Genomic DNA, 1153433 nt, shown 5'->3' on the forward strand with positions numbered 1-1153433 from the left:
TTAATACCTGGGGGAGCAAACAGCTGTGCATATCTCTCTATCAGTGTTATTGAGGGCAGACAATTTATGAGTTTACCCTGTATAATGAGTTTACTTCATACAGAGTAAAACAGATTTATTTGGGGTTTGCATCCCATTGGGAGTTGGGTGTCTGGAATTCACAGGAGCTCATATTGACTCAGTAGTAGCGAGAGCCTCCCTCCCAATGCACAGATTTATGTCCCTATCCAACTTGGTCAGTATGATTTCGATCAGCCCTCAAACCCCAGGTAGGGACTGTCTTCAGCTACTAGGGCACATGGTGGCAGGCACTTTTGTTCTAGATCACACACGACTGTAAAAGTGATGCCTTTAAGAGTGGCTCAGGATGGTTTATTCACCAAGCAGACACAGTTTAAACACACAGTGCTTTCCACATCCACTTCTGTAAAGGAATCTCTCAATTGGTGGAAAGATCCTCACAACGTGTGTGCCAGAGTCCCCTTCCCTCTCCCTCCCCCAACAGTTGTCATAACGACAGATGCTTCCTGGTTAGGAAGGGGAGCGCATCTAGACAGCCACACAGCTCAGGACAGGTGGATGCCCCAAGAAACCACGCTGCACATCAGCTTCCTGGAACTCAGAGCAGTCGCATGTGTCTGTCTCCAGTTTCTGCCACTAATCAGAGGCAAGCAAGTAAAGGTTACGATGGACAATACATCATGAATGTTTTATATAAACCAGCAAGGGGGAGCAAGATCCCTCTCCCTCTGAGCCGAGGCTATAAAGCTTTGGAATTGGAGTATGCACAGATGGTTATCACGACAGCTTACCTTCCAGGAGTTCAGAACATGACCACAAACATACTCAGCAGGCATGTCTCTCGAGACCCAGCGTGGGAGGTAGATTCCACCATACTTCACCACATATTCCTTTTTAGATAGGCCTCTTTTCCATGGCGATAAACAGGAAATGCACCCAGTTTTGCTCAAGAACCAGGACGGGGCACCGATCCTTGAGGGATACCTTTCACCACCAGGTCTTGTGTATATGTTCCTCCAACTCCTCTGATACCTAAAGTTCTACTCAAAATAAGAAAGGACAGGGCCAGAGTTATTCTGATTGTTCTGACGTGGCCCAGATAAACATGGTTTCCTTACCAGATACAACTGGCTGTGTTCTCTCTGATCACTCTCCATACTGCTTTTCCTCTCATCTCCCAGGAGAGCAGGAAGATCCTTCACTCCAATCTCAGAATCCTTTGCCTCAAAGCATGGCTGGTCGATGGCTCATGGGCATAGAAATGGCCTGTTCACAGCAAGTAAAAAGAGTGCTTCTACACAGCAGAAAACAGTCCACATGCAGAACACACTCACAAAAATGGACAAGATGTGCCAACTGGTGTGATCTCGAACTTGTTACACCAACAACCTCATCAGTGCAAGACACACTGGACTGCATTCTAGAACTAAGGAGCTTGGGTTTATTAGCTGAGCTCCATTCAAGTTCATCTGACAGCCATCAGGGCCTTCCATTCTCCACTAGAGGGTTACTGTATTTGCCTGCCCAATGACAATGAGGGTCTCTATGCTTACCAGAGCTCTCGCTACCTGAGGAACCAGCAACCTTCTGGTTACCATATTGGAGACTAATGGGATCCAGGGGAGCTAACAACTTCGACTTCTTCAAGGTAGATTCCCTACCTGAAGAACTCAGGGCAAGGACTTTGGAAGACTTATGAGAGGAATCTTGGGGCTTCCTCTGAGATGCCCTTGACGAGTGTGGCTCAGAGAGAGAAGAGGCAGCTGACTTACTCAGAGACCAACGTACCAGGGGCACTCCTGGCTTGGGACAGAGGCTGGATACAGCAAGCTCTCCACCATAAGGCGTCAAAGTTTTATCTCCCGGTTCTTTCTGGCTCTAGATTTGAGACTCCAGACAGAAGTTGCACTTTTGGAAAATACGAGATTCCCCAAGGCAAAAGATGCAGCAGGACCATCCATCACTAAAGTTTACCTCCAAGCACAACAGACAATGCTCGAACCCAGGAGAACCAGGCATACCCTTTGGGATGTGGGGAAGTACCATCTAAAAGTTATATTATATATAAAAACGAATACAGCTAACTATAACTACTAGAATATACTAACTACAAAAGCTAAGAGAACACAGTTGAGGCAAAATTCAATTTGGAAAACTAGCTAAGGTCCATCTCAGGCCAGTGCAATTGAGAAGGAACTGAGGATGGTTGGCTCACACAGTTCAGTGTAGCAACGGCATGGGGCTGAGCAACACACATGCATGGGCTGAACAGACACTGCTCTGAGAAATCTCCTATCAAAGGTGCCGTGGAGCACCCGTAGGGACACTACTCGAAGCAGAACTGGTGACATTTCTGTGGTCTTTGTTGCAAACAGGTCCACTTGGGGAGTCCCCCACAGCTGGAAGACGGACCTGGTCACGTCCAGATGCGGCAACCACTTGTGGTGAGTGGAGAAAGACATGCTTAGGTGATCTGTCAGCATGTTCTGCACTCCTGGGAGGTAAGTTGCTTTGAGGTGGAGTTGGCTCTGCAAAACTCCCAGAGGAGAATTGCCTTCTGGCACAGTGGGGACAAACACACCCCTCCCTCTCTGTTTACATAAAACATTGTAGCTGTGTTGTCTGTTAACACTAGGGCTTGGCTACACTTGCAAGTTAGAGTGCATTAACGCAACCCCAGGCGCCCCAACTCCTGAGCTGTCCACATTGGCAAGGCACGTAGAGCGCCTGGACCCTGCAGGAGGAGTGCTCCTGGTAATCCCCCTCCACGAGACGCACAACGCTTGCTGCGCCCCGGCTGGCATGCCCGGGTGTCATGTGGATGATGTGTTGCATTACTGCGCTGCGATTGGGCTCCGGAAACATCCCATAATCCCCTGAAGTCAAGTGGCCACGAATGTTACTGATTGTTTTGAACTTGGCTGCAGGCATGCAGATATTCCCTTTCAAAGCTCCGTTTCTGACAGTCGGCTGCTTCTCTGCTCCAGGACAAAGCAACCACCACTGTGGAATGCTGCTGCCGAGACAGGCATTTGTGTGTGTGAGAGAGAGGCGGAGGTGGGGGCTGATGTCGGGGTTTCCCCCTTCCCTCTGCCGCTGTCTGAGCTTACAAGACAGCATGCTGACACGCTCTCTGCCCCACAAAACACCCTCTCACCCCCCCCCCACATACACACAACACACTCCCTGTCACACTCCACCCTCACATTTGAAAAGCACGCTGCAGCCACTTGCACACTGGGATAGCTACCACAATGCACTGCTCTTTGTGGCATTGCAAGAGCTGCTAACGTGGGCATGCCCCTGCACTTGCAGCTGACAGTGTGAACACACGACAGCACTTTCCCTGCTGCTGCCTCTGAGAGCTGGTTAACTCCTGGCACACTACATCTGCAAGTGTAGCCATAGCCTAGCAGGCTCCCCCCCAGAATACTTGGACGGAAGGCTGAATAGGCTAGATGGATATCATGTAGTTCCCCGAGTCCTCATATCCTGCAAGGACCGCAACCCGTGAGTCTGCAGCGTTCTGAAGTATGCCTCCCCATCCCAGGGACAAGGCATCCGTGACCAACACGAGCATTGGCTGCGGCAAAATGAAGGGAACTCCTGCACAAACGTTCTGAAGGTCTGTCCACCAGTCCAGGGAGGACAAAATTACCTCAGTCTACACCATGTTGACAAGAGAGATACACCAAGGTAGCCACCCCTAAAGCCTCCTGAAATGTAGTTTGGCATGTTGTACCACGTAGGTACATGCTGCCATGTGCACCAGAAGTCTGAGGGAAGTGAGCAGTGTAGTAATGGAATATGCTTTTAGATCCAGTACAAGGTCTCAGAGCATTTGGAATCTTGACGGGGGCAGAAATGCTCTGGTTTGTGTAGCATCCAGGAGTGCTCTGAAACTATTCTTCGCTCAGGATTCAGAATTGATTTTCCACATTGAATAAAAGCCCCAGTGCATTGATAGTGGATTGAATGGCAGCCATACAGGACAGCACTTGAGACGGGGATGGACCTTTCACTAACTAGTCATCCAGGTAGGGGAACACATTTGTCAAGGTTCCTCCCCCACTCTGAACTCTAGGGTACAGATGTGGGGACCTGCATGAAAACCTCCTAAGCTTACTTTCACCAGCTTAGGTTAAAACTTCTCCAAGGTACAAATTAATTTTATCCTTTGTCCCTGGATCTCCACTGCCACCACCAAACTCTAACTGGGTTTACTGGGAAACGTAGTTTGGACACGTCTTTCCCCCCCAAATCCTCCCAACCCTTGCACCCCACTTCCTGGGAAAGGTTTGGTAAAAATCCTCACCAATTTGCATAGGTGACCACAGGCCCAAACCCTTGGATCTGAGAACAATGAAAAAGCATTCAGTTTTCTTACAAGAAGACTTTTAATAGAAGTAAAGAAATCCCCTCTGTAAAATCAGGATGGTAGATACCTTACAGGGTAATTAGATTCAAAACATAGAGAATCCCTCTAGGCTAAACCTTAAGTTACAAAAAAAGACACACAGACAGGAATAGTCATTCTATTCAGCACAGTTCCTTTCTCAGCCATTTAAAGAAATCATAATCTAACACATACCTAGCTAGATTACTTACTAAAAGTTCTAAGACTCCATTCCTGTTCTATCCCCGGCAAAAGCAGCATACAGACAGACACAGACCCTTTGTTTCTCTCCTTCCTCCCAGCTTTTGAAAGTATCTTGTCTCCTCATTGGTCATTTTGGTCAGGTGCCAGTGAAGTTACCTTTAGCTTCGTAACCCTTTACAGGTGAGAGGATTTTTCCTCTGGCCAGGAGGGATTTTAAAGGGGTTTACCCTTCCCTTTATATTTATGACAACATTGATTTCCAGTTCCCTCAGATATAGAGTCATCAAGGCCATGTACTTTGCTGATAAAGCAAATGGAAATACCGTGAATTGGTAAGGAGTTCCATTCACTATGAACCTGAGAAACCTGCGGTGGAGTCTGGATGGATCACTACATGGACGTAACTATCCTTTAAGTCAAGAGCAGCAAACCAGACACCCTGTTCCAGAGAAGGAATGATGAAAGTTAGGATAACCATGTGGAATTGTGTTTACTTCAGGTATTTAATTCTTAGATCCAAAAATAGGTCTGAAACTGCCTTTTGCTTTCATAGAATATCAGGGTTGGAAGGGACCTCAGGAGGTCATCTAGTCCAACCCCCTTCTCAAAGCAGGACCGATCCCCGACTAAATCATCCCAGCCAGGGCTTTGTCAAGCCTGACCTTAAAAACTTCTAGGGAAGGAGATTCCACCACCTCCCTAGGTAACACATTCTAGTGTTTCACCACCCTCGTCGTGAAAAAGTTTTTCCTAATATCCAACCTAAACCTCCCCCACTGCAACTTGAGACCATTACTCCTTGTTCTGTCATCTGCTACCACTGAGAACAGTCTAGAGCCATCCTCTTTGGAACCCCCTTTCAGGTAGTTGAATCAGCTATCAAATCCCCCCTCATTCTTCTCTTCTGAAGACTAAACATCCCCAGTTCCCTCAGCCTCTCCTCATAAGTCATGTGTTCCAGTCCCCTAATAATTTTTGTTGCCCTCCACTGGACTCTTTCCAATTTTTCCACATCCTTCTTGTAGTGTGGGGCCCAAAACTGGACACAGTACTACAGATGAGGCCTCACCAATGTCGAACAGAGGGGAATGATCACGTCCCTCGATCTGCTGGCAATGCCCCTACTTATACATCCCCAAATTTGGGAATAAGGAAATAGCAGGAATAAAAGCCTTTCCCCCCCCGAGGTAGAGGAATTTCCTCTATGGCTCCTGCCAGGAGAGACTGGATCTCCTGCTGAAGAATGGCCTTGTGAGAGTGGGGAAGAGGGTGAGAAGGGGGGATAGAAACAAATGAAAGGGAATGTCCCATATCCACCATGCTTTGGACCCAGGGATCTGATGTGATGCAAATCCAAGCACAGGGGAGGTGGGACAATCAGTTGGCAAAAATACGGGTAGGAACAAGGTGTTCTGCAAGTATGGGCATACTGCCCTTGACAAACCTGTCAAAATGCAAGTTTTTAGACCGGGACGCTGGGTGAAAGGAACCTGCTGTCGCAGATGAGTGGTCCCCTCATGTAATTCCTGCCCCTTCCTCTTTGCAGGTCTTGGGACAGAAAAATAAAGCTCCGATATTTGTGAGCCTGCTAAGGCCAAAATTGCTTCCTCTGTCACCAATGTGTAAATTCCAAGCAAATTCAGTACTGCCCTGGTACCTTTCAGGCTATGCAGCCTGACATCTGTCTTTTCTGAAAAGGACAGTCCCTGAAATGGCAAGTCCTGGATGTCTGCTGTACTTCAGGAAGGAGATTGGAAGATTGCAGCCACGAACACCTCATCATAGATATGGTGGATGCCATGGATCGAGCTGCTGAGTCAGCCACAGCCAAACTATCCTGAAGAACTGTCCTTGCCACCAGCTTGCCCTCCTCTACCATGAAAGCTTATTCCTTCCTGAAGTCCTCCGGTAGCCTTTCAACTTCACGATGTTTTCTCAGAGTACTAAGTTTTAGCAACTTAGGAGAGCTTGTTAGCAATTCTTAGCTGTAGGCCTCCTGTCAAATAGTTTATGGCCAAACAAGTCCAGTCTCTGATTCGTTACTCTTTGGTGTCAATGCTTGGTGTCCATGCCTCTCCCACTCATTTGCTATCACCAACAAAGAGCCTGGAGGTGGGGGAGTAGAAGTGTTCGAAGCCTTTAGAAGGGACATAGTATGCCCTCTGCCCATTTAGCCATGGGTGAGAAGGAAGAAGGGGCTTACCAGCGTTTTAACCGATTCCAGAAATTCTTTGTTATATGGAAGTGCCTCTCGGGAGGGCCCTACAAATGCTAAAATGTCCACTAGGTCGTGGCATTTCCTACAGACCTCTTCCACTTTAACATCTAAAACTGAGGCCACCCTCTTAAGCAATTCTTGGTGAGTCTTGTAATCCTCTGGTGGTGGTGAATCACTCATCAATTCTACAGCCTTGTCCGGTGAGGAGGAAGAAGATGCACCAGGATGCTGAGGCAATGGCTGGTCTGCCTCTTGCCATGGAGGAGCTGTCTGAGCAACTTCCAGTGACTAGGTCCTGGTACTGGATGTTAGAGAACATGGTGCGTGGTGCTGATCTCAGACAGGTAAGATGTCCTCGCAGGGGACGGGACACCCCACAGGACCCAGAAAGGCCACTGGTGTGGTGGTGGGGGGCCCCCGGTTGCACAGGCCATTGCCTTTTGTGATGTGCCAACTGCTGTGACATCCATGGACCCCCCCCGGCTCAGATGGAGGAGAAGCTTCCCATCTGCTACAAGACACAAATCCTCTGACACATCCAATGAAGCGGATCAGTCTCCTGGTGGAGCAGAACTAGTGTGGACAGGAGATAGGGTAGCTGAACCCGGAGATGTTAATGGTGGCTTGCGCCTGGAACGTACCGGCCTCCTAGGTCCAGGAACCGGCATCGGTGCTGCATGCTCTTGCAGAGCTGGCGTGGGGACCACAGTTGCCAGTACCAAGAGCAACCCTTCCTACGCTGCCAGGGAAACGTGCCCGTGTCTGTCGGGGTATCGACTTGCCTATGGAGGGAGCTACCCCTGTCTCCAAGCAGTTGTCTGTGACCAGCCTTGTGTGCTGGGACCAGCGGAATGAGATCCCAAGCTGTGTGTCTGGGAAAGGAGAAAGTGTGCCTGGCTCTTCTTTGTCTGCGGAGCAGACAGAAGGGGCCTTTCAGCCTGTGATGGCTGCAGGTCGTGCAGTTGTCTCAGAGTTGGTTCTGGATTCAGCTAAAGCCCAGGAAGGGAAGGGTCCTAAGTCTGTGTCTGCTCGGGAGAATGGCCCTGTAACTAGGTCGCATCCAGTTAGTGTCTATGTAAAATCCCAGAGCCCAGACAATTCTGGTGCTTGTATTTTGCCTGTTGCTAGTGTGTGGCTGGGAAAGGGTGGAGCAACTCTGTCTAATCAGGGTGAGATCCTAGCCAGGGCACAAGGAGAGCATGAAGGTGATTTGATTGTGTTGCCTACTGAGGGTGTGGAAGCCTGTAGCAAGAAGGAAAAGATTCCTGAACTTGTGTGTGGCCAAAGGAAGGAGAATGCTTCTGACCTTTTATCTAGGAAGTCTGTCAGTTTGCCTGAAAGGGGATTGTGTAGGAATCCGCCGGATGGGCCAGAGGTAATTCTGGATGTAAATGAGACCCAGAAAGTCTGTTGTTGCTCAGGAAAGTGTTTCTTTAGAGCAAGCCCTAGGTAAAAAGGGTAAGAGCAGAATTTCTGTGAAGGGTGATTTGTTGCATAGAAAAGCCCCTAGGGAAAGGAATCCTCATGGAGTCTTTGCAAGCAGTTTACTGCAGCTGAAGGGTGTGAAAGTGATTTAAGCAAGAAAGCTTCAGTTCCTAACAGCCAGAAATTTTCAGTTGTGAATGGATCCACTGACTCTCCTGTTGAAAGATCCAGTGTGGGTAGCTTTGAGAAGGTCTCAGATGGAGTGAAAGCTGTTAAGAAAGTTGAACAGTCCTATAACCAAGTGGCTGTGTTTGGCCAGCTTGTTGGGGAGACAAGGTTGTTGAGAAAGGGATGTCTCCATGCTAGTTCTGTAAGTGGCCCAGGTCAAGAGGGGACTCTTAACCAAGAAAGCCCGAATTGCAGCCCTCCAGACTGAAGCGCTGGGAGAAGACCCGATCCCAGTTTGACCCCCGGGAGTTTTGGGGTGGCAAAAGGGCACAGGCTGCATAAACCTTCCAACATACGGCATGCGAGTGCTATCGACCACCCCGACCTAAGGGAGGGCGTGAAACTGGAAGAGCCTGGTGTAACTCCCACCAAGGAATGGGAGAATGCTGGGGCATCCATGGGAATGTTGGTGACTTCGAACTTCCCCAGGCCACCGACTAAAGTGACCCCACTCAGTTCGGTCTCAACAGGGTGAGAGATGTGACGAAACTGTTCTTAATGTTTCCTCTGAATAGTGTGGGGGTGCCTCAGTTTCCCTATGCAGTTCTTAAGTATCTAGGTGGTGGGATAAGGGTGTATGATCATTGCAGAGCCCTAGAGGGCAGGTGTGTGCAGGGGTCTGGACACAGAGAATTATTTCCTGGCAACTGACAGCCTGGGCCCTTCCCCCTGCAAGGTGAGAGCTAAAGGGTTGGAGAACAAAGGAATCCGGTGCCCTCCTGGCCCAGGAAAGGGACAAAGCCCAGAGGAGGAGGGGCTGGAGGGAGTTTCAGTTTGGGGGTGGCTGGGACATGGAGTGAAGGGCAGACGTGGTTGTCTGGCTCACTGCCCCCCAAAATGGACCCAGCTGAGGGGTCCTGTTCTCTGCACTGACAAGCTCTGTGTTAGACAACAGGAACATGGTCTAATATACCTTCTGTTTTACTGGCTGGCTGAGAGTCACGTCTGACTGCGGAGTTGGGGGGCAGGACCCTTTGGCTTCCCCAGGAGCCCGCCTGGGAGGACTCGCTGTGGGAAGCGCATGGAGGGGCAGGAGGCGGCTGAATGCTCCGAGGTCAGACCCAGGAAGGTGGAAGCCGGGTGAGCTGTGTGTCCTGAAGACAGGCTGCTCCCAGAGAGGAGACTTCCCCAGAGTCCTAACTGGCTTCGTAGGGAGCAGTTCCAGAGCATCGCCCGGGGACGCCAGGACACAGTGCCAGAGACGTCTCAGGAGGCATACTCTGTACTCATGATGTACTCCATCTTTTTTAGAGCAAGGCTTAAACCAGAGGTGGACAAACTATCACCCTGATATCTGCTGGGAGAGCAATACAGCGGTGCACAGACAATCCAGGAAGTTTTTGGAAAGGGTAGGGGACAATTTCCTGGTGCAAGTGCTGGAGGAACCAACTAGGGGCAGAGCTCTTCTTGACCTGCTGCTCACAAACAGGGAAGAATTAGTAGGGGAAGCAAAAGTGGATGGGCACCTGGGAGGCAGTGACCAGGAGATGGTCGAGTTCAGGATCCTGACATAGGGAAGGAAGGAGAGCAGCAGAATACGGACCCTGGACTTCAGAAAAGCAGACTTTGACTCACTCAGGGAACTGATGGGCAGGATCCCCTGGGAGACCAACATGAGGGGGAAAGGAGTCCAGGAGAGCTGGCTGTATTTTAAAGAATCCTTATTGAGGTTACAGGGACAAACCATCCCGATGTGTAGAAAGAATAGTAAATATGGCAGGCGACCAGCTTGGCTTAACAGTGAAATCCTTGCTGATCTTAAACACAAAAAAGAAGTTTACAAGAAGTGGAAGATTGGACAAATGACCAGGGAAGAGTATAAAAATATTGCAAAGGCATGCAGGAGTGAAATCAGGAATGCTAAATCACACCTGGAGTTGCAGCTAGCAAGAGATGTTAAGAGTAACAAGAAGGGTTTCTTCAGGTATGTTAGCAAGAAGAAGAAAGTCAAGGAAAGTTGTGGGCCCCTTACTGAACGAGGGAGGCAACCTAGTGACAGAGGATGTGGAAAAAGCTAATGTACTCAATGCTTTTTTTGCCTGTATCTTCATGAACAAGCTCAGCTCCCAGACTGCTGCACTGGGCAGCACAGCATGGGGAGGAGGTGACCAGCCCTCTGTGAAGAGAGAAGTGGTTCGGGACTATTTAGAAAAGCTGGACGAGCACAAGTCCATGGGGCCGGATGCGTAGCATCCGAGTGCTAAAGGAGTTGGCAGATGTGATTGCAGAGCCATTGGCCATTATCTTTGAAAACTCATGGCGATCAGGGGAAGTCCCGGACGACTGGAAAAAGGCTAATGTAGTGCCCATCTTTAAAAAAGGGAAGGAGGATCCTCAGAACGACAGGCCAGTCAGCCTCACCTCAGTCCCTGGAAAAATCATGGAGCAGGTCCTCAAGGAATCAATTCTGAAGCACTTAGAGGGGAGGAAAGTGATCAGGAACAGTCAGCATGGATTCACCAAGGGCAAGTCATGCCTGACTAATCTAATTGCCTTCTATGACGAGATAACTGGCTCTGTGGATGTGGGGAAAGCAGTAGACGTGTTATCCCTTGACTTTAGCAAAGCTTTTGACACAGTCTTCCACAGTATTCTTGCCAGCAAGTTAAAGAAGTATGGGCTGGATGAATGGACTATAAGGTGGACAGAAAGCTGGCTAGATTGTCGGGCTCAATGGGTAGTGACCAATGGCTCCATGACTAGTTGGCAGCCGGTATCAAGTGGAGTGCCCCAAGGGTTGGTCCTGAGGCCGGTTTTGTTCAATATCTTCATTCATGATCTGGAGGACGGTGTGGATTGCACCCTCAGCAAGTTTGCAGATGACACTAAACTGGGAGGAGAGGTAGATATGCTGGATGGTAGGGATAGGATACAGAGGGACCTAGACAAATTAGAGGATTGGGCCAAAAGTGTAGAGTCCTGCACTTAGGATGGAAGAATCCCATGCACCGCTACACACTAGGGACCGAATGGCTCGGCAGCAGTTCTGCGGAAAAGGACCTAGGGGTTACAGTGGACAAGAAGCTGGATATGAGTCAGCAGTGTGCCCTTGTTGCCAAGAAGGCCAATGGCATTTTGGGACGTATAAGTAGGGGCACTGCCAGCAGATCGAGGAAGGTGATCGTTCCCCTCTATTCGACACTGGTGAGGCCTCATCTGGAGTACTGTGTCTAGTTTTGGGCCCCACACTACAAGAAGGATGTGGAAAAATTGGAAAGAGTCCAGCGAAGGGCAACAAAAATGATTAGGGGACTGGAACACATGACTTATGAGGAGAGGCTGAGGGAACTGGGATTGTTTAGTCTGCGGAAGAGAAGAATGAGGGGGGATTTGATAGCTGCTTTCAACTACCTGAAAGGGGGTTCCAAAGAGGATGGACCTAGACTGTTCTCAGTGGTAGCAGATGACAGAATGAGGAGTAATGGTCTCAAGTTGCAGTGGGGGAGGTTTAGGTTGATATTAGGAAAAACTTTTTCACTAGGAGGGTGGTGAAACACTGGAATGCATTACCTAGGGAGGTGGTGGAATCTCCTTCGAGGTTTCCAAGGTCAGGCCTGACAAAGCCCTGGCTGGGATGATTTAGTTGGGGATTGGTCCTGCTTTGAGCAGGGGGTTGGACTAGATGACCTCCTGAGGTCCCTTCCAACCCTGATAGTCTATGATTCTATGACAAGGAGCAGGGGGGTTTGGATGGGTGGGGAGTTCTGAAGGGGGCAGGAAGTGGGAGGGGTCGGATAGGGGGCGGGTGCCAGGCTGTTTGGGGAGGCAGAGCCTTCCCTACCCATACCTCCGTACAGTTTTGCAACCCCAGTGTGGCCCTCGGGTCAAAAAGTTTGCCCACCCCTGGCTTAAACCATCTACAAACATGATACTTGTCCTGGATGTGGGCTCTTCCAAACATTTTAGGCAGCTGGGGTGTAGGTCACTGACCAATATCGGTCTGGCACACAACTGACAGGATTTGATCCCAGGAGATCAAGGCATGACTCCAGTCCTGAGAATTAAATTTGGTCCAAACAGGATGTAAAAACTAAAACTAAAACCTAGAGATGCACTCTATCTAACAATGAAAAAAGAACCTGATTGTACACTGAACGAGGACCACTAGCTTGCGATAACTTGACTGGAAGTACTTCAACAACTGTCACTGTTGTTAAGAAGGAACTAAGAGGGGGTTGGGGCACCTCCACCCTCATACTAGCACGTCGGGGTATGTGGTGACAGAGCACTCGAGCCACCCCAATAGGTACCACGCGGGGGGAGTTCTCTAACAACTGTGCATGAGGTGTGCACACCGCCAGTGGAAGAGACATGGACAATCACTCAAAGAACTGGGTTGTTTGTTCCAGCATTCAGAGGGCCTTTCCTGCTGGCTGCCCAGCACGGTGCTTAGGCACACAGCAGTCTCCTTCCTCAGGAGCAGAACAGCTTGGGCTGAGTGACTGGTTCCCTTTTGCTGAGGGGTGGAGATGGCAGGTAAGAAAAAAGAGGCTTTGGAGACCACAATAACTTACTCATATGTTAAATAAAACTAAGCATTTTACCAGCATATTGGATTCTGAACTGGTTACAACTGCGGCAGAATGAATCTCATCTCATTGTATTATTCTTCCAGGAAAAACAAAACCCAGACAGTGGTGAACTGTTAAGGGTACACAGCTTTCATCCCTACCTTTAGCTTCTTTGATCATAGTGCAGTTTGAATGAACCCCAGAATGGCAACCACCACCCATTCTTACTGAAGGTACCCAAGTTGTCATGTGACCACTGGACAGACATGCAAGGAGAGGGTGTAATGGAGGATTAGGAGGAGGTTAATAGGTAGTAAGACTAGACAAATTAAAAGCCTTGTGAGGATTTCCAAGTAAAATTGTTAAAGATTTAAAATCAGTCCAGAGATTGTCTGTTTTGAAGTTAATTATGTTTATTACTAGATCAAATTAAAAATACAGAGGCTGCTGGAGTCTTATTTCTCCCCATGTTTGCATTAAAAAAAACAAAGCACAGCTGTAGACAGGTCAGACAACAGGAGCCCAAGTGGCGCATGGGAACTGTAGATACATATGGAAGCCTCAGGCTGGGTGGCCAGAGAAGGGTGAGACCCCTCTCATCCCAGGCATCCCTGATCACGCCAATACAGAACTCATTTAACCCCAGATCGGAGCTCTGTCTCATTCAGAAATTGGGAAGGATGATCTTAGAAAATGGGTGTAACCATTGAAACTACTTTCCCTGCCTGTCAGAAGGCCCTGCTTGTGGATCAGGAGTTCTCCTAGAAGTCTGGAGACAAAGAGGGATCTACAATAAGTAGTTCGCAAAACAGGACACTTGCTTCCCAGTTCTAAAAAGGAAAGGGAAAACTGATTTCCCAGTCTTGCCCAGGATTACATCCAGACAGCTCCATTCTACAGTTTGTGAAGACTCCAACCTGAACCAAAAATCAGACTTAGCATGAGGGGAGGCAGCCCATGATCTGCAATGCCACACCAAATGGAGCGAATGAATAGCTCTCACCCAGAGCTTCCCTGCGGGGTGGGTTAGCATCAACATTTGTGTTCTGAACACTTTTCTAGAAGTAACATCCTATTTTAAATATATTCCAAAAGCACCTGCCCAACTGACATCCTAATGGCACTTGTCCTGAGATTGGAAGGACTCCAGAGGAAGGGAATTTTCTGCCCCTTATATTTTAAGCACATTAATGGATGTGCCTACAGAATCCGTCTAAAAATTTAAAGATTTCACTTGGAGTCAAAAAATTATATGGACTCCCTGAAATGAGATTTACATCTATATATGTTTATTTAACTACATTTAACAATGTAGTTTATGAGAAATGGGACAATCTTCCTTTAACCAATGATGCAGGAAACTCAGCAAGGATGGCAGTGGTTTCCAAGACAGTGCAGACAGCCGACAAGACCCTCAGTCTGAAGTCTGTTTACAGAGAACACTTTGGGTCACATCAAGTCAGAGCTCCCTGACCAGAACTAACACCGAGCATGGAAACTCTCCTGAAAGTCACTCGGTCCTGGGAGCAGCAGGTGACAAAGCATGGCGTAACTGAACCGGAACACTGCAGGGCACAAGCCCAGCTGCCTTGCACTATGTTGTCATTTTAGGGTGGGAGCCTTCTTTGTAGATAGGTATTTATACCAGACATGTAGTATCACCCCCTAGAATGGAAACTCAGTCCATGCAGGTAATATAGCAGATTGGGTAGGAAGCCTGTACATCATCCAGACAGCTAAACTGGTACCTTTTTGGGGGTGGGGAAGCAGAACATAGAATAGATTTTCCAGTGATGAACAGGACAGCATTCAGTCTAGAGGGAATTAAAGTGAACCCCAGGTACATTAGAAGACTAGAGGGCAGATTCAGAGAGATGCTGGCAGTTTCCCCTCCTTTCGTTAGCCACAAAAAATGGCATCAAAAGGAGTTGCCTACTTGCAGCTCTAACAGATTCTCGTTTCATAACCCTGCTCGCTTGCAGATACTATGACAATTTCACAATGTCCCAGTTCTACATGTTAGCAATTCCAATGCTCACCAGAATGATTCATCACTTGAAACCGACCATAATGAATTAAGTTACTGGGTAGTGAAGGCCCTGTCCCTTTCAGGAATCTGTCCAAATGCTGATTAACAAGGGCTTCTCCCACACATTGTAAGAGAAGGACACAAGAGCAAGCCTGAGCACTAGAAATTTGTATTGTCACTAGTCACATCAGCATCCTGATCCCAGACGAGTTTTGGTATAAACAGAGGATCATTTTTCAAAAAAGCTTGTTGTTTGACTCTTAATCAGCAAAGTAATAAAAAGTCACTGTACTACACTACATTTTATTGCTAATCACAAATTGGTGCACCAGATTTCAAAATAATTTGGTTTATAGTGTTCTTTTTTAAACAAAGAGGAAACTGCTATAAATCAGGGTCTTGTGTATACAAGGTCCCTTTACTACAGCAATGGGTCTATGTCAGTGAAGAGGATTAAAAGAAAATAACTGAGTACATTTGTACGATGTTTTTCTCAACAAAGGGAAACTACCCAAGTCACTCCATTCAGCTGGAAGGCAGCCAGTCTGCCCACAGTCTAAAATCCCTTTCCCAGGGGGTGGGAAAGCCCCACATCCTTATACAACTGCTGCTTTAACTTGTTAATGCTTTACTAGGAGCATGTCAGAACATCTTCAGGATACATGCAATGCATGGCTCCTGAACTGACAGCTCTCCATTGTTGGGATAGTCAAGTCTCTCCGATACAACTAAGAATGTGGCCAATTAATGCTCTACACAGGATTTAAAAACAGATGCTCTACCAGCTGTGGCCAGACAGAACAACGTGGCAGCACTTCAGCTTCTGAGTGGCACTACACAACCATTCATTAACAAGTACAGTTCAGTCCATCTTGTAACTGGGTCCTATGCTCAGATCTAATTATCCTAGGTAAGAGCCTGTGGCAGCATGGCCACAGACAAGCTGCTGGACTGCTACAAATACTGCCGCCCTGTCATCTCCAATACTGTGGTGTTTGGCTCTCCAGGAGGACCCTTTGGACTTTATTGCCTTAGTGAAGTGTACGCTCAAGTACTCTCTGGGGGCTGAATGAACATTCTTGTTAGAGGGCTGCACTGCAGGAGGCTCCAGACAGATTCCTATTTATACGTAGGCACAGACCATTACAGTTAAACACGAGAGTCTCAAAATATCAAAATCAGAACAAAAAACTAAATAGAGAGTTAAATAGCTCATCCAATAGGATTTGATTTTCACATTTCATCTCTTCACACAAACGCCTCCAATCCACTTGGCTCTGCACAGCCTGAGGCTCCACCCTCAGAGGGGAGATGCTGAGAAAGAAGAAACTGAAGCTGCTCCAGACAAGACACACAGATATAAATATAAAAAGAGGTTCAATGTCAAGCACCAGTAATACTGCCTGCTCGGTGCAGGTGTGGCCATCGGGGAGAGACTCCCAGAATCAGGAACATTATTCAACAAAAACGACACACTTTGTATCCTCCTGCAGCTGCCAAGATTCCTGGGTGAAGTTCCCAGAAGAGTTTGCCACCTGTCAATTTTGGCTCAGACAAGAAGAAACAAAAAGACTGTTTGAGGAGATAAGCTGCGGAAGGCAGAACTCCCAAGCTGGCTTGCTGGATCTTTGTTCGGTGCAGACAACTTCAGGTGAGGCGCCTGCAGGCAGGCATCCACTGTTGCAACACTGAACGGTTCCACCATCCAACTATCTCCTTTCAGCTACTGCAGGGTACAGTATTATAGCTTCCTTTTTTTAAAAAAAACCCATGGATTTGAAATGTCCAAGTTTGGCCTCTGTTGTACTGGAGTGTTAGAATCCACTGGGAGGCTGGCATCTCTCCTTCTCTACCATAGGCAGCGCTTACTCCATGATGGCCCGGTACAGTGCAGGTTCAATGTAATCCTCCCGATAGCGTGAGTTGATCACTCTTTGTCTCTTCCGCTCTTGTTTGACCTCCTTCTCTGTGAAGATTTCTGTGAAGCGCATATCTGAAGCTACTGACTGCAAGAGTAAAGCAGGGTTAGACACCCACAGCGCCATTCAGATTAACTCATTACCCCTCACCTACAAGCGGTCCCACATGGCAGAGAAATCACTTGGGGCATGGGGCGCTGGGACTGTTATGTACAAGCCCAAGTGACACTGCAGCATGGAGAGAGAAACAGCTTAACAAACCTGCAGTCACTAGACCCACTGAAATTATTAATGGGCAAACACTGAGGGCCAAAGGATTCTAGCTCAGTGCCAAGCGTGAAGGAGACTTAAAGGGGTCAGTTCAATGATCAAACTAAACACCCGGTACGTCTGCAGCATGCTCTGCTCTGTTGAGACAGGCAGATTTACATACCCACTCAGCATGAATGCCCCACCCCTATCCTTCCTGGACTCAGACACACTGCATGCTTATTAACGAGTGTTGCAACTGAGCTAGGTCAGATGGGTGCACAGGACCTGCCTCTCAGGTCAGCAATGCACCTGGGTTGTGAATGGTCGTGGAGCTAATGCCTTACTATGCGAGGCCTACTGGAGCGATACAGGCCAAGGACACCAAGGCACTTCCCGGTGTACCTCACTATTTCAGAGAGGCAGGATTTCACTATTTAAGTCCCATAAATTGTCAGTTAGCAAGCAATGAAGGGCTACAGACCTCAGCTAGAGGTGAGCTGAAGTAATGTATCTACAGAAAGAGAGAGATCAGCCAAGGAATAGACAGCAAACAAACTCCCAGAGCAAATAGTGTTATGTAGTGGACATTTAGTACGTATGCACATCCCCACTACTTACCAGCCTTGATTTGACTCTCTTTGGAAGCTCCTCATCAAGGGTGTACACATCATCTCTCTTCGCCATCAGCTGGGATCCATCTTCAAATTCCACCTAACACACAAATCATACTGTACTGCCTGAAGTCACAAGAGCCAGACCCCCACACTACTACAGAGTCTCCCTGTTCAGTTCCCGGCTCTTAAGTGAGCTTCCATAATGAAAGCTTTCAATATACATGTACTTTCTGGCATAGCATGGGGTCATGTGTAAATGAGGGGGGGGAATCGCAGCAGCTAGTTTATATCTAGTACTGGGAACAGACTTTATACAAGCAATAATCCTGAGAGGAGCAGGAAGTTGCACGGCCCAATCTGCCTAGGGTCAAGGGAATGACCATTTTTAGGAATATTCTCAGAACACTTTGCAATAAGCCAGCCCCTCACTGGGGATTTTTACTCATCAGGCAAACTGGGTGCTTCAATGCCACTCCGGATATTACCCGAGCAGCAGGGTTGGGAGACGAGGACAAGGTGTACACAAGTACTCTAAAATTCAACGGTTTTTTTGTAAATAAAACTTTGCTTCAGCCAGATTCAGTTACAGGAGCTTAAATATTGGGGCCCATTTTCAAATACGGGCGCCTACCACGGTTCTAAGCTGTGCACGCACACCCGCGGATCTTAAACCCCGCGAAACATCACGTGCGCTCCGGCTTTTTTTTGGGGGGGGGCGCTTTGGCAGTGGCACGGAAGAAATAGTTTGTGCACACGGCCTGTTAAAAATTAGAGGGAACATTGGTGCCTACAGCTAGGCAGCCAGATAGAAGCAGCCTGAGTTTCAGAGGCGATGAGCCACCCCTAATGCTGCTGATTTCAGTGGGCGCTACCGGTGCTCCCCACCTCCGAAAACGAGGCTGTTTTCACACCCGAGTCTAAACCTGCCCATATTGTGCAGGCTCAGCATGACCCCCAGGACGTCTGGAAGCTCAACAGTCGCAGGATTCACTGCTGAGGGGGGTGGCAGAAGGGCTTAGCTCACGGTGCAGACACTGACTAGATGCCACTGTTTCCTACAACCTGCTGCATGGAATCACTTCTCTGCATATCCCATGGATCTGTATTTCTAGTGCAGAAGGGAAGGGATGAATAGCCCACACATCTGTACCTGGCTTTAAAACGGTGGGTCACCAAGGACATCTAGGCTAGAGCAGGGTCCTCAGCACCCAGTTATTCAGCATTTATGCTCCATCCAGACTAAAGGCTTAGATTTTTACTGCCATAAAAATATAATCTCTTCTCTATGCAGCTTTCCTTCCAATATACCAGGAACAAACCCCATAACCGCCCCCAACCCTTCCGGAGTGGATTTAATTGCAGGAGTTAAAGAGGGTCCTAGGACTTAGTTTGCCAGTAGTACCACAGTTCTACAAAAGGTCTTCTAAAATAGACAGTGGGGAGTTGTCTAGAGACTACCGTGATGAGCATTTTATCTAAATAGTGAGAGGTGGAGGGCAGCGGTAAGGAATAGGAGCTCGGTACCTGGTACATCTGGATGGCATGTGATGCCACAAATTTGGCTCCATAGACTTGCCCATCTGTCCATCTGACTTGCACGACCTCTCCTTCAGCAGGAGGACCCAGCTGAAGACAGTCTCGACTCTGATGGGACAAGAAAGAAAGTCGGGAGATGTGGAGAAGTGAGCAGTAACAACTTCTTTATATTTGCATAAAGATTCAGCAGGCCCAGAGAGATCCATCCAATTTTTAGAGGGCTTTCCATCAGAGTACCAAAGCACCTTACGAACAGCCCTTGAGATAGGTGGATATTACCACCTAGAGACAGGAAAATTGAGCCACAGGGTTCCACAACTAAACCATTAGTTCACAAACACAGGGTGTTTCCTGCTCCCAGCTACTTCAAATGGTCTGCAATTTCAAAGTCAAGCTTCTTGGATCCTTTCATTCTCCTGGCTCAGCTCGTTACAGAGACCCTGAACACAATCTGCACCCTCAGTGACAACTGTGCAAATGCATTGCCTTGTCATTTGCCCTTCACTACCCCACCACCCAGCCCTGCGTATTAGCCACATGGCTTGAATTAATATGCAACTAGATACCATTAACTTAGGTTTGAATGCATCCAGTGAAGTAAGCTGTAGCTCACGAAAGCTTATGCTCTAATAAATTTGTTAGTCTCTAAGGTGCCACAAGTCCTCCTGTTCTTTTTTGGGGTTTGAATAGAGACTGGAGTGTCTGGGTCATGACACATATTGAATCTATTTCCCCATGTTTAGTACCCTCACACCTTCTTGTCAACTGTCTAAATGGGCCATCTTGATTATCACTACAAAAGTTTTTTTCTCCTGCTGATAATAACTCATCTTAACTAATCAGCCTCTCACAGTTTGTATGGCAACTTCCAACTTATCTGTATGTATATATATTTCTTCTTACTATATGTTCCATTCTATGCATCCGATGAAGTTGGCTGTAGCCCACAAAAGCTAATGCTCTAATAAATTTATTAGTCTCTCAGGTGCCACAAGTACTCCTGTTCTTTTTAATGAATACAACTGTTCATAAGTCAGAAAGAAGATCAATACAGGCACTTTGCATCCAAAGCATTAAATTAGATAACAGGTTTTTAAGTGGGAAGAAATCTAAAAAGCTGTAAGAAATTCTCCGCTCAGATGAGAGTACCTCCCTCCTTATGAGCTGTCATTAACCCTCTAGAGATGTTAGCAGACAGACACAGACACATTTGCTCCCACAGTGGTGATGCAATTTCCTTGTACCACATGCCCTCTAGTGGAGTAGCTCCCTTATTTCACAACATACCACAATGTCCTCTGGATAGAGGTTGTCGCTGAAGGAGCCATCATCAAAGTTGACTTCATAGAAGGTTTCCTTTGTAAGACTGACCACTTCGCACTGATAGAAACGACCATTCTTGTGCTTGCTGATTACCATTTGCCCAGCTGAGAGATCTTGAAGAGCAGCTTTAGCTCGCTGAGACGAGAAGAGCTCTTGTTAGACAGCTAAAATGAAGGTCAGTATACTGGTACTGAACATGGGCCTTGGCAGATAAGAAGAGACAGAACTACACTGCTGCCAAGAGTTCTTAATTGAACGTAGGATCCACCAGTGATCTGAAGTCAATCTTTAAAAGAGTTTTCCCCCAGAGTGCTTTAAATGCTTAAAAACCAAACTAGTCAGCGGCAGCGACCAAGACAATGCAGTGCATAGCTCAGGCCACCTAGGGATTTACAAGCGCTCCGTCTTTAGAGTAGGTTCCTCAAGACAATTTGAGGACTTTGCAGCAAGCCCTCTACAGGCCCATCTCGAGCAGAATGCTGCAGTTCATTTGGCAGAAGGGCTACATGGGAACATCACCCACTGGTTGGTCAACAGAACAGGACATTCCACTGCGATCCCAGTACTAACTCTGCACATTAGTATCACTTACTTCACACACACATTAGCTATTCCTTCTCACAACAGCTCCAGGGGGGAGGTGGTTCTCAGTCACTTTATAGACAAAACTGAAACTAGGGAAAAGTGACTGGCTGAAGGTCATATGAAGTCAGCAGCAGGACTAAGATCAGGGCTCAGTTCTTGGCATGGGATGGGAGCCAAGGTCATTAGACTATGCTGGCCAAAATGCACAGGGAATTCTTTTATTGGTATGAATCTGTCCAAGACATTAACTCATCCACCTTATCTCTCTAGCACAGCCAAAAGCTTTTCCAGTTTCCCTTGATACTCAGGCCTATTCCAGAACAAATCCTAGCTGTGTTCCAAATACTCACCTCTGCCTGGGATGGAATCTTATGCCTAAAGCAGGTAATGAAGACAACGAATGGCCAGTCATCAGGCTGCATCATGACTCCAGCTGCTTGAGCACAGCTGACATGAAAGGACGTAGGACAGCGACCATGAGAGCACTGCACACAGCAACCTGCAATTCTCTTCCTCCGCTTCTTACAGAAGATGCATTTCTGCAGATAGGAAACTGCAGATTACTGCTCAGCACTGGCTTTCCCCAAGTACAGAAGACTGACAGGCTCCCCAGGTGTTACTAGAAATAGTTTTTTTTATTACTACATTATTCCAGTTACTCTTTATCCCAGAAAGGCACCATGCTTTATCACAGTCTAGAGAGAGAAGAGCACTTGTTTTATTTCATAACCGGGCAGGAATCTCAGGAGTTACAAACAGGGACACAGGAAAAAAGTAAGTGTTCATAATATACCAATCCAACAAGCTTAACAGCAAAACATGTGCACTGAAATGTCTGCAAGGAAAGGTGACCTGGACACGCATCATTCTACCACATTTCAGCAATGACAAAAGTCAATGGCCCACTGCAACTCCTGGCTGTAGTTATACAGGCCAGAGGGCTAGAGTAACATTATGCCCCAAAGGGTTTCATAGAACCAGAGACAGAACTTCAGAAGGGAGGAGAACTGAGTAGAATTTGTACAGATGCAGATTCCATAACCTTACCCTAAAGGCAGAAAGCTATATTTGGCCCAGCAGATTTGGCGTAACTGACGGATGTCTCAAACACTGGTTTATATCCTTAGAGCAGGATTGAGCAAACGGAGGAAAAGGCTCTAAAATGTAAGTATTTCTAAAAATTAGTCGTGCCAGCCAGGAAGTCCCATATCTTACAGCTAAAGTCAACATACAGCTTTTTATTTAAAAAGAAAAGGAGTACTTGTGGCACCTTAGAGACTAACCAGTTTATTTGAGCATGAGCTTTCGTGAGCTACAGCTCACTTCATCGGATGCATAGCATATCGTGGAAACTGCAGAAGGCATTATATACACACAGAGACCATGAAACAAAACTTCCTCCCACCCCACTCCCCAGCTGGCAACAGCTTATCTAAAGTGATCATCAAGTAGGGCCATTTCCAGCACAAATCCAGGTTTTCTCACCCTTTCCTTCCCCCCCCCCCCCCACCACACACACATACAAACTCACTCTCCTGCTGGTAATAGCCCATCCTTCTTTGAAACCTCTCTTTATAATGCACATGATAATCAAGGTGGGTCATTTCCAGCACTAATCCAGGTTTTCTCACCCCCCCCACCAAAAACCACACACACAAACTCACTCTCCTGCTGGAGAGTGGTTTTTGGAGGGGGGGGTGGTGAGAAAACCTGGATTAGTGCTGGAAATGACCCACCTTGATTATCATGCGCATTATAAAGAGAGGTTTCAAAGAGGGATGGGCTATTACCAGCAGGAGAGTGAGTTTGTATGTGTGTGTGGTGGGGGGGGGGGAAGGGAAGGGTGAGAAAACCTGGATTTGTGCTGGAAATGGCCCTACTTGATGATCACTTTAGATAAGCTGTTACCAGCAGGAGAGTGGGGTGGGAGGAAGTTTTGTTTCATGGTCTCTGTGTGTATATAATGTCTTCTGCAGTTTCCACGATATGCTATGCATCCGATGAAGTGAGCTGTAGCTCACGAAAGCTCATGCTCAAATAAACTGGTTAGTCTCTAAGGTGCCACAAGTACTCCTTTTCTTTTTACGAATACAGACTAACACGGCTGTTACTCTGAAACCAGCTTTTTATTTAATAGTTCTCACCTTGTTCGCCCCGAAATACTGAAGGTTTTTTTTTTTTTTAAAACAACAAAGTGGTTCAGTCCATCGTCATATTTTTAGGTACAGGGGTTTTGAGAATAAATTAAATGATTGTGAAGCACTTTGAGATCAGCTGATGAAAATATATAAGGAATAGGCATTAAGTATTTGCACCTTCTCCTACTTCCATCAGTCTGAGACTCATGGAGTGGCTAGACTGTAGAAATCCTTAAAAAGAGAGAACACTAAAAATGATAAAGCCGCCCAGGACTCAGGCCAGTTAGCAAGGACTCATGCAGAATAGGCTTCCTCAGATAGGACAGATCTACCTTTCATACCCGTGCAGAGGAGCTTTAGGGGCTACGTTCATGATCCAATCTCATCGCTGTCACCTCAGACTCTTCAATGACTGAGAATGCTCTTGGCAGTGGTCTCCCCTCTATTATGCTGCTTTTCCAGAGGCTCCAAGTCCACTGGTCAAATCCCACCCCACTTCTTCTGCTAGTGCTGCACTGGATTGCAGGCTTGGGTAGTTAATAGCAAGGTATGATGCGATATAACCATACAAAGCTCAGTTCTCTCCTTCTGGATTGCGGGAAACTCACTCCTTTAGATAGAAGAGGAGGAAGGGGGAGTCTAACATTCTTTAAACTGAGTTTGTAGACAAGCTAAACAGACCCAGCTTTTATTTTATTTGAAGTGCCTAGAGATTCCTGCATAAGATACCAACGTATTACTGTATTATGCAATTCAAATCACTAGCTAAACTATAACAAGACTCCATACTGACCCCTTTGTTAATTCTAACTTCAAGTAATTATCGTGCTCTGTGTTAATACCCAAGAACAAAGCTAGGCTTCGGAGAGTGGGGAGTACTCTAACTGGATTTATTTAACAAACCACCTCCCAACCATCAGAGTTCAGATTTTCTCAGACCTCTATTTAATAGAGGGAAGTTGTCTCCTTTAGGAGGAGACTAGAAGACCCCACAGATAGGGCTTCAATGAAACCAATAAGCCTAACAGTGAATCCCAGATGTCTCTTACCAGTCTGAAGCGCTGCAGAGGGATTTTGCCAACATCCACTGGACTGCGCTCTGCAATATTCACAAATTTTGCCTCCAGTACAGCTACAGCACACATCACATGAACCCACCTGCCAGAATTGGAGAGGAGAAAAAAAAAAATCAGTATACACTGGAGAAAAAGACAGTTGAGAATTTAAGTCAGTTTAGTGCTAACGAAGCGTAGCAGATTGGCAATCCCTCCAGCCCTAAGAATGAAGTCCTTTGTTGAACCATACAGCAGACTGGAGCTCAAGTAGTGCAAGCCTCCCTCACACTAGCCCTGATAATGGAGACATCTAGGAGCAAAACTAGACTTCATCCCATTTAGTTCTTGGCCTTTCCACTGAAGTGAACAAGGGAGCGATTGAGTGAGACTTGTGCTGCTGGTATTTATGCTGCAGGCACATGTGCCCTACAAGCTTGTTTCACTCAGGCCACAGACCTGTCAGATAATAACTATTTACAGTCACTACTGACCTGGTTTTGAAACAGTGACCTAGAGGTTAAAGGCCACTCCCAGAGTCTTCAGGCCAAGTTCCCATAGTTTACGCCTTGGCATTGCAAGTTAAGGTTTGGATACTAAATACCAATGTATTTTGCATCCAAGAACTTTAGACATACCAGCCAAGTTAATCTGTGTCCTTTTCCATTAACAGTCGCACATGCTGCAGCTGCCCAAGTCAGCCTTGAGCCACAACATGCTGCACTGCAGGAGGGCCCCATCTCCCCACGTCAGTGAAGTGTCGTTTGGGAAAAGTAAAGGAAGCTTTGTGGCTGTCCTGGGATGCAGACGTCTCCAGCTAAGCCCCAAGCTGAAGACACCAGCAGTGTAGATTTAGACAGTCTACTGGCAGAGATGAGATATGTGGAGCCTTTGGTTGCTGTATGGGGCGTGATCTCTCTGTACCCTGGTATTCAGAGTTCCTGGCCCCCCACGTGGCTCTGGGAACCAAAGACAATTTTACTTAATAAGAAACTTCGCAGTTAATAGCTATCACCACCTTGGGATGGGGAACTCCCTGGGAAGTCAGTGACTGGCTGTGGGTTTCTGTGATACTGCACCACTCACCCAAGTCCTGGTGCATGAGGCACCATGTGGTCACATCCTGAACTATGTTATATATGTTTACAACCCTCTGCATCCATCCTGTCAATCCATCTGGCAGATGCCCTTGGTCACGACATCATCCCTGCAGCACACTCACACTAAGCAATGCACTTTTAACAACCTTGTAAGTGCTCATGTGCTAAGCTGCTCCACAGAGAATGAAAAAGCTGGAATACTCACTTGTCATCATTGGCTCTCTGCAGTGCGCCTCCTCGTAATGAACACAAGCAGCAGTCCTGCCACAAAGAAGAAAATGAGGAACCATGTTATCTGTCAATGAAGCAGTAAGCGTGCGCCAGAGAGCCTCACTGTGACAACACATTCAGAGGAATAGCTCTTTGTTGCCAATTAGCCCCACGGATACAATCACTTTGCAGAGGACAGCCTAATTAAGAGCTATCAACCGGCTTCTGCTTTTGAGAAATGGACCCACCTCATAGTTCTCTAGATACTCACAGAGGTGGAGTAAACTAAGGAGAGCTACTCTGAAGACGGGTGGGAAAAATACTGAGAGCCAATGTTGTGAGCTCAGACCAGAGAAACAAAATCCTTTCCCAACTCGGCATAGCTGAAGCTGTGAACCAACCAGCTGGTGGATGTAATTCAAGGGGCTGGCCCCTGGAAGAGATGTAGTGGTCCATTCTATTGGTGGAGAGCCCATGACACTTTCTGAAAGAACCCCTCTACTCTGGGCCACCTTCCTCCTCAATGAGTTAGATTTCAGTATCCTCTCCCACTGCAGACACAGCTAAGCAACAAGTTAGCTGCATTTTGTAGAGCAGAAGGCGTCATATACAAGGAGAGACCACCACATTCCTGCAGAACTTCCCTTCTCCATTTCTGACCGCCACAACAGCCCGAATCACTGCACTGAGCAGCTGGTTCTTTAAGCCAGAAGACATTAAATCAAAAGCCCAAATGGAAGAGAATTACACTCTGGAGGTGTTCTCTAAATTACAGCCTTATCACAAAAGGGGAGCAGACATGGCACAACGCAAGGTTTCAGGAAGAGCTCTGTAACTAGCCTTCATCTCACCTTTCCCCCCGCGCTCCCATGGGCTCCCCACAGCTTGGATACCTGACTAATAGGATCCTCCTGAGTCCTTACAGAGAAAGTGAAGTGAGGCTTGTACAAGCCATTTTCTTACCTCTTCTAAAGCATTGGCTGTACACCTGGAGCACATCCAGTCTTCAGTGGCCTTGTCAGGGGACACACCATAACAACCTATAACGGAAACAGCACTGGCCTAATCTTACAGATCTCTCACCTTGGAGGTCAAAGAGGGAATATGAAAATTACAGCCCTTGGCTCCACTTCACAATCCCCATGTGAGGGTTCCATACACCTCAGGTTTGCTCGTACACCACCCTCGCCCCACCATTCACAAGGCCGTCTCCATGATCCAATTGAGGAACGGACTCAGTTCTTTATTACAGCTAACAGGGGTTGGTAGGTGGAATTGTTACCATGTACAAGATCAGACTGCAGGGCAAGTTAGTGCCTAGGAGTGGGGTCTGGCTGTACTCACTAGCATGAACACAGACACTGCAGTTTTTGCAGGTGATCAGGACACTAGTTCCATCTTCCTCCAGGTAAGGGGTTGAGAGATTGAGGTCAGTGCTGCAGCCAGTTGCAGTGAAGCACATCTCAGGAATCAGAGGTTTGGTTCGTACCTTCCTGGTGGCAGTACTTGCAGCAACTCCAGAGCTCTGACCATGGCCTCCACATTCTACCTATGAAAGTGAGGTGGGGAGCACAAGTATATTTTACTGGGAATATTGAAAACCTCAGATTTCCCTCTCATTATTATTCTTACCACCAGCTTCATCAGGCAAGGATAACTACTACACAACAGCAAGCTAATGACCAGATAAACTTTACTTCTGCGTCATTCAGAACATGATCCCATCTTTAAAGAGAAGTACAAGCCATAAGAACGGTCATACTGGGTCAGACCAATGGTCCATCTAGCCCAGTATCCTGTCTTCCAACAGCAGCCAATGCCAGCTGCTTCAGAGGGAATGAACAGAACAGGAAATCATCAAGTGATCCATCCCCTGTCGTCCAGGCCCAGTTTCTGGCGAACAGAGGCTAGGGACACTCAGAACATAGTGTTGGATCCCTGACCATCCTGGCTAATAGCCACTGATGGACCTATCCTCCATGAACTTATCTAGTTCTGTTTTGAACTCTGTTAGTGTCTTGGCCTTCACAACATCCCTGGCAAAGAGTTCCACAGGTCGACTGTGCCTTGTGTGAAGTAATACTTCCTTTTGTTTGTTTTAAACCTGCTGCCTGTTAATCTCATTAGTGGCCCCATGTTCTTGTGTTATGAGAAGGAGTAAATGACATTTCCTTATTCACTTTCTCCCCACCAGACTAGATTTTATAGACCGCTACCATACCCGCCAATTAGTTGTCTCTTTTTCAAGCTGAAAAGTCCCAGTCTTTTTAATCTCTCCTCATATGGGAGCTGTTCCGTACACCTAAGTATTTTAGTTGCCCTTCCCAATTCTTTTCCCATATATCTTTTCTGAGATGGGGTGACCAGATTTGCACACAGTATTCAAGATGTGAGCAGATCATGGAGTTATATAGTGGCATTATGATTTTTTCTGTCTTATCTATCCTTTCCCTGATAGTTCCTAACATTCTGTTAACTTTGACTGCTGCTACACATTGAGCAGATGTGTTCAGAGAACTATCCACGACGCCAAGATCTTTCTTGATTTTAAGACACCATCAGTTTGTATGCATAGTTGGGATGTTGTTTTCCAATGTGCATTACTTTGCATTTTTCAATACTGAATTTCATTTGCCATTTTGTTGCCCAGTCACCCAGTTTTGTGAGATCCTTTTGTAACTCTTCGCAGTCTGCTTTGGAATTACCTATCTTGAGTAGTTTTGTATTATCTGCAAATTTTGCCACCTCACTCTTGACTCCTTTTTCCAGCTCATATATGAATATATCTCTCTCCATTCTGACAACTAACCATTTATTCCTACTCTTTGTTTCCTATCTTTTAGCCAGTTACCGACCCATGAGAGGACCTTCCCTCTTATCCCATGACCACTTACTTCGCTTAAGAGCCTTTGGTGAGGGACCTTGTCAAAGGCTTTCTGAAAGTCTAAGCACACTATATCCAGTGGATCACTCTTGCCCATGTTTGATGACCCCCTTAAAGAATTCTAATAGATTGGTGAGGCATGATTTCCCTTTACAAAAACCACGTTGACTCTTCCCCACCAAATCATGTTCATCCATGCATCTGATAATTCTGTTCTTTACTATAGTTTCAACCTATTTGCCTGGTACTGAAGTTAGGCTTACCGGCCTGTAATTAATGAGATCACCCTGGAGCCTTTTTTTAAAAATTGGTGTCAGCTGGGACTTCATGCTTCTGAAAAACCAAGTCACATTTGTGTGAAGAAAAAATTCACTAAACTCTCTAGTAGTGTTCCATACTCTCCCAGGGCCCACAGAATTCTCAGCGAGAGCAGCTTCAAATCCAGAGGTATTCCCATTCTATCTAGAGTAAGACTGAAGGTGTTTGAAATGCATTGTTCTGTGACAAGCAGCAAGAGACCTCATCTGGAATACTGTGTGCAGTTCTGGTCTCCCATGTTTAAGAGGGATGAATTCAAACTTGAACAGGTACAGAGAAGGGCTACTAGGATGATTCGAGGAATGGAAAACCTGTCTTATGACAGGAGACTCAAGGAGCTTGGTTTGTTTAGCCTAACCAAAAGAAGGTTGAGGGGAGATATGATTGCTCTATAAATATATCAGAGGGATAAATACCGGAGAAGGAGAGGAATTATTTAAGCTCAGGAGCAATGTGGACACAAGAACAAATGGATATAAACTGGCCATCGGGAAGTTTAGACTTGAAATTAGACGAAGGTTTCTAACCATCTGAGGAGTGAAGTTCTGGAATAGCCTTCCAAGGGAAGCAGTGGGGGCAAAAGACATATCTGGCTTCAAGATTAAACTTGATTAAGTTTATGGAGGAGATGGTATGATGGGATAACATGATTTTGGCAATTATTGATCTTTAACTATTCATGGTAAATAGGCCCAATGCCTGTGATGGGATGTTAGATGGGGTGGGATCTGAGTTACTACAGAGAATTCTTTCCTGGGTATCTGGCTGGTGAATCTTGCCCACGTGCTCAGGGTTCATATCTGGGGTCGGGAAGGAATTTTCCTCCAGGGCAGATTGGGGCACAGGTCACTTGCTAGAGGATTCTCTGCACCTCAAAGTCTTTAAACCATGATTTGAGGACATCAATAGCTCAGACATAGGTGAGGGGTTTATTGCAGGAGTGGGTGGGTGAGATTCTGTGGCCTGCATTGTGCAGGAGGTCAGACTAGATGATCATAATGGTCCCTTCTGACCTTAATATCTATGAGTGTGAGATATATTTGTATGTGCCCCCTGGAATCACAAGGCCTGTCCCTTCCCCAAGAAGGGTATCTGTGGCACACCTTTACGATGCCTAGACTTTTACAGATGCAGAGTCACAGACGACTGCAGTGCTACTATATGAGTACTGTTCATTTAGTTATATCCTCCGATCTCTTATGCTATGTCTACACTGGCAATTGAATAACAAAAATTGTGTCATTCAGAGGTGTTAACTTCCTGCCATCCCCCCGAAAGACAAAAGTTTTGCCACAAGTACCAGCGTGAACAGCTCGTTGCCAGCAGAAGCGCTCTCCTGCTGACAACGCAAATGCCATTCGTTGCGGGTAGAAGTCTTTTGTCAGCAGGAGAGCTGGCAAACAGCCGCTACACTGCGTTACTTTTACCAGCATGGCTGTGGTGACATGGCCATGTCGCTAAAAGCTGTGTAGTGTAGACATAGCCTATGATTCTAAAGACTTATACAAACATGTTTAAACATCCCCATAGCTGTTTCATACTCTAGGGCCTTGTCTACACTTGCAACAGAGTGTAGGGTACATGCAGTGATATGCTGCAGTGAAAACTAGGCTGTGTCCACACAGCAGCATGTACCTACACAGCAGTGACAGGCTCTGGCGGTGGAGGAAGCAGGGGAAGGCTGCTGGAACCCTTCCCTTCTACCTCCCCCCTGCCGGAGCTTTTCATGGTGGCTGGGAAAGGCTGTGGCAGCAGGGTGGCAGCGAGACACTACACTGCTAAAAAGAGCACTGTAGGCATGGGAGGCACTGCTTGGGCATATACAGAGCTGCGCAGGGTACATATCTTAAGGTTCTGGTGTGTCCGTATTCTATTCGCCTAAGCAGTGTCTCACCATTTACACGGCTATTTATACCCATGCTAGCTAGATGTGCAGCGTCTGTATTCGACAAGCCATTTAGCCTAGTTGTGAACAAGGCTACTGTCTCAAACAGATATTTGTTGTTAGGCAGGTAGACCTGGAAATGCATCTCTCCACTGAAAAATCAAGAGACTTTATAAACTCAATGTCAAATTAGACTCCAATTAAAATTTAAAGGGACAAGATGGGTGAGGTAATCTCTTTTATTGGACCAAGTTCTGTTGGTGAAAGGCAAGATTCCAAGCTACATAGAGCTCGTCTTCAGGCTGCAACATTACAAATTAAAATTTAATGCAGTTCTAATGGACTATGACTCCAATTTCTGGAGGACTAGGTAACTGAAGTCAAGCACTGATAACTCAGGCATTTGCAACTCCCATTGTCAGGTTCAGTCCTCTGGAAAAACTTCGCTGCCTAGTGTAAACAGACCTCTAGCTGCTCCTTTGCTCAACTATTTTTGCCCAAGTATCTGTTTATGCCATTTACAAATCAAGATGAGATGACAACAACTGGCGTTATGCAACACATACAGTCACCCATTTGCACAGATGAGTTAAAATCCCTGTGCATTTTGTTGTCCACAGTTTTCAAAACGAGTACAAGAGCCAAACATGAACAGTCTCCTCGCACCCGACCTGGGGCAACCAACTTCTTCAAGGCCGAATTTAGAGATGCCTGTTTGAGATTGTTTATTTTTTCCTTTACATTTTAACCCTCTGAATGCACTGCTCTATATGCTTCTCAAAAAGACTCAGAGCGATCATCCTAGGATGCATAACCTCAATAAGGACCTGCCCAAAACATCTAATTTTCCTTTCCAATACAGAAGTGAACATATTAGTTTCTAGATCTAACACAATCATGGTGGTCCCAAAAACCATTATAGGTTTAGTCCATCAGTCCTCCTTCACCCTAGAAGCCTGAGAGAAGAAAGCTTCTGCTTTTGCACATACTTAGACAGCCATCGGGTTATATCCAGTCCTCTCCTTTTATTTTAAAACTATGGGAATGTTTTTTCCCGATCCCTGCCATCAGGAAGCAGATTAAGGTGGGTCTCTAAAATTTAGTTTTCAGGAAAGAATTAATCTGAAAGCGAGGTGCTATGCACATAACTGATAGGAATTTAACAAGTTTGAGCTCAGCCAGAGCTAAGGGGGGGAAGTTTCAAAATATATGCAGCTGTGAAACAAACAAGGAAGTTTGATGCAACCTGAGATGGTAAAGGGAAGAGCAATACTATTTACTGGATCACACAGGTCTGCAGGCTTATTTAGCAACAGACAAACATTATTCTAAAATAAATTTACAACCTACTAGTTTACAAAATCCTGAGGAATGTGGCAGCTACCTTCTCCCTCAGCTTCTGCCATACAAAGAACAGCTCTGGGAGAAGTCCAGGATGCTTACCTGGTATGTCTGGAAGAGCATGCATACAGCACAGTGAGGGGGCTGCTGAGCCATGGTCTGATTATATTCTTTTTCTGCCTCAAAATTCTGAGGGCGATTTTGCCACAGCTGGCTAAGTGGTTTGGCCCAAGCCTCTGTCTCCTCAGCCTCTTCTTCAGGAGTTAGTTGCTCTGACATCTCTGCAACAAGAAATGGTTTCATTAGTGTTAGCGATATGTCCTGCTGCTGCCACTGTGTTGCAAGGAGAGCTTATGATAACCACCAAGATGAAGAATGGTCAGGAGAGGGGCTTCAATCTCTGACAGTGGGAAGTATGCACATTCCAGGAATGGTGAGAAATTGTTTATTTCCTTCTGAAGAAACACAAGGGAATTTAGCAGAAACATGAGCTGAGTACACCACAAAGAAATTCATGCAAATGAAAAGTATAGACATGCATGATCCTGTTCCTGCTTACAATGGGGTGACCAGCCCACACAAGCTCTGAACAGGGGCTGGAAGGGGCCAATTACCCCCCAGATGCAGCATATAAGGTTAACCAAGGACTGGCTGGAATGGCAAATGAAATTCGTATGGGGAAGGAGCTGGGACAGGATTATAAGCCAGGAAGTGAGAGCAGGAAGGGACGGCAGGGAAGAGGTCTGCAGTCACTCCCTGGAGGGAAAGGGAGTTAGCTAGGGGCAAAAAGGGGATCCAGGGGGATAGTAAACCTGGGTTCCTGCCCTAGGGTGGGGAGTCCAACAAGAGGCAGAGAATGGAGAAGTAGCAATAGGGAGCAGAGGAATCTCTAGTGGCAAGCCAGAGATCAGCAAGGAGATAGAGGTGGGATAGGAAGAAGCCCAGGGAAACAGCAGCAAGGAGTGGGACTGCAGAGACCTGGGCTGCTGGTTACAGGGTCCCTGTGGTGGAACCCAGTGTAGAGGGAGGGCCTGGGTTCCCCTACCAGCCATCTGAAAGTGGTACAGGACCTGCAGACTTGGAAAGGAAGACTGTCTGTGATAGTGTCTGGACAGCTTGTCTAGTGGGACTCTTATCCCAGAAGGCGGGACGGACTATACAGTGACTTAGCTGGAGGGCCAAGTCACAAAGAGGGACCACATTGAGTCAGAGAGAGAGAGGGGAGCTCACAGTGCAAGCAACCGATGAAGTAAAAGCTAATTCTCAGACCCAAATTACAAAAAGGAGCACCTGTAGTGAGGTGAACCCCTTCATACTGCTTCAAGGAGCCTACAATTTAATCAGATCCAAAGCATATACAGGCTAAATGGTCAGTCAAGAATGTGCATATTTTAAAAAATATGGATATTTAGTGGATTATTGGAAAGCGCCAAGGAAACATCAACTGTGGAATATAGAAATGAAGTTCAGCTACATTTAGAATTTGACTGGTATGCACAGTTGTGACTTTCTGTGACTGGAAAAAATATTCAGATTCCAAAGAAAGTAGTGGGAAAGGGTAAACACCTGGGGGTGAAACAATTCCACTGCCGAGGCCGTGCACTGGAGAATGAAGCAAGAATTCCAAGCAGAACTAAGAACCTCTCCTAGGCTGGAGAGAAGTCACATGCCTAGATGCCTCCCATATATCTTCAGTTACCTCATGGAACGTACCATATTGCCCTCATACATCTGGAGCACTCTCCACCTTCCCATCCAAGGCCTCCCCAGATAGCTGAATCCCACCCGACTAAAGTATGTAGAACTTACCATCATCACTGATGCAGTCTTTAACCACAAGAGGATGATGACGAGGAAGTTTGCTCAAGGGCTGGCGACGACCCTTTGACTTTTTACTCTCTTTCATTGATCTCAGGTACTCCGCCGCCACCTGGACAAGGCAAAGCAGCAACTCAGCAATCATCATGTTACAGCCAGTCAGATCCATTTTGGCCCAAAACAAGTTTAAAAAGAGGGCATTTTTACAAGACACTAAAACAAAGAAATATTTCCGTAAGGTATATTAAACTTTGGATTTATGCTTCTGAAAGTATTGGAAACCCAAGTATTTTAGCATTGTCCTGCTATAGGATAGCCAGACAGCAAAAGTGACCGTTTTCAGTGTTCAAGCTGAGTGAAATGCACAAAGTTAAACAGTCACCAGTTAATGGTGAAAAGTAAGTTAGATCTGTTGTGTAATCTACACTGGACAAGTCCTAACTCAGCCCATTATATAAGTTTGTTTACATAAGGCAAGCTAAAGCTGAAGACACACTCGCAAACTGGATTGTTTAAGTTAAAAACAGTGATAAGGGGTCTTCAGGGTTCCAGGTAAAGTCCTGGGTTGATATGAAGACATGCTGAAAGATTCTAGAAATGGGAGAAAACATTTACAGTTGAAGTCACTTAAGTGTGTTTTGATGAGGTAAAGGCTGAGGATGCCACGATCTTCTGGATATTGCTTATCTGGGGGGATAAGTGCATGACACTGAAAAAGTCAGCAGGATGCATGGACTGGAAGGAATGAGCGTTGCTATTAGAACTGGTGCTGCCCCGCACTGCTGCCATATTGATCCTCAAAGATGTCCTGATTAGATCAAACCAGAGAGAAGTAACCAGATGACCTCACTACATCACTTCTAGCTTTGGCTAAAATCCTGAACTTCTGAAGTATAACCCCAATGTTCCTACCGTCATCCACCTTCTTCCGTCTTTCTTCTTGCCCACCTTATTGCTCCTTCTCCCCTCCTGACAAGAATTTGGCTTAGCTTGCTCAGATAACTCCAACTTTTGCAACATTACTATGACCCTGGTATCAGAAAGGGAGCTAAAAGCAATGCCTTAAACAACCTGACACTGGTGAAAGTTTGCCAAATCTCTATGTGGCTGATAAACCCACATGCGAGGTCTGTAATTTCTCTGCAGCTAGGATGCAAACAGAAGATTTCTCTCCCCTTTCCAAAGTTTCATGGATTATAAAGCCAGAAGATCCACTGTAATCCTCCAGTTTGACTTCCTGTATAACAGACAGTAGTACTTTCCTGAATTAATTCCTGTTTGAACTAGAGAACCTGTTTTAGAAAAAACATCAAATCTTGATTTAAAGATTTCCAGTAATGGAGGATCCACCACAACCCTTGGAAAATGGTTCCAATTGTTAATTACCTCAACTGTTAAAAATATGAGCCTTATTTCTGTCTGAATTTGGCTAGCTTCAACTTCCAGTCATTGGATCTTCTTGTAACTTTCTCTGTGAGACTGAAGAGCCCTCTATCATCAAATTTCTGTTCCCCACATAGGTACTTATATACTGATCAAATCACACCTTAACCTTCTCTTGGTTAAACTGAAGAGACTGAGCTCCTTGCCTTTCTCATTATAAAGCATATTTCCAATCCTTTAATCATTCTCATGGCTCTTCTGTGAGCCCTCTCTGATTTATCATCATCCTTGAATTGTGGCCACCAGAACAGGACACAGTATTCCAGTAGTAGTCACACCAGGTCCAAACACAGATATAACTATTCCTATTCAAGATTCCACTTTATACATCCAAGGGTTGAACTAGCCCTTCAGGCCACAGCATCATACAGGGTTGAACATATGTTCAACCAACTATCAACCATAACCCACGTTCTTTTCAGACTCACTGCTTCCCAGAATAGAGTCCGCCATCCTCTAAGTATGACCTTACATTGGCTGTACTGAATCACATATTATTTGCCTGCACCCAGTTTAAGAGAAATCCAGACAGCTCTGTATCAGTGCCCTGTCCTATTAATTATTTATCACTCTCCCAATCTTTGGGTCATTACAAATAAAGTTTTGCATATGAATGCATATTTTCTTCCAGACCACTGATAAATGTATGAAATAGTATAGGGCCAAGAACTGATCTCTGCAGAACCCCACTAGAAATACAACTGCTTAATGATTCCCCATTTACAATTACAGTTTGAGACCTGTCAATTAACCAGTTCTCAATCTACGTAATTTGTGTCATGTTGATTTTGTACTGTTCTAGTTTTATTCAAACTGTCATGTGGTACTAAATCAAATGCCTTACCAAAGCCTATGTATATTACATCCACACTATTATCTTTACCAAATGTACTCTCCTTAAAAAAAAAAAGTTTGACAATCTATTTTCCATAAACCCTTGTTAACTGGCATTAATTAATCTCCTTTAATTCTTCATTAATCAAGTCCTGTATCAGAAGTTACATTTTTGTGACCAGGGTCAATATCAGACCGATAATTATCACGGTCATCCCATTTACCTAGTTTTCCTCCAGTCCTCCGGCACTTCCCAAGTATTCCAAGGGTTACTGACCAATCAACATTAATGGTCCAGAACGCTCCTTGGCCAGCTCTTTTAATAAACTCAGAAGCAAGTTATCTGGAACTGCTGATTTAAAGAGGTCTACCTTTAGTAGCTGCTGTTTAACATCCTCCTGAGTTATTACTGGAATGAGAAGTATTTCATTGTGATGTACGCACACATCTGACTCCCCTGCTCCACCCCAAATACAGAACAGAAATATTTAAATGAACACTTCAGCACTACTGACAATTCCACCATTTCCATCTAGTAATGGACCAATTTCATTTATACAGTTCCTGACTGGATTCATAACTATTTAGTTTTGTAAATCTGGCCCTTTAAAGACAGCAAAGTATATGTATTACCCGTTTGGATTTTATATTTTTTGGGTTCACACAGACTGATCAAGTCATGCTCTCTTGATCAATCTGTGATATTTTGTTTTAAAGGGAGATTGAGCCTGTTTCAGCACCACCACCTCAAAGCTACCTGATCTAAAAATCTCCCCCCTAAAATACAACCAGTAAAACCATTTAGGAAGACTAAAGAAAGGGTTTCTTACTATAAAAGACTATCCAACAAAAGGGAAGTGGAACAAGAGAAGCTGAACGGCTTTCATTTTAATTTCAATTTTTTATAGAACGTAAGAACAGCCATACTGGGTCAGACCAAAGGTCCATCTAGCCCAGTCTTCTGTCTTCTGACACTGGCCAATGCCAGGTGCCCCGGAGGGAATGAACAGAACAGGTAATCAAGTGATCCATCTCCTGTCACCCATTCCCAGCTTCTGACAAACAGAGCCTAGGGACACCAATCCTGCCCATCCTAGCTCATAGCCATTGATGGACCTATCCTCCATGAATTTATCTAGTTCTTTTTTGAACCCTGTTATAGTCTTGGCCTTCACAACATCCTCTGGCAAAGAGTTTCACAGACTGACTGTATTATGTGAAGAAATACTTCCTTTTGTTTTAAATCTGCTGCCTATTAATTTCATTTGGTGACCCCCTACTTCTTGTGTTAGAAGAAGGAGTAAACGCTTCCTTATTTACTTTCTCCACACCAGTCATGATTTTATAGACCTCCATCGTATCCCCCCTTAGTTTATTTTCCAAGCTAAAAAGTTGCAGTCTTATTAATCTCTCTTCATACAAAAGCTGTTCCATACCCCTAATCATTTATATTGCCCTTTTCTGAACCTTTTCCGATTCCAATATATCATTTTTGAGATGGGGTGACCACATCTGGACGAAGTATTCAAGATGTGGGTGTACCATGGATTGATATGGAGGCAATGTGATATTTTCTATGCTATTATCTATCCCTTTCTTAATGATTCCCAACATTGTTAGCTTTTTTGACTGCCGCTGCACACTGAATGGATGTTTTCAGAGATCTATCCACAAACACTCAAAGATCTTTCTTGAGTGGTAAAGCTAATTTAGACCTTATCGTTATATTTATTTATATATATTCTGTGAGTTTAGTAAAAATGTAACAAGTTTTAATGTAAGCCAGCAATAACTTGACATGAATAAAACAAGGTTTTAACTAATATCTTGTATGTTGTTGGTCCCAAGACACCTTTTATCAACCTGACAAATTTTTGAAATGTTTACTTTTAGAGATTTGAGGTGATAAAGAAATTTGTTTTTCCAAAATGTGTGACTTTTTGACTTGTGTCCCTGATAGTATTATACATCCAAACGAAAAAGGTTTCTCTCGATCCAGTTTGTGAGGTGACAGTACCGAAACATTGATGGTCTGAATGATAATTTAAATTAAAATTACAGTCAGGTCCCATTGTAAAGATTAAATGACAGAGAAATTACCAAGTAAGGAGATCTGTTGTACTGTCACCAGTAGAATCGAAAGCATGAGTGCAATAGAGGACGGACACTTACAATTAACAAACCCACCAAATTCACCACAGCATAATGCAGTTCTGAACTTTCCCCATCAACAGCTGCCATTCATACCTCTGCAAGTTCCTGTTCATTCACACTGGCTGTAATGCTGGCTTTCTTCCCTGAGGCATGTTCACTGTCAGCCCCATTGGCATCTCCTTTAGCATAGCTATGGACAGTAAGAACCCCAGCTTGGCCAAGAGTTCTTCTGGGCAAGAGTTCAGCTGACTCAGAGTCTGAAGTAGAAGAATATGCTGGAGAGCTGGACTGAAGGCTGAAAGCTGAACTCGGCTTAGAAGCAGTGAGGGCTGAGGTGGAACTGACTGAATGAGGAATGGAAAGATCCAGTGCAGCTGCCTCTTGCTCTTCCTCGTCCTCCTCCTCCTCTTCCAGTTTCACATTTTTCAGTTCTTCAAATTTGACTTCTGAAGAATCCACATAATCTGAAACAAAGACAGATTGTTGATGAAGTCAGGGCAGCTTGGAGACTGCCTTGAATTAGGCACCATGAAATGATGGAGAAGACAACCACTAGATAGGAGGCTCCTGGCTGTGCAGAAGAAACGGAATGCACAATCAGGAAACAGTAGCTGATTTGTTCACACATCCTGTCAGGTAGTTCACACACTGCTTAGCAGGAAGGATCCTACGGTAAGAAATGCACGTGCTTTACTGAGCGACTGACCCTTGCCCTTTTCCTCTCTGTCTAGTCACTTGTCTAATGTCATAGAAGCTCTCTGGCCAGGACTGTTGAAGCATCCAGTATGTTTCTAGACAGAGGGAAATGATGAAGTGGAAAGACTAGAAAATTCTAGAAGCTGGAAGGGCCAGCCTTTTTACAGAAATCTCAAACACTTCCTCTTTCCTTTGAGACTCCTTGGAAATAGGAAGCTCCAAGGACATTTTCAATCATCCAAGCAGCCACAAGACAGTTGTCTGCACCCTTGTTCGTCCCCTCCCTCCACCCTGCTCATATTGGTCTCCTCCTCCTCCTGTTCTTAACTAGAAGTGCCACCTACATGTCGGGTGCTAACAAAGTCATTTAGGCAAGCAGTGGTCTCCATATGAACCAGCAGTGGAGTCAAAAATGCCACACACCCAGGAGCAGAGGGCAATAAATTGAAAGCCTCCTAAAGAGGGACTCTGGAGAAGGAAACCCCAAGGCACATGAATATTCCAAACACTCTGCTTGTCAAGGTTCAAACAGGCCTTTGTGACACGCTGTCAAACTCAAGTGGCCTCTTATTTAAGAGGGGATGACCTGGATTCAGCACTAGTGCCTCTGGTCTGACCTTTAAAACACAAAACTTATCATACTATACAGTAAGATAGAACTTGAGAAGCAATTACCTGAAACTGGGAGTCCATCTTCAGCCTGCTGCACAAGCTCACTAGTGGGTCTGACAGGAGGCTCTGCCAATTCCACCTCATACTGCACAGAGCTCAGCTCCTCCTTAGGAAAGGCTTCGCTCTGACTCACCTCTTGGGGCACCTCGAGGCAGACCCTGTGCCTCTTGGTTCCTATGCGATGCTTGGGCAGACTGCAGAAAACAAACCCACAAGTGGTTGATCACACAGAATTACTTAGGTGAAATGTCAGGTCAGTACCCTCAAGAAATGCCTGGTTTGGGTCATATGCCAGATGCCAGGAATTTTAGAAACCAGCACTGGGCAAGCCATGCACTCTTGGCTATTTCAAAATAGCCTCGTGTAGTACCACTCATCTTTAGGTTCCCTCAGCCCCACAATGTATGATTAAAAGATGCCAGAGTACATTGCCTCCCCTTATGTAAAATTCGAGACCACCAGCTTAGACATCACTGTTAAACTATTCCTTAAGCAACAATGAATAGGAATTGTGTACTATCATGGCAACTCCAGCATTGATGCTGCTGGAATTTGGCCATGGAGAATGTTTCCACAATCCCAACAAAATGCTTCTTTGTTCTGGTCTCCAACACACAGCACTCCTCCCCAACTTCAGGCTTTGGACAGCAATGACCTAAGTAGGCAAACCATGGTGGACCAAGCTAGTGCTGTTGTATGGCTCCCTGCCATTTCTCCCCTGACAGATACACATCAGCTTGGACCTAACCACTTTAGTGAAGAGCAAATCCTCTTCCTGAGACAGGAACCAGCCCAATCCCAGCTGCTTATGTTCCATTGGAATGTAAAGCATTCCAATGCAGCACGTTACACTGACTTGTCATTGAACAGGGAAGCATTCACCATTATGTGACATACCTCTTCTTCTCGTCCATGTCTACATCCTCTTTACATGCCTCCCCAGTTTCTATTTCCTCACTGCACTGCTTCCCATTCTTGACTTTCTGGAAGAGCTCCCCCTTGAAGAACTCTGCTGCCTCTGGTGTGGGAAGGGTGTGGTCAATGGCAGTCACATCTTTCCCAGCTTTCCAGAGCTTGTAGCGATCTGGCTGGTATTTCCTCACAAAAACATCCATGGAGATCTTCACCATATCCTTCCGACATGAGCACTGCAGTTATACAGAAGACACTAGGCCAATTACATAAGCATTTTATTTTCCAACCCAATACCACTTTGTTCTTTTGTATCTCAACTGATCCAAAATACCCTCCAAGTGGTGAGACTCACATCTAAAATCTCCCTTGTCAGGATTATCCATCTATTATACCTGGGGAATCAGTGAGGACAAAGATCAAATGGCTTGTACAAGATCACATAAGGAAGTCAGCATAAATGACAGAACAGAAACAAGGAGAGCGAGCAGGTTGCTAGCCAAAAAGAAAAGCCACACCCGAGTGCATCGACCTATTGGCGGAGTTATCCACATAGTTAAGAGCACCAACCCATTTGCAGGTTGTTTGAACTCCTCCCCATTTACAGAAATTTCTGTTCTGGGCCCTCTGATCTTTACATTGCAGAAATGAAGCTTAAATAATATCTGCAGCTTAGATGACAATGCAGTTGGGTCCAGGGACAGGTCTTTAGCTTCTAAAGTTCTCTGCTTACTGGCAGCAAGTTGACTCCTCTTGCCCAGAGTTACACTTCCAGGGCTAGCAAATCTTAATGGGTGTGTCCAGGGTGAGAAAGTAAGGATGGCCTTGCACGGTGGTGAGAGGGAGCGATCATTTGGACTGAACAGGCTCTAGCACTTCATAAATAGACTTTTAGTTGAGTTCTCTGGCAAACAGCAGTCTGTTGCTTGTGGGCTTGTCTACACACAAAAGTTGTATCGCTTTAACTATCCTAGCAGAGGTAGGGCTGTACCACCAGTTATATCCGTATAAAGGTGTTATACCAATGTAGCCTATTCCCTTAAGGAAAGCAGAATAAGTTATACTAGTATAAGGCACCTTTGTAATGAGATAACTATGTCCCACTAGGGGTTGTGCCAATTTAATTACCTCAGTACAAAAACATCTCTAAGCGAAACAGCTACAGTTGGTACAAAACCTGTTTAGACTTGGCCTAAGACCCTGCCATAATGTGCAACCTTCCAGTACCTGCTCAGTCTTACCCAGCAGTTACAGTCTAATCTCTTATGCTCTAAACCCTTAATATGATCCCATCTGAGATATCCAGAGGAAGAGATCGGTGTTCCATCATTTGCTGCCCAGAGTCTAAATGGGCACCAAACCCCTAGATAAGAGGCTCATTTGACTCTGCTGCCTGTAGTTATAGGAGATAGGAACAATGGTTTGTTCTAGATGATCAGGCAAAGAACCAGACGTCAAAAATACACCAAAGCAGATTTTTTTTCATATGCAATAAAAAAAGGACAGTAGACCACTTACTAACACAGACTGCTTTCCATATTCAATCCACCGAAGCGTAGCAAAGTTGGTAGATTCAGCACAATTAAACCCATGATTAAAGCCAGCATGATAACCATAAGGGAATGTTATCATGAATTCTCCAGCTTCCTGTGTCACCTAAAAGAAAGGAAGTCCACAAAGACTGTTAACTGGTTCATAAAACAGTTCTCATTCTCCTGGGTTTGACATATAAGCTGCCTTTCCTCTTCTCTTTAAAAAAGGGAAGGAGGAGGATCCTGGGAACTACAGGCCAGTCAGCCTCACCTCAGTCCCCAGAAAAATCATGGACCAGGTCCTCAAGGAATCAATCCTGAAGCACTTACATGAGAGGAAAGTGATCAGGAACAGTCAGCATGGATTCACCAAGGGTAGGTCATGCCTGACTAATCTAATAACCTTCTATGATGAGATTACTGATTTTGTGGATGAAGGGAAAGCAGTGGATGTATTGTTTCTTGACTTTAGCAAAGCTTTTGACACGGTCTCCCACAGTATTCTTGTCAGCAAGTTAAAGAAGTATGGGCTGGATGAATGCACTATAAGGTGGGTAGAAAGTTGGCTAGATTGTCGGGCTCAACGGGTAGCGATCAATGGCTCCATGTCTAGTTGGCAGCCGGTGTCAAGTGGAGTGCCCCAGGGGTCGGTCCTGGGGCCGGTTTTGTTCAATATCTTCATAAATGATCTGGAGGATGGTGTGGATTGCACTCTCAGCAAATTTGCGGATGATACTAAACTGGGAGGAGTGGCAGATACGCTGGAGGGCAGGGATAGGATACAAAGGGACCTAGACAAATTGGAGGACTGGGCCAAAAAAAACCTGATGCGGTTCAATAAGGATAAGTGCAGGGTCCTGCACTTAGGACGGAAGAACCCAATGCACAGCTACAGACTAGGGACCGAATGGCTAGGCAGCAGTTCTGCGGAAAAGGACCTAGGGGTGACAGTGGACGAGAAGCTGGATATGAGTCAGCAGTGTGCCCTTGTTGCCAAGAAGGCCAATGGCATTTTGGGATGTATAAGTAGGGGCATAGCGAGCAGATCGAGGGATGTGATCGTTCCCCTCTATTCGACATTGGTGAGGCCTCATCTGGAGTACTGTGTCCAGTTTTGGGCCCCACACTACAAGAAGGACGTGGATAAATTGGAGAGAGTCCAGCGAAGGGCAACAAAAATGATTAGGGGTCTGGAACACATGACTTATGAGGAAAGGCTGAGGGAACTGGGATTGTTTAGTCTACGGAAGAGAAGAATGAGGGGGGATTTGATAGCTGCTTTCAACTACCTGAGAGGTGGTTCCAGAGAGGATGGTTCTAGACTATTCTCAGTGGTAGAAGAGGACAGGACAAGGAGTAATGGTCTCAAGTTGCAGTGGGGGAGGTTTAGGTTGGATATTAGGAAAAACTTTTTCACTAAGAGGGTGGTGAAACACTGGAATGCGTTACCTAGGGAGGTGGTAGAATCTCCTTCCTTGGAAGTTTTTAAGGTCAGGCTTGACAAAGCCTTGGCTGGGATGATTTGATTGGGGATTGGTCCTGCTTTGAGCAGGGGGTTGGACTAGATGACCTCCTGAGGTCCCTTCCAACCCTGATATTCTATGATTCTTATGCAAGAATTTTCACTGTTTCCTTACCATGCTGGAGACACTCACTCAGCAGTAGCTGGTAAAATTGCAGTGAAGACAAAATGACTTAGAATGTTTATTTCAAGCTATGCTGGCCAAGCAAGCAAATAGATTCATGCCCTACTCAGGTCCCCTATTGCAGTGCAATGAACTACAGTCAAAAACTCAAGATAGTACAGTATTAAATATACAGCAGAAAACTTTTGGCAAAACTCAGGTCCTCAGCAATTCACCTGCATAAACAGACGTGGTCAGACACTCCAAGACCACAGAAGATACAGGTTAGATTGCATGCTTCTAGAAGTCCTAGTCACATGGGCATCATAAGAATTTACATTTTAAACATTTTCTTTTGCTGATTAGCTTAAAAAAAAATCCCTTCCCATCTGCCCTCCTCAGAAATCCCCACCGTCTCTCCAAGCGGACATTCTGGGAACCCTTTGACTGGACTTGCTATACTTAAAAGTATCCCAGGCCTTTTCCCTTCACCTTATCAAATGGGATGCCATATTTCTTCAATATCAATGGAGAGATGAGGGTCATCTTGTGACGGAGAAAAGCTTCACAACTCTGGGCACTTCCTGGAAAGAAGCCTGTTTAAAGAAGGGTATGGAGAGATGTTGAATGCTCTGCTGCTGAAGCCAGGAAAGAATAAGTTAATTAATCAGTACTCTACTAGGAAAGTTACTGCCCACACAAAGTAACTCCCCTCTGGCCTAGAATAGGTGTATTCCATTCTGGACTGTACAAACCTGTACTATGTAAGGAAAACATGGTCAGAAATCAGATTGGTGACCTAAGCCGATATAGCTGCAGGCCTTAAAGAGGCCTTCTCTACAATATAGGGGATGGGGTTCAGTTACCTTCCCCAAGTCAACAGAAACCTTTATCAAAAGAGCAAAGACGATCTGCATATTCTTTTCTTGCCTTTTTAAGCAAATTCAAGTGACAGCAACTTATTTTGGAAAATTAAGTAAGTTTTTAATACATGGCAACCAAGTAGTTTATGTTCAAAATGCAGCCTTTTAAAGAAGTTCAACAAAACCACTACGAACAGAACAGGTGTTGTAATTTTAGTAAGAGTCAAAGAAGACAGCTCATGGGGCTTTAGTGATAATCTTGTATTATTAAAACCCATAAGCAATAGCACAGTTGTGCATCAGGCAGAATACAAGATTAACAAGTCTAATTCCATAGTCCAAGCTAAACTAAGGGCAAAAACTTGAACATGAATAGTGGAGTGAGTAGTTTTTATAGCCTTAGTTTTAATTTATAAAACATTTTTGTCTTGAGTGTTCCCCTTATAGCAAGAAACACAAAAATAACCTCACATTATCAAGTGACAAGTTATGAAAACAATTGTATCACCACATACAGAACTACGGTCCACACCCACGTGAACACGTAAGCATGTTACAGTCTGACAGAGACCTGAAGCCTATCGTAATTATCCCCCTACCCCATGTAAAAGGCAGAATATAGGATCAGGACAGAGAAGAGTTGAATGATTACCTTTGGCAAGTCGCTCCAGTCGCTTCCCATGCTCTGGAGGGATGGAATACCTGCAGTCACAAGAGCAAACCAGTAAAAAAAGGGGACAAGAAAGTTTGGTTCTTTTAAAAAAAAAAAATCCATTTACAACTTCAAATATAGAACAGTCAGCAAGATGTAGATTGCCTATTTATCCCACTAACCTATATTAGCTCACTCAATTTTCTCTTTTCTCTAAGGACGGACGAGAGAACTACTGGTGAAATGATTGGTTAGGCCAGCGATACAGTATTGATTTGACCCTGTTACATACAGGAAAATTCCATCTATTTCTCTCTCTTCAACAGCCTGGAAGCTCAAACAACTGCTTTCCAGTATGAACAAGTTGGGAAATGTACCTGTTAGTTCAAACTGGCATTTGAGCCTCCTGTTAGTTGCAGACAGATTGCTGGGAGAACATTGTTTGAAACACTGGTCATACAAGGGAGCCCAAGAGTCTCCCAGAGGACCTCCCCGTATAGACTATTCTCCCCACTGGAAAAGCCAGTTTCCCACCTAGATTCACACTAAGCAGAGAAAAAGAGCAATGTTTAATTTCACCTCTGCTATAGGTGCCCTTCCTGGCAGATATCTGTCACTGAAAAGTATCCAACTTCAATGCTGTCTCTGCACTGCAGAAAATGCCATGCTTGACAAGGGTACCAAACTGCAACCCTAAGGACTCCATTATTTCTAAGGCATTCGGAACCATTCACTCTAAGCACTCTTATCAAGAAGTACTACCCATCTCTCCCGTAGCCTTGTACTGGAAACGCACAGTTCCTCCAGTGTGAGAGGGCTCCCCACTGCGAGGCACTGGAAACTTCCAAATGCAGAAAAAAAGCATTTAGGTCAGGATGACCCGCCACCCTTCTAAATTACAATAATTTAAAATCCCCCTCACTGTGGAGGATTATAATACGCTGACCAGTTTAACTGTCTGTCCATCACGCTTCGCTTTATTTAAATCTTCTCACTACACGTTTGCTTAGTTTGATAAAATACTCTTACTACAATTTTTATCAAGCAAGTGTTGCTATTGCATCTACCTAAAATAATCCAATAATTGGTCATCACTTCCACTAAAATATTAAATCTCTTGTTTGCTTCGGCAAGAGTCTGGGGAGAAGTCTCTGAAGTACTTGAAATCACGGCATGTTTGTGCAGCCAAAGGCATAACAAAAAGGGAGAAGTCTGAACTACATTAGTGAACATAGTACTAGTGTGGAAGGGGTTAAGAAGATAAAGCACTCCTACAAGCTTTGCACTTTAAGGACTGGGGGTGTCTCTGCACATTCCTTTCATGTACTCTACACTTTCTATTTCCCCCCCAAAACCGTTTCCAACCCTTCTAACCACAGTAATTAATTGCCCCAGACTGAAACAAATAGCACTAAGCAGCTAGAATTTCTACCATTCATTGGTTCACCTAACAGCCAATTGCAATCAAGTTCTAAGGTGCAACACAATTAACTCTTTCCATTGATGACCTTAAAAACACCTAGGTGAGAGGCTTTTATCATAGGACTCGTAGCTCAACAGTTCTCATCATTTTGTTCCCACACTACTGGTGCTACGTGTCTCTCCACACGAGGTGCACCGAGATACAAAGCAAGAGGGACAGAGTCTCACACGCATGCCCAGCCCTGGCCCCCGATCCAGGTGTGGGGTGGGCAGGCTCCTCCTGGCAGGATCCAAGTGCAGAGGGGCTTACGGGGGGGGGATCCGGTGTGGGGTAAGAGGATTCTGTTGGGGCAATCTGGATGCACAGGGGCTCATGGGGGGGGGGGGGGGGGCGCAGGGGGGAGGTGCAGGGGAATGGGACTCTGCAGGGGGGTCCAGGTGAAGGTGGTTGGGTCTTGGCTGGGTGAGTCTGGGTGGTGGGGGAGTGGGGCTTGGTGGGATAGGAGTCTGGGTGCAGCTGGGTTGGGGTTCAGTAGGGTGGGGAGTTCAAGCACAGGGGGCTTAGCAGGGGTCTGGATGCAAGGGAGGGGTGGGGCTCCACGGGGAGTCTGGGTGCAGGAGGGCTCCAGATGCAAGGGGTGAGGCTCAGTGAGGGGGGTCTGGGGATGGGTCGTCTGGATGCATGGGGGTTGGGCAGCCAGGGGAGTTCCCTGTATAGTGACCCCTCCCTCCGTGACTGAGGAGGGATAGCAGCAGGAAGCGGGATGGTACAAAGCTTCTTGCAGCTGGGGGAAGTTTCTGAGGGTGGGTGTGGCCCAGCCCTGGCTACTCCTTGCAGCTCATCCTCCCCTGTCCCCACCCAAGCCGGAATTAGAGCTGAGCCTGGCGTAGGGTACGAGCCACTGAATCACAGAATCATAGAATATCAGGGTTGGAAGGGACCTCAGGAGGTCATCTAGTCCAAACCCCCCTGCTCAAAGCAGGACCAATCCCCAATTTTTGCCCTGATCCCTAAATGGCCCCCTCAAGGATTGAACTCACAACCCTGGGTTTAGCAGGCCAATGCTCAAACTACTGAGCTGGCCAGGGTGTCCGAAGCCCTGTACCCCCTGGGGGTGATTTACCGCTCCACCTGTGCTACCGGGGAGGGATACATGATCACTCTTGCAGCTTCCTTTGGCTTCCCTGCCAGAAGTAATTTTTCTGCGGGGAAGCAAAAATATATCAATCTGTGGGGGATATGAATTATGCGCACATGCAGTGGCACAGAATTCCCAGGGAGTAAAGGAGCAGTAGCCTGAGGAGATGGAGTTAAAAAAAAAACAAAAACACTATTTTCCTAGGAATAGCTATCCCTTGTTTGCCCATCTGTCCCTCCCCATTTATCGAGAGACTCCAATAGTTTATGGTCTTCTCTCTCTAGTGAATCTTGGAGGATACTCCAGAAAACCTTACCATGACTTGGGTTCTCCAAAGTGCAAGTAATTAATACTATAGAGGTCCATGTCCTCAGTATGCCAGGCAAAGGAGGTTTTCCACATGCCGAAGTAGAGGTAAGGAGTATTCACTCCCTCGATGGTTATGCCACTTTCATTCTCCACTACGTCCAGGATTGTGTTCAACTTGCCAATATTCCACTCATGTACATGCTGCAAAACATGGAGCTCAGATTAAGCAAGAATCAGCAAGGAAAGCAACATGTTAGCAAGACATCAGTTCTATAACACTCACCCCTACATCACTCTGTACTTTGGGTCACAGAGATTTGTTTTTCAATTTTGCTGAGCAATCTGAAGTCTTCACCTCCCCGTGACTCCCCTCCCCCCACCTTTTAAATACAAGTCTCATTTTCTATTAGCCTGTATTTAACTGCTACTAATCACACCCCTCATTAACATCTCAGCATAAAGGCCGAAATCAAAGAGGAACGTGCGTGACATGAGTCTGAAATCCCCTAGCCTCTAGAGCAGGGGTGGGCAAACTTTTTGGCCCAAGGGCCACATCTGGGTGGGGAAATTGCATGCAGGGCCATGAATGTAGGGCTGAGGCAGGCGGTTGGGGTGCAGGCTCCAGCAGCTCCGGGGTGGCAGCGGAGCGCAGTGGGGCTCAGGCAGGCTGCCTGCCTGCCCTGGCCCTGTGCCACTCCCAGAAGCTGCTGGCACCACATCCCTGTGGCCCCAGGAAGTGGGGGGGAGGAGAAGAAGCAGCAGAGGGGAGAGGCAGGGGGCTGCGCGTGCTGCCCTCAGCTGCAGCTACCTCCCCCGAAGCTTCCATTGGCAGCGGTTCCCCGTTCCCGGCCAATGGGAGCTTCAGGGGAGGTAGCCACAGAGGAGAGCGGCGCACTGAGCCCTCTGCCCCTGCCACCCTCTCCCCAAGGGCCATAGGGACGTGGTGCTGGCCGCTTCCGGGAGCAGCGCGGGGCCCACGGTGCCGGCAATCCCGCTGGCCGGATCCAAAGCCCTGATGGGCCAGATCCGGCCCACGGTCCATAGTTTGCCCACCCCTGCTCTAGAGACAAACACTTCAGTGTGAGCCACACAGCCGGGCAGCACAGGTGTAGAAAGCATGCACCACCACCCACTACACTGGTCCTGTCCAATGGGAAGGGGACTTCAGCATCCAGAACTGTCATGTTTTTCTTCCTACCACTGTGTTTCCTTCCAACCCCCTGTTAAAAGATTGGAATAGACCCCTACAAATTTTTGAATGGAGGTGCGCACCTCTTTGGAAATCTCAGACAGAGGTCCACAGACCACAGTTTGAAAACTACTGTTCTAGTCTAACAAACTCTTACCGGCAAAACGTTGCCGCATGATTATGCGCTCAGTTCTGATGGTTATCAGCATGTCACAGCAATCAGGGTGAGTCACACCACAATTAAGTTATCAAACTACAAAGAGTCCCCCACGGAATTGTGTACAGCAGCAGGATACACAGGCGATACATGTTCCCTGCTAGTCTTCATTTCAGGCTCCTTTGTATTCGTAAGTACATTAGCACCATTAAGTCAGCTTTGTGCCTTACCTATATTTATATTTTTAATTAATTTTGGCTCCCAGGAGTTTCCAACTGTATTACAATAAAGCACTAATGAATGGATACACATAAATACTCTCAGTGTCTTCTAGTCAGCCTCAATAATTTTGATTTAATTACAAATATGTTAGAGGTACAACTGATTGCATCTCCCACGTAATATATTTCAGAAGAGAGAAGTCTGCTATGAACTCCATTAAACACTTCTGAAACTTTGCAAAGCTGAATTCCAGGGCAGAGAGTTTACATGATAAACCCTATCAAGATTCACAAGGATGATTATGCCACTGGAAGACAAAGTATTTTCCTTCACCTTCTCATAGAGCGTGCCATTAACATCAGCACCATAGATGGGGGCATTGAAAGTGAGGTTCTTCCAGTATTTCCGCTCAAGGTCCTCAAAGTCGGTATATCGGGGTGTACAGTACCTTAAAAAAAAAAAAGAGCCGTTTCATCAACTCATTTAAGCAATAAAAATTTTGCAATTCAATACATTAGAGTTTAGAGCAACAGCCCAGAATTAAGAAAGCAGCCAGAAGGTTATATTCAAAAAGTTAATGAAAGAATAAAGAGGCACATTTAGCGTATCTCTGAGTAGCTAGGGCACTGGACTGGGAGCCAGGGGACCCAGGCTCTATTTTCCGCTCTGCCATAACCTGTTGTGTGACAGTGGGCAGGTCACTTCACTTCTCACCCGCTTTTTGTACAGTGTCTGGCAAAATGGGACCCCTACCTTAGTTGGGATCCGTAGGTACTACTGAAATACTAATCCCCAGCATAACTCCCCCAGCAAGTTACAAGTTTGCAAAGCATATAGTTTATCCTTTACTGTTTAAACGAACAACCCACACTGAACAAAATGGAATAATGTGCATTTAATTTCTTCTTTAATCCTCAAGCCACATCTTGTCGAGGAAATAATATCTTTTTAAAAAGTTAATTTACTAACAATTACATTTATTTAATAAAGTATCATGTAAGTCTAGTTTACATTTCAATTTCTCTCAGCTAGAAAAATGGAAACTAATGAAAATTTCACTTTCTGGATCTCAGAAACTAGCCTAGTAATGCAACTTTTGGGGTTTCAAACACAGCAATAAAATAGCTAAAACTCAGTTTTATGAGTGACTATAAAAATAACATTGTTAGGTTCCAAATTTGTGGTCTTTCAATACCTCAAGGTCAAGGGTGCTCAGTTAATCATGAAAAACCATTTGTTTCTAATTTCCAGCCCTGTAAACTACTTGTAATTTCAGTTGTTAGGTTCGGAGAGCAAGTGCTGGGTGATGTTGGTATCATATTAGATGATCTGGTGCTCTCTTCTGGTCTTAAACTCTATGTAGCGCCTGCGGGTCAATTTCCATCCTTTCCTTCTTGTACATCAGTTTAAAAAAAAAAAAAAACCAAACAAAAAAAACCCCCAGAAGACCAAAAAATGCCACCACAGCTAAACAGAGTAAAACAGGCAGTTATAGGCAAAAAAGCATCCTTTAAAAACTGGAAATCAAATCCTACTGAAGAAAAGTAGAAAGGAGCATAAGCTATGGAATAGAATTGGGCAGGTCAAAAAAGAATTTGACAAGCAACTAGCAAAAAAGGGTTAAAAAAACTGTGTACATTCATGGAGGATAGTTCCATCAATGGCTATTAGCTAGGATGGGCAAGGTTGGTGTCCCTAGCCTCTGTCTGCCAGAAGCTGAGAATGGGCAACAGGGAATGGATCACCCGATGATGACCTGTTCTGTTCATTCCCTCTGAAGCACCTGGCACTGGCCACTGTCAGAAGACAGGATACTGGGCTAGATGGGCTGATCCAGTATGGCCGTTCTTATGTTAAAAGACAACAACAACTAACAGCAAAACACAAAAAATATTAAGTGCATCAGAAGCAGGAAGCCTGCCAAACCATCACTGAGGCCACTGGACAATCAAGGTGCTACAGCAGCACTCAAGAAAGACAAGGCAGTTGAAGAGAAACTACATGAATTCTCTGCATTGGTTTTCACGGCACAGGATGTGAAGGAGATGCCCACACCCGAGCCATTCTTTTTAGGTGTCAACTCTGAGGAACTGTCCTAGATTGAGATGTCAGCAGAGAAGGTTTTGGAACAAACTGATAAATTAAACAGTAATAGGTCACCAGGACCAGATGACATTCACCAAAGAGTTCTGAAGGAACTCATATGAAATTGTAGAACTATTTACTGTGGTATGTAACCTATTACTTAAATCAGCTTCTGTACCAGATGACTGGCGGAGACCTAATGTAATGTCAATTTTTTTAAAAGGGTCCAGAGGAGATCCTGGCAGTTACAGGCTACTAAATCTAACTTCAGTACCAGGCAAATTGGTAGAAATTATAACAAAGAACAGAATTATCAGACACATAGATGAACGCAATATGTCAGGGAAGAGTCAACACAAATTTTGTAGAGGCAAATCATGCCTCACCAGTCCATTAGAATTATCTGGGGGGAGGGAAAGAAGGGGAAGGGGAAGGGAAGCAACAAACATGTGGACAAGGGTGATCTAGTAGGTATAATACAGTTGGACTTTCAGAAAGCCTTTGACAAGGTCTCACTTCAAAGGTTCATAAGCAAACTCAACAATCATGGGATAAGAAGGAAGGCCCTTTCATGGATCAGTAATTGGATAAAAGACAGGAAACAAAGGGCAGGAATAAATGGTCAGTTTTCAGAATGGAGAGGTAAATAGCAGGGTCCCCCAAGGATCTGTACTGGGACCAGTGCTGTTCAACATATTCATAAATGACCTGGAAAAGGGAGCAAACAAACAATCAGGTGGCAAAGTTTGCAGCCAACACAGAAATCAGTCAAGATACTTAAGTTGAAAGCAAACTGCAGAGTGTTACCAAGGGATTTCACAAATCTGGGCAACAAGATGGCAGATGAAATTCAAAGTTGATAAAGCCAAAGTAATGCACATGGGAAAACATAATCCTAACTATACATACAGGACTAACAGAAGTAAAATGTAGCAGGACAGATCTGTTAATTAATATGCCATTTTTGCATTGTCATTTTAAAGAAAATTTTGTTATCGCTAAAATGTTCTTTAACGGTTAACCAGCTAAATACCTCTACCCAAGAGAATCCATTTAACTTTACACTAAATAGAGAGAAAGCTTGTGTGATGGTAACTGATGCATAAGCCCCACAGATGTTAAACTGCAGGCACAAACACTCTTACTTGTCACTATTTGCAATTCTTCTAAATTCCCGGACAGTCATAGCCTTCTTCTGGATGTTGTACTGTGTGAATAGGCCAGACTGTCCAGTCACCACCTGCTGAATTGGAGCCGGGATGACCAGTTCATCAATATCATCATAGCATGTTCGCGGTTTCCATTCCTTTGGGGGAATTACCTGATGGTTCACAGAATAAAAGGCAAAGATCAGAAAACATAGCAATTCAACCTATGAGCTAAGTTACCTTTAAGCTGCATGGCCCCACAGCTGCCTATTAAGCCCTGTGCAAGGGCTCAGGGTTGCAGCAGGGAGAGGCACCCCTCCCCACCGTGGACCTGCCCCAGATCTGCCGTGGCCAGGCAGGGAGGAGCCCCTCCCTCACCCCTGCCCGGCCCAGCCCAGCCCTGCTGGAGCTGCCACAGCCAGGGAAAGGCACCTCTCCCCCAGCCCTGAGCTGCTGTGGCTAGAGAGGGCTGGGGGGAGTCCTCTCTCCCCACTGCACCCCAGGGGCAGCCTGCACCCCAAACCCCTCATCCCCGGCCCCACCCCAGAGCCCACACTCCCCAACCCTCTGCCCTAGCCCTGAGCCCCCTCCTGTACCCCTCATCCCCAGCCCCACCCAGAAGCCTTGACCTTTAGCCGGGGACCTCACCCCCTGCACCCAACCCTCTGCCCCAGCCCTAAATCCCCTCCCACACCCCAAACCTCTCATCCCTGGCCCCACCCCAGAGACCGCACCCCCATCCAAAGCCCTCATCCCCCCACACCCCAAGCCTCTGCCCCAGCCCCGAGTCCCCTCTCAAACTCCAAACCCCTCGGCCCCACCCCCACCACATTAATTTGGTTATCTGCACCAGTGTGAAGGTGATGTGTCACACATCACTTCCATATCGGTGCACATACCAAAATTCGCTCTGCACAAGGATGTAACGAATTAGAGGGAACACCGCCTCGGAGAGAAGCTTTATCTGGAGGACAAGGACTATTCAGTCAGCCACGTTCAGTAAGGCACGAATGCAGCAGGAGCAGGACGATGTCAAACTTCTTAGGATTGCTTTTAATTGTGGTTTGTGAGCAAGAACGAGAAGGTTCAGTTCATCAGACGCCACGACCTTCCGGCAATCAGCGCGGATGTCGGCGTGCCCACCCCCGGACACTAGAGAGACAAGGCGGGGAGCCCGCATCTCTTGCGGGACCCGCTTCTGCGGGCGAGCGGCGAGCTGGGAACGCCCCCGGCGCGAGGGGCAGCAGCGGGGGGCTCGGCGCCAGCTCGGGGCTCGGCGCCAGCTCGGGGGCTCGTCTCTCGCCCACAGAAGCGGGTCCAACAGAAGCTGCGGCCCCGCCGCTGGCCGCTCTCGCAGCGCCGCTCGGCAGACGGGCCGCAGCGCAGCCCGCAGCCCCCCGCAACGCGTCCGGCGGGAGCCGCGCGGGCCTGGCCGGTCTCGCGGCTCCTTGACCCGCCCGCAGCCGGAGGGGGCGCGACCCCCGCACGCCCCCAGGGTTAACGGGGCCGCCCTACACCCCCCGCGAGGGGGCAGCGTCCCCGCATCCCGCCCCGCACCCCGCCCCGGGCCCCGCACCCACCTTGGCGAGCCCGGCCCGGTGGGCGCCGCGGGCCTCGATGTAGGCGACGTAGCGGCCGAAGTCGCGGAACTGCGCGGCGGTGGGGCGGAAGGTCAGGATGCGGGCGCCGGGGTTCAGGCTCTCCAGCTCGGCGGCCATGGTCCCGGCCCGCGCGGGCCCCGCGCCCCCTGGGCGGAGAGCGGAAGCCAGTGAGCCCGCGACGGCAGCCGAGCCCCGCGAGCCCGCCCGGCGAGCCCGCCCCGCGCCCCGCCCCGCCCGCGGCCCCCGCGCGCCGCTTCGCTTCCGGGGCCCGGCGCCTGAGGGGCGAGACGGGCCGGGCGGAGCCGGAGGAGACCGGGACCGGCGGCCCCCGCGCGCGCCCCGCGGCCTCACCTCAGTCGGCGCTCGCGGCTGCCTCCGCCCGGGCCCCGCCACGATACGCCTCGGAAGAAGGAAAGAGAAAACAGCCCGCCCCCCCCCGTACCAACCTCCGCTCCCATTGGTGAGGCAGCACCGCGGCGGGCCAATCGCCACAGGGTCCGCATCAGCCACGCCTTCTCATTGGCTGAGCCCACCTGCCAATCATTTTCCTCTTCTTCCCCCAGTGTCGCCCCCACCGCGAACGAATCTCTCCTGCATCCCGAAATCAGTTCCGGCGCGGATGGATATACGGCTGCGCGCGACGATGTTACGTCAGGTGAAATGACAGCAACGTGAGCTGTATCCCTCCACTCGGCGTGCCGACTAAAGAATCCACCAGAGGGCTTCCACTGGACAAGCTCCTCCCGCCCTCTCAATCGGGCTAAGCCAATCACAGCGCAGCCTGGGATTCCAACCAATGAAAATTAGCGTCTCTCCCAGCCAGGGCGGTGGGAGTTGGCCAATCAGAAAGGAGAATATGTTGTTGCCAGGCAGATGGCAGAGTCCCCTGCTGGGGGCGGCGCAGTTGCTAGGGCACTGCCGGGCCGAAGAGACTCCGCCCTGCGGAAGGTCCCGTGCGAGAAGGGGCGTGCTGGGGGGGGGCCCGGCCGGGGCTGGGGGGGCCTGGGGACGGGGAGCCCCGCCCCCTAGTGCTGGGGGGGGGCCCTGCGGAGCTCCGCCCCCCTCGTGCTGGGGGGGGGCCCTGGAGAGGGGGAGCCCTGCCCCCTAGTGCTGGGGGGACCCTGGGGAGGGGTTGAGGAGCCCTGCCCCCCTGGTGCTGGGGGGAGGCCCAGGGGAGGAGGAGCCCTGCCCCCTAGTGCTGGGGGGACCCTGGGGAGGGAGATGGGGAGCCCTGCCCCCCTGGTGCTGGGGGGAGGCCCAGGGGAGGGGGGTGGGGAGCCCTGCCCCCTAGTGCTGGGGGGACCCTGGGGGGGGGAAGGGGGAGCCCTGCCCCCTAGTGCTGGGGGGACCCTGGGGGGGGGAAGGGGGAGCCCTGCCGCCTGGTGCTGGGGGGACCCTGGGGAGGGGGATGGGGAGCCCTGCCCCCTGGTGCTGGGGGGAGGCCCAGGGGAGGAGGAGCCCTGCCCCCTAGTGCTGGGGGGACCCTGGGGAGGGAGATGGGGAGCCCTGCCCCCCTGGTGCTGGGGGGAGGCCCAGGGGAGGAGGAGCCCTGCCCCCCTGGTGCTGGGGGGAGGCCCAGGGGAGGGGGATGGGGAGCCCTGCCCCCCTGGTGCTGGGGGGACCCTGGGGGGGGAGGCCCAGGGGAGGAGCCCTGCCCCCCTGATGCTGGGGGGAGGCCCAGGGGAGGGGGGTGGGGAGCCCTGCCCCCTAGTGCTGGGGGGACCCTGGGGGGGGAGGGGGAGCCCTGCCGCCTGGTGCTGGGGGGGCCCAAGGGAGGAGGAGCCCTGCCCCCCTTGTGCTGGGGGACCCTGGGGAGGGGGATGGGGAGCCCTGCCCCCCTGATGTTGGGGGGACCCTGGGGAGGGGTTGAGGAGCCCTGCCCCCCAGGTGCTGGGGGGGAGGCCCAGGGGAGGAGGAGCCCTGCCCCCCTAGTGCTGGAGGGACCCTGGGGAGGGGGATGGGGAGCCCTGCCCCCCTGGTGCTGGGGGGACCCTGGGGAGGGGGATGGGGAGCCCTGCCCCCCTGGTGCTGGGGGGATCCAGGGAGCACATGAGATGGATAAAAATGAGGCCAACAGGGGACCCAAAATCTTCCACAGATACGGTTTGAAAAACTTTTCTTATATTGTGGGAGGGTGCAAGATAGCAGAAAAGTAGAACTGTGTGTTCCAGCTTGTGTGTCATTTGGGCAGGGACACTCTGTTTCATTTCTAGAATCCTGGACCAACTTGTCAATATTAGGAGGATGCAAGCCATTTTTCCATGGTAAATGGTATGGAGTCACCATGAGCCTAAACGTGAAGGTAGAGAAATCTGAGGACACATTTATTGTTCCCATGGCTGATACTTGGGTGGAGATTGCTTATTAAAACTAGCAACAGGGCAGCTTTAGTTGAAGGGACCAGAATGTTTCCTGCTCCCAAAGGTGAGCTGGATCAGAACAGGCAAAAGAAAGTCCCTATCAGGGGAACCTTTACAAATGAAAATGTTTATGCAAGCAGCTGAGCACAAGAAAAACCCTGGGACTGGGCGGGAAGGAGCTGCCAAACATCCACCTGGAGCAAACAGAGAGATTACTTGCTAAATGTTGCAACCATTTCTTTTCTTATTAAACAAATTTACCAGTGAAAACAACCTTTAAATCAAGTGAATCCCAAAGGACCAGCGTTTGGGCAGCATGTTGCTTACTGTTGCTGGGAGACATATAAAGTGAGGACAGGGCCCTCACAAGCCATTGTCCTCCAGAGGGCAAAATGTGACAAAAAATTGGTACAGGACCTGTGCTCACTCCTCACAAGTCATACAATCATAGAATATGAGGGTTGGAAGGGACCTCAGGCGGTCCTCTAGTCCAACCCCCTGCTCAAAGCAAGACCAATCCCCAACTAAATCATCCCAGATGGGGCTTTGTCAAGCCTGACCTTAAAAATATCTAAGGAAGGAGATTCCACCACCTCCCTAGGTAACGCATTCCAGTGTTTCACCACCCTCCTAGTGAAAAAGTTTTTCCTAATATCCAACCTAAACCTCCCCCACTGCAACTTGAGACCATTACTCCTTGTTCTGTCATCAGCTACCACTGAGAACAGTCTAGATCCATCCTCTTTGGAACCGTTGAAAGCAGCTATCAAATCCCCCCTCATTCTTCTCTTCCGCAGACTAAACAATCCCAGTTCCCTCAGCCTCTCCTCATAAGTCATGTGTTCCAGTCCCCTAATCATTTTTGTTGCCCTCTGCTGGACATTTTCCAATTTTTCCACATCCTTCTTGTAGTGTGGGGCCCAAAACTGGACACAGTACTCCAGATGAGGCCTCACCAATGTCAAATAGAGGGGAATGATCACGTCCCTCGATCTGCTGGCAATGCCCCTACGTATACATCCCAAAATGCCATTGGCCTTCTTGGCAACAAGGGCACACTGTTGACTCGTATCCAGCTTCTCGTCCACTGTAACCCCTAGGTCCTTTTCTGCAGAACTGCTGACGAGCCATTCGATCCCTAGTCTGTAGCGGTGCGTGGGGTTCTTCCGTCCTAAGTGCAGGACTCTGCACTTGTCCTTGTTGAACCTCATCAGATTTCTTTTGGCCCAGTCCTCTAATTTGTCTAGGTCCCTCTGTATCCTATCCCTACCCTCCGGCGTATCTACCTCTCCTCCCAGTTTAGTGTCATCTGCAAATTTACTGAGGGTGCAATCCACACCATCCTCCAGATCATTTAGGAAGATATTGAACAAAACCGGCCCGAGGACTGACCCTTGGGGCACTCCACTTGATACCGGCTCCAACTAGACATCTCCACCTTTGTTGGCACCTCATCTGCTCGCCTCCCTCCTGTTTGGTGGCTACTGAACCCGTCTCAAACCTCTTCTGATAAGTGAGATCCCTTTCTCCTTTTCCTGGTGGCTCACCTAGAATCTTGGATTAGGAGTATTGAGATGAAATTAAGATTTTTTGTTTTTTAAACAGGCGAAACTTTGGAGTGAGTTGCTCTGGAGTGCGGACTAGACTACAAAGGGCAGTACCCCAGTGCTTCACTGTGTGGAAGTGAAATATTTAAAAATAGACTGGAAGATCCCATAAGAGCACAGCGTTATGGGTTGGTGGCTCTTAACACTCTGCTCAGCTGTGGTGCTGAATAAACCATTGTCTGATTATCCAGCCCCCTCAGATGAACACATTCGCTAAGCATTGCTCTTAACAATCATAAATGAATAACCTTTGCCTTGTCATGATCAGACTTTGGCATTAACACCCCATTGCAAGGGATGGGGTAGCGCACGTCTCTGCTGAGAACTATCATTTCAGAGTCTCTCTTCCCGCCCATGGGGCAGGGAATGCATATAGAATGCAAACCATGACATCCTGTTCCGTAGGACCAGTTGCACATGGGCTCTGTGATGGGCATTACATGCTGAGGATCTAAAAAAGAAGGTCAAGCAAGCAGGGAGTAATTTGGGGAATGACATTATAGTGGGGCAGGGTCACCACCACATGCACATTCAGATTGTCTTGTAATCTGCTGCAGTTTGTGAGGGATGGGGTTAGAGATCCAAATTTGGGGTTGTTTGAACAAGTGGGTCCCACAATACAGCCCCCCCAATGAGCTTTTTATACAATTTACCAGGACTTTTTGTCTCTCCTGGCAGTTCACATGGCTCAGTTCTCCATCTGGGTCAGTGTCAGTGTCCAGTCTCATTTCAGGGTTACCCAGATCCAAAGAAACAGAAAGGCTCTTCTTCCGCCTGCCCTCCAAGCAGCGTTCCCAGTCCCTTCTGGGCTACCGTCATCTCTGGCTCTGGGATAGAGCGCTGACTCCCAGACTGCTTCCCTCTCACACTCAGTCCCTCTGGGCTACCGTTAAGTCTCTCTGTGCTGGAATAGAGCTCTGGCCCCCAGGCTCCCCCCCTGGAGTTAGGCCCTTCTGCAGAAGCCCAGGTTGCTCCCTGTCATCTCTCTTCCAAACGGAGTTTTATGAGGCCCAGGTGTTTCAGGGTGCCCCCTTAGGCTAGGAGGCAGCGAATTATGGCACAGGCAGGCCTGATTGAACAGGGAGGGCTAGCTGCAGTCACCTGGTCCGTAAGGCTATGCATACACAGCCCATGGCAGGGAACCTCCCAGCCCAGGTCAATGGCTCTGCGTTCATGTTAGTGCTCTAAAAATACCTGCATAGACAGCACTTTTGAGTTGTGGCTTGGTTCCTGAGGCCCAGGAACAGGGGTGGGCCTCAGACCCCAAGCCAAAGTCCAATTTCAAAGTGCTGGTTACGCAGCTGTTTTTAGAGTGATAATGTGAGTGCAGCTAGTGAGAGTCCCTCAAGCTGGGGAAGCCAGGCATACCCTATTACAGTAGGACTGTGAGCAGGGTATGAAGCCCGGTCCGGTGGTGTTGGGCTAGGCTAAAATGCGAGGGATTGGCTACCACACTGACAATGACATCAGAGAGGCTGGTGCAAGATTCCCAGTCAGTTCTGGGCCAGGAGTGTATGAGGACATAAAGAAAAGGAGGACTTGTGGCACCCTAGAGACTAACCAATTTATTTGAGCATAAGCTTTCGTGAGCTACAGCTCACTTCATCGGATGCATTCCTACACTGGGATATGAGTGCTTAGACCCCTTTCCAGCCAGGAATACGCTATACCAGCATAAACTCTTTTACAGCAGTACATTTCCATCCACACTAGGTGGCTGTGCCATGTTAACGAGGCTGGTAAAGCAGTACATCTTCTGTGTGCGGACAAGCAGGGATAGGGGGACGAGAACGTCTGTTGGGCTGAAGGGAGCAAGCCACAGTTCTCAAGCTATTGTTTCAGGCTATGTCTACACTAGCAGTTTTGCCCGTCTCCTGTATGCTGCTCAGCATAGGTGCTGGAACTAGAGGTGCTCAGGGACGATTCCCGCCACTCGTTGGGGGTAGTTTAATTATGTCTCTCCCGCCAGCACAGAGCAGCTACAAGAGCGATGTTACCGCGGCACAGCTGCATGGGTACAGCTGTGAGCTCGCTAGTGTAAATGTGGCCTCAGGTTTCACTCATCCCCATTCATCTGTGAAAGTCCCATTACGATGAACGGGCCACTTCACATCTCTGCCAGCCTCCCGTGCTGCTGATGGTGTGCAGCGCCCTGTCCCCTCCATTACACTCAGACGTGGGGGAGGGACTCAAGCGTTATCCACGCTCCTCCCGCCAGCTGATGGATATGCAGTCCTCACTGCTCCACGCCGCCCCCCCGCCCCATTTTTAAGCAGTGCCCCCGCCTGCTTCTGACAGACATCGTAGCGCGTTCCCCTTCCAGGTAAGACAGAGTGCTGCAGCGTGTGGGGACAGCAGGACGCACGGTCAGATAGTGGCCTCACAAGTTGCAATTAAGACACTTGAGGATGTTCTACACGTGGCCGTAGCCCATAACAGCCAAGGCGCACTAGCTTCCCTGGTGGACACTCTTATTCCACCGCGAGTGCCTTTATGCTGTTTAGCTTAATCCAATTTGCTCAATTAATTAATGTTTCTACCCAAATTTCCATGTGTGTCTGCCTAAGCTAGAATTAGGTACAGTCCCCATCTCTGTAGTTCCTATACCTTCTCAAGTAACTTAGGTATGCATGGGGATTTGCTGGACTTCATGGGCCAGTCACCTCTTACACCAGTTTTACTTGAGCATGATGACTTCAGTTAAATGATCCCAGATTTATATCAGTGCACGTGGGCTCAGAATTGTGCCCCTTCCTGTGGCGAGACGGTGGTCTGCTTGGCATATCCTATACCTGGGTGGTTTTATTTTTCCCTGCTCCCCCATTGATTTGGCTATGGTGAGCTAGCTTTGTCAAAAAGAGGGTCTTGCAGCAGTTCCCTGCGAAGATAAAATGCAGCCCAAAGACAGAGGCACCCTCTGGTGCTCAGTGCAGGAACGTTGGCTCGCTGCAGCCTTTGCACCGCTCAGTTCAGAAGAGGTGACTGGGCGGGGAGCTCGGCGATGTGAGGGAGCGCAGCACGGAGGATACGCTCTTGCCTTACACTGCCATGTCCTGCACAGCAGCCCCTTCTAGAGCAGTTGAGGGAATATGATTGGGGGAGGGAGCGGGGGGGGAGGGGGGAGGTTAAGACTCTAATAAGTGCTACTTATAGTGGGGTTTTTTTTGCAGTTGGGATATCCGTCCATCAGCTGGTCTGAGACTCCTCAGTCCCAATTAATTTCACAAAGGCCACCAAACAGCCCTCAAAAGCTGACAGCATTTGGTCCCTACCATCCTGGACTTGGTTTGAATTGGTGACCTAGAAGCAAAAGGCTCCATAACTCATTCCCAAAACCCTGCGCTAACCAGTCCTGAGAATGGTACATCAGCTCTGGTGCTGCAAGTGATCTTGGGGCAGGGACTGGGCCTTTATTTCCTCCACAAAGCACTCTGCTCATTGATGGCATCCCACACACGTGTTAAATGGTAATGAGCTAGCCCTGGGAAGCAGATGAGTGCGGAAGACCATTATCCCCAGCAGGAGGAGTGGTGGGTTGGCTGAGCATCCTTAGCCCCTGAAATCAGCTGCAGATACCAGGATAAAATGCCAGCTCCTAGACTGGGAGCCTCCCCTGCCCCCAGGGGCTCGGGCTGTTCTTTGCTGCTGAGGCAGGCATGTGCCCTGCACACACCATCAGCACTGAAAAGCAGCGGGGAGCTTTGTATTGCCAGGCTTTGAAAGCCAATGGGTTTTTTCCTCTCCCGGAAAGGGATGCAGGAGCATCGCAAACTACAAGTCCCTTCCAACAGCCTTCACTGATGTTCACTGCCCAAAATCGTGGCTGACGCAGCATTAAGGCTGACCAGCTGTGTCTTGCACCCTTCCAGACTGTAAAATGTGCCTTACCTAAACCTCTGAAATGCAGCAAATACAGAATTACAGTACCCAGCAGCCCTGCCCCCTTAACTCTGCCCCAGGAAGCCGGAGAATGAACTGAGAGTCTATCCAGAGCTGCCCTAGTATGAGTGATAGGAGGAGTTAACCGGTAAATGGGCCGTTTTATGGGGTGTGGTGTGTCCCGCACAAATACATTCTCTCATTCATCGTCCTGCACCTGACGGCCTGGCCCTGTGTCTGCAGCCAGCCGGACCGGGGTGGGTAGTGCATGCAGCGGGTCACCCCTGTTCACACGGATACGAGGAGTGCGGGACATGGCCCTTTGCTTCTGTTCGGAGCTGTGCCGGCAGATAGGGGCAACAGGTTGCTCTTGGCATGAGGAAGTGCAGCAGTCCGGCCTCCTATGTGGCAGAGCACTGCAGAGCAGAGACGAGCGCAGGGGATGTTCACAAGGAATCCTTAGGGCTGGGGTCCAGGGGCAGGGACAGCTCCCATTTCCGAACAGGTGAGATGGTAAGCTTAGGCCAGATGTGGCAGGCTGGTGTTAGCTATACACCTGTCTATACAGGGAAACTATTGAAAAAGCATCTAAGATGCGAATTGAAAGCCCAGTAGCTATTCCTCACAAGCTCCCTGGGTGGAGGCTGAAAACTTACTTTGGTAGGGCTCCGGCTCTTGGGCAAGCCCCACTGCCTGAGACACAGAGCTATGCTGACCGAACCCCGAGCTCGCCAGCGCCGCTCAGGGAGGTGATTTAACTACAGTGCTGGGAGAACCCCTCCCAAGGCTGCAGGGAGTAGCTGTGCTGGAACGCTACAGTGGCATAGCCGCAGTCTTCTCTGAGCATGCCTTCCTATGTGGTTAGCTTAACCCACTTCCAGGAAACGCATGGAGACATAAGAAGTTAAGAGAATCAGGGGGGAAAATATCACATCTGGGCAATGTGAAAGGGAAAATCACCCTGGACATGTTACAGGAAAATTCTTCTGAAAGAAACAGACTGAAAACAAGGTGGAGCGGGAGAGGTGTAAAAGTGAAACGAAGACAGTAGCTACACCCAGAGGCCCCCAGCTGACAGCAGGGCCCCTGTTACGCTGGGTGCTGCACAGACCCATGGTGAGATAGGCCTAAGCTCTCCAGGGCAGGGACTGAGCTACACTTAAAAGTTAGGTTGTCATAGCTACGTAAGTCACGGGTGTGAAGAATACACACCATCGCTGTGGCCTCTCCCCCCACCCCCCCCAGCATGGATGTCGGTGGGAGGACGCTTTCATTGATGGAGCTGCCATTGTCCAGGGCGGTGACGTTCCTACCACGATGGAACAACCCCTTTCTTGGTGGAGGCTGCATCTCCACGCTGGGCTTACTCTGGCACGGCTCTGCCCGTGGGGTCTCTGTAGCGTAGCCCTCTCTTCGGCCATGGCTACACTACGAACTTCAGGCGACGCAAACATATGGAACCGTACAGCCGCTGAAGTTCGTAGAGCACTGGGGCACGTGCATATTGTCTGATTTATTGGCGCTGGGTGTAATCCCCCGGAGGGGGTGCGCTGAAGTAAGGAGCGGTGCACTACAGGTAGGTACCCCAGCGTAGCACGCTCCGCCGTCTGCCGCAGTGCCTCTTTGGACACCTTTGCAGCGCTTTGTGGGCTGGTAACAATTCACCCTGGATTTCTGGGAGCTAGGGGTCAAGTACCCCGCATACAACTTTCTCCATCCTTGAATACATTCCAGAGCCCATAATTCTCACACTGTTCGAAAATCCCCCAAACCCACACAGCGCTTTTCAGTCTCGGCCATCACCCCCAGAGCTCAGCACTATTCTCACGAACTTCGCAAATGCAGGACATACCCTCCTCCTGTACTTGCCGACCTCCAGGGCGCACTGCAGCAACAGGGATCACAACGAGGACGATGAGGATCTCTCCAAGGGGACTTAGCTGATGGACATAGCAAAGAAAACGTGCAGCTTCCTGGTGGCTTTCATGGAGCAGCTGCAGAAGGTGGAGCACTGCGTCTGGGCCCAAGAAATGAGCACTGACTGGTGGATCCCATTGTAATGCGGATGTGGGCTGGTGAGCAGGGGCTGCAGACCTTTCCGATCCGAAAGGCCACATTCCTGGATCTGTGCGCCAAGCTTGCCCCAACCCCCCAGCACAGGGACACCAGAATGAGAAACGTCTGGACGGGGAGAAGTGAGTGGTGATCACGCTGGAAACTTGTGACATTAGATTGCTACTGGTCAGTGGGAAATTATTTTGGAGTTGGGAAATTCCAAAGTGGGGCTGTTGTCATGCAAGTTTGTAGTGCCATGAATTGTCTCCTACTATGCAGAACGATGATTCTCGGCAACATGCAAGAAATAGTGGCTGGATTTGTGGCAATGGGGTTCCTGACCGGTGGTGGGGCAACGGATGGAACAAATATCCCTATTTTGGCATTAGCCCACCTGGTACCGCAAGAGAAAGGGCAAGCATGGGCGGATCACTGGGGACGCTTTGCTGCTCTCGGTGTGGGCTGGTCAGGGAATGTGCATGACATTCCCATCTTTAAGATTATACCAGAGCCCCTAGCAGCTCAACCATGCCCTAGTGGTGCCAGTGCAGCTCCGTCTCCGGTCTCACAGCTCCGTGCGGCGCAGCGTCCCGCGATCCCTGGGGGGAGGCAGCAGGGGCAGAAAGAGGCGGCGAGAGATGCATTATATCAGAAAGGGGTTCCTGGCCTGCAATGCCCCCCACCCACATCCCACTGGCCTGGAGCATCTGTACTGAGGGGAGGGGGGCGGTGGGGAGCAGGAACCTGCCAGGGGATGCACAGTGGGGAGCCCAGCTGGGACCCACCACTGGTGCCAGGGGCTGTGTTCTGCAGGGAGGTAGTTCTCCCCTCCCTGCCAGGTACCAGCTGCTGCTGGCAGTGCCCATCCCCTGTACTTCGCTCCACAGAGGAAGGGGAGCTGAGCCCCACCAAGCCCAGGAGAGGGAGCTCCCTCTCCATGGTTAGCAGAGCTGCCCCCTGTCCCCATCACCCCTGGAAGGAGCGTCTGTTACCGTCAGTCAGCCCCGCAGAGCCCAGCGAGCTGGGTTGAGCTGCTCCTTTCTCCAGGAGAGGAAGCTGAGCAGTGTCAGCCCCAGAGAGCTCTGGCACTGGGACAAGAGCGGCGCTGCGGCTCTTCACACCTTTCTGCTGACTGCAGCGGGCAAGGTCTGTCCCCTGCAACAGGGTCAGAGCATGAGCAATGCAGGTGCTCAGCTGCCAAGCCTCTGGCAGGTTCTGTGCCCCCTTCTCCCTGCGCTGCACGTGGCCATGGCAGAAGATGGGGAGGGGTCATTCTGAAGAGGCCACAGCCCCATTTCCCCTGCTCATCTGTTCTCAGCCAGGCTGGGCTCCACGACTTCCGCTGTAGGCCCAGCCAGCTGCCGGGAATGCTGCAAGGGAGAGGCCCCGAGGGCTCCGTCCCTGCAAGCAGCACCCCAGCCCTGGTCCCTTGCAGCCCGGGGAGCTTGCCTGCTCCGTAAGGGTGGGAGCTGACGAGGGCCCGCTGCAGAAAGGCCCCTGGCTTCTGTTTATTGCTGAACAAAGAAGGCAGCAAGACCAGCTTGTATGAAACCTGATTATTCAAATTTATTAACATCAAGAATTATGCAATGATGCTGTAGATTTGTTTTTTTTATTAACAAATAGAAAACAGACTGTATACACCAGTGACCCCTACGGCACTATGCACCCACACGGTAAAAATGAACGTGTCCTCCAATATCCCCACCCTGGGTTGCTGATTTCACCATCGCTCAGATTCTTAGCATTCAGAATACATTTGATAATACAATTAGCTACCCTTCCACCACCTTTATTGAGAACTCTGTGCACTCGAGAGAGGGCGGCTCTCCCCATCTTTAGTGCAAGCGTGACAGAATAAGGAGTAGTAAGATATAGTACCATTAAATTAAGTCCAGTAGACTTGCCACATTGGTTCATTAGAACGTCCTGAAGTAGCAGAAAGTACAATATTCTAATGACTTTAAACATTTGCAGGATAGCAGAAATTATAGATACACCCAACCTCTGAAAACGTCCCCCCTCCCCCGCTACCCCTTCCCTGAAGTACCCCATTTTCCAAAAATAGCCCACGCACCCCCTTGTGGGAGCGGCTAGAATTGTGCTCCTTCCCTTGGGAAGTGCGGCGATGCATTCATTGGTGAGAGTTCCCTGCACACGCACAACCGCAGCACGAGACGCGTTGCGCGGTCGGCTTCTGCTGCGGCCCCGCCCCCTCCCCAGTGAGACACCCCCCAGCCAGGAGTCCGGGATGTCGGGTCTCTCACAACCGCAGCAGTGCCGACAAGTCACGTCAGGTCGGGATCTGCCAACGCACATGGGCACCGAACGGGTTAACGCGCACTTTAATAGGACTGACCAGTTTCGAGCTTGCGCTGGAGTCGTCTCTCCTGCGACCCAAAGTCCCTTCCCCCCCACAGGAAATAAGGGGAAAACAGATACAAAAAGACTCAGTAGCTTAGCTCCAGTTCGGTGAAGTTTTCTAGTCTACAGAGGATGAAAAGCAGCCTATGGGGAATGGAGAGGGTCTGGAAATGTGAGCCAGTTACTGCTGGGGGTCTCCAAGGGGGCTGCACTAAAATGGGCAGCACCAAAGGCAGGGGCGGATCCGAACGCGGGAGAAGGGAAGAAAGAAAAGCCAAAGGAAAGGAACCCCCAGAAGGCCTGACGGACCCAGCTCTGCCCCAGCCAGATGGTCAGACTAGCAAACAAAGAGAAAGGGTTATAAAAACACGAGTAACTATTTTACAGATAAAAAAAGATCCCGTTCCATCCACCTAAAGCCTGGCTGTGAAATGCAGTCGCGCAAGGGGGGGCGAGAGGGAGACGAGTGAGCAGAAATTGGACGGGACACTGGAAATGCTGTTGGAGTCGGACGCCCGTGCTCAGCGGGGGGCGATGCTCCCGAATGCAGGGGTCAGATTTGGTTGGTCGTGAGAGGTCTGCTGCCTCGGCAGCAGCAGGATCTGCACAGGACTGAAGAATGGCAGCTGTGGCTCAGAAGGACCCTCTCCGCTCCCAGACATTCCCACTGCGACGGGGGGAAGCGCTGGTTACGTTGCATAGTGGTCAAAGCTGCCGAGATACTCCAGCGCCGCTCTGTAACACAGCTGGTACTGGTCCTGCAAGGAGAGAGGGCCGGCGTGTGAAGGGAGGTGCCCTGTGCAGAAGGCAGGGGCGCTGCGCGGCACAGGGGGCTCACCATGGGGACAGCTCGAGCAAATAGAAGGTGCCGTCCCCAGCCCAGGTCTCTGCACACGGCCAAGCTCTAGGAGGCAGGGCAGCCCAGTGGTTAGAGCACTACCCTGGGACTCGGGAGACCTGCTCTGCCCCAGACGCCCTGTGCCATCTTGGCCCCTGCGTCTCTCTGGCCCCGTCGCCCTCTGCGCAGTGAGAACAGCCTGCAAGGCGGGGGCCAGGTGGGGCCCTTGGATGGGGTCTGGGGTGCTGCCCGAAGCGGTTCTGCCCAGCCCAGCTCAGGCTGGTACGTTAGCATGGAGGCTGCACTTCACCCAAGCCCCAGGGAGAACGGCATGCGCTGGGCTGTCCTGCAGGATCTGGCCGGGAGCCATCCCTCCCTGGGGGGGGTTGAAGGGTCAGAGGTTAAGGTGCCCCCCGGGGCCCTGGCCGTCCCGCTTGACACAGTTGGGGCCTGCTGCTGGTTCCCCGCTCTGGTTGTCCCTAGAGCAGCGCCAGGCCCGGCTCTGGAGAGGGGCTCTCCATGCAGCTGGCAGCCCTCCTGCCGCAGACAGGCCGTTCCCAGTTCAGAGCGAGATCTCCAAGCACAGCCAGGGTCACGACAGGCCGGTGGCTCAGAACTAACCCCAGTGAGGCTGCAGCTGCTGCCTCCCTGCCCAGGCCCAAGCAGCAAGACGCCAGACATTAACCAGTGGCCTGGCCGTGGCCTGCAGAGCTGGACAGACACACCTGTGCCTGCAAACCCGCCTGGCTGCTCCGGGTGGGGGCAGGTTGGGGGTAGAGTGTGGGGCACAGCATAGAGCAGAGAGCTGGATTCCAGTTCCCACTCCCCGCCCCAGCCCAGCCCAAGAACCCTCCTTCCACCGGGGCTGTGAACTATGCGCAGACAGGGCTTCCTGATCCAGCCTGGAGCCCAGGGCTGGCCAGAGACTGGGACCTGCTGCCAGATTCAGCTCTGTTGAAACGAGACCCTTCCAAACAGGCGTAGGGCAGCGCCGGGCCCTGGCTGTCTCCCTTTTCCGGGCACACCCCAGCAAGGGCTGGAGGGGAGCCAGCTCCCATCCTGGGGGAGCTCCTGCCCTCAGTCAGCGGGCACCTACCTCTGTCTGCACCATGGCTGGTCGCTGCGTTCGCAAGGTCTTCACCGTCTGGAACATGTCAACCACCCCTTCATAGCGCATGCGCTCCAGGACTATGCTGAGCGTGATGAACACTCCCGTGCGCCCGACCCCGGCACTGTGCAGCACAAGGATCAGAGGGACTGTCAGCGGAGATCCCTGGCCCCAGGGACGCAGGTCCCCAGGATGGCGGCTTTGGGGCCCCGCCCCCCCACAGCCCTGCCCCGTCACTGAGCCACCTGGGCCCATTCTGCCCAGTGCAGGACATGTTGGATGGGAAGGGGCTTGCAGAGATTCTCGGGAGCCTCTGCTTCCTGTTGCCCGGCCCTGTGGGCACCACCCGGCCTCCCTGCAGCTCCCCGTGCGCCTTCCCCAGCACGCTGGCTCTGCTGGAGGTGCTGAGCCTGCAGAGCCATGGGGCCTGCTGAGGGTCCAGGCGCCACGCCGCGTCCTGTGTGGCAGCCTGCAGTTCCCCCTGCCGTTCCCAGCTCTGCCCCACGGAGGGCGCCAGGGAGCGCTGCTGAGCAGGACCCCTCATGGCTCTGTGGAGGACAGCGTCTCCGGGGGGTGCTCTGCTCTCCAGGAATCCTCCTGCACCAGCCCGGCCAGCGCTCACCTGCAGTGCACCGTGATGGGCCCGTCCTGGCCAAACTGCTCCTTGGTTTTGTGCACCTGCCCTATGAAGTCAATGAAGCCCTCACCGGTCTTCGGCACTCCCTGCTCGGGCCAGTCTGTGAACTGGAACTGGCGGATGGTCCGTGATTGCCCATCCTGCAGGGAAGGAGGCATCGGTCTAGGCCCTGCTCACGTGCCAGCCCACAGAGCCCCAGGGGTGGGCTCCTGGGCCGGGGACTGGCTGTGCCTCGGGGGGGCCGGGCTCCGCAGAGCCCCAGGGGTGGGCTCCTGGGCCGGGGACTGGCTGTGCCTCGGGGGGGCCGGGCTCCGCAGAGCCCCAGGGGTGGGCTCCTGGGCCGGGGACTGGCTGTGCCTCGGAGGGGCCGGGCTCCGCAGAGCCCCAGGGGTGGGCTCCTGGGCCGGGGACTGGCTGTGCCTCGGAGGGGCCGGGCTCCGCAGAGCCCCAGGGGTGGGCTCCTGGGCCGGGGACTGGCTGTGCCTCGCGGGGGCCGGGCTCCGCAGAGCCCCAGGGGTGGGTTCCTGGGCCGGGGACTGGCTGTGCCTCGGGGGGGGCCGGGCTCCTGGGCCGGGGACTGGCTGTGCCTCGGGGGGGCCGGGCTCCGCAGAGCCCCAGGGGTGGGCTCCTGGGCTGGGGACTGGCTGTGCCTCGGGGAGGGCCAGGCTCCGCAGAGCCCCAGGGGTGGGCTCCTGGGCCGGGGACTGGCTGTGCCTCGCGGGGGCCGGGCTCCGCAGAGCCCCAGGGGTGGGCTCCTGGGCCGGGGACTGGCTGTGCCTCGGGGGGGGCCGGGCTCCGCAGAGCCCCAGGGGTGGGCTCCTGGGCCGGGGACTGGCTGTGCCTCGCGGGGGCCGGGCTCCTGGGCCGGGGACTGGCTGTGCCTCGGGGGGGGCCGGGCTCCGCATAGCCCCAGGGGTGGGCTCCTGGGCCGGGGACTGGCTGTGCCTCGGGGGGGGCCGGGCTCCGCAGAGCCCCAGGGGTGGGCTCCTGGGCCGGGGACTGGCTGTGCCTCGCGGGGGCCGGGCTCCTGGGCCGGGGACTGGCTGTGCCTCGCGGGGGCCGGGCTCCGCAGAGCCCCAGGGGTGGGCTCCTGGGCCGGGGACTGGCTGTGCCTCGCGGGGGCCGGGCTCCTGGGCCGGGGACTGGCTGTGCCTCGGGGGGGGGCCGGGCTCCGCAGAGCCCCAGGGGTGGGCTCCTGGGCCGGGGACTGGCTGTGCCTCGGGGGGGCCGGGCTCCGCAGAGCCCCAGGGGTGGGCTCCTGGGCCGGGGACTGGCTGTGCCTCGGGGGGGCCGGGCTCCTGGGCCGGGGACTGGCTGTGCCTCGGGGGGGGCCGGGCTCCGCAGAGCCCCAGGGGTGGGCTCCTGGGCCGGGGACTGGCTGTGCCTCGGGGAGGGCCAGGCTCCGCAGAGCCCCAGGGGTGGGCTCCTGGGCCGGGGACTGGCTGTGCCTCGCGGGGGCCGGGCTCCTGGGCCGGGGACTGGCTGTGCCTCGGGGGGGGCCGGGCTCCTGGGCCGGGGACTGGCTGTGCCTCGGGGGGGGCCGGGCTCCGCAGAGCCCCAGGGGTGGGCTCCTGGGCCGGGGACTGGCTGTGCCTCGCGGGGGCCGGGCTCTGCAGAGCCCCAGGGGTGGGCTCCTGGGCCGGGGACTGGCTGTGCCTCGGAGGGGGCCGGGCTCCGCAGAGCCCCAGGGGTGGGCTCCTGGGCCGGGGACTGGCTGTGCCTCGGGGGGGGCCGGGCTCCGCAGAGCCCCAGGGGTGGGCTCCTGGGCCGGGGACTGGCTGTGCCTCGGGGGGGGGCCGGGCTCCGCAGAGCCCCAGGGGTGGGCTCCTGGGCCGGGGACTGGCTGTGCCTCGCGGGGGCCGGGCTCCTGGGCCGGGGACTGGCTGTGCCTAGCGGGGGCCGGGCTCCGCAGAGCCCCAGCGGTGGGCTCCTGGGCCGGGGACTGGCTGTGCCTCGGGGGGGGGGCCGGGCTCCGCAGAGCCCCAGGGGTGGGCTCCTGGGCCGGGGACTGGCTGTGCCTCGGAGGGGCCGGGCTCTGACTGTGCCTTCAGGGGCCGGGCTCTGCAGAGCTGGAGAGGCGACCTGGGCAGGTTTCGTTCCCCTCTGCTGTTCTGGGCCTGACTCTCCTCTCGCACTGGGTGCGCCTGACTGACCCCAATGTAACCGAGCGCTGCCCAGTGGGCACACCAGGGCGAAGGGGGCACGGCAGGTCTCCACTGGCTCTGCCCAGCCACGCCTGACTCAGATGAAGGTGCAGCCCCAGCCCAGGAGCCTGGCAGCCTCTGTCACTGCTGGGGTGCTGGGATGGGGCTAGGGCCAGCACAGACACGCAGCCAGGCCGCCGGCTCCTGCCCCCAGAGACGAGAACCGCTCCAGGAGTGACAGCCTGCTGGGCCCTCGAGGGGATCCCGGCCCCGAAGAGTGGCTCCCACGGGAGGGACATGCCGAGAGCACCGCCGGCCCCACTCACCCTGGCATCAGTGACCTTGAACTCGCGGAGGATGTACTGGGGCATGTTGTACTCTGCCATGGGGTCCACCACAAAATACTGGTAGCGGGCGGAGCGCTCCGCTGGCCAGTACTGGTGGCACTTTTCCTGCAAGCAAGAGGAGACGCGTGAGCAGCAAAGCCCGGTCCTCGCCCAGGGGGTCTGCGTATCCCCAGCCCTGCCCCCTCCCCAATCCCCCGCACAAGACGCTCTCCAGGGCAGGGTCCCCTCCTGGTCACCGCCGGTTATGGGGAGGTAATTCTGAGCACTGCGGGATCCGGGCCTGGAATTGGGCCAAGTTCCCAAGACCAACGAGGGCAGCTGGCCTGGCTAGGGGCTGGGCCATCACCCTGTGCAGTGGGGAGTGTACCCGGGATGCCATTGCTAACCTGCTGTCTGCCAGCCCCTGTGCAGCCTCGGCCAGCCGGCTCCACCTGGGACAGCCCTGGCCCTGAAGCAGTCGCGGCCAGCCAGGGCTGGGAGCCTTCACTGACGTAGGGCTGCAGCAGCAGTCGGGGACAGAGAACCATGTCCCCATAGGGCATCTCCACCCCTCGGGCAGCGACCCAACGGATTGCTCCCAAGCTGCTGGGCCCAGGCTAGCCTTGCCCTCTGGGACCCTAGCGCGGGGCCAGCCAGGCTGGGACGCTCTGCTGCTGAGCGCACAGGCCCCGCAGTAACAGCTCAGGGGACAGGGGAAGGAAAGAGCCAGCAGCGGCAGGAAACGGCCCAGGTCATTGGCAGCATGGCTCTTCCGTGGGCCTGCACCCGGCCCCCCTTCCCCAGCCCGCCGCCCAGCCCTGGTCTGCCCCCAAGCCTCACCCCCCCCGCCCTTACATACCCGGCCCATTTCGCGCAGCTTGGTCAGCATCACCACGATGGTGGAGTTATGCTCCCACAGCATGCGCCAGAAATCCTCAGTGGTCTCCGCCAGGGGCCCCTGCGTGGCAATGTAGGCTTTCTGCTGCCTGCAACACGAACAAGCCACCCTCAGAACAGCCGGCGAGGGGTCCCCAGGCAGCCCACACCCCCCGGGGGGCTCAGGCATCCGTCCCGCATGGGGCAGAGCGCTGGGCCCTGCGCATTCACCGGGCTGGGCACGGGGCTCTGCGCCAGCTGGGAGGAGGGACTGGCAGCCGGATCAGTGACCAGTGTGGGGGGCAAGAGGGCCGGTGGGAGGGTGTCCCCGGGGGCAGTGCCCACCGGGGTGGAGGGGGGGCATGCCGGATGCAGCTCTGTGCGCTGGACTCTCTGGGGGTTGGGGAGGGAGAGGAGTCCCTGAGCCACCAAGAACCTGTTGTCCCCTTGACAACCACCCTTTGCACACTGCTCCCCAGCTGCACAAAGCCCTACCCCAGCATCCCCGGGGCGTCGCACGGCCACGCCTGGGCTCGGCTGCTGATTCTGCCACCAGCAGCATTGGCATCCAGCCTTCCTAGCCCTGCAGCTGGGCACCGGCCCCCGAGATGCCTCTTGATCACCCCAGACGTCGCCACAAGGGAAGCAGCGGGGCAGGCCCAGGCGCTGCTCTCCGGTGGCACTACACGGGCGAGCTGTTGTGCCAGGATAACCCCAGTGGTCGCGGTGCCCCGCGCTCAGTGAGTGCAGGGGAAATCCACAGCAATCAGCAAGACCGAGTAGACTCCTGAGCCCTGGGCGTCGGTAACAAGGAGCGGTTCATGTTTCCACCACTAAGGGGCACTGGAGATCTCAGAATAGGGGCCACTTCCCATCATCAAATCTCTCTATCATTTAATCTCTCCACTGGGGCTACAAACCAGTGACCGTTCGGCTGCTGCTTCCGGCGGGTTTATACGACACCAGAAACATGAAGAGTAAGGGGGCAGGAAGAAACAGAGGAGCTAATAAAGACGCAGCTCTCGCGATGCCTGCAGGAGCTGGGGCCCATTGATCTTGTTAGATCACCTCGGAAAGATCGCTCCGTTCCGAGGAATGGGCAGGAGAGAACAGAGCCCTTCACGGAGGCGACAGGTTGGCCCTGAAACGGTGCCACCTGCTGCCCTGGCACTCGTACCTCCATGCAACAAACAGCCTCGCTCGCCGGGGGGTGGGGGCAGGGCACCGGGGCACCGCACACCGAGGCCTGGCGCTGGAAGGCAGCCCGGGGCAGAGCCCTCCCCAGGCGCCCACCCCACAAGTGGCCCAGTTTGCAGCTGGCGTTTGCACTGGTGCCAGGGCACGAGAGAGGGAGGCGGCCAGCTCTGCCCGCTGCCACCTGGCTCCATGCAGCTCTAAGCGGCCTGTCCTCTCCCTCAGAGCACTCCAGGACTGACTGTATTCACTGCCCTGGGCCCAGGCTGTTCTCGGGCCAGCAGCCAGCCAAGAGGCTGCAGTGCTGGGAGCACGCTGACCCCGCCTGCCCATTCCCTGAGAGCAGTGCCTGGGCCGGGCTGGGGGGACCCCCTGGTCCCTGGCATCCTACGTGGCAGGGTTTCACTCATTCCCACTCCTGCAGTCTCTGGCTCAGGTGTCGAGCAGCCGGGACCCAAGGCAGGAACCTGCTGGCCCAGTTCCTGGTGGGTAAGTGGCACGTTAGTTTGTGCTGAATGCCAAGGGAAAGGGTTGGGGGAGGTTTTGTGCCTGGGCCGGTGGCTGGGTGAGGCTGCTGCTCGGTGCAGCTGGCACAGCCGCTGCCCTGCCTTGCCCTCACCGGTGCCCAGGAGCCGGGAAGACGCTGTATGGAACCACGGGGACGTGTCACGCAGGACACCGACTGCCTGCTCATGCTACGTACAGAGCGTCCCCAAGAGCTGGCTGCTGCGAGGCTCTCACTGGTGCCTGGCTCCAGCCCTGCCTGTCCCGAGCTTTCGCCTGCATCCTCCCAGAGCTCCGCTGGCAGACCGGCCGCTGCTGACTGCCAAGCGGCCCCTTCTCGCAGAGGCCGCTCTGGCTACTGCCGAGCTTAAACTGGGCTTCCCGGGAGGCCAGATACGGAGCGGGGACTCTCAGCAGAGAGGCGCGTGCTGAGCTTTTATAGAGGGTGGGAACCCCAGGAAGTGCCTGTCAGCACGGGGCAAAGAGTGCATACGTTGGGAGCTAGAAAGGGGGGCGCTCTGGCTAACGCTTGTTTGTCATGCAGTACCTGACCCCAGCCCGGGTCCCGATGCAATGAAGAGAAACAGGATTGGACTCAAATCCAACCCCACTCCATTCCCATCCAGCACCAGGAGGCAACGTCTGGCAGACGGGAGAGCCCATCGCCCACAATGGGCAGTCCCAGCTGCTCCTAGGCACGAGGGGATGGGCCCATGCGTCCTTGTGACTCTTACCTGTAGCCATCTATGAAGCTGGCGTTGACGTAATCGGAGCCCTCGACCCCACGGATGGGCTGCAGGCAGACTCTGGTCAGCTCGTACGGCATGATGTTCACCAGGCGGTTCTTAAATTTGTTGCATGGAAGGTTGGCACTGATGAACCGCGAGGTATGTGCTTTGGAATTGGCCAAGAGCTGGAAGGAGAGGAGGAGGGTCAGGAGTATGCGGGAGCCTGGGGGTTTAGTCATGCCTGCATGAGCAGCTCCATGTGCAGAGCAGCCAGGGGGTGGGGACGGAGAGAATCCTAGAACATCAGGGTTGGAAGGGACCTCAGGAGGTCATCTAGTCCAACCCCCTGCTCAAAGCAGGACCAATCCCCGACTAAATCATCCCAGCCAGGGCTTTGTCAAGCCGGGCCTTAAAAACCTCTAAGGATGGAGATTCCACCACCTCCCTAGGTAACCCATTCCAGTGCTTCTGCACCCTCCTAGTGAAATAGTGTTTCCTAATATCCAACCTAAACCTCCCCCACTGCAACGTGAAACCATTACTCCTCATTCTGTCATCTGCCACCACTGAGAACAGCCGAGCTCCATCCTTTTGGAACCCCCTTTCAGGTAGTTGAAGGCTGCTATCAAGTCCCCTCTCACTCTTCTCTTCTGCGGACTAAATAGCCCCAGTTCCCTCAGCCTCCCCTCATAAGTCATGTGCCCTACCCCCTGATCATTTTCGTTGCCCTCCGCTGGACTCTCTCCAATTTGTTCACATCCCTTCTGTAGTGGGGGGCCCAAAACCGGACACAGTACTCCAGATGCGGCCTCACCAGTGCAGAACAGAGGGAAGTAATCACTTCCCTCGATCTGCTGGCAATGCTCCTACTAATGCAGCCCAAAATGCCATTGGCCTTCTTGGCAACAAGGGCACACTGCTGACTCATATCCAACTTCTTACCCACTGTAATCCCCAGGTCCTTTTCTGCAGAACTGCTGCCGAGCCAGTTGGTCCCTAGTCTGTAGCGGTGCATGGGATTCTTCTGTCCTAAGTGCAGGACTCTGCACTTGTCCTTGTTCAACCTCATCAGATTTCTTTTGGCCCAATCCTCCAATTTGTCTAGGTCCCTCTGTATCCTATCCCTACCCTCCAGCGTATCTACCTCTCCCCCCAGTTTAGTGTCATCCGCGAACTTGCTGAGGGTGCAATCCACACCATCCTCCAGACCATTAATGCAAACGTTGAACACAGCCCCACACATGCAGAGCAGCTGGGCCGGGGGGTGGCACATAGCTGCCATCTAAAGGCTTTCGCTGCCTGCGCCCTGGCACCGGGAACTGGGACATTGGTTCAAAAAATCAACCTCTCCCAATTCCCAGCCCGTGGCCGGTCCTGCCCTCAGATGCTGTCCCCCGAGAGGGGGATCCCTGGGGCTGGCTGCCCTCCCTGGAGACAGGGAACGTTTCCGTTCAAGAACCGAGTACTGCCCTGCAGCATGGGCCAAGCTGGCCCTACTCGTTCCCCGTGTCTAATGCCCAGCTCCATCCCATTGGAGCACCGGTGGCTATCGCTGAGCCATGTGAAACGCTGGCTGCAGAGAATGCTCCTCCGGACCGCGCTAGCTGCTCTGTGCAGACTGCCAAGCACCCCGCCTCCACAGCGCCTGCTTCCCTCGAGCTCGGGGGCTTTGCCTTGTACTCAGCCCAAGGCGGCTGCAAACTAGAGTCCAGCGGAGCTGTTACTCTGCAGCCACAATACCTGGCGCGTGTGCACTGTTTCCCTGCATCGGGGGAGGAGGGATCTTCCTTGGTCGTTAATGGCCTTGCCTGCCCTCCGCCCACTCACCTCCTCCCTGTTCTCATGTTCACACCCTGGGAGCATGACGATGGAATGTAAAATCGGTGACATTTTCAGGTCACGTCTTGGGGCTGCCTTCACACCCAGCAGTGGCTGTGGTCAGTGCGGTACCTGGGTTTACAGGCAAGGACCACAAACCACTCTCTCTCCGGCCCCAGTAACAAATGGCTCAGGGGCCAGCAAGGGGGACCTGGGAGTAACACAGTCCCCCCACCCATGCTGATGAACCCTCTCTTGCACCCACATGGACACAGGAAGGGTGTCGACGAGACCACCCTTAACAGGCAGCTCTCTCCTGGTGCTGCCCTAAGGCTTCCTTCCAAAGGGAGTCCGATTTTGGGCCACCTTTCTTAGAAGAGCTCCTCTGTTCAGAAACCAGTTTGTGTGGGTCCCTGAGTGGTCTCTTTGGCAGGGCTCACTGTGCACAAATACGGGGCATCTGGCCGCAGCACTGGTTGTCTACACTGTGAGTGGAGGTGTGACCCCCAGCTGGAAGAGCTGCACCAGCGAGCGCACGAAACCAACAAAGCCTCGGGCAGACTAGCCCGCCTGAGAGCCTAGGCACATCCTCCGGGCAGCTAGCCCCTCCCGCAGCTCTCCCCACCACGGCTACAGTGTCGTTTTAGTGCCCTAGCTCCGTGGCAGTGCAAGTACATCCCCTGGGGCAGGGAGTCGCCCCCGTGCCAGTGTAGACGCACCCGTGAACAGGGATGGAGGGTTAAAATCTCTCTCAGATACAAAATCCTCCCAGAAGGGAGAGGTTTTCTAAAGAGCCTCACTTCACAATCCGGAGCGAGGGAATCTCCTTCTAAACATGTGAGACCTGGCAGATGTGCAAATACCCCCTCTCTTCCTCCCCACCTGCCCCAGCCCTGAACGGATGGACTTAGTTGGACAGAAACTCCTGCTTGTGGGCTCAGTGGAGACTGAGACAATGCCCAAGGCGTTGTCAGTTGCTTTGGTGACCGCAGGATGAAGCTGCTTTGCCTTTCCCTGTGTTCACAGAAGTCAATGTCTGGCCTCTCCAGCCCTGTCTGCACTTGGAGGAGATTCCCAGGGCGAAGCAGAACTCCAGCAGCTCGTTTCACAGCCTGCATGGTCTGCTGCTTCCCCGCATGAGCTGTATTCCCCTGCATGCGTCTGCTGGACTAATGCCCATCATAGGAGTACATGGGCACTTATCAGAGCTGGTTTCCATCACCACGGCTGTAGTAAATATCTGTGCTAGGCAGTCACACACACACACTCTCAGCAGCAGGTGGGCTGTTTTTAAAAACCCTACTCCTGTGTTCCTTCGGATGCTGCTGTCACCACGGCCTGACGCCCTAACTGGAGGTTAAATGATAACCGAGCTCAGCAGCACGAAGACGGGACTATAAACGTCTCTGATAGTTACACTGGAGCTGTTTCCAGACAAGTTGTTCACAGTCACATCAATTATCCTGAACACACAATCTCCATCTGGTTTCAGATGCAGCTCCAGCCGCACTGTGAACCAAGAGCAGAATGTGCTGCTGAGACTCTCGCATCTGCCTTCTAGATCCTCCCTGCCAAGCCGGGGAGGAAGTGTGGGCAGCCCCAAACGCCACAATTCAAATGGATTTTAACAGCTGCTACCTGGTTTGGAAATGAACAAAAGAACCATTATACCCAGCACAATCAGATTCCATCCCTCCATGCCCAGAGCTAGCTGCTGGCTGCTCTCGGGGGTGCGGGACAGACGGACAGCCTGGCACCAACAGGGCCCAAGCCAGGGGATTTCGGGGGGGGGCATGGATGCTTGCTCGCTTACCTTGAATTCCAGCTCCATTGCAGTGACGCTCTCGCCCAGGGGCACCTGGCTCAGCTTCTGGAGGTGAGCAAAGAGGTTGCGTGCGGGTACCTCGGTGTTGCCGCAGGTGGCTGCCTCCAGCAAGGCCTCGTGGATGAAGATGTATTGGTCCTCGGTCTGCACCATGTAGTTACGCTGAGATCTCATGCACGTCACGTGGCCATAGATGTCGACCGTCTTCTCATGCTTCATCCTCTCCAGCATGGCATCGATGACAATGAAGCAGCCCGTCCTGCCCACGCCAGCGCTGCAGGAGCACCGCACAGTGCAGGAGTTAGCACTGCCCTGCCAGAGAGCTCTCCCACCTCAGCCCTGCTCCCTGGGCACCCTTTCCCTGCAGGGAGCAGCCAGCAGAGACACCACGAGGGTTTAAACGCCAGGCAGGGGAGTCAGGAGACCTGGATTCTAGTCCCGGCCATGACCCCAAGTCACTGCATGGCCCCGGGCAAGCCCTTTCCCTCATTTGTGTCTACACTTCTCCCTCCGCACAATGAGAGCCCGACCAGGGCAGAGAAGGCGGTTGTGCACTTTTGTATTTAATACTCTGCACCTGGGCTCAGAACACACCTGGCTGGCGCTTTGGGAAATGGAAACCCAGACCGAAAACCTCTATGTCTGGCCGCTGCATGCGGGAGGGCGTTAGCCAGGGGTGATCTCTGCTGGGCTCACCCTGACAGGCAGCAGCCATGGGCCCTGACACAGGAACTCAAGGCAGAGATACGGAGCCAGGGCACTTCCTCGCTATTGTCCAGTCAGATCCGTAACTGGGTTTTATGTGGCGTGTATGGGTTTTAACTATACCCTACTCTGAAACTGGGCACGAAGGAAGAGCTTTAAATCCTGTCTCCAAGGCATCTGCAAGTGCAGTGGTGATGGAGTGGTTTGGGAGTAACACAGCCTCCCCCTCGCTGATCGTCCCCACTCTGCTGGGGGAGATAAACCTCAGGCCAGATAAGATGCGGATTCTTAGTGGACTAATAGTTCCAGCAAATACAGCCCTTCTCACCCCTCGTGGAGACCTACAATAAGTGCTCTGTGCGGGGGCATGCGCATCGGTGTGTGGAATCCCCCTGGCTGGGCAGCTCTGGGCATGCTGCAATTGTAAACTGGGTTTGCTGTTTCTCATGGAGAATTGTGGCTTCTGCACCTCTGATCAGAACTGCAAAGCTGTTTCATTTGACCGTGGAGCCACAATGCAAACTCCACCAGTAGCGAAGACACTGGCCCTGGGGTCCCCAGGGGATGCATCCCATCACCACAGCCCAGTCTGCAGCGAAAGCACGTTACCATTAAGCAGGAAAAAGCCAAACCGGTTTTATTACAGCAGCTCAAGGATCTCGCAGCTAAAACACGCACCCCCCTGCAGCCTTTAGAACACAGCAGCTCCTCCCGCAATGACTCTTACCTGCAATGGACAACCATGGGCCCAGCGTCAGGGGGGTTACAGGCTTTCACCCGGCGCAGGAAGGCGAGGATGGGGGTGGGGTACTCCGGCACGCCATGATCCGGCCACGCCATGAACTGGAACTGGCGTAACTCTCGCTTCTCGCTGGAGCCATTCTGCCAAGAAACCCAAAGAGACATGCCGGGGCTGGGAACGAGCTGGTCTCTGCGGGGACTCAGCCATGGAACAATGCGCTGTGTGTCACTGTGGCGTTCAACACCCGCACAAACGCCAAAGGGCCAAATGCCCCCTCAGCACAGTGACCCCAGCCATGCCCCTGAGCCCAGGGGATGGAGGCCCCCGAGCACAGACAGCTGATCTGGGGAAAGGGCCGTGTGCGCTGTATGGATCTGGATCAGACTGAAGAGAAGGTGAACAGCTCTCGGCACCGCACAAGGATGGGCCAGTGTCCATATCCCAGGTGGGTAAACTGAGACACAAAGGAACAAGAAGGCAGGACTTTCCCTGCTCTAATCGCTCCACTGATGTGTGGTTGGTTAAGCATGGGGACAGTGGGAGCTGGAGCCTCGCAGGTGGGGTAATCTGGCCTGCGATGGACCAGGCACACACGCAGTTCCCTGGGGAGCCAGCTGGGCAGCCAAAGGTGGCCATCTCCTGGAGAGCAACCCCCCACAGCCTCCTGCCTGGGGGAGTGAGTGAGCCCCCTGTGTAGCAGTGCCGTCAGCCTCTGCATGGGGACCCTCCACCTGCTGGGTGCAGGGCCCTGCAGAGCCAGACTCGGCCGGCTGCAAAGCCTGCCTCTTCGGGGGGTTTCCACTGGCATGGCTAAGGAATGCAGCAGGCTGGAGAGGAGCAGCTGGCGGGGTGGGCAGCTCCAGCTTCACGCTCTGCCAGGTGGAGAGACGCTCAGGGCTAGCACACCCCACGGTCCTGCCCCAGGGAGTGAACATGCACAGCCCAGGGGCAGGTGTTCTGGCCAAAATCCTGCATAGGCTGGGTGTGAGCCCTGTGGCTGCAAGCCGGTCTCTGCCCAAACAGCCCAGCTGTGTGATCAGCCAGGGACCACGCATGGGCCTCTGTGGGGCTGGCTAACCCCAGGGCCAGGCGTGCCGGGCACAGCCACGTCCAGGCCAGAGGCAGAGCAGCCACAGCCCCCCATTACCTTGTAGAGTGCAAACGTCCGGACGGTGTAGGTAGCCAGCTCGACTGTGTCCAGCAGCGTCACCTGAATCAGCCCGTAGGTCTCTGTGCCCCGGCCTGGCCAGTACTGGTCACACTTCACCTGCAGCATGACAGAAACGGATGGGTCACGGCTTGGCCAGGACTCAGGACTGGGAGCAGGCTCTTGCAGGAGGCTTCTCCAGGACGCGGGACCTCCCGTTAGTGCCTTGCCCTGGGTCAGGGCTGAACAGCCTCCCTGAATGTAACATGCAGTTTGCGGTGTAGGGAACTCAAAGCGCCCTGAGGCGCACTGTCCTGGGTCCCTCCACTGCAGCTGAGTCCTCGCGATGCCAGCATGCGCTCCCCTGGGCCCACACTCAAAGGGGGGTTTACTTTGGGAAGAGCTCGCTGGTGCAGGAATGATCAGGGTGGCCAGGTGCCTGGTGCACAGAATGCAGGGACAGCAGCAAGGATGCTAATGAGTGCAGAGGAGAGGCACTGATGCAAAAGCAATTTCTCTCCCCTATAATTTCCTGTTCTCTACCTGCTCTTTGGGAAGACTGGGGTCTGCAGAGGAGCGCACTTGTGGCCTCCCCATCTGCAGGTACCTACCCAGAGCCTATAATCGTCTGCTCCAGACCCCGCTGTGGCATGGCATGATCGGGGGCCACCAGCCCTGCCCCACAGGGACGCTGCAGGCGTGGAGCTGGGCCCCGCAGGCATCACTCATCTGGGCTTGGAAGCCATTTTCTTTGCTAACCAGCGAAGTGTCAGGAGGCAAGGAGAGAGGCTGGAGAGTATGCCCTTGAAAGGGCAGCGGGAGTGAGAGACAGATACAGCCAGTGACCCAGCAATCTGCAGCCAGCCCAGGGGCCTTCTCCCCCACGCTGGGAGGGAAGAAGCAGGAGTCTCCTGCAGCTCTGAGGCTGGAGTTGGGGTGAGCGCACAGCCCCCCAGCAGCTCCGCAGCCTGCTCCCTCCAGTGCCCCCAAGCCAGCGTCACTGTACCCACCTTTGGTAGGTGGCGAGGCCCTGTGGGAGTGACAGGTCCCAGCACGCACCGCTCCACGCCCGGCTGCTCTGCGTGCTAGGCCCGGTACTCTCTGCACTGCAAGGAAGGCTGCCACGGGCACCTGCTCCCCTCCCTCGTCTCACCAGCCCAGGGCACCAGCTTCACTCCCCCTACTCAGCTATTCAGACTGTTTGGTTTTTACAAGCTGCCTCTTGTTCTTGATTGTCTCCAAACCTTGGCTCCTATTAATTCTGCACATGAGTCCAACACCCAGCTGAGCTAGCAGCTGCCTGGCTGACAACAGGAACTTCATTCCCACTCCTGTGAGCCGCACGGGACCCGGGTGCCTGCCCTAGGAGAGGGGAATGAATGGAAGCTCACTGGGGCTTGTCAAACGTAATTATTAGCTTTGTGTTTACAAGGGCCATGTGGGAAGGGGAACAGGATGTATTAGAATCAATGGAATGGCACTGTAAGCCCCGTGAGCTTTGGGACAGGCGAAAGGACAGTGGGATGGCACTGGGGATTCTGGCATCCTGCCTCTTTCAGTTCCACTGAGCCGCTTCTGTCTCTGGCGAGGTCCTGGCACGCAGGGTTTGTTCCTGCCCCATCTCCCTCCAAGCCTGCACTGCCCCTAAAAGAAGATGTGGAGGGGGCTGCATGCCTAGAGGGTGGGTGCTGAGATTCCAGCCTCTCTCAGGATGCCCCAGTGGAGAGTGTGTGGACAGACCCAGGCTGCGCGTACAGCTGAGCGCGCGGATCTCTCTCCCTCGCCGGGCATGGAGTAGAACGTTGTTTTATGGTGACTGGCTGCAGAATGAACGCTGAGGTCACGACTAAACTAATCCTATCCTCATGGGTCAGTGGCAGCTGCAGCCAGCACAGAGCCACTCAGCTTGGCTCCAGGAGGAAGTGAACCCTGGCTAATCTGAGCCAGGTTCTCAGCGTCTCTAGAGTGTAAACTTCAGGGCCAGAGATCTGCTGCCCGCCCTCCCCACCAGCCAGCGGTCTCTCTCACAGCGACAGACTGGAAAGCCTCGTGAGACAGCTTCTCTTCCCGACACGTGGAAACCACGCAGCTGGGATTGCACAAACACAAACCCAACTTTTGAAGCACCCTGTGTCAGGCTCATAGCAGCGCTGGGGCTGGTAATTGAAAATTATTTATTCATGACCAGATAAGAGTCAGTCACATTTTCTGCCAAATTTACCCATAATGTTTATGCCCCATTTTCAAGCTCTGTAAATTTTATGCAGAAGCCGATACACTGTGGCACTAAAGCCGATAAGAGACGGTTTCTTCTGGCAGCGCTCGCTTCTCATTAAGACAAGGAACATGCAAATATCCTGAACAGACATTTACTGCCAGCTTTGCTGAGTGGCCCCTCCTGCCTCAGTGAGCCCAACAGCCACGGAAGGCAACCCGGCCCCGTCTGCCCACAGAGCAGGTGACGAGCCCGTGCCCGCGCAGCAAGGGTCGCTGGTGAGGAGTGCATCAGGCCTCATCTTCCCTCCCTGCTCCGGTGCTACTGTCGGCAAAGTGGGAGGGGGAGCCCCACAGCAGCCGCCGGGGTGCGCTCTCAGGGTATTTGACGGGCATGCAGGAGCCAGTGGTAACATCTCTCCGCAGCTGGTGGGAAGTGCCAGGGCTCAGCACCCTGGGAAAGCTAAACGACGGCATGTGTTTCTGAACCACCACCACCAAACGATTCAGAAACTGACTGTAAAGCTTTGAAGGCAGTTAAATTGCCCGAGCCAGACGCTTCGGTCCTTTATGTGGCTCTTGCTTTGTGCGAACATGAAAAGGGAGGATGATTTGGACCATCAAGCCGGCTCAGATTGCTGACATAAAAGCTGATGTTCTTTAAAGATTTTTTTCTGCAGCTCATGCCCCCCTTCCCAGAGCCCATGAGCCCTTTAAAGCACTCTCACCCCGCAGGGCTGCGGAGCGGCGGCTGGCCTCAGGTCAGCTTATCCCCACATGGCATTACTGGCGGGATGTGCGCTCTCGGCTCAGAAATCAGGCAAAGCCCGCTCCGCATCATGCGCCCGGATCCACAGCCCCAGCGCCTGGCCCACAGGCTACACAGCTGGAGCCGCGGTCTTGTGCTGAGCCTCCAGCCTCTAGCAGTGCCCAGCAAAGGGAACCAGCCGGCTGAGGCTGTCCAGACTCCAGCGGAGTCCAAGAAGAGCTCCAGGCAAGCTGTTTCCAAAGGCAATGGGGCAGGACGGGGAAAGCGAGAAGGAGAAGACGACAAGGGAAGAGGCTGAATGGGAGTGACTGAATCCCAAATCGAGGGGGTCGGGAGATCTCTCACCAGGGAACACTGGGAAAGGAAATACAATCCAGAGAATCTTCATGGGAAAGCGATTCCTCGACCCCCATTCCTCTGCCAGTCTCCCACTCCCTCCCGCATGCCCTGTTTCCTTCTCTCTCAGCCCCCCGGGTCAGCAGGGAAGTACCAGGCCTCCTGTCCAGCACAGGGCTGCTGTAGGCTAGTCACAGTACTGCTGTGGGTAACTGGTTTCAGGTATACCCCAATACCTTCCCCACTTCCTGCCCCTGGATTCTGTCTCGCTGGGGATGATGGGAAGGGCGGTCTCTGGCTGGCAGGACGGTCTCTCTCGTGGTGTGAGGGGCAGTGCTGCACGGACTTGGCAGAGTGGCAGCCAGCGCCCAGGGCTCCCCACGGCATTTCGTCCTGGCTCTGGTGGTGGAGGTTTCACAGGCCCAGTGCAGGGCCTGCCCCGTGCCCTGCATCCAGGACGGGAGGCAAGGCCAGTGTGTGTGTTAGGGGGCGATAAGGCACGTCTCAGTAGCAGGGAAGCAGGGGGCAGACAGGTGCTGGCAGGGTCCAAAGACACCTGTTATAGAGAAGCATGCACCCTGCAGTGCCTTTTGATAAGCAGCCAGCCTAAAAGTGAAATGACAGTGATTTAGTCAGCCACCAAACAGGGCTTTTCTCACACCTCAAATGTACCTTAAAAAAAAAAATTTAAAGGGCCACTCAGGTGTTTTTAGCCACTGGCCCTGCTCAGAGGTGCCCTTAGCAGCTGCGGCTCCTTCTCCTCTCAGGATGCGCCTCTGCCCACACAGCAACCGCTGGATGGAGCTGCAGCAGAAATCCCAGGGCTCCAGTCTGTTTGCTTCCCTCGGTGTGCACAGTCCTGGGGGGCTCAGCCCAGTGTCCGGCAGAGCGTTGGGGCAGGTGCCGTAGGGCCCGCAGGGGGCACAAGCTGCACCTGTGTGCACGTCTGTCTCTAGCGAGGGACTGGCAATTGCCCAGCGAGGAGCTGGCCTGGTCTCAGCAGCCGGGGGAAGCCTGAAGCCAGGCCCGCTTGGGCCCCGGGGGAAAGCAGTTCGTTTGCCAGCCTCTGGGCCCCTCCCAGCCCAGCCGTGCGCAGGGGCTCTGGACGGGGAGAGCGCCGCAGAGCTTGGCTTTTAGCTGAACCCAACCCCCCGCTCTCCCCTCCTGCAGCCCCAGCTCACAGCCTGAGCACCGGCCGCTGCCTGCGGTTGGCATGGCAACGCAAAGGCTCAGGTTTCGCCGCTGGGAGAAAACGGGGTCAGGAGAGAGACGGGCAGGGAGGTGCCATTCGCAGGGCAGGGCGGCCACAGGCCCATCTCCAAAGGAGGCCCTGTTCCTTCCTTCCTGGCTCCGCAGGGGGCATTGCAGCCCCAGGAGCCGAGCCCAGTGAGATGGGACCATCCCTGCAGCTCTCTTGCGTTGGCCAGGGACCGATCAGCCTGGTCGTTGCAAGGAGATTCCACCAGCAGCTCCGCAGCATGGGGATGCCGCGGCCCTAGCAGTCTGCCCAACGCTTACAATGCTCCTTACCAGCCTCACCACCCTGCTTCTGCGGGGACACGGCGCCCAGGGGTAGGGGGCCTAGGGACCAGCCCCAACACTCCTATTGCAAAGCTTCGCATTCTTCTCCTGGCAGGCGGGGGTGGGGGTGGCACCTGAGTGTGGAGAGGGAGGGCGGAGGCTAGTGAGTGCATGTGGGTGGGATGGGGAGACAGGGGAGGCCAGCGGGGGCGAGGGGTGGGGTGGGGGGCTATTACTCAGAGCAGTTTGGATCCAGGCCTGCTGCTCCCTCCCATGCAGTCTCTCACTGAAAACCTGAGGTCACCCCCAGCCCCGAGAGAAGCTTGTTCCCGCCCTGCGCCTGCAACAGTGACCCGTGTTTCACTGGGGTCAGAAACGTCCCACCCCAAGCTCCCTGTACCCTGGATTTCTCCTCCAGCCGGGTCATCATGACTATGGTCGCTGTCCTCTGCTCCCACACCATCCTCCAGAAGTCGCTGAGCGTCTCTGGCAGGGGCCCCTGAGTAGCAATGTAAGCGTTCTGCTTCCGGTACCCATCGATGTAGTTAGCGTTGATGTAGTCGCTTCCGGGCACCCCTGTGGAGACAAGGGGAGCCGGGTTACTGCTGCGGGGCCAGCACAACTGCAACGCTCCTGACAAACCTGGGAGACGCTGAGCCAGGCCCTCCCCGGAGGTCCGGGGACGGCTGCGCGCGAAGGGAGAGCGTGTTCCTGGAACAATCGAACTAACACGTTACCGGAGCAATCAGGCAACACAGAAGCAGAGGCAGCTGCCACCTCACACGCGAAGGGAAGTCACAGGCAGCACGTACAGCCCCAGGCAACAGACTGAAATCACTGTCTCACATTGGCCGGCTGCTCGCTAGGCCTTTCAGCACCTCGGGACTGGCTTTGCTGCTCTGTTAGTTTCACGCTCTCTCGTTTCTGTTTGCAAAGGAGAACATGCAAAAAGCTTCCCGCCCCCTGGCCTCCGCACGCTGCCCCCCGCATGCAGCCCCCCCACGACGCTCCCCTGCAGCCCACCCTCCTCTGGCCTCCGCACGCTGCCCCCTGCATGCAGCCCCCCCAGGACGCTCCCCTGCAGCTCACCCTCCCCTGGTCTCCGCACGCTGCTCCCCCCCCCCCCCCCCCCCCCCCCCCGCATGCAGCCTCCCCACCATGCACGTAAAGCTCTCCCTCCTCTGGCCTCCGTAGGCTGCCACGGGTATATAGCGCCCCCTGCAAGCGGTGTCCCCCATGTGTAAAGCTCGCCCTCCTCTGGTCGCAGTGTGCTGGCCCCTGCATGCAGCACACCCCCCACAAGCTTGCCCTCCTCTATGTTCTGCCAGCTGCCCCCAGCACAGTGCCCCCCCATGCAGCACCCACCATATGCCCCCCCCGCACATGCCCCTCCAGTGGAAAGCTCTTGCCTGGAAAGGCCTTTAAAACACAAACCCGCAGTTACTAAGTCAAATGTAATACAGTTCTGCCCCGGAGTTCCATGTGAGCACCGGTTTGGTGGGGGCTGCGGCAGCCCCTCAGCACCAGGTCTAGGACCCAGCAGGGATCCCCAAGTTCCCACGGACGGCGTGCTCACATTTTCCTTTAAAGGAGGCTTAGGATTAGTTCCACCTGCCACAGGGCTCTGCAGAATCTCCTGCAGATTCCCAGCAGCCTTAAGCAGAATCAGTGGAAGAGCAGCGGGGGTGGGGGGAGGAGAAGCACCCTGGCAATCTGGAGCCTGGAGACCAGATCAGCCGGAGTTCTGTGCTGGCTCCCCCTTGGCCCAGCCGCACTAACACATGGGGGCCTCTTCTTCCTGGCTGCTGCGTCCTGCAGTGAAGGAGAGGGAGCTGGCAGGGCACTTTGGGAATGGCTTGGTCACAGGACCAGCTTACAGGACCGGGGTCACTCCAAGAAAGCGGGTTCCCAGTGCAGAGCTCAGCCCCTCGGTATAGGGGAGCCCCACGCTGCTACGGGGAAGAGAATGAATCTCCCGCAAAGGAAGAGCAGCCCAGTGGCATTAGAGAGATGTTCCTTCTTGGGATGAAGAGAGACCAGGCTGCATGGCCACCTGCATCCCAAGTGAGCTCCAGCCTCACCACCACATGGGCCCGCATATAATTAGCTGGGATCCCCTCACGCGTTCAGCCAGCAGGCTGTGCCACGTGCTCGGGTGCTGGAGTGTTTCTGTATGTGCGACAGACAAGAGTGAGTGGGTGTTGTAATGCAACGCGCGCTGTGTGTCCAGGGACTGCAAAGCAAACATTAGCGCAGGTCAGAGAGCTCAGCAGCCTCCTATGCACAGAGCGGGAGGCGGATGGGTCAGCGTTTGGTCTCGCTACGCGATACACACATCAGCACTCAGGTGCTTGCCTCTCACACCAGAGCTCTTGGGCTTTGCTGGGCCTTGCAGCAGGGGCTGGAAATGCAGCACTCCCATGCCTGGTTAGCTGAAGCCACCGCTTGGGCACCCAAACCTAGATGGGACAAAACCTTGAGGAAGGTCCAGCAGGGAGGAGTCCTGCCCTGGCACCTGGACCGGGATGGACTAGATGGGGCCTAGGAGCACTTTCTAACCTCTGTGATTTGCCACCCTGAGCTGACCTGTTTTTCCTGGTCCCTAGACACTGGGCACAGAGCCAGCATACCTGGCCAGCTGGGTGCGTGGCTGAAAGAGGCACATGGGTGCGCTGCCCGTTCTGGGAGGGGCCAGCCAGGGGAGCAGTCCAGCAGGCAGCACAAAGGGACGGCTCGCTCTGAGGCTCCTGGGGGCGCGGGGAGAGGGCGGGGCAGGCCACGGGCTGCCTGCTCCACTCCCCCATAGGGGCAGGCGCAGCCCCTTGGCGGCAGGTGTGGGCTCACTATGGGCGGAGCTGTGACAACAAGCTCCTGTGGCCAGCATCCTTCTGTCTCCAGGGCTGACAAGCCAGCTCCTCTCACCCCCAACACAACGAGCAGAGTCACCGGCCGGCCATGTGGCTTTGAGCTCATGCAGTTGGGGCTCCAGAGGTCCCAGGTATGATCCCGCCCGAGGATGACTGGGGTCTGCTGCCGTTACACCAAGGCTGAGAGAGCTGGGCCTGGGCGTGGCAGGAGGGCAGCTCTAGCACCGCTGGGGAAGGGGCCAGCAGAATTCTGCTGCTGTTTCTTATCCTTCGGCCTGAAAGATACATTTGCAGGGTCTGGAGCCAAAGTGCACCTCTGGGCTGTCTGCAGCCCCTGCCTGGCTACGAGACCCTCCCCAGGCAGCCTGGGGCACAGCATGGACACGCACCCCCCTCCCCTGGCTGTTTGCCCTGCTACACTCAGGGAGTAACCTACTCCACTGCCTGTTACAATGATCCCCAACAGGTGGCTTTCCATGCCACTCCCTCAGACGCCGCTTGGAACTGGCCCCGAACCCCACGCTTACCATCGACAGAGGTCAGGATGACACGTGAGTGGTCATAGGCGATCACGTTTGCATAGCGGTTTTTTGGTTTATTCACTTCCAGGTTGGAGTTCTCCCAGGTGAACTGCTGCCCTGGATCGATGGACTGCAGGAGAGAGGACAGGTGGTTACAGCACGCTGGGCCGTCTGGAGGAGACGCACCTTTCCTGGGAGTTGCGGGATTGCCACGCCACAGCCTGCCACCCAGCCACACCCGGCTGCGACTCCGCTAGGTCGAGGCAGCAAGGCATTCTCTGGGCTGGTGCTCAGCCGATGCCAATCCCGATGCCCTGCCAGGAAATCAAACCTGCCCTGGAGCAATCTGACAGTCACTGAAACAGCCTCTCTGCTGCAGCGCATGCAGGCTGGCTGGTGTGATGGGGCGGGGGGGGCTCCTCTTCCCAGCCAATGCTCCCTAGTCCAAGCTTCCCCCCCCCAAGCAGAAACTCCTCTACCTCAATTACTGCAGCAGGGACTGGCTCCTGCTGGGCCGTGCACACACTTACTGACCCCAGAGGTTTTATCAGTCAGCAAACTGCAGGCCCTGGAAACCGAACAGCCTCTGGAGCCTTGTGCAGCCCAGGGGATTTGGATATTAAAGAACAAGAGCGAACAAGGCTCCTGCTGGGAGACGTCATGAAACCGGATGGGTCACTAGCTGCTGCATCAGCAGCTTCCGCAGTGGGAGCATCTCTTCTTTCAGTTCATGGCGTGACAAGGAACCGCAGACCTGGGGACAGGGCCATAAACATGTGTAGGGCCCAGATGCTAAGGACTGGCTGGGAATCAAATGTGCGACTCGTCTGCGTCCCTGACAAAGGATTCCCCCCACGTACTCAACACTCTGCTGTGGGGCCAGCTGGGCCCGTGACACACCTGACATGGCTGACGGGACCCGCCCCACATACTGAACGCAGCCTGTCTGCTGTGGGGCTGAAACCTCCTGCCCGGCATAACCGCCACAGCCCCTCCGGGATCATTCCCCTGAGTCCCTGCCTTGGCTCATCCAGGACCCCCGCATGTACCCACCACAGCCCCTCTGGAACCCTTCCCCCTGCATACCTGCCGTGACCCATCCGAAATCCTGGGCCACCCTGCACTCAACACAGCCCATCCAGAACACACACACGCTGTGTACCTGACATGGCCCATCCATCACAGGGCTGCCTGGCCACTGTATTCCCAAAATCATCATCCTCGTAGTCACATTTCTCACGTGCAGAAGAGAAGAAAATGTGAAGGCCTGTCCCAAACATGTCTCTCTGAGCTGGGAGGGACCCTCCTCATCAAAGCCTCCCTCATTCCCACACCTGGTCTGGGTGCGCACGCAAAAAGGCAGCTATAATCATGCCATGAAACGCTGGGAGCTGCATTACCAGCCTTGTCAGCGCCTTCTCAAAACCACACGCTAGCTCAACCACAAGATATGGGCTGGCTGCAGGACCCACTACGGCCTGTGTGATGCATGAGGCAGGCAGATGAACGTAATGGTCCTTCACCACTGTGAAAGCCCCGAAGGGCGTCAGGCTAGAGACCAGCAGTTTCTGTTGATCACCCAGGGAAACACAAAGTGCCAACACCAGCCCATGTGATCACTCCCTGTACCGCCCCCTCTGGTGTTTGCTGCAGCTGCCCTTGGATCAATAGCACGGTTAAGGGCACCACGTGCCTGCTCTGATATCGGCACCTAAGTAAAGGATAGCCCGTGTCTCATGTGGGGTATTGGCATCCTGAAGAGGGGCTGCCCTGAGGCCGTCACCCAGCACAGGCCCTTCCGCAGCTCTCCGAACGAACACGATCCTGCGCCATGCCCGCCATTGGCACAGCACACATCACTCCCACCCAGGGGCCCTGGCGGCAGCGCGCTCCCCCCGCAGGGCCTGGCAGGGAGACGTGGCAGCACAGTGGAGCTAATAGGGGGTTTGGGCAATGCAGAATGTAAACAGATGTTTCTGACAGAAACCCTGTAATCTTCTATCATCAGAGTAATAAGCAGCCCCAGCGGTGGCAAGCAGGGGCGCTGTGGCTGGGGGAGCAGAGGATGCCAGCACCCGGCTCCTGGCTGAACGTTTAGCCGGGTATTCCACTGGGCGTCCACACATTTCTGTGCTAACGCTGGCCACTGGCTTGTTCCACAGCTCCCGACTGGGGCTGCTCGTGTCTCACATCATCGGATTTCACGTTGCACAATGGAGAATTTCATCACGTTTCCTTTTGAAATGTTCTTCGCCCTCTGCTGTGGGCATGCGGGTCGAGGCTGCTCGCTGCGGGTCGAGGCTGCTCGCTGCAGCTCAGGTCTGGCAATCTGAGAGCCAAGCCAGGCTCCGAAGCCCCGAGAGCCAAACTGAAGGCCATGTTACTGAAAGGGCCCCATAGGGCAGAGGATGAGGAGATGCAGGGCAGGAGAGGGCCTGGGGCGGGGTAAGGCAGGGGGTGGGACAGGGCACGTACTGTTGTGATAATTGGGACTACAGACTTACCCTAATTACAAGTTTAACGCTAAGAAGTGAGCAAAAATTCATAGAAGGGTCATGATAACCAGCAAAAGCAAACGTTGATGGGAAAAGATGGGAAAGGGAGACAACGGCTGAATTAGACTAAACAAAACAGCCTCCTGACAGAACTCAAGCACTGTGTTAAGATCATGCTGGGTAGCAAGACCAGCATGAAAGGAGAATCAGTGAACCAAAATTGGTGCGTCAGAAACTAAGCCTAATTGGTGGAAAAAATACAGACAGGATGAGCCGGTGCACCCACCCCTGCCTTCTGTGGTCCTTCGCGAAAGGGACTTTGGGGGAGAAAAACTGGCTACTAGAATGAGGTTCACCATCACAGCTGTCACCCCACCATCTGCTGGGACCCTGGGCCTCCTTCACCCTAATCCTGAGTGATGTCCTGGCCAGCCCAGGCCAGAGAGAAGGAGCCAGATGATACAGTCACCTCCACTGGCTCCAGCCACATCCCGAATACTACCTGGGACTGTGTCACCACCCCTCTCCCACATGTGCCTTTTCCGGGTTCCTTCTGTCGAACACGAGTCTGGCTTAGCCGGCCAAGGCTGCGTATTGTGCACCACGGCTACGAGCCCGCAGCCAGCCAGAGGCAGCTAGAAACAGTGCCCTGAACAGCCCAGAGCTGGTATGAGTTTGCCAGGTCTCAGAGTGGCTGGGCCTGTGTTTCTCCAGCTTGGGGTGGGGGCGGGGGGGGCGCAAGTGAGGGACAGATGCTGCAGCCTCTCTCTCTGCTGCTCTTTTCTCTCCCCTCTTGGGTGTGTTCGCCTGGTTCTGTCGGCGAGGAAACGGGATCCAACTTCAGCCGCAGCAGCAGCTTCTGCCCGTGTCTTTGCTCCAAAGGCCCGTGACTCCCGCAGAGACTGTTCAGCCGTCTCTAAAACCTCTCTCCAGCTAAACTGCCAGGGACCAAGGGACGCTGTTACAAGGCCAGCCTCACTTAGCACTGTCCCAGGGTGAGGATGCCCATCAGGGTGGGGCAGGGCGGGGTGAGGATGCGGGGCGGAGGGGAGGGTGGGGCGAGGATGCCGGGCGGAGGGGAGGGCCCAGGACGAGGGGGGCAGGGCGGGGCGAGGATGCCGGGCGGAGGGGAGGGCCCAGCAGGAGGGGGGCAGGGCGGGGCGAGGATGCCGGGTGGAGGGGAGGGCGGGGCAAGGATGCCGGGCGGAGGGGAGGGCCCAGCAGGAGGGGGGCAGGGCGGGGCGAGGATGCCGGGTGGAGGGGAGGGCGGGGCAAGGATGCCGGGCGGAGGGGAGGGCCCAGCAGGAGGGGGGCAGGGCGGGGCGAGGATGCCGGGCGGAGGGGAGGGCAGGGCAAGGATGCCGGGCGGAGGGGAGGGCCCAGCAGGAGGGGGGCAGGGCGGGGCGAGGATGCCGGGCGGAGGGGAGGGCGGGGCAAGGATGCCGGGCGGAGGGGAGGGCCCAGCAGGAGGGGGCAGGGCGGGGCGAGGATGCTGGGCAGAGGGGAGGGCAGGGCAAGGAAGCCGGGCAGAGGGGAGGGCGGGGCGAGGAAGCCGGGCGGAGGGGCCAGCAGGGTGGGGCAGCACACCCCTCACAGGACTGTGGCCCATCCTCCAGGTGAAGAAGCCCCCCATCCATCGGGGCTGACACAGGCACTGGCCAGGCGTAGTCCAGCTGCAGCAGCCTCCGCTCGCTAAACGTTCCAGCTACGGCCTGCTCTGCAGGGCCCGGAGAGGGGCGGAGCGGGGCGCGCTTCCCCTCCCTGCCCGACCCCAGGCGCCAGCTGCGTCCTGGAGGGCACTTCCAGATCAGCTGGCCCGTTCTGGCTCTGCAGGGTCCCAGCCGAGCTTGCTGCTGAGGGCTGATCGCTAGCCCAAGCCACGAGCCCCGCTGTAGGAAGGGAGGGGGCACGTGCCAGGATGCAGAGAGAGCAGACCAGCGTTCCAGTCCGCGGGGAAAGGGGTACAGGTGCCACGGGGCCTGCACAGGCCAGCTGGGAGTTTACAGCCCTAGGTCACCAGCCTCCTGGCTAGAGGCTAGAGCAGTGCTACTCCAAGTGGTGGTCCGTGGACTGGTGCCGGTCCGCGAGCCATCGGCTGCCAGTCTGCGCGCACATTGGAAAATAAAATGGCCGGTCCCCCACATCAGATAGCTTGAGAAGCGCTGGGCTAAAGGATTCACGGGCAGCTCAGCTGCCATGAGGACGGTGTGGGAGAAGGAAGGAGGGAGGCCAGGCAGATGGTAAATAGATCTCACTATCAGTAAGGGGGCCTGATCTCAGCACTGACCCTGCCCCCCGGCCCCTGGGTCAGCCAACCAATGTTACATACACATCATTAGCAGAAAGTCAGCCAGCGTTTCTAGCCATGAGGGCGATCAGCCACTGGAACAAACTCCCTCCCGACAGCTTCAGATCCAGACTGGCCGCCTTTGGCCAACGGCAAGTTACCTGGATCAGGGGTCACTGGGTAACGTTTAATGACCCGTGTCTACAGGTCAGACTGGGTGATCTGGTCCCTTTGGGCCTGGCACTCTACGGGCTATGAATGCCCGGGCACTGCCCTTACCACACAGCCAAGAGGGCTGGCGCCGGCCCCTGCCACGTGGGCAGCAGGGTGGGAGAACTGCAGGACAGACAGGCCCAGGCCTGGTATGATGGCACCACAGGAGGGCCCTGTTCAGCCTTGGTGTCTCCTCACGCGTGTCCCCAGATCGATCCCTTGCTCAGCACAAGCAGCACTTCAGCGTCCAGACTGCAGGGGTCCCACTGGCAGCTGCTAGCCACCAAGCCGTACAGCTAGCTGTGGAAGGGCTAACAGCATTGCTCGGGGCACTAGCCAGCGAATCCTGGTGTGCAACGGTGTTACAGCTTCACCGCAGCTAACTGAATGTCTTCATCTTGGGGCAGTCCAGCAGACACACAGATCTCCCGGCTTCCTGTGCTCACACCAACACAGCTCTGTCCTTCCCCTCCGGCAGCTGGGCCCGGCCTTCCCGTGCTCATGGCAGAGGAGACAGCATTCCCTGTCCTGAACTTTAGCCTCCCTCCTGGCTCTGCACAGCCACTTTCGCCTTGCAGAGCTGGTAACTGTCTGGGCAGGCGAGGCCGGCCACGCAGGTGCCCCGACGGCAGAGCACAGAGCTGGCAACGCAGCGCTTTCCACCAGGGAGAAGCATCCCAAACCTTCACCCCTCCCAGCTGCAGGCAGCGCTTGCCTCATGGCAGGGGTTGGGGGTCACAAACCCCTCCCAGTGCAGGAGAGTGCTTGCCCCACAGCAGGGGCAGGGCCCCACAAACCTGCATCCCTCCCAGCCCCGGACGAGCATGCACCCCACAGCAGGGGTTGCGGGTCACAGGCTCCTGCTGGAGTTGCACTCTCAGGAAGGAAGATGACCCAGGGCTGCCTGGCTCCACGGTGGGATGGGAGCAGTTCGCAGGCCGAGTCTGAATGCAGCGAGGGGAAGGATCATTTCTCCAGGTGGACTTGGCTGCAAAGCGCCCCAGTTGTGAAGAGCGGCTCTGAGGCACTCCCATTAGGGTAATTGTTTTGCTGTGCAGCGAGAATGTGCAAAAACAGTCTAATCACCAGCAGCCCCTCGGAGGGCGAACAGGTGAGAAGGCAGGAGTAATGGAGCACCTGGGTGCGAAGAGGCTCTAATTAAATACTCCTGCAAATGAGTGACTCATTTAGAAGTAAAATGATTTAATTTGAGCTCTGGTGATGAATTAATGTGCACCTGGCCCCCCTGGAAGGCAAGCAAAGGAGTAAACAAATGGGCAGCTGCTGGGAACGCAGCTGAAGCCCATTCCGCAGAGCTCTGGGCTGGCCAGCCCCCCCGGGAGGGGCCACACAGGTCCAGTATGCGGTAGCAATATGGCTTCATTCCTGCCTGGCGGCCTGCTCCTAGTCCTGGGGAGGGGACCCCCCTCTTCACGCAGCAGCTCAATGAAGCCAGTGGGTCCCCACCACCGTACAAACTCCACAACGCTTCTCTTCCCTCTGCTCCTTCACCAAGTAAAGCCGAGTGGTATCAAGCGATGGGAGGGTCCAAAACTTAACGACTCCAGGAAAAGCTTGAAACTGTCCCAGGTTTTTAAACTACCAGCGAACGAGCCTCTAGTCGCTCCCAGCCCGAAGTAAGCAGCAGCACGTCAGACAAGCTCCTCGTTATGAGCATATGGGTTATTACAGCCTCAGGACTCGGCACATGGGAAGGAGCGCGGGAGCCTGCAGAGATAATGTGCAGACACAGAGGCTGTTCCAGGCAGCAGAAGCTCCAGTGGGAAACGTGTCTTCCTCAGCAGATCCAAAAGCACTTCACAAACATGGCTAATGCGCCCAAGTTTTCTTTACAATGTGGGGAACTGGAAAGCCGGGAGCAGAACATCCTGCCGCAGGTCCCTGAAGGACTCAATGGCAGGTGCCTGGACCACAGTCTACACGTCTTAGCCGGGGAGATCAGTCACTGCCTGTCCCCTCTGCTCATACACGAGTTGAGGAGCTGAGCCCATTCCCCTGAGGGCTGCAGGAGCAATGATCACAAAGCTCCTTAGCAGATGATTACAGTCCTCCCTGCTCATCAGCAGCCACGTACAAAATCAGGGGAAAGCAGACCTGCCCTGACGAGAACCTGGGTGCTGCAGGCACCTGGGCGCACATACAAGAACCAGCAGAGTCACCTACCAGCTCTTTAAGCCTTGCAGGTTCATACCAGAGAAGCCACTTGGGAGCTTGCTTTGTTAGAAACAGGCCTGGCCCCAGGGATCTCATGGACCTGCCCAGCCCTGCCACCAGCCGTCAGCGCTTCCAAGCCTCCTGTGACAGCAGCCAGATTAGCGCAGCCATTGACCGCCGTCAATCTACACGATGTCTTAAATGGGGAGATAACGTGCTCCTGAATCAATCGCTGGCAAAGCTTTCACTTTATTAGTCACGTTCCTGGAATGCACGCGCCGAATGCCTGCCAGCAACTGCACATTAGTACAAGCAAATTAAACCCAGGACAAGGTTTACCCTGCACCGCTCTGGGACCCAAGGGTCACAGCTCATTACTTACCCTGCTGGGGCAGTCCCTAGCCATACTGCCAGAGGAGTGATGCGGAGCGAGGCCTGGGGCCCGGGTGCAGACAAGCGGCCAGGGCTGCCTGTACCAGGATGCGGGATCAGGGTGCAGAGCCTGTCGTGCTGAAGGTCTCCCTCAACCCTACTTCTCCCTCCAGCTCTTGGTGCCTGCCCTCCCCTTTCCCCCTCGGGGGGGGGGGGGTGGAGGGGTCAGGACCCCTCAGTTCACAGGACAGCGTGTTAACACTCCTGTTGAGGGGGGAATTAGAAGGAGCCAGGGGGTCTGGGGCCCAATGACACAGCTCCCAGGCACAGCTGTTGGATAACATTTCACAGGGCAGGGCCGGCCTGAGAGCCAGGATTCCTGGGCCTGGTCCCAGCTCTGCTACTGGCCCGCTGGGTGACCTGGGATGGGCCTGGCACCTCCTCAAGGCGGATGAACGCTGGAGAAGCCGGCTGCTCGGCTGGAAATGGCATCTGAAGGAGCTTTACTTCGGGGTGCACAAGATGCTGACCCCTCCACTCACCACTAGAGCTCAGCTGGGGAGAACATGCCCAGTCTCCAGCCCAGTCTAGCAGGCCTCGTGCACTGCCGTCAGCCCGACTCCGGAGGTGGCCATGGCTGCTATGACTCCAGTGCGTCCCCGCGGCAGCGCTCGCTGTCCCTCCCGCGAGCACAGGGCTGGCACCTCCGGGGAACCCGCGCGTCTCTTGCCTGGGCAGTCGCGCCTTCCAGGAGAAGAGGTGGTTGAGTAGAGGCCCTACAGACGGAGCTGCCTGGACATACTAACGGAGCCAACCTACCAGCGTAGAGCCGACTGGCCAGGGAGACTCGAGAGCATCCCCAGTGGGACACTCCAGAGCCCTGGGCACCTAACACTACCCGTGCCCGCAAGAAGCCTCCCGCCAGCACGGGCTACAGAAACACCCTCAACAGCCCCAAGGGCTGCAAGTGTCAGGGGACAGCCACAGCAGAAACCACCGCTCCCTTGCGCTAGGCCACGAAGGGAGCGTCATGTACGGACCCACTCACTTTCCAAGGCTGTTTCCTCTCAGTAAGTGGCCCTTCCGCCATATTCCTGCAGCTCTCCTGCCCCTCAGCCCCAGCTCTCCAGCACAGGCAGAGTCACATGGACAGCGGGGACCGGGCCAGGGGCGGGACCAGGCCAGCGCCGGGCTCCCTAGCCAGAGGGGCGGGGCGGGGCCAGGCTCCCTAGCCAGACGGGCGGGGCGGGGCCGGGCCAGCGCCGGGCTCCCTAGCCAGAGGGGCGGGGTGGGGCCGGGCCAGCGGCGGGCTCCCTAGCCAGAGGGGCGGGGCGGGGCCGGGCCAGCGGCGGGCTCCCTAGCCAGAGGGGCGGGGCGGGGCCGGGCCAGCGCCAGGCTCCCTAGCCAGAGGGGCGGGGCGGGACCGGGCCAGCGCCAGGCTCCCTAGCCAGAGGGGTCGGGCGGGGCGGGACCTGACTAAGACTGTTCTCTAGAACGGGGAAGGTGGCCTCTGCCTGCTCTCCTGTCACCTTGGTACATGGTGCAGCCGCGGTGCCAGGCCCCTGCCCGTCTTAAGATCTCCGTGTCACACAGCCCAGAACTGGGGAGAACAAAAGGCCCGAGTGGCTCCGTCTGGGCAGGCCTCGTGCGCGTCAGTGAGGGGGGCAGCAATGCCCAACTCCCCGGTGTCTGAGCAGTGTGTGCCACACAGCACCAGGGGCGGGAACCACGCGACACAACGATCCCCATCGGGGCTGGAGCCGGCCCTGAGTAACACACGGACGGGCACCTCGTGGCTGCAGTGCAGACAGGTGTCCAACAGGGGGAGCTCTAACACAGCCTCAGCACAAACCCATCCAGCCTGAGATAAATAATTAACCGGCTGAGCCTCCCTTGCCCTTGTTTAATTCCATTAACCCCCGGCCGTAAATCACTCGGACTCTCACTGGACGCTGCCAATGACACGCTGGGGAGAGCGGCTGCCAGGCCCTGAGTGCTCTGCTTGCCCCTGCTCCGGCTGTACATTAACCCTGCCCGCTCCGGTTCCAGGGTGAACCCTTCTGGCTCCGACCTGGCTGCAGCCTCCGGGAGGGAGCTCCTCCCCCGCGCCCAGGCCAGGCGCTGGGGTTCCCGGATTTGTCCTGGAGCCCCGTGCCCAGGCCCCGAGCGCGCCCAGGTTACTGCCCCCTCCAACACAGCTCACTCCGGGCAGTTCTGCTCAGGGGCTGACGGGCTGTGAAAGATCTGCTCTGCGTCTGGGCTGCTTGTTGTGCCTGGAATACGCTCCCTTTACGAGAGCCCCGCAAGCCACACAGAGACGTGAGGCTGTTGGCTTTCTATGGGAAAACACAAACTATGGCTCTTCCTAAAACAGACAGTAGAAGGGCCTCCGGTTCACCCCGCTGCGCTGCTCCCCAGGCCGGCCAGTGGCACTGGCCTGCATCCAGCCCCGGGCGCAGAGATTAAGCGCTTGAGTCTGCTCTCTCACTGAGCTGAGTCCCCAGGAAAAGGGGCGGCTGGCGGAGCTGGACGAAGTCGGGGCAGTGGGCACTGGAGGCCAGTGCTTACGACTCTGCAGAGAGCAGCAGTTGCTGCCTTGTGCACAGGCTCATCCAGGCTGCAGCACGCTGCCCCAGCGCTCCCTGTACTATTTCCACACGCACTGGGCAGTTCCCTTCCGAGCGCCCCAGGATGACCAGCCCGGAGCGCCAGGCTCCCTGGCTAATTCCACTCCTAGATCCCGACCCGGGAGTGTGTGACCATCAGCCAAACCCCATTTAGAGACTAACAAATTTATTTGAGCGTAAGCTTTCGTGAGCTACAGCTCACTTCATTGGATGCTCACGAAAGCTTATGCTCAAATAAATTTGTTAGTCTCTGAGGTGCCACAAGTCCTCCTGTTCTTTTTGCGAATACAGACTAACACGGCTGCTACTCTGAAACCTGTCAGCGTGGAAAGTACACTGATTGGTGCTCTCAACCAGCCATGATATTCTACAAAGGGAGAACGAGAAGAGAGCAGCACAGGGAAATGGTTAAGGGAATGTACTTAATGCTAATTTTCTGAACCAGTTCAAGAGCTTGCTATTGTGTGGCAGGCTCTGAATGGCAAAGACAACTCTCACAGGCAGCTACCCAGAGCACTCACAGGCCTCTCCTGGGATACAGAAAAGATAGAATCAGGTTACAGCAGATCCGAGAGTTTTGCTTTAAATTTCAATTGGATTCATACAAAAGAATGAGGGAGGCAGGCAGGTTGGAGCGTGCACAGGGTCGCCGTGCTCACGGCACACAGACGCACAAAATGGGGGGTATGGCATTTCAGCGCACACTCACTGCACTGCAAGCTAGCGGCATTAACAAGGCCTCTCCCTGGATCAGGAGAGCTGTGCGTGGAGTGGCAGCTACTTGGCCGATATGCCCAGTCTCCTCAGAGTCCTCCATCACACAACCCTCTCCGGCGGGCTGCCACTTGTCCCTCACCTTGCTCGCTTCCTTTCCAGCATGTATCATCGTATCTTGTGGGGAAGCGTCCTGATCCCATCGCATAAGTCCATGGAGATAGACTCCAGCAGGGGGAGGCCCCAGGCAGAGGCAGATAACAATTCCAACAGCAGCGATCACACATGCACAGGACTCGTTCCCAATCTAGCCCCACTTAAAACTGGGAGGGGGGATAATTTATGAGTTATGCCTCACACAGCGGAAGTGGCTCCTCTAGGGATGCATGCAAGCCGAGGAAAACATTTCGACTGCCACTGCGGCTCTAATGGCTGCGTGGGAACTCCTCCCCAAATGAGAACTTTTCAGACCGATCGGCCAGTCTGGCCAATGGCTCCAGCGGGAGCAGGGCTGGAGCATGCCAGGGACAGACGCAGCAATTCGAGTGCTCACTAACCCCCCGACACCCGGCTTGGCAGGCTCCTCAGGAAACAGGGGAGAGGTGGCAGGGGAGCCCAACCACGAGTGATAACGGTTTGGGTTCTGGAGCAGCAGCAGCGGTCTGGGATGTGGTGCGGGAAGGACTGCAGGAATTAAACAGTGGGGAGAAGGTTGCAGGTCGGGACCAAGGGGTATCCGCAGAGTGGGGGTTGGGGGCGGGGGGGCCCAGGGCGAGACCTAAGAGTATCTGCAGAGCAGTGGATGGGGGCCCAGGGCAGGACCGAGGGGTATCCACAGAGGAGGGAGGGTGGGGGGCCCAGGGAGGGTATCAGCAGAGCGGGGGGTGGGGCAGGGCAGGACCGAAGCGAATCAGAAGAGTGGGGGGGACCGAGGGGGGTAACAGCACAGTGGGGGGCCAGAGCGGTATCCACAGAGTAGGGGGATGGGGGCAGTGGTGAGCTGGAGCCGGTTCGCACCGGTTCGCTAGAATCGCTTGTTAAATTTAGAAGCCCTTTTGTGGGACAACCGGTTCTAACAGGGCTTCTAAATTTAACAACCGGCCGCCTTAGGCGCCGACTCTGTGGGGGCTCCGGGACTGGAGCACCCATGAGGAAAATCTGATGGGTGCAGAGCACCCACCGGCAGCTCCCTGCCCTGCCCCCAGCTCATCTCCGCTCCGCCTCCACCCCTGAATGCACCGCCCTGCTCTGCTTCTCCGCCCCCTGCCCCGGCTTCCCGCAAATCAGCTGTTCGCGGGGAAGCCGGGGAGGGCTGAGCAGCAGGGGGCGGCTTCGCGCTCAGGCCGAGGGAGGTGGAGGTGGAGGCGGAGCGGAGGGGAGCTGGGGGGTGCGAGGAGGGCGCCCGCGCCGCAGCAGGTAACCCGGGCGGGGACCGGGGGACGCCTGCTTCTCAGCCCTCCCCGGCTTCCCGCGTGAACAGCTGATTCCTGGGAAGCCGGGGGAGGGGGCGGAGAAGCAGAGCGATGGGTGGGTGTGGGGGGGGAGAAGTAGAGCGGGGCAGCACGTTCAGGGGAAGAGGCGGAGCGGAGGTGAGCTGGGGCCGGGTGCGGGGTGGGGAGCTGCCGTTGGGGGCTCTGCACCCACCAAATTTTCCCCGTGGGGGCTCCAGCCCTGGAGCACCCCCGGAGTTGGAGCCTGAGGCGCCACTTTTGATGTGATCAGTGGGGGGAGCAGCTGCTCCCCCTGCTCCCCCCCCAGCTACGCTCCCCCGCTCCTAGGAGCCGGACAGACCTGCCGGATGCTTCCTGGGAGCTGCCCCAGGTAAGCACCACCGGGACCCCGCACCTCGCCCCCCAGCAGGTCCCTCTGGCTCTTAGGGGCGGGGTGGGCACCCACTATGGTGGCCCACAAGACCCTCCTGCCGGTTCTGGGGGCAGTCAGGGGACAGGGGAGGGGGGTGGACGGGACGGGGGGGCGGGCGTCAAGGAATGCAGGGGGTTGGATGGGGCAGGAGTCCCTGGGGGGGCGGGGGGGGGCCACGACCCCCTCATGGGGTGAGGAGGGAACCGGTTGTTAAGATTTTGGCAGCTCATCACCGGGTGGGGGGGGGCATGGAGACTTAGGGAGGGACCAAGGGGTATCAGCAGAGCAGGGTGTTTAGTGTCGTGACAGATGTGGGACACCGGGGTGCTGCAGATCAGGCCTGGGCGCTTCGGGACAGCTACGCCGTGTGACAAGGGAAGCAGCCGGGGAGCTGGAGCTGAGGTGCGTGGCGGGGGAGGGGGGGGGAAGGGGGGAGGAGGGGACCTAGTCTGGAAAGGGGGTGCACAGGGAAGCTGTGAGCGTGGAGGGAGCCGGAGGTTTGGCCTGACGTGCCTCGGCAGAGCTGCAGGGCGCAGCTTGCAGAGCGAGTGCCCAGGATAGGCCTGGATCAAACAGAACAAACAAGCTCAGCGCAAGCCCAGCGCCGGGCGAGGTGCTGAGAGCCAGGAACCGCTCTGCTCTCGCACTCCCTGTGTACGTAACTGGGCTGAGCCGGATTACGCTCTGGCACCACCAGGGCCAGCAAGCGCTCTGCTGCCCAAGGCCACCTCCCCAGGGTAGGGCCCCATCATTACAGCCCAGTCACCCATGGGAGACGCATGGAGAGCTGCCAAGCTCAATGCTGCCTCCTCTGGGGGATGCTGCCCACGGACCGGCCGCTCCCTGCTGCGCACGGCTCTCGGGTCGGTCTCCCAGGAACACATGCACGCCTGTCTCCCTCTCTGCAGCTCACCTCGTACTCCTGGGAGAACCTCAGCCCGTCGTTGGCCTTCAGCCTGTCGATGTTGTCAGCGAGATCCGTCACCGGGATTGGCGGGTGGTCTCGCATACCTGGCAGGCCGAAGAGAGGGGGAGGGCAGAGTTACTGCTCCGCGCCAGGCAGGAGCGCGCGACGGCAGCACACCGGAGGCGGGCAGTGACTATGGGACGCGCTGGGCGGGATGGATGGCCCGCGGCATGCTGCGCGGGGGACAGAACAGACGGGATGTGCAGGATGGTCATGGCCAGGTGAGCATGCTCAGAGGTGGGCACAGGGCCTGGCCGTGCAGAGGGGAAGCCCCGCTCCGCTCACAGGCCGAGGAGGGTGGTAATGCTCTGCCGGGGCTCCCGCACAGGCTGAGGTTGAACACACTGATTCTCAAGAGCGCTAGCTTCCCCTGGGGGAGGGGTGGTCTCAGGACTTACCCCTAACGATTACAGGGTCCCCAGAGGGGCTACTGAGCCCCTGCCTTGGCTAGTCTTCGTGGCAGCCGAAGGGGCATGCACACCAGTTGCTATTTACCCACCGACGCTCCCAGGGGCCCCAGCACAATTCCCGGCCCCAGGCCTGCGCCCTCGCATCTCAAACCAGCAGCTGAGTGAGAGCTCTGGGTGTATCGCAGGCACCTCCTCTGCATAGCTGGGTGCCAGGCCTGGGCCCCTACGGACCTCAGGGCTCCCACTCACTGGCCTGACTGCCTCCACCGTGTTGCGGCTGTGCCAGGCAGGCTGGCGGAGCTGGAGGCCCTGTAGGGAGCTGGCCTGCGTCTCTCAAGTCCCCATGGCCAGTGTGTTTGAGAGTTGATGGCACATGGCCCTGCTGGGAGGTCCGGCTGGCTGGCGCCTGTCCCTGGTGAGGAGCGCAGAGCCCCAGGAGGGATGGGCTGTATCACACGGGGTCAGGACAGAGATCAGAGGAGAGAGCCTTATTACAGCAGTTGGGGTTTACAGCCCAGGCCCCGAAGGACCCTTTGCCCTGATCCTGAACTGACAAACTGGCAGGAACGTGGCTGGAAAACAGCTCATCCAAGTTCTCAGGGCTTGTGGCACGGCGGGCTGCTCTGTGGGTTTCCCAGAAACCCCACGTGGTTACCGATGACTAATGGGCGATGCTGTTGGTACACAAGCAGGGAGGCAGGCTGGAGCCCAGCCAGGAGCCTTCCAACAGGGCTCGGCAGCCTCGGGGCACCCTGGCTGGCAGTGACGGGCCACTACAGCAACCCAGCAGGAGCATCCGTCCAGCAGTGACGAGCCGCCAGGGACAACGCGCAGGCGTCACTGCACGCTGCAACGCAGCCACTGGGGAAACCGCCAACTCTCCCAGCCACGAGGGCCTGTCACCGCCGTAGAAAGGGAATTGCACAGTGCTCGGAGTCCACCCCACACGTGCGCCCTCCCTCCACCGAGTGCCGCGAGCACCACCCCCGCCATGGCACAGAGCACTGCCCGACAACCGACCTGGGGCAAGGTAGGTCCCTCTGCCGTGGCATTAGGGTCATCTCACCAGTGACTTGCTGTTGGTCTCCACACTGAGGCCACTGCCCCACCCGGCAGAGGGCACAGATCAGTGCTCCGTAGCCCCGAGCCGTCCACGCGCTGCGCCAGGGCACCAGGGAGCAGCTGTGCGAGTAATGGGCATGTAGGAGAGCTGGCAGGGAGGGGGACACAGGCTGGAAGATGTGTGCTGTGTGTCAATCCAGTGCAGTACCTGCCGCAGCATGGCAGAGCCATGGGACCACAGCTCACACCACAGCTGCAGCTGCTCCCTGCCGTGTGGGATTCCCCGTTAGCTGGTCAGGGCCATGCTGCAGCAGGCTGGGAGCACTTGAGCTCCAGGAGCAGCCCTGGGGGAGGGGCGCAACACCTTCCCCAGCACAGTGGCTCCCGAACAGCACCCACATATGCCAGGGGGAGGGGTCTGGAGAGCTCTGCTCTGCACAGCTCCTTGACTTCAACATGCGTTTCCAGGAAGGCCTCTGTAGAGGCAGAGTGGAGACCAGAGAAGTGCTGAGAACGCTCCGGCAGGCCCTTGATGGGGGAGGCCAGAGATCCCCACTAATCCCGACAGGACTGCAGGCTGCAAAGCCCTTAGTACTGGCCAGGGGGTGCCATTCCCAGCTCTTGCTCACGTACTTGGCTCCCCAGCACCGGTGAGACAGACCTTTACAGTTATTTGGGGGTGAACTCAGTCTGAGGCTCACAAGAGACAGAGACTCCTAGCTACTCACACAGCTCTGCTCCTACACTGCTCTGCGCTTGCTTCTTGGCCAGGCCCTGTGGTCTGGGCCAGCTGTGTGGTGATTTGAAGGCTGAGGGCTGTGTACGCACCCAAGTTATTCTGGATTAATGCAGGGTGTGGATTTAAAGTGGAGCAACTATTCTGGAATAACTCCATGTGTAGACAAGCCCTGACAAGAGTCCCTCAGCATGCAGAGAACCTGTCCCCTCTGCTGTATTTCACCGGTGGCCAGAGGCACACTGGAAGCTGGTCCATCCAAGGCGAAAGGAGAGTGTGTTCAACCCCTGGGCCACGGAAGGCCCTTCAATTTGTCCTTTTAGGGGGTTTAATTGGCCGCCTCTAAGGAAATGTCTGTTGTCCTGCCCACACCTGAGACTGAACTTCACAGCTGCAGAGCGCCCCGTGCCCAGCTGTGCCCAGCGATCTGCCAAGGGACACAGCAGATTGGGCTGCATGAGCTGGACTGGAATGCAGCTCTGAAGAGAAACAGTTGTTTGCTAATCAGCTGGGATTATTTTAGTGAGATCCTCAAGGCCAAAAGCCTTGTAGCCCCCAGACTGCTTTTGTGCTGTGCTGAACTGCTGGAGTGTGACGCAAATAGCACCAGAACCTGGCCTGTGTGGGAGGTCTTGGCCCATTAATCATGTTAGAAAGTGAAATTACTGCCACTCTAATCTGCTGTGAGTGAGGGTGACCTTCAATGACATCATAACAAAAATTACAGAGATGAGAGAAAGGGGAAGAGAAAGAAAAGCAAAGTGTCAAGATAAATACAGGAGGGTGAAAACTAACTTGAGATATTCGGGCAACTGGGGACACTGGAACCTGCAAAGAAAAAAAACGGGGCAAGAACAGAAATCCCATTAGCCGTCAGACAATCATCGCAGAGGTTCAGAGAGGGAAAGGCAGAGAGATGAGGATGCAAAGGAAAGAGCAGAGTTTGCTGCAGAAAAGCAAGGACAAGCTGGAGGCTCCCTCCTGCACTAAGCCAAGCCACACGGGCGCGCTGCCTGGCTGGGGAGCTGTGATAACCTAGCAGTGGAAGAGTCAGTTTTTAACCCCAACCAGCACACTTTACTGCCGCTGGGGTACAAATGAATGTGCTGCTCTGAGTATGTGAAATGAACACACATCCCACCCTGACCCTCCATCATCCAGCTGCAAACCCTACGACTGCCCATGCCTCCGGGGGAGGCAGGCGTGAGGTTAAGGAGCGGACATGCGCTGGGGAGGGGGATAGAATCACATTCTTCCTGGTGGACAGAGAACACGGCACCGCCCAACCTAGCTGCCGCTGCAGGGTCAGGCCTTTGGAATTCCAGCTGGCCGCTGTCCTCTCCGGCAGCTGGGCTCAGCCAGAGGCCTCACTGCAACACATTCTATCGCTTAGCAGAGACACAGCCTGGCCAAATGGCACATTAGTACAAAGAGGCTGACAATTCGTGAAATAACCTGGGTCTAGAGCAAGAACCATTAAAGCGATAAGGCTTAATATTTAATAATGGCAGGTGGATTAATTATGCATTAAACAAGGTTTTCCCAGCCTCTGTGGTCTCCAGCAGGGACTATCAGCCACCAGCCCGTGCAGGTCTGATTCCAACATGTCTCGTTCATATATAGCCCATATAGCATGGGGATGCATCTTGGATGGCGGACAGCAAAGGTGCCGTTTATGCCCCCTGGGCTCAGAGCCCGTCAACGCTCCTTCATTCATCAGCACAGTCCCCTCATTTCTAGCCATGAGACTCCCCTTCCCACCTGCCGAGACTCAGCAGAAGCATTAGAGGGACAGGAAGTGAGAGAGAAACTTTGCTTGGGAGGGAAGCGCCAGATCGCCAGAGACGTGGGCTCAGCAGCCAAGGGAACAGAGCCATCTCTGGGGAACTGGGCTTTCCTTCCCTTACGCCTACCATCTGTGCTCCATTTGTCCTGATGCATGGGGGATGGGAGGCAGGGGGTGGCCTGCACCCCTCTGCCCACCAAATGTGTTTCTTGTGCAGATCTGTGTAGGGTCTTGCCCCTTTGTGCAGCATGTGACAGAAGCACATCTGACATCCTCTGCCCAAGGGTAGGGCCTATGAATGCATCCAGGGCCCCTGCGGGGACAGGATCCTACACAAAATCCCAACCAGCCCCAGTGCTCCAAATAATTGCAAGCAACCATGGCTGCTTCTCGCTGGGGAGTGCGGCTGGTGCATGGAAACCAGATTTGGAAAGCACGTGCCCGGCACACAAGCAGTCTGAGCAAACCCCCAGGTACTGTCACCCTAAGGCCCTGCTGCTGCACCTCACCCGTCCCCAGCTCCAGCCTCAGCCCTGCACTCTGTGCGCTGGCAAAGCCCTGGTTGTGAGCTCTCAGCTCCTCCTTTAGCTGACTGCTCCTCCCTCTCCCAAGACAGTAACAAACAATCTTCTCCAAAGTTGCTGCATAATATTTGCTTTATTTCATACCCTGATGAGACCCACAGCCCGCTATTTATGGCAGAGTTGTCACCGCATCCTTCCCCTCCATGTGGAACACGAGCCTGGCATGAGTACTGCCTAGCAGCTACACAAGCCTGAACCTCCTGCAGCCCCCCAGCCCTGGTCCTGTCCAACCTCCCCTCTCGGCAGAGGAAGGGGAGAGCTGGGAAGTGGGGCTGACTCAAAGAGCTGCGAGCCAGCGGTAAGAAGAAAGCTCTCGCTCACCCTCCCTGCCCAGACCTAGCAGGGTTCCCTCAGGACACACTCCCTTCAAAAGCCTCCCACTAGACAAAAGCTTGTAGCCAGAGGAGCAGCAGGAAGAAAAGGAAAGTAGGTTCCGTCCGAGGAAAAGTCACAGGCTGGAAGGCAGCAGGGACTGGGGCGTGCCCTCATTTACTGCTAACTGCCCCCACCACTCAGACAACCCAGTGGCCCTTCTGCTGCATCGAGGACTTGGGCTATTCTGAAAGGGGCTCAATTAGCGTGGGCGTGCCGGTCTCTGATCACGCTAATGACAGACCTGGTGCTTTCAGAGCCTTCAGAGACACATGGGCTACAAAGCAGCAGCATGAGACGTCTCTGCACTGGAAAATACAGTCGCCTCCAGTGGCTGATACACTGTCCACGGATGCCAGGCACCTCAGGACAGCGCAGGCATGACTGGTGATGCTCCACAGCAAACACCTGCACGCAAAACTCCCTGGGTGTGACCGAACCCTCGTCCTCTGGGCTGCCAGCACTGCGCCCAGCAGCATCCCTCTCTGTGCGGGGGAGGAGCTGTGCTCACAGCTCCCTCGCTTCCCCACCCAGGAGCAGAGCAGGAGTAACCTCCTCTGGAGCCATTTATCAGATCTCAGTGTGGGAAGGGGCCTGCCCTGCCCAGACACAGCTGCTGTCTGACAGCACAGCGTCTTCGGCAGGCCAGCATCCTCCCTCGTTTTGCTTGTTAGCAAGGCTGAGACTCCTCGGACATGGTCAGCGCCAGCACAAACCAACATCCCTTGGGCAGGTCAGAATGGAAAATCCTCAGAGCTTCCCTGAGCCCTGAAGTCTCCCTGCCAGAGCCTCAGCACGGACACTGCAGCAATTCCCCTGATCAGCCGCCGTGCAGCCACGTCCTGCAGCGTACAAGCCTCGCTAACCAGCAGGGAGTGGGAGGGCCTGACACGCACCAGGCTTCTGCTTCCCGGGCCCCTCCAGGCCCTGTGCGGCCGGGGGAGCAGCATGTCAACTCATGGAGCAGAGATGTGGGAACTCTGCACAAAGACCACTGGCCTTATCCCTATGGCTGGGAAGGGGCAGAACATTTAGGAGAGTGCCGGGAGCGAAATCCCCTCAGCCCAGTGTCTGGAGGCGGGAGGGAGCTCCGGAACACCCCAGCGAGGGCAGGCACTGCCAGCAGCATCCTACCTGGGGTCTGGTAATTGAGGCGTCTCATCTCGACAGGGTCAGAGGAGTGAGCCAGCAGGGAGTCCTTGAGGCCGATGGAGTGCTCGTCCTTTGACGAGGGGGAGTTGGCTCTTTTCCTAGGGAAGGAAAACACACAATTGAGGGGCACAGTGAGGAAGTGCAAGTCCCACAGAGCAGCATGGCGACCATGCACACAGCTGGTGCTCAGGCAGCTGCCTGCCAGCAGGGCAGACACGGGGTGCTGAATGTACTGATGGGTGCCTCTGCCCATGAGCTTGGCTGCTGCACTCCCGGGGCAGGGAGCGCCACTCCCTGAGCAGCTAAATCAGCTGCCCAGTCACTGTCACAAGGGAAAGCAAAACCACTTAAGAGCCCTCCCTGCCTGCCCCAGGGCTGCAGCCGGGGGCCATGCTGGATGTGTGTGGCGGGGGGACGGGGCGAGGGCTGCGCACAAGAGTGGCCGTCAGGACTCCTGGGCTCTCTCCAGTGCTCAGAGCAGGGGGCCAGGAGGAGTCAGGACTCCGGCATCTGAGACCCAGCTGTGCCACCACCTCTCTGTGGGACCATGTCGCTGGCCTAAGGTTCTCCACCTACAGAGCGCGGATGAGCACTCTGACGTCACACTGCAGGACGACAGGGGCTTACCCAGCAAGTGTGTGGGAAGCCCTTAGGAGATGCCATATTCCGTACAATGTATTTATCAGAAGCAAAGAAGAGGAAGCAAAACCCCATTACCTCTTACTGTCCCTAGGAACTATTTCCTGAAGCGGAAGGATATAGTCAATTTTTTTCCCAAGTATTAAAAGAAATGAAATGTCAAGAACCATAGTGTAATGGCACAAAGACTCTTCAGGGTATGTTTTATTGGGCCATTAATACATGTCTGGAATGGCTGAAGGCACCCAAGGCGTGTATTAACGGGACAATAAAACACACTGTTGTCTCTTAATGCTGTATTTATGTCACCACCTTGGGCGCTGATCTTGGTGTAATTCACTAGCTATGGAAGGACAGACCAGATTGGTAATTGGATGGGAGACCTTTAAGGCAGACTTGGCACTGCAAGAAGTGCTATGGATGTTTCAGATGGCACTGCTCTTCCCCTTGGGTTACAGCTAAAGGGAATGCCCCCGTGGGGTGCTGGGGGGCACTGTGCTGTGTGGAGTGGGGACATTTCTCTGGGTCAGTGCTGACCCAAATGCCTCAGCGTAGAACTAGAGGGTGCTGCTGGGATATTGGAGGCTTTGTCTTTTGGACAAAACATAAACCCAGGAGGCTGCCCCACTGGTGAATATCAAAGACCCCACAGCTTTCTGTAGGAGACGAGCATATTGTCACCAATATCCCAGGCCAATTTTAGCTTGTGTCCCCATCTAAATTCACCAGCTTTCCTCCCCTTTCTAATCTGTTCTGAGGAGTTGCTGCGCATTTTTAACAGCTGCCATGTTCCATCCAGCAGTAGCTGCATTTCGGACGGGTGGGTGGCCGGAGTCTCTCGTACCTGACAGAAAAGGTGCTGTTCCAGCGCAGGGCATTGCTACGTACACACTGAGCCAGGGCTGTGCACACGGGTCTCTGCATCAGTGCCGGCTGGGGGAGCGGCCGGACCTCACTCACTGTTTGCTGATTCTAGGCAGCAGAATTTCCCTTCACTTGGGGGCACCCAGCCATGACTGAAGTTCAGTCTGCAGCCACAGCGTGTGGTTACTGGGACTACGAGACACTGGGGGCGATCGGCAGGGGAGGAGCAGCGTGTGATCCTCACACCATGTGGAGCCATCCAAGCATCCACCAAGTCCTCTGACTCTTTGAGAGCCAGACAGGAGAGTTCCCGGACTTAACAGCATCAATGGAAGGAGAGGGACAAGTGCACACGAAAGCACTGTCTCTCCTGCTCTCAGACACCATGCTGAGACACGGCATATGCTATCGTACTTTGGTCCCCAAGTCCTTGGACAATGTGACTTGGGTCTCTGTGGGGAAGGAGGCAAAAGAGGTGTTTGATATTAGTCAGTTTCAAAAGCCCACACAGGGCTTCTGTGAAACCAACAAATCCAGGCTATCCAGACTTTCATGCAATGTACCAATAGTTGGATTCAATCCATTTGCATTTGAGATTTAGAACTCCAGGGAGAAAACCCCTCAGAAAAGAAGCTAGAGAGCGAAACCTTAGGAGAAACCAGCCGGACTCAGCACCCGGAGGAGAGGTGGGAGGCACTGTGTGCCGGGTGCTGCTGTCTCACAATGCCAAGTGAAGAGCACAATGGAACCGAGTAATTTAATTTCTGAAGAGTCCATCTCACAATAGGGTCTGGGGAGCACAAATAAAACAAAACAAAACTAAGCCAAGCTGGGCCCAGTACCCAAAGGGACCTACAGACAGACAGAGGGAAACCCAGATGAGGAAATATCTGCCCTGGGCTTCCACAAAACGTTCCTTGAGTGGCTCAGAAACCACTTGTGTGTGTCAACTTCCTTAAAAGAACCCTTCCTGGCAACAGGTGAATTGCCACACAGGGCCATCTGGGCGTGGGCTAATGCATCGAGGCAGGGGTTGAATTATGGAGCCCAGCTCAGATGACACTTTCCCAAGCAGCACAAGTCCCTTGTCAAAGCAATAGCCACAAGCTGGCATCGCACCCGTGGCAAGGTCAGGGTAAACTTTACCAGCTGCAGGAGACACCATGTTACAGACACCTAAGTTCTCAGTTGAAAGACCAGCTATTCTGGGAGTGCAAAGAAACCCCTATGATCACTTACAATCTAGTCTGAAACATTTCTAGATTTGTAACCCATTTGCAAGACTCTGGCACAAATCTTGTGACCTGTGATTGTCGGCCACGTGAATCGCTAAAGGCTGAGGGGTAGGATGTGGCCACTGCCTTCAACCCTTGGCTTTCACCAAGCCTGCACACAGGGAAGCAGGGGTGTACCAGACAGTAGGTTCTTAAAGGGGGAAGTAGATTTTAAACTTTGAACGAAGACGGAAGAGAAAACGGATTCCTACCTTTCTTGTTTACTAGATCCAGAGAAGAGCAGAAACAGAAGAAAGGAGGTGATCACTGACTGCACATGCACAGAGCTCCGTTTAACTAGAGAACAAAGCCAGCTCCCTTCCCCCAGCACAAAATACACATGGAAAGAGAATCCAGACCGTGAGCTGATAGACTCTGACCGGTTACAGCTGAGCGGGCTATAGAAACTCATGTAAATGGACCAACAGCTCATCACAGAGACTTACAATACAGGGTCACACTACAGAGCTTACGGCCCAGGTATGGGGACTAACCCAGGGAGCTCGGAGGGCTGGTCCTTCAGCAGGGAGCCCGCAGCGCCAGTGGGGCGCTCAGCCAGAGCTGTGAGGGGCATCAGGAGGAGCAGCAGCATTTCTGTCTGGGTTTAGCCCCGAGTGTCCTTGGCCTGCAGAGGAGCGGAGTGAAGCAGGCAGGCTCCTCAGGAGGGGCACCTGAGAGGGGCCAATCAGGCGCCCACATCTTCAACTTCACCAGGACACTCAGGCTCTGGAAACCAACCTGGGGCAGCTAACCCGAGAGTAGGGGGACTCCTCCTGGCATGCCACTAAGGACAGATAGCTTCCCCTTCCCCCGGGGCCCTGGACCTCCAGCCTCCCTCTTCTTTCTGTACCTGGGGATTCACATTCATGCCCCCAGCCAGCCGTCTACTGCCTTTACAAACCAGCCCTATATGCTGCTTCGCACGCCCTCCACCATGCCCGTAGGCCCTGAACTGGGAGGGGCAGCATCAGATGGGGATGGGGAACGTGGGTCTGACGGAGGGAGGGAGGGAGGTCCCTGGGTGCTGACATGCTGTGTGGGGAGCAGGCCTGGCTCTCACCTTTTGAAGAGCAGGATAGCAATGACGATGATGATGATTAATATAACGGCCAGCACCGGTCCCATCACCCACAGCATCTCGGGCTCGTCCTGCTGCTTTGCTGAAGACACTTCCATCACGATCTCATCCGAGTAGGGGCTGGCTGCGTACCGCTTCTGCAGAGCACGGTGCGGGGGGAGGAATGCAAACATCTGTTAGGCTGAAGGAAACGACCACCTTCCATCCTATTGTATGGCCCCCTGCCTCTGCCCAGTGTGGGGGGGCCTGGCTCCCACACCCAGGGCTCCCCGTGCGCCCGGGCATCGTGCCAGCAAGCCAGGACACAGCACACACATGGATATCCTTGTCCCCCTCCTGCTCCTGGGAAATGGCACAATCCAACTTAGAGCAATTGTCCAGCCAGCCAGCCAGCCGAGCTCCCTAGGTGCCGAAATGGAACAGCCCAGCTAAGAGCAACTCCCCACACTAGCAGCCCTGTTAGTCTGTATCTGCAAAAAGAACAGGAGGACTTGTGGCACCTTAGAGACTCACTTCATCAGATGCATGCAGTGGAAAATACAGTGGGGAGATTTATATACACAGAGAACATGAAGCAATGGGTGTGACCATACACACTGTAACCAGAGTGATCAGGTAAGGTGAGCTATTACCAGCAGGAGAGAAAAAAACCTTTTAGCAAATTACAGGCTTTGAAATCCCAGGCACCGGCCGGCTGATGAGCGCTAAGTGGTTTATAACACCTATTATGCTGATATAAACACATCTCCCCAGGATGGGGCTCTAGTAGGAGAGCCCCTGCCAGGCCAGACACTTCTCTTGAGGGAACAAAAGGACAAGAGACGTCTCTGTGTCTCAGCTCTGTGAGGAGAAATCTTGGCGCAGGGGTCTCTCGCTAGCTGGGTCCTTCCAAAGAACTAGTGTGGTGGCACAGTGACCTACGGCCTCGAAGAGGCTGCTTCTTAGAGCGAGTACAGCAGGGCAGGATTAACAGACCCAACGCCCAGCTGCAGGCTTGTTATGCTGCCGTTGCTAAGGCTTATGTCGCCGTGGCATCGCTTCACAGCTCAGCCTTACTGGGTCAGAGGGGTTAAATACTGCAAAAAGCAATCCCTTCCGCCTGGAGAGAAAGCTGGAGCTGCTCAGAGTAGCACCTGCTGCCCTACGCTCAGGAACTAGAAACTGTCCAGCCTTGCCACAGACAGAAAGTTCTGGTGACAGAAAAGGTGCCCGTGGATCTATACATTGCCTGCTTTATGGTCAAGTTCAGACACACACTTCACCTGGGTGCAGGTGCGAAGGGGCGGGTGGGAAAAGCAAGCGAGCCTCACATAAATGCACACCTTGATCTCCTCTCCTGGGCATCCCGGATACAAACAGGAGTAGCATACGGACAGGCCTGCTATCTACGACCCCATTCCGGCAATGCACAGGTCCAACCCTAGGGTGCATCTAGTCAGATTTATCAGCAGCCTGCAGCGGCCCTGGCAGCAGGTTCTGCTGGGGCAATGCGCCCTTGCACGCCCCACATAGGCTTCTTCTCCTTTCCTGGCCAATGTCTGCGTGTGGCCATTAGGGGCACTAGGGAGATAGCTCGGGCCCCCCAGGTATCTGGCGCTCTCCCGGACGCTGACACAGGAGTGAGGAGGGGGACGAGCTAACTCCATCTCCGTCTGGACGAGGCTGGGGAGGGGAGTGGGCAGCGGGAGGGAGGGGCTCATTGCTGAGGAAGGTGCACAGGTCCCACAGAAGACAGGGCTAAACGCCACTATCACCTGGAGCCTCCTTCCCAGCTCCAGCCAGCAGCGCTTCAGAGCGTTTGCCCTGCTGGGCTTGCAAAGGGGCCTGAGACTCCAGGGTCCCCTGGACTCCCCCCAAAGCAAGGAAGGAGCCCCAGCGAGGATGAGGTTTCCAAGGGCACCCACTAGTGCCTGGCCCTTTCCAGATGGAGCAGGTGCCCCCGATGAGCCGTGCTCCCAGCGCCTGGCTGGTGACGAGCCACGCTCGCCCCGACTCTTGGGACACAGCATGCAATGCAGGAGTGGTGTGGGGACAAGCAGCCCTGTGACTGGACAGACTGCCTTGTGCTTTGCGGGTGAGTGGGCCCCATGTACCAGGGTGATGCAGGACAGAGTCCTGGGGCAGTAAAGCTACTAGCCGGCTGCCTTGCAGGAGGGCTGCACCAGGTCTGCATTATGCTTGGAATCCATCCCCATCCCCGCCGAGGTGGAAGCTGGCAGCGACCTCCCAGGGCTGCGCCTCCCAGCACACCGGCCTCAGTTAGCTACCCGAGTGGGGCGTTTCTCGTAGGCCACGGTGCCTGGCCAGTGTGATCTGAGACCTCTGCATTGGGAGCCGGGACTCTTCCCCTCCTCCCTGGGTCTGCACCTTGCCACACGCCCCGTGAGTAACGGAGAGTTTGACCAGTGCTAATGAGCCATTACAAGTAAATGAGGCTGAAGAAGTGAGCCCCAGCGTGGGAGCTGAGCGGAGGGTCCGGAGCATCTTTATTATCTCCCGTTATTTACACACTGCCGCTGCCACCTCTCTCCTACCCTCCCCACAAGCAATTTACAGGAGGGTCTCACTGCACAGGTCTTGCTCTGCTATTTCATGCTCACTGAGGCAGCCATCCTCTTCCTCCCGTAGACCCCTGCGTGCTGGGCCAGCTGATCCAGGTATGCGCCCTTTCCCCTTCGCAAGGAGAGGCACCAGGGCTGGGAACACTCACGCTTTCACGGCTGCGCCCAGCAGAGGCCCTGTTACTGTGGGAACTGGTGAATGTAGTCCCTTACACGCCCCTTTCAAGGGAGATTCTGATCAGGGAAGTGAATCTCCAAGCTCCCCTCCAAGTCTCTTCTGAGTCAGCCCTGTTCAGCCAGGCAGAGTCCAGGGCAGCTGGAGTGTGCAGGACTCCGCCCCGCCTCCTGCATCAGGGCTGACTCCAGAATTGACAGGGTCACAAAGCGGAGTGCAAAATTGCTCTGCAGATCCCAGTGGCATCTCAGCACTCCTGGAGCTCCGACTTGTCCCGGGGCAGATAGGGTTGGAGCGTTACTGCCAGGAGACTGGAGAAAAAGGTGGGGGTACTCAGACAATGCTGATGTCTAACCTATTGTTACAGGGCACCGGAGCTACCCCGCACCCGGGTGCACGGAGCAGCCCTCCTCCACCCACCCAGTGCTGGCGGGCTCCTCTCCGCATGCCAGTTTAGAGGTTTCTCCGCAGCCACCAGCTGAGAGTCTGGTGAGCACAGCAGCAGTTTAGGAAGGGTGGGTGAGGCTGCTGGATGCCTACGGGCTGTCTCCGAGCCCTGGTCCCTGTGAGTGCAAAGGCCTGGATTCACGAGGCTGCTCCACAGTCACTTTTGTGAGCAAAAATGTGTCCCAGAGCCAGCCCCCATCACAGCGGAGTCTGGAGTTCTGCAGTGGCCCGGCTCAACTCCCATTGCTGCCCTCAGCTCTCATCTGGCATGTCAAAGATACCTGCTCTTTCCCTCGGAAAACACCATTCATCAAGTCAATTCCAATGGACGCCTCCTCTCTCTGACACCAGCTACCTGCCTGGCTCGCCTCACTTTGCAGGGAACTCCACTAAACAGGCTGCCAGCTCCCTGCACTGAGCCCCTCGGGTGCCCCTTGGCTGGGGGCGAGGGAGATGCCCCTTCTAGCAAGAAGCCCTTACCGTCTCGCCATCCTCCAGCGACGCCAGCACGAAGCAGCGATAGCTCAGATCCTCAGAGAGCGGCTTGTTGTAGAAGCCCTTGTAGGTCTTCTCGTCTCCCAAGGTGAAGGTCTCCGGCAACACGTCCACTTGAGCAGCAATATAGGGCTTCAGCCTGTCTGCTTGACGGCGCTGGCGCCTGCCCTGGCTGATGGCCTCCAGTAACTGAGGACAAAGAACTTGGGTCATTACCTCCCTCTCCCCAGCGTTGGAGAGGTGCACGCTGCCCTGACTGACAGCAGGGGACCTGCACGTGGATTGGGCCACGCCTAGCCAGGAACAGGAGTTTCAGAACTATCCTCCCCACTTATTTCACTAAAAGAAAAGGAGGACTTGTGGCACCTTAGAGACTAACCAATTTATTTGAGCATAAGCTTTCGTAAGCTACAGCTCACTTCATCGGATGCATTAGTCTCTAAGGGCCCACAAGTCCTCCTTTTCTTTTTGCAAATACAGACTAACACGGCTGCTACTCTGAAACTTATTTCACTAACTCCCATTTCATTGACCCCCGGCAGACCCTCCCACTCCTCAAGTCAGAGGGCTGGATTGGCAACCTCATGCTCATTTCCATAACAACAGGCTGAGGTCAAGGGATGAGGCTGGGCTGGGGAAGGGGAGGAGAGGCTCCTGGCTGAGTACAGTTAACATGCAGCAAAGCAACTGGGGGGCTAGGGGGTGTGACTGAAGCTGCAGCCGTTGAAGGCATTGCTGGGGCCCCCATCGCCGTGGGATCTGCTGCGAGCGCCTTCGCACCTAGGCTGGCGTCAGCAAGAGGTCTGGGCCTGGGGACTCGGTCGCTGTGACTCTCATGCTGCTACTTCACGGGAGGGGCATTGCTTGGACCCCAGGAGCCCTGGGTTAATGGATTCCAGCTGGCTGCAAGGGAAGCAGGCCACGGTCTGTGCTCTCTGTTGGCATAGAGAGCCGCTTGGCTCTGCACAGACAGTGGGTGTGAACTGCAGTCGCAGCTGCTGTAGAGAAAAAGAAGTGACATTTGTGCGTCTCTCCCCTGTCTGAGCTCCGCTATTTCCCTGTGCTGGGCTGCCGGCAGGGCTGCGTGTGGCCACAGCAGATTTCATGGGATGCTCAGAGCAAAAATGGCAAATTTCATAGTTAGCCACAAATTCCTGAAAAAGGCATAAACACCCCAACATTCAATTACGCCGCTGAGGACGACTCTCCGGTGTCTGAAGAAGTTTTTCTAGTGAATAAAAATGAATGCCAGGCTCCGAACAGACATTTTAATTTCAAATGGAGGAGGAGGCATGAAATACATTTCACAGCCCAACGTGTCACTGCTGCATTGTCAGAGCAGACAGGGCCCGAGAGTGACCTGGGGCTGGAAACACGGGTATTTACGCAGAGGTGCTGGCAGGCCGTCAAAGCGCCCCAGCCTCTCCCCCTTGGCAGCTGGGCCCCTGTTGCAGTGAGCCAGGGAGGCTCACTAATACCCTGGGAACCATGGGGAGCAGGAGAACACCAGTGGACTGTGATGTTTGCACAAGGCAGGGACGAATGAGAGCTGCAGGGGTGGGGAATTACAGCCAGCACGTCTGCACCGCAGCCATTTGCTGCCCATTGTCACCCGTCAGTCCCTTTCAGCCGAGGGTGACACCAGGCCGCGCCTGCTCTGTGCTTGTTTGGCACCACCGCAGGACCTCGCTGCCCGTTCACCATGCAGCAGTGCAGACTTGGGCTCGTGCACAAGGGGCTGGCATCAGTGAAAGCCCCTTCTAGTGTCTACTGAAAAAACCAAAGCTCTGCGTGCTTCAGAACCACCCTGTTACGGCCACCACGAGCCCCCGTGCTGCACTGCCTCCTCTTCGGCTGTATTAGCCCACACTGCTGGAAGTCCGAGTATGGAGGATACAGACCGGCCTGTGTCTAACTCTGGGCTGCAGCGAGAGCGTGCGGCTCTGTGAGCGAAGTCAAGCACTCTAATGCAGGAAAGGCCAGAATGCACGTTGCCCATGCAGCTTTCAGTCGGCCCCCTGGTGCCTATGCATTATGAGAGAGTTTTGAATTACACGATCACACACTATGCTGTCCACAGGACCCTGCCTCATTCAGCGCACCGGAAGCAATGATCAGCTGTTCAATATTTTGTTTTCTCCTCGTTCAATGTGTGGCCCCTGGGCCATATTTACTGCGCATCATTCAAATCCTACTCCGAAGACAGACAGGGAGCTGTGACAGTTAAACCATGAAAAGCATTTTGACAGTGCAACGTGGAAGGGGCTAGGGCACTGGATGGGGGGTTGAGAGTTTTGGGTGCTGAGTTTTAGCTCTGTACCTGACATTCGGAGACACCCTGGGTAAATGATCTGGCTTCTCAGCTTCCCCACTTGTAAAATGGGGACGGTACTACTCTCCTGCCTAATGCTGGGGTCTGACTCAGTGTTTGCAAAGGGCTGAGGGAGTCTCCCAGGGAAGAATCTAGAAGGCGAAGGATCATCGTTAGGAATCAAACCCTTGGGCAGGCTGTGGGAGCGCCAAGCATGAGGATTGTTATCGGACCCTGCACAGGCAGGAAGGAAAAGGTGAGCTCTGGGGGCTTCTCTGCAATCCTGTCCCCTGGCAGGCCTGGCTGTGCCCCCTACCTCACACAAGCCGGAGCACTAAGCCACCTTTCCCAGGGCCCAGGCAGCGTGGGCGAAGCACAAAAGGAAGCCTTAGAAGATCATACTTAAACCAGGTCTCATTGACTCCTACCTGGTCCAGCTCCATCTCATCAGGCGTCCGCCACCGGGCCGTGCGGCTGCTGGTGGTTTGATCTACTGGCACAACCACAATATAGTACCACCTGGGGAGGAAAGAGGGGTCAGGGGAGGTGGCTGGTGCTAGCAGGAGATATCAGGACATTTCTTTAGCAGGCGATTGACTAGAAACAGGTTCAAGATGCCTCCCATCAAAACCCCTTCCCCAAATCTCCTCTTTCTCCCCTTCTGTAATGGGCAAAAAGCTTCACTGAGTCAGAGGCCAGTTTTCCTGCTGTGCTGAGCATCGGAACACTCCCTGCTAGCGATCATTAGGTTAATGAAGATACACAGACCACGCGCTAGAGGATGGTAGCAGGAGCTGGGGTAAGGACATTTATATAAACTGGCTGTAGCAGGAGCCCTGGGGGAATTGGGTTTCAGCACGAGGCTATCACAGTTACAAATGAGACTTCTATGAACTGGCGTGTTTTAATCTCCTGGAGGCTTTAAAGATACAATTTATTCAAAAGCTGTTGCACAGTGGCAGAGGAAGCACCTCCGGCCCCTCAGCTGGCTTTACCGGGAGGGTCTCAGTCCCGCCCCTAGAAGGGATGGGGAGCTGTGTTGCCCTATCTCACAAAAACATCAGCTCAGAACATGCCAGCAATACGCTGTCATGTGGTGAGGGAAAACCTGGCTCCAGCATTTGCGGGCTGCTCTGGCATTCATCCCACAATGTTACCGAATCAATGGGTGAGACTCAGTGGGTACATAAAGAGAACAATCCAGCCTCCTACCTCCCCTTGCCCTCTGGTCCATTAGCAGGGAGCACCTACCTAACCGGCGCTGAGGTGTGGACTTTGGGAAGGGTGAGGGTGAACTTTCCTTCCTGCATGTATTTGTTTGTGGAGATGGGTTTGTTCTGCAAGACATCAGGAGCCGTGTGGATAGATACCCGGTGCTGGAGCCCACCAGCGCTGCTGCCGCGGTTCATTAGCACAAAGGAATACTCTGTATCCGGCTGAAGGTCACTTATGAGCTTCTTCATCGAATGGCCGTCCACCTCCACACTCTGGCTGTTGTACAGGATCTGAAACAGGAAAGGACACATCATGCAGCAGGGCAGCTGCTGACAAAACATGCTCAGAACAGAAGGCAGCATTAGAGCTGATAATCTGGCTCTGGGCCCTACCTCAGGTGGTTCCCATCCTGTGCATTCCATAAAGAGCCAGACAGCTTGAGGTCCGGCAGAGTAACCCACAGCGGCCGGCAGAGCAGCACTCACTGCTCCTTACAGCCACAGTGCGGCATCTCGAACACCAGCTGGGTGGTTAGAACCCTAAACTGCAAAGACTCCACCAGACGCGTCCCTGGCGATGCCCCCCCCTTCAGCGCATAGGCAGGACGACCATACAGATGGGTTTATATTAATGGGTCTTTGTTTCCTTGTGGGGACATGACATACAATGGACTTTTGGCATAAAATCCCATTTGCTCTAAAGTGGTTTCATCCCTAATCTAACAGTAAACGCAGGCTCAAAGGTTAACGCAGAACTGCCCCTTCCCAGAAAGGGAACTACAGGGATCATTTGTTTCCTAGAATAATGCCTCTGACCAATCAGTAACGCATCTCACACATCCACAAGCACGACCTCTCTGGTGTGACACCAGGGCACCAGCACAATGGCTGCTGGCGCGCTGCAATCCAAGCACAGCGCTTGGGGCTCAAACCTTACCTCTGCCTGGGGTGGGCTTCCAAAGAACTGCACCCAGCATCACTGCTGGAGAGAATGGGGACATGACATTAGCATAGAGCACTCTCCTGTTGGCATGGAGCAGGGCACTGCCACGTGGTATCACGAGGAAACAAGAAACCAGGCCCCTGTGGCTGCCTTCTCAACCCACCCTAGTTGGCTGACCGAGAGCTGCTCTCCTGGACGCGTGGTGCGGTGGGCTCTCCTTGCTGGTTGCTGCTGCCCCACATGCTCAGTATGAATTTGCTCCAGCTGCTGTTCTGCATGAGCAGAGCGGCACCTGCTGGGCTCCGTTGGTTTCAGGCTGAAAATCTGGATCTGAGCCCTGGTTCAAACTCTCAGTGGAAGAGCCAGAGGCACGGGGACACCTCCCCACCCCAGCTGTAACAACAACGCGTGGCAGGGTCAGAAACACAAGCAACCCCCCCCCCCACAGGCGGTGCTGGTGAGAGGACTGGAGGGCCTGAAGCTACCTTCGGCTGCAGCAGAAGGCCGGCTCCTTTCTGCTAGGCAATCCCCAGCACTCTGTGGGGTGTTCCTGAATCTAGTGGAGGCTGCTTGAGCAATTAACGCGCATAAAGCGCTCTGAAGATACCATATACTGAGAGCTGCTGTCAAGAACCAGGGAGGGGGTGAGCCTAGAGCACCCACGTGGAGACAGCTGGCTCACGCCAACAAACATGCTCTGCTTTTGGGCTCTCCAGAGAAGGGACCCAGCAATCTTTCTCCCCTCTGGGTGCAGCTGAGCCTGGCGAAGCAGCACAAGAGGGAGGTGGGACACTTCTGCCAGCCCACACTGCAAGCAGCCAGCAGAGCCCTGAAGAAGCTACTGTCTCATTGGGGCAGGTGCCACTCATTAACTCCTCAGGGGAGCTAGCCTCTCCAGAGAGAAGTGGAGCAGCAGGCCCTGCAGAACCCCAAGGGGCAGCCAGGCACAGGGAGTAGAGTGAGGCGTACAGTGCTGCTCTGGGTTATCCAAGTAGCCACGGGCCAGAAGGCTTTGGCCACTGCACTCTGCTGAGGTTGGTCCATTCACATACAGACTCTTCTCCAGCATCCCAGAGGAGATGGTCAGCTGGGAACCGAGCAAAAGGGGAGGATTCAGTAGGAGAGGGACAGATACGATCAACGTTCTCATTGACTTGTAATAGGCAAAAAGCTTTAGGGATGGGCCCCCGCTGCTAAATTAACAAGGATGCCTGCAGCGATGAGAGCCCTGCTGGCTCCCCAGTCCAGAGGCGATGCAGAGGGAGTGTTCTCTGCTGTGACTCCTGTGAGACTATTTCTTCTGAGGCTTTAATCCCCGTCTCTGCAGAGAGACACATCAGACAGGCGCTAGAGTGAGTGCAAAGAATCCAGACCCAGAAATGCCTCTTAAAGCCTCTGGAATCTCAGATGTGTAATTGGCAGGTTTCCTCCTGCTCAGTCACACCAGACTCAGCCAAGCGAGAAGAAACAGCTGGTTATTTTACAGCTCTGCAGTCTATCCTTGCATCAACTCCTTCAGACACTAACAGAACATTGCAGCAGTGGGCAACATATTCCAGACAAGAACAGGGCTGGGCTGCAGGCAGATTCCTACCTGACTCCCTGCCTCAGCTCAGGAAACCTGCTCAGACTCAAACAAGAACAAAGTTGAAACACGAAGGTCACACAAACCCAGCTCTAACTCTGCTCCCCATCCCAGACTCTGCAGGTGGGATCTCCCATCACACAGTCTCCCACAACTAAGTGATTCCAAAGGGCTTCCACATGTGCTTTAGGAAGGCATATTGTCTATAAAATGCACATGTGTGAAGGTTATAGGCCTTGCTGGAGCCCTAGGCATGGTTAAAAGTATGAGCCAAGGTCAGCTGTGAACCAAAGTGGGCATTGTTAGAGTAGTAACACTAGGAATCAGCTGACCAAGCAAACACAGAAGACGCAGACCTCTCAAGTAACCACCTAATGCTCTCCTCAGAGGGCGGGGTGGGACCCCGTGTAAGATCCGGAGGCGAGGTCAGGATAATGGATGAGGAGGTTTTATCTGAACTATTAGGTGTGAGGCACAAGGACGGTAACTAGTAACATCTGGAGAGTAGCACGTAACTTGTTTGTATCGCTGTATAAGAGGAGAGGCAGCTTTGTATTGGCCTATGGGACACCTCATCACAGGCGTACACGTGTTAGCGTGCCGGTACCCAGCGAGCTGGGCACTGACACCGAGCTTTGCTGACAATGAACCTGGCCGCGCTTTCGCCACCAAGTCAAGCCTGCGTCCGTCCTTTCTGAGCGACATCGCGGTCTGCTGAGTCAGCAACCAGCCATCTCTGCTGGTGCAGAAACGTGGCAGCTCCAGGAACAGGAACAAGCGTGCGGTGTTTCCCTGGGGGCGGGGGCAGGAAGGCCCACGAGTGCTGCAGACTGGATGGACAGTCTGGGGCTTTCAGCCAGAGTCTCCTTGCTTGCTCTGGGTTTGGTTGAAAAGCTACAAAAACTTGCATTGCATGGTCTCCTGCTGACATCCGAAGATGACGTTCATTGCCTTGCCCAGACACGTGTGCCCAAGGACAACGGAACAGCGCTCCCAGCCCCTCTCCCCATAACGGTTCTGTGTTCCTTTACCTGCCAATCTGCATTACCTTCTCCAACGCTCTGCACCATTAGTCAGTGCCTCTCCAGGAGCCATACGATGATGTAAGGGCACAGGGATAAAGTCACTGCTGCGTGGGAGCCCAGGGGCCTGAAGCTAGCTTACCAGCCAGAAGTTGCAGAACGGCTCAGTGACACCTACTTTAGTCAGCAGTGAAATGTGGCCATAGGGCTTTAAACGGCTGAACACTGGGCTGACCCACGCCTGGCCTGCTATAAAATCCCTGTTAGAGCTGCCCTAGCTCACAGAGACAGGCTTGCAAAGCTAGGTGGGCCCGAATGCCCTTGCTGAAGGCTGGAGTCTTGGTTAACGCAGTGGAGGCTAGCTGCCACTCGGGTGGCTGTTTCTAAGCTCACCTGAAAATGTGCTGAACTGACTCATGCAACGACTGAAACAGAGCAGCTTGAGAGGGAATCTCAGGAAAACCTTCCTGACTGTCCAAGCAGTAGGACAATGGAACAGACGCCTCGGCGTCCTGGAAGCTCCTTCAAATAGAGGCTGGATAGCATCCGTCTTGGATGGCGCAGACACAGCAAATTCTGCACTTTGGCAGGGAGTTAGAATCTTATTCTCCCCTGTAAAATACCTAACAATACTGCCCACAACCCACACAGCCTCTGTCCTAGGCAAGGCCAGGCAGGTGTGTCAAGGAAATGAAAAAACCACCACCAAGGCTGGCCTTACACTTGACGTGAAAGCACCGGAAGTGCCCAAACCAGCTCCTAGCTCAAAATGGTGAGAATCCAGCAATTGTCAAATTTCACCTTTACTTGGAAAATATGCAAGGAGGAAAATCCCTGGGACCTAAGAACAGTGTCCAAGGCGTATGGCCAGGAGGGCTGGAATGGAACATCTCCTGTAAAATACCCCACCAAAGCCAGGCAGCTCTTTTCAGGGAGTTTATCCCGGGCCCAGATGAAGCTGTGAAGTTCCCTGAAGAGAACTGACACCTGCTTTACTTATTTGAGAGGAGTGAAAATTCCAGAGGTCTCCAATTCACCCCTCCACCCAAAAAAAAAACCCCACAAGGTTGTGCCAGTACTCACAATCAGAACAAAATCCCTATTAATTAAATCGGTTAACATGGAATGTGACACCCTTTGGGATGTAGATTTAGTGTGAGACTGTTTATCAAGTGCAGATAATACTAATTGTTCCCAGGGAGATTTATCTGCTGTGGTTATTAGGCTCTGTCCTCTGCCTCTCATGTGCCTGCATTAAGCAGAGAGTAAAGAGGTGAACCTTGTTTGTAAAACAAACTCCTGAAGGTTGAGACTTCTATCAGTGCAGTCAAAGCCCAGGGGCTGTTCCTCTAAGCCCACATGCACCTGCATTTCTGGGAGTATTAACAGAAGAAAGATACTACTGGAGAAATATCTTTAACCACCCTCCCGTGTGCATGGTTGCTCTCAGCTGACAGGTAACTAACACCACCTGCTCCTGGGTCACAGCAGGGGCAGACACGGAATGAATCACTGCTCGTGTTTGGCTACAAGGCAGAGACAAGGCATCAGCACTATTCCTTCTGGCACCTGACCTGCTCTACCCACCCCCACAAGTTGCAGCACCCCACCCAGAGCACTAGGAGGGAAACCACTGTGACTAGAATAAGGAAACCAAACTGGCCATTCAACGCACTGCACAAACTGGGAGCTGGGCTATTCCCTCCGTCCCAATGAGACTCCTGTCTGTCCAAACATGGCTGGCCCCTGGGAAGCTGTGAGTGCCATGCCCTCTCTGATTCCCTGTCTCTTTCCAGCTAAACTCTGCAAATTCAAAGTGATTCCGACTCAGCGTTCTAACTGAGAGGCAGGATTGAAATGGGGCGTGATTAGCAGCAAGCAGGGGAGAGATACACAAACACAGGCAGCCATTCCAGACGCTTCTCCCACTTGCTGTGGAGAGACTGCCCTGTGGTGTGTCATATCCCTCGGCGTTCAACTCATCCATTCCATACGCTTCCTACACATGCAGCATGGATGGGCAATGCACCTTGCACCGCACCCCCTGCCCACACACAGGTGAGCACAGAACTCCCCTTGGAGACACGTTCACTCTCACCACAGGAAACTGGTGACCTTGATTTCACTGCTAGGCAGGGAGATGTTCAGGTTGTGGAGAAGGAAGCTCTGGACTCAGACTCAAGAGACTGGGGTTTCGTCTCTGGCTCTACTCAGGCTCCCTGTGTGTCTCTGGGCCTAGTGCCCATCTGTGAAATGGGGGTAATGTTTTCCTGCCTCTTGGGGGTGGGTGGATGTAAATTCATCAGTGCTTGTGAGCTGCTCCAGCACTACAGCGATGGGGGGGCACAGAGAACTCCCGTTTCAGAATTCAAGGTGGCGCAATGCCCAGAAGTGTTAGTGATCACCTCTGTACGGGTTCAGCGAGTCAGCCTGCATGCCCATCAGCGCCCTTCGGCACAGCAAACTCTGAGCAGAGATACAGTGCTTCTGTCTGCAAGATTCTCCCCCCACAGTCTGGGCCACCTCTGCAGAAATCCCCCACCCTGCGTGCCTCGGCTGCGCCCTACACCCGGCTGGGGCTGTTGAAGGGACACAGGCAGCTTGGGCCCATGTGAATAAGCCATTGTGGGCCCGGAGGCTGATATAACACCCAGCGCTGGGCCAGACAAGTGAGAGCAGCAGCCATTTGTGCAGGGTCTGCCCAGGTAGCTGTCAGAGAGGGGACTATGTACTGCTAAAATGGAACCACCGCTCGGGATTGTGCCCCTGCTCTGATAGCTCTGTGGTGAGCAGGCGATCTGGTTAGCCAGGGCCGGGGCAAAGGGAGCCACTCTAAGGTCGAGTTGCTGCCTGGTTTTCAGGCTGTTCTGCCTTGTTCAGGTCCTGTGATGAGATCACATTTCCAGCTGTCTCATGGACGCTCTGCAGCCTTGGGATTTCCCCTTATGTCCAGAGAGCATCTCCCTCTCCCCCTCTCTGAGGGCACAAAGCTGTCAGACATCACCAGCTCTGCTGTGCCGCAGGGCCAGCCTGGATTACAAACAAATGCAGAGCCTGCTAGGACACTGAGAACAGGAGCGCCTCACGCAGGCATTGCCAGGGGGCTGTCCTGGCCAGCTGGAAGTGGGATCTTTGTCCAGCCAGATTCCAGACACCTAGTGGGGCTGGCACTGGCAGACTGTATAAGCCCCTACCAAAGCTGAGCAGGGGAGAGGTATTAATAACAGCCTTGGGAGGACTGCACAAGTCTCCCTCTTCCCCAGGTGGTAAGAGCAGAGCAGGGGGATGCTTTGGAGAATATACCGTGGAAAGGAACCAGTGGGCCCACACCAGGGAAGGGTGGAGGCTTAGCACCTGGAGTAAATGTTCCTCTGCTCAGGTCTATAGCTGGATGGTGAGCTCGCTCAGTGTCTGCAACCTGGGCCTGTCACTATTAGCAACCCTCTAGGGCCACCTAATGACCTATCTAGAAGGAACCTCCCAGCACTTACGCACATTCTAAAGAACATGACCTAACATGGCACACGCCCCCTTGACTTAGCACATGACACAGGCCTGTCCCATTTGGCTTTTCCTGCTGGCCTCAGAGCAATCATTTTCATTGTTTGACTCAACACTGCTGACCCCCTTCACTGGCATGGCTCTGGCCTGCAACCCTGCCAGAGACCAGGAAGGCAGGAGTAAACCAAGCAGCTGCAGGATGCCAGGAAGGAGGGTGAGAAACCAGCAGCACCTCTGGCTTAGTATCTTTGCTTTCCAAAGCATCAGCAGTTCCTTATTTCTGTGCTCGGAGGCCTCCGCAGAACCACCCCCGAGATGATGAGCAATGGGACCTTGCTCAGCCAACCGTTTGCCTGGCAGCCTGGCGCTGCCATGTGACAGGCCGTCAGTAGAGGTGCTGCTACCCTCCCATGGGGGCAGCCCGTGCAGTTGGTCCTTACCTTGAAAGGCACCACCGACTTGTAGGAATCAGGCACTTCCCAGCTCAGCAACACTGACGTTTTCATCACGGCGTTGACACGGAAGTTTTTAGCAAACACTGAAATTAAAAACAACACCTGTGAGTTGCCTGCACGGCCCAGCAGGAACTCAGCAGCACGGGGTACTGAACTCAGCGGCAGCAGGAAAGGAGACAAGCAGAGGAGCGCAGCAGCCTTTCCCCCAGCCGAGTTTCTGATGGTGACTACATTCTCCAACATCAGAGAACGGCAGCTCTAGACTGAACTGTAGCTTTCCTCTCCCCCCGACAACTCTCTTGGCCCTTTGCCAGGATCAAAAACCAGCAGCTCTCAGGAGCTGGACCCTGCAGTCTATACCAGAGCCAGCAGAGACCCTTTCATGTACAGATGCAATGGGAGTGTGCGTGTGAAGTGACAGAGGCAATTATGTTCCCACCAAAAATCCTCCTCCTAGTAACAGGCAATGTGAGGGAAGCCTTCAGCGAGGCTCCCTGTGCCGAGCCAGTTTTACTAGAGGAAACCAGACGACGTACAGCCTCATTAGCCAGAGCCAAGGGGAATCCAGCCTGCCACACCAAAGGGAGGGTCACCGGCTGGAGATGAGGCTGGACTGTAAGGCTTGTTACCTTGCTCAACAGGCATGGTCCGGGACTGGATGCTAGGGCTGAGCGGCCCCACCCCCTTGCTGGTGCTGGCCCTCACTTTGATGTCATAGGTGGTGTCAGGTCTGAGGTTGGTCAGCATGATGCTCGTATCCTTGGTGACGTTGGTCAGCTCCTGCTGGCTGTTGATGTCTCTGTACATAACCGTGTAGTTGGTAATTCGCCCATTTCGCTCTGCCAGCACTGGGGGGTCCCAGGCCACCTCTGTGGTGGAGGTGGTGAGCCCAACCACACGCAGGTTCTGCGGGAAGCCACTGGGCAAGTCCTCTGTTGTGGTGATCTCCTTCTCGAACTCCTCCCCTGGACCGGCTCTGTTCTTGGCAGACAGCTTGAAGATGTAGGTGGCACCTTTGTGCAGCCTGGTCACAGTGTAGTGATGGTCGTTTTTCCCGAAGTCCATGATGTTCATCTTCTCCTCGTCGGTGCGTTTGTACTGCAGCCGGTACCCCAGCAGCTCCCCGACCATCTCCTTGGGGGGGTGCCACTGGATGAGAGCGGTGTTCATGGCTGTTGTGCTAATCATCATGGTGGGCTTGCCTGGGACTGGAACAGAAAGACACTGTGACCACCCACAAACCCATCCTGCTGCCGGAAAGAGAGGAGAGAAAACTCAGACCTACTGGGTCCAGGATTGGTGTAACTTTGTGCTCAGATAACATAGTGGTGAGTGCAGCATACAACCTAGATGGATAGACACAGATGGACTCAAATCCAAGTGCTGATAAAAGCTGGATCCAGCAAATTCTGGGTTCAGATTCCCCAAATTTTACTGTCTAAATGGGCAATGAATGCAGCAGCTGACATTACAACATAAAAATCCAGACCCAGACGTACAATGGCTTAATTGCACCTCAAAACCCATATCTGTCTCACAGATCATTCTGGATTATGTGGACCTCTCCAAACGATACCCTCTCTGCAGACGAGTGCCACAGCACCAGAAAAACCTGGACCCTGAGGCACTGTGTTGCCACAGATGCCCAAAACCCCATACCCAGCATCCTGATCTATCTGGATGCGGAAAAATGTCACCCCCAAACCTTGTAATTTTACCATCTGCAGAGGCTGTAAGTGGTGCGGAGTGGGCTGTTAGCAATCAGAATATATTTTGCTTTAGCTGATGAACCAAATCATGATGTGAATGTCGATGTGACTGGGGAGCAGCAACAGTCAAGCCACTGAAATTCTGCTCATGCTGCACAAGCGAAGGGCTGCTGCCTTCACAGGCTAAGAACCGTTAGTTTGGAATTGAGGATTTAATACCTGGATTCCTCACTCCTTACACAAAGGGCGTCACCATTCCGAAGCAGATCAGATTTGCATACAATCCAACTGATATGGAAAACACTCCTAATCAGTGGGATAATGTCCTGGTAGTAATAAACCAGACACTGTATTTGATGGTGTTCTGGCCCAGTTCTGCCCTCAGAAGCCCATAACACTGTTCCCTTCTGAGGTCCCTAGGAGCTGGACAAATCTGTAGGAGGGGACTCTGTTACTATTTAAGTACATCTAATTCAATATGCATTGCTAATGTTGCTCTCTCCATTACTCGAACTCACAACACAATTGCTAACAGCAGCCAGGAATTAGGGACAGATGATTTTTCAAAGTTGATTCAACATATCGTTATCTTTAAATGTGCATCACGAGGTGGGACAATCTGCTGCAGTTTACTGTGTAGCACTGGGATGTTTAGGAAGCTTCTCCTGTTTGCAGGACAGCTGTGTTAACTCAACAGAATGTACGTCCTGGTGAGGCCTGCGGGATAGAGATGCTGACAATGGAAATGACCTCTGGAGTTATCCTGGTGCCATCTGGAGCAGCATGGAGAGTGAGCTGTTCCTGGAACTCAGATTTCCAGTTCATGCAAAATGCATTCCCATTATAATGAGCAATAAACACTATGCCTGGGGTTAGTCTGCCAATCAGCAGGACTACCACATGTAGGTCAGGGCTAGTGATTCAAAAATGAATGACTAGGCAATGCCGGCTAGCTGGTCCTCTCTCCCAACAACCACCCAAATCTGCTCCCATCATGTTTCCAGAGAAAAGCCAAATGCCTGATGTGTTCTTGTGATGTCCCTGAACTAGGGCCTGGGCTCCTCTGGGCACTAGCACTGGATACACTTGTCTGTTTAGACAGTAGAACTTTGGAAACAAACTATGGCTGGATTCAGCAGGATCCGGAGACTGCATATGACATTTTGCTGCACTTCTGCAGCAGCAGGTGTTGGTTTAAGCTGGGCTTGTCTAGTGACATGTAGAGGCTGGATCCACTTCTAACTGCCTCTCAAAAACCCTTCAGCGCAATGAAGGCTGTTGCAGGAGGTTCTACAGCCACCGTGGCTAATCCCTCCAACCGCCCCAAACCAGGTGTCAGGGCATCAGAAAGCTGTGTGAGGAGGACTTCATTTCAGAGTCGGGTGAGGTCTGGTGTCTAGGACCTGGCTTTCCCTTCCCTACTCCCAGCACTGAGTGGGTACGTTAAGGTGAAAGGTTTTCATAGATCTCTTCTAAAGGGCACCTGCTTTTTCTTCCCTTTTGCCCACTCAGTGTCTGTCTATTTCCTAGCTGCACCCCTGCTGTGTGTGAACCCTGCACAAATGATCCACATGAAAAGCCTGTGGGTAAGGGATGCAGATTGCACTCTCATCCTTTGCCCCCACTGCAGAAGTACAAATCCCCATGACATTCCCCATCCTGCCCACTCCTTTCAAAGGTGCGCCCTCAGCAGTATCAGGTGTGCCAAGTCCCAAGGAATTTCATAAACCCACCCAGCAGCACCACACACTCACCCGCCCCTGTCGTAGTGACGACTTTGGGTTTGCTGCGTGCCCCATCTCCCTTGGTGGTATAGGCTGCGACAGTGACGGAATAGGTGGTTTCAGGTAGAAGGCCTCCTATGATGGTTTCCTGCGGGACCGTTCATAAGGTGAGCAGAAAATAAGCAACAAGAAACAAATCTGGTTACTGCTTGGGATACAGGAAGGAGGCCCGGCATCTGAAGGGTTTCAGTCAGAGACGCACTGATGATGGCTGGTTTCGTTGCGTGCATCACACCCCCTGCAGGTCTCTAACCTCACGCCCGTGCGGCGTTTACGGCACAATGATGACATTTATTCCAGTGGCTCCATTTCTAACATCTCACTCGCCCTCTCTCACAAAGATGTCACCTCTCTGACACTCAGGGTTTTGTGCCTGTATCCAAAGCTGTCACCAGACCTGTGCAAACTTGCCTAGAAACAGAGGCTGAGAGGGCATGAGGGCCATCCCTAACCGGCTCTGAGTAACTCCTCTGAGCCTCGTCCCCACTCTTGCCTCCACAGCTGCTGTTTCCGGGAAGTTTTGGTTGGAAAATGCATTCTAGGAAAAGCCCTCAGGGACAGCCAGGACCCAGCAAGTGGATCATAACAAATCAAAGCCACCAACAAAAGCAGAAGGCCAGCTCAGGGTACATCAGTGCAACCCTCACTGGGGCTGATTTTGGAATTTGAAGGTGCCTGGAATCCTGCTGGGAACTCCTGGGAGACAACCTAGGGTGGGGGAGCCGCTGCGCTCCAAGAGACGGGCTTGTCAGGACATTGCTGCTCAGGCCCCCCTAGGCTGAAACTCCGCTGCAGCATCGCTGCCAGGGAGGGTCCATGTATACACAACGTGGGGCAAGTTCTCAGAGGTGGGCTTGGCCAGGGGGCAGTAACTTGGGATCACTCCAGCTCAGCCCAACAGCTGCCCCAAGGCACAGCCGCGGAAGCACTATGCTGCTGGCGGTGGAGGAAAGGCCCTGCTAGCAGTGAAGTAACTGAGGCTTGGAGAGGACGACGTGCTCAGAACGTGTCAGCTCCTGCTGAGAGTGCCTCGCGGCCGTGCAGCACCACCCCCAGCTTCACCCTTCCCGGGGCACCAGGAGGGCATGAGCCCCCTAGGCACATTGAAATCAAAGAACCGAGCATGACCACCTGCCATTTTCTATCGGAGGTGACTCCGTGTGAGCTGAGGGGCTCCACCCGCGAAGGGCCCTGGGACTGGCAGCCAAGCAGTTCACAGACTCTGCGGACAGGCTGAGGAAAACGACCCCTAGGACTTCTCTGTCACTGATGTTACGAATGGGATCTGCCTTGGTAAGCATAGCCCCCAGAAGACAGGGAAAGCTGCCTAGGCCAGGGCAAGGCTGTAACACCCTGCTGAGCTCCCCTCAAGCTGTCCTGGCTAACCGGCGAGCAGTGACGTTGGGCAGGGGACAGGACTGGACACCCCAGTGCACACTAATTATCTCTGTAGGACAGAGCCTGGCCTCTGGTGCGTACCCTCTGCATCCCTGCTCCACAGGGGCCACTGATTTACCTCCACCAAAGCCTATCAGACCTTCCACTGTGGAGCTCCCCACAGCCTCTCCCACTTTTCATCCATATTGCCTAATGGACAACATAGGGACGTTCCTGGAAAGGCAAAACCCCACTTGACTCCCCAGCTGAGCAGGGCCATGCAGGACAGACCCCACTCTCTGCCATGCCACAGGCTCAGCTGTTCAGACCCAACCACGGTAAAGCTACTGGCCAGGGTACGAGAGATGCACTACTACCAGATGAAAACAAACACAAGGAATAACATGGGACAGGGTGACAAGAGAGGGTGAATCATGTGTGAAGGGGCCAGGGGAGGACTGGTGCTGCAGGGGTGGGGAGATGGGATGCCTCCTGGGACTTGTGTCTACTTTCCAGGGATTCCTTAAAGGCCTTTCAAAGGATCTTTTGTTTGTTCGTTCTGGAATCATTGCTGCTCTCCCATTAATTGGTCTCCCAAACACCAGCAGCATCAGGCCCCCGATTCCATCCAGACCCACCTGCGAGGTGCCTGCCCAGCCTTACTTCGCCCAAGCCACTGGATTGTCATTGTGGAACCAGCAAAGCCAGAGATACAAATCAACAAGCACCAATAAGAACGACATCAAAATCAGAGCATGAGCGAAATTCCACCTCTCCACTCCACACCCGGCATCTGTGAGAGCGAGCAAGTGTGCAGGACAACTGGTGCCCACAGAGCCACCCCACAAAGAATCTGCAGACTCGGAACCTCCCAAAAGGATTAACTTCTCCCAAATCCATGCAAAGAGAAATTCTCATGCAAGAGCATACCATGGGGAGCAGAGGAGGGGGAAGTAAGATGAGGATGGATCAAGGAAGAGATGATTGCACAATGGAAACATAGGGCTGTCATCACAAAACCACTCCTAGCAAAACTCCTCAGTTTAAACAGCGGGAGAAATGGACTGGGCCTGGAAAGCCCACAGTGGGGTGTGTAATTGAATTGCTGATTCTAAAAAGGTCATTTTCTAGTTTGTTCCTCCACATTTATATTTCAAAATTATTTGGGAAAAACTGGATTTAACTATTTAAATGTGATTGTTTTCCTATTACAGTCTCTGTTTCAGCCAAAGGTCACGGTTGAGCGTGCAGGTTATTTTTCATGACTCAGATCAATGAGGTTTAAAGATTATATATCTGATTTTACCATACAACTAGCTGAGCCAACTACTGCAGAGAGGAGGATGCACCTCCTGAGTCGATCACTTGAGTCTGCCTAAAATTGCATTGCAACAAGCTGGAAACACAGATTATAGAAAATGTCAATTGCTTTTCTGCATTTAGCAGCAATCTAAATGCCAATTTTCTCTGGATTTGCTGCTTGTGGAAGTCTTCACAGTGCAACTCTCCAACCTCATTAAGGGAGCGAAAGGGATGTTTTGACAGCACTATGTCTACAAAATTCATACATCGATTTGCCAGACCCCTCTGATCCAAACTAGAACACACACGAGTGGTACTTACATGGTCGATGGAGTCCTCAGCCCTCCACTGATGGGGGAGAAAGGAAGGAGGAGAGAAAAATGAAGACAGAATTTTAAGGGAGGACTTCTAGGAAGGGGTGAGAATGACAACAGCCTGGGTTAGCAGGACAGGGTGTGGGTTATAACACGTACACACAAGAGGATCTCTCAGCGCAGGCTGTACCCAAGGCCAGACATGGGATACAGTGCAATCCCCGACATGCAGCCAGCCTGTGCAGCGGGGCTGAGAAAACACAGACAAAGCAGGGCCAAGCAGCTTCCCTCTCACAAAGATGGAGAGGTGACCACTTGCTAACTCTGCAGACAGGGTCTCTGGGTCCCTCCCTCTCTTCAGCCTTGCCTACAGCTTGCCTTTTCTGCTAGCTCCACTGGTGCTAGCAATCAGGGGAGCACTGGCATAGACAAGGTCTGAACGTTACACTCCCTGGGTCACCTAGATCTGCTCCGGACAATGATGGCTGCCTAGAGAGCTATCTTCACTAAGGCTTCCCCTATTGCCACCACCCAGGGGACTAAGAGAGATTTTTGGCCCAGAAGCCAATCACAGATTTGCTCTCTGCTCCAGAGTGTTGTATATGGTGACTTTCCAGCCATTGTCTCTCATTGGAAACCAGTGCTATTAACACAGTAAATAATGGAGGGGTTCACTGTAGAGGAAGTGCTGATGCAACGTTCAAAAGGCTTTTGATACTACATCATCTGCAAGAAGGCAGATCTGGAGAAGGGGGTGAACAATGAGGTGGCAAAACTTGCAGACGATACAAAATTACTCAAGATAGTTAAGTCCAAAGCAGATTGCGAAGAGTTACAAAGAGTTCTCACTAAACTACTGGACAACAAAATGGCTGATGAAATTCAATGTTGATAAATGCAAAGTAATGCACACTGGAAAACATCATCCCAACTATGCATACAACCTGATGGGATCTAAATTAGCTGTTACCACTCAAGAAAGATCTTGGAGTCATTGTGAATAGTTCTTTGTAAACATCTGCTCAATGTGCAGCGGCCGTCAAAAAAGCGAACAGAATGTTGGGAATCATTAAGAAAGGGAGAGATAATAAGACAAAAAAAATATTGCTTCTATATAAATCCATGGTTCGCCCACACCTTGAATACTGCGTGCAGATGTGGTCGCCACATCTCAAAAAAGATCTGTTGGAATTGGAAAACGTTCAGAAAAGGGCAACAAAAATGAGGAGGGGTCTGGAACAGCTTCTGTATGAGGAGAGATTAATAAGATTGGGACTGTTCAGCTTGGAAAAGGAACGACTAAGGGGGGATACGATGGAGATCTATAAAATCTTGACTGGTGGGGAGAAAATGAATAAGGAAATGTTATTTACTCCTCCATATAGCACAAGGACTAGGGGTCACCCAATGAAATTAATGGGCATCAGGTTTAAAACAAGAAGTAGTATTTCTTCACATAACACACAGTCAGTCTGTGGAACTCTTTGCCAGAGGATGTTGTGAAGGCCACAACTATAACGGGGTTCAAAAAGCAACTAGAGAAATTCATGGAGGGTAGGTCCATCGATGGCTGTTAGCCAGGATGGGCAGGGATGGTGTCCCTAGCCTCTGTTTGCCAGGAGCTGGGAATGGGCGACAGGGGATGGATCCCTGGGTGATGCCCTGTTCTGTTCGTTCCCTCTGGGGCACCTGGCACTGGCTGCTGCCGGTAGACAGGGGACTGGGCTAGCTGGACCATTGGTCTGACCCAGTCTGGCCGTTATGATGTTGTTGAGGCACTCTGGGGCGGGCCCATACAAAGCTGAGCTGTGGCCCCACCTCACGTACACACAGTACAAAGGAGGCCCCCAGCTCATACAAAATCGCAGGCTGAGCAAGCCTGGAAACGAGAGCATCAAACCTGCTGAACATTTAGATGAGAAATCCCGATGTTATCAACGCCCCCTACTGTGTAACAAACGAATGGCAAGTGGTAAAAGCACATGTGGCAGGAAGAAGAGCTCCCCGCAGGCAAGGCTACGAAACGTTTCCTGGAGAGAGTGCTTCTCTGCCATCCTAGGGAGGCAGCACACAGATTTCTGATAACCGCTACAAACAGACTCGAGCTTGCAAGGCATCCAATGGCATCTCGGTCACTAAACCTCACACAGGGCTAGGCTACCACTGTACATGCTGGCAGCTAGGTTCTTGTAGGCTGCACACAGAGGGAATGGCCACTGAGATCAGGGCAAGGTTCCTCTGGCTAAGGCAGTGCATTAAGTTACGTGAGCTATGGCGTCTGCCCAGAGGAAGCATTGTCTAGTGGTTAACGCACAGGAACTAGAGTCAGGAATCAGAGTTCTTCTCTTAGCTCTGCTGCTGATTTGTGGTGAGGCCCTGGGAAAGTCACTTCCCCGCTCTGTGCCGCACCCCCAGCCCTCAGTGATAGGTAGGGTTCACACCCCAAAGCCCCATGCATGTTTGCAAAGGGCCTGGAGAGCCGCAGAGACTCTAGAAGAGCTAATGTTAGCAGAGCCACGAGGTGCTCTCACAGACCGGGCCATGTCTGAATGATGGGGGCTCTTGTAAACTCGCAGAGTATTAAAATGCATGGCACGTCTTCAACGTTTTACTGTTTTAATCTCTAAATTCAGTGGGAACCAGCTATTGGCTAAACTGCTCTTCTGAATTTCTATTACACTGCACCTACAGAATGGCATTATATGGCAACTAAAATTGTGCCCGTAAACCATCTTAAAAGTCTCTTTCAAGGAAGAGGTCAGGTCATCCCCAGAGATGTCATATAAAACCAAGGTCCTGACCAAATGCCATCATTAAAGATCCTCTTTCACAAGGTCTGGGTGTTATCGCCAGCGTTCTGTCTTCAGTCCAACTCGAGTAGTTACATTCTGCCTGGCTCAAGTTCTACCTGTACTAACCATCCTAAGCTGGGTGAAGTGTGCGTGTGCAGGTGAACAGCCTTTGTCGGTCACTCCATTGGCCTACAGCTTGACTAAAGTCTTGCTAGAGAAAGGATCAAAGGACCGGCAGCTTTTCCTTTCAGGAATCCATTCCTGCTCCAAGCACTGCGCCTCTGGCAGGAGGGGAGAACACGCATGTTATGACGCTTGATTAAAGCACTATCCCAAATACCACCTGGGAGTTTGTCCAGACTCCGAATGAGAACACCTGCAGCAGCACCACTGAGCCGCCAACCCCATGCCTATGTGGTGAACAATGGAGGAGATGCAGGTTCTGAAGGCCGGTGCCCCCACTAACCTCCTCACACCACGGAGGGGGGTGTAATAAGCCAACAATGTACGTGCAATAGCTGTATACAGGAGATTTGAGGATGAATTTTTAAAATGATGGAGCCATTTAAATTTACATCTTCTGCATATTGTAATTTTCTTTCAGATGAGAGTGGGGCTAGATCCTGTAGGAACATGTTTGAGATGCCATGCCTGGCCACAGACTCAGTTATAAATTCAGTTTCATTACAAAAATATCACCTGCAGATAAAAACATTTCCCTCCTAAACCAGCTCAATTACCTCAAGTGTTTAAGGGTGCTGAGTAAGACAAATTGATCTTGAGAACGCAGAAGCCTTGATAAACGGGATTCAGACGGTGCTGCATACAGGAGGCAAGATGGCACAGAGAAGTGCTAAAGCTAACAGCCTGTATTTATGGCCGCTGCAATGCATTTACGACATTTCATTTTGCACTTCAGCACAGTGCGCCACAGTTATGTCCCTCTCCAAGGAAACGGATGCCTCCCCTGACCATGGCTCTGGCAAAAGCACGGATTTAGGGCCCTTCTCAACTAGCTTGCCTGTGCAAGGCAGATTTTTGACCCTCTTTGTCCACTGAACGCAGTGGCGACAGTGAGATCTCTGTTACATGCAGCGCTTGCTCAGAATTTGGGCTGAAGAGAGGCCGCAGTGGTCTACCTTGTCGCATTATCTCCTGCTCCAGAGTTCTCTGCAAATCGCCCTCCGGGCAGAGCAGGAGGGGCTCGGTACAAGCCTTCTTGTTGATGCTTGTGCAGGGTGGCCGGAGAGGAGGGCACAGGGAAATGGGACTCGCTAATTTCCCAGGCACGCTACTCAGAGAGAACTTGTTTTCACTCCGCTGCTATTTTTGAGACGCTTGGCAGGACATGAGACGGTCTGTGAATGCCGGACAGATGGACAGAGCATGGCTGTTTGTGCCACCCCCGCTCAGCCTCACCATGAACTTCTCCCTTGGGACTGTACGTGCTCCACGGCTGAAGCACAGAACGGAGCAGTCGAAGCAGCAGCCAGGACGCTCTGCCATACAGCCAGTTCTCTTCACTCCCAGCGTGGTCAGCTGGTTCCCAGAGCCAGAAGCTCTCTGGGGAAGCCCTCCCCGATTAGCAGAGGGTCAACACAAGGGGAGGTTAATGCATTGCTTCCAAAGCTGCCAGAGGAGCATGTCTGGCGAGGGCTCACGGAGAGCGGAGGGCCAGAGACATTGGAAGCGTCCCAATGACAGAGATGGCCCATCTCCACGGCTGGGCGAGCACCAAAGGAAACACAGCAGCCGACCATACAGGCCCACAAGGACACATGACTTTTCCAGAGCTGAGCGCGAGTCCCACGGAAAGCTGTCTGGGGGAAGGGTCACTTTCCAAGACACCCAGCTCCCCATCTTCCACAGGTTTTCTGCTGCATGTCTGTAAGGAGCAGGGATCAGAGCTCAGTCTGATCTGAATGTCCACCCAGTCCCCTGGACTGGCAGCTTACGTCCTCCATACCAGATGTTCCAAAATCACCGGTCACTTACCTGGCATTGGAATCTAGGGCATGTACGTTCACAGCTGCTCCCTCTCTCTGTCCTGAATCTGAGCCCATAGATGGGGGCAGAGGACAAAACAACAAGCTGATGTCCAGTCACCTTCTGGGAGTGATCTGCTTGGTCCCACCTTGGCTCACTATGTGGATTTGCAGCATAACGGGTCAGTTACTGGCAACTGGGGAGGTGAGGAAGGGTCACGGATCCTGCTCCTCTCTCCTGGAGACATCCACAAGTCCAGGATTGCCCAGGAGGAAGGGAAGAACGGGGTTCCTGCTCACGGAGCACATAACATGCTGTCTGGGGGCAGGGTACCCCATGAATGTGGGTGGGGCTCCCCATTTGCTCTGGAAGCTAGAGTCGCCGATCTCCGGCAGCCACAGGACTCCGAACTCCATGGGGGAAGGATCACACTCTCTCACACTGTGCGTGGAACCCACGAAGACTCAGGAGCCACAGACCCAGCACAAGTGAAAGGAACGGTTCTGCTTCAAGTAACTTGCTCTCCTTCCATGCTCTCGTGGGTTCTCCCAAAGCCAGCCCAGAGACAGGGAGCCTCCATTCACAAGAACAGAACGGGGGATGAGAGCAGCCCCACACAAACTAGAACCCTGCCAGCATCCAGCCTTGGCTTTATCTCCTGCACCACCAGCAGAGCCCATGTGGGAGATGCAGCCCGCCATGTGGCTGTGCTCAGGCCAAAGTCTGCAATACCGCAGCACCTGCTGCTGTCTTCGAGGTCTTCCCCACGGCCAGACGCGGACGCTGCCTGCTGTCTGTCCGCCGGATGTGAGGGCACAGACTAAACATTTACTTAAATATAAAGAACTTCGATGGGAAAATCAGTCCTAGCATAGCCATGGCAGAAGAGTGGCCTTGACTTCACCACAGGACCTTTCGAACAACCGATTACAGTCCCTACGAAGGCGGCTGGCAAAGGAAAACAATCACTCTGTGGCACCAAGATTGCTGCCTCACTGCTGGCTTCCTGCCCAGCTCCAATGGTTCTGGATCACTGGGGCTCTCTATTGTCTGAACAACTAACATCTCCATCCCCCTGTATTCTGCCTTTTGTCTCCAGTTATTCTCTCTGTGTTTCTCTGCTTCAAACAGGGACCAATTTGGAGTCAGCTTTAGCAGCAATGACTTATACCACTGCAGGACCTCGACTGGGTAGGCTATTCCCACTCACAATCAGCAGATCACCCAGGAAGGGCCCTGCCCAGATGCCCGGAAGAAAATTTCCTCTCTGACCCCAGATATGCAATCAGTTTAATTCTCTTCTTGTGCTCGGGAATAAATCTTTTATGGGTGCTGAACAGCACCAATGTGATGGATTCCAACTGCCTTTGTGTCTTGGCCTTCATAATAGGGGTCCCAGTGAATCGTTTTGATTGCACTTATAAAAACGTTACTTTCCCCAAACTCCACATGCTCAAGTTTGAGTGGGCGGCCTCTGCTTAGCAAAGGCTTCATCCCTGTCCTGTCCACCTGGAAGAGCCTAACATTTCTACAGTAACTCAGTAACTCCTCCTTGCTGGCACCTCACGCTGTGCTGGGAAAGTTCTCTCCTAATCACTCACGGAAGACCTCTCCTTGCAAGGTTATCAGCTCATTTCTGCAGCCACTTGGTTCCTGGAGAGCAATACTCCTCCTGACAATTACCAGCTTGCCATTAGCTTCCCTTCTAATTTCACTCCATGGGACTTCCCTGAAATGGGGGGGACTGGCATGATCTGTAGCTCGGAGAAGTACCTGGGAGAATCCACAGCTAGCAATGAACTTTCCACATAATGCCGAAGACTGACAAGCGCTCCACAGGGCCAAAAAACCCCAAGCAACTTGCTGGCTTGACCACAACTTCTGTGTGAAAAACAAACAAACCAAAAACCTGGGACAAACCAACACCATCCCAGTGTGTCCAAGGCCTAGGATGGGAAAGTCTTTCAGCAAGACAAGATGACAGTTAATTAACGAGGACTGCCTACCCCCTTTGTATATCTTTGGCTACGGAACAGCTGCTCAGGTGCTGTGAAATACCAACATGGTCTCAGACACACACACAGCAGGGCTTACCCCTCCTATAGGGACACGGACACATCCCTGCAAAAGGGAGCTTAGGGAACCTTTGACAGGAGTTGGATACTCATTGGAAAGTTTCTATAGCCTTGGAATCTACCCTCATTGCAGTGAGCTAGCAGGGGGCTCCAGAGACCAGAACCGCTCTCTCTAAAACTCCCCATTGTCTAGGAAATGAGGAAGAAATGAAAACGAGATTGACTGGCTGAAGAGGAAAGGTTCTGAAGGCGACTACAAGCGCAATAGTGCTCGCTTTGACCTAAAACTGGGATTAACCCATTAGCCCCAAACTAAACAGGAAGGCGATAAACTGTTCAAGCTACAGCAGAAAGATGACGCTTTCGAGGGAAAAGAAAAGGCCATTAGGCAGCTTTTCTACGTATTCAAATAAAGAAGCATGTGAAACCCCAGCGATGTGCTCCATCCAGCCCTTTAGTGAGCTCTCAGACCATTTCCTCTCCTTTACATTGTCCTTTTCCACACTGCTACTGGGGTTTAATCCTTCAGAATCTGAATGGGAAAAACCCTGCTCTGAGCACTGTGCTCCCTGCTGAGAAATGTGTAAATGATTCATAGCTGCATTTAGGAGATGGATCAATTAATGGCTGCAGCTCTCAGTGTTTATATTGGGTATGATTCAAGCAGGCCAGGTCTGAATCGGCCACTTGTCACTTGCAGCAGCGGATTTGTACAAATCTCTTTGTAGAGAATGGCCCAAGTCCATCCTGTGTCGGGCTCGGAGCTCTCCAGAGGAATTTTATTCTATCTGCGGCTATGACACAAGCGAGGCTCTGAAGACTTCCCTGGCCCCAGGAAAGTTACTCCCAGAGAGCAGCCATTGCTTTTTCTTGTGCTGGAAGTCTAGACTGACCAGGGTGAGGGCCCGCACATGGAATACACTGCAGGAGTCGAGGCAGACCACAGAGCCTGCTGGCAGCCCAAAGCATGGAGTGAGTGTGAACACAGGGAGGGAAATCCATTCCCAAGCTCCGTCTCACCTCTTCATTCCTGCCCAGCCCTCTCAGACCTGCCTGCTCTGTTTACCTTTGTGTTTCAAAAGGTAAATCGAGGTTGAGTCTCACCTTACAAAAGCAGAGCTGTAAATGGGCATGGCTGGCTGGAGTCCTCTGGGCAGAGCCTGGCAATGGGGAATTTCATGGCTCTCAGTGCAATGTGCCAATAGGCGGGGCTGAGTTTGATGATGGGCAAATATGAAGAAAGTCCTGCCTAGGGAGCTGTACCTTAAAGTGGCTCTGCCCCTTGCTGAACACTGGCAATGCAAAAGGAAGCAGAAAGGAAAGACTTATTTAAACCTCTCTGAAGGATTACTCCCTGCTTGGCAAGATGCAGCCACTACGTGCCAGCTCCCCACGTCCCTCTCACAGGCAGGGATGGAGCTATAAGGAAATAAATCCCTGCCAGTTGAGCTCTCCCCTCTCACCCAGAATCCACAGGACAGTGCAATCATCATCTCATTAACTGTGTCACCAACTCATGAGCTCTGTAAACACCGGTTCCAAGGGGGCAAGCCACACGTCTCCTCTGGGAATCAGCTTTGTCTGTCCCTGGGTCTAGCCAGTGACTTAGTGGCCTCTGGCTGCATCCCGTGTCCTGCACATCGCAGTGTACATCTGTCCCTGGAACCTCAGTGTCGCTGCAAACGGGAGGCGTTTGTGCAGAGCTTTACTCAAGACACCGTCTGTGTGACACAGCAATAGTGACTGTCCCATGCCCACCAGCCCCATGCTGTACCTGGGCCTCTGCTAACATGACATCTTTGATAACAGGCTGCCCTCGCGGTTCATTGTTCTCCAGCTTCACGTAAGTGACCTGGTATCCCCGGATCTGTCCATGCTGCTTGTTGGAGAGCGGCAGTTTCCAGCTGACCCGGATGGCTGTTGAATTCACAGACTCCACCTCCACCTTTCGCGGTGGGGCGCTGGGCACTAGAACGCACATGGGACAGGCAGCGTTAATGGCACAGGTCACACTATTCCCACCGCCACGGAGCGTTCCTTCCCCCGCCTCCTCCCACACACCTCCCTGCACAGCTACAGTCCCATCACCCGGATCCCCCCTGGTGGCCAGACAGAGCCCTCTGGCCCCAGTGGGAATGGCTCGGGCTGTGAGCTACAGGAGCACACCTTGCCTAGGGCTCCAGGATGCCACCTGCAGTCTGCTGTTTACTCTCCCCAGGGCAGACGCCCCGCTCAAATACAGACACACAGCTCTAGGCAGATGTAACATGGGCCCTGAAACTGACACACGTCCCCACATGCCCCATCACCGCCCAGATCCTGCACGGCACTGCCAGAATGACAACAAAAGGTTAACGGGAAGAGGAAAAACAGCAGAGAGCGCGGCCGGCACTTCATGCCTGGCTCGCTGAATGCTTTTGGAGAATAAAGTGAAAATGTATGGTGCCCTGAAAATATCAATTTCCTTGCCAGGTGAGGCACGTTTAAAGATATATTTACACCCTGTCCGCCCTTTGGAAACATGACGTCCTTCTGCCTTTTTGGTCCCGTGCTGAGTGAACACTGTCAGTGCTGAAAAAGCCACCTCTCCCTTGCTCTTGGAAAGCTCCCTTGGACTGAACCAGCTGGGAGCAGAGTCACATTCCCTTCGGAGGGTGTCGCTGCCATGCGAGCACTGAGGAGCTAGCTGCAGGACACAGCTCAAGTCCTTTGTCCCACTGCTGAGGGGCCCCCACCCACTCTTCCTTCCCCGGAAGGATCCAGGGCCTGTAAAAGGCCCATATGCCCCAACTCCCAGCACAGCAAGAAATCATCCCAATTAGGTAATTAGGGATGGACAGCTGACATGCAGAAATAATGAATGTTGCTATTCCAACCAACTAGACGGGAAGAAACAGCTACCGAGCAGGAAAGCATGACTCTGAAGCCTCAGGGCAATTCATTCTTTTCCCCAGATGTCTCTCTTAATTGTAGATAATTAAATAAATCGGAGAAGGGAAGGAGTGAGTATTTCAGCACTGCTAGGCCAGCAAAGGTGACAGAGTGGAGGGGGCTGTGGTCAAGTGGTTACCACAAGCCTGGTGCACCCTGTGTTGTCATCCAGCCCACTCAGTGACCTTGGGTGAGTCTTACGGCTTCCTTCCTTGGGCGAATGAGCCGAACCCCGCCCGCCCACTCCTCTCAGCTGGGAACTGGGGCGAAAAGCAAGATGCTCCTGAGCTGAGCTCGTTGGGTAACAGATCATCAGCCCTGGCAGCGGCAGGAACAGCTCCTGGGGTGGGAGGACAGTGTTTGCTAGGAATCCGGTCCTGGGGGACCAGGTGGGTTCCCCCATTCGGGGTGTCTGCTGCGCTGCCTGTACCAGTGATGTGAGCAAGGGATGGGTCTGAGATCGGAGAGGGAAAGTTGAATTTGTTCTCCTCTCACTCAGAGTTCTGTATTTCACATTCCTTCCTTGGGGACATCTCCTGAGCATCAGCATGTTGGAGAAATCTGAAATCATTTCTGACAGCTGAACTGGGATGTCCAACCACGGTGCCCTAAAACTAACTAGGAGAGCTTGTTGTGACATTTCTAGGGTAGCAGCTTCCCTTGGGCGGTGACTCGGCTGGATGAGAACTGAAGCAAACAATACAGGCAGCAGTACACACAGACGTATTCGTCGAGCCGGGCAAACAGTCCGTGAACATTCCATACACCACATCCCACAGTTGAAGAGGCATAAGGGACAGTGGCAGCACATTTAGTGAAACTGCAAAATGTCTGGTCTCAATTTGTGAAGCTGGCTGGGCAATGCAGAGATACTCCTCCGCTCGCCTCTCTGCCGCTCCCCTCCCGCTGCCACGCACAGCCTCTGAGGTCAGCATAAACCACGGAAGTTCCTCCCGTCACTCCGAGCATCGGCACTTTCAAAGGGAATGGCTTAAGCCCTGGTGACATAACTGACAGACTTGCTAATGCAATGCAATTTCTGTTTAAGGCCGTCCCAGCCAGGAATGCATTCTGGACATGGGATATTCTGGTGCTGGAGAGGAAGAACAGATTTATGTAAGCTGTGGCCTGCCTGGGAGCAGCTTTCCAACAATAGCCACGAGCTTCAAATGGACTTTGTTTCCTCTCTCTGATTTTCTGCATTTCTAGCCAACAAGCTAACTTTAAATCCTGATCCGACAATGCAGGAGGGAACAGCCGCTGCCGGGGGGAACCCACCCCACAGCCTTTGCCTAGGGGGGTGGCACCCTACAGCCTTTCCCTGGGGGGCCCGCCCTACAGTGCTTCCATTACAGGGGAGCTTTGCTCTCACACAAGCCTGGAAGGCCAGGGCAGGGGAGCTGCGCTCTGAGTGCAGGCAAGTGGCTGCCTCATTCTCCCAGCAGGCCCAGGGTTGTGTGGTGGGGATCAAATGGGGGAAGTGCAATGGACCAGCTCACCACTGGCATCCAGGACTCTGCCTCTCCAGTCACTTGGTGCCGGCCCTGAGCTCCCCACGCAAGGCACACAAAGGCCAGCGAAGAGACCAGCAGCAGGAGAGGGGCACGTGGCAGAGGCTGCAAGGCTGGAGCGTGGTGTGAGAGAAGGAACCACTCCCCAAGAGAATGCAGCCATCTGTCCCCGCTATGGCCGGCCGGCAGCGAGCACGTTCCGGGCACTGGCAACAGACTGAGGAGCGCCTGGCTGAACAGCAAGGAGCGGTCCTGGATACCTGCAGGGAAGTGGCTAAAGGAGCAGCTCAGTAACACCTACCGTCCTCATCAGTGCGCACATGCACCGGGGAGCTCTCCGGTCCAGGCCCCACATCTGTGTGGGCCCGCACCCACACCTTGTATTCTGTCCATTTCTCCAGGTCCTTGATCTCCCAGCTGGAGCGTTCCCGTCCAATTCCATCCACTACGTGCTTGGCGCTGTCCTCTGCGTCCACCGCCTGGTATGCAATGGAGTACTGCGTGATGACCCCATTGCGGCTCTGAGCAGGCGGTGGCACCCAACTTACCCGGATGGTAGTGGAGCTGGTGCTTACACACTCGACTTCTTGGGGTGGGGCGGAAGGGGCTAGGGATAGTGGGGAGATGAAGGGAAATGAGCGGAAGGAAAAACAAAATGTAGAGGGAACTCTTACCCAGCCAACGGAGCACTGCGTAGCAGCAAAGAAATGCAGCCGAGAGCTTTGCAGACTCTCCCACTCCGCCTTTACAGGTAATCTGAGAAGTCGTTGGGGGCAATCTGTATCTGAATATCTGACAGGCAGCGCTGCAACACCAGACTGCCTCCCCAGCTGTCTGGGGTTTAATGCAGTGACAGCGTGGAGAGGGGGAGAGAGACATGGGGCCAGGGAGAAGAGAGACGTTTTCAGCTGAGATGTGAAACAAACAGAGCTGAAGAGGCGGCAAAATCCCAGAAGGCTGGAGCGACAGAGGAGACGGCTCCTGCACCAGACGCGGGGAGATGGCGTGAAGGGCAGAGAGGAGCCTGGGGCTAGCTGAGGGCAGGTGCAGCAGGAGAACAGAGAGAAGACTCTTGGAAGACTGGCTAGAGCAAAATCCAAACAGGGAAGTGGGCACTGTGTCCTGAAATGGGGCGGGAGCCTGCGGATCTTTCGAGGCTGGCAGGGAAGGTGGCTGTGCTTGTGCATGTGAGAAGGGACGTCTGGAAATGGGTCCAGCTTGTTCATTACCTGTCAACGGGCTTCAGACCCCACCCCAGCCCCAGCCTAGGGGGGGATGGGGCAGGCAAAGTTTCACTTCAAAGCAGACATGAAAATCATCTGCCTCTAACACCAAGTTCTGAGCCACGCCAGCAGGAACCGTAGCTCTGGGCTGGGGACAGAAGATGGTGGGTGGGCTGTTATGAAGGTGACCAATACACAGATGCTACCCAGCCCACCACTCCTGGCCCTGCTGGGAACGAGGAAGGAAGAGAATATGGGGCAGGAGGGGAATTAGCAAAGGACAACGACCTGCAGGAGGTGCTGACCGGTTACCCGCAGCCTGCAGTGAGGACAGGCCCCCTCTGTAGTGCTCAGGAACGGAGGAAACGGGCAGGGAGAGAGCAAAGGCACAGATACAGCACACACACCTGAGCATCAGCAGCCCAGGCGACAGTCAGAGGGAGGACAGAGAAGGTGGACTGGAGAGAATGGAGTCTTGGGGGACACCTCAGAGGAGGCGCCTGTGAAGTGAGGAGCCATGAGACTCCGGGAAGCCCTTCCCTTCCACTACCAGCTGCAAAGGCCAAGCAGGCAGGCCAGCGTTCGCTCGGCCATTTGCTCTGCACCGTGTCTCCCGGGACCTAACGCGAGGAGCTGCTGTCATAAGGGCCCTCTCTGCAGGGCAGCACAGGTAGGCGTCTCACTGGCCCTTTCCATCCTGCCTGTTGGCTGGGTAAGAGTCACACAGACAATGCACAAAACACACAAGCAGTCGCTTAACACTTAAGGGAAATAAAATAAAAGGCAGTAACATAAGCAGGGTCAACTTAAACCACCCCCGGCATGGAAATGTCCATCCCCCGCCCCGGGCAGGCAGCAGGGCCAGCGTGCGCACGCACGCGCACACACACACACACGCACGCACGCACACACACCCCGCCCCCGGCAGACATGCTGCTGTCTCCACGTCACAGCAGGCCGAGGGCCAGGAGAGTGTGTACTGCTGCCCGGCTTTGGGCATGAGCGGGCCTGCACCCCTACCCAGCTCAGAGGCTCCTTACCGGGGGAAAATCTGCCTCGAGCACCCTGGTAAATCTCGAGGGAAAGCAGCATTTGAATTGGGAGGGACCTGCGGGATAGGAGATCTGAGGGTCCTTACTCCCTCCACCTCCCACACCTGCTTGGGGGACCATCAGCCCCTTTTCACTTCCAGATCCCTTTGCAGAACCCCAGCAGGTGAATTTAAACTAGTTTCCTAACTAGCTTCTCACCAAGCATAGGGTGGGCCGCGCCCCTGCTTCTGCAGACACTGTGTGTCCCCCTGCCTGGGCAGCCTCAGGTTGGCAGGCGACTCGTTACTATTCAGCGGCACACAGACTACTTCCAAAACAGGTCCCCCTTCAGCATCCAACATCCCCCTCACCCCTGCCCTCCGCCCCTGGTGCCCCTGCCAGGCACAGCTCAGGGGTTCCTCTGCTAAATTACGCACCTTGTATGGTGCTGCTGTGGACTCCTGCATTGATTGCTGCGCCTCTGGGACCCTCAGGAGAATGAAGTGTCCAAGGAAAACTCAACTCAGCCAAGCCCTTAGGAACGGGAACCTCTTTGCCCAGACCCCTCAGGAGCCGAGGGCCCTCTCTGTGCTGCCGGAGGCTAAGTCAAGAGGCAGCGCACCCTCCTCTGCTTCCTGCGCAAACAGTGCAGCTGCGGAAGGCGACCCCGGCCCCAGCCCCTGGTCTATCAATGAATGCCAGACCAACTTGGTTCCGGCAGGGCAAAGCCCAGCTAACAACCCAGAACGGTCTCATTAAGGGCATGCCTCTTGCTTGTCAGTGCCAGGAATATCACCTGAAACAGGCTCTTCGGATCGTGCAAGCCTGACTGCTGCTGCTTGCCATTCTCTGTGATCTAAACGCCTTTTCCAGGGCACCCAGATGGGATGGCACAGGGGACAATCACTTGAAGTGTGGACGAATGATACCCATCTTAAGGTCAGAGGGAACCTATCTGACCTGCACAGCAGGCCCGAGCATTTCACCCAGTGATTCCAGCACCAAGCCCATAACTTCAGGCTGAGCTAAAGCAGGCCTCTTCGACGGAAGTCCAAGGCTGCCTTAAAGACTCCAGGTGACAGAGAGCCCACTACACCCTTACGTTTCTAGGCATCAGCAGCCCTTGGGGCTTTTTTCTGAGCCTTTTCCAATTTGTCAGCACCCTTTGTGTGGTGTGGACACCCGAACTGGGTAACTTTGTTATGTTACTGCTGTGGTCTTTGCTGAGAAAGCCAAATCTCTAACAGGGTGACTTTGGAAGTGCTGGTGAGGGGACAGTGTGTGCAGAGTGGGTTAGGAGCCCAGTGAGCAGGTAGGGATATCTCCAAAGAGTGGCTTCTCCTAGTCTGACTATGGCAGGGCTCCTCAGGGCTTGTCTACACTTGGACTGCTCTTGATGAATGGACTGTGTGGGGACAGAATGCCTTGCTCCTGGTTAGCTAAATCCCATTGACTTGGTGCCTGCATCCGTTGCCTGTCTGGCTTTGTTATTTGAGTGGTGGAAGAGGTGCCCAACCCTTTGTCTACCAATGACAAAGTGGCATCAAAACCAGCAAAAAAATAAAATGACAAATCCCCATATTCAGAGCATGTCCTCCAGCGCTCAAATATTTATAACGGCTTGAGCGGAGACTCTCTCCATATTTTATGTCCAATCTATTGCACAGGCACTGAGATTCCATTAGCCAAAGCACTAGTTTAACTGGGCTGCTGGGACCCTGGTGATTGATATGCTAATGGGGGGAAGGAAAAAACAGGGCTGCAGCCTTTTCCTTGAAGGGAAGGTCATTGTACTCATGAGTGGCGCTGCTGCTCTCCTTCTCTGAGGGCCACCTCAGCCTAGCCAACGCAGCAGGAACAGCAGACGCTCTCCCTGCAGAGAAAGCCGGCTGCCTTCACCAACTGCTCACCCCACATGGTCACCAAATCCCAGACAGACGCTCCTTCCGCCCCTTTTAATGCTCTTTGCATGATAGCAAGCCCAGAACTGGTTAGTCAAAACGAGCTTATCGAGAGAGCCCTTTGATAGCCCTAATCTGCTTACGAGCAGCACTTTGAGCTGCCAATCACAGCCAAGGGAACTCTGCTCTGCGATCACATGGGGCAGAGAGTGGATGAAAGTGATATCGCCAGGGTCACCTCAGAATCTGGCCTCTTTATTAACTTCCCTGCTGCTTGTGGTTGTTTCCCTCATGCCTGCAGTTCCTGAAGCAGCAGCCTCATTCACTCACACACAGCACCACGTTCCTCCGCCTGGTCTTCCAGCCGCCAGTCAGCACAGGAGAGCCCCGCCTTGCAAATGTGTCCAATGCAGTCCTGCGACTGGCACCCTCAGCAGACAGGCAGCTGGGGAGGGGGTTGGGAAGGGGAGGGGGAGGAATGAGAGTGTCCCATGGCCTGGGAGACAGGCGCTTTCAAGCTGCCGGAGTCTAGCAATCTGAGCCTGGCCTCCCCATCTGAATGGCATGACGGCGTGTAAGTAAACTCACAGAGACGCATTTCCCTGCCCAGCAGCCTCTCCCAGGCACTTTGCCAGCCCACCTTCCTCCCTCCTCAGTGTCTCTGTGAATCTACCTGCGGGGAAGGACGGCATGGCTGAACAATACAGACAGGACTTACCATATCACCTTCTGCCAATCAGGCCGAGACGGGAGTGCAGGCTGGCTTTCCCTAACCCCACACCAGGCTGCTATTTGTCAGTGGCTGGTCTGACAATACAAGGGCAGGAGCACTGAGGCCTGATGCTCCCCGAGCCTAGGGGGAAGCCAGGCTGCCTTTGCTCTGTCCTCACCAACAGCCCTGTGGACACTTACTGGATTGGGCAGTTCTGGCTTCTATGACTGGGGTGTACACCCCCAGCCCCAGCTCCGAACGGGCTCCCAGCTGGAACTTGTACAGCGTGTCAGGCTTGAGACCTTCCACTGCATACGACGAGCTTGGGTCAAAGTCCACCTTGTGCTGGAGAACAGATGGGAGACGCCAGTTATTTTACACAGTTAGAGAAGAGCAGATAAACATTTCTCCCCGGGGATCAGCTCCCAAGGCCAGGGGAGCCAGTGACCACGCTCCCAGAACTGCCCTGAGCTCCTGAGCCACGGAGCCCAGACACAGCGTCCCCCCTGCTGCCCAACACACTCGCGATAGACACTCCTCCGGTGTCTCAGGTTAGTGAGCGTCTTTAATTCAACGGCCGCGACTCCACAGTGCTCTACAGTGCTGCCCACGCAGCATGGCTGTACAGACACCGCTAATTCCCTGCGCCAGGTTTGGGGGCAAGCATGACCTAGTCATTAAATATGCACCTGAGCCACAGAGCAGCTGGGGTCTGTTCCTTGCCCTGTCTCAGACTTGCACTGAGCCCTGGGGAGTCCCTGCCCAGCTGCGACGTGGGGAGAAAGCCCCACCTCGTGGACTCATTCGTGTTTGTAGCAGGCCTGCAGATGCCCATGCGGAAGGCAGGGCCCCTGGAGCGCTCTGTCAACACCTGTCCTGCAGGAAGGGTGAGTGGCTTGCTTATAGGAACTCACTGTTGTTCAGTGGAGTTCAACCTGCAAAGTGACTGGTATTGTTTCTGGCACCAACATACAGGGAATTGGACCATGCACCCCCACAGCAATGGGACACTAGGGCTTTGGGTCTGTATTATCGCTACAATGCTGCACTGCGCCAGGAATAAATCTGAGATGGCTGCTTTGGGTTGGTCTTGATTGTTCCAGGGACCCAACATGGATTCTGGAGGGACTCTCCCCACATCCTTCTCCTGGGCTGCATGGCCATTCCTGAAGATCCAGCTCCCAAGGCCGCCCGGCCTCCAAAGCAGTTCTGGTCTTGGAGCTGTACAGCCACATTTTGTAGTCAAGCTTTATTTTCATTACCCTGCACACGTCCCCTGCCAGCCCAGCACTAGGAATGCTTTGCTGAAACCCAGAGATCATTGCACTGTGCTTTCTCGAGGAACTAGAGCTTCCGATCACAGGCCCCAGACTAACTCGATGGGAATCAACTCACGGGTTGGAGCAGCAGTGTAGTTGAGAGACAGGTGGATATTAGGTTTCACACCACCATAGGCTAACGACCCAAGAGCCCACTGATTTAGGGAGAAAACACCTCTGTTACCGTCCTGCGATGCTGCAACCCCAGATACTGCAGCTAAGGTTGTGGTGGCCTTTTCCCAGCTGCGGGATCATGATACTCTGACCTTATTAGTCACTGGCTGAAGCCAAGGTAGACTCCTCACCTGACTCCCATCCTCTCCTTCCCAGTACAGCAGCTCGTATTTTGTAATGCGTTCCTGTGAGGCCGGGAGCCACGTCAGCAGGATCCGGGTATCAGACTCTGCCTCTGCCTGGAAATCAGCTGGCTGGGCTGGAACTGGGGACCAATAAAACACAGTTAGTGATGGCCTGGGTGCTACGAAGGTGGCAGAAACTCTGCTACCACAGGCTGAACCTGGTCCTGGAAAGGATCTTCTGTATTTAACCTTGGCCCTCTCTTCCTACTCCCCAGCTTCAGGCCAGACGACAAGTCCTTGCGGCCAGGCCGGTGACAGAGGGTGTGTGGGCGGTGGAGCTGTAAAATCCAACTTGAGCAGACAGACCTACCTGCTTGAGCTCTCACCGAGCTAGCACACTAAAAATAGTCGTGTAGCCACTGCGGCGGGAGGGGCTAGCAACCCCAGTACGATCCCGTCCACCCAGGTATAGGCTCAGGTGGCCAGCCCCTCCCGGGGCTCCTGCCACTGCAGCTGCATGGCTATTTTTAGCGCACTAGCTCGATCAGAGCTCGTGTGGGTCTCTCTGTCTGAGCTGGGAATCACTTCGTCTAGCTCCAGCACAGACCCACCAGAGCCTACTCAGGCATTGCTCGTTTCTAGTCACGGATTCAATCAGCAGCCTAGGCCTCTTCCATTGCACACAGAGTCATACCCCTCCCAGAGAAAGCCCGGCACTGCTGCAGGGGTGAGTTACTCAGCCTCCACGGGCTCCAGCCAGAGTCCAACACAAGTCGTTATGGTTATTTTTGCTGAAATTGACACAGATTCCCCACAACACGCACTAACGGTGTGAAGCTGCTGTCTCTGGCACCAAGCTGTCACTCTGGCATGTGACCGGTAAAGCACCCAGCCTGGCTCGGAAGCCCGGTAAACAGAAGGTGCCCTGCACAGCAGCATGCAGGGCGCAGAGGGAAAGGGACACGCAGCACCGGGAGCAGGATGACAGCACTAAGAAAAAAGGTTTCACACATACCCCCCTGCTGAGTTTTGACCTGGATGATGTCTGAGGGAGGCCCATCTCCCACGGAGGTGAAGGCCAAGACACGGATGCTGTAGGTGGTCCCTGTGATCAGGCTGCCCACAGTGGTGAGGTGACTGTCGTCTGTGTTGTGTTTCTGCCACATGCTCAGAGGCAGATGCGGGTCCGTAGTGTAGTAAACCCGGTATCCTCGGATCTGTCCGTTGGGCTCCTCCGGCTGCTCCCACTGAACAAGCATGGTGCTGGCACTCAGCATCCGTGCCTGGACCTTCAGCGGTGGGCTGGACGGAGCCTGCTCTCCGGTCCGGGCCTCCACCCGTTCGCTCGGAGGCCCCCTTCCAATATTATTGACGGCAATGATGCGGAACTCATACTCCGAGAAGGGGCTGAGGCCACCAATGCTATAGCGGGTTGTCGCTACGCCGTCCACCTCCTGAAACTGGCCCTCCCAGGACTTGGGCTTGTACTGGATGACATAGTAAGAGATGGGGTCTGAGTTGCCAGAGTCCCAGGTGAGGGTCACGCTGGTGGCTGTCGTCTCAGTCACCAGTGGCTCCGTCGGTGGCTTCGGCAGCGCTGGGATTGGAAGGAGAGAGAAGCATGTTAAATAATTCAGGCAGCTCAACTCCTGCAATGTGCAGAGGGATAAAAATGGAGCTGCCACCTCCCATTAACACTCTTCTTTAAAAGGCAGAAATCGTCTCATGCTCTGGAACATGCATTTTTATCTCATCATATAGGGCACGAAGTGGTTCTTAATGGAAGGATAAACAGAGCAATCGTATTATTAGACGTGCTTGAAGCACTTGCCAGCAGCAGGCTAAATAAAGGTGATTTAACAGGGATGCTTGCTGTCGGGGTGCTGAGCTGGTAGTTGAAAGGTGCTCACCTGGGCTAGGCTACACCTCCGGGAGCAAGCTTCACAAAGGGACACAGGAAAACAGCCTCAGCACCACACACTATCTGGGGCCACGCCACCAGCTCCACAGAGACAACACCCTAGGCTGCGGGGAGCTCATGGCAAGTGCAGTTAGATGCGCTGAGGCTAAGCATGCCTTGTAAGTATCACAGGACATGCAGACAGGATGCAGCCAGAGAAATTACCAACTTTTACAGCCGCTATTTCACAGGGTGGCGTGTCAAACCGTAACCAGACAATATATCGGTCCACAGGAATTCTGACACTGAGATCGCTGAAGTGTTTACATAAAAATGGCCAAACTGGGTCAGACAAAGGTCCATCTAGCCCAGCATCCTGTCTTCTGACAGTGGCCAATACCAGGTGCCCCAGAGGGAATGAACAGAACAGGGAATCCTCAAATGATCCATCCCATCACCCATTCCCAGCTTCTGGCAAACAGAGCCTAGGGACACCAACCCTGCCCATCCTTGCTCACTGCCATCGATGGACCTATCCTCCATGAATTTATCTAGTTCTTTTTTGAACCCTGTTATAGTCTTGGCCTTCACAACATCCTCTGGCAAAGGTTAATGAGGTCTGCAGTTGCTGCAGCAAAAAATGTCCAGATTTGCCATTTTACCAGAAGAACAAAGTGAGGGAAATCCGCAGAGCATCAAGCTAATAAGTGAATTAAAGTGTCCAGTAATGAAGTCTCCTATGTACTGGCCCAGGTAACTGGTTATTAATTATTCGTGCTGCAGTAATGCCCAAGTCTGAGCTAAAAGGAACTGATACTCTGTCCCAAAATGAGTGCCCAACTATCTTGATTTGAAGAAAAGCAATCCAGTTCTAAGTCAGACATCTGGATGTTTGATCAGGCTTTGCTCTCACACACTACAGAAAGCCCTCCTGGAATGTACAGCCGAATAATGTCTGCTCTTCAGGACAGAACCATGTCTGTGTGGGTTTGTACACCACTGAGCACCCTGGGAACTGGAGTCTGACTGTGGCCTTAGGGTGCTACTGCAACGTAACGTTAAATCACTGTTGATGCTGACTCGATCCTGGGCATGCTGGTAGCAGGGACAGGCTCTCCCGCAACGAGTCACAGAACATGGGAGTATTTTGAGAGGGTAAAGCATTCCTCCAGGGGGACAGGTGAGTACTGATTTCCAGAGGCAGAGACGGGACACGTGATATATACTTTAGATGGCCCCAAGAGCAAATCTAGTTAATGCATTAGCATGCAGGCCAGTGTTTGGGAGCACTGAAGTTTAGGACACACTGTATGGAACCACACAGTCTGCTAATTTATAATGGCTTTTCACCAGCACTGACCATGTGTGTCTTCTCCTCTGCCCAGTGACAGACCTGCTCTTCTGCAGGCACCAGATGCAATGACCCTGTGGCGCCTAGAACACACAGCCCAAGAGGGGGGTGGAGAAACAGAGTGGAAGGGGCTTAAAGATCTTTGCTCCTAATGAGAACTGAGCAGAAAGCCTTAGGCCCCTTCAGAGTGCATGTGAGGGCTTGAGTTTCTGTTCCAGATGCAGCCCTGTGTTAAACAGCAGGTGTCACCTTCTATCACCCAGATGTGGGGAGAGCGGACAGGGACTAAGGAGTTAATACAAAGAGCAGTCAGTGCTGCGGGGCTGTGTCTCCCACCCCCTCTGTGCTCTCGTTTTCCATCTGACTCTCAGCGGTGGACACTGTATAGGCAGGGAGAAACGGTCAAACCCAGGGATGGGACAGGAACCAAGTGACGGGTAATGCAAGTAAAAGCTGAGGGTTAAAAGGCTTTTGCAAACAGTATCTGGAGAAGAAGAATTTGTGTTGAACTCCCAGGCCAAAGGGGACCAAGTCTCAATTCTGGGGCACTGTCTGAGCAAGGCCTTGGTGCTAAAAGGGGACCGTGAGACAGTAGGGGCTTGTGAGGACAGACCGATTTAAAAGAACGATGCGCCTGTGGAAATGAGAGTTACAGCCTGCCTGCTGGGGGAGGAGGGCTGGGCTGTTCTGGGCCTGCCTGGGCTCTAGCTGGAGATGCAGAGCCAGAATCTCAGGCCCGAACGCAGGCGTAGGGCTCTGCATCCACAGGAATCGATAGTGATGTGAAGCCCATGCTGGGGCCAAGTAAACAAAATGCCTGTCAGTGTCACAGCAGGAACCACACCTTAGAGACAGTGCAGGATGGGAGGAGGGAGGCAGAGAGAGGGGTGGAGGCTGAGGGTATAGCAGGCAGTTGAAAGAGTCCATTTAAGACCCTCCATGTCGTGGGTGGGGACAGGGAGCTCACCATTAAGTCCCTATGCACACAGCCCAAGAGCATAGGACCGGGTTTATCCTTGTTTAAAATGGGTCTCTTGACAAGGAGGGGGGTTGGGTCGGGTCACGGGGCCTCAGGGTACCTGTGCTAAGGCGCAGCAGCAACCTGCCAGGGGCTGAGCCAGGACTCGCTGGCTGGAGACTTGGGTCAGAATTCCTCAGGAGAAACAGACCCCGTAGTCCCAGTGATGCCTCTTGGCACATCAGGGCCTGCCCACAGGCAAGCAGCCTCCCACGCTCTCCCTTGCCAAGGGCGGCGTGGGCTCCACGCACAGGGGGAGGAGACAGGCCCCTGGCGTGAAGAGTCAAATCTAAGCTGGAAAACAAATGGGAAAATCAGGTGGCGGGCTGTGAACTTCCTTCCCGAGACAGCAGGGCCATGAGGCTGCTGTGGCCTGCAGTGCACAGAGTGCACCCAACAGGAGCCCATGGAAGGGCCTTCAGGTCCAGAGCCCACTGAGAAGCAGCAGAGCTTGCTCACGAAGGGGTGGGGGGGCTGTGCTGTGTTTTACCTTTGACAGTGATCTGGGCCGTGGCTTCGATCATGCCGAGAGAGGAGATGGCCACGCAGGTGTAGTTGGCAGACTGCACAATGTTGTTCAACTCCAGGACATTCCTGCCGACAGGCATCTCATCTTCTTTGGTCAGTTCCTCCACACCAGCCATCCACTTCACGTAGGGCATTGGTGCACCAACGGCCACACATGTGAGGTTCACGCTCCCCCCAGGCATCACCTCGTGGTTGCTCGGAGGGATCGAGAATCGAGGTGCGACACGCCGCACTGTAACAAGGAGGAGACCGTTAGTAGTGTCACTGGATCGGCATGTGGCACTCAGCTACATCAAGGGGGTTTGACATCTTCACGGACAGGGCGTATATCTATCCATAGAGATAGATATAACGAAGCACAAAAGCTGTTTGCTGCTTTGTCAAATTGCACACACACTGCTCTCTTTCCTTAGCCACTGGCATCTGATTAGAACCACTCATTAGGGGCTGGCACATCCACTCCCCCCAAACGGAGGCTATTACTAACATGAACCATTCGCCCATTTAAATTACATCCCTCTAATTGGAAAGCATACACAAATGCCACTCACACTCTTTCTTCGTACAGGGCCCACTGAAGCTCTGCAAAATGGAATTACCTGATCAATTTATTAGCTTAGAGCAAAGCCACTCGCTCCCTACACCTCACAGGGTATGGGCAGGGGGTGCGGGAGGTTTTTTTTCCTGAATTAGCACTGGGTTACTGCTAGATAAAATACAATTGCCTTGAAAATGGACCTCGGGATCAGGTTCGGAAAAAGAAACCGTCGCCAGAGCTGCATGACAACGTCACAGCCTGATCTGATCACCTTGCTGGGCAGGAGACACTAATCCTGACAGCCGTGAGATCCCACCCACTTCGACAGGAGAGTGCTGGGCTGCCAGAACCCGACCCTCCTTTGTGGCAGCACTTTGGGAGACCTATTTCTCCTTATTTCATCACAAAGCATCTCTCCGCAGCCATCTCTCGCAGGGCATTTCATTCAAGACTTATTTGTAAGCAACTCTCAGCTACAATAAAGCTCTAAAGCTGCCAGCCGTATGCATTCCAGTCAGAGAAATGACACTGAGAAACGAGGCCCCTTCTGCGGGGTTAGTGTTATGGGCCTATTTAAGAAGGGGTAGAGAAACACAACTGTGTTCCGTAAATCTTTGTCTGCTCTGGGCTAATGCAGTTTGGTCTGTAGTTAAAAAGGGAAACTGCCTGAACGTGTCTTGCCTGGAACTCTCGCTCTCCCCTGCCTTCTCCACTGGAAAGGAAATGTCAAAGCCCAGGGAAGGTTCACGACTGACTCACTCACATGGAGCCGTCCATTCCCAATGACTCTCGCTCAGCGCAATCACGGCTGGCAGAGCAGCGAACAGTCACAGAGCGGGATCTGAAAGGGAATCCCAGGGGCTCCAGGTCCCAGAACTTTGCCCGTGGAGTTGGAAGGACTCTCTGATGCAGGGCCTGTGGGCAGCACGGTGGCACTGGGCATCCTCCCACATCAGCCCTGGTACTGCCTCAGCAGTGTCAGCTCAGTCTGACGGGCTGATTCTGCCTAACCACATTTCACTAGCACGGCTCTTTGATGATTCACTCCCAAATCCACAGACTTGCAGACACAGACTGAACACAGAAGCCCCCACGCTAGATGTACAACAGAGCTATGACTTGGTGATAAATTAGACAATGCTGTCAACAATGTGTGTGTACTACACATCTTCTTGGAGACAAAACAGGGCTCATTAGCTCCTTCCCAGCCAGGGGGAAGGATAACGTGTGCTTTTTAAGATGTCTAAATCCAAAGTCTTGCTGGATGTTTCTTTTAATCAATTATTAAATCCCAAATCAATAGCTATATGTGTGATCGCCAGGAGGCGTTACCTGCCTGACAGGGGAGTGCTCCCCAAACCAGACAGAAATGAAACTCGCCTCGAGCGCTACACAGTCATGAGAATACCGCGCGGACTCGATGGACATGGCGATGGGTTTAACATGATGGTGTGTATTTTCAGTCAAAGCACCCCAGCACCGTCCCTTAGGAGGCAGCTTTCATTTTCCAATGAACATGGCGCTGAATTCTTTCAGACAGCCGCTGTTTGGACTGGGTCGCAGTCCAGGGACAGCAACCTCCCCGCACCTCCCACATTTTCAAAAGGAAGAAAAATTAGAGAGAAAAACTGTAGGTCTGCACAGAGCATTTGTTCATGCACTCGACATGCACCAGGCAGGCAAGAGAGGCCAGGATGGTGTCACAAAGCAAAGGGAATAAGTTAAGGGAGATGCACACTGACTCAGGTATGCAGACACTGGACAATGGAAAACATCGAGTGTGACTTCTCCCCAAGAGGCCATGCAGGAGGATTGGAGTCTCAGAAAAACCAGCATGCAGAAACAGCCCTCAAAGCCCAACCCTGTGAGAACAGGGCTAGAATGGCCTCTGTTGCCCCCCATAGACAGGGCCCCTGTTGCAGACACAGCTGCTCCCCAACCTATCCCATGCCATTCACTTCAGGCTCAGAGACCCTTGGGCCCAACTGACACGTATCCCTCGGTCTTGAGTCCCTGGGTCTCCTTTGTGAGAGCGCGGAATGCTGTAACCCCCTTGCTCGGAAGGAACACAGCTTGTGAATCTGCCGATAAATGCCTCCGTTCATTCTGCAGCGTGCTACTGAGAGAACCTCTGGTCCCTTTTCAAAGCTGCTGTTTACTATGCTGTTGGCAGGGGAAGAGAAAAGGCTGCTAGACAATATACTGAGCTGGGGGTCTGCGTGCCTAGGGATGGGATGAATGGCAAAGAAAATACTCTCTCCTCCCCTCTCCAAAGCGGATCAATACAAGGAAAAGGTTTCTAGGCAAACCCTTGTCCTTGAGTGACAGTCGCATAGGCTGGTGGGGCAGGGAGATCATCCCAGGAGGCCTCTTGGTTAAATCTTGGTTAAACACAATTTCTCCTTTTCTTAAAGGACTGTTCCCCCTATGTGTGCATTGCTTGAATGTTCCTCTATCCTAGGTGGGAACAGCTCCGCACCCTTCCTGAGGGCTCCGCAGCTGACTGCAGATGCCCTGTTACTCTGGGTCAGCCCAATCACCAAGCTGAGTGTTGCCAGGCCATTCCTACCAACGCTAGACATGGTTCTAGCTGCTGACAGAGCACCAGCCACTACTCGACAGCCGGGAAGATGGGTGGAAAAACAGCATTGCCTTTGTTCTTCTCCCACACTCAGCTTCCCTTGAGGCAGGGGCCCTAAGGACCCTCTCCGCCTGTGGCCTCACTCCACAGAGGGATTGTGCTGGTCTCACCACGACAAAGAGGCCAAAATGGCATGGGCCCCCTACCTGTGCAGAATTTGCACCAGGTTAAAACTACTGCAAAAGAGAAGCAACAGGAATTGACAGAACATCCTGGGGCACTAGGAAAACTGGCCACCGAACCAGGGAAAGGCTGGGCCCACGAAGGCCCTGCAGTGTGCCCTGGAGGTGAACAAGCCAGGGCTCTGCAGACCAGTGAGCAAACGAGGGCCTCTGTTCCCCCCAACCCCCTGCTGCACCCTCCGCCAGGCCTCAGTGTCTGGGCACGTCTAGCTGGAGCTTCCAGGGAAAGCTGAGCTGTTCACACCTCACGGTGGTACCGAGAGCAGCCAGAGGCCGCTGCTGGCAAGGAGGCTCCATTGTGCCTCACACAGCCTCGGCTCTGACACCTAGAACGTGAGGAAATTAACCTGCCTTCCTAAGGTTACTTGCGAGAGACTGCTTCAGACTTGCTGGTGATGCGCTGCGCAACTGCCACAAAGCTGGCCCCCTCCCTCACCAGAGCGGGACTGGGAAATCAACGGTGGGCTCAGACAGGCTCCCTGCTAAGTGGAGCGAGGGGCCGCGTCCTTTCAGTTACACCTTCTCCGCTAGTAACAATGGATACCACAGCCAGGGCTGAGCTTTTACTTACGGGCGGTGGGAGAAGGGAGAGGGGCAGGCTCAGAGATGCCTTTAGTTACAAATCTGGCCATGATTATAATCTCGCCAGACCGTCGGTAAGGGAAATAAAGGAGGTGAACTCTCACACAAACCAGCACATCATCTGGGGATAACTGGCAGCTGTTTTTAGTGCCTGGTCCGGTGGGACAAGCAGAGCTGCTATCAGGTAGCATTAGAGAGAGTAGGTAGAGCTCTCACAGAAGCTTACATAGCACCCACACATACTGTTCTGGCTCAAGCCAGCTCTGTAAATCTCTTGCTTCCCCTAGCATAAGAACCCACTAATAATTTAAACCAGCATAACTCCCTCAAAGAGCAGTTCTCCAGAAACGTTCTCCAATTTACAAGTCAAATTACAACAGCTAGTGCAGCCCGTGATGTCACCTAAACGCACTGGAAATTTTTGTTACTCTCCATGTCTTGCAGTAATTTCCTCCCTTTTTTATTACAATTTTCTTGACAAGAATTTGCAATTTTTTTTTTAAATCTTCTTTTCGGATCAAGTTCAAAGAAGGTGGTTTGGAGGTTTTGCAAGAACAGCATGGGGGAAACTGCTGTGCATATTAAAATGATTTCAACGGACAATAGTATAATTCAGAGGTTCATTTAAACCAGCAGACGGTCGAAAATGAGATTCATTGCCATTCATCCCAGGCCTGGCCACCATGAAAGGCTGCGTAATGCAGCACAATTCAGCAAGCTTCCCCCTTGGAGCACCCTGCCTGGGAGGGAAAGTGAAACCCCAAAGTGGTAAGCCACCCAATGCAACCTGAGCCATTGCTCTGGATCACACAGGGAAGGGCGAAAGGAAAGTGCAGCACAGTCTCTGAGGAGCTGTGGGAGAAACAAGCAACGTCACAGAGCAGATGGAAGAGACTGAGAAGTGTTAATAATTTAGCATGCATTAGCGTGCACATTCCCTGCATTTGGCGCAAAGAGCATGGGTCAATTGCCCTGCTCCTTTCACACTGGAGCGGCTGTTCCATCAGAGAGTGACCTCACCCCACGAAGAGCCCGCAGGTCTACCCTCCTCTCTGCTCTCCATTCAGCCTGGGAGACTCTGGGCACGAACCAAGGGCTTCACACACTCATGGGTTAATCAAGACCTTTAGAGCCATCACATCTCTCATGTGCTGGAGCAGAGCAGGAAATGCTACAGTGTGTGTGTGTGTGTGTTGGGGGGGGGAAGACTTCCAAAGTGAAACGAGCAGCAGCACTGGGGAAGGGGAAGCGAAGCTGTCTTTTCCCATGCGCTATCTTGGCGACAGCAGCCCCCAAAATACAGAGTCCCTCTCTCTAGCTCCCACAGCCCCTCCACCCCAAAACTTCTCCCCCCACTAACCTGTACTCCATGCACCCGTTCCCTGGTCTCCCTCCCTACTGATTCCTGCTCTCACTGCCCCGGCCATGCTGGCACCTGTCCGACCCCCAGCTCCCACCCCCCTGGCCAATCACACGCAGTGGCAGGTGAGGGATGGGCAGGCAGATTCCCCCCAAGCCAATCAGTGCTGCCTCCCCATGTATGTTCACAGGAGCCTCTGCTGGTCTCTGGGCATGAAGGGACCGCCCAGTCTCCCAGCTGCTCCTCCTGCACCCAAACCCTCTGCTCCTGGCTTCCCCTCCACCTGGGAAAAGAGCAGCTGCTCCGCACCCACCCTCCCCAGAGAAGGAGCAGTGCTAGGAATATCCTGGGTTTGGGGAGGTGACCAGATGTCTCTGGGGCGACAGACTCCCCCTTTCATTACGTTTGAGCGGGAGAGCAAGAGAATCCCAGGGAAGCGGAATGTCTTGGCACCCCAACTCCAAGCCTACTGCCTGGAAGTCCCTCTCCTTCTCCAAGCCCCTGGCTTGAGGTGGGGAAGGCGTGAACTTAGGAAACAACCATCTAGAAACAGGATCACTGGGCTGCACGGTTTACGCAGCTGCAGACACCTTTCATCTCTCTCTTTTAAGCCAGGTCTCCAAATGGAAAGGTAGTTACCGGAGCCCCACAATCTATTGTCAGAATCAACAGCAGGAGAGGAAAAATTGGAACCAGAAAAATGCATTTACAGTCTAATCTTGTGCTCAAACAATGCTGTACTATTTATGTTCCCAATGCATCCTTGAATGCTGACATTTTATAGACAATTTCCAAAACAGGGCCTTGCCATTTTTGGATTATATTTCAGCTATAACTTTTAGGTGTAATTATTTGCGCTGACAACCACATATAAAAGAGGATATATCATTACAGTGCTGCAGCACTGGAGACATCAGCATTCAGCATAGTGACATACTAATAGCAAAGTACGGGAGACGGAGATTGTGGAGCTATGCAATTTGCATTCACTCTCTGAAATTTCTCTGATGAAAATAACACAACATTAAGGAGGGGAATAAGAGAAAAGATCCACTGTATCAAGATAAAATAACTCTTTAATAAATAACCTTGTAGCAGTCGCAGAGCAGTAATTAAATGCATGGGTGAGCAGTACATAGGTTTAAGTAAAGCTAGAAAAACGTAAGATGTAATTATCAGTGCCAAACAAATTATAAGCACTGCAAATCCCATTGGAATATTTAGAAACTATTTTCTGCCATCACATTAAATATTTGTGTACGTGTGGATTTTTGGTAGGGTGAGAGGGAGAGGCCAATGGAGAGCGGAGAAAAGGAGAAATTATCTGCTCCTCTTGGCTGATAGCCATTTTCTCACTTGTTCAGCTCCCGGCCATTAAAGTGTGTGACTGAAATGCAGAAGCACCGAGACAGAGCCCGAGATTCACTGTTCCTGTGATCTCTGAGCCTTCTCCGCAGCCTTCCAATTCAGTGACATCCTGCAGGCTCTGGGGCTCGGCTTTGGGTCTTTCTTTCTTTTCATTGTTCTCATTTTCCATTGTTGTCTTAGGTTCAGGTCATTCTGAACTCCAAGAATTCTTTTTTTAGAGGGAAAACAAGAGCCTCTGCCTCAGTACAACTGAAACGAGAGCATGCTGCAGGGAGGGAAATGGGAAGTAAGTAAATACTGCACTGGAACAACTGCTAGGAGGACTCGTTCAACACGTTCTCCTTCTTGTTAAAATCAAATTAACTCAGATGGCTGCTTGGTGGCTTGTGTGAAACAAGCTGGGGTCCCACCAGCTCCTGGGGGCAGGGCTGCACGTCACAATACCAGCAACCTAACTGGATCTAGGGCTGAATGGGTCACAGAGAACGACCCCGCATTAGAGGTGGTGACTCCAGTTCAGAGGGTGCAGGGAGAACCTGCAAAGTGCCTGCCCATGAGGGATCTGTTCTGGGAATTAAAGCAGTCACCAGGGCTGTCAAAGCCAGCACTTTCATCAGTGCTAAATGTGTCACAGATCTCAAAGGCCTCGCATCAGCCTAGACCTGGCATTCCGTGTACAGATTTGACCTGCCTATGCCCTTTCCCTGTGTGATTGTTCTTTGGTCCCACTCTGCTCTCAGGGCAATGGAGCTGCATCAGGACAGAGAGGAGGGTAAAGCAACGTTCCCTCGTGACCCAGAGCTCCTGGTAGGACAGCAGCTGGGCTTGTCAAGGGGTCACCAGAGCAAGGCTGAGGTCACTGGGGCTCTTCCAATTCTGCTGCTAGCAAGGCAAAGACCCAGCACAAGTGAGGAAGGCGAAGGCAAACCCTGCCACCCGGACATGCAAGGGGGTTCAGAGGCCTGGAGATCCCAGCACGCCAAGGGAGTGAGAACCACAGAAGAGCAGGAAGCTGCATGTAACACAAAGGCACCAGAGCACTGGGCCAGTGTCCTCAGCTCCTCTTTCTATACAGGTGCAGGGGAGAGGAGCACTCGAGCCTTTGCCTACAGCCGTGATCAAAAGGGAGTTTAGCCATCTAAAATAACCGAAACAATGAAGCAAAAGGAGAAAGTGCAGCTCCTGCTCTCCACCAGCAGCTCACACAGCGAGAGGGGGAGATCAGTCACATCAAAGCTTCCAACTAGTGCTCTCGATCTCCTACCAGGAAAGAGAAGCAGTTCAGATGTATTAGCGCAGAGCCTGGTACAGGTAATGGGTGAAGGCAAAACCCCGCATGCACTTCTTTCCCCTTAAACACAGAACCCTTAGCTTGTGTTTTGCATGCAAATATATTCTGTGCATTTTAACTCTCAAGCAACAAAGGCATGCAAGCAGTGTATCAATGCCATCACCAAAGTCATAGCAAACAGTAAGCAGATTTCATCAGGCGCGCTGTGGCCGTGCCTGGCAGGGAGCCAAGGTCTGTAGGGGCCCGCCCCTTTCAGGGCCGGCTCTCCTTTCCCTACTGGAAAAGTCCCATCTGACGTGGCGTGGCGTACTGTAGATGGATAAGAAGTGAAAAGGACCAACCTTCTCGCTGATCTGAGAGATGAAAGTTTGTTTTGTTTGATGGCAGAGTGCGATGAAGATGAGGAGGGAATAAAAAAAAGACAAGGAAAAACACAGAGAGTAAAAACAGGCCAAGCTTCATCTGTCCGCACACCACTGAAACAACAAGACAAGACTGCAGAAGTCAGTCAGGATTCCCCACAATGCACGCACACAGCTTCACACTCGCAAAAGACACAGAGCCTTCCACATGCACTGCTCTGACCAGGGACAAGCACCCACTGACCGACTCGAGACACATGGAGACATGGCAGACAGGAGTGCACATCACACCCAACAGCTGCAGTGCATTTCAGTGGGCAGCCCCTCTCCTGGCCAGTATTGGAAGCACAGACATGTAAATACATGCAACACACACACACGCACGCCTTTAGTCACCGCATGGATTTGCTTCAAACACGCGCGTGCTCCCATTCCAAGCATAGAGATGATGGTAAAGGCACTTTGAACCCACTGACCACACACTGGGAAGAGCATAGACATGTAGATCATAACGTTAAAATATGGAGGAAATGTTCCTGGTGGTAAATGGAAAGTCTTCTACCATGAAGAGCTGCTCCCCCTCTCCAACCAAAGAGCTAATTGTGGCAGAAAGGTATTAGACAATTGACAGGCATGTGCAGTCTCAGCTGAGCTCAGTGTCGGGAGGGCCTTACTGGTGCATTGTGCTGGCGTGAAAGACAGACAAGAAATCAAAGCAACAAGAACACCCAGAATCAATGTGGAGGTCCCAGTTTTTGTTCCTGCAGGAGAGACAGTAAAAGGTTAGTTACATTTTCCTTACGGATAAAGGACACCTTATTTCTTTAGCCAGAACGACATCACTCCAGCTAGAGATCTGTGGCACAGCGGCTGTAACTGAACCCTCGCTGAGAGAACACAAAGACGAGGGTTGATGGCTAAAGACTGCTTACGAATCACATTCCTTTGTGGCGAGGGAGGCTGTGGGGGGAGAAACCTGCTTTTCAGAAGAAACATTGCAAATTAAAACCCAGCATGTGGTACAGCGTGTACAGCAGTCAGTCAGTCATTTCCAGTGATCAAAGAGGAGAGGATTTTAACGCACACTGACACGATGTAGAACAGGCAATGAACTGCTAATATGGGCTACAGCAGAGGCCTAAAAAGTGCAGTGGAGCTTGGAGGAGAACAGCACAAGCCTTGCTTTTATTTCTTTGAGTACCTGACACTAGGGGACTAGAGCCAGAAGGCTGGGAACTCAGGAGCAAGTGCTAAGACCAGAGATCACACCTCTTGAATGTCCGTTATCAACACAGCCCTGATTCCAGGGCCAGATTTCCTTCAGTCCCTTTCAAAGCTGGTATTCTCCCTCTGCCAATTATTCATATCAGAACTGCTTCACCCTGTACAGACACAGAGCACAAACCCACATACGGTAGCAGGAGGGAAACAAGCTGGAGGGACGCTCTCATCCCCTGAAGAAACACATCCCACCTTTTGCTGGGGGCTCAGCAGGTCGAGAGGGTTTGAGATTCAGCTTAGCTCATCTCAAGGAAGAGGTCACACTTCCTAGCAGCCCTTGCATTGAGAGGCAAGGCGGCGCCCCAGGCCAGTCCGCTGTGGGAGGCAATACAGGGAAACAATCCTGCAGGCCACATGTTAGCACGCTGTGTACTAACGCTGGCGGCAGCATCGTGAGACGGGGTACCAGGGAGCTGTGATAAAGGTGAGGAAACAAGTAGGTTTAAATTGAACCCTGTGACTGAACAGGGCAGGACAGCCCAGGGCCGTAAGAAGAGGGTACAAAGGCCACAATCCTAGTTTAATGGCTAGGGCCAGTAACACAGCAGCTGTGGCAGCCGTAGTCCGTCAGTGGGTCACGGCATGCCTTAGTGGTGGGTGCATTAGATATCTACAGTCCCCAAGGAATCACAGTTGTATATGACCTGGCCTTTAGGATGGGCAGGCAGACTGAAGCCTGCTGGTTCTACCGGAGGATCAACAGGTTTCCCCTTTGAAATCTCAGGTCGGCACAATGTTTGCTGCACTCGTGTTGCTGGAGGGGATCGGGAGCTTGTCAGCATGTCTGGAGGGCTGGCTGCTCTGGCAATGGCTTACCAAAAGTATTTACACTTCAGATTACAGTTACAGAGGTGAAGGGACACATGTGATACAAGCTAGTTCAAACAGATTATTTTCTAGGGTGCCAGACAAGATCAAGTTTCGAGGCTGTTGCTCATCACTAATTGCTGGATTATCTCTTAATCTCTTACTATATTAATGGACTATAGGAAATAAACAGCAGGCTGCTTCCCAAAGACTAGCAAAAGAGAAAGCCCCAGACAGAAAGCTCTCTCTTCTTTCTTTGGCTAATATTTAAATTTCTGCTGTTGTTACTTTGTCTGTAAAAAGACTGAGACAAACCGAATTGAAAGTTTATTCTCCTTCCAGCTCCCATTCCGATTCTCCCTTATCTGCAGGTCTCTATCCCTCTCACTCCTAGGCTGTGGCAGTATGTTTTACCAATAGGCCTCTCACCTTTCTCCAGTGCGCTGGACACCGAACAGCGACAGTGAAAACCGCAGGGGAATTTGTGCCATGAGGGCACAGAGGATTTAGAGATGTGGTGCATGTCACATGTCCACAGTGTCTCATGATCAGGGCCGGCTCTAGGCACCAGCAAAACAAGCAGGTGCTTGGGCAGCACATTTCGAGGGGCGGCATTCCAGCGCCGGCCATGCTGCCCCTAGAAATGTGCCCCCGCCGCCCCGCCTCCGCCTGCTCCCCTGAGCGCGCCGTCGCCGCGCCACTTCTCCCCCCTCCCTCCCAGGCTTGCCGCGCGCGAAACAGCTGTTTGGCGTGGCAAGCCTGGGAGGGAGAAGCCCGTTGGCGGAGCGCTCGGGGGAGGCGGCAGTGGTGGAGCGCAGGTCAGCTGGGGCGGGGAGCGGTTCCACAACCCCCCCCCTCCCGGTTACTTCCTGCGCTCCCCCCCCCCTCGCTCCCCTCCGCTCCGCCCGCTCCCCTGAACACGCTGCCTCTCCCTCGCCTGAGAGGGAGGGGGGAGAAGTGGAGCGGCGGCATGTTCAGGGGAGCAGGCGGAGCGGAGTGAGCGAGGGCAGGTGGTTGCGGGGGGGAGCTGCAGAAAGCAATGGGGGGGGGATATGCGGCACGCCCGGGAGAGGAGGCGGGGCCAGGGATTTGGGGAAGGGGTGGAGCTGGGGGTGGGCACGAGAAAAAGCGGGGGCGGCCAAAATTTTTTTTTGCTTGGGGCGGCAAAAATCCTAGAGCTGGCCCTGCTCATGAACCCTGAGTATCCTGACAAGATTCAAACTCATCTGCCTTTCTGGGAACTCTGATGTAAATAAAATCACAATGGGAATGACTAGGGGGCAGCCAATCACACACAGACGGAAAAAAATCCCAATCCAGGGAAAGACAGCGAGGAAGCCTAAAGATCAAGGCCACGTCAGAGACATGCCTGCCAGCACAGACCATCAGGTGGCTCCAGCATGCCAAACCCTGAAATTCCCATGCTGACTGAATCTGGTGCAGACTCTTCCAAGACAGGATCATTTTACGCAGCAGCCGCAATATTCTTACTGCAGCAGCTTGCTGCAGACAGAGGGACTGTAGGGCTGTAAGAGTCTTTGCTTTTGGATATTTTAACCGAGAGCGTAGGCTCTTGCAGTAGGGATGGGGCCTGTGCCTAGGATATGTCCATACAGGGCTGAGAACAATGATCACAAGCTTAACAAAATACCGGTAGGTTTCCAAGGCTCCGCAGAGTGGGCAGCAAACAGTTTCTAACCCCCACGAGAGCTCAAGTCCAACTGGCACTGCCATTCCTCAGGGAATTCTCTGCATCTGCTGAGCACCCATAGTGCATTCAGTGCTGTACACGATAAAATACAGAACAATAATACCTAGCCCTTACCGAGCACTTCCCATCAGCAGATCTCAAAGCGCTTTAGGTCAACAGGCCCTGCCTAAAGACCTTACAGTCTAAAGACAGAAACCACCAAGACTAGGAAAGCCCAGAGGGAATTAACCTGTTCCTGCTCATTCACATAACTGTATTTTGAGCCCCAGGGACGCCACGATTTGTACTCTGACTTTCATTTTTCACACTTCTCAGCAGTGGAGAACTACACAAGGAGAAATTGGCTGTTTTATCCCAGATGAACTGAGAATAAGACCCTCCTCCCCCCACAAATACAGGATGTCCAGGAGCCACAATGCTGGGTGCATTAGAGACAGCCGAGAGATACAAATAGGATTCTCAAGACACCAAACTGTAGCTTCCCACTTGTAGTGAACACACACTCACGCACACAATCAGTGGCACAAGCTCAGGGATCCATTGCGTGTGGCATGGGAAACGAGAGGATCCCTCTGTGCATGGGAAATGAGAGGATCTGGGATGTTTAGCGAGTAAAGTGATATGATACTTTATACCAAATATTGTATGAGGGAGGGAAAATAACTAACAAGTCCTACCCAAGCAGTTGTATCACATCCTTGGACATCAACCAATTCGATTCCCTGTTTCATAAAGCACATTTTATAAATAATCAGACATGGTCCCTATATTGCACTGTTCACCTGCAAAGGGCTTCGCAAGGAATCATCAGTTGCGAGGTTTATTTATTTAACACCTGTACAGTGCTTTGAGAAAAGGGCGGAGAACTACTGTTTATTGAACAACAATTATTATTAGGGACACAGAAAAACTCTCATATGAGGAGAGACTGAAAAGATGGTTTGCCTTAAAGACGAGATGAATAAGAGGGGGCATGATAAAAATATTCAAAATAAGGAATAGGACAGAGAAAGTACATCAGAAACGGCTGTTCTTCCTGTCTCACCACAAGAGCCAGGGGACATTTGAGGACAATGATATTGAAAGGTGGCAAATTTCAAACTGATCAAAGGGAAAGCTGTAAATACTTTTCCCCATGAAGCCCAGCTGGCCTATGGAACTTATTGCCACACTATTGTTGGGACCATAAGCTTAGCAGGCTGGAAGGAGAGACTGGCTGTTTATATGGTTAACAAGAATATCCGGAGTTGTTGTAGTGCATTCAAAAACCAAAAAGCCACCAGGAGTTTTGAAAGGCAGTGGTTTTCAGACTGTGGGTCGTGACCCAGTAAAGGAACTGGGTCGCGGTGGCTCTGGTCAGCACCATGGACCGGGTCGTTAAAAGTCCCATCAGTGGTGCTGCCCGGCTAAGGCAGGCTAGTCCCTACCTATTCCGACACCGTGCTGCGCCCTGGAAGCAACCAGCAGCAGGTCTGGCTCCTAGTCCCGGGGGGCCACAGGGCTCCGCATGCTGCTCCTGCCCTGAGAACCGGCTCCGCACTCCCGTTGGCCAGGAACCGGCCAATAGGAGCTGGGGGGGGGGCGGTGCTAGCTCACCTCCGCCTAGGAGCATGACCTGCTCCGGGGTGCAGCGCGGTCCGCGGTGCCAGGACAGGTGGGAAGCCTGCCTCTGCACCCCCGCTGCACCGCTGACCAGGAGCTGCCTGAGGTAAGCCCACACCCCAACCCCCGGCTCCAGCCCTGAGCCCCCCAAAACCAGGGCCCCTTCCTGCATCCCAACCCCCTCATCCCCAGCCCCATCCCATATCCTGCACACTCAGCCCAGAGCCCTGACCCCTCTCATACCCCAACCCTCTGCTACAGCCCTGAGCCCCCCCCCACCCCTCATCCCCAGCCCCACCCCAGAGCCTGCACGCTCAGCCCAGAGCCCCCTCCAACACCCTGAACCGCTCATTCCCGGCCCCACCCCACAGCCCTCACCCCCAGCCCTGAGCCCCTCCAACGCCCCAAACCCCTCATCCCCAGCCCCACCCCACAGCCTGCACCCTCAGCCCAGAGCCCTGACCCCGCCCGCACCCCAACCCCCTGCCCCAGCCCAGAGCCCCTTCCCACACCCCGGGACCCCTCATCCCCAGCTCCGTTGGGTCGCGGGCACCAACAATTTTCTTCAACTGGGTCCCCAGAAGCAAAGTTTGAAAACCGCCATTCAAAGGGATGTAACCACCTCTTCTGCCTCATGGTTCAGGCAACACTCCAACTACCTGGGGGGAGCAAGGAATTTTCCCTGCAGACAGGGAAGCTGCTACTGCAGGGCTTCCTGCTCCTTCCTCCGAACATCTGGGGCTGGCCCAACATGGCAATTCACAGATTTCTATCAGTAATACATTCTCTCCTGGCCAAGCTAACCAGGCCTCACCTTTGCAACATCTCTTTGTATGTGACCACTGCCAGGGCCCTTCTCTGGATCTGTACAGCTCCGCCGGATCAGATAGGCACTGACACGGCGCACGTGCTGTAGGTGTGGGGGTAGTATTTTATCACCCTTTCTCAAGAACCCTCTTCTTTGATCACTGATCATTTGATCAGTGCCCTCAGCTTTGACTGTCCCATCAGCAATGCCCTCAGCTTTGATTGTTGTTGCTACTTCAGCTGGTTTTAATTTTAGATAAGCAAAACATTTCCATTTGAAATACTTCAAATCCTGCTGCCGTTGCTGCAGGCCAGCCTTTGTCATCCAGCATCATTATTGTGATGTGCACAGCGCCCGTGATGTGCTCAGCACTTCACAGACACGCAAATCATGGGCTCAGGCTGGCAGCCAGTTGGGTTGGTTAGGTGACTTGGCCCCAGGGAGGGCTCCAAAGACCCCCGTCACGTGCCTGGAGACACTAGCTGCGCTCTCATCGGAGTACTGTTGCCAGGACTAGAGCGATTTGCAATCCTAATTTTATTTTGGTTTAATTTGGTTCCAGGGTGAAACTCGGCAGATCAAATCTCAGCCCCCACGCAAATTCTACCCCCTCCAAATTAAATACCAGCCCAGCCTTTTAAAAGACAAAGCAGGAAAATATACAGGTATCATAATAATACCATTTATACTGACTGTGATCTTGTTTAATTTACTGATGTATAATTCTGCAGCAGGGCCCTTATTTATAGCTGTCTTTTTGAAAGCCAGTTTTGCGGGTTCCTGCTCTGTAATGTACAGTATGTGTCAGACTCTCTTTGTAGTAGAGAATTTTCTGTGTCTGCCTCACCTACCCAGTCACCAACAACGTGCTCTAGCCATACCTTGAAGGTCCAAAAAGTGGCATCTATAACAAAGGCCATTTGCTGGACAATGGGTATTTTTGTTTTACCCGGAACACGATGTCTGAATATGGAATCTCCTAATCAAACATGAGGGTACCCTACAGTTACACTATCGCGAGCAGCAGCACGGGGTCAAGTCTAGAGAATACTGTCGCGCTCTAAGAGGACATTATCCCATGCAGCCTCCCCAACCAGTGGCTTTGTATAAATTAGGCTAAAGCCAATTTCATCTGCAGGACAGACCGAGGCTGAGGCCAGAGGGAAGGGCCTATTCATGCAGACTCAGACGTTTAGACTGTATCCCAAAGCTAGGAGAGCCATGGGGAGCCTGCCCAATGCTGCCGGCATGGCAGTGCAAAGCCCTTCGCTGACTCACAAGCCTCTGTGTGCAGCTGAAGGCAACCGGAGGCCAAGTGCAGGATGGAAGAAATTTATTTCTTCTGGGAACTGGAGCCATTATGCTGGACACACAACTCACTGATGTACTAACATGGTCATACTACTGGTATGCCCATCTTTGCTCCTGCTGTTACATTGACGTACTGTGTCTTGTCTAAAATTAGACTGTAAGAAACATGACTTCGTATGTGTTTGCACAGCTCTCAGCACCATGGGGTGCCCTGACCCTGGAGAGGACTCCGAGGCGTTACTGTAATAACAGCACACAAACCACAGCCATTGGACTCCCGAGCTGTTCTGACAGACTAGGCAAGGGATCAAAGCAGAGAGTCGGAAAGTGCACCTGGACCGAAGGACGTGCAGTTCTAAAATGGCCAGGTGAGGCTGTGCTGCACTGAGAGCACTATAAATTCTCCCTCTCTGACCTGCAATCCCCCTCTCTCTGGCATAGTCTTCAATGCTTTTGCTTCTCCCGAGAGTGCAAAACATCTCCTACCAACCATTCTGGGCCAAAGCCAGCCATTCAGAGTGAAGTGCTCTGTCAGGCTTACAGCACAGGGCTGCGCTGTGTGGCGTTGTCAGAGCGCACTCTTTACAGACAGATAGACCTGTCAGTTTAGAAGCAAAACACTTTTGAGGGCTGCTTTTCAGCACACTTATTACAATGAAAATAATAGCTTGAAGGAAAATGCATCCACTTTCCTTTACAAATCCCTTGTGTGGAAATGTTTTAACTTTTAATGAAGTCCATCTGTGCTGAAGTGCTGGCTCTGAAGGATTCAGAGGCAAGACACTGCGGAGTAGCCAGCTCCATCCTCCTCCTGTTCTTTTAGTGATATGGGAAGCCCTGAGCAGTGCCTGGATACTCACTCTCAGCACCCAGGAACTTCCTCTATTAGTATGAGGGTCAGGATGTAACAAAGATGCTAATGAGCTTGTGCTTTGTAACCCAGGGTTCCCACAAAGGATTTCCTGGGGGGCTGTGAAAGGGGAGGAAATGATCAAAAACTAGAAACCCCAGGAGTCAAGTGACAAACAAACATTTGAACTATTAAAAAAACAATAGGCTGTAAATGAAAGCAGGCACAAGCACTCCTGAGAATTACCACTGGATGGAAATTAATACCTCTGCTCACAAAGCGACAATGGAAGCAACACTCAGCCACTTTCCAGTAAGCAGCTAATTCCTTGGGTATTCGTTGTAATAAGGTCAATCATTATGAAACCATCATGTGGCAGTGGTGTAGCTAGAACACTTAATTCCACCGTAATTTAGCATTAATTAATGTCTTCTCTAGCAAATATGTAGGCACTTTCCAAGGACCCCATTGAAAGTTACCAATTCTTCTAACTAACCACAACATAGCACAATAACCACATGGGCAGAAACAAGGGATTCTTTTTATTCTGCAATGCAGACATGAGAGACAAGGGGGAAAAAAATTTCAGTTTGATAAAGGTATAAACTATGGTTCTTGGTTTGGCTGACTTGTTGAAGCCACTAACTGACGTATTCATGATGAACATTTTGTTTTTTAAAACAGTAGATATCAGATACCTCATGCATAAATATTATCTAGGAACCAGGATATATGGGGAATTTCATCTGTGGACGATTTATGGAGTAACCGGTCTTCTCTATACTGCAGGGCTTTATCAGGATCATGCAGGCTGGAGATTCACATTGTAAAGATGATGTGCAATAAAAGGAGGGTTGGTCCAAAATGCACACAAAAGGAAAGCACTGGTAAACAGACAATGAACTGAGCACAGATCTGGAGCACTCTCTTCATGGAGCATCTGGATCCTCCCATCCACGTGTAAACCCATTCTCATCCCCAAGCACATGCAGGCCAGGCAACCCCTTCTGTGTGACAAGCCAAGTGCTGTAGCTTCCTGTATTTCTTACAGTCTTAAGGGATTCTCTTGGTAAATAAAGAATGAACATCCATGAATGGGAAACCAGGAAGATTTAAGCCGAGGTTTCTCCGTCCCTAGAAGCTGCCGCATTCAGCTGAAATACTAGCCTCCTAGCAGTATTTTCCGTAGCATTTCTATGATCGATGGGGTACGTTTCATGGATTGATCCTATGTACAGGAAGGAAAACACTCAGCTATTGTGACACGAAGGCTAAATACCCCCAAAGTCAGTGCAACAACATCCAGTGTGATACACTCAAATGAACACTCTCTCCTTCAGGGTGTGAAGGGACAACCTGGGGATGAATTTTACTAAAGCTGGCCTGAAAAATGAATGTACAAGAATACAGGGAGTTTAAAATCACCCATAATTATACTGCACGAGTCAAACGAGTGGGTCCACTGCACAGAGAAAGCTCTAATCTTCTGAGCATGTTTAATCTGATACTTTAGTTTGCCAAAGATTTTTACAATCCAAATGATGCTGCAAAATGAGCCCCCTGGCAAATAAGCAAAGAATCCAATGCAAGACGCGGCACCTAGAAGCAAACAAAAAAAGCACAAGGCACGAAGCGGAACCTAGAAGCAAACGCATAGCATATGACGTTTTATCATCATCCTCTCCTCTCTCCACACTGACCAAAGCATTTGTAGCTTCCAAGGGTGGCTTTGGGGGTTGTGCTCAAAGGAGAGAGAGAGGAAGAAATGAAGATGAGATTTCATTTACCAACAGTTGTCAGTGTCTTGAGTTACTATGTGGAAATAAAGTTGGGTTCGAAACACCTTCCGAAAAAGCATTAGGTAGCATCACACCCCTTGGGCAAATCCCAAACCAGTTTTCAAGGGTTTCTGACCTGGTTGCTCTGGCGATACCAGATCCCAACCAGGGAAGAATTTTTTTTCCCTTGATGAACAGAACAGAGTTAATCAACGATTTAAAGACGCCCCTCTCTCCTTCCAAACTTGTAATTCAGATTTATTTAATGTAGAAAAATAAATTAGGCCAGAGGTCCATCAGCCATAAAGTCTGGTCATTTTTGTATTCTGAAAACAACAATTTAGAAAAGGCAAGACAATAACCATTAGAAAGTGGCTTCTTCGCATGAATAGCAACTGATTTTCAGCAGGGTTCTTAGTGTGTATCTTTAATACCCATAGGATCTACCTTCAATGCAGATACAAGATGGACCGAGAAAACTTCTAAAAGCTGTTCTGGTCTCTAGTTTTTAAGGCTCAACACCCCAAAGCAGGTGGCTAAAGACCTGCTCATCCACAATTGACAAGATTTGGCTTAGCGGGTAAATGGGACTTTATTTTAGACTTCTCCACTGAAGCTTTGTCTTTAAACAAGAGAGATTGAAACACCTCTCCTCCCCTTAAGTAATTGTGCCACAAAGTGAAGAAATTCAAAGGAATTAAAATTCTGGCCTTAGCTCAGTTCTTTTGACAACAGAAGCATCCCACAAGCTTGGTGAAGATGGATTTCCACATCTTGCTAATTTGAGTCAAGCCTGGTGTTATTCAAACATGCGTTTGGATTTAATTTGTCAAATCTGGAGCAAATGGCCACTCAAGTCACACAATCCACAAAGCGTTATCGATGCACAAAGACAGGACCACATACTTGTTCATTGCAAAGCCACACAGTTCATTAAACAGGGAGAGAGTGACCCTGGGACAGAAGCTGCTCTTACCTCGAACGTAAAGGTTAGCTGGAGCAGAGTAGCGGGTTCCTGCACTGTTGGTTGCAACACATTCATATTTGCCTTGGTCAGACTCCTCACTGTTCTCTATTTGTAGAGCTCCTGTGCACAAACAAGAAGACACAGACAACCCAGGTTATGGCAAGTCCAGACATGGCAACTGAACAGTTTCACCACATGAGGAACACAGGCTCTACTTGAAAAGTAACTTTCCTGGGTAAGTGTACCACAAACTGCGGCCCTCAGACTCTCAGTGGTACCTATCTGCAGCCCCAGGGTGTCCATGCTGTTGTGGGTGAGTTGTTTTTAATTGCATGCGAAAACCAGTTATTGATGCCTTTCCAATGGACACAGGTACATAAATGCGCTGCTTAAATAAAGAAAACACACAGCTCCATGTTAATTACAGTGTTAGATGGAAAGGATTCCTGTCTAATAAAACAACCTTTACGAGACTTTAAAATTAGATTTTTCTAATCAAAGCAGCTGAACAAAAAGTAACCTAACCATGGCTGTTTGGTTCCTACTCCTCCACAGTCATGGCCTCTGCTGAACAGAACCAGGGCTCTGCCGCCTGCTCAGCCTCCCTCCTCTCCACCAAATCCCTCCTCAAAAGCCACATCTTTAGACTTGCCGATAATCAGCTCTCTCCAGGCCAGTCCTTTCCTCACTCTCTCACCTGATTACAGACAGTATCAAATAGCAAAAACAAACAATCTGTGGAACAAAGAACATCACAGAGTTCCCCTTGCCTTTGTTCCCACTCCCCGCCCGGGGAATATCTCACTCAGGCTGTACGCGTCTCAGGGTCCAGAAGTTATCTCGTCACATGTCTAGAGTGCCAGGCGCACCAAGGGTACAAACGATAACAGCCCCCAGAACATAGCGAGAGTCGCGCTAAGCACATGAGACCAAGGCTATGGCTACTCTGCACCTGAACACTTCGTATGTAATTTCCAACCATCTCAGGTGAACTGTGGTCAACCCACATCCGCGCTGGCTGTCCCACCCATGTTCAGCACCCGGTTGGCTGGATGCCATTTAACATTTCAAAGCCTGCTCACCACCTTGTATGGATGGGACCTAAATCTGGCTGAACCTGAACTCTGCTAACTGAGCTGCAGGTGGAACCTAGAAGGAAAGAGGTGAGAAAATGATAGAGACCCAGAAGAAACCTGGTGACAAGAATAAAAAGTAACCCACCACTGTTACGGGCAAATGCCCAGACCTGGCTCTCTCGGCTGCTCTGCCTGCTTTCCCACGGCAACAAGGAAATCATTTTTAAAGCACCTCCAAGAGCTCAGATTTTTCTGGCTCCAGCAGCTTGTCGGAGGGGAACTCTGCTCACGAACCACACACTTGAACTAGAAGAAAACATTAACCCCTTTGCTTGTAAGAATTTGAACCCATTTCCATCTGCCACGGTTCAGAATAACTGTGAAGAGCAGCACTGTGAATAGCTGCAGAAATTGCCATCTCCCTTCTTCTCAGTTCAAGTGGAGGAGGTCAAACTCGGGTTTTCATATCATTAGAAGAGAAGAGAAAGTGATGTGAATCAACCACCACCCACCTGCATTATTTAGAAGGATAAACTGAGACTGTAGCAGAAGTCTGTGTATCATGGAGAAAAAAATGAACTTCCTGGAGTTCTGCCACATAATACAAATGATGCACAAAGCCCTTGCTGTTGTTGCATTAGAGCTGAAAATGAGGCTTCAGCAAGACAGAGAAACCACGCTACTGCATTCACTCAATATGCTCGTTTCCCCAAACCACAGAGATCTCTGGACCCCTTCGAAATGCCGGGCCAGCCCAACATCTCTCGTGCATTATTGCTGAATTCAGGGGAAATGTTGGATTTCCACATGCTCTCAGTGAAAAACATCTTCAAACAGACAGCAGCATGACAGGCAGCAGGGAAGGAAGCTTCCCGGCCCTGACAAGCTGGAGAGAAGAATAAAATCTAGAGATGGAGAACACCTATTAGGTTATCTAGTGCATGCCCAGGGGCCCGTGCAGGATGGCTCCCGATTGTAATGTAGTAGTGTTCTGTCCAATTCAGTTGTAAATGTGCCAAATTATAGGGCTTCCACCACTTCCCCAGGGACTGTGTGCCACAACCTAGCAGCCTCACTGGCGGGACAATCTCTCTGATATTTAGCCTATTTTACCCCCCCCCCCCCCTTAATTTCCTCCTATTACTCGCTAGGGTGTCTTCACTGCGGAGTTAACTCAGGTGCTGAGCACCCAGGTTAGCTTACCCCAGGCGAGAGCCCCACACTGCAAAGCTGTAGCTAGAATGCTGTGTCGTGGCTGGAACAGCACTCTCCTGCGTGCGTCACTAGGACTTCAAGGAGCGTATCCCATGGTTCTCTGCGCTGCAGGAAGCGGAGCTGCTCTAGGATTCCTTCCCAGTGAATTACAGGAGAATGGTTCTGCCCTTCTGGGCGCATGGAGTGGGGGGGAGGGGAGGAGGGATCGTGGGAAGGCCCTGGGGGACTATCAGCAGCCATTTATCCTGCATCCTCACCGCAAAGTGGGCAGGTTAAAAGAACATGAGAACGGCCAGACTGGATCAGACCAAAGGTCCACCCAGCCCAGTCTCCTGTCTGCCGACAGGGGCCACCACCAGAGGCCCCAGGGGGACCAAACGGAACAGGGCAGTGTATCAAGTGATTTATTTTTTCAAGGGGTCATTGTGTGTGTGGGAGGTCCTCTATTTTTTTTTAAATTGGGGTTGCATTTAATTTCAGCCTCTTTATGGGGTTTTTAAAAAGTTTTCCTGCAGCTTGAAGGCATTTCATTCGTTCTTGTGACTGTTCCTTTTAATTTCCATTTAACTAGCTTCCTTATTTTTGTGTATTCCCCCTTCTGAAGTTAAACAATACAGTGGCGGGTTTCTTTAGTATTTTTCCCCCTATAAGGATGTTAAATTTAATTATATTGTGGTCGCTATTACTGAGCAATTCCATTATAGTCACCTCGAGGACCAGATCCTTTGTTCAACTTATAACTAAATCAAGAATTGCCTCTCCCCTTGAGGTTCCAGGACTAAGGTTACCAAGTCCAGCTGAAAGTCTCTCACTCTCTTTTTAGGGTTCAGAGGAGCAGCCGTGTTAGTCTGTATCCGCAAAAAGAAAAGGAGGACTTGTGGCACCTTAGAGGCTAACCAATTTATTTGAGCATAAGCTTTCATGAGCTCCAGCTCAGTTCATCGGATGCATGCAGTGGAAAATACACCTCTCTTTTCAGACTACACCCAGAGAAGCCAGCTGGCTTGGGTTGAAAGCACCAGTAAACACGGGTGAGAGGGTTTTGTGTGCGGACAGGAGGGGGGTTAGGGGCAACACAAGAAGACATCCTCTTTGTTATTTAGCCTGGTAAGTAAACTTCACTGGGCTTACATGCAAATGCAGACTTATGACCTTCCCACTTTCCTTAACCATTACTTAGCCAATCTATAGGTGCTTAATCTCAAGACACTCAAATATCATAGCTCTGGTGGGGGGAGGAGAGAAAAGCAAAGGAGGGATGAAGGAAGTGACTTGCAAAGAGGACTGTTGCAGATGAAACTCTATCGCAGTGTGGCCAGGGGCGTGGTTCTGAGAACACCACTTTCAGCGTGTGCTTCAGCACAAATCTACAGACTCCTCCGGCCACTGTACAACCTACTCGAGATGTGTCCAGTATAGCTACGGGCATGCGGAGACAACAGTGACCAGGGCCACAGAGCACTGCATGGAGAATGCTTGAGAGGTCCCAGGAGACAAAGGAGGTAAAAGGAAACCTCCAGTCTGTGCCAGAGAAGAGTTTCTGACCGCTACAAAAACAAAATCGCCACTAAACAAATGTAAAAAGTCTGCAATATAATTAACAATAACAGGAAGCTGCCCCATCGTGATACTGTGATGGCAACCAGCAGGGCTGCCAGCGTTGTTTTTCTAGTGGGAAAACAAATGGTGAAGTGATAGACACAGGGAGATGTACATGTTCCCAAGTATCTGCAGGGTGTGCATGCCACAGAGGAGTTAGTTATCTGAAGAGGGGGCCAGGCCATAGCTGGGGAAAGGGGAACAATGTAGGCTGAGGAGGAGGAAAATCCCCAGGCAGTGGGAGCCTCATCTCTTGAGAAATTCACATTTAGTTTGCATAAGGCACTAGAAAACCTACCACAGGGAACAATCCGGGCGGGGCTGAAGGACTGAATGGGTCCTGACCAGCCCTCATCTGCAGAGCTGATGGAAGTTGCTGAGATGAGGGAGTTTCCAAGCACTGATAAATTCTACCCATTCTTTGCAACTACTCTGATTGACAATTGTCAAATCAATGATTAACCATTTACTCACCTGCTGGGGCTTTCTGTCTGTCGTTTCCTCTATGCTCTGCTACCCTATAGCAAGGGCACAGGGCTGGGAATCTGGAGACCTTTGCCACTGACTCTCTGAGTGACCTTGGACAAGTCTCTTCCCCTTTCTCCACCTCAACAGCTCTCTCTGTACACCTGGAAAAATGACACCGACCTTGACCTGCCTTCAGAGCGTGTTTTGAAATCTAGGGGGCTAACAGCTGCCCAATAAGCGTTAATCATTACCATCATTGTCACCCATCGGGGCTCCGGCTAGGCAGGAGTTAGAGGGCAGACGCCCGGCCCCACCTCCCAGTGAGATGACAGCCACACTGCTGATTAGACAAAGAAAATGTGACCGGATTTAAAAAAAATGCTTTTTAAAAAAATGATGCTGAAACACGTCTCAGGGCCCAATCCTGCAAACACTCCCTCCTGGGCAGCACTTGCTACATGGAGGACTCTGGCTGAGGTCACTGACGTACGTGGGGCTACCTGCCCTAGCAAGCACTACACCTGGAGGTAAGCCCTAAAACACGAACAACAAACACGGCATCACTGAAGGAACGAGGGAGCACATTGCTACGCCTTCCAGCTTTTCCACTGGCAAGAGAGACTCCCAGCCAGAGGGTCTGAGCTGAGTAGGGAGGAGCGGCAAGCAGCTTACACTAGAAATGGGTGTCAGGCTATGCTGCTCTACACTGACATGGAAGCAAAGTCTCTTCCCGCAGGCACTGCCCCTCTCAGCCTGCCTCCCAAGCAGGGCTCTGTCTCCAGCCCCTCTCCACCATGGGCAGGAGGAGCACAGGTTGCTAGGAGAGGCACTGGTTGTGATAAGCTGATCTTGATCACAGCTCAGGCCCATTACAGCACAGCAGAGAGCTGTAAGCTCTGAGAAGAGCCCCTGGCTGCTCTCCGGGGCCAGGGATGAGGCTAGACTTTCTGGAGCTGAGGGAAGAAATGGCTGCTGCTGATTGACAAGCAGCTTTTTCTTCTGCACTTAGGCCCCTGTGCCAATCACGTCTTCATTTTGGAGTTTTCTTTTTTTCTCCTTCAACATGGGCGCAGTCGACAGCCCCACAGCCGCTCTCCGAGATTCCTATCTATTCAAATACAGTCGTGCTGCTTAGGGAACATCATTAGCTGGAACGATAGTGCTTAAAAGTGGCATTTAAAAACGCATTGTGAGAACATGGGGAAGAAAGATCCTGATAAGGCCATCAGGCTGGCAGATACGAGGGGGCAGGCTGGGCTCCACTCCCTCCACTGTCGGTACCGCTCTGTAAAAAGCTCTCTAGCTCCAAGACAAGTTTAACTCTCTGAAACCCTAACGCTGAAACAGACAGGAGGAGAGGCTGTGCTGCTCCACCGGGACCCATGCGCAGCTTCTCTAGGGGCTACTTTTCTGCAGACGTTGAACACGGAGCTCTCCCAGGCACACGTGCACCCCAGTTTTAGTAGCAGGGGAACTCCTGGACTCAGCCACGAGGGCTCAAAGACAAGAAGAATTTTATCTTTTCCCTGGACTACGAGGATGAACACAAGTGAAATGCCCAGGAGTCAGAGAACTCACCGCTGAATGTATGTAAGGAAGAGGGTCACAATGCTGGTGCTAATCGATCCCAGCTACTGACACAGACACTGTCCTTTCTCAGCCAGCGGCTCTAGAGGAGATGGAATTTCACCCACCTGGCATCCCTGGGCACCTAGTTACCCCACTCCTCCCCATCCACGTCCTCCATAAGAGAGAAATCCAATGTGTGGCTTCCTCCGCAGTTGCTTTCCATGTCAGCCATTTGGTGAGCAGAACAATCCACAGTGCTGAGGCCTGGTGCCCTACATTTCCCCTCACTACAAGGCACCACATAGAGAGAGGAATTCCTGGGAAACAAGCAGGGAGAACTGGAAGTCCTGGCACAGTCAAGGAATTAAGATGTGATTGGAATAACAGAGACTTGGTGGGATAACTCACATGACTGGAGCACTGTCATGGATGGATATAAACTCTTCAGGAAGGACAGGCAGGGCAGAAAAGGTGGGGGAGTTGTATTGTATGTAAGGGAGCAGTATGACTGCTCAGAGCTCTGGTATGAAACTGCAGAAAAACCTGAGAGTCTCTGGATTAAGTTTAGAAGTGTGAGCAACAAGGGTGATGTTGTGGTGGGAGTCTGCTATAGACCACCGGACCAGGGGGATGAGGCTTTCTTCCGGAAACTAACGGAAGTTACTAGATCGCAGGCCCTGGTTCTCCTGGGAGACTTCAATCACCCTGGTATCTGCTGGGAGAGCAATACAGTGGTGCACAGACAATCCAGGAAGTTTTTGGAAAGTGTAGGGGACAACTTCCTGGTGCAAGTGCTGGAGGAACCAACTAGGGGCAGAGCTCTTCTTGACCTGCTGCTCACAAACAGGGAAAAATTAGTAGGGGAAGCAAAAGTGGATGGGAACCTGGGAGGCAGTGACCATGAGATGGTCGAGTTCAGGATCCTGACACAGGGAAGAAAGGAGAGCAGCAGAATACGGACCCTGGACTTCAGAAAAGCAGACTTTGACTCCCTCAGGGAACTGATGGGCAGGATCCCCTGGGAGAATAACACGAGGGGGAAAGAAGTCCAGGAGAGCTGGCTGTATTTTAAAGAATCCTTATTGAGGTTACAGGGACAAACCATCCCGATGTGTAGAAAGAATAGTAAATATGGCAGGCGACCAGCTTGGCTTAACAGTGAAATCCTTGCTGATCTTAAACACAAAAAAGAAGTTTACAAGAAGTGGAAGATTGGACAAATGACCAGGGAAGAGTATAAAAATATTGCACAGGCATGCAGGAGTGAAATCAGGAAGGCCAAATCACACCTGGAGTTGCAGCTAGCAAGAGATGTTAAGAGTAACAAGAAGGGTTTCTTCAGGTATGTTAGCAACAAGAAGAAAGTCAAGGAAAGCGTGGGCCCCTTATTGAATGAGGGAGGCAACCTAGTGACAGAGGATGTGGAAAAAGCTAATGTACTCAATGCTTTTTTTGCCTCTGTCTTCACGAACAAGCTCAGCTCCCAGACTGCTGCGCTGGGCATCACAGCATGGGGAGGAGGTGACCAGCCCTCTGTGGAGAAAGAAGTGGTTCAGGACTATTTAGAAAAGCTGAATGAGCACAAGTCCATGGGGCCGGACGCGTTGCATCTGAGAGTGCTAAAGGAGTTGGCGGCTGTGATTGCAGAGTCATTGGCCATTATCTTTGAAAACTCATGGCGGTCGGGGGAAGTCCCGGATGACTGGAAAAAGGCTAATGTAGTGCCCATCTTTAAAAAAGGGAAGAAGGAGGATCCTGGGAACTACAGACCAGTCAGCCTCACCTCAGTCCCTGGAAAAATCATGGAGCAGGTCCTCAAGGAACCAATTCTGAAGCACTTAGAGGGGAGGAAAGTGATCAGGAACAGTCAGCATGGATTCACTAAGGGCAAGTCATGCCTGACTAATCTAATTGCCTTCTATGACGAGATAACTGGCTCTGTGGATGAGGGGAAAGCAGTGGACGTGTTGTTCCTTGACTTTGGCAAAGCTTTTGACACGGTCTCCCACCAGTATTCTTGCCAGTAAATTAAAGAAGTATGGGCTGGATGAATGGACGAAAAGGTGGACAGAAAGCTGGCTAGACTGTCAGGCTCAATGGGTAGTGCTCAATGGCTCCATGTCTAGTTGGCAGCCGGTATCAAGTGGAGTGCCCCAAGGGTTGGTCCTGGGGCCGGTTTTGTTCAATATCTTTATGATCTGGAGGACGGTGTGGATTGCACCCTCAGCAAGTTTGCAGATGACACTAAACTGGGAGGAGAGGTAGATACGCTGGAGGGTAGGGATAGGATACAGAGGGACCTAGACAAATTAGAGGATTGAGCCAAAAGAAATTTGATGAAGTTCAACAAGGACAAGTGCAGAGTCCTGCACTTAGGACGGAAGAATCCCATGCACCGCTACAGACTAGGGACCGAATGGCTCTGCAGCAGTTCTGCAGAAAAGGACCTAGGGGTTACAGTGGACGAGAAGCTGGAGAGGAATCAACAGTGTGCCCTTGTTGCCAAGAAGGCCAATGGCATTTTGGGATGTATAGGTAGGGGCATTGCCAGCAGATCAAGGGACGTGATCATTCCCCTCTAGTCGACATTGGTGAGGCCTCATCTGGAGTAGTGTGTCCAGTTTTGGGCCCCACACTACAAGAAGGATGTGGAAAAATTGGAAAGTGTCCAGCAGAAGGCAACAAAAATGATTAGGGGACTGGAACACATGACTTATGAGGAGAGGCTGAGGGAACTGGGATTGTTTAGTCTGCGGAAGAGAAGAATGAGGGGGGATTTGATAGCTGCTTTCAACTACCTGAAAGGGGGTTCCAAAGAGGATGGATCTAGACTGTTCTCAGTGGTAGCAGATGACAGAACGAGGAGTAATGGTCTCAAGTTGTAGTGGGGGAGGTTTAGGTTGGATATTAGGAAAAACTTTTTCACTAGGAGGGTGGTGAAACACTGGACTTTGGTAAATCCAGGACTTTGTCTAAAGTAATTTAAAGACCCTGTTTCTGTGGATCACTTCTTGCTGACATCCGGCGCTTTGGCTGGAGCATCTCCAATGGAAATCAGTGAAACGGAGCCACGCTGGCTTCTGCTCCATTCAAACAGAAACCCTCTCGCTGGCAGCAAATGAAAAGTAGCTGCCCCCTGTGCTTTATACACAGCAATACAAAGAGAGGAGAGAACAAATTCTAACTCTGGGCTAAGGGTCAACTGCAGAAACAGCTCCAGGATGTGAAAGAGAGATGTGACATAAACCCACCCACTCCATTATGGCTCTAAAACTTGCCTTAGACACTGACACTTACTATGTTTTGGCCTTGACAGACCTGGTAGTCTGATCATGTCAATAATGCTAATGAAAACGGAATGAAGTAACAGAGCAAAAAGCCATGTATAAAACAAGTATGGGAAAAAATCTGATCAGTGTCTGGACTGTGGTCTCCAGTTCGCTTCAGTCACTTTTTGGATGTGGGAAAACAGTTCTCATCAAGTGAAAGCTGCACGGGGAGTTTTACAGCGCAGCTATCAGGGGATCCTACTGGGCTTGTGATAATCCTTACCGATCCATCAGAGTGCACCTTTCCAAAGGACAGAAGGCATTGCAGATATGCCAGCCCCATGCGGAGCGCTGTCTCTGGGGCTGGGGAGAGCACTCCACCCACGACCCTCCAGAAGCACTAGAGACGGATTTTTAAGGGCTGGCCTGGAGGAGTGGGGACGGAGCAGGATGTGGACTGAGAATCTGACCTGAGGAGATGGCAAGAGTTTGATGCTGTGGTAAATTCCCCTAAAGAATCTGTGCTCACGAAGGAACACTGGGATGGACTCAGACTCCAAACACTTTTTAAAAAGTCTCTGACAAGCGAATAATTAAAAGCAACATTTCTAGTATTCTTTGGCTCATGCAGTACTACGGACTTTGTACTTTATAATGCAGTCAAATTCCAGCTATTGTAGACAAATACACCCAGCCCATCAGTGGCGCCAATTATGCAAACATGATAAGTACAAACATAATTTCCTTGTCCGTGCTCGTTATGTTCATTCCATCCCAGACCCTGATGACTGGCTTGTTAGGGACCTATTTTGGATGCCTGTGCGCTCTGATATACACCGAAGAGACAGCTGGCGATGTCACTGGACCTGAATGTGGGCAAACAGGAGAAAAGGGAGGTATGGAGTACACGCAGTGGCTCTTTTGGGCTCCTGGTACATTAGCGGGTCTTGGATGGCTCTGAGCTCTCCGGGCCAGCTATTGGAAAGGATCCCACAAATCTTCATGGTTCAGTATCAGCTGTGAACTACAATACTAACCAGGAGGAATACTGATTTGTGTAGTTCTGAAGGGACAGAGTCCACCTGAAGTCCGTCAGTCTACTCGCGCGCAATGAGTGACAAACTATTCCAATAGTTACCCACCTGTGTCTCCCTGCCAACGTCTGGGGTTTTACAATCACATTCTACATTTTAAAAAATATTTGTTTCCCTCCTTTTTGAGAGTGAAAACCCCAGAGAAACAACAAGGAAAACAGCAAAGAAGACCATACACAAAGCACCGTCAAAAGCACAAACACACACCAAAAGAACGAAGGAAAATACTTCCCTTCCCTGTACTCTCCCTCACGTATAGGAATCTTAGGTGTTACCTGTGACAGTAGTGTGGTAACAAAGACAGGTTAATGAAGGGGAATGCTAAAGCTGATCATGTCTCTTTATCATTTCTGGTGCTACCCATGGCCCTGGTACATCACCTATGAAGTGCTAATGTCCCCATGAAACTCTGCATGTCCTGCTCCACACATCTACCATGGCAGGAGAGAACAGCCAAAAGACTCTCTGAGAGATTGATTAAGCTCGACTCCTGAGCAAAACAGAAAACTAACATCATGTTTTACACTTTGAAAACAGAGGGCAAGGCATCATTTCCTCAGACTTAGAGTGGTTGTCATTTCTTGTCCACCTGTTGTCTAACATGCCAAACACTCGCTGGTTCCATGTCTCTCTGAACAGTGTAACAGAACTCTGGGACTGGCCCATCAGCCAGGGCTTCTCCTGAAGGGCGGAGAGATAACATCTGGAGCTAAGAATACTGGATAACTAATAGAATCGTCTCTCTGTGGCTGAGTAATTACGGCAGGCATGGACAGAAAGGACAAGTTTTGTAGTAGCAGGACCAAAAGAAAAGGTTAGTCACAGAAATAAATCTCATCCATGCTCAATGAGGACTGATTAGGAGTTTCTTATCTTAATCTCCTGTTGATCATGCACTGATTCCTACAATTGGGTCTTCCAGTGGTCTAGGCCTGTCCTCATAAAGTATTGGGCTAATGCTTGAAATTCCCAAGCTACTTCACACACCAAAAACCTCTCAACAGAGAATCACACAGATAGTTAGATCAGCGGTCACCCAAACTGATTGTTCTAACAGAGTCAATTTTCCTTTCGGACCAGGCTCATGGATTCTAGAGAAGCTCAAGCAGCGAACTTACCGTAACGAGGAACAAGAGCGCCGCTGGGTACAGAACATGGCAGAACAGTCACATCTAAGTTGACATAACCTCTCCTTTAGAAAAGTGGTTTCATCTAATCAGTTGTTATCTTTAGAAATTCAACGACCTCTGCTTTAAACAAAAGGCGTTAGGCTAGCAGAAATCCTCCAGAGAAAGGCAGAAAGGGGCACATGGCTTCGGTTTGCACTCACAAAAATGTTGTCTTTGACATTCAAACAGGACACATACATTTTAAATAATGTCAAGCACATTCTTAAAATACCTTGTCAGGATTCGAATGGGAGGGATTTATGTTTTATGAGATGGATGATTCTTATTACAGAGATATGTTCAGTTCCCAAGCAGGAGGTATGGAACATCCACACGGTTCTGATGCTGAATCACTAATGTCATCAGACAGCTGTGCAAGGAAAGGCCCAAGAAATGCAATGTGTTGTGTATGCAACACTGGAAGCTCGGTGCACTCAGCTAGTTAGTATTCAATCTGTCCCTTCGTTTTAGGATTTGTAATAGGAATAAAGATGAAGAAATAGTTTAAGTAGCTTGTAACATCACAGCTGTCTATCTTGAAGCATTCCAAAGGTAGGAATGACACATACATAAACCCATTCATTTTTTATAAATAAATAAAATAGTTTCAATCTTTTCCCCTGACCCAGATTTGCTACACAGGCAACTTGATGCAAATACACATGAAACAGCAATCCTCATTGGCTCTAAAATCACTTTACAGGAGCTGAAAACATTAATCCACAGCAACAGAACCAGTTCCAAAGAGTCAAATTATTAACTTCCAGCAGTGATTCAGTGGCGGGTGGGGAGGAGAGAAGGAGCAGCATTGGACAAATGAGATTGTATCGATTTGGAGGGGTAATAATTCTATCCAGAAATGTAGGGGTCAGTCAACAGTGGTAACAGAAATCACAAGAGAACTCAAAGGGTCTTACCATGTAACACAGATTAACATATTAAAGTTAATATAAAAGGACAACTGTGAGTATTAGGCTAGAAAAACAACACTCCAATTGGTAAGTCATTACTGGTGCATACAGGCTGTGAAAAACTAGCCAAAGTCTGTGCATGCTGGGCTGTCAAACTGTAGGTGGGTTTAAGTAATGAAGGCTTAAAGCAGCCAGATCTGTTTCAGATTCATTTGCTCAGAACAAATCTCTATGCTACAATTCAGTGCCAACTGGCTCCAGTGGGATGGGGCAGGCTTTTGGGTCTCCTAAGGAGTGGCTGATTCCTCACCCTCAGGACAGTACTTGAAAGGCAAACACATAGCTCTCAAACCAAGGGGCTGCTTATCTCACAGCCAGATTTGCCTGAACTCTCTAGAATTTACCTTCATCTGCTTAGATTTTCATGCCTGACAGCAGCAGAGTGACAAAAGGTTTGATTGTTCTCTTGTGAAAATGTTACAGTCTTAAACCTACACCACAGCGACTGATCAAAACTCCCTGTGCATCGACACCCAGCAGGTGACTGCTGTCCCATGCTGTACGGAAGTTCAGAGAGTTCGTGAAGCTGCCGGAGGAGCCGGCCCCTCTGGGGCACACGGGAGAAGCGTTTCCAGTTTTCAAACTTTCCGTTGAATAACCCCCTTTCAACAGTGCAACACTGCAATGGATGACTCTGCAAGGAGTCACACTAAAAATAAACCAAAATCAACACGCTAGTGGGAGAGTGCAGATGAGCAAGAGCACTGGCAGAGTCGGGGCTGAGAGAAAAAGCTGGAGATGAGAAACACTGGTGGAGAAGGAGCAGGGCAGACAGGAAATGAAGTGATGTGACACATTTCAGCATTCTTACCTCTGATTGGTGTACCACCTGGTGAGGTAATTTGAATGCAAATAAGATTAGAGAGAAGCGTTAGTACAAAGAGGAAAGGAAGAAAATTATAACTAAAAAGCAGAAAGTTTTTAAAGCTAGAATTTGTATTAGCGCGACAGGAATAAATAAAAAGAAACTGAAAGTCAGAGTGACACTCTTAGGTTAGTAAAGCTCATTGCTCCCAGGAGTGCAGCATCCACCTGGTGTTTGCCATTCCGCTCCTAGCTGCCCACTACGCTGCAGAGGAGGTGCTGGTGACTGGCCTACTCACTTGCATTCATTATTATTCAAGCAGTTGAGATGGAAGAGACATTGGAAAGATGGTGCGGTGCCCTTTGTTCGGTAGCAAGGGGTGAGGTAGTGGAGACTGAGTGGTGTGTGAGCCTGAGTGTGCTGGGAGGGTCGCGGTGTTAAGCACATGGTCGCTGGCGTGGGGCACATTCTGGCTTTCAGGTTAGAATGACCAGTGGGACAAAATCTGCTGATTTAAAGAAATGAAATTAAGGGGAGAGGAGAGCAAAGCCAGCCTCCATGAGAGCCCATTTGTACAAACCCAGTATTAGTTTCCTCTGGCATGGAGATTAGTGTCATGTAGAACTAAATTTATATAGAAAATACTTTCAAACAAAACTACAAAGAATTTCTACTAATCCCAGTGATGAAACAATGGCACACCAGCCACACCTCCCTCATTTCTGCCTAATTTGGACAGTAGCTAGAGGAAAGAATCCTTACCCTCTTTATAAGGGAGCTGAAGATCATTTTTACATGCTGTAATGCAGTGCATCTTATAAGGAGGGCTTTTTGGTAATGAGGTCCAGTAGACTTGATGCAACAGTCAGCAAAAATTTGTATTATCATTGGGTTTAAGATTAGCATGTGGAGCATCAACTATGAGTTTACTATGTGGTTAATAAACAATACATAGTTTCAAGTGTGTGGAAATCCAGGTAGGCAAATTGACAGTGAACCCCTCTAATCCCCAGTTTTGTCCCCTTGGTCTTATTTTGCACATATGAAGGCTGTTAGTACAAGGGAGAGATTCATGCATATCTAATCTGTAGGCAGTTCATGGTAGGTGTTGGTTTTATGCAGATTTGTAAGATCTGAATACCAAGCACTTACCAAAGAAAACTGAGGAATTTAAACAGACAGAAAAACAGGGTTAAACAGGACACAGAGTGTCAAATCATGTTCAGTGTATTGATTAATAAATACCAGTATGCATACACGAGTGCTGTGTATCTCAGATTTACAGCTCCCCATTCCATTATCCACAACAATGCTCACCCAATGGGAAACAAAGAAAGACACTCAAAGAGTTTCTGTAAATACAAAGAAGGCAGATTTTAAGCATGTTTAACTTGCCTCTTAAAAAGTAATTAAAATATTTACACTTATTATCTCTCTCTCCTAACTACTGTTCATTTAGGCAGAAGCCTTGTTCAAATCAGAAATAGCAATTCTGACAGCTCCTTTTAGCATTCTCCTCAGCCAAGATGACATTACTCCATTTTATTTAACTTTATGGCTGGTTATATTCTTTGATGTTTTTGTCCACAGATGAGTGAAGCATCAGGGAAGATCTTGCTGTCGCTGAAGTTGTGGGTAATCTCTCCTTTGCCATAGTGAATCTGCTGCCTATTTATCTATCTTGGTAACTACAGCTACCCTTGACAGAACAGTGACAGCCAGAGATACGTGCACAGCACTGATGCTGCACAGACAGGGAGCAGAGGGTTATTTTTCGTTGCCCAGGTGGAAAGTTTGGTAAGTGCTCAGCTTTCTCTGAAGCGGCTGGTTTTCTCTGCCTATTCCACCCCATGTAAAAAGCCTCAGCACAGAAGGTCACTCCCCCACACAGGCATGGAAATGACACAGAGAACACATCCCTGGAGCAGAATCCAGGAATTCCTTCCATGCTCTTGGCTGGCTGAAGTGGGGTTTATAGTTTTACGCTAACACCATGGAGATTTGAAGCCAGTCGTTAAATCTACCCACCACAGTAGTTAGGCCCTTTTCTCTAATACGCAATTGTCTACACAGAGCTCCAGGAGCAAGTGCACACTTGAAACAGATTCCCTCAAGCTAAGTGTGATGGGCTCATCTTCTCCCCGCACTACAGCTCAATCCCTCTGGCCTAGTAGCCTAAGCCAGCTCTTGCAGGAGGCTCACGGTGCAGAAGAACAATATTCATTCAGGAGCCTAGTCACCCTGCCAGGCTTGGGACATTTTCATTCTCCACTCAGAGGAACACTGATGTGGGGATGTTTGTGGAAAACATGGCATTCGAGGAGCTCCTATAACACTTTCCTGTGAGATGCTCAGCGTGACAGAAAGAACACAGGCAACGAATCCTCAAAAATCACAGGACAAGACCGATTCCCCCTCATACCCCAAAATGCTTAATTACAGAACAGACCATGAAGCTGGCAGCATGACAAACACTTGGACAGATTAATAACTGAGCCCAGCTTGTGTCCTGTGATGGCTAGGCAAGCTTATGACAAAGGGCATCCCAAGCTTTCAGCCTAGTCCTTTGTTTGCACTGAAGGGCTGAAGTGCTCATCGTAAGTGAGAGAACTTAACAGTTCACGACCTCAGTAACTGGCATTAAATTAGCCTGGGCCCTCTCCCTCACTGGAGGTGCAGGTTGATGCACATTGGCAGGAGAGTATGTAGGGGAAGCTGGCACTGCCACTGTCTGTGATGGACCCATTCTCTAGATAAGTGTAGACTTCAGTCTCTGTGGCCTTGCCTGACCCATAATTCCCCACTAGTGCAGCTGCAGCCACCATAGTGATGATGGAAGCATTAGTACAGACAGGACTTGAGTATTTTTACTGGTGGGACTGATAGCTCCACCCAGAGCAGGTCTAGAAACACCAGCGGCTGCATGGCCCTAGCCCTTTCCACTGGTGGAGAGTGAGGGGCTGATTTCTGTTGGACACAGACTCGCCTTAAGGCTGTCAATCCAGTACCTCTTCACAGACACATAGTTCACCCCCCTGATCCCAGTTTCCGAGTATCTCACACTGAACGTAGCAGGAAGCTGGGTTTAGTAATACCCCCATCCCAGAAAGCTCAGTTCAGCTGGTATCAGCTAGTTTCGAATGAAGCCCTATTTAAGGCAAGCCATTGTTAGGGAATGTGACAACAAGAGAGAGGGTTACTTACCTTGCACAGTAACTGTGGTCCTTCAGAGCTTTACCGGTGTGGACCCACTTATTGGTGTGTGCATACATCTCATGCACTGACAGCCACATGGACAAACATTCAAAGAATGACAAATTCTTACTGTGTAGTTCATCTCTCTAAACGTTTTGTCTGGGCCATCTGTCTGCTCAGCCCACTCCTGAGAGAGCTCACACCCTTCACATGGGGAACTGTATCCTTTTGGACCATGCTATTATGCAGTTCTTCTTTTCAGCCAGATGCCCATATGCTTTCTGGATTTACAACCTGATCTTGACAGGAGGCAAGAGCCTCCTGCCAGACTCTGAGCACCTTCCACACTCGATGAAATAAACAATTTTAATGTTCTTGGATTCGGTAAGCTGTTTGGGACAGGGACTATCTCCTCCTGTGCGTCCATGCAGTGCCCAACACAAAAGAGCCCCAAGCCTGACTGGGGCTTTTGGGCACGACTGTAATGGAAGCGGGAGAAGCAGAAGGTGCTCAGCTTCTTGCAGGATCACTTTCTCAGATGGCTGAGCACCCCAGTGATCTGACAACAGCGATAGCCTCTAGGCTGTCACCCACAAGTAACAGATCTGAAGAGCAGGCATCTAAGTGAAGCAGCATAACTGGAGAGAACACGTTTGCTAACAACTCGGAGTGCGCAACTACCCAGGGATAATCTAGGTAAGCACCGCGCACACGGCCACCATGGAATGAGGCATCACACTTGCACTGAGAACGATTGGGGGTCTTCTGCAGAGCCATGTTTTGTGACTTGAATATCAAATGAGCTGCCTGTTAGCAATCGCCAGGTCCAGGACACAGTTCTAGTCGCTATGAATTAAAATACATCATGAACAGGATGACTCTTGTTAAACAAAGCTGTTTAACAGATGCAGAATTTTTGGCCTCACAAAACAGTGTTAGTGAAACATTTCCTCTTCTAACCTCAGTGGGGGTGGGGGCAGAAAGACTTTGTTTGTCTAACCTGTTTTAAAGAGCAGGTTAGACAAACACCTGTCAGGGATGTTCTAGATAATACTTAGTTCTGCCTCAGTGCCGGGGAATGGACTAGAGGACGTACTCAGTTCCCTTCCAGTCCGACACATATGAGTCTTTGTTAGCATTCAGGATAAATGGAACATCTGGTTCCAACATTACTTTCTTACAATTTTTTTAAAAATTTTATCAAACAATTTTCTCATGAGCAAGGCAGAAACGCTTCCTTGAATATGAATCCTGAACCCATGTGTTGGAAGTGACCAACAGGTTGAAAGGTCTGAATACCATAAACTTTGCAAGAGGGTCCTTCAGAGAGCTGTACTGAATTAAAGGTTCTCTGCTCAAGACCCTAAAATTCAAAGTGAGCTCCTGAGCATCAATAGAAACGCTTAGACCTGGTCTACATTGGGAAAATTGTCTCCAGATCACTAACTAGTTTGAAAACAAATTCCCCTAAATCTATTTTAAAACCAGTTGGAGCCATAATGTAAACTAGACTCCTGGTTGCCAGAACCCGTTTTAAAATCACTTAGTATACTACATCTCCAGCTGTTTTAAAATCGGTTTAGCAGAGCCAGTTTTAAAATGGTTAGCAGTCAGGGTAAATTTCTCCAGTGCAGACTAGGCCTTACATCCTGTGACCTTTGTTGATGGTTATGAGGCACTGACAGGAAGTTGTACTTCCAGGACAGAATCACTTTGGTCTTTCCGAGTAATTGGTTTGTGGCAAAGCCTACTTACCACAAGAGGAAGGAGATACTGGTAAGTTTAGTACCGGAAATGTTTAATACAGCCAGGTAGGATCAGATCCTGGATTGTCTATCTGACAAGCTAGAGAAGATCTTGTGCCTACTGCTGTGTTGAACTCGGTAGAAGAACTGTGTGTATGTGGAATAGCCCCACCCCAATTTGCAATAATACACAAGACTTGACATTAAGGAACAGAAAGATTTTGTTCCTGGGTGGGGATACATTCCTTTTATAAAAAGAAACTAAGGAGCCAGCTAACTATAAGAAAGTTTACTAAAAAATGCATATACGCATGTATATAAATAACAGACAAGTGGCAGGAATGACACCCAGGACATACATGAATAGGAGTTTTCTTTCTGACAAAGACTCCAGCTGGTAGTGTTATGGAACTAAACCTGCCTAAGGCTAAGTCGCGGGACCTCCTGGTCAACCTCCTCCTGGCCCTGGCTAAAGTGGCCATCTATAAAACCAGGGTGAGGAGGTTGGCCGATGGAGTCTCCTGCGACTGTGGGGTCTATTTCCGATCCTCTGTCCGTTCACACCTCCGGGCAGAGTTCCTCTGGGCGGCGTCCACTGACTCCCTTGACGCCTTTGAGGAGCAGTGGGTGCTGTCCGAGGTTCTCTGCTTGGTGTCCCCGTCAGGTTCCCTTCGTTTGACCCTTTGACTGCACTCCTGTCCCTGTTGTTCATTAGTTGTCCCCCGTAATTATTTGGTTTCCCAGGTCCTGTGGAAACCCCCCTTAGGCTGGGGGGGGGATCCTTTAGCAGTGGGCGGGCTTTGCCCACCCACTTCCTGGATCCCAATAAGGCTACGACTGGTCTTCCTCGCAATGCACATGGTCTCCAGGACCCCTGTCAGAGGAAGACTAGACCTCTAGAAAGTTCTGGGCAGAGCCCATCTTGAGTATACATGGTCTGACTGCACATTATTTCAAAGCTTCTGTCTGAAGCCCCCTAGAGCGCTGCCAGCCCACGTAAATCGGGGTGTCAAAGGAGAGCACCTTTTCTAACTATCTGACTTATTATCTATCTAGCTGTTCATACTGCACCAGGAGCCTGAAGAAATAAAGGGGAAAAAACTCTCTCTCACAAGGGAGAATGTAGATTTCCAAAGCGGCTTTGGCATTTTCAGACTGACATTCAATATGTCTGAGGTAGAACTCTGGCCCTTTTGGAAAATAATATATAGCAAACGACTGTGTGCTGGGTGAAGACTTTGTTAGGAAATCACGTATATGAAATGGCTAGACGTTACTCTTTATATGCAACTATTTTAACTACATTCCATCGGTCTGGGTCTTATTAGTTTTAATTAAATTAAATGAAATGAGTTTGTGCTCAGACCGCGACAGTCTGAGCTGACACCAGGCTGGCTGGGAGATACTGTTGTATCAGATGATTTTGCTCTAAACGGAGCAGAGACCCCTTTTTTGTGGGAAGATGAATACTTCATAATGAAATGCTTGTTTACATTTATTTTCTTCTGAAAAACAACTTTCCTTCATTATCAAATTCTGCTGGAGTCTCTGATAGCAGCTGGTGGATTGGATCAGGGACTGCCTGATCTATTACACTGGTACAAACAGGACAACTGCAGAGGGGAAGGAAGGATCCATATTCCACACCCAGTTCTAGCTCAAATTGTACTTACAGGAATGACCATAAGCTGGCAGCTGCTAAATTCTAACCCAGGAGAAGCCAGAGTCTCATGGTGTAAATTACTTGATTCCCACTTTTGTTAGGAGGTGGGAGAATCTTCATCCTAACATTGGCTTTGCATCCTCCTTCCCCACCCCTAAAAACAAAACCCTCACCCACACTTGGAAGTCTGCTGTGCTGAAACTATACTAAAGTCTAATCAATTTCCGTCACAGGACTGAGGATGTGTGTTGCTCATTGATTTCTAAAAGGTTCCCTTGATACCTCCCTTGGTAATTATAGTCCCTTCAACAAGCAGTCAAATTCTAGAGTTTGAATCCCCAGTGAAATTCAATTGACACGTGTCTTGAGAACAGGAAAAAGGAAACAAAACTTGGACACTATGGCAGGGCTTATTGTTTTTACACTCTAGCTGTCTCTCCAAGCTCGCCCAGCAGACAGGAGATGGACAAGTGCCCATAAAGAGGATGCAGAGAGCAAGTGCATCAGAGCTGGCTCTCTTATTTACAGTTTTACCTGCGGATGCTGATTTAGTCAGTTATAAAAAACAAAATATCCACAGCTCTTTCCTACTGCTGCTTACCTAATGCCTCCAGGAATAATTAATGAGTGTGATATTTTCTTTCAGGACAAACATATCAAGATTAAACCAGGTTTGTTGGGGAGAAAAGCTAAAGGTCACTGTGAAATTTCCTAAGCTGGAAATGTATTAGTGTAATTAGTGCTCACTAGCATATCTAGGTGAAACCAGAATGCCAGGCTAAGTTCTAATATAGGTGACAGAGGTTGCTAATTACCCACTCTCCCCGTTAAAGGCTATTCCATGCTAGGACAAGAGACAGAGCACCACAGTCAGGTTGCACAAGAAGAGCACACATTAAATGTCCATGTTATAAGGAGAGAATATAGGAATGCCCTGGCAGCTCTGGACAAGGCAAATTATGCCTTTTGGGTGCCAGTAGATACCACAGCCAGGCAACACAGGCTGCATTATCTTATTTCTAGTCAGGAGGCACCATATCAACTCCCTTCTGCACTTTCAACTGACTACCACAGGATTCCTTACTTCCAGCCCTGTGGGGTAGTGCTGCTATGCATTGTTAAACAGCTGCTGTGTTTCACCCCAGATGTGGCTGTATCTGAGCAATAGATTAAGCAATCCTTCTATGTAGTTTAATTTTGTAAAGGGCTTTGAGATCCTGCAGGATGGAAAGACATGACAGAAATGCAAGAGAGCATTAATAAGAGGCCCAAGTGCATTTCCACCCATTGGAGCAGACTAGTTTGTGCCAGAGTGTTAGAGAGAAGTCTGCAGCATGTATTGCACATTCTTGTATTTAACTCGTTAAATAAGAAATAAGAAAGTGCAGCCTGGTAACCATGTTTCTGTTCTTGAAATCTACAGACCAGTCATTTATTTGCTACTCGACTTCTTGGTTTTTCTTTATCCTTGTTCTGCCAAATGTGGAGACTGGTGAAGACTTCAAGAGAAAAAGGGGTGTTGTCTTGACGGCTCTGGGCCATAACGTAGCAGCCTCTGGTCCTTGACATCCTGTGTGCTGTATTCTCTATTCTGTTCTAGAGAGGTTCTTACACTGCGCTCATCACCGTAGGATCTGAGCGCCTGCTGAGCTGTGGGGAAGTGTCTGACCTTGCCCTGAATCTGAGGCAGTCTCATTATGAGCTAGCCTCCTCAGCCAACACCCCGACTGACAGAGGAATCTGTGTGAAGTTCCCAAAGGCATGTCCGTGCTAATCTCTCTCTCTAGCAGGCCATGATATCCTGCCAGAGGAAACTGGCCCCCAAAGGTTGGTTTTCATATCACAATGGGGACAAAGTTAACGTCTGGGTTTAGGTGCATAGCTGCACTTCAGAGTAATATGCAAAAAGCTATAATGGCAACAGGCTGGGAGGGAAGAGCGAAGGAGAAGGGAAGCCTTACTTGCTTTGCGGCCTTACCTGAACGGAGCTGCTTGATGCGCCCATTGCTAGTTCCTGTATCCACAGGAAGGAAGTCCTTGAACCAAGAGATTTCAGGATCGGGGTTGCCACTGGCAGCGCAGAGCATTGTGGCTGTGCGGGCCTTTTCTACCACCTTCAGCTGCGGGCCCATGTCAATGGTTGGAAAGCCAGATGGGAGGTGATCTTCTGCAATAGGAAACAACACACACCAGACTGATGAGTTACAGGTTGCACAGTAATGGGATCCAGTGCCATGCTGCAGCATCTGTGCCTCTGCTGGAGAGCATCAGCCCAACTCCCCCACTGTGGTTATGTCCACACTATGGCCGACGGCAGCTCAGGGGTGTGAGTATTCCACCCCCTGAGCACCAGGTGTTACACCGACATAAGCGCTCGTGTGCACAGTGCTATGTTGGCGGGGGAGCTTCTCCCGCTCGTGGAAGTGGGTTTTTTATGCCGACGGGAGAGCTCTTTCCTGTCGGCACAGAGCACCTTCCCCAGACGTGCGGCAGCAGCTGTACGTATAGACATGGCCTGAGAAGCTTGCAAACCCCCAAAGCGCTCTCGCCTCTATAATGAGCACTCACTGCAGCAACAGGGGCCGCTGCTAAATTGAACTCTGTTTGAATCAGCTGCCGTGGGACATGCCCACGATTTTCACCGATGCGTAAGCTCTATCTATTGTTGTTAATAAACTCTCAGAGCAGGTGTTTGTCTTCATGCAAGAAGAGAGAGGTGTTCTGGATGCTACACAGACATGCAGCCAACCACCAGGTCAAATAAGCCAAGGCACCTTACAAACAAACAAACAAACTAAACAATACAAATTGTCAAGAGAGCATGAGTCTTCCCAACGGAAAGATCATTACAAATCTCTCCCTGCCCCAAAAACTGGTGTTAAAGAGGTTATTAGAAACAAACGAATGTAAACTTTACATCTAACCACGAAGAGCAATGCCAGGCTGTGCACTAGGAAGCTCCCGATGGACTTCCTAGGCAGCTGAAAGCATCGGAGGTGTGCAAGAGACGACTAATGCACACGCTGGTGTGGCTTACTGCTATATTATAAATGAAAGCATCCCCATGCTGAACTGTGAAAAGCACAGATAGAACGGCTTGGAAAGGAAAGGCCAATTCCGCGTGCTGCTGCCGTACGTGCACAGGTAGGCTTAGCTGAATGTGTTAAGCAGCCTGTGCTGAAAAACGGAGGAAGCTTCAGAACAGCCATTCAGCAAAGAAGTGCAGGACAGAGCTCATTTACTCACTTCTGTGGCAAGATGTACTGTACTCTACTAAGCCTGAATGGCAATGAAAAAGGACACACTTCCACACAAAGAGAGAGCCAGGAGAACATTAAGGATCCTGAAAAGCACTAAAAATTCAATTATTTTCAGCAGGCTCCTGTTTTCTCTAGTTTGAGAGCAGAACTTAAGCAAACCCTCTCCTTGCCTGCTAATCTGCCCCTTCCACTCACTGGAACATTTCAAACCTACCAGGCCCGACGTTTCCCCCAAAGTCCAACAAGATTGTGACCCCACCATACCTCGATTTTTACATTCCTTTCCCTGGGATCCTACCGTCCCCAAATTTTACCCACCCTCAGAGAAGCACGAACAAGAAGATACTTTGGTTGTATCTTTTATTTTAAAGTTCCACATTTGCAGCACAAACTAGGAACATTTGGTGACTAATCTTAAACATCCTTTCCTAAGATCTCGGGAGAATCCCCAAGACACTTCCCACTTGTTTGTGCATCAGGATTCTACAGCACAAGGCAACATCTGCTGTAAACAAAACAATGCACTAGAATGTTGCTTCTGTGTTTGGATGCGAGGGGCAGCCAGGGTTTTCTAAAGGGAAAAAGCTACTGAGGCTTATTAAGAGCATAAGCCATGTTTTGTCTCCCAGTCTGGCCTCCCTAGAAACCTCCCCCATACCAGCAAACACAGGAGGTTTTTTTGAAAGGTACCACTGAAAACTAGTTCCTTTTTTTATTTGCACTCCATTGATTTTCAAAGACAAAAGGCACACAGAGCTTAAACAGAAAGACACCAGAGCCAGCATTCAGTAACCAGCAACAACAGCATTGACACAACCACAACACATATTGCGCCTTAGTTCACAGGAGAGACACCACAGTATAGAGTGGCATAGACTAAACTGTGAAGGGAGATACACAAACAGTGGTAAACAATTAAATTCCTTCGGCGCACAGCCAGGTGTCCTTGAAGCCCAGCACCTTGCTATCTGCGATGTGAAAGCAGATGTTCAGTCTGGGGAGGCTGAAACCCCAAAGTGCTTTTTAATTTAATACCACGCTGAATATTTACACAGTCTTTTCTGGCTTGCTTAAGAGTTTACACAGAACACGTGAAGCAAAGTATCAAGTAATTAACTTGATCCAAATCATGCATGGAGATTTAGCATTAAACTATCACTAAGGCTGCAAGTTTGTCACGGAAGTCACAGATTCCATGACTTTCCGTGACCGCTGTGACTTCTGCAGTGGCCAGTGCACCTGGCCTGGGGACAGCTCAGGCAGCCCCTGGGCCAGTCGCACCAGCAGCTGCTGGGGCAGTCTCAGGCCACGCCTCCGCCTAGGAGCTGAGCGAGGGGGATATCGCCACTTCCGGGGAGCCCCCCAGGTAAGCGCCGCCCAGAGCCCACCTCTCCCCATTCCGTGCCCCAACCCACAGCCAAACTCTGCTGCTGCTGGGGTGGAAGAGATGCAGAGCCAGGTAGGGAGCCTGCCGGCTCCACCAACCCTCCCTCCCCCCGCAGCATCAACTGCTGCGCACTGCTGCCCACCCGCCCCATCTCCAGCACCAACGGGGGGTCCTGGGCCGTTGCCGTCCCCGTCCAGCACCAGCGGGGGTCCTGGGCCATGCCCCCCACCAGCACCTGGGCTGTCCCCCCATGCACCCATGGCACCCCAGGGCAACTGCTCCCCGCCCCCAAAGATTTAGTCAGGGGTATATAGTAGAAGTTATGGACAGGTCATGGGCCGTGAATTTTTGTTTACTGCCCCTGACCTGCCTGTGACTTTTACTTTTACACCCATGACTAAAACGTAGCCTTAACTATCACCAAATCAAAACCAAGCATTTGTGCAAGAGATTCCCTTGTTATCTACAATGATCCTAGCCCATAGGCACTTCAGACAAAGGAATCTTCCACACAAGTTCAATATTGATTCCAGTTGCCGGAGTCAGACCTCCATGTGGGGCACTGACCTGTGTATCTTTCATGCATGACTAAATCAAAGACGAGGAAAGGATTTTGTGATGAAGCACAGACAGATGTTAGGCTCCACCCTTAACTTCATGGGGTACAAGAGAGCAATCTAGGACCATGCTATAGGAGTGGGAGACGGTGATCTGGGGGAGAGCCCCACAGCATCGCGCTCTTAGCATCCACCACACAACAATACAGGATCCAAGGATCGCGCTTTCTGCCCGCTGGAGGGAACGCTGGACACTCCAATGCCCACAAGAAGGCACAAAAGGCACACCCCTCACCACCACAAGCTTTTCCAGGGCTGGGACGGGAGGGTACTGGAAAAGTCCCCAGGGCTGGGAGTTCCACACAGGGTGCGCTTGCGCTCTCAATGCCATGTACACCACTGGAGAGAGACAAGGCTTCCAGGACACTCACAGTAACGGTCAGTATCAACAAGGTGAGGAGTCCAAACCCACATGGGATTAGCCTGGTCCTTGTCAATCAGACGCAGAGATGGTGTAAGTGTATATATGCGCAGGAGCATGTCTTCAGGGAGCCAAAATCCCATATCCGAGCTGAGTGGTAAAATGCCCAGGGACATCTAAGGATAGGCCCCTTGGGCCCCTCCAGGAGAACGCAGTACCTCCTGCACACCTCCATGAATCGGTGGGATTGTGGTAGCCCCCAAAGGGCCACACTGTATGGGGCTTGAATACAAGGGGCAAGTGACAGCTTCTGCAGCGGTGGCGGATGGTCTTAGGGCTTCAGCAGCACATATCAACCTCCCAGAGGGTGAGGGAGGTATTCTCGCCTCTCTCATAGCCTCAGAGCCTGTCAGATGCTCTGCTGGGTCCGTTTTCTAGCCGCATGCTACCCCCTCCCTTTCCTGTCGAGAGGAGCTGCTGCTGGGTGAATCTGGGTGGCACAGCAGGGCAGAGCACTAGCACTGACTCAAGCTTACCCACTAAACAACGTGCAGCGAAAGCTGGGCTCATTCCTCCCTGCTGACTGTACCACAATAGCGAGGGGGATTTTTAAATACCCCCTGCTCAAAGCTCTATAAACAGAGATAGTAGCTCACAGCTGCTCCCGCCTTGGCGGACCATCTAATCTGGGGTTTAATTACTAAACCCAGCCATAGCTGGGCTCCTTTCAACTCTCACTATCTGCACTGACCACTCTGAGGGCTTGTCTACATATGCAGTTACTCCGGAATAGCTGTTGCTCTTTAAATTCACACCTTACTTTAATCTGAATTAATCTTCAAGTGTGGACAAGCCCTAAATCGCTCTCCTTTCCTTGGGATTCAGATATTTTAAAACAGAGAAGGTGGGAGCTATAGGGCAAGTTGCCACCAGGCTGGGAGCCCGTGTCAGGGCCACAGCAAGCCTAGCCCTGGCACCACTGCCCTTTTTAACACACACTTGGCAGCTAAAGCACGACCTAACTTTCACCTCCCATTCCACAAGGAACAGCAGGAAGAAGGGAGGGAGAATCAAAGCCAGGTGGTTTCCCAGTTAAGAGGCAAAACTTCAACCAGCATTGGAGCAGGCCAAGCTCTTGCTGACAGCAGGAATTCCAGCCCCTAGGAGAGAACTGGGAGTGCCATGCTTGCATGCAGAGGGCCAGAGAGTATGCCCTGGGGATGGCTGCAGGCTCACTTTTGGCAGCTCCCCTTTCTGAGGTTCAGCCAGTGAAACGTCGCCCCCCTTCTGGAACCCTCTTTCCCTACATATTGTACTTCCTCTTTCGGGGGGAAAGGCTTCCCCTTTTCCCCAAGCAGGAGGAACGAAGCAGGCTCTTGCCCCTTGCTCCTACCCTTTGTCCAAAGCAGCTGTTCTGCCCTTTCTTCTCAGCACCTGCCATCACTGTTCTCGTTCACCAGCTTGGGTGACAATGACTTTTCTAGAGGACACTGGCACCGGACACATGCCCCCTTCTCCCATCTGCTGCACTGCTCCAAGCACCAGCTGGAGTGAAGGCATGGGACATGTAGTCAATCCCAAACTTCAGTCTTACACGACCACAGGGATCAGCTCCAAAGTGCAGCTGTAAACACATGGATAACAGCCACTTACATGGAAGGACAGCAGGAGTCCCTGGTGAATACAGCAGTTGGCAGGAGAATCCTGAGGAGTCGGCCTGGTGAGCTCTCCAGGGTCAAAGCTATCTATCACAGAGAACAGACACTTTGGGGCCTGCTCTCTTGTTGGATGAGATTTATATGCCTAAGACCTAACGATATTACTGGCCGTCCTTAGCTGCACGCGTATCTGTTAGGGAGAAGAAATACCCTATGGTGTGGTGAGAGCCGTTTATTTGCTACGAGCCTGGTCACGGTACATGCAGGTTGTAAAGCCACGAGTCTGCTTTGCAGGTCATCACAAACAGGCACCAATAAAACCTTTACTCCACAACAGTTGGGAGTTTGTTTGTGTCAACGTATTTCTCAGAAAGACTAGTTTAGACGAAACGATAGCGAAAACTGTAAACATTTTTATTGAGCACTATTCTTCATATACCTCAGCCTGTAAAGTCAGGCCCCCTTAGTACCATAAGTCCAATTGCTCAGACTGCAGAGGGAGAGCAAAAATGATGCCCAATATATTTTGAAAATAACAAAAAATTGTCTAAAGTACCTTTTGTATATGTTCCATTATAACTGTAATGTTAAATCTCGCACAATCCATCAAAAGCTTTATACCACTGGAAAGGCACGTTCTCAGCTCATTCCCAGTGAGATACTGGGCCATAAACCTGTCACTGAGCTAGAAATATCCTATCTAGCCACTGGTTTGCTAGAGTGCCCCTCATCTCGGTCTCTCTCAGTCCAGTGTAACTCTTAGGGGCTCAGTAAGAACGAGTAACATCCAAAGCTGCTTTGTGCTTTCACATCTGGCAGCTGTTTGAAGTTGTTCAGAGGTCTGGAGAGCTAGACACAGGCTTGGTGGAAATGGAATTACGGGCAGAATGCAGGTGGAGTGAGGGCTGTGGTGCATTTTTGACCCCCTGCGTATCAGCACGGCACAGAGAGGGCGGTACATACGCAGAATGTGACCATTCAGTAAATGGGCCAGAGCTCTCTCCAAGCTGAAATCATTTATTCTTAAAGGGATCCTGAGGTGAGGCCTGTGCTATCCTGGGTACGTCACTCTGTTCTCTCGTGGCGTCTCAGAGACATACAGAAGGGTATGTTAGGAGTGAGCACGCTCTACTGATGAACCTTTACGATAGTTCTATACTTGATAGATGATCAGGATTACTTTATACATTTCACAAGCCTCCTAACCGCCCTCAGAGGCATTGAAATGCAGTCGCAAATGAAAAATATCAGTGACAGTGAGCTGGTCATTTACAAAGCCGTGAGTGGCAGGCAATATTAACGAATGGAAGCAGCAGAGTAACAAGGGCCCAATGCACAATCCACTCCGGTGCCGCTGCTTGCTGAACAAACAGCCCCCACTCTTCTGGCACAGGCTACCCAGAGCTGCTGCTCAATTAACGCAAGACAATCAAAAGCAACCAAGCAATTTCGGGGCCCAGCAGAGGGGCATCATTTTCTGTGACAAGAAGCTGCACTGAGGTGGGTGTGTTCAGGCTGAACAAATCTACACCAAAAGCTTGTTATTAATAGCTCTGAGAAGAGAGTCTTCCTTTATGGGCTTGTATTTTCACAGACGTCCATGTCAGCGCATAGCAGAGAAGTGCAATTTAAAGCCAAACTCTCTGAAAGCTCCCATTGCCCGCGTTAAAGCCTGTGTGGGGAGTGGCTGGGAGGAAGGAAAGTGACCAGTGCCAAGTCTCGTGCAGCTTTAGGAACGTCCCAAAACACTGGCACAATCTCGCTACCTGCCCGAGGAAAAGGTGGTGCAGTGAAAGTAACGTACTTTAAAGACAACACAGTATTAATGACTGGGATGGCAAAGTATAAACAGCTTCACGCAGGTTATGCAATTACAAAAAAATCTAGTCATCGATGGGTTTCAATGACAAACCCACCAACGTCCTGTGGTGTCACTCCGAAAATGACATGCTGAGACGGCTCTTTAAAAACTTCATTTTAACCGAAAAAACCCAAACCCAAACCAAGCCCTTGAGAGATCTTCTCCGAGCGAAGCCCATGAGCTACCACGCAACAGCTGAAAGTAAACAAAGCAGTTGGTACCTCTTCAAAAGACCACGCAGCAGCAGCGAAATGTTCATAAAAGAAAGAGTCTGAGTCATGCGAAGCAAAGGAGGAGGAAATTTAAGGGAAATCTAAGGGAATACTAGACTGGCCACATGGTAGAAGAAAATAATCTCTTAGGAAGAGCCCAGCCTTAGATGTGCTGTGGGTGGGATCTCACATGGTTCTCTCACTCGGCTAGAGATTATGATTCAATGAAACAGCAAATAAAAGAGCAGTCCTTAAAGTGCCAGGAAAGGAAGCTGCTATTAACCTTGCCCTTTAATTACTGCGTGTCAATTATCTCAATTTACAAGCCACCAATACTTTCTCACCAACACAGCTCGACATTCCTGCCAGGGTCTGTTTATCACAGGGGTGAGCAAACTTTTTGGCCCAAGGGCCACATCTGGGTATAAAAATTGTATGGCGGGCCATGAACGCCCATGAAATTGGGGTTGGCGAGCGGGAGGAGGTGAGGGCTCTGGGATGGGGCCAGAAATGCGGGGTGCGGGCTGGAGCAGTGGGGTGTGGGCTCCGGCTGGCAGTGCGGGCTCTGGAGTGGGGCTGGGGATGAGGGGTTTGGGGTGTAGGAGGGCACTCTGGGCTGGGACCGAGGGGTTGGGAGGGTGGAAGGGCGATCAGGGCTGGGGCAGGGGTTTGGGGCACGGGGGGGAGGGTGCAGGCTCTGGGGTGGGGCTGGGGATGAGGGATTTGGGGTGTGGGAGGGTGCTCCGGGCTGGGACCAAGGGGTTCGGAGAGCAGGAGGAGGATCAGGGCTGGGGCAGGGTGGCTGGGGTGCAGGGGGGTGGCTCAGGGGTGCAGGCTCCAGGCAGCACTTACCTCAAGCAGCTCCCGGAAGCAACAGCACGTTCCCTACTCCAGCTCCTACGCGGAGGTGCGGCCAGGTGGCTCTGCTGTTCGCTGTCCCTAAGCATAGGAGTTGAAGGGGAGACATGTCGCTGCTTCTGGGAACCGTGCGGAGCAGCCCCCCGACCCTGCTCCCTGGCTGGAGCGCTGGAGTGGGGCAAGCCTCAGACCTGCTCCCCAGCAGGAGCTTGAGGGTCAGATTAAAACAGCTGGTGGGCTGGATCCGGCCCACAGGCCGTAGTTTGCCCACCCCTGGTTTATCATAAAAGGAAGCAACACCTGCCCTACAGCGAAGCAGGAGCTCTACTGGATGAACATAGTAGGTAGGAACACCTCCATTCTAACCCCAGCTCTGTCACAGTTTCAATGTGTGACCTTCAGCAAGTGAAATCATCATTTTGTGCCTCAGTTTCCCCAACTGCATAATGGCTGCCTAGAAAACAGGGGTGCTGTAAGGGTTAATGTTGGCATAGCACTCTCCAAAGGTAACACACTACATAAATGCTATGAAATATTACTAAGCCAAAGAGGAAGTTCCCCTATCCAAACAAACTGGGATAGACCAGAGTACGCTAGCCTTGACAACTGACAACCTGGCCCCCATCCAGTTCCTTTTCCCCATCGCCCATGGAAATCTCCTTGCGTTTCTAACACCCTGCACCAGATGAAGAGAGAGGGCCAGAAACTCACGCACTGATGGCAGAAAACAAAGGCTGAAACAGACAGGTTGAAGTATAAAGAATTGCTCCAAGACTATGCTAAGGCTGTATTACAAGCCAGGAGAACTTTCCTATCAGCCTCAGCTGAAGTTGCCAAATCTCACCCCAAGGAGCCATCCAAGATAGTAAACTACTTAATCAATGCTGGAAAGATCACATGCATTCAGGAAGCCTCTCAAACAGCCGAGATCTGCTCTGCCTATACACACCAGCATTCCCATAGTTCACCGCATTCACTTGTCAAAAGGAGTCTTTATGCAAGACTTGTGAATCCAACCCAGGCCCTTCCTGACTTGTGAAAGAATCATGCAATTGGTGCCATTCCTGACTGAAATAGCCAGAGCAAGAATCTTCCCTTCCTCCTTCAAACATACTATCGTACAACTGACACTAAAGAAACCCACCATCGATACATCTGTTCTAGCCCTCTATTGCCCAGCGTCAAACCCCCATTCCTGAGCAAGTCCCCAGAGAACTAGACTCAGCACAAACTGGATTCAGCCCAGGACACGAGGTAGAATCAGTTTTAGTGCTACTGATGGAAGATCTCCTTGTGTCAAGGACAGAGAACCATTCTCAACCTCCTGGACTACCTCCAAGATGGACCAGTACTTGGATGAGATCTGCTCGTGGATGAAGAACAGCTGACACTGACCGTGAGCAAAACAGAGATGGTGCTTGTGGGCAGAGGAAAGTGTTTTGAAGAATTTGCAACCATGGTGCAGTTTCCTTTCGTTGAAAGTTCACATCCACAGTTGTTCAATTCAGACCACAGTATAGGTGCACTCTTGAATTCCTCACTGACACTGAGCTCTCACATAGCAGTATCTGTGAGTAATGCTTCTGTCATCTCCAGTTGGCCAGGAGACTCCATTCCATCCTGACAGATAATGACCTGGACTCATTTATTCATGCCTTCATCACCTCTCAGTTGGACTACAGCAACACAATACACTTTGGAATGAAGTCTTCAGCACTGAGAACACTCCAACTATTACAGAATACTGCTGCACATTTCCTCAGCAACATGGGCTCCTACAATGACACCTAACCAATTTTCCACTCTCTGCACTGGCTTCTCATAGACTATCAAATCAAGTTCAAGGTCTCAGGCCTTATCTTCAAGGTACTCAGCAGCCTGGGCCCAGAGTATTAAAAGAGAGAAGTTCCAGGATGAAGAGAGTGGTCGGCAGCTCTGCTCCCCGGGCACAATAGGACTTTCTATCACAGGGGTAAAGCTCATCTGTGCAGGAAACAGAGCTTTCTTGGGGGGCCAATTTGAGAGTGTGGAGCAAATTCTTCCAGGAACTAAGGATGACCTCAAACCTCCCCACCATCTGCCCAAGTGCCAGGTGCACCTCTCGGACCTCCCTTCTCTAAAACAAGCAAAGAGCAGTGTTTACATTTGAAAAAAAACAACAACTCAAAAGCAAGGCCCTACAAAAACAAACCACTGCACTGCACACACACCTCCTCCCCTGGGAAATGGAGAAGAGAAAGAATACACCACACGTTTTAGATGCTAGGTGTGTCGTTTAATGCAGTTCTGGAAAGTACTCTGATATGGTGATGAGGGAGAATAAGAATTAGTGTCAACACTGGATAAGCTATAAAACAGTGAAAAATTGTAAGAGTGGATGAGGAGAGGCTCAAACAAAAGTAAAACAGAAATGCTTTAAAATTCCCTGCAATGGCTACCGAACAGGATTGAGAAAGACTCCTCCCTCCTCATTCAGGGAGAAGCAGCCAGGGAGTGGAGATCTTTTTTCTGCTAAAAGAAAAGGAATACTTGTGGCACCTTAGAGACTAACCAATTTATTTGAGCATAAGCTTTCATGAGCTACAGCTCACTTCATCAGATGCATACTGTGGAAAGTATAGTTTATTTTTATACACACAAAGCATGAAAAAATGGGTGTTTACCACTACAAAAGGTTTTCTCTCCTCCCACCCCACTCTCCTGCTGGTAATAGCTTATCTAAAGTGATGACTCTCCTTACAATGTGTATGATAATCAAGGTGGGCACCTGCACATCCACCAATGTGATATATGCCATCATGTGCCAGCAATGCCCCTCTGCCATGTACATTGGTCAAACTGGACAGTCTCTACGTAAAAGAATAAATGGACACAAATCAGATGTCAAGAATTATAACATTCATAAACCAGTCGGAGAACACTTCAATCTCTCTGGTCACGCAATTACAGACATGAAAGTTGCGATATTACAACAGAAAAACTTCAAATCCAGACTCCAGCGAGAGACTGTTGAATTGGAATTCATTTGCAAATTGGATACAATTAACTTAGGCTTGAATAGAGACTAGGAGTGGCTAAGTCATTATGCAACGTAACCTATTTCCCCTTGTTTTTTCCTACCGCCCCCTGCCCTCCCCCCCATGTTCTTGTTAAACCCTGGATTTGTGCTGGAAATGGCCCAGCTTGATTATCACACACATTGTAAGGAGAGTGATCACTTTAGATAAGCTATTACCAGCAGGAGAGTGGGGTGGGGGGATAGAAAACCTTTTGTAGTGATAAACACCCATTTTTTCATGCTTTGTGTGTATACAAAGATCTTCTATACTTTCCACAGTGTGCATCCGATGAAGTGAGCTGTAGCTCACGAAAGCTTATGCTCAAATAAATTGGTTAGTCTCTAAGGCACCACAAGTCCTCCTTTTCTTTTTGCGAATACAGACTAAAACGGCTGTTACTCAAACCTTTTTTCTGCTGAAATCCTTACAACTCATAACCAGGTAGAGATACAGTTTTGCTGGCCACAACCAGCAGCTGATTAAAAATATTACTTAGAAAAGGCTTGTGACCACCGGGAGTTATTTGCATTTTTAAACATAATTCACCCCTCCCTTGGTAGGGGGGTTTCAACGGGTAAGGGAACAATGAAGGAACCCAAAGTTACTCTTTCAGGCAGGTCCACTGGGCTCCAGTAAATTTGTTGGTACCAACAGAATTCTCCCTGGAATTATTCTCAATCCATGTTTTTTTTTAAATGTTTTGTATCGAGAACCTCAATACAAGTATTGTCATGTCCTTCATTTCCCTGTATTATTGCAATAATGCGACAAAGCACATACACCACACGCCCATGTAGGGGAAAAAACCTCCATGCTTTTCAAAGAAAATACTATACCTGGCCCTTACTCCTGTTTTCAGCAATCCATTAACCCGTTACATTTTCCATACTTCTTCGCGTGCACTGATGGGATATGCTATTAGCGCAGAGATTTTTATTTTTAGCTACATAATCAATAAAGCATTTCCATATATCATTAAGTGCAACCTAATGTTAAAATTAATGGGGCATTTGACTTGTGATCCATTTGAGTATGGTTGCAGCTCAATGCAGAAGAAAATGCACAGGAACTGAGTTAATGGGACAGAGTAACTCTCCCATGCTTACTAACGTTCAGACTCAGATTAATGTGAAGGATTCTGGCTGTCACTCAGCTGAAATACAAAGTTCATTCGCTTCCATTTCACACCCCAGGATGCAAGATTTTGGATTACCTGAAAGGTCAGACTTTACTAAAATCTGGTTTCCGTTTGGCTTCTGCAGCCCATCTGCATCATCGTTAACCCACTGGCATCTCTTCCTCTGGTGAAAAGTCATGCCCATCAGAAAGAACAGTCAAGTAACCAAGAATAGAATTTTCAGACAAAAACTTTGTTAAGATGGAACATGTTTGTAAATATCAACAGTAGTCACCTTTAAAAAGTCATATCAGCAGATGTGACATTATGGCATCTTAGATAGCACCACCTTATGTCTAAACTAGCTAATAATGGGGGCGTCTCCAGATACCATAGTGTACTAATTACCGGGAAATGTTGATTTTTAAATGGCACTCACTGCAGCAATTACTTAAGGGAAAAAACCTTGAGAATATTATAGTTTTCCTCCCAAAACACCAAGACTTGCAAGACCTTTGAGGCAGTTAGGCTGGTTCTGCATTTTACTGGTGGGAAAGGGACTTGCACAAAGAGGTGGGAACACAGTGAGTTTGTGGCAGAGCCAGGGATAGAAATATACCTCCCTACTATCCATCCTATGCCTTTACTATTAGACTATTCCGATGAAGTGAGCTGTAGCTCACGAAAGCTTATGCTCAAATAAATTGGTTAGTCTCTCAGGTGCCACAAGTACTCCTTTTCTTTTTGCGAATACAGACTAACACGGCTGCTACTCTGAAACCTACTATTAGACTGTGGTTTTGAGAAGAAACATTAATTGCCCTGACAGCAATTGGGTGCAGGATTCTGGCTGCATGAACCGTCTTTCAGAGATCATACGCAGCAGAAGCAGAGAGGCTCTGAGTGCCAGGCCAGCAGCAAGTCAATGATCTGGATATAAACAAATAAAATATTGGCTTTTGACAAGTGATGTTTTTTAATGTAATTGATCGGAGTTTAATGGGAGGACATCAAATTTTTTACATAGGCAGCAAGTGTTACAGAAGCTCAACCCTCTATTTACTGCTCTTAAAGAATACCCATCTTTTCAGGAACATGTACAGCAAAAGCGGCGGCTCCCAGTTTCAACCAGGGCTTTAAACAAATCCCCTGTGTAGGCCCTCATGAATTAAAGAGCACATTACAAACAAATGGCAAGTTGGCTGTGGAACAAGATCAGGGCCATATGGATAAAAACGGTACCTTTCACACTTTCATTTTAATACAAACCAATTCAGCAGATCAATTAAAATTCCTCTTGATTACGTGGTAAAATGTATTTCTGAACACTATACTCATTTGCACATGCTCCAGTGTCTCAATTTGTCAAATGACTGATAAGAAAAGTGGCTGGGGTTCGCTCTCATTTTCACAGGCACACAAGGAGCGCGATTGTTTTCTCCCTGGGAAAGTGTTCAGCTCAGCAGCAAGCTTGTGGCAGAGGGGCATTTCCCACCTTTGCATGCAGGAAGGGTACACTGCCCTTGAATCCTGTCCTCTCCACTCTCCAAGTACGTTATATATGATGGCTGAAGAGTGAGAATAAGAAACAGCCCCCTGACTTCATTCACTAAGTGTTTTAATGCAGCATGCAGGCTTCAGAGTTCCTAGACTTAGAGTTTAATTCAAGCTAGACATTTAAGATGATCCTTTTCCCTTGAAAGGAGACAATACTTTACCCCAAACTTTTAAAGACAGCTTGCTGCTTTGCCACCCCACTATAGTTGCTGTGTTCATGAAGAAGGGCTCCGTCTCTGTATGGACCGCACCTAGATATGTCTACATGAGAGGAGAAACCCCAGAGCTTCCTTCATTTCTTGAAGGATTTCTTTTCCATTTTTTTAAATCAGAGAAAAGGGAAAACATGGCAGGCTGTGTACAGTTCCCCTATCTCAGTTATGCAACACATCTTAACATCAAAGTGAGAGATACATGAGTAACTGTCCTTAGATCTGTTTAACTTCTTCATTCAACTACAGCAGATAAGTTCATTTCTATCTCTTACTGAACTGCAATCAGCATGTACCAGACCAGGATTAAAACACAGCAATTATGGTATCTCTCTGAGGAAACTATTGCAAGGATATAGATTGCATGAAATGGTTTGTTACTTGTTCCTGGATGGCAGCAGGGGACAGAGAGGCACTGACAGAGAGAGGCACACACAGACAGACAGATTTTCTTACACCACCATTCTGGCACCTCTACACACAGCACATCTTACAACAATGGTTGTATCAATACACACTGGGACTTCTGAATCAACATATCCCAGATCTTCCTCATTCCGCATCAAGACATGCTGCACTGGGGGGGTGGAGTCAGGAGGACTGGGTGAGCCAGGTCATCTGCAGTGAATGTGACTTCCAATGTACACTGAGGAGAAACCAGCGGAGTGGGTACCAGGTCAGATGGAGCTCAGCTAAACCCAGGCCCGCTTGATGGGATCTACAGGTACAGCCAGTGCTCGAAAGCCGTGGGGACAGGTGTGTGGATATGAGACATTGCACTGGTGCTGCAAGCTCAAAGTGGCCCAACCAGTGTATTGTGAGGTTTTTTACTTTGTGTATTTGGATAGAACAGGAGAAGAAGCTCATAGTAGGTAGGTGATATGGAAGGGGGGGGGTTCAGCTGTTGTGACCTGCACTGGATGTGCCATGTTTGTCTTTCTTCCACAGGACAGAAGCGACTTTGTCTGTACAAAGTGCAAGCTGGTCTCCATATTGGAAGAGAAGATTGAAGGTCTGGAGCAACAGATAACGACCCTGCGTTGTATACGAGAAACTGAGGATTTTCTGGACAAAACTCAGGATAGGCTTCTAGGGGCACAAAGCTCTAAAGATATAGAGCAGGTTGCACAGAGGAGCCAAGAGGCCAGTGAAGAAGCTTGGCAACATGTGACCTCCAGAGGAAGAAAGCGGAATGTCCGGGTTCCAGTAACACAGACACAGGTAACTAACCGCTTTCATGTTCTCTCCACAGGTACCATTGCGGAGAGTGGACCAGATGATATGTCTGGGGGTAGAAAGCAGAAGGAGACTCCGCTGGTTGGAAGGCATGAGATGCGATGTCCTGAGGCTGGGGGTTCCACGACCACCACTCCCAAGAGGAGAAGGCGGGTGGTGGTGGTCGGGGACTCTCTCCTCTGGGGGACTGAGTCATCTATCTGCCGCCCTGACCGGGAAAACCGAGAAGTCTGCTGCTTGCCAGGGGCTAAGATTCGCGATGTGACGGAGAGACTGCCGAGACTCATCAAGCCCTCGGATCGCTACCCCTTCCTGCTTCTCCACGTGGGCACCAATGATACTGCCAAGAATGACCTTGAGCGGATCACTGCGGACTACGTGGCTCTGGGAAGAAGGATAAAGGAGTTGGAGGCGCAAGTGGTGTTCTCGTCCATCCTCCCCATGGAAGGAAAAGGCGTGGGTAGGGACCGTCGAATCGTGGAACTCAACGAATGGCTACCCAGGTGGTGTCGGAGAGAAGGCTTTGGATTCTTTGACCATGGGATGGTGTTCCATGAAGGAGGAGTGCTGGGCAGAGACGGGCTCCATCTTACGAAGAGAGGGAAGAGCATCTTTGCCAGCAGGCTGGCTAACCTACTGAGGAGGGCTTTAAACTAGGTTCACCGGGGGAAGGAGACCAAAGCCCTGAGGTAAGTGGGAAAGCGGGATACCGGGAGGAAGCACAGGCAGGAATGTCTGTGAGGGGAGGGCTCCTGCCTCATACTGGGAATGAGGGGCGATCAACAGGTTATCTCAAGTGCTTATATACAAATGCACAAAGCCTTGGAAACAAGCAGGGAGAACTGGAGGTCCTGGTGATGTCAAGGAACTATGACGTGATTGGAATAACAGAGACTTGGTGGGATAACTCACATGACTGGAGTACAGTCATGGATGGTTATAAACTGTTCAGGAAGGACAGGCAGGGCAGAAAAGGTGGGGGAGTAGCACTGTATGTAAGGGAGCAGTATGACTGCTCAGAGCTCCGGTACGAAACTGTGGAAAAACCTGAGTGTCTCTGGATTAAGTTTAGAAGTGTGTGCAACAAGAGTGATGTAGTGGTGGGAGTCTGCTATAGACCACCGGACCAGGGGGATGAGGTGGATGAAGCTTTCTTCCGGCAACTCACGGAAGCTACTAGATCGCATGCCCTGATTCTCATGGGTGACTTTAATTTTCCTGATATCTGCTGGGAGAGCAATACAGCGGTGCATAGACAATCCAGGAAGTTTTTGGAAAGCGTAGGGGACAATTTCCTGGCGCAAGTGCTAGGGGAGCCAACTAGGGGGGGCGCTTTTCTTGACCTGCTGCTCACAAACCGGGTAGAATTAGTGGGGGAAGCAAAAGTGGATGGGAATCTGGGAGGCAGTGACCATGAGCTGGTTGAGTTCAGGATCCTGACGCAGGGAAGAAAGGTAAGCAGCAGGATACGGACCCTGGACTTCAGGAAAGCAGACTTCGACTCCCTCAGGGAACAGATGGCCAGGATCCCCTGGGGGACTAACATGAAGGGGAAGGGAGTCCAGGAGAGCTGGCTGTATTTCAAGGAATCCCTGTTGAGGTTACAGGGACAAACCATCCCGATGAGTCGAAAGAATAGTAAATATGGCAGGCGACCAGCTTGGCTTAATGGTGAAATCCTAGCGGATCTTAAACATAAAAAAGAAGCTTACAAGAAGTGGAAGGTTGGACATATGACCAGGGAAGAGTATAAAAATATTGCTCGGGCATGTAGGAAAGATATCAGGAGGGCCAAATCGCACCTGGAGCTGCAGCTAGCAAGAGATGTTAAGAGTAACAAGAAGGGTTTCTTCAGGTATGTTGGCAACAAGAAGAAAGCCAAGGAAAGTGTGGGCCCCTTACTGAATGAGGGAGGCAACCTAGTGACAGAGGATGTGGAAAAAGCTAATGTACTCAATGCTTTTTTTGCCTCTGTTTTCACTAACAAGGTCAGCTCCCAGACTGCTGCGCTGGGCATCACAAAATGGGGAAGAGATGGCCAGCCCTCTGTGGAGTTAGAGGTGGTTAGGGACTATTTAGAAAAGCTGGACGTGCACAAGTCCATGGGGCCGGACGAGTTGCATCCGAGAGTGCTGAAGGAATTGGCGGCTGTGATTGCAGAGCCCTTGGCCATTATCTTTGAAAACTCGTGGCGAACGGGGGAAGTCCCGGATGACTGGAAAAAAGCTAATGTAGTGCCAATCTTTAAAAAAGGGAAGAAGGAGGATCCTGGGAACTACAGGCCAGTCAGCCTCACCTCAGTCCCTGGAAAAATCATGGAGCAGGTCCTCAAAGAATCAATCCTGAAGCACTTACATGAGAGGAAAGTGATCAGGAACAGTCAGCATGGATTCACCAAGGGAAGGTCATGCCTGACTAATCTAATCGCCTTTTATGATGAGATTACTGGTTCTGTGGATGAAGGGAAAGCAGTGGATGTATTGTTTCTTGACTTTAGCAAAGCTTTTGACACGGTCTCCCACAGCATTCTTGTCAGCAAGTTAAGGAAGTATGGGCTGGATGAATGCACTATAAGGTGGGTAGAAAGCTGGCTAGATTGTCGGGCTCAACGGGTAGTGATCAATGGCTCCATGTCTAGTTGGCAGCCGGTGTCAAGTGGAGTGCCCCAGGGGTCGGTCCTGGGGCTGGTTTTGTTCAATATCTTCATAAATGATCTGGAGGATGGTGTGGATTGCACTCTCAGCAAATTTGTGGATGATACTAAACTGGGAGGAGTGGCAGATATGCTGGAGGGGAGGGATAGGATACAGAAGGACCTAGACAAATTGGAGGATTGGGCCAAAAGAAATCTGATGAGGTTCAATAAGGATAAGTGCAGGGTCCTGCACTTAGGATGGAAGAATCCAATGCACCGCTACAGACTAGGGACCGAATGGCTAGGCAGCAGTTCTGCGGAAAAGGACCTAGGGGTGACAGTGGACGAGAAGCTGGATATGAGTCAGCAGTGTGCCCTTGTTGCCAAGAAGGCCAATGGCATTTTGGGATGTATAAGTAGGGGCATAGCGAGCAGATCGAGGGACGTGATCGTTCCCCTCTATTCGACACTGGTGAGGCCTCATCTGGAGTACTGTGTCCAGTTTTGGGCCCCACACTACAAGAAGGATGTGGATAAATTGGAGAGAGTCCAGCGAAGGGCAACAAAAATGATTAGGGGTCTAGAGCACATGACTTATGAGGAGAGGCTGAGGGAGCTGGGATTGTTTAGTCTGCAGAAGAGAAGAATGAGGGGGGATTTGATAGCTGCTTTCAACTACCTGAAAGGGGGTTCCAAAGAGGATGGCTCTAGACTGTTCTCAATGGTAGCAGATGACAGAACGAGGAGTAATGGTCTCAAGTTGCAATGGGGGAGGTTTAGATTGGATATTAGGAAAAACTTTTTCACTAAGAGGGTGGTGAAACACTGGAATGCGTTACCTAGGGAGGTGGTAGAATCTCCTTCCTTAGAGGTTTTTAAGGTCAGGCTGGACAAAGCCCTGGCTGGCATGATTTAACTGGGAATTGGTCCTGCTTCGAGCAGGGGGTTGGACTAGATGACCCTCTGGGGTCCCTTCCAACCCTGATATTCTATGATTCTAAGAAAAAAGGTGAGTTTCCCAAAATGGGAGATGCCCACATGGCCCTCTCTTCTCCTAGAAGACTTAAGTGTTTATGCTGCCAGCTTCAAACAAGGGACGATGTTACTCCTATCTCTGTTTTCCATTTCCTGGTGCTTATTAACTAGCCAGCAGAGCTGCTAGACTGGAAACCACTGCCCATCACTCTGTCTATATGTGCAAGAAATGTTGAAAGGGCATTGTAATGCATTCCACATTCTTTCCCACATTGCAATCACTGGGTTGCTCTACTTTGTAAGCCATAAGGACGTCGCTACCATTGTCAGAATACAAAAGGCACAATGCCTTCTTTATTCTACCAGGTCCAGCTTAGATGAGGCTTTCTGGGAAAGAGCTGCCGTAACTGCAAGGTTACATTTCAAACGGCTGAAGAAAACCTGCATAGAAAGGGACTCTTCCTCTTCTGGAGTAGATGAACTGCATGTAAAGGCAACAGCAGCCACTACCACCTGACCTGGCCAGCCATTCTGTTTTCGTGGACTGTCTCACAAGGTCAGGTGTGTGGAGCTGCTCATTACAGGACGCCAGTGACAATGAACTGTAACCAAGTGATGACGGAACGTGATTTACCATCAGCTAAGCTGCCATCTGATAGTGACCATACAAGAGGTCAGACAGCACTATCCTTTATTAACACACCAACAATCAGCGGCACAAACCGTGCTCCCAGATTAGACTCCTGAAGCTGGATGTGAGCACATTCTTTCTAATTAGAAAATGGCCCTGAATTTCTAATAAGCAAAGTTAGAATTTTTGGGATTTATGCCAAATTAAAGACAATTAATTTTCCTATCTTGAGTATTACATACCTTAATAGCTCTGTCCTTGAGTCAGTCTCACCCTTCATGAGCACAGCTATTTAGCTCAGTCTCTAAAATTTGATGTGCGTGAAGAACAGCTAATAAGAAAGTTCTGAAACAAACCTGAGTTACCACATCAAAATTTCTCATGTTTTACAACACTGCAAAAGCAACTGGATTCCAAGACTATCTCAGATCCTAGATTAGAGGCATTTGCCGCAAAGCCTCTGCTCTCTGGTCTTTAGAGGCATTAAACAATTCCATGTTTCCCTTTAAGATGCTCTTTTAATATACAGCGTGACAATACATACAGATAATCAGAGTAGTTTTCATCAAGTGATCTGAGTGAAGCTCATTGGCTTTATTTGATATTACAAAAGACTATTTAACCTGCTCCCAAGTTACTTCACCGATGTAATTAGGAGCCAGGGACTAGGGAAGGCTCTCCAGAGCTGTAACTATCAGCATGGGAGAGAACTTTCTACTGTGCAGCGCTGTTGTAGCTGTGTTGGACCCTGGATATTAGAGAGAAAAGAAGCTGGGCCAATAAAAGGTATTACATCACTCACCTTGTCCCTCTAACTTTCTACTAAGCAGACACTGATTAAAGTCTGTCTGTTTCTGTAGGCAGTGCTGTGGAGGGGGCAACCTGTAACTGTTTAGCTCTGGAAGATTAGACCATGGTGGTTAAATGTTTATATTCTCATCCCAGTAAATGTGTGTTGCTGTTCGGGGTCCAACACAACCGAACGAGAGAGACACACTCTAGCAGCTAACCCAAGCTTCCCAGGTGTCTTCCAGTGAACAGAGTGTGGCAGCAGTCTCCCTCCTGAGCTCTCTCAGCAAACACTGCAGGGTCACCCCTCGCTATTACCAGCAGGAGAGTGGGGTGGAGGAAGGTATTTTTTCATGCTTTGTGTGTATAAAAAGATCTTCTACACTTTCCACAGTATGCGTCCGATGAAGTGAGCTGTAGCTCACGAAAGCTTATGCTCAAATAAATTGGTTAGTCTCTAAGGTGCCACAAGTCCTCCTTTTCTTTTTGCAAATACAGACTAACACGGCTGTTACTCTGAAACCCTCGCTAACCAGCACTCTCCTCTGCGGCAGCACTGAACACTCCGGTTGTGAGTTTCAAAGCTGGGGAGGGGGGAGGATTCAGTACACAGGAGATGTGTAGCTAACTCTCCTAGCCAGCTTGAGAATCTCGGCCATTCGCTTTACTGAACCAGGGATTGATACAAATGCCAGAGAGAAAAAAACCTGCCTAATGAGTCTTCATGATTTAGACTGACCACAGCAGCCTTGAACAGAATTGCCCCCACACACAAAGGTGCACCCACACAAACTAAGGAGAAGGCCTAAGAGCAGATGAATCAACGATCTGCTTGAGTGGACCAAGTGCAGGTCCAGACGAGTTCTGTAATCAATGGATCTCTTATATCCTCAACACAGACACAGCCCTGATGGTCTCCAGGCAATGGCCAGACCCCACTGCGACCTCTTGTCTCTCATCTAAGAAGTGAGAGGGAGCTCTTGTGAATTTCTTTAGACAAGGAGATGACTCTGGAAAGATCTTTGTTACTAATAAACCCATCTGATCCGTCAGTCCTATTTCTAAGGATTACCAGCAATGCGCAAAGGCCCTTGAGCCAACAAAAGATTAAGCGCTCTGACTGTCACCCCACCACACACGGGCTGGCACAGCCATACATCCCACATCACCTCATCTCCTTCAGATCCAGGACACTCACGGATCTTTTCAGTACATGTGCAATGAAAACCATTCCCCCTGGATTGTAGGGAAGGGTGGAGGACTACCTACATAATGCCTGGAAAGTTTCCCCACAAGAGGGGGAAGGCTGAGAGTTGGAAATTGCTTAATTTGGTACTATCTTACATGAAATCATGAATCTCTGACACAGGGCTGGGGAATCGGGCTCTTTGGGGCTCTGCATTTTTCCTTTGCCTTCTTCCCTTCTCCTCCTCTTTCTCCCACACTCTTGCCATTTTCAGCTGTGCTGCCTTCTCCTCCTACTGTCCTATCTTCCAAACCCAGGAGCAACTGCCTGGAGCTTGGTGAACCGCCCGGATGGAGAGCACTGGGAAAAGATAAATGCAGGGGAATGCATCTGGGAAAGGGAAAGCTTCTGGGAGAGACTTGAGAAGGAGGCAGGGTGGTCTTGTGGGGAGGACACTGGCCTGAGACTCGGGAGGCCAGGGTTCTTAACCCAACTCTGCCACTGATATGCTGTGTAACTCTGAGTGTGTCACTTCACCTTCTAGGCCTGTTTCGCCTCCCACCCTGTAAGGAGGAAGGACAGTCTAGTGGCTAAGTCACAGGAGTGGGGCTCTGGATTCCTGGGTTGAATTCCTGGCTCTGCCACTCAGTTTCTGGGTGACCTTGGTCTAGTTGTTTAATCCATCCCGTGCCTCAGCTCCCCACCTATACAATGGGGATAGCTCTTCTCCACCTGGCAGGGGTGTTGCAAGGCACTCATGCCATGGTAATGGATGGCTGTGAGGCTGGACCCCAGCTTTGGGGTCAGACCCTGTCACACTTACTCTGGGAACAAAGCAAAAGACTGATTCACTAGATAATGGAGAAAAGCAACATCTTAAATTTACATTGAGAAGAGAAATTAAATTAGCAAGTGCATTTTGATCATGATGTGACCTTTAGAAATGATTGAGAGAGGAAAACATTAGCCACCATTATATTCTCCTGCACAGATCACTCCCAAATGCAGCTCACTGTTCAAAATATTATTGCTAAATTTATTCCCTGTTTTCAGGGTGAATTTAAGAATTTCAGATGACTTTGTTATTTCCTCATTTCTTCAGAGACAGCCTTTGCTTCTCTCTTTATGTGCTGGCAAATTGGGACAAATACTGTGGCTGGACTTAAAAGGACGGGACATTTTTATGACATTTAATAACATTTGTACCTATAAAAGCTGAGAACAATAGGGGTAATGAAATCTCATGCTGCATGGCACAAGGAATTCTTTTTCTCCTGTCCCAAATACAGAATTTATGCAACTGGCCAATGATATTATGGGAATAAGGAGGTTTATCCTCCTCTTAGGCATCACCATGTGTTGGCCACTTCTGGAGGCCAGGAACCTAACTAGAAAGACCAATGATTGGATAGATCTCAAAAAATGAAAGCTCCCATATCCCTCCCTATGCTGCTCCATTTCCGACCTCCGTCGGCTCATTAGCAAAGACAGAGTTTGGTGCACAAATCTTCCCACTAAAACAGGCCTTTGCTTTCTCCCCAGCTTGGCCAGTCTCATGGAAAAGATGCCAACTGTTTTGACTAATATTATGGTTTCAAGGTGCATTGTCTTCTCCTGTGCTTGTACAAGATGCGCTAGGAATTATAGACCAGTCAGCCTAACTTCAATACCTGCAAAGATACTGGAACAAATTATTAAACAATCAATTTGTCAGCACCTAGAAGATAATAGGATTATAAGGCATAGCCAGCATAGATTTGTCAAGAACAAATCCTGCCAGACCAACCTAATTTATCCTTCTCTGACAGTATTACTAGCTTATTAGATGGGAGGAAGCTGTAGATGTGACATACCTTGGTTTTATTAAGACTTTTAACACACTCCCACATGACATTCTCATAAGCAAACTAGGGAAATGTGGTCTACATTAAATTATTATGAAGTGGGTGCAAAACTGATTGAAAGACCATACTCAGAGTAGTTATTAGTGGTTTGCAGTCCAGCTGGGGGGACATCTCTAATGGTGTCCTGCAGAGATCTGTCTTAGGTCTGGTACTATTCAATATTTTCATTAATGACTTGGAAGGATAATGGAGTGGAGTGTGTGTTTATAGAATCTGTGGATGACCCCAAGCTGAGAGGATCTGTGATTACTTTGGAGGACAGGATTAGAATTCAAAACGACCCTGACATATTGGAGAACTGGTCTGAAATCAACAAGATGAAATTCAGTAAAGACAAGTGCAAAGTACTACAGTTAGGAAAGAAAAATCAAATGCACAACAACAAAATGGGGACTAACTTGCTAGGCCAGGGGTGGGCAAACTTTCTGGGCTGAGGGCCACATCTGGGCGGGGAAATTGTATGCAGGGCTGGGGTGGGGGGTTGGGGTGCAGGAGGGAGTGCAGCGGCCGGCACCAGGGCCAGGGCAGGCTCCCTACATGCCTGCCCTGGCCCCACGCCGCACCGGGAAGCGGCCGGCACCACGTCCCTGCGCGGCCCCTTGGGGAAAGGGGGGTACAGGGCTCCGCGCACTGCCCTTGCCACACCTCCAGGTACCTCCCCTGAAGCTCCCATTGGCCACAGTTCCCCATTCCTGGCCAATGGGAGCTGCGGGGGGCAGTGCCTGGAGACAAGGGCAACGCACAGAGCCCTCTGCCCTGCTCCGCCCGGGCCGCGGTGCCGGCTGCTTCTGAGAGTGGTGCGGGGCCTGCGGCACGAGAGGAGGCAATCCCGCGGGCCGTAGTTTGCCCACCCCTCTGCTAGGCTGCACAGCAGGAAAGGATCTAGGGGTTATAGTGAATCACAAACTGAATATCAGTTAACAATGGGATGCAATTGCAAAACAGGCTGATCTCATTCTGGGATGTATTAACAACTGTATGTAAGACATGGAAGGTCATTGTCCCACTCTACTTGGCACTGGTGAGGCCTCAGCTGGAGTCCTGTGTCCAATTCTGGGCACTGCACTTTAGGAAAAAGTTGAACAAATTGAAGAGAGTCCAGAGCAGAGTGACAGAAATGATAAAAGGTTTAGAAACCCTGACCTATGAGGGCAGGTTAAAAAAACCTGGGCATGTTACTCTTCAGAGAAGACGACTGAGGGGAGACCTGATAACAGTCTTCAAATATGTTAACAGCTGTTATAAAGAGAACAGCAATCAATTGTTCTCCATGTTCACTGATGGCAGGACAAGTAGTAATGGGCTTTATCTGACGCAAGGGTGATTTAGATATTAGGAAAAACTTTCTAACTCTAAGAGTAAAGTTCTGGGACAGGCTTCCAAGGGAGGTTGGGGAATCCCCATCATTGGAGGTTTTTAAGAACATGTTGGATGACCACCTGTTTGGGATGGTCTTAGCCAGAGGTGGGCAAACTACTGCCCACGGGCAACATCTGGCCAGCGGGACCCTCCTGCCTGGCCCCTGAGCTCCTGGCCTGGGAGGCTCGCCCCCAGCCCCTCCCTTGCAGCCTCAGCTCACTACGCTGCCAGCGCCATGCTCTGGGCCGGGGGCTGGGAGCTCCTGGGGCCTGACCCGGTGCTCTGGGCTGCATGGTGCGTGGCTAGCTCCAGCAGGGCGGGGCGGCTGCCTGTCCTAGGGCTCTGGGCAGCACAGCTGTAGCGCTGCCAGCCACCGGTGCTCCAGGCAGCACGGTAAGGGGGCAGGGAGCAGGGGTGTGTGGATAGAGGGCAGGGGAGTTCAGGATGGTGGTGTGAATAGGGGTGAGGGCGGTCAGAGGGCAGGGAACAGGGGGGTTGAATGGGGGCAGGGATCCCGGGGGGGGTAGTCAGGAAAGAGAGGGGGGGTTGAATGGGGCAGCAGGGGACAGTCAGGGGCAGGGGTTCCGGGGGCAGTCAGGGGACAGGGAGGGATGGATGGGGCAAGGGTTCCGGGGGGGCTGTCAGGGGGCGAGAAGCAGGGGGGGTCAGATAGGGGGCAGGTGCCGGGCTACGCCTGACTGTTTGGGAAGGCACAGCCTCCCCTAACTGGCCCTCCATGCAATTTCGGAAACACGATGTGGCCCTCAGGCCAAAAAGTTTGCCCGCCCCGGTCTTAGGCATACTTGGTCTTGCCTCAGCATAGGGGGCTGGACTGGATGACTTCTTGAGATTCCTTCCAGCCCTACATTTCTATGTGTTTATCATGCTCCTTCCATCTGCTGTCCAAAACTGAGAAGATGCAGAATGAGCGTTTGAGCCAAGACAGGCTTTTCTAAGGGTCAGCTCCGTTTATAACCCTTTTCGACCTTTCACTGCAACAGAAACGATACCACATACCATTCCATCCTGCAAATAAGTTCCCCTGTTAATTCCTGACTTCTGCACTATGTATGACAAAGGTTTGCTTTGTCTAATGCCCTCCCTGTCTCAGACCAGATTTGCTTTACATCCAAATCAGAGGGGACCATATCTTCCAAAATCTGCTTGCCCAATAAACTTCTATAATTGCCATAATTTTTTAAAGGTTGAAGCCCTGGAGGTGGACTGCTCCCTGGAGCTCGGCAGTGAATGTTCCAGGGCTACAGGGGTCATGCCGTACGCTTCAGCTGGGAACATGGACAGGAAGCATCACAGCAGCAGTGAGGAAGAAAAGAAGGTCCTATCGCACAACAGAGCGTAAGTTCTTCACAGTTTCCCCACACTTCACATGTAGCAAATTCCAGCTCCTCATCGGTACTTACTGCTCTGCAAAACTTAACCCCACCCGCACTTCTTTCCACCACTCTTCTACCCACTCACTGCAGCTTTCCCTCCTCCATCCACTCCCTATTTTGAACTCTCTCCCAAGCCACTCCCCATGCTTGGAACAGCTTTCCCATTACCACTCACCAACAGCTGCCCTCTCCCCAGACCCACTTGTTTTGTGAAGCTTTTCCGCTATAAAGCACACCCAGCACCTTGCCCTGCATTGCCCCTTCCAGGCCTTTTACTCCAAGCACATTCTACCCACTTGTACCGTGCTCTATGCATCTTTGTTCCTTGACTACATAAATAGCAGCAGCAGCATAGGATGTAAAATGATATCCTGCATCAACAATCTGTTTCTGTAAATCAATAACCCTACAATTAGCTGCCTATTTGAATCCCATTAAAATACAGACCCTAGCCAACAGGTTGGAATTGCATTTATACTGAAACCTGTTATTTATACTTTGTCACTCACTCCCCCTGGCAAGAAAGGTAAAGCTAACATAGGCTGTGCACAGAGGAAGAGGCGGTAGGCAGGGCTACTTCAAGGAGATCTGGGGCTTCCTACAGAGCCATTCAGTTGGGCTTGCTGGCTGCAAGGGCGAGGGGTATGTCTGAATTGGAATTAAAAGCCTGTGTCTGGCCCATGCCAGCTGATTCAGGCTCATGACGCTGAAGCTAAGGGGCTGTTTAACTGTGCTGCAAACATTTGGGCTCAGGCTGTAGCCTGGGCTCTAGGTCCCTGCAAGGTGGGAGGGTCCCAGAGCTCAGGCTGCAACTTGAGCCCAAACCTCTACACCGCAATCAAACAGCTTCACAGCCCAAGCCCACACGGGTTTTTAATTGCAGTGTAGATGTACCCTAAGAGTCCCTGTGCAATCTTGTTTCCCAGCCTGCCTCAATCTCAGGCCAGGCCAACTTTGGGTAGGGATGGAGATGGAAGCCAGTTTTATGAAGGGCAGGGGGAGAATCAGCAGAACTGGTGTGAGAGTGTAGGTGGAGAGCGCTAGGGATGCAGCAGATAGAGATTTTCTGTCAAGCAAGAGAAGGACTTTCTCATGCCTCATGACTAATCTTAAGCTTGTTGTAAGTGGAATGACACTACAGAGATATAATATTGACAGGGGTCCACTGCTTATTAGTTTTGAACTCGCCAGGGGGCAAGTAGGTAAACATAAGTGGGTTATAAGGCTTGCTAAGATTAAGGCCTGTTGTATTAGGGTGAGGCCTTGTGGGAGTAGTTATGCTAAAGGCTGGTTTTAGCTGAAATGTTACAGGCCTAAGGAAATACCCTCACGTCATAAATTCTGTGCACGCAAGTCTGAGAGATCAATGAATAACCATTAAGGGTACAGTACAGCCGAGTTTAGCAAGAAAGGAAGGGGGGGAGGGGTTTAGCAATCTGGTTACTAGGTAGTAATTAGGCAGATGGACCGCATTTACACATAGGAATTATTCAGAAATGTGATGTACTTTATTAATATTAATAATTAAAGGGGTAGTTGTAGAGACCTGGAAGGCCACATATGGATAGTAGGTAGGTATTAATCTTGTTATGGTCACAGACTTTAGTCATGAAGTTACATAAAATTGGGGTACAAAGGACCCAACCTACTTCCTCATTTTCTGGGTTCTCTTGAACTAGCCTTAACTAGATCCATGGTCTTCTGAGGGACTTCACTAACTTTGTATTCCTCTATTTCTTCCTCGTGTGCGTAAGTATGCTCTGATACCTTTTGGCTTGGAGGTATTTATTTGATATATCACCTGGTAGAGTTCAATTATATGGATAAATATCCTTGTTTGGTATTTAAATAAAGCAAGCATTCAAGGCGCATCTCATTATCGCAAACTGCCTCAATCCCTTAAAGAAAGGAAAATTTGTAAGATAAACTTCTGTGTAGCCTACTTTGGGAAAGAGCCTTTGCTGAACAAAACAACAATACGAGTGTCTGAGTGTTTGATTATTAATAAACATCGTAAGTGTGGAAAATTTATAGTCTTGTTTGACTAGGCTTCAAGACCAAAGGGTCCCATCTTGATTTCCCATGGGACTCCAAGTATTGTCCCCATGGAGCTCTCAGTCAGACTGAAGCTACTCGTGCTCTGCAGCACATGGTGCAGGCATGGCAAACACCATGGTATTGTGAGCCGGTCATGATAAGGTGGGGCCCCTGAGGCCATAGGTTTGGCAGCACTCTCAGAACTGGCTTGGGTAGCTGGCTACCCCCATACTGAACTCCCAAAGGGTTTCATTCCAAAATCAAATCAATTCACAGAGGAAGCCACTAATGCCTGGGCAAAAGGGCAGTCTTCCCACATGCACGTGGCAGTGCCAGTGCCAGTGCCAGTGCCGGAGAGGCAGAAAATATCCGAGTGAAGCCAAGAAGCCTCAGCACACAGAGCCCTGGGAGAGCTCTGAGACTTTGTCTTACTCAGGTTGGCATTAAAAATGGACTAGCCAAGATGGCAGATTAGGAGAACTATCTGTCAAGCTGCCCTGCTGCCCTCTTGGCATCATGTGAACATGTCAGAACCTTTCTTTGCAAGGAACTAGCCGTCAGCCTCGCCTGCTGTCAGTTTGCGAAGAGCCTCTAATAAACTTGCCCACTTGCGAGCCCCATGCAGCACAAGGCATCACTGCAAACTCATAATTAAATTCATTACTCCATACAATTTTAAGCCATTCTTCAAATAATTACAGTAATTTGATAAGCAGAAATCACATAAACCTGCTGCAGCTTTATCACTCCCATTTGCTGTCTGAAGGAAAATGTGTGAGTAATTAGTCAGATGATAACAGTCCAGGTTATGCAAGCAAAACAAAATTAAAATGATCCTTACTCCAAAAAATAAAATAAAATGGAATAAATGACACCTCAGGCAGCAGTGGAGAGGGAGCAAGGGAAGCAGTGGCAGCTGGATGGAAAGAAAGGAAGGTGAAGCCCCTCGCTGAGTGGCATTTGCCGGCGCAATCAGGAGGAGGCAGGTGCGCTAGCCCAACCAACCTGCAGCTACGTCTCTCAGGAAAGTCATGTCAGGTAACCTTGGTAACTCGGAGGCCCAGGAAGGCAGGAGAAGAATGCTTCTTGAAATATTCACAGGACCATGACAGAACATTCATTAGGGCTCTAATGCCAAAAAGAATCAGCTGCCTGAACTGCTACTCTGCATTTCCCCACTCCTCAGCTCCCCTTGCTTATGAGGTTCCTGACCTTTCCTGCTATGAGGCGGTGAAAGTCAGCAAAACTGCAGCTCACGGTGCAATGAGGAATGGTGAAGAAATGGCAATGAAAAATTCACACCTGCTGGCTTCTCCAGTGGGCTTGAACAGATGGGGTCAGAGCTCAGGGACTACAGAGCACACACAGCCCTTCTTACAAGCTCTAGCTCAGTGGTGACGGGTGACCAGACAGCAAATGTGAAAAATCAGGACGGGGGTTGGGGGGCAATAGGAGTCTATATAAGAAAAAGATCCAAAAATCGGGACTGTGCCTATAAAATCGGGAGATCTGGTCAGCCTAGGGTGACCCCTTTCACACAGCAAGCTTCTGAGTGTGACCCCCGTCTAAATTAAAAACACTTTTTTTTATGTTTAACGCTATGATAAATGCTGGCAAAGCGAGATTTGGGGGTGGAAGCTGACAGCTCGCGACCCCCACGTAATAACCGCGCGACCTCCTGTCTGAAGCTGTTCTGGTTCCTCACCTCCTCCTTGGATTGTCTGGTTCCAGGCTTTTCAGCAAACACAAACCAATAATAAATAGTACACTGGAAGCACTCAGAGCACTTTTCCGGCAGTCAGTCTCAAAGCACTTGCCACTGTATTGTTAGCCCCCTTTCGCAGATGTGGAAAAGGAGGGAAGACGAGGTGAAAGCCAAGGTCCAGGTCACTCAGTGAGTCGCTGTCAGTGTGGAGTAGAACCCAAGTCTCCTGACTCCCAGCAGCATGCTCACTCCACTAGACCACAGCTGGCCTTTCAATTACACACTGTAAAGCAGAGTTGGTGAGAGTGGCCACCTCCAATCCTTTGAGTGTGTTTTATATCTGCCTGGGAAAGTCTCCAATTCCACCTAGAAAACACTGCACCAGTAAAGAAGCTAATAGAACAAAGGGTCCTTGGCTGCCTTTTGTCAGAAAACACTGAGTGTGATGGGCTGCAATAAAAACCTGGCCCAGAAACAAGATGAGTAAAGAGGAGAAGGCCAGAATGGTGGTTTATGTGGCGCCCAGATTAAGAGCCTCATCAGGTTTCTGCAATCAGATCTGATAGTGCCACAGAAGGAACAAAGAAAAGGCTCCAGACCCTCGTTTCACAGAAACGTGAGCAGTCCTCAGTTTCCTCAAAGTGACTTCATACCTCATTAAACTCATCTAAATTCTATACAAGATGACTTGCAAGAAACAGAAAGAATGAAACCGCAGACAGCCCTTCTCCTACTTGAAGACGCATCTTCAACGAGCCTGACCCCCAAACACTAGTTTTAGGGAGAGAAATTCCCTTTGCTACAAAGACACACGTAAAAAAAACCTGAACATTTCATTTCAACTCAACTGCACCTTTCCTCCCCTAGAGCAGTGGTCTCCAAAGATTTTGGATCGCGTACCCCCATGGTGCCACCGAAGAAAGAAGGAGGGAAGACCTGCCGCAGGCGTGCAGAGCTGCCGCCAAAGAAAAAAAACGGTAGAGTGCAGTCCGGTGGCGCTCCTCCTGGGGTGCGCGCACCCCACTTTGGAGACCACTGCCCTAGAGTATGGCGCTCTGGCCATTAGAAGCAATCCATGTCCTAAGCACCACACAAATTCAGTCAACTTTAACTTTAAATGCGACACTTTCCAGAGGAATCAACCTCTGTGCTGCAGCTCTTTAGCTACTCTGTTTTTTAAGATCCTAAAGTGAAGAAAATTTCACATCCTTAATCCAGAAATAAAACAGAAGCTGCAGAGTAAGCAAGCGCAACACAACATAGAAACAGGAGGGTCAGCAGTACTAGATACGCTAGAAAAGATGGTTTTTCAAGCTTATATTTTACCAGCCATTAAAATCTGAGTTAATTACATGCCCAGGAAAGTGAGAGATTGATCACATTGGCTATACCCCATTACATTATACACTGCTAGACACAAACTCCTGTGTCCAATCAATGGTCTCAGAATCATAGAAATGTCGGGCTGGAAGGGACCCCCAGAGATCATCAAGTCCTGCACTCTATGCTGAGGCAGGACCAAATAAACCTAGACCTTCCCTGACAGGTGTTTGTGCAACCTGTTCTTAACCTTTAATGACAGGGATTTCACAACCTCCCTTGGAAGCCTATTCCAGACCTTGATTACCCTTAGAGTTCGAATGTTTTTCCTAATCTCTAACCTGAATCTCCCTTGCTGCAGATTACGCCCATTAATTCTTTAGTGGCCATGGAGAACAGTTGATCATTGTCCTCTTTCTGACAGCCCGCAGCATATTTGAAGACTGATGTCAGGCTCCCCCTCAGTCTTCTTTTCTCAAACCTACACATGCCCCATTATTTTTTTTAACCTTTCCTCATAGGTCAGGTTTTCTAAACCTTTTAGCATTCTGGTTGCTCTGCTCTGGACTCTCTCCAGTTTGTGTGTGTGGTGCCCAGATCTGGACGATGTGCTCCAGCTGAGGTCTCACCAGGGCCAAGTAGAGCGGGACAACTGCCTCCCGTATTTTACCTACACCACTCCTTTAATAACGCACAGAATGAGATTGGCCTTTTTTGCAACAGCATCGTACTGTTGACTCATATGCAATTTGTGATCAACTATAAACCCGAGATTCTTTTCAGCAGTACTATGGCCTATCAGGCTAGTCCCCATTTTGTAGTTGTACATTTGGTGTTTTTCTTCTTAAAGTGTAGTACTATGCACTTGTCTTTACTGAATTTCACCTAACTGATTTCAGACCAGTTCTCCAATTTGTCAAGGTTGTTTTGAATTCTAATCCTGTCCTCCAGAGTGCTAGCAACCCCTCCCAGCTTGGTCCATCCATATGTTCTATTGGCATATTCTCCACTCCATTATCCAAGCCACCAATGAAAATATCGTATAAAATCAGACCCATGACAGACTCCTGTGGGACTCCATTAGAGATGTCCCCCTGGTTTGACAGCAAATGATTAATAACTACTTTGAGTTCAGTCTTTCAAACACTTTTGCATCCACCATGTAGTCATTTAATTTAGACCAATTTCCCTAGCTTCCTTATGAGAACCTCATGTAGGACAGTGTCAAAAGCCTTACTAAAATTAAGATGCATCACATCTACAGCTTCCCCCTTACATACTAGGCCAGTAACCCTGTCAGAGAAGAAAATTAGGTTAATTTGGCATGATTTGTTCTTGACAAATCCATGTTGGCTATTATTTATAACCCTATAATCCTCTAGGATGGTGTTCACAAAGTGACTGTTTAATGATTTGTTCCAGTATCTTTCCAGGTGTCTAAGTTAAGCTGTAACTGGTCTATAATTCCTTGGCTCCTCTTTCTTCTTCTACCATTACCTAGAGCTCATCCCCCTTCTTCCTACAATTGTTTTCTCACACGGCTCTGACAATGGCCCTCAATTTCAACCTGCAGCTCCCCTGCTATTCTAGCCTAATCTTCCCTCACAGAGCTCTGCCGATGCTGCTGAAAACCTCACCTGCAGCAAACACTATGATTTCCACTGTGGCTTTTCCCTGTACAGAAATTGCCATTGCTGCAGCTGTTTAATAATGTGAACACATCAGGGAGTAGGATGTGACCACCAAACTCATGTCAGCTGCTTCAGCTAGATCTGAGCCCAGATTCCAGCTGGAAAGAGTTAAAGCCTGAACTTGCATGGATCACCCCACCTTTTTGAATGCAGCATCTCTCAGCCTAACACACAGAAAATAATCCCTTCCGAAATGGACACATGCACAAAGTGCTGATATGGCAGCTGTGGTAGCTGCCAGGCTGGCGTGGCAGCTGGCACAGCACTGGCCCATGACACTGAGTATTTGTTACAATTATTGGGGATTTATGAAGATAGGGAGCCTGTCAGTTATCACTGATTTCACTCTGGGAGGCACTCTCTGAATCAAACCCTCTTGGAGGGAGAGGAGCAGCATTCTTCTCAGGGAGGGGGGAGTGTTTTTAACTCGAACAACCCTTTGACAGATAGTCTGTTTAACCAAGCTCAGCTGCACAACTCCCCTGGGGTCTGCCAACGGCCTTTGATTAAAAGTTAGTGTCTTCTACAACAGACCCAGCAGGAAATGATGCTGCCGCCCTGCTGGCCGGAGATAAAGAAAACAGAGCCAAGTTTAGCCCAAGCTAAACCCATTAGGGTCTCTTCTATGCTCTGGATATACACTGGTGTAAAGGAACTGAGAGAAGCTGGAAGGATGCAGCACATCCACACAAGCTGACCTCAGGCCATGGCTGGTGGCTGCAGCTAGCAGAAACATACAAATCTCACTGCCAGAAAAAGTGACTCCCCAGAAACATACAAGATAGGGCAATGGTGAAGTGAAGGGGAAGGGAAACCAAGAATAACGGCCACATTTGATTGAAATACAGGTAGCAGCCCTCCCAGATGTACACATTCAAAAGTATGCTGCCCTGATTAAGTTTGAAGGTTTCTAATACCAGCTTCATACTATAGAAACCCAACAGGCACTTTGCTCCCTTTTCTAATTATGAAGACTTTAGCTCTATGGAATCTGATCTTTGCTAACATAACTGCACATCTTTTCTGTCTCTAAAACCCTGCATGAGGGGTGAACAGAAGACGGGGAATACATAATGCAGAGGAAGGTATGCTATGCTTCTTTCTATAAAGCTATAATCGTAAGACTTCATAGCTCCATTTATTCCACTATTCAGGAACTTCATGTACTAGCAAATACACTGTGCAATGTGCTTTGCAATTATCAAAAGTCTCTAAAAAGTTTTTAACAGTTGCACTAGATTTTCTGTTGTACACATTACACATGGTAATTCTTTCTGCAGATTTATGTACTGAAAAACAAAATAGTGCGACTGTGGCAGCTCTTTGGGCCATCAATCTTTTATACCTCAGAACAGCAATTTCCTGCTAATGTGTGTTTAATTTCACTCACATAGATATAAGGTCGTTGTCAGTCCTAAATGTCAAAAGCACAAACTTCACTACAACTAATTATAGGATAATCCTTTTGGGGGATTGTTTATCTCGATGCTTCCAGTGGTACAAAGGACAACAGGAAATATTTCAAAGTCCAGTTAGGCGTATATCCAGACTAAGGCATCTTGGCAGTGCCTGTACAGTTACGATTGTAATTAGGTTCCCAGTTTTCAAGAGCAGGAAGTCTCATGTACAGACTGCTGGCAAGGGAGGAATTTTGAGGGAAGTCTTCAGTTAATTGAACAAGGTGTTTGAGAGACAGTCTGGGAGGGCTTGAAAAACAAATCCCGTCCTCCCTCTTTGTGAAAACTCTTCAAATGTTTTTGGAATGTCATATCTCAAAGAGCCTAAAGCAGACACTCCTCAATTTGGTTTATTAACCTGCCTTGGACTACCTCTGGAAGGTGGCTGGTTATGTCTGGGGATACTCACGGCACGGTTTTGAAGCTGCAAGAACGCGGGTGTGGCTAGCGGGGTCCTGCAGGGCTCAGTAGTACGCCTGATGCTATTTAGTATTTTTATCCATGATCTGGAAGTAAATATAAACTGACTGCTGATCAGCTCTGTGGATGGCACAAAGACTGGAGTGCGAAATAACAATGAGGATGGGCTGGGCAGTCAGACAGCTATCCGGATCACTTGATAAGCTTGGCCCATTCAAACAGAATGCAGTTTAATACAGCCAAGTGCAATGTCATACAGCTCAAAAGGAGGAGTGTAGGCCACACCTACAGAACAAGGGACTGAGCAGTGACTCTGAAAGAGAGTTAGCGTCCTGGGTACATCTACACAGCAAAACCAAAACAAAACCCCCGCTGCGGTGAGCCTGTGTCTACAGACTTGGGCTTCTGATGCTTGCAGTCCACTAAAAATAAGGTGTAGACATTTGGGCTTGGGCTCTGACACCCACCTCCTGTCCAAGCTCCAGTCTGAGCCCAAATGTCTGTACAGCTATTTTTAGCACCATCGTGTGAGCCCAAGTCTGTTGACCCAGGATCGGAGGATTTTTTCTGGTATGTAGGCATATCCCTAGTGGACAAGCAACTCCATGTGAGCTCCCAGTGGGATGCGAGTTGGAGAAGAAATGTGATTCTACCTCTGTGTAAGCCATTAGTAAGAGCCATACTGGAATAATGTGTCCAGTTCTGGTGTCCCTATTTTTAAAGAGTACAGCAGAACCTCAGAATTACAAACTCCAGAGTTATGAACTGACCAGTCAACGACACACCTCGTTTGGAGCCGGAAGTACGCAATCAGGCAGCAGCAGAGACCAAAAAAAAAAAAAAAAGCTAGCAAATACAGTACAGTCCTGTGTTAAATGTACACTACTAAAAAAATAAAGGGAAAGTTTAAAAAAACAATTTGACAAGGGAAGGAAACTGTTCCTGTGCTTGTTTCATTTAAATTAAGACGGTTAAAAGCAGCATTTTTCTTCAGCATAGTAAAGTTTCAAAGCTGTATTAAGTCAACATTCAGTTGTAAACTATTGAAAGAACAACCCTAATGTTCTGTTCAGACTTATGAACAACCTCCATTCCCGAGGTGTGTGTAACTGGGGGTTCTACTGTACGTTGAAACGCTGGAGAGGCTGACACACATTATTGGGGAGCTGGAGAAAAATGCCATAGAGTGAGAGGCCTAGGTCATGTCTTCACTAGCAGCGTTTGCGGTAGCACTTTAAAGTGGCTGTGTAGTCGCGGAACCTGTGTAGTCACAGCACCGTTTTTATCCAAAAGAAGATGGAGAGGTGATTTGCTTAGGGTGTATACGTATCTTTTACATCGGTTCTGGGGCTTATGGGAATGGGATGACTTCACCATCTGGGCACATCTTAAAAACAGATCTCTGGAGTGGAAGAGTCCAACTAGGAACCAGAAAGAAGTGATACACAAGCTATATCAACTCAATGATTATATGCACATGAGGTACTGGCAAGCAGTGATGTAAGGAATTTGGGAAGAGATTTCAATACAAAAGCTTGATAAAAACAATCATGGCTATTAAGTGGGAAGACAGGAAAGGGAAACAAGGAGACAAAGGCATTAAGTAACAGGAATCTCCACCAGCTGACAGGGTCATTTCATCAGTATGGAAAGGCAGCAGCTCACAACAAAGCAAAATAGCTAGAGGGAATTTGGTCTGCTTCATCAAACAGGCTCTCTGGGAATGGCTGGCAGGAGATGGAAGTGAAGAATAGGCTGGAAGATGAAGTTAGACAAATTCAGACTGGAAACAAGGTGTACATTTACAACGGTGAGAGTAATTAACCACTGGAACAATTTACCAGGGGCCTCGGTGGATTCTCCATCACTGGCAATTTTTCCACTCAAGATTCGATGTTTCTCTAACAGATCTGCCCTAGGAATTATTTTGGGGCAGTTCTCTGCCCTGTGCTGTACAGGGGGTCAGCCTAGATGATCACAATGGTCCCTTCTGGCCTTGGAATTTAGGAATCTATGGATGTGCTCCATGCTGCACCAGAAGAGACACCGACGCTGATGACAGGAGGATGAATATTTGTGCTTCCCATCTTTGAGTGCTCCATTTATTCTGAACTAATCATCCCCTGCTTCACTGTGGCCATTATGGCTCCTGCCTAGAGCAGAGCTTGCCCCCAAACAGTAGTTTGTTCTGAGTCTTGGTGCCAGTGAGTGTGAAGTGCTGCTCACATGAACTTTTGGCCATATCTTCTTTCTGCAGGAATAGTTTTCCAGCTGCAACTAGCACAGACACTTAGATACCTTATTGTGCCAAGGCATCTCAAAATACTCTATAAAGCCTAGCACACCAGCATCAGGTGACCTGGGAATGGCCTTGGTGATGTAGACATAGCTAGCCCAGAACAAGACTCCTAAAGGCTTTACAGTGCAAATGAAAAGGAAGCCCTTTCATTAAGGGAATTTGACTTGCAGTGGCAACCAATATAACTAAGTTACATGCTCACACCATCTGTTACATGTTGCCCGTTCTATGAAGTTTGTTCTTGGCTAATGGGTAACTGGCCAGTCTGGAGGACAGCTGCTCACCTTTAATTTATGCCAGATGTGCTAGCAGTTCTGTACTAGATTTTCTTCTCGTCCTGACAATTGTAGAAATGTGACAGCAGTTTCTGTCAGCTGGCGTGTTCAGCCACATCCTTTCCTGCTTTTGGGCTTGCCAATTTCTCTCTGACAACCTTAGAAACATTTCTATTTTGGAAGTCTGACGACATGAGAGCCAACGACTACATACAATGCCCATCCTTATTCTGTTTTTTTGTGAGACTTCCATTTTCTGTTCCACACCGTGTGTAAAGGGGCTGAGCATTGGTGGTTATCATTAATGCTCTGCCACCAACAGATGACATAGTCCCAGAGTCAACGTCCAAAACTCACCCCTTCCCTTGTTGTCTGACTTGTTAAGTCAGACACAAGAACACAACATAAACCTCAGCGTGAGCATCTTCTGAGTTGGGCTGTTCCTACAGCTTCCTCACAGGACTTCACTGCACTAGCTCTGTAGTTCCCTTTGGCCAAAGAGAGACTACCACCACTTCTATGTCCTGGTGCTAACGGCTCACCAACCACCTTGATTCAGCAGTAATTACCCTGAACCTCAAAGCATCTAGAGCCTTCAAGTGACCCATCAGAACAGTGCTGCTTTTCCCTGTGCAGGGGCTCAGTCTGCCATCCTGTTCACAGAAGCAAAACAGGAATTTACGATCCAGTTAATTAATTTTTGGAAACTATCTACAAAGGTTGAGATGATTTGCTATTAATGCATGTAAATGACTCTGGTTTGCGCCACAGTCACCGATCAGGCATTACTTGCCTACAGGATGCAGACTGAGGTTCAACGGTGTGCAGTAGTTCCACTTGTCCATATTTCAGAATAAACAAGCTGCAAACTAAGTATCCGCAAGGCAACACTAAGGGGACTAATTAATTAAGCTATGAACAGTAGATTGCCATCTTGTGAGAGTAGCTTTGGTGGCACGTGACAGAAGGGTCCAAGGCAGCCGTTATCTCTCAAACAATCCACATCCACATGGAGAATGGCAGACCCATCTTCTCTTTAACAGCCACCCCAGTTCTCTAGCACCAGAGGAGTTTTTGGGAGTGTCGTCTCCTATGGTCCATATATAGTGCTCAGACACTTACCTCACATATACACAAAGCTAGTTTGAAGAACAGGGTGGAGAGCAGCATGTGTAGGAAAAATTAATTATAAATCTGAGAGTCTGTTTTAGTCTTTTAAAGAAAATGTTTAATGAGGCCATTTTTATTAAATGTAACAATGTAATTTTTACTACAGCCATTTTCAGATGTATATTCTCGCTATTGGCAAGGTTTCTGAAGGAGGTAACCATAGCCTGGGGTGCCAGCTTTTTGTCCTTGAGGTAAGAAATAGCTTGTTCTCACTTTGCATTTTAAGAGCATCGTGTAAAATCTGCACAGGTAGCCTGAGAGGAGATCAGTGTTGATCATTAGTGCCCATTAGATCGCTATTGCTCCTGCACACAGACGGAATCAATCTTGGGGCAGAGCTTTGGTGAATCGGGTGAGAGAACTGCCTGCCTGTCTCCATGTCGGTAATGCTGTGCGGGCTGGGAAGGAACAAAGTGCACGAGAGCAGAATCCTGAATGGAGGAGAGAGATAAGCAGTAAAATTCTTCAAAGGTCACCCTCACTGAGAGGGGGAGGAGATGGACCAAGAGAAATGAAAGGCAGTCCTGACAGTAACAGGAGGCATGGAGAGTCACACTGCTATTGAGAACTTTTCCAGTTGAGAGGGGAGTTTCATGCACACACAGTTTGTTTGAAATGTCTCTTCATTCTCACCAGTTTACATGACCAGAAACCAACTGCAGTGTCTGAAGAGGATATTAGATTATTATTAACATTGTCCTCAATGCTGTACAAAAACACAGAGACAGGCTCCCAGCCCTGAGGAGTATCCCAAGTAAAACATGCTGATGACACAGCATGCTGGCAGACCCAGAGAATGGTGCCAACTTAGAGGGGCTTTAACTGACACATGTTGGCACTTGTGGACCTCAGAAAGAACTTTTAATGAAGAATTGCGGGATGCCTGGAGCACTGCAATAAGGAGGGAGCTCCATGCACAGGGACAGCATGCAAGCAGACAAAGGGAGAAGAAAATACAGGGAATAGTGAGGCTGGCATTACTGGCCAAGCTAAAGGATGACCAAAAAAAACAAGAGCGGAGATCTTGGTGAGGAAAAGTTGTGTAAGGGCGTTGAAGGTAAGGACGAGAACCCTGATGTGGAAGGTGAGAGGGAGCCAGCAGAGGGATCTGATGTGGTCCAAACAGCAGGTGAGGAAGATTCTATTCCATGGATACCTTGATTATAACGATAATCTTGCTGTGACTCAAGGAGACCCTCTCACTCACGATTAGTATTTCAGGGAAACAGTGATTGCAGAAAGACTGAATTTTTTAAAAAAAATATGTTCTATTGCAACAAACCCACGGACATCAAAGAACTCCCCAGCAATCACCGTGCCAAGTACAGTGCTTGAGACACCGCGTGTGCTTGTGACATTGGGAAAGAAGGAAGGAAGAATGTGAGAACTAATCCAGTAATCAGGATTATCATGATAATTCCAGCTAGTAATTAGTAAATGAAAAGTTAATTATCACGCCTTCCTCTCCCCTCCCCCACAATGTCTCACCCAGCTGTTCACAAGCGGATAACCACAGAAACATGTGTGAGCGGAGCTTGGGTGGTTTGTATTCATGCAGTATCAAAAGAACGCATTTGCATTCTTTGCCACAAGACTCAATTTACCTTGACTGATGATTGAATTTCAATAAGTTCTTTAATATTTTGGTCATTAACCATGATGCCGTAACTGTATCACTGGAGTGCTATTGTATTTCATACGCTGGCGCTTAGTAGCTGCATTCTGTAATATGTTTGAACTTCGAATTGAACCTGTTTAAAGACTGACGACCAACATATTTTAAACATGATTCATTGAAATGAGGAGACATGCCTCAAGGTTTACACACACAGCACCATGCTGTTCACTAGGATTGGGAAGTCCCAAAAATCCAGTCATGTGGCATAGTAAGTTCCTGAAAATCTCCTTTTCTAGATCTGTCCTTGGTTCCCTCTTTCCTCCCCAACAATGTTTAGACATTGTTTACAACTCCAACCACTGATCAGGACTTCAAAATATCTGGGGGTAACTTCACTTTTATTGCTAGCAACAATCTCAATTAGTTCACTAGCAACACTTCTCCTCATACAGTTACGTTCCTAGAAATAAATGAAGATAGAGCCAAGACAAACTTCCCCACCACAGATATAATGTTAAGGTTCAAGTGCCATGGAGACTTATAGTGCTATAAAAAGAAATAATATATTTTAAAACAACGTTACTATGTTGCAGCTTAAGAAAATGGAAAGTCAGGAAACAATAGGGATACCTCCGTGCTCATCTTCCACTTAATGGTGGAAGAACTCTATGATTTATTTGCCATATGAGAACTTTAAAGTTGCCCCTTGTTGCATATATGAATTACAATGACGTGGTCCCTGCTACGGGGAGTGCCAATGAGAAGTGCGTTTGGGAAAGTAACTGAAATACTTCCCTGATGGATTTTATTTTCTAAATGGACAACCTACCCTAAATGCTCAATTACTGAGGGACAATCTACAGGTTAATATATTTGCTTTCTACCACCAACACTTTGTATAACTTCTCATTAGTGATGTACCCGAGTATTCGGATTCTAATATCTAAACCAGGGGTGGGCAAACTTCTTGGCCTGAGGGCCACATCTGGGTATGGAAATTGTATGGCGGGCCATGAATGCTCACGGAATTGGGGTTGGGGTGCAGGAGGGGGTGAGGGCTCTGGCTGGGGCTCTGGGCTCCGGGGTGGGGCCAGAAATGAGGAGTTCAGGGTGGTGGGAGAGGGCTCCGGGCTGGTGCAGGAAGAGTGAGGTGCAGGGAGGGGTGAGGGGCTCTGGGGTGGGGCCGGGATGAGAGGTTTGGGGTGCAGGAGGGTGCTCCGGGCTGGGACTGAGGGCTTCAGAGGGCAGGAGGGGTAGGGCTCTGCTGCATGCCGCCCCGTCTGCAGGTGCCGCCCCTAAAGGACCCATTGGCCACGATTCCCGGCCAATGGGAGCTGTGGGGAGGCACTTGCGGTGGGGGCACATGCCACTCCTTTTGGGAGTCATGCGGCGTTGCCCCCAACCCTGCTCCCTGTCTGGAGCGCCAGTGTGAGGCAAGCCCCAGACCCAGCTCCCCAGTGGGAGCTTGAGAGCTGGATTAAAACGGCTGGTGGGCCAGACGCGACTCCCGGCCATAGTTTGCCCACCCCAATCTAAACTGTATTCTTAAATTTATTCACCTTAATTTGGGTTATTGCTGATTATGCATTATATGTATCTTCTGACTTTTAAAACAAACTTTGTATTTGTGGCTAATCTAAGCACTATACCCAGATGTACAGACTCTATTTTCTTAACCTGTGTATTATATAATTTTTTTAACATTAGCTTTAATAACATTTTTAAATTTATTATTTATATTGCAGAAGCACTCAGATTCCAATCGAAATCAGGGCCCATTTTACACAACAGAATAAGAGAAAGTCCCTGGTCTAAAGAGCTCACAGTTAGTTGTGCGACGATAGAACCTGAACCAGCCCTCCTCTGCAGCGGCACCAGGCCATGGTAAGAATATGAAACAGCCCGTAAGAGGCTGATAACATTTTAATACTGTGTTTAGAGGTGAGGCAATTAATGAAACTGTGATAGCAGTGAATCTATTAAACCAAGGGGACAGTGGGAATCTGCACTCTGCTCCTGTCGCACTGCCTGCCGCCGAGTGGCTGGCAAGAATTAAAATTGTGCTGTCAACAGTGTATGTTTCGCATGATTACACACCTTTAAAGTTGATCAGGAAGAAAATAAATTCAGACGCGTATGTCAGGAGCTGAATAGGAAAGATTCTGTAACAAATCTCAGACACCTCAGAAGAGCTGCTCAGACACGAACAACTAGAAAATGTCTTGGGGAAGCCACTTGTAGGGTTCACTTTTCCATCACTGTTGGATTGTAAATGGCACGCTGGAACCACAGGGCTGTTCTGTCTAGGAGAGGTCATACTGTAGAAGGGTTGTTTTCCTCAACCCCCAGCAGTATGATAGGAAAGACTTCACGGTCTTTGGCTTGAATACCTCTAGTGCGTATGGATCTGCAACCTCCCTTTGCAACAGGTTTCATCACCCAGACTGTTCGCACAGGGCTTTTGCTAATGTAATACTTAATCTGAATTTTCCCCAGCGCTGTTTATGCCCATTCTTGCCCTTCTGTCTGCACAGCCTGCAGAGAATAGTTGTTCCCTGTCCCCATTTCTGAAGTAGCAGGCGCTTTGCCTGCCTCCCCCAACTCATCTTTTCTCCCTACCGAAAGGCCTAGCTCTCCTTTTATCCAAAGGTCCCAGCAAGTGTCCCACCCCCACCAATTTGTTATTTGTCTTTGATACCCAGAGGAGAAAGAGCAAATGCAAAGGAATTCTTTTGTCTGCATCTCTTTGTTCTCACATCTCTGCATAGTAACAGAATATTCAATGAAGTCATTTAACATTTCTCAGTGATCTACAAATAATCCTTTGTGTTTTTAAAGAGCGACTATGGACAGAAAAAGGACTGTAAAAAAATGGCGTATTTTTACTTAGCAGATCTGATCCTTGTGTGTACTCAGCCACATCTGCCCACTTTATTAACAAAAATACACCTGAACAAGTCTTTCTTCTGTTAGTTTGCAAATCAATGTAGTTCTGGGAGAGAGAGCTGCAACATTCAGAATTTTGCATATAATTATGTTAATTACTATTCTGCTGACTTAACACCCCATAGGTCTCTGCTCGCTCCTCCACAGAGTATAGGATTCAAATCTATGGGAGAAATGATGCAGACACACCCTTATAAACAAAAACTCTCCTTTTGGTGTTGAATGACATTCTTCTTTACTGTCTGGAGGCAATCAGGCCAGGACCAACAAGGAACATACAACAACTTCAAAGTAAGGTGAGCATTATAAAAAACAAGGCATAAAAAAGCACGCATTTCCAACTGATGAAATACCTCTTGTGAACACGTTAAAGGGTTTACCTAACATCCATCAAGAGCCTGTTAGTGGATTTGGGAGATTAAATTCTGGATCCAGTGCACTCTTCTCTGAGCATGGTTGACACGACAGTTTCTCTAACGCAACCGCCTACCAAACGGGCACATTTTGAGGGTGCTGTAAGGGGTGAACACAGAGCCCAGACATAATTTACTGTAGAAGGCACTCGGGGCTCATCCAAAGTACTTTCTTCTAGGTGTTGCTTGTTTAGTTGTATTAGGAATCTATCACTGAAGTTAAATGTATAGAGACTCAGCTCTGAAAGAGAGCCAACTGACCATACTGGGTTAGACCAGTGGTCCATCTAGCCCAGAATCCTGTCTTCCTACAGTGGCTAGTGCCAGATCCTGCAGAGGGATGGAACAGAACAGGGCAATTACTGAGTGATCCATTCCCTGTCATCCAGTCCAAGCTTCTGGCAGTTAGAGATTTAGGGACACTCAAAGCATAGGATTGCATTGATAGCCATTGATGGACCTATCCTCCATGAACTTATCTATTTCTTTTTTGAACCCAGTTATACTTTTGGCAACGACAACAGTCTCTGGAAAGAAGTTCCAGGGGTTGAGTGCACGTTGTGTGAAGAAATATCTCCTTACGTTCGTTTTAAACCTGCTGCCGAATAACTCCATAGGGTGACCCCTGGTTTGTGTTATGTGAAGGGATAAATAATACTTCCTTATTAATTTCTCAACACCATGATTTTATAAACCTCTATCACATCCACCCCCACCACCTCTTTTCCAAGTTTAACAGTCCCAGTCATTTTAATCTCTCCTCATACGGAAGCTGTTCCATACCTCCATTCATTTTTGTTGACCTTCTCTGTACTTTTCCCAATTCTAATATATATTTTGTGAAATGGGGAGACCAGAACTGCTTGCAGTATTCTAGGTGTGGGCATACCATGGATTTATATAGTGGCACTGTGATATTTTCTGTCTTATTAACTATCCCTTTCCTAACGGTTCCTTACATCATTAGCTTTTTTGACTGCTGCTAAATATTGAGTAAATGTTTTCAGAGAACTATCTCTGATGACTCCATGATCTCTTTCTTGAGTGCTAACAGCTAATTTAGACCCCATCATTTTGTATGTACAGCTGGTATTATGCTTTCCATTGTGCATTACTTTGCATTTATCTACATTGAATTTCATCTGCCATTTTGAGCCCAGTCACCCAGTTTTGTGAGATCCCTATGTAGCTCTTCGCAGTCTGCTCTGGACTTAAATATCCAGAGTAATTTAGTATCATCTGCAAACTTTACCATGTCTCAGTTCACCCCTTTTCCAGATCATTTATGAATACATTTTCCAGATCATTTATGAATACATTGAACTTCACCGGTCCTAGTACAAATCTTTGGTGGACCCTTCTATTTATCTCTCTCTGCTGTGAAAACTAACCATTTACTCCTAGACTTTGTTTCCTATCTTTTAACCACCCTAACACAACTAAGATTTTTTGTATATGTTTCATTTTTTAACCACCAAAGAAAGAAGTGCTCCTATGCATCCACTATTAAGGTATCTGCAGTTTCCTATAACCGTTTCGCCCTTGGTCATCCAGATCAGTTGGTGTCTCTCGGCTAGTTCTGTACCTGTCCATTTAGATTGTACAATGTATTTGGTGTGATATAGGGCCTAGGCTTCCACTGTCTGAACACTAGCCCTGTCAGATTTGCCTCCTAACACTTCAATTTATTACCCCACAACCTCTCTCGAGCTCTAAGATACATTCAACCCTCTAGGCACTTTCCTTTCTGTGTTGTTTAATGCTCTCCTAAGCAGCCCTGGGAGCCTGCCTACCACCGGTGTATTAGTATTTCAGTGTTGGCAGGATGCAGCATTGACCAGGGTCACACATACAAACAGTGCTAGAGATTGGTCTCACCCCATATTACAGTAGTCCCCAAACATTTTACCTCGCACTCCACCTTACCCTTCTCCACCCCCCCACTGAGCCAGGGCCTGGAGCGTGGGGACATGGACAGGAATAAGGGGGCCCAGGCTGGGGCCACAGCTGGGGGCGGGAGTGGAGCGGAGGCCAGCAGCTGGGGTCCTGGGGCCAGGAGTGGAGCTGAGCGGCGCTGGCTGGGGCCCCAGCTGTGCCTCCCTGAATGTTCCTCCGCATCCTCCTAGGGAGCTGAGCCCCAGTTTGAGGACCTCTGCCATAGTAGCTTAAGCTAACTCTACAGACAGAACAGATCAGATGCACAGAGTGGCTCAGGATTGCTCCTAGCGCCCTACAAGATTTTCTGTTTCTAATGACTGAGGTGTGACAGCGTGTCCTACTTGAGGAGATACACAGAGACATGCCTGGAAGAAGCACCAAGTTGTCAGGAGGCATCGCAATGACTCAAGGGAACCATCCCAACACAGAACCACAGTTTACCTGCCAGGTCTGAAGCAATATTCTGCTTTTGGCCAAGGGAGCTCAGACCTCTGTACAGGTTTTACTTGAGGATACTGGGAGAAAACCTTTCCCTGGAAAACAAGCTGGTTGAGACAGACTGTGGAGGAATGAATTTCTATGCCCGTATGTGGCAAAGAGAGAGGGAGGGAGGGAGTTAGTCTCACACTGAAGCTTTTATCTTTGATTTCTTCAGCTGGAAACTGCCACAACCACTTATTCTCTACTTTGATTACATCAAACTCGGCATTTTAAAAGCTTGTTTTGTTTTTTTAATTCAGGTGCTGTTTTGAATTTGTTTTAAGATGAATGTTGCTTTTGCTTCCATCACTGGTTTCCAGTCTGCACTGTAGAGCTTCTGCTGCATTTTCACCATGTATAGCACTTCTTAGACCATTATCACTGAGTCAGGGAGAGTGGTAGCATTTTTGCAGTTCAAGTACACTGCTCTGTATTTGCAGTAGCTGATTTTTAAACTCGTTAAAATGTAAATAGCATCACCTATTTGCACAGATCAGAATGTCATCAGCTAATTCTTCTGCTTTCAAACCGATTTGTTTGTCAGCTGTTCTGTCACCTTACGTATCAATAACAGGATATATTTTTGATCATCATTATGAATGTAATGTCAGAAGTCCTTTTGTTCTCATTCCCAGGTGTTCGTGTCTTGGCTGTTTCAAATCTCATCAGGGTGCCATGTCTTGCACAAGCTGAATCCGAATGTACGTGTGTTGCATCACAGGGCGAGCTAACTTTGCTGCAATCTCTCGTTTTTAAAATGACCAGTGCAGGATTATTAGAGTTCTCAGGGGAAAGTGACTTCCAGGCGAGTGCACATCCCTCCTGTATTTCAACACAAAACATATCGGAACCTCCACAATATATATGCATGTTTGATCATGGCAATGTGTGTGGAACAGGGATTTAATAAATGGAATGCCCAAATTTTCCTTGTAATTCTTTGAAATGAAATTCACCCCTTAAAAATCACCTTACTATTTTTCAATACAACCTTAACTCCATTACACTAGCATTATTGTGGAAGAAACTATTTCCACAGATTTCAGAGTAACAGCCGTGTTAGCCTGTATTGGCAAAAAGAAAAGGAGTACTTGTGGCACCTGAGAGACTAACCAATTTATCTGAGCATACGCGAAGTGAGCTGTAGCTCACGAAAGCTTATGCTCAAATAAATTGGTTAGTCTCTAAGGTGCCACAAGTACTCCTTTTCTTATTTCCACAGAAGCGTCTGAAAAGGCCCTTAGACATCCAAATATGCTGCTGTAACGTGAAGTGATGACGGGAAATTATTCCCAAAGAAATCTATTATTATCCATTATGACACCCAAATAAAAGAGCAAATGCCATTGACATTACGGAGAAGAAAAGGGAAATTAAAGTTCGTTCCATTACTGTGCAGATTCTGACACAGATACCTCAAGAATGGGATTCAGGCTCAGGCTGCCTCCATCTCAGAATCCTGCTTGCTTTGTTGCCATTTATCATTATTAAGTTTGTGATATGTTCCTGCTCTATGTGGCAGGAAGCCTGCCGCCGCTCCTCTAGCCAGCCGGTCTTGTGAGAATGGGGACAGTTATTTCTTTCCCCCATACTTCTGCTGACCACTAATCTTCTTCTTTCTTTGCTCTGTTTACCCCAGCCCCTTCCCCTTTAGCTCTCAGGATTCCTCTGAGAGAGAGAATATCCCCTCTTCCCCCCGACTGTAATGCATTTTCTAAAGCTCCAAGCCTTTTATAAGGAGTTCAAAGCTCAATGTCAAGGGCAGGGCTGTGACCCAGGACATAATTTAACAGAACACAGATTGAACGTGGGGTGAGCAGGAAAAGGCTGTCAGATTTCCCAGGCGGCCTGTTTAGGAATTAGGACCCCTAGGAATATGGCACTATGAAACAAGTCTGAGGAATCTCAAGACACAATGATTAGCTCTCACACCACTCTCCTGTGCCGAGGTACAACACGGGGAGTCTGTGGCTGCTGGGAGCGAGGAGTGCGTTAGGACACTGCTACTCAAAGTGGTGGTCCGCGGACGGCACCAGCCCGCGAGCCATTGGCTGCCGGTCTGCGCGCACATTGGAAAATAAAATGGCCGGTTCCCCATATCAGAGAGCTTGAGAAGCACTGGGTTAGGACACTTTGGCAGAGTGAGTCCTCATGCACGCCGCACCTTCTGTCCCATCCTCTCCACACATGAAAGTAACAGGAGGAAGGCAGGTCAGTAGCAGCTCCCTTAAAATGGATGGGGAGAATGAGGCTTGCTGCCAGCCAAGAATGGGTGCCCACTCCTGGCACTTCTTGCCAGACCCTCTGCCACATGAGATATAGGAAAGCCCTTGTTCCAGGGAATGAAGGAGGACGGGTCTGCTGGCAAAGTGGAGAAGAGAAGAGAAGAGAGTAGTTGAGTTTTCCTGTCTTTGCCCTTTGCCTAAGAGTTCTAAGAATGAATAGATTGCCCTAAAGATTAGGATGCAAACAAATCAGTTATGCTGGAAAGGAAGAATACGAGGGGAGGCCAGCACAGCTTTTTAAGAAGCTGGGGGTTAAAATAAAAAATCCAGCCTAGAAATGTAGACAGGGAATGATACAAAGCAAAAAAAAGAAAGATCCAGAGCCAATCAAGGAGCACAGGAGAGAGAAAGACAGCGGAAAAGCAGAATGAATTAATGTGCCAAAGGGGTTAACAGGGAAGAAGAGGAGATTTTAGAGCTAAAGCAGGGGAAATAAGGCAGAGGGGGGATGAGATTGAGGATTCTGAAGAGTCTGAGGCAATGAACGATTTTTAAAAGAAAAATAAGGGGAAAAGTGATGCTGAATAGTTTAATCCCAGGCTGTTAAAGAATTAGCTAACGAATTTACTAAGCCAACAGCAATTATTTTTGAAAGGCCCTAGAGGGGCCTGAGGCATCAGAAGATTGGAAAAGGCAGGCAAACCTTTATGCAAAAAAGACAAAAGGAGCGATCCTGGCAATTATTGCATGCTAAGCCTAACACCATCACAAAACAAATGTGAACACAAAAATCCATGCATACTTCAATGTTAGCAGAAACTCTAAAATAAGCAGCTTCATTGGGGATTGCAAAGAACAAAAGATGTCAAACAAACCTGAGTGTTTTTGATAGAATTAGAAAGCGAATGGGCAAATGGCAGAGTCAATGTGATATATTTGGTCTGGAGGAAAGCATGTACTATAGCCTTTCACAGAAATGGAATGGGCTGATGTTAGAACACTGTTGGGGGACTGAATACTTACTGAATATCCGTAGCTAAAGGGAAGGATAAATGACAGCGAGTCACCACTGGGGATTGGCGTCAGGACAGTTTTTATTTAACAGTTTAATTAATCTAGAAGAAGGGGGTAAAGGTGCACATTAATGCAATCTGCAGGTGATACGAAACTGGGCTACTAATATCAGCAAGGACAGACATAACATGAAGGGACTGAGACACACTAGAAGTACTGTCCCCAAGGAGACTCAAGCTTAGTAAAAATCAGTGAGGGAGCAGTTACACTACGGAAGACCTGACAGTCCCAGCTGGAGGCACATTGGGTATTGGTGAAATGGGACAAAGACACCAAAGTATGTGATGTGGAGATGTGGAGACTTCACACCAAAGATCCTGAAGGTAAACTGTAGCCCCTTTCTACAGTTACCAGTGAGATTCACCGAGGACCAAGCATTCTGCTCTCAGCACCGGAAAGGTATCAGTAACTTATCAAAGGAGTTCAGAGAAAAGAAAAGGAGTACTTGTGGCACCTTAGAGACTAACAAATTTATTTGAGCATAAGCTTTCGTGAGCTACAGCTCACTTCATCGGATGCATGCAGTGGAAAATACAGTGGGGAGATTTTATATACACAGAGAACATGAAACAATGGGTGTGACCATACACACTGTAATGAGAGTGATCAGGAAAGGTGAGCTATTACCAGCAGGAGAGAAAAAAACCTTTTGTAGTAATAATTAAGGTGGGCCATTCCCAGCAGTTGAGAATTCAGAGTCCAGGAGTTCAGAGAGGAGACAAAACGAGTGATTAAGGGGAAGAATTTTTCAAAGACACAAATGGCACCTAGGTACATAATTCCTGTTGACTTTCAGTGGGAATTAGTCACATAACTTGAAAATTTCCCCTATGGATTATAGGGACTGACAAATAAGAAAAGGTTAACAGAATCAAAAACAATTATGTTTGGCACAGCAATGCCATAATGAGGTACAATATCTTACATGTACTAAGTGCCTTTCATCTAAATAGAGCTCAAATTCTTCAGAAGCTCCACCCAGAAATCACAGCCACATCTGGGTTGAAACGAAGCAGCTGTTGAGGACATGAGCAAAATATACTGTACTTAATTCCTCCCTGATTTTTTTTATTATATATATATATATATATTACACACACACACCTATCTATAGATATATACGCATTTAATTTCAAAATATTCCAGCTACAAAAGTCGTAATATCCTAGACTGTCCCATTGGTCTCTCAGATGAGACTGACTGTAGCATACAGTATAGCATTATGGCATCAGTGTGTAACTATGCAGAAGGAAATGAGAGGTGAGATGACTGCACTTCTGGTCTGAAGAACCCATTGTTTTAGTTCATGCAATGTGAGAAGATGAATGTGTCTGTCTGTGTGCTGGACTCAGTAAAATAATCTCATCTAGAAAAAATCCAAAGCAAGTCTTGACTGATGCTATTGAGGACGTGAATACAGTTTCAAAAGCTTACACAGCAATACTGAAGGGCGGAAAGACCGACGAGATCTATTAGAAAAGGGGATCTGTGTTTCGGACAATGTTCCTCTTCTCCCTCTGCCATCTCACTCATCACCATCTTGTTCACAGTCCCAACTGAGCCCATTCTTGCTACTGAGGCAAATGCTTCTTCATTGTCCTAAAGCCTTCAAGAGCTTTTTGTCACCCATTCTTTGGTCCAGAAGATGTTCCCTATCAGAACATTTTTATTAAAGTGAATCTAGTCCTGAACCAACAACCTTGCAGACTGAACACATGAAAGAGGTTGAGAATCTCCAGCAAACTAACTCCACACTGTACTGCCCTGCCTTGCCTTGGAAGGACTCTCACTAGACAGGAGAGAGGAGGTCAGTGTTTATGCCACAGTTAGTCCTTGTGCCTCTCTGCTGAGGCTGCAACAAATAGGACAATTGTGACAGTGGCTCTTTTGTCGCAAACAGCTGTCTGATAGAAATAATACGGAGGTAACATTCACGTCAAGTAGTTCACTGAATAACTAGTAGATGGTAACTTTCAATCACTAGCAAGTTAAGACAAATTGGAACCCATGAGCTAGACGACAGGCTCTGCAAATCCGATTGCCAATCTTCTGAGCCACGCCACTCCCTCAGTACACAGGCTTGACAAACGTGTCGTTTTACTAGGTGTCTCTGCGTAATCTGTTTTCTTCCTTCACATTAACCACTGCTGCAGGGGTTTCTTTCCTAGAGAAGCTCTTTAAGTTAGGTCCAAAATTTTGTCTTGTTTTCAAGCACAAGCTGACAGTGAAAGCCTGAAGTCTAAGAGTTCTAGCCTTCCGAGGCTTTTTCTGTGGAAAGTATTGTGAATTATTCCTTAGCTTTCGCCCCCATTGCCTGTTACGATGCCTCCTCCCTAAAGCACAATTCTGAATTCTCTCAATACTTTTCTTCCGTTCACAGTGAAACGGGCAGACAAATGATGAGTTAGTTTAAGTTACACACTGATCCTTCTTCTGAGTTAACATTTATGGCCTGACCAGACAGGCTAAACCCCAAGTAATCTATTCACTTTCCACCATGCCATGGAAGAAGCAAAGGAATAACTCCCAGCACTTTTACTGAAAAGGGCCCAAGATGTAAAGTCTGAATCTGCCCTCTAACAGGAACATCTGTTCTTCTAGCCCTACCAAACGGGATTTGTGTAATCAATGAGCACTGTCAGAGGTGTTTGTGCAGATGCTAGCCTGCGCCCACATATGCTTTCCAATACCACTATTAATATAGTTGCATCATCTTGTTGTGTCTAGACTTGCAATGTTTTTCTTTGATTGTGAATTTCCTTGATTTTGGCAGCGTGTCTCTTAACTCTGAAGGCCTTTCCTAAATGTAGTTTTCAAATGTTTATATTTCCTTTGCCCCCCCTTCACCCCCCACAGTAATTTTCGGTGCTTTGAACATTTCAGGAATTTAACTACATAAATAGCTACCCTAATCTTGTAACAGCATACTAAATTACATAATTGCCATTAGGATGGGTAATTACACAGTGAACATATGAAACAGACAGCTTTCTGCATTCCATATCACAGCCATGTCAAAATATTTTATTTACAGAACACAAGTAGTAGTAATTCCACAGACCATATACAATTTTATTTTAAAACATAAAATTGTTTTTGAGATACAGCTGTATAAAAATAGCATTGGAAAAACCCCTTCCTATGTTTGTATGTCCTTATTTATTTTGCAAAGACATAATACAATTCCAGGCTCTGGCCTTTGGGAGACGGTTTCAGCACATAGCTAATGTTTACAGCCCTGAAAATGGCTGTGCTGTCTTACAGCAGATATATTATTGGGCTTCACTAAAATGTTTTCCTGAAGTAGAGCTCACAGACTAAGTCAAAAACTTAGTCATGATTGAGATTTTTGCTCTGTTAATGACCTGTTAATTGCAGAACTACAAGTGTTCTCACTGAGTGAATCTTAACTATCTCATAAAGCCATAGCTTATTCATCACAGTTATGAAAATAGCTCTGAATATAATGAAAGTTTTATTTTTGTTTTCAGCCAGAACCTCAGATTTATAACCTTTAATGTCAGAAAACAGTTCAGTGCGCTGAAAAACACAGGGAGCCAGCAGTCAATTATTGAAAAAAGGATAGATACTTCTCTAGAATTTGGGGGGAAATGGATAAAGTTTTTATTAGCTGTTGGTTACACAGCCAGCTTGAAATGGAAAGAGACAGTAAGCTGAAATAAAAGTTTAAGCTCCACTGTACAGATTTGCATAAATATCACCTGAGGTTACTCCAATGCTGAGACGTGGACTTAAACTCGGGTTCAGTGCTTGCTGACCCAAATCCTGTAATGACCCAGAACTGGAGACTGATTGGCACAAGCCTAATTACATGTTTACAGCACATGCAAAATTGCGCAGATGAATTTCTTCAGCGTGGCTAAAATGAGACTCTGTTAAACAAGGGTGGAGCTGAATCAATCCAGATACAACAGTAACTGAAACACTCTCAAACACTAATGTATCAAATAAGTGTTGAAAATCATTAAAAATGTAATTTAGTGGCTCTAGTACAACTGAACTGCTGTTTCTATTAAAAAAACCAGTTTTGCAGAGGTTTTACACAGTTTAATTTGCAGCAGGATTAAACCTGACATAAGCGCTGGCATTTGATTCAATACTATTCACTGCTCTATACTAATGCAACTGCAAAGTGTAATATACTTGCAGGATTATACACACCATGTCTCAACAGATGAGCTCATGAACAGCTGATAATGTGCGTACACACACACACACACACACACACACACACAGAGTCTCTCGATACCATCATCTCAAAGACAGGATGCTACACTTGAAACCACCACATTTTAGATGAAGCAAAAACAATGCCCAATCACACTTACAAGAGAGTACTATAGATTTCAACCATTTTCATCTAGGAAATTCTGGCCCTTCTCAGAAGCAAAATGGCTTTTCAGATTTGAATGGAATCACTACAGAATCATTCCTCTTCTTTGATACAATCCTACACTAGCCTGGCCCTGCATTACTGGCAGGGAGAGGGCTGTCTGTTTAGAAGATTCCTGTGGGAGCAGCACTGGAACAACCCAGGAGACAGGCTGTGATTCCAGGTTTTCCCTAAGCCCACCTCCACAAGCAACTTACCTTTTCTTATCATCATCATCTGTATTGTGGTCCCACAACAGGATTCAGGCCACACTGTGCTGAGCACTGGGCAACAAAAGATAACAACGGGATCCCTACCCCAAAGGGCTTACAAGCGAAAAACAGAGGGTAGCTATTAGCGAGCTGCCAGCAGAGTAAAATGGAGCCTGCCCCAGCCACAGTATTGAAACAAGAGCGGAGGACACGAATTGGAGGAAGCCAGTACGGTGGCAAATTTAAACAGAGGCTGCTCTAAGTTGGCAGTCACCAGGAGAGGCTGCAGTTGAGGGGAAGGAGAAGGTTGTAAGCACAGTGGACAAAACTCACTCTTCCCCTCATTCTAGCTAATTTTATATTTTTTCCAACTGGAACAAAGCACTCCTTAAACTGTGGCAGCAATGACTGGAGCAGTTAGAAAGGAGTCAAAGTGCCACCAATCTTGGAAAACAGCAGCACCCTCCTCCAAGTTCTTCTTCAGCACTCGTCTCCCTCCAGGCAGCCTACACCCCTACGCTTCCCCTTTAAGAAATGGTACCAGACACACACACACAAATTTTCAGAACCACCATGACATGTCCGGCACCAGCAAGAGAAGCTGCAGTCATCTCTTGTCCTCCTCCTTGTAAGCATCACTACCCAGGTCACCTCTTCACCTAGACTGTGGATGGAAGTGCCCTATTAGGTCTGATCCTGCAGTACGGGAGAGTTTAATGGAAGGTTTTCACTGCGAGATCATCAATACCAAAGAGATCAGCAGGTGGGAGAATTGCAGGTTTTTTCAAGTAACTTGCTAAGATTACGCAAAAAGAAAAGGAGGACTTGTGGCACCTTAGAGACTAACAAATTTATTTGAGCATAAGCTTTCGTGAGCTACAGCTCACTTATCGGATGCAAGATTGTGGGTCTTTTGCTCTTTAGTTTACATTTTTAACTGGGTCTTTGTTCGTTCTCCACCCCACCAGATCCCAAGAGGGCAGCTCAGAATCTCCACCAGATAGCGGGAGGAAGTGTCACAGCCCTGTAGAGTCCTAATCAGGAGTTACTGGTTACAAAAGAGACAAGAGGGCACAGAGCACAAGTACAATGAAATAGATAATGCAACCAATGTGGATATTTGACTTCTGCATTTCAGAGCATAGACAGATTGCTCTGGGAGAAACTGCCTTTCTTATTGTCTTGTTTTCACCTGTATGGGAAGCCATACTCCTGTTCAGTCCTGCTCCCAGACCTATCTAGCATCTTTCCATCCAACCCTAGTCAGAACAAACCTCAATATCTCATTTCGTGACCTTTTAGACAATGGGGACTTCTCCAGTAGGCTCAGGGCAGGAAATCATTTTAAACGGTTATTCCATGATTGATGAGAACTTGAGTTAACATTTGAGAAAAATATTTTTAAAAGCTGAATTCTCACATAACACTTCAAAGTGTGGTTGACGGGCCAGAAATGCCTCCACTCCATTTATTTTCTGAGCCAACACTAAGCCTCCCGACAAAGCTAATTAAATCGTAAGGAAAGGCACCTGACAAGGTCCAGCAGACTCAAACGCAGTCTTAATCGTGGCCTCTGGCAGAAAGTTCACATTCTACTGGGGAGCAACTTTATGTTAAATCTCCTTGAAATCTCGTGCCCTTGACTGACTCCTTTCCAACAGCTCCAGTTACCCTTGCCTAGACTGAAAGAGTGCTTTCTTCCAGCTGGCAGAAAGTTTAAAGTTAGCTGAAATGGAAGAAGGAGTAAATCTCCATGCTCCAACCAAACAAGATGACGTCCATTCCATCCTCCACTTTAAATAGAGGCCAGAAAAAGGGCATCTTCTCAGCAGCATCAGAATCAACCATTCTACTGGAAAACCACTATTAGCTGGGATTATACCACCTTGCACTCGTCAAGGGTTGACCCATTGCAATGTATTATTGTGTGAGTAGAGACTGCTGAAGTCCACAGCTCAATAGTCTCATGTACTATAGTGCAACCCTGACAGCAAAATGAGCTAGCTTTATTGCCAGAGATGAAAGTGGAAATTCCACCAAAGGCCATGAAGGGTAAAATCCATACAAAAATATCAAGATAAAAACGTAAATGGTCTTGAGAGCTGGATTCACAGGCACAAGGCTGGCTTGCAGGTCTCTAAAGGAAGAAGACTGGAAGAAGTCCAACATATATACAAAGGCAACGCCATGTAAAGATCCAAAGCACAACACTGATATAAAGTACAGGATAAGATAACAGGGGATAAGGCATAGACTATAAAGGTGTAGAATAAATATTTTGTGATAGCTAGCACTGGGTTTGATCCATAACGTCCCAAGGCTGCTTGTCATTATTATTACCAGATTATTATGTGCCTTGATCTAAAGGAAACTGATGAAAGATTACGGTTAAAACTATTTCCAATAACTAATTACACAGCCTGTATTTACAGTGCTAGTTCAGTCTCAATTTTGATCAGCTTTTGTTGATTTATAGCACTGTCACCCACTTTAAAAGCCTGCAGTCAACTGTACCATACAGTAGGTAATGAATGGACTCACTATTTCAAATCAAAGGATGAAGCTCCATTAGACAACAATTGCATGAAGTGGCGCTTAAAAAAATATAGTTATTAACCCTCTGTCTCCCTGAGAGCTGTTGACTGGGATTCCTACTTAGCTACTGGCAGAGTAAAGTTTGCTGTAAGCCAGTCTGAATAAACACGTAAAACCCAACACATTATCTCACACAAGTTTCAAGGAGGAAAGGGTTCTGCTCCACTCAGAGAGCCACATTCTGTTCCACAGCTGGACTGAAAGAGAAAAGAAGACTCTAGTCGGGCAGCCTAAGAGAGTTATTACTACATGAATAAACCAGTGGCTGCGCTAAATGCCAGTGAACCAGTGGGGGCTACAGAACAGGGGTGTGCACAACAGGGGGTTAAGTAGGGGCTCGGGTCCCGCCAATAATCATCAGGTGCACAGAACTCCTCCAGCCCCAGGGCTGTGGCTGGGGGGAGGGTGAGCTTCTCCTGGCTCCAGGGTTATGACCGGGGATGGGGGGAAACTCCTCTGGCACTGGGCCTCAGTGAGGGCACAGAACCGTGCCTCTCCAAAAGAGGTCAAATTTAAATTTCTGCACACATCCCTGCTGCAGAACCATAGCAAGGTCGCTATCCCACTGTGGTCTACCTACAGTACAGGATGTAAACCAAACAAAGTAATTGGGCAGACAAACAAGAACGTGTGTCTTTAGTGCTCACTCTTCTTCCGTAACATCCATGGGAAGAGAGTCAACAGTAATATAAATAAAAGATGTCCATGTTATTCCCTCCTCTGGAGTTTCCCTGGGCATCTCTAATCCAGTAAATTATAAATTTTCCCAGAAGAAATGCTCCCCTTTTGTGCCATATACAAGGCCAAGCATATTGTTGGTGCTTAATGAACAGTAATAATTGATGATTACATATGGACATAGCACCAGCTGAGAATAAAAGTCAAGTTAAAATGATATTTGAATTTTAGAAAGAACTTTATTTCATGACAGCTGAGGAATAAAAATGGTGGGGAAGAGCAGTTACAGCAAAAGATTCTGGAAGGAATGGAATGTGCACCCTTGGGGCGGCGGGGGGGGCGGGGGGAGGGTAAACAGGGAAAGAAGGGTTAATCACAAATGGGTATGAGCAAGCCCAGCATGTTCTGATAATCATGATGGCTGGTTGGTGTGTGCCAGTTAAGAGGGTTCTACTGTAATGTGTAGCCTCAAACTGTTTTTCAGAGCAAAACCATTACCACTGAAATGCTGTTCAGGTTTTAAACGAAGCACTGACCAGCAGCTGTGGGATTTACTTTGCTCTTTGTACTTCTCCTTTTTGTATAAAAACAATGCCTGGTGCTGCATGCAGATCAGGTACAATGTGTGCAGCGAAGTCTTCTCAGAATAGACAAGGAAATGAGAACACATGGCAATTTAGCTCAAGCTCTTGCAATCAGCCCCCCTCATTGTCAGGGACAAGAGACACTAACGTTGTTTTAAAGAAAGAAATTATCTCTTTTGATCAAGGGTTTTTGTGGCTCTCAACGAGGCAATATTTGACTTTCCATGCCAGCAAGCCTTCATCTTTTAATTCCAGCTGGTGCTGAATCATGTGTTCTAAAGGTGGTGCTTCTGCCCCACTGGGAATCCTGGAGGCAGACGTAGGCTGAACACCTTTGTTCATATTAACTTTAGATTAATGTATGGGTTTCTTTCAACGTGTGTTATGGTAGAGCCCGGGGCTCCAATCAGGATCGGAGCTCCACTATGCCGAGCACTGTACAAACCTAGTAAAGGACAGTCCCAGCCCTAAAGAGCTTACATTACTGTATCTGTATGTATTTCCCACTCCACCCCCCTTATTTCTCACAGCACTCACATAAGCAGTGCTGTGTAAGTCATGGCAGCTTTATAATAAAGTGTTACAGGTTTCACGATGTCATTTATGGACTGAACTTGTTATATCCAACTTCAGTTAGATGTGAAATGAATCAACAGACAGATTATTGCTCTTCGCCTAGCTCACCTTTCCCTTTTGGATTCAGGATTTACCTATCAGTCTGTCACTTGACTGGAGTGGTAGCCAAGGTTACTGGCATAGCATTCTTTTCATCACTAGCCCTTTTGTTTCCCATAACTGTGGTGTAAACAGATTACTATAGCTTAAGACCCTTACTGACTGAGAACCACCTACTGGTGTATAATTTTGCATCATATTTAATATGTTGTAATACCACCTGCAGGCCTACAGTCAGGATCTGGGCTCACTGGGTTAGGTGCTCTACGTACACAGAAGAAGAGCTGAAGCGCTTACAATCTGAACTCATGAGAAATGTACCTAGCACGTACAGTAGGTGAGTCCCTACTTCTATTCACCACTCCCTGTTCACACATCCATGGATAATATTAGACCTTTGGGCCACATCATCACACCGGGAGCTCAGGTCAAGATGTTTATCCACCATGACCACAAAATCCTTTTCAGAGTCACTGCTTTCCACGATATAGTCCCCCATCATGTAGATGCGACCTCCCACTCCTTGTTTCAAACTGTGGGTTGGGACTCCAAAGTGAGTTGTGACCCCATTGAAATGGCTGGTGCTAGACTTGCTGAGGCTTGGGACCAAAGCCCAATGGCTTCAGCTCTGGGTGGTGGGGCTCAGGTTACAGGCCCCCCCTCCTAGGGCTGAAGCCCTTGGGCTTTGGCTTTGCCTCCTTCCATTCTGGGGCGATGGGGCTGAGGCTTTGGCCGCACCCCCTCCCTCAGCCCAGGGCGGTGGGACTCAGGTGTGCTCAGGCTTTGGTCCCCCCCTCCTGGGATCGTGTAGTAATTTTTGCTGTCAAAAGAGGGTTGTAATGCAATGAAGCTTGAGAACCCCTGCTCTAGCTGTATCACTTTGCATTTGGCTGTATTAAAATGCATTTTGTTTGGAAATGCACAGCTTACCACGTGATCTAGACTGCCCTGTATGACTGTCCCGTCCTCACTGCTATTTACCACTCCTTTGATATTTGCATCATCTGTAAATCTGATCAGCAGTGATTTTCTATTTACTTCCAGGTCACTGACAAAGTTACTGTTGAATAGGATCAGGCCCATAACTGATCCCTATGGAAACACCTCCATTTTGGGATGAATCCCCACTGACAGCTACTTTTTGAGATCTGCCAATTTCTTAACGTATCTAACATGTCTTATTGATATTTTATAGTGCGGCTTTTTAAAATCAAACTTTTGTAAGGCATTTGAATTATACCACGACCTTCCATAAGAATAGCCATGTTAGGTCAGACCAGTAGTTCACTTAGCCCAGTATCCTGCCTTCTGACAGTGGCTGGCGCCAGATGCCTCAGAGGGAATATACTGAACAGGGCAATTTTGCGTACTTGATCCCCTATTGTCCAGTCCCAGCTTCTGGCAGTCAGAGGTGTAGAGACACCCAGAGCATGGGGTTGCTTCTGTGACCATCCTGGCTAATAGTTACAGTAACTCCTCACTTAAAGTCGTCCCAGTTAACATTGTTTCGTTATTAGGATGCTGATCTATTAGAGAACATACTCGTTTAAAGTCAAGTAATATTTCATTATAAGGTTGTTTGGCTCGTCCTGCTCCGCCCGCCTGGCGCTCCTGACAGGGAGCGGGGTCGGGACGCGAGGGCTTGTCCCATTCTGCCCGGCACTCCTGCCAGGGAGTGGGGTTGGAGCGTGGGGGTTTGCCCCAATTCCACCCACCCGGCATTTCAGCTGGGGAGCGGGCAAGGCCCCGACCCCGCTCCCTGGCAGGAGCACCAGGAGGGAAGAACATGGCAACCCCCCACGCCTGACCCCACTCCCCGGCTGGAACGTCGGGTATGCAGAGTGGGGCAAGTCCCCAACCCCGGTACGCCTCTGTCTCAACCAAGCTTCACAATCATCATTGGTGAGTACAGTATTAAATTGTTTGTTTTAAACTATTTAAAAACTTATACTGTGTATGTGTATAATGTCTTTTGTCTGGTGAAAAATAATTCCCACTTACATTAATTCTTATGGGGAAATCGGATTCGCTTAACATCGTTTTGCTTAAAGTAGCATTTTTCAGGAACATAACGACAACATTAAGTGAGGAGTTACTGTATTGATGGACCTATCTTCCATAAACTTATCTAATTCTTTTTTGAACTAAGTTATAGTTTTGGCCTTCACCACATTCCACGGCAAGCAGTTCCACCATGGGTTAACTGTGCACTGTGTGAAGAGGTATTTCCTTTTGTTTGTTTTAAACCTGCTGCCTGTTAATTTCTAAGCACATTATATCTACACAGTTACCTTAATCAACCAAATTTGTATTCTTACATCAAAAAAAGGTTTCAGGTTTGTTTGACATACCTATTTTCCATAAACCTAACTGGTCTATAATACCCAGGTACACAACTTCTCCTTTTAAAATATTGGCACAATATTACCACTCTTCCAGTCTCATGCAATTTTCCCAGGATTCCAAGATTCATTAAAAGTTAACAGCAGACCAGAGATCTCAGCCAGCTCTTTTAGGACATCTGGACACGTTATCCAGCCTGCTGATATAAAAATGTTTCTCCCTTGTGGATACTGTTTAACATCCTCTTTAGTCATTAATGGACTGGAAAGCTTTATCATCCTCATGTGAAATGAGTACATCATCCTACTTCTTTCCAAATGCAGAACAGAAATAGCTACTGATCATTTCTGCCTTTTCTGCATCATTAACAATTTTACCATCTTCATATATACCATTCCTGGGGTTTCAATGATACCATAAGGCAGATTATTCCTGGCAGTGTAGTGAGTGATATGGAAAAGGTATAGTCATGGGTAGAAGAGGACAACAAAGGCAGCTTTAGGGAAAGAGAACTTGCTGGGGAAGGGATCTGAAGGTAGTGAACAGATCCAAGTGGACGGTGAGGTGACAACTGGTCAGTGAGATGGGAGAGGATGTGTTTATTAATATATTGTGCAGGATTTAACAAACATTCTGTCTCAATCTATTTGTCCTGTGCTGCTGCTCCTTGTGCTTTGCACTCCCCTCTCCTTCCTTTATTTCTGCTCTTCCCAGAAGTAAACCATGATGCCAAGCCAATGAACTGCACACAGGCCACTCCTGGATCTGTGGTTTGCATGTTAAACCCGTTTGGAACAGAGGCTGCTCCAGCCTTCCACAGCACTTTCTCCAAAGCCCAGCCACCTGCAAGCTTCATTTTTATGCCTATTTGTGCAACAAGTGCCTCACTTTATTGGCTATTTTTTGTGATGCCATCAGAAAGCTACTGTGCCAAGCCACCTCACTCGCCTCAGAGTTTCTCCCTCGGGCGGGTGGGGTGGGGGTAGGGAAGGGGGGAGCCCAGAGTAAATCAACCCTACTCTGTCAGGTTTTATTTTTCACGCTGGTTGATTGTTCAATATATTTACAAGGTGGCCTCAGGGTAGGCTGAGTCGTTCTCCTAAGCAAAACAACAAACCCCCCAAACTCAGCACAAAAAGGAATACCTTTCCCTGCCTCCTTCAGGGGTTTTGTCTTATTATGCTGGCTTCTGGCGGCCAGTCCTTTACCAACTAACAGTTAACTTCCTATAAGGAGAACAGACAGCCTTCCACCCAGGAGTAGCCGTCTCTCCCTGCTGCAGCTTGCCTCTCCTCCCTTCTCTTCCTCTCACCAGAAGAGGGGTTTTAAAGATCACTAGCAGCCCTTAATTAGCCTCAGGTGTCTAATTAATTTGAGGTGACCTCTTTTCAGTTTATAGGGAAAAGGTCTTCCCCATTCTGGGGCTGATGTATCTGCCTTCTCCCACTCTCTTAGATCTGTCACACACCTCTGGAGGCCACAGGTAATGGCTTCTAATTTTCCCCAAGGGTACTCAACCCCTACTCAGCTCCAAGCCCAGCCCCTACTCCACCCCTTCCCCCAAGGCCCCACCACTTCCCATCCCTCTCCGGAGCACGCCCTACCCCCACTCCTCCTGCACACCATGGAACAGCTGTTCCAAGGCGTGCAGGAGGCACTGGGAGGGAGAGGGAGGAGCTGATCGGCAGGGGGGAGCTGGCTGCAAGTGGGTGCCAAGCAACCGCTAATTTGGAGCACCCACGGAGGTGACGCCTATGCTAGAAACTGATCTGAATCACCACATTCCAGGCGGTTTTCTCTCCAGTAATAAACATTTGGACCAGCATCCATATTAACCTGACTGGCAACAGCTGCAAATCTAACACAGACCCACAAAACGTGACCCCAGCAATCCAGATGTCTTCTGTTCACGGGGCAGTCCACCTACAAAAGAAACCAAATGGGGACTAGGAGGCCAAGTGCAGCCGGGCTCCAAAGGAGTCAGACGTGTTTCTCTCCCTCCCTGGTTATGGAAGAAGTTTCTCTTTAGCTCCCTATCCTCATGTTCACATCAGACTGCGTTGGATCACTCTTAATTGCCAGTCCGGAGATCAGACTTTAAAAGCAGAAAGACGCCTCAGTGCAGCAATGGCAGGGTGCAGGCACCACACCTCTCCCTACCCTACACAGACTCTGACTCTCTCAGTCACCACACACCTGAATGGACTCTTAAAACTCTTCCTCCCACCCCGCCCCCCGAAATTACAAGCAAATCTGCTGCTATTCCACTTTAAACAGGCAATTCCTATATTTCCCTCCTGGCTTTGGGAATATGCTGAGTCACAAGAGACAGTAATGGAAAAGCTGCTCTCAGGGGCAAAGCCACTAGGTTGCGATCGCTTTGCTTTTGCAGGATGATTTTATTCTCGCTGCTGCCCTCAGTGTACGGGGGAGGGGAATGTCTGAGTTCTGTGTTTGAAAGGAAGGGATCAGTGAACTGGGCCCATACCCTTGATGTATCAGAAAGTCTATTAGGTTTCTGTCACTTCTGAAGCTACTTCTGTGTGATGAGGTGTTCACCCAACACTAGCCTAGAAGGGATTAATGAGGCTGGGAGGGGCCAATTAACCAAATAGGCCACATCTGAGGGGAATCAGGTGGCCCACAACTCGTGAGTGATGATGGAGCCCAGCAGAGAAGGAGCAGGTGGGACTGGATGAAGCCAGGAAGCTGGCAGAAGAAAGGGGCTGCAATGAGGGAGCCTGTAGCCATTTTCTAAACATTAGAGAAGGAAGGAAACATGGGGGAGAGGGTGTAGGAAAAAGCTAGGAGAAATGGCAGCAAGGTTTAGGATGGTGCAAACTTTGGCTGCTAATTACAGGATCCCTGAGCTGGAACCTGGAGTAGAGGGCAGGTCTGGGTTCCCCTACCAGCCACTGAGGAAAGTGGCTCAGTCTGGGCAGTGAATGGAAAGACTGCCGGAGACAGTATGTACGGTGAGACTGAGACATCCGGGAAGGGGAGGACTACAGTGACCTGGCCAGAGGGCCAAGCCAAGAAGAGAAGCACCCCAAGTTGCGCAGAGAGAGGCGCTGAGGCATGTAAATAAGTGGCAGAAGAGGGCGCTGCACCTGGAAGGAGCTAACCCCCAGAGCAGCCAGAAGGAGGCATCTTAGCAGTAAGTGGACTCTGTTGCAGTCTACGCTGCAAGCTAAGGGTGTGGGTCTCCTGCTCGCATAAACCTGCTGGCGCTCGCACAAATATCCACAGTAGCGTAGCCGCGGTAGCACGGGCAGCAGCAGCAGCAAATGCATGGCTGAGCCCACACCTGCCTGGAACAGGTAGGTAGGTATTTGGCATGGCTAAGCCAGACCTCCCTGCCGCTACCCAGTCTACCATGGCTACACTGCTATTTACAGTCCACACCGCAAATGCTTGGGGCGGCGCTATGTCCTCCAGGACACGGGTGCAAGCAGATTAGATCAAGAACTCACCAAGGAGGACACAGCTGCTGCTATGCTGTTTCTGGTGAGAGGTAACCCTAAGCGGGTTAGAAGGGAAAACCAAGAGGAAGTCCTTCATCTCCCCAGATGTACACCCTGAGATATTCAGCTAAGTGCAGGCTCATGTGGATGTGGTGGTCTCTGAAGTGGGTGGATGCAGAATACTGAACTAGATGGACCTATAGCCTGATCTGACATGGCAGCTGGGAATGAAGAGTAACAAAAACAGTATGAACCCACCGGGAGAAAAGCACTTGCTGTGAATGTTTGGGAAGGAAGATGAGTAGAAGTCCACGCAAATCACGTAATCCTGGTTTTCAAGGACATGTTTTGCCGAATTGTGATATGAAGACAGGGCTAAAATGATCCCATGCAAAATTTTAAACTCCATAACATACAGATACCTTAGTTACCAAGCACAGAAAGAGCACAAGGTCCTCACCATCAGCTTATCCCTCTCTCAGTATATTTTTGCTTCTTCATTGCTGAAAATTTTTTTTTAGTAATTGTTATACAGTCAGCATGAAGGAATCACACTGAGTGCACATGCATTCACAAAGTAACCATAAGAACACAAAAAAAACAGGAGTACTTGTGGCACCTGAGAGACTAACAAATTTGTTACAGCATAAGCTTTCGGGGGCTACAGCCCACTTCACTGGATGCATAGAATGGAACATATAGTAAGATATATATATATACACACACACACACACACACACACACAGATAAGTTGGAAGTTACCATACAAACTGTGAGAGGCTAATCAGTTAAGATGAGCTATTAACTAATTAGCCTCTCACAGTTTGTATGGTAACTTCCAATTTATCTGTATGTGTATCTATATCTATCTAACTATATGTTCCATTCAATGCATCCAATAAAGTGAACTGTAGCCCACGAAAGCTTAAGCTCTAATAAATTTGTTAGTCTCTAAGGTGCCACAAGTACTCCTGTTCTTTTTGCGGATACAGACTAACACGGCTGCTACTCTGAAACCTGTCATAAGAACACAAGAATATCCAAACTGGGTCAGACCAATGGTCCACCTAGCCCAGTATCCTGTCTTCTGAAAGTGCCTGGTGCCACATGCATCAGAGGGAGTGAACAGAACAGGGCAATTTATCAAGTAAACCATCCCCAGTCATCCAGTCCTAAGTTCTGGCAGTCCGAGGCTTAGGGACACTCAGAGCATGGGGTTGCGTCTCTGACCATCTTGGCTAATAGCCATTGATGGACCTATCCTCCATGAATTTATCTACTACTTTTTTGAGTCCTGTTATACTTTTGGCCTCCACAACATCCTCTGGCAACAAGTTCCACAGACTGACTGGGCCTTGTGTGAAGTAGAACTTCCTTATGTTTGTTTTAAACCTGCTGCCTAGTAATTTCATTGGGTTCACACAGTATGTGAAGGGGTAAATATTCCAGGCGTGGCGTTATCTCATTATCTATCCCTTTCCTAATAGTTTCTATCATGCTGTTAGCTTTTTTTTTTTTTGGACTGTCGCCGCACATTGAGCCTATGTTTTCAGAGAACTATCCATGACGACACCAAGATCGTTCTTGAGTGGTAACAGCTAATTTAGACCCCATAATTTTGTATGAATAGTTGGGATGATGTTTTCCAATGTGCATTACTTTGCATTTATCAACACTGAATTTCATCTGCTATTTTGTTGCCCAGTCACCCAGTCTGCAGGTCCCCTTTCACTGAGGTTCTCTCTTGTATCAAATGAAGAGAATACCCTATTTTACCTTCAGCATATCCAAACATTGCTGAAAAAGCTATTACAAACACTCTGATTCTGTATATAATCTGAAGGAGGGACTCGAAATTGCACACTCTTATTGATTATGCTGGTACTAGTTGCACTGTCACACATCCATTAATTTTACCAAATTTAATTCCCATAGATGCCAAAGGTCTAAGAATTATTACAACAGTGCTGCGTGCACCTCCACTGCAGCACTAGGACAGTGTCAGGACTATACAGAGGAACATAAATGTTGTTCTAAAAGAGAGACACTACTTTCAGCCACATTTTCCAATAAAAACCAATTTAATCTCCAAATATAACACAACAGCACCAGCAAGGAATCAGACCTGACCTTTGGGGACTTTGTAGCTCATTGCCAACTTCTCTACATTGTGGCCTGGAGATGTCAGAGATCAACTCAAGTTTCATTTTTTAAGTTCCTACCACTTTGCTTTGTGAGAATGTAACTGATATAAGCCAGTAACGGGGGTCAGAAGTTTGGCCCTGATTTGTGGTTAAGAGAATACGTAATTCACAGCTTCACTGCAGCTGCTCAGGTCTGACCTTTGGGGTTTAGAAACGAGCTCACTGGCCTCCTGCATTTTGAAAGGACCCCTGACCAATTTGTGGCTATGAAGACAGCACGCTCAAAAGCTCCCTTCCCACTCCCAGCCGGCTGAGCTGGATCCTTTGTGGAATAGTCAGCAGGACCTGTGGCCAGTAGAAAGGGCAGCTCACACAAATCCCGAGCCCTCCAAAATCATGAGATTTTTTTAAAATATAAATGTGGGGGTATCAGTATTTGACTTCTGGATTTTGAATCTCTAGGGACACTTGGGTCACATTTTCAAGCTTTTCTCTGTAACCAGTATGGTTAGAAATTTCCTTTTATTTTAAATGGGAGCTGAGATGCTCACGTAGTCACTTGACTCTAGGAACTGGGGCTTTAAATGAGGTCCTAGATATTGCGAGACTCACAATAAAATCATGAGAGATGGCAACACTGAGCTCCACAGCAGGAGAGAAGTGTGGTTCGGTGTACTGAGCAGATTGTCGTCACCAAGGGACTCCTGCTTTCCAACCCTCGCTCTAGCAATGCAATGAAAAGAACAGAAAAGAAAGATGAAAGATCAGACTAGAGCAAGGATGGGTGACTGTTATGGTTCAATTCAATCAGAACATTTAAAACTCAACGAGCAAAAAAAGAAGTGGGGAATCACCTGTTTTGGAGGGCATAGCTTCAGTAGAAAAGATTCCTGGGTCCAAACCAAGCAGAAATGTTGTTCATATCTTAGCTGCATATAACTTCTAGCAGATGGAAAACAGCGGAACTGGAAAGCACCTGCTATAAGCAGCAACTTGACCATTCAGGTTTCCGTTCACATAAAAGCTTTGTCTATACAGTTTTTCCTCGGTGCGTACCTACACTGCAGCCTGTGTCGGCATAACCTAAGTCGCTCACAGGTGTGGGCCCTCCCAGCGACGTAAGTTACACCAACACAGCGCTATGTCATTGGGGGAGCGTCTCCCGCTGACACAGCTTCTGCCGCTCGTGGAGGTGGGCTTTTATGCCTCCCGTCAGCACAGAATGTCTTCACCAGACACGCTGCCGTGGAGCAGCTGTATCGGTCCAGCCGCACCGCTGCAGCGCTGTACGTACAGACATGACCTTAGATGTTGTTGCCTCTTTATTTGCTTGTGTTCACAAGCTTAACTCCTACAAGGAAGAGAAACAAGATGAACTAAAGAGGAGCTACAATGCAGGAAAATAACAGCTATTTACCTTTACAAAAAGAGCTTCAACTGATTATTTTGTTTACAGTAGCACAGGAGTTTTACTTCTTACAGCCCATTAAACCTGTTTCCACACTCCCATCCCCTGCTCCAGGCCCCTAACAAACCACATGAATACAGACTGGAAAACACAAAACCTCTTTGCTGATGAACTGCTGAGAAAAGGTTTCAAAAGGGCTGGTATTAACAGTGCAAATTTCCAACCTTCTTCTATTTATATCAAGGATAATTGGTGACTAGAAATATTTGCATTGCTAATTTTCCTCCATTTAGAACAAACACCAGGTCCCAGTAATATGGTTTAATAGCTGCAGTTAAGTTGCTGCCCCCTCTCTTGTCTTCTTAAGGAGTTTTCTCTCTCCATTTATTAATAAGTTCCAAAACAAAGAGCCCATTGTATCATAGCTCCACTATTACAAAGTTTGTTGCACTAACAACAACATAAACGTGACATTCGCCAACCTAACCAGGAGCCAAAACAGAAAATGCAGAGCGGGGCTAGGAAGAACGGTAATTAAAAACCTGTTACTCTGTGTGTGACTGTCACCTTATTATGAATTAATGGAAAAATGTGTGACCATTTCCACTGCGGACAATGCTGTGCAGATCTTAATTACTGTGTAAGGCACTTCCATTGTTCAGCAATAGGTGCCCTAGAAATACCTCAGGAAGATCTGAACTGGATGGCTAAACTATGCTTTCATTGCCATTAACAAGGGACATTACATCCCTTTAATTGGAGTTCCCTGAAGGTAAACATTCTGTTATAGATTCCCATTCTTCATCTGTCTTAGGTCACCCATGAGGCTTTGGGAACTGATTAGCAGGCTCATAGAGTAGAGTTTAGAGCCCTCCAAAGAGGCAATCATTGTACATGCCTCAAGGGAACAAAAAAAATACATAGAGTGCATTTGACTTCAACCAGCAGCTCCTTTTCACAAAACAAACGAGACACTGTCAAGTCCCTTCAGAATCACTTTAAAATAGATGAGGCAGATTTGGGGCCTAAAAAGAAAGCTTGCTTTTCTGGTCCACTGGATTTGCATGCAGTGCCCATTGAAAGCATTTGTGTTGCATACCAAATTAATTGTATCTTTGCCAAGATAGGTTTCAGAGTAACAGCCGTGTTAGTCTGTATTCGTAAAAAGAAAAGGAGTACTTGTGGCACCTTAGAGACTAACCAGTTTATTTGAGCATGAGCTTTCGTGAGCTACAGCTCACTTCATCGGATGCATAGTATATCGTGGAAACTGCAGAAGACATTATATACACACAGAGACCATGAAACAAAACTTCCTCCCACCTCACTCCCCCGCTGGCAACAGCTTATCTAAAGTGATCCTCAAGTAGAGCCATTTCCAGCACAAATCCAGGTTTTCTCACCCTTCCCCCACACACATACAAATTCACTCTCCTGCTGGCAACAGCCCATCCCCCTTTGAAACCCCTCTTTATAATGCGCATGATAATCAAGGTGGGTCACCTCCAGCACTAATCCAGGTTTTCTCACCCCCCCCCACAACCACACCCCCCCTTTTTCCAAAAACCACACACACAAACTCATTCTCCTGCTGGCAACAGCTCATCTTACAATGTGCACAGCAATAATCCAAGTTTAACCAGAACGTCTTGGGGGAGGTTTTGCAGGAAAAAAACAAGGGGAGACAGGCTACCTTGCATAATGACTTAGCCACTCCCAGTCTCTATTCAAGCCCAAATTAATAGTATCCAATTTGCAAATGAATTCCAATTCAGCAATTTCTCGCTGGAGTCTGGATTTGAAGTTTTTTTGCTTTAAGATAGCGACCCTCATGTCTGTGATTGCGTGACCAGAGAGATTGAAGTGTTCTCCGACTGGTTTATGAATGTTATAATTCTTGACATCTGATTTGTGTCCATTTATTCTTTTACGTAGAGACTGTCCAGTTTGACCAATGTACATGGCAGAGGGGCATTGCTGGCACATGATGGCATATATCACATTGGTGGATGTGCAGGTGAACGAGCCTCTGATAGTGTGGCTGATGTTGTTAGGCCCTGTGATGGTGTCCCCTGAATAGATATGTGGGCACAGTTGCAACAAAGCCCGTTGCCAACTGTGCCCACATATCTATTCAGGGGACACCATCACAGGGCCTAACAACATCAGCCACACTATCAGAGGCTCGTTCACCTGCACATCCACCAATGTGATATATGCCATCATGTGCCAGCAATGCCCCTCTGCCATGTACATTGGTCAAACTGGACAGTCTCTACGTAAAAGAATAAATGGACACAAATCAGATGTCAAGAATTATAACATTCATAAACCAGTCGGAGAACACTTCAATCTCTCTGGTCACGCAATCACAGACATGAGGGTCGCTATCTTAAAGCAAAAAAACTTCAAATCCAGACTCCAGCGAGAAACTGCTGAATTGGAATTCATTTGCAAATTGGATACTATTAATTTGGGCTTGAATAGAGACTGGGAGTGGCTAAGTCATTATGCAAGGTAGCCTGTCTCCCCTTGTTTTTTTCCTGCAAAACCTCCCCCAAGACGTTCTGGTTAAACTTGGATTATTGCTGTGCACATTGTAAGATGAGCTGTTGCCAGCAGGAGAATGAGTTTGTGTGTGTGGTTTTTGGAAAAGGGGGGGTGTGGTTGGGGGGGGGGGGTGAGAAAACCTGGATTAGTGCTGGAGGTGACCCACCTTGATTATCATGCGCATTATAAAGAGGGGTTTCAAAGGGGGATGGGCTGTTGCCAGCAGGAGAGTGAATTTGTATGTGTGTGTGGGGAGGGGGGGCGGGGGAAAGGGTGAGAAAACCTGGATTTGTGCTGGAAATGGCTCTACTTGAGGATCACTTTAGATAAGCTGTTGCCAGCGGGGGAGTGAGGTGGGAGGAAGTTTTGTTTCATGGTCTCTGTGTGTATATAATGTCTTCTGCAGTTTCCACGATATACTATGCATCCGATGAAGTGAGCTGTAGCTCACGAAAGCTCATGCTCAAATAAACTGGTTAGTCTCTAAGGTGCCACAAGTACTCCTTTTCTTTTTGCCAAGATAGTAGCTGATAATATTTAATCACCGTCACCTCATGAAGTCACTCAACCCATAAGCAAAATCCTTTAACTGGCATTTAAACAGGAAGTTCCCAGAAAGTATTCACAACATGTACCTAATTAATCCCATCACATATCAAAGTCAGCAAGGAACGTCATGGCCACATAATAGAGGAACGTGCTCTGTTATAGGGTTGTGTCATTCAGCTGAGCTGTCACCTGACATAGTGCCAGAAGTGAATTTGCCTAGGGGAAAGGAAGTTGCACAGCTTCTGGGTACTGTGGTGATTCACTGAATAAGGACGTTGCTGATTTACTTCAGCTTATACTGTCTAATGGCCAACTGTGTCACGTCTGAAACGAAGGACGCTACTCCCTGAAGCAGCACAGAACAGGAAGAGCACAACAATTCAAAGCAGCAGCAACAGACTTGGAAAGGACGCAGCCTGAGGCTGCATTACTACCTATAATTATCACCACTACAAAAGTGACTTTTTCAGTGACTTTGGCCTGGTCTACACTATGCAGTGCTGTTGAAGCATCTTCGTTAAAAATCTGGCTCCCACCAATGTAAGTGCCTCTCAACGCCAATTTAGTACCACTACCTCCGTGAGTGGTGTAGAGTTGATGTAATTTGGTCGACACAGTGTCAGTGTAGACATTGCACTGCTCCATCCCACAATGCTCCACATTGACAATACAATCCCTCCTGGTGAGGTCACACACTGCCAACACAAGGAGCCATGTGCGCACACACACAAGCAATTTAATAACTGCAGTGGCTGTATGCTGACGTAGGTAAACACAATTTTGTAGTGTAGACGTGGCCTGGGAAAAAGATTTGGGGATCATGGCGGATAATGAGCTGAACACGAGCTCCCAGTGTGATGCTGTGGCCAAAAGAGCTAATGCGATCCTGGGATGTATAAACTGGGGACTCTCGAGTAGGAGTAGAGAGTTTATTTTACCTGTGTATTTGGCACAGGTGTGACCGCTGTTTTAAGATTGTGTCTAGTTTTGGTGCCCACAATTCAAGAAGGATATTGATAAATTGGAGAGATTTCAGAGAAGAGCCACGAGACTGATTAAAGGATTAGAAAACACGGGGGGCTTACTGATAGACTCAAAGAGCTCAATCTATTTAGTTTAACAAAGAGAAGGTTAAGGGGTGACGATTACAGTCTGTAAATACCCACATGGGGAACAAATATTTAACAGTGGCTTCTTAAATTTAGCAGAGAAAAGTCTACCGCGATCCAACAGCTGGAAGCTGAAGCTAGACCAATACAGACTGGAAATAAGGTGTAAAGTTTTAGTCGTGAGAGTAATTAACCATTGGAACAATCTACCATGGGTTCTGGTGCAGTTTCCATCACTGGCAATTTTTAACTCTAGATTGGATGTTCTTCTAGAAGCTCTGCTCTAGGAATGATTTGGGGCCAGTTCTCTGGCCTGTGCTATGCAGGAGGTCAGACTGGATGATCGTAACAGTCCATAATGGCCTAGCAATCTATGAAAAAGGTGAACACAGCCTGGTAATGTAGTAAGCCAAGTGCATAATCATTCTTTCTGACAGGCGGGTGTGACGTATCTAATACTAATCCCCAAAGCTAGAAGCCCAGGAATCCTTTGAGTAAAACTTCCTTTTTTATGATAACTGAATCCACATGGGTAGCTCCAACAGAGTTAGAGATTGCAGGAGGACAGATACCTAAAAGGATATCACCAAGCTAAAGCCATGGAGGCTCTAAAAAGAGACAAATAAAACATGGTTGTTTTTCTGTCCTTTGCCCCAACACCATATTTCCCGCCACACTTATAGAAATATCATAATCTCCTGAAGAAATCTGTTATTTTAACAGATTTTATTAATCCCTGAAATTATATCCTTACTCTGATATAGTCAGCAATATGATCCAGGTAACTTAAAAGAAAGATATAGACATTTTTCTCAGCACAGTACACTAGAACAATCTCAAGAAGTTTAAGATAAAAAATTAATCTGAGATAAAGTTTATCATTCAAATTCTATATCTCCTGCTCTCAGAAACCATTGCATCTTGCTAAAGATCAGATTCTGTGATCTCACAGCTCAGTGTCAGTTTCCATATTATCCTAATCAGAAAAATAACCTCATGAATTTAAAAAAAATATATTCCAAAACAAGATGGTCCAGTAAGTTCATCCCCTCCAGAAGGAAAGGATGGCTTTCATTATTTAGGTACAACTTTCATAATTTGCTTCCAAGGAGATATAGCAGAAAACAGTCTTCCAGCACTGTGTCTGCAGAACTAGTTTTAGAAAGGAGTAGTAGGATCTCTTCTACTATGTACAAAACAGTCACTCATAACCTCAACTCTGACTTATTAAATTTGTTATTTCATCACAAAACATATTTTGGCTACACACAATACAACCCAGGTCTACATCTCATTAATATCTGTGTATGGTTTAATTTAGTAATGGGTACTGGATAGCTGACCTAATTTTTTGGAAGATATAATGTGTGTATGTAAAAGTTGGTGTCCTGATAAGGTCAGACGTTTTGAGTATGTAATAAACAGTGTGTACTCCCTGTGTGTAGTGGTATATGTCACATGAGAATGCAAAGATTGCAATTGTCTTTAAATCATCAAATAATGCTGTGTTGGAAGCCTGGAGTTAAAGTTGTGCATTGCAGTGTGATTGTCATTTTTTGATGTGTGATAATTTCTGTATTGAAATTAGAGAGGATATTAAGGTGATGGTGTGTGTCATGCCAGCAGTACTAATTCTTAAGAGACTGATACTGTGAATGTAGCCTTAATTTATGCTTGCCTTGCTTTTCCAGTGTTGTGCTGAGAGGAAATACACTTGATCAACCTAAATTCTAAGGGCACGGTTACGCTGGGGAAATCTTCCAACCCATCAACCAATTTTAAAACTGGTTACAGCTATAGCATACACCCATTTTCAGCTGGTCTTTAAACCTGTTTGGTAAACACAGGCCAGGATACCTTAAACCACCTACTACAAGGTGTATACTTTTGTTTTTAACTGATTTAAAGTTGATTTAACTGGGTCAGTTTTTAAACTGTGTTAGAAAATTTCCCAAGTACAGACATGTCCTAAGCTATCAACAGTTTTTGTGTGGGAACAGAGAAAGCGGTTTGATGCATTCTTTTCCAGTACATGTTGCAGCAACTCCAGCACTTATTCAGTGGAGTTTACAAGAGGTACGATTTATAGCATGTGCACATTCCAGCCAAGAGGATGTGGGATGGTGACTTCAAAAAATTCAGGAATCATTGCAATAGGGTGTGTGTGTGTCTAGGGGGAGAGTGCTCTAGGGGAAAATTCCCTTGTCTATTAACTCATTTTTCTGTCCTCTGAAGGTAAAGGGCATTGTAGGAAGAAGTCTCATTTAAACATGCTCCATCCACAATCTCAAGGACTTCTGGGCACTCTGTTCCTTCTACTGGAGGACAGACTCTGGTTGACTAATATGACTTCTCAGCAAGGAATATCAGTCTGCACGAGAGCTTTCTAAATGACGACAGGATGTTTGGTCAGTGCACCCTGGCCTTCCAGAGGGCTCGTCCATCCCTCTCAAGTGCATGTCAACCTAAATAATGGAGATTGCAGGACTCTGGCTACCAATCCTTCCTAGGCCTCTTCATTTTTGTCTTATGAAAACATAATATCCACCATTTCTTAAGAAATAAATGACTAATATTGCTATCACCTATGTGTTATTTCCCTCATACAAGACAAAGATTTAGAGCAGCCTAGTTAAATCTGTTCACAAAGAGATTGTTTTAATCCAGAAATTAATTTGTTACCTCGCTTTTCAAAAAAGGCAAAGAAAGTATCAGTTAACATAATTGGAAGGGAACTTCCTGGCTCTGCAGATTTCTCCTCACCAACATGCAGTAATGAGGAGTTCCTCCCAAAGGCCTTTTGTGGACACAGTATTTCAGAAAAAGAAAAGGAGTACTTGTGGCACCTTAGAGACTAACCAATTTATTTGAGCATAAGCTTTCGTGAGCTACAGCTCACTTCATCGGATGCATACTGTGGAAAATACAGAAGATGCTTTTATACATACAAACCATGAAAAAATGGGTGTTTACCACCACAAAAGGTTTTCTCTCCCCACACCCCACTCTCCTGCTGGTAATAGCTTATCTAAAGTGATCACTCTCCTTACAATGTGTATGATTGTATGAAATGGCCCACCTTGATTATCATACACATTGTAAGGAGAGTGATCACTTTAGACAAGCTATTGCCAACAGGAGAGTGGGTTTGTGTGTGTGTGGAAAAGGGGGGAGGGGGAGGGAAGAAAACCTGGATTTGTGCTGGAAATGGCCCAACTTGATTATCATACACATTGTAAGGAGAGTGATCACTTTAGATAAGCTATTACCAGCAGGAGAGTGGGGTGGGGGCAGAGAAAACCTTTTGTAGTGGTAAATACCCATTTTTTCATGGTTTGTATGTATAAGAACATCTTCTGTATTTTCCACAGTATGCATCCGATGAAGTGAGCTGTAGCTCATGAAAGCTTATGCTCAAATAAATTGGTTAGTCTCTAAGGTGCCACAAGTACTCCTTTTCTTTTTGCGAATACAGACTAACACGGCTGTTACTCTGAAACAGTATTTCAGAACAGCTATTGAGACAGCAATGCACTGAAGGAGAATCTGTCAATGTTGTAGAACTATTGTAACTGGTCTTTTCTCTCTGGAGTTGAAGTAATTTGAATTGAATTAAACTGGGTGTTTGTATTCTAACCACAAAGAGAGGGAAGTGCTGCAGCTCTATGCACAGCCTCTCCTGGCATGCTCCCCTCTGGATGCTGGCTTTTTAACTCAGAGGCAGCTCTCAAATGGCCACTTTACTTGCATTCTTGCATGTTGTCACTCCCTTCCACCCTCCCAGCCTGCAAGATTTGGGCTTGTTTCCCCATCTCATCTCTCATGTGTTTACTGAGTACTTTAATTGCATCACCAAGACTGGCTCGTAACCAGTAAGGCCCATATTTATACAAGTCTTTAGGTGTTGCTGTGCTCATCGTTACAATGCCTAACTGATTTAGGACTCTACATCTCACAGTCACCTAGGAGCCAAACTCCCATGGACTGTTGATGAGGTTTAGATTCCTAAGGGCCTACATCACTTTTGAAAATGAGACCTCAGCTCCTCAAATCAGTTCAGCACTGCAACCCTGAGTGCTGCAGCGCCAACGTGCCTTGACAAATCGGGACCTACCTGCACAGGCTCTCCTGGCACCTTCACCACGCGGGTGGAAGAAAACACAGACTAGCATTTCGGGGGGGCTTAGAAGAAAATGAAAGAAGAATCTCTTCGTTTGCTTCAGTAAGAATCTCCCAGCACTCCAGTGTCAAGGGGCTATACAGAGCTCAGCCAAGACGGGTTATTTGCTTCCCTGGGGGAAGAGGTTGAAGGAAAGCAGTCTGAGCATGCTTCTCACCTTCTGGAGGAGCAAGACCACCTCAGGTAATGCAGGATGATTTATAACATAATTCCAAAGCATACTGCATGTTTGTGTAAGTAAAACAGTCCAGCCCTGAAATAAAGGAAAAACTGGGTGAAAGGTAAAAGGCAGAGGCGAGAAGAAAAGATGGTAGGGAGCAATCAAGGCCCTGGAAGCAGAGAAACCTTTTCCTAGGCACAAGCATATATAGATGACACCTCCCAGCAGGTTCAAGAGAAAAGGAACGGACTATTCGAGGCATGTAATGCCCTCAGTGCACCAGTTTATCACAGCTGGTTCTAAACCTTACCTGATAAGGCTATTAGCTTCTGAAGTTAAGTCAGGGAAGGAAACCCAGGAGTAGGAACCTAGAGAGCATACTCCATTTCAAGAGCAGCACCGATTTCTCTCTTGATTACCAAAAGGTCATCTGACAAACAGCAGTGAGCTCTTTCATACTGCATCTAGTCAACCTTTTCTCCAGCAGAAGCTGCTGTATTAGATTATTTAAAAATATTTATGTTTCTCGAGGACAACCTCTGCTCAGCAGTGCCTGCCAACTTCTCCAGTTTATTATATTGATGGCAAATGTTTTAGTGTTGACATCTTCTGAAATTTCAGTGAAGATAAATTGCATTAAACACTAAAACATTACTTACAGGTGGAAAATAGACTAACTTCATAGACACCAGCAAGCAGGGCATCTCCAGTTCCAGAGTGGCAGGGACTGCAGCAGAGAGCTCTGTTTAATAAGGAAAAATCAACTGGCATTAACAGAAAAAGCCACCTTTACTTTCATTCTCTGTTACAGAAATGCTGTTAGACATGCTACACCAAGACACGGTACTAGACAGAATCCGCACTTCTTGCATAGGCAAATGAGTTCTGCTTCGAGCCACTCCATGTAGAACTAGAGCGCCTGTTAATATCCTCTGCAGTGCCCTGACCTAGGCAAACAAATCCTGCTTGTTTCTCACTTTGTTAGCAAACATGCATAAGACAAATACTGCCAACTCCTTCTACTCCCCTCACAAATTTGCATCCAACTATGCAGCTTGGAACCATGAGCAGGAACTCTCTGTCCTGTTCCTCTCACTTTACTCCCTGGCCCTCTTTCCTGCTCCCTTAGATACAGAGGTTCATGATACGTATGTAATTGCTCTAATTCACATCCCTTAGGGAGAGAGAATATTTCTCCTTTTAAAGGATATTAGTAACCCTCTGGCAATTCCATTTATCTCGTCAGCACAGTGAGTCTGAAAGTATTAGCGCTTGCTCGCTCGCTCTCTCACACACACACTCACAACCCCTCCCCCCCCAAGCACCTGCAGAGACAATGGGAGCTGCGAGTGTATATTATACACAAAAAGAAAAGGAGGACTTGTGGCACCTTAGAGACTAACCAATTTATTTGAGCATGAGCTTTCGTGAGCTACAGCTCACTTCATCGGATGCATACTGTGGAAATTACAGAAGACATTATTATATACACAGACACCATGAAACAATACCTCCTCCCACCCCACTCTCCTGCTGGTAATAGCTTATCTAAAGTGATCATCAAGATGTTTTTTTTGGGGGGAGGGGCGGGGGGGGTGAGAAAACCTGGATTTGTGCTGGAAATGGCCCACCTTGATTTTCATGCACGTTGTAAGGAGAGTGGTCACTTTGGATAGGCTATTACCAGCAGGAGAGTGAGTTTGTGTGTGTATGGGGGTGGGGGGGTGAGAAAACCTGTATTTGTACTGGAAATGGCCCACCTTGATTTTCATGCACGTTGTAAGGAGAGTGGTCACTTTGGATAGGCTATTACTTGGCCCATCTTGATGATCACTTTAGATAAGCTATTACCAGCAGGAGAGTGGGGTGGGAGGAGGTATTGTTTCATGGTGTCTGTGTATATAATAATGTCTTCTGCAATTTCCACAGTATGCATCCGATGAAGTGAGCTGTAGCTCACGAAAGCTCATGCTCAAATAAATTGGTTAGTCTCTAAGGTGCCACAAGTACTCCTTTTCTTTTTGCGAATACAGACTAACACGGCTGTTACTCTGAAACCTATATTATACACAAACACTGTTACAGCAATTGAGACAGGCCAGCACAAACCAACAGACGACAATTTCATAACTACTACAGATCAGATACTCCGTCATATTGCAAGATTAACACCATGCATATTTTATTTATTGAACAGACAGTGGAGATATGCTGATTGATTTGCCAGAGCTAAAAGGTTTCAAGATGCTATGGGTGCAGCAGAGCAAGAAATGGGTTAAAGCTACATTTTAAACTGAAATCAATCCCATATAAACCCTTTCTGTTTGCGTATGTCTCTCTCTCTCTCTCTTCCTCCCTCTCAACACAGAGAGAAGATAAATGAATGGTTAGAGCACTATCATTCTAACAATTACGTATTCATTTCAAAATTAGCAACCATAGAATCACTGAATATCAGGATTGGAAGAGACCCCAGGAGATCATCTAGTCCAACCCCCGGCTCAAAGCAGGACCAACCCCAGCTAAATCATCCCAGCCAGGCCTTTGTCAAGCCGGGCCTTAAAAACGTCTCAGGAAGGAGATTCCACCACCTCCCTAGGTAACCCATTCCAGTGCTTCACCACCCTCCTAGTGAAAAAGTTTTTCCTAATATCCAACCTAAACCTCCCCCACTGCAACTTGAGACCATTGCTCCTTGTTCTGTCATCAGCTACCACTGAGAACAGTCTAGATCCATCCTCTTTGGAACACCCCTTTCAGGTAGTTGGGGTTTTCCAAGAGTAAATGGAAAAATTAATCTCCCTCCCACTCTCTACCTCCACCCCATATCACGGTTTAACTTTCTTAGGGTACGTCTACACTAGAAATTTAAGTTGACTGCGGTGGTGCATGTCCACGCTACCCTCCTCGGGTCGGTGGTGCACATCCTCATCAGAAGTGCGTCCATCGACCTATGAGGGGCAGTGTGGAGAGCTGAAAGCTGGTCTCTCCACTCCGCTGGCAGCTCCCTGCCAGAAGCCCGGCTGCACCACAGGCTCCCGAGATCCCAGTGGGCTGCCCCTCCCTCTCAGCACCCTGTTTCCCACTTGGAGTTGGGGGGAAGCCACCCAGGGTTTCTCGCCTCCCTGTTCCCCGCTGGGAGCTATGGGAAGCCCCCCGGGGTTTTGTGTGTCCTCGTTCCATGCTGGGAGCAGGAGGAACCTGCCGCCCAGGGCTTCTTGCCTCCCCGTTCCCCACCAGGAGCAGGGGGAAGCTTCTCATAGCGTCTTGCCCCCAGGAAGCGGGGTTCAGATGCCCCAGCTTCTCGGACCCGCCCCCCACCTCCTCCCTGCAGGGAGCTGGGCAGCCTTGTCAATGCTGGAGCCATGAAATTGAAAAGACAGACAGCATTCCCAGCCAGGAGCAGGGTCCAGCTGCCTGGGCTTCTTGCCACCACTCCCAGCCGGAAGCAGGGTCCAGCTGCCCAGCTCTCCGGGAGAGTGGGAGAGGAGAGGGGGCTGGGCTCTAGCTGCCTGGCTGTCTTGTCAATTTCATTGCCCCTCTGTGAAACTGACAAGATGGCCAACAGATGTAAGTAACACAGTGTCTACACAGACACTGTGTCGCCATAACTACACCAACATATGCCCTACGCCTCTGGTGAAGGTGGAGTTATGTCAGTGTAGTAGGGCACCTACATCAGGGGGAGCAAGGCTGTAGTGTAGACACTGACAGAACTGGGTCAACGTAAGTTGCCTTACATTGACCTAACTCTGTAGTGTTGACCCGGCCTTAGATTATGAACAAAATAACCCCCATGAAACAACCAGGATGAGTGCTGCTTTATTACAATATACAGTCTTCCCTAGACTGAATATTTGTCTTAGAATTAGTCTCCTTTTGTTCCTGCCCCTCACATTCAGACACATTCTCATAATACCTTACACAGTCCTCCTGCTTGCTTCTGTAGCCAGAGACACTGCAATCATTCTTCTGGGTTGGTAAAGCAAGGCAAACCCTCCTTTACTCCAGGCACTAGAACATGGGTTGGGACTCCCACCTCTGTTGAGCTTCACATGGACACAAAATTCATAGCTTATGGGGACAGGAAACAGCATCACCAATCCCAAGCATTCAAAAGTCACATGTCAGGCCCTGCAAAACCCACAAGACTGGCTTAAAAATAATTCAACTTTTAAAATAATAAATTCTGGGTCTTTTTCTTTGCCATCTGGTTTTTGACTTCAAGCTTTTCTCCACAACCATGAGGCCAGAAGGTGAGATTCTCAGGTACTCGCATGGTTTGAGGAAGTGGGGCTGTTAAGAAAACACCAAATACTGCAAGACTTGAGATAAAATAATGAGAGTCGGTAGCACAGAGGAAAGTGCCTGGTTTTTCCTCTCTTTAGAGGTGGGTGGGGATCGTCAGCTTTGGACCCCGTTTCCTCCAGCTTTCATTACACCTAGTTTCCAGCTGCAAGGACAATTTTATTTTCTCCTGCCTAATCTCAGAAGCTAGTCTCAACCGGGAAGCTATTCTCAGCACTGCTTCCTCCCACTTATTTCTAGTGTCCTAACCAAACTCCCCCCACCATAGATATGAACCCTTCACAGAGTAGGAGAAAGAGTATCTTAGGTGGTCCAACGCTGGCTGAAGCTGCTGGGTGTGCTAACCAGATGCCAGTGGCTCCATGTATCCCCATTTCCTCCTTCCAGTTTTCCGAATTTCACCAAAATCAATAGGGTCCTGCCTACTGATTCCTAGAATATTCCCTGGAATTTTGGAATTGATCTCAGGTGGTGTTCAAAAGTTATCACATTATGGAAAAACAGAGAAATGCCATCAAATTGAAGAAAAGGCCTCACAAGTTCAGCCAATTATCTATTTCAAAACCTTAATTTGATTCCCAAATTTCAGTTTACATTGGTCTGTCCACTGTATAGTCCACTCAGAGGCAGATGGAAAAGGTTAAGGAGCTACTGGTTCTACATAAAGGTCAAACACCCTGATTCTAACGGCTTTACAATCCTTGAACAACAGGCCACCCAGTTCATCCTTCAGAGGGGGTTAGCAGGTACCACTTCCATACTGACACTTCCCCATACGTGTATGATTTTATATGAGCTCAATTTTATTTACACAAGTTCTATTCCACCAATGACATTTTTAAAGAGCGTAGGTGATTTAAAGAGGATTCAAGCTGATGAGAACTAAAATTAAGCTTTCCAGCTGTAGGGCACATGCACAATGTGCATGCATCACCTGTTGCCTCTTCCTCTCCAGCCTGCATTCTTGTGAGCAGCTGGGTCTCAGCAGAGTTCTTGTATATTTAAATATCCTTCCCTCATTAGAACTGAGTGGACAGGACAAGTCATGGGCGCCCATATAGCAGCCTGGACAGCTACAGATAGAGGCTAGTACCCTGGGCTTGCAGGACTCAGACATACTTTGTTTACAGGCCCTGTTTGAGAAATGGATTTCATAGCACCAGCAGGACAGGGGAAATACAAAGTAACATATGATCGCTGCCCCTTCCTGCTTCTCCACGTGGGCACCAATGATACTGCCAAGAATGACCTTGAGCGGATCACTGCGGACTACGTGGCTCTGGGAAGAAGGATAAAGGAGTTGGAGGCGCAAGTGGTGTTCTCGTCCATCCTCCCCGTGGAAGGAAAAGGCCTGGGTAGGGACCGTCGAATCGTGGAAGTCAACGAATGGCTACGCAGGTGGTGTCGGAGAGAAGGCTTTGGATTCTTTGACCATGGGATGGTGTTCCATGAAGGAGGAGTGCTGGGCAGAGACGGGCTCCATCTTACGAAGAGAGGGAAGAGCATCTTTGCCAGCAGGCTGGCTAACCTAGTGAGGAGGGCTTTAAACTAGGTTCACCGGGGGACGGAGACCAAAGCCCTGAGGTAAGTGGGAAAGCGGGATTCCGGGAGGAAGCACAGGCAGGAATGTCTGTGAGGGGAGGGCTCCTGCCTCATACTGGGAATGAGGGGCGATCAACAGGTTATCTCAAGTGCTTATATACAAATGCACAAAGCCTTGGAAACAAGCAGGGAGAACTGGAGGTCCTGGTGATGTCAAGGAACTATGACGTGATTGGAGTAACAGAGACTTGGTGGGATAACTCACATGACTGGAGTACAGTCATGGATGGTTATAAACTGTTTAGGAAGGACAGGCAGGGCAGAAAAGGTGGGGGAGTAGCACTGTATGTAAGGGAGCAGTATGACTGCTCAGAGCTCCGGTACGAAACTGTGGAAAAACCTGAGTGTCTTTGGATTAAGTTTAGAAGTGTGTGCAACAAGAGTGATGTAGTGGTGGGAGTCTGCTATAGACCACCGGACCAGGGGGATGAGGTGGATGAGGCTTTCTTCCGGCAACTCACGGAAGCTACTAGATCGCATGCCCTGATTCTCATGGGTGACTTTAATTTTCCTGATATCTGCTGGGAGAGCAATACAGCGGTGCATAGACAATCCAGGAAGTTTTTGGAAAGCGTAGGGACAATTTCCTGGTGCAAGTGCTAGGGGAGCCAACTAGGGGGGGCGCTTTTCTTGACCTGCTGCTCACAAACCAGGTAGAATTAGTGGGGGAAGCAAAAGTGGATGGGAATCTGGGAGGCAGTGACCATGAGTTGGTTGAGTTCAGGATCCTGACGCAGGGAAGGAAGGTAAGCAGCAGGATACGGACCCTGGACTTCAGGAAAGCAGACTTCGACTCCCTCAGGGAACAGATGGCCAGGATCCCCTGGGGGACTAACATGAAGGGGAAGGGAGTCCAGGAGAGCTGGCTGTATTTCAAGGAATCCCTGTTGAGGTTACAGGGACAAACCATCCCGATGAGTCGAAAGAATAGTAAATATGGCAGGCGACCAGCTTGGCTTAATGGTGAAATCCTAGCGGATCTTAAACATAAAAAAGAAGCTTACAAGAAGTGGAAGGTTGGACATATGACCAGGGAAGAGTATAAAAATATTGCTCGGGCATGTAGGAAAGATATCAGGAGGGCCAAATCGCACCTGGAGCTGCAGCTAGCAAGAGATGTCAAGAGTAACAAGAAGGGTTTCTTCAGGTATGTTGGCAACAAGAAGAAAGCCAAGGAAAGTGTGGGCCCCTTACTGAATGAGGGAGGCAACCTAGTGACAGAGGATGTGGAAAAAGCTAATGTACTCAATGCTTTTTTTGCCTCTGTTTTCACTAACAAGGTCAGCTCCCAGACTGCTGCGCTGGGCATCACAAAATGGGGAAGAGATGGCCAGCCCTCTGTAGAGATAGAGGTGGTTAGGGACTATTTAGAAAAGCTGGACGTGCACAAGTCCATGGGGCCGGACGAATTGCATCCGAGAGTGCTGAAGGAATTGGCGGCTGTGATTGCAGAGCCCTTGGCCATTATCTTTGAAAACTCGTGGCGAACGGGGGAAGTCCCGGATGACTGGAAAAAGGCTAATGTAGTGCCCATCTTTAAAAAAGGGAAGAAGGAGGATCCTGGGAACTACAGGCCAGTCAGCCTCACCTCAGTCCCTGGAAAAATCATGGAGCAGGTCCTCAAAGAATCAATCCTGAAGCACTTAGAGGAGAGGAAAGTGATCAGGAACAGTCAGCATGGATTCACCAAGGGAAGGTCATGCCTGACTAATCTAATCGCCTTTTATGATGAGATTACTGGTTCTGTGGATGAAGGGAAAGCAGTGGATGTATTGTTTCTTGACTTTAGCAAAGCTTTTGACACGGTCTCCCACAGCATTCTTGTCAGCAAGTTAAGGAAGTATGGGCTGGATGAATGCACTATAAGGTGGGTAGAAAGCTGGCTAGATTGTCGGGCTCAACGGGTAGTGATCAATGGCTCCATGTCTAGTTGGCAGCCGGTGTCAAGTGGAGTGCCCCAGGGGTCGGTCCTGGGGCCGGTTTTGTTCAATATCTTCATAAATGATCTGGAGGATGGTGTGGATTGCACTCTCAGCAAATTTGCGGATGATACTAAACTGGGAGGAGTGGTAGATACGCTGGAGGGGAGGGATAGGATACAGAAGGACCTAGACAAATTGGAGGATTGGGCCAAAAGAAATCTGATGAGGTTCAATAAGGATAAGTGCAGGGTCCTGCACTTAGGACGGAAGAACCCAATGCACCGCTACAGACTAGGGACCGAATGGCTAGGCAGCAGTTCTGCGGAAAAGGACCTAGGGGTGACAGTGGACGAGAAGCTGGATATGAGTCAGCAGTGTGCCCTTGTTGCCAAGAAGGCCAATGGCATTTTGGGATGTATATGTAGGGGCATAGCGAGCAGATCGAGGGACGTGATCGTTCCCCTCTATTCGACACTGGTGAGGCCTCATCTGGAGTACTGTGTCCAGTTTTGGGCCCCACACTACAAGAAGGATGTGGATAAATTGGAGAGAGTCCAGCGAAGGGCAACAAAAATGATTAGGGGTCTAGAGCACATGACTTATGAGGAGAGGCTGAGGGAGCTGGGATTGTTTAGTCTGCAGAAGAGAAGAATGAGGGGGGATTTGATAGCTGCTTTCAACTACCTGAAAGGGGGTTCCAAAGAGGATGGCTCTAGACTGTTCTCAATGGTAGCAGATGACAGAACGAGGAGTAATGGTCTCAAGTTGCAATGGGGGAGGTTTAGATTGGATATTAGGAAAAACTTTTTCACTAAGAGGGTGGTGAAACACTGGAATGCGTTACCTAGGGAGGTGGTAGAATCTCCTTCCTTACAGGTTTTTAAGGTCAGGCTTGACAAAGCCCTGGCTGGGATGATTTAACTGGGACTTGGTCCTGCTTTGAGCAGGGGGTTGGACTAGATGACCTTCTGGGGTCCCTTCCAACCCTGATATTCTATGATTCTATGATTCTATGATATGATGATTTTTAAGGTAAGGTAAATGGGTCTCAAAACCCTGCTCCTCCCTCCTCTTCCTCTACAGAGAGCCAATGTTACATTCATTTAGCATAAAGACTGCAATTGATAAAAAAATGCTTGAAATTAGTCCAAGTTCTTTCCTGAAAGCCCTATTTTCTCAACTGACACCTGCCCCGGCGTATCCCGAATGGCAGAGAAAGGCACAGTGCTGTCTGGAAAGGAGGAAGACTCTTCAGGTTCTCAGATACTACGTTCTTATTTCCCCCTCCCTTCCCCCCAAAATGCTTACTATCCACTAGCCCGTGGCTCTTAATCCCAGCTATCCTAAATGGAAACTGACACCTAAAGCCAGCAGGGGAAACGCTGCAGCAGCCATGAAACCCCTAGATACAAAGCTAGGTACTGGGCTGTCCAGCGAACCACGTTCTGAGCATCATCTCCAGTGTCTGGCTTGGAACGTTAGGGGCCTCCATGTTGAATCATCTCTTTGCCTGCCTGATTGGGTCAAGGATGCTTGTTTGCGATACTCTTTCCCATGCAGGAATGACTTCCTGTAGATCTCATATGCCACTCCCAGCAGGTGCTGGCCCCAAACATTTGCTCCTGAGAGTATGTATTTTACATCACAATACACACTATGGCATGGCTTGGCCACAGTCTAGAGGACAAGATGACGAAGCGATATCTAGTGGGAACAGCTTCCCTGTCACTATGTCTCCTGTGGAGCACAATGGGCTCTGAGAAAAAGGGTGACTGAATGACCAAAAAGCGTCTGCCTTGTGTAATGATCACAGAGAGCAGAGCTGCAGAAGCACTGCATGGTGTCTAATCAGACAGGAAATCATCTTCTTCAGCAGGTGAGACACACCCCTATGGTACCAGACACAGATCCACAACTTCCCCCTTCGGCCTCCCTATTCCTCTTTGGCCTGCAGCATCCTACCAAAGAAAAGTTAATTCTTGGAGATGCTTTCCCCTATGTATAAATTTACTGAGCTCTGAGACTCGGCAGGGAGAGGAGGGGAGGGGAGGGCTCAGGTCCCAAAAGCAATTCGCGGAATAGAACACAGGAAGGCAGGGCTGGTCTGAATCATATTTGTGTATACAATATGCACAAAATGAAAAAAGGGACCAGCTTGAAACCATTCTTGGCTAATACACCTTGCAAGCCATTCTGAGAGGGTACCAGAATCAGAATTAAAATGCCTCAATAAGGACTTGCTTTCAGAAAGGATGGATCAATAAGGCTGTAAAGGTTTTAATTCCTTTTTACCAAAGCTCTCTGCAGACTAAGAATCGGGCTCTCTTATTTACAGCAGTTTGGGATTTTGTCTGCTACAAGCTGCTGCCCTGCTGTCTGATGAACCCACCTTCAGGTCACCCAGGGCTTGGAGAGTCTGAGCTGGTGCCTACCATTTGTCTGTGTAGATTGTAAGCTGCTTGGGCAAGGCCTTTGTTTGTCTCATCCACGTTCCGTCTGTGGTTAAGCACCCTACAGGCACTCAAACAACAACATGCTTCTCTCTAACACCAGACAACACCCATCTCGAAGTACCCTCATTGGGGCAGCAAGCCGGAGACATCCCAAAGTGGGCTCTGCACCACAATGTCAATTCCAGACAGCCAGTGCCAACAAAGCCACCTTCTGCTCATGGTAATGATTCAGGATGTTTTGCCCGTTAAGTCATTGCAATATCCAGCGAGGAACCCAGCCAGCCAACTGTCAGTACTTCCGGTTCAGATACAACCCACATGGGAAGCTGAACTCAGCAGCTGCTATACAGTGGTGGATTAGCCAGTGGGCCCATGGGGCCCGTGCCCAGGGGCCCCAGCCAATTGGGGGACCCCAGAAAAATGGGCACCCCCATGCCCCGACCCACTGTGCCTGCCTGGTGCTCCTGCCGGGGAGCAGGGGAAGTCCCCATGCCTCGACCCTGCTCCCGGCAGGAGCTCTGAGCCGGCAGAACGGGGCAAGCCCCCGTGCCCTGACCCCACTCCCTAGCAGTAGCAAGAGGCAGGTGGGGGAAGCCCCCATGCCCCAACCCCGCACCCGGCAGGAGAGGGGAGATGCGGAAGGGTTGGGGAGGGGCCTCCACTTGCTGTGGCCCAGGGACCCACAAAAGCTTAATCCGCCTCTGCTGCTATGAGCGTACCCTGTCTCCCGGTAAACACCACTGTTTGACAAGTACGCTTTTCCTCCCCTGCTGACGGTCTCCACTTGGGAAGCACTGGAAACACTCTGCTTTCCCCGCCTCCTTTGTTTTCAAACACAGCTGAAACGAAGATGGTGTTTTGTTTATTTTCTTGTTTGCGTCCCTACACCATACGCAGCTTTGAAAACAGCATTAGACAACGGCTGCAGCACGAGCCTGGAGAGCTCACAGTCTGCGGTCATGACTCTCTGAGAGCAGCGGCTCTTGAAATGTATTTCCATTAGAAGAAACACCAATCTGTGACAACGGGATGATTTCAATATCCCGCCTCCTGCCACAGGTGCGCTCACAGTCCCAGATGCATGATTTTACAGCTGGCAGGTCACCTCAGGGCAGTAAAGCTTGTAACTGATGGTAATTTCTTCTTGTGGAGCAAACCTTAGGCTCCATGCTCCAATCGCAGGCTGTGGCAGGTGTCTAACCACAGGTTCAGCTAGTCAATGGACGGCACTGTTCGTTACAACCAGGGCCACTGTGAACTGTGACAAACCCCTTTCATCCAAGGCCCTCGACACACACACAAGCAGTCCCTACAGAATAGGGAAAGTCATGATTCTTCTCTAGTATGAGGCAGATCCTCCATTGATCTAAATTGTCATAGCTCTATTTATTACTTCATCCATCCCTGTGCACAGACAAACTGTCCCTCTGGGCAGCTCCTCGTGCCCAATGTAATTTCATGTGATTATGTAAGTTAATGTGTTAACCATTCATCCTCATCCTCACACCCTCTTCCCACTTAGGTACTGCTTGTTGATCATCCTCAGTGGAATACAGTAGGGACCATCTCTCGAAGAAGTAGAAGTAGAAGAAGCAGTAGAGGAGGGAGTAGGAGGAGGTTACTCACCTGTAACTGGAAGTTCTTCGAGATGCGTGGTCCCTATTTCTATTACACTGAGGGTTTACCCATGCACACCATGTGCCCGGAGGCAAAGATTTTGAAAACAGTAGTGTCCGTTGGTCCATCCATGCACTCGATTCACCTCATGGTTTCATCCACGGAGATAAAGGGCAGGATGGAGTGACTGCGTCTCCAGTGCCTTCTCCACAGTAAATACAAGAGATCTGCAGGAGAGGGGGAAGAGGGAGGGCAGTGCAATACAGATAGGGACCACACATTTCCAAGACCCTCCAGTTACAGGAAAGTAACCTCCTCCTCTTCTTCGAGAGATGGTCCCTACTGTATTCCACTGAGGGTGATTAACAAGCTGTACCTAAGTCGGAGGATTTTGCGAGGAGAGGATGGAACAGTTGAGCAGAGGACAGCCACACCAAATGAGGCATCCATCATACAGTCCTGCACCAAGGCATAATGCATAGCAAAAGTATGTACTAAACTCCACGTGGCCACTAGGCATAAGTCCCAAAGTGGCACATCATGGAGGGTGGCTGGGGTCGAAGCCTGGGCTCTCATGGAATAGGCCCTTATGCCAGGGGGTGGAGGCAGTCCCGCCAACTGATAGCATAGTGTAATGCACCCTGAAATCCACTTGGTGATTCTCTGTGTGGAGATCACCTGTCCCATGACTTTCTCAGCTATTGCAATAACCAATCTAGGGGATTTCCTGATTGGGCTCGTCCTCCGTAGTAGAAGCCCAAGGCCCAGCAGATGTCAAGGGAGTGAAGTCATCATTCCACTTCCGAGACATGAGGATTCAGGAAGAAAGCAGGTAAGTGGATAGGTTGGTTGAGGTGTAACTGGGATATAACCTTTGGCAGCAACTTGGGACGTAGACACAGGGAGACTTTATCCTTACGGAAAGTGCTGAATGGAGGGCCTGCCATCATGGCCCCAAGTTCACCTACCCTTCCCGTTGAAGTGAAAGACACAAGGAAGGCAACTTTCATGGAAAGGAGGGTCATAGAACACTAAGCCAGAGGTTCAAAGGGGTGTTTCATTATTGCTGATAGAACTAGGTTGAGTTCTCGCTGCGGAGTGATAGGTTGTACGGGTGGGAAGGTTCTGAAGAGGCCCTTCCAAAACCTAGCAGTCAACGGGTGTGTACATACCGACTGTCCTTATGGGTTGGTGGAAGGCGCTAATTGCTGCAAGTTGGACCTTGAAAGAGTTGAGGGCGAGACCAGATGCTTTCAAGGATAGGAGGTAATCCAAAGAAGAGGAACCTCCACCTCTTCTGGGGAAAGCCCCTTCTGTTGGGCCCAGGATGTGAAGTGCTTCCACTTGGCCTGGTAAGAGCACCTGGTGGACTCTTCCATGCTGCTTGAGAGGATGTTTTGCACTTTAGATGAACACGCCCATTCTAGAGAAGATTCCCATCCAAATACCACGCTTTGAGGTGACGTGTTTGCAGATTAGGATGTCTGATCCTGCCATTGTGTTGCATATGTATCCGGGGGAAGGTGGAAATGAGAAGTGGGGGACTGGCTGACATGTGGAGAAGGTTGGGAAACCAGAACTGTCTGGGCCAGAATGGGGCAATCAGGATGACCATTGCTCTTTCCTGCCTGACTTGTGAAGTACTCGTGGCAGAAGGGGGAAGGTGTAGTTTATCTGGTCCAACTTGCGGAGCATGAGAGCATAGCCCTGAGAGTGGAGACCAATACACCCCCTGAAGCAGTACCTGCTGTATTTGTTGTTGGCAGGGGAGGTGAAGTCGTCTCTGGTCAGAGTCCCCCATTCATGATCAGTGATGATTCTGCTGCTGAGGGAGTCCGCAATCATGTTCCGAGTCTTCGGAAGATAGGCTGCAGACACAGGGTCTTGTGGGAGATGCATCAGTTCCATAGACTGACTGCCTCTGCACATAGAGCCGTTGACTTCATGCTTCCTTGTTCGTTGATGTAACAAACAGTGGTGGTGTTGTATGACATGATAAGAACACGACGGGAGGAGATGGATGGAAGAAATGCTTGGCATGCCTTCCATACAGCCCGGAGTTCCAGCAAGTTGACATGCACCCTGGATTCCCAAGCGGTCCATGTTCCCCGTGTCATGTTGCGTCCCATGTGTGCTCCCCATCTACCCACGATTAGTGATAATCATCCTTGCCGAGGAGGATAGGAGAAAGGGGACCCCCATGCTTACCTGTAGCGGGTCCATCTACCACTGGAGACAGGAGAGTACCTCAGGGGACTCTCAGCATAAGGTCCATGGCATGGCGCATAGGTGAGGAAACTCTCTGGAGCCACATTTGGAGGCAGTGAAGGTAGAGACAAGCAAAGGCGGTGACGTATGTGCACGAGGCCATGTGGCCAAGGAGGGACAGGCAAGTCCTGGCTGGGACAGAGGGACTGTTGACTACACTGGCTATGAGTTCCTGCAGAGTCTGTAATCTGTCTCTTGGTAAGGACGCTCGTGCTGTGACTGGAATTGTTGGTGGTCCCTATGAAGCCTAGGCACTGTGTGGGATATTAAGTTGATATTTCAACACTGATGATGACTTTGAGGGAGGAAAGGAGTCTGAGCAACATGGAGGTTGAGATCCAGACTTTGTCTCTGGACCGCGCTGCTATGAGCCAGTCAACAAGATAGGGGAATACAGGGACCCCATAATGCCTGAGATAGGCCACCATGACAGGGAAAATTTTGGTGAAGCCCTGGGGAGCAGTGATGAATCTGAATGGCAGGATGCTGTACAGAAAATGCTAAGGGCCTACCGTGAACCTCAAGATCTGTCTGTGGGCCAGATGTATGTCTATATGAAAATAAACATCCTGCATATTGAGAGCTATACTCCATCCACCTTCTTCTAATGATAGGATGATGGCTGCTAAGGTGACCATACGAAACTTGGGTTTGGGGATTTAACCATTGAGACAGCAGAGATCCAGGATCGGTCTCCATCTGCCCTTCTTTTTCGGTATCTGGAAGTAGTCTGAATAGAACCCCTTGATAGTCCGGAGGGACCTGCTTTATGACCCCTCTTAGTAGTAAGGAGTTCATCTCTAGAGAGAGAACGCTGTGGTAAGAGTGGTATCTGAGGAGGGATCAGGAAGGGAGATGTGGGTGAGGTAGTGAGATGAACTTGATCGTATAGCCATGGTGGATGACATTTAACACCCACTTGTCCATCGTTAGAGTGCTAAATAACTCCCAAAGGGGATTGGGTTGGCAGCTGGCAAGGAGGCTGGCGGCTCTCTAAAGTTTCTCAGAAATACCTCTTCTGTGGGGGGTTGCATCTGGAAGGAGGAAAACTGTGAGGATGGTCCTTGAGAACGAGATCTTTGAGTCTTTTGATGCTTCCTTGGTGGTTTTTCAGGAATCTGGTGGCAAAATTCGGAGGTTCTGTAACATGCGGACTGCGGGCGATAGAACTTAAATTTTGGTGCAGGTGTGTAAATACCCAAGGACTGGAGTGTAGCTCTCAAATCCTTGCAGGTATGGAGGGAATCGTCAGTTTTTTGGTTAAAAAGATGTGATTCATCGAAAGGGAAGTCTTCTCTGGTATTTTGTGCCTCCCTGGAAAAACCGGAGGAGTGGAGCCACAACTCCCTCCTCATTACGATTCCCGTGGCCATTGAACATGATGCGATACCTGCTGCATCTACCACTGATTGGAAAGAGGTCCTCGCTACTAGCTTCTGCTTATCAATTATTACCTGAAATCAGGCCTGGTCTTGCAGTGGTAGATTGTCGGCAAAGTCCTCCAATTTGCTGTAATTCAGGAAATCATATATGGCAAGCAATGCCTGGTAATTCAAAATCCGAAATTAAAGGCTGGCGGAAGAGAAGATATTGCAGCTCAAAGGCCCTGTCACTTGCCCTCCCCCTTGGATGGGCTTAAGTGTGGATGCTGTTGTCTAGTCCATTCTGTCACGGCCTGTACTACAAGTGAGTGGGGAGGTGGGTGTGAGAACAGAAACTCAAATCTCTTGTCTGGTACACAGCATCTTTTTTCTGCCCCTTTTGTGGTAAGCATACACATACATGTGGCCGGCATATGCCAAACTGTCTTAGCTGGCTCAAGGATAACATCACTGATGGATAGAGTGACGCTGCTTGCTCTGCTCAGTGAAATATATCCAGCAGCTCAACTTCCATTACTGGTTCAGAGCGTCAACTCAAAAGCACCCAAGACAGTGAAACAGGCGACTCCTCCCTGACGGAACAGACAAGTTCTGACGGTGGGTATTGGGGCCAAGATCCTCCACAGAGCCAGCATGATGGATCTGGAGGCTGTTGTGGAGGGCCCCCGGGCAAAGGGAACCAGTGATTCTGTGTTGGCTGGAGCGGAGATTACTGCCATGATGTAGAAGGCCACTGTTGGTACTTGTAGTGGCGGGAAGGGGATGGACAGTCCCTGACCCCCAACTGATTCCTCTGAAGATGAAAACTCAGAGACCGGTTCCATCGGCACTACTGTCGGAGCCCGTGGAATGTGAACACCATCAGAGTGGGGGGTGAGGAGTGCCTCGCATGCACATCTCACGCTGGAGAGAATGTCTCCTTTGAAGTTGAGGGCCCCAGAAGGCGTAGGGATCTTGGCTCTCCCTGGGCAAGCACTTGCTGGGGCTTTTCCCAACTTTCACGGAGTGACAGGCACTTTTTCAGTCCCCATAACTGGTACGAAGCAATCGTCTTCCACCAAGAGGATGGCGCTTTAGCTCTGAGGGGCACTGATGTTAATTCTGTGTGTCTGGGCCTCATTCAGTACTGAGGGATCCGTCACTTTACGTGGCTTCTTCTTGCGCCTGTGTGCTTTACAGCGTGTTCCGGCCCCATGACTGGAACTCATGGAACGAGTCTCTCCCTTCTTAGGTTAGGGGAAGATTTACTGCTATGTCTATGTCCATGTTTCCTCCTCCTGACTAGGCCCCGGTGCGGGGTCTATTATGGTGGTACCCCTGGAACTGTCCTCTGACTCTGTAGTTGGAGGCACTCTCCTGGCAGCCGATATACAGGGGGGTTGCCCGACCAGGATCCGAATGAGATCTCATGGTCCTTCCAAAGGCGGAGAGCCGGCCTTCTCAGGTACGGCTTGAGAAGGACGGCAGCTACTGCATCTGGATGAAACGTGGGCTTCTTCCAAGCAGTAGGAGCAGTGTTGATGTTAGCTGTGGACTGAGAAGGAATGCAGGTAGGGGGAGCAGTTTTAAAGTCAGGGGCTTTCGGCATAGTTCAGTTCCCGCATGTGGGCACGGGGGTTCACAAGGAATCAAAATCCCCCCAAAAGGACCCCCAAACTTCTTCCTAAAACTGGAAACTACTAAAAACGACTATATAAAGCACTTAGAGGAGAGGAAAGTGATCAGGAACAGTCAGCATGGATTCACCAAGGGCAAGTCATGCCTGACTAATCTAATTGCCTTCTATGACGAGATAACTGGCTCTGTGGATGAAGGGAAAGCAGTGGACGTGTCGTTCCTTGACTTTAGCAAAGCTTTAGACACAGTCTCCCACAGTATTCTTGCCAGCAAGTTAAAGAAGTATGGGCTGGATGAATGGACGATAAGGTGGACAGAAAGCCGGCTAGATTGTCGGGCTCAACGGGTAGTGATCAATGGCTCTATGTCTAGTTGGCAGCCGGTATCAAGTGGAGTGCCCCAAGGGTCAGTGCTGGGGCCGGTTTTGTTCAATATCTTCATTCATGATCTGGAGGATGGTGTGGATTGCACCCTCAGCAAGTTTGCAGATGACACTAAACTGGGAGGAGAGGTAGATACGCTGGAGGGTAGACAAATTAGAGGATTGGGCCAAAAGAAATCTGATGAGGTTCAACGAGGACAAGTGCAGAGTCCTGCACTTTGGACGGAAGAACCCCATGCACCGCTATAGACTAGGGACCGAATGGCTCGGCAGCAGTTCTGCAGAAAAGGACCTGGGGGTTACAGTGGATGAGAAGCTGGATATGCGTCAACAGTGTGCTGTTATTGCCAAGAAGGCTAATGGCATTTTGGGATGTATAAGTAGGGGCATTGCCAGCAGATCGAGGGACGTGATCGTTCCCCTCTATTCGACATTGGTGAGGCCTTATCTCGAGTACTGTGTCCAGTTTGGGGCCCCACACTACAAGAAGGATGCGAAAAAATTGGAAAGCGTCCAGCGGAGGGCAACAAAAATGATTAGGGGACTGGAACACATGACTTATGAGGAGAGGCTGAGGGAACTGGGATTGTTTAGTCTGCAGAAGAGAAGAATGAGGGGGGATTTGATAGCTGCTTTCAACTACCTGAAAGGGGGTTCCAAAGAGGATGGATCTAGACTGTTCTCCGTGGTAGCAGATGACAGAACGAGGAGTAATGGTCTCAAGTTGCAGTGGGGGAAGTTTAGGTTGGATATTAGGAAAAACTTTTTCACTAGGAGGGTCGTGAAGCACTGGAATGCATTACCTAGGGAGGTGGTAGAATCTCCTTCCTTAGAAATTTTTAAGGTCAGGCTTGAGAAAGCCCTGGCTGGGATGATTTTGTTGGGGATTGGTCCTGCTTTGAGCAGGGGGTTGGACTAGATGACCTCCTGAAGTCCCTTGCAACCCTGATATTCTATGATTCTAAAATCTAACTATGCATAACTGTAAATTTTTTCAAGTGCGACACACGCAAGAGGACATAATAGTTCTGACCCAGACTATGCAGCAGTGAGAAGGAACTGAGACGCAGTTTATGAAATCTGTGACCCTTCCAACAAATGTTATTTCTCACTGTTTGGTAAAAATATATATAAATAAGAGACTCTGTTAACCTCTGCACCACTGAAATGGTGTTTTAAATACCCTCCTTCAGATAAACACTGCCAAAACCATTAGTAAGCTTATTTTCCCACTTAAAACCCTTAATAACCTCAGGTTTCAGAGTAACAGCCGTGTTAGTCTGTATTCGCAAAAAGAAAAGGAGTACTTGTGGCACCTTAGAGACTAACCAATTTATTTGAGCATAAGCTTTCGTGAGCTACAGGTCACTTCATCAGATGCATCGGTTGCATCCGATGAAGTGAGCTGTAGCTCACGAAAACTTATGCTCAAATAAATTGGTTAGTCTCTAAGGTGCCACAAGTACTCCTTTTCTTTTTGCTTAATAATCTCAATACTTACAAGATGCACGAAGCTGAAGTTACTTATTTCATTACCTACTAACCTCCAGATTAATTTCCATTCTGTGCTGCACAACGGCAGGGTCACAGTGAATCATAGAATCATAGAATCATAGAATATCAGGGTTGGAAGGGACCCCAGAAGGTCATCTAGTCCAACCCCCTGCTCAAAGCAGGACCAAGTCCCCGTTAAATCATCCCAGCCAGGGCTTTGTCAAGCCTGACCTTAAAAACCTGTGGGGTTTCTATGCTACGGGAGCTGCACAGGTAAAGGTGTGGCCTGTAAACAACAAAATGGGTGAAATCTTTATTCAATTGCTTCCTAAAGCAATGGGTTTAATTACCTTTCCTTTGAAATATTAAAGACCCACCCATTTTCTCAGATCTAATTAATGCCAAATTTAATACAGGAAAGTTTTTTACTGTATTTCAAAATGTCTAGCACTAGCAGTTCCAGCTTTTCGACTTATGCTCCATGGTAGATGGGCCAGGGAAGGGCCATGACGACTTCTACAGTAGTCCAGGTCTCCTCCTTATGGGCTGCCTCCCTTTTGCACTATTAGAAGAAAGAAAAGGAGGACTTGTGCCACCTTAGAGTAACAAATTTATTTGAGCATAAGCTTTCGTGAGCTACAGCTCACTTCATGCTCAAATAAATTTCATAGTCTCTAAGGTGCCACAAGTCCTCCTTTTCTTTTTGAGAATACAGACTAACACGGCTGCTACTCTGAAACCTGTCACTATTAGAAGAGTTTACTTTCTCTTAAACTCTGTTGCAGGTCATCCAGCTTCTCCCCTTTCCCCACACAGACTCACTGGGAAGCAGGCAAGCTGACCACTTACAAATCTTCATGAGATAGGAGGAAATAATGAAGGGAAGAGCAAGAGTAGTCAGTAGAGGCAGACAGCACCAAAGAAAGATGTGTTGGTTTGAATACATAACACACATCTGCCCTGGCACTCTTCCCTTTCCCCGTGGGTTTATAATGAACACCCTGTCTCACCTTCTCTGACCACCATGGAGAAAAAATCAAGAGCCTTCAAGAGAAAAAGTCAGAGATTCTTTCAAATCCACATCAGCAGTGAAAATAGTCTTCTGACCTGGCCCAAGTAAAATATTCCATCTGCTCAGTCTCTCGCTCATTAGAGAGAGAAGTCACGGATGTTTTCACTTTAATATGTCTACATTTATCAGCATCAGGAAAAAAATCAACACCGATGGAAGTGTGAAGCATCCCTGTTTTGATTTCCAGGGCAGCAGCGAGAGGGCTTGAACAGGCACATCTCCACAGGCAATCAGTGACCTGCTGACCACCACATCTTTTGTATACATTGTGGCATTTACAGTTTTGTACAGAGGTTAAAATCAGAAATTGCCAATCATTCTAGACCACAAAGTTGGTAATATAAAGCATTTCCACGGGTTTCATTCTGGAAACAGAACAAAATTCTCATTACTGAGTCCCCCTTTTTTGTTTTACAATTTGAATAAACCCATGTGACACTTCAGACTGCACCCCGGATCCTAGCCAGAGTGTGGAGGGGAGCTCCTGCACCAATCTACAAATTCCTCCATGTGATCTCTGGTTTTCAAGCACTAAAGGCAACAAACCAGAATCCTAATATGAGAATTCTCCGCCTGTTTGCTCCTGCACTAAAAGCCAGTATTAAACAAACTAGTTCATTACCTTTTTCCTACAGTATATAAATATTCAACACCCCCTGACAGGGTTCGAAAACATGAAAACTAGTTACATTTTCAATGCAGCATCTGTTCTTTCCTAAACTAAATCTACATATTCACATTATTTACACATTTTCCTTTTAACCATTTTAAAAGCCAATATTGATGTTCCCAAAGAAAGTATATGAGGGCATGCTAGCCTACACCTGTTTCTGAAGAGCGAATCACCGTGACCATGATAAAGAGTCTCTCTTTGTTTATTTACTTAGAGGGGAACAATGTTCTGGGCAATTCAAAAATTCATGTTACTGTATAGACAAGTTAAGGTTAGAATCTCAGGGGGGCTTTGGAGTCTAACTTTTCATTTATCCATCCAAGAAGCCCATTCTTCCAGAAGGTGGTTTCTGTAATTGACGTTTCTGAGATATTTTTGCAGCCTGCCTTCCCTTCTGCAGATTTCCAAAGGCCTCAGTGAAATCATGAAGAGAATTCATAGCAGAATGCCTTGTATTCATGGAAACCAAAGGACAACAAAGGCAACTGAGAGAGGGAGATCTTTCCTCAGTTCACAGACACCAGGACATACCCTTAAACGCAATTAACAGCCATTTACAATATCCCAGGGATTCTTAAGGGAATGGGTGCAGGATGATGCTCTTATTAAGACAGAAATTCCCACACACCCATTATCACCGATATTCTATTTCCTCCTTCATTAATGTCTGCAAAGCAGTCAGAAAATAGCCACAGGAGATCACAAAAAACTAACCAAGAGGTAAAAGAACTTTTCTGTGTGGTTGTTCTATGCATATTAGTTCCTATTTTAAAAGGAGACTTTTAGGCTATTTTGCCAGCAAGTTGGGTAAAAGCTGGCTCAGCACTTCCCAAGGCAAGGAGCATGGAAATCTTGCTGAAGAAGGAATATTATGATCTGCTAAGCTTAATGGGAACTTGGTGAGAGGAGTCTCACCATTAGACTATCAATACAGCTCAGTACAATCTACAGAGAGGGAGAGGAAGGGATAGAGTCAGTCCAAAGTACTTATGCCAGGGAGCTACAATTCCACAAAAAAAGAGTGTGCTTCTCTGGATTATAACCAAAGGAACGAAAAAGAAAGGAGAAACCAAAGAGGTCATCAACTCTGAAGGTAACAGGCTGCGGGATATCATGCTCTGGAGGGATTCTGACTATCCAGATACTGGTTGGGGAAAAAATACAAACAGAGCAAACATGTATCAAACATTACTGAGTAAGATTTATGGTCAAACAAGAGAAGAAACTGCAGCCCAAAGAGATCAACTTCTCATGAACAGAGAAGAACCAACTCAGAGTTTGAACACAAAAGGGCAGCTTGAAACTAGGAAGCACAAGCTACTTGGGTAACAGAATAGCGAGGGCTGGTGGGAGCTCTACAAATGCAGCACCACCAGGGTGTTAGATTTCAGGAAAGCAAGTTTTGGGGGGAATTCAGGCTGAAGCCTGTGCATGTAGCCCTACCATCACTGAGAGGAGTCTTGGAGAAATCCTGCTTGTCTCATTCATGCAACTACTGAATAATGTGCAATCAAAGCCACAAAAGTATGGCATAAAGCAAGGGGACCCTAAAAGACACCAAAATTAAGGTACAGTAGACTATGATTCCTTTGACAAAAGGAATGTGAGGAACAAGCAGCAGTCAATGAGACTTCACAAGGGGCTATTGAAGCAGCACCAGCAGTAACTGGAGGAGGAGACATCTGATGGAAGCTATTTATGCATGAAATGTCACCTGACAGAGCTCATGGCAGAGACGTTCCAAGGATGAAAAATGCAGCTGGAGATAAGGATGAAATTCAGATGAGGATATGAAGATATAATGAAGAGGAGGAGACAGGAGATAGCACACACAGCTCAAGATTTGTGCACACCTACTGAACAAAAAGACTTGGAGGGTGGACTGCCAGAAGAGGAGAGTGATCCATGGAAGAACGTGACCACGAGGACAAGGCAGAGGAAGAGATCAGACAGTGGTGGTGAAATTGAGTTTAGTAACAGGTTTGCTGCACTGGGGAATGAAGAAAAAAAGGCAGAAGACGGAGTGGCGAGGAAAAAAAGAAGGGAAGCCAGTCCCTGTAGATGAGAGAAAGAGATGCTGGACATAGCCAGGGCATGGAGCCTAAGGAAAAGTCAGTAAGATGTACAAGGATCTGCAAGAGAGAACGTAAGACAGATTCAGACCAACATTAGGAATAGATAGGTCTATGTGACTGGGAACTCCATACTCAGAAGAATCAACAGACTTGTCACCAGACCAGACCCAGAGAACAGAAGAGTGCACAATTTGCCAGGAGCAAGTATAGGACAGGTGGACATTAGGCTGAAAAGGATCTTGATGGGATCAGGAAAAAATCCACTGATTGTCCTGCATGTTAGGATGAATGATGCTGCTAGATTCTCCATGGAATGGATCCAGGACAATGGCGCTCAACTGAGTAAGATGCTGAAAGAAGTGGAAGATCATATGATGTTCAGGGAATACTTACACCCCCTAAAGAAGAAGGGCAAAAGCATGAAAAGATGAAGATCAACTGATGGCTCAAGGATTGGTGCTATGACAAAGGTTTTGAGATGACTGACCATAGGGAGGCATTCACAGAAAGAAGACCCTTCTCGACTGATGGACTCCACTTGAGCACCTGTGGTATTAACCTTCTGGGATCAAGGCTGGCACGACAGAGAAGGGTGGCTTTAAACTAGGAAGAGATGTGGGGAGAAGGTTGGGAGAGACTCATGAAACCTCCACTCCTGGCTTCAACAGACAGGACGACGAAAATCAGCTAAAGGAAGACATAGTAAGGACTAATGGAAACCACAAGTTAAGAGTATAGACAGCAAAGAGAAAAAGTATAAACATTGATTGGAGTAGTCATCAGATATTATAGTTAGTAAGGGGACTGAATACAATCTGGCTAGAAAGCTGGGTCAGGTCTGAGGGAAACAACTGACATGCTTGTACATGAATACAAGGAGTCTGGGCAATGAACTGGAACCACTGGTGCAGGAAGTCAAACTGGTTATTATAGTGAAAACAAAAACATGGTGGTATAGCACTCAGGAGAGCATGTGCTGTTTAGGAGCAATAGGAATAAAGGTAAAGGTGGTGAGGTAGCATTGCACATCAACAAATCTGTCAACTGTAAAGAAATAAGAAGTGATAGTGTGCACAAACAGGAATCTGTCTGGGTCAAAATCACTTTGGGGAAGGATTGTAAGAGAGGTTGCCTTAGAATAGTATTAGAGATCTGATACAGAATCAGACTCAGCTATGGACAGGGATCTCATTATTATTATTACTATGAGAGAGATAAATGCTTCTGGAATTGTGTCATAATGGGAGACTATCTTCCTGGATACAGATTGGAAGATAAATGCTACTGATACTGGTATGGCCCAGTTATTCCTGGATATGACAGATGAGTTTTCTTCATCAAATTGTTACTGAACCAACAAGAGGTAATGCAATTTAGACTTGATTTTGGTAAGTAGCAAGGACATCACAGAAGAGCTGGCTGTAGGAGATAAGCTTGGATTGAGTGATCACGAGCTGATTCAGCTTAAATTAAAGGGAAGGATAATCAAAATCAGGTAATCAACTTTTTTTTATTTCAAAAGAGCAGACTTTGGGAAATTAAGGGAGTTAGTTAACGAAATCAACTCGACTGAAGAACTCAAGGATTTAAATGTGGAGAAGGCTTGGAATTTCTTCAGATCAGCTCTACAAAAGCTACCTGCAAGTTGCACCCCAAGTAAGAGGGCGGAAAATTTGTAGGGAAAGTCTCCAGACCGAGCTGGATGAATAACTACCTCAAAAAGTTAATTAGGAATACGCAGAAAGTCTACGGGGAATGGAAAATGGGATTAATCAGCAAAGAAAGATACATTGTAGAGGTCAAAAATATCAAAATAAAGTGAGAACTGCTAAAAGACAAGCTGAATTACCTTTGCCAGGGAGATTAAAATAAATAATAATAGGCTTTTTAGTTATATAATTAAAAATAGAACATGAAAATTTAAGACTGGGCCACTATGCAATATGGATGGGAAGGAGATTAAAGATAATCTAGGTATGGCCCAATAACTAAATGAATATTTTGCCTCAGTTTTCAATATAGATGACATTATGGAACATGGGCATGACGGTGGGAAAGCTGATGGAAATGACTTTTTACAAATGGAAATTACCACATCTGAGTAGACATGCCAAACCCGTGGAAAAAAACGCAGATATTGGGCTTATTTTTGGCAAATTGGTTTGTGAATTGTTTGTTCGCTAGTTTTTGGCTTGTAAATTGTTGCTTCTTTTTTTTTTTTTTGATTGGCTCCCAGCAAGCAGGGGCAAGCAGAGGCAAGGGAGGGGGGAGGGAGGAGAGAGTCAGGGGTGCAGAGCGGGCCCACCACAGTCCCAGACTGCACGCCAGGGGGATCTAGTCACATAGAGTGTTGGGGTTCTTAGGGATTGGCTTGTTTTGGCCTTGTTTTGAAATGGGATTAGCTTGATTTTTGGCTTATTGTGAAAGTCGGGGTGCTTATTTACCACGTGAAAGTTGGCAACTGTGCATCTGAGGTGAAAGAAAAACTTAAAGATCTTAATGTGCTCCAATCCGAGAGAATAGATAATTTCCATTGCAGAATACTGAAAGACCTGGAACATGAGATTGCTAGTCCAGTACCAAGAATTTTTAATAATTCTGTGTAAACAGAGATTGTACCCATATGACTAGAGAATAGCTAACATCATACCTATATTTAAGAAAAGGGAAAAAATTGATATGGATAATAACAGACCTGTTAGTCTGACCTCAATAGTATGCAAGGCTTTAGAACAAATTGTGAGGGAAAGACTAATTAAATTAATCGAGGTAAACTGTGAACAGGATGTAATACGACATGGGTTTATCAAACGTAGATCATGCCAGACTATCCTAGAATCACAGAACTGTAGGTTCTGAAGGGACCGCAAGGCCCATCTAGTCTAACCCTCTGCCAAGATGCAGGATTTGTTGTATCTAAACTACCCAAGACAGATGGCTATCCAGCCTCCTTTTGAAAACCTCCAGTGAAGAAGCTTCCACAACCTCCCGTGGCAGTCTGTTCCACTGTCCTACTGTTCTTACAGTTAGGAAGTTTTTCCTGAGGTTTAATCTGAATTGGCTATGCTGTAGTTTGAACCCTTTGCCTCTTGTCCTGTCCGCTGTGGCAAGACACAAGAAGTACTGCTCTGTGCTGATTACGCCTCAACTGGAGTATTGGGTCCAGTTCTGGGCGCCACATTTCAGAAAAAATGTGGACAAAATGGAAAAAGTCCAGAGAAGGCAACAAAAATGATTAAAGGTCTAGAAAACACGACCTATAAGGGAAGACTGAAAAAAACTGGGTTTGTTTAGTCTGGAGAAGAGAAGACTGAGAGGGGCCATGATAACAGTTTTCAAGTACATAAAAGGTTGTTACAAGGAGGAGAGAGAAGAATTGTTCTTCTTAACCTCTGAGGATAGGACAAAAAGCAATGGACGTACAGTAAGGGACGTTTAGCTTGGACATTAGGAAATAATTCTTAACTGTCAAAGGAGTTAAGCACTGGAATAAATTGCCTAGGGAGGTTGCGGAATCTCCATCATTGGAGATTTTTAAGAGCAGGTTAGACAAACACCTGTCATGGATGGTCTAGATAATACTTAGTCCTGCCATGAGTGCAGGGGATTGGACTAGATGACCTGTTGAGGTCCCTTCCACTCCTATGATTCTATGATGGGCTGTTTGTGATGCCAGAGGCAGGGCTCAGCAGTCCTGGGACTCACTTCCAGTTTATGTCTTACGTTCCTGAAAGCTTATGCTTCGGATCTTCAGCCAGCCACCTACAGGGATCAGGAAGGATACTCCAAGTGTATTCTGTGCAGGGAGGGTTGGCGTCCTTCCTCTGAAGCATCAGAGATGGCCACAGTTAGAGAGATGGGACACTGGACAGGGTGGGCCACTGCTCTGAGATGACACCAAGCATTCTCTGTCTCAGGTGCTTGGCTGGCTGATTCTTGCTCACATGCTCAGGGTCTAACTGATGGAGTCAGGAAGGAATTTTCCCCATGTCAGATTGACAGTGACCTTGTGGGGTTTTTGCCTTCCTCTACAGAGTGTGAATGTGGGTCATTTGCCATGATTATCAGGGATATTTCTCTTAATCATTCGCTTGCCATTGCAGGGGCCTCGGGCACTGGTGCACCTCAGTCCCTTCAGTCCTCTGTATGTAGTACATAATAGTCCAGTCTACTGCGAGCTCTAATACTTCGGTCTAATTTTGGTTGTTGGGTTGAGTGGTCAAGTGCTGGATGGGGTTGGTGGCCTGTGATATACAGGAGGTCAGACTAGATTGTCTGGTGGCACCTTCTGGACTTAAACTCTATGACTCTATCTTGTAATGTTTCTTAATTTTACACCAGATGTCTGGCAGCCACATTTCCCTCAAACCCTTCTGTATTATCCACCTGCTCTGAAAATAACTGTGGCTTTTTCAATTATCTTGAACTTGATTTGTTGCTTTAAAAACAACACCTGCCCCTCTAAGCCTTTCCTTTTCATTGTGCTGCAAGCGTACGCAATATGTTTATGATAGGAAACAGCAGGAGTGTTGAGGAGTTTCACCATCTCTAATTAAGGCAAGGTTCATCCTACAATTTTATCCATGTAGAACACTGCTCGTTTATTTGTTTAAGTGTATGGGCTTAGCTTGCAACTGCCAAAATACAGGTGTCAGTATATGACAACCATAAGCTGCTGAGGTGGGAGCTTTCTGCTAATCCTTTTAGGCAGATGTGATGCTGTAGATCAAAGAACACAAGCTCCCATAGCCTGGATTAGAACACATACTAGAAAACTGGTAGGGAAATGCTCAACTGGTGTGTTTCCTTGTAACAGGGACAAACACACACAGTTGTGCTGAATGCACCATATCACAGTAACACGGATCCTGTCTACATCAGCCAGTGAAACCATGAGGATAACCTATGCATAATTCACTACAAGGTTGCCAACACAGAGCCAGACCCTGAGGGCTCACAGATTACCGTGACTGCAATGAAAAGATACTACTATGGGAAGCGAAGCAAAGGGAGGGAGGGAGAGGCGATTAAACAGCAAACCAATATCCTCTCCTGCTTTGCCCCTATGTTTGATGGGCTCTAGAACAGCAGCAATGGTCACCTCTGTTCAGGTGAACCACACGGTCACACAATGCAGTGCTAGAAGTTCACTAGTTCAGTCTTCTGTCTGGCCTTTGGCATGCAGACTACTTTACAGAAACACTGTGTGGTCACCACAAACTTATTCTCCAAGGCAGGCCACCTAGCCAGCAAGATCCCAAGAGTGAATCATTAGAGTCAAATACTTCCCCGCTTCCAGCAACACCTAGCACAAACTTCCAGCAACAGTACTCCCCATCCCACCAAATGTGCTTCTGAGAAGGTAGATTCTTCTGAAATGCACAGTCAAAGACAGAAAGCTTTAAAAAAATGGACCACACACAGACGGATACACATCCACCCACATGTCCTGCTTTGAGCAGGGGCTGGACTACAAACTCCTGAGGTCCCTTCCAACCTGGATATCCTAGGATTCTGTGTGTGTCAAAAACTACCAATAAGCAGCAGCAGCCAAAGCCTCAACACAGCCCTTCCTATGTTAATCAAGGACTCCCTATTCAGTTCCTTCCACAAATGAGCCTTCCTTTCAGTATTGCTGATGAACAAGGTGTTCCAGACAGGCCAATTTCTCCTCATGTTAACACACTGGTTTAGTCTAGGGCAAGACTTCTATACAGAGTTCCTTGAAGACTCAGCAGCCAGCAGGTGGGGAAGGGATTTCTGGAGAGATGGCCAGCTGTCCTAAAGTATTGTCTTAAATCATACAGTGTATGACATATTCCAAATATCATGTAGTGGAGTGTCTGGGCATTCTGGCTGCAGGTCTCTCTCTAAAGGAAACAGGATACAACTTCGTAGTGCATTATCCTCTCATTCTGGACTAAGTAAGAGTCAGATGATTTGTCCTGCACATGATTACTAGGTTTGTTCTGAAGAATAATGAAAAGGACTGATTGACACGTTTGTTTATTCCAGTTCTACAGTATCAAGTGCATTAGCAACTCAAGAGACTGCTCAGACTAGCCAAGTATATTTGATGCATTTCCCCTCACCAGCCAATTCTGCTCCTGCTATTTAAGGTCTTCCATACCTGTCCCAAGCAACCAGTTTCTCTCAGCAGGTAGCTAATCTTTAACTTCTTCTCTGCAGGACAGAAGGTTTAGACCCCAATAACCCTCCTTTTATTGTCTTGTATATTCCCTACAGCAGAGCTCTGCTGAGGTATAGTGAGAGTGTCAGACAAAGACTGCAGCCACTGAAATGATAACTGAATGACACTCTGAAAGAGATGACAGTTATCTAGAGTTGTGGGTGCAAACATCAGTGCTGTCACCTGGTGATCACAGGCAACATAACTGGTCTTGCAGCATCATTAGATAAGACAGACTAAGTTAGCCAGGGCGGCCAACTGCTGGCATCTAACACACATTCAACAAGGTGGCAAAGCCGGCAGCAACTGAGCGGAACAGAGAAGACTGGGCATTCTTAGCCATGAAACTAACACAGCATGGTTGATATGCTAGACAAGGAGAGTCCCTGTTTGGTAAAAAGAGGCCAGCACTGGGAATTAACCCTCTTCTGTGGGCGCTGACTCTGCAATCTGGGGAACTTCTGTCTTTTATTCTGCCCCCAGAATGTCACTTCCTGCATGAAGTGGCAGAGTAAGATTTGTAACTGCCCTTGGGGGTCTGTCTATTTAGTACGTCTTGTGGCTATGGATTTTTCCTTATGAATACTATGAACATCAGCCATAACTATACAAACCCTTCCTAAGTCAAATATTGACAAAAGAGTTGTGATCTATAACATCATTAGAATTTATGTCCAGTCCAGAGACTTCCCTTGTTTTATAGACACAAGGCTAACAGGTTGGTTAGAGGCCAAAAATGAAGAAACAATATTCATCATTCTTGATTAACTTTGAGAGATTCTGAAGCAGATGGAAGTCGCTCAACCATTCAGCAGCTTGTGTTACAAACATTTCACTTTGAAAAGGTTCTGGCATCCTGAACGGACTGGGATTCAAACCAGTGTATTTCTTTCCATTTAAACCTCCTTTATTAAAAAATTTGACAAGCCAATGTCAGTCAACAGCGGAGAGTTCTTTGTGAAAACAAAAACACAAAAGCAGCCCTATAAAGTTGAAAGGGACCTTGTTTTACACACCAGAATGGAAAGCCTCCGAGATGTCTCACTTTTTAATGCAGAATTAAGCCTGCTGGATGTTTGTGTATCACTGACTAAAAGAATTCCTTTTCAACCAGCCCCATTCACTCCTGGTGTTGGCTGGGTGCAATGAAAGCTCATTACATCTATTTGCCCCCAAATCAATGACCAGCTTCAGTGCAGAGGCAGTTTACAACAAGTTCCATCTCTCAAGTCAGAACTACAACAGATCCTCAGCCTAGCTGGTTTGCAAAGACGCTTACCCAGGGCAACCAGCTCACATCACAACAGACCTTCAGTAGCAAATGGAAGCCTTACCCTATTCAGAAAGGCATAGTCAAGGCTTTCTAAATTTATCTAATCAAGTAACCTAGCAACAGTCAAGATTTGAAGTTTTTAAAGTTCACTGTTTCAAGGGAGAAAAAGGTTTCATCAATTAGTCTTTCCCCCCAAACCACAGAAATAACCACAGTTGCACAGAGGGGATCAGGAATAGAAGAGTGCAGCAGAGGTGACGTTGCACAGGCTTCCCAAGAAAAGGTGACATCTCTTTCTGCCGGTCACTCCATCCCCTGGCTCTGGCAGACACACACGTGCATGGGCATGCACTGCAGCTTTACCGAGGGGGAGAAACTGCTGCTGGCAAAAACAAAAATCAAATTTCAAAAGAAAAGTTAATTTTGTACAGCATTAACTATGAGGTCCTAGTCCAAACCTTCTCATTAGTTGCGGCACACAAAATAGTCACTGTTTTGTTTTGACCTTAGGCTAGTGCAGAATACAAATCTCCTTGCTGACATGACTGCATGTTTCTTCTGCAAGCTCAATGCAAGAGACAGTACACCCAAAGACGGGCAATGGAAATTCTTCAGGTCATTTCAACCCAACATAAATACAAGTCTACAGAATCTGAGCAGCAATCACACTGAATTCTGTTACAACCAGCTAACTCTTCCTCTCCCCTCACACACACACACACACACACATAATAGCTAGCTGGTATAGTCTCTGCTCTGGCTTATGCAGATCACACTGCAGAACACAGGAGTGCTCAGAATATTAAAACACCGGAGTCTAATTTTTTTTAAATCAATGGAAGTTGTAAAGGATAAGGGGTTTGGTGGTTGTTATTCTGCTGTTTTATTCCAGGCTCCCTGGCATGTGTGTGCATGTGTACCCCCAAAGTGTGGAGAGAATGAGGCAGCTGCATCCTAGACTGCTCCTTCCTGGCCCACAGAGTAGTTACATATTCAGAGCTCATGCATTCCAATTACCTGCCCCCAGGAACAAAACTACAAAGGATTTCAGGCCCTTGAGGTGGCGCACAGAACCCAACTTTCTCAAACACAGCTCTGAAACACTGGGAATTTGTTACAGATTTTAAAACACTCTTCCCTTGGATTTCAAACAGATGGACCCTCTCCTGCTCCTCTTCAGTTTGATCTCCTTAAGCCTGGAAGTTATGTCTTTATCTGCTGTGAAAATATTTTATCAGTGTAATCTGGTTACGAATATTTACACAATTTGCCCAAAATTCCCTCATTACAGCTGTCATTCTCAATTATTCACAGGTAGTGGTACATGCAGTTTCCGTGGAAACCAGCAGCTCACAGCCAACAGATGCGCAGTCAATTGCAGGCAATGGCCACTCAAGCAGAACTGGTCGACCTGATAATTATGTTGATGTTTGACCATCTCAAATCTACAGATAACAAAAGTCTGGTTTACATTTCAGCCTCTTATTTGCAAATCTTTCCTATGCTGCGAGGCAACCAAGTCCCAGTTTCATTCCATTTGCTGGGTACCTCAGAAACATATAATAAATGTAATGAGGAGGCCGTATCTTTTATGACACATCACATTTTCCACATCTCACTACCACTTTCTGTATTTACAATTGAATATAAATGTCAGATGACACCAACTGTAAAGCCAGTCATAAGTGATTCACTCCACAACATTTCAAGAGTTTGCCTACTATTAACTAGTGAAAATGACTGTGCTAATGGCTTCAATCATTGCTCAAGAAAAGAATTTAGATCTGCCACTTGTTTCCCTAGTATCTGGTGTCTTATTCAGCTGAAAAAGTTAGTATCCAAATGATCATACTTCCCTATTTCTCTAAGCTTTATTCACTATTTAATGCTGTGTGTGTCTCCGGCACATAGAGCAGAATCCAGAGAAAGGGATGAATAGCCCCATGGAAATGCTCTTTAGCTGGCCTTGATGCACAGAAAAATTAGAATATGTGGGGGCAAACTGGGGTCACAAACCTATGTGATGTAAATTAATTACTGTAGCCAGACCATGTAAGTAGAACTGTATGGCTATCACCTGTGTACTTGAAGGGTTAGCATCTTTGTGGGACTGTCAGTGCCAGGGAGCCTGAGTTTCTGTGCAGATACCTGGTAAGCAGAACTTTAGAAGGAAATCTAGATTAGACAGGACATTTTTCCCATCGGTCCTTGGAGCTGCTCAGCCTTCATTAAAGTTTGAGGTAACACACTTTGTCTGTTCCCCATGCTTATAGAACGTGATAAAACGGAACATTCACTAGCATCCCCCACCATTCGACAATTGGCATCATCTTGCCAAGGAGTTTGTCCAGGGGAGAGTATCTTGCCAGCTAACCACACAGAGTCTAGAATGTAGAGATATCGGCCTGCATTACAAATAAATGACATTTCCATTTGCGTTCAGTTAAAATGGACTAATACATCATGAGGAATGAACACCAAGCTGTCTTGCCAATCCAAGTCAATCATACTATGCAGCAGAAACTTCAGCAGTGCGACCCACTGGACTCCAGGAGAAAGGCTTCATTTGTTCTCATCTCACAAGTCATCGACAGTAAAATGGCCAATAGCTCTCCTTCCTGCGGAGACGGACTTGTCACTTGACAGACTGAACAAAACCGGTTACCGACCTCTCGTAACTGTTGTTCTTCGAGAAGTGTTGCTCATGACCACTCCAATTAGGTGTGCGTGCACCACGGGTACAATTGTCGGAGGGTTTTTCCTCTAGTGGTACCCATCGGGTCAGCTGTGGAGCCCCCTGGACTGGCTCCTTTATGGTGGTGTATATAGGTCCTTGCCAACCCGCTGCCTGCTCAGTTCCCTGCTGGCTACTCCGACAAAGGGGAGGCAGGCGGGATTTGAAATGGACATGAGCAAGACATCTCAAAGAACAACAGTTACAAGAGGTAGATAACCATTTTTCTTCTTCGAGTGCTTACTCATGTCCTTTCCAATTAGGTGACTCCCAAGCCGTACTCTTGGTGGAGTGGTCCGAGTTCATCTGGTTGCAGATTGCAGCACTGCCCTGCCAAACGCTGTTTCATCTCTGGACTGTTGCGAAATTGTGTAATGTGAGGTGAAGGTGTGGCTAGAGGACCATGTGGCTGCCCTGCATATATCCTGAATGGGCACTTGAACTAGGAAAGCAGCAGATTGAGCTCTTGTAAAGTGTGCTGTCAATGTTGGGGCTGGAGTCGTGGCCAAGACGTGATCCAGAATGATATGCGTTGGGAGGAGATGGGACGCCCTTTCATCCTCTCTGCGACAGCGATGAAGAGCTGTGGGAACTTCTGAAACGGCTTTGTGCACTCGATATAGAAAGCCAGGGCGCATCTCACATCCAAGGAATGCAATCTCTGTTATTGGCATGTGGCTTGGGAAAAAACACAAGTAGGAAAATGTCCTGATTTATATGGAATTGAAAGTCTACCTAAGGAAGAAATGCAGGGTGTGGGCATAGTTGCACCTTGTCTTTATAAAAGACAGTGTGAGGGGGCTCAGATGTCAGCGCCTTGAGTTCGGAGACCCTTCTGGTTTAGGTGATGGCCACAAGGAAAGCTACCTTCCAAGATAGGAAGAGCAAGGAACATGTCGCTATGGGCTCAAAGGGGAGGGCCAAAGGCTGGGAGGACTATATTGAGGTCCCAAGGAAGAAGAGGCTGCCTCACCTGAGGATACAGTCTGTACAGCCTCTTGAGGAAGCTGCCTACCATTGAGTTTCCAAAGACCGACCTACCCTCCACCCCTGGGTGAAAGGCAGAGATGGTGGCCAAGTGAACCCTGATCGAAGAGGTTGCCAACTCCTGTCGTTTCAAGTCGAACAGGTAGTCCAAAATGAACAGGATCGAAGCTCGTGGTGCAGGAGTACCCTTATGCATAGACCAAATCGAGAACTGTTTCCACTTGGCAAGGTAAGTGGCGGAGTAGAGGGCTTCCTGCTTCCGAGAAGTACCTCCTGAACTGAGTCGGAGCATTGAAATTCAGACTGGTTTAACATGGAGCTTCCTGTGAGGTGAAGGGACTATCGTAACCTGCTGTGGTCTTCTGTGATGAGGTCCGGGAACAGGGGAAGGGCTACGGGCCTGTCCACTGATAGGTCCAATAGCGTGGTGAACCAGTGTTGGCGGGGCCATGCTGGTGCTATGAGGATCAACAGGCAGACTTTGAGGAGGCCCCTGTGTATGAGAGAGAAGGGCAGAAACCCGAAGAGCAGGTGATTTGCCCTTGACAGGTGAAATGCGTCCACAATGGAACCTGGGCTGTGATTCAGGAAGGAGCAGAAGCGCTGACCCTTCCTGTTGCTCTGTGTCGCGAATAGGTCCAGGAGGGGAAAGCCCTACCTCTGGAAGATGTCCAGGGCGATATTCGCTCTGAGGGACCACTCGTGCCTGTCAAATGAGCAGCTGAGCCGGTCTGCTAGCTCGTTCTGATCTTCTGGCAGATATGATGCCTCCAGGTGGATGGAATGGGCGACGCAGAAGTCCCACAGGTTGAGGGCTTCCCAGCACAGGGGAGAGGAGTGAGCATCACCCTGTTTGCTCATATAGAACATCCCTGTGGTGTTGTCCATCAGTACCAACACACAGTTGCCTTGAAGATGAGCTGAAACGCATGGCATGCCAGACGTACCGCCCTCAACTCTCTGACGTTGATATGCAGCGATAGTTCTGCCTGGGAGCACATGCCCTGTGTCCTGATACTGCCTAAGTGTGCTCCCCATCCGAGCGCCAAGGCGTCCATGACTAACTGTAGCGAGGACTGCGGTTTGGCAAAGGGTAGTCCCCCGCAGATCACCTGAGCCTGCAACCAACAACCAAGGGACTCTAGAACCTGATGCGGGAGCATGACTATTCTTTCCAGAGAGCCCTGACTGAGCTTGTATACCTGCGCCAGCGATATTTGTAGGGGATGGAGACGCAACCTGGCATGCTGGACCACATAAGTGCAGGACGCCATACGCCCCAGCAGTTTCATGCAGTTTCTGGCAGTGGTTGTCAGGAATTGGCAGAGGTTCTCAATAATGTCCCTGACAGATTGGAAGAGGGCCTCAGGCAGGGATGCCCTGGCTTGCGTGGAGTCCAGAAGAGCCCCAATGAATTATATCTTCTGCGCTGGGGTCAGTGTGGACTTGGGCACGTTCAGCATGAGGCCCAACCTGAGAACTGTGGCATGGAGCTGCTCCTCCACTTGTGCTTGTGACCTGGCCTTGATGAGCCAGTCGTCCAGGTACGCGAAGACTTGGACTCGATGTTTGTGGAGGAAGGCCACCATGACAGTCATGCACTTTGTGAATACCCAAGAGGCCGCCGAGAGCCTGAACGGGAGCACCCTGAACTAGTAGTGCTGGGCATTAACCACAAACCGGAGAAATCATCTGTTGGCTGGGATGATGGAGATGTGGAAGTAAGAGTCCTTCAAGTAGAGGGCGGCGTACCAGTCCCGCGGATCCAGGGAAGGAATGATGGAGGCCAGGGAGACCATGCGAAACTTCACTTTCTTTATGAATATGTTGAGGTCTTGCAGATCTAGGATAGGTCTGAGCCTTGGCCTTGGGGTTGAAGACGTATCAGGGGTAGAACCCTTTCCCCATGAACTCCTGAGGAACCTCCTCTATCGCCCCGGGAGCGAGGAGCGATTGCACCTCCTGTAAAAGGAGTTGCTCGTGAGAGGGGTCCCTGAAGAGGGAGAGGGAAGGGGGATGGGAGTGCAGGAGGGAACAGAATTGGATAGAATATCCCACCTCTACCGTGCTCAGTACCGAGCAGCTGAGGTAATCTGGGCCCAGGAAAGGCAGAAGTGGGACAGACGGTTCACAAAGGGGGAAGAAAAATCCGGGAGATGGACTGGTGCTCCGTCCTCAGGCACACCTTCAAAAATTAGGCTTCAGGAGAGGAGGCTGTTTGGACAAACCATGGCCCTGGTTGGAGGAGGATCTCGATGGCCTCCTCCAGTTGTTCCTACCCCTCCTTCTATTGAAACCCTGCCTTGTGCTCCCTGAGTAGCAGCATCGGGGAGGCTGAGGCTTGAAGGGCTTCCTCTGCCGAGCAGAGGGGTGGATTCCCAGGGACTTACAGGTTGCCCTAGAATCCTTCAGATTGTGCAGCCGTGAGTCTGTCTGCTCTCCAAAAAGACCAGCACAGTCAAGGGGGAGGTCCTGGATGGCTATTCTGGACCTCCGCTGGAAGGCCCGACACCTGAAGCCATGAGCTTCTGCGCATAGTAATCGCAGTGGCCAAAGTCTGCATAGCAGAGTCCGCAGAGTCCAGGACTGCTTGAAGGAAGGTCCAGACCACCACTTTACCCTCCTCGAGTATCCTGGTGAACTCCAAACGGGAGTCCACGGGCAACAACTCCTGGAACTTGGACAGGAGGGCCCAGGAGTTGTAAGCGTACCGGCTAAGCACTGCATGCTGATTGGTGATGTGAAGCTGGAGCCCCCCGGTTGAATATACCTTGCGATCGATGAGGTCCAGCTTCTTGGCCTCCTTGGCCTTTGGAGTCGGACCTGGCTGTCTTTGCCGCTCCTTGTGATTGGTGGCGTCCACCACCAATGTGCCCAGCTGGGGATGGGTGAAGAGGTGCTCATACCCCTTCTGTGGAACAGAATATCGGCATTCTACCCCTCTAGCTGCTGGTAGGATAGAGGCCAGAGTCTGCCAGAGCACCTTAGTTCTATTTAAAATAGTTTTAATGAGAGGAAGGACCACCCTAGAGGCTCCTCAGGAGCCTCTAGATAACCATTGTGTCTCAATGTTCTGTGACCTCCTCAGCCTGTAGGTTCAAGTTTTGCCACACCTGGCGAAGGAGGTCCTGATGGGCCTGATGTCCATTGCTGGCAGAGAGGTAGTCGTCCCTGCTACTGCCTCATCAGGTGAGGAGGAGGAAGATAACCGGGGAGGGACTGGGTCCTATTCCCCTTCCGGGCAGTTTCAGGTGCATCCACTACAGGTGCCCTTCCTTGCACTGAGGATGGAGCGATAACAGCTCCCGTCTAAGGGTCGGATTGCCCCAGGCCTTCCTCTCGGGATGCAGCCCACATTCCTGGATCACTTGAGACCGATGTGGCTGACAGGGTCTCGCAGTGTCCCAAGGCCACTGAAGTCACCCTCGAGCCCGGCCCCTGGGCCTAATGGTAGGCCCACAGGGTCCAGAAGGGCCACTGCACTGGCCCCTGCATCTGGGGAGGCCATGACACTGTTGGTGCCAGTTGCAGTGCATTGCTTCTCAAGCTGTGACAGCAGTGGTGCCGGGATCTAGAGTGGTACCAGCTCCGCCTGGAGGTGTAGGATTCCACCTCTGACTCAGAGGAGTACTCAGATGCGGACCAAGACGGAATGGTGCCGATGCTCCTTACCAGAGTCCTTTCTTGGTGCCAAGGGTTCCTGCACCGATGCCGGCGCGCTGCGCACCAAGGCTGCCGGAGCCAGCTCTGGCGCCGGCTGCGGGTGAAGTGCAGATTCCATTAGGAGGAGCTTCAGAGGAGAGTCTCTCTCCTTCTTTGTTCTGGGCTTAAAGCCCCTGCAAATCTTGCACCTATCCGCCTGATGATTGTACCCAAGGCACTTGAGGCAGGAGTTGTGCAGATCGCCATGTGGCCTAGGCTTCAGACACTTCTCACAGGGCCTAAAGCCCTGGGACCGAGGCATGCCCCAGTCTGGGAGAAAGGGAATCAGGGAAGACCCCCCAGCTAAGTATTATTCAACTGATTAACACTAATGGGTAACTATTTACAACAAGAAAAGGAGTACTTGTGGCACCTTAGAGACTAACAAATTTATTTGAGCATAAGCTTTCGTGAGCTACAGCTCACTCAAATAAATTTGTTAGTCTCTAAGGTGCCACAAGTACTCCTTTTCTTTTTGCGAATACAGACTAACATGGCTGCTACTCTGAAACCTATTTACAAGAACTATTTGAAGAAAGACCGCTAAGTAGGCACTTGCAATATGCAAGACCGAGCTGCTCCAACAACTGTCACTTGCGGTAAGAAGGAACTGAGCAGGCAGCGGGTCGGCAAGGACTTATATACACTGCCATAAAGGCGCCACTCCCAGGGGCTCCACAGCCAACCTGATGGGTACCTCTAGAGGAAAAGCCTTCCGACAATCATGCACGCGGCGTGCGCACACCTTATTGGAATGGGCATGAGCAAGTACCCAAAGAAGAACTGGAAGCTACCCAAATAAGCATCCCTAAAACTTGATGCCAAAATCGTAAGATTGGCCATACTGGCTCAGTCCAATGGTTCATCTGCACCAGTATCCTGTCTTCCAACAGCAGCCAATGCCAGGTACCCCAGAGGGAATGAACAGAACAGAGCAACCATCAAGGGCCCCGTTGCCCATTCTATGCTTCTGGCAAACAGAGGCTAGGGACACTATCCCTGCCCATCCTTGCTAATAACCACTGATGGACGTATCCTCCATGAACTTATCTAGATCTTTTTTGAACCCTGTTATAGTCTTGAAATGAGTCCAGAGCTCTAACTAAATTGTATAAAGAGGGGTGAAACAATGCTTAGGAACCATATGTCGGCTAAAATAAATGCCTTTCATTTGCTAATGATTTAGATATCAACAGAGGCATTTATACTGGTGTCAATAACCATAGTATCCAAGTACCTCCTTCCACTCAAACTAAAATCTCAGCCTCTCTTTCTGACATCTCCTTGTGGACATCCAGTCATCAGTTTAAACTCAACAAAAGAGCTCCTAAACCCCACCGCCAATCCTACCTCATAGCTTCCTTTCACGATCACAAGGGAGAACACCATTCCGCTTATTACTCAGGCCTGTAACCTGGGCATCATCTTCAACTGAGACCTCTCCTCTAGGTGCTTATATCCAGACTATATATAAATCTTGCAAATTCTTCCTGAACAACAGCTCTAAAATATGGCCTTTCCTCTGTACACTCAGCCAAAACTCTCTTTACATATAACTATACATATACAATGATGGAGTCTAAATTAGCTGTTACCATTCAAGAAAGAGATCTTGGAGTCACTGTGGATAGTTCTCTGAAATCATCCACTCAATGTGCAGTGGCAGTCAAAAAAGCAAACAGAATGTTGGGAATCATTTAGAAAGGGATAGATAATAAGACAGAAAATATCATATTGCTTCTATATAAATCCATGGTACGCCCACATCTTGAATACTGCATGCAGATGTGGTCGCCCCATCTCAAAAAAGATATACTGGAATTGGAAAAGGTTCAGAAAAGGGCAACAAAAATGCTTAGGGGTATAGAACAGCTTCCATATGAGGAGAGATTAATAAGACTGGGACTTTTCAACTTGGAAAAGGGTTGACTAAGTGGGGATATGATAGAGGTCTATAAAATCATGAGTGGTATAGAGAAAGTAAATAAGGAAGTGTTATTTACTCCTTCTCATAATACAAGAACAAGGGGCCACCAAATGAAATTAATAGGTAGCAGGTTTAAAACAAACACAAGAAAGTATTTTTTCATGCAACACACCTGTCAACCTCTGGAACTCCTTGCCAGAGGGTGTTGTGAAGGCCAATACTATAAGGAGGTTCAAAAGGGAGCTAGATAGATTCATGGAAGATAGGTCCATCAATTGCTATTAGCCAGGATGAGCAGGAATGGTATCCCTAGCCTCTGTTTGCCAGAAGCTGGGATTGGGTGACAGGGAATGGATCACTTGATGATAACCTGTCTGTTCATTCCCTTTGGGGCACCTGCCATTGGCCACTGTCAGAGGACAAGATACTGGGCTTGATGGACCTTTGGTCTGACCCAGTCTGGCCGTTCTTATGTGTTTACGTTCTTTCAGGCCTTCACCATTTCACATCCCAACTACTGCACCCACCTCCTCTCCAATCTTGACCAATTCCATCTTGCCCCAATTATACCCATTCAAACCACTGCTGCAAAGATCATTTTCCTAAATGGTCACTTCATCTCCACCACCCCTCTCTCTGCATCCCTCCACTGCATCAAACAAACTATTTGTCTTCCCTTTTAGGACCCTTCCTGGCCTAACATCTGTCACAAACCATGGAGACACTGAGGGCTTGTCTACACTGGCAATTTAATGAGCTGCAACTTTCTCGCTCAGGGGTGTGAAAAAACACCCCCCCCGAGCGCAGCAAGTTGCAGCGCTATAAAGCGCCAATGTAGAGAGTGCACCAGCACTGGGAGCTATGCCCCTCGTGGAGGTGGGTTTTTTAGGCACTTTTTCATTACTTTATATATCAAAAGAAATAACAGGTTTCAGAGTAACAGCCGTGTTAGTCTGTATTCGTAAAAAGAAAAGAAAAGCACGATATGCTATGCATCTGATGAAGTGAGCTGTAGCTCACGAAAGCTCATGCTCAAATAAACTGGTTAGTCTCTAAGGTGCCACAAGTACTCCTTTTCTTTTTACAAAAGAAATAAAACACTCATAAAGCATCCTTAGCATATAAACAGTTCTTTCACACCCAAAAAGGCTGCACATTGGCTCTCTTGTTCTACTTCACAAAAGAGGTGATAAGACCAAACATACTGAAACAAATGAAACTGTCAGACAAATGAAACCTTCCCTCCTTGAAAAACATCAGCGTCAAAACATTAGGGACAGCTTTCCTTTAAAAAGATAGTATGGATTTCTAAAAACCTAAATAATACGTTATATGGCCTCTGCTTTTGCTCTTTTAGTACAGAGGGAAGTCAGCTATGACAGTTGGTCTGTGGACTGAAAATAAAAACTGTGAATGGACAAAACTTAGTGTTTGATTTTAAACAAACACTAAATTATCTTCAAATTTGCTAACTTAGATAGTACTCAGAGAAAAGATAGGAACAGCTGCTAGACTGGAAGCCACATTCATTATTGTTCTCCTCCCTTGTGTTTCCCATGTTTAAAACTAACCCAGAGGTTAAAACCCAAGACTTTGTTTTGTTTAATTCAATTCAGCCGTAACGCAATTCAAGCCTGCAGTTAACCATTCAGTCTCGTCTCCAAAGATCAGTCTTTCAGATACATCTGTCACCTACAACTTTAAGATAAAAAAAGTTAACTACAATAAATGTCAAAATAAACTTTAAAAATCTGAAAGCCTCATATTGGCAGGTAGCACTATGGAGACGTTCTTACTAGCACATCTACGGAGCTTTGGGTAGCTCCTGCTGGTGGATCAGACACATGGATATCTGGGTAGGCCAGACTACCGCCTTTTCCCCAGTAGTTCTAAGTCTTAGACTCTAAGATCAGCAGTCAATGTGACAAGAGGACAACTTTATTTTATTTGGCACTGAGGTCCAGTTTCCATGCAACCTGGTGCTTCATGTCTGGATAAACAACAGGCACAAGATAATGAATCACATGTGTTGTTCAGATTTTGCAGATTCATTTTTCAGCTACAGAAAAACATCACTTGTCAGTCTTAGAATAGCAGCATAGATCTAATGTACATTGCTGCTTGCAATTTTTTAAAAGCATATACCAAAAAAGAAAAGGTTAAGTGATAAGAGAAGGCATTTAGATTCCATGCTTCAGTGAGTATTAGTGACACAGTTGTTAGGAAAGTGGGGAAGATGAGTTGTCAAGTTTTGTGACTTAACTTATGTTCCAGACAGATTTGTTAAAAACTTAGTGCTTTTCTTTTTAGCGCCCCATCTTTTAAATACTTTTTAATAGTAATTGAATATACGACTCTGCACATAACAAGGAGGAGGACACATGTACAAGTAGTAATTCGAGATGGGCAAAAGAACCAGCTTTCCCTGCGAAATATGGACTCGGCTCCAGTTCCTTCTTGCACCAACACGGATGTTACTTATAGTCTGGCAGCATGTGTAATTTCAAGGGGCAAGTTAATGACTGATTAATAAAAATCTACAGAATCATAAATGCAGTGGTGTCAACCTCTGCCCCTGGCGGAGGGCTCCCTATCCCCTATATCCCCTAGCTCCCAACTCCAGGTCCTGCAGCTCAAGGAAATGTTGTTAATGCATTGTCATTGGAAATGGGTCAAGTTGGGTATCATTCGAAAGCCCTTTCTTTCACAAACACAATGGTACCAAACATGACAAGCCTGGGACAATTATACAGATATCTATTTGAGAAAATGTTAAAAATCAATGTTAACACAGATGTCAAACATGCAAACCTCACAAAGTTAAATAGTGGCCCTCGACTGACAATACTGTGTGATCAGTTACTGCTCAGAACAGAACACCGGATTTTTTTAATGTTACAGATTACTATAAACGAAAGGAGTGCTGCACGTTGATCTGCCAACATCGGCAAAAACTAAGCCATTCAGTGGCACTGATTATCGGCTTTGTTTATTACGCCAAAAGATTTCTAAAGAGGCACTGGTTCAGACAGCAGAATCCAGCCAGAAATCACTGCAATCCATCCGCAAATGGCACGCCCATTGTTATACAATGGGCATCAAATAACATAATTAACTACAATCCAAAAAGAACAAGGAGTACTTGTGGCACCTTAGAGACTAACAAATTTATTTGAGCATGAAAGCTTATGCTCAAATAAATTTGTTAGTCTCTAAGGTGCCACAAGTACTCCTTGTTCTTTTTGCTGATACAGACTAACACAGCTACCCCTCTGATACAATCCAAAAGTAATTTATTACAAAATCCTTGTTTTTACTTTGGTCTTGATAATGTTTAGGCATCTGTGGCAGGGTGTATCAGGCCCTCTGAGGCCTCACATCCCATAAAGGAGCAGTGGCAGGGAGGTTTCCAAGTGGCCTCGAGAGGCTGCATGGGACACAGCCAGCCAGCTACAGGCTGCAGGGAGCAGCAGGGAGCAGCCAGGAGCCTCAGTGCAGAGCAGAGAGTAGCTGTTGCCTGGAGCCAGAGGAGTGAAGATGAGATATCAAAGGAGCGGAAGGCTGCAGACCTACTTCACAACCTGATAGCAGATGCCTCAATAGTGCAAGATGTTACAGAGATGGTGCATACTTCAAAGCAGCCTCCCTTCATCCTACTAGGATCATTTCCATCTTATCTGGGTTCAGCATTAGCCGGCTGGCAGCTGAAGCTGGGGAATGATGCTGTTACTGTTTGATGTAAATGAGATGTAGAACTATGTACTCCTGGCATTTCAACCCATGTTGTCTCATCAGCTCTCCCAGAGGCATCATCAGATGTGACCAACACAGGGGAGAGGATGGAGTTCGTGGATTTGATCAATGAGGGTTCTGGATGGAAGATGATTTGCCCATAAAACCCCAGGTCTGAGAAGGACCTGAACCATATTAGGGTATTTCTGCTCAACCCTGCTGCATCTTTGAGACAAGAGAGGATAATTACTTGTACCACATATCACTAAAGGGTCTCAATGAGGGCTGATGGTCCTATAGTGCTAGGTGTTGTCCAAACACATATGAAAACATTGGCCTTAACTTCCAAAGAATTTGCCATATCAATGTACAGGACAGACACTAACAGAGCGAAATGTCAATGGCACACATCTTGCTCTATTTTTATTATTTTGCTATTTGCTGATCAACTGTATCAAACCCCATAGAGAGGTACTGCAGAAGGAGCATGGATGTACACCCACATATGGACAGGAAGTGGCAATTCACCAGAGAAACTTTCTGTACGGTGCCCTGACAGGTGGCATTGAAGACCTGTTTTTACTGGAGTCTTGATTACCTTGCTTCGAAAAGGAAGATGACACACTTGGTTTGTATCTAGCAATGATCACCATTCCTTTAGGCTGTTGCATGTTTTAAAGTGAGTGGCAGATTCCACTCATTACGAAGTGTTGACAATTTCAGTTAGCAGGGCCCAAGCATTCTCTGCTCTCTTTTAGCAGACAAAGGGCCAAAATTCACAGTATGCAACCCTGAGGGCCATCAGTGCTTCCATGACTGCTTGTGCGAAAGATAAGATGTATGTTAGCTCTAGCTCCTGGATAACTCATCAAACTGAGGTCCTGTCTGTTTGTGATCGCTAAAGATCTGTTTCAGAGTAACAGCTGTGTAGTCTGTATTCGCAAAAAGAAAAGGAGGACTTGTGGCACCTTAGAGACTAACCAATTTATTTGAGCATAAGCTTTCGTGAGCTACAGCTCACTTCATCGGATGCATACCGTGGAAAATACAGAAGATGTTTTTATACACACAGACCATGAAAAAATGGGTGTTTATTTTTAACAGAAGAGTGGGGTTGGGGGGAGGGGGGGAAGAAAACCTGGATTTGTGCTGGAAATGGCCCACCTTGATTATCATACACATTTGTAAGGAGAGTGATCACTTTAGATAAGCTATTACCAGCAGGAGAGTGGGGTGAGGGGAGAGAAAACCTTTTGTAGTGATAAACACCCATTTTTTCATGGTCTGTGTGTATAAAAACATCTTCTGTATTTTCCACGGTATGCATCCGACGAAGTGAGCTGTAGCTCACGAAAGCTTATGCTCAAATAAATTGGTTAGTCTCTAAGGTGCCACAAGTACTCCTTTTCTTTTTACTAAAGATCTGGTGCACTTTCCCCAAAGGGCAGGATGTTAACTCCAAATATTTGGCCATATTACAATTTGAGTTATTACTGTACTGCCTCCTGAAAATCTCCCTACAATTTCAACAGGCAGCTGTTAAGCACTGAAAACGTATTTGGTACGTTACAAAACATGGAAAGAGGCTCCCTGCCCCAAGGAACTTGCAATATGAAAGACAAGACACAAAGACAGCAAGCCACAGTAGGTGGTACTCATTTAAACTGTCATACTATGCACTCCCCTTTGGGTTTCAGAGTAGCAGCTGTGTTAGTCTGTATCCGCAAAAAGAAAAGGAGGATTTGTGGCACCTTAGAGACTAACCAATTTATTTGAGCATAAACTTTCGTGAGCTACAGCTCACTTCATCGGATGCATAAAAAGCTTATGCTCAAATAAATTTGTTAGTCTCTAAGGTGCCACAAGTCCTCCTTTTCTTTTTCCCCTTTTAGTGTGTGCAGGACATGAGGGAGAGAGGGAGTCTGTAAGGGCTTGTCCTCACTAGAAAGTTACACTGAACTAGAACATGATCATGAAGAGCTGTGTTGACTAACGCAATACTGACCACGACTTAGTAGTCGTATGACCAGCATTTACCCATGACCATCTGGCACATTGCTGGACTTGGCTTGTCCCTGTCTATGTTGTCTGAAAAGTCATGCTCAGCATGGTGTTAGCAGATGCAACTCTTCAGGGTAGAATTCTAACTCAATGCAGTTTTCTAGAGAAGACTAGCCCAAAGAGAGATCTGAAGTAAGAAAGGGCAGAGTGTGCGCTGTTTAACTATCAAACTATGGAGCAATGTTGCTGGATTCTGTAAGAATCTTAAATGAACCAAATTGTACCACAGGATCTTTATGGATAGTAATTCCATGCTTGAATAATAAGAATATAGCAGTAGGGATATCTTACCGACCATCTGATCAGGATGGTAATAGCAACTGTGAAATCTTCAGGGAGATCAGAGAGGCTATAAAAATAAAAAACACAATAATAATGGGGAATTTCAACTATCCCCATATTGAAATGTCACCTCAGGACAGGATGCAGAGATAAAGTTTCTTGACACCTTAAATGACTGCTTCTTGGAGCAGCTAGCCCTGGAACCCACAAGAGGAGAGGCAATTCTTGATTTAGTCCCAAGTGGAGCACAGGATCACGGTCCAAGAGGTGAATATATGAACCAGTTGGTAACAGTGACCATAACATTATAAAATTTAACATCCGCGGGGAGGGCGCAGTGAGAGAAGACACCACAGCAGGCCACCACGGTAGCATTTAATTTCAGAAAGGGGTACTACATAAAAGGGAGGAAATTAGCTAAACAGAAACCAAAGGGTATAGAGCCAAAAGTGAAATCCCTGCAAGCTGCTTGGAAATTTTTTAAAGACACAATAATAGAGGCTCAACTTAAATGTATACCCCAAATTAAAAAACATAGTAAGAGAACCAGAAAAGTGCCACTGAGGCCAAACAACAAAGTAAAAGAAGCAGTGAGAGGCAAAAAGGCATCCTCTAAAAAGTGGAAGTTAAATCCTATTTAGGAAAATAGAAAGGAGCAAAAAACTCTGGCAAGTCAAGTGTAAAAATATAATTAGGAAGGCCAAAGAAGAATCTGAAGAATACCTAGCTAAAGACTCAAAAAGTAACAACAAAAAAATTAAATACATCAGAAGCAGGAAGCCTGTTAAACAACCAATGGGGCCACTGGACGATCGAGATGCTAAAGCAGCACTCAAGGACAATTAAGGCCATTGCAGGGAAACAAAATGAATTCTTTGCATCAGTCTTCATGGCTGAGGACGTGAGGGGAGATTCCCAAACCTGAGCCACTCTTTTAAGATGACAAATCTGAGGAACTATCCCAGTTTGAGTTGGTTTTGGAAAATTGATAAACAGTAATAAGTCACCAGGACCAGATGGTATCACCCCAGAGTTCTGAAGGAACTCAAATGTGAAATTGCAGGACCACTAATTGTGGTACGCAACCTATCACTTAGATTAGCTTCTGTACCAGATGACTGAAGGATAAATAATGTGATGCCAATTTTTAAAAAAGGCTCCAGAGGCAGTACTGCCAATTACAGACCAGGCAAATGGGTTGAAACTATAGTAAAGAACAGAATTATCAGACACCTAGATAAACTTGATTTGTAGGGGAAGAGTCAACATGGTTTTTGTAAAGGGAAATCATGCCCCACCAATCCACTAGAATTTGATGAGGGGATCAACAAGTATGTGGACAAGGGTGATCCAGTGGACACAGTGTACAGCAGAACCTCAGAGTTACAAACACCCCAGGAAAGGAGGTTGTTTGTAACTTTGAAAAAACTTTAGGGTTGTTCTTTCAAAAGTTTACAACTGCACAGTGACTTAATACAGCACTGAAACTTTACTATGCAGAAGCAAAATGCTGCTTTTAACCATTTTAATTTAAATGAAACAAGCACAGAAATAGTTTCATTACCTTGTCAAATCTTTTTTTTTAGTAGTTTACATTTAACACAGTACTGTGCTGTATATTATTTGCTTTCTTTTTTGGGGTGGGTGGGTGGGTGGGGGTGGAGTGGGGTCTCTGCTGCCTGACTGTGTACTTCCAGTTCCAAATGAGGTGTGTAGTTGACCAGTCAGTTCATAACGCTGGGGTCATAACTCTGAAGTTCTACTGTACTTAGATTTTTATATTGTACTTTGACAAGGTCCCTCGCCAAAGGCTCTTAAGCAAAGTAAGCTAACATGGAATAAGAAGGAAGGTCCTCTTAGTAACTGGCTAAAAGACAGGAAACAAAGGGTAGGAATAAACTGTCAGTTTTCAGAATGGAGAGGGGTAAATAGTGGGGTCCCCAGGGGTCTGTACTGGGCCCAGTCCTATTTAACATATTCATAAATGATTTGCAGTGAGGTGGCAAAATTTGCAGAAGACTACTCAAAACTACTCAAGACAGTTAAAAAAAAGCAGACTGTGAAGAGCTACAAAACAATGTCACAAAACTGGGTGACTGGGCAACAAAATGGCAGATGAAATTCAGTGTTGATAAATGCAAAGTAATGCACATTGGAAAACATAATCCCAACCATACATATACAATGATGGGATCTAAATTAGCTGTTACCACTCACAAAAGGTGGATAGTTCTCTGAAAACATCCACTCAATGTGCAGTAGCAGTCAAAAAAGCAAACAGAATTTTGGGAATCATTAAGAAAGGGATAGATAATAAGACAGAAAATATCATATTGCCTCTACATAAATCCATGGTACGCCCACATCTTGAATACTGCGTGCAGATATGGTCGCCCCATCTCAAAGAAGATATATTGGAATTGGAAAAGTTACAGAAAAGGACGACAAAAATGATATGGGGTATGGAATGGCTGCAATATGATGAGAGATTAATAAGACTGGGACTTTTCAGCTTGGAAAAGAGACAACTAAGGGGGGATATGATAGAAGTCTATAAAATCATGACTGGTGGGGAGAAAGTGAATAAGGAAATGTTATTTACTCCTTCTCATAACACAAGAACTAGGGATCACCTAATGAAATTAACGGGCAGCAGGTTTAAAACAAACAAAAGGAAGTTCTTCTTCACACAATGCACAGTCAACCTGTGGAACTCGTTGCCAGGGGATGTTGTGAGGGCCAAGACTATAACAGTGTTCAAAAAGCACTAGATAAGTTCATGGAGGATAGGTCCCTCAATGGCTATTAGCCAGGATGCGCAGGGATGGTGTCCCTAGCCTCTGTTTGCCAGAAGCTGGGACTGGATGACAGAGGATGGATCACTTGATAATTCCCTGTTCTGTTCATTCCCTCTGGGCACGTGGCATTAGCCACTGTCGGCAGACAGAAGACTGGGCTCGACACCACTGTTCTGACCCAATATGGCCATTTGTACGAGAACGGCTGCTTTGACAGTTTGTAAAGTGTTCTGGAATTCTTTGAGACAAAAAGTGCTGCATAACGTGAGTTGTTATCATTATGTTATTACCTAAAGCTATGACAATCATTTAAATCTTAATACCCAAGAGTCCAGAAGGTCACCCCTACGAACCTATCACACTTTACATGACTCAGTGCAGGAAAGAAGCCTCTCTCTCCCTACATGCAAAGACACAGAAGATAAGCTACAGATGAAAATTCAGGTAGCATAGGAAAGGAGTTACAAGCCCCATAATTTTCCTTCCTGCAAGGATAAAGGCTGCACTGACAACCAAATCCCACTGTTTAAAATGTGGAAAAAAGAGACCAAGTAGTATCACAGGAATAAAAAGGCCAGGTCTCTGCCATCCACAGCAAATTACTCAATAATATGAAATGGCACTTGGAATGCACTGAATGGCCAGCTGCAGAGTATTTTTTAAATAATTAACACTTTGGGATCACCCAGATGTGCAGTTCAGATTCATCTGCTCATTGTAATTGCTACAGTAGTCACAACTTAGTGAATCATCAATTGTGACAGGATCAATGAGCCAAACTGAACAACAAACTAAAGTTCGTAAAATTCATGCCTGGGGCACTCTCTCTCTCTCTCTTTACATTTCCATCACTTTTAGTGTCTGATTGGTAAAGACAAGACTCTTTCTGCATCCTTCTCCTCTCTTGTTTTTGTGAAAGACACACTCTGAAGGTAAAAGTTCAGTTTTACTGCATCTGAGCCTTGGCGTTAGTCCTCTGATCAGTTACAAAGCCTTTAACAAGCACATGAAGGACTGAAGCTGCAATGTAACAATTACGTTCCGTGCTAGAGAATTTTTCATGAGATATCATTGCTCCTGCAGATAAATTTAAACCAATCGAGTCACTAGGCCCTCTAGTGTGCTACTTTATTGGACACAGTCAGTATAGGAAGACCAGGGTACCCAATAGCTTTCCTGTGAAGGACAGGATGCAGGAAGTGGCAAATGCACTGTGGATCCTCCCCATAGCCTGTATCCACACAGCCAGCTTGAGAGGGATTTTCCCCTCATTAGCATCTGATGAGTGTTGACAACAAGCTGAGTTGTGAATCTAACTGCCCCTGTAATGCCAGTGAAGACATTCACTTCACATTCACAGGAAGACTCTGCCTGGTGCTACTTTGCCTCGCCCATTGGGAAGAAAGAGACCAATGTATCTTTGAATCTGGGTGTGTGAATTAAGAAAGCATCTTCCTTATCTTCTCACTGTCAAAGATGAAGAAACATCTGGTTGAGGCTAACATGAAATCTTCTCAATGTACGTGGCATGCTCCAGAGATTCTGGATGGTTACCATGCATTAGCTACAGACAGACTGTGCCACCCTCTTTCTGCACTCCTGGAACAGAGAGCAATCTCTTGGCATTGCCTGGAGTGTTTTCTGGGTGGAGCACTATGTGATAGGTAAATCCTGTTTGAGATGGTGCAGGCAGAAGATGCTGTGCTGTGCATGTCCAGGCCACGAGAAGTTGTGAATCATGAAGTGGGAGGATATAAGGCCTGTTTTTTCTCTCTCACTCTTCAACAGACTCGGCCTTTTCCTCCTTTGCTCTTGTTCTCCATATTGAATATTCTCTGATCCTGGGCTGTGCATCCTCCAGACATATACCTTTCCCCACAACACTATTTAACATCACCAGCTGAAAAGTTGTACCTCAATTTATCATCAACACTTTCACTACCCTTCTCTCCTCTCCAAGGTGGCCAGTGAGATGACAAAGGTACTACTAAAATCAGAGACATAGAAAGATGAATTTTAACCTTGCTTGGCTGGTAAGGGTGATATACAAACTGTGGATTGTGAAGCAAAAAGCAAGGCTTTGGATTCTAAGTTGGAGGAAGTACTCCACAGGTTAAATGCTTCCAGTCATCACCACCGAGCAAGAAAAGTGGTTGAAAGATCATTAGTGTGGGAATATAACTGCATTAAGTTACAACTCTAAATCAGCATTTGCATGTCTCCACTGAACTCTCAGATCTAGAATTTGGAGAGATTTCATTTAGGCTGGATCCATGTGATAAAGGGACTGAAGCAACAGAGCAAAGGATTAGCATGACAGATGAACACACTGCAGTTTTTCCCCCTGGCATCATCCATCCTGGATCAAGGATCTTGAAAAGAGGGCTCTTATAATGCCTCACGCCCACTGGTTTTCTTTGGGAGAAAGGATTTTTAAAGAGCTCTAAGCAGAAGGAAACTGAGCAGGTCAGAGGTACCAATAAGAATGACTGCTGTATTATTAGACTTTGAAATTTCTGAGAAGACAATCAACAGTTTGCAACTGCTATGGGGAAGAAGCTGCCTGAGTACCATAAGATTAATGTTAGATTAACATTCAGGTGAGCTTCTTAAAGAGCCTATGGAGGGCAAATATTTTAACCCTCAGTGCACCAATTGTGCTAGGTGCAGAAACAGAGTACAATTAATGAATCAACAACAACATGATGACTTTTTGAGGCAATGCTATTTATCCGTAATCTCTAGCACCAACTTCCTGGGAGACGGGGCTCAATGGTTTTTCCAGATCAGTAACTGGTACTGTATTTTAACAGGTGCCTTAACCATAGACTCTCCCCTACTCCAAACAGTATTTAAAAAAAAAAAAAAGACAAAAGACACAAGATAAAGTAGGAGCTGAGTCTTGTGTCTGAGCTCAATGGATTGAAACCAACTGTTAAAATAATCACGACCGGCAGGTCTTTGTTGCAAGCCAACTTCATTTTGCACTGTCAACGCCTCAGGCTGAGATCAAGAGGTGGTCAATCGATAATAATGGTTTGATTATACTTCTTCAAGGGGGGAAGGAAGGGGAAAAGTATAAATGAAATTTTCTCCTCTGCACGCATTGTAGGTGATATAAGAACGACAAATCCCTTTATCATACTTCTCCCAGCATGGAGGTCTGGTTTTTGAAGCACTGTGGTTGCTTCAGCTATTTGAGTTCATTAGCACACTGTGTCGTTTCAAACTTACCGTTTGCGGGGTGTCTCATTAGGATTCAGGTTCCCATCTTGAGGACGGTTTATTTGGTGCTGTGATTTTTAGTGGGAATGTACAGAAGAAAAGGTGGATCTCTAACCAGAGAGGGTTATGTAAGAAGCTTCTCATAAGCGTAAGATTTAATGATGTTTTGTAGGTATTTGCACTGAATTCTCTGCAACTGGATGGGTACTATAATGTTTTGTTCTCTCAATTTTTACTGACTGGAAGTGTACTTCCCTCATTTCTGTATAGGGAGTTACTGAAGATCACTGTGATCCATGTATATATGGAAGATCCATATATATATGGAAACACTTAGCACCACAGTGATCTTCAGTATATATATGAGAGACAGAGTGTGTGTACACAAGTTACCTTGTAATAAATGACAATATACATGCCACAATAAATTTAAGCACAAACAAGTTTGTGCTATTACGAGTTAATTCAAAAGTTAATTTCTGCCATAGAAGTTAAGGAATGGAAAAGACCTGTCAGGCCATCTTGTCTGTCCCCATTCTCCTTTCCCTAGGGTCCACTGACATTTTCAGGAGAATTTTCCAGTTTCGTTTCCAAAGATCCATGTGATGCGTTCTTCAAACTCTCTTGGAGGACTATTCTATAGCCTAGCAGACTTCAAAAGCTCTGAACACACAATATGACTAACTTTAGCAGTCAGCAGAAGATATCAGGCAGGGTTGACATACGTACTACAGAGAACACAGCTGTCAGTAATAGGTTGCTACGCTTCTCCATATAAGCTCTCAGAACGGGATATCTTGAAGGAGATCCAGCAGTAAGAAAGTATGTTTGAGCTTGAAACATACGGTAAGTAAGGAGCTGTTATTCTTTAACTTCTGAGGGACACTAGTAGAGCTGAAATGTATGTGATGTTTGTCTTCTTTTCATATGAGTAGCGTTTATGGATGCAACTACTCAAGTCTTCCAAAGTTACAAATTAATTAGATCTCTGTGTCTCTCTTCTTTTAGAATTAACTCAATCTCCATCCAAGTGCATCTTATGCTTAGAAACAACAGGGAGTCCGGTGGCACCTTAAAGACTAACAGGTTTGTTTGGGCATAAGCTTTCATGGATCTGAAGAAGTGGGTTTTTTACCCACGAAAGCTTATGCCCAAATAAATCTGTTCTTTAAGGTGCCACTGGACTCCCTGTTGTTTTTGTGGATACAGACTTCGTTTTTACCCACGAAAAACCCTCTTCTTCAGATCTGAAGAAGTGAGTTTTTTATCCACAAAAGCTTATGCCCAAATAAATCTGTTCAATAAAATAGCAACTAAAGGAGAACTGGTCAACATAATTTATTTGGACTTTGTCAAAAACCTTCATAAGAGACTATTCATGGGGTGAGAATCATAGGACTAGAAAGGACATTGAGAGGTCATCTAATCCAGTACCCTGCACTCATGGCAGGACTAAGTATTATCTAGACCAGGGGTGGGCAAACTACAGCCAGCGGGGCGAGATGTTTTAAGCCAGCCCACAATTTCCTACTGGGGAGCGGGGTCTGGGGCTTGCCCCGCTCCGGTGCTTCAGGCGGGGCGCTGAGTCGGGGGCCACACCACATGGCTCGGCCCCGCTCCAGCCGGGGTGCTGGTTCGGGGGCCGCTCTGGAACTCCAGCTGGGATGCAAGGTTGGAAGCTGCACCACGTGGCTCCCGGAAGCCGTGGCATGGCCCCGTTCTAGAGCTCCAGCTGGGAAGCAGCGTCGGGGGACACACCATGAGACTCCTGGAAGCCGCAGCATGGCCCCATTCCAGCACTGTAGCCAGGGCGCAGGGTTACGGGCCGCTCTGGCTCCTACGTGCTCCAATGGCCCCCTCTGGCACTCCAGTGGGAGCTGCATGGGTGGTGCCTGTGGACGGGGCAGCGTGCAGAGCCGCCTGATTGTGCTTCTGGGAAGGAGCTAGAGAAGGGACATGCCACTGCTTCTGGGAGCTGCTTGAGGTAAGCACCACTCAGCTCCTGCACCCATGAGCCTCTCCCCACACTCCAACCCCCTGCCCCAGCCCTGATCCCCCTCCTGCCCTCGGAACCCTTTGGTCACAGCCCAGAACTCCCTCCTACACCCCAAACCTCTCATCCCCAGTCCCACCCCAGAGCCCACACCCCAGAGCCCGCCATACAATTTCTATTCCCAGATGTGGCTCTCAGGCCAAAAAGTTTGCCCACCCCTGATCTAGACCATCCCTGACAGGTATTTGTCTAACCTGATTTTAAAAATCTCCAATGATGGAGATTCCACAACCTCCCTAGGCAATTTATTCCCATGCTTAACCACCCTGACAGTTAGGAATATTTTCCTAATGTTCAGCCTAAATTTCCCTTGCTTCAATTTAAGCCCATTGTTTCTTGTCCTATCCCCAGAGGTTAAGGAGAACAATTCTTCTCCTTCTTCCTTGTAATAACCTTTTATGTACCTGAAAACTGTTATGTCCCCTCTCAGTCTTCTCTTTTCCAGATGAAATAAACCCAGTTTTTTCAATCTTCCCTCATAAGTCACGTGTTCCAGACCTTTAACCATTTTTGTTGCTGTTCTCTGGACTTTCTCCAATTTGTCCACATCTTTCCTGAAATGTGGCATCCAGAATTGGACATAATACTCCAGTTGAGGCCTAATCAGCACAGAGTAGAGTGGAAGAATTACTTCTCGTCTCTTACAACACTCCTGCTAATAATCCAAGAATAATGTTTGTTTTTTTTGTGACAGTGTTACACTGTTGACACATATTTAGCTTGTGGTCCACCATGACCCCCAGATTGCTTTCCGCAGTACTCCTTCCTAGGCAGTCATTTCCCAGTTTGTGTATGTGCAACTGATTGTTCTTTCCTAAATGGAGTACTTTGCATTTATCCTTATTTAATTTCATCCTATTTACTTCAGACCATTTCTCCAGTTTGTCCAGATCATTTTGAATTATAATTCTATCCTCCAAAGCACTTGCAACCCCTCCCAGCTTGGTATCATCCACAAACTTTATAAGTGTACTCTCCGCCATTATCTAAAGCATTGATGAAAATATTGAACAGAACCAGACCCAGAACTGATCCCTGTGGGACTGCACTCGTTATGCCCTTCCAGCATGACTGTGAACCACTTATAACTACTCTCTGGGAATGGTTTTCCAACCAGTTATGCACCCACCTTATAGTAGGTCCATCTAGGTTGCATTTCCCTAGTTTATTTATGAGAAGGTCATGTGAGACAGTATCAAAAGCTTTACTAAAGTCAAGATATACCATGTCTATCACCTCCCCCCATCCACAAGGCTTGTTATCCTGTCAAAGAAAGCTATCCGGTTGGTTTGACACGATTTGTTCTTGACAAGAAATCACAAGAACGCCAGGCAGGATATGACAACTCTCTGGACCAATCCTGACCCAATCTCAGGAGATCTGATTTGGGAAACGAGGAAGAGAACAGTTGTTTCTGAATCAGAAATATACTCAAGTTTAAGAAGTCAGTGTCTTCTCAGACTCCAGGTTTTGACCTCAGGGTACAATTCCCAAGGGTTCCACTGTGTATTGGTTTCCGAGTAGCAGCTGTGTTAGTCTGTATTCACAAAAAGAAAAGGAGGACTTGTGGCACCTTAGAGACTAACAAATTTATTTGAGCATAAGCTTTTGTGAGCTACAGCTCACTTCATCAGATGCACTGTGTATTGGTTATGTGAGATTCCATTCAAAACTTTTCAAAGGATGTATTTCTTGCTTCATAAACTAAGTGGAATGAACCTGACTGATAATGTCAGTACATGGCAGTCTTCTGATGGAGTTGGTCATTGTGGATACATTATATGGTCATGTACCATTAGTTAAACATTTAAACAGAGATGAGAGATGGAAATGATGGTATTTGGGTCTAATGAGTTCTACAGATCTGCTGACTCTCCTGTTTGGAGAAGAGATTGACAACACTAAGCTTTCTAAACTAAACTAACAGCAAAAAATAAATTTAAGTACATTAGAAGCAGGAAGCCTGCCAAAGAATTAATGGGGACACTGAATGATCGAGGTGCTAAAGGAGCACTCAAGAAAGACAAGGCCATTCTAGTGAGGCTAAATGAATTCTTTGCATCGGTCTTCACTGCAGAGTTTGTGAGGAAGATTACCACACCTGTGCCATTCTTTTTAGATGACAAACCTGAGGAACTGTCCCAGATTGCATTGTCAATAGAGGTTTTAGAAGAAATTGATAAACTAAAAAGTAATAATTCAACAGGACTAGATGGCATTCACCCAAGAGTTCTGAAGGAATCAAATACAAAATTGTAGAACTACTAACTGTGGTATGTAACCCATTGTTTATATCAACTTCCGTACCAGATGACTGGAGGATAGCTAATGTAACATTGATTTTTTTTTTTTTTTTTTTTTTTTACAAAGGCTCCAGAGGCGAGAATCACAATTACAGGCCAGTAAGCCTAACTTCACTACCAGGCAAATTAGTTGAAACTATATTAAAGAACAGAATTATCGGACACATGGATGAACATGATTTGTTGGGGAAGAGTCAACATGGCTTTTGTAAAGGGAAATCATACCTCACCAATTTATCACAATGCTTTAAGGTTGTCAACAAACATGTGGACAAGGGTGATCCAGGGATATAGTGTACACGGACATTCAGAAAGCCTTTTACAAGGTCCCTCACCGAAAGCTCTTAAGCTAAATAAGGAGCCATGGGATAAGGGGAAGGTCCACTCATGGATCAGTAACTGGTTATAAGATAGGAAACAAAGGGTAAGAATAAATGGCCAGTTTTCACAATGGAGAGAGGTAGGATCTGCTCTGGGACCAGTGCTGTTCATAGAATCATAGAATCATAGAATATCAGGGTTGGAAGGGACCCCAGAAGGTCATCTAGTCCAACCCCCTGCTCGAAGCAGGACCAAGTCCCAGTTAAATCATCCCAGCCAGGGCTTTGTCCAGCCTGACCTTAAAAACCTCTAAGGAAGGAGATTCTACCACCTCCCTAGGTAACGCATTCCAGTGTTTCACCACCCTCTTAGTGAAAAAGTTTTTCCTAATATCCAATCTAAACCTCCCCCATTGCAACTTGAGACCATTACTCCTCGTTCTGTCATCTGCTACCATTGAGAACAGTCTAGAGCCATCCTCTTTGGAACCCCCTTTCAGGTAGTTGAAAGCAGCTATCAAATCCCCCCTCGTTCTTCTCTTCTGCAGACTAAACAATCCCAGCTCCCTCAGCCTCTCCTCATAAGTCATGTGCTCTAGACCCCTAATCATTTTTGTTGCCCTTCGCTGGACTCTCTCCAATTTATCCACATCCTTCTTGTGGTGTGGGGCCCAAAACTGGACACAGTACTCCAGATGAGGCCTCACCAGTGTCGAATAGAGGGGAACGATCACGTCCCTCGATCTGCTCGCTATGCCCCTACTTATACATCCAAAAATGCCATTGGCCTTCTTGGCAACAAGGGCACACTGCTGACTCATATCCAGCTTCTCGTCCACTGTCACCCCTAGGTCCTTTTCTGCAGAACTGCTGCCTAGCCATTCGGTCCCTAGTCTGTAGCGGTGCATTGGATTCTTCCATCCTAAGTGCAGGACCCTGCACTTATCCTTATTGAACCTCATCAGATCTCTTTTGGCCCAATCCTCCAATTTGTCTAGGTCCTTCTGTATCCTATCCCTCCCCTCCAGCGTATCTACCACTCCTCCCAGTTTAGTATCATCCGCAAATTTGCTGAGAGTGCAATCCACACCATCCTCTAGATCATTTATGAAGATATTGAACAAAACCGGCCCCAGGACCGACCCCTGGGGCACTCCACTTGACACCTGCTGCCAACTAGACATGGAGCCATTGATCACTACCCGTTGAGCCCGACAATCTAGCCAGCTTTCTACCCACCTTATAGTGCATTCATCCAGCCCATACTTCCTTAACTTGCTGACAAGAATACTGTGGGAGACCGTGTCAAAAGCTTTGCTAAAGTCAAGAAACAATACATCCACTGCTTTCATTTCACTGGTGAGATGTCAAGAGTAACAAGAAGGGTTTCTTCAGGTATGTTGGCAACAAGAAGAAAGCCAAGGAAAGTGTGGGCCCCTTACTGAATGAGGGAGGCAAGCTAGTGACAGAGGATGTGGAAAAAGCTAATGTGCTCAATGCTTTTTTTGCCTCTGTTTTCACTAACAAGGTCAGCTCCCAGACTGCTGCGCTGGGCATCACAAAATGGGGAAGAGATGGCCAGCCCTCTGTAGAGATAGAGGTGGTTAGGGACTACTTAGAAAAGCTGGACGTGCACAAGTCCATGGGGCCGGACGAATTGCATCCGAGAGTGCTGAAGGAATTGGCGGCTGTGATTGCAGAGCCCTTGGCCATTATCTTTGAAAACTCGTGGCGAACGGGGGAAGTCCCGGATGACTGGAAAAAGGCTAATGTAGTGCCCATCTTTAAAAAAGGGAAGAAGGAGGATCCTGGGAACTACAGGCCAGTCAGCCTCACCTCAGTCCCTGGAAAAATCATGGAGCAGGTCCTCAAAGAATCAATCCTGAAGCACTTAGAGGAGAGGAAAGTGATCAGGAACAGTCAGCATGGATTCACCAAGGGAAGGTCATGCCTGACTAATCTAATCGCCTTTTATGATGAGATTACTGGTTCTGTGGATGAAGGGAAAGCAGTGGATGTATTGTTTCTTGACTTTAGCAAAGCTTTTGACACGGTCTCCCACAGCATTCTTGTCAGCAAGTTAAGGAAGTATGGGCTGGATGAATGCACTACAAGGTGGGTAGAAAGCTGGCTAGATTGTCGGGCTCAACGGGTAGTGATCAATGGCTCTATGTCTAGTTGGCAGCCGGTGTCAAGTGGAGTGCCCCAGGGGTCGGTCCTGGGGCCGGTTTTGTTCAATATCTTCATAAATGATCTGGAGGATGGTGTGGATTGCACTCTCAGCAAATTTGCGGATGATACTAAACTGGGAGGAGTGGTAGATACGCTGGAGGGGAGGGATAGGATACAGAAGGACCTAGACAAATTGGAGGATTGGGCCAAAAGAAATCTGATGAGGTTCAATAAGGATAAGTGCAGGGTCCTGCACTTAGGACGGAAGAACCCAATGCACCGCTACAGACTAGGGACCGAATGGCTAGGCAGCAGTTCTGCGGAAAAGGACCTAGGGGTGACAGTGGACGAGAAGCTGGATATGAGTCAGCAGTGTGCCCTTGTTGCCAAGAAGGCCAATGGCATTTTGGGATGTATAAGTAGGGGCATAGCGAGCAGATCGAGGGACGTGATCGTTCCCCTCTATTCGACACTGGTGAGGCCTCATCTGGAGTACTGTGTCCAGTTTTGGGCCCCACACTACAAGAAGGATGTGGATAAATTGGAAAGAGTCCAGCGAAGGGCAACAAAAATGATTAGGGGTCTAGAGCACATGACTTATGAGGAGAGGCTGAGGGAGCTGGGATTGTTTAGTCTGCAGAAGAGAAGAATGAGGGGGGATTTGATAGCTGCTTTCAACTACCTGAAAGGGGGTTCCAAAGAGGATGGCTCTAGACTGTTCTCAATGGTAGCAGATGACAGAACGAGGAGTAATGGTCTCAAGTTGCAATGGGGGAGGTTTAGATTGGATATTAGGAAAAACTTTTTCACTAAGAGGGTGGTGAAACACTGGAATGCATTACCTAGGGAGGTGGTAGAATCTCCTTCCTTACAGGTTTTTAAGGTCAGGCTTGACAAAGCCCTGGCTGGGATGATTTAACTGGGACTTGGTCCTGCTTTGAGCAGGGGGTTGGACTAGATGACCTTCTGGGGTCCCTTCCAACCCTGATATTCTATGATTCTATGATTCTATGATTTCCCTTCATCCACAGAACCAGTAATCTCATCATAAAAGGCGATTAGATTAGTCAGGCATGACCTTCCCTTGGTGAATCCATGCTGACTGTTCCTGATCACTTTCCTCTCCTCTAAGTGCTTCAGGATTGATTCTTTGAGGACCTGCTCCATGATTTTTCCAGGGACTGAGGTGAGGCTGACTGGCCTGTAGTTCCCAGGATCCTCCTTCTTCCCTTTTTTAAAGATGGGCACTACATTAGCCTTTTTCCAGTCATCTGGGACTTCCCCCGTTCGCCACGAGTTTTCAAAGATAATGGCCAAGGGCTCTGCAATCACAGCCGCCAATTCCTTCAGCACTCTCGGATGCAACTCGTCTGGCCCCATGGACTTCTGCACGTCCAGCTTTTCTAAATAGTCCCTAACCACCTCTACTGTTCCACTGTTCAACATATACATAAATGATCTGGAAAAGGGGGTAAACAGAGAGGTGGCAAAATTTGCAGACAATACAAAATTACTCAAGATAGTTACGTCCAAAGTTGACTGCAAAGAATTACCGACATTTCACTAAACGGTGACTGGGCAACAAAATGGCAGATGAAATTCAATGTTGATAAATGCAAAGTAATGCACACTGGAAAACATAATCCTGATTATACATACAAATATATAGTGTCAAAATTAACTGTTACCACTCAAGAAAGAGATCTTGAATAGTGGATAGTTTTCCAAAAACATCTGCTCAATGTGCAGTCAAAAAACGAGAATGTTCGGAATCATTACGAAAGGTACAGGAAAATAAGACTGAAAATATCATATTACTAATATAAATCCACAATACCGCCACACCTTGAATACTGGTCACCTCATCTCAAAAAAGATATCAGAATTGAAAAAAGTACAGAAAATGGCAACAAAAATTATTAGGGCTGTCGAACAGCTTCCGTACGAGGAGAGATTTCTAAACTGAAGAGTCCCAGGATTTTTAAAGAGACAGTTAACGGGGGAATATGACAGAGGTCTATAAAATGTGAATGCTGTGGAGAAAGTGAATATGGAAGTGTTGCATCCCTTCACATAACATGCACGCCCAATAAATTACTAGGCAGCAGCTTAAAAAAGAATTAGGTAAGTTCCTGGAGGACAGATCCATCTATGGCTATTAGCCAGGATGGTCAGAGATGCAACCCCATGCTCTGGGTGTCCCTAGCCTCTGAATGCTAGAAGCTGGGAGTGGATGACAGGGGAGGATCACTCAATAATTGCCCTGCTTGGTTCATTCCCTCTAAAGCACCTGGCATTGGCTGCTGTCGGAAGACCGGATTCTGCGCTAGATGGACCGTTGGTCTGACCGAGTATGGTCATTCCTGTATTCTTCGGCTGACAAAATTACTTCTCAATTGTCTCGTTTGCAGCCAGGAAAGCCACTTTCTTTAACTAAATTAAAAAACAACATTAAAGTAATGCTACATTTCTCGTTTAATCTGACATAAATAAGGAAATTTAGAAATCTAGACTCTGAGGTGATGGGTGATTTGTAGGTATCAAAGATAGAACAGCTGCACCACAGTCATTTAGGATACCCTGGTGTGTCTAGGTATTAGGAGCACACAGGATACAATGCATGTAACAACTGTTATTACTCAGGCAATACAAGGTGAGTTAAACAGTGATTGTGAATGCTCTTGGCCCTAGTTAAAGTTAAGTCCTTAATGCTCACCTCTATCCCTATGATTCCTGGGGTGTCAGAACCTCAAGAAACCTCCTATTTCCCCCCTATCCTCAAGGTCTCATTTTGCAGTCACCACCTTAGCAGCTGAGAAACGAACAAAACTTTGAGCCAGTCAACACGGCTGCCAGAGCAATATAAGGGCACCTGCTGTTGCGCAGTGCAAGGCATTCTTTCCTTATGAGTAGAACGCGCACCTTGCCATCATGGGGCTTGAGTCTGAACAGTGAACGAGGCTCTCCAGCAGGGCAGGGCAGGGCATCACATATAGGTCATCCACAAATGATTGGCTTAATTTTAACTTTTGTTAAAAACGTGGTACACCACCAGCTAAGGGGAAAAAAACAGCCTTCTAGGCAGCTCTGTTTCTATGCATGTCACAGTGCTATTTGGAAGTTTCCCAATGCAGGAAAGCATGCAGAGACTCACTGTACTGCAGCACTCAGGAATGCAATGTTTACAGAGGGCATTTAACCCAGTATCACACCAGTCTCTTCTATACAGTTAGACCAACTTCAGTGGAAAAGAACAGTGGGATTCGAATTTGTGGCACAGTATCCCAAGGGAGACTATAGAAGACCTATTACTTAGGCCATATAAAACTAGACTCCTTGAGCATATACAAGGGAGAACAGCCATGTATTGGCCAGGAGAATGGACAAGACATTTCTAATATCTTCTTCTACAGAAAGGGAACATTTCATCACTCTTAAGATGAGCTACAGTGCACATTTGGGGTTGCAGCATTCAACTTTGCATACAGACATACTGCATCTAAACCGAATCAAGCTCTCCTCCCTCATCACTCTAATTTTATAACAGTTACTGACAGTTTTTTCCTGGCAAGAAGATGTGAAAGAAAACGAGAGACACATTAGCCAAAAGGGGATGTTCCTACTGATCCTTTTGTAACTAACCAAGCATAAATAAGGATTAAACGCAGCTAACTTTTGTTTACCATAGCTATGCTGAAACCGCTGTTAGACGAGTGTTTACAACAGGACATATTGTTTCAGGCCTTTGGAGATCCAGCTCTCTGCAGAAATCATTTGTAACTGTCAAGTGTTTATCATTTGCAGTGTTTCAAACTGGGTAACTCCAGGAACTGGGATGGAGCCAGCAGATGGTGAGAGAAATTAAGCTCATGACATGGTTCAGTAATCAGTGAGCCACAATCTGATGGAGGTGCTTCCCACCCCGATACAATGTACTCTGGAGTTTTACTAGATTCTGGGGCTCCATTCAAATGCACCAGAACTTCCCTGACTTCTGGCAGGGAAAGTCCATCAAGTAAAACTCACCTGGTGGGTTACCTTGAAACTAAAGCGTACAGTGTAAGTAGTCCCTCTGCTGCTATTTTGCTTCTCCTCAACAGGAGTTACTTCATGGCAGGGTTTGGCAGCACACTCAAGATGAATGCACTGGGGCTCAAAACAAGCTCAGTTATGCAGCAGATAATAAGTCTAGGATACAAGGCATGAGGGATTTGTGTAAACGAATGCTGGAAATGGAAATTAGAGATAATATTTTAGCATTCATTAAACTTAAAACCAAGGAGAATTAAGCTCTAAATGTGTTTCTTCAGTGTTGCCTTGATATGACACAACATGCTCTGGGCAGCAGAGGGCTGAAAAGTCTGTTCACAGAGCATCAAGGTTCACCAAGGTTGAGATCATTTCTCACCACTGTTTATTAAGGCTACAAACTGAAGATAACAATGCCTATGTTCCAAACTGTTGGGAGAAAGCATAGTACTTCACAGCTAAGCAAGCTCACTACACTGGCCAGGGCGAAGGTAAACCCTGGTGAAAGATCCTGCACTACTTTTTCCCTATGCCTGCCAATCGGAATTTGCAAATCAATGCTGACAGAATGCAGATTACAAGAGACCAGTGGAGAACAAAATTACCTCTGCCTTTCTTAATATAGTGACGAAGCTGAAGACGCAAGGCATTTTGTTAAAGAGCAGTACGTGGAGACTCTTGTAATCAGGTTTGTTCAGGGTAGGAAATATTGCCAAATTCTTGCCACACTGCTCATCCTCCTCTATTTACATTTCATATAATCACCCTACTTAAAAAGCTCTATAATGCTAGACGTAATCCTGCACACTGCAACTGAATAATATATTTATTAATTTGTTACATGGACTGTCCACTAACTGTCCCTGAAGGTTTCCTTGGGAATGTATGTCAATTTATTGATTCTAACCCTCCCCTGTTTGCTTTGCTTTCACCCTGCTGCTAGGCATGCAAGAGTGTACTTGTATGCTGCTTCAGGTCATAATTGAAAAAGACAGAAATGTTCAATATGACTCATACATAATTCAGCTTATCAGCTGCCCAGGAGAAAAAGAGAAGAGGGGGTGTTCACATGTCTACCTTACCCGCTATCAACAGGAGAAATAATTTTCAATTATGTTAAGTATATGCAGCTCTGCTCCCAAACAGGATTTGAAGTTAGACAGAAAAAAACAGGGAGATGCAAGCAGCTGATTAAGGATGTGGCAGGGAATCAAACTCTTAACAGAACATTCACATGTGTTTGAGCTCCTGGCTCCTACAGGAAGAAATGAGACTCCAGCTTGTCTCTTAATATACTGAATAGAGTAAGTTAGCAATCAGAAAAGACAATGTGCCATTGATGCACAAAACACAGCAGAAATCTAAATCAAATAAAGCTCCAGATTAATCTGCAACGAGGACAACAGAGAAGTCAGCTAAACCCTGAGTGTTTGTGAACTTCTGGCTTCAGTGCTAAGGTCTGTTCTCTAAAGATCAAATTGTGAAGAATTCAAAGGGTTGTAATGTAAAATCAATATGTGCTGTGTCTTTAGCAGCATGTACCCCTGAGAATGTCTGTGATGAGCAGAGCTCTGCCGCGCACCTGCGATCTTTGCATTGGTCAGGCTCTTGAAAGACAGCAGGTTTGCACCATTTCAATTTCCACCTGACAGCAATTAAAAAAACTATAGGTTTTAGAGTAGCAGCCGCATTAGTCTGTAATCGCAAAAAGAAAAGGAGGACTTGTGGCACCTTAGAGACTAACAAATTTATCTGAGCATAAGCTTTCGTGAGCTACAGCTCACTTCAATCTGATGAAGTGAGCTGTAGCTCACGAAAGCTTATGCTCAAATAAATTTGTTAGTCTCTAAGGTGCCACAAGTCCTCCTTTTCTTTTTACAAAAATTATGTTAACCACACGATCAGCAAGAAAAGCCAAACCCCACTAAGATCCCTGAGGATTTCACCCTCCTATTTAATTTTCTCATTTGCTTACACAAAACATGCCGTTTCCAGACAGCTTGGTGGAATTCTTGTTGGGGAAGAAAATAAAGAGGAAGAGGAACCTGGGCTAAAATGTATTCCCTGAGTGCCAGAGAGCGCCCTGCAGGATCAGCTGGCCAGGCCTAGTATCCACGCTGGTGTTACCTGAGCAAAGAGAGAAGTGGTTTCAGGTATAGCCACAATGCAGGAGAAGCGTCACTAACCCCCATGCTCATGCATAGCAGACATCAGGTGCAATATGGAAATGGGCACAGTAAAGAGGGGCATTGAGAAGAGAAGGCAAAGATTTGGCTAAAAAAATAAGAACTTATCTGTAAAAATACTCAAAGGAAAAAAAAGGATAAAACATTGCGTCCAAGTCTAATTAGCTCTACACCGTATTTTAACGAATGGAGCTCATCTTCTCCCTCAGCCACAGGAAATGCGAGTGGGAGATTCCCTGATTCCCGCGCCAGAACAAGTAAGCTCACAACTGCATGTGTGTGCATGCACCCAACAAACTCACACATATCAGACACCTTCCATTTTAAACCACATTTCCACTCCCTCAGAACTTTCATAAACGTTTTCCTTTTGGGGTGAAATTCCCTGCTTAATCTCAGCCATAGCACACATTTATTATTTTGACACTGTGGTAATGCCCACCATGGACTTGGTGCACCTCTAAAGCAGAGGTAGGGCAGTGCCACTACCCCCACATTACAGATGGGGAACGGAGGCTCTGAGACTGTGAGAGTTACAAAGAGTCCTGTGGCACCTTATAGACTAACGGACATACTGGAGCAGGAGCTTTCGTGGGTGAACACCCACTTCGTCAGATGCATGTAGTGGAAATAATGGCAATATACAAAAACCTGTAGGAGAACACTTCAACCTCCCTGGACGCACAGTAGCAGATTTAAAGGTAGCCATCCTACAGCAAAAAAACTTCAGGACCAGACTTCAAAGAGAAACTGATGAGCTTCAGTTCATTTGCAAATTTGACACCATCAGCTCAGGATTAAGCAAAGACCGGGAATGGCGCGCCAACTACAAAAGCAGTTTCTCCTCCCTTGGGGTTCACACCTCAGCTGCTGGAAGAGGGCCTCATCCTCCCTGATTGGACTAACCTCGTTATCCCTAGCCTGATTCTTGCTTGCATATTTATACCTGCCTCTGGAAATTTCCACTACTTGCATCTGATGAAGTCAGCGTTCACTCACGAAAGCTCCTGCTCCAATGTGTCTGTTAGTCTATAAGGTGCACTCTTTGTCGCTTTTATATAAACAAATACTCTCATCTCCATGTATATTAAAATAAGTACCTTTATCTTAGTCAAAAGTGGAAAATAATTATTATAATCTATAAAACAATTATATGGAAAAAAGCAATGGTCTCTAAAGACACTATCCCTTTATACAAAATACATACTAAAGCCATTTAGAAGCAGGACCAGCACAAGAACTAAAATAAAGTCATATTATACCGTAGGCAAGTATGAAGATCTTTATATCAAACATAGTGCTTTATGTAGCCACTACAGTCCTCCGTAAAGAGAGGAAACAGAATGGAAAGTTGTTACTATAACAAAAAGTAAATACAGCTAAATTCCACACCACCTGCAAAAGCTGAAGAGCGACTTGCAAACCCATACACAACAAACTGTAGCAATTTAGTCCAGATGGGGTAGAAATATAGCTTAAGTTTTTCACATTTCAAAGTGCAGGTTCTTAGATACCATGGAGAGGGCCACTGTAGGATGACCGTGACAGACGAGAAAGACCACAAAGGTGTATCTCTGGCTAGATCCCAAAAGCTGGTAATGGGCATGGCACACCTCAGTTCCATAATTCATCTGATTCACTTCAAAGCAAAGCTCACAATCTACAACTCCTTCCTGCTCACAAACATTAACGGACAAAGACTTCTGTCATTGAAGGAAACAATGGCAAATAGTACTGCAGGCCTACAGCCTTCCAGAACTAATTCAGTATTATCTGGAGTCACTAAGAAAACCTGCAGATATCGAAGCCAAAAAACATACCACCAGCCACTCTGCCAACACGAGAAATTCCGACCTACCTTCTAACACTGTTAATTTGGCACTGGTGTTTATCTCCCCAACACTGTTGGTTGCTGTGCACTCATAGATTGCTTCATCTCGATGAACACGCAGGGGTTGAATCCGGAGAACTGATCCTGACCCATCATCGAACTCAATAACCTTGACAAGAAAAAGAAAAGGGTTTTTTATTGGCTCCTACTGAAATGGAGACTGAAAGTGAGATTGAATTCAGGAACAGAATCCATAAACACAAATATACCACCTGACAAAAGAGATGTTCCTTATCCAATGAAGCAAGAAAATTCAGGGTTAGGAATATATTTGCCCTTTGCGGAGCCCCGGCACAAAAGGAGATCCAATGCTGTTCTTTATGAAACAATTAAAATTTGAAAAAATATCAACCTGCTAATAGAGATGTGGATCCTCTGACTTAAAACATCTGAACCATATCTACACTGGTGATTTTACTGATCACACTGATGGATTTTCGTGTCAACTTTAACCTCGATTCAATATAAAAGAACAGAGCTCTAAGATCCTGTGGGCTATAAGAGAAATATCGTTAAGCGTGGGACAATATGCTGAGCCACTTCAGCAATCGCTAACTTCAATAGGAGCTGAGGATGCTTAGCACCTTCCAGGATCAGGCCCTTCACAACAGTGGCACGATCAACAGTGACGTAATTACAGTTCCTTTCCTAGTATAACAGCCACTCATCGTTCCATCATGCTAAGGTGGGAGAAGTATTACTCGAACTCTTCTACATGGCAGAGAAGAGGGGAATGTGTTACACTACAGGACCATTATAAACGACTCTTTAATGGCAGACTGCAAAGCCACATCCTCAGGCCACAGCTAACTTTAAACTCATCCTGTTTCATTTCCTGAAAGAAGCAAAACAATGCAAACATGAGAAACTGAACTATGTTAGTAGTTCTACAGGAAGCAGGGCTACGCCCTGGGGCACAGACCTCACCTCATCATTTTATCACTCAGGTCATATATGAAGTGGCTCAGCAATACTGAGCACTAGGACGACCTGCTTCAAGTCCAGACCCTGTGCTACCTCCTCTCCTGCACGTAGTGCTATGTCCCGTGAAACACTGTTAATGCTGCACAGCCAAAGGATAAAGAAGAAATAACTGACAAGAGTGGTCAGCAGAAACCACTGAAGATGAAAGAAGTGGCAGGAAACAAGAGAAACAGGCAGAAGGTGAAAGATAAGTAGGGGCACTGAAACGCCTCTGGTGAGAAGTCTCCTGTGCCCAAGGTAGAAAACTGACACAAGAAAACACACTTCAGGTGCCAGGGTGGGGCAGATGGGTCGGGGAGGCTGCGCCAATAAAAAAAGCAAAAATATCCAAGAGATGGAAACACAGAGGAAGGGTTACATTCCCAAGGGTGGAGCGAAAGAAAAGGGCATAACCCAAACGGAAGATAGGAGGAGAGGTGGGGAGAGGAACTCAAATTGCTTTTCCCATTAAAAATCTTAGAACAATGTAGGTTGGGAAGCCCTGTTTGCCCCATCCCTGTTACTCTAAAGAAAAATCAGATTCTCCCTTTGGCCTCTCCTCCCTATTCCTATTCTGAATCTCAAATCAGACCGAGAGACGGCAGCAGTTCTGCCTGGAAAGCTTCCTGCTAGAGCTTGAGCACCCCATTTCAGTCTGCTTGGGGCTGGGAGGCTAAGCAGGCTTCCATGCCCACTCCCCTCCCCCACTCTAATACACACAAAACCTACATAAATCGACCGTTTATGACCCAGCTCTGACATCTCAGTTAGTGCTTCTACCGGTTCTGGGGTGACCAAGGCTAGACCAGATTCCTACCAGAACAAGCATTCAGTATATTTAGTCAAATTCTGGCTCACCATTGCAATGTTTGACCTAAGGCAGGGCTCACTGAAGGAAGGAAAAATTTCCCTTGCAGCAGTTCTCAGCCTTTTCTCCTGTAGCAACTGACAGAAATTCAGGCTCTGACCCTGGTTACTGTGCAGCTAAGATTGGCAAGTGACAGATTTGGTTCCAGATCTCTGCAGTTACCTCAAACCGCTGGGAGCTGACCTTCTTCCCTTTCTTCATCCATGTGATGCGAGGCTTGGGCTCTCCTGTCGCCTGGCACACAAACGAGGCCACTCCTCCAGAAATCCCAATCTGATCTTCGGGAGCTTTCATAAAGCTTGGCTTGCCTGGAAGACAACCACACGATCAGTGGTGAGCCACCTCAGGTAAACAAGGGATAGATCAGGATAGACCCTGGGTACCCTGTTATCCCAAGTGAAAGGACCCCCAGCGTCACTACTTTAAAACCCAATGGTAATGACTGTCCTCACACCAGCTCAGTGTAGGCTGCAGCATAACAAGCATGGTTTCAGCTCAGAAACATTTTTTTCTTATATAAAACAGTTCACCTGATTGCGTGGAAATAACGGCAATGCAGACTCCCGCTCACACTGACTCCGGCTGATGACACCAGGACAGGGTTTTTCTGCTCTAATTTAAAACCTCTTCATTTTGTAAACATAAAATTTTGCAGGTGAATAATGCAATCACGTCACTGGAAATTACAGAACAGCTGAGACGTTGAGGTGTATTGAGTGCATGCAGCATGTGGGCACTAATTACCTTTCCTGAGAGCTTTCAGAATCTAGTCCGAACCAATGGGTATTATTATTAATGCACAATTGAGTCTAATTCAAACTTAGGCTCCGATTTACCTAAAGATCCAAGGATCCCTACATCTGTCCAGCCTGGCATATGACCGGCAAAAGACTATTAACTAAAACTGGGAGTGAGCAGAAAAACCGGAGAGACATTCAGGCCTGAGTGACTCAGCAAAAAAGGAAATTTAGTGACCAATTTAGTGATCAGTAGAAGACATTTCATGAAATATGGCCTTGTTTCCTGAACGTATATGACTCTGTTCCAGCTCGATACAATTAGTTATTTGGTTTGAATACAATGTTCATATTTTTCTTAGGCAGAGTCAGTCCCACAGAATACTGCAGCTCTTGGTCAAGTAGGTATTTTTGCAAGATTTATACTGCTTTGCCTGGTTAGGAGCGTGAGGCACACATGCTGTCATTTCTATAAAACAATAAAGCCTCTCTCTCTCCCATCACCCACTCTCAGACACACACAGTTAAAACCAGCCCATGATGACGCCAATCACCTATCACCACTTGTGAGTTAAAAATCACAGGTGGTTAGGGAGGGAGCCATTCTCCTGCAGAGCTCAGGAGCAGCTCTGGGGGATGAGGAAGAAGAGGGAGCCTCTCTCCTGTGAAGCTCAATAGCTGTACAAAAAGAAGGGAATAACCATCTCCTTCCCTGTTAACAAACAACATAAAAATCCGGGTGGAGCTCTTCTGGCATTGTAGGAGAAGTCTTCCGTGGAGTGACCTACCGAATAACTTGTGAAGGGCTGGCTAAAACAGTCACAGCACGTCTATCCTGAGTACTGCACTGGCCTCCATATACTTATCGTTAAGAATGAGTCAAATTTTAATACATAAACCCATTTTTCCCCCACGCGACAGAACATCTGAAGAGAAATTTTTCATTGGCTGGGTTGAAAGCTGTGAGACGCTAGCCCCACCTTAAAATCAAAATTCTCTTTCTACTTTACCATGTGCTAACTGGTCACATTAAATCCTAGTCTCTCCCCAGACTTAAGCTCAACGAGTTAGCACATGGAAACAACCTGCCCCGGCCTGAGCAGAGTGCTAGTCAGCTCAAACCACCTAGCACCATTTAACAACACAACTTTTAATGCTAGTCTAGACAAAGTCAAAGAGGACCAAACCCTGTTCTCTGCCTCTCCCACCAAGTGCCTAGAGAGGCAGCAGCAAGCCAAGGACAATGCCACCCACATTCTATTTGCAACACAATGTGCTACTCCCCTTTATTTTGCTTGGGATCAACACAACTTGCTTGTCAGTAACTACAGTGCACTCAGGCAAAGCCTGAATACCATGGGTGGGGGAATTGCCCTGGATCTAGAAGGAAAGGATATACAATATTTTCTATAGGCCAATGCCATTAACGAGGACAATGGCAAATAGGAGCATCTGCAATTCAACAAGCATCTGAAAAGCCTTTGTGAGCATGAGACAAGGCCATATTCCAGCCTGATTCAGAAACATGCAATCATCACCTCACCAGACACCTGGATTACCCAGGTACCTGATTCAACAATCTTGTAAAGAATCTGTAAAAGGGATAAGCAGAGGCCTGAAGAATCAAATGGAGTAAAACAAGGGTCAGAGGAGAGGTGATTCATCTTGCCATGCAGTCAGTGGAACCATCAATGCCGAGGGGAGAGAGATGTCCAATCTCGGTAACTAGAGACACAAGGTGGGTGAGGTCAGATCTTTTATTGGACCAATTTCTGTTGGTGAGAGATGTCTCTCTCACCAACAGAAGCTGGTCTTATAAAAGATCTGACCTCACCCACCTTGCGTCTCTAACAGCCTGGAACTGACATGGTTACAACACCACTGCATGTACCAATGGAAGACACTGAATTTTGCTGTCTGAAATGGAAACTCCACAGCAGGCTCTTCCGCCTTGCATTTAGTGGCGACACTCCAGTTAAGTGTCCCAGACGTGAAGAAGAGTTCTGTGTAAACTAAAAACCTGTCTCTCTCACCAACAGAAGTTGGTCCAATAAAAGATATAACCTCACCCACCTTTTCCCTCTAATAGCCTGGGACTGATATCACAACAACACTGTATACAACAGTGGTAACTAGAGACAGTCTTACAACATACGAAGCTGCTGAAACATGACTACGAAGTTCTGTAGATGACAGAGAACAACAGAGCCTAGTGAGGTGGGGAAGCCTTTCAAGACTGGCAACATCATACGCTCATATGCAGAAAAGGACCTGGGGATTACAGTGGATGAGAAGCTGGATATGAGTCAGCAGTGTGCCCTCACTGCGAAGAAGGCCAACGGCATATTGGTTTGTATTAGTAGGAGCACTGCCAGCAGATCGAGGGACGTGATCGTTCCCCTCTATTCGGCACTGGTGAGGCCACATCTGGAGTACTGTGTCCAGTTTTGGGCCCCCCCACTACAGAAGGGATGTGGACAAATTGGAGAGAGTCCAGCGGAGGGCAACGAAAATGATCAGGGGGCTGGGGCACATGACTTATGAGGAGAGGCTTATTTACTCTGCAGAAGAGAAGAACAAGGGGGGGATTTGATAGCAGCCTTCAACTACCTGAAGGGGGAGGTCCCAAAGAGGATGGATCTAGACTATTCTCAGTGGTGGAAGATGACAGAACAAGGAGCAATGGTCTCAAGTTGCAGTGGGGGAGGTTTAGGTTGGATATTAGGAAACACTATTTCACGAGGAGGGTGGTGAAGCACTGGAATGGGTTACCTAGGGAGGTGGTGGAATCTCCATCCTTAGAGCTTTTTAAGGCCTGGCTTGACAAAGCCCTGGCTGGGATGATTTAGTTGGGGTTGGTCCTGCTTTGAGCAAGGGGTTGGACTAGATGACCTCCTGAGGTCTCTTCCAACCCTAATATTTTATGATTCTATGACTCAATGAAGCCTGGAAACTTGTGCTATTCAACCCAGTGGCAGAGAGCTGACTGGCCCAACCATACAGGAAACAAGCTGTTACAGATTCATGGATCAGTAAGGCACCTCACAAAAGATGAGAGCTTACTAACTGACTAAGGACCAAGTGTGGACCACCATTATTGTTTGCTTGTTCTGCAGCAGCATCCAAAAGGCACAAAGAGAAACAGGGTCCACAGGTATACGCGGTCCTTTCCCCATAAAGCATGTGAACCGTAAAAAGCAAGACAAACCTGACCCAACCATAGAAATGAGACAGGGTTAGTCTTCCAGAGAATGGTTTCTAAGGCTTATGTCAGTATAACTTTTGTGGCGCACCCCCTGAGCGATACAAGTGACACTGACCGGTGCGGATAGTGCTATGTTGGCGAGAGAAGCGGTGGTTTTATTATGCCAGCAGGAGAGCTCTCTCCCGTTGGCACAGAGCTTCTTCACCAGCTGCTGCATCAATGCAGCTGCGCCACTGTAGCGCTTCTAGTGTAGACACCTAACACACTGACAGGTTTCAGAGTAACAGCCGTGTTAGTCTGTATTCGCAAAAAGAAAAGGATGCTTTGTGTGTATATAATAAGATCTTCTACACTTTCCACAGTATGCATCCGATGAAGTGAGCTGTAGCTCACGAAAGCTTATGCTCAAATAAATTGGTTAGTCTCTAAGGTGCCACAAGTTCTCCTTTTCTTTTTACCTGACACACTGGAACTTGATGGCTCCCTGTCGTGCAGAGTCCTGACACTAAAGGCCAGTAATTATTAGTTGTGGTTGCCTGATTTATATTGATTTCATACATTTACTTTTCTGTAATCACATCTCTGTAGAAATAGTTTATATTCACAAATATTTGTATTTATTCCCCTCTACCATTGCTCCCAGTGAAATACTGATTTACTGTTCATGTTGATTGTGGTGTGATTGACTGGTTTGAAACGCAGCGTGTTGAGCTGATATGTCTTGTATTGAATTTCTGCAGTTGGTTTTTTCTTTTGATTTTGTTATTTACTTTGTGATGCTAGTAAACTAGTGTAAATTTATTAAATGACAATTACTACAGAATCCAAACCGTCTGTCCTTGAAGAACACAGGTCAAATATAGATCGCGTTATACACCTGTTCCCCAGACTGCGCATGCTGAGAACTTACTGGTTTTTTTTTTAAACACACAAAAATAAAACTTTTTTTAAAAAAGGAACAAAGGGAAATTGGGCTTAAACAGGAATAAAACCTGGGAAACTCATAGCTGTGTTCAGCTTACAGTTACACCATTGGAATGAATCTCTTACTCCCTACACATTTCATTAAGCAACACCAATTTCTGGCAACCATCTAAATACACAGGGAGTGTATTAGTTACAAAGGTATATCTGTATATAAAACAAATTCTCAGACAACATATTTTGAGACAGTAAAAAACATAATTCATTAATTTTGAGTGTCCCAAAGAAGAAGAAAAACCCTGAAGTTTCGAAAGCCAGGAAACTCCGAGTTAAGATTATACAAACAACAAAGACTCAGATTTCATGTCCTGGCCCCCCGACCACATATTGGGATAGGGATATGTGTGACCCACTGTACCTTCAAACAACACCCTGTACCCCCATATTCGCCACTTGCATATGGGTACGATATGTTTTATACAAAGTATGCCTTTACCATTTGAAAAGTTATAATCTGTTGAACATCACTATCCTGTCAAAATGTGTGCATCATCATTGTATGTGAAGTTAAGAAATTTTGCTATGTTTGTTACTGAACCATGTTGATAGTCTGGGTAACGCCCACAGACTAGCTCTTCAGTGTCAACAAAGGAGTGACCAACACCCAGCCAGGTGTTAAGCGACCATCTGGGCCATTCACCAGCAGGAAAGATGTAAACAAGAGCGTTACCATTCACATGAGAGAGTGCTGCTTGAGTACCTACACCATGTGCCTGCCTAACCCCCACCACACAACATGGGTCTTTCCAGCTCCTGGAGGCGAGTATCCAATAAGGGACAGTGACAACATCAGACCACCTCTCCTCCCCCCACAGTGAAGGCAACAAGATCATTTGGAAGACAAAGAAACATTTAAATGGGGAGTGGGGACTAACTGACAAAGCTTTCCAGTTAGGACAGATTGCTGTAGGGTTTTGGTTAAGAGAAAGCTTATTGCTTCAAATTTGACTTAGCCTGACAAAGTCTATTAAATAGCTTGCAGTTTTTATCTTTTATTTCCTTTTGTAACCAATTTTGAACTGCTATGCTTATATCACTTAAAAAATATATATCTTTCTGTAGTTAATAAACTTACTTCTATGTTTTATCTAAGCCAGTGTGTTTTTGATTGAAGTTTGGAGAATCTACTCAGGTTACAAAGGCTGGTGCATATTTGTATCCTTTGATGGTCTGACGAACTAATTAATGAGTTTACTCTGATCAAGGGGGTCTTGAGCAGTGTAAGATGCACATTTCCGAGGCTCGGGCTGGGGAAATTTGCAGGTGTCTCCCTGTGTACAGTTCATAAATGGCTGCGAGAGCCTTCATATAACTTTGGGAGTGCCTCCACCTGCTAATGGCTATGTGAGAGCAAAGCCCAAAGGGGCTACTTGTCACTAGCAGAGCAGTAAGAGAGAGACCCTGAGCTAGCAATTTAAGGGGGCACAGCAATTTCACAGTCCAGGTTGTACCCCAAGGCATGTCACCGTACAAACAACCAAGACTCAGTTCTTATGTCCTGGCCTTCTGGCCACATACAGGGATTAGGGGTATGTCAACAACTCTTGAAACTTATGTTAGTGACGATTAAGGCTAAGATTTTGTCATGGATATTTTTAGTAAAAGTCACGGACAGGTCATGGGCAATAAAGAAAAATTCACAGAAGCCTGTGACCTGTCCCTGACTTTAACTAAAAATATCCGTGATAAAACGGGGCACTCACCTGCAGGGGTCCCCACACCGCTCACAGCGGCTAGGCAGCTGCGGGGGCCCGCTCGGAGGTCCAGGCCGCTGCAGGCTGTAGTCACAGAGGTTGCTGGAAGTCACAGATTCCATGACATCCGCGACCTCCGTGAAAAAAATCATAGCCTTAGTGATGATTAATGAACAGGTCATAGTCCACACAGTCCTCAGTCAGGCTATCACGGAATGTGGGACTCTAAGCCACTGTGTAGAATATGTGTCACATGGACTGCGTAAAAGGTGCCTAGCTGACTTCTTTCCAGAGTAAACAGATTAGAGTTCAACCACTAAAATATGTTATGGGGAGAGGGACAAGAAGCAGGGATGAGCCAGGGAAAGGCCCGAGCAATCCATTTAACCTGTTTCTTAATCCTGTTTTGAATGCTTCTCTCTCCAGGTAGCCACTGGAGACACAGCAAGAAAATTGTATACTGCAAATATTCAACATTCAATTTTTTAAATCACACACAATTCTTCCCTCCCCCACTTTAAATTGGGCAAAGTGACTAGTCCCTATGGAGACGGACGTACATGTCAGCTCAGAAATTCTAAATTCAAGTCACCTGCTTTTTGAACAAATTGCAAATGTAAAAAAATAAAACATTTTTTCAAGGGAACAACATGCACTTTCATGCTCAGGGTCCAGAAATAGTTTTTACAAAATCAAAGCAGATTTTACTCAGAAAGCACATTTCTCAGAAAGATTTAGCTTTGGAATGAGACCAAGCTTGCGAAATTTCAGTCCGAGAGAGAAACTTCTGGGAAAGTTCTCAGTGACTGAAGGGAGTGGTACAGGATGGCTGAATGCCCATCACAGCCTGACCTCACCAGCCACCAGTGCAACACTCTTCAGATCTCTTCAGATCTCTGTTTCCCTCTATGGGCTCATTCTTCAAAGTGGCAGATCCCCAGAATGTGCTCGATCCACACCCTTAAAGAAACTCTTATTCCACTCTTCACCCAAATAATGTTTTCTTGTCTATAGTGGGAGTGGCAGCAACTGCTACAGTTAAAGCTACTTAAATATTTCTATTTACTTACAACTTTATTAAATTTTCCATGCTAGGTCTTTGCCTAAAGGTGAATTATTCCAGAAAACTGAAGGGAAAACAGTTCAGCATGTGAGTACAAAGAGAGTGAAAATGACACTCTTCTCACACAAAAAAACATTGCAACATAAAAAACAAATTAAACCAACAAGACTGTGCTCAAGGTGAGGTTGAAGGGTGACACTCTGCAAGGTGACAGCCCTCACTGAACGCAGTGCTCTCTTCTGTTCCAAAGGGATTTTTATTTCACAGTTAATAGTGACTGATAGTTACCCACTGAGCATACTCAGATTTTTGGCTAAGTTTATAAAGTACACAGCCAAGGAAGGATTTGCTGTCAAAGAGGGCTAATTTAGTTTCATTGTCACAGAAGAGTCTACGCCAATATACTGGTACAAATCAGTAGGGACACCCAGAAGCAGTCAGACGGGATCTGGCAGACTTTAAGGGGCTTGGGAAGGGTGCTAAGGTGCCCAGGAGAAGGGATCCCTTCCTCACACTTGACGAGATCTAGAAGAATGACGCTGTCCATAAGTAGTTAACACATATTTCTATGGACCATTCAAGGTGAAGGGGCCCATTAACACTCCTCCAGTCATAGGGAGGAAAGGAAGGGGGAGGGGGATATTTGTGGGTTACAGATTGTTGTAATAAGCCATTAAACCAGTGCCTCTATTCATGCCATAATTTTTAGTGACTAACAAAGTTATGAATTTAAGCTCCCAGGCCCATCTTCTGAATGTGTTGTGCCCGTTTCCTTTCAGAATGAGGACTGATTATAGAGTGATAGCTTTGTGAAAAGTGTTCACCCACAGGTGATATGGAAATGACAAAAGACAAAAACACTATCACCTATTACCTGTGTAAACTCGAAAGCTTGTCTCTCTCACCAACAGAAGTTAGTCCAATAAAAGATATTACCTCACCGACCGTGGCTCTCTACAACAGTTCAATGTCACCTGAACTCAACGCATCTTCTGTAGACTCGACAGTTCCTGTCTGAAACCTAGAACATGCTCTGGGCCTTTCCTACAGCCTCCCTCTGTGAAGGATTCAACCCCTGCTCTCTGAGGGGATCTCCTACCCAACCTTCCCCTGACTTGTGCACAGAGCCCCTCTCAAGGTCCTTTCCCTGACCCCTGGCATCTCCCATTTGACTGAGCAGGATCTCTCTTACAGGAAACACTACCATTGAGCTGTTACTTGTTATCCTTGTCACGAAAGCTTATGCTCAAATAAATTTGTTAGTCTCTAAGGTGCCACAAGTCCTCCCTTTCTTTTTGCGAATACAGACTAACACAGCTGCTACTCTGAAACTTGTTACCCTTGGTCACCTGACTCATCTGGTCAATCAGCCTTCACGTTGGGTCTGAGGCATGTGCATACCCCCCCAGGTGCAGACTCCGGTTACAAGTTTACTCTGCACTGGTTATATAAGGAACACTCTCTTCCTATTAACTTTGTAATGTCCAGGGTATGAGAAGGAGCTCTAACTTGAGACATGCCTATACAAACAGATCTACAGACTTGCTGGTACAGGCTAATATTTATCCTTTGGATTTATGTCAAATCAGACACGGCTAGAAGGTTCATTTTTATACCTTTTTAGATGAAAATCAAATCCTGATGCTTTTCAACATTTTGTATCTGAATCAAAATTCAAAGTTGATGTATTCTGAGACTCATACCATTACTTCCATTCTCAGGGATTGTTTTAAGTAGGGGAGACAACCAAGGTCTGTGAAAAACATTAATTATTAAACACAGCTCTGTAATTAGACAGATGAATATTCATTCACCTGTTAAAAAGAAAAAAATCATTCTATCATAACTCTACAGGTTATGGGGACTGGCCATGTTTCTGAACAAAACAGAGGAGCAGACACAATCAACAGACTTCACACAGAGGGAGCTGGCACTTTATATGATGGTTGTCACTGTGACGGAGTAGGGAGTGGGGAGGGGAGTTTTAGTGGGACTGTCTGCATTGGTGACGGGATACCAGGGTGTGACTTCACTTGAGGGACAGTACCTGAGCGTGTAACCTGAACCCAGGAGGGGGGTTGGGGCCAGGTGACACCTTTTGCCCAGGAAACTGGACAAAGGCTGGAAGAGGAGCTGGGGGAGGCTGGGTGAGACTGCTAGGGAGAGTTTCAGCTTGGAGCTGGCTGGGGAAATGGAGGGAGGCCCAGATGGGGCTCTGGCTCCCTGCCCCCCAAGATGGACCTGACTGAGGGGTCCTGTTGCCTGTACCTACAAGCTCTGTTTTGGACTGTGTTTCTGTCGTCTAATAAATGTTCTGTTTTACTGGCTGGCTGAGAGTCACGGTGAATCGCAGGAAGTGGGGGGTCCAGGGCCCTGACTCCCCCACACTCCGTGACAGTCACCACTTGGATTAAACAGAGATTCTAATTTACATTCTTTTTGAGAAAAAAAAAATGTACTGGATGAGATTAACTAACCCCCTTCAATCTGCAAATATGTATGCATTGGGTAGCATTACGAATGTGAATAGCCTGCCTGAAGTCAATGGGTGCCTGAATGAGACAGGAAGGATGGCTGAGTAGTTAGCTCTCTAGCCTGGGATTTAGAAGACCCCTGTTCAATTCCCTGCTCTACCACAGACTCCAAGTCACTGTGCTGCAGGTCCCTATCTGTAACTCATAGTTCCCTTCCTCGCGGGAGTGCTGTGAAGACAAATACCTTAAAGGATGGGGAGGTGCTCAGATACCACAGGAAGGGGGACCATGCAAGTACCTTAGGTAGACAACAGCTTTACTCTGTGCATGGCTGGTCCTAGAACAGCAATGTCCAGAACAGAGAGGCTGTGGTTACTGTACAAAAAGGAAGAATACCACAATTTGTCTTCATCCCGTATCACCTTAGACATAAATATGTATGAAGGATTGGTGTTTTTTCTTCCTCCCCGATTTATTCCACTGTTGAACCATGATTCCTCAATTAGCACATTATCCGCCTTTGTGAGCATTAGCGTAAGTTGGATATTTTGAGTCACCATACTAGGAATACTATCTGACTGAATGTCTTTTGATTCAAAGGTTGTGGTCTCGATTAATTTTAAAGTATGAACGATCCTGTTTAGTCCTTTTAATATAACGGGATGGTGTCCCTAGCCCAGGGGTGGGCAAACTACGGCCCGCGGGCCAGTTCTGGGGCCGCACCATGCAATCCCCAGAAGCCACGGCATGACCCCGCTCCAAGGGTCGGGGGCCGCTCCAGGCCTAGGAGCCAGAGAAGGGACATGCCACTGCTTCCAGGAGCCTGCACCCCTGAGCCTCTCCCCACTCCCCGCCCTGATCCCCCTCCTGCTCTCCAGACCCCTCGATCCCAGCACAGAGCACCCTCCTGCACCCCAAACCTCTCATCCCCATCCCAGAGCCTGCACCCCCTTTCCTGCACCCCTGCCCCAGCCCTGATCCCCCTCCGAACCCATAGGTCCTAGCCCAGAGCACCCTCCTACACCCCAACTCCTCATCCTCAGCCCCACTCCAGAACCTGCACCCCCGACCAGAGCTCTCCCACCCCAATTTTGTGAGCCATACAATATCTATTCCCCAATGTGGCCCTCAGGCCAAAAGGTTTGCCCACCCCGCCCTACCCTCAGTTTGTCAGAAGCTGGGAATGGGTGACAGGATGGATCACTTGAGGATTCCCTGTTCTGTTCATTCCCTCTGGGACACCTGGCACAGGCCACTGTCGGCAGACAGGACACTGGGCTAGAGGGACCTTTGGTCTGACCCAGTATGGCCGTTCTTATGATAATGGGTTACTGATATCAGCTGGTATCAGTGATCGTGCTGTTAGTTCATTTTCTATGTTCTCTGCAGAAAGTTTCTTTGGCTCTGATGAAGACACTTGTGGTGGGTGTGTTCATTCCTTTTTTAATTGAAGGGTCATAGCCCATTCTTTTGTAATATACACACGCCCCATTTTCACAGCATGGTACCCAAAGTGTGCTACAGTCCTCAGCTTGTATTTAAGCATAAATGGTTACCTAAAGCTACCTCTGTATTACACTACCCTAATTGTAGTCTTAATGTTGCTTAGGCTTTCATGTCTACAACATGCCCAATAGCTAGTATAAACTGTTATGGTATTTCAATTCAATTTTAATGGCAGTGTTTTTTCCATTTTGAAGTGTACTTGTCCATGGTAATCAAATCTGCAATCAATATCTCAAAATAAGATGCATTTCTCTTTACCTGCCATTTCTACTGCTTTTTCTAAAGTTCCCAAGTGTAAATATTTACACAAATTCACATAAAGTGAAGTGAATAATTGATAAAGAATTCATTTCAGTACCAGACCCTTTAACGTGCTCAGGCAAATCTTCAATGATTTTTCAAATGTTCAGAATCATATAATCCTTCACCTGTCTATTTAACAAACAAAAAAAATCAACATTCTGTTCAATGAAAACTGATAAAACTTGGTCAACTTGGTCAGACAGCGGAGGCTGCTGTTTTGTCTATGTACTGACAGGAAACACGATGAACTAAGAACCAGCTCAGTGTGGCTCGAAAGTTTGTCTCTTATCAGCAGAATCTGGTCCAATAAAAGATATTACCTCACCCACCTTGTCTCTCTACTGTCCTGGGACCGACACAGCTACAACGACCCTGCATATAAGATCCAAAGTGTTGATGTCAATGGGAAGAGTGCTGTACTGTGTTTATGTATGTTAGAACACACTTACGTCAGAGAGTGAGGGCATACCCATTATTAGCGTAGATGTCATTTTACAGGTACACAAATACCTCAAAAGACCCACGCTCTTCTGTAATCATTGTCTCCACTCCCAGCAAAATGATACGGCTACTTTCTGCCAGTTCTCCTTCCACAGTTCCACTTATCCAATACTGGACCCTTTCACGGGGGCATGGCTGCCTCTAAGAGCTCACAGGCACCCAGTGGTAGAGAAACGGTGAAACTTTCACCGGCATTCCTTAGTGGTTTGATTTTTTACTGATTTTATATATGATCTAAAGGTTCGTAGTTTCAAAAGCCAGAAGGGAACACTGTGATCATCTAGTCTGACCTCCTGTATAACAGAGGCCATAGAACGTCCCAAAATAATTCTGAGCATATATTTTCAAAAAACATCCAATCTTGATTTAAAAATTGTGAGTGATGGAGAATCCACTATGATATAAAGTCTGAAAGCACCTAAGATTACTATTTTTAAAATTCCCTCTTTTATTAAAGCATCAATATAATACTGCTGGTATAAATCCATTTCTGATTAGCCACCTGTCCTTGTTTATTTCTATGAAAACCATCACTGTACATTGATGACACTGAGTAAGTAAGAAAAAATAGGTGTTTATGTTAAGTACTGATCATGAGAGAAATTCCCTTTTGTTCCATCGAAGTGTAATGTGAATGAGGTTAATGCTTTTAAATGTTAAGGCCATGATTGCCGGGTATTAATAAACGATAGCAATAGCCAGCCATAGTATTTTAGCACTTCAGCAGACTTCTAATACTGTCTCGCTGAATCACAGACATTGCTCACAAGAGATTAAATGCCGAACATTAACTAGCATCATACTGAAATGGAATGGTTTCAGCCAATCAGATTGCAGTGATGCTGTACTGTTCGGGTATGTCTACACTAGAGCCCTGCACAGGACTATCCTTTTATCCCTGCTCCTGCCCTGCCCTGCAATACCTGCTCCAGCATCGTTTCTTCCGTTTTTATCCCACTCCCACCCTCAAAAACCTTAGATCCTGCAAACCCCACAAGAGAGAGAGAGTCCCCCAGGCTGCTAAAACAAAACAAAAACCACCATGGTCGGTTAATATATTTTCATGCCTATAAACGGAATTCAGACACAATTTTTATGTAGTTAACTGAGGAGAGGTTAAGTGGTTTCCCACAAATTCCGAGAGTCTGGTTTTTTTTGCCTACCCAATCCCGCTCACAACATTTGCCCACTCCTGTTATTATGGCAGCAGGTCTGCAAGACCCCGGGACGCCAGTCCCGCCGTAGGGCTGTAGTCTACACTACAGTGACACAGCTACAGCAATGGAATGGGTTTTTCTCTTGCTGTAGTAGAGACATGGTAGGTAGGTTGACAGAAGAATTCTTCGTTGATCTAGTGGTGTGTATACCAGGGCTTAGGTCGGCTTAACTATGTGTAACCCCTTTGGGGTTTAGAGAGCATGGCCCCTTTAAATCTTTTTCCTGAGCGGGGAAGTGTTGGTTGTTCCTGGAGGAAGTAATGTGGGGGGAGGAGGAGCAGAGAGAGGGGGGACAGGAGAGCAACAGGGCGTGTGTGTCTGGAGCTCCAGACACAAGGGATACAGAAAGCAGGCCCACACACAGTGAAGGAGCCAAGAACCTGCCTGAAGCCTGGGAGGAACAGATCGGGGACATCCCAGGACAGGAGTCAGGAGGGGCACTGTGCCAGACAGGAATCACCCAAGAAGGACAAACGAGGGCTGGACCCAGTATCACTGCTGCCCAGAGCTGTATGCGGCTGTGAGTACTGGGGCTTGTGACTTTGCATTGGGAATAAGGAGGGAGGCTGTTAGCGAGTTAAGTGGGGAGGTCGTTCCTCTCTGTGGCTTTGCAAAGACCGGCAGAAGAGGGCATCAGAGGGGTTTGTTGGGAAAGGTTTACTGGCACCAAAGATGACCAGGTGCACCCACGACTCACCACTGGTCTGGAACTCTGCCCAGGACTCCTGAACTCTGTGTGCAGACACATTCATAATGGCATGGAGAGTGCACTTACAAATGGCACAGAGAGTACACTTATAAAGTTTGTGGACGATACCAAGCTGGGAGGGGTTCAAGTGCTTTGGAGGATAGGATTAAAATTCAAAATGATCTGGACAAACTGGAGAAATGGTTTGAAGTAATGCAAAGTACTCCACTTAGGAAGGAACAATCAGTTGCACACATACAAACTGGGAAATGACTGCCTAGGAAGGAGTACTGAGGAAAGGGATCTGGGGGTCATGGTGGACCAGAAGCTAAATATGAGTCAACAGTGTAACGCTGTTGCAAAAAAAAGCAAACCTCATTCTGGGATGTGTTAGCAGCAGTATTGTAAGCAAGACACAAGAAATAATTCTTCCACTCTACTCCGTGCTGATTAGGCCTCAACTGGAGTATTGTGTCCAGTTCTGGGTGCCACATTTCAGGAAAGATGTGGACAAACTGGAGAAAGTCCAGAGAAGAGCAACAAACAGGATTAAAGGTCTAGAAAACATGACCTATGAGGGAAGACTGAAAAAACTGGGTTTGTTTAGTCTGAAGAAGAGAAGACTGGGAGGGGACATGATACCAGTTTTCAAGTACATAAAAGGTTGTTATACGGAGGAGAGAGAAAAACGGTTCTCCTTAACATCTGAGGACAGGACAAGAAGCAATGGGCTTAAATTGAAGCAAGGGAGGTTTACGTTGGACATTAGTAAAAACTTCCTGTGAGGGTGGTTAAGCACTGGAATAAATTGCCGAGGGAGGCTGTGGAATCTCCATCATTGGGGATTTTTAAGAGCAGGTTGGACAAACACCTGTCAGGGATGGTCTAGATCAGGGGTGTCCAACCTGGGGCTCTAGAGCCACATGCGGCTCGTCAGACGTTGATCTGCGGCTCCTTGTCTAGGCACCGACTCCGGGGCTGGAGCTACAGGCGCAAACTTTCCAATGTGCTGGGGGTGCTCACTGCTCAGCCCCTGGCTCTGCACCCACTCCACGCCTTCCCACCTCCTCCCCTGAGCCTGCCGTGCCCTCACTCCTTCCCCTTCCCCCCCGCCCCTGCCCAGAGCCTCCTGCACGCCACGAAACAGCTGATTGGGAGGTGCGGGGATGGAGGGGGAGCCGCTGACTGGTGGGGCTGCTGATGGGTGGGAGACACTGGGAGCGGGTACTGGGAGCTGCTGACGTATTACTGGTTTCAGAGTAGCAGCCGTGTTAGTCTGTATTCGCAAAAAGAAAAGGAGTACTTGTGGCACCTTAGAGACTAACCAATTTATCTGAGCATAAGCTTTCGTGAGCTACAGCTCACTTCATTGGATGCATCGGTTGCATCCGATGAAGTGAGCTGTAGCTCACGAAAGCTTATGCTCAAATAAATTGGTTAGTCTCTAAGGTGCCACAAGTACTCCTTTTCTTTTGACGTATTACTGTGGCTCTTTGGCAATGTACACTGGTAAATTCTGATTCCTTCTCAGGTTCAGATTGGCCACCCCTGATCTAGACAATACTTAGACCTGCCTTGAGCGCAGGGGACTGGACTAGATGACCTCTCGAGGTCCCTTCCAGTCCTGTGATTGCTCAGCGTCTGCCCTTTCAGTCTATGGTACCACTGGGCCTGTGGGACCTTGAATTGAATGCAACCCTGTGTTACTGATCCCTCTATTTTTCACCCTGTTGCTTTTCTCCTTTTATCCCTCTGTGAATAAATATTTCTCTTTCCTTTATTCATTGTACTCTTCCCGTGTGTGGGGGCGTGTTTTCACTCTGGGGAGTTCTGAAGAGGTGCCCCCGGGGTTAAAGGGACTTTCCCTGCTGCATTCCTGCACACACCTTCTCTTGGCTGGAGCTGCCTGCAGAGCAGACTCCATCTTGGCCATGAGGGCACTAAAGTTATCTCTCTCTCAGGGGGGTTGAATTTTTCACACTCCTGAGCAACTTAGCTTGGTCACATCACAACCAAGGGCTTAGTCAGCAACCTTGAAAATTTCCACTTGCCCATTCCCCTGGGGCTAGTGATGATTTTGATAGGCAGCTAAAATTTCAGGGGGGTGGGGTTCAGTCTGATCCTCCTCAGCCTGACGAGAGTGGATGAGCAGATTTAATGGGAAGGGTGCTAACCTGTCATCACAATTTTGCAAGGCTGATGAAATTGCAGCTTGTCTCCTATGCAATTCCATGCACGCTGGTTGGCTGTGGGTGCGGAGGTGCATATTCACTGTGTGGATACTCCTCAACATCTACTGTGAACATGGCATTCTCTCTATTCCGAAAACATGTCAAAAGGTAAGAAAATGGGGCTCAAGCTGCTCAATGGGGACATTTTTAAAAAAGAAAGACTGTTATAGAAACTGACAAAAATTCTTCACTCCCACCCAACTTCCATTTGCGCTCCTTCAACCCCAGCAAGGCTCTTGCACCCAGGAAACAACTGTGATCTTTGTGTTCCCATTGCTGGCTACACTGCAAGAGTCCGGGACTGCCAACTGGAGTCAGTCTTGAAGTACAATTGAATACGAGCTGTACTGCACTTATTCTGGGGAGGCGTGAAAGGGTGTGCATGTGCACAAAGCAAGAGGTAAGGGGAGGAAGAAAAGGAGAAGGTGGCAGAAAGAAGCAACAGTTTGCTGTTTCCAAACCATGCACATCTCAGCACCTTACCGCAACCCAGGCTGCAGCTTTCCAGTTTTAGTTTCGCTTAAAATTTGAAAATTGACCCAAAACTTCCATGTATTTATAGCTTGGGGGCACTTCCTGTTATCTTAGTAATATATATCCCCTTGGCTAATAAACTCTTATTTATTAGACTCTGTGTTTATAAGCCCATTTGGACTCGGACTTTATTCATCTCAGGATGGGATTAGGAGGTTGCTTCCTATTTATTATCATGTAAACAACATTCTTTTGAGAGCTTTCAGCTGTTTACCTAAATAACTTTACCTTAATGTCTAAATATGGCCTTTTTCATCTTCATAGATTACATACAATGGGCTGGAGATTAGCAGTGCTGGTTGCTGGGCATTAAACAACTCAGTAATTATAGCACTGCCTCAAACAGTCTGCACAGCTGTGGCTGCTCCTAGTCACTTTTGTGATTTTTCTCCTAATCTACAGTTTATTATTTGCAACTTTCTCCAAAACTTCAAAGTTTTACTTTGTACTGGAAAGTGCAAAGGGCCCCTAGCATATGCAGAGGTAGGAAACAAAGGCAGAGCAAGAACAAGCAGGACTGGAATCTCGTGCTTGAAAATTAATATAGTGAGCATGCCTGCCACATTAAACACAATATTCTTTTGCACAAAGGGATTAAAAGGTTTTAATCCCTTTTTGCAAACAGCTAATTCTTGAATCGGTAGTTCAAAGGGCCTTGCCAGGCTCAGGTTTTTCCTGGTTTTAAGGCTTAAAAGTGAATGTTGCCTTATTTTGTAAATATAGGACCTTTACTCTGACTCCCAACTCCATTAAAATCCATTGTAAGCAATCATAGAATAGCGAACAAATTCCTTAGCTCCTGAAAAGGCCTTTTGCTAGGGAAACTGCATTTCATTTTAATTATACTGTATATTGTTCTGTCCTTCCTCTAGCAGTGAATTGGACCTTTGCCTCACCTACCTGGTGAGGAAGAAAGCATCCTGCTTAATGATGAATTCACTCTGGCATTCCCATTATACAAGTCATTTCTCCCCATTTGTAGAAACTACTTTCACATTCATTCAGAGTCCACAAACAGTGCGTGCAGGCAAACAAAAATTCATGTATACATTTAAATGGTTACTACAATATAAAGTTTCAGAATGTGACAAGGGACCTCACAAAAATTCTCTAACACTCTCTCACACACAGAGACTCTTGGATTTGCCTCAAGAAAGGGGGGTTTCAAAGAACTTTAAGAACTTTCCTCCAGCTCAGGTTCTGAAAGAGAATCTATGAGACGGAGAGATTCCTCAGTGTTCTCAGAGATACTGAAGAATGGCCATTCCCCCAACTGTATGTTTCGTGGATTTATAGGTTTTTAAGAGCAAAGGGAACATGGAGGAGCCCAGTAAATTATCCTCACATGCTTCTGACTGGTGAATCCTAATCTTCATAGGCAATCTTGGTCTCTGATATACTCAAAATGTGCATCAAAGGGAAGGGAGCGGAACGTGTCTGGATGAACAGGCTCAAGAGCTGTAAGGAATCACCAGCACAGATGTTATGGGCAGTAGTGGTGCTGGCACTGAGGAGAGTAATGATGCCATGCACCCACTGCATGTGTCAGTGTCACACTCCATGACAAAGCCTCCCTGAAGACAGGGGTGCTGGAACAATTTGTATAGTGGGGGTGCTGAGAGCCTCTGAACCAAACTGTAAACACTATATGTGATGGAAACCACTTCAAGCCTGGGGTGCAGCAACACGACCAGCATCCCTAGTTCCAACACCTATGCCTGAAGGGACTGAGCCTGTCCAAGAGAGGCCCTTCTTCAATGTCAAGGGTTATTTTTTTTCCAACTCCTCTAACAATATCTGTATCACTACGTGAGACTATCCAGGCATGGTAACAACTGAAGCAGACATCACTGAGGTGGTAAGGCCAAAAGACTGCACTTAAGCGCTATCAAGTAGGAGGCGTTTGAGCTAATGCTTTCTAACCTAACGCAAGAACTGAACGAGGAGTAGAGCCTATTAGCCAAGGAATAAGCATCCCAGTCCCAAACACAGAAGGCCCAAATCAATCTAGGTCTGGGAGGGTGGGAGAAGGGTTCCCATACAATTTACATCCTGATGTTAAGTCAGTATCATCCACTTCAGCAAACATTTCAGAAGTCTGTAGAGGATGAAATTAAAACAGCCTTTACATCAACATGGAAAACCTCAGTTGAAAGAAAAGCTTGCTGTGGTACATGGGGAGGCGTAAGCAGCTCTAGGTTCAACAGCCAGTGGAAAAAAATAAGTCATCTCCCCTTTCACAGAAACCATCTCAGCCCCCTAGACCAGGGGTCAGCAACCTTTCAGAAGTGGTGTGCCGAGTCTTCATTTAGTCACTTTAATTTAAGGTTTCGCGTGCCAGCCATACATTTTAATGTTTTTTAGAAGGTCTCTTTCTATAAGTCTATATATTATATAACTAAACTATTTGACAGGTTTCAGAGTAACAGCCGTGTTAGTCTGTATTCGCAAAAAGAAAAGGAGTACTTGTGTGCACATTGTGGGGAGAGTGGTCAGTTTGGATGAGCTATTGCCAGCAGGAGAGTGAGTTTGGGGGGGGGAGAAAACCTGGATTTATGCTGGAAATGGCCCACCTTGATTTTCATGCATGTTGTAAGGAGAGTGGTCACTTTGGATAGGCTATTACCAGCAGGAGAGTGAGTTTGTGTGTGTGGTTTTTGGAGGGGGGTGAGGGGGTGAGAGAACCTGGATTTCTGCAGGAAATGGCCCACCTTGATTATCATACACATTGTGAAAAGAGTGGTCACTTTGGATGGGCTATTACCAGCAAGAGAGTGAGTTTGTCTGTGGGGGGGGGGGAAGGGTGAGAAAACCTGGATTTGTGCTGGAAATGGCCCATCTTGATGATCACTTTAGATAAGCTATTACCAGCAGGAGAGTGGGGTGGGAGGAGGTATTGTTTCATGGTGTCTGTGTATATAATAATGATATTCTGCAATTTCCACAGTATGCATCCGATGAAGTGAGCTGTAGCTCACGAAAGCTCATGCTCAAATAAATTGGTTAGTCTCTAAGGTGCCACAAGTACTCCTTTTCTTTTAACTAAACTATTGTCGTATGTAAAGTAAACAAGGTTTTCAAAATGTTTAAGAAGCTTCATTTAAAATTAAATTAAAATGCTGATCTTACGCCGCTGGCCCACTCAGCCCGCTGCCAGCCCGGGGTTCGTTCACCTAGGGCGGCAGCAGGCTGAGCGGGGCCTGCGGCTGGGACCCCGGCTGGCAAGGGGCCGGCAGCCAGAACCCAAGACCGGCAGTGGGCTGAGTGGCTCAGCCCGCTGCTGGTCTGGGGTTCCATCCGCTGGCTCCTGCCAGCCAGGGTCCCGGCTGCCGGCCCCTCTCAGCCCGCTGCCAGTCTGGGATCCCGGCCCTGCCCACACAGAGTGGGTGTCTACCTTCTCCCTGGTTCTAGCCCATTCTCTGCCTCTCTCTCTGCACTGAGCTGGGGGTGGGACTGCACTGAGCACAGGGGCTGGGGGTGAAGGTGCAGGGTCTGGCCAGGAGCTAGAATGAGGGAGGGGGCTCAGGGTTGGGGCAGGAGGTTTGGGTGTGGAGTGCTTACCTGGGCAGCTCCCATTTGGTGCAAGGGGCGCAGGTGGGAGTGTGTGTGGGGGGGGGGATGCAGGAGCTCCCGTTTGGAGCTCAGGGTGGGGGTGGGAATGTGGGTGGTGCAAGAGTCAGGGCATGGGGTGTGGGGGTGCAGGAGTCAGGGCAGAGGGCTGCGGGTGTGTGAGGGGGGTGCAGGAGTCAGGGCAGGGGGCTGCGGGTGTGTGAGGGGGTGCAGGAGTCAGGGCAGGGGGCTGCGGGTGTGTGAGGGGGGTGCAGGAGTCAGGGCAGGGGGCTGCGGGTGTGTGAGGGGGGTGCAGGAGTCAGGGCAGAGGGCTGGGGGCATGTGAGGGGGGTGCAGGAGTCAGGCATGGGGTGTGGGGGTGCAGGAGTCAGGGCAGGGGGCTGCGGGTGTGTGAGGAGGGTGCAGGAGTCAGGGCAGGGGGCTGGGGGCATGTGAGGGGGGTGCAGGAGTCAGGGCAGGGGGCTGCGGGTGTGTGAGGCGGGTGCAGGAGTCAGGGCAGGGGGCTGCGGGTGTGTGAGGAGGGTGCAGGAGTCAGGGCAGGGGGCTGGGGGCATGTGAGGGGGGTGCAGGAGTCAGGGCAGGGGCTGGGGGCATGTGAGGGGGGTGCAGGAGTCAGGGCAGGGGGCTGCGGGTGTGTGAGGAGGGTGCAGGAGTCAGGGCAGGGGGCTGCGGGCGTGTGAGGGGGGTGCAGGAGTCAGGGCAGGGGGCTGCGGGCGTGTGAGGGGGGTGCAGGAGTCAGGGCAGGGGGCTGCGGGTGTGTGAGGAGGGTGCAGGAGTCAGGGCAGGGGGCTGCGGGCGTGTGAGGGGGGTGCAGGAGTCAGGGCAGGGGGCTGCGGGCGTGTGAGGGGGGTGCAGGAGTCAGGGCAGGGGGCTGCGGGCGTGTGAGGAGGGTGCAGGAGTCAGGGCAGGGGGCTGCGGGTGTGTGAGGGGGGTGCAGGAGTCAGGGCAGGGGGCTGCGGGTGTGTGAGGAGGGTGCAGGAGTCAGGGCAGGGGGCTGCGGGTATGTGAGGAGGGTGCAGGAGTCAGGGCAGGGGGCTGGGGGCGTGTGAGGAGGGTGCAGGAGTCAGGGCAGGGGGCTGGGGGCATGTGAGGAGGGTGCAGGAGTCAGGCATGGGGAGTGGGGGGGCTGGGGGTATTTGTAGGGGGTGCTGGAGTCAGGGCTGGGGGCTGCGGGTGTGTGAGGGGGGTGCAGGAGTCAGGGCAGGGGGTGTGGGGGTGCAGGAGTCAGGGCAGGGGGCTGCGGGTGTGTGAGGAGGGTGCAGGAGTCAGGGCAGGGGGCTGCGGGTGTGTGAGGAGGGTGCAGGAGTCAGGGCAGGGGGCTGGGGGTGTGTGAGGAGGGTGCAGGAGTCAGGGCAGGGGGCTGCGGGTGTGTGAGGGGGGTGCAGGAGTCAGGGCAGGGGGCTGCGGGTGTGTGAGGAGGGTGCAGGAGTCAGGGCAGGGGCTGCGGGTGTGTGAGGAGGGTGCAGGAGTCAGGGCAGGGGGCTGCGGGTGTGTGAGGGGGGTGCAGGAGTCAGGGCAGGGGGCTGCGGGTGTGTGAGGAGGGTGCAGGAGTCAGGGCAGGGGGCTGGGGGCGTGTGAGGGGGGTGCAGGAGTCAGGGCAGGGGGCTGCGGGTGTGTGAGGGGGGTGCAGGAGTCAGGCAGGGGGCTGCGGGTGTGTGAGGGGGGTGCAGGAGTCAGGGCAGGGGGCTGCGGGTGTGTGAGGAGGGTGCAGGAGTCAGGGCAGGGGGCTGGGGGCGTGTGAGGGGGGTGCAGGAGTCAGGGCAGGGGGCTGCGGGCGTGTGAGGGGGGTGCAGGAGTCAGGGCAGGGGGCTGCGGGCGTGTGAGGGGGGTGCAGGAGTCAGGGCAGGGGGCTGCGGGCGTGTGAGGGGGGTGCAGGAGTCAGGGCAGGGGGCTGCGGGTGTGTGAGGGGGGTGCAGGAGTCAGGGCAGGGGGCTGCGGGTGTGTGAGGGGGGTGCAGGAGTCAGGGCAGGGGGCTGCGGGTGTGTGAGGAGGGTGCAGGAGTCAGGGCAGGGGGCTGGGGGCGTGTGAGGGGGGTGCAGGAGTCAGGGCAGGGGGCTGCGGGTGTGTGAGGGGGGTGCAGGAGTCAGGGCAGGGGGCTGCGGGCGTGTGAGGAGGGTGCAGGAGTCAGGGCAGGGGGCTGGGGGTGTGTGAGGAGGGTGCAGGAGTCAGGGCAGGGGGCTGCGGGAGTCAGGGCAGGGGGCTGCGGGCGTGTGAGGGGGTGCAGGAGTCAGGGCAGGGGGCTGCGGGCGTGTGAGGAGGGTGCAGGAGTCAGGGCAGGGGGCTGGGGGTGTGTGAGGAGGGTGCAGGAGTCAGGGCAGGGGGCTGCGGGTGTGTGAGGGGGGTGCAGGAGTCAGGGCAGGGGGCTGCGGGCGTGTGAGGGGGGTGCAGGAGTCAGGGCAGGGGGCTGCGGGCGTGTGAGGGGGGTGCAGGAGTCAGGGCAGGGGGCTGCGGGCGTGTGAGGGGGGTGCAGGAGTCAGGGCAGGGGGCTGCGGGTGTGTGAGGGGGGTGCAGGAGTCAGGGCAGGGGGCTGCGGGTGTGTGAGGGGGGTGCAGGAGTCAGGGCAGGGGGCTGCGGGTGTGTGAGGAGGGTGCAGGAGTCAGGGCAGGGGGCTGCGGGTGTGTGAGGAGGGTGCAGGAGTCAGGGCAGGGGGCTGGGGGCGTGTGAGGGGGGTGCAGGAGTCAGGGCAGGGGGCTGCGGGTGTGTGAGGGGGGTGCAGGAGTCAGGGCAGGGGGCTGCGGGTGTGTGAGGGGGGTGCAGGAGTCAGGGCAGGGGGCTGCGGGTGTGTGAGGAGGGTGCAGGAGTCAGGGCAGGGGGCTGCGGGCGTGTGAGGAGGGTGCAGGAGTCAGGGCAGGGGGCTGGGGGTGTGTGAGGAGGGTGCAGGAGTCAGGGCAGGGGGCTGCGGGTGTGTGAGGGGGTGCAGGAGTCAGGGCAGGGGGCTGCGGGTGTGTGAGGAGGGTGCAGGAGTCAGGGCAGGGGGGCTGCGGGCGTGTGAGGAGGGTGCAGGAGTCAGGGCAGGGGGCTGCGGGCGTGTGAGGGGGGTGCAGGAGTCAGGGCAGGGGGCTGCGGGTGTGTGAGGAGGGTGCAGGAGTCAGGGCAGGGGGCTGCGGGCGTGTGAGGGGGGTGCAGGAGTCAGGGCAGGGGGCTGCGGGTATGTGAGGAGGGTGCAGGAGTCAGGGCAGGGGGCTGCGGGTGTGTGAGGAGGGTGCAGGAGTCAGGGCAGGGGGCTGCGGGTGTGTGAGGGGGGTGCAGGAGTCAGGGCAGAGGGCTGCGGGTGTGTGAGGGGGGTGCAGGAGTCAGGGCAGAGGGCTGCGGGTGTGTGAGGGGGGTGCAGGAGTCAGGGCAGAGGGCTGGGGGCATGTGAGGGGGGTGCAGGAGTCAGGCATGGGGTGTGGGGGTGCAGGAGTCAGGGCAGGGGGCTGCGGGTGTGTGAGGAGGGTGCAGGAGTCAGGGCAGGGGGCTGCGGGCGTGTGAGGGGGTGCAGGAGTCAGGGCAGGGGGCTGCGGGTGTGTGAGGAGGGTGCAGGAGTCAGGGCAGGGGGCTGCGGGCGTGTGAGGGGGGTGCAGGAGTCAGGGCAGGGGGCTGCGGGTGTGTGAGGGGGGTGCAGGAGTCAGGGCAGGGGGCTGCGGGTGTGTGAGGAGGGTGCAGGAGTCAGGGCAGGGGGCTGCGGGCGTGTGAGGGGGGTGCAGGAGTCAGGGCAGGGGGCTGCGGGTGTGTGAGGGGGGTGCAGGAGTCAGGGCAGGGGGCTGCGGGTATGTGAGGAGGGTGCAGGAGTCAGGGCAGGGGGCTGCGGGTGTGTGAGGAGGGTGCAGGAGTCAGGGCAGGGGGCTGCGGGTGTGTGAGGGGGGTGCAGGAGTCAGGGCAGAGGGCCTGCGGGTGTGTGAGGGGGGTGCAGGAGTCAGGGCAGAGGGCTGGGGGCATGTGAGGGGGGTGCAGGAGTCAGGCATGGGGTGTGGGGGTGCAGGAGTCAGGGCAGGGGGCTGCGGGTGTGTGAGGAGGGTGCAGGAGTCAGGGCAGGGGGCTGCGGGTGTGTGAGGAGGGTGCAGGAGTCAGGGCAGGGGGCTGCGGGTGTGTGAGGAGGGTGCAGGAGTCAGGGCAGGGGGCTGCGGGTGTGTGAGGGGGGTGCAGGAGTCAGGGCAGGGGGCTGCGGGTGTGTGAGGAGGGTGCAGGAGTCAGGGCAGGGGGCTGCGGGTGTGTGAGGAGGGTGCAGGAGTCAGGGCAGGGGGCTGCGGGTGTGTGAGGAGGGTGCAGGAGTCAGGGCAGGGGGCTGCGGGTGTGTGAGGGGGGTGCAGGAGTCAGGGCAGGGGGCTGCGGGTGTGTGAGGAGGGTGCAGGAGTCAGGGCAGGGGGCTGCGGGTGTGTGAGGGGGGTGCAGGAGTCAGGGCAGGGGGCTGCGGGTGTGTGAGGGGGGTGCAGGAGTCAGGGCAGGGGGCTGCGGGTGTGTGAGGAGGGTGCAGGAGTCAGGGCAGGGGGCTGGGGGCGTGTGAGGAGGGTGCAGGAGTCAGGGCAGGGGGCTGCGGGTGTGTGAGGGGGGTGCAGGAGTCAGGGCAGGGGGCTGCGGGTGTGTGAGGGGGGTGCAGGAGTCAGGGCAGGGGGCTGCGGGTGTGTGAGGAGGGTGCAGGAGTCAGGGCAGGGGGCTGCGGGTGTGTGAGGAGGGTGCAGGAGTCAGGGCAGGGGGCTGCGGGTGTGTGAGGGGGGTGCAGGAGTCAGGGCAGGGGGCTGCGGGTGTGTGAGGGGGGTGCAGGAGTCAGGGCAGGGGGCTGCGGGTGTGTGAGGAGGGTGCAGGAGTCAGGGCAGGGGGCTGCGGGTGTGTGAGGCGGGTGCAGGAGTCAGGGCAGGGGGCTGCGGGTGTGTGAGGGGGTGCAGGAGTCAGGGCAGGGGGCTGCGGGTGTGTGAGGAGGGTGCAGGAGTCAGGGCAGGGGGCTGCGGGTGTGTGAGGGGGGTGCAGGAGTCAGGGCAGAGGGCTGGGGGCATGTGAGGGGGGGTGCAGGAGTCATGGCAGGGGGCTGCGGGTGTGTGAGGAGGGTGCAGGAGTCAGGGCAGGGGGCTGCGGGTGTGTGAGGAGGGTGCAGGAGTCAGGGCAGGGGCTGCGGGTGTGTGAGGAGGGGTGCAGGAGTCAGGCAGGGGGCTGGGGGTGTGAGGGGGTGCAGGAGTCAGGGCAGGGGGCTGCGGGTGTGTGAGGGGGGTGCAGGAGTCAGGGCAGGGGGCTGCGGGTGTGTGAGGGGGGTGCAGGAGTCAGGGCAGGGGGCTGCGGGTGTGTGAGGAGGGTGCAGGAGTCAGGGCAGGGGGCTGCGGGTGTGTGAGGAGGGTGCAGGAGTCAGGGCAGGGGGCTGGGGTGTGTGAGGAGGGTGCAGGAGTCAGGGCAGGGGGCTGCGGGTGTGTGAGGAGGGTGCAGGAGTCAGGGCAGGGGGCTGCGGGTGTGTGAGGGGGGTGCAGGAGTCAGGGCAGGGGGCTGCGGGTGTGTGAGGAGGGTGCAGGAGTCAGGGCAGGGGGCTGCGGGTGTGTGAGGAGGGTGCAGGAGTCAGGGCAGAGGGCTGCGGGTGTGTGAGGAGGGTGCAGGAGTCAGGGCAGGGGGCTGGGGGTGTGTGAGGAGGGTGCAGGAGTCAGGGCAGGGGGCTGCGGGTGTGTGAGGAGGGTGCAGGAGTCAGGGCAGGGGCTGCGGGTGTGTGAGGGGGGTGCAGGAGTCAGGGCAGGGGGCTGCGGGTGTGTGAGGAGGGTGCAGGAGTCAGGGCAGGGGGCTGCGGGTGTGTGAGGAGGGTGCAGGAGTCAGGGCAGGGGGCTGGGGGTGTGTGAGGAGGGTGCAGGAGTCAGGGCAGGGGGCTGCGGGTGTGTGAGGAGGGTGCAGGAGTCAGGGCAGGGGGCTGCGGGTGTGTGAGGGGGGTGCAGGAGTCAGGGCAGGGGGCTGGGGGCGTGTGAGGGGGGTGCAGGAGTCAGGGCAGGGGGCTGCGGGTGTGTGAGGGGGGTGCAGGAGTCAGGGCAGGGGGCTGCGGGTGTGTGAGGGGGGTGCAGGAGTCAGGGCAGGGGGCGGCGGGTGTGTGAGGAGGGTGCAGGAGTCAGGGCAGGGGGCTGCGGGTGTGTGAGGAGGGTGCAGGAGTCAGGGCAGGGGGCTGGGGTGTGTGAGGAGGGTGCAGGAGTCAGGGCAGGGGGCTGCGGGTGTGTGAGGAGGGTGCAGGAGTCAGGGCAGGGGGCTGCGGGTGTGTGAGGGGGGTGCAGGAGTCAGGGCAGGGGGCTGCGGGTGTGTGAGGAGGGTGCAGGAGTCAGGGCAGGGGGCTGCGGGTGTGTGAGGAGGGTGCAGGAGTCAGGGCAGAGGGCTGCGGGTGTGTGAGGAGGGTGCAGGAGTCAGGGCAGGGGGCTGGGGGTGTGTGAGGAGGGTGCAGGAGTCAGGGCAGGGGGCTGCGGGTGTGTGAGGAGGGTGCAGGAGTCAGGGCAGGGGGCTGCGGGTGTGTGAGGGGGGTGCAGGAGTCAGGGCAGGGGGCTGCGGGTGTGTGAGGAGGGTGCAGGAGTCAGGGCAGGGGGCTGCGGGTGTGTGAGGAGGGTGCAGGAGTCAGGGCAGGGGGCTGGGGGTGTGTGAGGAGGGTGCAGGAGTCAGGGCAGGGGGCTGCGGGTGTGTGAGGGGGGTGCAGGAGTCAGAGCAGGGGGCTGCGGGTGTGTGAGGGGGGTGCAGGAGTCAGGGCAGGGGGCTGCGGGTGTGTGAGGAGGGTGCAGGAGTCAGGGCAGGGGGCTGCGGGTGTGTGAGGGGGGTGCAGGAGTCAGGGCAGGGGGCTGGGGGGTGTGAGGGGGGTGCAGGAGTCAGGGCAGGGGCTGCGGGTGTGTGAGGAGGGTGCAGGAGTCAGGGCAGGGGGCTGGGGGTGTGTGAGGGGGGTGCAGGAGTCAGGGCAGGGGGCTGCGGGTGTGTGAGGAGGGTGCAGGAGTCAGGGCAGGGGGCTGCGGGTGTGTGAGGGGGGTGCAGGAGTCAGGGCAGGGGGCTGGGGGCGTGTGAGGGGGGTGCAGGAGTCAGGGCAGGGGGCTGGGGGCATGTGAGGGGGGTGCAGGAGTCAGGGCAGGGGGCTGCGGGTGTGTGAGGGGGGTGCAGGAGTCAGGGCAGGGGGGCTGCGGGTGTGTGAGGAGGGTGCAGGAGTCAGGGCAGGGGGCTGCGGGTGTGTGAGGCGGGTGCAGGAGTCAGGGCAGGGGGCTGCGGGTATTTGTAGAGGGTGCAGAAGAGAAGAATGAGGGGGGTGCAGGAGTCAGGGCAGGGGGCTGCGGGTGTGTGAGGGGGGTGCAGGAGTCAGGGCAGGGGGCTGCGGGTGTGTGAGGGGGGTGCAGGAGTCAGGGCAGGGGGCTGCGGGTGTGTGAGGAGGGTGCAGGAGTCAGGGCAGGGGGCTGCGGGTGTGTGAGGAGGGTGCAGGAGTCAGGGCAGGGGGCTGCGGGTGTGTGAGGGGGGTGCAGGAGTCAGGGCAGGGGGCTGCGGGTGTGTGAGGGGGGTGCAGGAGTCAGGGCAGGGGGCTGGGGCGTGTGAGGGGGGTGCAGGAGTCAGGGCAGGGGGCTGGGGGCATGTGAGGGGGGTGCAGGAGTCAGGGCAGGGGGCTGCGGGTGTGTGAGGAGGGTGCAGGAGTCAGGGCAGGGGGCTGGGGGTGTGTGAGGGGGGTGCAGGAGTCAGGGCAGGGGGCTGCGGGTGTGTGAGGGGGGTGCAGGAATCAGGGCAGGGGGCTGGGGGCGTGTGAGGGGGGTGCAGGAGTCAGGGCAGGGGGCTGGGGGCATGTGAGGGGGGTGCAGGAGTCAGGGCAGGGGGCTGCGGGTGTGTGAGGAGGGTGCAGGAGTCAGGGCAGGGGGCTGCGGGTGTGTGAGGGGGGTGCAGGAGTCAGGGCAGGGGGCTGCGGGTGTGTGAGGAGGGTGCAGGAGTCAGGGCAGGGGGCTGCGGGTGTGTGAGGAGGGTGCAGGAGTCAGGGCAGAGGGCTGCGGGTGTGTGAGGAGGGTGCAGGAGTCAGGGCAGGGGGCTGGGGGTGTGTGAGGAGGGTGCAGGAGTCAGGGCAGGGGGCTGCGGGTGTGTGAGGAGGGTGCAGGAGTCAGGGCAGGGGGCTGCGGGTGTGTGAGGGGGGTGCAGGAGTCAGGGCAGGGGGCTGCGGGTGTGTGAGGAGGGTGCAGGAGTCAGGGCAGGGGGCTGCGGGTGTGTGAGGAGGGTGCAGGAGTCAGGGCAGGGGGCTGGGGGTGTGTGAGGAGGGTGCAGGAGTCAGGGCAGGGGGCTGCGGGTGTGTGAGGAGGGTGCAGGAGTCAGGGCAGGGGGCTGCGGGTGTGTGAGGGGGGTGCAGGAGTCAGGGCAGGGGGCTGGGGGCGTGTGAGGGGGGTGCAGGAGTCAGGGCAGGGGGCTGCGGGTGTGTGAGGAGGGTGCAGGAGTCAGGGCAGGGGGCTGGGGGTGTGTGAGGGGGGTGCAGGAGTCAGGGCAGGGGGCTGCGGGTGTGTGAGGAGGGTGCAGGAGTCAGGGCAGGGGGCTGCGGGTGTGTGAGGGGGGTGCAGGAGTCAGGGCAGGGGGCTGGGGGCGTGTGAGGGGGGTGCAGGAGTCAGGGCAGGGGGCTGGGGGCATGTGAGGGGGGTGCAGGAGTCAGGGCAGAGGGCTGCGGGTGTGTGAGGAGGGTGCAGGAGTCAGGGCAGGGGGCTGGGGGGTGTGTGAGGAGGGTGCAGGAGTCAGGGCAGGGGGCTGCGGGTGTGTGAGGAGGGTGCAGGAGTCAGGGCAGGGGGCTGCGGGTGTGTGAGGGGGGTGCAGGAGTCAGGGCAGGGGGCTGCGGGTGTGTGAGGAGGGTGCAGGAGTCAGGGCAGGGGGCTGCGGGTGTGTGAGGAGGGTGCAGGAGTCAGGGCAGGGGGCTGCGGGTGTGTGAGGAGGGTGCAGGAGTCAGGGCAGGGGGCTGGGGGTGTGTGAGGAGGGTGCAGGAGTCAGGGCAGGGGGCTGCGGGTGTGTGAGGAGGGTGCAGGAGTCAGGGCAGGGGGCTGCGGGTGTGTGAGGGGGGTGCAGGAGTCAGGGCAGGGGGCTGCGGGTGTGTGAGGAGGGTGCAGGAGTCAGGGCAGGGGGCTGCGGGTGTGTGAGGGGGGTGCAGGAGTCAGGGCAGGGGGCTGCGGGTGTGTGAGGAGGGTGCAGGAGTCAGGGCAGGGGGCTGGGGGCGTGTGAGGAGGGTGCAGGAGTCAGGGCAGGGGGCTGCGGGTGTGTGAGGAGGGTGCAGGAGTCAGGGCAGGGGGCTGCGGGTGTGTGAGGGGGGTGCAGGAGTCAGGGCAGGGGGCTGCGGGTGTGTGAGGAGGGTGCAGGAGTCAGGGCAGGGGGCTGGGGGTGTGTGAGGAGGGTGCAGGAGTCAGGGCAGGGGGCTGGGGGTGTGTGAGGGGGGTGCAGGAGTCAGGGCAGGGGGCTGCGGGTGTGTGAGGAGGGTGCAGGAGTCAGGGCAGGGGGCTGGGGGCGTGTGAGGGGGGTGCAGGAGTCAGGGCAGGGGGCTGCGGGTGTGTGAGGAGGGTGCAGGAGTCAGGGCAGGGGGCTGGGGGTGTGTGAGGGGGGTGCAGGAGTCAGGGCAGGGGGCTGCGGGTGTGTGAGGAGGGTGCAGGAGTCAGGGCAGGGGGCTGCGGGTGTGTGAGGGGGGTGCAGGAGTCAGGGCAGGGGGCTGGGGGCGTGTGAGGGGGGTGCAGGAGTCAGGGCAGGGGGCTGGGGGCATGTGAGGGGGGTGCAGGAGTCAGGGCAGGGGGCTGCGGGTGTGTGAGGGGGGTGCAGGAGTCAGGGCAGGGGGCTGCGGGTGTGTGAGGAGGGTGCAGGAGTCAGGGCAGGGGGCTGCGGGTGTGTGAGGCGGGTGCAGGAGTCAGGGCAGGGGGCTGCGGGTGTGTGAGGGGGGTGCAGGAGTCAGGGCAGGGGGCTGCGGGTGTGTGAGGAGGGTGCAGGAGTCAGGGCAGGGGGCTGCGGGTGTGTGAGGGGGGTGCAGGAGTCAGGGCAGGGGGCTGCGGGTGTGTGAGGGGGGTGCAGGAGTCAGGGCAGGGGGCTGCGGGTGTGTGAGGGGGGTGCAGGAGTCAGGGCAGGGGGCTGCGGGTGTGTGAGGAGGGTGCAGGAGTCAGGGCAGGGGGCTGCGGGTGTGTGAGGAGGGTGCAGGAGTCAGGGCAGGGGGCTGCGGGTGTGTGAGGCGGGTGCAGGAGTCAGGGCAGGGGGCTGCGGGTGTGTGAGGGGGGTGCAGGAGTCAGGGCAGGGGGCTGCGGGTGTGTGAGGAGGGTGCAGGAGTCAGGGCAGGGGGCTGCGGGTGTGTGAGGGGGGTGCAGGAGTCAGGGCAGGGGGCTGCGGGTGTGTGAGGGGGGTGCAGGAGTCAGGGCAGGGGGCTGCGGGTGTGTGAGGGGGGTGCAGGAGTCAGGGCAGGGGGGCTGCGGGTGTGTGAGGAGGGTGCAGGAGTCAGGGCAGGGGGCTGCGGGTGTGTGAGGAGGGTGCAGGAGTCAGGGCAGAGGGCTGGGGGCATGTGAGGGGGGTGCAGGAGTCAGGCATGGGGAGTGGGGGGGCTGGGGGTATTTGTAGGGGGTGCTGGAGTCAGGGCTGGGGTAGTGGGGGGGTGCAGGGGTCAGCACAAGGGGCTGGGGTGTGTGTGGGGGAGTGTAGGGGTCAGGGCAGAGGGCTGGGGATGTGGGCTAGGGTTGTGGGGGTACTCCCAGCCCCCTGCCCAGAGCGGCTCACAGCAGGGGGCTGGAGGGGATATGCACTGATTCCACCCCCCTTCCCCAAGACCCCGTCCCCACCTCTTCTCCGCCTCCTCCCTGGAGCAGTGAGCCTGCTGTGGCTCCGCTTCTTCCCCCCCCTCGCAAGGGCCATCAGCTGATCGGGGGCAGGGAGGGAGAGGAGGAGGGGCAGGAACTCAGCATGCTGGGGGAAGAGGAGGGGGAGGGGGAGCTCGCTCGCCTGCCCTGCAGCAGCAGCCCTTAACCCTGCCCCCGGGGCGGGGGGGGGGGGGGGAGGAGGAGGGCGGGGGAGAAGAGCAGGCCAGGGCAGGCAGGATTTTTAATGGCACGCTGCTGCCTGCCGGGGTCCCGGCCTGGGTTCGGCAGTGGGCTGAGCGGGACCGGCGGCTGGGGCCTGGCAGGCAGCACACCCCTGAGGGCTGCAAGTTTCAGCGCTGTAAAGTGCGAGTGTAGACAGTGCACCAGTGCTGGGAGCCGCGCTCACAGCCCAGTACACTTCATTAAGGACCTAAACTAGAATTTGAATCTGATTTTCCATGTGGTGAAAAGCTGAGACTTAACAGTGGGAACCTTCCTGATCTAATTCAAGTCAATACACATACACACTGGCTGTGTAAACCATCACATAATCTGGCATAAGGAGGAGAAAGCGGCAAGACACCTTGCTCAATTAAGCCTGACTCAAGCAAAGGTTAGTCCCTCAATTCACTCATATTAGTAACTTGGCAACTGGGTCTTGTTTGAGAATGATCAATGCAAGAACTCCCTGTCTACCAGAAAGCCTGGCTATTTAAACTGGCTGAGAAGTAGATGGCTGCCAACTGCAGTTACACTCCCCAGGAACAAACACCTACCAAAAGAAACTCTTTGTCCTTTGCTGAGCAGGAACTGATTACATAAGCATGATGCTGATTGGATTGTTGAGTCTAGGTTTTCTGTACCAAGCAGCAGTCGGGGCAGCAGTATTTCTAAAAGCAGAAATTTTGCATAGTAATAACTGAACACCAGGAGAACCCTGGAGTTTGTCAAAGAGAAAAGAGATGGGGCACTCGAAACGGTTTAAAAAAACTTTCACTTGTGCTTTATAACAAGTCTCCATTTTCACTGAGACTGTGGAGCATGTCTGTTGACCAGCCAGAGGTCTCAGAAGGGACATGCATTTTGTGACCGTGTCAGGATGATGTACAGTTGATGGACAAACATGCACACTTCAGCTGGCATAATAGTATTTCAACATGCATTTTCTCAGTCTTTTAAAAAATGATCATAACGTAACAAAACACAAATTTAAACTGGGGAAACAAGCCTTATTTACAGCAAAGAAACGGCTTCCTAAGCTCCCAATACTTCCAGTTTAAAATGATGGCCCACAAAATGATTTGTCATGTGCTGGCATTCACTCACTGGACCACTCATCATTTTAGATACAAATTTATTTCAGCCAGGCATTCTCCTGATATTTATTATTGATCACACAGGCTGGTGCATGATTTTAAGGTTAGAGAAAATACAACGTTACAGACTTCAGTCCCACATTATTTCAAAGGTCCCACCTCCTTCCTTTTTGTGTTATGCATGTCTCGTTATGAGACCATCCAACTTTTACGTATTGGAGGATGAAGAGACTCTAAGCCATTAACTAGTGAAATGCAGCCTCTGCACAAGTGACAGAGTTTTAAAAATTCTTGTATTCACATAGTAGCATCAACCCATATTTAAGGAGACAGTATTTAAGATTCTAGCTGAGAGACAATCTCATCCAGTGTACTATGAATTCAAAGGCCACCCTGCAGCAGCAGGCAGGGATTTATCTTTCAGACTGCTGCAATCATTAACAACAACATTACCAGCCACTTCGGTTTTGCTGATTTGGTGCTTCACCTGTGAGTAAGTGAACTTCACAAAATAAATTACATACAACACTATTAGTGATACCTGTACTATATTTACAGGCATCCATGTAGGTTATTTGCCCACTGTGGTTTCTGAGTATATCTACATTGCACATAATTCCATTAGACATTGATGGGTTGGCTTGCAACCAAGCACACTGTTAATGGACTCCTCCTGGGCAGGAGGGTAGTGGAGCTCACTCAGACACTTAGTGCATAAAGACTGCTGTTCTCAAATACAGACCCAAGAACGCTACAGCATGGCAACTATAAGGCATAATGCTTTTGATAATCTCATGTCTTTTTTTGTGTTTGGGTCAAAATCTTTAACAGGAGAGCTGGAAAATTAATTACTAAAATATTAAAGTTAAAATCATATCTTCTTTAACTTGAATTCCGGACTCTGTGGTTCCCCTTAAACGGGTCATAATGTCAAGCACCCTAAAGAGAGCAGAGTGTGTCTTCTTCTTAGTTTCAGAGTAGCAGCTGTGTTAGTCTGTATCCGCAAAAAGAAAAGGAGTACTTGTGGCACCTTAGAGACTAACAAATTTATTTGAGCATAAGCTTTCGCGAGCTACAGCTCACTAAAGCTTATGCTCAAATAAATTTGTTAGTCTCTAAGGTGCCACAAGTCCTCCTGTTCTTCTTCTTAGTGTATGTGCAAGTGCCTCAAGTGGCATGTGACCAGGATTCATCACTGAATTTGGTCTTCTGGTTAGATGAGTAACTTCCCCAGCCCAGGCTGGGCCCTGATGGGGAGTGCGACATGAACGTTGATCCATGTCCCACAGAAGAGTGTGCAGAAAAATGCTTCCTGACCTATTTGAGTTGTGAGTGAGTTCATTTGCTGTGGCTGGAGGAAAAAAAACCTGAACTCCGGCGTTGGAGTGTAGGAGGAGCGAGAACTTATTTTTTAATTTCATTCTGCAAATACTGTGCTCATGATTTCACTGGGAGTTGGTGGGTACGTATGTTTGTGTGAGAATTTCTTTTACAGAACCTTGAACTTAGCTTTAAAATCCAAAACTACTGCCACCTTGGCAGAATTGAAATAGTATCCAAGTGACTCAGCAGCACCATTCATATTTAGTTGTGCAAGACCTTATAGCTTTTGGCATCAAGAAACCCATCATGTTTATCAGGTGAATAAGGAAAAAACTGCATTACGAAGTGTTAAAAGGATCGTTACCTGTAGGAAGTCATAGCAAAGTAGTAAAGTAAAATAAAGTAAAGTAGCAATAATTGCTCCCTAAAACCTGTTCTCCTCCTCTTATTAACCTTAAATAAATCTTAAATCAGAGAAAAGTATCACTAACTTCTCAGCCAGTGAACTCCAAGTAAGGATCTTGTTTGTACATTTACTGTTAGCTCTAAAAAGTCTTAACTCTTTGAATCTTCTTCGGAATTTAAGAGGAGGAAACACTGATATCTGTGTGTTTTGGTTTTTAAGTCTCCTGTTAATTACTGGAGACTTGAGTCAGCCACATCCATTCAGCTGAGAGACTAGTTCTCTGATGCCTGGTCTACATGGGGGTGGTGGTGGGGATCAACCTGAGATACGCAACTTCAGCTATGACAATAACGTAGCTGAAGTCAACGTATCTTAGGTTGATTTACCTCGTGTCCTCATGGCTCAGGGTCGACGGCCATCGATCCCCAGTCGACTCCGCTTCTGCCCCTCGTTGCGGTGGAGCACAGGCATCCACGGCAGAGCGATCGGGGATCGATTTATCACATCTACACTAGACGCGATAAATCAATCCCTGATAGATCGATCACTACCCGCCATACCCTGAAGCATACGTTAAGATGTCCACTGCTCCAAAGGCCATATAAACTTGCCTTTCACACACTGAATGACCATAATGTGTTCACCTTGCCATCTGGAGATACTGAAATCTGATCTCCAGTGGTACAGGCCAAACTGAAAAGTACAACAGACACTAGCAACAAGTTAGATCAGATCTCTTCTAATCTTGCCACACTAAACAGTCAGTTCTCTAAAGTACCCCTACCCTGAGGATTTAAGGAAAACAAAGAATTTTCAGAAGATTTCTGACTAAAGCATGCAAAAACAAGTGATACCATTAGAACCTTATACTGGTGTTACAGAAGTGTCATCATGGGCCCAAGCGTTACATCTGCTATATAGTACATCAGAAAAGAGGGAGGAAACTATGTTCCTTTCAATTTTATGAAAAGGATTTCACTTGATAGTGCTGGAGCTCAGTGAGGCCATCCCATTTCTGCCTTCTAATACCTCCAGAAAACCCATATCTACCGTGACGTATACGAGAAAGTGGATAACTAATGATGGCAGAGTCTACACACATTTTATATACTCATATAACACACACACCGTGTGTGTATGTTACAAAAAAGCAACTATTTTCAAGACATGGCCAATCATGACATCGACCAACTAATAAATGACAAGTTAAAGGGAAGTTGAATATAGAAGATATTTCTATTTTTTAAAAATCAACAATTTACATAAAGAGGCATTAAATGTCTATGAAAATTGTACATATTCAGACTGTATCCTTCTCCTTCAACATTTTCAAGTTGTTCGTCCTCTTTGAGCCCAAGTTCTTCTGGGCAGGGATCATCTTAACAGGTGTTTGTGTCGCATCCAATGTGCCTGGGCCCTGGTTCTAATTGAGAGCTCTTGGCATTAGCCAAACAGAAACAATAGTCACTGTCCACTTCATTTGTGCACCATATTCCTCTTCTCTGCCCTTTAGATGCAACTTGACTTTTCATACTGAGCTCTTCAGGGCAGGGAGCATGTCTTCCTGTATATTTGTACAGTGCCTAGCACATGGTAGACTCTACCAGAAACAATATCAAATAAAAATATCTTGTTGTATTAAGTAGATCTAGATTCTGTGTTATGTTCACTTTTCCCTCTAAGTCCATCCTGAGCTAGCATCCCAACAGGGCGGTGCACTATGCTATGAGAGATGCACTCTTTCTATCTTCGGCGGGCACATGTTAAAAGTTCATTCTAGTTTTAGAAGCATTTCTAGTTCAAATGATATGCCTTATATTTAAGGTGGAGAATGCTGCTGGAAGAGGTAATACCTCTACAGCTGTAACCACCTTTTTAAGCACACTCAACCATAGGTGCCTATAGACCCCAATCACTGCAGCATCTGGGCGTCTTACACTCTTTAATTCATAGATTCCAAGGCCAGAACAGATAATTGTGAACATCTAGTCTGATCTCTGGAATAACACAGGTCAGAAAACTGCCCCAAAATAATTCCTAGAGCAGAGCTTTCAGAAAAATATCCAATCTTGAGTAAAAATTTTCAGTTATGGAGAATCCACCATGACCCTTGGTAAATTGTTCCAATGGTTAATTACACTCACTCAAAAAATTATGCCTTATTTTCAATCTGAATTTGTCTATCTTCAACTTAGAATCATAGAGTTGGAAGGGACCTCTGGAGGTCATCTAGTCCAACCCCCTGCCCAGAGCAGGACCAATCCCAACTAAATCATCCCAGCCAGGGCTTTGTCAAGCCTGACCTTAAAAACTTCTAAGGAAGGGGATTCCACCACCTCCCTAGGTAACGCATTCCAGTGTTTCACCACCCTCCTAGTGAAAAAGTTTTTCCTAATATCCAACCTAAACCTCCCCCACTGCAACTTGAGACCATTACTCCTTGTTCTGTCATCAGCTACCACTGAGAACAGTCTAGAGCCATCCTCTTTAGAACCCCCTTTCAGGTAGTTGAAAGCAGCTATCAAATCCCCCCTCATTCTTCTCTTCCACAGACTAAACAATCCCAGTTCCCTCAGCCTCTCCTCATAAGTCATGTGTTCCAGACCCCTAATCATTTTTGTTGCCCTTCGCTGGACCCTCTCCAATTTCTCCACATCCTTCTTGTAGTGTGGGGCCCAAAACTGGACACAGTACTCCAGATGAGGCCTCATCAGTGTCGACTAGAGGGGAACGATCACGTCCCTCGATCTGCTGGCAATGCCCCTACTTATACATCCCAAAATGCCATTGGCCTTCTTGGCAACAAGGGCACACTGTTGACTCATATCCAGCTTTTCGTCCACTGTCACCCGTAGGTCCTTCTCTGCAGAACTGCTGCCTAGCCATTCGGTCCCTAGTCTGTAGCGGTGCATTGGATTCTTCCGTCCTAAGTGCAGGACTCTCCACTTGTCCTTGTTGAACCTCATCAGATTTCTTTTGGCCCAATCCTCCAATTTGTCTAGGTCCCTCTGTATCCTATCCCTACCCTCCAGCGTATCTACCACTCCTCCCAGTTTAGTGTCATCCGCAAACTTGCTGAGGGTGCAATCCACACCATCCTCCAGATCATTAATGATCTTCCGCCCATTGGATTGTACTGAACCTTTCTCTGCTACATTAAAGAGCCCACTATTAAACATTTGTTCCCTGTGTAGATACTTCTACACTGTAAACAAGTGACCCCTTAACCTCTTTGTTAAGCTAAATAGATAGACTCAGAGCTCAATCAATATACGGCAGGTTTTCTAATCCTTTCATCATTCTCATGGCTCTACTCTGAACCCTCTCCACTTTATCAACCTCCTTCTTGAATTGTGAGCACCAGCCCTGGACATGGGATTCCAGCTGCGGTCGCACCAGTCTCCGGTAAGGAGGTAAAATAACCTCTCTGCTCCTACTCCGGATTTTCCTGTTCATGCCTCCCAGGATCCCATTAGTTCTTTCTGGCCACAGCCTCACCCTGGGAGCTCATGTTCAGCTGATTATCCACCCTGACTCCCAAATCTTTTTCAGAGTCACTGCTTCCCAGGATAAAGACCCCCATTCTGTAGGTATGGCCTACGTTCCTAGATGTAAACATTTACATTTAGCCATATTAAAATGCATATTGTCTTCCTGAGCCCAATTTACCATGAGATCCAGATTGCTCTGAATCAGTGACCTGTTCTCTTCATCAGTTATGTATTAATGCATTTCTCCTGACACATCCCGGTGAGACAGGGCAGAGCTGCTGTCCACACTTTACAGAGAGGAAACTGAGGCACAGAGACTGACTTGCCTATGTTCACACAGGAAGTCTGCAGCAAAGCAAGAACTGAAACCAGATCTCTCCTGAGCCCCTGGCCAGTGCCTTTACCACAAGACCATCTTTCCTTTTGGAAGATCTAAACCCAAATCCTGACCAATTGTGGTGATTTTTAGTAAGTGAATAGAAAGAAGTGTAAAATCTCATGTCCTGGCCACATCCCAGCATATGACCCTGCACTCTCTTTCCTACATACCTGGATGCATTGTTCTTCACTTCCTGCCCTGAGCTGCCGTGTAGAGTTGTTTTTAAACAGCTGTTGTGACCCATCTCAGTGGTGGCTGCATTTCAGCTGTCAGGAGAGAGATCTCTGTATAGCTCCCTTAACTACTTCACGAGTGTGTTTGTAAGGCACTTTGAGATCTTCGCTGAAAGTGCAAAATGTTATTACTGTTAAAAGCTGCTTCTTACACTATATCCCTTTGAGACCACATGAGCTGCGCAGGAAATTATCCTACAAATTTTTGATGTCTTTTGCAGCAATGTCACTGACTGGCACCCACATCTCGTTCACATTAACATCCTTGTTATGAAATTTCATATTCTGAGACACTCACATCTGGGATGGCAACCTTAATGCCAATATTTAAGGTTACTTGGTGTTTGTTACCTGCCCTACTGGTTAGTCCAACCAAGTCAGACCACTTCATGCCAACACGAAATGGCCCCTGCTCCTACTAAGTGCATCTTCACAAGATTTCTACTTTAATTTTCTCATCAGGAAAAAACAAGCAACTCCTCTTCTACACTAACGTCCCCTTTCTGGACCACATTATGAAACCAGGACACACCAGTATTATCCAAGAATCCTAACACAGATTAGGAAAAGCTCCTGCTACACAGGCCCATTGCTTACATAAAAACAGCTTAAGAGAATGATTTCCGACACGTCTTTCAACAGGCTGTCTCCATTTAAGTTTATCTCCTATACAAGTCTACGTACCAAACTGATATTCCAGTTGAAAGCTGTAGCTAAATTACAAAGCCACTGATCACTGCAGAGCCACACACAAAGAATTTTGCCTTTTCTGGCTGTCCTAGAAGCTCTGCAGTTGCCCTTTCCACTCTAGAAAGAGACAGTCTTGATACATGTGAGATGTGAAATGCTCAGAAGACGGTTGCTTCAAGTTTACCAAAAGACAGTGACGATCACAAGGCAAAAGCAAGTGTCAAGTGTCATCAGTTCTGATATGGCACAATCAGGTGGAGACCACCACCTACCTACAGAATCAACACTTTGTAAACTCCTTCTAGTCTTAACCCTTTCCCATCTGGTTTTCGTTTGCCTTCAGGCAGCTGACAGCGATAAAACTGTACAGGGAAAATAGGCAGAGTCCACTGGCTGTAACCCACTGCAGAGAAATCAAAGCTATTAACGACCCCAGAGTCAACCTAAAGGGCTGCAGAATTAGGGGGAACAGATTCCCCTGCCAGTGACCATAAAAAAAGTGATAAGATGCCCTTCTCTTTAGAATTATAGCAATCCTGTCTGTAAGAAATGAAATACCATTGCTATTTAGTCACAAAAAGAAAAGGCGTACTTGTGGCACCTTAGAGACTAACCAATTTAGTCACAGGCAGCATTGCAAGAACTTTCCCACATCAGCGCGAAGGAGGCAAACAGCATTCCAAAAACGGATCTCTTGGCTAGTTTCCTCGTAGCATGCGGTTCTATGGATGTTCCTGTTTCACATTCATGTGTGTGCTCACGAATGCATGGACACACTGGGCTGATCAATTGCTGAGGCCCTCGTTGCTGCCAGATCATTTGGCATCAACACAGGAGACCAGAATTGAGAATCAGCTTCTGGTTGCTCACTCAATATATATTGTGTGTGTGATTTGCTTGCATCCCTACGGGTTGGTCCATGGAGTAGCGCTGTCCTTGGCCTCAGCAGGACGGGGCTCTTGGTCAAGGGGTTAGGAGAGAGAAACTATGTTCTCATGGAGGCACCATGAAAGTAGTAACAACCTCCTACAATACTCAGATAAGAAACCAAAACGCATCAGACATACTGATCAGAAACTTGCACCATTGCAATTCTTCCCTATTGCAATTCACCCCTCAATCAAAGAAATTGCATGTAATGTTTAATGCCATACATCTAGGTATAATCTGGGTATTAATGCTAGCTCTCTCCCGTCTAGTTACAAACAAGCTGTGTCACACATGGCAACCCTAAAAAAACCAAAATCATCTTTAACCTCACCTGCCTCACCAACTACTACCCATCCCCCCTTCCTCCTTACACCTTTAGGTTGATTGACTGTGTTGTTTATAACTTATGCTCCAGCTCAGCCAGAAGTTACAGCCTTGACACAGGAATCATTGGGTGAAGTTCTCTGGCCTCTGGTATGCAGGAAGTCAGACAGGATGATCTTAATGGTTCTTTCTAGTCTCAACATCCATCAGTCTATGAACATCACTTCAAGTGCCTTTTCTCCAATTCCATCCTAGAATTCCTCCAATACAGCCTCCATCCCTTGTGCTCTGCTGGATCTGCTTTCACCAAAATCTCCAACCACCTCTTCCTAGCAAAATCTTGAGGTCTCTACTCTATCTTTATCCTTGCCCCATCTTTCCTTTTGACACTGGGTAAAATTGCCTAAGTGACTTAGAACCCTAAATCCCTTTTTTTTTTTTTTTGTAAGTAACCTCCTCCATCGGCCACTCACCCATGGCTCTCACCACAGCCCTCCTCTACATCATAGCTTCCATCCTCCTTCCTTTGCCCTTCCCCACACTGGGTCCCCATCTTGCTACAATCACCCCTTTACAGTTCCCACCAGCACTACCAGTTCCTCTTCCCATCTCCATTCCAATCTCCCCCTCCCCTCCCCAACACAAATCCAGATCCCACAGGCACACCATTCTCTTCCACCTCCTCCTCCTCACCTCTAGTAATATTTGCCCCAACCCTCCCACTCCACCAAAACTCTCCCCACCTCCCAGACCCATCCCTGCCATCACCTTCACCCCTCTCTCTCTCCCTTCCACCAGCTCCTGGTTCTCCCAGAGACCTTTGTCTGACACAGCCTCTGAAGCTGCCCTCTCTTATTGAGGCCTCTCCTTCTATCACACCCTCCACCCTCGATCAGACCATGGTGGCAGAGCTGGACTTTCTCCCATTCTGCCACTTCCAATCCCTCCCACTTCCCCTTCCCACTTCCCCTTCTTTTGAACAGCACTGCATCCTCCATCCACTCAACTCCTCCACATCAGGGGCCAGGGGAAGTAGTGGGTGTGTTAAATGCAGGGGGAATAAGCAAGAGAGCTGGGGGTGTTGGATGGGTAACATGGGGATGGGCAGGGGGGGCAAAAAGGCGGGCAGGGGTGTAAAGGGTCGTGGCAGGCAGAAGGGATGCTGTGGTGAGCATACGGGGAAGGAGGCAGGGTGTAATGGTGAGGGGAGGAGGGGGCACTTGGGGTGGGAGAGGAGGTAGGGCAGAAAGTGGGAATAATGAGCAGTTAAGGGTGGGGGAGGAGGCAAAGGAAAAGATGCAGCGGGGTTAGGGCAGAGGGAACTAGGCAGTCTGCTGCAACATGGCTCAGCAGCACTGTGGATGCCAGCACAGGAGCTGGCCAAGGGGTACTCTGTCACCTTGCTACATGCCGACTCTAGGGCCATCTGTATTCGTTAAGGGCCCCCGCTATTTTCTTTGCTTATAATCCAAGCACTAAGATACCTCCCCTCTGTGTTCCGCAGTGGAGGAAGAAAATGAGCACTCCTCCTTTAAAGGTGGGGCTACCCCTCTATGGAGTGTCAAGGCGGAGTGTCCCTCACCGCTGCAGCTCAAGAGCCAACAGATACTGCAGCAGTGCTGGTAATCAGTACCAAGGTAAAGGGTACTCTCCTAGCTGAGGACAATAATGGTGACTCAGGCTGTACAATCACCACAAGATCACTTGGTGCTGAGAATAATGTCAGTGCTGAGAAAGTTGTGCTGGAAGCATCTGTACCACAGCAGCCATCCCCAGCGTCATGGCGCCAGGCTCGCTGCCACGACATGTGCTGATGTCAGCACAGAGAGGTGGTCACCAGATGAAGCGCAGCCTGCTCTCTCAGACGACACCATGTGTATTCGGAGACTGGATTTTGTCAAGGTGTCAGAGGGACCCAGTTTGGGCTCTGAACGGTCTTTTGCAGAACAATCTGAGCTGACCTAGGTCTGCACTCACGGTGGGAATGACATTCCTTCCCACCTCTTTCTAACTGCTGGGTAGAGAAGGACTTAGCTGCTCTGCTGGTCTCACTTGACGAAGGTTTTGGTTCTTCTTGGATTAGAGCCCCAGCTCAGAGGAGCACTATGGAAGAAGCATGTTCACACCGGTAGCCCCGTTTGTCTACAGTTCTGGGGTGGCTCTCATTAAGAGCTCCAGTAAAAAGTTTAAGATTAGCATCTCTCTCACCTTCTGCATCCTCTTAAGACACTGTTGGCCAAAAGAATCCAATCATACATGCATGAGGAACATGTAGGAAGAAGTGGAATCCATGTGGACAACTGCTTGAAAAATAATCATCTTTTTTCCCCGCACAGGCAAGCTTCCCTATCAGGTTATGCTCTGAGATCTACATCAAGGAGAGGGCACTAGATCTCAGATAGTAGGTAACAATGGTTTTACTTCTCTTTTTTCCTCCACAAAGTGGCAGAAAAACATCAGCAGACTTTTGGAACAGCATTCAAGACCTCTCTCTAGATCACCATTCAAGAACTCCTGGACGGTTCACTTCAAAATTGCAGAAACATTTGACCACGGCCTCAGTTGTAACTGCTGTGCTCCATAATGAATCCAAAATCTTGTGGGGAAAAAAGAAAAAACAAGGATCTCAGGGTTCCTGCATTGTAACCTTGCCAGGAAGCCTCATATTCTGTGCGCTGTATGTATATGAAAGTACCAAAGACTAAGATCCATCCTATTGCAAAATTTTCTTTTAATGTATACACCTTCGGTATCTGCTCTGAGAATTTTTGAAGGATAACAGTCCACAAGAGAGTGAGAGCATGAAGACAGCTGCAGAAAGCACACAAAGCTGACCAGTGCATGCATGCCACCGCATGTTGCAAGCCCTTGTTTACTGCAAAGAATGCTGTGCCCCTCCTTGCAGAATTTACCTGCTGACATGGACACAATATTGCATATTTAAGGAGCTATACCAATTATTCAGTGTGCTCAACAGCTGCAGCGTCACACAAAAAAACTATAGGAACAGTGTATGAATTCATAGCATCACACTGCTAAAACCTGTAAGCTATGCAGGTAAAAATTCTGAGGTACAGAAGAGATTATTTTGCTAGAGGAAAAAATTAATCTTTAATACAAGAAATCATGTTACGGCTTCCTGGTATTTACAATACAGTTTTAAATCCACATATTTAAATGTTCAGTACTAACTCAATTCTTTACCTGGGATCTTAATTCTAAAGCATTTATCTTCCTTTCTTAAAACAGCATTAGCTTAACCCTTCCATATCTGGAGTGCGGAATTTCCTCAAGATTACCACTATTATTTTGTGATTACTCCTCATATACTGAGCAGAGTACAAACAAAGAAGGACACAATCCCTGATTTCAAGAAGTTTACAATCTAATTCAGGCAAAGGCAGGGTGGTTCAGGTGCCAATTATGTATATTGAGGTACTCCTACTGGTACAGGTATTTGAGGTTTTTTGTTTGTTTGTTAAATACTATCTGGATTAGATATCAAATCAGCAGACCAAGGGGATGCCATCATAGCGCTCAACTATGATGATTACATTAATGAGGCCAACTGACAACTCTCTGTCACCATCTACTATAAAGAATTCAAAGAAAACCCCACACCACAATTTACCTGGGAGTTTAAACAGCTCAGAGAGAAACTCTATCACCTCATCCCCCATGCCAGGGACCTTCTACATGCTTCCCAAAACACATAAACAAGGAAACTCAGGCAGACCCATCATATCTGGCCACCGCACACATGCTGAAGGAATATCGGGACCCACAGAAACCATCCTCAAACCACTCAGCACCCAAAAAATACTACTGACTTCAGGATACTACTGACTTCCTCGAGAAACTCTGCATCACCAACAACTTCCCTCAAAACACCGTCCTTGCCACCACTGATGTCAACTCCCAATACACCATTGTCCTTCACAATGACGGCATTGCTGCCTATTCCAATATTTATAAGATAACGGACAGCTCTCAGATATCCACCCCAAACACATCGCCAAACTCATCCATTTCACCCTTAACCACAACAAATTACATTCAACAACAAACACTTTCTCCAAACCATGCGAACAGCCATGGGTACTAAGATAGTTCCCCAATATACCAACCTCTTATTGGGACATTTTGAAGAACAATTCCTAGACAAATGTACCATGAAACCAATGATATACCTGAGATACACCGATGATCTTTTCATCCTCCAGGCAGACCACCTAAACGCCCTCATAGAGAGCCACCACAACTTCCACCAGCATCACCTATCCATCAAACTCTCTCTAGAACACACTCATACTAGCATCGATTTCCTGAACACCTCCATCAGCTTCAACAATGGAACCCTAAAGACAACTATATTAAAAAAAAAAACCCAGATCACCACGTTTACTGTCAAAGATCATGTAGCTACCCCAAACACACCAAGAAATCTGTTATCTACAGCCGGGCATTCAGATATCACAGAGTATGCTCCAAGGAGACAGTCCATGATATACACCTTAACACACTTAAAACCGCCTTCACTGAACAAGGACACTCCCCCAGAGAAGTAGATTGCATCATAGAATAGGCCACCCAAATACCCCAAGATAACCTGCTTCAATACAGAAATAAACCCTCTCCAACAACACTCGCCTAACCGTCATTTACCACCCCGCACTGGAACACATACAGGGTTACAACCTATAATATTTGGGGGCCACGTCCTGAAAGAAATATTTCCTGAACTCCCCTCTTCCGGCCTTCAAATAACCCCCCAACCTCACCAAGCGCATTATAGGAAGCAAGCTCCTCACAGACCAGGACACATCAACTCAAAGTAGCACCAGACCTGCCAGAACACAGATGAAAATCCTGTAGACATCTCTCCACCACTACAATGATCAACACCCCCCACAACACACTTTTCAAGATCCATGCCTATCACAACATGTGGTATACTTCACTTCAATGTTCCAGTAACAACTATGTGAATGAAATGAGACAATCACTATGCACTCTACACTCTGAACTCACGCAGAAAAATGGTAACAAATAAAAACACCATAACATTGTGGGTGAACACTTTTCACAAAGCAATTTCTCCATATCTGACCTCTCAGTCCTCTTCCTCAAAGGGAACCTGCACAAAACCTTCCTAAAATGAGCCTGGGAGCTTAAATTCATAACTTTGTTAGACCTAAAAATCATGGACTGAATAGATACACTAGATTTATGACTTATTACGAAGGCTGTGAATCTGTCACAGATTCCGTGACTTTCCATGACCTCTGTGACTTCTGCAGCAGCTGGTACAGGTTCAGGGGCTGCCCGAGCCGGGCAGCCCCTAGGCCAGCAGCAACAGTTTGGGTGTGTGGGAGGGGGCTCAGGGCTGGGGGTTGGAGGATGTAGGGGGCTCCCTGGCTCCTATGGGCATGGCCCTGCAGCTCCTAGGCAGCAGAGGGGCCGGGAGGGGGTCTCCATGCAGTACGCTGCCTGCTAGTTCCTGCCTTTCTCTGCTAGATTAAAGGAATTTTTAGTACCCAGTATATTCTCCTTATCTCATCCACGTCGTCTCTCTAAGATCCTGGGACTGACACAGCTACAAAAACACTACATATGAGCAGTTACATTGGGCAAGAATGAGTGTAGGGAGTCAGAGACCAGCCTTACTCACAAGCTTCTATTTTTCACTACAATGAAAAACGCAGAATAAATTAAATTACAAGAAAAGGCAGTAAAGAAGATTCTGGGCCTCAGTGAACCCCAGAAAAAGCAAGAAACCATTTGCTCTCCCAACCACCTTCTGTGCCTGCTGAGGATTGTGGTGTTTTCTAAGCAGTGTCAGTGAAAACCTGGGTGTGTTTTCCACCGATCACCTGAATCTCAGATTTTCCCCAAGGGGTTCTGATGAGTTGGTTTGGTACAAGACCTGTAATGAGAGATCTGAGGACTGTTATGTGGATGCATGAGTTTCCTTTTAAGGATTCATTCATGTCTGACACGTCCCCCAAAGTGGAGTGCATGTTCTGCATATGGCTGCACGTTTATTTCACAATTCCAGTTATTTTACCATTTAGTTTCCACAGGAACTCCATGGTGCAGGTGCACTAATGTTTGTTCCATTCTCTCTCAGTATTGGCACCTTTAGCATGACACTACTGTATAGCTGTCACTCTTGGACCTGGTGGTCTGATCTGTGCGTTTCTGAACTTCTGTGGATTTGGGTCAGATTTTTTGTGTTGGTTATAAACCTGTTCTCAGTGATGATCTTATGCTCCTGTGCTGGCTACATCTGCAGCAGCCCTTCCCTGAGAAACCTGTTTAATGACCTGGAGAGGTAGTTCAGAAAAAATGGTGTGTGTGTTGGAAAGGCGTTTTCTCTGTGCTCCTTCCCTGCACCCTAATCAACTGCATCCAGTGACTAAAGGTTGCCATCGGTTAGAGAGCTTGCATGTGATTTTTTCCAGGCAGGCTGCTGTGGGATTGCAATTTATCTATACTTTCTGTGAAATTTAGCCTTTTAATTCCCAGGATTATTGCTTAGGGTAACAGATGCTCGGAGTGCAGAAATACCATAGCCTGTTCAGTTCCATAGACTAGTCATTAAGTAGTTTTACTGGACTGGTGTCCTCCTGCCTGTATAAAACAGGTATTCTCTTAGGCGGAGAGAATGGCAGCTAAGCCTATAGATCTGGTGCCAGATGGAAGCTAACATTTCAACCACCATACCATTTTTCTTTTGACATTTACCTGTCAACTGCATAGTTATTATCTAAGGACAAAGGTTTTGCTGCCTTAGCTATAATTCTGTTCCAGGCAGGGACTGCCTTTTATCTATGCACGTGGGAGATGCTACCAGTTCTCGGTAAAAGTGCTAGATTTCCATATAGACATTTACAGCCCCTCATTCTCTTTTGTGCTGTGCATGAGGGTAAAGGTGAATATGCAGAGCCAAGACTTTCCACAACATATCACATCTTGATACAAAGAGTATTCACACTCTCTCCTGAGTATATAGGAAAGTTCTTAGATTGAACTGAGTTAGGATTTCTTGAACAGTTCCGCGCATATAGGGATCAATTTAGATGGAGAGCTTTAATTTAAATTGCACACTGTTCAGGGCAGGGATCATAGATTTCTGTTTGTTTCTGTAAAGCACTTTGTGTGCTGTAAGAATAGTAATAAAGTAGCAAAATATTCACTGTTTCAGCCCCTGATCTTACAAAAGGGTCCTCTGGTGTGGCACTTACTGCCTGCATAAAGCCCCTTTCAAGTCATTCCATGCAGGTTTATGGCCATATTTCTTAAAAGATGAAGTTCTCAGCTTCTTCCTGAAAGGTCATGGAGGAATAGGAGCAGCTGTGTGTGTCTTTATGTTGCTTTGGCGGGGGGGGTGTAAAAAAAATAAGCTGGGATTAAACAGAAATGCCTTTATTACATTTTTTATCAGGATGTGTAAAACCAGACTTTAGTTTTAACATACATACCCCATTCCAATAGCAACCCTAAGCACAGAACAGTGTTTGGTAAAGAAATGGACTGGACATGTTAGTGTCTCTGCCATACAAAAAGTGGTCAGCTGGAAATGAATGTATTTATAGTGCCTGATGTACCGGGGCGGGGGGAGGAGAGATGATCTTGTCATTAAAGAACAGGACTGGGAATCCGGAGATCTGGCTACATCCCCTTCTGCAGCTTTCTTTCATCATCTGTAACATGTACATATTACTGACCTACATCACAAGGAGTTATGAGGCTTAGTTCATGTGTAGCTTTTTGAAATTGCTTTTAGATCCTCAAATGGGTGGTCTAGAGAAGGCACAATACAAGTATAGGACTGAGAAATATCCTCTTTGACCCACTTTTTCTCTTTCTTTTTTTTTTTGATTCTTTGACAATCTTTCAGTATATTTTATTGCCAACTCTAGTATCCCAATTTATATGATGCATCCGATGAAGTGGGTTTTAGCCCACGAAAGCTTATGCCCAAATAAATTTCTTAGTCTCTAAGAAAAGGAGTACTTGTGGCACCTTAGAAACTAACCAATTTATCTGAGCATAAGCTTTCGTGAGCTACAGCTCACTTCAATCCGTTGAAGTGAGCTGTAGCTCACGAAAGCTTATGCTCAAATAAATTGGTTAGTCTCTAAGGTGCCACAAGTCCTCCTTTTCTTTTTGCGAATACACACTAACACGGCTGCTACTCTGAAACCTGTCATTAGTCTCTAAGGTGCCACAAGGACTCCTCGTTGTTTTTGCCAATTTATATGGTTATCCCCAATTCATGGTAATAAAACATTTACACGATCATATTCCCTATATTATGGTGTATAAAGATCTTCACAATATCTTTTATTAGACCAGCTTCTGTAGGTGAGAGAGAGAAACTTTCCAGCTACATAGAGCTCTTCCTCTGGTCTGGGGAAGGTGCTAAGAGCATCACAGCTAAACACAAGATGGAACAGATAGCTTAGAACTTTAGCATAAGCAATTAGCACATGTTCCAAGGGACCATTCAAGGTGAAGTGGCCCATTAACGCCCCTGCAGTCATTGAGACCATGATTTTAAATGTTTAGCAAAGTGTGATAAGCATATGTAGAATCCATGAATCTGTTGGTCTGACAGGGTCCGGTGCTGCAAAACCTCCAGACACATCTCCACTGCTACAATGATCTACACCCCCACAACACACCTTTCAAGATCCACAGGTCCTGCCCATGCCTATCACAACATGTGGTGTACCGCATCCAGTGCACTAAATGCCCCGATAACAAGGATGTGGGTGAAACCAGACAATCACTGTGCTCTCAGATGAACTCGTACAGAAAAATGATAAAAGACAAAAACACCCTATCACTTGTGGGTGAACACTTTTCATAAAGCGATCACTCTATATCTGACCTCTCAGTCCTCATCCTTCAAGGAAATCTGCACAGCACTTTCAAAAGACGAACCTGGGAGCTTAAGTTCATAACTCTGCTAGACACTAAGGCTGTGTCTACACTGCCACTTTCAGCACTAAAACTTTTGTTGTTCATGGGGTGTGGAAAAAACACACGCCTGAGCGACAAAAGTTTTAGTGCTGAAAAGCGCCAGCATAGACACTGCTTTATCGCCGGGAGCCACGCGCCAGCGATAAAGCTATCACCGCTCATTCGGGGTGGGGTTTTTTTTGGTCACCGGGAGAGGTCTCCCCCGGCCATAAAGCGTGACTACACTGCCCATGTCACAGCGCTGCTGCGGCTGCGCTGTAATGTGGGTAGTGTAGACATACCCTAAAAATCATGCTCTCAATAGAGACACTGGATTCATGGTTTATTACAACAATCTGTAACCCACTAACCTCTCTTTTTTTCTATGACTACAGAGGTGTTAATGGGCCACTTCACCTTGAATGGTCCTTTAGAATAGGTGCTAACTTCTTATGCTAAACTATCTTGTACTTAGCTGTGACAGGATGAGTCCCTTTCCCAGACCTGAGGAAGAGCCCTGTGTACCTCAAAAGAGCCTCTCCCTCGCCAACAGAAATTGGTCCACCCAAAGATATCGTCTCACCCGCCTTGTCTCTCGTCTCTCTCTCTCTAATAACTTCTCCTCTATGCAAACACCAAGGCAACTGGCATCTTCTCAGCTGAGACAAGGATGGAGAAAAATTGTTCTTGTTAACCACTGAGGATAGGACAAGAAGCAATGGGCTTAAATTGCAGCAAGGGAGGTTTAGATTGGACATTAGGAAAAAAATTCCTAACTATGAGGGTGGTTAAGCACTGGAATAAATTGCCTAGGGACGCTGTGGAATCTCCATCATTGGAGGTTTTCAAGAGTAGGTAAGAATTAGACAAATATCTGTCAGGGATGGTCTACTCCCTAGATAATATGTTGTCCTTACTTGAGTGCAAGGACTAGACTAGAAGACCTCTAGAGGTCCCTTCCAGACCTATGCCTCTAAAATTAGGTGTGGCTCCCTCATCAACATTGCTTCCGAATGGGGTGCTACAAAGCAAGAGAAGACATGAGCTACCCCCAAAGGGTTGTCAATGCTGCCTTGGTGCAAGCGCTGCTCCCAAAGGATACAGTATGAGTCTGAAACTTGGTTCTGCACAGGAGTCCAGCTAAACACCACACAAGCACAGGAATCCCTCCTTTGGGTGTACGACATGTTTTAGATTCTGCTTATTGAACCACTGCAGCTATCTTGTAAAATGAAGCTCTGCTGACACTGAATAATCCCCAGTGGGTGCTAACGTTTTAGGGTTCTAGCTGCAAATTTAGATATGTGAACCCACACTTCTACTGAATACATCTAAAGAACTCTAAGGCACCATTGAAATGAAGGGCCTATTTGAACACTTAGAATCAACGTGAGATTGGCAGCATTTTAGCCAGATAAGAAGGGGCGGGAAGCTTGTTTCCACAGCCTACGGGAGGAAAATACCCATGGTTTATGTGAATCAGAGTCAGAGTTCAAGGTAAGAAGGGACCACCAGGGGATTTAGTGTGACCTGTATATCACAGGCCATCAACACCACCCAGCCCCCACACACTAAACCCAACAACCGAAATGACACTAAAGTATCACACCTTACATGAGACTAAACTAGGATATGCCACAGGCAGAGAATTGGCCGGGGGGGGGGGGGGGAGGTGGGGCGCGCGGAGAGGTGCACCAGTGTCCGAGGTCCCCGCAATGGCAGGGAAATGATTAAAAGGCAGGTCATGTGCAGTAGCCACTTTTCTACACCCCAACAGCCCACTTTCTTTATGTTACCCATGTATTTCTAACATACATCTCTACCCCGATATAACGCAAGCGGATATAACACGAATTCAGATATAACGCGGTAAAGCAGCGCTCCGGGGGGGCAGGGCTGCGCGCTCCGGTGGATCAAAGCAAGTTCGATATAACGCGGTTTCACCTATAACACGGTAAGATTTTTTGGCTCCAAGAACCATGTTATATCGGGGTAGAGGTATACTTAGCACTGTGTAGATACACAGAGCATTTACAAAAGGCAGGCAGGACACAAGTAAAGGCCATCGAAGGTAGGAAACAACAGGCTCCCTCCTTCGTTCTTGCAACGGTTCAGTGCTTCTCACATTCGACAGCATTTTCTGGGAGTGCCCAGTGTGGCAAGTCTCATGAGATGGTTGCACCATGGCATTGAGGAACTCCTTAGACAGTATGACGACATGCTGAACCCTTGCATCTGCAATTCTGGCAAGCTGGCATCCACAGAGGGGAGAAACTGCTGCAGAACTGACTGATTGAGCCAGACCACCAATAAAACACTCACCCCAAGCAGTACTACCAATACTTCAATAGCTAGTGGTTTATTGGACAGAGCTTTGTGTATGGTTGGTGGAACTTTCGAAAACTGTGTATATTCAACGGTTGCAGCCCTAGATCTCCTGTAATAATGTTTCACCTAGTATAGATGCGATGGACACTTGCCTACATTAAAATTAATAGCATGGAATATTTTAGTTTAAAAAATCCAAATATCTTTAAGTAACATATATCTAGAAAATACATTTACAAACATTAATCACATTGTGTTCTTAAACACTTTAAAGTTAAAAATCCTGCCAAACTGACTTTCATAAGTTACTAAATAATTTGACCCCAGGCTTAGATATTTTATGCCAAGTTGAAACCCAGAGGAGAATTTTTACAGGCAAGTTATAAACTCTCTGAAGTCAGACTTATACAGGAAAACACCAACAGTCTTATTTTCCTACGCTTTCCAAACTTTCTCCCTCACCCTCAAACTTACTCTCCTTTCACCCTGTCTCCATGACTAATGATCTATAGGCTCTATGTCGGGGTGGGCAAACTTTTTGGCCCAAGGGCCACATCTGGGTGGGGAAATTGCATGCAGGGCCATGAATGTAGGGCTGGGGTGCAGGAGGGAGTGGGGGTGTGTGGGAGGGGGTGTGATGCGCAGGAAGGGGCTCAGGGCAAGGGGTTGGGGCGCAAGAGGGGTGCAGGGTGTACGAGGGGGCTCAGGGCAGGGGGTTGGGGTGCAGGGAGGGGTGCAGCAGGGGCTGGGGTGCAGCAGAGGCTCAAGGCAAGGGGTTGGGATGTAGGAGGTGTGTGGCAGGGGGCTCAGGGCAGGGGGTTGGGGTGCAGGCTTTGGCCCAGCGCTGCTTACCTTGAGTGGCTCCAGCGTGGCAGTGGCGCACAGCGGGACTAAGGCAGGCTCCCTGCCTGCCCTGGCCCCGTGCTGCTCCCGGAAGCGGCCAGCACATGTCCCTGCGGCCCTTGGGCAGGGGTGGGGTGGGGGGCGCAGAGGGTTCCACGCACTGCCCTCACCTGCGGGTACCTTCCCTGAAGTTTCCATTGGCCGCGGTTCCCCAAGGGGCAGCAGGGACATGGTGCCGGCTGCTTCCGGGAGCGGCACGTGACCAGGGCAGGCAGGGAGCCTGCCTTAGCACTGCGGCACCACGGGGGTGGCAATCCCGTGGGCTGGATCCAAAGCCCTGACAGGCTGGAGCCAGCCCACGGGCCGTAGTTTGCCTACCCCTGCTCTATATGCCTCCGCTCTCACGCCTCCTCCTCTGGATGTATGTATCTGGTGTCTATACAATTTGTATGGCAAGAATCATAAGCACAATACTTGTGTTCTGAAAAGGAAAGAGCGTACCTTTGATGCTATAAAAGTAACTAAATCCATTCTAGTGGGCACTACCATAATTTCTCTATGACAAAGGATGGTGGCAGTGCTGTAACCTACATGATCAACTCCTGAACCACCCACAGTTTCACAATTAAACAGTGACTTGGGTTGAAGAAAAGATAGTGCAAGGATTTAAAAAGTGGAGGTAACTCCTCTAGAGAAACATGTAATAGAGACCATGATATGAACTGTAATTCCTTTTAACTGACATTAACTTATCCTCAAGCTTTTCACGGATTCAGGTAGGACATATAAAAGTCATAGTAGAAAGTTGCAATGACTAGGTTACAACTCTGAATTTAGCCTATGACTCGGGATTCCCCTGAGGCAACAGTGGCCATTTCTCAGTGATCTCACTAACATCCCACGTTTTAGCAATGATAAAGACTAGAAAAGCCCACGCCCCCTGGACTCAGAGGGGAATCCAATCTTTAGCAAGATAATGCTATCTTCTAATCTGATTAGCCCCAGAGACTGCAGATAAACATAACAAAGAACAGCCGGACACCAGCTGTAAAACCAATCCAGTCAAGTAAATAATGCAGCTGGCCCAGAGAAGCTCAGCATCTGGGACCTGTCGCTTGCAATGCTTTTAGGGAAATGACAGACTCAGTTCTCACGTCAGACATGGGAAAACGTGTTAATCTGTTTACTTTAAATGGATTTACCTCAATCTCAGTTAGAGAGGATTGATATAGAAAAGCACAGCCAAGACGACCAGGCAGACAAAGCACCACTCATGGAAGACAGCATTTCATGACACCAATCACATAGGCTCCAAGGATCAGACATGGCACAGGTCAAATAGGAAACATTACGAGATTAAACAAATGCATTTACAATTAGGTGCAATGTGCATCAGCCTGAGCGTCAGCTGCTAGACTCCACAGTGACTATGGCTAACACCTCTCCAGCAGAGGGAAAAAACAGTTACTTACTGTCATGGAGCCACTGGGCCAATGCTCTGGAACTACTCCATACAAAGCCAGCTAGGACTCTGGGGAGCCTCCTCTCTCTGAGCATATTGTCACCAGGGCAAGAAGTTTACACAGCTTCGACCTTCCTGGGTCTGACCTTGGAGCATTCAGCATCCCTTTCCTCCCCGTACGTTTCCCGCAGCGGGTCTGCACAGGCGGGAAGCCAGAGGGCCCTGTACCCCAACTCTGTAGTCAGACATGACTCTCAGCCAGCCAGAAGGTTTATTAGTCGACAGGTACACAGCGTAGAACAGAGCTTGCTATTACAGAAATCAGTGACTTTCAGCCAAGTCCACCTTGGAAAGTCCTGGGCCAGACGGTCTGGACTCCCCCCTCTTCCAGTCCCCCAAACAGACTGCCCAGCCTCCAGCAACCAGACCTCCAACACCCACCATTGCTCCTCCTCCTCTTTGTCCTGCTTCCTGGGCAAAAGGTGTCACCTGGTCACATCCCCCTCCTGGGTCTCAGGTTACATAGGTGCAGATAGCTGGGCAGCCTCACCTGCCCCGAGGGCCTCAGCAAAAATCACACACCCAATTACCACGACCAAAATATTGGTGCAGTACACAGGGAAACGGAGATACATGCAGTATTAGTATAGGACAGTAAGACATAAGAATCGGAGGCGGGAGGGTAACGAGTCTGTCCCGAGGGCCCCGGCTGGGTCCGTATACCTTCGCCAACCAAGCCTGGAGGGGACAAAGGCGCAATCTGGCGTGTTTTACTACATACATGCAGGCCGCCATATACCCCAGACGCTTCATGCAGTTTCTGGCCGTAGTTGTAGGAAACCGGCGGAGGCGCTTGATGATGCCCTGATGCTTTGGAACCGGGACTTGGGCAGGGAAGCTCTGGCTCAAGTGGAGTCCAGGAGAGCCCCAATACATTTTTGGGTTGGGGCTTGGGCCCATTCAGAATGAGCCCCAGCCTGCAAGTGGCACGTGCCAACGCCACATGCTCTTGCACTTGTATTCGAGAATCGCCCTTGATGAGCCAGTCGTCCAAGTACAGGAAAACCTGTACCCTGCTTTTATGGAGGAAGGCTGCCATAACAGCCGTGCACGTTGTGAACATATGATGGGCCGCTGAAAGCCCGAACGGGAGTACAGTGAACTGGTAGTGTCAGCTGCTAACCATGAATCTCAGGAATCATCTGTGCGCCAGAATATTCAATATATGGAAGTACGCTTCCTTCAAGTCGAAGGTGGCGTACCAGTCCCCCGGATCCAGGGAAGGAACAATACTGGCCAGAAAGACCATATGAAACTTTAGTTTTCTTATAAGCGTGTTGAGGTTTCGCAAATCCAGAATAGGCCTGAGCCCCCCTTTGGCCTTGGAGATGAGGAAATATTGGGAGTAAAATCCCCTGCCCCTGAACTCCTGAGGAACCTTCTCTATTGTCCCTAGAGCGAGGAGTGATTGCACCTCCTGTAGAAGGAGTTGCTCGTGAGGGGGGTCCCTGAAGAGGGACGGGGAAGGTGGGTGGGAGGGCACAGAACTGGATAGAATATCCCACCCCCACCGTGCTCAGGACTCAACGATCTGAAGTAATCTGGCACAGGCACGGTAGAAGTTGGACAGATGATTCACAAAGGGAGGAAAAGGATCTGAGACTTGGGCTGGTGCTCCATCCTCGGGCGCTGTCAAGGTTCCTCCCCCACTCTGAACTCTAGGGTACAGTTGTGGGGACCTGCATGAAAACCTCCTAAGCTTACTTTTACCAGCTTAGGTTAAAACTTCCCCAAGATACAAATTAATTTTATCCTTTGTCCTTGGAATAACCACTGCCACCACCAAACTCTAACTGGGTTTACTGGGAAATGCAGTTTGGACACTTCTTTCCCCCCAAAATCCTCCCAACCCTTGCACCCCACTTCCTGGGAAAGGTTTGGTACAAATCCTCACCAATTTGCATAGGTGACCACAGACCCAAACCCTTGGATCTGAGAACAATGAAAAAGCATTCAGTTTTCTTACAAGAAGACTTTTAATAGAAACAGAAGTAGATAGAAGTAAAGGAATCACCCCTGTAAAATCAGGATGGTAGATACCTTACAGGGTAATTAGATTCAAAACATAGAGAATCCCTCTAGGCAAAACCTTAAGTTACAAAAAAGACACACAGACAGAAATAGTCATTCTATTCAGCACAATTCTTTTCTCAGCCATTTAAAGAAATCATAATCTAACGCATACCTAGCTAGATTACTTACTAAAAGTTCTAAGACTCCATTCCTGTTCTATCCCCGGCAAAGCAGCATACCGACAGAGAGACACAGACCCTTTGTTTCTCTCCCTCCTCCCAGCTTTTGAAAGTATCTTGTCTCCTCATTGGTCATTTTGGTCAGGTGCCAGCGAAGTTACCTTTAGCTTCTTAACCCTTTACAGGTGAGAGGATTTTTCCTCTGGCCGGGAGGGATTTTAAAGGGGTTTACCCTTCCCTTTATATTTATGACAGGCGCACTTCAAAAAGTTCGGCTTCGAGCTGGGAGACTGCTTGGAAGAGCCCTGCCCCAGGCCAGAGGACTGCGGAGGACGCCTCCTGTTGTTTCTGCTCCTCTGTCGACTATAGTCGTGCCTAGGGGGCCCTGGATAGAAGCGTGAGGGGGGCTGGGGCATGAAGGGCTTTCTCTGGGTGCTGGCATGTGCATTCCCTGAGATTTGAGGATTGCTTTAGAGTCCTTGAGACCGTGCAATCTCGAGTCCATCTTGTCAGCGAAGAGCCCTGCAGCGTCAAGTAGAAGGTCCTGTATTGTATTCCGCCAGGAGTCCCGAGACTTGTAGCCATGAGCTACACCTCATTGTAATGGCGTAGCCATAGTCCGCACTGCCGAGTCAGCAGAGTCCAAAGCAGGTTGGAGGGAGGTTCTAGCCACCACTCTGCCCTCCTCTAGGACTGCAGCAAATTCCTGTCATGACTCCAATGGGAGCAGTTGCTGAAACTTGGAGAGGGCATTCCAAGAACTGTATGTGTAGTGGCTAAGTACCACCTGCTGGTTGGAAATTTGAAGCTGGAGATCCCCCGGTCAAGTATACCTTTCGACCGAAGAGGTCCAGCTTCTTGGCGTCCTTGTTTTTTGGGGTAGGCCCCGGTTGTCCCTGCCGCTTCCCCATGGTTTGCTGCATCTACCACCAGGGTCTCCAGTGGGGGGTGGGTGAAGAGGTGCTCATACCCCTTTTGTGGGATGAAGTAACTCCTCTCTACAACCCCTAGCTGTAGGTGGTATAGAGGCCGGGATCTGCCAGAGCACCTTTGTGGTGTTTTGTATAATTTTTATAAGTGGCAGTGCCACCCTGGACGGACCCTCCGGGGAGAGTATGTCAATCATCAGGTCCGAGTCCTCCACAACCACCTCAGTTTGCACGTTGAGGTTCTGGGCCACCCTCTTAAGGAGGTCCTGGTGGGCTTTCGTGTCCACCACTGGAAGGGACATGGTTGTGACCGCTACTGCCTCGTCCAGCAAGGAAGATGAGGAGGCTCAAGGTGGGACAGGGTCTTCCTGCCCCTCTGGTTCTCTGGTGATGTGCTCATGGACATCCACCGCCGCTACGACTGGTGGTGTGGGAGCCACGGATATTGATGGCTCTGACAACGCACCCGATCTGGGAGGCCCAGGATCTGAACCCCGTTGTGGGTCCTCGGGAGCCCCGGACACGTCAGTGGTGACCGATGTTGCACAGGGCAGGGCACGGGCAGCGGAAACTACTGATGCTGCCCTGGAACTATGCCCTTGGGCCTGATGATAGGCCCAAGACGTCAAAAAGGGCAATTGTGCTGGGCCCTGATACTGGGGTGGCCAGGATACCATTGGTACCGAGGAGTTCTCCATTCTACAGTGCTGAGAACGATGCTGGGATGTTGAGGGGTACTGGCTGTGTTGGGACACGAACAACTCCACCTCTGACGCAGAGGAATAGTCCAAGCCCGATCAGGGTTCCAGGGAGTGCTGCATCATGGTGGGATTGCCCCGGTGCTAGATAGCTGGTGCCGCAGACAGTGCCTGAAGTGGGTCTGCACCCGAACCGGTGCCTGGGAATGTGAGGTGCGGGACTTGCCGTCATGGCAATCAAGTCCCACATGGCCAAGAAAGATTCTAGCGTGGAGGGAAGGTCAAAGTCCTCCTTCAACACCTCCCAGACCAGGGAGTCCACCGGCACCGGGCTCCACAGACCTCCTCTCGAGGCCGGAGTCAACAGTGTCAGGACCAACGAATCTGCCTTCAGGTGTCCCGGCATGGGACGCACCACACTGGTGTTCTGTATGCTCTTCTTGACGGAGGAACAGCCCTTCTCCGCCTTTTTCTTCTTATGTGGCACCGGGGACTATGATTGGTGTCACACTGATGAGCCGGCCTTCCACGCCGGAGAGTGGTGCTGATGCTCCGTATGCGAGTTCTTCCTCAGTGCCGAGGTGTCCTGCACCAGGGCCGGTGCGCTGTGCACCGAGGCGGCTGGTGCCACCTCGTGTGTCAGTTGAGGCTGGAGAGTGGACTCCATTAAAAGGAGTTTCAGCCGACAGTCTCCCTCTCTTTTGGTTCTGGGCTTGAAGCCTCTGCAAATACTTCACTTGTCCTGAAAATGTCCCTCTCCCAAGCCCCTTAGACAAGCAGCGTGTGGATCCCCTCTGGGTGTAGGCTTACTACACCTATCACACAGCTTGAACCTCTGGGGCCACGGCATGCCCTGGCGACAGGAAAAGCTTAGTGGGGGGGGACCCCCAACTTAAACTTACTCATTAACTAACTAAGAAACTCACTAACTACTTATGATAACGATTAACAACTATGTGCGGGGGAAAAAACACTAGGAAAGTACCTGCTAAAGCAAGAGACAAGTTGCTCCAACAACCGTCATTGGCGGTAAGAAAGAACTGAGCAGGAGGCGGGTCTATATACACCGCCATGAAGGTGCCACTCTAAGGGGTTCCACAGCCAACCCAATGGGTACTGCTAGGGTAAAACCTTCTGACTATCGTGCACGTGGCGCACGCACACCTATTGGAATGGACATGAGCAAGCACTCGAAGAAAAACACATAGTTTTGTTTCAGAGTAGCAGCCGTGTTAATCTGTATCCACAAAAAGAAAAGGAGTACTTCTGGCACCTTAGAGACTAACAAATAAATTTGTTAGTCTCTAAGGTGCCACAAGTACTCTTTTTCTTTTTACATAGTTTTGTGTTGGGGACATTTTGGCTGGGGGGAAATTTAAAAAATCTAAATGAAGATAGCTGCCCTGCCATTTCTATTTCACAGGAATTGGGATGCTAAAATGCAAGTAAGATGAATTACATCAGAACCATAGTAACCAGAAACAGGCTGTTACTTTTGCCTGAATTTACCAGAAAGTAATAGATATGAGTGATAAATACCTTCTTTATTTTATAAATTTAGAGGGTGATGTGGGGAGTACTTTTGTTGGTTACAAAAATAAAAAGCGGTGCCTATCCAAAACTCTAGGCATCCCTGCCATTAACTTCAAAAACAATAAAATTAAACACAAAATCCCTCTCCATGCCAAGTCTGATTGCCCTCAAAAGCCCACCTCTGCAGCAGCCCTCACAAACAGAGCTGTCTTGAAGCATGCCCTGAAAGTCAACAGATTTCATAAACACCTAAGACAGATATATCTTTTATTGGACCAACTTCTGTTGGTGAGAAAGAAAAGCTTTTGAGCTACACAGAGCTCTGTCCAATAAAACATATGACCTCACCCACCACGTCTCTCCAATATCCTGGGACCGACATGGCTACAACATTGCATAAGACAGATATATATACACAGACTGGTCCGGTTTACAAAAAAGTACTCCGTTTTCCTACCAACCAAGTACAATATTGCATCCCAACAGCACAACCACCACCTCCACTGGTACTTTCTCAGTTGCATAAGCGTATGACAAATATGTCACAAAATAACTTCTTTTAAAAATTCCCCTCTAAGACTTTCTAACTTGAAGGTGCGTGTATTTCATGCCTACACTAAACCGTGGTGAGGAGCTCCTTTGTCTCTGCTGGCTGATTAAGAATGAACTTATGAAGCCTTTACATTAGGGTGACCCCAGGATAGCACAGCAATAGTTGAGCCAAGCAATTCCCTGGGTAGCCACTCTAAAATTAAACATATGAAGAGTCCAATCAGTGTTATACCACCTGTCCCCTGGCATTCCTATAGGAATGCCTATGGTATGTGTATATGAGGCCCTCAGGAACGCAAATGAATGAGCCTCCCAGGCACAAGGAGAATATGAAGTGATTAGGAGAACCCAAAGCGTTATACAAGAAACACCAGATAAGAACAACTGAAATAGATAATGCTGTGCTATCTGTCTTTAAAAAATACAAACTTTCTATTTGTATGGAAACCATGACTAGTTATAGTTATATTGCTACAAATAATGCAGACCCCAAACAGGACAAATCGGTTCCTTATTACAGCACGTTACATGATCTAGTAAAGAACCTTATGTACCAAGCTCCAACACTTTCTAAAAACAAAAGCCACAATACGGACACCAAAAAAGGAAAACAGTACAAAAGCAGAGAAGGAAAAAGAAATCAAACATAGAGGCAAGACAAGTAAAACAGTAGAAGAGATAAGACAGCTATCTGCAAAGGAGATACAGACCAAAATGCACCAGCTCTACACTTGCTAGCCTTCTTGCATTCTTCAAATGCATCTGTTTCCTGAAGCTGCTTGTGAGATGCCAGGAAAGCATATCTTTCATCGTCAGTCTATTATCCTTCAGCCCAATGTACTCTGTGAACAGATGTCATATCGAGTCATATTGACCTGGGTTATGTAATCAACAAAATGCTATTTTCTCAAACTGCCCTGCTTCTGAAAGCTCTTAGTCCAGTGAACAATGATACAAATGCCAACCATTTCCCACAGTACTGTTACTAACTTCTTGATTGTAACTACTGTATTCTAAGATCATTTTTGTAATTTAAAAAAATAGTAATATATTAATCTAAAATCCTTACAGTGCCTGCAGCCTCCCACACAACCTCTTTGTGCAATCAGATTTGTGCCATTTACATTGAAAATTAAGATGTTTTTCCTTGCTTCTAGCTCAGTTACCTTTGTCATAATGTAGCTTCTAAAATTACATTAACAGAGGGGAACAGGGATTGTTTTCATTAGTATGTTGGCTTCTGGATGGGGAAAATAAGGAGAGAAATAATGATAAAATTAATATGTTATAATTTAATAGCACAAGAAGCTTGTCTATAATTTAACAACATTTATCTTTTATTGAACATGTGACGCTGAAAAACCAAATGCCAGTTCTGGCCAAGGCAATAGAAACTAGCTAAAAATTGAGGAACTCATAGCTGGAAACCAAACCAGCTCACCTGTATGTTAGTTTTGTTTAAAATGGGTGTTAGTCTTATAAGAATGTATTCAGTGTTTAAACTCTGTAAAATGCTTGTAAATTCCTGCATGCATTAATCTCACTTGTAATGTCTGTATTCCACGCTATAGGGAAATATGTAAATTTTGCTTTATAACTTTGAAAATGCTTGTTCTGAACTTGTGAACCCAAGCAAGGCCTGTATCTGTACTTTTCAGTCCATGCATCTGAAGAAGTGGGGGTTTTTTACCCATGAAAGCTTATGCCTAAATAAATCTGTTAGGGCATGGCTACCCTGGAAACTTCACAGCGCTGTCGCAGGAGCGCTCCCGCAGCAGCGCTTTGAAGTGCGAGTGTGGTCGCGCGCGAGCGCTGGGAGACAGGTCTCCCAGCACTCCTGGTAATCCCCCTCCACGAGGGGATTAGCTCCCTGTTTACACTAGCGCTTTAAAGCGCTCTGACTTGCTGCGCTCAGGGGGGTGATTTTTCACACTCCTGAGCCAGCAAGGTAGAGCGTTATAAAATGTAAGTGTAGCCAAGCCCTTAGTCTTTAAGGTGCCACCAGACTCCAGGCAAAGGAATCATTCTCCCCTCTTCCCCCCCTCACCCCGCCCATCCAGGAGGACTATCAACAATTAATAAATTTGTTAGTCTCTAAGGTGCCACAAGTCCTCCTTTTCTTTTTGAGGATACAGACTAACAGGGTTGCTACTCTGAAACCTATCAACAATTAAGTGGCCCATTATAAGACAAAAGCTCTGTTAATTGCCCGATCCACCTTTGAAGAAGTTCGTGCAGAAGGCCTCCTCCCATCAGTCTGAATGCTGGAAGAGGGAAATAAAAACAGCTGACATGAAGATTTTTCATTTCTTTGCTGTTTAATGTCTCTGGCCCTGTGAGAATTCAAAATCAGGCAGAGATCCCTCAGGGTGACCCCCAGGTCTACCTGTACACACTAGCTCAAAGTAGCACCTTGGAACCCCCATATTCACCAAGTCCAAACTGTGTTCCAGATTAGAAAATTCTAGTGCATTATTAAAGTATGCAAACTTTATGATATAAAGCATCAGAGCTGAGAAAAGAACAGTGATTGCCTGTATAGGACCCTGGCTTGACTCAATACATTTCCATTTGCTATAGGGATGAAAGAATTGCTAGGACTGAAATCTCAGACTCTTTCTGGGTTCAAGAGAGCTTTAGTCTTGATCACCTATCACAGTAACAGCAAAACAATCTCACTTTAAAGTTTGATGGAAATACAGTACATGGAATCACAATTCATCTGCCAGATAATGAGGTAGTATTAGTGAGCTGTATCTCGTTACAAAGTATTAACACAGCAGTGGTACTTAAAGTTTACCTTTGCAAAGACATCCACAAATACGCAACAGCAAAATTGATAAGTCTTAAAGAACATACTGCTAGACTTTTCACAGGAACCATCTGAGGAGAGGATTACATTTTCTTCTTCTCTAAGAGGCTTCTGTACTTACAAGTTTGTTTTATTTCTGCAAGAGTTTTCTATGGGGACTGAAAAAACATCTGTGAGATTAGATTTAACAAATCAATACATTTAAACAGAAGTTTTCCCAGGAAAGTACTCTGATCCAAGTTCATTTGTGGAGTTTGAACAAGAACATCACCAGTCAAACTGAAAACACAGAGCTCAGTAATGGGCAGTGATTGTTGGGACTTTGAAGCACTAGGCACAGGTCATACCAAGAGACTGAGAATCTGGTTTCATAGGTCCTGTGTGGGGCAGCTCACAGAAGTATCTTGGGTAATTCACTAAAATGCACTGCTATGAAAGTCCTTCATTATACTTTGTAAAATAGGCTCTTATTGTCCTTTAATCATTTAAAGAAAGATGAGATTCCCTGACTGATCGTCAGCATTTTAGGCTCGCATACAGCAGACAAAATATAATGTGTCAAAAGGGACTAAAATCAAGTTTGTATACATCAAGACTGTAGTAATCTAGTAACAAAATTCACAGTTTGGACCATATGATATAATGAAATAGGCCCTATGCATAAAACTAGCACTAATGCAAAGCTAATGGTGAGAGAACTCAAGCATTCAAAAGTCAGGAAAGGCAGAGGTAAAAGATCTGAAGCTTAACTTTTAACACTGCTTCCTTGGTCTGTTGTTCTAAAATAGGGCTTCTCTTTGTACCATAATTATTCGTCAGTTAATACAATATACAGTATAGTACAACTAGAATTTCTTTTACATCTTTATCTACAGAAAGTTAACTATAGTGTTCAGAGTCTTGGTTTGGTTTTAAAGTGTCAAGTGAGATCTTTAAAAAAGCCAATTCTGAAGAAAATCAATTCAGTTGTTTTAATGTTCCAAATTTTTAAATATCAGCTAGTTAAAACTTTTTCATATATTTTTATGATCAACTCAAACCTAGAGTGGGCTAGAACATGTGAGGGTTCTGATGCCCCTTAGCTCTGCATGGATCCACCTGGAGATGCTGCAGAACTTTATCTCAGATTTAAAGGGGATAAAGTCTGGTTATAAATACCGCCCAATGATGTTTCCATAAATTTTACTATGTTTGCCTTTTCTTACGTTTCCTCCCATCCTCTTCTAGTTATGGCCCCTTGAATTATTCTTTGCCCTCCTTGGATTTTAACATCTTTTCATCAGACCAACAGTACTTGTAAGTTTTTGATCCACCTAGCCTTTTAGGGCCCAATTCTGCCATCCATATTAATGATGAGTAGCCCCTTACTGAGTTACTCCACTGAAACCAGTGAGATAATTCATGAAGTTAAATGCTACTACACATTAGCAGGTTGGCAGAATAGGGCTTTCAATCATTCCTTGGCCAAGACAGACTATGCTCATAATCTTTTGTTTCTCCAATACACTGATCATTTTCACCGTACTCCCTCAAAATTGTAAACACCTCCCTAGTAACATGGTACCCAAAATTAGTGCACAAGGATCTTCTTATGGAGTGAAAAAACTCATAGTTCACACCACTCTAATCCCATGTGCTCATCACCATCAAGGAAATGCAGCTGCTCAGCCCAGACTGAAAAAACAAAAACTTTACACTAAATTTTAAATTTTCACAGCACACACATGAAGTTCGGCCCAAAATTTTGAATATATTTTAAAAATATTTTATTTAAACAGCTCACACTCATTCGCATGGCAACATTTGTTTTATCGGAGCACCCTGCTTGTACTGTTCCCTCTGTAGCCATCTGTCAGCTTTCGCCACTGAAGCTGTTTCTACAGAAAACATCACTGCAATATCAGAACAGCATGAATTTAGGCAGACAGCCACCTCCTTAAAAGGGTAGTGTTTGAATTATTTTAAAGCACTTTTTGCTCTAAAAGTCTTTGCTATTCTGGACAAATACAGATACTGAAATCAGCATTATCTAGGCCCAGATGGTGCCAGCACTTCAATACCACATTTTATTATTCCCCTCCAAATAATCAATGACCTGCTCATTTTCACTTGCCGCCAGCTGTCAGCCCAGAATTATTGAGCTAAAGCAAGAACGTGCAACTCACCCTATGAGATCAGGTAGATTAGCCACATGTTAAAAATGGAGCCCCCTCAGTATTCACGTACAGCTTCTAAAATGATCCCTGCCTCTCACTTATTTCACACACATGTTAAAACTTTACCAAACTTTCCCACGCACTTCCTGGGCTGGTTGAATTTCTGTTCAATACCGAAAGTTTGAATCTTTGTTTGATTAACTTGATTTCATTTTCATATTGAGTTTAGTGTTACAAAGCCTAATTTAAAACAAAGTAATCAAAGTGGCTACAAATTTTAATAGATGACACATTAAAACAGGCTCTCAGCACTTCCTGTCTTTTAGAATGGAAGCTTTTGGGGGACACATACGGTCTCCATTTTGTGATCTGTACAGTGCTTAGCACTTCGTTGGTGCATAATGAATCAAGCAATACCAAAAGAAACATCTTGTCATAATCAAGCAATGAAGAAGATTAAACATAAATATCCTAACCAAAGAATATATTGGGAGTGGAATATAGAGCATGCAAGTTCCATGCCCCAGAAGAGCTGTTTATCCATAGTTTTAATTTTAAAACAAGATTTGAGGATGAGTGCATAAAGCCCAAAAGAACTGAAATAATACTGAAGAGCATCAACTGTTAATGGCTGGGGGGCAGGAAGGAGGAAGGGAAAAGATGCAAAGGTTTTGAGAAAAGATATTTAAAGTCTTCTCGTATAGATTTGCCTATTTCCTCCCATTCATGGTTTTCCAGCCTGTTTATCCTAGACCTCCGAGCATTTTCACCACATCTCAAAGCAGTCAGCGACTTCATTATGTTTCTGTTAAAAGGGATTTGCAATACAAGCCTGACCACTAACATTCCCAAAATGTTACACACAGGAAATAATTTGAGACTTCCTATAGGCTGAGAAAATGTGTATTTTTGTCTGGGTGATAAATTCTGCCATGACATTATAGGGGGAGCGGCAAAGACTCATATTTAGGTTGCCTAACACTGTCCCTTATAAAAATTCTTCCAACTTTATTTTATCCCCTTTAAAAGATCACTAGTACCTCCTCCATTGTTAGCAGAACCCTGTTCTCCTAGGTAATATTCAACTGCCTTTATCATGAGATCATGCTTTCTCCACCTGCAATCCCCTGTCTTGTTCACTACATAAATTCCAACTTCTGCAACAAATGAAGCAGGGGTCCTACAAAAAAAACACTTAATTCACTACATGACCCTGATCAGGTCTGAAAGCAGGACCATCCTGTGCACCAAATGAGGCAGGGGTCCTGTGAGAAAAATAGTGTGTGATTGATCACATAACTAAAGATTGTATCATAATACGTACACACATGGATGCAGAACTAAGGTTGCATGGAGCCACCTTAATTCTGGTATTTTCTAATTTTTGAGTGTTTGACTTTGCACCTTCATAACATCCTTAATGTAATTTAAAAAAATATAATTATATTAATAGGGCTATTTCAGAAAACAAGCAACAAATGGCAAACAAATGGATGGCTCAACTCCACATCACAGACAGATTTCAGAGTAACAGCCGTGTTAGTCTGTATTCGCAAAAAGAAAAGGAGGACTTGTGGCATCTTAGAGACTAACCAATTTATTTGAGCATAAGCTTGCGTGAGCTACAGCTCACTTCATCGGATGCATACTGTGGAAACTGCAGAAGATATTATATACACAGAGACCATGAAACAATACCTCCTCCCACCCCACTCTCCTGCTGGTAATAGCTTATCTAAAGTGATCACTCTCCTTACAATGTGTATGATAATCAAGTTGGGCCATTTCCAGCACAAATCCAGGTTTTCTCACCCTCCTCTCCCCCCCCCCCCAACTCACTCTCCTGTGTGGGGGGGTGGAGGGTGAGAAAACCTGGATTTGTGCTGGAAATGGCCCAACTTGATTATCATACACATTGTAAGGAGAGTGATCACTTTAGATAAGCTCTTGCCAGCAGAAAGAAAAGGAGTACTTGTGGCACCTTAGAGACTAACCAATTTATTTGAGCATAAGCTTTCGTGAGCTACAGCTGGTGGGAGGAGATTGGGGTGGGAGGAGGTATTGTTTCATGGTCTCTGTGTATATAATGTCTTCTGCAGTTTCCACAGTATGCATCCGATGAAGTGAGCTGTAGCTCACAAAAGCTTATGCTCAAATAAATTGGTTAGTCTCTAAGGTGCCAAAAGTACTCCTTTTCTTTTTGCATATCACAGACAGTGAGTCTCCAGCAAATACTGAAGTGATTGAAACATGTCTTTTCTATGGTGCAGATACATAAACTGAAAAGGGTTCAAGAACTTTTATTAGTCACAATTAAGGCTATGTTTTAGTCACAGGTATTCTTAGTAAACGTCATGGACAGGTCAAAGGCAGTAAACAAAAATTCATGGCCCGTGACCTATCCATGACTTCAACTATATACCCCTGACTAAATTTTGGGGAGGTAGGAGTGGTGCCATGGGTGCTGGCAGGGGCGGCCCAGGGGCCCATGGCCCAGGACCCCCGCTGGTGTTTGGGGGGAAGGGGGTTAGCGGGGCTGACATGCTTCCTACCTGGCTCCACGCCTCCCCAGAAGCAGGGACACCCCCCTCGCTCAGCTCCTCAGTGGAGGCGCTGCCCCTGCCCCAAGCACCGGCTTCGCAGCTCCCATTGGCCAGGAACCATGGCCAATGGGAGCTGTGGAGGCAGCGTGCAGAGCTGCCTGGCCATTTCTCTGCCTAGAAGTTAAGCGAGGGGATGTCGCCGCTTCCAGGGAGCGCCACCCAGAGCCTCCCTCACCGTGTCCCATACCCAAACTCCTGCTGCTGTTGCAGGAAAGGAGGCGCAGTAGCCCGAGACTGCCCCAGCAGCAGCCCGTGTGATTGGCACCTGAGCTGTCCTTGGGCCAGGTGCACCGGCTGCTGCAGACGTCACAGAATCCTTGACTTCTGTGACAAACTCGCAGCCTTATTCATAATCTTCCAAATAAGTGACAAAATAGCCTCATGCAATGTCCATGATGGGAATTGATGAAATTATCCAGTTGCAATTTATACCAGCTGATGAGTTTGCTAAATGTGAGAGAGAGTAAGGAAAAATATGCTATAATTTCACATCTTTGTCATTTCTCCATAATTCTTACAGGTACTGCATCTTCTCAGTATATGAAAGGAATTGTACAAAAAAGGGATCTTACAACTGAAGTGCACACAACTATAAAGCATTCAGAAACAGTTTGGTTTCGTTAAAATCTGTATACTACTGTATACATGTATCTCCATATCACCCAACCATTGCCAATCCCACAAAATCTAATCAATTGGTTCTCAAACCACTTATCTTTCTAATTACTCTTGTCAAAGTGAACATAATTACATGAAAAAGGCCTTGCCTATACTCTTCTCTAGTAAACAATTTTTGTTATTGCCACTGAGCAGAGATGCAATACAAAACCCCAGAAACAGCAGTAGACAAAACCAAGGAAGAAATCTGCTACCATAAAGGAAGATATTCCAACAGGTAACACATGCTAGTGAGATTTCATTGTTTTTCAAAAACGGATATGCACGTAGTAAAGGAAAAGGCTGACCAAATTAAAACTATCACATGCTAAATGCAACGTTAGTTATCCGGACGCCGATATTACCCTCTGACCTGAAGGTCCTCCTATTCTTTGTACAGGTGAGGAAAACACCATCTGCATTCAGGGCTGAGTGTTTTATGGTAAAAGCCAACTACTCAGCCTCCCTGCTAAGGGAGGGCACAGCAAGGGAAAGGATATAGCAAAGTTTCTTCTGTAGGCTGTATAAGAGCCTGATTAGTGTAAAACTGTTGAGAGAGATAATTTTGCCCAAGGAGTTGAGATATAGGTCACGGAATGAACACTAAACTAATCCAGGCATTTAAAAATAAACAAACGAGGCACCATCTACACAGAATTCACATCTATCAAAGTGGAGCAGTTGGAATCTGATGAATGAATCTCATTTAACAACCACATATACATTCATGACTCCCCTCAAGGAAGCTGTATCATCCAAGAGGGTCACTGTCAAACAACTCCACCCGTTTTGCTATTTCACAAAGTCCATTAAGTTCCCACTGGAAGGCAGTGCAGGGAATTGGTAATGTGATATGGAACTTATCACATCATCCATCAATCACTGGAACCAGTGCAACTTAGGCAGCCGTGACCAAAAATTACAGCCACATGATAGATGTTTACTGCTCTGCTGCTTGTGAAATGAGTTGATGTCCTCAGTTCTATGCCTAAGGAAGAGCTCTGTGTAGCTCAAAAGCTTGTCTCTCTCACCAACAGAAGCTGGTCCAATCAAAGATATTACCTCACCCACTTATCTCTCTTAATGTCCTCAATTCAGTTACAAGCTGACTGGGGTTTATACATCACCACTGGCCATCTCAGTAGTCGCAACATGAAGGCCAAAGATTTAGTGGGCCATGGAAAATGAACTCTCCTCCATTCCTATTGTTCCATGTCAGGAACTGAGGCATACTGGCAGAAGTCCATGTGAAGGAAAGCTTGCACTGCTATGATCCACGATGTAGCTATTGCTCAGTGCTGATTTTCACCAGAATAACCTTTACTTTGGAATTAAAGAAGTAGAGTTTGTACAGTTTAAATTTACTGTTATGTTTTAAAGGATGGGTTGATAGAAAGATCCTATACCAGCTACTGAGAAAATTCCGTCATCAGAAAAATAATATCAATGTTTTAGACTAGCTACTCATCAATTTTTTCTATTCTGTTTTCCTAGATTTGGAAATGTCTGAAGCAGAGACTCTGGGACTCATAATTTTAATGTAGTTATTTCTTGTATCAGTACAGGGTTTTGGAGTCACTTCAAACAAATCTTTATTTGTAGCCAGGTTTTAAAACTACATATAACATGATACTTGAAGATAATTTTTAACATTAGTCGGGGGGAGGGGGGGGAGAGAATACTCGTTTGCTCAAACACGCCTAAACCATTTATTCAGCTGCCTCTTAGCACCAAGTGCGTCTGATTTATGCAACTAGAAAAATAAACCACTTATTTAGGGCAATGAATAACAAGGAAAATTTCTCCAAGATTAAAATATCTTTACAAGGCTCAGTCCAGGACCACACACAGAGAAAAACTTTCTTTACTTCAATAGAAGATTGGTGCCAATCCCAACAGACCTTTTCTAATCTTGCAACCAAGAGAAGAGGAAAGGGCTTAGAAGTCAAAGAAATCTTTTTAATGCCTCTGGAAGAGTCAGCAGGTTGACTTTTGACTTTCGGAGTTAATAGCTTGGGGCAGCAGAATGAGATGTAAGATATTATTCCCGACCATATGTAGCATATGGCCTGGATGGAGATATAGTCCAGGGATAGTCATACTGAAATGACCATCTTACTTACAGAACTGGAAGCCTGAGGTTATGTACTAATTGGAGTTGGCATGTTTACCAACTCTCTTAGACGGAGTGAAATAATTCCATTGTGATGAGGACTGGGGGAAAATAAGGACAGAAAGTGTTTGCAGAAAGCCACCTTCTTCCCCTTTACTTTTACTCAGAAGCACAGAATGTACAATTGAAAATTGGCAATCAAATCTATAGGGCATAAAGTTAAGAGAACCTTGAAACTATTGCAAGTGAGAAACCTCATCTAACACAGGAAGGATGAAAGTATAGTCATGCAGAAGACTGATCTTCCAATGACACCCAAGGACCAAACAGGTTTCAACACTTTTGGAACTCAAGGTTGCCTGATTCCTTGTCAGCAAATCCCTACAGATACAGGTCATTCATAGGCAGAGGTGATGAGGATGTGTCCTGTCCTACCCTATACACCGCAGTCAGTGATAGCAAATAAGAAAAGTTTAAAGGGTGGAACTGTATGTGTGACCATACTGGTACAATAGCTAGTGACAAAACTAAGTGTAAATATCTTGCACTAGGATGCTGCATTTGGCCCAGAGCCTCAAGAAACTGCTGCTGTGTTTGGCACAGTAATTCCACAGGTGACCTAACCTAATTCTGCATATTAAACACCAGGTATTTTAAAGATAGCTGAAGGTGTACATAAGCAGCAGGAAAAAGTTTGTTTATACAAAGTTGTCTGCTGAAGGTGACAACATAAGGGGTTTTCACATTCACAAATGTGATAATTTAAATGACAAATTTAACAAATGAAACGCCACTTGTAAGCTATTAATTACATGCAATGAGTTCCATGCTGAAGGACCTGGAAATTTTAACCAATTACTTTCTGACATCTCTCTGACATCTCAATAGCATCATTCTGCATCTCCTTCCGCCTCGCCTTGTTTATAGCTCTACTCAGTAACAGTTTTTACTTGTTTCCTTGATGTCTTAATTTCCTGCAATAATACATCTGCCATGAATAATTAAGCAATGCATTTGCTGCTTGCTGAAAGCTGAGTAAGTGCTATAAATCAGCTCTGGGACCCACTGCCAGTACAGAAACAATCAGTGAACTGCTAACATTTGTCTTTCTCTTTGCAGGTTAGAGAGGGGGAACCAGCAAGCAGCACCTCAACACTGACCAACCGTATCTGGTTTCCTGCACCCCAGCATCTCTAGTTAGCTCTGTTACCTGTTTCTAGCATTTAACAGCAAGATTCTGTCATCAACTCTTGCATTTCCTATGATGACGAAGGGAAACTTCCTGGGTGTATTATGATTTTCATATTTATTTCTTCAAGAACGCTCAGCTCACTGTCATTTCCACAGAGGTTTCTGCTGATTTCCTTGCTCTACAGGTGGGATAAGGGAGGCAATGGCACATCAGTTCACTAGCCTGAGGGCATGAGTCTGTCTCCCTATCACGATTAGATTCAGAGGTGATCCTAGATTCTTTACTCCCACCCTTGAGCAGTTTTTTTTTCCATAGTCGAAACAAGATTCAATACATCAGTCAGGTTACAGAGTAGCTAATAAAACCCTTTAGGAGCAGAAAAGCACCTTCTGCACCCCAGCTGTGCCCTTTGTAAGGCCATGTTTGCACTACCACTTATGTCAGTAAAACTCGTGTCACCCAAGCAGTGTTCCCTCCAATTTTTTATGTCCACGTGCGGAATGAATTTTGTTATGTGCACCAATATGGAGGTGATGTGTGGTGTGGGGCTGAGGGCTGGGGCAGAGGGTTGGGCTGTGGGGGAGGTGGGGGGTGAGGGCTCTGGCTGGGGGTGCCAGTTCAAGGGTGGGGCCAGAGATGAGGGGCTCAGAGTGCAGGAGGGGGCTCAGGGCTAGGGCACAGAGTTGGGGTGCAAGGGGGTGAAAGCTCTGGGGTGGGGCCAGGGATGAGGGGTTTGGGGTGCAGGCTGCCCCATGGCTGTGGTGGGGAGAGAGAACTCCCCCCAGCCCTCTCTCGCTGCAGCAGCTCGGGGCCAGGGGAGAGATGCCTCTCCCCGGTCGAGGCACCTCCAGATGGGCTGGGCCAAGGGAGGGGTGCCTATTCCCACCTGCACAGCCCTTGATAGTCTGCTGCGCGGCCATGCAACGCAGAGGGAACTTAGCTCAGGGGTGTGGAAAAAAACACACTCCTAAACGACATAAGTTACACTGAAAAAAGCATCAGTGTGCACAATGCTATGTCAGCAGAAGAGCTTCTCCTACCGACAGCTCCCACTACTCACTGAGGTGCTTTTATTAGGTTGCCAGGAGAGCTCTCCCCCATCAGCACAGAGCAGCTACCTGAGCGATCTTACAACAGGGCATCGGTACAGTTGTGCCACTTTAAGCTCACTAGTGTAGACATGGCCTAAGTGTCACCTTATCCATATTCACCGTCAGCCAGCCAGCCACACAGATTTTTTACTTTTCTGTATATAGAGATCTGCAGTAGAGAACAAAGAACTACAAAAAACCCAGCGATAACACTTTCCTACAGCCTTTCTACTTGCATGCATATCAGGGGACAGGAAAAATAAAGCAACTTTCCATTACCAGAATAGCATCACCTTTCAACTGGAAAGAGGTTTACAGCGCAACCACTTTAAAGGAAACTAAACTAAACAGAATGCAAGTGTCTCAGGCTTGGCGGAGCAAACACATTAGAAAACTAATCAAGCACAGGTATCCAGCCAGGTCTAGCAAAATGTCAGAATAACCATTAAGATTCTGCACGTCTAAATTTCAAAATCTCACCAATTCACTGGAAGATGCAAGAGCTCAGAAAATTTAAAAAGGTCAAAATGCAGAACAGTTTATCATTAAATTTCCTTATAAAATACCCTCATGCAGAAACAAACTATGTAATGTTCCTGTTTTTAATTCTGTTGACAAAAGATTGTACATATTTTAAAAAACACTTAGCAGCTGTGCTGTCAGCCTGCAGAGTTTCTGTGTATGTTGCTGTAATATTCCCATATTCTATTATTCATAACAGGCTGCAGATTTGATTCTCACTGTTTTAAAAAGAATTTAACTATTTAAAACCACAGAAAGACTGGAGAGAACATCCTGACAGAACAGTTGGAGTTTGCAGGACTCTGCAACTCACTGAGCAGACAATATCTTTATTTGCTTTTTACAAGTGTTTTTTTCCTATTAAAAGGAAATACAAGTGCATTTTTATGTGAACTGGCTAGTTAAGAGAGCTTTCAGAATAGCATGTGAGAATATAGGATACGCATACAGTAAGCCCTGATTCATACTACAAACTTATGTCAGTATCACTATTTCGCTCAGGGGCATGGACAATCCACACTTGTAAGCAACGTCATTAGACCAAACTAACCCCTAGTGTAGACAGGGTCTGTCGATGGGAGGATTGCTCCCATCGACATAGGTACCGAATGGCTCGGCAGCAGTTCTGCAGAAAAGGACCTAGGGGTTACAGTGGACGAGAAGCTGGATACGAGTCAACAGTGTGCCCTTGTTGCCAAGAAGGCCAATGGCATTTTGGGGTGTATAAGTAGGGGCATTGCCAGCAGATCGAGGGACGTATTCATCTGGAGTATTGTGTCCAGTTTTGGGCCCCACACTACAAGAAGGATGCGGAAAAATTGGAAAGAGTCCAGCGGAGGGCAACAAAAATGATTAGGGGTCTGGAACACATGACTTATGAGGAGAGGCTGAGGGAACTGGGATTGTTTAGTCTGTGGAAGAGAAGAATGAGGGGGGATTTGATAGCTGCTTTCAACTACCTGAAAGGGGGTTCTAAAGAGGATGGCTCTAGACTGTTCTCAGTGGTAGCTGATGACAGAACAAGGAGTAATGGTCTCAAGTTGCAGTGGGGGAGGTTTAGGTTGGATATTAGGAAAAACTTTTTCACTAGGAGGGTGGTGAAACACTGGAATGGGTTACCTAGGGAGGTGGTGGAATCTCCTTCCTTAGATATTTTTAAGGTCAGGCTTGACAAAGCCCTGGCTGGGATGATTTAGTTGGGGATCGGTCCTGCTTTGAGCAGGGGGTTGGACTAGATGACCTTCTGAGGTCCCTTCCAACCCTGATATTCTATGATTCCACTTCCCCAAGAGGTGGTGGCTATCACAGGTGCAGACTTTCTCATTTCCTTGGGAGTGCTCGAGCCTGGCTCCGCCCCAGGCCCAGCCCCGACTCCACCCCTTCCCCCAAGGCCCCACCCCATTCCGCCAAGCGCACCCTGCCCTTGCTCCTCCCTCTCTCCCGCCCCCCCAGCGACTGTTGCCCACTGATCAGTGGCAGGTAGGAGGGTGGGGAGGAGGGTGCCGGTGGGTGCTGAGAACCCATTATTTCTCCCCCGCCGTGAGTGCTCCAGTCCTGGAGCACCCACGGAGTCAGGGCCCGATACCTATTCCAACGGGAGAAGCTCTCCCATCAGTGTAGGGAGTGTCTTCTTTAAGTCCTACAGCAGTGCAGCAGCACCGCTGTGTCACTATCAGGGTAGACAAGCCCTAAGACTTTACATAGTAAACAGTTTCTTACATGAAACAAAGAGGAAAGGAACCTTGTGTAGATTGGAATGGCACTGTCATTCTTAGCCAATGAGTGAAATCTGACACAAAGCGGAAACAGGATGACTACACCCCATGGCTAGTCTTCCAAAACAGGTAGAACTACAAGCAAATGGTTGGTTGGGCTTTTTCAATATCAACCATGCAGCAGCTTCCAACAGAGTAGACCGGGGACCATCTCACCAAACAACAATTCATGCAGCCATGATGCTGAATGGGTGAAGGGCAAAATTAATATAAGGAAAAGAAAAATACTTATCTTATTGACTTTCTTTCCAATATTTCTTGACTTTTTAAATCAATATAGCTTTTGGCTACAAAGGCATCCAAAGTGAATAATCCCCTTTTTCTCCCACCATAGGTAGATAGGGACCTTACGTTAAAAAATGGGAAATTCAAAACCAATTCTAGGAAATACTTTTTCACGAAACATGTCATTACATTATGGAACTCTTTGCCACAGGAAGTCAGAGACCAACAAGATTAAAAAAGGGACTGTACATTTTAACAGAATATCCAAAGTTATCAATATTAATTATACATTTTGTGGATGAGATATTAAACCTCCTGTTTTAGGGCTTACCCCAACCTCTAATTATTAGAGATCAAAAGGAGACCTAATATAGGAGCAAGTTATCCCACATCTGCTACTGCACTTTCTTCTACAGCATCTGGCACTGCCACTGTCAGAGACAGGAGCCTGGATGAGATGGACCTTGGGTCTGATGTAGTCTGGAATCTCTTATCATCCTACTACAATATCATAGAATCATAGGGTTTGAAGGGACTGCAAGCGTCATCTAGTCTAACCCTCTGCCAAGATGCAAGATTTGTTGTATCTAAACTATCTAAGACAGATGGCTATCCAGCCTCCTTTTGAAAACCTCCAGTGAAGAAGCTTCCACAGCCTCCCGTGGCAATCTGTTCCACTGTCCTACTTTTCTTACAGTTAGGAAGTTTTTCCTGAGATTTAATCTGAATTGGCTATGCTGTAGTTTGAACCCTTTGCTTCTTGTCCTGTCTGCTGTGGCAAAAAACAACTTTTCTCCATCTTTTTTGTGGCAGCCTTTCAAGTATCTGAAGACCGCTATCAGATCACCTTAATCTACTCTCTTCCCAACATACCCAGTTTCTTCAGCCTTTATCCATATGGCTTGCATTCCATTCCTTTGATTATCTTTGTCCCCCACCTCTGGATACTTTCAAGTTTTTTCCCATTCTATATTTGTGCATTTGGTTTTTCTTCCCTAAGGGTAGCATCTTACATTTATCTTTGTTGAATTTCCATTGTGTTGTCTATAGCCCAGTTCTCCAGTTTATCAAGATCCCTTTGAATTTTAGCTCTATTCTCCAGAGTTTTGTGCCACCTGCAAACTTGGTCAAAAAGCTCCATATCTACATTCAGGTCATTAATAAAGATGTTAAACAACACTGGACCCAGAACAGATCCCTGTGGAACGCCATTCAAGACCTCCTTCCAATCCGACATCATTCCATTAATAGTTACTTTTTGTTTGTGGATGTTTAGCCAATTATGTATCCACTTCATGGTAGTTCCACCCAACCTGCATTTCTCCAGCTTGTTTATTAGAATGTCACGTGAGACTGCCAAAAGCCTTGCTCAAGTCCAGGTATATTATGTTCACCGCATTCGCCCCATCCACCAAATCAGTTACCCTGTCAAAGAAGGAAATCAAGCTGGTTTGGCCTGATTTGTTCTTGGTAAATCCATGCTGGCTGCTAGTGATCACTTCTACATCCTTCAGATACTCTCAAATTGAATGTTTTATACATCGGTCTGGTAGCTTCCCAGTCAGGCTGACTGGTCTACAGTTTCCCAGTTCCTGCTTTTCCTCCTTTTTAAAGATGGGCACCACGTTAGTTCTTCCCCAGTCTTTTGGGACCTCTTCTGTCATCCATGAAAAGAAAAGGAGTACTTGTGGCACCTTAGAGACTAACCAATTTATTTGAGCATGCTCGGGGGTCGCATAACTAGCATGCTCAAATAAATTGGTTAGTCTCTAAGGTGCCACAAGTACTCCTTTTCTTTTTGCAAATACAGACTAACACGGCTGTTACTCTGAAACCTGTCATCCATGAGTTTATCAATACGGTTGTCAGTGGCTCCGAGATTTCTTCAGCTAATTCCTTCATTACCCTTGAGTGAATAGCATCCTGCCCCGCTGATCTTAACTCATTCAAATTGGTCAGAAGATCTCTGATGTGTTCTTTACTTATCCCAATCTGCATCCTTTCCCCCTTTATTGTCTATAGTAACATCGCTAGTCATCCAGTCACATTATTTTTTGTGAGAAGACTGACACAAAACAGGCATTGAGCAGCGATGCCTTCCGATCATCTACCATTACAAGCTCACCTTCTCCACTTAGCAGCAGACCTACACCATCCTTGATCTTTCTGTCTGACATATTTGAAGAACCCCTTCCTATTGTCTCTAATATTCCTTGCCAGATGTAACTCATTCCTTGTCTTGGCTTTCCTGATTTTGCCCCTACATGCTCATGCTAGTCCCATGTATGATTCCTTGGTGACGTTCCCCTCCTTCCATAAGAATTAATGTAAATGGGGGGGGTGGGCGCGCGGGGGTTAGGTTCCAGGGATTTTTTTTTTTTGCCAGACAAAAGGCACTATATACATTTTAAATAATTTTAAACAAGCAATTTAATACAGGTATAAGTTTTAAACAATTTAATACTACAATCATCATTGCTGAGTATGAAGCTTGGTTGAGGTGGTGGAGTCAGAGAGTGGAAGAGGATGGATTGTCTGGCTGCTCCTCTTGTTGTTCTTGCAAGCAACAGGCACTGACTTTGCCGGGGGCTCAACCCTTGGCCCATCCAGTCCATCCCTTCCCCCAAGCCCCCACCCTTGCCCTGCCTCTTCTCCCCCCTCACCTCCTCCCCCTTTACTTCAGATGCTGCGTCCTCACTCCTCCCCCTCCCTTCTGAACGCTGCAAGCCAGCTGATTACCATGGGCAGGAGGCAGGGGAAGGAGCGGGGAGGCACGCCGAGTCCTCGCTCCCAACCCCCCACCCCGCCCAGGGCAATCAGCTGGCTTGCGGGGCAGGAGGGAGGGGGGAGGAGCGAGGACTTGGCACACAGGCTCCCCCTCCCTCCCCTGCCTCCTGCCCAGGGCAATCAGTTTATTTGCATTGTTCAGGAGGCAGGGGATGGAGGAGGAGCCTGCGCGCCGAGTCCTCGCTCCTCCCCCATCCCTCCTAAACACCGCAAGCCAGCTGATTGCCGCGGGCAGGAGGTGGGGGGGAGTGGGGGGGAAGGCGCTGATCCGCGGGGTCTGCCGGGGGGCAGGAGGCACTGTGGGGATGGGGGTGGGGGCGTAGGGAGGCTGCCAGCTGTGGAGAAAGCAGGCAGCCAAACAACGTAAGAGTGGAGCATTGCACGACTTTAAACGAGCATGTTCCCTAATTGATCAGCAACGAAACAACGTTAACCAGGATGACTTTAAGTGAGGAGTTACTGTATGTAACCCTTTTGGTTTACAGAGAGCTAAAAAGATCCTTGTGCAGCCACATTGGCTTCCTATGGCTCTTCTTATCTTTCCTCAGAATAGCTTGATGTTGAGTCTCTACTATTACGTCTTTTAAGAACTGCCAGTGCCCTTTGATTCCTTTTCTTCCTAACTGGTCTTTCCATGGGACCTTGCCTACTATTTCTCAGAGTTGGTTGAAATTCACCTTTCTGAAGTCCAGTGTCCTGGTTTTGCTGTTCTCATGTCCTCCTTTCCATAGGATCTTGAAGTCTATTAGATCATGATCACTTCCTCCCAAGTTCCCAACCATCTTCACGTTCACAACTAATTCATCCATGTCGGTCAAAATCAGATCCAAAATGGACGCTCCCCTAATTGTTTCCTCAGTTTTCTGAATCAGACAGCTGTCCCCTACACATGCTTAGAATTTGCAGGATGTATTATGTTTTGCTGCAATAGTTTTCCAACAGATATCAGGGAAGTTAAAATCCCCCATTAATACTAGCTCGTGTGCTAGCTAATTTTGTTACCTGCTTATGGAATGACTCATCCACTTCCTCTTCTTGATTTGGTGGTCTATAATAGACCACCACTCTAACATTGCTCCTGTTCTTTTCCCTTGTTATCCTCACCCAGAGACTCTCAGTAGGTCTGTCACTCACTTCCTCTTGGACCTCGGAGCAAGTATATATATTCTTGACGTACAGTGCAACACCTCCCCCTTTTTTAATACCTATCCTTTTGGAACAAAGTATATCACTTAATGCTGGTACTCCAGTCATGGAAGCTGTCCCACCAAGTCTCTGTGATGCCGGTTAAGTTAATTTTCTTCATATACCATGACTTCCAGTTCATCCTCATACTCCTTGCATTTATAAACAGGCATAGAAGATATTTTGCAGACTGCCCTGTTGCTTTTCTTTTTGCCTTTTTAATCCAGTTGTGATTTCTAGGCCCTTCTCAAAAATTAGTCCTTCCCCTTGTCTTCGTTACTTGAGTCCAGATGCATATTGGCTAGATTTTGTTCAGCATGCCCCACAGGACCTAGATTAAAGCTCTCTGTCAGGTTAGCCGGGTGATGTTCAAAGATGCTCTTGCCAGTATTTGATAGATGGAACCCATCCCAGCACAGTAATCCTCTTTATATAATGTCATATAGATTTTTCTATAGCGTTACGCACATAGGAAATATATTATGATATACTGCTCTATGTATGCCAAGTAAATAGAGTTCCTCGTGTCTTCAAAAGTACAGTAAGCTGTTCTAACACAACATATTACAGAGTAAGTTAAATGCCACAAATTTAAACTAAATTAGCTTCACAGTAAATGCCTGACCCCCTACAGAAGGCTGTGCTGCTGGCTGAAAAGAAATTCAATAGCACATGTTCATTGACTAAATCAAATACAAAAAAAGAACTTATCATAAAAACGTCCAAGCCAATAAACACATTCTGGACCCCTATAACAATGAAAAAGATATTGCAAGATGCTATGCATATAACTCTAGGGTTATAGAAAAAGTATGAGATTATATAGTATTTGAGAAATTATGTACTCGCATTATTAGAGGCCATGTTGTGATCCTATATACCCACAAAGGGACAGAGTTAAGGTTGAGCAGACAGCCTCAGGGGAGACAGTTTGTTACTTGTGTGTCCTATGGTGTAACCATAATGTTCCTTTAACAATGGGAATTATATACATATTCACATGATTAAGAAATAGAGAGGGAAATATTTCATAACGCGGAACCATTTGAGTAGACACCACCTGAATGCCCTACACAATGCAGATAATAAGATGTAGAGTGGTGAATTCCTTCTGCAACTTTTACCTTATAGAGACCTTTGTTTCATTCACTGCACAGTTTACCTAAATTTTCAAGTATACAGCTAATTCAGCCGTGCACAAGCTAAGGATGGCATCCTTTGGTTAGTGAGTTGGATGATTTCACAAGAAAACTTAGTGCAAAATATACCATGCATCTATCTATATGTTATATTTTTCAACGTGTTATATCTTGGTCAAGTCAAACTCCATTTTCACCGGACCACTGAAAGACATTTCCAGTGAGGGCTATTCCACGTCAAATTTACAACTTTCTAACCTCAGCCATTTCAGCAGTAGAGTATTTTTAATAATGTTGCATGATTTTTTTTTAAATTTAATCTATAAACATGCAAAGTGTTTTTCCCCACTCTTCTCATTCTCAAAAATGGTCAAAAGCATTTTTGCTCAAACTTTCAAAAACAAACAAACAAAACCTTTTACCTTTAGCCAAAGGCCAAGATGGGAAATTTTAACCCAAAAGTGTAAGCTTCAAAAAGTTACAAGTAACTGAAACAATGAGTGGAAACATTTGTGCAAAACTTGTACCATGCCTGCTGCAATACATATTATACCGTGTTGGAAGTGTGTTGAGATCAACATAAAGCAGAAGCAAATGACAGACAACAAGCAGGACCTCTCACTGATGAGAAGATCAGAAATAATTTTTTGTAGCTCAGCACTTCTTATGTAAAACACTGTATTGGAACATAGTAATTGCCATACCCAAGACTGGATACCTTTCTGGAAGATGCTTATAGTCAAACAAGTTAATGGGGCTCAATACAGGAGTAACAGAATGAAATTCTATGACCTGTGTGATAGGTCAGACAAGATGATCTAGTGATTCCTTCTGGACTTAAAATCTATGGATGACAGATCAGACCAGTGGTCCATCCTGACTAGTAAACCCTGTCTAATTACCATCGGTACCAGATGCTTCCAAGAAAGGTGCAAAAAAGCTGACACTAATGGACCATTACTGAATAACCTTCCCACAGGGAATCCCAGTTTCTTCCTATCCCCAGACAGTGAGTAACTGGGCCTGTGCCTCAGCACATGGGGATACATAGATCTTTCATCCTATCTAGTGTAGCCAGAATATTCTCACCATACACATAAATACCTTAGGGCAACAAGTTCACTAGGTAGGTATTCTGTTTTTCTGGGATTATTAATATCATAGAATCATAGAATATCAGGGTTGGAAGGGACCTCAGGAGGTCATCTAGTCCAACCCCCTGCTCAAAGCAGGACCGATCCCCAATCAAATCATCCCAGCCAGGGCTTTGTCAAGCCTGACCTTAAAAACTTCTAAGGAAGAAGATTCTACCACCTCCCTAGGTAACGCATTCCAGTGTTTCACCACCCTCCTAGTGAAAAAGTTTTTCCTAATATCCAACCTAAACCTCCCACACTGCAACTTGAGACCATTACTCCTTGTCCTGTCCTCTTCTACCACTGAGAATAGTCTAGAACCATCCTCTCTGGAACCACCTCTCAGGTAGTTGAAAGCAGCTATCAAATCCCCCCTCATTCTTCTCTTCTGCAAACTAAACAATCCCAGTTCCCTCAGCCTCTCCTCATAAGTCATGTGTTCCAGACCCCTAATCATTTTTGTTGCCCTTCGCTGGACTCTCTCCAATTTATCCACATCCTTCTTGTAGTGTGGGGCCCAAAACTGGACACAGTACTCCAGATGAGGCCTCACCAATGTCGACTAGAGGGGAACGATCACGTCCCTCGCTATGCCCCTACTTATACATCCCAAAATGCCATTGGCCTTCTTGGCAACAAGGGCACACTGCTGACTCAAATCCATCATTTTGGGGGTTTACTTGTAGCCATTTTTATTAAAAAATGGGGGAGAGGGTTCAAGTATTTGTCTTTGCATATATGGTAATGAGTAATGCATATTATCACACCCCTGTAAGTGCAAATTACAGCACCGTGTAGACAAGCCCTTCGATAAGCATAACCATTTCCAGGGTTTTCCCAGTGTTTATTGGATAAACACGGATTTCTTTTTCTTTTCTTTTTTTTTTTTTTTGTAACAAAGTAGTTTTATTTGTGTTTATCAGTTAAAATGTAAAATCAGAAGCCCTGCCAAAGCGTAATTGTGTGTGTGTGTGTGTGTGTGTGTGTGTGTAAAAAAGTACTTTTTAATCAGAAGTGTCTATTCCAGACCATTCATTATTTTGTATACCTCTATCTTCTCCCTCTCTAAACTAATCAATCCCAATCTTTTCAAGTTCTCTTTGCAAGGAAGGCTTTCCAACCTCTAATAATTGTCATCACACTCCTGAAACCCTCTCTATTTCTACTAAATCCTTTTTGAGAAAGCATGAATGCAGTATTTCAGGTAGGGGCATCCTGTTGCTTCATATAATTGCATTTGAATATTTTCATATTATTTCTAACCTATTCTTCATGCATTCAAACCTTTGTTTGTTTTCTGACCACCACTGGTCAAGACACACTAAACCCATCTGTGATTACCGTATTATAAAGTTCACTTTGCTTTACAAGTGATCTCTCAATCTGACATTACAGAAAGACACACTGTTCCACATTAAATAATTAGAAACTGAAACATATACCCAGCTGTTTACATCAATATTTTGATTAAGTATCTTTCTCAGCCTCATAATCCTTGGCAACATCCGACTTTCACCGTCCACAGTTCACTCTTCCTGATGCATCCTTCTTCAGCCAGAAAGCAGGCTCCTGGCCAGTAGACGAAGACCATAGCCTTCTCATTTCTAAAACAAATTTCTTCAAACACATCAGAGGCACAAGTCCTTGATGAAACTCAGGTTTATGCCAACTTGTGAAGCATGCTCTCACTCTCTTTAAAATCCGTTTAATTCTCCAAGCAAAACAAAAGCATTTGAAAAATTCCATGACAGATTAAAACATTTTGCATGTTTTCAGAACTCAGAAAACTTCTCTGCTCTCTCTCGCTGTCCCCTAATATATTTCCTTTAGAGCTGAGACCTGTAAGAATTTCCAAAAGCCCAAAACGTAGTATACGCAGAAAGCCAGAATTTGAAAACAGAGCCTTCAGTACAGCCATAAGTACAATTCTACCGTGAAGCAACAGTTTAGCAACAAATTACTCACAAGCCGGTTTTATTTCTACTATGGTCCACTTCAATGGCCTAGTAAAAGCAGGTGGTATGTCATTAACACAGAGCCTGTGTTCCATGAACAAAAACTGCCAAATTCGGCTAATAGAGGATTTTTTTAGTATTTCCTTCTCAAAAAATTTCAACTGCCTGTACATTTACAAACATACTTATTACTTTTTTAGCTGGATGAGATGTGGACAAACAAATGAAACTGGCCTACAGCTAGTTCTGGAAATGAGAAAAGAATCCTGTAAGAGCAATGGGTTTATTGCTGATAAAGTCTTCAGGTGACACAAACATCTGTGGGATGGTAAATAATTACATGGACAGATCACTGACACAGAGAGATCTGAATCAGTTGGTGAGTTGAGCACAAACAAAACGTATTTTAATAGAAATAATTGCAAGATCATACATCTAGGAACAAAGGATGTAGGTCACACTCAAAGTATTAGAGGCTGCATACTGGAAAGCAGTGACTCAGAAAAGGACTTAAGGGTCATTATAGATAATCAGCTGAACACGGGCCCTTAGTGTGATCCTGTGGCAAAAAAAGCTTAACATAATACCTAGATGTGCTAACAGAGAATACCAAATAAGTGTAAGATGGTGGTGTTATTATCTCTCTAAATGGCATTGTGAGACCACCACTGAATAGTGTGTCCAGTTCCGGTGTCCACACTTCAGAAAACATATGTTGGGAAATTTGACAGGTTCAGACGAGCCACAAGAATGATCTGTAGTCTGAAAAACATGCCTTAAAATGAGAAAGGTAAGGAGCTCCATCTATCTATTTTATAGAAAAGAAAAGAAGGTTAAAGAGATGATTTGAAAAGTCTATAAAGTACCTTGTATGCAGTGTTGCTGTAGCCATGTTGGTCCCAGGACATTATACACTGGATTTATGGCTTATTACAACAATCTATAACCACTAAGAAGCCCCCCAACTGCCACACATACACACACACCCCGGCTTCCAAAAGCTTGATATCTCTCTCACCTACAGAAGTTGGTCCAATAAGAGATAATACCTCCCCCACCTTGTCTCTATAAAGTACCTTCACAGGAAGAAGATATCCAATACTAGATACTGATACAATCTGGCAGACAAACGAGTTACAAGACCCAACAGCTAAAAGCTGAAAATCAGCAATGATCAAATTGGAAATAAGATGAAAATTTTTAATAGTAAGGATGGTAATCAACCATTGTAACAGACCGCCAAGAGATGTAGGTAAGATATCCATCACTTGAAGCCTTTAAATCAACACCAGACATCTTTCTAAAAGATATGCTCTAGCTCAGCAGTTCTCGAACTCACTAACCCATTGTAATGGAGTTGCCAGGGCTGGCTTAGACTTGCTGAGGCCCAGTGCTGAAGCCAAAGCCCAAGCTCCACCATCTGAAGCTGAAGCCAAAGCCTGAGGGTTTCAGCCCTGTGTTTTGGGACTCAGGTTACAGCCCCCGCCACCGCCCACAGCCAGGGCAGTTGGGCTTTGGCGGGCTCAGGCTTCAGTCCCAGCTCCTGGGGTCATGTAGTAATTTTTATTGTAAGAAAAGGATGGCAGTGTAACAAAATTTGAGAACCCCTGCATCTAGCTCAACCCCAAATTGTTAAACTAGATGCAGAAATTATTGGGTGAAATTATACAGCCTGTGTTATGCAGGAGGTCAGGCTTAGAAGATTATAATGGTCCCTTTGGGGCTTAAAATGTAGGACTCTATGCTGAAGATAAAATTTTAAAGAGAAGCTTTACTGATCTCTTTCAAAAGCAGCCCAGTCAAGAAGGACACAACTGACCCTCTCAAAAAATATAAAACATTAACTCTGGCTCAGCACATCTCCATATGCTGGGTGATCAATACCAGGATTTCAGTATAGCAACTTCCTTGCAAAGGCAGGAGGCAATTCTGGCTACACAGATTAGTCCCAGTTTTCATGTCATCATAAACTGACACTGACAGAAAATGAGAGAATCCTGCACATTTCAGCAGCAATGCCTGGGTTAATGAGGACTTTAAGCCTCCACTCATTTCCCTGAAAAGGCAAGGTAGAGACAGATCCCATACCACATTCATCACTGAAATCACTGTACCCCTGTTATTATTTATTAATTGCTGCTGATGTGCTCAGAGTTGTATGGGACACAAAATACAGAGTCCCTGTACAAGGAGCTTCGCGTCTCAGTCAGAAACTGAGAAGACAGATGCACTGGGAAGCCCAGAGGAAGGAACAGCTTATGACTTGGTTTTGGTATTTTTTTTTAATGTTTGGGTTGGCTCTCCTGTGAACATTAGTAAACATGCGTGTCTATAGGAGGACCCTGAACACTTGGAGGTTGGCGGTTTGACAAACCAGGATGAAAAGGGTTTGACACAAAATACAGTGAATGATGTTGTAAATGGGTTTATGAGAAAAAAACAAAGGAAAGATTAATTGAACTGTGGACTGCTGCTTTAGAAGCCACAGTAGCTACCCAAACAAGCTGTCACAGGAGATTGTGTACATGACAGAGCAATAAGAGGCTTGGTTATCAATGGCTGTCCAGTCTCCAGGTAGTGTCCATCTTCTTAGGGCGACCCAAGGGTATCATGGGTCACTGGAATTGAAGGGACAAATGTGGGAGGTTTAATGTTTTAATTGTGCTAGCCCCAAATGATCCAGGTCACATTGCATTTGGTGTAACTCAAAGACACTTTATTCCCCTAAAGAATATTTTAAAGTTTTGCTTCCGACCTTTATTGGTGAAGATGGTTAAGCTACCCAAACATAACAGTTAATAGCTGTAGAAAAGTACCTGAACATTTACTTAACTACTTGCAAGACAAAACACACTGATATCTGGATCATACCTTATAAAACCCACACAAAACAGTCACACACATCATTTTAGGGACATCATAAAAAAACAAAGAATAAAGAAACAGGAAGAGGTAAAGGATAAGTCTCGGGTTCAGAACTTCATCTTTGGGTCTCTCCACTTGGCTCTGCAAGTGCCTTTCTTTCATAGACTTTAAAGACTTTAAGGTCTGAAGCGACCATTATGATTGTCTAGTCTGACCTCCTGCACAACGCAGGCCACAGAATCTCACACACCCGCTCCTGTAACAAACCCCTGACCTATGTCTGAGCGATTGAAGTCCTCAACATGTGGTTTAAAGACTTCAAGGCACAGAGAATCCTCCAGCAAGTGACCCATGCCCCACGCTGCAGAGGAAAGTGAAAAACCACCAGGGCCTCTGCCATTCTGCCCTGGAGGAAAATTCCTTCCTGACCCCAAATATGGTGATCAGCTAAACCCTGAGCATATGGGCAAGACTCACCAGCCAGACACCCAGGAAAGAATTCTCTGTAGTAACTCAGATCCCACCCTATCCAGCGTCCCATCACAGGCCATTGGGCATATCTGCCGCTAGTAGTCGAAGATCAATTAATTGCCAAAATTAGGCTATCCCGTCATACCATCCCCTCCATAAACTTATCAAGCTTAGTCTTGAAGCCAGATATGTCTTTTGCCTCCACTGCTCCCCTTGGAAGGCTATTCCAGAAATTCACTCCTCTGATGGTTACAAACCTTCATCTAATTTCAAGTCTAAACTTCCCGATGGCCAGTTTATATCCATTTGTTCTTGTGTCCACATTGGTACTGAGCTTAAATAATTCCTCTCCCTCCCTGGTATTTATCCCTCTGATATATTTATAGAGAGCAATCAGATCTCCCCTCAGCCTTCTTTTGAGTCAAGCCAAGCTCTTTGAGTCTCTTTTCATAAGACAGGTTTTCCATTCCTCGGATCATCCTAGTAGCCCTTCTCTGTACCTGTTCTAGATTGAATTCATCCTTCTTAAACATGGGAGACCAGAACTGCACATAATATTCCACGTGAGGTCTCACCAGTGTCTTGTATAACAGTACTAACATCTCCTTATCTCTATTGGAAATACCTCGCCTGATGCATCCCAAGACCACATTAGCTTTTTTCACAGCCATATCACATTGGCGGCTCGTAGTCATCCTGTGATCAACCAATATTCCGAGGTCCTTCTCCTCCTCTGTTACTTCCAAGCGATGAGTCCCCAGTTTATAACAGAAATTCTTGTTATTAATCCCTAAATGGATGACCTTGCACTTTTCACTATTAAAAATTGCATCCTATAACTATTACTCCAATTTACAAGGTCATCCAGATCTTCCTATATGATATCCCCGTCCCTCTCTGTATTGGCAATACCTCCGAGCTTCGTGTCATCCACAAACTTTATTAGCACATTCCCACTTTTTGTGCCAAGGTCAGTAACCAAAAGATTAAATAAGACTGGACCCAAAACCGATCCCTGAGGAACTCCACTAGTAACCTCCTTCCAGTCTAACAGTTCACCTTTCAGTATGACCCTTTAACCAGTTCCTTATCCGCGTTTCAATTTTCATATTGATCCCCATCTTTTCCAATTTAGCTAATAATTCTCCATGGAGAACCGTATCAAATGCCTTACTGAAATCAAGGTAAATTAGATCCACTGCGTTCCCTTTGTCTAAAAAATCTGTTACCTTCTCGAAGAAGGAGATCAGGTTGGTTTGATATGATCTACTTTTTGTAAAACCATGTTGTATTTTGTCCCAATTACCCTTGACCTCAATGTCCTTAACTACTTTCTCCTTCAAAATTTTTTCCAAGACCTTGCATACTACAGATGGTAACTACAGGCCTGTAGTTACTCAGATCACTTTTTTTTCCCTTTCTTAAAAATAGGAACTATGTTAGCAATTCACCAGTCGTACGGTACAACACGAGTTTATAGACTCATTAAAAATTCTTGCTAATGGGCTTGCAATTTCATGTGCCAGTTCCCTTAATATTCTTGGATGAAGCTTATCTGGGCCTCCCGATTTAGTCCCATTAAGCTGTTCAAGTTTGGCTTCTACCTCGGATGTGGTAATATCTACCTCCATATCCTCATTCCCATTTGTCATCCTACCATTATCCCTCAGCTCCTCATTAGCCTCATTAAAGACTGAGGCAAAGTATTTGTTTAGATATTGGGCCATGCCTAAATTATCCTTAACCTCCACTCCATCCTCAGTCTTTAGCGGTCCCACTTCTTTCTTTGTTTTCTTCTTGTTTATATGGCTACAGAACCTTTTACTATTGGTTTTAATTCCCTTTGCAAGGTCCAACTCTACATGGCTTTTGGCCTTTCTCACTTTATCCCTACATGTTCTGACCTTGATAAGGTAGCTTTCCTTGCTGATCCCTCCCATCTTCCACTCCTTGTAGGCTTTCTGTTTTTTCTTATTCACCTCTGAGATGCTTACTCATCCGGCTTGGTCTACAACTCCTGCCGATGAGCTTTTTCCCCTTTCTTGGGATGCAGGCTTCTGATAGTTTCTGCACCTTGACTTGAAGTAATTCCAGGCCTCCTCTGCCTTTAGATCCACAAGTTCTTCAGTCCAAACCACTTCCCTAACTAATTTCCTTAATTTTTTAAAGTTAGCCTTTTTGAAATCAAAAACCCTAGTCACAGATCTATTTTTGTTTATCCTTCCAGTTAGCGTGAACGGAATTAGCTCATGATCGCTCAAACCAAGGTTGTTCCCCTACAGCTGTCCCTCACAGGTGGCCTGCACCGGTTATCTCTGTAGCTGATCAGTTGCAGAGTCACCACCAGTCAAGCAGGTTGAAAGTCTAAGAAGGCCCAGTTGAATCAAGGAGTCAAGATCAGTCAGGTTCAATTGTTGGGTCCCAGGAAGTTAGAGCAAGGAGGGCAAAAAGGCAGCACTCAAGTGAAAGTTTAAGGGGATACAATAATAAGATTCCAGTTTTCTTCCCTGCCAAAGCTTCCTGACATAGTATTTAATATCCCAATGTAAAACCTCCTCAGCAAAACAGAGCTCACTTTGTGTCAAATGTCTACAAATGGCAGCAGTACTTTTTCAGTTCTCAGGCTTTAGCAATACTAACAATTCTTTATCATCTTCCCATAATCTTTGGTTTCCTGTTCTTGACCCAAGTTAGGATCCAAATAACGTGGCCACTGGTAAAAGCCCACGTTTGATATGTGTGTCCGTCCACTGCTGTATAGACAGATCCTCACAGGGACAGAGGCCTGTTGACATAAGAAGTCAGCACCTATTTTCACAGTCCATTCTCAGATTTCACCCCTGCGATGCCGAACGCTATGCCATTATTAGCACAAGCTCACAATTGGCCAATTACTTACCCTGTCCTCCCCATAAATAAATAAAGTTGAAGTTCATCCAAAATCTTTAGAAATCAAAATAGTTAATTGGATATTTGCCACATATCACATTCACACCTCAGTTGACATATGCCCTGCTGTAGCTCTTCCACCCTACAAGGTCACTTTGGAAGAAGCTTTCTTCTTTAAATCCTTTGAAATTCTGCCTGAGATAATCCAAGACATACGTGGTTAGAAAAGACCTCTGCTGGGTCACTTCGTCCGCCCCTCGGTTAATGGAAGCCATGCCCAGGATGTCAAACACAAAGCCTAATTTAAAGAAAGAGTGATGATGGCCTCCGCCTAAAGTATTGATTTCTTTTCCTGAGACTCCACATATTTTGGTTGAAAAGATTTTTTTTTATTAAAGCAAGAAACATATTCCAAAGGCCTGAAAAGAGCATCTTTTCCTTGACAATTGAACTGAACATTAAATGAAATCTGCAAAGCCATTTTTCCGTGGTATAGTTGAGAGCTAGCAGAAGGGGAAGCAGAGAGAGTGCATAAAAGAAAAACATGAGCAAGCTGAGGGAGAAAGAGTAAAACAATCATCCTGAATCAGCTCCAAGCTGCTCTAATGGAATTACGGTCACCCTGACAGAAACACAGTCAGATAACAGATGAAATTTCATAATTTCCCCACAGCAGTCTGCAAAAGCAATAGGAGAGTTTTGAAAGTACTATCTGCCAAACTAGCACTATAGATATGTATATATAAAATACATATATCTAATATCCACCCACCCACCCTTATGCTCACCTATCCCTGGTGGTAACTCACCAGGAAGGTTTGTGATGCTGTTGACTCTGTTCCCTTACAGTGTGGAACCCACAATCTAACCCAGGGTGGGAAACTATGGCCAGCGGGCTAGATCTGGCCCCTCAGGGCTTTGGATCCGGCCCGTGGGATTGCCACCCCGCGCTGGTCCTGGAAGCGGATGGCACCACGTCCCTGTAGCCCCTAGGGGACAGGGAGGCAGACAGCTCCGTGCGCTGCCCGCATCTGCAGGCACCGCCTTCCGCAGCTCCCATTGGCCACGAACGGGGAACCGTGGCCAATGGGAGCTTCAGGGGAGGTACCCACAGGCGAGGGCAGCGCACGGAGTCCTCTGACCCCGCAGGGGCCACAGGGACATGTGCTGGCCACTTCTCGGACTGGCGCTGGGCCAGGGCAGGCAGGGAGCCTGTCTTAGCCCTTATGTGCGCCCCTGCCATCCCGGAACTGCTCCAAGTAAGTGGCGCTGGGCCGGAGCCCGGAGCCCAAACTCCTTCTCCACCCCAACCCCCTGCCCGTAGCCCCCTTGTACATCCCACAGCCCTCCTGCACCCCAACCCCTTGCCCATAACCCCTTCCTGCACACCACCCCCTCACCCCCCACCCCCTCCCACACCCCAACCTCCTGCCCCAGCCCTACATTCATGCATGCAATTTCCCCAACCTGATGTGGCCCTCGGGCCAAAAAGTTTGCCCACCCTGATCTAACCTCTTTTCTGAAACAGTGACATATGGTCAACCTTTGTATTACCCTCCAATTCTTCAGCACTACCATTATTTGCAGCTTCTGTGAACTCAATTCCAAGCAAGTCAATGTAGTAAATCCCCTGCACTACTCTGTACTACATATTCAATCTGTTTTATCTCACCCTTCCACGTCTCGCTATATGACAGTTGCCTAACTGTCAAAAAGCTACAGCAGCAGCACTAAAATCTGTTGTGACAACAACAACAGACTTAGCAAGTAGGGAAACCCAGGTTATGTGTGGGCTCCTGAGCACAAAGCAGGGCAACAGCCTATTGTTAGATACACGACACAGCTGATCCACACATACTGCCCCCTTTACCCTCAATTATTTACCAGGTCTAGGGGATCTAGAAACAATGATAGTCATATTTTCCCTGTTCTGTCACCTTTTATCAGAGGAACTTAGAGCACTCAACAGATATTAAATTGATCCTGACACCTCTGTAGCACCCTCCAAAATGGCTTTCCAACAGGGAGAATGAACAGCCACAGTGATCTAGAGGTCACTTCTCACTATGTATCAGCCCAGCTCCAAATCCTATGGCAGGGGTTCTCATTCTTTACCTCAAGCTCCAGCTTTCTCCTTTGGAACAAGGATATCACAAGGTTATACACACCAATGTATTCTGCCTTGGCTGCAATGTCCTTTTCTACAAAACACAATTTCCATCTCCAGATAAGTCATCCCTTAATTGGAAGTCTAATTGCTCCCAACCTGTCTGTCCCTCGGACAGAAAGGAAAAATGAAATTGTCACTTTTTTTTCCTCCTGCCACTGGCAGCTGAGGCACTTCCTTCCTTTCTGTTTCTCAGATGCTGCGATCCAGACCAATTTGTTTTGAACAGTTTCACCCTGTTATTCAAAAGAGAATCAGTGGGGAAGGATAAAGGAAGAATAGGAATTTAGAGCCACTACTGGGGTCAAACTGCACCTCCACAGAAGCTCTTGGTTAATCTGTGCCAATTGTGGAGGGTGCAGGATCATCCAGGTCACAGCTCTACAAATTTGCCTTCCATGTCAGGAAGAAGCAATTCAATCACTCAGAGCCTGAGAAAAAGACTTGCCTGCCTCCTAAGAGGCAGCGCTTCACACCCCAAACATCAATATTTGGAACTGGGGCTGTGAAGCAGGGCCAATTTTGGTAAATTTAAACATGGGGAAGTGTAACATTCCATGGAATTAGCAACATGTAAACAACACAGAGTATCACTAGAATCAGAAAAGTCCTGAGATACCTTGGACGACTCCTGCTTTTGTATCTGATGGAGCAAAGCTCTTTGTTCTTTCTAGGAGAAGAGCAGGGATAATTATCCATTAGGAACCTTCATACCTTAGAGGATAAAGCTTGCACCCTCTTGTTCTCTCCTGACTCCAAAACAGGCTAAGAACTATTTATATCAGGTGAGGTGAATTAAAAGTTTACAGTCAGCACCACTCAGGAGAACATGAGGAAGGGGATAGCTGTGGCATAATGACCATTCTTTCCCCCAGCTGTAGTCGTGACCCACTCAGAGAGGCTCTGAAAGAGATTCCATTAACCCACCAGCTGTGCAGAAGTGCTATTGCTGGTAAATATTAATTACTCATCTTTCCTCCTATTCCCCCACGTCCCTCATCTTACTTCCATCACCTCGGAGCCCACTGTCTCCCCTTCACTCAAGCTTAAAAGCTTTTGATCCCTTCCCTCCCTCCTCACAACCAGGCTCTCATCAAGATCCACAGTGACTTTCTCTAGTGTTTGTAAAATTGTAGCCTAACTACAAATCTGATGACAAAGTAAACATTGCGTGAGAAGCAGCTAACTGTTATAACAAGCTGCACTAGAAGCACATCTCAGCCATCTACTGCCAAACTTGACTTTCTAATTTCCAAGAAAAACTGAGAATCTGCCTGATTTTCAAAAAGTACTAATCACCTGCGGCTCCCATGGACTTCAGTGAGATTTCTGGTTGCTGAGCCTTTCTGAAAAAAATCAACCCTCTGACAGGTATCAGTGGCAGCCAGGAGCTACGTGGAGAGAAAGGATCCCACTCATGTCATGCACACACATACAGCTGCCAGCCAGAGTACCACTCCTATTCCCCATCAGCTATCCCATCCATGGCTGGTGCCAGACAGCTGTATCAGAGACTGAACACCAATTATCCATATCTCCCCTGCTCAGAAACCTGTGTTCTGACTTCTCCTTTCTGCTTCATGTGCAGGATAATACCGGCAGTCTTGAAGTTTCACAACAAAAATGTGTGGAAGGGAAATTCACACCAGTCCAGAAAAAGCAGCAGACAGGAAGGTGGTGACTTGGCACCTGCCATGTGTACAGGGAGATGAGGGGGAAGGGAACCTGTGTCATAGGTACAGAGGGAGCTGTCTTACCTTAGACATGGCCCCACAAATACCTAAAGATAGGCCTAGCTAGTACAGATGGCTGCCCACGCTGAGGAATGAAAAGCAAGGCTGAAAAACGAGCCTGCAGAGCTTTCTGCATTACGTGTAACGCGTTCACTAGAGCACTCCTGGAACGCATTTTCAGCAGCTCAGTTAGCCAAGTTTCTCCTCTCCTCTCCCTCCGCTCCACAAACTCTCTTTTCACAGCTCTTTTCTAGGGGTGTCAAGCGATTCAAAAAATTAATTGCAATTAATTGTGTGATGAATCACACTATTATTAATAGAATACCATTTATTTAAATATTTTGGATGTTTTCTACATTTTCAAATATATTAATTTCAATTACAACCCACAATACAAAGTGTAGAGTGCTCACTTTATATTTATTTTTATTACAAATATTTGTGCTATAAAATACAAAAGAAATAGTATTTTTCGATTCACCTCATACAAGTACTGTACTGCAATCTCTTTATCATGAAAGTTGAACTTACAAATGTAGAATTATGTAAAAAAAATTGCATTCAAAAGTAAAACAATGTAAAACTTTAGAGCCTAAAAGTGCAGTCAGTCCTACTTCTTGTTCAGCCAGTCACTCAGACAAACAAGTTTGTTTACATTTGCAGGAGACAATGCTGCCCGCTTCTTGTTGACAATGTCACCTGAAAGTGAGAACAGGCGTTCGCATAGCACTGTTGCCAGCGTTGCAAAATAATTACATGCCAGATGCGTTAAACATTCATATGTCTCTTCATCCTCAACCACCATTCCAGAAGACATGCGTCCATGCTTGTGACTGTAGTATTAGGATTTTGTGTTTTTATTTTGTATAATTTAAAAAGAAGGATAAAGAATTTTGTGTAGCATGTATTAAATGCATTGATGTATGATTTGATTATATTTTGCCAGCCACCCTTTCTGAAAGCAGAAAGGAATGGCCTAGTGTGCCATTGGTAAAAATGCATTAGCCAGAATTTTGTGTCTGAATTTTGTGATTTCAAGGCAGTGACAGACATTTTAGGGTCACCACTTTGTTGTAGGTTTAGCATTTTAAAATAAATAAAAGAATGCAATGATTGTTTTTTCTTGCATTGCAATTTGATGTTCCTGTTCAAATGCTTTGTGTAAATCAACCCTGTTTTGTGTGTGAATGAGGAATGTGCGTGTTCAAAAATAAGTGTGAAGGCCATCACCGGACCAGATGTTCTAGGAAGGAATGGAGGATGGACGTAAAAGTGCCAGAAGGAGATTGCAACATGCCCCTGTTGAGATGTCAGAGGAGGGCAGATTGATGACTCTGGAAGATGTGGCAGGCACCCATCAATGGGGACAAAACAGCTGTAATCAAAACCCGCATGGGGTAACTCCCTAAAAAACTAATAAAAGAACAAAATAAAGGATGAGAAGGACAATTTAAGAAAACAAGCACTCGTCAAACAACAATTGATTACAGCTTGATGATGCAAAACTCACTGGTCCCAATGAAGGAAAATCTCTATATAAACGGGGCTTTGCCATGAAACTTTGGGTTCGTCCTGCCAAGATTTCCCCGAAGCATTGCATCACAACCGACAGAACCCGGCTCCTCCTTACCCGCGATCAACCTAGCTGGCCACTAGATTGATCCAGTCTCTGGACTGGTAACTATAACATCAACTTCTGGACAGTGTGTGTGTGTGTGTGTGATTGAATGCACATGCTAATCGTTGTATTTCCAAGAAATGCGGCATATTGCCTTTTCCCCTGAAAAAGATCTTGTGTGCTTCTTATAAACATAACATGACAGATACTGCTTGATAATGATTCAAAGCATTGCAGACCGACGGCTGTTCACTTTTATCATCTGAGTCAGATGCCACCAGAAGAAGGTTGATTTTCTTTTTTGGTGGTTCGGGTTCTGTAGTTTCCACATCAGAATGTTGCTCTTTTAAGACTTCTGAAAGCATATTCCACATTTCATCCCTCTCAGATTTTGGAAGGCACTTCAAATTCTTAATCCTTGGGTCAAGTGCTGTAGCTATCCTTAGAAATCTCACATTGGTTCCTTCTTTGCATTTTGTCAAATCTGCAGTGAAAGTGTTCTTAAAATGAACAACATGTGCTGGCTCATCATCCCAGACTGATATAACATAAAATATATGGCAGAATGCGGGTAAAACAGAGAAGGAGACATACTATTCTCCCCCAAGGAGTTCAATCAAAATGTAATTAACACATTATTATTTTAACGAGCGTCATCAGCATGGAAGCATGTCCTCTGGAATGGTGGCCGAAGCACGAAGGGGCATACGAATGTTTAGCATATCTGGCACATAGATACCTTGCAATGCCGGCTACAAAAGTGCCATGCAAACGCCTCTTCTCACTTTCAGGTGACATTGTAAATAAGAAGCCAGCAGCATTATCTCCCGTAAATGTAAACAAACTTGTTTGTCTTAGCAATTGGCTGAACAAAAAGTAGGACTGAGTGGACTGGTAGGAGCTAAAGTTTTACATTGTTTAGTTTGAATGCAGCTATGTAACCGAAAAAAAAAAATCTACTTTTGTAAGTTGCACTTTCACAATAAAGAGACTGCATTACGGTACTTGTATGAGGTAAATTGAAAAATACTATTTCTTTAGTTGATCATTTTTACAGTACAAATATTTGTAATAAAAGTAGTAATATAAAGTGAGCACTGTACACTTTGTATTCTCTGTTGTAACTGAAATCAATATATTTGAAAATGTAGAAAAGCATCCAAAAATATTTAACACATTTCAGATGGAATTCTATTGTTTAACAGTGTGATTAAAACTACAATTAATCGTGATTAATTTTTTTAAGTTAATCATGTGAGTTAACTGCGATTAATCGACAGCCCTACTTTTTTCATTTCTCTCCTGGACTGGGCTAATCACGGCCGGAATGAGGGCTCCAGAACGTTTTGAGCATCGTGTTGGTTGATACAGGTTAAAAACAAGGCAGCACCATATTAAAATATTTTACCTTCATTCTACTGACATGCGAATCTCGAAGCTCTACAGCAGGGCCACCTGCTCAATCTTCAGCAGCTCCCACCCATTCAAAAATTCCAAGGCCAGAAGGGACCATTGTGATCATCGAGTCTGACACCATATAACACAGGCTGGAGAACTGCCTCCAAAAGATTCCTTTTGAACTAGAGCAGATTTTTTTTTTTTTTTAAAAATCCGATCTTGATTTAAAAATTGTCAGCGCTGGAGAAACCACCATGACCCTTGGTACTTTGTTCCAGTGTACAATTATCCCCACTGTTAAAAATGTATACCTTTTGTCCAGTCTGAATTTGTCTAGCTTCAACTTCCAGCCACTGGATCATGTTAGACCTTTCTCTGCTACACTGACGAGCCCCCTGTTAAATTTCTACTCACTCTGTAGGTACCTGAAGGGCCAAAATCCATGTGCTGTTTATGTAAAAACCTGATATAGGCTGTGTCAGCTCTTTTTACAGGCCCAAAGTCCAGAGTTTGGTCAAGAGGCCCAGTAAACAGTGAACAATATTAGCTAAGAGAAGGAGAACAAATAAAAGACAACCTTGCTTTTTACTAAGATACGCTTGGTTACCAAAACGCCAGATGGGGAGCAGTAACTGGAGCTCTTATCTGAAGCTGCAAACAGACCAAAGGAATGAAAGCAGCCCATGATGTTTGTGTCTTCTCCTCTGGCAGAGGAGGTAGCCATGCTCTCCCCACACACCAACCTTGAGTTTATGGAAGAGGTTCAAGCATGTCAGTATGAAATATGGCATCCTCCTCCCCTCTCCAGATACCAGTGTCTGCCTTTGGAAGTGCAAATGAGCAACTCAAAGACAATTCCTACTGCCCCATCCTTTTCAATGTTTTTCTGCTTTAACCCCCAAGTATGTACCTGTTGGACAATCAGAGGAGCTACTTCATTCCTATGGACCCCAAATCAGAATTCAACAGATATATTTTATACTAATACACTTTACACATTGTTTAAAGTACAAATTGTATGTTACTTGTTAACCTGAAACCATGGACAGAGACCTTATGTAATCTTTGACTATTGGCTACTGTGTTTATCTTTCAGAGTAGCAGCCATGTTAGTCTGTATTCACAAAAAGAAAAGGAGTACTTGTGGCACCTTAGAGACTAACAAATAAATTTGTTAGTCTCTAAGGTGCCACAAGTACTCCTTTTCCTTTTGTGTTTATCTTGTCCTGCTGTTAGACCTATCAAGGGGCTTGGGACTACCTACCTTGTCATTTCCCTCTGCCCATGGAAAATCCACATAATCCAGTGTAATCAGTTATTTGGCAGTGTCTCTGAGCCTAATAAGCAAGGTGACACTCCGCCAGCACTGTGCGTAATAAACCCACGTGCTTGATTCTACATGGTGTCCATTTTGTTCCTTCAGTACTTATGAACTGTGATCAAGTCACCTCTTAATCTTCTCTTTGTTAACTAGATTGAACTTCTGAGTCTCTCACCATAAGGCATGTTTTCCAATCCTTCTCATAGGTCTTTTCAGAAACCTCTCCAATTTATCAATATCCATGCAACCATCTGACTGGTAGGCTTCAGCAGAAGCATGGAGGTTTTGAGGGTCAATCAAATTAACAAAAGAATGGGGAAAATAAAGTAATGGAAATTCCCTGTGCACTGTAGCACCTCCTCCTCCCAGTACAAAGCTGTGTTAGTCCATTATAGCCGATCAGAATCAAATCTAAGGTTTCAAACTCACAGTCATTAGACATATTGCTCCCCCAATGCCACACGACTCTTACTGACAGTTTGTTTTTCAAAGTCACACAAAAGGACAAGATTTTATTTTGTCCTTCCCAGGCATGTACTATTTAATCGCACTGGAAACAAGAGACCATTAGAGTTACTTTTCCATTTATCTCTCAGCACATACCTTAGCCAAGCAGGTGAATATTTGATGGAAGAAAATATTTAATGTTTCTGAGGTTTTAGAAAGTTACAGTTTGAATGTTACTTACTGTCTGCCTCCGTTGAAGGCATCAAGCAGCACAGAACTACTGCTGGCACAAGGAATACTGGGACACAGAAGTTAGGCACCATATTCCAAAGCAGAGCCAGTCCTCCTCAATCTGAAGCAAGTGGCCAGTACATCCAGCATTAAGAAATGCAGACTTATTCCTACAAACAAAGAAAATAGGAGAAAATGGATCAAATCTAAAGGACAAGACAGTAAAATTAGACCATGGTGCCCCAGTATCTCACCCCGAATCGCAAAAAATATATACATATCATAAACTCAGATTTTTTTAAACATCGGTTTAACCATCTTTCCTACTTTAACAATGCTGTGCCAATGACGCCCCTGTGGCATAAGACATGTCCTGGTTACACACCCGGTTAGTATGTTCCTGGGCCCTGGTTTGAAGCATTGCATGTAGATTATGAGCATTCTGGAAGGAAAGTGGAGCACTAGGGAGATCACTTATCGCACACGACACTACTCATAGCACTCTTGCTGTTCACGAGCACTTCAGAGAAGGGCTCAAGTCCTAGCTCTGGGGACAAAGATTTTGGCTGTTCTTCCTTTTGGGGTTTTTTGTTTTGTTTTTGTTTGTGTTTGTTTTTTAACCTTTTTCTGAGATTCACAGATATCATAAAAACTTTTGACGGTGATGATAAGCATTGGAATTTAGGAACGTTACCTTCTGACAAAAACACAAACACATTGTTCAGACAATGGCAGCAACAATGGTGCCCAGCAAAATGTCAGGAAAATCCACCAAGACAAATATTTACATCCTATCATACTATCTAACAGTCAATGATGTTTCTTCTTCCCTCTATCACTGTATTATACAGTAAATCTCTTCACATGTTATATCATACAATACAAAGATAATTTTATATATGTAGTGCCTTCTACAGCCAAGACATCTGAAGGTACTTTACACAATAACCTAGTTCTGAACTAGGTACGGAGAAAATACTGATTATTCCATCCCTGCTTCTATTATCTCAATACAAAAATAAACCCCAGTATGCTCAGAAGCAGGATTCTGCACGCTGAAAGAAATGCCCTTTGTAACAGCCTGACGCCCCATTCTCTTCTTGCTGGTATCTAACCCCTAAAGCCTCATTTGGCTCCCGCGAAAGAGTTACTGAAAACCCCATTAAGATGTCTTGCTCTGCAGAGACAGAGACAGATAGCTGTATCATTACCAGCAGCATCAACTTTATTTCAACAGGAAACTCAATTCAAGCCCCAGTTGGTTTGTCCAATGTTAAACAGCTCTGTAAATATGAATAGCACAAGGGAATGAGAATGAGTGCCTGGGCTAACAGTGAAGATTATGCCTCTAACTTCTGCAGGTGCTGTTAACTTATTCAACCTGATAAAGCGAGAAAAATTCTGCAGCACGCTTTCAGCAGCACTATTACATCTGACTCATCAGCAATAGAACTGTAAGAGGGCTACTCTCCTCACAAAAGGCGCTAAGTATTCAAAATTACTGTGCCAAAACTAATGTTTTGTGTCAAATTCCACCTCTGATCAGGGCAGAAAATGTGAGAGGTTTACAACTAGCTTAGAAGGCAGCTTGGATATTTACCAGCCTAACTTTTGAAGGAGTCATTTTTTAAGAGTATTGGCTCAGGTCTGTCTACCAGACAATGCTCAGAAGTCACGTGAACAGCAGCATGGTTTCTCATGTTCCTCATTCAGAGAAAACTTACAGAGAAACTCCAACTAAGAGAATAGATCTGTCTCCTCATTCCTGTCTCTCTTCAGAAAACGAATTCAAATTTGCTCTAGTCTCAGGTTTGACAGAATTATGACTTTTCAGGCCCATGAGCTGGACATAAATTGCAACATAAGAAATTGATGAATTTATCAGTTGTCCCATAAGGTATTTTATAGACTTGCTCTTTTTGCAACCGTTCACTCCCTTAAACTAATTTACCATCTTGGTTAAGAGAAACCAAATTTCTTAGGCAAAATTGTTCTTACCCACCCCAATCCCCATTGCCCCATGGCTAATAAAGCCCCATAGTCTTTCTTTGCCCCTCAGTAGGAAGAATCCTCCTCCTCCCCCCTTCCATTGTTGCAGCGTATGTGGAAAAACTGTCTACATACAATATTTAAAACCCTCTAAATTGGAATGCTTTAATTTTTTATAAATCTAAGTAACTGTCATTCTGGAAACTGAAAACATGAAACGGGCCTCTATTTATATGGTTCAGCTCTCCCATTTTTAGAAGCAAACAGCTCTCCCCAGCCAGACAATTGAGCATTTGATGCAACGTGACAGAAAGTCAGGTGAAGCACAATGAACCCTTAGGAGGCAGATGTTACCCATAGCCGAACAGCTGGCAGGGGGAAAATCCTGAACCAAGACGGTTAGAGGAGCTCTTCCCTTTGCTGCAGGAGTGGTGTCAGAAGAAAATTATCTACAAACAAGTGAGATAAGTTGACAATGAACTAAGCATGCATCCGATGAAGTGAGCTGTAGCTCACGAAAGCTTATGCTAAAATAAATTTGTTAGTCTCTAAGGTGCCACAAGTACTCCTTTTCTTTTTAAGAGTATCAGTGGTTCATATAGTGCTGGGCAATAAAGGGAGCAGCCAGCTCTGTTGGGAGAAGGTTAACTCTAAAACATTGAGAGAAATCATAACCAGCCCTGAGTAGCTCAAGTCCTCCATGAACTTCTAATAAATGAAATAAGTGGGTCATCAGCAATGAGCAGCACACCGAAGAGCTGGATGAGAAGTCTCAAAGAAACTAGGTGAGGAACAAGAGACTCTCACAAAAACACACATTAAAATTAAGCTACTTAGGAAGGGATGCTTGGAACAACTTGAAAATCAAGTGAAGACAAGGGATATCTGAATCAAAGATTTGAATCAAATTCATAAGGGGAAGAACTGCCAGATCCAGTTTTGCTTATGATCGCAAGATAAAAACAATCCCATCTTTGCTGAGAAATGTGATGGGTTTCCCTCCAGAAACTTTTCTGAGCAAGAAGATAACTCCAGCACATCAATTGTATCACTATCTGACATAGGAGACAAGGAACAATTTTTCATAAAGAAAGCCACAACAAAAGGGAGCTGCTTTTTAATGGTGGAAAGGTATAAAATGCTCTGAAACTGGAGCCCAGATATGCAGATCGGGAGATGTGAACTAAACACTGTCCAATCCCAAGAGAGGCTGCAGATCTCCCTGCTCTTTCCAGACATGTGCAGTATAATGGGACCCCCTTTGCATTGTACATATAATGTCCTGGAGTAGACTCTGCACGGCCTAAGGATCCTGAGGAAGACACTGACTGGTCAGTACGGAGAGAAGTGTCCACAGCACTTTGGGGTACTGAACAACATAAAACTGACCAAGCAAAGCACGTGCAAAAGTAGGGTGGTGAGCAGCGAATGAAGCAGGCTACATTATTAACAGTGATGATAATAATCAGTATAGATCAGCGGCTTCATCCAGTGCTAACATCTAATCTGCATACTGAAGGAGGAATGGAAAACGTATGGAACCGGGTTAATTAAAGACTATCATAATGCACACACACAAAGTAGCAGAAGTAGAGTTGTGTAGGCAGTTCCTGACTTGTCTTGTGAATGTTTCACTTTGAAGCCTTAACATATTTTTAGCACAGTGTGTTTTTGTTTTGTTTTTTGAGGGGGTAAGGAATAGAATACAAAGACAGTAGTGTAGCAATATGAACAAGACTCAGTCTGGTGATACTGCAAGATGCAAACTATAGGGCAAATCTGAAAGATATGAAAAGGGAGATCTATTTGGGAGGCGATGATACCAAGAGAGATTTAGGGTGAAACTGGATGGGAGCTTGCAGTACAACAGAGAGGTAAAAAAGCTGCTGCACGTGCAGAGATATCACTTCACAGACCAAGGTGAGACCATGCCTAGAACATCAGTTCCCAACTATAAATATAAAACAACCTGGAGAGAACTGACCAGCAAAATGTTTAAGGGGCTGAAGGGACTGACATACAAGACAAGCAGCAAGTATCACAGAGATTGGCTAAAGAAGGAATCCGATAACGATCTGTAAGTATGTGAAGTGTATAGACACCAGGGTGGGAAAGGAAGTTTATGGCTACTCATGGCTGCACACCTTTGGCTAACGGAATGAACAGAGCAAAGGGAAGTTTTGGCTGAATATCCCCATAAACTCCCTGCAGGTCAGATGTGGGAGACCGCAGTGCATTAAAGCACATAAAGAACATTTAGTGAGCACCAACAGGGCCCATGGACCAATTAATGTGCACTTTAGAATTCACACTCCTGTAGTGTGCATTACCCACTGCGTACACAAGTCCTAAACTGAAATGAAGAAAATATTCCCTCGGCACCTGCAGAAGAAGTTACAGCTGCCAAAAGCTGGTTTAGCACTTGAACGAACTATTATTTATTTGTATCCATCCTGTTCAGCAATGAGCATAACTTCTGAGACTCTATTACTGTTTTCATGACACCTCCAAGGATTTTATTCTCTTTACTCTTAATTTTAGAGCTTTTTGACTAACCTCATTTTATTTAAATTGCCCTTTCTGAAGTTTAGTGTCACATTTTGATACCCAATCTGGCCAGTGGAATTTAATTATATTGTAGTTAATAATACTTAGTAGCCTCAGCTACAGTCACTTCCTGAATTAGCTCCTGTATATACTTAAAAATATACTGATTGGTCCTTATATTGCTGTGATGTTATTGACAAACTGTGGCCGTTCAGATCATTGTTGCAACCACTGTTCTATATTTGCAGCAAATATTGTACAAAGGTTGTCGTGTGAGGTGTCTATGACAACGTTATGATTTGCTGGTTATGATAATGCTATCTGGATGCATGTATCATTTTTCTATTTAAAGTGGTAAGTATTGGCTCTATATTGTCTGTATTTCAAACTTGTGCTATGCTTCTGGGTGACACCCCAGACAATGTGGCATCAGCTCTGCTTAGTCTGCTCGATGGCCCATTAAGGACCATCAGCTATACAACTGACCCATTGAGAGAAGGCAGACACACCTTGTGACTCAGCAAGGTATGCAGGGATAGGCCTATGGACAGAACTCTGAGGTTTTCCAGGCCATATGCTGGGTGGCTTGTGGTTGGAACAAAGAAAGCACAAACCACATGGCAAAAGAACTATAAAAGGCAGCAGCAGCATCTCCATTTTGTCTTTAATCCTGCTTCTAACCTCTGGAGGAACTTTGCTACAAACTGAAGCTCTGAACAAAGGACTGAATGACCCATCCCAGCTGTTGATGTACTCCAGAGACTTGATTTGTGCCTGCAGTTTATTCCATCACTGCTACAAGCCTGAACCAAGAACTTTGCCATTACGGTATGTAATTGATTCCTTTTAACCCATTCTAGCTCTCATCTATATTTCTTTGTTTTTATGAATAAACCTTTAGATTCTAAAGGATTGGCAACAGCGTGATTTGTGGGTAAGATCTGAATTGTATATTGACCTGTGTCTGGGGCTTGGTCCTTTGGGATCGAGAAAACCTTTTCTCTTTTATTGGGTTATTGGTTTTCATAACAATTCACCCCCATAATGAGTGGCACTGGTGGTGATACTGAGAAACTGGAGTGTCTAAGGCAGAGGTGGACAAACTGTGGTTCGCGGGACCGTCCTGCCCAGCCCCTGAGCTCCTGGCCGGGGAGGCTAGTCCATGTCCCCCCTTCCCTGCAGCCTCAGCGCGCCGCCAGCTTTCTGGTCTGCCACTCCTGCCGGGCAGCGCGTCGGCGTGGCTGGCTCCAGCTGGGCTGCGAGCTCCTCCTGCTCTGAGCAGCATGGTAAGGGGGCAGAGGGAGGGGTTGGTTAAGGGGCAGGAGATCCCAGGGGGGGCAGTCAGGGGACAGGGAGTGGTTGGATAGGCGTGGGAGTCCCAGAGGGGGGCCTGTCATGGGGCTGGGAGTGTGGATAGGGGTGGGGGGGGGGGAGTCAGAGGATGGGGGGGTTGGATAGGGGATGGGATCCCGGGGGGGCAGTCAGGGGACAAGGAGCAGGGGGGTTGGATGGGTCGTAGGTTCTGAAGGGGGAAGTCAGGAGGCGGGAAGTGGGAGGGGACCAGGCGTTTGGGGAGGCACAGCCTTCCCTACCCGGCCCTCCATACAGTTTCTCAACGCCGATGTGGCCCTTGGGCCAAAAAGTTTGCCCACCGCTGGTCTAAGGGAATTGCTTGGATGACTTATGGTTAGCCAGTGGCGAGAGACCCAAGTCCTCTCTGTTTAGCTGGTTCGGTGTGCCTTAATGGTAAAGGAAACCCAGCTGTAACTGCCCTGCTCTAAGCAATTTGTCCTGAATTGATACTCTCAGTTGTGTCCTGCCAGAGGCCGCATCGTTACAATTGCAACTGCAGACAGACACATAGGAATTGTGGTATTGTCTCCTCCTCCCTCTCCCAACAGGCTCTCATGAAGCTTCCATGGCACTAAAAGTGACATTTGTGTTGGCATCCTTTCGTCTGCAAGAGATGATGGGAATTGCAGCCTATGATGTAGATGGTTTGCAATGTCTCATGTGACTGAATTATCCAATCCGAGATGTACATGATCTCTAGCAGTTATTGCAAATGTATCTATCTTGGTTGGGAGCTGCTTGCTTCCTGTGGGCTCTTTTCTCTTCAAGCTGTAGGAGACAGCTTCTGTCATGGACTTTGATACCCTGATGGAGACGATGGCACCACTTTTTACGATCACTTGCCAAGATTTCCCATCAGTCAGGATCGATTCCAAATTCCTTCATATCTCGCTTGCATGCGTCTTTATAGCGAAGCCTGGGACGCCCTGTTGTTCTTGTTCCCTCTGATAGCTTCCTGGATAGCATGTCCTTGGGTAGGCGTCCGTCTTCCAACCTATTCAGATGGTCCAGCCAGCGCGGTCGTCTTTGCTTGACCAGGGCTGTCACACTTGGTAAATTTGCCCTTTGAAGAACCTCTGCATTGGTGACTTTATCCTGCCATTTGGTGTTGAGTATATGGTGTAAACAATGTAGGTGGAAACTCCATGTTTCCCCAACATACATGAGAGTGCTGAGGATGCAGGCTTGGTACACTAGCATTTTGGTCTTGTTGGCAAGCTCTGAGTTGTTCCATGATATTTTAGTTAGTCTGCTAAAGGTGGTGGCAGCCTTTCCAATGTGAACATTTAGTTCTTCATCCAGTGAGAGGTTGGTGGTCACTGTAGAACTTAAATAGCTGAACTTCTGGACCACTTCTAGCTGGTTTGCATTTAAGGTAATTGAAGGATCTTGTGGAAACCCTGTCCTCCTAATACAACCATTTTCTTGCTGATGGTGACAGGGAATGCCTGACAGGCACTTGAAAGGCAGTCCATGAGTTCTTGTAGTAGATCACAAAAAGAAAAGGAGTACTTGTGGCACCTTAGAGACTAACAAATTTATTTGAGCATAAGCTTTCGTGAGCTACAGCTCACTTCATTGGATGCATGCAGTGGAAAATAGAATGGGGAGATTTTATATACACATAGAACATGAAATAATGGGTGTTACCATTCTCTGTGTATATAAAATCTCCCCACTGTATTTTCCTCTGAATGCATCAGATGAAGTGAGCTGTAGCCCACGAAAGCTTATACTCAAATAAATTTGTTAGTCTCTAAGGTGCCACAAGTCCTCCTTTTCTTTTTGCAGATACAGACTAACACGGCTGCTACTTTGAAACCTGTAGTAGATCGTCATTGTGGGCTATGAGGGCATCAGCAGCAGGAAATAGGAAGTTCCCTGAATAGCACCTTTTTGACTTTGGTCTTTGACTTAAGCTGGGACTGGTTGAAGAGTTTCCCATCTGATCTTGTGTGGAGATGCACTCCATCTTTCATGTCCTTAAAGCACAATTTAAGAGTACCGAGAAGATTCCATGGAGTGTAGGGGCAAGAACACACCGTTGCTTCACACCGCTTTTCATCTCAAAGCTGTCCGAAGTGGACCCGTCAAACTGGACTGTTGCTCTCATGTTATTGTGGAACGAATGTATAAGACTTAACAAGGTTGGTGGGCATCCTATCTTTTCTAGTACTGCAAATAGACCTGCTCTGCTGACTGCTCTGCTGTGTTGAATGCTTTGGTTAGGTCCACAAGGGCGATGTACAATGGCCGGTTTTGCTCTCTGCACTTTTCTTGGAGTTGACGCAGAGAAAATATCATGTCTATAGATGACATGATACATTACATACATTAACGCAGTCTATAATGGTACCCTCTACTTTTCTTTCTACGTATGTTTTTCACCAGGACATCTGAGTGCCTATGGAAGTGGGAACTGTTCCCATCTAACTAATCCAGTAATCCTGTCTGACAGTGGGCCATACCAGATGCTTCAAAAGAATGTGAAAGAGTCACTCTACAAAGGACAATTACAGAGTAGCCTGCCCATAACAGATCATTTAGTGTATGACCTATGCCATGATGGAAGGTTTATAATATCTCTAATTTAAAAAAATTAATCTAATCGAATGTAACTGTGAATGTTCTCAGCGGTAGATTTTGGTATTACTCCTCCTGAAGGATGTTGAACTTCGTTATACTGTAGTCATTACTAGTGGTTCAACTACAGTTACTTCTTGAACCTAACTACTGTGGATTGCAAAAGGCTAAGCTCAGAACAGCCTCTTCTCTTGTGTGCTCTAGAACTAGTTTTTCCAAGAATCAATAGTTAACGGTGTTGAGAAATTGCTTCTCTAACCTGTGCTCTGACATGATATAATGATCAGCTTATACGCAGGTAGTTATCACCCATAATTACTGCTTTATTAGATTTAATTTCCTTTTTGATCTCCATCAACATTGCACACGATCCTTTTCCGAATCAGGAGGCTCTCAGATAAAATAGTGAGGAGGGTCAAATAAGCAAGCAGGTAGATGGAATATATCTGCACAACTCTATTTGTATTCATAACTAAGGGACTGTGAAAAGACAAGTTTTTCATGTAAACACTCTTCACCCTGAACTAAAGCAAAAAATGTTCTCCATCTCCTGTAAGATACTCAAGACATGGCAAGCCAATGATAAAACAATAATGTCAAGGGAAAAAGTCTGATTCTCATTTACACTAGGCCCCCATTATATTGGTCTGCAAAATACAAATATAATATATTCACCCTGAGCAGTGTAAAGGAGCCTCAAAGTAAATGAGAATCCGCCCCTAGAATTAATGCACATTTAAGGTTGAGATATCAGGCACTCAAATGAGGAAATTCAGTATTGATGTTGAGAACTCATCCTTAACTCTGTTTCTTATGGTTTACAATGAATCTCTCTCTCAAATTGTTGCTGCATACATACAGAAAACTAAACCTGAATTTCTTATACAACAGTCTGTATAGTAAGTTATGTAACACTACCACAGTCTTCATACCCTGCTAGGCTTAAGTCTATCACCCTCTTTCATGTGCTCAAAGCAATCTGTTTTTGAAGAAAATCGATTAATACATATTACAACTCTTCTTTATTTGGCAGATTAATATGGTAGGCTTCAGAGTAACTTCCTGCTTGAAAGGCCCAGACAGCTGCATTGACACTGCAGCAAATCAAACACTTCGGGATGAACAGATTGTCATCCAACACATCCACCTTTCACACCACATGGCAAGTCCCCAGATCTCTGTCCAGCAGAAAAGGCCAAGATTTGTTCCAGGGCTGTCTTTCTGCTCATATTTTCCTGAAGACATGTTTGCAATATTACCATATGAGTGTGCGCACTGCAGAATCTGCCTCATGTGAGCACTGAAAGCTCACAGTACAGGAAGACGGCAACACTCCTGGGTGGCTATTGTTCCATGCTGCCTGCTAGTCTTCAAGAAAACGCAGCCTCATCCATTTCAGATTGGGAAATGCAAAGAGGAAGGGAGAGGTCAAGAACACACTATCCATCCTAATTGCATCAGTCTGTACAATTGCCCCCATGACCTATGACAGTGAAGTACAGAGGCTGCTGCAATAAAGTTAAAAAATAACTACGTGCAGCACTGATACAGGAAGAGCTCCTAATTATCCCTCCATATTTCTCACTGTGCCTCGTTCTTTGACTGTTCCAGTCCCTGTTAAGATCTTCGTTTTCCATAAGGCTCACGACAAACTTACTCAGCTTGTGCCTTGGTACCTGGATGACACCGATTACTATAAAAACTACGTGACCAGCAGTCAAAACTGTGAGTATATGATGGTCGCCTATCAGTTTATGGTGGGTTTTTACCTCTATACTACAGGGATAACAAACATGGTAGAACAGTAGTCATGACTGGAGTACAGGTATGTGCTGTTCAGGGAAGACAGAAATAAAGGCAGTACAATAGCATTGTGTATTAATAAGGAGGTAGACTAAATAAATTAGAAGTGATGGAACATCACATGCATCCGACAGATATGATAATCTTCACTTTCCAGGATAACCCCACCCATGATCTGAAAACACCTGTTTATTTGCTCATTTTTAACCAAAAAGTGAGGAGGAGGAGGTCTGTTTTACAGGAGAGGACCAGGTTAGACTTTTTATTTACTCTAGAACTTCCTACTATCACAATTACAAGGATGTTTTCTTTATATCTCAATTACATCTCACAAATTTTATATATCCTCTTTACCAAGGGAATTGTCCCATACTAATAGGGCAATTCAAGATAAACCTGGATCCTAAGAAAAGATCCACCTGAGAAAGTGATGTACCTCACAAAGAAGTGCCCTTTTGTAATGAAGATTTTTGCTGATAGCAAATGGAAAGACCTTTGTAAAAAGGCTCATTCCATCTATCATCTGTAGAAGCTTCACCACATTGCTATTGAAGTTATTCACTCTTTCCTTCCAGGCTACAGCCTTTAAGTGACCTTGTGTAAGACATAAAGGGGATATATAACGTGCAGCCTCCTGGGATACCATTCAGTAACATTTTACAAGGAAAGAAATTACTGCTAGTTGGTTTTTCAATCCATTCATGCATTAATGTGACGAAATATACACTTGGAGTCATTAGGATCGGATTCAACACACACACGCTTTACAGCACTTAGGAGGAAAGCCATTTTAATTCTGTTAGTTGCCAAAACTTAAATTCCTGAAGGCAAAAGCTTTATGTAGAAAGGAACAAAGCAAATTTTAATGGAAAAAAATGTTAGCCTGTTTCCAGATTAAGGAGAAACAAAGGAAACCCTCATGCGGCATTCAGCAACTAAAATTCCAAGGAAAGGTAATAGCTAATCTATGCTCTTAAACAGAGCTAATGCTAAAGTTCACCCACTGACAGAAGACATAGCATCTTATTAATCAAATCCAAGCATATCAAATTAACAGAAGTATGGAATACATCTCTTCAGCTGTGGCACCCCTTAGCAGATATTGTTCTGGTGCTTGAGACATTTACCTAAGGCCATGGGACCTCACCAGCTATCCAGGCCTTTGTCACCTGCTGATTGGATACAGCAATGAACTCCATTATGTGCAACCCCTGAACACCACTCCGAAATTTCACTTCATGTGCAAATCGGCTGCCTGCTTTGCTTAGATGTTTGTCATATTAAACTTGCAAATTCAAGGTGCTGAGCTTCGAGGTATACAACTCTATATGACTTGCACCCCACCTATCTAAGACACTGTCCCCCCATACTTCATGAACAGAGCTGAGGCTCTGACTAACCGCCTCTAAAGACGTGTCTGGGAGCCAGACACAGAACCTTCACTGTGAAAGAACCTTCACTGACTTACGTGCATCCTCTATTGGTCCAAAAGTCAGAGGTTTTTTTTACCTTTAGCCCTCTAGCAAGGACCACGTATTTACTCAGCCTTTCCCCTGAAGGCATGATACAAAGGGCAAAGTTCCTTTTACGGGTCTGTTCTGAACGAGCTCTCTTAGCTCTGTTTTAATCCAGTGGCTTTCAATAATAATAGATCTGCACCAAGAGGTAAAAACCAGCACATTTTATAGACTGAATAAATACAAAAATTAATTCAAATATTAAAACCACAAAAAAGTTTATTACATTTTAATTGTTGCCTGGTGGTGCCTGGCTGTATTTCTAAAGAAGCTGCCATTAACAAGGCTATCTCATTATGCCTATGCACAAAGTAATCAAGGTCAGGACTGCTCTGGTAATAGATAAACTGCTGCTGCACCGCCAGGTGAGGGAGCACCACGCACTTTAAGTGTCCATTCACCCCACCCTTCCGTGTATTTGTATTACTGTAGCACTAGCAGACTTAGTCACGGACCAGGAACCCGTTGCACTAGGCAGTGTACAAACATGGAACAAAAAGGTGATCCCTGCACCAGGGCACTTATAATTAGGGCTCCTTGTCAGTCTCGGGGGTCACGGAAGTCATGGATTCCATGTTTTTCTGCGACCTTTGTGATTTCTGCAGCGGCTGGTGTGGACTGACCCTAGGGCTGCCCAGGCAGCCGCGGGGAAAGCCACACTGGCCGCTGCTGGAGTGACTCTGCAGCCAGCTGCTCGGGCGGCCCTGCAGCCAGCCGCACTGGCCGCTGCTTGGGCAGACCCGGGCAGCTGTCCCTGGGGACCGCCTGAGCAGCAGCTAGTGCGGCTGCTCCTGGGACCACCTGCAGCTCAGTGGTCCCTGGGGCAGGTGGGCAGCCCCACAGCCAGCCACATCAGGACAGCTGAAGCAACCCTGGACAGCTGACCACCTGAGCAGCAGCGGGTGGGCAGCCCCAGGGGCGGCCAGAGCAGCCGCTGCTCGTGGCCACTGGCCCCCAGGACCCTCTCCAGCAGCAGCAGCCCCCCCCCCCCTTCACATCACCCCCAGAGCAGTGCCTCCCTGCCCCAGAGCTAAGATGTAGTCAGGGGTATATAGTACAAGTCACGGTCACGGGCTGTGAATTTTTGTTTATTTCCCATGACCTGTGCATGACTTTTACTAAAAATCGTCGACTAAATCGTAGCCTTACTTATCATCGAAGGTGTATATCTATACTGGCATTTTGTCCGTATAACTGTACCACACCCCTCTGAGTGACATAAGCTATACCAACAAACGTTGGTGTGGACAGTGCTATGTCAGCAGGAGATGTTCTTCCACCGACATAGCTACCGCCGCTCCTTGGAGGTTTGAGCTAGAGGTGTAGCTCAAAACCTTGTTGCTTTCACCAACAGAAGTTGGTCCATAAAAAGCATTACCTCACCCACTTTGTCTCTCTAATATCCTGGGACCAACCTGTCCACAATAACACTGCAAAAGAGCATTCTAGGGGTAAATATACAAGAGAACACCCCAGGGGTCCCACTTTGCTTTAGTATGTAGCTTTAGCATGGGGCATCTCAGGGCTATAACCTTCCACTTGTGTCTTTGACACTTGTACTCTTAAGAGCTATGTGGGACTGAAACCTGTGAGGAAGAAAATCTCCATCCAACTCTCGTGCACTGTGAGAGCTATTTTTCCTTCAAAGGGTACTCTTGAGAAGAGCTTTGAATCAACTGCAAATATTTATCATCCGGTTTTTATTTTATTCCCTCTCGCTGCCTTTTAGAAAAGCTGAATCTTAATGTAGGCCCTGGGAGGGAAAAAGGTAGGTGTGGAGAAACATGGCGCACACTCCATTACAGGAAACAGGGAGAGCACACAGTGGCGTTTGCCTGATGCAGCTGGTATCCTCTCTGCCTGCATTCACAACACATTATGTTTCTGAACTAGCATTGAAGACATGAAAACATTTGGAAAAACATCAATAACCAGCTCATTAAGTGGAAGAACTGAATACCCAAGCACTGTCAGAGCTGGATTAGTGATCCAACTCTTCTTGGAAGATCTTCGCACTACAGAACATATTTTACACAAAACAGGTGGTTTATGAGAAGTGGTTTGTTTTTTGCCCTTCTAAGAGATTCTGTAAAGGGGTTTAAATAGCTATCCACTGAAACTCACTTGGTCGAACCCCATTAGAATATTGCAATGAAATCCAATTAATGATAAAAGAAAAAGACTAATTATCAGTTCCATTTGTTACAGAATCCATTACAAAACAGATCCCACAGGAAGTAAAAAAAAAAGTGGTGTGATCAAAAATATCATTCACTCTAACCTCAGCTGTTGAAGATATACCTCCCCAAACACCTTGCAACAGAATCAGGGACATACCTAGGGTTGCCAGGTGTCCAGTTTTCGACCAGAAAGTCCGGTCGAAAAGGGACCATGGCTGCTCCAGTCAACACCGCTGACCGGGCCGATAAAAGTCCAGTCGGAGGCGCAGCAGGGCTAAAGCAGGTTCCCTGCCTGCTGTGGCTCTGTACGGCTCCCAGAACCAGCAGCGTGTCCCCCACCTCCGGCTCCTACAAGAAGGGGCAGCCAGCTCTGCAGCTCCCGTGGTCCAGGAACCGCAGCCAATGGGAGCTGCATGAGCAGCACCTGCAGATGGGGCAGTGCGCAGAACTGCCTGGCCATGCCTCCGCATAGCAGCCAGAGGGGGCACATGCCACTGCTTCCGAGAGCTGCTTGAGGAAAGCACCGCCTGGAGCTTACACCCCTAACCCGCTCCTGAGCCTCAACCCCCTGCCCAGCCCTGATCCTCCTCGATCCCAGCCTGCACCACCCTCCTGCACCTCAAACCCCTCATCCCTGCACCCCAACCCCCTGTCCCAGCCCTGACCCCCTCTGAACCCTTTGGTCCCAGCCCAGAGCCCCCTTCCACACCCTGAACTCCTCATTTCTGGCCCCACCCCAGAGCTCACACCCCCAGCTGGAGCTCGCACCCCCTCCCACACCCCAACCCCTGGATCCAGCTCGGTAAAAATGAGCGAGTAAGGGTGGGGAGAGCGAGCGACAGAGGGAGAGTGGGATGCAGCGAGGGGGGGCAGGACCTCGGAGAAGGGGCGGGAGGGGGTGGGTCCTCAAAAGAGGGGTGGGGCAGGGCAAGGGTGTTTGGTTTTGTGCAAGTGGAAAGTTGGCAACTCAAGACTAAACACCCAGTCTTTTTAACCTTTCTTCAAAGGTCAGATTTTCTCAAGCTTTTTATCATTATTGTTACTCTCCTCTCCCTCTCATGTGTCCACATCTTTCCTGAAGTCTGGTGCTCAGAATTGGACACAGTGCCTCATCAGTGCCAAGTCATGTCTTACAGAAGATACCTGTTAATACACCCCAGAATAACATCAGACTTTTTCACAGCCACATCACACTTGACTCATATTCACTTTGTGAGCCACTATAACCCCCAGTTCCTTTTCAGCACTACCACCACCTAGCCAGTTAGTCCCCATTTTGTAGTTGAGCATTTGAGTTTCCATTCCTATGTGAAGTACTTTGCACTTCTCTTTATTGAATTTAATCCTGTTGATTTCAGACCAATTCTCCAATTTGTCAAGGTCCTTTTGAATTCTAGTCCTGTCCTCTAAAGTGCATGCAACATTTCCCAGCTTGATGCCCTCGGCAAATTTTATAAGCATACTCTCCACTCCGTTATTCAAGTCATTAATGAAAATATTGACTGGTACCAGACCCAGGACTCGCTCGTGTGGGACCCCACTAGATACGCACTCTCAGTTTCATAGTGAACAATTCATAAGTACTCTGAGCATGGTCTTTCAACCAGCTGTGCACCCACCTTATAGTAATTTCATCTAGACTGCATTTCCCTACTTTGCATATGAGACTGTAATGTGGGATTGTATCAAAAGCCTTACTAAAATCAAGATATATCACATCTACTGATTCCCCTCTATTCACTAAGCCGGTAACCCTGTCAAAGAAGAAAATTAGGTTGGTTTGGCATGGTTTGTTCTTGACAAATCCAGGCTCACCATTCCTTATAAATCTATTATCCGTCCATGTGCTTACAAATTGATTGTCAGATATCAAAGTTAGGCTGACTGGTGAATAATTCCACAGTCCTCTTTGTTCCCCTTTTTAAAAGTGGGTACTAAGTGTGCCCTTCTCCAGTCTTCTGGGAGCTCACCCATTCTCCAGAAGTTCTCAAAGATAATTGCTAATGGTTCCAAGATTGCTTCAGATACTTCCTTAAGTACCCTAGAATGAATTTCATCAGGCCCTGCTGACTTGAGTAGATCTAGTTTAACTGGTTGTATCTGGTTGCCATTATCCTTTTAAGTGACGACTGAAGACATGAAATCTTACTGAATAAAAAACAGCAGGCTCAGACTTAGTAAGATGGAGGTGATGTGGGAAAGAAGGAAACACTTCCGAGAACTGGCGGAGACCACAACCATGCCTGAAAGGGTCAGCCCTTTGATCCATAGACACAGGAAGTAGAAGTGCGGGGGGTGCTGGATCACCCCCTGTTTTCATGTGGGGCCACTGGCCCTGCAACCAGGGCTCCACTCCCCAGCTTAGGTTCTGGGAGCTGGCGCTGCACCTGGGGCCCTGCACCCAGGACTACACTCCCCGGCTCTGCACCCGGGGCTCGGGTCATGGCCACTTGCCCCGCTCCCCAGCCACTGGTCCCGGGCCCCACACCTCAACCCTGCACTTGGGGCTCAGGTTCCAGCCGCCAGCCCCACTACCCGGCCGCTGGCCCTGTACCCAGGGCCCACACCAAGGGCTCCACTCCCAGCCACTGACCTCGTTCCCAGCGCTCCATGCCTGGCCCCACTCCCAGGCCTCTGCTCCTGGCCCCACATGTGGGGTCCTGGCTGCCAGCCCCTGCCCAGGGCTCTGCTCCTGGCCCCACGCCGAACCCCAGCTGTGGCCACAGCCTCGGCCCCCTTACACCTGTCCAGGTCCACCCCTCCCGGAGACATAGCCCCGCTCCCAGTCTCAGCTTGGGGGTGGGGGGAGGAGACGGGGTACAGGCTGCGGGTTGGCTTTTAGAACCTCCTCTACTAAAAAGGTTCCCGTGCCACTGCTCTGATCTTATCTACTGAACTCCTCACTAGTCAGCACCCACATTCCAAGAGAAGGCAGGAGTATTTTCTTCCATCTATTCGGGAGAGGGAGACGAGAGAGACTTGATCATAACAAGTTCTGGCTCTGCAGGGAGGGTTCATAAAGAAAGTCAGTCAGTTATTCACATAGCACTCACAGTGGGGTTGACTGCTACTAAAACATTTTTTTAAACTGAAAGCTGCTAGCTGAGGGACTATTGTATGATCCGTAGGACTAAACCTTTTACAGTTGGATGCTACCCCTGTTTTGTTGGGAACACACCACAAAACCCTGCTCTCAACCAGCTGTACTAAAAGATTTCTAACGTGTCACTGATGGCTGAGAACCACATTCACTTGGTCCATTGTTTAAAAAAAAAGTTCCACTTTAATTTATCACAATACCTGCAAGTCAGACGTCCTCCAGCTGAATGAGAATCTCAAACCCCCTTTCATCACTGGGGAGTGAGAAGAGCTAGAAGAGCTGCCTGCTTGCTCTACTGAAGATGTTACATTAAACCCAAAAGCAGTGTCACTTTACCTTGAAAGGCCTTTTGAAAGAGCTTGAAGCAATTCGGCTGTAACAGCATTTGTAGGTTTTGGATTAACTACAAGCCTTTTTTAACCCTTTAGAGACTCTATATGTGCATATTCCCATCTTTGTATGTATTCTGTCACACGCTGGTGAGTTAAGCATTAAATAGTACTGCATATAATTACTGTAACTTGCAAAGAAGCTCAAATTACAGAGGTCCAAATATTTTTCCCCCCACAAGAAATGGCCTGCAGACTTTAGTAAATTAGCCCAAGCCTTCCACTCATATCATTTGCAATTTCCCTTGTTAACATCCTGAGCTCAGAGGGGCAATGAAAAGGTCAAAATTCTACTAAGACAGTGCTAAAATATTTATTAAACCATTACCTTAAAACATTTCCAGTTAACACGAATACAGAAAGATGTCTACCTCTTGGGACTTTGTAAATTCATGATTCATATCATAGAATTTTTCAAGCCCTTTTTAACAGGTTTCAAGCTGTTAATTGCCAATACAGTGCATTAGAAACCGCAAAAATAAAATTTGATTTGAATTCTTTTGAAATGAAATATTAGCAAAAAATGCTTTGCCACCAATAACTGCTTCTGTTTGTCATTTTTCTGAACAGCTGAAAGCCTGAGGGAACAGTACAGTGAAAAACAGCAAACCAGCTCTTTACTCTTTGGTTTATTAGAGTCCTGAATTTATTCAAGTGATTTTGAATCTTGAACAGCACAAGACAATCTTTTGAACCATTCTATACTCAGTTACTGATAAGGAAGGACCGAGGAGTGGGGGGGGGGTTGGAGAATCAAAAATGTCCTTTAAATGTAGATACAGTACGTCGAAAGAAAACATTACCTAACACAAGCACAACCATCACAGCTCTCAGATCACAATGGTGAGAATATGTATTTACCAGAATCAGATTAAGTCCTGCAGGCATGTCAGCCAATCTTCAATAGAAACAAAGTTAACATACATGAGTACTGAAGAAATTCAGAAGTGGGAGGAAGGCAGAGCAGCAGAGCAGTTTTAGCAATAATTCAAAAAACATAAGCTTGTAGTATCCTATTAAAAACCGGGCAGACTGAGTTTTAAATGGCTAACATTACTAACTAGGCCAGCTAGTATACGACTGGTCAAGTGATTGATGTCTATATGCCAAATTAGCTGTGCTATTTTTACAAGCTTCTTCTTGAAAGTTTAAGGTGACTAATTGGTCTCACAATTCACCAAATACTGAAATAGAGTGAAATTTCTCCATGCGACTAATTCCACCCAGCATGAAACAGGTAGATCTGTTAATTGATTTCATGGACTCTTCTCTTCAGTGAGCTTAACAGCGAAGTGCTGAGGAAGGAGAGAGGGAGAGAGAGAATTACTGAATGACTGTGTGGTATTTCATTACTAAATGACTGCTGACAGCTGGGCAGCCCCATTCTTTGCTCACTACATTCAGCCAGAAGGCCCAAGAGCATTTTATAGCAGGGACAATTGAGACATTTTTTACTGCATTACTTTATTACTTTTCTCCCCCAGGAACTCTTAATAGATGGAATAGGTACTGCATACCATTACAGTCTTTCATATAACAGTGATGCTGCACAAAGCTATAGGATGGCTTGAAGTTAATATCTGACCCAATGATCACTAATGTGGTAAAATACATCACAGGCTTCCTTACACTATCTGCGGGACACGCTCACCCTTTACAAGAACAATGAGGTACTGATTTAAAATACACTTTTGAGCATTCCTCTCATTGTGTTATTTTTTCAGCAGAACACATACATTTCAGGACAACATGTACACATTCTATAGATTATATATGGTGTACGAAACAGTCCCAAGCAATATCCAGAAGTAGAAGATACAACTCCTGTCACTCATATTAAACAGGAGGAAACAGTTTCTACACGTAAAAATTAATATAAAAATAAGCAATCATGGGGCCACTATCCTATTATTTGTTTTCATATTAAATCCAATAAAGACCTCCATTCGATATTTAAAATAAAGCTTGCTGTAGACTTTATGATGGATTATATAAGAACTTGTTCACAGGATACCACTTCCTCACCATGTTCCAGGCAATAAATAAAGTTATAAAGCTTACATATAATTTAATTGGCAGTAGACCCTGCCCTAGAACTCCTTAAGTTCAGCCTCTTACATTTGCATTACCCCTCCCCTCTCAACCCCCCTTTTCATATTCTCTAGAGTTTGTTCTGCAAGAAGCTCCTGGGAAAAGTTGGAGTTTGCATCACAGATGAATTCCAAGTACATTGCTTGCAATCTGAATCTAGACTCCACACCTGGTAGTTTAAATCTGTATGCAAGCAGAGGAGAACTAACTGGCTCGATCTATTTTACTTCATCTTTTCAACAATAAATTACTTGGATAGTGCTCACAAAAGTCAGTCCAGTCTAAGAACACAAGCAGCACAGGAAACTGGGGAAGAGGGATATAATCAAAATATACATGCTTTTTATATAATGTATACATTTTTGTTAAATAAATTAGCTTCAACTATACCTGACTGTTTCTTAGCCAATTCATTATTATTTGGTCAACAACAAGAAAAGTACAGGCTTTCCTCCCATTAAGCAATGCATTAATCTACAACTTTACAAGCAGGATCAATCTATCACAGGTCTATCATACCATATAAAATGAAAATGGCTCTAAAATGCGCCTGTACATACCAATTAATTATTAAAGACACATTAGCTGAAGCTTTTCACCTGTCATTTAAAAAGTTAGGAATAAAATGACATGCCATTCATTCAACTAATGGAGCACAGTTTACCCATATTCATCAGTTCACACTAACAAGAAGATCCTAATATTATCCATCTTGCTGCTGCTGAATATTCCAAGTAGCTCCTAACAGAACGCACCTTCTGTGTGGCTAGAGGTGCCAGTTCAAGCAACTTCAGAGTAGGGCAAACCAGCAGGTGCAGTGAATGCAGCAATAAGCAGCATGTGTACCTCCAAGCTATGAAAAGCAATTCCACTGCATTAATCTTCGACAGGAAAACAAAGAAGAAAAGCATGAAACTATGAGACAAGGGACCTCACAAATGGTGGATCCAGCATCCCCAGAAACCACATGACTGATGTTTTCAGCTGTGCTTTCCTTGGTTTAATCAAATGAAGTGGTTGGTTGTGATGAGAACGGAGGAGCTGGGAGAAGCCAATCTGCTTGACAGGTAAGCTTCTCCCAATCCAACCAAAGAAGTGAGTCTGTTGCCTCCACACCTGGAGTCAAAGCACTGACAAAACAGAAGTTTAATTAGTTGGAGGCATATAACTCTAGGTTTCAGAAATAAACTAAAGCTATTTCTAAATGCACCCAAGCCAATAGCACCAGGAACAGATAACAAAACAGCGACTTCAGAGAATATCGTATTGCTACCACTTGTGGCCTGAGCTTTATTCTAATGGCACAAATCAAAGAATGATTATCAGTTGCGTAGACAGTAAATGGCCTGATGAGGTAACCAAAATAGATTTGCTTCATCCAGAATGGTCACTTAAGGCCATAACTGTAAAACTGGAATGATTCAAAATAAAAACATTCATTAAAATCATCACGTCAGAAGTGTGAGGAAGGCAGAACAATCTTCAAAATATAATCTTCAAAAAATAATTCAAAAACCACAAGCTTTTAGTATTAGACTTTCTAGAAATGGAGAAGCAGGAACCCCACCCCCACCCCCATATAATACCATAAACCTGTAACAGTTTGTATCTCGTCTTTTACAGTCTCTGAAAATGTACTTTTTATGAACACGAATGCTAACAAAATTCATTCCATCTATTTTAACATCAGGCATCCATATAAAAATCTATATCCAATTTCATGAAAGATTCATATTTTTATTGGAAATGTTCTAAACAGTTTAAGGTTAGTAGTAGTGGTAAGTCAAGGTAAAGGCATATTCCATCAGGCCTCTAAGGGGAATACCAGGTGTAACCATAATAAATACATTTCTATTGCCTGGGCTTTTATAACTTTTACAGGCAATAACCTTTCTAATAAAACTACCAAATGAGCCCTAGTGTACATATGAAATATCTCAACACTAAAAAATGAAACTAATGTTTAAACGTTTTGTTTAATCTAACCTACATCTCTTCCACAGAAGCTCAATTTCTCAGCCCATCCCCACTGCCATGAATTAAATAGTGCCCCACAGAAGAGACTGACTGGCCACTCTTCCAGTCTATCAGCCAAACATTTTTAGGCTGATGATTTCCCATCCCACCATCAACCTCAACCTAGACCAATCCACATAAGTGGTCCATTTCCTGGACACTAATGTGCTAATAAGAGATGGTCACATTAACACCACTATACCGGAAACCTACAAACCGCTATACTTACCTACATGCGTCCAGCTTTCATCCAGACCACACCACACAATCCATCGTCTACAGCCAAGCTCTATGATACAACCGCATTTGCTCCAATCCCTCAGACAGAGACAAACACCTACAAGATCTCTATCAAGCATTCTTAAAACTACAATACCCACCTGCTGAAGTGAAAAAACACATTGACAGAGCCAGAAGAGCACCCAGAAGTCACCTACTACAGGACAGGCCCAACAAAGAAAATAACAGAACGCCACTAGCCGTCACCTTCAGCCCCCAACTAAAACCTCTCCAGAGCATCATCAAAGATTTACAACCTATCCTGAAAAATGATCCCTCACTCTCTCAGATCTTGAAAGACAGACCAGTCCTCGCTTACAGACAGCCCCCGCAACCTAAAGCAAATACTCTCCAGCAACCACACATCACACAACAAAAACAGTAACTCAGGAACCTATCCTTGCAACAGACCCAGTTGCCAACTCTGTCCACATATCTATTCAAGAGACACCATCATAGGACCGAATCACATCAGCCACACCATCAGGGGCTCGTTCACCTGCACATCTACTAATGTGATATATGCCATTATATGCCCCTCTGCCATGTACATTGACCAAACCGGACAGTCTCTACGCAAAAGAATAAATGGACACAAATCTGACATCAGGAATCATAACATTCAAAAACCGGTAGGAGAACATTTCAACCTCTCTGGCCACTCAGTAAAAGACAACAATTTTGGCAATTTTGCAACAGAAAAGCTTCAAAAACAGACTCCAACGAGAAACTGCTGAGCTTGATATGCAAGCTAGATACCATTAACTTGAGTTTGAATAGAGACTGGGAGTGGCTGGGTCATTACACATATTCAATCTATTTCCCCATATTAAGTATTCTCACACCTTCTTGTCAACTGTCTAAATGAGCCATCGTGATTATCACTACAAAAATTTTTTTTCTCCTGCTGATAATAGCTCATTTTAATTAACTAGCCTCTTATGATTTGTATGGCAACGTCCACCTCGTGTGTGTGTGTATATATATATATATTCACAAATATTCTTACTATATGTTCCATTCTATGCATCCGATGAAGTGGGCTGTAGCCCATGAAAGCTTATGCTCTAACAAATTTGTTAGTCTCTAAGGTGCCACAAGTACTCCTGTTATTTTTAGGCTGCTTCACCATTGCTCACGCACATATTCGATTTACTTAGCTTTCCAGCTCTGAACTAAATTTGGCTTCTAAGTGACTAAACTGAAGAGGACTAACTCTGTATTTCATAAAAACGCTGTGGGAGATTACGTAGCACGTCATTCTTAAGGCTCACATACTAAAAAGGCAACTCCCATCAGGTATAGAGGTCACCATTAAAAAGATACCATATACTTAGCCACAATTATGCCCTACTCTGTATATAAGAAAAATTGTGGTACCTCCAATACCAATATTGGATACAAGTGTCAGATGCTGCTGTTTTAGTGGCAGCCACAGTATAAAATGCAGGTTGGATGTGGAAATAGTTTTTATCTAAATTCACGTTTCTGATTCATTTCTCAACAGCATGACCCTAATTTTAATCTATATTGTTCAAGGAAAAGTTTTGAGTTTCAGTTGCCAAATACATTGCATCTACTAAGGCAACTGTACATTTTAAAGTTGATGGAACAAATCAATATATTGTATTTAAAATGTCCTTCAGGAGCTCTCATGTCTTATGCCACTTTAAAAAGATTTCTTGTACTTGTGGCATCTCTAAATTAGATCTCCCAGTGCTGGTGAATTCTTCATGCCCTATGAGACAGTGTCATAAATAGAAAACCCTGGAATGAGGTTTTCCTGAAGCCAGGGAATGTTCAGAAGAGACCACCTAGTTAGGTACTTTCACCTTCCTTGTGATTTGCAAGTGCCACAAACCAAGATAACTTCTGCTCTTCAGACCCTTACTTTACTAATGTCTCCTGGCTATTTGACTTCATTGTAAATACTCTAAAGCTTTGTTTCTAAAGAACATAGTATAAACAACACATTTCAAATTTCAATCATGAACAGGAGAACCTGCCACAATCTATAATATTTCATCTGCAGCTGATTTCCCCTTAGATTTTTATGTCCTTTTACCTCCAAAACATACATCTTGAGGGTCACCCCTCATTACTACTTGAAGGATGTCAGGAAGAGAGAAAGTATCAGTTATTCAAAGCTGTACTGAACTTCTGTGCATTAAGATAGAGAGGGAGAAGGAAGAGTGGCATAGAGCTGTGCTTTCAACGTGGTTCCGGAGATCATGTAGCCCAAAGCTCTAATCCGAGCTGAAATGGACTCCTCCCATGACCTTGGCAAGTCACTTCACTTCTCTGCAGGACACTCTTGTCACAAGATTTACTATTCACTGCGGGGGGTGCCTCCTTCTGGCTCATTTGCGGATTAGCTCTCAACCATTCTCACGCCCCCTCATTCAGTTGCTTGCCCCGTTGTTCCCTCCTCCCCCCAATCTCTGGATTCATGTTACTTCTTTATGGCTTGGCCCTCCAGATAGGTCAATAAAGTTTTCCCCTTCCACGGTTACCGAGTGCCACTGGACAATCCACCTCAGGCAGTCTTCTGGTTCACTGCCCAGACCGTGCCAGTGCTATGATGGCTGATAGGGGAACCCAGGCCCACTCAGAACTCCAGGTTCCAGCCCAGGGACCCTATGCCCAGCAATCAAGGTCTGTTCAAGCTCCAACTTTGTTACCAATTCCCTGGGCTCTTTCCTGCCTTTCCTCCCTATCTTCCACCTGCCCTAGGTAACCACTGGAGCTTGCTCTGCTCCCTGCAGCTAACCTCCCACTACGGCAGAGTCAGTATTCCCCAGGCAGGATACCAGGGTTTCCTCCCCGCAGGATTCTTCCTTTTCTCTTCGTAACTCCCCTACTCTCTAGGGAATGACGGCAGTGTTCCTTCCTGCAGCCCCTTCTTGCTCTTCACCTCTGGTTTTATGCCTGCACCTGACCAGCTGGGCTTCATTATCGGTGAGGCCTGATCAGCTCTGACTCTCCTCCATGTGCAGCCTGTCACAGGGTTAACTGGCCCGTTTTACATATTCAGGCCTTTTGCGGGGTGGACACCCCATCACAGCTCCTCATCAGGGAAATAGAGAATACTTATTCAGAACTTTTATAAACATCAATTTAAGTGGTCTGACCATGAAAAACACTATAAAGCTGTCAAGTATTATTACTATTATCCTGAAGATTTCAGAAAGTTCTTGGTATAATTCTAGTTACTGGGGTTTTAGAAGCGTTGGAGATTATTTAAGTTTCTAAATGTTTTCTAGTTTAACTTGTTTTCACTCCTTAAAACTCCCCCAAAACTGTCATTTTTCTGGCTGAGTCAATAGTCAGCTGGTGATTTTTTTGGTGAAAACTGAAGCAAAAATGGATCAGCCATTTTTAAGATGAAAGAGTACAAAAATAAATACACCTTTTTAGAAAAACAATTCCAGCACAAAAATTGCTGAGAGGTAAAAAAATTATATTTAATATAACAGTCATCTACTTAAGCCCTGATCACAGTATCAGTCTTTATTAGCATTTTCACATAGTGCTTTTAGAATAAACTCCTTTATGTAACCGTAATAATGAGAAATAATCATTTCAGAAATATTACTAGCCAAATCCCAAAGATCAAAAGAGCTCAAATGATATTCCTTTGAGTAATCCACCTTCCTTGTATCTTCACAGGCATTTAAAATTAGACACACAAGTGGAACAGTCTAGCCAGCAGGATGCATTTCAGTATTCAAAGTAAAAGCAGATCACATGACTCCAGACATGTGATCTGTACCCAAAGTAAAAGTTAACACCTCCTATCTTCTGTGCCTTGCAATAGTTTTACCAAGCTGCAGTCCAGTATCTGGTCAGCATTCATCTTTAATTGTACACTGACACATTAGCTGGAGTCTTGGGGGGGGATGCATATTTCACCTTTTAACAGAATGCACTGAAAAAAGGCTCAAACTAGACATGGCAGATGGAGCTGTATAGTCTGCCCATCTCCAGAGAGCAGATTTGTAATGCAAAACACTGAACTGAAGATGCGATCCATGGATACAAGGAAGCAATCAGAACCAAACTGATTAAACAAGACCCAGGTCTCAGTATGGTACACAGAATACTAAATAGAAACAAGGATACCTTAGAGAGAAACAAATCGCACACTGAACGCAGGACAGCAAGATTTTCATTACCAATATTACTGTCTTCTTTAGAAATAACAGACAACGCTTCTAGAAATGCAAAATATATTTGCATCTAAGGAGAAATCACTTGGTCAAACTCACCTGAATACGCTCAAATGAAAATCAATGCTTAAGGTTTGTTTTTAAAATGTACAAACCTTGCAAGTTTCTAACAGAGCAAGGTTCTGAAACAGCCTTCCAATAGGTATGGTGGGGGCAAACATCCTAATTCGTTTTCAGAAAGATCTTAAGACATTTATGAGTAGGATTATACCACAGGGTTGCTGGGGTTAGTGGGGGCTTGGCTAGGCTCAACTGCTTTGGAGGTCTATTCTGGTTCTGTCATATGTTCCTAAAAATCTCATGCTTCCAGTCTTCAGCTAGTCACCTGCAAATATCAAAACCCCAGTGCTGTGTTGAGATGTATTCTGAGTTTGTTTGGTGTCCCTTCCTCTCCCTGTCTCCTCCTTCAAAGCATCAAAGATGGCCAGGGTTAGAGATGGGACACCTGACGGGATGGGATAGAGCTCTGAGGTGGTTCTGAGAATACTATCTCTCAGGGGCTTGGCTGGTGGGTCTTGCTCACATGCTCAGGGTCTAATTGATCACCATATTCAGAATCAGGAAGGAATTTTCACCCAGCTCAGATTGGCAGGGAACCTGGGGTTTTTTGCCTTCCCCTGCGAATAGGTGCAGGTTGCTTCCTGGGATCAATGGAGTAGAGCTCACTTAATCCCCTGCCATTGCAGGGGCCTGGAGAGTTGGTGCATCTTGGTCACTCCTATTTGCCACCTGTGGAACATAGCAGTTTAGACTTCTGTGGGCTTTAATTTTTTGGTATAATTTTGGCTGTTAGACTTGGCGTAGGGTTGACTGGGTAGTGTTAGTGACGTGTGACCTACAGGAGTTCAGACTCAATGATCTGATGGTCCTTACTGGCGCTCCTGTGATGCTGGGACCAATACTATCCAAAATATCTGCATTTAGTGAGCCGGTTTCTCAGACTCAGATTAATTGAGTTTGAGGCCAGAAGAGGCCACTAAGTGTCACCCAGTTATCGTTGCACTGAGCCAAATAGCTTGTGTTTGACTAAACCATCTTCCAGAAAGGCAACCAGTCTTGATTTGAAGACTTCATGAGATGAAGACTCCACAACTTCCTTTGGGAGTTTGTTCTGGTGGTTAATCGCCCGCACCGTTAGAAATGTGCGCCTGGTTTCTAATTTGAATTTGTCTGGCTTCAGATTCCAGCCACTGGTTCCTGTTCTGTCTTTCTCTGCTAAAAGAGCCCGTTAGTACCCCATATTTTCTCCCTGTGATGAGCAATCTGCTTTCCTGTACTGAGCCTGAACAGACTTTACAGACCTCCCACTGGTTCTCCTGCATCAGCTAATGGAAACTTTTAATTTTTTTGAACAACCATCTGAGAGTTCCAACAACTGCTCTGCCAGTAACACCCCCACCCACATACTTTTAGTCGCCCTTGCTCAAATAGCCTTCAGAAAATCTATAATTTAGACTTCCCAACAGCTCCTCTGGAGAAGCACAGAAACCACCCCTCATAAACCCCTCATAAAGCTGGTTTTGTTTTACTCCTACTCAGCACAAAGCCCAGCTCCCAAACTACTGGAATCAGCTTGGTATTTTATTTTGCAGTCGTACAACTATCTGCAAAGTGGATGATATCACAGGTTCTGCTAGAATAGATGCCCTCTGACTCTCAACAGAGAAAATGAAGTGAGATCTACTCATCCAAGAACTATGTGAATTTATACGTTCTATATCCTATCAGCGTTTAGATTTCATACTGAAAGGAAGTTAACTTTTTCGTTCAAAGTTAAAAAGTAAAAAAAATCTTTTGTCTGTCTGTAAGGTAGGTACATTTTATAACTACCGGACTCACCCATTGAGCTATTGAATGTACATACCGCTGAGCTGCTGCAGATTCTACATGCCTCGCTATCTAGGTGCTGCTGGAAAATTCCTGTCACCTGCAAAAAGGGCAACTAATGGCCAAAATAGAGCCCAAGATACTTAAGTAGAGTATTTTGTGCACCTCAATTTTGATGAATTAGCTTTAGATGAAAAAGGATGCTGCGGCAAATCATTAGTTGGGTTTTTTATTTGTTTACTTTTCTGCTCAATATAAGCAATACCAGCTCAGAAACTTGACAATAAGCATCCCTTCTCCAAACTGATTTAATTCTTTCATTTGTCCAATATTTTTTCCGTGTTTCAAATAGAACAGACTCCAGCCTCTTTTAACACAAAACTTGCACAGCATCTTATCATACCAAACAACCTCCAGCTTCAATTATATCAGCCCTGCTCTGCAAATAAGATGTATTATTAGTTAACTGTTGCAGTTGAGCCACGAGAGGAAGCATAACATTCTTGTTGCTCCACAGTAAATGGGGAAGGGATCAGTCGATCTACTTCTGTGATCTGCACTGGTTCCATAAATTTTAAGGCAGGAAGGGATCGTTATATGATCATCCAGTCTGATGTCCTGCATAACAGAGGGTATTGAATTCCTAGATCAAGCCCATAACTTCTGACTGATGCATGTAAGATCCTCCTCATAAAGCCTTTAATAATTGAGGTCTAAGGTAACTGTGTGATAGTCTCTCCCTAGTAAATGGGAAACCATCTCTGCACATTGACAATCTTACTACTGACCTGTGTACAATCTTCTGTTTTGGGAGCAGGGGGGATAGCTCAGTGGTTTGAGCACTGGCCTGCTAAACCCAGGGTTGAGAGTTCAATCCTTGAGGGGGCCATTTAGGGATCTGGGGCAAAAATTGGGGATTGGTCCTGCTTTGAGCAGGGGGTTGGACTAGATGACCTCCTGAGGTCCCTTCCACCCCTGATATTCTATGATTCTACGATTGGCAAGAAGGTTGCACAGAGTAATTCTGACATCACCTCTAGTCCCAGGCTTTCTTGATGCCAGTCAAGTAGGCCTCATGCCTGGTATAGGACAGACACTGTGTCAGTAACCTCCTTCTAGCAATTTACAAGGTTGCTGATTTCTTTTTCCTTATACTGAGGACTGGAGAGATCCACAATGAATACTGCAAATTCAGACAGCTCATTTTGAAGGTACTGTATATTTATTGAAAGGTTCAATATGTATCCAGAGCCTCTTAAAAATTTGGGCACAATAAATCTAGAACTTAATAACAGAAGGGGGGTATTCTAAGGCCTGTCCGGCCCCTCTCTCTTTCCCAGACCTAGCACAGGCTGCCTTTGAGAGTGAGACCGACAACCTGCCCTCCCACTTCCCATATGGAGGCCCTACGTCAGTGAGGAAGAGCCACAAGGAGGCCTATGTAAGACCTCATTCTCTGGTGCTCCCTCTCCTCTTAGCAGCAACTCCAGAAAAGACCAGGCAGAAAGACTAGGATCTCCCAGGCTCCTCCCCGTGATCATCCTCACGGCCTGGTAGACCCTTGGTGCCACAGGAATCATTCAGTTTTGAAATCTCAAACCTGGATTCTACATTTCATTCCCGGATCTGTGTCTCCCTTACCCACCAAAACTACTTGAATACACAACCTCCTTCTCCATGTTCACCCACATTCCTCAGTCCTTTCCTTCCCGTTTACAAAATACACCAGCTTTGAATTCCCAGGCTACGGAGGGGCCATTTTCAAGAATGGGATGGAGGAGTGGGTCTTCAGTTTTCAGCTGGGATGGCAAAGCTGATTTAGAAAGGAGGAGGAGATTTTGAACTGCACTCATATCTATCAAAGAATTTTATACTGCTGCCTATCACCTTTGTATGAGCATCTTCTTTATAAAATCAATAGAATAGTGAAGTTCCTAGTAGACTTCACAGTCTCCCCGCCGCTCCTCCCTTTTAGGGGTAAAAATTCTGCCTTTTTCCTCATAAGAGGATTTTTAAACCATCTACATCATAGACTGCAAGTTCCACTGCCTTTTGCAGACGGAAGGATGCCAATATCAGTGATTTCTTTTGATCTGCCAGCTGCCTTCAATACTGTTGGACAGATTGCTTCACCTCTCTGTTCCTAACTTTCCAGATCTGTAAAGTAGGGTAATATTGACCGACCTACCTACCTACCACACCGGGATAAGGCGAGGCTAAACTCATCCCGCTTTGAAAAGTGCTCTAAGATCTGCATATGGGAGATGCTAGATAAAAAGATAAATAATATTACAGACTGCAGCAAGCTACCTTTGTTATGGAAAGCATTTAAAAAATGATCCTTTAAAAGGTAAATTTTTCCTTTGGAAGTGTCAAACACAGGGTGCTGGCCTGAAAGGGGTTAAGATTTTAATGTCCATATTCAAGTGCTTGTATGTGATGTAAGATTTCACCCATTTGAGATGCAGTAAAGATCTGAACTCCTCTATTCTTTTTGAACCTAGAAAGAACAGAGAGCACCTCTGCACACCCTTCAAGAGTAGAGAATGGACAACAAATTTTAATTTCATATAAATGACTAAGTGAATCCAACATTATTTGTTTATTGCAGCTACTAAATGGAATAAAATGAAAGACAAAATAGTCCTCCAACTATAAAGAACACTGAATAATGGAAATATCCATTTGTCCTTCATTACATATTTTCCTGCTCTCTGGAAATAACCCATGCTGTCCATTGAAGGGGTCAATAGAAGAAAGTAGATCCATTACATCTAGCCTTCTTTCAGGTTTGAACATATAGGTGGGTTCTAAGACAATCCCTTGTCCTCACTCAGGATAAAAGCACTGAAAGTGAGACCCAAATCTAGATTCCAGAGTGTAGTTCCTGATGAAAGAACAGTCTAGTCTGCTGAGGGGGAAACCGAGGACCTTATTCAAGCTACCAAATCTTTTTGACCTTAGTCAAATTTTGTCTCCAAAAAGATGATGGCCCTTAAATAGAGTCATTAAACATTTTGAAGAAAAATTCCTTGACCAGAGGCTTACCCATAAAGCTTTACAACTGATGACATGGGTACTAAGCAGAGAAACGCTCTGCATTATAGATTAGTCTCCAGTCTGACATCTTTTTCTGTTTTATAGGTAACTCAAATGAGGACTCATTTCAATTCCATATTCTATAATCCCAAAGCTTTTAAATAAAACAGGGCAATGCTAATATTAATAGTGTAATCTTGTGCTTTGTGGAAGACAGCGTCTAATTTTCTTTGGCTTCAATCATTTAAAAATAACATATTCCCTTAAATGAGAAGAAGAGACTTGCAAATCTACAGGAACTAGCGCTAGCCATGGTGCAGAGCCTGGATCTTCATATACTCTTTAGCTGTACAATATAATATATGCCATCCCTGGTAACAAAGACTCAATATCAAATGCATGTTCCAGTCCTTACTATCCTCTAATGAAGAATTTAGGGGACTATTCAGATTGATTTTCTCTTTTACAAAACAGAAGTTTTCTGAGGAACTACTCTACTTGTCAGTGATAACACTTGACAACAATTTGTTAGTCTAAATCCTCTGGAGGCAAGAACCCACACGAGGAAGCACTAGCAATGGCGGACTTTAAACTGAAAGACTGCTCTGCCCCCCTCTTCAGAATTAGCAGAAGATAAATTCTCCTCCGTACGTTCAGGAATATCACACCTTCCAACAAGTGTAGGGTTTTTGCCGAAGACTTGTGGGTTGTCTAACCAAATTTTATGTCAAAGTAACTGCCACATGCATCACACCCTTAATGATAGATGTTCTGAATAGGAGACTAAAGAGTTGCAGATTTACTACTCCCCTAGACTGAGAGATCTAGATCTTGATAATGACCAATTCATATGGGGAGATCCTGTTTGGAAATGTACTATCAGGTATTTATCTCCTTCCTGGGCCAACTGAAGATTTTGTGCCCCTTTCTCAGGAATTGCTCAGGGAATCCAACCAACTGATTGAAGTATGGAAACGTGATAGCACCTGAAAGTTCGTAACAGTTGGATAAAAGATTTAGTAGGTAGAAAAGAGAAAAGGAGGACTTGTGGCACCTTAGAGACTAACCAATTTATTTGAGCATAAGCTTTCGTGAGCTACAGCTCACTTCATCAGATGTATTCAGTGGAAAATACAGAAGATGTTTGTTTTTATACACACAAATCATGAAAAAAATGGGTGTTTATCACTACAAAAGGTTTTCTCTCCCCCCACCCCACTCTCCTGCTGGTAATAGCTTATCTAAAGTGATCACTCTCCTTACAATGTGTATGATAATCAAGGTGGGCCATTTCCAGCACAAATCCAGGGTTTAACAAGAACATCTAAGGAAGGGGGGGGGGGGGGGGGGGGGGGGGGGGGGGGGTAGGAAAAAAACAAGGGGAAATAGGTTACCTTGCATAATGACTTAGCCACTCCCAGTCTCTATTCAAGCCTAAGTTAATTGTATCCAATTTGCAAATGAATTCCAATTCAACAGTCTCTCGCTGGAGTCTGGTTTTGAAGTTTTTTTGTTGTAATATCGCAACTTTCATGTCTGTAATCGCGTTACCAGAGAGATTGAAGTGTTCTCCGACTGGTTTATGAATGTTATAATTCTTGACATCTGATTTGTGTCCATTTATTCTTTTACGTAGAGACTGTCCAGTTTGGCCAATGTACATGGCAGAGGGGCATTGCTGGCACATGATGGCATAGATCACATTGGTGGATGTGCAGGTGAACGAGCCTCTGATAGTGTGGCTGATGTTATCAGGCCCTGTGATGATGTCCCCTGAATAGATATGTGGGCACAGCTGGCAACGGGCTTTGTTGCAAGGATAGGTTCCTGGGTTAGTGGTTCTGTGGTGTGGTATGTGGTTGCTGGTGAGTATTCGCTTCAGGTTGGGGTGCTGTCTGTAGGCAAGGACTGGCCTGTCTCCCAAGATTTGTGAGAGTGTTGGGTCATCCTTCAGGATAGGCTGTAGATCCATGATAATGCGTTGGAGGGGTTTTAGTTGGGGGCTGAACGTGACGGCTAGTGGCGTTCTGTTATTTTCTTTGTTGGGCCTGTCCTGTAGTAGGTGACTTCTGGGAACTCTTCTGGCTCTATCAATCTGTTTCTTCACTTCCGCAGGTGGGTACTGTAGTTGTAAGAATGCTTGATAGAGATCTTGTAGGTGTTTGTCTCTGTCTGAGGGGTTGGAGCAAATGCGGTTGTATCACAGAGCTTGGCTGTAGACAATGGATCGTGTGGTGTGGTCAGGGTGAAAGCTGGAGGCATGTAGGTAGGAATAGCGGTCAGTAGATTTCCGATATAGGGTGGTGTTTATGTGACCATCGTTTATTAGCACTGTAGTGTCCAGGAAGTGGATCTCTTGTGTGGACTGGTCCAGGCTGAGGTTGATGGTGGGATGGAAATTGTTGAAATCATGGTGGAATTCCTCAAGAGCTTCTTTTCCATGAGTCCAGGTGATGAAGATGTCATCAATATAGCGCAAGTAGAGTAGGGGCGTTAGGGGACGAGAGCTGAGGAAGCGTTGTTCTAAGTCAGCCATAAAAATGTTCGCATACTGTGGGGCCATGCGGGTACTCATAGCAGTGCCGCTGATTTGAAGGTATACATTGTCCCCAAATGTGAAATAGTTATGGATAAGGACAAAGTCACAAAGTTCAGCCACCAGGTTAGCCGTGACGTTATCGGGGATAGTGTTCTTGACGGCTTGTAGTCCATCTTTGTGTGGAATGTTGGTGTAGAGGGCTTCTGCATCCATAGTGGCCAGGATGGTGTTATCAGGAAGAGCACCGATGGATTGTAGTTTCCTCAGGAAGTCAGTGGTGTCTCGAAGGTAGCTGGGAGTGCTGGTAGCGTAGGGCCTGAGGAGGAAGTCTACATAGCCAGACAATCCTGCTCTCAGGGTGCCAATGCCTGAGATGATGGGGTGCCCAGGATTTCCAGGTTTATGGATCTTGGGTAGTAGACAGAATATCCCAGGTCAGGGTTCCAGGGGTGTGTCTGTGCGGATTTGATCTTGTGCTTTTTCAGGGAGTTTCTTGAGCAAATGCTGTAGTTGCTTTTGGTAACCCTCAGTGGGATCAGAGGGTAATGGCTTGTAGAAAGTGGTGTTGGAGAGCTGCCGAGCAGCCTCTTGTTCATATTCCGACCTATTCATGATGACAACAGCACCTCCTTTGTCAGCCTTTTTGATTATGATGTCAGAGTTGTTTCTGAGGTTGTGGATGGCATTGTGTTCTGCACGGCTGAGGTTGTGGGGCAAGTGATGCTGCTTTTCCACAATTTCAGCCCGTGCACGTTGGCGGAAGCACTCTATGTAGAAGTCCAGTCTGCTGTCTCGACCTTCAGGAGGAGTCCACCTAGAATCCTTCTTTTTGTAGTGTTGGTAGGGAGGTCTCTGTGGATTAGTATGTTGTTCAGAGGAGTGTTGGAAATATTCCTTGAGTCGGAGACGTCGAAAATAGGATTCTAGGTCACCACAGAACTGTATCATGTTCGTGGGGGTGGAGGGGCAGAAGGAGAGGCCCCGAGATAGGACAGCTGCTTCTGCTGGCCTAAGAGTATAGTTGGATAGGTACCAGCAAGAGAGTGGGGTGGGGGGAGAGAAAACCTTTTGTAGTGATAAACACCCATTTTTTCATGATTTGTGTGTATAAAAACAAACATCTTCTGTATTTTCCATGGTATGCATCCGATGAAGTGAGCTGTAGCTCACGAAAGCTTATGCTCAAATAAATTGGTTAGTCTCTAAGGTGCCACAAGTATTCCTTTTCTATTTGCGAATACAGACTAACACGGCTGTTACTCTGAAACCTGTCATTATGCAAAGTAGAAAAGCAAAACCAGCCTATGGATAGAGAGCTGAATTCTCTGAACATCTTCGCTCCTTTGCAATTTCTGTCAGGAAAAGTTATCAAAGTGAAGAAATCAGTCTGAGACAGAGCCATACAACACTGGACTCAGACTACAACCGCAGCTGGTGGCAGATGCTTAGCATCCAAGTACTTGGAGGACATTTACTTGAAGATGCAGCAGTAGCACCCAAGTATTCCAGTCTGGTTAGCAACTAGGACTCACCTGATTTACCAAAAGACAATTTATATAATACACACTATATTCTAGGTACTTTAAAAAACCCAGTAAGACTGCAGTCTGGCTCCAAAAGCACAAATAACATGGCCACCGTACAGAAGAATGATGAGATATAACAATGGAACAATAAATAGCATAGCTGAGCGGGAATGTTTAGCATATGTCATGCTATTCTACCATTTTGGTTTCGTTTTCTTTGTTAAAATATTTTTCTCTCATCTATTTGTACACTTTCCTGGCGTACAGGGATTAGGACTTCCAGGCCTCAGGAAAGAAATGTTTTTTAGGAGGGGCTCTCACCATTTGAACTAGTTAGTAACCTTGGCCCTTCTATACAGCAGCCTTTTGGTCAAAATAGGGAAATGTATCCATATTACAAGACAATATCCTTTCTTTATTTGAAGGAGAATATGGTCTTTACTTGTTAGACATTTATTCAGTTTAATATCACAAATAAGTTAGATCTACAGCACTGGCTCTGGAGCATCTCTCTAAACTGACACCCTTTGGCATTCTGTGTGACTGTTCAGTCTGGCCTTCCTCATATGCTCAGAGCTGGCTGAAGATCCCTTCTTTAGAAACTACAGACCTTCTTACCTAGAGAAATTCTAAATACCTTATCTTAAAAATTAGCTCAGCATATATTTAGAAGGAATACAAGAGAACTAAATTGATACTGCACTATATGACTTCTAAAATATTTATATCAAGAATAAATGTAAAGAATTTGAAAACTTATACATTTAATAATTTACTCCTGCTATTTAGACTACATGTTACCAGAAATACCACAATAAATTTTTCATCATTTGTCTTAACTAAGAACAAAATTTTGACCGCTGTCCTGTGTGTGTAAGGGCTACCGGGTTTTTTTGTTTTGTTTTGTTTTTAAGTTTAGAAGGTAGTATTTCTTGGACTAGCTTCCTACTCCTCTCCCTCCCCCCAATTCATCTAATTATTTGTTTTCAGAATCCCCAGGGAGAGGTAAATTGTCTAAAGATCTATTCTCCTCAACTTTCCAGATCTTGGAAACACATATTGAAATGGCTGATCTAGTAATTTTGCCCAAGGTACTACTTCAATGGCAGCTTCCATATGGCCCAAGAGAACAGTTCTCATTCAAAGCAGCAAAACATGACTAAAAACACAATCCAAATTTACTACTGAAAATCGAATGCAAGGAAGGAATAGGTTATGATGGTATCAGATGGCTCTTTTGTAACAAATAAAGATGTGATTCAAATATTTCACACGTTCTGACAGCAGGCACTATTAGATGTAAAATAAACCATTGAGATATGGATGTACATACATTCCATTCTGTCTCAGTTTAGCTGCTGCAGCCTCCATTATGGCCATAAATACAGTAATGGCTGACAAGGAGTTCAATGCAAGGGAGAGAGATTCTCCCTAACTCCAAATATGAAGAAATGCTCATGACACCTACCTGGGGGACTACAAAACAAGGCTGCTTAAGCATCAGGTGTTGCTGTTGATATTGTAGTGCCTGCTGCTCTCCGCTTAGTACTTTTACATTTATCAAGGCAGGAAACAGAGCTGGGATTGGACATATACTTGTTCCTTCAAGAAGAGTATTATGCACATGTTGTATCAGCACACCAGAAGAGAGGTGTTTGGCCCTCTAATCATTACAATTGATGTCACTTAATAAATAAGCATGAATGGAATGCTCAGAGCTGCAGAAACACAAAGCATTCCCTGTCCGTGCATCTTGTGAACTACTATAGGCAAAGACAAAGCAGGTCAGAGAATATCAAGTGCCTATATGAAGCGATGATAGAATCTCACAAAAGTCAGTGGTGAATGTCCTCACTGAAGAATAAGATTTTGCTTGTATGCCATTTACTGTTCCTTTCTTACAGATACATATTTTTCTCTCATTTACTCTAACTCCATCTTGGCAAACTGGAGCACTGGGGAAGTTCCAGAAGACTGGAAGAAAGCTATGGTTGTCCCAATTTATAAAAGGGGTAAAGGGATGACCGGGGTATATATGTCAGCCTGAAATCGATCCTGGGCAAGATAATGGATTTGCTGATACAGGACTCAGTTAATAAAAAATTAAAGGAAGGTAATGTAATTAATGCAAATCAACATGGGTTTATAGAAAATAAATCTTGCCAAACTAACTTGATATCTTTTTCTGGTGAGATTACAAATTTGGCTGATAAAGAGAATAGTGTTGACGTCATATATTTAGACTTTGGTAAGGTATTTGACTCGGTTCCACATGACATTTTGATTTAAAAAACTAAAATATAAAATTAACATGGAACACATTAAATGGATTAAAAATTATCTAACTGATAGATCTCAAAATGTAACTATAAATGAGGAATCATCATTGAGAGGGTATGTTTCCAGTGGGATCCCACAGAGACTGGTTCTTGGCCCTATGCTATTTAACGTATCAATCAGTGACACAGAAGAAAACATAAAATCATCACAGATAAAGTTTGCAGATGACACAGAAATGGGGGGAGAGGTAAATAATGAAGAGAACAGATCTCTGATTCAGAGCAATCTCAATCACTTGATAAACGGGGCACAAACAAACAATAACTGGTTTAATGTGAATATTGTAAATGTACACATCTGGAAACAAAGATTGTTGGTCATACTTACATGATAGGGGACTCTATCCCAGGAAGCAGTGACTCTGAAAACGATTTGGGGGTTATGGTGGATAATCAGCTGAACAAGAGCTCCCAATATGATACTGTGGCCAAAGGAGCTAATGCAATCCTGGAATGTTTAACCAGGTGCATCTCGAGTAAAAGTAAAGAGATTATTTTAAATCTGTATTTGGCACTGGTGTGATCACTGCTGGAATACTGGGTCCAGTTCTGGTATCCACATTTCAAGAAGGATGATGACAAATTGGAGAGGGTTCAGAGAAGAGCCATGCGAACAGTTCAAGGATTAGAAAACCTGCCTAAGTGAAGGGGTTCTCAAATTTCATTGCACCATGACCCCCTTTTGACAACAAAAATAACTACACGACCCCCGGAGGGGGGACCAAAACCTGAGCCCCACTGCCCTGGCGGGGAGGGCCAAAGCCTGAGCCAGGTCGCCCCAGGTTGGGGTGGGTCCCCAAAGCCGAAGGGCTTCAGCCCTAGGAGGTGGGGCCTGTAACCTGGGCCCCGCCACACAGAGCTAAAGCTGTTGGGCTTTGGTCCCAGGTCCCAGCATGTCGAACACCAGCCTTGGCGACCCCATTAAAATGGGGTCATGACCCACTTTGGGGTCCCAACCCATAGTTTGAGAACCCCTGCATGAGACTCAAAGAGCTAAATCTACTTCATTTAACAAAGAAAAGGTTAAGGGATTATTTGATCACAGTCTGTACGTACCTCATAGGTAAAGCTACGTTTTAGTCATGGGTATTTTAAGTAAAAGTCATGGTCAGGTCACTGGCAGTAAACAAAAATTCACAGCCCGTGACCTGTCCATGACTTGTACTATATACTCCTGACTAAATCTTGGGTGCTTTGGGGTAGGGGTTCGGCAGGTGACCGAGGGAGGAGGTGGGGGGTGGCCCAGTGGTGCCGTGAGTGCTCGGGTGGGGGGGGAGGGGGGACAGCCCGGGACCCCCACTATTGTGGGGAGGGGGAGGGTGTGCTGCCCAAGACCCGAGGCCAATGGGAGCTGCTCAGGTGGCGCCTGCAGGCGGTGGCAGCACACGGAGCCACCTGGCCGTGCCTCCGCCTAGGAGCTGAGGGAAGGACATGTCGCCACTTCCAGGGAGCCACCCCAAGGTAAGCGCCGCCAGGAGCCCTCACCCTCCCTGCATCCCAACCCCCTGCCCTGAGCCCCCTGCCAAACCCAAACTCCTGCTGCTGGGGGGGAAGGGAGGAGCAGTGGCCTGTGCAGCTGACCCAGGGGCTGCTCAAGCTGACCCCGGGCCAGCCACACCGGCCACTGCAGAAGTCACGAAGGTCCCGGAATCCGTGACCTCCATGACAAGCTCATGGTCTTAATCATGGGGAACAAATATTTAATAATGAGCTCTTCAGTGTAGCAGAGAAAGAGGTATAACTTGATCCAACAGATCGAAAATGAAGCTAGACAAATTCAGACTGGAAATAATGTGTAAATTTTTAACAGTGAGAATAATTAATTATTGGAATAATGAACCAACTGCCATGGTGGATTCTCCATCATTGACAATTTTTAACTCAAGATTGGGCGGTCTTCTAAAACAGTGGTTCCCAAACTAGGGGCGCCGATTGTTCAAGGAAAGCCTCTGGCGGGCCGGGCCAGTTTGTTTACCTGCTGCATCCGCAGGTTTGGCCGATCGTGGCTCCCACTGGCTGCGGTTCACCGTTCTCAGCTAATGGGGGCTGTGGGAAATGGTGCGGGCCGAGGGACATGCTGGCCGTCCTTCCCGCAGCCCCCATTGACCTGGAGCAGTGAACCACAGCCGGTGGGAGCCACGATCAGCCGAACCTGCTGACACGGCAGGTAAACAAACCGGTCCGGCCAGCCAGGGGCTTTCCTTGAACAAGCGGAGCCCCTAGTTTGGGAATTACTGCTCTAAAAGATCTGCTCTAGGAACTATTTTGGGGACGTTTTCTGGGCAGTGTTACACAGGAGGTCAGACTAGATGATCACAATGGTCCCTTCTGGCCTTGGAATCTATCAATCCATGAGATTTTCCTTTTCTCCCCGTGAGAGAATTGTTACATCCGGGTGTATATAGGATTCCTCACTTTTCTTGCCCCACTACTGCAAGACTAGTTCCCTGACTTCAGCACCTCTTTCTCACCATTAACAGGCACATTAACTTTCAAGAGTATCCTTTATACCAAAAAAATATATACATTTACTCAAGCTAGAAGGAGATTTTCAGACGTGCCTGTGGGAGATAGGAGCACAAGTCCCATTTGGTAAACCCAGAATCACATACTATACAGATTTCTATTGTTCAGGTCTCGTAGAAAAAGATTTCAAGTAGTTTAAATGAAATAATTGCCAAAATTAAACAACTGCAAAAAAGTGTGCATCATATATTGTATTTGAGAAACTGTATGTTATCAAAGATTAAAGCCTGTATCATAATACACAGGCAAAAGGGGGGCAGCATGTCAATTGTTAGAACAGTGTTAATATTAATATGTCCTCGCTTTTAGGCATTGAAATCTGAAGTCATAACATTACAGCGAGATACAGTTTCAATTTAATATGTAAACAATCCTATTCTATTCAACTACCTGAGAGGTGGTTCTAGAGAGGATGGTTCTAGACTATTCTCAGTGGTAGAAGACGACAGGACAAGGAGTAATGGTCTCAAGTTGCAGTGGGGGAGGTTTAGGTTGGATATTAGGAAAAACTTTTTCACGACAAGGGTGGTGAAACACTGGAATGCGTTACCTAGGGAGGTGGTAGAATCTCCTTCCTTAGAAGTTTTTAAGGTCAGGCTTGACAAAGCCCTGGCTGGGATGATTTAGTTGGGGATTGGTCCTGCTTTGAGCAGGGGGTTGGACTAGATGACCTCCTGAGGTCCCTTCCAACCCTGATATTCTATGATTCTATGATTCTATTCCAAATCATCTTGAAAGTTTTCAAAGATAGTTTTGTATGAACTTATTAGTCCTTTTCCCTTACACTTTCTTACCATTCAGTAAGATCACAATGTATACTTCTGAAGTCAATCTGTCAACAAAGCAACAACTTGGATGCCAAATGCAGGATTTTGACTTCATTGTATAGGGTAACAGGAAGAGAAGGGTGATTACAATGCCTCTGCTGTAGTCTTGATCTTTCAATGGTGAACTACAAATCGATTATGCACCAAATCTTAGATGAATAATTGGAAAAGAAACAGAACATTAGAGAAATGCGACTGTTTGCTTGTAACTTTTGTTCTGTGTTCTAATGGCCTTTTAAATTTGTTTTCACCAATCCTGGGCAATAACAAGTGAGTCCCAAAACAGCTGGATTTTAATCCCTCTTCAAGCAGGTGTGACAGAGTCGGGCCAGATGGCTACAGGAGAGTAATTTTTTTTTTTAAATAGCACTGTGCAGCTTTATTAAGTCACTCAGTTACAGTAGTATCTTATAAGACTGGGACAGTCAGATTTTGAAGTGTAACAGATATTCAGCATGGAATAGTATACTACATATTCCTTTCACAAACATGTCTTACAGAGCAATAGAAGGCAGATATATTAGCCCCAGGTTAAGTAGGTCCCTTTTCCCTGGTAAGGTAACAGAGAAGGTTCCAGAACAATCAGGAACCTTCTGGAGACAATTAAGACAGGCTGATTAGAACACCTGCAGCCAATCAAGAAGCTGCTAGAATCAATTAAGGCAGGCTAATCAGGGTACCTGGGTTTAAAAAGGAGCTCACTTCAGTTTATGGTGCGCATGTAAGGAGCTGGGAGCAAGAGGCGCTAGGAGCTGAGAGTGAGAACGTGGAGTGTTGGAGGACTGAGGTGTACAAGCATTGTCAGACACCAGGAGGAAGGTCCTATGGTGAGGATAAAGAAGGTGTTGGGAGGCGGCCATGGGGAAGTAGCCCAGGGAGTTGCAGCTGTTCCAGGAGGCACTCTAGACAGCTGCATTCCACAGGGCCCTGCGCTGGAACCCGGAGTAGAGGGCGGACTCGGGTTCCCTCCAAACCTCCCAACTCCTGGTCAGACAGAGGAGGAGTTGACCTGGACTGTGGGTTCATGAAAACGGCCAAACTGAGGGCTGCCATGAAGCTCCATGGACAGCAAATCAGCCAATAAGCGCAAGACTAAGGTAGAGGAGGAACTTTGTCACACAGATTAGAACACAATATATATGTTAAAGGAAATCATCTTTTTGTAAACTGGTGTCCTTTTGAAGCTGTCAGTATCATCCTGTTACTAGCGTTAAAACAAAGCCTTGGAAAGGAAGGTTAGAGGTGTGGTTAAAGCATACTATTGGAAGTAGAACTAAGATCTACACAGGGTTTTTGAGGTCTCTGGTAAGTCACTACTTACTCAGCGAGGATACATTCCTTACTGTTTGTAAGTTGCTTTGAGATCCTCATATGGAAGATGTCAGAGAAGGACATATGTACCAAAGCAAGACTCCACAGCATGCTACTAGCCAAGTGCTTTGGGGACAATTATAAAAATGTGCTCACTTGGAAGCCCGGTGTGAGCAGACACCAGCTAACTGTGCTCAGGAGGGGCAGTGTTTTCCCTCAAATATTGGTCATTATTTTTTAACCCAATTTCTTGCATAGAAAGCTGTGGTTTCTTTCCAGCTAGCCTTGTATTTGCTTTGGTGAAAGAGTACATGTGCTTGTGTTTATACTTCTCCCGCCATGTTGTGACATCTTTTACCCGTACAGTATGGCAGGACAGGTTATTTACCAAGTATCAGTGCTCTAGCCACTGTTTTCTAAACGGCACCCTTGTTCTGTTTGGAGGTACATTTTTCTTGCTTACTTTCTTCTCTTTAAAAGCACTGCATTATTCTACTTGCAGTTTATGGCTCAAACACTGCAACTGTAAGAAAAAGGTGGGACACGATTATTTTTATAAAATTCAACCATAGCGAATAAATGATAAATTGGCTGCAGAAGAAATTCAGAACTACAGTTCAGAAGTTCTTGCACTTTAGAGCAGACTGGAATAGCACTGCAATTGACATAGGAATTGGCTATGCATTGGCAGCATTCATTTCCCCACCATTATCGTGCCTTGGCTTAGTCTTGTGCGATCCAAACATTTACACAGCACTCATAGTATCTGAGCACTTGTGAGGGTCAATCTCCCTCAGATTGACCTATCTATACATTTATCATACCTGCATCACCGTGGAATCAATAGTAAAAGTGCACTGCCTTCAAGACTGATGGACAATATTCAATCCTGGACCAGTGACAGGTATAAGTGCCAATATCTGAAACCATCAAGCCCAGAAGCAGAGGATATAGATGACCTCCTGAGGTCTCTTCCAAGCCTAATCTTCTATGATTCTACAATATGTGCTACTGGAAAGCAGAAGTTCCCCAGCAGCACTTACGTGTAGCCCTGGCAGATCCAGAGATATGAGTGCTCAGGAATCATGTTATTGTGAACAGAGGATCTATTTCAGAAGGTCAGAAAAATGGACTGTTTAATACTTCTCTCTCCTTTGAGACCTCTAAAGATGGACACACAGTAAATAACAGAGTCTGGCTTTAAAGTGGGAGGTATATGAAAGTCTCTAATAAAAAATTTGTAAAATGTGGTATCCTATACAGAGAATACACCAGGGAGTAGTCTGGAATGAATGTTTTATGAGCACTTTTTTGGGATCATCTGAAAAACCAGTGTAAGTAATATGCATATTAAAAAGTTATGTCAATACAATCTTTATACCACACCACCATATATAATCTATCTATTCATCGTATGTATTTAGGTGCTCAGATACCACCAGGATAAAAAAAAGAAAAAGGAACAAGAGTTTGGTCTTACCTACACTGGCCAAAAAAACAAGGCAGCATCTTGCTCGCTAAAATCATGTTTACATAGGGATCTCGCAAATATTATTATTAGAACTGTATCAGAAAAATATTTGATGAGGTCCTTAAATAAAGACTGGAAACATGGTATTTTCTTAAGAAAAGGTACATTGGTTAAAATACAAATGTTTCATTTGTACCTGCCACTCACTATAATGCAATCAGTGCATGACGTCGTTTTATTGTTTTTTGAACACAGTGGCATGTATTCCTTAATTACACTTTAAACCAAGAATAAAGGGCAGCTATACATAATTAGCAATGGAAAGCAATAGTCACTGTATGATTTGTAAACAATTCCCATAACTTAGTCAATTACTTTAGACTTAAATATCTCATAGCCCCTTTCACACAGGGAAAACATCATTAAGACAGATTAAAACTGCTATTTTAGTCAAACTGATTATTTAATGGATGAGAAAAATGTGGACCTGTAATGCCCTTCTTCAGAACAAATGATGAAATCAACTGTTGCCCTCAGAGTCTTAATCTAGCAAAAAGAACATTCTTCCTAATCAGTTTCCAAAATCTATTCTTCCCTCTGTTAAAACAATGTATTTGCATAATCACAGAACTATTTCAAAGGAACATTTTTATGGTGGATAACCACAGAAGTTGCATGTGTTCAGATACACTGAATTAGACTAAATTCTTTAATGAGAAAAAAATATATAAGTGGAATCCAGATTTACAATTAACATTTGATTTATCTTTATCCAAGATGGCATTTAAGCTATATGCATGTATGAAAGCACTTTATCTCACAATGCCACTTTCCCTGGAGTACCCATGTCTCAATTCAATATCAGTGCACAAGGACTTGAAACAGACTTTACCTGCAGCAGAGAGAGAATTCTTAGACTATCCGTTTCTAACAGCATCAGAAAAGCAGCAGAGAGTAATACTGACAGATGGCCTCACTCACCCTCCATGTAAAAGACTTAACTCTGGCAACACTTTTCCCCACAAATTAATCTTTGGGGAGCTGGTAGATAACTATCCACTTCAATCTTTCCACCAACAAATAATACATATATTTAAAATAATTAAGCCCTGAAGAAAATTTCCCGGAGAATACAAGCTTCCCTACAAACCATTAGTTCAACTAATTTCTGTCTTTGGAACTACAACCATCTTTGGGGTTTAGGCTAGCCAGATTTTTGATCCATTTGTTCAATGTCTGGAGCCTCATTTTCAGAAGTTCTGAGCATCCACAACTCCAAGTGAAACCAAAGAAAGTTGCTCAACACTTCTGAAAAATCAGCCTATGATATTTATACATTAAGCGATAGTGTTGCCAACTTTCTAATCACACAAGACCGAATACCCCTGTCCTGCCCCCTACCCCGCCCCTTCTCTGAGGCCCTGCCCCCACTCGCTCCATCCCCCCTCCCTCCGTCACTCACTCTTCCCCACCCTCACTCACTTTCACCAGGCTGGGACAGGGGGTTGGGGGTTCAGGAGGGGGCATGACTCTGGGCTGGGGATGAGGGGTTTGGGGTGACGAAGGGGGCTCTGGGCTGGGACAGGGGGTTGGGGTGTGGTGGCTCTGGCTGGCGGTGTGGGTTCTGGGGTGCGGCCAGGGCTGAGGGGTTTCGGGTACGGGAGGGGACTCCGGGCTGCGGCAAGGGTTGAGGTGCAGGAGAGGGTGCGGGATGCCGGCGGTGCTTACCGTGGCTCCAAGGAAGCAACTGCCAGGTCCCTGCGGCCTCTAGGCGCACGGGCAGCCTGCATGCTGCCTTCATGCCCGCAGGCACCACCCCCTGCAGCTCTCATTGGTTGTGGTTTCTGCCCAATGGGGGCTGCGGAGCCAGTACTGGGGGCACGGGCAGCACGCAGAGCCTCTCAGTCCCTGGCCATCCCAGCACCTCGGGGCCCCAGGGACCTGGTGGCTGCTTCCAGGGGCAGCGCGGAGCCAGAGCAGGTAGGGAGCCTCCCTTAGCCCTGGGCTCCCACTGTGCCGCTAACCAGACTTTTAATGGCCCGGTCGGCACTGCCAACCAGAGCCACCAGGTCCCTTTTCGACTGGGCGTCCCGGTCGAAAACTGGACACCTGGCAACCCTATTAAGTGGTAGGAGAAGGGGGTCTTCAAATCAATGGTGTTAATAGCAGCAGGTTGCTGGCCACTGAAAGGTGGCTAATAAGAAAGCTATGGTGCTGCTTCCTGCAGCCTGCCTCTCTCCTTATCAAGTCACCTAGCATTTATTCTGAACACACATTTTTTCCACAATGCATAAAATGAGCGAGTCAATTACTTTCACTATTTTTTGAATTTGATCCATTTTATTTTTACGTACATTAAAAAAATATAGGAACATGCATGTGCCTTAAACAAAGCAACCACATTATTATTACCTATCCCCTCTGCTCTTTTGTGTCTGTCACCCTTCACCATTAAATCAAGTCTAAATTTAGATTATAAGCTTTTTGGTGCACGGATTTTCTATGCCTTTTGTGAGATGCCTAGCACAGCTCTGGAAACCATATAATAAAAAAGGAAACAAAAACAGGTGTTGGTACCAAAACACAGGTTCTCGGAGCAGGGAACCCCAGATATGTAGCTGGGCTATGTAAATGCTCTGCTTCTATCTGTGCAGTTTTACATGATTAAAAAACTCATTTTAAATTGGAGAGAATAAAATTAAAAGTTATTACTGAAGTATAAGCACACACCATGCTTCCTAACAACATCCACTAAGTAGCAACAGACACCAGGCTATAGCTGAATAAACTGGGACAGTACCCATCCCCCCAAATATAGGCTGCAGATTATTCAACCATATTAGTACTCAAACCCTTCAAATCTACTATGAAATGTTTGCAGCACCGGGCACTTTGAACATAAACTCTTCGGGGTAAGGGCCTCGCCCCTGCATCTCCCTGCAAAGCATCCACCACATTGTTAGGAATACAAAAATAATAAAAAGAAATAAAAAAACAAGAATCTCAGTCCAATAGGAAAATACTGACAGCCCAAACTCTATTCACCAAAAGGAAGCCAAGAATGTATCTAGTAGGGAAATAAGAGATCTACTCCCACATCATTTATGGATTGTGGATTTTACCCTTCAGTCTGAATTTCAATGGAGGGCTAGTGTACAAATGTAATGGGAGTTCTCAATTCAGGAAATCAGCATCTATGGCAGAATGTGTATCAGTGTTGGGATGTCATTACCAGGTGTGTTTAATTATTGCTTTTACAGTGATCAGGAAATGGCTGCAAGGCACTTGCTCTTCAAAGAGACAAATCATCACAGGGCAATGCAGAGTGTTTTAACAACTGTAAATACTTCACCATCTGCAAAGTCACCTGATTTAAACAGCAACCCCAAAAAATATTCATTATTCCATTCTTCCATTATTCCCTTTCCAAACCATAGGTATATATCTACACAAGTACTTGTATCAACACTGACAGCATGGTATCCACGTGCCTATATATGCATGGTTTAATATATGTTTAGCACATAAAGAAATACATCAAAAGAAATCTGCACAGAAAGGTTCTCTTATGGGTACAATATGTAGCACATATGTGAGTAAGCACACACAATACTTCAACTGACATTTAGTTCTATCTGAACTGTAAACAATATATCACACCCAGGAAAGTAAATCTACTGTACTCCTTTCACTTTAAGGTGAATACAAGCCAATTGTTTTCATACAGATACAACATCTGTAAGGAAAATAAATCTTAGTGTCCAGTAGAAGAGTTGAAGCCTACATGGAATTTAGGATCAAACAAATTAAAAGTCAGTTACTCAGACATTCAGAGGACTCCGGCAGACATGAAGCTTTCAGATTAACGAGTCCATCAAACAATAGATGCAGCTCCTAATATCTGCTCTGATGCCAAGAACAGAGGTGGCTTTCGAATCAGCACTGAAGAGTTCTAGGTAGTGCTTGCACTAGAAATCTGAAATGTGGCCATAAGGGTAAGATTTTTAAAAGCTCTCAAAATTGGCCTAACTCTGGGAGCTTTACCACTGACTTCAATGGGAGCTGAGGTAGGCCAACACTGAATGCTTTTGAAAATCTCACCATAAAGCCACTATCAAAACAAAACAACTAACCCATTTTACACGGTTTTCACGAAACCTTGGCACGAGCCACATACTCAGGTAGCAGATTGCTCGGTCCCTAGGAGGAGGTATAGCAAGCAGAGAGAGCATCCAAACACTCATTCAGTGAATCTAGGACCAAGGTAAGGGAGTGAGCCATTTGCAGCCCTCCCTGGACAGAATAAAAGGCAGACCTCTCATTTCGGGCCTTGAAGAGTAGGATGAAATGGATGTTGAGGAGACCCAAAGCAGAAATAAATTAAGAGATGAGTTACAGAGGAACCACTTTTAACCCCTCAAAAATTTTTAGCTTTTCCATGGGGATTCAGGCTTCTAAATCACTTTGATGCTGTTGAAAATTTTACACACAGAATCATAGAATATCAGGGTTGGAAGGGACCTCAGCAGGTCATCTAGTCTGCTCAAAGCAGGACCAATCCCCAACTAAATCATCCCAGCCAGGGCTTTGTCAAGCCTGACCTTAAAAACTTCTAAGGAAGGAGATTCCACCACATCTCTAATTTGTTACTAACATCTCAAAAACGTACAACTCCAGTGCAAACAAATGGAACCTTTCACACAAACATGCACAAAGTGACTTATTTCAGAACAGTAAAAGTCACTTCTCCATTTCACTACCAAATTTCTATTTTTTTAATGGGAAAAGTTTCTCTTTTTGCCATTCTTCTTACTCTCAAAACTGCTTAAGCGATTTTGATCTATGTTTAAAAAAATACATTAAAAATGGAAAAATTTGGCCTTCAATGCTCCAGAAACACTTGGTGGCTGAAAACAGGAGGTTACACTAGAAAGAGTTATGCAACCTTGACTATTGTCGTCATTGCGAATTTTACACAGAGCATGTGTATACACACACACACACACACTATGTTAATAAATTTAATCCCATTGCTTTCAGTGCCACTGGCATAAAGAAAATGCTTTAACCCTGTCTGGATACTGCCATGACAAGAACGTCTCTAAAGGGACAGTGAAGAGAACTTGTGTCTTTACCTGAAAGCAGCCATAATTAGGAAGTGATGGATGCCACTAGTAAAAATGAGTGACACTTTTCTGGAGCTCTCTTATCTGTAACTGTGCTGTTTTCAGATAAAGTAACCCTTTCTGTCAGATGATGTCAGGAACATCTACAGCCAATCAGTCACTCTGCTATTGAGGAAAAAATGTAACATATGTGTCATAACATCTATATACTGGTTTTACCAGCCCTTCTTCCTTGCTTGTTTCGTCAGTTAGACTCCTTGATTCAGACAGTGCTGATGGGTAGTACTCTCTGGGCAAGTTAAAACATCCAAAAAAACCCTCTCCAATGTTCCTTCTTTCACACACTCTGTACCAATGTTCCCTCCTATTTTTTACATCTATGTGCAGAATGAATTTTGTTATGTGCACCAATATGGAGGTGATGTGTGGTGGGGCAGAGGGGTTTGGGAGGGGGTTCAGGGCTAGGGCAGACGGTTGGGGTGCGTGCTCTGGAGTGGGGCCGGGGATGAGGGGTTTGGGGTATGGGAGGGGGCTCAGGGCTGGGACAGAGGGCTCCAACTGGGGGTGAGGGTTCTGGGGAGGGGATGAGGGGTTCATGGTGTGGGAGGGGGCTCAGGGCTCGGGCAGAGGGCTCTGGCAATGATTGGTTTGGGGTGCAGGCTGCCCCAGGGCTGCAGTGGGGAGAGAGGACTCCCCCCATCCCTCTCTTGCCGCAGCAGCCCAGGGCTGGGAGAAAGCACCTCTCCCCTGGCCCCAGCGCTGCCGCAGCCAGAGGAGAGGTGCCTCTCCCCGCCTGCGCGGCCCTTGATAGCCTGTTGTACAGATGTGCAGCTTAGAGGCAATTTAGCTCAGTACCAATAGCACACCCCTTTACACAGCAGACAAAAGTACTTGCCATTTGGAGGCAATTATGCTAAAGCAAAAATCAAGAGGAAATCTTTTTCCTTGGCCCTGTGTGGTGGATGACAAAGTGGAACCATTGCAAGGAAACATTTGCAAAGAAAATGTGGAAGATTATAAACAAGAATCAATTTAGAATTCATGAGATACCCAAAAAAGGATTCAAACTCTTACACCCTTAATTTTAAGGCTTTTAAAATATTATAAAGTAGAAAGGAATATATTATATAATGCAATTAACCCAGACTACACATATGGTCTCCAGTCTCTAGACCACCATATAGATACCATCTCTCTGGATGCAAAGCACTGTGCTCCAATGGACAAGCAGGGTCAGCTCCCTAATCACTAACTGAAGAAATTAGACCCTGCAGACTGCTAATGGCTATCAAGAAAGGTAATCTGAAATCGGCCACACCTCTGAAAGAGGTGGCCTCATTAATTTAATGGAACTGCTTGAAAAAGGGCACCGGCATGATGAACAAAATGGGGAAAGACGGGCAGGGTGGGCAGGTAAGTCTTTCAGAGCAAGGAATCCGGTTCTTTGTCAAGCAGCCTACCCACATTTTTAAGCGACTAGATCAGACCTTGAAAGACACATGAGTCTAAATTCTTCAATACTCTAAATCGGCAAAACCTTTTCAAGACAAGCAATTCCACTTAACTGTTGATCAAGTTCATGAAACAGTGACTTCCTTTCATAAGGCAAAGCTTAAATCTCTATGATCTTCTTATGAAATTTCACAGAGGCAACAATCAGACTTCATAGGTTTCATTCTTGATCTTTAGGCACAGTCTATGACTATTAATACTTAACCGTTGCATGTTATGGATTGCATATAACTAACAAGCTCGTGACTATTTCTTTGGCAGGGATATTTTGAAGAATCCGGTATTGGCAGCCTGATCACATGCTTTCTTAGTAGTTTAGAGTAACAGAAGATGATGAGCCACTCTGATCAGGCACGTGTTTTATCCTGTACTGCAAAGCAAAGATCGCCACTGAATATTCAGTACAGTACAATGCAGGTTAGTGTAGTTTCATTTGCACAAAAATATCACAGAGTACTTCACTAGCAATTACAGGGTACACATGCAACTGTAATTTAACAAGGAGGTTAAATGACAGTATGGTAAGTAGCATATGTTGATTTAGGAAGAAAGGAGAGCACACTGACAAAATAAACAGAGGACTATAATAGTAGACTAAAGTACTTACTTAGGGGTCAAATATTCTTTTGCAAAATATGCACCATCAGTTCTTTCAGGAGTAAACCCTGTTCTAAAGGATATCTGGAGTATTTCTTTCTCTCTCTCTCTCTCTTTTTTTTTTTTTTTTTTTTTTTTTTTTTTAGAAACAGAGTCATGTCTGCAGCAGAACTGGTATCCTACTGCAGCACAGCAGGATGGGTAGGGTCTGGGAAGGCTATGTAAGGATGGGTTTGAGCATTGGCCTGCTCAACCCAGGGTTGTGAGTTCAATCATTGAGGGGACCATTTAGTTATCTGGGGCAAAAATTGGGGATTGGTCCTGCTTTGAGCAGGGGTGGGACTAGATGACCTCCTGAGGTCCCTTCCACCCCTGACATTCTGTGATTCTATGACATATACATGCGAGCTGAGCAAGGACTCTGTGCATCTCCTCAGTAGGGACTTCTGGGAAGGACAGACTGCAAGAAGGCTAAGTCTAGTGGATCTGTGGCTATGCACAACTCTCAGCCATTTCCCCCACGGAGAGGAAGCATGGGTGGAACGGGGGCTATTCCAGCTGTGAAGCTGGAACACAAGCCAGTCGCAGCTGTGTCGTCTCCTCAAAAATCCCTCCAAGGGACCTCCAGCACACCAGCTTGCTGCACAGCCGATACACTAAGGAGAGTAATTTGGGGTAAAATGTTAAGTTTCCAAACTGTGTGTATACAAGTAAACATCTCACCATTTACCAACACCATACATTTCTGTTTACTTTATTAATAATTTCATAGATTCATAGATATTTAGGTCAGAAGGGACCATTATGATCATCTAGTCTGACCTCCTGCACAATGCAGGCCACAGAATTTCACCCACCACTCCCACAAAAAAACCTCACACCTATATCTGTGCTATTGAAGTCCTCAAATTGTAGTTTAAAGACTTCAAGGAGCAGAGAATCCTCCAGCAAGTGATCCGTGCCCCATGCTACAGAGGAAGGCGAAAAACCTCCAGGGCCTTCCAATCTGCCCTGGAGGAAAATTCCTTCCCGACCCCAAATATGGCGATCAGCTAAACCCTGAGCATATGGGCAAGATTCATCAGCCAGATACTACAGAAAATTCTTTCCCAGGTAACTTGGATCTTACCCCATCTAAAACCCATCACAGGCCATTGGGCCTATTTACCATGAATATTTAATTACCAAAGCCATGTTATCCCATCATACCATCTCCTCCATAAACTTATCGAGTTTAATCTTAAAGCAAGATAGATCTTTTGCCCCCACTACTTCCCTCGGTAGGCTATTCCAAAACTTCACTCCTCTGATGGTTAGAAACCTTCGTCTAATTTCTAATCTAAATTTCCTAGTGGCCAGTTTATATCCATTTGTTCTTGTGTCCACATTGGTACTGAGTTTAAATAATTCCTCTCCCTCTCTGGTATTTATCCCTCTGATATATTTATAGAGAGCAATCATATCTCCCCTCAACCTTCTTTTAGTTAGGCTAAACAAGCCAAGCTCCCTGAGTCTCCTTTCATAAGACAAGTTTTCCATTCCTCGGATCATCCTAGTAGCCCTTCTCTGTACCTGTTCCAGTTTGAATTCATCCTTCTTAAACATGGGAGACCAGAACTGCACACAGTACTCCAGCTGAGGTCTCACCAGTGCCTTATATAACGGTACTAAGACCTCCTTATCCCTACTGGAAATACCTCTCCTGATGCATCCCAAGACGACATTAGCTTTTTTCACAGCCATATCACATTGGCAGCTCATAGTCATCCTATGATCAACCAATACTCCAAGGTCCTTTTCCTCCTCCGTTACTTCTAGTTGATGCGTCCCTAGCTTATAACTAAAATTCTTGTTATTAATCCCTAAATGCATGACCTTACACTTCTCACTATTAAATTTCATCCTATTCCTATTACTCCAGTTTACAAGGTCATCCAGATCCTCCTGTAGGGTATCCCTATCCTTCTCTAAATTAGCAATACCTCCCAGCTTTGTATCATCTGCAAACTTTATTAGCACACTCCCACTTTTTGTGCCCAGGTCAGTAATAAAAAGATTAAATAAGATTGGTCCCAAAACCGATCCCTGAGGAACTCCACTGGTAACCTCCCTCCAACTTGACAGTTCACCTTTCAGTAGGACCCGTTGTAGTCTCCCCTTTAACCAATTCCCTATCCACCTTTCAATTTTCCTATTGATGCCCATCTTATCCAATTTAACTAATAATTCCCCATGTGGCACCGTATCAAACGCCTTACTAAAATCTAAGTAAATTAGATCCACTGCGTTTCCTTTATCTAAAAAATCTGTTACTTTCTCAAAGAAGGAGATCAGGTTGGTTTGGCACGATCTACCTTTTGTAAAACCATGTTGTATTTTGTCCCATTTACCATTGACTTCAATGTCCTTAACTACCTTCTCCTTCAAAATTTTTTCCAAGACCTTGCATACTACAGATGTCAAACTAACAGGCCTATAATTACTTGGATCACTTTTTTTCCCTTTCTTAAAAATAGGAACTATGTTAGCAATTCTCCAATCATACGGTACAACCCCTGAGTTTACAGATTCATTAAAAATTCTTGCTAATGGGCTTGCAATTTCTTGTGCCAATTCCTTTAATATTCTTGGATGAAGATTATCTGGGCCCCCCGATTTAGTCCCATTAAGCTGTTTGAGTTTCGCTTCTACCTCAGATATGGTGATGTCTACCTCCATATCCTCATTCCCATTTATCATGCTACCATTATCCCTAAGATCCTCTTTAGTCTTATTAAAGACTGAGGCAAAGTATTTGTTTAGATATTGGGCCATGCCTAGATTATCCTTGACCTCCACTCCATCCTCAGTTTTTAGCGGTCCCACTTCCTCTTTCTTTGTTTTCTTCCTATTTATATGACTATAGAACCTTTTACTATTGGTTTTAATTCCCTTTGCAAGGTCCAACTCTACTTGACTTTTAGCCTGTCTCACTTTATCCCTACATATTCTGACCTCAATAAGGTAGCTTGCCTTACTGATCCCTCCCTTCTTCCACTCCCTATATGCTTTCTGCTTTTTCTTAATTACCTCTCTAAGATGCTTGCTCATCCAGCTTGGTCTACAACTCCTGCCTATGAATTTTTTCCCCTTTCTTGGGATGCAGGCTTCCGATAGCTTCTGCAGCTTTAATTTAAAATAATCCCAGGCCTGCTCTACCTTTAAACCCATAAATTCTTCAGTCCAATCCACTTCCCTAACTAATTTCCTTAATTTTTGAAAGTCAGCCCTTTTGAAATCAAAAACCCTAGTTGCAGATTTATTTTTGTTAATCCTTCCATTCAGTTTGAACTGAATTAGCTCATGATCACTTGAGCCAAGATTATCCCCTACAACCATTTCCTCTATGAGGTCCTCATTACTCACCAAGACCAAATCTAAAATGGCATCCCCTCTAGTCGGTTCAGCAACTACTTGCTGAAGGAATCCATCAGCTATCGCATCTAGGAAAATCTGAGCCCTATTATTATTACTAGCACTCGTCCTCCAGTCTATATCTGGGAAGTTAAAGTCTCCCATGATCACACAGTTTCCATTAGTATTTACTTTATTAAAAACATTAAAAAGGGCTCTATCCATATCCAAATTTATATTAATTGTTAGCACAAAAAGGCCCCAATCAGGATCTGGTCCCCCTTTGATCTGTGCTCTGTACAAACAGTGCCTTTCAAAAACTATTAACAGTTTACATCTTCACATACAAGCGTTCATCAGAAACAACAGAGGAGGAGAAGGATGGATGTATTACTGGATGTATTACTCTATCAAATGACAATTACTAGCCACCAATGTGATGCAGCCCTGAGAAGGGGGGGTGGGCAGGCAAATGTGATCCTAGGATGTATCAGGTGAGGAATTTGCAGCAGAAATAGGGAAGCATTTACTGCCATAGAATAAGGCACTGGTAAAACCTCATCTAGAATACTGGGTACCGTTATGGTTGTAACAGATACAGCAATTCCCTGCAATATCCTTGCAAGACCTTATTGGAAAAAGTGCATGATCATGGGGAACTTCAGTCTGAGTGACACATGCTGCCAGTACTCAAATATCCTTGGAATTTTTAAACATTATAGATGACTAATTAGATGTGCTAATAAAGTTTGCAGATGATACATAGCTGGGAGGTATTGCCAATTTAGAGAAGGACAAGGATATCATACAGGAGGATCTGGATGACCTTGTAAACTGGAGTAATAGTAATAGGATGAAATTTAGTAGTAAGAAGTGTAAGGTCATGCATTTAGGGATTAATAAGAATTTTAGTTATAAGCTGGGGATGCATCAATTAGAAGTAACGGAGGAGGAGAAGGACTTTGGAGTGGTTGATCATAGGATGACTATGAGCGACCAATGTGATATGGCTGTGAAAAAAGCTAATGCGGTCTTGGGATGCATCAGGAGAGGTATTTCCAGTAGGGATAAGGAGGTTTTAGTACCGTTATACAAGGCACTGGTGAGACCTCACCTGGAATACTGTGTGCAGTTCTGGTCTCCCATGTTTAAGAAGGATGAATTCAAACTGGAACAGGTACAGAGAAGGGCTACTAGGATGATCCGAGGAATGGAAAACTTGTCTAATGAAAGGAGACTCAAGGAGCTTCGCTTGTTTAGCCTAACTAAAAGAAGGTTGAGGGGAGATACGATTGCTCTCTATAAATATATCAGAGGGATAAATACCAGAGAGGGAGAGGCATTATTTAAGCTCATTACCAATGTGGATACAAGAACAAATGGATATAAACTGGCCACTGGGAAATTTAGACTAGAAATTAGACGAAGGTTTCTAACCATCAGAGGAGTGAAGTTTTGGAACAGCCTTCCAAGGGAAGCAGTGGGGGCAAAAGATCCATCTGGCTTTAAGATTAAACTCGATAAGTTTATGGAGGAGATGGTATGATGGGATAACATGGTTTTGGTAATTAAATATTCATGGTAAATGGGCCCAATGGCCTGTGATGGGCTATTAGATGGGGTGGGATATGAGTTACCCAGGAAAGAATTTTCTGTAGTATCTGGCTGGTGAATCTTGCCCATATGCTCAGGGTTTAGCTGATCGCCATATTTGGGGTCGGGAAGGAATTTTCCTCCAGGGCAGATTGGAAGAGGCCCTGGAGGTTTTTTGCCTTCCTCTATAGGCATGAGGCACGGGTCACTTGCTGGAGGATTCTCTGCTCCTTTAAGTCTTTAAACCACAATTTGAGGACTTCAATAGCTCAGACATAAGTGAGAGGTTTTTCGCAGGAGTGGGTGGGTGAAATTCTGTGGCCTGCGTTGTGCAGGAGGTCAGACTAGATGACCATAATTGTCCCTTCTGACCTTAGTATCTATGAATCTATGACAATTTCCTAATTAAAAAAGTGTTGCAGCCAACACAGGGGATTCTTTATTAGACTTTGACTTAACAGATAAAGAGGAATTGATCACAGAACTAAAAAAATAAAAGGTATCTTAGATATAAATGATCATGACTTGATCACACTTAACAATGCATGAGCAGAATAAAGACCAGACCAGTGATATGTATTTGGTTTAATAGGGCCAATTTCACAAAGCTGAAACAAGTATGAGCCAAATCAACCGGGAGGAAGAATTTAAACAGAAAAATGTGAATGATAACTGAGAATCATTTAAGAACACCTTCCAAGATGCCCCAAAAGCCACAACCGAGGAAGAAAGCCATGCCGATTCAAAAACTGATCTTGGGGGGAGTGAAGGCAGCCATTTAAAAAAAAAATGTAACAAATGGACGGAAAATGGATGTTGGTTTTAATGCAGAAAGTTAACATTGTGCCAATTTTTAAAAAGGGTAAACGGGATGACCCAGGTAAATATAGGTCTGGCAATTTAACATCGATCGATCCCAGGCAAGATAATGGAGCGGCTGATATGGGAGTCAATTAATAAAGAACTGAAGGAAGGTAATGTAATTAATGCAAATCAACATGGGTTTATGGAAAACAGATTCTGTCAAACTAACTTGATATCTTTTTTTATGAGATTACAACTTTGATAAGGAAATAGAGTTGACGTCATATATTTAGACTTCTGTAAGGCATTTCACTCGGTATCACATGACATGTTGTTTAAAAAACTAGAATGATATAAAATTAGCATGTCATATATTAAATGGATTAAAAACTGGCTGAGAGGACTCAAAATGTAATTGTACATGAGGGATCGTCACCGAGAGGGTGTGTTTCCAGTTGAGTCCTGTAGGGATCAGTTCTGGGCCCCATGCTATTTAATATTTTTATCAATGATCTGGAAGAAAGCATAAATGATCATGGATAAAGTGTGCAGATGACACAAAAACTGGGGGAATGGTAAAATAATGAAGAGGACAGGTTAATGATCCAGAGCAATCTGGACTGCTTGGTAAACTGGGCACAAACCACATGCATTTAAATTCAGCTAAGGTAAATATATACAGCTAAGAACAAAAAATGTCAGCCGTACTTACTGGATGGGGGACTCTGTCCTGGGAAGCAGTGACTCTGAAAACAATTTGGGGGTTTGTGATGGATAATCGTTGAACATGACTAAGGCTAAGATTTTGTCATGGTTATTTTTAGTAGAAGTCATGGACAGGTCACGGGCAATAAACAAAAATTAACGGAAGCTGTGATCTCTCTGTGACTTTTGCTGCTGCGCCTCCGTGGTTTCCCCCACCACCGTGGTGGCTGGGAGCTGTGAGGTTCCCCCTCCGCCCATGGCGGCTGGGAGCTGCAGGGTGACCATATTTCCCAAACAGAAAATGGGACACGCCCGAGGTGTCCCTGTTGCCCATCGCTGGAACCTCAGGAGTCTGTCACCTGTCGCGGGAACTTTGCAGGGGGCCCCCTGTCGCTTGTCGCTGCTGTCGCCTGTCGCCGGATTCCTGCCAGGGCCCCACTGGCTGTCAGCTCCAGAGTCCTGAAGCCCCTGGGAAGCAGAGAATGTCATGGAGGTCTCGGAAGTCACGGATTCCATGACCTCTGTGACAAACATAGCCTTAAACATGAGCTCCCAGCATGATGCTAAAAGAACAGGAATACTTGTGGCACCTTAGAGACTAACAAATTTATTGGAGCATAAGCTTTTGTGGGCTACAGCCCACTTCATGATGCTGTGGCCAAAAGAGCTAATGCGATCCTGGGATGCACAAACAGGGGATTCTTGTGTAGAAGTAGAGAGGCTATTTTACTTCTAGATTTACCACTGGTGAGACAGCTGTGGGAATACTGGGTACAGTTCTAGTTCCCACAATTCAAACAGGATGTTGATAAATTGGAGAGGGCTTAGAGAATGATTACAGGATTAGAAAGCCTGCCTTATAGTAATGAACTCGAAGAGCTCAATCGACTTAGCTTAATAAAGAGAAGGTTAAGGCCAGGGGTGAAAGTAAGTTAGAGGAGTCCTGAGCAGAGGGTGTGGCCTCAACCGGAAGAGGCAGGGCCTTAAATCCCTGGGCCCTTTAAATCTTGATTTAAAGGGCCAGGGCTCCAGCTGCGATAGTGGCAGCTGGGAGCCCCAGGGCTCTTTAAGTCACTGAAGAGCCCTGGGGGCTCCCGGCTGCCACTGCTACCCCGGGGCTCTGGACTCTGACAGAGCTTTAAAGGGCCTGGGGCTCCGCTGTGGTAGCAGCTGCCGGAGCCCGAGCCCTTTAAATCCCCACCTGAGCCCCACCGCTGCTACCCCAGGGCTTCGGCAGCAGGGCTCCAGCGGGGATTTAAAGGGCCGGGGCAGTAGCGGTGGCTGGAGCTCCGGGGCTCTTTAAATCCCCGCCAGAGCTCCCCCCACCCCTACCCCAGGGCTCAGGCGGGGATTTAAAGGGCTTGGGGCTCCTGCCGCTGCTACCGCGCCTTTAAATCCCCTCTGGAGCCCCGCCACTGCTACCCCACGGCTCGGGCAGCAGGGCTCAGGCAGGGATTTAAACGGCCCTGGGGCAGCAGCGGCAGCTGGAGCTCCAGGTCCCTTTAAATCCCCACCAGAGCCCCACCGCCACTACCCCAGAGCTCGGGCAGCAAGGCTCAGGCTGGGATTTAAAGGGCCCCGGGGTGGGGGGGGAGGGGGGGGTAGCAGCGGCTGGAGCTCTGGGGCCCTTTAAATCCCCGGCACAGCCCTACTACCAGGGCTTTAAATTGCCCTCTGGGAAAGCTGGTCCTGGTACGGCGCACCGGCTTACTTTCACCTCTGGTTAAGGGGTGACTTGATTATAGTCTATAAGTATCTATGTGGAAATAGTATCTAGCAGAGAAAGGTCTAACACGATCCAATGGCTGGAAGTTGAAGCTAGAAATAAGGCTTTAATTTTAATGGTGAGAGTAATTAACCATTGGAACAATTTACCAAGGGTCATAGTGGATTCTTCATCACAGACCATTTTTAACTCAAAATTGGAAGTTTTTCTAAAAGATATGATCTTCTAGGAATTATTTGGGGGACGTTCTCTGTCCTGTGTTATACAGGAGGCCAGACTACATGGTCAAAGTGGTTCCTTCTAGTCTTGGAATCTATAAATTAAGTTTAGTATCTTTGGGGTCCATTGTATTAATTTAATGGTTTATGTATTTTTATGGGGAGGGGAAGGGAGAGTCATGGTGGTTTAAAGAACTGTACTGAACAATGTGCTAGACAAAAATGGACTCTTGGAACAAAACATGTTAAGTGATTTTCATTTACTATAGTACACTAGACCCTCGCTAGAACGCACGTCTATATAACGCAAATTCGGATATAACGCGGTCGCGGCCATGGATCCCAAATTTAAGTACAGTACAATTTTTTTGAGTTTTAAGTTACCTTAGTGTTCATTACCTTATCATTCATGCAAGATCGCTGGAGGAAAGACACATACTGTATCACAGTCCGACGAGGAATTCGACTTCGAGGGATTTACAGAGGAGGAAGTCAGAAGAACAGACACGGAGTGGATGGCAAGAGCTGTCCCAGCAACTGTCCGGGCTCGGGGTAACTGTTCTGCCACAAAATAACGAGTCCACAATTGTGTACTTTACCGAGTTAGCCGGCTATAAAGCATCGACATCATATTTCTATAAGATTTTCACCCAGGCAGAACTCTCCAAGGTATGTACGAGTTTTTTGTTCTACCATCATCATCACCATGCATTTGCGTAGTTGCGTCGCTGAAATAATTTAGTCAAGTCCCTAAGACGATTGCTGTAGGCCTAGAACGCCATACAAATGTAATGTAATAAAAATGTATTTATCTTTAGAAAGATGTCAAAAATGTTGGGCAAAAGGAAGGCTTACTCGGTGCAGGAGAAATTGGACACTATCGAACGACTTAGAAATGGCGAAACCCAGACAAAGATTAGCCGCGATATTGCCATTAACAAGTCCACCTTTCGTGGAAGGCTAAAGAATGCTGACAAGCTTGGAACTTACATGCATAACCTGGATGAAGAGCATGGCCTTCAAAGAAAATGAGCCCGTTTAGCGAATGATGCCGATCTTGATTCTGTGGTATACACGTGGTTTGTGCAAGAACAGCAGAAAGGCATTCCGATCTCTGGTCCGCTTATAGCCATGAAAGCGGAAAAATTCAACCGGGAACTTAACGGCGAATTCAGGTTGGCTATGGCAATTTCAGAAAAGACATGGAATCTCTCAGATTGCGGTTTCGGGAGAAAAACGCTCTGCTGATGACAACACCATACAATCGTACCCTGCGAAGCTGAGGGGAATTTTACAGGCATAGAGTTACTCGGAGGAACAGGTTTACAATGCAGATGAAACAGGAATTTATTATAAAATGTTGCCCGATAAAACCCTGGCTGTCAGAACAGATGAACATAAGAAAGAAGGATATAAACAGGCAAAAGATCGCCTTACTTTATTGTTTTGTGTGAATGCAACAGCCAAGCATAAATTAAAACCATTGTGCCTTGGAAAGTCTCGCATGCCTCGGTGCTTTCATCACGTAAATGTGAATTGCCTGCCGTTTTCGTACAAGAACTCCAAAAAGTCCTGGATGACAAGTGAGATTTTTGAACAATGGTTCTTCACAGAATTTGTCCCTTCTGTGCGAAAGTATTTGCAGGCAAAACGCTTAGAAGAAAAGGCCATTCTTTTGCTAGACAACTGTCCAGCGCAATCTCCAGCCGAAAGACTCAGAACCTGTGACGATAAAATACGGGTTGAATGCTTACCTAAAAACATGACTTCCAAAATCCAGCTGCTTGATCAAGGTGTTAACACCATTTTTAAGCAACACTATAGACGGAACTTGGTACGACCAATGATAGAAAGCGAGTTGTCTGTCACCGATTTTTTGAAGAAGTTGACTATAAAAGACATTTTACATTGGCGGCGATTCCTGGAATTTATTGCACGCTGAAATGATAAACCGCTGTTGGATGGTGGGACTGAGAAAGTTGTTTGGCCACCCGCTCCTCGAAGAAAATGAAGAAAGCCGATCATAGTCTGATGAAGAATTCGACTTTGAATGATTTACAGAGGAGGAAGTTGGAAGAACAGACATGGAGTGGATGCAGGAGTTGTCCCAGCAACTGTCCGGGCTTGGGGTAACTGTCACAAAATATCGAGTCCTGGATAAGAGGCGACGATGAAGCAGAAGAATTTTATCCCATTGCTGAAAGTCTAATGGATGATCAAATTCTTCAGGCAGTATGACCAAACAACATTCCAGAAGCTGAAGAATTGGCCTTTGCCGTGGAAGAAGAAGAAGAAGATGAAGCGGACGTCATTCCAACATCAACTGCAACCGTAGCCGGCTTAGTGACTGCTTTGAGATGGTTTGAGACGCAAGACGTTGAGCCTATAAAAATTATGCAGCTTCGTAGTCTTTTGCAGTTTGCTAAGCGGAAGCAGCACAGCAGCAAGAAGCAAAAGGAACTCACCGACTTTTTTAAGAAAAACTAGACTAGTTTATTGTAATGTCTACTTTAAATCTCTAATAAAGCAACACTTTTTGTCTTGTTTATTGTTTCCTTTACGTAGGAGTTTATTTTCTAAGGATTTCTATACTTTATGGATGTGAAGGTAATTAGCGCTACAAAAATTTCTATATACATATTTATATATACAGGGTATATAAATTTCTCTATGGCATTCCATACACAAAGATGGAAGTTCATGACGCCTGAAAGTGGACAATCAAAACAAAGCACACAAAGCACTTAACCAAATTCATTAAAATCGCTTCCATTTTAAAACGCAATTTCCACTGATGCCCATGGTGATTACTGTATCTTATAGACTCGTTTTTTGCTATAGTTCTGAGGTTTGATGCTATTGTTAGCACACTATAAACTGCAAATACACAACTACATACACCTGTACTGAAATTTTGGTCACAAAAATATAATTTCATTTGAACGCGGTCCCCGCTATAACGCAGTACTTGGCACGGATCCCAAATCCCGCGTTCTAGCAAGGGTCCGGTGTACTATATATTCATATTTAAACAGTATGACAGGGAAATACTTAGTTTTATTTATTTATTTTTTCCTCACAGCGAAATGACTGGCCAAGTATTATTATTTTATCAACTACAATTGGTTAATAACATAGTAAAAGCATCCTGATTGGTTCATAACTTAGATTGGTTAATAATTAAATCACACAGTGTTACATTAAAGAGCCACTTGCGGGTCATGAGCCTCAGCCAGAATATCACTACCCTAGACTATCTGGGACATTTTAAAAGACAAAGAAATTTAAAGAGCATCTACTGCAGTGTTTCTCAAACTAGGGGTTCTGACTCAAAAGGGGTCCCAAGCCCGTTATGGGGAATCATGGTATTGTCACCCTTACTTCTGCCCTGCCTTCAGAGGCTGGAGAACAATGGCTGCTGGCCAAGCACCCAGCTCTAAAGGCAGCGCCACCGCCAGCACCAGCCAGAAGTAAGGGTTGCATGGTATGGGGTGGTGTCATAAATATAAAGGGAAGGGTAACCACCTTTCTGTATACAGAACTATAAAATCCCTCCTGGCCAGAGGCAAAACCCTTTCACCTGTAAAGGGTTAAGAAGCTAAGATAACCTCGCTGGCACCCGACCAAAATGACCAATGAGACAAGATACTTTCAAAGCTAGAGGAGGGGGACAAAGGGTCTGTCTATCTATGTGATGCTTTTGCCCGGAACAGATCAGGAATGGTCTTCAGAACTTCTGTTAAGTTAGTAAGTAATCTAGCTAGAAATGTGTTAGATTTCCTTTTGTTTAAATGGCTGGTAAATAAGCTGTGCTGAATGGAATGGATATTCCTGTTTTTCTGTCTTTTTGTAACTTAAGGTTTTGCCTAGAGGGATTCTCTATGTTTTGAATCTGATTACCCTGTAAGGTATTTACCATCCTGATTTTACAGAGGTGATACTTTTACTTTTTCTTTAATTAAAATTCTTCTTTTAAGATCCTGATTGCTTTTTCATTGTTCTTAAGATCCAAGGGTTTGGGTCTGTGTTCACCTATGCAAATTGGTGAGGATTTTTATCAAGCCTTCCCCAGGAAAGGGGGTGTAGGGCTTGGGGGGATATTTTGGGGGGAAGACGTCTCCAAGTGGGCTCTTTCCCTGTTCTTTGTTTAACACGCTTGGTGGTGGCAGCATAGGGTTCAAGGACAAGGCAAAGTTTGTACCTTGAGGAAGTTTTTAACCTAAGCTGGTAAGAATAAGCTTAGGGGGTCTTTCATGCAGGTCCCCACATCTGTACCCTAGAGTTCAGAGTGGGGAACGAATCTTGATGGGGGTTGTCACTTTTTGAGGAGGGGCGGGGGGAGGGTTGTCATCTAAATTCCCTGTAAGCTGCACAGCCATGCAGCAGCCTTCTTATCACTGCGCAGGTGCTCAGGGAACCCGTCTGGGGACCTGCTGGGGGAGCAGCGACCTCCCCCGGCCCCAACCTAACCTGGCCCCCAACCTGCTGTGGCCAATGCGGCCCAGATCCACTGCGGCACTCCTCCCCCAGCCCCAGAGCTGCCACGGCAGGGAGAGGCTCCTCTGCCCCCCAGTCCTCTCTCCCCACCATAGCCCCAAAGTACTCTCCTGCACCCCAAACCCCTCATCCCTGGCCCCACCTCAGAGCCCACATCCCCAGCCAGAACCCCCTCACCCCTGCACCCCAACCCTATGCCCCAGCCCTGAGCCCTGTCCCACACACCGAACCCCTTGACCCCACCCCCACCACATGAATTTTGTTATATGCACCAATATGGGTGGGAAAAATTACAGGGAACACTGGTTGTCACAACCTGAAATATTTTCAAAGGGGAACTCCCTTCAAAAAAAAGGTTGGAGAACTTTTCTCTGAGAAGTGACAGAACGAGGAGCAATGGTCTCAAGTTGCAGTGGGGGAGGTCTAGGCTGGATATTAGGAAAAACTGTTTCACTAGGAGGGTGGTGAAGCACTTAAAGAGGTGGTGGTGGAATCTTCATCCTTAGAGGTTTTTAAGGCCCAGTTTGAGAAAGCCCTGGCTGGGTTGATGTAGTTGGGGTTGGTCCTGCTTTGAGCAGGGGGTTGAACTAGATGACCTCCTGAGGTCTCTTCCAACCCTGATATTCTATGAACCACTGATGTACTGTAATAGTAAGGATAAATATTTTAAAACATGAGTTTTGAACAGGATATAAACCTTCAAAGCATAAACCAACCACTAATAGATGGGAGTGAGAAAGAAGCTTCCCCTGTGGGCAGGTTATTCAGTAATTACTTACTGCAGGGTTTCTTGCACCTTCCACTGAATAGTTATCTGGTACTAAACACTGCTGGAGACAGGATACTGAATTAGATGGACCACTGGCCTGCTCTAGTAGGGCAATTCCTACTAGGTTCTGTTCCTATAAATTGAAGGTGCAGCCTGACTGGAGATTCTGGCAAAGATTTTCAAAAGTGTTTGGTGATTTGAGTGCCTCATTTCCTGTGCCCGATTTGAAATACTATAAAGGGGATGATTTTGAGACAGTGCTGAGACCTCAAAAATCAGCAATAATTTTAAAAAATTGGTTTTTATCTTTAATTGAGCTCTCCCTTTCTGTAGCAATGCAACCTTAATATTAGTAAAACAAAGATACATTTTATGTTGCCCCCTGTAAAAACTCAATATAACAATTACATTATCTTCCTTACAATATCTTCATGAATTATTTAGATAATGGCATGGAGAGTACACTTATAAAGTTTGCGGACGATACCAAGCTGGGAGAGGTTGGAAGTGCTTTGGAGGATAGGATTAAAATTCAAAATGGTCTGGATTTACTGGAGAAATGATCTGAAGTAAACAGGATTAAATTCAATAAGGACAAATGCAAAGTACTCCTCTGAGGACAGTACAATCAACTGCACATACAAAATGGGAAATGACTGCCTAGGAAGGAGTACTGTGGAAAGGGATCTGGGTCTTATAGTTGATCACAAGATAAATGTGAGCCAACAGTATGGTATCAAGGCCTAGTGCAAGCCCTCTGTACAGGGGTGAATTTCATCCTAAATTCACAACACTATTCACCATGAATATCTCGGCCAGAATGTCAGAATATCAGAATATACTTCTTCTCAGCCGTCTCTGTTCGCCCTTCCAGATTCAGCAACCGGATGGCATGAGCATCAACTTTTCTCTCCACGGCTTGAATCGCAGCCACTAGAGTCAGGGAGATCTCCGCAGTTTGCAGCGGGGTTTCTCTCACAGAAGTCCATCTGGGGACAGCATGGACAAACTGGAGAAAGTCCAGAGGAGAGCAACAAAAATAATTAAAGATCTAGAAAACATGACCCATGAGGGAAGACTGAAAAACATGGGTTTGTTTAGTCTGGAGAAGAGACGACTGAGAGGGGACACAAGACTGTTACAAGGAGGAGGGTGAAAAATTGTTCTTGTTAAACTCTGAGGATAGCACAAGAAACAGTGGGCTTAAATTGCAGCAAGGAAGGTTTAGGTTGTACATTAGGAAAAACTTCCTAACTGTCAGGATAGATAAGCACTGGAACAAATTGCCTATGGAGGATGCGGAATCTCTGTCACAGGGGGTTTTTAAGAACAGGTTAGACGAGTGGTTTTCAGCTCACAGTCCTCTTGCAGCTCAACCAGCACACGGCTGCGGCCCATGTGACATCCTCAGGGCCGCACAGGCAGTATATATATTGTGTGGATGTGGCCCACATAATACAGAGAATTGCATATATGGCTCACAATGCTAAATTGATTGAGAACCACTGGGTTAGACAAACACCTGTCAGGAATGGTGCAGTTATTACTTAGTCCTGCCTTGAATGCAGGGGACTAGACTAGATCACCTTCCAGTCCTACACTTCTGTGATTGTTCCAGTATTACAAGACAATATTTTAACAGTCTACTCCGAAATATGAATCTGTATGAGGATATTTACCTCTAGGATAGTTGCTAACAGTCATACCCTTGCCTCACAAAGTACTGAAGTCTGCTTTCAGTGTAGTTAGTTTTTAGAAAACATTAAAAACAAGCTTGGTTTCCTACATCACTATACCAAAAGATTTTTCTACAACCCATACACATCTTAACTATTCATGTGTCAGATATTACCGTCAATAAGACCTTTCCCTGCTGACTGTCTCTAATGAAAAACTGTTCATAATTTGAACAGCGCTTTAACTATGATCTTTGTGCTATAATGGATAGATACCACAGGCGTCAGAAGGACTGCCAAAGACCCCCTACTCTCCAAACGGCCTGACCCTCCTAGAGCCCTAGCCGTACTGCCCCCCAATCCCACCCTACCAAGGCCCATTCCCCCCCACCCCACCCCACACACATTCTCCTTACCTTTCTCTCCCTGCTGACCAACCCAAAGTCCTCAGGTGGCAGGTCCCCGGCACCAATAGGACCCTCCACTGCAGTTTTGGTAGCTGACAGGTAAGGACCCAGCTACCAGCGTGTGGCTCAATGCAAAGCAGGACCTGGGTGCCAGCCAACCAGGCCAGGTCATGGCTCATTCCTTCCCAGCCAGGTGGGGGAACAGGGGGAGAACAATGGCCCTAAAAACTTTGTAAAAGTGGGGGAGAGGGGCAAGGTCAAAGTGGTGGATGAATTAATACTTAAATATCCCAGAGTGTGTATGTTTCTTTTGTTAAAATGCTGGGGGGGGGGGGGGGGGAGGCGGCCATTTCCGGCGCTGGTGGTAGATACATAAAAGAAGAACACAGAACAAAGCCAGATCCAATGAAATACCAGTAATTTTCTACTCTTACTGTTCCAGTTTACTATTGTAAAAATTCAGGGGCTGTTTGAATTGGGTCAGAAGAGTCTGGTAACCATGTAATTGTTCAACTACTGTATGGCAAACCCAATTATTTCAGGCAGCTTTAGGTCTCCACAGTTTTGCCTAAGAATGTAATGTGATACACATCCACTCTGTGTGGAACTTTTTATCCAGAAACTCTACAGCTAGATGCTACTGTCTGCATAAAGATTCCCAGCTGTTGTCACCAAATGTGATTAAAGAACCTCGAATGGCAACTTATGGTCCATTCCTCCCTACCACAAAAAATACCCATATACTTTTTAACTACACAGTCCTTTCTCATTTGAAACCCCATCCTATATTATTCCAGTACTAACATCTGAGTCAATCTGGCACTAGTTAACCAAACTTCAAGATTACCCTGATACTGGATAGAACATAACCAATTTAATTAGCATTAAACGTATCCTCAAAGGAGAGCTTGGCACCAAAACTCCTTATATGCATAGACATGTGTATCTTGTATTTTTAATGAGTTCAGCGGTTGTCTCGGGTTTAAAAGCACGCACATAGTGTGGCAGCTATTCAAACCCATTGCTTCAGAGTGCTAGCAATTGCTGCCTATGTGTTATGACAAAGCTAAATTGTCAATTATGATGATTCTACTATCACCTTTATTATATAACCTTCAGGTACCAAAATTAATTTAGTAGATAATATGACAAAACAAAAGCCACCAACAAATTGCCTAGGGAGGTTGTGGAATCTCCACCATTGGAGATTTTTTAAGAGTAGGTTAGACAAACACCTGTCAGGGATGGTCTAGATAAGACTTAGTACTGCCATGAGTGCAGGGGACTGGACTAGATGACCTCTCGAGCTCCCTTCCAGTCCTATGATTCTATGAAATGTACTGATGAAACAAAAGAAAACTTAAAAGAACCAGAGGGCTAGTGTTTATGTTCAATTTTGCAAATGTGATTACATTTTGCACCATCTTCAGCTACCTGTTAATACTGTTTTTTAAGATATTCAGTTTTGCAAAGAAGCCCCCAATGTAGGATAAGTAAGCATTCAGCTTCAGCCAAACATGAACTTCACCATCAGTATACACTAGTTTAAATTTGCATCTTTAAAACACACACACAAGTAATGGTAACACCAACAGCCAACCCCTTGAGGCATCAATATACTCAAGGACTCGAAACTCGACTCATTTGTTAGGTAAAATGAACTGTAACTTGTCTTAAGTCCAAAGGACCCTACATAGTGATATGCAGGAATGCTGGGATAGGCCCACAAGGTCAAGGTCCTGTTCATTATATTAGAGACACAAGGTAGGTTAGATAATATCTTTTATTGGACCAACATTGTCTCTCTAATATCCTGGGACCAACACAGTTACAACAACACTGCAAACAACTGTTCATTATATAGCAGATAAAAGTATCCAGAACTTTACTGTTTTAAATTAAGTTTAAGATGCTCTGGCCAATAAAACATGTTAGTGGTATATATATAATTGAGTCATTCGGAACTGATTATATTTTGTAACAGTGCTATCTAGGTATATAAATACGAAACTAACATTTATAGTAGAAGCCTTCAGGTGAAAAAAACGTTATCAAAACACATCTTAAAAAGTGCACAGAAGTTAAAAACAGAAGTACTCAAAGAATTAGATGACATCAATTATCATTTTGTAATTTGGGATTAGAATACTGGTTGCAGAGAGAAAGCTCAATTTAAAGTGTGTGTTCCATATTAACTTGGAACCTTCCAAACTGCAATGATGGCAGCTTCAGCGTTAAAAAAACAAAAACAAAAAGCATCTCCACACCCTTAAATCTCTGCCAAGGGATGCATATTTCTAAAGAAAATTCTTGAAAACTGCACTTTTAAAATAGTTTGTACGGAGCAGCTTTTCACTTCAGGGAGTTTGTTAACTTCATGATTACAATATTCAAAAGCAAATTTTGCATATTATGTTAAATTCCTGAAAGAGCACTAACACAATAATTTGTGATTAAAACACTTTGTAGAGCATGCTTCAGGAAGTAACACAGTTACCAAGTTCTACAAAACAATCTGAATTCTGCTAATCTAGGTTACAATTTATCTTCAGGGTCTCTCTTGTAAAATCATTCCTTTCTAACTTAGACCCAGCCTGATGTGACTGAAAAGGCAACTCTGAAAACTCTCTCCTTTTCTTTTTTACTCCCATTCATCTGAATAGCAGGAAGAGGGCGAGGGATGGGGGTTAGGGCTTGTTTGTGTTGGATTTTTTTTCATTGATTTTACTAAGGAAATTATTTTAAAGAAACCCCCCCAAGTTAAACTGTGACCTCGATCTGTAAGAACCTGCCCAATTTAACTGGTAAAACAAAAAACTTACTTTAAAAGATTTTACTGTATGTCACTCAAACCTCACTTTCAGCTATATATTGCATGGGCAAGACTTGCCTGTCTTAAATCATTATTTTTCTTAGATTTGCAGAAAAGCTAGGCTCATATTAGGAACCATGGAATGACTTAACTCCTCAAGGCCAGCTGAAAACTTTCAGAACTGTGTGTTTCCAAATTGTATATATAGCACACAAAAGCTACTCTGAAACTTACGCTAAATTGGGAAACACTTGAAGATTCATCTAAACTGATGCTTCTCTGAATAACAATAACATCAAGTCTGAATAACCAATGCAAATTTAGACAGAGCAAAGACAGTCAGTCATTAACACAGTGCACTGATTCAGTATGTCACCACTTAGGTAATCCTCCTTTAAGGGTGCTGACAATCTTCTATATACTCTCCCTTAGGTAGTCAGAGAATGCTCATGTCTACGGGAACACACGTAAACAGACAATTATGGAATGTTCTCTCATGTGTTACAGAAATTTCCCATAATTCTCATGATTTCTGGGCTCGCCTCCTTGCTCACACAGTATAATCCCCAGCACAGTCACTGATGTTTCCTCTTGTCAGACAGGTTTTAACCACTTTGCTGATGTACTTGGGGCTATTATGCTGAAAAATCAACAGAGGGCCAATTAAACACCTACTGAGGATAATCCATGGTGGATAAGATTTAGCTGTACTTTTTCAGCATTAACTGCCCCTCAGTTTTGCATTTCCCAACCTGCTTGCGAGGCAGACCCAAACTCTAACAATGCATAGCAATAGTGTGCAAACATGTGCAAGTGTTCCTCACCCACCCTGTTGAATAATCCAGCATGTGCTGGACCCAAAACTTGTCATCTGTAAACAAAACAAGGATTCCAATCATACTTGCCAACAACTTCCACTCCGTCATATTTTCCTTTTGAAGCACAAGGACTTTGGCACCCACTTTCCCATTCATACCATCTTCAGCTAACACTATTTCTGACCTGACTTGCACATACCATTTTCCCAGTACTCTCTCTGATATCAGTTGCCATTTGAACATTATCTGTTCTTGGCAGAGTATACCCTAAAATACTTAGATCCTGAAAGTTTTTGTTCTCTTCCAGCTTTGTCGTCAGACTTCATTTCCCCTCACCCTCCCCATCAGCATTGGGGAGACCCTTTCAAGAATACTTAACACAACAAGATCCTCCTCCTCTAAGTCTTTGCTTAGGTATTATGACCAATTTCCTGGTTTACAAACTTCCTAATTGTTTCAAACAACAGCATCCTATTTAATGAGCTTTAGCTTCCTTTCTGCACCCTCCTCCGCCCAATACCAGCTAAGTAATGTATAGCCTAATTGACTGTTAAGGTCAATGGCCAACACTTTAATCTTATTTAGTATATTCTCAGATAGTTCCATGAGTCATTATAATTTTTATTCTTACTGACAGGAAACAACATAATATATGGGGGGGGAATAACAGAAAATTTGGAAATGGCAGAGATGCTTGACTTCTTCATTTCAGTTTCCAACAAGAAGGTTGGTGGCGATTGGACGTCTAACAGTGAATGCCAGTGAAAATGAGGTAGGATAAAAGGCTAAAATAGGGAAAGAAGAAGTTAAAAATTACTTAGACAAATTAGATGTCTTCAAGTCACCAGGGCCTGATGAAATGCATCCTAGAATACCCAAGGAGCTGACTGAGGAGATATCTGAGCCATTAGCAATTATCTCTGAAAAGTCATGGAAGACGGGAGAGATTCCAGAAGACTGGAAAAGGGCAAATATAGTGCCAATATCTATAAAAAGGGAAATAAGGACAACCTGGAGAATTACAGACCAGTCAGCTTAATGTCTGTACCCGGATCAAAGTTAATGGAGCAAGTAATTAAGCAATCAATTTGCAAACATCTAGAAGATAATAAGGTGATAAGTAACAGTCAGCATGGATTTGTCAAGAACAAAACGAGTCAAACCAACCTGATAGCTTTTTTTGACACGGTAACAAACCTTGTGGATAGCGGGAAAGCGGTAGACTGGTATATCTTGACTTTAGTAAAGCTTTTGATACGGTCTCACATGACCTTCTCATACGCAAACTAGGGAAATGCAACCTAGATGGAGCCACAATAAGGTGAGTGCAAAACTGGTTGGAAAACCATTCCCAAAGAGTAGTTATCAGTGGTTTCCAGTCATGCTGGAAGGGCATAATGAGTGGGGTCCTGCAGGGATCAGTTCTGGGTCCAGTTCTGATCAATATCTTCATCAATAATTTAGATAATGGCATAGAAAGTACACTTATAAAGTTTGTGGACGATACCAAGCTGGGAGGGGTTGCAAGTGCTTTGGAGGATAGGATTATAATTCAAAATGATCTGGACAAACTGGAGAAATGGTCTGAAGTAAATAGGATGAAATTCCATAAGGACAAATGCAAAGTACTCCATTTAGGAAGGAACAATCAGTTGCACATACACAAAATGGGAAATGACAGCCTAGGAAGGAGTACTGTGGAAAGGGATCTGGAGGCCACAGTGGACCACAAGCTAAATATGAGTCAACCGTGTAACACTGTTGCAAAAAAAGCAAACATCATTCTGGGATTATTAGTAGGAGTGTTGTAAGTAAGACATGAGAAGTAATTCTTCTGCTCTACTTTGTGCTGAGTAGGCCTTAACTGGAATATTGTGTCCAGTTCTGGGCACCACATTTCTGGAAAGATGTGGACAAATTGGAGAAAGTCCAGAGAAGAGCAACAAAAATGATTAAAGGTCTAGAACACATGACCTATGAGGGAAGACTGAAAAAACTGGGTTTGTTTAGTCTGGAAAAGAGAAGACTGAGAGGGACATGATAACAGTTTTCAAGTACATAAAAGGTTGTTACAAGGAGGGGGGAAAAGAATTGTTCTTAACCTCTGGGGATAGGACAAGAAACAATAGCCTTAAATTACCACAAAGGAGTTTGAGGTTGGACATTAGGAAAAACTTCCTGTCATGGTGGTTAAGCACTGGAATTAATTGCCCAGAGAGGTTGTGGAATCTATGTCATTGGCTATTCTAAGAGAAAGTTAGATATCTGTCAGGAATGGTCTAGATAATACTTAGTCCTGCCATGAGCTCAAGGGACTGGACTAGGTGACCTCTTGAAATCCCTTCCAGTCCTATGATTTATGTTGTTAAAAAGCATAAATCGTGTGAAATGTGTATATTTTACAGAGTGCTAAATTAGAAAGATGGCATGAAATATTCCCTTTTCCATGTTATCATATGTAATCCCGTTGCTTACTTTAATAGACAATAAAATATTAAACTGCAGGATTCTGCTGGTGCCTCCACAATTTGTAACTCTAAGAACATTTCTAATACAGTAAATGTCATACTTTAAATACCAATTTATTACAGTGAAGGAAAACCTTGAGGGGAACCAACCCAAAACTTCTCTACTTTAAAAAAAGACATGTTCCAAGCTGCTATTCGTGATGCTTGATTTTACAATGTCAATCTGAGCTCAATGTACACAAATATTGCAGGGTTCCTGATATACTTGCTTGAAAAGCAACACCATCACTAATCAGACACTGAAACATCACTTGTGGGAGAATTTAGGAATGCAATACTGAACATTCTAGGAGGACTGGAGTGACCTTTGAAAAATGATGTAAGTGAAACAGTAACATACATAAATGTGAGTGAGAAATTCTACACCTGCCCAGACATGAATTCAGGGCTCTGCATTGATGACAACGCCCAAAATACGCCAGGAAGCAACATGCTCTGCATTGCTTTAGGTGATAGATATGACATCAGCTGACACAGAGTAAAGCTGAACACTAACCTCAAGTCTAGGCAGGTAGATAAAAGAGGAATTATGAGAAAAAACATTTTTACAAGTTATCTGTAGAAAGTCAACATGTTAATGATTTAACATCATCAACAGTTCTGATATTTTTAAAAGGTATTTCAGTTCATTTCTAACAAAACTTTAAAAGGACATTAGAACCCTAGCCATATTTTTCATAGGGTCTTTCTCCAGCCCCAATGGCCAAGATTACTTCTAGTAAAGCTTAGAAGAGGAAAAAACACAAAAGCAGGTATGTAGGCAAGGCAAAAGATAGTGGAAAACAAATTTCAATTTCTGGCTGTGCCTCAAACTTCTTGTCTCACCTTAATCTTACTGTACCTCAGTTCCCAGTCCGTAAAATGGAAATAATAATGCTTCCCTACCTCACAGAGATGTTCGGAGAATAAATCCATAAATGCCTGGGAGCCGCTCAAATACTAGAGTGACAGTGGCCATAAAAGTACCTAGAAAAATAAAATATATAAAAATAAATCTCCTGCATAAGCATAGTAGCAAAGGAATTTGCAGAATGAAAGGGTTAAAACCTCACATTGTGGCATAAATCCCCTACCAGGGCCAAGTCTGTGTATCTGGAGTGGGGGTGGGAGTAACAGATTCCCATTCAGCCACCATGAAAACTGTGAGAGAGGGGGACAATTACCTATGGATCCACCAGCCCCATGCTCCGTTCAGCACTGCCCCAAGCTCAAAACGCACAGTGGTGGGGCAGAGTGCCCCAGTGGAACTGGGCTCCATGATACTCAGTGGTTGCGGATCCAGTAGATGGATTCCCCAGATCTACACCCTACAAGAAGAACATCAGTTCTGCTATGTTTGGGCCAGTCTGAGCTTGAATTAGCTGTTAACTGTTAGTTAAAACAAGGCAAACGAGTACATCTATTAAAAAAGGGAAATTATTTACGATTAAACAAAGGTGTAAATCTGTTATTAAAAAAGACTGCAAAAAACTAACATATTTCCTGAAGAGTTTTGGGACCATTTTGAAGACTGAACAGTAGTCTCCTTAAACCTGGATATTAATCATTTCTTATTTTCTGTTAAGCACAGACTGCAGGCTTAAAAAAATGTACACATTGTGTAATATTATAGTACACACAGATATACACAGATGCACTTGCGCACACGTGCACACAGTCTGAATGCACTGTTACGACATTCAGATTGTGTTCATTTTCCTACGCTAAACCCGGATGTTTAGAGGTTTCAATATCACCCTAAATATATTTTATATCATTCACAGGATTTAGACCTGTTATAATCTAGTGGGTGAAATATGCCTTAAAAAAAACCCTCTAGTACCAGTGTGATGACGGATTGCATACTGGCCCTTTTCACCCCCTCCTTCATCAGCTAGTCCTTGATGCAAGTGTGGCAGTCACATCACAATGGAAGCTTTCCAACAATATTTCAGTCAGTAAGTGGCTTGTTAAATGCTGGGATGTATTATCTATGGAGAACGATACTTAAGCTGTTTATCTTGAGACATGGCAACCCTTTATTAAATCTATAGAAAATGCCTGAAGTTTATGTAAGTCAGCAATTCATATTAATTTCCCATGTTTCTAGTATCAATTTCTAATGCAAACTATGATGTTGCTTTTTATATCTCTTTTTAATTTATTCTCTGGACACCCTATGTAATTTGCTATAACCCCAACATATATAATTGCAGTCTCCTATTGTATACCTGTACTTATTTACGCATTAAAATTTCTTTTTTAGACACTTAAATACTTTAGACACAATAAAATTTCTTTTTTAGACACTTAAATTTATACAACGGGCAGTTCAAATCAGAAACTCTCCTACACAATGGCTTTTCTCTCCATTATACCATAAAAAAAGGAAATGTGCTACCAAAACACCCTTCTGTTTTGGAAATATTAAGACAGAGACAAACAGAGAGGCAAGGAAATTCAAGGTTAAAGTTGGAACTCACTCTCAGTCATGCCCAGATCTTGCAGAAGACAATTTCAGGCCACTGAAAAACCCAACCACAGTAAGATCAGTCAAAGCTGTATGCTCCCATTAGCTCTGAATGTCTTTGGTTTTGTTAGTTTGAGTCACAAACCTAATATTATGTAATTCGTCAGCTGCAAATGTTCGACTCTGATTCAGTTTTGGATGGCGTATCGAGATTTACAGAGAGCAAATATTTTCAGCTTCACACAGAGACCAGTATAAACACTGCACATTTACTAGTTAGGCTTAAATATTAAAAAAGTTCAACCAGCAGTGATGAATTTTTCCGTGCAGTATGCTGCATCCTCTATGATGGAGGCTCAGGGCATTAGAATCTACAGTGCTTGGGGAGAGGTTATATTGACACAAATTTTATACCATGGAGAATGGCAGTACAAAGTTCTCCACAAAGATGAGGGGACCACACACATTATATCCTTGGCCCTTCTACCCAATGGGACTCAGTGCTCAGTGTAGAAGAGGACATCAGAGATGATTAGTTTTGCAGTTCTCAAACTGTGGACGTGTGTCTCCAGAGATAACATGCTTGCTAACAGCAAAAATGTATGTTTGTTTGTTTATTTAGTTATTTATAAATAAATATATGGAGGTGAGAAATAACAGACCTCAACCCTATTGTCCCTCCGCAAATTTGTGTACATAGAATCAATCCCTTACCTCTCTCTAAAAGTACAAAGTTTCAAAAAATTCAATGAATAGAAGATTGTTGCGGGTGGAATGGATCTGGACAAGGAACATAAGAACGGCCATACTGGGTCAGACCAAAGGTCCATCCAGCCCAATATCCTGTCTACCAACTGTGGCCAATGCCAGGTGCCCCAGAGGGAGTGAACCTAACAGTAATGATCAAGTGATCTCTCGCCTGCCATCCATCTCCACCCTCTGACAAACTGAGGCTAGGGACACCATTCCTTACCCATCCTGGCTAACAGCCATTAATGGACTTAACCTCCATGAATTTATCCAGTTCTCTTTTAAACCCTGTTATAGTCCTAGTCTTCACAACCCCCTCAGGCAAGGAGTTCCACGGGTTGACTGTGCGCTGAGTGAAGAAGAACTTCCTTTTATTTGTTTTAAACCTGCTGCCCATTAATTTCATTTGGTGGCCCCTAATTCTTATATTATGGGAACAAGTAAATAACTTTTCCTTATTCACTTTCTCCACACCACTCATGATTTTATAGACCTCTATCATATCCCCCCATTAGTCTCCTCTTTTCCAAGCTGAAAAATCCTAGCCTCTTTAATCTCTCGTCATATGGCCCCTGTTCCAAACCCCTAGTCATTTTAGTTGCCCCTTTTCTGAACCTTTTCTAATGCCAGTATATCTTTTTTGAGATGAGGGGACCACATCTGTATGCAGTATTCAAGACGTGGGCATACCATGGATTTATATAACGGCCATAAGATATTCTCCGTCTTATTCTCTGTCCCTTTTTTAATGATTCCTAACATCCCATTTGCTTTTTTGACTGCCGCTGCACACTGCGTGGACATCTTCAGAGAACTATTCACAATGACGCCAAGATCTTTCTCCTGATTAGCTGTAGCTAAATTAGCCCCCATCATATTGTATGTATAGTTGGGGTTATTTTTTCCAATGTGCATTACTTTACATTTATCCACATTAAATGTCATTTGCCATTTTGTTGCCCAATCACTTCAGAAGGAGAAGAAGTCTGGAGATAAATGTGAGAAGGGAGGGACAGGCAGTAGAAACAAAAGTGAAACTGGTTGAGCAGCATATTCCAGAAGTCTTGAGGTCTTTCCGAGTGTAGCCTTCGTTGATCTGACATCTATCATACCATTCTCTCACTAAAAGGGAAAAACCTATAATGGCAGCAGTCGGTAAGAGAGACCCAGTTTGGGAATATTTTAATGAAGTTCCTCTACCTGTGGGTAACACAGGCATGCGTGCAAAATGCAAATACTGCAACAAAGAAACGCAAAAGGCCTGGACGCCCGAATGAAACAACATCATGAGAAGTGTTCCTTCTCAGGAGGAAGCTGCATTGAAGATGATGAAAGGAACATGTCTGAACATGCAGGATCTTCAGGTTGGTAAACTTTTTTATTTCATACTTCTTTCTTAAGGACTGCCTGCCCTCCTTCTGGACTATTCTCAAATTCTCATGTTTGAGCTAAAAATATAGTTGGTTACTCTATGGTCCTGTCATTTCAGATGCAGTTGTGATAAAAAATGAACAGCTGAAATAGGCAGATTGTCCTTTTACAATTTCACCTTTAAAGTGCATTCACTGACACTCCGTACTAATGAGTAATACTAAATGAGCAGTATGGTAATAATAATTAAATAACAGCATTGACTTATTTTGTTTAGGAGAATCCATCCTCAACATACAGGATTCTGAAGGCTATCCACCTTCAAGATCACCATCATTTTCTACAGTTTCAGAGTTATCTGCCAATGATAGTGTTTCAGTCACATCACGTATGTCACATAGCCACAGTGTATCACCTATAGCAAAAAGAAAAAAAATCTCCATCATCCAGAAACAACCATATATAAAGTTTGTGCTAAGAACCAGCAGATTACAAAACAAGGGAATAGATGAAAAACTTGCCCCGTTTGTTTATGCAACAAACTCTCCTTTCCGTATGACTGAGAACCCACACTTCAGTAACATGGTTCAGTCATTAAGACCAGGATACAGTCCACCCAACAGAGCAGATGTCTCAGGCAAATTGCTGGATAAAGTGTATGAAAGAGAAATTGAGCAGTGTGCAAAAAGGTCTAGAGGATAAAATTGTTAATGTCTTCCTTACAGAAACAATTGATACATCAGGAAATGCACACACAGCAGAATACTTACAAGAAGTAGCAGTAAAAGCTGTAACAAACTGGAAAAAAATTCAAAAGTCTAGTACGCAGTTTGGTCACAGACAATGCTGCAAATATATCCAAGATGAGAAGAAATTATTTAGAAGAGAGTCCCAAGCTAATAACATATGGTTGCAGTGGTCATTTGATGCACCTCCTAACCAAAGACTTCGGTGTTCAAGAAATAAAAGCTAATGTTATTGAAATTGCAAAATACTTCCGTAACAACCACTTTGCAGCAGCTGCTCTGAAAAAAGTGGGAGGAACCAAGCTAACTCTCCCACAGACATGCAATGGAACTCAGCAGTGCACTGTTTTGAGCACTATCTCAAGAACTGGCCTAATCTGATGACAGTTTGTGAAAAAATCGATGCAAAGAGTCCTGTGGCACCTTATAGACTAACAGATGTATTGGAGCAGGAGCTTTTGTGGGTGAATACCCACTTCGTCGGATGCATGTAGTGGAAACTTCCAGAGGCAGGTATAAATATGTAAGCAAAAATCAGGCTAGGGATAACGAGGTTAGTTCAATCAGGGGGGATGAGGCCCTTTTCTAACAGTTGAGGTGTGAACCCCAAGGGAGGAGAAACTGCTTTTGTAGTTGGCGAGCCATTCACAGTCTTTGTTTAATCCTGAGCTGATGGTGTCAAATTTGCAAATGAACTGAAGCTCATCAGTTTCTCTTTGAAGTCTGGTCCTGAAGTTTTTTTGCTGCAGGATGGCTACCTTTAAATCTGCTATTGTGTGTCCAGGGAGGTTGCAGATTCTTGCTTGCATATTTATACCTGCCTCTGGAAATTTCCACTACATGCATCCGATGAAGTGGGTGTTCACCCACAAAAGCTTGTGCTCCAATATGTCTGTTAGTCTATACGGTGCCACAGGACTCTCTGCCACTTTTACAGATCCAGACTAATACACGTACCCCTCTGAAAAAATAGATGGCACTGTCACAGCCAAAGTTCTCAACATGGGCTGAGGAGAAACGTTGAATACAGGCTGAGTACCCTGAAGCCTATTTCTGTAGCCTTGAACAAATGCAGGGAAAATCGCTGTTTTACTGCTCACACTGTTGAAATTTGGGAGGAACTGAGTGAGAGCTTAAAGAGAGAAATATGTAACGACAGAGTTAAATTACAAGCATTAAAAAAAAGGAATGGGACAAGCACTATCTCCAAGTTATTTTCTTGCAAATATTCTTAATACTCGGTACCAAGGTCAAACCTTAATTGCTGATGAAGAGGAACTGGCTATGACATGGACATCCAGCTATCATCCCATTACTAAAATAAACTTCAGAGCTAAGGTGAACCATTCAAGAAATATATATTTGCTGATGATGTTTTAAAGGAAGTCACACTAGTGAACTGGTGGAAATCACTTGGATTCAGAGACTGTTGACGCGATAATCTCACTTTTAACAGCAGTAACTTCTTCTGTCAGTGTAGAAAGAATATTTTCTTCCTCTGGCCTAATTCATTCCGAATTGAGAAATCGTTTGGGACCTGAAAAAGCAGGAAAGCTTGTTTTTCTTTTCCAGATTATGAACAAACAGGAAAATGGAGGTGAAGATGACAGTTAGCTGCAGAAGTCAAAATTTTAAGTTTCTCATGTTGACCTGCCTAACATAGTCAATTTAATTTTTGTTGGTTTCTTTTAAATATTTCATTTAACTCTTTTAGTTAAAAACAATTTTAACAAAAACAAACCTGATCTTAAAAAACTTTAATGTTTAAGTAAATTCAAAAATTCATATTTTTTTGTTAAAATATTATATGTTTGCTGTTGAAGAAAAAAATCCAGAATACATAACGTTGTTGTTTTAGTTAAATAAAACAATTTAACTGTCCGTCTGGTGATGGTCTCCTCCTAATGCAGCATGACAAGAAAATCCTCCAAAAATTAATGATTAACCTGTTGAATTGGAGACAGTTCACCTCCCAATTACTTCATAAATATCTGCTTCAACTACCGTTGGTAAATGAAATAACCACACAATCATTCGTTTTTCTGATATAGCTGTAAAACTAATCTGAAAAGTTTTCAAAATAAATCACTTTAAAAATGTATAGTGTGTACCTTCTAAAAATGAAACCTACATCTATCTCTGAGTTGTGAAGAATATGTATGAAGGTTTTAACAACCAAAAATAATGCACTTTTATGCACAAAGTATCAAAGGGGTAGTTGTGTTAGTCTGTATCACAAAAAACAACGAGGAGTCTGGTGGCATCTTAAAGACTAAGATTTATTTGGGCATAAGCTTTTTTTATGTAGAAATCCATGATTAAATCGAATCTTCCTGACTAGTGACTGAAATCAAATCCACCCTGCACTGAAGAGTGGGTTACACACACACACTGAAGTTAATTTGCTTTGAGAACTTCTGGAAGGCAGGTGAGGTCCCAGAAGACTGTAGAAGGGCAAAGATAATACCTATCTTAAAAGGGAAACAAAGAGGACCCAGAGAACTATAGACCAGTCAGCCTAACTTCAATAACTGGAAAGATACTGGAACAAATCATTAAACAATTAAGTTGTAAGCACTTGGAGGATAATGGGGTTATAAGGAACAGCCAGCATGGATTTGTCAAGAACAAATCATGCCAAACCAACCTAATTTCCTTCTTTGACAGGTTTACTAGCCTAGTAAATATGGGGGAAGCAGTAGATGTGATATATCTTGATTCTGGTAAGGCTTTTGATATAGTCCCACATGACATACATTAAGGTGAGTGCATAACTGGTTGAAAGACCGTACTCAAACAGTACTTATCAATGGTTTGTTCTCAGACTGGAAGGGCATCTCTAGTGGGGTCCCGCAGGGGTCAGTCCTGGGTCCAGGAATATTCAATATATTCATTAATGACTTGAATAATTGAGTGGAGAGTACGCTTATAAAATTTTCAGTTGACATCAAGCTGGGAGGTGTTGCTAGTAATTTGGAGGACAGGATTCCAATTCAAAATGACCCTGACAAATTGGAGAATTGGTCTGAAATCAAGATGAAATTCAATAAAGACAAGTACTTCACATAAGAAGGAAAAATCAAAAGCACAATTACAAAATGGGGAATAACTGGCTAGGTGGCAGTACCGCTGAAAAGGATCTGGGGGTAATAGTGGATTACAAACTGAATATGAGTCACCAATGTGAAGTAGCTGCAAAAAAGGCTACTATTATGGGGTGTACAGGAGTGTCATATGTAAGACATGGGAAGTAACTGTCCTGCTTTACTTGGCACTGGTGAGGCCTCAGCTGGAGTACTGAGTCCAATTCTGGGCACTGCACTTTAGGAAAGATGCAGACAAACTGGAGAGAGTCCAGAAAAGAGTCCTGAGCTGCAGCCCAAGCCCAAATGTACACTGCAGTTAAACAGCCGCTTAGCCTGTACTCTGTGAGCCCCAGTCAGCTGGCCCGGGCCAGCTGCAGGTTTTAATTGCAGTTTAGATATACCCAAAGAGTACCGAAACACCTGGATAGCAAGTTTAGCTCTCTGTGCAAAACTATAATACAGGGATGGCCGACCTGTGGCTCCGGAGCCACATGCGGCTCTTCAGAAGTTAATATGCAGCTCCTTGTATAGGCATCGACTCCAGGGCTGGAGCTATAGGGACTAACTTTCCAGTGTGCCATGGTGCCCACTGCTCAACCCGTGTCTGCCACAGGCCCTGCTCCCCCGCCCCCTCCCCTGAGCCTGCCACGCCCTTGCTCCTTCCCCCTGAGCCTCCTGCACACCAGGAAACAGCTGATCCAGAGGTGCAGGGAGGGAGGGGGAGGCGCTGATCGGCGGGGCTGCTGGTGGGCGGGTGGCGCCGGGTCACGGGGGCGGAGCTGCTGACGTATTACTGTGGCTCTTTGGCAATGTACGTTGGTAAATTCTGGCTCCTTCTCATGCTCATGTTGGCCACCCCTGCTATAAGAAATACAGCAGAACCCCATGAGCACAAATACAGCAATCTAACATTCACAGAGGTTAAAAAGCTATTATCCTTTTCAAATGGCAAAGTGAACGTGTGTGAAATAGAAAACCCCACCCCACCAGGAAACAAAGATTCTTCTCTTTCAGTTCCACAAACACAAACTACAGGGAGCAATTCAAATGAAAGTATTATGAAGATTACATTAGGCAAGTTTGATCTATTGTAAAAGACTTGCATATAACATTAAGAGACAGAACAACCTTTAACACCTTCTTTCACTTCAAACATAGCATTATCTATGTGCAAGGCTTGGCTCTTAATGGGACGGAATCTCAAACTAAATTGCATGGCTTACTGTACCGGCAAAGAATATTTAAAATGTTTGGGATCTGGTGGCCCATTAATACCCAGCTATCAAGAATATTCTGCTCAAAACTTGCACTCAGCTAATCTGCTCAATTGGCTGGCTCCCAACAACATGGCTCCACACCGTAGAAGGCTTTCACCTTTCTGTGAAATGTTATGACATGAGAGGAGACATGGCAGCTGGAAAAGGATTGTGTGATCCAAGCAGCACTGAAAATCATCATAAATATTCACATACAAGCTGATTTGTTTTCTTACCAGTAACACACTGTTATTCACAAATATTAATTAGTTTCTAAATACCACCTGTTACTCAGCTCTCCCCTTCCCTGCATATTACAATGCCACAAAAATTTTTCACTTCAGAGGTTTATAATCACTACGCTGCTGCTCTGAAATTTAATTATGTTCCTAGTCCCATGGCTTCTATAGCTCATTCTATTTGGGGAGAAGAGGCAGGGAGCAATAACTGCCTTGTGTCACTCAGTAGCAATCCCCTTCTGGGGGATTAAAGGAGCAGTGTTAATGGACTCTGAAGGATGTTTGGTTCAATCCTTCTCAGAAGGATGTACTATGGCTGTAACATCAGGTCTCTAGAGTGGAGAATAGTTTTTAAAGCAGGGAAAGCTAGGAACCTCAAGGTCCTATGGATGGGGGAACCCCTAGACAAAAACACTTTCCATCCTTGGCTTTAGGGTTTCCAGTGAAGCAGCTAAAAGCCACATTTCAGAGAGGAGCTAATGCATATGGGATTCCATGTCACATACCTATGGCATTATAAATAAATCTCAGACTGCAAAAAGGAAAGTTTTCATAAAACATTTCCTTTAGATTTCTATTGTAATCCTCCTAGGGATTATCATTACAAACAAAAGCACACAGGTGAATGTAACTAGCTCAACGGATATTGGATTCCTCTTCCATGGCAGTAACAGAGACTATGCTCTTTCCCATCCCCTTGCCCTTCCAACCCCAAGATACAATGATCAGCATCCAATAATAGGAGTAAGTTGGACTGAGTGTTAATTTCTCACCATGTAAACTGATAATAAATTAAGGTTGAAGAACTCACCAACTGTTGAATGATGAAATATTCATAGATTCATAGATATTTAGGTCAGAATGGACCATTATGATCATCTAGTCTGACCTCCTGCACAACGCAGGCCACAGAATTTCACCCACCCACTCCTGCGAAAAACCTCACCTATGTCTGAGCTAGTGAAGTCCTCAAATCGTGGTTTAAAGACTTCAAGGAGCAGAGAATCCTCCAGCAAGTGACCCGTGCCCCACGATACAGAGGAAGGCGAAAAACCTCCAGGGCCTCTTCCAATCTGCCCTGGAGGAAAATTCCTTCCCAACCCCAAATATGGCGATCAGCTAAATCCTGAGCATATGGGCAAAATTCACCAGCCAGATACTATAGAAAATTCTTTCCTGGGTAACTCATATCCCACCCCATCTAATAGCCCATCACAGGCCATTGGGCCCATTTACCATGAATATTTAATTACCAAAACCATGTTATCCCATCATACTATCTCCTCCATAAACTTATAGAGTTTAATCTTAAAGCCAGATAGATCTTTTGCCCCCACTGCTTCCCTTGGAAGGCTGTTCCAAAACTTCACTCCTCTGATGGTTAGAAACCAATACTCCAAGGTCCTTCTCCTCCTCCGTTACTTCTAATTGATGCATCCCCAGCTTATAACTAAAATTCTTGTTATTAATCCCTAAATGCATGACCTTAAACTCTCACTATTAAATTTCATCCTATTACTATTACTCCAGTTTACAAAGTCATCCAGATCCTCCTGTAGGATACCCCTGTCCTTCTCTAAATTGGCAATACCTCCCAGCTTTGTATCAGCCGCAAACTTTATTAGCACACTCCCACTTTTTACTGCACTCTGCTTTTTCAGAAAAGTGTAACCCTTTAATCCCAAAGGACTCTTCCTTGCTATCCTTTAAGAACTGCATTCCCAGTTCCGGTCTAGCAATATGCTTGAACTTTCCAACCAGGTTTTTCAAACTTTTTGACTACCTCTATTCCTCATCTCTGTCTGCCCATTTGCTCCCATAAACTTAATATTTTAGCCTCCCATTCACCAGTTACATTGTGTGTACCTCAGCCTGCTAATGACCTCTCCTCTAATCCTGGTTCTCCCCACATTCCCCCACTCCCTGTAATTTAGTTCTTATCCATCAACACACTTTTAAAAGTGTAAAATAAAAAACATGCACACATTGTCTCTATATCCCTCTGCTTCCCTCTTTATATATAACTTTTTTTTTTTTTTAACAAAATAGTACCTAGAGCCAAATCAGCTCAGAGGAAAAATTTAATCAGAAAAATGTGAATGATAATTGGGAATCATTTAAGAACACTTTCCAAACGTCCAAAAAGCCCCAATCCCACAACTGAAGGAGGCCATGCTGGGTAAAGAAATGACCTGGTTTAGAGGGGATGTGAAGGCAGCTATAAAGAAATAATATATGACATATAGAAGGAAAGGGGAAGTTGGCAATAATGGAAATCAGAAATTAGGAACTGTAGAAAATTGATAAGGAAGGTGAAGGGACACAAGGAGAAATCTAAGGCCAACAGAGTTAAGGAAAATAAAGAGGTGTTTTTAAAATATACTAGGAATAAAATGAATCCTGACAATGGGATTGGTCCATTACTAGATCAAAATAGTAGAATTATCAATAATAATGCAGAAAAGCCAGAAACGTTAAATAAATATTTCTGCTCTGTATTTGGGGAAAAACAGATGATATAGTTTCATCAAATGGTGACAACACTTTTTCCATTCCACCAGTATCTCTGGAGAATGTTAAACAGAAGCTTCTAAAGCTGGACATTTTAAAATCAGCAAATCCAGATAACTTGCACCCAAGAGTATTTAAAGAGCTGGCTGAGGAGCTTACTAAACTATTAATGTTTATTTTCTATAAGTCTTGGAGCACTGTGAAAGTTCCAGAAGACTGGAGGAAAGCTTATGTTGTGCCAATTTTTAAAAAGTGTAAATGGGAAGACCTAGATAATTATAGGCCTGGCAGCCTGACACTGATCCTGGACAAGATAATGGAGTGGCTGACATTGGATTTGATTTATAAAGAATTAAAGGACAGTAATATAATTAATGCAAATCCTGTCAAACTAACTTGATATCTTTTCAATGAGATTACAAGTTTGGTTGATAAAGGTAATAGTATTGATGAAATACACACAGACCTCTCTAAGGTGTTTACCTGCTACCACATGACATTTTTATTAGAAAACTAGAATGACAAAATTAACATAGCACATATTAAATGAATTAAAAATTGGCTGATAGATCTCAAAATGTAATTGTAAACAGGGAATCAAGCTAGATCTAATGGGTACATTTTCAACGCTACCGGGAAGACTGATATAAGAATATAAGAATGGCCACACTGGGTCAGACTAAAGGTCCATCCAGTCCAGTATCCTATCTACCGACAGTGCCCAATGCCAGGTGCCCCAGAGGGAGTGACCTAACAGGTAATGATCAAGTAATCTCTCGCCTGCCATCCATCTCCACCCTCTGATAAACTGAGGCTAGGGACACCATCCCTTACCCATCCTGACTAATAGCCATTAATGGACTTAACCTCCATGGATTTATCCAGTTCTCTTTTAAACCCTGTTATAGTCCTAGTCTTCACAACCCCCTCAGGCAAGGAGTTCCACAGGTTGACTGTGCGCTGAGTGAAGAACAACTTCCTTTTATTTGTTTTAAACCTGCTGCCCATTAATTTCATTTGGTGGCCCCTAGTTCTTATATTATGAGAACAAGTAAATAACTTTTCCTTATTCACTTTCTCCACACCACTCATGATTTTATACACCTCTATCATATCCCCCCATTAGTCTCCTCTTTTCCAAGCTGAAAAATCCTAGCCTCTTTAATCTCTCCTCATATGGCACCTGTTCCAAACCCCTAATCATTTTAGTTGCCCCTTTTCTGAACCTTTTCTAATGCCAGTATATCGTTTTGAGATGAGGAGACCACTTCTGTACGCAGTATTCAAGATGTGGGTGTACCATGGATTTATATAACGGCAATAAGATATGCTCCATCTTATTTTCTATCCCCTTTTTTAATCATTCCTAACATCCTGTTTGCTTTTTTGACTGCTGCTACACACTGCCGTGGACGTCTTCGGAAAACTATCCATGATGACTCCAAGATCTTTCTCCTGATTAGCTGTAGCTAAATTAGCCCCCATCATATTGTATGTATAGTTGGGGTTATTTTTTCCAATGTGCATTACTTTACATTTATCCACATTAAATTTCATTTGCCATTTTGTTGTCTAATCACTTAGTTTTCAGAGATCTTTATGAAGTTCTTCACAGTCTGCTTGGGTCTTAACTATTTTGAGCAGTTTAGTGTCGTCTGCAAAGTTGGACACTTCACTGTTTACCCCTTTTCTCCGGATCATTTATGAATAAGTTGAATAGGATTTGTCCTAGGACTGACCCTGGGGGAACACCACTAGTTACCTCTCTCCATTCTGACCATTTATTCCTACCCTTTGTTCCCTGTCTTTTAACCAGTTCTCAATCCATGAAAGGATCTTCCCTCTTATCCCATGATAACTTAATTTACGTATGAGCCTTTGGTGAGGGACCTTGTGAAAGGCTTTCTGGAAATCTAAGTACACTATGTCTACTGGATCCCCCTTGTCCACATGTTGTTGACCCCCTTCAAAGAACTCTAATAGATTAGGAAAACGTGATCCCCCTTTACAGAAACCATGTTGACTTTTGCCCAACAATTTAGGTTCTTCTATGTGTCTGACAATTTTATTCTTTACTATTGTTTCAACTAGTTTTCCCGGTACTGATGGTAGACTTACCGGTCTGTAATTGCCAGGATCACCTCTAGAGCCCTTCTTAAATATTGGCGTTACATTAGCTATCTTCCAGTCATTGGGTACAGAAGCTGATTTAAAGGACAGGTTACAAACCATAGTTAATAGCTCTGCAATTTCACATTTGAGTTCTTTCAGAACTCTTGAGTGAATGCCATCAGGCCCCGGTGACTTGTTACTGTTAAGTTTCTCAATTAATTCCAAAACCACCTCTAGTGACACTTCAATCTGTGACAATTCCTCAGATTTGTCACCTACAAAAGATGGCTCAGGTTTGGGAATCTCCCTAACATCCTCAGCCATGAAGACTGAAGCAAATAATTCATTTAGTTTCTCTACGATAAAGTTATCGTCTTTAAGTGCTCCTTTTGTATCTCGATCGTCCAGGGGCCCCACTGGTTGTTTAGCAGACTTCCTGCTTCTGATGTACTTAAAAAAACATTGTTATTACCTTTTGAGTTTTTGGCTAACGGTTCTTCAAACTCCTTTTTGGCTTTTCTTATTACATTTTTACATTTAAATTTGGCAGTGTTTATGCTCCTTTCTATTTACCTCACCAGGATTTGACTTCCACTTTTTAAAAGATGCCTTTTTATCTCTCACTGCTTCTTTTACATGGTTAAGCCAAGCCACGGTGGCTCTTTTTTAGTTCTTTTACTGTGTTTTTTAATTTGGGGTATATATCTAAGTTGAGCCTCTATTATGGTGTCTTTGAAAAGTGTCCATGCAGTTTGCAGGGATTTCACTCTTGTCACTGTGCCTTTTAATTTCTGTTTAACTAACCTCCTCATTTTTGAAATTAAATACCACAGTGTTGGGTTGTTGAGGTGTTCTTCCCACCACAGGAATGTTAAATGTTATTATATTATGGTCACTATTTCCAAGCAGTGCTGTTAGACTTCAGCTACACACTTTGTATTCACATTAATGGAAGTTATATGCCTAAATCCTCATAAAACTATGTTAAAACATATCCCAAATATTTGTGGTATCACTGGACATGGTGAAAATATATTGGGAGCTGGGGAGAAAGGAGGAGCTCCATGATATAAAGAGGGCACCTTGTTATCAACTGTGAAATCCCATATCAACCTATTCACATAATAGAATAATCTTCAAAGAGCTGGTATTAACATTTGCTAGCATCTAAATCCATGACAGGCCCAAAATAGCATGCTGGAAAATTTCAGAGCAACTTCTAGATCACATTCACACTGAAGTATGTCCCCCCATCAGTTGATGTTAATCTGTCTCTCTATATAACTATTGACACAAGACCCCAAGATGGGTCCTGGGAACAAATTAACCCTCAGAGAATTAGCTCATGCCTGACTAATCTAATTGCCTTCTATGACGAGATAACTGGCTCTGTGGATGAGGGGAAAGCGGTGGATGTGTTGTTCCTTGACTTTAGCAAAGCTTTTGACACCGTCTCCCACAGTATTCTTGCCAGCAAGTTAAACAAGTACGGGCTGGATGAATGGACTATAAGGTGGATAGAAAGCTGGCTAGATTGTCGGGCTCAACGGGTACTGATCAATGGCTCCATGTCTAGTTGGCAGCCGGTATCAAGTGGAGTGCCCCAACGGTCAGTCCTCGGGCCGTTTTTGTTCAATATCTTCATAAATGATCTGGAGGATGGTGTGGATTGCACCCTCAGCAAGTTTGCAGATGACACTAAACTGGGAGGAGTGGTAGATATGCTGGAGGGTAGGGATAGGATACAGAGGGACCTAGACAAATTAGAGGATTGGGCCAAAAGAAATCTGATGAGGTTCAACAAGGACAAGTGCAGAGTCCTCCACTTAGGACGGAAGAATCCCATGCACTGCTACACACTAGGGACCGAATGGCTAGGCAGCAGTTCTGCAGAAAAGGACCTGGGGTTACAGTGGATGAGAAGCTGGATATAAGTCAACAGTGTGCCCTTGTTGCCAAGAAGGCCAATGGCATTTTCGGATGTATAAGTAGGGGCATTGCCAGCAGATCGAGGGACGTGATCGTTTTCCTCTATTCGACATTGGTGAGGCCTCATCTGGAGTACTGTGTCCAGTTTTGGGCCCCACACTACAAGAAGGATGTGGAAAAATTGGAAAGAGTCCAGCGGAGGGCAACAAAAATGATTAGGGGACTGGAACACAGGACTTATGAGGAGAGGCTGAGGGAACTGGGATTGTTTAGTCTGCGGAAGAGAAGAATGAGGGGGGATTTGATAGCTGCTTTCAACTACCTGAAAGGGGGTTCCAAAGAGACTGTTCTCAGTAGTAGGAGATGACAGAACAAGGAGTAATGGTCTCAAGTTGCAGTGGGGGAGGTTTAGGTTGGATATTAGGAAAAACTTTTTCACTAGGAGGGTGGTGAAACACTGGAATGCGTTACCTAGGGAGGTAGTGGAATCTCCTTCCTTAGAAGTTTTTAAGGTCAGGCTTGACAAAGCCCTGGCTGGGATCATTTAGTTGGGGATTGGTCCTGCTTTGAGCAGGGGGTTGGATTAGATGACCTCCTGAGGTCCCTTCCAACCCTGATATTCTATGGTTCTATGCTATAGTTCAGGGGTTCTCAAACTGTGGGTTGGGACCCCAAATTGGGTCATGACCAGTGTTCCCTCTAATTTTTCCCACCTATGTGCACCAATATGGAGGCCATGTGTGACATATCACCTTCATATTGGTGCACATAAAAAAAATTCGTGTGGTGGGGGTAGGTCCGAGGGGTTCGGAGCGTGGGAGGAGGCTCAGGTCTGGGGCAGAGGATTGGGTTGCAGAGGTGTCAGGGCTCCAGCTGGGGATATGGGGCTGAGGCAGAGGGCTGGGGTGCAGGCTCTGTGGTGGGACTGTAGATGCGGGGCACAGGGCTAGGGTTGGGTGCAGAGATGTGAGGGTCTGGCTGGAGGTGCAGGATCTGGGGTGAGGCCAGGGATACAGGGCTCAGGGCTGGAGCTGAGGGTTGGGTGTAGGGGGTGAGGTCTCCAGCTGGGGGTGCAGGCTCTGGGGTGGGGTCAGGGATGAGGGGTTTGGGGGTGCAGGAGGGTACTCTGGGACTACAGTGGGGAGAGAGGACTCCCCCCCAGCTCTCTCTCCCCACAACAGCACCTGGGCTGGGGGGGTAGATGGACCTCTCCCCGCCATGGCAGCTCCGGGGTTGGGGCTGCAGGATCGATGCTTCTCCCCCAGCCCAGCAGGTCCGGGCCAGGGGAGGGGCACCCCAGTCGCAGCTAGGTCCAGGCTGCGCTGCCCCGGGGTGCGCCTTCTCCAGGCCACCCCATGCCGCAGTGAGGTACGGGACGGGGGAGGGGTGCCCTGGCTGCAGCGGGTTGGGGACCAGGCTAGATTGGGGCCAGAGCGCCTCACCCCCAGCCCCGGGCAGGTTCCCTATGCACCGGCACAGCACTAAACAGGCTGCTGCGCGGCCGCACAGCTTACAGGGAACTTAGGTCACAACCCCATTTTAATGGGGTCGTCAGGGCTGGTGTTAGACTTGCTGGAGCCAAAGCCCACTGGCTTCAGCTCTGGGTAGCGGGGCTCAGGGTACGGGCTCCCTTCCTGGGGCTGAAGCCCTTAGGAGGGTGGCTGGGCTTGGATTTTGCCCCCCACCCTCTCGGCCCGGGGCAGTGGGGCTCAGGCTTTGGTCTTCCCTCCTGGGGTTGTCTAGCAATTTTTGTTGACAAAAGGGGGTCGCGGTGCAATGAACTTTGAGAACCCCTGGTATAGTCAAAGCCAAAATGGCCATTCAATTCTAAAACCAAACTGAGAAATTGAAAGCAACAAGCATCTTTCAGGCTGGAATGTCTGATCCTATTCTGAAGTTTAAGGGCAGGAGGGTGATTTTGAGAGCTGTGTGTGTGTGCACGCGCATGTGTGAGTGAATCATATTTTGTCAAAAATATGCTTTTTATATTCAACAAGTCAAAACCAGCTTCACTATAAACACTTCAAGATTGTCGTGGATATAATCCCCAATGAGTGCTTTGCTAAAACTGAAATAACAAAATTAAGAGCAATTAAAAGTTGTATACTGTACATACACTGTATATTTTATTTTGCAAAATAGATCTGCTACACATATATCATTTCTGACGCACTATGAGTTTATAAAAGTACGCTGATGAGCGTGAATATAATGTAACTGGAATATTGTTCATGCAAAAGGTCTCTTGTAAGGTATTATTACAAGGCTTATAATCTACTGGGTGTGGTCATCCTATTTGTGTAAATGTATCACTCTTGTATCTGAAACTAGAAATATGAAATATAACTCTGAGGGCCTATTGTAGTTATGCAAAGTGTGGGCCATTAATGGTGGTTTGGAATCTTGATGGCTCCCATCAACCAGGACTATTGACTGTGGTTGGCTCTGTTTGCAGGCAGGCCTTCCTGTGAGTCAGGCTAGGAGGAATGAAGGGCTTGGGGTCTCACAGGACATGTGATCATGTCACCTGAACTGGAACCCATCTTTAACCTGGTGCTTTTCCATTGAGAAGGATGGGTGGGAACCCAGAGGGACAAGGGATTTCCACCTTATGCAAAAGATATATAAGTGGGTGCAGTGATGAGCTGCCAGAAGCTGAAGAACCGGTTCCTTCAGTCACTTTGGGTCTTTGGTGGCACTGAAGGACCCGCCGCCGAAGGCCCGGAGTGAGTGAAGGACCCACCGCCGAAGTGCCACCAAAGGCTCGGAGTGAGTAAAAATTCACAGGGGAGCCTCCCCAGCCGAAAACTCAGGCAGGACGGACAGGACAGTCCCATGGGCCGGAATTTGCCCACCCCTTTAACAACCAGTTCTAAACCAGCTTCAAAATTTAACAACCGGTTCACGCAAACTGGTGCGAACCGGCTCCAGCTCACTACTGAGTGGGTGGAACAGAACAAATGTGGCGGCCATCATGAGAAATCCGCTAGCTACCACCTGAGCTGGAACAAGGGCTGTACCAGGGGAAAGGATTGTGCCCAGACTAGAAAAGTGTCCTGTCTGTGAAAGAAACTTATTGAAACACCTCTGAGGGTGAGTTTTTATCTGTATTCAGTTTTTATTACTGTACTAGACTTAGACTTGCCTGTTTTATTTTGTTTTGCTTGTTAATTCACTTTGTTCTGTCTGTTACTACTTGGAACCACTTAAATCCTACTTTCTGTATTTAATAAAATCACTTTTTACTTATTAATTAACCCAGAGTATGTATTAATACCGGGGGGAGGGGGGGAGAGAACAGCTGTGCGTATCTCTGTCAGTATTATAGAGGGCAAACAATTTATGAGTTTACCCTGTATAAGCTTTACACAAGGCAAAACAGATTATTTAGGGTTTGGACCTCATTGGGAGGTGGGCATCTGAGTGTTAAAGGCAGGAACACTTCTGTAAGCTGCTTTCAGTTAAGCCTACAGCTGTTAGGGGACATGGTTCAGACCTGGGTCTGGGTTTGCAGCAGTCTAGCCGGTCTAGCTCAAACCAGGCAGGGCACTAAAGTCCTAAGTTGACAGAGCAGGAAAGCAGGAGCAGAAGTAGTCTGGGCACATCTGGTGGCAGCTCCCAGGGGGTTTCTGTTATCCAACCCATCACACCATTATCTGGACCATGTTACTGCATTTATTTTAATAGTTACACATTCAAATAATAAGCTAATGTCCAATTGCATACATGTGTAAGAACAGTGAAATAAATGCAATACATGCTTCATATTTAACTCATTAATTCCACATCTCAATTTCTTTCAAACTTTCCTGTCTTTTTAAAAGCTCCAGGAAATTCAATTCCACATTAAAACTGAGAAAGTAAACATCAGACAATAAAATTAAGGTTCCCACAATAACGTTAAAGACCACATTAAAGATATGTATTAAAGAGTAAATGTAACAGTATAAAACAGTAAACTTTTCACACAATGGCCAATTTAACATTGCAAGAGGAATAAAAAATTAGGAATATCTTAACTTTTGTACCGTACCTACATGGTTTGCATTGAGTAAGCTTCGCCCTCAAAAACCTGAGTTTCCTTCTTTCCACATTGCTGTTGTGGGTTTTTGGTTTTGAAGCGGGGGTGGGGGTGGAGGGGTTGATTTTTAGGAATATGGGAGATGTGGAAAAAATTTTAGACTTTTTGAACTCTGGTAATCAGCTCTGTTTGTATCATAAGTCAGGAGCTCTTTGTCCAATTCACTTGAAGTTTTGTAGAAAAATTCTACTTCAGCCCTACACCTAATCTACCAATTTTGTGGCTGATATTCTCTGGTTTCAGGATTTTAGATGGGGCCAAAAATCAGGCTTCCAACTAGAACTCATTTGCAGGGCTTTGTAGCAGAGCCCGGAGCTGGAGCGCAGAGCACCTCCGGAGCAGTGGAGCTGCAGGTTTTTGCCTGGAGCTGGAGCGGATCCGGAGCACAGCTCCAAAGCCCTGCTCATTTGGAACCTTAACTTAAAGCACAGCTACCGTCACCCTCATAAAGTGATTGCAATATTACAATAGTAAGTGAGATACACAAAGAATATTAACCTCCAGGTTCTGCACTGCAGAAAACCCCCCTCTTATTTAGCGTTCCACCAAAATAACGGCATACATCTGCCTGTCATATACTGGATTTACTCCTTCGGTATCACAGCAGGTGATTTGCTCCTACTTGATTGGATGCTTAAAAGGTAAGCATCAGAAACTTGTGTTTACACAGTTGCATTTGGAGGATCAAGGTGCACATTTAATACAAAGAGAGAGCTCGGGTTTTGGGGGGTTGGTTTGTTTTTAATGGGAAAGAGCCTTTTGAAAATTGTTAAGAAGTTGAAAACACTCAGTTGTCCCAGGTCACTATAATACACTCACGACTGTGCTGAGAATCAAGCTTTTGCTAGTGGGTGAAGACCCACATCTTTCCTATTAATGCAGACAAATGTATTTTTTTATCTTCTAGTATTTTAATTAAACTCTTTTGTTATGTCTGCCAAGCACATGCAAAGTGCTGCGATGCACCAGCAATGAGAACACAGAAATCTTGTTCTGCTCGGAGAAAAATGTTTTCAACTTTCACCAAATCAGCCATTTTAATTACTACAGGAATAAATCAAATTTATAGCAGGCAACACAAAGCATAATCATTTTTGTGCAGCAGTAAATCAGTTTATTTTTGTGGTAATACAATAAAAGTTTAACATTTTCTACATGTTAGACAGAATATTCTGATAGTATTCTTTACATTTCCTCCCTATTAATTAGATGAAATAATTACTAGTAAAATATGCAAGTCATCTCAATCCATCTTGCTACTGGATAAGATTCAACAAGACCTAGAAGTACTTTCCACAAACACAAACACATCCAGGAAACTGGGGCTATAACAATAGACAACATTCTAGTCTTTCAAAATATCAATAGCTGAAATCCAACAGCCTAGTAATTTGGTTAGTTTTTCAATTCTGTTCCGAATGCTGCTATGTTGACGACAAAGACAGTCCTAATTCTCATTTATTTTCCACAGTTTTTTTCAGTTTAACTGAATGTGGGGAAAATTTGCTGTTTACCAATGCCGAAGACTGTGGTTTGTTTTTAAAAAGAACTTTCACACTTCCCCCTCCCACTCCCCCACTGAGCCTTTCTAGATGAGGAACAATTTCTGATTACCTAGCAATTTATCATTTGCTGGCCTCTGTCCACAACAATGAAGCATGTGAAATGGCAGATGTAGGGAATTACTACGTAGCTTGAATAATTTGCATTCATATAACTGATTATGGTTCTGCAAAACCTAAATGTAATGTTGTCAAAATGTGTGAACACTTGTATATAAAATGTATGGCTAACTGCAGAACAGCAGTATATGTTTAAAGCACTCTTTTCAGTTCAGTTATTCGGTACTTTTTTATGGGCACAAATCACTTGTTTCTGGTTTGGATGCCTATTTTTATATACATACTTACAAGTCCACCTGTAATCAAATCAACCTTATAGTCCCTGTCCGAGAAAGGTATTTTTGTGCGATAATGTGCTTGGAACCAGCAGAGTAGTATGGAGTGAGTTAATTCAAGAATTCTCATACTTAAAATATTCAGTTTCTCCTTGACTTGTTCTGGGAAATTACTGTTACGAATTATACCTGACAGGTCACGCACACAAACTGTTACGAATTATACCTGATAGGTTACGCACAAACCAAAATGGAGTCACATATGCTAACTTTTCCTTAACATTACCCCAGGAACGTACAGCAGAAAACACTTCAGGTAGACAACCACCCTCTTCTGCTGACAGAGACAGATGAGCATGATAAAGGAGTGGAAAGGATGACTCTGGGAACATTTCTGCAAGATCGTTGCAGAAAGAGCTTCACCAGGTAATGAGAAATTTACTTTTCACAAAGGAATCTTCTGGAATAATATCCATAGAAAGGACGTAAAAAGCAATTATTTTAACAAAACAAAACAACTCCGAAGGCGGCAGAAGGCAACATATTTTGCTGAAATATGTAGACTGGCCACCTAGATCTTAGTGTATGCTATCATCAGACACTACAAAGTGAGTGTAGTGGAATCAGTTGATATTAGCTACGGAGAATATCTCCAAATCGTATTCCATTCATAAACAAGGTATCAAAACATCTGCCTTTCCCTCCAAAAAGAAGAGGTAATTGTGCTCTTGGGGCCACAGCATTTCATTATTTGCAAGACTGCAAATGAAACTTATTTGGCAGATTACAACTAAGTTAAAACAATGTTGCTCCTCTTTAGTTCTATCAGCATATGTTAGCCATAATTACATCTAGCACAGCATTTCTCAACAACCAGTCCGCAGATTGGCGCTGGTCCCTGAGATCTCCCGACACAGTTTAGGAAGACAGCAAGCCAATCCCTGATTCAAAAAAGTTGAGAAACACTGATCTAGAAGACTACTGCTGACTATGAGAATTAGTTTCTCTGATTTCATCCTACTGGGGGGCGTGGGGGGTGGAAGATGATGTTGGTGACAGGTTTTTTTTGTTTGTTTTTTTAAAGTGGTGGTTAACAGGTTAAAATACCCACAGAATCTCTATTACTGATACAAACACACATGCCACGAAGAATCCAGCTTCACTCTCAGACATCAAGTCACCTGTTTTTCAATCAGAACAATCAAGCAAACAGAAGCTATTGAGAAAATAAATATGGGTCCTTAGGATAACATTCTACAAAGTCACTTTTTCCTTTCCTGTTGTTTGTAAATTGTCTCAATTAACTTGCAAGCTCTCAACCACCTACACCCAATAAACTTTTTAACTCATCCACGTGGCATGGAAACCTGAATACACCCCAATACCATCCCCTCATATATTCATGCTGACTTCAATGGGAGTTGCCCAGATTTATGGGAAGACAAAACTGGGTCCAGTATGTTCAATATTGTTGGGTTTAACTCACTGAGAATTGGTATACCATTGGTATATACTGTAATAATAAAATTACAAAGATTAAACAGAACAGAAAAATACTGTAATGCACAAACTCTTGCCCGAGTGAATTTATCATCTTACGTTACTGGGATGTTAAAGACACAGTTTAAAAACACTCAAAAGTCAGGTTTCAGAGTGGTAGTCGTGTTAGTCTGTCTCAGCAAAAACAACGAGGAGTCCTTGTGGCACCTTAGAGACTAACAAATTTATTTGGGCATAAGCTTTCGTGGGCTAGAAGCCACTTCATCAGATGCATGGAGTGGAAAATACAGTAGCAGATATAAATACGTCAAGGAACTATGACGTGATTGCAGTAACAGAGACTTGGTGGGATAACTCACATGACTGGAGTACAGTCATGGATGGTTATAAACTGTTCAGGAAGGACAGGCAGGGCAGAAAAGGTGGGGGAGTAGCACTGTATGTAAGGGAGCAGTATGACTGCTCAGAGCTCCGGTACGAAACTGTGGAAAAACCTGAGTGTCTCTGGATTAAGTTTAGAAGTGTGTGCAACAAGAGTGATGTAGTGGTGGGAGTCTGCTATAGACCACCGGACCAGGGGGATGAGGTGGATGAGGCTTTCTTCCGGCAACTCACGGAAGCTACTAGATCGCATGCCCTGATTCTCATGGGTGACTTTAATTTTCCTGATATCTGCTGGGAGAGCAATACAGCGGTGCATAGACAATCCAGGAAGTTTTTGGAAAGCGTAGGGGACAATTTCCTGGTGCAAGTGCTAGGGGAGCCAACTAGGGGGGGCGCTTTTCTTGACCTGCTGCTCACAAACCGGGTAGAATTAGTGGGGGAAGCAAAAGTGGATGGGAATCTGGGAGGCAGTGACCATGAGTTGGTTGAGTTCAGGATCCTGACGCAGGGAAGAAAGGTAAGCAGCAGGATACGGACCCTGGACTTCAGGAAAGCAGACTTCGACTCCCTCAGGGAACAGATGGCCAGGATCCCCTGGGGGACTAACATGAAGGGGAAGGGAGTCCAGGAGAGCTGGCTGTATTTCAAGGAATCCCTGTTGAGGTTACAGGGACAAACCATCCCGATGAGTCGAAAGAATAGTAAATATGGCAGGCGACCAGCTTGGCTTAATGGTGAAATCCTAGCGGATCTTAAACATAAAAAAGAAGCTTACAAGAAGTGGAAGGTTGGACATATGACCAGGGAAGAGTATAAAAATATTGCTCGGGCATGTAGGAAAGATATCAGGAGGGCCAAATCGCACCTGGAGCTGCAGCTAGCAAGAGATGTCAAGAGTAACAAGAAGGGTTTCTTCAGGTATGTTGGCAACAAGAAGAAAGCCAAGGAAAGTGTGGGCCCCTTACTGAATGAGGGAGGCAACCTAGTGACAGAGGATGTGGAAAAAGCTAATGTACTCAATGCTTTTTTTGCCTCTGTTTTCACTAACAAGGTCAGCTCCCAGACTGCTGCGCTGGGCATCACAAAATGGGGAAGAGATGGCCAGCCCTCTGTGGAGATAGAGGTGGTTAGGGACTATTTAGAAAAGCTGGACGTGCACAAGTCCATGGGGCCGGACGAGTTGCATCCGAGAGTGCTGAAGGAATTGGCGGCTGTGATTGCAGAGCCCTTGGCCATTATCTTTGAAAACTCGTGGCGAACGGGGGAAGTCCCGGATGACTGGAAAAAGGCTAATGTAGTGCCAATCTTTAAAAAAGGGAAGAAGGAGGATCCTGGGAACTACAGGCCAGTCAGCCTCACCTCAGTCCCTGGAAAAATCATGGAGCAGGTCCTCAAAGAATCAATCCTGAAGCACTTACATGAGAGGAAAGTGATCAGGAACAGTCAGCATGGATTCACCAAGGGAAGGTCATGCCTGACTAATCTAATCGCCTTTTATGATGAGATTACTGGTTCTGTGGATGAAGGGAAAGCAGTGGATGTATTGTTTCTTGACTTTAGCAAAGCTTTTGACACGGTCTCCCACAGTATTCTTGTCAGCAAGTTAAGGAAGTATGGGCTGGATGAATGCACTATAAGGTGGGTAGAAAGCTGGCTAGATTGTCGGGCTCAACGGGTAGTGATCAATGGCTCCATGTCTAGTTGGCAGCCGGTGTCAAGTGGAGTGCCCCAGGGGTCGGTCCTGGGGCCGGTTTTGTTCAATATCTTCATAAATGGAGGATGGTGTGGATTGCACTCTCAGCAAATTTGCGGATGATACTAAACTGGGAGGAGTGGTAGATACGCTGGAGGGGAGGGATAGGATACAGAAGGACCTAGACAAATTGGAGGATTGGGCCAAAAGAAATCTGATGAGGTTCAATAAGGGTAAGTGCAGGGTCCTGCACTTAGGATGGAAGAATCCAATGCACCGCTACAGACTAGGGACCGAATGGCTAGGCAGCAGTTCTGCAGAAAAGGACCTAGGGGTGACAGTGGACGAGAAGCTGGATATGAGTCAGCAGTGTGCCCTTGTTGCCAAGAAGGCCAATGGCATTTTGGGATGTATAAGTAGGGGCATAGCGAGCAGATCGAGGGACGTGATCGTTCCCCTCTATTCGACACTGGTGAGGCCTCATCTGGAGTACTGTGTCCAGTTTTGGGCCCCACACTACAAGAAGGATGTGGATAAATTGGAGAGAGTCCAGCGAAGGGCAACAAAAATGATTAGGGGTCTAGAGCACATGACTTATGAGGAGAGGCTGAGGGAGCTGGGATTGTTTAGTCTGCAGAAGAGAAGAATGAGGGGGGATTTGATAGCTGCTTTCAACTACCTGAAAGGGGGTTCCAAAGAGGATGGCTCTAGACTGTTCTCAATGGTAGCAGATGACAGAACGAGGAGTAATGGTCTCAAGTTGCAATGGGGGAGGTTTAGATTGGATATTAGGAAAAACTTTTTCACTAAGAGGGTGGTGAAACACTGGAATGCGTTACCTAGGGAGGTGGTAGAATCTCCTTCCTTAGAGGTTTTTAAGGTCAGGCTTGACAAAGCCCTGGCTGGGATGATTTAACTGGGAATTGGTCCTGCTTCGAGCAGGGGGTTGGACTAGATGACCTTCTGGGGTCCCTTCCAACCCCGATATTCTATGATTCTATGAAATACACAGCACATGAAAAAATGGGAGCTTTTTTCCTGCAACTGTATTTTCCACTCCATGCATCTGATGAAGTGGCTTCTAGCCCACAAAAGCTTATGCCCAAATAAATGCGTTAGTCTCTAAGGCACCACAAGGACTCCTCGTTGTTTTTACTCAAAAGTCAGGCTTTTTTTTTTTGTTAAAACTGTATCTTTAGCATCCTATTAACATAAGTTTATACATTTACTAGAATAAGAGTTTGTGCTTTAACAACATTCTCTATTTAATTTTGATAGTTCAATTTTTAAAATATATGCCAATTGCCAAAGCCTCTGGGTGTATTTACATTAAACAAACACAATGAAACCAAATGAAAATCCTTTGTACTCTTTTAAGGAGGGGACCATTAAGAATTTCTTTCAATGTAATTGAAATCTGTAGGATACATCCCTAGAGTAACTCAGCCGAAGGTAACAGTTGGGCCAAGGGAAATTTGTCTGCATTGTGGAGAAAAATACTCCACAGAAATTATTTAATATTTGTATTGTAGTTGCACACAGAAACCCCAGTCAGAATCAAGACCCTAAAGTGCTTGATGGTTCTCTTGCTTTCAGCTTGTATACACAGAGCAGCAAAGTGCACTGCGGGAGTGTGATTTCTAAAGCGCACTAATGTGTTACACAATAGTTGGTCCAGGTAGACCCTGCTGATGTGCACTAAAGGTTCCCTAGTGTGCTTTACTGTAGTACAGTTTGAAACGCCACTATGTTAAAGTGTACTAGGGAATCACAGAATATCAGGGTTGGAACCTGGGATCTCAGGAGGTCATCTAGTCCAACCCCCTGCTCAAAGCAGGACCAATCCCCAACTAAATCATCCCAGCCAGGGCTTTAGTGTGCACCAGCATGGTCTATCCAGACCAATTAATGCACGTGTTAGCGTGTTTTAGAAATCAGACCCAGAACACACCCTCCCCCAAAATAGTTTACAACCGTCACTTGTTTTGGCAGAAACAATAAGATACCAAGATGCTGATTTACTAACATCAGACTAAAACTTTGTTCTTGCCTGTGAGAGGATCTCCACAGGACTCTACCTTTTCTCATTTACTTTTTTATATCAGTCTCAGCAATGTAGAAAGTAGAAACTGCCGTTCAACCCATGAGAAACCAAAGACAAGTATATGAAAGACTTTCTTCCCATATCTATCCAGACACATACCCTCTCTCGGTATTTCTGCTGTGTCTTTCAATGCACTGATTTAGAGTTGCAGTCCTCATGAGAGGAGGACATTGCTGTGAGGCTCTAATGCTGCATTAAGATACAATGGCCTTCAAAAATCTTTCAGTTATAGCAGGCAACACATTGCTAAAACCCTGTAGAAATGCACGGGAGTGGCACATGAAGAACATAACAGCATCTAAGCAAGGGAAATTTATAAATTTAGGAAATGACAATTCTAAAATTATCTGTCTTCAAGCTACCACTCTGCTAATACAGGGATCAGACCTTCTCTGCACATTTATCCCACAAGTTTGATACTGCTTCAGAACGTTATTTCACTGCATTATTAATTATATTGGATAGAAAAAGAATATAATCTACAGGATCTCCATATTTAACCAAGATTAGCTTATTTTTCTTATTGAAACTTTTAGGTGTCAGTGAAAAGTTTATTGGCAGTATATCAACTTGCATCTGTCTTTTAGATAAAATGGTAAATTTAATCAAGATATAGTGTGATTTTTTTTGTCTATGTTTTTCTTTACAGACATAGTTAGGTCCATTCTATTGAAAACAATTGGAAGTGTGGCAACTACAGTAGTGAACAAACAATTTTCCAATAGTCAAACTTTCCTGTATTTCTGGGAAAAAAACTGAACATACTCTACACTATAGAAGGCAACTATAACTGATGTAATCAAGCCAACTACACTAAGTGTTGTCAAACAGTCCCCACTATACCACATGCTTGGAGGCAAACATCAATGCTCTAAGCACTAGGCTCTACAGACGGTAGCCCTCTGTGGGTTCCTTCGCTTAAACATTCACACATTTTCAATAACTGAGGATTCATTTTACTTGGGCTAACAGAATTAAAACATGCCTGGGGTATTTACACAATTCTTTAAGTTACAATAAAAGATCAACCCAACAGTTCCTAACCAAGCCACTTGGGGCAGCTCAATATAGGGAAAATAAAGCATGTCTTGTTGGGATCCCCTCCAAAATGTCTTCCTGCTATGCATGTGCAGTTGCCCCCAAGCTTCCTGCTTGCAGACCACTGTACTGAATCCTCCAGATGCAACTAGTACTGGCCCCATGCCAGCAATAGGCTGCTTTTCTACCCTGCCCTCAGCTTTCCGCAACCAGGATCCCTGCTACCTGGCCTTCCTTCTGGTAGCCATCTCCCAGGCTCCTTCTCATGCAGCCTTTGACACTCTCCAGAGCCCTCCCTCCACTGGCTAGAACCTTTCCCTCTAGCTCAGCCAGGGTGGGAGTGAAAAAACCCAGTACTGAGCCAGCAGGTGCATTACAGTACCAGTAATGGAGAATGTGAACACATTGACATATTATATTGATACGTGAGGCTCTTTGTTAACGAGACACTGTTGGAGCACAATGAAATGTTTTGCCTTTAAATCTAGGGCTAAATTTTTATTTTTTTTTTAGAAAGAAGGTTTTCTTTAAATGTATTACTCATGTGCTTGCAAAAGAGCCGTTCAGAGGATTAAGATTCAGTATAAACGGAGTTCAGGTTGTGTTAACTTTTTGGCTTGAATTGATTAGTTACATAAATTTGGTAAGATATTCACAAGCATGATCCACTTAACACTACAAGAGAATACCAGTGAGAAAGGCCCAAGCTAGTCAGAACCAAGCCAGAGGTAACTTGCTCATCCCTGTGAGTTCTCTCAACTCATGTCTCTGCCTCGCTACCACCCACCATCCCGCTATGTTAGTGCTTTGGAAGTCATGATTTCAATTCGTGGTCAGCAAAGTAAACAAAGAAATAGGACCTAATACAAGAGTACACTTGGGAGGGGATTCCACAAGGAAATATGCCATAAACATTCACGTTAGAAAACTCCCACTGCCTCCTGCTTCTCTCCCCAATGTGATCTGTGAGTCCTCTGCCTTTTTAAATAAAAATTAAATCCACAGTTTGCCTAAAATAATACCTTCTCTAAAATTAGATAAACTTAAGTTCTGTTGATATGGCAGTTCATGATCAATTGTACAACTCTAGTCCCTTGCTCATTCCACATACCTGCATTCAAAGTTAATATACATGAACCACATTTAGAAAATAATTATACGTATGGCATTATACTCCTTCTAGCAATTTTTTAAATATACTCCATTTTACCTTTAAATAAAATTAAAAGTTTCTATAGAACCACATGAAAATTTAAACCAGGGAGAGGAGTCTGAAATAAATGTCAAGGAAACAGCTTGATTGCTCAGAAGAATATCCTAGGCACTGTAAACTCCTTCTTCATTAGCGGAACATCCCACCTCCCTTTACACTTGGGTCTCCAAAACCATCCAAATCATACAAAAATAAAAATCTTTAAGGCCACCTTATTCTTGTAGAGTCCTATCTAATGTCTGGAGACTTTATACATTTACTTCCTTCCTTCCCACCCCTCCATTATCATTTGGCATGTTTACACCTTCCCCCAAAAGACTGACTTTTAATGAACACTGAATTACATTGAAGTAAGGGGAAGAGGAAAAAAACCCATGAAACAGCAGCAATCAGTAACTGAAGGAGGGAAACCAAATGCAGGAAAAGATTGTTAGTCACTCTTCACGGCATAGATTCACTGCAAAGCCTGAAGGGCCCACTGTGATAATTTAATCTGACCTCTTGCATAATACAGGCCACAGGACTTCTCAGAATTAATTCCTATGCGAACTAGAGAATAGAGCTTTTAGAAAAAGATCCAATCTTGATTTTAAAATTTCCAGTTGCCACACACCAAGTCATTAGCGTTAGACACTGCTGCTAAAACATATACACTAGCAACAATTCTGTGTTCTTCCTACGGTTGCCAACTGTCTAATCACACAAACCCAAACACCCTTGCCCTGCCCCGAGGGTCCACCCCTCCCCAATCCTTCTCCAAGGCCCCACCCCGCTCACTCCACCTCCCCATCACTCGCTCTCCCCACCCTCACTCACTTTCACCAGGCTGGGGCAAGGGGTTGAGGTGCAGGAGGGGGTGTGGGCTCTGAATTGGGGGATGGAGCCGGGGGGGTTCAAAGTGTGGGAGGGGGCTCCTGGCTGAGCCTGGGGCAGAGGGTTGGGGTACAAGAGGAGGTGCGGAGTGCAAGCTCTGGGAGGGAGTTTGGGTGCTGGAGGGGGCTCAGGGCTGGGGCAGGGGATTGGTTTGCAGGAGGGGCTGCGGGGTGCAGGCTCTGGGGGGACTTTGGGTGCAAGAGGCACTCCTGGGGTATGGGGTTGTGGTGCAGGACAGGGTGCAGGCTCCAGCTGGGAGGTGCTTACCTTGGGGGGTGGGGGGCCTGCAAGCGCCACCCCTGCAGCTTCCAGCCAACGGCAGCTGCAGAGTTGGCACTGGGACAGCACTTGGAGCTGCCTGCCCCCTCCCCCCAGGGACCACAGGGATGTGCCAGCCAGTTCTGGGAGTGGCGCAGGGCCAGGGCAGGCAGAGAGCCTGCCCTAGCCCCGCTGCGCCGCTGTACATACAGGGCCTAAAATCTCCTGGTTTGGCCTCAGTAGCCTCTGGGAGACTCCCGGCCAATCCGGGAGGGTTGGCAACCCTAGTTCTTCCCCAAAATTAAAATTCACCATTTATTACAAGTTTCAGAGTAACAGCCGTGTTAGTCTGTATTCGTAAAAAGAAAAGGAGGACTTGTGGCACCTTAGAGACTAACCAATTTATTTGAGCATAAGCTTTTGTGAGCTACAGCTCACTTCATCGGATGCATACTGTGGAAACTGCAGAAGACATTATATACACAGAGGAGGTATTGTTTCATGTTCTCTGTGTATATAAATCTCCCACTGTATTTTCCACTGAATGCATCCGATGAAGTGAGCTGTAGCTCACGAAAGCTTATGCTCAAATAAATTGGTTAGTCTCTAAGGTGCCACAAGTCCTCCTTTTCTTTTTGCATTTATTACAAGTTACACTTGCAGTAAAGCTGCAAGAACAAACTGCTTTTAAGAAACACTGTCCATTTACACAGGTTTACATTAATACAATGTAGATTTCACATAAAATTCAGGAAATTCACTTTCAATTCACAATCTCTTGTTTACAATTTCTCGCAAAATTCTGGGAAATATATGATCCTATTTTTCAAATATATGAGAACTTTGTTAATTCCTCTGTTCCACTTCCTCCAGTGCAGACTAGCAAGGACATCCTCTTAGGCCTGATCCACACTTAAAAGTTACGTGCTACAGCGCTATGGCGTAGGACACCCTCACACCCCGAGACTGTAGTTAAACTGACCTAACTCCCTGTGTACCAGCAGCTAGGCTGACAGAAGAATTCTTCCATTGACCTCGCTACCTGCCACTCGGAGAGGTGGGTTACTTAAGGCAACAAAAAGCCCCTTCCGTCGCTGTAGGAAGCGTCTACACTGCAGCACTATAGCTGAGCAGCACAGCTGTGCCACTGTAGCACTCGTACGGGAGACGTGGCCTCAGATACAGGCGTAAGCAGAGAGTCAGCCAACAGAATGCTCGAGTTTACACATTTTTGCAGTTAATCTCAAGAGTCATTCTTCCTCTACTCTCCAGTCAGCCAACTTCCAGAGCTGAAAAATGTAATTCCTGATAAACCAACCTTTCAACTACTAGAAAATTGATTTTGCCTAAGTAAAGACAAGTGTCTGGATCAGAAGAATCTGTTTGGTTCTATTTAGGTTTTTTTCACTGTACTCATCACTATATTATCAGAGGACACAGAAATGAATTAAGAGGTACAACAATCTATTCTGTGTCTTTGTCCACAGGCACGATCTAGCAGAATCTGTTTAGCATTCCCCATAAAGACAGATCAAAGAGGGGAGACAAAAGCTGCCATAGCTACACAAATCCCCACCAGAGATACTTTACTCAAACACAAGTGTTAAATATCAGAAACACAAAGCTCTGCCCCTGGCCAAGAAACTGATGGGGTAAACATTTAACATACAACTAGCCCCCAGAAGGGGAAAGGTAACCGTTGATCACGAATCAGAGAACACACTCCCCCCATAGGAGGCATCTACTGTTGCGCACACACAGCAAGTCTAATGAGGTGAAAAGTTGTGTGGGTAGGGCCAGAACATCTTTATTGACTTAGAATTTTTATTGGGTAACTTCTTTTACCTCTATGCTCTACACCCAGTTACTACACGATCTCTTTTCAGTTATCAGCACAGCTTTCCTTATGTATGAAATTCCACAGACGAAGCAATTATGAAATTAATTTACCTGCACATACATGCAGACTGAATCCTTCCTTAAGAGCAATTTAGCAGAGGAGGTATTTATTACAAAGCTAACGTTAGCTGCAAATTTGCCTGAGTTATATACAGCAGTAAATTTTCATGATTACAATACTTTACGATGGTAAACAATCTGTAGTATGTTGTGCAAGTACATTTTATTGTGCACTTTTAGATGGTTTTCACAAATTTTGTTTGAATGGCATGCACAGAGTAGTACACAATACTAGCAGGTACTACACAAGTTGCAGGGAAAAATTACATTAGCTCGTATTCAAGAAATAGCCTATGATAGCTATGATATTCAAGAAATAGCCTATGATATCGAAGTTGCAGCCAGGCCTGTATACAACTGAAGCCTGTAAACAAGGTCTTGTAAGTACCCGTGGCCACATGGCCCAACAATGCAGGTAGAATTGTATGGACATTATGGGGCTCAAATAGATTTGCTATATGAGCCCAGTATGCAAGGGAAGCTGTCCTCTGATAAGTAAGCCCTGGCTGCAACAGTGTCTAGCCTTGTCCCTGATGAATTCTGTCAACTGTGAAGATACCAGGGTGGACTTCACCAGATTCACTATGAGGCCAAGCCTCTCAAATAAATGCAGAAGCACAGAGATTGCTTCCTGATAAGATAGTCCCTTCAAGGAAAGCCATCACCCTCTGCTGATGAAAGCGAGCTGCTACCAACACTACCTTGGTAAACACTCTCAGTGCCAAAAAGAGCCCGAAGGACAGAACTCCGTACTGGTACTGTTTTTGGACAGTCGCAAATCTCAGGAATCTCCTCTGCACCAGATGAATGTCTACATGTTTACTCTGATACATGAAAGTAGGCACCTTTGAGATCAAGGAATCAACTGTCTGAATCTAAAAAGAAAAGGAGTACTTGTGGCACCTTAGAGACTAACCAATTTATTTGAGCATAAGCTTTTGTGAGCTGTAGCTCACGAAAGCTTATGCTCAAATAAATTGGTTAGTCTCTAAGGTGCCACAAGTACTCCTTTTCTTTTTACGAATACAGACTAACACGGCTGTTACTCTGAAACCTGTCTGAATCTAGTGATGGGATAATAGATAACAGAGTTATTATCCTGAATTTTAAGCAGTGGATGAATTTGCTCAGTTCCCAGAGGTCCACCTCAAGTAGAACCTCTTTCCCCTTCCTGTAGAAGGTACTAGTTCCAACATCCCCAGGTCGAGGAGTGACTACCCACTGGACAAGGGGTGCCTGAAAGAGGATGGGGTAGAGAGAGTGAGAAAGGAAAGAAAACTGGAGGGTGATCCCTGAGGAGACAACCTCTAGTGCCCATCTGTCCTCTGTAATTCCTGTCCAGGCAGATAGGTAGCGGGAAAGTGAACCTCCTAAGGGTGGGGAAGCAACAAACGGGTTGTGCAGCTCTGGAGGAACAGCTGATGCACAGCTGTCAAAAGGTCTCATCCCAAACCCAGTTTTGAGGGTGGCAGTGGAAGATGGTTAACTGTGGGCACCCTTTCTGTGTGTTCTCAGATGCTCATGTGCTAGTTCATACCGCTGCTGGTGATAAAAGCGGGGGGGGGGGGGTGTTCATCTAAACTTGGTTTGCTGAGATTTTGTTTGATTGTGAGTGTGTAAATACCCCGCGATCACCATGTGGCTCCAAGTCCTCCAAGGAGTGGAGAGACATCTGTCTTTTTAGCACTGAATTGCACTCAAACAGATCTTCTACCGTTGTTTGAAGCTCATCCTCAGAATTCCTGAGGAGAGCAAGAATGAGCACATCAGATCTTGCCACCATGCCTGCTGCATCCAGAACAGTCTGAAGCACCAGCCTCACTACCAGCTTTCCTTTGTCACTTTGGGCCTAGGACAGGTCACTAATGTCCTGAGGCACTTATCGACGAAGGTGATCAGCTCGTTGTGATGGTAAAATCATACTTGGCCATCAGAACTTGGCAGTTTGAGACTCAGAACTGCAGAGAGGCTGAAGAATACACCTTCCTGCCAAGGAGGTATCAAGCCTCTTCACTTCTCTCTCATGCAGTTTAGATCTGGGTTATCCTTAGCCGCACACCACCCCTATTAGGGAAATGGTTGAGAAAATAAGCACTCTCACCCTTTTGCAGGTATGAAATATCTATTTGCATCCCACTTGGACACTGGTGGAATTGTGACACGTCTCCTAGAGAGCCCTGGCAGGTTTGAGGATGGCCTCATTAACAGGAATTGTCACTCTGCTTGGGCTCAAACTATGCACAATGTCCAGTAATGTGTGTGGTGCCTCCTAGACATATTCCAAGGGAATTTTAAGTGACTCTGCCACTCTTCTGACTAAGTCCTGGAAGGCTTTAGGGTCACCAGGGCCTGATGGGAAGCTGGAAGCACTGCCTTGTCTGGGACATAGACTCCTCCTACTCCTGTTGCTCTTCTTCCTCATGGGGATGGAGCTATGGTTCCTGACAAGGCTGAGAAAGCTCCTCTTCCACCCTGGGAACCCTAAGTTTGCTTGGCTACCCTACGCCACCAAGTGTATTCTGGATAGTAATCCACTGGATGCTCTGTGACCCAGTACTGCCCCTACAGGATCTTATAGCCAGTCAGCACCAGGGGTAGAGTACCAATGGGGGGGAAGTCTCTCAGATAGGCGTGGTAAGAAATCCTGGATACTCCCAATATTCTATCTAGGCTCCATCCTCTCAAGAGATCCCTTGGGGCATAGTCTAAGGCTTGGTGCCTTCCACCTCTGGGGATTCTGAAAAAACTTGTTAAAACTATTTACAGCAAGAAGTTGAAGAAGTCAGCATGCATACTGAAGCTTTGTCCCCTAGACCACAAGTGTTCCAACAGGCCCCAATATTCCCTCAGTGCAGAGCACAAGGAGAGCAGGGATGCTCTATGTCTAGTTGGCAACCGGTATCAAGTGGAGTGCCCCAAGGGTCGGACCTCGGGCCGGTTTTGTTCAATATCTTCATTAATGATCTGGAGGATGGTGTGGATTGCACCCTCAGCAACTTTGCAGATGACACTAAACTGGGAGGAGAGGCAGATACGCTGGAGGGTAGGGATAAGCTACAGAGAGACCTAGACCAATTAGAGGATTGGGCCAAAAGAAATCTGATGAGGTTCAACAAGGACAAGTGCAGAGTCCTCCACTTAGGACGGAAGAATCCCATGTACCGCTACAGACTAGGGAGCGAGTGGCTAGGGAGCAGTTCTGCAGAAAAGGACCTAGGGGTTACAGTGGACGAGAAGCTGGATAGGAGTCAACAGTGTGCCCTTGTTGCCAAGAAGGCCGATGGCATTTTGGGGTGTATAAGTAGGGGCATTGCCAGCAGATCGAGGGACGTGATCGTTCCCCTCTAGTCGACACTGGTGAGGCCTCATCTGGAGTACTGTGTACAGTTTTGGGCCCCACACTATAAGAAGGATGTGGAAAAATTGGAAAACGTCCAGCGGAGGGCAACAAAAATGATTAGGGGACTGGAACACAGGACTTATGAGGAGAGGCTGAGGGAACTGGGATTGTTTAGTCTGCGGAAGAGAAGAATGAGGGGGGATTTGATAGCTGCTTTCAACTACCTGAAAGGGGGTTCCAAAGAGGATGGATCTAGACTGTTCTCAGTGATAGCAGATGACAGAACAAGGAGCAATGGTCTCAAGTTGCAGTGGGGGAGGTTTAGGTTGGATATTAGGAAAAACTTTTTCACTAGGAGGGTGGTGAAACACTGGAATGCGTTACCTAGGGAGGTGATGGAATCTCCTTCCTTAGATATTTTTAAGGTCAGGCTTGACAAAGCCCTGGCTGGGATGATTTAGTTGGGGATTGGTCCTGCTTTCAGCAGGGGGTTGGACTAGATGACCTCCTGAGATCCCTTCCAACCCTTATATTCTATGATTCTATGCATGCACAGACCACATACACTGCTAAAGAAAACTCTCTGGTCCTGGGCCAATGGAGCGAATGTGCCAGGAGTAAACTACACATAGGAACAATCATTCAAAGAAGAACAAGCATGCAGGAGAAAGAAGGGAAGGGCCTGTTGCCTCCTGATAATAGCCAAGTAGCCTGTTGATAATAGCCCACTTTAATTGACTTGTCTCATTAGAACTGACCCCGCCACTTGGTAAGGCAACTCCCATCTTTTCATGTAGAGAGAGAGAGAGAGTGTGTGTGTGTGTATATACACACACACACTCACTCCTTCCTATTGTATTTTCCACTCCATCCATCTGATGAAGTGGGTTTTAGCCCATGAAAGCTTGTGCCCAAATAAATTTGTTAGTCTCTAAGGTGCCACAAGTACTCCTTGTTGTTTATACTAAAGTAATTTACATGGAATCATTATGAGTGACCAGCTGGCAAGAACTCACATACATTTCAAAACAAACTGACTCAATTTCCTCAATTCAATGAGACTTTATTGGCACGATAAGCTATACAAATGTTGGCAAAGTATAAAACAGAAACAGATCCTCAGGTACCTGCATAGATAGGCAAGATCCACTAAGAACAGCGATACATACTGTGTTTGGGGGTTTTATCCACTATGTCTATTTCTGATCCAATGGCAAGTTGCTATGTATTCAATAGAAATAGATTTAATAGGCTAAATAAAAACTAGGTTTCTCACAAGTATCAAACTGTATTTGTTTTATATATCTAAAATTTGACTCAAGGCCATTGGGTCATTCATGGTACCAAGTATCAGAGGAGGAGCCATGTTAGTCTGTATCCACAAAAACAACAAGGAGTCTGGTGGCACCTTAAAGACTAACAGATTTATTTGGGCAGAAACTTTTGTGGGTAAAAAAACCCAGTTCTTCAGATGCATAGAGTGAAAATTACAGCTACAGGTATAAAATATATATTGGCACATGAAGAGAAGGGAGTTACCTTACAAGTGGAGAACCAATGTTGAAGGCCAATTTAGTCAGGGTGGATGTGGTCCACTCCCAATAATTGATGAGGGAGTGTCAATACCAAGAGAAGGAAAATTGCTTTTGTAGTGAGCCAGCCACTCCCAGTCCCTATTCAAGCCCAAATTGATGGTGTTAAGTTTGCAAATGAATTGTAGCTCTGCAGTTTCTCTTTAAAGTCTGTTTTTGAAGATTTTTTGTTGAAAGATGGCTACTTTTAAATCTGTTATTGAGTGTTCAGGGAGACTGAAGTGTTCTCCTACTGGCTTTTGTATGTTACCATTCCTGATGTCTGATGTGTGTCCATTTATCCTTTTAAGGTAAGGATAAGATCCCTGTAAGGTAACGCCCTTCTCTTCATGTGCCAATATATATTTTATGCCTGTATCTGTAATTTTCACTCCATGCATCTGAAGAACTGGGTTTTTTTACCCACAAAAGCTTAGGCCCAAATAAATCTGTTAGTCTTTAAGGTGCCACCAGACTCCTCGTTGTTTTGTGGGTCAGATACCCAATCTAAGTAACCATGTTTTCCTGTCAATGTTACCTCCTCCATTCCTGAATTTATTTTATTATATCCATTTGTTCCATCTTCTCTTAAATTAGATTGTAAATTCTTGGGACAGAGACTGTATCTTAATACGTTTGTAAAGCACCCAAAACAAATGGGACCCCGGATGAGCCTTTCTGGGTGCTAACACAATCCTTCTAGGTGCTAATAAATTTTGCATTTGCATTTCAGATTTTCATTTCAAATAGGCACTTCTCAATTTACTGTACAATACACAGAGTATACAAAACAGTCCTAAAAAGACTGGAGTTGCGGTCATAAAAAACAAGTACTTCCCTCAAAGCCATGCTTCATCATGACTGATTTGTCCTTCCTGTATGAAAAACATTTTGTTTAAAGGCTAGTAATGTCATTTGCCACATGTCATGGCAGGAAAAAAAACATAAATCCATGCTGAAAGCTTGTTCAAGGCTCATTCTGGAGTTTAAAAACCTTTGTCTACTGGACAGGTAACCCACTAAAAATGACCAGCAACAACAACAAACCTTGACATTCAGATATTACAGAACGTAGAGAGAGGAAAACACAAGTTATTAAGCTCCATTAACAAGTGTTCCTGGCTAAGAGAGGGCATTGATTATTGTCTTTATTTATTATTAATATTAATGAATTTACCCTCACCTTCAAAAAGTAGAATTTGCAATACATTAAAGCACAACTTGTATGCAAAACATGCATGCTTGCGAGTTCTCCTGAATACTGCTGCTTACATCATTGTCTCAAACAGCTACTGGTGAGATATGGAACTTTCACTCTTTATGAAAAGTAAATTAAGCTGTTATCTTTCATTTATCTGTGGAGTTACCAAATGTTTATTTCTACAATCAGGAGAAAACAGCTTCCTGAGGTCCTTCATTCCCCACTGAGTCAATATTAATAGGGATAGGAATATAAAAGGATTTAAAAAGAGGAAAAGATAACATTAAAAAAAAACACGACTATCAATATTTGAATAATGAAGCAGCTTTATCTTAATCCAAATCACTATATCAATATATTCACAAACAGCTACAAAAACATATTAAATTCCAATGTTCTGAAGTTAAGCCATTAAGTTGCTTGGACAACTTGTTAACCTGAGCTCTTAGCAACTAAGATACATTTTCGCTGGATGACTCCATGTTTTAAAGTTCCAATTTGCAATAACATTAGCCTATCAACAAGAGACATCCCTGGCTTGCGCCTTTGGAGTCCATGGCAGTCTGCTGGACTAGCATGATGCTCTACAAGCATCATCAATATTCAGCCCATTTTGTGGATAAATTTAATTGTTTTAATTTTCTCATTCAAGAACAAAATTTAAGGCTTAAAGAGAAGCTTCTCTTAGACTAACCTTAATGTTTCTACTCAGACAGATAACTCATTTGAGAACTAACAGATAAAGTCACTCAGATTGGTAATGACTGATGTATAAACTACATCAATATTACCCTGCCCAGAGAGATTGTTCATACCTCATTTTTATTTATTATTCTCTCAAATCAATCCTCCCCTTTGACCAAAATGACTTAAGCTTTAGACCCAGGAAGGTTTTGTATTGGGTGGGTGTGGGGGGTTTTTTGGTTGTGGTGGTGGTATTGAGTGAGTTTTAGGTTTTGGTAAATAATGAAAATCCTTTCAGTTTTTCACTTAGAATTATAAAAATACAAGTAGTGTTTAATGAGCATGACAATTTTTCCATTACTTTTTTGTACACAGATAACTCTAAAACAAATCTATTTTAACACTTCATACTTCACATATACAGTCAGGTACTTCAAGGTTAATATTCTGGGGGTATAGTAAGAAAAATGTCATATGTAAGACCCAGGAGGTAATTCTTCTGCAATATTCGGCACTGGTGAGAACTCAGCTGGAGTAGTGTCCAGTGCTGAGCACCACACTAAGAAAGATGTGGACAAACTGAAAAAAGTCCAGAGAAGTGCAACAACAATGATAATAGGTTTAGAAAACCTGACCTAGGAGGAAAGGTTAAAAAACATTCTTGAGAAAAGAAGACTGAGGAGGAACCTGATAATAGTCTTCAAATATGTTAAGGGCTGTTATGCAGAGGACAGTGATCAATTGTCCAGGTCTACTGAAGGTAAGACAAGAAGTAATGATCTTAAGTAATGAGATCTAGGTTAGCTAACTATAAGAACAGTTAAATACTGGAATGGGTTACCAGGGAAGACAGTAGAATACCCTTCATTGGAGGTTTTTAAGAACAGGTTAGACAAATATCTGTCAGGGATCATCTAGGTTTACTTGATCCTACCTCAGTACTGAGGGATGAACTAGATGACCTGTGAGGGTTCCTTCCAGGCCTACATTTGTATGATCCCGTAAAACAATCCTACTTCAGTCAGGTACCATGGTGATAAGAGTGCTAAAATCCTATATAGATAAGTCGCTTGTAATATCTGACTAGATCTAAACAGGAACAGGCCTGATCAATACTTTGGACAGAAAACCTACAAAAAATCCAAGGGTTTTTGATAGGTTGGGGGTGGGGGTGGGGGGTTGGTATCAGGATATGTAAATAAATTTAGATTCTTAACTATTTGCTTGGAAATATAGTAGAGATTATAGTGCTGCCTACCGCTGTGATGAACACAGAATTCAAAAAATTGAGGACTTTTTGTCCCCATTTTCTCTTAATGGAACTGCTTGTACAGCCACTGAAACCAAGAGCAAATATATGTGGGGAGGTACAGGGGAATGAAAACTCCAGTGATGCCTATCCCTGTTAGGTGGAGCATGGGAGAGGGGGGGCGGAAGAAATTGTCAAAAGCAGGTAATTGAGTCAGCAGCTCTGCTGCTAGCAGCTGGAGGAGATTCGGGCAAGAACACAGCTGGTGTAGATGGTCAGAGGATGGATAGGCAGGCTGGCTGTGATTTTTCCTAATTTTTTTCCCCAGGAAAACTATTGAGAGGCATACATAGCTACCAGTTAAATTTTTAAGACTACATTTTGAAAAGAGGGGTTTTCTTTTCAGGTGAATGATTAGGTCCTCAGTGACCTGGTGCCATTAAAAAATAACCAGTGACCTAGAAACAATTTTAGCAATCCTAATACACCAGTGAACACTTTCCTAAATAAGCCTTTTTTCAATTAAAATCTAGTCTTGTGCAGCTCTCACCAAGATCTTCAAACTAACCTTTCAAATAGGTGCTCAGGTAGCATGGTGGTAAAGGCCAGACAGATGGTTCATCTAATTTTGTGTATAAACGTAATTGTTTTAATTTTGTCATTCAGTAGCAAAATTTAAGGCCTGCAGAAAAGCTTCTCTTACACTAACCTTAACATTTCTACTCAAACAGATAACTGATTTGAAAACTAACAGATAAAGTCACATCTGATTACTCAGATTGGTAATGATTCCTAATTAACAACACAGCCAAATATTTCTCTCCATGAATAAAAACCAGAAGGGAATCATTCTTGGCAGCTAAGACAATGTATCTTGCAGGATGACATTCATCACAACTTCATTACTAGTTTGGTCTAGTTTTGTTTTAGAGTTTAATTGCAAATATTTTAGAAAATTGTAATAATCTCAATCTACTTCCCACTATAACATGGATTTAACAAAACTCCACTAAAGGAAGATAATTAAGAACATAAGAATGATCATACTGGGTCAGACCAATGGTACACCTAGCTCAGTCAGTATCCTGTTTTCCAACAGCGGCCAGTGCCAGATCCTTCAGAGGGAATGAATAGAAAAGGACAATTATTAGTGACCCATCTCCTGTTGTCCAGACCCAGCTTCTACCAGTCAGAGGCTTAGGGACACCTAGAGCACGGAGTTGCATCCCTGACCATCTTGGCTAATAGCCAGTGATGGACCTGTCCTCCATGAACTTACCAAACTCTTTTTTGAACCCAGTCACACTTTTGGCCTTCACAACATCCTTTGGCAATGAGCTCCACAGGCTGACTGTGTATTGTGTGAAGAAGTACTTCCTTATGTTTGTTTTACACCTGCTGCTTATTAATTTCATTAGGTACCCATGGTTCTTGTGTTATGTGAAGGGGTAAATCACACGTCCGGATTCGCTCTCTCCAAACCAGTCGTGATTTTACAGACCTCCATCGTATCCCCCCTTTAGTTGTCTCTTTTCCAAGCTGAACAGTCCCAGTCTTTTTAACCTCTCTCTTCATATGGAAGCTGTTCCAGACCATAAATTGTTTTTTGGTTGGGGTTTGGAGTTTTTTGGCCCTTCTCTGTACCTTTTACAAGATGGGGCAATCAGAACTGCACGTAGTATTCAAGGTGTGGATGTACCATGGATTTTATATAGTGGTATTATGATATTTACTGTTTATTATCTGTCCCTTTCCCAATGGTTCCTAACATTCTGTTCGCTTTTTTGGGTGCTGCTGCACATTGAGTGGTTGTTTTCAGAGAACTCTCCACAGTGACCCCAAGATCCCTTTCTTGAGTGGTAACAGCTAATTTAGACTCCATCATTTTGTACGTATAGGTGGGATTATGTTTTCCCATGTGAATTATTTTGCATTTATCAACTTTGCATTTGAATTTCATCTGCCATTTTCTTGCCCGGTCACTCAGTTTTCTGAAAAAAGAACAGGAGGACTTGTGGCACCTTAGAGATTAACACATTTATTTGAGCATAAGCTTTCGTGAGCTACAGCTCCCTTCACTGGATGCATACTGTGGAAAATACAGTGGGGAGATTTATAAACATAGAGAACATGAAACAATGGGTGTTACCATACACACTGTAAGGAGAGTTATCACTTAAGGTGAGCTATTACCAGCAGGAGAGCGGGCGGGCGGGGGGGGAATCTTTTGTAGTGATAATCAAGGTGGGCCATTTCCAGCAGTTGACAAGAACGTCTGAGGAATGGGGGGCGGCGGGGGGAATAAACATGGGGAAATAGTTTTACTTTGTGTAATGACCCATCCATTCCCAGTCTCTATTCAAGCCTAAGTTAATTGTATCCAGTTTGCAAATTAATTCCAATTCAGCAGTCTCCCATACTATCAGAGGCTAGTTCACCTGCACATCCACCAATGTGATATATGCCATCATGTGCCAGCAATGCCCCTCTGCCATGTACATTGGTCAAACTGGACAGCCTCTATGTAAAAGAATAAATGGACACAAATCAGACGTCAAGAATTATAACATTCAAAAACCAGTGGAACACTACAATCTCTTTGGTCACTCGATTACAGACCTAAAAGTTGCAATTCTTCAACAAAAAAACTTCAAAAACAGACTCCAACGAGAGACTGCTGAACTGGAATACAGACTAACATGGCTGCTACTCTGAAATCAGTTTTCTGAGATCCCTTTATAACTCTTTGCAGTCAGCTCTGGACTTAACTATCTTGAGTAATTTTGTATTGTCTGGAAACTTTGCCACCTCACTGTTTAACCTTTTTCCAGATCATTTAGGAGTATGCTGAATAACACTGGCCCCAGTACAGATCCCCAGGGAACACTACTGTTTACCTCTCTCTATTCTGAAAACTGATCATTTATTCCAACCTGTTGTTTCTAGTCTTTTAACCAGATACTAATCTGTGACACTTTTCCGATGACACTTACTTTGCTTAAGAGTCTTTGGTGAGGGACCTTGTCAAAGGCTTTCTGAAAGTCCATGTACACTATATCCACTGGATCACCCTTGTCCAAGTGCTTGTTGACACCCTCAAAGCATTATAATAGATTGGTGAGCCATGGTGACTCTTCCTCAATTTGATATCACGCTCGTCTATAGGTCTGATAATTCTGTTCTTTATTGTAGTTTCAACCAATTTGCCCGGTACTGAAGTTAGGTTTACTGGTCTGTAATTGCCAAGATCACCTCTGGAGCTTTTTTTAAAATCAGTTTTATATTAGCTACCCTCCAGTCATCCGGTACAGAGGCTGATTTAAGTGATATGTTACATACCACAGTTAATAGTTCTGCAATTTCAGATCCCAGGTCTTTTAGAACTCTTGGATGAATACTATCCTGATATTCTATGATTCTATCTGGTGCTGGTGACTTATTACTGTTTAATTATCAATTGGTTCCAAAACCACCTCTACTGACACTTCAGTCGGGAACAGTTCCTCAGATTTGTCACCTGAAAGAGTGGCTCAGGAGTGGGAATCTCCTCATATCATCTGCAATAAAGACTGATGCAGAGAATTCATTTAGCTTCTCTGAAATTCAGAGTCAGAATTGAACAGTAGTCTTAACTTGTACTGCTGTACTTAGGAATTGCAGGGAAGAGTAACCCACCTGGGTTCTGCATTACATTCAATTTGCTATAGTGACTGAGACCATTTAGTCTGGTATCCTACCTCAAGCAATGGTCACTACAGTACCTCATACTTCAGAGGAGGGTTAAAAAAACAACGGTGCACCTCAGCTGTACAATGTTAGACAGCGGAAAGGTGTGAAGAATCCCTTTCTAATCCCTAAAGACCTTTAGCTCTGTAATTTGAAGCAAGAGTTGGTCAGAGTTATTATCTTAGCTTGAGAAGTACTGATCACTTCTCACTAGGCTCCTCCAAATTTTCAGCCGCACAATCCATTTCCCTTTAACCATAAATGGGATATCCCAAGTATTGTAAACGATATCCTAAATGTCCTAAATATGATCCAAGATGAGAAATTTTGTATTAATGGCTACAGTGACAATTATTGCACTGATGGCGCAAGTTAATAGAAATAAAGTAATTAAACAATAAATCTCTCAGAAGAAAACAGAACAGTTTTGCTTGTTTTTATTACCCCAGTGACCTTCCCAGAGTTAGATTTGCTGTCTACACAAGGAGCAGCAAGGGTGGAGACAGGAATGGGAGAGGAGGTTTGAATTAGACTGTTCAAGGTGAGGTTGCTTCATATACAGACTTACACAAACATTTCCACAAAGCCTCCTATAAACTGCAGACACCATGATAAAAGCTTTTCATTTTGTAAACATTATTTTACTTTTCTGGAGTGCTTCCTTGTAACAAAAGCAAATACATGCTGCCAGAAATACTAAATGAGATTGGTACTGCAGGAACCAGCACATTCCATCACAAACCTCCAAATGAAAGAGCTGTTGAATGGCAACACACACACAGAAAAGCTCTAATATTTCAGTCCCTCTTCTACAGGCCGATACAAATAGAAAAATTCACACAACCCTACTAAGTATGTGAACAGCAAACACACCAAATGGAATGCTGAATAACTTTTATACAATGGTTATCAAAAGCAAAAATTACAGATAGGGGAAAAATAAGTCAGGACATCCAATGTCCAAAATGCAACACTAACTAGAACGTCAGAACAGATTGGAGTAAAGAACTCAGACACCACTTTCCTTTCACCCCTAATAAATAATAAAATCACCAATAAATAATCTTGAAATTCTCGATTCTCAATCCCAAATGTTACCTTGGTTTCTCTCGTCTTTATAGCGAATGAGTATTTTTAGATTCAACACGCTATAGGCAGAAATAACAAAGAATACACTGAACAAGCTGAATCATAAAATCATAGAAGATTAGGGTTGGAAGAGACCTCAGGAGGTCATCTAGTCCAATCCCCTGCTCAAGGCAGGACCAACCTCAACTAAATCATCCCAGCCAGGGCTTTGTCAAGCCGGGCGTTAAAATCCTCTAAGGATGGAGATTCCACCACCTCTCTAAGTAACCCATTCCAGTCCTTCACCACCCTCCTAGTGAAATAGCGTTTCCTAATATCCAACCTAGACCTCCCCCACTGCAACTTGAGACCATTGCTCCTTGTTCCATCATCTGCCACCACTGAGAACAGCCGAGCTCCATCCTCTTTGGAACCCCACTTCAGGTAGTTGAAGGCTGCTATCAAATCCCCCCCTCACTCTTCTCTTCTGCAGACTAAACAAGCCCAGTTCCCTCAGCCTCTCCTCGTAAGTCATGTGCACCAGCCCCCTGATCATTTTCACTGCCCTCCACTGGACTCTCTCCAATTTGTCCACAGCCTTTCTGTAGTGGGGGGCCCAAAACTGGACACAATACTCCAGATGTGGCCACACCAGTGCCTCTAGTCTCTGGCCTCTTCATTATCTTGTCATATTACACAAGATTTACATGTGCTCAGAAGATTCTATTCATCACGTTAAATATTTTCACTCAAATAAGATCACATGCTGTAGATCCTGAAATTGGAGTACGATACACAAAGGAAAAACTATATGTTCTTTATTCACTACTTCAACAAGCTTTCCGCAGAAGTGTGCCCTACCATCTCCCAAAGTGTTGTATCAATTTAGATATTACACGTTTAATTAGATATATTAAGAAACAGATTTAAAGATGAATTCATTTGTCAGAAACAACAAAATAAAAGCAGGGATGGGATTACCTCAGAAGACACTAACCACATGAAGGTCTGACCAAGACTACAAACAACCCTAATGAGAAAACAAAACCTTAAGTCACTGAATTGGTAAATATCACTTCTAAACCTTTTTCAGAAACCAGGAAAATTAAGTGAATCCAGTTCACTGCAACAAGACATAAGGCAGCCCTTAAAAATTATTAGTTCTTCTTTGAGTATCCTCTGCTTATTCCCACTCTTGTACAGCCCCTGCCTATGACATAACTGTTCTGAGAACTCAGTGCAGTTTTATATTAGACTAGTTTTATATTTGAAATATGGCACCATTCATAAGACATTTTTAAAGAATTATAGACCATTATTTACAGTACTACAGCTATTTTAGTCTCATTGTTTAAACATTTCCTCTAATGGCTTTCCAGAAGAGACTAAAAGTACCCATCCACAGTCATTGCTATAAGCATGCTACATCAAAATTAATCTGGCGCTTGTGTAAGATTTGGCAGTCATACTCAATAAGCTGTTTCAGCCATGATGAAGCAATGGCTGACAATTCTAACAGACAGACCTGGGCATAAAGCTTCCTATGCCTCATTACAGCACTATACTAGTCAATATACTGTATACTGGCTGGCTATCATCACTAGTCCCATCACGCATTACGACAGTCTGCAAATAAGACTAACTGCCCTCTGGAATCATCTCCAAGAGCTTATTTGCATGAAAAATTCTTCAAAGCAGAAATTCTTAAATTATTGGGAGAACATTTAGAAAAAACAAACCAGAATTATAAGTGGTACTAATGCATCCGATGAAGTGAGCTGTAGCTCACGAAAGCTTATGCTCAAATAAATTGGTTAGTCTCTAAGGTGCCACAAGTACGCCTTTTCTTTTTAATGAGTTACGAGTTTCAAAGAAATCAGGGAAAAAACATATGTATAGACGAGTTTAACTTAGCCAATTTAGATTCTGTTAATGGGCACATCCCTCACTAAAGCACCACTGTGTAACCCATGAAATCTCATACTGACATTTCATTGCTTTTTTAAATTCTTGATTTCATCGTGCTCCTCAAATCATCATCTTGCCAACAATGATTATCAAAAACTCGAGAGCCACTGGAGAATACTCTTTGCTTTGCCCCTCTATTGGAATTCTGTAGACAGCAGTCTCGAATTACCCAGATAGGATCCATTTTTGTAACTCATTTATTCTTGGTTTGTATTGTACTGCATTTAACAAGGTTGCGCATAATCATTTGAAGACATGCAAATCATTTTTATTTTGTGTTTTACCTAGGAAATTAAGTGCTGCCTTCTCCTTTATCTTGTTAGTAGAAGTCATTACATCTTTTTTCATAAGCCAAGATAAATTTAACACACATTCATTGGTTTCTAAGAAAAAAATCACTGGGATCAAATTATACCTAAAAGCACATTTAATTCCCTGTGTTCTCCAAATCGTATTCAAAGAGCCTTACTTCACCCCGATAAAGACTTCAGCTTTCCCTGACTGATTGCTAAAATGACTGCTTTTCTTGATCATTACTTATCTTCTCTTTCACAAACTACCTTAGTAGAACACTGCCTTTTTATTTGTTTGTTATTCTGGAGTTACTACTCCATCACTGTTAGTAAAGCCTTATTAGACTCTTGAAAATAAGAGACCTTCCTCATCCTTTTCTACCTAACAAATCAAGGCTTTTCCTCCCATGCTTTTAACACACTTTGTGTGTGTTTATCTCTTCCTTTGTGTGCGCACACACCAGCTCAGCGTGGGAAATAAACTTTATTAGTAAACAGCTGCAGCAGGGCCAGCAGAGGGAGTACAAGATATTTTGCCTGAAATTATGACTGTCTGATGGTGTGTTTTGCTTTGTTTTGATTGGAAGGCGGGGGGAACCAAAAAGTGGTTATTAAAATTACTTAGAATCAAAAGAACATTTTCCATCAGATTATAAGCCCAAACACAACAGCACTACTTAATTTTACAGTCACAGAATTCGGAACAACCGTAAATGCTTAAGTTCTATGGATCCATAGTAATTCTCTGGAGTGACAGCATATTGCCAGCATAATAAAATGCTTTGTATATAATCCATTCCCCACAGCTATGCCTTTTAGTGATGCTTTTTGCTTAATGGTTATTGCCAGAGGCTTTAAACTACAAGGTAGTGGACAGCATAGTCTAGAGTCTCTTTACAGCATGAAAACTGTGTGTGTGGAAAATTACACATTTTAGATGTCACTGGTATAAAGAAGCACAATACTTTTTGTAAAATTAGGTCCAACTCCAAATGGCTTCAGGATATAGAACAAAGAGTTCCACTCCCCCCTGTCAAAAGCCTTTGCTGCATCTAGCAACAGAGTATGAAAAGGGGAAACAAATCTTTGACCTTCCACCTCAAATGGAAAAGTATCCTTGCATTTCTGCCAGATTTGGTAATAAATTCTCAATAATTCTGCTTAACACTGTACAACGGATCTTAAGCTCCAGGCTGAGAAGAGAAAATAGGTTGTTATTTTCTCAGTGTTAGGGGTCTTTATCTTTTTGGTCATCCACTGAATGCATCTGAATGAAGTGAGCTGTAGCTCACGAAAGCTTATGCTCAAATAAATCTGTTAGTCTCTCAGGTGCCACAAGTACTCCTTTTCTTTTTGCAAATACAGACTAACACGGCTGCTACTCTGAAAGAAATGGTAGTCTGTCTATTACAAAGTATGTTTTTTCCTTTGCCTCCACAAACACTGCATGTAAAGTTAAACACACCTATTCCCATTAGCACACACATTTAAGAACTTCAGTAATTTACTTTCTGAAATCCTCTAAAACAATGGTCCTTAGACATTCATATTGCGGACCATTACTTAAAATACAGATTCTCTCAGACACCTAATCTAAATCCTACACCCTCCCTGAAGTAATTAGAGTACCTGAATTCATGAAAAAGTGATAATACGATGAAATTAAGACAACATGGTGAAAATAAGTTAATTAAGACAATTGGTGCATCTGCTTGGTTGTAAAACTTTCATTTCATTTTGTGCTCTTCATTTCCTTTCTCAGTCTGTAGAACTTCACGTTTGTTCATAGTTTCCCTTGTTACCAGCAATCCCCACTGCTTTAATCCCTTCAAACTTTTTAAAGCTTGGTTTTGTCCTCCAGTGTTTATTGCCCATCATATTTTAGTTTCCTCTGCATATTTGATCACGGTTGAATTTATACAGAAAAAACCCTTGTAGGAAGCAGTTTTTCAGGGAAATATTTGGATTTTTCTTCTTCCTGTGACTTTAGTTGATCATAAAACCTTCAGAAATCCTGACACACCCTAAAGCTTGCTACAAGTGGCAGCAAGTGTCATTTTGAAGGCTGATGGATGACTTACAATTGTGACAAAAGCAGCTCCACATATCTCCCAGAATGCAGCTTGGTGAACCACCCACAGTGCTCCCACAGACCACCAGTGGTCAAGACACCAGAGTTAGAGAACAATTCATCTAAATGTCTTTGCTCTTCACTGGTAATAGAGGGTATGACAAGCCCATTAAAATGTGCTAGTAAATTAGCCTTATTACAACTAGACGTGTATGAGTTCTTATAAAAATTGCATATCTAATTTGCTATATCAGTTGTGTAAAGATCTCATTTAATGATGTAAATATAGTTTTCTTGTCTGGTACATTATGAACTGAAGAGTCAATCACTTGCCATTCTACTGCTCAGTAATACAGGATGTCTCATTAATATGGAACACTATATGCCTTTTTTATTGTAGTTTGAATCCATAAATTGGCCAATTGCCATTAAATTAGCCAACCGAAAGCCACACCCCAGCTCTCCTTAACAGCCAACCTCAATAGATGGGCTTTGTAATGGCCTTTAACAGCAAACAATGTCAGGTTATTCAGAACAAGGAGTGAGTGGATTCTGAAGGAGAGAGAACACCCTGTCATCAACTACAGTTCTTGTATACTAAGGGAGCTCCAGCTCAGACATCCCCCGTGACCTCAGCGATGGCAAAGCTGGACAGAAGGAGAGAGAGTCTCTCTCTCTGTCGGGTAGACCGTTTCTCAAGTGACTGAATATGCTCTTTTCCATTTCATTTGTAAATCGCTTTCTATGCAGTTAAACTCCTAATGCATACTTAGCATGATTCTAATACTGTTTTAAAAGATAGCAGAATTTACATTATGAGGCAAATTTCCTCCTCCTGTTTTGATGTAATCTTCAACATGTTTGTTCTGATCTTAAGCCCAATATAAGCAGTAGCAAAAGCGGATTCAGGATTTCTGGAATCAAGCTCCCATAGTTAGACAAAATTTACCAACTGTGTTAATTGTAGGGAAAATAACTTACGGCCTGACATGCTGGCAATACCTCTAAAGGAAGCAGTCCCCAGTGACAAAGCTGCTGGTCACAGAGAAGAGTTGACCTTGTGCAGGGAGGATTTACTCCAGCCAACAATTGGATTAAAGATCTACTTCATTCTATTACTGTGCTGGGCAGAGCTCTCATTTTGCCATATCTTCTACTTCCCTTTACCTCCCAAAGGAAACACCATCACAACAGGTTCACCACAGACCCCAGATAGCACGCAATGAGAACAGAACATGCACACTAGAAAAGATTGGCAAAAACTGCTATTCCTTCAGGGCTAAGATTTGTCAGACATGATCATAGGATTTTATTCTGCATAAGGAGCTTCAGCTCTTCATATTATTGATTTAATTTTTAAGGCTGATAAATTCAAGTTTCAGATTCAGCCTCCCAATTTCGGCAAAGCTTAATGTTTCAGGAGAGTGTGAATTAACCATAGAAAGCTGGGTTAGGTCTATGAAAGCCAAAGGGAAATGACACTTTCACAAACAGCACTATTATGTTTCCAACATCTAAGGTGTACAAGTACTGGCATTTTGCACTTAAACATGTACAGCTGCCAGCACAACTGTGGAGACACGAACAGTCTTCTTTCTACATAAAAGCACAGACAACATTTAAAATTAGATAATGCATGGACACTCCACTCAGAAATTCTGTTCCGAGTCAACGCAAATCTGCACAAAGTCTAAGATGCTAACATAGATCCCTCCCAGAACAGCAAGCAACAGACACCCTCTTCAATTACATTCACTATTTAAGTACCAGTTCAACAAGCAAAATGGAAGATTATCTTCTTTGCTACCTCAACTCTGCGCTGAATTTTACTAAGTAATGTTTTCAAAAGTCCCTGCTAGAGGGCTGATGTTCATTCAAACTGTGTAAACTGCATCTGACATGTTAGCGTTGGTGTGCACAGCAACTCAAGCAAAAATCAACCAATGCCCAGAGCTATCTTAGAGTGAGGTTAGTGTCTAATACATCTTAGTAACTATAGAAGTGACAACAGGATACCAAAAGCTCACCAGGCAATGCAGAGAGAACCTTGAAACATTACTGACTGAGAATTATTCTCCCATTATCTGTACTCAAGATGGTCCCCAAGGGGGTGGGGGGGAAAAGATAGTAAGTTTAAATAGAAATTTCTAATAAGGGTCATTTTACATTGAGGATAGCATAAACAAATACATTCATGTGCCCTTTCAGGCATGCAGTCCTTGAGTACTCTTCTCCCACTTTCAGTCCTCACCTAAAACTGTAATTATCACTACAAACTTTATTCTTCCATTCTATGCTATTGGCTGGCTTCTCCTTAGCTGCTCATTAAAAGCTTGTAAACAAACCTTTTTGACTGAACTGCTCGCTAACAGTATTAATTAGTATCAATTCACAACTATGTATTGGCAAAATATATGTATAGAGAAGATATATTTGGTTTGAAAGAATTGACCCCATTTTGCTCATATTAAATTGCATATAGCAAATGGCACTCAGCACCTAAAAGAATAATTAAATCCCGGCGTTCCAGACTAACAAGTCAGATACTTGCCCACAGATCATAATTTTTATTTTAGAAGCCAATAATAGATTCAGAATTAATTTCTGCTTCCTTCCATACACAAAGAATTCTCTATAAATATTGACTCCAAGATTGTGAGCAAAGTACTGCCCCACCCTTGATAATCACACAAAGTACAATTCCATGGATTAAGTTTCTTGGGTCTCATCTACACTACAGAATTTTGCCATGCCAAACAATACTATGTTTTGTACAACTAATCTTAGCCCTGCTGCAAAAAAACATTAATACTTCACTAAGCTAGCCCGTAACACTATAGCGTTAGAATAGTCCAGAAGGACGGTCAAATTAGCTTGCACATTACAACTAGTCCTGCACCACTGTCCTTTGCATTGCTTTACTATGAATGTGGAGATATATACAAAATAATATGATTGATAGTGCCAGTTAAACATTAGCCAATACTAACTTAACTATACCCAGTTAAACTCTCCATTATAGGCAAGGCCGAGCAGGATACCAAATATAAGAAAAATCTCCACCTTAATGAATTACTAGACAGAAAGATTCATGTGTGACCTTAAGTAAGGCTAACTATTCTTTCCAAAAGTCGTAGTCTGGAGTACATACATCCAAAAACTAACAGATAAATATTTAGACCATTACAAAGGAGGAATTTCTCACATAATTATTGCAAGATTATAGAGGATTCTCAGGGCTGGAAGTGAAAATACAAAAGCTATCAGGAAAACTGAACATCCACTTGATTATGGCTACAGAAAGATTAAGGCCTTGATTCCAGAGTAAGAGGCTACAGCCTGGTCTACCGTAAAGAAAAGCCCTCACCCATAACTATTTCACATTTGGGGAGAATGTATACCTTCAAATCAGCGGCACTGCTATGGGTACCCACATGGCCCCACAGTATGCCAACATTTTTATGGCTGACTTAGAACAATGCTTCCTCAGCTCTCATCCCCTAATGCCCCTACTCTACTTGCGCTACATTGATGACATCTTCATCATCTGGACCCATGGAAAAGAAGCCCTTGAGGAATTCCACCATGATTTCAACAATTTCCACCCCACCATCAACCTCAGCCTGGACCAGTCCACACAAGAAATCCACTTCCTGGACACTACGGTGCTAATAAGCAATGGTCACAAACACCACCCTATCTCGGAAACCTACTGACAGCTATGCTTACCTACATGCCTCCAGCTTTCATCCAGACCACACCACACGATCCATTGTCTACAGCCAAGCTCTATGATACAACCGCATTTCCTCCAACCCCTCAGACAGAGACAGACACCCCTACAAGATCTCTATCAAGCGTTCTTACAACTATAATACCCACCTGCTGAAGTGAAGAAACAGATTGACAGAGCCAGAAGAGTACCCAGAAGTTACCTACCACAGGACAGGTCCAACAAAGAAAATAACAGAACGCCACTAGCCATCGCCTTCGGCCCCCAACTAAAACCTCTCCAACGCATCATCAAGGACCTACAACCTATCCTGAAGGACGACCCATCACTCTCACAAATCTTGGGAGACAGGCCAGTCCTTGCTTACAGACAGCCCCCCAACCTGAAGCAAATACTCACCAGCAACCACACACACTACACAACAAAGACACTAACCCAGGAACCTATCCTTGCAACAAAGCCCATTGCCAACTGTGTCCACATATCTATTCAGGGGACACCATCACAGGGCCTAATCACATCAGCCACGCTATCAGAGGCTCGTTCACCTGCTCATCTACCAATGTGATATATGCGATCATGTACCGGCAATGCCCCTCTGCCATGTACATTGACCAAACCGGACAGTCTCTACCTACGTAAAAGAATAAATGGACACAAATCAGATGTCAAGAATTATAACATTCAAAAACCAGTCGGAGAACACTTCAATCTCTCTGGTCACTCGATTACAGACCTAAATGTGGCAATTCTTCAATAACAAAACTTCAAAAACAGACTCCAACGAGAGACTGCTGAATTGGAATTAATTTGCAAACTGGACACCATTACATTAGGCTTCAATAAAGACTGGGAGTGGATGGGTCATTACACAAAGTAAAACTATTTCCCCATGTTTATTCCCCCATCCTCCACACACTACTGTTCCTCACATGTTCTTGTCAACTGCTGGAAATGGCCCACCTTGATTATCACTACAAAAGGTCTCCTCCCCTTCCCCCCCACTCTCCTGCTGGTAATAGCTCACCTTACCTGATCACTCTTGTTACAGTGTGTATGGTAACACCCATTGTTTCATGTTCTCTGCGTATATAAAATCTCCCCACTGTATTTTCATAGAATCATAGAATATCAGGGTTGGAAGGGACCTCAGGAGGTCACCTAGTCCAACCCCCTGCTCAAAGCAGGACCAATCCCCAATTTTTGCCCCAGATCCCTAAATGGCCCCCTCAAGGATTGAACTCACAACCCTGGGTTTAGCAGGCCAATGCTCAAACCACTGAGCTATCCCTCCCCCCACTGAATGCATCCGATGAAGTGAGCTGAAGTTCACAAAAGCTTAATGCTCAAATAAATTTGTTAGTCTCTAAGGTGCCACAAGTACTCCTTTTCTTTTAGGAGATACAGACTAACATGGCTGCTACTCTGAAACCTGTCATCATGTTGCTCAGGGGAGTGAAAAAGCCATACACCTGAGCAACATAGTTAAACTGATCTAACCCCCCAGGTAGACAGTGCTATCTTGGCCGGAGAGCTTCTCCTGTTGACATAGCTACCGCCTCCCAGAGAGGTGGCTCACCTATGCCGATGGGAGAGCTCTCTCCTGTCAGATGAGAGCATCTTCATTAGAGTGCTACAGTGACACCGCAGCACTTCCACCTTAACTGAATTGGCTCATTAGCACTAACCCCCCACTTGGTAAGGCAACTCCCATCTTTTCATGTGCTGTGTATTTATACTTGCCTACTGTATTTTCCACTCCATGCATCTGATGAAGTAGATTTTAGCCCACAAAAGCTTATGCGTAAATAAATTTGATACATTCTAGAGACAGTTGCAGAGGTACTTGAGGCTGAGGCTATGACTGGTAGGATCTTTCATATGTCCTCCATTTTTTCCCTTTTCAGTTTTCTGGTTTCCCCAAAAATCAACAGAGGTCTGTCCACTGATGCCTAAAACTTGTGTCTGAAATTTTGGAATTGACAGAATTCAAAAGTTATCACCTTATATACAGACAGACAGACACACAGAGAAATGCCCCTGAGTAAAGAATAAGGCTTTCGGAAGTTTGGTCAATGATTGAGGTAGCAGGACAGATGTTTAACCCCTAACCTGCACTGATAAAAATCCCAGTTTTTTGTACTTGGATTGACATAGAGCGTATTATTCTCCATGGCAACCTAATTCTCTCTGAAGTGATTGTGCAAACAGACCCTCTCCCAAAATTAAGAAATTTCAATACCTTTTCCTTTTCATTATTTCCTCATTAAATTTGGCATGTTCCTTTCATGTTAATGTAATCAAATTTTGTTAAGTCACTTTCTATGGAAATAATCTCTGCGTGAATTGTATTTAAAACAGAATATGCCATTCCATGGAAAGAAAGTTTCAAGTCAAAATCCAAATGCAATTTTTCTATGAACTACAGACTGACAAATTCCAGTGTCTGTATAGTTTCTTGTGCTTAGATTATACACTGTATCTTGATTAGAGGGGAGAACAAGAGAAATCTTCAAAGCATCTTGATATTATTTCACATTAATATATAATCAGAAAGGGTTTATATTCACATATTACCCCACAATGAGTATACAAAACACTTGCCTAGTGTATTTGTCCTGAAATATATCAAGGTTAAACCACTGCTTAATATAATACAAAATGTTCACTTAAAGTATGCATCATTTACAAGAATAAGTGCCACACTTCACAATTTCAGGTTAAATTTTAGCTGGGTACTACTAAGCTGTTCCAACTGCATTAATAGTATGTACTTTGTGCTAACCCACAAAAATCATCTTCCAGAAACATTTTTCTAAACATAGCTTCTTTTTTTTTTAAATAAAAACACAGTCATACCAAAAAAAATGCAGTCTGTGCTGTTGAGGCAGTAAAAAAAATTCAAAGCCTGTATTTGAATGAATCTTCTATATGTCGTATATAAAAATTCTGCTGCCTCTGAAGCACAGAGAAAAATTCTCTGAATTAGGTATTGCCTGGATATTTTTTTTTTTTTTTTAAACAGAAGGGGATTTTACAATAAATCTCTTTATTCTCTGCTACTGTCTGGCAATTCTGAACTAGTTTGAATTTTGCAAAATAATATGTTTTTCAAAAGCTACAGTGTGGGAAGAAATATTGCTAACTTGACAGTCAGCTCTTTTAGCATGGGGTATATAGAGAGAAACAAACAGCAGAATATTGTTGTAAACTGCCAGTTCACTACAAATCATCATTCCTTCACCTGCCTACAAATCAAATTGTAATCAGAACTAATTAAAAAGATAAACCTAGCGCCCAAATCAAGAGGAGAGTTTTCAACAGAGCATTCTCATTAACCTGTCCCTAATACATCCAATCAGCTTTTCACGGTGCAGAATTAATTCTGTGCAACTGGAAAACCTCTGTGCAGTTATTTATGATACTGCATTTTGGTCTTACCCAGAAAGTAATTTCCTAATTGCAGCGAATTAGCCATGTCTTGATTCTTGGCCAAAAGACTCTCATAACTTGTGGGTTATGCATGACATCATTACCCACGTTCAGAGCAGACATTTAATTGGAGTTTCTGACAATCCATCTCCAGCTGTGCTCTCAAGCCCTAATGATTTGTGAATGCTGATGAAATACATGTAATGACTTTTGTGTGCCCTATGAAAACATTACCATTAAATTCCGCGGCTACAGTTATGTGAATTAGGCTTTTATCCTTTTCCATTAAATACTCTAAATGCATTGAACTGATTTAAAGATGTACTGTTTTTTTACCCAGTATCACATTGCTTCTCCATACAGCAGAAATAGGTTTCAAGTTAAACTCTAGAACTTATAGCAAGTTAGTATATCTAGAAACATTCAGCTGGAGTATTCATTCACAATAATTTACTTTCTGTTTTAGTGCAGCATAACAACAGTGTCAGGGTCAAATTCAGAGTGTAGGTTCATGTACATTACAACTTTCTTCAGACTCCCTCACCATGAACATGAATTTCAGGCTTGTCTACACATAAAGATTACATTGATTTAACTAAGTCAGTTTCTAAATTGATTGTAATAAATCAGCATAATCCTCTTCAGCAACACTCTTAAAATTGTTTTAAGTGCAGTTAAAATAGATGTCGTGTAATTCAGTTACTGTAATATCATGGAAATCACAGCAAGATGTCTGGGCTTCAATGCCCTCAAAAAGTAATTAAAATTATCCTTCTATGAAAACACATCTGAAACAAGTGGCTTTCCTTCACAATCAAACATCTGTGTTTCCCTTTTCTAAATAAATAAATACTTCTTAGTATTTATATAAATGCAAACAAAATTCCTCCATATCAGGGTACCAATGCTGGCGTATAAATTCATGTCAGGGCTCCTTGCCGGTAAGTAAATCAACATGTATTCAAATAACTAAGTCAGTATATCATATTAAAAAAAATGTAAGCACTTTCTAGATGTTTGGTATTTTCTGGGTTCAAGTTTCAGCAGAGAGAGTTTGGGCTATCCCAAAGGCTGACACTGTAGTACGTTACTGGCGGGAGGGGGGCTAGAGACATGAAGGTGTTCTTGTCTCAAGGGTCATCAAGCAAAGATCTCTTCTGCCAATCTCTGGTGGTTGTTCTAGTCTACGTTAACATTTTCTCTATTTGTGCTGCTACTTTTCCCTCACTGCATCTAAACTTAAATAGGCTTCCCAGTGAAGAATCTGACATGTCAATACACAGATACCAAATGTTAGATCCCCATTTGCTGCAAATTCATAAAGGTTTTACTTTGAGATCACAGTAACTACAGTTTAATGATTTTACTTCCTAATGCTCAGGTATTTGAGCCAAGTAGGAATTACCCCTTTCCACTAATCATCACTACCAGCTCATACAGCCAGTCCCACTCTGCTACTCTACTACTTATTTGAAGAGGCTAACATTATGGGAAGAAATTTAATATTTTACACTTCAGTCCAACTCCTAAAAATCTGAGTGAAAGTGCCAAGTTACATTTGAGAATGAAAAGCCTTCAATATTTAGCAAGTCTGGGGAACATAGGAAGCTGAGAGATGTAAGGAACCCAGGGAACTCAGATAACTAAACAAGAATGTGAAGAAAATACAGCTATTTACTTATAATACAACTGTAATGCCAGTCAATTTCTTCCTACGGAGACTAATGCCTTAGGAAGTGTCAGAGAGCATGGAACAAGATGGTGGCTTAAGCAAAAAGCTCCAAGACTTCACAATTGCATTACATAAAAATTGCATAAAGTATGTGTGTTTGTTTTGGGGAGGGAGGTTTACATTATGTTCGTTACATTGCAAGTGCTTTTTCTCTTGATCACACAGTAGTCTCCCTCATTAAGACTTACTAGAGGCACTACTGTCTTCTAGTATCAAGGACAGCAGATGAAGGAGTAAAGACTAAAAACAAAATAAGCTCAGGAAATATATAAGATGGCCATGAGATTTGTACCTATTTCAACATGAAACAAATAAAACAAACATCAGGTTTGCAACGTTCTCTCCACCAAGGCTTCAAAAATGGACAAAGAAAACACCTAGACAAATTAGAGGATTGGGCCAAAAGAAATCTGATGAGATTCAACAAGGACAAATGCAGAGTCCTGCACTTAGGACAGAAGAATCCCATGCACCGCTACAGACTAGGGACCGAGTGGCTAGGGAGCAGTTCTGCAGAAAAGGACCTAGGGGTGACAGTGGACGAGAAGCTGGATACGAGTCAACAGTGTGCCCTTGTTGCCAAGAAGGCCAATGGCATTTTGGGCAGTATAAGTAGGAGCATTGCCAGCAAATCGAGGGACATGATCATTCCCCTCTATTCGGCATTGGTGAGGCCCCATCTGGAGTACTGTGTACAGTTTTGGGCTCAACACTACAAGAAGGATGTGGAAAAATTGGAAAGAGTCCAGCAGAGGGCAACAAAAATTAATAGGGGACTAGAACACATGACTTATGAGGAGAGGCTGAGGGAACTGGGATTGTTTAGTCTGCGGAAGAGAAGAGTGAGGGGGGATTTGATAGCTGCTTTCAACTACCTGAAGGGGGGTTCCAAAGAGGATGGATCTATACTGTTCTCAGTGGTGGCAGATGACAGAACAAGGAGTAATGGTCTCAAGTTGCAGTGGGGGAGGTTTAGGTTGGATATTAGGAAAAACTTTTCACTGGGGGGTGGTGAAACACTGGAATGCGTTACCCAGGGAGGTGGTGGAATCTCCTTCCTTAGAGGTTTTTAAGGTCAGGCTTGAGAAAGCCCTGGCTGGGATGATTCAGCTGGGGATTGGTCCTGCTTTCAGCAGGGGGTTGGACTAGATGACCTCCTAAGGTCCCTTCCAACCCTGATATTCTATGATTCATTGCACAGGTTATGTCCCATATATTACTCAACATGGGAGATTTTTCCATAAAAGATGGCTCTGTAATCACCAACTGCCTCATTGGATAGAAGATTTGGAAAACTAAGCACATTACTACAATCTCACATTCATCTGTTTCCCAGTAGCTAGTGAGAGATTATCACTGCTTTCCCACAAGCCTAAAAAAGATGCTTTAGCTCAAGGCAGGTTTTCCCACAGGTAGTCATTGAATTGTTCCCTATTTCGTCAAGTTCCAAATCTGAGGAGAGACAGTGGGCTGGATCACCTCTTGAGATGTGTGTTCTATGTTCAGTTTTAACATTATACTCTCCTGTTTATGATTTGGCAAACTATTCTGGGTTACATGGAGACCTACAGAGCTAGGTAAATCAGTCAGGCTTAATATGTTTTATCTATTATGTCTAAGGATAAGGAAGTACTCCGCTACAAATATCATGGAGACAAAAATCAGAAAAAGAAGAAAAAGGTCAGAAAACATTTTAATTTTTTTCTTTTTTTACTTCAAAGAAGCCTGAGACTTCACTGGATAAAACTGAGTCAGATTTTAAGGCCAGTTATCCTGAAACTTAAACAAAGAGCTCCAAAAATATCACAAACTTTCCACTTTTGCTTTTATCATCTTTATACTCTACTCTAACCAGCCTTTTCAATCTTCCTTTGTACCTAAAATAAACTAAAAACAGTCAAAGGAGTAACATCAAATAAAGTGTACATATTTTCTGTCTCCACGACAAAAAAACCACCACAGATGCCATTTATGAAAGTATAAAGCAACTCAAGGATGGTAAGGCAAATATAAAATATGCATTTACACAAATATTTTTACACGGGTGAGATAAGACCTTTATAGTCAAACTGGGGGTGTTTTCAGGCATAATTTATTACACTTCATGCAACTTACAGAAGGTTTTCTATTTCACATAAATCCCTGAAGTACAATCTTTATGTATACAAGCAAAACATGTCCCTTCATGCTGATTTTATTTGCTTTAAATTCTCTTTTTGGACACTTTCAAGTCAAAAATCAATCCTACAGATAATATGTGCTACAAAAAGCAGATATTCCTTTATAACTGTTAACAGTAACTTTTATAAACTTTGGAAATAAACTGATTTAATAAATAGTCTTGTCATTAATTTTTATAATTGAAAGTAAGATGCTCAAGTATGCATTCAATTGTTTGAGTTTTCCTGGAGAAGATTCTGTCTACCTTTGTTCAGTAAGGGCAGAGACAGTGCAAGCTGCCTCCATACATTACATCAAAAAGGAACGTTAGCGAATCTTTTAAAAAGTAGGGTTTTTTTCTCTGAGAGGGCTGCCAGTGCAGCACTAACCATCACTTCCCCCTTTATGGTGTGCTGGGAAATTTGTAGGCACTCTTTTTAGGATCATGATTCCATAGTCTGTGACTCAATGGCTACACTGACCTCAGCCAATAACTAGGATTTTCTACCACAATAAAGTGCCCCCTCTCTCTTGCACTTGCTGCTTTGGTTTCTTTTATTGAACCTAAACATTTTAGAGTCTCAAATCACCAAGTTTACAGCATGTTATTTGTCAGACTGTACAAACACAAATGAAATAACCATATCAGTAAAGATGTTAACAGAGTTTGACTGAACTCTCACGCATTGCGATGAAGATTCTTTTCGTGGAAATGATGGCAGCAGAGGAGAGCATGCCCTGCATAGCAAGTTCACACGGCATACATTTACAAAGGTACCAGAAAAAGTGAATACTGGGTCACAAAGCAGGTCACCTGAAAACTCTGCATTATACAAAATATGAACTGCATGCACTCAAAAGTCATCCAAATTACGTAAAGCCTCATACCAGAGTAACCTCACTGGGGTGAAAATCACTTTGTTTAAATTATGCAGGCAGCCCAAAACACTTCAATGCATTTTAGGTACCGTACAAAATGAATTAGATGCCTTGATTTAAATACATGTTCATGGGTCTCAGGCCACACAGGCATGTGGAAATCCCTGGTACAGTTAAGGGGTACAGAGGCCAAATATTCAACTATAATACAATGAATACACCAAGAGACTACCGAACTTCTATGAATCAAAGGCACCTGGGTCCAAAAAGCAGGATACAAAACACGTGAACACATACCCTATTTACAAGTTGAGCAGGAAGGAATCATTAGGTCTCATCTACACTAGAAAATGTAACGGTTTTTCCAGCTGCAATGTAACTGTTTGGCATCATGGAAACCTGCTCTGAACAGGATTAGATAAGGACACCTAGCACCGTCTACACTAGCACTTACACATCATTACTACCACCATCGCAGCTTCACCATTTCTGGACAATAGATACATTTTCTAGTGTACATGTACTTAGTCTGAACTGGCAAACTTCATAGCCACAATTCACAGCTGGTGCAACTCCAGTGGTATAGCAAAGATAGAAGCTACAGTAAACATAGGACTTGGGTGTTTTTGAACCAGTGTGTCATCTAATCCTGGGCAGAGTAGGGTTGAAGGACATGATAGTAAGAACGCCAGCGGATGCATGTGCCTTGTCCACACTGCAGTCCCACTGGTGGAACTGCACAAGCGTTTTCCTCATAACCAGCTTTCTCTCCTATAGGATAGTTTGGAATCAGGCTTGATCCTGCTGGAGAAGTTTGTCTGTGAAGTCCACCAACTTGGTGTAGGCAAGAAAGTCATACTTCACAAACAGCGCCAGGTAATTTGAAATACAAAACTGAAAACTTGCAGAGGAAAAAACCTTGCAACTTAGAATGTCCAGGCATTTGCCCTCTTGATCCACCGGGATGGAAAGAAGGTGTTGCTGACGGGCCCGTTCCATCGATGCCTGAATGAAGAGGGAATTGGGTGGGGGGGTAAGAGAATAGAAACTCAGACCCCTTTGGAGGCACGCAGTACCTCTTTTTTACCCCTTTAAGAGTGGGTTTACTGGTGGCTGGGGTGTGGCAGACAGTCCAGGCTGGATGAAGGATGGCCTCATTGATTGGTAGGGCAACTCTGGCCAGTACCCAGACATGCAAGATGTCAAGTAGCTGGTGTCATTTATTTTGCACTTCCTCCAGTGGGATGTCGAGAGCACCAGCCACCCTACACAGCAGTTCTTGGAATTGTCAGTCATCACTAAGGGGTAAGAAGGGAGTCGAAGACACTGCAGCATCTGGGGATAACGAGGGGAAACAATCCGGTTCCGGCAGTACCACTGGAGTGAGGCTAAGTGGTGCATCTTCTAACAGCAGTTAGGAACGCCTATTCAATGATGGCCAAAGGGAGGAGGATTGGAGACTCTTCACAAGTAAAGTGGGAAGGTTCCAACGGTGAATACTCTAGCCAGGATTCCCAGTACAGCCGTTCCAGTGGATGCTGAAAAGGGTCCCATGGAGCAGGGTACCAATGATCCCGCTACTGGGTAAAGGGAGGATATTGCCATTGAGCCGGCAGGGCCTTGGGGTAGTCACACTGTCAGTACAGGAGGGGCGGACCCTGTGCCCCATCCAAGTCCTCTGACCCTAAAAAATCAGAGGCCGGTTCGACTGATGGTGCTAGCAGAACTGCAGGAGCCTCAGAGGAGCGGGCTGGAATACAGCTTGAAGGAGGCAAGTCTAGTGTAGGGGAACACATCCTCAGAAGAGGTGATGGTTTATGAGGGCATGGAGACCTCACCCAGCTAACACAAACAGTTCATGAAGCACGGGGCTGACTCTAGTCTCCCCAGTGTCAGCAGTACATGCTCCTCAGTTGGAACCAACTGGAACTGGAAGGGAGGACTGCCTTGAAACCAAAGATTACTTGACCTCAGCAGAGCCAACCCAGAAGGAGTACAATGTTCAGTGGACGAAACTGATGGTCTGTGCAGCTTTTCATCATCCTTGTGCACCTTGGAATGTGCCACTTCTCCATGGCTGGAACTTGTGGATGGAGCAGTATCCTTCTTGGCCCTGAAAGGAAGACTTACTGACATGCTTATGTGCAAGCTTCCTTGCTTCACAGCTAGGCCCCAACATGGGGTCCCTAGTGCTGGTACCAGCGGAACTGGTCTGAAGCTCTGCAAGAGGAGGCATGCTCTTAGATTGCTCAGACCTATGTACAGGGGGTTTCTCCAACCTGAATCTAACTGCGGCCTCATGGCAACCTCCATGAGGTGCTTCTTGAGGCAGAGAGCCTGGCCTTCTTGGGCACGGGCTGGGAAGGAAAGGCAGATACTTCACCTGGATGCAACATGGACCTCTCCCATGGAGTAAAGGCAGCATTGGTGCTCATCACTGACTAAGAATGAGCAAGGGCAGAAAGCGCAGATCTCAAACCCCGGCATCTTCAGCATAATCCATTACTCAGGCATGGATGCTCAGGGGCAGGGGGAGACCTGTGAAAATGGAGTCCCAAAGTCCTTCAAACTCTAAAAACTACTACTAACACTAAAAATACTATAAAAACAACAAAATACTAACAGGAATGAAACAAACAAACAGTCTTTCTTCAGATTGTAGAAGTGCGTCACGAGGACGAAAGAACAGAAGAGGCTCCAACTCAGACTACGTGGCGATGAGAAGGAACCAAGGGCACAGCTGGTCCGCCCTGCCCCTTATTGCCTCAAACAAAACCATGAGGAGGAGCAAGGGCACATGCACAGACCAACGGACGCTACTACTTTTAAAACCTTTGGCTCCAGGAACATGCTTTTAACCCTCAGTGGAATGCAACAGGGCACATCACTCCAAGGAGAATCTGAAAAATAAAGGAGTGCCTGCTAGTTGGCCCCTGGCAGCCACATTGGAGCCTATGTACTCCCAACACCTTACTACTTCTCCAGCAGAAACAGGAGTAGCAGTTCTGACAAAGATAAAGATACACCATGTTACTGCACACCACTACTTCAACTCCCTGAGAAGTACAGCAAAAATTTTTATTAATAATTATTATTATTATTATTGTGGGTGGCAGCCTGGTCCAGAACCCAGAGATCTGGGTAAGAGCCCGGAGTTCTCAAGGTCCATTCTTTGGCTGTGCCACGAATTCACTGTGTGGCACTGGGCAAGTCACTTCCCCTCTCTATCCCTTAGTTCCTCATACTGTAAAATGGCTTGAATGATACTGCCTTTTCTTCATCCCAGAGTTATGAACATAGTTGCTTTTACAGTGCTGAGTACTATACTATTTATTACAGATCTAATGATTGTATGTAAATGTAAAAATACTGGACTCATGAATTCACAACACAATTTTAGGAATTTACTTGAATCATAGACACTCATCATCTCCTAACAATCTAATTAGCCAATGTTTGTACAATGCTATGAACATATAAACAATTATGTAAGGTCAGTTATTAATTTTTCATTAGTATGGATATTTCAAAATAGTGACAGCAAATGTTTCCCTCTCAAGCCAGGAAATGTTAGTTCATGTTCAAACCACTGAAAACTCCTCTATGCCAGTCAAAACTGACCCCCAAACAAGCATCCTAACCCAGCATGCTAAACTCAGTGAAATACTGAAATCCACAGCTGTGTACAGCAGTAGTGTTATGCATCTGACAGTTTTATTTGTGTAACAGTTTATGCTTTCATTATGTTCTGTCACTTGCTACATGGAATTTGTGTTTAAGAGGATTCCACTGTATCATATCTAAGAGGTTTACAACAAAATCCAAATAGCTAAACTCTAAGATGCACTGCATTACTAGATTTAAGGGTTCACAGTAACATGTTGTAGCAATGCTACCTACATTAACCATCTTTTCACAAGGAGTTTCACCAATAAACTATATAAATTGCACCTGAAAAGTTATCTTAAGCATGGATAATCCAAAACAGCAGAGAGGAAAGGTTCAATTGTGGTAGGAGCCAACCTAGTCGTTTGCATCAGATATTGAAAGAAATGTGTCAAATTACTACTTGTTTTTACACATCCAAGTAATGAAATGTCAAATAATTAACTAAAATAACAATATTCTAATATTCACAAGATCTCAAGCATTTCATTTTCTATTTTCAGTCACAGACAAAATAAGGCTAAACTGGCGACGTATTATTTTGAAAACAGTAAGGGATGATGGGATATAGTAAGACTTTCTTTACTCTAACAAACCTAGTGACAGATTTTAAAGCCAGAAGAGATCATTGCCATCACCTAGTGTGACCTCCTGTGTATCACAGGCCACAGAACGTCACCCATAAGTATCTGCATCAAGCCCAAAACTGCTGTTTGAGTTGGAGCAGATCTTCAGAAATCTGAAGACTTTGAACCCAGGAAAATCCACCACAATGCTCAGTAATTTGTTTCAATGACAAATTTCCCTCCTGCTTTAAAAAAAAAAAAAACAAAAAAAAAAACCTAATTTCCAGTTTTATTTTTCTGGCTTCAACTGCCAGCCACTGGATCTTCCTACACTTCTGTCTTACTAAGTTAAAGAACACTATGGGAAATTCTCTTCCTTGTAGGTACCTTTAGACTTAAGGTAATTACATCGCATCTTAACCTTCTCATGGTTAAGCCACAAAGATTTACAGCTTCTTTAGTCTCTCATTATAAGGAAGTTTCCAAGAACTCATATAATTCTCATGGCTTTCTTTGAGCCCTTTCCCAATTTTATAAATGTATATTTTGAAATTTGGCTATCAGGACTGGTCACAATATTCCAGTCGTACTGTCACTGATGCTGTAGATTGAGGTAATAATATCATCACAGATTCATAGATTCCAAGGCCAGAAGGGACCATTGTGACCACAGAGCAGGGGTGGCCAAATTTACAGATCCTCCAAGCCACATACGATAATCTTCAGAAGTCTGAGAGCCGGGTGCACCTATGGCAGGGTGGTGGAGCTCAGGGCTTCAGCCGCGTGGGAGGTGCCTGTTGGTGCTCAGGGCTTCAGCAAGAGTGAGGCTGAAGTCTGAAGCCCCGGCAGGCGCCTCCTGTGGGGCAGAAACCCTGAACTCACCCCTCCTCCCCAATCTGGTAGGTGGAGAGTGGCGGGCATGGTGGGCTCCAAGAGCCATACTAACTATAAAAGAGCCGCATGTGGCTCGCAAGCCCCAGTTTGGCCACCCTTGTCATGTAGTCCGACCTCCCGTATATAACACTGGCCAGAGAACAGCCACAAAATAATTCCTAGGGCAGAGCTTTCGAAAAAAATCAAAATCCTGATTTAAAAATTGCCAGCGATGGAGAATCCAATGTGAACCTTTGTACACTGGTCCAGTGGTTAATTATTCTCACCATTAAAAGTTTACACCTTATTTCCAGTCTGAATTTCTCTGGCTTCAACTTCCAGCCATTGGCCCATGCTATACCTTTCTCTGCTAGACTGAATAGCAATCATCAAATAATTATTCCCCAAATAGCTACTTATAAATTGTAATCAAGTCATCCCTGAACCTTCTCTTTGTTAAGCTAAATAGACTGAGCTCTTTAAAGCTCTCTCTCTCTAAGGCAAATTTTCTAATCCTTTAACCATTCTCATGGCTCTTCTCTGAACCCTCTCCAGATCATCATCATCATCCTTCTTGAACTGTGAAGACCAGAACTAGACACAGTATTCCAGCAGCGGTGACACTAGTGCCAAATACAGAGGTAATATTACCTCTCTCATTCCTACCTGTGATTCCCATTTATGCATTCAAGAATCACATTAGCCGTTTTGGCCACAGTGCCACACGGGAAGCTCATGCTCAGCTGATTATCCACTATCATCTCCAAATCTTTTTCAGACTCACTACTTCCCAGGATGGAATCCCCCATCATGTAAATATGGCCTACATAATATTATCCTAAGTGTATACATTTACATTTAGCTGTATTAAAATGCATGTTGTTTGCTTGCGCCCTGTTTCAAGTGATCCAGATTGTTCTGTATTGGTGACCTATCCTCTTCATTATTTACCACTCCCCCGCAATTTTTGTGTCCACTGCTAACTATTTGGGATGATTTTACATTTTCTGCCAGGTCACTGATTAAAAAATGTTAAATAGTGTAGACCCAAGAACCAATTCCTGCGGTACCACACTCCCACACAATGATGATTCCTCGTTTACCATTCTGTTTTAAGACCTATCAGTTAACCAGCTTTTAATCCACTTAATGTGTGCCAATCAACATGTTAAGCAGGATCTGGACCAACTAAAACCAGGAAATTCAGAGCAGAACCCTGTCTATTCCACACACAAAATCCATATGACCAAAAGGTATTATAAACATGCTTTATTCTTGCAGCATAGTCAGAAAAATTATATCACTACATTACAGCACCATATTATAACCTTAATAGGCCTTTTCTACACTAACCGTTCTTCCTCAAAAATATACCAGCGATACTATCACTAGTGCAGCTTCACAGGTTACAGCGACAATGGGAGCACCAGTGTAGACAAGGTGCCATGGCCATCAACTTTTTAACCACCTTGTCATCTAGAAATTCTCTAAATTAGGTTAGATGATACAGGAGTCAGAATTCCAGAAACTGGTATATAATATCGTTGTCACTAGTAGTAGCAATGGCATGAAATTTTAGGGAGAAAAAGCCAAGGCAGACTTTTAAATGTAAGCTAAAATGTGGTTCTGTAACTTGGCTATAAAATGAGTATTTTCTGTCCACACAGCTAACTCTACTCCTACACAATGTTACTCTGTTTTTAATCCAAGGATAGCCCTTTTATTCACAGATGTCGCACTGGAAGCTCATATTCAGTTGGTTATCCATCGTGAGTTCAAGTCCTTTTCAGTCACTGCTTTCCAAAACAAAGTCTCCCATCCTGTAAGTGTGATCCAGACGTTGGTGGAACCATTTGATAGGAAGTTTTCTTACCTCTGAAAGGTATTTCCTGCAGAGCTGTCTCATTATCTACCTTCAAAATTCTCCTCAAAACTCTCCTTTACCAGGATGCCTACATAAACCTTGACAAGGGTTATGCTGCTGGCATACTGCAATACTGCCTATCATGCTGACCAATATTGTGTCATTGTTTACTTGTACTCCCTTGTCTACACCCATCTGTTCTCTCGTCTTATACTTTGATGGTACGCCATCAGGGCCAGGACTCTGTTTTTGTTCTATTTGTAGTGTCTAGCACAATGTCGTCCTGGTCCATGACTGGGGCTCTCAGGTACTACAGTAATACAAACAAACAATATATAAATGCTCTGTCATGAGTCATGATGACAGGAGAATCAATCTAGGACATGTCCTCTCTCTTCTTACTTCTACAGCTGCGAATTGCAATGTATTTGCCATAAAGAGATATTTACAAGCTGAGAAATGATACATCTGGATGGAATGAAGCTGGCTGATGAACCAAGAAAATGTCCACTCTCAAACTTAGAATAAATAGCTTTCCTCCAGAAACTTCAAACTACAAGCCACTAACAGAGACTACCCTCAAATAGACATATTTCAGAAGCAGGACAGGAGAAATAGAATATTGGTGATACAACTAGCATTAAACCAGAATACAAGTTAAGGGTGAAGCATTAAAGACTGCACTTCTCTATCAGAGAAACATTATTTAGTTATATATAGGTAAGAAAAACGTTCTTTTTCTATTTAAGCAGGAAGGGCACTCTCTAGCTAGAGGGGATCAGCACAGCATTCCTGGCATATAGCAGGTTGGGATTACTTCAAGAATACAGGTTTGACCAGGTGACACGTTTGGTTTGGCAGGAGCAGAGGAGAGATTCTTCCAGAATCATTTTGGCTGTCCCAAAGACCTTCACTATCAAAGAAATCTGTAAAGAAGAAGAAGAGGAGGAAATTAACCATGTCTGCAAGAGCAAGTTCCTTTTTCGCATGTGAGTCTAAGGCGGATTGGTTGTTGAAGACTGCTCATCACTGGCTTCAAGTTGAGGTTGAGGAGAACCTAGAGATGAGTCTGGCATGAGAGTCAATGACCTCTAGTCAAAGCAAGATGAAAACCTTCATCACAAAGGAAGGACAGACTAGTTTTTCTGTTCATAGAATCATAAAATCACACAAGTTTAGGGTTGGAAGAGACCTCAGGAGGTCATCTAATCCAACCCCCTGCTCAAAACAGGACCAATACCAAATAAATCATCCCAGCCAGGGCTTTGTCAAGCCGGGCCTTAAAAATCTCTTAAGGATAGAGATTCCACCACCTCCCTAACTAACCCATTCAAGTCCCTCACCACCCTCCTAGTGAAATAGTGTTTCCTAATATCCAACCTAGACCTCCCCCACTGCAACTTGAGACCATTGCTCCTTGTTCTGTCATCTGCCACCACTGAGAACAGCCAAGCTCCAACCTCTTTGGAACCCCCCTTTAGGTAGTTGAAGGTTGCTATCAAATCCCCCCGACTCTTCTCTTCCGCAGACTAAACAAGCCCAGTTCCCTCAGCCTCTCCTCAACAGTCATGTGCCCCAGCCCCTGATCATTTTCATTGCCCTCCTCTGGACTCTCTCCAATTTGTCCACATCCTTTCTGTAGTGGGGTGCCCAAAATTGGACACAATACTCCAGATGTGGCTTCACCAGTGCCAAATAGAGGGGAATAATCAATTCCTTCGACCTACTAGCCATGTTCCTATTCATGCAGCCCAATATGCTGTTAGCCTTCTTGGCAATAAGGGCACACTGCTGACTCATATCCAGCTTCTCATCCACTGTAATCCCCAGGTCCTTTTCAGCAGAACTGCTGCTTAGCCATTCAGTCCGCAGCCAGTAGCGGTGCATGGGATTCTTCCTGCCTAAGTGCAAAACTCTGCACTTGTCCTCCTTAAACCTCATCAGATTTCTTTTGGTCCAATCCTCCAATTTGTCTAGGTCACTCTGGACCCTATCCCTACTCTCCAGGGTATCTACCTCTTCCCCCAGCTTAGTGTCATCTGCGAACTTGCTGAGGGTGCAATGCATCCCACCATCCAGATCATTAATAAAGATGTTGAACAAAACCGGCTCCCGGACCGACCCCTGGAGTACTCCGCTTGATTCTGGCTGCCAACTAGACATCGACCTGTTGATCACTACCCATTGAGCCTGACAATCTAGCCAGTTTTCTATCTACCTTATAGTCCATTAATCCAATCCATACTTTTTTAACTTGCTGGCAAGAATACTGTGGGAGACAAAAGCTTTGCTAAAATCAAGGTATATCAAGACCACCACTTTCCCCATATCCACAGAGCCAGTTATCTCATCACAGAAGGCAATCAGGTTGGTCAAGCGTGACTTGCCCTTGGGGAATCCATGTTGACTGTTCCTGATCATCTTCCTCTCCTCCAAGTGCTTCAAAATGGATTCCTTCAGGACCTGCTCCATGATTTTTCCAGGGACTGAAATGAGGCTGACCAGTCTGTAGTTCCCCAGGTTCTCCTTCTTCCCTTTTTTAAAGATAGGCACTGTATCTGCTCTTCTTCAATTGTCTGGGACCTCCCCCGATTGCCACGAGTTTTCAAAGATAATGGCCAGTGGCTCTGCAATTACATCAGTCAATTCCCTGAGCACCCTCGGATGCATTAGAACTGGACCCATGGACCTGTGCATGTCCAGCTTTTCTAAATAGTCCTTAACCTGTTCTTTCACCACTGAGGGCTGCTCACCTCCTCCCCATACTGTGTTGCCCAGGACAGCAGTGTGGGAGCTGATCTTGTCTGTAAAGTCTGAGGCAAAAAAAGTATTCAGTACTTCAGCTATTCCCACATCATCTGTCACTAGGCTGCCTCCCCCTTTCAGTAAGGTCCCATACTTTCCCTGACCCTTTTCTTGTTGCTAACATACCTGAAGAAACCCTTCTTGTTACCCTTCACATCCCTTGCTAGCTGCAGCTCCAAGTGTGATTTGGCCTTCCTAATTACACCCCTGCATGCCTGAGCAATATCTTTACACTCCTCCCTAGTCAACTGTCCAAGTTTCCATTTCTTTTAAGCTTCCTTTTTGTGTTTAAGCTCACCGAAGATTTCACTGTTAAGCCAAGCTGGTCTCCTTCCATATTTGCTATTCTTTCTGCACATCAGGATGGTTTGTTCCTGCACCCTCAATAAGGCTTCTTTAAAATACAGCTCTCCTTGTTAATCTTCATCTTTTCAGATATTTTCTTATGACGTGACTGGACTAGCTGAACCATGGGAATACCCCTAATTCAAGAAAAATGTTGAAACAAGAGACAGCCAATCACTCATGTTGTTCTCTCTGTGTGAGGCAGAACATAACCAAGGAAACTAACAGGTGTTTTGAGACAACCTAAGTGCATGCTCAAAGTTCTGCAAATTCACTGGATAGCTTGTGCCTGTTCCAGTGAGACCATAAATGAAAATCTCACTATTTCAAGGCTGTTCTCTTTGAGCATTGCATTGGATAAAATATGCACATCATTCAGGATCATAGAATCATAGAATCATAGAATATCAGGGTTGGAAGGGACCCCAGAAGGTCATCTAGTCCAACCCCCTGCTCGAAGCAGGACCAAGTCCCAGTTAAATCATCCCAGCCAGGGCTTTGTCAAGCCTGACCTTAAAAACCTCTAAGGAAGGAGATTCTACCACCTCCCTAGGTAACGCATTCCAGTGTTTCACCACCCTCTTAGTGAAAAAGTTTTTCCTAATATCCAATCTAAACCTCCCCCATTGCAACTTGAGACCATTACTCCTCGTTCTGTCATCTGCTACCATTGAGAACAGTCTAGAGCCATCCTCTTTGGAACCCCCTTTCAGGTAGTTGAAAGCAGCTATCAAATCCCCCCTCATTCTTCTCTTCTGCAGACTAAACAATCCCAGCTCCCTCAGCCTCTCCTCATAAGTCATGTGCTCTAGACCCCTAATCATTTTTGTTGCCCTTTGCTGGACTCTCTCCAATTTATCCACATCCTTCTTGTAGTGTGGGGCCCAAAACTGGACACAGTACTCCAGATGAGGCCTCACCAGTGTCGAATAGAGGGGAACGATCACGTCCCTCGATCTGCTCGCTATGCCCCTACTTATACATCCCAAAATGCCATTGGCCTTCTTGGCAACAAGGGCACACTGCTGACTCATATCCAGCTTCTCGTCCACTGTCACCCCTAGGTCCTTTTCCGCAGAACTGCTGTCTAGCCATTCGGTCCCTAGTCTGTAGCGGTGCATTGGATTCTTCCATCCTAAGTGTAGGACCCTGCACTTATCCTTATTGAACCTCATCAGATTTCTTTTGGCCCAAACCTCCAATTTGTCTAGGTCCCTCTGTATCCTATCCCTCCCCTCCAGCGTATCTACCACTCCTCCCAGTTTAGTATCATCCGCAAATTTGCTGAGAGTGCAATCCACACCATCCTCCAGATCATTTATGAAGATATTGAACAAAACCGGCCCCAGGACCGACCCCTGGGGCACTCCACTTGACACCGGCTGCCAACTAGACATGGAGCCATCGATCACTACCCGTTGAGCCCGACAATCTAGCCAGCTTTCCACCCACCTTAGAGTGCATTCATCCAGCCCATACTTCCTTAACTTGCTGACAAGAATACTGTGGGAGACCGTGTCAAAAGCTTTGCTAAAGTCAAGAAACAATACATCCACTGCTTTCCCTTCATCCACAGAACCAGTAATCTCATCATAAAAGGCGATTAGATTAGTCAGGCATGACCTTCCCTTGGTGAATCCATGCTGACTGTTCCTGATCACTTTCCTCTCATGTAAGTGCTTCAGGATTGATTCTTTGAGGACCTGCTCCATGATTTTTCCAGGGACTGAGGTGAGGCTGACTGGCCTGTAGTTCCCAGGATCCTCCTTCTTCCCTTTTTTAAAGATTGGCACTACATTAGCCTTTTTCCAGTCATCCGGGACTTCCCCCGTTCGCCACGAGTTTTCAAAGATAATGGCCAAGGGCTCTGCAATCACAGCCGCCAATTCCTTCAGCACTCTCGGATGCAACTCGTCCGGCCCCATGATAATGCCAGTTAAATCATTTGATTGTACCCAGCTGAGGTAGGTAGGATTTAGAGTACAAAGGATTGATTTAATCACTGGCTGTACGTCCAAGGAGTAAATACAGCTTTTCTGTTAACTAGTGAGGATATTAGTAGTAGCTAACTGTTGCCCACCTTTAACTGCAAGAGCATGCATTACAAAAACAAAATATTACTGAAATAGATGCAAGGTTTGTAAAATCAGCTATCAGAATTGTATTAGATGCTCAGAAATCAAGCAGCAGCCATAGGGAGGTTTGGTTTATTTACCTCAAGTGTACAACACACACATCAAAGGCAAGATTTTTCAAAGGCATAGATGGGAATTGGATGTCTAACTGCCATTTGTGCATTTGAAAATATCCTGAAACTCTCACGAGGAAGTCCCATAACCCTAAATTGTCCACTAAACAATACAGCAATCAAGCTGGACACAACAAGCGTAGTTAAACCTGCAACGCAGTTTCCATTCTAACCCTGCTTTAACATGCTCAGATCTTAACAACACATTTACCCGTTCTCCATCCTTGCTTCACAGCTCAAAGGTATTTTTTTTACGTTTGAACCCCAGACTCATCTTTGGCAAATTTGGAACAAGGATGGAGATTTAGATATACACTTGAATGATTTAGTAAAAAAATCTGACACCTTTTTGTAGGTAAGATGACTGAAAAATTATTGGACTGTTAAACTGTAAAACTGGTAGGTAAATAACGTAACCATATGTTCACTTCATTTATGTCTGGGCAGGAGGGTTGGGGTGCAGGGGGGGGTGAGGGCTCCAACTGGGGATGTGGGCTCTGGGGTGGGGCCAGGGATGAAAAGTTTGGGGTGCAGGCTGCCCGGTGCTGTGATGGGGAGAGAGAACGCCTCCCAGCTCTCTCTCTCTGCAGCAGCACCTGGGTTGGAGGAGGAGGAGGGGCATCTTTCCCCGCCGCGGCAGCTCCGGCGCTGGGGCCGTGGGATAGGAGCCTCCCCTACAGTTGCGGCAGGTCCAGGCCAGGGCTGGGTTGGGGCTGTGGGAGGGGTGCCTCTCCCCCCGCAGCAGCAGGTCTGGGCCAGGCTAGGTTAGGACCAGGGGAGGGGTGCATCTCCCGATGCAGTGGCAGGTCCATGACTGGGCTGGGTTAGGGCTGCAGCGGGAAGAGATTCCTCTCCTCCAGCCCCGGACCCAAGTGCCTGTGCAGCATTTACTAGGCGGCCGCACAGCTTAGAGGGAATTTAGGCGACAGGGGATGGACCACTTGATGATGACCTGTTCTGTTCACTCCCTCTGAAGCACCTGGCATTGGCCACTGTCAGAAGACAGGATACTGGGCTAGACAGACCTTTGGTCTGACTCATTATGGCCGTTCTTATACCATGTCACAGCTCTCCTGGGCCCAGCAAGCCTCCCCATAGCACCCTGATGGGGAGGAATTGCAACTCCTTTTCACACCAAATGCTCAAATCCACTCATGTGGCACCCCTAAAACACAAAGGGAGCTACCATTAGAGAGCCATCTAAATATATACATTAAACTGCCTCTTTAGCTCATATATATAGTTTCAACTGCTTGTATTGTATTAAAAATGTCAGCTGCAATTACTATACTTTGTTTCTCTACCTTGGATGGCTGATACCACTCTACCAAACAGCCTAATCACACTGTGCCTTTTATGGATAAATTTGCCAACCTCCCTCTCAAAGGACTCCTGAATGCAAGGATTACAAAGATGAGGAGAGACTCAAGGCTTCACAGATTAGAAATTAGCCTCACTAATTTGTACCAACAAGACTGTCTCATTTTAGCAACCACTGGAGGATATAAAAGTAACCTTCCTGGTGATTAACCAGTCTTAATACTGAGTTTTTCGGGGGGAAGGGTTAACACCATACTGAAAGGTACCAGCCTTATTATACTATGCTTTGGAATGTTGTATCCTTATGCCCACCCTGACTTGAAAGCTTTCCCCACCTTTTATTTAAAGCAACACAAAGTTATACAGTTTAGCTTCCACCTCTTCCCCTCCCCTCCCATGCTGTTATGCCAACAGAGATATTTTAACAGCTTGGACTTTTCCCTCTCCTGAAATCTTGTGGCAATCTCAACACTAATTTCATTCGCATTACTGACACTTAGCTGCCAAATGGCATGTCATCTTCTCCTCCCATTTCACCACAATTATTTTTTTAAGCATTTCAATTTAAGATTTTTTCAAATAAAGATTTACTATTCTGCTTCACTCAGGTTGATTTAATTGATGAGATGCATCTACTTCTACCCTTATGGTGCTTTATACAAATAAAAGGCATCACCAAATCTCATCCCAACAATGACAACTGATGCCAGGGAGAGTGAAATGCAAAGTTCCACTGAAAGGCCTGCCCCTGCTTATATACACATTATGGACTGTGAGCTCAAACCTCCCAGCTGAACTCCTCTAATAAAACGAAACACAGGGAGAAGGGTTCATTCTCTGAGCCTCTGGAGAAGCCTCTTCTCTACTTTCTTCATGATTATGGGTTGCATACATCAATCCCAAAATCAGGTCATCTGAAAGAATTTGCTGAGCACTGTTGTGGAAAGTCTTTTTATGGGTAACTTTAAAATCCTGCCAATTCATAGCATTTCAACAATTAACTTTCAGTTTTATGAAAGATTTTACACACATGCTTGCCTACTTTGGATCAAGCCATTTTCTTTCTCTATTCTCAATTAAGTAATCCAGCAGTGTTTACCTACAGAACAGTGGATGTAATAAGAGCTGGCAATTTATAGTTTACTTCCTCCTGCTTTCATTGTACCTTTCCTAACTTCAGTTCATGATTTGGTGTAACTTGATGGTGTGCGGGGTAGGGAGAGCCGGGATTGCATTTGAAGCATTAGCTGAGCTTTCCTTTCCTTTTCACTCTCCCACCAGCTGTTTAAAAGATAAACAAGACAAAGGAGTCTCAAGAATAAGGACAGAACTGAATTCCCAAAGCATAACATTTCTCAACAACTTTTTAAAATAAAAGCCTAGCATTGTAAGACAGTCTTGCAAAATATTTCCTGGTTTATGTCTCCTCCAAAAAGGGAGATACAAGTTAATGTCACAATTTCATTCAATATCCAGATCTAGCACTGATGTGTTACAGTGAAGCCAACTTCTTAACTGTGTATACTTGCTGTCACTAGAGGAGATTACAGTTAGAGCTGGGTACCTTCTCCAATAATGCCAAGTTTTTCCTGATATGTCCTTTTCACTAGGGCAGATACTCTGTGTTCTGATGCAGATTTTGGTCTAGATGGCTCAAAGTTTTCAGAGACTAATTTAAAACATACTTCTGATGGTGCAGTTGAAATATTTAAGAAAGGTCATATTTTCCTCCTACAAAATTCTGTCTAGTACAATACGATGGCAGCTCCAACAGAAATCTGGGAGTGATCATGCACCTTTAGTTGACATTTGAGAATCACCTGGTGGCTCACAGTAAAATGCCGATTTATGATCTGTAGACAACATTATTTGAGGGCAACGCTCCCCATAGGCAGGCACTGAGACAGCACAGCATACCTGTAATTCTCTGAAGTTCACTCTAATCCAGTGCATTCTGGAGGCTTCAAATGCAATCTTTATGTGAGCACGGCAATCTTGCATACCATTTACTTTTTAAAAGAATTTTCAAATTTTTTTTAATCAGTTTGAAAACGTTCCTGCTTCCTCTAACAGAGTAGATGGTCTCATTTACAGAAACTGACTGCATCTTCATGGTAATTCCAAAACAAAGACTAAGAATAAGTGTTTATAGATTTCCCCATCTCTCACTGTTTAGAAAACTGGGTCATTCACAAGACAGGATTTAGAGTGGGATACACACTTTTAGGAGGCTCAGCTAGACTTTTAAGTAAACTACTAATTTCTTGTCTTTTCATTGTAATAAAAGCTTGAGGTGTGAATTGTTAAGAAGCCACTGTGAATCAAGCTGTATAAATCTCTCAGCTATCTACAGAAAACCCCAATTATTAAATCCTTCCTTTGGAAACTGAGCATATAGTTTGGCCTACAAATGGAGAAAAATTCTCAGCAGTAGTGATTTTATAGTTCAGAGTAAAGACAATTTAAATCTGCAAAAGATATCATTTTCTTTTCTTCAGAAGGAAAAATAATCTACCACTTGTAAAAGTTATTGATTTCATGCAGGCTAGCTAAACTGCACATTAATTAAAGTAATATGCCTGTTAAAGAGAGATAAAAGAATAAAAACTGCCTTTCACAATTTTAAATCCACTCAGCTGGCATTGGGATGGCAGAGTTCAGTTTAGTTTTGCTGGATTTTTTTTTTCCTTACTTCAAAACTAAAACTGGACTCATCTACCTTTATATGTACTATTGAAGAGATTCAAGCAAGTTGTATGGGGTTGGGAGCAAGTTGCATTTAAGAAATCATAACTGAGCTTAATATTAAACATCCCAATTAAAGTCAAGTGTTGGAAATGTGTACCTCTGTTGGCCCTGATGTTTCAACCTCTTTGGCTGCAACCAAATGAACACTGATATACAATGGCTTGATGAAATACTGCATTAGTATCATTTGTAATGATTTTCATTCCACTCTTACATAACTTTCATTCGCACAATAATCCAAATATCTTTAGTCACTCCAAAATTGAGGGGGTGCAGCAGCACCCATTAAAAGTTAATCAGAACACTCACACATGCTCAGATGTTGACAATATTATTCTCCAAAGATTCCATCCACAGTGAGCACAGTCCATCATTACAAAGCTGTGTGCCAGCGAGACCGCACATGCTCCACCACAGGGCTCAGCAGGATTTTTCCTGCAATTACTCCTCTCAGTTGTCAGGGGACACTGCAGTGCAAGAACTGAGACATTCTTTCCTGTGCTCTCAATTCTGCCCCCATTCTCTCTCCACCCCTCACTAGTGCCAAGCAAGCATGGAGGAGGAAGCAACTCGACTCTAATGCGAAGGGGTGAGGAATGCGAGGGATGGGACAGGAGCTGATGACAGACCACGATAGGGGCAGAAGTGGGTGGGAAGAGATTAGGAGAAGATGGCAGGGACATGCTGTTAGGACAGTGGCAGAAGAATCTATAACCACTACAACACATGCCCCTCCACAACCTGGCACTGAACCCATGATTGATTAACCTCAACGTTCCTCTGCCGTCTAAAAGCCAGCTGTGAATCCCACCGGCAAAAATGCATTCTCCATTCCTTTCTAGAGGCTGGTCCACACTAGCTGCCAGTTACTCTATTAGCTCAAGTGGTAGAGGTCTGTTCTGGGGGAATGAAAGGTCCCAGGCCTGATGATGAACCATATGGGGATCAATGTGTTCCACACGATGGAATTTTTATTTTATTTTTACTTTGCTTTCTGTTATTTCATACCAAAAACTACATAGTGCTGTGCTGCATATTACATACAAAAAGCTACATTAACACTATAGTAACATTACAAAGCCAAGCATTTAAAAGTTAGGAAATGCCAGAATTGCAGTTGTCCATGCAACTCAAATTCAGTCCTTTGTGCAAATGCATTATGATAGTCTAATTACACAGTTACATACTATTTCTTCCACAGCAACCTGCCATAATCAATGCATGGAATGGACGATATTCATTTCCTAACTTCTGAGTGCTTGAATTTGCAACCTTCATGTTCTTTTACCAGGTTTTTTTAATGTAATAATATGTAGCACAGCACTGCATTCTCTAGACAAAAATGACTGAAGCAAGTTAAGATACAATTCTCTAAAGCTAATCAGCAGCTTCAAATCAATAACAACTTAATTATTTGACAAAGATTATTAAATGATGCCGTGCAAATTACCAGCAGCATTCTTCTTCCAAATTCAATGAAGTGATAATGGCATGATGTTATACTGATAGATGCCAAGTGCTTTACACTGAAACACTGGCACACGCAATGTGGCCTTCAACTCTTGTTAAAGTAGCACATATTTTAAACTGAACGCAGAAGAATTTACACATCTATTAGCCTCCTTTGATACTAAAACTTTGAGAGAGGATAAGATAAGGTAAAAATGACAGTAGTCAGAGAACATTAAGACAAAAGAATCAAATAGTAATCTAAAAAACTAACTGGATGCAACTTCAGCGAAGGGTTTGTATATATGGAGCAGCAACGCACACTAGAGAAAGAACACTGCATTAAAGGGCACTGTGGAACCTTTAGTTCACGCCAGCAGTTTCTACACAGACCAGTTAGTGCACAGCATGGTGATGCACTCCGTGCAGACATACTTTTATTTACTTTCTAGCTGCAGAACATTTTGTATATTAGGATTCATTTTAGAGCCACTTTAAAAAACCTGATCTCAGAAACAAAAGAAACAATTCACTCCCTACGTGTTGATTCTGTTTCCATGCTTAGAATCCACCCTTATAGGCAAGATATTCCCTCATCACACCAATATGAGCAAAAGGATTTTATGCATACACCACTCTTCTCTCCATGAGTTTCCCAGAGCAGTCCACAGAGAAGGCCTTTGTGCAATATGTGGAATCTATGTTGGCAGATCCCAGACACACAGTACAAAAATGGTTGGCTGTTTCCCTGTAACTAAAATCTCAAAATGTTATCACTACAGATTTCGAATGTTGAATTAGACAGGTGAAGTACCTATGATAAGATTTATAGAGCTGCTTGCTGCTCTTGATAATATGGCTGTAGATCTGGTTATAGTCTTAAACTTCATATTGTCTATAAAGTGGCATGGGGTCTTCAAAAAGCTAAATCAAGTGCCTTATATTCTGGATAAGTTCTGAGGATTTTTTTTTAAAAGATACACTCTTGGGGACAACAACTGCCAGGTACAAATACAGCTGAGTAAGAATAAAAGATGATCTTAAATTGTACGCAGACAAATTCAAAAGTCAGAAAGTAGAAAATCTGACCAGAGGGGAAGCTACAGTGGATCTCCACTGGAAACCTGAGTTAAAGAAGGTACTCTGATACACAAGCGCCAGCTTTCTTCTTTCCCTGGGGGTGCTCGACCTCCGTTCAGCCCCAGGCCCACCCCACCTCTTCACACTCTGGCCCCACCTCTTCCCGTCCAGTTCCGTCCCCTCCCCCGAGCATGACCCATCCCTGCTCCTCCCCACTCCACCCCCAGCACCTCCTGTGTGCCGCAGAACGGTGGGCAGGAGGAAGGGGGAGGAGTTGATCGACAGGGCCGCTGGCAGGTGGGACGTTCAATGGGGCAGGGGGAGGAGATAGCTGCTAGTAGGTGCTAAGCACCCACTCATTTTTTTCAGTGGGTGCTCCAACCATGGACACTACACTGGACATTCAACCCAGGTCTGTGGGACCCAGTAGGGTTGCCAACCCTCCAGGATTGTCCGGGAGTCTCCAGGAATTAAAGATAAATCTTTAATTAAAAATTATGTCATCCAATGAAACTTCAAGGAATATGTCCCAAAAAAGTTGGCAACTCTAGGACCCAAGCTTGTGGACTTGGTGTTTCCAAGCCTGTACTTGAGCATCCACACTGCATTGTAAACCTGGGTATACAATTATTGGAACCAAGTCTCCCAGCTATGCTGATGCACCCATACTGTACTACTGCCTCAGGTCTGAGGCCTGATGTACGTCTACACTACAAAGTGACAGGGCTTGCACTCAAGTCATAGTGAGACTCAGGCTCTGATCCACCCCCCCAGAAGGGTCCTAGAACCCAGATTCTGAGCATTTGCTGACCCAAGTCAGACTAATTTGTGCATAGACAAAAGGGGACTTGGATTCAAACAGGAGTCAGAGCCCAGCTTAGTGTACAGTGTAGACAGTCAGACATACCCACCCAGAGAGATGTGAAACCTTGGTTCCAGCTATCACAAGCTAAAGCTATTTGAATGCAACAGAGTAAAGAAGGCATTCACAGAACAAAGTAGCAAGAAACTCATAGAGGTCAAGAAACAGACTGAAAACTGAAAGGACATACACGTCACCATACTGAGTTGAGGTGGGACATAGTGGAGTGTCTCAAGAGTCAGTCTTTGACTTATTCCTATTTATTAGTGATCTAGAAAATAAGAGAAAATTAGCCACATGTGCAGATACTGGGAGGTGTGGCAAGGACTGAAATATGTAATCAATTTAAGAAAAGTGTATAAAATTGAATAATGGATTAGAAGAGATAACCTATAAAGAAGGACTACAGGAAGTATAATTATTTGGCCTAACAGTAAATATAGGGTAAGTATGATAACCATCTAATTAGTATCTGCAAGGTGTAAACACCAAGGAGGGTAAATGAATATTATATAGTGGTCAAGAAGAAATGTGATGAAATTAAGCAAAGAAAAATATAGGTTAGCTACCAAGAGATAGTTCCTAACAATGAGATCTATTTCTGTAGGCTGTGGAACAGGCTGTCAAGTGAAGACATGGAAGTCCCATCACTTTAGTCAATTAAACTGGGTCTGACAAAGCACTGGAGAATACATCATCATATGGAACATTCTTTAACTGGGCCAAGTAATGAACTCAAGAATCTTCTTTAGCTCTACGTTTGTTATAAAAGTCTTGCTCCAAGTAGAAACAATTTTAGTGATGTTATCAAGTCTAAGTTGTGCTAGAGTAACAATCTGAAGCATGCTGGGGAAAATCTGGAGATGGACCCCAACTTTTGGATAACATAGAAGGACTCAAAACTCAAGACTTGTGGCATTAGTAAAATACAAAAGGGGAGTGCTAACGCATGCATGTATCGAGACAAGGCAAAGCAGAGAGACTGCACCTGGAGCAGAGAGGACTGGATTGAAGATAGGGCAATTCCAAACCTTTATACTGTGGTTGCACTTTCCTTGATCAAGCATGGCAAAGCTCAGTTTGTCTGAACTGGATATCAGATTAAGCACTACCACCAATGCGTCCAGAACACAAGATTATAAATGACCAGTTCTGATTTTCAAGTGTATTTTAAATTAAGAAAGGTAATTTAGAAACCTCTCAACATACTTAGCTTTAAATCTCTCACCACAGTCTGGGGGGGGTCACTTGAGGACATTGAGCACATTCTAACTGGCTCCCTCTGTGTACTTGGAGAATACTATCACTAAGGCTACATTTTAGTCACCGGTATTTTTAGTAAAAGTCATGGTCAGGTCACAAGCTATAAACAAAAATTCACGGCCTGTGACCTGTCCATGACTTGTACTATATACCCGACTAAATCTTGGGTGCTCCTGCTGGGGTGGGGCACGGTGGCCCGCGACTGCCCCAGCAGCAGCCAGCACGGGTGACCCAGGGACTACCCAAGCTGCTCAAGTGGCTCCCAGACCAGCAGCACTGGCCGCTCCAGAAGTCACGGAGGTCCCAGAAAGTCATGGAATCTGTGACCTCCGTGAGAAACTCGCAGCCTTAACTATCACACATGGTTCCTGAATACCAACCCTACTAAGACATAAGTGTGCACCTTCCAAACCAAACAAACAAACCAACCAAACAAAAACCAGATATCTGCAGATGTTACAATATTTAAGTACTATGAATTTCCAGTGTACCCTGGGGTCCCATTAGACTGAAAGCTGACATTTAAAGAGCACACATTAAGAAGCTGAAAAAGAAAGTGAACTCCAGGAATTGTGTACTCCATAACAGGGCTATCAGAAAATGGGGAGCTGACCCCAAAACACTGTGAGCAGTCTCACCCTGTGTTACTCAGCTGAGGAGTACAGTGCCCCAGTATGGTCATGCTTGAACTATGCACACGAAGTTGATACCAAACTTAATCAATCCTGTAGGGTCATCACAGAGATCTTCACCCACAATCCCACACTGTCACTGTACTGCTTTGTAGGGATTACACTTCATCAGTGAGGTGGGATGCCTTCAGTAAAATGGAGAGACAAAAAACAGAGCATAAGCCAAGACACCCCCTTCATGGACTCTTTCCACACCCAAGAGGTTGAAGGGCAGAAAGCTTTGCTTCCGAAAATCCCTTACCCAAAAAATACCAGTGTGCAAGGCTATGGAGTAACGAAATGCCAGGAAATAACTATCTTGGAGAACCTGGTTCTTTCAAAACTCCTCCCTCCAGGCACTGACCTCAAAGGAAAACACTGGGGTACTCTAAATCAAGGGAGAGCTGGGGTGGCAAAGACTGGTGACAATATGACCAAGCAGAAGCTGAGGAACGATCCCAAATGTGAGTGTGGAAAGCCCAGGTGGACATTTGAACACTGCTTGATGTAGTGCCTTCTGTTCACATCCTGTGCTCCCAAGGAGTACTGGATTTTGGCAGCACTTTTGGAGTGATAAGCTATGATAACCACAGTCTAGATAATAAAATTGAAATATTCCTCCATTTTTCCCATCGCTATGAGAACTGTAGCTATGGGATTTCTTTAATCTTAAAAAAAGTTTAACTGTTTGTTTGGTTTTTTTGGGGGGGAGGGCATTGCGGGGGGGATTCACACTTTTCTCCTACATATCTGGTGCTGGACTGGAAGTCCTGAAGACTGACATCCTCAGGACACAGAGCATGAAGCAGCAATGAGATTATTCCACACTGTCCCACCAATGATGGGGTGTGGAGCTACTGAAATGGTTGACAGAAAAGTTCTTTCTTTGTGGCCTACTCAGTTCTTCACTTCTCTTCACTGCCAACCTGAAGGGAGGAGGCAAGTCACTACCAACTGTGTTGGTAATCTGGTTTATTTTATTTTATTTTTAAATATGAAAGGAAGTTGGAGAGTTCTGAGTCCAATTCCTGGGATGTGTCTACACTGCTACTTTAGTCATTCAGGGGTGTGAAAAAACACCCCCAGAGCGATAAAAGTTTTAGTGCTGAAAAGCACCAGTATAGACAGCACTTTATCATCACTCATTCAGGGTGGGGTTGTTGTTTTTTGTTTGTTTGTTTTTATAGCTAGGAGAGCTCTTCCCCGACAAAAAAGCATGACTACACTGCCCACATCACAGTGCTGCCGCGACCACGCTGTAACGTTGGCAATGTAGACATAATCTTAGTCTGCAGAGTAGTTATCAGATGGTAATAAACTGCCTTTTTGAATTAAAGAACAGCCTCAGGTCCAGAAGTTTCCTTGTACTGACCTAAAACATCCCAAGGAATAGTCTTAGTTTCTAATTTCTTCCCCCTTCAATCCTTGCCCTTTTGTATGTCCCCTCATGACTAGATTTCCCAGCTGCACACTCACTGTTTAACTTCCATCTTCCCATGCCAACTGAAAAAATAAGCTTATTTCTTTTCATTCCCTACTACTAAACCACCCAGAAGCAAGGTCAGAATAGAAAACTAAACATCTGTTCATAGAGAATACCATACAAAGAACAGTAACATGCTTTGCAAACAGCATAATGAGCCTTCTAAAAATTCCTCAATTGTCACTTTATCTCAAAACAAAGGGAGAAATATAAGGGATTCGAAGACAGTTGACAAAAATTATTAGAAGCCCAGAGAGACTTGCATGAGCGAAGACTGGGACTCTTTGGTTTAGAATAAAGATGGAAAAGATGTAATAGATGTTTGCAATGTTGCTGTAGCTTTGTTTGTTCCAGGCAATGAGAAAGACAAGGTGGGTTAGGCAATACTTTTTATTGGACCACTTTCTGCAGTGAAAGAGAGATGCTTTCAAGCTCCACAGAGCTCTTCTTCGGGTAGCCTTTCACCAGCAGAAGTTGATCCAATAAAAGGCATTACCTCAACCACCTTGTACCTCTCGAGACATGATAGAGACATAGATGATAATCTATGGTTCAGAGAAAGTAAGTCAGGTGCTCTCATTTATCTCTTTTTATTATACAAAAACAGAGGGATTTTCTAGAAAGGGAAGTCTTGTTGGCATCCTTTCTACTTATCCTGCCTCGTTTACTCTGAGGAGGAGACAGAGAATGATCTTAGACACCACATGGCCCCTATTCCTTGTCGGTGGCACTGCCTTGTGGTTGTGAGACCAACTTGTGAGGTGCACCTTTAAGTCATGCATCATAATCGCTAAGCCCCTTGGCCTACCTCACGGAAGCATTGTTGCTTGAGAAAATCAGCTGCCCTCTTGCTGCAGCCACAATGGTAGGGATGGAGGAGCTGGAGCCAGTTCTCCGGGGGTCCATTACATGCTTCCCAGAGTTGTGTGAGCAAGGGCTACAACATATCCTCTCTCACTCTATGAGGGAGAAGCAAGTATACTGTTTCATCTCTCTTCCTCTTCTCATCCTCTGGAAGATTTGCAGGCCAGACACCTAGAGGCATGAGCATGAAGAAAGGACATGTTGCTTGGTGCACTCCTCCAGAAGTAGTTCTTTCCATGGCCTACTCTTCAAGAGTACCTCTTGCTCCCAGCCTCACTTAACTATTGCGGGGGTGCACTGAATCCAGCTCTCTTCTGAATGGTTCAAGTAGAAGGCCTCGCTCTGCTTGGCTGCAAAGGGGTCTGGCAGCAAGCAACTTCTTGGCTAGAACTGGGCAAATAACTTTTGCCAGGGTCAGCCATGCTGAACACTGATAAAGGTGCCTGTTGCACATGGGACTGAGTGCCCAAAGGTTGTCCATGCCTCACGCACAACTGTGGAGACAGCCATGCACAGTAGTGTTGGTGGAAAACTTCCTGATCTCAGAGCCCTGCTTCTCTTTTCTCCAGTGTTCAGTCAACGAACCTAGGAGGGTTACTGTTCCTCCACCTGCTGGAGCCACTAGAGTCTGATGGAGAGTGCGAGAATTATATGTAGCTGGGTTGACATACTGAAAAAGACTATGATCTGTCCCTGACCATTGGGAGGAATTGACACTAAAATACCTGGACTTGTTGAGAAGACAGAAAAGAGAAATGGTACTAAAACAATACCTCTGTGGTAATTTACCAGTGGTTTGTATATGATGTCTTGTGCACTCCAGTTCTCATCTAACAGGGAGGGTGCCATTCATGCCACACACTGCCAACTCTTACAATTTGCTTAAGTCGCCCACACTTCTTGAATACACAGCTGCTAAATCTTGAGTGCCAACTCCACTGAAAATTCTGAACTCCTTCTTGATAGCATTGCAGGTCAATAATAATCACTCTTTGATCTAAGAACCATCTATCTTATAAAGAAGAAATTGAAAATAATTTGATGTTTTGTCATTCACATTTATTTTCCCATTTTTGTGGCAATCCTTCTTCAATTTTCTTAAAGTATATGGTAATTTTTAACTACTGGTTTGGACAACAAGAAAGCAGAATGAATCATTCTGTGTATTTAAAGCCTACAATCAGACAGCTTGAATCTCCTAGCATTTTGCTACAGTTCTCAACCCAGAATTCTATTTTTTACATAACAGGGTGCAATAATTCATTTAGAGAAGCAATATGTTTCAGAGTTTAGGGAGTTTTAATATATATATTCTATCAAGTTTTATATAATTTTCCCCCTTTTAAAACTGCACACCCAGAATCAGTTGACTTGACTTCAGAGTTAAAATGGGGCGGCAGCACATGTGTATAAACATACGATATAAAAATAAAACTGGGCAGATGCAACAGAAACTCCCTGCAGCATACATTATCCTTGTTTTCCTCATCACTGCGTAGGCAGCACATCTACTAATACAGTATTTCAGGAGCCAGTACTGCTCTTAGGGATAGAGAGGCCACACTGTTGGGTAGAAGCCGCCCTTGGCAAGAAGCCAACTCTTCCTTTGTGGGTATGTCTACACAGCTGGGCTGTGCCAACAGACTTGGGCTTATGGGGTTCAGGCTGTGGGGTTGTTTCACGGCTGTGAAGACATTCCGGCTCAGACTGCAGCCTGAGCTTTGAGACCCTCCCACCTCGCAAGGTCCTAGAGCCCACACTGCAGTCTGAGACCAGAAGTATACACAGCAACGAAACAGTCCCTCAGCCTGAGCCCCGTGGGACCGAGTCAGCTGGCATGGGTCAGCCACAGGTGGTTCTTTGCCATTGGTCATTATCTTTGAAAACTCATGGCAATCGGGGGAAGTCCCGGACGACTGAAAAAAGGCTAATGTAGTGCCCATCTTTAAAAAAGGGAAGGAGGACGATCCGGGGAACTACAGGCCAGTCAGCTTCACCTCAGTCCCTGGAAAAATAATGAAGCAGGTCCTCAAGGAATCAATTCTGAACAACTTAGAGGAGAGGAAAGTGATCAGGTACAGTCAGCATGGATTCACCAAGGGCAAGTCATGCCTGACGAATCTAATTGCCTTCTATGACGAGATAACTGGCTCTGTGGATGAGGGGAAAGCAATGGACGTGTTGTTCCTTGACTTTAGCAAAGCTTTTGACACGGTCTCCCACAGTATTCTTGCCAGCAAGTTAAAGAAGTATGGGCTGGATGAATGGACTATAAGGTGGATAGAAAGCTGGCTAGATTGTCGGGTTCAGCGGGTAGTGATCAATGGCTCCATGTCCAGTTGGCAGCCAGAATCAAGTGGAGTGCCCCAACGGTCGGTCCTCGGGCCGGTTTTGTTCAATATCTTCATTAATGATCTGGAGGATGGTGTGGATTGCACCCTCAGCAAGTTTGCAGATGACACTAAACTGGGAGGAGTGGTAGATATGCTGGAGGGTAGGGATAGGATACAGAGGGCCCTAGACAAATTGGAGGATTGGGCCAAAAGAAATCTGATGAGGTTCAACAAGGATAAGTGCACAGTCCTGCACTTAGGACGCAAGAATCCCATGCACCGCTACAGACTAGGGACCGAATCGCTAGGCGGCAGTTCTGAAGAAAAGGACCTAGGGGTTACAGTGGACGAGAAGCTGGATAGGACTCAACAGTGTGCCCGTTGCCAAAAGGCTAACGGCATTTTGGGCTGTATAAGTAGGGGCACTGCGAGTAGATCAAGGGACATGATCGTTCCCCTTTAGTCGACATTGGTGAGGCCTCATCTGGAGTAGTGTGTACAGTTTTGGACCCCACACTATAAGGAGGATGAGAAAAAACTGGAAAGCATCTGGCAGAGAGCAACAAAAATGATTAGGGGACTGGAACACATGAGTTATGAGGAGAGGCTGAGGGAACTGGGATTGTTTAGTCTGCGGAAGAGAAGAATAAGGGGGGATTTGATAGCTGATTCAACTACCTGAAAGGGGGTTCCAAAGAGGATGGATCTATACTGTTCTCAGTGGTAGCAGATGACAGAACAAGGAGTAATGGTCTCAAGTTGCAGTGGGGGAGGTTTAGGTTGGATATTAGGAAAAACTTTTTCACTAGGAGGGTGGTGAAACACTGGAATGCGTTACCCAGGGAGGTGGTGGAATCTCCTTCATTAGAAGTTTTTAAGGTCAAGCTTGACAAAGCCCTGGCTGGGATGATTTAGTTGGGGATTGGTCCTGCTTTGAGCAGGTGGTTGGACTAGATGACTTCCTGAGGTCCCTTCCAACCCTGATATTTTATGATTCTATGGACATACCCTGTATATGCAGTTCATTAAATCACCAGCTGAGCTGAATGCTGAAATAACTCAATGAAAATCAGTTTTAATTTGTAGTTTGTATTTTAAAATATGATACTGCTATAATAAACTCAATTAGTAAAGACTGCTAACAGTCTGTAAAGATCAAGCAAAGCTTGCTGAAGACTTCTCAGATTGAATATATCTACTTAATGGATCCTTTATAGCACAACAGCAATCCATGTTCCCTGCTGCTTGTTGTTTCTTTTTTAAACTTACCTTTGAAATATACTGTAACAGTAGCAAATCTGTGTCAGACGAGAGTCTAGCAACACTTTTTTGTTTTCACAAACACACTATTCTTCTATTGTTACTCAACATGGATTTTAAAGTATTTTTATTATGCATCACAAAAATCAGCAACAACCTAGAGAATCTGAGGAAATTGACAATATCAATTTATTGTGAAACAGGACAGCTACCAGACCAGAATCACGTCAGAGCAGAATTTCAATTAGGTCATGCAACATGTAGTGCACGAACAACATAGCCTATCATATGTCAACATGCAGGTTTTACATGGCAGTGATAAACTTGCATTGGTTCAAGTGATACAATAACTGTGCACCTTTATAATTTATCCCTGCATTTATATAACACCTTATTTCATCCTGCAGAATTCCAAAATGCTTTACCCCTTTACAGTCACATTATTGGGATTCCCCTTTACTCCCTCCTCATAGAAGAGTGGAAATTTCTCTTCTTCCTCCTTTCTGCAACCAGAGCAGGTGATAATCCCCTTTGAAAGCAGTATTTAACACCTATCTGGCAGATGACAAGTGCCACAATCCAAGAGGATTAGCACAGTGAAGTCCTTTACTGTGGAGTGAAATTTGCTATAAGCAAAGTGAAGCATCTATGGCCCTGTCTATGTCACTACAGCACTGCAGTGTAGACATTTCCTACACTGAAGAAAGGGGGGTTTTCCATCGATATAGTTAATCCATCTCTACAAGAGGTAGTAGCTAGGTTGATGGAAGAATTCTTCCATCAACCTAGCTGCATGTACACCAGGGACTAGGTCAATCTAACTACAGTGCTCAGGGAGTGAAATTGTTCAGTCATGAGCAATGTAGCTTGGTCAATCTAATTTTTAACTGCAGACCAGACCACAGAGTAGTTATAGTCCGTGCTTGACTACAACCATCTTCTGCTGCCACCCCAAGATTTCTGTGCAGATGTTGCCTCCCTAACACACGGAAATCAACTAATGTATCAAGATGAAGATAACACATTTGGTCTGCAACTCTTTGCTCATTAAGATGCATAACACAGAATGAGGGGTCAGAAGAATCTCTTATTGCATTTCCTATTAATAAGATTGTGGATGGGAGGAAGACGAAGACGTTGGAAACAGGCCTCAGTAAATTTCACATATCTGTTAACCTTGGGGCATCTATTTGCATTGTACTTTCTGAACTAATGCCTATAAAATACCTTTTGAAAAAGAGGCCCATTCATTTAAATGAAAATAACAGAAAATTTAAAAAAAAAAAGAGAGAGAGAGAGAGAGAGAGACACCACTATTTAACATTCTAATCCATTTCTGATCTCCCCTGTCATTTGGGGCGACCGCCCTAATCACCCATCAACTTTTACAGTCATGTTTATACACTCATTCCCCTAATTCTCTCATCATTTCCCCCATGAAATGAACCTTTTCAGGGACACTGCCCCATAGGGTGATCACTTGTCCTTTATTTCAAGGGATTGTCTCTTATTTCATAGATTTTGTCCCTTAAGGTAACCACCCATTCTTTATTTTAAAACTGATAAGTTTAGTATCATTTTAAACATTAAATTGAAGCTTATGATAATTGCATTGTACACATGAGGGAGGCAGAAATATACACCTGAGAGAAAAATACATGATATGCTAAAGGAAATGATGTTTCCTTAAATGTCTATTAAAATAAAGCATTTTTCTTTAATTTTCATGTGGTTTTCTCTTATTTCCATCCAACAAAGGTGGTCACTCTACCATCCCATCATCCTTCTCACCTCTTCAGAATTCATTTTTCCATGTTCATATCCTGGATACATGAGCCCTTCCATCAAGATGTTTCTTCATTTGAGCTTTCGGCTTCTCTCCAATATTTACAGTAGAACCTCAGAGTTAAACACACCTTGGAAATGGAGTTTCTTCATAACCCTGAAACATTCATAACTCTGAACAAAACATTAGTGTTGTTCTTTCAACAGTTTACAGCTGAACACTGACTTGATACAGGTTTGAAACTTTACTACGCAGAAGAAAAATGTGGCTTTTAACCTTCAATTTAAATGAGACAAGCACAGAAACAATTTCCTTACCTTGTCAAACCTTTTCTTTAAAATTTCCCTTTTTTTTTAGTAGTTTATGTTTAACAAAGTACTGTACTGTATTTGCTTTTTTTGGGGTCTCTGCTGCCTGATTGCGTACTTCCAGTTCCAAATGAGGTGTGGTTCACCAGTCAGTTCGTAATGCTGGGGTTCATAACTCAGATTCTACTGTACTTAGTACTTAGTTTCACTATGCGCCCATACTTTGTATGTGTCTGAAAGACATTACATAAGACAAAGTTGCACAGTATTATCTTGGAAGCTTCTGCTCACAAATACACTAAATGCAGCCCCCAAAATATACGAGTAAACCAAATATGAGTAAAATTAGTAAAAAATATTTTTAGACAATGCATAACAGTGACATGCCCTCTCCACTGAACAAAACAGTCCCTACCCATAAGGACTATGAGCAAAGAACAATACTTCCCATTCAACAGCTTGCATGATCTCTGCTTACAGTAAAGGCTAATCTACAGGGGGACGTGAACCAGAACAGCTATTCTGGAATAGCTCCACCTGTGGACACTACTCCAGAAAAACAATGATTTTTTCCAGAATAAGTATTCCACTTTGGAAGTGCACCAATTATTCCAGAATCAGTTATTTTTATTTGGGAATAGTGTGTCCAGATACGGAGCTTGACCAGAATTGCTATTCCAGAATATTTCCCCATGTAGGAAAATCCTAAATCATTCTGCACCTACTTAAATCACAAATGGAAAGTAAGTGCCACAAACCACTTCAATCATCCTGATATCTGCTGGGAGAGCAATACAGCGGTGCACAGACAATCCAGGAAGTTTTTGGGAAGTGTAGGGGACAATTTCCTGGTGCAAGTGCTGGAGGACCCAACTAGGGGCAGAGCTCTTCTTGACCTGCTGCTCACAAACCAAGAAGAATTAGTAGTGGAAGAAAAACTGGATGGGAACCTGGGAGGCAGTGACCATGAGATGGTCGAATTCAGGATCTGACACAAGGAAGAAAGGAGAGCATCACAATACAGACCCTGGACTTCAGAAAAGCAGACTTTGACTCCCTCAGGGAACTGATGGGCAGGACCCCCTGGGAGAATAACATGAGGGGGAAAGGAGTCCAGGAGAGCTGGCTGTATTTTAAAGAATCCTTATTGAGGTTACAGGGACAAACCACCCCGATATGTAGAAAGAATAGTAAATATGGCAGGCGACCAGCTTGGCTTAACAGTGAAATCCTTGCTGATCTTAAACACAAAAAAGCTTAAAAGAAGCTTACAAGAAGAGGAAGCTTGGACAAATGACCAGGGAGGAGTATAAAAATATTACTCAGGCATGCAGGAGTGAAATCAGGAAGGCCAAATCACACCTGGAGTTGCAGCTAGCAAGAGATGTTAAGAGTAACAAGAAGGATTTCTACAGGTATGTTAGCAACAAGAAGAAAGTCAAGGAAAGGGTGGGCCCTTTACTGAATGAGGGAGGCAACCTAGTGTATTCAACGCTTTTTTTGCCTCTGTCTTCAGGAACAAGGTCAGCTCCCAGACTACTGCACTGGGCAGCACAGAATGGGGAGGAGGTGACCAGCCCTCTGTGGAGAAAGAAGTGGTTTGGGACTACTTAGAAAAGCTGGACGAACACAAGTTCATGGGGCCAGATGCGCTGCATCCAAGTGTGCTACAGGAGTCGGTGGATGTGACTGCGGAGCCATTGGCCATTATCTCTGAAAACACATGGCGATCAGGGGAGGTCCCGGAGGACTGGAAAAAGGCTGATGTAGTGCCCATCTTTAAAACAGGGAAGGAGGAGGATCCGGGGAACTACAGGCCAGTCAGCCTCACATCAGTCCCTGGAAAAATCATGGAGCAGGTCCTCAAGGAATCAATCCTGAAGCACTTACACGAGAGGAAAGCGATCAGGAACAATCAGCATGGATTCACCAAGGGCAAGTCATGTCTGACAAATCTAATTGCCTTCTATGACGAGATAACTGGCTCTGTGGATGAGGGGAAAGCAGTGGACGTGTTGTTCCTTGACTTTAGCAAAGCTTTTGACATGGTCTCCCACAGTATTCTTACCAGAAAGTTAAAGAAGTATAGGCTGGATGAATGGACTATAAGGTGGATAGAAAGCTGGCTAGATTGTCGGGCTCAACGGGTAGTGATCAATGGCTCCATGTCTAGTTGGCAGCTGGTATCAAGTGGAATACCCCAACGGTCGGTCCTCGGGCCGGTTTTGTTCAATATCTTCATTCATGATCTGGAGGATCGCGTGGACTGCACCCTCAGCAAGTTTGCAGATGACACTAAACTGGGAGGAGTGGTAGATATGCTGGAGGGTAGGGATAGGATACAGAGGGCCCTAGACAAATTGGAGGATTGGGCCAAAAGAAATCTGATGAGGTTCAACAAGGACAAGTGCACAATCCTGCACTTAGGACGCAAGAATCCCATGCACCGCTACAGACTAGAGACCGAATGGCTAGGCGGCAGTTCTGAAGAAAAGGACCTAGGGGTTACAGTGGACGAGAAGCTGGATATGAGTCAACAGTGTGCCCTTGTTGCCAAGAAGGCTAACGGCATTTTGGGCTGCATAAGTAGGGGCATTCCCAGCAGATTGAGGGACGTGATCGTTCCCCTCTATTTGACATTGGTGAGGCCTCATCTAGAGTACTGTGTCCAGTTTTGGGCCCCACACTACAAGGAGGATGTGGAAAAACTGGAAAGCGTCCAGCAGAGGGCAACAAAAATGATTAGTGGACTGGAACACATGACTTATGAGGAGAGGCTGAGGGAACTGGGATTGTTTAGTCTGAGGAAGAGAAGAGTGAGGGGGGATTTGATAGCTGCTTTCAACTACCTGAAGGGGGGTTCCAAAGAGGATGGATCTATACTGTTCTCAGTGGTAGCTGATGACAGAACAAGGAGTAATAGTCTCAAGTTGTAGTGGGGGAGGTTTAGGTTGGATATTAGGGAAAACTTTTTCACTAGGAGGGTGGTGAAGCACTGGAATGCGTTACCTAGGGAGGCGGTGGAATCTCCTTCCTTAGAAGTTTTTAAGGTCAGGCTTGACAAAGCCCTGGCTGGGATGATTTAGTTGGGGATTGGTCCTGCTTTGACCAGGGGGTTGGACTAGATCACCTCCTGAGGTCCCTTCCAACCCTGATATTCTATGATTCTATTAAATGTTCTTGGGAACAGAGAGAAAATCTATTACTTGCCAACTCCTTGTTTAGTTAAAAGAGCCAACATGACTTTACAATGTTCAAGAGATCTAAATCCTTGACTGTGTTGTTTTAAGAAATCAAGGATAACACACTCAAAACAAGGTTTTTTAAGAAGTTACTGACACTCAATGATATACTTATAAAACAGTGAAACATCTGAATTTCACCAAGAGACACACCAACATTCCAGATACAAGGAAGGGCACACTAGTAAGACTGAGTAAGTCTGAATAAGACTTAAGCAAAGAAAAGACGGTTACTCACCTTTGTAACTATTGTTCTTCGACATGTGTTGCTCGTATCCATTCCAATTAGGTGTGTGCGCACCGCGTGCACAGCCGTCGGAGAATTTTTACCCTACCAATACCCAGTGAGTCGGCTATGGAGCCCCCTGGAGTGGCGCCTTCATGATACTGGATATATGCCCCACCGACCCAGCGCCCCCTCAGTTCCTTCTTGCCGGCTACTCTGACAGAGAGGAAAGAGGATGGGTTTGGAATGGATATGAGCAACACATCTCGAAGAACAAGTTACAAAGACGAGTAACCGTCTTTTTTTCTTCGAGTGCTTGCTCATACAGATTCCAACTAGGTGACTCCCAAGCCTTACCTAGGTGGTGGGGTCAAAGTGAAGTACCGTGGATTGTAGGACCGCTCTACCAAACGCTGCATCGTCTCTGGCTTGTCAGATGGCATAGTGTGAAGCAAAAGTATGTACTGAAGACCAAGTAGCGGCTCTGCAGATCTTCTGGATTGGCACCTGGGCCAGGAAAGTAGCCAATGAGGCCTGAGCCCTTGTGGAGTGAGCAATGAGGGGCGGGGTCGGAACACCGGTCAGATCATAGCAAGCACCAATACAGGACATGATCCACAAAGAGATCCGCTGAGAGGAGACTGGAAGGCCCTTCATCCAGCCTGCCACCGCGACGAAGAGCTGGGTCGTTTACCTGAACAGCTTTGTACGCTCAGTGTAGAAGGCAAGGGCCCTAAGTACATCGAGGGAGTGTAGCCGCTGCTCCTGACTACTGGCGTTCAGTTTTGGATAAAAAACCGGGAGGAAAATGTCCTGGTTGATATGGAAGGTCAATACCACCTTGGGAAGAAAGGCAGGGTGACGTCGCAGCTGCACCTTATCCTTATGGAAGATCATGTAGGGTGGTTCAGAGGTAAGAGCCCTGAGTTCGGAGACACACCTCACCGACGTGACCGCAATGAGGAAAGTCATGTTCCAAGAGAGGTATATAGGAGGGAACAGGTGGCCAACGGCTCAAACGGGGGCCCCATAAGCCTGGAGAGGACCAGGTTAAGGTCCCACGTGGGGACTGGCTGCCGTACCTGTGGGTAGAGACAGTCCAATCCCTTAAGGAACCTACCGACCATGAGGTTGGCAAAGACAGATCGGCCATTCGCTCCCGAGTGGAAAGCAGAGATGGCCACCAGGTGAACTCTGATGGATGATATCACCAGGCCCTGCTGTTTCAGGCTCAGGAGATAGTCCAAAATGAGAGACACGAACGCTTCAGAGGGGTCAGGGGGGCCATGCCGCGGTGAGTGCACTAGCGTGAGAATCGCTTCCACTTAGCCATATATGTGGCCCGAGTGGAAGGTTTCCTGCTACCCTACAGAACCTGCTGCACCAAATGAGAACAGAGGAGTTCTGAATGGCTCAGCCATGCAGCATCCACGCCGTGAGGTGGAGGGATCGTAGGTCGGGATGACAGAGGAGACCGTGATTCTGAGTGATCAAGTCTGGAAAAAGGGGCAGCGGCACTGGGGCGTCCACAGAGATCTCCAACAGTTTGGTGTACCAATGTTGCCTGGGCCACGCCGGGCCAACCAGAATCAGCGGAGTCCTGTCCCTGTGCACCTTGAGCAAGACCTTGTGAACCAGGGGAAAGTCTGCGCAGGTCCAGGATAGGCTGAAGCCCGCCCTTTGCCTTGGAGATTAGGAAGTAATGGGAGTAAAACCCCCTGCCCCTGCCTCGATCTTCCCCATGGCAAGGAGCATCTGAACCTCCTGAATGAGGAGTTGCTCGTGAGAAGGGTCCCTGAAGAGGGACAGGGAAGGAGGGTGGGGAGAAAGAAAATTGGAGAGAGTATCCCCTTTCCAATGTGTGAAGACCACAACGGTCCATGGTTATGAGGGACCAAGCATGGTGGAAATGGGATAAACAATTAAAAAAGGGTGGGGCAGGATCCGGAATGAGGTCCGGCACATCATCCTCGGGCGTCCCTTCAAAAGTTTTGTTTAGAACCTGCCGAGGGCTTGGAAGGGCCCTGGCCCTGCCCAGATTGGTGGTTGGACGGAGTCCCCCTGCCATTACGCCCCCGTCTCCTATAAAAATCCTGCCTCGGCCAAGGACGGGGATAGGAGCATTGAGGCTGAGGTTTAAAGGGCTTCCACTAGGTAGCTGGTGTGTGCATGCCCAGCGACCTCATTATGGCCCTTGAGTCTTTGAGGCTCTGAAGCCTTGAGTCAGTCTTGTCTGAAAACAGGCCCTTCTCCATCAAAGGAGAGATCCTGCAACGTTTGCTGAAGCTCCGGTGGTAGGCCGGAAGCTTGCAGCCAAGAGATACGCCTCATTGCGATCCCTGAAGAGAGGGTCCAAGCGGCGGAGTCTGCGGTGTCCAAGGAGGCCTGCAATGAGGTCCACGCCACCGTTTTTCCCTCTTTCACCAGGTCCCCAAACTCTTCTCTGGACTCTGGAGGTACCAGCTCCTTGAACTTCATCATGGAGTTCCAAGAATTAAAATTGTATCAGCTCAGTAGCACCTGCTGGTTCGCAATCCGGAGCTGAAGTCCCCCCCGAATAATAGACTTTGTGCCCAAATATATTGAGGCGCTTGGCCTCTTTTGACTTGGGCACCAGGGCTTGCTGACCATGCCGCTCCTTCTCGTTCATTGAGGCCACCACCAGTGAACAGGGCTGTGGATGAGTGTATAGGTAGCCATATCCCTAGGAGGGAATGAAATACTTCTGCTCCAGGCCTCTAGCAGTCGGGGGAATGGACACGGGCATTTGCCAGATTGTTCTGGCTCTGGTCTGAATGGTCCGGATGGGTGGTAGGGTCACCCTTGATGGAGCCTCTGCAGACAAAATGTCAACCAGAGGGTCCTCCATCTCTGTAACCTCCTCTGCTTGCAGGTTCATGTTCCGCGCCACTCTGCGTAAAAGATCCTGGTGGGCGCGGAGGCCTATTGGAGGGGGACCCGATATAGCAATTCCTGCCACCGACTCATTGGGTGAGGATAAGGAGGCAGCCACGGGAGGAGAGGATCATCTGGAACCTCTTGCTGAGCTGGGCCCCGTTGCCCTGAGCCCGCGACCTCGGTGTCCAGACCAGGAACTGGAGTTGGAGGAGGGCCTGGAGCTGGGAAGGATGACATCACAGTCTCCATGCCTCCAGGAGCAGGACGGCTGGCGGTGGCCTCTGGCACTCATGGCTCGGACAGGGTTGAACGAGAAGCCCCAGACAGAGCACCCTGGGCCTGGTGGTACGCCCAGGGCGTCCAAAAGGACCACTGAGTGGACACTTGAGCGGGACCTTGCTACTGTGCCTGCCAGTGTCCAGCCCCTGAGTCCAGGTGGCCATGATCCAAGTGGCAGTGGTCTGAGAAACGCGACTCTGCCTCCGTCTCTGACGAACGAGAGCTGGAACGTGATGGCCATGGTGGTGCCAAGTGGGTCTGCGCCAAGTAATGCCAACGAGACGATGGAGAGCGGTACCGCGAAGCTGGAGATCGGTGTTGCGACGGCGGAGAGTGGTGCCGTGACGCTGGGGAGCGGTGCCTGGATCAGGACCTAGGCCGCGATGACGACTAGTGTTGGAAGCGGCATCTGGATCTGGATCTACTCCTAGATGGCAACCAGCATAGGGAGCGGTGTCAAGAACAGTGCCAGGAATCAGAGCGGCGCCACGAGTAGGACCGGCGCCACAATGGAGAGCGGTGCTGGGACTGTGAACGGTACCAGGACTGCGAGCGGTGTTGGGAGCGGGAACAGTGCCAGGAGCGGGATTGGTGCTGCAGCTCAACTGACAGTGCTAGCGGGTGAATAAGAGCTGGCTTGCCCCGGGATGGTGCCACACGAACAGGTGCCGGTGCCTTGGTCTGCTGAGGGGATGCGACACTGTCATGGCAATCAGATCGCTTGCAGCCGCAAAAGTATCTAGAGTAGATGGTAACTGGACCTCAACCATGCTGTGAGTTGGGGAGTCCAGTCGCACCGGACTCAATGGATCCACTCTCAGTGCCGGAGTCAATGGTGCTGAAGCCGCCACTTGTGCCCCGGGCGCTCCGCTGCGGGACACAGCTCTGTGGGCGGATCCAGGGAGGGTGGCAGCTGCTGAGGTGGGCCAGCCTTTTCCGGTTTGCGGTGCAGCTTCTGGCCAGGCGAGTAGAAGTGGTGCCGGACCGATGATGTTGGTTGCAGTGCCAGGGAACGTCGGTGCCACAGGTCTCTATCAGAGTCCAACTGCGGTGTCGTTCCTACCGCTGTCGCCAGGTCTTGGCGAGCCGCTGGAGGCTGAGGACTAAGAGCCGCCTCCATGAGGAGCTGTCTTAAGCGAAAGTCCCACTCCTTCTTAGTCCGGGGATGAAACCCTCTGCATATCCTGCTCTTGTCGCCTTGATGAGACTCCCCCAGACACTTCAGGCAAGAGTCATGGGGGTCGCCTGTTGGCATGGGCTTAGAGCAGGAACCGCAGGGCTTAAAGCCCGGAGCCTTGGGCATGGTCCCAGGCAAAAGGTGGGGAGGAGGGAAACCCCTTCCAACCCCACTAATACAAATAAACTATAACTATAACTACAATTATAACAACTATAAACTATTAATAAACTGTATAGGAAAAATGCTAGGGAGAGTGGAGAGCAGCAAAGCCGAGCACCACAGTTCCAATGACCATCACAGGCAGTAAGAAGGAACTGAGGGGACGCTGGGTTGGCTGGGGCATATATCCAGCGCCATGAAGGCGCCACTCCAGGGGGCTCCACAGCCGACCCACCAGGTGTTGCTAAGGTAAAAATTCTCCGACAGCCGTGCACACAGCGCGCGCACCTAATTGGAATCAATATGAGCAAGCACTCGAAGAACAAGAAGTTACCACATACTCGGAAATACTCCTATGTAAATAAAGTCATTGCTCATGCTACACAAGCACTTCAAAAATCTGCAAACATATTTTAAATAGTGCCCGTTGCTATGTAATATTTTTTAGTGACATTTAAGGATATAGCTTAGTCACAGAAGTCATGGATTCCTCCATGACTTCTTCAGCTTCAGTGTCCCCCCCACCTCCATCTGTGGTGGGGCCTGGAGCTGTTAGCCCCCGCAGCTGCAGCTGGGGCTGGAACCCCCACACCGGGCAGCAGGGCTTGGGCTGTCAGTCCCCCACCCTCTACAGGGCTCGGGATTCAGTCCCCCGCAGTGGTCACCCTCCCCCCCCCACACACACACACCTTATTTTTAGTACAAGTCAGAGACAGGTCGCAGGCTTCCTTGAATTTTTGTTCATTGACCATGACCATGACAAAATCTTAACCTTTGTGATATTTTACAATATAATGTTTATAAGGGCTCCTCTACCAGCTGTTTTCTGATACAGTCAAGTGATCTCATGACCGGCTTAAGTAACACTAAGTACTGAAGACTAAGTGAGCAGATCCTGAATTGAACAAGCAGCCCCCATTTCAGAAAAGAGAAGCAGGAGATTCCCCGGTGTACTGTATGAATAAGAATATAGAACATTTTCCCCCAAAGGACCTCAAATTAATTAAAAACAATCAAGTCTCAAAAAATTCTTCCTATGAGGTATTACGTCCATTATACACATGGGTAGATGAAGGCACAGATTAAGACCACGTTGCTCACACCTAGTCTACTCTACAAAGTTAAGTCGGCATAAATTGCCTTGCATCAACCTATTTGTGCATGTGTCTAACACTCTCATTTATCTTTGGCCCCATTATGGTGCCATAGTAAAACCACCTCCCAGAATAGAGCAGAGCCATGGTCAACCTACTAAAGTCGACAAACCGGGAGTGTAGGCAGCCGTCCCACAATACCCCATTCCCTGAGTGACTGACCTGTTCTGGTGACAGCAATAAACTGCAGTAGCCAGGAGTCATTGAGACCAAAAGCCACTGTCCCACCCCACCCATCTACTTCTGAAAGGCCTTTTCCTGATTGCTCACCTTGGTGAGCACACCTAGGTGCTCTCCTTTATAGTGTGCAACTGACTCTTGTCAGCTCCACACATCAGATGCACTCCTGCCTGGAACAGACATGATATCTGCCTTTATCAGCAGCTGCTGCCATCACAGCCTTGAGGGGCACCCCCTACAAACCTGCAAAATGCCTGACCCCTAATGAGGCAGAGAAAGACTGTGACTAGGGAGGACATGTTCAGCAAGATCCAGAAAGCAACTGCTTCATCAGACTGTGAACAAAGGGCCTGGTGGGCCGACGTAGCAGACAGCATGGATAGGAGAAAGGACCAGGAGGTCCAGCAAGCAAACAAGAGGGAGACGCACTGAGACATAATGGATCTTTCTCAGGCAGCAAACCCAAATGCTGCCAACCCTGGATGACCTACAGGTCCCAAAATTCCAGACTTCCCCCACTTTACGAACCCCTGAGAACTCCATGGTAGCAGTTCTTTACACCTCTCACCATACCACATACACCATGCAACACAGGCTGCAACCTTATGCTTACCACTCCACGCTGGGAGACAGCAAGGAAAACCACAGCTTCACTTGTACACAAGCCATGGTTCTCACAGGTCAGTGTATGTCCACAACAAACTACATGTGTACACTGAAATGGACAGAAATGTTTGCTGTCTTTCCCATTTTAAACTTCCATTCCACTAATTTATGTTAAAAGTTCATATGGCATTGCATGTTGACTTTTTACACATTGTTTTTCTGCACTGGCTTTGCCATTCCATAATTTTATTCTCCAAAGATAGAAATTTATCTTTATTAGTTCAGAACACATATTGCGGAATCCATAATAGTATGCAAAGGACATTATTGTAAATGTACAGCAAGCACCAGAGAGCACATAGGTCCCGTCCCCCTCCAAAAAAACAGTCTAATATTTATAACTTGTACATCAAGTGATGCACAATTCCTACAACCACCAAAAGCTTCAGACCAAGAGAACAGTCCAGCACAGAGTACTACTGTGGCTGACCATTAAAGTGCTCACTCAAAGCCTCCCTCAGCTGTATAGCTCCACGCTGAGCCCTTCTAGGGGCCCTTATGTCAAACAATTCAAAGTCAGCAGATCTCTCCATGTCCACAGATATTGTGCAGGATAAAACAGGCAGCTATAACCATTCGGATATTTTTCCCACTGAGATCCAATCTAGTGAGTAAAAACTGCCAGTGTACTCTCAATCGAGCAAAACACATTCAAGTCATTCTGCACCTGCTAAGCCAGCAGCTGAATCTTTCCTTGGTGCTCCTGAGTGTACAGTTTCATGAGCCAGTAGAGCAAGGGGTAGGTTGGGTCCCCGGAATCACTATTGGCATTTCAGGACCACCCATGGCAATCTGCCAGTTAGTAAAGAAAGTTCCTGCGTGCAGCTTTCTGAATAGTCCTGTGTTCTTAAAGACATGAGCAATCATGCACCTTCCTTAACCAGCCCACACTGCTATCAGTGAAGCATCCCTGATGATCCACCAACGTTTGCATAACCATAGAAAAGTAGCCCTTTCCAAGGTGGGATGGTGTTAAAATAGGAATATGCATGCCATCTATCACTCTACCACGTCAGCAACCCCACAGCTGTGACAACATCTACTCTATCCTGCACAATGCCAAGAGTAACCGTTCTGCATAACAGGAGTACTTGTGGCACTTTAGAGACTAACAAATTTATTTGAGCACAAGCTTTCGTGGGCTAAAACCCACTTCATCGGATGCATGCATTGGAAAATACAGCAGGAAGAGAGATATACACACACACAGAGAGCGCACGCATGAAACAATGGGTGTTATCCTACACACTATAACGAGAGTGATCAGTTAAGGTGAATTATTACCAGCAAAGGGGGTGGGGGGGGATAATCAAGATGGGCCATTTCCAGCAGTTGACAAAAACATGCGAGGAACAGTAGAGAGAAAATAAAAATGGGTAAATAGTTTTACTTTGTGTAATGACACATCCACTCCCAGTCTTTATTCAAGCCTAATTTAACAGTGTCCAAGTTTTTTTGCTGTAATATTGCGACTTTTAGGTCTGTAATCAAGTGACCGGGGAGACTGAAGTGTTCTCTGACTGGTTTGACCATTCCCAGTTCCATGACAATAGCCCCCCATTGTATATTTTACAGCTCCAAAATGATTTCTCACTAACAGGTAGTAAACCAGCAATTCAAGTTTCTCAAGTTCCACTTGCTTTTCCACTGTCAATGCAGTTCTCATTCTGGTGCCCCCGAGCTGGGGGGCTGAGACAAGCTCGGCGCACAGATCCAGAAATAAAAGGAGTACTACTGGCACCTTAGAGACTAACCAATTTATTTGAGCATCCAGAAATGTGACCTTTCCAATCCAAAAGTTCGGCACTCATAGCTTGTCACCCCAAACCTACATTTCAACTCCACAACAGATTATGAAACGTTCCTAAAAGGCACTGCATGAAACAATAGCGTGTGGTACACTGGGAATGGCTACCTGTGGTGCACCACACTTTGTATTGACATAAGCACTCCTGGAGAGTGCAAGCAACGCCGACACAAGCAGCCGCGTATGCACGTGGCCAAGCAACATACAAACTTTGGTGGCTGTATGCTGACATAACCAGCATCAACCAAAGCTTGTAGTGTAGACAGTCTCAGACACTATTGCACAGAGCTCCACATAAATATGTACATTTAAATTTTCTTTCAAATTCATGTGAACTTGAGAGGCACCAAACAGCCCATTGCTCTCCCTTTCCCGATTTGATTCTTTTCAGGTCTGCTACAAGCCTCTCAGAGAAAACCATTTCAAGAGGAAAGCCTGTTTTAAACCCTATAGATATTTTTGGAACATTTTTAGTTTCTTGTGGAAGGCTGCTGAAGATAATGGTAAAAAGCTAGTGCTGATTTTATTTACTTTATTTTTTTAAGCAGACTTATGCCAACTCACACAGAGGATAATGTGTCCCTTCCGTCAGGAGGTAGGCACACCTTTTTAGGACTGGTCTACACGTCAAATAAATCCAGCCCTCCCATGTGAGACACACAAACCAGAGTCCTGCACTTAGGACGGAAAAATCCCATGCACCACTACAGGCTGGGGACTGACTGGCTAAGCAGCAGTTCTGCAGAAAAGGACCTGGGGATTACAGTGGATAAGACGCTGGATATGAGTCAAGAGTGTGCCCTTGTTGCCAAGAAGGCCAAAGGCATTTTGGGATGTACAAGTAGGGGCATTGCCAGCAGATCAAGGGAAGTGATTATTCCCCTCTGTTCGGCACTGGTGAGGCCACACCTGGAGTATTGCGTCCGGTTTTGGGCACCCCACTACAGAAGGGATGTGAATAAATTGGAGAGAGTCCAGAGGAGGGCAACGAACATGATTAGGGGGCTGGGGCACATGACTTACGAGGAGAGGCTGAGGAACTGGGGTTATTTAGTCTGCAGAAGAGAAGAGTGAGGGGGGATTTGATAGCAGCCTTCAACTACCTAAAGGGGGGGGTTCCAAAGAGGATGGAGCTCGGCTGTTCTCAGTGGTAGCAGATGACAGAACAAGGAGTAATGGTCTCAAGTTGCAGTGGGGGAGGTCTAGGTTGGATATTAGGAAACACTATTTCACTAGGAGTGTGGTGAAACACTGGAATGGGTTCACTAGGGAGGTGGTGGAATCTTCATCCTTAGAGCTTTTTAAGGCCCAGCTTGACAAAGCCCTGGCTGGGATGATTTAGTGGGGATTGGTTCTGCTTTGAGCAGGGGGTTGGACTAGATGACCTCCTGAGGTGTCTTCCAACCCTAATATTCTATTATTATAATACAGAGGTGGGCAAACTAGGGCCCACAGGCCACATCCGGCCTGCAGGACCGTCCTGCCCGGCCCCTGAGCTCCTGGCCTGAGAGACTAGCCCCTGGCCCCTCCCCTGCTGTTCCACCTCCCCCACAGCCTCAGCTCACTGTGCGATGCTCTGGGCAGCAGGGCTGCGAGCTCCTGGGGCAACGCAGCTGCAGAGCCGCAGCCTGACCTGGTGCTCTGTGCTGCACGGCGCGGCTGACTGTCCTGGGGGGCCTTGGATAGAAGGCTGGGGAGTTCGGGGGTGGTCAGGGCAGAGGGTATGGACAGGAGTCGGGGCGGTCAGAGGACAGGGAACAGGGGGGTTGAAGGGGGGCAGTCAGGAATGAGAGGAGGGGTTGAATGGGGTGGCAGGGGGCAGTCACGGGCAGGGGTTCTGGGGGAGATCAGGGGACAGGGAGCGGGGGGGTGGATGGGGCAGTCAGTCAGGAGGGGAGGTTGGATGGGGCGGTGGGGGGCAGTTAGGGGTGGGGGGGTCTGGGGCAGTTAGGGAGAAGGGATGGTTGGATGGTGCAGGGGTTCCGGGGGGGGGGGGGCACAGTCAGGAAGGGGGGGGGTTGGATGGGGTGGCGGGGGGCAGTCTGGGGCAGGGGTTCCTGGGGACGGTCAGGGGACCGAGAGCAGGGGGGTGGAAGGGGCAGGGGTCCCTGGGGAGCCATCAGGGAACGGGGGGGGGGGGGGTTTGGATGGGGCAGGAGTCCCGGGGGAAGGGGGGGGTCTGATGGGGGCGGGGACCGGACCACACCTGACTGTTTGGGAAGGCACAGCCTCCCCTAACCAGCCCTCCATACAATTTCAGAAACCCGATGTGGCCCTAAGGCCAAAAAGTTTGCTCGCCCCTGTTCTAATATCTTTTATTGAGCTACCTTTGGTTAGGGAAAGAGACATGCCCTCGCAAAACTGATTGAATAGACCTGAAGAAGAGCTCAGTGTAAGTCTCTTTCACCAACTGTGTACCTAGTCCAGTAAAAGATATCACCTCACCCATCTTGTCTCTCTAATACCATGGGACCAATACAGCTACAACAACTCTGCAAACACCATTTGGTGTGCACACTTATTTCAGATTAAGAGTGCCTTACTTTGATTCTGCTTAAATTGGCTCCTCACCAACTTCAGCAAAATTAGAATACAGTTCTCAATACAAAATAGTGTCCACATCAGGTGGTCACATTGATTCAATTTAATTGGTTTCTGAGTCAGTAGGAATAATGCTCTAGTGCAAAGCACTGCACTTGTTTGTGTAATAGCTCATTTGGAAAAAATCAGTTACTGAGACGGGTTAGTGATTAGTGCCAATTGGTGATGTTTCACTGTGGTGGAATTTGGAATTGGAAAAGGGGAAGCATCTCAATATAGCTGAGAAAGTTGAGTTCACTTTCTTTGAAAAAGTAATTGAGTTGACGACAACCCTCCTTCAGAAATCCAAACATTTATATTAAGAAGTATTAACAGAACACTTTAATAAGAACACTGGCTAGGCTCAAGTCCTCATAAAGGACATTTCCTTCCACTATGAATCCTAACTAGTCACATTTCTTGTTTCTGCATTTATTTTTTTTAAAAGCTAAAGAAATTAAAGACTATCACAGTGTCCCTTTAACTCATTCTCCACAGTGAACCCCACACAGTACATATTGAAACACCCAGCTTTCCAAGACCTTCTCATAATAAATGACCAGGGCTATGTATTCTGAAAAAGCTTGGTACAGCAACAGGGTGAATTAAGGCAGTTATGACTATAACTCAATGTCTTATCTTTTATTGTTTTAATTCAAATTACTTTGATCTACATATTTATCTTACTGTATAAATACACACGGTTTCCTCAAAAAAATCGTAATGCCATGTTTGTACAAGAGCTCTATGTTCTGGCCAACAGAATTTTCACAGATATCACTTGTCACATAGATTAATGATTCCTATATATTCACCTACCTTAGCAGTAGTATATCAAGGCCATCACTACTGTAAATGATCAGTAGCAGCCTTGTATTTCGGCTTTAATTATGCATATCACCCATTTTATAAAATTTTATTTAAAAATAAAAGTAATGAAAGTTTGTTCCCATTTCTGCCAGAAACAAATTAAATAAAGTGAAGATTTTGTGGAGGAAAGGGATTTTTAACAAAATAGCTGATTTGCTGCTGGAGGGTGTCTTTGGTTATATTTAAAATATACCATGTTTTGCTGACACCTCCCTGCAAAGTTGACAGTATAAAGCCCAGCCACAGGGTGACTATGGCAACAGCAATGGGAAAAAAAGAGAATGACGCTGAGCTACTTAACCTGATACTCAGGGTTTTCTTTATTTGTTTTCATTCTTAAGGGGACATATAAGCATTTCTAGACAGGCTGGGGTGGGAGCAGTCATTTCTACATGATGGAAATATTCAAAGAGGAGACACTTAGATTTATATATAGACGAACACACAAAAATACTTCATTTTGTAGCCAATAAAGAAACCCACAAGCCTGTTTGTAGAGATCCCATAATGTGGCTAGTATTTCAGCTCTTAACTGTCAGCATGGCAGGCACTTTATTTTCCATATTCCCTTCTGCAAAAGGGGGTTAAACCTACAGTTTACCTCTAGTACTATGGTCTCACCTAACAAGAGGCAAGCATGCTATTTTTAGACAGAACCATCCCAACCTTTCACCATCTGGTCCCCCTCCCCCAACACAAAATACACAAAAGTATTTCCAGACAGCAAATTAAATACTACAAACTGAGCTGAAGTTATTTCTGGTATTAATTTCTCTCTGCAGACAAACCCAGGTAGGTGATGCAGGAAATCTGAAATGACAACAAAGGCTTCTCCTCCCACCAGTAGAGAATGCTCAGCTAGAGAGCAGAAGGCTCGTACAGTATTAAGCTTATGTACACTAGACAGGGTATGTGTTGAGTCCAGCAACCAAAAAAAATGTAGCAGACTCAATACAGTATTAATAAATATTAATCCTTTTACCTCCGGGTTATTCATGAGCAATATGCAAAGCTGTTCTCATAACATCACGTTTGCAAAGCTGTGGTTATGCCAGCATCAGCATTCCCATTATGAGCTTCTGTTTTCAGAAGTTTATCACTTTGCCAAGTTTTAGTCTGGAACAATTTTACTGTGAGCCTATGCAATCTTAGTCCAGGATTTCATTTTAAGGCTGGTGAGGAAAAATTTGGATAAAATTTGCTTGGCTACGATATTAATTAGCATGCAAAACTGATCCTCCTCAACTGCTGGACAGGAAAACCCAACAATAAAATACTTTATTTTCCAGCTAAGGAAAGAATACTCTGCCCCGTATTTCCTTGCATTACCAAATCACTGCAATGGTATCCTGAATTGAGCATTTAGATTGGAACACTTGATCAGCTGGAACAAAAATATTTTTCTGAAGAAATACCTTCTCCAAAAATATTTAAAACATTTTTCACAGCCCACTAAAGACAAGTAACAGCCTACAACTTTGGAGATGCACTACAACAGTTTGTAATTGGTCCTCATCATGAACCAGCTTGCTTCCTAGCTAGCACAAACAGGTGAACACCATATCACGCTGGTGCTGTACACTTTAACCAGCTGTAGAACTGCTTCAAGGTCATGCCGATTTTTAAAGAATTCAGTGAGAGGGGGGCCCAATTCTGACCAACATCTCCCGACTGCTACTTAAATTTATAATAATAAAAGACCCATTATCTCAGAGACTGCTTTGAACTCCATAATTCACCTCAACAACAACTGTAATACCCAGGGACGCTCTGGCTAACTAAAACCACTGTCAAGGTTCCTTCCCCACTCTGAACGCTAGGATACAGATGTGGGGACCTGCATGAAAGACCCCCTAAGCTTATTCTTACCAGCTTAGGTTAAAAACTTCCCCAAGGTACAAACTTTGCCTTGTCCTTGAACAGTATGCTGCCACCACCAAGCAATTTAAACAAAGAACAGGGAAAGAGACCACTTGGAGACATCTTTCCCCAGAATATCCCCCTAAGCCCTACACCCCTTTCCTGGGGAAGGCTTGATAATAAACAAGATAAGCACAAACCCCTTGGATTTCTTAGAACCCTAAGAACCCAATCAGATTCTTAAAAAACAGAACTTTATTAGAAGAACAAAACAAAGATAAAAGAAACACTCTGTAAGATTAGAATGGAAGATAATCTCACAGGCAGGCAGATTCAAAACAGAGAATCCCTCTAGGCAAAACCTTAAGTTACAAAAAGAGACAAAAACAGAAATACACATTCCTCCAGCACAGCGAATTTTACAAGCCATTAAACAAAAGAAAATCTAACGCACTTTCTAGCTAGATTACTTAATAACTTTACAGGAGTTCGAAGGCTTGCATCCTTGATCTGTTCCCGGCAAAGGTATCACGCAGACAGACAAAACCCTTTCTCGTCCCCCGCCTCCAGATTTGAAAGTATCTTGTCCCCTCATTGGTCATTTTGGGTCAGGTGCCAGCGAGGTTACCTTAGCTTCTTAACCCTTTACAGGTGAAAGGATTTAGCCTCTGGCCAGGAGGTATTTTATAGCACTGTATACAGAAAGGTGGTTACCCTTCCCTTTATATTTAGGACAACCACGATGAAACTTTCAGGAGTTGAGTACTTTCAGTGGCAGCCCCCATCCCAACTGTTAAATGCCACACCACCACCATGAGATTAAGCCCACTTCCAGAGAGCAGTGTACAATACAAAAAGCCTTTCCTCGAATAACCCGTCTCCTAAATAAAGACAGAGGAAGAATATCACACTTAAAGTGACAAAATCCTGAAGAGATGATAGTTTGGATCCTTTCGGATAAAATAGATTCTTCTTTATTTATCTATATAGCAACCAACTGCCAGCATCTTGGGTGCATTAAAAATACATAATGTTCAATAGACAGATGAGTGTTGATAATTAATGCAGCTTTCCTGTCAAGGCCTATTAGACCATTTATATTTACCCCTATGAAAATCAATTCTCCATGAAACGGATTAAATCCTCTGAACAGGCAAAGACAAAGTCACAAAGTTTATCCACACTAAAGTTCTGATGAATTACAGCTAAAAATTACTCTTAATCCAATTTTAAAAAAAAATCTGTTGCACGAGATCTACTCAAAAATCTACCTACCGATTTTTGTGTTGACAGATGTTATTTTAAATATCCACCAAAAACAACATCGTTTTGTTCATTGTAAAGATTAATTATTGGTTTTCCTATAAGTAAAACAAAAACAGATGGAAGTTCCCATACTAGGCCTCTCAAGTACATGACTTTGGTCTGCTTTTGTATCTTTGTACCTGTATATTTTCAACACATAGTTAATTCAAAAACTACACACTTTTCTAAAAACCAAGTTTTGTTACCCCATCTCTCTCGGTCTATCATGTGCCAATTTAGATTAATTTCTTATTAAAATTATATGCCATTGTGTTGAACAAAAGATGTCATTGGTCAGAGATGATAATTTTGTATCAGTTCAGAGGTACTGTTTATTTATAGCATGCAAAGTCTGTGAGCATGTCCACCTGGCTGTACTTTAGACCATAATATACATTTCATGCCAACTTAACTAGTTTAATTGTATACTAAATTTGCAGCCCCTAGCTAAAAAACATATATTTAAAGTTTCACACAAGAATCAGTATTAAGACAGACTATATTGGACTTTAGACATCGGGTACAGCACCAAAAAGAATTTTTTTAATGTGTGTTATTTTTCTTTGAAGGGAACAAAAAAATTCAGGAGACAAACTGTTCCTGAAAAATTAATTTCAAACAAGTGTGACAAAGTTCCTGCTCTACCTTGGTGGTTCTTGCGCTTATTGGCTGTTTCTTGTGCTTCTTCCTCAGCACCAGGGATGGAGATTGGTGCCAGGAAGAACACAGTGCCGATTGAGCATTTCACACAGAGGCCCAAGTGCTCGGCGACAATTTGGAGTGACATGCCTCCGAGGACAGTCTGAGGGCTGCCTCAATTAGCACACTTCAGGCGAATGTCTCTGTCTTTTTGACTCCGCGATCTGAAGCCCCTACAGATCTTACACTTTTGCTTAACGTGAGCTTCCCCAAGGTAAAAATAACCCCAACTATACATGCAATATGATAAGGGCTAATTTAGCTACAACTAATCAGGAAAAGAGAACTTCGAGTCATTGGGGATAGTTCTCTGAAGACGTCCACGCAGTGTGCAGCAGCAGTCAAAAAAAACAAACGGGATGTTAGGAATCATTAAAAAAGGGATAGAAAAATAAGACGGAGAATATCTTATTGCCCTTATATAAATCCATGGTACGCCCACATCTTGAGTACTGCTTACAGATGTGGTCTCCTCATCTCAAAAAAGATACACTGGCATTAGAAAAGTTTCAGAGAAGGGCAAGTAAAATGATTAGGGGGTTGGAACAGGTGCCATATGAGGAGAGATTAAAGAGGCTAGGATTTTTCAGCTTGGAAAAGAGGAGACTAATGGAGGATATGGTAGAGGTCTATAAAATCATGAGTGGTGTGGAGAAAGTGAATAAGGAAAAGTTATTTATTTGTTCCCATAAGAACTAGGGACCACCAAATGAAATTAATGGGCAGCAGATTTAAAACAAATCAAAGGAAGTTCTTCTGCACTCAGCGCACAGTCAATCTGTGGAACTCCTTGCCTGAGGAGGCTGTGAAGGCTAGGACTATAACAAGGTTTAAAAGAGAACTAGATAAATCCATGGAGTTAAGTCCATTAATGGCTATTAGGATGGGTAAGGAATTGTGTCCCTAGCCTCTGTTTGTCAGAGAGTGGAGATGGATGGCAAGAGGGAGATCACTTGATCATTACCTGTTAGGTTCACTCCCTCTGGGGCACCTGGCATTGGCCACTGTCAGACAGGACACTGGGCTGGATGGACCTTTAGTCTGACCCAGTATGGCCATTCTTATGTTCTTAAGGTACTTTAGACAGGCTGAAAGCAGGTGGCTTACTGGCATGGGCTTGCTGTAGGAGGTGCACATCTTGAAGTCCGGAGCATGCCCAGTCCCTGGGAGAACATCCCTTGATGTCTGGGACTGCTATTTATAATATCTACACTAAGACAAACTGTAACTAAATCTGCTCACCACAAAAACTATATACAATCAAGTTCAGACCACTGGGAAAGCCTTGCAAGAGCAGGAAGGTCCTTCCAAGCAACCATCACAGGCAATAAGAAGGAACTGAGAGGGTGCAGAGCCAGCAGTGCCCCTTCTACCTGTGCATGTGGTTGGGGGCGGCGTTAGGGCTAGTCTTACGGATACCACTGAGGGGAAAATCTCCAGCAACAGTGCATGGGGCGCGCACACACCTGACATTGAATGGACATGAGCAAGCACTCGAAGAAACATTATTAATCATGTTTATTGCAATAGTACTAAGGGCCAACCAAGAACAGGATCCCATTTTGCTAGGGCAGTGGTCCCCAAACTTTTTGGGTTGTGCCCCACCCTTACCCCTGTCCCTCCCCCGCCCCAACCCGGGCTGGGAGCGGGGTCACGGCTCCCCAGAGGAGGGCGGGGATGCGGACAGGGTTAAGTGGGCTGAGACTGGGGCTACAGCTGGGGATGGGTCTGGGGCCAGGAGCAGGGCCACAGCTGGGGCGCATTGGGGACTGGCAGCCAGGTGCAGAACCATGCCAATGCTGGGGCAGAGGCCAGGCATGGGGTTGGGGGCCAGAGCATAGCTGGGTGACTATCCCTCCCTGCTCCCCCCTGGGGGCTGGCCAAGGCCTGCCGCACCCCCCGGAACGTTCCTTCACACCCCCCACAATTTGGGGACCTCCATGCTAGGCACTGTACAAACATTGATGGTCCCTGGCCTGAAGAGCTTTACAAACTAAATAGACAAGACGCAGACAGGGTCGGGGAATCAGTATAACACACAAGCAAAGTGAACAACGTAATGGTCAATGTAGAGGTCAACACAGATTCCGGGGAGACTGCTCAAAAATCAGAGGTTTAACAAACCAGTATTGGAAATGGCAGGAGGGAGGGCAAACAAACAAAAGTTACCAAAATTATTCTTTGCTGTATAAAACAAGCGTAACATACAAGCCAAATTAGATAATGCTGCAGGGGCCATTCATGAGAACACTAAACTATTAATAAATGACGAAAGGGGAGAAATTAAAGACTCAAAAAGGCTACCATATTGACCCTTTTAACATCTAACAAGAAAAATAAGGAAATACTAGACAATCAAGAATATAATTAAGAATTTATAAAAATTATTTACATAGTGCCACAGGCACACATGGTGGTTTACAGGAAAATAAAGCTTACAATCTCAATTAGTTAAGATCAAAATTATGACAGGCAACTATTCTCAGGGAGCATTATTGATAATACGTAGTGTGGCCGTTTCATGATTTTTCTTTTTTTTGTTTTCATTATAGATATAAGGCAAGAATTTATAGCTATTGCAAATGTCTCTGAATAAGTACGTCTAAAAAAAGACTTGGAAAACGTAGAGATCTACAAATCATCTGATCCAGACGATAATTCATCCTAGGGTGTTAAAGGAATTAGCAAACAAATTTAACATACTACCAATAATTATTTTTTAGATGTCATGGAAAACTGGAGAGGTACCCATAGATTAAAGACACTTACAGACCCAAACTTCAGAAAAGGGATGAGTAGAAATCCTGGCAATTACTATCCTGTAAGTCTAACTTCCAACTCCAACTAAAAGAATCTGTATTGAGGGTAAAAAACCCACTAAACTTCTAGAAGATCATTATCTTCTTCCAACTAGAAGCAATAAATGGCACTGAGGTTTATAAAAATAACATTGTGCCTGACAAAACGGATTGCTTTTTTTGAGAATTGTTATTAGTGGATAAAAGGAATGCGGTAGATGTTAATATACTCTGATTTTAGTAAGCCATCTGATACTGTCTTATGACATCTTACTATCAAAATCCACTCAAATTGGCTTGGATGTGGACTGAACACTGACTAAAAGACAGAAGAAAACAAAGGAAAATGAGAATCAAATAGTAAGCTGGAGAAGGTGCCTACTGAGTACTGCTGGAACCTATGTTAGGTTTGGCCTTATTAATATCTTTGTTAATGATACAGAACAAATAGTAAAATATATGTTCCTGAAATTCAAAAATGATACTAAAGTTGGAGGAGTTACAAACACCAGTGAGAACAGAAAAACACAAATGGACAAAGAAAAATGAGAAACATGCAATTAGATAATGAGATTTTCCTTGGTAGAATGCAGCAAATTCATTTGAGGGGAAACACTCAGACGCAAATTCATTTGAGGGGAAACACTCAGACGCAAATACTCCAGGGGAAGAAGCAATGCAAGGAGATCTACAGGACTTGGCGGCAAGACAGGCTGATCAAAGGTTGGGCTGCATGTGCAGAAATACCATGTCAAGGAAGAGGGAATGAGAGATCACTAATCTTGTGCAGTAACTGCACTCTATGCATCCTCATGCCCCGTACCAAGGATATATAGACCTGCACAGGTAAACCACCCACAGAGTTCCTTCTGTACCTCCAAAATCCCACAGAGGAAACTGAAGCAAGAGGGAGGAGGGCAGGTAGTGGAGCACCAATAGGGACACACATTTTGAAGAACTCTAGTTACTCTCATCTCCTCCTTGTGCCTATGGATGCTCCATTTCAGGCGACTATCAAGCAGTATTCCCATGGGGGCGGGAAAGGAGCTTCAGGGCAGACCCTAATAATGAAGACAAAAATGCATTTCCAACAGCATTATCTGATCTAGAAGCACGAACCAAGTATAGTGTTTGCAAGAAGTAAGTACTGAAATCCGGGTTGCAGCCTTGCAAATTTCAGCAACTGGAATGAGCAATGCCACAGAAGTAGATTGAGACCTTGTAGAATGAGCTAGAGCTCTAGGAGGATGAATGTTATCAGACTTATGACACAAGAGAATACACCCACAGATCTACCTTCACCAGTCTTTGGGTGGAGACTGTGGATCCTTACAATTGAAACTAAGTCTGGGAGATTTTCTAAATGGTTTGATTCTGTCCTGATAGAAGGCTAACGCCCATGTGACATCCAATGTATGACAGACCTCCTCCCTATCCTGATGTGGTTTTAGGGGGGAAAATGAAAGATGAGTGGTCTGATTAATATGAAATTCATAAGACATCTTAGGTAGAATCTTAAGATGTGGTTGTAATGAGATTTTTCCCTTGAAAAACACTGTTGGGGGTGGGGAATCTGCCATTAAAAGCCCTAGTCCTTCGACCCTCTGCACAGAAGTGATGGCCACCAAGAAAGCTGTATTCTTTGACAGGTGAAGCAACCAACATGTAGCTAATAGCTCAAACGGGTGTTTTATAAGGCAAGTAAGGATGAAGTTAAAGTCCCATGCTGGGGTAGGTTCACTAATCTGTGGGAAAAGATTTATCAGTCCTCTGAGGAATCTTGACTTTGCAGGGTGATCAAAAATCGAAAAAACTTCCACAGGTGAAAAAACTTCCACTTGGCTGTAATAGCTGCCAAGTGAACTCTGATGGAACTGAAAATAAGACCTGACCTTTTAAATTCCAACAGGTAGTCTAGGACAGTGGAAAGAGAAGAATGAACAAAAGGAACTTGTTACCAGTTAAACGAATCATGAAATCTCTTCCATTTCTGAATATATTTCCCACATACTGCCTGACCTGAATCCTGAGGACAGCAGACTGACTGGAAATCTCAGAGGTGAATGAGAAGCAAGCCAAACCAGGTAACGATACCAAACCTGTCTCAGTCAAGTCAATGCAATTAAAATGACCTTGGCCTTATCCTGCTTGATTTTATTCAGTACTTTTGAGAGCAATGGTGTTGGTGAGTATGCATAAAGAAAGTCCTTCATCCATGAAATAAGGAAGGCATCCCATAGTGACTGAGAATCAAGTCCCTCTCAAGGAAATTTTTTTGTACTGTGTGTTGATTAGTGGTGGCAAAGAAGTCCATTTCTGGAAACTTCCAGGTTAGAAATATGCTGTTGAGGACTTGTGAGAACAACTCCCATTCATAATTCTGGGAGAAGAGCCCGCTGAGGTCGTCACCCATGGTGTTCTGTATACCCAGGAGGTAAGAAGCTGAGATGACTATCTTGTTGGCTATGCACCCCAGATCCCAAGTCTTACTGCTTCGCCACAAAGAGAGGGAGAGTGCACCCCCCCACACACACACACACACTCCCTGATAATTGATGTAGAACATGCAGACATCCTTGTCTGTCATGATCTTGACAGATTTGGCTCTGATCATGGAAAGAAAAGTGTGCAAGCATTTCTGACTGCTCTGAATTGTAGAAGGTTGACGTGAAGACGACACTCTTGGAAGACCCCTTGCCCTAGATGGTAAGAGACCCTAGATGCACTCCCCATTCCCAAAAGAGATGTCGCGGTACTAGGATAAGGTTGAATGCAAGGGCCTCACGCATAGGCTTCGGAGAGGTCTTGCAACTGAGTGAATCCAGAAGCTGACATGGATCACTCATGGCTTGTCCAGATATGCTTGCCCTAAGCCATCCCTGGAAGACCAAAGATGTACCCTGCCAACATTAAGGTACAAGCTGCCATAAGTCCTAATAGTTGGAAACAATTTCTTGCTGATGTTTGAAGACTTATCTGATTCTTAGAAATGAGATATTTTTAGGTTCACGGACTTGTCCACAGATTGGTTCACCCTGGCAGGCACAGCGTCCAGAGAAGCTCCTATGAAACGTATCCACTGTACTGGAGGGGTCAAGACAGACTTTGAGACTGAGTCAAAGACCTAAACTGGGGAACAGAGACCTTGTTGTTTATACTGCCAAGAGAACCTCTTGGTAAGATCGGCCCCTCAGCAGCTAAATCACTAATATAAGGAAAGATAATTATTCCCTGTCAACGTAGGTGGGCAGCTATGGCCACTATGACTTTCGAGAATACCCTTGGGGAAGATGAGAGGCTGAAATGGGAGCACACTGTACTGGAAGTGATCATAGTTGACTGTAAAATGAAGAAAATGAGTAAGACCATGGAGGGCCACACAGAGCATGGAGGAGGCCCACTGTTCGTCATACCAACTAGATGGAGGTAGAGATAAACTGTTCCCAACAGTCTCTCTCTTAGGATAGGTAAGACAGTAGTGTCTCATAGCAGACAGGAGATCCCTGAACCAAAAACAGAGTCAGAAGAATCATCCTCAACATATTCCAGGGCAGGTGATAACTGTTCACCCTGGATGGTCAATGTCAGTTAAGCAGGAGGTCTCAATGACCCAGAAGATCTTGGTGAAAATAACTATGTTACCAGTAAGTAGCGGAGACTCTGGCTCATCCAAGACAAAAAGAGCCCCTGAATATCTAAACTCCTGTGGTAGTGATGATACATGACCAGGAGTTGACATAGGTACCAAGATAGGGACTTGTCTATAATGCATCGGGGCTGTGGGCACCAAATGCTTTGACCGAATACATCCAAACATACATTCCGGTGTTGCCAACATGGGGGTCTGGGACATCACTATAGGTATCGAAGATACAGAAGAGTCTTATGGTGCAGACTTCTTTGAAGTGGAATGTCTACTAGAATGGACATGACCACCCAACACCAAAGAAGTCTTCGGTATTGAATCCAGCTTAGTGGTAGAGTGGCTTTTAGAGGAAGCCTTAGATGATCTCATATTACCAGGACCACCTAGAGCCTCAACAGTACTCCTTCTGGGACCTGAGTCTCCAGAACATTCTTCCTAATAGGTGACTGACACTTCTTAGTAGGAGACCTAACACTCCCCTGTATCCAGAGTCTTACTATACGAAGCTCTCAGTACCATGGATGCAGATGCAGGAGCTGTATCCCTCACAGTGTTTGGTGACCAAGACCTGGAGTTAATTGGGGCACATGAAGCTATATCCCTTGAGGATCTTGGTCACCAGAATCCAGAGACAGACAAGGCACTAAGTATGTTCAAAGACTGGTGTACAATTCTTGTAGCTGCGTCAGAGGTTGGTCTTCGGGCTTGCTCCATCATTAGCAATTTAAATTTTACTTCTCTATTTTTAAGAGATCTGCTCTCAGAGGAGCAGATCTCACACTTGGTCGGTATATAGGTGCCTCCCAAACAATGAAGCCACCAGGAGTGTCTGTCACTAACCAGGATAGCTTCCCAGACAATACTTAAAACTTGCAGATCCCAACATATCCCAGAAGCATCAAAGTCCAAAATAATCCCCCAGGCATGGAAAGAAAAAAAAAAAAAAAGGGGGGGGGAACAGACCCCCAACTAAATACTACAACTAAATTAAGAAACAGAAAAAACTATATTTAACTAAACACATCTAAGTGAAGCAGGAGCGATTGATGTTCCATCTCACACCGAAGGCAGCTGGGAGGAAACTGAGGTCTGTTCGCCTGCACTGCTCTCTGTATATTCTGTACAGAACATGAACTTGCATATAGCACATGTGGAGGCTGAACGAGCACTGCTACTGAAAATCTCCAATCAAAGGTGTATGCGCACCTGGAGTGGAACACCCATAGGGACACTACTTGAAGAAGCACAATAACTAAATATATCTAGCTTGGCTAACAGACAACACTACAGTCCCCAAATATTAAAAGGATGTAAACACAACTGAGGGGGGAGGAATTATTCAGAGTTATACATGGGAGTACATGGATAAAATTAAGAAGTGGAAATATTTAAGATGAGTATCTGGAAGGTTCCTCCCAATGTGGCCCCTTCTCAGGCCACAGTCCTACACTCTGACCATTACTAGATATGGGGGTCCACACACAGAAGTCAGACTGAAAGACCAGGGCTGTATGGTAGAGAGTAGTTTTTCATAGGATGTAGTGGAAACCCCACCACATAGGGCACTTCAAGCTGGATTGGACAAGACGTGAATAAATGTACAAGACGAAACAATTCTGAATTGGGGCCAGAGAGATGGACTGTGTAATTTTAAAATTGGCAGAAAGCAATACAAATTTTCAGTGAGGAATGAAAAGCATATTTATTTTCTTCCAGAAACAAAAACACAACCATTTTCACACCAGAAACACAGCAAGTACCATAAAGAGAGCCTATTTTCATACATTCACATATTCCAGGGCCAGAAGGGACCACTGAGATTGTTTAGACTGATCTCCTATTTAGAATAGGCCAGAGAACTTCTCCAAAATAATGCCTAGAGCAGATCTTTTAGAAAAACATCCAATCATACCTATAGACTGTACTCTATCACCCCTTAACCGTCTCTTTCTAAGATAAATAGATTGAGCTCCTTGAGTCTATCACTACAAAGCATGTTTTCTAATCGTTTAATCAATCATTCTTATGGCTATTCTCTGTACCCTCTCCAATTTATTAACATCCTCCTTGAATTGTGGGCACCAGAACTGGATAAAATATTCCAGCAGCAGTTGCACCAATGCAAAATACAGAGGAAAAATCATCTCTCTACCACAGTTGCCAACTTTCACGTGGTAAATAAGCACCCTGACTTTCACAAGAAGCCAAAAATCAAGCTAATCCCATTTCAAAACAAGGCCAAAACAAGCCAATTCCTAAGAACCCCAACACTCTGTGAGACTAGATCCCCCCAGGGTGCAGTCTGATACTGTGGTGGGCCTGCTGTGCACCCCTCTTTCCCCCGCCTTGCCCCTGCTTGCCAGAAGCTGATCAAAAAAAGAAGTAACAAGCTTCAACAAGCAACTCACAAGCCAATTAAGCCAAAAACAAGCCCAGTTTCTGATTTTTTTCCTGTGGGTTTGGCATGTCTGTCTGCTCTCTACTCCTACTCAAGATTCTCCTGTTTATGCATCCAAGGATTGCATTAGCTGTTTCGGCCACAGAATCACATTGGAACCTCATGTTCAGCCAATTATCCACCACCACCCCCAAACCGTTTTCAGAGTCACTGCTTCCCAGGATAGAGTCCCCCATCCTGTAAATATGGCCTACGTTCTTTGTTCCTAGTTATACAAATTTACATTTAACTGAATTAAAAAACACATTATATGCTTGCGCCCAGTTTACCAAGGAATCCAGATCACTCTAAATCAGTGAGCTGTGCTCCTCAATCTTTACCAATTTCTCTCCTAATTTCCGTCATCTGCAAATTTTATCAATGATGATTTTATGTTTTCTTCCATATTATTGATAAAAATGTGAAACAGCATACAGCCAAAAACCGACACCTGCGTACCCCACTGGAAACACACCCACTTAATAACAATCCCCTGTTCACAATTACACTGACACCTGTTAGCCAGTTTTTAATCCATTTAATGCGTGCCATGTTAATTTTATATCATTCTAGTTTCTTATCAAACTGTTATGCATACCAAGTCAGACACCTTACAGATGTCTAAGTATATTATATATACACCACTTCAATCAACAAAACTTGTACTCCCACACAAAAAAAATCAAGTTAGTTTAACAGGATCTATTTTCCATAAACCCAGGTTGATTTCCATTAATTACATTATCCTCCTTTAATTCTTGATTAATCAAGTCCCATAACAGCCATTCCGTTATCTTGCCAGGGATCCATGTCAGGTTGACAGGCCTATGATTACCTGGGTACCTTTTTAAAAATTTGCACAACATTAGCTTTCTTCCAGTCTTCTGCAACTTCCCCACTGCTACAAAATTTATTGAAAAAAAATCAACATTAATGGTCCAGGGAGCTCCTAGGCAACTCTTTTAAAACTCTTGGATGCAAGTTATCTGAACTTGCTGATTTAAAAATGTCTAACTTTAGTAGACTCTGTTTAACATCCTCCAGAGATACTAATGGAATGGAAAATGTCTTCCATATGTTAAGACTATCATGTTTTCCCCCCCAAATATAAAACAAATATTTATTAAAAACAGTTCTGCCTTTTCTATCTTATTGATAATTCTACTATTTCCATCTAATAATGGACCAATACCATTGTCAGGATTCTTTTTATTCCTAATACATTCTAAAATCTCCTCCTTATTGTCCTTAACTCTGCTAGCCATAGATTTCTCCTTGTGTCCCTTAGCTTCCCTTGTCAATTTTCTACAATTCCTAACTTCTGATTTAGATTCTTTATTGTCAACTTTCCCTCTCTACCACTGGTTATATTATTATTTTGTTCTACAAAGATTTAACCTGTAACCAAGAAAAAGAAAACACTACACAAGTGCAATGGGACCAAGTGAACATTGCTAAGAAGACTTCATATTTCCTGATTTTTTGTAAGTTTAACTGTTCCATCTGAATATTGCATTAGCAGCACTTTGTATTTTCTTTCCTTGCTTTTATAAAAGAAAGCAAGAAACAATAAATTTCCAGTTTCGCTTAGCATTTCGATAGTTCCAACTAGGTTTGAAGTTCATACCTCACTGGAATGAGCAGGCTGGAGGTGGAGGAGTAACTCATGGGACCATCCTCTTTATCCAAAACCTTCCCTAAAGCCCACTTTCTTCGATGAAGCCCACAAATCCTGATCCACATCAGTAACAAACAAACAAACAAAAAGGGGGACGGGGGGGGGGAGATCTCAAACCACTGCTAACACAAAAAAATTTACACTCCAAATTAGCACCATCCTCTGAGTCTCCTAATGCACTTCTGTGTCCAGTCTTTACCTATTTAAATTGTAAACTCATAAAGGGAAGGGATTATCTCTTACCTTTTATCTTGTACAGCATCAAGCACACTAAGTGCATAAACAAAGGTAAATAAACAAAGTGAATTCCAGCCTTTACTTCAGCTATTGTGTGCCTGCTTCTTTTTCCCATTCCCTTTCTGGAGCATTTGACTAGCCAGCCTATGTATAACTTACTTGAGTCTCTGCAGTAACAGTTGTTTTTACTAGCATGCATTATTCAGAGAACATGTTGTTTCAAGCATGCCTGAAAAGTACAATTTCAGAACTCCATAAAGATAAATATTAATATCAACATTTTTAAATAAATCTGGACCTGGGGATTACAGTGGACTAGAAGCTGGATATGAATCAACAGCGTGCCCTTGTTGCCAAAGCTAACGGCATATTGGGCTGCATTAGTAGAAGCACTGCCAGCAAATTGAGGGAAGTGATTATTCCCCTCTATTTGGCACTGGTGATGCCGCATCTGGAGTAGTGTGTCCAGTTTTGGGTCCCCCACTACAGAAAGGATGTGGACAAACTGGAGAGAGTCCAGCGGAGGGCAACTAAAATGATTAGGGGGCTGAGGGAACTGGGCTTATTTAGACTGCAGAAGAGAAGAGCAAGGGTGGATTTGAGAGCAGCCTTCAACTATCTGAAGGGGGGTTCCAAAGAGAATGGAGCTCGGCTGTTCTCAGTGGTGGCAGATGACAGAACAAGAAGCAATGGTCTCAAGTTGCAGTGCGTGAGGTCTAGGTTGGATATTAGGAAACACTATTTCAGTAGGAGGGTGGTGAAGCACTGGAATGAGTTCCCTAGGGAGGTGGTGGAATCTCCATCCTTAGATGTTTTTAAGGCCCGGCTTGACAAAGTCCTGGCTGGGATGATTTAGTTGGGGTTGGACTAGATGACCTCCTGAGGTCTCTTCCAAGCCTAATGTTCTATGATTCTATGGTTTGTTGACTCATATTCTTTATTTTGTATTCTTACTATAACAAGATTTACCAATTATAATATATTAATGGTATCATTTTGGCATATGCTGCACCAAAATCCAGATAAGCATTTGCTACAGAATCTTCTCTCACACAAGATGATTTTCTGTTAACATCTATGATGTGGCCCTGGTGTGGAGGCACGACAAGGGGCACCAAGGAAAGAAATGTAATTCACTAGGAAGATTCTACTTTCCATTGAAAACAAGTTTAAACAAGGTTCTAAATGCAGACTATTGAACTTCATGTCTGTGGGTAAGACTGGCAAAATAAAAAGTGTTTTCACTGAGAGACTGGTGTGGTACAGTAGTTCAAGCATAGATCCAGGAAACAGTAAGCCATGAAACCTCTGTGCCTCAATTTTTTCATTTGTGGACCAAGGAGACTGCCTGCCTGCGAGGGTGCTATGAAGACTGATGTGTAGGTGACGACATCTGACACCTTTCACGATCACTGGACTCTCCCTATATTCCTCTGACAATTTTGGGAGGGAGATCATGACTCCTGCTCTGCCTGGCATTTTGACCTTAAACTGCTGCATACCCCGGCTCTGCATTACAGGAGATTCAAAGTGTTGCTGTAGCCCCAGAATATTAGAGATACAAGGTTGATAAGTTAATATCTTTTATTAGACCAACTTCTGTTAGTGAGAGAGACAAGCTTTCAAGCTTACATAGGGACCTGAAGAAGAGCTCTGTGTAAGCTCAAAAGCTTCTCTCCCTCTTTCACCAACAAAAGCTGGTTCAATCAAAGATGTTACCTCACCCACCTTGTGTCTCAGGAGATTTAAAGACAGTTTCTCTGAGTTGCCCTTCAGGGACTGCCCCAGTTTTGACACCCTATTCAAGTTGCATCAAACAAAAGAACTTTTACTAGCAAATTAGAGAGAAAAAGTAGTTGAATGGCATGCTTTAGAGCAGGGGTGGGCAAACTATGGCCCATGGGCTGTGTCTGGCCCGTCAGAACTTTTAATCCGGTCCTCGAGCTCCCTCTGGCGAGTGGGGTCGGGGGCTTGTCCTGCTCTGGCACCCAAACCGGGTCGGGGGCTTTCCACGCAGCTCTCGGAAGCAGCAGCATGTCCCCCCTCCGGCTTCTACATGTAGGGGCAGCCAGGGGGTTCCCGGCCAATGGGAGCTGCGGGGGCGTGCCCTGCGGACGGAGCAGTCCACAGAGCCACCTGGCCGCTTGACATAAACACTGCCCGGAGCCTGCACCTCTGAGCACCCCCGTAACCCCCACCCCCCAGTGCCCCAACCCTGATCCCCCACACACACTCCGAACCCCTTGGTCCCAGCCTCCTACACCCTCCTACACCCCAAACCTCTCACCCCTAGCCCCACCCCAGAGTCTGCACCCCCAGCTGGAACCCTCACCCCCCTCTACACCCCAACCCGCAATTTCGTGAGCATTCATGGCCCGCCATACAATTTCTATACCCAGATGTGGCCCTCAGGCCAAAAAGTTTGCCAACCCCTGCTTTAGAGACTAAGACTGCTAAAAATATTGCTATCTGGGCAATACTTTGGGGCAGGCTTTTGGCAACATATGAATAGGGTAATTCCTCCCAGGGTAATAGTACACAAAGTTCTTGCTTACAGTCAATTAAAACTTTCCCTCATCAGTATTTCATTGCCAAGCAAAGGGAGATCAGTCCTGCACATGTCATAAAACACAAGCATAACAGTATGGTCTGCTCCTTTCAGGGCCCAGGCAGCCCTCTCCAATTTTCAGACACAGCTGGAAAGGGCCAGGTGATCCCTATAAAGGCCTAAGAGAACTCATTTGGAGGAGAGGTTCAGAAGGGCTGATGACAGGCCCTGGAGCAGAGAAAGTATAAAGTGAAATGCCTCTGGGCCCCTGTAGTCTGTGTTGGGCAGGGGGATAATTTGTTTTGTGTTACTTTGTGAGTTTTTGTTTGAATTAATAAACCATGCCCTGAGGGAAGACATGAGAGGATACTGGGGCAGAGAAGGCAGCACCCTCTGACAGGATACAGGAATTTCTCTTAAGAGACCTAACCCAATGTCCACTGAAGTCAACGGGAGCCCCTCCATGACTCCAATGGGCACTGGATAAGACACAAGAAGAAGAAGAGCATTAAACTAATTATTAAACTCTTTAATAATTACCCCACAGGTAAAAATCCAACTACAGCGGTTCTCAAACTGTGGGTTGGGACCCCAAAGTGGGTCGGGACCCCATTTTAATGGGGTTGCCAGGGCTGGCTTAGACTTACTGGGACTGAAACCGAATCCCAAGCCCCACTGCCCAAAGCCAAAGCCCGAGGGCTTCAGCTCTGGACAGCAGGGCTCATGTTACAGGCCCCCTGTCTGGGGCTGAAGCCCTTGCCCTTCGGCTTTGTGTCTCCCCCCATCCACCAGGATGGAGGGCTTGGACAGGCCCAGGCTTCAGTTCCCCCCTCCGGGGGTCATGTAGTAATTTTTGTTGTCAGAAGGGAATCACAGTGCAATGAAGTTTGAGAACCCCGGCCCTATTACATAGCCTAGCGTAGTGAGGGGGCATGTCCTTCCTCAGGGACTGACAGGGAGAAACCTCTCTTCACCCCGTTAGGCGGAGCCAGGCAAGCCATGTCCCCTCCCGCCGAAAGCATAGGGGCGGGACAAGAAAGTTAAAAGGCAGGCCCTGCAGCTGACTTGTGCGAGAGCTGGAGAAGGAAACATGTGTCTCTCGCCCACTGCCATGCCCTGCGCCCGAGATCTACAGTGCTGAGGACCCAGACGAGATGCCAGGACTGCCAACTGACCAGTTCCTGGAGAAGCTACTGGAACTACCACTGGCCATTATCCCGGGGAGATGGAGGAACCCCAGGAAATGGTGGTACACCCAGGAGGGGTAGTAGGAAATAAACCAGGGACACTAGACATTAGTCCCGTTCTTTTGTCATAATCTAGGTCAGCGTATTTCCGTGGGATCCCCACTGACCCACTGTCAGGGCCTTGGGCTGGGATCCAGTGGAGTAGTGTGGGCCCAGGTCCCCAGGGGTGGCATCCTCCCCACCTTAGGCCAGACAGCCTGCATTCGCTAGTGCCCAGCCCTGCCCAGAGGGCCAGAGCCCCTTTAACTGCGGATTGCTCTGCCCTGCCCAGCGCCCCATGAAAAGACTGTTACCTACCTTTTCATAACTGTTGTTCTTTGAGATGTGTTGTTCACGTCCATTCCAATTAGGTGTGCGTGTGCCACGTGAACAGACGTCGGAAACTTTTCCCCTTAGTAGCTCCTGTCGGCGTCCTCATGGCGGTGTAGAAAACAAATGTCCTGACCCATACGGAATTAGGAGACCACCTTGGGGAGAAATTTAGGGTGTGGTCTAAGCTGCTCCTTGTGCTTATGAAACACCATGTAAGGCGGTTCAGAGGTGAGGGATCTCAGCTCGGACACCCTCCTTGCTGATGTAATGGCCACCAGGAACACCACCTTCCAAGAAAGGTAGAGGAGGGAGCAAGTGGCCAGGGGCTCAAATGGTGGGCTCATGAGCTTGGAAAGGACCAAGTTTAAGTTCCAGGTTGGGACAGGTGGGCGAGAATACGGGAACACCCTCTCCAGACCTTTGAGGAATCACCCCACCATGGGATTAGAAAATACCGAGTATCCAGACTCCCCTGGATGGAAAGCTAAAATGGCTGCCAGGTGTACTCTGAAGGAGGAAGGGGATAGACCCTGATGCTTAAGGTGTAGGAGATATTCTAGAATAACTGGGATGGTAGCTTGGAGCGGTTGAAGGCGCTTGGTTCACACCAACAGGAAAACCTTTTCCATTTCACCAGGCAGGTAGCCCTAGTGGAAGGTTTCCTACTGCCAAGGAGGATCTGTCTCACCGACTGAGAGCACTGGCTCTCCACGGAACTTAGCCATGGAGCTTCCACACCATGAGATGCAGAGATTGCAGGTTTGGGTGGAGGCACCCATGGTCCTGCATGATCAGGTCGCGGTGGAGGGGCAGGGCAATCGGGACGTCTACGGACAGCTCTAATAGGGTTGTATACCAATGCTGTTGGGGCCAAGACGGGGCGATCATGATCACCGTCATCCTGTCTCTGCAAATTTTGAGGAGGACCCGGGGGACAAGCAGGATAGGAGTGAAGGCATACTTCAGACCCCCGCCCCGTGGTATTAAGAACGCATTGGCAACTGAGCCCAGACTGTGGTTTTGGAATGAGCAGAACAGAGGGCACTGTCTGTTGCTCTTGGTGGTGAAGAGGTCTACTTGGGGATAACCCCACTTCTGGAAGACTGACTGTATGATGTCCGACCTGATTCACCACTCGTACATGTGGTAAGACCTGCTGAGGCGATCCGCAAGCTCGTTCCACACTCCTGGAAGATAGGATGCTTCGAGCTGAATGGATCGGGCTATACAGAAGTCCCAGATAAGAGCCTCGTGGCAGAGAGGTGAGGAGCGGGGTCCGCCTTGTTTATTTATATAGAACATGGCAGTGGTGATGTCTGTCAAAACTGTCAAGCTGTGACCTCATAATGTGGTGTGAAAGGTTTGGCAGTCCAGACGAAGTGCCCTGAGCTCCTTCAGGTTGCTATGGAGAGGTATCTCGTCCCTCGACCACAAGCCTTGTGTCCTCAGGTCCTTTAAGTGTGCACCCCAGCCCAGTGCGAGCCAAGCTTGTAAGGATCTGAGTCTCAGTCAGGCATGCTTGAGCTGTAGGCAACATTTGACTGTGGCAGCAGGATACCGAATCACTGAATTTACAATCTGCTCTATAGCTTGGAATCTGGGCTCTGGAAGGCTCGCTTTTGCCTGTACCAAGTCCAGAGCTGCCCCTATAAACTCTAACCTTTGGGTGGCTATGAGAGAAGATTTGGGCACATTAAGGAGGAGCCCCAGCCTGTGGACCTCTTCCTTGGAATGACCTGTGAGAAGCCAGTCGTCGAGGTACGGGTACACTCGAACCTACCTTTTCTGCAGGAAGGCTGCCACCACCAACATCCATTTCGTGAACACTCGGGGGGTTGTGGACAGGCCGAATGGGAGAACCGTGAACTGGCAGTGATGTTGGTTTATGGCAAACCGGAGGAAGCGTCGGTGCACCGGATGAATACTGATATGGAAGTAGGCGTCGTTCATGTCGAGGGCAGCATACCAATCCCCCAGATCCAAAGAGGGAATAATAGTGCTCAGGGAGACCATGCGGAACCGGAGCTTGACCCTAAATCTGTTGAGTCTGCGAAGGTCTAAAATGGGTCGAAGACCCTCCTTTGCCTTGGGGATTAGGAAGTAACGGAAGTAAAACCTCTTTCCCCATAGCTCCTGTGGAACCTCCTCCACTGCACCTCGAGGAGCGAACGAACCTCCTGCAGAAGGAGTTGCTCATGAGAGGGGTTCCTGAAGAGGGACGGGGAAGGTGGGTGGAAGGGAGGGAGGAGGATAACTGGAGAGAGTATCCCACCTGTACCGTGCGTAGGACCCATCAGTCCGATGTTATATGGGACCACGCATGGTAGAAGTGGGATAATCGGTTTAAAAACTGTGGGGATTGATCCAGGAACTGGGTTGGTACACTGTCCTCGGGCGCGCCTTCAAAACCCTTGCTTGTTTCCGGGTTGGGGCTTATTCTGGCCTTGGTTAGGCGCGTTGTTCCGTCTGCGCCTGTTATTTTTGCCCCGTCTGTGATACGGCTCCTGCCTGGGCCTGGGTTGATACTGCCTCTGCTGTGGAGGCTGAGGCGTGAAGGGCTTTTGCTGGGTTGCCAGCATATGCATCCCTAGCAACTTCAGGGTGGCCCTAGAATCCTTAAGGCCATGCAGCCTGGAGTCTGTTTGCTTGAAGAAAAGGCCTGAACCCTCAAAAGTAAGGTCTTGGAGGGTATTCTGGACCTCTGGAGGGAGGCCCGACTCCTGGAGCAACACTGAGAGTCGCATGACTACCCCCGAGGCAATGGTTCTGGCCGCAGAGTCCACTGAATCGAGGGAGACTTGTAATGAAGCCTTAGCCACTGCTTTCCCTTCCTCGATTAAAGCCGCAAACCCAGAGTGAGAGTCCTGGGGCAGGCGATCCTTAAACTTGGACACTGCCATCCAAGAGTTGAAGTTGTGTTTATTGAGGATCACCTGCTGGTTGGCTATACGTAGCTGGAGGTCCCCGGAGGAGTAGACCTTTCTACCGAAGAGATCTAAACACTTAGCTTCCTTGGCTTTGGGGGCCGAGGCTCGTTGGCTGTGTCGTTCCCTTTCACTGACTGCTGAAACGACTAGGGAACAGGGAGTCGGATGGCAGAATCGGAACTGATAGCCCTTAGAAGGGGCAAAGTATTTCCTTTCTACCCCCCTAGCCGTCGGCGTCATGGAGGCCAGGGACTGCCATTTAGTGTTGAAATTCGACTGTATGGTCTTTATGAGAGAAAGCGCGACTCTGGAGGGACCCTCGGGAGCCAGGATGTCCACCATAGGATCCTCGTGCTCGACTGTTTCTTCGGCCTGAAGGCCCATATTGAGGGCGATTCTACTGAGCAGCTCCTGGTGAGCCCTGTGGTCTACTGGTGGCGGTCCAGAGACTGACGTACCTGCCACAGCCTCGTCCGGGAACAGGAGGAAGTGAGGTGCTGCTCGTTGTCCTCATCTAGACCCTCCTACGTGTCCCCATAGACCTGGGTCACTTCAGAACCCTGAGGGGCTGACACCTCTCGAGGTGTCGCAGAGCTTGGCACCGCCTCAGGTATTGGACCTGGGGGTACCGGTTGCTCGTGAGTCTGGGGGCGGACTAGAGAGAGTGGACTCCCTTGTCCTTGATGTGTGCCTGTGTGGCGACCTGGATTGGCATCATGGAGCAAGTCCTCAAGGAATCAATTCTGAAGCCCTTAGAGGACAGGAAAGTGATCAGGAACAGTCAGCATGGATTCACCAAGGGCAAGTCATGCCTGACAAATCTAATTGCCTTCTATGACGAGATAACTGGCTCTGTGGATGAGGAGAAAGCAGTGGACATGTTGTTCCTTGACTTTAGCAAAGCTTTTGACACGGTCTCCCACAGTATTCTTGCCAGCAAGTTAAAGAAGTATGGGCTGGATGAATGGACGATAAGGTGGATAGAAAGCTGGCTAGATTGTCGGGCTCAACGGGTAGTGATCAATGGCTCCATGTCTGGTTGGCAGCCGGTATCAAGTGGAGTGCCCCAAGGGTCGGTCCTGGAGCCAGTTTTGTTCAATATCTTCATTCATGATCTGGAGAATGGTGTGGATTACACTCTCAGCAAGTTTGCAGATCACACTAAACTGGGAGGAGAGGTAGATACGCTGGAGGGTAGGGATAGGATACAGAGGGACCTAGACAAATTGGAGGATTGGGCCAAAAGAAATCTGATGAGGTTCAACAAGAACAAGTGCACAGTCCTACACTTAGCACGGAAGAATCCCATGCACCGCTACACATTAGGGACCGAATGGCTCGGCAGCAGTTCTGCAGAAAAGGACCTAGGGGTTACAGAGGACAAGAAGCTGGATAGGCGTCAACAGTGTGCCCTTGTTGCCAAGAAGGCCAATATCATTTTGGGATGTATAAGTAGGGGCATTGCCAGCAGATCGAGGGACGTGATCGTTCCCCTCTAGTCGACATTGGTGAGGCCTCATCTGAACTACTATGTCCAGTTTTGGGTCCCACACTACAAGAAGGATGTGGAAAAATTGGAAAGAGTCCAGCAGAGGGCAACAAAAATGATTAGGGGACTGGAACACAGGACTTATGAGGAGAGGCTGAGGGAACTGGGATTGTTTAGTCTGTGGAAGAGAAGAATGAGAGGGGATTTGATAGCTGCTTTCAACTACCTGAAAGGGGGTTCCAAAGAGGATGGATCTAGACTGTTCTCAGTGGTAGCAGATGACAGAATGAGGAGTAATGGTCTCAAGTTGCAGTGGGGCAGGTTTAGGTTGGATATTAGGAAAAACTTTTTCACTAGGGGGTGGTGAAGCACTGGAATGGGTTACCTAGGGAAGTGGTGGAATCTGCTTCCTTAGAAGTTTTTAAGGTTAGGCTTGACAAAGGCCTGGCCGGGATGATTTAGTCGGGGATTGGTCCTGCTTTGACCAGGGGGTTGGACTAGATGACCTCCTGAGGTCCCTTCCAACCCTGATATTCTATGATAGATTGTCCGGACCTACAGGCTCTGGAGGAGATGCCCTGTTGCTGGTGGTGGGCCCATGGGGTCCAGAAGGGCCAGTGACCCGGAGGGGCCCACTGCGGCTGCCAGGCTGGTTGGGATTCTCTGCTAGCTATTGCTCTATGTCTACTATAGCTAGAGCGACCGGAGTCAGCCTCGGATCCGGAGATACCAACAGAGGACCAGGGTCACGGGGAGCGGTGCCTGACTGACTGGGACCGCAAACAGCACTGGGAGTCTCTGGACCGGGATCGGTGTCTTGCGATTGGTGCCGGTGACATCAGTTGTGGGCGCCGGGGAATAATAGGATGCCGAACTCGACCATGAGCGGTGCCGAGACGGTGACCTTGAGCGGCGCACCATTGCCGGCTTCCTGCTGGATGGCACCTTTCTAGGTGGTGCTGGAGGATTCTCCCTGCATGGGAGGGAGCTTGGCGCTGACAACTCAATGAGGGCTTTTGCTGCCTCAAAAGTGTTGGATGTGGAGGGGTGTTCAAGGACCTCCTCCAGCCCTTCGTTGGCACTGAATCCGCTGGATACCAGACTCAATGGGGCCTGTGGCACGGGAGTCGGTTCTTTGCTCGGGCCCGCAATGTGTCTTTGCGTGCTGGGAGCGTCTTTGAGCAGCTTAGTAGCTCTATGGGGAGAGCGCCCTCTTTCCCCTTGCTTGTGCCAGTTAGTCATTGCCGGAGAAGTGGACCGGTGCCAAAGTTGGTCGTCCTGTCTCGGTGCCAATGATTTGCGGTGCCAGGTCACGCACGGACGCCGGGGAACTTCGCAATGAGGAAGCTGAGGCCAGTGCCAGTCGGTCAGAGGCTGGTGGTTGTAACACGGCCTCCATGAGCAACAGCTTAAGGCGAAAGTCTCTTTCTTTCTTGGTGCGTGGCTTAAAGGCCTTGCAGATCTTGCAGCGCTCTGCCTGATGAGACTCTCCCAGACCACCAGAGACAGGAGTCGTGGGGGTCGCTGTTGGGCATAGACTTGCGGCACGTGGCACCACCTTTGTAACCCTGGGCTTGCGGCATGCCCTGCAGCGCAAGGCAGGTGCTGGAACTAGCTTCCAGACACATGAAACAATGGATTTCTAACTAACTGATAACTATCTATGAAAAACTAAGGGATCACTCGCAACTGAGAGAGAGAGAAACATTCCAACGCCGCCACGGATGGTAAGAAGGAACTGAAGGGGGGTCGGGCCGGCAGGGTAATATATACACCACCATGAAGGTGCCACTCTAGGGGGCTCCCCTGCTGTCCCAAAGGGAGCTGCTAAGGGAAAAAGTTTCCGATGTCTGTACATGCGGCGCACGCGCACATCTAATTGGAATGGACGTGAACAATCACTCGAAGAAGAACTGTTAATTCCCCTACTAAGCGTTGCATTTATAGGTACAAAGTAGTCAGGGGGCTTGGCCTCCCTCTGAGCCTGAGGGGGAAGGATGGCCACAAGTCTCTACACGTGGTGGAGAATACAGGCAGCAACCCACCGCCGAGAAAAGGGGTTTTGTTGCACTACCAACCCACCTCCGGGTCCAAGCTGCCAGAATGGAGCTGGATAAGCTAACGAAGTGGTGGGCAGAGAACCAGCAACAGCAGCAGCACCTGGTGAAGCAACGAGGAGCCCAGCAGCAGCAACTGATCCAGAAGTTGGGGGCCCAACAGCAGTGGCAGTGCATTCAGCAGCTTGCAGCCCTGCTGCCCAGCCTTACTGGCTGCCTCTGCAATACCCATGCAGTTTTCGAAGATGGGGTGCGAGGACAACCTGGAAGCCTTCTTGGTGTCTTTCAAACAGGTCATCTCAGTGGCTAGATGGCTCCCAAACCAATGGGCCACCCTCCTAGCCCCGTACCTGATGGGGACAGCCCACACAGCTATCATGGGTTAATCTATGGGCATGTAAAGGCAGCCATACCTGCCTCTGGAAATTTCCACTACATGCATCTGACGAAGTGGGTATTCACCCACGAAAGCTTATGCTCCAATACGTCTGTTAGTCTATAAGGTGCCGCAGGACTCTTTGCCGCTTTTGCATTTATAGGTGCACCATAGTGAAGAGGCATGACCTCCCTCCAAAACTGACAGGAAGCAATGGCCACGAGCCTCTACACCTAAATATGTCAATCTGCAGCGCATTAAATAAGTGCTAAAGTCTCCCACTTCATATGATTCCTACTTGTGTGGCAGACTATGACATGCACTTTCCTCTCTACACACAGAGGCACAAACTGACCATGCTCACAGATAGAAATAAACGATATGAACAGCCATAATGGATCAGCCCTGAGACCCATAGAGTCAAGTACACTATTTCTGACAGTGACTGCACGTGATATTTCTGAGGAAGGTCCAAGAACCCCACAGCAAGGAGATGTGGGATAATCTGCCCCACACATCAGGTTTCATTCTACTCTAGTAGTTAGAGACTGGTTAAAACCACAAATCATGGGGTTTCATTTCTTCCAAAATTGTTGTTTGTAGTAACTATCAACTCTTGATATCCAATGACGAATCTCTGAATTTTGCTAAATTCTTGGCCTCAACAACTTTGTGCACAAATAAATTCTACACTCTAATTACACATTGTGTGAAAAGCCATTTCCTTTTACCACTTTTGAATTTGCCATCTTTAATTTTGCTGAATGTCCCCTTGTTTTTGTATTGTGGAACAGGGAGAACAGCAGGTCCTGATCTACATTCTCTAGACAAGTTTTTATTGTATATACTATTATGTTCCCTCTGATTCCGCGCCTTTCCAAGGGAACAATCCCACTCTTTTCAATCTGTCTCCATATAAGAGTTTTTCTAGGCCCTTATTCATGTTTCCCTTCTCTTAATTCTCTGCTTTATTTATTTCTCCTAATCAATAAAACATTGTTGTAAAAATATGTTACGGTCTGAGATCAGAACTTTTTTTTTTTTAAACTGAGTTATTTTGATTCAGCATGAAAATGTATTAAATGAAATAAAGATATTTTGGTTACTTCAAAAATTAGTCACAAATTACTACTTGACTGAGCTACTTGGTTATTTGCAAACTATTCCACACTGACAGCATCCAAAAATTACCCAGAGAGCAAATGTAAATAAATGCAACCTTTGAAACAGTTTAAAAGCATAATGATAGCAGAGAAAGATATTGCTTATATCCTTCGTTGCAATGCACAATTCGCAGGCATTTGAAGAAGCTATCCATGGTTTGCATCATGCTGTGAATGTGCTTAGTCAAATGATGTTTTGTACAGAAATGAACTACATGATCAGGCAAGAGTTCTCTTTTAGGAGTAACCCTTGTAACTAGTTATTAAGGGACTGCAGCGAATCTTGCAGAATCAAGCAATAGGAGTGGAAATGGTGGAGTTGGTAGCTGTACTCCCAGTAGCACACAAAGTTACTTAAAAGCAGGGGTTCTCAACCTTTTTCGCTCTGAGGCCCCCCTCAACATGCTATAAAAACTCCAGGGCCCAGCAGAGAGGGAGGGGGCCCTCAGGAAAGAGGCCTTGGGCATACGTGTAGTTTGACTTCTATTTGGGGGGAGGGGGAACACAGAGGCCAGCAGGGCTCAAGCCACCTCCGCATGGTGGGGTCCAGGGAGGGAGCTCCACCTCCACCCCCTGACTCACCTCAGCAGCCACCCAGACTGTCTGGGTTGGGGGAAGAGGTACGCAACCAAAAATTATAACTCAAAGGTGGGGGGATTAGCTCAAAAAGATTGAAAACAGCACTGAGTGCAGACAGGGGGTAGCTAGGGGCTGTGTGCAGGCAGGGGTAGCTCAGGGTGTAGGGATGGGGTAGCTGGGGGCTGTGTGAGGGCCGGAGGGTAGCTCAGGGTGCAGGGAAGGGGGTAGCGCGGCGCTGTGTGAGGGCAGGGGGATAGCTCAGGGTGCAGGAAGGACATAGCCAGGGCTGTTTGCAGGCAGGGAGGGCATAGCTCAGGGTGCAGGGAGAGGGATACTGCAGGCTGGTGGTAGCTCAGGGTGCACGGAGAGGGGTATTAGGGTCTGTGTGCTGGGAGGACTCCCCTGCAGTCCCTGTTCCCGGAGGGGTCTGGCAGCCACGGAGCCGGGTCTCCCCACCCGAGGGGCTCTTACCGGCTGCCTCTGCGGGAGCTAAGGGGGCTGGGAGCTGAGAAGCAGCTTCAACCTGGGGCACCAGCAGTAGAGGAGGGAATTCTGCTGCTGCCTGCTCCATGGCACCAGCTGCCCCTCTTCCCACCTCCAACCTGGCCAGGGGGTGGAAAGACATGAGGGGGGAAGTGTGGCACAGTCCCCGGGACTGGCTGCTCTTACGCTGCTGTTTGGGGGGGGGGGGAGGAGGGTTTAAATGCCCTCCATGTCCCCAATTCTGCCAATGGGCTCAGGGCTTCTGCCCCACAGGGAGCACCAGGGCTCAGGGCTTCATCCCCGCACCACCCGGCTTCAGCCCTGCAGGGGGGCTCCAGGGATCAGGGCTCTAGCCCATAAGCTCCCCAGGGATCAGGGCTTCAGCCCAGCGCCTCCCAGCTTCAGCCCAGCGGGGTGCGCCGGGGATCAGGGCTTCAGCCACAGCGCCCCACGGGGGCTGCGGACACCCTGTTGAGAACCACTGCCTTAGAGAAAACACTGCAGTTCTAACTCCATGGATTTGGAAAAGGAATATATCTGCCTAGAGCCAGGAACAGTCAGTCACTTTGTAACCTGCTGCCGTAGAAACCCAGCTGAAGTCCTGCCAAAACATGAATGCTGGTTAGAATCAGTGGTTCTCAAACTTATTTGATCACACACACCCCTTCTTTGTGTCCCCCTGCCACACAAGTACATAAACCAATACAAAAAACAAACATGCAACTCTCACTAAATGTTAACAGTAAAGCATTGATTCAAACAGAGCCAACGATCCATTGTAATAAGAGCAAAAGCAAAACTGAGATTGTGGCATGCTTACAATTAAATGTACACACCGTATCATAGCAAAAGGATTAAAGTACAGATGGCAACGACTTTGTATAATGCTATGCAAGCTTTAACAGAAATCTGTCAAAACGCACAGCGCCACCTAGAGTGAAATGTACAGTGCCATTTGAGGACAGGATACGTCTGGAGGAATCAGCTTTGCTAGCTATTCATTGCTGTGGGTAAAATGTGGGCAGTACGGTTTTTCGTTCCTAAAACATCTCTCACCCTCCCAACCCCACCCCCAATACATTCCACACACACACACCCAGAGAGGCACGCCCCCGAGTTTGAGAACCTCTGGTTCAAATCATTATCTTCCTTTCAGCACCTACTACCCTCTGGCTGCACTACCCTCTGGCTGCCCTGCCCTTGTTCCACAAAAGAACTGCAGCATGATTTCTGAAGTGACTAACTCCACAAGGAGTTTTAAGGAGTACATTTTTCTTGCTTATGGGTTTTCCCACAAAATGATATCCCTTAATCATTAAAAGAAGTTATGATTTGACCCTTCCTTTTTATTAAATGGAAGAAATCCAGGTAATTGAAGTTTAAATTTTGAGAGGCCTTCTTGACTATGCTGATCAATGTCATTTAACACGCGCACACACACACATTTTATATATATATATATATCCTGGAGATAAAACTTACTTTGCACCACTGAAACTATATTTCTATTTGCATTGCCCTCAAGATTTTCTTCATCCCAAAATTAAATGTCCACTGTCCAGTTTACCAACCTATACATGAAGCTTAGAATCCATAATCCTAAAGCACCTGCATCAAAATCTAACCAAAAATCTCCTTTTCTACAACCACATTATACTCACCAGTGTTATTAAACCAATTTCCATATTGGTGTTTCAACATCCACCATTTTCCTAACATTTTGTGTGTAATATCTGTCCATCTCCAAAAAGGGTCATTTTTCTCCATGAACAATACATTTTTGGAATAAATCTGAGGAAAATATTTTAAGGAAGCAATAAGATTTGGAATTCAAAACAAAAATGAAGATTAAATAAACCCAGAACATGAGAGAGAGAAAAATATAAGTCAAGTAGTTAATCACATTGTCTAGAATAAGTTTACTAACCCACTTGTAGTTTCCTTCTTGCCACTTAATTTCTGTTAAATAAAACTATACTGCATAAACTTGACTGAATAGATGAAGCTGCTAAAATGTTCTCTAGCTAGTTAATTAGAAAAACTGATTTAGCTACACTTTAAAGACAAACTGCAAAGCTCTCTGAAAAACAAAAAGTAGTCTGTAAGATTCCAAATACCATACGACAGTTATAAAGTAGGTCATAGAAATGCCCATAAAAAAATTAAAATATCAACACAGCCCTGAAAAATCATGAAAATGTACCAGCCCCAGTGCAAAAATCTTTTCACCCAACCTTACTGAAGTCATGATGAAAAATCTAAATACTTTATTTTGTACTGCCCTGTCCAAAAAAAAAAAATTATATTATATATATATATATAAGAGCTGAACACCTAATAAACATTGTCCCTTCCATCTTCCAGCATGTGTATGTCTCAAATATGTCTACAGTATCTACAGTGGAAGCTGCTTGGGCTAGGAACACATCCTCCTTCACATCTTGCACAGTAGCATTTGCTGGTGCTTAACAAATAAATAAATAAATGTAAAGAACTACCATGGGGTCTGTAATGTCATGAGAAAGACTGTGCCATGAAGTCAAGGCCTTTTGTTTCAAATGCAAATATACTTATACAAATTTTATGTTAATACACATTTTGTTAATGGGACCTTAAGCCGCATTTTGTATACAAAAGTATCTCTTAAAAATGTACAATTAGCCCTCTCAAAAACATAAGAATTAGAGTTGCGGATTTCCTGGGTCCCCTGACACAGCAAACATCATCACAACCCTCCCCCAGCCCCGCCCCACACACACACAGAGGCTGGACAAGACTTCCATTGTAGCTCTGAATTTCTATCTGACCTTTTCTAAATATTTGCCTTTTGGGACATACATTCTTATCTCAGCCCAAAGGTTAATAAACATTTTCTACAATGTTGGTGTTATGAGAATGTGACTAAAGTGTCTTTGAGGTGTTTCTTCACAGGATTCACATTCACTTTCAGCACTAGGCAGGACCAACCCTAGAACAAATGGCACCCTAGGTGAGGAGAGCCTTTGGTGCCCCTCCCTCATTTGTTAAACTTTTGAATACCCTTTTTTTTTTTTTTTTTTGCATTGGTAGCCCTTTGCACGACTTTGAAGCACAATTTGCATGCATGATTTATCCCTGTCATATAAAACGATAAATCTGCAAGCAAGCTCTGTAAATCTGTATTTATTCAAGCCATATACAAGCAAATACAGAATACCTGAAACATGTTACTTCAAAAGTTCTATTTTCCCTTTTGTTGCTAACAAAAACAGCACCTGGAGCCCGGCGCCCCCCAAACTCAGCACCCCGCCTGCCCCCAAATCCGGCCATTGCACAAGGTATAGAGCACTGCAGAAGTCAAGTCTGAAGGTTGCAAACACTTGGATCACTATGGTCATAACTGCATTCAACAAGGAGGGCAGAGTCTTTTGACCAGCTAAAAATAGTATAAGGCATTTCTCTTAGTAAAGCTGTTTGTGTGAACAAGGACACAAGTTCAGAAGACACTGTGGATCATCTTGATTATCAGAAAACAAATGCCCTCATATGATGGCAACATTATGGTTTTGACCAGTTCTTCAAAATGTTTCTCTCTGTTCACCTACAGTACATCTCTCTTACTTGCATTCAGTTTTAGCTAGCTATTCATCCAGAAATGAGGCTTTGAAACCAAGAAGGCCACGCCCCTGACCCAATCCAGACAACCAAAGGACAGTGATCACAACTCAGTAATCTCAGGTTTCAGAGTAGCAGCCGTTTAGTCTGTATCCACAAAAAGAAAAGGAAGACTTGTGGCACCTTAGAGACTAACCAATTTATTTGAGCATAAGCTTTCGTGAACTACAGCTCACTTCATCGGATGCATGCAGTGGAAAAGACAGTGGGGAGATTTTATATACACAGAGAACATGAACCAATGAACCAGCAGGAGAGCAGGGGGGATGGGGACGGACGGGGGATGACCTTTGGTAGTGATAACTGCTGTCAACGGCTGGAAATGGCCCACCTTGATTATCACTACAAAAGGTTTTCTCTCCACCACCCCCCGCCACTCTCCTGCTGGTGATAGCTCACCTTACCTGATCACTCTTGTTACAATGTGTATGGTAACACCCATTGTTTCATGTTCTCTGTGTACATAAAATCTACCCCACTCTATTTTCCACTGCATGCATCCGATGAAGTGAGCTGTAGCTCACAAAAGCTTATGCTCAAATAAATGTGTTAGTCTCTAAGGTGCCACAAGTACTCCTTTTCTTTTTTCAGTAATCTCAATTGCTCTTGATGCGACAGAACAAAATGTGACCATCTATGTACCACAGTCCTGGATTTTAGTTGCCTTTTTAAACAGTATTCAGTGGTCAGAAGACATTTCACAATCTAAACATATTTCAGTGAGAAAAAATGTTTATGGTATGAGAATCTGTAAATTATGTTGATCATGAAAGAATTAATGAAAAGAAACCTGCAGGAAAAAGAAATCCTGTACTTAGGACAAAAAATTGCAGAGGCACTTTAAATGAATACAGTATGTAGCAAAAAGAAAAGGAGTACTTGTGGCATCTTAGAGACTAACCAATTTATTTGAGCATAAGCTTTCGTGAGCTACAGCTCACTTCATCGGATGCATACTGTGGAAAGTATAGAAGATCTTTGTATACACACAAAGCATGAAAAAATGGGTGTTTACCACTACAAAAGGTTTTCTTTCCCCCCACCCCACTCTCCTGCTGGTAATAGCTTATCTAAAGTGATCACTCTCCTTACAATGTGTATGATAATCAAGGTGGGCCATTTCCAGCACAAATCCAGGTCGTCCCCCCCCCCCCAAACCCACTCTCCTGTTGGTAATAACTTCAATCTCTCTGGTCATGCGATTACAGACATGAAAGTTGCGATATTACAACAAAAAAACTTCAAAACCAGACTCCAGCGAGAGACTGTTGAATTGGAATTCATTTGCAAATTGGATACAATTAACTTAGGCTTGAATAGAGACTGGGAGTGGCTAAGTCATTATGCAAGGTAGCCTATTTCCCCTTGTTTCCCCCCCCCCCCCCCCCGACGTTCTTGTTAAACCCTGGATTTGTGCTGGAAATGGCCCACCTTGATTATCACACACATTGTAAGGAGAGTGATCACTTTAGATAAGCTATTACCAACAGGAGAGTGGGTTTGAGGGCGGGGGAGGAGAAAACCTGAATTTGTGCTGGAAATGGCCCAACTTGATCATCATACACATTGTAAGGAGAGTGATCACTTTAGATAAGCTATTACCAACAGGAGAGTGGGGTGGGGGGAGAGAAAACCTTTTGTAGTGGTAAACACCCATTTTTTCATGCTTTCGTGTATAAAAAGATCTTCTATACTTTCCACAGTATGCATCCGATGAAGTGAGCTGTAGCTCACAAAAGCTTATGCTCAAATAAATTGGTTAGTCTCTAAGGTGCCACAAGTACTCCTTTTCTTTTTGCGAATACAGACTAACACGGCTGTTACTCTGAAACCTGACAGTATGTAGCATAGATTGTTATTTCTAATGGAAAAGTGCATGAACTGTTTTTTCTTTGGTCTTTCAAAGATGTGGAACTTCGCAAAAGTTGAATGAAAAAAGGACAAGATCCCAGAGGAATCAGATTCCCTGCTTCTTTCAGTGAATTTCTAAAGTTCTCTCTTTATGACCAAAAAAGATCACTTCCAAGTGAAAAATGTAAACTGGAGCATTTCCACTCAATCCCTTTCATGTCTTTCCACTGCCTAGTTTGAGATCATGTGACCATTTCTGACCTTTAAAAATTCTCCTCTCTGCCTTGCTATCCTGTGTTATTCAGACTATCAACTTCATTTAGTGAAACTATCCTGTTCTTTCACACTTGACTCTTTTTACAGACAAGCAGTTCATTTTCAGGCAAACCCACTTTCAACTTCAAAAGGTTTCTTTGCCTCTCAGTCTCTCAGGTCCCTTGTTAAAAACACTTTCAAATAAGGATCTAAAAAAAAAAATGTGGTAGGCTGGGAACTCTCAACCCTAAAAAGGAAACGTTCCCACTCTTAACCAAAGCCAGAGGGCAGGCGTCCACACCGGATTTCATGCAACTCCTCCGGACCACACCTAGCTCTTCTGTGCACAATCAAGGTCACAAGAATTGCTCTGAAACCTGAACCTACTGCTACAAGGACGGGTTGTTGTAGTTACTGTAGTTACTTTCATGATGACACGTGCCTTTATGATATATACCTTCTGTGAATTCATTCGTTTCCAGTTAACTGCTCACAGGCGCTCTCAAGAGGAGTATCTAATTTAAACCAAAATATAACAGAATCTAAAACGTATGTGACAAATGACCAAAAACTTAAGGGTGTCTTACATGTGGCAATTACATATTTTGACAAGTGAAATGACCCTGAGCCACTGTAAAAATGAGAACAGTCATTTATTCACTTGTTTAAACCTGACCATCACAATAGTATCTCATGCACCATAACACTGAACAAATGAACAATATTACTTACTTCAACAAATCAAACTAATTTCATTCCCCTTTCTGTATCCTAATAAAGCCTCGTCTCCAAACCAGTACACAGCCATACATAATTGTGCTCCTCTCAGTGAATCAACATTTTGAAAAACACACTGCACAAATGCTTCCACCATAACTGTGAACTTGTCCATTTTAAAAGCTTGTATTTCAAGCACTGAATCACCTAAATCTGTTAGTCTGCCCAAAAAGCATCTAATACCTATTCAGAAATGCTTTAGCAAGTATGCAAAGCCAGTTTAATTAACAAGATATACAGAGGTGTGCAGAGTGGTTTAGTTGAGAACACAAGCTAAAGAAAAACTGCAACACTTTCTGAAATTTAAACCCAGCCAAAAAATGTTTATTTTGCAGTAAACTCTATTAAAAACATTGCAATAGTACTGATCATACAATCATAGAAATGTAGAAGTGGCAGGTCATTTAGTTCAGCTCCTTGCACTGAGGCAGTACTCAGACCATCCCTGAGAGGTATTTGTCTAACCTGTTCTTAAAAACCTCCAGTGATGGAGATCCCACAACTTCCCTAGGTTTGTTCCAGTGCTTAACAACCCTTACAGTTTGGAAGTTTTTCCTAATGTCTAACCTAAATCTCCTTTGCAGCAATTTAAGCTGATTACTTCTTGTCCTGTCCTCAGTGCATCAGGAGAGCAATTTCTCGCCCTCCCCTTTATAGAATCATAGGACTGAAAGGGACCTCAAGAGGTCATCTAGTCCAGTCTCCTGCACTCATGGCAGGACTAAGTATTATCTTCCAGACCATCTCTGACAGATGTTTGTCTAAATCCGCTCTTAAAATCGCTGATGATGGAGATTCCATAACCTCCTCCAGTGCTTAACCACCCCGACAGATAGGAAGTTTTTCCTAATGTCCAATCTAAACCGCCCTTGCTGCAATTTAAGCCCATTGCTTCATGTCCTATCCTCAGAGGTTAAGGAGAACAATTTTTCTCCCTCCTCCTTGTAACAACATTTTATGTACTTGAAAACTTTTATGTCCCCTCTCAGTCTTCTCTTCTCCAGACCAAACAAAATCAGTTTTTTCAATCTTCCCTCATAGGTCATGATTTCTAGACCTTGAATTATTTTTGTTGCTCTTCTCTAGACTTTCTCCAATTTGTCCACAGCTTTCCTGAAATATAGTGCCCAGAAGTGGATACAGTACTCCAGTTGAGGTATAATCAGCACGGAATAAGCAGGAAGAACTTCCAATGCTAGTTAATAAATGCTAGTTATAACAACTTTATGTCCTTGAAGACAGTTATGTCCCCGCTAAATAATCTCTTCCCCGATTAAAAAACACAATTTTTCAAATCTTTCCTTGTAGGTCATGTTTTCTAGACCACCAGTTCTCAATCTGGGATCCGAGGCCCCTGGGAGGCTGTGAGCAGATTTCAGGGGGTCCGCCAAGCAGGGCTCACATTGGACTCTATGGGACCTAGGGCAGAAAGCCGAAGCCTGGGCCCCGCCGTGTGGGGCTGAAGCCCAAGCCCAAGCAACTTAGCTTCACAAGGCACCCTGTGGCATGGGGTCCCAGGCAACTGCCCTGCTTGCTACCCCCTAATGCCAGTCCGGGTTTTCATATGCAGAAAAACCTTTGTTGTGGCACAGGGGGGTTATGGTTTTTATAGCATATGCGGGGGAGGGGGGAAGCACCTCAGAAAGAAAAAGGTTGAGAACCCCTGTTCTAGACCTTTAACCATTTTTGTTGCTCTTCTCTGGACTTTCCCCAGTTTGTCCACATCTTTCCTAAAATGTTGTGCCCAGAACCAGACATAGTACTCCAGTTGAGGCCTTATCAGTGCTGAGAAGAGTAGAAGAATTATTTCTCGTGTCTTGCTTATATATCCCAGAATATTCACGGGCGGCGGGGGGGGGGGGGGGCAGAAGCATTACATTGTTGATTCATATTTAATTTATGATCCACTATAACCCCCAGATTCTCTTCTGCAGCACTCCTCCTAGGCAGTCATTTCCCATTTTGTATTTGTGCAGCTGATTATTCCTTCCTATGGGTAGTACTTTGCATTTGTCCTTATTGAATTTCATCCTATTTGTTTCAGACCATTTCTCCAGTTTGTCAAAATCATTTTGAATTCTAATCATGTCCTCCAAAGCATTTGCAAACCCTCCCAGCTTGATATTGTCAGCAAACTTTGTAAGTGTACTCTCTAAGCCATTATCCAAATAATTTATGAAGATATTGAATAGAACCAACCCAGGACAGATCCCTGTGAGACTCCACTCAATATTGCCTTTCAGCTTATCATAGAATCATAGAATATCAGGGTTGGAAAGGACCTCAGGAGGTCATCTAGTCCAACCCCCTGCTCAAAGCAGGACCAATCCCCAACTAAATCATCCCACTATAGCTTGACTGTGAATGACAACTACCCTCCGAGTAAGACTTTTCAACCAGCTGTGCAACCACCTTATAGGAGGTTCATCTAAGCTATATTTCTCTAGTTTGTTTGTGAGACGGTCATGTGAGACAGTATCAAAAGCCTTACTAAAGTCAAGGTATATCACATCTACTGCTTCCCCCTTACCCACAAGGCTTGTTTCTCCATCAAAGAAGGATATTAGGTTGATTTGACATGATTTGTTCTTGACAAATCCATGTTGACCGTTACTTATCTTATCATCATGTAGGTGTTTACAAACTGATTGATTACTTGTTCCATTATCTATCCGGGTACCAAAGTTAAGCTGACTGGTCTATAATTCCCCAGGTTTGTCCTTACTCCCATTTTTATAGATAGGTACTATGTTTGTCCTTTTCCAGTCCTCTGGGATCACCCCATTCCTCCATGAGTCCTCAAAGATAACTGCTAATGGCTTAGAGACCTCTTCAGCTATTCCAGAATGTATTTTGTCAGACCCTACCGACTTGAAGATATGTAACTTGTCTAAGTAAGGCTATGTCTACACTAGAGACCTTACAGCAGCACAGCTGTACCGATGCACCATGGTTCAGAGGAAAATCAAAGGCAGCTATAAACAATAATACAGTACATTAATCTGAAGCCTGAAGAGTGAAGACTGGAACTGACTAGGTGAAGGACATGGGAAGGGAGGGGTGGGATAGAGATAGGACTGGTCAGGGACAGGTTAGAGGAGATGAGAAAGAAGAAGTCAAGTTTGGGGGAATGGACAGAAGAGTCTGTACTCATACTCCCCTCCAGAATCTGGAATGGAACCCAAGATTCCTGAGTCTCACTATTTCTCTGTCAGCATATATCCATGAAATCCACTGATAATGCACCCCATCCCCCTCTAGTGCTGGTCCACATAGATAACCTAGTATTGCTATCAGTTACTCTGTTAGCTCTAACGGCAAAGGTCTTTGTGGTGGATCTAAAGTTTCCCAACCCTGATGATGAATCATGTGGGTATCAATATGATACCATGTGATGGAATTTCTGTTTTTTCAGTTTGCTTTTCTAAAAAACATGAGGTTACATACAAGAAAACTATGTTAAAAGAACATTAAGGTTACAAAGTCAGGCACCGAAAGTGAGGAAATGCCATAATTAAGGCAGTCTGTGCAACCTTAATTTTACCCCCGTGTGTGTATGCATTAATATCGTCTTTAATATATAGACTTATAGATTCTAAATTCATAAGGGACCATTGAGATCATCTAGTCTTACCACCTGTATAACACAGGCCAAAGATCTGTCCCAAAATCATTCCTCGGTCATATCTATTTTTTTTTTTTTAAATCAATTTTGATTTAAAAATTGCAGTGAAGAATCCATCACAAACCTTGGCACATAGTTAACCAATCCAATGGTTAAAAATGTATATCTTATTTCCAGTCTGAATTTGTCTAGCTTCAACTTCCAGCCGTTGGACTATGTTATACCTTTCCCTGCTAGACTGCAGGGCCTATCATCAAATAATTGTTCCTCATGTATATACCTATAGATTATAATCAAGTCTATCTTTAACCTGCTCTTTGTTAAGCAAAATTTGAACTCTTGGAAACTATCACTATAAAGCATGTTTTCTAATCCTTTAAACAATCATTTTTGTGGCTCTTTTCTGAACCCTCTGCAGTTTATCATCCTCCTTCTTGAATTGTGAACACAAGAACTAGACACAGAATTCCAGCAGTGATCACACTAGTGCCAGATACAGAAGTAAAATAACCTCTCTCATTCCTACTTGAGATTCCTATCTATACATCCAAGGATCGCATTAAGCCCTTTTCACAGAAGCATCACACTGGGAGCTCATGATCAGCTGATTATCCACTATCACCCCAAATCTTTTTCAGTCACTGCTTCCCAGAATATAGTCCTCCATCCTGTAAGTATGGCCTACGTTATTTGTTCCTAGATGTATACATTTACATTTAGTCATATTAAAACATGTTTGCTTGCAACCAGTTTATCAAGCAATCCAGATCGCTCTGTATCAGCGACATGTCCTATTCATTATATACCACTGCCCAAATTTGTGTGTCATCTGCAAACTCTATCTGTGATGATTTTATGTTCTCCTCCAGGTTGTTGTTAAAAATGTTAAATCCCTGTGGGACCCCACTAGAAATGCACGCACAGAATGATGTTTCCCTGTTTACCATTACATTTTGAGACCTAGCAGTTAGCCAACTTTTAATTCATTTTATGTGTGCCAATCAATGTGTTAAGCAGGGCTTGGGTCAACTAAAATCAGGAAATTCAGAGTAGAACCCTGTCTATGCCACACAAAATCCACACAACCGAACCATATTATAAACATGCTTTTTCTCTTGCCGGCATAGACAGAAAAATGTTACCACCATATTACAGAAGCATATTATAACCCCAATTGTCCTTTTCTACATGAGCCTTTCCTCCCCTAAAATTTACCCGTAATACTATCAGCATTGCAACTCCACAGGTAATAACAACGATGGGAGTCCCAGTGTAGACAAGGGGCCTTGACCATCAACTTTTTAACCACCCTGACCTCTAGGTTAGATGATATAGGAGTCATAACACCAGCAGCTCATCTACATTAGCATTTTCACTAGTAATCGCAATGGCATGAAATTTTAGGGGGGGAAAGCCTAGCACAGACAGTTTTAAACAAACATACGCCAACATTTGGTTCTGTAATATGGTTATAAAAGGACTACTTTCTGTTCACAAACGTAAGCAAAAATGTTATAGAAGGGTTTAGCTGTAACAATATTTCACGGCTATGCTTAAACATGGTTAGATCTGAAGCATAAACAGCATGCAGCATCTTTACCTAGGCACAATACAGTGAGTTACTGAAGTAGTTCAGAGTAGGGAATAAGACAGTACAATATATCCTGCAAACATACTGTGTTGTGTCTAGGGTTTAAAGTAGCTAATATCTCTTTGATATTTATCACTATTTGACAAATAATGGATACAAAGAGAGACAAAAAGGTTTGGCAGGTGGATAGTACAGTGCTTCCAGTGATATGGAACGCATGGGTTTCAAAGATACAAGAGTTCTGTGTTGTGATCATAGAAGATATGGGTTGGAAGAGACTTCAGGAGGTCATCTAGTCCAACCCCCTGCTCAAAGCAGGACCAACACCAACTAAATCATCCCAGCCAGGGCTTTGTCAAGCTGGTCCTTAAAAACCTCTAAGGATGGAGGTTCCACCACCTCCCTAGGTAACCCGTTTCAGTGCTTCACCATCCTCCTAGTGAAATAGTGTTTCCTAATATCCAACCTAAACCTCCCCCACTGCAACTTGAGACCATTGCTCCTTGTTCTGTCATCTGCCACCACTGAGAACAGCCGAGCTCCATCCTCTTTGGAAGCCCCCTTCAGGTAGTGGAAGGCTGTTATCAAATCCCCCCCTCACTCTTCTCTTCTGCAGACTAAACAAGCCCAGTTCCCTCAGCCTCTCCTCAACAGTTATGTGTCCCAGCCCCCTAATCATTTTTGTTGCCCTCCACTGGACTCTCTTCAATTTGTCTACATCCTTTCCATAGTGGGCAGCCCAAAACTGGACACAATACTCCAAATGTGGCCTCACCAGTGCCGAATAAAGGGGAATAATCTCTTCCCTCAATCTGCTAGCAAAGCTCCTACTAATACAGCCCAATATGCCGTTGGCCTTCTTGGCAATGAGGGCACACTGCTGACTCATATCCAGCTTCTCATCCACTATAATCCCAAGGGCGTTTTCTGCAAAACTGCTGCTTAGCCAGGCGGCTCCCCGCCTGTAGAGGTGCATGGGATTCTTCCGTCCTAAATGCAGGACTCTGCACTTGTCCTTGTTGAACCTCATCAGATTTCTTTTGGCCCAATCCTCCAATTTGTCTTGGTCACTCTGGACCCCATCTGTACCCTCCAGCGTACCTACCTCTTCTCCCAGTTTAGTATCATCTGTGATCTTGCTGAGGGTGCAATCCATCCCACCATCCAGATCATTAATAAAGATGTTGAACAAAACCAGCCCTAGGACCGACCTCTGGGGCACTCCGCTTGATACTGGCTGCCAACTAGTAGCCAACTAATGCGGATAAACCAGTAACAAAGATTATTGTATTGTTTTCCCACCAACAATAGTCTTGAAATATGAATTCTCAATGGAAGGTTCGGAAACATTTTCGATTTACTCTCACATATATGGCCATGATTTGCTCAGTAATGCTGTCAATGTTTAGATAGGTTTCTTTGGCACCATAACAGGTGGTATCAAACTAAAATGAGGTCATGTGAAACACGGATCTTATACAGATTTCTACCTTCTTGAAGCTGCTATTGCAATTGAGCTGCAAACTGAATGCTAAAAATGGCCAACTTTCTAGCTGACTGCAATGACTGCTACAAAACTCTGGGTTAGCAGAATATAACAGCAACTTTCCTATTGAAATATTGGTCAAACCAATGGTAAGTAGACTAAAGAGACGTAAAATAAATATTTGCTGGCAATAAAATTGGCTGTTCAGCAGGAAATTTTGGCAACAGAATTACGTATTTTCACAGCAGTTGTTCAGTTTGTTGGACACATTTCTTTCTGAGAGGTTATTTAAATTAGAACATTTTGGCATGCTAGAATTTCACTTAGTTCATCACTCTGGTTGTTGTGTAGCCTACAGCTGTATTACCCCAAGAGATTAGGCAATAAGATTACCCACGGCTTTTTCTACATATTTCAGGGCAGCCCTGCAAAAATTTTCATATCAATTTACCAGACTAAATAAAGTCTATTTGCCCAGACTTGATCGTGGTGAAAATTACAACTAAAAATAATAATTTATTGGTCTGCAACCACCAAAAATTTACTTATCCTGGCAAGTAGGTGAATAAAGTCGTGCAAGGCTGTTTTAAAAAATGAGGATGTTGTTTAATATTCCCACGGTCTTCTTCCATTGATACCTGGGACATGGAATCAGTTTTTGCGTTAAGTAGTCAGTGCAAAATATGCATTGTGAAGTTCCAGTATTCACAACATGAGACTTCACAATAAAAGCAAAATTTGACAAAAAAACCTAAAACTTGGCCTCCTACCAAATGAAGCATGACCAGCTGTACTGAAATGCTGACTGTCCACACATTGCATTGACACATCTGCAAATAGCACTCAAAAACAATCAACTTAACTGCCACATCACCAAGAACTGTTCATTATTTCTGCTTTTTCCTTGGATCACTATTTACTAAATTAAAATACTGGGAAATGACGACTGTTCATATATAAAGCAAACAGGAATGGAGTATTTGTCACATTCCTACTTTTCCCAATAGTATTAGGAAAAAAAAAACTGTTTTACATCAATATGAACGAACCATTCTTCAACATGTAATAAAATACTGAACACGGAGATATTAAGTATTGACAATCAGACTCCCACTGATGTCGATGGGATTTTTGATAGAACCCTTGATATGGAATGTAAGTATGTATGGTAAGAGAAACGTAAATGGACAATAGCTGCTGTTCACAGTTAAACCCAAGCATTTAAAATGTCTTAAACAAAAATACACCAGTCTACACTAGGACTGAGTGCAGAAATTGGTTTTTAAGAAGTATATCTGAAAATGGAAATAAATCTATCATTAACATACAGCTTAATTTAACCCACTTCTACCAGTGTTTGCCTCTATTCCCCAAGAATTTATGTGATGTTTTTCAGCCTGATAAGAACTTAAGTCAGGTAATAAAGCCTTCAAAAATTAATTTTTAAAAATAATAAAATTATCACTCCCTCACCTCTGCAACAACAGATCTTAACTGAGGAAGTATGCAGAGGCACAACTATAAAAGCAGAACTAGCAAGCGACCCTTAGATACAGTGGTGCTAGCAAGCTGCTACAATAAATCAATATTAATTCTACACAATTTCATTATAAAAATAAAACTATGAAATTCCCTAATGCCCAGCTGCCCAGTCAAATCTCAGACCAAGACTGCTGGTGGAGTTTTTTTAAAACATCTTTCTAAAGGTATGTAATGGATTTCAAGAATAAACTTGTGTTGAATGTTCACTGAATCAGATAAAATCTCCTTTCAGGAATCTATTAAAAATTATGTTTTTATATCATTTGGAGATCTTGGAATAACAATCCGATTCAACAGAAAACGTTTTTCTGTTTTGAGCCAAGTTTCCCTGTTTTAAGAAAAGCAGTTATGCCCACAAGATCTTTTTTCTGATATATTTTACCTGACTCTTCTAATTATCTCTATATAATCCAAGAATTATCTTAATTTCTTCAAGGGTTTTTTTTATACATACCAAGCAAATTTGAAAGCTTCTTGCCATAGAAGCAGTATATAAACATCTTAGAAGCAGAGAGAACTTTAACCTAGGCCACGTCTATACATACAGCACTGTGGAACATTCACACCCCTGAGCGACATACGTTTTGCCAACGTAGGCGGTAGTGTAGACATAGCCCTAGTGTAAGAAAGAGGAGGGAAAAATCACCTTAATTAACATCAAGACTAAACAGCCCCATCATTATGGTGATCTACGGCAACTCTGGCCTAGATGATGCAGTGCAGTGGCTCTCAACTTTTCCAGACGACTGTACCCCTTTCAGGAGTCTGATTTGTCTTGCATATCCCAAGTTCTACCTCACTTAAAACCTATTTGCTTACAAAATGAGACCTAAAAATACAAAAATATCACATTTCAGTGTATAGTATATAGAGCAGTATAAACAAGTCATTGACATTTTAGTTTGTACTGACTTTGCTAGTGCTTTTTATGTAGCCTGTTGTAAAACTAGGCAAATATCTAGATGAGCTGACCCCCGGAACACCTCTGTGTACCCCAGGGCTACACGTACCCCTGTTTGAGAACGACTGATGCAGTGGATTAACAAACTACAGCTCTCCATATGCAGATTCAAAACTCAATTGTGTCATAAATTAGATTAGTATTGAGATTTCTAATCCTAATCGGTTTGTCACGTCACAATAACTGCTGTATAATTCACTAAAATACAGTCTAAAGCAGAGGTGGGCAAACTACAGCCCAGGGGCCACATCCAGCCCTCGGGACCCTCCTGCTTGGCCCTTGAGCTCCGGGCCCCTCCCCTGCTGTCCCCCCTGTCCCGGAGCCTGAGCTCACCATGCCACCAGTGCTCTGGGTGGCGGGGCTGCAAGCTCCTGCTGGGCACCGCAGCTCCTAGTCCTGCTTCTCTGTGCAGCACAGTAAGGGGGCAGGAAGCGGGGCGTTGGATAAGGGGCAGGGGGTTCCGGGGGGCAGTCAGGGGGTGGAGGTTCTGGGGGGGGGGGGCCCCATCAGAGGACAGGGAACGTGGGGGTTGGATAGGCGTGGGAGTCCCGGGGGACCTGTCAGGGGGCGGGGGGTGTAGATAGGGGTCGGGGCAGTCAGGGGACAGGGAGCGAGAGGGGGGAGGTTGGATGGGGGTGGGGTCCCGGGAGGGGGCAGTCAGGGGACAAGGAGCGGGGCGGGGGGGGGGGGGGAGTTGGATGGGTCGGGGGTTCTGAGGGAGGCAGGAAGTGGGAGGGGGCCAGGCTGTTTGGGGAGGCACAGCCTTCCCTACCCGGCCCTCCATACAGTTTCAGAACCCCAATGTGGTCCTCAGGTCAAAAAAAGTTTGCCCACCCTTGGTCTAAACCACGCTGTCCAAAAGCATACTAGCAACAACTGTGTGACCTCGTTGTTTCCCTGGTAAAGGAACTTTCTCTCAACTGTGTTATTAAAATATTCCTGCCTATATCTTTCTGGAAAATTGTACTATGACCCTTAAACACAGTTATTTCCATAGTAGGCAGGGTCTTATTTCAGGACAAGGCTAGGACAGCAGAACCTTTACGGGTTAGGACTTCAGCAGAACTTTAGCAGCACTAGCTAATCATTCACTTGCATAAATTCCCAACTACACATCACTATCAGTCAATATCTTATGAAAAACAGCATACCTATTTAAATTACATAAACTAAAAAGATCATTTAACAGAGGCTCTCAGACTCTGAGCCATGAACCATCTATACCCCATAGATCCCTTACCAGTTACCCACAGAATGAAGCACTTTTAGAAGCAAGAGGAGATTGGAAGGGGAGTTAGTCCATTGAACTCTCTCATGAAGTGGTCTGCTGAACAGAACAGTTCGAGAAGTGCTGCACTAACAAGCAAGAGAAACTACAAAGACAGGAGCCGAACTCCGTTCAAACACTCCTCCATGCAAAAGAGACCTTGAACTGCAGTCGTTAGGAAAAACATCTGGTATGTTGCTTTGATTTTCAACACTAGTCATTGGACAGAAACAAAATATCATTTTTCCCTCAAAGTAGTAAATAATTGCAAATTTACATCTATATATAACTTGTCATTTATTCATTTCATCAGTGACTGCTTGAGTCTAATGGAATTAAACGCTCAAGTGTGGCAGTTTTTCTTAAAAGCAATAATAACTTTATTTCTAGAATATACTGTTAGGTAATAAAAACAAAAATGAGTCTGTCTAGCAATATTTTATCCACTGTCACAGAAATACTACTGGACTGGAAACAGGCAGCCTAATAAATAAACAAAATAAAATAATATTAAAACTACTTTCACCAAAAGTATAGCAGTTTCTAATTTAAAACTTCAGCCAAAGGCAAAAATATATAAATGATTACCTTTATAGTGTTTATTTTAATTACATTGTGCAATTAGAATCTAGCGGTCTGTCAACTCACTTAAGATACACAGATAAACCAATAATTTCACAACAGGCTCTAGTCAGAACACTTGCCCCTCAGTTGCTACATTACATACTCATTTGGCCAGTTCCAGCACCAAGCTGTCACGACAATATACCAAACCCAAACTGAAATGTTAATGCTTCCGATCACATCTAAAAACAGCATGCATATCTTTAGCGATAAAGAGGAAAAAAGAAAAAGAAAAAAGAAAAACAGGGAAAGGCAGTACAGCCCTGACCTACTTGCTAAAGGAGACATACTTTAATGACAAGAAGCCATTAATCTCTAAAATACAACTAAAATTTAATAAATTAAGAATAATCCACCTCTAACTCAGATTTATATTTACAGACAACGTATTTTTCAACTACTAGAACAAATTCATATGAAATATTTTACAGCACTCTAACATGTTCAGCACCACACAGTACAGATAAAGTGCACATGGTCCCATCCCCTGCACAGCTTGCAAATTAACGAACAGAGCAAAACATGTAATTTGTTGTGTATTTAAAAGCCCTTGTTCTTATTGTCACTGTGGGCAGACTGTTGATTCTTGTGATTTTGGGCAGGTTATTTTTCAAAAAGTAGACAATGGTCTGTTCTGTATCTAGCTACTTTCATGGCCCCAATCACCATCGTATCTGAGCTCCTGTAGAAACCCCTTACTGGCTTTTTTAGAAAAATTCTACAGCTTTAAAAAGTACCAAACATTATAATGTCTGGAAATCAATAGAAAGCCATGCAGCCTGTAGCTCACTAACATACAATGCCACAGAATTTACTCTTACTCCGGTTAGTTTATACCACCCAACCTCCCTTTGCTCCCGAACATTAGCAAAGATATATGCAGAGATTATACAGGTGTATGAGTTAATGTAATAACAGAATTTTGTCACCGAGGTCCGTAAGAGCTTTATAAGTATAGTAAGAGCTAAGCATAATTATTAATACTTTACACATATAAAACTCTTACAATTTTGTCACAAGGCATGTGTCATGCTCTTATATAGCACTGTACACAAGTGAAAACAGCTCTGAGCGTGACCCAGGCTGTAGTAGCCCAAGGTAACAAAAAAGAGTGCAGGAAACAAGGAAAAATAGAAACAAAACACTACTTTAAACTGATTAGAGGTATTTTACTTTGTGCAGACCATTTCTCCAGCTTATTTCAGGCAAAAAGATGCTTTCACCAAGCTATACCGGCAAAAGCACTTTTATGCCGATGTAATTGTAATATTTCCATACCAGCAAAGACCCTAGCACAGATGCAATATCAGGAAAAAAAAATAGTAATAACCCTGTTTTTGCCAGTATATTTTATTTTACTCAGAAAATTGGTGTAAGCCAGCATTTCTCAAACTCGGGCCCACGGACCCCTGGGGGTCTGCGAGGGTACTCCAGGGGGTCTGCTGGTCCTGCTGATGAACTCCTCCCCCTCCCTCCAGTGCCTCCTGCACACCAGGGAACAGCTGTTTAGCGGTGTGCAGGAGGCGCTGGGAGGGAGGAGGAGGAGGAGCAGGAACAGGGCACACTCAGGGGAGGGGACGGAATCCTTTCTGGGGCTTCCGGCCCCACTGATCAACTCATCCCCCTCCCTCCCAGTGCCTCCTGCGCGCCGCAAAAAGAAGCGGGGAAGAGGAGGGGCAGGGGTGGAATGGGGGTGAAAATATTTAAATCAAAATGGGGGTCCTTGGGTTGCTAAAGTTCAAGAACTGGTGGTGTAAGCTGTAACAGATAAAGCACTTTTTTGCCAGTATAAATTGCATCTACACCAGGACGGTTTGCCTGTGTAGTTATACCACTAAATCTTTTCTAGTGCAAACCTGGCCTTAGTAAGAGATATCACAAGCTGGTTTTATTATACACCTTGTAATGCTGAAAAACACCCTCCACCCCAAATTATTAAAAGGCAAATTTCATCATGGCCCAAAAAAAATATTTTGAGCCCTTCTGGAGGTATTAAGAACCCCCAAAAAAGTTTTTAAATAAGTTTAAAAGTGAAATTTAGGGAAGTGTTCAAAATTCCCAGAAAAACTTACAACAAGGTGTAGAATGTAAAATTTCAGGAAAATAATTTTATTTTATTCTAAGCAGTATTAGTTATGTTATGATCCTGCCAAAAAGCCCCAATCAGGATTGCAGTGCTATTAACACTTTCTCAGGGTGTTCCGGATTGAGTATCACCATGTTACCCTTCTGCCTCCAGCAAGGAGGAGTATTACTTGTGATAGCTGGATGTCATTCACCTCCCTCACACTCTTAAGCCCTTCAGCCACTCAAGCACTCCCCTCAGAGCTCTGCTAGCCCCTGCTTTGCCTTGCAGGTTAACAGCTGATGTATTCCAGCCCCTGATCTCCGCAGAAGCACACCCATGGAGTATCCAGCGAATCACTCAACACTCACCGTAATTATCAGTAAGCTCTCCCCAAAGAGACAGCGTATACATAGCTTGACTAGCACAATTCAGAATCAGCTCCCTATATAACACAGCACTGGAATCTACTTATAGTGAAAACAAATATAAGTTTATTTACAAAGATTAAGATTTAAGAGACAGTGAGCAAGGATAGTAAGATCACATGTAAAACAAAAAGGATGCTTCCTCAACTTAAAGTTAACAGTCTAAAATCCTTGCCTAAAACATTTTCTCACCTAAAGCAACCTCCCAGCATCACTAGCGCTTCATGGTCAGGATCCAACTTTCATGAATACAAAAAGCACTGTCCTTTTTGCTTCCCCTTGTATTTCCCAAACACATTGTTTTCTCCCCCAAAGATGGGATAACCTCTGTGATTCTCTTCTTGGGGTGCCAGCTCCAACTTGTCTTCCCAGACTCCTGTTTGTTTCACATTCCCCAGTTGACCAGTTTTTCCTGTTGACTTTCACGTGTAAATGGATCTTCCATTGTGTTGGCTTTACAATGCTTAATCTACACATCTGAAAATACCTCCCTTTGTCTGGCAAAACCAGTTTTTCACTTCTACTGGGGAGTAAAACCTGAATACAAACTAGAAGGATATATTTTCAGTATACAGGCATAGCTTTTTAAATATAATCTGTACATACATTTCATAATATTAATGACCAGCATAATCCTGGCTTTCATTTAAGATCTCTCATTACATTCTTTATAGATAACTACTATGACAGCAAAGTGTTAGGTGTAGTGAGTTTGTCAGGCATGATAAAAAGAGTTACTGTTACAGAACAGTGAACTCTGCCAGTTAGCATCAAGGGGGGGTCTTAGGATCACAGTCCCATTGTGCTAGGTGCTATACAAACACAAAAAAAGAGAGAATCCCAAACCTGAAGGGCTTACAGCCTAAAGACCTGGACAGATGAAGAGCAGGGGATGAGGATACAGCATAAAATCAAGTAAAATTGTGAAGACCTTTCACAGCTTCATAAATGACATAGATTGTAAAATGTGGTGGGGAAGGAGGTTAAACTTAGGGCAGGGGGATTTTTAAAATTTGTTTTACAATGGGATAGGAAGCCACTACAACCACTCTGGAATATCCTATTTTAAATCCGTCTGATTGTAGGAAGAATTTGCTTCCAAGCACCAAATAAATAAATAAATAGTAAGAACCATGCAAATTAATAAAACCAGTGAGAAAAGTAACAATTTTAGAAAGAGAAACTTCATTCTCTCAGATCCACAGGAAACAATCAGGTTTTTGCAAAAGTTTACCATTTTTATCTTGATAGCAAGAGATGTCAGAAAACTAAATCCATAACCTTACGATCTGCTGAAATACTTGTTTCCATGCATTTATTCTTTTTCATATCTAACACTGCAGTAATTGAAAGTTACCCAGAAACAAGATTAGCACAAGGAAACAGAACCTCAGCAATCAAATTCTCCACAGAAGGAGAAAAATTAATGTACCTTAAAGAGAGAAATGTCTCAACTCAGCAACCAACATTTGGCCAACTCACCTTTAGAACAGATAGCTAAAATGGGGTCAAAAATGCAGACTTCAAACAGACAAGTTAAAAAAAAATTTTTTAAATGGGTTCACTTACCTTATATTAATACAAAAGTTTTATTAAAAATATAATTAAGACCCTAATCATGTAAGCAGTCCCAAACTCAACAGAACTATATACATGCCTGAAATTATTTCCTGCTTACAGGTTGATAGCTTTAGTACCCTAATTTTTACTATTTATGCTATTTACTTTTTGCATTTCTTTCTGCTTGGACAATGAAAAGTGATCACTGAATTTCTTAGGTTTGTTCACTGTCAGCTTCTAATCATTTTCACTTTCAAGTTCTATGCATGATACAAGTTACAGATTTTCCTTTGCAATCTTTGTATTTTATAAAACTTTCCTTTGGATTTTTTTTTAATTGAAACATTTCTATCGTTTTTATATTTTGCTAAACCTCAACTTTTGCCCTGATGATAGTCCTTTAACAAAATATAAGCAAACATAACTATTTCACATTTGAAGTAATACGCACCTTACTAAAAAGTTCTCTCAGAGAGCATATCATCAGGTTTTCCTCCTTAGAGATATGTCATATCTTGATAAATATTAGACAAAATAAATATACAGTTTCTTTGTAACACATTTAATCTGACAGGTTTCATGTGGTATACAACCAGCACCATTCCCACAGGGCACGTCTTCACTGGCAATGTTAAAGGCTGCCACGGCAGCACTTTAACGTGGCTTAGTCACGGCATAGAACTCTCTCCCAGCGCTCTAAAAAACCACCCCCATGAGGGGAATAGCTCCCAGAGCTGGCAGTGTGGCTACCAGCACTGGTGCACTCTCTACATTGGCACTTTACAGTGCTGAAACTTGCAGCGCTCACGGGGGTGTATTTTCACACCCGAGTGAGAAAGTTGTAGCACTGTAAAGTGCCAGTGTAGACAAGCCCATAGCGTTTTTTCAACTCAAAGGATCCCAAAGTGCTTTACAAACTACATATTTAAACACACATCATAAAATATATACACATAACAGCATCAAAGATAAAGACAACATTATCCCTTCACTTTATACCTCCTCTCAGACTCATTTACTCTCTAGTTTATATAGTGAACCTATCAAAACATCTCTAGGCACATGCAGAATTTAAAAATATATATATATTTTACAAACTGACATACCAACAGTTCCAAAAACTACCCCACACAAATGAGAAATATAAACTTCCTCAGACAACCACCCCCTTTTCCACCCTCATCCCAAGAAAACGTGGGCAGAGTGGTCTTCCAGGCACACCACAAGGTCTAACTTTGGTTCTCTCAAGCCAAACATGAGGAAATTTAACTCAAGAATCAAGTGTCCTATGTTAATAACTTCCTGTTGCACAAAGGTACAAAACTCAAGGATCCCAGTTGATTTCATCTGTTAAAATGAAACACAAAGAAGCCAGACACTGAAAAAAAAAACCTCAAGCAGCTGCCCTATATGGGTGTTATAGAGACAGAGCTGAATGTTATCCCTAGAACATAAGTGTAAGGAAACTCATGAAGTTCAATGCGGAACACTCCAAGGAATTTTAGAAGTTATAAATGGTAGCAGCCTATTACCCAATACAGGATTCTTCTCCATAGTAAATATAACAGTGTTTTGCTTAAATAAGTGATAGTGTTCTACCACTGCCCTTGAGACATGAAGCCACATATTCGATCTTACATTTTTCCTCTGCTCAATTTCATCCCGCAACTCCCAATTATAGCCCCCTTGTGCCAATCTAAATAATTCCTCTCCTCACAGGTAAGGCCTGAAGAAAGTACCTACCTACATGTCAGCTGCAACTGTGAGTTTAGTGCTGAAAAATAAATAGCTTTCTGAAAGGCTGTATCCTAGAAGTTTATATGCTTACTGAAGGACAAGGATCAGAAGACTACTCTGCATGCATTCTGAGCCTTTGCTGAGAATACTCCTTCCATGCTTTTGCCATATAGAGGATTGCACTGGGTGACAGAATTCGAGGAGAGATGTCCTTGCTAGTTGCCTGACCTGGTCCTCTGGGGTGCTTCTCCAGTTCTGCTGCCAACCAGGATTTTCTATGTATATTACTCCCATTCTCCTCTCCAAAGCAATGGAGAACCTCACAGCCCAGCACCCAAAATCCCAACAATACCCTAAGATCAGGAAAAGAGAAGGTTCCCAAACTGTAAGTCCCTTGAATGGGCAGGGAGTGTCTTTCTGTAAAGCACAATGTGCATCCATACACTGTACACAAATATTAAACAATAGAAAATGTTCAGGCTCCCCTCCCTGGGTCTCTAATAAGAGTCACAGAAGATCTCAGACCTTCCACAGACTGCAGAAGAACTTTCTGGCACTTGCCAATCACATCTCCCAGAAGAGATGGGACGTGAAGACTCATACTAGTGAATTATGCACTCCCCATAATGGAGAAAGGAGGAAAACAGAGAGAGTGACGGAGGAGTGGGATGAATAATGAGGATGGTTCAGGGATATTTTAGAAAAGAATGGAAAGAAGCGATGGGGGCGGGAGGGTGCCTCTCAAAATTTGCCACCTGTTAGATACGGTGGTTAAACAGGGGTAGTCCTTCCAGCATGATGCACTAATACACACCACTCTCCAAGAAGCCATTCATTAGCTTCTCACACAGGCATTGCCCATGGACACTATTGGCCTCCACTCTACCAGTCTTTCCTATTAGCCTCCAAATCAGTAGGATTTGCTTTCTGACTAGAAAAATTTACCATAGTTTAGATGTTCTGCACATTTAGACGTAATCTCAGCAGAGCCATAGAGAGGGGGACTATTATCTTATTGGTACAAGACTTTCTTCCTCTCTCTCCACAGCCCAAAGTCAGTCATGTCGGCATCCATACTCCAACTGCAGTGATATGTAATTTGCTGTCCACTAATGACCACAATATATCATGAGCACAATACGTGAAAAATACGTAAATATGAAAGATCTACAATTAAAACTCACACTACTCCAATGGGAGAGTAGTTCCCTCCCCTCTAATCTGCAATTACTGCACCTTAACCCTGTTGAATAGTGTTAGGTATTCACTTTGATAACATTGCTTGAAATGTATTCACAAAAAGAGTTTGGCAAGATTCTAGGCTTGATTTCTTGGTTAATATTCCAAACAATGAAAGACATTTATGTAGATGATAGAAAGAAAATGAAGCATGTATACTTATACAAGATGGTAATAGAAAAGAGAAAGTATTATTGATATACTGAAGAAGTCACCATTTTATATAATAAACTGAATGAATGAACTAAGACATCCACAACACTGTGGACCAAGTTCCAAATGCAAAGAGAAGATACCACTCCATCACCACCACGAATTGCAGAACCAAGTAGCACTTACTTCCTGTTCTCATTAAGGCTCTTCCAGTGATGCCTCATGAATGTCCACATGTACCATTTCATTAAGTTCACACGACATCAGATGAGAAAAGAAAACAAGGGAATTTCATATTATTTGCCTGAAGTACACATTCCATTTAAAGTGTATGTATAGATAAGATAAAAATTAATGAGCAGCAGGTTTAAAACAAATAAAAGGAAGTTCTTCTGCACTCAGCGCACAGTCAACCTGTGGAACTCCTTGCCTGAGGAGGTGAAGGCTAGGACTACAACAGGGTTTAAAAGAGAACTGGATAAATTCATGGAGGTTAAGTCCATTAATGGCTATTAGCCAGGATGGGTAAGGAATGGTGTCCCTAGCCTCTGTTGGTCAGAGGGTGGAGATGGATGGCAGGAGAGAGATCACTTGATCATTGCCTGTTAGGTTCACTCCCTCTTGGGCACCTGGCATTGGCCATGGTCAGTAGACAGGATACTGGATGGACCTTTGGTCTGACCATGTATGGCCATTCTTATGTTCTTAAAGCACTGATGTCGTGGTTCATTCTTAAATTTTAGGATTTGTAGTCTCCATGCTCTTGACAGTTTTTGTACATAAATTACATAATACTTTCCAAGACAAGAAATTTCAGTTAGCAACCTCACCACAAAATTACAAGTTTCTACTGGAGAAGAAATGTATATTTCGCATTTGAACACTGTACAAAAGTTTGTGGACATGAAACTTACTTTTGCAAACAAAGTGTGCTAATATGTCCAAAATGAAAAGTATTTTAGACGTCCCCAAAGATCACCTCAATGTATATCAGAAAGACCGGTGTGCATAACAAGTAAGTTCTTATTAAGAACTGCATCCAAATCATCAAAATTAATGACAACTATAAGAAACCTTCTTAACATATAGTTAAGCTGTGCATGAATGCAATTTTAACTTACAAACTACTACACAAATTACCTAATACACAGTAATGTGTTGATAGTGTCTTATATAAAGTGGATAGTTTATTTTTACAGTCTTCTGTATTGTCTTAGCATAACATCAGCATTTTCCCCTGCCATCTTGGGGGGGGGGGGGTGTAAGTTGCATAATGGAACGAAGTAGTTTAACTCTTAAGCCTAGATTCGAAAAGGCACTTTAAAACCCACTGTAAAACTGAAATGCAAAGGTTTGCCCTTTATAATGTACTAACAAGACCAGATAAAACTGCTGCCTAGTGGCATTTAGCTGATCCAACAAATGCCTGATGGGTTTGTTATTGTACAATCCTATTGTGAAATACATGTCTCAACTTTTCATTCATAATCATGGAAACCAAATTACAAAAACTGTAGCTGCATATTATGTCATATTAATAAACATATGAATCATGTTTTTGTTTAAACTGGCTACTAAACTTCCTCCTACTGGCTACTAGTAGTCTCTGAACATCAAATAAAATTCCTGCTGAACTGCAGATCTTCTGAATCTGTTAAATCTCTACAATCTGAATCTGTTCTACAGTCTACAGTCTCCCTAAGACAGAGCGGAGAGAAAGAAAAACCTGTTTTTAATTAGAAAGTTAGTGAAGATTCAAGGAAGTAAGGCTGAAACAGGCCACAACAAATGTTTTTTTAAACTACATATACAGCAACTGCTATAAGAAACATTTGCTGGTAAAAGTAATACTTAAATTGAGATCTATGGCTGAATGTTATCACAAGGATTGCACTTACTTGACAGTCTGCTATTAGCCAGCTCCATTATTGCTATTTGCAGTGTTTAAATGTACAGATTCAGAAGTAACTGTACAAAGCCTCCATTACAAGTGGATTTATAGAAAGCCACAGACATAGCAATAATCATCCTCATTAAGCATCTCTTCCCACAGCCCTGCATTATGTGGACACAAAGAGGAAAACATTTCTTCTCCATTACCCACAAGATCTTTCTGCTTATAATCACAAGCTCAGGCAACTGTCATTGGCAGAAGCACAAAACCTAGTCCAAACATACCCAAAAACAGTCCCATAAGCAAAAAATAAGTTAAAAATACCTGAACACCTCTCAATCCACAACCACTTTGATTTCCCAACAACTTACATTTTCAGTAGCAGAATGCATCAGAATAAAACCTTAACTAAGGCTTTATTATTTTGCTAAGAACCACAACAGTACATCTATCCAAGATACATTTATGTTCATGCACATAGAAAGAAAATGACAGATGGCAATATTTGTAACTAAGCTGAATTATAAAAACCTTTTGAGCTGAAGTGATGCATTAACTCTTCAGCCATAAGCTGTTTTAACTCCTTAGTATGAATGTTCATGGTGCATCCTATTCCAGCAATAAGACGGATACATGTCAAGAAAACTACACTTCAAGCCAATGGGTTAAAAGCACATTAGAACCTGAGACTACTATCTACCACACATTCAGGTCAGAGATTGGCTGTTGTGATATGCAGCTTTTATTTCTTGATTACAAAGTTCAGTTTGCTGATTGTACCCTTTAACATATGGATATATCACTAATAAGTTCTCAGACCCATAAAAGGCCACCCTGGAAGAAGTAATAAAAATAAGGATTAAAGTACACTGACACCCGTCATAAAACTGTTCTTGTGAGCCAAGCATTTCCCACATTATCATAAGGAGCTGTTTTTAAAGCCAGTCGGCAGATTTGGAACAATCACCCCAGTGACCAGTCACAAAGCAAAGTAATTTTCAGTGTGGGACTTTGGTAATCTGAAATTAAATTTGTCATATCTCTGACATTTACTTTGAAAAATTAACAAAGGTGGTTATACAAGCAATATAAAGAGAATGTATTTGCTTGCCTGCCCTGCTCAAGTTAACTGTCTTTGGAGAGTTCCAAACCAGCAAATATTCAACAAAATGCACATCTCCAGAATAAATCATTCTTTATAACTCAATTCTATATGTGACAAAAGAGCATTTTATTTGATATTGACAGTACAACTTAATTTAGTTACATCTGTGATAGTTGAAATAAATATGGATCTTCAAAATGCTTTAAAACAGTTGCCACAATCAGTGTCCTGGAAATAGAATCCATCTTCTTCTACATGACTATATCTTGGTTTAATAGTGTGGAAATACTTTTTATAAATTTAAATTTGTGCTAAGCATTTAAACTTCAACTGAAATACCGAGTTAGAGTGTAAAAACGGTTTAAAGATACTGGAAATTTCAGAACATTAAATGCATTAATTTGCAGCATAAGTTTTTCCTCTTCCACATTAATATTCCTCTAGCTACATTTTTTATGTCTGAATTGAACTCTGATTCAATACTGTGACTTCATGGTTTACACTTTTGCACTGCCATATAGCCCGCCACGAGAAGATTAAAAACTACAAGAAGCTAAACACCAAAAATGCTACTTTAGATCCTGATAACTCAGAGGTTTGGGGATTTCATACAATCTGCTACTCTCTGCTCTGTTAACAAAACAAATCAACAGGTTGAGTGGGAGACTGCTCACAAAGTACCTACACCATTTGCATTTTAAAAAGGGGCCTTTTTCTTCTGATCTAGAGATCACTTCACCAGTCCAATAGGGGGCAAAAGTTGGAATCTTAGGCATTTTACTTTAGAGCCCCTTTGAGAATAAATTGTGAGAAAAAGGAGGGGATATAGTTGGGAGTTTAAAGAGATTTTTTCCAGTTTCAAATTATCATATAGACAACTATCGTTTAATATCTCATCTCTAACTCTGAGGGGAATTTTTTCATTATTTTTCCACTCCTGTGTTAAAGGCCTTTGAGAATTACTATCAAAACCATTTTGTTCTTAGCACCCATAAGAACCTACTGAATACTTAAGAATCACCATCACCACTATTCGTAACATTAAGAGAGAGTTCATACCATTTTTCTCTTTATCATCCATTAATATTATTCTAGGAGCAGAAAGTGATCACCACTGACCCTCATCACAGAAAAAAATATGCAAATAGCATGAATATGAGGCTCACAATTCATTTTAATGCACTTCTTTCTTTGAAGGAAAAATGATAAATGCTAATAAACCAACTGTCACTGCAAAAATGTGTTTTAGGTAGTTTTCTAATTACCCCATATATAGCTTAAATCACTAATCATATACTTTGAAACAAGAAGGCACTTTTCTAAAGCTATCTGAAAGCATAAAACCACAAACCAGCATAACCAAAGTCAGGAAACCCATTGTATTTCTATCTTTTCTCTCAATCCATCTGCAGTTGAAAGAAAAAAGCTTTGAAGATAAAAAGCCCAACACTTTTCCTTGCCATTTGAAAGGGTGAAGAAGCCATTCTGAAAGTATCTGGTTTTTGAGGGTTACAACTAGAGTGGTGTCGGTCTTTTCCAGACTGCTTGGTAGTAGACCTAGCTGAATTTCAAAATTTTGTTTCTGAACATTTGTCTCCAAGTGGAGGAGAAGGAAAGGCAACATTTCTATGAAATTTCCTATCATAGGCACCCCAGGTAAAGTCAGTCAGATGTGTATGCCTTACCTGTCAAAAGTGTCAATGGAAGAAAATTTTATATGAAACCGGAAAAGATGAACTTTTCAAAACCATGACGACTTAGGTACATTCTTCCACAGAGAAAGGTCACTCAGCATTTTCATTAATACCTGAAGATTCATTACACCAATACACTTTCCTCTCTTGTAAGGTAATTTGTACCTGGAATGTTTCATTTGTTGTCCTTCCAAGTAAATTAGTTTTCAAAAGGGTAAAAAATACAAAGACTAAAACTGGAGAAGATTTTTGACAGCCATCTAACTGTGTGCCTGTTAAAGTGCCTGCTCCTTCTGCTGCAAATCAGCCAACGCCACCATTTGATAAAAAAGAGTTTTGTACTTGCCAAAATACCCAACAGTATTTAAAATACACAGGTGAAAAAAATATACAACAGTTACAATCAGGTACAACTAAGTCCACAAGAGCCATTTAATCATAAATAACCAACGAAAGCAAAGAGAATAACCTTAGAAAGGGGTGCTGATTTGCTGGACGGTCTCAGTGTCCACATACAATATATATTTCAACAATGAAATACAAAAACATGTAAGAGGAGGCTGTGAAGAGCCAACCAAAGCCACAGTACTGACAAAGCTAAACTCCAGTCCTAGATCCTGGCTTCACAGTAATCCTTTTCCCAGAGACCCGAGTTCAGGATGGAGTTTCCATTGTGATTAAAGAGCTTTTTGTATTTTGTTTCCTCGGGTTAAGAGAAATTTACGCGTTCCAGTAAAAGGTAAAACGGGGTTTCGAGGCAGCGCCTGGGCTGCGAGGCGGGCGGGCAGGCTCGGCTCCCGGGCTCCGGGAGACAGCGCGGCCCAGGGCCGGGCCCTGCCAGGGGGCAGCTGGGGCGCGGGAGCCCCGCTCGCCTCCGCGGGCCCTGGGAGCCGGGCGCGGCGCGGGGCTCGAGACCCGGGTCCGAGTCCTGCCCAGAACCGGACCGGACCGGGGCTCCCGCCGTAAACGTGAGCCGGGGCGAAGCGGACCGAGCCCCCGGGGGGGGAGAGGAAGGGGACCGAGCCCGCACCGAGCCCCCGGGGGGGGGGGGGAGGAGGAAGGGGGGGCGGCGAAGCGGACCGAGCCCCCGGGGGGGGGGGGGGAAGGGGACCGAGCCCGCACCGGGTCCCCGGGGGGGGGAGAGGAAGGGGGGGCGGCGAAGGGGACCGAGCCCCCGGGGGGGGGGAGGCGGAAGGGGGGGCGGCGAAGGGGACCGAGCCCCGGGGGGGGGGGGGGAGGAGGAAGGGGGGGCGGCGAAGCGGACCGAGCCCCCGGGGGGGGGGGGCCGGGGACCGGGCCCGCACCGAGCCCCCGGGGGGGGGAGAGGAAGGGGGGGCGGCGAAGGGGACCGAGCCCCCGGGGGGGGGGGAGGCGGAAGGGGGGGCGGCGAAGGGGACCGAGCCCCGGGGGGGGGGAGGCGGAAGGGGGGGCGGCGAAGGGGACCGAGCCCCCGGGAGGGGGGGAGGCGGAAGGGGGGGCGGCGAAGGGGACCGAGCCCCCGGGAGGGGGGGAGGCGGAAGGGGGGGCGGCGAAGGGGACCGAGCCCCCGGGAGGGGGGAGGAGGAAGGGGGCCGGGCACAGACCCACCCACCCGCAGGGCTCTGGGCCCCCGCGGCAGGTCGGGCTCCCCGGGGCAGGGCGGGGGTCGCCGCCCGGGCAGGGGCTCCGGAGCCGGCTCAACAGGCGGCGGCGCAGGCGGCTCGCAGAGCTGAGCCCGCGGGCTCGGGCTCGGGCTCGGGCCGGGGCCGGGCGCACTAGCGGCTCTCTCTCTCTCTCTCTCTCTCTCTCTCTCACTCACTCACCGCGGGGCTGCTGCTGCTGCTGCTGCCGGGGTCGCCGCCCGCCCGCATGCTGCCGCCCGCCCGCCGCTCAGGCTGCGCGACTGCCCGCCCGGCTCCGGCTCCGGCTCCGCCGCCTCAGCCGCGCGCGCCCGCCCCGCGCGCCGCCGCCTGCAGCCCGCCCGCGCGCCCGCCCTGGCGCGAGCCGCGCGTGCCCGAGCTCAACTCCACAGCGGCGCTGCGCGAGGCGGCCCCTCTCCCCCCTCAGCGCCCCCGGCCCCCAGCGCCAGCCCCTCGCCCACCCCAGTCACTCCCCCACCTGGTCCCCCCACTCCCCTCAGCCCCTAGCCCCCCCGCCCCCTCGCTTCCCCCTCAGCCCCTAGCCCCCTCGCTTCCCTCACCCCACCCCACCCCCCTCGCTTCCCCCTCCCTCACCCCCGGTCCCCCTCCGCCCCCTCGCTTCTCTCTCAGCCCCTAGCCCCCTCACCCCACCCCACCCCCCTCAGCCCCCTCGCTTCCCCCTCCCTCACCCCCGCCCCCCTCCGCCGCAGCCCCCTCGCTTCCCCCTCCCTCACCCCACCCCTCTCAGCCCCCTCGCTTCTCCCTCAGCCCCTAGCCCCCTCGCTCCCGCCCCCTCACTTCCCCCTCCCTCACCCCACCCCCCTCAGCCCCAGCCCCCTTGCTTCCCCCTCCCTCACCCCACCCCCTCAGCCCCCTCGCTTCTCCCTCAGCCCCTAGCCTCCTCGCTCCCGCCCCCTCCGCCTCCCCCCTCCCTCACCCCACCCCCCTCAGCCCCCTCGCTCCCGCCCCCCTCCGACTCCCCCCAGCCCCCTCGCTTCCCCCTCCCTCACCCCGTCCCCCTCACCCCCCTCACTTCCCCCTCCCTCACCCCCGTCCCCCTCCGCCTCAGCCCCTAGGCCCCTCGCTTCCCCCTCCCTCACCCCTGCCCCCTCAGCTCCCAGCCCCCTCGCTTCCCCCTCCCTCACTGCGCCCCCCTCAGCCCCCTCACATCCCCCTCCCTCACATCCCCCTCCCTCACCCCTGCCCCCTCAGAGCTCAGGCTCCTGCTACCCCTCCCTTGCCTCGGCCCCCCTCAGCGCCCAGACCCCTGTTCCGTCCTCCTCTCAGCACCTGGCCCCCACCTATCCTGCTCCCCACTCAGTGTCCAGCCCCCCACAGCATCCTTACCCCACCCCGCTTGGGCTGGGCCCTCCCTGGGCTCAGCCTCTGCCTGCCCTCCAGCTGTTTCCCCGCAGGTGTCCCCAGCCAGGCTTTTCACCCCAAGGCTTCCCCACCCTGCTTTGTCCCCTTCACCCTGCGCTGCCTCCTGGAGCCTGCCCTTCTCACGCTCTCTGCCCTGGGGCAGGCCTGGCCTGGGCACCCCGCTGGGTAGCAGTGATCTCACCTGCAGGGAAGAGTTAAACTGTTGCTTGCTCTGGTGTTTGGGTTCACAGGGATGTGTGAGCAGTCCCCAGGCTCATCTCAGCTGCCGCCACAGACAGACTGCCTGCGGCTCTCCCCTCCCCCTGTGCTCCACAGTTGTTTCAGGTGGTGCTCGTAGCCTGCAGGACACCCCCACCCCACAGTGGAGGCAGGTGACGTCTGACAGGAAGCAGACAAACCTGCTATCCCTCTTCTGTGAGGGGCCTGTGGGGGAGGGGTGCTCCTCCTAACATGCGTGCACCACATTGCATCAACCTGGCACCCGGTGCACCTCACATATTCCTGGGGCTTTATTAATAATTATAAAAATCATTAATAAGAATCGCAACGTTGTGCATTTTCCACCATGATTTGAATCCAGGTACCTCTTAATGGTGTTATATGAGTTTATGCTTGTTGGGGCAGGCTTGGCCTTAGGGCCATGATTTGCCAGGCATACACGAAAGATCTATATCTGAGCCACCTTTGGAGAGAAAGAGATGGAGACAAAAAGAAGAAACAAGAGACGGATGGAGACAGGCAGAAGCAGCAAAAAGGAGGAGCTGCTGGAGACAGAAAAAAGTAGCAATAATCCTGATTGTCCAAACCATTGCCCCTGCCATTTGTAAAATAAAAATCCAATAAAATAAATAATATTCACTTTCCCTTTCTCATCTTTTTTCTCCTGTACATTTTTAAATCCCTTATAGATTTGTTTTCATAGTTCCCGTCTCTCTCTTTCTTTTTTTCATCCATCCCTCTGATGGATTTATTCCTTGCGTTCTTTCAGTCACAGCTCTTCTTCCTATATTCAAGCTCTTTCTGTTCTCATTCCGCTTTTCAGGTCAGCCCACGTCTTCCTTTGCCAGATCAGAACCCACTTTTTTCCTCCGTTGCAGCTCCCCTCCAGTTTAGAGTCTTCTTCCTTGGCCCCTATCCCAGCTCATTCCTCCCCAGCTTCCAGAACTCCTGTCTTATTACCACATCTATCCAGCATGATTGAGGGGTGCCATAAATATAAAGGGAAGGGTAAACACCTTTAAAATCCCTCCTGGCCAGAGGCAAAACCCTTTCACCTGTAAAGGGTTAAGAAACTAAGATAACCTCACTGGCACCTGACCCAAAATGACCAATGAGGGGACAAGATTCTTTCAGATCTAGAGGGGGGGAAACAAAGGGTTTGGCCTGTCTGTGTGATGCTTTTGCCGGGAACAGATCAGAAATGCAAGCCTTCCAACTCCTGTTAAGTTATTAAGTAATCTAGCTAGAAAATGCGTTAGATTTTCTTTTGTTTAATGGCTGGTAAAATAAGCTGTGCTGGAGGGAATGTAGATTCCTGTTTTTGTGTCTTTTTGTAACTTAAGGTTTTGCCTAGAGGGATTCTGTGTTTTGAATCTGATTACCCTGTAAGGTATTTACCATCCTGATTTTACAGATCAGATCAGATCTTTTACCTTTTCTTCAATTAAAATTCTTCTTTTAAGAACCTGATTGATTTTTCATTGTTCTTAAGATCCAAGGGTTTGGGTCTGTGTTCAGCCGTACCAATTGGTGAGGATTATTATCAAGCCTTCCCCAGGAAAGGGGGTGTAGGGCTTGAGGGGATATTTTGGGGGAAGACATCCCCAAGTAGTCTCTTTCCCTGTTCTTTGTTTAAAACCGTGGTGACAGCATACTGTTCAAGGACAAGGCAAAGTTTGTAACTTGGGGAAGTTTTTAACCTAAGATGGTAAGAATAAGCTTAGGGGGTCTTTCATGCAGGTCCCCACATCTGTACCCTAGAGTTCAGAGTGGGGAAGGAACCTTGACAAGGGGTTCATCCACATAGCTTGCTGGTAAGTGCAAGTGGCTTTGAAGCTGGCATCCTCCAGTGCTAAGGGGTAGAATAGGCAGGGGTCGGGGATTGAAGTGGGACTGGAGTTAGTGAGATATCTGCAGAGCAGAGCAGATAAGGTTGAATGAGGTCCTCATCAGGTATTGGACCACCTTTCATAGCTCAGCAACCCTTGAGAAAGAACAGAGCTGCACCAGGGGGACATGTGTGTAGAGGAAAGGTATTGTTATGCTACACAGCCACACTGGGCCAATACAAGCGCTGTTCATCTGTAAAAGACTCATAATCCTGCCTCTGTGGGGTTTTGTGATGCTCCATTACCTAATGTTTGTAAAGCACTCCCAGGTCCTTGCATCAAACAATACAGTAGTGCAGAGTTATTGTTTCTATCCTCCTCCTTTCTCTCTCATCCACCCAGTTACATCATTCCACTCCTTCACTCATCCCCAATCACTGCTCTCTTCCCTAGATTCTTATCACCCCCATCTTTGCTGAAAAAGTAACATTTGGGTGGGTTCTGCCCAATCTCAGCAGGGAAGGGCAGAGATTCCCCAGTATACCGTGGGGATGCTACGTATATGACAGCTCAAGATCTCTTGAGAGCCTTGCAATGGCAGCCACAGGAGCAATTAGAGAATTAAACAGATTGTGGCAACTGGATGTTACCTTTCCATCAAAGATGCAATGGCGCCGATCTTGTAAAGAGACACGTTGGGTGGGGTGGAAGGGGATGGTTCAGAGAAGCCAAGGAGGCAATTGCCCATTAGAATGAGGCTTCTCCTACTTCATTCAAGCTGGGAATAGCAGAGTTCTTGCAATGCCTTTGTTCTTCTTCCCCACACTTCACAGGAAGAGAAAGGGAAAGGGAGTGATTTTCTGTTAATCCTGAATTTATTTTAATTTGTTTTTTAGCAAGTGGTGCACTTCATCTACATATTATCTACAATGTAAATCCTATTCATTTTGTCATTGATCCATAACATGGAACCATCACAACACTAATATGAATACATTAATACCAGAAGAGTTTTAGTGCATGCTCAGTAGTCAGCTTTTACATATTAATGGTTTCACTATTTTAACAAAGACAAAGAGATGGCTTTGGGGAACTGGCTTGAATCTGGCCTAGGTCAGCAAGTGAGCATGGGGTTGCATCCCTGGCCATCTTGGCTAATAGTGATTGATGGACCTATCCTTCATGAAGTTATCTAGTTCTTTTTTTAACCCTGTTATAGTTTTGGTCTTCACAACAAATTCTTCTGGCAACAAATTCCACCGGTTAACTGCGCGTTGTTGTGTGAAGAAGTACTTCCTTTTGTTTGTTTTAAACCTGCTTCCAGAGGCGACACATAACTGTGGACAGCTGAGGCCCAGGGGCACGTTTGAAAGGTTCTGGGAGGGTTCATGACCACCCCATGTATTGCTTCATCTCAGCGGTCTGCGAAGCAGGCAACAGGAAGAGCTGGAACTCCAGCAGCAGGGAAGGAGAAGCAGCCCATGGTCAGCCAGCCATCCTGCTGCTTCCTCTGTCCCTGCACTGCAAGGACATAAGGTGAGTGCCACCACCAGGAGGAGACACTGCCTCCTCACTGCTGGTCATCCTGGCAAGAGGTGACCCAAGAAATTGGGGGTGGGGGTGACCCTGCATGCCCCCCACACACGTCATCTCTGCCCCTTGGCTATCAATTTAATTGGGTGACCCTTAGTCAGGGGTGGGCAAACTACAGCCTGCGGGCTGGATCTGGCCTGCCAGCCATTTTAATCTGGCCCTCTGATATTGTGGCTGATGTGATTAGGCCCTATGATGGTGTCCCGTGAATAGATATGTGGACACAGTTGGCAACGGGCTTTGCTGCAAGGATAGGTTCCTGGGTTAGTGGTTCTGTTGTGTGGTGTGTGTGGTTGCTGGTGAGTATTTGCTTCAGGTTGGGGGGCTGTCTGTAAGTGAGGACTGGCCTGTCTCCCAAGATCTGTGAGAGTGAGGGATCATTTTCCAGAATAGGTTGTAGATCGTTGATGATGTGCTGGAGAGGTTTTAGTTGGGTGCTGAAGATGATGGCTAGTGGCGTTCTGTTATTTTCTTTGTTGGGCCTGTCCTGTAGTAGGTGACTTCTGGGTACTCTTCTGGCTCTGTCAATCTGTTTCTTCACTTCAGCAGGTGGGTATTGTAGTTGTAAGAATGCTTGATAGAGATCATGTAGGTGTTGTCTCTGTCTGAGGGGTTGGAGCAAATGTGGTTGTATCATAGAGCTTGGCTGTAGACAGTGGATCTTGTGGTGTGGTCTGGGTGAAAGCTGGAGGCATGTAGGTAGGAATAGCAGTCAGTAGGTTTCCGGTATAGGGTGGTGTTTATGTGACCATCGCTTATTAGCACCATAGTGTCCAGGAAGTGGATCTCTTGTGCGGACTGGTCCAGGCTCAGGTTGATGGTGGGGTGGAAATTGTTGAAATCCAGGTGGAATTCCTTAAGGGCTTCTTTTCCATGGGTCCAGATGATGAAGATGTCATCAATGTAGCGCAGGGGCATTAGGGGACTAGAGCTGAGGAAGCGTTGTTCTAAGTCAGCCATAAAAATGTTGGCATACTCTGGGGCAAGCGGGTACCCATGGCAGTGCCGCTGATTTGAAGGTATACATTGTCCCCAAATGTGAAATAGTTATGGGTGAGGACAAAGTCACAAAGTTCAGCCACCAGGTTTGCCGTGACATTATCGGGGATACTGTTCCTGACGCCTTCTACATCCCTACTGGCTAGGATGGTGTTTTCAGGGAGATCGCCGATAGATTGTAGTTTCCTCAGGAAGTCAGTGGTGTCTCGAAGGTAGCTGGGAGTGCTGGTAGCGTAGGGCCTGAGGAGGAAGTCTACATAGCCAGACAATCCTGCTGTCAGGGTGCCAATGCCTGAGATGACGGGCATCCAGGATTTCCAGGTTTATGGATCTTGGGTAGCCTACAGAATACCCCTGGTCGGAGTTCCAGGGGTGTGTCTGTGCAGATTTGTTCTTGTGCTTCTTCAGGGAGTTTCTTTAGCAAATGCTGTCTGATCCTCAATGGGATCAGAGGGTAATGGCTTGTAGAAAGTGGTGTTGGAGAGCTGCCGAGCAGCCTCTTGTTCATATTCCGACCTATTCATGATGACAACAGCACCTCCTTTGTCAGCCTTTTTGATTATGATGTCAGAGTTGTTTCTGAGGCTGGGAGACAGGCCAGTCCTTGCTTACAGACAGCCCCCCAACCTGAAGCAAATACTCACCAGTAACCACACACCACACCACAGAACCACTAACCCAGGAACCTATCCTTGCAACAAAGCCCGTTGCCAACTGTGTCCACATATCTATTCAGGGGACCATCATAGGGCCTAATCACATCAGCCACACTATCAGAGGCTCGTTCACCTGCACATCTACCAATGTAATATATGCCATCATGTGCAAGCAATGCCCCTCTGCCATGTACATTGGTCAAACTGGACAGTCTCTACGTAAAAGAATAAATGGACACAAATCAGACGTCGAGAATTATCACATTCAAAAATCAGTCGGAGAACACTTCAATCTCTTTGGTCACTCGATTACAGACCTAAAAGTGGCAATTCTTCAACAAAAAAACTTCAAAAACATACTCCAACGAGAGACTGCTGAATTGTAATTAATTTGCAAACTGGATACAATTAACTTAGGCTTGAATAAAGACTGGGAGTGGATGGGTCATTACACAAAGTAAAACTATTTCCCCATGTTTATTCTCCCCCCCCCACCCCCCGCTGTTCCTCAGACGTTCTTGTCAACTGCTGGAAATGGCCCACCTTGATTATCACGACAAAAGATTCCTCCCCCACTCCCCTGCTGGTAATAGCTCACCTTACCTGATCACTCTTGTTACAGAGTCTATGGTCACACCCATTGTTTCATGTTCTCTGTTTATATAAATCTCCCCACTGTATTTTCCACTGAATGCATCTGATGAAGTGAGCTGTAGCTCATGAAAGCTTATGCTCAGATAAATTTGTTAGTCTCCAAGGTGCCACAAGTCCTCCTTTTCTTTTTGTCCACATGTTTATTGAGCCCTCAAAGAATTCTAGTAGATTGGTGAGGCACGATTTCCCTTTACAAAAACCATGTTGACTCTTCCCCAACAAATTGTGTTCACCTATATGTTTGATAATTCTGTTCTTTACGATAGTTTCAACCAATTTCCCTGGTCTTCATAGCAGAGAGGGAGATGATGGAATGGGCCATGGAAACTGATCTGTGCTGACACTTATCAATAGTTGCATCAGAAGGAGGTTGAGGCACATTGCTAGGACAGTGTGATAAAACTGACATTCTCTAATGATGCCATGTTGACTGGATCCCCACTTTTGGGTGTCTCAGCTCCTTCCTGGATGATAAACCAGAGATTCTCGAGCACCCAAGCAGTTTTGTCCCTTTGAGGCACTGGCAGATGAGCTCCATTCTGAATCCCACTGTTATTTCAGGACCATTCTGACCAGGCTTAACTAGGGAGCTGTGCCTGTTAAGGGTTACTCCAGGCTTTGGATTCAGTTATGGCATTTATAAATCTTTTTATTGATTTTTCTCTGGTTTCCCTTTACTCCCCTGGGCCTCAAAGCAATTCCTTTCAGCTCTAGCATCTCCTTTTGTGCTTTAACCTGCACAGGTGAGGTCGCCAGAATTATCTCCATGCCTTTAAGATGATGAGGGTTTTTTGGCTGCTGTGGCTCACAGGCATTGATGATTTTGGTGCTCTGTGGGTTATTGCCTTGTTTCCCTTAGTTGTTGATGTTCTTTTGGTGCAGAGTGCAGCAGAAGCCTTGGCAAACTGTCAACAGTCTTGATGTCTCTTCTGCACACTGGACTTAGATATCCTCAGTGTTTATCATGGTGTGCTGAGTTTCCTCTCTACGTTATTGTTTCCAGTACTTTTTCTTGGTACATGGAGACTGTCTTTCTAGTTTCTGGAGTGTCTTCACATCTCATTTCAATGGAAATGATGTTAAGAGGTGAAGAATAGGAAAGGCAATGGTGTAGTTCAGGGGTGGGCAAACTATGGTCCTTGGGCCAGATCTGGCCCACCAGCCATTTTAATCCAGTCCTCAAGCTCCTGCTGCGGAGCGGGGTCTGGGGTTTGCCCTGCTCTGGCACTCCAGCCGGGGAGCATTCAGGAACCGCTCCACACAGCTCACAGAAGCAGCAGCTCCAGTCCTCAAGACTGGGAGCAGGGTTGGGGGCCACTCAACCCTGCTCCCAGAAGCAGCGGCATGTCCCCGCTCTGGCTCCCATGCGTAGGGGCAACCAGGGGGCTCCGCTCTGCACTCTGCTTCCACCCCAAGGACCGCCCCTGCAGCTCCCGTTGGCCAGGAACTGCAGCCAATGGAAGCTGCAGGGGTGGCGCCTGCGGATGTGGCAGCGTGCAGAGCCTCCTGGCTGCACCTCCACATAGGAGCCGGAGAAGGGGCATGCCGTTGCTTTCAGGAGTCACTTGAGGGAAGCACCGCCTGGAGCCTGCACCCTTGAGCTTCTCTCTGCGCCCCAACCCCCTGCCTCAGCCCTGAACCCACTCCTGCCCTCCAAACCCCTCATTCCCAGCACCACCCCAGAGCCTGAGCCGGAGCCTGCACCCCTTCCCGTACCCCAACCTCCTGGCCCAGCCCTGATCCCTGCCCTCCAAACCCCTCAGTCCCACCCCAGAGCCTGCACCCCTAGCCAGAGTCCTCACCCTCCCCTGCACCCCACTCCATCGCCCCCCAGTCCAGAGCCCCCTCCCGCACCCTGAACTCCTCATTTGGCCCCACCCTGGAGCCCGCACCCCCAACCAGAGCCCTCACCCCTTCCCGCACCCCAGCCCCAATTTTGTGAGCATTTATGGCTGGCCATACAATTTCTATTCCCAGATGTGGCCCTCGGGACAAAAAGTTTGCCCACCCCTGGTGTAGTTACATTCAATATGTCAGCCCTATGACTTGAAGCCATAGAAAGAAGGGAGCTCACTATTGACACCTATTGGTGAATAGAGAGAAGTGCAGCCCAGAGCTGTGTGGAAGCTGCGGGTGGATGGGCTTCGTAGAGGAGGGAGATCTCTGCCAGGATCTGTGGGAGAGCGGCGGGAACTGACTGAATGGTCCAGGCTTCATTTGCCTTCTCTTGCGTAACCGTTTGGGGCATTTTGATTAAAGTGCAATTAAGTTTTGATCTTGGGGGCAACAAAATGCTACTGACCATGTTGGAAGATGAAAGCAGAAGACAGTTACACCAAATGCACCTGTGGTCACTCAGTCAGGCGCAGCTAGATACAGTCTCCAGGACATGGCTACAGTGAAGGAAAAAGAGAGTGTTGTTTTCTGCTGAGGGCCTCTGCCTGGTTGTCAGGACTCCGTTCAGGGGCCTAGATACCAGGGATTTCTCTTGGAAGAGCAGAGGTGGTTCTGAGGCAATGGACAGCACATAACAGAGCGTTGGCTTGAAGCTGCAGAGAGGAGCAGTAGCCCACTGAAGGGAGTCAGGTGTGGTCTCCCTATTCAGCAATTAAAGCTGAAATCAGCTGGGCTGGGGCAGGTGCTAGACCCCTGGAGTAGATCAGGCAGCATGGTCCTTGCAGAATCTTTGGATACCACCAGCTCAGGACAGCAAACTGTGAGTGGGGAGCCCCGCTAGGGAGGAGGCAAGTGGCTCGAACGCACCTGCCACTCACTCACAGGGGAGGACTGAGATTGGGACTATTGTTAAAACATCACGGGGGCATTACTTAATATTAATTGTTGGTTTTCCTAAGTGTTTTCTCTTGTCTCCCTCCTTCTTTGTTTGAAATTCCTGGACTCGCTGCTTGCAAGTGGGAAAGTATTGCCTATCCAGGGTGCCCAGGGTAGTGTAAGTAGCTTCCCAGGTTTCTGGGTGTGTCTTGAACCACTGTTAGGTCTGCAACATTGAACCTGTCTGTTTTTGCTGCTGACAGCACCTGGAAGATGGGTTACAAATACAGGGATGCCTCAGAGCATTCTCAGCACAGGCCTCAGACATATTTTCATGCTTGGGTTGGAGGCACAGGGTCCTGGGTGTCGCAAAGGCACAGTCTGAAGACAGTCTCAGCCTGTGTTTTATTGAAGCAGGTCTTTGCGTGGTCTCCTCTAGATGGGATTCAGCCACAGATGCTGGCAGGGGCGGCGAGTTCTACCTCCACGTGGTGCCTTAGCACCAGCGCTATTCAGAGCCCAGGGGCCCGGCCCCACCCATATTTGGGGCCAGGTGTCCCCCCCGGCCCCACCTGCTGCCTCCCCATGCCTCCCCCCAGTGTCCCTCGGCCCCCTCTTGCTGCCCCCCTGGCTGCGCACCTCCCCGGGCCCTGGAGCAGAGCATCCCTGCCTCTGCCTCTTCCGTGCAGCTCCATGCTGCCTCCCTGCAGCAACCACTGCCACACAGTCCTACTGCCCCATCTCCACAGCCAGGGCAGAGGGACTGAGCCTGCCCTTCCCCCTCAGACCCTTCCCTTTTCCGGCGGGACCCTCCACCAGCACAGGGGGCCCCCCGCCCGCAGTCACCACTCCTGCCCCATGCTGGGCAAGGGGCAGCCCCATCCCCCACCCCCAGTGAGGCTACAGTCAGGGGCAAGAGCAGGGGAGGAGGTGCACGCAGCACCCCCCGGCACCCACCCTGGGGGAGGAGAGGGAGATTCCAGGACCGGAGAGGGGCCCTCGGAGCACATGCAGTGACAGTGGTGGGGGTGAGTGTGCTGCTGGGGGGGCAGGAAAGGGGGGCTTCTCCCCCAGAGCTCGCTGCCGGCAGAGAAAGGGCTGGGGGGAGTCCTCCTCTCCGGCCCCTGGCCTGAAGCAGCCTGCCTGCCCCCAAAACTTATCCCCAACCCTGCCCCACACCAGAGCCCACACCCCCAGCCAGAGCTTTCACCCCCCCCACTGCACCCTCAACCCTCTACCTGAGCCCCTCCAGCACCCCAAACACCTTATCCCCAGTCCCAGCCAGAGCCCTCATCCCCCTGCACCCTAACCCTCTGCCCCAGCCCTGAGCCCCTCCAACACCCCAAACCCCTCATCTCCAGCCCCAGCCAGAGCTCTCATCCCCCCCACACCCAACCCTCTGCCCCAGCCCTGAGCCCCTCCAACACCCCAAATACCTCATCCCCAGTCCCAGCCAGAGCCCTCATCCCCCTGCACTCCAACCCTCTGCCCCCAGCCCTTAGCCTCTCTAACCCCCCAAGCCCCCCAGCCCCAGACAGAGCCCTCCCCCCTACACCCCTACTCTTGCCCTAAGCCCCTCCCATACCCCAAACCCCTCATCTGCAGCCACACCCCACAGTCCTCACCCCTGTACCCCCTCCCTCTGCACCCCTTCCCATCCCCAAACTCCCTCCAAGAGCCTGCACCCCAATCCTCTGCCCCAGCCTAGGGCCTGCACCCCAGACCTCCTCCCCCACCCAAACTCCCTCCCAGAGCCTTGGGCAGGTGGGGGGCAGAGTTTGCGGGGGGCAGAGTTTGGGCAGGGGTGGGTTCTGGGCACCACCAAAATTTCTACAAATCTGCCACCCCTGGGGGATTGGATGACAGTGGATAGATCACCTGATGTGACGATCACCCTGGTCTGTTCATTCCCTCTGTAGCACCTGGCATGGTCCACTGTTGGAAGACTCAGCATGGCTGCTGTTATGTTCTGTGCCCCTGTTTCCCTTCCCACCCTTTGTCTGTCTTAGGGCCTTATTGAAATTAACTAAAGGCCCCTCCCAGAACCTTTGGGGAGGAGCCACTGGACCTGGGACTCCACTGAAGATGGGGGACAATTACCGAAAAACAGGGCTGGGAGTGGGGGTCATGGGTTAAAAACTAGGGATCCAGAGGGGGACACCAAGCAGAGAACCTAGACAGCGCCCACTGCTCCTCAAAGCGGTCCAGGGAGCCAGCGAACCCCGCCCAGTAGAAATCTGCTCAGATCCATGAGACAAGGGAGGAATGGAAATAGGCCCCACAGTTACAGAGCACTTCCCCTTCCTGGTTTATATAGGGCCACTTGGGCCAGGGCCAGGAGCAGGTTGACTTTGTGGGGCCACAGGCAGGGTGTGCATATATGAAAAGGTGTGGGGAAAAGTGCAGCCAGAACCTCAACAGGAGGTTCTTGAGGAGCCTGAAGAAGGGCTGCAACCTGGTGCGTTCCAGATAGGCATGTGCCAGGGTCTCCCTCACGCCACTAAATGGACAGGCGGTGGGGATGGGGGTGAACCGTGCCAGGTAGGTGCCCATGCTCAAGGCTTCATGAAGGAGCTGCCAACCGATGTCCAGGCAGGCCATGGGACCAGGGTGGACTACAGGCTGGCCCACTGGGATTCCTCACCTTCTGCAGGTGGTAGTAGGTCCCGTCACTTGGTATCGGGGCGGGACACGAGGGTGAGGAAGTGAAATGTGTGCAGCATGAGCGTGTAAAATTGTTCCCGTGGCGTGGTTCGGAAGTAAACTGGCTGCAGAGCGTGCAGCCGGCTCGGACTGTGGAAGGGAGGGGTCCTGCAGGGCGTGTAGGACAGGGCCCTGATGGAAAAAGTCCGGAGGGCCTGGAGTGAGGGGTGGGCAGGGAGCACCGTCTCGCAGGACCTGCTCAAGAAAAACCCAAGAGGTGGGCAATAAAGCTGCCCCCACCTCCTGGAGTACCCACAGTGGGGTCTGAAGGGTGGCAAGCCCCATGCATCGGCTGTGCGCTCGGGGATCCATCCAGTCCTGCTGGTCATAGTCCAGGAGGTCTCCGATTCTGGTGGCTTCTGGTGGTGTCTGTCTTAGAGACTGTCTCTTACTGTGTGTCTGTGCAGTGCTTAGCACCATGGGGCCCTGATCTCAGCTGGAGCTTCAAGGCACCATTCCACTATAAATAATATTTAATTGAGAAGCTTCCTTTATTCACACAGGTCCAAGTTGCAGACTTGGAAATGTAGTAATCTCCTTATAAAAACTCATAAGCTTGCCTTTTCCAAATCTCATTATATTGCCTGTTAGGGTTCAGAGTCTTTCCAACATTCCTCCCCACCCTTCTTAGGTCTCTGAGGACCTACAAGTTCTTTCTGATTTTGTTATCATGGCCTCTATGCCAAATGAGAACTAGCTAGGACTTCTTCTGGAGCCCTGCAACACTGGTCCTCTCCAGTTTGGTGGGCACCAGGGTTCCATGCTGAACACTTTCTGAGAGGCGCTGAGCACCTTCAACCCCACTCACCTCCAGAGCACTCAAACTGACAGACCACAGCAATCCAGAGAAGGCACTGAGATTTTAAATCAAACTCAAGGCTTTGTTGTGGGAGAATCATTGGCCTGGGCCAGTGATGGGGATTTTGATACTTCCCTTGGGGAAGGAAGGTGTCTTTTCCACAGGTCAATACATCTCACTATCAAGAAGCTTTCCCTGATATTCTGCCAAAATTCCTGTATCCTGTTAACTTTAACTTTGCCATAAAATTTATCTTTAGGGCTGAAAGATCCCCTGCTTGGTGTCAAGTTAAGAAAGTCAATCTTTTCTGTCAACTATAATTTCAGGCTATTTGGCTTGTTATTCTGTTTGTTTCTTTGTTACCAGAACGTGTTTAAAAACATTAAAAAAGCAGGTATGAAAAGTTAATATGGTGGAGACTTTTATGCTGAAATATCTTAGAGACAATGTTGTTTTAAAACTTCAAACTTGGCTTGTACGTACTGGATGAGGAATGCTGCTATCATACATTCTATCTACTATGTACAAGTGTGGATTTTTGATTAAGTGCTTATCCTGATAAGCATATAGAAGGGAAAGGGAGTGACATACCTTAGTCTTACAGCAAATTTATAGACCTTGTTACAGGGTTTGGTACTTTTATACTGAGGGAACTCTCAACACCTTCTTCCTGCAGTAAAAATACTCCTGAAAGTTTCAAATCGTGACCCATGTAGCTGATGTAGTAATACAAAGCACTGCATACTAGTGCAAGAAAAATACCTTAAAATGCAATTCTGATCTCAAAAAATGATTCTGTAAGAATAGCAGCTGTTCATTCAAATAGCTCTGCTCCCTGCCTCTATCAGAGCAATAGCTGCCAACTTTAGTAACAGGAAAATGCTTTTTATACTCTGTATTCTTTTTAGCACTACAGAAGGAATTCTCTTCTTTCTCATGCCCCTGAGTTCTGACTGCAGGGCCAAGTTCTGTCCTCACTGCACGTGTGCAACCTCCCTGAAGATACTGGTGCAACTGAGAGTGTAATTAGAAGATTGTACAAGTGTAACTGAGGCATGGGGTGGCCTTGCAGCAGCTTTCCTGCTGAGGATGACAAGCAAACAGGAAAGACCCAAGACGAGTTTGGAAGGCTGCTACTTAAAACACCATCTATTTATTTAATTTAATTTATTTATTTATTTATTTGTAAACTGGGTAAATTTGATCCTGAGGTTGCACGGACACAATAAGCAGGGAGATCTGTTTTGACAGAGTCCCTTTTCAGAGCAGACCTACGCTGTAGTTAGATTTGTAATCCTGAAAAAGTGAAGCAATTAATGTATTGTTCTTGCGGCAGCTAATCCCAGATCTCTTGTATGTGAGTATTCTCTCTTCCTGTATCCAGCAACTGCTGTGTCAATTCTTCCTGGGCCTGGAATGCTCACAGGAGCCCCACCCTCACCCCAGTATAATCCACAAAGAGAGGCAGTGTATGGAGAAGCCAGGTGGGGGAATTTGGATATAGCAATCCTCTGCAGTGGGTCCACGGAGGAGAGCGGAGGGCCTGTTCAGTGGATACATGAAAGTCTGGATCCCCAGGCCAAAACTCATGTCTAGGAGCCAGAGCTAGCCATGCATACTACAGCAGCCTTGAGACTATGGATGCTGCGTATGCCCTGCTTGCAGGCTTGGGAGAAGAAGGATTATGCCCCACTGTAACTACCTATAAAAAGAAAAGGAGTACTTGTGGCACCTTAGAGACTAACCAGTTTATTTGAGCATGAGCTTTCGTGAGCTACAGCTCACTTCATCGGATGCATCCGATGAAGTGAGCTGTAGCTCACGAAAGCTCATGCTCAAATAAACTGGTTAGTCTCTAAGGTGCCACAAGTACTCCTTTTCTTTTTACGAATACAGACTAACACGGCTGTTACTCTGAAACCTGTAACTACCTATGTCGCTGTGGACAGCTTTCTGCAAAGACCAGAATTAATACAGATGCACAGCATAGCTAGGTCCCCTCCCAGCTGCTGTGGAAAACCATAATGTTGCCTATCCTGACCTTAGTACAATTAATATCTCTGTCTTAATGTTACACAAACACAGGGTGATGTCCTCCCTCTGGTCTGTGTGTAGAACTCCCATTATTCTCAGTGAGTGATCGTCTCCCTCGGGCAGAGGGCCAGCACAATGGCTCTGTATTATTTAATCCCTATGAATCTGAGCAGGACACAGGGCTTTCGCTGCCCCTCTGCATGGGGCTGAATTTTAGCTGGGGAGACTTGTGAGCATGGGATCAGGGTGAGGCTATCCCCTGTTGAGTTTTTTTGCATTTAATGCAGCCTTTATAGGTAAGCCTGGGCAACAGGAATCAGCCGCCTTGACAGATCACTTTAAAAAATGCTTTGGTACTAGCAGATACATATTTCATAGCTTGATATTGTAGAGGCTGGTGACTGGTTAGAATCCTTTCAGTACATGCAGCTCTTGCTGTGGGCTCCTGCCTTCAAATGAGTCCGTGGTTGTCATGATTTATTGTATCTGATATAAGAGGAGTACACAGTTTTGCCAAGGAAAGACATTTGGGTGCTATCTGGGGAGATACTGGGAGATTTACTTAGATCGGTGTTTCGTAGAATAGTTTTCTTGTTTCTGAAGTCACCTGTGCTAGAAGGAACAACAGGTATTGCCTTATGAGCAGTCGAGTCATCTGCTGCGAGGCCACAAATGGTTCTGTAAAAGTGCCAGGACTGTGAGGGAGGGTTACAAGTTTAACATGGAAAAACTACCAAGGGACTCGAAAATTCAGAATATCAGTTTTGTTTGAATTTAACAACCCCCCATCTCAATTCCAGCAGAATGGTACAGTCCTGTGAATATCAGAACAGCAGCTAAGGTGGAGATAATAATTAATGTTGTTTATAAATATCCCCCTGTCAAGATGCTCAGGGTGGTTTTACATCAGTATGGAAACCACTTAACATACATTTCCAAGCCTTAGGGGTTACACATTTAAACTACAGATTTAAACATATAAGACCAATAAATCAGGGAGGGTCAGGTAATAAATGTGAGGCAGACATTGATCAAACTTTGGAATAAAGATCATTTAAAGGTATCACTTAACGGGGGGGAGAGATGGCTCACATGTACCATAGGAATGGGCCCTCTGCTCTGCAAATACTGCAGAGTGAGTGGTGGTTGTTTTTGTTCATCTCAGCAGCTTGGGGACACCTCTCTCCAAAACTGAAGGGTTAGGCATTCTACACAAATGAAATAATCTGACTAGCTGAACACTTCTTAGTTCCTTATCTCCCCAGCCTCTTCTGTGTGGAGAGCGGCAAGGTTCCATCCTTTGCCCTCCTCAAACTGGAAAGTCTTACTCAGCCTTGTATGTCTTTCTATTCAGATAACCCCTAACTGTTCAACTCCCTGACCTATCCAGCTTCCCCACACTTAATGCTTCAAGGACTGAAGTCATGCCTCTGGGAACTAGCTGTTCTTTCAGTATCAGATCTATCTCTGACTCCTCCTGACAAACTCCCAAGACTAGAAATGTTTAAGCCATCCTTGATCTTGTACTTTCTTTTCCCTCCCACATTTTCCTGTCTACAAGTCACCACTTGCTATGTGTGCAGCATTGCCACATCTGTTCTGCCTGGGTTTCTATCCTGCTCTCATTGCTATAGTATCTGAGCACCTTCCTGCCATGCATTAAGCGTTTGCCTAGCATCTGCTGTGTGCAGGTCATATTCTCTCTCTCATCCTTTCCCAAGGGGGAAGAATCCTGCGTGGAGTGGAATGTCCTGCTTTGGTAGTGTGCTGTTTTGGGATATTTTTGTTTTTAAATGTACACACGTGTTTGTGGTGGAGAAGGCAGTTTGGAGAAGTGCACCTGGCCCTTCGAGCAGAAGGTGGAGAGATTTGTGATGGTCTTTAGTGCCCGTGGAAGTTTGCTCCACAGTTTAAGAGCAGCCTCTGAGAAATCTGTCATCCACCCAGCTGAGCTTTAACTTTGTGGTAAAAAGTTCCCCTGTGCTGGAGGAGCAGAGTTGTTGACCACAGCCTTCATCCAAGAGCTTCATGCTCTTTTAGATAGTGGCTGGGCTGCAAGTCAATCTTTACCTTATCCATGCACTGTATTCATATGGCTATCAAAAATATTCAGAGTTGTCAATTAGTGTCAAGAAAAAAATTGGAAGGGATATTAAACCACATGCTTTAGGGCTTAAGATAATCGCTAGCTGTTAGAGACCAGGGTGGGAATTAATGGGGGGGTGGAGGGGGAAGGAGATTATCCCACATTTGCCTGTTGCAAGGTTCTTACACCTTTGCGGCATCTGATGATGCCATTGTCAGAGACAAGATATTGGGTTAGATGGACATGGGATTGCTCTAATCTGGCAATTTTTATATTCCTATATCCTGAAATCTTTATTCGTGTCCTTCAAGGCAGCTGGAAAAGGCCTCACAAAAGCAGAAAGACATTCTGTACTATACTTTCTCCTTACTGTTCTGCCCACATTTTTATTACAATGGATATTTACAAGACAACAGCTTCTTGGAGTTTTTCTCTGCAAGCTTTGTGTTTTTAATTACATTAAGAATTCTACTATCTAAAAGATGCTAAAAGGAAAATAATGTAATGATCAGATCCACCATCGGTTTAAAATGTCTAAATGGTCCCTGCCCAGCAGTCTTCAGCTGAAAAGAAAGGGAGCAATAATGTTCCATAAAGAGAGGGAAGAAAAAAAATATACTTGCAAAAAGGGTGGAGGAAGGTGATTCGGAAAGAACTCCCAGCTATACACTACTTTTATTTTTTCCAACTTTTCCACATTTGTGTTTATTAAAAATTGACACTAAACAAAACTTGTACAAAAAATGTCAGGCTGCTTAGAATTTTGTAACCTGTATCTGTGGGGCGAGAGAAGTTATTGGCTAGGTCTCCCTTGTCCTCTGCCACGGCCTCTTCCTGCAACTGCTTCCCTTTTCTTGGATTCGACTTTTGGTTCAACATCCACTAGCAAGGTATCCAGAGGTAGACAGTCTGGCAGAATGAAGTCTCTAATGTTGTTTCCTCAAATACTCAATGTCTCCAACTGTCCAGGCTCTCTGTTCTTCAGTGTCATTTTCACAGCTTTAAGATGCTTATTCATACAGACATCCACTCCTGTGATGGTTCCATTCTTCAGTTCAGTGGTCACAGTCTCAGGATTCAATTTCATTAGAAACCTCATGAGCTTCATGGCGGCAGAGCAGGGGCACCAGGCCAGCCGGCTGGGACCACAGAACGGCAACCCCAGCAGCGGAGAGGGGAAAAAATTGAGCTCAGTGCAGAGGCCTCAGACCAGGCCGCTTGGTAGGCAAGAAACCAAACCTTCACTGAAAATTTAACTCTAATGAAATACTAAGTAATCTTTTAAAAATAATACAGATAAGCTTTGCTGAGTGCATGGCATTTCTGTAGATCATCAGAACGCCCTGGCACTGTCTTAGGAGTCAATTTAGAGCACTCTAAACTGATAAAAGCCTGAAACTGCAAAGAGTGAGTCACAAAGCAAGCTCCAGGCTGCCTCAGCTCTTCCATGATTTTACTACAGGCACTTGAGGGGGAATGATATCCTTCTCTCCCACACATTCCCCTTCCCCCAGGGCTGCTTTCCAGAGAGCCAGGCACAAGGCAGGGCAGTGTAGCTGAGACTACTCCTGGAATACAGTCCTCACCCAAATTTCCCCAAAGTTCAGGGTGTTTAGGTGCCATGTTCAGATCTGACCCGTTTTAGAAAGATCTTTGAGCTGCAAAACCCAGAACGTAGCCTCCCAAGGCTGGCCTAAAAGGGAACCAGAGAAACCCAGTTACTGACTCCAAGGACAAGTTTATCTAGTGTTACAGACTCTGTGCATAGCTCCAACCTGACTCGTTGATCTCCTGTTCATGATGCTCCTCTCTGCCCCTCCCCCATGACTCTCCTTGGGTAAGGAAAGTCTCCCTTCCCACACCTACACGTACACTCTAAGCTGTTTCCTCTCTCCAAGTGTCACCCACAAGCTTTATTTGCCTTGTTCTCTCGCTCATGATGAATTCTCTCTGAAGCATTTTGAGACACTCAGTCTGAAGGATGCTCTATAATGAAGAATGTTGTATTGCACTGCTTTAAAATGCCGACTGCATTGGTCTTTCAAATGGTGTTTAGCGTTGCCAGTTGTGATGCTGTAGATAAAGCTTTGTCAGTGTTCCCATTATGGACTTCAACTGCCAGCTTTTGCCACCAGGTGAAACTTGGCAAACGGCCTCTCGGACGGGAGCGAGTAATTCTTTCAAAAGGTGAAGATACAAAACCCTCCTGAAAATAATTTCTGAAAAAACAAACTGTTAGTGGGATTTGTTGCTTGTATAACCCAGGAACAGGTTTAATTAAACAATAAATCTGAGACGCAATTAGGCAGAAAGTTGTTGAAGCAGAGATGGTGTTTTGAAAGAGCCGATCTATTGCGGTTTAAAAATCCGCTCTGTTGTGTGCGCGCAGCAAGATTCTGCTACAGCGCCTGTGGGCGAGCGGCACACGCACTGCGCCAAGGGGTCGTTCAGAAGCAGCTGCCGACCAGGCAAGAGGGCCTCATGGGTAGCTATGGAATGACGCAGCTCTCCACCGGTGACGCGTCACCGTAGATATGGGGGTGGGCACAGTGTAGAGGGTGATGAGCGAACCCTGGCAGCATAGCCTCAGTCACTTCCTGCACCTCCTTCAGTACAGTGTGGAGCAGCTTCCCTGCTCACAGCCAGCTCATGGCCCCCCAGCCAGCCCCACCTTTGGCCACAGGCTCCCGGTCCCACCCGGCCTTTGGCTGCATGGTCCAAGCCCCCGAGGCTCTATTTCTGGCTCTCTGATGCCCAGCCGAATTAATCTTGTGTGGGCCCTGGCGCCCAGACCGTGGTCCCACCCTGCTGCTCCACCCCAAGGCCCCGCCTGCTGCTCGCACGAGGGGAGGGGGCAGAGTGCAGGAGTGGTGCCCTTCGGAGTGTGGGCCCGGAGCCGTGGCACCATTGTAAACCCGGTACTGCCATGATGGACACTGAACTTGGACCAGGCAGCTGGGCCAAGGTCTCAGGGCTGCAGGGGCACAGCTATAGGTGGTTAAATGTGAAGCCTCCCCCACTCTGTGCTGTGGGACCCTACTAGACTCCCAGCGGTGCCCTGCAGCTGCTTATAAAGCACTTGGAGACCCTCGGAGAGATACCACCAGAGCAGGGCAAGCCACGTGCTGCTCCAGGGAGACACACTCTGAGCCAGCCTCGGAGACCTGCCACGCTGCACTGAGCCCTCCTGGATTTCTGCCAGGCAGAGGGGATGCTTAACTGTTAATAGTGTGTGTGTGGAAGACACCACAATTTATAGGTTCTGATGGGAACCCTGAAGAAATCTGGGGGGACTTCTGACCCTGCACCCCCCCTCCCCCCGCATTGCTTCTGCAACTTTTTAAAAGCAGAATATTTATACCGCAGCCTGGATTGGCTTCAGTCATGTGCATAATAAATGTATTTGGAAACATCCTAATTATGTGTTTACCTGAGAGAGGGAGCCACTAATAGTCACCTTGGCTCACAGACAAACACGTTTGAGAAATCTGCCTGCTTTTGCTTTTACTCAAGAAATGTAATGTGCACGTTTTATGATCTCTTTAAAAAAAAAATCCACAAAACATAAGCTTTTCAAAGGGTGTCAAAGGCTTTTCAATCGTATTTTTCTTCTCACTATAGCTTGGAGTAAACTTTGTCTGAGTTGGACTCTGAGCTCTTCAGTGCAAGGACCTTGCCTTTTGTGTGTCTGGTGGAACAATCTCTGCACTCTAGAAATAACGCTCCCCTGAAAGCCGGATACTATCCCTCTTCCCTGAGCAAGCATCTTTCCCTTCAGCGAGCAGGTGCGTGTTGTGTTGTGATGTTGGATTTGCTCATGAACCTCAGCATGCATAGGGGTGTGTGCGCACGCATTAGGTTCTAGGGTTTCTCCTGAGCGCTGAAAATATGCCCCCGAATTTGCTCTTGTAGCGAGTTCCAGGCTGCACACGCTAGTTTGTTACTGGCACTTTGTTCCTGGGTCTTTGGGTGTGCATACCAGACTTGTTAAAGGACTGCTCATTAGGACTCAGCTATGTAGTCTCAGTTATTTCAGGGTCACTCACGACTGCTGGAGCTAGAGGAGATTTAGTTCTATAATAAACAAACAAAACTAAGCATTGAAGCCTCTGCTAGAAAGAAAAGCAAATACAGAGAATTCCAAGAACTTTGCAAACAGCCATGGGAGGAAAAGTATGGCAAATGTGGGGCTTTGCAACCTTGACAATCTCTTTAAATAATAGTTACCTGATATAGTGGCAGAAGTAAAGTACATTAAAATTTACGGATGACTCCATCCGTAATGCACAGGATTCTGGTTTAGGAAGAGGAAGGATTATACCAGCATGATTTAAGGGTGGCAGTGGCAGCCTGAACTGCCCATTCTTTCATTCTCATTTTAACTTAAACTCTAAACTAATTTAACCAACTCACTCTGGATTTAAAGGAATACTCTTCAACTTGACATTTTCTTTAACACAGCTTCATCATTAATAACTTAGATATTTTTAACTAAATGTTCAAATTGGTTTTGCCTATTAGAAATATTTTTTAAACTAAATAACGAAAAAGGGGTTGTGGTTGCCCTTCCTGGTTGGCAGGGCCTGCCAGCATGGTTATACAACCATTGCATTCGTGCTGGGCTCTGCAGACTGTAAGAGCTGCTGTTCTATGTCTAACAGGGCTCCAATTGCTATGGGTGAAACCCTGTCCCATTGAAGTCAATGGCAAAATTCTTATGGACTTTGGTAGATCCAGGATTTCATAGTCTCTCTTCAGAAGTCTGAATGTCAATAAATTATTGAACTCACTAATTCCATGCCAAAGAAAACCAAACCCACCATTAATGCTACATTCAGGCTGAGTGACTTGAGTACTTTATTTACTTGAAAAGTCAAAATCTCTATGGCATATGCATTATAAAAAATAGACCCTCAACTTCAAAACAACTAAACAAAATTTCCTTCAAACATGGGCTTGTTTTTAGATCTCATTGAGGTCTATGGAGCAAGCTAAGTTTGAACAAAATTTGTTCGGATGTTGTTTTACCATATGATATTTCTGATTAGAAATTACAGGACACATTCTAGTTGGCTTTTTGTACCTAAAGCTAGAATTCAGAATGGATTTACTGACAGGTTCAAAAAAAAAAAAAAAAAATCAGTCCCGTCTGGGATAAGATTTCAGCCCCAAAGGAATTTGCATGTGAACATTATGAGCTATCAGAACGGTGATTACAATCCAATTTCGTTTACATTCTACAGAACGCCTCCAGAAGCGGGGCTTGGAGAAAACCCACCGGATGGTGAGGGAACTGGCAGAACTGTATTAGTAATGCCTTCATGCCACAGATTTCCCCCCACCCCCCTGTGAAAGAAGGCGGCTGGCAGGCCATTTCCCCTAAAGGAGATGGTAGAACCTTGCTGGAGACATTGTCCTGGAGAATATGTTGGAGGGAACAATTTAAGCCGGCTGGGGATCAGCTGATCCCCTAGCAGGTTTCCTTCATCTCTGTTTAATATGCACTCCTGCTTGTTAGCTTGCTCAAAAGATCCTTTGGGGTCTCAACAGGCTCCAACCCCTTTCTGCTGCCTCAGGCTCCCATCAAAGGTGTTTTAATAGGAGACTTTGCAGATCCTGCCTTCTGAAATGCCACTTCACCACTGAGTGGCAGCACTGGATACTGGAATTGTGCTCACTGGCAGGCCATCAGGCAGAGTGCGCTTTCAGGGGACTCATGGCTCAAGGGTTGCTAGTGGAACCTAGAGCATCCAGGGCACTGCTTTCATCCAGCTGAGCGTGGCAGTGGGTGTCAGTGTTTGCCCCTTGGTGGCAGTTTGGTAGAGTTAGTTCTGCTCCCAGAGCGGGGCAGCCACAGAGTGGAAGCCCCAAATGCAGCTGGCACATTCTAGATACAAGGTGGGTGAGGTAATATATCTTATTGGACCAGCTTCTGCGGGTGAGCGAGACAAGCCTACACAGAGTCTTCTTCAGGCCTGGGAAAGGTGCACAGGGCTTGTCTACGCACACAGCACTGCTGTAGCACTTAGTGAAGACGCTCCCTACACCGATGGGAGAGCTTCTCCTGTCTACGTAGGTACTGCACCTCCCTGAGAGACGGTGTTGGTGGGAGAAGGCTTCCTGTCAACATAGCGCTGTCTGCATTGGCGATGAGGGTGGTTTAACTGCATTGCTCGGGGGGTTTCGCACACCTCTGAGCGCTGTAGTTACACTGATGTAAGGCTGTAGTGTAGGCCAAGCCTCAGTGTTGGAGCTAAATACAAGGTGGAACAACTTATTTAGAGCAAGTAGTTAACAGGCATTGTAAGAGCCCATTCAAGGGGAAGTGGCCAGTTAACGCCTCTCCAGTCATAGGACAAAAAGGGCGGGGGGGCGTTAAGGAGTTACACACTAACGAGCCATAAATCTAGCATCTTTACTGAGGCCATGATTTTTAGTGTCTAGCAAAATTATGAATTGAAGCTCCCAGGCTTGTCTTTTGAAAGTGTTGTGCTGGTTTCCTTTGAGGCCCCAAGCAGACTGCAAAGAGCTACAAAAGGATCGTGCAAAACTGGGTGACCAGGCAACAAAATGGCAGATGAAATTCAATGTTGATAAATGCAAAGTAATGAACATCGGAAAACATAATTCCAACTGTACATATAAAATGATGGTCTAAATTAGCTGTTAGCACTAAAGAAAGAGCTTGGAGTCATTGTGGAGAGTTCTCTGAAAACATCCACTCAATGTGCAGCAAAAGTTAAAAAAAGCAAACAATGTTAGGAATCATTAAGAAAGGGATAGATAAGACAGAAGATATCATGTTGCCTCTCTATAAATCCATGGTACGCCCACATCTTGAATACTGCGTGCAGATGTAGTTGCCCCATCTCAAAAAAGATATTAGAATTGGAAAAGGTTCAGAAAAGGGCAACAAAAAATGACTAGGGTTATGGAACGGCTGCCATATGAGGAGAGATTAAGAACACTGGGACTTTTCAGCTTGGAAAAGAGATGACTAAGGGGGGCATGTCATGGGGTAGGTACCCCCTGCCACAGGGTATCAGGTCACGTGTGGTCCAAAAGAAGGGAAAAGGATATACCGCAGCCCATTAGTTCTTATACTAATAACCGTTACTATGGCTGGGATATGGCTGTTACTATGGCCTAGTGGCTGGCATCAATAAGGTGGCCCTTTCAGCCAGGGCAGCATGGCCCAATGGCCAGAGTCAGACAGCCCTTCTGTACAGGGCAGTGTGGCCTAATAGCCAGAGTCAGCCTAGTAGCCCACCTCTGTGAGATTGCCTGGCCTGTTGGCTCACTGGGGGAGTGGGGTGCCACTCAAGGGGTGTGGCACCCCACATAAGGGGACTCAGGCCCTCACTACTCCTCTGAGCCCCAGCCCAGTGCCCTCGCAGTGGTGGGGGTGCTCACCACCAAGTCAACAGGGATCCTCCCAAAACACAATGACTGGTTCCCCCATTCACTCACCATTGAAAAGTTTAAGTCCCCTGGGCTGCTTCTTTCCCTTTCCCCCTCATTGAAGCTCCCTAGTTCCTCTGGGGTCCTCAATGGCCAGGCTGCCATGAGTGCAGCCCCTTCTTGGGGCTCATCAGGCAGCCTGGAGTCTGTCTGGCACTCTGTGAGCCGTGATCCTGCAGTTGGGACCTGTAGCAACTCCCCAGAGAGAGCTCACAGCCTGCATCCTTCCCCTCCAACAACCTGCCCAGACTGAGCTGGGTTGCTACCTTTTATATGCTGCCTCCAGGCTGAGCGTGCCCAGCAGGGTCGGAGGGCGGGGCTTCCTCAGCCTGCAAAGCAGAGTTAAGCCTCTCGGGGCTGGTGCGGGGTGGGTACGCCCCATCACAGGAGGATACGATGGAGGTCTATAAAATCATGACTGGTGTGGAGAAAGGAAACAAGGAAATGTTATTTACTCCTTCTCATAACACAAGAACTAGGGGTCACCAAATGAAATTAATAGGCAGCAGGTTTAAAACAAACAAACAGCAAGTATTTCTTCACACAACACACAGTCAACCTGTGGAACTCCTTGCCAGAGGATGTTGTGAAGGCCAAGACTATAACGTGGTTCAAAAAGCACTAGATAAATTCATGGAGGACAGGTCCATCAATGGCTATTAGCTAGGATGGGCAGGGATGATGTCCCTGGCCTGTGTTTCCAGAAGCTGGGAATGGGCGACAGGGGATGGATCGCTTGATGATTCCCTGTTCTGTTCATTCCCTCTGGGGCACCTGGCATTGGCCACTGTTGGAAGACAGGACACTGGGCTAGATGGACCTTTGGTCTGACCCAGTATGGCCGGTCTTATGTTCTTATGAGGATAAGGACGGATAAATCAGATATAGAGTGATCATTTTGTGAAAAGTGTTCACCCACAGGTGATAGGGGTTTTTTGTCTTCTATAATTTTTCTGTGCGAGTTCATTCGAGACCGTAGTGATTATCTGGTTTCACCCACATAATTGTTACTGGGGCATTTAGTGCACTGGATGTGGTACATCACATGTTGTGATAGGCGTGCGTAAGATCTGTGAATCTCGAAAGGTGTGTTTGGGAGAGGGGTGTTGATCATTGCAGACACATCTCCACTGCTATAGGATTTGCATCTGTTGTTCTGGCAGGGTGTAGTGCCACTTTAAGTTGGTGTGTCGTGGTTTGAGGGGAGCTTGCTTTTGAAGAGATGAGCTTGGCGAGATTGGAGGTTGTTTGAAGGCCAGAAGAGGGGACTCGGGAAAGATTTCTTTCAGGATGGGGTCCCCAAAAAGTTTGGGTTGTAATTGTTTAATGCTATGCCCCATGGATTGCAGTGTGGGTTACTAGGTGACAACGAGGGGTGTGCGGTTGGAAGATTTCTCCCCCTCTCCCTATGGAAGCAGGTTTCGTGGGGTGTCTGGGAGGCCTGTTCCATGATGTGATCTACTTCTCTGGAGGAGTGTCCTTCTTTGGTAAAGGGGATTTTAACTGTGTTTTGGTGGGTATCCTGGGTTTCGTCCTGGGATCATGTTGGGTGGTGTCTTGGCGCCTTGCTGTAGATCAGGTTTCTGGGTTGTAGGATCGGTGACGGTAGGGAGTTTCTTGGCACATTCTAGCAGTATCAGCAGAGAGGACAAGCTGCACATGGCCACAAAGATTGAATCTTCTCTGCCTAGTGGGGTTGGGGCAGTGCGGGGAGCTTTGCACTGCCGCTGCTGCCCACGATAGGCCTGCTCTGGGGAAGGGGGAGGATTCGGTTTTCCAGGGCTGCCAAGCCAGCCCCCATCAGCAGCAATAAATGAACAAATCCTTCCGCTCCCAGCAGCCCCTCTGAGCTCTGGGAACATGGCATTGGCTACATCCTGAATCTGCTGCTGACAAACCAGAACTTTGGAAGGTTTCCCTGACACCTCCCTCTTCCGCCCCCCTCCCCACCCTGCACCCTCTTAGATGCCAGCAAGTTTTGCTAGCCCAGCTGCCCCCATCACAGCTGGCTCACAGGCTCCAGGTTAGCATTCTGTAGGACTGGGCCTTACCCGTCTCACCAAACTTTCTCTAACCTGTTCTCAGTCCCTGCTGAGATGGGGCCTCCCCACCTTCTTACTGTAGGGTTGCCAACTTTCGAATCGCATAAAACCGAACACCCCTGTCCCATCCCTGCCCTGCCCCTTCTCCAAGGCCCCATCCCCGCTTGCTCCATCCCCCACCTCCATCACTTGCTCTCCCCCACCCTCATTCACTGTCACCGGGCTGGGGCAGGGGTTGGGGTAGGGGAGGGGGTTTGTGAATCACATTCACTGAATGGTTGTGTGGTGGGGGGGCTGAGGGCTCTGGCTGGGGGTGCGGGCTCTGGGGTGGGGCCAGGGATGAGGGGTTTGGAGTGAAGGAGGGGGTTGGGGCAGGGGGTTGGGGGGTGTGGGTTCTGGGAGGGAGTTTGGGTGCGGGAGAGGACTTCGGGCTGGGGCAGGGGGTTGGGGTAGGAGAGAGGGTTTAGGGTGCAGGGTCCTGGTGGTGCTTACCGCGGCTCCCGGGAAGTGGCTGCCAGGTCCCTGCAGCCTCTAGAAACACGGGCAGCCAGGGAGGCTCCGCACGCTGCCCCTGCCCCGATGGCTGGCTCCGCAGCGCCTAATGGCCGGGAACCGTGATCAATGGCAGCTGTGGAGGTGGCCAGGAAGGCTCTGTGCGCTGCCCTAGTTCCTGGCCAATGGGAGCTGCGGACCGGGGCAGTGTGCAGAGCCTCGCTGACCACCCATGCATCTCGGGGCTGCAAGGGCCTGGTGGCCACTTCTGGGAGCCGCACGGAGCTAGGGCAGGCAGGGAGCCTGCCTTCGCCCCGGACCCCCACTGTGCCACCGACTAGACTTTTAATGGCCCAGTCGGCACTGCAGACTGGAGCTGCAGGGGTCCCTTTTCAACTGGGTGCTCCGGTCAAAAACCGGACGCCTGGCAACCTTATCTTACTGCCCAATTGCCCTTACTGGAAACAACCAAATATCTAGCCTATGCTTTCCCCATTTTAACTCCAGGCTGTTGCTCTGTGTCCTACTATCTTCTGAGACTGTGAATTAATTCCCTTCCTTCCATTATGTTGTTACCTGGAAGAGATTGTGTCCCCTTGACTCTTCCATTTGCTAAATCGTAAAACTTCAGCTCCTACAGTCTCTGTGCTGTATGCGTCAATCCTGAGTCATTTTTGGAGTTTTCTCTATCTTTCCAAAACTTTTGGGATCTTTCTACCATAAACGCAGAGCAGCATGTACACTCTTCCAACCAACCAAAGCCCTACCAAAACAGAACATCCTGCTGCACTCACAAATCTCCCCCCGAGAGAGAGAACAAACAATGCCTGATGGATGTTAGTCATGTTGCTTAATGCATGGTGGGAAGGCGCTCAGACACTACGGTGAGGAGAACCTGGACAGAACAGAATAAACCAGAAAGGTCCCCCACATTCCAGATGAGGTCATACAAAGGCATGTGAACAAGAGGCTGCTTGGCAGCTCTCCAACACCACTTTCTACAAGCCATTACCCTCTGATCCCACTGAGAGTTACCAAAAGAAACTACAGCATTTGCTCAAGAAACTCCCTGAAAAAGCACAAGAACAAATCCGCACAGACACACCCCTGGAACCCCAACCTGGGATATTCTATCTGCTACCCAAGATCCATAAACCTGGAAATCCTGGACGCCCCATCATCTCAGACATCGGCACCCTGACAGCAGGATTGTCTGGCTACAAAGACTCCCTCCTCAGGCCCTACGCTACCAGCACTCCCAGCTATCTTCGAGACACCACTGACTTCCTGAGGAAACTAAAATACATTGGTGATCTTCCTGATAACACCATCCTGGCCACTATGGATGTAGAAGCCCTCTACACCAACATTCCACACAAAGATGGACTACAAGCCATCAGGAACAGTATCCCCGATAATGTCACGGCAAACCTGGTGGCTGAACTTTGTGACTTTGTCCTCACCCATAACTATTTCACATTTGGGGACAATGTATACCTTCAAATCAGCGGCACTGCTATGGGTACCCGCATGGCCCCACAGGATGCCAACATTTTTATGGCTGACTTAGAACAACGCTTCCTCAGCTCTCATCCCCTAATGCCCCTACTCTATTTGCGCTACATTGATGACATCTTCATCATCTGGACCCATGGAAAAGAAGCCCTTGAGGAATTCCACCTGGATTTCAACAATTTCCACCCCACCATCAACCTGAGCCTGGACCAGTCCGCACAAGAGATCCACTTCCTGGACAGTATGGTGCTAATAAGCGATGGTCACATAAACATCACCCTATACTGGAAACCTACTGACCATTATTCCTACCTTCATGCCTCCAGCTTTCACCCAGACCACACCGCAAGATCCATCATCTACAGCCAAGCTCTACGATACAACTGCATTTGCTCCAACCCCTCAGACAGAGACAAACACCTACAAGATCTCTATCAAGCATTCTTACAACTACAATACCCACCTGCTGAAGTGAAGAAACAGATTGACAGAGCCAGAAGAGTACCCAGAAGTCACCTACTACAGGACAGGCCCAACAAAGAAAATAACAGAACGCCACTAGCCGTCACCTTCAGCCCCCAACTAAAACCTCTCCAGCGCATCATCAAGGATCTACAACCTATCCTGAAGGACGACCCATCACTCTCACAAATCTTGGGAGACAGGCCAGTCTTTGCTTACCGACAGCCCCCCAACCTGAAGCAAATACTCACCAGCAACCACACACACCACACAACAGAACCACTAACCCAGGAACCTATCCTTGCAACAAAGCCCGTTGCCAACTGTGTCCACATATCTATTCAGGGGACACCATCATAGGGCCTAATCACATCAGCCACACTATCAGAGGCTCGTTCACCTGCACATCTACCAATGTGATATATGCCATCATGTGCCAGCAATGCCCCTCTGCCATGTACATTGGTCAGACTGGACAGTCTCTATGTAAAAGAATAAATGGACACAAATCAGACGTCAAGAATTATCACATTCAAAAACCAGTCGGAGAACACTTCAATCTCTCTGGTCACTCGATCTCTGACCTAAAAGTCGCAATATTACAACAAAAAGACTTCAAAAACAGACTCCAATGAGAGACTGCTGAATTGGAATTAATTTGCAAACTGGATACAATTAATTTAGGCTTGAATAGAGACTGGGAGTGGTTGAGTCATTACACAAAGTAAAACTATTTCCCCATGTTTATGTTTCCTCCCCCCCCGCCCCCCCCCCCCCCCCCCCCCCCCCGTTCCTCAGACGTTCTTGTTAACTGCTGGAAATGGCCCACCTTGATTATCACTACAAAAGGTTCTCCCCCCCACCCCCCCCACCCCCGCTCTCCTGCTGGTAATAGCTCCACTTAAGTGATCGCTCTCCTTACAGTGTGTATGATAACACCCATTTTTTCATGTTCTGTGTGTATATAAATCTTCTCACTGTATTTTCCACTGAATGCATCCAATGAAGTGAGCTGTAGCTCACGAAAGCTTATGCTCAAATAAATTGGTTAGTCTCTAAGGTGCCACAAGTCCTCCTTTTCTTTTTGGACATGCATTATCTCTCCTCCTCACCCCCCTACAGACACACTAGAAAATATCCTGGCTTTGTTCATAACTGCGTTATAGTTCAGGATTGTACAATAGTAGCTTTATCACCTGTTAGCCTCAGTCTCTCAGACTTGCTGTTATTTATTTCTTCTCCCTAGGTTTATGGATTTATATTTATTGGCACGGAATCTCATCTCGTTTCATGCAGTCCATGGCCTTAATGTCTCTGGGTCACTTTGGATGCCTTCTGCTGTGTGTTTGCTGTCCATCTGGTTAAAATCAATCACGGATGATATTACATCTTTCTCTGCTTAATGAAATTTTAAATACAGGTCCCAGTGTTGACTCCTTCAGTGACCTATTCAAAGCTGTTACCCCTTTGGAGGTTTTACCTTGAATGGTTACTCTTTGATCCTGACTCATCAGCCAATTCCTAGCCCACACTAAAATATTTGTATCTAGTTGGAATTTAACCAGTTTATTTTGTGGCTGCAACAAAAACAGAAGTGAGGGGACTGAGCAGTCAGTTACTTAATGAGGATGGTCTTTTAGTAAAGGGAGAGCAAAACTGTTCTAATCAAATGGGGAGTGGGTCAGGGCTGGAGGTTTCACAGCTACACAGGCCACTGGCCATTCCTTTGGGCAGAACGGGGTCCAGAGCTGGGTGTGCTGCAGCAACGTTGAGGCTCCAGAACTGGCCACAAAGCAGCTGGGGGTGGAAGATTCCTCCCCTGCTACTGCAGACCCCACAAACACACAAACTGGTTACTTGGGTCTGGACTTACTATACTGACTCCCTGATTTTACAGTTGACTTCTCCCCCCTCCGCCTGCCAAAAAAAACACTATAACTTTAGTTTGGGGAATGATTCCAGGTGCGGTAACAAAGGTCAAATGCAAACAGATTCCCTCCTGATATACTGGGAGGATTAAAACAAAGCCATATATATAGAGAAGAAATGAATGCAACAAGCAAGCTGCCTTACCTGAATGTTTTGATTACTGCAATTTAGTGGGGTCCCTTGGCAAGCACTTGGAGGTTCAGCACGAGAGTAACAAAAAGAAAGGGAAGAGATGAGAGGGGCCCAGGAAGAGAGAGAGAGAGAGAAGTGGTTGAATATTTTGCTTGCAAAAGAGGTGTGGTGAGTTGGCTGGTAGAGTCCTCCTGTCCTTCCTTCCCACCCTTTCTGAAGACAGGAGCCACATTTGGTCTTTCCCAGGCACCAGGTTCCTCTTCTGAGTCCCATGATAAATGGAAGATTATCTTTCAGAGCTTCTCTTCAGTGACTTCTTTTACAATTCTCAGGCAAACTACATCTGGACAGGCCGGTTTACAACATACAGGTGTTGTTTTGTCAGATACTCTTACCTTTGGTCTTGGCCTCTCAAGCTGCTCCCTAATAAATTCTCTGCTTCCTGCACAAGGTTCCCTGATTTTCCCAATTTGTTCAATTTTTGGAAACATACTTTGGAGAGAGTCCAGAGCAGAGCAACAAAAGTGATAAAATGTTTAGAAAACCTGACCTATGAGGAAAAGTTAACAACACTGGGCATGTTTCTTCTTCAGAAAAGAAGGCTGATTGGAGACCTGATAACCGTCTTCAAATATGTCAAGGGCTGCTCTAAGGAGGACAATGACCAATTGTTTTCCATGTCCACTGAAGGTAGGACAAGAAGTAATGGGCGTAATCTGCAGCAAGGGAGATTCGGATTTGATATTAGGAAATTTTTTTAACTCCCAGGGTTGTTAAGCTCTGGAACAGGCTTCCAAGGGAGGTTGTGGAATCCCCATGACTGGAGGTGTTTAAGAACAGGTTGGACAAATGCCTGTCAGGAATGGTCTAGGGTTACTTGGTCCTGCCACGGTGCTGGGGCTGGACTTGATGAGTTCTCGAGCTCCCTTCCAGCCCCACGTGTCTATGATTAGTGAATAGTGATGAAAAATAGTTCTGTGAAATCTGTGCTGTTGCGGAGCCTCCCCAGCTCTCTCCTCTTCTGTTGCACAGCTCTCCTTCTGTCCTTCGTTCTCTTTTTCTATGCTTGTGTTCAAACTGCAGTGTCCCTTGCTAACTGCTGCAAGGTGAGCAGGAGCAAAGCTGTTAAAGTGAAGGGTGTTTAATGTACACAATTTGAGCATGTTACAGGTAAGACTTTGTATCATGAGTACAAAGTTACGCTGTCACCTCCTGATCTTTATGCTGATTCTGTGTCCTGTTGTTCTTGGTGCATTGAACCAACAGGTCACGGCTCTACTGGTCTTTATAGACTCTTGGCTTATTTCCGGTGACTCACCTCACTTTTGTGTAATTTCATTTGGCTTTTTTCAGCCTTTCGAAGTCTCTATTTCTTGTTGGCTGTCTTATACCTCTGGGTCAGCTGTGAACTCTTAACGTGAAAGCCACCCAGTTATCCTGTAAAATGGGGTTTGGCCCCTTTATCCGTCCCCCCAGTCATACTTTGGCATTAGTAACGAAGATCTAACTATCGGCCAGTCTCATCGTAATGGGCAGGAGGCAATGGGCACTGCACCCATTGGCCATCGCTGACGGAGCACTGCAGATGGGTGATGGTAGTGTGCACACCGGCCCCAGGTGGCTGGTGTTCCTGCAGAAACAAACGTGTCCGTGCAGAGTGCTCGCTGGGCACCCTCACTTGCTGTCTGTGACCATATGGAGAAACAAAGTGGTGCCCCAGGAGCTGAAGGATGCTAATGGTGGTGCCATTTACAAACCAAATGACTTGTGAAAACTGCCACTGTGTCCGCGTGACACCTGCTTCCCCAAATGTTTTCCTGCCACAGACACAACATGGACAGTGCCTGAGCTCAGAGCAGCACCTCAAACAGGGTTTCTGCCTTGGCGCCAGAAAAATACCTTGAACCGCAAAATGACCCATACTCTGTCCTCAACTAAAGCCTCCGACGCCGAAGGATCACCTAGATGAGGGAAACTGCTTTCAGGCTCCGAGTGCTCCCAAAGGTGTGTGAGTGTTATGCACTACCTGTAGGATGACCTGCAAGATCAGAGGGTATTGATGGGACGGCGTGCGCACCTCAGTGTTCACTGGTATGACATGACTGCAAGGAAAGCTAGAAGAGGTCAGACTGACCTTCTAGCTCAGGTCTGGCAGCACTATCAGTGCCCATGAGATACACATTTTAAAATATTTTAAGCTAAGTTTCTAGCTCAGCTGGTTGCAAAGAGAACTTTCCAAATACTACCTGATGGCAGTGCTGACTTCCTGAGTCTGCAGGAAGAACCAGCCTAAAATAATAGCTCTAAGAGAGGGATGAACATCTTGCGCTCTCTTCAACCGGATGTTGATAATTCAGCAGTATTAACAATTTACTGCTGCTCATTGTGGGCTTGATCCTGCAAGATGCTGAGTAACAGGACTGTGATCCAGAAAGGCACCTCCTTTAATGTTAAGCATATGGATAATTGAGGAGTACTGATGTGTTTTGCTGGACCGAGAATCATAGAATCATAGAATATCAGGGTTGGAAGGGACCTCAGGAGGTCATCTAGTCCAACCCCCTGCTCAAAGCAGGACCAATCCCCAATTTTTGCCCCAGATCCCAAATGGCCCCCTCAAGGATTGAACTCGCAACCCTGGGTTTAGTAGGCCAATGCTCAAACCACTGAGCTATCCCTCCCCCCCGGGGGTTTGGTGCTCAGCAGTTTCAAGGGTTGAGTCCTTTAACTGAAACATGCAGATTACGTGCTTGTCCAGGGTGGTTTGATGACAACAGAAGTTAGAAATGGAGAAAAATAAATTGAAATCTCAAGCAACCTGGAAGATCTCTATGGTTAGGGTTATAGTGGAAAGTTACAAGAAGTCCCAGGTAATGTTTAGAATCAGGTGACAAGGCCACCTGACCTAGCAGGGTCTCAGTTACATGCCCTGATGCCTCCCAGGAGGGGGAGAGATAAGTATCTTCATGGTTTTGTTGTTCCTTCATGATGGCTCATCAAATTTGATGACCTGTGGTCTGGTGGGTGTCCTCCCAATACACACCCAGTTGTAATTGTTACATAGTCCATATTTCTAACTTTAGATACAGAAATGATACATGCATGCAAATGGGATAATCACGTTCAGTAAAGCATAACCTTTCCAATGATACCTTACAAGAGCCATCTTGCATAAAGTATATCTGTTTTATCATATCCATATTATAAGCGTATTATCATAAAGAATATGGAGTGTAACGTCACAGTGATAATCTCAGATAAAAACCTAGCAGGAACACAGAGGATGTTGTTAGAATTTATATGGAATAAGTAAGGATCAAGAGAGAATGCTGACTCTTTGTACATAGCCATTAAACAGGGTGGACTAGCTTTTACAAAAGGTCTGTGATACCATCAAGCCAGCCAGGTCAAAGCAGTAGTGGATTGGGGTTGCTCTAACCAACCAAACACTGGGTCTTTATTGAACAAGAAAATGGCAGCAGTGTAAACATCACTAGGCTACCGTGGGATTAATAAAAAAAAAAAAAATCACGCCCTCCAGAACTGTATACAACATCCTTTAGTGCAGACTGCTCCTCAGGCCTTGAGACCAAACCAGAGATGATAAAAGTTCTTTTCCCTCACCATTGCCAACAATCCAGATACTAACCCAAACCACAGACCAGAGAGCTTTAAAGATTGGAAGAGCCATGGAATACATATGGTTGGCCAGCTATTCAGCAAAGAAACTTTTCTAATTTATTTAGAGATCAAAACTACCTTTAACTGGCTCCTTCTCCCCTGGTACCAGTACTTTCAAGTGATGCATTGTGTTTCTTGACTTTCTGGCTATGCAGTTTTATACAGAAAACTAACTTTAATAGGTTCCAAGATGAAAAGGGACCATTGTGATCACCTAGTCTGACCGTCTGTACAGCACAAGCCAAGTATCAGGGGGTAGCCGGGTTAGTCTGCATCCACAAAAACAACGAGGAGTCCGATGGCACTTTAAAGACTAACAGATTTATTTGGGCATAAGCTTTCGTGGGTTTACATCTGAAGAAGTGGGCTTTTTACCCACAAAAGCTTATGCCCAAATAAATCTGTTAGTCTTTAAGGTGCCACCGGACTCCTTGTTGTTTTAGCACAGGCCAGAGACCTGCCCCAACATAATTCTCAGAGGATGTCTTTTAGAAAAACATCCAGTCTTGACTGAAAAATTGTCAGTGATGTAGAATCTACCACAACCGTTGGCAAATTGCTCCAATGATTATTACTCTCACTGTTAAAAAGTGACACGCCGTGTTTCAAATCTGAATTTGTCTAGAAACAATGGCATCTGGTCAATAAGGAAACAAACTAACAAAACTATAACTAATTTATATCAAACTTTGCAGACAGCTTTCCTAACTAAAAAAAGGCCATATATGACACACTGGGAAAAGGACCTGGACAGACACATTACCCCAGAGGAATGGGGTTTGATCTGGAGAAGAGGACCAGTAACCTCAGTTTGCAGCACAGTAAAAGACAATGTCTTTAAGATACTGTTTCAATGGTACCTCTCTGTATAAAATGAGGATAAATTTTGGAGAAATTGTGGTGAAAGAAGAAAAGGAGGACTTGTGGCACCTTAGAGACTAACCAATTTATTTGAGCATAAGCTTTTGTGAGCTACAGCTCACTTCATCAGATTCTCCTGAAAGCTTATGCTCAAATAAATTGGTTAGTCTCTAAGGTGCCACAAGTACTCCTTTTCTTTTTGCGAATACAGACTAACATGGCTGCTACTCTGAAACCTGTGGTGAAAGAGGAGATTTTATGCATATATGGTGGACATGTGCAGTCATTAAAGCGTATCGGGATGCAATTCAGAACCAAATATCATAAAATGTTTGATATGTATTACCACATGATCTTTTAGTAATTTTCCTGTGGCTTCCTAGCAGAAATAGTCCCACAAAGGGAAATGAAGAATTAAGCTCTCCTCTGCTAGGCTACTGATAGCCTTCTTTGGAAAAAGAAAAATAGTTCAGCTCTCGCGGAATGGCTCAAAAAAGAGAGGAAGTGGCTGTTTATGGAAAAATGAACTCACCAATTACTTACCCAGCAAAACAGACAGAAGACAAATAGATACTTAGCTGTTCAGTTACCACTTATTCAATACTCAGAAAACGTACGTTCTCCTGCAAAAAACACCCTAGTACACCTGTTCATTTATTTTTTAAATATGAACATTTGATAGCCGCGCCTCATTTGTTAAATATGAGTAATCAGAGAATTTATATTTATATTATAGTTTATAAAATCGCTACAAGCACCGTGTCATGAGTAGTGCAAAGGTGCTCACTCTGTCGCACTGTCACACCCTGTAAAATAGAGACCAGTAATTACATTACTGAATAAGGCTCACTGTTGTAACGATTATGGTTTAGTCTCTAATATGCACATGGATAGGATTTGTAAACCCGTTAAAACTTCCAGAATAAAGACATAATGTGGTTTATTTTTTTGTTCTTTTTTTTTAGAAATGGAAAATACAAGAGTTTGGTATTGGTGATATTATTATTATTTATTAGGGCTTTTCAGCCCTAGAGCTCCGAGTGCTCCACACAGGAGAAGAGACCAGGCAGTTTAACTCCTACTTTCACTGGGGTGAGAGCAGGACTGTTCTCTGGGGGACATCATCCAGTGATTGGACCATTTTAGGCTTAAACAATTCAAGGGATTCTCTTGGGAGAGTAATCCTCAGCCTGCTGTTTGTTTGTCTTGTGGAAGTGCCTAGAGCCAGGGCTGCGTTGTGCTAGGTATCGTACAAACACCTGTCAGACACAGTCCCTGCCAGAAGAGCTTATAGTCTTAGTACTATGCCTGACAAGCAGCACAGATACTAAAATTGGAACGATACAGAGAAGATTAGCATGGCCCCTGCACAAGGAGGACACGCACATTCGTGAAGCGTTCCATAATTTAAAAAACTCTTCCTGTCAGGTCACATTTCCCTTGATATTCAGGCCTCACCTGCTGTTTTTAGCATCCCCTCATTACTCTTAGTTAAACCACCAGGGGGGAATCCTGGCCCCATTGGAGTCAATATGAGTTTTGACATTGACTTCAGTGAGGCTAGGTTTTCACCGTGGGGCTCGGAATGAGCCACCAGGGATGGGAAGCTTTTGCCTTTGAGAAAACGTGACGTGTACTGAAGCTGGCCAGTAGATATTTTTTAAAATACTTTTCAAAGGCTCTCGGGTAACTGGTCAGCTGTAATCTATTTCTGCACTCAGTGGCTGACTGGTTTTCTCGGGACAGGGCCACTAACAGCTTGCACCAGGCTTGTTGTTCCGTGCTGTCAACCTGGTCCCCCTGGGATTTGGCAGCCTTTGGGAGGCTAGTGACTGCAATGATTCTGGATACAGGATTTTTAATGACCAGAGTTTTTCCAATGCCCATTCATCTGTCTGCTCAATGCCAGGCAATTTCAGTTGCCAGCTATTCTGGTAAGGGAATATTGACTTTTCAAGTTGATTCTGAAGTGTCTTTTTTGCTCTCTGTAAAATTTACGTTAAGTCTTCAGTTGTGCTTTTTAAGAGTCCCAGCCCAATTTAAAATAGCAGTCATCAAAACTTCAACACCTCAAGCCTCAAAGATCCGTGCAATTACTGTTCGAAATACATCAGGAGCAGGACTAATGCTAAAGGGCATTCACTTACATTTATAACATCCAAAGGATACATTAGAGATGGTGTAGGAGATAGCTATGAGCTTGGTTTTTTTTCTTTTGAGAGCTTAGCTGCCATGCTAGTTGTTGTCCTAGGATAATGTTAGTTTGATAGTGTTGTTTAAATGAGGTAAATTACTGGGAGGAAGGATGGTCCAGTGGCTAGGGCCCTGGCCCAGGATGTGGGAGACCCAGGTTCAATTGCTTGCTCCACCATGGACTTCCTGTGTGACCTTGGGCAAGTCCCATAGCCTCTCTGTACCTCAGTTCCCAATTGGAGTCCTACCCTGCTTCCCAGGGCTGTTGTCAGGATAAGTACATTAAAAGATTGTGAAGGGCATTATTATTAATTAAAGCGTCTCTCTGCTGCGCTTGGTTCTTCAATTACAGACGCAGAGTGAACTCAAACCCGCAGATTTTCCATATTCTGTTACGTTTTTGCTTTATCTATTCAAGGTAATGGATTTTTTCTTTGTGATGGGATACTGGAGCACTGATCTGTCTTAGCATGGTATTCTCTTTCCTAACAACCTGAGCCTTACCAGACATCTGGGAATTCTCCTAGGCAGGGCCTAGGACAGCAAATGTTGAGCCTGTTTTTGAGAACCAGTGCTGCTACACAGCTGCTGAAAAACCGGCACTAAGTTTGCTCATGTAGATGAACTTGGGCTGGCCCACTGCACGGGTGAATATCCTGTATGCAGTTCTGTGGCATTTACAGCAAACCTCTCTAATTAATTTCACCGCGGGGAGAGGCTCTTAGTTCTAACTAAGGTGATGCACTGGGATTTATTATTTGGGAAGTTGTTACGTGATGCTATTTTTTAAAACAAGTACCAGCTGTTGTGCTGGTATTTTGTATGTCCAAACTATGACACAAGCATTGCTTTAGGCTTCTGACTAGTTTCCTTAGCTGCACTATTCTGTGTTGCCCTTAAGGTAATATTGTTCCCATAATATAAGAACTAGGGGCCACCAAATGAAATTAATGGGCAGCAGGTTTAAAACAAATAAAAGGAAGTTCTTCACTCAGCACACAGTCAACCTGTGGAACTCCTTGCCTGAGGAGGTTGTGAAGGCTAGGACTATAACAGGGTTTAAAAGAGAACTGGATAAATCCATGGAGGTTAAGTCCATTAATGGCTATTAGCCAGGATGGGCAAGGAATGGTGTCCCTAGCCTCTGTTTGTCAGAGGGTGGAGATGGATGACAGGAGAGAGATCACTTGATCATTGCCTGTTAGGTTCACTCCCTCTTGGGCACCTGGCATTGGCCATGGTCAGTAGACAGGATACTGGATGGACCTTTGGTCTGACCCAGTATGGCCATTCTTATGTTCTTATGTTCAGTGCTTTCCATGCTGGAGCAGTGGCTCTGCAGTCACTCTCTGCCCCTGCAATGGGGGAGATCTGTTGCACTGTTCTCCACACTGCCGGGCACCCTGGGACAACTGTGCAACGTACTATTGAAAATGGCTTTCTATTGCATTTATAGCAAATTTTATGAAATTTGAAGCAAGTCCTTGGCCTGCGTTCTCAGCGAGTCCTTGCATGCAGGGATTATTACCTGTCAGTACACTTCTTTCCTCTTTGCTTTCCTTCATTTCTAGCTTCTTGTCTTTGAATGATATGCTAGTGTTCATTTAAAGCCCTAATTTGCATTTATCTCTGCAAGGCCTATTTGCCCCCACCTCCGCTAGAGATGGAGTGGTGCATAGCCCTGCTGCTGGCCCCCCTTCGCACAGGGTGAACTTCACCCCAGATGTCTCTGACTCAGGGTCGGGTTCAGTCAGTTTCCCACCGCACTCTGTGCTTCACTGCTTAATTATATTCTACACATGCGCCTATCTGTTCTTAATGAGTCACTCAGCTTCCCAAGATCCTGTGTTTGAACTTTAAGGTTTAAGTCAGTCACATGTGCATCAATTAATTTGCAGTGCCCTTAATTATGAATAAAAATGAGTCCCTCTTCCAAATAACACTTTCTTTGGGAGTTAGAGATCCGCTCAGAAGTCTCCATAATCTGTGGCAAAGCCTTGTTCTCCTGGGGAAGTATCATGAACCTACAATATAACTTATTACACCAGCCGGACTTGAGCCCACAGTCTTTGGCCCCGCACCACAGGCACTAGACCTGAGCCACGAAGCCGGCTGGTTCAGTTCACGGTGTGGGCAGATATCCTGCTGGCTCTGTACCTGCTTCATCAGCAGACTCGGGAGTGATGAGAAATGTTTCAAACTGTTGCTTAAACTAATTCTCTCTCTGGAAGTTTGCCTTGCAAGTTGAGTGGGTTTGGTGGGGGTGGCTGTTTGAAACCGCTTCCGTTTCCATACGATACTAGTGAGCGTGCAGGAGCCAAGCTTGCCAGGAGAGAATGCCCTGCACTTCTCATTGGCTGCATGAAGCTCCGTATGACTCTGCTCCAGCATCTGGAAACATCTCAACTAGCACTGGGCATGCTCAAGGGCTGAGCACAATTGCATCCACATTAACATTACATCATCTCATTTGCATGATGTCTCACGTACTGATGACTTGGTGCTTAGCCTTACACAATGCTTTTGGCTTCCTTTATCGTCATCCATAGGCTTTCACTATCTCCCCCTCCCTCCCATGCATGTCTGCACTCCAAGGCTTTTATGTACATTTTGATATATGGTGCTACATCCTTTATTTCCCCCTAATGATGCACTTCCCTGCGTAGTTCCCTGTTGGCATTCCAGTCATGTGTCACACCATCGGGTCTCTGTAATACCAGTGAAATCACAATTGTGTTCATGCATGGGAACCTCTCATTCCTCCTGCTTATTCCCCTGGTTCCCAGAGTTAGTGCAGAGACGGCTCTGACATATTTTGCCTACTCCCTCCTTAATTCTCTCTCAGCATTTCCTATACTAGTCACATGGATGCATTTTTTTGCTCTGTGCAGACCCCAGGCTGCTGAGTCCTAACATGGAGAAACACATCCTTAGAGCTGCACACCTGGCCTAGTTAAACTATGTTCCTGTTTCGCAGCTGCTTTGTGCTGGAGCTGCAGATAGGATTTCTTCAGAAAAGTGAGATGCTCATTTGCATGCTGTCATTACCCAGAATGCTCTTCCAGACAGCTGATTTTCTTCACTTCTCGACTCCAGACTAGAAAAAATAGAAAAACAATTTAATGATAAAAATTCAAACATGTTTCCATTTTGTGGGGTTCAAAACACAATAATCTATTCAGGATTTTTTATTTTTTTTTTATTTAAATTTTCATCCTCTCTCTCCCCGTTTTCCTCTTGTCACTGAGTACTATAAAGTCGATGATTATCCAGGAGTTCTTCCTTCATGTCCCATGTTCTCTTTTTGCTATTGTTGCTTTCCAGGACTTCCCTAGCTTTGGTGGTGGTCCAGAGTGATAGTTTTGTTTTTCCTTTTGCCATTTTGTCCCTTCTCCAAAGTTGAGGAAGCTTGGATGAGTTCTAAGATGGCAAAAGAACAAATGGAAAAGGTCAGGAGAAAACACCGCTAGACATCTCCTTTAATCTTACCTGTTCTTAAAATAACTCCAATGGTGGGGATTCCACAACCTCCCTTGGTAGCCTGTTCCACTGCTTAACTAGCCTTAGATTTTCCTAATATCTCACCTAAATCTCCCTTGCTGCAGAGTAAACACATTACCTCTAGTCCTCCCTTCAGTGGAGGTGGAGAACAATTGATCGCAGTCCTCTTTATAACATGTGAAAACCCATGTGAAAACTGCCATCAGTTCCCCCCGCCACCGTCTTTTCTGAAGACTAAACACGCCCAGTGTTTTTAACCTTTCCTCATCGGTCAGGTATTCTCAACCTTTGATCATTTTCATTGCTCCCCTCTGGACTCTCTTCAGTTTGTCCACATCTTTCCTAAAGTGCGGTGCCCAGAACTGGACGCAGTGCTCCAGCTGAGGCCTCACCAGTGTCGAGTAGAATTACCTCCCATGTCTTCCACACAACACTCCTGTTAATACACCCCAGGAGATTCGCCTTTTTTACAACTGCATCACAGTGTTGAGTCGTATTCGATTTGTGACCCACTGTAACCCCAGGTCCTTTGCCGCAGCACTGCCGCCTGGCCAATTCTTCCCATGTGGTAGTTGGACTTTTGATTTTTTCCTTCCTACGTGAAGTTCTTTTCACTTGTCTTAATTGAATTCCATCTTGTTGATTTCAGATCAATTCTCCTAATTTAATCATGGGGTTTTTTTTAATTCTAACCCTGACCTCAAAAGTGTTTGCAACCCCTCCCAGCTTGGTGTCCTCTGCAAATTTTATAAGCATACTCTCCACTCCGTTATCCAAGTCATTAATGAAAATATTACAGAACCCAGGACATGATGAGATCATGGATGATAAAGGACTTCCAGAGCAGAGCCCTGGCACTGATCAGCTGGAGCCTCAGAGTGTGGTGTGTGTCTTTGCTGGTTGTAAACTGGTGTGAAGCAGCTGTTGCATTGTTGCATTTGATTGGCTGCTGTGCTCTGGATGCTACTTTGCATGTGCTGTGGGTGTTTCTTACAGACAAGGCGTGGATTGGGAAGAAGCATTGGGTGCGGAGCTGCAGTGACTGCTCTAGATCAGATCTGAGCTGTGTGCTTGACCTCGCTGGGCACCGTACTGTGGCAAAGCCATGGGCAGAAGGAAGGCTGCTGATACCTGGCTCCAGAGTAGAGAGGAGTGGGAGGCAACGGAGGTGCAGGTTCTAGGCTCTTTTGGGAGTTGGGGTGAGGAGGGCTGCAGCCCATAGCCTGGTCTAGTGCTGGGACGTGGCATCAGGATGGGTCCCACTGCCCTTTTGGTTGGGAAGGGGAGAGTGAGGAGCTGGTTGATCCCGGGGGCCTGCTTCTGCCATGGTGAGTCAAAGACACGCAGCTGACCTGCTCTGCACCCTGACTCACAGCTGCTGGGCCGTCTGCCTGCTGCTTGCGCTGAGGCCAAGGTGCCAGGAATAATACAAATAGCGATTTAACCCCAGGGTGGTGACATCGTCTCAGGCTGGACAGCGAAGAGCCATTACCATCTAAACAGCGCTGGGCCTGGCTGGCAGGCTGGGAGCAGCTCTCTGGGGAGGCAGAGAGAAGGGGCGGCTATTTAAATTTAGAGAGAAAATCCTCCAATGTTCGAAAACCAAATGAAAGCGTTTTGTGTGAGATTCGTTGGGGAAACTATTAAACAGGAGCTGGGGCCTTGAGCGTGCTCTCTGGGTAGAAGCCCTGTCTCTGTGTTTGTCCGAGTCCCTTCTTCTATCCCCCCCTCACTTTCAAAGGCGTCTCCCTGATTTCACATCAGGCTCAGCTCCTTGGCACCTTCCCTGGTGCTGCGGAATCTCTCTCGGCTGCACCAGGGGCCAGCGCAGGCAGGACTGCACAGCCGCGGGAACTGGAATTGGGCAAGGCCGGCTCTCAAAGGGAGCGGCCGCACCCTGGGCTCATGGGAACTCCCAGGCCAAGGAGGCGCGTCCCTGCCCTGCTGCTGACCTTTTCTAAAACAACAAACTTTTAGTGTTTCACTGGAACAAAGGAGGGGAGTGCAAGGGAGGAACGGACAGACCCTGTGGGGAGGGAGGAGTTATTGTCAGCATCTGGCTGGGGCTGCTTTGCCAGTTTTCCTTTGGCTGTATAGTTCTACAAGGGACACAAGTCAAACATTCACACATTTTGAAAACCAAATTTCTTTATCATCTCAAATCTCTAAAAATGAACATTTCAAAAATTTATCAGGTTGATATTAATTAAACACTTGTTTTATTCATGTCAAGTTCTTGCTGGTTTACACCCAGCGTAATAGCCATCATTAAAACTTGTTAAATTTTTACTAAACTCACAGGAAAAAAAAACATATAAAATGATGGGGTCTAAATTAGCTGGTACCACTTAAGAAAGATCTTGGAGTCATTGTGGAGAGTTCTCTGAAAACATCCACTCAATGTGCAGCAGCCGTCAAAAAAGCGAGCGGAATGTTGGGAATCATTAAGAAAGGGAGAGACAATGGGACAGAAAATATCCTGTTGCCTCTACATAAATCCATGGTACGCCCACATCTTGAATACTGTGTGCAGATGTGGTCGCCCCATCTCAAAAAAGATCTGTTGGAATTGGAAAAGGTACAGAAAAGGGCAACAAAAATGATTAGGGGTTAAAACAAGTTTAAAACAAACAAGAGGAAGTGTTTCTTCACACAACGCAGAGTCAACCTGTGGAACTCTTTGCCAGAGGATGTTGTGAAGGCCAAGACTATAACAGGCTTCAAAATGCACTAAATAAACTCATAGAGGACAGGTCCATCGATGGCTGTTAGCCAGGATGGGCAGGGATGGTGTCCCTAGCCTCTGTCTGCCAGAAGCTGGGAATGGGCGACGGGATGGATCACTTGAGGATTCCCTGTTCTGTTCATTCCCTCTGGGGCATCTGGCATTGGCCACTGTCGGAAGACAGGGTACTGGGCTAGATAGACCATTGTTCTGACCCAGTATGGCCGTTCTTATGTTCTCCCTCCTGCCCTGTCCTCTCCCCATCTGCAGGGTGTCTCCTTGTGCATTGCCTGGGTCCGCCTGATGCGGAGTGCTGGGCGACTGTTCCAGGCCAGTGGGCTGTTCTGGGAATGGCTTTGTCCCAGGGGAGAGCTCACTGCTCACAATAATCACAGTGTGGAGCAGGCTTGGAACAATAACCCATTAACAATTAACTTGGCACAGAAGGGCGCTTGTAATAGCATCCTGGCTCCCTTCCCCAGACTCTTCCCCAAGCGTGGTGGTAAGCTGACGGAGGCTGTGACTGGCATGGCTTCCATGGGTAATTGCTGTGGTCCTGTTACTAACACCTGCTCGCTATCTGGATCTGGCTGCACCTCCACCTCGTGTGTGACCTCCCATCAGGCTCAGGTGAGTGCGAACAGGGGTGCTGCAGGGGACAACGCACCAGCCAGCCGGGGTGCACATTTCGCTCCCCCGTCTCTGATTCGTGGGGAATCTCTCTCCGCCCCAGCTGTCCCGGGCTGCGGCAGCCAGGCTCTCGTGTCCCGTAAATGAAATGTCCTTTTTTCACCGTGGCAGCCCTCACCTGTGCTCTATCCAGAGCCGATCCTGGGAGGGGAGCTGGCTGGGGGAATGCCAGGCCAGAAGGGACGGGGTAAACCCCCAAACAAAGAGCTCCTGTGCTCCTTGCCAGTGTGGTGCCCTCCCGCTACCTTCTCTGAGTGCGAGCTTTTCAGGGCTGGGGCTGGCCCCTGGTCCAGGGCCTCAGCCGTTGGTGGAGGGGCTGGGAGCTGGAGGAGCCTTTAAGATGAAAGGATTCCTATGGCATTGTGAGTCAGGAGCGGCAGAAGGTCCCTAAAAGTGGGGGGGCCACTGGCGCCTGAACTGTGGCCCCAGCCCCCCATGCTGCCTCTTACCCCCCAAGACCCTGCCCCCGCTCACTCCTCTCCACCCTCTCTGCCCCGTAGCTCACTCTTATGGCTGGTAAAAAGTGGGGGGGGGGCCATGCCCCACCCCCATTCTGGTGCCCCTGGTCTGAGTGCGCCCGCCAGGTGGCTTTCCCCGCTGACCAGCGCGTGAACCGCGGAGGGGGGTGTTTCCTGTGTGTGCCTTACTCAGCAGTCTCTGGATCAATGGCAGGCCTGGTGTCTGTGTAATGCCCTTGGGGAGTACGTTCCTCTCTGCCTGCTGCCGTGAGCTCTCTGTTGCCAAGCTGCAAAAACAACCCAGCAAGGGGAAAGGAGCAAACCAGGAGTGCCAGGTCCCAGTGGGGTGAGAACCATCACAGCAGCAACCTCCCCCATCCGTCCGGGGCAGGGCATCTGCAGCCCCCAGAGCTTCATAAAGAGCAGCTGGATGAGCAGAGGAAACCTTTCAGCACAGCACAGTGGCGATGGAGACCCTCTGAAAGAGCTGTCAGCGTTGGGCTCTGCACCACTCCCCCAGCAGCCCCAGACTCTGAGACAGCAGGGCTGAGCTGGCAGGGTGCCAGGGGCCCAGAGACCCCCCTTCCCTGTCATGCGATGGGGCAGACTGCTCCCACCCAGAGGTTAGTGAGGAGACTGCGGCCCCTGGACCCCCAACTCCCCTCTTCCTCAGCAGACTCGCGTGCAGGAGAGCCCCGGGGGAAGCTACCTGCAGGGAACAAGGTAGGTGGCAAACATCATGGGACTTAGGAGAGAGGGGCCGTCCTGCCCCCCAGCGTGACCTCCTGTGTGGCCCCAGCCAGGGACCCTCTCCAGTGATTCCTGCATCCAGCCAGAGCCTGGGTGCAGCCGGAGGGCATTTCATTATTTGCTCTTCTCTGGTGAATCCTGCATGCTGGAGAGAGGTATCTGGACCACGGCCCATGGAGCCCGAGGAGACTGAGTCCTGCTGTGGGCCTGGGGCCCTGACTCCCTCCTGGACCAACGTCTGAGGAAGGGGGCTAGGAAGCATGCTCTCCCCAGTGCTCCTGGGTCAATCACACCTAGCACACGCTGTTCCCTGCGCTAACCCACGCTTGTTACAACTAAAGCACTCCCGGCACCTTCGTCACATGGTGGCCCCTGTGCTGGGATTGGGAATGTGCGATGGAGACAGAGAGTGGCAGGGCAGCGCCCCATCTCTGGGCCCGTAACTTCCTCAGCGGCAGCTGGGAGTGGCTTGCGGCATCACTGCAGACTTTTCTGGGTCATTCCAGAGTGGCCTGACTGCTGGGGAAAGGGGCGATTGTACAGTGGCGGCCGGAGTCAGGCGCTGAATTAACTTTCCCACAGTCACCGAGTTTTCACGCTCGTGTGGCCAGGGGCAGCCAGCGCTCTGCCCAGCTCGTGTAACCGCTAAGGTGCTGGGGCTCCAGCCAGGGCCTTGCCCAGGGGTCAGAGCATTTGGGGGGAGTGTTGGCAAGCAGGGGGGCTGAGCACCCCAAATCCCTTTTCTAATGCCCCCAAATGTCCACGAGCAGTTTCCTCACTCGTCACCCGGCTGTGATGGGGCCGGAGCAGCTGCCACCTGCCGGCGGGCTCGGAAGACCCACAGCCCAGCTGAGGAGCTCCCTCTGTGGTGAAGGGAGGTGTCTCTGAGGGCCCGTGAGGTGGGTCCCAGCCCTTGAAGCCCTGTGCAGGAAGGACTCCCCACTCCTCTCAGGCAGGTCACTAACGAGAACGAGTTCCTGTACCCCCTGTCCCGCCCCTGGGACCTCCCCGCTCAGTCGCTCTGATGTCATCGTGTGTTTCCATGGGGACAGCCATGAGGTCACAGTGTAGGAGTTGGAGGATGGGTGTGAGGCTGGGGAGAGACTCCCGGGCCCCCGTTCATTTAGAAATGCAGAGAAATGTAATTCATCAATCAAAATTCTTTCATCAGCGAAGAGAATTAATTTTAAGCACCATTTGATTTTAAAGAGCTGGAGTCTGCAGCCACCAGAGACTCCGAATTGAGTGCAAATGCAGCTTTTAAAAAGCAATGATTGAGTGTTAAGAGTCTGTTATGAAGCTGCCTTCCCCAGCTCTCCTCTCCCGCCTCTTCTCCCTCCCTGCTTCTTCCAGGCTACAGACTACTGGGGCGGGTGCTGCCGGGGTGGCTGAACTGGCCTGGAGCATAAGCTGTGCACTTTTCCCAGGCACAAGGTTACACCTGCAGGTGTAGCAGTAGGATTTTATGTGCACAGGAACGATCCCTGTTGCTGATTCCTGAGAAGAAAGCTTACGTGACGCCTCAAGGCCATGGAGCTCAAGCTTCCGGCACTGGGGTAGAGCAAATGAAAGATAAAATGTCAGCTCCAGGCAGCTCGGCCCAGCCACATGGGACATCTGTGGTTACATGCAAAAGGCCTGTTCTTTACAGGCCAATGTGAACTGGTGCTTCCTGGCAATCCCAACACCAATGTTCCCCTCCACTTCTGCGCGTCGGCCGGCCAAAATAGCAAATCTTCCCTTCTCAGCCGCGTGTGCCTGGATTTCATGGGCTGCGCCCCAGTGCTACATCACCCGATGTTCGCTGGTTGTTTCTTTAACAAGCTGTGAATGTTCCAACACAATTGTGCGGAGTCCCTGCACGCTGGCTCCCAGAGCATTCAAGAAATTGCCGGCAGCTAGTGCAGAATGGAAAAGTCGGGCCTTCCCTCCAAGCCCCCGAAGCGTCTGTGGTGCAGATGTGTGTAAAGCTTAGTGGTTTGGGCAGTGCTGCCAGCCCAGAAGCTCTAGGATTTCAGATTCACAGGAGCTGTGAGTTCTGACTTTCCTCTGACAGTAGCAAAACAGAGGCCAGCTAGTATTGCGAGGGACAGACACTGCCTGCGAGTGCCCGTGTCCTGTCTGACTGCTCTCCACAGGTCTGCCTGGCCTGATTAGCAGATGGAAAAATACCCCTTCTACTCCAGAGAGCTGTTTATGCAGGGTCCCGCTTTATGGCATTCCCCAAGAACTATCGGGGAAACTCCCCACCCTGCCCAGTCACCTGTGACGTGGCTGGGGCCCAACTGGAGAAGTGAACAAGAGCTGAGAGCTTGGGCTCCTGCACAGGGTTGCCATATCAACCGGGTCCTTCAGCAGAGAGCCGAGTTCTGGGTTATCTTTGTGCATGCGCTACACGCAGGCTGCGTGTATTATAGCTCCACAGAGCCCCCAGACCGTCCCGGCCAGGCTCCAGCCCTGAAACACCATGCTCTTGTTCCAGTTTGACCAGGTTCAGGCTTTGAGCCCCTGTCCCCAGACCTAGCAACCAGCACTCCCAAGTCTGGCCAGTTGGAACAGGGAATAATTAGCCGTCAGTATGATGGCTGGGCCCCAGCGTGCCCCTGACCTGCGGGTGGCCCTCTGATGGTTAGACCTCTGAGCCTCCAGGGCTCTGCTCAGCTCCTGCCCCTCTAGGCAGCCGTTAACGTGGCCAGGCCAGGCCGAGCAGATGGTTGGAGCGATGAGGAGGCGAGCTGCACAGGAGTGCTGGCCAGAGGCTGAGCTCTATTTCCTGGCCCCACATGTGATGTTGGTCAGGGAGGTGAAGGGTTAATGCCCCTGACCCAAGGCAGGGCCAACAGTGCCAGTGGCCTCAGATAAGCGCAGGTTGGGGATCCCAGTGTGCAGGACGGCTGCCGGGGGGCATGCTGCCATTTGCCTTGGCAAGCGCCCCTCAGAGCCTCATAGAGCCCTTTTTGAGGGTGCTGGAGCAGCATGCCCAAAACACCCCTCCCAGTCAGCTGGGAAAGGGTTAAGTGGGTGCTGCTGACTCATTGAGGCAGGTGGCTCCTTACCCCACCTGGACATGTGGGAGGGAAGAGAGGACCCAGGGTGTGGGCTGAGCAAGCCTGAGGGAGGATCCCTGGGAGCAGCCCAGCCTGGGGAAAGGTCTGAGTGTGACACCCTTATTCACCACTAACATGTAATCAGGATATGTTTTGCACAAAGTGTGCCTTGTGAGGTATCATTCTAAAAGTCTTGATCTGCTAGACATTAATATCTCATTGGATTGTATGTTTCTATCATCGTTATGTGAAGTTACGAAGTTTGGCTATGTCTGTGTTACTGAAACATTTTGTGAGGTTGAAAACACCCACAAGCAGCCTTTCAGGTACAACAGTAAAAAGGCCAAACAATGTTAATGGCTCATGGAGGAAATGCACACATGCACCAGGATTACCCCAGGAACTGTGTACAATAGAAACCTCTCAGAGATAGCACTGCACAGTGAGAACTGTTTGACCCAGGTCACAGCAAAAGAGCTTTCCAGCAAGTGGGAATAAGATATAAAAGGGGGAAAATTATATCATGATGGTACCTCACTCTCCCTACAACACCTCACCTGGAAACACCTGAGGAACAAAGACTGAACGGGGGGAAGTGATGGTCCCAGGCTAGAGGGATTTCTAGCCTGTGTATGAAAACCTGGGAAACCCAAGCTGCAAAGCAAAGGTAGCTTGTGCCTTAAGAATCTGCCAGCCTGTTTATCACTCAGGATATGAATTAGCAAATTCTCACCCTACCTATCTAGTGTGTTAAGATCAGTTTGCATTTTTGTTTATTTACTAGGTAATTGGCTTTGATCTGTTTGCTATAGAATCATAGAAGATTAGGGTTGGAAGAGATCTCAGGAGGTCATCTAGTCCAACGCCCTGCTCAAAGCAGGACCAACACCAGCTAAATCATCCCAGCCAGGGCTTTGTCAATCCGGGCCTTAAAAACCTTGAAGGAGGTTTATCACTTATAATCGCTTCAAATCTATCTTTTTGTAGTTAATAAACTTATTTTATGTTTTAATCCAAACCAGTGTGCGTTTGACTAAGGTGCCTGGGGAAAATCTCATCTTGGTTACCACAAGTGTGCACGGTCCTCTTCACATTGAGGGAGAGACGGACCGGGTGTTAAACTCCACCGCAGTGTGACGGGTTCCCCCCGGAGTGCCATCTAGAACTGGGCTACCCCTGAGCCCTCTGACCCACCAGCCTGGGCTCCCTCTCACACTGTGCTGCTGTGACAAGCTGCAAAGCCCCCAGCCTGCACTTTCACCAGCATTCACACGGGTAGGGACACACCCAGCTGCAGTTACACGCAGGCTCTCTAACCACCAGCCTCCCAGCCTAGGACCCCAGAGCAGGACCGTCCTGCCCTGGTCAAATCTGGACAGTATATGGGTTTATTTCCCTGTACGGTTCTTTTCTGTGTTGTTAAACCCAGGCCCCAGGGAGCAGGCCGTGTCTGAGCGCAGGCCCTGTTCCCAGGGCACTGTACAGGATGGGGTGCTGGAGCAGCTGCCTCTGGGTAGCGCCATCATGGCAGAGCCAATCGGTCACATGAACAGCGGTGAATTCTGGCTAGCAACGAGCTGGAGGGGAAACCGAACCCTCCAAAACCAATGAAAAGCCCAGGGCTGGGAACCCACCCGCTGCGGGCCGTGCCCACAGGCCTGTCTGCTTCGTGCTACGCTGCATGCTGCACGCTCTGGCTGCCTCTTCAAAGCGTCCTCCAGTGCTGACGTTCCCGTCCCCTTGTTCCTGAAATCAGCGCTGAACAACCCCTGGCTGCTCTCCGGCAATTCCATAACAGACGTTCTTTGTCTGACAAGAACGGCCTGAGTAGGAGAAGGACACATTTCAACCTTGGGCAGGGGGTAGCATAGGCAGGGGAGGGCTGTGCCTCCCCAAACAGCCTGGCATGGCCCCGCTCAACTCCACCCCCAGACCCTTTTTCCTGCTTCCAGTTCCCCTCCCACTCTTCTGTGGCTGAGAGGCTGGGGCAGATGTCTGGGGCCGGTGCGCACAAGGGCTGGGGTTGGGGCCACGCCACGCCACCCGTCTGTCTGTCTGGCACTGGGGGTGCTCCGGCTGAGCTGCCCGCCCAGCACTGGGGCTGGGGGCCAGCGGCTGTGCGGGTGTGTGTGCTCCGGGCTCCAGCAGGGGAGGGGGGCGAGGTCTCGGGCAGAGGAGGAGGGACGAGGGGCTGGCTAGCCTCCCCCAAGAGCACGTTCACCCACCGCCTGTTGGCACTCAACACCACACCATGTGCTGTCGGAACCGCCCCAGGGATCCCCCCAGCTGAAGGTGACGGAGGGAGCGGGAGAGACGCTAGCAGGGGGAGAGGAAAGGGCTGGGTGCAGGCTCGGACGGTGTGAGAGACAAATAAGTATTTGAGGGTGAATGAAAACAGAAGAGCAACAGAGAAGCTACTTGCTCGTTTCACGGCTCCTTGCGGGGGAACGTCCCTCCAGCCCGAGCTGCACCTGGGGGCTCGCTATGCGGGACCTGTCGCTGCCAGGCCCCGCCCCACTCCGCGCCGGGCACCTGGCTGCTACAGCCTTCCAACGGGCAGCCAGGAGAGGTGCCCCCGCGACGCCGTCAGGGGCCTGGGGCTCTCCCGTCAGCGCAGGTACAATGGCAGGAATTCGCTCCGGAGGCCTCGCTCGCTGCTTCGGATGCTTCGGATGCCTCAGTGCAGAGGCTGTTTACATTTCTCACAGCTTATCAGTGCCCTGCCCCTGCAAGCCATGGACGCACCTGGGGGCTGCTCCCTGCTGCACCACAGGGGCCTGGCCGTGTGCCTGCAGCCTGGCCCCGTGCGGCTTGTCTCACCCCTGCCTGTGGCTGTGTGACCCAGGGGCTTCACCCGCAGCCCGCGCCAGCCTGGTGGGCCAGCATCAGTGCGGCAGGGGAGAAGTCAAAGGAGAGCCAGCCGGCCATTGTTTGGGTGTCTCTGCCTCGGCTTGGGAGGGCCAGGCCCCCTGGACAGGGCAATGCCCAGGGCTTCCCCAAAGCCCCCAGAGTTTTTCTTTCACACACTGCTCCTCCCACTGGCAGTGCCACTTTCTCGCACTGGTCCAGGGCCAGGGAAGGGGGTTACAGTGCAGGAGAGTCCAACGGGTGGTGCTGGGAGGCCCTGGAACTGGCAAGAGTTGTCCTCTAACTTCCCGACGTCCTGTCCGGATCCTGACTGGCACTAGGCAGCCCAAGGGTCGTAGCTGCTTTTCACACCCTGCAGGCTCCGAGGTGGTGCCATGGCCAGGTGGAAGGAGGGGCCCCAGGGGCCCTTGCCCCAGAGAGCAGCTGGCAGCATGCGATCCCGTGGATGCAAATGGTGCTGTCCTCAGGCCTAGGCTGCCAGTCGTCTGCAGCGTGGTTGGGAGTGGCTGTCCCAGCTGGGCTGAGCCCCATGTGGCTTCAGGCCCTGCCTTCTCTAGCTATGGGTGCAGGCGGGAGCTAGTGCTGCTCCGAGCACCCCACCTTGCTGAGCTCCCTCTGCTGGAGGCTGGGGAGCAAGCCCATGGGTGTGACTGAGCTCAGGGCGGGTGCAGGAGTTACAGCATCACAACACCCCCTTTGTGCTAGGCTCAGCCTGTGTCTGGGAAATCCCCCTGGTGCCCACGCAGCCCCAGCACGACCTGCCTTCGGCACAGACACTGGCTGCGCTCCGTACTGATTGGCACCTGGAAAGGTGGGTTGGCAGGGCTGTGTGTGTCAGATCCTGGGAAGCTCCAGCCAGTCTCCCCAGGGCCCTGCAGGATTCCTCCTTGCTGGGCACTGTGTGGTGGGGGACCCCACCGCTGGCTGGGCTATGGTTGTCCTGGTGCAGTTAGGAGTCCTGGGCGGGGCGGGGGACTGACAACACAGATTGCAGGTGCCAGCTCGGTTCAGCGGGACATCCCCACGGGAAAGCCCAGAGCAGAAGGGGGAGGCCTGCGTGCTGCAGAGCCAGGCAGCCATGGCTAGAGCTGGGGAGCCGGAGCTGGCTGGCCCCGGGGATCTGCAGTGGGGTGGCACTGAAGACAGCAAGGCGTGTGTGACAATCAGGGCGGTGTGTCTTCCTGCAGAGTGGGGGTCAGGGGGCCGGGGACCTGCCGGGCTGCCCTCGTGGGGCCCTCACTGGGGCTCATCACCATGACATAAGTGGAACCAGGGCGCCGAGCGGCTGCCGGAAGAGGGAGGGGCCCCTTCTCCATCGAAGCCCAGTCTGAGGCAGCTGTGAGAGCGATGGCAGCTCCCAGCACCGGGGGAAGGCAGCTTGCTCTGCTGAGGCCTGCGTAACGCTGGGAACCAAGAAATCCCGGCCTGCTGCAGCTGTGCACACGCCCCTCTTCGGCCCCCCTGCCACCTGCCTGGCCTGAGCCGGGGCGTGCGACGCACGTTGGCTCTTCGCCTGCGTTCCACGCTGGGGTCTCGCGGGGCTCAGCAGTGTCCTGGCAGCCCCACGGACCCAGCTGCCCTGCACAGCCCAGCGGCGAGCCGGGCTCTGTGATTCGCAGGGCGCCGGCGCATTGCTGCAGTGGCCCTGCTACGTGCGGGGCAGCCTGCTGCAGCCCCGTTAACGCATGTGCTGGGGGGCGCTCGGAGGAGGCACTGAGCGTGTTCGGAGAAGCCTGGACAGAAGGCACCTGCTCTGTGCAACCAAGCCTTGGTACAGGAGTCCTGCTGTGGTCCTGGGAGGCTTGCCCAGCACTGTGCAGCACCCTCAGAAAGCAGGGCCAGGACACCAGCCCCCACCGGCACCCGCTGCCTGGGACTCACCCGCTGCCTGCCCAGACCACCGGGCACATGCCTGCTGACGCTGATCAGCCGTATTGCAAAACAGCTGTTCAGTGGCCGCACGCGTCCCGTTCCGCTAACAGCCCCACCTGAGGGCGCCACGCTGCCGGGCTGCTCCCTACAGGTCCCGTTCCGCTAACAGCCCCTCCTGGGGGCGCCGGGCTGCCCCGCACGCGTCCCGTTCCACTAACAGCCCCGCCCGGGGGCTGCTCCCGACGGGTCCCCTCCAGCACCGCAGCACCAGGAGTGATGGGCTACACATGGACCCTCAGAAGCCACGTGGCTCATGCCCCACATGGCTGCTGTACCCCTTGGCTTGTACCGTCCAGGGCGGGGTGTGAGATGAGAGGCCGGAAGGGACAGGACTGGGAGTCAGGAGCGTGCGTGAAACTGGGTGGTAACAATCATTCTCGTTAGTGCCTGGCCCCATTGTGCTGGTGCCGGGGCGGGGCGGGGCAGGCTCTGCCCGAGGGAGCTCACAATCAAAACAGAGGCCACTTACAACATGCTGGTGAATGCACCAGGAGGGAGCAGCAAGGCAGCCGTGACAGGGCCCTGTGATTACCCCGATTACCCCGAGCACAGCGAGGTGGTTCCCAGCTGTCCCCACCTTCCAGCCCCCGCCCTCGGGGGTCTCCTGCCCTACACCTCATGGCATCATTTACAGCCGTGCAAAGTGAGGGCAAGACCAGGGGGCAGGGGCAGCTCAGCCCGGGTGTGGGTGAGAGCCCCTGGGGGCAGGCGGGATAGGCACGGTGGCCTGCCCTGGGTCAAGGCACGAAGTCCTGGCCATGCTCAGACAGCCCAGGGAAGGGCTATAGAAATGTCTGTAACTCCACGAGCGAGGCTGTATCCGCCCCCAGGCTGGGGCACTGAGCGCTGTAATGTCGCCCCAGCGCCGACCTGGGAGCGTGGCTCTGTGCAGCCTGTGCCAGCCACGCCGTGTGCCCTGTTTGTTTTAGGCTGGCAGAGGCTCGTAGCAGATCCATCCATACGCCCCGGCTTGGAGGTCGTGCGTGAAGGGGATTAACTGAAGCGGCTGCGGTGCTGGCATTGGCAGGGGTCTGCAGTGCAAACAGCAGTAGGTGACCGTGCTCAGACGGCTAATGCAGGGGCAGGTCTGTCGCTGAGTCGCGTGGAGTCGAGCCCCTGGCACAGCGGGACAGGTCAGGAATTGCTTTCTAGTGATGCTATTTCCCGTGGGGCCAGGCGGGCTCATTGAACCTTCCCGGCCCTGGACTGGGCTGCTCACTGTGCTGGGTCCCTTTATTCTGTGATTTACTGTGCGCTGGGCTCTTCGCCGGACACTGCAGGCCCTCCCTGGAAAGAGACAGGAATTGTTAGGAAGACAGAGGAGGGGCTGGCCTGCCACAGTCAGAGAAGACGGGAGAGGGCTGAAGACGGAGAGCAGCAGACAGAGATGCCTGCTGGTTCTCTGAGCAGGAGAGCTAACGCCAGCGGGGCAGAGAGGGCAGGAGGCAGGGGCGAGGTGTAGTGCCAGGTGCTGGAGCCATCCCTGGGAGATGAGCGTGGTGAGAAATGCTTGGTGTGTGGACTGGCTGTTGGGACGTGAAGACAGACTGTACTGTTTGTAGTGTGCCGGGGAAGTCTGGACGATGGTTGTGCTGTATGTAGATGGGGTTTTCTTTTGTAATATTAACCCCATGCGGGCTCTACATACTTGGAAAACCTTTGTGGACTATTTCTGGACCATGGGAAGGGAAACTGAGGCAGGCACACCTGTTGTGCTTTGGCCTGTCAGAGGAGGGAACCCCAGGAGGGGCTGCCTTACGATCCCGTCCATCCATGAGTCGACTGACCAGCGGTCTGGAGGGGACAGATGGGGCCCAGGTTGGGCTAGGAGAAAGGAGGCCTCCTGTTCTGAGTTTTCCAGGGACTGAGGTGAGGGACGTGATTTTTCCAGGGACTGAGGTGAGGCTGACTGGCCTGTAGTTCCCAGGATCCTCCTTCTTCCCTTTTTTAAAGATGGGCACTACATTAGCCTTTTTCCAGTCATCCGGGACTTCCCCCGATCGCCATGAGTTTTCAAAGATAATGGCCAATGGCTCTGCAATCACATCCGCCAATTCCTTTAGCACTCTCGGATGCAGCGCATCTGGCCCCATGGACTTGTACTCGTCCAGCTTTTCTAAATGGTCCCGAACCACTTCTTTCTCCACAGAGGGCTGGTCACCTCCTCCCCATGCTGTGATGCCCAGTGCAGCAGTCTGGGAGCTGAGCTTGTTCTTGAAGACAGAGGCAAAAAAAGCATTGAGTACATTAGCTTCTTCCACATCCTCTGTCACTAGGTTGCCTCCCTCATTCAGTAAGGGGCTCACGCTTTCCTTGACTTTCTTCTTCTTGCTAACATACCTGAAGAAACCCTTCTTGTTACTCTTAACATCTCTTGCTAGCTGCAACTCCAAGTGTGATTTGGCCTTCCTGATTTCACTCCTGCATGCCTGAGTAATATTTTTATACTCTTCCCTGGTCATTTGTCCAATCTTCCACTTCTTGTAAGCTTCTTTTTTGAATTTAAGATCAGCAAGGATTTCACTGTTAAGCCAAGCTGGTCGCCTGCCATATTTACTATTCTTTCTACACATCGGGATGGTTTGTCCCTGTAACCTCAATAAGGATTCTTTAAAATACAGCCAGCTCTCCTGGACTCCTTTCCCCCTCATGTTATTCTCCCAGGGGATCCTGCCCATCAGTTCCCTGAGGGAGTCAAAGTCTGCTTTTCTGAAGTCCAGGGTCTGTATTCTGATGCTCTCCTTTCTTCCCTGTGTCAGGATCCTGAACTCGACCATCTCATGGTCACTGCCTCCCAGGTTCCCATCCACTTTTGCTTCCCCTACTAATTCTTCCCTGTTTGTGAGCAGCAGGTCAAGAAGAGTTCTGCCCCTACTTGGTTCCTCCAGCACTTGCACCAGGAAATTGTCCCCTATATGTTCCAAAAACTTCCTGGATTGTCTGTGCACCGCTGTATTGCTCTCCCAGCAGATATCGGGGTGATTGAAGTCTCCCATGAGAATCAGGGCCTGTGATCTAGTAACTTATGTTAGTTGCTGGAAGAAAGCCTCGTCCACCTCATCCCCCTGGTCCGGTGGTCTATAGCAGACTCCCACCACGACATCACCCTTGTTGCTCACACTTCTAAACTTAATCCAGAGACTCTCAGGTTTTTCTGCAGTTTCATACTGGAGCTCTGAGCAGTCATACTGCGCCCTTACATACAATACAACTCCCCCACCTTTTCTGCCCTGCCTGTCCTTCCTGAACAGTTTATAACCATCCATGATGGTACTCCAGTCATGTGAGTTATCCCACCAAGTCTCTGTTATTCCAATCACATCATAATTCCTTGACTGTGCCGGGACTTCCAGTTCTCCCTGCTTGTTTCCCAGGCTTCTTGCATTTGTGTACAGGCACTTGAGATAACTTGCTGTTTGTCCTGCTTTCTTAGTATGAGGCAGGAGCCCTCCCCTTTCACGTTCTCTTGCTCGTGCTTCCTCCTGGTATCCCACATCCCCACTTACCTCAGGGCTTTGGTCTCCTTCCCTCAGTGAACCTAGTTTAAAGCCCTCCTCACTAGGTTAGCCAGCCTGCTCGCGAAGATGCTCTTCCCTCTCTTCGTTAGGTGAAGCCCGTCTCTGCCCAGCACGCCTCCTTCTTGGAACACCATCCCATGGTCAAAGAATCCAAAGCCTTCTCTCCGACACCACCTGCGCAGCCATTTGTTGACTTCCACGATTCGAGGGTCTCTACCCGGGCCTTTTCCTTCCACAAAGAGGACGGACGAGAACACCACTTGCGCCTCAAACTCCTTTATCCTTCTTCCCAGAGTCACGTAGTCTGCACTCAAGGTCATTCTTGGCAGTATCATTGGTGCCCATGTGGAGAAGCAGGAAGGGGTAGCGATCCGAGGGCTTGATGAGTCTCGGCAGTCTCTCCGTCACATCGTGAATCCTAGCTCCTGGCAAGCAGCAGCAGAGTTCTCGGTTGATTGATGAGTTCTGAATTTGCCATCTTTTCATTTAACTGACTGTTTATCCTTGTACTATGGGACACCGTGCACTGGTGTGCCTAGTTTCCCTTCTCTAGACCAGTCAGGATTTTACAAATGTTTATCTTGTCCCCTCTTATTCATCTCCTATCCCAGTCATTTCAATATCTCTTCCTAAGAGAATTTCCCAGCCCTGGGATCATTCTTGGTACTCTGTGCTGAGTCCCCCGAGTTCTGCGTCATCCTCTGTGAGGTGCGGAGAGCAGTGCTGCACCCGCATCCGACAAGCCGTGGGAACATTCTGTGTTATTCCCCGTCCCGTTCCTGATGCCATCTAATGTCACGTTTGCCTAGTAGGACCTCGAAGACCCTGCTGTTCACCTTCATCCAGGATGAGAATCGACCATTGACTCCAACTTTTTGTTTTCTGCCTTTTGTGGCAGTTTCTGAGTCATGATAACACTTTCCCGCTCATCCCCTTGGTGACTCAGCTCCTTAGTAACCTGTCGAGCAGGAACTTACCAAAAGGCCTTATGGAAAGCTAAATAAACTATGTCAGCTGGTTTTTCTTTATCTGCCCATTTAGGGACATGTGTGAAGAATTCTAATAGATCAGTGAGACAAGATTTTTTTGGCAGAATCCATGTTAGTTAGAGCCTGGCATATTCTGATCTTCCAGATGTTTATTATTCTATTTTTAATTATTGTTTCAACCCCCAGTTTCCCAGGCAGAGATGTAAGGCTGACTGGTCTCCATTTCCACAGATTATCCCAAAGCCTCTTTAAAATACAAGTACAACATTTGCTATCCTCCATCTCAGGTAGAGGAGCTCTTTTTACTGAGAGTTTGAACATGTTTTATACCTGCTCTGGCACTTCATACTTGAGTCCTTTCAGAACTCTTGCATGTACCATCCAGGGCTGGTCGACCCAGCAGTGCTAATGCTCCCTGGTACTTGAGTTCCTCCAGCCCTGTGCACTGCAAAGACCTTCCCATCAGATGTTATGGCAGAGGCTGAGGAAGGCAAGGAATCGAGATCTTACTGGAGCTGGCGAAGCCGGAGTGGGAGGAGGATGGGCGGATGGGTTCATCTCTTACACAGAGAGGTGATCGTTGACTGTAGATATAGGAACTTGTTGGCCTAAAACAAAGCTTCTCTTGCTGTTAAGAATGCTAATTGTAAAGGGGCATACAAGGTCAGACTCTCGGGTGAGGATAGATACAGGGGGCCATAGGCGCTGACTTACTCAGATCCTGGGGGGTGCTCGACCTCTGTTCCACCCCAGACAGTGCCCACACTCCGCCCCTTCCTCCAAGCCCCCACCCCACCCCACCCCGCCTCTTCCTGCCCTGCTCCTCCCCCCCAGTGCCTCCTACATGCTGCTGAACAGCTGATTACGGCAGGCAGGCGGGGGGTGCTGGGAGGAAGCGGGAGGAGCTGATTGGTGGGGCTGCTGGCGGGTGGGACACGCTGCGGGGGGAGGTGCTGATCTGCGGGGCTGCCGGTGGGAACTTCTTTTTCTTCTTCAGTGCTTAGCCAGACAATCGGCCATAGCGATCGTTCGCCATTTGGTCCGATCCTGCGCAACCGCAAAGGCTTGATGGCCTGAGAGTCCAGCTTCGGAACAGACTTGATGAACCCATGTCATAGGGAGTCTGCCTCTGGGCCACCTCCACCCTCGGTTGGTGGAATTTTATCCCGGATGTTACAAGCGACCCGGAGAACGGCGTTCACCGGAACGTCTTGTGGCATCCTTGCGACGTGTCCAAAAAGCGCAAGGTGCCGCCTGTGGACAGTGGCCCCAGCAATCTGTAGACCTGAGCGACCATAAACATCTGCATTACACATGAAGTCATTCCACTTTATGCCCATTATACGATGTTGACATTTTGTGTGGAAAGCCTCCAGCTTTATCTGAGCGGCGTAGTGTCCATGATTCGCAGCTGTACAACAGCATGGGAAGGATACAGCTCGAATAAATCCTGAACTTGGTTGTCATACTAAGATGATGTTGATTCCGTATCCATTGTAAACGGCCCATGGCAGATGTTGCGATGCCAATCCGATGGAGAACCTCCGTGTGAGAGCTGGAGGAGCTGGTACGTATAGAACCCAAAATAGCAAAACCTGGAAACTGATTTGACAGTTAGGTCAAGTGAGATTGGAGTCGCGGGTGGACCTGGTCCTGGATTTTGCAGTTTTGCCTCTGACCATGAAACATGGAGACTGGTCTTAGCTGACTCCTCCGTATGCTGGAGAGCCGCACGAAACCACTATTTTTTTTCTGTGGGTGCTTCAGCTGCGGAGCACCCACGGAGTCAACGCCTACGCAGGGACCCAGAAATCTGTCTAGCTGCCCAGGCACTGGCTGGGAGACTTTGCTGTGGGCCTCCAGAAATTGCTCTTTATTTTATTTGCACTGAATATTGTGTGTGCATCAGTCCCACCCATGCATGTGGCTGTGGGGCCAATTCATCAGGCCGACCACAGACGTTTCTGGACCTTGTAAAATGAAAATCTGCTCTGTGGTGCTGATAGAAGACCCTGCCAGCATCAAGGATGAAGAGGAAGCCTGGATTTTCTGTCATTGCCTCATTGCTGCTTCTCCCAGGGTGCAGTTACTCGGGGAGCTGCAGCCCGGGGTGGGCAGGGCACTGGCTGGGTTTGGATCAGGCTCCGTTTTGAGCTGGAGGTAGAGATGTTGCTCCCTGGGGAGACATGGGCAGAATGCCCTGGGATTAGGGATGACAACAGACCCCTCCAACTCCACCTGCGCTGGGCTGGAGCGCAGAAATGAATTCATGGAGCTGACCGAGTGCTGGTGCTGACACCCCTTCCCGGGCATCTCCAGAAACCCTCCTGTAAAGTTTCAGACCTGGTGAGTGTGCTCAATCCTGGCTCTGAGTAAGATGGGGCTCTAACGCGGAGTTCCTGGTTCCAGTGCACACAGGCCCAACCCCATTTAACTCTCAGCCACCCCACACCTCCCCGGGCTGTTCCTCGAGCAGAGCCCCAGCTCCCTAGCTAGCACCTTGCCTTGCTCGCTGACAGCTCAGCCTGCCGGGCCAGCGCGCACTCTCGGCACGCTCCAGTCCCACAGACCTGACTGCTAGTCACACCGGCCCCTGGTGGCAATGAGCAGGGTAAATGCTTGTCAGCGCCAGAGCTCCGGGCCCCGCTGGAAGGACCCTCGCAATCTGAATCAACATCTCCAGACTTGCTTCATTGCAACCCCAGGGATAAACTCCAGCCCCCTTCCCCCAGGCGAGTCTCGGACTGATTGGTGTGGACAGGGCGGCCTGCCAGCTGCTCCCCACCCCTCTGCTTCGCTGGCTGATCAAAGTGCAGCTGGGTAGATCCTGGCGGGAGTCCTGATGCCATTTAGATTTGCGCTGAGTCTCTCTTACATTCCCCAGCTGCTGGGTGCTGCTACAGGACGAGCGTGAGCCTCTCTTTGGTGGGCCTGGGGCTGCTCAGCCGAGCCATCCGAGGGCAGGGGAGAGGACACCACACCGCTGCAAAAATTAAATTGACTGGAGCCAGGCCAGGAAACCCCACTTCACTGAGTGCAGGAGAGAGCCGGACAGCCCCAGCGTGCAGAGCAGGCACTGGGCTTTCCTGCATCATTTATTTATCTGTGCTGGCCAGCAGGCTCCAGGGGATTAGCGCGTCCTGCCCACGCTGCTCCTCTTCGTGCTCTTCACAGGAGATTAAAGGCTCAAAAGCATCTTCCAGACCTTTCGCAGGTCGTGCATGCGAATGCTTCCATCAAGTCTGCTGCAGCCCCACCCGTCCTGCCAGGAGAAACCTCTCCCAGCTGGGAGCTGCTGCCTGACAGCACCAGGACCATGAAATACAGCGAGGGGAGAACTGCCGAACCCAGCAGAGGACAAAGACTGGGCCAAAGGACTGACAGACCCTCGTGAGTCTTGAGCAGGGTCTGCAGGGACCTGCGGGCTGCGGAGCAGTGCATGGCTGTCATGACAGACCAGAGAGGACACACTCCTGTGCCTGCTCAGAGCAGCCCGAGGCCCAGCGATTGCCACCTGCACGTGGCTCACAGCCAGGCTGTCTCTGCCACAACCTCCTCTGTTTGAACTGGGTGGGCACAAATCACTCAACACCCATCCCAGGAGCTTCCCACTGTTCTGCTGTTCCCCAGCTCCGGGCCTAGTCCTTCCCTCCCTGACTGCCTCCCCGGTGCCTGCCTTTCGGGCCTCAAGAGATCGCACCGTCAGCAGCAACAGGGCCCTGCCCTAGGTCCGATCGCCACATGATGGGCCTGTCGCTGCATGGGGTGCCTGGCCCTGTGTTTGAGCCCAGGATTTGCTCCAATGAGGATATCTGCCGGGGCTTAAATTCACACATAGTTTTTCCCGGAGCCCTAGGGGTCGGGGCTTCAGCCCTGCGGGGCATGCTGGGGCTCCTGCAGGTTTGCAAATATTTACTGGAGCTCCACTCTGGCTGGCTCCAGCTGAATTTACACCCTGGTGTCTGCTCACACTGCCCTGAGCGGAGAAGCTGCCTCTAAAGCTTCCCATTTTGCTCTCTTGGGGGAACAGGAGCTGTCCATGGCAGCTTCCCCCTTCCATTTGACATTCCCCAGAAACCCGACAGCTGAGAAATAACCTCCAAGCGCACAGTCAGTGACTGCTGTTGCCAGAGGTACGAGGCACATGCCTCTGCTCAGCAGAGCCCCCACCCTGCTATGATGCCCGTCACTTGCCATGCAGGGGAAGCCAGAGACCTGTCCTTTGCTAAGCCTGGCAACCCGGGCAAGAAGCGGTGGTCACGCATGGAGCCTCGTTCTGCCAACAGCATTGGAGCTGATGCTCGGAGCTCGAGGGTTTCTAGTGGAGCTGCCAGAAGCCACAGCCCAGCAGGTGGGTTGTTTTTCCCTCTGCACAGCACAGAAGCCTGCTCTATGCCTGGCCACGCAGCCAAGCTACATGGACGCGCTGCTGCTGAGGGGTGAGCTCAAATCATGCCTCAAAGGCCAGCACAGACTGGGACAGCCCACGTTGCTTCTTGTTATGTTAGTGTGAAATTCATCCCTCTGCCTAGGCACCCTGTCGTTCCCGGGGTCAGTTTCACCCCTTCCACTTAGCTCTTGTGCACACTGAGGCCGGCCCTGGATGGCAGCCTGTGGTATGAGGCACGCCCCTCGTGCAGGTCATTGGAGCTCGCACCCGGCTTTACACCGGGTGATGGGCATCAGTGCATGTTGCAACGTGGCACTGTTCACCCCCCACCATCTGCACTGGTGAAATTCCCAGCTCGAGGGAGCCCTAGGCACAGATAGACACAGTCAGGCCGAGTTATGGCTGTTCGATGTCAGTGTTAGATCAGCGGTCCCAGGACTTGTCAACCTTCTGCGGCATGTGTCTTTTGTTCCGTTTAGACAGTGCCTGGAGTCCTGGTCCAGGACTGATGCTCCTGGTGCTACCACAGTACAACTCATAATAACTGTACCAGGCGGTGCACCGACACCCAGTGAGAGACAGTCCCTGCCCCAAAAGCTTACAATGGAGACAGACCAAACGTGGGAGGGGAAACTGAGGCACAGAGCCGGGAAAGTGACCGTTCAAGCTCGGATAGCAGGTCAGCAATGGAGACTGGATTAAAGCCCATGTTTTCTGAGTTCCAGTCCCAGGCCATTGTCCTATCCATTAGACCATGAGGTTTCACCTTAGGCGGGCAGATTCTAGCACCGTCGCCCGCTGCTGCATGCAGGGTTCCTTTGGAGAAGGGCGTGGGACTGGATCCCAGTCCAGCAGAGAGAGGAAATGCTGGTAACTGTTAGCGTGTTACAAAACTGTAATTAATATCAGAAAATTTCCGATCTGCAAATAACTCAGCCCTTATGAAATCCTGATAAAACCATTTGTCACAACCAGTTCTTGCATGCTGCTGGCAGAGTGTCCAGACACGTGGGCAGTAATTGATGGCCTAATAGAATTTTAAATTAAGGTTTGTGTTATTAATTTGAGTCCCTCCAAGCCCCTCTTTGCTGGGAATAAATCCAGCATTTCCTGCCAGTCCCCAGGGAGCTGGGTGACTCCTACTGGGACCTGTTGGCCCTGGAATTCATTCCATGGCATCAAATGTGGCAGACATTTCACCTCCAGGAGGCGAAGCCCAGCCCTTGTCCCACAGCTGCTCTGAGATGGTTACCGCCCAACTCCCCGGGCGGCTCCTTCCCCGGCTTCCCAACACTGCACTTGTGACCTCACAGTCGTTGCCGTAGTCACCAGCAGATGCCCTGAGCCCAGAGTTGTGATGTCACTGTGGGATACGGGTGGACAGGGCCAGCCCACAACATTTTGGCACCTGAGGCGGGGAGCTCAAATGTTGCCCCCATGCCCCCTTGCTTGGGCCAAAACTTTGAAAGGTTTCAATTCTGCCTTCTTCCTGTTCTACTCCTCTCAGGGTGCTGCTCTGCTACCTACCCCAATAAAGGAGAACGAACAACTTAAAATGCCTTGTTCAAAAATTTTAAGTAACACTTAACTTTCAAACTCCTGAACAGCAAATAGAAAAGGAGGACTTGTGGCACCTTAGAGACTAGCCAATTTATTTGAGCATAAGCTTTCATGAGCTACAGCTCACTTCATCGGATGTATTCAGTGGAAAATACAGTGGGGAGATTTATATACACAGAGAACATGAAACAATGGGTGTGACCATACACACTGTAACGAGAGTGATCAGGAAAGGTGAGCTATTACCAGCAGGAGAGCAGGGGGTGGGGGCGGGAACCTTTTGTCGTGATAATCAAGGTGGGCCATTTCCAGCAGTTGACAAGAACGTCTGAGGAACAGTGCGGGGGTGGGGGGGAAATAAACATGGGGAAATAGGCTTGACTAGAGACTGGGAGTGGATGTGTCATTACACAAAGTAACTAAGTCATGTCAGTTATCGCAATTCCCGTATCTTCCAGCTTTTTAAGAAGCACATTTGTCATACCAGCTCGTGTAGTATCATCAATGTCAATAAATTCTAGAAAATGCTCTCTGACAGTCACCATTGCAGGGACATTTTCACTAGGTTCTGCTGTTGTTACAAAACACACCATTAAAGTCATTTGTTCCGTATGGCTGATGTCAGGTGGGCAGTCCAGAATACAGAGTAATATCTTGCTGACTTCAGATCTGCCACAGTCTTCTGTTTGACTTTTGTTGCCAGTAACTGTATGATCTCATTTTGAATGATTTTTCCAAGATAGTGGTGTGTGTACATTTCTTGGGTGGTGACTCTTCTTAGGCTATGTCTACACTACAAAATTAGGTCGAATTTATAGAAGTTGGTTTTGTAGAAAGCGTTTTTATACAGTCGATTGTGTGTGTCACAAATGCTCTAAGTGCATTTAGTCGGTGGAGTGTGTCCACAGTACCGAGGCAACCATCGACTTCCGGATTATTGCACTGTGAGTGGCTATCCCACAGTTCCTGCAGTCTCTGCCGCCCATTTGAATTCTGGGTAGAAATCCCAGTGCCTGATGGGGCAAAAACATTCTCGCGGGTTCTGGGTACATATCATCAGGCCCACCACCTTCCCTCCCTCCCTCCGTGAAAGCCAGGGCAGACAATTGTTTTGCGCCTTTTTTCCTGGGTTACCCATGCAGATGCCATACCACGGCAAGCATGGAGCCCGCTCAGCTCACTGTCACCGTATGTCTCCTGGGTGCTGGCAGACGCGGTACTGCATTGCTACACAGCAGCAGCTCATTGCCTTTTGGCAGCAGACAGTGCAGTATGACTGGTAGCCATCATCGCCGTACTCCAGGGTGCTCGTTTAGCCAACCTCGGTGAGGTCAATCAGGGGCGCCTAGGCAAACATGGGAGTGACTCAGCCAGGTCATTTCCCTTTTAAATTTCGTCTCATGGTGATTCAGTCCTGCCGGCAGTAGTACTGCACCGTCTTCTAATGAGCAGCCAGGAGACGACGATGTCCAGCGGTCATACTGCACCGTCTTCTGCCGAGCACCCAGGAGATGACGATGGCTAGCGGTCGTACTGCACTGTCTGCTGCCAGCAAGGTGTATAAAGATAGATGAAGTGGATCAAAACAAGAAATAGACCAGATTTGTTTTGTATTCATTTTCTCCTCCCTTCCTCCTTCGCTCTGTGAAATCAATGGCCTGCTAAACCCAGGTTTTGAGTCCTATCCTTGAGGGGGCCATTCTGTTTCTCCTTGATGCAAAGCCACCCCCTTTGTTGATTTTAATTCCCTGTAAACCAACCCTGTACGCCATGTTGTCAGTCGCCCCTCCCTCCATCAGAGCAACGGCAGACAATCGTTTCGTGCCTTTTTTCAGCGCAGACGCCATAGCATTGGGAACATGGAGCCCGCTCAGATCACCGCGGCAATTATGAGCACAATAAACACTGTGCGCGTTATCCAGCAGGGTACGCAGAACCATAACCTGCAACAAAAAGTGAAACCAGGTGAGGAGGAGGCGACTGCAGCGTGGTGACAAGAGTGATGAGGACATGGACATAGACTTCTCACAAAGTACGGGCCCCTGCAATGTGCACATCATGGTGTCAATTGGGCAGGTTCATGGTGTGGAACGCCAATTCTGGGCCCGGGAAACAAGCACAGACTGGTGGGACCGCATAGTGTTGCGGGTCTGGGATGATTCCCAGTGGCTGCGAAACTTTTGCATGAATAAGGCCACTTTCATGGAACTTTGTGACTTGCTTTCCCCTGCCCTGAAGTGCAACAATACCAAGATGAGAGCAGCCCTCACAGTTCACAAGTGAGTGGCGATAGCCCTGTGGAAGCTTGCAACGCCAGACAACTACTGGTCAGTTGGGAATCAATTTGGAGTGGGCAAATCTACTATTGGGGCTGCTGTGATGCAAGTAGCCAACGCTATCACTGAGCTGCTGCTATCAAGGGTAGTGACCCTGGGAAATGTGCAGTTCATAGTGGATGGTTTTGCTGCAATGGGATTCCCTTAGTGTGGTGGGGCAATAGACAGAACCCATATCCCTATCTTGGCACCAGAGCACCAAGGCAGCGAGCACATAAACCGCAAAGGGTACTTTTCAATGATGCTGCAAGCACTGGTAGATCACAAGGGACGTTTCACCAACATCAACTTGGGATGGCTGGGAAAGGTACATGACGCTCACATCTTCAGGAACTCTGGTCTGTTTCAACAGCTGCAGCAAGGGACTTACTTTCCAGACCAGAAAATAACTGTTGGGGATGTTGAAATGCCTATAGTTATTCTTGGGGACCCAGCCTATCCATTAATGCCATGGCTCATGAAGCCATACACAGGCAGCCTGGACAGTAGTCAGGAGCTGTTCAACTATAGGCTGAGCAAGTGCAGAATGGTGGTAGAATGTGCATTTGGGCATTTAAAAGCGCGCTGACGCAGTTTACTGACTCAGTTAGACCTCAGCGAAACCAATATTCCCATTGTTATTACTGCTTGCTGTGCGCTCCACAATATCTGTGAGAGTAAGGGGGAGATGTTTATGGCGGGGTGGGAGGTTGAGGCAAATTGCCTGGCCGCTGATTACGTGTAGCCAGAGACCAGGGTGGTTAGAAGAGTACAGCAAGGCGCGGTGTGCATCAGAGAAGTTTTGAAAACCAGTTTCAGGAATGGCCAGGCTACGGTGTGAAAGTTCTGTTTGTTTCTCCTTGATGAACCCCCCCCCCGCCCCTTGGTTCACTCTACTTCCCTGTAAGCTAACCACCCTCCCCTCCCCCCTTCGATCACCGCTTGCAGAGGCAATAAAGTCATTGTTGCTTCACATTCATGCATTCTTTATTAATTCATCACACAAATAGGGGGATAACTGCCAAGGTAGCCCGGGAGGGGTGGTGGAGGAGGGAAACACGGGGGGGGGGGGTGGAGGAGGGAAGGACAAAGCCATAAAGCACTTTAAAACTTATTGAATGCCAGCCTTCTGTTGCTTGGGCAATCCTCTGGGGTGGAGTGGCTGGGTGGCCGGAGGCCCCCGCACCGTGTTCTTGGGCGCCTGGGTGAGGAGGCTATGGAACTTGGGGAGGAGGGTGGTTGGTTACACAGGGCCTGTAGTGGCGTCTGTGGTCCTGCTGCCTTTCCTGTAGCTCAACCACACGCTGGAGCATATGAGTTTGATCCTCCAGCAGCCTGAGCACTGACTCCTGCCTTCTTTCAGCAAGCTGACGCCACTACCATCTTCAGCCTGCCACCTCTCCTCGCGGTCGTATTGTGTTTTCCTGCACTCTGAGATTGTCTGCCTCCACGTATTTTGCTGTGCTCTGTCAGTGTGGGAGGACAGCATGAGGTCAGAGAACATTTCATCGCGAGTGCCTTTTTTTCGCCTTCTAATCTTCACTAGCCTCTGGGAAGGAGAAATATATGCAGCTAGTGGAGGAAAAAAAAGGGAGAGTGGTAGTTAAAAAGACACATTTTATAGAACAATGGGTACACTCTTTCACGGTAAACCTTCCTGTTTACATTACACAGCACATGTGCTTTCATTACAAGGTTGCATTTTGCCTCTTATTGAGGGTATGCCAGTTTGGTGTGAGAGATCACTCATGCAGGGCCGGGCAACAGAATTCGGCTTGCAGGCAGCCATGGTAAGCCACAGTCTTTTGGCTTCTTTAACCTTTGTAACATGTGGGAATGGTTTCAGAGATCAGCACCCTCATTTCCCATACCAAGCAGCCATTGGGTTGGCCATTAAAAATGGGTTGGCAATTTAAAAGGAGGGGCTGTGGTTTCCGGGTTAATGTGCAGCAGAAACCCAACTAACCCCTCCTCCACACACACCCAATTCTCTGGGATGATGGCTTCACCCTTCCCACCACGGCGTGGCTAACAGCGGGGAAGATTTCTGTTCAGCCACAGGCAAACAGCGTAGCAGGAACGGGCACCTCTGAATGTCCGCTTACTAAAACCACCCTATTTCAACCAGGTGACCATGAATGATATCACTCTCCTGAGGGTAACACAGAGAGATAAAGAACGGATGTTGTTTGAATGCCAGCAAACACCGGGACCATTCGCTGCAATGCTTTGTTCTGCAATGGTTCCCGACTATGTGCTACTGGCCTGGCGTGGTAAAGTGTTCTACCGTGGAGGATGGAATAAGGCTTCCCTCCCCAGAAACCTTTTGCAAAGGCTTTGGGAGTACATCCAGGAGAGCTTTATGGAGATGTCCCCGGAGGATTTCCGCTCCGTCCCCAGACACGTTAACAGACTTTTCCAGGAGCTGTACTGGCCGCGAATGCCAGGGCAAATTAATCATTAAACATGCTTGCTTTTAAACCAGGTATAATATTTACAAAGGTACACTCACCAGAGGTCCCTTCTGCGCCTTCAGGGTCCGGGAGCCCGCCGTGGGTGGGTTCGGGGGGTACTGGCTCCAGGTCCAGGGTGATAAACAGATCCTGGCTGTTGGGGAAACTGGTTTCTCCACTTCCTTGCTGTGAGCTATCTACAACCTCCTCCTCATCATCATCTTCCTCGCCCCCAAAACCTGCTTCCGTGTTGCCACCCACTCCTTGGACAGAGTCAAAGCACAGGGTTGGGGTAGTGGTGGCTGCATCCCCTAGAATGGCGTGCAGCTCATCATAGAAGCAGCATGTCTGGGGCTCTGAACCGGAGCGGTCGTTTGCCTCTCTGGTTTTTTGGTAGGCTTTGCCTGAGCTCCTTAATTTTCACGCGGCACTGATGCGGGTCCCTGTTATAGCCTCTGTCCTTCATGCCACTGGAGATTTTTTTCAAATGTTTTGGCATTTTGTTTTTTTGAATGGAGTTCTGCCAGCACGGATTCATCTCCCCTTACAGCGATCAGATCCTGTACCTCCAGTTCGGTCCATGCTGGAGCTCTTTGGCGATTCTGGGCCTGCATGTCTCCTGTGCTGACGAGCTCTGCATGGTGACCTGTGCAGGTGAACTCGCCTCGCTGGCCAAACAGGAAATGGGATTCAAAAGTTCGCAGGCCTTTTCCTGTCTATCTGGCCAGTGCATCTGAGTTGAGAGTGCTGTCCAGAGTGGTCACAACTGAGCACTCTGGGATAGCTCCCGGAGGCCAATACGGTATAATTGTGTCCACAGTACCCCAAATTCGACCTGGCAAGGCCGATTTCAGCGCTAATCCCCTCATTGGGGGTGCAGTAAAGAAATCGATTTTAAGAGTCCTTTAAGTCAACAAAAAGGGCTTCATCGTGTGGACGGGTGCAGGGTTAAATCGAGATAATGCTGCTAAATTCGACCTAAACTCGTAGTGTAGACTAGGCCTTAGATGCTCCTGGAGCACAGCATCAAACAGCCATCAGCTCCACAATTTTAAGGAAGTTTCCATTGTCTGGCACATACAGCTGATCTGAAGTGCCGTGCAGTGCTAGGTTTTGGATGGCAAGCATTCTCACAATGGCAACGAGCCTTTTCAGAACATTTTGCCAGTAAAGAGACTCTGACTCAATCTTCTCTTGATGCTGATCATCTATGGTGGCCTTTAACCTTAGTCTCATCTCAAGCTCTTTCCACCTATGAAATGCTCTCTGGTGATTTGCTGCCTTCTCCTGGCATGCCAGATTTCTAGCCAGATTTTTCCAGTCCTTTGTTCCTGTAGAACCCAGTGTGTCTGGAACATTAGACTGGAAGAGTTTGCAACAAAAACAGTATGCAGCATTCTGGGTTTTTGAGTACATAAGCCATGGCCTCTCCACTTTGTCACCATTGGGGATTTCACGCCAGTAATGTGCTGGATGGAAACTTCTATTTTCATTGTCTTTGGGGAACATGAAGTTTTTCACTTGCTGTGGCCCATGCAGTACAAGGAAGTCCCTCAGGCTACTGCTCAAGTGGGTCCACAGTCCCAGATCATCTAGACTTAAGGAACTAAACTCGGCAGCAGCTGTTTCCTGCGCCTCCACCACACTCTTCTCTGAGCTACACTTTTCTCCAGGAATGTGCAGGGCTACATCCATTTGCAGTGGAGATACGGATGCTGCAGTAGCTGCCAGGTCACCTGCACTCTGACTACCTGGAAGATCAGGCCTCTCATAGAATCATAGAATCATAGAATCATAGAATATCAGGGTTGGAAGGGACCCCAGAAGGTCATCTAGTCCAACCCCCTGCTCGAAGCAGGACCAAGTCCCAGTTAAATCATCCCAGCCAGGGCTGTGTCAAGCCTGACCTTAAAAACCTCTAAGGAAGGAGATTCTACCACCTCCCTAGGTAACGCATTCCAGTGTTTCACCACCCTCTTAGTGAAAAAGTTTTTCCTAATATCCAATCTAAACCTCCCCCATTGCAACTTGAGACCATTACTCCTCGTTCTGTCATCTGCTACCATTGAGAACAGTCTAGAGCCATCCTCTTTGGAACCCCCTTTCAGGTAGTTGAAAGCAGCTATCAAATCCCCCCTCATTCTTCTCTTTTGCAGACTAAACAATCCCAGCTCCCTCAGCCTCTCCTCATAAGTCATGTGCTCTAGACCCCTAATCATTTTTGTTGCCCTTCGCTGGACTCTCTCCAATTTATCCACATCCTTCTTGTAGTGTGGGGCCCAAAACTGGACACAGTACTCCAGATGAGGCCTCACCAGTGTCGAATAGAGGGGAACGATCACGTCCCTCGATCTGCTGGCAATGCCCCTACTAATGCAGCCCAAAATGCCATTGGCCTTCTTGGCAACAAGGGCACACTGCTGACTCATATCCAGCTTCTCGTCCACTGTCACCCCTAGGTCCTTTTCCGCAGAACTGCTGCCTAGCCATTCGGTCCCTAGTCTGTAGCGGTGCATTGGATTCTTCCATCCTAAGTGCAGGACCCTGCACTTATCCTTATTAAATCTCATCAGATTTCTTTTGGCCCAATCCTCCAATTTGTCTAGGTCCTTCTGTATCCTATCCCTCCCCTCCAGCGTATCTACCACTCCTCCCAGTTTAGTATCATCCGCAAATTTGCTGAGAGTGCAATCCACACCATCCTCCAGATCATTTATGAAGATATTGAACAAAACCGGCAGTGGTCTCCTCACCACTCACATCCTCACTGGGGCCGGAAGGCTCATCGAGAACATTTGTGTCTACGTATCTCAGGAGAGCTCCTTCCTGCTTCGATAGAAAAGCTTCCTTTGCTTTCTTTCTTTTTCTGAATGCTGCCCCAGTGGGGCGTTTTCTTCTTTCACTCACGGCTGCTGTTCTAGGCCAGCGATAGTGGCTCCCAGCACTCAGTTGAAGGGGACAAATAAGCAGGTTGGTAGCAGGGCCTGAGTGAGGGAAGATGTCAGCGTCTTAAGGGCCTAACTGGCTCCTACTACTTCAGCTGACTGCCTGCTCTCCTCAATGGGTTCAGGGAAGCAGGAGGAAAGAGGAAGCTCCCCGAGAAGCTGATGTTAATCAGTCCAGGCTCCTGGGGGGCTAGCGAGGTACATAAGAGGCTCCTCCTCCTCTCTCTCCCTGCAGCTCCTTCTGCTTTCTGTGATTCCCCCTCACCTTGTCTCCTGCCTGCCTGTTCTGTCTCTTGTGCCCTCCTCCCTCCAGCCCAGCTCTCCCCCCTCTCTGTGCATCCAGAGCAGAGAGAATCCAGATGCACCAGCAGCAGACACCATTTTCTACACTCTGGGTCCTCGTGGAGCCCCCCCCACTCCCCCAGTCTGGCACCTGAGGCAGCTGCCTCAGTTTGCCTCATGGTAAGACCAGCCCTGTGGGTGGAGCTGATCAGGGAGGAGAAAAGCCCTTCTCCAGCCAGGCCCCGGGTTGGTGCTGGGGTGCCAGTGAGGAGCAGCTGGGGCGCTGACTTCCACAGGGCCAGCGGTTCTCCACTCCCTCCTGGCCTAAAGAACTGGACGTGAGCTGAGCCCGGAGCCTGACCAGCTGTGTGCTGGCCGTACACCGCTACCAGGCTGGCTGGGCTCGGGGCACCCTGCCTGAAGGGCCGAGGGAGGCTGGCAGCTCCATCCAGCCTGTTGGGGGACCTGCTTTGGGGCTGAAATACTGGGCTGAAATGGGGCTGGCACAGGGAGGATCCGCTGTCTTGTACAAGACCTCAGCTCTTCTCCCCGGCCGCGCAGTGCAAGGTGCCCTGGTGCGCCCAGCCTGGGGAGGCTGAAGGGGAGCTGTTTCCTCTGGGGGCTCTGGACCCAGCAGGTCAGCACCTCCTCCGGGAGTGGTGTATCTGAGGCCTGCAGCCCTCTCCAAGGAGCCCGGAGTCGCCAGGCTGGGCAGAGCAGAGCCATGGCCTCTGCACAATCGTGCTCACCATGGGCTGCGCGTGAGCCCCTCCTTTGGGGAGGCTAGCCACTCAGCCCCGCCCCTTGCGCCCAAGGCCCCGCCCCATCTCCAGTCCGCTGGAGCCCCGAGTGCCCACTCCCTTTTCACAGCCAGAGGAGCCCCAGCCGAACTGTCCCAGTCCCCTGGCCAGCACCAGCACTGGGCTGCCAAGCCACCCCGTGCCAGCCGCCAGTGCCGGGCCGCCAGCCTCAGTGCCGGGCTGCTGGCCTCAGCACCAGCCCCCGTGCCGGGCTGGCCTCAGCGCTGGCCCCCAGTGCCTGGGCCACCCCAGTGCCAGCCTCCAGTGCCGGGCCACCAGCCGGAGTGCCAGGCTGCCAGCCTCAGCACTGGCCCCAGCACCGGGCTGGCCTAAGAGCTGGCCCCCAGTGCCGGGCCACCCAAGTGCCCGGGTCACCCCAGGGCCAGGTCACCGGGCCACCCCTAACACCAGGCCCCCCAGACAGCAGCGGAGCTGAGTTCTCGCTTGCTTGGGCACAGCATGGGGGAGAGGGCACAGCGTGGGTGGGGCCAGGGTTTGGCCCAGGGGAGGGGTGCTAAGTAGGGGCATAGCGAGCAGATCGAGGGACGTGATCGTTCCCCTCTAGTCGACACTGGTGAGGCCTCATCTGGAGTACTGTGTCCAGTTTTGGGCCCCACACTACAAGAAGGATGTGGATAAATTGGAAAGAGTCCAGCGAAGGGCAACAAAAATGATTAGGGGTCTAGAGCACATGACTTATGAGGAGAGGCTGAGGGAGCTGGGATTGTTTAGTCTGCAGAAGAGAAGAATGAGGGGGGATTTGATAGCTGCTTTCAACTACCTGAAAGGGGGTTCCAAAGAGGATGGCTCTAGACTGTTCTCAATGGTAGCAGATGACAGAACGAGGAGTAATGGTCTCAAGTTGCAGTGGGGGAGGTTTAGATTGGATATTAGGAAAAACTTTTTCACTAAGAGGGTGGTGAAACACTGGAATGCGTTACCTAGGGAGGTGGTGGAATCTCCTTCCTTAGAGGTTTTTAAGGTCAGGCTTGACAAAGCCCTGGCTGGGATGATTTAACTGGGACTTGGTCCTGCTTTGAGCAGGGGGTTGGACTAGATGACCTTCTGGGGTCCCTTCCAACCCTGATATTCTATGATTCTATGACTTTTGCTGATGGTGGTGAAGTGCCCATTTGGGGCTGAGTCTGGTGGCTCTGACAGGCTGGGCTCCCGGCCAGGCTGAGGGGCTGCCACAGCAGCACAAGTGTGTTTTGAGGACAGTGGGTGTGTGCAGACCCCACAGCACACAGGGCTCCTGTCCCAGGGCATGGAAATGTTCGCACGCTTCGTGCTGGCTGGAGCCCGGTGGAGATTCCCCATGACGAGGAGCCCACAACCCAGGGTTTGAGAGCGCTGGAGAGCGGGAAGGAGATGAGCACTGATAAAGTGCAGGGCCGCTGGGTGCACTGAATGTGTTAGTGGGAGCAGCCCGTGGCAAACGGGAGGCCTGGATGCCTCCAACCAAAGGGAGCGTTGTTGGCCACATGCCTCAGAGATCTGCTCCGCGCAGGACTCGGGAGAGTGTACGGGGTGAGTCAGAGGGGCTGTGAACACCCCGGGTCACCCCCGAGGGCCTGTCGGAAGCCCCGGCGGCTCAGGAAGAATGGGGGTTGCCCTGTTCTCTCACTGATGACAGCCCCCTGTCCTGCCTCCCTGACACCCAGTCCTGGCACCTGGGCGTCCTCTTCAACACCCCTCCCCGTGTCCCACCCCTGCCGCGCCATGTCTGGCTCCCCTCCATCGTTTCACCAGCCAGGCAGCAAAACGCTCCCCCATCTGTCTCTCCTCTGGCCTCGCCGACACCCACGTCACCCCTCCATCCATTCCAGACTCAGCCTCTGGCCATGTCGCCCCCCCCCAGTGGTGTGCATCCCTGCGGATTGCCCCTCGTCCCTTCTCGGGTCACTCCCGCCAGCGGCACCAGCCTGGCCCTGTTCCCCCCACGTGCAGAACTCCAGCTCGGAAAGCCGCTATCCACCTGAGCAGCCTCGCCCCACCTGCGGTGTCGGGGTCAGGCCAGCCTCTGCCCTGCTCCACTATCAGGCTCAGTTGTGCTGCCTGGGGGCCACCGGAGTAACGCCAGGATCTGCGTGGCTGCAGGCTCAGCAGGCTGATTTACAAGCCCAGCAGCAGAGCACACACCTGCAGAGTCTCTGCCTTCCTGCGTGTGCCTCACTCCTGCCTGGCTTCTGCCCTGCCCCAGTCCAGACCCTGCCCTTGCTCTGATCCTGTCCCAGCCTCGCTCCTGCTGGGACCCTCGGCCAAGGCTCCTGGTTCTGACTCTGTCTTGACTCTTGGCTCTGGCATTGGGACTCTGGCTCGGACCTCCTGCTCTGACCACTAGGCCTGACTCCGGCTCTGACCGCACCTGCTACAGTCCAGTCCCTGACACACGGTGCCCTCAAGGATCCAGCTGGTCAAGCCCTGTTTCGGCGCCAGAGTGAACTGCTCTCCTGCCTGGAGGAGGGAGCTGGGGGGTATGCCAGGCCACTGGCACTGGAGTGGGAGAAAAGCAGGAGGGTGGTAGGGAGTGGGGAGAATTGAGTGTGTTGACGACAGCCAAACAAACCTGTGGCCAGCAAGCTGGTCCCCCCATCCCGTTGGTTGGCCGTGGTGTCTGTTTCCTTTACCCCCGTCCATCTCTCCCCTTTGGACGGTTTGGAACATGCCTGGCAGGTTTGGCGCTGCCGCAGCGTGGGCCTGGCTGTGGCGTTCGTGGCCACGTGGTGCCTCTGACCGCCTGGTGGGACGCCAGCGACGTCAGGGCACCACAGCTGGGAGCCAGCAGAACAATCAGGCGTCTCTTGCAAGGCCCCAATGGGGCCCCAGGATCTCACAGCCTGACTGGAGTGCGGCAGTGAGCATGGTAGAGGCAGGAGGGATTCGTTAATAGAAACAATGGGTCAATTTTCAATTGAGGACATGGGTGGCTTTCCTGATACAACCGTGACCTTATTGCACCCTTCCTCCAGAACCCAGCACACCTGGCATTTTTCTACCCGGGTGTGGGCCTGGCTGGTGGCTGCCGACTGCTGAAACCAAGGGGAGGTGGCAGGTGAGCTGCAGGCAGGAAAGCCTCAAAAGCTGCCTTAGGATGGGAGGTGAGTTGTTCTTATAAGCCAGGCAGGGCCAGACCTGGTCATGCCTCATCAGTACTTGGATGGGACATGCTAAGGGGCACTCAGTGTCTTGCTGTGCTGGGCGTGTGGGGCAGGGGCGCTCACTCCCTGAGTCAGTGCTGACCCAAACTCCCCAGCACAGTGCTACCTGGCTGGAAGGCAGAAAAGACCCCAGGCTGCGTCTGCAGACAAACTGCGGCATTATCCCACCTAAGGCCCACCAAGCCCAGCAGCCTGCCTCAGGCAGAGGCCAGCACCAGCTGCTTCAGTGGAAGGTGCAGAAGCCCTGCAATAGCAGTGGAATAATCTGCCCCCCACATTCGTTCTCCTCCTGGTCCCTGATAGCCAGAGACGGGTTAAGCCCCACAGCAGCAGGTTTACTATCCCTGCCGCAAAATCTCTTACCACTAATACTGAGACCTCTGGAGACAGTCTTGCCATAGAAATATCCAGTCCCCTTTTGAATCTTACTAAGGTCTTGACTTCGACAATTTCCTGTGGCCATGAGTTCCACCAGCTACGTACTCACTGTGTGAAGAACTGTTTCCTTTTATTGGTTTTCAGTTTCCCCCTTTAATCTCATTGAAGGGCCTCCTGTTTGTATGTTGTGAGACAGGAAGACAAAAGGTTCCGATCGCTTGTCTCTAGAACATGCATTTTTATAGGCGTTTATCACGGGCCCTGTTAGCCCTGGTCCACGCGAGGAGTTTAGGTCGAATTTAGCAGCGTTAAATCGATGTAAACCTGCAGCCATCCACACGATGAAGCCCTTTTTTTCGACTTAAAGGGCTCTTAAAATCAATTTCCTTAATCCACCTCTGACAAGTGGATTAGCGCTTAAATCGGCCTTGCCGGGTCGAATTTGGGGTACTGTGGACGCAATTAGATGGTATTGGCCTCCGGGAGCTATCCCAGAGTGCTCTATTGTGACCGCTCTGGACAGCACTCTCAACTCAGATGCACTGGCCAGGTAGACAGGAGAAGGCCCGCAAACTTTTGAATTTCAATTTCCTGTTTGCATGGTCACCTGCAGCTTGCCACGCTGGCCAGAGCTCATCAGCAGAGGCGACCATGATGGAGTCCCAGAATCGCAAAAGAGCTCCAGCATGGACTGAACGGGAGGTATGGGATCTGATCGCTGTATGGGGAGAGGAATCCGTGCTATCAGAACTCCGTTCCAGTTTTCGAAATGCCAAAACATTTGTCAAAATCTCCCAGGGCATGAAGGACAGAGGCCATAACAGGGACCTGAAGCAGTGCTGTGTGAAACTTAAGGAGCTCAGGCAAGCCTACCAAAAAAACAGAGAGGCAAACGCCCGCTCCAGGTCAGAGCCCCAAACATGCCGCTTCTATGGTGAGCTGCATGCCATTTTAGGGGGTTCGGCCACCACTACCCCAGCCGTGTTGTTTGACTCCTGCAATGGAGATGGAGGCAACACAGAAGCAGGTTTTGGGGACGAGGAAGATGACGATGATGTTGTAGATAGCTCACAGCAAGCAAGCAGAGAAACCAGTTTTCCCGACAGCCAGGAACTGTTTCTCACCGTGGACCTGGAGGCAGTCCCCCCTGACCCACCCAAGGCTGCCTCCTGGACCCGCCAGGCGGAGAAGGGACCTCTGGTGAGTGTACCTTTTAAAATACTGTAGATGGTTTAAAAGCAAGCATGTTTAATGATTAATTTGCCCTGGCATTTGAGGCTCTCTTGGATGTACTCCCAAAGCCTTTGCAAAAGGTTTCTGGGGAGGGCAGCCTTATTCCACCCACCATGGTAGGACATTTTACCACACCAGGCCAGTAGCACGTATTCGGGAATCATTGTAGAACAAAGCATTGCAGTGTATGTTTGCTGGCATTCAAACAGCATCCGTTCTTTATCTCTCTGTGTTATCCTCAGGAGAGTGATCTCATTCATGGTCACCTGGTTGAACTAGGGTGCTTTTCTTAAGGGGACATTCAGAGGTGCCCGTTCCTGCTGGGCTGTTTGCCTATGGCTGAACAGAAATGTTCCCTGCTGTTAGCTGCGGGGCGGGGGGGTGAGGGGCTAGCCACATGGTGGGGGGAGGCAAAATGCGACCTTGGAACGAAAGCACATGTGCTGTGTATGTAATGTTAACAGCAAGGTTTACCGTGAAAGTGTGTAGCCATTCTTCTAGAAAATGTGTCTTTTTAAATATGACTGTCCCTTTCTTTTTTCTCCACCAGCTGCGTGTGTTTCAATGATCACAGGATCTTCTCCTTCCCAGAGGCTAGTGAAGATTAGAAGGCAAAAAAAAACGCACTCGTGATGAAATGTTCTCTGAGCTCATGGTGTCCTCCCACACTGACAGAGCACAGACGAATGAGTGGAGGCAGACAATGTCAGAGTGCAGGAAAGTACAATATGACCGGGAGGAGAGGTGGCGGGTTGAAGAGAGTAAGTGGTGGGCTGAAGAGAGTAAGTGGTGAGCTGAAGACAGGGCTGAAGCTCAAATGTGGCGGCAGCGTGATGAGAGGAGGCAGGATTCAATGCTGAGGCTGCTGGAGGATCAAACCAATATGCTCCAGCGTATGGTTGAGCTGCAGGAAAGGCAGCAGGAGCACAGACCGCCACTACAGCCCCTGTGTAACCAACCGCCCTCCTCCCCAAGTTCCGTAGCCTCCTCACCCAGACGCCCAAGAACGCGGTGGGGGGGCCTCCGGCTACCCGGCCACTCCACCCGAGGATTGCCCAAGCAACTGAAGGCTGGCATTCAATAAGTTTTAAAGTTTTAAACTTTTAAAGTGCTGTGTGGCCTTGTCCTTCCCTCCTCCACCTCCCCTCCTGGTGCTTCTCTCCTCCACCACCCCTCCTGGGCTACCTAGGTAGTTATCCCCCTATTTGTGTGATGAATGAATAAAGAATGCATGAATGTGAAGCAACAATGACTTTATTGCCTCTGCAAGCGGTGATCGAAGGGGGGAGGGGAGGGTGGTTAGCTTACAGGGAAGTAGAGTGAACCAAGGAGTGGGGGGTTTCATCATGGAGAAACAAACAGAAGTTTCACACCATAGCCTGTCCAGTCATGAAACTGGTTTTCAAAGCTTCTCTGATGCGCACCGTGCCCTCCTGTGCTCTTCTAACCGCCCTGGTGTCTCACTGTGCGAAACCAGCAGCCAAGCGATTTGCCTCAACCTCCCACCCCGCCATAAACGTCTCCCCCTTTCTCTCACAGATATTATGGAGTGCACAGCAAGCAGTAATAACAATGGGAATATTGGTTTCGCTGAGGTCTAAGCGAGTCAGTAAACTGCGCCAGCGACCCTTTAAATGTCCAAATGCACATTCTACCACCATTCTGCACTTGCTCAGCCTGTAGCTGAACAGCTCCTGACTACTGTCCAGGCTGCCTGTGTATGGCTTCATGAGCCATGGCATTAGGGGTAGGCTGGGTCCCCAAGGATAACTATAGGCATTTCAATGTCCCCAACGGTTATTTTCTGGTCTGGGAATAAAGTCCCTTCTTGCAGCTTTTGAAACAGACCAGAGTTCCTGAAGGTGCGAGCGTCATGTACCTTTCCCAGCCATCCCATGTTGATGTTGGTGAAACATCCCTTGTGATCCACCAGTGCTTGCAGCACTATTGAAAAGTACCCCTTGCGGTTTATGTACTCTCCGGCTTGGTGCTCCGGTGCCAAGATAGGGATATGGGTTCCGTCTATGGCCCCACCACAGTTAGGGAATCCCATTGCAGCAAAGCCATCCACTATGACCTGCACATTTCCCAGGGTCACTACCCTTGATATCAGCAGATCTTTGATTGCGTTGGCTACTTGCATCACAGCAGCCCCCACAGTAAATTTGCCCACTCCAAATTGATTCCCGACTGACCGGTAGCTGTCTGGCATTGCAAGCTTCCACAGGGCTATTGCCACTCACTTCTCAACTGTGAGGGCTGCTCTCATCTTGATATTCTTGCGCCTCAGGGCAGGGGAAAGCAAGTCACAAAGTTCCATGAAAGTGCCCTTACGCATGCGAAAGTTTCGCAACCACTGGGAATCGTCCCAGACCTGCAACACTATGAGGTCCCACCAGTCTGTGCTTGTTTCCCGAGCCCAGAATCGGCGTTCCACCGCATGAACGTGCCCCATTAGCACCTTGATGCCCACATTGCCAGGGCCCCTGCTTTGAGAGAAGTCTGTGTCCATGTCCTCATCACTCTCGTCCCTGCGCTGACGTCGCCTACTCGCCCGGTATCTCTTTGCCAGGTTCTGGTGCTGCATATACTGCTGGATAATGCGTGTGGTGTTTAATGTGCTCCTAATTGCCAAAGTGAGCTGAGCTGGCTCCATGCTTGCCTTGGTATGGCGTCTGCACAGAAAAAAGGCGCAGAACAATTGTCTGCTGTTGCCCTGACGGAGGGAGGGGTGACTGACGACATGGCTTACAGGGTTGGCTTACAGGGAATTAAAATCAATAAAAGGGGTGGCTTTGCGAGAAACTGAATGGCCCCCTCAAGGATAGAACTCAAAACCTCAAGGATAGAACTCAAAACTGGGTTTAGCAGGCCGTTGATTTCACAGAGGGAAGGAGGGAGGGAGGAGAAAATGAATACAAAACAAATCTGGTCTATTTCTTGTTTTGAGCCAGTTCATCTATCTTTATACATCTCGCTGGCAGCAGACTGTGCAGTACGACCGCTAGCCATCATCATCTCCTGGGTGCTCGGCAGAAGACGGCGCAGTATGACTGCCTGCCATCGTCTTCTGCTGGCTGGAGGTTAAAAGACAGCACGCTGCCGGTAGGACTGAATCGCCACAAGACGAAACTTAAAAGGGAAATGACCTGGCTGAGTCACTCCCATGTTTGTCCAGGCGCCCGATTAAAAGAGCACCCAGGACTACATCGATGATGGCTACCAGTCATACTGCACTGTCTGCTGCCAAAAGGCAATGAGCTGCTGCTGTGTAGCAATGCAGTACCATGTCTGCCAGCACCCAGGAGACATACGGTGACGGTTAGCTGAGCGGGCTCCATGCTTGCCGTGGTATGGCGTCTGCACGAGTAACCCAGGAAAAAAGGCGCAAAATGATTGTCTGCCCTGGCTTTCACGGAGGGAGGGAGGGAAGGGGGGCCTGACCATATGTACCCAGAACCACCCGCGACAATGTTTTAGCCCCATCAGGCACTGGGATTTCTACCCAGAATTCAGATGGGCGGTGGAGACTGCGGGAACTGTGGGATAGCCACTCACAGTGCAACGCTCCAGAAGTCGACAGTTGCCTCGGTACTGTGGACACACTCCGCCGACTACATGCACTTAGAGCACTTGTGTGGGGACGCACACAATCAACTGTATAAAACCGCTTTCTACAAAACCGACTTCTATAAATTCGACCTAATTTCGTAGTGTAGACATACCCTTATTCATGCATTACTTCGATTTGATGTTGGAGTCCATTTGCTATCATGTTGCTCATTTACATGGCTTGTTCAGCTCTCTCCGAAGTTCTCCCAGGCCCCTCTGGTCCTGACTCATTTAAATAATTCTGTGTCAGCTGCAGATTTTGCTCCCCTTTCCAGGTCGTTAATAAACATATCAAACAGCACGGGACCTGGTACGGAGCCTTGAGGCCCTGCTGTTCTCCTTCTGCTGGGATGAGAATTGACCATTTACTCCTGTGCTGTTTCCTGTCTCTTTAGCCAATTTTTGATCCATGACAGTACTTTGCATCTCACCCAGTGATGACTTGGCTTCCTTAGCAGCCTCTTGTGCAGGGCCCAGTGAAAGGCCTTTTGGAATTGAAATAAAGCATGTCAACCAGTTCTCTATCCATTACGTAACTGATACATTTAAAGAATTCCAAGCGATTCGAGAGACACAAGTTTCCTTTGCAGAACCCTTGCTGGCTAGACCTTGCCAGATCATGATCTTCCAGGTGTTGCTATTCTGTTTTAAATGATTGTTTCTACCAATTTGTCAGATCCAGATCACCCTGAGACCTTTTTTAAAATATAGGTACAATATTTGCAGCCCTCCAGTCCTCTGGAACAGTGTCTGGTTTTAATGAGAGATTGCAGAGTTTTGTTAGCAGATCAGCTACTTCGTACTTAAACTCCTTCACAAACTCCTTGATTTATATCATCTGGGCCTGGGGACTGGTTTTTAAATGATCAATTTGCTCCAGAACTCCTACTTCTTGCATCTCAGTCTCAGAGAGAACCTCATATTTGGTCCCAGAATACAGCAAAAGTGGGGTCAGGTCTCCCCAACATCCTTGGTGTTGAAGATTGAAGCAAATAAATTATTTAGCTTCTCAGCAATGTCCAGCGCTTCCTTTACTGCTCCTTTAACCGATGGTGATCCAGTGGACCCACCAGTTCTTTCCCAGACTTCTTGAGTCTGATAGACTTAAAGAAACTTTTGTTTTTACACCGTTAGATACTGGTTCTTCGAACTCCATTTTGGCCATTCTGATTTTCCTCTTCCTTATCACCTGTTGTGAGTTCTGCTCCTGTGTATTGCTTTGCAATGGTTAGATTTCCACTTTGAAGGATTTCTGTTTGGCTTGACTATTCTGGGGAACCTGCCGTTTACTCCTTGCCTTCCTGCTTCCCTTGTTTTGCAAGATGAGGGGCAGCAGAATTTGTCACCTGAGTGTCACGGAGTCCCCGGGCGATGCTCTGGAACTGCTCCCTACGAAGCCAGTCAGGACGCTGGGGAAGTCTCCTCTCTGTGAGCAGCCTGTCTGCAGGACACACAGCTCACCCGGCTTCCCCCTTCCTGGGTCTGACCTCGGAGCCTTCAGCATCCTCTGCCCCTCCATGCGCTTCCCACAGCGAGTCCACCCAGGCAGAGTCCTGGGGAAGCCAGAGGGTCCTGCCCCCCAACTCCGCAGTCAGACGTGACTCTCAGCCAGCCAGTAACACAGAAGGTTTATTAGACGACAGGAACATGGTCTAAACTAGAGCTTGTAGGTGCAGAGAACAGGACCCCTCGGCTGGGTCCATTTTGGGGGGCAGTGAGCCAGACAACCCCATCTGCACTTCACTCCATGTCCCCAGCCAGCCCCAAACTGAAACTTTCTCCAGCCCCTCCTCCTCTGGGCTTTGTCCCTTTCCTGGGCCAGGAGGTCACCTGATTCCTTTGTTCTCCAACCCTTTAGCTCTCACCTTGCAGGGGGGAAGGGCCCAGGCCATCAGTGGCCAGGAAACAGGGTGTCGGCCATTCTCTGTGTCCAGACCCCTGCACACACCTGCCCTCTAGGGCTCTGCAACGATCATACACCCTTACCCCACCCCCTAGATACTTAAGAACTGCATAGGGGAAATTGAGGCACCCCCACACTATTCAGAGGAAACATTAAGAACAGTCCCACTTTATCACACTGAGTAACTGCAATTTACTCATCCTTTAGCAGGATTCCTGTCCGCCTGTCCCCACAGTGCTGCGTAGCCTTGTTAAACAGCTATTGCATCCCACTCCAGAAGCAGCTGCATTTCAGTGGTGGGTGAAGTGAAGTGATCCCTGTACTTACATGGTTTATAGTTTTGTAGTATGCTCTGAAGCTTGCAAAAGATTCGCAGAAATGAATATATAATGATACCTGAAATGTGACAGTTTCACAATCCCAGAGATAAAATATTCACTCGTAATTCAACCAACAATCAAAATAGAAAGGAACCAAAGCCCACGGCTAAGCATTCTGTGTTTGGTGGGATGAGTCACCGCCATTAAATGTGTTCAGATAAAGACAGAGGAGAAGGGACTGATTGATTCACTCGCAGTGAATGGCAAGAGAGAGATGTCACTGAAATGCGTGCAGATCCCACGGGGCACAGGAAGGTGCGTTGTAATAATTGGGCGTACAAATTTCCCCTAATTGTGAGCTCAACTGTCAAATGTGAATGTAAATTGCTGAGATGTCACAATAACTGATAACAACCAGTGTTGGTGGGGAAAGGTGCAAAAGGGAGACGCGCTGAATTAGTCCCAACAAAAAGGCCTCCCGTTAGAACTCAAGGACTCTGCCAAGATCATGCTGGGGGAACAAGAACAGGGTGGGACCAGAAATCAATGGGCCAAAATTGGTTTCTCAGAAACTAGGCCTAGTAGGTGGACGAAATAATGAGGCCATGGGCTGTTCCTGCCACCACTGCCTTCTGGGTCCTTAAAGAAAGAAACTTTGGGGAGAAAAATTGGCTATTGAAGCAAGCTGCACCATCCCGGATGCCACCCCCGTCTCTTGGTACCCTGGGCCTTCGTCCCCCTGATCCTGAGAGCTGTCCTGGCCAGACTGGGCGGGAGAGAAGGACCCAGATCACAGAGGCACCTCCCTGGCTCCAGCTGAATCCCAACGTCCCCTGGGACGTGAGACTGTCATACGCCCCCCCTGCCCCACACACACACCTGGTGTGTCCTTTTCCTTCCCCTCTTTGTTCTTTTCTGCCCCCCTCCTTTGCCTTCTGTCGAACACGAGTCTGGCTTAGCCGGCCAAGGCTGTGTATTGTGCACCACGGCTATGAGCCCGCAGCCAGCCAGCGGCAGCTAGAAGCAGTGCCCTGAACAGCCCAGAGCCGGTACGAGTCTGCCAGGTCTCGGAGTGGCTGGGCCTGTGTTTCTCCAGCTTGGGGGGGGGGGGCGCAAGTGAGGGACACCCCAGGGACAGACGCTGCAGCCTCTCTCTCTGCTGCTCTTTTCTCTCCCCTCTTGGGTGTGTTCGCCTGGTTCTGTCGGCGAGGAAACGGGATCCAACTTCAGCCGCAGCAGCAGCTCCAGCCCAGCTCCACTAACCTCTTCTCTTGGCCCGAAAGACCAGTGGTCCTGTCTTTAATACCCGCTAACAGACTGTCCAACAAGGGGGTTTTTCCTTCTAAAAACTGTCTCCAGCTATAGGGAATGGGACCCAGGCATGTTGTTACACTGACAGCCTCACTCGATACTCCGCCTGTCGAGTGCTTTAACTCCCCCCTTCTGCACCGGTGGGAAGAGGAGAAGAGGCTGTTTCGTGGTGTGTTTTGCATGGCTGAGGTCTCTGCATCCCAAACCCTCAGCCTGGCCTGAGGCTATTTAATGTCACAGTGGCTGGGTTAAGTTAAACCCTGTGGCCCCCATCTCCATTAACACAAAAGCTGGGGTGCCAAACAGTGTCCCTCTCATTTCCCCCCATGTGCGGAATGAATCACCAATATGGAGGCCACGTGTGACACATAACAAAATTCGTGGGGCGGGGGTGGGGCTGAGGGGTTCAGAGTGTGGGAGGGGGCTCAGGGCTGGGGCAGAGGGTTGGGGTGCAGGGGAGTGAGGGCTCTGGCTGGGGGTGCGGGCTCAGATGAGGAGCTCAGGGCTGGGGCAGAGGGTTCAGGTGGGGGGGGCAGAGGTGAGGGCTCCGGCTGGGGGTGTAGGCTATGGGGTGGGACCGGGGATGAGGGGTTTGGGGTGCAGGCTGCCCCAGGGCCATGGCAGGAAGAGAGGACTCCCCCCAGCTCTCTCTTCCCGCAGCAGCCCCTGGGCTGGGAGAGAGGCGCCTGTCCCCGCTGCCTCAGGTCTGGGGCTGGGCTGGGTTGGGGGAGGGGCGCCTGTCACCCGGCTGCGGCAGGTTCGGGGCTGGGCTCGGTTGGGGGAGGGGCGCCCGTACCCTGGCTGCGGCAGGTTTGGGGCTGGGCTGGGTTGGGGGAGGGGCGCCTGTCCCCTGGCTGCGGCAGGTTCGGGGCTGGGTTGGGGGAGGGGGGGCCTGTCCCCCGGCTGCGGCAGGTTCGGGGCTGGGCTCGGTTGGGGGAGGGGCGCCTGTCCCCTGGCTGCGGCAGGTTCGGGGCTGGGCTGGGTTGGGGGAGGGGCGCCTGTCCCCTGGCTGCGGCAGGTTCGGGGCTGGGTTGGGGGAGGAGGGGCCTGTCCCCCGGCTGTGGCAGGTTCGGGGCTGGGCTGGGTTGGGGGAAGGGCGCCTGTCCCCCGGCTGCGGCAGGTTCGGGGCTGGGCTGGGCTGGGGGAAGGGCGCCTGTCCCCCGGCTGTGGCAGGTTCGGGGCTGGGCTCGGTTGGGGGAGGGGCGCCTGTCCCCCGGCTGCGGCAGGTTCGGGGCTGGGCTGGGTTGGGGGAGGGGCGCCTGTCCCCCGGCTGCGGCAGGTTCGGGGCTGGGCTGGGTTGGGGGAGGGGCGCCTGTCCCCTGGCTGCGGCAGGTTCGAGGCTGGGCTGGGTTGGGGGAGGGGCGCCTGTCCCCCGGCTGCAGCAGGTTCAGGGCTGGGTTGGGTTGGGGGAGGGGCGCCTGTCCCCTGGCTGTGGCAGGTTCGGGGCTGGGCTGGGTTGGGGGAGGGGGGGCCTGTCCCCCGGCTGCGGCAGGTTCGGGGCTGGGCTGGGTTGGGGGAGGCGGGGCCTGTCCCCCGGCTGCGGCAGGTTCGGGGCTGGGCTGGGTTGGGGGAGGGGCGCCTGTCCCCCGGCTGTGGCAGGTTCGGGGCTGGGCTCGGTTGGGGGAGGGGCGCCTGTCCCCCGGCTGCGGCAGGTTCGGGGCTGGGCTGGGTTGGGGGAGGGGCGCCTGTCCCCCGGCTGCGGCAGGTTCGGGGCTGGGCTGGGTTGGGGGAGGGGCGCCCGTCCCCCGGCTGCGGCAGGTTCGAGGCTGGGCTGGGTTGGGGCCAGGCACGGCCCCTCCCAAGCAAGGGCCGGGAAGGGGCCCTCGCTGCTGGTGCCACGGCAATGGGCTCTCCAGGAATGAGAGAAACCAGCACAAGCCTCCCCGTGTGCAGCCCAGGGCAGTGTCTCTCCTCTGCCTTCTCCGGCAGACGCTGTGCCGGCTGGAGCTGCTGCCGCTCCGCCCCAGTCTTTGCGGCCTGCAAAGGGACCCTGCACCCAGGGCCAGGCCAGTGCTCCAGTCAGCCAGGCGACAGAGACGAGAGATGCATGGGGGATTGTACACCAGGCGCCGGGGAGGACGGGGTGCACCTGGGCCCCCCAGCTGGCCACCTTCTCCCCCGAGACAGAAAGCCGAGCGCTGGTGGCCTCACTGCTCTGAGCGCTGGTGTCCGCAGGCCTGTCGGGCCAACAGGACGGGTGGGAATCGGACGTTGGGGCTGGGCGGTGCTCTGGAGGATGGCGTGGATGGCACCCTCAGCAAGTTTGCAGATGACACTAAACTGGGAGGAGTGGTAGACACGCTGGAGGGTAGGGATAGGACACAGAGGGACCTAGACAAATTGGAGGATTGGGCCAAAAGAAATCTGATGAGGTTCAACAAGGACAAGTGCAGAGTCCTGCACTTAGGACGGAAGAACCCAATGCACCGCTACAGACTAGGGACCGAATGGCTCGGCAGCAGTTCTGCGGAAAAGGACCTAGGGGTGACAGTGGACAAGAAGCTGGATACGAGTCAGCAGTGTGCCCTTGTTGCCAAGAAGGCCAATGGCATTTTGGGATGTATAAGTAGGGGCATTGCCAGCAGATCGAGGGACGTGATCGTTCCCCTCTATTTGACATTCGTGAGGCCTCATCTGGAGTACTGTGTCCAGTTTTGGGCCCCACACTACAAAAAGGATGTGGAAAAATTGGAGAGAGTCCAGCGGAGGGCAACAAAAATGATTAGGGGATTGGAACACATGACTTATGAGGAGAGGCTGAGGGAGCTGGGATTGTTTAGTCTGCGGAAGAGAAGAATGAGGGGGGATTTGATAGCTGCTTTCAACTACCTGAGAGGGGGTTCCAAAGAGGATGAATCTAGACTGTTCTCAATGGTAGCAGATGACAGAACGAGGAGTAATGGTCTCAAGTTGCAGTGGGGGAGGTTTAGGTTGGATATTAGGAAAAACTTTTTCACTAGGAGGGTGGTGAAACACTGGAATGCGTTACCTCGGGAGGTGGTGGAATCTCCTTCCCTAGAAGTTTTTAAGGTCAGGCTTGACAAAGGCCTGGCTGGGATAATTTAGTCGGGGATCGGTCCTGCTTTGAGCAGGGGGTGGGACTAGATGACCTCCTGAGGTCCCTTCCAACCCTGATATTCTATGATTCTGTGATCTCTCGTCCCCGGGAGAGTTTCTCCATGCAGCATTTGGCTGCCCCAGGGGCCTGGTGTGGCTGGACTCACTGGAGGGCAGTAATTCCCCTGAATGGCTGTGACATGCCGGTGCCCATGAGGGGAGATCCCCTCATGCAGCCATTACGGTGCCCACGGCCCGGGCAGACACACTGCATGCCTGGTCCCGGCAGTGCCTGCGCCAGAGCGACTCCCCACTGCCCAGCCCCCCAGGAGCACGCACAGCCTGCCTGGCCAGTGGGGCATGCCGGGCACCCCATCAGCCCCGGCAGGCACTGCCAGGCAGCGGTGCTAGACATGCCCCCCAGCTGCCTGGCAGTGAAGGGGCTGCAGCCCCAGCGCTTCAGCCAGCAGCTGCCCCTGGGCCGGCACCTCCTGCTGCACTCCCAGCCCCGGCATTTGCTGGGAAGACCCCAAAGGAGGCTCCTTCCAGAGCAACGTGTGACTCACAGGAACCTCACTGGCTGGTGCATGATAAACTCCCCTCTCCCCCCTGTGCCGTGTCTGCCTGGCACCCGCATGCCGGGCCCCAGGCTGGCTCCTGCCAGCGCTGACCTGGCAGGGGTGCCGGGGGGGAGGGGTGTTGCGCTGGGTGCTGCATAGACACAGACCTGGTCCTGGCTCCAGAGAGCTCACAGTCGAAACGAGCATCGTCGTCAACCCCCCTGGCCCCGGGAGATGGGTCAGGATCGTTGTCTCCGTACCAGAGGGGAACTGGTGGGGGGGGGGTGACTCCTGGCCCGTCCTTGCACAGGGCAGGCTGCCTTTCAGCCTAGCACTGGCGGCCCCAAGCCTTTGCCCTGGTTAGTGTACCCCGCCATTTGTCAGTGTCAGACCCCCTCCCCCTTAGTGGGGCGAGGAGTGGGGGGGCAGAGCAGGCGCTGCTTGTGGGGCTGGATTGCTCCAAGAGGAATGCTGAGCTGCACCTGTCTGCCAGGAAGGACATGGCGTGTGTGTCCCCCCGGCCCCCGTGCAATGCTGGGGGCAGGGCAAGAGCGGAGCTGCCCTGCGTGGGGCACAGCCAGAATTCTGCCCCCCACCTGCCCCCCACGCCCTCCTGCGCCTTCCCTGCCCCCCACCTGCCCCCCACGCCCTCGTGCACCTTCCCTGGCCCACGCCTGCCCCCCACGCCCTCGTGCGCCTTCCTTGCCCCACGCCACCCCGCCATGCCCTCGTGCGCCATCCCTGCCCTACACTGCCCCCACGCCCTCATGCGCCTTCCCTGCCCCCGGCTCCCCTGCAGCTCCAGGGGAGGTCTGGGCTGTGTGTGTGTGCGGGGGGGGGCAGCTGGGCCAGCGTCCGTCAGCCTGATGCAGGGCTGGGTGACAGGCTGGGCCACCTTGCTCCTCGTGCAGAGCCTGGCAGATTGTTTCTTGGGTGAGTTATGACTTTGTCTCCCCTGGTGTAAATTGCCGGGCAGAGCAGCTAATGTTCTGTGCACAGCCGAGGCAATTAGAGTCCTTAGCAAGGCAGCGCTGGCCCCCAGCCCCAGCATGCAAGTCAGGCCTGGGCCTGTCCCCACCCCTGCCACACGCACCGCGTAAAGAGCGGCCTGCAAAACCAACAGCGTCAACCAAGCCTGGTGCTGCCTGCGGCCCTCCTTTGCCCCGGGAGCCTGCTGCCTGGTCCCCCGAGCCTGCCACAGGCCCAGCCACTGGGCCATCGCCAGCTCTTCCCGTGGGCTGACGGAGATGCCCCGTGCTGACACCGCCCAGCAAACCGGGGAGACAGGCCCCCCGGCAGCCCTGCCCGGGGACAAGGTGCTGGCGGCTCCGTTACCGAGAGGACCGGGAGTGCGGCTGCTCCCAGCCACGCACCGCACGCCTGCCGGCACGACGGAGCCGGGGGGCGCCGGGAGCATTCCACGCCAGCAGGGCATGGCAGGCCCCCAGCAGGCCCCCGGCAGGCGGCAGCGTCTGTGTGAGCTGGGGCCCCACGGGACAGACGGCCCTGAACCAGCCTCATTAAGAGCCACTGATTTGTTTGCTGCTTAATATATTTTTCATTTCCAAATGTGTTTTTCCAGGCTCCACAGCGTGTGCAGCTTGTACCAATTAAGGCAGCCGCACACAGTGAGCACTGCAGCCCATTAATTAAACGTATAGGGAGAGATTAAGGGCCCACTCCATTCTCCCTGGCAGCTCTCGCTGGCCAAGAGACACGCTGGGTACTGCAGGTCAGGCAGAGAGCGGTCTCGTACTGCTGCACCCCCACATGTGCACGTAGACACCCCACAGCTCCCCCCATGCCCCACAAACACCCCCAAGAAACTCACCCACACCCCCAAAATCTCACGCACACCCAGAAACACCCCCTTTCGCTCACCCACACCCCACAAACAGCCCCCAATAAACTCACCCAGACCCACAGACACCCCCTTACGCTCACCCACACCCACAAACACCCCAATAAACTCATCCGTGCCCCACAAACACCCCCAATAAACTCACCCACACCCATAAACACCCATTTATGCTCACCCACACCCATAAACACCCCAATAAACTCACCCACACCCCAAAAATCTCACCCACACCCAGAAATACCTCCTTACACTCACCCACACCCCCAATAAACTTACCAACACCCACAGACACCCCCTTATGCTCACCCACACCCCACAAACACACCCACACCCACAAACACCCCAATAAATTTACCCATACACTGAAAACACCCCCTTATGCTCACCCACATCCAGACCCCACAATTACACCCACTCCCACAAATACCCCTTTACGCTCACCCACACCCCACAAACACCCCCCTATAAACTCATCCACATCCCAGAAACAACCCCTTACGCTCACCCACACCCTCAAATGCCCCCAATAAACTCACCCACACCCACGAACACACCCACACCCACAAACATCTCCCAATAAACTTGCCCACACCCACAAACACCCCCCACAAATACCCCCAATAAACTCACCCCCACACACCTCTTTATGCTCACTCCACATACACGCACAAACACCCCCCAATAAACTCACCCACACCCACAGACACCCCCCTTATGCTCATCCACACCCCACAAACACACCCACAAACACCCCTTTATGCTCATCCACACCCCACAAACATCTCCCAATAAACTTGCCCACACCCACAAACACACCCCACAAACACCCCCCCAATAAACTCACACCCACACACCCCTTTACGCTCACCCACCCCCACACACCCAGAAACACCCTCCAATAAACTGACCCACACCCACAAACACCCCATTACGCTCACTCACATCCACAAACACCCCCCAATAAACTCACCCACACCCACAGACACCCCCCTTATGCTCACCCACACCCCACAAAGACACCCCTCCACACCCCGCACATCAGAAACACCTCCTCACACAACTCTCTCTGTCTCGCTCACACACACACAGTTTCTCTCTCGCACACCCACTCCAGACTCGATTCCATGGGACAGGGCTGGCATGGCAGGCTGGGTAAATGTGGCCCAAGGGTCTGACCCAGCAGATGCAGGGGTCTGTCCCAGGAAGGCCGTGCCCTGTGCTAAAGGGCTGATTACCCGTGGGGCATGCACGCCTGTGCTAATCTGGACCGGCCTGGCCACAGGGGTGGGTGGCTGCCATGGGTCAGCGGGGGGCAGCCTGGCTGTGCCCCCAGCAGGGAGCTGGGCTTCCCCGTCCCACTCTGTTGCCATGGAAATGACTGTGATGTCACAACTGCAGCATCCTAGAGAGGGGAGGGGCTGGGACGTGAGGGACCCTCCCCACCGCAGGTGAGGGGCTGGAGCTTGCCGCATGCCCAGACGCTGGTCCCAGGCAGGGGGCCCTGCCCCACTGAGCAGTGTTATGTGTCTGTGGGCTCTGGGAGCAGGGCTGTGCATTAATGATTGGGGGGTGCTTTGGGGGTGCCAGGCACAGCTGGAGGCCATCGCTCCAGCCAGCCTTACCTGGCCTCTGTGCCCGTGGTGCCATCTGTGCCCAGGGAGTGCATTGCATTGGACAGCTTAGTGCCAGGAAGGGGATGCACCCTGTGGCCCCCAGGCTCTCCTGGGGCTCTGGGACCCTTTTCTACTTGGACACCCCAAGAGAGAACCCTCCCTCCATCAGGGTCACCCTGGTGGGGGGTGGAGGACGCAACGGGTAGTTCTGTGTGGTGTGCAGAGCAGGGGGTGCCCTGAGGGGGACGGGAGGGGGTCACTTTGCTGGGGTTGGACTGTGCATAACCCACCTCCTTGGGCCTTAGCGATGCTGGCCAGCCCCGTACCAGGGGGCTGGAGGGGAAAGGGGAGCTGATTCCTACACAGCTCTGTGGGTGTGGGAGGTTGGGGCTTGGACAGGGCTCTGGGGGGCTTGGTATGGGGCAGCCTGGATCTGGGGCCTGCCTTGGGGCTGGCATTGTGCTATGGCAGCTGCATCGCTCTGAGGACGTGCTGAGCTGGGGACCCAGGCATGGGTGGCGTGTGAACCGCCCGCAGCGGGAGGCTAGACCCCAGGCCCGCTCCTTCGGTCCAAGGCTCCGCCCCTTCTGCCTGCCCTGCCAGAGCCCAGAGCCCCTGCACCGTGGCCACCTGCCCCCGCCCCAGGCTAGTATCCCCTGCCCCGGAGCGCTGGGAGGGGGGGCGGCACAGCCCCAGCCCCTGGAGCTGGGCTGCAGAGCGGAAGCAGGGGCCTTTGGGGTGTAGCAGGGCCACATCTGGCTGTTTGGGGAGGCACAGCCGCCCCCAGCCTATGGTACCTGCCGCCCGTTACCCAGGGGCAGCCCTTCGGGGCCAGGGTGGCAGGGAGCACTGAGGGGCAGGCAGAGCAGGAGGGGATGTCAGGCTTCCTGGGCACGCAGCGTCTCGGCCTGCAGGGACCCGGCTCTGAATTCGTGCTGCTCAGGGCAAGGAGAGCAGCTCAACACCCCTGCGCCCCCAGCTAGCTGCTTTCTGGGTGGCCTCAGGTGCGTGTGCGGGGCAGGGGCCTGAGTGGGTGACCCCAGCCTAGTGCTCAGGCCAGCCCGGTGCACGGCAGGGCTGGGGGTGCCCAGTTTGCAGCTGCCCCCCAGGTCTCCTGGTCCAGAGTGGGTCTGCCGGAGCGGGTGCGGTGGGGCTAACCTGGGCCTGGTGTTGCGGTAATGACCCTGCTGAACTGCGTGGGCCCTGCCTGTGCCGACGCCAGCCCCTTCTGGTTGTGGCGGGACTCCTGCTCCGTGGCCACCCTGCAGCCAAGGTTATTTCTGGCCTGGCTTGGCCCACTGGCCAGTCCCTGCGCTGGGAGCGGGCAGAGGTGATGCCTGTCATGCCCCAGCCATGCCCCCCATTCTGCTGGAGTGAAGGGCCCGTAATGGGCTCCCTGACCCGGGACCACTCAGACAGAGCAGCTTCCAGGCACCACGGCCTCATCCTCATGCTGGCTGATCTGGGGGCTGCTGCTTGTGCGGGAAGCCCTGACCCGTGGCACTGCTTCCAGGGGAGAGCAGCCTGGACCGGCATTTCCATGGCAGCCTGGAGCTGGACGGTCCTCGCCGGGAGCTGGATTTTCTGCAGATACGTTGCCTCTGATCTGGAGCCAGCGGGGCTGGGAGGGGACCAATGCAGCTGCTCCGCTGTGTGTCCGGGGTGCTGCTCAGCAGAGACAGATGGCCGGACCTGCCAATGGGGGGCAGAGTGAGGGCAGCGGCTTCAGCCGATGTTACTGAGCGTGCTCAGGACAAGCCAGGCAGCAGCTCTGGGGAGCTGTCAAGGTTCCTTCCCCACTCTGAACTCTAGGGTACAGATGTGGGGACCTGCATGAAAACCCCCTAAGCTTATTCTTACCAGCTTAGGTTAAAACTTCCCCAAGGTACAAACTATTTTACCTTTTGTCCTTGGACCTTATTGCTGCCACCACCAAGCATCTAACACATATATAACAGGGAAAGAGCCCGCTTGGAAACGTCTTTTCCCCCAAAATCCCCCCAAGCCCTACACCCCCTTTCCTGGGGAAGGCTTGATAAAAATCCTCACCAATTTGCATAGTACATGAACACAGACCCAAATTTGCATGAACACAGACCCCAAACCCTTGGATCTTAAGAACAATGAAACAGCAATCAGGTTCTTAAAAGAAGAATTTTAATTGAAGAAAAGGTAAAAGATCTGATCTGAGCTGTAAAATCAGGATGGTAAATACCTTACAGTGTAATCAGAGTCAAAACACAGAGAATCCCTCTCGGCAAAACCCTAAGTTACAAAAAGACACAAAAACAGGAATATCCATTCCCTCCAGCACAACTTAATTTCTCAGCCATTTAGAGAAATCATAATCTAACGCATATCTAGCTAGATTACTTACTAAGTTCTAAGACTCCATTCCTGTTCTGTCCCCGGCAAAAGCATCACACAGACAGAGAGAACCTTTGTTTCTCCCCCCTCCAGCTTTGAAAGCATCTTGTCTCCTCATTGGTCATTTTGGTCAGGTGCCAGCGAGGTTATCCTAGCTTCTTAACCCTTTACAGGTGAAAGGGTTTTTCCTCTGGCCAGGAGGGATTTTAAAGGTGTTTACCCTTCCCTTTATATTTATGACAGATCCTGACAGCTGCGCCCGCCGTGAGCGTGTAAATAACAGCCCCAGAGGAGCCTGGTGCATGCTAAGGGCTGGCTGCAGTGCCCTGGCCTCTGCATTCAGTCCAGCCAGACAGGCGGGAATCTCCAGCATCGGGAACGGCCGTGCCTCTCACCGGCTTTGGCAGGGTCTCTCAGGAGCCTGCAGCCAGCCTGTTTCTGCATCAGCATATGCTCCCCAGCATCGACTGTGGGCTTGCTCCTGAGCGCTGGGCATCACGGGCAGGTTGTCAGTGCCAGGGGGGCTGTGCTGGTCCAGTTACTGCTGAGCTGGCTAGGTCAGCACCCCCTTCGCCCTGCCCGGCCTGTGCCCTCCCTCCCACTCCACACATGGGGGCAGGGTCTCCGCCTTTGGCGAGCAGCACGGCTCATTCCTGTCGCAAGAGCTGCCTAGGCTGCTGGTAACATCTCATCCGGCTCTTCTGCTGGCTGCGTGTTCCTGGCCCTACGTCATTCCCAGCTGCAGCCACCTATCCCTCCCTGGCCTGCTCCCGCTGGAGCAGTGCATGCTTCCCCCATTGCAGCTCCTGTGCAGTGGACCATATGCTGCCTAGCCACCCCCCACCCCATCTGACCCCCCGAGCCGTACGCTGCCACCGGCACCATCTGCCCCTCGGGGCTGCCCGGGCCAGACACTGTCACCAGCGCTAACTCCTTCCTCTGTCTGGGCCCCTGGCCAGGCCATATACTGCCAGTGACCGTAACTCATCCCTCCTGCCCCATCTGGGCCCCCCCATGCCATATGCTGCCACTGGCACTAACCTGCCCCCACCCGGGCCCCAGGCCATGCGCTGCTGCACGCCAACAGGGTTTGCTGAGGGGTTTGGTGGAGCCCCGTGGGCAGCTCCGTGTTGGTTTCAGGACCTGTCATTCTTCAGGCGCAGCCGGGGGGGCACCAGGACCCACGGGCTCAGGCACATTCGGGAGGGAGGCTGGCTCAGCGGGGTGCTAGCCTAGCTCTGGGAATTCCCTTCTGTGCCGCAGGCGCCCTGGGTGACGCGGGGACTCACGCCCGCTGGCTGGTACATCCACGCTGCAGCTGGGCGCTCGCCTCCCAGCCCGGGCCCACTGGCTTGTGCGGGCACTGTGCGCTGGGTGCTCAGCCGAGCCATGCGGATGCTCTCGAGCCCCGGGGCGGTGGGAGAGGGAGGGGATGGTGGAGCTCCAGCCTGATGCTCCTCTGAGTGTCTAGTGTGGGCCCTGCCAGGCCTGCCCGTGGGCCCAGGCTGGGAGGCTCTTGGCCAGCTGCAGTGTAGACATAACCTGTGGGTCTCCGTGCTGTGTGTAATGAGGGACAACTGCCCTGCCCAGCTCGCAGGGGACGGGGGATAGGTCTCAGAGAGAGGGGCTGAGTCGTCTCCCCTCTGCGGGCAGCAGTAGGCACCAGCAGGGCATGCTTCCCCCATTGCGGGGCACCGCAGGCTGCATGTTGGCTGGATGCCCCGGGGATGCCCCAGCAACTAGCTTCTACGTGGGAGAGGAGTGCCCAGCGCGGCCTCCTGCAGGGTCCTCCGTGCCCCAGTGGGAGCGACTGCCCTGCACTCCCGTGCCCCTGTGCCCGGGTCCCGGGGGGCTGCTGCTGCAGTGCTCCATGCCCCAGGCTGTGCCCGCTGCAGGCCAGCTGGCGCTGGGGCGTGTGAACCAGCCCTGCGGGTGGCTTGGGCAGCTCAGCCTCCGCTGCTGACGTGACAGCTCTCTGCGCAGGGCCCGGCTTTTACTGTCTTGTTGCTTTTGATTTAGCCCCTGTGCCGTAAACTAGAAGCTACAGTTTCGGGAGCATCTGCATTTTAATTAGTAATTACCGAGGCAGCAGTGCCGGCTCCTGCCCAGCTGCTGCCTCCTTCCTCCGGCTCCGGGGCCACCCCAGCTGCGCGGGAGAGTGGGGCGAGGGCAGGGTTTGGGTCCAGCCCGCAGGACAGGCAGCCCGGCCCGTGCCCTGGGCACCCCAGCCACGTTGCTCTGTCCCAGCACCCCCCAGCCACGGTGCTCCCTCTCCCGCGGGGGGGCCCTGGCAGAGGGCAGCCCAGCTCCTGGCGTGCCAGGCCCTGGAGACACAGAGGCTGTTTGGTAGCCCCCCCTTCCCCACCCCCAACCTGACTGCTGCTGCGGGGGGGGGCAGAGCCTGGGCCTGAGGGGGACAATCTGCCCGTGAGCTCTCAAAGGCTCCTGGGTGTGGGGCGGAAGGCCGAGAGATTCAGGGGGTGAGGCAGAGACAGTTCTGTATTCAACCCCCCAGAATACGGCCTTCAGATGAGTTTGTGGGGGGAGCCATGTCACCTTCCCCAGCCCCGTGCCCCCAGGGTTTGTGGGAGGAGCCATGTCACCTTCCCCGCTTCCCAGAGCCCTTCCCCCCACTCACTACATTCCCCCTCCCTCTGTGGCTCGCTCTCCCCCACCCTCACTCACTTTCATTGGCTGGGGCAGGGGGTTGGGGTGCGGGAGGGGATGAGGGCTCTAAATGGGGGTGTGGGCTCTGGGGTGGGGCCAGAAATGAGGGGTTCAGGGTGCGGGTGGGGGCTCTGGGCTGGGGCAGGGAGTTGGGATGTAGGAGGGGGTGAGGGCTGTGGGGTGGGGCCAGGGATGAGGGGTTTGGCGTGCAGCAGGCTGGGGGTGGGGCTGAGGGATTTGGAGCATGGGAAGGGGCTGCGGGTTGAGGCAGGGGGTTGAGGTGCAGGAGGGGATGGGGCTCTGGGCTGGGGGTGCAGGCTCTGGGATGGGGCCAGGGATGAGGGGTTTGGGCTGCAGGAGGGGGCTCTGGGTTTGGAGGGGCTCAGGGCTGGGGTGCAGGAGGGTGCTCTGGGCTGGGGGTGCTCAGGGCTGGGGTGCAGGAGGGGATGGGGGCTCTGGGCTGGGGGTGCAGGTGGGGGCTCTGGGTTTGGGGGGGCTCAGGGCTGGGGTGCAGGCTCTGGGATGGGGCCAGGGATGAGGGGTTTGGGCTGCAGGAGGGGGCTCTGGGTTTGGAGGGCTCAGGGCTGGGCTTGGGGGTTGGGGCACAGGCTTAGCTCGGTCAGCGGCGCAGTGGGGCTAAGGCAGGCTGCCTGCCTGTCCTGGCTCTGTGCTGCGCTCCGGAAACGCCCAGCAGATCCGGCTCCTAGGTGTGGCGGGGGCAGGAGGCTTCACAGTGCACACTGCTCTCACCTGCAGGCAACGCCCACGCAGCTCAGCCAATGGGAGTGTGGAGCTGGTGCTCTGGCAGGGGCAGCGTGTAGAGCCTCATGGCCCCCCTACCTAGGAGCCGGACCTGCTGGCCGCTTCCGGGGCGCAGCGCGGTGCCCCAGGACAGGTAGGAACTAGCCTGCCTTAGCCCCGCAGCACTGCTGACCGAGCTTTTAACGGGGGCTGGTATCATAGCTGTGTACAGGCTAATGACTCGAGCTGGCGAAGGTCCGTATCTCCAGCAGCGCTCGCTGGCGGGTGGTTACAGATTGCAGTGCTGTGTGTCCCCTGCGGTGCAGGCTGCATGGAGCCGCTGCAGGAAGCTGCCACAGGCTCTTAGCTCCTTTGCAGCAGACGGTGAGGTGGTGAGACCTGCTGGTGGGATGTTCGGAGACCTCCCTCGTGCCTGTGGCTTTCTGGGGGTCCTGGCTCTGGGTGATAAATGCATCTGCTTCCCACTGCAGAGTCAGCCCTGGAAACGCTCAACCTGCCTATGCTGCCCCTCCGGCTGCCAGCTGGGAGCACTCCACCTCCGCAGGCTCCAGGTGGGTCCCAGTGGCTGCTGCACGAGCTTCAGGGTGACTCCCAGGAAACCAGAACCCACCCAAGGGTGCCGTGGCAGGAGGAGCCAGCTTAGCACCTGGGGCCCCCCATCCTCTCCAAACAGAGGCTGCTGTCGCGTCGCTGTGGGGGCCAGGAGGCTGCTGAGCCCCTCTGCAGTGGGACGGCATCCCAGCAGCCCTGAGCGCCCTCCTGGGGCGACCCCTGGGATGCTGTGATCAAACCACACCCCTGCAGGCGGCCTCTGTGCTCCTGCGACGGCGTGCTCCTTCCTGCAGCGCGGGGCCGGGCTGCTCACAGGGGCCGCAGCGTGCTGGGGGCCGTTGGGTGGCGCTCACCGAGTGGAGTCCTGCCCTCAGTGCGTCTTCGCCTCCTGGCTCTCGGTGGGGTCTGCCTGGGGCCTAGAGCGGCCGTCCTGATCCAGAGCTCCTGCCCCCTGGAAAGGCCGACTCGCTGCCAACCAGCAAGAAAGCGACTTCCATGCGGCACTTCAGCCGCACAGAAACCTGGAGAGCAAAGCAGCTCCTGGGAGCAGGGATCTGCCCCACAGCCAGCGCTCCTGCCCCACTCCCCACAGCGCCCCCTGCTGGAAGCGGCTGGGGCTGGAGTAGTGGGATCTGCCCCACAGCCAGTGCTCCTGCCCCACTCCCCACAGCGCCCCCTGCTGGGACTGAAGTAGCCAGGATCTGCCCCATAGCCAGCACTCCTGCCCACACCCCACAGCACCCCCTGCTGGGACTGGAGTAGTGCGGATCTGCCCCACAGCCAGCGCTCCTGCCCCACTCCCCACAGCGCCCCCTGCTGGGACTGGAGTAGCCAGGATCTGCCCCATAGCCAGCCAGTGCTCCTGCCCCACTCCCCACAGCGCCCCCTGCTGGGACTGAAGTAGCCAGGATCTGCCCCATAGCCAGCCAGCGCTCCTGCCCCACACCCCACAGCACCCCCTGCTGGGACTGAAGTAGCCAGGATCTGCCCCATAGCCAGCACTCCTGCCCCACACCCCACAGCACCCCCTGCTGGGACTGGAGTAGTGCGGATCTGCCCCACAGCCAGCGCTCCTGCCCCTTTCTCTGCGGGTGCTGCCATTACCCCTGAGCGCCCGCTGCCCTCCTTCACTCTGCCCCCAGGCCAAGGGGCGCTGAGTGTGAATTCTTGGTCTCTCTGTTCTGGTGTCTTTCTCCTCAGCCTCCCTGCTTCCTCCGCTCTGCGCCAGCCAGAGGCCCTGCCCATGGGGCCCGTGGGAGACCAGCTCGGCTCAGTCCTCATGGGCCTTGCTGCAGCCCCTGCCAAGCTCTGGCCTGTCCCCCCGGCGAGGCGGGGCAGCCCCAGCTATGGAAGCCCTGTGGTTAGCCGAGCGCAGACACAGTCAATCGAAGAGGAATGTGGAGCCGCGGCTGAGGCCCAGCTGGGAGGGGCTGCAGGGCTCACTGAGATGCCGAGAGCCCGGAACGGGTCTGTGAGCGTCTCCTGCAGCCTGCGCCGGGGACCGGGGGGTGTGCCGCAGGCGTGGGGCTGCACAGCCGTGTGCAGGGCATTGCTGCCGGTGCCTGCCTGGGAGCGCTCGCTGTGCGCAGGGTGTGTCCCCACCGGTGGGTGCACGCTCAGTCCAGCCCTGCCTGCCTGGCGGGGCCCCTTTGCTGGCTCTCGGGCCCGGGTCTGAGGTCAGGGGAGGCCAGCCAAGCAGCATGGCCAGGGGCGCTTGGCTCTCCAAACTGCCCGGCCCTGCAGCCCAAGCCCAGCAGAGCCTCTGGCTCGACCCTCGCCAGCAAGGAGGGGAGGGGAGGGGGCTGCGCCCGCAGGATCCCTTAGGTAGACAGAGGTGCTGGGTGGAGGGGCCATGAGGTGCCGCGAGAATGCAAACCCTGGAGGGAGGGGCGCTGCATGGGGCTGGCCTGCGAGCTAGTGAGGGGGGTGAGGGACGGCTGCCAAGAGAGCCGTGCAGGGGCAGCTTCCCTGCGATTCCTGCTGCAGCCAGCCAGGAGCCCTGCCATGCCGGCCAAGGGAGCTGCGCTTAGCAAGTCCCCGTGTGCCCCTAGAGCTGCCACCGCCCTCTGCCACACCCTTGGCACCTCTGGGCCAGCCCAGCCCTCAGGGCTCCCGGCCTCATGCCAGAACCCACATCCTGCAATTGCCACACGGTGGGGCAGGCGTGCCCTTGGGGAGCCCCCCTGGTTCCTCACCCAGAGGCTCTGGGACTGCCGCCGTCCGGACTCCAGGCTGCACCCTGGCTTGGCCCCTGCTGGGAGAGTGGAGTGGGCAGGAGCTCGCCTTCTGGGCCTGTGTGACGAAGTGGGAATGTTCTTCATGTTCTCTCTGAATACTGTGCGGGTGCCTCAGTTTCCCCTATGCATTTCTTCAGTCTCTAGGTGGTGGGATAAGGGGGTGTGATTGTGGCAGAGCCCTAGAGGGCCAGTGTGATGGTGTCTGCACAGAGAATGGCCTACACCCTGTCTCCTGGCAACTGATGGCCTGGGCCCCTCCTCTGCAAGGTGCCAACAAAAGGGGCTGGAGAACAAAGGGATCGGGTGGCCTCCTGACTGGGGAAAGAGACAAAGGCCAGAGGAGGGGCGGGAGAGTTTCAGTTTGGAGCTGGCTGGGGAAATGGAGGGAGGTCCAGATGGGGCTCTGGCCTCCCTGCCCCCCAATTTGGACCTGACTGAGGGGTCCTGTTCTCTGTACCTACAAGCTCTGCTTTAGACCGTGTTCCTGTCGTCTAATAAACCTTCTGTTTTACTGGCTGGCTGAGAGTCACGTCTGACTATGGAATTGGGGGGCAGGACCCACTGGCTTCCCCAGGATCCCCCCTGTGCGGACTCGCTGTGGGAAGCGCACGGTGTGGATGGGGATGCTGAATGCCCCAAGGTCAGCCCGAGGAAGGTCGAAGTTGTGTGAGCTTCTTGCCCGGGGGAGAGGAGACTTCCCCAGAGTCCTGCCTGGCTTCGTAGGGAGCAGTTCCAGAGCATCGCCCGGTGACCCCGTGACAGCCTGGCATCAGGGCCTGCCTGCTCCTCAGGCCACAGAGCTGGCAGCGGCCTACAGAAGGGGCCTCTGGGCTGGGGGAAGCTGGCACAGTCTCCCTGGATGGTAACTTTGACTGCACTGCTGTCCTTGGCTCAGCTGCACCCAGTGTCTCACTGCAAGACACCTGCAGAGCTCGCAGCTTCTCAGCCGCTGCTCCTGCGGCCCCGTGTCCTAGGACTGATGCTGTGGACCGTAGCGGCCGAGACCTTCGGCTTCTTTCCCACCGTCACCAGGGCACAGCTCCATTTAACGAGGCTTTTAGGCCTAAGTGCTGCTTGGCTCGACTGGGAGAAATTGATATTTTGAGCGTGTGATTGCAGGGCTTCATGAATAATTCACACCCAGGGCGGTTCCATTCCCAAAACCAGGCTGCTGAAAAATCTCTCTTAACAAGGAAACAAATTCTCCTTGTGCGAAGCCCTGGCCCCAGTGCTGCTGCCAGTGAAGCTCTAGTCTCTGTGAACTGATTCCCGTAAGGCAGGGGCAGCTTTGGGGGTGGTGTCTCTAGTCTCTTAACTGGGATTTCCCATCTTCTGCGCTGCCCGGTTTGCCAGGCCGGGGTGAGAAACACAGCAGCTGCTCAGGGGTGGCTTACCTGAGAAAAATGCCTTTCGGAATGGAGGCGTCGAAACCTGCGGCTCGGAGGTGGGTGTGAACGGGCAGCCCACGGGAGCGAATGGTGCTGGGCAGGCGCCCCTGCGTGGGGCTGAGATGGGCACAGCCACACAGCGTCTGAGGACGGGAGCATGCCCAGCCAGGCGGGTGCAGTTCAGGATGGCTCATGAATCCTTGTATCCAGGGGCCAAGCCCACCTGCCAACAGCCTTAGCACGAAGGAATCAGGCCTCCAATCTTTACCCAGCGCCTGGGGATCCGGGCCCTGTGGTGGGGAACCCAATGCAGGGATCTGCCCCCGTCGCAGGGGGAATTTGTCCTCCATTGGGGGGAACCTACTGTGGGGGAATCTGTCCCCTGTGGGGTGGGGAACCCTGTGCGGGGGAATCCAGCCCCTGTTGGGGGGCGGGGGGGGGAGGAGGGCAGCATGCGGGATCTAGTCCTGAGATCTTCGGCAGATTTGACCCTAAAGGCCCCTTCGCTGTGGGGACGTCATCACGCCTGAGGCTGCAGCAAAGACTGGGGCCCTGACTGCTCCCAGTGATGCAGGTGTAAACCTCTAGGAGCATGAACTTGTGGATGGCCAGGCCCCGGTCCAGCCCTGTCCCCACAGCCGTCTCAGCAGCTCCCTCCATATGGAGAGCTGGGCTGGACGATCTGGGGCTAGAACCCAGGGCCAGGAGCTGCTGGCAAGTGTGAGCCCGGGGGCCTGCAGCCCAGGGGAGCAGGGAGCTCACTACTGACACCTGCTGGTGGACAGGGAGAAGCGCCACCCAGAGCTGCTTGAGAACCCTAGGGGGACAGGGGCTCCCCACAGGGGAGGGGGCTCTCTGCCAGCATCTGTGGGTGAGCAAGGGGACGCAGCTGAACGGCCAGGCCTCACTTGCATTTCTAGCGTTGGCCGGTTTGGGGTGTTGGGTTAAACTCCAGCTGAGTGTGGGGGCGATGAACTGGAGTCTCAGCCAGCAAGACCGTAGCCCAGGGGCCCACCATCCTGCGTCCTGCCCTGCTGGGAGCCAGCTGTGGGAGGGTCTCTGGGCCTGGCAGCCCCATGGAGCCATGTCCAGAGACTGACGCCAGGCAAGCATCAAGGCCACTGTTCAGTCCCCCCTTGCAATGGGGGTGGGGCCTAAGCCAGCCCTGGGGGAGAGGCAGGAAGTGCTGAGAGTCCCCTGGGAAAGCCCGTAAGGGGGCAGAGGGTATTCCCCAGACTGGGGTCTTGCCCCAGGCATAGCTGCACTCTCGCTGGGGCTGAGGTTTTCTCTGTCCCCATTGATACTGGTCTCGTTCTTGGCCTGTTGCGCTCTCTCCGTCAGTTTGTCTTTGATCCACAGAGCCTGAGAGTGGGGCAGGGACGGCATCTCATCCTGCCTCTCCGCGCCCTGACCCTCTAATCGCTCCCTGTGAGCTGGCCTGGCTGGGATTGCTCGGCCTGGCTGTCAGCAGCTTGCGCTCTTCGCTCGGCTCCTCGCTCCCTGTGCCCACCCACTGCCAAGGGGCTCACTAGGTCCTGGCTCCCTGTGGCACAGAAAAAAGAAAAGGAGTACTTGTGGCACCTTAGACACTAACCAGTTTATTTGAGCATGAGCTTTTGTGAGCTACAGCTCACTTCATCGGATGCATAGAGTGCGCTGCAGAAATCTAAAGAGCCGGGCTGAGAATCCTACATAGAATCATAGAATCATAGAATATCAGGGTTGGAAGGGACCCCAGAAGGTCATCTAGTCCAACCCCCTGCTCGAAGCAGGACCAAGTCCCAGTTAAATCATCCCAGCCAGGGCTTTGTCAAGCCTGACCTTAAAAACCTCTAAGGAAGGAGATTCTACCACCTCCCTAGGTAACGCATTCCAGTGTTTCACCACCCTCTTAGTGAAAAAGTTTTTCCTAATATCCAATCTAAACCTCCCCCATTGCACAGACCCCGGCTGCTCCCCGGCAGCCCTTCTGCAAGGCGGGTGACGGGGTGGGCAGCGGCCTCTGGAGCCAGGCTGTTCGGCTTCTGCTCACTGAGCCACCTGGGCCTGCAGTGGGGGCTGCTAGGAGCCAAGTACATTGTCGCAGTGCCTCCTGGGGGTCCCAGCCCCACGGGGCCAGGTGCAGGACACAGCGCAGGGCCAGGCCTGGCCTTGAAGAGCCCGAAACCTGCATTTAAGGCAAGAGCCAAAGGGCGGCTCCCGAGAGCTCCAGGGAACCGGGGCTGCTGAGCAGGGGTTAGAGTGACTAGAGTGTTAGTTAGCGCTCGGTAGATGCGCATGGGCTCAGCTGGGGCTGTGCGCGGTGCTCTGCTTCTACAAGCACTTGGGAGCCGTGAAACCCCAAAGAGCACGCCCTGGGGACCCCGAGTCCTGGGTGCTCTCCCTGGCTCTGCCGCGAATCGCTGAGTGCCCTTCCCCGCTCTGGGCCTCATGGCCTGGCTGCTGAGTGCTGGGTGCCTTGCACAGAGCGGGGTGGAGGACAGGAATGTGCTGTCGTAACATGTCACTGCCCCTGTTCTAACCGCCAGCTGCAGGGAACGGCGCTGTGCTGAGCAGGGACGTGAGCTGCGTGGATAAGGAATGCCAGGTGGGTGCTTTGTCTTCTCGGTGCTGGACCCCCACGCTGCATTCCTGCTGCATGGCTGGGCCCGTCCCAGAGCCCAGACACCGTGCTGATGGGAGCCCTGAGAGCAAGCCCACGTCTGCCTGCACCTGCTCCCTGTGAATCCCTGCTGGGCAGGGGATTCCCCTAGGGTGCGGCAGGCTGGAGAATGGGGTGCTTGCTTGGCTTAGCTCTGCCCCGGCACTAGGCCCTTTGGCTGGGGAGGGTTGTAGGGCTGTCAGCGTGGCTGGAGCCAGGCACATGCCTGCACAGCAGCCTGGGCTGGTTCAGGGACCTCTTCCTCCTGGCATTTCCCTCCCCTTCCCCTCCCACCCCCGGCCCCTGGGGCAGAAGCAGGAGGCCCAGCCCTTCCTGTGGGTGGGTTGTCCAGCCGGTTTAGCCGGCTCAGGGTGGGGTGCGGCAGCCTCCCTGTGGAGGAGCGGGAAGCCCAGCCAGCTAGGGGGGGTTGGACCCAGCTCCAGAGCAGAGTTAGAGCCTGCTCTCTGGGCTGCAGAGCTCAACTCAGGGCAAACTGGGGCTAAAGCCCCATCAGCCAGCCCTGGGGGTGCTCAGCTGGGGTGGAGACCCCCCCCAGGACACAAGCAGGCATAGGGGTCGTTAGGGCTAGACAGGAGGGGTCCCACCATACAGATCAGGGCATGGCGAAGGTCCAGAGCCCTGGTCTAGCGCCTGTCCCGGCCCCGCCACGCTGAGCGCACGGGGATTGGTGTGCACGTGGGAGGGGACATTACCATGCGTTACTCAGGGAGGTGGTGGAATCTCCTTCCCTAGAAGTTTTTAAGGTCAGGCTTGACAAAGCCCTGGCTGGGATGATTTAGTTGGGGATTGGTCCTGCTTTGAGCAGGGGGTTGGACTAGATGACCTCCTGAGGTCCCTTCCAACCCTGATATTCTGTGATTCTGTGACATGGCCCCCCTCTGGGGTTCTCCTGTGCTCACCCCAGGCAGGGCTGTCAGACTCCCTGGGCGCTGGGGAGAAGGGCAGAGAGAGTAGACAGCAGCACGGCTCCCCCAGCACGGGGGAGCTCGGGCCAACACCCCTCCGAGTGCAGCCCCTGGCTGCTCCCGCCCTGCAGCACCCGTCAGCAGGGAAATCGCTACCCCACAGCCTGTCTCCCTGCCTCTGGCACAGGCCCGGCTGTCTCCACTCGCTGCTGCGGAGTGCTGGGGGCTCCCGGGCTCTCCTGCTCCAGGCCAGTTCCCAAAGGGAATCCAGGTTTGGGATCCTATTCACAGGGTCTGGTTCCTGCTGCCCCCAGGGCCTCCGAGCCCCACAATCAGAGTTTCGGTCACGGGGCAAGCTCCTCCTCTGCCGCGTGGGCTTTGTGCCACCTGCACCCACCCTCCTCCCTGCTGGGAGCTCAGTGCCTTTCGGAGCCCCTGGCCGTGGGGTCCGGCTCCTCGTGCGGCATGGGGAGCAGGCTGGACCTGAGGCGGGTGGGAGATGTCTGTGGAGGCCCTGGCAGGAACTGGGCATGGTGCTCTGCTCAGGCTCTCGGCGCTTGGAGCCGCACAGCCGTCGGGGAGCAGCCGGGCACGGCTCTGCCCACGGGATCGAGACGCCCAGAGCAGCCGCAGGCCCAGAGCGGCGAAGCGACTTGCTGGGGCTCCTTGGCAGAACTAGGGCTCGGGAGCCAGCTGTGCCCATCAAGATGGGGAGATCTGGTGGCTGCCCCGCTGCACCAGGGTAGGGAGAGCAGCAGGGAGCCAAGCTGGTGTGCCCGGCCAGAGACCATCAGGCAAGATCCGTTTGCACCAGCAACCCCCGAAGGCCCGTTTCTGAGTCCATCGCTTCCAGAGCTGCCCAGCACCTGCCAAGTTGGCAGCTCCAAGAGCTGCTGGAGTCCTTGCTGCTGCCACAGCAGAGTCTGCTCGCGGCTAGTGTCTCTTCCTCTCTGGCGGCTCGTTACTGGATGTCTTCCAAGCGACAAGGCTCAACGAAACTCGTCTGGCTGGTTTCCTAACACCCGGGCAGGCTTGCTTTGGAAAAGGGCTCAGTGGCTGCACCAGTGCAGCTGGGGCAAGAGACGGGGCCCTGGAGACATGGAGACAGACCCGCTTTGCCCAGGGTCTCCCCACTGGTGGCAAGCTAAGATCAGTTAAATTGGGCCAATCCTCAGACGGGGGCAGCCCATCCGATTCTGCAGTGGGGGTGTGGGTCCCTCAGAGTCGGTGCTCATCCCAGTGCTGTAGCATGATGCTAAGGTGTGTCTTTGGACACAAGGCTGACCCCAGCTGACCTGCAGGGAGCGGGGTGGGGCACCCAGCAGGGGTGCTGGGCAGCAGGGAGCAGGGTGGGGTGGGAAACCCAGCAGGGGCGCCGGGCGGGGTGGGGAACCTAGCGGGGGCGCCGGGCAGCAGGGAGTGGGGCGGGGTGGGGAACCCAGCAGGGGCACTGGGCGGCAGGGAGCGGGGCGGGGTGGGGAACCCAGCAGGGGGCGCTGGGCGGCAGGGAGTGGGGCAGGGTGGGGGACCCAGCGGGGGTGCCAGGTGGGGTGGGGAACCCAGCGGGGGCGTCGGGTGGTAGGGAGTGGAGTGGGGGACCGAGCAGGGGTGCTGGGCGTCAGGGAGCGGGGCGGGGTGGGGGACACAGCGGGGGTGCTGGGCGGCAGGCAGGGGGCAGGTGAATCAGCAGGGGGTGCTGTGCTGCAAGGCGCGGGGCAGGGGCTTGCCGGGGGGCACTGTGCTGCAGGGAGCAGAGTGGGGGCTCGCTGTGGGGGGCAGAGGGGGAGCCATGCCTCCAGGAGCAGGCTCACTGGGGGGCTCCCCTGTGCTGCAGAAGGTGCCATCTTTGGAACGAGCCATAAAGCTGAGGCCCTTGCCGCTCTCTGTCATTACTAGTTACCTGGCTGGCCTGTTAACCTGCCAGCTTGGCTCCTTAAATCCTGTTGCCCTGCCGGGGCTGTGGCCGGGGAGGTAGTGCTGGCCGGAGGGGTTAGCTGGGTGCACGCCCCGGAGCGGTCCCAGGCACGCTCTGGGAGGAGCCAGGGTGGGCAGGAGACCCCTGGTGCAGCGGGGAGTTACGCATCTCCTGGGCTCTGGCTCGTTGCTGGAGAGCTGAGAGGGTGGAGGATGCAGGCTGTGCCCGCCCCTGAGGTTGGCCGAGGGGAGGCTGTGCCCCCCCCCGCCCCGGCCAGCCTCCCTGCCAGCTCGCACCTTGCTCATGTCGAAGGGGGGCTGCCCTGCTCCCGCACGGAAGTCAGGGTCTCTGGGGTTGCCCGGGCTGAGGCTGTGGCCAGTGCAGCATGGGGAAAGCAGCGCTGGGAGGGGGGAACAGGTTACGGGAGAGGGAGGGCTCTAGCTTTGCGGGCAGTGGTGCCCTGGGGGGCGGGAGGGGGGCGGAAGGAGCCCGGGCTAAGTGCACAGTGTGGCCTGGAGCCTGCCAGGGGCTGGGTGTGGACCTGGCACATGAACTGCTCCCTTTCCTGGCTCCGGCTGCCATTGATTTCCCACTAATGGGCTTGTTGTGTGGGGTGGGGCTCTCCTGGCCCCCTCCCGCTTCCCGCAGAGCTGTGGAGCCGCTGCTGGGCCTGCTGCAGCCTGAGAGGGGTGGGGGGAAAGGCAGCCTCCCCCTGCACGGGCCACAGCGGGTCCCCCACCTCACTGCCCTCCTCGGCCACCGTGCAGGTGGACGCTGTGCTCGCCCCGGGTGCCTGAGCCCGGCCAGGCCGCACGAGGGCCTCGCTGTGTGTGGGGCATGCGGGGCCCAGCCCAGGGGTGGCCATACCTGTACCGGGAGGGGGCATCTGACCCTCCCAGAGTGCAGGTGTAACCCCGGTCGTCAGCGGGTGGGATCGAACCTGGGACCTCTGGAGCTTGGTGCACAAGCCTCTACCGCATGAGCTCAAAGCCACCTGGCCCTTAGCTGAGGCTGCAGCAGACCCATGAACTGCGCAGGGGGCTGAAGGGGACAGAGCCCCACACCAGGGGTGTGGGTTACACAGGCAGCGCGTGCGGCTGCCCCGTGGTGCGCAGCGTGTGCTGTGCACCCCGTGGGGCCGTGGGGTTCGCGGGGTGGGGACGGGTGCTCTCGGTGCAGGGTGCAGGGCCTGGGGGGGGAGAGGTGTGTGTGTGTGTGTGTGTGTGTGTGTGTGTGTGTGTGTGTGTGTGTGTGTACGCGCACTGTCCGCTCCCTCCCTGGTTTGGGGGGGAGAGGTGTGTGTGTGTGTGTGTGTGTGTGTGTGTGTGTGTGTGTGTGTGTGTGTGTGTACGCGCACTGTCCGCTCCCTCCCTGGTTTGCTCTGGCAGCAGCTCCCAGGTCTCCTTCATTGGGATGCTGGGGGTGTCTCATCCCAGACGTTGCCAGGCCCTGGCCCAGGTTCCCGCCCGCCTGCTGCCCCCGTGGCCTAGCGGGGTTGCCTGGGGCCGAGGGGTGTTCAAGGGGAATCCCAGCGTTAGCATTCCCCCGTGCGCCGCCGGCTCCTCCCCGGGGCTCCCCCTGCCGCAGCTTCGCCTGCTGCCCCGGCCCGGAGGCTGGGCCCGGGGGACGGATTCCGTCAGTGGCAGCTGCCTTGCCCGGTGCCTGCCAGCCCCTGGGCTGCGAGGCCGGAGCTGTCTCATGCCGCCCTCTCCGCTGCCTCGGCTCCTGGCCCTGCAGCAGCTCCAGGAGCATCTGCCCTGCCCGCCAAAGCAGCGCCCTGCCCCCTTCGCCCCTTCCTGCCCCCAGGCCCTCATGCAGCAGGCTCAGCCCTGGCCCTGGGAGCTCCCCACCCAGACTAGGGGGAGGAAACCCCATTGCACGTCTGCGCCCTTTACTGCGGCAGGCATCAACCCCCACTTCATGCAGCAGCCTTGGGGAGCCAGGGTAACGGAAAGCGTGGGGCTGGGCGGGGTCCTGGTGCTTGACAAGGAATCCTGGGGGGCCCTGGGTAACAGGGGGGCCCTGGGTAACAGAGGGGGGCACTGGCCCCTAGGGGGCTCTGAGAACAAGATGGCAGTGCAGAGAGCTGCCCTGGGGGGAGAAGGGGGGCTCTGGGGCTGGGCACTGGGCGGCTCTGGGAGCAGGGTGGCAATGCAGAGAGCTGCCCTGGGGTGAGAAGGGGGGTGCTGGGGCTGGGCACTGGGGGGCTCTGGGAGCAGGGTGGCAGTGCAGAGAGCTGCCCTGGGTGGTTCTGGGTAACAGGGGGGTGCTGGGGCTGGGCACTGGCGGGCTCTGGGAACAGGGTGGCAGTGCAGAGAGCTGCCCTGGGGGGAGAAGGGGGGCACTGGGGCACGCTGGGGGCAGGGTGGCAGTGCAGAGAGCTGCCCTGGGGGGAGAAGGGGGGAGCTGGGGCTGGGCACTGGGGGGCTCTGGGAGCAGGGTGGCAATGCAGAGAGCTTCCCTGGGGGGAGAAGGGGGGCGCTGGGGCTGGGCACTGGGGGGCTCTGGGAGCAGGGTGGCAATGCAGAGAGCTGCCCTGGGGGGAGAAGGGGGGCACTGGGGCTGGGCACTGGGGGCCTCTGGGAGCAGGGTGGCAATGCAGAGAGCTGCCCTGGGTGGTTCTGGGTAACAGGGGGGGTGCTGGGGCTGGGCACTGGCGGGCTCTGGGAACAGGGTGGCAGTGCAGAGAGCTGCCCTGGGGGGAAAAGGGGGGTGCTGGGGCTGGGCACTGGGGGGCTCTGGGAACAGGGTGGCAGTGCAGAGAGCTGCCCTGGGGGGAGAAGGGGGGCACTGGGGCTGGGCACTGGGGAACGCTGGGGGCAGGGTGGCAGTGCAGAGAGCTGCCCTGGGGGGAGAAGGGGGGCGCTGGGGCTGGGCACTGGGGGGCTCTGGGAGCAGGGTGGCAGTGCAGAGAGCTGCCCTGGGAGGAGAAGGGGGCGCTGGGGCTGGGCACTGGGGGGCTCTGGGAGCAGGGTGGCAGTGCAGAGAGCTGCCCTGGGGGGAAAAGTGGGGCACTGGGGCTGGGCACTGGGGAACGCTGGGAGCAAGGTGGCAGTGCAGAGAGCTGCCCTGGGGGGAGAAGGGGGGCACTGGGGCTGGGCACTGGGGAACGCTGGGAGCAAGGTGGCAGTGCAGAGAGCTGCCCTGGGGGGAGAAGGGGGGCACTGGGGCTGGGCACTGGGGAACGCTGGGAGCAGGGTGGCAGTGCAGAGAGCTGCCCTGGGGGAAGAAGGGGGCGCTGGGGCTGGGCACTGGGGGGTTCTGGGGCAGGGTGGCAGTGCAGAGAGCTGCCCTGGGGGAAGAAGGGGGGCGCTGGGGCTGGGCACTGGGGGGTTCTGGGGGCAGGGTGGCAGTGCAGAGAGCTGCCCTGGGGGAAGAAGGGGGGTGCTGGGGCTGGGCACTGGGGGATGCTGGGAGCAGGGTGGCAGTGCAGAGAGCTGCCCTGGGGGGAGAAGGGGGGCACTGGGGCTGGGCACTGGGGAACGCTGGGAGCAGGGTGGCAGTGCAGAGAGCTGCCCTGGGGGAAGAAGGGGGCGCTAGGACTGGGCACTGGGGGGCTCTGGGGCAGGGTGGCAGTGCAGAGAGCTGCCCTGGGGGGAGAAGGGGGGCGCTTCGGCTGGGCACTGGGGGGCTCTGGGAACAGGGTGGCAGTGCAGAGAGCTGCCCTGGGGGGAGAAGGGGGGCGCTGGGGCTGGGCACTGGGGGGCTCTGGGAGCAGGGTGGCAGTGCAGAGAGCAGCCCTGGGGGAAGAAGGGGGGCACTGGGGCTGGGCACTGGGGGATGCTGGGAGCAGGGTGGCAGTGCAGAGAGCTGCCCTGGGGGGAGAAGGGGGGCGCTGGGGCTGGGCACTGGGGGGCTCTGGGAGCAGGGTGGCAATGCAGAGAGCTGCCCTGGGGTGAGAAGGGGGGTACTGGGGCTGGGCACTGGGGGATGCTGGGAGCAGGGTGGCAGTGCAGAGCTGCCCTGGGGGGAGAAGGGGGGCGCTGGGGCTGGGCACTGGGGGGCTCTGGGGGCAGGGTGGCAGTGCAGAGAGCTGCCCTGGCGGGAGAAGGGGGCGCTGGGGCTGGGCACTGGGAGGCTCTGGGGGCAGGGTGGCAGTGCAGAGAGCAGCCCTGGGGGAAGAAGGGGGCGCTGGGGCTGGGCACTGGGGAACGCTGGGGGCAGGGTGGCAGTGCAGAGAGCTGCCCTGGGGGGAGAAGGGGGGCACTGGGGCTGGGCACTGGGGGATGCTGGGAGCAGGGTGGCAGTGCAGAGAGCTGCCCTGGGGGGAGAAGGGGGGCGCTGGGGCTGGGCACTGGGGGATGCTGGGAGCAGGGTGGCAGTGCAGAGAGCTGCCCTGGGGGGAGAAGGGGGGCACTGGGGCTGGGCACTGGGAGGCTCTGGGGGCAGGGTGGCAGTGCAGAGAGCTGCCCTGGGGGGAGAAGGGGGGCACTGGGGCTGGGCACTGGGGGATGCTGGGAGCAGGGTGGCAGTGCAGAGAGCTGCCCTGGGGGAAGAAGGGGGGCGCTGGGGCTGGGCACTGGGAGGCTCTGGGGGCAGGGTGGCAGTGCAGAGAGCAGCCCTGGGGGAAGAAGGGGGCGCTGGGGCTGGGCACTGGGGGGCTCTGGGAGCAGGGTGGCAGTGCAGAGAGCAGCCCTGGGGGAAGAAGGGGGCGCTGGGGCTGGGCACTGGGGGGCTCTGGGGGCAGGGTGGCAGTGCAGAGAGCAGCCCTGGGGGAAGAAGGGGGCGCTGGGGCTGGGCACTGGGGGGCTCTGGGAACAGGGTGGCAGTGCAGAGCTGCCCTGGGGGAAGAAGGGGGGCGCTGGGCCTGGGCACTGGGGGGCTCTGGGGGCAGGGTGGCAGTGCAGAGAGCTGCCCTGGGGGAAGAAGGGGGGTGCTGGGGCTGGGCACTGGGGGGCTCTGGGAACAGGGTGGCAGTGCAGAGAGCTGCCCTGGGGGAAGAAGGGGGGTGCTGGGGCTGGGCACTGGGGGGTTCTGGGGGCAGGGTGGCAGTGCAGAGAGCAGCCCTGGGGGAAGAAGGGGGCACTGGGGCTGGGCACTGGGGGGCTCTGGAGGCAGGGTGGCAGTGCAGAGCTGCCCTGGGGGGAGAAGGGGGGTGCTGGGGCTGGGCACTGGGGGGTTCTGGGGGCAGGATGGCAGTGCAGAGGGCAGCCCTGGGGGAAGAAGCGGGCGCTGGGGCTGGGCACTGGGGGGCTCTGGGGGCAGGGTGGCAGTGCAGAGAGCTGCCCTGGGGGTGGGGGTATGAACCTGGAGCTGCTGCCCTGGCTGTGGATCCTGCGGCGCCGTGGGCTGGGAGCGAGGGTGCTGGGTTGTGACGCGGGCTGTGCTCAGCGACTGGGAGCGTCTCCTTGGGAGCAGCGGGGGGCCGGTGCGCTCTGCTCTGTGGCTGTTTCAATTTCAGTATCATTCATGCAGGGCAGGATGAGCATCTCTGACAGGCTTGATCTTCGAGGGATGTAATTAAACCCACTCTCTGAGAGGGAACTGAGCGGCCCCAAGCCGGGCTGCCTAGAACAAGCGGCAGGAAATCGGCCCTGACCTGTGGGCCACGCCTGCCGCCTGGGCTTCGGTGCCATCAGCATCTTGCCCCGCTGCGCTCCAGCAGCCTGCCCGCTGCCTGGAGACCTCTGCTAGCCTGGGCGTGTGGGGAGGGGCGCTCCCTGCTCCCAACCCCACCTGAGCCTGGGGGAAGGGGCAATTGCTACAGTCACCAGGAGACCCCCAGGAAACGCCTCCTATCTCTGGGGGCGGCAAGGGGAGTCCGATTCCCATGGTCAGTGGCATCCCACCCCCCGCTGCCCTTTGGGCTGTGCAGCCCAGTGACAGGAACCGCGCTGCCTGGGGCTGGCATTGTGCCTGGAGTAGCAGGCCCCAGGATGCAGCTCCTCTTCAGCGCTCAGCCCTGGGTAATTGCCCAGGCTCCTGGCTGCCAGGACCCTTCACCAGTTTCCCATGGCAGATGTCCGGGCTGAGCCTCCCCCACTTCCCCTGGTCCCAACCCCTGTAGTCTCAATGGAGATGCCTCCCTACTCTTGCTAGCTTGTACCCAGCGCACACCCGCTTGGCTCCCTTCCGTTCAGAGAGCTGGTTTAATTACATCCACTAGACTAGAGGACCATGCCTGTCAGAGATGATTGTTGCTGCCCGGCATGAGCGAGCCAGATTTGGGTGAGATGAAGGGGCAGGAGTGAGCATCCAGCAGTTCAGGGGTAAGAGCTGGAAGAGTGCATGGGAGGGGGGGGAGCGTGCAAGGAGGGGGCGGGTGCATGGAGGGGGCATGGGGGGAGTGTGCATGGCAGGGGCATGGGGTATGGAGGGGGTGGGTGCATAGAGAGCACCACAGAGTGGGACATTCTCCAGGCTCAGGGAGGCTGCAGGGGCTGGTGCCCACGGGGCTGTCTGCTGGCATGGGGAGGTCTGGAGAAATTCATAGAATATCAGGGTTGGAAGGGACCTCAGGAGGTCATCTAGTCCAACCCCCTGCTCAAAGCAGGACTGTCACAGAGTGTGGAGGAGTCCAGGCCCTGCACCCCTCTTCCTGAGATTCACCGTGACTCTCAGCCAGCCAGTAAAATGGAAGGTTTATTGGACAACAGGAACACAGTCCAAAACAGAGCTTGTGGGTACCCCCAGGACCCCTCAGTCAAGTCCTTCTGGGGGAGCAGGGAGCTTAGACCCCAGCCCTGGGGTTCCCTGCGTTCCTCCACTCAGCACCAAACTGAAACTAACCCCCCGCAGCAGGCTCCCTCCTGCAGCCTCTGTCCACATTCCTGGGCAGAGGTGTCACCTCCCCCTCCCGCTCCTGGCTCAGGTTACAGGCTCTCAGGTCTCCCATCCCCAGTGAAACTCCCCTGCCACATTCCCAGGTCCACACTCCCCCCTCCCTGCTGCATCACAAGGACCAATCCCCAATTTTTGCCCCAGATCCCTAAATGGCGTCCTCAAGGATTGAACTCAACCCTGGGTTTAGCAGGCCAATGCTCAAACCACTGAGCTATGCCGCCCCCCTAGAAGGTGTGACGAAGTGGGACTGTTCTTAATGTTTCCTCTGAATATTGTGGGGGTGCCTCAGTTTCCCCTATGAAGTTCTTAAGTATCTAGGTGGTGCGATAAGGGTGTATGATCATTGCAGAGCCCTAGAGGACATGTGTGTGCAGGAGTCTGGACACAGAGAATGGCTGACACCCTGTTTCCTGGCCACTGATGGCCTGGGTTCTTCCCCCCTGCAAGGTGAGAGCTAAAGGGTTGGAGAACAAAGGAATCAGGTGACCTCCTGGCCCGGGAAAGGAACAAAGCCCAGAGGAGGAGGGGCTGGAGGGAGTTTCAGTTTGGGGCTGGCTGGAGACGTGGAGTGAAGTGCAGACGTGGTTGTCTGGCTCACTGCCCCCCAGAATGGACCCAGCTGAGGGGTCCTGTTCTCTGCACCGACAAGCTCTGTTTTAGACCATGTTCCTGTCATCTAATAAACCTCTGTTTTACTGGCTGGCTGAGAGTCCCGTCTGACTGCGGAGTTGGGGGGCAGGACCCCCTGGCTTCCCCAGGAGCCCCGCCTGGGCGGACTCGCTGTGCGAAGCACACGGAGGGGCAGAGGATGCTGAATGCTCCGAGGTCAGATCCAGGAAGGTGGAAGCCGTGTGAGCTGTGTGTCCTGAAGACAGGCTGCTCACAGGAAGGCGACTGCCCCAGAGTCCTGACTGGCTTCATGGGGAGCAGTTCCAGAGCATCGCCCAGGGACTCCGTGACAGAAGGCAACACTGCAGCGTCCATCCCTGAGATCAGAGTAAAAGCAGTGCCTGGTGGAGACAATCAGAGTGAATGGGGCCATAAACCCCCCTGGGCACCAGTAATTCCCTCCTACCCCCAACACGTTCTGGCCCTAAACAGCCAGGGTCCAAGAGCTGGGCAGCCCCCGGGGGCACCAGCAGGGCAAGGCAGCTCTGCCAGGCCAGGGAGAAACATGTGAAGGAAGATCAATGAGGAGAGCAAGGTTAGGCTGGGCCTCACAGACGGGAGGGCTTCAAGGCACAGACCAGTCCCAGCCCCCCAGGGCCTGGTGTGTTTAGATGGAATAAAGGGGCCCAAAGAGTCAGAGGTTTGAACATGACGCAGTCACCTCCCAGCTCTGAACGGTGTTAAACAAGGGTCGGGGTTTGGGGTCCAGGGACCCCCGTCTGCTCCGTCCCAAGCAGCGACACCATGAACAGCCCTTCACCCTTTCCCCACAGATACAGACTTGGGGGGCGGGGACAGTGCTAAGTGAGGCTGGCCTTGTAGCAGCGTCCCTTGGTCCCTGGCAGTTTCGCTGGAGAGAGGTTTTAGAGACGGCTGGACAGTCTCTGCGGGAGTCACGGGCCTTTGGAGCAAAGACACGGGCAGGAGCTGCTGCTGCGGCTGAAGTTGGATCCCGTTTCCTCGCTGACAGAACCAGGCGAACACACCCAAGGGGGAGAGAAAAGAGCAGCAGAGAGAGAGGCTGCAGCATCTGTCCCTCACTTGCGCCCCCCCACCCCCACCCCAAGCTGGAGAAACACAGGCCCAGCCACTCCGAGACCTGGCAAACTCGTACCAGCTCTGGGCTGTTCAGGGCACTGTTTCTAGCTGCCTCTGGCTGGCTGCGGGCTCATAGCCGTGGTGCACAATACACAGCCTTGGGCAGCTAAGCCAGGCTCGTGTTCGACAGAAGGAACAAGTAGGGGGGTAGGAAAGAGAAGGACTAACGTGGAGAAGGAAAAGGACACACCAGGTGTGATGATGTGGGAATTTTCAGTAATATTTGTATGGACTGTATGTGTGCCTCAGTTCCCCTCTATAATTGCTACCCAGGGGGGTGGGGGTGACACAGCTCCTGGAAGAGCACAAGAGACATTGGGGGGGGTGTCACCTCGCTGCCTGGGGGGCGTGAATAGGGTGGCTGAGGAGCTGGTTGACACCAACCCAGATCAAAGCGGGGTCCATAGAGACAAGGCAAACTCCAGCAACTCAACAGTCAACACTCAGCTGTGGAAAGCTCTGGCAAGGGGGGTTGTGAACTCAGCATGGAGAACAAGGGACTGGGAGGTGACCAGCAGGGAAATAAGTCCGGGCTCCTGGTAAGCTGGCTGCTCTCGCCTGGGCCTGCCTGAAGAATTCAGAGAGACAGAGCCTGAGGTGGAATCTGCGGCAGGCTTGACCAGGGTGGGCCACGCTTTAGCCTTTATTTCTTGGTGCTGAATAAGGACGTTCAGTGCTGAGTTCCAGCTCTGTGTCCACGAACGAAGAGTGCACAAGTCTCTGCGAGGAATCGTGGTGTGAAATGGGTGTTGGAACTGTGACAAAGTGGGAATGTTCTTGATGTTTTCTCTGAATACTGTGGGGTGCCTCAGTTTCCCCTATGCAGTTCTTAAGTATCTAGGTGGTGGGATAAGGGTGTGTGATTGTTGCAGAGCCCTAGAGGGGCTGCACAGAGAATGGCCGACACCCTGTCTCCTGGCAACTGATGGCCTGGGCCCCTCTCCTCTGCCAAGGTGCCAACTGAAGGAGTTGGAGAACAAAGAGATCAGGTGACCTCCTGGCCCGGGAAATTCACAAAGGCTGGAGAAGGAGCCGGAGGGAGCCTGGGGAAGACAGCTGGAGAGAGTTTCAGTTTTGGAGCCGGCTGGGGAAATGGAGGGAGGGCCAGATAGGGTTCTGGCCTCCCTGCCCCCCCGAAGATGGACCTGACTGAGGGGTCCTGGTCTCTGCACATGCAAGCTCTGTTTTAGACCATGTTCCTGTCGTCTAATAAACCTTCTGTGTTACTGGCTGGCTGAGAGTCCCGTCTGACTGCGGAGTTGGGGGGCAGGACCCTCTGGCTTCCCCATGACCCCGCCTGGGCGGACTCGCTGTGGGAAGCGCATGGAGGGGCAGAGGAGGCTGAAGGCTCCGAGGTCAGACCCAGGAAAGTGGAAGCCGGGTGAGCTGTGTGTCCTGCAGACAGGCTGCTCCCAGAGAGGAGACTTCCCCAGAGTCGTGACTGGCTTCATGGGGAGCAGTTCCAGAGCATTGCCCGGGGACTCCATGACAGAGCCCAGGTCCTGTTCCAGGAGGGGGTGAGGCTGCATGGCCTACCCTGATGGACGAGTGGGACCCCTTGGGGGGCTCCCACACTGAGGGGGCTCTGCCAAGAGGCTGTGGAAAAGCTGGGGTGTAGCTCCAATTCTGAGGCTCTGTGACAGTGTGAGCGGGGCACAGACGAAGTCTCACATCTAGGGTTGCCAACTTTCTATGGCACAAAACCGAACCCCCTAGCCCCGCCCCTTCTGTGAGGCCCTGCCCCTGTCCCACCCCTTCCCACAGGCCCCTCCCCCTGCTCACTACATTCCCCCTCCCTCGGTGGCTCGCTCTCCCCCACCCTCACTCACTTTCACTGGGCTGGGGCAGGGGGTTGAGGTGCGGGAGGGGGTGAGGGTCTAAATGGGGGTGTGGGCTCTGGGGTGGGGCCAGAAATGAGGGGTTCAGAGTGCGGGAGGGGGCTCTGGGCTGGGGCAGGGAGTTGGGGTGTGGGAGGATGTGAGGGCTCCGGCTGGGGGTGCTGGTCCTGGGGGCAGGGGCCTGAGGATGAGGGGTTTGGGATGCAGGAGGGGGCTCCAGGCTGGGGGGTGGGGCTGAGGGATTTGGAATGGGGAGGGGGCGGCGGATTGAGGCAGGGGGTTGTGGTACAGGAGGGGATGCAAACTCTGGGGTGGGGCCAGGGATGAGGGGTTCAGGGTGTGGGAGGGGGCTCTGGGCTGGGGGTGCAGGCTCTGGGGTGCAGGAGGGGGCTCTGGGTTTGGGGGGGCTCAGGGCTGGGCCGGGGGGTTGGGGCTCAGGGTTGGGGCAGGGGCTTACCTGGGGCAGCTCCTGGTCAGCAGTGCAGTAGGGCTAAGGCTTGTCCCTGCCTGTCCTGACTCCGTGTTGCGCCCCGGAAGCAGCCAGCAGGTCCGGCTCCTGGGAGGGGGGACAGGAGGCTTCGCAGCACGCGCTGCTCTCACCCACAGGCACCGCCCCCTGCCCAGCTCCCATTGGCCGTGTGCGGAGCTGGTGCTCGGGGTGGGGACAGTGCGCCGAGCCCCGTGGCCCCCCCGCCTAGGAGCCGGACCATCTGGCCGCTTCCAGGGCGCAGTGCGGTGCCCCAGGACAGGTAGGGACGAGCCTTAGCCCTGCTGCACTGCTGACCAGGAGCTGCCCGTGGTAAGCCCATGCCCCAACCCTGAATCCCAATCTCCTGTCTCAGCCCTGAGCCCCTCCAAACCCGGAGCCCCCTCCTGCACCCCAGAGCCTTAGCTCCGCACCACCACCGACCGGGCTTTTAACAGCCTGGTCGGTGGTGCTGACCGGAACTGCCAGGGTCCCTTTTCAACCAGGTATTCTGGTCGACCCCGATCCCCCTACCCACATCCCAGGTGGTAGGCAGGATTCAGCGGGGGCCAGTGGCGGTGGCACTGCCAGGGCAGCACCGAGTCTGGGGGCCGCAGACCCTGCTGGGCCGAGGGCCCAGGTCGCTGGCACTGAAGCAGGGCGGGGGGCTGCCAGGAGGGCAGGAGTCCCAACGGGGGTGACTGTTTAGGATAGCGAGCAATGACAGGAAGGCCCTGCCCAGAATCTGACCTCTTACGGCTACCCCAGCCCACTGGATCCCTGCAGCCTGTCTCTACGCCCCACCCGTCCCCCCGTGGGGCAGGAGAGTGACTGTCCCTTCCCCACTTGGAGACACAGGCTGAGGGGCTGGGTGGAGGAGATGAGCCAGGCAGGCTCGATACCAGCTTCCAGGGCACAGCATTGGTCCTGGCCAATAAAGCCACCCCCATCCCATCCCCCTGCTGTCAGGGCTTCCAGCACCTACCCACATGCTGCTGTGGGTCTGGCGGCCAGGATGGTGGGAGGTTGGCCCGACCGAGAGCCTGTCTGAGCTGGAGAAGGTCGGAGCCAGCGGCTCTAGGTCCCTGCTTGTTACAGGCAACATCCTGGGCTCGGAACCTGTTCTGCTGTGAGCCCCGGCAGGACGAGCCCAGCAGCCCTGGAACAGGAGCCTGCAGCCCGCTCAGAGCCATGGGGAGCACTGGCCAGCGCAGGTCCCCCACCCAGCGAAGTGCGGCTCCGGCCCGGCTGGGAGCTCTGCCAGCATCCCCCGCGTGCCGCGGCCAGGTCTGATCGCACGTCCTGCACGGAACGTGGGCCCCAGCGCCAAACTGCCTCCACCCACATCTGGAGGAGGGTGAGGGAAGACAGGAGTCAAATAGGTCTCCCTGCATGGGGCAGGCAGGGCCTTGGGCTGGGTTCCCCCGTGCTTGGGGCCTAGGGCCAGGGCCTCGTTCCCCAGTGCTTGGGGCCTGGGGTCAGGGCCTGGTCCCCCCGCTTGGGGCCTGGGGCTGGTGTGTGGGGCTGCAGCTGGCCTTTGCGGCTCCCTACACGAGGACCCGGGGCCCTCCCCCTGCCCTCCCCAGCAAGCCGCAATGTGGCAGGGACAGAGCCGCGAAGGTGAGTCCTCCAGGCCTGCCTAGAGGGGCCAGGTGGAGCAGCCAATTGGAGCCCAGCAGAGCCCCCGCCCCACCCCAGGGAGAACCAGAGTTGGGTTCTGGCTGCGCTTGCTGGGCTGGGAGGAGGTCCTGGCACTTTAGCCCTGAGCTCGGGTGACGCGAAGGCGCCAGGGGGAGCGAGGCCCTGGGAGGGGGCAGCAGCGGGTGCAGGGAGCTGTACATGGCTGGGTCCCCAGGCTGGAGCCCGGAGCAGCGGCGAAGTGCCCTAAACCCCGAGAAGGGGACAAGGTTTGTTTGGAAGCCCAAGTGAAGGGCTGAATTTAAAAGTCCGAGCAGGGGCCAATGCCCCTGGTGAGGGCAGGCAGACCATTTCTGGTGGGCTTTGCTCCCCTGGAAGGGATTCGTTTTGACTGTGTGACCTGGCCGGAGGGCAAGTCACAGAGGACCCACCGAGGACAGCAGGCAGTGTGCTGGGGGAGCCGGGGCGAGGACTGCAGTACCGCACCCAGCTGCTAGGAGGTGCTCAAGGGGTGAGTGTCCCTGTTACAGCCAGGTTCCCCCCTCACTGGGCCTGCGGTGAGAGCCGGGTTCCCCCACGGTCGTGGCCCACGTTATGGCCGGGTCCCCCCATGCTCGGGGCTGGGTTTCCCTGTGTTTGGCACCCGGTGTGCTGATCGCAGAAGCCTGCCGTGTATTGGGGTGTATAATGGGGAGTGAGCTCTTGGGAAGGTCTGGCCTTTGGACTCTGCTGGGCTCAGAGAGACGGAAATTCAAGGCAAGGAGACCAGCTCCCGATAACGTGCAGAGGCAGGGAGTGTCCTGCAGCCCTCAGCTCCCAGCTGCATCCTGGCCTGGGGACTCCCGTCCCCTGTCTCTTCAGCCCGAACACTCCCCGGCAGCCCCACACGGGCTCTGGGGGTGAGGTAGGGGCTGAGGACGGCTTGGTGATGTAGCTCCTGTGCGCTCAATGGCAGGTGTTATCCCAAGAACCCCGCAGACTTGTGGCCTTAATTGGGATCCATGTGCCTGGGGTGCTTGGCCCCTGGGCCCAGCTGGCATCCATGGACTGGGACAGATCAGTGACTCCTGTGGGTTGCTGGGAGTCCTTCTAATTCCTTGTCTGGATGGACTGAGGTGACTTGGAGGCCTTGGAGGCTGAGTTGAAATCGCTTTGGATCAAGATGTCCAATGGGTATGGGCCTCCTGTCCCCGTGGGGCTGAGAACATGCTGGGCTGGACCCCTCTGTCCATAGGGGCTCAGGCCAGGCAGGGTCCCCAGTGGGGCCGAGGGCTCTGGTGGCAGCTCTGTCCCAGTCCCATTCGCTCTCTGGGAATTGTGGAGCAAAGCGCCTGGCTATTCAGAGCACGGCAGAAGCCTGTGGCAAGGCCTCAGCTCGCTGCCATTGTGCAGGGAGAATTGGCTGTAATAAGTCATGATCATCCCTGATGACGGACACTTAATGCGCGCCAGTTCTTCTGTCCAAGCGCTCTTACAGCCCAATCACCTTGTCGATAGCAATGGCAGAGGCTGATGGATCCCCGGCCGCCCGCCCGCACGGCCACTCCCAGCATGCCCTGGGCAAGGCCATCGATTTCCCACAACTGCCAAAAGGCGAATATTTGAAGAGTGATAAATAAGGGGGGCTGCCGCGTGTCAGCACCTGGGATTAAAGCAGCAGGGTGAGACTAGCCAATTAAATCCCAATAAAAATGGCTGCAAATTCAATTTTCCCCTCATCCGTATCCATTGTCTGTGCCGAGCGGGAGGGGGCGCGGAACACGGGCTCATCGATTGTTGCTGCCAGGAAGAAATCTCTCTGAATGTAATTAGATTAGAAAATACACAGGGCCTTGCAGGGAGAGCGATTAGCTGAGGGTGTTATCTCCATCAGCAGGGCACTGCCACAAACACTCAGCTGGCGCCGGCTCTGCACCTGCAACTGCCGTCTCCGAGCTGGCACAGCCATGCGGTGCTCACACGCCCCGTGGCCTCTGTGCCCTACAGTGCCCCTGCCAGGACTGGAGTAGCTGGGAGCCACCGCTCCTGCCCAGCTCCCTGCTGCACCTCCTGGCGGGAGAGGACAGGACTGAAGTAACCAGGGGTTCCCTGCACTGCTACAGGCTGGGGACCGACTGGCTAAGCAGCAGTTCTGTAGAAAAGGACCTGGGGTGACAGTGGACAAGAAGCTGGATATGAGTCAGCACTGTGCCCTCATTGCCAAGAAGGCCAATGGCATTTTGGGCTGCATTAGTAGGAGCATTGCGAGCAGATCAAGTGAAGTGATTATTCCCCTCTATTCGGCACTGGTGAGGCCACACCTGGAGTATTGTGTCCAGTTTTGGTCCCCCCACTACAGAAGGGATGTGGACAAATTGGAGAGTGTCCAGCGGAGGGCAACTAAAATGATTAGGGGGCTGGGGCACATGACTTACGAGGAGAGGCTGAGGGAAATGGGCTTGTTTAGTCTGCGGAAGAGAAGAGTGAAGGGGCATTTGATAGCGGCTTTCAACTACCTGAAAGGGGGTTCCAAAGAGGATGGATCTAGACTGTTCTCAGTGGTAGCTGATGACAGAACAAGGAGTAATGGTCTCAAGTTGCAGTGGGGGAGGTATAGGTTCGATATTAGGAAACACTATTTCACTAGGAGGGTGGTGAAACACTGGAATGCGTTACCTAGGGAGGTGGTGGAATCTACTTCCTTAGAGGTTTTTAATGTCAGGCTTGACAAAGCCCCGTCTGGGATGATTTAGTTGGGGTTGGTCCTGCTTTGAGCAGGGGGTTGGACTAGATGACCTCCTGAGGTCCCTTCCAACCCTGATATTCTATGATTCTATGATTCCCCTCACAGCCAGCGCTCCTGCCCTGCTCCCTGCAGCAGTCTGCATTCTACGCCCCGTGGAGCTGGCCCCAGATCCTTTCCAGAAGGGCTCAGATTCTATGCTCTTCTCCTGCCCACTACGGGGAGAGGCTGCGGGAGATCCATTCCTGCCCCTTCTCTACGTTCTGGCTGCTTCTCTTGGTGACTGCAGGGGCTTGCTACAGCCCCCTTCATGGATGGTAGCTGGGCTGCAAAGACATAGATTCATAGGTTTTTAGGCCGGGGTGGCCAACCTGGGGCTCCGGAGCCACATGTGGCTCGTCAGACGTTAATATGCAGCTCCTTGTCTAGGCACCGACGCCAGGGCTGGAGCTACAGGCGCTAACTTTCCAGTGTGCCGGGGGGTGCTCACTGCTCAGCCCCTGGCTCTACCACAGGCCCTGCCCCCACTCCACCCCTTCCCGCCCCCTCCCCTGAGCTGGCCGTGCCCTCGCTTCTCCCCCCTCGCTCCCAGAGCCTCCTGCATGCCATGAAACAGCTGACTGGGAGGTGTGGGGAGTTAGGGGCAGGTGCTGATCTGCGGGGCTGCTGGTGGGTGGGAGGCGCTGGGAGCGGTAGGCGGGGTGGGGGGAGCTGCTGGGGGCTGCTGACGTATTACTGCGGCTCTTTGGCAATGTACATTGGTAAACTCTGGCTCCTTCTCAGGCTCAGGTTGGCCACCCCTGGTCTAGTCTGACCTGTATAGCACAGGCCAGAGAACTGCCCCAAAATAACACCCAGAACAGATGTCAGACAAAAATGCAACCCTGATTTTAAAATTGCCAGTGATGGAGAACCCACCGTGCCCCTTGGTACATTGTTCGAGTGGTTAATTACTCTCACTGGTAAAAATATGCACCTTATTTCCAGTTTAGCTTCAACTTCCAGCCATTGGATCCTGTTATAGATCTTTCTCTGCTAAATTGAAGAACCCATTATTAAATCTGTGTTCCCAATTTAGGTACTTATAGACTGTAATCAGGTCATCTCTTAACCTTCTCTTTGTTAAGCTAAATAGATTGAGCTCTTTGAGTCAATCATTATAAGGTAGGTTTTCTAACCTTTTAATCATTCTTGTGGCTCTTCTCTGAACCCTCCCCAATTTATCAACATCCTTCTTGAATTGTGGGCACCAGAACTGGACACAGGATTCCAGCAGTGGTCGCACCAGTGCCAAAGACAGAGGTAAAATAACCTCTCTATTCTTACTCTATTCCCCAGTTTATGCATCCAAGGATCCCATTAGCCCTTTTGGCCACATCATCATACTGGGAGCTCATGTTCAGCTGATTATCCACCATGACCTTATTTATTTTTCAGAGTCACGGCTTCCCAGGATAGAGTCCCCCGTCCTTTAAGTATCGCTTATATTCTTTTTTCCTCGATGTGTACATTCACATTTAGCTGTATTAAAATGCATATTGTTTGCTTGTTCCCAGTTTACCAAGCGATCCAGATTGCTCTGAATCAGTGACCTATTCTCTTCATTATTGTCCACTCGCCCAATTTTTGAGCCATCTGCAAACTTAATCAGTGATTTTATGTTTCTTCCAAGTCATTGATAAAAATAGGAAATAGTGTCGGAAAGTGTTCCCTCTAATTTTTTACGTCCATGTGCAGAATGAATTTTGTTACATGCACCAATACGGAAGTGAGGTGTGGTGGGGGTTGGGGTCGAGGGGTTCGGAGTGTGAGGGAGCTCGGGGCTGGGGCAGAGGGTTGGAGCTCTGGCTGGGGGTGCGGGCTCAGGGGTGGGCCCAGGGATGAGGGCATTGGGGTGCAGGAGGGGGCTCAGGGCTAGGGCAGAGGGTTGGGGTACAGGGGGGTGCAGGCTCTGGGGTGGGGCCAGGGATGAGGGGTTTGGGGTGCAGGGTGCCCCGGGGCTGCGACAGGGAGTGAGGACTCCCCCCAGCCCTCTCTCGCCGCAGCAGCTCGGGGCTGGGTGAGAGGGGCCTCTCCGTGGCCGTGGCAGTTCCGGCGGGTTGGGGCTGGACTGGGCAGGGGCTCCTCTAACTGGCAGCTGTGGCGGCCCTGGGCTGGGCTGGGGGAGGGGCGCCTCTGCCTGCCTGCGTGGCCCTTGATAGCCTGCTGCGCAGCCGGGTAGCTTACAGGGAACCTAAATGTAGGACCAAGAACCGATCCCTGCGGGCCCCCACTGGAAACACACCCACTCAGTGCTGATTCCCTATTTACAGTTACATGTTGAGACCTATCAGTTAGCCAGTTTATAATGCATTTAATGTGTGCCATGATCATGTTAAATCCTTCTAGTATTTTAATCAAAATGTCATGCAGCACTAAGTCAAACACCTTAGAGAAGTCTGTCTGTATTACCTCAACACTATTGCTGTTATCAATCAAACTTGTACTCTCATCAAAAAAGCTATCAAGTTAGTGTGACAAGATCTAGTTTCCGTAAACCCATTTTGATTTGCATTAATTACATTGTCCTCTTTCAGTTCTTTGTTAACCGAGACCTGTAGCAGCTGCTTCATTGTCTTGCCTGGGACTGATGTCAAGCTGACAGGCTTATAATTACCCCATCACCCCGTTTACCGTTTTTAAAAACTGGCACAATGTGAACTTTCTTCCGCTTTTCTGGAACTTCCCCGGGGCTCCAAGACTTACAGAAAATCAACACTAATGGTCCAGGAAGCTCCTCAGCGAGCTCTTTTAAAACCCTTGGGTGCAAGCTATCTGGCGTGCTGATTTAAACATGTAGTAGCTTTGGTTTAACATCCTCCAGAGATACCAGTGGAATGGAAAGTATTGCAAAGTATAGCACCTCCTGTGAGAGGAGGTGGGGGCTCCCCTCAGACCCCCTCCAGGGCTGTGCAGGCTGGATGGGACAGGAGGTCACTGCTGCGCTCTGGCAGATGGGCACTGAGCCCAGAGACTCTGCAGCCTTTAGCCTCTCCTGAGCACATGGTGCCAGGCTGCATGTACAGCTCAGTCCAGGAACCTCTGCAGAACAGGGCACACAGGCTAAGAAGTGGCTAGAGCAGACAGCCTCTCCTCTCAGCTGGTTTGGTACCCAGTTGAACATTACGTGGGTCAGCCTGATCCATGTCGGAGTCCACATGGACTCGACGAGTTGATATGTTTCAATTAGCCCAGCTGCCGTGGCCCTGAAATCTCCCAGAATGCTCTGCTTCTGGAGCTGAGCCAGGAATTCTGGGGCAGGTAGGCAGAGGACATTGCTACCCAGCCAGGTTTAGAGCAATGCGAGCGTGGACACCTGGCACAACCTATCCTGCCTCTGCCGGTCCAGCCTGGCCGGTGGCACTGGCCCCTTTGCCCTGGGCCCGGCTGGGCTCCAGTGTCCCAGCCAGGCTGGTGCACAGCAGCAGCATTTAGGCAGGCGTCAGGGCTCCTCGGTGATCTTCCTGCCCCTGCGCCCTGCTGTGGAATGGGGTGATGGGCCCGACCCCCTTCCCAGGGGAGGGTGGAGAGGAGCAAGACTCAGGAGGTGGATTCCTGGGGCTCCAGAAAGGCTGAGTGCTGAGTGCCCCTCCTTCCCAGGCGGCACTGCTCAACTCCGTGGGGCTGTCCAGGGGTGGGAGGTGGTGGGCTGGGCTGGAAGGGAGGGGTGCAGACGCAGGGCTCTGGCTCGCTGGGAAGCAGCCCCTCCATGCACCAGCTGCCCTGGTCTCCTCACCCCGTACATGGGGCTGACCTTGCAGCTGTCCGCTCATACATCTTCTGCCTCAGCGCATCCATGCTGCCAGGCCTAGGCTCTCTGTGCCGCGGCCTGAGGATCAGAGCATGCGCTGGGCATTTCGGCTGGAGACTCGGTCGTCGCGATGCCACGCGAGGAGTGCAGCAGCCCCTGGCCATCCTGCGTGCAGCACTGGCCCCTGCTCGCTGAGACGGCACCGAGCCGGTGTCCAGCAACTGCCTCCAGCCCAGCCCCTCCAGCCCGGGGTGTCACAGCGCTGTGTGCATGGCGGCCAGGGACGGGAGGCCGACAACTCTGTGCAGCCATTCCCTGGAGCACTGGCTGATGGGGTGAGAGTGGGCGAGGCCAAGGAGACTGGCCACGACACAACCCTCAGCACCCGCTTCAGGGAGCCCATGGCCCCCTCCCCGGGCAGGGCAGGGTGCCCATGGTCCCCACTGTCTTCCCCCCACCCCGGGCAGGGTGCCTATGGCCCCCACTGCGCACCCACTCCAGGCAGGGCACCGTGCCCGTGATGTTCACTCTCCCCCTCCTTGAGGAGTTCAGCTGCAGAGTAATGAACCTGTCAGGCTGAAGAGCCATTAAGTACAGTCACCATAGAAACAGAAAGGACAGTTCCTTCTGAAGCTGCTTCCCCCCTTCCCCAAGTTACTGGGAGACCCTCCTCCCCCACCCCCCTTATGCCACCCAGGGGAGCTAGGCCCCACCACACACTGGGGAAGTGGGCCCCTCCCCGCACTCCTGAGATGTGGTTGGATTTGGCTTAGTTCCCCTTTCCCCGTAGACCATCCCTGTGGTCCCAGGCTCCCAGGGCTCTGACTGCAGCCACCTGCAGGGGACCAGGAGGTTCTATGCTCATTTCCCAGAGCCAGAAGTGTGTGTACAACTCGGGGTGTGGGTGGGGTCTGAGTGTGGGTGCCCCAGGTGCCCCATGAAGCTCCCGTGCTTGTGAGCTGCTTGACTGGCTTGGCATGCTGGGGCGGGCGCAGAGATCCAGGGCAGAGAATCATAGAATATCAGGGTTGGAAGGGACCTCAGGAGGTCATCTAGTCCAACCCCCTGCTCAAAGCAGGACTGATCCCCAATTAAATCATCCCAGCCAGGCCTTTGTCAAGCCTGACCTTAAAAACCTCTAAGGAAGGAGATTCTACCACCTCCCTAGGTAACGCATTCCAGTGTTTCACCACCCTCCTAGTGAAAAAGTTTTTCCTAATATCCAACCTAAACCTCCCACACTGCAACTTGAGACCATTACTCCTTGTTCTGTCATTTGCTACCACTGAGAACACTCTAGATCCATCCTCTTTGGAACCCCCTTTCAGGTAGTTGAAAGCAGCTATCAAATCCCCCCTCATTCTTCTCTTCCACAGACTAAACAATCCCAGTTACCTCAGCCTCTCCTTATAAGTCACGTGTTCCAGCCCCCTAATCATTTTTGTTGCCCTCCGCTGGATGCTTTCCAATTTTTCCACATCCTTCTTGTAGTGTGGGGCCCAAAACTGGACACAGTACTCCAGATGAGGCCTCACCAATGTCGACTAGAGGGGAACGAACGCGTCCCTCGATCTGCTGGCAATGTCCCTACTTATACATCCCAAAATGCCATTGGCCTTCTTGGCAACAAGGGCACACTGCTGACGCATATCCAGCTTCTCGTCCACTGTTACCCCAGGTCCTTTTCTGCAGAACTGCTGCCTAGCCATTCGGTCCCTAGTCTGTAGCGGTGCATGGGATTCTTCCGTCCTAAGTGCAGGACTCTGCACTTGTCCTTGTTGAACCTCATCAGATTTCTTTTGGCCCAATCCTCTAATTTGTCTCGGTCCCTCTGTATCCTATCCCTACCCTCCAGCGTATCTACCTCTCCTCCCAGTTTAGTGTCATCTGCAAACTTGCTGAGGGAGCAATCCACACCATCCTCCAGATCATTAATGAAGATATTGAACAAAACTGGCCCGAGAACCGACCCTTGGGGCACTCCGCTTGATACCGGCTGCCAATTAGACATAGTGTCATTGATCACTATCCATTGAGCCCGACAATCTAGCCAGCTTTCTACCCACCTTATAGTCCATTCATCCAGCCCATACTTCTTTAACTTGCTGGCAAGAATACTGTGGAAGGCTGTGTCAAAAGCTTTGCTAAAGTCAAGGGATAACACGTCCACTGCTTTCCCCTCATCCACAGAGCCAGTTGTCTCGTCATAGAAGGCAATTACGTTAGTCAGGCACGACTTGCCCTTGGTGAAGGGAGGAATTGGAGGAGGATTTACAGTAACACCTCCGAGGTGGGTTTGCGGGGTCGTCCCCGCATGGCAGGGTCCCTCTGAGAGAGCAGGGCCGTGAAGAGGCAGGGCGTAGCGCACTGCGATCCCCACCCTTGCGGGCTGCTGGGGAGAGGCAGCTGTGCTGGGAAGCAGGCTGGATCTCACGTGGGTCATCATGGCAAGAAGGGGCAGCTCAGCCTGGCTGGATCCCAGCTCAGCCCACCCTGCCGGCTGGCCCCTGCCTCTCAGATCCCAGCAGCAGACAAGATCCAGAAGCTGTGCCCTGAAGTGGCTGAGACATTGGCATGGGCCCCAGGCCCTGGCCACGTGGGGATGCTCTCCCTGGGCAGTGCCTGGTTCGGTCGTCCGCAGCCACATGACACAGCAAGGACCAGGGGGGTCTGGCGGGGAGCAGGACATTCAGCCAAAGGGGCCGATCTCCCGCAAGGGGCAGCTCCCTCCCGTCTGCCCTCAACACTCAGAACGCAGGCTGCGCTGCCTGTTCTCCCCTGGGGGCAGAGATGGGGGGCAGCTAACCTAGGCCGTCACTCCTTGGCTGAATAAGGCCGGGTTTGTGGCTTCTCCTACTTCCTCCCAGTGCTCTCTGTCACGGAGTCCCCGGGCGATGCTCTGGAACTGCTCCCGACGAAGCCAGGCAGGACTCTGGGGCAGTCTCCTTTCTGTGAGCAGCCTGTCTTCAGGGCACACAGCTCACCCGGCTCCACCTTCCTGGGTCTGACCTCGGAGCATTCAGCCTCCTCTGCCCCTCCGTGCGCTTCCCCCAGCGAGTCCGCCCAGGCGGGGTCCTGGGGAAGCCAGAGGGTCCTGCCCCTCAACTCCACAGTCAGACGGGACTCTCAGCCAGCCAGTAAAACAGAAGGTTTATTAGACGACAGGAACATGGTCTAACACAGAGCTTGTAGGTGCAGAGAACCAGACCCCTCAGCTGGGTCCATTTTGGGGGGCAGTGAGCCAGACAACCCCGTCTGCACTTCACTCCATGTCCCCAGCCAGCCCCAAACTGAAACTCCCCCTCCAGTCCCACCTCCTCTGGGCTTTGTCCCTTTCCCGGGCCAGGAGGACACCGGATTCCTTTGTTCTCCAACCCTTTAGCTCTCACCTTGCAGGGGGGAAGGGCCCAGGCCATCAGTGGCCAGGAAACAGGGTGTCGGCCATTCTCTGTGTCCAGACCCCTGCACACACCTGCCCTCTAGGGCTCTGCAACGATCGTACACCCTTATCCCACCCCCTAGATACTTAAGAACTGCATAAGGGAAACTGAGGCACCCCCACACTATTCAGAGCAAACATTAAGAACAGTCCTGCTTCGTCACACTCTCTTTATGACATCAGCCTGTGGCCATGGTAACATTGGTGATGTCACTGCAGTGACCTCATGGTTGGCGTCAGCAGGGCCACGAGGGAGGCGGTGGAGGAGGATGTACAGTGACACCTCCGAGGTGGGTTTGCGGGGTCATCCCCGCGTGCCAGGGTCCCTCCGCAAAGGCAGCGTTTCCCCGGCGTTTCTTGGTGGCAGCACCCGTTGTGCGGCGGGTTCCCCCGACCTGATCTGAGGGCAGACAAGCAGGCCAAGGCCAGGGGAAGGGCAGTGAGTTATCCAGAGACACCCTGGTTGCCTGGAGGCAGCAGGGAGAGGTGGGCCTGCAAAGTGGCCGGGGTGGTGTGAACTCGGGGAGGAAGCACCGCGCACAGGCACCTGCCTGGGAGACTCCCTGGGGCGACGCTGCCAGGGTCTGACACGGGCCCGCGGCCAACAAGGAGCCTTGCAGGGAGGGCCATGGAGCTGACAGTCGATGCAATCGTAGATGGGGAGGCCCAGTGAACCTGCCCGCATTCAGCACGGAGTGGGGGAGGTGTGGGGGGCAGGGCATAGGCGCAGTTTAACTTCTATGGTTGGGGAGGCAGCTCTGGTCAGGCCAATGGGGCCATGCATGGGGGCGGGGGGCAATTCTGCACCTGCCTGAGGCTTGCAGTTTTGGGGGGAGGGCAGCACCCCCTGTGCCCCACAAACTAAACCCATGGGGCAGGGTTTGGTGTTAAAGAGACAGGCCGGGTGGGATGGGAGGACTTTGCAGGATAGAATGGGGCAGGTTTGGCGGTGGGCATGGGGAGGAGAGACGGATCTTAGGGGAACCCTCCCTTTCTCTTGGCTAATTATCTCTGTGCCGTGTCGGCATCTCTCACCCGATCAGATGCACGGCTCGTGGCTGGATTGCCTCACGGGGGCTTTATCTCCCTGGGCTCAGGTGCTGAGTGCGGATGAGAGCAGCGGGAGCTGTCAGTGGGGATGCAGGGAGCAAATTGCAGGATATGGGCGATCTCTGCTGATCGTGTCTGGGTGGGCTCTCTCTAGCCTGCGGCGACTGCAGAGACTTGGCCTCTGTCACAGCCGCTCGCTCGTAGGCCCCGGTGAGCTGACAGGGGCCCCAGGGCCAGTCCTTGGCTTTGCAGGACAGCACCCTCCTGCTTGTGGTGCTAGGTCCCTGTACGGGGAGGGGTGGCTTGCAGGTCCTTTGCCGCCTCCTCCTTAGCCCTGGTGAGAGGTTCCTTCTGGAAGCAACCGTTCAGCCTTTGCTGCCCTGCTGGCAGCCTCCGAGCTGTCCCAGTCCCCCAGGCAGAGCCAGCCTCTCAGGGACGTCTGGGACGAGCCTGAGCCCATGCAGCTAGCAGCCTGCACTGAGCCCCCATGGATTTCCCAGCTCACCTACCTCAGCCACGCAATGGCAGCGTGGGGTGGGACCCGCTGGCAGCCTGGTACCAGGGAAGACTGCAAGGTCTAAGGGAATAAGCCCAGCAGAGAGGCAGGAGGCCTGGCACTGTTGCACGGCACCGTGTGGGGACAGCTTGGACCCTCCGTGGCTCAGTTTCCCAGCTTTACAGATGGTGCTGAGCAGGGCCCAGTGAATCCCATGGGACAGTGCAGTCTGGCCATGGCACAACAAGCCGCCATGATGCACGTGAGCTACCAAAACACGCCCAGTCCCGGTCCCATTGGCCGCGTCCCACAGGTGGCAGAGGCCTCGGCTGGCTGGGCCCCATGCAGCAGGGCAGGCCGGGGAGAGGCAGCTGTTCTGCGGACGCTGGGAAGGAGCTATGTACTGGGCACCGTCCAGACACGTAAAGAGCCCCAGGCCCTGTCCCAATGGCTGCGAAATGGAGGCAGAGCCGCCAGGGTGCTCTGGGTCCTGCAGCAGGCGGGGCCTGGGCTGGTCCCTCCATTCCGATCGCAGCTGGGTTTAGGATTCAGTCTGTAGGTGTCCGAGTGGCGCCAGTCAGCCGGACCTGGGGGTGGCCCGGGGTGGGGGTGGGGGGGAGACGACTTGCCTCCCTCCCAGGTTTTTACACTTGCTCAAAGTTTCCCAGGCAGTGCAGCTGGGGGCGATGGCGCGCCTGCTTTCAAGCCGGGGTCCCATATCAGATCAGACCGGCTGCCGCTGGAACGGTCCGGAGTGCCACCCTGGGTGCAATGTCACTGAAATTGGACCCAGCCGCCCCTCTGTCCAGGGGGAGGGCCAGCCAGGCCACATGGCGCTGCGACCGGGGGCGTCTGTTCCTGTATGGCAGAGTGCAGGGGAGTCTCCCTAGACCTGATTCCTGGCAGTACCGACCCCCGTGCTGTGTGGGTAAGAGAGGCCCGGCCCAAGGGAGACCAGAGATGCCTGCCGAGGGGTCAGGGGAACGAACGGCTCGCTGCTGGGCAGGGACCAGACTTTGCTCCCCCCGAGAAGTACCTGAATCGGTGCCCCGGGAGAGAGGGTGGCGCCTGGGTCTGGTCAGGGACCGCGGTGGTTTGGGGAACCTCGGTACGGCTAATGCCTTGTGGTTGATGGTATGAAGTCGCTAAGCGGACCTTGCTGTGAAAGTTGTTATGTCAGGGATGCCCTCTCTGTCTCTGGGCACCCAGCCCAGGGCCCATGGCGGGTCATTAGAGCCAACAGCTGCCCAGCCAGCGTCCAGCACCTGGGGACAAGGGGTTTGCTGGAGATGGGAGAAGAAATCCCCCCTCCTGTGTGAAGGGAACGGGAGGGTGGAGAGTGGCAGGAGAACAACGGAGGGCCCGGGCAGGTGGTTATGAGAGGGCTCCCGGGATGCTCCGTGTGTGGCCAGGAGAGGGGCAGAGGTTGGACAGGTCAGAGCAGGTCAGCTGCGGGGGGTGGGCAGGCTGCATGTGTCAGAACGCCAGAAGGCATGCGCGGCAGCAGGACCCTGGGTGGCCCCGGGTGACCACGTGCCCAGCTCAGAGTGCTCTGGAGTGGCGAGGAAACTGAGGCAGGGAATGGCGCGTGGGGTTGTGCAGAACTGTGTATTTCTCGGGTGAGTAACGAGAGCCACAGTGGGTTAGAGCCCAGTGCAAAGCATGTGGCTGTGCTACGCCTTTACCCTCCTACGCGCCCCCCTTTGGGTGGACCCGTGGGAGAGAGGGGGTGTGAGCCCCGGGGGAGCCTGGGGGTCGGACGGTTCCAGGGGCCAGGCAGGGGGTGCCCAGAGGCTGCGAGACAGTGGCAGTGCCTGGACTCTGTTCAGCTCCGGGGGCTCAAGCGAACGGGGACTGAATGGCGAAAGAGCCTCCGCTGTTTCCAGACTGGCAGCTCCTTGGGGCAGGGACTGTATCTCCCTGGGACTCCGTGCAGTGTCCGGCCCAGCACAGCCCCATCCTGACCAGCGGTAGGGCACCCCCCGCACCCCCCCCGCCCATGGTGCAGGGCTACAACCCCCCCCTACACACACGCACCCCATGGTGCAGGGCAACCCCCCCCCCCACACACACACGCACCCCATGGTGCAGGGCAACCCCCCCCACGCACCCCATGGTGCAGGGCAACCCCCCCCCCACACACACATGCACCCCATGGTGCAGGGCTACAACCCCCCCCACACACAGACACACGCACCCCATGGTGCAGGGCTACAACCCCCCCCCCCACGCACCCCATGGTGCAGGGCTACAACTCCCCCCCCCCACACGCACCCCATGGTGCAGGGCTACAACTCCCCCCCCCACGCACCCCATGGTGCAGAGCTACAACTCCCCCCCCCACACGCACCCCATGGTGCAGGGCTACAACCCCCCACACACACGCACCCCATGGTGCAGGGCTACAACCCGCCCCCCCCCCACGCACCCCATGGTGCAGGGCTACAACCTGCCCCCCCCCACGCACCCCATGGTGCAGGGCTACAACCCCCCCCCCCCACACCTCTCCCCGGCTACACACTCACACTCGTGGCGCAGAGCTGTGCTATCAGGTGCAGGAACACTAGGCTGGTGGTGTGCCAGTCATTTGACACCCCACTGCTGTGTTTATCCTCTCGATCCCTCCCCCCTGAGGTGCGAGGAGAAGGTGCTAATTAAAAGCAGATTACACTCACATTAAAGCCAGCAGTGCTGGGGATCCCACACAGCGCGGATGAGCTGCAGCGCCCGGGGAATCCTGTTCCCCAGCGAGCCCCGCGGGAACCCGAATGGAGCAGCAGCTGGGGTGCTGGGCCAGCTGTGAGCTCACCGCTCAGAGGAGTGGAGCCGGAGGGCCCCACTGGCCCATGCCGCTAGCCAAGGCCAGGACTGGCCCCTGCAGCCTGGTCACGGGGCTCTGTGTGGCCTAGTGCTGCTGTCCCAGGCAGTGCAGCTCCACCCCTTGCCTGGGGAGACGATCCTGGTGTAACTCTGCTGGGAGACATCACCTCAGCTTCAGCCTAAATCTTCCTCCTCCTCGCTCTGTGCCAGCCCGGTCTGGGCCGCGGTGCCAGCTCTCCCAAATGCAGTGTGTTTGTGGCCCCTGCTGCAGGACGGCTTGTGATGGCACGGAAAGCTGAGGCCGCTCTGTGGCCTGGGGGCGACAGATTTCAGAGGCCACAGCAGAGGACTTGCCCAAAGTGATTTTCAGCAGAGCTGGAAGGAGCCCTGGAGGGGTACCACACCCAGGCCAGGTCTCCTCCGCTTTGCCTCCGTCTTTCAGCAGGAGGAGGTCAGATTCGGAGCTTGTGACTCGAGGAACCGACATTAGCACAGTGTTGTGTCACTCTAGTGCCAGAGCGGTGGTCTCTCGCTGTCACTGCTTTCCGGCTCTGCTCCCAAAGCCAAGAACGCTGCTGCCCAGGGCCCCGTGCTGGTGGGAAGCCGCTGGCGGCATGTGTATTGCCCACATACAGCGTCAGAGCCTGCTCCCCACGCCCCGGTCCTTCCTGGAGCTGAAGCAGGAGGGGGCTGGGCTGTGGATCTGAAGGATGTGGGTGCAGACGCTGCCCCAGGTGGGGGAAGCAAATCCCCAGACCTGTGTGTCGAAAAGTTAGTGTCAGGCCTGGCGTGCTGGTTGGATGCTCTGCTTTGCACCATGGTGTGCGCAGAGGTGGGTTTGGCTGTTGCACCAATACGTGTGTACTGTTGCTCTGGTGAGTGGGAGCTGCCCGTTACAAACCAGGTGTGGCAGCCTAGAGCCAGCGTGAGTGCCAGGCGGGTGACCACACCATCCCAGGAATTCAGCCTTCCACAGCCTGGTTCTTCCAGGCACAACCTCGGGGCTTACAGGGATTGCTGCCCCAGGGTGGCGCTAATGAGCCCCTCTGGTTCCTGCCCAGCCCAGCAGGGGTTAACAGCTGAGCGGTGGTCCCTACAGGTGATGAGTTTGGTGGCCCTAGTTTCCGCATCACAAACTCGCCACCGCTTTCCATTGGACTCTAAGCTCCTGGGGGCAGGGAGTGTCGTGCTCCATGTGGCTATGGGGCCTAGCACGATGCGGCCCCAGTTTCAGCTGGTGCCTCTAGCCTGTGCTCCTGGAGCAGGGTCCGAGGGCATGAGTCAGGAGCAGAGCTGTTTGCCAGAGTGCCGGGGGCAGGAGGCGGGGACCCAAACGCTCCATTCCATCCTTGCAAAAATTGGTCTGGGGGCCAGCGTTGTGGGTTTTGGGGTCTGGTGTCTGATTTTTGAACAGGTGGGGCTGGCACTACCATGTGGGGCGATGTGTGTCCAGGCATGTGCACTAGGCGAGGGGACATGCTGGGTGTCTGGGCTGGCCTGGCGTCACTCTGGCTCCACACCACATGCCGGCGCTGTGGAGTCATGCACAGGACCAGCCACTGATGCCATGGGGCAGATCCTGGCACTGGGGTTGCAGAGCCCTGGGAATAGGACCCTGCAATCTCATGGGTGCAGCGACCAGCACACAATCGCTCCCCCGTGGAGCACGGTCAAGGAGGGGTGGCTGTGGGGGCTTTGCCATCGCAGGGGAAGGTGCCTTTGCCAGGCGCACAGGGGCGGGGGTGCAGTCGCTCTGCCCATGGCAGGACCAGCTGCTGAGGGAGCGAGCGAGTGGTTGTAGCTACCCCTGGGCTGGTGAAGCCCTCTGTGTGTCCCTGCATGATGGTGTCGGTGCAGTGGTGCAGGAAAGAGAACATGCTCCTGAGGTGCCAGCCCCGGGGGCCTGCAGCCCCGAATGACACCAGCTCGCTGGCGCGAGCGCATGCCCACTGCACCCTTTCCTTGGCATGACATTCTGCAGCATGTGGGAGGGAGTGGCTCAGCCCAGCTCCTGCAGGCACCCAGAGAGAGCACGGGGGGCTGAGAGCGTAGGGGAGGGGACCCAGCACAGTCTCCCAGGTGGCGCATCCCTGAGCAGGCAAAGGGCCTGGGCACCTGGGCTAGGGACAGAGCTGCCTGCTGGGCCAGGGCGTGGTTCCATGGGTCATCTGGGTGGGGTCCTGTCTGTCTTGCATCCAGCCACCCTGCTCTCTTGTTTGAGCTTAATGGAGAAGCTGCAGCCAGCCTGGAAATGCTGAGCTTACTGGGGTGTCCCCTACTCTGCCCTGCGCCCCAGTCCAGCACCTGGCAGGAGGCCAGAAATCTCGCTGTGTGGGGTGCGGAGGCTGACGGCATCGGTCCCCCACTTTCTGTGAATATCCAGCAAGGAAGTTGTCCAAGGCTGGGGAGCCCTTACTGGAAAGTCTCTGGCACCCAGGCAGGGACCCACAATCTGCCCTGCAGCCTCTGCCCCCAGGAACGGCATTGGGGCTGCTCAAGTCCCTGTGCTGAGCTTGAATCGGAAAGGGTGAAGGATGGTTGCTGTCACTGAGCGAAAATGATCCCCTTCTCTTATCCTGCCAGGTGCCAGCGAGCCTGGGAAAGGCTCTCGGGCGGTGCTGGCCAGCAGGGCAGCTCCGTGGAGGCCCGGGTGAGGCTGTCCCCCGCAACGTTCTGTCACCGCAAATGTAACTGTTAAAAAACCAACGTGTCTGTTCCCCACCAAGCTGGAGCTCTGTAACTCCCAGCCCTCTGCACCCGCCGTCCTGCTCCCCGCCAGTTCAGGGAGGAGGGGGTGCATGGCTGCTGGGGGCTGGGCTACCTGGAACGCTCGCCCATGCAGACGAGCTCTCTCAGGACAACGCTCTGGGGTGAAGGCGGAATATCTGCAAATGTGCCCCACACCTGTTCCAATGGCTGCATCGGGCGGAGACATGCCCTGCTGGGCCGGCAGGGGACAGTGGGCAGGCTACCCCGGTTCTGCTAGGACAGAGCCTGTTCCTTGTGCTTTCCCTGCACTTGGAGGAAATCTCTCCCTCTGCAATGGCCAAGGTCGCTCAGCCTGGGACATGCCTTCAGTGGGACACGGTCCCTGCCAGGAGGAGCTGCCAGCCCTGGGGGTGGATACAGCCCACTCAGGAGTGCAGGCTCTCCCCTCCACATCCAACTGCAGCTCCCATTGGGGCGTAATAGCACCTGCCAGAACAGCCTGGGCTTGCCTGGGTCGGGGCCAGCTGGCGTCTCCCCTCCTGGTGGGGTGCAGGCTGGGCCTGGCAGCTGCCTGGGTGCAGGGAATGTGGGTGTGACTGGCGCACCCCTGAGAGCAGGAGGTTCCTGGCTACAGGGCTGATCAGTGTCCTACCACACCCGTCTCAGGAAAGGAGCAGAAGAGAAGTCCTCCAAGTCGCCTAGATGGTTATGAGGAAGCAACTGACAAAGTGGGACTGTTCTTAATGTTTCCTCTGAATATGGTGGGGGTGCCTCAGTTTCCCCTATGCAGTTCTTAAGTATCTAGGTGGTGAGATAAGGCGGTCTGGTTGTTGCAGAGCCCTAGAGGGCAGGTGTGTGCAGGGGTCTGGACACAGAGAATGGCCAACGCCCTCTTTCCTGACAACTGATGGCCTGGCCCTTCCCCCTGCAAGGTGAGAGCTAAAGGGTTGGAGAACAAAGGAATCAGGTGCCCTCCTGGCCCGGGAAAGGGACAAAGCCCAGAGGAGGAGGGGCTGGAGAGAATTTTCAGTTTGGGGCTGGCTGGGACATGGAGTGAAGACATGGTTGTCTGGCTCACTGCCCCCCAAAATGGACCCAGCCGAGGGGTCCTGTCCTCTGCACCTGCAAGCTCTGTGTTAGACCATGTTCCTGTCGTCTAATAAACGTTCTGTTTTACTGGCTGGCTGAGAGTCCCGTCTGACTGCGGAGTTGGGGGGCAGGACCCTCTGGCTTCCCCAGGACCCCGCCTGGGCGGACTTGCTGGGGGAAGCGCAGGGAGGGGCAGGGGAGGCTGAATGCTCCGAGGTCAGACCCAGGAAAGTGGAAGCCGGGTGAGCTGTGTGTCCTGCAGACAGGCTGCTCAGAGAGGAGACTTCCCCAGAGTCCTGCCCGGCTTTGTAGGGAGCAATTCCAGAGCATCACCCGGGGACTCCGTGACAGCAACCAGTGAGTGACTCTGACCCTACAGCCTCCATCAGTTGCTGCCTGGAGCTGGAGGAGAGAGAACCATATTCCTGGCTGGCTGAAAGAGCAGCCGGACCCTGGACCTGGAGGGGGCGGATTGTGCCAGCATGGGGCACCATGTGGGTGGGTTACAGATACTGTCCTAACGTGCAGCTGGGGTCTGGTCATGGTATAGGCCCCCATGCAGGCTGCACGGCTGCGTGTGTCCAAGATGCAGGTAGGGAGAGGGGGGTCCGGACAGATCTCTAACCGCGGGTTGTTTTCACTGCTAACTCAGTGTCACTCTAATACCGTTGCTTCCTTAGTTGCCTAGTTACTCAATTCCCCAAATGCAGCAGAGCCAAGCTGCTGCTGCTGATAGGAGCCACTCGTGGGCTCCCTCCTAACGATTATTTGGGATGGAGATGGATGATTACGTTGCTAGGGGGTGTTTCAGCCCACACTGCAGAGAGCTCTTGGCCCAGCGCTGAAATGCAGCTGCCTCGAGCACGGGCTGCAGCGCTTGCCCAGCAAGGGGAATCTCATAGCCAAAATACTACAGGGAAAATGTGGGGGAGGCAGAACCTGAGCTCCCCAATGAGGAACTTACTTTATTATGGTAGCCCCAAGAGTCCTCATCATGCCGGGTGCTGCAGAGACACAGGGACCGAGATCAGGGTCTTGGTGTGCCGGGCTCCACACAGACACACACAGTGACTGACATCGGGGTCTGGTGCGCCGGGCGCTGCATAGACACACAGTGACTGACATCGGGGTCATAGAATCATAGAATATCAGGGTTGGAAGGGACCTCAGGAGGTCATCTAGTCCAACCCCCTGCTCAAAGCAGGACCAATCCCCAACTCAATCATCCCAGCCAGGGCTTTGTCAAGCCTGACCTTAAAAACCTCTAAGGAAGGAGATTCCACCACCTCCCTAGGTAACGCATTCCAGTGTTTCACCACCCTCCTAGTGAAAAAGTTTTTCCTAATATCCAACCTAAACCTCCCCCACTGCAACTTGAGACCATTACTCCTTGTCCTGTCCTCTTCTACCACTGAGAATAGTCTAGAACCATCCTCTCTGGAACCACCTCTCAGGTAGTTGAAAGCAGCTATCAAATCCCCCCTCATTCTTCTCTTCTGCAGACTAAACAATCCCAGTTCCCTCAGCCTCTCCTCATAAGTCATGTGTTCCAGACCCCTAATCATTTTTGTTGCCCTTCGCTGGACTCTCTCCAATTTATCCACGTCCTTCTTGTAGTGTGGGGCCCAAAACTGGACACAGTACTCCAGATGAGGCCTCACCAATGTCGAATAGAGGGGAACGATCACGTCCCTCGATCTGCTCGCTATGCCCCTACTTATACAGTAGGTCTGGTGCGCCGGGCCCTGCATAGACACACGGTGACTGCGATCAGGGTCCTGGTGCGCCGGGCGCTGCATAGACACACGGTGACTGCGATCAGGGTCCTGGTGCACAGGGCACTGCAGAGACACTGTGACAAAGTGGGACTGTCCTTAATGTTTCCTCTGAATACTGTAGGGGTGCCTCAGTTTCCCCTATGCATTTCTTAAGTCTCTAGGTGGTGGGATAAGGGGGTGTAATTGTTGCAGAGCAAAGGGCCAATGTACATAAATGGCCGACACTCTGTCTCCTGGCAACTGATGGCCTGGGCCCTTCCCCGCTGCAAGGTGAGAGCTAAAGGATTGGAGAACAAAGGAATCCGGTGACCTCCTGGCCCGGGAAAGGGACAAAGCCCAGAGGAGGAGGGGCTGGAGAGAGTTTTCAGTTGGGGGCTGGCTGGGGACATGGAGTGAAGGGCAGATGGGGTTGTCTGGCTCACTGCCCCCCAAAATGGACCCAGCTGAGGGGTCCTGTTCTCTGCACCTACAAGCTCTGTGTTAGACCATGTTCCTGTCGTCTACTAAACCTTCTGTGTCACTGGCTGTCTGAGAGTCACGTCTGACTGCGGAGTTGGGGGGCAGGACCCTCTGGCTTCCCCAGGAGCCCTGCCTGAGCAGACTCGCTGGGGGAAGCGCAGGGAGGGGCAGAGGAGGCTGAATGCTCCGAGGTCAGACCCAGGAAAGTGGAAGCCGGGTGAGCTGTGTGTCCTGCAGACAGGCTGCTCCCAGAGAGGAGACTTCCCCAGAGTCCTGCCTGGCTTCGTAGGGAGCAGGTCCAGAGCATCGCCCGGGGACTCCGTGACAGACACACAGTGACCGAGATCAGGGTCTGGGTCAGAGGCGTGCACAGGAATAAAAATTTGGCTGCTTTTGGAGGGGCACTTTCTGTGTCCCCCCACAGCCAGTGGAGCTGGCTCTCCCCCTGCAGCAGGGATTTGAACCCAGGGCTTCTGCAGCCAAACCCCCACAGCCTTACACACAAGCCCATCCTTGCTATGGGCCTGAATATGCCATTCCTGGGCCTCCTCGGGTGCTCTGCAAACACCACAGTGTCTGGTCTGGAAGATGCCTCTAGCCCAGGGGTGGACAAACTTTTTGGCCTGAGGGCCACATCTGGGTATGAAAATTGTATGGCGGGCCATGAATGCTCACGAAATTGGGGTTGGGGCTGGGGGTGCGGGCTCTGGGGTGGGGCCAGAAATGAGGAGTTCAGGGTGCGGGAGGGGTCTCTGGGCTGGGGCAGGGGGTTGGAGTGCAGGGGGAGGTCTCTGGCTGGGGGTCCAGGCTCTGGGAGGGGTCTGGGGATGAGGGGTTTGGGGTGCAGGAGGGTGCTCCGGGCTGGGACCGAGAAGTTTGGAGGGCGGGAGGGGGATAAGGGCAGGGGCGGGGGGTTGGGGAGCGGGAGGGGCTCAGGGGTTCAGGCTCCGGGCAGCACTTACCTCAGGCAGCTCCTGGAAGCAGCGGCATGTCCCCTCTCCGGCTCCTACGTGGAGGTGCGGCCAGGCGACTCTCCGTGCTGCCCTGTCCGCAGGTGCCATTGGCTGCAGTTCCTGGCCAATGGGAGCTGTGGGGGCAGTGCTTGGGGTGGGGCCAGTGCATGGAGCCCCCTGGTTGCCCCCAAACATAGGAGCTGGAGGGGGGACATGCTGCTGCTTCCAGGAGCCGCGCAGAGCCGTGGCACATATGCGCGGAGCAGCCGCTGGCCCTGGTCCCCGGCTGGAGCGGGGGAGCAGGGCAAGCCCCAGACCCTGCTCCCCAGCGGGAGCTCGAGGGCTGGATTAAATTGTCTGGTGGGCCGGATGTGGCCCGTGGGCTGTAGTTTGCCCACCCCTGCTCTAGCCACACATTGCTGCTAACGGTTATGCTGGGGCCACGGGTTCAGTGCTCACCCTGGGGCCGGGTTCTGGTGGTCACCATCTCCGTAAGCCCAGCCCCGCTCTCTGCCACTTGGGAGACCTCAGCCTCCAGTGCTGGGACCCACGCCAGGCAGCCCAGTGGGCTGGGGCTCCGCCAAGCGCTCGGGTCATCCGCTCTGCAGCCTGCTCCCCTTTGTGTGCGTCCGGCATGTCTCCTGAGGGCAGGGGCCGTGCTGCCCTGCGTGGCCGTGCCGTGCCAAGGCCCCACCTGACGGGGAGGTCTCTGGGGGGCAGTGCCACACTAGTGATGCTGCCACCTGGGCCAAGCCCAGCCGGGGGCCAGTCTAGGAAATGCCCTTTTCGCAGCTGGGCTCCTTGCACCCGGCAGCCGCCTGTGCCATGTGGGTGCGTGGGGGGCAGAGGTGCTCGGGGGGGGCTGGCCTGCAGCCAGTCAGTCAGCTGAGCCGCTGGCATAAGCTTGCAGCAGGCTCAGCCCTTCTAATAAGCCATGTTTAGCTTCTGCCTCTCGCAGGGAAAACACTAATTACACAGCGCTAAGTAAAATATTTTATGCTACGCAGCCAGGGGCACACGTGCCGGCGCCTCCGAGGAGCAGCTGTGCCCAGGCAGAGCCCACAGCGCCACGGGGCTCGGGGCAGGATGCAGCGGGGGGAGGGCAGGGATGGAGGAGGACTCGGGCCGACACCAGCGTGAGGCCTGCAGGGCCAGAGCCACCTGCGGACAGCTCTGGAGATGCCGGAGTCACCCTGAGCGCTGAGCAGAGCTGCCAGCAGGGGGCGCTGCCCTGCCGTCCTGCCTAGCTGCCCCCATAGGCCGCGGGGGGTGGGTAGTGCCCGGGCAGGGTGAGCCCTGGGCCCCTCCCCTGCGTCCGGTGCTGCGTTCACCCAGGCAAACGGCACCCCTGGGTCGCTCGTGAGCATTCTGGGTCTGGGCTGCGATCGACTACCTGAGTCTGTTCCCTGATTGGCCAGCCTGGCTGCTGAGCCGATGCTGGCTCACATGGCCACGAGGTGTGGCCCAGGGTGGGAGCCAGCCGTGTCCCTGGGGAGGCGACCCCCAGGCCAATGGAAACCCCACACTCTGCAGGCACCATTGCCAGTGCCAGCCGTGCTCCGGGGGGCTGGGCAGTCCCTCCTGGGAAGGGGTTCGGCCTCTCCTGCCCCATTGTCCCAGAGACGTGGCCCTGGGCCTCTCCCAGGTGCCGGGATGTGCTGTGACGCTCGGGACCACAGGGTGCTAGGCAGGCTCTCCGGCGATTTAAAGGGCTACAGCCCAGATCCTCACTGTCCCTTGGTACTGCTCCCGCACCCCTCCCCACGGTGTCTGATCGCCCCGTGCTCTGGGGTGGCGTTCTCCCCACACCTCCTGGGGCAGGGCAGGGCTGTTGGCCCCCAGGGAGCCTGGCCATCACCCTAGCCTCTTGGAGCGTGTTGCCACCTGGCTTTCAGCGGCTGCCTGAGCAGTGTCCAGCTACTTTAGGCTCCCCAGAGCCACAGGTCACGTCCCTGGGTCAGCCTGAGACCAGCCAAACCCAGCCAGCCTGCCCGGCATACTCCCGGCCCCGCGCTGCCCGCAGTCCCAGGCCTGAGCAGGGGCTGCCTGAGCTGTGACGGGGAAGCCGAGTCGCCAAGGTTTCTCCAGCACGAGCAGCCTGCGAGGCAGGAGCTCCCAGCTGCCAGGCTGTGTGGGTCTCTGCATGGCTCGGGCTGGCTCTGTGCGTCTGTCGGTCTCTGTACGTGTGTGCGCGTGGCTCGGTGCGGCTGCCTGGGCACATCCGTCGGTCTGTGCGGGCGCACACGTCCCCGTGCCTGTCTGCATGCGCAGTGTGTCTCGGCGTGTGCGTGGCGGGGTGCTTACGTAGGTGTGTGCATGTGGCTCCGTGCCGACGTGTGTGCATTTGCACAGACAGGCTGAGCCCTGGGGGAGGGGGATGTGCCTGCGAGCGGCTCAGAACCCTGGGGCGGGGCTGGGGACAGGTGCTGAGCCCGGTAGCCCCCATGGCGGCTATGAAACGGGCAGGAGACGCCAGCCAATGCGTATGCAGCGGATGAAGTTTCCCCTTGGGGCATGATGCTCTCCTGGGCCCCTCCGGCCCCAGGGCTGGCCCCCTGACCCGACGGGGCTGGCATGAAGCCAGGTGGCCAACTGCTCCCCCTTCCCAACCCGCTCCCCAGACCGCACCTTCAAGGGCTTCCTGAGCTGCCCGGCTACAATCCCTCCCAGCCCTTTCTCTGCACTTCCCCGTCTCCTTCCGGAGTGAGAGCTGCCGGCTGCCCAAGACCGCTTGGCATGGAGTCTCCTGCCCACGTTGGCCAGGGCACCTCGTCACCTCCTTCCCAGCGGGGGAGGGCCAGTTGCAGGAACAGCAGCCTGCTCGCCCTGCTGCCCAGGCTGGCTGTGCTCACTCACGCGGGTCACACCTCACTGGCTCGCAGGGTCGGGCTCCTGAGCAGCGGGACGCTGGGCCCACGTCGGTGGCACTGCTCCCTTCCCCTTGGCGAACCTTGTAGGGGTTACAGTGGATGAGAAGCTGGATAGGAGTCAGCAGTGCGCCCTTGTTGCCAAGAAGGCCAATGGCATTTTGGGATGTATATGTAGGGGCATAGCGAGCAGATCGAGGGACGTGATCGTTCCCCTCTATTCGACATTGGTGAGGCCTCATCTGGAGTACTGTGTCCAGTTTTGGGCCCCACACGACAAGAAGGATGTGGACAAATTGGAGAGAGTCCAGCGGAGGGCAACAAAAATGATTAGGGGGACTGGAACACATGACTTATCAGGAGAGGCTGAGGGAACTGGGATTGTTTAGTCTGCGGAAGAGAAGAATGAGGGGGGATTTGATAGCTGCTTTCAACTACCTGAAAGGGGGTTCCAAAGAGGATGGATCTAGACTGTTCTCAGTGGTAGCTGATGACAGAACAAGGAGTAATGGTCTCAAGTTGTAGTGGGGGAGGTTTAGGTTGATATTAGGAAAAACTTTTTCACGAGGAGGGTGGTGAAACACTGGAATGCGTTACCTAGGGAGGTGGTGGAATCTCCTTCCTTAGATATTTTTAAGGTCAGGCTTGACAAAGCCCTGGCTGGGATGATTTGATTGGGGAATGGTCCTGCTTTGAGCAGGGGGTGGGACTAGATGACCTCCTGAGGTCCCTTCCAACCCTGGTATTCTATGATTCTATGAAAGGGAACCCGGCTCCATGGAGCAGGGAGGTGATGGGTGAGCCTGGCCAGCAGCTTGCTGCGTGGCTCAGAAACACGGCCCATTGCTTGTGGCTGGGGGGCAGCCCCAGCTCAATGCAGAGGAGACGCTTCCAAAGAGATTTTGTTTTGCCCCAGATGCAGAGTCATCCCTTCCCCCTCCCGCAATCGCCAGCCAGGCCCCCCATCTGCATCCCTGCCTCTGCTGTGTCCTCACTCCGCACCGGGCACAAGCAACTGGCCCGTGCTGGAAACAGGCTTTGATGGAGGGGTTGCTGATTACATACTTACATAAACAATTGCTGGGAGGAGCATGTGGGGCAGGGCCCTGCCTCCGGGCTGCACTGGCCAGCATCAGGGCGGCCAGGCCAGGCCATGGCCTGGCACAGCAAGTTGAGAAGAAACAGAAGCTTCTTCCTCTGTGATGGGGGGTGCAGTTGCCTGCCCTGCCATCAGTGTGTGTCCCCCTCCGTGGCACCGGCTCCCCTGGCCCTGCCACACAGGCTTGAGTGAGAAGACCACCCAGCCCCCACCTCCCAGTTCCACTGCCCATCCCAGGAGCACCCCTTGCCCTGGTGCCGGGTGGTGAGGTGGGTGTTGTTGGGGCCCTGCAGCGGGTGGCAGCGCCTCCTTTCCCAGGTGCCTTGACCCCACCAAAACCCTCCCAGCAGGGATGCCTCATGGCCGTCGTGCTGCGCAGACCCACAGCAGTGTGGGGCTGGCAGCCAGGACTCCTGGGTTCGCTTCTGCTCCTCAGATTCGGTGCACGGCCTCAGGCAAGTCACTTCTCTGTGCTCCTTGCTCCCTTCTCTGAGAGCTCACCCCAGAGTCCTGCCTTCACGCCCCCCCGCAGGCCAAACCCATCTCCCGCGCTCGGGCCCCATGCAGCCGGCGCCCAATGGCTGGGCCAGGTGCTGGAGCTGCTCCGGGCCCCCTATGCCATGTGCCAGCCTGGCAGCTCCAGGGCCAAGACTGTGATGCATCATCCTGCCTGCTCCCCTGCACACGCGCTGGCAATTAGATAATAATTGTAATATTTGCATATTCATAACAGCTGAAATTAATCACATTTGCATAATGGTAATGAAAGGGACTTCATTAATTACTGCTTTTTCCTGGAGATTTTGCATATAAATGGGCTCCATTAAGCTGCTGTGATGAGTGTGGCTGGCACGGGAGGGCCGCGGCGTGTGCTGTTCCCCGGGTGCAGATGGCACTGCCGTGCTGCGGGGGAGCTGGGGGGCGTGCCGACAGCAGGGGGAGCTGCTGTCCACACCCCAGCGGGGCCAAGTGAACCCCAACAAACCCAGAGCTGGAGCTTTGATCCTTGCCCTAGGATCAGCCTTGGCAGGTCGGGGCCGTCTGAACCTCTCCCCTGTGGACTGATTGTCGCAAGCCCCTGCCCCTGAGCCGCCCGGGGAGGGAGCCAGGCTTCTGCTCCCTGGCTGCCCGGCTGGGACTCCTGGGGGAGAGGGGGAGCAGCCGGAGATCCCCTTCCCCAATTTCGGTGGGCTGGGGCTCAGGGCTGGCACAGAGCAGCCAGCCATGTGGGGCCGGTGGTCACGGAGTGGGGGAAGGGGAGGCCCGGCCCAGCCATCACTCTTCTCCTGCAAAGCATGCTGGGAAAGGGGAGGAGTCTGGGGCCTTTAAAATATGGGCTCGCCCCACCCCCCTCACTTGTGATGAGCTCTCCTGCTTGGGGAGCGTGGGGCCTGGCCCATGGCCCAGTCCCTGGGGGTCTGCATGGCTGGTACTGGGAGCTGAAGAAGTTTAGTAATTACGAGACTGTATCAGACCCATAGTTCACCTTGCCCAGGATCCTGTCTCTGGATAACTGCCTCCCTGCCCCTTCCTTTCCCCCTGTGAATGGTCCCTTGAAATATGCAGAGAGCCAAGGTGGGTAAGCTCTTTTATTGGACCAACTTCTGTAGGTGAGAGAGAAGCTTACACAGAGTTCTTCCTCAGGGCTGGGAAACACGTCCCTGCTCAGCACAAGGTGGAACAGATTGTTTAACATAAGGCGTTAACACGTATTTCAAGGGACCATTCAAGGTGAAGGGGCCTGTTAGCACCGCTCAGTCATACGGGCGGGGGAGGGAGGAAGAGGGGGAACTGGTGGGGCGGCGCGGTTGTTAGTGGGTTACAGATTGTTACCAGATCAGCCACACCATCATCGGTTCATTCACGTCCACCAATGTAATATATGCCATGTGCCAGCAATGCCCCTCTACTATGTACATCGGCCAAACTGGACAGTCCCTACGTAAAAGGATAAATGGACACAAATCAGACATTAGGAATGGCAATATACAAAAACCTGTAGGAGAACACTTCAACCTCCCTGGACACACAATAGCAGATTTAAAGGTAGCCATCCTACAGCAAAAAAAACTTCAGGACCAGACTTCAAAGAGAAACTGATGAGCTTCAGTTCATTTGCAAATTTGACACCATCAGCTCAGGATTAAGCAAAGACCGGGAATGGCTCGCCAACTACAAAAGCAGTTTCTCCTCCCTTGGGGTTCACACCTCAACTGCTAGAAAAGGGCCTCATCCCCCTGATTGAACTAACCTCGTTATTCCTAGCCTGATTCTTGCTTGCATATTTATACCTGTCTCTGGAAGTTTCCACTACATGCGTCCGACGAAGTGGGTGTTCACCCACAAAAGCTCCTGCTCCAGTATGTCTGTTAGTCTATAAGGTGCCACAGGACCCTTTTACAGATTGTTGTAGTAAGCCACGAGTCCAGTGTCTCCATTCAGTCCATGATTTTTAGTATCTAGCAAAGTTATGAACTTAAGCTTCCAGGCTCGTCTTTAGAAGGTTTTGTGCAGGTTTCCATTGAGATGAGGCCTGATGGGGTCTGGCCGATTATTCAATGGGTCAACGAGGCCTGTGCCCAGGAGCCCCAGCCAACTGGGGGGGCCCTGGAAAAATGGGCGCCCCAGCAGAAATCTGCCAGAGCCTGGAGTCCTGGCAGAAGCCTCAGAGCAGGCAGGGAACACCCCAGCATCCCAAGCTGGGGGCCCGGCAGCGCCATGCTGGAGGGTCAGGGGAAGCCCCAGTGCCTGGACCCTGGCTTCGGCCCTGGAATTGGAGGAGCTCTCACTCCCCACCACGGCCTCAGGGCCACAGTGTGGGGACAGAGCTTCTCTGGCCTTGGGGCCGCAGTGTGGGCAGGGGGCAGAAAGGAGCAAACGAGTTGTGGGCTGCAGTGGGGGAGCGGCAGAATGGGGCAGGACCATGGGCAAAACAGGGGCAGGGCCACGGGAAAGGGGCAGAATGGGGTGATGCTGTGGGCAGAAGGGATGGAATGAGGGAGGGACTGCAGGCAGAAGAGGAGGGGAGGGGGTCCCCATTTGATGTGGCCCAGGGCCCCAGGAAACCTTAATCCACTTCTGCTGATAGGTCAGATACAGAGTGATCATTTTATGAAAAGCGTTCACCCACAGGTGACAGAGTGTTCTGTCTTTTATCATTTTCATGTGTGAGTTCATCTGAGAGCTCAGTGATTTTCTAGTTTCACCCAAATAGTTGTTATTGGGGCATTTAGTGCACTGGATGCAGTACACCACATGTTGTGACAAGCAGGTGTAGGATCCAGTGGAGATATGTCTGTCCGTTTTGGATCTGCCGTTCTGGCAGGGTCTAGTGCCACTTTGAGTTGGTGTGTCCTGGTCTGTAGGGACATACGTGTTAACTACTTGTGCTAAACAATCTGTTCCACCTTGTAGGTAGCTGTGACACTCTGAGTATGTTTCTCATACCTGAAGAAGAGCTCTGTGTAAGTGTGAAAAGTTGTCTCTCTCACCAACAAAAGTTGGTCCAATAAAAGATATGACCTCACTAACCTTGTAGTCCTGGACAGCAATATGTACAACCTGGTGCTTTAAAAGGGCCCCTTTGTCAAAGCTGAAAACTATCATAAGCAAAACTGAGGGGAAGGAAATATTTAAACATGAAAATGTGAAAATTTGGAGTTGTTTAGGAATGCTTTATTAGACTTTCAAAAAACACAATTCTGCAAACATAAGGGTAATGAGGGGTAGTGGCAGAAGCAATTAAAAATAAATATTTAGCAAATAGAAAAGCTGAGACCAATGAGTACCAATACAAATTAGCACCTAGGAAACATCTTTAGCTTCCCTTATCAATTGTCTGTATCAGTGAAGGATTAAGGATAATAAGAATGAATTCTTTTAAATATATCAGAAACAAACCAAATCCTAACAATGGTTTGCATCTGATTCCAGACAAGGATGGTAAGATTGTCAATCATGATAAAGAAAAAGCAAAAGTTTTCGGTATATATTTCTGTTCTGTATTTGGAAAGAAGCAGAATGATGTATTCATATCTTAGAGTGATAATTGCATGCGTTCTATTCCGTCAGTTACTCGAGAGAACGTTAAACGGGAGCTAGTAAAGGGACACAATCAGTAAAGAATTAAAGGATGGTAGCATAATTAATGCCAATCAACATAGCTTTATGGGAAATATGTCTCGTCAAATAGATCTGATATTTTTTAAAAGAGCTCATAAGTGTGGTTGCTCATGATAACACGGACAGAACAGAGTGTTAGGCGGGAAGGTGTTTTAATGGCTTCCCTCAAGCATGTCTTTGATCTGTAGAACAATCAGAAATTAGGACACCCGTGGACTGTAACCAACCACCTTTCATTCAGGCGCACTGGAAGGAGCAATTAAATGACGCTTTGTGTCCTGCCACAAGGCGGGTTGGCGGGGGGTAAGATCTCTTATGGGACCATCTCCTGCTTTTGAGCTACACAGAGCTCACCTTCAGGTCTTTGTGTCGTGGTAGCTGAAGCAACAGGGAGCTGCTGCCCGGCCCAAGGCGCTGAATCACATGGCAAGGTGGGCGGAGGCTATCCCAAACAGGAGCTGGGAGCAGCTGCGTGCCTCAGGGTGGGAAAGGGAGGAAGCGAGCAGCTAGCAGGAGCAGTGGTGTGCATGGCCCAGGGGGATGCAGGGTTAGAGCTCCTGGGGGCATGGGAATGCAGGCTTGGCGTTCTGAGCAAGGGAACTGCCTGCCCTGTTCAGGGAACAGGGCTGTGTAGATTCTGTGTCCACGAACAGCACTGCACCAAAGCACTACCTGGCTCCATCGCTCCTTTCCGCTTCTACGGCAAGCAGCCCACAAGGCCAGGAACGTTGGCTCGCCCCTCTGGCCAAAAAGGGGTAATACTTAGGACTGAGTCAACGGCTCCATAACAGTCTGCGTGACAGGCTGACTTAAATAACCAGCACTCTACAACATCAGTGTAGCCCATATCAAATGGATTAAAAACTGTGTAACTGATCGATCTCAAAGAGAGACCAGGTGGTGGTGGTGGTGGTGGGGGGGGGGTGATATCTTTTATTGCCCCAACTTCTGCTGGGGAGAGACAAGCTTGTGAGCTCCACAGAGCTCTTCTTCAGGCCTCAAAAAGTAACTGAAAATGGGGAACCATCCTGCAGGGGTGGATCTGGTGAGGGGCCACAGGGCCCTGGTCTCGGCCCAGGGCTATGCCACGTCTTTACCAATGATCTGGAGGAAATGATGCAATCATTGCTGGTAAAACTGCAGCTGGCTGACTTCCTTTTGGAGCGGCAAATGATGGAGTCAGGGCAGGTCTACCGGGTAGTCACTTGGAAAAGGGGCTCATTTGAACAGCATGCATGTTAATGGAGCCACATGCAAGGTCGGGGGTCTAGAAACAAAGACACTGATAAGATGGAGGGCTGCATGTGAGAATGTGAGGACGTGGAAAGGACACAGAGGTCAGAGTAGCAAACCAGGTGAACATGAGCTCCCAGTATAATGCTTTAGGTCATGGCTTGTCTGCTCAGGGAGATTACCGGCATAGCTATACTGGTGTGACTGGGCTGGTAGATTTCCCTGGATCGACAAGCCCTAAGAGGTTGACTGCAATCCTTGCACTATTAAGCAGGGGAATCTCGAGGGTTATCACTGCCATATACAGCACTCGGGAGACTGTTACTGGACACTGTGTCCCCTTCACAGAGAGCTGCGAGAAGGGTCTAAGGTCTGGAAACCCTAAGCTTTGCCGCAAGTCTAAAGGAGCTCAGTGTCCTGAGTCATCCAAGTGACCCTCAAGGTCCAACAGCAGAAAGTGCCCACATGGGACGAGATTTTTTTTTTTAACAGATGGGTTTCAATCTAGCAAACACAGGACACATGAGATCCAAAGTTGGAAAGGAGCTGGAATGTTTCCACAGTGAGTGTGAATGAATGGCACATCGTCTAGGAGGTTTGTGGTGGATTCTCCATCGGTGGCAATTCTTAAATCAAGAGTGGATTTTTTTTAAAAGAGCGGGCCTAGACACAAAGGAGTTATTGCTTGCTGCGGGAGCAGGCCCAGTGCTGCTGGGACGGAGGCTGGAGAGCTGGCACCTGCCTGGTGCAAAGCAGAAGCAAGTCCCCCTTAAGTGATTTCTCCCTGTCCTGTCCCACCTCCCCAGCTTGCCCTGCTAATATGGGGGGGGCAACTGTTCTGCTAAGCAGAGGGTAATGGAATGGGGGTTTTGGTTACCTCCCTAGTGCCTCTGATGTCCCCCAACCTGCCACCCTGCCCTGGGCCAATCCACCCCTGTCAGTGGGCACCGCCCTCGTGGAGATGCACACACAGGCTGCAATGCCCCTCTCTGAATTGCCCACCTGGCCCCAGGTTGCTCTGTCCGGTGGAGATTCCACAGCAGGAGCCAGAGACCCCCTTTCCTTTTTATTATGCTGCCTTCCCTTCCGGCAGCTCCAGCCTGCAGAGCAAATCCATGGGAGAGGCGGCTCAGGGCAGCTAAAGACTCTCAATGAGACGATAATTGCTCTGGTAATGACAGCAAAGCCCTGATGCTGCAGATAAGGAAACAGCTCAGCTTTTACTCCCTCTGCATCTTGCTGGGATCATTTGTCCTGCCTGGCCACATGCTGCCCTGCAACCCCGAGTGCCAAGCCCAGTGTGGGGCGGGCCCAAGCCCTCTGATGTCCTGGGTTTCGCCAGCAGTGGGGAGCTACAGGGTCTCCGCCCCTAGGCCTGGGGGGAGCTCTGGGCACAGTTTGAGGGAGCAGGGGCGGCGGTGCCAGTCCTGGCAGCAGGGGACTGGGGTCAGGCCTCTCCCCAGCAGCGGCCAGTGTCAGTTCAGCACCCCCGGGGGTCACAGGGGCTGCTGGGCTGTTCCCAGGCTGCACAAATAGCAAGCGAAGGCGACACGTGCAGGGTATTTATAGAGCGGTGTGGGTGGGCACTTCCCCCCACCAGCATGGCAGCAGCCGCTCCCCGCCCCACAGAGCCAGAGATGCTGCAAAGCTGAAAGGAGCTTGGACTCCACACCCACCCAGCCTGACCTGCGTCCATGGCTCCCACCCAGCGATTCCTGGCGCCGTCTCGTCATTCCTGCACCATTCAGCCGCCAGAACAGCCGCGGCCAGGGACAGGGTGGGTATCAGTGAACTGCACCAAGCCTGCCGTCAGGCTAGAACCCGGAGCCTGCTGCCCCGGCCGCTGGAGCCAAGGGAGACTCTCCGCTCCCTGCCACAGTGTGGGGCTGAGGAGCGACGCAGTGAGCGGGCTGGGGAGGTGTGCGTGTGCACGCACACACACACACATGCACACAAACCCCTCTACAGAGAGCGCGCGAGGAGCTGTTGTCACTATTCATACTCTGATTTTTAAATTTCCCAGCTACCCCTGATCTCTGGGGCGGCATGTGCTGGAGGCTAAGGTACAGGGTGACCAGATGTCCCGATTTTATAGGGACAGGCCTGATATTTGGGGCTTTTTCTTATATAGGCGCCTATTACCCCCCATCCCGTTCCGATTTTTCACACGTGCTATCTGCTCACCCGGCTAACGGGCCAGGAAGAGCCCTGGCCAGGCCTTGCTCGTTACCAGGCTGCTGCCATGAACTGCCCCAGCCAAATGTGACTGCCCAGCGAGCAGGGGCCCGGCTGGCACAGTTCACCTCTGCCCGTGTGTGTGTGGGGGTGGTTACCAGAGACAGGGCCCAGAGCTGCGCCCCCAGCCGAGGGACCGGTTCGCAGGGCCCCGTCCTGCACAGGGGGAGCTGCAAGGCGTTCGCAGCCCAGCCCCAGAGCCTGCTGCACCGGGGCTGGAGGAGCCGACGAGACACCGGAACCCCCGTGGCTGGGCCAGGCCTGCCCAGGGCCCACCGGCCAAGAGGAGGCGAGGCCCCCACCTGTGTACGAGCAGAGCAGCCCCCACCCCCCGCCACGGGGCACAGGCTGCAGCAGCGTGGGGGCCCTGGCATCAGGCAGGGCCAGGCCACAGCCATGTCAGGGTGGCAGGACGGTGCCCCGCCGCGAGCTGGCAGCCCACCACGCTGCACCCCACTCCAGCGTGCCGCATTAATGAGGCACTGATTGAGCCAGGGATTAATTAATTCGAGGCATCATTAATTATGAAAGCCCCTGGAGCCTGCAGGCGGGAGGCTGCGGCAAGGCCCTAGTGCCTTGCAGCCAGGGGCACGGCTGTAGGGTTGCCAACTTTCTGATTGCAGAAAACCAAACACCCTTGCCCTGCCCCCTGCCCTGAGGCCCTGTCACTGCCCCGCCCCTTCTATGAGGCCCCGCCCCCTCATTCCCTCTCCCCCGCCCTCTGTCGCTTGCTCTCCCCCACCCTCGCTCACTCGCTCATTTTCACCCGGCTGAGGCAGTGGGTTGGGATGTGTTGTGGGGGGAGGGCTCCGGCTGGGGGTGCTGACTCTGGGGTAGGGCTGGGGATGAGGGGTTTGATGTGCAGGAGGGGGCTCTGGGCTGGGACAGGAGGTTGGGGAGAGGGCTCCAGGGTGGGACCAGAAATGAGGGGTTCGGGGGTGCAGGAGATGGCTCAGGTCTAGGGCAGGGGGTTGGGGCATGGGGAGGGGTGTGCGCTCCGGATGGTGCCGACCTCAGGTAGCTCCCGGAAGCAACTGGCACGTCTCTCTGGCTCCTATGCACAGGGGCGGCCAGGGGGCTCTGTGCGCTGCCCGCGCCAACAGGCGCCTCCCCCACAGGTCCCATTGGCTGCCATTCCTGGCCAATGGGAGCTGCGGAAAGGGTGCTGGGGGCGGGAACACTGCGTAGAACCCCCTGGCTGCCCCTATGCCTAGGAGCCAAAGAGACGTGCCAGCCGCTTCAAGGAGCCATGTGGAGCCGGGCAGGGAGCCTGCCAGCCCCGCGACAACTGGACTTTTAATGGCCCTGTCAGGGGTGCTGACCGGAGCTGCCAGGGTCCCTTTTTGACTGGACGTTCCAGTCGAAAACCGGACACCTGGCAACCCTAAGCACAGGGAAGGCCTCGTGTGAGGGGCTTGGGCCAGGGCCTCATGGGGGCAATGGGGCACCCAGAAGGTGATGGAGAGTCAGTGGAGGGAAGGGGCAGGGATGTCTGTGGGGGAGGGAGCAGCTGGGACGATGGGGTTCTGGGGGTGCGTAGCAGTAGAGAGTCAGGGAGGGGGCATCGGGGTTGATGGGGTGTCTGGGGGGAGGGGCAGCGGGGGGACTGACATTGGCAGGTGGCCGAGGTGCTCACGTGGGGTTGGGGTGTGTAACCACTGCTGGCCCCATGGGCCCTGCCTCCCGTCTCTGGGTTTGCAGCAGGGAGTTGGGTTTTGCTTCTCTGGAGAGCAGGCTGGAACACCGCTGCCCCTCGCCCCCCTCCTGCAGGAAGGCCCTGGGCGTGGGGCTGTGCCAGTCACTGGGCTCCAGGCATGGGGTGCGTGGTGTGGGGCGAGAGTGCCCTCTGGTGGCTCAAGTGGTGCATCCCACAGCGCATGCCCCGACGATTCCCTGCCGCTGAGCCTTCCGGGCTCTGGTTGGGACCTGCCGGCCCCTGTTGTCACAGCTGGGGGCTGGCAGGCCTACCCGCTGTTACCTGCGCACATGAGGGCACCCCACCTTTTCCCAGTCCATAGGGCTCCAGGCGAAAAGCACCTACCCTTACCCGATCTGTAGGGCTCAGGGCCATACCCAATACATAGGGCTCCGGGTGTATACTACTTCTGCAGGTTTGCAGGACCTTTCACCAGTGAAAGAGCCTTACACAGTAATATACGACATAACCCCTATTTATTAACAATCACCAAAAACAGACAGGTTTCAGAGTAGCAGCCGTGTTAGTCTGTATCCGCAAAAAGAACAGGAGGACTTGTGGCACCTTAGAGACTAACCAATTTATTTGAGCATACGCTTTCGTGAGCTACAGCTCACTTCAGACTGCACACGCTGCACATACAGTGCTCACCACTCCCAATAAGACAGATGAACTTTTCTTGATGGCCAGTCAGGATCAGTCCACCTGGGGACTCCAGTTTCTGCACAGTGTCACTGGCAGAGTGTTGAGGTCTGACAGCTCTGATCTTTGGGGCTGTGTCTTGGAGTTGGTTCCCAAAGAACTTCCTTTTGGACCCCAGTTTATATAGGAAAATTGGAATCCTTTTTAGCTATACCTTAACCAATCATTACACTAAAATTTTACGAACCAATCCTAACATTGTAACAAAATTCTCTAACCAATCCTACCCTATCACTTTAATTAATTTACATCTCGCAAAATTTGTTAAGTAACAGATAGAAACAATTAAAGAACCAGACAGAGACCATACAGATAAACAATAGAGAAGTGGCGACCATAATGACAGAACAATAAAGAAAGGAGGTTTCAGAGTAACAGCCGTGTTAGTCTGTATTCTAAAAAGAAAAGGAGTACTTGTGGCACCTTAGAGACTAACCAATTTATATGAGCATAAGCTTTCGTGAGCTACAGCTCACTTCATCGGATGCATACTGTGGAAACTGCAGAAGACATTATATACCCAGAGACCATGAAACAATACCTCCTCCCACCCCACTCTCCTGCTGGTAATAGCTTATCTAAAGTGATCATCAAGTTGGGCCATTTCCAGCACAAATTCAGGTTTTCTCACCCTCTGCCCCCCCCCCCCCCCAACAAACTCACTCTCCTGCTGGTAATAGCCCATCCAAAGTGACCACTCTCTTCACAATGTGTATGATAATCAAGGTGGGCCATTTCCAGCACAAATCCAGGTTTTCTCACCCCCCCACCCCCCTATTACCAGCAGGAGAGTGAGTTTGTGTGTGTGGTTTTTGGAGGGGGGTTTGTACCACACGGCCGCAGCGCAATGAGCCGGGCCAGCCCTTCCAGCTGTGCCCCGCCTGAGAGCATGCAGGAGAGGGATGCGATCAGCCAGACGCTGCCCCAGACCCCAACCCGTGACATGAACTGGCACCTGGGGCAACTGTTGTCGCGACGAGCCAGCCAACCCAGAGCATCCATCTGAGCCTGACCTGCTGCCTGCAATCCTGAGAACAACACAAGCCGCATTTCCCCTCCTTTATGCGGGTCTCTTCTGTCAAAAGCAGTGCAAGTGTCCATCCTCCGCAGCTCAGAGCCGAGCAACCAAACTAACACTTCCAGCCCACCAAGAAAGGTGGCCCACAAAACCAGACGGACTGGGCTCCTCCCAGGGGTTTGGTTCCGTTGTTTTATAATCATTCCGTTTCCATTACGTGCCCTGACACTTGGGTTAGCTCCTTTCCCTTGCATGCACTACCTGTAAATCTCCAAACTCGAGGGTGCATTTCTTCGGGTCTCTGCCTTGGGCCAGGCGGAGGTCTCTGGACACCAAACCCCGACTCCTGTGTAGCATTGGACCGTGTCAGGGTCCCATTAATCCCTTTGACGCTGGGCCCCTTCGTCCCATCTGACTTAGAGCAGCAGCACCTGGGGCGCAGAGCCGCCCCCTTGGGACGCTCAGCCCGTCTCAGGCACCCTGCTCTCACCGGTCGGGCAGTAGTGGGCCCCGTGCGGCATGGTGCCGGCAATCCAGCCTCACCAACATCCAGGACTAAATTTGCCAGACACTTTTAGCCTCTTTCCAAGGGTGACCATATTCCCTCTGCCGAATACGGGGGCTGCGCTGACGGACCAGCAGGGGGAGCGGCCAGCTCCATGCACTGCATCTTTGCCATGCCACCAGCCTTGCACACCCACCCCCATCAGCGGCCACTGGACCCCCCCACTCACCACTGGTGGGCAGGCAGCTGGTGAGCAGCGATCTGGCCAGCAGCAGGACCCGCCAGTACTGATGGGAGGGAGACAGAAAATACGGGACAATTTGCCCATTTTTAAGAAAAAGTCGGGACACCTTCAGGAGGGCTTAAATACGGGACTGTCCCTTTAAAAACAGGACGTCTGTCATCCTACTCTTTCCCAGGCACCCAGAACAAAGCAGGGCAACGGGGCAGCAGCCCACCTGTGGGTCGCATCATTCACAGAGTGGGGCGGGAGGAAGGCCAGGCCTTGTCCCTTCTCCCAAGCAGCACCCCACCCAGGCTTGGGGCAACCTGCCAGAGCTCACCAAGAAGTTCCCTCCTCAGCCACGGCTAGGTCCCTCTGGCCCCCTGCTGCCCCCAGCAAGGCTGAGTGACAGAAACGCTCCTGCACTTGTTCCCCTTCGCCTCCTCCCCAGCCCAGCGGGGTGCTGCCGTGACCCAGCCCTAAACACCAGTGGCAATGGGTTGCAGCTGAGCGGGGCCTGCCATGTCCATCCTGAGCAACACAAACGGCCCCTTTCAGGAGAAGCCCCAAAGCTGGCACCCCTCCAGCCCCTGAGCAGGGTGCTCTCCCTCTACCTGCCAGCAGGTATCTGATGCGCTCAGTGAGTACTGATTACACGGATTTCCAGTTAGTCACTGATTACAGTTCCTGAGAGCTGGCCAAGCTGCTAGGCCCAGAAAGAGGCACAAGAGATTGAAGTCCAATAGTGGGTTGGGGACCCCGGCGTGCACGGCTGAGGGCGAAGCTATCATTAGTTTTATTACCATGAGACGTAAAAACACAAATGTTCCAACCCACAAGACAATAGAGCTGCAGAGCCAGGACTGAAGCAGACTGATGGAGCACGTTAGGCATGTCAGTATTGAGTGAGAGTCCTAGGCTTCTGTAAAAACTTGTGCAAAAAAATCCAGTGTGGACTGAAGGCCATTTTCAGCGTGCACAAGGATGGCACAAACATCAAAAATATGGAAGGCCTCATGCATTTGCGTGTCGTCCTTTTGCAGGGCCGTGCTAATCTTCTCTGCAGGGTACCAATTTTAGTATCTGTGCTGCCACCACAAATCACCATTGAGGGTCAGACTTCGGAGACAGCCGAGCACTTCTGCTACCTCGGTAGCCAACTCTCTCAAAACACCGACAGTGAGATCCAGCACAGGACCCAGTGTGCAAGAGCTTCCTTTGGGAAATTGCTCCGAAGCATTTTCACGGCCCGTGACAGGACACCAAGACCCAGGTCTATAAGACAACTGTTATTCCTACACTCCTCTATGGATGTGAAAGAACTCAAATGAGAAATTGCGGAACTATTAACTATGGTTTGTAACCTGTCCTTTAAATCAGCTTCTGGTACCCAATGACTGGAAGATAGCTAATGTAACACCAATATTTAAGAAGGGCTCTAGAGGTGATCCTGGCAATTACAGACCGGTAAGTCTAACGTCAGTACCGGGCAAATCAGTTGAAACAATAGTAAAGAATAAAATTGTCAGACACATAGAAGAACCTAAATTGTTGGGCAAAAGTCAACATGGTTTCTGTAAAGGGAGATCATGTCTTACTAATCTATTAGAGTTCTTTGAGGGGGTCAACAGGCATGTGGACAAGGGGGATCCAGTGGACATAGTGTACTTAGATTTCCAGAAAGCCTTTCACAAGGCCCCTCACCAAAGGCTCATACGTAAGTTAAGTTGTCATGGGATAAGAGGGAAGATCCTTTCATGGATTGAGAACTGGTTAAAAAACAGGGAACAAAGCATAGGAATAAATGGTAAATTTGCAGAATGGAGAGGGGTAACTAGTGGTGTTCTCCAAGGGTCAGTCCTAGGACCAATCCTATTCAACTTATTCATAAATGATCTGGAGAAAAGGGGTAAATAGTGAGGTGGCAAAGTTTGCAGACGACACTAAACTGCTCAAGATAGTTAAGACCAAAGCAGACTGTGAAGAACTTCAAAAAGATCTCACAAAACTAAGTGATTAGGCAACAAAATGGCAAATGAAATTTAATGTGGATAAATGTAAAGTAATGCACATTGGAAAAAATTACCCCAACTATACATACAATATGATGGGGGCTAATTTAGCTACAGCTAATCAGGAGAAAGATCTTGGAGTCATCGTGGATAGTTTTCCGAAGACGTCCACGCAGTGTGCAGCAGCAGTCAAAAAAGCAAACGGGATGTTAGGAATCATTAAAAAAGGGGATCGAGAATAAGACGGAGAATAGCTTATTGCCCTTATATAAATCCATGGTACACCCACATCTTGAATACTGCATACAGATGTGGTCCCCTCATCTCAAAAAAGATATACCGGCATTAGAAAAGGTTCAGAAAAGGGCAACTAAAATGATTAGGGGTTTGGAACGGGTCCCATATGAGGAGAGATTAAAGAGGCTAGGACTTTTCATCTTGGAAAAGAGGAGACTAAGGGGGGATAGGTAGAGGTGTATAAAATCATGACTGGTGTGGAGAAAGTGAATAAAGAAAAGTTATTTACTGGTTCCCATAATATAAGAACTAGGGGCCACCAAATGAAATTAATGGGCAGCAGGTTTAAAACAAACAAAAGGAAGTTGTTCTTCACTCAGCGCACAGTCAACCTGTGGAACTCCTTGCCTGAGGGGGTTGTGAAGGCTAGGACTATAACAGGGTTTAAAAGAGAACTGGATAAATCCATGGAGGTTAAGTCCATTAATGGCTATTAGCCAGGATGCGTAAGGAATGGTGTCCCTAGCCTCTGTCTGTCAGAGGGTGGAGATGGATGGCAGGAGAGAGATCACTTGATGATTCCCTGTTCTGTTCATTCCCTCTGGGGCACCTGGCATTGGGCACTGTCGGCAGACAGGACACTGGGCTGGATGGACCTTTGGTCTGACCCAGTGTGGCCGTTCCTATGTTCTTGTGTTCTAACCTGGGTGACCTATCGACAGCACTTCAAGAATCTGGAGAGGTGTCACCAACGATGTCTTAGGAAGATCCTTCACGTCAAGTGGTCGGCCGTGGGCTCTGTTCCGCTGGCCCTCGTGATCCGCATCCCCTGCGTCTGAGGGAGGCTGGCAGGCCTGGGTCCGGCCTGCCCTGGCCAGGAGCAGGCGCCGTGCAGAGACTGAGAAGCCTGGCTTGGCCCAGCCCTGCCCCCCCGTGGCTGACGTGACGCTGGACACAGCCAGAGATGGGCTAACATGGTGTAACCCTTCGGCCTGGCGTAGTCAGCAGCAACAAGGGCCGGTTCCGTGTCCTGGGATTCCCCTTCACAACACAAAACAGAGCCAGCTCGAGCCCCCACCCCGTAGCTAAGATAATGTAACACAGCCCCAGGCACCCCAAGAGGCCATACGTCCCCTCTCGCACGCTCCCGATCTGTGCACAACAAAAGGGTCCTTTTATTCACAGGGAGCCAGAGCCCAGCCTGTTGGGGAGCCTGTGAGCCTCAGAGCTGACTGGTTCTCCACAGTAGGGGCTGAGCTGACACAGGTGCTGCTCATCGCTCTACCACAGCCACTTGCCCCCCAGCTCTTTCCATCCCCAGAGGACCCCCAGCCCACCTCCCTGCAGCCATGGCCTCTCAGGATCTGCTGTTTCCAGCCCTGACTTTGGCTGAGCCTGTCTGTTCCAGCACCCAGGCAGGGGGTGCGTCCCGCAGCCATGCCGGTGTGGGCACAGGGCACAGCTGAGGGCCAGCGCGAGAATGCCTTGCTGCTGTGAGCCGCGCTGGCTCCTCCGAGGCGTGGAGTCAGGCACGGGCCTGGGATCCAGACGTCTGGCCGTGCGTGGCTGGAATGTGCCAGGCCTGTTGACTACGGTCGTTAGTCTGGGGCATCTGCCTGGCAGCATGGCAGCTCTAATTAGCCAAAGTGCTCTGTTCCTTGCAAGCCCAGTTCTGCACGTGAACTGCAAAGCCCTAAACCCGCTTTGCAATCAGCATCCCTGCCCGGCCCTCCCAGCTCTGTGCTTCCTGCCAGCGCAGAGCAGCCGTGGCCTAGGCCCCCTTGGGATGCAGCTGCCTCATCAGAGCTGCTCAGTGGGGGCCCAGCTGTGGGTTCAGTCGGCGGGCAACTGGGGTGGGTCTCAGGCCCCTGGGCTTGAGCTGAATGCTCCAGCGAGGTGCTCACGGGGCTCAGGCCAAGGACAGGGGTGAGGTGGGCACAGCCTGGGGAGGAGAGCTGTGATCAGAGAGAGCTCCTCAGTCGGCAGCTGGACGAGGTCAATGGCTGGAAGGTGAACAAGACAGTTCAGATTGGGACTGTCACAAATTACACATGGATTAACAATTGGACCAACTCTCCCAGGGACATGGTGCCTCTCCAGCATGCAGGGCCAGATTCCCGAAGGGCGTCGGTGCACAGCTCCCGCTGTGGGCGTGCTCAGAGCTCCCCTGGGCCGAGGCCCCGTAGGCTCCCTTACGCTAGGTGGGGCGAGGAGGGGGACCATGGCTGCCCCCATCACTCCCTGGGAGATGCCCCTCGGCCTGAGGGGAGACGGGCTTTGACCAGGGCTCCGCTACCTCTCGGCTAGTGTCCTCGGCGGGGGCTATGGGGCTCCCTCAGGCTCTCTGTTGACGCTACTCCCTGGCACTGACGCAGGGGGGCGTCTCTCAGGGCCGGGGCCAGGAAGGCCCAGTGGTGCCACAGCGGATCCCAGGCCAGGAGATGGCTAGGCTGGCAGCCATGTTCCTCCCCCCTCTAGCATCTTTCAGTCTCCAGGACTGTCAGTGCCCCCAGGTCTCTTTGAGAGGACCCCAAAAGGGGAGTGGGGGGTGGGTGCAGCAGCTCAGCCTCTCGTTATTTTCGTCCACTCCTTAGGCCTGATTTCCAGCACCCTAGTTCTGGTCCATGAGTTCCCAGTCCCCAGGCACGTTGTACCACACGTCAGTGTGAGTATCACTCACTCGCCCAGTTACGTTTTCCGGGCCCAGCATCACTCCATCGCCTGCCGGGGGCGCTACAGCTTCCGCTCATGCCGGGGAGCTCGCACGCTCTGGCCCAGCGGCTCTTTCATTGTGTGTCCACAGGGAAACAGCTTCCCCAGGAGCCTGGGGGAGTCCCCGTCTGATTAGCCTCTAGCCCAGGGCTTGGGGCACGCTGTTCAAATCCCTTCTCCCCGCAGGCAGCACCACAGGGACAAACCGGCCGCCCGCCTCCCAGGCGATGCCCTAACCGCTCTGAGCCGGGGTGTGTGTGTATGTCCTGGGCCCCAGGCAGCAAGAAAGGAGCCCACAAATCCTGGCCCCAGGGATGCCCGGGGCCTGCCACTGCCTCCCTGGGCTGCTCCCTGGGCCCAGCCCCAAATGGAGTGTCAGAATGCAGACTCACCCATCCGCCTCGGGGCCTGGTGCAGGGCCGGTTCCAGCTCCGCCCGGTGTGTGCTCCTGCGACGCCAGCCCGTCTGCCCCAGGCTCTGTGCCCCTGCGGGCTCTTGCCGGTCGGGGAGGGATGCCGCCCTAGCTCAGGTTACGGTCACGCAGGGCTCTGTGTTGGGGCAGTTGTGAGCACCCAGCTGAGCTCCTCACAGGAGGGGCAGGGAGCTGGGGAACTGCCGTCCCACCCTTCATCTTCTGGTGCTTGATGCACCCCCTGCATGGGACAGTGGCCCGGTTAACGCCCACCTTCCGGAGACGTCATCATAGAACTGCAGCTTTGCCAAAATCCTGGGCCTTGCATGCCTCGAACACAGCTCAAGCTGAACCCTGGCATGGGCCGGTGGCCGCCTAGCTGCATGCTGAGCCGAACGTCGGCGCAGGCCACCGGCCATGACGGGTTAAAACGCAGGCGGCTGGAGCATCACCAGCACGTGGCTCGCGGCTGTCCTGGGATGCAGAAGGGTCGGCTCATGCAGGCCCTGGGAATTGTGGGCTAGCACTGGTGACTACCAACGCGTGCACGAGCTGTGGTGTCAGGCTCCCCGGGGGTGGGCGGGGGCTCCCTGGGGGCATGCACAGCTGTGGTGTCTGGCGCCCTAGGGCCGGGCGGGGGGTCCCTGGGGGCAGGCACAGCTGTGGTGTTTGGCGCTCTAGGGCCGGGCGGGGGGTCCCTGGGGGCAGGCACAGCTGTGGTGTCTGGCGCCCTAGGCCGGGCGGGGGGTCCCTGGGGGCATGCACAGCTGTGGTGTCTGGCACCCTAGGGCCGGGCGGGGGGTCCCTGGGGGCATGCACAGCTGTGGTGTCTGGCGCCCTAGGCCGAGCGGGGGCTCCCTGGGGGCATGCACAGCTGTGGTGTCTGGCGCCCTAGGGCTGGGTGGGAGGTCCCTGGGGGCATGCACAGCTGTGGTGTCTGGCGCCCTGGGGGCCAGGCGGGGGGTCCCTGGGGGCATGCACAGCTGTGGTGTCTGGTGCCCCGGGGGTGGGCGGGGGCTCCCTGGGGGCAGGCACAGCTGTGGTGTCTGGCACCCTAGGGCCGGGCGGGGGGTCCCTGGGGGCATGCACAGCTGTGGTGTCTGGCGCCCTAGGCCGGGCGGGGGGTCCCTGGGGGCATGCCCAGCTGTGGTGTCTGGCTCATTAGGGCCGGGCGGAGGGTTCCTGGGGGCATGCACAGCTGTGGTGTCTGGCGCCCTAGGGCCAGGCGGGGGGTCCCTGGGGGCAGGCACAGCTGTGGTGTCTGGCGCCCTGGGGGCCATGGGCTCACAGCAGCCAGGCAGGAGGCCGGGCCGAAGTTCAGAGCCTCAGCATTGGTGCCACTGGCAGGAAGCCCCCGTGGAGCAGGGCTCTGGATGTTGCTTGTTTGTGGCAAGGAGCTGAGGCTGGGCGGTTCCTGTTAATTTGTCTCTGCACTAACCCCCCCGGGATGTGCAGCCAGAGACGCTACATGCTGCCACGGCCCGCGATCAATCTCTGCTCCTGCTCGATGAGCCAGCACGGCTTGCTGCTTTTCTTACTGTGCCGCACAGACACTGGCTCGTGTTTTACACCTGCCACTTCTCAGCGTGGCCTCACCAGCCCACCTGGTTGGCTGAAAAATGAAGCAGTCACGTGGGTGGACGTCTCTGCTATTAACCGGAGCCTCTGGCCCTGACTCAAGCCGCTGCCTGCGTTTAGTGCCCCAGCTGGGAGTGCAAGACGCGTCAGGACCTGGCTCACTTCTCAGAGGAATTTTGCCTTATTTGAAGTTGGAAAATTTTCTGAGACCCTGCACAAGGCTCCTGGATGCCTCAATTACGCAGCCTCATTCTGGTCGGCTCCGGTTCTTCAGGGCCAGGCCCACGCCCCCAGCATGGGGCCCTGGCTGACGTGGGACGAGCCAGCCAGGGAATACAGACAAACCCACGCGGTGCAGGGAGCTAACCCAGCCGACGCTGGTGTGGACTGAACGTTGCACTCAGCCTGTGGTCGGGCACTGGCGCGAAGGGTCAGCTCTCCCCCAACCCCGCACTGATGACTATTCAAACTGGCCAAAGGAAATACTTCTCCATTTACTGCATAATCAGACTGTGGAACTCACTGCCTCAGGAAGTCAAGGCCAAGCATTTAGATTTGAGGATGGACTGGAAGAATTCATCTTCCTCTGCAACTTCTGTTGGAGGCAGGACGTGGGCTAGCCGGGTCTCCAGTCTGCCAGTAACTATGTTCCTCTGCCACTCATTGGGGAATTCAAAGCAGCCTTTGGGGGAAGATTGCCCTGTGTTTGTTCAGTGTTGCTGCTCCCTCCTGGAGCCTGGGCCTCACTCCACCCCACCTCGCCTGCTGCTTCAGGCAGCCACAGACTTTGTGAGCTGCCAGGACCTCCCACAGGCAACAGTGTTTTGCTTGGCATCTTTCTAAGGACGCCCTCTGCTCCATGCCCTTCATTCTCCCCTCAAACCTTCCTGTAGCTGCCACACCTGGGAGGGGGAACACATCAAACCCCACCCAGGGAACGAGTTCTTGTCCGACTTGCTTTGCCCCATTGATCCAGCCCCACTGAGCACATGGGAAATGGCAGTGGTGGCAATGGGCCATAACAGAGGTGGGCTCTCCTGGCTTGGCCCAGAGGGCTGCTGTGCCCATGCCCTTGCAGAGGGCGGGATGGGAGCAGTTGCCCCAGACCCAGAGCAGGTTCTGGTTCTGGAGGGGGCAGGCCCCTTGGCAGAGCTCTGCCTCCCTCTCTGTGGCACCACGAAGCAGCTGGGCTGTGCAGCGCGGCGGGCCAAGCACGCAGGTGGGAGGGATCTGCTGACAGCATGATTATAGCGTCTGATTAAATATTTGTGCCGAGTGACAAAGCCCTGGGCTGGCTGGGAAATCACTTCCCACCAAGGTAGCTGTTAAGGGGCTGACTGGCACCCAGATTATAGGGGTACAGGGGAATTGCTCAGAGCTGACAAACCTGTTGTGACAAACACACGCTTTGAGCGTAAGGGATGCAGCTCTGCTGCCGCCTGGCGAGGACAATGTCTGAGTGTCAGCGTTGCCTGGGAAGTGCAATATCCCGCTCCCGGACAGCCCCTCCCAGCAGAACTGCTGTGCCATGCACTGCCGGGACAGCCAGTGCTGGGGTTCCCACACGGCCCACATGGGACCTCAGCAGGGAGCAGGACAGTCCAGCAGAGGAGCCTAACCCACCCAGTGGGCTGCGCCTACGGAGTGGCAGGCAGCAGGCATTGCCTATGGACAAACCCTTCCCAGACAGTGGCTTCACCCAGGCTGGCGGGACCCTGCACCCCCACTGAGTGCCTTGTAGGCCAGGTGCGCCTCCTGGGGCTGGTGGGGAGCATGGGGCCAGGGCAGGGCACAGAGCTCTGCAGGAACATGCTGTCCCCAGCCCACTCCAGAGATGGCAGCTGCATCACGACCAGCTGCAACTCCCTCCTGAGCCCTCAGGCCAGGCCAGGCCAGGCCAGGCCAGGCCAGGGAGTCGTCCCGCCCCACATCTCTCCTGGGTGCTGCAGGCTCCATTCTCCTCCCCATGTGGAGCAAATGGGAGATGGACGGCTGCACAGAGAGCCGTGACCAGCCGAGCGCATCTGAGCTCCATGACAGGAGTGGGGCGAGCCCAGGGGTGGCTCTCAAGGCCTGCTGGAAAGGAGGGGTCTGACCAGTGCAATTCCTGCAGAGAGGGGCCAGCGCAGGAGGATAGGGCAGAGACATCTGATGGTGTCTGTATCGAGCAGTCTTCACCAGCGCAGCCAGGGCAGTTTTGTGCCATGCCGTGCCAAGTCCTGGGGTCACACTGGCCGGGGTCAGGATCCCGGCAGAGGCCGGTGACACGGAGCCAGTTTGCTTCTCAATAACCTTGCCAAGGCAGGGCTGGCGTGAGCCAATCTGGGACCTGATGCTTCATGGCTCTGCCCCGTGACCCACCCTCTGTTGGATTGGCAGGGCCAGAATTCCCTCAGAGCAGTGGGTCTTGGAGATCACACCCCATGAAGACACATGTGTGGCTGCCGGTCTCAGAGCAACCGTCGCGGGCTCCCTTGCAGACCCAGGCAGACGTCACAGGACAGGTTACAAAGGGAGCAGCTCCCACTCTCAGAGCAACCATCACAGGCTCTCTGCAGACCCAGGCAGACTTCGCAGTGTGCGCTACAACGGGGGTGGCTCCCGCTGTCTGAGCGACTGTCGCAGGCTCTCTGCGAACCCAGGTAGACGTTGCAGCACGGGTAATGACGGGGGCAGCTCCCGCTCTCAGAACGACCATCGCAGGCTCTCTGGAGACACACGCAGACGTCGCATTGCAAGTATCGACGGGGGCGGCTTCCGCTCTCAGAGCGACCGTTGCAGGCTCCCTGCAGACCCAGACAGGCATTGCAACATGGGTAATGACGGGGGAGGCTCCCACTCTCAGAACGACTGTTGCAGGCTCCCTGCAGACCCAGGCAGGCATTGCAACATGGGTAATGACAGGGGCTGCTCCTGCTCTCAGAGCGACCGTTGCAGGCTCCCTGCAGACCCAGGCAGGCATTGCAACATGGGTAATGACAGGGGCGGCTCCCACTCTCAGAGCGACTGTTGCAGGCTCCCTGCAGACCCAGGCAGGCATTGCAACATGGGTAATGACAGGGGCTGCTCCTGCTCTCAGAGCGACCATCGCAGACTCCCTGCAGACCCAGGCAGATGCTGCAGGTAATGACAGGGGCAGGTTTTTCAAGATTTAATCACAACCATGAGGGCCAGAAAAGGACTTTTTGGGACACGAAAGCTGTGATGACGCCAGGCACTGGGCCCTTGCTGCAGGCCAGCAGTGCCTGTCCCTCAGGCTGGCCCCATGCCCAGCACTGGGCGGTCGGGAGTGACCGCCGTTCAGGAAAGCCACTGGTGCTGTGGGCTGGAGTCTGGGAGCAGCTGGCTCCTGTGTGTGGCAGGGCCTGAGGCTGCCGTCTCTGCAGGGATGATGGTGATTCCCTCTGGCCAGCCAGGAGGGGCTCACTATGCTGCAGGCAGCGGTGCAGGTCCCATACAGCATCTCCAGGCCCTGCTCTGTGCCCATGGCTGGTGTGCGCTTGCCACGCTGCTCTGGCCTGGCGTAGTCCTGATTTACCTGAGCTCCGTGTTAGCAACTTGGGAAGAGCCAACATGGGGAGGATGGAAGCCATCAGGCTTCATAAGGGTCTCGTGGGTGCAAGGACGAGGCTGGGCCTTTCCAGGGCGAAAGGGGAGCTGCTGTTCATCTGGGCCCAGCCCAGCCGCAGAGCCCAGAATGTCACCCCAGGGGTGCCACAGGGCCCGCCCCACCCACAGGGCCCAGCCCCAGCACGCTGCCCTGGGCAGCCGCACAGTGCAGCCTCATGCCCCAGGCTGTGCTAAGACGGACGAATACCCCTGATGGCCAGGCCAGGTGGGTCGAGTTGCGGGTCCCCTGCTCAGAGAAGCGAAGGGGTCCCCGGGGCCCGCGGCAGAAGGACACCGCAGGGGAGATGGAGACGCGTGGCAGAGAGATGGAGACAGACTGGGACGATGGACGGATGGCGAGTCAGCCCAGTGCCCGCCCGCACAGCGTGCCTGGCCAGCGGTGCTGCAGGCTTGTCTATGCTAAGCGGCTAATTGAGAGCTTTGGAAGTGCAGCTGGGGGCCGGAAGGGCGTTCAGCTGCAGGAAGATTCTTCATTAATATGCCGGTGGGTTGGCTGATCAGCCGGCAGTTTAATGAAGGCCTAGCCAGGGCCACAGCTGCCTCACTGGCCCCAAAAGCAGCTAATGAGTCCCTGTGTCTGCATCCGAAGGCTCGTTAGTGCTCTCTGGGGGGACTGTGTGAGCTGGTGTCACGGCCTGAGGGGGACTCACGGTCCTGCATCCCCACTTCCTGCGATTCACTGTGATGCTCAGCCAGCTGGTAAAACAGGTTTATTAGAGACAACAGGAACACAGTTCAAACCAGAGCTTGCAGGCATAAACAGGATCCCTTAGTCAGGCCCTTCTGGGGGGCAGGGAGATTAGACCCCAGCCTTGGGGCTCCCTCCTCTTCCCCAGCCAACTTGCCAAAACTAGAAACCGTCTCCCCAAGCCGTCTCCCCAAGCCTCCCCCCAGCTCCTCCTCCAGCCTTTGTCCAGTTTCCCCAGGCAGAAGGTGTCACCTGGCCCCAACCCCCTTCCTGGCTCAGGTTACAGGCTCAGGTATCTTCCCTCGGGTGAAGTCTCCCATCCCCAGTGAAACTCCCCTGCAACATCCCCAGGTCAAATCCGCCCCCCGCCCTGCTGCGTCACAGATGGGCAGAGGAGACACGGCCAGGGCAGAGCACACACCCGCTCAGCCTGGCTGCTGCAGCGGCAGCCGGGGCTGTGCTCTCCCCAGCCTGGGCCTGCAGCCAGGCTGGGGCTGCTCTTCCCACCTGCCCCACCTCCCGTGGGCACCAGCGCAGGGCACATGCCCCCAGTGGCTGAGAGCTGCTGGCCCCATGCCGCTCCCAGAGAGCGAGCCAGGGCGGCACACGCCTGCTCTGTCAGCCCATCTCTACCCATGCTGCTGGGGTCCTCCCAGCTCGCGGAAGCCAGGAGGTGAGACCCAGTGAGCAAACCAAGCTTTGCTGTGACATCCCTCCTGCAGCCGGCCCTCGGCGAGCAGCCAGGGGGGCACAGGCAGCCCGGGGCCAAGGAAACAGGCCAGCGCTCCCTGGACTGCCAGGGGCTGGGCAGAGCCTGCGCTACTGTTTGCCTGGTGAGGGCTGAGGACACACCGGACAGAGACTGGGACCTCGAGCTGAGTGGAGCCCAGACCCCTCCCCATCCAGGGACCACAGAGAGTGATGAGAGAGGAACACTGCCTCTCTCAAACCCTGCAATGCTGCCCTCCAGCCCAGGGCCCCACACAGACCCCATTACCCCGCACGCCACTCTAGGCTCCCCTCCCCTCCATTTCCCCCATGCCCTGCTTCAGCCCACATAGACCCCATTCTCCCCCATGCCATACCTGAACCCCCTCCCCTCCCTTTGCCTCTCAACCATTCTCCCCCCATGCCATGCTGGGGCTCCCCTCCCCCATCCCATGCCAGGGCTCCGCTCCACCCCCTCCCATTCCCTCTCCATTCCCCTCCATGCCACGCTCCAGCCCACACAGACCCCCTCCCCCCATTCCCTCTCCATTCCCCCCATGCCATGCTCCAGACCCCATTCCCCCCATGCCATGCCTTTGGCTTATGCTTCGATTGGCAGCTCTCTGGGGCAGGGCGGTCTTTCTGCTCTGTGCCCACACAGCACAGCGGGGGCCTGGCACCTAGGTGCGCTGGGATGAGACAAATAACAGGAGACAATCACAGACAATACGGCTGCTCTGCGAGTTGCCTCCTATGCCCTGATGGCTCTGCCCCACCTGTAGCAGGGCTTTTGCTTCACAGAGACCCCAGTGGAGCTGGCAGGACCTGACCCACTGGCAGCCCTTCCGTGTAATGGGGAGAGGGAGCCCCCAGGGTTAAGTCCTAGCCATTCCAGCAGATGAATGGAACACAAAAAAGAAGCTTACAAGAAGTGGAAGCTTGGACAAATGACCACGGAGGAGTATAAAAATATTGCTCGGACATGCAGGAGTGAAATCAGGAAGGCCAGATCACACCTGGAGTTGCAGCTAGCAAGAGATGTTAAGAGTAACAAGAAGGGTTTCTTCAGGTATGTTAGCAACAAGAAGAAAGTCAAGGGAAGTCTGAGCCCCTTACTGAATGAGGGAGGCAACCTAGTTACAGAGGATGTGGAAAAAGCTAATGTACTCAATGCTTTTTTTGCCTCTGTCTTAGAATCATAGAATATCAGGGTTGGAAGAGACCTCAGGAGGTCATCTAGTCCAACCCCCTGCTCAAAGCAGGACCAATCCCCAATCAAATCATCCCAGCCAGGGCTTTGTCAAGCCTGACCTTAAAAACTTCCAAGGAAGGAGATTCTACCACCTCCCTAGGTAACGCATTCCAGTGTTTCACCACCCTCCTAGTGAAAAAGTTTTTCCTAATATCGAACCTAAACCTCCCCCACTGACTCATGAACAAAGTCAGCTCCCGGATTGCTGCACTGGGCAGCACAGCCTGGGGAGGAAGTGACCAGCCCTCTGTGGAGAAAGAAGTGGTTCGGGACTATTTAGAAAAGCTGGACGAGCACAAGTCCATGGGGCCGGATGCGTTGCATCCGAGAGTGCTAAAGGAGTTGGCGGATGTGATTGCAGAGCCATTGGCCATTATCTTTGAAAACTCATGGCAATCGGGGGAGGTCCCGGACGACTGGAAAAAGGCTAACGTAGTGCCCATCTTTAAAAAAGGGAAGAAGGAGGATCCTGGGAACTACAGGCCAGTCAGCCTCACCTCAGTCCCTGGAAAAATCATGGAGGAGGTCCTCAAGAAATCAATTCTGAAGCACTTAGAGGAGAGAAAAGTGATCAGGAACAGTCAGCATGGATTCACCAAGGGCAAGTCATGCCTGACTAATCTGATTGCCTTCTATGACGAGATAACTGGCTCTGTGGATGTGGGGAAAGCAGTGGACGTGTTGTTCCTTGACTTTAGCAAAGCTTTTGACACGGTCTCCCACAGTATTCTTGCCAGCAAGTTAAAGAAGTATGGGCTGGATGAATGGACTATAAGGTGGATAGAAAGCTGGCTACATCGTTGGGCTCAACGGGTAGTGATCAATGGCTCCATGTCTAGTTGGCAGCCGGTATCAAGTGGAGTGCCCCAAGGGTCGATTCTCGGGCCGGTTTTGTTCAATATCTTCATTAATGATCTGGAGGATGGTGTGGATTGCTCCCTCAGCAAGTTTGCAGATGACACTAAACTGGGAGGAGTGGTAGATACGGTGGAGGGTAGGGATAGGAAACAGAGGGACCTAGACAAATTGGAGGATTGGGCCAAAAGAAATCTGATGAGGTTCAACAAGGACAAGTGCAGAGTCCTGCATTTAGGACAGAAGAATCCCATGCACTGCTACAGACTAGGGACCGAGTGGCTCGGCAGCAGTTCTGCAGAAAAGGACCTGGGGTTAGAGTGGATGAGAAGCTGGATATGAGTCAACGGTGTGCCCTTGTTGCCAAGAAGGCTAACGGCATTTTGGGCTGTGTAAGTAGGGGCATTGCCAGCAGATCGAGGGATGTGATCGTTCCCCTCTATTTGACATTGGTGAGGCCTCATCTGGAGTACTGTGCCCAGTTTTGGGCCCCACACTACAAGAAGGATGTGAAAAAATTGGAAAGAGTCCAGTGGAGGGCAACAAAAATGATTAGGGGTCTGGAACTCAGGACTTATGAGGAGAGGCTGAGGGAACTGGGATTGTTTAGTCTGCGGAAGAGAAGAATGAGGGGGGATTTGATAGCTGCTTTCAACTACCTGAGAGGTGGTTCCAAAGAGGATGGATCTATACTGTTCTCAGTGGTAGAAGAGGACAGGACAAGGAGCAATGGTCTCAAGTTGCAGTGGGGGAGGTTTAGGTTGGATATTAGGAAAAACTTTTTCACTAGGAGGGTGGTGAAACACTGGAATGCGTTCCCTAGGGAGGTGGTGGAATCTCCTTCCTTAGATATTTTTAAGGTCAGGCCTGACAAAGCCCTGGCTGGGATGATTTAGTTGGGGATTGGTCCTGCTTCGAGCAGGGGGTTGGACTAGATGACCTCCTGAGGTCCCTTCCAACCCTGATATTCTATGATCATTAACCCTTTGGTTAATGGATCATTAACCCATTTCCAGCAGCTCCCCCTGGAGCCTCAGGCCAAGCCCAGCAGAGGTGGGTCCCGTCACTCAGTGGGTTCCATCAGGCCAGTGCCCCAGCGTGGGGTCTGACAGACACTATCACTGGGCGCTGGCTGGGCACAGTACTGGGCACCCCACTCCCGCAGGGGGTCGCAGCTCCCAGCAGCCCTGACGCTGGCGCTGACGCTGCTGCCCCACCACCCCGGTCCGCTCTCTCCCATGGTGTAGTGCAGCCGCGAGGCCTCGCGGCTCAGAGGAGGCAGATGGACCGAGCGCGAAGCCTGCTCCAGTTAGTTAAGGGAAATAGCAAATTGCCCTAATTTGGCTGCCGGCCGTGCTCTGATTGACAAACGCTGGCCATCTGCTGAGCAGCCTGCGCGGGGAGGCAGCACGTGGCTCGGAGCTGCGGCAGCAGGGGAGTTGTGGCCGTGGCGCTTGTCTGGGAAGCTGGGCGGATCTGCATGCGTAACAGAGCCAGGGCTGCAGGCCCCCGCGAGCCAGGCGGGGTGAGAGAGGGAGCGTGGCAGGCAGGCTGCCCGGGAGAGAGCACCAGGCGCGAGTGGGCCTGGCTCCTCTGACCCCAGCCTGTGTGTTTGCCCTGTCAGTGAGGCCGAGGAGCCAGGGAAGGAGAGAACAGAGAGAGAGAGAGTGCACGGCGACCATTGCTTGTGTGTGTGTGTGGACGCGCGCACACGTGTGAATATGGCAACCAGCCAGGGTATGTGTGTGTGCACCTCTGTGTGAGCATGGCCACCATTCAGGATGTGTGCACACGCGTGTGTGTGTGTCAGAGAGAGATCTCAGGGCTGTCATCCAGTGTGTGTGCATGCTCGCTCACGCGTGTACATGTCAGTATGAGCTCAGCTACTAGGGTTGCCACCTTTCGAATTCCTAGTAACTGGACCTCGAGGCCCTGCCTCCACCCCACCTGTTCCCCCAAGACCCTGCCCCCGTTGCTCTCTCCTCCCCTCGCTCACTGGACCGTCTCCAGGCGCCTGCCTGCACGTGGGAGGTGGCCTGGCTGAGCCAGGGCTGGTGCCGCCCCGTGCCATGGATTTCGACCAAGGATTTCGTTCAGGTGCCGTTGAGGGTTGCCAGGTTCCCAAAAGCCAGGCATCTGGTATCTGGACACAGAAGCCAAAAACTGGATGGGTGGCAACCCTACTACCATCGATTGTGTGCACACACAGGGGGCGAGCATCCAGTGCATGTGTGTGCGAGAGCATGGCTACTGTCCTTTGTGTGTGTGTGTGTGTGTGCGCGCACATGTCCATGGGGGGGTGTGACTATCCCGTGTCTGTCTGCCTGGGGTGGGGGGGCCTGCATGGGTGTATGTGTGTGTGAACATGGCTACACTCCTGTGTGGGTGCAACCATCCCATGTGTCTGCATGTGTCTGCATGGGGGGGCCTGCATGGGTGTGTGTGTATGAGACCAAGTGCATGGCTACTATCCAGTGTGTGCACACACGCAGTCCCCATCCATCATGCCAAGGAGTGGAGGGATTTCTGCCCAAGCATAGTTCTAGGTGAGCAGAACCATCTCCCGGGGCCTTTGCAGAGTCAGTGAGCTGTGAAAACCTGGCTTGCAACAGGGTGTGAACCTGTTAACTACCCAAGGCTCTCCCCCGTCCCCCACAGCTTGGGTGCTTCATGACAGAGCTTCAAACTTTCCAAAAAACCCAACCCCCCAAAAACCTGTGTGATGCTGGCAGACCAGGGGCCAGCTCATGCCAAGGTCCCCAGGTCTCAACTTTAAACACTGGAAATCAAATCCTACTAAGACAAACAGAAAGGAGCATCAATTCTGGAAAGTCAAGTGTAAAAGTATAATTGCTCTTCAAATTCTTTTGTGGCCAGTGTAACTATCAAAAGACACAAAAATTAAGAGAAAATTGTTTTAAAGTACACGCGCAGCAGGAAGCCTGCCAAACGAATGATCAGTGGGGCCACTGGATGATTGAGTTGCTAAAGGTGCACTCGAGGAAGACAAGGCCATTGCAGAGAAGCTAAATTAATTCTTTGCATTGATCTTCACTGCAGACGATGAGAGGGAAATTCCCACACCTAAGCCATTCTTTTTAGGTGTCAAATCTGAGGAACTGTCCCAGACTGAGGTGTCATTAGAGGAGGTTTTGGAACAAAATCAATACATTAAACAGTAATAAGTCACCAGGACCAGATGGTATTCATCCAAGAGTTCTGAACAACCTGAGATATGAAATTGCAGAACTATTAACTGTGGTATGTAACTTGCCACTTAAATCAGCCTCTGTACCGGATGAGTGGAAGATCACTAACATGACACCGATGTCTAAAAAAAGGCTCCCGTGAGACAATCCTGGCAATTACAAGCCAGAAAGCCTAACTTCAGTACCTGGCAAACTGGTAGAAACTTTAGTAAAGAACAGAATTATCAGACACATAGATAAACACGCTATGTTGGGGAAGAGCCTACACGGCTTTTGTAAAGGGAAATCAGGCCTCACCAATCTATTAGAATTGTTTCAGGGGTTTAACAAGCATGCGGACAAGGGGGATCCAGTGGATATACTGTACTTAGATTTTCAGAAAGCCTTTGACAAAGTCCCTCACCAAAGACTCTTCTGCAAAGTGAGCTGTCATGGGATAAGAGGGAAGGTCCTTTCATGGATCAGTAACTGGTTAAAAGACAGAAAACAAAGAGTAAGAATAAACGGTCAATTTTCACAAGGGAGAGGGGTAAATAGTGGGGTCCCCCAGGGGTCTGTACTGGGACCAGTGTGGTTCAACATATTCATAAATGATCTGGAAAAAGGGGCAAACAGTCAGCTGACAACATTTGTAGACAATACAAAACTATTCAAGACAATTAAGTCCAAAGCTGAGTGGCTGGGCAACAAAATGGCAGATGAAATTCAATGTTGATAAATGCAAAGGAATGCACTTTGGAAAACATAACCCCAACCATACATACAAAATTATGAGGTCTAAATTAGCTGTTACCATTCAAGAAAGAGCTCTTGGAGTCATTGTGGATAGTTCTCTGAAAACATCCACTCAATGTGCAGCAACAGTCAAAAAAGGGAACAGAATGTTAAGAACCATTGGGTAAGGGATAGGTAATATAACAGTAAATATCATAATACCACTATATAAATCCATGGTACACCACATCTTGAATACTGTGTGCGGTTCTGGTTGCCTCATCTCAAGAAAGATACATTAGAATTGGAAAAGGTACAGAAAGAGCAACAGAAGTGATCAGGGTATGAAACAGCTTCCAGACGAGGAGAGATTGAAAAGACTGCGACTGTTCAGCTTGGAAAAGAGACGACTGAGGGGGGAGATGGAAGTCTGTAAAATCATGACTGGTGGGGAGAAAGTGAATAAGGACGTGTTATTTTCTCCTTCTCATAACACAAGAGCCGGGGTCACTCAATGAAATTACTAGGCTGCAGGTTTAAAACAAACATAAGAAAGTATTTCTACATGCAACCTGTGGAACTCATTGCCAGGGGATGTTGTGAATGCCCAAACTATAACTGGGTTCAAAAACGAATTAGATAAGTTCATGGCTATTAGCCAAGATGGTCAGGGATGCAACCTCATGCTCTGGATGTCCCTAAAACTCTGACTGCCAGAAGCTGGGACTGGACGATAGGGGGATCACTCGATGATTGCCCTGTTCTGTTCATTACATAAGAATGGCCACACTGGGTCAGACCAAAGGTCCATCCAGCCCAGTATCCTGTCTGCCAACAGTGGCCAATTCCAGATGCCCCAGAGGGAATGAATCTAACAGGTAATGATCTAGTGATCTCTCTCCTGCCATCCATCTCCACCCTCTGACAAACAGAGGCTAGGGACACCATTCCTTACCCATCTTGGCTAATAGCCATTAATGGACTTAACCTCCATGGATTTATCCAGTTCTCTTTTAAACCCTGTTATAGTCCTAGTCTTCACAACCTCCTCAGGCAAGGAGTTCCACAGGTTGACTGTGTGCTGAGTGAAGAACAACTTCCTTTGATTTGTTTTAAACCTGTTGCCCATTAATTTCATTTGGTGGCCCCTAGTTCTTCTATTGTGGGAACAAGTAAATAACTTTTCCTTATTCACTTTCTCCATACCACTCACGATTTTATAGACCTCTACCATATCCCCCCTTAGTCTCCTCTTTTCCAAGCTGAAAAGTCTTAGCCTCTTTAATTTCTCCTCATATGGGACCCATTCCAAATGCCGAATCATTTTAGTTGCCCTTCTCTGAACCTTTTCTAATGCCGGTATATCTTTTTTGAGATGAGGGGACCACATCTGTATGCAGTATTCAAGATGGAGGCATATCATGGATGCATATAAGGGCAATTAGATATTCTCTGTCTTATTCGCTGTCCCTTTTTCAATGATTCCTAACATCCCATTTGCTTTTTTGACTTCCTTCTGAAGCACCTGTCACTGGCCAATGTTGGAAGACAGGATACTGGGCTAGATGGACTTTTGGTCTGACACATTATGGCCGTTCTTATGTAACTGAATGCTGACAAATATCTAACTGGAAACACTCTGGCTCACCCGCGTGCTAGTATGGCTAAAACAGGTATTAGAATGTTAAGAATGTGTTCAGTGTTTAGACTGTAGGGAATGTTTGTGATTTGCTGCATCCATTCTCACTTATAACATCTGTATCCCATATTGTGAGGGAATATGTGAGCAGTTGTATTGTGAGCCTCTGTGACTGTGAAAGTCACCAGACAGGAGAGAGACACTGTGACATTCTATACCTTGGGGGAGTGCCCTTCAACCCCCATATTCCTCATTTATATATAATTGTGATCTTTCATATAAAGCAGACCATGTGAGGTATCAGGGAAAAGGTTATGATCTGCTGAAAGTCACTGTTCTATCGAAATATGTATATCATTAATGCATATGAAGTTATGAGAATTGTGTTGTATGGTTGTCACTAAAATATGCTCTGGGTTTGGGAAGCACCCAGATACTAGCTCTCCAAAGAAAATGCCAAGGAAAGTAACCAACGCCTGGGTGGGTGTCAAACAACCGTTAACATCCATTGTCCAGCAAGGGAACTGCAATTCAATGACTCACCTACATAAGGCCACACCAGGGGACCTGCTCAACCTTGCCTGGTGACTCAGCAATGCCCCCAGACATGCCTGGACTTGTGTTCTCCAAGCTCATGGGACTGAGGGTATAAAATAGAACACAGGGGCCCCATGCTTGGCCTTTTCTCCTGCCCCAGCCTACGCTGCAAACAACAAAGACACTCAGAAGACTGAAGACTCCAACAAAGGAGACTGGCCCAGGTTTAAAGGGATAAACCTGTATATTAAGGACTGTAATATCCAGTGGGGTGAGAAAAACTGCTTAATCTAGATGTTTCCCAGTCTAATCGGGTTGAGAGTTTAGACTGCATGCTTATATTTTCTTTTGGTAACTATCACTTATAATCATTTAAAATCTCTCTCTTGTGGTCAATACATTTGATTAACTGTTTATCTTTACCAGTGAATTTGCTTGAAGTGTGTTTGGTAAATCTGCTCAGGTTTACAAAGTATAACCACATTCCATTGATGAAGTGGTGAACCAATTAATAAATTTGCACTCCCCACTTTGAGCAGTGCAAGACGATATGTTCCTGAGGTACAAGGCGGGAGCTGGGGAGATTCAGCCGGTGCCTTTCTGTGTGTGATTCATGAGTGGCTCTGGGAGCATTCATGCGATCTAGCTGGGTGTGGGGCTCCACATTGGTTGTGCTGAGTGATCACAGCGCCTGGAGGGGCTTGCTGATTGTCACTAGCAAAGCATTGTGAGAGACAGCCCAGACTGGAGAGTTCAGGGGGCACAGTGGTCCCATAGTCCCCGGCTGCACCCTGGGCATCCTGTCACAGACACTAACTAGTGTGAAGGGCTGATCTTTAACAGAAGGTTTTACACCCTTGCTGAAGGGAAAGGTCCATCAATATCAGATAGACTGTTGTGGAGCATTAAAGAGGACAAAAGCCTTTTGTTACTCTGCTCTTCACCCCCTGCCCCATGAAGATGAGTCATGCAAGGGACTCCTTCCATCAACTGAGTTTGCAGTTCAGAGCACATGGGCGGGGGTGGGGGGAATATACAACCCTCTAACAAGACAGAACTGGCTCTCTATGCTGCTTGGATTCTGGGGCTGTGACGCAGTAGGGAGAGGGGTGGATTGACCGGGGAATGTCGTCTAGTTTTACTGGGACTGTCTGCATTGGGGATGGGATAGCAGGGGATGAGCCTGTAACCTGAGCCAGGAAGGGGGTGGGGCCAGGTGACACCTTTGCCCAGGAAACTGGACAAAGGCTAGAGGAGAGAGCCTGCTGGAGGGATTTCAGTTTTGTACTGGGTGGTGGAATGTAGGGAACCCCATGGCTGGGGTCTAAGCTCCCTGCCTCCCCAGGAGGACTTGACTGAGGGGTCCTGGTTGTACCTACAAGCTCTGTTTTAGACTGTGTTCCTATTGTCCAATATACCTTCCATTTTACTGGCTGGCTGAGAGTCACGGTGAATCCCAGGAAGAGGGGTGCAGGGCCCTGACTCCCCCACACTCTGTGACAAGGAGGACAAGGGTTTTTAGGCATAAGCAAAAGATCCCCAGAATTTAACCTGGCTTAGCCCTAAAGGACATATAGAGCTTGCTTATTATAGAAGTTTCTATTACTTTTTGAAACATAAGATTGGAACGTGTGTGTGTGTATATATATCTATGGTTACCTGCTTTAGTCTTGTAAATCACTCACTTGGTTCCTTTTCCTATTTAATACATCTCTGGAGAATTTATGCCTGTGGTGGGAGATCTAAGGTGAAATTGACCTGGGATAGGTGATAGGTCCCTTGGGATGGGGAGTGACCTGAATGCTGCTGTGATCCTTGGTGTAAGGGACCATCTATCACAAAGGCAGGCTCACCAGCTGGCGAGGCAGGTCAGAGCACCCCAGGGGCCTGTCAGTGACTCCATGGTGAGGATGTTACAGAGCCTAGGCAGGTCACACTCCATAATTAGTTTGTGAAATCCAAGTACAGAGCTCACAGCCGGTTTGGGGTTTGTGCCCTGGTTCCTACCAGTGCCCTGAGGTTGGTACCCGCACTCTAGAGTCACTGCAGGACAGCAGGAGAAACTGCTTTTCTGCACCAGCCCCAGGCTGCCCACTGCCCCTGCCTGGTGCTGTGGGAATGCAGGAGTGCTGCTGGATTCTCTGTGTGGGCACCTTGCCAAGAGCATGGAAGTCCCACGGTCCCCTCTGGGTCCGGATGCTAAGCCCTCGGGAAAGGAAGGGCTCATCCAACCCGTGTCCCAGGCTGCTTGACAGCCCTGCAGTTACATGGGGATGAGGCCCTGGGGCATCTTTCCTTGCTGGCTTGAAGCGGACCCTCAGCAGCGCCTGCTTGGAGATGCCCCGAACTGGCTCCATCTGCAGAGGACGTTCTGCCAGCTGCCAGCCCAGCCACATGCAGTGGCCCTGCAGCCTCCCTGGCTGCAGCGAGAACAGTTTTGCCCAGCCTCCATCGTGGGGCTGCAGAGTCCTAAGGCCACGACCTGGGTGAGGAAGGGAAGTCTCCATTGCGAGGAAGCAGAGTTCACTTATGGCACTTACCTGGTAGATGCTTCATTGAGCCTGTAGCCAGTGGAGCACAAATGCACAAGGCACTTGGCGCAGAGGGGCCGGGCACAGAGCCTCTGATGGGGACCAGCAGCGTCTGGAGGGAGATCAGTGTTCACTGCCGAGTGGGATCCCTGGGGAATCAATCAGCACACATGGTGTGACATTATTGACTTGAACTGGGACCATATAGAACATGGTTGCAACCAAGGTCCTGCAGTGGCACCAAATCTTGTATAAAGGGGGTCAAATAAGGTATCTAAGACAAGGTTCTTGTTTGCTGGTTAGGATTATGTTGTCTGTTTGCATGTATCATTTTTGTATTTAAAGTTATAAGTATTGGCTCTATACTGTCTGTATTCCAAACTTATGCTCTGCTTCTGGGTGACACCCCAGACAAGTTGGTGTCAGCTCTGCCTAGCCTGCTTGATGGCCCATTAAGGACCATCAGCTATACAAGTGACCCATTGAGAGAAGGCAGACACACCTTGGGACTCAGCCAGGTGTGCAGGGCCCTGCCTATGGACAGAACTCTGAGGTGTTTCCAGGCCATGGGATGGGCAGCTTGTCTTTGGGACAAAGAAAGAGACCACATGGCAAGAGACTATAAAAACCTGCTGCAGCTCCTCCATCTGGTCTTCAGTCCTGCTTCTGACCTCTGGAGGGACTTTGCTACACTGAAGCTTTGAACCAAGGACTGAAAGACCCATCCCAGCTGGGGATGTTCTCCAGAGACTTGATTTCAACCTGCTGCTTATTCTGTCACTGCTGCAAGCCTGAACCAAGAACTTTGCCATCACTGTATGTCATTGATTCCATTGAACCCATTCTAGCTCTCGTCTCTATCTTTTCTTTTTATAATAAACCTTTAGATTTTAGATTCGAAAGGATTGGCAACAGTGTGATTGGTGGGTAAGATCTGATTTGTATATTGACCTGGGTCTGGGGCTTGGTCCTTTGGGATCGAGGGAGCCTTTTCTCTTTTACTGGGGTGTTGGTTTTCATAACCATTCGTCCCCATAATGAGTGGTCCTGGTGGGGATACTGGGAAACTGGGGTGTCTAAGGGAATTGCTTGTGTGACTTGTGGTTTACCAACGGGGTAAAACCAAAGTCCTCTCTGTCTGGCTGGTTTGGTTTGCCTTGGTGTGCAAAGGACCCCAGCCTTGGGCTGTAACTGCCCTGCTTTGAGCAATTTGTCCTGAATTGGCACTCTCCGTGGGGTCCCGCCAGAACCAGCCTCGTTACACATGGAAAGGGATGCGTTTAGTGCTGTAGATTGCAATGTGACTTCCATACTGCTGACTCGCTGGGTAACGGACGAGGCGCAGGAGCTGCAGCCGGACAGGGACACGACTTGTGCACACAGACAGAGAAGGAAAGTTTAAACTGCATTACCCTGTTTAGCCATTAGGAGGCCCTGCGAGGACCCCACGGCAGCACATCTTTACGGTGTGCTGGAGGCAGTCTAGGTTATTTTTTGCGATAAGGTTGCCGGTGGCAGTGTCCATTGTGCCTCCGTCACTAACCCAACAACAACAGACCTGCAGAATTTCGTTCCAATGCCACAGTTGGGTGCCTCAGAGAGAATCCGCGTCGACAGCCCCGGCTGGAGGGAACGGTTGGCACGTTTTCACAGGGCAGCCACACACCCTGCAGGCACGTTCCTCGTCTAGGCCATGGGCGGGGAGGCTGAACGCCTCTTTCAATCCTTTGCCTTTGTGAGGATCCCTGAGAACAGTTACACGGTGGTGCTGGCGACGTGAGAGGAGCATTTTATACCTCAGCAGTGTAACATGGTGTGAGGTGTGTGTGCCTACCAGCGCGTCCAAATACCTGGGCAGCCTGCAGAATCTCTGCTACGAGGCTTGTGCGGCAGCGCAGAAATTGTGATTTTGAAGACAAAAGGGAAGAGCGCACTCGAGGCAGAGTCGTGACTGGCACCAGACAAGGGCCTGTCAGAGAAACTGAATGGAGGGAGATTTAACCCTTCACACAGCCACCAAAACGGCAAGGCAATCAGCAGTGATTAAAAATCAAAACCGAGACCACTGGCTGCCAGAAAGAAGCCTTGAGGAAGTGACTTACATGATAGGAATCACAGCACATCTGCAAAAAGCAACTGTAGTAAATCCTCAAAGGCAATGTGGTGTCAGCCCCAGGCAAAATGTCGCCCTTTTCAGAGCAGGAGCTCAAGATATGGGAACGGTGGGGGGTAGGGGGGAACTCAATCAAGTGTGATTACACAGAGCCAGCCTGGAGGGGGGAGCTGAGTATCTGTAGAAAGACTGTTAATTTTAAAATAGATGTAAATATGTGTGGATGCAAATGTAATAGTTGTATCAGAAGGGATTTATAAGTGCCTTCCACCCCTGTCCAAGCTGCAACCAGCAGACCCTGTCCTCAGTAGCCCAGGAGGTATTTTGAACAGTGTTGGACAATTTTTCACAGAAACAATCTACAAATACAAAATTTTAATTATAATGTTCATTTGATTAGAGGACCAGAGGCTGCCAGGCTCCATAGTCGCAGTATGGTTGCCATGATGGGTCTAATGAGCAAGGTGGAAGAAGTTGATGGAATATTTAGTGATATTTGTGTGATGGGATCCCTGGGGTGCAGCCTGGGACCGTGGGACCACCATGCCCCTTTATCTCTCCACCCTGGGTTGTCTCTCACAATGCCTTGCTAGTGACAAGCAGCAAACCCCTCCAGATGCTGTGATCACTCAGCACAACCACATGTGGAGCCCCACAGCCAGCTAGATTGCATGAATGCTCCCAAAGCCACTAATGAATCACACAGAGAAAGGCACCAGCCAAATCCCCCCAACTCCCAGCCTTGTACCTCAGGAATATACCGTCTTGCACTGGTCTATAGTATGTCACAATTGGCCTTTTAAAAAGAGAGCCAGTAGAAATAATCTTGAAAGACTATGCTGACCCACACAGAGTACATAAACCACACAGAATTCCTGTCCTGTTCATTGATAAAGCAGTGACAGAGTTAAACAGAATGGAAAAGAATGGCATAATTGAGACAATCTCTGAGACAGCTGCATGATGTGCACTGAAGGTACCTGTTATAAAGAGAACAGGGAAGATACAAATCTGTATGGATCTTAAAAGACTAAATGAAGCGTTTATGGAAGAGAAATATATCCTCCCAGCACTAGACAAATTTCTACCTAAAGCGGCAGGAGTTACTGTGTTTCTCCAAGCTAGATGCCTCAAGTAGTTTTTGGCAAATTCCTTTAGCCAAAGAGAGTGCTAAACTGACTACACTCATCACACCATTTGGGAGATTGTGCTTTCAGAAATTATCTTTCAGGATTATCAGCTTTTCTGAAATTTCCCAAAGAATGACAGCAGAGCTGCTAAAGGACACAAATGAGGTTGTCATTTTTGCGGCTGACCTCCTGCTCCCCATCCCATAGGGGGACCTCAATTGCGGGTCTAACATGTGGTGGAGAATGCGGGCATTGATCCCACTACCTCTCGCATTGAAACAATTTAAAAAAATTAATTAATAAAAGAAAAAAATATCAGGCTATGTGCAAAAAATGTACCTAAGTCTTCTCAGCTAAACAAACAAAAACAAACAAACAAACATTTTAATCCACAATTGTCAAATATTAAAATTAAAAAAAAAAAAAAAAAGGCAATTTCTCATTGGTATAATGTTTTAAAAAATGGTCTCCCAGTGTCACAGCTCTTCTAAATTTAATACTACATCCCATTGTCATAGTATTTGCATTAATAATTTTGTTAACCTTTATTATGCTATGTTTATACTGCCAAATAAAAAAGCAACAAAAAGTTTTAAAGCAAGTAATATATAAAATTAAATTGCTTGCAAAATTATAAAGTGATACAATAATTAATGGCATTAATCATGTATCAAGTGGGGGGAATGTTAATATAATATACATTGAGATTCATGTATTCATGTAATATATTATAGGTCATTGAGACCTGGTATGAATGATGCGTGCTTAACATAAATATGTGCATTGCAAGTTGGCAACTGAAGCAAGAACTTAAGGTCAAGGACTATTAAAACTATTTGTGCAAAAACAATCTTGTTATGTTCGAAGAAAAATATGGAAAGAAAAACAACACCACCAGCTAGACTGATATATAATTGTATAAAAATTGAAAAAAATTGCACACCTTACGTCATGGTGGCTTGCTCAGGATTTTCTCTTTGGAATTGTGTGGGTAGAAGGCCTAGTAAATGGAAGCAAAGAACTGATAATGCGATGGAAAGAACTATAAATGGTTGCCTAACATTTCTGCAAATCGGAGTCGTTTATTGATCCAGAGTCCCATGTGGATATAGATGCGGTTTTCGCCGGCTCCCCACATCTTATGATCAGAAAGAATCTCGACTGGCCATCAGGACCATTCTGACCTTTGGACTTTGGTATAGTATGTTTGGGGTGTGAATGCGGAGCGAGTAAGATTTGTTTTGTAATCAATAAAAAGCATTTAAAGTATTATATACCAACACTGTCCTGTATCTGCCTGCTCCCCATCTCGTAGGGAGACTTCTATTGTGGGTCTAACAAGTATACAAGTCATCAACGGAAGAACATGACAAAACCCTCAATGAAGTTCTGAGCTTAATCCCTGGGGCCAGACTCAAGCTAAATAAAGTGTATTTTCTGCCTACATCAAATTGAATTTTTGGGACAGATAAACAGATGGAATTAGTCCTAGCCTGGAAAAAGTAAAAGCAATTAGAGCATTGAATGCACCAGCAAGTGTACCAGTCCTGAGATACATGCTGGGGATGGTAAATTATCTTGGCGAATACCAGCAAGCCTTTTCTACAGTGACAAAACCCCTGAAGGAACCAGTAAGGTCCAATGCACCCTGGCTCTGGGGCCAAATCAGGAGACTCTCTTCAAAAGGGTAAAAGAAAAGATCTCAGCTGCTCCAGTTTTAAACAAACTCCCAAGAGTCAGTGCTGATGCCAGCAGCGATGGCCTTTACTGTTACCGTTGGTGGTGTACTGTTACTGCGATATGGAGCTGAGTGGAAGCCAGTTCCTTCTACCCTTGTGCACTGAGAGAAGCAGAAGAACAACATGCCCCAAGTGAAGAGACGTGTCAGGCAGGAGTATGGGCAGGGGAGAACTTCTATAGCTAGCTGGGTGGGTTGGGTTCCCTTAAGCTGATAAAGGTTCCAAAAGGATTATGGTTGGTTATCAATAGAAAGGACCTGGATCAAGTAAAGCTGAGATGCCAACGTCTTTTGATTAGGCTAATGTGATTTAACCGAGTCGCTGAATATATTCTTGGTGAAAATCTGACAATAGCAGACCTGCTGTCATGGAGACCAGTGTCACTCAAACACCTGTGAGCCAGATGAACATGGAAAGGCTTACCGGGATCCTGTGGAAGCCTACAGTCCAGTGTCAAGTCGGAGACTATTCCTACTGCAAAAGCAACGTCAAGAAGTCTTTAGCTACATTTGGGCAGGGTAGCCCGAGTATTTAAGGACTCTATGGCTGTGGCAAGAGAACACTTTGCTGTATGCGGACCATTAAGCAAGTTCAATGGGCTAATGATTAAAGGTGATCACATTGTCCTCCCAAGTGCTTTGAGAGGAGAGATTCTAGACCTCATCCATGAAGGACATCAAGGTCTAACTAAATGCCGTGAACGGACCAGTCAGTCAGAGTGGTGTCCTGTAATCAGTAAGGACATGAAGAATAAAGTATCTTCATGCAAACATTGCAGAATTAACAGACCAACACAGTGCAAAGAGCCTCTAATAACACCACCTCTCCCGGACAAACCCTGGAAGAGGCCAGCAGCAGATTGATGCAAATTCAGAGGACAGCATTATCTAGTTGTAGTGGATTATTTTTCTAGCTATGTTGAATAATATATTTGAAAGATACAACATGTAGCAGAGTTATCAAGAAATTAAAGAGCACATTCTCCCATTTCAGTACTCCAAAATTATTGACAGAAAATGGACCACAAGTCACTGCAGCTGAATTTACGTCATTCCAAACAAAATATGATTTTGAACACATCAGCAGCAGCAGCCCATGTTACCCATGAGCAAATGGAGAGACTGAGAGGGTTATACAGACAGCCAAAAAAATATTGAAGCAGGAAGATCTAGTCCCTGCTCTTCTGATCTACAGAGCAACACTATTAGCAGCTACCAGCCGAACCCCAGCCCAACTCCTGATGGGAAGGCGACTTCTGCTCCAACCCTGCAGCAGTGCCGCCATGCACCCTCCCTCCCGGCGCGCTCTCCCTCGGGTGGAAGGGGTGGGGCTAGCCCCCCCAGCCAGCGGTTCATGCGCCACCCAATCGCGCCGGCCCCCGCAAAGCACGGGGCCCAGCGCAGCCGCCCCGATTTGCCATACCCTAGGGACGGCTCTGGTTCCTGTAATGATCTCCCCTTTGCATGTCATCCCCGAGCACGCTGCACTCCTGAATGCAGCCACCCGTGGAGCACAGCACAGCCGCTGTCCTGTTGCCACACAGACGACCAGTGAGGATGGACGGGATGGACCTTTGGGCTGGAAAAGCCCGGTCTGTTCCCCGAGGCCACACCCCACCCTGCTGCACATTTCCATGGGGCAAGGAGCCTGCAGCCAGGCAATCCCAGTGCTCAGGGGAGAAGGAGCACGGCCCCGTATGGGTGGTGCACAGCCACACACTGGTGAGTCCGGCCCCGCAGAGCCAAGTGTCTACGTCATGGTCAGTGGAACGGGAGTCAACGGCCCACGCTGCCTGGAAGGGCTGCTGCTGAGGGGACCCCAAGGAACGGGGATCGGGTGGGGTTCAGCTCAGCCACATGGACAGAGCAGCGACTAGGGTTTGATAAACTTCCACTTGCCAAACTTCACCTGCACCCAGCTTCGCCCTGCAGACGACACGGGGCGCCAGTGTCACAGGTGCCAGCTTCCTCAGGGCCCCGGGGTGCTCGACCTCCTCCTCTGCACCGCCCCTTCTCTCAAGCCCCACCCTGCCCCTTCCCGCTCTGCCTCTAGCCCCACCCCTTCCTCCAAGCCCCTGCCCCACCCAGTTCTGCCCCCTTCCCTGAGTGCACCCCGTCCCCGCTTCGCCCCCTCCCCCCAGCACCTCCTGCCGCCGAAGAGCTGATCCAGGGTGGGTGGGAGGCTCTGAGAGGGAGGGGCAGGAGTTGACTGGCGGGGCCGCCTGTGGGTGGGAGGTGCTGGGGGGCAGGGGGAAGCTGGCGGCTGGTGGGTGCTAAGCACTGGCTAATTTTTTCCTGTGGGAACCCCCGGAGTCGGTGCCTATGGCCAACGAGCGGTGATTCCCATGCAGTGCAGGAGCCGGGGAACTCGTCGGAAGCCCCCCGCAGCCCAGGGGTTTGCAGACACAGAGCCAGCCCAGCCATGGACCCAGACGAAGCGGGAGTTGGAGCTGAACGCGGCCCAGGCTGGGCAGGAGGACGACGACGACAGCAGGCAAGTAAAACGGTTACCTCACCCCACTGGGAAATGAGGGAGAGAGGTCGGCGTCACACTGAGCTCCCCTCTGCCTCCAGCCTCACAGCTGCTTACGAGCCCAACCAACACCAGCCTCCCCCCGGGCCCTGGCAGCTGGCCGGGAACGAATGCACAACTCTGCTCTTCGACAGACGGCCGTCACACCCGCCGGCCATGCAAGAGCCGCAGCAGGAAGAGCCTGTTCCCAGGTGACCATGGGAGAATCATAGAATCATAGAATCATAGAATATCAGGGTTGGAAGGGACCCCAGAAGGTCATCTAGTCCAACCCCCTGCTCAAAGCAGGACCAAGTCCCAGTTAAATCATCCCAGCCAGGGCTTTGTCAAGCCTGACCTTAAAAACCTGTAAGGAAGGAGATTCTACCACCTCCCTAGGTAACGCATTCCAGTGTTTCACCACCCTCTTAGTGAAAAAGTTTTTCCTAATATCCAATCTAAACCTCCCCCATTGCAACTTGAGACCATTACTCCTCGTTCTGTCATCTGCTACCATTGAGAACAGTCTAGAGCCATCCTCTTTGGAACCCCCTTTCAGGTAGTTGAAAGCAGCTATCAAATCCCCCCTCATTCTTCTCTTCTGCAGACTAAACAATCCCAGCTCCCTCAGCCTCTCCTCATAAGTCATGTGCTCTAGACCCCTAATCATTTTTGTTGCCCTTCGCTGGACTCTTTCCAATTTATCCACATCCTTCTTGTAGTGTGGGGCCCAAAACTGGACACAGTACTCCAGATGAGGCCTCACCAGTGTCGAATAGAGGGGAACGATCACGTCCCTCGATCTGCTCGCTATGCCCCTACTTATACATCCCAAAATGCCATTGGCCTTCTTGGCAACAAGGGCACACTGCTGACTCATATCCAGCTTCTCGTCCACTGTCACCCCTAGGTCCTTTTCCGCAGAACTGCTGCCTAGCCATTCGGTCCCTAGTCTGTAGCGGTGCATTGGGTTCTTCCGTCCTAAGTGCAGGACCCTGCACTTATCCTTATTGAACCTCATTAGATTTCTTTTGGCCCAATCCTCCAATTTGTCTAGGTCCTTCTGTATCCTATCCCTCCCCTCCAGCGTATCTACCACTCCTCCCAGTTTAGTATCATCCGCAAATTTGCTGAGAGTGCAATCCACACCATCCTCCAGATCATTTATGAAGATATTGAACAAAACCGGCCCCAGGACCGACCCCTGGGGCACTCCACTTGACACCGGCTGCCAACTAGACATGGAGCCATTGATCACTACCCGTTGAGCCCGACAATCTAGCCAGCTTTCTACCCACCTTATAGTGCATTCATCCAGCCCATACTTCCTTAACTTGCTGACAAGAATGCTGTGGGAGACCGTGTCAAAAGCTTTGCTAAAGTCAAGAAACAATACATCCACTGCTTTCCCTTCATCCACAGAACCAGTAATCTCATCATAAAAGGCGATTAGATTAGTCAGGCATGACCTTCCCTTGGTGAATCCATGCTGACTGTTCCTGATCACTTTCCTCTCCTCTAAGTGCTTCAGGATTGATTCTTTGAGGACCTGCTCCATGATTTTTCCAGGGACTGAGGTGAGGCTGACTGGCCTGTAGTTCCCAGGATCCTCCTTCTTCCCTTTTTTAAAGATGGGCACTACATTAGCCTTTTTCCAGTCATCCGGGACTTCCCCCGTTCGCCACGAGTTTTCAAAGATAATGGCCAAGGGCTCTGCAATCACAGCCGCCAATTCCTTCAGCACTCTCGGATGCAATTCGTCCGGCCCCATGGACTTGTGCACGTCCAGCTTTTCTGGAGTGGGCTTATTCACCTCCCAGGAAAAGCAGCACTTGATTACAGGGAACTGCTGTTTGAGCTTTGGGAGGCCCATGCCTTGCCTGACACAAGAAGCAAGGCAGTGATCAGCAAACCGGCGGCCCACCTTGTGAGCTGTGGCACATGGGCTCTATTCGCCAGCAGTGGGCCCCGTATGCCTGGGCAGAATTCAGGGAATTTGCACACGAATGGGAATTTGCTCTGCACACCTGGTCCCCAGCATGCCCCCAGGGTGCTGGTGAGGCTGCCCCCTTGGTTCGGCTGACTTGCCAAAACCCTGCCACCAATGAGGGGAGACCTGCTGCAGCCAGAGGGCTGGAGGTACTGCCGAGAGATGGCCGACAGCCAGAGACGCCGGCTCCAGAGTACAATGGGTCCGCCAGGATCTATCGGCCCTGGAGCACTCCGGCGAGGATCCAGCCATGAGAGAGAGACCGGCAGCAATGGACTAAAGGAGTCGGGAGGGGTGCAATGGCACCAAGGTCATTCGAAGTGGCTACACAAGAGGGACCAGGGTCCCGGCAGAGCAGGAGGCCCTGACAAGCTGGCAGACTCAGCACCCAGAGAGCCCACGAGATACCGACGTCAGCACTGGCTAGACTCGGAAATGGGCAGGGAGACGGAGATGGGTCACCTGGTGAGGAGACTGAAGCATGTAGCTAGAAACAGGGAAATGTCAGTGGAAATTAAAAACCGATTTCAGAGAAGAGAAGAGCTCTCTTTGAAGGGAGCGAGCCGTGGATTTATGGGCCAGCGAAGCAGCCTGGTGACTGGCACGTCAAGATTAATGCCACTTGCTGGCCGCGTTTACCGTTTATTCCCTCACAAGCTAATACTTGCTCTGAATTTTCAGGCCCAGCGCTGCTGCTGGGGGAGGGCTGAGGGGAGGGGGTCTCCCTAGCCCCCTACTGGGGGCAGAGCCGGGGCTGAGCTCTTTGGCAGCCCGGCTGTCAGTGGGCGGCTGGGAATGCAGACACTCGGCCAGTCGTTTTCCTTCCAATTACTCCTCAGCAAAGACCAGAGCTAGGTCTGCACCGAAACGTCCCCCTGCTAGTCAAACCAGCCAGCTCCACGGGGCCACAAGAGCCTCTACAAGACAGCTACCTGCCGCTCCCCTGGCCTGGGGCCGAGGCTGCCGCCCACCCGCCGGCCACGGACAAGCCGAAGGGGCTAGCAGGGACGCTGGAACATCCCCCCACTTGTAGGTGCTCTCAGCAGCACCAGGCAGCGTCCCAGAAACACTGCCAGGTCACGACCTGCAGCAGGAACGTCCCTGGGCCGACTCCACGCCGAGTCTGGGGCTTCTGGCCTGTGGGTGGCCTCGCTGCTGCAGCTCCCCCGAGTCCCCGTCTCCCCAGCGCTGAAAGCACATGGACACCCCCGGAGCCCAGACCCACCCAGCGGGGGCGGGAGCCTCCCTGGCAGGGTAGGGCTGCACCTGGGTTCTTACCCCACTGCCTTCACCCCGCTGCTTGGGCACTGCCCACAGCGCCATGTGGCAGGAACCGGGTGCTGGTGCTCACGGGAGCCCCTCTTGCCCCCTCTCCCCGGGGAAAGTCACGGGACGGCAACCCCTGCCACGGCCGCTGGGCTGCGTGCGCAGCTCCCGCCCTGCCCGTTCTGCGCGCGCCGCGCTGTATTGGTGGCTCAGAGCAGCGTGCCGGGCTCTGGGAGCGGAAGATCGTGGCATCGGCTGCAGGTGGTGTCACGGCGTCCCCGGGCGATGCTCTGGAACTGCTCCCCAGGAAGCCAGGCAGGACTCTGGGGAAGTCTCCTCTGGGGGAGCAGCCTGTCTGTAGGACACACAGCTCACACCTTCCTGGGTCTGACCTCGGAGCATTCAGGCTCCTCTGCCCCTCCGGGCGCTTCCCCCAGCGAGTCCGCCCAGGCGGGGTCCTGGGGAAGCCAGAGGGTCCTGCCCCCCAACTCCGCAGTCAGACGTGACTCTCAGACAGCCAGTAAAACAGAAGGTTTATTAGACGACAGGAACATGGTCTAACACAGAGCTTGTAGGTGCAGAGAACCGGACCCCTCAGCTGGGTCCATTTTGGGGGGCAGTGAGCCAGACAACCACGTCTGCCCTTCACTCCATGTCCCCAGCCAGCCCCAAACTGAAAATTCTCTCCAGCCCCTCCTCCTCTGGGCTTTGTCCCTTTCCCGGGCCAGGAGGTCACCGGATTCCTTTTTCTCCAACCCTTTAGCTCTCACCTTGCACGGGGGAAGGGCCCAGGCCATCAGTGGCCAGGAAACAGGGTGTTGGCCATTCTCTGTATCCAGACCTCTGCACACCCCTGCCCTCTAGGGCTCTGCAACGATCGTACACCCTTATCCCACCCCCTAGATACTTAAGAACTGCATAGGGGAAACTGAGGCACCCCCCACACTATTCAGAGGAAACATTAAGAACAGTGGCCACTTCATCACAGGTGGTTTTTAGACTAGCCTGCTGAGCACCCCTCCCTGGAGAGCGTCTCCGCGTGGCTGATGTAGAGGGATTGCAGCAGCTATCATCCCACACGCGATGGTTAAGCCAAAGACCCGCGTCTGGAGCGGCGGGGTGGAGCGCTCTGATGCCGCCTGCATATTTGTGAATGGGGCACGGAGCTGTTCTGTGCTCCTGGGTCTGTCCGGGTGACCCTAGAGAGTCTCTAATGTTCTATCTGTGTAGCACGTATCCGCGTCTGCCCAGGTTTGTGCGGCTGCGGTTTCAGGCCAGCCCAAGAGCGTGGTGGGAGATGGAAGCCAGGGATCTTCTGCGTGGGCCTTTCACGGGGGGTTTCTTTGAGACTTCTTGTGAACTCCACTCGGCTTGCCAAGCTTCACCAGGGTGAAGTCGCTGTTGAAGGTGAACCGCGTGGGTCCAGACGGGCTCAGGCAGTGGTGAGGGACGCTGCGAAGGTCCCGGTGGATGGGGAGACGTTCCTTTTCCATGATCCTCTGGAATTCCCAAAGGGCTTCGGCGTCGCGCTGCATGGATGGGGAGCAACGTGTGACAGGTGCTGGGCTCGCCTGGAGGGGTGCCGTGACGCGCTGCACTGCAGTGTCCAGCTGGACATCGACAGGTCGCGTGTGGCTGCTCCTGGTCCCTCCTGGTGCAGAGCGCTCGGCTCCAGCGTACACAGCGTTTGTGACCTGCTGCTCACAAACCGGGAAGAATTAGTAGGGGAAGCAAAAGTGGATGGGAACCGGGGAGGCAGTGACCATGAGATGGTCGAGTTCAGGATCCTGACACAAGGAGGAAAGGAAAGCAGCAGAATACGGACCCTGGACTTCAGAAAAGCAGACTTTGACTCCCTCAGGGAACTGATGGGCAAGATCCCCTGGGAGAATAACATGAGGGGGAAAGGAGTGGAGGGGGGCTGGCTGTATTTTAAAGAATCCTTATTGAGGTTACAGGGACAAACCATCCCGATGTGTAGAAAGAATAGTAAATATGGCAGGCGACCAGCTTGGCTTAACAGTGAAATCCTTACTGATCTTAAATACAAAAAAGAAGCTTACCAGAAGTGGAAGATTGGACAAACGACCAGGGAAGAGTATAAAAATATTGCTCGGGCATGCAGGAGTGAAATCAGGAAGGCCAAATCACACCTGGAGTTGCAGCTATCAAGAGATGTTAAGAGTAACAAGAAGGGTTTCTTCAGGTATGTTAGCAACAAGAAGAAAGTCAAGGGAAGTGTGGGCCCCTTACTGAATGAGGGAGGCAACCTAGTGACAGAGGATGTGGAAAAAGCTAATGTACTCAATGCTTTTTTTGCCTCTGTCTTCATGAACAAGGTCAGCTCCCAGACTACTGCACTGGGCAGCACAGCCTGGGGAGGAGGTGACCAGCCCTCTGTGGAGAAAGAAGTGGTTCGGGACTATTTAGAAAAGCTGGACGAGCACAAGTCCATGGGGCCGGACGCGTTGCATCCGAGAGTGCTAAAGGAGTTGGCGGATGTGATTGCAGAGCCATTGGCCATTATCTTTGAAAACTCATGGCGATCGGGGAGGTCGCGAACGACTGGAAAAAGGCTAACATAGTGCCCATCTTTAAAAAAGGGAAGAAGGAGGATCCTGGGAACTACAGGCCAGTCAGCCTCACCTCAGTCCCTGGAAAAATCATGGAGGAGGTCCTCAAGAAATCAATTCTGAAGCACTTAGGAGGAGAGGAAAGTGATGAGGAACAGTCAGCACGGATTCACCAAGGGCAAGTCATGCCTGACTAATCTAATTGCCTTCTATGACGAGATAACTGGCTCTGTGGATGAAGGGAAAGCAGTGGACGTGTTGTTCCTTGACTTTAGCAAAGCTTTTGACACTGTCTCCCACAGTATTCTTGTCAGCAAGTTAAAGAAGTATGGGCTGGATGAATGGACTATAAGGTGGATAGAAAGCTGGCTACATCATCAGGCTCAACAGGTAGCGATCAATGGCTCCATGTCTAGTTGGCAGCCGGTATCAAGTGGAGTGCCCCAAGGGTCGGTCCTGGGGCCGGTTTTGTTCAATATCTTCATAAATGATCTGGAGGATGGTGTGGATTGCACCCTCAGCAAGTTTGCACATGATACTAAAGTGGGGGGAGAGGTAGATATGCTGGAGGGGAGGGATAGGATACAGAGGGCTCTAGACAAATTGGAGGATTGGGCCAAAAGAAATCTGATGAGGTTCAACAAGGACAAGTGCAGAGTCCTGCACTTAGGACGGAAGAATCCCATGCACCGCTACAGACTAGGGACCAAATGGCTCGGCAGGAGTTCTGCAGAAAAGGACCTAGGGCTGACAGTGGACGAGAAGCTGGATATGAGTCAACAGTGTGCCCTTGTTGCCAAGAAGGCCAATGGCATTTTGGGATGTATACGTAGGGGCATTGCCAGCAGATCGAGGGACGTGATCGTTCCCCTCTATTCGACACTGGTGAGGCCTCATCTGGAGTACTGTGTCCAGTTTTGGGCCCCACACTACAAGAAGGATGTGAAAAAATTGGAAAATGTCCAGCGGAGGGCAACAAAAATGATTAGGGGATTGGAACACATGACTTATGAGGAGAGGCTGAGGGAACTGGGATTGTTTAGTCTGCGGAAGAGAAGAATGAGGGGGGATTTGATAGTTGCTTTCAGCTACCTGAAAGGGGGTTCCAAAGAGGATGGATCTAGACTGTTCTCAGTGGTAGAAGAGGACAGAACAAGGAGTAATGGTCTCAAGTTGCAGTGGGAGAGGTTTAGGTTGGATATTAGGAAAAACTTTTTCACTAGGAGGGTGGTGAAACACTGGAATGCGTTCCCTAGGGAGGTGGTGTAATCTCCTTCCTTAGATATTTTTAAGGTCAGGCTTGACAAAGCCCTGGCTGGGATGATTTAATTGGGGGTGGGTCCTGCTTTGAGCAGGGGGTTGGACTAGATGACCTCCTGAGGTCCCTTCCAACCCTGATAGTCTATGATTCTAAGGGCCATCGCCGATGCTCCCAGCTTGTGCCTGCCAGTTTCTGGACCAGGTTGACCCTTGTCTTCATCTTGGCAGCGACCTTCATCAGAGGGAGACGAGCACCCATGGCAGTTGGCATGAAAGGCAGCTGCAGCCCCAGAGCCTCCTCCTCTCTGGCCAGTGGGGACAAGTCCTTCCCATGCCAGCGCACCACAGCAGAGGGGCCAGGACTTGCAGCGAGAGGAGACTAGAGCGTGGGTCCTGAGTGCAGAGGGAGACACCCACAGAGGTGACGGGGCTGCGGGTGCTCCACACCTTGGCAAGCAGACCCTGCAGTAAGGTGCCCAAGCACAGGGTCACAGGCCAGGTTTGAGGCCACAACTTTGGGAACTCCTGGCCCATACGTAAACTCCTTGCCCAGCCCGAGCAGCCCAGCCAGCCCCCAGCTCTGGCTGACGGTCACTCCGTCCTTGTTATTTATGACCCATCAGGATGCTGATCAGGGCGATCCAATCACAGCCAGTGCTGGGCGTTAGCAGGGGGCTGTCCTCCGCCAGGCAGTGACCGAGGGGACCGCTCCCACTCACACCTCCAGTGCTCACCTCGTGGGCTGTACAGACGGAGCCTGTTCCCCTGGCCAGCCATGGGCTGGGCACATCCACCTCTGCCCCAGCAGGGTGCTTCCGCCTGGGCTCGGGGGCAGCTCAAGCCATGATAAAAGCCCTTCTCGGCTCTGACCCCCGCCTGAGCCCTGCATGGCTGCACCCCAAGGCAGATGTCTCGCGACCCACACAGACCCACGCTGGAAAGGCCGTGGCTCGAAACCCCACCACACCTGGCTCTCAGGAGCTCTTCCAGAGCTTAGGGGAGGACCCACAAAGGGCCGCGCGGCCCTAAACGGCGGCATTAGAGCCGTAATACAGGACGCTCTTGTTTCCCTTTGAAGGGTTCCCTCTGGCACAGAGCCAGGCTGCCGGCAGCACACGCTTACCTGCACCTGGGACCCCACCAGCACAGCCGGCTTACGCTGTTGATTAGCCGAGAAATCCCTCTCAACGCTCCAGGTGCTCCGGGGCCGTCTATCCCTGTATCTGTAAAGCCCTGCTCTGCGCCAGGCCTGGCAACTCCTGGGCAGCCTGCAGCCGGCCACGGCCTGTGGCCTAGGGGCAACCGCGGGGGCCAGGAGACCAGCCCGGTGAGGCACAATGGGGAGCGGGTATTCGCGGTCCCATCACTAAAGGGAGGCAGCATTCCCCCGCGCGTGTCTCAGCCCAGGCTGCAGCGGCCAGTCAAACGGCTCCTCATGCTGCCAGCCTCCTTGGGAGAGGAGCAGAACCGAGCTCCATGTGCACAGGGGCTGAGGGCGCCTGGCTTGTTAGCTGGGCCAGGAGCTGGCTTTGCAGCACAGCTGTAAGCCTGCTCCCGCTGAGAGATTGTGCGGGGTCCAGGGCCAGGCCTCAGCCCTGTCCTCGGCAATGGAAGGGAACAGCCCGTTAGCAGAACCACATGCAGCCCTCGGTCCTTCTGCTGCAATTCCACCAGCCCTTCCACCTTCCCTGCAATAGCCCCGAGTGCTGCCGTGACCCCGCCGCAACAGAGACGGGGAGCACGATGCACACGCATTCCTGTGCCTGGTGGGTCGAGTCCAGTCGCTGCCCAGCCCCACAGTGACAGCGTCCCTGCCCTGCAGCGTTACAGCCCAGGGAGGATCGCCTCCCCCCAGCCCATGTGTTACAGCTTCAAACACCTCCTGTGCTGCCCCCATTTCTCCCGTGCTGCCCCAAGGCTTGGGAGACGCTGCTGTGCACAGCTCCAAGCAGCCTCTTTACCCCCCTGGCTCTTTGTTCCGTTTGTCCAGCGCCTGACACCGTGGGCTCCTGGCCCCTACCTAGGCACTGCTGGGATACAAATACCGACAGGAAATGGGGCGGGGGTTACCCATTGCCCAGCTGAGGGGCAGGGAGACTGGCTTGGCCAACGTCACACCAGGAGTCTGGCAGGGGTGGGAATGGAACCCAAGAGTCCTGAGCCCCAGGCCAGTGCTCTGGCCTGGAGGTCACCCTTCCATAGTTACTCCAATCCACCGCTGAGCAGGGCCAGCATCAGCTGCCTCCCAGGACAGCATGAGAACCCTGCTTTGAATTGTGCTGAGCCTAGGGCCCCCGTGACATCTTGTGGTAGTGAGTGCCCCAGGCCAGCTGCACCCCGTGTAAAACAAGTGGGCAAAGGATCTCCTTTGACAGGCTGAATTCTTCTGCCTTTGACGTGTTGTGGTTCATCCCCTTGTTCTTCTGTAACAGGAGCAGAGCAGGCGCACCACCCACAGACCTTCCAGCTGGCCCTTGCGAATAGCTGACATTCGCACCATAAATGCTGCTGTCTTGGGGGCTGGAACATTGCTGGGAAAAGACTGAGGTGCTGAAACCCTGTGGTGCCAAATGGGGGTGGGGGATTTCCCCCCGGCACAGGGAGCCAGCACTCGGCCTGGGTGCCGGAATGGTCCCCAGCGTGCAAACCAAATGGCCCAATGAAATTCCCAGCCTGGGCTGAAAAACCCGCTTCCATTTTCGTGATGCACAGCTGCTCATCACCAGACGGGGATTTTGATCATTGCTGAAAAGCGGAGTCAAGCTCGTACCGATTAATCAATACCCTTAATTGAGTTGAAACTGTTTGATGGATAGTGTCACTGACCCTTCCCTACCACCGCCACCTGCACGGACCAGAACCGCTTGTCCCATTCCTAGGGCTCAGGCCCCAGGCTGCTGAGCCCTCCAGCCCTGGAGCGGCCGATCCAATGACCCCCGCAGCACAGTATTAAACACCGGACAGAAAGGCAGAAAAGCTGCCAGCCTCAGCACAGAATGCAACAAGGTCCTACTGATGCTGGGGAACAGGCAAGGGTGCCGTGTGCGCATGGGCTGGGAGGGTGCGGGAGGGGGTGTCCCGTAACATTGCTAGGGGGCTCTGTGGGTGGACGAGAGGATCTGCCTGGCTGTTTGGCCCCCCAATCAACATACAGATCAGAACACTCCGTTTACGGTGCCACCTCAGCCAAAATCCGCAAACCTTCCCCTGCAGCCCAGGAGGGAAGATTCATTCCCTGACCTGCAGGCAGCCCTGGGGAAGGTCTCTGCGCAGGGCTATGCGGGATGTGACTGGGCGATCAGGACAGTCCCTTCTGGCCTCAACACCCATGTCCTAGTGTGATGCTGCAGCCAAAAGGGCTAATGGGATCCTGGGATGCATGACCAGGGGAATCCGGAGTAGGAGCGGAAAGGTTATTTCACCTCCGTATCTGGCACTGGTGCAACCGCAGCTGGAATCCCGTGTCCAGTTCTGCTGCGCACCATTCAAGACAGAGGTTGATAAATTGAAGAGGGGTCAGAGAAGAGCCACGAGACTGATTAAAAGCTCAGAAAACATGACGCACAGTGATAGACTCAAAGAGCGCCAGCTGTTTAGCTTAACATAGAGAAGGTGACGGGTGACTTCATCACAGTCTATCGATACCTACATGGGGACACATTACGGGCTCTTCAGCCTCGCAGAGACAGGTCTGTCGTGGTCCAAGGGCTGGGAGCTGAAGCTAGGAATAAGACGTACATTGTTGACAGTGAAGGTAATTAATCATTGGACCAATTTCCCAAGGGTCATGGTGGATTCTCCATCCTGGACGATGTTTAAATCGCGGTTGGATGTTTGTCTCACAGCTCTGCTCTCGGAGTTTTGTGGGGCAGGTTTCTGGCCTGTGTTACACAGGAGGTCAGATTAGTTGATCACAATGGACTCTTCTGGCCTGGGAATCTGGATCCTCAGGGTAACAGCTCTAACCCCCGGGCCAGTGGGACAAAAGCCAAGTCACTCTCGGCACGGTAAACCAGCAGCAAGCCGCCAATGTGTGCGGAATTCAGCTATAAGCTCCTTCGGACTCTGAACCTCTCAGCACTAGCCCAGAGCCCCTCTCACACCCCAACCCCCTGCCCCAGCCTGGAGCCTCCTTCCACAACCTGAACCCCCTCATTTCTGGCCCCATCCCAGAGCCCACACCCCCTCCTGCACCCCAACCCCCTGCCTCAGCCTGGAGCCTCCTTCCACAACCTGAACCCCCTCATTTCTGGCCCCATCCCAGAGCCCACACCCCCAGCCAGAGCCCACACCCCCTCCTGCACCCCAACCCCCTGTCCCAGCCCAGTAAAAGTGAGTGAGGGTGGGGGAGGGCGAGCCACCGAGGGAGGGGGGATGGCGTGAGCGGGGATGGGGCCTCAGGGAAGGGGAGGGACAAGGGTGTTCGGTTTTCTGTGATCAGAAAATTGGCAACCCGACTTGATGCAGAAGGGCAGAGGTGTTCAACAGCGATTGCTGTTCTGTACTGGGGGGACACATGAGGTAATTCTGTCATCTGATGATGATCATGGCTCTTCCCAGTCCACTGGTGTCTCAGGAGGATGTTAAACAGTTGGACACGGTTAAATCAGAAGGGCCAGGGAACTGGAATCTGAGATTTGTCCAACACGGCCCGGGCGAGGAGCTTGCTGGACGGTTGATTCGCAGTAAGTCGTGGAGCCCTGGGGAAGTTCCAGATGACTGGAAGAAAGCTCACATTGTGCCGATATTTAAGAAGGGTCAATGGGGTGACCCAGGTGATTATTGGCCTCCCAGCCGGACGTTGATCCAAAGCAAAATAATGGAATGGCTGATACAGAGTCGCTTAATAGAGATTCTGAGGTCAGGCCAGGCCTGTACGGCATGCCCCTGGCCCCAGAGTTCAGGTGCTCATCGACAAAACCCAACACTGAATGGTGGGGGTTATGCCCAGTGATACTCATTGGGCTGAAAACCAATATCCACAAATGAGCCATTCCATCTGGTACTGCTGCCTGGAGCTAGCTCCTGGCTGAGCAAAGGCTAGGGGAGAAAACCCAGAACTAAATCCACTGCAGAGAAAGTGTCAGCCAGTCACCAGTGCAATTCAGCTCTGCCCTCTGGCAACTCCTGCAGCTGTAGTGGCTTCCAGATATCTTGGTCTTCCAAGCTTTTGGGCTGGTAAGTACCGCCAAGACAGGGGGCTTTGGTCCTAAGGCCAGACTCTGCCTCCTTAGTCTTTCTGCCAAGGGGTGCGCACCAAACATTTGAATTCAACGGTCATCCTCAAACGGAATAAAGAATTAAGGGAGGGGAATGGATGGGTTTTGGAAACTAGATCTTGTCAAACTGACTTGATGTCTGCAGTGTTGCTGTGGCTGTCCCAGGCTATGAGAGAGACAAGGTGGGTGAGATCATATTTTTTATTGGACTGGCTTCTGTTGGTAGAAGGAAGGGAGAAGCTTTTGCGCTACACAGAGCAGTTCCTCGGGTCTGGGGAAGGATGCAGAGTGTCTGAGCTGAATGCAGGCTGGGACAGACTGTTAAGCAGAAGGGGTGACACAGGGGAGAGGCAATCACTTGAAAGGAAGGTGGCAACTGGGGTTAGAAGGTTCTGCATAAAGGCTTTGAACCTGGCTGTTAAGTGTAGCAGACAGCTGTGGATTGTTACAAATTGTTGTAATGAACCATAAAACCAGGGTCCCTGTTAAGTCTATGGTTTTTGGTGTCTAGGAGAGTTATGGATTTAAGTTCCCAGGCCTGCCTTTTGAACTAACTTGATGTCTTTATTTGATAAGATTACATGTTTGGTGGATGCAGGTAACAGTGTTGATGTAATATCCTTGGACTGCTGTAAGGCGTTTGACTTGGTATCACGAGACATTTTGAGTAAGATACAAAATCAACGTGGCACACATTCAATGGATTAAAAACTGGCTAATGGATAGGTCTCAAAGTAATTGTAAATGGGCAACCATCATCAAGCGGGTGTGCATCCAGGGGAGTCCTGCAGGGACCAGTTCTTGGCCCTGGGCTAGTTGACATTTTTTAAATGACCTGGATGAAAACATAAAATCATCATTCAAGGTTTGCAGCTGACCCCCAAAATGGCAGGGTAGTAAATAGCGACCAGGACAGGTCACTGACCCAGAGCAGTTTGGATCAGTTGGAAAGCAGGGGGCAAGCAAACACTGAGTTTTAATGACTGTAAGTCAGTGGTTGGGGTTCTCGAGCAAGGGAGCCCTCTGCACTGACTAGTGGTGAACCAGAGGAAGGGTCCTTGTGAGCAGAGCTCATTTGCTCGAGTGGTATCTACTGTGCCTGGGGGATCTCTGTTGGCAACGCTGGGTTAAAATGCACCTGTCTTGGATGTAGGGGTGTGAAGGTGTTTGCTCTCCCCTAGGGTGCCCTTTGTGGCCAGGCGTGGCGTAGTAGCCAAGTCACAACTTAGTCCGCCCCTTCCAGGGTAATAGTGTCCCAACTCAAAGGAGCAAAAACTCTATCCTTCCCAGAGTCAGTTCTCTGCAGGCTCTTCACTCCATGCCTGGGCTCTGGAGAACTCCTCACTCTGTTACTGAGGGCCTGCTCCCCGAGGGCTCAGCTTCCCCCAAGCCGCTGACCCTAGGGCTTCTGTGGGAGGTGGGGGGATTCATTGTTTGCGTTCCCTTTAGTACAAGTGGTCTGTTAGAGACAGGCCCAGAGATATTTAGTTTTCCCAAGTTTCTGGTGGGGGCTTGACCCAATTTTCTTTTGTAGTTTTAAGAGAAGCCCCTAGAGATTGAAACCAGCCCTTGTTGCTGCCGACAACACGTAAGAACATCAGAATGGCCACACTGGGTCAGAGCAGGGGTCCATCTAGCCCAGTCTCCTGTCTGCCAACAGTGGCCAATGCCAGGTGAGGGGTTACATGGCTAAATGTAAAGTCAAGCAGCTAGGAACAAAGAATGCAGGCCAAACCTACAGGATGTGGGACTGTATCCTGGGAAGCCGAGATTCTGAAAAATAAATAGGGTCACGGTGGAGAATCAGCTGAACATGAGCTCCCAGAGCGACGCTGTGTCCGAAAAAGCTAAAGGGATTCTGGGAGGCATAAACAAGGGCATCTCAGATAGGAGCAGAGAGGTTGTTTTACCTCTGGATTTGTCACTGGTGTGTCTGTTCTGGTGCCCACAATTCATGGAGGATGTGGATAAATTGGAGAGGGGTCAGAGAATCGCCATGAGAATGACGAAAGGGTTGGAAAACCTGCCTTATTCTAATGAGAGACTCCAGGAGTTCAACTGGTGGAGTTTCACAAAGAGACGGTTAAGGGGTGACCTGATCAGCCTGTAAATACCCACCTGGGCAACAGAGCATCTAGCAGAGGAAGGTCTAACACGATCCAAAGGCTGGAAGCTGGACAAATGCAGACTGGGAATGGCTGTACAGGAGGTCGGACTAGATAATCACAAAGGTCTCTTCTGGCTTTATAATCTAGGAATCTGTGAGCAGACTCTGAACAACCTCTCCCCTGACTTGGGGGAAAGCAGGCCAGGAGCAGCCCGTATTTGGTGGTCTGCTTAGGTGACCACCGACAGAGCTGCACAGAAAATCATGGTTCCTGCCCCAAAGAGCTTACAGTCTGGGAGTGGGGGATGCTGACTGACCAGGCCAGGGGGGCTGAGCCTTGAAGAAGCAGCAGCAGCCCCTGGAGTGAGAGAGGAGCTGCAGACCGCGAGAAGGCGCAAAGCAGGACAGGGCATTGGCCATGCGGAGCTAATCCCATCCTGCAGTGATTACAGCAGCCTGTCACAGTGCCCAGCCCCTGCAGGGGCCAGAGGGGCTGGAACAATTTGTATTGTGCGGGTGCTGAGAACCACTGAACCAAACAGTGAACCCTGGACATAATGGAAACAGCTGTAAGTCAGGGAGTGCTGCAGCACCCCCAGTTCCAGCACCTCCCGAGGCCCCGCCCCTTTGCCATGGATCTGCCATGCTTGGGGTGTTACTGGAAGGAGCCATCCATACAAGGGCCATTTGCTCAGCTGCTGGGGCTGGCACCCACCCCCCCTCTGCACTGCTCCCTGGATTTACATGGGCTGGGCCTGTCCAGCAGGAGGGAGGACACTGCTCCCACCCACCCAAACACAGGATCCTGGGGAGCCCTGCTGAGCTATGATGGGGTGACAATGAGCCTCCCCCCCCCGCCCCAACAGTGGGTTTTACATAAAACCCCAGTGAGTTGCAGGGTAAATAGCTGCTCTCCAAGCAATGGGATCAGGCTCTCTGCAGATACAGGAAGCATCACTGTGTCGGTCACACTCAGGACAGTTCCCTTCTCCAAAGAATGGGGTCAGGCTCTCTGCAGACTCAGGCAGACGTTGCTGCATTGGTTACACTTGGGGCACATTCTCAAGTTTTTCTTCACAGGCATAAGGGCCAGAAGCAATCCAGTTTAACTCAAAGCTGACATTCTTTCATGGTCACATGACTCCCAGTGCCGGGCCGAGGGCATGGAGCCATTGGGCCTGTGCCTTAATCCAGCTCCAGCACATACATTCACACCCACAAGGATACCAGAGCTGCACAGAGACTGCGTCAGTTCACGGCAAACTGGCCGAAGCATAGCGCGGTCAGAGCCGCGGGGTCAGAGTCCTGCTCTCTGTGTCGAGGGCGCGGCCTGCCCAGGCCAGTGCTGCGTGCTGTGCTGGGGGGCGGATCTCTGGGCCCATTCGGAGGTGGCAGCAGGCGGCTCCAGAGCCCAGGGCTGTCCCTCTCCTTTCCCTGGGGCCGGGCACAGCGTTTCCTCCGCTCCCTGATAAAGCATCTCTGATGGTTCCAAGAGTCTGAGGAAAAGGTCTCTGATATGAGGACACGGCAGTAGACAGGGCCCCTGTCTGTCGCTCTGTCCCCAGCCCTCCTGGATCTCTCCTCCCAGGACCAGTGTTTCATGCACCCCAATCGCCAGCTCTCCCCATCACAGCCTCCCTTGCTGGCTGTGATGTGGAGAGCCTTAGCCTTGCACCTCTCACCACGGGGAGGCCTCAGTGGGAATCAGCAGCAGGTGGCTGCTTGTCTGCATTTCTTCGGCTTCTCCTAGCAGTGGTTATTCCCTGCTTTATGTCGCAGTAATGTAAAGGCACGATCCCTGCCCATTCCCTTTCTTTTACCTATGCAAGGAGGCTTCTTTTTAACCCTTTACAGGTAAAACAAGCAGAGAACAGCCACCAAGAGGGACTTTATATCTAACTGGCTGGCTGGCTGCCCATAAAAGGGAGCTCCCCCAACCCGCGCTTCATTTGTCACCGTACCCAACACCAGCCAAAGCTGATCCTTTGACACAGCTGTATGATGAATATGTAAACAGAGCAGGAGCAAACACACCCAGAGTCTCTTCCCCTCCCAGCTAGCTGTCAGGGAAGCATTCAGGCAGACCCTGCTTCCACACGTTTAATACATTAGGAGGAAGGAAAGGTGCTGGCTTGAGACCAGCCCAGGAGCGACTCACTGCCACACCCAGCCCCATTTCTAGACCGTTTTAGTTTTCAGACACAGGCGAAAGCTCCACGAGCGCAGCTCCTCCGCCCACCCACAGCTACAGTTCCCAGGGGATTGTGTGTCTCAACGACGATGTCTGCTGCAGGATTCGCCCCTGCTCTGAGTGTGACCTTCCAGGGCTCTCCCCAGAGACTCTTTTCCCCTAGCATAGGGTTACCATGCTTCAGGTTCCCCAAAAGAGGACACTTCTTGGAGGGGGAAGCTGGAGGAGGGGTACAGTTGGGGGTGCTGGAGGGGTGCGTGTGTACTGGGGGTACAGTTGGGGGCGTGCATGTACTGGGGGGTATTGGGGAGTGCTGGAGGGGTGCGTGTGTACTGGGGGGTATTGAGGGTGTGCTGGAGGGGTGCGTGTGTACTGGGGGTACAGTTGGGGGCGTGCATGTACTGGGGGGTATTGGGGAGTGCTGGAGGGGTACCTGCTGTGAGGATACTCACTGGACAGGGGGGCAGTGTTGCACCCTGTCATTGTGGCTGGCACAGACCCAGTGCCAGCCCATCTGTCAACACCTCCCTGTGGGACCACCCTCCCCAGGGCTGGGAGCTGGGGCCTGGTTGGGTGGGTGGGATCCGGCAGCTGTGAGGGACCAATCAGATATGGATACAGGGGAGAAACCAATCAGGACGCAGACCAATCGGGGCACTTTCTCAGCTGCAGCATCTGCTCCGCCAAAGTCCAGGACCTTGCCTGTTATTTGACAAATCTGGCGGGACAGAGGCCGGGGGCTCAAAACAGGCTGTGTCCGGGAAACCCTCCCCTAGTAGGTTCCCAGGCCCTCTCCTCCCAGGGGACTTCCTGCTGCCCCAGCTCACCTGGTCTGTCTCTATTCCCAGGGAGGGAGAGCCCCAGGTCTGATCTCCTGGCTGCTGTGCCCCAAGGGACCAGGTGCCTTCTCTTGTAGCCCATCTGGGGCTCTTAAAGGGCCAGTCCCACCCTGTGATGAGGAACAGACCCATGACCTTGCTGGATGGAAATGGGAAAATTGCCAATATGGATGCTAGGGTTGCCAGGTGTCCAGTTTTTGACAGAATGCCCGGTCGAAAAGAGACCCTGGTGCTGACCGGGCCATTAAAAGTCCAGACAGTGGGGCTGGCAGGTTCCCTACCCATCTCTCTGCGGCTCCTGGGAAGCAGCTGGCATGTCCTTCTGGCTCCTAGGTCCAGGGGCAGCCAGGAAGGCTCCTCCGTGTGCTGCCCCTTCCCCGAGCGCTGGCTCCACAGCTCCCTTTGGCCAGGAACTCCCTCCCAGAGCCCATACCCTGGCCTTGAGCCCCCTCTTGCACCCCAAACCTTTCATCCCCAGCCTCACGGCAGAGCCTGCACCCCCAGCTGGAGTCCGCACCCCCTCCCGCACCCCAACCCCCTGTCCTAGCCCTGAGGCCCCTCCGGCACTGGCACCTGACCAGAAGAGCCAATGGGATGGCTAGAACTTTTAAAAATTGAAACAAGACTCCTGCTTTGTGGGGCTGTTGTTGTTCTCCGGGACGAGGGGAACAGGGCAGCAGTTATGCTGTGAGAAGCTAAAGGCCAGGTATGAAAATAATCAGATTCATACCTAGAAATTTCTTATATGGAAACCCAGATATGTAAGTAGATCAGAAAATGTGTAGAAAGACATGATTAGGTTTATTTCTTATGGCTTGTGGATTCCTCTGTGTTAACCCCAGATGCTTCTGTTGCTTGTAACCTTTACACTGAACCCCCAGAAAACTATTTTGGGTGCTTAATTTTTGGAATTGCTCTTTTAAAAATCTAGCAATAGCCTGAGTTTTCAGATGTATTTTCTTTCTTTTGTTTTAAATAAAATTTACCTTTAAGAACAGGATTTGGATTTGTATCTTAAGAGATTTGTGCACCTAGCTGGTGGCAACAGCTGATTTCTTTGTTCTCCTTTCTGAGCTCCTCCTTGGAGGGGGGTGAAAGGGCTTGAGAGTACCCCACAGGAAGGAATTCCCAAGTGTGCCTTCCTGGGTTCCAAGGGGTTTTGCATTTGGGTGGTGGCAGCATCTACCCATCCAAGGTCAGAGAGAAGTTGTAACCTTGGGAGTTTAATACAACCCTGGAGTGACCAGTATTAATTTTTAGAACCCTTGTGGGTCCCCACCTTCTGCACTAGAAGTGCCAGAGTGGAGAATCATCCTTGACAGGTACAAATGACCTTAGTACTGAATGATTACCAATGTTGTAATTATTGTAGGAATACAGGAATGCAGGACTTGCTTAACCTCTCCCAAATGAGGGGGGCACCCTCAGTTGAAAGAGCCTGGTTCAGCCAGGGGCTCAAATGCCAGAGCCGTGTGAAAGTAAGAGGGGTGGGGATAGGAGTTCTGGTCAGGAGGCTGTACAACTCCTCCAGGGATTCTCTCTAGACTGGCTTAATGTGTTCTTCCCTACTGTTCAAAGAATAGAGCTAAATAGGCTTCACTAGGAGTCTCTTTTGTTATTTTAGTTGCTCAATCAGAGCTGAAATCAGTTGTGGTAGGAGTGAGTTTCTATCCAGCCTGCAAGAGAGCTGAAATCACTGAGAGAATGATGTGCAGAGGTCACAGCAGAGAGGCAGACAGTGACTGACAGTCAGCTGGTGAATGAGTGACCAGCAGGGAGGTGGCAGAGAGGTGCGATGAGCGGCCAGCAGGGCAGCTGGTGGAGGGGCCCGGCGAGAGCAGTGAGCAGGTGGCCAGCAAGTGGCCAGAGGAGTAAGATGCCTCTTTGTCCTCCCAACCAGGGTGGGAGGTGGACTCTGCATATGCATCTTTGAGCTCTGGGTCTGCACTGACCAAGGACAGCAACGGTCCTGAAGGAGTGCAGAGAAGGGACGGGCAAGTGAAAGGAACATTTGGGTTGCTGGACTTAAGAACCTGAGGGGAAAAGGGCACTGCCCAACTTACTTGGGGGTGGGTTTTTACTCATGGTTTATGTTTATGAACCCTGTTTGCAGGGTTTTCCCCAAATTAACTCAGAGTTATTGCCCTCCTCTTATTAAAAATTTATTTTCTACGCTCAGACTCTGTGCTTGCGAGAGGGGAAGTATTGCCTCTCAGAGGCGCCTGGGGCGGTATGTAATTTTCCCAGGTTACTGGGTGGGGACTCAAGCTGGTTCTGTGTTGCATCAATGGAAAGGAACCCCTAGATATGGAACCTGGCCCTGGTTGCTGCTTGCTCCACCTGGCAGAAGGGTTACACATACTTCCTGAACTCCGCTGGGTATGGATTTCACCTTGTGGCCTTTTGCTTATTTTGTCAATTTTCTATAATGCCTAGCTTCCGATTCTTATCTAGAATACGTATAGTGAGGACTAGCAATGTCCCCTGGCTTCCATTTATTACAGATTAGTTTTGCTATCTTTCAATTTAATTATCCCCTTGTTCTCACGTTATAAGACGCTGCATTTCTCAACACCGATTCCTGGCTGCCAGCGTGTTACCTGTTCACCCGTCTGAATTTGGTTCTTTTGAAGTTCCTTTCAGCGTTTACTAAATTATTTTATGTCATTGGCAAATTTAGCCACTTGCTCAGCCTGTTTTCCAGGTTGTTAATTAATGTGGTTCCGCTTGTAGCTGGGTGGCTCCCCGCACTGTGTCTTTGATCTGTGAGCAGTCACAAACCCCACTGGGCATGCTAGCTGCCTTCCATTCAAGTAAATCAGGGAACAACTAAATGACTCTTTGTTTGGTGGGAGGTGAAACTAGAGCCCAAAGACTAGACTGGATGCAAACACAAGGGCCGGAGGCGGATTTCATTGCAGCTGTGTGGGTATCTGTGTGAGTCGAAGCAGCCAGAGAAAGAAGCAGAAAGCCAAGGACAGCAAAAAATGTACATGTAGCCTGGACCTGAGAGAGAGAGAGAGCGCAGAGAGAGAACTTTTTGGGCAGAGTGCTGACTGGAAAGAGGCTTGGAATTGTAAGGAAGGAAATTGTCTCCTGTTTAGCCTGCTGTGTTCAGGGGAAATCAGAATTTATGGATATTCTTTGTGTATGTAACCTTTCTGCCAAGCCGAGTTGATAGCAGCAAGGGCCGGGTTCAGTACACAGGGGTTCCCTCTCATCAAAGCAAATCAAAACTGGCTCGAGCCCCCACCCAGTGACCTGGGAAAATCTTACACAAACCCCTGGGCGCCTCAAAGAGGCAATACTTCCCCTCTCGCAAGCACAGAGTCTCGGTGTAGCAGAGACTCTTTAATAACATGAGGTAAACGACATCAGCATTAAATTGGGAAACCACCACAACTAGGGTTCATTGACCAAACCATGAGCAAAGACCCACCCCAGCAAATTGGGCCATGTCCTTTCTCTCGGGTTCTTGAGTCCCACAACCCAAACGTCTCTTGAGTCCAGCAATCCAAAAATCACCCGAAGTCCAAAAAGGTCCAACAACTCCAAAAGTCCAGCCCCAGAATTCAAAAGCTCATCTGCAGAGTGTTACTCCCCAGTTTGGGTAAAAATGTGCTGGGGGGGGGAAGAGGTAAGGGGCACCTTATGTGACCTGAAGCTGACTGCTCCGCAGGGCTTCACTCTGATCCACTCCACAAGCCGCTCTACTCCACGTCACACAAGCAGCTCCCACCTTCCTGTGAACTTCTCCACCAGCCCATCCACGAACGCTCCACCGCACTCTAGATCTTCAGGCTCCGCACTACTTGCCACAGTGCTCAGTGATTTTAGCTCTTTAGTGATTTCAGCTTGTAGTAGTGGGAGCCTTACTTAGTGCTGGTGCCCCATAAGGCCAAAGCGAATTCAGCACAGTACCTATAGCTAGACTCTTAATAGACCCAAAATTAGCTCTGACATTCCATGGTGGGGAGAGACAGAGGTGCAATTGATGTTTCAGGCCCTCACAAAGGGGCCCACACCACCAGGTACTAATACCTGTCTCCAGCCTCTCTCTCAATTCACAGAGTTTTGGAACCCATGTCCCTTGCCTAGCGAGTGCTACTTAGTTGATGGCGAGTCCCTCCATCATAACAAAAGGCCAAGTACAGTTCCACTGTCCTTGATTCCCATAATCAGGGTAATAACCATTTATTCTTCCTGCCCCAGTAACAGAGACACTGGGGATCCCACAGCAGCCAAAGTGACCATTTGGGCAGCTATGGCCTCATTCTAGGCGGGGTGGGTGTGCCTATGCAAATGAGATCAGCCCCTGAAGTTCTTTTCCACAACTTTCCACACCTCATCACCAGAGGTCAGGGTGGAGCTCATCCTGACTCTGCTCACATGTATAAACAGGATTGCATCAAAGAAATACCAGATTACATCATCAATAGCTCCTCCTCATAGAAACCACCCCAAAAGCCCCAAACATTGGCTAACCACTGAGGGGGTAACAATATATTAAACAACATTGGTCCTAGTCTACAGCCTCATGTCAGCCTTCTGCCAGGCTGAAAACTGATCATCTATTCCTCCTGTTTCCTGTCCCTTTGGCAGACTGTGATCTGTGGCACTATCATACCTTTCGCCCATGGCCTCTTAGTTTCTTTAACAGTCTCTTGTGAGGGACTTGGACAAAGGCTTTTTGAAAATCTAAATACATGATGTCATCCAATTCCCTGGTCTGGTGGCTACTTTGCCACCTTGCTGAAGTTCTCTCAGAACACTCCGGGACTTTGGAGAGAAGGTTCCCACAGCAACGTCATTCAGCCCCCTGATGCCTGCGTTTGCAACAGGGTCATTCATTACACAATCATGGAACAAAAATGCTGGAACACACAGTGCTGTGCAGGTTCCTCCACCACCAGACAAAGCTACACTCTTGCAGCCGGAGAGCCACATGTGAAACGCAGCCCGAAGGAGAGACACACAAATATTAACCCTTAGGCAGACAGCCCCTAGCAGCTGAGAGCTGATCAACAGAGGGTTAGCACGGTAAGTCAGTAAAAAGCGAGGGCTCTGGCCCCTTGGGACAGGGCAATTGGCTGCCTTTAGCCCAGCCCCCTGGCCGGGATGGGCCGGCAGCCAGGCCCCAGGCCTCTGGGCAGGACAGAACAATACAGCAGAATCCCAAAGACGCGAACACCAGAGTTATGGACTGACTGGTCAACCGGATGCCACGTGAAACCAGACGTAACCAATCAGGCAGCAGCAGAGACAAAAACCACCAACCAAAACACACCACACTAATACTGCATCCGATGAAGCGAGCTGTAGCTCACGAAAGCTCATGCTCAAATAAATTGGTTAGTCTCTAAGGTGCCACAAGTACTCCTTTTCTTTTTGCGAATACAGACTAACACGGCTGTTACTCTGAAACTTGTCACACTAATACTGTCCCATGCCTGTATTGCATCTTAAAGGTAGGCAAGTCTGGGCTGCCTGTCCCCACCCCACCCGCATTCCCATCCACGGGGCAGCCACTTACAGGAAGATGCCGGGGCCACCAGCCCAAGGCAGCCAGACCCAGCGGAGCAGGAGCAGCACTGGGGTCTGCTCCGTTGTTTTTACCCCCCTCCCCCAGGAAGGGGACTCACTATTTTCACCCCCACACCCCCACAGGAGGGGACAAGGTTGCAAACTCATGCCAGGGCTGAGCAGGGCTCAGCTGCTGCTGAAGCCTGGCCTGGAGCGTCAGCTGCTGGACCTGGAGCTCAGCTTGTGCTTTGTTCAGAGTTATGAACATTTCAGGGTTACAGAACAACCTCCCTTCCCAAAGCGTCCATGCCTCTGAGGTTCTCCTGTAGCGGTCTATAGCCCAGCTCTCCAGGCTGCAGACAAATGCAGGCCATCTGGCCTAACATGGGCAGGCAGCCACCCCAGGAATGGGGCTGGCAGCAGGGGGTAGGAGGACCTGGACTCACTGCACTCCACCAGGTCCCAGCCCAGGGCCCCGATAGTGGCCGCAAATCCCGTCCGTGGGTCAGAGGGGTTCCCACTGAAACACGCTGACCTAGACTCTGGCAACCAACCAGACTGTCTGATGTCCCTAGGCTATATCCTACCTGCACCGGTTCATAGGGCTTCATCACTCACGGGCCTCCAGGTTCCTTGGGGTCCTCAGACGCCAGCAGCTCCTCGGGGTATCCCGCTGGGGGCAGGGATAGTACAGCTCAGGGACCCACAGCAGCATCCAACTCCTTCCCTGACTCCCTCCCAGGTGAACTGGAGGCCCCCGCCTTTATCCCCCCCACCCCGCTTCCAGCATGGGGGGATGCCTGGCCTGGCTCCACCCACCAGAGCGCGGGGAGTGGCTCCTCCCTGTCAGCCCACGCCAGCTCGCTACACCGACACTTCCATAAAACCGTTCATCCGAAAGCAACCCACAGCCCAAGCCCTGCACATGCACCTCAGAGTGAGAGGGGGGGTTGGTGAAAGCCACGTAACACCATCGCACAACTGTTCAGGGCAGGAAGTGAAAAGTACCGCATCCGAGTGAGACTGCAGGTAGTGTAGACTGGCAGAATGAAATGAGCCAAGCTGGAATGGGGCTAACCCTCACGCCTGTGGCCCTTTTCTGACTGGTCAGTGGGAGTGATCAGATCGGAGAATGCCGGTATTAAATGGAGAGTTGTCAGGGCATGCGTGGAGTTCGATACATGAGCCAGTCACACTGGTATCAATAAACTCTAACCGGAGGCTGGTGGTATTTAATCATCAGCACAGATTATTTTATCATGTCAAAACAAATGTTCGCTGTGCATCACCCCTCTGCTGCGGGGCTGTGTGCCAAGCGCGAACCCCAGGGGGCATCAGCAAGGCAGGCCAGTGGGGCGGGCCCGACTGCACACAGGACATCCCGGATGGGTTGGTTTGTGACAGGACCAATTCTGCATGGTGCAGAACATGCTTTGCCCTCATTGCTATGCCTGGAGAGTGCGCAGCATCCACAGGATCCGGCTCTTCAGTCAGATATCGGCACAGCTGAGCTCATGCAGAGAGAGAAATCAGCAGAGCAGCAGCAGGTGCGGGTGGGGCAGCTGTGGGTGTTGTGCAGGGATCTGGAGGGGAGGGGGCTGCAGAGACCGACGGTGGGGCTCTGGGTGCAGGGAGCACAGCCTGGCTGGAGCTGACAGCCAGCTCTCAGCGCTGTGTCCTGCAAAGGTAGAGACAAGGGTGATGCCTTAGAACCCCCAACGCCTGCGGAAAAGAGCCTGCGAGCCCTGCAGGCAGGGGCTAGGCCGCGGCTCACTCTGTAAACTGCCCAGCAGGCTGCAGGCGCTGGCTCAATAAGTGACAAGAGCAAGAACCGACCTAATGAGCCATAAGCCCAGCCAAGGGGTAGGGATGCAGCTGTCCCATTAGGTCAGCCATAGTGAGCGGGGAGGTCAGGGCAGTGCACGGGGAGGTCAGACGTAGTGAGCAGGGAGGTCAGGGCGGTGCACGGGGAGGTCAGGGCGGTGCACGGGGAGGTAGGGGCGGTGCGCGGGGGATCAGACGTAGTGCGCGGGGAGGTCAGGGCGGTGCACGGGGAGGTAGGGGCGGTGCACGGGGAGGTAGGGGCGGTGCGCGGGGAGGTCAGACGTAGTGCGCGGGGAGATCGGGGGGTGCGCGGGGGGGTCGGGGGGTGCGCGGGGAGGTCAGGGCGGTGCACGGGGAGGTAGGGGCGGTGCGCGGGGAGGTCAGACGTAGTGCGCGGGGAGATCGGGGGGTGCGCGGGGAGATCGGGGGGTGCGCGGGGGGGTCGGGGGGTGCGCGGGGAGGTCAGGGCGGTGCACGGGGAGGTAGGGGCGGTGCGCGGGGGATCAGACGTAGTGCGCGGGGAGATCGGGGGGTGCGCGGGGGGGTCGGGGCGGTGCACGGGGAGGTCAGACGTAGTGAGCAGGGAGGTCAGGGCGGTGCACGGGGAGGTAGGGGCGGTGCACGGGGAGGTAGGGGCGGTGCGCGGGGGATCAGACGTAGTGCGCGGGGAGATCGGGGGGTGCGCGGGGAGGTAGGGGCGGTGCACGGGGAGGTAGGGGCGGTGCGCGGGGAGGTCAGACGTAGTGCGCGGGGAGATCGGGGGGTGCGCGGGGAGATCGGGGGGTGCGCGGGGAGATCGGGGGGTGCGCGGGGAGGTCAGGGCGGTGCACGGGGAGGTAGGGGCGGTGCACGGGGAGGTAGGGGCGGTGCGCGGGGGATCAGACGTAGTGCGCGGGGAGATCGGGGGGTGCGCGGGGGGGTCGGGGCGGTGCGCGGGGAGGTCAGACGTAGTGCGCGGGGAGATCGGGGGGTGCGCGGGGAGATCGGGGGGTGCGCGGGGAGGTAGGGGCGGTGCACGGGGAGGTAGGGGCGGTGCACGGGGAGGTAGGGGCGGTGCGCGGGGGGGTCGGGGGGGTGCGCGGGGGGGTCAGGGGTGTTGGGGACACTGGGGCATGGCCACTAGGTAACTCGAGGGGATGGAAGACCACGAGTGTCGATGAAGCCCCCTCGCACTAGGCCCAGGTGTCCTCGGCCCCCCCTCCCGCCTGGAGGCACTCGCAGCAGCTCTGTGTACTAGGCCCAAGTGTCCTTGGCCCCCCCGCCTGGAGGCACACACAGCAGTTCTGCTGAGAATCTGCAACAATACGCTGCAGAGTCAGACTGCCTGAAACGAAACAAGGCCAAACAGGGCAGATATGGAAGAACAATGCTGAATAAAGCAGCTTTATGTATGGTTTAAGAAATGACACAGAGAACCAGGGAACTAGCTGGGAACTGGATTGGCTGGCTATATGGATACTTGGGGCAGCTTGCTATTGGATAAGTATGCTGGGAAAAAGGATGTATAAAAGCCTGTGTAACTTCCTGCTCTGTGTACAGGATTTGAGATTCAAATCTCCCTGTACCTATTTGAAGCTTCAAATAAACTTTTCTGCTTCTCCACTCCATTGTGATTATTGGGTGTAGCACACCGGGTAACGGACCAACTCAAGCTGTTGTTCAGCCTCTTGGCACTGGGTGCCGGCAACAGCTTTTGGCGTCCCTGGGTGGGCCAGAGGCTGCAATTTAGCCTTGCCCGGACCCCTCCTGGAGGTCGAGGATTGCGGCGAGAACCGACGCCCAGTGCGCACCTGTGAGTTCACCGGGGCCTCGGAGGAGACGCGATTTGATCGACCCCGGAGGGCACAACGGTGCAACGCACTCATATAGTGGAAAAGCAGTTGTGGACGGCGGTGAAGAACCGGTCCCTTACACATGGGGGAGGAGCAGCTGCAGGCCACGGTGAAGAACCGGTCCCTTGGATAAGGTAGGAACCTTTTGAAATCCGGATTGTATGCTCTGTTGGAACCTGGGGACGCCCAGAGTTACCCTGTAGGTATGGGACAGGGACAGAGCTCAGGGGTTAGGGCACGGTGTACGCCCCTAGAATGCATTCTAGCAAACTGGAAGGTATTTGGTGCGGATCCAATGACTAAGAGCCAATTAAAACGATTCTGTACAGTTGACTGGCCTCAATAGCAACTAGAGGACCAGGAGTGGTGGCCACCAGGAGGGTCAATTAATTACAACACGATCCTCCAATTAGTTTTGTTTTGTCAGTGAATGGGTAAATGGAATGAACATATGTATGCGCATTTGTTTCTGACTTTATGTACTCGACCAGATATTTTACAGCACTGTAATCTGACTCCGACTGGTTCGGTAGCAGCTAATGTTAGTCCCCAGACCCCCACCCCCACTGTAATGGCAGAGCCGGTGTCCCCTTCGGCCCCTACACCCACACCTTGTAAGTCCCCCGAGCAGACCCCAGGTGGGATCCAAATGATGAAAGGGATATGACCCGCCTTACCTCCTATAAGGAGTTGCTTTTGCATGGACTCCGTCACTCGGCTGTCCGACATAATAATTGGGCAAAGCCATATGACGTAATGCAGGATTTAAAAGAAAGCCCAGGGGCCTTTCTACAGCGTATTCGGGACACCATTCTACAGAACACTAATGCAGACCCCGATGATGAGGCAACTGAGTCAATTATTAAGGAAATTTTTACATGCAGAGCAGCCCCTGATATTAAGAGAAAGTTACAAAAAAAAGGAGGATTTAATGGGCATGACCATGGCACAAATCTTAGAGACTGCAAACCGAGCTTATAGTCTGAGAGAGACAGAGAAGGAGAAAAAGCAAGTGAGAGTGATGGTAACAGCGGTACAGGCCGGCACTAAGAAAAGTGGCCGGGGAGGAAGGGGCCGTGGACGCGACCGTCCGGGCCCGCAGGAAAGACGACTGGGTCTCAACCAGTGTGCCCTGTGTTGACAGGAGGGACACTGGAAAAATGAGTGCCCAAAGAGAAAAGAAAAGGGGGGTTCCCCTATGATGGCGATGGCGGAGCAGAAATAGGGGTGTCAGGGGAGATGGACCACCCTACCCCCGGAACCCCGAGTAAAGATGCGGGTGGGAAGCTCAGAAATAGATTTTTTAGTGAACTCTGAAGCGGCCCGAACTGCCGTAAATCAGCCTCTTCAGTTGCCAATAGCAGATTCCCTTACTGTGGTGGAAGCCACAGGCAGGGACACCAAGTGCCCAGTGTATGCCCCAGTGGAATGCGCTTTGGGAAACAGGACTATATCCCACAAGCTGGTATACCTCCCTGAGTGTCCAACACCTCTGCTGGGACGGGATCTACTTTGTCGCCTCGGTGCCACCCTGCATTTTACTGAGAATGAAATAACCCTTACCTTACCCCCTGAAAATGCATGGATCATGACCCTTGCAGTTGAGCCCTCAGCTATGCAAGCCCCAGAATGGAGCCCGTGGGAAGACGAGGTGTACCCCCTCGTGTGGGCATCAGGAATTCCAGGAAATGCCACCCACCAGACCCCCATTACTATTCAGCTCATACCAGGGAAAGGCCCAGTGCAAGTAAAACAGTATCCAATCAAGAGGAAAGCCAGAGAAGGTTTACAGGAAACTATAGATCGATTCCTAATGTATGGTATTCTCCGGGAATGTCAGTCAGCCTGGAACACTCCCATTCTATCCGTACAGAAGCCTGATGGCACATATCGGCTGGTACAGGACCTAAGAGCAGTCAATGAACGGGTTAAGACTCTGCACCCTCTTGTCCCTAACCCGTATACCTTATTGGCTTCTATAGGGGGACAGTATACCCATTTTTCAGTCCTTGATCTGAAAGATGCTTTCTTTACCATCCCAGTTGCCACCCCGTCACAGGAGATTTTCTCCTTCGAGTGGGAGGACCGAAAAAGGGTTAAAAAGCAACTTTGCTGGACAATGTTGGCCCAGGGTTCCCCCATCCTCTTTGGCCAGGCTCTGGCCAGGGACCTAAAAAAGTGGGATAATGAGAAGGCCCTCCTTCTGCAGTATGTAGATAATTTGTTAATTGCCACTGTGGGCCAAACCCCCTGCCTTAAAGCCACCATGAGCCTCCTGAATTTTATTGGACTCCGGGGATATTGGGTAGCACAAAGTAAGGCTCAAATTGCCCTCCCAGAGGTACGGTACCTCGGGTTTCACATACGGCAAGGGGAGCGTCAGCTTTCAAGCGAAAGAAAGGAAGCTATCTGTCAAGTTCCTACCCCAAGTAACCGTAAGCGGCTCAGGGCATTTCTGGGTATGGCAGGCTTTTGCAGGATATGAATCCCAGAGTTTGGACTGTGGGCTAAACCCCTGTACGACTGTGTAAAAAAAGCAGATCATGACCCCTTCTGTTGGACCCCAGAGGCTGACAGGGCATTTAAAATCCTGAAAAGAAAATTGATGGAAGCCCCGGCTCTGGGCCTGCTGGATCTCTCTGTTTCAGTTGTATGTACATGAATGAAGGGGGGTGGCCCTAGGAGTGCTCACACAGCTGTTAGGAGCATGGAGACGTCCCATGGCTTATTTTTCTAAGCAACTGGATCAGGTTGCAAAGGGTTGGCCGGCACGTTTACGGGCAGTCGCAGCTACTGCCCTAGTGCTTGAGGAAGCGGAGAAGCTAACATTGGGAGGGGTTATGCAAATCTATACTCCCCATATGGTCCGAGCCGTATTGGATGCAAAGGGAGGGCTTTGGCTCACCCAGGCTTGGATTGCTCGGTATCAGGCTAAGCTGTTAGAGAACTCTGAAGTCACCTTATAGTCTTGCCCCTCCCTTAACCCAGCCACTCTCTTGCCAGAAACAGAGGAACAGAAACATGACTGTTTAGAGATCATAGATGCCCAGTACTCCAGCCGTCCGGATTTAAAGGATGTACCCCTCCCAAATGCAGATTATGAGTGGTACACTGATGATAGCAGTACTGTAATAGATGGGCAAAGGAGGGCGGGTTATGTTGTTGTTATGTCCCTTCATGACACCGTGAAAGCTGAAGGTTTGCCTGCTGGGACCTCTGCCCAGCTGGCCGAACTAGTAGCCCTGACCCGTGCACTTGAACTGTCAAAAGGAAAGCGGGTCAACATTTTTACTGATTCAAAGTATGCTTTTGGGGTGCTGCATGCTCATGCTGGCCTGTGGAAGCAAAGGGGAATGCTGACAGCCCAAGGCTCCCCAGTCAAGTACAGGCCCCAAATCCTCCGGCTCCTAGAAGCCGTACAACTTCCCTCGGAAGTGGCGGTGGTACACTGTAAAGCCCATCAAAGGGAGGATCAAAATGTGGCCAGAGGTAACGCCCGGGCAGATAGAGAGGCTAAGCATGCTGCCACCCTGCCATCCCCTCAGACTAAGAACGCCCATATGCTGCCCTTATCCGATCAGTAGGGGAGCTTCCAACCCCCCAGTACTCTGGGGAGGAGAGACAGCTAACTGACAAATTCGGCTCCGGGAAAAGGAGGGATGGCTCCATAGAAGGGAAGGTCCTCTTACCAAAGGGCCTAATCCAGCCAGTGCTGCAAAAACTACATCAAACCACTGATGCTGGCAGGGAAGCACTTATCCAACTAATGGGAAAATACCTTATCACTTCCGGACTCTGACCCCTGGCTGCCCAGGTACAAGCGGACTGCTTAGTCTGCCAAAAGAATAACCCCCGACCGGGACATCCTGTGCCACCAGCTGCCCTAGAACCCACTCCGGGCCCCGGACGAGTGTGGCAAATAGACTTTACTGAGTTTCCCTGGACCCAAGGGTTCAAATATCTCCTTGTTATAGTGGATCAGTTCAGCAAATGGCCAGAAGCCTTCCCATGCCGTAACTGCACTGCCAAAACAGTGGCCCTCAAGTTTGTTAAGGAGATCATTCCTCGCTTTGGACTCCCCCGTGGATGGAATCTGACAACGGGACACACTTCACGTCAAAAATCATTCAAAGCATCTCACATGCCTTACAGATCCCCTGGAAACTCCATACGCCCTGGAGACCACAAGCCAGTGGGGTAGTGGAGCGTACCAATCAGACCCTCAAATGGCATCTCTCAAAAGTGTGTCAAGAAGCCTCACTGCGATGGCCTGATGCTTTGCCCCTCGTCCTACTCCGTATCCGCGTTCTCCCAAAGGGTAGATTAGGGCTCAGTCCCTTTGAAATTATGTTTGGAAGGGCATGGCCTATGAATGGCACCCGGTTCTGTCAGGGGAATGGGAGTTGGGTAATGTTTTTTTGTCACAGTATATGTGTTCCCTGTCTGCTGTTCTCTTGTCTCTTCACAGGTATACCAAGGATTCCCAGCCTCTCCCCTTGGACACTCCCGTCCACTCCTTACAGCCCGGTGACTCTGTGCTTGTTCGCACCTGGAAAGACGAGCCTCTCCAGGAAAAGTGGAAAGGACCCTATACCGTCCTGCTGGTCTCCCATACAGCGGCAAAGATCGAGGGACACAAGAACTGGATCCATCACTCTCCTCTGAAGGCAGTACCCGCCCCCTCGTCAGCAGAACAGTGGACCGTCCAACCTGCTGACTCCTCATCTAGTGACGATCTCGGGCTAAAGCTACTGTTTAAAAGACACAAATAGCGGGCACCTTAATGCTAAAATGGGCCCACCCAGGTACTGGAAGCCCTGGGTTGGGAAGACTCTGGTAATAATTAATTGGGTAACATTGTTATTCTCTGTATTGGTATTTCCAAACTGTGCATATCGGGAGCATAACCCCTTTGTTTCGCTTGCGCACCATGTTGCTACTTTAACAAATCAGACTGATTGTTGGGTATGTGCTCCAACTCCCCTGTCCCCAAAACGGAAATGCCCCTTGACATGCTTCCCTTGACCCTAGCAGAATTAGTCACCAACAAAGAGCAGAAAAGAACGGACTCGCCGTTCTAAAATAAGACCTCTTTACAGCAGGCCACCTATCAGGACCAGGAGTATTCCGTTGCAGTACTCACTAAGGGAGTGTTATGTTTTACCCGAAACCAATCTGATCACTATGGGCGTCCTGTGGGAAAAAGCTCCTGTGTTATTACACAGTGGGCTGATGGGTATTGGATAAAGAACAACAGGCCAACAGTGTGGGTGTAATGGTTCCTCCCCTTTTAGGAAAACTCTTACAAATAATCTTACCACAAAAAAGGGGTTTGGAAATATAACTTGCCGTCCAGTTAATATCTCCAATGTAGCAAGCCAATGGTGGGTTTGTAGTGGTCCCTATGGCAAGTGTAATTTGAACGGCACAATTAGAAACGCCCCCACTTGTACCCAATCAGGAGGATGGGATGCCCCCCTAGGGGCATATAAACTGTTTGAAAAAGCAGCCTTAAATATCCCAGAAATCCCCTTAAGAAACAGTCCTTACTGGGCCCTACAGGGTCACTATTTTGTATGTGGCCAAAAGGCTTACAAGGTGCTGCCAGCCAACTGGACAGGTAGCTGTTATATACCTCATGGAGTTCCTCATCTTTCCATAACTGCCACACTGCCCAAAGGAAAGATTAGAAATGCCCGAGACACTTCTGTAGAGTCACGAGAAAAGACCCTGCGGCGACTGACTACGGCATTAAAGGGCAATATGAAAAATCCCCTCACAACCAAAAAGCTTGTAGGGTGCTCTGTACTGGAAATAGCGCCACTGGTTTCCGGACCAGCCATGGCATGCATAGGCTGCTATACTGTAAGGCTGCAAATGGTACTTAAAAAAGTTGCCTTAAAGTTAAAGAACTCGGTTAGTGATTTAGGGTCAGCAGTAAAAACATTAAATAAAGAGGTACAGCAGCTCAGGACGTTTTCCCTCCAAAACAGACTGGCTTTGGACTATCTCTTGGCATCCCAAGGAGGGGTTTGTGCCCTCGTCGGGCCCCAATGTTATGTATATGTAAATAATAGCAGTTATAAAATCTATAAAAAGGTGGTACAGGCTGAGGCCCATGCCTGAGCCGGAGCACAGGTTGCCTATACTGCCCCAGAAAACAATTGGTTGCAAACCTTGTTTTCAGGCTGGGGTTTGTTGTCTTGGCTTGGTGGTTTATTTAGCCTGCTATTGAAAATTTTCTTTCCTGTATTGCTTGTATTACTGGTATTATGCTGTGCAGTATCATGTTTTAGGGCCCTTTTGCAAAAGTTAATAAGTCATTCTCTTCAGGGCTATCACAAAGTGCTTATGCAAAGTCCTATTGTAAAAAAATAAGTAGCCCAAGTGAGAAAACTCAGAGCCAAGGCTGTTGAGTGTTCTCAAAGGGGGAAGTTGTTGGGAACACTGGGGCATGGCCACTAGGTAACTCGAGGGGATGGAAGACCACGAGTGTCAATGAAGCCCCCTCGCACTAGGCCCAGGTGTCCTTGGCCCCCCCTCCCGCCTGGAGGCACTCGCAGCAGCTCTGCGTACTAGGCCCAAGTGTCCTTGGCCCCCCCGCCTGGAGGCACTCGCAGCAGTTCTGCTGAGAATCTGCAACAATACGCTGCAGAGTCAGACTGCCTGAAACTAAGCAAGGCCACACAGGGCAGATATGGAAGAACAATGCTGAATAAAGCAGCTTTATGTATAGTTTAACAAATGATACAGAGAATCAGGGAACTAGCTGGGAACTGGATTGGCTGGCTATATGGATACTTGGGGCAGCTTGCTATTGGATAAGTATGCTGGGAAAAAGGATGTATAAAAGCCTGTGTAACTTCCTGCTCTGTGTACAGGATTTGAGATTCAAATCTCCCTGTACCTATTTGAAGCTTCAAATAAACTTTTCTGCTTCTCCACCCCGTTGTGATTATTGGGTGTAGCACACCGGGTAACGGACCAACTCAAGCTGTTGTTCAGCCTCTCGGCACTGGGTGCCAGCAACAGGGGGGTGCGCGGAGAGGTCGGGGTGGTGCACGGGGGGGTCGGGGCGGTGCGCGGGGAGGTCAGGGGGGTGCCGGGGAGGTCAGGGTGGTGCGCGGGGGGGTCGGGGGGTGCGCGGGGGGGTCAGACGTAGTGCGCGGGGGGGGTCAGGGGGGTGCGCGGGGAGGTCGGGGCGGTGCGTGGGGAGGTGAGGGCAGTGCGCGGGGGGGTCAGGGCCGGTGCGCGGGGAGGTCAGGGCGGTGCACGGGGGGTCAGACGTAGTGCGCGGGGAGGTCAGGGCGGTGCGCGGGGAGGTCAGGGCGGTGCGCGGGGAGGTCAGGGCGGTGCGCGGGGGGTCAGGGGGTGCTCGGGGAGGTGAGGGCGGTGCGCGGGGGGGTCAGACGTAGTGCACGGGGGGGTCGGGGCGGTGCGCGGGGAGGTTGGGGGGTGCGCGGGGAGGTCGGGGGGTGCGCGGAGGGGTGCGCGGGGAGGTCGGGGGGTGCGCGGGGAGGTCGGGGGGTGCGCGGGGAGGTGAGGGCGGTGCGCGGGGAGGTGAGGGGGTGCACGGGGGGTCAGGGGGGTGCGTGGGGAGGTCAGGGCGGTGCGCGGGGGGGTCAGGGGGTGTACGGGAGGGTCAGGGGGTGCGCGGGGGGACACAGTGGCTGCTGGACACAGTGACGTGAAGGGCGCAGGAGGAAGAGGGAGGGGAAGACGCGCGGGAATCCAGCAGCGACCCCCCCTCCCAGGACTGGGGAGCGAGGGGAGCAGGGGGCAGGGACTAGAAGGGGGTTCCCTGGGGCGAGTGAGGGCAGGACGGGGGGTGCGCGGGGAGGTGGGGGCGGTGCCGGGGAGGTGAGGGCGGTGCGCGGGGAGGTCGGGTGGGTGCACGGGGGGGTCAGGGGGGGTGCACGGGGAGGTGAGGGCGGTACGCGGGGGGGTCAGGGCGGTGCGCGGGGAGGTCGGGGGGTGCACGGGGGGGTCGGGGGGTACGCGGGGAGGTCGGGCCGGTGCGCGGGGGGGGGGTCGGGGCGGTGCAGGGGGGGTCGGGGCGGTGCAGGGGGGGTCAGGTGGGTGCGCGGGGAGGTGAGGGCGGTGCACGGGGGGTCAGGGGGGTGCGCGGGGGGGGTCAGGGGGGTGCGCGGGGGGGTCAGGGGGTGTACGGGGGGGTCAGGGGGTGCGCGGGGGGACACAGTGGCTGCTGGACACAGTGATGTGAAGGGCGCAGGAGGAAGCGGGAGGGGAAGACGCGCGGGAATCCAGCAGCGACCCCCCCTCCCAGGACTGGGGAGCGAGGGGAGCAGGGGGCAGGCACTCGAAGGGGGTTCCCTGGGGCGAGTGAGGGCAGGACGGGGGGGTGGCGGGAGCCCCGGGGAGCGCTGGGCTCTGTCTGACGGGGCATGGACGGGCCGGGGCTCGCGGGGACGCGGGGGCTCTGCCCAGCTGGCGGGGCCGGGGGGCCGGGGCGGGGGCCGGGGCCGGGGCCGGGCCGGGGCTCGCGGGGACGCGCGGCGCAGGGCGAGGCCGCCGGGCTGGCGCTGGGTCCGGGCGCCGCGGGCAGCAGCCGGGGATCGCTCCGGGGGGGGCAGGCAGGATGGCAGCACGTGGCCGGGCGCCCCCCGCTCTGCCCCAGCCCCCCGGACCCACGCAGGCCCCGCCCCCAGCGCGTCCCCCCGGCCGCGGCCAGGCCCCGCCCCGCCCCCGGCCCCGGCCCCGCCCCCAGGCTCGCCATGGCTCCGCTGCGCTTCGCCGCGAACCTGGACTGGCTCTTCACCGAGCGGCCGGCGCTGCCCGAGCGGCTGGAGGCGGCGGCCCGGGCCGGGTTCCGCGCCGCCGAGGTGCCCGAGCCCTACGCCTGGGACCCGGCGCTGCTGCGCGGGGCTGCGGACCGGGCCGGGCTGGCTCTGGTGCTGATCAACACCCCGCCAGGTACCGACCCGGGTGCGGACCCGAACCGCCCGCCCGACCCCGACCCGGCTCCGGGCCCGAACCCCGACCCCGACCCGGCTCCGGGCCCGAACCGCCCGCCCGACCCCGACCTGGGTGCGGACCCGAACCCCGAACCCCCCCCCGCCCGACCCCGACCCGGCTCCGGACCCGAACCCGAACCTGACCCCGACCCGGCTCCCGACCCCGACCCGGCTCCGGGCCCGAACCGCCCGCCCGACCCCGACCCGGCTCCGGGCCCGAACCGCCCGCCCGACCCCGGCTCCGGGCCCGACCCCGACCCGGGTGTGGATCCGAACCCCGAATCCCCCCCCGCCCGACCCCGACCCGGGTGCGGACCCGAACCCCCCCGCCCGACCCCGACCCGGCTCCGGACCCGAACCCTACCCTGACCCCGACCCGGCTCCGGACCCGAACCCGAACCCGACCCTGACCCCGACCCGGCTCCGGACCCGAACCCGACCCTGACCCCGACCCGGCTCCGGACCCGAACCCGACCCTGACCCCGACCCGGCTCCGGACCCGAACCCGACCCTGACCCCGACCCGGCTCCGGACCCGAATCCGAACCCGACCCTGACCCCGACCCGGCTCCCGACCCGAACCTGCCACCCGACCCCGACCCGGGTGCGGACCCGAACCGCAAACCCCGACCCGGGTGCGGACCTGAACCCCAACCCCCCCCCCCGGCCGACCCCGACCCGGCTCCGGGCCCGAACCCCGACCCGCCCGACCCCGGTGCGGACCCGAACCCCGACCCGCCCGACCCCGACCCGGCTCCGGACCCAAACCCCGAACCCCCCCCGCCTGACCCCTACCCGGGTCCGAACCCTGAACCCACCCCGCCTGACCCCGACCCGGGTGCGGACCCGAACCCCAACCCCCCCGCCCGACACTGGATGATTGGACTATAAGGTGGATAGACCCCCTCCCGACCCCGACCCAGGTCCGGACACGAATCCGGACCCAGGTTGGTGGCAGGGGGTCGGGGTCCGGGCCCGACCCCCGCCGCCGGCCGACCCGGGTCCGGGCCCGGGCCCGACCCCCGCCACCGGCCGACCCCGACCCGGGTCCGGGCCCGAACCCCGCCGCCGGCCAACCCCAGCAAGCTACCGAGCCGGGTCCGGACCCGAACCCCCCCTCCACCAGACACCGACCCGGGTCCGGACCTGAACCCCCCCCCCCCCCCAGCAAGGTACCGACCCGTGTCCGGGCCCCCAGGTAGCAAACTGGACCTGGGTCCCTCCGAAGTCAGCTACTGCCTAACACCAGCTCTGTCTAGGAGCCAACTTCCCAGGCCTGTCCCTGAGCCCAGCCCCTGGATGAAGTCATGGGGCCTGGGGGGCTGCAGCCCCCAGTGTATGGGCAGATGGGGGCCCTGGAGCGAGCCCCTCCCACGTGGCTGCAGGGGTCCCCGTCCCTGGCCAGGGCTCGGTCTCTCCTGCCTCTAACCCGGGGCTATCCTGGCTGCTTTCTCCTTAGGGGACCAGGACAAGGGCGAGAAGGGGCTCGGTGCTGTGCCCGGCCGCCAGGCTGCCTTCCGGGAAGGCCTCGCCCTGGCCGTGAAGTACGCAAAGGCCCTGGGTTGCCCCAGGTAGGGAACCAGCCCAGCCCTCCTGCCGGGGCCAGGGGAAAGGAGCCGGGCCTTGGTGACAGGCAGGGAGGCTGAGATCACAGGTGTCATTTTACTCGTGGTGGGAGCTGGCATTCTCCAGCCAGGGGCACTGTAGGCCAGCGGAGAGAGGCAGGCTGCCACGGCCAGACACGCTGGGGCCCCACACCCCTGGTCCTGCACCTCGGTCCCTACCCACCACACCCAGCCTGGGCTCTTCCCATGCCCACAGCTCAGCCGAGGCTCCACTCCCACCCCCTGGCCATTGCCCCAGGGGCTGTTGGCATAGGGAGGGGCTGCTAGCAGCCATGGGCTGGGCGGGGTAGACAAGTTAGTGCCAGGCGTGGTCAGTTACAGCCAAGTCCCTGGATGGGGGCAGGCAGCTCCCAGCCCAGCTCCCTGGGGCGGCGTTACACCTGGCAGAGCACGGGGATCACCTGGTGCACAGGTCACAAGCACCCAGAGTGGGTTTTAATACGGCTGAGTGTAACGGTACTCTAAGGAGCCAAAACCCTTGCCATACCCACAGGATGGGGGGCACTGCCCTGGGAAACAGCGACTCAAACAGATTTGGGCCTGTGGTGGGTAATCAGCCGAACATGAGCTCCCAGCGGGATGCTGTGGCCAAAAGAGCTGGAGGGATCCTGGGATGTGTAAATGGGAACCTTACCTAGGAGTCGAGAGGTTATTTTACCTCTGGGTTTGGCACTGGTGCGACGGCTGCTGGGATCCCGTGTCCAGGGCTGGTGCCCACGATTCAAGCAGGATTTGATGAATGGGGGAGGGTTGAGAGAAGAGACCTGATGAAAGGATTAGAAACCAGGCTCTCTCATGAGCAGGTCCAGCCGTTCAGTCTGGTTAACCAAGAGAAGGTTTGGGGTAATTTGATTACAGAACCTACCACAGGAAATTGATAACAGACTTTATCAGAGAAAGGGGGAGCTGAAGCTAGACACACACAGGTAATTTTTGAGTAATTAACCAGTTAACCGCGGGAGCAATCTACCGAGGTTTGTGGCGGATTCTCACTTTGTAACGTCGGGCTGGATGGTTTCTAAGAGCTCTGCCCTAGGAGCTACTGGGGGCAGGTCTCTGGCCTATGCTGTGCAGGGGTCAGACGATCGCAACGGGCCCTGTTTGTTGCTGTATGACAATACAGCACCGTGGGAGAGCACCACACCACAGCTCTCTCCCCCGGAGTTTGGCTGCCTCCTCCAGCACCTGGTTCTCGGGGCTGGGCTGGGCGGGCCAAGGCGGGGGGGCTGTCCGGGGGAAATCCCTGGGTTGGGGTCCGTGGTTGCTCTAAATTGCAGAACCCTGTGCTGGGGTTCAGTGCTGGCCTCCATTGCACAAGTCTGTTCCAGCAGCTTGTAGGAAGGACATTTCTGAAGCACCTGTTCTCGGCCCTCCGTGATTGTAGCTCCTTTGTGGGTGTGGCAGCCCTGGGCCGTGTCCTTCCCAGCATTTGCTCTGCCAGCCACTTGTAGATCCTGGCATTCCTGGGACTCTTGCTCACAGCGGCCTGACTGCTCCTCTTCCACGAGGGCCCCTTGATGAGTCACACACCCACAGCCATGTACCCAGTGATGAGCTGCCAAAATCTTAACAACTGGGTCCCCCCTCACCCCACGAGGGGGTCGTGGCCCGTCCCCGCCCCCCGGGGACTCCTGCCCCATCAAACCCCCTGAGTTCCTTGTCGACCCCCCCCGGGACCCCTGCCCCATCCACCCCCTCCCCTGTCCCCTGACTGCCCCCAGAACCGGGCAGGAGGGTCTCGTGGGCCACCATAGTGGGTGCCCACCCCGCCCCTAAGAGCCAGAGGGACCTGCCGGCGGGGCTTACCTGGGGCAGCTCTCAGGAAGCATCCGGCAGGTCTCTCCGGCTCCTAGGGGCAGGGGAGCGTAGCTGGGGGGGAGCAGGGGGAGCGGCCGCTCCCCCCACCGATCACATCAAAAGTGGCGCCTTAGACGCCGACTCCCTGGGTGCTCCGGGGCTGGAGCCCCCACGGGGAAAATTTGGTGGGTGCAGAGCCCCCAACGGCAGCTCCCCACCCCGCACCCGGCCCCAGCTCACCTCCGCTCCGCCTCTTCCCCTGAACGTGCTGCCCCGCTCTGCTTCTCCCCCCCAACACACCCACCCATCGCTCTGCTTCTCCTCCCGCTCCCCCCCGCCCCCCCAGTGCTCTGCTTCTCCTCCCGCCCCCCCAGCTTCCCAGGAATCAGCTGTTCACGCGGGAAGCCAGGGAGGGCTGGGAAGCAGGCGGCGGCTTCGTGCTCAGGCCCAGGGAGGCGGAGGGGAGCTGGGGTGGGGAGCGGTTCCCCTGCGGCGCCCCCCCCCCCCCCCCGGGTTACCTGCTGCGGTGCGGGCAGCCCTCCTCGTGCCCCCCCGCCCCAGCTCCCCTCCGCTCCGCCTCCACCTCCCTGGGCCTGAGCGCGAAGCCGCCCCCTGCTGTAACAGCCGGCGCCAGCTCACCACTGCTTGTACCCCCGGCATCAGGAGGGTCTGGGCTAGGGGCACGTGGCTGCGGGTGTGCGAATCACCAAGGGGCACACCTGGCTGCACACCAGCATTGAAACTGGGAAATGATTCTGGCCAAGGTGAGCTTGGGGCAGGGAGGGCGCCCAGAGAAACAGAGAGGCCCAAGCAGGTGTGCAGCAATGCAGCGTGGGATAGCGGTGGGAGGACTGCCAGAAGTGCAATAGTTCATTCAAAACGGGTGCGTTCCTATGACCCTTATTCAGTGGGACGCCCCCCCTCCCCTGGAGGCGGCCTCTGCTTGGGAGGCTCCAGGGGCTGGGAGTGCGGGCCTGTGGGGGGCACGCTGAGACCCCTCCCAAGGGGTGAGTGCTGCCCGTGGGGCCCATGCCAGAGGGGGCGGGGGGAATCACAGCCCACTTCCTCCTGCCCAACCTGACGCAATGCTGCTGAGCCCCCCGGACCCCTCCTCACGGCACAGCTAGTGCTGCCCCCCAGAGGGCTCCCCAGCTCCCTCCGTGCGCCGTGGCCTGGGCCGGCGCCCCAGCTGCTGCCGGAGGGCACGTGCCCTAGAGCTGTGCCCTGGCTAGTGCTGCAGCTGCTGTTCCCTTCACCCCTCGTGCACTGGGCACCTGGAGCTGTTTGCTTCATCCTCTGTCTCTGCACCCATCCCACTCGCAATCAGGCTTGTGCTAGGCCCTGTGGGTGGCTCAGCTCCTGCCCGCAGGCTCTGACCCAGGTCTGTCTGCAGGATCCATCTCATGGCTGGGCGGGTCCCTGCGGGCACCGAGCGGACAGCGATGGCTCCGGAAATGGAAGCCACCTTCATCGAGAACCTCAGATATGCTGCTGATATCCTGGCCCAGGTACGAGGGGACACCAGGAGTCACTGTGCCCACCGTGGGACTTTCCTGCACCCAGGAGAGGGATAGGCAGAGGAGACTCCCCCAGTGGGGCCGCACTCCTGGGGGCATGGGGCCACACAGTCCCTGAGATGACTATGCCTCTGCACTGAGGGACAGCCCCTGCGTGAGACACTAATACCAGCTGGAGGAGAAGGGGTGGGTCACAGCCCCTGCCTGGCCAGCAGCTCATTCTGGTTGGGGAGGGAGGTGAGGGTGCAGGGAGCTATGGCCGCCCTGCCCCATTGAGGGGACAAACGCTCAGGGGCTCAATGTGGTTTTGCAGGAGGACATGACGGGCCTGCTGGAGCCTATGAACAGCCGCATCACCGACCCACGCTACTTCCTGACCACCCCTCACCAAGGTAAGGGGGCCCTGCCGTGCTCCGACTGCCCCGGCCCGAGCTGAGGGGAGGTGGGTGCTCGCCCTGGGGGGCCCCTGCTTTGACTGACTTGCCTCTTCCCCCCACAGCTGCAGCCATTCTGGAGAAGGTGGGGAGGCCCAACCTCTGGCTGCAGCTGGTAAGTTTCTGTAGTGTCCAGACCTGTTTCCTTTACAGTTAAGTAAGTTCCCAGCCCCTGGTGCCAGGAGAAGCAGGAGGCGGGTGCCAGCCCCTGGGTGCAGCAGGTGGGTAAACCCGCCCCAGCGGTTGTCTAGAGGAGCCTGCTTGCATGGGCAGCACTGGGTCAGTGATGGTACCATCCCCCCAGGTGGGGCTGAGCTACCCTGGCCATGCCCCCACCATTCCCCAGCCTGCAGGAGGCGGCCTGGGCCCTGGGGAGCGTTGCGCTGTGCGCAGCGAGGGGCGGGGGAGAGGGTCTCAGACATCCCAGGCACTAGGTCTCCGCTGCCAGCCAGCTGCAGGACAGGAGGTGCAGTCATTCCCTGCACCCCCAGCTCTTGCCCCAGGCCCTGAATTGCGGCTCTGATTCCTGCAGGACATTTTCCACTGCCAGATCATGGATGGGAACCTGACACAGACCCTGAAGACTTACTTCCCGCTCATTGGTGAGGGTTGGGGCTCTGCTCCAAGCGAGGTGGGGAAGGCACTGGGCCTAAGCTACGGGGTGGGAGGTTTGAGTCAAGGCAGAGCCCTCCAGGGGCAGGGCTAGTGCGTGCCTGTCCCCGGGAGGGAAGGGCTGCTCGTAGCAAGGGTGTGGTGGGAGGACTCGTGGGTTAGGGGCTGTGCCCCCGTGGATCAGAGCCCGGGGCCATGCTCACTACAGCAATGCCCTGGACACCCTGAGGAGATGCTGGTTCCACCCCCAGGTCACATCCAGATCGGGCAGGTGCCCGGTCGGCATGAGCCTGACAGCCCAGGCGAGGTGAACTTCCCCTACCTCTTCCAGCTGCTGGAGTCGCTCGGCTACGAGGGCTACGTGGGCTGCGAGTACACCCCGCAAGGTGAGCGGGGCTGGAGTGCAGGGACCCCACCAGCATTTGGGGTGGGGGGGGGACGGGGCTGGCTCACAGTAGGGTGGAGCCAGGGCCTGGGAGCTGAGAGAGATGCCTCTGCCTGGTCCCTGCCCCTGCTGGGAATGGGGCAGAGGGGGGGGCACACGCAGTGCCAGGCTGGGAGGGGGGTGCCCACTGTGGCTCAGACAGCAGGTGCTGGAGCAGGGCTCCCGGGGGAGGAACGTGTTCGGAGAGGGAGTGTTGCAGAACTCACCTGGTGGGAGCTGGCCTGTAGCTGCTGCTCGCTCACACAGGGTCGGGGGTACCTGGCCTGCCCTAAGGCAGGGGAAGCTGCTCATGGCCTGCTCTCACAGTCCCCGGCTCTTGTTGCAGGAGACACACTGGAAGGACTGGGCTGGTTGCACGCGTACTGGGAGAGCCGAGGCCGGCAGCAGCGCCGGTGCTAGCCCAGCGGGGGCCCTAAGCAGGAATATTTTTAACCCTCCCACTCACTCAAACAGACAAGTTCTTTAATAAAAAGCGAACGGGGCCCTCCAGCCACTCAGGGCCCCAAGCAATTGCTTAGTTTGCTTCTGCCAGCGCCGGCTGTGCCCACCAACCGGGGGGAGCTGAAGGCCGTAGCAGCGGGGATCGAGAGCCATCAGTGGCTGAGACGCTGAGGGAGCAGCTGTCCCGTGTCCGTTCGTTTGGGGGTTCACACCCACGTGCCCCTCCCGTCACACTGCCCGCTTACGCAGGAGGCTGCCTTGATTCTCCTGTGTGCTGGCCCCAGCAGCCAGGCCAGGCCAGGCCAAGCAGCACACGCATCTGCTCCCTGAGGCCTGCTGGGACAGGAGAGCAGGGCTGCCTGCAGCGGGAGGAGTGCCATGCCCCACACAGAGCAGGGGTAAGTGGCTGCAGGGGGGGCAGCCATGGAGCAGGTCTGGTTCCAGGGCTCTGCTCTTAGAATCATAGAATATCAGGGTTGGAAGGGACCCCAGAAGGTCATCTAGTCCAACCCCCTGCTCGAAGCAGGACCAATTCCCAGTTAAATCATCCCAGCCAGGGCTTTGTCAAGCCTGACCTTAAAAACCTCTAAGGAAGGAGATTCTACCACCTCCCTAGGTAACCCATTCCAGTGTTTCACCACCCTCTTAGTGAAAAAGTTTTTCCTAATATCCAATCTAAACCTCCCCCATTGCAACTTGAGACCATTACTCCTCGTTCTGTCATCTGCTACCATTGAGAACAGTCTAGAGCCATCCTCTTTGGAACCCCCTTTCAGGTAGTTGAAAGCAGCTATCAAATCCCCCCTCATTCTTCTCTTCTGCAGACTAAACAATCCCAGCTCCCTCAGCCTCTCCTCATAAGTCATGTGCTCTAGACCCCTAATCATTTTTGTTGCCCTTCGCTGGACTCTCTCCAATTTATCCACATCCTTCTTGTAGTGTGGGGCCCAAAACTGGACACAGTACTCCAGATGAGGCCTCACCAGTGTCGAATAGAGGGGAACGATCACGTCCCTCGATCTGCTCGCTATGCCCCTACTTATACATCCCAAAATGCCATTGGCCTTCTTGGCAACAAGGGCACACTGCTGACTCATATCCAGCTTCTCGTCCACTGTCACCCCTAGGTCCTTTTCCGCAGAACTGCTGCCTAGCCATTCGGTCCCTAGTCTGTAGCGGTGCATTGGATTCTTCCATCCTAAGTGTAGGACCCTGCACTTATCCTTATTGAACCTCATCAGATTTCTTTTGGCCCAATCCTCCAACCTGTCTAGGTCCTTCTGTATCCTATCCCTCCCCTCTAGCGTATCTACCACTCCTCCCAGTTTAGTATCATCCGCAAATTTGCTGAGAGTGCAATCCACACCATCCTCCAGATCATTTATGAAGATACTGAACAAAACCGGCCCCAGGACCGACCCCTGGGGCACTCCACTTGACACCGGCTGCCAACTAGACATGGAGCCATTGATCACTACCCGTTGAGCCCGACAATCTAGCCAGCTTTCTACCCACCTTATAGTGCATTCATCCAGCCCATACTTCCTTAACTTGCTGACAAGAATACTGTGGGAGACCGTGTCAAAAGCTTTGCTAAAGTCAAGAAACAATACATCCACTGCTTTCCCTTCATCCACAGAACCAGTAATCTCATCATAAAAGGCAATTAGATTAGTCAGGCATGACCTTCCCTTGGTGAATCCATGCTGACTGTTCCTGATCACTTTCCTCTCATGTAAGTGCTTCAGGATTGATTCTTTGAGGACCTGCTCCATGATTTTTCCAGGGACTGAGGTGAGGCTGACTGGCCTGTAGTTCCCAGGATCCTCCTTCTTCCCTTTTTTAAAGATTGGCACTACATTAGCCTTTTTCCAGTCATCCGGGACTTCCCCCGTTCGCCACGAGTTTTCAAAGATAATGGCCAAGGGCTCTGCAATCACATTCGCCAATTCCTTCAGCACTCTCGGATGCAACTCGTCCGGCCCCATGGACTTGTGCACGTCCAGCTTTTCTAAATAGTCCCTAACCACCTCTATCTCCACAGAGGGCTGGCCATCTCTTCCCCATTTTGTGATGCCCAGCGCAGCAGTCTGGGAGCTGACCTTGTTAGTGAAAACAGAGGCAAAAAAAGCATTGAGTACATTAGCTTTTTCCACATCCTCTGTCACTAGGTTGCCTCCCTCATTCAGTAAGGGGCCCACACTTTCCTTGGCTTTCTTCTTGTTGCCAACATACCTGAAGAAACCCTTCTTGTTACTCTTGACATCTCTTGCTAGCTCTTCCTTGGAGAGGCCCCAGAATTGCCTCCTTGCAGCTCTGGGTAAGGGCAATCACTTGGCAGAGCCTGCCCCGGCCAGGCTGGAAGCGTCTTATCTCCACCTGGTAATGCTCTGGGCCCTTGGTCCCTGCTGGGGGTGGGAGGCGATGGCAAAGAGCAGGTAACCGGCGCTGTCCCACGCCAGCCCTGCAGCTGGCACGAGGTAGTCTCTGGCTTGCAGAGGGGGGAGCAGCACTGAGCCCAGGCCCCCCATCCCTCCACTGCTGCTCCACAGCTTGGCTAAGGCTGTCACTCCTGCCCCGGTCGACCCAGCGAGAGGGCAGGGCTGCAGGCCCAGCGCCACGCTGAGCTACTCCCTGAGACAAGCTGCCAGCCCTTCTGGGTGTGGCTACAGCCCTTTAAAGGCCCCAGGAATAAGCAGGCCAGCCCTTGGGCAGGGGACTCCCAGCAGCAGCACTGCAAAGTCAGCATTGTTAACTTTCCCTGCCGAGCACCGGGGTTCAGAGCAGGGGCAGGGAGCGGGTGCTCCCTGGATGGCACCCGGGAGACCCTCCCCCCCAGTCAGACCAACGGGCTCGAAGGCTGGTGGGGCAAAGGGAAGCTAACCCTGCAGAATGCCCAGAGCCAAGCAGATGGAAGGACAGTGTGGTGACTGTCAAGGGCCCCCCAGAGTCCTTCACAATGTGCTCTGCCCTCCCCCCTGCCCTGCTCAGCTGGTGAGCTGCGCCCACGCAGCCCCACCACCACAGGGCTCCCAATGCTTCACCCTGCCATTCCCAACTGCTCCCTGCGCTCATCAGCCAGGCTGCAGGGCCAGGCCGAGGAAGTTGCCCTGGCGGGCCTTAGTTCTGCCTCCCCACTGTGCTCGGGGGGAGAGGGCAGGAGGCCCTGTGGGCACTGCCTACCTCCTTGGGAAGGCCATGGGCAAGGCCCGGAGCACCCTGCCCTGTGCAGCGCCAAGCTGAGAGCCAGGCAACAGCAGGTCGGTCTGAGGCAGTTTATTTGACAGTGACATCCTTTAGTACATCCTCATAAAACCCCCTGCCGCCCCGCGGCTGGCCCATCACTGACATCCCACCCATCCAAGTGACAGGCCGCAACAGCCGCACTCGGTGCCCTCAGGACTGGGCCTGGCTCCGGCCCAGCATGCCAGGCAGCTCCGTTGCCAGGCCCAGCGGGCTGTGCATACGTGGGTGCCAGGTTTCTGGGCCCAGAGATGGCAGCTGTTTCGCTGTGGCATGTGCGCCAAGCTCCTGCTGCCGGGGCCGCCGGGACCCTCCCTGGGTCTCCATTTCAAATCCATTCAGTGTCAAACACACGTGAGTGTCCTTAACAGCAGCTCCTCTACCTGAGAGGGGGGGACCCCTTCTGCCCTGCCCCTTCTGGGGAGTCTGAGCTAGCTGGAGGTCCAGGGGAGCCGCCAAGCCCCATGCACCCTCCACTCTGTCCATTACTCATGCATCACGTGACCCCCATGCTGCCAGCAGCGCTGGGGGAATCCTGCTGGAGGTCAGCTCCTTGGTGCAGACTGGGGTGGCGCGGTGTGTCGGGCTGGAAGGTGCTGGCGCCTGGCTAGAGCAGCCCCGTCCAGAGGTTGAAGCAGGCCGTGTTGATGACGGATTCCAGGTGATGGTAGGTGGACACTAGCTGCGGCAGGGGGCTCTCGCTGTTCTGGGGCTGCACAGGGAAAGGCTCCCGGAAAACCACTGTCAGGCTCTGCAGAGAGAAACAAGCTGCTCACAGCAGAGCAACTGCCCCCCAGCCCCTTCCCAGCTTGGGGCCAGCTCAGTGCCTGTATCTGCTCTTGGCGAGGATCCCTGCACCTGCCAGCACAGGCTCCCAGAGGGGGGCATACAGCTTGGGGGGGGAGGGGGAGATGGGGGAGAGGGACAGGGGGACACAGGCTCCCAGAGGGACAGATACAGCGGGGGAGGGGGGGGAGCACTGGACAGCACAGGCTCCTGGATGGGATGAGACCCCCAGTTGGGGGGCAGGGCACCAGCAGGCCCTTGGATACCTGGGCTCCAGGCTGCTGCCTCATTGAAATGCTGCAAGTCGGGGCTCCTGGACTTTCCGTAGCGTGGATCGTTTGTTAGATATGGCCCCTGCCTGGCCCCCCATTCGGGAGCTGACACCTCTCTGGGGAGAGCACAGCAGGAAAGGGATGGTGGAGCTCTAGCTCCGAGTTCGGGGCAGAGCCCAGCCTGATGGTGAACGCCGAATCCCCGCCGGGCTCTGCCGGGGCACTGGAAGCCCACTCCCTCCCGCTGCCCCCGGCCGGGCACACCTGCAGAGCCAGGTACCTGCCCAGGCCCCCGCAGGGAGCAGCTCTTACCGTCTTCCCTGAGTGGGAATCCAGAAACACGAGAACGAAACAGTCTGTGAACTTCTGATTGAGCACGACCTGCAGAGAGCACGACAGGCTGTCAGGGCGTGCAGTGACAACGGCTGGGGGGGATCCCTGATGTGCTGGGGGGCACAGTGCCAGAACCATAGGGGGCGGGCTCCCCAGCATCCCACAGGGGCACAGCGCCAGAACTGTGGGGCATGCTGTGGGGCACAGTGCAGCCGGGGAAATGCTACTACTGCTGTGCCCTCGTGCCATCACACCTCCGGGCAGCCCCACTAAAGCCAACACAGAGGCGTCACATCCAGCCCTGGCGCAGGCAGGAGCCCGGGGGCGCGTCTGGGAAAGAAGAGAGTCCTGGGGCAGGGGAGCCGTCTCTGGCTGCAGGGCAGGAGGTGGGTCTGGCCATAGGCGCAGGGGCAGCATGTCCGGGGGCAGCGGCCGGCTGAGGGGCTGGGGCATGGGCGGGGCAGGGGCCCTAGTCCTTACCAGATACTGGGTGCCAGTTTCGATGTTGTGGAAGTGGCAGCAGCTCTGGGGGAAGCGACTCAGCAGCACTTTGATGAGGCTCTGGTACCAGGGCACAGTCATGGTGAGGAAGCAGCCCTGCAAGGACGGGGAGAGGGTGAGGCCAGGTCCCCTGAACAGCAGCGAGAGACCACCGTGCCAGAAGAACACCACAACCCAGAAGCTCCGAAACTCATGAGATGTGCGCTCAAACCCAGTTCCCTGCCAGCCCACTGGACCAAGCCCCGCAGCTACATCCCCAGCAGTGCCCAGCCCTACCCCTCACCAGCGTGGGGGACAATGATTCCAATGATTCCCACACGCCCTTGCATGTCTCCACTCCCACCCTCACCAGCTGGGACTGTGCCTGCCCCCACAGATGGGGATGATGGGTCCTGGGGGTGTGTATACACACATGCATATCTCCCACCCCTCTCCAGCCTGGGACGATGGGTCCTCGGGGGGAGTGGGGGGGGGAGGAAAGGGGAGACACGACGTGTACATGCGCGCACGCCCCCTGCCCCTCACCAGCTGGGGGTCGATGTCGGCGATGGATTTCCCATGCACTGCGTTCAGCAGCTCCTCCAGCTCCGCCAGCGACAGCTTGCCCAGCTTGAGCTTGTCCGAGGCCAGCGGCTCCAGCAGGAAGAGGCGCTTCCAGAGGGTGTCCCTGCGGCAGTGGCATTTGGCCAGCTGCACCATGCTGCTCAGCTGTTTCTGGGCCACAGCCACCTCGGAGGCCAGCAGGGGGAAGAGCGGCGAGGTGTAGAACAGTCCAGGGCCCAGCTTGACCTGGGCACCACCCGCATAGAATTCGCTGCTGTCCTCTACCTCCTGCCAGAGGTCCCGCTCTGCCTGCTGCTGGCAGCCCTGACCGGGCTCCGGCGCCTCCCACGCCGCCCGGCCCACCACTGGCTCCAGCGTGCTCTCCCGCTGCAAGCGCGGCTGCTTCTTGAAGCGCCGCATGTCGGCTGTCAGCCGGGGGAACAGCTCCCGTTGGCTCGTCATGATGACGTAGAAACGCAGCCTGCAGAGGAGACGCCTGTGAGGAGGGGGCACCCCTGCCAGCCAGGCTATGTGCCCCCAGGGCCTACTGAAACACTGCTTCCCCATGTGGACGTGCCAGCCAGTGCCCACCCAACCCAGGCCCTCACTCACCCGCCAGCCAACGCTCACTACCTTGGGACTGCACTGGCACCACGCCCCCCAGGGCCACCCTGTTTGTGCCCCCAGGAACCTAGCCAAGCAAGCAACCCTGGCCTGCACACCACCCCGCATCCAGTCCCCAGGCACTTCCCCGCCCAAGCCCAGTCAAGTCCCCCTGGGCTTCCCCACTGAGCCCTGACTGAGGACCCTGGTTCTCACCGGAGGACGTGCCTCTCCGCCTCGCTCTGCTCCTCGAACGGCGCCGCGCTGTGACACACCAGCAGGGACACGTCGAAGTCGTCATGGTGCCGCAGCCCCTCCGAGTCCTTGTAGGAGCCTGAGCTACAAGCACAAGCAGAGCGTTGGGGTCCCAGGCGGTGCCACCCCCCACCGCAGCTGGAATCACCGGGGGCAGCAGGGCCTCGTAGGAGGTGTCCGGGGCGGGGCGAGGAGAACCAGCTGCAGCACCCACCCACCATCCAGAGCCCAAGACCAGCAGCTGGCGTGAGAGCGTCTCCCAGCCCATCCTGCTTGGCTGTGACCAGGCAATGCCCTAAGCGGGGCGGGCACTCGGGGTTCCCGGAGCCATTGGGGCAGTGCCGGGTGCTCACCTGTTCCAGATGGAGACCAGTGCATATTCGTTCTGCTCCATGCCCGGGGTCCCTTTCCTGCCGTCGCTGCCCGCAGCCAGCCGGGCCATGCGCAGGGGCTTCATGTGGTAGGTGTTGGCATGGTCTGCCACGTAGTTGTAGAGCTGGTGGGCTGTTATCATGTTGGTGGGCATGGCCAGCGTGCCTAGTAGAGGAGGAGTCACTGTTTGCCAGGCTGTCCCCTTGTCTTCAGGGGCTGGTCGGGGCCCCCAGAGCCAGACACTAGGACAGCAAGATCCTGCTTCCCAGCCCGCAGAGCGCACTCACGAGGCAACGACGCCTGCCCCGAAGTCCCCGGGCAGGGCCCTCTGCACAGCCCCAGCTGAACGCAGCCTGGCTGGGGTCGCTCAGTCCCAGACAACCATGCCCTGGAACCGTGCAGGCCAGGGGGTGGCACAGCGTGCTGCAGGCGGAGCTATGGAGCAGCTCCACCTAGGTTGGCCAAGGAACGGACGGGGCTGGATGACACTGAATTTGGGAAAGGTGTCTCCAGCCGGTGCGTGGCCCCAGCTCTGGGGGAAGGGCCTGGGCCCGGCACTCCTGGATGCAGAAGTGGATTCAGCCAGGAGCATAAGGGCTCGCAGGGCCATGGGCAGCGCCCCTCCCCAGCTCACCTTGGAAGACATGATTGCGGCCGAATTTGGGGATGTCGGGGTGGTGGGCAATGAAGTCCTCCAGGAAGCTGGTGAGGTGGTAGCCCTGGCGCAGGGTCATGTGGGAGCCCAGCAGGTACTGGTGCACGATGCGCAGGTGGAAATCATAGCTGAACGAGTGCACGTGCATGAGGTCCCGCACCTTGTCACACTCCTCCGTGAAGAGCATGGAGAGCTGGGGAGGGGCACAGGGTCAGGGCACAAGGCAGGGGAGCCCCAGATGCCTGGCGCCCTGCTGGTAGCAGAGTGAGAGACACCAGCAGCCTCCTGGCAAAGGCACAGGGCCTGGCAGTGCGGGGAGCTGCCCATTCACCCCTCTCTGCCCAGGCTGTGCCCAGCCCGAGGCAGCTGTTGCTTCAATTCCAAGCCCTGGTGCAGAGGTGCTGCGGACACCTGGCTGCTAGGAACCAGACGGACCCACAGCTGGCTTTGAGTGGCAGGGCCCCAACCCGACAGCCTGCAGCAGCTCTGCTCTCCCACCTTTAGCCTAGCTCTTCGCCATGCTGCACTGACTTCCAGCCAGCCAGGACCCCGCCGGCTGGCATTAGGCAGTCAGGCCACGGGCAGGCAGCACAGCGCTCGGCAAGGACTGCAGCAGGCTGAGGGCAGAGACTTGAGCTGCCCCCAGAGCAGGGAGCTAGGGCCTGCTTCAGTCTCCACGCTTCCTGCCCAGCCACCCCCTCCGCCCTTCCCCACACGCCTCTGGATGCGACACGCCCTGCTGAGCTCAGCCACTGGCAGCCCTGGGCCAGCTCTGACCACAGACACCCCACCCTAACAGAGCACAGCTGACACACAAGGCCAGTTCCCAGAAGGCCTGAGGAGGGGAGGCAGAGGTGGCTTTCCCAATCCAAATCCTGGGGCAGCTAGAGGCCAACTGGGCCGGAGCACAAGCTAGAGCAGCCTCAGGGGCACTCTCATGTGTGCCGCAGTACCTGCCCCGGTCCAGGATCACCAGAGCACAGTGTGCTCCGGTCACACCACCCACGAAGTACTGGCATTACTGGGCTGGCTCCAGCCCTTCATTCCTCACAGGGATGCCCTCTGGGTTGCACCAAGGGGACAGAGCTGGCCCTGAGCGTTCGAGAAATGGGGGTGAACAAGCAGCCAAGGGGACTGGGCAGCACTACTCACTGCACCCAAACGCAGCACCCTCACCCCATGCCAGCATCAGAGAGGACACCAAGCGGATCTAAGAAATGAGCCCAGCAAGAGGCGCCTTTGCCCCAGCCTGGGAGAGAGAAGCAAGACGAGCGAGGCTGTTTTCAAGCCCTCTCCTGAGGGCCCAGCTGCCTGCTGGGATGTCTCCCCCACGGGAACCACCTAGCAAGAGGCCCAGCATCAGCCAGCACCCAGGGCAGGAAGGGGCTGTGGGTACAGAGCACCCAGCATGCCTGGCAGGGCGAGGCCCAGCCCTGCACAGGGAGATGCTGCAGTGCCACGGCAGGAGTGGAAGGAGAGGACGTACCGCAGACTCAGAGATGGAGCTGGGTCCCATGCAGCTCTTGCTACGAGCTCTGGCCGTGAGAGCACCCTGATGGAGAGAGGAGACGCGCAGCCAGTGGGAAAGGGGACACTGCCTCGCACTGCCCAGGCCTGCCCCTGTGCCCTGCCCGCCCTCCACGGGCCGCAGGGAGGAGACAGCACTCCAGCCCTGTGGAAGAGGGGCTGGCACTGCAGTCCCAGCCCCCGGGGGAGGAAAGGCCCTGCCCCTGCAATGAGCCCCATGCTAACCAGCCCTGCCCAGCGCTGCAGAGGGAGGCCAAGCACCGGTGAAGAACTGGGCAGTATCTCCTCATCAGATGCCCCAGCAGAGGTGGGACACCTGACACCCACTGCAGAACCCTGGGTGACCTGCCGGCGCCTAGAGGGATCTATGGTGACAGGAGCTCAGCTCACCACATGAAGGCTCCCCGGAAAGCAGGCTCCATGCGCCCTCAGCAGCTGCTTCAGGGGCCTGGCAGACTTCAGCCCAGGGGAACAGCCCCACCAGCCAGCCAGGGCGATCAGCTCCTGGTAGGACCGGGTGCCCTGCCCCTCGCCCTGCTGGAACTTCTAGGGCGCTCGCTCCCTGGGGAAGGAGGATGTGTGCCCCATTCCCAGAGGCCTCCTGCACCCAGCCCAGACTGCTAGGGCAGCAGGCATGGATGGCTGGCCCCTCTGGCAACAGCCCACTCCTTACGAGAGACCAGGAAAGCTGGCACGCTCCACACTCTACCACTGCTCCACTGGGGCTCCACGGGGAGCAGGGCAGACCCAAGGCACTGCAGTGGGCATAGCAATGCATGGTGCTGGAGGGGCCTCTCCCAGCCCAGGGTGGTCCATGTGCGTTCTTGGCCCTGCTTCCCCCTTGTTCAAGCGAAGCAGAAGAGTTATTGCTTTTACTGTAGGAAGTCAGCCCCAGAGCAGCTGCCCCAGGCCAGGGGCCTAGGGAAAGGTGGATGTGTTACCCGGAGCCCTTGCAGTCCTGCCCTCCTGTCCCGGCAGGTAGCAAGCTGGAGATTCCAGCCCGGCCTGCCCAGGCCCAGAGCATCCAGGACAGAGCAAGCACCTGCCGGCCAGCTGTTACCTGCGAGTTGACGGACTGGCCCATGGGGATCCGCGAGCACTCCAGCGCATACTGCTTCACGCAGAAGTAACAGCCCTGGGGAGAGAGCGCACTAAGCACATGGCCCTGCTGCCAACAGCCTCCCACAGGGCCAGCAAGATCCTGTGCGCATAGCCAGACCACACCCCAATCGTTCCTCAGCTCCCCTGGGCCAGGCATCAGATCTCCCGGCCTGGGCCCTCCCCCATCTCTGGCCTCACCACTCGAGTCCCAACGAGCCACGAAAACTTTCCCTGGGGCGTGGCTGAGCACCCTCATGGCCCGGGCTCTACCCTCTCGCTGCCTCTTGGGCATTCCAGGCCCTTCCTGGGCTGATCTGTGAGGAAGTGCGCTGGGCAGGGCCAGACGAGGGACAGCTCTGTCTAGACAGCGTCTCCACTCCCACCTGCCATGTCGGGCTCGTCTCCTTCAGCAGCTAGTTCTTCAGGGCAGGGACAGTGCCCAGCACAGCGTGAGCATGGCTGGCAGAAGCTCCATGAGGGCCCTAAGTGAGCTGGACACAGAGAACCTGGCTAGGGATGACAGACCTCTGCCCGCTCACCTGGAAGCCCAGCTCCATGAGCACGATGCCGCCCGGGAGGGCTCTCTGCAGGTGGTAGGTGGTGACTGGGGGGCTTGTGCTCTGGAGAGAAGAGGAAGAGAGCTGATCAGAAGGCAGGTGGGTACTGGTGCCCAGCAGCAGCCGCCATCCATGCCAAGAGCCAGGCAGCAGAAGCTAGGAGAGGCAGCTGGCGTGGGCGTCCCTCCCTCTGGAGCCAGCTTGTTCCCCACACTGTTGGAGTCCGGAGGGGGACCCAGGGCCACCCAGGGCTTGGTCTGTTTATCTGAGAGAGGGGGAAGAGGAGACTTGTCTGGAGACGCCCACCTTGGGAGGTGGTTTCTGATCAAGGGTCCGTTAACCTGCATTACAACAAACCTAGGGACATGGTGGATTCCCTGGCACTTGGAGACTAAGCCTGACCGGACACCAGAGGGGCTGCTCTCTCCCCCAGCCCGGCACAGAGACCCTCCCCACCAATTTCTGCCCAAAACCTCTCACTGAGGCCTGGGCGACACTAGAAAATTTACTCTGCTTAACTGGGTCACTCGGTGTGTGAAAAATCCATCCCTCTGAACAGCGTCGTTAGGCCGACCTAACCCTGCCATGTAAACAATGCTAGGTTGATGGAGGAATTCTTCTCTCAACCTAGCTGCCGCCTCTCGGGGAAGTGGACTGCCCACAGATTTCCTCCCATTGGCATAGGTAGCACCTACACTGACATGCTACAACCGCACAGCTATGCCACTGTAGCATTTTAAGTGTAGACACACCCTGAGCTAGAGCAGATCTCGTAGAAAGACACTCCCAGTCTGGGTGAAGAGACTGTGCTGGAGACTCCACCCACATCCCTGGGTGAGTTGTTCTGATGGTTAACCAACCTCACAACTTCATTTGCACCTTATTTCTAGTCTGGGTGGTCTTGCTTCAGCTCCCAGCCACCAGAAGAGCCCTCTGCTATGCAGCTCTCCTCCCCAGATGGAACTGCAACCGCGACCAAACCCCTCACTACCACAGACTGGGCTCCTTCAGTCTCCTACAGGCAGGTTTTCCTCGTGCGACAAGCAGAGCATCACACTGCATTGTGTGTTACACAATTCACGTACCCAGTGAGAGGCACCTGGGCCCAGAACACCCCTGGCTGGAGCTCTGGGAGAGGGGATGAATAAGCTGTGGAAGGAACCTGAAGGGTCAGCACTGGGTCCAGGGGCTGGGCAGGGTCTGCTGGGTTGCAGCTGTCAGAAGAGGTGCTAGATACTGGATGGACATGCCAAGAGCATGCCCAGGGGCCCCAGGAGAGGGATGCGTAGAATCTCCAGGATCCCATGATTGGCTCTGCTCCCAGCAGCCTGGTGAATAGCCAAGAGCAGGCATGTGAGTGGAGCAGTGACCCATGCCCGCCCTAACACTCGGCTCTCACCTTCGGACTCCCGTCTGCTTTGGGCTTGTAGGAGAAGGAGCCTCTCCCCTCAGTGCCCAGGAATGCCAGAGCTCGGATCCGGCTAGTGCTACTGCAAAGCAGACAGAACAAAGTCATCTGACCAGGGAGTCCAGCCAGAGTCACCCTACAAGTATGCCCTGCCTGCCCGGGCGTCACTCTGCACGGGGGGGAGGCAGTCTCTGAGTCACACTGACCTGCGGGCAGGAGAGGGAGGCCGCACCTGCACCAGGATGAAACCCATGCTCTGCAGGTACTGGATGTACTGCTGCAGGAAGGCGTTGCACATCTCCTGCAGCCAGGGCTCCTCCTTCAGCTTGCAGGGCAGCACCTCTGCCGAGTCGCAACTGTGGCTCCGGTCCCGCCCCGACGCTGTCGAGTCGCTCGAGCGATGGCGTTTCTGAAAGACAAGGGAGCCGGGGCAGCTAGCTCCTGCGGTAGAGAACGGCCAGCAGGCGCTGCCCCGCCCGAGAAGAGAGGGACCGGCTGGCTGGCGATAGCCGCTCAGCTGCTGCCCCCGAGTGCTGGAACACAGGAATTGTCCGGCTGGACGGCTCCGAGGGCCTTCTGGCCCAGTGGCCTGACCCTGCACAGCTGGGGCAGAGCCCCTCCTCCAGCTCTGGGGAAGCTGGCTCCCTCCCTGGGACAAGGCTGCAGCTCAGGCAGGATGGGCCCCATCACAGCACAACCCCCACTTGGTGAGTTGCTCACCTTCCCCTCCAGCTTCGCCTGTTGGTCGGCCTGGATCTGCTGCCGGAAAGCTGAGTCGAAGAGCAGTGGTGTGGCACAATAGTGAACCAGGCGAGAGGACTGCTTCAGGGTCTCCAGGTCTGCCAGCTGCACAGTACAAGGGGCACAGCTGCAGGGGGTGGCCCATGGGAGCCTGCTTCTCCCCCAGGCCCATGCAGGGCGTCCTGCCCTTCCAGGGCCAACCAGCCTGCTCACCTGCCCAGGGAGACCACTGGCTTCAACCCTCCCCCGCACTAGTCCCATTGCAGGACTCCCCACCCCTGGGGCAACACCTCCCCTCCCCCCATGTCCCTATGCCCCCAGCTGAGGCTCCACCTGCCCCTGGGGGCAGTGACCATATCAGAGCGGGGCGAGATGGTCATGCTGATGGGCAGCACTTACTCCGATGGGCATGTTGGACTGCGCTGATCTCTGCTGCCACGTCACAAAGAGATTCTCAATCTTCATTTGCTTCTCCAGCTCTGAGAGGGAAAGGAGCAGCCATGGGATCCGGAGCCAGAGCCAGGCCCCTCCCGCCCTACAGGCTCCCACCGTCCCCCCACATAGAGTAAAGCCTCCAACCCCCCTTGAGCTGCGGGCCAGGCTTCCCACACTCCTGCTGGGAGAGGCAAGGGCTGGAAAGCAGGGGAGGCTGAAATGCTGTGGCTGTGAGCACCCCCATCCCCAGAAACCAGTGCCGGGGCTGGACAAGCTGGGGGTTTCCCCCTTTACCTTTCCTCTCCAGGCTCTTGATTTCCAGGAACTGCGCACCATGCCAGGACACCGGGTCACGTGGCCCCAGCTCTGGGCCGAGGGGGACGCCCTTCAGGGTGGTGACATCTCGCAGAGCCTCGTCAAAGGGCATCATGTCGGGGGGGAAGTGCAGGGACGGCAGACTGCGCGTGGAGCTGCTGAGCCGCCCTTGCTCCTTGCTGGGGGGAGGACTCGAGCTCCGGATCAGGGCATCCACCTCCAGGGTGGAGTTCAGGAAGGGGTTTGGTTCCTACATAAGCAAGAGACAGCCCTGAGACCCCCCTCACCATGAGCCTGGGAATGGGAATCAGACAGCTGGAAAAGCCCCTGAAGGCCCCTAGACCTTGCCCAACAGGGACACGTCCCCACAGCGTAGCCCCAGGGCTCTGTGCAGTCCTACTTCTAATGTGGCCCCTGCCATAGGCAGCAGATTCCCCAGCCTGGCATGGCCTACCCCTCCCAGTTCATGCCCTTGGCCCCTGTTGCTGTGATAATTGTACCCGAACCGCAAGCTCAGCCATATGAAGTGAGAGAAAGCTCATAAGAACCAGCTGGCGGGAAAAGGTGCAAAAGGGAGATGCGCTGAATTAGTCCCAACAAAAGGGCCTCCTGATAGAACTCGAGGACTGTGTTAAGATCACGCTTGGTGAACAAGAACAGGGTGGGATCAGAAATCAATGGACCAAAATTGGTATGTTGGATGTTAGGTATAATTGTTGAACAAAACAATGAGGAAATGAACTATTTCACCCATCACTCCCTTCAGAGGGGCCTTAAAAAGAAAAAAAAAAGTGTGATGGAATGCACCCTGGATTCACACCCTCCACGTTCGTGTAGTCATCCATGTACAGAGCATGCCTGGTGAGGGGTCACTTGAAAACTAACAACTTTCTGGTCAGTAGTATCATGGTGAAATGCATGTAGCAACTTTACATGTAAAGGTATGAACATGAGTTGGAATCATGACTGACATGCGTTTACCAGACAAGTCTGAAGAACAGGTAAACTGGTTTCTCAAACACAACGGACAAGTTTACACCTCTAGCCAGGTGTCAACAAAGCTGATGGGCCATCACTAAAGCTGCGAGTTTGTCATGGAAGTCACAGAATCCATGACTTCCCGGGACCCCTGCAGCGGTCAGTATGGCTGATCTGGGAGCAGCTCCGGCAGCCCCTGGGTCAGCCGTACTGGCCGCTGCTGGGGCAGTCTCGGGCCACCGCACCCCACCCCAGCAGGAGTTTGGGTGTGGTAGAGGGCTCAGGGCTGGGGCAGGAGGTTGGGGCGTGGGAGGGGTGAGGACTCTGGCTGGCGCTTACCTCGGGGGGCTCCCCGGAAGCGGTGATGGGGCCCTCCCGCAGCCACTCGGAGCTGAGGCGAGGCCAGGTGGCTCCATGCGCTGCCTGCGCTTGCAGGTGCTGCTCCTGCAGCTGCCACTGGCTGCAGTTTCCGGCTAATGGGAGCCGCAAAGCCAGTGCGCAGAGACCCCTGGGGGCGCCTCCGCATAGGAGCCAAGGAGCATGTCGCCGCTTCCAGAGAGCCGCGCGGAGCCAGCCAGGAAGACTGCCAGCCCCGCCAACGTCCCACAGCAGCAGCAGGGATCCCCGCCCCGAGCTCCCAAGATTTAGTCATGGGTATATTAGTACAAGTCATGGACAGGTCACAGGCTGTGAATTTTTGTTTACTGCCAGTAACCTGACCATGACTTTTACTAATACCAGTGACTAAAATGTAGCCTTAGCCATCACCTCTCAAGCAGCCATTCTTTGTTCCTGATCCTGTTCCTAGCCAAACAGCATGAAACCTCTTTCCCACCAGACTCTATGTCTCCTTTCTCTGAGCCAGAAAGATCTTTATCTAGGGGTCACGCTCCGGAAAATGCACTTCAATGGGGGACTGACCTATAAAGGTGAGGGGCAAAACCACCCCAAGTTCTCTCTCTCTTTTCACAAGACAGCAGAAAGAGCCGCAGACCTTAGGAGCAGAGCCTGACCTGAAACTTGGTCAGCATTGCTACTGAAAACCTGTGGTAAGAATTTCACCTTGAACTAAGGCTAGTTTAAGTTTAGAAAGTGTTTTATCTTTATTTCTCTTGTAACTGGTACTGACTTCAAATCCTAGCTTCTGCTGTTAAAGAAACTGGTTTTATTCTTTAACCAAAATTATTTCCATGCTGTGAGGGTAGCTCCATTTAGGTGGCAAGCTGCTGTACGTTGTTCCCTTACAGGAACAAGGGACTGAACGGTATCTGGACTGCCCAGAAGAGTGCTGGACAGAATAGCACACACATTTCTGAGGGGGAATTTGGGACGGGGTCACCTGGCAAGCAGTAACCAAGGCTGCTGGGAGCCAGTGTGTCCTGGCATTTGCGGATAGGCTCAGGGTTAGAATTGCCGGAGCACAGCTGCAGCTGTGCAGACACTCGTGGTGTCCTGTGAGCGGCAGGGGGGAGCTACAGCAGGAAAGCCTTGTGGGGCTGGCAGTGCCATTACCTGCTTGCTGTCCTCATGCCAGGGCGTGTCCAGGTAGCAGTAGTGGTGGAAGAGCCCCAGTTTCTGGCTGAGGAGGCAATGCACGATGTGGGAGCGGGCGTTCTGCCACTGCAGCAGGCGGGTGAGCGAGCTGTTCAAGGAGCTGCCCAGGTCCGGGGACCAGTTGTAGGTGTAGAGCATCAGCTAGGCGGGAAGGGAGATGGTGAGAGCTCTGCTGGGGGAGGGCCCGCACCAGCTGAGCCCCGGCCAGGCCGCTGTCACCCAAGAGCCCGTGGGCTGCTGCTGCTTGGTGGGTCCCTGCTGCACCACCAGCTGGCTTCCACTACAGGACGTGGGGTGGGGGGCACAGCTGGGAGGCCACAGCACCAACTCAGCGCCCAGCCCATCACCACGGTGACGTGTCCTGGTGTTCACACCTGCTCTGCAGCACGAGGGCCCAGAGCTGCTGACGGCAAAGCACCTGGGAGCACAGGCTGGCCATGGGCCCTTGGGAGCCCCCAAGGCTTTGGGACCAACAGCTATCATCAGCATGCCCGGTCGGAGAGCGTGGCAGTGCCAGGCCACAGGGAGACCACTGGGTTTGCCGTGCAAGAGCAGACAGAGAGGCAGCTGCACAGCACTGCCCTGGCACGGCTGCCTGCTCCGCCCCACCTCACTGTTATGCAGGGCCCCGTGAGGAGCCAGGCCAGGCTGTCCTCACCCACGGCCCCCGCTCGGATGGGCTCCGGGCCAGGCTGGATTTGTACCCACCTTCTTGTCGAGGATCTCCAGGAGAAGGAATCTCTGTCGCGGGGCCAGCGAGGGGCTGGAGTTGGAGCCCTTCTCTGCCAAGCTCAGCTCCATGGCCTCGAAGTGCTGGAGCCCCTTGTGGGCTGAAAGAGACCAGAGAGAACCACAATGTGCCTTCCTGCTGCTCACTGCCCGTACCTTGCAGGGAGGCGTTGGCAGGAACCTGAGCGCCACAGACCCCCTGTCCTCGGGAAGGAGGCCCAGGACAGCAACTAGCTGGGAACCAGCTGGAGCGTATCAGTGCTGGAGCCTGCCAAGACCCAGCTGGCCAGGAGGGCTGCACCGTAAGTTCCAGACTAATCCCCAACCACGCATGCCAACATTTGCTCCGGGCAGGCTGGCCGTGCAGCGGCAAGAGCCCACGCCCCACCCTCAGCACTGAAGATCCCAGAGCGACTTGGCAAAGTTGCCCCAGACCCACGCTGGGCTGCAGTGTTCTGTGTCCATGTCTGATACCAATTCCCGCCCCCAGAGGTGGGTGCATTTCAGTGGGTATGTAGGGAAGGACCAAACATTGAGGGCCACCAAGCTGTAGGGAGCACTCCCCTTGTGCTCCCCAGCCCTGTCTGAATGAAGGGCCCCTGTGATGCTGCCATGCCAGGTCTGGGGTGGAGCCAAGGCCCCCTCCTCCCATCCAGTCCTGAGCTAAGGGCATCCTAACCATACCCTTCTCTCGGGCCACGCCCCCTCCCTGTGCTTACATCACAGGGAAAGGGAGCTGGCCCTACCCGCCATGCTGTGGTGACCCCAGGCCATGCTGCACCAGAGACCCTGCCTCAGTCTGTAAAGCACGGGGAAGCAGCTATTCCTGGCTTCCCCACTTCCTAGGCAACAGTCACCCCCAGATCCCTGCCTCTCCCGGGGAAGACAAGTGCTCAGGGCACTAGTGTTAGAGCCACACGGACACACTTGCAAACCACAGCAGCACAGAGCCCAGCCCCTCTGCTGGCTGCAGGTCTCCTGTGTCTGCAGCCCCTGGGATCGGGACAGCCCCATGGCTGAACCTGGTCAGATTAACCCTAATCAGCAGCACGTGCAGTGTTCCCTGCCGTGGCATGAGCACTTGCACAGCCGCTCGCTTCCACTCCAGCACAGAGGCCCGGAGGCAGCCTGCAGCTGCCCTTCCACTGGGTGGCGCAAGGATTTGGGTAGCAGTGGCCCAAGCGCTGGCTCATCACTCCAGCGAGAGACTTACATTTTAACCTACTGACACCTGCTGCGTCTCACTGCAGGTGAAGACAACATCAGCTCCCCAAGCCTGCGCAGGCCCCAGCCCGACCAGCGCTACCTGCTCTGGGGTCTAGTCAGGACACGGGCGGGAAGGGACCATGACAGCGCTGGCGAACGGGAGCACCCCCAGCCAAAGATGGGCCCAGGGGCACAGCCCCGACTCCAGGCAGGGCTAAGGCGGAGAGCTCAGGCAAGACAGGAGCAGGGCTCAGGTCAGGCTGGTACCATGCAGCGCCACATCTCCGAAGCTGCTCTCACTGGCCACCCTCAGCTCGTAGGAAAACCTCAACGCAGGGACGCCTGCGCAGCTGCTGCGGAAAGGGGTGAAGGGACTGCCCCGTGCACCCTGGTGGGCTCAGCGCCTCTGCCTGGATGATTGCTGAGACATCAGCTTTGCTCACTATTTCGTCCCCCCCCACGAGAGGCCGGGAGGGTCACAGACTTGTGCAATTTACTGCAGATGGCCACGTTCTGGAGCCACGAGTGGATGGCGCTGGGAAGATGTTTTATTTTTCCCCAGCCAAGGTGCCAGGCCCAGGGGCACATACACACCCCACCATGGGGAACGCAGGGCAGCTTCGGGCACTGCGCATTCCTGTGTGGGACATCTGCCACGAGCAGCATCACGCTGGTGGACACTCATGGTGGGTGGCGCTTATTTTGTGGGCATGGCTTGGAAGAGTGCCCTGCAAGTGTGAAGGTGCCCAGTTGCAGAAAGTGCCCAGCCTGTGCTTGGAGCCCACCCAAAGGACTAGAGGGGAGCTGATGGCAAAACCTGCTCAGGCCACCGTACGGACACTCGGCATGGCCCTTCTTGGGAAGCAGAGGTGGTTTCTAGTCAGGAACATCAGGTCTCGTCTGCCCTGGCTCCATCAGGGTCTTGAGCACAGGATGGGAGGATCAAACCCTTCCCGAAGAGCTTTCCTGCAGAGTGCATGCGCTGAACACCAGTGTTGGCAGCCTCACCCCTGGGTGCTGGTACGGTCAGAGCCCCAGAGCTCTGCAGCCACCCAGAGACCAGGCCTGAATTTTAATGGGAAGGACCGGACCCTGGGTACACATACACCCACCCGCTCACCGAGCAGCAGCCCCCCGTGATTCTCCTCAGCAGAAGATGAAGTTTTGATAGAGCTGATGCTGGAGGAGTTCCTCTGGTTGCTCTCCACATTCTCCCGAGCACCAGCTCTGAGCCTGTTTCGCTGGGACCTCACTCCCCTCCCTTTGCCCCACATTGGCAATAAGTGTTGCCCAAGGGGGCGGGGGACTAAGGGCAGAACCCCTGCAGGAAGCCAGCCAGGGTGGGCATTGTCCAAGCCATCTAACCACTCTGATGAAGGAGCAGCACGTCTGGGGACAGCACAGTGTGTTCCCCAGGGGCACCAGCTTGTCCCTCCCTGCAGCCCCTGTAGGGCCTGGCCTTCCCTTGTCCATACGGCGCGCCACCTGCAGGAAAAAAGCCCCCCGCTCACTGCGCTGTGAGATTCCGGCAAAGCAGAGATAGGTTAAAACTCCCGGGGGGCCCTGGCCCAGGAGAGTTACCCTCTGCTCAGCCACTGTACATTGCTCTGGGCTGGAGCAGCCACCCGGTGCCGGCCTGAGGGGTGCATGGCGCATTGCTGGAGCGTCTCTCAGAGCAATGGCTCTTCCTGGAGGATGTGCCATGTGGGGTGTTCACTATGACACAGGCGGACTGGGAGAGGGGGAACTTGGGGTAGAACAAGCCTGGCAGCTTGGCCTACAGGCCCAAGCCTGAGTCCCAGCTGGGGGAACCCCCCTGGGGTGAGACAAGCCAGACAGGGGCCACGGGAGAGTCTGAGAACAAATGCCTTGTGGGTACAGAGCTGGGCATGGGAAGTTTCCACCTGGGCGCCTGCCCTCTCCCAACACTGCTTGCTTGGGGCCCCCGGGCTGCTCCCCCAGACCCACAGAGTGCCTGCCCAGGCCCCACTCACCCTGCTCCGTGCTGTAGCGCCACTGGTGGAAGTTGCGTCCCAGCAGGATGAAGTGTCTGATGGCCGCAGGCCGGGGACTGGAGCGCTGACTGGGGTTATATGGAAGGAAGGTGGCGCCCCGAGGGCAGCTGCAGAGGAGAGCACCACACAGAGCATTGGCCACCAGGAGCCACCCCACCCAATCCCTGCCAGCTGCAACAGGGAGCCTGGCAGCAACCCCCCACCCTACCTCCCAGCTGAGCTCAGGGCAGCCGACTCCTTGGGCCCTTCTCCCAACCCCCCAGCCGATCCCCCCAGCATGACACTCACCAGTGCTGCTGGAACACCTTGACAGCGGTGTCGCTCGCCAGGGCCGTGACCAGGCTCACCACCTCCTCCAGGATGGAGGAGAGCAGGAAGCGGGAGACGATCTCCACCGAACACTGCTGCACCGAAGGACACCCTGCCCCGCACAGGAGAAGCGGCATGAGCCACAAACATACCCGGTCACAAAAGCGGCCTGCTGGGAGCAGAGGGAGCTGGCCTCCTGCCGGGTTCTCAGAGTGCTCGTGAGTACCCCAGTGGGGACGTGCTTGGCAGAGCATGGACTGGGAGGAGCTGCAAGGATCTCAGGCTGGTATTCCGAAGGCACAGTTCTCCTCTGCAGAGCTGGACAGTGCCCGACTCAAAGCGCACTGCGTGGGGCTGGGCTCTGGCCTGTCTCCTCTGGCGGGAGCCCGCTGGCTGCACACGCCTAGCAGACTCTCCCACATCGAGCCCTCCTGATGGGCTGGGGAGTATGACCAGGTCTCCCAGGCTTCCATGTGCCAGACTGCAAGCCTTGGCCTCTGTGCGGGCATGTGCAACACTGGACACTGGCTGGCCAGTGCAGGCCCATCTGTCAGAGGCCGGGTTACTGCTGAAGCCACACCCCGGGCACATGGTGCCTTTAAGGAAACAAACAGCACTTACAAGCTGGGCTAGAGGCACAGGGTGGGGTCAGCATGGGCCAGAGGAAGGAATGGTTACACGGGGACCCACAGACAAAGCTCTGGGGAGAAGATCCCCATTCCAGCCCCATCCTGCAAGGCAGGGGAGATGGGCCCGTAGTACATACCCAGCCGACTCATGAACGCCATCCACTGCCGGCAGGTCTGGCTGAAGAGCGGGTGCATGGTGCCCACCTCCCCTTCCTCCAGCTGGCAGACTTGGCGCCTGTGGGGGCAGGGCACTGGTTATGCAGCCGAGGCCAGAGACAGACATGAGGGGCAGTGCAAAGCAGAAGCTAGAGGGATGAGTGGATGTTGGTGTCCCCCCTGGGCACATGTGACGTCTGGCCACTCTCCGTCCCTCCCTGTCCACACGCAATGCCCTGTGTGGGTCGCCACAAGCCTCGGGCCCAGCGGGCCAAAGCCCCTCTTGCTCAGAGTCCTGCCACGCACACAGCAGCAAGGGCAGCCAGACACAGCGTGAGGCCTGCTGTGGCCATCGCAGCACCACACCGTGCGCCTTCCCGGGCTGCTGTGGGTACAGCTGGCTGGCCGCGCGGGGGGCACTTGCCTCTGGGCCTGCTCCAGCTCGGCCGTGGCGGAAGCACGCTCCTGGCTCAGGTGCTGCTTGACACTCTCTGTCTTGTGGCGGCGGCGGGTGCGACTCTCCTCTGGCCGCTCCAGCACGATGTCATCAGTGGTTTTGGGGCTGCCCAGCTCCGAGGAGTCGGCCTTACTCTGGGGGGCGGGGCACGAGAGGGGGTGAAGAGTGGAGAGAAGCAAAGCTCTGACCTCCCCTTGCCCGCCCATTCCAGCTGGCTCCCAGCTGTAGGCCTGTCCCCACCACTGCCATCCCAGCACAGCCAGCTCCTCCCCTCCCAGGCCCCGCTGCGACCCCAGCCCTGGGGGCCGGGCTCAGTCTGAGCACCCTGCTACAGCCCATGTCCCTCTGAGTGTACCAGCATGTCCCAGAAGCTCCGGCGTCCCATCTTGTTCGTGGGTGTGACTGGCTCGCCAGAGCCAGAGCTGGGGGCTGAGGCGAAGTGCAGAGGGGGCGGGGGCACTCTACTGGCACCAGCACTGCCCGCAGGAAGAGCCAGCCCCTTGGTCTCCGACATGGTCCTCCTGAGGCCTCCTGCAGACAGAGTACACATCAGAACCTGGGCAGAGGCCGTGAACCCAGCACTGGAGCAGCACGGCGGGGAGCGCTCAGCCAAAGCAGCCTCCCCACGGAACCAGGTCTCCCTGGCTCCAGGACACAGATGGCTGGGGGTCCTGGCCCCACAGCTGCCCGTGGCGAGAAGACCCAGAAGAGACCCTGCAGCTTACCGCCACTGCCTTGCTCCTCCGGCGGGCAGGCAGCCTCCATGCAGAGTGGGGCCGGCAGCACTCGGAACTCCATGACTGCGTCGCACAGGGCGTGGCGCACGGCGCTGCGCAGCTTCTCCGACAGCTGTAGGGGGCTGATGTTCCCTTTCTCCCAGACATCCAAGCGCACCAGGGTGCAGGCAGCTGCGGGAAGAGGGTAGTCACCAGAGCTGCACGGCCCCTGCAGAGGGATGATCCCCCACAAGGCTCAGAGACACCTACAGCCACATGATGCCCTCTCCCCTGGGCACAACAGGCCCTCCCCAGCTCCAGCAAGCCATCCTGGGGACACGGCTGGAGGCCCCCCCCCCAGAGCCCTGAGCCCACTGTCTATGGTGCCCAGAGCTCGCCCGTCAGGCTGAAGCTCCTGCCCGGGCATAGGGTCAAGGTAGCTGCTCAGCGGCTGGGACTGGCTTCAGTACAGAACATGCACATTCCTACCTGGCTGGAGGGCGCCGGGCTCAGCATGGTGCCTGCTGACTGCAGTGAGGCTCTCAAAGTCTGCGTCCTGCAGCAGGTCTGTGCCAGGTGGGGATGGGGGCAGCTCCAGGGGACTAGACCGTTCCCAGCGTGCCAGTGAGAGGGGGCTTCCATGCTCATCCACGAATGACAGAGCAATGCACGCAATTCCTGCAGGAGAGGACAGCCCGAGTCACTGTGTGTCCGCCCTGCACTGGACACCCCCAGCCCACAGGGACTCTGGGCCCATGGTCCCTGGCCGGGGGAGCAGAGGGGATGGGTTGCAGATGCCCACATGATGTCTGGAGGAGGGTGTGTGGGGGTCCTGAATTCATCATGCTGCGTTTGTATTGTTGGCTTGGTGCCAGGAGTCCAGCTATGCTGCCCTTGATCCCCCACCCCCCAAAATGCTGCCCTCCCCTGCCCCCCATGGATGTCCCCGCAGCACCCTGGCTAGGACATGCCCTCCCCACACCCGGGACAGGGCTCTGGTGTCCTTGCTCCTCTCCAGGCCAGCAGCCAACACTCTTCAGAAGCCCCCTCTGGGCCAGGACAGTGGTGCAGGACCTGTAGCTCCTGGTGGTGATGCTGGGGAAGGCCCCAGGCCTGCACTGGGGTTTTTACCCCCTCTGGGACTCACCCTGCAGGGGCAGACAGAGTGAGGGGATCTGGGCGCAGGGCATAAAGCAGTTAGTTATTTGTATGGCAGGAGCCAGACCCTCGATTGGCCCCACTGTGCCACACACAGCCAGAGGCCTTGTCCCCAGGGGTCCGCAATCTCCATCGGGGCATGGGGCACCAGCAGGAGGGGAAGGGAGGCAGCATCAGTGACAGGAGCAGGTGACACAGCCCAGCCCTGGGACCATAACTCAGCCACCCAACCCCTGCTAGCCCTACCCAGCCACACACTGTGCTTCTTAGTGCAGCTCTCCGAATAGCCACAGAACGGCAGCACCACGCTGATTTTGCAGACAGCAGCCCATGCAGGAAAGGCCTGTGCAGGAAAGGAGGCTAAGAGCAACGTGTCCACTGCACATTGTCCTGTGTGGGGTCCCCGCACTGCTGTGTCTCTGGAGACAGAGCTGGCTCCCCATGGGCCACCAGGAGGGCCCTGGCAACTGGGAGGGGGTGCGGGGAAGTTGGCGGGGTAAGGGCGAGATCCCTCCTAGGGCCAGTATGCGCAAGGCGGCCCAGGAACCGACACTTAAGGGCACGGAGACAGGCAAGTCGCTGCACAGCGGCTGGCACACGAACGCACGCAGGACCCATGCGCTATGTGCGTCAGTTACATGCCAGCAACAGTGGCCATCACAGGGACCGCCAGGACCCTGCCCCAATCCATCTCAAGGGAGGGCAACCCCCTCCCCTGCAGAGGGCAGTAAGTCATTCTCACGGGTGCCAGCGACCCAGCTGGGAGAGTGGGTCACCAGGGCTGCCCATCACACAGGGAGGGCAACAGCTGGCCGTGGCCTGCCCCGACTCAGCACCGGAAGCAGCGACCCCTTTTCAAGGGGGTGGAGGGAAGCTTCCAGCGGAGCAGGAGTCAGCAGAACGGCAGGCTTTTATCTTAGTGCTGCGCCTCAGACGGTGCTGGGCCACTTTCCCTGCGGGGAGGGGGCACAAAGGAAGGTGAAGAGAAGCAAGTGATGCCCTCTGCTACACACACTCCAGAGCGCAGCGCCCACCTTGGCAGCCCAGAGAGGTGCTGAGGTGGTGCCTTTTCCTGGCGCCCACATGTCAGAGCTCTGCAGTCTGGGATGGCAGCAGAGCGCTCAGATAGGTTCCCTGCAGCCTGCCCTTCTCCCAGGACATGCCCTGAAGCGTCGGTGGCAGATTCCCAGCAAGGTGGGTGCTGAGAGACGTTCATTGAGGACTATGATCATCATCCAGTTTGACCAGGCACATAGCAGGCCAGAGAGAATCTCTCCTGGGATTCCTGGATCCAGCCTAGAACTTCCGTCTGAGCTAGAGCAATGGCTAATTACGTCCAAAGTTTAATTTGTTTATAGTTTGAATTGCCTAGTTCAGCATCCCGCCCCAGATCCCGTTCGGCCTCAGTCTGCCAGCCCGAAGAGCCCTCTGCTAGCCGAACACGAGGCTCCGCCCCACGGGTAGGCGCTCAGACGTGCTCCAATCACCCCTTCTCTCTCTCTTGCCAACACACTGAGCTCCTTTAGTCTCTCCTGACCAGGCAGGCTCTCCAGCTCACGAGTCCTCCTTGGGACTCCTGAACCTTCCATCCCCCTGACGCACGCACACCTGAATGGGACACAGTAGCCAGGGCTGGTCCCTGTCTGCCTGCAGCAGGAGGGCTGCTACCCCCTCCCTAGCAGTGCAGCTTTGTGACCTGCCTGACTCCCCAGGCCCGCTCTGTGAGTGCCTGCCCCAGACAGATGGCTGGTTCCCATGGGCTGCCCCAGCACGAGGGGCCAGCCAGGATCCAGGCACAATGCTCTGGAGCAGAGGAACAGGCTGGGGTCCACCAGAGCAGACCCACTGTTGTGCCTGCAGGGGGCTCGCTCCTCCTCCAGATGCCAACGCTGCCAGTCCCATTATGAGAGCAGAGGGGAGCTCAGCTGCGGGGTCCCCACGCTGGGCATGGTGGTTGGGGGCTGCGGGGGCCCCGCTGTGGCTGGGCCTGATGCCTGCAGCAGCTCAGAGCTGCCCACTGCCACCCGCAGCAGCTGGGAGCTTCGGGGTTCCCCTGCTGCCTCATGCCGCGGGGGGACCCTGAGGCTCCCAGCTGCCGCAGGCTGAAGTCATGGAGGTCTCGTGAAGTCAGGGACTCCGTGACTTCCATAAGAAAATCGTAGCCTTAACCATTGCTGGTGCGATGGTGTCTAAGGCCCAGCTGAAACTGCAAATCTACTCTCCCACTCTCGGACACAGTCTAAACGGGCAGCAACCGAGATCATGGTCCTCCCACTTCCTGCCAGGATTCCCACCCAGACCCACACTGATGGAGTTTGGGGCTTTGTCCCCGTTCCCACTGGAAGTGCTGGCCAGACTGCAGCAATCACCCAGCCCCATCGCACTGGATCCCCTCCACCCAGCCCCATCACACCAAGGGTGCTGGCCATTATAAACCCCCAATGCAGCCACCTCGGTCTTGGGGTGCAGGGTGACCCCACACGGCCTTATGGACACAGCCATGGAGGGAGCCTGTACCCTGTGGGCACTGCCTGCAGCATGCCCTGGTGGCAGGAGACATGTTCCCATTGCACAGAGCCCTGGAGCTCCCTGGGCTGAGCTAGGGGGCGGGGGGAGCCAGGAGCAAAACACTCTCTCCAGGGGATTTGAGGGTCATGGCCCCAGGCAGCAGCAGCCTCCTGCTCACTGACCCCACAGGCAGCTGGGAAGAGGGAGCCTGGAGTCACAGACAGCCACACAACGAGCCAGCGCTGAAGCCACAATACAACCCAACCAGTCCATGGCAGGAACCAAAGAGGGGCCAGGTGCGGGGAGGGGAAGAGGTTCAGTGCAACACGAACCACAGGTGCTACCTTGAAAGTGGGAGAGCGGAAACAGGTGCTGCACAAGGTCCGACATGGTTCCTACACAACAGAAGAGCATTCAGAGGGCACCGCGGGCCACGCCAGCCTCACCACAGTCAGACACAGAAGGGACATCACCACCCAGCACAGGAGGGGCACAAGGGACCAGCTCCAAGCACAGGACGAGCAAGCTCTCCTCCAACAGCCCACAAGAGGGGGCAGGGCACTGCACCCATAACAAATCCTCAGGAGCAGGTACCTACGGTGCTCAAGGGACCCCACTGCCAGGCGCCTGCACCCAGCGGACCTGCCCTTCCCCACCCAGGACCCTGAACCCTGAGGGTTACCACACCCTCCTACCTGTTGGAACCCAGCTGCGTCTCACCCCAGAGCTGGCTGAACAGTGACCAGGGCACTCTGGGGCCCTCGGGGAACAGCGCCGCAGGAGCTCGGCCATGTCCAAGGAGCCTCCAGCCAGCCCCAGAGCTGCACTGCAGCAACACTGCTCTAACGGAAGGAATGGGGCAGGGGACCCTCTCCAAGCTGTGCTGGGCCCCAACGGCCACGGTGGGGCTTCTCCCTGGGGGGACTCCCCAGGGAACAGATGATCCCCACGGCCCCACATCCACACTCTGCGCACAGGGCACGTGCTGCCTTCCTTTCCCTGTGGGACGCTCAGCACGAGGAAGCGGCTCCCTGCTGCTCAGCCCCTCACCCGATGCCGGAGAGCCCAGCGCCCCAGTACCTTTGCCGCCAGTGCCTTGGCCACCGGGCTTGTTGTACAGGTAGAGATCGAGGTCGGGACTGCCACTCTGCTGGACGTAGTGCTGGGGAGCAGAGACGGAGCGGAGTGAAGGGCGTGCCAGGGTAAGCACCCCGCTGAGCGATGGGAGGCGGCCCCAGCCACATCAGCAGGAGAGCAGAGCCTTGTCCCCAGGGACGGGCGAGTGCCAGCCCAGCGTGGCTTCACCCACTGTAAGCGCTCTGCCTCCAGCCAAATGAGAAGGTCCCTTGCTAACCCTGAGCCTGCCCCACATGGCATCTGCTTCAGCCCTGCCCTCCGTGCTCGGCCCTCGTCATCTACCAGCCTCTGGGACTCGATGGGCCCTGGGCTGGTGCATAGCAACCTGCCTTGCTTGCTGGTGGCATCACCCCCTCAGCCACAAGTCCAGAAAGGCTGCCTGGGACACTGAGCTGCCTAAGATGGCTGTCAACCTGCCAGGCCCCACAGCTGGAGGAGAGGGGAGCAGACAGCCTGCCAGCCAAGCAGCACACTGCTGGGGGTCAGCGGGCACCGAACTCTCCACCACCGGCCAGCCCCACCTCCACGCTCTGCTGTGGAGTGGGTGGGGCTAGAGGCTGGGCTCCGGAGTCTGAGCCTTCCTTAAGGGCATGAAGCCCTTGGAGCCACATGGCAGCACACCCAGGAAGCCGGAGTCCAGCAGACCCAGGGGCAGGCTCAGCACCCACATGGAGGCTGGCACAGCAGCCCTGCTCATTCTGTAGGTGAGGCATGGCTGGCCGGAAGTGCTGTCTCAGTGGGGCCAGGAGACAGAGCCACGGGGCATTGTCAGAATGGAAAGAGACAGACGTGGCAGGGGTGTCTCCATGGCAATTGCCAGGAACAGGACCATCAGCTTAGCTACACACAGATGAGTGCTGCAGCTGGGCCCCTCCTACTCCCCTCCCTCCTTGTCCTCTGGGTCACACCCCCCCCCCCCCACCCCAGGACCTCAACCCCCTCCCCACCCACGTCGGCCTTTGGCTGTGCAGAGCGCTAGCTCTGTGGGGCATCAGCCTGTGCGTGGGGACAATGCCCAGTGCAGTGCAGTAGGGAAGTGGGGGGTGACTGCAGGGTAAGGAACCAGCACCCGGCAGTGCTGCCTGCACCCACCGCTCCCGGAGGGCTCTTCTCCTTGGGTGGGAATTCACTCTCCTCAGGATCCAGAGCGGAGGGTCAGCCTTGACCACTCCACCACTGCCCACAAGCGCAGCCAGGCAGCCACAGACTGCACGCTCTGCAGCAGGTGGCACCTACCCAGTCTGAGCCCTGCTCTCATGCCACCCCCCAGCCCACTGTGGGAACATGGCCGCACGCAGGGCCCCAGCCCCTCACCTTGAAGTGGTGCTCAACGTTGCTGTCTGTGTACTTGGGGGTGTGCAGGAAGATGAGCAGGTTCTGGCGCAGGTAACAGGCCACAGCATGGAGCCAGGGCAGAGAGGCAGAGGGCAGAGTGAACTGGAGGACTTCTGTGGGCGGAGAGCCCGGGGGCTGGATGAACTGTGAAGAGGAAACCTGCTAATCCCTGGGCACAGCACTCCTGGGAAAGGCAGCGTCAGACAGGCCCCTCCGAGCGCTGCTGCACACAGAACCCCTGGGGGCCCAGCAGACGTACAAGGGGTGCTCTGTTCCAGAGATGGCCTGAAATAGGGGGTCTGCACTCAGATACCTGGCAGGGGGCCTGCGCCACCCCAGCGCCTGACACCCTGGCCATGGAGACAGCCTAAGGCAGTGGATGCTGATTTTCAGCTGTTCCCTGCAGAGGCAGGGAGGCTGGCCCAGGGGTGGGGGACAGCAGAGGCGCAGCTGGACTGGGGGCTCCTGGCCTCTAGCAGGGTTATGGATCTGGCTCCGGGCTCTGTACTGCACAGGGCAGCTGGCTGCAGGCCCTGGGGAAGTGTTACCTCCACGTCGGCCGGGGTCAGCTTGCAGTTCCGCACCAGCATGACAGTGATGATGTCCAAAGTGGCTTCATCCAGACGCCTGCGCAGAACCTTCACCAGCTCGTCTGTGATCTCGGGCCCTGGGGAGAAGAAGAGGTGAGAGCAGCCCCCAGGACAACATGCTCATCGGGGCACCACCACCGGAGGTCCTGCCCCGCCCCTCAAGCAGGGCACCCGCCTGTCACAGCAAACCCCGAGAGGCCACGTGCCAGAGCAAGCTGCTCCCATCGGTGGAGCAGCCCTGGCACCAACCAGGGGAGGCATGGCACTGTCTGGGCCGCACATGGCATGTGGGGTTTGACCCTGGGGCCATCTGCCATCAATGCCCAGGACAGCTAGGGGGCAAGGGGAGAACAGGGCCCAGCCAAGGGAGAAACTGTTCCCCCTGCACCGAGACATGCCCCATGCCACACTGAGCTGCTGACTCCAAGCTCCAGCACCTGGCATCGCTCAGACAACAGCCAGGGCAGAGAACCTTTCACCCCCGCCCACCCCCCACCACTGCCCCGGGGGCGATCTTGCCCCTCAGCCCACTGCCCCGGGGGCGATCCTACCCCCAGCCCACCCCCACCCCCCACTGCCCAGGGCGCACCCCAGCCCAACCCTGCCACTCCCACACCACTGCCCAGGGGAGGGTGTGATCGATCCTGTGCCTCCCCTCCCCTCCCAGGAGGTCATGACTCACCTGCTGGGGCAACACCATGCACCGTGAGCTGGATGTGTCTGTCCACCTGGCCCACAGGGCGGGCAGAGTCCGCGCTGCGGCAGGAGGCTGTGTCTAGGGAGGAGCGCAAGCCCTGGGGGGAACAAAGGGGCTACACTAGACACACCTTCTTCCACAGCCCCACCCAGAACTGCTGGGGAGCCACTGAGCTCTGGCAAGGTCCAGCACCTGCCACTGCTCAGACGACCCCCCTACCCCACCCTGTCTGCAATTCCCCCCACATACCTCCCTGCCCTACCCCACACTGCCCCCTGCCCTGCCTGTAATTCCCCCACCTGTACCCCCCGACCCTCCCATGCCCCACATGCACCCCCTCACAAACCCATGACTGCCTACCACAGAGGAAATGGGGCTGCTCCCTTTATCCCAGGCCTTCGGCGCCCACCACCACTGCGTGCCCATGCTGGGCTCACTGACCCGCTCCCCACAACCCTGAGGAGCTGCCCCAGATCCCGCACGGACAGAGAGCACTGCAGACTTACTGTCTGATCCTCCGTGTAAATGGGCTCCTGACTGCGCGTCAGAGCCAGTGAGCGGCACGCACAGCCCTGGATGCTCTCCCCTTCCCATGCCTTCCCGCTGTGGGTGGTTTCAGAGAGTCTGGGCACAGGGAGAGAGGGACGGGAGAAGTGTGGGGCAGCAGCCTCGGCCCTAGGGGGTGGGGCCTGGGGCATTAAGGTGTCAGTGAAAAGGAGCAAGGGTTCAGTGGGGTTTTTACTACAGGCTCAATGGGTCTCCGTGTGGAGGGCCAGGCAGCAGCGGGCAGGAGGGACCCAGTTTGCCTGGCACCCCGGTGGAATGGTGCAGTCACTGCGGATGCTGCCCAGACACAGACCATCCCTGCCCCAAGGAGCCCAGAAATCCAGGGCAATAGCCCGGGACGGGGGCACGGCCTAGGGACAAGGCGACCAGGGGCAGGGTTGGGGAAGGGGGCTCCTTACCGGAGGTAGAAGACTGACTTGGTGGATCGCTCCTGGTAGACAAACATGTTCTTCCTGTTCACCACGCAGAAAGCATTGAGCACCGAGCGCAGCGCCTGGATAGCTGCAGAGACACAGGACACTGAGCTCTGTTCTGCAGCCGCTGCCCAACTGAGCGCTCTGCCCCCCGGCGCAGACATGGGGCCTCCGCAGGCACCGCTCAGACTCCCGCCTGCCAGATGCCTGGGAAAGGTAGGGCCCGCCCGCCTGTGTCAGCAGGGCAGTCGGTCCCTATGGCAGCGAGGGGACCCCGATGGTACGCACCTCGCGAGACCCCCATGTTGGGCCCCATCTTGAGACGGGAGTGCACATGGATGAGGGTGCTCCACACCACGGGGCAGGCAAAGTGACCTGGCATGAACTGCATGGTGGCTGCCAGGTAGTCACGGGGCTGGTAGCTCTCCTCGGTGGAGTAATCTGCAGGGCAGAGAGTAGGGCACTCTGGTCATGCTGGGGCTGCAGGCCACTCCCCGCCTGGCAGCAGGGGAGGAGAGTGGCTTACCATCGGAGGGCTGGGCACGCTGCCGGTAGGAGTTGTAGGGAGTCTCGCTCTTCCAGATGTCCTCCTCGCTCTCCGCCACCAGCAGCGTGTTGCAGACGTGGCTGTCGTGCAGGTCCTGCAGCAGCAAGCGCTGCAACAGACATGGGGGGCTCAGGCCAGCTCACCACGGCCTGGGCCCCAGGGCAAGCAACGCTGGAACCCAGGGCCCAGGCGGAACAAGGGCTGCAGAGCCCTCCTTGCACTGGTGCTACAGAAGGGAACTGGGGGCTGGGCCGAGCCCAGGAACCCCTGTTCATTCGAGAGCCAGGCTGGGCCTCAAAGCCCCAGAGCCTCCCCAGGAGCCTCGTTACCTGGTTAACAACCCTGCAGATCTCGCCAATCTTCCTCACCACAGTCTGGTGGAGACGCAGACACTCCTCGGCCGGCTCCTTCCCGGCCTCAGCCATCGCCACCTGCTCCGCACTCGGGCTGCTTCGTGGGGATAAGAGAGGGAGGTCAGCAGGCCTATGGGGTACAGGCTATGGGGCCCAGCGATGGGCACAGTGCCTGGGAGCCCCAGCTGCACTGGGGAGGTCCTTGGCAGCTGGCAGGGACGGGGGAAAGCTGGCAGAAAGGGCTGGTCTCCCAGTGGGCAGGAGGGATAGAGAGGAGTGGTGTGATGCATGGAAGGGGAGGACAGCCAGTCAGGACCCCAAGCCTGGACAATGGAGAGAGCAACAGCCAGAGTGGCTGGCAGGACAACATAGGGAGAGACAATGAATCACTCCTTGGCAGGGAGATGTGAACTGGGGCTGTGAGAGCAGAGACCCAGGACTGGGGCGCAGGGCTGGGAGTGAGAGCAGTCACACGGGGGTCCTGGAGAGAAGGGCAGACAAGGGGCTCTCAGACCCTGTGGGAGCAGGCTTGGGGCAGGAGGGAGGACTCGCACCCCGCGACCCAGACTGCAGGCGAAGGTGCGGGGGGACTCCATCTGCTGTGGGAAGGATCAGCAGAGGGGAGCGAGTGGGATCCAGTGGGGAGGGGATGGGAGCAGCAGAGGCCGCAGAGTCCTGCTGAGTGGGGTGTGCGGCCATTACAGGCTCCAGACAGGGAGCAGCAGAGTTGCTAGCAAGGAAGACAGCTTCTGCCATGAGTGGCTAGGTGCCTGCCCCAATCCCCCTGGCCACGGCCATGGCTGGGGGGCAGCTGGAAGGGCAGAGCCACAGGAAGCCCCAGCTAGCTCAGGTCACAGAGATTGGCAGCATTAGCCCAGCTTGCCCTGCCACACGTGAGAACGAACCACCCAGCTGTTTGTCTGAGATTGTGAGCGTTGTGACAGGGGCTGTTGTGTCCTGGGCTCCATGTGACATGGCTGGTACCCGAACACCCCAGTGCTGGGCTGGGGGCAACCAGGGTGCCCCAGAGACAGACAGCAGATGCAAGGAGCGAGCAAGGCTGGGAGCAGGTGACAGGGAAGCAAAGGCACTGGGGGCAGAGAGCAGGAGAAGTCTGCGGGCCAATGCGAGTGACAGGAAGGGGTGTGGAGACGGGAGCTGGCACAGCACCTTCATTACCGTGTGTGAGAATACACCTCTACCCGGTCCTGCTGGATCTTTACAATGAGCCAGAAATCTGGCATCAGGGGGCACTTGGGGTCATGGTCGCTCATCAGGGCTTCCTCGCACTCTGAGTCACTGCTCCCTCCATCGTAACCTGCCGCAGAAACACGGGCCCTGTGAACACAGCCCTCCCCCGGTTCCTTCCAGAGTGGCAGCCGGCACCTTGGAGCCCAGCGCCCCAGCAAGTCCCGTGCCCCACGCTGCCTGCCCTTGCTGAGGAGAATCTCACCTAAGTGATCCGAGTCCATGCTGCCCTGGCTTGACACTAGGCTCTGCACTCGGCTGGGACGCTGCTTACTGGCGCCTGCGGGAGAAGAGTGAGCGCTTAGCAGAGCACTTGCTGCAGCTCCCAGACCTGCACTCCCAGACTCCGCAGGGTGGGACATCACACCACCCGACGAGCAGCACAGGCCCAGGGTTCCGGGAGGTACAGTGACAGGCCCGGGACTGACTCTGGAGCGGCCTGTGTGCCTAGAGACACCCAGCACAGCCCAGTTCATGAACCTCCGTGTGCCAACAAGCAGAACCAACCCCCCAGGCTGGCACGGAAAGGGGGAGGCAGACGGCCTTGAGAGACCCCATTCCCAGGAGCAGGACTCCCCCGATGCAGAACACCTGTGTCAAGCAGGGACCATGAGGCAGCACCCAGGAAGCTGCTCTCATGCCGTGGGCTCCAGCCCAGCACATGCTGCCCAGCCCCATGCAGGGCTCCTACCTTCCCTGCCCTGGGTCCCTGAGTCAGACAGGATTGCTGTAGATGGCGATTTCTCACCACTCCCCTTCTCCGAGGACAAGGGCAGGAACCGAGAGTGGGGAGGAGTCAGGGGGGTCATCTCCCGGGCTGCCTCCTCCAGCGAGCTGTGCCCCACAGCTCCACTTTGCTTCACCACTCCACTTTGCTCCAGCCTCAGCACCTCCTCTGGCTCCTGCACCCAAACCAGGGACTGCGTTACTGACCCGCCCCCGGGGCTGGTTGCCAAAGCTCAGCTCCCCCATGCCATCCAGACAGCATCCATCCTTCTCACCTCATCCTGCGTCTGGTCGCTCTCACCCAGTGCATTTCCCACATCTGGCCCAAACTGGCTCTCACCCACTGGCCAGGCCCAGAGACCCCCCGTTCCCTGCGGCAGGGAGGGCATTGGATGGTTTGGCTGGAGGCCTTCAGCATCTGCTTCGCTACTCCCCTCCTGCCCAACATGGCTCTGGGCTGCTCCAGGGCTTCCTCCTGGTGCGGGCCGCTGCAGGCTGGGGACAGCGCTGGCGGGGGTCTCTAGGGGGCTCGGCCACGCCTGTGGGGGCTGCTGCAGGCTGTGGACAGTACTGGTGAGGGTCTCCACGGGGCGCAAGCGGCTGACGGAGACGTAGTGGTAATCGCAGCCCTCTGCATTGAGCACGTAGCCCGTCAGGGTCATTCTCCGGAACTCCTGCAACACAGAGCCCAGGAGAGTGCACTGGAAGGGGGCTAGGCACTGCCGAGGGCAGAGCAGAGAGCATGCTGGGCATGCACATGGGGGGTGGGGCGGGACACATCGGCGGGGCCGTGGGGCTCTCACCTCTCTGAACTTCTCCAAGGAGTGCTCGGGCCCGAAGACAAACTGCAGTGGAACCACCTCACTGTGGCAGCTGGGCCTCCCCTGGGAGCTGTAGACATGGGTGGCGACCCGTTCCAGGACAGAGGTGCTGACCGCCTGCGAATGGCGCAGCGCAGACACCATCTCATCATCCAGAAGCCAGCGGATCTAAGGGCCAAGGACACGACCTGGATGACCTGTACCCACACTCCCCGCCATGCATCCTGGGTCTCTATCTCCCTCCCCAGCCATGCCCACTGGTGGCCAGAGACCCTCCTGCACCAAACCCAGGCCTTGGCTGGATTCAGACAGATTTGCCCCAGCAGCTGGGCAGCACACAGCCAGTATGGAGCCTGCTGCAGGCAGCATTGGTCCCCGTGCTGGGACACGCTTGGTGGGCGAGAAGGCGGCTCTGCAGTGACCCAGGCAGGGCAGCCAGGGCTCACCTCATTCATGGTGGCTTCAACAGCTTGTCTGTGTACCCCTGGGAGGTTGGAGAGCGCTGGGTGCCTATGAGAGAGGGAAGAGTAGGGTTCATTCTCCCGCGCCCCCTGCACCGCAGCCTAGCATGGTGTCCAGCGTACCAGCCCAGCTGCCAGGCCAAGGGGTGCAGTACCTCTCGCCTCCCGTAGACGGCAGCCGTTCCAGGTTGTGCATGAGCTCCTCGTCCGAGCGAAAGGAGGAGGGCTGCCCGGGTGAGCGGGCGAAGGAGGTGCTGCTCTCAGACGTGTACCTGCCATGGGAAGAGAGCGCAGGTTGGGGCGGCAGCCCCAGATCCCCAGGCAGGAGCCACACAGAGGTGGCTCCAGTGGAGTGCAGGGGCCCCAGGCAAGGGCTGGGCAGTTGTGGAACAGAGGGCTGTTTCTCCCATAGCCAGGGACCCTGGTGCCACATCACGGGGAATCAGGGCAGTTTGGCTCTACAGGAGGGTCCAGGATGCGAGGGGGGAATTCCACCTTCCTTGTCTGGAGGGGTCACAGTTCAGGAGAGTCAGGCCAGCTGGGTGCCTGGTCTGAAGGTCTGCCGGTCGACAGGGCTGGGGGAGCCAGGCACCCGGTCTGTAGATCAGCAGGGCTGGGGAAGCCAGCCCCTGGTCTGGAGGGGTCAGTTCAGGGGAGCCAGCCCGGCCCCACACCCACCTGTTGTGGTGAAGGTCAGCGTTTACACCTTCTATCTCCAGCGGCAAAGTCAGCACGAAGATGTCCAGGGTCACACAGAGGTCGCTGAGATCAATGCTGGCCATAGCCTGGCAGCTCTCCAGGCAGCTCAGCACTTCCCCTGAGGAAGGACACCAGGAGATCAGGAGAAGGGGCTGGCATGGGGGTCCTGTGCTGAACTCCGCCCTGCTCAGACAGGTGGAAGAGGCCCCTGAGGGGTGCAGGGGAAGCCCAGGTTCTGCAGTTCCTGTGGAGCACCCTGGAGCCACTTTCCCAGGGACCAGGAGGGCTGGCTGGCTGGCTGATGGCACCAGCATGGTACTGGGAGAGCTCTGGCCTCCAGCCTGGGTGGGAACCTGCCTCAAGCGAGCAGCCTCTGGGGCAGAGGGAGAAACGAGCGCGCTGTGCTCCAAGGGGCTCCGCTCACCCAGCCAGCAGCCTGGCATCGACCCAGGCTCCCCGCTGGAACCCTTCAGCTCAGGCTGCAGCCAAGGCCCTAGCCCTGGCCGCCTGCAGGCACGCTCTTACCCAGGCAGGTGGGCAGCGACCGCACGGGCATAGAGCTGTGCTGGCTGCGCAACTTCACAGAGCAGGTCAGGTGCATGAAGAGCGGTGGCATCTCCTGCTCCAGGAGCTCCTGCTCATTCAGCGAGTCCCCGCCCAGGACACTGAACGAGTCGTCGTCGTGGTTGACGGTGTTCGAGTCTGAGAGGGAGCCCACGTCGGGGAATTCGTTCTCCAGCTTCTCCCGATACTCCACCTCCAGCTCTGGGTCACTCTCCGTGGCAATGCCGCAGCCCGACACGGTCCCTGCGCACACACAGGGCTGCTCCAGTCTAGCACAGCATAACCACACCATTACCCTGCTAGTGGAGACGCAGCTCACAGCAGCAGTGCCAGCATGGCCAGGACTGGCCCCCCAACGAGCTGCACTTATAACTGCAGCTACACTAGGGCTTCTGCCCGTACAGCTACGGCAGTTGTGTGTGTGTGTGGGCCGGGGGGGGGAAGAGGAGAGAGATCTTCACACTGCTTCCAGAGCTATGCTGGAACACTAAGTGCAGTCCAGCCGAGCTCCCCCGGCCGTGAAGTGTGGTGGAGTCCAGCCCCCCTGGCACTACTGCCAGGCACATGCACTCTATAGGGAGGACAAAGAGTTACCTTCTTCAGCTGCCAGTTCAGCCTCCGACCCCTCCATGTCCTCGCTGCCCTTCCTGTCTGCCTGGTCCCGGGAGGCCTCCTCCTGAGCAGGGGGAACAAGCTCGTGTCAGTCAAAAGGCTGGGCAGCAGGGCAGGCTGCTCCAGCGCCCCGGGGGCTCAGTGGATGCCCACAGGGTAGACCTGGGGAAAGACAAATGGCACTTCCCTCCTTGGCAGAGCCTAGTTCACTTGTCCAGCCACCAGGGCACTGGGGCCACGCCAGGCACAGGGACCCAAGCCCCCCCACACACCTCTTTCTTGGCACAGGGCGGACAGTAGAAGAAATAATGAGGATTCGACAGCACTGGCTTAAAATGCAAACTCCCGATTTCCAGGAACTTCTCCTGCCGAGAGAGAAAGGAGATTGTGAATGTGAGACTGACCCCCTCTGGCCTCGGCTCACTGCATGCTTGCTCCCCTCCCTCACCTGGATGATTTTATTCAGGTCGGGGTGCACCTGGCAGGGCTGGCCACTCTCCAGCAGGGATAGGGGGAACTCTGGGCAGCAGCTGGCGCTGATCTTGGGCTCCTCAGTAGAGCATGAGAAACCTCCGTGGTCCTGCTCGCTGTAGTCCTCCATCTCCGCACTGACGAGGCCACATGCATACAAGCCAGATGAGCACAGTACGAACCATGAACAGAGTCAGTGTCACCTCCAGGTACAATGCCCCCATCCCTAGCCAGTAACAGACCTATAACCCACTCAGCCCAAGGTGCCAGAAAACACCTCTGCCCATGGCAGCCAACTCCACTAGGTACCCAGACTGCCACGCAGGCCCTGCTGGGTACCGTGCCCCTCTGCTAAGCCCAGGGAGGTAGGACCCAGGAAGAAGAGTAGAGAGACAGCAGCTTGGTATCAGGCCTTGGACTCTATACACGGGCTGGGGGGCAGCTGTGTCTATACCAGGCCTTTGCCAGGCTTTCAGGAGAGGAGCAGAGGGAGTCAGATTGGGGTCTGGGTACAGACACAGAGTCCAGGCACACGGGGGAGGGCTGGTGCCTCTGGAGAAGTTGGCAGAGTGCAACAATGTCCCTGCTCAGTGCTGACTGGGGCTGGTCTCTCTGCACATCGCGGGTATTAACCAGCTGATCCTGTGGGATTCAGGGCCCTGCAGCCATGCCGCAGACCTTGGCTCAGCACGAAGTCCACCAGCCACAGAACTCGTCATGCAGACATCTCGTGCCATTCTGTGCCTAGGCACCGTACCCCTTGCAAGCACCAGGGAGAGGAAACCTGGCAGTACACACTGCAGCCCCCAACCCAATGCTGCCTTACTTTCTTAGCCCTCCTGCTCCATGATGCTGTGTCTCCTCGGCGTGAAAATGACCCATGGAGGGCCAGGAGCTCACAGCTCTTCCCTGAATCAATGCGAAGGGTGGCAGACGGCTCCTACCTAGACTCTGAGACGAGGACGCCCCTCTCCCTGGAGAGCGGCTCTTGCTCCTGCTCCAGGCTGGCTGCCCTGGGGTGAGTGTGGAAGTGCCGGTGGCTCTCGCGGAAGGCCCGCACGTGGCTGCAGAGGGTCAGCAGGAAGCTGGTGATGTCGATCTCCTGCAGCAGCTCCTCGCAGTAGTCCACGGCCGTGAGAAGGTCCTGGGAGCTGATGCTGTGCGACTGCTGCAGGCTCCGGAACAGCCCTGTGGGTGTAACACCAGGCTGAGGGCACGGCTGTGCCCAGCGGGGCAGGAGGCGGGAAGGGAGTCCATGGCCAAGGCTACTCAGGCAGCTCAGAAAGCCCACAATGAGAGGACTTAGCAAGCAGTGCCCGCTCTGTGCTGAGCTCCCCACGGCTGTGCCCACAGACCTGGGCCCCAAGGGGCCATGCGGGAACAGCTTTAAGCCAACTCTGACAAGAAACTAGTTTCCTGCAGAGAGTGCACCCCTCCCCTCGCCCACCAGAGAGTGGCGTCTAGGAAGGCCCTGGTTCAGCCCCCCTCCATGCCAGGGCACAGCGCCTTGCCATGCCCCTCTCCTTACCTTTCACGTAGCACTGGTGCGAGTGCTCCTGCAGCAGCGTGCAGTAACTCACCAGCTCCTTGTGCTTGTGGTCTAGCCAGGTGGCATTTGTGGGGCGCTCCAGAAACTGGGACCTGGAAAAGAGCAGCAGCATCACCACTCAGCCCTGCTGGAGCGTCACATCCCTGGAGGAAGAGGTAATCTGTGCAGGGCCAGGCCGGGCCATGGCCAGCCTACAAGCTCTTGCAGCAGACAGGCACCACTGTGAGTGAGAAGGAGGAGTATGCCAGCAGACCAGGGCAAGGCTGGAGCCAGCACCCCGCACAGGAAAGACTCAACTGTACAGCCCTGAGCTCCCTGCACTTGCACCCCAAGGAGCGTGCGCTCCCAGCCCAGAGCCAGGGAAGCTGGCTTTACCTGAAAAAGATGTCCCGCGGAGGCCGGTGTGTCCGGGGGCTGACCATCTGCTCCCGCAGCAGCTCCATGGAGCAGCTATAGACGTAGATGGGGCAGCGGACTCGGTGGCACTCACTCAGCTCGGGCTGTGAAGCCTGGCGGCTGAAGGAGATGCGTACATCCTTCCGCAGGGCAGCGCCTGGCTCTCCTGCATCCTGGCCTGCTTCTGCAGAAGAGAGACGCCCTGAAGGAGCGTTTCCCACTGACAGCCCGAGACACCAGCCACTATGTCTGGGCCTGCCCTTTCTTCACTAGATTGCCCATTCCGCTCAGTATGCCAGTATCCCCAAGAGCACCGCCCCCCCGTCTTGCTCCCATGCCCCCCAGCACTTCTTCGGGCCCACGGGGAGCATGAGGCCGGTTTGTAACTTCCCTTAGTCTCTCCCCACCAGACCATATTGGGCTGAGCTCCTTGGGAGCTGGCCCAGGGCTTTCCCACTCCTGTCCCCTGCCACGGCTCTGTACAGCAGCTTGGGCCCTCCGCTCCTCAGACACCAGCCAGCCAACTGATTCCCCCTCCCCTTTTCAATATCAAGGGCTCTGCATGGGGCTTGAACACCCCCAGCCTGCAGTGCTGTGTCTTCCCCTGCCCTGTGGGGGGCTGTGATCTCCAGCAAGGAGCAGTGGCTCCGCTCCACGCTACCAGAGTGACACAGCACACTCTGAACAGCCTGTCGGGACAGGGTCTGGGTGAGATCCAGGGGCCTCCATGGCAGAAGAGCTGGTGTCTGTCTGGCACCAGCGCTGCACTCTGTTGCTTTGCTGGAGGCAGAGTCACCTGGTCTGCAGCCTGTGGGCGAGATTAGCAGACATCCCTTTCCCAAGGAGCAGCCCCTCTGGAGCGGTGCTGACTGCATACATAGCTATGCTGCTTGGGGACTCCTCAGCCCTTCCCCATGCCCTTATCAGGGGATGGGCGTACCGCACAGCCACACCGGGCTGAGCCAGGAGCAGCACATGGTGCACAAGCCTCTGGCCTGCCAAGCACTTTGAGTGGGAGAGAAGGACTCTCCTGGGCTCAGGAATGGCCCCTGCCCACAGAACACATGGGGTGGGGAGCCAGGGGTCAGTACCATTGGCCGGCGTTACACTGAGAGTAGGTAGGAATGCCGCAGCCGCTGCCTCCTCGAGTCCCATTCTGCCCGGCTCCCCACAGGCAGGGTCCAGGCTCTCTCCTGCTGAGCTGTCCTCCTTCAGGGCTTTCTCCAGAGCGCAAGCCATCAGCTTCTGTACGTCTAGAGAAGGAAAGGAGAAGTCAGGCCCTTCCCGCATATCCCGACAGGCGGTGGCTGCTGCCAGCCCAGCACCCCAAGGGCAGCTTGGAGGGCCAGCCAACTCAGTAGCTCACCCTGGGTAACTGGTATCAACCCTTTAAATACCCACCTCCTGTGAGAGGCAAGGGCCCTCAGAGAACGCCCTGCCAACCGCCCCAGCCTCCACCCCTGGTAGCCCCAGGGGGCTTCACTCGGGTCCCCCACCCCCATGGCGGGGCGGGGAGCTCAAGGCATGCCCCAAACTAGGTTGCAATAAATTGGGGAAAGCCAAAGCTCCACACGGGAGCCAAGCAACAGCCAGGCAGTGCTCTGGGACCAGCAAGAGGCCCATTGATAAGCCCCTCAGCCTCAAGCTCTGCCCATCTCCACACAGCTGGAAGGCTGTCCCCCCCGCCAGAGAGTCACTCAGCATTCCCGCTGCTGCCCGACTCAGCTCCCTGGCTCAGCGGGGCCAGACTCACCAGGGAAGGTGGCTGGCAGGAAGGTGAGGAAGAGGTGCTGTGGACTGACCATCTTGGCATAGCATCGCCACTGCAGGAGAAGCCCAGCAGCATCGGCCGGGGACACATCGGCCTCCGGCAGCTCTGCGTTGCACAGGCTCTGAGGAGAGAGCACAGCGGGGGTAAGACTGCAGGGACGCCCCCAGGGCAAGACAGGGGTGATACAGAGCAGAAACACCCCAGGGGGGCTGCCTGGCCCTCGGGTGCAGCAGCCTCTGCGTCCACGCGCTTGACCTGCTGACAGAGCAGCTGGCTCAGACCCGCGCTGCTGCACGCTGCATAGGCTGGGCCTCCCCCCCTCACTGCAGGTATAGCACAGGTGGCCATGGGGCCAGCTTCCCCAGGCCCTCCTCAGCCTCGCTCCTGTCCTGGGTCATCCCCAGCCCTTGCTTTCGCTGCCCTTTCCATGGGCAGTGCCAGCTGGGGCAGTTCTGCCAGCTGTGTGCCTGCCCCCAAGCGGGGCCCTCGCTTCTCCCAGCCCCTGGGCAGCCAAGAGACGCTGGTGGGTCATCACAGACAGGGGCTGGATTTTCAGCGCTCCGTCCCCAGCCCCTGTCACAGGGCTCGGGCCCGTGCCCCAGCAGCTCCCCTTTGGGCAGCGTTCAGGAGCTTTCGGGGCAGGGGGCCCACAGCCCCAGCAGCACGAGGGATACAGAGCCAAGGGAGGTACCTGCAGGGTGCTTGTGGAGCCACTCACGTCCCTGGTAGCGCTACTGCCAATAGGGTGAGCACCCAGAGAGGGACCCTGCTGTTCCAGGGGCGCAGGGGCCTCCAGGGGCTCTTCTGGAACTGAAGAGACAGGTTGTGAGGAGGGGAGCCCAGGTGCAGGGCACCAAAGGCCCCCTTGCTCACATCTCCGGCTGCCAGGCTCTCAGCCCCTTACCTCGGATCACCGGGAGTGCGAATGGGGGCAGGTGGCCATCGCGGTCCCGCTGCAAGACCTGCTCCATGAAGGCTGTATGATCCGAGTCCGCCAAGGGGACCTCCCGGTCGCTGAGGTAGTGCTGCAGGCAGCCATGGAAGAAGTCTAGCAGCACTTCATTGGGTGCAAACGAAGAGTCCTTGGCCGTCGCATCATCCTCTGCTCCAGAAAAGAACCACCAGCATCAGAGACCCCCTCCAGCCAGCTACTGTCCCAGCACCCCTCCCGACAGGCAGGTCATAGCAAGGAGCCAGCTGCACGTGACTGGTGAGGTTTTCCCTTTACGTTTACACAAGGCTGAGAGGGAGCCCTCTACTATCAGCCACACAAACCTCTCTGCACCCACCCACACCAGGTACTGGAACCATGCTGAAGACGAGGTAGGAAGCCACAAGACAGCACAGAGACCCAGGCCTGGCACTAGCAAACAGACCCGCTGCCAAGCTGACCCCAGCACAGGAGCAGCAGCAACCCCCCAACGTCTCCGCCAGTGACCCTGGGGCTGCAGGAGCCACCCCGCATGCCCCAGCTGGGAGACGTGAGGTGGCACTGCTGCAGGGAGGTGAGGAGGCAGCTCCCCCACACTGCTGTAATAACTGGGGCCCGGGGGGCCTCCCCGAGCTGTGAGGTCAATGGTGCAAAAACAGATGAAAGTTTATAAAACATTCCAATCACCTACATCAATGTTAATAGAAATGTTACAGAAGGGAGACAGACCACATCCTAGGCAGCCTGCTGATACCATCCCCAGACTGTCGGGATCATTGCTGGAGGACTGTGGGACAGAAATCGATGGAACAGAACTGGTGTGTCGTAAATTAGACCTAACTCGTGAACAAAATGTCGACCGGCTGGGGTACTGCACCCGTCACCTCGCTTTGGGGTCCTGAGGGCACTGGCTGAAAGACCCCCACATCCCACTCTGGGATGCCAGGAGCCACTGCGATACTGATGGGCCTTCACTGGCCTGATTCCAAGAGCTGCCCTGGCCAGACTGGGCCAGAGAGGGGGACCCAGATCACCTCACATCTCCCTGGCTCCAGCTAGATCCCAGCCACCACCTGGGACGTGAGGCATTAGTTTCTGCTGTTGCCCCTTCTCCCTCCTTTTCGTCCCCCACCTTATTTCCTCTTTCCTGTGCCTGGCCCTTGGCCCTTTGCCCTTCGACTAAAGAGAGTCCGGCTTAGCCGGCCAAGACTGGACGTTTTGCAACACTGTGGGAGCCTGAAAGACAACAAAAAGCAATTCCCTGAACGGCCTGAGGGTGGCACCAGTTTGCCAGTGCTTGGGGTGCTGATTAGCCTCTGTGCTGTGCTTGTGTTTCTCCAGCAGTGAGACTGCAAGCGAGCCAACATGAAAGACAGCAGCTGCATTTTCCCTTTGCTCTTCCTTTCTCTCCCCTTTGTAGGTGTGCGTCTGGCTTCGTTTTCAAGGAAGCAAACTAACTAAGCAGCAGCAAATCCAGCCCTCCTCCTCTTCCCCAAAAGCAGGGTTACCGCAGTCAATACTGTGGAAAGGAGTGTCAAACAAGGAAGGCTTCCCTGCTAACAACTCTGCAGCAAAAGGAGTGTGGTTACAATGAATGCCTGACTCAGTAGTCACATTCCCTAGGCTTTCACTCTTCTCCCTGTCTCCAACAAATGTCAGTGCTCACCTCCCGTCAGCATGAGGAAGAACATTTCGATCTGCTGGCATTTGGGTAGCAGCTTCAGGAGGCTGAACTGGAATGGGATCTCATGCACATGGGAGCCAGCCCCCATGTCCGGGCCTGCAAGGAGAACAAGGGAGATGAGGCACTTGCTCCCTGCCCGTCTGAGCAGGGGAGGGGCACAGGAGCTACGACAGCATCAGGTGGCTGGAAGCAGCACAAGCTGGGAGACATGCACACAACACTGAAGGCGCCTTTGTGGCTCACTTTTCAGAGTAGCAGCCGTGTTAGTCTGTATTCGCAAAAAGAAAAGGAGGACTTGTGGCACCTTAGAGACTAACCAATTTATTTGAGCACGAGCTTTAGTCTCTAAGGTGCCACAAGTACTCCTTTTCTTTTTGTGGCTCACTGTGTAGTGGCACCTAAAGCCAAGGAGGGGGAGGAATCACACAGGATTTATTATTAATTATTTCTATTATCGTAGCATCTAGGAGTGCTAGTCATTGAGTAGGACACTAGGCATTGGACAAACCCACAACAAAGAGACAGCCCCTTTCCCACAGAGCTGCTGATCTAAAGGCAAGAGATAGCCACAGAGACATGGCATTGGTCAGCAAGACGGGCAGCGGTCTCATCACACAATTGGCTGTAGACGGCAGAGCAGAGCAGATTTTGCAGGAGGCTAATGGTTCCTTTAGGGGCCGTTTACAGGGATCTCCACCCAAGCGTGAGGGGCAGCAGGGGACAAACCACAAAAGGGCTGCAGGGTGGCACCTAGGGGAGAGCATGACGCACTTTTTCAATTATCTCTTGAAAGAAAATCAGTGAGACCCTGTCGAGCAGCGATGCTCAGACCTCAGCGACTCAGGAGCCAAAGTAGCAGCCAGCATTACCCAAAAGAGCCACAGCCATGTGAAGTCATTGTTTCATTTACTATAGTGCTGTAGTATCATATTTAAACAGTATGACTGGGAAATACTTTACATTTTGTATATATTCTCCTCCTTGTGCGTCCGGGGACAGAATAGGCCCACTGCTCCTCCTGCATGGCGTAAGAGGGGACTAAAAGGGGGCTGCCTGAGAGGGATGGGCTCCGCCAGGTTAGAAATTTGCCCAAGACACATCATATGATGAGCAAGTCAACCATGTCCATACCAGATTGATCGCAGCCCGTCTTAATAATGACCACGCCATCCGTCTCCCACCAGGGCAGATGCGACAAGTATACTACTGGTGTAACCCCAACAAAGAGGATCCATGGAAGGGATATCACCACCACAGCCACATGGAGTGTAAGGACATTGAAACAAATAGGGAGGTTTAAAGAACTCACGTACGAAATGGAACAATACACCTGGCACCTCCTAGGAATCTGAGGTCGGATGGAAGAACTTTGGAGAGGCACTAACGGAAGAAGGCCATGTACTCTATTATAGTGGAGAGGACAAACATGTCAACAGCGTAGGATTTTCTGTGCATAAAGATATCAAGAATGCTGCCCAATGTCCAGCAGGCTTATTTCCATCCATCTAAAGGCAGTACCGTTTAATATCACAATGGTACAAGTCTACGGCCCTACAACAGACTATGATGATGAGCAAATTGTAAAAATCTTCAATCAGCTCCAAGACATCATCGATAAGGTACACAAGAAAGATATCCTGATTGTACAAGGAGATTGGAATGCTAATGTGGGTACTGACACACAGGCAGATTGGCGAGATTATTGTGGCCCTTTCTGTAATGCAGTAACCAATAAGAGAGGATTAAGACTTGGAGTTTGCCAGTTTGGTTCTTTCAAACACATTAGGAGCACATAAAGCATCCAAACGATCAACATGGCATGCACCTAATGGTCTACATCACAGCCAGATCAACTACATCATGGTTCAAAACTGATTTCGTTCTGGGATTAACAGAGCTAAAACAAGGAGCTTTCCTGGTGCTGATATTGGAAGCAATCATAACCTTGTGATGCTAAATTTTTGGCGGTGGCTAAGGAAAATTGTCAGGCCAAAGTTCACCAGAACTAAAAGCGGCAGAGTGTGCTGTGGCACCTTATAGACTAACAGACGTATTGGAGTTCCACTCCACATGGCTAAATGCAGTGCTTTGCATGGTGTCAAGTATCAGACGGGTAGCCGTGTTAGTCTGGATCTGTAAAAGCAGATCCAGAACTAAGTTTGACTTAGAATGACTCAGAGACCGAAACACTGCAGAGTCATTCCAAGCAATAATCGGCGGAAAATTTGTCCCACTGCTTGCTGTAGAGGATGACGTAGAAACAACGACCAACCATTTCAATGCTGTAATGAATGAGGCAGCAATGGACATCCTTGGGAAACATCGTAAGATGACAAAACCACGGGTCACAAATGAAATACTACAAACGTGTGACATCAGAAGAGAACTTGAGAGACAAGAACAGCACTGAAGGAGCTGATAAATACAAAGCAATTGGCAGAAAGATCAAGAAAGGAATGAAGGTGGCCAAGGAGATATGGATTGAAAAACAATGCCCTAAAATTGAAGAGGGTATCAATAATAAAAATAGCAAACGAGCCTTTCAGAACCACCAGACAAATGAAGATCCTAGTGTCTTAGACAGCCCAGATTCAACAGAGGAGGATGACTTTCCAATACTACATGAAGAAGTGGAGACAGCTGTGAAATCACTCAAGAACGGAAAGGCTACCGGTATTGACAACATCCCAGCTGAACTGATGAAATTCGGAGGAGAAATAGCAAGAGATGTACTCACCAAGATCTTCAACAAGATCTGGCAGACCGGTGAGTGGCCCTCCATGTGGACACAGTCACTAAGTGGTGATTAGTGATTCATATGACACAACGCATTGGGTGATGATGTTGCGGACCTCTTCACCAGTCACTAATCACCACTCTGCCAAAAAAAGGCAACCTGCAATTGTGTCAAAATTACTGGACCATAAGCTTAATTAGCCATCCTAACAAAGTGATGTTGAAAGTCATATTGAACAGATTGAAGCCGCAAGCAGAGAATATCATCGCTGAAGAACAGGCTGGCTTTCGTGCTGGAAGAAGTACCACAGAACAGATTTTCAACCTTCTTGTTCTATGTGAGAAGCTCTTACAACACCAGCAGGACATCTGCCACGTCTTTGTTGACTTCAAGAAGGCGTTTGACAGAGTATGGCATGAAGCTCTCTGGGCAACCATGAAGAAGTACAATGTTGGTCGTAAGCTTATTCTTACCATTAAACAACTGTATGCCGAGGCCAACAGTGCAGTTCTCGTCAATGGCACAATAGGAGAGTGGTTTCGCACCACCGTTGGAGTCCGGCAAGGCTGCCTTCTTTCGCCCACAATGTTCAACATCTACTTGGAGCACATGATGATTGATGCCCTAGAAGATCACATACGCAGAGTCAGCATTGGGGGGCGAATAACCTCAAATCTTAGGTTCGCTGATGACATTGATGGCCTGGTAGGCATCAAAGATGAACTTGCCAACTTTGTGAAACGTTTGGATAAAAGCCTCCACAAAATATGGCATGGAAATCAGTGCAGAGAAAACCAAGCCGATGACAAATAAACATGATGGGATCAGCTCATGTATCACTGTCTGTGGACAAGAGCTGGAGACAGTGAAACAGTTCAAGTATTTGGGGGCAATCATCACTGATGAAGGATCCAAGGCAGAAATTGGGGCAAGAACTGCGCAAACAGCAGCAACAGTGGCAAAGCTAAAGCCAATCTGGAGGAATAAAAACATCTCCCTGGAATCCAAACTGAAACTGCTGCACGCATTGGTTATCTCCATTTTTCTGTGTGTGCAAGACATGGATCCTTCCAGCAGAACTTGAACAGAAAATACAGGTAGTAGAGATGAGATACTTCCGTAAAATCCCGGGCATCTCCTACTTCGACCACATTACTAATGAAGAGGTCCGCAACATCATCACCCAATGCGTTGTGTCATATGAAGACCTCCTGACGACTGTGAAGAAGCGCAAGCTGAAGTGGTACGGCCATGTAACAAGATCATCTGGCCTATCGAAGATCATCCTTCAAGGGACGGTACGGGGAAGAGAAGAAGAGGTAGCGAGAAGAAGAGATGGATTGACAACATAAGAGAGTGGACAGGAAGGGACTTCGCAGAGACTCAAGCACTGACACACGATCGTCAGGGATGGAGACAATTGGTTGATTGCTCATCAGTGATGGTGCCCCAATGACCAATGCAGTTATGGGAGTGATGATGATGATGATGATATTATTCTCACAGCAAAGTGACTGACCTAGTATGTTATTTTACCAATTACAATTGGTTAACAACATAGGAAAAGCAGCTTGATTTATTTATTAACCAATCACACATGTTCTAATATCGTGTGTTGCGAAGAGTAGACACATTAAAGCGCACTTGTGGCTCAAGCGCCACAGCCCGAGCATCGCTGCGTTGAGACGGGGAAACCCTTCTGCTGCCACCACTCTTCGGGAGCCAGCCAAAGGTGGCAAAAAGCGAGCTGGGACTCAGGACTGAATTAAGCTGGAGAAGGAGAGCTGTTTAGTTAGGAAGAGTATAACCTGGAGGGACAGGACAGAATAGGCTGAATACCAGGAAATCTTAACCGGGCAGGGAGCACATTAAGCTGTGAATCCATCCTACAGGGAAGTAGGGGCTGCATTCATGGGCACCCAGTACAAGAGGAACCCCTGGCCCGGCCTTGCGGGGGAGAGGAGCCTGAACGGGGCTTCCCCAGCTCTCATTCCCACCTTCACTGACTGGTGGGTAGATCCCGCTGCCCAATGGTGCCAGGCTTACCTTGCCACACAACACAGGGCCAGTGGCTCCAGAGTGGGCAGGGCTTTCAGAACAGCTGAGCTCCCACAGGCTTGCTTGAGAACAGTGGAGACACTGGAACTGAGCTTGCCTGAAAGCCTGGCCCTCTGCTGTACAAAGGAGAGCCGGCTGTGGGGACCTTGCTGACAGAGAGCCTCCAGGACTGTTCTAGTTCCCTTACCACCGCCCAGCCACTGGTGGACCATCGCTAGCTGCAATGCCAACACGAAACTGCACAAACGGAATGCGTCCCCTTGCTGTGCTGCCCTCCAAGACCACCTCTACTCCCTTTTGCTTCCGGAGGGATAGTCACCCAGGTTAAATGAGTCGAGGTTCCTGGGCTGCTAGTGCACCAGATCAGGAGGTGTCAAGGGAACATGACTCGCAGACAGGTAGCTGCAATCTCTAGCTAAGGGATTTAGTGCTCAAAGAGGTTCAGAAGGGTCCTGAGAGCAGACCTCCTGGAGCATCAAGGGAGCTCCCCATGGTTTGGTCTGTAACCCTTCCTACATTCAGCTGTCCATCTAGGTGTTCAGCCCACCCTCAGGACCATAGAAGCTGAGCACCTGCTCCTAAGAGGGATTCTCTTTGCAAAGAAGTTGAGACACCCACGATGCCCAGTCAAGGAAAAGGGAATGGAGACAGACAGCAGCTCTTCCCCACCCAGAACTGCTCCACAAGCCAGAGAAAAGGATTTCTTCCCCCTCCCCAAGACCTCAGGATTTCATAAGCCCAGCCCGCCTCTTCGCCAGCTGAGCCACAGGCTGGGTGACCTGTGGGAGCAGCGCAGGAGGCTGTCAGACAGTAAGAGCGAGCTGTCAGAGCTCCAGAACGAGCTGCTGAGAACTTCGTCTTGCTGGCAGCAGCCTCTGCCCTGGTTCTGTCCATCATGCCAGAGCAGAAATAGATTCTTGACTCACCTTCAGCAGCCTTGGTGTCCAAAGCCAGGGACACCCACTCCTTGTTCTGGCATAGCTGGCTGATGTACTCGAAAGTTAGCATGGTGCTAACGCAGGCCAGATCCCTGGGGTACAGCTGCAACAGGGACACAGGCTCAGTCTCGAACAAGCCTCAAGCGGAAGACGACCCAGGGCAGAGGAAGTCTGAAGACAGGAGACTTCACCCCAACCCTCCTGATCTCCCTTGTATCCACTCTAATCCCCTCCTTAACCTGTCTCTCTCCTCTGGCTCTTTCACTTACAATACTGTCATGTTTTAGTCTCTCTCATCTTGGAAGTCCACCTTTGACTCCACTTGCCACTCCAACTATTACCCCATCTTCCTTCCATCACTGAAGGCACTATCTATAGATCACTGCCTGAGCTCCTCTCCTCCAATTCCACCCTAGACCCTCCAGTACAGCTTCTGCCCCTTGCACGCCAGGAAACCGCTTTTGATGAGGACTCTGTGACCTCTCCCTAACCAAAGCTTAGAACGAGTGCTCCGTCTTCACCCTCCTTGACTTATCAGCCACGCTCCCCTTGAACCGTTGGCCTCCCTTGGCTTCAGTGACTGTCCTCTCCTAACTCTCTAATCTCACCATCAGCGTGTCCTTACAAGTCCTGCACCTTCCGGGGGGGGTGGGGGGGGTTGCCTACAGACAGCCCCCCAACCTGAAGCAAATACTCAATAGCAACCACACAACAAAACAAAAAGAAAAGGAGTACTTGTGGCCCATTGCCAACTCTGTCCACATATCTATTCAGGGGACACCATCATAGGGCCTAATCACATCAGCCACGCTATCAGAGGCTTCTTCTCCTGCACATCCACCAATGTGATATATGCCGTCATGTGCCAGCAATGCCCCTCTGCCGTGTACATTGGTCAAACTGGACAGTCTCTACTTAAAAGAATAAATGGACACAAATCAGATGTCAAGAATTATAACATTCAAAAACCAGTCGGAGAACACTTCAATCTCTCTGGTCACTCGATTACAGACCTAAAAGCGGCAATTCTTCAACAACAAAACTTCAAAAACAGACTCCAACGAGAGACTGCTGAATTGGAATTAATTTGCAAACTGGACACCATTACATTAGGCTTGAATAAAGACTGGGAGTGGATGGGTCATTACACAAAGTAAAACTATTTCCCCATGTTTCCCCCACTGTTCCTCAGACATTCTTGTCAACTGCTGGAAATGGCCCACCTTGATCATCACGACAGAATGTTTTTTTTTTCCCTCTCCTGCTGGTAATTTTTTCCCTCACCTCACCTGATCACTCTCGTTACAGCGTGTATGGTAACACCCACTGTTTCATGTTCTCTGTGTATATAAAATCTCCCCACTGTATTTTCCACTGCATGCATCCGATGAAGTGAGCTGTAGCTCACGAAAGCTTATGCTCAAAAAAATTTGTTAGTCTCTAAGGTGCCACAAGTATTCCTTTTCTTATTAAGGATCCCATAACACCTTGCATTAGCTGAAGTAGATAGGAAAACTGTCAGGATCAAGACATATGGGTGTTTTACCACAGCAACAGATAGGGAGTTACTCTCACAGGCTAGTACTGGAAGGGGACCAAATATCGGATTGTTCTTCCGTGGTACAAGCCTAGGAAGGAACCTTCAGGACCAGGACCTGGATTGCTAGGTTCCAGAATAACGATAAGGAAAGGAATTACAAACAGGGACAAACTGATGGGTGCATTACAGTGACATAAGCAAACGTGTAACTTGGAAAGTCACCCTATGAACACTACCAGCTGAAGTGCAGTTTTGGGAGCACACCTTCTGCATAAAGTGAACGTAAATGGCTCCTGAAGACTGGTATTGCATAGAACCTTTCCCCTTGTATATTATTACTGGCTCACAGCTAAAGCTACGTTTTTGTCACGGATATTTTTAGTACAAGTCATGGACAGGTCATGGGCAATAATGAAAAATTTATGGAACCCCGTGACCTGTCCCTGACTTTTAGTAAAACGACCCATGACAAAATGGGTAGCCTGAGCAGCTCGGGGGAAGGCGGGTGGAGGGGAGGAGGAGGGCTGGGATCTCCAGGGTCCCACTCTGGTGACAGCTCCAAGTTGCGGTTGCCCAGAGCTCTGGGGTCCCCCCTGCCAGCCTGCGCTGGCTGATGCCACAGAGGTCTTTGGAAATCACAGATTCCGTGACCTCCGTGACTAAGCCTTACTCATAGCTATAAACCTGAATGACATTGGCTATTTGGTCTCTGAGTATCTTTCATAGTGAACCAAAGTGTGGTCAAGCAATTGTCCACACAATTTATCAACACGTCCAAACTAAAATCTTGGCCTGCCTCTCTGACATCTCATGGATGACTAGCCATCGGCTTCAGCTCAACCTGTCTAAAAAGCAGAGCTCTTAATCGCTCTCCTGCATCTCCTTTCTCAGTCACTGGGTACACTACCACCATCCTGCCCGTCACTCGGGCGTCGTCAGCTTTGACTAAGACTCTCTTTAGGTCCTCACATCCGGCTATCTGTCTCTCCAATTCTTTCTCCACAGCATCTGTAAAATACGGCCTTTCCTAGACACTCATGCAGCTAAAACACTCATCCAGGTGCTACTCACTTCACATCTCAATCACGGCAACATTCTCCTCCTGGCCATAACCAATGCAGCCTTCCCCGCTCGTACCCATTCAGAGTGCTGCCATAGAGATCATTTTCTTACCCTGTTTTGACCAAACTCCTTTCTTTGCAACCCTTCACCGGCTGCCCTTGCTCTACTGCATCAAATGTAAGCTACTTGCTTTCACTTTCTCTCTCTCGTTCATGATTGTGGTGTCCACTCCTGCCTCTCACCATCCCGTGAGGCCAGCCTCCCTCACCCACTTGGCACATGTTCAAACAAATACCTTTGTGCCTTTCTCCCACGCTGCCCCTCACACTTGGGAGGAGCATCCCATAAACATCTGCAAAGCTGCCTCACTACCCTCCTTCAAATCTCCCTTGATGATTTATCCTCACGCCTAGGAGCCCTAGTCATGGGCTGTGCTAAGCAGTGTACAGACAGAACAAAGACAGCCCCTGTGCCAGAAAGCTTCTAGTCGGAGCATAAGAGAGAGATGGGTACAGGCAGACTGGGGAGCACACAGAGAAAGTGAAACCCTATTGGTCACCATGATGGGCAGTGAGTTCAGCACACCAGCAGTCAGTTGTCATAGTTCTGTGGGTATCCCAGCAAAGGAGAGTTTTGACAAGGACCACCAGGTAGCTTTGACCCAGGTTTCCTTGGCCATGATGCCCAGAAAAGACCTGACAACAGCAAGGCCGCGGGTGTGATGAGACCGGAGCCCGTCCTGCTGAGCAATACTGTCCCATTGTTTCCCTGCACTTCGCTGTCAGTCTGACTCATCTAAGGTCCCACACTTAGAAGATTTTGGTCTGTATTTGCATGGGGCCTGGCCCAATGGGGGCCTGGCACGTGACTGGGCTCACCATCCCCACCCGCCCTTGGAGACTCACGGCTTTGGGGATCTTCTGGTAGGGCAGCCCTTGGAGATACCTCCAGTTCTCAGCAGTGCTGCGGATGTGGCCACTCTGTGGTTCCACCCAGCACTCAGTGACCAGGTTCAGCTCGGTATCCACTTCAATGGCCTCCACCTCTGTGTCATTATCGTCATCTGTAGAGAAGCTGGAGAACAGCATACGTGGCGTGAGCGTCCTGCACAACCAGGTGTTTGCTCAGGCCTCTCCACCGTACTGCACCAAGGGCTCCCTGGGCTCCAGACACCCCCCGGGCAGCACCTCCCGCCTCCAGAGAGTGGGCATCAATGGCTAGCCCACCCCCGCAGCAGGCCATGCCCAGCGAGGCAAACAGCACTGCAGCTCCAAGCAGTCACAGCCCAACAGCTGCCAAGGATGCGCTAGGTATGGCCCTCCCCATCCCCACACACTGCTGGACAGGCCCGAGGCCAGGAGCCAGAGGGGCTGGCTCTCGGTGCTACCTGGGAGGCTGACCCCCGACCTCACCTGTCCTTGGTGGAGGTGGAGTGCGGCGGGAAGAGGACATACTGGACGATGCAAGTGTGCTTCTCTCTGCCGCTGCTGTCACCACCGGAGGAGTCACTCTGCGGCCAAGATGCTGCATGAGCCTGACTGGCACCAATAGCACCAATGTGTGCCTATCCCCCTGCCTCCACTAAATCCCTCTGCCCCGTCACTGTGCCCCCAAAACACAGCCCACTGCTGGACCGGCACCAACAGCACCAATGCGTGCCTACCCCCTGCCTCCACCAAACCCTTGTGCCCCGTCACCGTGCCCCCAAAACACAGCCCACTGCTGGACCGGCACCAACAGCACCAACGCATGCCTACCCCCTGCCTCCACCAAACCTCTCTGCCCCATCACTGTGCCCCGAAACACAGCCCACTGCTGGACCGGCACCAACAGCACCAATGCGTGCCTACCCCCTGCCTCCCCCAAACCTCTCTGCCCCATCACTGTGCCCCGAAACACAACCCACTGCCATATCAGTCTCCTGTCACCACTCCCCAAATCCTTCTGACCCACTTCCCCATGCCCCCTGCAACAGCCCACCCACAAGTCCCTCTGCTCCCAACTCCATACCCCCAAATCCCCTGCGACACAGCCTACCACACCCCTCTGCCCCCATCCCCACACCTCCCCCAACACAGCACACCTCCAAATTCCCCCACCTCCCCCAACACACCTCATCCCCCATGGCAGGGAAGTGGAGAGGGAGCCTGCACCTTTACAGCAGAGAGCCCCCCAGGGCTCCATGGGACCTTTCAGCCCCAGGGCTGGGGAGACGACAGAAGCCGCTGAGCCCCAGAGAAGTGAATGGGTCTCCCCACACTCGTTCCCATGGTGTCTCAGAGAGTGTCCCCCCTTGGAGGGGCTGGGTGGGGCAGGGACAGGACTCACCCGTATGGGCAGCTCCAGCACCATATTGATAATTCCGTCTCCACTGGATGCAAAATGGAAGCCCTCTGACAAACGGATCCTGGGCAGCACCAGAGAAAAGCCCTGGGAGATGAGCAACTCCTCCACTCTGCTCTCCCCCCGACCACCACCACAGGAGCCCCTCAGCCACAGGAACTCCCCAGGGCCCCCCCGCAGGGACTGGGTCTGAGCCAGTCCCGACACACCGGGAGTAGCTTGGCATGTTACACAGACACGGCCCAGACAGAAGCAGAGGCCAGGCCATGGTGCCATGCTCCAGGAGACGCCTCCTGCGCCCTCACGCCAGGGAACTCACTCTCCCTTAGCTGGTGGCAGCAGGACTCGGTGAACCCTCCAGGCCCAGTGGTTCTGGCAGCTGCTCACAGAATCAGAGCCGTGCTGAGATGGGTTATGGGAGCCCAGACCAGCCTCAGACCATCCGGCCCTGCCCTGGGGTCTGCACCTTCGGAAAGGGCAGCTCCCCGCCAGCCAGCTGCCTGCCCCGCTCAGTCATGACACTTACTCGGTGAGCGTGGACAGGAGCTGGGCTACAGCTGTGATGGGCACGGCTGGGACGAGCCCCGACTGGATGCACCAGATCCAGCGCTGGTGGTAGAAGTAGCGGGAGAGCGAAGCCAGAGTGGAGGAGGCAGTACGGTTGGCCACCATGGTGAGGGGGCCGGACACAGGGGGGTGCTCCAGGGTGAGGATGAAGGGAGCCCGGTAGTCGGAAGGCAGCTTCTCATACCTAGAAGGGTGGAAGGGAGAACGACCAGCCAAGAGGGAAGGGTCCCCAGACAAGGCCTGCACTTCTGGCTGACTGGCCTGATCCTGGATCTAACTCCCCGGGGGCAGTAGCAGGAAGGCTAGGACCTGCTCCACTTCGGTGATCCTCTCTTCCCCTGTGCTCTGGCCAGGTTCGAATTCTCCAGCGCAGCACTGATTCCGAGCCCTGCGACTCGCAGCCACGCCGAGGCCATGGCCACAGCTCTGTCAGGGAGCGTGCCCGCTGAACCTACCCCAACGGCACAGGCTCCCCAGCCGCACCAGCCTCCCACGGGCCCCTCCTCGGGCGCAGGGCTAATCCTCAGCGCTTCCCCTCCCACTCGACTACTAAGCGAGAGGAGCCCTGGAAGCCTGTTGCCCCTCTGCCCCACCAGCCCACCGCCACTACCTGATCAGGAGCTTCTCCAGCGGCTTGTGCAGCACGACAAGGCAGGGCCTGTCCGAGAGGGCGGGTGGGGCCCCGGCCACGGGCGGGGACTTCGAGGGAGAGCTGCTGCCAAAAGTTTTCCTCTTCACTTTGGGAGTCGCCTCTTTGCTCTGGACCCTGTGGGGGAAGCGCAGCTGCAGGATCCGGTCCTGTAACTCCTCCACTATCTGCAGGACAGAGGCAAAAGGAACCCTGAGCAGCTCTATTTAGGGATCACAGGGGGTCTACAGTGCAGACTACACCCAGGTTCCGACTGCCATTCGAGCCCAAGCCCCCTTTCCATCCACAAACAGATCAGGCGGACCCAGGTCGGCAGGCACTCGGAGCCTGGGGCCTAGGACCTGCGAGGGGAGAGAGTTAGACCTGGAGTCAGCCACAGCGCGGGCTGAAGCCCACGTGTTCTGCAGCACGGCTGCAAGTCAAGTCACAATCAGAAGGGCTGCGCAGCACGGTGTGGATGTGTTCGCCCACCTGAGGGAGCCAGGCCCAGCCAGGGCAAACCCAGAGGTACAATGAAGCATGGACGCTCAAGCAGGGCTTGGAAACCCAGGGCTTGGGTCCTGCAGACTTCGGCTTAGCTACGTCCTTGCTGCCTGTTGCAGAGACAAGCAACTCGAGGTGAGCAGCTAGTGCAGGGCTTGCCAGAGGGCGAACGTGACCCTGGGATGCACAGACAGGAGCAGCGAACAGGGAGGTGACATTACTTCTGCATGTGAAATTGGTGGGGCTTATACTGGAATACAGAATCCTGTTCTGGGTCCACATTTTAAAATGGACATTGAAGATTGGAGAGGGGGCAGAAAAGAGCCACAAATTGCTCTTAGGGCTGGAGAAATGCTTTATAGTGACAGGCTTAAAGAGCTCAAGCTGTTCAACTATCAAAGAGAAGACTGCAAGGTGACTGGATTGCAGTGACAAGTACTTCCCAGGACAGAAAACACCCAGTACCAAACGGCTCTTTAACTTGGGACAGGAACCACCAACGGCTGGTGGCTGAAGCCAGACAAATAAGGCAGAATTGTTTTTTGATCCATGAGGGTGACTAACCCCTGGAACAGTCTGCTGAGGGAGGAGATGGACTCTCCAGCTGGAGGCCTTTCTGCAAGAGATGCTTTAGCCAAACAAGTTACTGGGCTCAGCACAGGGGTGGCTGGATGAAGTGTAATGGTCTGCGTCACACAAGATGAGCACAATGGTCCTTTCTGGCCTTAAACTCTGTGAATCAACCGCCCCTTCCCCACTCCTGATCAACAAACAGCTCTGCTCTGTGGAGAGAGGCACCAGGGGAACTACTCCCTACTCTTGCCCCATTCTGGGTCTGCAGGAACCCCATTACACAGGCACTGCCAGATGGGTCCAGACCAAAGATCTGCCTAGCTCAATGTCCTGGCTCCAACAGCTGCAGACAAGGTACAAAAACCCTGCTGCAGCATGTGGATAATCTGCCCCCATACTAGTCTCCTCCTAATTTCTAATAGTTACAGGTTGGGTTAAGCCCCAAAGTGCAAGGTTTTCATCCCTTCCGATATTCTTTTTTAGGGTATTCTGTACCCATGTAAAGGCCCTACCCCACTTTGAATCTTGTTAAGTTCTCACCTCAGCAACTTGCTGTGACTTCCACAGTCAAATTTCCTTTTATGTTTTCAATTTGCCACTTTTCATCCTCATTGAATGTGCCTTATCCTGGTGTTAGGAGACTAAACAGCACTCCCAAGTGCCCTTCTCTAGTCCACTTCTTTCAGAGACTTTTATTAAGTCACCTGCTGTGCTGTCTGGTCTGCCACATCTGCAGGGAGTTTCACTTCTCTCTGCCTCCTTTCCTTTCCAGACCACTAAAGAACACAGGACCTATTACAGATCCTGGGGCGCCACGATGAAAACTGAACATATCATCCCACTGTTTCCTGTCTCCTTCACAGATCCTGATCCCTCACTTTGCCTCTCAGCCCATGACATCTTAGCTTCTTAGTAGCCTCTTGCCAGGGACTTTGTCAAAATCTAAATTATGTTAACTAGTTTGCTCTTCTATCCACTACTTTATTAACACTCAAATTCTAATAGCGCAGTGAGTCATGGTTTTCCTCTGCACAAATCAAGCTAGTTAGATCAAATCATATAATCTTCAGGTGTTTTATTATACTATTTTTAATCATCATTTTGACTTGTTTAGCAGGCACAGATGTGAGGCTTACTGGTCTGCAATTCCCTGGATCACCCTTGGAGCCTCTTTAAAATACAGATGCAATATCTTGCCACCTTCCAAATCTCTGCTACAGCAGCTGCATTTTAAATTCATTTGTCCCAAATCCCAAAAAGCTGCCTGGTCAAGGTGTCAGCTCTGTAAATACGTCCACCTGCTTCTTCTCCATGCCTGCCCCACATGCCTCGCAGGCTGCTCACTTTGTTCCCACTGCCCCACAGCGTTCTCCCTCAGACTCACCTGGTTCCTGGCCTGGGCAGGCGTCCCAATGGGGAACCCTAGCCGGAGAACCATGCAGGGAGCTTTGGAGATGATCCGCACCACATAGAATGAGGAAGGAGCTGGATCCTCAGAGCTGGAAGAGGAGTTAGTCACTGACTGGGCAGCAGGGAGAATGGTCTAACCAGGCAGCATGGCCTTGGCAGAGCTCTTGCTGCTCTGGAGCCCAATGCAGAGTGGATGCTCCTTCCCCAGCTGCGAGGTCAGAGAGTTTCCTGCTTTGGGCGAGCTGCAAGCTGGGTTTGGAGTCATTCAGTGATTTCCACTGCAAATGGGCAGCAGAGACAGAACCAGCGCTGGGGTCAGCCAGGAGGAGCCAAACAGGCCCTGCTAGCAGGGATCAGCCTGGACTATTTCCATTGCACAGCACAAGAGGAGTGCAGACAGCTGCTGAGTCAGATGCACTCCAGGGCCCCAACAAGAGAGGACAGAGTACTGCCGTGGGGGTTACAGCTGAAAGGCTTCCTGGCAAGAGGAGGGGCTGTCTTATGCAGATGGGGCAGAAAGGGGGCCAGGAGCAGAGAGGGGAAGAGGGCTCTGGCAGCCCACGGAAGGGGGGGAATGTGGCACACCTGAATGGCAGTTCCAATAGCCCATCAGCCATGGTGTTAGTGTGCAAAAGGAACCTTGACTCCTTCCCCACCCCTGCCAGGCTCTCTATGGAGCACAGCGGAAGCAGCACCCTGCAGTACAAGGAGCCTCTCACCTGGGCATCAGTTTGACATAGGAGTAGCCTTCCACCAGCACAAAGCTGCTCCAGTCCCGCAGCAGGGAGGTGAGCGCTGAGTGGGAGATGCGGCACTGGATGGTGCTGTACCGGCCATTGTTGCCTGGTGTGTGCAGGTGCTTTGGGACGGGTCTGTGGAACACACCAGCGAGTCACTAGCCCAGCCCTCCTGTCTGCTCCCAGCATGGCCCAAGAAGGGCCCCTGCAGAGCCCCTGGCCCACTCACCCTCCCTCACGAGCCTGGGCAGGATCAACCTGCCCCCACCCCATACACACACACAAAACGGCTGCCACCAACTCCTCTCCTGCTGTGCTGTCTGGCTCTGCCACCTCTACAGGGAGTTCCACTGTCACAGGAATCCTGCTCTCTCCCTAGGCTGATCTGCTACCTCCGCTTCTGTACAACGGAGATAGCATTACCTACCTGCTTCCCAGGGACCTAAGGGGTAAGCCTTTGATCAGGGCTGGGGATTAGCCACACTGATCCTAACAGGGCGCCCTCCCCTCCTTGGCTTCAGATGATGTCAGGGTGGGCAGCAAGCCAGCTGCTGACTGCACTGTGTCCATATGGGCCAACGGAGCTTCGCAGTCGCCTGCCATAATGTCAGGACATCCGGAGTGAGATTCCCAACTGGCCCCGCTCCTGGAGGCTCTGGCTCTCCAGAGGTTCCTGGCCCTGGGCTCTGCCTGAGGCGGGAATCAGAGCAGACTCCTGCAGTGTTTTATGGAAATGAGGGCCATTGTGAACTGGTAGCCCCTTTCTCAGCAGGGCACAACAGGCTGTACCTGTCCTTTGATACCCCTGGAAGAGGCCACAGCCCCACTATACTGAGCCCTGGGCTACACCAGAGTTAGGCTGACGTAAGGCAGCTTATGCTGCCCTAACTATGTAAACATCTACACTAAAATGTCGCTCCCGCTGACGTAACTCGCCCACTACGTGACTTAACTCCACCTCCGCAAGAGGCTTAGGTCAGCGTAGTTAGGTCGACCCAGTGTCAGCGTAGACACTGCCTTGCTTACATCAACCATTGCCGCCTTTCAGAAGCCGTCCCATGATGCCCCACACTGACTGTACAATCGGTGCAAGTGCTCCTGGGCAGGAGACGCACCACTGACACACGGAGCGTAGGGTGGACATGCACAAGTGATTCAATTCCTGCGGCGCTGTACATCCGTATAACTTAGGTTGACATAATTTTGTCGTGTAGACACACCCAGAGCTTCCCCAGCCCGCAGGGAGGCCTACTGAGCCACAGGGTGAAATTCCAACTGGGAGGCCCACAGGAGACCCTGCAATCAGATTCTCCAGCAGAGACAAACCCCGAGGGCACCCCACACTCCCAGGAGCTGCCTCTCTTCTCCCCTCCCCCTCCAGCCAGGATGCCTTCCCAGCCTGCAGAGGGTTAATGCACAAACAGCAGGGTCTCCTCCGGCTAATGGGCCTTCCCATGCCTGAGAGCCAAGCCTATTACTACCTGCGCTGTGCAGCAAGCAGCCACCTTCCCAGGGCCCTCCTGTGCCCTGAGTAATCCTGCGTAGCCCCCTTCCATCAGCGAGGCAGCTCCTGCAGACTCTGGCTGCAGAGCCAGGCTCCCGCTGTCCCTAGGGCTGCTTTCCTACCCACTGCGACTCATCCAGGTCATGGCTGCCCTAGCCCCACCACGGACATACGTGTCATGCTCCAGCATGAGGACAATCCGATGCATGTGCAGCCACCGCTGCCAGAAATTAGCATCCATGGAGAGAATGGGCTTCCAGTAGGAGGCAAACTGTGAATGGCTGCAGTCAGAGCCGCTGTGCTGCAGGGACAGCACCTGAGAGACAGAGAGAAAGAACTGGGGTTACAGAGGTCAGCAGCAAGCTGTTGGTTTCCCCACGGAGAAGGTCCAAGCCTCCCCGGAGTCTGAGCCACGCAGGCACCTAGCAGGCGGGCTGAAGAGCATTACATTGTCTCTGGGGAGAAGTAATGCTTTCAGCTGCATAACTGAGCGATGCAGCCCCTGACAGCCAGCATGGGCTTCCACACAGATGGGAAGGTATCCCTAGACGCACCACGGCAGGCTGAGCCTGCGACACTCCTGCCCTCTCTAGTTGGAGTGCACCTGGCGCACACACTGCATGCTTGCTGGAGAACACTCTGCACATTGCCTAGAATGGGAAACCTGCTATTCACCCCAGGGACTTTCCAGCAGCAGCTGCTGGAGCAGACACCCTAAGCTGGCACCCTGGAGTGCGTAATGCTTGGGAAAGGACATCAGGGAAGGGCCGGTTCACACAGCATCACGCGGAAGTGGAGCAGTGCAACTGTTAGCAAGGAGAACAGCCTGTGGGCCGTCCCTGTGAGGCACAGTTACCACAGCAGCCACCCGCATGGATCAGCCATCTGACACCAGGATTCCGAACAGAAGGGCACCTGTTCCCAGGGCTCTCAGGAAAGGGGGAGGTGGCATACCGGGGTGGTGGAGCCTGGTGGGATGTAGAAAAGGGGCACTCCGTTCTTAGTGCTCTCAGGGATGGTGAAGTGCTCTGGAACGGTGTCAAAAGACTGCAGGTGAACTAGCATCTGATCGGTCTGGTTGATGCTGCAAGACAAAAGCTACTGTTAACTCTCCAGGGCGCTCCCAGCCAATCGAGCATTCAGAGCTGTGCTGTAAGGCCAGCTGGGGGCATGTCCTTGGGGGAAGGAGGATTCCCCCATGCCCGGCAAAGGACACACTAGAGGGAACCCGAAAGCAGCAGCCCACCCCCCAGGCAAGAGAGCTCAGCGACAGCAAGGAAAGTTAGGAAAGGGCTCGGCCAAGTCCTTCCCTCACAGGTACAGCAGGCAGGGAACAACTGCGCAGAACAGGGGTAGATGCCTCTGCAGAGCTCGGGAACACTGGGCAGATGCCCACAAGTCATCTGGGATCGGCCACACACCCCACCTACCTGAGAATCACCCACAACTCTGACCTTCAGAGCAAGGCAGCATTGCAGGGTGGTGCCAACCTCACTGGGCACACATCCCCTGCTCACTGCCCAGCCCCTCCCAATGCCTGGGGTCTGGTTAGAGACAGCAAACAGACCAGGGAACGCAGCACTGTCGGCCCTGGGAATCCTACTGCCTAGGACACAAGCCAGTTCAAGTCCCTCTTCCCAATCGTGTCACCACAACTGGCGTTCCTCTTCAGGCCACCCCCACTGGGGGGCTCAGGTGAGCAGCGAAAGGGGGCGCAGAGGCATCCTGGAGCCAGCAGGTCCTGGGGTCAGACTATGAGAGCGGCAGGGAATGGCCAGGCTCACCTCTGCAGCGTGTTCCAGAAGCGACGGATCACTGTAGTGCGGTACAGGCTGGTGATAGGCTTCCTCATGGTGCAGCTGATATCATGCAGGATGTCATAGCTGCCCTCCATTGTCACCTCCACCCAGGTACTGCGCTTGGAGGGGTCCAGGGGCCATCCCGCCACAGCCAGGTATTCTATCCGCATGTTGTGTTTCCACAGCAAGACCAGCTTCACCTCCAGCTGGGAGCCGCCTGCGTGGGGGGAGAGCAGGGCAGTGAGGGGCTGCGGTCAAGCTCATCCCCCACGCCATGACCCAGCAGCATCACCTCTTGCCCCCAGACGCAAGCGTCACCTGACATGGGGCCCGTGAACAGGTACGATGATTCCCAGAATCCTTTGGGTGGGATGGTCCCTCTGCTCCATGGGGTCAGGGCTGAACTCAGCACCCCCAACCTGCCCTAAGCACAATGCACCCAGGCTCTGCTCTGACTCCCCAGTGATGGGGACTCCACAACACCCCCCGGCAGCTTGTTCTGGCAGCTGGGTGGGCCATCCAGCTAAATGAGCCCCCTCCTACTTACCCCGGCCTTTCCCTTCAGCCACCGCAGCCTGTTCTGCACCCCACAGCACGGGAGCACAAGTGGGCCCAGGCCCACTCAAATACCACTCTGAACTGGCAGAGGCCACTCTGCCCTGTACACGTGTCTTCCTACCCCCAAACTGGGGAACTGTTTTGAAATGCACACGCTGCTGTGTGCGTGTCACAGACATGCACTTGGCCTTTGGAATGAAAGGCCAGTTCCTAGGGCAGGCTCAGACCCGCCAAGCAGAGCTCTGTCTCCTGCACAAATGAGCTTTCCCCTTGTGAAGGAAGTTCCATGGTGCCAGAGGAGCAGAGTGGTCAGCCAGAGGCTTCATCCTGGAGCTCTGGGCTCTCAGACATGCTGGGCTAGGCCATGGAGCACTATGCACACTAGGACCAAGACCCTGCCCCTAACTCAGCAGTCTATAGGCAGCCAATGCAGAGTGTTCAACAGATGTGGTTTGCTCACGGTATCCCGTACTGGTGAGGAGACATGCTGCGGCACTCGGTACCAGCTGGAGTTCCCTGAGGGCTGACAGCCTTCATGTCACACTGGTCCCATCTCTCCCCAGACATGCCTGCCCCAAAGTGAACAAGCCAGCCTGCCCCATGGGCTGTTCTCAAAAGTCCTTCAGCTCTTTGGGGCCTGCTCCAAGCGCTCCATTCCCTCACTTGCCAGAGTGATGGCAGCGCCCAAGGAGGGCCTAGCTGGGCCAGGGGAGCAAAACACCCATCCCACACATTAGCCTATGGATGCAGCCCAATCGAACGGGTCATCGCACTGCCGACTCATTCACTCACTCCCCGGCTAGGTCCTCAGTGCTTCACTGCTAGCAGGGCTTCTCAAACCTTTCCTTGGCGAGTGGCTGGAGATGCTAAGCCACCAAAGGAGGTGAGTCACCGGTCAGAAGCCAATCATCCCAACCAGACCTGATGCAGTGCTGCCTGCCTGAGTCTGCAGCCAGCCTCAGTTTCCTCCGCACAGAGCTACCCAGTGCAAGGGTGACATTAACTAGACTCTGGTCAGCAGCAGAGCAGCTGCCCAGAACCACACCCACAGCAGTGACACCAATGAGAAAGAGTCTGGTCAGCTGCATTCTGCTGCTGCCTAATAGTGAGGCATCCTTCTCCTTTGCGGAGCCTGTGCTGATTACACCGTCAGTCCAATTTTCCAACCATTTTATAATTCTATTTTAAAAATTGTTGTTCCAACTAATTTACATAGTGCTAGTTTACATGCCAGAATTCCCAGGAACATCCTACGGGATGCAGATACATTTGCTGCCCTCTGAGCCTCTGGTATAGGTGTAGATTTTAAATAATAGATTGCAATTTTTTGTTAGCTCATATACTTCATTCTGAAGCTCTTTCAGTACACCGTCTGGCCCAGGTGACTTGTCTACTTTTGATACTTCAGGCCCTGACAGTGCTTCATCTTTACTGTCCAAGAAGAGCAGGTATCTCCTCAACATCTTCTGAGCTGAAGACTGATGCAAAGAAATAATTCAACTTTTCTGCTATGTCCTTATCCTCCTCAACTGCTCCCTTCACACCCGACTAAGCAAGCAGACATAATGATTCTCCTGCAGGCATCCTGTCTCTGCATATGCAAAACGATTTCTTGCTATTTGTGTTTGGCAGTCTGCTCTTCAAAAGTCCTGTTCTCACCCTAGTTTCCGCTGTACATTTCTCCTGCTGGAATTTATGCTTCTTTACTTAGCTTCACTAAAGCAAGATTTCCATTTTCTCTTTCTCTCTCTCTCTCTAGGTAGCACCAGGTACATTTATGGTGCTACTGAAATCCTGCCCATGTTATCATTTCTGCAGCCACTCACCTGGCTCTGCTGCAGCCACTGTGCTGGCAGGAGTGCAGGCAGCTTAGGTAACGTAAATACAGTGCTACCTGCTGGCAGCCACTCTCTTTGCATCAAGTGCTACTATTTGCACCTTCCTAGTCTGCAGCCTTGGTTCAGTACTTGTGCCCATATCAGATCTTGCACCGATGTCACCCATGGGGCACCCCCTCACCGTGTAGCTGCTCCCCACCTCTGAACTGCGGGTATCTCCACGCTGTGAGACAGGATTTGCCTAGCAGGCACACAAGCACCATGCAACTGCACAGGGCAATCCTGTGCACGTGCCATGGAGAACAAGGTTCTTCCTCAAGGCCATGGTTTCCTGTCCTCACCCCACTGAGGCTGGCCAGACTAAGGCTGTGTAACTGGAAATGGAGCCCCAAGTCACAGAACGGCATGGCGCAGGCAGGTCACCTTTGGTGATGTTGACCTCCCGGATGCTGTAGCCCTCACGCAGCCGGACAGAGACTATGCTCACGAGGTCTGCATGCACCTCCTTCTCAGTGTGCTTCTTCCTCCTCATGGCCAGAGCCGGGTTGCTGCTCGCGGACACCAGATGCTCGTTGAACAGTCTGTGCTGGGACACTGCAAACAACAACAGGCACATGGGTCACGCAGCTCCTCCACTCCCCAGCCTGCAGCAGGAGCCCAAGGCACTTGGGGAGTGGAGCTGTGGGACCCCTCCCTCCCAGTGACAGTACATCCCTCCAGGCTCGCTCAGGAAGGGGCAGGAGAGGCCTGCTGGTGCAGAGGAGCTATGTATCAGGGTGGGGGCCCAGCTTGAGCACATGATGTGACAGGCGTGATAATCAGGAGCAGCACAGCAGGGTTATGCATTTAATCAGACAGGAATGACAAGGCCGCTGCACTAATCCAGCTGCAAGCTTCTCAGGCAGGGATCCATTTCCCCTTGTCCCTAGGGAGTCTCATGCCTACCCCACGTGCTGTATAATGACCAGTTAGCAGGGCCCTGACAGCCTTCGCTGCAAAGTTTAACAACTAACAGCTTTTAAACAGCATCAGATGCCCACAGCACCTCTCCCTGCTTCCTTCAGGCCACACCCCCTCTGAACCAGCATGAGGAATCTTAACCACCCCCACGGACAGCAGGCACTTTCCAAGAACTGCTGATGCTTCCGAGCCTTAAGGCCAATTTTCAGTAGACGCAAACTGTCATGCCTCCCCCCGGCATCCTCAGTGGCAGCACCCACATGCTGGCATTGTGGCCATTTCTCTGGGGACCATAACCTTGTAAGCCAAGTTCCCATGTGCAGACATGGTCTGGATTTGCTCTGCAGAGCGCAGCCAACCAGGTCAGCGTTCAGAGAGCCTCCATGTGCAAAGGGGCCAGTAAGCGTTTCCTCACCCTCACTGTACTCCCGTGGCAGGAGGGATTGTGCTCAGGCTTCCACACACAATCCCCTTTGGGCACAGATCAAGTCCGGCTGGGTAAGCAAGCTGAGAGCAAGGGGCAGAAAGGCACGCTAGCACCCAACTCCCCAGCTAATGCTCCCTAAAGCACCATGCCCCAGGAAGGGAGCTACAGAGATTCCGCTCCAGCATCCAGTAGCGTTCAGAGCCTCGAGGCGGCCTAGAATTCTGCGGGCCTTGACCACATGCTCTGATCCACTGAGCAGCATGCTTTTAAGCTGTCCTCCCCAGACCCGAGCTCTCAGGGCTGTTGGAGAAAAGAGGACCACTCCCTTGCCTAGTGTGCACTTCAGTAGGTAGGAGGGGCTGGAAAAAGGCTCTCCCCACTGCCTTCCTCACCCACTGCTATTGGCAACAACCAGGAAAGGGAAGGGGACATTGATGTATCCAGTCCCCACTGCACGAAGGAATTCCAGGCCCCCCATCCGACAGAGCAGGACATACATGCTCTCCTCACCACAGTAATACTCTGGGTTCAGGGACTCCCCAGTGCGCAGGAAGGAGTACAGCAGGAAGGCCTTGTGATACACATTCAGGTCGAGGCTTAAGGGATCCAGCTCAGGGCAGGTGGACAGGTACGCACCAAAAGTTGCCATGGCAATAAATTTCATCAGTTCCACGTTGGGGACGTGGCCGAAACTGCAGTCATATGAGTAGACTCCGCCCACCTGAGAAGGAGCAGGAAAGAGATCCATGTGAGACAGAGCAAAGGAGGGGAGAGGAGAGAGACAAGCACAGGTAAGCTCCACTCCATCCTGCTAGGGGCGAGTGAGTATCAAACCCATTGACCCCAAACAGGGAGAGCGCATACCAGCGCACACAGCACGGTGCCCCCGCCGGGGGTCAGCGCCCCTGTCCTGGATTGGCATCCCCGTCCCCACTCCCCACCAGAGGTTAGCATCTCTCCATCCCCACCCCTAGCCCCAGACTGGCATACCTACAGACATAGTGCAGCACCCCACCCCCACCCTCCGCCTCAGACTGGCATACCAGCATACACGGTGCAGTCTGCAGTGCCCTCGCCGCCCCCACCCCAGGCATACCTGCACAAAGGAGCAGGCCACAGTGCTACTCCGCAGCTGGTTGAGCAGAGTCTCACACACAGCCACATCCGGGACGCTGGTCACACCATCTGTGATTATGATGATACCTGGGGGTAACAAGGCACCATTTCAGAGCACCATCCCCCATTTGTGATCAGACTCCCCACCCTACGCCCCCAGGGCACTCGCTGACTATTTGCATTACCACACCACAATGGGATCATGAAATGCTGCAACCCAGAGCTGCTGCCCTGAAGCCTTGCCCTTCCTCCATCGGAAGGGCCCAACATGACTCCTTGGGCATGCCCACCCTGAGTCCAGGGCTAGAGGGATACAGACTTCCAGGCCAGGCTCCCTGAAGCCCAGGAGGTGGAACTAACCTGCACCGGAGTTGGAAGGCAACAGCTGCAGTGCTAAGATCCCCTGTCGGATCATGCTGACAAGGCCAATGTCAGCAGTGACCATGGAGACACCCGGCTTCCTTCCAGAGGGTTCCTGTGTGGCACAAGAACTCTCCTGGCTGAGGAGTGACAAATCTACCTAGCAACAAGAAACCAACGAGATGCCATCAGCCACACTCTGACCCTGTTCCACTCACCCTGGAGTCTAACAGCCCCATACATTACCCCAGCCCTAGTGTGATTTACCCGGTCCTATGCTAACCTTTAATCTTCTAGCCCTTCTCAATCCCCTTAATGTGGCATTCCCCTGAGCTCTCACTCCTACTGGCCCCTGAGAATAAGGCTTCCACCTTACGGAGTTATATACCCAATATTCTGTCTGAGCAGAGCCTGGGCTTACTAGATCTCCCCATGGGGTGAGTAGAGGAGGTGATGCTGGGGCCACTAGACGTCTGCAGTCAGCACTAGGAGATGTATGGCTACACTGCAATTAGACCTGACAGCTGACTTGGTCTAGTGGGGCTCAGGCTGTGGGGCTGTTTCATTGCAGTGTACACTTCTGGGTTCGGGCTGCAGCCCAAATAGGGTCCCAGAGCTCAGACTGACAACCCAGCCGGGAAGTCTACGCTGCAAGGAAACAGCTGCACAGCCCAAACGCCAGTCAGCTGGCACAGGGCAGCCGCGGGTGTCTAACTGCAATGTGGACAGACCCTAACTCCTTCAATCTAGTGCAAGCTGCAGCTGTGCGACATCGCTCACCGCGCAGACCGAGGTCTCTCTTGCCGGGCATCTAAGAAAGGTAGGTCTCTTTTACTCTGTCTGGGGCACTGATCCTGGAGGCGCTCCGAGGACTCGGGTAGTAAACAAATGTGTACCTATGTGCTTAGATCTGTGCAAGCAGAACAAGTCCTGTTACAAAGACTAATACAAATGCTATCCAGTCTTTCCCGTCATTTGCCCAAAGGCTATTGTGGGTGAAAGAGAGTGTGTGGTCCTGGGGTACATAAATATTCGTCATGTAAAACCAAGAGCAGCCCTGGGCCCTTCTGGTCTGGGATGGTGTGGGACAGCTCTGCCAGCCTCATCCCATATAACTATTATTTTGTACTCTAGAACCAGGTAAGGGTAAAAAACCTCCCCAGGCACAATCAAAGGGCTGCTCTTGGCTGGGGAAAGATACATGATCAGCAAAAATTAAAATCCCTCAGTGAGCATCAATACCCCTTTAATTCATTGAATCCAATACAGTCATCAGTGTTTGCTGGCAAGGACACAGTCAACTGAAAATCTAGGCAACTTCAAAAAATAAAAAAAAATAAATTCCAATTCTAGCATATCCTCTGCTCCAGATCCTCCTGCCCAAGGCCACTGCCAGTTTCCGTGGTTTTACAACCAGTCAAATAAATCCAGCTGCTTAACTGTATAACCCCAAGCTAGGGTAAATATTTCCCACATGACCCCTCCCAAATACCTCTTGGTCCTGCTTATCTACTTTGGAAACCCCTCAGTCCACTTATCTCTGCAGCCATGTGCTGTTCTCTCAGCCACTGAACGAGGCTGTTCCTCAAAAAGGACAGACTCCCAGCTGAGGCTTATACAGCATGCCCATCTTAGTATAAGCCAGCATCCTATGAGCCCCTCCCAGAGGAGTGGCAGGGCAGGAAAGCAGCCCCAGAGAGCCTAGATCTCTCCTCCAGTCCATCCATCACCTCTGCCTGTCTCACCTGGGGCTTGAGTTCATACTGTTGTTGGAGCATCTCAGCCACTTTATTCTCAAAGGCACACAGCTGTGTGTAAATTTGCTGCAAGAAGGTCTCTCTCTTGGTCTCATCCAGCTGACAGCCTTGGAATAGCACCTGAGCCAGAGACACATGGGAAAGACATTACCTTAGGGTTTTAAACAGCTACCCATCACAGTGGTATCTGACCCACTGATCCAGACACACACATGCACTACCCTAAGGAAATGCAGGGGGAACACAAGAGATGGCAGGTAATTAAGTCATGACAAGAAAGGCCTCACACGAGCCACCTCTGTGTAGCGATCCTGGGAGCCACCACAACACGCACCTGTCAACCTCATTCGGGGGCAAGAGGTTCCTGCTGCCCTAGGAGTCAGGCAGAGGGAAAGGCACTGAACAGGAGGAAGTAGGGCTCCTTGTCCAAGCTCCTAGATGCCTCTAACTTCAGCCTAACATTCCTCAAGGCGGCACATTTGTTCTACTCTAACTCACATGCAGCCTGATCCAACTACCTGTTGATAATTGGCAGGATAAAGGAACAGCAGCCTGAAGCAAAAGAAAAAAAAATTAGGGTAGAGACTAGGGAAAAAGCCTGAGCAATTGGACAGTGAAGTCCACTGGTCAGGGAGGTGGGAGCCCAATCACAGCAGATAATCCACACCAGGTCAGAGACGATGCTCTTACCATTTATATTACAGCAGTACCCACAGGCCCCAGCCAGGATGAGGGCTCCATCATGCTGAGTGCTGCACAGACCCAGAGTAAGAGACAGTCCCTGCCCCAGAGAATTTGCAGGATGACAGGGAGGGGAACATGATGCAACACACATGCAGAGAGTTCAGGAGATGATCGGCACACAACTTGCTAGCTCCATTCTCCCCCCGGAGATGAGTAACAGACTGGGGGAGAGGGAAACAACTAGAATATGGACAATTTTATTTAGATGAGTTGCACATATATATACACCCTTCTCCTCCCCACCATATGCACAGGGATCCCCATCTGCCCCTCAGCCCAGGGCTAGTTTCTTGAAGGCCTCATGGAAGAAGTGGGTCTTGAGAAAGGATCTCAAGGAGGCCTTGCAGATGAATTCAATGTCACTACAGGAGATGCACTAGAACAAAGCACACAGACGGTTATGGGAGAACTGGACAAGCAAGCAGTCCAGGATGACATCAGTGACAGAGGGCTAATGGGAAGGACAGAGGGAGGCATCCTCCTTATGTTTATTACGGTCGTGCCTAGAGACTAACCAGGAGTGGGGCCCCGTTGTGCAAGTACTGTATAGACAGAGTAATAAGCAGTCCCTGCCCCAAGCAGCTTACATTCCAAACACACAGACAGAAGACAGAGGAAAGGGATAGAACACATCAGCAGGATGAGCAGAGCGATGGTCTGCAAATGGCATGGTAGCACCATGATTTTTGAGGGTTAAGGTTTTGCTGGGAAGCGATGAGCTACATGGGTGCCTTCTGGCCCCACCAACCAGAATTCAGTTGTTTAAACGGGAACTGCCCTTGCATGTGTGGTTTACAGAGGACCTGAGCTATGGTCCAATCTCACTAGGAAGCCACCCAAAAAAGTGAACTGAAGAGAGTTCAAGTCACATTGGGGCAAAAGATATCCTAGATGTACTTCCCTTAATTAATGGCAGGCTGCGGCCCACAGATCCCCTTCTTTGCTTGGCATTGCCCACATATGCCAAATCTCAGCCTCCTGTCCACAGATACACAATGAAGCTGTGCCCACACAAGAGGAGTTGCTCCTTTATGGTCTAGCATTGCACCAGACTACAGGCTCTCATGAAGCAAGACTACATCATCATATAGCAGTGCTCAGACAACTCCTGTCTCCGCTTCCCTAGGATCTCACCAGCAACCAGGGCAACAAAAAGTGCTCTCACACAAAGATGGGGGGAGGGGAAGGAGGTAGAACTTTACCTGGTGGGACTGCAGGCCAATGATGGAGGAATATGCTTGGATGGTGACAAAGATCTCTGGCTGGTAGGTAATTTCTGAACCAGGAATTCGGAAGGGTTTTAGCAATCCCACTAGGCATCGGGAAAGGGCATGAAACACCTCATCAAAAATGATCTCCCCCGTTGAGTCATCCTGCAGAAGTACAAACAGGAAATTTTAGCTGTTCCCCCTGATGTAATTGACAAGGGTCCCTAGCACATGGAGTTACACCATACAGCCTTCTAGAAATACTCTGCAGAGCCCCAGCACGGAGCGGAGAACACTCCTGGGCCAGCTCCTAGCAGGCAAAGCCCATGCACAGATAATCCCTGCAAAAGGGGCAGGATTTTCCTGTAGGGATTATCTGTGCATGGGTTTTGCCGGCTAGGAGCTGGCCCAGGAGTGGCAGCTGGCCAAGTGGCAGCCGCTGGCACACACTGCTTCTACTGGGAGCCAACCTCTCCTGGCACACAGAAGGGAGATGCATGCTGGGAGTAAGTGCACAGGAGGAAGCCCTTCCAGAACAGAGATGGCAGCAGGAGCTCCTTGTGGGCAGAGCCATGGGGTATACAGGAAGAGGCAGGGACGCATACACTTACCACGATGCCTGTGGACGGGCTCAGGTCGAGCTCAATCACAAAGCGGTACTGTCGTGCCAGGAAGGTGACCTGTGTGGAGGGCACTAGGAGATAGGGCCTAGGCCGGACAGACTCATGTGGCTGCCACCCATTTGGCAGGATGCTGAGAACATCCAGTTCATTATCTGACTTCACCTACAGGAGAAAAAAAACAGCAAGTGAGGGAAAGCCAGGCTTGCAGGGGAGCAAGAAAAAGAGGAGGGAAAAAAAAAAAAAAAAAAAGAACTGGGCTAAAGCCTTTCACAGGTTCCCAAGGAGCAGTAGTGGCCAAAAGTCCTACAGCTTCTCTCCTACTTGGCCAAACTGCCAATGCCAGAGGGCACTGATCAGCACACAGTGCCACCCTGCCTTCAAGCCTGGGCACGTGTACTCACCAGCTCTGACTCAGGCACAGCCCAAATGACTTGATGCAGGTGATTGAGGAACCAGGCTAGGCGCACGTTGCGGGAGATTCGATAGTCTTTCTTCATCAGGAGGAAGACCTGCCCTGCGTCTTCCACCTGCAGCAAAGGGGAACAAGTCACCATATCACTAGGGAGGAGACGACCAGAAAACACAACAGCTAAGCTGCTTATTTTTCTCCATTAACTAAAACCCTTCTACAGCTAAAAGTGCATATTTCTCATCTCTGCAGATACATACTGCTTCTCCATCCTCACCCACCCACCATGCCTCATCCTGAGCCAAAGCTGTAGGGTCTGGGTCAGGGACTGTGCTTTGGTAGACGTCCGTGCAGCTCCTTGCACAATAGGCCAAGGCTTTGGCGCCACTGTAACCCTGAACAGCGACAGTCACTGCAGGGCACCAACACCGTTCACTAGGGAGCCTGCACAGTTCAGGCAGACGCTGCAGCCAGCACAGGCTGTCCCCGCCAAACCTGCAACCAGACCCAGGACCAACCCCTCCCCCTCCACAGCACCAGGCTCAGACCTCAGGCCCCAGCCCACCTCCCCCTGACCAAGCTTCCCGCCCAGCACCACGCCCGGCCCGGCCCAGCCCAGCCTGGCCCCTTCCCCCAGCCCAGCGCCAGGCCCAGCCCTGTCCCTTCCCCTGCTCCCAGCCCAGCGCCAGGCCCGGCCCGGCCCCTTCCCCTGCCCAGCGCCAGGCCCGGCCCCTTCCCCTGCCCCCCGCCCAGCGCCAGGCCCGGCCCCTTCCCCTGCCCCCTGCCCAGCGCCAGGCCCGGCCCGGCCCCTTCCCCTGCCCCCCAGCCCAGCGCCAGGCCCGGCCCGGCCCCTTCCCCTGCCCCTGCCCCTGCCCCTGCCCCCCAGCCCAGCACCAGGCCCGGCCCGGCCCCTTCCCCTGCCCCCCGCCCAGCGCCAGGCCCGGCCCCTTCCCCTGCCCCCCAGCCCAGCCCAGCCCAGCGCCAGGCCCGGCCCAGCCCCTTCCCCTGCTCCCAGCCAAGCGCCAGGCCCGGCCCTGTCCCTTCCCCTGCTCCCAGCACCAGCCCAGCCCCTTCCCCTGCCCCCCAGCCCAGCCCCAGGCCCGGCCCGGCCCCTTCCCCTGCCCCCCAGCCCAGCCCCAGGCCCGGCCCCTTCCCCTGCCCCCCGCCCAGCGCCAGGCCCGGCCCTGTCCCTTCCCCTGCTCCCAGCCCAGCGCCAGGCCCGGCCCGGCCCCTTCCCCTGCCCCCCAGCCCAGCCCCAGGCCCGGCCCGGCCCCTTCCCCTGCCCCCCAGCCCAGCGCCAGGCCCGGCCCGGCCCCTTCCCCTGCCCCCCAGCCCAGCGCCAGGCCCGGCCCGGCCCGGCCCCTTCCCCTGCCCCTGCCCCCGCCCCCCGCCAGGCCCCCCCCCATGGCCCGCAGGGGCGCGGCGGGCGGGGAGCCGGGGGGGGTACCTCAGAGGCCCCTCGCTCGGCGGCCGCCATGTCCGCCCCGGCCGTGACCCCCCCGCGACCCGGAAGCGGAAGGGAGCCGAGCCAGGCCCCCCGCGCGGAGCGAGGAGCCGCCGGCGCCGCCATGCAGGTGCGCGGGGCGCTGGGGGCGGGTCTCAGGCGGGGGCTGGTGCCCGCCCCAGGCGGCCGCGGGCCCGGAGTCCGCGGGGGGCAGCCCGGCCTCGGGGGGCGGGGCGTGGCTGTGTGAGGCGGGGGGCGGGGAGTGGCTGGGGGGCCGTGTGAGGCGGGGAGTGGCTGGGGGGCTGCGGGGGGCGGGGAGTGGCTGGGGGGCCGTGTGAGACGGGGGGCGGGGAGTGGCTGGGGGGCCGTGTGAGATGGGGGCGGGGCGGGGTGCCGTGTGAGACGGGGGTGGGGAGTGGCTGGGGGGCTGTGTGAGATGGGGGCGGGGCGGGGTGCCGTGTGAGACGGGGGGCGGGGAGTGGCTGGGGGGCTGTGTGAGATGGGGGCGGGGGGCCGTGTGAGACGGGGGTGGGGAGTGGCTGGGGGGCTGCGTGAGGCGGGGGGCGGGGAGTGGCTGGGGGGCTGTGTGAGGCGGGCTGGGGGGCCGTGTGAGACGGGGGGCGGGGAGTGGCTGGGGGGCTGTGTGAGATGGGGCGGGGCGGGGGGCCGTGTGAGACGGGGGTGGGGAGTGGCTGGGGGGGCCGTGTGAGACGGGGGGCGGGGAGTGGCTGGGGGGCCGTGTGAGACGGGGGAGTGGCTGGGGGGCTGTGTGAGTTGGGTCGGGGCGGAGGGCCGTGTGAGACGGGGGGCGGGGAGTGGCTGGGGGGCTGTGTGAGATGGGGGCGGGGGGCCGTGTGAGACGGGGGGCAGGGAGTGGCTGGGGGGCTGTGTGAGATGGGGGCGGGGCGGGGGGCCGTGTGAGATGGGGCGGGGCGGGGTGCCGTGTGAGACGGGGGCGGGGAGTGGCTGGGGGGCTGCGTGAGGCGGGGGGCGGGGAGTGGCTGGGGGGCTGTGTGAGTTGGGTCGGGGCGGAGGGCCGTGTGAGACGGGGGGCGGGGAGTGGCTGGGGGGCCGTGTGAGATGGGGGCGGGGAGTGGCTGGGGGGGCTGTGTGAGGCGGGGTGGGGGGCCGTGTGAGACGGGGGGCGGGGAGTGGCTGGGGGGCCGTGTGAGATGGGGGCGGGGCGGAGGGCCGTGTGAGACGGGGGGGGCGGGGAGTGGCTGGGGGGCTGTGTGAGATGGGGGCGGGGGGCCGTGTGAGACGGGGGTGGGGAGTGGCTGGGGGGCTGCGGGGGGCGGGGAGTGGCTGGGGGGCTGTGTGAGGCGGGGTGGGGGGCCGTGTGAGACGGGGGGCGGGGAGTGGCTGGGGGGCCGTGTGAGATGGGGGCGGGGCGGGGTGCCGTGTGAGACGGGGGTGGGGAGTGGCTGGGGGGCCGTGTGAGACGGGGCGGGGGGCCGTGTGAGACGGGGGTGGGGAGTGGCTGGGGGGCTGCGTGAGGCGGGGGGCGGGGAGTGGCTGGGGGGCTGTGTGAGTTGGGTCGGGGCGGAGGGCCGTGTGAGACGGGGGGCGGGGAGTGGCTGGGGGGCCGTGTGAGATGGGGGCGGGGAGTGGCTGGGGGGCTGTGTGAGGCGGGGTGGGGGGCCGTGTGAGACGGGGGGGCGGGGAGTGGCTGGGGGGCCGTGTGAGATGGGGGCGGGGCGGAGGGCCGTGTGAGACGGGGGGGGCGGGGGAGTGGCTGGGGGGCTGTGTGAGATGGGGGCGGGGGGCCGTGTGAGACGGGGGTGGGGAGTGGCTGGGGGGGCTGCGTGAGGCGGGGGGGCGGGGAGTGGCTGGGGGGCTGTGTGAGGCGGGCTGGGGGGCCGTGTGAGACGGGGGGCGGGGAGTGGCTGGGGGGCCGTGTGAGATGGGGGCGGGGCGGGGTGCCGTGTGAGACGGGGGTGGGGAGTGGCTGGGGGGCCGCGTGAGACGGGGGGCGGGGAGTGGCTGGGGGGCCGTGTGAGACGGGGGAGTGGCTGGGGGGCTGTGTGAGTTGGGTCGGGGCGGAGGGCCGTGTGAGACGGGGGGCGGGGAGTGGCTGGGGGGCTGTGTGAGATGGGGGCGGGGGGCCGTGTGAGACGGGGGGCAGGGAGTGGCTGGGGGGCTGTGTGAGATGGGGGCGGGGGCGGGGGGCCGTGTGAGATGGGGCGGGGCGGGGTGCCGTGTGAGACGGGGGTGGGGAGTGGCTGGGGGGCTGCGTGAGGCGGGGGGCGGGGAGTGGCTGGGGGGCTGTGTGAGATGGGGCGGGGCGGGGGGCCGTGTGAGATGGGGGTGGGGAGTGGCTGGGGGGCTGCGTGAGGCGGGGGGCGGGGAGTGGCTGGGGGGCTGTGTGAGGTGGGGCGGGGCGGGGGGCCATGTGAGACGGGGGTGGGGAGTGGCTGGGGGGCTGCTTGAGATGGGGGGAATGGTGGGGGGGCTGTGTGTGATGCGGGGGCGGGGCATGGCTGGGGGGCTGTGATAGGAGCAGAGTGGTTACTTCACCTCCATCCAGCCTTGGGGCCCTGCTGCCAGCAGCCCCTGCCCCATCTGGGGCCTGCAGCTCGAGAAGGGATCTGATAAATCCAGGAGGGTTTAGAGAAGAGCTATGAAGAAGATCAGCAAACATCCTTCCAGGGGTAGCAAACATAGTGTATGGACGGTGACTTAGCCTTGGGCCACTGTGCAAACCATAAAACTTCAAATTACATCCTACATTATAAAATATTGTAACTGCAGATTAAAAAGAACACACCCTGTTAATCCGCTTGCCTTTTCCTTATTTTAGTGCCTGACCATGCAAATAGGGCAACTGCTTTGAATCACACACACACGTTGTCAGCTCCCAACAAATATTCTGGTTTTTGAGAGGCCATAGAAAAAGGCCCCCAGGACAAAAACACAGAAAGCTATTTTGACCTAAAATGGCAGTATAAATGACAGCGTAATAAATAATGGAGTAGGTCTTCTGCATGTCCTAAACCGCATGGACAGAGGCGATTATATTTTTCAGTTCTTTCGAAGTAAGCAGTCTGCGTGGATTAGAAACCGAGAGCTGTAAAGGCACTCCTTAGTGTGTTGTTACAAAGGTTGTCTAAATACGTGGCATACCCATATGTCTTTTTAACAAGGGGAAACTAGGGTGATGTATTTGAAATCAAAACAATGGCCGTATCCAGTTGATGCCTTGTAGTGATAGACTCGAGGGTCTATCTATTTAGCCTAATAAAGAGAAGATTAAGGCGTGACTGGGTTACAGTCTATAAGTACCTATGTGGAGAACAGATGTTTAATAATTGGCCGTTTGTCTAGCAGAGAAAGTTATATCATGATCCAATGTCTGGAAGATGAAGCTAGACAAATTCAGACTGGCTATAAGGTGTAAATAGTGAAAGTAACTAACCATTAGAACAACTTGTGAAGGGTTGTGGTGAATTTTCCATCGCTTCAGTTTTTACTTCAAGGTTGGATGTTTTTCTAGAAGGTATTCTCTAGACATTATTTTGGAGCAGTTCTCTGACCTGTGTTATGCACAAAATCAGACTAGATCACAATTATCCATTCTGGTCTTAGAATCTATGAAACTACTTTGATCTTTGTATAACTGCAGAGGTACCTGGAACTGAGGCTGTGCTGAAGAGTGGGCTGGGGCTTCCTGTGTCTCCCATTTTCACCATTTTCCAGTTTCCCCCAAATCAATAAGGTTCTGACCCTTAATGCCTAGAACATACCCTGAAATTTCGGAATTGATTGAATGTGGTGTTCAAGAGATATAACGTGACAGAGGGAGAAATACTATCGAGTTGAGTGTGAAACCTTCTTGAACATAGCCATTTAAAATACAGTCTTGTCATGTTGGCATGAACATTGAAGATCCCTGTCAAGGTCTTCACTGAAATCCCTGATCATTTAAAAAAGCAAAAACCTGTCACAAAATATGGGATAGGTCAAACAGACTGCTTTATTTATTTATTATTCCCTGCGGGGGATGGCATAGCTCAGTGGTTTGAGCATTGGCCTGCTAAACCCAGGGTTGTGAGTTCAATCCTTGAGGGGGCCATTTAGGGATCTGGGGCAAAAATTGGGGATTGGTCCTGCTTTGAGCAGGGGGTTGGACTAGATGATCTTCTGAGGTCCCTTCCAACCCTGATATTCTATGATTACTGTATTGCCTAGGAGGTCTAGTTATGGGCCAGGACCCCACTGTGCAAGATGCTGTACTGACACAGAACAAAAAGACAATCCCTGCTGCAAATAGTTTACATTATAAATACAAGACAACAGACACGTGGGGGAGCACAATGAGACAGGGCTGGTTGGTATGCTGGGCAATGGTCTCTGCGCGCCAACAGCATAAGTGTTGTCTAGTGTTTTGTAGGCCTTATGGAAAAGGATAGTTTGAAAAAGGGTAATGAGTTTTACATATGTTTACAGGGAGCTTCTTCATAAGAACGGCCATACTAGGTTAGACCAAAGGTCCATTTAGCCCGGTATCTTGTCTTCCAACAGTGGCCAATGCCAAGTGCTCCAGAGGGAATGAACAGAACAAGGAATCATCAAGTGATCCATCCCCTGTTACCCATTCCCAACTTCTGGCAAACAGAAGCTAGGGACACCATCCCTGCCCATCCTGGCTAATAGCCATTGATGGACCTGTCCTCCATGAACTTATCTAGTGTTTTTTGAATCTCTTATAGTCTTGGCCTTCACAACATCCTCCAGCAAAGAGTTCCACAGATAGGCAAGGTGCGGACAGACCACAAAGGGCCTTGAAAGTGAAGACAAGCAGCTTATGTTTGATGGAATAGAGAAGAGGGAGCCAGGAGAGAGATGCGAAGAGGGCGGTGATATGGTCAAACAACTGGCTACAAAAATGATCTTTGCAGCAGCATTTTGAATGAATGTGAGCAGGGCAAGATTGCATTTGTCACAGCCAGAGAGAAGGATGCTACAGTAATCGTGATGTGAAATGGTGATAGCCTGGATGAGAATGTTACTTGTGTGGAGGGATACGACAGTCCATCTCTGACAGATGTTAAGCAAAAAGACTCTGCAAGATTTAGAAGGAGCTTGGATGTAAGGACCTAGAGAGTGGTCCGAGTGGAAGATGAGACCCAGGTTTCCAGGCCCAAGTGGCAGGCAGGATGGTGGCGTTGTCCACAGGGTGATCCATAGTGATCAAGAAGAGATGGGGGAGAAAGAGGAAGAGCTCTGTTTTAGCCATGTTGACCTCAAGCTGACCGCTAAACATCCACAAGGAGATATGAGAGAGACAGATTTTGACAAGGATAGAGCAGACAGGTAGATCTGTGAGTCATCTGCATAGAGATGGTGGTTGAATTTCAGTTTGCAGATGAGATTACCCAAAGATAAGGTGAGAAGAAAAGCGGATCCAAGACAGAGCCCTGTGAAAAATGGCAGAAGTTTGGAGAGCAGATGAGGTCACACTGAAGGTGTGATTAGAGACTTAGAAGGAGAACCAGAGGAGGTCCAAATCATGGAAACGAAGGGAGAACAAGATTTCAAGGAGAAGGGTATGGTTGACTGTGTCATAGGCAGTTGTCAGGTCAAGGAGGATGAGGATGGAGACTGATTCTGAGCTTTCACTAGGAAGAGATCGTTAGAGACTTGGTGAGAGTGATTTCAGTGGAGCGCAAGGGGTGGAAGCCAGATCGGAGAAGGTCTAAAATGGAATTGGAGGAGAAGAGCTCAGACAGTGACTGTAGACAGCATGTTCAATGAGCTAGGAGATGGGGAAGTAGTTGGAGAGGCAAGTGAGGTTATAGGTGGTTTGGTTTTTTTAAGATGAGAGAGACTAAAGCTTGCTTGTATTGTGAGAGAGGAAAGAGCCTGAGAATAATGAGAGGTTAAGGAGAAAAGTGAGGGTGGGGATCAGAGTGGACAGTGAGGGAGATCAGGAGATTGGTTCACTGGAGCAAGTGGAGGGGTTTGAGGAAGAGAGCAGATGAGACACTTCTGTATGTGTGACTGTGCAGAAGGAGAGATGTTGGTGGGGGAGGGTGAAGGGAAAGGCAAGCCGAGGGGAGGGGAAATGTTACATCGTATTTTGTCAACCAAAGCGGTGAGATCCCAAGGCAGGAGAAGGGATGTGTTTGGAGAGTAGGGCCACGTCTGCACTACGGACCTTCCAGCGGCACAGCTAGACCGCTGCAGCTGTGCCAGTGTGAGAGCTCCTGTGCAGCCGCTCTACGCCGGCAGGAGACCGCTGGCAGAGTTAACGAGCAGCGGTAGTGTCTCCTGCCAATGTAGTGCTGTCCACACTGGTGCTTTTGTCCGTAAAACTTACGTCAGTCAGGGGGGGTGTTTTTTCATATCCCGACCCACAAAAGTTTTGTCAACAGAAGTGCTAGTGTAGACAAAGCCTGAGTCAGAGAAGATGAAAAGGCAGTTGGCATTGCAGCCATAGGAATCAGGGACCAAGGCGGGGGATTGGCAAGGTGGACCTTGTGATGAGAGAGAGGGTCAAAAGAATCAAGGGTGGAGGCGAGTGAAGCCTGGAATGAATCAACAATCCTAGAAATGGGGGGAGAGGGCTGAGAGCAGAGAAGCACTGATGGGCTGGAGGCAAACAGAAAAGGTGAGTTCCAGGGCAGGGGCTGATGGGTGGTGCTGTAAGAGGGCAGGTGATGGTGAGAGAGAGGGAACGCAGCAATTAGAGAGAGCAGTGCTTGGTGAAGTCCGAGTCAAGTGCAAGAGTTGAGCCAGGGCTGCAGTCAAATGTGCAGCTGAGAGGTTGGATGGGTTATCAACGTGGACGTTGAAGTCATTGAGGATGAATGTGGGAGATTGCGAGGAGAGGAAGGAGAGCCAGTCGTCGAGATCTGAGAGGAAGGCTGATGGGGAGGAGATAAGTGGATGGTAGATGAGAGCAACGTGGAGTGGGAGAGGAGAGAAGAGTCAGATACAGTGCTGTTCAAGGTAGGGGAAGAGGGAGAGGGTGGAAGCTGTAGGAGCAGGAGAGGAGACATCCAACGCTTCCACTATGGTCTGTTCCAGGGTGGGAAATGTAAGAGAAGGAGGGGCCTCAGTAAGAGGGGAGCTGCAAAGGCTGGATGAGGCAAAGGGATCCCGGTCTCAGTGAGAACCAGGAGCTGGTAGGAGGGAGATATGAAGAGTCTGTGGATGGCTGTGATCTTTTTAGAAATGGCGTGGTGTTCCAAAGAGACACAGGGAAGGGCATGGGGGTGGAGGAGAATGGGTGTCAGGTTGGGAATAGTGCCATGAGGGGGCAGAGGTGATGGTGGGCATGTATGTGGCAGGTGGAGCGGGTAGGGATGGAGGGAGGACCAGGGCTGGTGCAAATGTCAGCAGAGGTGAGGAGGTGGCAGAGAAGGATGTGGATGTGGGATCTGGATTTGTGGTGGTGGGAGGAGTGGTAGATTGGAATGGGAAGAGGAGTGAGTAGAGCTGGTTGGAACCGTACAGGGGTGATGGTAACCAGGATGGGGAGATGGACCCAGTGTGGGGAAGGGTTGAGGATGGAGAAGGATGGTTGCTCTGAAACAGGAAGGGTGTGGTGAGAGCCATGGGTGGATGCCTGTAAAATGACTGCGTCATGATCTGCTTTCCCAATCAGCATTCCCTTCCCATTGTTTGGTTGCTCTCTCCCACCCTCCTTGGCGTATTATTATTCTCTTTGTGGTTTACACTGGTAAATTAGTGGGGCAGGGACTTAGTCCAACTGTGTTTCATAAAGAATTTTGTGCAACTCTGCTACTGTGTAAGTAACATAGTAGCCAAGATCCTAGAGTACTTTTCGTAAGAGTCCAGGGTTTGACCCAGCTTCCTAGGCTGCAGATACCCACCCATCTGTTAGGTGGCATGCTGTGCCCCAGTTGACTGCCACCCTCCATCCCAGAGGATGTCAGTGAGATGGCTCTATGTAGGTATGAAACACTTTGAGATGAAAGGCAGTAGTCAACTCTGTTTGTGGGTCTAGGTGTTATATGACACTAATCACCACAGTGTCAGAGCACCAGCCGCAAATTAAAAATGGCAGATGAAACATGGGAGCCTACAGGTTCCGTGGCAGCTGGAAATGACATGTGGTCAGTGAGAGACCAAAGGCAGAGGGTGAGGGAAAGAGGCTGGTACCTGAGTCTTAGGTGGGTATGGGGGTCAGGTCTAGTGGTGCTTAGGAAATGCAGGAAACCAGCTGCCTTGTGAGCTGCACGAGACTGAGTTCCTGGCCAAAGGGAAATGGGACTGTGACAGAAGAAACCCCAAACATTTTATCTCAAGCATGTTTCTCTCCTGGAAGAGTGGTCTTGTTCTATCTGCTAAGGGGGAGTGGGGCGATGCATATGAGTTTGTGTCTGGTGACCTCTGTGCATTTCTGGGGCTGAGGAGAGCACTAGGCCTTGTCCTAACCCTTCTCTTTCCCACTTTCTGCAGAGGGAGGAGAAGCAGCTCGAATTGTCCCTGGAGGCGCTTATTAGCCAGGTGGCTGACCTGAAGAATTCCTTGGTCAGCTTCATCTATAAGCTAGAGAATGAGTATGACCGGCTCACCTGGTAAGAGGGTGTGCATGTTTGTGAGTGCGGGGTGTCATGGCTAATCTGTCCTGTGCTGCAAGATGTGCTCTACGTTCTGCTTGCTGCGGTTCACAGAGGCCTGACTGCACTCGTGGTCCTTATTTCCAGCTGCTAAATCCCATGAAAAGAATCCCCACCCAAAAAATCTTTTCTTAATATTAACTTTTCATGTTAGCAATTGCAGGTGTTGCCACATGGCGGTCAAGTGATTTTGGAGGGGAGGTGCCCACACACTGGGTTTGGCAGATGATCTTCTGAACAAAGAAGCAGCCACAAGCCTTGTAGAAGAAGTGCAAACTACAGAGGTGCCTGCTCCTTGTGTTGGCTCCTGAGCAAACTGTGCTTCAGGACCAGTCATGAATGGAGTAAGCGGGGACCCTCCCTTGCTCTGTATAGATTCTAAGGCCAGAAGGAACCACTGTGATCATCTAGTCAGACCTCTTGTATAGCACAGGCCAGAGAACTTCTGGGGAATGTAGGGATAGTTGTGCATGATATTCTTCACTCTAGAAATGGTCTGGTTCTGTTATCTGATCTAATGTGGGTGGGTTCCTTGCTTGTTAGTCCAGGGTTGCAATTGATTTCTAAATCTCGGTTTGGGTCTTTGTTCTAGGGTTTTTATGCAGCGCCTATCACCATAACATTGAAGTACTTGAGGGACACACATCTCTCCCTATATGCTGTCATGACTTTTCAGCTGTGAAAATTCAACTTCGGGATTGAAATTTTCAAGATTTGGTCTTTGCCCAGAGATTAACTTCATAGGAGAATTTGACCACAATCCTCGCTGGTGTTTCTGAGTTCGGGGGGGGGGTGAACTTCCCACTTTTCCCACTTCTAAAAATGGCCACATTTTACACATTCCGTTGCCATGGTGATGGACACAGTGTAAGACCCTAGAAAGAATAGAATTACCCTACACAGCTCAGTGCTGCATGTGTTCTGAAATGTGACCTTGTCTTGTGAGTGAGTCCTTATGGAAAGGAATGTCCACCTCCAAGGAAAGGAAGGAGCATTTCCAGGACATCAATCATGGGCAGGATAATGGAACAGCTGATATAGGACTTGATTGATAAAGAATTAAAGGAAGGCAGTGTAACTGATCCCAACGAACATGGGTTTATGGAAAACAGATCCTGGCAAACTAACTTAATATCTCTATTTGATGAGATTGCAAGTTTGGTTGATAAAGGGATGCGTGTTGATATAATATAGATAGACTTCTGTGCGGTGTTTGACTTGGTACTGCATACCATTTTGCCTGGAAAAAAAAACAAAAACTAGAAGGATATAAAATTAACATGGCATACATTAAATGGATTAAAAACTGGCTAACTGATAGGTCTCAAAATGTAATAGTAAATCATCATCAAGTGGATGTGTTTCCAGTGGTGTCTCGCAGGGATTAGTTTTTGGCCATATGCTATTTAACATTTGTATCAGTGAGCTGGAGGAAAACACAACATTACTGATAAAGTTTGCATATAACACAAAAATTAGGGGAAGTTGTAAATAATGAAGAGGACAGGTCACTGATTCAGAGTGATTTGGATCTCCCGGTTAAGCTGGGCACAAACAAATAATGTGTGTTTTAATACAGCTAAATGGATACATCTGGGAATGGAATGTAGGTCATACTTACAGGATGGGGGACTCTATCCTGGGAAGCCATGACTCTGAAAAAAATGTGGATGTCGTGGTGGATAAGCGTTTGAACATGAGCTCCCAGTACTGTGGCCAAAAGAGCTAATGTTATCCTGGGATGAATACACAGGGGAATCTCGAATAGGAGTAAAAGAGTTTATTTTTCCTCAGTATTTTTCACTGTTGTGACCGCTGCTGGAATATTATGTCTAGTTCTAGTGCCCACAATTCAAGAAAGATATTGATAAATTGGAGAGGGGTCAGAGAAGAGCCACAAGAATGAATAAAGGATTAGAAAACCTGCCTTATAGTGATAGACTAAAATAGCTCAATCTATTTATCTTAACAAATAGGTGGTTAAGGGCTGATTTACAGACTATAAGTACGTACGTGGGAAAAAAATATTTTAATAATGGGCTCTTCAGTCTAGCTGAGAAAGGTTAAATATGATCCAATGGCTGGAAGTTGAACCTAGCCAAATTCAGACAGGAAATAAGGTGTAAATTTTTGACAGTGAGAGTATTTAATCATTGAAAAAATTTACCAAATGTCTTGGTCAATTCTGTGTCACTGGCAATTTTTAAATCGAGATTGGATATTTATCTAGAAGACGTGTTCTAGGAATTATTTTGGGGAAGTTCTCTGGCCTGTGCTATACAGGAGGTCAGACTAGATGATCACAATGGTCCCTTCTGGCCTTGGAATTTATGAATCTATGAATGACTATGCAAAGGCATAGACAGGTGGATCTGGTCAGGCCTCAGTGCAGCCAGCTTTCTCAGCATTCTCAGATTTTGAGAGTTCACTGAAAGGAAAGATCCAGTTGGATTTTATCCCTGCCTAGAGATGGCCTTCAGATCTGTCTGCCCACACTACCAGGAGTCATCCTCCATAGGGGTTCTAGCAGCGGGGATGTATGAGGATTTGTATGATCTATCCTCAGTTCTGAGCTCCATCCTTGGTTCAGCACTGGCCTGCAACTCCTTGATACCAAATCTTTGTTAAATCGGGAACTTCAACAGAGCCTTGAGCTCCTTAATCCCAGCCAGGGACAGAATTGCACTGAGATCTGAGAGAGACCAGATCCATCTCATTCTTTTGTTGCTCCTGATTAGGGCCACTATATCTTTCTCCCTGACTGCACTGCTTACCCAGGCCATCCCCCCCAGCCCCACCCTGTGTGTGGCAGTAAAACTCATAGTTGTTGCTTTGAATCTTTGTCCATGTGGATCTTACTCAAGATGCGCTTGGGCCTCGTGCATGAAACTGTGTGCATGGCTCCTTGAGTAGGACCTTGAGTGGGACCCACGTGGAGAAGACATCTTGAAAACCCACATTTACTATACGATAAGTAAATTGTTTGTTCCACGTTTCTTGGGGTACGTCTACAGTATGAAATTATTTCGAAATTATTCTATTCGAATTTTCAGAAGCTATTTTATACATTCGGTCTTCTGTGTCCCCACTAAAGTGCGTGAATTCGGTGGAGTGCGTCCACAGTACCAAGGCTAGCATCGAATGTCGACGTGGTGCACTGTGGGTAGCTATCCCACAGTTCCCACAGTCCCCGCCTCCCACTGGAATTCTGGTGGTGTGGGCAGACAGATCTGAAGGCCATCTTGTCATAGCATGTAATTTAAAACCTACAGGCACCTCCTCCCCCTTTTCCCTTCCAGCGGTGCTGGGAATGGCGCCACCCATGGCATCATACAGGGGGAGGTGGAGTTATTAGTCCCTGCTTTGAGCCTTTGAGGTAGGCTTCTTTCACAAATACCAGAGACCACCCTTCCTCCCCCTGCCTGCTCTGCCCCTGGGTCTGGGGGTTTTGCAGAGACGAGCGGATGACGAGCTGAGGCTGAGCTGTGAGAGAGCTCTTTCTGTCTCCTGCATCCATTCCCAGGTCTCACTCATCCCCTTTCCCTTCCCAGGCCCTCCGTACTGGACAGCTTTGCACTGCTCTCAGGCCAGTTGAACACGCTGAACAAAGTGCTGAAGCATGAGAAGACACCCCTAATGCGCAACCAGGTTATCATCCCCCTGGTGCTATCTCCAGACCGTGATGAGGAGATCATGGTAAGAACCTGGCAGCTCTGCTCTGCTGAGAGATGCCCATGGAGCGCTGGAATGTGCTTCAGGCAATAGCTCCAACTCACCTACAACCTCCTAATGCTTAACATGCACGGCCTTTCCACAGAAGGAAGAGGGGGATGAACCGTTTGGGGGAGGGGTGGCTCATCCCAGAGCTGCTGTGTGGAATCGTTTCACCTGCGAACTTGCACTTTGGTACAGTCTGTATTCCTTGCTCCACTTTGTGAAAATGCAGTCACTGTGCAGCCAAGGCCCCTAGAGAGAGCATCCCCTGTACTGACAGGCCTCCCCACTGGCTATCCAGGAACTTCGCCTCAGCCATGCTCTCTCCAGAAGAAGTTTGCATCTTGCATCATGTCCTCAGCTAACTGACCAACAGGGAAGTAAATTCCACAGTCCAAGACACGCAACTAAGAACTCCCAGGCCCCCCGATATTGAAATGTGGGGGCTGTTAGCACAAGCATCCCAGCTAAATGTGACTGTCATGGCAGACATTGCCTTGGGAGAGAAGAGGGATCTCGGGTAGTCCCTAGAATGTTTGGATACTATGAGGACAGGCGTAGTGTAAGAACCTAGTTAGATAGGACCCAAACCATTTAATGCTTTGTAGATCAAAATCGCTCAACAGCAAATTGTTAGCCAGAGCTCTAGCTTCCTAGCCTGTGTTCTTTGCTCCAGTTGTGTGACTGCTCTGCTGGAGGGTTGGGCTCTGAGCGTGGATTCTCTGATTGTTCCAGCGACAGACAGAAGGGCGTGTGCCAGTCTTCAGCCATGAGGTGGTGCCGGACCACCTCCGTACCAAGCCCGACCCTGAGGTGGAGGAGCAGGAGAAGCAGCTGATCACAGATGCAACTCGAATCAGCTCTGATGTGGCACAGGTAGGGGAGGAACAGCTAGGTGCCGCACCCACCTTCAACCCAGAGAACAGGCGCAGGCTCCCCATTTCTCTGTCTCGCTCCAGAGTTGCTACACCCTGCCATTCTGTCCTTGTAGTAATTTGCTTTTCTTCTAGGCCCTTCTCCCTTTTCCCTTCTGTGATTTCTCCAGCTGCCCCAGACCATTGGGCTCCACCTCCTCCTAAAGTGCATCGCATTCTGTAGGGATTGCTGTATGATCAGCAGAGATGAAGAGTACACAGTCATTCACATGGCTGTTCCCTGCCAACCTTTTATTGGACCCAGGCCCCCTAAATGCCTGCATTCAGTCACACAGCTGCTGAGAAAGGTTTTATACACTCACCTTGCTGTCTTGTACCATGCTGGAGATGTCCTTGCATTTTCTCATTATTTTCACTTTGCAGAAACAGATCCAGAGCTTGAACAAAATGTGCTCAAATCTGCTGGAGAAAATCAGCAAGGAGGAGCGAGAGTCTGAGAGTGGAGGTATGGCACTGGGGTGGAGATGGGGTACAGAGTCCAAGGGGAAGGCTTGAGAGGCCAAGTAGAACACAAACCATAGGGCCTGAGGAGAGCAGAAGGGCCTTATGGGAGAAGAGTTCGGGGTGGGTGGTGGGAGGAGAGGCTGAGCCAGGAGAGCCATTTTTTAGAAAGGAATCCAGACTGTTTGAGATGGATTTCCTGTGTGCCAGGCATTAGGTATTCTGTGCTGTAGGGAAATCTAATTGATCCAAACTAGCATCATTCAGGTGAGTTCTGATCCCATCAGAAATGTCATTCTGGCACCACTCCATGCAGGTTGCTATTTCTTGTTTTTTCCTTGCTGATGCTGTGAGTGGTGCTGTCCAAGATCCAAATATAGGTTTTCTCTGCCTCAGAGGGCTTACCATCTAACCAAGGCAGATGTGTAGCAGCGATCTGACTCCAGCAGCCCACCTACAGCGCAGCAGCCCACACCCTGGTCTTCCCCGGCCTTGGTTACTACTTGCAGGGTGACCTCAAACCCCCGCCCCCACCACCACCACCGCCCCAAAGCACCGTCTGGTCTGAACTGCCCAGCCCTCTCCGGGGACAAGTTTGTTGCTCCTCTAAAGAGACAAAATTGCAGTTTGCTACTTGAACTGGAGTTAACAATCACTTCAATTCAAACACAGCACTAGGTTGGTTTAGATAAAAGGGAAACAAAAATAATAGCACAAAGAGACAGCACCACCCAACCATCTCATTTCCTTCCAAATGCAGCAGTGGGATGGATATGGACCTTCTCCAGATTTTGTGGATCTGTAATAGCTTTGATAAGTGCTTTTATTCTCTTAGGATAGTCAGTCAGTTTAGTAAGTTTAGTTTGTTAGCCAGTAGTTCATATGTGAATAGCATTAATCTAGGTTTTAGTATCTAATGAGAGTACTGGTGTCTATGGTGGGGCCGAAGATTAAGAAGCATGGCTTTGAAAGATGTGCGTTATGTTCCGTGGTCTTCCCAGCTTCGGATGCCCACACCAGGGGCTTCAAATACCTAGAGAAAAGGCCTCGTTCTTCGTGTTATGCTGTCTGTTGCACATTTACTCCCCATGTCCTGCAGGAGAGACAAAAGATTTCAAGCCCTCTTATTACAAGAAGTTTTGACTGTTACCCCTTTGGAATTGGGGGTATCAAAATCATCTGAGGGAAAGAACAGGTGGTCTGAATCAGCCCCAGGAATTTCCAGAGTGAGGAAGTTGATTACGCCAAAGGCATCAACCTCTGCACTGAGCTCTAGTTCCAAGGCAACCAAGCATTCAGTAGCTAAACCTTCAGACCCCATTGCAAGAAAGGTACAGCCCTCTACTGAGACAATTCAGGATAGAGGACTTAAACCCCCTGACATCATGTTGGACCTGAGGACATTAGTTCAAACAAACAGAAAGCCAAGATGAAACATATCTTGGAGTTGGAAAAGATTTCCCATTTCAGGTTATTCATCAGATTCCTTGGATTGTGAATTCAGCGTGGGTCCAAAGTTAGCTAAGGAACCGCAGCCTAAAAACATAATAGCCAATTGTAGGGTTTTCTTGGCCTGCAGACAAAGTTTTGTTTAATAGTTATAAAGGCTTGTTCCTCCTCCTGAGACCAATGCAAAGTAGCCAAAGAATCCAAGTATCCATCAAAATCGAGCACTTCATCTCTTCCGGTTCTTTCTATCATGGTTTAGTCCTAAGTGGAGCACAGGATCTGGTCCAAGAGGTGAATATAGCTGGGCCGCTGGGTAATAGTGACCATAATAGAATTAAATTTAACATCCCTGTGGTGGGGAAAACATCACAGCAGCCCAACACTGTAGCATTTAATTTAAGAAAGGGGGACAACACAAAAATGGAGAAGTTAGTTAAACAGAAATTAAAAGGTACAGTGCTAAAAGTGAAATCCCTGCAAGCTGCATGGAAACTTTTTAAAGACACCATAATAGAGGCTCAACTTAAGTGTGTACCCCAAATTAAAAAACCTAGTAAGAGAACAAAAAAAGTGCCACTGTGGCTAAACAACAAAGTAAAAGGATGATAAGACCATTGCAGAGAAACTAAATTAATTCTTTGCATCAGTCTTCACGAAGATCATCTGACTTCTTGGCTTCACCTTCGAAGACACCTACATGATCTCCAAGAAAGACTAATTTAATCTGTATCTCTGCTGCAGATTCCGACCTCAGTTGTATCTCACATAGTCTTTGTCATGCTGTGTGAAGTGGCTCACAACCTAAGTTCCCTGTAAGCTGTGCAGCCATGCAGCTGGTTATTTAGGGAGGTGCAGATCCCCCAGCCCAGCCCCTCCAGAGCTGCTGGAGAAAGGAGCCCTTCACCCGGCCCAGGCCCACCGGAAGTGCCGCAGCTGGGGAGAGGTGCCCCTCCCCTGGTCCAGTCCTGCCCCGCCAGAGTGGCTGTGGAGAGGAGTCCCTCCCCCGCCCAATCCAGCCCCTTCCCCAGCCCAGCCCCACGCTGCCGGAGCTTTCAGGGAGAGGAGCCCCTCCTCCGGCTTGGCCCAGCCCCTCCGGAGCTGCCACAGCTGGGGAGAGGTGCTCTTCACCCAACCCAGCCCAGCTCTGCTGGAGCTGCCGCGGTGGGGAGAGGCACCCCTCTCCCCCATCCCAGGTGCTGCTGTGGGGAGAGAGCTGGGGGGGGGTCCTCTCTGTTCGCCACAGTCCCGAGGCAGCCTGCACCCCAAACCTTTCATCCCTGGCCCCACCCCAGAGCCCGCACCCCCCACACCCCAACCTTTTGCCCAGCCCTGAGCTGCCTCCCGCACTCCAATCCCCTCATCCCCGGCCCCACGCCAGAGCCCATGGCCCCAGATGGAACCCTCACCCACCCCACACCGCAACCCTGTGCCCCAGCCCTGAGCCCCCTCCCACATACTGAATCCCTCAGCCCCACCCCACCACATGAATTTTGTTATGGGCACCAATATGGCGGTGATGTGTCACATGTCACCTCCATATTGGTGCACATAACAAAATTCATTCCTCACATGGGTGGGAAAAATTAGAGGGAACACTGTTCACAGCTATGAGTGCCTACTGCTTACCTCAGGGCAGACTATCAAAGGGAGGGCAGGTATCCCAAACTGGTGAAGCCTGTCTGAGCTTCTTCCCTGAGCAGGCTCTGTCAGAGGATTGTAGCATGTGTGGTGTGGTTTAGCAGGTATGTACCCAAGTGGAAACAAATGTTGGCTTCACTCAGCTGCATTCTGTGTTTTAGCTCTGGTATAATTTCCACTGATCTAAGAAATTGAAGCTCTTAGGATAAGCAGTTCCCAGATGGCAGCACCTTTGTTGTCTGGTTTCCTCTTAACACTGCAAATTTCAATAACCTTTGTAGTTTCCTAAAGACAATATATAAAATTGACTAAATTGGCTAGCCTTTTCAATAAAGAGCTAGCCGTGCCCCAGATCACTCAACATATCCCATGAGTGGGAATATGCAGAGTTCATCCTGAAGAACTCCAGTTACAAGTGAGTAACCTTCATTTCTACAAGAGCTCAAGCAGCATCAGCTGCATTCCTTAGGTAAGGTACCCATCAGTGACATTTGCAGGGCTGCAACCTGGACATGTGAAAATATGTACCCAAGTCATATTATTTTCCACGCGTCAAGGGAAGATGCCAGATCTGGACGAGTTGTATTGCAGTTCTTGTTCAGATAGACTCTGAAACCCTCCTCCTTGCTGCACTGCACCTGAAGTGGAATGGACGTGAGCAATCACTTAAAGAAGAAAAAAAAACCAGTTACTCACCTGTTCTGTAACTGTTGTTCTTTGAGCTGTATTGACACATCTATTCCATGACCCTCCCTCCTCCCCTCTATCTTAGACTCCAACTTCCTGTTTTCGGTAAGAAGGAACTGAGGGAAGGTCAGGAGAGCTCTGCCCGTCTATACCATTGGCTAACACCACAAGCACGCAGACAGTGCATGCAGTGCTTGATGGGTACTGGTATGGGGGAAAGAGCTCTGGCTTTGGTGCACTTGAACACACATGCTCACCCTGAAGGGGAATGGACATGTGCAACACATCTTGAAGGGCAGCAGTTACTGAACAGGCAAATAACCATTTTGTATGCCATAAGGAGTCTCAATTCTAAAGTTCTGTGCTCTATCTGTACAGGAAACCTCCTGTTTTTAAAAACAGATCTTAGGTATTTCTGGTATCCGTGGCCAACATGGACTAGCATGGTCCTGTTACCTGAAACCATGTATGTTCAGTTCTGGAAAGTAGGTTTGATTTTCCAACAGTCTGGGAAGGCTGGGGCATCTTATTCCATTGCTACCTGCCAGTCCACAGCATGGCATCTTGGAGCAAGGGGCCTTCATGGAGCCTCACGGATGTATCGTAGGTGTCCCATAGTGTCTGAGCACCTCACGGTCTTTAGTGAACTTACCATCGTGCACCCCGGTGAGGCAGGGCAGGGCTTTTGTCCCCATTTTACAAATTAGGAACTGAGGCACAGAGACTGACTTGCGCAAGGTCACACAAGGAGTCCTTGAGGGGGAATTGAGCCCCGGTCTCCTGAATGCCGCTAGCATGCTGGCCCATCCTTATTCTATTTCATCTACTGGTATCCACGCCAAGTTCATTGTTACGGACGCAGGACAGTAGTGAGCCCAGGTTGCCTCCTGGGAACTGTCCTATGGACTTGGCTGTTGAAATGCTCCAGAAATCTTCTCTTTCCCTGCAGGTTTACGGCAGAACAAGCAGACTTTCAACCCTGCTGATACCAATGCACTGGTGGCAGCTGTGGCATTTGGAAAAGGGCTGTCGAACCGGAGGCCTCCAGGCTCAGGGGGACCTGTCCAAGCAAGTCAGCCAGGTGCCGGTGCCATCATAGCAGGGGCTTCAGGCATCCAGCAGGTCCAGATGTCAGGTGCTTCCAGCCAACAGCAGCCAATGCTTGGAGGAGTGCAGATGTCACAGGCAGGCCAGCCAGGTAAATAAGAAGAATGCCTAAGAGTGCTTGGTGTATGGGGGGGAAGAGAGAGACATCAAGGCCAGCAGTCCTACCCCAAGCACCACGTTCACCGTGCTGCCGGGGAGAGCGGGCTCTGAGAGCAGAGGGATACGCAGTATGGAGCTGGGGAGACCTGGCTTTGAGAGAGACATCTTTGGGGCAAGATGGGGGCTGAGGGCAGGGAGAGCAGAGCATATGTGGCATGGAGCTGGAGAGACCTGGCTTTGAGGGAGACCTCTCATGGAGTTGTGGGGGACACCAGGGTGTAGCTGAGTAGACTGCGATATCTTGGGGATCTAGGTTAACCCACAATATGATCCAAACTGCCATTAAACAACAACTCAGAGCTGGAGTCAACAAAGAGACACAAACGGTGAAACGAACCCATATTCTCCTAGTACAAGGGAAATCTAGACATGAGGCTTCACATCAGTGCAACTGAGCTTATTCCCACACCTCAGCACAAGCCGCACTAATCTCTGTGGATCTTTAACATGGGTAGCCCACTCCTGGACCACGCTCATCCACTCTGCTGGGAATGACCGAGAATCCTGTTTTAATAAAGACATTTCCCAGCATGTTGCAACCAGGCATGTCAGAATGCACAGCATCCTGTTGGGGACCATGCATGCAGTCTGCAGGCTAGTGTCTTCTGTCTCTATTTGCTCCCCAGCAGAGAGTGAGCGCCCTGGGGGTATGGCCCTACCCCCCGCCCTCTGCACCTTCCTAACTCCCACCTCAGAGAAGTTAAGCTCTCTCAGTGATGGATTTGTTTTTACTTGAAAAGTCTGTGATCTGTTGTGAGGTTTTGGGGACCACCCAGGTGGGTATGGGGTTCTGTCTCCACCTGCCCTGTAACCTTGGGGTCCTTAATGCTGTGCAGCTACCGTTCAGATGGCTGAACATCAGTGGATTTCCGAGAAAAGCCAGAGATTCAGAGATGAACTAGTCAGGGAATCCAGCACGAACAAGTTACACAGAAACTAAACATAAAGACGCAAACTTGATTTACATTTCCATGTTCGATAAAATCCCTTTGCTAATAGAAGCTGCCTGTTGTCTCTGAACAGTTGCCCAGTGTGCGCCCTGCTGTGGGTGGAATCTGGCATTCACTGACAGCTTCCTGCCTAGAGGTGTCCCTCAGTTTCTGGATGAAAGCCTCCTTTTTAAAGGGGTCCCCCCAAAACTATGGTGACGTGTGGTTATTCAGATTGCGGAAATTCCATCTTGAGGTGATAGCTGGGGATGTCTGTGTCTCCCTATTAACTCTCATCATTCATCATTATCTGTTCCTGGGTTGGACAATGGATGATTACATGGAGCCACTTGCCTTAGGATGTGCCCCTCCCTGCTGTGAGGTGGAGTTGAAGTTGTAGTACCGGTTATTAGCACAGTTTTCTATATATAAAAATACTTAGATTCATAACCAGTCTGTACACCTACTTCATTATGGACTTCACATTCAGAACATGACAAGCTGTGATACAAGATCTTACTCAGTATATTTTGCATACTGTATTCTTGTTCTGTAAATCAGTGGCTCACTGCCATTCTCTCCGGGGGGTGTCTGGACCTCGATTGTCATGTCGGTTACTAGCCAGAAATGCTGAAGTCAGCGGTAAGGCACGCCATGGGCATGACTCCGAGCAATAGAATGTGAGTGCTGTGGATGCTCAAAGCAGAAGGGAGTTATGTAGATGCAGGCTCTGGCTAAGTTTGGTGTTAGGATCCAGGCCCATGGATTTGCGATGCGTAAGTGTCCTCCAGAAACTCAGCTTTATTCAAAACACACATTTCTAGCCCTTACAGTTGTGAAGGAATCCTTTGAAATACAACCCAGCATAACCAGTGCAGTGGTGTCTGCTAGTGTCAGCAAACATCCCGAAACAATGGCCCAGAGAGGTAGAATGGCCTCATTTATCTCAGTGGGGTGATAATTATGAACCATGACAATGTAAATGTCAGCACTGTTAGCGATTTCATGGTTGGTCCTGTTAGCAGAAACCTCCAGTTAATGTGTTTCTCCAAATGCTCCCACTCCTAGGGTGTGGGAGGCCCAGCTGCCACTTCCCCCCACAGCTTCTGCAATGAAATGACAATGTGGTGTCAATACAGAATTCTGTTGCACACAACACTGAATTTAGGGCAGCCCAGAAACAACTGAATTAAAATCATAAGGAAAGCTGAGCTGATTGAATTACTCATGCTCCTATTTAATTCACTAAAAATCTCAAATTTCTAAATTATTCTTGAAGCTGCCACAGAATCCAGGGGTGGTGGGTATGATGTTTGGGGAAGGAGGTGTTAATTGAGGGTAGTGTGCATATAACTGCCTACTGGTGAGTTCCTGGATGTGCAATGATAGTATTGATAGAAAACACCTTTGAGCAGCAGCCTTAACTCTAAATTAACATTGAGGAAGACAGTGTTTAGTGTTAGTCATTAATGCTCTGAGATCCTTGTGAAATGGAAAGTGCTATAGCAGAGCAAATTATAATGTATGGCTTGGCCAAAATAATGAGCAATGGTAGCAAATCTACCTGCCTGCAAACATGTGATGGAGGGTGTAACCAGGAAGAAGAGGGGAAGGATTTATTTAGGATGGGACAGAAGTTGGAACTGGATGACAGGAGAGGATCACCTGATAATTGCCCTGTTCTGTTCATTCCCTCTGAAGCACCTGGCATTGGCCACTGTTGGAAGACAGCATACTGAGCTAGATAGACCATTGGTCTGACCTGGTGTGGCCGTTCTTATGTTCTAACCATCCTGCCCTGGAGCCTTGGGTTGGGACTGGATGGCTCCCAATAGGGTTGTTTCTGCACTGATGTTTTGGTGGTGCTCTCCTGTACAGAGGATTTCTCTTACCAAGTGACTTCACAACTCCTTTTTCTTCTCTAGGTAAGATACCCAGTGGCATAAAAACCAACATCAAATCTGCCTCAATGCATCCATACCAGAGATGAGCAGGGAGGAGCCTCGTCCTGGCTGACCACACAACACCAGCATTCTTCCTGCCAATTGCCACTCCAGGATTTCCTTCCATGCCTGTCAAATCCCCGCAAGCGTCCACTCATAATCCCCAACAGGGAGATTTCTGGGTGGGCTCTCCCATCCTGTGAGCTCCAGGCTCTCTCCTCCCTCTGGTTTTATTCAATGCTGGAGGGTTTGTGCAGAGCTGCTGGTGGCCACGTGCTTGGGGTAGGAGCTCCCCAGACAAGGGAAAGCCTGTCTCCCGCCTGGTCTGGCCTGGAGGGGTCCATACGCTTCATTCATCCGAATGCAGAACCTGAACGGCTTCAGAGAAAACTCTTCTCCTGGCTTTTGTGTAAGGAGGTCCATGAAGGTTGCACTGCCTCCTCCCTTTGCACTGCCTCCCATTATTGAATAAAGACCATGTACTATGCCATGCGTGACCACTGCTGTCTATGTGTCAGGTCCCAAGGAGCCTCGCAGCCTGAGTCTCATTTCGCTTTGGGAATGGCTGTAGAACAGTTCTGCCTGTAAACATGTCATGGAGCTGGCCATTTATATGGCATCTTGTTCTCTATTGAATACTGATACGGAGGTTGAATCCAGGAGTTGCTGTTGGGTTTCACCTGGACACAGCACTCCCTGCCATGAGCAGAAGAATTTTTGTTTACTGTAAAAAACTCACAATAGCTATTCCCCAGGCACCAGTGCTGGAATGAAAAAATCCATCCAAGGGGAAAATGAGTAACCCTGTACCACCCTTCAAGATTCCATGTTGTGAGGGTCATAGCAGAGGGAGCTGCAGGAACAGAAGCACAGATGCTCTGTTTCTTATCTACGCTCCTCTAATGCCTCTACTTGCCCTGATCCCGTCCCATCTCCTGATCTCCCTCGCACCCATTTTTGCTCTTCTCCGTAATTTCTCACTCTCCTCGTGCTCTTTCCTCTCACAATACAAACATGCTTTAGTCTTTCCTATATTAAAAAACCCTCGTTTGACCCCACTTGCCTCTCCAACTACTGCCCCATCTCCCTCCCATCTATAAAGTTCATTGAATGCACTGTCTAAAATAATAGATTATCGAGGCCAGCAGGGACCACTGTTGATCATCTCATCTGTCCTCCTGCCTAACACAAAGTGTAGAACTTGCTGTCTGGAGTTCCATCCCAGGCCCTCTCCAGTCTGGCTTCCACCCTTACACTCCACTGAAAGCACTCTTGCCATAGTCTCTAATAACCTGTTCTTCTTTTGGAAATCCTGTCCTCCCTGGGCTTTGGTGATTTTGTCCCCTCCTGGTTCTCCTCCTACGTCTTTAGTCACACATTCAACATGTCCTTTGGAGGGGGATCTTCATCCGCACTCCCAGTGTTATATGGTGGCTCCATAGGGGTCTGTCCTTGGTCCTCTTCTCTCTCTACACACCTGTACAGGGTAATCTCATCCACAAATACAAGTTCAACTACCAGCTGGATGCTGATGACTCTCAGATCTACCTTTTCTCCAGGCATGTCTCCTTCTGTCCAGACTAAAATCTTGGCCTGTCTCTGACAGCTCCTCATGAATGTCTAGCCATCAGTTCAAGCTCAACATGGCTAAAACAGCTCCTGACCTTCCCCCCGTATCCTCCTCACTACCTGCTGACTTGATCACTGTGGACAACACCATGTGCCCGCCTGTCACTTGGGCCCATTACCTGGGCATCATCTTCGACTCAAACCTCTATCTAAGTCCTTGCGTCTGGACTATGTTTTAATCTTGCCAAGTCTTTCTGCATAACATCTCTAAGATAAGGCCTTTTTCTGTCCACCCAGAGAGCCAAAACTGTCATCCACGTTCTCATAGTCTTCTTGATTATTGCCACATCCTTCTGTCTGGCCTTGACAAATGCCGTCTTTCCCTGCTTATATCCATTCTGATCGCTGCTCCAAAGATCATTTTCCTAGCCTGTTGCTTTGACCATGTCACCCTTCTCTTTGCATCTCTACACTGGCTCCCGCTTCTCTATCACATAAACATAAGCTGCTTGTCTTCTCTTTCCAGGCCTTTCATGGCCTATCCCTACTCTGCCTATCTCATTCATTCTCGTAATGTCAACTCCCTGCTCTTATCAGCCGATGATGTCAGCCTACATCTTCTACTTGTTAAATTTTCAAACAAGCATATTCATGCTTTCTCCTGTGCTGTCCCTCAGGCTTAAGAGGGGCTCCCTGTAAACATCTGCAAAGCTACCTCATTATCTTCTGTGACAAAGTTCCTGCTCTGCCTTGGTGGGTCTTGTGCTTATTGGTGGATTTGCTCGCCTTGGAGCTTCACGGCAGCCCTCAGCTTGGCTGTTTTTCTGAACCCACAGTCCAGGTCGACTCCTCCTGTGTCTGACCAGGAGTTGGGAGGATTTGGAGGGAACCCGGGCCCGCCCTCTACTCCGGATTCCAGCCCAGGGCCCTGTGGAATTCAGCTATCTAGAGTGCCTCCTGGAACAGCTGTGTGACAGCTACAACTCCCTGGGCTACTTCCCCACGGCCTCCTCCCAACACCTTCTTTATCCTCACCATAGGACCTTCCTCCTGGTATCTGATAATGCTTCTACTCCTCAGTTCTCCAACAGTCCGCATTCTTACTCTCAGCTCCTACTGCCTCTTGCTCCCAGCTCCTCACACGCACACCACAAACTGAAGTGAGCTCCTTTTTAAAACCCAGGTGCCCTGATTAGCCTGCCTTAATTGATTCTAGCAGCTTCTTGATTGGCTGCAGGTGTTCTAATCAGCCTGTCTTAATTGTCTCCAGAAGGTTCCTGACTGTTCTGGAACCTTCCCTGTTACCTTACCCAGAGAAAAGGGACCTACTTAGCCTGGGGCTAATATATCTGCCTTCTATTACTCTCCTATAGCCATCTAGCCCGACTCTGTCACACTTCCTTCAAATTCCTCCTTAAGACTCTCCTTTACCATGATGCCTACAAAAAAATTGACTAAGGTTAGGCTGTTGGTGTGCTGAGACCACTGTCCAGGGTACTGACTGGTGGTGTCCCATTGTTTGCTTGTACTCTTCCATCCAGTAACAGAGATTCTTCTTCAAGTGCTGGCCCTTCTGTGTATTCCACTACAGGTACACATGTTTTCCATGCACCCAGAGTTGGAGAATTTTGAAGGCAGTGTCTGCCAGCCTAATATCAACACAGTCTTTAGACTTTGTCAAGGTGTCCCTAAATTCAGTCATGGCAATGGCTTACCTGCCAATGGACATGTTCCAAACAATGACTTTATAGATCAGGTCATGAACAACCCTTGAACATCAACCAAAATTTCTCTCTCTCGGCACATACGGCTTCATGCACTCGCATCACATCGTTTGATAGACTCCATCTTCGTTGCCTACAGGCATGGCTTCAGACAGTGTACTCATCAAACAAACAGTCCATGAACACAAAAGTAACAGTTCCCACCACAGTAATCATCTCTACTATGGTGGAAGGATCCCCATCAAATATGCATAAGTGTTCCCTTTCTTTCCCCGTCACCAGGCACAGTGATCATTACAGAGGTCTCCCTCTTAGGCTGGGGAGCCCAGATGGACAGTCATACAGCACAGGGCACTTGGACATCCCAAGAGACCAGGATGTATATGAACATTCTGGAATTGTGGACAATCTGAGAGGCTTGCAAAGCCTTTCTCCTATTCATACAACGTCACCATGTCTTGGTAATGTCGAACAATATGACAACCATCTTTTACATCAACAAGCAGGGAGCAGTGAGATCCATAGAATCATAGAATATCAGGGTTGGAAGGGACCTCAGGAGGTCATCTAGTCCAACCCCCTGCTCAAAGCAGGACCAATCCCCAATCAAATCATCCCAGCCAGGGCTTTGTCAAGCCTGACCTTAAAAACTTCCAAGGAAGGAGATTCTACCACCTCCCTAGGTAACGCATTCCAGTGTTTCACCACCCTCTTAGTGAAAAAGTTTTTCCTAATATCCAACCTAAACCTCCCCCACTGCAACTTGAGACCATTACTCCTTGTCCTGTCCTCTTCTACCACTGAGAATAGTCTAGAACCATCCTCTCTGGAACCACCTCTCAGGTAGTTGAAAGCAGCTATCAAATCCCCCCTCATTCTTCTCTTCTGCAGACTAAACAATCCCAGTTCCCTCAGCCTCTCCTCATAAGTCATGTGTTCCAGACCCCTAATCATTTTTGTTGCCCTTCGCTGGACTCTCTCCAATTTATCCACGTCCTTCTTGTAGTGTGGGGCCCAAAACTGGACACAGTACTCCAGATGAGGCCTCACCAATGTCGAATAGAGGGGAACGATCACGTCCCTCGATCTGCTGGCAATGCCCCTACTTATACACCCCAAAATGCCATTGGCCTTCTTGGCAACAAGGGCACACTGCTGACTCATATCCAGCTTCTCGTCCACTGTAACCCCTAGGTCCTTTTCCGCAGAACTGCTGCCTAGCCATTCAGTCCCTAGTCTGTAGCTGTGCATTGGGTTCTTCCGTCCTAAGTGGAGGACCCTGCACTTATCCTTATTGAACCTCATCAGGTTTCTTTTGGCCCAATCCTCCAATTTGTCTAGGTCCCTCTGTATCCTATCTCTGCCCTCCAGCGTATCTACCACTCCTCCCAGTTTAGTATCATCCGCAAATTTGCTGAGAGTGCAATCCACACCATCCTCCAGATCATTTATGAAGATATTGAACAAAACCGGCCCCAGGACCGACCCCTGGAGCACTCCACTTGACACCGGCTGCCAACTAGACATGGAGCCATTGATCACTACCCGTTGAGCCCGACAATCTAGCCAACTTTCTACCCACCTTATAGTGCATTCATCCAGCCCATACTTCTTTAACTTGCTGACAAGAATACTGTGGGAGACTGTGTCAAAAGCTTTGCTAAAGTCAAGAAACAATACATCCACTGCTTTCCCTTCATCCACAGAATCAGTAATCTCATCAGAGAAGGCGATTAGATTAGTCAGGCATGACCTACCCTTGGTGAATCCATGCTGACTGTTCCTGATCACTTTCCTCTCGTGTAAGTGTTTCAGGATTGATTCCTTGAGGACCTGCTCCATGATTTTTCCGGGGACTGAGGTGAGGCTGACTGGCCTGTAGTTCCCAGGATCCTCCTTCTTCCCTTTTTTAAAGATTGGCACTACATTAGCCTTTTTCCAGTCATCTGGGACTTCCCCCGTTCGCCACGAGTTTTCAAAGATAATGGCCAATGGCTCTGCAATCACATTCGCCAATTCCTTTAGCACTCTCGGATGCAACTCGTCCGGCCCCATGGACTTGTGCACGTCCAGCTTTTCTAAATAGTCCCTAACCACCTCTTTCTCCACAGAGGGCTGGCCATCTACTCCCCATGTTGTGATGCCCAGCGCAGCAGTCCGGGAGCTGTCCTTGTTAGTGAAGACAGAGGCAAAAAAAAGCATTGAGCACATTAGCTTTTTCCACATCCTCTGTCACTAGGTTGCCTCCCTCATTCAGGGAGGGGCCCACGCTTTCCTTGGCTTTCTTCTTGTTGCCAACATACCTGAAGAAACCCTTCTTGTTACTCTTGACATCTCTTGCTAGCTACAGCTCCAGGTGCGATTTGGCCCTCCTGATTTCATTCCTACATGCCGGAGCAATATTTTTATACTCTTCCCTGGTCATATGTCCAACCTTCCACTTCTTGTAAGCTTCTTTTTTAAGTTTAAGATCCGCTAGGATTTCACCGTTAAGCCAAGCTGGTCGCCTGCCATATTTACTATTCTTTCGACTCATCGGGATGGTTTGTCCCTGTAACCTCAACAGGGATTCCTTGAAATACAGCCAGCTCTCCTGGACTCCTTTCCCCTTCATGTTAGTCCCCCAGGGGATCCTACCCATCCGCTCCCTGAGGGAGTCGAAGTCTGCTTTCCTGAAGTCCAGGGTCCGTATCCTGCTGCTTACCTTTCTTCCCTGTGTCAGGATCCTGAACTCAACCAACTCATGGTCACTGCCTCCCAGATTCCCGTCCACTTTTGCTTCCCCCACTAATTCTTCCCTGTTTGTGAGCAGCAGGTCAAGAAAAGCTCCCCCCCAGTTGGCTCGTCTAGCACTTGCACCAGGAAATTGTCCCCTACGCTTTCCAAAAACTTCCTGGATTGTCTATGCACCGCTGTATTGCTCTCCCAGCAGATATCAGGAAAATTAAAGTCACCCATGAGAACCAGGGCGTGCGATCTAGTAGCTTCTGCGAGTTGCCGGAAGAAAGCCTCATCCACCTCATCCCCCTGTCCGGTGGTCTATAGCAGACTCCCACCACTACATCACTCTTGTTGCTCACACTTCTAAACTTAATCCAGAGACACTCAGGTTTTTCTGCAGTTTCGTACCGGAGCTCTGAGCAGTCATACTGCTCCCTTACATACAGTGCTACTCCCCCACCTTTTCTGCCCTGCCTGTCCTTCCTGAACAGTTTATAACCATCCATGACTGTACTCCAGTCATGTGAGTTATCCCACCAAGTCTCTGTTATTCCAATCACGTCATAATTCCTTGACATCACCAGGACCTCCAGTTCTCCCTGCTTGTTTCCAAGGCTTTGTGTATTCGTATATAAGCACTTGAGATAACCTGCTGATCGCCCCTCATTCCCAGTATGAGGCAGGAGCCCTCCCCTCACAGACATTCCTGCCTGTGTTTCCTCCCGGGATCCCGCTTTCCCACTTACCTCAGGGCAGAAGCGTTCTATCCATGGAATTGGTGCATCAGCAGTCAGATCAGGCTTTTGGCAGCTTACCTTGCAGGGAATCAAAATGAGTTGATGGTCACACTCAGCCGACGCTTTGCTATCAACCAGGAGTGGGAGCTACATGATTCCATGATAAACAGTATTTTTGCTAAAAGAAAAGGAGTACTTGTGGCACCTTAGAGACTAACCAATTTATTTGAGCATAAGCTTTCGTGAGCTACAGCTCACTTCATTTTATTTGCGCATAAGCTTTCATGGGTAAAAACCCCACTTTTTCAGAAGTGGGGTTTTTACCCATAAAAGCTTATGCGCAAATAAATCTGTTAGTCTTTAAGGTGCCACCAGACTCCTTGTTGTTTTTGTGGATACAGACTAACCCGGCTACCCCCAGATACTTGACAGTATTTTTGCTCTATGGAGAACCCCCACCACGGACCTGTTCACCTCTCAAACAACCAGGAAGTGTAACATATAGTGCTCCAGAGGCGCCCTAGGGCTTCATTCGTAGGATGACACTCTCCTTCTGTGGTCAGATCATCTGAACTAGGCCTTCCCTCCCTTACTACTCCTATCTTAAAAAGAAAAGGAGTACTTGTGGCACCTTAGAGACTAACAAAATTATTTGAGCATAAGCTTTCGTGAGCTACAGCTCACTTCATCGGATGCAGCTTAGTCGCTAAGGTGCCACAAGTACTCCTTTTCTTTTTGCGAATACAGACTAACACGGCTGCTACTCTACTCCTATCTTGAGTCTTGCAGAAGATTCATTGGGACAAGACACGAGTCATCATCATCACCCCCAACTGGACCAGACAGTTTTGATTCCAGAGACTTGTACTCCTGTCATCTTACTCATCGATCAGTATTCAACCCTTTTCCAATAGCCTGACCCGGGGAAGGGCAGAATCAAGCATTCCAATCCCCAAGCACTCCATCTCAGGCATGGGTTTTTGGATGGGCATCAACTCTAAAACATTTCTGCTCTGAAGCCATGCAAAGCATCCTTACTAATAGCTGAAAAGATTCCACTCGGAAAGGCTACTTAGCCAAGTGGAAGTGTTTCTCTGTCTGGGCACAAAAAAAACTTATATCCCCAGAAGCTGCAGGTATTCTCCTTATTCTGAACTATCTTCTTTCCCTCAAAGTAGCTCGTCTTTCCATCAGCTCTTTATGAATCGACCTGGCACCGATCAGTGTGTACCACCCACCTTCATATGGGAACTCAATTTTTGCTCACCTGCTGACTGCCTGGTTCTGGAAGGGCCAAGTTAGAACCTTTCTGCCAGTAAGGAACCCTGCCCCGCAGTGGCACCTACGCCTTGTTCTTTCGGTGCTCACAAAGCCACCCTGGAAACCACTGTCTACATGTTCCGTGTCTCGCCTATCTATGAAGGTTGCATTCCTGGTAGCCATAATCTCAGCCAGGAGGTGGGTGTAGGATAAGTACAAAATTAAAGAATTAAAGTTAGCTTAAGTTAAATGATAAGGCCAGAAGGAATAAAGTAGGGAGGACGTCTGGTTCAAAGAACAACTAGTGAGATAAAGGGAAGTTTCTAAACAGAAGGCCTCTGACCAATAGGAGAAGCTGTAGATGGTTTTAAATAAAACAAAGAGAATCTGTCTTTAAATGAGCCAATAGGACCCTTCCCCAGCCCACACACCAGTAACGCCTATGTGAGCCCAGGTGCAATGGGAAACCTGTTGGACAGCAGGAAGGAGGGAGGAAAGGCCTTGGGAAGAAAAGAGGTTGTAAATCTTACCTGGATTAAGGCTGGAAATAAGGGTGAACTGTCTCCAGTTGTCTTTTGCTGTAGTCAGTAATTGGCAGTGACATCACTTGTTTGTTAAAGATATAAATAGTAAACTCTTAAAGGGTTCATTGATCATACCTGCCTGACCAAGCTAGAGCCGACCAATATGGGTCTAAGCACCCCTTGCTTTTAGCCCATTTGTAAGTATCTTGATCAAATGCTTATACAGGTTTTGTTACTGTTTGGATGCATTGCTTATTATTCAGGCTTTTTAGGCATGTTTAGAGTAATTGTATAAGTTTGTCTTTGGATTTAATAAAGGAATTTATGGTTGTAATGGGGTACACACTGCACCCCTCTGGATTCGGCCCCTTGGCCCCTTCTCCTCCGTGAATCAGGGACACTTTAGTCTGGTGCAACACCCGTGTTCTTTATTTGTGATCAGTTTCCCACCACCAGTTTCCAGCTATATACAGGCTTTACAGCTGCTTGGCCTACCACAGGCCTGGCCAGCAACAGACTAAGAGGCTCCTACTCCCTCTGCTACACAACCCCCAGCTCTGTGTGCAGGTGGCGGAGTCCCACTCAGTGCAACAGAGGCTGGTCCTCGCAGAAGTCACCAGAATCAGAGACCTCCTGGACTACGACCGGGGAGACTGGCTGGATCCCCTGATGCTCGCTCAGTGCGTGGGGCTCTCCGGCCCTCGTACTCCCCAGCACGTACTTCAGGAGGCGAGGGCCACTTTACCACCCACTGCTCGGGCCTACCTTGACCGGGTCCTGTGGGAGGTTGCCCACCCTACACCCCAGGCCCTCTGGACATTTTCATCGGGCTTCTGCCCCGTGGCCCCACCCGGCCATCCCACCCCTTCACTGTGAGCCGGCTGCATGAATTGCATCCAGTTCATTTCCGGACCATGCCAAGGAAACATCTGTACACGCTCGTGCTCCACACCCTTCACATCCTCACCCCCTGCCCCATCACAAAGTGGTGGGACCTCCTACCGCCTCTGGAGGGTGAGGCACCCCGTGGGCCAGCCTATACTCTACCCTGGTCCCGAAGCCCGCCGGGGATAACAGTTGGTGGCTCCTTCATGGGGCCATGAGCATGGGCATGTTCTTGGCACGGTTCACCCCCATCCTGGCCACCTGCCCCTTCTGCGGCGTGAGGGAGACCCTGGCACATGTGTATCTGGAGTGCGCCATGTTGCAGCCCCTATTCCGACTCCTACAGAACCTCCTGCTGCGGTTCTGGTTGCACTTCTCCCCACACTTGTTTATATTTGCACACCCTGTCCATGGCCCCACTAAATTGCGAGACCTCCCCATTAACCTCCTCCTGGCACTAGCCAAAATAGCCATCTACACTATCAGGAAGAGGATGCTAGACAAGGGGGTGCTCTGCAACTGTGAGGCCTATTTCCACTCCTCCCTGGTCTCACTCATCTGGGCAGAGTTCCTCTGGGCGGCATCTGCTGGCTCCCTTGACGCCTTTGAGGAGCAGTGGGCGCTGTCCAGGGTTCTCTGCTCGATGTCCCCATCAGGTTCCCTTCATTTAGCCCTGTGACCTCACCCCTGTCCCTGTTATGTCTTTAGTTGTCCCCCGTACTTAATTGAGATCCCGGACCTTGTGGATCCTCCCCTTAGGCTGGGGGAGGTCCTTTAGGAGGCCGCCCATTTCCAGGATCCCAACAGGCTGAGCCTGACCTCCTAGTCTCCACCCCCCTACTTTTTCTGACTTCCTTCCAGCCTTATAGCTCCTGCTAATGAGGCTGGTAGGTGTGGTCAGTTACCAGGCAAACATAGGGCAGTTCACCCAGCCCCAGTCTATTCTCTCTGATTGGGGCTGGAGTGGCAGGAGCTGATTAAGGGCTTCTCTTTCAGCGCCTGCCACAGTGGTTAAATTAGTGTTTGGTGGTTTCCCATTTTAATAATTTCAAAGATTATTAATCATTCCAGCAGTGGGTGATCTTGGAGCACTGATGGTGGATCCACTTTACATCACATTGCAGAGAGACAAAGTTTTGTAGCATTTGCATCCCAAGTCTCCCCCCACTCCCATCGCCCTCTCCCTGCGCACGCACGCATGCGCACACACACACACACAATTGTTTCAGAGTGTCACCTGAACCAGTCAATCCACTTACCTGTGTTTTTTCCAAAACCACACACATCTGAAGAGGAGAGGTGACTTCATTCCCTTGATGTGAGTCTGAGCCTTTTACCTACAAAGGAGAAAGCCAGTCAGGAAATCTCCCAGACTGTTCATTTCCATGGTGGAAAGAGTCTGAGGCCATGCTGTTAAATGCATCTCGAACTGTGGCTCACACTGCTCCCAGCTGTGTCATTGCCGGCCCCCTTTATAACAACCTTTTGCATAGTTGAAGATGGTTATAAATTCTCCTCCTCAGTCTTCTCTTGACTAAAATATGCCTGTTTCTTTCAATCTTTCCTCATAGGTCTTGTTTTCTAAACTTCTTACCATTTGTGTTGCTCTCCTCTGGATGCTCTGCAGTTTGTCCACATCTTTCTCAAAGTGTGGTTCCCAAAACTGGACATGACACTCCAGCTAAAGCCTTCCCAGCACCAAGTAGAGTGGAACAATTACCTCCTGTGGTCTTACATACAACACTCCTACTAGGACATTCCAGAAGGACATTTGCCGTTGCAGCATTGGCTTTTTGTAACCTAATGGTTAGCCGGTTTTTCATCCATTTGAGTGCCATGTTAGTTTTGCATCATTCTAGTTCAAAATGTTGTACCATACATTTGCTTTACAGAAGTCTAATTATATTACATCAACACCATTACCTTTATCAGACAAACCTGTAATCTCATTAAAAAAAAAAACGGGTTATTCTGACCAGCGCTATTTTCCATAAATCTGTGTTGACTGTCATTAATTATATTATCCTCCTTAATTGAGTCCCCTATCATCCATTCCATTATTTTGCCCAGGCTCGATGCCAGTCTGTCAGATCTATACTTACCTGGGTAGTCCTGTTTATCCTGGCACAATATTAGCTTTCTTCCAATCTTGTGGAACTTCCCCAGTGTTTCAAGGCTTATTGAAAATCATCATTAACAGACCAGTGAGCTGGGCAGCCAGCTCTCTCAAAACTCTTGGATGCAAGTTATCTGGACCTGCTGATTTATAGATTTGTAGATTCCAAGGCCAGAAGGAACCACTGTGATCCTCCAGTCTGACCTTCTGTATAGCACAGGCGAGAGAATTACAACACACATTCTCTGTACTCTGACTACATAGGTTCTGCTCAGGTTCAGTGGCCAAATCATGTCACTTTGAGCCACCCACTTTAAATGTCTAAATTTAGTAGCTGTTTAACATCCTCCCGAGTTCCTATTGGAATGGAAAGTTTCGTGATCGTACGATAGGACTACGTTATTGGCTTTTTCCCCAATTCAGAACAGAATTGTTTATTAATTGCTTCTGCCTTTTTCACATCTGTATTGACCATTCTACCATTTCCATCTAGTGATGGATTTTCAACTATCTGCATGTGCTAACCCAGCCCGGAGCTCTCTACAGCAGGGGAGCTTAGCAGACTGTTCATATACGGGGAGAGAGAAGCCTGAAGGAAGGAACCTGTTAGGGAGTATATGTTTTCTGTACCTAACCAAAGCCATGACTTGAGGCTTGCTGGCTCAGTATGTGCCACTGACTTGTATTCAAACAGTAGTCATGACTGGAGGCACTTACTTTAATGACATGACTTTTCTGACTGATGTGTCCCATGTATGCTCTGGGTCCAAAGGCAGATGTGCCCTGGGGTTTGGACTGAGGTTGTGCTGAGAGTAAGCTCTGCTCACACTTTATGGAAATGTTGAGATTGGTTTTGCATTCAGATCACTCCCAAAGCCGCTGGACCTGCACTTAGTGCTCATGAAGAACAAGCTTCTTGTCGATCTGGGAAGAGTTCGCCTTAGACATTTTAGAGTGAAGTGCTCAAAAACTTCAGGTAGGGTAAGTGAGGGACATGGAGAGGCAGAAGGGCCCAGTGGTTGGAGTGCTAGCCTGGGACTTGGGGGACCTGGGTTCAGTTCCCTGCTATGCACAGACTTGCTGTGAGACTTTGGCAAGTCATCTAGCTACAGGTTTTTAAAGGTATCTGGTTCGCTAAAGATGCAGAGAGGCACCTGGCTGCTTCTGAAAATTCCACTGGGTACCTATCTGCATCCCTAGGCAAATCGATACCTGTAAAAATCTGGCACTGAGCCTCTCTCTGCCTCAGTTATCTGTAAAAAGGGGATAAAGGCACTTCCATATCTCACACGAGTGTTGAAAGAGCAAATAGAATAATAGAAATGTAGGACTGGAAGGGATCTCAGTAGGTCATGTGGTTAGGGTTGCCGACTTTCTAATCTCACAAAACTGAACACCCTAGCCCTGCACCTTCCCCAAGGCCACGCCCCTTCCCCAAGACTCTGTCCCCTCCTTGGTGGCTCACTCTCCCACACCCTCACTCATTTTCAGTGGGCTGGGGCAGGGGCTTGGGGTGCAGGAGGGGGTGTGGGCTCCGGGGTGGGGCCAGAAATGAGGGGTTCAGGGTATGGGAGGGGGCTCCAGGCTGGGGTAGGGGGTTGGGGTGCGGGAGGGGGTGAGTGCTCCGGCTGGGGGTGCGTTCTCTGGGGTGGGGCTGGGGATGAGGGGTCAGGATGCAGAAGGGGACTGCAGGTTGAGACAGAGGGTTGGGGTGCAGGGAGGGTGAGGGCTTCATCTGGGGGTATGGGCTGTGGGGTGGGGCCAGGGATGAGGGATTCGGGGTGCAGGAGGGGGCTCCAGGCTGAGAGGTGGGGCAGAGGGGTTCAGGATGTGGGAGGGGGCTCTGGGCTGGGGCAGGGGGTGAGAGCTCCATCTGGGGGTGCAGGCTGTGGGGTGCAGGAGGGGGTTCCGGGTTTGGGGGGCCTCAGGGCTGGGGCAGTTGGGGCATGGGCTTACCTCCGGCGGCTCCCAGTCGACAGCACGGTGCGGGGGCTAAGGCAAGCTTCCTGCCTGTCCTGGCACCATGGACCACACTGTGCCCAGAAGCAGCCCGCAGGTTCAGTTCCTAGGTGGAGGCATGGCTGGCAGCTCTGTGCACTGCTCTCACCCGCAGACACTGCCCCCGCAGCTCCTGTTGGCCGTGGTTCCCGGCCAATGGGGGTGCGGAGCCAATGCTCAGGGCCGGGGCAGCACACGGAGCCCCCTGGCCCCCCTGCCTAGGAGCTGAACCTGCTGGCCACTTCCGGGGTGCAGCACGGAGCCAGGACAGGTAGGGACTAGCCTGCCTTAGCTCTGCAGCACTGCCGACCGGACTTTTAACGGCCTGGTCAGCAGTGCTGACCAGAGCCACCAGGGTCCCTTTTCACCAGACACCTGGTCACCCTACATGTGGTCCAGTCCCCTTCAGTGTGGCAGGACTAAGTATTATCTGACCATCCCCCACCAGCGTTTGTCTAACCTGCTCTTAAAAACCTCCAATGAACAGGGATTCCACACCCTCCCTAGGTAATTCGTTCCAGTGCTTAACTACCCTTGCAATTAGGAATTTTTTCCTAATGTCTAACCTAAATCTCCCTTACTTCCTATATCACATCTACTGCTTCCGTCCTAGCCACAAGGTTTGTTACCCAGTCAAAGAAGGATATTAGGTTGGTTTGACATGATTTGTTTTTGACAAATCCATGTTGAATGTTACTTATTATCTTCAAGGTGCTTACAACCTGATTGTTTATTTGCTCCCTTATCTTTCTGGGTATCAAAGTTAAGATGACTGGTCTGTAATTCCCTGGGTTACTTTTATTCCTCTTTCTATAGATGGGTACTATATTGCTCTTTGCCAGTCCTCTGGGTCTCTCCCATCCTCCATGAGGTCTCAAAGATAATTGCTAATGGCTCAGAGATCTCTTCAACCAGTTCCTTAAGTATTCTAGGTAGTATTTTGTGAGGGCCTGCCCATTTGAAGACATCTAACTTGTCTAAGTAATTCTTAACTCATTCTTTCCCTATTTTGACCTCAGATCCTACCCCAGTTACATTGATGTTCACTACATTAGTCATCTATCACTGTTCATCTTTTTGGTGAAAACTGAAACAAAAAGGGTATTTAACACTTCCACCATTGCTGCATCTTCTGTTGTCTTTCCTTCCTCATTGAGTAACAGGCCTACCCTGTCCTGGGTCTTCCTTTTGCCTCTCATGTATTTGTAAAATGTTTTCTTGTTACCTTTTATGACCCTGGCTAGTGCAATCTCGTGTTGTGCCTTGGCCTTTCTAATATTGTCCCTACATGCTTGTGTTGGGTTTTTTTTATATTGCCTTTGTAATTTAACCTAGTTTCCACTTTTTGTACAACATTTTTTTCAGTTTCAGGTCATTGAAGATCTCCTGGTTAAACCAGAATGGTCACATACCTGACTTCCTATCTTTCCTATGCAGTGGAATAGTTTGCTCTCGTGCCCTTAATAATGTCTCTTTAAAAAAAAACTGGCAAGTTTCCTAAACACTTTTTCCCCTTAGACTTGCTTTCCCACAGGATCTTGCCTTCCAATTCTCTGAGTTTGCTAAAGTCGCTTTCTTGAAGTCTGTTGTCTTTATTCTGCTTGTTTTCTGTCCTACCATTTCTTAGGATCATGAACTCTATCATTTCACAAAAAGAAAAGGAGTACTTGTGGCACCTTGAGACTAACAAATTTATTTGAGCATAAGCTCTCGTGAGCTACAACTCACTTCATCGGATCCATGCAGTGGAAAATACAGTGGTGAGATTTATATACACAGAGAACATGAAACAATGGGTGTTACCATACACACTTTCCACAGTATGCATCCGATGAAGTGAGCTGTAGCTCATGAAAGCTTATGCTCAAATAAATTGGTTAGTCTCTAAGGTGCCACAAGTACTCCTTTTCACCATACACACTGAAATTCGAATGATCAGGTAAGGTGAGCTATTACCAGCAGGAGAGCGGGGGCGGGGGGGAAAACCTTTTGTAGTGATAATCAAGGTGGGCCATTTCCAGCAGTTAACAAGAACGTCTGAGGAACAGCAGGGGGAATAAACATGGGGAAATAGTTTTACTTTGTGTAATGACCCATCCACTCCCAGTCTTTATTCAAGCCTAAATTAATTGTATCCAGTTTTCAAATTAATTCCAATTCAGCAGTCTCTCCTTGAAGTCTGTTTCTGAAGTTTTTTTGTTGAAGAATTGCCACTTTTAAGTCTGTAATCGAGTGACCAAAGAGATTGAAGTGTTCTCCGACTGGTTTTTGAATGTTATAATTCTTGACGTCTGATTTGTGTCCATTTATTCTTTTACGTAGAGACTGTCCAGTTTGGCCAATGTACATGGCAGAGGGGCATTGCTGGCACATGATGGCATATATCACATTGGTAGGTGTGCAGGTGAACGAGCCTCTGATAGTGTGGCTGATGTGATTAGGCCCTATCATGGTGTCCCCTGAATAGATATGTGGACACAGTTGGCAACGGGCTTTGTTGCAAGGATAGGTTCCTGGGTTAGTGGTTCTGTGGTGTGATATGTGGTTGCTGGTGAGTATTTGCTTCAGGTTGGGGGCTGTCTGTAAGTGAGGACTGGCCTGTCTCCCAAGATTTGTGAGAGTGATGGGTCGTCCTTCAGGATAGGTTGTAGGTCCTTGATGATGCGTTGGAGAGGTTTTAGTTGGGGGCCGAAGGCGATGGCTAGTGGCGTTCTGTTATTTTCTTTGTTGGACCTGTCCTGTGGTAGGTAACTTCTGGGTACTCTTCTGGCTCTGTCAATCTGTTTCTTCACTTCAGCAGGTGGGTATTGTAGTTGTAAGAACGCTTGATAGAGATCTTGTAGGTGTTTGTCTCTGTCTGAGGGTTTGGAGCAAATGCGGTTGTATCATAGAGCTTGGCTGTAGACAATGGATCGTGTGGTGTGGTCTGGGTGAAAGCTGGAGGCATGTAGGTAGGAATAGCAGTCAGTAGGTTTCCGGTATAGGGTGGTGTTTATGTGACCATCGCTTATTAGCACTGTAGTGTCCAGGAAGTGGATCTCTTGTGTGGACTGGTCCAGGCTGAGGTTGATGTTGGGATGGAAATTGTTGAAATCATGGTGGAATTCCCCACGGGCTTCTTTTCCATGGGTCCAGATGATGAAGATGTCATCAATATAGCGCAAGTAGAGTAGGGGCATTAGGGGACGAGAGCTGAGGAAGCGTTGTTCTAAGTCAGCCATAAAAATGTTGGCATACTGTGGGGCCATGCGGGTACCCATAGCAGTGCCGCTGATTTGAAGGTATACATTGTCCCCAAATGTGAAATAGTTATGGGTGAGGACAAAGTCACAAAGTTCAGCCACCAGGTTAGCCGTGACATTATCGGGGATAGTGTTCCTGATGGCTTGTAGTCCATCTTTGTGTGGAATGTTGGTGTAGAGGGCTTCTACATCCATAGTGGCCAGGATGGTGTTATCAGGAAGATCACCGATAGATTGTAGTTTCCTCAGGAAGTCAGTGGTGTCTCGAAGGTAGCTGGGAGTGCTGGTAGCGTAGGGCCTGAGGAGGGAGTCTTCATAGCCAGACAATCCTGCTGTCAGGGTGCCAATGCCTGAGATGATGGGGTGTCCAGGATTTCCAGGTTTATGGATCTTGGGTAGCAGATAGAATACCCTTGGTCGGGGTTCTAGGGGTGTGTCTGCGCAGATTTGTTCTTGTGCTTTTTCAGGGAGTTTCTTGAGCAGATGGTGTAGTTTCTTTTGGTAACCCTCAGTGGGATCAGAGGGTAATGGCTTGTAGAAAGTGGTGTTGGAGAGCTGCCGAGCAGCCTCTTGTTCATAGTCCGACCTATTCATGATGACGACAGCACCTCCTTTGTCAGCCTTTGTGATTATGATGTCAGAGTTGTTCCTGAGGCTGTGGACGGTGTTGTGTTCTGCACGGCTGAGGTTATGGGCCAAGTGATGCTGCTTTTCTACCACTTCAGCCCATGCACGTTGGCGGAAGCACTCTATGTAGAAGTCCTGTCTGTTGTTTCAGCCTTCAGGAGGAGTCCACCCAGAATCCTTCTTTTTGTAGTCTTGGTAGGAAGGTCTCTGTGGGTTAGTATGTTGTTCAGAGGTGTGTTGGAAATATTCCTTGACTCGGAGACGTCGAAAATAGGATTCTAGGTCACCACAGAACTGTGTCATGTTCGTGGGGGTGGAGGGGCAGAAGGAGAGGCCCCGAGATAGGATAGTTTCTTCTGCTGGGCTAAGAGTATAGTTGGATAGATTAACAATATTGCTGGGTGGGTTAAGGGAACCACTGCTGTGGCCCCTTGTGGCATGTAGTAGTTGAGATAGTTTAGTGTCCTTTTTCTTTTGTAGAGAAGCAAAGTGCCTTCCACCTTCAAATTCTCAACCAGTTTTCTCCCTATTTTTCAGACTCAAATCGAAAACAGCCTCTCTGTTCGTCACTTTCTCCACCTTCTGTAATAAAAAGTTGTCTCCAGTACATTCCAGGTACTGGCTAGGTACTCTGTGCCCTGCTGTGTTATTTTCCCAGCAGATGTCTGGGTAACTTGAAGTCCCCTGTCACTACTTCTTTGGATGATTTTGTCGGTTGTTTAAAAAAAGCTTCATCCACCTCTTCTTCCTGGTCAGGTGGGTCCGTAACAGACTCCCATCGTGACATCACCCCTGGGGTTTTATCCCTTCTGTCCTTCCCAGAGACTTTCAACAGGGCTGCCTCCCACTTCTGTTTCAACCTTAGTCCAAGTGAAGACATCTTTGCTATACAAGGCAACACCGCCTCTGTTTTCCCCTTGCCTGTTCTTCCTGAACAGCCTGTACCCTCCTATGCTAATATTCTAGTCACGTGAACTATCCCATCCCGTCTCTGTGATGCCAGTTATGTTGTAATTGTGACTCTTAACAGGAAGAACTAGAAATACTAGTGAATTCCCCGAACTTCTTGCATTAGTATACAGACAGCTAAGATGTTCATTGGATTTCCCTTCTACATTCCTTCCTGTCTCTCCTTTGACCCTGCTAGGATTGTCCATGTGCCCCCCAGATTCCGACCGTTCACGCAGGTCATCATGTTTTGGACTTATCTGTGGGCTTTTGTCTCCTTCCCCCATCAAACTAAGGGCAAGTCTACGCTACAGAATTAAGTCGACTTAAGTCTACATACAGCCACTGGAGTAATTAATTTGATTTTTAATGGCCACACTATGCCACTTCTGTCAGCGTCCTCACCCAGAGCCCCGCCGCCCAGGCTCCGGCTCGCCTTCCCTCCTCCCCCACCCCCAATCCCTCACCTGGAGGCAGCCTGGGCTCGGACTCTTCCCCCCCAGCCCCTTATTCCCTCACCGGGCAGTGGCAGCAGGGCTCTGGCTGTCAGTGGAACATGGTGGGGGCTCCGGCTGTCAGCCCTGCCTGGCAACAGGTGATGTAAGTAGTGCAGTGTCTACACGGGCGACTTACATCGGTGGGAGTAGTGTAGACGCTTACAGAGCTAGATTGACCTAAGCTGCCTTAACATCACCCTAACTCTGTAGTGTAGACCAGGCCTTAGTTCAAAGGCTGCCGCACTGGGTTAGCCAGTCTGTATCCAGATATTCTTCCCATTCCTTGATAGGCGGGCCCCGTCTCTGCTCAGCAGTCCTTCTCAGAACAGCCTCTCATGGTTGAGGAAGCCGAAGCCCTGGCAACACCAGCCCTGTGTTCACCTCCAGGATGTGTCTGGCTCTGCCTGGGCCGCTACTCTTGATCAGAAGGACTGATGACAATGCTACCTGCACCACCAGCTCCCTCACTCCCAGAGCCCTGTAGTCATCATAGAATCATAGAATATCAGGGTTGGAAGGGACCTCAGGAGGTATCTAGTCCCACCCCCTGCTCAGAGCAGGGCCAATCCCCGACTAAATCATCCCAGCCAGGGCTTTGTCAAGCCTGACCTTAAAAATATCTAAGGAAGGAGATTCCACCACCTCCCTAGGTAACGCATTCCAGTGTTTCACCACCCTCCTAGTGAAAAAGTTTTTCCTAATATCCAATCTAAACCTCCCCCACTGCAACTTGAGACCATTACTCCTCGTTCTGTCGTCTGCCACCACTGAGAACAGTCTAGATCCATCCTCTTTGGAACCCCCTTTCAGGTAGTTGAAAGCAGCTATCAAATCCCCCCTCATTCTTCTCTTCCGCAGACTAAACAATCCCAGTTCCCTCAGCCTCTCCTCATATGTCATGTGTTCCAGTCCCCTAATCATTTTTGTTGCCCTCCGCTGGACGTTTTCCAATTTTTCCACATCCTTCTTGTAGTCCCTTCTGATCTGTTCAGGGTCACACCTTGCAGTACTTTTAGTGCCCGCGTGAAGGAGCAGCATGGTAGTCAGAGGGCCGGATGATCCTCAGCAGTCCTTCTGGAATGTCTCAGATATGGGCCATTCCAGGATATGTCGTGTCAGGCTGGCAATTGAATGCCTCACTTCCCCCTTAGAAGGGAGTCACCAACCACCACCACCCTTTGTTTCCTCCTGGGCGTAGTGGCCGCGATCCTCCCAGCCTTGGGGGTACACAGCTTCTCCTCCTCTATCTTTGGGGGGAAGTTCCTCACACCTGGATGCCAGGGGAGCATATGGTTTTATCTCTAGGAACGGTGGGTTGGGAGCAGAGGTGCAGCACTGCTTGCTGCCAGAAATAACCTGCAGCCAGGTTCCTCAGGGGTGAGAAAAATCCACTTCCAAGCAGTGGAGTTAAACCGACCTAATCCCCATTGAAGACAGTGCTAGGTGTGGAGGGCTGCAGGAGCACCACCAGGGCAGGAGGAAACGGCTCCAGCACAGAGAGATGAAACACTTCTCCCAGGATCACACAGAGAGTCTGGGTCAGAGCTAGGAATTGAACTCAGGATCTTCTGAGTCCCAGTCCAATGCCTTGCACAAGACAATCCTTCCATTCTTGTAAAAACTCAGATATCTATCAGCATCTTCCGGAAACGACTTTAAAGCACAGTACAAACAGCTAATGCCAGCAGCTAATTAACACAGTATTACAGAGTGTTGCCCATGTGAAGTATGTCCTACTTAATGTTGCTGATGAACCACAACTCTGATTATTTGAATCTGTACACTTAATTTTTTTCTAGGCGTTGCTGTAATAACAGCAGTAGTGTAGTTTGGGGGTTTTGCAATGAATAACACAGTGACTATTATCAGGACTCCATTTCACATGCAATGAACATAAAGTACAATCCCTGACCCAAAGACTGTCTGGGCTCAACAGGGATGTTAGCTGACCACAGAGGAGTGTAGGCCATGGTGGCAGAGGGGAGCTGCCCGGAACACAAGTTTGTAATACAAGCCTATGGAGGAGCGGAGAGATGGGTTAGTGCTGATGAGATGGGGGCTGTTAGTTATTCATTGACAGCTTTTGTTCATTCATTTACTTAAATAAAGAAAATAATTGACTCTGCAGCCTCCAACAGAGACACCAGCTCCTATCTACAGCTGTGTGTTCCTGGTGCCATCACTCTGTCCTCCCCCTGCTCCCTCTGTTGGGTCCTGCACTCCCCCGTATTTAGACGGTAAGCTCCTGGGGCAGTGCCCTTGTCTCCTGTGTGCAGTGCCCAGCACAATGGGCATAGAATCATAGAATAGCAGGGTTGGAAGGGACCTCAGGAGGTCATCTAGTCCCACCCCCTGCTCAAAGCAGGACCAATCCCCAACTAAATCATCCAGAAGAACTGAACCAAAAAGATAAGTTTGAGAACAGCCGATGTTCTTTTCCAGCTTTGTTAAGGGTATAAGAATTTCTCTTCAAAACAGAGATGATTTTAGAGATGTTGGGCTGGAAGGGACCTCAAGAGGTCATTGAGTCCAGCCCTCTGTGCTATGGCAGGACTAAATAAACCTAGACTGTCCCTGACAGGTGTTTGTCCAGCCTGTTCTTAAACACCTCCAGTGATGGGGATTCCACAACCTCCCTTGCAGACCTGTTCCAGAGCTTAACAACCCTAATCTCTAACCTAAATCTCCCTTGCTGCAGATGAAGCCCATTACTTCTTGTCCTGCCTTCAGTGGACATAGAAAACAATTGGTCACTCTCCTCTAACAGCCCTTAGCACATTTGACAACTGTTATCAGGTCCCCCCTCAGTCTCCAAAGATTAAACATGCCCAGTTTGTAACTCCTTTCCTCATAGGACAGGTTTTCTAAACCTTGTATTAGTTTTGTTGCTCTCCTCTGGACTTCCTTGAGGTTGTCCACATCTTCCCCAATGGGACTTCAGTCTAGTCCTTTCCAGGCTTATCAGTCCTCCGTTCGAGCCTCTATCCTCTTGCTGTCTCTCGCACCTGTCGTGGAAGGTCACATTCCCTGTAGCTATTACATTGGTGAGGCGAGTCTCCAAGATAAAAGCTCTTACATCGGATCCCCCATACATGGTGTTCTACAGAGATAAAGTCCAGCTGCGTCACCTTCCTGCCAAAGGTGGTGTCGCACTTCCATGTCAGCCAGGACATCTTCCTCCTGGCGTTCTGTCCAAAGCCTCATGCGTCTATTGAGGAGTGGCATCTGCACACCCTAGATGTTAGGCGTGCCCTGGCTTTCTGCCTGGAGCGCACCTAGCCTTTCCGCAGTTAGACTCAACTTTTCATTGTGGGGGCTGACAAAATGAAGGGCCTTCCAGTGTCGTCCCAGAGGATTTCGTCCTGGATCACTACCTGCATCCATACCTGTTACGAATTCGCACAGGTGACACCCCCGCCAATAGTAACTGCTCACTCCACGAGAGCTCAGGCATCGTCGGCCACATTTCTGGCCCTTGTTCCCATCCAGGACATCTGCAGAGCCGCAACGTGGTTGTTGGTACACACCTTCACCATGCATTACGCCATCACCCAGCAAGCCAGGGATGGAGCTGGATTTGGCAGAGCTGTGTTGCAATCGACACATCCATGAACTCCTACCCACCTCTGGAGGTACTGCTTGGGAGTCACCTACAGTGGAATGGACATGAGCAAGCACTCAAAGAATTAAAAACAGTTACTCACCTTTCATAATTGGTGTTCTTCGAGACGTGTTGCTCATGTCCATTCCATGACCCACCCTCCTTCCCCCTCTGTCGGAGTTCCAGCAAGGACGAGCTGCGGGAGCGGGGAGCCGGTGGCGCCCCTTATACCAACGCATACACACGCTACTCCAGGTGGCGCTAGAGCCAGTCCCCTACAGATACCGCTGAGGAAAAAACTTCTGGCACCGGTGCATGTGACAAGCACACACACCTACAATGGAATGGATATGAGCAACACATCTCGAAGAATAACAGATACAAAAGGCGAGTAACCGTTTTTTCTTCTCATACATTCTAGGAAGCTGTTTGAGGGTCTCTTCCTCCCCACTCACCCCAACAGCTCGGGGCTGGTCTCTGCTGCTGATTGGGCTTTCGAAGGATCACAGAAGAGGACGTGTGTGCTGGGGTGATGGCCAGAATGCCCTTGGAAAGGCACTGGCCCTTAACAAGTGTAACTGGTGGTAGTTGTAACAGTCACTTCAGCAATGCTCCAGGCCGTTTCTATGCTCAGCATTCAGAAATGCAAGGAGGCCAAAGCCCAGACCAGCTGGGGGCTGAGAAACAATTCCAGATTTGTGTGGCCTCTCTGCCAGCACAGAACTCTGCTGTGACAATGGGTCCCTCTGTCCCGCAGAGAACAGCAGCTTCTTCAGCCAGACTCCAGTGAATTCCCCTGCCCCTCTCTGGATGCCAGCACCTGATGACTAAGGTCCCTGTGCCCCACGGCAGCTGGGGCCTAGGTTCTGCATCAGGGCTCCTACGTTCTGCTGGATCCATGGAAATTCTGCAGCAGCTTCAGATACAGTGGACATCTTTGCTCCCCGCAGAGCAGTCCTCAAAGGAGCTGGGGGTGCTGGTCTGCTCCCCAAAGTGTGTCTGCTTTTGGTCCCAGCACTGACCCCACATGACTGCACCGTGAGGAGTGGGCTGGGCAGCTGGGGAGATGATTTCAGATAAAGGGGTAAACACACAAGTTTGGTGTTCACCCGGATATTAGCAACTGTGGTTGCAATTTTAACACCCCATTGGAATGATTGGGGAGTTTCCCTTCTCAGAGCTGCTCCTGACTGTCTTCAGCCTCAGGCCTGGACCACATTAGAAGGTTTTACTAGCAAAACTTGCCTTTTCTGGGTAATCGCTGTGGGCATGAGCGCCCTGTGCTAGGTCCTGGCTGTAAAACTCTGACTTTCTGGCAGTGGCTGAAAACCCCCTCGCCGAATGACATACACCGCTGCTGGCACGGATTGACTGGTATGATGTCAGTGTGGACACTGCACTACCTGAACCAGTAAAAACAGACCTTCAGGAACAGTCCTGCAGTGTCCCTGTCCCTGCGGTGGTGACCTCTCTGCTGCGCTGCGGTCACAGTGACCAGAAGCCCATCCCCCTTTAAAATCCCCAGCGTGCTTTTGAAGTGCATATCTTCCTGCTAGCCTGCCTTGGTGAGCAGGCACACAGGCCTGGCTCCACACAAAGCTACAGCTAAACCTCATGCTGCTGCCTGGTCCCAGAAGGAAGTCCTGGATCTCCTTGGCCTGTGGGAAGAAGGAGCAATGCAAACACAGCTGCATAAAAACCCAGCTGCCAAAAGAAATCTGTCTTCAGACATTGCAGAGGGCATGCAGCAGTTGGAGGATGAGCAGCAATGCTGGGTGCAAGGGAGGAACCGCGCCAGTCCTACCAAAAGCCAAAGGAGACCAACACAAGCCGACGCTGACCCCAGACCTGCGGCTTCTATGCGGAGCTGAATGCCACCCTTGAAGGGGATCCCACCACCCCCCTGCAAGTGACAGTGGACACCTCAAAAGCCCTGAAGGCAGGAACTCCCACAGGCCCTCCGATGATGAGCTCATTTGGGGAAGGGGATGCAGAGCCTGTGGACTGCCAGGAGCTCTTTGAGACCCAGCAGGACCTGACCTAGACAAGCCTCAAGACAGAACACATTAACACGTGTATTAATGCACGCTGCTTTTTTCCTTATACTCTCTGCACGGGCCCTGAAACTACCTCCCCCTTCTCCACCCTCCCTCCCTTTTCAAAATGGTGGCCAAGAGCGCATGTGCGGAGAACAAATAAATTGCCTTTTGAAGAAGAAATTTTATTTCAAAAATGTGCCCTGGCAGTAAAGCTAAAGACTACTGTAAAGATTACCAGCATATAAACCTTGCTAGATTTTCGCAGGCCTCCAGATTGGATTTTTACCAACAAAAATCAATGCATTCATTGCAAACACTGAGACAGATACTGGACCATTCAAATCAAAAATGGAAAAATTCAAATAAACCTTGCAAGCAGCCCAGTAACTGGCCATTCAGATGACCTGATTCTTATGAATAAACTGGAAAACTGAACATGCAACATCACCATTGCAAAAGGCAGGGCTTTGGTTTTTCACTCCCAGAGCACAAGTCCGAAATAAATCACTCACACTGTGTGCGTGGATTCAGGGATACAAAGAGGTAGAGATGGTTGGTTGCTGGCGCAGGGGGCTTGGCTTTGTACTGGCTTGAAGAGCTAAGTACCTGCAGCCGCAGAGTTCTGCGTTTGTGAAGTTATCTTGCATATGTCCCTTCTTGTCCTCTCGCACAATCCCAGTAACGTTCTGAAGCAGATGCTCTTTAATCTGACGGAACATGCCTGGGAAGGACCGCCTTGGCTCATTCACCGTGGACGGCCACTGTGACTCTTCCCAGGAATAGCCAGGGTGGAGGCACCTCGCTACCACCTGCCCTTACCATGAGGAAGCCTGGTCCGTGCATTCCGCTTTTGCTTCTTTGGTAGCATCTCTGTTTCCTGGACTCTTGCCTTTATTTCCAGTTTTCTCATCTCTAGTTTGGCCACTTCCAACTGCACTGCTATTCACTGGGACTTGTGCCAGGCTGGTATCCGAAGCCCACACCCCTCTTGGCCGCAGGCACGTTGAATAGTCGGTTCCGCCTGATGTCTGTCATCTTCCAGGAGCATGGCTCTCATCCCCTCTGCACGAGTTGTATTGGCCGGTGGTACCCAGGCTCCAGCAATGTTCAGGCCCCGGGGGCCCGGCTCCACCAATGTTTGGGGACGGGTCTCTCCCCCGGCCCCGCCTGCCGCCCCCATGCGCCTTCGAGTGTCCCCCAGCCCCACTTGCTGCCCCCGCACGCCTCCCACACCCCCCTCCCCACCGGGTCCGGAGCCTGCAGCTCCCCCTGACTCTGCTCTGCCGGCTCCCCGCATCAACTGGTGCCGCAGGGTCCTAGTGTCCCCCACCAGAGCCCTCATCCCCCCACACCCTAACCCTCTGCCCCAGCCCTGAGCCCCTCCCACACCCCAAACCCCTCATCCCCAGCCAGAGCCCTCATCCCCCCTCCCTAACCCTCTGCCCCAGCCCTGAGCCCCTCCCACACTCTAAACCCCTCATCCCCAGCCCCAGCCAGAGCCCTTATCCACCCACACCCTAACCCTCTGCCCCAGCCCTGAACCCTTCCCACACCCCAAACCCCTCATCCCCAGCCCCAGACAGAGCCCTCATCCCCCCTCCCTAACCCTCTGCCCCAGCCCTGAGCCCTTCCCACACCCCAAACCGCTCACCCCCAGCCCGAGCCCTCATCCCCCCCATGCCCAACCCTCTGCCCCAGCCCTGAGCCCCTCCCACACCCCACACCCCTCATCCCCAGCCAGAGCCCTCATCCCCCCACACCCTAACCCTCTGCCCCAGCCCTGAGCCCCTCCCACACCCCAAACCCCTCATCCCCAGCCCCAGCCAGAGCCCTTATCCACCCACACCCTAAACCTCTGCCCCAGCCCTGAGCCCCTCCCACACCCCAAACCCCTCATCCCCAGCCCCAGACAGAGCCCTTATCCCCCCGTACCCTAACCCTCTGCCCCAGCCCTGAGCCCTTCCCACACCCCAAACCCCTCATCCCCAGCCCCAGACAGAGCCCTCATCCCCCCTCCCTAACCCTCTACCCCAGCCCTGAGCCCCTCCCACACCCCAAACCCCTCATCCCCAGCCCTAGACAGAGCCCTCATCCCCCCGCACCCTAACCCTCTGCCCCAGCCCTGAGCCCTTCCCACACCCCAAACCCCTCATCCCCAGCCCCAGACAGAGCCCTCATCCCCCCGCACCCTAACCCTCTGCCCCAGCCCTGAGCCCCTCCCACACCCCAAACTGCTCACCCCCAGCCCGAGCCCTCATCCCCCCCACGCCCAACCCTCTGCCCCAGCCCTGAGCCCCTCCCACACCCCAAACCCCTCATCCCCAGCCAGAGCCCTCATCCCCCCACACCCTAAACCTCTACCCCAGCCCTGAGCCCCTCCAACACCCCAAACCCCTCATCCCCAGCCAGAGCCCTTATCCACCCACACCCTAAACCTCTGCCCCAGCCCTGAGCCCCTCCCACACCCCAAACCCCTCATCCCCAGCCCCAGACAGAGCCCTCATCCCCCCACACCCTAAACCTCTACCCCAGCCCTGAGCCCCTCCCACACCCCAAACCCCTCATCCCCAGCCAGAGCCCTCATCCCCCCTCCCTAACCCTCTGCCCCAGCCCTGAGCCCCTCCCACACCCCAAACCGCTCACCCCCAGCCCGAGCCCTCATCCCCCCACACCCTAACCCTCTGCCCCAGCCCTGAGCCCCTCCCACACCCCAAACCCCTCATCCCCCCTCCCTAACCCTCTGCCCCAGCCCTGAGCCCCTCCCACACCCCAAACCGCTCATCCCCAGCCCCAGACAGAGCCCTCATCCCCCCTCCCTAACCCTCTGCCCCAGCCCTGAGCCCCTCCCACACCCCAAACCCCTCATCCCCAGCCAGAGCCCTCATCCCCCCACACCCTAACCCTCTGCCCCAGCCCTGAGCCCCTCCCACACCCCAAACCCCTCATCCCCAGCCCCAGCCAGAGCCCTCATCCCCCCACACCCTAACCCTCTGCCCCAGCCCTGAGCCCCTCCCACACCCCAAACCCCTCATCCCCCCTCCCTAACCCTCTGCCCCAGCCCTGAGCCCCTCCCACACCCCAAACCCCTCATCCCCAGCCCCAGACAGAGCCCTCATCCCCCCGCACCCTAACCCTCTGCCCCAGCCCTGAGCCCCTCCCACACCCCAAACTGCTCACCCCCAGCCCGAGCCCTCATCCCCCCCACGCCCAACCCTCTGCCCCAGCCCTGAGCCCCTCCCACACCCCACACCCCTCATCCCCAGCCCCAGCCAGAGCCCTCATCCCCCCCACACCCAACCCTCTGCCCCAGCCCTGAGCTCCTCCCACACCTCAAACCCCTCATCCCCAGCCCCAGACAGAGCCCTCATCCCCCCGTACCCTAACCCTCTGCCCCAGCCCTGAGTCCCTCCCACACCCCAAGCCCCTCATCTCCCTGCACCCTAAGCCTCTGCCCTAGTCCTCAGCCCCTCCCATAACCCCAAGCCCCTCATCCCCAGCCCCAGACAGAGCCCTCATCCCCCCGCACCCTAACACTCTGACCCAGCCCTGAGCCCCCTCCTGCATCATGAACCCCTCATCCCCAGCCCCACCACACAGCCCTCACCCCTGCACCCCCCCATCCCCAAACTCCCTCCCCCTTCCCACACACTCCCTCCCCTTCCCACATCCCCCCTCTGTAGCCAGACAGCCAGCCCCCCCCCCTCAGACCAGCATTGCTGGAAACACACGGGAGCCAAAACAGGGCACTCAACATAAATTCCAGCACAGCCTTTGAAGCTGTGAGAAGCACAGGTGTGCTGTGACAATGTGCCTCTGGGAACATATGCAACGATTAGGCTCACAGCAGGCAGAGGCCCTGTGACAGACATGGCTCTTAGCCCTTACTAAAACAGCATGATGCACACACACCAACATCCTAGGTGGGAAAATATTTACCCTGATAAAAGAAGTGTCCAGTAGTCGAAACTTATTGTTTCTCCCTTGCAAGTGTGAACTACTCTTGCGAGAGCTGGCGTCACCCCGACAGACCAGCCCCAATTTAGCATAGAAAGGAGAAAGAGAATAAAGGAGTACAGAGGTATAAGTAGGGGACCTACAGCACCATGATTTTTGAGTGCTTTTCACTATCTATCTGCTGGTCAGATAAGTGACAGCCTCCCAAGGCTTCTGCAGCTAAGAGGGTCCCTAAGCCTTGTCCCTTATTCGTCTTTCCGCGGAATTGAGTGACCGATCCTGGCTTGGCACCGCTGGAATCGAGAGATGCAAGGAGGGTAAGAAGCACCCACACCTGATCTCCTATCTTTAGTGTACACATATTTTGAAATAGAGCTCTATACTTTCTTTGGGATTGTGGCTTCAGTTTTGTAACTTGTTTGTGTGTGTAACATCTCTACATTTAAATAAGTAGGCACTAGCAATTTTTGTAACCACATGATTAGAATCTAGTTTAATAAATTTTGGTAACCATTGTGCATAAGCCTGACTTGTTTCTCTGGTTTACTGTAAAGCAGCCAACACAATTAAAGAACCTCAGCCGTTTTGGCTAGAAAGCCTGGCCATTAGGTGAGAGTACTAAGAGCCTAGCGTTGAGTTGTGCCGCCTCCACGGGGCAAACTCTTGGGGCACCTGTCAGTCAATCCTGACTGCCCGCTGCGAAGGAGCTCTGAGCTCTAGCAGTTAAAGTCACGGGTGTGGAGAGGCTCTTAGTGCTGCCATTGGGGCACCTGTCAGTCAGTGTTGACTGCCCGCTGCGAAGGAGCTCTGAGCTCTAGCAGTTAAAGTCACGGGTGGTTAGGACCTTGGGGCATCCGTCAGCCTAGCCCGGGCTGCCCGCCGCGAAGGGACAGTGCGTCCTAGCGGTTAAAGTCACGGATGGTATAAACGGGCATAGCTGGCACCTCACCAAACATCCCTGGCCATCGGCTAACACCCTCCCAAAGCCTGCACCCCCTCCCTCTGCACCCCTCCCACCCTCAAACTCCCTCCCAGAGCCTGCACCGCTCACCCCCTCCTGCACGCCCACCCCCTGCCCCAGCCTGGAGCCTGCATCCAGCACCCAAACTTCATCCCAGAACCTGCACCCCAGACCCCGTCCCCCACCCAAACTTCCTCCCAGAGCCTGCACCCTGCACCGCTCCTGCACCCTAATCCCCAGCCCAGGGCCTGCACCCCAGACCTCCTCCCCCACCCAAACTCCCTCCTAGAGGTTTAGGCAGGTGGGGGGCAGAGTTGTGGGGGGGGCAGGTTCTGGGCACCACTAACATTTCTACAAACCTGCCATCCTTTACTGGACCTCCTGGGCCATGCTCGACACTGAGCTTTTCCCGCTGCAGTGTGGTATGTTTAGCAGATGTCTCTGGCTTACTCACCTTGTCCTCCCTTTGTTCTGTTTCCCTTACTCAAAATAAATGGAAACTAACAAACTGTAACCTTTTTTCTTTACCTGTTTTCAACCTGCTCACCTTTGAATCTCTCAATATCTGTATTATCTGGTGTATAAGTGTCTGGAGCGTGAGCCCTGGCTTATGAGCAGGCAGGCTGTAGATCATGGGGGTACCCAGGGCTTGGAAGCACCTTGCTACCACCTGCTGTAAGCATGCGGAAGCCTTGCTGATGCGTGCTGGGGGTCAGTTCCCCGACTTCGCCAGCCACAGGCCACACAAGCACTCCCCGCTCAGCCTCTCTCTTCGGGTTAGTGATCGGCACACTCTAACCTCTGAGCCCTCCCACCATCTCCCTGCAGCGTCCAACCCGTTATGCACGGGGCACTCGCAGTGTTCACAGAGTCACTGCTACCAAAGGGACAGTGCCCCCGGCTCACCAGATCACTGCTCTGCTTCACACACGGCACTTAGATAAGTTTACAGGGTAAACAAGTAAAAGTTGATTTAACAAAGTCCAGAGATTCTAGTGATAGCAGGTAGACGTATTAGGAACAAATGGTTACAAATAAAATAAAATCATAACAGTCTGGAGTCTAGACTTAATTAATGAGAATCTCTCACATCTAATAAAGTACTGTTCAACAGTGCTTTCCAGGCAGATAGGCAGGCTGTGATTAGGGTGACCAGATGTCCCGATTTTATAGGGACAGTCCCGATTTTTGGGTGTTTTTCTTATATGGGCTCCTATTACCTCCCACGCCCTGTCCCGATTTTTCACATTTGCTGTCTGATCACCCTAGCTGTGATGCCTTTTTCGTAAGACAGGCCATGCTGTCAGCTTGCGTCCTGGGTGAAGAATGCTGTGTGTTTCCTGGAGTTACCTGATGTACCAGTCTAATCCTTTGATCTTAGTAATAAACAAGACATCTCCCTGCTGATTACTCTTTTCCTGTAGATTTTCTCTTATAGGTTTCAAAATCTTGCCTTACCTTCAACCCGGGGCTAAAATTCAGTTTGGACACATATATTCTATGTCCAAGCCAGAGTTTGCAGTTTCAAGACAGTGCATCCAGGAAAACCTAGAAAAAAATGTATCCACTGCTCTACCTCCCCTGCAGACGCTCTGGTTCTCTTTGTTAAAAGAAAGCTCTCAGAGACTGTGTGGACTACAGGGCACTTAACCAAATAACTGTAGGCTATCGGTACCCACTGCTGTTAATTCCAGAGCTTTTGGATCAAGTACGGTCAGCCTGGGTGTTCACCAAATTGGATCTTAGGGAACCATATAACCTAGTTCACACCAGGAAAGGGAATGAGTGGAAGACAGCCTTTAGAACTAGCTATGGGCATTTTGAATATTAAGTAATGCCCTTCAGCCTTATTAATGCCCCTGCCACCTTTCAGCACCTAATTAACAATATCCTTTGAGACATCCTCAACCAATATGTGATCACATATCTGGATGATCTCTTAATGTACTCCTTTGACCAAGCGAGCCATGACCACCACATCCGTGAGGGTCTCACAAGATTACACCAGCACGGATTGTACACAGAGCTAGAGAAGTGTGCATTCAATCAGTCATCCATTGAATTTTTGGCATTTACCCTGTCAGTGGGAGGGCTATGAATAGATCCTCAGAAGATATCCGCAGTTCAGTCTGGGCAGAGCCCCAGAGTATTTGAGACATTCAGAAATTCAGGGGGGTTGCCAACTGCTATAGGAGATCTATTCCCAACTTTTCAAAAAATCACATCTACCATAACCACTATCCTTCATGAACCTGCAAAGTTTCCCTGTGCCCCAGAGGCCCATCAAACATTTGAACATCTGAAGGTAGCCTTCATCTCAGCCCCAGTGCTGGCCCACCCAGATCTGGACCAAGCTTTTATCCTTGAAACCGACAGCTCCTATGTAGCTGGTGGGGCAGTTGTGCCCAAAAGAATGGGGCCCAACTGGATGTGCTTTTTCCCCTCAAAAACTTACTTCAGCTGAATGCAATTATGAAGCAGCCAATTACTGGCAATCAAGGTGGGGCTTGAGACATGGGGACACTACCCCGAGGGGGCTAAGCACTCCATGCTCATCTTAACAGACCACAAAATCTGGAGTCTATATAATCTGCCTAGGGGCTGAATCTACAGCAGTTACATTGGGCCTTGTCCTTTTCAAGGTTTGACTTCATGATCACGTACCATCCAGGCCACAAGACCAGTACACGCTTCCACAGAAGGGGGAATGCTATACAGAGCTTGTGAACCCCAAAGAACCACCCCCTGACATACTGAAACCACACCGTTTCCTTGGTGGATCTGCATCGTCAGATTTCCTTACCTCCCTACCAATCCTTTAGTAAAACTTATAATGTCATCCAAGGAGGGCCTCCCTGGCACCGGGCTACACAGTTACTCCTGGGCTGACACTCTCGTCTATGTTAATGGCCATCTCTATGTCCCCAAGGGTCCCCCATGACTTGAGATGCTGCACATGCACCATCACAGCCCCCGTGTCTCTTTGGATAATCCAAGACTTGGCATGCAGTATATCGCTCATTCAGGTGGCTGCAGATGCAGGATGATGTCCCAGCCTACGTCAGGTCCTGCGACACTTGTGCTCTGACTAAGATCTCCCAAAGCAAGCCTTTTGGCCTCGTGATACCATCCGGACCCCCTTCCTGGTCACCTATGACCCTTGATTTCGTAGTAGAACTACCAGAATTATAAGTGGATCAGCTCTCCAAATTGGTCCATTTTATACCACGTGTACGCTTCCCAACTGTAGAAATTACTGCATGAGTCCAGATTTTGCATGTTTTTCGCCTCCGCGGCCTCCCCAATCTTCTTACCACAGATCAAGGTTCTCAGTTTCTATCCAGGTTTGGAAGGAAGTGTTTATCCTCCTGGATGTATGTTCTCATGCATCCACCTCCTGATGGATGGCCAGTTACCAGACAGGAAGGATATGTCCGACAAGCCCTATAAGATCTGATGGGTCTCCTACAGCAGTAAGGGATCTCTTGTCAGAGAGGGAACTACTGGAATTTCAGAAGTCGGCTCCAGACTCTGGAGGGATGACATGTCCAGATAAAAGTGTGGGGGACAAGTTGGCCTCGTCACCATTGGAAGATGCAGTGGCATTCCATGAGCTAATGGATTGCATGGTAAAGACTTTAGATATTCCTTCAGGTTCGTTGAAGGAATCATTTCAAAATCAGTTTTTAATATACTGGGAGCAGCTACCCGACAAGGGGTTATACTCCCCTCACTAGAAGGATTGTTCCAGTGAAGGAGAGAGTCCAGCGAAGGGCAACAAAAATGATTAGGGGTCTGGAACACATGACTTATGAGGAGTGGCTGAGGGAACTGGGATTGTTTAGTCTGCAGAAGAGAAGAATGAGGGGGGATTTGATAGCTGCTTTCAACTACCTGAGAGGTGATTCCAAAGAGGATGGTTCTAGACTATTCTCAGTGGTAGAAGACGACAGGACAAGGAGTAATGGTCTCAAGTTGCAGTGAGGGAGGTTTAGGTTGGATATTAGGAAAAACTTTTTCACTAGGAGGGTGGTGAAACACTGGAATGTGTTACCTAGGGAGGTGGTAGAATCTCCTTCCTTAGAAGTTTTTAAGGTCAGGCTTGACAAAGCGCTGGCTGGGATGATTTAATTGGGGATTGGTCCTGCTTTGAGCAGGGGGTTGGACTAGATGACCTCCTGAGTCCCTTCCAACCCTGGTATTCTATGATTCTGTGATTCCAACCAGCAAAAGCAGTATGGAATACTCCATCATCTCAGCCTTTAGTGAAGAGGGCAGACAAATTGTATCAGTTTCCACAGGAAGCTCTGGCTATGTTTCACACCCACCCATCTCCCAATTCATTAGTTGTAGAGGCACCATTACAAAGATCAAAAGGTACTCAGGTGGACTCCACTCCCTCTGATGAAGAAGGGAAAACACTGGATGCTATTGTGAGAAAAATGTTTTCTTCAACCGCTTTAGTCATGTATATTTTGAATTATGAAGCTGACATGGTGAGATACCAGTACGGTACCATCTATGGGGGGAAATGCTATCATTCCTCAATACTTTACCTGAATAACATATGAGGTTAGCAGATGCTCTTCTTCCGGAGGGGCAGGATGTTGCCAACATCAGCTGTGAGCGCATTTGATTCTTCAGATACTTTGGCAATGGCAGTAGCTTCAGCCATCACTCTAAGAAGGCACGCATGGCTTAGGTCAATAGGTCTGCCTCATGAGACAGAGGAGGATTGAAAACCTTCCTTCTGAAAGAGAAGGTCTATTTAGTGTACAGAGGGATTAAGTGTTAGAAAAGGTTAAAAATGTGAGATCTACAGCTAGATCTCTGGGTTTCTTTACTATGGAGAAGAGACCCTCTGCAACTCCATTATTCAGATACCAACAACAATATGCGACGTCCTCTGCATCGATTCCTTACCATTATCACAGAAGAAATTATTATCACCAACCTCAGTATCGTCTCTCTCCGCAGCAACATCAAAGGAAGGCGTCGTATAAGCCTCATAATAATAAAGGGAAAACTTCCACTTCTTCATCTGCTGCAATTCCTGTAGGGTCTCAGGTTTGACATGAGGACGTGGGGTTGGACATCATTTATCCAGAGTTTGGGGGCCGTTTGTCCCATTTTTATTAGCAATGGGAATTAATAACATCTGACAGGTGGATCCTGGAAGTTTTTGCAAGCAGTTATACAATTCAGTTCAAGACCCTTCCCCCCGAACAACCCACCCCTTTCTTCCCACGTCAGGGATCAGGTTTGCTTTCATTTGCTAGGGAAAGAGGCTCAATCTGTACTGTAGTCAGGAGTGATCGAGACAGTACTGCAAGATCAGAGAGGGATGGGATTTTATTCATGCTATTTTCTAATTTAAAACAGGTGAGGCCTTTGCCCTATCTTGGATTTAAGAAAACTAAACACCTATATAAAGAAATTTTGTTTCCTCATGTTACCTCTTAAATCCCTTCTTTTTTCCTTCAGGTTTGGTTTGCTGCTCTTTTTGGGTTGTCCAGAGATCCTGGAGTGTTTACAGAATGCCTCCCTGTAGTAGTAAGAGCGAACCTAAGAAGGCAGGGGATGTGTGTATACCTCTACCTACATCCTATCACGTGTAAAACAAATACAGTCCTTCTTTGCCACTAAACTGGGAAAAGTTGTTCCTAAGCCCAATTCAGAGGATGCCTTTTAGAGGGGCCATACTAGATTCAGCTGTGTCAAGAACTTTTCTCCTAAAGAAGAGATTTATAAAAACGTCTACATAGCTCCTTCTCCAGTCCCCAAAACAATCAGTTCTCTTTTGTTCTCCGGTTGCTGAATCTGCTGGCATCACTCATCTCAATTACACCATATGCTCATCTTCAGATGAGAGATCTGCAACACTAGTTAGCAGTAAGTTACTGGCCAGGTTTAAACAACATGCATCGCAAACTAGTAATTCCACAGCAGGTGATAACATCCTTAATGTGATGGACAAATCCTCAACATGTAATGAAGGGTGTGCTTTTTAATTTCCCTCTGCCATTAGTAATACTTACCTCTGACACATCTACACTGGTATGGGGAGCTCATTTCACTAAAAGATATTACCTCACCTACCTTGTCTCTAACAATTTGTTAGTCAGAGCTCATTAGTCACCAAAATAAAAGAATCTACGTATTAATATATTAGAGCTGAGAACAATCAGACTGGCCTTATAGTCATTTCTACCTCAGGTCAAACACAGGGTAGTTGCGGGTAACAGAGAATATGACAGTGTTATATTCATCTGGACAAGCAAGGTGTGAGGGGCTCATTCCCTACAGTTATGCCTGGAGGCAAAGAGCCTTTGGAACTGGTTTGTAAAATATGATGTTCACCCAATAGCAATCTATGTATCTGGGGAGCAAAACACCCTTGCAGATCATCTGGGCAGGTCAAATGCACAAGTGGTCTCTGAAGGACAAAATAGTAGCACACCTCTTCCAATTCTGGAGGAATCCAATAAAAGATCTGTTTGCATCCAGCAGCAACAAGAACTGTCAGAAATTTTCCTCAAGATGCAGCAGAGACAGGGACCCAATGTCGGGCACCTCTCTAAAACACTGGGGTCAGGGCTTAACATATGCATGTCCTCTATTTCCCCTCATTCAGAGAGTGATAAACAAGATAAGACAAGACAAAGCCAGGATCATTTTAATAGCATCAGCATGGGCCAGACAACAATGGTACCCAGACTTAATTCATCAGTCGAGAGGACTAATGGAGCCTCTACCATTAGTACCGAACTTGTCTCAAAAACACAGGATGGTTTATCACCCAGCTCTTCAGGCTCTTCATCTAACAGCAAGGGGCATAGGAGTCTGGGATTGTTAGAAAAATGTTATTCATTACATTCCAGGAAAGAGTGCACAGAAAAATGTTATAGTCATAAGTGGAAAAGGTTGCTATTCTGGATTTCTGTGTGTGATGTATACAGCACCAATTAGCTATATATTAGAATACTTATTGACTCCTAAGACAACAACTCTTTCACTATCTTCTGAAAGTTCACCTTTCAGCCATAGCACCATGTTTCTGCAGGTGGTCAATCAATTTTTCCTAATGATATAGTCAAAAAATTCTTAAAAGGCCTTAATAGTGTATATCTTCCAATAAGACATCCGGTGCCATCTTGGGGTCTGAACTTCGTGCTATTGCAATTGATGAAACCTCCCTTTGAACCTTTGGGAAGTTGCACTTTGTTTCAGCTGTCTATTAAGATAGTGTTTTGTATAGTGAATACATCTGCAAGGCACATAAGTAAATTACAGGCACTAATGCCTGATCCACCATTCACTGTCTTTTGTAAAGATAAAGTAATTCTTCGTAAATTTTTACCAAAGGTATTCTCAGACTTTCACATAAATCAGTTTATAATTTTACCGTTCTTTCCCAACCCTTGTGCTCAGGAAGAGGAAGCTAAATAACATATGCTAAATATTAGAAGAGCTTTAGCCTTTTGTTCAGACAGGACTAAGCAATTTAGACAGACTCCAAGATTGTTTATTGCCTATGAAAAGAGAGAGAGGGTTAAAGTTATTTCTGTACAAATACTTGTAAGCTGAGTTAGATTTTGTATTAATAAAGTGTGGCAAAATACCTTGTTTGCCTCCGTAGGCTCAGTACTTTTTAGCCTTGGAGACTCAGGTTTGGGGCAAGGTGAATCCTTATAGGTGGCACAGGGTCCGGCTACTCCTCTCCTCAGTCAGTCCCTTGGACTTGTTTTCCTTCCCTTCTGGGGAGCAAGTGCAGCCTCCCTACTGGGAAGGTCTGGTGTCTTGCCGCAAACAGCCTACTGGCAACTTCCTTGCTCCTCTCACTCCCTCACTCCCCCTCCTACCACCCAGGGGAGGGTTTAAAAAGGTCCCAAGTAGTTGGAGTCAGCTGAACCTAATTGGTTCTCTAGCAACCCCTTTTCCAGCTGAACCTTATTGCCCCATGGTTCCCTCTCCTCAGTGGATAGGGAGGGGCCTTTTAAACCCCTGGGAGTAATTACTACCCCCCTTTTGTAGCTGTTTGTCCCGGGGTTACCACATATCCCCCCCCTCCCCCCCGCTCAACACTACAGGGTTGGGCTACTTGGGTGGGCAAACAGTGCGCTCTCAACAGGCCATCCGCATTGCCATGTTGGATTCCAGACCTATGTTGCACTCTGAAGTGGAAGGGTTGAAGCGACAGGAACCATCTCGTCACTCTGGCATTTTTGTCTTTATTTTGGTGCATCCACTGCAGAGGGGCATGGTCCGTGACAAAGGTAAACCTCCGTCCCAGTAGATAGTAGCAGAGGCTTTCTACGGCCCATTTTACTGCCAGGCATTCTTTTTTGACAACGGCGTATTTCCGTTTCCTAGGCAGGAGCTTCCCACTGAGGAAGAGGACGGGGTGTTCGTCATCCCCGACCATTCGTGAAAGTACCGCCCCCAACCCTACATCAGAGGCATCGGTTTGTAGGATAAACTCCTTCCCCCAGTCTGGGGCCACGAGTATGGGGTCAGTGCAGAGGGCCGTCCGTAGATCTGAAAAAGCGTCTTCAGCTGCGGTCATCCATCTTACTATGTCTGGGCCCCGAGCTTTCATTAGGTCCGTTAATGGGCATGCCCTGGTGGCAAAGTGGGGAATGAACTGTCTATAGTACCCCACTAGTCCCAGGAATGCCCTGACCTGTTTTTTTCGGAGTGGTGGGGGCCACTTCTGTATAGCTTCTAACTTGTTGAGTTGGGGCCTCACCATGCCTCGCTGATCTCCTGCCCCTCCCCGCTGTCTGTTGATCCGCCTTTTTCCCCTACAAACGTAGATTTCTGGTACTGGGTCAAGATCCTCGTTCCCCTCCTTTTATGCGCCCTCCGTTCCCTCCGAGTCTTCCGGGGATTTCCCGGCGGGGAGAACAAATCCTGGCCAAATTCATGGAAGGCCGGGGGGGTTATCTATCTGGGCCACCCCCTGGGTCCTGGATTCATTATTTTCTTCCACCTTCTCCCCAGGGAGTAGGCTATCAAATCCTGGGAAGTCTCGTCCGATAAGGACTGGGTAGGGGAGTTTCGGAAATACTCCCACTGTCACCTGAGTGGGGTTTCTGAGAACTTCTATTTTTATGGGGATGGTCAGGTAGTAACTGACATCCCCATGCACACAGGATATTCCTGAGCGTTTGGCCCGGGATAGTTGGTCCTGTCCAACCAGCTTTCCCAAGACCAGCATGATTGCACTTCCCGAGTCTACTAACGCGGTGGTCTCTATACCATCCATCTTAACGGGTCTAGTGTATCTACGAGGGACCATCGCAACCCCTAGTAGACTTATTAGATCACATGGTCCCCCTATATCTCCCAGTTTGCATTGCACGGGCTCTTCTAGATTTGGGCATTGGGCAGCGATATGCCCCAATTCGCCACATGCATAACATTGTTACCCTGCTGGGGGCAGCCCCCCATTTTTCGGGCTACTGGGCTTTATCCCCTGAGCCTTTCTCCCCCCGTCCTCAAGTCTCTCTGGGACCTCTGGCTGCTCTGTGGCCTCCTTCCTCCCCTCCATAGTCCGGCCTGGTGCCAGGGCAAACCGGGGCCTCGGCACAGAGACTTGTCTCTGATTCCGGCACCTTCCTTCCCCGGTGGTCCGCGAAAGTTCTTGGGCTGCCAGGTGTCTCTCTATGAGGGCAACTAGTTCATCATAGGAGGAGGGATCGTTTTGCCGGACCCACCCCCATATGTCCGGCGGCAACCCCCTCATGTACCTGTCCAACATGAAGATTTCCACTATCTTCTTTGGCCCATGGGTCTCAGGACAGAGCCACTTCCGGGCGAGGTGGATTAAATCAAATAGCTGGGACCTCGGCGGTTTGCTGTCCCAGTATTTCCACTCATGGAAGCACTGGGCCCGTATGGCTGACATCACACCTGACCTTGCCAGGATTTTCGCCTTCAGCTGGGGGTAATCCATAGCTGTCTCTGTGGTCATGTCGAATAGGCGTTCTGGGGCTCCCCAAACAGAAATGGAGCCAGGATACCTGCCACTGGTCTTGGGGCCAGGCCTCCCGCAGTGCCGTCCTCTCGAAGGAGAGGAGATATGCCTCTATATCGTCGTCCCTAGTCATCTTCTGTAAATAGTTGCTTGCCCGCTGCAGCTGGATCCCCTGGGGCCCGTGCGTCAGCATGGTCAGGGCTTTTAACTGGTTCACTACTTCATTCAGGGTGGCTCAATCTTGGGCCACCTGGTTCATCAGTAATTGGTTTGTCTCCTGTTGGATGCGTACTGACATCTTGCTGGGCAGCTTGCTGGGCAGCCTGCTGGGCAGCCATCTGCACCCTGGTAGCCTCTTGTTGGGCCGCAGTGGCCTGTGCCAACGCCTTCACTACATCCTCCATTTTTATTTTTTTTGGGTGTGATTTACCCTGCCCTGAGATGGCTTGCCACAGAGCTTTACTCACTCACCACATCCCACTGCTGACACCAAGTGTGGCAAAATTCCTTGTTCGCCTCAGTAGGCTCAGTCCTTTTTAGCCTTGAAGACTCAAGTTTAGGGCAAGGCAAATCCTTATAGGTGGCACAGGGTCCTGCTACTCCTCTCCTCAGTCAGTCCCTTGGGCTTGTTTTCCTTCCCTTCTGGGGAGCGAGTGCAGGCTCCCTACTGGGAAGGTCTGGTGTCTTGCCGCAAACAGCCTACTGGCAGCTTCCCTGCTCCTCTCACTCCCTCACTCTCCCCCTCCTACCACCCAGGGGAGGGTTTAAAAAGGTCCCAAGTAGTTGGAGTCAGCTGAACCTAATTGGTTCCCTAGCAACCCCTTTCCCAGCTGAACCCTCCTAGTTGCCCTGTAGTTCCCTCTCCTCAGTGGATAGGGAGGGGCCTTTTAATCCCCTGGGACTAATTACTACCGCGCTTTTGTAGCTGTTTGTCCTGGGTTTACCACAAAAGCTTATAAATATAAACGTTTTTCTGTTCCCCAGGGAATTAGAACACATTCTACTAGGTCAAAGGTAGCCTTTATAATTTTTTCTAGACATACATCTCTAATAGAGCTATGCAGAGTAGCAATGTGGAGTTCTGCTCACACCTTTACTAAACACTGTTCCTTAGATTTAGAATCTAGAGCTGATGTGAGATTTACTACAGACATCCTGCTGTCCTCCTTCAGTGAGGATGCAATGGTCCCACTGGCGTGGGTCAGAGAACTGCTTATTAATCTGCCCCAAGAAGTGAAGGTGACTTACCTGTAACGGAGATGCTTCAAGATGGACTCTGCACGTTGACACTCCCTGCCCGCCTCCTACTTACCAAAGATATTGGGGCCACCGGGGAAGGGACTGAGGCGGCTGGAGTGACATGTCCCTTTTATACCCTCGCCCTGCAATGTTCAGCATTCACGGTGGGGGTGGTGGGGAGGGTGAGATGCTCCAGTGGCTACTGCTAGCTAGAGTTCTACCGTTCAGGCTGCACGGGTTGGGGTATCCCATGAGTGTGAATATGTGAGATCCTCGGTTACATGTAGGTAAACTTCATTTTCCTGGTTTTCAGACATTTGAATTTGCTCAGCTCAGCGTTCTACAAGAGAATGACAGGCCACCAAGCAACCTTGGCTGCGCACTAATGTCGGGTTTTGCCGTTGAATGTCCTAGTTGGCTTGAACAGAAAAAGATATGATGGTGGTGAGAGTTAGCAGCCATTTTGCCGGTTGTAGGTATCATGTCCCATGCTTTCCATATCAAGCCAGCCAGTCCCCACTCCCATGAGCTGGGCCCCTCCCACCAGCCCTGCTTCAGCATACCACCCAAACCATGCCCCAATCCGTTTGCTGCCTTCCCCTTCCAACCTGGCCCCCTTCACACCACTGTACCCAGCCCCCTCCCCCCACAAGCAGGGAACACGTCTCCTGAAGTCTTCACTCCCTGGTATACAAACGTTTCTAGCTCACACCCCCGCCCCCGGCCCCTTCCCTGCCCCTAACCCCGCCCCCGTTCCAACCCCTTCCCCAAAGTCTCCCCCCCCCCCATGCCCCTATTGGACCCCTCCCCAAATCCCCGCCCCAGCCTCACCTCCTACCCTGAGCGTGCCGCGCTCCCCTTCCTTCCCCCTCCCTCCCAGCGGGGCGCAAGCGCTGGGAGCCAGGGGGAGAAGCAGGACACGGCGGCACGCTCAGGGGAGGAGGCGGAGCAGAGGTGGAGGTGAGCTGGGGGGGGGGTGGAGAGCTGCCGGTGGGGGCTCTGCACCCACCAATTTTTCCCGGTGGGTGCTCTGGGGCTGGAGCACCCACCGAGTCGGGGCCTATGGTTTCTATAGCCAGTACTTCCCCTGCCCCCCAGAACCCCACTTGCATGCATTGCCGAGAGCAAAGGACAGCTACGTTACAATGGCATGGTTTTTCTGTTAGGGTGGCCACTCACCCATTTCTGGACTACCGACTATCCCGGTACTTCCTGGGACCGTGTGGGCCGCCCCATGGGCATGACCCTGCCTCCAGTGGTGGAGCGGCACACACTTGAAAATGGTGTCCCCCATCTAACATCAGACAAAACCATGTGCACTTTTGTCCCGAATGGGGGACAAACCACCCCAAAAGGGGACTGTCAAGATCACAACCTCTGTGCTCTCAAATGAACTCCTACAGGAAAATTATAAAAGACAAAGACACCTGGCACTTATGGGTGAACACTTTTCACAAAGCAATCACTCTATATCTGCCTCTCAGTCCTCATCCTCCAAGGAAACCTGCACAGCTCTTTTCAAAGATGGGCCTGGGAGTTTAAATTCATAACTTTGCTAGACACTAAAAATCACGGACTGAATAGAGACACTGGATTTATGGCTTATTACAACAATCTGTAACCCACTCACCCCAGTTTGTCCTATGACCGCAGGGGCGTTAATGGGCCACTTCACCTTGAATGGTCCCTTGGAACATGTGCTAATTGCTTATGCTAAAGTTCTAAGCTATCTGTTCCACCTTGTGTTTAGCTGTGATGCTCTTAGCACCTTCCCCAGACCAGAGGAAGAGCTCAATGTAGCTGGAAAGTTTCTCTCTCTCACCTACAGAAGCTGGTCGAATAAAAGCTGCTACCTCCCCCACGTTGTCTCTCTAACCCTCTGACCGGCAGGGCTACAATGGCACCGCAAACATAAGATCAAAACCAGACGAGTGGCCTCTCTAGTGCCTGGTCATGTTTCAGAATGGTTGGAGGGGGCAGTTTGTGGTAGGGCTGGTGAGAGACATCACAGACTGGGTTTCTGTTCCAAAACACTGACAGTTTTATGTCTGAGAGATCCTCCGACCCCTGATCAATAGGCGTAGGCCCTCTCTGAGAGCCAGCGAGGTGTGAGAGCTCCTCATGTGTCTCTGCCACCCTGTACATTTTCTGATCAGCCACGAACCCTCCACATTCCTGATTAATGCGTTTCCAACATTGATTAACAGCTTTCATCTCATTACTGAAGCAACTATTCAGATGCTCAGCCAACCCAGAGAAAACTATTACAGCTCCTGGACACAAAGCTCTGATGTGGTCCAAATCTGCCCTCATACCTTTTGTGAGGTGTGCACCAGGACTAAAGCCTAGATCATTTTGCCCTGAGTGAATCACCACAATGTCCAGTAGCTCACAACCTCATAAGTCACCGGTTAGAGGCTGCAGAGTGGGCAAAACAAGATGCCAGCTCAGACCACCTCTCTCTGCACCCCAATCAGTCCGTAGTCAGCAACCCCCATGTCATGGTGTACTCCAGCTGCTGACTGTTCTGCCGTGTTCACAGTAAACCTCCCCATAAAATAAAACGTGTTATATTACAACAGAGATAAGATGTAACAAGCAACATGAGTTACTAAATCTTTACAATCTGCACAGGTTTACAAAGCTTGGGGCTCGAATGTCAGCCAAGGGGCGTTCCCCAGAGGAAATAGTGTCAGCGCATTCCTTCGAGCTACCCAGGCAAGTGCAAAGTGGCTCCATAGAAATCCTCTCACTTGTTTTTTTAAATTGGTGCATGCGCAGTGAAAGCCTTCCAGGCTGCACATCTCTGCAAGTGCAGAAATAAACATGTTCTTAAACAGCGTTCTCAGATTGGGTCTCCCAAAAGTTAAGTCGGTGCCATGCACTGCCTTGGTCAAACCTGACAGACTGAGACCATTTTAACAAGGTCACATCAGTAATTTGATCTCTAGCTCTGCACAAAATAACCCCCAAAAACAAAACAAAAAACCCACCACCTAAAGAGCTTTTCAAAAATGGCTATTTTTTCCAGGGCTTATTTCACCTCAACTCCTAGCTCAAATGGCCCCAAATTTGGGTCACTAATACTACCCTGCACCGTCCTGAGGCATACCAAATTTCAAGGGAATCCGAGTAAGCATGCCAATTTTAGAAAGGTCAATCTTTGCAGAAAAGTCGTGACAGAACCTTAACTGCAATAGAACAGGAGCACCACTATAATGAAGAACTTCATGGGTAAATTGTAGGGCGTTCTGACATTCGTATCTTTTCCTGCTCGCTAAGCCTTTAAATCTAACAATGTCTTTGTCCTGGTCATGAGTGACCTCAGTGTCCTCAGGTGACCCCCTCCAACACCCCCCCAACACACACACTCCTCCACGCCTGCTGAAAGGCTGACATTGATGAGGAAAGAGAAGAAACACACAAGGCAGGACATTTTTCAGATCTTCTTATGACCTCTGAGGCCAGTTTACAAGAAGCAAGGGATTGGAAAGAGCACATGCTGGAGGAAAGGCAAAAGAGCTGAGAGATGCAATGAGAAGTGCACCAAGACATAATGCAGCTCCTCAGATGGCAAACTCAGATGCTTCATTAGTAGGAGTGTTGCCAGCAGATTGAGGGAAGTGATCATTCCCCTCTATTCAGCACTGGTGAGGCCACACCTGGAGTATTGCGTCCAGTTTTGGGCCCCCCTACTACAGAAAGGATATGGACAAATTGGAGAGAGTCCAGCAGAGCACAACGAAAATGATTAGGGGGCTGGGGCACATGACTTATGAGGAGAGGCTGAGAGAACTGGACTTATTTAGTCTGCAGAAGAGAAGCGTGAGGGGGGGGATTTGATAGCAGCCTTCAACTGCCTGAAGGGGGGTTCCAGAGAGGATGGAGTTAGGCTGTTACCAGTGGTGGCAGATGACAGAACAAGGAGCAATGGTCTCAAGTTGCAGTGGGGGAGGTCTAGGTTGGATATTAGGAAAAACTATTTCACTAGGAGGGTGGTGAGGGACTCGAATGGGTTACCTAGTGAGGTGGCGGAATCTCCATCCTTAGAGGTTTTTAAGGCCCGACTTGACAAAGCCCTGGCTGGGATGATTTAGTTGGGGATTGGTCCTGCTTTGAGCAGGGGATTGGACTAGATGACCTCCTGAGGTCTCTTCCAACCCTGATATTCTATAAATCTATTATTCAAGGAGAACTGCTACAACTGTCCATAGGCTAACCTGTGATTCATGCAGGAGCAGTGAGCACCTTGGACTTTGCTTTCAAGCTATTTTTAATGTTTTAAAGTATTTAAGTTGGTTGTTTGTACTGCTTAGAAGATTGATTGGTAAAAATCATGATTTATTTACTATCTGACAAAGCAGACATGTAGTGCAGTTGTAGCTGTGTTGGTCCCAGGGTATTAGAGAGACAAGTTGGGTGAGGTAATATCTTTTATTGGACCAACTTCTGTAAGTGAGAGAAACAAGCTTTTGAGAACATAAGAACGGCCATACTGGGCCAAACCAAAGGTCCACCTAGCCCAGTATCCTGTCTTCCGACAGTGGCCAATGCCAGGTGCCCCAGAGGGAATGAACAGAACAGGGAATCATCAAGTGATCCATTCCCTCGCCCATTCCCAGCTTCTGACAAACAGAGACTAGGGACACCATCCCTGCTCATCCTGGCTAATAGCCATTGATGGACCTGTCTTCCATAAATGTATCTAGAGTTTACACAAAGCTCTTCTTCAGGTCTGGGAAAGGTACTCTGAGTGTCTCGGCTAAATGCAAGATGGAACAGGTTGTTTAGCAGAAGTAGTTATGCAAATCTTGTGCTAAAGAATCTGATCCATCTTGCATTTAGCTGTGGTGCTCGGAGTACCTTTCCCAAACCTGAAGAAGAGATCTGTGTGAGCTCAATATCTTGTCTGTCTCTCTCACCAGCAGAAGTTGGTCCAATCAAAGATATTACCTCTCCCCCCGGTCTGTCTAAAGCAGACATGTGACAGCCCAAATCAGAGCCCCTCCCACCAGACTCATAACAGATGTTAACAAATTGTTTAAAATTCATATAGAAGCTAAGCACACCAAACCAATACACTCCAGGACCAAGGCACACTGTTAAAGTGATCTTGTAAGGTGTCAAGGTTCCTTCCCCACTCTGAACTCTGGGATACAGATGTGGGGACCCACATGAAAGACCCCCTAAGCTTATTTCTACCAGCTTAGATTAAAAACTTCCCCAAGGCACAAAATCTTTGCCTTTGGACTAGGGTATGCTGCCACCACCAAGCGCTTTAACAAAGAACCACGGAAAAGGACCACTTGGAGTTCCTCTTCCCCCAGCTATCCCCCCAAGCCCTCACACCCCCTTTCCTGCGGAGGCTTGAGAATAAACAAGTTGAGCACAGACCAGCTTGGATTTCAGCTTTAGGACCCTAAAAAAACAATCAGATTCTTAAAAAAACAGAACTTTATTGGAAGAACAAAACAAAGATAAAAGAAACACTCTAAGATTAGAATGGAAGATAATCTCACAGGCAGTCAGATTCAAAACACAGAGAATCCCTCTAGGCAAAACCTTAAGTTACAAAAAGACACAAAAACAGGAATACACATTCCCTCCAGCACAGCAAATTTACAAGCCAAACAAAGAAAACCTAATGCATTTTCTAGCTAAATTACTTACTAACTTTACAGGAGTTGAAGGGCTTGCGTCCTTGATCTGTTCCCAGCAAAGGTATCACACAGACAGACAAAAGCCTTTTTCCCCCCCTCCAGATTTGAAAGTATCTTGTCCCCTCATTGGTCATTTTGGGTCAGGTGCCAGCGAGGTTACCTTAGCTTCTTAACCCTTTACAGGTGAAAGGATTTTGCCTCTGACCAGGAGGGATTTTATAGCACTGTATACAGAAAGGTGGTTACCCTTCCCTTTATATTTGTGACATAAGGCTTCCTTCAGCAGTACAGCTTCTTGATGTGCTCTTGCTGAGGTCCTTGTGTCTGCTGATTATGAACAGCCAGAGAGTTTTTCCACTTCCCCTGCAGGGATTTCCCCTATGGGGGTAGCCCCCCTGAATTTCCCCAAACCCCGCCCCCAGTTTTGTGAACTAGTTACATACAGTGTTGCCAATTTAGTGATTGTTTGGAAATTTGAATTGAAATTGAAACATTAATACACACTTTAAAAGCATATAAAGTGTATGATAAAATACGTGTATCTGAAAAAGTATAATAGATTTGAAAAGTATGAACATAGACTAGCTTCCTTATACAGCTGTTGTTTTTTATGACAATGTCAGTGCATTCATTTCGGTGATGTTGGCCAACCTAATAATTTCAGATTATGATTTATAAGCAAAGTCTAAATGAGCTCTCCCTGACAGCTAGCGATGAGCTGGGGGCTGGGGGGGAAAAGCTTCCGGACCAGATTGTATTTACATTCACACCTAATCTACCTAGATATCCAGCAAACAGAGTTGCCTTGCCCAAGTGATAGATTTTGGCTGGGGTTGGGTTACAAATCACTTGAATGCGGGGGAGGGGGAGGGAAGGGAGGTAATGAAATGTTATTGTTCTTATTGCAGGAGTAAAGGGCAGTAGAACTGCACTTAGCCTGTGCTGACTGAGGGCATCGAGAGAGAGGGTGGGGACAGGTGTTTTGCTTGATGGTCTGCCTGAGTCACAAGTACTATTAGACCTGCCCCTCTCCACTGTTTAAAGACAGAGCTGATTAGGCTCCATAGAGAGTCTTTTGTTCTGTTAAGTGATCACTACAGCTGAAATCACTGATAATCAGGTCTAAGTGCTTAGACCTGCTGTGGGACGGGGTTTCTGTGGAAGAGACGGCCCAGTCTGCACTAGCAGCGAGGTTCCCACACTGACAGCTCAGCTGAAATCACTGAGAGCTGGTGGAACCTCAAGAGACCCACTCGCAGAGGTCACAGTAGCAGGTGGTAGCAGAAGGTGACGGCGCAGGGCCATTGGCAGCAGAGCGATGGAGTGAACGGTGGCACAACGAACAACAGTGGCCAGATTTCAGAGTAGCAGCCGTGTTAGTCTGTATTCACAAAAAGAAAAGGAGTACTTGTGGCACCTTAGAGACTAACAAAGTGAGCTGTAGCTCACGAAAGCTTATGCTCCAATAAATTTGTTAGTCTCTAAGGTGCCACAAGTACTCCTTTTCTTTTAACAGGGGCCAGAGCGAACAGTGAGCAGCTGGAGGAACGAGCAAGGTGCCTTCTTGCCCCCACTGGGAGGTGAACTCATGTGAAAGCACCTCTGAACTCTGAGTCTCCACTGAACAAGGACAACACCAGTGAGGGTTAATGAGGCTGTTAAGAATGCTGGAGACACAACACAGTTCATGCGAACAAACATGGCTGTGGCATCCTACTTTCTATTTAGGCAAGAGATACCACACACTACGAACTGGAGGCCAATGTTAAGTGCATTGTCACTTGTTCATCCTGAAGTTGAACACCGGTTCCGAACAAGATCAGCAAATGCTCACTATCTTTCTGCAAGAAACTGAACTGGCTGGCTAGACAAATGTGGTACAACAGTGAATGACTCAACAGTTGAAAAAGTGAAGAACTCTCTCACCACATTCAAAATATTTGCATACATGGCTGATGAATGCACCAATGCAAATGGGCATCAAGTATTAAGTCATTGTGTACGTTATCTTGATGTCAGTGGTAGGCCAGTAGATGCATTTCTAGATGTTCAAGTTATAGAAGACAGATTGGCTGCATCTGTGACAACCCACATCTTAGAAGAGTTAAATGCATGTCAATGGAACCCCAAACAGATGGCTGCTTGTGCATTTGATGGAGCTGCAAACTTCTCTGGAAGACATGGTGGAGCACAAGGTTTGCTCAGAGAAAAGTGTAACCCTAGTCTCTCCTATACACACTGCAGAGGCCATCTACTCCAACTAGCACTAGTACGAGCTGCAGACTCTTCAAAAGACATATAAAAAGCTATAAATTTAATGTCTTCATTATATTCTTTTTTCAGCAAGAGTCCAAAAAGACTGAATTTCTTGGAAAATATAGAAGATACACTGGGACTGAAGTTCAAATTAGTCCAACCTGGGAAAACCCTCTGGCTTTCTCATGAGTGATCCTTGGCTGTTGTCTTAAAATTACTCCAGCCATTATTACTGGCTTTGGAAAGCATCTACCAAGATGGGATGGATCTAAGTAGCGAGGCTGGTGGATTACTTTTGCTACTATGTTCAGAGAAGACTATTGCCATTCTGTCTCTTGTAAGTCTACTGTTGAAACCACTTGGGTCATTAAACAATGCCATCCAAGCATCCGCTACAAGAGTAGCAGATCTTTGTCCAGCAATAGAAGCTACATTTGGATCAATCAGAGAGCTATCCATTGAAAAAGTACTGGAAGAAGCAAAGACTTCAGTCCAGAAGTTGACTAATGAAGGAATTTATATTGAATCCTTAAGTGAAGAGGACAAGAAGTGTTTGGTAAGACAACTGAAAAAGGTACACAGCTTTGATTCTTAAAAATCTACAACAGCGACTTCTAGATTCTACTCAACCTCTCCGTAGCTTTTACAGATCCCTGTCCTATAAAACACCAACAGCTGAGTGGAGTGAGGCACTACCAGCAATGGGGCTGCCATGTGCTCAGGACAGAATAGAGAATTTTAACACAGAGTGGAATATCATACGATGAATGAATGAAGATTTGACTTCAACTTCTTTTTTATCATCACTAGTGTCTCGACCCAATCTTTATGCTTCGTTTCCTGGGCTGAAAGAAGTAGGAATTCATCTCTTGCTACTCCCAGTCACAACAGCTACAGTTGAGCGTTCTTTTTCATCGTTGAATAGAATTTTGTGTTTTGAAAGAAGTCGCCTTCTGCCTGATCATGTGAATGAATTAATGAGCATATCAGTTGAAGGAATGGAAGTACCGGACACATGAGAAGCCACCAAAGATGAATGCATTGCATTCAAGAAGTTCATTAACAGAGTTGTTCAAAATTATAACAAGAAACCAAGAAGGATGTAGATGTAGTGCTTCATCGAAGGCTTGAGTAGCCAACTTCAATTTGTGTGATGATTTTAAAATCTAATAAAATGGTCATGAAACATTTTTCAGTTTTTACTATGGTGCCATACAGCCCACCTTCACCCACACGGTCTCACCCCTCATCGGCCCTGTCAAGGTTCCTTCCCCACTCTGAACTCTAGGGTACAGGTGTGGGGACCTGCATGAAAACCCCCTAAGCTTATTTTTACCAGCTTAGGTTAAAACTTCCCCAAGGTGCAAACTATTTTACCTTTTGCCCTTGGATTTTATTGCTGCCACCACCAAGCGTCTAACAAATATATAACAGGGAAAGAGCCCACTTGGAAACGTCTTTCCCCCCAAAATCCTCCCCAACCCTACACCCGCTTTCCTGGGGAAGGCTTGATAAAAATCCTCACCAATTTGCATAAGTGAACACAGACCCAAAACCCTTGGATCTTAAGAACAATGAAAAAGCAAACAGGTTCTTAAAAGAAGAATTTTAATTGAAGAAAAAGTAAAAGAATCACCTATGTAAAATCAGGATGGTAAATACCTTACAGGGTAATCAGAGTCAAAACATAGAGAATCCCTCTAGGCAAAACCTTAAGTTACAAAAAGACATGAAAACAAAACAGGAATATACATTCCATTCAGCACAGCTTATTTTATCAGCCATTTAAACAAAACAGAATCTAACGCATATCTAGCTAGATTACTTACTAAGTTCTAAGACTCCATTCCTTTCTGTTCCCGGCAAAAGCATCACACAGACAGAGAGAACCTTTGTTTCTCCCCCCTCCAGCTTTGAAAGCATCTTGTCTCCTCATTGGTCATTTTGGTCAGGTGCCAGCGAGGTTATCCTAGCTTCTTAACCCTTTACAGGTGAAAGGGTTTTTCCTCTGGCAAGGAGGGATTTTAAAGGTGTTTACCCTTCCCTTTATATTTATGACAGGCCCTGACCCCCACCCCTGTAAATTTGAACACCTCCACTAATTTCAATTCCTGGGGAAAACACTGTTCCCCTGTCACTCTGCTGGTCACTTCCCCACCCCGCTTTGCTTTGCAAATATTAGGTAAAACACAACAGGCAGCAATAACAGTGGGAATATTTGGATCACTGAGATCCAAACTAGCCAGGAGGCAGCACCAGCATCCTTTCAATCTACCAAATGCATTCAACTGTCATTTGGCACCTGTTCAAGCAGCAGTCGTTGCTGCTTTCCAGGTGCCCAGTGTATAGCTTCATGAGCCGGGGAAGCAAGGCATAGGCTGGTCTCCAAAGGTCACTATCTACGATGCAGCCCCACTGATATGAATCTGCCAGCCTGAGAAAAATGTCCCTGCTTGCACCTTTTCAGACAATCCAGGAGTAAAGCTGCGAGCTTCATGCACCTTCCCCACTGATCTGTTCAGGATCCACACTTCTGACAGAGAGATGGCAAGAACTTGGAAACTGCTTATGGGCTGTAAGAGAGGAACTGTGGGGATTGTTTTGAAAGCCACAAAAATAGCAGATGATGGGTTGGAGCAAAGGCAATTGGGAGAACATGACCTCAAGCTCCTAGTGTTATTCTACACACACTGCAAAAATGCCCCACAAGGCAGTGTGCCATATGGTGGTGCAGGGGACACTGGGACCTCTACCCACAGGGCAGCACATCTTTTGCCAGGACAGCTTCTCACCATAAGGACATATGGCACTGGCCAAGGCAAACAAGTGTGAACACACTCTGGTGACATAGTAAGGTCAGTAGCTGTATGCTGGCAACTGGTAAAGCTTTCTAAGGTAGACATGGCATTGGGTGTCTTGCTGCTTTGGTTACACTTATGGTGTGAAGGCTTTCTTCATAATTAGAGCTAGAAACAATTGTTTTTAAATTAAAATTGAGGTTGTGGGGCTGTGTCACACGGGTCTCTGCCTATAATTTGGGGTGCATGTGTCGTGCACTTTCTCCCTGTGACAGAGAAGAGTGTCTCCAATCAATGAAACCCCAAACCCAGCTTGCTCTGAAAGGTCCGTCTCCAGGTCCCTGTGTGAAGCAATACGTTTCAGACTGTTGAGCGCTGTCACCTCTGCTGGGATGCTGCGTGCTCCTCCTGCTTCTGCTCTTGTGGGTTTGTGTTTTCCAGCAGTGCCTGAGAGCTCCCCGTGGGCTCAGCACTGAACAAACATGTGTTAAGAGGACAATCCCTGCCTCAAGCACTTACAGTTTATAGGGCACCAAAGGTAGGTGGAGCAGAGCGTGGTGGGTGTGGTCATAGAGGAAGGAGGTTAACTGCTCAAGCACACTGCATTTTAGCATAATGATTTATGGCTCCCCTCTTCTTGGCCAATACCAGCTGGCAGAGGCCTGCAGGCATCATGCCCCAGATGAGTTTTCAGAGGAATATGATGGCCGTGGCAAAGCAGATTTAGTCAGAAGTTTCCACAGAGGGACCAGGCAGTGTGGGAGGAAGCATGAAAGTGGCTGTGGGAAAAGCTGTCAGCATGAAGGTGATGGTCAATGTCACCATGAGCCATTAGAGCATCTAGGTATGGTGCCTGCCCTTCTCTCAATGTGCTGTCTCTGGCACCATTGTGCTTGGTTTAAGGCAGGGGTTCTCAAACTGGGGGTTGGGACTCCTCAGGGGGTCGTGATGTTATTGCATGGGGGGTTGCAAGCTGTCAGCCTCCACCCCAAATCCTGCTTTGCATCCAGCATTTATAATGGTGTTAAATATATTTAAAGGTGTTTTTAATTTATAAGGAAGAGTCGCACTCAGAGACTTGCTATGTGAAAGGGGTCACCAATACATTGCTGAGTTAATGACAAATGTCTGGTCACCACACAGCAGGACCCTCCCACATGGGAACCTATGAGGGGATGGTCGGTATGCTGCTACTGCCTGTGTGTTGCTTGGAGCATGTCTACATGCAGATGAAGGTGTGGATTTAAACTGATTTAGCTGATCTGCTGGAAAGAGGCAGTGCGGACACTTTAATTTCAGTTTAAACTGCATTGGTTTCAGTTTGGTTTAAACTGATTAGGAGCAGGTTTAAATTACACTGCAGTAAGAACATCCACACCCAGGTTTGCACCAGTTTGACTACACTGATATCGGTGAAAATTTGTGTGGAGACAAGGCCTTGCAGACATCTGAACATGACCTCCTTTGATTCATAAGCCTAAAGCCAGAATGGACCATTAGATTAGCTAGAGTGGGGTGGGGGGGAGGTATTTTTTCAGCTTTGTGTGTATAAAAAGATCTTCTACACTTTCCACAGTATGCATCTGATGAAGTGAGCTGTACCTCACGAAAGCTTATGCTCAAATAAATTGGTTAGTCTCTAAGGTGCCACAAGTACTCCTTTTCTTTTTGCGAATACAGACTAACACAGCTGTTACTCTGAAACCTTACTCCCAATATATCACAGCCAGAGAATTACCCTGTACGGAACCAAATTTATTGTGTTTGACTGATGTCTTGTCAGGACAGGGAAACTGACTGGCACTAACTTTAACCCTTACAATAATAAGCTATTAATAATAATAAACTATTCTGGAATAGCTCCCTGTCATTGTATTCACTTTAGTCTTTAAATCGCTCTATTCAGGCATAATCAATGCACTCCCCTAGTGGAGTAAAATCACTTTTATTCCAAAATAGCACCCACAGGGGAGCTTTCCTGCAACAACCATCCTGGTCTACAAAGAGAAATGACTAACCCTAAAGCATAACTTGTGTTTGATAAGTTTCAGAGTAGCAGCTGTGTTAGTCTGTATTCTCAAAAAGAAAAGGAGTACTTGTGGCACCTTAGAGACTAACAAATTTATCTGAGCATCACCTACAGCTCACTTCATCACTGAATGCATCCGATGAAGTGAGCTGTAGCTCACAAAAGCTTATGCTCAAATAAATTTGTTAGTCTCTAAGGTGCCACAAGTACTCCTTTTCTTTTTGTGTTTGATAAAAGCATCTCCTCCAGAAAGGCGTCCAGTCTGGTTTGAAGACATCAAGAGATGGCCAACTGTTTGTCTCAGTCGATGAGCCGGTCCAGCAGCTGACAAACACATGATGTGGACGCAAGGCAGGAGTGTGTATGAGCTGCTCTGTTCGGGTATCTGCTCTCTCTCACACGTGTGATAGTGCTGGACTGATGGGACGAGGGAGGGGAGCAGTTATAAAGAAATTTAGTTTGGACTCACCCCACCAAACAGTACAGTGCAATACTTGGATAGTGAGCTTGTGACCAAAAGCAAGAGAGAGAGCAATAGCTAAGAGGCACATGGATCCTGGAACATGCTCTGATGGGCCATCAGAGGACTGGTACTAAGGACTCCTGGGGTTTATTACTGGTGCTGGAAGTGGGGTATTGACCAGTAGCCAGAGCAGGAGTGTGTGATCAGGACTCCAAGCTTCTGTTCCCAGCTCTGACCCTGAATTGCTGGGTGACTATGGGGAAGTTTCTCTGCTGTTCTTCCCAGCTGCACACAGGGGTTAATCTGCCAGCCGCCCCACAGGGGTTGAGAGAGCAATAATGTTTGGTGGCTCTGATGAAAGATGTTCGGTTTAAATGCACAGTTGTGTTATTAGATTCTTGGTAGCACCCCTGGAGCTAGAGAAGTGCGGAGATGTGCTGTGGGGGTACAAGCAGGGGGTGTGGCCCTACCGAACTCTGGAAGTGAGGTCAGTGCTCCCAGTTCTTGGACAGGACGGAATGGTAAGCAGGCTAGACCAGGCTCCAGGACTGGCTGGGGAAGGTGATTAACCTCATGAAATCCCCATGGGCTGGGTGGCCCTGAGAGCTGCAAACTGGAGTGTGAAATCAAAGGAAGCAACCAGTCCTGCCCCCTCACCTACTTTGGGGGTGACTCTGTGTTTCCTACTTCCTCAGTTTAGGGGAATGACTCAGGGTGGAGCGACAGTTCTGCCAGCAGCCAAATCCTCCTCCCCCCCAGCACCTCCTGCCTGCTGGCGGCCCTGCCGATCGGCTCCTCCCCTTACCCCCCAGCACCTCCTGCTGATCAGCTGTTCAGCGGTGGGCAGGAGGCGCTGTGGGGGAGGGGAAGGAGCAGGGGCTGGAAGAGGTGGAGTGAGGACGGGGCATACTTGGGGGAGGGGGCAGAATGGGTGGGAAGGGGGGGAGGAGCAGAATGGAGGCAGGAAGAGGCAGAATGGGGGTGGGGTGTCGAGCACCCCAGGGGAAATCAGAAAGCCGGCACCTGTGGTGTCCCATCCTGGCAGACGATGACCTGGCCTCACTTTCACTTGTCATCGCCCGACTGGGCTACTGGCAGGTATGAAAGCACTAGGGGTACAGAACGCTGCAGTGCCCGCTCAGTAACTCATGCCACGCCAGCACTTCAAAGGCCGGGTCAGTGCAACTAATCCTCCTGGGGACTAATCTGAGCCCAAAAACTCAATGGGAAGAAGAAACGCAGGGAACAGGAAGAAATGAGAGAGCCCAAGCGGGGAGAAGGTAACAAGACACAGTTGCAATGGAATATGGCTAGAAACAGGCCACTGCTATTTGGGGCCGTAGGGGCAGAGGCATCAGGGAAGGAAGGTCATTGTCTCTCTATACAAAGCCCTCTCAGGTAGATAGGCACAAAGTGGAGGCAGTTCAGAGAACAGCAAGAAAGTGAGGGGCTGACATATTGAACGGGCTAGAAAACGCAGAGCTTGGCTGTGCGGCCATGAAGGGGAGCATCAGGAGTGAAAGGACCGAGGGGAGAGACGAATTCTGCTGGGTGGGAAAAGGAGTTAATGGGCGAAATTAAGAGAGGGACAATTTAGGCGGAGCATCAGAGGCAAACTCCCTGATGGGAAGCTGTACCAGGCTGGGGATTTAGCACCTCAGGGAGCCCCTGCACTAGGGTCTTTTAAAACGGGGCTGCCCCAGACCCAAGGAAACGGGCAAAGAGGAAAAGGCCCTGCCTTGGCAACGGAGATAGACTCAGCTGGTCTTTTGTTGTTCTTTGTTCGGTGTTTGTACAGCGCCTAGCACCGCCGCTGGCTCGGGCTCCTAGGTGCCCTGGTACCACAGGTCACAGGCCTAAATCATCAGGAAGCTCTGGAGGGTCTCAGACCCGAGCGCACGAAGTGGGGGCTCTGCGCCACGGGCCGGCCGGCCGGGGCACTGGCTCGCACTAACCCTGGGCCGGGCCGAGCCAGGCGAACGCGGGCAGGCGGCGGAGCTCCAGGCTCGGCCCCGCCAGGGCTCGGCCCCGGGCCCCTCCAAGCAGCACGCCCAGGCGGGCGGGGCCGCAGCGGGGCGAGCCCGGCTTGCAGCAGGCGGGCCAGGCTCCGCCCGCGCCGTGCGCCCCCGCGCCGCGAGGGGGCGCTGAGGGGCGGCTCGCTCCGCCCCGCCCCGCCCCGCCCCGGCCGCCGGGCCAATCAGCGGCTGCCGAGCGCCGGGGGCGGCCCCTGAGCGCTGGGGTGACGGCGCGAGGCGGCCGCGTCGCCAGGGCAGGAAGCGCCGCGAGCTCCGGGCAGCGCCAGGCGGGTGAGTCCCGCTGCGGGCAGCGCCGGGCCCGGCCTCCGTCATGGCCGCGGCTCCCGGGGGCGCAGGACCGGACCGGGGCGGGGCACTCAGCATTACCTGGGTGGGGGCACAGGGCAGGGTATTCTGCGTTACCGGGAGGGCAGGGGGATGGGGCACAGGACCGGGGCGGGGGACTCGGCATTACCTGGGGGGGGCACAGGGCAGGGTACTCTGCATTACCGGGGGGGGGGGAGGGCAGGGGGATGGGGCACAGGACCGGGGCGGGGGACTCGGCATTACCTGGGGGGGGCACAGGGCAGGGTACTCTGCATTACCGGTGGTGCAGGGCAGGACAGAGGGATGGGGGCACAGGGCCGGTCCCCGGCAGGGCAGGGTACTCGGCATTACCTGGGGGGGATGAAGGGGGGGGGGGGGGAGGACAGAGAGCTGGTCCCCAGCAGGGTGCTCTCTGCATTACCTGCGGGGGGGCACAGGGCAGGGTACTCTGCATTACCGGGGGGGTAGGGCAGGGCAGGGGGATGGGGCACAGGACCGGGGCGGGGGACTCGGCATTACCTGGGGGGGACTCGGCATTACCTGGGGGGGTTGAAGGGGGGGGAAGGGCATACAGCTGGTCCCCAGCAGGGTGCTCTCTGCATTACCTGGGGGGGGCACAGGGCAGGGTACTCGGCATTACCTGGGGGGGGGATGAAGGGGGGGGGGAAGGGCATAGAGCTGGTCCCCAGCAGGGTGCTCTCTGCATTACCTGGGGGGGGCACAGGGCAGGGTACTCGGCATTACCTGGGGGGGGGATGAAGGGGGGGGGGAGGGCATAGAGCTGGTCCCCAGCAGGGTGCTCTCTGCATTACCTGCGGGGGGGCACAGGGCAGGGTACTCTGCATTACCGGGGGGGTAGGGCAGGGCAGGGGGATGGGGCACAGGACCGGGGCGGGGGACTCGGCATTACCTGGGGGGGTTGAAGGGGGGGGAAGGGCATACAGCTGGTCCCCAGCAGGGTGCTCTCTGCATTACCTGGGGGGGGCACAGGGCAGGGTACTCGGCATTACCTGGGGGGGGGATGAAGGGGGGGGGAAGGGCATAGAGCTGGTCCCCAGCAGGGTGCTCTCTGCATTACCTGTGGGGGGGCACAGGGCAGGGTACTCTGCATTACCGGGGGGGGGTAGGGTAGGGGGATGGGGCACAGGGTCGGTCCCCAGCAGGCAGGGTACTCGGCATTACCTGGGGGGGGGGTATGAAGGGGGGGGAAGGGCATAGAGCTGGTCTGCAGCAGGGTGCTCTCTGCATTACCTGGGGGGGGAATGATGGGGGGGGGGGGAAGGGCATAGAGCTGGTCCCCAGCAGGGTACTCTCTGCATTACCTGGGGGGTGCAGGGAAGGGGCACAGGGCTGATCCCTGGCAGGGTGCTCTCTGCATTACATGGGGGGTGGGGGTTGCAGGGCTGGTTCCCAGCAGGGCAGTGAGGGGGTTGCGTGGGGAGGGTACTCTCTGCACTGCCAAGGTTGGGGAGGGGCTATGCAAGGCCAGCCCCCAGTGCGGGCTGAGCACAGCTATGCAAGAGCATAGCTGGGGATCTGATTCCCAGCACTGATCTCTTGCTGGAAGCCCTTGTGCTGAGCTCTTGGGAGAAGAGCAGGGTGGCTCCTAATGGGTGAGATGCTGCCCCCTGTCACTTGCTGGGGAAGGGGATGTGGGTCTGGTCCATTTCCCTCCAGCGCTGCACATGGTGCCCCTGTGGTTGGCAGTAATAGTGTATTGGTCTGAGTCATCAGGGATTGGAATTGGCCAGGGAAGAGCTTCAAGACTTCAGTTGATTCAGCCAGCCTTACAGAGACTGCTATGATCATCCACTCTGACCTCCTGCATAACACAGGCCAGAGAATCCCACCTACCGATTCCTGCACCAACCCCATAGCTCTGCTCTGGGCTATGGCCTAGCTTTTTGAAAGCCCTCCAATCTTCAGTTGGCATCAACTTTATCCGCTGCCTGGAGGAGACCCTTTCTCTCACTTGCGAAACTTTCCCAGGGCCAGGTCTGTGGCCAGGCTTAGACCAGCTATCCCTCTCTGTTCCTTTGAGAGTGGTTTCAGGTGTGATAACCCCTGCCCAGCAATACTCAGATTGAGGCTTGTGAGCCTCAAGTGGCTCTTTGATGTGTCTCCTGTGGCTTTTTGCAGCCCATGATATCAAACCAGTGGTTAATAATTGGATCACAGTCCGGATGCTTTTACTGTGTTGTTAGTGAACTGTAGTTGATATAATAACACTTGGTCAGTCACTTTGCTGTGTGTTTGTGTGTGTGTGTGTGTGTGTGTATATATATATATATATATAAAAATAATGCTTCAGTATGGCTATATAGTACTATAGTAAAGGGAGGGAAATGAATTCACACCACTGTGGCTCTTTTGGGTACTGTTGATTGCTAATCTGGCTCCTGAACCACTGAGGTCTGCGTATCATTGCTCCCGGGCCATGTCTACACCATGGGGTCTATAGTATACAGCTATCACACTGTAGCTGTGTCATCATAAGCCTGTAGTGTAGACGCAGCCTGCAGTGACAAAAGGGGTTTTTCCCATCACTGTAGGAGTTGCACCTGCCTGAGTGGCGGGAGCTGGGTAAACAGAAGTGTTCTTCCGTCAGCCTAGCAGCAGCTTCCCCCAGGGGGTAAGTCAGCATTGCTGGGGTGCACCCTGCACACTGTAGCTAGATCAATTTAAATTTAAAGTGTAGACCAGGCCTAGGTTAATGACAAGTCACCACAGGTGGAGTGAAGTGGGTGGTTGTGTGGGAGGAAATGGGACCAATAATCAGAGTAAGTTTATACATAGGTTAGTTGTGTGCCTGCTGCAACAAGTACCTGCTATTAGCTGATGGGCCCTGGAGGCCTCTTGACACAGAGGACTCTGGGTGGGATAAGGTGATGACTCTCAGAGTTTGTGCCAGAGCCAGCAGTGAAAAAGCGGGGAGGGATATGCTTGTGGGAAACAGCGAAGGATGGACATTGGCAGACCAGAGGCAGGAGACAATGATGCAATAAGATGATAGATGCAATAAGTGGGGCTGGGATAAGTCATGAGGGGTGTTCAAGGTGAGGATGAGATGCTTGTTTCTGAGGAAATAAGGAAGTGGAAGCCAGTGGAGGGACTTAAAGAGGGACTGGGAAAGGGTAGACAGAATTGTGACACACTGAAGTGATGCGCCTGGAAACTGATTTTTTGGCAGCAGTGTTGTGATTGGGGTCTGTAGCTGAGATGTGAGGTGAGGAGCAACTGGACAGAGGAAAAAGATAAAGATTTTTCGTGCACCCTCAAAGTGTGGCTCTCTGGGGGTGGGGGTGCTAGCTTAGCTCTCCAGTGCTGCTGCAGCTTGGGAGCAGGGGGGCTTGTAACATCTGAGACAATCTCTTCCCCTCCCCTTTGCTTTACATAGCTGTAGTAACACTGACACCTTACACTTACACTCTGCACAGCATGGGAATCCTCCTCTTGCCAAACTCAGGGCTCTGCAGAGAGTTCATGGCAGGGAGGCAAGGATGGTGTCCCAGTTAACCTGCAGGAAGTGGAGGACCTCACACTAGGAGATGTCTGAGATCCTGCAGCAAACATCCCTGCACTTGTGAAAGGTGTTATGGGATTCTCAGGCTGTCTACACTAGCGCTTTTGTTGGTATAACTTATTTTGCTCAGGGGTGTGAAAAAAAAATCACACCCCTGACTGACACAAGTTTCACCGACAAAAGCTCTGGTGTGCACAGTGCTATGTTAGAGGGAGACGCTCTCCTGCCGATATAGCTACCACTGCTCATTGGGAGTGGTTTAATTATGCTGGCGGGAGAGCTCTCTCCCATCAGCGTAGAGCGGCTACGCTGGAGACCCTACAGTGGCACAGCTGCAGCGGTGTAGTTGTTCAATATGTTCGTTAATAATCTGGAGGATGGCGTGGACTGCACCCTCCGCAAGTTTGTAGATGACACTAAACTGGGAGGAGTGGTAGATATGCTGGAGGGTAGGGATAGGATACAGAGGGACCTAGACAAATTAAAGGACTGGGCCAAAAGAAATCTGATGAGGTTCAACAAGGACAAGTGCAGAGTCTTGCACTTAGGATGGAAGAATCCAATGCACCGCTACAGACTAGGGACCGAATGGCTCAGCAGCAGTTCTGCAGAAAAGGACCTGGGGTTACAGTGGATGAGAAGCAGGATATGAGTCAACAGTGTGCCCTTGTTGCCAAGAAGGCCAATGGCATTTTGGGGTGTATAAGTAGGGGCATTGCCAGCAGATCGAGGGACGTGATCGTTCCCCTCTATTTGACATTGGTGAGGCCTCATCTGGAGTACTGTGTCCAGTTTTGGGCCCCACACTACAAGAAGGATGTGGAAAAATTGGAAAGAGTCCAGCAAGAATGATTAGGGGTCTGGAACACATGATTTATGAGGAGAGGCTGAGGGAACTGGGATTGTTTAGTCTGCGGAAGAGAAGAATGAGGGGGGATTTGATAGCTGCTTTCAACTACCTGAAAGGGGGTTCCAAAGAGGATGGATCTAGACTGATCTCTGGTAGCAGATGACAGAACAAGGAGTAATGGTCTCAAGTTACAGTGGGGGAGGTTTAGGTTGGATATTAGGAAAAACTTTTTCACGAGGAGGGTGATGAAGCAGTGGAATGGGTTACCTAGAGAGGTGGTGGAATCTCCTTCCTTAGAGGTTTTTAAGGTTAGGCCTGACAAAGCCCTGGCTGGGATGATTTAGTTGGGGATTGGCCCTGCTTTGAGCAGGGGGTTGGACTAGATCACCTCCTGAGGTCCCTTCCAACCCTGATATTCTATGATTGATTCTACACACAAGGGATTGGAGGGCTGGAGAAAATGCCTTAAGTGAGAGACTTAAAGAACTCCAATCTGTTTAGTTTATTTAAAAAAAAATCAAGAGGTGACTTGATTAGCATGTAAGTACCTTCATAGGAAGAAAACAGCAGGTACTAAAAGGCTCTCTAATCTAATGGAGAAAGGCACACAAGGACCAATGGCTGGAAGCTGAAGCCAGACAATCAAATTAGTAATTAGGCACAAATGTTTCCTACTGAGGGTGACCTACTACTAGGACAAACTCCCAAGGAAGTGGAGGCCTTTCTGGAAGAGATGCTTTAGTCAAGCACAAACTATTGGTCGCAATAGTGGGGTAAATGAATAAAATTATCTGGCCAGTGGTAGACAGGAGATCAGACTAGCGGTATGTCTACACTGCAATTAAAACCCACAGCTGGGCCATGCCAGCTGACTCGGGCTCATCGGGCTGTGGGGCTGTTTAATTCCACTGTAGGCTTCCGGGCTTAGGCTGGAGGCTGAGCACTAGGACCATGTGAGGTGAGAGGGTTCCAGAGATTAGGCTGGAGCCTGAGCCAGAATGTCTACAGCCCAATTAAAGAGCCCTGCAGTCTGAGTCAACAGGATGCCAAATTGCATAGATGACCTAATGGTTCCCTCTGGCCTAAAAAAACATCTGACTAAATAAAGCTACTGAAGTATCACAGGAAAGATGGCAGTTTCAGGAGCCCATGGCCAGTACACTGGGATCTGGACTCATTGAGGCCTTCTCTAGAAGAGGATTTAAAAGTGTAATGTATGCCTGTAAGATGTGTTGTCCTGGCTGGTGTTTGTAATGCGGGCTAGCATCACGCTTTTAAATATTAGTCTAGACAATACGTGGCGGGGAGAGGGTCCCCTGATGAGTCCCCACCCTACTCCTGCAGCACTGTACTTCCTAGTACCACACTGAGGCATTGGGGTCAATTCGGTTTTGTTACCATATCACACTATGAACTCATGTGTTCATTATCACACTCATGGTTTCTGCTTTCAAAGTTTCTACTTCCCATTAAATATTGGCTTGGCAGTGCCTAAACTTTCCCATCCCTCCAAGGGTCTCTAATTTAGGTAATCTATTTGGCTCCAGTCATTGTAGTATCTGGTGCTGCTGAGGAGACAGAGTGGAAATCAAGGCCCACCAAAGGGAGGCTCACAGGAAGGGTTAGAAGCCTCCACAGTCATACAAGGATCTCTTTGTGGATATCTATCTGAACTCTGAACCTTTGTATTCTCCCATCTCTGATTTGAACTGTAACTTTGCTCTGTTGATTGTGGAATTTGTGGCTCTTAACTGAGTTTGGCAACGGTGCCTCATAATGATGCAATATCATGGGATGATATGTGAAACAGAAGAGAGGATGGGGAGTGTTTGGTCTGAGAAGATCTTCCAGATTAACCTAGAGGTGGTGCCCTGAGAATTAAATATTTATGCTACCCTCCCAGGTCTGAGCATGCACCCTCCAGCAAGCAGTGCTAGCAGCCCCTTGTTATCTGGAAAGTTGTCCCTGTGTGTGGAGCCAGTTCCACTTGAAACCCTCTTGACCCAATAAGTCTCAGGTGTGTTGGTGGCCAAGGGGAGGGGGGCTTATAAAAGCTGGCACTTCCCCCTCAGCAAAGCTGGTAGATGGGGGCAGGGCACAATACGCACTTTGATGTATAGAATGCAAGAGTCAGGATGTGACCTGAATAGAGAGCTCAGTCCTGTGGCCTGCCAGGACCCCTGGGAATAACTGACTATTGGGGAGGGGGGGGTCCTGCCCCACAAGAGAGGGACACGAGGGTGACAGCAACAGAAGTCACAACCCAAGGAAGGGGCAGAAGTGGGCTGTGCCGCATGGAGGCTGGGAAGGCAGCTGTGCCTCCTCCCACAGGCCCCTCCACCTGAGCTTGGGGAGGCTCCTAGCCCCTGCTCCCTAATGTGTCCTGCCCCCTCACAGCCCTGCCCTGTCAGAGCCCTCTTCCGCTCCCCGAAAGCCCTGCCCTGCCCCCTCTGCTCCTGCCCCTTCAGAGCCCTCTCCCACTCCCCAAAAGCCCTGCCTCTCCCCCTGCCCCTGCCCCTTCAGAGCCCCCTTCCCCCTCTGCTCCTGCCCCAGCCCTGCTCCCTCACAGTCCTGCCCCTTCAGAGCCCCCTCCCCCATCCCTCCCCCTGCCCCTTCCCAGCCCTGCCCCTTCAGAGCCCTCTGCCCCAGCCCTGCCCCCTCACAGCCCTGTCCCCCTGCCCCTTCAGAGCCCTCTCCTGCTCCCTGAAAGCCCTGCCTGCCCCTTCAGAGCCCGCCCCCTGCCCCCTCTGGTCCTGCCCCCACCCCCTTCAGAGCCCTCTCCCTCTCCCCGAAAGCCCTGCCCCCTCACAGCCCTCCCCCTGCCCCCTCACAGCCCTGCCCCTCCCCCTCTGCTCCTGCCCCAGTCCTGCCCCTTCAGAGCCCCCTGCCCCCTCACAGTCCTGCCCCAACCCTGCCCCTTCAGAGCCCGCCCCCTGCCCCCTCACAGTCCTGCCCCAACCCTGTCCCTTCAGAGCCCGCCCCCTGCCCCCTCACAGCCCTGCCCCCCCCCGCTCCTGCCCCCCCCGTGGCCGGGGCGGGGCCGCCGCTGTGATTGGCCCGGGCGGCCCTGCCGTGGCGGTGCCCGGGGCCGAGTCGGGCCGTGCCCAGCGCCGGGGGCCGCCGCCCGCTCTCTGCTGCCGGCGGGAGGGAGGGAGGCAGGCGCGGCTCCGCGGCCGGTGAGTGGGGCCGGGCGGGCCGGGGGGCGGATGGCGCCGGGCCCCGCGCTGGGGAAGGGCCCGATGCGCGGCCGGGGGCGCCGGGGCCGGGCCGGTCCGTTCCGGGCCGCGGGGCCCTGCCAGAGCCGGGGGGGGACAGGGCCGGGCTCGGTTCCCGAGGGCCCCCCGGCCTGGCCCTTGGGGGGTCCCGGTGCCCGCCCGCCCCGCGGAGCCGGGCCCTGGGGCTCGCTCTGTGCGGAGCCGGGTGCCGCAGCCGGGCCCTGGACCCCTGGACCCGCTGCCCCTCGGCCCCCAGAGCCAGAGCCGGCCCCGCAGCGCGCCCGGCCCGGGGTGCGGGGCGCGGCCCAGCCCTGCTTGGGTCCGGTCGCGGCCGCGCGCAGCCTGGGGGCTGGCGCCCCGCTGCCGCCTGGCCCTGGCCGGGAAGGAGCGGGGGAAGGGACGGGGGGGGCGCCGGGGGGCAGCATTTGCCGTGCCTGCAGGTTCGGGTTGGAGGTCACGAGCGTGACCCCGAGTCCCTGCGGAGAGGGGCTCTGGCTGGCTTTGGGGGGAAGCCTGTTGGCCTCGGGTAGCCGGCTCAGCTGGGGAGAAGGTGTTGCTGTGGCTTCCTGGAGAGTGGCCATCCTTGGGGAGGGGGTGGCTGGGTGGCTAAACGGGCCTGACTCTGTTGTGTGCTCCCACTTGGTGCAGGGACGGCACATACGTGTTCCCCTTGTGCAGAAGGCTTCACCGCCTGTGCCGGCCGCAGGCCCAGTTCTGACCAGCGCCCCTCCCTAGGTGCAGCCTCCAGCACGCAGGGTGAAAATGCGTGTGTCCCAGGCGTGAGCTGGTGTCCTTTCAGTCTCCAGGCACACATCCTGCCCTGCTGTAATGCTGCATGCTTGCCTCAGGCCAGGTGCTCCAACAACAGGAGCTGCAAATGTCAAGTGGGTGGCACAGATTCCTCTCCGGGCTTGCCCTCTGTTCTCTCCAAGGCAAAGGAGCCCAGTGCCATCTTATTCTTCCTCTTCGTTCACACCCTTGCTTGTCTCTGCTACTCCCAGTCCTCCCCTCTGAAATTTACTCTTGTCTCCCATCTCGTATACCTGGCCTTCTTTGGCAGCCTTGTCACATACCTGATGGCTCTACCCCTTCTGAGCACCTCGCTCTGCCTGCATCATCTCTCACCTGGGCTACTGAAGCTCTTCCTGAGGGCCACCCCAGTTCTTCAGTGCTGGACCATTCTCCTTGACCCCAACAGTTGCTACTGCTTCCCCCTCCCTTAGTGGGTGCCTTGGTTCTAAGGGAGTTCCTGTCCTGTTACAGCTAACAACACATCTGTGACCCGGAGAAGAATTCAGGGGCCCGTTCCTAAGAGAGGCATCTTTGATTGGAGAGAAGGTAAAATTCAGCTGGGGCTGCACCAGTGGGGCCCCTGTCTTCTTGGTTTCAAATTCATGCCTCCTGCACTCTGAAGCCAAAGCTGGAGGGAAGCTGCATGTGCTGTATAAATAAGGCCCCTGGACCCAGGTGGATAGGTGGCTGAGGGCAATTGTTTGGGGACGCAGAAGGTCGGATCTTCAATTGGGAACAGTCACATGTGACAGTGCCCACCTCTTGCTGCAGGGCAGCATGCTGTCCCTTTGCAGCTGAGCCTGCAGCAGGTGCCATGCACAGACCTCTGCATTGCAGGGCAAAGGCACTCTGACTCTTGTCATTGCCTGACTGCGTTGTAGCACGAGAGCTCCTTCTCCCTTCCAGGCCACTGCATCAATGTTCCATTGAGAGATTCCTCCTCCCCTCCCTGTTGTGCTGGATGGCAGTGCCAGGCCTTGTGCGCTGCCTGTAATAAAACATTGACTTTCATGAGCTCCAGCTCGCGTAGGTGCATGGCCTCTGTGTGGGTTTCTCTCCGGAACATCTGTGGGAAGGAGGCTCTTGGGACCCTTGCAGCACTAGCACTGGGAGGCCAGTGCCAGACTCTCGTGAGGCTTGTGGCTTTATCGTGCACAGGGGATCTGTGCTGCTGCTTGTGTAGGGAGGGGGAGAAGAATTTCTAATCTGGACCACATAATTCAGTAGCTGTCAGCCCCCACTCCTGGGTGGGACTGCGGGTGACTCGGCAGTTTACTGTCCCGCTTCTTCCCCCTCTGCATGTGCTTGTCTTTCCTTAGAGCCTTCTTGGGATGTGGTCAGCATGTGTGGTGGGTGAAGTGGGGCTGTACACAGAGGCATTGTGGAGCTGGTGGGCAGTTCTTGTATGTGCACCTGGGCTTACTCCTGCTGCCTGGCAACAGGAGTGGCAGTCTCTCTGCCGTGCTCTGTACAGCTGCCCCTGGGATGACTCGCTTTGTTTTGGGTACTTTAATAACTAGTGAAATGGGAGAGTTCAGAGACGCTGGAGGCAGCAGCCTGGCAAAGAAGTGGCTGTGGTGGAGAGGGGTGAAATGAGAGAGGCAAGTGGCTGCAGGGGCGATAAGCAGACTGGGCTGATAGACGGGAAACTCCTCCTGTCAGGGAGCTAAGGAAACTTGCCTTGGGAAGGTCTCTGCCCCAGGCCTGAAGGGCAACAACCACTGTGTGGGTGGCAGGCATGTATCCTGCTGCTGCGGGTTACAGGCTCTGGGCTGGGCCTCTTTGCACCTTGCAGAATGTGGGCAGGGCAGATCCTGGGCTCGGTTGTGCTGACCTTCCAGCCAGACCTGCTAAACAGCTTCCCAGGTATAGAGGGCTCCCTGAATCAAACTGCCTGCCTAGTGGCTAGGGGCTGGAGTGACACTGCTGGACACTGCCTCATGATCCTGGGTAGGCAGACAGGTGCTAGAGGGGCTCAGCTAGCATGCTGAAAATAGCTGTGTGGACATTGTGGCTCTGGCAGCAAGTCAGGCTAGCCATCTGAGCTCAAGCCTGGGCAGTTATGCTTGTGCTTGGGTGGATAGCCTATGGGAGTGTCTACACTAGAAATGCTGCAGTGTAGACACTATCGCAACAGAAGGGGTTTTCTGTCTCTGCAGTAAATCCACTTCTCCAGGAGCTGGTAGCTAGGTTGATGAAGAAAAGTCGAGTTAGCCGTGTCTACACTGAAGCTTAGGTTGGCTTAACTATGTCTCTCAGGGGAATGAACTTTTCCTACTCCCTGAGCAATGGAGCTAGGTCAACATAAGTTTGTAGTGAAGCTCTGCCCAAGGCGCAGTGTCCATACAGCCATTCTTAGCATACTAGCTTGAGCCCTGCTAGTGTGAGTCTGTCTGTCTGGGCTAGGAGGCTTGCTTCCTGATGCAGTGTAGACATGCCCCTAGAGCAGGGGTAGTCTATTTTTTGTCACGGTCCAAATTTCTTGGTCAACATATAGTCAAGGTCCAGACTCTGGAGGAAAAAAATAATTTTTCTCTGTCTCTCTCTCTCTCCCCCCCACCCTATGATGATAAGTAAATAAGATTTTGGGGTCTGCTCAAAAGCATCTGGCAGTCTGGATTTGGCCCACGGTCCCCCTGTTGACTTCCCCTGCCTTAGAGGTTAGTGCATACCGGTCACCCTGCAATTCTTTGTTCCAGTGACAGTGCCCAGCCTTCAGAGTAACATACTGGCTCCAAGCTGCTACATGCTGCTTTCTCTACCACACCACATGGTGTGGAGCTGCCAGGCCTCTGCTGGGTTCTGGTCTGTGCAGTTTCAGGGGGAATGAGGGGAGGAGTAATGCCGCTAGGTATGGGAATTAGATGGTCCCCCAGGGCAGAGAGTTGCGTGGGAGGAAGCACAAGACCCAATTCCCCACTCACTCCAGAGCAGGTAGGACAACTTGTTTGTTTGTGGGGGAGTGGGTAGCAAGCCTTGTGCTTCCTGAATCTCTGAGCCATGCTGAGTGAGTCTTCCTGGTGCTGTGCGAGTTGGGGGGAGGCCCAGGGTCTCTTTCAGGTTGCATTGTCTACTCCCCCCATGTTGGTCTGGATTCAGGGGAACCGCCTATATGCCCCACAGGAGTAGTAGCAGGGAGAGAGCATTCTCTCCCTGAACCTGGCCTGCATACGGACTGAGCAGGGCAGGTACAGGCACTGATCCTCCTGCAGCGATGGGGAGGGATGAATGGTGTTCTGTGCTCTGCTCTTCCCCAGTGCTGCAGAGCCATGAGGAGCATAAACCCTCAGAGAGGCTCTGGAAGAAACCTCCACATGTTCAATTAGATGGTGGCCTGCCTGAGCCCTGCCACTGCACAGCTGCTGGGGCAGAGGGAGCTCTCTGGCTGAAATGTCTTGCCCTTTCCTGTCAGACGGGTGGAGCAAGTTTAGATGCCTCTGGAAAAGAGCCAGTCCCTAAGAACAGGAACTTCTCCATGCCGGGAAGAGCAGAGATGCTAGGCTCTGGGAATGCAGTCATCCCTGCTGGCCCAGAGTGCTGGGGAAGCTGTCACGTTCTGCTAACAGCAGTATGAGTTTGGATGCTATACTCTCCTGCCTTCTTGGAGCGTTCTCTAGCTCCAGTGGAGGAGCGGGGGCTAGAGAGTTTGTGGACATGCCTAGGGGCAGGGGATCTCATGGGTTCTTCATTTCCCGTCCTGTGCCCTGTGAAGGCATCATTATGGGAGTAAGTTCACTCTGATCCTCAGAATGGATCAGGGTGGGCACTTGTTTATTGGGAGTGAAACCTGAGAGCCTGCTGTAGGAAACTACCTTGCTTTGATGCCAGGTATGGTCAGCTAGCTTGCTCCCTGTGGCCTTATAGCATCACTTAGTCTATGATCCTGGTTGTTGCCTATAGGACACCTGGGATGGCTTATCTCATCCCAGCCTGTGATATGAAGGTCAGTCCGTGTCTCCCAGGCTCTTCCTGGGGCCCCTGGGAATATGCAGTCAGGTTCTGGGCTGATCGGTGCATCCCCATGGGCATCAAATCCAAAGGTTGCCGTGGATCATGCTTTTCTCTAGTGATCGGTGGGAAGAGTGGGGCTGCAGGGAGGGCAGGCCTTTCCTGTCCCTGTTGCACAGGGTCAGCCTGGGTGCTGATCCCAGCTCTGCCTCTATGGCCTTGACCTGTCAGTCTCTCCATTGTTGAGGTAGGGGCTGGGGAGCCTGTGTGAAGATGCTCGTGTGCCTTGGGTTTATTGGGACACATGACTTCCCCATAGGATTGGAGCCCCACCTGAGTGTTATCAACACAAAATGCCCTTTGCCCTACATAAAGGGTGTGTGGGGAGGGGAGAGGAGAGATGCTGGCTATGGGGAAGTGACCTCTCAGAGCAGGGTGTGGGGGCCTGGGGTGTCAGATGTTGCAGAAGTGCATTCCATAGCCTAGTTCTGGCTCCTAAGTAAACTTTCTTTCTCCCTTCTCCACGCTCCCTTTGCTGGCTGATAGCTGCATTCTGCTGGGAGGTAGATAGCCCTCAGGGGAGGTTGTGCTTGCAAAGGGAGAGGCATCTCTTGGGTAGTCAGGGCTGATCCCAGGGTGGGGTTTCAGTCCTTAGACAGAGCCCTCGAAGTCTTTCTCCTGCTTCTTGCTTTCCAGACCCTTTAGTGTGCCTGTGCCCTTCTTCAAGCTCTCTGTTCAGTCCCTGTCGAAGTACGATGCTGCAGCCAAGGCCGAGCCAGGCCAAGAGAGTGGAGTAGTAACTGCTAACTACAGGGGCTGTCCCAGCAATCAAATTGAAGCCTTGCAGCATGGAATTTGCACTTGTGTATGTTTTCAAATAACCGAGGTGGGTGCTGGTGAAGCCCTGTCTGTTCTCACCCAGTAGTGGGCTCCCCTGGGGCTTTGGGCCAGGGAATGGGACTTCCGGCTCTGCCTCTGGAAGCCTGTCCGCCTAACCCATGTACCTGTCAGGAAGCTGTTCCCCTTGGGACTTAACTGCACTCTTCCCTTTCTTGTAACACTGTTCCTCCACACACACTTCCCCTTCTACCCCAGCTAGTTTTGCTCTGCCTTGGCCTCTCCACTCTTTCAATATTTGTATAGAGCTGCTGGGATCCACCTTCTTAATCATCATTGGGCTGGGCTGCCTGTGGCTGTGTAGTCTAATCACCTGCCCACACAATTGTTGTTGATTACTAGCACAGTGTTGGAGATTCCACACACCCCATAGACTGCAGGCAGTTCAGGGCAGGAAGAGCTCTTGCTCTGTTAACACTGATCTCATCCCTTCCTGCTCCCGATGCTCTGGCCAAGCCTCTCTGGTTGCTGCTCCCTTTTTTACCTTTGCTTGTTTCTGATTCTGTGCCACTGCTTGAGCAGGCTGTGTTCAGACGTATTAGTGCAGCTGCTCATCTTGATAGACTCACTGCTGTGAGGCAATGAGAATTGAAGGGTACGTCTACACTGCCAAAAAAGATCCGTGACAGGGAGTCTCAAGAGCCTGGGTCAATTGATTTGGGCTTGCAGGGCTCAAGCTAGAGGGATAAAAATAGCAATGCAGATGTTCCCGACCAGGCTCTGAGACCTGGCTGTGTGTGTGTGGTTTTTTTTTTTTTGTTTTTGTTTTTTCCCACCTCCCCACATACACACAGTCTCCGAGCTCAGGCTCCAGCCCAAGCAGGAATGCCTGTACTGCTATTTTTTATCCCCATAGCACAAGCCCTGCAAGTATGAGTGAGTGGACCTGGGCTCTGAGACTTGCTTCTGCTCTCTTCTCTCCACACCCCCTTTTGCTCTTTTCTAAGATTTCATTCAAGGTCCTTGAAGGGCTTTATAAACATTCCTGCAGCCTGCCCAAGTCCTTGAAAGGCAAGGAAGTGATATTGAAACACCACCCCCTTCACAGATGGCGAAACTGACTTGCAGAGATGGGAAGTGACTTGCCTAATGTCACTTGGTGATTCTGCAGTAGAGGCAGGAATAAAATCTAGACCAACTGACTCCAGGCCTGTGCTGTAACTGCACAGGCTCCTTCTTCTTAGCAATGGGGCTGGCTGCCAGTTGTGTTTTTTTGCAATCCCAGACCCTCCCTACCCATATGGAGTTTATTAAACACTCCCTGTTAACACTTGTGCCTTGTGAACTTTTGAAATCCAGTACACTAGAGGAACAGATGCAGAGCATGCAGTCAGTTCACTAGTGTGATGCCACCAGCCCTGAGCTAGCTTAACATTCTTGGGTTCTAAAGAAGTGGGTTTTTTACCCACAGAAGCTTATGCCCAAATAAATCTGTTAGTCTTTAAGGTGCCACCGGACTCCTTGTTGTTTTTGTGTGATGTAGGAATCTGTTTGGTTAAGGGTGTTCTCCTGCAGAGATCTGTGTAGGGAACTCCCCCAGGAGTTCACTGACCTGGGGGTTTGAGTATTTTGGTCCAGCAGAACTCTTCAGTCTTTTTCAGACTTGCAAACCTGCACCAGGCATGTGGAATCAAATGGTAGGAAGGGAAAGCTCACCTTTGCCCTATTTTAAAGCTGCTGAACTTGTTCTGCCAGACTTGAATCCAAGAGGTTGGTGCCATGGTGCTGGAGTTTTTTGCTAGGTACAGGAGACTGCTGAGTTGTCTTCATGGCATCTCCGTAGCTACTCTGGGAGGCACAAGTCTAAGCATCTCCGGGTTGCAGTCTGATTTTTTCAGGAAATGACACTGCTGGAGGGTTTGCTCCTTGGGCAGACACTCCAAGCAGCCTGATCGGAGGCTGGAGTCCTTGGCTGCTTCCCGCCTTTCTGAGAGTTAGAAATCTCCTCATGTGTCAGGTGCTGCTGGGGCTGTAGGGAACAATGCTGAATTCAGTGCCTTTTTCCTCACTTTGGTCTGTTGCTCCAACCCGCTAAGGGGTAGACGTTGAGTAAGGTTTTGCCCCGACCACACTGGGGGAAGAGATGGGCTTGGCTGTCCCATAATACTCAGCATGGCAACTTCTGAATGTAGTGTATCCTCAGCATGATGGTACTGCTTGGCCTTTGCTTATTCAGTCCCTCACCTGTATAGAAGTGCTTGGGCAGCACCCCATGGCTGCTTCTGTGAGCGACCTAATCGTCGGCCATGGCTGTTTGCCATTGTGACAAAGCAGGACTGTTCTTAATGTTTCCTCTGAATAGTGTGGGGGTGCCTCAGTTTCCCTTATGCAGTTCTTAAGTATCTAGGGGGTGGGATAAGGGTGTACGATCGTTGCAGAGCCCTAGAGGGCAGGTGTGTGCAGGGGTCTGGACACAGAGAATGGCCGACACCCTGTTTCCTGGCAACTGATGGCCTGGGCCCTTCCCCCTGCAAGGTGAGAGCTAAAGGGTTGGAGAAAAAGGAATCCGGTGACCTCCTAGCCCGGGAAAGGGACAAAGCCCAGAGGAGGGGGGGCTGGAGAGAGTTTTCAGTTTGGGGCTGGCTGGGGACATGGAGTGAAGGGCAGACGGGGTTGTCTGGCTCACTGCCCCCCAAAATGGACCCAGCTGAGGGGTCCTGTTCTCTGTACCTACAAGCTCTGTTTTAGACCATGTTCCTATCATCTAATAAACCTTCTGTTTTACTGGCTGGCTGAGAGTCCCGTCTGACTGTGGAGTTGGGGGGCAGGACCCTCTGGCTTCCCCAAGACCCCGCCTGAGCAGACTCCCTGGGGGAAGCGCACGGAGGGGCAGAGGATGCTGAATGCTCCGAGGTCAGACCCAGGAAGGTGGAAGCTGTGTGTCCTGAAGACAGGCTGCTCCCAGAGAGGAGACTTCCCCAGAGTCCTGCCTGGCTTCGTAGGGAGCAGTTCCAGAGCATCGCCCAGGGACTCCGTGACAGCCGTGTACTAAGTCAGTCTCTGACTTCCCTCCAGCTCATCAGCCTCTCCAGTACTGAGGTGCCTGGAGTGCAGTGCACTACCCCAAGTGCAGTTGCACTAGTGCTATGCATATAGGGGTGACCGTTCTGATGTGTAGTATCCAGGTGTTGATCTTCCCTTCCCGGCTGGGCCATGAGACCTCTGCCTATGCAACTCTTAACCCCATCTGCCTCTGTTGCTGTCATACTATAGTGCAACCCCCTGTCTAATCTCCTGTTGCCCTCTGCTGGGTATTCCTAAAGGTCCCATGACTGTGACCTGTGTGCTGTCAGCATTCCCACTCGTGGGCCCCTCCCTCCCTCTGATTTGCTTTGCTTTGGCTTGGTCTACATTAGCAACTTATGTCTGTGTACCTATGTCGCCCAGTGTAGGCAGCGCTATGTCAAGGGGAGGGCTTCCCGCTCAGCACAGCTGCCGCCTCTCGGGGAGGTGGAGTACTTAGATGATTGGGAGAAGCTCTCCTGTCAGTGTTGGAGTGTCTTTGCTTAGGTGCAACAGCGGTGCAGCTGCATCAATGCAGTGTTAAATGCAGACCTGCCCACAGTGACAGGTCTGTCACTTTTCCAGTCAGGCTGCCCTGGTACAGTGTTTCAGTGGAGTTAATTGGGGAGGGGAGTAAGAAATCAATTCCCACCCCTTCAAGGTCCTATTTATAATGTTGGGGGGCGGGGGGGAGCAGGGCTCTTGAGCCTGGAATGGAGGAGGACAAGGTCAGCTGTGGTAGGGTTGCCTGCCCTTCAAAGTGGGATGTAAGGCAAGTTCTGTCACTTGGGTCGGGGGAAGACAAGGGGAAGTCCTGGCCCTTGACAGCATCCCTGTCTTCTCCTGGCTGCCACCTGCAGCCACATGGGGTCTAGATTCTCCTCCGACGGTAGAACTGGCTCCTGCTGCCAACTGCTCCTACCGTTTTAAAGTGCTTGGCTGTTTTCAGTGCATTGCTCTTCCTAGGCAGCAGAATCTCTGTCCCTGCTCAGCCAGCACTAACTGTGTGTGAGATACTGGGCCTTACCTCTGGGCTGGCACCAGGTGCTGCAGCCCTCCTCATCAGGGCAGTGACTCATGAATGGCATGCTGAGAATGCACGTCTCAGGGAAAGAGATGCCCTGCTGACTTCTGGGGTGATAGGAAATGTGATGTGAGGCCTTTGAGCTTCGTGCTGGGCTTACTCTGAGGGCAGGCAATTCAATAATTCCTAGAGCAGATCTGTTAGAAAACAATCCAATCTTGATTCAGAATTACAGGTGATGGAGCATCTACCATGACCATTGGTACATTGTTCCACTGTCAGAAATGTACACCTTATTCCTAGCTTCAACTTCCAGGCACTGGATCGTGTTAGACCTTTCTCTGCTAGACTGGAGAGCCCATTATTAAATGTTTGTTCCCCGTATGGATAGTTAGACACTGTGATCAAGTCACCCCTTAACCTTCTCTTTGTTAAGCTAATGGATTGAGCTCTGACTCTGTCACTATAAGGCAGGTTTTCTAATAGTTTAATCATTCTTCCGGGTGATAGCAATAAGGCTTTGATTATATTGCTGAGCTGGCAGGCAAGATGTCCTAAAGAGCTCTTGCTCTATGGATGTGTCTTCAGGGGAGTTAACTCACGTTCTCTGCACTTAGTTTAGGTAGAGGATTTTGCAAAGGTTTCTGGGGGCATATGCTGTGGTCCATAGCTGGCATGTTGTCCCTGAACTTCAATGGTGTGTTTAATTCAAATTGGCTGGTTGGGGGTAGGGCTGGGAGTTGCAAGGACTAATGCAATCCTTGGATGTAGAAATGGGAATCTTGAGGAGTAGGTTATTCTCTCTCGTTGTTACACCAGTGCCAAATACGCTGGGTAGAGTCTTGCTGTCCACAAGCCAAAAAAGATCTGGAAAAATTGGAGGGTGCTCAGAGAAGATCCCTGGGAAAGATTAAGGCGTTATTTTCCAATACTTTATATTGAGAGACTCAAGCTAAAGAGCCTGAGCTCCTTGTCATACTGCAGGTCGGGGGTAATTTGATTACATCTGTAAGTACCTCCATGGGGAACAGATGCTTGATAGTAGAGGGCTCTTCAGTTTGGCTAACCAGTCTACCACAGTGCAATGGGTGGAAGCTGAAGCTAGACAAATTCGGACTAGAAATAAGGTGCCGAGCTGGAACAATCAGGGTCATTAACCATTGGGACAGCTGTGGTGGGTTCGCCATCCCTGGAAACGGCTCAGTGAAGTTTGGATGCTTTCAGAAGAGATGCTCTAACTCCAGTACAGCTGTTGGAATTGAAGCAGGGATTAATACAGGGCAGGGCTCCGGCCTGTGTGATGCAGGAGGTTAGACTAGAGCGACAGTTGTCCCTTCTGGGCTTGGAATCTATTAATGTGAGTCGTGCTAGCATGTGTCCAGAGCGCAGAATGGCCTGTTAGCACCACATGAATGCCCCTCGTCCTCCAGTGCCTTCCCACGATTCCCTTCTCCCCCATGCCCACCAGGACAGACCAACTCTTCCACAATTCGCTGGGCAGAATTCATAGTTCACCTTCCTGCAGCAAAGGAGCTTGGGTGAACTTTGTAGCAAAGGCAAGCCCTCACGTAGGTGCCGTGGGGGTGGGGGGATTGAACAAGTTGCCCTCCCCGCACACCCTGGCCCCAGACAGCTCACCAGTGGTGGATGCTGAAGGGGGGCAGTGGCTATACAGATTGGTGGGGTGGGGTCACTCTTGCTGTAACTGTGCCCCGTGGAGGAGGAGCTGCTGCCCCTGGGGTGGGCATTGTGAGCCGAGCAGTGATTCTCTAGGAGAGAGCTCAGTGCCATCTCTCCTATGTGCCAGTGTCCTCCCTGCCTGGTTGCTGGGGGCTGGCATCGCCCATCGTGTGGGGTCTGTCTGTGCCTTCACTGGGGCCCTTCACTGTGCCAGAGGCTGGGGCCTACCCTGCCCAGTGGCTGCAGAGAGGGGGGCTGTTGTCTGTAGAAGGTGGGTGGGTGGAGTGTGTCTTTTGGCAGGAGAGCTGTGGGAGCTCCCTCTCTGGGCTGGCTCTGACTGAGTGTGTCAGAGCTATGCCAGTCACACTCTCCCCTCCCTTCCTGTCCCACTCACCCCTCAGGCAGGTGGCGGAGGGCACTGCAGATGACTGTCCTCAGAGCTGTTCCACGCCTGCTGTCCCGTTTCCAGGAGAGCATCTGGCTTGCTGTGTGCTTGGTAGAGTGAGCTATGTGGGCGACTGTCTGGCAGTGCAGGAGCTTCACACCTGGAGATGATCTTGTTCCTCCAGAGGGGAGCTGGAATGAGGTCAATAGGAGCGCTGTGGGCTGGGAAGTGCTGGGGCTGTGTGGCTAGCATCCTCCAAGGCCAGGGGTAGGTCCTGGGGAGCTGTGCATGGGATTTGGACACCAGCAAGCTGGTATCCGGTTGTCTGAGCTGGCAGCCTTCACCCAGCCCTGCTGCTCTTCTGCCTTGGGTGCTGCTGCCCGGGGGCTGTGTCCCTCCCTGGCTGGGGCCTGCAGAAGCTCAAAGCTTTATGCTCAGCGTTCTAATGGCCATTGATGTCCCAGGACCCATGTGCTGTGGCCCCTCCCTTCTTTGCCCTTGTCCTGGCAGGAATAACTTCATTTTGCTCAGACCTCCAGCTGTTGGGTACGTGAGCAGCAGGGAGGGGTGGTGGTGCCATGGCACTGTTCTGGCTCTGTTGTGTGAGGGGTGGGATCACCCTGACTAGCTTTGGGTGAGTGCTTGAAGGAGTGGGGTGAGGGAATCGGACTGAAGCCACATGGAGGGCTGAGGTCTCTCTTCAGGCGTGTGAAAGATTGGGTATGGCCAGGGTCTGGGAAGAAGCCCCTTTTGCATGGGGAGGGGGAAGGTAGCGCTGCGGGGTGCAGATGGCCCAGCTCTGGGGACTGGGTTGGCGCAAGTGGCTTCTCCATTGCAGCGAACAGAGTGAAGCTGTTAGGTGTGGCTGGCACTGAGCCCTGGCTGCGCAATGGCACAGAGGCCTGGGCCGCCTATGGCTCAGTACTGCCACGGGCAGGGACTGAGCTGTGCAGCAAGGAGCAGGCTGAGAACAGCCTGATGGGGAGGAGCGGGTGGTGCTGCAGCTGGGCTCTTCCAGTGTCTTAAGTAGAGCCTGACGGCTCATCTAGGCTGACCTGTGTATCACAGACCACCAGCAGCCACACACTTGCCCAGCAACCAAAACGAGACCCACAAAAGACTAGCCTAGGATGTGCCACAGGCAGAGAATGGGGGGGATTGAGGCGCACCAGTGCTCGGGGGCCCCCTGCAATGGCAGGGAAATGATTCCGTGAGATACCCAGATAATCCTGGCAAGTGACCTCATCTGCATGATGCAGGGGAAGGTGTTAGCACGACCCTGGCACTGTTCAATTTTAAACAAGGTTTGGGGTTTGGCTAGAGAGCCCTCAGCCTGCATAAGGCTATGGCACAAACAGTATTAAAAATCTCTTTATTAAAGACACAGAAAAAGAGAAACAGCTAACGCATTAAGTGAGGCTTCTCTTTTAACCACCCCCTTTTTTTTTCTTTCTTTCCCCTTGGGTTTTTAGCAATAGAATTTTTAAAAGGGAAAACTGGTGCTTGATCTCTTAGCCATTCTGGGGGGAAAAGAGTAGAAGGTAGCTGAGTGGTGCTGGTGCTGCTGTTTCTGGTAACATTTGTTCCTGCTTTCCAAAAGAAAAGACCAGACAAAACCAATGAAGGGAGAAGAAAACAGCAAAGATAGAAAATGCAGCTTCTGTCTTTGCTGTGGACTCACTTGCAGCCTTGCTGCTGGGGAAACATAGGCCCGGCGCTTGACTCCATTAGCCATTCTGAGGCCTGGCAAACTTGTACCAGCATTGGGCTGTTTAGGACATTTGCTTTTGTTTGTCTCTTTGTTACAGGCTCACAGCCGTGTTGCAAAATCGACAGTCTGGCAGGTTAAGCCAGACGGATTAGAAAGGAGAGGAGAGAAGTAAGGTGAGGAAGGAAGGACACATGGGTGGGAGGGAAGAGAGGGATGACATATTCTTACATCCCAGGTGACATTGGGGATATGGCCAAAGTTGGTGGAGGTGATGCTGTGATCTGGGTCCCTCTCCCTGGCCTGGTCTGGTCAGGACAGCTCTCAGGTGTAATAAGAGGAGGTCCTGAAACATAAATTCTTGTGTCTGAGGCCTGAAGCCTGAACCAAAGTACCTCCAGGCAGTGTTAAGCAAAGCTGGGCTGCGAGCCAGAGGCAGGTCCCACTCACAGAAGTTGGCAAGAAAAGGTTGTTAAAAGCACGTGCACACACATACACATAAGGCTAATAAGAGGAACTTGCAGCAAAACAGCATCAAAACACTCCACAGACATAAGAAGGAACAGGCAGGTGCATCTTAAAGACAGCGTCAAAAGGACAACATGATGGATAGATTCATTTGAAGTAGAGGAGTAATCTGTCCTGCAACGGTATAAAAGTAGGTCTGGGAGTGCACACCTTTGTCCAGCCTAGGGGGCAGTGGAGTGTCCTGCCCCTGACTGAGCTGTGTCCATTGCCAGGGGGCACATATTCGTAGTATGCCCTGTAGAGTCTATAGGGAACTATCAGTGTGCTTCGTCTGACAGTAAACCTGGCTCTTGTTCCTTCGTACCTTACTAGAGTCTGTGGTTTTGGGGGGTTCTCTCGGGGTCTGCTGTGTCAGCTATCTGCGCAGAGCTGGGGCAGCACACAGAGGGAACACGCACGCAGCTGACTGTTGTTACCATCATCGAACAAGAGCAGAGCACCACACCAGTAGCTACGAACATCATCAGGATCAGGACGATGAGGGCCCAGTGGTGGTGTGATGCCTCCTGGGATCCCAGTGGGGATGGCAGCTCTGATGGTGAAGCTTGCGTCTTCCTCTTTTCTGTCAGCCAGGGGTTTTGTCAGACAGCTTTTTCATTTCTCCCCCTTCCCCAAACAAAAAAAACCCCTTTTTATTTTAAGGACTCCAGAAGGGATGGTGGGTGGAATAGCCCGTCCCTCGTTATTTTGCCCATTGGTTAGGGCGAACTTCCAGTGCACCAACTTTGGTCCATTGAGTTCCAGTCCCACACTTCTCTTGTTTACATGGCATAATTTTAACTCCATTATTGAGATGTATTAGTGCAATGGTTCTCAACCAGGGGTACCCCCAGAGCTCTTGATGGGCAGGGATGGTGTCCCTAACCTCTGTTTGCCAGAAGCTGGGAATGGACGACGGGATGGATTCACCTGGTGATTACCTGTTCTGTTCATTCCCTGTGGGGCACCTGGCATTGGCCACTGTCAGAAGACAGGATACTGGGCTACGTGTACTTTTGGTCTGACCAGTATGGCCGTTCTTATATCTTCCAGGGGCACATCAGCTTATCTAGACATTTGCCTAGTTTTACAAAACGGGCTACATAAAAAGCACTAGTAAAGTCAGTACATATTAAAATATCATACAGACAATGACTTGTTTATACTGTTCTATGTACTATACACTGGAATATAACTATTGCCCTTACATTTCAATCAATTTATTTTATAATTATGTGATAAAAAGGAGAAAGTAAGCATTTTTCAGTAATGTGCTGAGACACTTCTGTATTTTAGGTCTGATTTTTGTAAGCAAGTAGATTTTAAGTGAGGTGAAACTTGGGGGTACACAAGACACATCAATATCCTGAAAGGGGTACAGTTGTCTGGAAAGGTTGAGAGGCACCATGTTAATTGGCCTCAAACTGAATTAATTCCAACAAATCTCCCTTGTGTACCTTTTCCTGTCACATTTATTATTGTAGGTTACTGTGGCACTTGGTGAACTTTCACTTTTTACGGTGAAGCTCGCACTCTGGGTAAATCGGCAGGCTCAGTGCTCACCACAGAGAGCTGGGGATCCTGAGCCCAGAAAATCTGACCCTTCCCTGACTCTCTGCAGAACTCCAGCTGCTATGGAAGCGATTGTAACAATGTACCGGGACTTCATGAAGGGAACAGGTGAGATCTTCCTTCCATGCCCAGCTACTGGCCAGAGAGCTGGGTGCCATGGAAGCTGCCTGTCCCGTCCCACCCACCCACCCCAGGACTAGCCCTGCCTGCTGGCCATCACCACACCCACTGGAATCCAGTTCCACAGCTCTTGAATTCATGCTGGTACTGAGCCATGCTGTGGGACCCCTGCTCTGTGCTCTGATTGCCCTTGGGATGCCCCCATTACTGAGCCATGCTGCGTCCGGGACCCCTGCTCTGTGATCCGGATGCCCTTGGGGTGTCCCCGTTACTGAGCCACACTGTGGGACCCCTGCTCTGCTTCGGGTGTCCTGGGCTGCTCCTGCTCTTAGTGCCTCCATGATATTGTGATGCCATCTGAGGGGCAGGGGAGAAGTCCTGGAGTGGAGCCTTCACCCAAAGTGGTTTGTGGCTACCATGGAGCCTGGTGTGCATTAGGAATTACTGGGGTTCATCAGGTGCTCCCAACCACCTCCCTCCCTGAGCGCCCCATGTAACCATGATTGCCCAGGAGGAGCAGGGGGTCTCCAAGGGCCATGCTGTGGGTCAGTGGCAGAGTCCAGGCTGCAGGGAAAGGGAAGCAGGCGCTCGGGCTGGGGGGTGGTCTCGTCCTTACCCGCATCCTTTGTGCCTCTCCCTGCAGACCCCCGCATAGCTGAGTATCCCCTGATGCAGTCGCCCTTCCTCATGATGGGGATCCTGCTGGGCTATGTCTACTTTGTGCTGTCCCTGGGCCCCTGGCTGATGGCGAACAGGAAGCCCTTAGACCTGAAGAAGTTCATGGTGGTCTACAACTTCTTCCTGGTGGGCCTCTCACTCTACATTGTCTATGAGGTGAGGTTCCAATGGCCGTGCAGTTTGTGCCAGGCACCTGTGCCATCAGTCCTTGCCCCTGGAGAACCCGAGCTGCTGGGCAGAGGGCACCTGGCTGCCCAGTGACTGAGGCACCCCCTTGTGGTTGCCTTGGGAGCAACCACAGCCTGCCGTCTCTCTGAGGGGGAGGGTGGGCATGGTGGGGTGGTGTGTGCTGAACCTGGTCTGGTGGTGTCCCCTTGCTGCAGTTCCTGATGGCAGGTTGGCTGACGGGATACACCTGGAGATGTGACCCTGTGGATTTTTCCCAGGACCCCAAGGCCCTTCGGGTAAGTTCTTCTCTCTTGCTGCAAGCAGAATGGGGCCCTTAATCACAGGTCCTGGGCAGCATGCAGCTGCTTCCTTCCTGTTACCATAGCCATTGGCCTTGGGGACCTCTGGCCCAAGATGGCGGCTGGGTGTCACCTGTGGCTTATAACCCAGCAGCATGGAGCTGAATAAAGAGGCAGTGCCCTCCAGAGTTTGGGGGTATGTGTGCCAGGTATGGGATTGCAGAACTCCAGGGGTCCATCTACTGAACCACAGAGGAAAGTCTCACCGCCCCGATGTTTATTGGCCCTTGCTGTCTGCAGGAAACGAACCTGTCTGGGAGGGTTGGACTGCAGGTGAGTGGGGCACCCTGCCCCAGGGCAGAGCTGGGTGGGCATGGCTAAGTCTCTGACGCACATGCACTCTTCGTGTTTCAGATGGTCCGTGTATCTTGGCTTTTTGTCTTCTCCAAGTTCATTGAGCTGATGGATACGGTAAGTGATGGATCCTCGGGGAGTGGTAATCGGGCACCCTCTCCCTGGCCTCACTCTCCCCCCAGCACTCCAAATTTTCTAGAGTGTTTTGCAAATCCAAATGAGCCTGGCCAGACCCCCATGCAGGGCCTCAGCAGTGCCTGTGGGGGGAAAAATACAGAGACTGGGAATAATGAGCTTCATAAGAACGGCCACACTGGGTCAGACCAGTGACTTATCTAGTCCCGTACCCTGTCTTGCCAGGTGCTTCAGAGAGTGAATGGAGCAGGGCAATCTATTGAGTGATCCATCCCCTGTAATCTAGTCCCAGCTTCTGGCAGTCAGAGGTTTAGGGACATCCAGAACATGGGGTTGTGTCCCTGCCCATCCTGGCTGATAGCCAGTGATGGAGCTTCCCTACACCTCATGCCAGGTCATTGCCCTGAAGCAGTGACGAGAGATTCCTCTCTTGGGCTTTGGAAATGAGAGTGAGGGAGCCAGGACCCATCCAAACAATAAGCCCAGCCCATGGGAGGTGAGCACTTCCTTTCATGCCAGTACCAGGCTCTCCCCTTCCTGAGTGGGGCAGGTTGCAGTTTTTCCACCTTCCCTGATGGCTGCGCAGGTAGTCACTGATTACTGGGAATTGGCACCACCCAGGTAAGCCTGTCACCATCAGCCCTGGTGGCTGCTGAATCAGATGTTCTCAGGATGCAGGACAAGAAGTGCCTGGCAGTGGGTTCTCCCCAACATATCACCCTAGCTTTGGAAGGACCCTCCCTGCTGTTGGAGTCTCTGCATTCACTGTAGGTTCCCGAGAGCCCTGGCGGAATCCTGCACTTTCAATAGCCATCCTGTCCCACCTGCACCAGCTTCTGCTGACTCAGCCACCCACCTGCTTCTCTGCTTCTAGGTGATCTTCGTCCTGCGCAAGAAGAATGAGCAGATCACCTTCCTGCACCTCTTCCACCATTCTGTCCTGCCTTGGAGTTGGTGGTGGGGGGCTAAATTTGGCCCAGGTGAGGGCATGCACGCTGAATTGCCCTGCAGTGAGGGGAGGGGAGATCTGGTCCCAGTCTTCCAGTGAGAGGCCTACACCGCCCCGCTGGCTTCAGGGCTCTTCTTCCCTTGCAGGGCCCACGGGGAACAAGGACAGATCTTATCACTACTGTTGTAGGAGTGCATGCAGAGTCTTCCCACACCTGGCTGCTGTCCCCATTCTCAGCCAGTGGCTGAGTCAAACCCCCTTCCCTACCCACTCCTCAGACCCATTATTCCCCATTTGTGGGGGCTGGGAGCCCTGCGTGGGCATGGGGAGGGCTGTAGTGCAGTTTGGCTTGCTGCAGTAGGTCATCCATGAGCCCTGGAGCCTGTGCCCCTGTTGGGTGGGGGGGCGCAGCACCACAGCGTGGGAGTGGCCCCCAGCACTAATTACTTCTTCTCTGCCCGGCAGGGGGAATGGGTTCCTTCCATGCCATGGTCAACTCCATGGTGCACGTCGTCATGTACTCCTACTATGGGCTCTCGGCGGCAGGGCCTGCCTTTCAGAAGTACCTGTGGTGGAAGAAGCACATCACAGCTGTCCAGCTGGTGAGTTGGGGCTGTGCGGCAGCCGCAAATGCTCCATGCACCCTGGGGCTGGGTGTTTCTGTGGGGGCACAGCATGGGGGCAGGGTCGCTCAGGAAACGATCCATGCCAGCCTCTGGCAGGGCCAGCACTCCTCACTATAGAGTTCAGATGGGCCTGTGTCCGTCCCACACGGAGAGCCTTAGCAGGCTGCGCCTGTCTGGGGGCTGTGGCCAGCTGTGGTCTGCAGCTCCATGCATTGCTTTGGGAAGGGCTGGGCCTTTGCCCTGGCCAGGGGCACCCTGGTGGTGCCCTGTGTGAATCTGCGCTCTCCCACGGGCTTGGGGGAGGGGGCGTAGCTCGGGTGGAGATGCTCCCCCCGCCCCTCATGAGTAACCGGTCCACTCTCTGCCTCCCTCTCCCCGCTGCACATACTCCACGCTGGCTGTCAGGCGCAGTTCGTGATCGTCTCCATCCACATCTCCCAATACTACTTCATGCCCAGCTGCCAGTACCAGTACCCCATCTTCATCCACCTCATCTGGATTTATGGGACCATCTTCTTCATCCTCTTCTCCAACTTCTGGTACCACTCCTACACCAAGGGCAAGCGGCTGCCCAAGGGGGCCCACTACCCAGCCCCGCTCCAGCACAACGGCAGCAGCCTGCACGAGAACAGCGCTGTCACCAACGGCAAAGTCAAAACCAACTAGAGGGCCAGGCCCTCCCAGAGCCAATGAGAGCCCCGGGGCAGAGGTAGCTGGGACTGTCCCCCTGCTCCTGGGCGTTACTAGCCAAATCAAGTGCCTACAGACTGTTGTACCCCAAGTGCCCAGCCCCGCTTCCTGCTGCCCTGTCTGTCTTCAGGCGTGGCCCTTCTGCTCTGGGCAGCTGCTCCCACCAGTGCAGGGGAGGCTCCTGCTGCTTCCTGCCACATGAGCAGAGGGGCAGCCACCTGCATCACCGGTAGAGGGGTTACAGCCCTGCTCCGTTGTCTCCAAAGGAACTTCCCCATAAGTGCCTGTCTGCCCCTTCTACCAGGGCCTCCTTCCTGCCCCAGGAGGCTGCTCCATGGTGAGTAGGACCAAACATGGAGCCCACCCCACCTTTGCCATGTATTGGGCCCTGTGTGACTGAGGGAAGTCGCTCTCTGTTTGACTCTAGGTGCTCCCTGTGCCCCTCTGCTCTCAGCACTGCTGCCAAGGAGTGTAAGGCCCTGGGCCTCACTCCCACCTCAAGGACCCCGGGTCCTCCCTATTCACCATCTGTCCTTGCCACTTCATTCCATTTCATTGCGCTGCTCCCTCCCAGCTCCAGTATGCGTAGCGAGGGGATGCTGGGCCCTGCACTGAGAGCTCCGGCACTCCAGGACAGGTAGGCTGGGTGCAGGGCCAGGTACCCCTCTGGTTACTACTTGAATGTGAGGCTGAGCCTACTGCTCCTGTGCACTAGCTGACCCTTTTCACCCCGTGCCTTGCACACACGTGGGCCATGCTGACACTTGGGGAAAGCCATTCCCAGAGCGCATGCTCCCAGCCTGCCTGCCTGCCTGCCTGCACCCTTCTTTCCTGGCTGGCTGTGGGGTGAGAATCTATTCCAGCTGTGGCAGCCTATACCTCTGCTGGCTGCTCGAGAGCTAGCCTCTTCAGGCTGTGGCTTGGTCCAGCATGGGAGCAGCTGTGCTTTGACTCCCTCTGCTTAATACATGTAAACTCAAGTCTGGAGCAATAATCTCCCCTGGAATTTGCTCCCTCACTGCTGTGGCATTGGGCACTGAAGCCCAGCAGCCATGTGCACAGTGGGAGGAGGTCAGAGCATGGCCCCAGCCCTCTTCCGGCCAGTGGCCCTGCTGTCACTTGTGCAGGTTCCCAGAGCAGTGCCCTTTGTGCCTTGTAAGTCTTTCCACTTGGAGGGCATAGGGCCTGTTCTTGCGCTCAGGAGTAGTGCAGCAGCTGCTCAGTGGGCATCTCCCACTCTGGCTGTAGTCAAAGCCTTGTTGGTATGCATCCTGTGGAGGAAGTAGAGGGCCTTGAGCACCCCTCCCCCCCACCATAAGCCAGGCTGCTTTTGTGTATCTCCAGAAATAAAGACAGAAGGAGAAGCGGCTCTACCCTCTTGTTTTCCAGGATCTCTTTTTAGTGTGAACTCAGTGACCCTTCCCAGCCTTGCCTGAGCTAGACGGAGATGGGGGGCGGGGTTTGAAAGCTCCTGAGAGAAGTGCCTGGCCCTAGCAGAACACCAGGGAGCCAGCAGGCACCTGCAGTGAACTTGCTGCCTTGGGGGCAGCTGCTTGTGGCTAGGAGGGAGTTAACAAGGCAGCAGATCCTGGAATCGTTTGCAGCTGGACTCTCAGAGCACTCTGGGAAGAGCAATGGTAGGGACAGGAATAGGGTTGTCAACTGTCTAATGGCACAAACGCAAACACGCTTGTCCTGCCTGAGGCCATACCCCTACCTTGCCCCTTCTCCAAGGCCCCACCCCCCACTCACTCCATTTTCCCCCCTCCCTCTGTCGCTCACTTTCACCGGGTTGGGGTGCAGGAGGGGGTGTGGGCTGGGGGTGGGGCCAAGAGGTTCAGAGTGTAGGGGGTTGGGGTGCGGGAGGGTATGAAGGGTGCAGGCTCTGGCTGCCCAGCACTTACCTTGGGCAGCTCCCAGAAGTGACTGGCATGTCCAGTTCCTAGGCTCAGGGGCAGCTAGGTGGCTCTGCATGCTGCCCTTGCCCGCGGGTACCACCCCTGCGGTTCCCGGCCGCTGGGAGCTGTGGAGTTGGCACTTGTAGTGGGGGCAGCATGCAGAGCCCCCGACCACCCCTGTGCCTAGAAGCCAGAGGACATACTGGTTGCTTCTGGGAACCATGCGGTGACAAGGCAGGTAGGGAGCCTGCATTAGCCCTGTTGTGCAACCGGACTTTTAGCAGCCTATTTAAAATCTCCCAGATTGGTTTCAGTAGCCTCCGGGAGACTGAGGCTGATTCTGGGAGACTCCTGGCCAATCCGGGAGAATTGACAACTCTAGGTGGGAACCACAGCTGAAAGCATCTCCACTCCCAAACACACACAGCCGTTGTCAGCAGGGAGCAAATACCAGAACTGTGGCTAAAGCCTAGGCACAGAGCAAAGCATTTGGGGTGGCAGGGTGCAGACCAGGTGCTGCTGCTCACGAGGGTCCTTCTGTGCAACTGCTGGGGCAGAAATGGGGCAGGAACCAAACTCCGGCAGGAGAAGGGAATAGCTGCCAAGGCGTTTTGGCTTTTGCCCAAAGTTGGGCTGGTGTAGAGAGCCAGCAAGCTGCCTGCATGTGCTTCCCCTAGAGTCTGCACTCAGGAACATCCTCCAGCTGCTGGGTGTGTGAGAGGAACCATTTCTGTTCCCAGGGGCAAGACGCTGGCTGGAAATCGGGCATGTGCCAGCTGCTGAGCTAGCAGCCATGTGCACTGCCAATGCCTGCAGACCAGGGGCTTTCTCCTCTCCCAGCTTTAGGCAAGGGTGGGATGAAGGGGGAGCGGTAAAGCAGGTCAGGTGGATAGTAAGAAAATCCTGGCCCAGGCTCCTACCAGCCACACAGCGCCACGGAGTGGGGGTAAATGGAAGGAGCAGAATATGTAAGTAGACTGAGGACACTCACTGGCACAGGAAATTGCTGAGGCCAGGGATTTAATGTGGTTCAGAAAGGGATGGGATGCTTTGATGGCTGTCGGGAATAGCTTACAGTAGCAGCAGTGTACATTCTGGAAGGGATTAAACCCTGTTGAAGATTATCTCCAGATAGCAGGGACGAGCACGGGACCGACTCTGGGAGGCAGGTTATCCCACACGTGCTACTGTGGGGTTCTTACACCTTCCTCTGAAACCGCTGGCTGTAGTCACTGGGCTAGATGGACCTTGGGTTTAATAGACTCAGGGAACGCTGATGTTCCTAGGCTCTCTTCTCCCTCCCACCATGCACCCTATTGCCCATCCACCCTAGGCTAGCAACAAAGGAATTAACAATCGGCCGTGCCCAGCACTCTAGTTGTGTATCGTGACTGTGACAGATCAGTACCTGATAATGACAGAAGAAGGTGCTAGTTGGTGGGGCGGCCAGTGATGGACACACATTTGCCCTGCCCCCAGTGGAAGCAGGAGTGGTCAGTTCAGCCACTGAAGATGGGAGGGGTAGTCCTTATTTAATGCAACTCTGGATATCCTTATCTATTTAAGGCCTGGTTTGAGCTAAACTCTTTGCCTCAGTCTTTTGGCCGAGTGTCCCACCGCTTGTGGTTTTGTGGATTCTCAATGTGGTCTGTTTACTCCTGGGGGAATTCTGTGCCAATGCAGAATTTGCACAGAATTAATGTTCTGTGCAGAATTTCATTTTCCCCTGGAGAAATGGTGCTGCAGAGCTTCTGGCTGCCACTAGGGGCCACTGGACCCAGAAGAGCCCAGCTCTCTAGCTCTCAAATACAGTAACTCCTCACTTAACATTGTCGTTCTGTTCCTGAAAAATGCGACTTTAAGCAAAACGTTGTTAAGCGAATCCAATTTCCCCATAAGAATTAACGTAAATAGGGAGGGGTTAGGTTCAAGGGAATTTTTTTTGCCAGACAAGAGACATATAAATGTTGAATATACATTTTAAACAAGCATTTTAATACTACAATCATTGCTGAGCATGAAGCTTGGTTGAGGTGGTGGAGTCGGAGAGTGGAAGAGGGTGGATTGTCCGGCTGCTCCTCTTGCTGAACTTTCTGAACTCGAAAAAACACATCTAGAGATTGTTGTTTTGCTTTCCTTTTTTTTTTTTTTTTTTTTTTTTTTTTTTTTTTTTTTTTTGGTAAATTTCTTTATAGCAAGTCATTAGATGACCAACTCCCCTAATCGCTTTGGAGCTTTCAGGATCGTCATCACTCAGGATTTGCAAGCCAGCCTTAACCCGCCTCTTCTCTTCCTCCTTCCCCCCCTTTACTCCGCATGCTGTGTCCTCGCTCCTCTCCTGCCTGCAGCAATCAGCTGGCTTGTGGCATTCAGGAGGCAGGGGAGGGACGGGGAGCCTGCGCGCTGAGTCCTCACTCCTCCCTGCTGATTTCTGGGAGCAGGGGGAACGTGCTGATCCGCAGGGTCTGCCAGGGGGCAGGAGACGCTGTAGGGGAGCTGCCAGCTCTGGACAAAGCAAGCAGCCAAACAATGTTATAGTGGAGCATTGCACAACTTTAAACAGAGCATGTTCTGAAATGGAGTAGGGATGTAAGATCGAAACAACTTTAAGCGAGAGGATTTTAAGTGGGGAGTTACTCTACAGGACGTGGGCGGGGGAAGGGGGGGGAGAAGCTGGAGGGTTTGGGGCAGCTGTGGTTCCCAGCATGTCCTAAAGGAAGGAGGCAACATGTAGGAAACACTGTACGAGCCTGGGACCCAGCATCAGGCTGTTTCTCTCTGGATCCCTGGGATCTCGGTGTCCTGCAGCTGGGTTCTGGGTGTGGGTATCTGAGACCCAAAGGGTAGAGTTTTCCCCCAAGATGTGCCCAGTTCGCATATGTGATACACCCAGACTGAGGGGCCTAACAAAAGCAATTACAGTGAAACAGGAATTGGGTTGTTGTAGGGGTTTCTTTAGCTCTCTACTCCTGAGGAAATCATGGTTGTCTGTGTTGTTACAGACATACTTGCTGACTGGTATTTTGAAATAAATTACCAAAATAACTGAAGCTGGTGTGATAAAATTGTGTTGTTTTGACAAAAAATATGCAGAATTTTTAAAACTTTTTGGTGCAGAATTCCCCTAGCAGTATCTGTTGAGGTGTCCCCTTGGGTTCGATTCATGGGAAGGGGAAAGCCCCTTGTGAGCTGTTCAGTCACTTGTGTCATCTCTCCAAATGGTTTAGTCCAAATGTTTTTCTTCTCTCCTTATCTGGAGCTCTCCCAGGTGTAGCTTTCTGGGCCAGGCTGACTCCCTTCTTGCAGTGTCAGGACAATCCAAGTGCCGCATCCTGGCAGGGGTGCTAGCCTAGGGCCTGAGCGATAGAAGTGGAGAGGCAATGCTTTCCATGTGTTCTCTCTGTAACTACAGCCGCCTTGTTTCTTTGGCTCGTGGCTGTACACGGAGCCATTGACAACACCTCCCTGCTCCTAGAGAGAGCTGAGAGCTCAGCACCGTGTAGGGGTAAGTGAAGTTATTCTAAAGTAACGAGCTGATCCCCTTCAGGCTTAGGATGAGGGATGTTCAAGTCCCTGCTCCACCGTGGACTTCCTCGGGAGCCTTGGGCAAGTCACGGAGCCTGAGTGGGCCATGTGTGAAATGGGCATAATAATGCTTCCCATCTCCCAGGGGCTGCGAACTGCTGTACATTAAAGATTGTGAAGTCCTTCGAGAGCTAGCAATGAAAAGTGCTATCTTGAGGAGGAGGGTTGCTGTGAGCTAAATCAGTGTTCTAATGTCATGGTCTGCAAAAAGTCTCAGATGACACCTTAAAGAGGCACTTGGGGCTCGCAAGCCTCAGCCTGCGTATTGCTGCTCTACCAGGTTGGATAAAGGTAGATAATCAACCCTCCCTCTGAAGTGACAGAGTCGAAAGCCCTGGGCCAGGCCGCAAGCTAGATGGAGGCCCTGGCTCACCCCCTCTCCTTCGCGTTGTGAAAGTGAGGCTGAACAGCATAATACGGAGCTGGGGCTGCTGCTGGTTCTGGAGCACTCACAGCCTGGTCTGTCTCGCTCACTTTTGGCCGAGAGTAGAGACCAGCATAGGGGGGCTAAATAGGCGCATTAGTGCTCTGCACCTAGTCGTGCCTCCTAAGGGTGTTGCTGGAAACAAATGGGCAGGGCAGCCTGTGCCCCAGTATCACAATGGGAGCACCCGAAGCCCCGTGGCTAGCAAATGCTGCAGGCCATGATACTGCTGCGGAGGCCAAAGTGCTCAGTTACTGTTCCATACGGCAGCTGTAGCTCAGCCCAACTACGAGCCTAGATCTGAATAACGCCTGGCTTTAATGGAAAGGGGAGGGAGGGGAAGGAGACAGCCGTGAGGGAGACAGTCATGAAGTGGCAGCAGGGAGGGTGGTGGGTACAGGAGCACAAGTGAGTGGCTTGAACAGGCAGCCAGCCAAACTGGAGGGGGCAAGAACACTGCCATAGCCACCCGGGCTCAGAGGAAGAAGGGGCCTAGGCAGAGCTTTGTGGAGGAGGCCGACTCAGCCCTGCTGGCAGAACAGAGCTAGTATGATACGCCCGGGGCCGTCCCCTGCTGCGACAGGCTCTAGCATCCGGTGCAGTCTCCCCTGCAAGTCAGACTGTGTAGCAGCTGTACACGTGGGGGATGACCTTGGGGAGGGACTCACTGCAGACCCCCAGGGCTGGGATCCTAACCCCCAGCCAGTATTGGGGCTTTTGTAATGCCCAGGTAGCTCTGGCTTACTGCGGGGACTCTAGTTTTACGTGCTGTTGATTTGGCTGTGTCCAGTCCCTCCATCCTTTTCCCACTCAAGCTCCTACAGGACCTGCAATCCCCCCCTCTCTCCCCCCCCCTCCCCCCGTTAAGGAAAAACCCATTCCCAATACATCAGTGCAGAGCGTTGCAGTGTTGCACTCAAAAGTCTCGTCAGGACTGAGCAGCAGGGCCTGCTCTTGCATCTTCTCTTCGTCTAGCCGACCAGAGCTGTAGCACTAGAGTACGTGCCATAGTCCTGGAGTACAGACCCCTACAGTGAGGGAAGAAAAGCACCTGCCCAAGCTCATGGAGCTGGCTCCATGGAAGCACACATCCATTGATCTAGCCCCATCTACGCCAGGGCTTAGGTCAGCATAGCTACAATGCTCAGATGTGGGTTTTCCACACCTCTGAGGGCCATAGAGCTGGTGACCTAAATTCTGAGTGTAGCCTGGTGTTACGAAGCGTGGGGGAGTCAGGGTCCTGGACCCTTGTTTCCTGTGATTCACATTCACCGTGACTCTCAGCCAGCCAGCAGAACAGCAGGTTTATTAGAGATGACAGGCACACAATCCAACCCAGAGCTTGTAGGCATGAACAGGACCCCTTAGGCAGGTCCTTCTGGCTTAGACCCTTGCTTTGGGGCTCTTCCCTAGCCCACTCCAAACTGAAAGAAAAACCCTTAAGCATCCCAACCAGCCTCCCCCCAGCTCCTCCACCAGCCTTTCTCCAGTTTCCTGGGCAAAAGGTGTCACCTGGCCCCCAACCCCCTCCTGGCTCAGGTTACGGGCTCTCAGGTAGCCCGTCCCCAATGAAACTCCCCTGCCACAGGTCGACACTCCCCCCTCCCTGCTGCATCACATCTCTCCCCACTTTGAACTGAGTGGGGTCACTCTGACCAGTGACCTGGGGAAGTTTGGGGCCCCCTCTCTAGGGCAACACATCCACTATCACGTTGGCACTTCCCTTTGCATGGACCACGTCCATGTCATAATCTTGCAGGAACAGGCTCCACCTCAGGGACTTGGCCTTGGCTCCTTTCAGCTGGTGGAGCCAGGTCAGGGGAGATGTCGGTGTACACGGTGAAGTGTCGCCCGAAGAGATAGGGCTCTAGTTTCTTAAGGGCCCACACCCTGTAGTTCTGCTCCTGGGGTAGCAACTTCTTGCTCAGGTACACGATGGGGTGTGTCTCTCCCCCTTTTCATCCTCCTGCATTAACACCGCCCCCAGCCCGGTGTCAGGCGTTGGTGAACACCATAAAGGGCTTGTCAAAGTCTGGGTTTGCCAGAACCGGGCCCCTGACCAGAGCCTCCTTCAGGGCATGGAGAGCCTTCTGGTACTCCTCAGTCCAGACCACTTTGTCTGGCTTCCCCTTCTTGCATAGGCCAGTGATGGGGGCGGCTATGGCGCTAAAGTGGGGCAGAAATCTTCGATAGTACCCCGCCCTCCCAATGAAGGCTTGTACCTGCTTTTTGGTGTGGGGAGCGGGCCAGTTCCAGATCACCTCCACCTTCGCTGGTTCTGGCTTTAGGCAGCCGCTCCCCACCCAGTGGCCCAGGTAGGTCAGTTCAGCCATCACCACCTTGAACTTCTCTGCTTTTATGGTCAGCCCAGCCCCCTGGAGTCAGTCCAGCACTTGTCTAACCTGGGACACATGGTCCTCCCAGGTCTGGCTAAAGACACAGATGTCATCAATATACGCCACGGCAAAACTCTCCATCCCCCTCAGTAGCTGATCCACCAGGCGCTGGAAGGTGGCCAGTGCTCCCTTGAGGCCAGAAGGCAGGGTCAGGAACTCAGAGCCCCAGAGGGGTGATAAAGGCCGATTTCAGCCTGGCATCTGCATCCAGTGGTACTTGCCAATAGCCCTTTGCAAGATCCATGGTGGTAAGGTACCAAGCTCCTCCCAGCTTGTCTAGGAGCTCATCAGGCCTGGGCATGGTGTAGGCATCAGATACAGTGATGGCATTGAGCTTCCGATAGTCCACACAGAACCAGATCGACCAGTCCTTTTTGGGGACCAGCACCACCAGTGAGGCCCAAGGGCTGGATCACCCCCAAAGCCAGCATATCATTGATCTCTCTTTCCAGGTCCTGAGCAGTTTTCCCTGTGACTCGGAAGAGGCAGCATCTTATAGGCGGGTTCGACCCTGTCTGCACCCGGGGGCCAGTCAGATTAGTGTGTCCAGGCTGGTTGGAAAACAGCTGTTGGTACAGATGCAGCACCCCTCTGATTTCAGCTTGCTAGGAAGGCGTTGGCCGGTCAGAGACAGGAATTGTTTCCTGGGAGGAGCCAGTTCCTGTCTCAGGGAATAGATCTACTAGTGGGTCCCCTCCCTGCTCCTCCCGATGTCCACACATGGTCAGCAACACATTTCCCCATCATAATATGGCTTCATCATATTCACATGGTACACCCAGCGGTGGTGCGCCCGGTTCGACAGCTCCGCCCATAGTTTACCTCTTTTACTTGCTTGACCACCTTAAAAGGGCCTTCCCAGGCAGCCTGTAGTTTTTTTTCTCACTGGGATGAGAACCATCACCTGGTCCCTGGTGGCGTAGGTGCGGGCCCACTCCGTGCGGTCATACCAGACCTTCTGCTTCCTCTGGGCTCTGGCCAGATTGTCCCTGGCCAGGCCCACGAGTTCAGCCAGTCTCTCTCGGAAGATCAAGACATACTCCACCACTGACTCCCCATCGGGAGCAGCCTTCTGCTCCCACTCGTCTCTCATCAGGTCCAGGGGGCCCCTTACCCTCCTTCCATATAACAGTTCGAAAGGCGAAAATCCGGTAGACTCCTGGGGCACTTCCCTGTACGTGAACAGCAGGTGAGGTAAGTACTTGTCCCAGTCCTGTGGGTGCTGGTTCATAAACATTTTCAGCATCATTTTTAGGGTCCCATTGAACCTCTCCACCAGCGCATTGGATTGGGGGTGATAAGCTGAGGCCCAGCTGCGCTGGTCCCCACATTTCTCCCACAAGCACCGGAGCAGGGCCGACATGAAATTGGATCCTTGGTCTGCCAAGGCTTCCTTGGGGAACCTGACTCGGCTGAAAATGGTCAGGAGCGCATCTGCCACGGTGCCTGCTTCAATGATAAGGGCACTGCCTCGGGGTAGCAGGTGGCGAGATCTACCCCACCAGAATGTATTTCTTTCCCGACCGGGTCGTCTTGCTGAGAGGCCCCACGATGTCCATGGCCACCTTGTGGAAAGGCTCCTCTATGATGGGCAAAGGTCTCAAAGCCGCTTTCCCCTTGTCCTGGGCCTTCCCCACCCTCTGAGAGGGGTCACAGGATCGGCAATACTGCCGGACCGTGGTAAAGACCCCGGGCCAGTAAAAGTTCTGTAGCAACCTCTGCCGGGTGCGCTGGATTCCCTGGTGCCCTGCGACGGGGATGTCATGGGCCGGGTACAGTGATATTTCTGGGGGACCCCCAGCTGCCGCCTGATCCCCCAGGACTCCAGTTCCCCTGGGGGAGCCCATTGTCAGTACAGGAAACCCATTCTCAGTACAGGAACCTCTCCTGGCAGCCTCTCCGCATGCTCCGTACCACACTGAGGTCAGCCAGGTCCCTGAGCTTCCACAAGGAGGGATCTTTCTGCAACTCGGCCTGAAACTCAGCGGCTGGGGAAGGGATGGGGACCTGCTCCCTTTCGCTGGCTAGGTCTGAGGCCGCAACCTCTCTGAGCCTTGTCCCTGGACACTCCCTCCCCCCTGGGGCAGGGTCCTGTGCCTCTGGCAAGGTACCCTCTGCGAGGTCAGGGCGCAGTGCCCCTCGCCGGCTCTGGCTATGGGTCATGACCAGGGCGCCCTGGGGGTTGCTGGGCCAGTCCTCTAGGTATTCTCCCGCCCCCACATCAACACCTCGGTGAGTAAAGGGTGGTGCACCCCAGATCCTTGGGACTCTCTGTGGCCCCCCCCATTTCAGATGTACCCTCACCACAGGCACCTGGGATTGGGTTCCGTCTACCCCCGTCAGGGTCAAATAGGTGTTGGGCACCACCTGATCTTGGGCTACCACCTTGGGCCGGGCCAGCATCACCTCTGTGCCCATATTCCAGTATCCCTGAACCTTCCTCCCCTCCACCTCCAGGGGAACAAGGCATTCACTTCACAGGGACAGCTCTACGCCAACCCTATAAACTGAGAACCTTGAGTCTGGGGCCCTCCTCCCTCCTGGGCAGTTGATAAGCTGCCAGCCCCCCTTGCATGGGCAGCCTGCCCTCATCCGGCTGGGTCCCTACTCAGTTAACCCTGGGTGGGTTCGGTCTGCTCAGTCTGTCCCGGAGCCTGGGCCACTGGATCTGTATGTGGCCTCTCCGGCCACAGCGATAGCAGCTGGTGTCCCATTGGTCCCCTCAAGCGGGTCGGATGGAGCTGATGCCAGATGTTCCCCTTGGGAGGGGGTTCTCCGTATTTCCCCCTTGGAAGGTCCTGTAGTGACTCTCTTTCTCTCTGCTTCATGGTGGGCCTGTTCATTTGGGGGTTCCTCCCTGCCACTCCCGACCGACTGTTCACAAACTCGTTGACCAGCTGCCCTGCAGGTTGCGAGTTCTCTGGCTTTTTGTCCACCAACCATAGCCTCAGGTCGGAAGGGCACTGTTCATACAGTTGCTCCAATACGATTAGGTCAAGCAGGTCCTCCTTAGTTTGGGCCCCATCCGCCCACTTGCGGGCATATCCCTGCATCCAGAGGGTCAGTTGTAGATATGTGCCCTCAGGGGTTTTTACGCTGACTCCGGAACCTTCTCTGGTACATCTCGGGATCATCCCAAACTCATGTAGCAGGGCTTTTTTGAATAGTTTGTAGTCCCCTGCCTCCGCCCCTTTCATTCAGCTGTACACCTCCACGGCTTTGGGGTCCAGTAAGGGGGTGAGAAACTGGAGCCTGTCTGCAGGGTCAACCCTGTGCATCTCGCAGGCATTCTCAAAGGCATTTAGGAAGCTATCTATGTCCTCCCCCTCCTTCCGCTGGGCCAGGAAGCACTTATCAAAGCTCCGTGCAGTCTTGGGTCCCCCTTCACTCACTGCAGCCGGAGGCTCGCTGGTCCTCAGCTTAGCTAGCTCCAGCTGATGCTTTTCCTCATGCTGACGCTGCCTTTTGAGGTCCTGTTGCTCCTTCTCTCGCTCTTCCAATTCTGTCTCATCTCCCTCTCCCATTCCAGCCGCCTCAGCTCCAGGGATGAGGACCTCCACCAGGAGGATCCCCGGCTGGCTGCCAGGGTCAGGGTGCCCACGGTATTTGCTGGGCTTCTACCAGCCCCTCCCCTAGCCATAGATAGGAGGGGTCTCGGGATGCCCTCAGCAGCAGTCTGACCCCTCCCAGCCAGGTCAGGCACCGGGGCCCGCGCTGCCTCTGCTGGGCTGCTTCCCTCAGAGACAGGGATAAGCAGCCGAGCGATCCTTTTCTTCCAGCTGGGCAATCAGCTGTTCTTTGGTGAGCCTCCCAATGCGCAGCCCCCTCTGCCTGCTCATCTCCACCAGGTTGCTCTTAAGGCGTCTAGTATACATCTTCCTGCTGGCCACTCAGAGGCCTGGGTGCTCTCAGCTCCCCATGGTTTCCAGGAGGACCCCCTACTGTGCCAACCCTTCTCCAGGTCACCACCTCTCCCCCGGAGTCAAGCCACAGACTCCTCAACTCAGACTGCTCGCCGCAGTCCCCAGAGGGACCCCATTATTGCAACAGTCCTTCTCGCTGGTCACACACTCCCAGGGGTTAAATGTAGCTCCTCTGCCCCCCCCCGCCCAAAACCACTCCTCTCTGACTCTTCAGTACGCCTGGTCCTCATTAACCCCCCCCTTTGTTTTACTGCTCCCCAGTCACTTACTGCAGGAAGCGCCGTCCCCGGGGTGCCACCAGGTGTTACGAAGCGTGGGGGAGTCAGGGCCCTGTACCCTTGTTTCCTGTGATTCACATTCACCGTGACTCTCAGCCAGCCAGTATAACAGCAGGTTTATGAGAGACAACAGGAACACAATCCAACCCAGATCTTGTAGGCATGAACAGGACCCCTTAGTCAGGTCCTTCAAGGGGGTAGAGAGCTTAGACCCCCACTCTGGAGCTCTCCCCTCTTCCCTAGCCCATTCCAAACTGAAAAAAACCCCTTCAGTGTTCCAACCAGCCTCCCCACAGCTCCTCCTCCAGCCTTTGTCCAGTTTCCTGGGCAAAGGTGTCACCTGGCCCCAACCCCCTCCTGGCTCAGGTTATAGGCTCTCAGGTATCCCATCCCCAATGAAACTCCCCTGCCACATTCACAGGTCAACACTCCCCCCTCCCTGCTGCATCACACCTGGGTCCCATGCTGTGGGGCAGGGGGCATCTCTAGTCACTCGCTGCTTGGCTGTGAACCCCTCCATTTTTTGCCAGGGCATTGAAATGCTAGACTCAGTACTGGATGATAGCACAAGGATAGCCACTCCTCCGCCTTATGCAGCCTGAGCCTTTGCTAATTACAGTGAGCTCCACTTTGTGGCAGTTGGTCCCCTGGACCCTTGCTGTGATGGGAGCAGCCCCTGCCCAGTGCATGCTGAAATGCAGCTGATTATTATTAAACTTTGTGGTTACCCTAATGGCTTTTGCAGCAATCCAAGGGCAAAAGGGCCCATTGTGATCATTAAGCCTGACCTCCTGTAGAGTACAGGCCCGAAACATCTCCACATTGAACAGACAGACTCCAACAAATAGGAAAAAGTACGATAAGTTAAATAGTAACACAGCAGCACCAGCTGGCGTTTGCCCAAGACTTTTGAAGAACTCAAAGAGGAAGTTGCACTAACTGCTGTGTAACCTATTGCTGAACCAAGCCTCTGTACCAGAGGACTGGCATGTAGGTAATGTAATATTGATTTTTAAAAAGGGCTCCAGAGCTGAGCCTGCCAGTTAGACTGGTGACTTCAGGACCAGAAGAGAAGAATGAGGGGGGATTTGATAGCTGCTTTCAACTACCTGAAAGGGGGTTCTAAAGAGGATGGATCTAGACTGTTCTCAGCGGTAGCTGATGACAGAACAAGGAGTAATGGTCTCAAGTTGCAGTGGGGGAGGTTTAGGTTGGATAGTAGGAAAAACTTTTTCACTAAGAGGGTGGTGAAACACTGGAATGCGTTACCTAGGGAGGTGGTGGAATCTCCTTCCTTAGATATTTTTAAGGTCAGGCTTGACAAAGCCCTGGCTGGGATGATTTAGTTGGGGATTGGTCCTGCTTTGAGCAGGGGGTTGGACTAGATGACCTCCTGAGGTCCCTTCCAACCCTGATATTCTATGACCAGGCACAGGGGTAGAAACTATAGCATAGAACAGAACTATCCAACACCTAGTGAGTGGTTCCCACCCTTTTCTTAGCCATGGCACACCTTGAGCTCCAGGGGCTTTTCCCCCCTTACACCCCCAGCCAGGTGGCTGCAGAAGGGACTCATTGCTCACACAGGAGGGGGGAGAGAGAGGGAGATTGAGCTCTGATTGATTGCTCAGTCCCTGGAGGAGGTGAGGCAGATGGCCAATCAGGAAAAAACGGTTACTCACCTTCTCGTAACTGTTCGAGATGTGGTGTTCATGTCCATTCCAATTAGGGGTGTGGGTGTGCTGCGCGCACAGCTGTCGGAAAGTTTCCCATCGGGTCGACTGTGGAACCCCCTAGAATGGTGCCTTCATGGCGCTCAATATATGACCCTGCCAACCTAGCTCCTCCTCAGTTCCTTCTTGCTGGCTACTCTGACAGAGGAGTAGGAGGGTGGGTATTGGAATGGACATGAACAACACATCTCGAAGAACAACAGTTACGAGAAGGTGAGTAACCGTTTTTTTCTTTCTAGGGCTTGTTCATGTCAATTCCAATCAGGTGACTCCCAAGCTCCACCCCGGAGGTGGAGTCAGAGTTATAGAAAAACTGATTGGAGCACCGCTCTGTTGAATGCTGCATCATCTCTGGCATGCTGGGTAATAGCATAATGAACAGTGAACATATGCACTGAGGACCACTTTGCTGCCCTGCAAATTTCTTGTATCAGGACCTGGGCCAGACATGCTGCTGATGAGGCCTGTGCCCTCGTGGAATGTGCTGTAAGTGCCAGGGCTGGGACTTGGCCCACTCATAGCACGTGTGGATGCAGGACGTGTTCCAGGAAGATATTCTTTGAGATGAGACTGCGAGTCCATTCATCCAGTCTACTACCCCTACGAACAGCTGCTTCAACTTCCTGAACGGCTTAGTGCGCTCGATGTAGAACACTAGTGCCTGCCAAACATCCAATGAGTGTAGTCTCTGCTCTCGACTACTGGCATGAGGCTTAGAATAAAAGACAGGTAGACAAATGTCTTGGCTAGTATGAAAGAGTGACACTACCTTGGGAAGAAAGGCTGGATGAGGCCTGAGTTGCACCTTGTGGAAGACCGTGTAAGGAGGATCAGAGGTAAGGGCCTTCAGCTCTGACACCTCCTAGCTGATGTGATGCCCACCAGGAAGGCTACCTTCCACGATAGAGAAGGGAGCATGTCACTATGGGCTCAAAAGGGGGGCCCCATTAGTTTGGAGAGGACAAGGTTGAGGTCTCACGCTGGGACAGGCTCTCTGGTCTGCAGATGTAAGCATTCCAAACACTTAAGGAAGTGGCCTACTATGGGGTTAGCAAATACGGATCAGCCGGACGCTCCCTGGTGGAAGGCTGAGATAGCAGCGAGATATACTTTGATGGATGCTGCTGCCAGTCCTTGTTGTTTCAGGTACAGAAGACACTCCAGAATGAGTGGTATAGACCCCTGTAGTGGAGGTATATGCTGCTGGGCACACCAGCAAGAGAACCTTTTCCACTTAGCTAGATATGTGGCCCTAGTAGATGGTTTCCTACTGCCAAGCAGGACCTCCCTTACTGGTTCTGAGCACAGAAGCTCCATGAGGTTTAACCAGGAAGCTTCCAGGCCGTGAGGTGGAGGGACTGGAGTTCTGGATGGTGAAGGTTACTGTGGTCCTGAGTGATCAAATCAGAATGCAGTGGTAACTCGATCAGACTGTCCACTGACAGTTCCAGGAGCGTGTACCAGTGTTGTCGGGGCCACCAGAATGACCTCCGCTCTGTCCCTGCAGACCTTGAGAAGTACTTGTGCATGAGATGGATCAGGGGAAAGGCATACAACTGGCAGCCTCCCCAGGGAAGCAGAAACACATCTGTGATTGAGCCAGGACTGTGATTCTGGAAGGAGCAGAACATTGAACAGTTTCTGTTGCTCCTGGTAGCAAACAGGTTGACCTGGGGAAACCTCCACCCTTGGAAGATGGAGTGAATGACATCCGGACGGATGGACTACTCGTGATTTCGTGACAACCTGCTGAGGTGATCCGCTAGTTCATTCTTCACTCCTGGTAGATAGGATGCCTCCAGGTGAATGGAGTGGGCTATGCAGAACTCCCATAGCTGGAAGGCTTCTTGACATAAGGAGGAGGAATGGGCTCCACCCTGCTTGTTGATGTAAAACATGGCAGTGGTGTTGCTGTCTTCACTGCCACGCACTGACCTCATAGCTGGGCCTGAAAGGTTTGGCATGCTAACCGCACTGCCCTGAGCTCCTTGATATTGATATGAAGGGTAAGCACCTCCCGTGACCATTGGCCCTGTGTTTGGAGGTCTCCCAAATGCACGCCCCATCCCAGAGCTGACGCGTCTGTTAAAAGGGACAAGGAGTGCTGGGAGCTGTTGAACAGGACTCCCTCGCAGACTGCCCGAGGGTTGACCCACCACTGGAGGGACTTGAGTACTTGCCCTGGCACAGAGACCACTACCTCCAGGCTGTCCCGCCCCAGGCGGCAGGCCGAAGTGAGCCACTCCTGGAGTAGGCTGAGCCTCAGTCTGGCATGGCGGACCACATAAGTACAGACTGCCATGTGGCTGCGGAGACTCAGGCATCCCCTTGCTGTGGTGGTCGGGAATCGCCTGAGGCCTTGAATAATGTCCATCGTGACTTAGAATCAGGTCTCTGGCAAAAACACTTTTGCCCGTACCGAGTCCAGTAGCACCCTGATGAACTCTGTTCTTTGGGTCAGTGACAAGGTTGACTTGTTCATGTTGAGGAACCACTCTGTCGAAAAGTAGATCTGACTAATCGGACTTGAGACTCCACCTGCTCCCTTCTGCGGCCCCTGAGCAGCCAGTTGTCAATGTAGGAGTATACCCGGACCTGCCTCCTTCGGAGGAAGGCTGCTATAACAGACATGCACTTGGTGAATGCTCGGGAGGCTAGTGACAGGCTGAAGGGGAAGACCGTGGACTGATGTTTTTGGTAGACCACAAATCAGAGAAATTGTCTCTGTGCTGGTCGAATGGCTACGTGAAAATACAAATCTTTCATGTCGAGGGTGGTGTACCAGTTCCTTGGATCCAGAGAAGGGATAACTGTACTTACAGAGACCCTATGGAACTTCACCTTTATCATGAATTTGAGTCCTCACAGGTCTAGGATGGGTCTGAGACCTCCCTTAGCTTTGGGGATTAGGAAATAACAGAAATAGAATCCCTTGCCCCTTAGCTCCTGAGGAACCTCCTCCACTGCCCCTGCTGCAAGGAGTGCCTACACCTCCTGGATAAGGAGCTGCTCGTGAGAAGGGTCCCTGAAGAGGGATGGGGAAGGGAGGGAGGGAAGGAGCAGAATTGGAGAGAATATCCCATTTCTACCGTGCGAAGAACCCAGCAGTCCGATGTTATTTGGGACCAAGCACGGTAGAAGTGGGACAGGTGATTTATAAAACAGGGAAGGATCCAGTGTCATGGCAAGTGTGCTGTCCTCAGGCATCCCTTCAAAAGGCCTTTCTAGAGCCAGATGAAGGTTTGGTTGGGCCTTGACCCTGCCTAGAAGTGGGACTGGAAGGTTTGCGTCTGCTGTTCTTGCCCCTATGCCTATAAAAATCCTGCCTCGGCGGAGGAGGATACGAGCGGTGTTGCGGTTGGGGCTTGAAATGTTGTTGGGTTGTCAGGATGTGCATACCCAACGACTTCATCGTCACCAGGGAGTCAGACTGCAGCTTGGAGTCTGTTTCTCTGAAAATAACCCTGCACTTTCTAACTGTAGGTCCTGCAGGGTTTGCTGCAGTCCCTCCTCATGATTACTCCTGAGGAAAGGGTGCGGGTGGCCGAGTCCAATGAAGTCCGGAGGGAGGTTCCCGCCACTGCCTTCCCTTCATCAATGATAGCCAAGAACTCGGCTCTGGAGTCTGGTGGAATCAGCTCCTTAAAAACTTCAACATGGAGGCCTACAAGTTGAAATTGTATTCGCTGAGGATAGCTTTCTGTCCATCCTTTTCGACTCCTTGGATTTAGGGTCTGGCCCTTGCTGCCCCGTCTCTCTCTCATTCACCGCCGATACTATGAGGGAGCATGGTTGCGTGTGAGAGAACAGGTATTCGTATTCCCTGGTGGTAGGCGGGATTGAGGCAGGGGTCTGCCACGGAATCTTAATATTGCTCTGGATAGTTATTAGTAGCAGAGCTACCCTGGACAGTCCCTCTGGCACAAGGATGTTGACCACTGGGCCTTGGGTAACCCCATTTACGGGCAATCCTTTGTAGAAGGTCCTGGTGGACCCTGTGATCAACTGGGAGAGGGCCCAAGGTTTAAGTTCCCACCACCTCTTCATCCATGGACAAAGATGAGGACGCCAGAGGTGGTATGGGGTCCTCCTGATCCTCCGGCTCCCTGACCTCCTGTTCAGTATCTGGGGCCTCTGTGGTGACTGTAGCCAAGGTGACAGAAGCCTGGCCTTGCAATTGGTCATGCCTTGGAGTCGCCTCAGTGGCGACCTGGGCTGGGTGTGGAGCTTGCGCCAAGGTCGCCTCAGAAGCACAGGGTGTAGGCCAGTCCTTGGCTGTTTGAGGTGGTCAGTGCTCCGAGGCCACCAAATGGGAGCCCTTGGAAAAGGAGCCCTGGGCATGATGGTAAGCCCAAGGGCTCCAAAAATGCCATTGTGCCAGAGGCTGCCACTGGGGTTGCCATGCCATGGGTGCCTTTCTCTGTCACTTGTCGAAGTTATGCCTGCTGTGACGGGAACATACGAGTCACCATCTGCGTCTGAAGACACGGATCTCAACTGAGATGACCGTGGTGGTGCCACATAGTATTGCGCCGGAGATCTGTGCTGAGTTGATGATGCAGGGGACCGCTGTTGAGATCCCTGGGCCGGAGACCGAAACTGGGGGTCTGGTGCGGTGGGTCCAGTGCCAGTCCTCTCTCGGAGCTGGGGATCACTGCTGCTCCCTCGTCAGTGCTGGGGAGCGTCATGCCACTGGTACCTGTGAACCCTTCAGAGTCCAGTGCCAGAGAGGGTGACCACCGCATCATGGCTGGCTTGCCTCTAGATGGTGCCAGTCACAGTGGCACCGGGGGCTTCCTTCTGATCATGGGGGCCTGAAGAGCAGTCATCGCTATTAAGTCTCTGGTGGCTTCAAAAGGGTCTGGGGTGGAGGGTGACTAACTCCTCCACCTGGCACTACCCATCCCAGGAGTTGCTGTGTGCCGGACTCAGTCACCCCATGGGAACCAAAGTCAACGGCATCGACGCTTGCTTCCTGAACACTGCGGACTCCTTCACGGAACACCCTGGTATTGCACGTGCAGTTCCCACTGTTTTCTGCACCAGGGAGAGCTCCCTGTCAGCTTTTGTGCCACTTGTACGGCACTGTTGAATGCCAGCAGTGCCGGCTTATCTGTGCATCCTGCGGTGCTGGAGAGTGCTGGTGCCAAGGGTCTCTTAGACTAGCATCCTTCCTCAGCAGTGTGCCCTGTACCCCTGTCGGGGCACTCCATGTCGGGGTCCTGGTGGTCTGCAGCAGATTGTGAACGAAGGGCAGATTCCATGAGCAACTGCTTCAGTCGGAAATCTCACTCCTTTTTAGTTCTTGGGCGGAAAGCCCTGCAGGTCTTGCACCTTTCTGTGTGGCGCTTCAGACACGAGTCATGGAGGGGTTGCTCGTTGGCACAGACTTGCTGCAGGTTCCGCAGGGTTTAAAGCCTTGGGCTCACAGCATGCCCCAGAGCCCAAGGGGGTTGGGAGTTGGGAAACCCTGCTCCCAAATCTCACTATGTTCAATATATACACTTGACTAATTACAACTAAACTATGCTAAACTAACTATGTGAAAGAACATGCAGGGAAGCATTTGCTAAGCAAGTGACCATGGTTCCAATGACCATCACTGGCAGTAAGAAAGGGGAGGGGCCGGGGTTGGCAGGGTCATATATTGAGCACCATGAAGGTGCCACTTCAGGGGGTTCCACAGCTGATCCAACAGGAGCTGCTAAGGGAAAATTTTCCGCTGACTGTGCATACGGCTTGCACAGAGCTGATTGGAATTGACATGAACAAGCACTCAAAGGAAGTTAGTGATCAATGGCTCCATGTCTAGTTGGCAGCCGGTGTCAAGTGGAGTGCCCCAGGGGTCGGTCCTGGGGCCGGTTTTGTTCAATATCTTCATAAATGATCTGGAGGATGGTGTGGATTACACTCTCAGCAAATTTGCGGATGATACTAAACTAGGAGGAGTGGTAGATACGCTGGAGGGCAGGGATAGGATACAGAGGGACCTAGACAAATTGGAGGATTGGGCCAAAAGAAATCTGATGAGGTTCAATAAGGATAAGTGCAGGGTCCTGCACTTAGGACGGAAGAACCCAATGCACCGCTACAGACTAGGGACCGAATGGCTAGGCATCAGTTCTGCGGAAAAGGACCTAGGGGTGACAGTGGACGAGAAGCTGGATATGAGTCAGCAGTGTGCCCTTGTTGCCAAGAAGGCCAATGGCATTTTGGGATGTATAAGTAGGGGCATAGCGAGCAGATCGAGGGACGTGATCGTTCCCCTCTATTCGGCATTGGTGAGGCCTCATCTGGAGTACTGTGTCCAGTTTTGGGCCCCACACTACAAGAAGGATGCGGATAAATTGGAGAGAGTCCAGCGAAGGGCAACAAAAATGATTAGGGGTCTGGAACACATGACTTATGAGGAGAGGCTGAGGGAACTGGGATTGTTTAGTCTGCAGAAGAGAAGAATGAGGGGGGATTTGATAGCTGCTTTCAACTACCTGAGAGGTGGTTCCAGAGAGGATGGTTCTAGACTATTCTCAGTGGTAGAAGAGGACAGGACAAGGAGTAATGGTCTCAAGGTGCAGTGGGGGAGGTTTAGGTTGGATATTAGGAAAAACTTTCACCAAGAGGGTGGTGAAACACTGGAATGTGTTACCTAGGGAGGTGGTAGAATCTCCTTCCTTAGAAATTTTTAAGGTCAGGCTTGACAAAGCCCTGGCTGGGATGATTTAATTGGGGATTGGTCCTGCTTTGAGCAGGGGGTTGGACTAGATGACCTCCTGAGGTCCCTTCCAACCCTGATATTCTATGAAGAGGCTTCTCTCCCCACAATGTCATTTTTCAAAAAATTTCACAGCACACCAGTTTGGGCCTGATGGCACACCAGTGGGGAAACACTAACCTAGATTAATACACTGTTAGTGAAGCCTCAACACACCATTTGTATAGGGAAATCATTCCTCACTAATCTAGAAGCATTCTTTGAGGGTGTCAACAAGCATGTTGCCAAGGGTGATACAGTGGATATAGCGTACTTAGATTTTCAGAATGCATTTGTTGAAGTAACGTAAACTGTCATGGGCTGAGAGGGAAGGGTCCCATAGGGAATGGACGTTTGCAGATGATACAAAAATCACTCAAGATTGTTCAGTTCAAAAGTGAGCATGAAAAGTTAGAGGGGAAATCTCACAAAACTGAGTGACTGGGCAACTCAATGGCAGATGACATGCAACATTGATAAGGGAAAGTAATGTACACTGGAAAAAAAATCATCCCAACTATAAGTATAATTATGAGTTGTGCGGAGGTGGGGCTAAAGTAGATGGTCAAGTCAGCAGGGCTAGTGCGCTAACAAGTTCAGATGAAGGTGCAGCAGTGGTCAAAATGGCTAATACTGTTAAGAATTATTAAGCAAATGCTAGAAAATCGCAAAATGCCCCTATATACAGCCAGCGTGTGCCTATACCTTGAACAGTGTGTCCTGTTTTCATCACCCCGTCTCAAAAACAGTACAGAGGACTGGAAAAGGTTCAGAGCCTGCCAACAAAAATGGAGTGGCTTCCATATTAGGTGAGCCCAAAAACTATTTAGGGAAGGTCAGTTTAGAAAAGATGATTAAGGGCAGGATAGGGTAGAGGTCTAGAAAATCATGAATGGGATGAAAAAAAACATGAATAGAGAAGGGTTGTGTATCCTTTTGCACAATACAAAAACTGGGAGCATGTGGGAGTGGAGGGTCATCATGAAATTAACAGGCATCAGGTTTAATATAAATGTGCAGAAATACTTTTTCACACAGTGCACAGTAAACCGTGGAACCCACTGCCAGGGGATGTTGTGATGACCAAACATAACAGTTCAGAAAGAACTACATAAAATCGTGGAGGATAAGACCATCAATGGCCATTAGCTAAAATGGTCAAGGATGTAATCCCATGCTCAGGGTTTCTCCCGTCCCCTGTACCAGATGGGCAAAACAAGGTTGGCTGTCTCTCCAAAAGGGTTATGGTGCAACTACTCTCCCCTGAAGCTCTGGGACTGGCCTCAGTGGGAGAGAGGTTACTGGCCTAGTGGGACCATTGGTCTGACCCAGCATGGCAGTTCTTACAGCCTTAATACAATTCCTAGAACTGTTAGAAAATCATCCAATCTTGATTTAAAAATTTGTCAGTGATAGAGACTCCCCCTTGGTAAATTGTTCTAATGGTTAATTACCATCACTGTCAAAAATGTATCATAGAATATCAGGGTTGGAAGGGACCTCAGGAGGTCATCTAGTCCAACCCCCTGCTCAAAGCAGGACCAATCCCCAACTAAAGAAGGAGGGAGGCACCTTGGGGGAAGAGGCAAGGCAGGTGTGGGACCTCAGGGGAAGAGGCAGCAAGGAGTGGGGAGCTTGGTTACTGGTGGGTGTGGAGCACCTGATAATTTTCCCCCGGGAGTTCTCCAGCCCCAGAGCACCCATGGAGTCGGCGCCTATGGCTCCCTCCCAGGGGCCTAGCTGCCCCACAGGCTCTTGGTTGGCTGCCCCCCCCCCCGACCACTCCCTCTTCTCCGTAAAGTGCAGGGGAAGCCACCTGAGGCTTTTCACCTCCCCATTCCCTGCTGGGAGTGTAGGAAAGCCACCTGGGGCTCCCCCCTCCATCATTCCCCTCCCAGTTTGACACCAGGCCATTGATAACTACTCTCAGTACAGTCTTTCACCCAGTTGTGCACCCACCTTATAGTAATTTCATCTAGACCAACAAATTCCTCCCTGCTGGTCAGAACTGAGTCTAACCCAGCTGTCCCATGGTTACTTCCCCCACCCTAAGAAAGCAGAAGTTGTCCCCAACATGTGCAATAAGTGCTGGGAACATTGGTTGCTGATGATAGGGTGGCCAAGTGCCTGGTTTTTGACCAGAAAGTCCAGTTAAAAATGGAACCTGACATTTTCCGGTCAGATCTACTGACCAGACACCCAAAGTCTAGTTACTGCAGGTAGGGAGGCACTGGGTCATCACCCTCACCAGTATAGAGCTGTGTAGCCAGTATAGAAGGGATTTGGTTAGGAGGGTTCTTCCCAGACTGGGAAGGGCTCCAGACAGGTAGCCTAGCTCCTTGGCTAACCACTTCCCTTATTCCTGTGGCTGACTGACTTTGGATCACTGGCTGCCAGGGTCCAGCAGTGGCAGGTGGTTGTGTTTGGTTCCTAAGAGGTCTGATCCCAAGACAAGCCAGGGACACTTATTCCATCAGACTCTATAAAAGCAGACTAAGGTATTTATTGACATTTAAAATACTGTACAAAATGCAGCCCCATCTCTCTTGCCAGTGGCATCTCCCATGCTCACCGGATGCCCTGGTGAATGATGCTGCTCTTGGCACTGCCTGCCTTCTCCTTCTTCTTTACTGGATCCATCTCAAAGCAGCGCCAAAGCCGCAATGTTTCATCAGCAGCTGCAGATGCCACTATTGAGCCATCTGGGCTCATGGTCAGGTTCAGGACTCTGGCTGTGTGACCTGGGGAAGGAGAAGCTGCACTATCAGGGCTCTGCTCACATCCCTCACCAATACGAGTCCTTTTCAGCCACTTATGCCCAGTCACATAAGTTCAGTCTGCTCTCCCCCCATAAACAGACTCCATCCCACACAGCTGATGCTCAGGCTGACCTGGGCAGCTCTGGAAGGCTGAACACAGAGGAACTCAAAGGAGAGCTGACCCCTCAGCATCCCCTAGGGTGGAGCCACTTCCCAGCAGGACATGCCTTGCTGCCATCACCCCATCTCACTAGCACACTGATGCTGCTCTCACGAAGACTGGAGAGTGACTTTACTTTCAGGATCTGTCTGGACGCAGCCAAGCCCTTTCCCACTGCCCTGTATCCCAGCCCTCTCAGCTGCTCCTGGACTGCACAGCAAAGGATGTAGACCTACCTTTCAACTCTGCAACCTTGGCCATGGTAGGATATTTCCACACCACCAGTTGATTATGCGCAAAGCCATGACCAGAAATGAACTCCTTGTAGTTTGACGACCAAAGGATGGAACATACCTATAGGGAGGCAGTTTGTTACACTGGCAGGTCGCAGACCAGCAGCAAGAGGTCACTGACCAGGTGTAGAGTAGTTTGGGGACCAGCTCCTTACCTCCCAAAAGAGCCCGCAAAGAAGGGACACAGACACTGCAGTAGTACCCAACATCCACCCCCATCCAGAGACAAGAAACCTCCCCCACAACATCCCCCCTGTTCTCCTGGGGAGTATCCCAGGCCCTGGCCCTCAGGTTCCATCCCTTGGCAGCACTTATGTTGCTCACCGTGCCAAAGCACAGTCTTGGACAGAGTCAGTGCTGAAGCTCACCTGGGAGTGGGCATCTACTGCGTTGAGGCAGGTGCCTGAACACACATTCCAGATCCTGATGTGTCTGTCGCTTGTCCCACCGCCTGTGGCCAGGACATTTGACTGCCATGGGCACCAGGCCACAGCCTATGAGAGAGGCACCAGTCATAAGACATGCAAGAACAGCTTGTTCCCACTGCCCTTATAGGTCAGGCCAAGCCACAGCAGTTCTGCCATCCATGCATGAGAGCAGCACTGGCAGGCAGATTCTTTGTATGTCCCAGGAGAAGCCTCTCTCCAACAGATGGAAACTGCCAGTGCACTGACAGACGAAAGTAGAATCGAGCAGCTGCTGCATCACTCTGCCCTGTGCACACCAAACAAGTCTCACACAAGCCACCCACTCACCTTGACAGCACCCTGGTGCTGAGTGAAGGTCTGCACAGGAGCAAAGTCACCACTGTCCCCTTGGGCACATGGCCAGACATTCACCAGGTTGTCATTGCCTCCACTGGCCAGGTAGCGGCCATCAGGTGACCACTTGAGCCCACACACCTCCTGCGTGTGGCCAGCAAGCGTGGCCACGTGGTGCTCAGCAACCCGGACATCATGATGATGGATGTGACCGGTCCTTGCCCCACTGCAGAGGGAAGTTTTGAGTCAGGGTGGTATTGTGCTTGTGAGCTATACACCACTGCTCCAAGGGGCTCCCACTACAGAGTGTCTGGACAGGGATTTCAGCAAGGGCCGCTATTCAGTGATGCTGTAATCTTGGTGTCACCTGCTACTGGAGACAGCTGAACACAGCAGCAGGGACTGCATTGCAGAGGACTCATACAGAGGTTATGGAGAATGGAGGGCCCTCCCACTGCCCCTACATTCAGGGGCTTAAATCCAGCCTCTTCTAACCAGAGGTGTTGACATATTCAGGTCCCTCCCCCAAGCTGGGCCAGGCACCAGGGAGGAGTTGTAGCAGGTCAGGGCAGAAATGGGCTGTTCACCAGGACCTCACTCACTTTCTATTGGCATCTGGGGAATCGGTGCCCTGGTTATGCTGAAGTGGGTCCATGCAGCACTGCACTGCTGGCTTTGTGAACAGATCACTGAGCACAGGCAGAGTCAATTTGGTTTTGTCCATCTGTTCATCTAGAGCAGGGGGCTCAAAGCCTGTTTTGCCATGCCTTGGTCATGTCCTTACCTGGAAAGGATGTAGCTGTTCCAGCTCAATGACCCTACACGGGAAGAATGGCTGATCATATTTCGGAGCCGTTTCTGTTGCTGTATGTCCCACAGCTGCAAAGAGACATTAAGAGCAGTCATTTATCTTAATTGTGTAAGGAGATGAGAATAGAGCCCTTGTCACATTGGTGCATACCTTGGCTGTCAAATCCTGGATCCCTTTTGCTTGAAGGCTATGGCGTTTAAACCTCTCAGTGCACTAGGCTATGGGGGAGCCATCCAAAGAATTTTATACCCAATGCCCATGAGACAGCTGGAAACTCTAGATGTATATTAGGGACCTTCACAATTAATTATCAAGTGTTAACAATCCAGTGCCATCTTCACAAAACCCACTAGAAGGCATTGCCCAGAGAGTTTGAAGTTTGGACAATTGTGTTATTAAACAATATAATACCATTTATTTAAATATTTTGGATTGTTTTCTACATTTTCAAATACATTGATTTCAATTACAGCATAGAATACAAGGTGTACAGTGCTCACTTCATATTTTTTATTACAAATATTTGCATGGTAAAAACCAGAAGAAATAGTACAGTAACTCCTTGCTTAACATTGTAGTTAGGTTACTGAAAAATGCTACTTTAATTCTTATGGGGAAATTGGATTCACTTTTTGCTTAATGTAAATGGGGGGGAAGGTTCCGGGGGGAAAAATATATATAAAAAATAATCACACACAGCAATGATTAATGTGAAGCTTGGTTGAGGTGGTGAAGTCAGAGGGTGGAGACAGTGGGATATTTCCTGGGGAATGCCTTACTACTAAATAATGAACTAGCACTCAGCTGAGCCCTCAAGGATTAACACATTGTTAAATGTAGCCTCACACTCTGCAAGGCAGCACAAATGGAGAGAGGGGAGACAGGATGGCAGAGAGACACACACATACAGAGTGTGTGTGTGTGAGAGAGATGCGCATCACCCCTTTAAGTACACTGACCCCACTCAGTACACTGCCTTTTGAAGTAGCTCAGCATGTTGAGACAGCAGCTACTGCCAGAAGCTCCCTCTGTCCTGAGCCCTGTCACGTTCCACCCCGCTTTATGGAGATGGGGTAAGCAGAGGACACCCTGACATTAGCACCCCTCTTCCCCTCCCCCATCCTGCCCTGCACAGCAAGCAGGAGGCTCCCACGAGAAGCTCCAAGGCAGAGGGCAGGAGCAGCACATAGCAGTGGGGGGAGGGACAGCTGAACTGCCGGCAACTGCTAGCCTGCTGGGTGGCTGCTGCACAGGGAACTTAAGGGAGCGGGGAGCTGATGGGGGGCTGCTGGTCCACCCTGGTTCCAAGCCCCCACTAGCTACCTCCAACGGACTGCTCTTTCTGCAAGCAGTAGACAAAGTAGGGGGCTGCCAAACAACTTTGTAAGAGAGCATTGTGCAACTTTAAATGAGCATGTTCTCTAATCGATCAGCAACGAAACATTAACGAAGAGGATGTTCAGTGAGGAGTTACTGGATTTTTCAATTCACCCAATACAAGTACTGTAGTGCAATCTCTATCATAAAAGTTAAACTTACAAATGTAGAATGCTGTACAAAAAAATAACTGCATTAAAAATAAAACAATGTAAAACTTTAGAACCTACATGCCCACTCAGTCCTACTTCAGCCAGTCAAGTTTAGTTACAATTTGCAGGAGATAATGCTGCCCGTTTCTTGTTTACGATGTCAGCTGAAAGTGAGAACAGGCATTCGCATGGCACTGTTGCAGCCAGCGTCACAAGGTATTTATGTGCCAGATGTGCTAAACATTCATATGCCCCTTTGTGCTTCAACCACCATTCCAGAGGACATAAGTCCATGCTGATGACAGGTTCTGCTCAATAATAATCCAAAGCAGAGCGGACCGATGCATGTTCATTTGCATCATCTGGGTCAGATGCCAACAGAAGGTTGATTTTATTTTTTGATGGTTTGGGTTTTGTAGATTCTGTATCTGAATGTTGCTCTTTTAAGACTTCTGAAAGCATGCTCCACACCTCATCCCTCTCAGATTTTGGATGGCACTTCAGATTCTTAAACCTTTAGTCGAGTGCTGTAGCTATTTTTAGAAATCTCACATTGGTACCTTCTTTGCATTTTCTCAAATCTGCTGTGCAAGTGTTCTTTAAATGAACATGTACTGGGTCAACATGAAATACATGGCAGAATGCGGGTAAAACAGAACAGGAAACATACAATTCTCCCCCAAAGAGTTCAGTCACAAGTTTAATTAACGCTTTTTTTTTTTTTTTTTAAATGACCATCATCAGCATGGAAGCATGTCCTCTGGAATGGTGGCTGAAACATGAGGGGGCATATGAATATTTAGCATCATCTGGCATGTAGATACCTTGCAGTGCTGGCTACAACAGTGCCATGTGAACGCCTGTTCTCACTTTCTGGTGACATTGTCAATAAGAAGCAGGCAGCAGTATCTCCTGTAAATGTAAACAAACTTGTCTGTGTTAGTGATTGGCTGAACAAGAAGTAGGACAGAGTGGACTTGTAAGCACTAAAGTTTTACATTGTTTTGTTTTTGAGTGCAGTTATGTGACAAAAAGATACAATTGTAAGTTGCACTTTCACAATAAAGATTGCACAATGGTACTTGAATGCGGTGAACTGAAAAATACTATTTCTTGTGTTTATCATTTTTACAGTGCAAATATTTGTAATCAAAAATAATATAAAGTGAGCACTGTACACTTTGTGTTCGGTGTTGTAATAGAATATATTTGAAAAGGTAGAAAAACATCCAAAATATTTAATAAATTTCAATTGGTGTCCTATTGTTTGACAGTGCAATTCATCACGTGCGTTACCTGCCATTAATCGACAGCCCTACTTCTATTGTCTCCCCCTCGTCTCCTCCTTTCCAGGCTGAACAGTCCCAGTCTTTTTAATTTCTCCTCATGCAGAAGCTGTTCCAGACATCTCATTTTTGTTGCCCTTCTCTCTACTTTTTCAACTTCTGATACACCTTATTTAAGATGGAGACACCAGAACTGTATGTAATATTTAAGGTATGGGCCTATCATGGATTTATGTAGTGGCATATTTTCTGTCTTATTATCTATCCCTTTTCCTAATGATGCCTAACACTTATCCTTTTTGATTGCTGTTGCACATTGAGCAGATGTTTTCAGAGAACTATCCATGATATCTAGGAATCTATGATGATGCCAAGATCTTTCATGAGTGGTAACAGCCAATTTAGATCCCATCATTTTGTATGCATAGTTGGGATTATGTTTTCCAATGGGAATTACTTGAAACTCAGTGTTGATAAATGCAATCTGCCATTTTCTTGGTCACCCAGTTTTGTGAGATCCTTTTGTAACTTCGCAGTCTGCTTTGGACTTAACTATCCTAAGTAATTTAGAATCATCTGCAAGCTTTGCCACTTCACTGTTTCTCTCTGTTTCCAGATCATTTATGAATATGTTGAACAGCACAGATCCCAGTATAGATCTTTGGGGGACTCTGCTGTGTACCTCTCTCAACTGAGAGAGCTGACCACTTATTTCTACCCTTTGTTTCCTATCTTTTAAGGAGTTACTGATCCAAGAGAGGACCTTCCCTCTTATCTCATGATTCCTTACTTTGCTAAAGACCCCTTGGTGAGTGACTTGTCAAAGGTTTTTGAAAGTACAAGTACACTATATCCACTGCATCACACCAGTCCACATGTTTGACCCACACAAACAATTAATGGATTGGTGAGGCATGGTTTCCCTTTGCAAAAGCCATGTTGACCAGGTGTCAGATAATCCTGTTTTAGTTTCAACCAGTTTGCCTAGTACTGAAGTTAGGACTACTGGCCTGTAATTGCCAAGATCACCTCTGGAGACCTTTTTGAAAAAAAATCAGCATTACATTAGCTATCTTCCAGTCATCTATTACAGAAACTGATTTAAATGATGGTTACATATCACAGTTGTTAGTTTTGCCATTTTGTATTTGAGTTCCTCCAGAACTCTTGGGCAAATAGCATCTGGTCCTGCTGACTTATTACTGTTTAATTTATCAGTTTGTTCCAAAACCTCTATTGAACCCACAATCTGGAACTCTGAATTTTCCTCAGATTTCAGTTCCTCAGATTTGTCACCTAAAAAGAATGGCTCCAGTGTGAGAATCTCCCTCACATCCTCTGCAGGGAAGACTGATGCAAAGAATTCATTTAGCTTCTCTGGAATGGCCTCATCTTCCTTGAATGCTTTTAGCATCTCGATCATCCAGTGGCCCCACTGATTGTTTCTACTTCTGAAGCACTCAATTTTTGTTGTTAGTTTGTCTTTTGCTAGTTGCTCTTCAAATTCTATTGTGGCCAACATAATTGGTACTTTTACACTTGACTTGCCAAAGTTTCTTTGTGTTTTCCTCAGTGGGATTTGACTTCCAAATTTTAAAGGAAGTCTTTTGATCTCTGAATGCCTTTTGCACTCTGTTTAGCCATGGTGGTGGTTTTCGGTCCTCGGACTTTTTTTTTTTTTAAATTTGGGTACACATGTAGCGAGCTTCTATTATGGTGTTTTTAAAGTTTCCATGCAGCTTGCGGGCATTTCACTCGTCACTGTTACTTTTAATTTCTGTTTAAGGGAGCTTCCTCATTTTTGTGCAGTTCTTTTTGGATTTTTAAATTCTATTGTTGGAGAGGGGAGGGGGGCTGGTATTTTCCCCTCTTCAAGCATGTTAAGTTTATTACATTACAGTTGCTATGACCAAGTGGTTCAGCTATATTCACCTTTTGGACCAGATCCTGTGTACTACTTAGAACTAAATAAAGAATTGCTTCCCCCCTTGTGGGTTCCAGGACTAGTTGCTCAAAGAAGCAGTTGTTAATGGCATCAACAACGGTCCCGGGGCAGGAGCCTCTATTTAAAAGACTCTTCCCTCCCCGTACTGCAGGATTCCTCTCACCTGGACCTCAGCATTGCTAGTGCCGACAGCAAGGTAGTTTCCTTCTTTGATCCAGGACACTGATGAGATGTAGTCATCTGGCTGCTCCAACTGCAGCAGCTGGATGATCTCGCCAGAGGAGTAATTCCACAGATACACAGAGTTATCCAGAGCCACAGCCAGGAAGTTCTGGGAACTCCAGTCAATGAGGTTCAGATCTAAGATCAGAAGACACAGCAGAGGTCACACACTATGCCCGTTGCTCATTACAATACCCCAGGGAAGTCCTGCCTGCAGCCTGGCTCAGCACCATGGCAAGAGTACCCCCCCCTTCCCCCAGCTTCTTCACCCCCAATGCTGATGGACCAGGAACTCCCACCTACACCAGATTTCCATAGTGCCACAGGTGTGCATGGCCCTCTACAGGTAGGGGATTGGCCTTGTAGCATGTTGGAATCCTAGCTAACAGGATCAGTGCACTGAAGCTTTTCATTCCAGTCCAGTTGCATGAAGCTCTGAACTCCCTTTCCTATAAGGTTAGATACAGACACTATCCAGCAAGCCACCCAGTGTCAGCCTGTGTGTTAGTGTGCCCTAAGAGTGCCAATGACACAGCAGTGACCAAGCTGAGAGAAGGCTCCATTGTTCCTCTAGGACCAAACTGCTGAGCCAAGGAAGGGAGCTGCCCTGTCTTGGCTGAGAACAGGCACTTTCTGCTATTTTTACCCCATCCACCTTGCTCCTAGGTGGAGCTACCATCTCACTAAAGCAGCTGATTTGGGGTAGGGGGATTGATGACTGAACCCAAGCCCCCTCACTCCTATAGGGAATTTTTGGCATCCCCTCTGTCAGAGAGGAACCCAGCCTCCACGGCACAATGAAGGAAACGGCAGCCATAAAAGCACACATTTCCCCACCCATCTTTGGCCTTCTGAATGAGGTGCAACAGAAAGTGGTAAAAGCCACCACAATCCCAACAGGCTGGGGCACGAAACAAGCTGCCAGTGTGATTTCCCAAGGGAATAATCAGAGGCCTGAGAGTAGAAACAACTTGTCCTGAAGTGGAAGTGCAGCCAGACAGGAGCATTCAGAGTCAGGGTAATCAGGAGAACAGAGTCAGTGCCAGCAAGAGGAGTATGGGGAAAGAGGCACTTTCAGTTATCAGGAGATGGGGACCAGAGCCACCCACTCACACAGGAAGCGCAGAAGTTAATTACAATTGAAAACGGCCTGTACTGAACCCTTTTTAAGCCTGACTTTTGAGTTCCTCTTCAAAAAGAGCAAGGGACTTGCCCCTTCTGCTCAACAGCATCCAAGTTTAAACATATAAGCCAGCAGATCTAGATGAGAGAGACTGAGACACTAATGGATTTGCTGAAGAACTCCTTTGGGAGTACACCAGGTTCTGCAGTCACAGAACCAAGGGAGAGGCACCATCCAAACAAGAGCAATCCCAGCAGTAAGCGCCTGCTCAGGCTAATTTCAGTCCCTAGCGGAACAAGTCTTAGGACAGACTTTCAGAGGGGAATGGCCTGCAAGTTACGAGAAGTCTGAGATCAGAGAAAAAAGAACCTGCTAGCCAAAGCGAAGAACAGAGTGGGTGAAAAGAACAAGGTGTGAACAAGACCAGGATCCTATGGAGAGACACTTTCAAAATCTTACTTAGAATTAGCTACAATGGGACACTCATATGGACTGACAAATGGACTGGAAGATAGCCAACCAGTGACAGTGACACCAAGTGACAGCATTGAGTTGGAGATAGTATCAAAGATATTGCAAGAATTCTTAAGTCTGATCTTGTTTAACCTCTTCATGCAGGGTGAAGCAGCAGCAGGTAGCACCTTGTGCCCTCTATAAATGTCACAGCACAGGGGGGTAGCAAATACTAGTATGGACAGGAGTACAAGGGCCCTGGACATAGCAGCAGAACCCACTTACAGTAGTCGTTACGGATCTCTGGCGCATCCAGGATCCGGTCTGGCATGGAGGGAATGTATCTGCCATTCTTCCTGCTGGACCCAGGTGTTGTTTTCTGGCTGTAGAGCACTTTCAGGTTATTCTGGTAACCTGTAAGCCAGAGAGACAGCAATGGTTACTCACTAGATAGTTTCTTCCAACTCATCCTGGCAAACTTGTGGCTCACCTAGGCACAGGGAGTCTTCCACTGAAGGCAAAGACAAGCCTTAAAAGGGAGATGCACTTGCTTCAGGCCAGCGGAGCAAGCTGTGGTGTTATGACACCTGCCCACTAGGAGACTGAGCTGATGAGTCTCATCCGATGAAGTGAGCTGTAGCTCACGAAAGCTTATGCTCAAATAAATTGGTTAGTCTCTAAGGTGCCACAAGTCCTCCTTTTCTTTTTGCAAATACAGACTAACACGGCTGCTACTCTGAAACTCCTTTTATGCAACCTATCGAGCCATCTTCAGATGGCAGCCACTTTACCTGCTGAAACCAGATTCAAATTGGTGGGCTTGGGAAATTTCACTTTTCCCCAATCCCCTGTTAATTAACAGTTCAACTGAAGCATGACTTAAACCAAGGATAGTATGGGGTGGGTGGGGGCTACTCAATATTCTACTGCAGCCTTTCCTTGAAGGAGCTTTGGGCCAAAAGCAAATTTTTAGGGAGGATTTGCTGTTTGCAGTGTCAATCACTGACTTGTGCAGCTACTGCTCAGCTTATACTTGAGAGGTGTGCAGTGGCCAGGATGCCAGTAAGCCACTGACCACAAAGGAAAGCTATTAAGGAACTTATGGTGTTCCAGAGCTCAGTTGGGTACACAGCTACTTGCACACATCCCATTGCTTGGGGTGGGAGAGTACACAGGATACCAGTCAGGGTTCTGTTATGCACCCCTCCTTTGAGGAAAAAGGAGCCCTTCTTCCCTTCCAGCACAGAGGTGCTTTCAGATCACCCCCAAACCCTGCATACCTTCTGGGGCATTTTGAGGCTTCCCACTAAGCCGGAGGATCTTTGCTTCTTCCACATCAAACCCATTCAGATTCAGCGCCCAAGCCTTCTGTTGCTCCTGTAGATAAGATATACAGATCCTCTCAGGCAAACTTGAGTCTTCCTACCACATTCAGAGGGAATACGGGTAAAACAGGAATGTAGCTCAACAGCTCAGTGGCCCCATGGCCCCAGCTGTGCCATCAGCTTAAGGTAGTTCCCTCTGCTCCAGATGGTATGCTGCTTTGCTTGGAGAACCAGCTGCATGCAAGCCAGTTCTCCAGGCTGCCCCTAGTTCACTTGAAAAGCTGTCCTCTGTTTGGCCAGTTTTGTAGTGTACCAGCTGCCCCCAGATTGGCCCTTTTTTGCATCCCTTTCCCAGTGTGGAAATATGGTCACAAGGGACTGGCTTTGTACAACTGCTTCATGACTTGCCTATATGGAGAAGTCATTCCAGAATAATATAGACCGTGACTCTACAGTGCCATAGCTACTGCTAAATAGCTTATTCCACAACAAGTTCTGTGGAATTTCCTTATGCAGCCAAGTCCTCAAGCTTTGAGCCTGGAATAGCCAGCTCTGTGTGGGCAAATCTCATTAGCCTTCCAGAAGTTTTGCATTCAGACCTGCCAGATGCAGCACAGGCTAGCCAAGGGTCCCAAGGCATTATATAATACAAAACAAAAAGCACACTCTGCCCTCACTCTTTGTACCTAGGGGCCACAACCCAAGTCTCCTGCAATAACTTTGTACAGCTCTACCCATTCCAGCCACCACTTTTCATGCCTCACTCCATAAAGAGGAGTGCTGCAGATGCGAGCACCACACCAATTGCTCATTGTGCAGCAGTGTGAATACGCCGAAGTTTGCTTCTCAGGAGAAGATTAGGAGAGACTGGCTGTTAGGAGAACGCGTTGCTCACCTTCTTGGTAGGTGTATCCTCAGAAGAATCATTCTCTTTGGTCAAGAGGAAGCTAGCAACCTCCATCTGCATGGCACTGCGGTTGGGAATGTAGCGGTCCCTGCCTGCCTTGGTCGGTGTGCTCTGGATTTTGGATCCTGATTTACCTGTGTTGTATACAGAAGAGAGCCATTCCATCCGCAGTTAGTTGAAGCAAACTGCCCAGCAAGGGCCAAGATAGACAGTATTTGCCTCAAAGGCCCTCAGGCACTGCTGGCTGCACACCATGTTTTCCAGGTGTTGGTGTTTTGCCAGCCTGGAGGCTGTAGTGCAGCCACACAAACAAATCCCAGGATCTTGACTGGATGGGAAGAGGCTGATGCAGTAGATAACCAGCTGCCTCCAATCCAATGATCATGTGCTGCTGGTCCTCTCTGACCCTCAGCACATCTTAGAAGGGCCTGGGTCCCAGCTTAACTTCATTAAGAGACACTCTGAACTCCAAAGCAATGGCTTCAACAGCAGGCAGCATCACTCATAGCTCCAGGAAGAGCCTCAAATTGTTTCAAAAGACTCGCCATTCAACTTATACATACCTCTCAGTCCTCTCCAGGGGCAGCCAAACAGAGATTCCTCTAGAGAGGAACCAAGGACAGACTGGTGGCACTATCATGTAGAAGGTCACCAGTATCCACTGTGCAGAGCTCAGCAACACCAGAGCCCAGTCACTGTGACTGCAGCCACTTACAGACCCCAGAGCCAGGAGTCCTTACGTAGGAATTCAAAATGTTGGATCAGACAATAAGATCCACCTATCTCAGTGTCCTCTCTAACAGGGCCACTTCAAGATGCAGCGGAGAAATGTGTAACCACCCCCAAGTAGCAGATGTGCCCCATATAGGTCTTCTGACCATCACTAATAGAGATTGGCTTAAACTCTGACATGCAAAGTTTAAAATAGCCCTTCTAGAATTTGTCAATAATGTTAACTCTGAATATTCTTGATATCCATAAAAATGTCCATTCCTTTCTGAATTGCGTCAAGTCCTTGGCCTCTGATTCCTGTGGCAGTGGATTCCACAGTCTAAAGTTTTATGAAAAAAATTTTTTTTCCTTGTACTGGTTGAGAGTCGCCCCATCTTTCAAAGTAATCGAACATCCTCCTTGTTCTGTATTATGTGACAGGGAGAACTAGAGTTCCTGATCTTCCCTCTCCAGGAAGAGGTTTTTTTGCCCTCCTTCATGCATATATGCATGTACACTTATTATATTCTCCATCCCATTCATACTCTAAGGTTACAAACTCAGTCTTCCTAATCTCTCTTCACAGAAGAGCTTTCACAGACCACTGATCATTGCTTTTCCGAGCCCCCTCTAGTTCTGCGCTACTGAAGAGACAAGGTGCCCAGTTCTGTACACAGTATTCAGATAAGGCTACACCAATTATTTAGGTAAATGTATTAGAACAGAGTTCACAAACTGTGGGGCACCCCCCCCGGGAGGGGGCACAGAGGAACATTCAGGGGGACACAGCTGGGGCCCAGGCCAACACCCACAGAGGGTGGGGAGGGAGTGCCCCTTAGTTCTGCTCCTGGCCCCAGCCTCAGCCCACTTACCCCTGTACATCTCCCCCCTTCCCCCCGAGCTGTGGCCTGCTCCCAGCCCCAGATATGGGGGGGGGGGCACATACAGGGATAAGGGAGGGTGCACGAGGTAAACAGTTTGGGGACCACTGCATTAGAATATTCCTCTAATATTCACCATCCCATTCCTAACCATTTTTTTTTAACCACAGCTGCACGCTTAGAGCTGCCTTGGTGTTGCCAAGCTCCCTTTCTTGGGTTGACAGTTAATTTAGAGCCCATCAAGTATATGAGGAGTTTAAGTTTCTCCCTTCAATGTGCAACAAAGGAATCCATTTGCCATCGTGCTGCCCATTCACACAACTTCTTCAGGTCTCTCGGAAGTTCTTCACAGTTCTCTCCAGCCCAGACTATCCTAGTAGCTGTGTCATCTGCATATTGTGCTACCTCACTGCTCATCCCCTTTCCAGATCAGTAGTAAACATAACAAGCCACAAGAAGAACTGACTAACCCTATTCTGGTTCCTCTTTGCCAGTTTTCGATCCCTGACGGTACTCTATCAGCCCATGGTGACTTAGCTTCGCTAGTGGCCTTCTGTGCCCTGTCAAAGGAGAGACCTGAGCTAGGTCGCTGGTGCCCTGCTTCCCACACAACGGGCTGGCTGACGCAGGGCTAACTCTGCTCACCCATCTGCACGCAGCGGGGCACCAGCCCCAGCTCTGACTCACCGGGGGTTTTGGAGGGGGTTTTGCTGGTGCTGTGGGGCCGGTTGGCTGGTTTCATGGGGGAGAGGCCAGTGCTGCTGGCGTTGGCAGGGCTGGGCCCGGGGCCAGCAACGGAGACGCTGCTCTCCTTGGCCTTGCGCTGCCATCGCGCCAGCGGGGCGTTGGGGATCGGGGTGTCCAGCTTCAGCAGACCGTGCAAGTCGCTCTCGAACACAAACTGCGCCATGGCGGGGGAGCGGCCTGGGGGGGAGAAAGAGAGCGACAGGTGAGTCAGAGACCAACCAGCCCCCGCCCCGGCTCCCCCCCCGCGCGCCCGCCCCGGCTCCCCCCAGATCGACGGACGGACGGACGCGCACGCGCGCGCGCACACACACACACACACACACACACGCCGCCGCCGCCGCCGCCGCCGCCAGACCAGAGACCGGCCCGCGGCGAGGCCGGGCGTTCACCGCAGAGACCGGCGCGGGGCACTCCGGGGACGCACCACCGGGGACAGCGGGACGCCTCGCTCACGTTCCCTCAGTCAGTCTCTACTCTCGAAGCTCCGCCCCCTCGCGCTGCTTAAACCTGGCGCCCCAAGCCCCCATTGGCCACTTCAAACCCAACTGCCGCCGGTACCATGGCGACCCGACCCAACCCCTTGTCCCTATTGGCCCGCACGGACTCGGGGCGGGGCTTAGCCCTGAGACGACGCTGGCCTCGTCCGTCTCGTGAGACTCGGGCTTGACCCCTGACCCGAGCCATGGTCTGGTGACCTCTGACCTGGGCTGCTGATTGGCCGGAAGCGCCCGCCTGGGGGTCGGTGTTGGCCGGCCGGGCGCCGGGAGCCCTGGGGGGCCGAGGCCGGGTCGCAACCGGCGCCTCGTCCTGCCCCGCCCCGGGCCCCGCCGCGCCTGCCAGGGCCGAGTGGGGGCGGAGACGCGGCGCGGCGCGGCGGGTTCGGCTCATTTTTCCTGGGAGGAAGAAGTCGAGGGACCCTCCTGAGCGCGCCGCTGGCCCCAGAACCGCCGGCTCCTCCCCGGGCTCCGGCTCCCGGCCCCGGCCGCGCGGCCCCCGCCCCCGGCTCCCCGCTCCCGGCCCCGGCCGCGCGGCCCCGGCCCCCGGCCTACAGCCCTAGGCTCAGGCTCCCCGGCTCCCGCCCCCGGCTCCCGGCCCCGGCTCCACCGGCCCCGGCTCCGCGCCCCCGGCTCCCCGCCGCGCGGCTCCCAGGGAGCTCGGGGCCGCGCCGCGCCGCGCCGGTCGCACCTGGACAGCGCTTTACCCCTGTGTCGCCGCCTGAGGAGGCGGGCGGGCGCCTCGGTGCCCAGCTCTTCCGGGGAGCTTGGAGAAAGAACCGCACCAGAGAGGGAAGTTAGGTGCCCATGGGAATTAGGCACGTTTGAAAACCCTGCCCCCTGCCCATCAACAGGCTTAGGTGCCCAGGTGGCTTTGAGAATCCGGGTGGGAGGCTTTATGTACACCACAAAAGTATAAATTAATTTCAAAATTGATTTAGCGAAACAGGTACAATCCACCAATGTAGACACATTTAAACTGGTTTAACTGTTGCTTTTAAGCTTCGGAATGGTTTCTGTCCCCGTGGATGGTGGCATACAAGCTCAAGTGAGACTCCAAAGAACGTAAATGAGAAATTCTGGCACAATGGTCCCAGACAGCCCAAGGCAAGGTCAGAGAAACGGCCTTCAATAGCCGCAGCAGCAGCAATTCATGTCCGTTTGCCTGAGAGAATGAGACCGCAGCCCTCAGGCACTAGCTTTGTACAAGTAATACATGGTAATAAAATAGAAAAGGACAGACAGCCCCATTTTCTTGTCTGAAAATCATTTCTGAAACGTTTGTTACCCAGGAATATTTCTTTCTCCCGCTTGAGTGTGGGACACATGCAGAAGCAGTTAGGTAGCTGTGTTGGGAACAGTGGTGTGTCCGGCCAGAGAGAGCAGAGTGTGCATGCACGGTGCTCTCTGCAGTGTAGCTGGGTGACGTGGGGAGGTGGCAGCCTTCCCCTGCTATCTATACCTTTGGATCCACAGTTCACCTGTCCCATCCATGAGGCTTGGTGACTGGCATGCCCTCAGAGCAAGGCTCCCCTGCCACTAGCAGCTGATGCTGAAAACAGCAATCAGGACTGTGGTCTGCCTGCTCTGCTATCCATAAAGGTGCTATAGGATTTTAAACTGGTCCTGTTGGTTATTACTGAGGCCTGGGGGCAATGACTGCACTGTGCGCCTAGTGATGATTCACGTGAGGAAGCTAGAGGGTAACTCATTACTAAGCCCATTACAAGGAGGGTTTCAGTTAGCCTAGTTAGAAGGGCAGCAGGGGGGAGCAGGAAGACCTGTAAGGGTGGGAGCTCCCCACCCCTTCAGTAAAGAACATAGGACTGGAAGGGACCAGCTGGGTCATCATGTCCAGTCCCGTCCTCATCTGCTGTGTGCAACCCCTTCATATCATCCCATAAATTTATCAAGCTCCAGCTTAAAACCAATTACCTTTCTTGTCCCCACTGCTCCTGATGGGAGGCTGTTCCAGAGCCCCACTCCTCTGATGGTTAGAAAGCTTCTAATTTTGAGTCTAAAGTTACTGATGGCAAGTTTAGCCGCATTTGTTTTGATGCCAATATTTTCCTTTAGCTCCAATAGCTCTTCTCCATCCCTGGTGTTTATCCCTCTGATAAATGTAGAGAGAGCAATTAGATCACCCGCCAGTCTTCATTTTGTTTCGCTAAATAAGCCAAGATCTTCCAGTCTCCTCTTGTACAGTAGGCTCTCCATTTCCCTGATCATCCTAGTAGCCCTTCTCTGCATCTGTTCCAGTTTGAATTCAAACTGCCCCAGCCCCCTGTGTAATCTTCAGCATGAAACAGGCTGCTTCCCTTCTGTTACCTGAAACACTGTGACAGGCAACAGGGACTGGAAGTTTAAGCTGTGGGGGTGTAACACCAACAGACCCCGGTCGTCAGCAGGCAGAATCGAACCTGGGACCTCTGGAGCTTAGTGCATGAGCCTCTACTGCATGAGCTCAAAGCCATATGGCTGTTAGGTAAGGCTGTAGAGCAGACTCCTTAATCTCTCTCTCTCTCTCTAAGTGGTCTCAGTGCCACTAGATGGGACAGAACACCACACCCAGGAGATGTGTGGGTTACAGGGGCACCCTTCCTGGCATTGCCTCCAGCTCTGAGTGGGAAAATCCCTTCTCTGAGCCTCAGTTACCCCAGCTGGCTATGGGGGTGCAGTTTTTTGGTCTACCGTTAAGTCGTCAATATCGTTATTGACACAGATTGTCTCCTTCCCTCTCCCCCTTCCAAAACTGAGGTAGGGAGGGGCTTTAGTACGTACTGACCCTCTGCTGCATGGTCGGGGGAGTAAGGCACCTTCTTGGTCTCTCTTCACCACCCCCAGACCCCAAAGAGGCCCCTGCACAGGTTCAGCTCCAAAGTGGGAGAAGGGGTGCAGACTGGGTGGGCTGGGATGCACATTATTCTTCAACCCTCCCTCACCACAAACAGTAAGCAGAAGAGATAATATGGCCAGGGCCCTGTGGAGCCTCCCAGGGGTTCTAGGAGAAACCAGGACCACCAGGAGTCGCTGCTGCCATGGCTCCAATGGAACTCACTGCCAGGGAATGGGGGGTAGGCACTGGCTGGGGCTGATTTACAGGGCCTGTGCACTGATGGCTCTGGCCTCTGTAGCCAGACAGCCAGCCCCCCCCCCCCCCCCCTCAGACCAGCATTGCTGGAAACACACGGGAGCCAAAACAACAGGGCACTTAACATAAATTCCAGCACAGCCTTTGAAGCTGTGAGAAGCACAGGTGTCCTGCTACAATGTGCCTCTGGGAACATATACAACGATTAGGCTCACAGCAGACAGAGAAGCTGTGACAGACATGGCTCTTAGCCCCTACTAAATAGCGTGATGCACACACCCCAACATCCTAGGTGGGAAAATATTTACCCTGATAAAAGAAGTGTCCAGTAGTCGAAACTTATTGTTTCTCCCTTGCAAGTGTGAACTACTCTTGCGAGAGCTGGCGTCGCCCAGACAGACCAGCCCCAATTTGGCATAAGAAAGGAGAAAGAGAATAAAGGAGTACAGAGGTATAAGTATGGGACCTACAGCACCATGATTTTTGAGTGCTTTTCACTATCTATCTGCTGGTCAGATAAGTGACAGCCTCCCAAGGCTTCTGCAGCTAAGAGGGTCCCTAAGCCTTGTCCCTTATTCGTCTTTCCGCGGAATTGAGTGACCGATCCTGGCTTGGCACCGCTGGAATCGAGAGATGCAAGGAGGGTAAGAAGCACCCACACCTGATCTCCTATCTTTAGTGTACACATATTTTGAAATAGAGCTCTATACTTTGTTTTCTTTCTTTGGGATTGTGGCTTCAGTTTTGTAACTTGTTTGTGTGTGTAACATCTCTACATTTAAATAAGTAGGCACTAGCAATTTTGTAACCACATGATTAGAATCTAGTTTAATAAATTTTGGTAACCATTGTGCATAAGCCTGACTTGTTTCTCTGGTTTACTGTAAAGCAGCCAACACAATTAAAGAACCTCAGCCGTTTTGGCTATAAAGCCTGGCCATTAGGTGAGAGTACTAAGAGCCTAGCGTTGAGTTGTGCCGCCTCCACGGGGCAAACTCTTGGGGCACCTGTCAGTCAATCCTGGCTGCCCGCTGCGAAGGAGCTCTGAGCTCTAGCAGTTAAAGTCACGGGTGTGGAGAGGCTCTTAGTGCTGCCATTGGGGCACCTGTCAGTCAGTGTTGACTGCCCGCTGCGAAGGAGCTCTGAGCTCTAGCAGTTAAAGTCACGGGTGGTTAGGACCTTGGGGCATCCGTCAGCCTAGCCCGGGCTGCCCGCCGCGAAGGGACAGTGCGTCCTAGCGGTTAAAGTCACGGATGGTATAAACGGGCATAGCTGGCACCTCACCAAACATCCCTGGCCATCGGCTAACAGATTTGGCGTCACGAACAGGATTGTGATATAGGCTGCACTACAGTAACACAATGAAACCAGTCATGATAAACACCACAGAATTCCCTGAGCTAGAGAAAAGTTTGACCCAAGAGGGATGGGGAAATCCTCTGTGGAGCAAAGAACTGCTGGAGAAATATTGGGGAAAACCAGCAGAGATCTGGCAGCATTTCTGTAACTGGAGAACTGCCTGCAAGATGAAGAAAGGGAAAGGAAAAGGTGCTTGTATATGGCTGCTTACTAACATTTGGCAAGCTGCCTGTAAAGATTATCATAGTCTGGCAACAGAATTTAATAGGCTACAACAGGAAAGGGACACACTGCGCAAGGAATGCCAGAATTTAGATACCAGAGTAAGAACACTGAATAGGGATATGGAACATCTTCAGAAAAGATTACTTCCCTTAATTGAGAAAGAAGGGATAGAACGAAGGGAAAAGCTGGAGACTAAAACACGCAGAATCAACCGGGCTAAGGTTGAGACTGCTCTCTGGCTAGACCCTGAGGAATGGGATGGAGACATTTGGGATTCAGCAGATGAGTCCCCCTCCTCTGAGGAGGAAGGTCCCTCTGTAAAATTAAGACCAGCTATCACACATCACAAATCAGAAGAACATGAGGGAAATTTGAGTGGGGCAGAGCTGGATGAAGAAGGGGATGATAATGATCCATCCACCTCTTCAAAAACAAAAAGGGGAGGTAAAAAGGGAAAAGGGAGTAAAGCTCCAACACACTTTACCAAAATTACCACCCGCCAATATACTCCCATGGAGTTAAAAACAATCCAGGGAGATTTTGCTAAAAAGCCTGAGGAAGGTATAATAGAGTGGCTGGTCCGCCTCTGGGACACTGGGGGTGGATATATACGCCTGACAGCCCAAGAAACTGAGCGCCTTAACTTAGGTGCAGGAATATTCCTGGAACACTCAGAGGGGAACACCCCTAAAACACTTTGGTCTCTGGCTTGTCGATGGGCAAGAGGAATTTACCCAGATGAACCCACAGTAATGCACTGGACCAACATAGATGAGGTAAAAGCAGTTCTATTAACTGTGGCTGTCATTAGCATGCTTGGCCAAAACCCTCAAGAGTTAGCCTATGAAAGTCCATGGGAGGGTCAGGTAAATGTAGAGGATCTCAGACCCCTGCTTAAGGGAGCTCCGAGTAACCATAGGGCTGTGGCACTGTCCCTTAGATCAGAAGCTGCAGCACATAACAGTACCTTTCGGGCACTGCTAAACCTTCTGGTGTCATACTTTAGAGAATTCGGAGACATCAGAGCACTGACAGGCAAAGCTAAGATGCGTTCCCTTCAGGGAAACAAGGGGGCACCATCTAAAGGACATAAAAACAAGCGAGAGCCAACCCAGGAGGAAAAGGAGCTTAGAGCCAAGTTGTGGAGACAATGTCTGGCTTTAGGGTATCCCAGAGATGTGATAAATGGACTGCCCACAGAGCGGCTAAAATTATTCACCACCTTTATAAGAGCTGACTGGGAGACAACTAATGCTACTCCCAGTGCACCTCTGCAGCTCTCTCCTCCTTCCCCAGCTGCAAACACCCTGTATACTCCATTGCTGCAGCAACTGCAAGAGTTACCAGAACAGGGAAACTAGCTTGCGGGGGTCACTCTCCTCTCCCAATAAACCAGCTTAAATCCAAAGAGGAGAAAACAACAGCAAAAGACCCCCGAATATATGTAACTGTAAATGACAAACACATTGTTCCTTTCTTAATGGACACAGGGGCTCAAATGTCCATGATTAAGCGAGAAAGTTTTCAGGGCTCGCCACCTACTGGCCAAAAGCAGGTACTTGTTACGGGAGTAAATGGCAGTACCATAACTTACCCATTAGTTAAGATAAAACTGGATATCCCATTGCAACCCCACCATCAGCCCCGAAAATATGAGGTGATTTTGGGCAATGCCAACATACTGGGCATGGACGTTTTAAGAGGAAAGAAGGGAAGGATTAATGGGGAAAGATGGGCTTTTGGAGTCAGTTCTGTTCCTCATGCCACCCACCTGGAAGAGGAAAGCCCTCCCCACTATTCTGTAAACTTACTTAGCAGCGCGCCTGCTCTCCCGCCCTCAACAGTAACAAACATAAAGCAGTATAATGTTCCAGCTGAGGCCATAAGCCCTGTTACTGACCTGATCAAAGATTTGGAACAGCGAGGAATTTTAATTCGTACCCACTCTCACTTTAATTCTCCTGTGTGGCCCATCAAGAAACCAAATGGCAAATGGAGACTCACTATAGACTATAGGAAGCTAAACAGTAACACTGGACCATTAACTGCAGCAGTCCCTAGCATAACAGATATTGTAAACACCATACAAACCTGGGATAAACCCTGGCTGGCAGTATTAGATGTAAAGGACATGTTCTTCATGGTCCCTTTGCAACCAGCTGACCAGGAAAGATTTGCTTTTACTTGGAGAAGTGTACAATACACTTTTACCCGAATGCCACAAGGGTTTAAACACTCACCCACTATTTGCCATGGGGCACTGGCAAAGGTCCTAGATGACCTTATACTGCCACCCAATATACAAACTGTGCAATACATTGATGACATCTTAATAGGTGGGAAAACCTCAGAAGAGGTACAGGAGGCTATGAATCAAATCAAAGAAGCACTAGAAGCCCTTAATTTAGAGTTACCAGCTGAGAAATGCCAAGGTCCCTCCCAAGAGATAAAATTCTTAGGTACTGTATGGATGGGAGGTAGCAGGTCTGTGCCTAATGACACTGTGCAAGAGCTAAATCAGGCACCCTCCCCTGAAAGTAAAGATCAATTGAGACAGATTTTGGGAACCCTGGGGTTTTGGAGAAAACATGTACCTGGCTTTGCCATTATAGCCAGACCATTGTACAATTTGTTAAAGAAAAGTGCTGCCTGGGAATGGGCTCCTGCCCATGAGGAAGCCCTCAGGCAACTGATAGGGGAGATACACACCTATCAGGCTCTGGGTCCCATACATCCTGAAGCCCCATTCCATTTGTACCTAACTGTGGGAGCCACTGGAATGTCTTATGCTCTCTGGCAAGAAAGTGACACTGCTCCCAGACGACCAATTCAGTTTGGTTCCAAGTCATGGCAAGGGTCACAGGCTAACTACACGCCTTATGAGAAGGTGCTTCTGGCAGCTTACACAGCCTTGAGAGAAACTGAGGAATTAACTCAGAATAAGGACATCACAATTCACACTCCTCTTCCAATCATTAAACCTATATTGGAAGGGAAAGAGTTACCACCTGGTGTAGCACAAAAAATGACTGTCCAAAGATGGGCACTTTACATACACCACAGGGTAGGTAGTGCAGACACTGCACAAAACCCCACTATGATTCAGGAATCCCTATGGAAAGTAGGAATGCCTGATGAATACAGCCTACCTCCACAGCAATCTCCCATTAAGGATGCTGCCCCATTTGACCCTTCTAAGCCTGAGGGAGTAAGGTTCACTGATGGCAGTGCCAGGCTGGTTAAAGGAAAATGGAAGGGAAAAGCTGCAGCAGTGCCTGCAGACACCTCTGCAGCACCCCTAACTGCTGAAATTGATGGGTCAGCACAACTTGCAGAATTGGCTGCAATTAAACTGGCCTGTGAAGCAGGAGCCACCGCAGTATATACGGACTCCTATGCGGTATGGGCAGGTGCCACTCAGTGGATCACTAACTGGAAAAATAACCACTGGGAAATAGGAGGTAAACCAGTATGGGGACTGGAATACTGGAAGTGGTTATATCAGCATGCCCTGCAACAACCCCTGTCTATAGGACATGTCTCAGCTCATCAGAGGAATAATACCCCAGCTGCACAGTTAAACAATTTAGCCGATGCAGCTGCCCAGCTCTTTACCACACAAGTAGAATGGGAACGCTTATATTCATGGTTACATGATAATTTAGGACACACAGGAAGTGATGAGTTAGTGCGGCAAGCACATATCAGGGGGTGGCCTATCACCCACAGACAGGCTAGAGACCTGGTGCAAGCCTGCGCTATTTGTGCTGAGACTAGAAAACATATAGCAGAAGGACAAAGGTTTGCCAGGCTAAGAGATGGAAAAACACTATGGGCAACCTGGCAGGTCGATTATGTCGGACCACTGCCCACTACAAGGCAGAGGTGGAAATACATCTTGACTGGGGTAGAAATTGTTTCAGGGATTGGTTTTGCATATCCCACCCGATTGGCAACAGGGTTGTCCACAATTATGGGACTAAACCGCTTAACAGCAATTGTCCCAATGCCTCAAGAAATCCAATCAGATAATGGTTCGCATTTTAAGAATAAACTTATAAGGGAATGAACCCTTAACCATGGAGTCCAATGGACCTTCCACCTTCCATATCGACCTCAATCTAATGGCATGGTCGAGCGCTGGAATGGGTTGCTAAAGAATCACTTGAAGCCTACTGATGGCACATGGGGAGACAGACTGGACGAAGTGGTGCAGAGATTAAACAACAGACAGACTCCTACAGGAAGTCCAATCAGCAGGGGATTCTTCCCTACAGGGAAAGCTATCTCCCCTGCCAGAACACCACTGCACAGTTCCAAGTATGCTCCCGGGGACACTGTTGTGATTAAACACCCAGCCCTGGGAACCTTTACCTGCGTTTTGCACGCCTATAAAGAGAAAGGTGTATGGAGTGCCTTAAATGCTGATAAAAGGCTAATAACCATTACAGAGGCTTGGATCGCATCCAAGACCGGCTGACCATGTGATTTATTGCAGGAATGGTCCCATGGTTCCGAGCAACCTGCCAGCTAACCTGTCAGCAAAATGGACCATGCAGCAGATCTGTTTGATCACTAGAGACTACTATGGACTGTTGATATATTTGCCATTACTTATAATAGCAGGTGTAATTTTTGCTTTTGGTTTTAAAATAAGTTTTTTAGCTAGAACACGACCCACCCGAGATATGTTCCTGCAAGCCCTCATGATCCTTCTGTTGGCTCCAGTCACCTTGGCAATACCAGAACATCCTCTTCGGGGAGCAATCCAAACCATCGCCTCAGCTGCTGGTGCTACAAATTGCTGGATGTGCACCTTGCTAAATTCAACCAATGGACTGGGAATTGAATTTGTACCACTCAGCCTAAATGATTGGTGGAACAAAAGCGACATCTTTCAGTGGGGAGCAGCATGGTACACCAACCACCCTCGCATTGACTCGGGGGAGGTGGGACAATGGCATCGCACTGTTTGGGGACGGCCTGTGGAATATGTAACGGGATCATCTAAAGAAGTATACCCTATTTGTTTTGAAACTCAGGGTGACATACAAATGGGTAGTCTAGATAAGCAGCAATGTGCCCATACAATTGTATTTGACAAAAGAAGTGGGGATTGGACTACCTACCCACCCATGAACGACAAAAGGACTTTGAAATGTTGGAAAGGTCCCATCAACGGCACACTTGAACATAGACCCCTTTTTAGAATATATAATGCCACAATTGTTCCCCTGAATATGAGTAGATACCCTGAAAGCAGAGATTGGTATGACCAATCACTGTTCTTTATTCCTAGTTCCGGACACATTTATAACCCATTGCTAATCAAATCTATTAACTCCTTATTAGATCAGTGTAATGAAAATGGACTTTTTCGCTCAGACCAAATTTTAGAAGATTTGTTAATGGTTTTGCTCTGTACTAACATTAAGATGGGATATTGTGTTCCATATCACCAACCCATACCTAAACCTGAGGGGGGCAGGTGGCACAGAGGACCTTATTCACCTATTCTTAGTAAAGAACCTGGCTTGTTCTTTATTTGTGGGAACAAGGCATATAAATATCTGCCTGTAGGTTGGACTGGAAGGTGTTCACTGGGACATGCAGTACCCGAGGGACTAACAGTACACCCTCATGTTGATGCCCCCAGAATAACAAATCTGGGAAGTTTTATACACCGATCCAAACGAAAGTTCACCTACAACCCCCTGATTGAACGGCCCTCTGGTTTTCACCGATTTACACGTGCACTTATACCTTGGTTAGGTATAACTGAGCTCGAGATGGCAATAGCAAACGTTTCTGGACAATTGGAAATTGCTCTTAATCATACTGCTGATGCATTAGGGCTTTTAAATGAACAACTTCAGTCTGTGGCCCGATATGCTCTGCAGAACAGAATAGCACTAGACGCTACCCTAGCCCAGCAAGGAGGAGTGTGTGCTGTCATCAACCAATCTTGTTGTTTTTATGTAAATCATTCAGGGCAAATAGAGCAAGATGTGGTTGCTATTAAAGGTGCAGTTAAAATTTTACATGCAGTGGCTGAGAATGGACAAACCTCATGGATGCAATGGTTAGCTCAACACTTGGGATTTTCCCTCTCCCCGTTTTTACATTCAGTTGTAAATACTGTTTTAACCATTTTAATTATTGTAATTGTTTTTTGTGTAACTTTATGTATTATGAAGCGTTTGATTCAAACTGCTCTTTCCTCCACACAAATCAGATACCTAGAGCTAAAAAGGGATCCTAACCAATTCCGCGAACCCTCATCCTCTAATTTGGTTGTTGGGTATTTCTAGATTTCCCCAAGGAGGGCAAGAGCTGCTGGCATCACCGCCACCTTGCAATCTGGGATGTAGTGTGGTGCATCAGGGGGTGGAATGTAGCCAGACAGCCAGCCCCCCCCCCCCCCCCCTCAGACCAGCATTGCTGGAAACACACGGGAGCCAAAACAACAGGGCACTTAACATAAATTCCAGCACAGCCTTTGAAGCTGTGAGAAGCACAGGTGTCCTGCTACAATGTGCCTCTGGGAACATATACAACGATTAGGCTCACAGCAGACAGAGAAGCTGTGACAGACATGGCTCTTAGCCCCTACTAAATAGCGTGATGCACACACCCCAACATCCTAGGTGGGAAAATATTTACCCTGATAAAAGAAGTGTCCAGTAGTCGAAACTTATTGTTTCTCCCTTGCAAGTGTGAACTACTCTTGCGAGAGCTGGCGTCGCCCAGACAGACCAGCCCCAATTTGGCATAAGAAAGGAGAAAGAGAATAAAGGAGTACAGAGGTATAAGTATGGGACCTACAGCACCATGATTTTTGAGTGCTTTTCACTATCTATCTGCTGGTCAGATAAGTGACAGCCTCCCAAGGCTTCTGCAGCTAAGAGGGTCCCTAAGCCTTGTCCCTTATTCGTCTTTCCGCGGAATTGAGTGACCGATCCTGGCTTGGCACCGCTGGAATCGAGAGATGCAAGGAGGGTAAGAAGCACCCACACCTGATCTCCTATCTTTAGTGTACACATATTTTGAAATAGAGCTCTATACTTTGTTTTCTTTCTTTGGGATTGTGGCTTCAGTTTTGTAACTTGTTTGTGTGTGTAACATCTCTACATTTAAATAAGTAGGCACTAGCAATTTTGTAACCACATGATTAGAATCTAGTTTAATAAATTTTGGTAACCATTGTGCATAAGCCTGACTTGTTTCTCTGGTTTACTGTAAAGCAGCCAACACAATTAAAGAACCTCAGCCGTTTTGGCTATAAAGCCTGGCCATTAGGTGAGAGTACTAAGAGCCTAGCGTTGAGTTGTGCCGCCTCCACGGGGCAAACTCTTGGGGCACCTGTCAGTCAATCCTGGCTGCCTGCTGCGAAGGAGCTCTGAGCTCTAGCAGTTAAAGTCACGGGTGTGGAGAGGCTCTTAGTGCTGCCATTGGGGCACCTGTCAGTCAGTGTTGACTGCCCGCTGCGAAGGAGCTCTGAGCTCTAGCAGTTAAAGTCACGGGTGGTTAGGACCTTGGGGCATCCGTCAGCCTAGCCCGGGCTGCCCGCCGCGAAGGGACAGTGCGTCCTAGCGGTTAAAGTCACGGATGGTATAAACGGGCATAGCTGGCACCTCACCAAACATCCCTGGCCATCGGCTAACAGCCTCCCACCACTCCTTGGGGATAAACCAGTTTTGGAGATTCTCCCCTGTGGTTTTTCCTGGAGGGGGCAACTCCCTTTCCTACTGATTTTTTTTTTTTTTGAAGCAGAAAAGAATTTTATTTGCATAACACTTACAAAAAATCACCAAAAAGGAAAAAACAAAACTATGCAACAAAACAAAAGCAAACGCAAGGTATAACACAGCAGCCTTCAGGAGGGAGAAGTGTTCAGGCTAGCCTGGGCCCAGAGCTGGGGGGCTTCCTCGACACTCATGGTCTTCCACCCTCCTGAGTTACCTGGTGGCCTAGAGCGGGGGGGGCTTCCTCGACACTCGTGGTCTTCCACCCCCTCGAGTTACCTAGTGCCATGCCCAGTGTCACCGATTATTCCTCTCCTGAGAGTGCCCGACAAGATGGGCACGGCTGCGGGGTAGGCAGTTTGGGGGGGGGGGTGTACACCCACGTGTGATAGGACCCTTCCTATGTGACGGTATCCACAGCGGCAATGGCTGGGGCTGGAGTCTCTCGCTCTTCCCCTCAATCAAAGGGTCAGACAGAGAGAACTGGACGGGGTCACCGAGCAGAGAAAATCGGACAGCACCCACCACTCCTCGAAGGCATCAAGGGAGTCGGTGGATGCCGCCCAGAGGAACTCCGCCCGGATACGTGAATGTACTGAGGATCGGGAAACGGCCCTACAGTCGCAGGCCGCTTCGTTGGCCAACTGCCTCTCTCTGGTTTTATAGATGGCTGTTTTAGCTAGAGCTAGGAGGAGGTTAACCAGGAGATCCCACGACTTTGTGGGGCCACGGATGGGGAGTGCGTAAATAAAAAGGTGAGGGGAAAAGTGCAGCCAAAAGTGTAATAAAATATTCGTGAGGAGCCGGAAAAGGGGCTGCAGCCTTTTCTAAATATATGTGCGCCAGGGTTTCCCTCACGTTGCAAAAAGGGCAAGTATCCGGGATGGGGGTGAACTGCGTCAAAAACACTCCCGTGCTCACAGCTCCATGAAGGAGCCGTCAACTAACGTCCCCGACGGGCCTCGGGACCAAGGTGGAATACAGGCTGGCCCACCGGGGCTGCTCACCCTCCAAAGGTGGCAGGAGGTCCCGCCACTTTGTATCGGGGCGGGACACCAGGGGGAGGGCGTGAAGGGTGCGAAGCGTGAGTGTGTATAGATGTTTCCTTGGAGCAGTTTGAAAGCTGACTGGCTGCAATTTGTGCAGCCGGCTCGCAGTGAAAGGGTGAGGGGTTTGTTGGGATCTACGGGCTAGGGGCCCAACTGAAAGGTCCAGTGGGCCTGGGGTAGAGGGTGGGCGGGGTGCACCCTCGCGTAGGGCTCGGTTGAGATAAGCCCAAGCAGCGGGCATCAAAGCGGCCTTCACCTCCTGAAGTACGCGCCGGGGGGTACGAGGTCTGGAGAGCCCCATGCGCTGAGCAAGCGTCAGGGGATCCAGCCAGTCTCCTCGGTCGTAGTCCAGGAGGTCTCCGACTCTCGTGACTTCCGCCAGGACCAAACTCTGGCGCACCGAGTGGGACTCCGCCACCTGCACACGGAGCTGGGGGTTGTGTAGCAGGGGCTCCACGAGGAGATCTGCTCCCACGGTGGCCGCCACGGACCTGGTCATTGAAAACAGTTTCCAGGTCCGGAGGAGGTCCTGGTAGAAGACCGGCAGCCCGGAGAGGTCTCGCGGAAAACCTCTCGGACAGAGATAAAAGAGCTGCCGGTCGTATCGGAGCCCTTGGAAGCGGCGCAGGAAGGCGTGCGCCAATATGCTCCACGTCGAACTACCTGCACTATAGAGGAGCCTCTGCAGGGCCTGGAGGCAGAAGACACGGACCTGAGTGTGCAGACATTTCAGGCCCTGTCCTCCTTCCTTCAGGGGTAGATGAAGAACCCCAACAGGGACCCAGTGCAGTCCTGACCAAAAGAACTCCAGAATCGATGTCCAAAGGTTGGTCAGGAAACCCGGGGCTGGGACCAGGGTGTTGAGCCGGTACCAGAGCGTGGACAGGACTAGTTGGTTAAGCACCAGTGCTCCACCTCGGAGGGAGAGACATCGGAGTAGCCTCGTCCATTTCCGGAGCCGCTCTATCACCCCGCCTTCTAAATTTTGCCAGTTCTCCAGCGGAGAAGGGTGCGTGGCAGAAAGGTAAACGCCAAGGTAGAGCAGCGGACTTGCGCTCCACCGGCTAGTCTGAAACGCGGGTGGGAGGGAGCTCACCTGCCGCCAGTCCCCTACCGCCAAGCCAGAGCTCTTGACCCAGTTGACTGGGGCGGAGGAGGCTGCCGAATAGATGGCCTGGCATGCCACCACCCTACTGCTAGAACAGTGTGAGATATTCTCTCAGGGAGCTCCACACTCACAGATCTCTCAAAGGGCTTTTATAGAGGAGGTGAGAATCCAGGACATTTTCCTACTGCACCTCAGGAAGGGAAGTGTCAACCAATCTAACTGCATATGTAAACAGCTGTATCGTGACTGGCCATGGCTGAGTCCACTGAAAGCTGTTGCTCTTCTTGGCTGAGCCAATCAGAGAACACATTCAGATCTATTCAATTTAGGTTCCTTACACTGTGCTCTTTAGGGTAGTATCTGAGCACCTCTCACTAGCACATAAAGTGACTAACATCTGTCCCATGTGTGTTCTCTCCTCTGGTTCTTCATGGGAGAAGCATGCGCAGGGGAATGGTTTAGGATTTTTAAAATACATATACACATACTTTGTTTTTTAAAGAAAGCAAGGCCTTTCAGTTAGAGCAGAAGTTGGGGAAGTTTTGTGGGAATTCAAGCTAGATAAATTCAGACTGGAAATAAGTGTAAATTTTTAACAGTGAAGGGAATTAATAATTGGAACAATGGATCAAGGGTCATGGTGGATTCTCCATCACAGACAATTTTTAAATCAAAATTGGATGTTTTTCTAAAAGATCTGCTCCAGGAGTTATTTTGGGGATGTTCTCTGGCCTGTGCTATACAGGTCAGACTAGATGATTACAATGGTCCCTTCTGCCTTAAAAATCTATGAATTTCACAGTCTCACACTGGCCCCTGAGAAGGCCCTGTCTCCCACACACAGCTGCTTTATCCTTATTGCAGGGAGTTCCATTGTGCCAGAGGAGTGGAGTTCTCCACCACTCTTCATCCCAGAGTTTTAGGTGATCATTAGATACTCTGAGAACCTTGCGGCTCAGGGCCAAGACCTTTAACTTGATTTGATATTTCATGGGAGGCCAGTGTAGGGAGTGATGGGATGGGACTCCACAACCGAGGGGTCCAGTAGTAGAGCTCTCTGCTTTGTGATGGGGATTTCTCAAGAGCTTAAGTTTGTCTCCAGGGACTGCTGCAGAGTGTGCCACATTAGTAAACCACCCTGGTCCAATTGGCAGCAACAGGCATCACATTCCAGTAAATTATTCTTTATTACTGATCAGTAATGCCACAGGGTGTGCACCGCATTCTACAGGGCAAAGCACAGACCAGGCAGGACCCTGCACCCAGGAGCTTCAGAGACCATGTCAGGAGGGAGACAAGTGTAAGGATATGCTCTGGGGGGAGAGAGGGACAGAACTGGGCACACACAGGCAGTGTGGAGAGTGGGAGAAAAAAAGGGAGCACAAAGGAACTCGTTCCCATCTCAAATGGCTGTGACTGAGGCAGGGGAGTGATGTCATAATGCTCTGGGTTTCCTAGCTTGGCTGACTGGAACCATGTAGACAGCTTCACGAAGTGCTGAAGGGAAGTGCAGGAGGCAGCGGGACTGGGGAGCCAGGGGGACGGAAAGCTGACTTCTTTTCTTGTCTCAGGTCGGGTTATCTATAATGAGGCAGGACTACTGCTGTACTCAGCCCCTCCCATCCCCTTTTCAAAGCCCCCAGCTCTCACACAGAACCCAGCTCACCCCACTGTCCCAGATGTCAGAATTCTGCAGCCCCTCCCCAAGGAAAGCAGCTGGGGATCACAGAGGACAATGGCTGGGATTCCTTGGGGAAGGGTTACAGATTTCTGACCTCCAGGACAGTTGTAGTGCCCCCTACCCCATCCTGCAGGACTTCTCTGGTAGTGCCAGAGTGCAGCTTGTTTGGTGATCTGCCTCAGAGACTGATCACAGGCTGGGGAGAGCGGTATCGCCCACCGCTGACTGTACAAACACCCTCAGGCCTGGCCCATTTAGTGCAGGATCCTGTCACCAGCAGAAGCTGACAGTGGAGGCTGCAGAAGAAATGCACGTAACTCTACAGTGTTTGCCCATGGGGGTTCCTCCTGCCCAGCTGAGGATCTAGTCAGGCACGGACGTCCCAGCCGTGAGGTTCCAGTGACATGCCAAGCCCTCTGCCTCACTCCCATCCTCACGAGGCAGCCTGGGGCACGTAGCAGATCCTGCACTCAGAGGAAGGGCTGCTGCTCCCAGCTGCTCATCAGCAGGTAGGACTGGTTAGAAATGTCTGTAGTGGACATGGACTGCTTCCCGGAGCATGGGCAATCCCAGTCCTCTTCCTCAGAGTCCACAGGCCCCCCTAGAGGTATGTCTTCGGCCTGAAGGCTGCTAGGCACCAGTGGGTTGTACTGGATCTCAGCCCTGTCCTGCCGGAGCTCTGAGTGGGCATCTGGGACATGGAGCAGGAGCACAGCGAGACCCCTAAGGTAGCTGTCATCCCCCTCCCCTCTGCTGTCCAAGTACTCATTCTCGTAGCGGCTGCCCGTGGGGCTGCTGGGATGCAGCACCATGTAGTCCTGGTGAGGAGAGGAGAGATTGCTAGTCTCTGCATCCTCGGGGATGTCAGACCCTGGGCCTGCTGTCTTCAGCAGGGTGGGCTCTGGGGGAGTCTCAGCCCCCTTCCTCTCAGAAAGGACTTCCAGGAGGCAGGGTAGGATCACGTCTTCCAAGGGCTTGTTGTAGAATGAAGTGTTTGCCTTAAGGAGGAAGGGGAAATAGCACAGCTGAGTGTAGGCTGGGGCAGGAGGGGGAGGGAAAGTAATGCAGCCCCCCGCCCCAGACCAGGCCTGTATCCCACCCTCTGTGTAGATTACGCATGCAGGACAGAGATCTCCATTTGATACATTTCCCCAGTCACTAACCTCTGCCTGTCTTGCCTGCCCTTGGCCCATTAATACATCTCCTGGGACCAATCCTCACATATCAACCCCGGAGCAGCTTCAAAGAACCTGCCAAAGGAATGTGCCCCATCCCCTCCTGCCTCAGTCTCCCCCTACGTGACATGGGGGAAGTGATCCCGACTCCCTTTGTCAAAGGCTTTGAGATCCGCAGTGAAAAGCTGCTGAAAAAGAGAGGAGCCAAAGGTGATGACCCTGCCTGACTGGAAGTCACCCCAGGAGCCTGAGGCCCAGGTCAGGTAAGAGTCAGGCCTGGCCCAGTGGCAGCTCCCCACATTCCTAAATGCTACAGCTGTACCACAAGGCTCAGAATGGGGGCATTACCCCTTGGGGAGGGGACATTCCTAGCTTGCTGGGGGGCTCATGCAGAGGGCTGTATAGCCCTGTGTGTCTGGAAACGCTTGGGTCTCCTTTGGGGTGGTTTTACAGCCCAGAAGCCATCCCCACAAGGCTGACCCACAGGAGTGCTGAGCACCCAGCTGCAGCCACAGGGAGTTGCAGTGCTTAATTCCACTGAGACTCAGGCTTGTGATTACTCGGGAAATGGCTCCACAGGCAGAGACATGACAAATAGCTCCAGTGAAAGGTTTTACTTTGTTGGCTCTGGAGCAGGGAGGTGGGGGAATGCACAGTCTCCACCAGCTGGCGTTCATCTGGGGCATAGGGTGGCCCGGTGCCCGGTTCTTGACCAGAAAGTCTGGTTGAAAAGGGACTTGACGGTGTCTGATCAAATCTACTGACCGGACACCCAAAGTCTGGTTACTGTGGGCAAGGGAGGCACTGGGTCATCACCCGCCTCAGCCCCTACTCAGCCAGGGCTGCCTCCTACCTCCGTCGGCTGCAGCTCCCAGCCACAGCTCCGCAGGTGAGTCCCTCCTGGGCAGAGGGGAAGAGCAGCGAGCGATGTGGGGGTGGGAGGGAAGAGGAGCAAATCGGGAGTGGGGTCTGGGGGGGAAGAGGCAGGGTGAGGGAGGGGCCTTGGGAGGGGAAGAGGCGGGGCTGGGGAGGTTCTGGCACTCCTGCTCAGTGTCCGGTTTTTAAACATTACAAAGTTGGTGACCCTACTGAGGCAGGACAGCCACCTCGGCTCCTGTCCCGGGAATGTGCCTGAGGCCTCTGCACCTCACCTGCTGCTGCTTGCTGCCGTCGGTGAGGAAAGTGCCCAGGACACGGTGCAGATCTGGGGCGGGAGGCCAGAGCTTTCGCTTCACGCTGCTGGGCAAGGAAAAATGGGGGTGTGAAATCAATCTCTCCCCAGCTCTACACAGGCCAATTAAGCTCCACATGGCCCTATGCGAGAGACACTTTCCCTCCCCCCCAAGCACCACACAGGTCTATGTGCCGAGACACCATCCTGCCCCTGGCTAGTCCCAGAAACACACTAACCAGGCCTGTCACAGCATCACAGCACAGTCCCACTGGGGAAAGAAATTAGGGTCTAAAAGAGTGGGAACAGCAGGGAGAACTCTCGGGGACAGGGAGAGAGCAGGGGAGCAGGAGATGTCAATTACCTTTACCCTTGATGAGGGAGGGATCTGTTACCTGTACCTTGGGAGCAGAGGTCAGTTACAGGAATGGGAGGGTGTCAGTTACCGGTACCCCGTCAGGCAGGGGGTCAGTTACCTGTACACAGACGGAAAAGAGCACCTCAGCCCCAGGAGTCCCACGAAGAAGAACAGTGTGATGGTGAGGCTCAGTATTATCCAGCCGGGGACAGAGAAGGGAGCAGTGAATGCATCGGGCTCCCCAGTGTCCTTGCTGCCTGTGATGAAAATAGGAATTGTCTGTAGTGTTGTTATGAGCAATGTGTGTCTCAGGTGACCCATCAGACTTTGTTTTGTGACCTGCTGGGTCCAAAGGGATTAAAGCGCTTCCTCTGGCACAGAGGGAGATATGAGGTGTTTGGGTCATGTAGCTGTCCGGGGTGGTATAAATGTGTCCTCAAGAACTGGCTGGGATCAACACATATCAACACAGAGGCATCCACCAGCTGACCTGACCTGAGGCACCAGGAGGGGTGCTGCCTGCCTGGATCCCACATCTGACACGTTAGGGAGAGGTTGCTGAAATAGAAATGTGGGGCTGGACGGGACCTCAGGAGGTCATCTAATCCTGCCCCTTGTGCTGAGAGGGGACCAATTAAACCTAGATCATGTAATGAGTGTTCTGAGCCTGATGGCTCTGAGCCTGATATGACATTCGAGATAATTACTTGTGAGTCCTAAGGGTCCAGTTAATCCACAAGCAAGAGTCTAACCAGGTGACACCAAGGCAGGTATCTAGTGAAAGCAGCCACTTCAGTCTGCTCAACGTCACTACCTTGCTGGGGATGCTGCTCGCTAGACTACCCTGCTCCAGTTTGTGCTTGTTCCTGCTTCAGCTCCTGCTCCACCCTGTGCCTGCTCAAGCCACAGCCGGTCACCCAACTGTCCTGATGGACTATCCTTGGCAGGCGTTTGTCCAACCTGTTCTTAAAACCCTCCAGTGATGGGGATTCCACATCCTCCCTATTTTAGGGCTTAACTACCCTTATAGTTAGAAAGAGGCCTGTCCTGGGTCTGGTACTATTCAATAGTTACATTAAATGACTCAGATAACGAAGTAGAAAGTACGCTTACAAAATGTGCAGATGATACCAAGCTGGGAGGGATTGCTAGCACTTCAAACGACAGGATTAGAATTCAAAACGACCATGATAAGTTAGAGAATTGGTCTGAAATCAACAAGATGAAATTCAGTAAAGGCAAGTGCACACAGAATTTACTCCAAAGAGCAAGTCACCTAAACACCGCCTTCACTAAGCAAGGACAAGACATCAGAAAAGTAGATTGCATTGTGCAATGGGCAACCCAAATACCCGAGGAGAACCTGTTTCAATATAGAAAAACAAACAAAAACACACACACTTACTGACTGTGTCCCCAGCCACCCCACATTGGACCCATGATGTATCATCAAACAATTACAACCCAAACTTGATGGGAACCCTCTTCTGGCCTTCAACCTTATCTTTGCCAAGCTCATCATGAGAAACAAGCTCCTCATTGTCCAGGACACACCGACTCAAAGTGGCACTAGTCCCTACCAGAACTGATGCCAAACCTGCAGACACATCTCCACGACAATGATCAATACCCCTCACAACACACCTTTCAAGATCCATGGGTCCTACGTGGGGTGTACCCCACCCAGTGCATCAAATGCCCAACAACAACTACGTGGGTGAAACCTGACAATCACTATGCTCTCAAAAATGATAAAAGACAACAATACTCTTATCACCCAGAAGTGAACATTCTTCACAAAGCAATCACTCCACAGCTGACCTCTCAGTGCTCGCCTGCAGAGGAAAGCTGCAGAACACCTTCAAAAGACAATCTTGGGAACTTAAATTAATAACTCTGCTGGACACTAAAAACTGTGGACTTAACAAAGACACTGGTGTATGGCTCATTACAGCAGTTTGTAGCACACCCTACTGCCTGCTAACCCTTAGTTGCCCATTTCATTTTAAGTGGTCTCTTATAGCATGTTTGAGCCCTTTATACTTAATCTGTCCCACCTCATATTTTACTTGGACACTCTGCTTACCTTCTCCAGACTTGAGGAAGGCCTCCATGAAGCTTGAAAACCTGTCCCTTCCACCAACAGAAGATGATCCAATAAAAGATATTGTCTCACATACTTTGTCTCTCTCAAGTGCAATGTACTACACTTAGGAAGATAAAATCAAATGCACAACTACAAAATGGGGGCTACGTGGCTGCTGCAAAGGATCTGGGGCTAGTAGTGGATCACAAATTGAATATGAGCCACAATGTGATGCAGTTGCAAAAAAGGCTAATGTTCTGGGGAGTATGAAGAGGAATGTCATATCAATGACACAGGAGGGAACTGTCCCACTCTACTTGGCCCTGATGAGGCCTCAGCTGGAGTCTTGTGTCCAATTCTGGGCAACGCATCTTAGGAAAGATATGGATAAACTGGAGAAAGTCCAGCGGCGAGCACCAAAAATTATACAAGGCTTTAAAAACCTGACCTATGAGGAAAGGTTAAAAAAACTGGGCCTGTTTAGTCTTGAGAAAAGCAGACTGGGGGGGGAACAGTCATTCAGTATGTTAAGGGCTGTTAGAAAGAGCATGAGATCAATTGTTCTCCTGGCCACCGAAGGTAGGAGAAGTAGTAATGGACTTAAAAAGGAGATTTAGGTTAGATATTAGGAAAATCTTTCTAACTCTAAGGGTAGTTAAGCTAGGGAATAGGCTTGCAAGGGAGGTTGTGGAATCCTCATCATTGGAGGTTTTAAGAATTGGCTGGACAAACAGTTGTCAGGGATGGTCTAGGTTTACTTGGTCCAGCCTCAGTGCAGGGGCTAGACTTGATGACCTCTTGAGGTCCCTTCCAGCCCGACATTTCTGAGATTCTGTACCAATGGAGCGTCTGGAAAAGATAGTGGGAATGCCAATGGCTGAGCAGTAACACTCCATGGGAAAGCCTGGCAGGCTGAACAGCTGCACTTGGCATGTTTGCAGCACAAAGACAACGGACTGGAGGGGCCGGGGGCCTGGGATAAGAACAGGGTTCACATACACAGAGCAGCTCTCCTTTGGGACGCAGCGAGAGAGAGGGAGAGGATGGATTCTACAGCACCTTGGTTAGGGGAACCCCTGCACTGGCCAGTTCAGAGGTTTTCAAACTGTGGGGCATGCCCTCCCAGGGTGGTGCAGAGGCATGTTTTTTTGGGGGACGGGGGGGGGGTGAGCGGTGACGCCAGGGAAGAGAGCGCCACCTTTACCCTCTGGCTCGCCTCAGTGGGGCACCCAGCCTGTGGGTCAGTGTCAACATCTGCCATGGCTAACCCAATTTCCGCTCCTGGCAGCCTCCACCCCCAAAGACTGCACACCCCTTCCCGCACCCTAAAAACCTGAGGAGGGGGGAGGCAAGGATTGTGTCTATTTTTGTCTGGTTGGGGGGGCGCACCCCAAAATTGTAACTCAAAGGAGGGCTCAGCTCAAAAAGTTTGACAACAGCTGGACCAGTCTGAACTCAGTCTTAATCTTTGCTCCCTATGCTAATCTAAGAAATCTCCGACACTGCCTTCCGGCTGGCTGTTAAATTCTGCCCTGGTCTGAGACAGGTTACTTGGCATCACTGCAAGTACTGACTGACATTCACTGATCCCCAAAGGGATGAAAAGTCTTCCTCAGTCAGACTCGTTGGGCAGAGCTCATGGGGAGACACGGGATGCTGGCGGCCAAAGGCCCAGTCCCAGAGTCACTGGGGTTGTATGGCCCACCTTTGTGGAACAGTGTGACCTACACTAATGGCAACTCTGTGGAGACTGTTAAAGGCTGTGGAGACTGTTAAAGGCTGACAGCGCCTCCCACCCGTGGCCTCAGCCCCTAGTGCTCCTCACCTCAGCCAGCTGCAGGCCCCCCTCCTCACTCAGGCCCATCCCCGTCAGGAGCACTGGCCCATACCTGCTCCAGAAGGGGCCTCCACCACGATGGTCTCTGACCAGGCACTCCAGAACCCCTGGAGCTGCTGCGCATTGGGCTTGGCTCGCACCTGGAGGAGGTAGCCGGGGCCAGCACGCAGGTCCAGGGTCTCACTGTTGGCCGCATGCTGGATCTGCAGGACCTAACCAGGGAAAGCTGGGTTACACCCTGGGAGCATGATGTGAGGCAAGAGATGCTTCGCTGGGCTCCACAGGCCCTGTGCTGACCCTGGGGTTAGAGCTGATGGTGACTGGGGTGGGGCAGACAAAGGGCAGGCCAAGTTCTATTGGGTTTGGCACCTTTTTCCCTGGACCCGTCTCCATGGTATTGGAGCACCTCCAGGGGAGGGGTGCACCAGTTCCCACGGAGCCCTCCCCTGCTGTGGGAGGTTGCCGGGGTGGGGGTGTGTGCCAGTCCCAGGCAAACCTTCCCTGCAGGGTAAGGGGTGTGCTCGTACCCAGGGAGACCTTCTCTGTGGAAGTGAGGGGGGTGCCAGTCCCCATGGCAACCTCTCCTGCAGTGGGGGGCAGTCCCCAATTACCTTCCAGTCCATGCTGTTCTTCACTGAGTAGCGGACCTGATACACCATGTACTCTGCCAGTTCCTCCTGTGGTGGGTCCCACTGCAGCCTCAGCTGCCCACCGCTGATGTTGGCCTGCAAGATCCTTGGGGGTCTGGTGAGCACTGCGGTTGGAGCAAGGAGCACATGTTAGCACGGCTGGGCAAACGGAGAGTCCCTCGCGCAGCCCAGCCCCCGAGTTCCACCCGCACTGACCCCGTCTCTGCCCAGACAGGGCAGGAGAGAGCTCCCTCCTGCTGCAGTGCCAGGGTGGGGGCTCCCTGGGCTGCACCCCGCAGTGCTGCAGTCAAGACCCTCACAGGATAGAGGCTTGTGCAACCATGGGGAGGAAACCTGGGGAGGAGACAGGACAGGGAGTCAGCGGGTTCTCACCGGCCTGATGCATCCGGAATGGCTCCCCAAAGTAGCTGAGGACTGGCTCAAGATGCCCCCGAGAGACATTCACCAAGGTGAAGATGTCGCTGTCATTCCTGGGCTGGAACATGCAGGTGTGGGTGCTCTGGGGCCCTGCGCTGTGCTCCTGACAGTGCTGCCAAGCCTGGCCTCTGGGGAGGAAGCAGGGCGCACGTGAGTCCAGCTGAGACGTCTGCTTCCCGATCCCTCTGGCAGCCATGGCTGCCCCTTCACTGACCTGTCCCTGTGCAGCCAGACTCCACCCTCACCCAAGTCACCCTGCCTCTCCCCTCCCCGCCACAGGGTAACAACCTGCCTGGCTCCTGTCACCATCCTCGCCCCAGTCACCCCGCCCCCTGCCCCCCCACCCCCACAGGGTAACAAACCCACCATGTCCATGAGGGCCCGAATGTCAACAGCAGGTGGGCACTGCCCCAACCTTGCCCACAAGCACCTCTGGCCTCCTGGGCTCTCTCCCCCTGGCTTGAGCCTCCCCCTGCTCCCTGAGGGTCTGTCCTTGCTCCCCTGGAGCTGCCTTTGATGACCAGCCAACTTCTGGCCCCCAGTGCACAGCACAGAAAGAATGGCATGTGCCCATCCCGTGGCACAGCCTCCTTCATCTCTGCTCCTGAGCAAAGCAGAGGATGGGCAGGACAGAGAACCCCTCAGTCTGGGAACCTCTGGGGCCTGCAGAGCACAGGCACCAGTGGGGGGAAGGGAAGGCCCTGGCTGCATGGGATTTGCGGTGCTGCTCTGCTCCTAGGACAGGGCGCTGCATCTGTGCATCTGAAAGTCGATCCCAGAACAGCTGCCGCACTTCCCCACCTCGCACAGGAGTGGAATGTCCTGGGCTCTGTCACCTGGAGGCATCACTGCTCCCTTGGGACCGATAGAAGAGGCTGTGGGAGCTGTTGGAATCTGCAGGATCCCAGGTCCACTCACACCGCACCCACTGCAGGTCGGGGGTGAAACAGCGCAGCCCGATCTCCCCTGGGCAGGAGAGAACAAGTGAGCTCCAAGCAGACAGGGCTGGGCCACAGGAACAAGGAGCCCAGTTTACAGTTTATTGGATGTCTGAGATCCTGCAGGCAGGGCCCTACAGAGCTGGGCTCTAGGCAGTGGGCCCCTTTGTGCCCAAGACCCCGGGTGCCATCTCCCGCAGGTTCCACCAAACCCTGTCCTCTCTCCCTTTGGCCTTGATGTTCCTCAGAAGCCTTCAGAGATGGGGGATTGTGGCAGTTCAAGGAGCCCTCGATGGGTGAGCAGAGTTGAAGTGACACTCTCAGCCCCCACCCTGGCTTCTGGATGGGCTGTGTGTTACCAGGCAGGACTGGGGAGATGCTGTGTGTGGGTCTCACAGCCAAACCCCTTCTGTCCAGGAATCACTCACCTGAGGAGCGGGGTATTTCAGCAGCCACTGCCTGAGACCAGGGACCCCAGAATCCATCCAGGGACAAGCCATCTGGCTTGGTGCGGATCCGGATGTGGTACTTGGCCCCAGGCTGCAGGGTGTGGAGGACACATGCCCTGGTGCTCTGCACCTGCTTCTATAGGAGAGGGACCAGACTGGGTGAGGAGGAGAACATGGGAGCTGCTTCAACCACCACATACACTGTCCTTGCCTCTAACAAGACGCCCCCCAAACCTCTCAGCCCCTGAGCCCCAAGGGCCTGGGGCAGCACCAGAGAGGTGACACAGAGTCACGTCCTCCCCTGCAGGAGTCTGGCTGAATTTCCAATGACCCCATTATATGGCACATGCCCATCTAGGGCAGGAAATGAGGTGACTGCAGCTGCCAGGCTGGGATTGGGAATTGCAGGTAGAATGGCATGAATGTTCACCAGAGAGTTACCCACAGTCTGTGGGGCCTTTCACAGCCGGACAAGGGAGGGGAAACACAGCATTATCCACAGCCCATGGGGTATGTTACAGCCAGTGGTGGATTTAAAGTTAGTGGGGCCCTGTGTGCAGCTTCATTTTTGGGCCCCCACCCCTCAGGACCCAGCCAAGAAAAAGAACATCCTCTCTTATCTCCCCCATCCCTTCCCCCAGTTTTTCATTCTTTTTTCTTCATGCTCCTCCTATATTATAAGTAATAGGAAGTAAATGAAAATAAAGTGAGGTACCTTGATTGGGGCAGGGGGTTGGGGTGCAGGAGGCGATGTGGGGGTCAGGCTCTG

The 1153433-nt window shown here is 50.0% G+C and overlaps 9 protein-coding genes, 6 long non-coding RNA genes and 2 other non-coding genes across 94 annotated transcripts in view; 7 read left to right on the forward strand and 10 right to left on the reverse strand.

Moving 5' to 3' along the window:
• Window positions 1-13398: 13398 nt before the first annotated feature.
• Window positions 13399-55243, reverse strand: KDM4A (lysine demethylase 4A). Of its 6 annotated transcripts, none has more exons than XM_037906232.2 (22): window positions 55109-55243; window positions 54642-54808; window positions 53059-53234; window positions 50162-50276; window positions 48268-48461; window positions 45391-45440; window positions 44368-44471; window positions 42237-42374; window positions 40704-40954; window positions 39810-40000; window positions 38532-38902; window positions 33999-34119; window positions 32292-32470; window positions 27106-27310; window positions 26725-26801; window positions 25757-25812; window positions 24449-24557; window positions 21612-21800; window positions 20641-20811; window positions 19342-19461; window positions 17822-17914; window positions 13399-17038 (listed from the first exon to the last, which is right to left on the reverse strand). In XM_037906232.2, the coding sequence occupies exons 2-22, from the start codon at window positions 54777-54779 to the stop codon at window positions 16898-16900; spliced, it is 3189 nt and encodes a 1062-aa protein (XP_037762160.1). In that variant the 5' UTR covers window positions 54780-54808; window positions 55109-55243; the 3' UTR covers window positions 13399-16897. The 6 variants fall into 6 exon arrangements, with proteins under 6 accessions (XP_037762160.1, XP_037762158.1, XP_037762161.1 ...); XM_037906230.2 differs by having other exon boundaries at window positions 55014-55129; XM_037906233.2 differs by lacking the exon at window positions 55109-55243 and adding an exon at window positions 53961-54111 and having other exon boundaries at window positions 54642-54772.
• Window positions 55244-66107: 10864 nt separating this feature from the next.
• On the reverse strand, window positions 66108-681499 carry PTPRF (protein tyrosine phosphatase receptor type F). Of its 24 annotated transcripts, XM_043552889.1 has the most exons (38): window positions 681399-681457; window positions 515542-515622; window positions 442005-442164; window positions 343570-343715; window positions 341544-341685; window positions 198445-198633; window positions 189870-189887; window positions 176638-176748; window positions 165493-165504; window positions 157152-157421; window positions 153408-153989; window positions 152399-152532; window positions 150975-151119; window positions 146209-146514; window positions 143240-143433; window positions 134620-134646; window positions 131590-131707; window positions 128756-129334; window positions 128112-128209; window positions 120658-120911; window positions 119835-119925; window positions 117081-117284; window positions 113400-113554; window positions 112552-112563; window positions 109545-109660; window positions 106464-106496; window positions 103407-103504; window positions 89754-89877; window positions 86760-86935; window positions 81520-81639; window positions 80358-80512; window positions 78914-79199; window positions 75289-75467; window positions 72840-72966; window positions 71981-72106; window positions 69496-69650; window positions 68862-68997; window positions 66108-67685 (listed from the first exon to the last, which is right to left on the reverse strand). In XM_043552889.1, exons 3-38 carry the CDS (start codon window positions 442084-442086, stop codon window positions 67617-67619), a joined length of 5769 nt encoding a protein of 1922 aa, XP_043408824.1. In that variant the 5' UTR covers window positions 442087-442164; window positions 515542-515622; window positions 681399-681457; the 3' UTR covers window positions 66108-67616. The 24 variants fall into 24 exon arrangements, with proteins under 24 accessions (XP_043408824.1, XP_043408827.1, XP_037762109.1 ...); XM_043552892.1 differs by lacking the exon at window positions 189870-189887; XM_037906181.2 differs by lacking the exon at window positions 165493-165504.
• On the reverse strand, window positions 419551-431130 carry LOC122466832. The gene is made up of 3 exons (XR_006292707.1): window positions 431103-431130; window positions 425111-425114; window positions 419551-419774 (listed from the first exon to the last, which is right to left on the reverse strand). It is a non-coding gene; the product is annotated as an uncharacterized LOC122466832 (long non-coding RNA).
• Window positions 681500-699631: 18132 nt separating the features above from the next.
• LOC122461368 lies at window positions 699632-706646 on the reverse strand. Its single transcript, XR_006283213.1, has 2 exons — window positions 706413-706646; window positions 699632-701161 (listed from the first exon to the last, which is right to left on the reverse strand). It is a non-coding gene; the product is annotated as an uncharacterized LOC122461368 (long non-coding RNA).
• A 12170-nt stretch (window positions 706647-718816) lies between these two features.
• On the forward strand, window positions 718817-718927 carry LOC114019888. The gene has a single exon (XR_003564853.2). It is a non-coding gene; the product is annotated as a U6 spliceosomal RNA (small nuclear RNA).
• Window positions 718928-829370: 110443 nt separating this feature from the next.
• Window positions 829371-855229, forward strand: LOC122461452. The gene is made up of 3 exons (XR_006283351.1): window positions 829371-829566; window positions 840868-840873; window positions 855219-855229. It is a non-coding gene; the product is annotated as an uncharacterized LOC122461452 (long non-coding RNA).
• LOC114019889 lies at window positions 839893-839999 on the reverse strand. The gene has a single exon (XR_003564854.2). It is a non-coding gene; the product is annotated as a U6 spliceosomal RNA (small nuclear RNA).
• A 32871-nt stretch (window positions 855230-888100) lies between the features above and the next one.
• On the reverse strand, window positions 888101-896975 carry LOC122466859. The gene is made up of 3 exons (XR_006292753.1): window positions 896696-896975; window positions 896125-896128; window positions 888101-888111 (listed from the first exon to the last, which is right to left on the reverse strand). It is a non-coding gene; the product is annotated as an uncharacterized LOC122466859 (long non-coding RNA).
• Window positions 896976-904433: 7458 nt separating this feature from the next.
• HYI (hydroxypyruvate isomerase (putative)) lies at window positions 904434-911639 on the forward strand. Its single transcript, XM_037907681.2, has 8 exons — window positions 904434-904659; window positions 906159-906270; window positions 909515-909629; window positions 909952-910030; window positions 910138-910187; window positions 910605-910674; window positions 910936-911070; window positions 911455-911639. Exons 1-8 carry the CDS (start codon window positions 904461-904463, stop codon window positions 911526-911528), a joined length of 834 nt encoding a protein of 277 aa, XP_037763609.1. The 5' UTR covers window positions 904434-904460; the 3' UTR covers window positions 911529-911639.
• A 3192-nt stretch (window positions 911640-914831) lies between these two features.
• Window positions 914832-985174, reverse strand: SZT2 (SZT2 subunit of KICSTOR complex). 17 transcript variants are annotated; one of them, XM_037907599.2, is made up of 74 exons: window positions 985052-985174; window positions 983597-983722; window positions 983184-983357; window positions 982567-982737; window positions 980609-980740; window positions 978864-979023; window positions 978484-978590; window positions 977898-978108; window positions 976424-976594; window positions 973590-973821; window positions 972760-972889; window positions 971979-972121; window positions 970284-970436; window positions 969539-969653; window positions 967060-967265; window positions 966409-966633; window positions 965868-965946; window positions 964952-965049; window positions 964445-964613; window positions 960926-961040; window positions 955187-955300; window positions 953494-953691; window positions 953281-953399; window positions 952572-952710; window positions 951910-952071; window positions 950798-951002; window positions 950402-950514; window positions 949818-950061; window positions 948851-949010; window positions 948675-948767; window positions 948385-948466; window positions 947752-948033; window positions 947206-947344; window positions 946683-946799; window positions 946513-946576; window positions 946049-946234; window positions 945521-945919; window positions 945268-945421; window positions 944725-944799; window positions 944451-944589; window positions 943248-943368; window positions 942898-943027; window positions 942660-942812; window positions 942357-942459; window positions 941898-942015; window positions 941377-941488; window positions 940653-940771; window positions 940084-940248; window positions 938713-938794; window positions 937977-938027; window positions 934456-934644; window positions 933976-934158; window positions 933606-933781; window positions 933218-933384; window positions 932775-932872; window positions 931988-932120; window positions 931679-931806; window positions 928458-928579; window positions 927708-927890; window positions 925197-925467; window positions 924867-924946; window positions 924447-924572; window positions 923933-924135; window positions 923718-923808; window positions 922301-922381; window positions 921721-921795; window positions 920620-920685; window positions 919113-919326; window positions 918460-918643; window positions 918068-918190; window positions 917231-917729; window positions 916685-916801; window positions 916184-916252; window positions 914832-915564 (listed from the first exon to the last, which is right to left on the reverse strand). In XM_037907599.2, the coding sequence occupies exons 1-74, from the start codon at window positions 985172-985174 to the stop codon at window positions 915421-915423; spliced, it is 11100 nt and encodes a 3699-aa protein (XP_037763527.2). In that variant the 3' UTR covers window positions 914832-915420. The 17 variants fall into 17 exon arrangements, 15 of the variants coding, with proteins under 15 accessions (XP_037763527.2, XP_037763523.2, XP_037763522.2 ...); XM_037907595.2 differs by having other exon boundaries at window positions 943248-943365; window positions 945211-945421; XM_037907594.2 differs by having other exon boundaries at window positions 945211-945421.
• Window positions 985110-1007125, forward strand: MED8 (mediator complex subunit 8). 3 transcript variants are annotated; one of them, XM_027823964.3, is made up of 7 exons: window positions 989825-989963; window positions 993476-993594; window positions 997188-997332; window positions 998086-998226; window positions 998649-998730; window positions 1003450-1003698; window positions 1006621-1007125. In XM_027823964.3, the coding sequence occupies exons 1-7, from the start codon at window positions 989958-989960 to the stop codon at window positions 1006683-1006685; spliced, it is 807 nt and encodes a 268-aa protein (XP_027679765.1). In that variant the 5' UTR covers window positions 989825-989957; the 3' UTR covers window positions 1006686-1007125. The 3 variants fall into 3 exon arrangements, with proteins under 3 accessions (XP_037763537.1, XP_027679765.1, XP_037763536.1); XM_037907608.2 differs by lacking the exon at window positions 989825-989963 and adding an exon at window positions 990411-990594; XM_037907609.2 differs by lacking the exons at window positions 989825-989963; window positions 993476-993594 and adding an exon at window positions 985110-985178.
• A 6190-nt stretch (window positions 1007126-1013315) lies between these two features.
• Window positions 1013316-1015507, forward strand: LOC122466782. Its single transcript, XR_006292586.1, has 2 exons — window positions 1013316-1013558; window positions 1014009-1015507. It is a non-coding gene; the product is annotated as an uncharacterized LOC122466782 (long non-coding RNA).
• Window positions 1015508-1062640: 47133 nt separating this feature from the next.
• On the forward strand, window positions 1062641-1094878 carry ELOVL1 (ELOVL fatty acid elongase 1). 19 transcript variants are annotated; one of them, XM_037906049.2, is made up of 10 exons: window positions 1062696-1062771; window positions 1071659-1071733; window positions 1083933-1084008; window positions 1085824-1086019; window positions 1086675-1086865; window positions 1087093-1087173; window positions 1087591-1087647; window positions 1088540-1088645; window positions 1089080-1089216; window positions 1089646-1094878. In XM_037906049.2, the coding sequence occupies exons 4-10, from the start codon at window positions 1085974-1085976 to the stop codon at window positions 1089904-1089906; spliced, it is 879 nt and encodes a 292-aa protein (XP_037761977.1). In that variant the 5' UTR covers window positions 1062696-1062771; window positions 1071659-1071733; window positions 1083933-1084008; window positions 1085824-1085973; the 3' UTR covers window positions 1089907-1094878. The 19 variants fall into 19 exon arrangements, with proteins under 19 accessions (XP_037761975.1, XP_037761983.1, XP_037761985.1 ...); XM_043552841.1 differs by having other exon boundaries at window positions 1062724-1062771; window positions 1085961-1086019; XM_037906058.2 differs by lacking the exon at window positions 1062696-1062771 and adding an exon at window positions 1070234-1070356 and having other exon boundaries at window positions 1085961-1086019.
• A 2953-nt stretch (window positions 1094879-1097831) lies between these two features.
• LOC119566998 (uncharacterized mitochondrial protein AtMg00860-like) lies at window positions 1097832-1098170 on the reverse strand. Its single transcript, XM_037907956.1, has one exon. The coding sequence runs from the start codon at window positions 1098168-1098170 to the stop codon at window positions 1097832-1097834; it is 339 nt and encodes a 112-aa protein (XP_037763884.1).
• A 15231-nt stretch (window positions 1098171-1113401) lies between these two features.
• CDC20 (cell division cycle 20) lies at window positions 1113402-1128067 on the reverse strand. 4 transcript variants are annotated; one of them, XM_037906062.2, is made up of 11 exons: window positions 1128017-1128067; window positions 1126772-1127008; window positions 1124481-1124626; window positions 1123541-1123637; window positions 1122546-1122674; window positions 1120626-1120822; window positions 1115676-1115770; window positions 1114886-1115117; window positions 1114499-1114624; window positions 1114074-1114191; window positions 1113402-1113659 (listed from the first exon to the last, which is right to left on the reverse strand). In XM_037906062.2, the coding sequence occupies exons 2-11, from the start codon at window positions 1126992-1126994 to the stop codon at window positions 1113487-1113489; spliced, it is 1536 nt and encodes a 511-aa protein (XP_037761990.1). In that variant the 5' UTR covers window positions 1126995-1127008; window positions 1128017-1128067; the 3' UTR covers window positions 1113402-1113486. The 4 variants fall into 4 exon arrangements, with proteins under 4 accessions (XP_037761990.1, XP_037761988.1, XP_037761989.1 ...); XM_037906060.2 differs by lacking the exon at window positions 1128017-1128067 and adding an exon at window positions 1127256-1127337; XM_037906061.2 differs by lacking the exon at window positions 1128017-1128067 and adding an exon at window positions 1127221-1127326.
• LOC122466822 lies at window positions 1117464-1129176 on the forward strand. Its single transcript, XR_006292678.1, has 3 exons — window positions 1117464-1117842; window positions 1119697-1119702; window positions 1129166-1129176. It is a non-coding gene; the product is annotated as an uncharacterized LOC122466822 (long non-coding RNA).
• Window positions 1129177-1143070: 13894 nt separating this feature from the next.
• MPL (MPL proto-oncogene, thrombopoietin receptor) overlaps window positions 1143071-1153433 on the reverse strand; it is an 18862-nt gene continuing 8499 nt past the window's right edge. For 6 of the 11 annotated variants that reach the window (XM_037907224.2, XM_037907228.2, XM_037907227.2 and 3 more), the window contains 8 exons: window positions 1152644-1152800; window positions 1152114-1152243; window positions 1151233-1151405; window positions 1150822-1150964; window positions 1150263-1150422; window positions 1146406-1146544; window positions 1145910-1145997; window positions 1143071-1144581 (listed from right to left, as the gene is read on the reverse strand). In XM_037907224.2, coding sequence (XP_037763152.1) covers window positions 1144054-1144581; window positions 1145910-1145997; window positions 1146406-1146544; window positions 1150263-1150422; window positions 1150822-1150964; window positions 1151233-1151405; window positions 1152114-1152243; window positions 1152644-1152800 — 1518 coding nt within the window. In that variant the 3' untranslated portion in view covers window positions 1143071-1144053. The remainder of the gene's footprint in view (window positions 1144582-1145909; window positions 1145998-1146405; window positions 1146545-1150262; window positions 1150423-1150821; window positions 1150965-1151232; window positions 1151406-1152113; window positions 1152244-1152643; window positions 1152801-1153433) is intronic. The other 5 variants (XM_037907225.2, XM_043552909.1, XM_037907226.2 and 2 more) reach the window with 3 other exon arrangements.

This window comes from Chelonia mydas, chromosome 8, assembly GCF_015237465.2.
Source record: "Chelonia mydas isolate rCheMyd1 chromosome 8, rCheMyd1.pri.v2, whole genome shotgun sequence".
NCBI lineage: Eukaryota > Metazoa > Chordata > Testudines > Cheloniidae > Chelonia > Chelonia mydas.

What these genes read in the sequence shown, in the direction of transcription:
- KDM4A (XM_037906232.2), bottom strand. Translation starts at nt 54,779, where the DNA reads ATGGCCGCCGAGCTGGAGAGCCTGAACCCCGGCGCCCGCATCCTGACC. An exon ending in CAGCCAATGCTTTAGAAGAG is followed by an intron (nt 25,813 to 26,724) that starts GTAAGAAAATGG and finishes TCTTTGTGGCAG; the next exon opens with GACTGCTGCTTGTGTTCATT. An exon ending in CTCTGCAGCGCTTCAGACTG is followed by an intron (nt 21,801 to 24,448) that starts GTAAGAGACATC and finishes TCCTATCTGCAG; the next exon opens with AAATGCATCTTCTGTAAGAA.
- PTPRF (XM_043552889.1), bottom strand. Translation starts at nt 442,086, where the DNA reads ATGGTGCCTAACTTCTGTGTCCCAGTATTCCTTGTGCCAGCAGTAGTT. An exon ending in CAGTTGCCCGAATATCTCAA is followed by an intron (nt 103,505 to 106,463) that starts GTTAGTTTTCAC and finishes TCGGCCTGCCAG; the next exon opens with GTATGCGAGACCACCCGCCA. An exon ending in GGACGTTTGCACTCTACAAG is followed by an intron (nt 80,513 to 81,519) that starts GTAATGGGGGGC and finishes GTTTCTTGGCAG; the next exon opens with AATGGCTCCAGCGAGAAGCG.
- HYI (XM_037907681.2), top strand. Translation starts at nt 904,461, where the DNA reads ATGGCTCCGCTGCGCTTCGCCGCGAACCTGGACTGGCTCTTCACCGAG. An exon ending in CTGCTGATATCCTGGCCCAG is followed by an intron (nt 909,630 to 909,951) that starts GTACGAGGGGAC and finishes GTGGTTTTGCAG; the next exon opens with GAGGACATGACGGGCCTGCT. An exon ending in CTGCGAGTACACCCCGCAAG is followed by an intron (nt 911,071 to 911,454) that starts GTGAGCGGGGCT and finishes CTCTTGTTGCAG; the next exon opens with GAGACACACTGGAAGGACTG.
- SZT2 (XM_037907594.2), bottom strand. Translation starts at nt 985,174, where the DNA reads ATGGCGGCGCCGGCGGCTCCTCGCTCCGCGCGGGGGGCCTGGCTCGGC. An exon ending in TGGCCTGCTCCTTTGTGCAG is followed by an intron (nt 978,109 to 978,483) that starts GTATGCCTGGGG and finishes GCTCCTTCTCAG; the next exon opens with GTGGGCGGAGTCTACTCATA. An exon ending in TCATGGAGCTGGGCTTCCAG is followed by an intron (nt 921,796 to 922,300) that starts GTGAGCGGGCAG and finishes CTCTCTCCCCAG; the next exon opens with GGCTGTTACTTCTGCGTGAA.
- MED8 (XM_027823964.3), top strand. An exon ending in TCAGCTCTGATGTGGCACAG is followed by an intron (nt 998,227 to 998,648) that starts GTAGGGGAGGAA and finishes TTCACTTTGCAG; the next exon opens with AAACAGATCCAGAGCTTGAA. An exon ending in GCGAGAGTCTGAGAGTGGAG is followed by an intron (nt 998,731 to 1,003,449) that starts GTATGGCACTGG and finishes CTTTCCCTGCAG; the next exon opens with GTTTACGGCAGAACAAGCAG.
- ELOVL1 (XM_037906047.2), top strand. Translation starts at nt 1,085,974, where the DNA reads ATGGAAGCGATTGTAACAATGTACCGGGACTTCATGAAGGGAACAG. An exon ending in GGACTTCATGAAGGGAACAG is followed by an intron (nt 1,086,020 to 1,086,674) that starts GTGAGATCTTCC and finishes CTCTCCCTGCAG; the next exon opens with ACCCCCGCATAGCTGAGTAT. An exon ending in TCATTGAGCTGATGGATACG is followed by an intron (nt 1,087,648 to 1,088,539) that starts GTAAGTGATGGA and finishes CTCTGCTTCTAG; the next exon opens with GTGATCTTCGTCCTGCGCAA.
- LOC119566998 (XM_037907956.1), bottom strand. Translation starts at nt 1,098,170, where the DNA reads ATGGCTGAACTGACCTACCTGGGCCACTGGGTGGGGAGCGGCTGCCTA.
- CDC20 (XM_037906062.2), bottom strand. Translation starts at nt 1,126,994, where the DNA reads ATGGCGCAGTTTGTGTTCGAGAGCGACTTGCACGGTCTGCTGAAGCTG. An exon ending in AGGATACACCTACCAAGAAG is followed by an intron (nt 1,123,638 to 1,124,480) that starts GTGAGCAACGCG and finishes TCTTATCTACAG; the next exon opens with GAGCAACAGAAGGCTTGGGC. An exon ending in AGCACCAGGGTGCTGTCAAG is followed by an intron (nt 1,114,625 to 1,114,885) that starts GTGAGTGGGTGG and finishes CCTCTCTCATAG; the next exon opens with GCTGTGGCCTGGTGCCCATG.